This window comes from Elephas maximus, chromosome 8 (assembly GCF_024166365.1).
Source record: "Elephas maximus indicus isolate mEleMax1 chromosome 8, mEleMax1 primary haplotype, whole genome shotgun sequence".
Taxonomy (NCBI): domain Eukaryota; kingdom Metazoa; phylum Chordata; class Mammalia; order Proboscidea; family Elephantidae; genus Elephas; species Elephas maximus.
In genome coordinates, this window is record NC_064826.1 from 42,045,723 (window position 1) to 43,199,155 (window position 1,153,433).

Consider the following 1,153,433-nt stretch of genomic DNA (forward strand, 5'->3'; position numbering starts at 1 on the left):
GTTCACAAGGCACAGTTGTTGGATTCAAACTGCTGACCTTTGGTTAGCAGCCTAACACCTAACCACAGTACCATCAGAGCTCCAGGAAAGAGTATAGGGAGAGGCAAATGGAGAATACCCCTACATATAAGCACAGAGTATTTCTGGAAGTACGTACAAGAAACTAGATTCTGATAGAATAAGAGACTTTTTGTGACTTTATTTTTTAGGACAATTTCAGATTTACAGAAAAAGAGAATTTAGTAGAGTTCCCATATACCCTACGCCCAGTTTCTCCTAATGTTGACATCTTACATTATGAACATCTTACGTGGTACATTTGCCACAATTAAAGAACCAGTATTGATGTGCTGGAGTCCTGGTGGTACAGTGGTTAAGAGCTTGGCTGCTAACGAAAAGGTTGGGAGTTCAAATCCACCAGTCACTCATTGGAATCCCTATGAGGCAGTTCTACTCTGTCCTATAGGGTTACCATGAGTCACAATTGACTTGATGGCAACAAATTTTCGGTTAATCGATGCATTATTATTCATTAAAATCCATAGTTTATTCAGGTTTCCTTAGTTTTTACCTAATATTCTTTTTCTGTTCCACAATCTCATTCACCATACCACATTACATTTAGTCATCATGTCTCCTTAGGCTCCTCTTGGCAGTGACAGTTTCTCAGATTTCCCTTGTTTTTGATGACTTTGATAGTTTTCAAAAGTAATGGTTAAGTATTTTGTAGAATGCCCCCCTATTGGAATCTGTCTGATGTTTTTCTCATGACTAGGCTGATGTTATGATTTTTTGGAGGAAAATCATTTTTTAAAAAGTGCCATTTTTATTGTATCATATCAAGTGTACACACTATCAACATGACTTGCAGGTGTTGATGTTGACAATAATTGTCTGGCTGAAGTAGTGTTTGTCAGGTTTCCCTACTATGATGTTACTCTTTTCTTCTCCTCTTTTCCATACTGTGCTCTTTGGAAGGAAATCACTATTTGCAGCCCACGCTTAAGGTGTGAGGAGCTAAGCTCTGCCTCTTTGAGGGTGGAATGTCTACATAAATTATTTGGGATTCTTCTGTAACAGATTTGTCTTGTCTCCCTTATTTATTAACTTATTTAGATCAGTATGGAATCCTGAGTGTTATTTATACTCTGGGTTATAATCCAGCACTACTTTATTTCTTTTGTTGATCAAATTGTTGCAGGTAGTGTCTATGCCTCTTTAAAACCCCATTAATGTAGGTTTTTTTTTTTTTAATTGGGGAAGCACTTTTTTACTTTCTAGCACTATAAGATCTCCATGCTCATTTTGTGTATTTCCTGCCCACTCCTAAAATCAGCCATTTCTCCAAGGAATTTTGGCTCCTTTCGTTGGAGAATGGTATTAGACACCAAGATCTGGATACTAGGTGTGCTCATTGCTACTGGGAGATTGTTGCTTCTAGGCACTCTCAGCTGACAAAGCAAAGATATACATGTGTGTATGTGTAATAACTCATGTATATACACATATCTGTACTATTTTTATATGTAACCATCTGTATCTATATTAAACTAAACATGAGTTCAAACTGACCAAGAGTCTTATTTTTATCATATAACATCATGTAATTTTTTTTTTTAAGTAGGCCCATGTGTTAGTTTGCCAATAATTAAAACAAAATAATGTTTGAAATGCCTAGTGATAACATAAATTATGTGTAGGTCTTAGTAGTTGTAGATCACTAGATGTCTCCATTTCCTAGTGCTGTTATAACAGGAATAGCACAAGTGAGTAGTTTTAAAGACCAGAAATTAATTTTCTCACGGTTTAGGAAGCTAAAAGTCCAAATTCTGCATGTGATTATAGGGGGAGGTCCTTTCTAGTCTGTTTCAGCCTCTAGTAGATCCTTGGAGACCCTGGGTTTATAGATTCATCTGCCTCTATAATCTTCAGATACAGTCTGTCTTCTCTCCCTGTGTCTGCTTGCTTCTGTGTCTAATCTGCTCTTTTTATAACTCAAGTGATTAGGTTTTGGACACTCCCTACACTGACATGGCCTCATTAACATAACAAAGAAAACCCTGTTCCCAAACAGGATTACATCCACAGGTATAAGGTTTAGGATTCCTATACATATTTTGTTGTTGTTATTTGCTGTGGAGTCGATTCTGACTTATGGTGACCCCATGTGTGCAGAGTAGATCTGCTCCATAGAATTTTCAAGGCTGTGACCTTTTGGAAGCAGATTGCCATAACTGTCTTCCAAGGAAACTCTGGGTGGGTTTGAATCACCAGCTTTAGGCTAGTAATCAAGCCATCAACTTTTTGCACCACCCAGGGATCCAATACATATTTTGGGGAGACACAATTCAATCCATAACATTCCACCTTTTGCTTTCCCCCTTCCAAATTCATATCCTTCCCACGTGCAAAACGTATTCACCCTATCACATCATCTCAAAATTCTTATCTAATTCCAGCATCAATCTAAGTCCGAAATCTCATCTTTTGAATTATCTAAGTAGGACTCTGGGTGTGTTCCACCCTGGGGTAAAATTCCTTTCTATCAGCTGACTTCTGAAACCTGGAATACAAGCTATTTGCTTCCAAAGTACAATGTTGGCATAAACACAAGGTAGACACTTCCATTCCAAACGGGAGGAATTGAAGAAAAAGAAGAGGTCACGGGACCAAGCCAAGTCCAAAACCTAACAAAACAAATTTTATTAGCTCTCAAGACTTGAAAATAATCCTCTGTTTTCTAGGACCATTTAGGCAATGATCCCACTGTCCTGGCTGTGGGCATTAGTCATGCTTTCTGAATTCTGGGTGAAAGTCCCTTGGCCCTGGACATCAGCCCTACCTTCCAGGCTCCAGGAAACAACAACCTTGCTCCTCTGGCTTTGGGTGGCCTCATCTCCAGGTCCCCTGGAGTGGTGAGCCCACCCCCTTGGCTCTGGGCAGTTCTAGTCTCCGGGCCAACTGACATGGCACTCTTGCCCCCTCAACTTCATTCTCTTGGCCCACCTGAAGAGCAACCCTACCCTCTGGGACCAAGATGGTAGCTATGGCTTCACCCTTTGAAACTGAGGCAGCCCTACATATGTCCTTAAAACCAAACAACAAAACCTGTTGCCATGGAGTTGATTCCAAATCATAACAACCCTATAGGACATAGTAGAACTGCCCCATAGGATTTCCAAAGAGCAGCTGGTGAATTTGAACTGCTGATCTTATGGTTAGCAGCTGAGCTCTTTAACCACTACACCACCATGGCTCCACATATGTCCTTAGCTCTCTAGATATATATACACTCATAAACACCTTGAGGAATACATGGGTGGTGCAAACAGTTAAGTACTTGACTACTAACTGAAAGGTTGGCAGTTCAAATCCACCCAGAGGTGCCTTAGAAGACAGGCCTGGTGATCAGTTTCTAAAGGTCACAGCCTGAAAACCCTATGGAGCAGTTCTACTCTGCATACTTGAGTCACCACAAGTTGGAATCAATTTAATGGCAACTAACAACAGCAACATTAGCACCTTGAGAGAAAGGACTTTATTAAGAGTATAGTGGAGTCATACTGTCTCAGTTTCAGTCCTAGTTCTGTTATTTTCTACCTGTGTGACCTTGGGCAAGTTATTTAGCTTCTCTTTGATTTAATTTCCTCATTTTAAAATAAGATCACATGAGAATAGTACCTATTTCATAATGTTGGTGTGAGAGTTAAATGCCATGCCTGGCATATAGTAAGCACTTGATAAACCTTAGCTATTCTAATTGAGTTTTATAGCCATGGGGAGTGGTTTAAGATAGGTTTTGCTATATTTTGAGGATCATTTTTTTAAAAAGGCACATGAGTTTAGGTATACATGCTATTTGACATTGCCAGGAATAGTTAATTTTATCTGTCAAAAATTTCTTCTTAGCACTCTCTTTTGAGTCATGGATTTTGGCTTTTAAGTAAGTTAAAGGTTGTTAATTGGGAGGACAGCCAGGAAAACTTATCCACGCCTTTTGAATCACATGTTGAACAAATTTGGCATCACAAGTGTCAAGCTGCCTTCTGTTTCTAATCGTTTTTCTTTCTAATTTAGTTTCTCCCACCCAAAGAGATTATAACTGATTTTCATTGCAGAGTCCAATGAAGATGTCACAAGATATAATGACAATAATTTTCAACTAGACAGAACCCATATTTGCTGAATGTCAATGTTGGCTTCATTCTAAGTGGTAAGCATTAACAATACTTCCCTGGAATGAAGCGATGTTCCACTGTCCTAAAGAGGCTAGAGAAAGTTTTGGCTGAGACAAACCTTTCTTCTAATTCACACCTCTGAAACTTTGGAAAAAAAAAAAAAGACAAGTGGCAGCATCTTATTTATGAAAACCTCTCCAAGAGCATACTGGTCAGTGGTCTTTGACCCCAAGTCCCATCTCAAAATCTATTTCCCTCAGGGAATTCCACTTTTTCCCCCAAGCTCTCAGTTTTCTTTCATGTCGTCATTTCCCAGTATCTACCTCCTCATACCCTTTACTCTAACCTTAAGAGAAGAAACCCCCTCCTCTTTAGTTCACATATTCTGCTTTTTCACCCCCACTTATCGTTTTCTAAGTTTAGGCATTTTGAAAATTCTATTAAAAAAGGCAAACCTGAAAATGACTTTTTGTTAACAGTACAACCAATATCTTGTAAAATAATGAAACATTTAAAAAAAGAGGAAAATTGCAAGTATAGAAAAGAACAACAATTAGGAACAATGCTGTTCACCCTTCCTTTCTGTCTATCCAAATCCTATGCATCAAGTCTTAGCTCACACAAATTCATTTTCTTCCGGCAGGTCTCACCAACATCTCCCTCAGACTGAATACTCTTTCACTTGAGATCTTATTATACTTTTGTAATACCACAGATTTGACATCATTTTGTAGTTTTGCTAGTTCCTTTTGTGTTTGTGTTATCGCCCAGAAGAATTTAAGATTCTTGAGGGCAGAAGTTTATGTCTATGACCTTCAGTAAATTCCTTAACCTCTCTTCAAGCGTAATGAAGTAATAGTCATTCATTAAATTGTGCGATAATCAAATAAAATGATGTAACTTTCTGGGCCATAGTAAATGCTCAGTAAAGCTAATCCCTTCTTTTTCTCCTGTACTTTTGTGGTATCCTCCATAGTGCCCATTGCGCTCCTGTGGGAGGCAATAAAAAGCACCAATTTAAAGCGCGAGTTCTATGTTTGATTCTCTGCACAGCCAATCTCAAAGAATTCAGAAACTGGATTTAATCCCTATGGGGCAGCTCTACTCTGTCTATGTAGCATCGCTACAAGTCAGAATCAACTTGATGGCAATGACTTCCTGCCTTATTTTCCTTGTCTACAAATTGGGGATAATAATAGTATCTTCTTCATAAGGTTGCTATGATAATTAAATGATACGGAGTAGGTAAAGCAATTCGAATTAGCATATGGCAAGTACTAAACATACGTTAGTTATTGTCATAATGCCCAGTGTATAAAACAAAAAATTAACCCATTGCCATAGAGTTGAGCTCAGTGTATATGCTAGGTGCCTAAAAAGTACTTAAATGAATTGGAAAAAAATTCATAGCACGATCCTTTTAATAAAAATATCAGCCAAGATAATGTTGGTCTCTGTTTTCTATCCAATGGTTGTCTTCTTTTCTATTTAGTTTTGCCAATTTATCTTCCACCTGGACCTTGTAAAACATTTGCTGAACAAGTTCAAACTATATTCAAGTCATAAAAATAAAAAAATTGTTTGAAAGACAAAAGCCAGAAGAAATTCATAAGTGGAGTTATAATCAAATAGGGAAGGTGTTTAAGAAGAGTGAATAAGAAGTTCTTACCAGTACACATCTTATTAAAAATCTTAATTAGAATGTAATATTAATATAATTATATTAGGAACAAATGGAAATACTAGTATGGGCTGAAGACCAATATATCATTGCCATCGAGTCTATTCCTTCTCATAGTGACCCTTTAGGACAGGGTAGAAACCACTACATAGGGTTTACAAGGCTATAATCTTTATAGAAGCAGACTGCCACATCTTCCTCCCACAGAGCAGCTGGTAAGTTCAAACCATTGACCTTTCAGTTAGCAGCTGAGCACTTTAATCACTGTGCCACCAGGGCTCCTGAAGACCAACATGTGGTGGTTGTTGTTAAGTGCCATTAAAGTGACTCATAGCAACCCTATGTACAACAGAATGAAACACTGCGTAGTCCTGAGCCACCCTCACAATCTTTGTTATGTTTGAGCCCATTGTTGCAGCCACTGTGTGACTGCATCTCATTGAGGGTCTTCTTCTTTTTCGCTGACCCTCTACTTTACCAAGCTTGCTGACTTTCTCCAGGGACTGATCCCTCCTGTTAACATGTCCAAAGTATGTGGGACCTAGTCTTGCCATCCCTGCTCCTAAGGAGCACTATGGTTGTACTTTTTCCTAGACAGATTTGTTCATTCTTTTGAAAGCTCATAGTATATTCAATATTCTTCACCAACATTACCTTTCAAAGGCATCAATTCTGCTTCGGTCTTTCTTATTCATCATACAGGTTTCGCATGCATATGAGGCAATTGAAAACACCATGGCTTGGTTCAGGTACACTTTAGTTCTCAAAGTGACGTCTTTGCTTTTCAACAATTTAAAGAGGTCTTTTGCAGCAGATTTGCCCAGTGCAATGTAGTTTGATTTCTTGACTGCTGCTTCCATGAGAGTTGATTGTGGATCCAAGTAAATGAAATCCGTAAGAACTTCAATCCTTTCTCCATTTGTCACGATGTCGCTTATTGGTCCAGTTGTGAGGATTTTTGTTTTCTTTAGTTGAGGCATAATCCTTACTGAAGGCTGTGGTCTTTGATCTTCATACAATAAGTGCTTCAGGTCCTCTTCACTTTCAGCAAGCAAGATTGTAGCATCTGCATATCGCAGGTTATTAATGAGTCTTCCTCCAATCCTGATGACACATTCTTCTTCATATAGTCCAGGTTCTCTGATTATTTGCTCAGCATACAAATTGAATAGGTATGGTGAAAGGATACAACCCTGACACACATCTTTCTTAACTTTAAACCACGCAATGTCTTGCTCTATTCGAACAACTGCCTCTTGATCCATGTAGGGGTTCCTCATGAGCACAATTAAGTGTTCTGGAGTTATTATTCTTAGCAATGTTATTCACAATTTGTTATGATTCACATGGTCGAATGCCTTTGCATAGTCAATAGAATACAGGTAAACATTTTTCTGGTATTCTCGGCTTTCAGCCAGGATCCATCTGATATCAGCAATGATATCCCTGGTTCCACGTCCTCTTCTGAATCCAGCTTGAATTTCTGGCAGTTTCCTGTCGATATACTATTGCAACCGCTTTTGAATGATCTTCTGCAAAATTTTACTTGTGTATGATAATAATGATATTGTTTGATAATTTCCACAAATTTGCAGATCACTTTTCTTCGGAATAGGCATAAATATGGATCTCTTCCAGCTGGTTGGCCAGGTAGCTATCTTCCATATTTCTTGATATAGACAAGTGAGCACCTCCAGTGCTGCATTCATGTGTTGAAATATCTCAATTGATACTCCCTCAACTCCTGGAGCCCTGTTTTTTGCCAATGCCTTCAGTGCAGCTTGGATTTTTTCCTTCAGTATCATTGGTTCCTGCTCATATGGTACCTCCTGAAATGGTCAGGGACTCTCTGTTCTGTTCCTTGTGAGGGCGGTCATTGGTGGTAGCCAGGCACCATCTAGTTCTTCTAGTCTCAGGCTGATGGAGTCTCTGGTTGATGTGGCCCTTTCTGTCTCTTGGGCTAATATTTTCCTCGTGTCTTTGGTGTTCTTCATTCTTCTTTGCTCCAGGTGGGTTGGGACCAACTGATGCATCTTGGATGGCCATTCACAAGCTTTTAAGACCCCAGACGCCACTCACAAAAGTGGAATGCAGAACATTTTCTTAATAAACTTTGTCATGCCAATTGACCTAAATGTCCCCTGAAACCAGGGTCCCCAGACCACCACTCCTGCTACTTTGTCCCTTCACCTAAGATAATTCTTATCTACTATCTAGTTAGTGAATACCCACCTTTCTTGCTCCCCACCCTTGTAACCATCAAAGAATGTTTTCTTCTGTGTTTAAACCTTTTTTTGAGTTCTTATAAATGTGGTTTCATGTAACATTTGTCTTTTTGCAACTAGTATCAATTTTTTTAATATCACTCAGCATAATACCTTCCAGATTCATCCATGTTATGAGATGTTTAGAGGATTCATCAATGTTCTTTAATGTTGCGTAGCATTCCATTGTGTGATTATACCATAATTTGTTTATCCATTCATCTGTTGATGAGTAGCTAGGTTGTTTCCATCTTTTTGCTATTCTGAACAGTGCTGCAGTGAACATGCATATATCTATTTGTGCGATGGCTCTTATTTCTCTAGGATATATTCCAAGAAGAGGGATTGCCGGATTGTATGGTACTTCTATTTCTAGCTTTTTAAGGAAGCACCAAATCGATTTGAAAGTGGTTGTACCACCCAGCTACAACCGATGACTGCCCTGACAGGGAACACAACAGAGAATCCCTGATGGAGCAGGTGACCAGTGGGATGCAGACCTCAAATTCTCATAAAAAGACCAGACTTAATGGTCTGACTGAGACTAGAAGGACCCTGGAGGTCATGGTCCCCAGACCTTCTGTTAGCCCAAGACTGAGCCATTCCCAAAGCCAACTCTTCAGACAGGGATTGGACTGGACTATAAGGTAGAAAATGATACTGGTGAGGAGTGAGCTTCTTGGCTTAAGTAGACAGATGACACTATGAGGGCAGCTCTTGTCTGGAAGGGAGATGAGAAGGCAGATGGGGACAAAAGCTGGCTGAATGAACACAGGTAATACAGTGTGGAGAGAAGGAATGTGCTGTCTCATTAGGGGGGAGAGCAACTAGGAGTACATAGCAAGGTGTATATAAATTTTTGTATGAAAGACTGGCTTGATTGTAAACTTTCACTTAAAGCACACACACACAAAAGTGATTGTACCGTTTTACATTCCCACCAGCAGTATGTAAGTGTTCCAGTCTCTCCACAGCCTTTTCAACATTTATTATTTTGTGCTTTTTGTATTAATGCCATCCTTGTTGGGGTGAGATGGTATCTCACAGTAGTTTTGATTTACATTTCTCTAATTTTTTTTTTTTTTAAATGGCTAATGATCATGAGCATTTCCTCATGTATCTGTTAGCTGCCTGAATGTCTTCTTTGGTGAAGTGTCTGTTCATTTCCTTTGCTGGTTTTTTAACTGGGTTATTTGTCTTTTCATTGTTGAGGTTTTGCAGTATCTTGTAGATTTTAGAGATTAGACACTGATCAGATATGACATAGCCAAACTTTTTTTTCCAGTCTGTAGGTTGTCTTTTTACTCTTTTGGCGAAGTCCTTTGATGAGCATGTTTAATTTTTAGGAGCTCCCAGTTATCTAGTTTCTCTTCTGGTGTTTGTACATTGTTAACAATGTTTCCTATTATGTGTATGCCACCCATTAGGAGTCCTAGTGTTGTCCCTATTTTTTCTTCCATGATCTTTATCATTTTAGATTTTATATTTAGGTCTTTGATCCATTTTGAGTTAGTTTTTGTGTGTGGTGTGAAGTATGGGTCTTGTTTCATTTCTTTAAGGATGGATATCCAGTTATGCCAGCACCATTTGTTAAAGAGACTGTTTTTCCCCCTTTAATGGACTTCAGGCCTTTGTCAAATATCAGCTGCTCACAGGTGGATAAATTTACGTCTGGATTCTCAATTCTGTTCCATTGGTCTATGTATCTGTTGTTGTACCAGTACCAGGCTGTTTTGACTACTGTGGCAGTATAATAGGTTAAAAAAAATCAGGTAGTGTAAGGCCTCCCACTTTGTTGTTCTTCTTCAGTAATGTTTACTTATCCAGGGCCTCTTCCCTTTCCATATGAAGTTGGTGGTTTGTTTCTCCCTCTTACTAAAAAGTGCTGTTGGAATTTGGATCGGGATTGCACTGTATCCGCAGATTGCTTTGGGCAGAATTGACATTTTCACAATGTTGAGTCTTCCTATCCATGAGCAAGATATGTTTTTCCACTTATGTAAGTTTCTTTTGCTTTCCTGCAGTAGTGTCTTGTAGTTTTCTTTGTATAGGTCTTTTACATCTCTGGTTAAATTTATTCCTAAGTATTTTATCTTCTTGGGGGCTATGGTAAATGGTATTGATTTGGTGATTTCCTCTTTGAAGTTCTCTTTGTTGCTGTAGAGGAATCCAGCTGATTTTTGTATGTTTTTCTTGTATCCGATACTTTGCTGAAATCTTCTATTAGTTCCAGTAGTTTTCCTGTGGATTCTTTGGGGTTTTCTGTGTATAAGATCATATCATCTGCAAATACAAATGCTTTTACTTCTTCCTGACCAATTTGGGTGCCCTTTATTTCTTTTTCTAGTCTAATTGCTCCGGCTAGGGTCTCGAGCACAATACTGAGTAAGAGTGGTGATAAAGGGCATCCTTGTCTGGATCCCATTCTCCAGGCGAATGCTTTCAGACTCTCCATTTAGGATGATGTTGGCTGTTGGCCCTTTATTATGTCGAGGAATTTCCCTTCTACTCCTATTTTGCTGAGTGTTTTTATTATGAGTGGGTGTTGGACATTGTCAAATGCCTTTTCTGCATCAATTGATAAGATCATGTAGTTCTTGTCCTTTGTTTATGTGATGGATTACATTGATAGTTTTTCTAATTGAACCATCCCTGCATACCTGGTATGAATCCCACTTTGTCATGGTAAATTAATTTTTTGATATGATGTTGAATTCTATTGGCTAGAATTTTGTTTAGGATTTTTGCATCTATGTTCATGAGGGTTACTGGTCTGTAATTTTTTTTTTTATGGCGTCCTTACCTGGTTTTTGTATGGTGGTCTCATAGAATGAGTTTGGGAGTATTCCATCAATTTCTATGCTCTGAAATACCTTTAGGAGTAGTGGTGGTAACTCTTCTCTGAAAGTTTGGTAGAATTCTCCAGTGAAGCCATCAGGGCCAGGGCTTTTTTGTTGTTGTTGGGAATTTTTTAATTGCCTTTTCAATCCCTTCAGCTGTTATAGGTTTATTTAGTTGTTCTACTTCTGTTTGTGTTAGTTTAGTTAGGTAGTGTGTTTCTAGAAATTTATCCATTTCCTCTAGGTTTTCAAATTTGTTACAGTACAATTTTTCATACTATTCTGTTATGATTCTTTTAATTTCATTTGGGTCTGTTGCGATATTGCCCATCTCACTTCTTATTCAAGTTATTTGCTTCCTCTCCTGTTTTTCTTCTGTCAGGTTGGCCAATGGTTTATGAATTTTGTTGATCTTTTCAAAGAACCAGCTTTTGGTCTTGTTAACTTTTTAAATTGTTTTTCTATTTCATTTAATTCTGCTCTAATTTTTATTATTTTCTTTCTTCTGGTAACTGAGGATTTCTTTTGTGACTTTTTTTCAATTTGTTTGAGTTGTAGGATTAATGTTTTGATTTTGGCCTCTTCTTCTTTTTGGATGTGTGCATTTATTATTATAAACTGACCTCTGAGCACTTCTTTTGCTGTGTCCTAAAGGTTCTGGTAGGATGTGTTTTCATTCTGATTCGATTCTGTGAATTTCTTTACTCCACCTTTAATTTCTTCTATAACCCAGTAGTTTTTGAGCAAGGTGTTGTTCAGTTACCATGTATTTGATTTTTTTTTTCCCCTTGCTTTTTCTGTTATTGATTTCTACTTTTATGACTATGGTCAGAAAAGATGCTTTGTAATATTTTAATGCTTTGGATTTTGTTAAGGCTTGCTCTGTGGTCTAATATGTGGTCTATTCTGGAAAATGTTCCCTGTATGCTTGGCTGCTGTTGGATGGAGTGTTCTGTATATGTCTATGAGAACAAGTTGGTTGATCGTGGTATTTAGATCTTCCGTGTCTTTACTGAGCTTCTTTCTGAATGTCCTCTGTTTCACTGAAAGTGGTGTGTTGAAGCCTCCTACTATTATTGTGGTGCTGTCTATTTCTCTTTTCAATGCTGTTAGAGTTTGTTTTATGTATTTTGGAGCCCTGTTGTTGGGTGCATAAATATTTATTATGGCTATGTCCTTTTGCTATATTGACCACTTAATCATTATACAGTGTCCTTCCGTATCCTTTGTGGTGGATTTTACTTTAAAATCTATCTTGTCAGAGATTAATATTGCCACTCCTGCTCTTTTTTTTAATTGTTTTTTGCTCAATATATTTTTTTTCCATCCTTTGAGTTTTAGTTTGTTTGTGTCTTTAAGTCTAAGGTGGGTCTCCTACAGGCAGCATATACACGGATTGTGTTTTTTATCCATTCTGCCACTTCCTATTTATTGGTGCATGTAGTCCACTTACATTCAGTGTAATTACTGATAGGTATGAGTTTAGTGCTGTCGTTTTGAAGTATTTGTGTGTGAGTGTGTGTTGTTGACAGTTTCTTTGTTCCACTTAATATTCTGTGCTGAGTTGTTTCTCTTTACGTATTTTAGTTTTTTTCATTGTTGTTGATTTTGTATTTGCTGAGTCTTTATGTTTTTCTTGTTTTTTATTTCAATGTGTAGGATTGTTAGTTTCCTTCATGATTACCTTAATATTTACCTCTATTTTTCTAAGCTTAAACCAATCTTTTATTTCTTTATGTTGCCTTGACTTCATCTCCATATGGAAGATTTATGCCTGCATTATTTTTTTGTTTTAATGTTGTCATGTTTTACATATTGACATCTCTGTTTCCCTATTTTCAGTGTTTTAGCTTTGATTTATTTATGACTTTCCTATCTGGGTTCATATCTGGTTGCTCTGTCCTGTGTTCTTATCTTGAGTTATTAGCTGATGTTATTGAGTTTCTAGTTGGAAGACTTCATTTAGTATTTCTTGTAATTTTGATTTGGTTTTTACAAATTCTCCAAACTTCTGTTTATCTGGAAATGGCCTGATTTGGCCATCATATTTGAGAGACGGTTTTGCTGGATATATAATTCTTGGCTGGCAGTTTTTTTCCTTCAAGGCTTTATATATGTCATCCCATGCCTTCTTGCCTGCATAGTTTCTGCTGAGTAGTCGAGCTTAGTCTGATTGACTCTCCTTTGTACATGACTTTTCATTTATGCCTACTCACTCTTAAAATTCTCTCTTTATCTTTGGTTTTGGCAAGTTTGATTATAATATATCTTGGTGACTTTCTTTTGGGATCTACCTCATGTGGGGTTTGATGAGCTTCTTGGATAGATATCTTCTCATCTTTCACAATATCAGGGAAGTTTTCTGGCAACAAATTTTCGACAATTCTCTCTGTATTTTCTGTTATCTCCCCCACTCCCCATTCTGATACTTCAATCACTCATAGCTTATTCCTCTTGATAGCGTCCCACATAATTCTTACAGGTTTCTTCATTTTAAAAAATTTTTTATCTTATTTTTTCTCAAATAAGTTGGTGGCAAGTGCTTTACCTTCAGTGTCACTAATTCTGACTTCCATTGCCTCAATTTTTCTCCTATGGCTTTCTATTGAGTTGTCTAATTCTGAAATTTTATTGTTGATCCTTTAGATTTCTGTTTGCTGTCTCTCTATGGATTCTTGCAGCCTGTTAAATTTTTCATTAGGCTGTTGTATAACCTTCTTAAGTTTCTCTATTGCTTTGTCTGTGTCTTCCTTGGCTTGTTCTGTGTTTTGCCTCATCTCCTTCTTTATCTCTTGAAGAGCTCTGTATATTAATTATTTGAATTCTACCTCCAGTAATTCCAAGAAATTCTCTTCCTCTGGAAGTTTTCTTTATTCTTTGTTTTGGTCTGCCTCTTTATGTGATTAGATATTGACTGTTGTCTCCAAGCAGTCAATAAGTTATTACATTTATTTTGTTTGCTTACTGTGTCCTAGCTTCTTCTTTTGCTTTGTTTTGTATGCCCAAATAGGATGGTCGTGTGAGCTAGTTTGAATATTGGTGTCTTTGAAGCTCTCAAGTCCTGTCACCAGGTGGTTAGAGCTGTTACTAGGTATGTGAGTCGAGGAGCCCATTTACTTTTCTTGTATGAATTCAGCTCATGTGTCCAGGTTGTCAGTCACCAAGTGTGTGGTGCAGGGTCTCACCTACAGTCCTAGATGGGCAGGGGTGATTGGAATAGGCACAGGTATCTGGCTGCAGTAGGGGGTCATGCACTAAGCATGGTAAGGGGGTAGTGGCTGCCCCTGAGTGTTTGGAAGGAAAGTGTTTCCCTGTTCTCTAGAGTGCATAGGCGGTTGGGTTTTGTAGCTGGACTGTGGGCACCCAGTGCTGTTGGCTGTAAGGACTAGGAGGCACTATTTATTCTTAGACCCCTGTCGTGGGTGGCTAGGTGGAGTGGGTGGAGCCACCAGTCCTCAGGCCCCTGGTGCAGGTAAGTAAGGACTCTACTTAATAGGCAGAGTGGTGTTAAATATCATGAACCTGCCACTCCACCCTATAGCTGATACAGTTGAAATTAGGCTTCAGGTATATGCCCTGTTGTACTGTGCTAATGAGGGCCTATGCTGTTGAAATGGGCCCACCCCTATGCTGGGGTAAAAGGCATTCAAAGTCCACGGACCTCTCATGCATGTGCCTAGGCAAAGGAGCTCTGCCTGCCCTGAGTTCTCGGCTTAAGGGAGGTGGCAGGTTTTTTTTTTTCCTGTTTGTTAATTTGTTCCCTCTCCAAAGCTGGGAGAATGGCCCAGGACACATGATAGGTCCTACTTCTGGCCCAGGGGACGCGACAAACACTGAAGCTGGCCCAGACCCGGTGCAGAGTGGGGAGAGGGCAGGTAAATGGGAGAGAGGTGCTTCCCAAAGGGGGTGTTTTTTGATCAATGTGGTAGGTTAGACCCATGTACTTATCTTTTGCTGATTGAACTGCCGCTCCTCACTGTTCCTGGAGGGTTGAGCAGACTCTCTGCCGCTCAGTCTCTCCCAATGTGGAAAACGCATCCCGAGCACCTTTGCTTGCCTCACTGTGCACGCCATCCAATCCAGCCTGCAGGGTGCCGGTTCCCCCCAGGTCAGGTCTGGCAGCTCCTCACTGCTTCTGAACCATCTCTCCTCCCTGCTGCTCAGTCCGATTTCTCATCTTTGCCTTTGATGTTCAGAGCTCCTAGATTATCATATACAATGGATACACTAGTTTTTCCAGGTCTTTGGTGTAAGAGGGACCACAGGAAGCATCTGACTACTCCACCATCTTGGCCCCACCTCTACTATTTGTTTTAAAAGCCTATCTAACCTTTGGTTGAACAGTGAACTTCAAGAGTGGCTTCTACTGTTTTTTATTTGTTTTCTTCTTCACCTTGTATTATCGCTTAGTTTTGTATGATCGACAATACTTACCATTTTTAACTCCAAACTCTCCTCCAGCTTATGCCTAAGTTTGCATTCAATATGTTCATTCATATCAGGTATTTGATCAATTTCATTTTCTTGAAGAAGCCTCTCACAAAGTCATTCCAATAGCTTTGATCTAGACCAGTTGCTTTCTGCTTGGTATGACGCAACTAAAAATCTTGTCATCATCCTCTGGATTCTCTTTGCCTCCCTGTGGGGATCTCCTTTTCCTGGTGCTGCCTTCATCTTTCTTGGTTTACACACTCCTTTAGGTGGAGCACATCCTCTATCCACTAACTTCCTCAGGAAGAGTGTATGGGAGGTAAAGTTTTGGAGAACTTGCAAGCCAGAAAATGTCTTTATTCTTCCCTCACATTTGGTTTGGTCTAGAATTCTAGATAGGACATAATTTTTCCTCAGAATTTTGAAAACATTGCTCCATTTGTCTTGTTTTCCAGAGTTCCTGTTGAGAAATCTGAACCCATTTGGGTTCCTTAACCTTTGTGCAAGAGCTGTGTTTTCTTGCCAGAAATGATAAAGTCTTCTCTTTGAACCAGTTCCTTGATGTGGATCTATTTTTAGCCGTTGTGCTGGGTATCCAGTGGGCCCTCCTTCTATTTCTTTCCTAAGGACTCTTTTTTATTCTTTGGAAAAAAAAATGCTATAGCTTTTAGTTCTTTTTCCATGAGTGCAATGAAATTAGAATTCATTATCTCTCTGAAAACATTGAAAGATTTCTTTTTTTTAATCTACTTTTCTTCTTCCTGCATAGTTTCTGTTTTCATATTTCTTCTCTGTTTGTTTTGGTCTCTATTTTTCCTGTTAGAGCTTTTCTTAGGTCTCAGGTTTGATTGTCTGCTCATATTTAAATGTGGGGACCGCAAGACCTATCGGAAGCTCTTAGTGGGTGAGGCTTATTCATGGTAAGATTTCCTGTAGGTGAACTGGCAGCATTGTTTGTTGGGGAGCCCCTGATGTCAACATTCATGTCAGTATCATTAGTCTTTCCTCTTTGATCTGATAGAAAAGACTCATTTGTTCTTCACCTGGAAGTAAAGGACTGGCTGGTAGCCTTTCGTATTGAGGAATAAGCTCTGGAATCATTTTGCTTTTATCATACACTTGGTTGTTGTTGTGTGCTGTGGAGTCGATTCCAACTCACAGAGATTTTATAGGACAGAGTAGAACTGCCCATGGGGTTTCTAAGGGTGTAAATCTTTACTGTAGCAGATTGCTACATCCTTCGCCCTTGGAGCGAATGGTGGGTTTGAACCCTGACCTTTCGGTTAGCAGCCAGGTGTTTAATCACTGTCTCCAGAGCTCTGTCTATCATTTACTCAAATCACTTTTTTTTATTAAAGCAGACCCTCTGCTTTACCCTCTTCAAAGAGTAAACCTTCTTCTTCTGGGGTGAGGAAGGGTATTCCCCTAGCAATCTTATGGGGATCTAGGATTCTAATTGCTTCTCAAACAGCTTTCAACCCTCTCTGTATTTTAGCGTATCTCCTCCCCCTGAGTCTTGCTTTATTCTGTGGTTTACATTGACTTGATTCTGGGCTTGCCCCACTGAGGAATTAGAATTCAATTTTCATCAGTTTTACTAAGCCATGCCACTTGTTTGTCTGTTTTCCAGGCTCTAAAAAGTTGGTGTCGTTTCCTGTAATGTTCACTTTAACACTGTAAGTTAGAAACTTAAAAAAAAAAAATCCTAGGCTCTAGTTTGAGTGCAGTTTAGGAAGGAGTAAAAGTGTGTGTTTAATCAGTGATCTTTTCACCATTCTGCTTTCTTTAAGTGAAAATTCTACATCTGATATTTTCTAATGTTTGGAGGATTTTGCAGCTGCCTTCATTTGGAAAATCCAAAGGCAGGAGACTCTGGGCATGCTGAGTTTGGAGTACCCGCTCCCTTTCAATACTGAAATGTAAGATTGTGCTTTTGCTTCTCTCACAGTCTAATGAAAAATAATTTTTTCCAAATTGAGAGCAAAGAAAAAGTTATGGGATCCTGATTGCAAAAAACATTTTCAAAAGTACTTGGCATTCAAACAACTTGCCTACAATAGTAGCCAGATTAATGTCCTCCCAAAGATGTCTGCATCATAATTCTTGAACCCTGACAGCATATTCTGTTACTTAGCAAACGGGAGTTAAAGTAGCAGATGGAATTAACGTTGTTAATCAACTGACTTTAAAATACAGATTGTCTGGCTGGATCCAATGTAATCTCAAGAGTCTCTAAATGTGTGGGGGGCAGGGAGGCAGAAAAGTCAGTGTCAGAGTGATCTAAGAAAGATTAGACCGGCCACTCCTCACTTTGAGGATAGAAAGGGACCATGAGTAAAGGAATGTGGGCAGACTCTAGAAGATGGAAAAGACAACAAAACATTCCTCCCTGAAGCTTCCAGGAGGAAGCAGCCCTGCTAACACTTTGGCTTAAATCCATGGGACTGATTTTGGACTTATGACCTCAGGAACTGTTAAGGTAATAAACTTGCAGGGTTTTTTGTTTGTTAGTTGCCATTAAGTTGATTCTGACTCATGGCGAGCCCTTGTGTGCAAAGAAATGCTTCATAGGATTTTCAAGACTGTGACCTTTTAGAAGGAGATCTCCAGGCTTGCCTTCCAAGGTTCTGGGTAGGTTTTGGCAGGTAGTGGATTGATTAACTGTTTGCATCACCCAGGGACTCCTTTGTAACGTTTTAAGCCGCTAAATTTGTGGTAATTTGTTACAGCAGCAGTAGGAAACAAATACACTTACTATAAATAAAATAGTAACTGTGATTGTGATTCAAATTAATTTAAATTTCAAGGTTTTCAGCAAGTTGCTTATGTTAACTGCCCTTTCTTTCCTTACCTAGAAGATTTATTTCAGGCCCTTAGAGAACACAAGCCCCTTTGAATACGGGAATTGTATAGTGTTGTAGGTAGAAAAGAGAAGCCAAGTTGCAATTATGAAGCATTCCTGATAAATTGCTCAAAGAGATCTTAGAAGAAAGAGATCTGAATCATCAAGGTTCCAGTAATTTTTTTTGAATTCTGTTCTTAGTTTGAATAAATTCTCATGCTCATGCCTTTTTTTTTTTTTTGTAATTCTTTGGGAAAGGGGGGAAAAAAAGAATTGCAGTGAAGTTTCAAGCAGGTCATGAAACACCCCAGTCCAGACCCTTTTGCAACATCAGTGGGATTTCAAAGGATATAGTGTCCAGGAATAGGGACTTAAACTAACATTTTTAGGAGGCTGGCCAAAACTGTAGCTGATTATGTCATAATGGTAAGACATTAAAGTCTATGAAAGTGAAGCCATTTGAAAAGAATCTGACACAATAGAATTGAACTGAATTCAATCCCAATAAGCAAACATTGTTGCATACCTAAGCAAATAGGGCACTGTGCTTTGATTGGGGTTGGAGGAGGAGGGGTGGCAGGGGAATGGCTGCCAACAGCTGGGAAAAGTCATCCTAAACTGCCTAATAGTCCCACCACAGAGATAAATAAATAAATATTATAGACTGTTTTTTAGAGCAATTTTTGGTTTACAGAAAATTTGTACAGAAAGTACAGGGAGTTCCCATTTGCCCCTTACCCCTGCACATTGTTTCTCCTATAATATCTAGTAAATTTTCATTACTTAGAATTGGGAGTAATTCTAATTAAAGACTTATGACTTATAAATTCTTATGGTTTATTTATAAATTGAAGACTTTTGACTTATTTTTAAATTATGGGGCAATTTATCATTGGGAACCTTTAAACTTTTTTATTGTGATAAAATACATATAACATAAAATGTCATTTAATCCATTTTTACTTGCACATTTCAGTGGTATTAATTACATTCACAATGTTGTGCAACCATTATCTACTGCCAAAAAATTCCCATCACCCTAAACAGAAACTCTGTACCCATTAAGCAATTATTTCTCATTCCTGTCTCCCCCAGCCTGATAACCTCTAATTACTTTCTGTATCTATGAATTTGTCTCTTCTAAATAATTCATATAAGTAGGATCATATATTTGTCTTTATGTCTCTGGCTTATTTCACTTAGCATAATATTTTCAAAGTTTATCCATGTTGTAGCATGTATGAGAACTCCATTCCTTTTTATGGCTGAATAATATTTCATTGTATGGCTATCCCACATTTTATTTATCTACTCATCTGTTGATGGACATTTTTTCCATCTTTTTGCTATTGTAAATAATGTTGCTATAAACACTGGTGTACAAACATCTGAGCTTCTGTTTTCAGTTCTTTTGGGTATATGCATAGCAGTGGAATTGCTGGGTCATATGGAAATTGTATGTTTAAATTTTTGAGGAACTGCCAAACTGTTTTCTACAGTGGCTACACAATTTTACCTCACTACCAGCAAAGGAAAAGGGTTCCAAATTCTTCACATTCCTGCCAACACTTGTTATTTTCTTCTTCTTCTTTTTTTTTTTTTATAATAGCCTTCCCAGTGTGCATGAAGTAGTATTTCAATTGTGGTTTTCATTTGCATTTTCCTAAGGACTAATAATGTTGCTGGAAACCCTGGTAGCGTAGTGGTTAAGAGCTACGACTGCTAACCAAAAGGTTGGCAGTTCAAATCCACCAGGCGCTCCTTGGAAACCGTATGGGGGGAGTTCTACTCTGTCCTATAGGGTCATTGAGTCTGAATCGACTTGATGGCAACAGTTTTTTTTTAAAATGATGTTGCTCATTTTTTTCATGTGCTTGTTGGTAATTTGTGTGTATATTTTTGGAGAAATGTCTGTTCAATGCATCATAGCAATATGCAAGCCTCCACTGATGGATGGTTGGTGTTGCACATGAGGTGCACTGGCTAGGAATGGAACCCAGATCTCCAGCATGGAAGGCAAGAATTCTATCACTGAACCACCAATGCTCCCATTTGTCGTATCAAAGTATCCATTGCCAAATCCAAGGTCATGAAGGTTTACTCCTGTTTTTTTCCTAATAGTTTTATGATTTTAACTCTTATATTTAGGTATTGATGTGTTTGAGTTAGTTTTTGTATATGGTGTGAGGTAGAGGTCCAACTTCACTCTTCCTGCAAGTGGAAATCCAGTAGTCCCAGTCTCATTTGTTGAAGAAATGGGTGCCAGTTTTTCTATAAAGTTCAGAGTAGCTTACCACCAGAAACTGTTAAAAGTTCTTTATGTGTATTAACTCATTTAATCCTTTCAACAAGTCTATGAGGTGAAATCCTATTATCATTTTATAGATAAAAACTTAAAGACTAGAGTTGTTAAGTAACTTGCTCTAAGTTGTACCGGAGAGGAGATTTGAACTCAGTCTATGTATGCAACCACTGTTCTCTTCTGCATCCACAGCATTTTCTGCCAACAGAGTCTCATGAAATGTGCAACAACAGGGAATAAGTTAATTCTGCTATGTCACAGGACAGTGGGTCTCATCTCCTGTTTTTGCCCTCATATACCTGATGGTTATGACGTGATTTCATCACTAACAATGGCTGCCTGAGTCAGTAATTCTCAATGGTGTAGTGGTGGACGGGCATACGTGTATAGTTTGAAAAAATCTTGACCCCTTAGGTGATAATTTAGATGCTCTACGAAAGGCAGTTCTCTCCTATGAAGAATCCTGTTGTAGAAGAATATTTATTGATGCAAGGGACAGAAAGGTAGCTATAATTTTTTTCTCTGTGATTTCTATGCTTTCTTCATTTACCATGTGTCAATTTTGTTTTAAGAATAATCAACAAAATGTCTCGAGAAGTAAAGCCCCTTGTAGGATTATTCCAGGAAGCCCTGGGTTGAGAAACGGCTGCTCTAGAACTGGTTTGTGCTCCAGGAAGTTGGCAGCCCTTGAAATGGTGAGACACAAATCCTTTACCATGGGGTAGGGCTTTAGGGAGAACAGATTTCTGAAGGAGCAACAGACTCTCTGGAGAAGCCTTTCTGTCAGGAAGGCACCTGTTTTAGGGGACAAAGTCAAAACTTCAAAGTTAGGAAAAGGCTGATCAAGGACAAAACCTTGCAGGAAATTTAAGTTTTTCCTAGTTTTGTCACAATTACACATCAAAATCTTGTGCTATGAGTGTATATATAATGTCATCAAATGCTTTTGTGCTGGTGGTTGCTCTCCTTCTGGTTTAAGTTACACACTAAAGGCAAGGAAGAGACTATTTCTCTTGTAAACCCTTATGGTGTGAATTGCTTAGATACTTGGGGGCATATGGCATGTTGCTGGTGGACTAATAATGGTTAAGTTAAATATAAAAAGTTGAACATGTAGAGAAAGTGGAGGATGAAATTTTAAATCAAGATCCCAACTTAAAAGACAAGGAAGGTGAGACTCGACGAGTAGGGAAGATAAAGAAAAAAGGCTGATGGTTTTAGGCTATATAGGAAAAACCATAGTTATGGCTTTTCTTTTTACTCAGATCTAGACATGAAGACAGAAGATACATTAAAAATACCTGATACCATTCATTTATACAACAATTTATTGAGCAACAATTCAGGACAGGTGTGGTACTTGTGGTATCAGGGACACAGCTTCTCATTTCTTCACTTTGCATGGTCTCAATCTCATGATTGAAGATGGACTTCAGACAAAAATTTCAGAGATATTAACGGAAAGGTCAATGCTTAAAAAGACTGCTACATTTACACATTGTATATAGCAGGCACCCAAATGCATGGGGTATCATGTCAGTAGAGCTGGGCATAAGCCACTTGGTTGTGGTGCTACATAAGATGGCGGAGACAATGAAAAGGCAGTGGAAACTGAAATGGGAATGCAGAACTAGAGCAACCCATACAGGTAGATCAAGAGGCGCAGGTGCATCCAAGCAGCTGTGGATGGGAGGTCCAACAAAAAAGCAGGAGTGTTTCTGCTGGCATGCAGAGAAAAGCAGCCAAGAACTCTAAGAGCAGGTGTTATCTGGAGATCCAGGTAGGCTGGTAACATCTGGACAATATTCTAGAAGGTAGCTGAACTCCAGGCTCTAGATTGGAGTTCAGGGGCAGGACTCCTTCACTGAAAGAGGATCCAAGTTCCCAAAGTGCTGCTATAAATAGCCGAGAGGAACTCATGCCCCAAGAACCAAAACAAAAACACAGTTCCCAGTACTGGGGCCCAAGACAGAAATTGCTGGACAGCAACAAGGATGGCTCGTGCCAAATTCTAGACAGTGTAGCTAGAACTTAAGTAGCTAGAACTTCTTAAGTGCCACTTTCTAGAATCAGGAACCTCAAAGGCAGATTTGCAATGAAGTAGAGAGTCTGAAAAAACTCTACATAACTCTGATGGGAAAGGACAAGAATAACACTCCCACGACACCATTCATCACTGGCAAGGAGAGTATTAGGAAGAACAGCCTGAGATACTGGTATGGTGGTAAAGTGCACAGACTCTGGATCCAAACTCCCTAGTTTAAACTCTGGCAAAGACATGGTGATATCTCCTCCTTAACAATATTGTACCTTGGGAAAATGCCTTAAATGTTTGAGGCCTCAGGTTACAGATTGTCACGGATTGAATTACGTCCCCCCAAAAATGTGTGTATCAAGTTGGTTAGGCCATGATTCCCGGTATTGTGTGGTTGTCCTCCATTTTGTGATTGTAATTTTATGTTGAGAGGCTTAGGGTGGGATTGCAACACCACCCTTACTCAGGTCACTTCCCTGATCCAGTGTAAAGGGTGTCTCCCTGGGGTGTGGCCTGCACCACCTTTTATATCTTGAGATAAAAGGAAAGGGAAACAAGCATAGAGTTGGAGACCTCATGCCACCAAGAAAGAAGCACCAGGAGCAGCGTACGTCCTTTAGACCTGGGGTTCCTGCGCAGAGAAGCTCCTAGTCCAGGGGAAGATTGATGAGAAAGACCTTCCTCCAAAGCTGATAGAGAAAGCCTTCCCCTGGAGCTGACTCCCTGAGTTTGGACTTCTAGCCTACCAGACTGTGAGGAAATAAATTTTTCTTTGTTAAAGCCATCTACTGGTGGTACTTCTGTTATAGCGGCACTGGATAACTAAGACGCAGATCTATAAAATTGAGAGGGTTGTGGCCTAAGGTCTCTTAAATGTAAATTTTAAAGTCCTTTTTGGGAATCTTTCAAATCCTCATGTTCCAGGGCCTTCTTCCCCTTGCTGTATAGTCTGAACAATTTTGAGAATCAGTGTGTTATTTAGTTCATATGATCTTGACCTAAGTTTTATTATTCCCATTTTGGAGACAAGGAAATGGAGGCCCACCAAGTCTGAATTACTTCTTCTGTATCATATGGCTAAACAGGTGGTGAAGCCACGATTAGATTTTAGTTTTGCCAATTCTAAAGCTGTGTATTTTTTACTTTTCTCTATGTTCCTCTGTCATCAGACCTGATTTCCATACAACGGGCCAGGATCCCAACTCTCAATAGCTGTATATTTACCCATGTAGCTCTCATTTCAGTATTTCTAAGTCTATACTCTGAGCTGTCATTTGTTCAGTTCGCTCTTCTTTCGGCACTCCCTTCTCTTGTTATTTATGGTGCTGTCGGCCCATATGGTCTAACTCCCATTTCTTACTCCTGTTAAATGTCTCCTACATCTCTGTTTTCTAGCAGTCACTCCTGACTTTTTCTAAAGTAAATTTCATATGTGCTTGCTCATTTCATCTACTTTACAATGAAAAAAATTAGATACATGTGAAGTTAGTGCTAAAATTATAATAAAAGAGGGTGAAACAAACACCAGAAAAGTAATAACTCTAGTAGTTATCTTCCATTTTCTTTCATATTTAGATTTTTATAAGACAGGACGGCGGTTTTCATGTCTAAACCTTGGAACAACCTAAGTTATATTAATATTACAATCATTATCATCTTCTAAACGAGATGCTAAATGAATATTGAATGGAAAAATAGCATTTAATATTTAGCTTGCAGAATACATAAACATCTCAGAGAAACTGTGTGACCCCAGTGTATGTATATTTGAGGTAATATCTATACAATTAATAATTATCACAGCCATGGGAATCACTGCTCTTTGGCTATGATATATATTAACTTTTAAAGTCAAGATTCCACTCTGTTGTAAAAGTAAGTTCAGTTCAGTACTATGGCAGTTATGCAAACAGACATAAACCGTACTATTAAACCTGAGAAGTTAGAATGCTTACCCAATTATGTGTTAACACAAATGTCAACAAAACACAAACAAGTGCAGAAGCACAGTAACAAAAATATACTTATCAATATAGCTGTCTGGTAAGAGTAAACCACAGTATCATCAGAATGAGGAAAAAAAACCCAACTAAGGTCAAAGGTCATTATTTTCACTGTTTGCTCTTTTGGACTCTTCCTTATAAATACAGTGGCTAATTCTAATAATTTATCCTTATTTAATCTCTGAACAAACTTGGTGACACTGACTTCTACTGTTAAACATCATCATCTGACTAACTAGATTACTATTATTATTGAAAACTCATGAAAGTTTTCAAGCCTATTAATGGTTTCATGCAACTTAAAAATCTAATTTTGGAAATAACTGGCTAATGAATTTTTCCTTTTATTTGGTAAACGGCCACTATATACCAGTGTTGCTATCAGTATGTAAATACGGTATTTAACATGCTTATATTTTTCTTAAGAGCTGGAATACAGACTTTACAATATATCTGAAACATCATCAAATACTGTGACAATGCCATTACCATACAGCCTATGTGTGGTGTTAAAAGAATTATTGGCTGGTCATATACAGTGCATTTTTCTGAACTGAACTGTAAATTTCTTAGAGGCTAACATGATAACCAATGAATCATCTTGACACAGTATATCACAATCTTCTTTCACAAAGTTCACAGGTCTTTCTTGCCTTTTTCTACACGATCCTGCAAGAAAAAAAAAATGGCTTAGGTAGTTATATCAAAGAGTGAGAAACATGCATAAATACAAGGATTTTTCTTTTTGTAAAAATGGTGTGGCGGTGTCATACCTTTAACTTCACAAGAGGGGTGGAGAATCATGATTAACACAGTCCAAAGCTGATGATTCCTATGGGGTGGAGGTCAGACATACCTCCACCCTCCAATCTTTACCAATTCTGACACCAGCCATCCCTCCCACAGCACTCTCTACTTCTCTGCTGGGTTCGATAATTTGTTGCAATGGCCACACAGAACTCATAGGCCATCCATACTCACAGTTATGGGGTTTATTAGGGAAGTTAACAGGTTACAATTCAGGATCAGGAACGACTCAAAATACAGTTCTTCGATCAGGACTGTTTCTTCTCAGCCATACATACCTGCAGGCAGGCCTCTCTCTTCTGGCCCTCAGCCCTGGCCTCTGCCCTGCTCCGGCAAGTGTTACAAAGCTCTTTACTGTGCCATTTATGGTCTTGTGATTCCCACAAAATGACTGGGCAGAACTATGCAAATAAGGTACGTGTGGCCCACCAAGGGTATTGGACAGCCTGCTAGTAATGCAAATAAGGTACATGGGTGGGAACAAGCAAATAAGGTGTGTGGAACCCTAATGAGGGGATTGGTCAGTTTTGTCATCCCACTAGGCATAAAATGAGCTAATTCCAGAAGCGGACAGAGGGGACCTCACTACCACGAAGAAGAAAAGTCCCTGCACTGAGAATCTCCTGGACCCAAAGTGAAAATATGGATTGAGAAAGTCTCAAATTAAACAAACTACAAGATTTGTAGGTTTTGCTTGACAAAAATGCCTAGAAGGGAAAATAATAACACTCTTGAAAAGTTCACTTATTTCTCTGCCTTAACATAACTTTCACAGGTTACACCAGGAAAATAAAATTTCTAAAATTCCCCTATTGCAAACCTAATTAGAATTTTTGGCAAGGGAAGAATGAATGGAAGTAAAACCAAAACCAAATAAATCCAATGTCTTTTTTTTTTGTCTTTCAGATAGTTGCCAGTAGAACTGGCTTCTCAAACTCTTTGCTGACAACATTATAAAGATGGCTATTATACACTATCTAAACCTGGAGGAAGATTGAAAAGAAAGTTAACCTTAAGAAATCATTTAGCCACACTGAGATACGACTTCACACCTGCTAGGATGGAGTATATATTAAAAAGGAAAATAACAAGTGTTGGTGAGGATGTGAAGAAATCAGAACCTTTGACCACTGCTGGTGGGAATGTAAAATTGTGCAGCCACTATGGAAAATAGTTGGTGGTTCTTCAAAAACTTAAATATAGAATTACTATATGGCTCAGTAGTCATATACCCAAAAGAAATGAAAACAGGGACTCAAACAGATATTTGGTTCACTGCAATGCTATTCACAATAGCCAACAGCAGAAACAATTCAGGTGTCCATCAACAGAGAATGGATAAACAATATATACATACAATTCGGCCATTAAAAAAATGAAGTTCTAATATACGCTACAATATGGATGAACCCTCAAAACATTATGCTAAATGAAATATGTCAGACACAAAAGGACAAATATTGTACGATCCCATTTATAAGATACCTAGAATAGAGAAGTGCGGAGAGACAAAAAGCAGATTAGTAGTCACCATGGGCAGCGGAAGGGGACTTTGACTGTTTAACGGGTGCAGAGTTTCTGTTTGGGGTGATGAAAATGTTTTGCAAACAAATGGTGATGACTGCACAACACTGTGAGAGTGATTAATGCCACTGGATTGTATACTTCAAAATCGTTAAAACAGTGAATTTCATTTTGTGCATGCTTTTCCACAATTAAAAAAAAAAAGGTTGTTTGGACTAAGAAAATAAATGTCTTTATCCAGGAAAAAAAAAAAAAAACCTCCTAAAATAAAGTTGTACAGGGTTATTGCTTACATACAGGAAGTTCATCTAGCTCTCGTTCAGGCTGAACATTAATGCTTTCAGAACAATGTGAATAACATTAATTTTAAGAATCAATTAGGAAGACCTGAGTGAAAAGGTACCATTTTCACATGTCATACACATGTATCTTACCATGTTAGATAAAAACCAAAGCTTTAATGGAGCTGTTATTACGGGCAAGTCCTTTACGTGGAGAGTGACTTTCCAAAATGAAATTTAAAAATTGGCAGATGATGATGGGTTTGTGCTGCCAATGACCTCTAGTCAGTTCTGCTCTTTCTTTCCCAGAAGAGAGCCAGGGCAAATAAGGAAAGGCAAAGACTATATATTTTGAAGTGACTGTTTTCTAATATTTATTTAGTGCCTACAATAGAAAGAGGGGCCAGATGGGGAAATCCAAAAGGTTTTAAAAATGCAAGGAGAGATTTGTTTACGGTAAAGAAATCTCTTTCTCCTCTTCTGCCTTTGTTTCCTTAATATTTTAATAATAGTTTATGATTATTTCATTTAAAGTACATCAAGTGTGGAAAATTGAGAAAGCTAACAAGTTTTCCAAACAACCTTAAGATATAATTTAATGACTATGATAGGTGTGACAATAGAAGTTAAATTCATAAAGGAAAATTGGACACAGCTTTTTACCACAGATGGTCTACAGCTATGTTTCGCTTAAGTAAGGTTCAAAAGGTGAACATCAAAATGTAAGAGTCACATCTAAGAAAATAGTTCTCATTTAATGACACCAAAATGTCAGAATCTTATATAGGTTCTCATACTGGACAAGGGAAGGGGGTAGGTAAGTGGATGCAAAAAAAAAAAAAAAAAAATGTGACCAAACAAGACGTAATTAATAACACCTTATGGCTGTATAAAGCCTTTCTTAAGTACCTTCTCCCATAGGATCCTGTTCAATGTTCACAGGAGGCTCCCTGAGGAAGGTATTCAAATACTCAGTTGAGTAATGAAGAAGCCAAGGTGCACAAATGTCAAATGATTCACCCAAGGGTTCCAGAACTCGTAAACTATGAAGCTGAGGTATTTTCCCCCCTTCAAATAGGAAATTGGTTTTATAGGTGATGAGAGAGTAGACACACCAAACACAGTAGTGAGGTACCTCAGGTATTGGCAACAACAGAAAGCCACCACCATTCCTTGGTGAAAGCTGGAACTTTGGTGGTTCTGCCCAGTGGGAACTGGGACCATGGAGGGAAAGAGCTAGAGTCATGAAGGACATGCAGCTGCTGCTGAAGTACCACCCAAAGCAGAGAGAGAAATCCCCTGGCTTTCTCCCTCCACTTGTCATTCAGTGTTTTACTAGTGCCTCCCCAACAGCTGAACCTGTCAAGAAGTCAGAGAACAAGGGAGCCTGGGAAATATAGCTTCCTGAGATACAAAGTAGAACAGAGGTGGGAGGAGAATGAATTCAACCGCACATAGTCCAATAACCAGCGTAAGCCAAAGAACACAGTGGTTAGTGATGGAGATTCTAGAGAAAGATTTCCTGACTTTAAATCCCAGTTGCAATCCTATCACTTTCTAGCTCAGTGACTTTGGGTAAATTATATAACATCTCTGGGCCCTAGTTTCCTCGTTCACAAAATAGGGATATTAAAATATTTTAACTTACTGAGTTGTTATGGAGAGTAAACACAATAACACATATGAAACCAAGAGTTTGTTCCAGAACACACACGCAATAAATGTCACCATTAAATTATTTCAATAGCCTGGGTATAAGCAGAAATTAGATCAAGACCTAAACGTGCTAGTGAGCAAGGCTCAACTCTCAGTGTAGCATCTGGCATATTACTCCTAAAGGCTTTCTACAGCCTTTGCCAAGAATGCATAAGCTGTACGTTGAGGGTGGCTTTTCTAGAGGAAGGAAATGGGTTGAGGGAATCTCATGGTTACATACATCCTTTAGGGATCAGGAAAAACATTAGCTGTTTCCACAAGCTGCTAACCAAAGGGTCGGCAGTTCGAATCCGCCAGGCGCTCCTTGGAAGCTCTACGGGGCAGTTCTACTCTGTCCTATAGGGTCGCTATGAGTCAGAATAGACTCGACGGCACTGGGTTTTTTTTGGGTTACCACAATGGAGATATTCAGCAATGGCTACTTGCCACCGGAAATTGAAGGGATATTCCTACTTCTCCTTTCCCCAATTCAGGGAACTAAACATTTCTGGCACCCTGGCAAAGTTCACTGGCATGGATATTCATCTTGCTTGAGACAAATAGGAGAAAAAAATTGTTTTATTTCTAGGTGAGAGGACTCTGAAGTGACTCCTTCACTTCTGTGGTGGATCTTGAAGGATTCCGCGAAGTCACTAATTCTCATCATGTACTGGTGAGCCTGCCAATTTTAGGATCTCTATTTTAGATAGCGATGGGGAGAGGGCAGTCTTGCTGAAGATCTCAGACCACATGACTGAGCCCTCAGTGCCCTGGGACTAGAACACACAGGGTATCCACCTTTCTCTGAGTTGCCCTGTCTTTTTCTTGCTATTTTTACAGTTGGTTAAATTAACATGCAAGCAACAGGGAATGTCAAATGTGCTTTATATTGCTTCTTGACTGGTTCTAAATAAAGGATTAAGTGACCAGAATGGGAATAGGTCATTCTTACAGCAAAAACTTCTACAGAGGAAGTAACACTGAAGATGATGATAATGAGAACAATAGCTACCATTTCATTAGAGTTTACTATCTTCCAGGCACTGTACTGAACAACCTATATATTTTATTTAATTCTTCCAACAAGTCAGGGAGCTAGGCATTGTTATTCTTCTCATTTTACAGATGATGAAAATGAGGCCCAGAGGGGTGATGTAACCTGCGTGGGATCAAAAAGTTTGTATGAGGCCAGGTATAGTTATTTCAGGTCTGTCTGACTCCAAAGGCTATGCATATAGTGCCCACTTGTCTCACGTCAGGCACAGTGCTAGATCCTGGAGATACAATGACCATTAAGACATAGGGAAATAAAGTCCTGGGACTAGGGCCCCTAATACAGTGAAATAACTGTAGAACTGTAATTGCTAAAAAAAAAAAAAAAAAAAAAACCCCTGATTGAAAGTTATGGGGGCTACCAAATTCTGAGGATCAGCCTAACCCAACAGCAGAAGAGCAGAGGTCTCGGCCTTGGGAGGAGCTGGGAAGGAAGGTCAAGGCTGCCTTTGGAATGGTCTTCTCCCTCCATCCACCAGGAAAGTGGGACCCCCTGCTCCTTCCCACTTCTCCCTATGTATGGTCAAAGTGTGGCTGGGAAATCAATTCAAGTGAGGGGCTGACAGGTAAAGAGCAGAGGGGAGCCAAAGAGCCCAACGTGGATGAAGGCGACTCTTGCTGGACTGGAGGGGAAGAGGCTTGACTCTGTGGCCAATGGAGCTGAGATTTTAAATACTGGCTTTAACAACAAACATTTCTTTCTCATTTCTATCCTTCAAACTACCTTTAAAGGTAAACCATATATCTGAATGCCATAGCTTTTGTTCAAGATGACTAAAACACTAGGACAAGAGTAGTGTGGTGTGAGATTTCCATTTTTAGCTCATTTCAGCATGAATATGGTACACATTCCAAGCAATTTTTTTTTTTTTTTCAGAACCAGTCCCTTTTTCAATATTGCCATTTTGTGGCTCAATTCTTTTGCTTAAAACTTCACTAAAACTGGAATGCTCTAAGTTAGCATATCAACAATTTTTTTTTAATTTTTATTGTACTTTAAGTAAAAGTTTATGAATCAAGTCAGTCTCTCATACAAAAATTTATATACACCATGCTATATACTCCTAATTGCTCTCCCCCCAAAGAGAAAGCATGCTCCTTCCTGCCGTTCTCTTTTCGTGTCCACTAGGCCAGCTTCTGACCCCCTCTGCCCTCTCATCTCCCCTCCAGACAGGAGATGCCAACACAGTCTCATGTGTCTACTTGATCCAAGAAGCTCATTCTTCACCAGTATCATTTTCTATCCCATTGTCCAGTCTAATCCCTGTCTGGAGAGTTGGCTTTGGGAATGGTTCCTGTTTTGGGCTAACAGAAGGTCTGGGGACCGTGAACCCTGGAGTCCTTCTAGTCTCAGTCAGACCATTAAGTCTGGTCTTTTTATGAGAATTTGGGGTCTGCATCCCACCACTCTCCTGCTCCCTCAGGGGTTCTCAGTTGTCTTCCCTGTCAGGGCAGTCATCGGTTGTAGCCAGGTACCATCTAGCTCTTCTTGTCTCTGGCTGATGTAGGCTCTGGTTTATGTGGCCCTTTCTGTCTCTTGGGCTCATAATTACCTTGTGTCTTTGGTGTTCTTCCTTCTCCTTCGTTCTGGGTGGGTTGAGACCAACTGATACATCTTAGATGGTTGCTTGCTAGCATTTAAGACCCTAGAAGCCTCTCTCCAAAGTGGGATGCAGAATGATTTCTTAAGAGATTTTATTATGCTGATTGACTTAGAGTCCCCTGAAACCATGGTTCTCAAACCCCCACCCCTGCTACGCTAGCCTTCAAAGAGTTCAGTTTATTCAGGAAACTTTTTTGCTTTTGGTTTAGTACAGTTGTGCTGACCTGTCCTGTATTGTGTGTTGTCTTTCCGTTCACCTAAAATAGTTCTTATCTACTACCTGATTAGTGAAAACCTCTCTCCCTACTTCTCTCCCTCCCCGCTCTTGTAACCATCAAAGAATATTTTCTTCTCTGTTTAAATTATTTCTCAAATTCTTTTAATAGTGGTCTTATACATTATTTGTCCTTTTGCAACTGACTAATTTCACTCAGCATAATGCCTTCCAGATTCCTCCATGTTATGAAATGATTCATGGTTTCATCATTGCTCTTTATCGATGCGCAGTATTCCATTGTGTGAATATACCATAATTTATTTATCCATTCATCCATTGATGGGAACCGTGGTTGCTTCCATCATTTTGCTATTTTAAACAGTGTTGGAATGAACATGGGTGTGCATGTATATCTGTTCGTGTAAAGGCTCTTACTGCTCTAGGATATATTCTAAGGAGTGGGATTGCAAGGACTGTATGGTAGTTCTATTTCTAGCTTTTTAAGTAAGCGCCAAATTGATTTCCAAAGTGGTTGTACCATTTTACACTCCCACCAGTGGCGTGTGAGTGTTCCAGACCCTCCACATCCTCTCCAACATTTATTATTTTGTGTTTTTTGGATTAATGCTAGCCTTGTTGGAGTGAGATGGAATCTCATTGTAGTTTTGATTTGCATTTCTCTAATGGCTAATGATCGTGAGCATTTCCTCATGTATCTGTTAGCTACCTGAATGTCTTCTTTGGTGAAGTGCCTGTTCATATCTTTTGCCCATTTTTTAATTGGGTTGTTTACCTTTTTGTAGTTGAGTTTTTGTAGTATCATGTAGATTTTAGAGCTCAGGTGCTGATCGGAAATGTCATAGCTAAAAACTTTTTCCCAGTCTATAGGAAATATTTTCACTTTTTTGGTGAATTCTTTGGATGAGCATAGGTGTTTGATTTTTAGGAGTTCCCAGTTATCTAGTTTCTCTTCTGCAACTGTTGGTAATGTTTTGTATCGTGTTTATACCATGTATTAAGGCTCCTAACGTTGTCCCTATATTTTCTTCCATGATATTTATCATTTTAGATTTTATATTTAGGTCTTTGATCCATTTTGAGCTCATTTTTGTGCATGGTATGAGGTATGGGTCTTGTTTCATTTTTTGCAGATGGATATCCAGTTATGCCAGCACCTTTTGTTAAAAAGACTGTCTTTTCCCCATTTAATTGACTTTGGGGCTTTGTCAAATATCAGCTGCTCATATGTGGATGGATTTACGTCTGGATTCGCAATTCTGTTTCATTGGTCTATGTATCTGCTTTTGTACCAGTATGAGGCTGCTTTGACTACTTTGGTGGTATAATAGGTTCTAAAATCAGGTAGAGTGAGGCCTCCCACTTTGTTCTTCTTTTTCCAGTAATGCTTTACTTATCCTGGGCCTCTTTCCCTTCCATGTGATTTGTTTCTCCATCTCATTAAAAAATGCTGGTGGAATCTGGATTGGAATTGCATTGTATCTACAGATCGCTTTTGGTAGAATAGACATTTTTACAATGTTAAGTCTTCCTACCCATGAGCAAAGTATGTTTTTCCACTTATTTAGGTCTCTTTTCGTTTCTTGCAGTAGTGTCTTGTAGTTTTCTTTATATAGGTCTTTTACATCGCTGGTAAGATTTATTCCTAAGTATTTTATCTTCTTGGGGGCTACTGTAAGTGGTATTGATTTGGTGATCTCCTCTTCAATGTTTTTTTGTTGGTGTAGAGGAATCCAACTGATTTTTGTATGTTTATCTTGTATCCTGATACTCTGCTGAACTCTTCTATTAGTTTCAGTAGTTTTCTTGAGGATTCTTTAGGGTTTTCTGTGTATAAGATCATGTCATCTTCAAACAGAGATACTTCTACTTCTTCCTTGCCAATATGGATGCCCTTTATTTCTTTATCTAGCCTAACTGCCCTGGCTAGGACCTCCAGTACAATGTTGAATATGAGTGGTGATAAAGGGCATCCTTATCTGGTTCCCAATCTCAAGCAGAATGCTTTCAGATTCTCTCCATTTAGGATGATGTTGGCTGTTGGCTTTGTATAAATGCCCTTTATTATGTTGAGGAATTTTCCTTCTATTCCTATTTTGCTCAGAGTTTTTATCATGAATGGGTGCTGAACTTTGTCAGACGTCTTTTCTGCATCAATTGATAAAATCATGTGATTCTTGTCTTTTACTTTATTTATATGAAGGATTACATTAATTGTTTTTCTAATGTTGAACCATCCCTGCATACCTGGCATGAATCCCACTTGGTCACGGTGAATTATTTTTTTGATATGTTGTTGAATTTTGTTGAGGGTTTTTGCATCTACATTCATGAGGGATATAGGTCTGTAATTTTTTTTTGTGGTGTCTATACCTGGTTTTGGTATCAGGGATATAGTGGCTTCATAGAATGAGTTTGGGAGTATTCCATTCTTCTCTATGCTCTGAAATACCTTTAGGAGTAGTGGTGTTAAGTCTTCTCTGAAAGCTTGGTAGAACTCTGCAGTGAAGCTGTCTGAACCAGGGCTTTTTTTTCTTGGGAGTTTTTTGATTACCTTTTCAATCTCTTCTTTTGTTATGGGTCTGTTTAGTTGTTCCACCTCTGTTTATGTTACTTTAGGTAGACAGTGTGTTTCTAGAAATTCATCCATTTCTTCTAGGTTTTCAAATTTGTTAGAATACAGTTTTTCAAAGTAATCTGATTCTTTTAATTTCAGTTGGGTCTGTTGTAATATCGTCCATCTCGTTTCTTATTCGGGGTATTTGCTTCCTCTCCTATTTTTCTTTTGTCCGTTTGGCCAATGGTTTATCAATTCTGTTAATTTTTTCAAAGAACCAGCTTTTGGTCTTGTTAATTCTTTCAACTGTTTTTCTGTTTTCTATTTCATTTAATTCCTCTCTAATTTTTATTATTTGCTTTCTTCTGGTGCCTGAGGGTTTCTTTTGTTGCTCTCTTTCTATTTATTCAAGTTGCAGGGATAAATCTTGATTTTGGCCCTTTCTTCTTTCTGGATACGTGCATTTACTGATATAAACTGACCTCTGAGCACTGCTTTTGCTGTGTCCCAAAAGCTCTGATAAGAAGTGTTTTCATTCTCATTGGATTCAATGAATTTCTTTATTCCATCCTTAATGTCTTCTACAACCCAGTCTTTTTTGAGCAGGGTATGTTCGGTTTCCAAGTGTCTGATTTCTTTTCCCTGCTTTTTCTGTTATTCATTTCTACTTTTATGGCCTTATATGGTCAGAGAAGATGCTTTGTAATATTTCAATGTTCTTGATTCTGCTAAGGCTTGCTTTATGACCTAATATGTGGTCTATTCTGGAGAATGTTCCATGTGCACTAGAAAAGAAAGTATACTTGGTTGCTGTTGGGTGGAGTGTTCTGTTTATGTCTATAAGGTCAAGTTGGTTGATTGTGGCATTTAGATCTTCCGTGTCTTTAATGAGTTTCTTTCTAGATGTCCTGTCCTTCACCGAAAGTGGTGTGTTGAAATCTCCTACTATTATTGTGGGGCTGTCTATGTCACTTTTCAGTGCTGTTAGAGTTTGTCTTATGTATCTTGCAGCCCTGTTACTGGGCACATAAATATTTAGTGTGGTTATACCCTGCTGGTATATTGCCCCTTTAATCATTATATAGTGTCCTTCCTTATCCTTTGTTGTGGATTTAACTTTAGAGTCTATTTTGTCAGAAATTGATATTGCCACTCCTGCTCTTTGTTGTTTGCTTGATATATTTTTTTCCATCCTTTGAGTTTTAGTTAGTTTGTTTCTCTAAGTCTAAGGTGTGTCTCTTGTAGGCAACATAGAGAGGAATTGTGTTTTTTAATCCATTCTGCCACTCGCTGTCTCTTTATTGGTGCATTTAGCCCATTTACATTCAGGGTAATTATGGACAGATATGAATTTAGTGCTGTCATCTTGATTTTTTTTTGTGTGTTTTTTTAAAAATAATTTTTATTGAGCTTTAAGTGAACGTTTACAAATCAAGTCAGTCTGTCACACATAAGCTTATATACACCTTACTCCACACTCCCACTTACTCTCCCCCTAATGAGTCCGCCCTTCCAGTCTATCCTTTCATGACAATTTTGCCAGTTTCTAACCCTCTCTACCCTCCTATCTCCCCTCCAGACAGGAGATGCCAACACAGTCTCAAGTGTCCACCTGATACAAGTAGCTCACTCTTCATCAGCATCTCTCTCCAACCCATTGTCCAGTCCCTTCCATGTCTGATGAGTTATCTTTGGGAATGGTTCCTGTCCTGGGCCAACAGAAGGTTTGGGGACCATGACCGCTGGGATTCTTCTAGTCTCAGTCAGACCATTAAGTCTGGTCTTTTTATGAGAATTTGGGGTCTGCATCCCACTGATCTCCTGCTCCCTCAGGGGTTCTCTGTTTTGCTCCCTGTCAGGGCAGTCATCGGTTGTGGCCGGGCACCATCTAGTTCTTCTGGTCTCAGGATGATGTGAGACTCTGGTTCATGTGGCCCTTTCTGTCTCTTGGGCTCATAGTTGTCGTGTGACCTTGGTGTCCTTGTTCTTCATTCTCCTTTGATCCAGGTGGGTTGAGACCCATTGATGCATCTAGATGGCTGCTTGTTAGCATTTAAGACCCCAGACGCCACATTTCAAAGTGGGATGCAGAATGTTTTCATAATAGTATTATTTTGCGAATTGACTTAGAAGTTGCCTTAAGCCATGGTCCCCAAACCCCTGCCCTTGCTCCGCTGACCTTTGAAGCATTCAGTTTATCCAGGAAACTTCTTTGCTTTTGGTCCAGTCCAGTTGAGCTGACCTTCCGTGTATTGTCCTTCCCTTCACCTAAAATAGTTCTTATCTACTAACTAATCAGTAAATAACCCTCTCCCACCCTCCCCCGCTCATAACCACAAAAGTATGTGTTCTTCTCAGTTTATACTATTTCTCAAGATCTTATAATAGTGGTCTTATACAATATTTGTCCTTTTGCCTCTGACTAATTTCACTCAGCATAATGCCTTCCAGGTTCCTCCATGTTATGAAATGTTTCACAGATTTGTCACTGTTCTTTATCGATGAGTAGTATTTTTTGTGTGTTTTTGACAGTTTCTTTTTCCCGTTTAATTTTTTGTGCTGAGTAGTTCATATATTGCCTTTTCCTTTTATTTGTTGTTGTTGATTTTGTTTCTGCTGAGTCTCTATTTTTTTTTCTTGTATTTTATTTTGATGTGTAGGATAGTTAAGTCTGCTTTGTGGTTAACTTAATATTTATTCTTATTTTTCTAAGTTTAAACCTAACTTTTATTTCTTCATATCGCTTTGTCTTCCTCTCCATATGAAAGATCTATGACTACATTTCTTAGTTCCTCTTTATTGTTTTAATGTTGTCTTCTTTTATATAACAACATCGCTGTTTCCTTGTTTTGAGCGTTTTTATCTTGATTTATTTTTGTGATTTCCCTGTCTGGGTTGACATCTGATTGCTCTGTCTAGTGTTCTAGTCTTAGGTTGATACCTGATATTATCGATCTTTTAACCATAGAACTCCTTTTGGTATTTCTTGTAGTTTTGGTTTGGTTTTTACGAATTCCCTAAACTTCTGTTTATCTGCAAATGTCCTAATTTCACCTTCATATTTGAGAGATGGTTTTGCTGGATATATGATTCTTGGTTGGCAATTTTCTTCCTTCCATGCCTTATATAAGTCATCCCATTGCCTTCTTGCCTGCATGGTTTCTACTGAGTAGTCCGAGCTTATTCTTATTGACTCGCTTTTGTAGGTGGCCTTTCGTTTATCCCTAGCTGCTCTTAAAATTCTCTATCTTTAGTTTAGGTAAGTTTGATTATAATATGTCTTGGTGACTGTCTTTTAAAATCTACCTCACGTGGAGTTTGATGGGCATCTTGGATAGATATCTTCTCATCTTTCACAATATTAGGGAAGTTTCTGCCAACGAATCTTCAAAAATTCTCTCTGTATTTTCTGTTATTCCTCCGTGTTCTGGAACTCCAATCACTCGTAGGTTATTTCTCTTGATAGAGTCCCACGTGATTCTTAAGGTTTCTTCATTTTCTAAAATTCTTTTATCTGATTTTTCTTCAAATATATTGGTATCAAGTGCTTTATCTTCAAGTTCACCAATTCTGCCTTCCACTTGCTCAAGTCTGTTCCTGTAACTTTCTATTGAGTTGTCTAATTCTGTAATTTTATCGTTAATCTTCTGAATTTCTGATTGCTGTCTCTCAATGGATTCTTGCAGCTTATTAAATTTTTCTTTATGTTCTTAAAGAACCTTTTTAATTTCTTCAACTTCTTTATCTGTGTGTTCCTTCGCTTGTTCTGCATATTGCCTGATCTCCTTCCTGATGTCCTGAAGGTTTCTGTATATTAATCTTTTGTATTCTGCATCCAGTAATTCCAGGAAGCCACTTTCATCTAGAAGATCCCTTGATTGTTTGTTCCGAGAGTTTGCTGAAGCGATCATGGTCTCTTTCTTTATGTGATTTGATATTGACTGTTGTCTCCAAGCCATCTATAAGTTATTATATTAATTTTGTGGTTGTGCTTACAGTATCCTAGCTTCTTGCTTTGTTTTATTTTGATATGCCCAAATAGGTTGCCTGAGTGAGCTAGTTTATTTTTGCCTTTGAAGCTCTGACGTCTTGTCGCCAGATAGCTAGACCTGTTATCAGGTATATCAGTCTAGGAGTCCATTCACTTTTCTTGTATGGATTCAGCCCAGGTGTCCAGGTAGCTGCTCGTCAAGTGTGTGGTACAGGCTCTGTCCTACAGTCTTAACGGGGCTGGGGTGATTGGTGTAGGTACTGGTATCTGGTTACAGCAGGGGTCACGCTCTGAACAAGGCAGGGGGCTGAGAATCATCCCCCAAGTGTCTCTGAGGAAAGCATGTCCCTCTTCCCTAGAGTGTACAGGTGGGTGTGTTCTGCAGATGGACCATGGGCCCCCAGTGCTTTTGGTTGGAAGGACTGGGAGGTATCAGTTATCCTTGGGCCCTTGTCGCGGGTGGCTGGGTGACCTGAGTGGAGCCACCAGTCCTTAGGCCCCTGATTGGGGTAGGTGAAGGCAAAACGGTGTCAACCATCAAACACCCACCTCTCCACTACACAGCTGAAACAGTTGTAGTCTGCCAACAAGTGCCTATTCTCCTGACATAGGCCCACAGAGGTCCATTCAGGGGGGAAAGGTATTCAAGCTCCATGGACCGTTTATGGCTGGACAGGAGCTGCTTCTGTCTGGAGCTCCCCAGGTTAGCGGAGCTGGCAAATTATCTTTTCCCCCAAGTGCAAATTTACTCCTTCTCCAAGGGTGGGAGAATGGCTCCCGGTGCTTAACAGGGCCTATCTCAGGCCCAGGGAACTCAACAGCTGCTGAAGCTGGCTTGGGAGCGGGGGGCACGGTAAAATATATGTGAGTACTTAGCTTTTGCCAAGAGCGCCGTTCTTCTCTGGTTCCGGAGGTGTGAGTAGGCTGTACAGCTGGCTGCTTTCCCTGAGGAAACTGCAGCCAAACATTACTACCAGCCCACCGCAGCTGCTCCTGGTAATGGTGTCTGGGGGATCCCGGTGGTTCACATCCGGCAACTCCTCTCCAGTTCTGAACCGTCTCTCCCTCCCCCTGCCACTAAGTCCATTTTCTAAGTTTGCCTTTGATGTTCAGCGTTCCTAGCTTGTCGTAAATATAATAGTTTCGCTTGTTTTTTTGGATCTTTGTTGTAAGAGGGATTGCTGTTTGGCTATTGTGCCATCTTGGCCCTGCCTCCTCTCAACAATTTTTAACGCTATGATTATCTTGTATTTCCATGCAAAGCTTATCTAGTTATCTGGCTTCTTTGATCACTTAACAAAGCCAGGATTAAGTACATCATTCTTGATTTGGGAAGGGCAAATATGCCAGATAGTTGACTTAGGTAATTAATACTTCAAGAGATTTAAGCCCAAAAAGTGAAGGTCTGTCACCTACCTGAAGTTCTGCGTGTTCCTTCAGGAGTCGATCGTATTCTTTTGAAAGTCTCTCTGATTGCATCTTCATTGTCATCACGTCATTTTGTGCCTTAGAAAGAGCTAGAAAACATCAAACAATTTGATTTTCAAATTTTTATTTGAAAACAATTTCAGATTTACAGAAAAGCTGCAAGAACTTAATAGAGAACTCCTTTCCTCAAATTCACCAACTATTAACACTGTGCTATATTTGAGTTTGGAGCCCTGGTGGTACAGTAGTTAAGAGCTTGGCTACTAACCAAAAGGCCAGCAGTTCAAATTCACCAGATGTTCCCTGGAAACCCTATGGGGCAGTTCTCCTCTGTCCTACAGGGTCGCTGTAAGTCAGAACCATCTTGATGGCACACAACAACATCTGAGTTATTATCTTCTTTCTCTCATTACACACAGACACACATCCCCACACACTTATGTACTTGAAACTTTTGAGAATAAATTGCAGTTTACTCCTTAACACTTCACTGTGTATTTCCTAAGAACAAAGACACTCTCTAATATAACCAAAATATAGTTACCAATTCAGGAAATTTAATATCAACACAATACTTTATGTAATCTATTATACATATTCCACTGGCAATTATTTCAATTATGTCCTTTTTAGTATTTTTCCCTTCTAGTCCAAGATACAGTACCAGATCACACATTGCATTTAGCTGCCATGTCTCTTTAGTTTTCTTTAATCTGGAATAGTTCCTTAGCTCCCTCAGACCATTATCCTTTAGCAGCCCACCTCTGGTCTTTTGTAACATCGGCATTTTGTAAAAATACAGGCTACTTCAAAAAAAAAAAAAAAAAGACTATCCTTCATTTTGGTTTTGTCTGATGTCTCCTCATGATTAAATTCAGGTTACGTATACCACTTACATATGAATATGACATAAATGACACTAAATCCTTCTCAGGATATCACATCCAGAGGCCCATCTGCCCCTCACCGTTTTTTCATTTTATCATTACTATTTTCCCCTTGAAAGTAAGAAGCAATATGTAGAGAGACACTAAGACCACAAAAAACACCCTGTTCCTCATCAAAATTTAGCCCCCTACATTTAGTATTCATTTACAATTCTTGCATAAACCAATCTGTATTGTGGCAGTTGCAAAATAGTGACTTTCCAACTGCACCATTCCCTCTACATTTATCAGTCAGCTTTCTACTGTAAGGAAGAGTTTTCCTTTCTTTTCCACCCATCCATCCATCATCAGTATGGACTCATGGGTTCTTATTTTTTTCAACAATTTTTAATTTGCTACTGTACTTATTTTGATGCTCAAATTGCCCCAGATTTGGCCAGTGGTAACATCTTTTGACTGTCTCCTTTTGACTATACCCCCATCAGTTTTCTGAGTATTCCTTACTTTTTGGCACAAGATTCGTCTTAAACCCTCCCTGTCTCCACCCTTGGACGCAAGTTTTATAAAAACAGAATTTATCAGAAAGGTCTGCTTTTGAAAAAAACTAACAGGAAGAAAAAATATTTTTATTATTCTTGCTAATGGACAGGTGACTATATTTCTTTAAGAACAAAGAAAATTAATTTTCTTATATAATAAAGTTGAAAAATATGGGGGTATATATAAGTGACACTTAAAGGCTTTACCTCAAGGTAATGACACATAAAAATGGCTACGGATTAGTGTTTGTCTACCAAGAAACTACAATCATAAGCCAGCAGATTCATGTCCTTAGATGCAAAAAAACAAAACAAAAAACATATTGTCATGGATTGAATTGTGTCCCCCCAAAATATCTGTCAGTTTGGCTAGGCCATGATTGTCTACCACTGTATTGTATTGCATGATTGTCTACCATTCTGTCATGTGATGTGATTTCCGTATGTGCTGTAAATCCTATCACTATAATATAATGAGATGGATTAGTGGCAGTTATATTGATGAGATGTACAAGATCAGATAGTGTCTTAATCCAATCTCTTTTGAGCTATAAGAGAGAGAAGCAAGCAGAGAGACATGGGGGGCCTGATAACACCAAGAAAGCATTGCTGGGAGCAGAGGTTCCCCAGACCAAAGGAAGACTGATGACAAGGACCTTCCCCCAGAGCCGACAGAAAGAGAAAGGTTTCCGCTGGAGCCGGTGCCCTGAATTTGGACTTCAAGTCTCCTGGACTGTGAGAGAATAAACTTCTCTTCGTTAAAGCCATCCATTTGTGGTATTTCTGTTATAGCAGCACTAGATGACTAAGACACATACACACATATATATATACACACACACATACATAAATATATACATACATACTTACACACACAAATACCTGCTCCTCATGTATCGACATATTAGGCTGCAAAGACGAGGTCATTATATGAAAATCAGTATTATTCGAAAATGGAGAATGACCATATCAGATCACAAAATGGAGAGTGACTACATCATTACATAACTGCCAAATTGTATCATTACATAACTGCCAAACCACTGAGAATAATGGCTCAGCTAAACTGACACATAACCTTAACCGTCGCAGTCAGTGTTACTCTTGCCTCTCACCTCGGTGTTCATTACTGCCAGACATACGTTGTTAATGTGCAAAATAGTTGGATAGTAGATTTTTTACTATTGTTGTAAATGCAAAATGGCAGAAAACAAGGTAGTCAATAAGTGAGGAGTAGGTGTATTTTTTTTTTTTTTTTTTTTTTTTTTATTTAGGTGTATACATATAAATAACATTTAAGTCAACACCTTGTGGGGAAGAAGCTAATGAGCAAAATATGTAGAGGGGGGTGGAGAAGTTGGAGGTGGAGAAATTAAGAAGTCATACTTGAAAATTTTCTCTTTATATAGTACCTTCATAAATCATTTTTCCATATCTTAGAATTCTGAAATAGTTCTATCCTCAATTCTGCATCTGTAGCCTTTACAAACCAAAACCAAACACAGTGCCCTCAAGTCGATTCCGACTCATAACGACCCTATAGGACAGAGTAGAACTGCCCCATCAAGTTTCCAAGGAGCACCTGGGGTTAGCAGCCGTTGCACTTCACCACTATGCCACCAGGGTTTCCTCTGTAGCCTTTAGAAGTTCTGCATTTTTTTTTTTTTTTTTTTTAGGGTAGGGATTTTAGGGAAGAAAGCAGGCTATAGAAGTTTAAAAGCACCTTTCTGGCACAAGGAAAAGAAATTAGTTTTAATTTATAAACAATCTGGTTGCCTTTCCTCTTGAGAAGCCATTATATGGACATTTTTATATAAATGTATAAGTCATTATCAATTTAAATGCATTCTGAATCAGTATTTTATAGATAGCATCGTCAAATTAAACTTTCTGCAATGACGGAAATATTCTACATCGGCGCTGTGCACAACAGTGGCCACTAGCTACATTTGGCTATCAAGTACTTTAAATGTGGCTAGTGAACTGAGGAGTGAATTTTAAATTTTATTCAATTTTACTTAAATTAAATTTCAATTTAAATAGCCATGTGTGGCTAGTGGCTGCCTGTATTGGAAATTCAGTTCCATAATTTCCTTCATGTTTCTTATATAGATCTATAGTTTTAAATTAGGTACTGAAGACTGAATTTGACAAATTTAACGTAATATCATTTAGTAAAGGTATGGATCAGTTATGGAAGACAGATTTTTGGTGGTTGTTAGATTTCACAAAGGCCACAGTTATAAGAGCCAAACCAAAACCAAACTCATTGTCATTGAGTCGATTCCGACTCATAGTGACCCTGTACACATTAATTTTAAATCTGAGTTCTATAAGGCATTTCCTAGAGGTTACCTGAAAATGTGAAGCATGGTTAGTGTTATCTTCAGAACCTCACTAAAAATGTTTAACAGCCTGGATTCCCAGAATATAAAAGGCAAAAAAATTCCACAACCTAATAATATCTGACTAGTCTATGGATTTTTTTTTTTTTAGTCTATGGATAGTTTTAAGAATGTTGGTCAGGAGCTTGTTTGGATAGAGATTGGTCTTAATGTTAAAACTGGTTTATACTTAAAACTTCTGACATGAATAAGTTACTAAGGAAATTTATTAAATCTTTTTTTCATCAGTCCCTTATTAAAAGTTACCATTTTTCTCAGGAATTGTTATGAGCATGAGTGTGTTTAGGAGGTCAATGAATTCCCTGTAGTATGAGTCTATAAAAGAAGCTGGAAAACCACTTTACAGCCTATCCAGAAGTTTCTTCTAGTCACTACTGCTATGAAGCTATAACAAAACAACTGTAGGAGAATCCTGCTTTTCTGTCATTCATCCAGTTAAGGTATGAACTGTGTTTCTTATTTTGTTTTGTATCTCAGTGGATGTTAAACCTAAGGATGACTATCTTACTGAATTCGCCCCAATTAAGGGAGGCTATTTTTTTATTTTTATTATTGTCTAGGGGCCTCTTGGACTGTTTGCCAGTCATTTTTCTGTCTCTTGTTTTGTAAAAATTATAATATTGTGTTTTGGATGTCTTCTATCTCCTTCTGGAACTGTCTCTGTGACTAAGGGATTATATGGACTTGTTATCTGACAGTTGAATTTGCTTGTTTTATTTTGAACTATATTATTCTGGAAATAGAATATTATTCTGGAAATAGCATATAGAGGGAAAATATTATGGGACAAGGAGGCCCGAGGTGATCCATCTAAATCACTATTTCAATTTTTTCATCTGCAAAAATGGGTTGATATCACTTGCTATCAACTTTATGGAAATGCTGAAATATTTCATGAGAATACTGGTTAGTTTTAACTAGAGACTAAGTTATAGCCTAGTCACTAGGAACTTTTTAAGGTACCTGAACCATTTAGTAATATTACAGACAATAACTGCTATTAATGTCACAGTGACACCGAAGTTGGGCAAAAATGTTTGCGTAAAATGACAAGTAAGCCAAAATTACATTTATGGAGTTATTTGCACAGCAAATGGAACTGGTGAGACTATTGTGCTGTGTAAACGTACTGTACCACTGTGATTTCTACCAGAGATAACAGATACTGCCAGCTAAGCTCTGCCAGGAAATGGAAGAGAAATTTTTTATACGCATTGGCACGTCAGCTAAAGTTGAGCTGTGGTACAACGGCAATAAGAATCGAGCCAGAGGAATACATTTTTTATTTGAGAAATTTCTATATGACTAATTTCCCACCACAGTTTATTTTTATTTATTTTTTGAGTACTCAAGAGTATGATACCCTGGGTCTTAATCCTCACATGTACTATTCCTTTGCAAGTGATCAATTACTGAACTGTTAATCCACAAAATACTTGGAAAGCAGACACAAGTGCCCTTTCAGTAAGTAACAAACTGTGGTTTTAATTATACTATAGCTATTTCTGGACATATTGTCAGGACCATGTAGATAAGGTCAGTTTTATTCATTACTTCAATCATTACCCACTCTTTAGAACTTACCACAGTATCTTGTATACAATATTAATGAATAGTTTGAATTGGCAATATCTTAAACTTCTTGCTATTGAGTGAATAAACCAGTGTTTGGAAGAAAAATTAAGATTTTCTTATGGGATTTTTAGAAAGAACTCTGAAAAACAGCAGCTTAAAAAACACAGAAATCAATGACATATTTTAGCTCAAATTCAACAATCTGTATCTGATTTCATCAGCTTCCCACAACTCCAATCTGTTTCTCTTCTTGAATTTTCTATCACAGTAAATTGCCCCCTCATCCATCCCCAATGAACAAGGCAGAAGCCTGATAGTCATTCTTGACTCCTCTCTTTTAATCCCCACATCCATCTGTTGATAAAATTCTTTAATTCTACTTTCCTTTATATCCTCCCAATACACCCCACCCCCAACTTCATCTCTGTTACCACTGTCCTCATGTCTAGCTTTGATTTTGAAATGGGATCCTTCACCTAGTTTCCCTGCTACTCTCATTCTCCACAGTTCTGTGAAAATGATTGATCCCCTACCTGAAAACTCTCCAACAGTGCCCCCAAAATGTAAACATAATAATGGCATACGAGGTCCTTCATAATGGGTCCTTGGCCTAACTCTCACCACTGCCTCCATCTTATTTTATGCTCCAGTCGCACTGAAGTCCTTACAGTACCTCGAGAGTGCCATACTCTTTCAGTTACATGCTACTCATTTTGTATAATACAGGTAGTTCCTGACTTACAAGGTATTTGAGTTACGATGAATCACACTAATGACCATCTTTTTTCTTTGGACATCTTATCATTAGTAATATATACTACATACAGTGTTGCAGCTCACAATTTGCTGATGTTATCATTCTCAGATATTCACTTGCAGACGTTTATTATGTAATGTTCCCAGCCCCCAAAGACAAATAAATATCAGATTTATACACATATTGATAATAAAAGGCAATGCTAATGAAAACTAAAAAAAAAAAGAAGTATTCGACTTACATCAGAATTGACTGACAATGGAACAGAACCCTGGTGTAAGTTGGGGACCCTGTTGTAAATTGTTGTACATCCTTGTCCTTAATCTCTCTGCCTCACTCACTCCCTTCCATTTCATCTGGCTATTTAATATTCATCCTCTAAAACACCATGAAGTCTTCCTTGATCTCCATCCACTCTTGGCTCCTACTGCATCTTGAGTTCACCTTTATCATAGCACTTATCAGCTGAAGTACAACGACGTCCCCACTAGACTGTGGAATACTCAAGTAACAAAGCTGTGTCTTATCTCTGGGTCCTGAGCATGCAGCACAGTGCCTAGCACATGGTAGGTGCTTAAAATATGCTCCCTGTTGAACACATTCATGCTAAGTGAAATATATCAGACACAAAAGGGCAAATACTATATGATTCCACTTATATAAAATATCTAAATAGGCAAATGCAGAGAGACCAAAGTTTATCAGTGGTTATTAGGGGCAGGTGGGAAGGGGAACGGGGTAGTTACTGCTTAAAGGACATCGAGTCTGTTAAGGGTGATGAAAACATTTGGAAATGGCTAGTGCTGATGGTTGTACAACATAGTGAACATACTTAATGCCGCTGAATCGTACATGTAAAAAAAGTTGAAATGACAAATGTTTTAGTATATACATATTTTTACCACAATAAAAAACATAATGCTAAAAAGCAAAAACAAACAAACATATTCCCTGAGGGAAGGAAAGAATGGACAAATGAAAAGTGAAAGCTTTAAGCGTCTGAAAAATTCACGTTTGGAACCAGTTCATTTCCTGACAATACGATAAAACCAAAAACACCAAACCGAGTGCCGTCAAGTCAGCTGCGACTCATAGCGACCATGAGTAGAACTGCCCCATAGAGTTTCCAAGGAGCGCCTGGCAGATTCAAACTGCTGACCCTTTGGTTAGCAGCCGTAGCATTATGCCACCAGGGTTTCCAATATGATAAAAATCAGGTTAAAAATATGAGCTGTTACTTTAGTCACCTGATAAAAATCTTGGTTGTAACTCAAAACAATCGTATCTTCGATAAAAAAATATTCAGGATAGCTGGAGAGTCACAAAGCAAACAGACCATTGTTGAAATATCTTGATGAAAATAGACTCATGTTAAAAAATCTCAGGCTACTCTAGGTTTAAAACAAAACAAAGCAAAAAACCAACAAGCAGTATCATAGAATCCAGTTTAAAAAAACCCAAAATGCTGACTCTAGGACTAGGCAGGAAATATGTAAGATAAGCCTGTAGTAGTGCTAGAACATCTTGGAGTGCTAGAAAGTAAGGACATGTTCAAAAAACAAAAAATTCACAATAATGGAGATATGTCAAAGGAACACAGGAGACTACTGAAAGCGTTCTCAATAGCCAAAGCTGGAACAGCTTGATCAAAAGATAAAATAGTATTAAATTATTACCCAAAATATAAGATAAATACCCATGAGTCCACACTGATAAACGAATGAATGAATGGGATAGAACAGACAAATCTCCTGTGCAGAATTCCAAATAATTTATGTAGATATGCCACCCTCAAGGAGGTGGAGCTTAATTCCCTACTCCTTAAGCAAGGGCTGCAAATAGTAACTTCCTTCCGAAGACTACAGTATGAACTTAATGCACTGAATGTATGTTAATGGTAGTGGGATAATTTGGAAAAAGAGATCGAAAATGGTTGCACAATTTGAAGAGTGTAATCAATGTCACTGAAGTGTACATGTAGAATGTGATAAAATATTGTATGTGTTGTGTGTATATTACAATTAGTGAAATAAATCTCCCCAGAAGATACTCAATTATAAAGGGAAAAAGGGTATCTTTATAATGGGGAAACCTAACAGATAACACCTTAACCAAGTGATCAGAGTCAACATCACTAGTACTGAGAGAAGTGCTGTACTGGGAAGAACACAGCATCGTATCTGTGGTATTCTTGCTAGAAGTATCTAAACTGAATCTAATTGGAGGAAACATTAGATAAACCTATGTCAAGGGACATTGTACTCTTCAAATCTGTCAATACCCTGATATACAAAGAAAACAGGATTAAAGGAGACGAAAGAGTCGTGGTGGTACAGTGGTTAAGCCCTTGGCTGCTAACTGAAATGCTAGAGGTTCGAACCTATCAGCTGCTTCATGGGAGAAAGATGTTACAGTCTGCTTGTATAAATACTTACTACCTTGGAAACCCTATGAGGCAGTTCTACTCTGTCCTACAGGGTCTCTATGAGTCAGAATTAACTAAACAGCAATGGTTTTTTTAAAGAGACTAAAGTGACATGACAATGTAAAGCAATGCATGAACTAGAATTTTCTTCTGCTAAAGGACATTTTTGGGACATTGACGAAATGTGAATAAGGTCTGTAACATTATATCAATGCTAATTCCCTGATTTTGCTAACTGTATTGTAGTTTGTCCTTTTTTTTTCTTTATTTTTACTGTGGTAAGTACACAAGTATCAAAACATTTGCCATTTCAACAATCTTCACATGTACAGTTCAGTGACAAGGCATGTCCTCTTTTTTTTTAAATTTTCACTGTGCTTTAAGTCAAAGTTTACAAATCAAGTTAGTCTCTCATACAAAACCTTATATACACCTTGCTTCTATGTTCCTAGTTGCTCTCCCCCTAATGAGACAGCACATTCCTTCTCTCCACCCTGTGTTTCCGTGTCCATTCAGCCAGCTTCTGTCCCCCTCAGCCTTCATATCTCCCTTCCAGACAGGACCTGCCCACATAGTCCCATGTGTCTACTTGATCCAAGAAGCTCACTCCTCACCAGTATCATTTTCTGTCTTGTAGTGTAGTCCAATCCCTGTCTGAAGAGTTGGCTTCGAGAATAGTTCCTGTCTTGGGCAAACAGAAGGTCTGGGGACCATGACCTCCAGGATCCCTCTGGTCTCAGTCAGATCATTAAGTCTGGTTTTCTTACTAGAATCTGGGGTCTGCATCCCACTGTTCTCCTGCTCCTTCAGGATTCTCTGTTGTGCTCCCTGTCCTGGCAGTCATTGGTTGTAGGTGGGCACCATCTAGTTTTTCTGGTCTCAGGCTGACGCAGTCTTTGATTTATGTGGCCCATTCTGACTCTTGGGCTCATACTTACCTTGTATCTTTGGTGTTCTTCCTTCTCCTTTGCTCCAGGTGGGTTGAGACCAATTGCTGCATCTTAGATGGCTGCTTGCTAGCGTTTAAGACCCCAGATGCCACTCTCCGAAATGGTATACAGAATGTTTTCTTAATAGTTTTTATTATGCCAATTGGCATGTCCTTGTTTTTATGGAGTATTCACTGAATTCTTTAGGGTAGAGTGGCATTACATCTGCAACTTATTCTCAAATGGTTAAAAAATATGTATGTGTGTATATCTATCTATACCCACTGCCATCGAGTCGATTCTGACTCATAGCGACCCTACAGGACAGAGTAGAACTGCCCGATAGAGTTTCCAAGGAGCGCCTGGCGGATTCGAACTGCCGACCTCTTGGTTAGCAGCTGTAGCACTTAACCACTGTGCCACCGGGGTTTCCATATCTATCTATATGTCTCATATATATTATATGTATATATGGAGAGAGTGGGAGAAAAGGGCAAAGCAAATGTAAAATGTTACCACATGGGGGACGAGTGAAGGGTATAGGGGAATTCTTTGCATTATTCTAGAATCTTTTCTGTGAGACTGAAATTATGTCTGAATACAAAGTTAAAGGAAAAAAAAATTTTGCTGTGAAGTAGAGCAGAGAAATGACACAGTAACTGGAGGGCAATATGGGGTACAGGGAAGTTTTTATTTTTTTGAATAGGTGACATCAGAAGATTTTTGTCGGACCACAGAAACAAAGTCCTTGAGAAGGATAGTGAAACTGGGATCCAGAGCACTCAAATAGGGTTTGAAACTTAATCCATCATAACTCAAGGGCAGGCACAGAGTTTGGGGCCACATGCAGTAAGGTTAATAGTTTTGGTGGTAAGAAGATGAGGAAGTTTTTTCTGATTAATTCTTTGTGCTCAATGAAGCAGAGGGATTTAGAATTTTGAAGTGAGATGAGAAATACTTAAAATAGTTTTGGAGAGGGGAAAAGTGGACATTTTAGAGAAGTGTAATAGGGTCATTGTGATGACAGTTGAATTTAGTGATCATTTATTTATAGCAAGATGCTGGGCAAGCAACACTCAGATGTTTGGGTGGAGGTACCGAGACGGTGGACATTTGACTATTACTATGGCTAGATTTTTGCCAGGGGAACTTTCAGAGATAGAGAGAGTTGAGAGAGATAAGTAGTTTGCAAGAGCATAATTATGATGAATCACGACATATAAATTGGGTAAGAGGGAAGAGAGGGCACCAAAGTCAGGGTTTGGGAATGAGATTTACTGAATATCTATTACATACCAGCCTAGAACTTATGCTAGGTGAATATGCTGGTGACACACAGATGACTTAGCTGTGGCCCTAAACAGTACTTACAATCGAAAGAAAAATAAACAAGGATAACTTCTACAGAGTGCACTATCAGACATGTACCTATGGAGGAGTGTGAGGCACAGAAGGGTGGCACCCAACCTAGCTTGAAGGGAAGAGGTTTCAGGGAGGCTTCCTGGAAGTGCCAATGTTGGAGCTGAAGGATTAGCATAAGCTATCTAGGAAAATGAAGGAGGAAGAGCATCATAGGCAGACAAGACCACAAGGGAAAAGGTGAAAAATAATGAAACAGCCTCCTCTCTGAGAAGAACTAAAAGCAGGGGTATAAAATTTAAATTGGAGAAGGGTCAGAGGCAAGGCTGGGGTGACACCAAGGGTCAGATCACAAAAGACTAGGTTTGCCATCTTGAAGAGCCATAAAGGCGACATGGAGCCAACTGTTGTTGTTGTTAGGTGCTGTCGAGTTGGTTCTGACTCATAGCAACTCCATGGACAACAGAACAAAATACTGCCCAGTCCTGTGCCATCCTCACAATTGTAGTTATATTTGCGTCTGTTGTTGCAGCCACTGTGTCAATACATCCTGCTGAAGGTCTTCCTCTTTTTTCGTTGATCCTCTACCCACCGTGATGTCCTTCTGCAGGGACTGGTTGCTCCTGATAACATGTCCAAAGTACCTGAGATGAAGTCTCGCTATCATTGCTTTTAAGGAGCATTCTGGCTGTACCTCTTCCAAGACAGATTTGCTCATTCTTCTGGCAGTCCATGGTATATTCAATATTCGTGGCCAACACCGTAATTCAAAGGTGTCAATTCTCCTTTGGTCTTCCTTATTTATTGTCCAGCTTTCGCATGTATATGAGACAACTGAAAATACCATGGATTGAGTCAGGCACAGGCCTTAGTCCTCAAAGTGACACCTTTGCTTTTTAACACTTTGAAGAGGTCGTTTGCAGCAAATTTGCCTAACGCAATACATCCTGGAGCCAATAAAGAGTTTTAAATAGTGCAGAGGCAAGATCAGATCTGGAGTTTTGAAAAACCACCTTGGAAGCAATGTGAGGAGGCCAAACTAATGACAGAGAAACCAGACTGGGAAATGTTAAAGCAGACCCTGCACACGGAGGAGTAAGACGTTTCTGGGATGGAAACTAACCTGTCCAAATACAGACCAAAATAAATGAGTAAAACCAAAGATGGTTCTGTTTTTCTTATGTAACGAATGGAGGGAGAAATCAAGGATTTTTTTTGGCGTCTCTCTCAATTTCTTGACCTATATATAAATAGGCGTGAGTGCCTGCTCATACCTTCTGGGGTACTGGGAATAGGAATGAGGTTCCCAGGTAAAGTGCATTTGGATTTAGAAAAGACAGGGACTCAAGGAATGCTGGTATTTATACAGATAAGTGGCACTCTGTCCCAGAGAAATGGTAAATAGGTTTTCTAACTTAATAAATAAAATCAGCTGCACTGTATGCACTGTTGGTAAAAGAAATAATAGCCAAATGAAGACTCTTCCATTAATCTTAGTTAGGTTGCTATAATCTATTTAAGAAAAAAATTATGGCTCTGTTACAAAGCAACAAAAAATTACAAACTATATTAAGTAACACTCAAGCCTTGGGCTTAAAAATCAGGATGTACTTTTCAGGTAAAGCACTGTGTAAGTATAGATCAATCAAAACGGCTTTGAAAAGGTATGCTATGTAAAGCAAATTTGTGTGTGCATAGAAACAAACTGTGGAATCTAGAATTACTAACTATTGGATATGAGAATTTAAAGGAGTCAATTTTGTTTGACTCTAAAAAAAGAACTAGTAGTTTTTTTTTTTATTGCACTTAGGTGAAAGTTTTGGCTCAAGTTAATTTCTTATACAAAAATTTATACACATATTGTTATGTGACCCTAGTTGCTCTCCCTATAATGTGACAGCACCCTCCCTCTTTCCAGCCCATGTTTCCCACGTCCATTCAACCAGCTCTTACCCCTTTCTGCCTTCTCATCCTGCCTCTGGACAGGAGCTGCCCATTTAGTCTCCTGTATCTACCTGAACTAAGAAGCACACTCTTCAAGAGTATTATTTTATATTTTATAGTCCAGTCTAATCTTTGTCTGAAGAGTAGGCTTTGGGAATGGATTTAGTTCTGGGTTAAGAGAGTGTCCAGAGGCCAGAACTAGTAGTTCTATTACACATAAGCATACACAATTTCTTAAATTTTCTGATCAATATATTCAACAAACACAAGTGCAGAACAAATTTTATAACATCAGCAGCACAAATCAATCTTTTCAGTATCACCATATTTATGCTGAAAAAGGTACTCTTCTTTATCTGAAGACCCTAAAGTAGGGATCAGCAAACTATTTCTGAAGAGAGCCAGGCAGTAAATGTTTTCATCTTTGTGGGTCATAAGGCCTTTCCTGCAACTACTCTGCCACCATAGACAACACGTAAACTAATGGGCTGGCTGTGTTATACTAAAAGGTAATTTATATAAACAAGGCGGCAAGCTGGATTTGGACCATGGGCCATAGTTTGCTGCCTCCTGCCCTAAAATACTACCACTCACATGTCAGTTTGTTGTACTGTGGTAGCTTGTGTGATGCTGTGAGGCTGGAAACTATGCCACTGGTATTTCAAATACCAGCAGGGTCACCCATAGTGGACAGGTTCCAGTAGAGCTTCCAGACTAAGACTAAGAAAGAAGGACCTGGCGATCTACTTTAAAAAAAAAAAAAAAAAGGCCAATGAAAACCTTATGAACAGCAGAACACTGTGTGATACAGTGCCAGAAGATAAGCCCCTCAGGTTGGAAAGCACTCAAAATAGAAGTGGGGAAGAGTTGCCTCTTCAAAGTAGAGTTGACCTTACTGACGTGGTTGGAGTAAAGCTTTCAGGATCTTAATTTGTTGATGTAGCATGACTCAAAACAAGAAGAAACAGCTGCAAACATTCATTAATAATTGGAATATGGAATGTACAAAGTATGAATCCAGGAAAATTGGAAGTTATCAAAAATGAAATGGAAAGTATAAACATCAGTATCACTGGTATTGGCCGTTCTGTATCAGACAATCATATGGTCTACTATGTCAGGAATGACAAATTGAACAGGAATGATGTTGCATTCATCGTCAGAAAGAACATTTTCATATCTATCCTAAAGTACAATGCTGTCAGTGATAGTGTAATATCCATATGCCTACAAGGAAGAGCAATGAATATAACTATTATTCAAATTAACATACTACCACTAATGCCAAAGATGGAAAAATTGGAGATTTTTACCAACTTCTGCAGTCTGAAATGGATCAAACATAACAATCAAGATGTATTGATAATTACTGGTGACTGGAATGTGAAAGCTGGAAACAAAGAAGAAGGATTTGTAGTTAGAATTAGAAAATAGGACCTTGGTGATAGAATTTTACAAGACCAACAACTTATTCATTGCAAATACCTTTTATCAACAACATAAACAGTGACTATACACATGAACCTTGCTAGATGGAATACACAGGAATCAAATTGACTACATCTGTGGAAAGAGATGAACAAGAAGCCCAATATCATTAGTCAGAACAAGGCCAGGGGCTGACTATGGAACAGACTATCAATTGCTCTTATGCAAGTTCAAGCCGAAGCTGAAGAAAATTAGAAGTCGTCCACAAGATACAAAGTACGACCTTGAGTATAACCCATTCAAATTTAGAGACCATCTCAAGAACAGATTTGATGCACTGAACACTAAAAACTGAAGACCAGATGAGTTGTGGGATGACATCACACATGAAGAAAGTAAAAGATCATTAAAAAGACAAGAAAGAAAGAAAAGACCAAAATGGCTGTCAGAAGAGACTCTGAAACTTGCTCTTGAATGTACAGCAGCTAAAGCGAATAGAAGAAATGATGAAGTAAAAGAAGTGAACATAAGATTTCAAAAGACAGCTCAAGGAGACAAAGTATAATGAAATGTGCAAAGACCTGGAGTTTGAAAACCAAGCAGGAAAAACACGCTCAGCATTTCTCAAACTAAAAGAACTGAAGAAAAAATTCAAGCCTTGAGTTGCAATACTGAAGGATTCTAAGGGCAAAATACTGAAAGAAACAGGAAGCATCAAAAGAAGATGGAAGGAATACATAGAGTCATTGTACCAAAAGAACTGGTCAATGTTCAGCCATTCCAGGAGGTAACATATGATCAAGAACTGATGGTACTGAAGGAAGAAGTCCAAGCTGCACTGAAGGCACTGATGAAAAACAAGGCTCCAGAAATTTATGGAATACCAATTGAGATGTTTTCAACAAATGGACACAGCTCTGGAGGTGCTTACTTGTCTATGTCAAGAAATTTGGAAGACAGCTACCTGGCCAACCAACTGGAGGTCCACATTTGTCCCCATTTTAAATAAAGGCAATGCAACTGAGTGTGGAAATTATGAAACAGTATCATTAATATCACACACAAGTAAAATTCTGCTGAAGATAATTCAAAAATGGTTGCAGCAATACATTGACAGGGAAAGTTTAGAAACTCAAACCATATTAAGAGGAAATGGAATAAGAAATACCATTGCTGATGTTAGATGGATCTTGGCTGAAAGCAGAGAACACCAGAAAAATGTTTACCTGTGCTTCACTGACCACATAAAGGCATTCAACTGTGTGGGTCATAACAAATTATGGATAACATTGCAAAGAATGGGAATTCCAGAACACTTAATTGTGTTCATGCAGAATCTGTACATTGACCAAGAGGGGGCTGTTCGAACAGAACAAGGGGATACTGCGTGGCTTAAATTCAGGAAAGGTGTGTGTCAGGGTTGTGGCCTTTCACCATACTTATTCAATTTGTATGCTGAGCAAATAATCTGTGAAGCCAGTCTACGTGAAGAAAAATACGGTATCATAATTGGAGGAAGACTCATTAACAACCTGTGTTATACAGATGACCCAACTTTGCTTGCTGAAAGCAAAGAGAACTTGGAGCACTTTACTGATGAAAATCAAAGATGATGGCCTTCAGTATGGATTACAGCTCAACATAAAGCAAACAAAAATCCTCACAACTGGACCAACAAGCAACATCATGATAAGCAGAGAAAAGACTGAAGTTGTCAAAGATTTCACTTAACTTGGATCTACAATCAACACCCATGGAAACAGTAGGCAAGAAATCAAAAGATGCACTGCACTGGGCAAATCTGCTGCAATAAAGACCTCTTTAAAGTGTTAAAAATCAAAGATGTCAATCAGAGGACTAAGATTCACCTGACCCAAGCTATGGTATTTTCAATTTCTACATATGCATGTGAAAGCTGGATAATGAATAAGGAAAAATGAAGAATTGATACCTTTGAATTATGGTGTGCTGAAGAGTACTGAATATACCACAGACTGCCAAAAGAATGAAAAAATGTGTCTTAGAAGAAGTACAGCCAGAATGATCCTTAGAAGTGAGGATGGCCATGTTATCAGGAGGGACCAGTCCCTGGAGGACATCATGCTTGGTAAAGTAGATGGTCAGTGAAAAAGAACAAGACCCTCAAGGAGATGAACTGACACTGTGGCTGCAACCATGGGCTCAAACGTTGACAATGACTGTAAGGATGGTACGTGATCAGGCAGTGTTTAGTTCTGTTGTACACAGGGTAGCTATGAGTTGAAACCAACTGGACGGCACCTAACAACAGTCCTAAAATAACACTTGTAAGCTTTATCAGCTTCTCTTAGATTATAACTTTTACTCAAGTGAACTGTAAACATATCAGCACATCAGAAGAGGGTTGAAATTATGCTGAAAAATTTAAGATATCTCCTAAAAAGTTTTCCTTCTTTTTATCTCTATCAATTTTTCTCATAGAAAGAATAAAGGCTACGCAGATAGGGGATGTTGCCATGAGATTTACCTTCAGGTTGAAAAGTTTTTCCTCCTTTAATTTTCGAGTTCATTTCCCTCACTGACTGCTTCCTATCCATTTCAAAAGTGATTGAGTCATGAAACAATAGAGGGGACAACTTGGATGAGAAGATGGTAAGTTCAATTTAGGATATGTTAATTTGAGACCCAGGTTGGATTTTTCACATGGAAATGCCCACCAAGCAACATCTACAGCAAAAACTCACACTCCAGTTTCTAAAACAAAAACTAATTTCACTGGTGTTCATCTAAACATTAAGCAACTAAAACACCCTGGGCCTGATTAATATAGTCCCAAGACACCCACAATGGTATCGTACCTTGGTTTTACAAATTAATCCCAGATTTAATTAGGAAATGAACAACGCAAACATCTAACGCTGCATGTTTTACCAATTAGCAGGTTTTGAGAAGTTTTTCTCCTTTTTCAATTTAGAAAGTTTGTATAATATTTTACCTTAAAAATCAGGCTACCTTTTTATTATGACATACAAAAAAGCAATCCTAAATGGATTTGGAAAATAAATTTTATCACAGAAAAATTATCCCTAAACTTGAGGAAAATATTTTAAATTAGTTTTGATGAATTTTCAGATGTTGAAAATTAAAGTCTAAATTTTACTTCAGTCATCCCCATTTAACTTGGAAAGTTTTGCTGTTGAAGTTACTAAGAGAAAACAATAACAACACTTAACAATTTATTGAATGTTAACATAGGTCATGCACAGTGCTATGTGCTCCACGAAAACACTGCTCAGAGTAACTAACTTCCCTAAAAGCACACAGAAGCTAGTGAGAGTAGAGTCTCAAAATCAAGTCTGAGTGACTTCAAACTCTGGATTCCTCAATACTAGTTCGACTGTTTTCAGCATCTTTAAATAAATTACACAAGGTAATTCTTAAACAGATTCAAACATTTGAGAGCTATTTTATTTTCTCCTTTCTAATTCTCTATAAAATTTTTTAATTCTCTATAAATTAGTTGAGAAAAGACTCTTTCTGGCTCTACATTTTATTGTTGAAAATCTGCTGCTTTCCTTGTACTTACTTTAGAATTCAGAAGTTCTAAGCATGGTACTCGCGGCCCCCTCCCCCCGTATCTTGCCTTAGCTTCCTTACTGGCTTCCCACTCTACCCTGCCATAAACCATAAACTCAGTCATGATGGCCTTTCACCCTTGGTCTAAGTGTGTTCCTGAGGCTAGGGCGAACACACTCACCATCTATCTCTGTCTTCTGGAATCCCTGTTACCCCTCAAACTCAGCTCATATAATATCTACACCATGAATTTTTCCCTGACTCTGCCAGTAAGATTCAATTACCCTCTCCTCTTTGGTACCATGGCCCTTTGCGTTCTATCTTTATTTTGGCTTTTATTACCCCTTGCCTTATGTTTTTATTACTGGTGAGTTTATCTACCTTTCTTACCAGACATCCTTGAAGATTAGGATGACAAGCTATTTATGGGTATTCTGAGCTGAAGCCTCCATGGTGCTAAAACCCCTTTAACATGTAACCATCTAGGAACATGTGACCATCTGCAGAACCCCAATCCCAGGAACTGATGCTAGAAAAACTGTTGCAGAGAACAAAAACCACGAAGGTTGTAGGGGCATTCTATTAAGCAGAAGAATATGCTACTGATCCACTGCAGAGGGCAAAGAGGTGAAGGTTTTTCAGGAAAATAATTTTATGTGAAGATTTACTGAAATGAAATGTCAAGTCAATTCCAACTCATAGTGACCCTATAGGACAGAACAGAACTGTCCCAAAGGGTTTCCAAAGAGTAACAGGTGGATTCAAACTGCCGACTTTTTGGTCAGCAGCCAAGCCCTTAACCACTGAGCCACTAGGGCTCCAATAACTACAGTCATAATAAAAATTATGATATACCTATATTGGAAGGATGGGGGATGGGAACTGTGTGAGGAATTAGGTGAGATAAGAGAGCTAAGTCCTCGTCTTTCGTATTAGAAAGTCAAGGATAATATGGCACACTGAAAGATTAAGAAATAGCAACCGAAACATTGCATTTAGAAATCTGGAGATGTTTATCAGAAGAAATAGCTAAATGAATTGAATATAGTTGTTTCTTGGGAGTGGGCTTTAGGGGACTGCTGTTTTTTCATTACAAACTTTGTAGTATACTATTTGACTTCTAAAATTATATAATGTAAAACTCTGATTGAAAAAAAACTAGTGACTCTATATGATTACCCTCTCTTATGAACATTATAGTGTCTAACTAGAGTTATAATCATGTAAGCAAAGGCTCTCACAGTTGGAAAGAGCTCCAGATATCTAGAGAACTAGTTTCAATTTTTATTTTCCAATGATGAAACTGAGGCCTATAGAGGCTAAATGGCTTACCTAAGTTCACAACAGTATAAATGGGACTACAACTCACATTTCATTGTTCTAAGTTTACTGATTCTTGAGCCTTTTATGCATAAAACATATACGAACCTTTGTGGTATGGTATGTAGAGTAGTCCCAAACAATTAAAAGAAAACTCTTTGTATTTTTTTCTCTTCAGCCTCCTGTTACTCACTCACTTGAAAAGGACAATGAAAAATAAGCATTTGCTTCCCAACAGCTGCCAGAACTGTTATTACTATAATGCCTAAGTGCCACATCCACCAACAGCTGTAAGCACAAAGGCAATTAGCAGGAAGCACCTGTAATCTCATACAGGATTTCCAGAGAAATCTGTGGTCACGAAACTAGAAAAAGATACAGAGATATGAAGGACTGCTAGAACATTATGGAGCACACTGCTGGTGTAATAGGTTGGACCTGAGATCTCCATTATAAGCATCTAAGGAAAGGATTCTTCAACCCAATTACATCTCTGGCTCTATCAACCTGCCTCCTCCTGGTCTATAACCTTTTTAAGCTCAGCCAATGCTGCTGCTAAATGCTACAGCTAAAAGGGGTCTTACAGACGATCATCCAGTTTATCTGCCTCATTACCTGGATGAGGAAGCTGAAAGCTAAAGGGATGAAACAATTTGTCCAAGGCCAAACAACTGCTAAGTAGTAGGGCAGGGCCAAAGATCTGCTTTCCCCAACACCAAGTCCACCATTCTTTCATAATCAACAGTGTTCAAATCCTGTCTCTCATTTTAGATGAGGAATTGAGGCCTAAAGACTTGCCCAAGGGTACAGAGGTAATTAGTTGCAACCAAGGTCTAGTACCGAAATCTTAATATAACTTTTCTTTACCCACTGAAGGAAAGTGAGTTTATATATGAGATGATGAGAAGTCACATGATCTTGTTCTACAAAATGAAGTTCTAAAACAAAGATAAACCTCTGATTTGAATACTCAGTTGGCCGTGGGTTTTCTGAGAGCATTCCCTCTCTGTTATTTCTGCAAAGAATTCATTCTGGGAGCATTTCAGGTTTCTACTCCCAACATATACCTCTGAACACAAATCTTTTTCCCGGGAAGTCTCAGCCTTAGAAAAATAAACAGGGGCTGGGCCTTTGACCTCATCATTTCCCGGAGACTTTGCAGAGAAATACGTTAATAGGTCACTGTTTTAATTTACAATTGTTTTCTGCAAAGATATTAAACCACCAATTAATTTTTTCACGTGTCCATCTCTGTACATCATCTGCAAATGCTTTCTCTTTGATGAATAAATATTTGGGTACATCGTCAGTGGAGATACTGCTTAATCTTGAAGACCTAATCTGAATACTGTGTATTCCCATTAATATCCTAAAAAGGCATATCAAGTACTGCCATATAAGGGCAGGGGATTACTTTGCAGTGAAAATTATTCATAGAATTATATTTGGTCATTGCTAAACTACCTGAATATAAATTCAGTTTTAAATTACAATTAGCTGCATTTTAACTGTTCAAAATGTCAGATACTTTACTGAGCAGTTTTTTCACACTTCCATAAAAACGTGCTTTCAAATGAACTTTTAAAGCCAATTCATAGCTTCAAATGAAATAGTGAAAGCATAAACAGTGAATGTTTAATGTATTTTAAACATTACTATATCCTGTCTCTAAAGAAGGAATACATACTCATTGTTAAGGGCCAAGAAACCATAACATAAAACATGCAATGCTTTTCATGACTTGAGGACCCCCAGAATTCTGTTTATACAATGGATGTTCTACAAAATTAGATGTTGTAGATATGTGAACCTCTATAGATCACCCAAGTAAATTAATGCTAAATTTCCATAGAGGAGCACCAGATGGGGCAGGGATTAAATGTGTTACTAACATAATTGCAGCAAAGAAGATCAAGAAATACATTACATATATACTCAGAAAACTGAGTGTCTTGAAGCATGTCACAATTTGGAAAAGCAGACAATTTGGGTCAGGGTCAATGTACTTTTTTGATTCCTGGTGTCTTTGTTCCTGTATTCATCAACTGCAGCAGGACTCCTCAAACTTTAATGTACATAACAATATACATAAACAAGGTAGTAATTTTTTGGCTTCTCTTTTCCATTACACAAATTATTTGACATTTAAATAAATTCACGTTTCTCAATGCTTATTCAGAAAGCTAGTTAAAAACACACATACACACACACCCCTCACTAATTCTTCCAATTCCCATACTCAGCTAACACTCAACTATCTGGGTTCAGAAGTAGTATGGATATACAGATAAATAAAATGCATAAATGAACCCAAAGTCTCATTTTAGCTTCATATGTATAGAATAATGAACCTACTTTTAAAAATTACTTTAGCAGACGCTGAAGAATTACCCATACATTAGTACATTTACTGAGAATAGTGAATGGTAAGAGAGTTCAGGAGAAGAATCAAAAGATTATAGTAGAAATTTGATTCTGAGGTCACTATGATACTTAGCACTTATTGCTTTAGAGTCTAAATAAAGACACATTTTTTAGGTTTCCCTAGTATATTTTTTTCACACACATCTGTTACTCTGTTGTACTGTGGTAGCTTGAATGTTGCTGTGATGCCGCAAGCTATGCTATCAGTATTTCAAACACCAGCAAGTCACCTATGATGGACAGGTTTCAGCGGAGCTTCCAGACAAAGACAGGCTAGGAAGAAGGACTTGGCGGTTTATTTTTGAAAAAATTAGCCAGTGAAAATCTTATGGATAGCAGTGGAACACTGTCTGATATAGTGCTGGCAGATGAGCCCCTCAGGTTGGAAGGCACTCAAAATACAACTAAGGAAAAACTGCCTCCTCAAAGCAGAGTCGATTTTAATGACATGGATGGAGTCAAACTTTCAGGATCTTCATCTGCTGATGTAGCATGACTCAAAATGTGAAGAAACAGCTGCAAACATCAATTAATAATAGGCATGTGGAATGTACTAAGTATGAATCTAGGAAAATTGGAAATTGTCACAAGTGAAATGGAACGTATAAACATCGATACACTAGCCATTAGTGAGCTGAAATGGATTAGTACTGGCCATTTTGAATCAGATAATCATACAGTCGACCATGCTGGGAATGACAAATTGAAGAGGAATGGTATCGCACTAATCATTAAAATGAACGCTTCCTGAAGTGCGATGCTGTGAGTGATAGGATAATACCCACACGCCTATAGGGAAGATCAGTTAATATGACTATTATACAAATTTATGCACCAACTACTAATGCCAAAGATGAAGAAACTGAAGGTATTTATCAGCTTCTGCAGTCTGAAATGGAACAAACATGCAATCAAGATGCATTGATAATTACTGGTGATTGGAATGTGGAAGTTGGAAACCAAGAAGGACTGGTAGTTGGAAAATATGACCTTGGTGATAGAAATGACACTGGAGGTTTCATGACAGAATTTTGCAAGACCAACGACTTTTTCATTGTAAATACTATTTTCAATAAGATAAATGGCAACTATACACATGGGCATCCCAGATGGAATACACAGGAATCAAATTGACTATATCCGTGTAAAGAGACAATGGAGAAGCTCAATATCATCAGTTAGAACAAGGACAGGGGCTGACTGTGGAACAGACCATCAATTGCTCATATACAAGTTCAAGTTGAAGTTGAAATTAAAACAAGTCCATGAGAGCCAAAGTATGACCTTGAGTATATCCCACCTGAATTTACAGACCATTTCAAGAACAGATTTGGTGCACTGAATGCTAATGATGAAGACCAAATAAGTTGTGGAAGGACATCAAGGACATCATATATGAAGCAAGCAAGAGGTCAATAAAAAGACAGGAAATAAAGAAAAGACCAAAATGGATGTCAGAAGAGACTCTGAAACTTGCTCTTGAATGTAGAGAGCTGAGCAGAAGATTTCAAAGAATGGCTTGAGAAGACAAAGTAAATTATTATAAAAAAACGTGCAAAGACCTGGAGCCAGAAAACCAAAAGGGAAGAACTTGCTCGGCATTTCTCAAGCTGAGAGAATTGAAGAAAAAATTGAAGCCTCGAAATGCAATGCTGAAGGATTCTACAGGGAAAATATTAGATGATGCAGGAAGCATCAAAAGAAGATGGAAGGATACACAGAGTCACTATACCAAAAAGAATTGGTCGACGTTCAACCATATCAGGAGGTAGGATATGATCAAGAACCCATAGTACCGAAGGAATAAGCTCAAGCTGCACTGAAGGCACTGGCGAAAAATAAGGCTCCAGGAATTGATGGAATACCAATTGAGACGTTGTGACAAATGGATGCAGTGCTGGAGGGGCTCACTTGTCTATGCCAAGAAATTTGGAAGACAGTTACCTGTTCAACTGACGGGAACAGATCCATATTTGGACCCATTCCACAGCAAGGTGAGCTAACAGAATACAGAAATTATCAACAATATCATTAATATTGCAAAAAAAAAACCACAAGCAAGTAAAATTTTGCTGAAAATCAATCAAAAGTGGCTGCAGTAATACATTGACAGACAATTGCCAGAAATTCAAGCCAGATTCAGAAGAGTACATGGAACCAGGGATATCATTGCTGATGTCAGAGTGATACTGGCTGAAAGCAGAGAATACCAGAAAGATGCTTACTTGTGTTTTATTGACTATGCAAAGGCATCCGACTGTATGAATCATAACAAGTTATGGATAACATTGCAAAGAATGGGAATTCCAGAACACTTAATTGTGCTCATGAGGAACCTGTATATAGACCAAGAGGCAGTAGTTTGAAGAGAACAAGGTGATACTGCATGGTTTAAAGTCAAGAAAGGTGTGCATCAGGGTTGTATCCTTTCACCACACTTAATCTGAATGGTGAGCACATAATCCAAGAAGCTGAACTATATGAAAAAGAACGGGGCATCAGGACTGGAGGAAGACTCATTAACAACATGTGATATGCAGATGACACAGCCTTCCTTGCTGAAAGTGAAGAGGACTTGAAGCACTTACTAATGAAGATCAAAGACCACAGCCTTCAGTATGGATTACACCTCAACATAAGGCAAACAAAAATCCTCACAATTGGACCAATAAGCAACATCATGATAAACAGAGAAAAGATTGCAATTGTCAAGTATTTCTTTTTACTTGGATCCACAATCAACACCCATGGAAGCAGCAGTTAAGAAATCAAAAGATGCATTGCATGGGACAAATCTGCTGCAAAAGACCTTTTAAAAGTGTTAAGAAGCAAAGATGTCACCTTAAAGACTAAGGTGCACCCGACCTAAGCCATGGTGTTTTCAATTGCCTCAGATGCATGTGGAAGCTGAACAATGAATAAGGAAGATTGAAGAAGAATTGATGCCTTTGAATGATGGTGTTGGGGAAAAATATTGAATATACCATGGACTTCGTCTCATATACTTTGGACATGTTATCAGGAGGGGTCAGTCCCTGGAGAAGGATATCATGCTTCGTAAAGTAGAGGGTCAGTGAAAAAAAGGAAGACTCTCAATGAGATGGACTGACACAGTGGCTCCAACAATGGGCTCAAGCATAACCATTGTAAGGATGGTGCAGGACCTGGCAGTGTTTTGTTCTGCTATATATAGGGTCAATATGAGTTGGAACCAGCCTAACGGCATCTAACAACAACAACACTGACAATAATATTTTACTATTGAAAAGAACATGAGTATGTATTTACTAAAATCATTTCTCCTCTCCTGAAAAATTTTATTTTTCTAGTTAAACAACTGTGTTGTAACACTAATAAGAAGCAGTTATGTTTACTGGCATATGCCCTCTCCTCTCTATCAAGATGCACCACCGTAAGGAGTTAAACATTTAACATCTGTGGCTTCATTCCACATAACACCCTTGGGCTTTGAGCTAGCAGATGGATAAAACATGCCAGGTCCTGTCCTAATGATTCTAATACAGCATGAAACATTTTTCTAATGTGAGGAATATAGTTTAATTAACCACCTGCTGAACTTAAGTTTGAGGGAAAGGGAAAAAGTTACTGTGAAGAGTTCTTGCTCATGAAAAATAAATATAATTTTAAGGGTCAAAAAGCCAACAGTCAAAACACTTCTTGACAGTCACTTTTGCTTAATTAGCTAATTTATAAATTTGAATTTATAAAGTAGACATTAAGAGTTAACTAGTTCATCCTCTCAATTTCACAGAGAACTATGGCCTAAACAGATTCAATGACTTGTTCAAGATTACCTAGTGTATTTTCACAGACTTTGCAATGTAATTCATATAACTGACCATATGTTAAACAACTAATATTCGGTGTCTACTTTCAAAGTAAAGTTGCTATGAGTTGGATCGACTTGACGGCAATGGGTTTGGTTTTTTTTTTCCAAAGTAAAGAAAGGAGTCGATTAATTAGATAATTCAAGTGAAAAAACTTCTGCCTCAGTTTATGTGGATATGTGGAAGAGTTTTTTTTTTTTAAACAATAAAAATCTATTCTTTTCATTATATAAGTAAAATATTTATTATAGGAAACAATTTAAACTTTTGGGAAAAAAGGTCATCTACTGTACATGCCAAAGATAACTACTATTAATAGTTTGCTGCATTTTTTTCATAATTGAAAGTGGTTTTAGAGTAGAGTTGTACAGCTTAATTTCTGTACCTAAGTTGGGAGTTAGCATAAACCTGATACAAGCTAATATAGTCATTACAAAAGTACTGTTTATCATGAAGGCCTTTAGTGATCACATGTGTCCAGGTAGGGAATAAAATGGTAGCAAAGAAAACGAAAGCATTCTAATTAATCATTCACTCCAATCTCTTCGGGGCTCCATTAACTGACCCCTCATCTTTACATACAAGGATCTTTCATCGCATCCTTGCATGACACATCAACTTCTGCTGTATGCTTTGTCTTCTCACTCATGATAGTAATAACATTTTATTCAGCTTTCTGCCTATCTATATCTTTCTACACCTTTAGAGAACTGTGCTTCTCTACATTCTTATGATGTGGAACCATCCTTCATTCAGGATATGTTTAGCACTTTCCACTCCATGTTTTTTATATAGGGGAGGAAATGAATTGCAGTCATTTTATGCATATATGTTTGATACACCCAATTGGACTATAAGCTCTTCAGGGAAGAGACTGTTTCCTCTTAATGCATCTCTGTAGAGATTATATATGCCTTTCCTCAGGGTAGATATCAGATATGCTAATGTCCTTATTCTCTTCTGCCTTCAGTTACTATCTTTCCCGTAGCTATACTTCCTGGTCACTGCATGACATTTAAACAGTTTATTTTACTCTTATAGGCCTTGGGAAGGGATAACAAGTTCTCAGGAAAGGAAAACATCCCAACTAAAGGGGAATGTGATGGGTGGAACAAACAGGATAAAATACCACTACTACACATTAGTCCCAGTAGTCCTACAGCAAGCAAACTCTCTCCTGGTTTGACAATAACACCAACTATCTGTAGAGATGATATGGAGATTAAGTAATACATGGTAGTAAATCATTTATTTATTTATTTTTAAAGAAACAGCTGACACCTGATTAAAGGGATAGGCCATATATTTGTTTTAAATCATTAATATACTATTAATTATATATTATCTACTACCATATCCATCAAGTAAACTATTCTCTTTATAATATGAGCTTTTCTTCAGTTAATGAAAGAAAGGAAGGAGACTTCAGAGAAGCAGAAACTCCCAAATACATTAAGAGAGGAGAGAGAAAAGATGTTACTTTCTTATTCAAATCATGAAAGCTTATTAGAAGATAAAGAAACAAAACAAATGATGAAAATATGCATTTGCTTTTAAGCATTAACTTTTTTTTTCTTTTTTTTATTGTGATTTAGGTGGAAGTTTACAGAGCCTATTAGTTTCTCATTCAAAAATGTATATAAAAATTCTTTCATAGCATTGGCTGCAATCCCACATTGTGTCAGCACTCCCCCTTTCCATTTAGATCCTGGGTTTCTCTGTTCCATTTGTCCAGTTTTCCTGGCCCTTCCAGCATTCTCGTCTTTGTTTTTGGGCAGGTGTTGCCCATTTGATTTCGTATGCTTTACTGATCTAAGAAACATATTATTCATGTTTGTTATTATTTCATGGGCTTGCCTAATCTTTGGCTGAAAGGTAAATTTTGGGATTGGCTTCAATTCTGAGTTAGAATGGTATTCGGGGTGGGGGCACATAGTCTCAGGGGTTCCTCTAGCCTCTGTCGGACCAGTAAGTCTGGTCTTTTTTGGGAATTTCATCATTTGTTCTACATTTTTCTCCTGTTCTGTCTGGGACCCTCTGTTGTAATCCCAGTCACAGTACCCAGTAGTGGTAGCTGGGCACGATCAAGTTCTTCTGGTCTAGGGGTCGTGTAGGCTGTGGTTCATGTGGTCATTAGGAAAAAAAAAAAAAAGTACTTTGGACTAAATGCTCCCTTGAGCCTTTAGTTCTTTTCCCTCTCTTTTGCTAAGGACTCAGCAGTTTGAATCCACCAGCTCTGCTCCTTGGAAACCCTGTGACCCTGTAGGGTCACTATGAGTCAGAATCGACTCGATGGCAAGGGGCTTACTTCAGATCAGAAGAGACCGATATTTGTATCTTAGCTGGCTGCCCATAAGTGTTTAAGATCCTGGACACTACTCACCAAAGCAGAATGTAGAACACTAACACTGTGTTTAAGAGCTATGTTGTGCCAATTGATGCAGATCTCCCCCAAGTCTGTGGTCCTTTGCCTTTGAACCTGGGAACTTCATCCCGTGAGCTGTTTAGTTATGTCTAAAAAGTTTCCCTGACTTGCCACTTATGCGCTCTACTATCTGTATTAATATATGACCTACAGTCACGTATTTAGACATTTCCACCACCAAATCTGTATCTGTTGGTGGGTATGTTGTTAATCCCTCCCTCACCTCTTGGCGTATCTATCTATGTATCCATTTGTAGATTATTGTTTGTTGAATCTATTGTTGCAGAATTGTCTATGCTCTAGTAGTTACCATAGTTGTCCTTTATTCCTGCAGTCCACTCAGTGTCCTTTCCTCTTACTTTGGTCATGTTGTGCTGACTTCTCCCATATTGTGTACTGCCTTTCCCTTCACCAATGTTAACTCATGTCTACTATCTCTTTAGTGATTTTCCTTCCCTCTCCCTCCCATACTTGGTAACCATCAAATAGCTTTTCACCCCGTGTGTAAATCTTTTGTTATTGCTTTATAAAAGCAGTCCCACGCAATATTGTCTGTCTTTTTTTGATTGACGTATTTCACTCAGCATAATGCTCTCCAGATTTATCCATGTTGTGAGATGTTTAGTGGATTTGCCATTATTCTTTATTGTTGTGTAGTATTCCATGTGTGTATATACCACAGTTTGTTAATTGATTCATCTGTTGATGGGCACTTAGGTTGCTTCCATCTTTCGATTGTGGATAATGCTGCAATGAACGTGGGTGTGCATATGTCTATTTGTGCCATGGCTCATTTCTTTAGTGTATCTACTAGGAGTGGGACTGCTAGATCGTATGGTATTTCTATTTCCAGGTATGGTGAGGAAGCACCATACCATTTTCTATAGTGGTTGTAAAGCATTAACAGTTTAAAAATAAGATGCTGGCTTTGACATAAATGGAGGTTCAAGAAAGTTGAGTTCATGTCCTGAGAGGTTATAAATGTACAACATGCTTAGGCTGGAATTTGAGGGTTATTTTTAGATAGGTAGATGGCTTATAAGGAGTTGGAAACCCTATGGTTTTAAATCTGTATAAAAAGCTTCTATCTTACTCTTGTTATAAGACTCAAGAGATTGGAAGTTAAGGTTTCTAGTATTAAACAACCTGCTGCAAGAGATCCCTTTAAAGTGTTGAAAAGCAAAGATCTCACCTTGAGGACTAAGGTGCACCTGACCCAAGCCATGGTGTTTTCAATCACCTCATATGCATGCGAAAGGTGGACAATGAATAAGGAAGACCGAGGAAGAACTGACACCTTGAACTGTGGTGTTGGCAAAGAATACTGAATGGACTGCCAAAAGAATGAACCAGAATGCTCCTTTGAAGCAAAGATGGTGAGACTGCATCTCACATACTTTGGACATATTGTCAGGAAGGATCAGTCCCTGGAGAAGGACATGATGCTTGATGAAGTAGAGGGTCAGCAAAAAGCAGGAAGACCCTCAACGAGATGGACTGACAAAATGGCTGCAACAATGGGCTCAAACATAGCAACAATTGTGAGGATGGTGCAGGACCGGGCAGTGTTTTGCTCTGTTGTACACAGGGTTGCTATGGGTCAGAATCAACTCGACGACACCTAACAACAACAAGCTAACAGTAAATAAAGTAGTAATTCCCCTGTAATTTTCAGATGGATGTTTGCTTAAGCAGAGAATACCAGAAAGATGTTTACTTGTATTATTGACTATGCAAAGGCATTCGACTGTGTAGATCATAACAAATTCTAGAACACTTAACTGTGCTCATGAAGAACCTGTACATAGGCCAAGAAGCAGTTGTTTGAACAGAAAGAAAGAGGAGATACTGCATGGTTTAAAGTTAGGAAAGGTGCGCATCAGGGTTGTATCCTTTCACCATACTTATTCAATCTGTATGTCAAGCAAATAGTAAGAGAAGCTGGGCTATACGAAGAAGAACATGGCATCAGCGTTGAAGGAAGACTTGCTAATAACCTGCAATACGCAGATGACACAACTTTGCTTGCAGAAAGCAAAGAGGACGTGAAGCATTTACTGATGAAAATCAAAGACTATAGTCTTCAGTATGGATTACACTCAACATAAAGGCAAACAAAAATCCTCACAACTGCACCAATAAGCAACATCATGATAAATGGAGAAAAGATAAATGTTGTCAAGGATTTCATTCTACTCCGATTCATAATCAACGCCCACGGAAACAATGGTCAAGAAGTCAAACAATGTGTTGCATTAGGCAAATCAGCTGCAAAAGACCTCTTTGAAGTGTTAAATAGCACAGACGTCTCTTTGAGGACGAAGGTGCACCTCACCCAAGCCACGGTATTTTTTTTCATATGCATGGGAAAGCTGGACAATGAATAAGCAAGTCTGAAGAAGAACTGATGCCTCTGACTTATGGTGTTGGCGAAGTATACCGAATATGCCATGGACTGCCACGAACAAATCTGTCTTGGAAGAAGTACAGCCAGAATGCTCCTTAGAAGCGAAGACGGTGAGATTTGTTTTATGTACTCTGGAGAGACCAGCCCCTGGAGAAGGACATCATTCTTGGTAAAGTAGAGGGTCAGGGAAAAAGAATAAGACCCTCAGCGAGGTGTAGTAACATAGCAGCTGCAATGATAGGTTCAAGCATAGCACAATTATGAGGATGGTGCAGGACCGGACAGTATTTCTTTCTGTTGTACATAGGGTCGTTATGGGTCGATACCAACGCGACAGTACCCAACAACAACAACAATTTTCCTTCTTGTCTTAAGCTTCAATTTCTCTTGAACATTAACTGTTTTCATCTCTGATTCCCACCATTAGTATAACTTGTTTATTACTGACATCAAAGGATTTCTTTTTTTTTTAAACTCCAATATCTTTAAGGGTAGTTACGTTGGTCTGTAAAAGGAAATGCTAGTTTTTTTTAAGGTAAGCCAAGATGACAGGCAAGTATTTACTCAGGGACAGAGTTGAATTATCACTATTTTAAGTAGATGAATAGAAGGTGTCATGTGATTTTACAATGAATGAATTACTTGGAATGTTCTTTAAAAAACTGCTGATAAAAGAAAGAAAGAATAATGGCAGGGTCAACAAATTTGCCTTAATCGCTTTTTAAGCCACACCTACGCTTATCACTACCTGGATCCATACACTAATTGAATGCTATGTATTTACTCTAGCTCGATATGATAAAAGAAAGAATAATGGCAGGGTCAATGAATTTGCCTTAATCGCTTTTTAAGCCACACCTACGCTTATCACTGCCTGGATCCATACACTAATTGAATGCTATGTATTTACTCTAGCTCAATATGAATCAGAATTGACTCGACGGCACTGGGTGTACTAGGTATAAGAATAAATACTAAGAAGGTATTTATTTATAAGCACCAGTAGCTTTTTTGGAGAGGCCTTTTGCAGTCATTCTCCTTGGATATCAGACAAAGTCTTCCACTACAAACAAGGTCCATTTCTGTTACAAGAGCTTGTGAGCCTTGTAAATTCTTCAAAACTCAGGTTCACACGTTCACGGCACTGCCTTTTCCCAATTACTCTGCACGCTGGGATATCAGAGTTATTGCTAAACAGATCATTAAAAATGACAGGTCCTTACACCTGACTAAGTAGGTTTTGAGTGTAAATTAGGTGCTTTGTGATATAAACACACTCTTTTGGATCACTCTCTTTTGTAGCACAAGTAATTTATTAACCTTGGTCAGAATTTGCACTGGTCACTAAAACTGATGAAAAGTTTGGCACTACTGATAGAGTATTCTTAGTACCTGCTTTCAGAACTCCTCTTTTCAATTTGGGGTTAGCCAGCTTAAATGCATATTTGTCCTTAAGGTTTATTTCCATGAGTATACTTTAAACAAAATGTTTTACATAAAGAAACAGCACGGGTAAGAAAATTCATATGGAAAATATCTTATTTGCCCCTTAAAAAACATCAACCACACTGCTTTTAATCAAGTTTCAAATAGAAGAGATCTGTTTGAAAACTTCTTAAGCACTGTCAGCCTTAATACCCATAAAGTTTTAGAAATCAGTAAGTATTTTCGAGTGGTACTGTGTATAAGACATTGGGTTGCTGAACTCATTCAAATCCTATACTATTCACTGATATAATTTCTTAGCTCTTGTCTTAATGAACTTGAATATAAAAAACAAGAATACGGCCAGGAAGTATCTTCTTTAGAAAGAGAATTTTGATCTTCCCAAGGTCACTAAAGATGTTATCTAAAACAGTAACTCTGGATAAATAAAAAAAAAAAAAAAAAGATTTTTTTAGTACTCATAAAATATTACACATCTTGCAGGAACCAAACAGGGCATCCTCAAACAGGTAAAATCTGCTTTTACCTCAACACTGATTCAATTAGAAAATAGCTTTGCAGTCTACACTTCAAACACAGAAGCTGGTATATCTGGTTATAAGATTATAAACACAACGCCTATAGTATCAAAAAGTTCATGTTCTCCAAACATCTAATCTGTCTATTAAAGAGATGCTCATGTAACATTGAGTTTTGAGTTATACTTCAGATTTAAGTTAAAGCTCAAAATATTTCAGAATTGGAAAATAATTTTTGAAAGCCAAAGGCAGAAGAAATGAAACTGACTAAGGTTAAGAGAGGTGTAGCATGGCACACAATCTACTTCGTCTGTCTTTTATATTTGTAACATGCTGCTTAATACAAAAGAAAATAGATCTTTGGCAGATATGAAGAAAAGAAAGCAATATTTTGAAACAAATTTTCTACCCTAATTAAAGGTATTTTGGACATAGTCTCGTGCATTCTTCACAAGGACTTGCAGCAGCAATATTTTATGTTGGGTAAAATAGAGAACACTAGCTTCTCTCCTGAAATGTCTAAAGTCGAGGGTAGGTAACAAATTTATTTTAACACAAATGACAAAACTTCTTAACTATGTCCAAATCTTTTGGAATTTCAAAAGAGGCAAGAATACCAATTAAGATTCTTGAATTTTGGACTCTATTATGCCAACATCCATTATATGCTACCTTATCTAGAAAGGAACTTATTTTTTCACTTACTGCCTCTAAACTATTTTCCTTTTTCACTTTAAATAAGGAGTAGGAACGTAGGTAAAGAATATTATATCGCATGAAATAGACTCATATGGATTTTGTTTTGTTTTGCAAAATTAACTTCTATCCTGTTTTACATCTCTAGTTCAAATACATTCTGATGAAGTAAAAGCCTTTCAAACAATGTAAACAGATATTCAATAACAGCAGGTTATATTACAGGGAACTTCTAATATACTGATCCCTACTTAGAGAAAAATCTAAACTTACAAATGGCATAATACAGGTTTTTGATTCAGTGCCTGACCATTCTCCAATTTACCTTCCATTAAAGTAGCGGAAGAGATTTGAAATCGGAGATGGCCTACACACTGATCATTACCTTAACTCTGACTGGATAAATGCTTCCCCGGAGTCTGTCCAACATCAAGGAATGTCTGTTGTATGCAAGCTTGTTGCCCAAGGGTCAAGTCACAAACTTACACTCAGCTTCCAGGGATGACTCTAGGCTTGGGGTAGCAACTTTCCTGTGCTATGAGGCTGTGCAATAATACTTTGTTCTTTGATGAAGAATAAAAAAACACTATCAGAACTACTTTTAAAAAATGTAGGAGAAGAAATAATTGCTTCAAGGAAATGGGATTAGGATACACCACCCCTGCCCATACTGTAACATATTTTGGACAGCGGTATCCAAATTCAGAAAGAAGCAACCAAATTCTCAGCTGACATTCCAGAGAGTTGCTTCTTCCATTCCTATTCATCTATTTTAGGGAACACTTTCCTTATACCTAATGAAAAAAAAAAAAATTTTTTTTTTTAATAGATAGGAAATATTGGGGCTTGAGATAAATAACGTATTTTTGTAACCAAAACTGTCCCCCTATGACTGTTTCTCTAAAGGAAGCAATATACGATGATGGAGAATGTGTTTCATTTTACAAAAATGTGTTTACATGCAACTTTTCAGGAGCATAGCTCTTTTGCTAAGGCAAGGAACATCTGTATTTACAACACAGATCTGAAACACCTACGTGTTTTTCTATATAACAGAGCATGTTTGTGTTGGCTGAAACAATGTTTTATCTTTGTATTTGAGTAGGAATTTATAAATAGGTCATTCTTGATATTTCAGCCAGAAGGACATTTAGACATTAGTTTTGTTTTGAGGGAAAACAGTGAAGTGTAACAGCATAAAATATCATTCTTGTCTTTCCACATTTGAAAATGCACACATTACCATCTGAAGTCTTCTTTAATTCAGTCTTCAGTTTTTCCTGGTCTTCTACTAGTTTCTTATTTTCTGCTTCCAACATATGTTGCTCTCCCTTGCCATAGGTTTTCAATAGCTATCACAAAAGAGAATATAGGAAGAAGTAAGCTTAAAATGCAATAGCCAGACATTCTTATGGGAAAAGAGCTAAGTAACCTATTTAAAATTATTGGTTTTTATTTTATTCTCTGTCCTTTTCAGTGTAATTTTCTGCAACGCACTTTTGTGATCAAAAGCTTAGTATTTGGCACAAACACAAAAAAGATTTCACCTTACTATTGTTGAAATCTCTTCAATGAAAATAACAAGTTTCTGGCTGGGCTACAATTAAAATGATAGCTGCTGAAGTATTTAGGTAAATAGCGTGAATCTCTTTTCCTAAATTATGTGATGTAAATCTAAGGAAAAAAAAAATAGTAGTCTTGAGGATGATACTAATCGGAATATCATCTTGTTCCAATTGCTGTGCTGTCCACTCAGACTACAGAAGAATTTCATATCGTCAGGGTGGAGATGGCTAAATGGAAAATGATAGAGCCATCTCTATGCTTGGAAAATTTTATCTAATTTTCATTGAGTAGTCTCCAAATTACTTTTATTCAGTTAATCCTTTACAATATTCTTTATATTTTAAAATATATTCTGGTTTTAGAAATGGTTACTTGAAGTTTGTAGTTTATCTTGCCTAGGCAAGAAAAATTAAAATCTGAATAGTAAAACAAAATAAAAACATTAAAAATCGAAATTTCATAATTTGTATGTCTGGATGGAAACTATCATTGCTAATTAAGCTAGCCTACTATTTTTAAGAAATTTGGTCAAGTATTTTCAGTTACCAAGAAAGGTAAATTAGATCAATGTTTAAAAAATAAAATATGTACACACTGGCACAGGTCAATTGACCAAAGGGGCAGCAACTTGATAACTGAGAGTTTCCATAGTACTGGTAAAAAAGCAACTCAGGACAATTTTAAGCAGACTGATATAAGAATGTCTACTGTAGGGGGATTCCTTTTCTAATGTAAGCTAGTATATTCAACATCTAAAACCTATGAAGTTCTACTAAGAACTAACTAACATGACAGCATTATACTCTGCAAGGTGCTATAATGGATAAAAACAAAACATAAACATGATCTCTGCTCTTAGGTAACTTTAATCTAGTGGAAAGAATAAGACAAGAGCATAAAAACTGTGACACAAGATCCAATCCAGTACTACAGTGCTATAATGGAGGTTAGGCAGCTCAGGAAGAATTTAAGTTCTAATGAATATATAATCCTAAAAAAATTTTTTATGAGATAGGAAGAATGAAGTACATACTAAATTGAAGGAGTCTTACATCTTCCCAAACTGAAAACAAAAAAAGTTTTTTAGAGAGCAGGAACAAGAAAACATTTTTCCCTAAAGCTCTTTAATTTTGTTGCCCACTCTAGCTGTTACTTCATTGAACTCAGTTCAAAGAGTCTCTAATAATTACCCAAATTGGAACCACTGAGACGCAGGAATGTTTACACTGACTGCTTGAATTATTATGCCATTGACTTGGAAAAGTTGGATTTGTGTTGGTTTTGTAAATAGACTTTCATTACTGCACCCTGTAAGCTTGTCTAAATTTATTATGTGTAACTTGATGCTGGAGAAAGACCAAGAATCCTCAAATCTGAAATTCAATAGCTACCAGTTGTAATAATCGAAACGTTCACTGCCCCACCTACCTTATCCTACTTAAAAAAAAAAAAATTGCATAGTACCTGGAGTCTTAAAACCTTGCAAAGTGGCCATTCAAGGCACAATAGTCGGTCTCTATTCATGTTGATCAACAGAGGAAGAACAGCAGTCAGGAGTAGGACGATATGGAATGTGTGGCTAATTGCCTCCATGAACAACAGCTTCCTCTGCCATGAAACAAGAAGAGCTGGACCGTGCCTCGCTACCATTACTGAACATTTGGTTCAAAGATTCCATAGAATAATCTTGATGAAAAGGGGGAAAACGCAGAACAGAATTTCAAATTCTCATGGACTATAGACTTCCTGGAGCCACAGAGGGTGGATGAACTCCTGAAACTATTGCCCTGAGATAATATTTAAACCTTAAACCAAAAATAGCCCCTAAAATCTTTTTAAAACCAAACAACTGTTTAGCTTAACTAGTAAAAAAAAAGTCTGCCTTACCCCAAGAGTATGGTCCCTGACACCCTTTTAGCTCAGTAATGAAGTCACTCCTGAGGTTTACCCTTTGGCCAAAAATAAGACAGGCTCATAAAACAAAACGAGACTAAACAGGCACACCAGCTCAGGGAAAAGGACTAGAAAGCACGAGGGGACAGGAAAGATGGTAACAGAGAACCCAAGGTCGGGAAGGGAGAGTACTGACATGTCAGGGGATTGGTAACCAATGTCATAAGACAATATGTGTACTAACTGTTTAACGAGAAATTACTTTGTTCTGTAACCTGCATCTAAAGTACAATAATAATAATAATACAAAAAAAAAAGATGTTTAAAAAAATGGTCTGCCTTGAGCATTACACTTTTTAAAGAACTACCTATATGGGGGAAACCCTAGTGGCGCAGTGGTTAAGTGCTACGGCTGCTAACCAAAGGGTCAGCAGTTTGAATCCACCAAGTGCTCCTTAGAAACTCTATGGGGCAGTTCTACTCTGTCCTATAGGGTCGCTATGAGTTGGAATCGACTCGATGGCATTGGGTATCTATATGGGATCAAACTGAGAACAGCAACTTAAAAGATTGGTCAGGAGCCTTAGGGGACAATGAGTTTATGTTAATGAGGGAGAAACAACTCAGAAAAGGAGGATGAGAATGGCTGCACAACTCAGAGTATGTAATCAATGTCACTAAATTATACATACAGAAACTGTTCCAAAAAAAAAAAAGAGAATGTTGACAGATTATGATAAATATAACTAGTGTCACTCAACAACTGTGTGGAAATTGTCAGATGGGAACCTAAGGTGTATAAACTTTCACCAAAAACTCAACAAAATATTATTTATAAAAAAAAAAACAGTGAGAGGTAAAGCCATATTATCCTTGTTATTTTAAAGTAGTTAAATTAAAAGTTGATTGGTAATTATAAACATGTATGCACCAAACAACACAGTCCCAAATATATGAAGCAAACACTGACAGAATTGAAGGGAGAAATATAGTTGTACGGTAACAGCAGGTGATTTCAATATCCTACTTTCAATAAAGGATAGAACATCTAGACAGAAGACCAATAAGGAAATAGAGGACTTAAACAACATTATGAACCAATTAAACTTAACAGACATATATAAAACACTCTACCTAACAACAGCTCAATACACATTCTCCTCTGGTGCACATGGAACTATTTCCATGATAGGCCATATGTTAGGCACAAAACAAGTCTCAATAAATTAAAAAAGATAGAAATCACACAAAATACCTTTTCTGACACAATGGAATGAAGTTAGAAATCAGTAACAAAAGGAAAATATAAAATTCCCAAATATGTGGAAATTACACAACGTACCTTTAAACAGTGGGTCAAAGAAGACATCACAAGAGAAAATTCAGCAAAGTTGCAGGTTACAAGATCAACACACAAAAATCCATCGTGTTTCTATACACCAGCAATGACCAATCCAAAAAGGAAATTAAGAAAACCATTCCATTTGCAATAGCATCCAAAAGAATAAAATACCTAGGAATTAATTTAACAAGGAGAGTGAAAGACTCATATGTGGAAACTACAAAACACTGCTGAAAGAAATTAAAGACCCAATCATCGCATTTGTATGCAAGTAACACATGCCTTCTATGTTTGTTTGCCAACTGCTCCTTCACCTTGTGAGGTATTTCTGTAAGTGCATTATGCTAATTTTTTTTACATGTTGCTGTAAAAAATTTATCATAGTGCACTTATGAAAACATGTAAAAAATTAGCATAGCACACTTTTGAAAATACCTCAGGGGGGATGGGAGTGACTGGCAAACAAACATAGATGTGTGCATTATTTGCGTAAAAATATGGTAAATGGAAAGACATCCCATGTTCATGGGTTGGAAGACTTAACAGATGTCAATACTACCCAGAGTGATACACAGATTCAACATAACCCCTATCAAAATTCCAAAGGTCTTCTACTACAGAAATGGAAAAGCCAATTTTCAAATTTATATGGAACTGCAAGTGGCCCAGGAGAGCCCAAACAACCTTGAAAAAGAAGAACAAAGTTGGAAGACTCACACTTCCAAACTTCAAAACATACTATGAAGCTTTAGCATTATAATAACACACACACAGATCAATAGAAATTGGAGTCCAGAAATAAAGCCATACATCTATGGCCAATTAATTTTCAACAAGGTTGTCAACTCCATTCAATGGGGAAAGAAGAATCTCTTCAATAAATGGTGCTGAGACAACTGGATCTACTTGCAAAAAGAATGAAGTCAGATTTGTTCCTCAAACCATATATAAAAGCTAACTCAAAATGGATCAACAACTAAAATAGAAGAGCCAAAACCATAAAACTCTTAGAAGAAAAAATAACGCTAAATCTTCATGACCTTGGATTTTACAATGGATTGTTAGATATGACAGCAAAAACATGAAGAACAAAAGAAAAAAATAAACTGGACTTCATTGAAAGTAAAAACTTTTAACTTTGAACATTATCAAGAAAGTGAAAAAACAACCTACAGAATTCAAGAAAATATTTGCAAATGATATATATAAGGGTCTAGTATCCAGAATGTGTAACAAACTCTTACAGCTTCAACAACAAAAATACCAACAATCTAATTTAAAAATGGGCTAAGGACTTGAATAGGCATTTCTCCAAAGAAGATATACACAAATGGCCAACAAGCACATAAAAAGATGCTCATCATTAGTCATTATTTAGTCATTAGGGAAATGAAAATCAAAACCATAATGAGATATCACTTCACTCTCATTAGGCTTGTTATTAGAAAATAATTGGAAAATAACAAGTGTTGGTAAGAATGTAGAGAACCTGGAACCCTTGACCATGCTCGTAGCAAAGCAAAACGGTACAGCTGCTGTGGTAAACAGTTGGGTGTTTCGGAAAAGTTAATTGCCATATAAGCCAATACCATAACTATGGAATTACTATACCAAACCAAAAACCAAACCCAGTGCCGTCGAGTCGATTCCAACTCATAGCGAGCCTATAAGACAGAGTAGAATTGCCCCATAGAGTTTCCAAGGAGTGCCTGGCGGATTCGAACGGCTGACCCTTTGGTTAGCAGCCGTAGCGCTTAATCACTACGCCATCCCTACTATATAACTCAATAATTCTACTCCTAGGTATGTACCCAAAAGAACTAAAAGCAGGGACTCAAACAGATACTTGTACAGCAATGTTCACTGCAGCATAATTCTCAATTGCTGAAAGATGGAAACAACCCAAGTGTTCATTTCCCATAAAGTTCTGATACATATTATGACATGGATAAATCTTCAAAACATGCTGAGTGAAATAAATCAGACACAAAAGGAGAAATACTGTATGATCCCACTTATATAAAATATCTAGATTGGGCAAATGTATAGAGACCAAAGTTTATTAGTGGTTACCATGGGTGGGTGAGTGGGAGGGAGAAATGCGGAGGTATGGCTTAAGGGGTACTGAGTTTCTGTTAAGAGTGATGAAAAAATCTGGAAACGGATAGTGGTGATGGTTGCAAAACATGGTGACCCGTAATTAATGTCACTGAATTATACATGTAAAAACGATTGAAATGGCAAATGTTTTGTTCCATATATTTTACCACAATCTAAAAAAAAGGAAGGAAGCACTGATATATCATGGTCAAACCTTGAAAAAATTATGCTAAGTGAAATAAGCTAGACATAAAGGTCACATATTATATGATTCCATTTACGCGATACATGCAGAATAAGTTAAATCCATAAAAACTAAAAGCAGATTGGTGGTTGCCAGAAGTGGGAAGGGTTAGTTCGGAGTAAGTGTTTAATGGGTGTTTATAGTTGCTTATTTGTTTACTTTTGTTGCTCATCTTTAATGGGGTTTCCTTTTGAGGTAACGAAATGTTTTGGACTGTACAAAGGTAGTATTATACAATATTATGAATGTGCCAAATGCCATTTAATTGCTGACTTTAAAGTGGTTAATTTTATGTTATATGAATTTAACCTCAATAAAAAAAGTTAATTGGTCTTTCACAATTATTTCATGTCATTAACTGAATACCAGAGCTGAAAGGGGCCTTAAGTACAATCTGGAACCCATTTTATAGTGTAATATAGGAATGAACTCCCACCAGTCTGTCAGTTTGCTGTACTGTGGTGGCTTGCATTTTGCTGTGATGCTGGAAGTTATACCACCAGTATTTCAAATATCAGCAGGGTTACCTGTGGTGGACAGATTTCAGTGGAGCTTCTAGACTAAGACAGACTAGGAAGAAAGGCCTGGTGATCTACTTACTAAAATTAGCCAATGAAAACCTTAGGGATCACAACAGAACATTGTCTGACTTGCTTGCTTTGGACACATCATCATGAAGGATCAATCACTACAGGAAGACATCACGGTTGGTGAAGTAGAAAGTTGAGGGTAAGGGAGACCCCAGTGAGATAAAAAAAATGGACTGACACAATACTCATACTGATGGACTTGAATATGCCAGCCATCATGAGGATGATGCAACACTGGGTAACGTTTTGTTCTGTTGCACATGAGGTCACCGAGTTGGAGTTAACTCGATGGCATCCATCCATCTGTCTATCCACCCACCTACATTATTTATTGGAATGAAGATATGAAACAATGTGCTTAAGAATATGAATGCCAGAGTAAGGCTGCTTGGGTTCAAATCTTAGCTCCGTCACTTATTAGGTGAATGACTTTGTGCAAGTCACTTAACCTCTCTGTGCCTCACAATCTACTTCATGGGGCTGATGTGAGATTTAAAAGTTAATACCTTACTATATAAAAGGAGTCCTGGTGGTACAATAGTTAAGTGCTCAGTTCTTAACTGAAAGGTTGGCAGTTTGAACCCACTCAACAGCTCTGTGGGAGAAAAACCTGGTTATCAGCTTCTGTAAAGGTTACAGCCTGGAACATCCTGTGGGGCAGTTCTACTTTGTCACATGGGGTTGCCATGAGTTGAAAATCGATCCGGCAGTGCCCAATACTACCACCACCACCTTTATCATAAAGCAGTCAGAGCCATACCTGGCACAGAGTGTTAGCTATTATCAACAGCTATGGAGCCTTGAGGCCTACACCATAAGAGGTAACTTGCTTCAGATCATACTGCTAATTACTGGTAGAGTTGGGAGTAGTCTCTTGAAGCTCAGGGTAATGCTTTTGTCACTAGATGATGTGCGTGTGATAGAGAATGAAGAGTCCTTTTAGCAGTTTTACTCTTCTTTGGCTAATATCCAAAACCTACACGGAAGTATCTTTGATATTCGATGAAATAGAAGTCATTTTTGATATTCTCCTATATGGCCCTTGGTTACACTGTGGGCACTGATAGCACCTATGTCCAGCCCAGACTCTCTCCCCACTCTGTACTGGCTCTAGCCCAGCATATCCTGTGCCCCTCTCTGAGGATACTGGACCACTGACTACATCTCTGCTACACACTGAGCTGGGAGGACATGGAACCAAAAGGGAAAAAAACAAGCAAACAAAAAACGAAAATTGTGGGAGGAATCAAGTAATTAGTAGTAACGAAATAACATTCCTTTCAAAGGTAATAAACTATCTCTGAAAAAAATTCCAGAAGAAAAGTTCCAAAAATGTTTTGGACCTTTTCAAATTCTCAAATTTCAAAAGACAAGACTAACTTAAGTGCATTAGTTATGGTATATACTGAAAATACAGTATATATCGTAAAACTTTACAAAAATACTTTCTGTTAAATTCTTAGAGCTGAGTGCTCCCTTCGGCAGCACATATACTAAAACTGGAACAATAGAGAGAAGATGAGTATGGCCTCTGTGCCAAGCATGACATGCCAATTCATGAAGCATTCCATATTTTTCAACTAAAAAACAATAGGCTAGAAAAAAAAATTCTTAGAGCTGAAAAATAAGAGGAAAAGAGCTGAGGAATAACAAGAAAGAAGCAAAGCTCTAGTAAGAGTTACAACCCAACACTCTAGGACGATTGTGTAATTTTAAACTGAGATAGGTGTATGACATGCCTTTCTACAAATACAAGGCTGTGTGCTTTTGAGTTTAACCATCATATATTAGCCAAAGCTTTGAGGGTTTTGCTTTTGTTTTTACCACTGGGAAATGAGATCAAAGGATAGAATATGAAGCAAAAAACATTAAGGTACAACATGAAGCTGATAGTGCTCATGAAACACTCTAAAAAAAGCAAAAAGACTTTTTACTTGTTTTTGAATCAGAAATACTATATATTTTTTAAGACCCATATCTACTACGTAGGGAAATATATATAAGACATTTACGGATCAGTTTGTTTTCAAAACAGAACAAGATAACACCAAAAATAAACTGGTGTTTATTTTCTAAAAGTTTCCTTAAAAGACGCCTACTATAATTGACCCAAAGAAACACTTATGAATTCTGTGTCTGTGATAAAGATGTTTCTTTCCGCCTTTCTTTGTTGTAGTAGAAATAAGGCAGATATGCTAAGTTAAAATGTGATTGTTGAGTAGGTGACCATGATAATGTCCTATCGAGCATAAGTTTTTAAGACTGATGTGGCTAAATCAAGGAGCCCTGGTGGTGTTAACAGTTAAGCACTCAGCTGCTAACTGAAAGGGTGGCAGTTGGAATTCACCCAGCAGCTCCAGGAGAGAAAGACCTGGCAATAGGCTTCTGTAAAGACTAAAAAATCCAACACGGCAGTTGTACTCTGTCACATGGGGTTGCTATAAGTTGAAAATCAACTCAACAGCACCTAACAACAACAGCTAAATCATTTCTGGGATTGATGAAAGCTGGTGCTTACAGTTCTTTTTATAAGAGGCTGAACTTTAGGGCTCAAATACATATTTTAACTCTCTATTGTAGAAGTCTATACTTGTTACACTGACATGGTTGATGTAATATGTAACGACCGCTTGCATTTCTTTAATTTATAATAGGCAAATAATCTTACTGCATTATTTTTGGAATGCTTTCTTTAAAAAAGTTTCTTTCACTTCTGAATGGTTTCATTGACTCCTTTTTCTCAAAAGCGGAATTAGCAAAACTCACAGAGCTTAATATGAATTGAAAATACCCAAGCTATGAGATTGGACTGCTAAATTTTAAACTTGAGGAAAAAAAAAATACCCGAAGTAATTTTATCTCTTTTGTTTTTACATTCATATCATTACCTGATCCATAATGTCCCTGAATGGCAGGAGAAGGACAGACTAGGCTTCTCAAGGACTACCAGAAATACCAAATTAAAGATTTTTAATGTTAATGTGCAATCAGTAACCTATCATAAACTACCCTCTTCTGCTCCCTATACTGGGTTTAAAAGAATAATATAACTGAAAAGGAAATGAGAACATAAGTTTTTGTAAAGACTTGCTTTAGATAAAATTAATGGTAACAAAAGAATTGAAATTCATATTCCGAAAATACTGTCTTCTCCTCAAATCATAGGAAGTACGTCCAAATTGCATTTATCTATTATGAAAGGAAATTGTGAGAACAAACAAAAAAAAGGATAATAAAATACTTTTGAAATGATCATTCCATAGAACAATATTGCTATTTATGGTCATTTTCTGCCTATACTTACAGAGTGAGAAAATGTTCTTTTTGATGCTACAAAATAATATACCCACCCCTTGGGAACACCAAAACATTCATCTCAATTTTAAAAAGAAATTAAAATACCCGTTTTAGTTTTTCATTCTCTTCCATGAATTTTCTGGCAGCCATGTTAGTATTTTCTGTTTGAGTTTTAAGTGCTCCTTTGGTTGACAGTTCTTTTGCTAGTTGAGTAATGAGGGTAACCAGACGTCTCAACACTCTAAGGGAAAAAAAAAAAAATCAGAGTAATATATAACTAGACCAATCATCAGAAACTGTGATTTTAAAAGTCATTTTCAAAGGATTCCCCTTTAGGTATGGGTGTGGGTTTTCAAGAGAACACTTGCTTTAAAAAAAAAAACTTTTTTTTTTTAACTACAAGTCTCTTAGTCAAAACAAGGCTGTGTCTCATTTCTTTGGAATCTTTGATAGAAGACTAGCATTTGAAATATAGGTTCAGTGCTACTTATTGGTTTAATTATCTTCCTTACAGATGTTTGTAGGGCTTGGGCCCAGAGAAGAATTTCAGGAACACTTAAGAGGGTGTGGCAGGGCCAGAAGGATGGTGTTTTTTTTTTTTTTTTTTTAACTGAGCTTGAAATTTGCTATTTAAAGTGTATTGTACAAGGCAGCCAAACCCCAAAGCTGCCATTCACATATGGTTATGGGGGAACTTCCATTTTTAGAAATACTAATTAATATCTTTAATTATTTGTTCAACAAATATTTACTAAGGGAGCTGTTAAGTGTTAAGTACTGTGCTAGGTACTAGCAACACAGTGGAAGACAAAGTCTCTGTCTTCTAGTTTGGAGGTGAGAATTAAAACAATATTTAACTACAACTGTGAATGATACCAAAAAAGAAAATACATACATCCTATAAGGGCATGCAACAGGAGACCTACCTCTTATGGGGGAGTCATGGTCACATCAGGGTTTGCTATGATGGCACTAGGAAACTAAGACAGGTATTATGGATTGAATTGTGTCCCCCCAAAATAGGTGTTGTAAATCCTAACCCCTGTATCTGTGGTTTTAATCCCATTTGGTAATGAGTTGTCTTTGTTATGTTAATGAGACAGGATTAGTGTAGTTTTAAATCAATCTCTTTTGAGTTATAAGAGATTAAACAAGCAAGTGAAAGAAGCAGAGATGGGGGAAGAGAGATGCCAAGCCACGTGAAGATTGCACAGGAACAGAAGCTCAAATGGACAAGGGCCTTCCTCCAGAACAGAGAGAGAGAGAAAGATTTCCCCTAGAGCTGGCACGCTGAATTCTGACTTCTAGCCTTCTAAACTGTGAGAAAATAAATTTCTTTGTGTTAAAGCCACCCATTTGTGGAATACTGTTATAGTAGCACTAGATAACTGAGATAACAGGCTTCCTGAGAAAGGGGTAACACGTAAAGAGGGAAGGGGAAGAAGGTCTGGTAGAAGGATCTTCATGCATGAAGGTCCTGAAGTGAGAAGGCACTAGGTACAGAGCAGGAACTCAGTTAAGTATTTGTTGCAAGGATTAATGAAGAGTGAAGGTCTGTGTCAGTGAAATGTATTGCACGTGTGTGAGAATAGTTTCAGACAAGACTCAAGAGAGGCAGGGACTAGATCACGCAGGTCTTACCCACCTACCAAACTTATAAGCAGTAACTATTGTTATTTGGGTACATCATCCAAGTTATTTTACGAAGACAGTGATATACTAAATACTATTTTTTTTTTTATAGAAAAAAATAACTACAGGTAAAAAAAAAATTAGAGAAACAAAAATTCTGTTTTTAAATTGTGTTTTTTTTTTTTTTTTTTACTTACAGCCAAAAAAATAGCGAAAATCCAGAAATGTAAAGATTTCTTTGAGACCTAAAAAGTTTCATCTGCGTATGTTCATAGGCACTAGGTCTGCTGACTGAGCTCTTCTCAATGGCATGAGCATAGGAATACTTTCGTATTTCTCTCACAGCATCTATTAGAAAAAAAAGAGAAAAACATTACTTTTGGTCTTTAAGAATATAAAATTGTTCTTAAAAATTAGAAGCAGTTTTAGAATAACTGACCTAACTTTTTAATATTGGACTTTACACACTAAAAGCCACTGCTGTCGAGCTGATTCCGACTCAGTGACCCCACAGGGTTTCCAAGGCCATGAATCTCTTTTTTTTCCTTTTTCTTTGTATCTGTCTACGAAACGTCTATGACCTTGCCTTAGTTAAGCTGTGCTGACTGACTTTCCCAGTATTGTGTACTGTCTTATTCTTCACCAAAGTTACTGCTTATCTACTGTCTAGTGTTTATCTCCCCCCACCCACCATAACCATCAAAGATTGTTTCTTTTTGTGTGTAAACCTTTTCATGAGTTTTTATAACAGTGGTCTAATACAATATTTGTCCTTTTGTGATTGACTTATTTCATTCAGGATGATGCCCTCCAGGTTTATTCATGCTGTGAGATGTTTCGCAGATTCATCATCGTTCTTTATCATTGTGTAGTATTCCATTGCATGTATGTACCATAGTTTGTTTACCCATTCATCTGTTGATGGGCACTTTGGTTGTTTCCATCTTTTTGCTATTGTGAATAATGCTGCAGTGTACATGGGTGTGCGTATGTCTACTCGTGTGACAGCTCTTATTTTTCTAGGATATATTCCTAGAAGTGGAATAGCTAGATCGTATGGTATTTCTACTTCTAGCATTTTAAGGAAGTGCCATGTTGTTTTCCAAAATATCTGTATCATTTTGCGTAAGAGTTCCAATCTCCCCACAGCCCTCCGACATTTATTTACTTTTTTATTCAAGCCACAGCCGTAAACCTGTATGGAAGCAGACTGCCACATCTTTCTCCCAAGGAGCTTCTGGTGGTTTCAAACCACTGACCTTTTGGTTAGCAGTCCAATGTTTTAACCACTGCACCACCAGGGGCCTCACTGGTCTTTGGGTAGGGGTTTTTTTTGAATACCCAGGAGAGGACCATGCTCCGTAAATGGATACTAGTAGTAAATGCCAAATTACTACAGCAATTTTAGATTGCACCATTCATCTAGCACTTACCATTGTTGTACAGATCTCATCTCTAGCTACACTGCAAACTATTACTTTTTACTACTTCTACCCCTAAAATGAATTCAACTAACAAGGAACAATGAAGAAACTCAATGGCAAACAACAAGGAACAATGAAGCAACTCAATGGCAACTAACAATGAATAATCCCTAACTATGACTGACTAAAATTCAACGACTGTGGGTCATATCACATTACAATAAAACTCTACAAAACGGTCCTATTTCTCTTATTGCCCTGGCATTTTATTATACACGTTACTTTAAATTCCTGAGTCACTCGTGAGATTTTAGACATGGCTACACTGAGATTTTCACTAGCATAGGCTTGGTAAGATGGGATTCGACCTCTGCTGGCATATACTACTCCCACTGGCATGTGGATGGTACCTGCTACTGGAAATGTTTAGACAGCTGCTCCATTAGTGCTTTCAGTTCAAGTTTAAGTCTCAGGTTCAGGAGAGCATGTGGAAACAATTTTAGTTCACTAACATCCACATTTAGTGCACTTTTAATCACTGCATTCTTGTATGTCCTACGGAATGTACTCACCTTAGATGTCTCAAAGGCTAATGAAGATATGAGCAAGGACTTTTTGTCTCTGTGGATTTGCCTATTCTGGGCATTTCAAAATCAATGGAATCATACAATACATGGCCTTTTGTGTCTGGCTTCTTTATCTTAGTGTAATGTTTCCAAGGTTCACCCATGCTCTAGCATGTACTAGTACTTCATTCTTTTTTTATGACTTAATAACATTCAATTGTAAGGATATAGCCCATTCTGTTTATACATTTATCAACTAATGGAAATTTGGGTTGTTTCCACTTTTTGGCCATTATGAATAATGTTATGAACATTTGTTTACAAGTTTTTGTGTGCACATATGTTTTAATTTCCCTTGGTATATACCTAGGAGTACAACTGCTGGGTTATATGGTAACCTTTTAAGGAATTGCCAAACTGTTTTCCAAAGGAGCTGTACCATTTTACATTCGCACCAGCAGTATAGAAGGGTTTCAATTTCTCTACATTCTTTTTTATTTTTTAATTGTGCTTTAAGTGAATGTTTACAACTCAAGTCAGTTCCTTATACAAAAACTTATATACAAATTGTTATATGACCCTAGTTGCTCTCCCTACAATGTGACAGCACACTCCTTCTCTCCACCCTGTATTTTCTGTGTCCATTCAACCCGTTCCTGTTCCCCTCTGCCTCATCTCACCTCCAGACAGGAGCTGCCCACATAGTCTCATGTGTCTACTTGAGCTAAGCAGCATGCTCCTCACCAGTACCATTTTATGTCTTATAGTCCAGTCTAATCTTTGTCTGAAGAGTTGGCTTCGGGAATGGTTTTTCAATTTCTCTACATTCTTGCCAACAATTGTTATTATCTTGTCTTTTTCATTACAGCTGTTCTAATGGGTGTGAAGCCGTATCTCATTATGGTTTTGATTTGCCTTTCCCTGATGGCTAATGACTTGGTTAGAAGCTGAACTCAACCACTGTGCCACCAGGGCTTCATTATTTTCTTTGGAGAAATGTCTATTCAGATCCTTTGCCCACCTTTTAACTGCGCTGTTTTTATTTGTGTGCAAATGCTTTTTATAGACTTTTTTCAAACTGTGAAATAACTAATAGCCATTTAGTGAATATAATTCAATGACCATTGTGTATTTCTTTAGTCTCTTTTAACTTAGAATTCTAATTTTTTTAAAGACATTGACTAAAGTGACCAGGTCAATTGTTTTATTGTTGTTGTGTACCATTGAGTCGATTCTGACTCACAGTGACTCTACAGGACAGAGTAGAACTGCTCCACAGGGTTTCCTAGGCTGTAATCTTTACGGGGAAACCCTGGTGGCATAATGGTTAAGAGCTACAGCTGCTAACCAAAAGGCTGACAGTTTGAATCCACCAGGCAGTCCTTGAAAACCACATGGGGGCAGTTCTACTCTGCCTTATAGGGTCACTATGAGTCAGAATCGACTTGACGGTAATGGGTTGTTTTTGTTCCTTGTAATCTTTATGGAAGCAGATCATCAGGTGTTTCTCCCACGGGGTAGCTGGGCGGGTTCAAACATCGACCTTTAGGTTAGCAGCCAAGTGCTTAACCATTGAGCCACCAGAGCTCCATAACTGCTTTACAGAGTTCATATATTCTAGACTTGTCTGATTATGGCATAGTTTAATGTATTCCTCTAACTCCTGTATTTCTAGGAAACTAGAAGTTATGCATAAAATTTTAATTGGATCAGGTCATAGGTGTTAGTCTGTCTCATACTTGGTGATGTTAAATCTGATTACTTGGTGAAGATGGTGACCACCAGATTTCTCCACTGTAAAATTTTAAATGCAACTGGTCAATTTCTACAGAAATGCCTGTCAGGATTTTGAGTGGGACTACATTCAATTCATAGATCAATTTCCAGGAATAGACACTGTAATAACAGAGTCTTCTAAATGATGAAAATATCTTCATTTATTTAGGTTCAGTACAGAGATCTTATACATCTTTTATTAAGTTTATTCTAAGGTTTTAAAGCTTCTTGGTGTTCTTATGAAAGGAATTTAAAAATTTTCTTTTTCCAATTGTTTGCTGCTAGTAGTATAAAATTTAATTTTTGTATACTGATTTTGTATTTTATGACCCTGCTATATTAATTTCTTTCTCATAGTGGTTTTTCAAATAGGTAATTTAGGATTTTCTACATAAACCACCATTTCATTTGCAAATAAGCACAGCTTTACTTCTTTCTTTGCAATCTTTATGCCTTTTATTTCTTTTTCTTATTATTATCTTGGTTAGGACAATTATTACTTAATTGAATAAAGACAAAGAACAAATATCCTTACCTTGTTCCTGGTCTCATGGGGGAAGCTTTCAATATTTAATTTAATATGGTGACACCTCTAGGTTTTTTGTAGATGTTATTCATCGGAGAGAAGTTACTTTTGATTCCTAATTTGCTAACAGATTTTTTAAAAAAGACGAATTATGTTCTACATTCTACTTCAGTGAGCAGCATCTGGTGTCTTAAAAGCCTATAAGTGGCCATCTAAGATACTCCGCTGATCTCCCCTTTGGAAGCAAGAGAGAATGAAGAAAACTAAAGACACAAGGGGAAATCAGTCTCCACCAGACTGAGTCCAGTAGAACTAGATGATGCCGGGTACCAACACTGACTGCTCTGACAGGGATCACAATAGAGGGTCCTAGACAGAGCTGGAAAAAAAGGTAGAACAAAATTCTAACTCACAAAAAAAGACCAGACTTACTGGCCTGACAGAGACTGGAGAAACCCTAAGAGTATGGCCCCTGGAGACCCTTTTAGCTCAGTAATGAAGCTACTCCTGAGGTTCACCCTTCATCCAAAGATTACACAGGCCTATAAAACAAAGTGAGACTAAAGGGGCACAGCAGCCCAAGGGCAGGGACTAGAAGGCAGGAGGGGACAGGAAAGCTGGTAATAGGAAAGACAAAGTCGAGAAGGGAGAGTGCTGACATGTCGTGGGGTTGTTAACCAATGTCATAAAACAGTATATTTAATGTTTAATGAGAAACTAGTTTGTTCCATAAACTTTCATCTAAAGTACAATAAAGAAAAAAAATGATGAATTAATACTCTTAAGGTGAAAACTTAGATAACTGGTTTAAACCTTTTTCTCTAAACAGTGTTTTAGTGGCAGTTGAGCAAATTTGGGTATGTTGTATTTTTATTACCATTTGGTTAAAAATATTTTCTATATGGGTGATGGTTGGACATCATTAATGTAATTGATATCACTAAATTATACACCTGAAAAATATTGACTTGGAAACATCATGTTATATATATTTTTACACAATTAAAAAAAAAGCCATTAAATAAAACCTAATGTGCTCATTCAAAATTTTTTTAATATTTCCCTTGTGATTTCTTCTTTGCTCCATAGCTTATTGACAAGTATGTTCTCCAGTTTCAAATACGTAAGGGTTTTCCAGATACCTATTATTGATTTCTGTTTTAAATAGTCGGTATTTCCCAATCCTTTGTAATTTGCTGAGACTTGTTTTACAGCCCAGAATATAGTATAAACTTGATGACGAGAATACAGTGTATAATACATATAAGACATATATTCTATGGTTGTTGACTAAGTGTTCTAAAAATGTCTCTATGCTTACTTTTTTGTACCTAATTGTTCCATCAATTTTTGAGACAGTGGTGTAAAATCTCCAATCATGATTGTGGATCTATATATTTCTCCCTTTATTTTTAAATGTTTTTGCTTAATACATTTTGAAGTTCTGTTACTAGTTGCATGTGTACTTATGATTGTCTTCCTGATGAACTGACCCTTTTATTAGATCCCTCTTTAGCATTTGTAATACTCTTTGTCTTGTAGTCTACTTTGTATGATATTAAGATAAGCCACACTGGTTTTCTTATACTTACTACTATTTATTTAGAATATCTTTTTTCACCCTCTCACTTTCAACCTCTCTACGTCTTCATCTTTAAAGTATGCCTCTTGTATTTAGTATATAGTTGGGTTTTGCTTTTTAATCCAGTCTGAGAAGCTTAATTTTTTAATTGGCGTGTTTAGTCCAATTTAATAATGATATAATTATATATTTAAACAATTATTGCTATGATGGAGCTTAGGTGTAACGTTTTGCTGTTTGTCCCATATGTTTTTTTCCCCTCTGTTACTACTTTTCTGCCATCTTGTGGGTTAATCCAATAATTTTTAGTATTGGTTTTTAATTCTCTATGGTGTTCTTAGCTCTACTTCTTTGTACATTTTTTTTTAGTGGCTGCTCTATTGATTATAATACGTATCTTTAACTTATCACTGTCTAGTTTTATTGTATCACTCAATGTAAAATGGAAGAACCTTGCATTAGTATAATTCCATTTACTCCTTATGCTTTATGCTATTGCTGTCATATACTTCACAAATGTTACATAGAATTGGGGTTCAGAGATGGCTACTTAGTCCTTCTGAAGGATTGAAGCTGTAACACCTGGCGGCTCGTGGTAAGAAAGAGGAATGAAGTAGACACAAGAAAAACTGTGGGTACCAAAAAAGGACACTTCATTTTTATTCTAGTCCCTCCCTGGAATTTGGCTTCCTTCCTTCCCTTGGCTCAAGCCAGATCAAGTTGGTTTCTGATATTTATAACCAAAAGAACCTTGACTACAGCTCCCTTCCCTTAAGTGGATAAGTGACAGCTGTCAGTAGAAATTCTGTTAATATTAGAATAAGAAGATCACAATACTATTCTAGAGCTTGCAGAATCTACACAGATTATTCCCTTGTCTCCCTTATTTTAAAGATGAATAACCCAAATTTGGAAAAATGAAATGCTATTCCGAAGGTCAATTAACTAGCTGGTGGCAGAGCTGGGACCTGTTTTCCTAATTGTTCTTTACTCTTTTATTGTGATTTCTTACATGGCTGGAGAGTCAATCTATAAAATTAGCAATAATTTGCCACGAAAAAAAAATCATTGACATTTTGGAAGGAGGCACAAACATCTGAACATATAATAAGGCAGTAACTTTCCTGTCTTTCACAATACTCACATCCTCTCATGCCAACGTTCCCAGTTTTATAAAGAAGATTCCATTTCAGACATTAGTGATTTGGAACACAGGACGCATTTTCCCACAAAGCAGTGTCATGGTCCCAAGTTGGCTCCTGTAAAACCTATTTAATCCACAACTTAACAATTCTGAGGGACTTCTGAGGAAAAACATATTCTGGAATGTATATCAAAAGCAGAAGTGCCAAGAAGTAGCTGGGTGATCTTAGTCGTTTAATTTCTCTGAATTCAGCTACTTTAAAAAAAATATGGTGATATACTAACATTATATGCGGTAACTCTGAGAACTGGGCTACATAATTTAATACATTACCACATTTAAACCTAAAAACAGCTCAGTGAGGTACGTGTTATTACCTCATCTTGAGATGGAAAAATCGAGATCTAGAGGTCTAAGTGTGTATCTGCCTTTCTATAAAGCTCCTGTACTTAACCACCAATCTAGCAGTCCTCAACCTGCATTCTATGGGTGGGGTTTGAAGCCTTGTGAACACCCTAATCATTCTGTGTGCGTGGGGATATACACTATCTTTTACTAAGGTGAGAGATTCTGTAACTCACATAAGATACGTAAAAAGCATCTATATGAGCCAAAAGAGGTTAGGAAACACTGTACTCTGATGAAATTTGTGCTAGTCCATAGAGAATAGTAGTATCTCTCAACTGTGCATCAATATGTCAATATCTCCTCTATATATTATCAATATATGTTAAGTCAACTGTATTTCAATAGCAACATCAGCTTAATTTGAAAAACCAGTAAATTCATGCAGAAAACCTGGAGTTGTGCTTATTCAAAAGAGGAATCTAGTACTTACCTAAAAACAGAACAATCAAGAGGACTATAATAGTAAGGAAGACCTTGTTCCAAAAAGTTGCAATTTTACCCCAGACGTGAAATGAAAAAATCTTCCGCCATCTGTAAAGCAAATCAATCACAACAGGGTAAGAAACCAAATGAAGCTTTTGTAACATTTGCTAAATATTGAATTAACATTTTGGTAATTTTGTAGTGAGTGAAAAGAATTACAGAAATTTAACTAAATTTCTACATAAGGATGTCTCATGAAACAACAAGTCTTTCAAATTTAGTAATAACTGACATATGATTACTGCTTGGTGGCTTAAATATTCTAAGATAAAAATAATTTCTAAAGAATATATACATGATCAAAACCTTAAAAAGAAATTTTTATATTAAAATATTATATTGTTGATAGAAGCCATCACTTTATATCTTTTCACCAGTCAGAGTAATGACAACTAAGAAATAACAAGCATCTACTGGTCTAACAACTAAGTACCATTTCAGGCCTGGGAGGCCCAATTTTCTGCTCTGTGTATTTTTATATGGTACAATTTTAACATTTATTGCAAATAAAAGAGTTTCTATACTATACTATCAGTGAATTAAAAAAAATTATTGAAGTATTACATATATGCAGTAAAGTACAAAAATCTTAAATCCGTAGCCTGATGAATTTTTATGAACGTCTACACCCATGTAATTACCACTAAGACCAGGATTTGAACATAGATGAAATGAGACAAAGAAACAGTCTAGATGGATGCAACAGTGTAAGTAAAGACAAAAAGGTAAGAAAGCAGGAGTTAAGAGTTATAAATGACAAAGAGTGACAGAGCAAGGCATCACAACTAGAAAGAGTATAAGGGCATTTTAAATGAATAACACATTAACTAGTCCAAAGAAGACATATAAAGGTAATAAAACCAAACCAAACCCAGTGCCGTCAAGTCGATTCCGACTCATAGCGACCCTATAGGACAGAGTAGAACTGCCCCATAGGGTTTCCAAGGAGCACCTGGCGGATTGGAGCTGCCGACCCTTTGGTTAGCAGCCGTAGCACTTAACCACTACGCCACCAGGGTTTCCATAAAGGTAATAAGCACTTAAATGTACTTACAAGCTCTGAATTTTTTTTTCTAAAATTTAACTTAAAGATAAACAAATTAAAGTTGACAAATTATTAACTAATGCTTTGAAATCAACTCTAAGTGATAATTTGAAGTTGGTGTGGAGAGGGAGATTGATAAGAGATGGAGCAGTTCCTTTTCCTTCTATGCTTCCAATTCTGAGCATCTTATAAGGGAAGCTATTAAAATTCTACATTACGAAAGTTTTATCTTTAAAAAGAAAGTGCAACTGTAATACTTCGATCTAGGTGTAAATTCACTTATTTTTTCAAAGATCAATATAAAAGGGAACACAAAAGAGACCCGGTCCCCCTGCTCCTGGGAGAATAACTAACATTTTACAGTAAGACTCAACTCAGTGAAGGGCTAATAACAGCTAATATTTAAGTTCTTACTATTTTATTGTTCTAAGGTCTTTCACATGTTTTAGCACACTTAATCCTAATAGCTACCATTGCTGTTGTTGTTATTAGGTGCCAACCAGTTGATTCTGACTCATAGCGACCCCTATTTACAGTAAAACGAAACACTGCCTGGTCCTACATCATCCTCACAATCCTTGTCATGCTTGAGCCCAGGAGGTAGATACCAGTATTATTTCCATTTTACATATAGGGAAATTGGTGTAGAGAAGCTAAGTTAACTTTCCCAAGGTCACACAGCTGGTAGTCTGCAGAGCTGGGATATAAACCCAGGCTGTCTGACTCCAGAGCCTGTGCCTTTAACCACTGGGTTACACGAGAAAAGAACAGAGATAAGTCAAAGACTTGAGATTCTTTCTTTGCAAATAATGGTGATATGCATATTAAAAAAAAAGATGCGGACACGCATGCAAGAAGGACATATTCTAAATATGCATGTGTGCACATATAAATTTTCTTATTTTGTACACAAGGGTGTATTTATGCATGGCGGATACATACACACACATCTATCAAATAGTTAAATTGACTAGAATAGGTAAAATATTATATTCTGCAGGAAGAAAAAGTATGATCCATAATTTTTTTTAACCCCTTTGATGGAGAAAAGACTAACCAACCAAAGATATTTTTTGTAATATCTTATTTTTAAATCAGATGTTCATGAATTTCTCTTGAATATACAATGTCATTGTTGTAAATGTTAAAAGCAAAGCTGAATGTTCTTGAGGGTACTAAACAAAATCAGTGAGAAGAGAGGCAAGAGTCCTAGACTCTTGTCTTGAATCTGCCACTGACCAGCTGGGTGACCTTATTTAGGGTACTTCCTTTCTCTGAGTCTCAGTAACGTGATCTAGAAAATGAGCGGGTTGGATAAAATAATCTCGAATGACCCTTCTTACTCTGTGATTCAATTTATTTCTCTAGTAGGGAAGAAGAAAAGTGATGATATAGCTGACAGATAAGGACAGAAATGAGAAGAAATCCAGGTGGCTTAAGGAGCAAGTAAAGAGTTGAGAAAGACTACCTTGAGCCAGGGTAAAAATTCCCTAAACCTCTTCCATTTACTACGATTTAAGTGGGTTATCTCAAGAATTTCATTTATAAAATATTTTCTTTTATACTATGAGGATGTACAAATGTCTTGTAACTTCTTTATTACATGTATATTTCACCATTCATCCTATCAAATTTCTGGATCTGAAACTCAACTGCTCATAGTGATTAAGAGTTCCGCTGCTAACAAAAAAGGTCAGCAGCTCCAATCCAGCAGCGGCTCCTTGGAAGCCCTTTGGGGCAGTTCTACCCTGTTTTATAGGGTCGCTGTGAGTTGGAACTGGCTCTTCCGCAACAGGTTTGGTACAGGGGTAAAGTCAGTCAAGGCTTGGATGGAAATATTTAGTACTCAGAAGATCCTTTACCAAGGAACTAACGGCAATTCATGGTTCTGATACATTTCATATTCAGCACTTTTCACATACATTCATTACTTTTGTGTGGAATAAAAAGTAGTAAAACTACCATTAAACATTAATGAAAATATTATTAAGCCCAAACTAAGAATCATTCATTAGCTTAAGTTTCTAAGTTGCCAATTCACTATCCCCAATGAAACATTTTTTACGACTATGCTGTACTTTATATAAACATAATTTATGCCTTTACAATTAGTACACTGCTCCAACGTAGGGCAATAAAACAAGGGTGATCAGACAGGTGTTAAAAGCATAACCATTGCTTTGTTATATCTGTTATCAACAAAACCAAAAGTACTAGGCCTTTTACCTTTCAGACAGAAAGGAAAAAAAAAAAGTGAATCATTTGCATATATAATAAAAAGTTTAACCTAAAGTGATGCTTTAATATCGTCATTATATATTACCTAATTTGCTTGCTAATTGGTTAATTTTTAAGAGCACCTTTTATGTTATGTTGTCAAAACTTTTTAAATCTTAAGAAAACTTGTTCTCCATCACACTAAGCAGTCTAAAGAAACTAATCAAATACTGTAAGGAGCTGAAGGCTTCCTACCTCTGGGGAGGAATAAAAGGCAGACAGAAGATTAAAATGAGTCCTATTTCAGCATAAAGAAAGGTTGCAACCGCCGTCCATTGGAGTGTCATTTTTTTTTTTTTCTCTTCACACCTAAACAAACAGTTCTTTTATTTTGCTGCTTTTCAAAGAAAACTGGGTTAAAGGCACCGGGAGCGCAAGGTTTTTGTTCTGGGGGTTTACCATGCCCACTTTCCCCAAGCTGGAGACGCCCGGCAGTAACCCAAGGCGGGAGGTGACGGGAAGGGTTAAGGGTGGGTCGGGAGGCCGTGTCTCCACCTATCCCACTAGCAGTGCTGAACTTGAGAGGCTCAGGGGACCTAGGACTTCCCCGTCGGCCAGCTTCCCGGCGACCGCAGCCTAACGCCTCCCTCCCCTAACGCCCAGCGTCTTGGGGCCCTTCCGCCCCGCGTACGCGCCACCGGGCCTCGGCAGAGGCGTCGGGGGCAGGGCCGGCTCCCGGTGGTCCTCTCGCAGAGAAGAAGGACTCGACCACGCTAAACAAGGGGAAACGAGGGGACTCCGCACGGCCCAGCGCGCCCGCAGCTCCTCGGCCGCGGGGACCGCCGCCCGAGGCCTCGCCCAGCCTTACCCCTTCCGCGGCCGCCCCGCTGCCCTCGCTGCTCGGCGGCGGCCGACGCGCTGGACGTCAGACGCCGAGGCGCGGGGGCGGGGGAGGCGCAGGGCCGCCCGGGCCGGCCGCTCCGCTCCTTGAGCGGGGCCGGGGTCGCTGGCGGCGGGGGTCCCTGGCGGCGAGGCCCGCTTGCTGGCAGTAATCGGTTTCTAATTGGTGGTGGAGTCTTTTCCACCCGATCCTTGGTGCTCCCCAGCGCAGCTTCTTCAGGAGAGCAGGCGTTACACTTCTAATAAAGTGCCGTTTGCGTGGGTTTAACCGACGTTTTCTGAGTGAGCTTTATGGGGTCAAGGGAGGAGGAATGGCGCAGGCCCCGGAGAATGAGACAAAATGGTGTAAATCCATTCCTTTCTTGTTACTATGTCATTTTTGTAGCCCTACGGTAGAAACTGTCGTGAAAGAGGATATGCGTATATATATAGAAGGGCCGGGTTTGGGTGGTTGTGCAATATTTTGTTATTATGAGAATGTACGAGAATTTGTAGTGTCACAACTCCTGTTTTCTTTTCCATGGGCTGGGAGGAGGCGCATGAACCTTAAGGTGCCGTTTTGGAGACCAGTAAGAAAGGAAAAAGGAGTGGGGTACAGCAAATGATTTGAGTTATTGGTATCTTCCAGGTCTTTGAATTGTGCGAATACACTCAAATTATTGTCTTCAATATTGACAACATATCTAGAATGCAAATAAAAGTACAATCCTCCTGGAGACAATTTTGGGAACATTACATGTTGAAATAAAAAGAACTGGAGAATATAAAAACATTTAAACAGGTACTTTTTTCATTTTATCACAAATATATTTGATTACATATAAGAAAGAAAAAGAGGACTTTGAATATAATCATGCAGAATTAAAAACAAACACGTAATAACTTGTTGCCCTTCCAAAACACTGTGCAGCTTACTCTAATGATGCCGCTGTGCTCACAAGTTTAGTATAATTATCTCCAGCGTTAATTTACAAACATAAAAATGACTAAGCTTTGACCATGGTCATATGAAGTGAAAATGCAAGTTTATTTTTAAAAATGCATCAGTTGAAAAGTGAAAGCCCAATAAATGTGCTTAAGAAAAAATTAAGGACAGCGCTTATGTTAAGATTGATTCAATTAATATCCCATTTAATACGCAATTTTAGATAATTGTCTCATAACTGTTTTCATGTTGGTAATATAGAACAATATTAATTATGGAACTGTATTTCTGCTGGGGATACTTAATTCTTACAATGGCACATTCACTAATAAAATACTATTAGTAACATTTTCAAATCATGGAACTTTAAAGTTAAATTTATTATCAATTGCTGGGAGGCACAAAAATAACATCACTAAAAACGGGGTATTTTTATATTAAAAATAAAACCTTGTTACTATTCTCTAGGAAATATTATCTCAAGTATATAATCATCTTCAGATTAGCTACCAAACTTTCTACTTAAAATGTGGGGACTGCAATTAACTTCAGCATCTCAGATACGGTTGTATTTATCAAGCTCTCACTCTTCTAATGATCAGTAAAGCTTGAAATATAAAAAACCTAATGTCATTTTAAGAGTTCAATGGAATCTTAGTTTTAAATGATAGAAAGCATCATGTCTAACTAAATTCTGTTACACACAATTTAAAACAAACATCTTGAGGTTTCCAATTCAATTAGAAAGTACTAGTTCGATTTTCCAATTTGAATTTTTGATCTAAGCCTTGATTGCAATCCTATACAGAATTTCTGTTCCTTTCCATTTTATATGGATGTTGGCATTTGTTCTACCACTTCTCTGCACTTATTTTCACTAAAAACATACTTCTTGTTAATTTACAGATACCATGTGAGTCATATTTTCTCAGTGTTAAAAGGTTTTATTTAAAATGTTAGAAACATTTCTTCGTGAAAATTTTCTTTTTTTCCAATCCACAGTAGGATCCAGGGCAGTGTTTTGTCAATGTTTGGACCCAGGACGACCAAGATGTTTGAACCAGCTGGTGTCTTCTTTAAACTTGTAAATTCTTGGGTCCACCACTGAACTACCCGAGGTGTAGAGTCTCTGGGTGGTGCAAATGGGGTTTAGGACAGATTTTTAAAAACGTTCCCCAAGGGATTGTTTTTATACTAAATTTCAAGAGCCACTGATTTAAAGTAAAAACCAAGATTGTGTGGTTTCATTTTAAGTATAAAATTTAAAATAATTTAAAAAGGGGTCAAATGCCATAATGGTCTGTAAGGTAATCTAACACTGCTGATGTGCTTGACAAAGCATTAAATACTCTTTTTTCCTGCTTCGAAGTTATCTTTTCCATCATATACATTAAATGCTGATGGAAACACATATAAGGAGTTCCAAGTTCAAGTGCAATGTCAACCCAGTCCCAGATGCATTTCAGTGGGGTTTCCTCGTATCCAGCAAACATGGCCGGGTTTGCTAAGAGTCCTCTTGCAACCATCACACCTACAAATTAAAGCACACCATGTTTGTCCATACATTAAGAACCTCTGGTTTGAGGTCAAACTCTACGAAAGAAATTCAGACTATAAAAAAAAAATACAGCATTATTATAAGGTTTCACAATACCCTTATTACATTAGTCTGTTTAACTCAGTTGGAAACCGTGGTGGTGTAGTGGTTAAATGCTATGGCTGCTAACCAAGAGATCAGTAGTTTGAATCCGCCAGGTGCTCCTTGAAAACTCTGGGGAAGTTCTACTCTATACTATAGGGTCGCTATGAGTTGTAATTGACTTGACAGCAGTGGGTTTGGTTTTTTTTTTTTTTTTTGGTTTAACTCAATTTTGTTGTTGTCAGTAGCTTTCAGTCAATTTTGACTCACGGGGACCCCATGTATGCAGATTAGAACTGCTCCATAGGGTTTTCAATTACAAAACAATTTTTGTACTTTTTTGTAAACCAAGCAAGTTCAAATGTACTTACAAAAATTCTTTTTTTAAAAGGCTTCTACGTTAAACAATTAGTCCTTAGTTTTTTTTAGGGTAAGTTGCGTTTGCTTAAAGTTAAGTTTATCTGTGTTCCTCCATCTATTGATACCTACCCTAGGGCTTGGTGTGCTAACATTTTAAGGGGATAATGAAATTGCACAGTAGGTCTGCGGTTCCTTTGGCTCCTATGATCACTTGAGTTCATTAACTCTCATTTCTATTCTAGGTGCTCTATTTTGCTAATAGGCTATCTGAAAGATTCTTAATTGGTAGCTATCTGAAAGATTCTTAATTGGTGGCAGAAAAGTAACCAAATTAATTTACCCCATTTATAAAATTTATTGTTTCTAAGGAGTCTCTGGGTGGTGCAAATGGTTAACTTGATTGGCTGCTAAATATAAGGCTGGCAGTTTGAGTCCATTCAGGGGCCTGGTGATCTACTTCCAAAAAATCAGCCATTGAAAACCCTATGGAGCACAGTTCTACTCTGACACACATGTGGTCACCATGAGTTGGAATCTACTCAATGTCATCTGTTTTTTTTGGTTACTGTCCCCAAGTAGAAGAGTTAATGCCATTTAATAAGTTTTTAGCTTAAGTCAGTACAACATGAAAATATGACTTAATGTTAATGAAAAATAATGAAAATCACATTAACATTACTCCCCTACCTCCGTGTGTGTGTGTGTGTGTGTTTTGCTAATTAAAAGACAAAAGCCCTAAGTACTTATCTTACCATTTGTCCCAGTAATTTGCCATACATTTTCTGCTTCTTTTAAGGTTTTGATGTCTCCATTAGCAATGACAGGAATAGACATATTTTCTTTAATTATCTTAATGGCATCATAGTGGACTGGTTGATGTCTTTCTTCAACCGTTCTTCCGTGGACTGTAATCCAAGAAACTCCCGTTGCTTCAGCCTTCCTACAAAGATCTACAGTTCTCGTCAGGTCACCATGAATCCTGTAATTTCAAAATTATATCTACCTGTTCACAGCACACAAATCTTAAGGCTGCAGTTAATAAACTAAATAAAATGATATTCCATCTAATACATTATTTAGTTAACTTCGTTATATCATACTATCAATTCATGCCACTATCAGGTTTTGTTCAAGGGTCAGTTCCCACTTAAGACTTCAAATTTAGCTATTTTGCTATTGGCAACAACAGGATGACAAACAAGCTTCCTTGTATCTAGTGCTCTATCATTTTGGGTATAACAAAGTACTGTCACAGATGAATTAAAGATGCTATCCTAATATTTAACGAGCTCTGGTGGTGCGGTGGTTAAGTGCTTGGCTGCTAACTGAAGGTCAGTGGTTGAAACCCATCAGCGGCTCTGCCAGAGGAAGATGTGGCAGTCTGCTTCTATAAATATTTACAGCCCTGGAGACCCTATGGAGTAGTTCTACTCTGTCCTATAGAGTCATTATGGGTCAGAATTGACTCAACAGCAACGGATTTGGTATTTTATATCCCAATATTTGCTGTGCATATCCCAATCTTTAAATGGGAAGGAGTACACGATACTTTATCTTGAAATGTTTTGAACCTGTTACCAAAAACTGATTCCTGATGTATTTTATTTTCATTGTGAAATTTTAGCGCATTTATCTTTACTATATTCTACTTTTGGTACCAGGAATGTTTCTTAATACTAATTACACAGTACATGGAAAAACTGAGGGTTTATTTTAGGAAAAGTTTTCCATAATAAAGGGATATTTTAATATTTGTTAAAAATGTGAAGAAGTTTTTGATTATAAGTAAAAATTTTGGCTGTATTTTTATTTACTAAATATCTTGTTTCAACATTTCCATATACCAGTTACCAATTTATTAAGCTCCTACCACTTGAACAAAAGGAATATTTTCTTATTTCCTAAGTAACTGACAACCTCGTCAATAGATTAAAATATTGTCTTTACCTTATTTTAATAGATATTGAAAATCTGGGGTTTTCCACTTCATTTTTTACTTGTTTCACCATATCTTGAACAAGCTCTGGCTTATTGATTAAGCAAGCCCCATAACCTTCTGCCATTGCCCACCTTTATAAAGAGAAAAACACACACACACAAAACAGAACTGGTAAATAGCTGGAAGAGAAGATAAAAATCTAAATGGAAGAATTGAAATACACTAACTGCATCTATCTCTATCTCTGCCTAGTGATCTGGAATGGAAGCAGAACTTTCAGACTGATAGATCCAACATCTTGAAGTGGATCTATCTGAGATTACGAAAAATATGTTCCCAGATTAAAAAGTACTTAGGGAAGTGGTTTTCACTGGCAAGTGAGAAAATTAAAATTTATCCAACCAAAATAGATTTAAGTATTTGTAATTAATTGCAGTTACTTCAGACTTCCTTAATTCCAAATTTGATGTTTATTATACATAAGAGGTTTTATTAGTTTCAAGAGTAGAAAGACATTTTTGGCTTACAGCTTATTAACTCTCCTAATTAGTGTAAAATTTGTCTAAGCTGATCTGGATTGTACTGTGTTTAAAATCTTGAATTTCTTCTTTAGAAACATTTTAAATTATTTACAGATAACCTAGTACAGTGCCAGTAAGGTACAGGTATTATTATCATATTAAGTACATTTAGTCAACACCCAGTTACTTAAACTCAACTAAATAACTGGCATAGAAAGAAAAGGTTATCATAAAAAAAGAATTTTTATAAGAAAAATTCATTGGGAGAAACTGTGGTGACCTCCCAAATCAAAGAATCATAGTTTTTATAGTAGGGTTGTCTAACATTGGCAGTAAAAATAAATTTTAGGGATTGCTGTAAACATTAGATTCTTACATAAATACTTGTAGATGAGGTTCAAGGCAAATCCACACATAAAAATTCTAGTGGTAAAAAAAAAAAAAATTTTTTTTTTTTTTTAAAATACTTGAAGCGTCTATACGCTGGCTCAGCCATCAGAAAAGAGCTTTGCAGTTATGTTCCTAAATAATGTTTCCTTGCTTCTAATTTGGATTCCTGGTGCTTTAACTCTCTTTTTCCTACTTTTTAAGTTTCGGAAAACTAGAAAGATAGTTTACCATGTTCACATAGATTTTTTTCTAATCTTTTTAAAAGTTCTTCCAACTTCTTTGAGCTTTACCTCTGAGGGCAACCACAGTTAATGTCTATTCCATTCGCATAAGGACAGACTATACGAGCAGCATCAGATAACAGTCTTGCATCATTAGCAGCAAACTGAACAATCAATGGGCAATCACCTGATAAAATGAATAGCTCATCATTAAAAGTCACAGGAAAAAAAAATTTATACACACATACAAAAAGATTAAAAAAAAAAACAACTGTAATATCTGTACAGGATAAAATAACAACAGTAACTATTTCTAGCCTAAGAAGCATCTGTTCAAGTAAGATGGCACTGAAAAATAATTCTAAACATTTTAAATTAAAAGCAGTTTATATTTAGTAAAAAATTAAACAGTGCAAAATGTGATAAAATGAAAAGTAAAAGTTCTCCCACGCTCTTGGCAAACAAATCCTCTTCTCAAAGGTGAGAATTAATTTATTGTATCCTTCCAGAACGATTTTATTTTATGCAGATACTCATATAAACAAATGTGAATGTTCTATATACATTGCTGTGCCTACTGATGTTTTTCCTGATGTACCTGGGAGATGTACGCAGACCTATTTTATTCTTTTTAGTAGCTAGTGTTCTATTGTATGTATATGATGTAGGCAATCATATAGTTTAGTATTATAGTATGCACAGTATTCTACTTCAAGATTATTTTTCTTCTGTGGCCCTTGCAAATAATGCCACATTGGAGGTACTATTACGTACATGCCTTTGTGAGTATATTCGTAGGGTAAATTCCTAAAAGCATTTAACATTTTGATAATTATAAAATTATCTTCCAAAACAGGTTACCAATACAGACACATACCAATATGGATGAAAGTTCTTGTTCCCTTATAACCTATCCCATAACATATATCCAACATTTGTATATTTTTATTTGTGGGCTGTCTTTTCATAATCTTTGTACATTTTTTCACTATTTATAAACTTTTTTTAATAATCAGGCCTGCTCTCTATCATATCTGTTATGAATATTTTTTCCTAGTTTTTTGTTTGTCTTTGCATATATATATGTGTGGTCTTTTATATACAAAAGCTTCAAGTTTTAATATAGCCAAATGTATCAGAGCTTTCCTAGGCTTTAAAGAGCAGCTTTTTCTTATCTTTAGGTAGATGTTACAAGCTTTGGATAGATATATTTTAATGTTTCTTAAAGTGTTTCTTACTTTTCTGTATGAGATTCATTGGGTGTTTGCTAAAAATGCAATTTTGGGGCATCACCCTGGATGCATTGATTCAGGATGCCTATGGCAATCTACTGATTTACAGGATTATGGTAGCAGAGGAGAATCTGCTTTTCCTTTTATGAGGATATTGGGTGCTTTCCCCTTTGTAACTCAGGAGAGTTATAATATTGCAACAACTGTTTATTAGTCTAATATATTTACAACACTGTGTTAGATACTGAGGATACAAACTGATAAGAAATAGCTCCCGCTCTCAAGGAACCCATAACCTAGTGGGAGAGACAGGCATGTATAGAAGAAGTTATAATGCAGTATGGTTAAGTAAACAACGCAGAGCTAGTACTTAAGAGGGAGGATATGAGTACATGATGATAAGGAAATGTTCCTTGGCCACAAACTTTGAACACTGGATTAAGACGCATGAACTGTAGTTTGCCAGAGAGATCAGGATCTGGGAGACAGGCATGAATGTGCAGTGCATTCTAGATAGAGAAGTGAGAGAACAGGGCATGTTCAGGACTTAAGATAATTTAGTATTTTTGAAGAATAAAGTCAGTGGGCTATGGAGAAGAGCTGAGGGAAGATAAGGCTGCAGAAAATGTATTCAGAGGCTAGATCACGAAGGACTTTGAGTATTATCCTCAAATACTAAAATTTTATTCTTTAGGTCAGTGATTCTTAATCTTTAGCAAGCTCAGAATCACCTGGGGAGCTTGTTAAAACACAGACTATTGAATGCACTCCAGAGTTTTTGATTCAGTAGGTCTGGGGTGGAGCCCCCAAATTCCCATTTCTGACATATTTCCAGATGATTGTAATTCTGCTGGTCTGGGGATCACACTTTGAGAACTATTGCTTTAGGAAATGAGAAGTCCAAGAAGAATATTAAGCAGGGAAGAGATATGATCAAATTTTCATTTTAGAAAGGTCACTGTAGACTGTAATCTGTTCTAATAGTTCAGGTCAAAGGATGGGAGCCCTAGCAAAGGCTGGTCTTATTGCTACATTCATAAGGCACTCAGTAAAAACACTGATTGCATGATTTACTTCTACTTTGAAAAGGAAAGCAAGTGAATTTGTACCTGGAGTAAGAACTGTACGCTAAAAGATTTTGAAATAAAACCTCTGAATTGTATTATCTTTGATTAAACAAGATAGTTGAGATTTTTCTTTTCATTTTTAAAAACTTCTGCAAAGTCAGCAAATTGGGTTTCACATACCTTGATTTGTGGTAAATTCACTGTCTCTGGCTTTTAAAGATCTGACAAAATCAGCAGCAACTATCATTGGTGTATAACACAGATCACAATTGTATTTTCTTACTAGTGTTCTAAAAGCCAACCTGTGAGCATATAAAACTTCAATCAGGCATTTAGAAAACATCATACTCATGTGTACTTCCAAATTTAATTAACTATTAAATACTTATTGGGGAAAGTTCCACCTCTAGGAGAATGGGATAGGTATACTTATTCCTCCTACAAGTATAACTAAAACTCTGGATAAACCCATTAAAACCTGCTGCCATCAAGTTGATTCCAACTTATAGTGACTCTATAGGACAAGGTAGGTCATAGGGTTTCCAAGGAGTGGCTGGTGGATTCAAACTGCCAACCTTTTGGTTAGCAGTCACTGCTCTTAACCACTATGCCACCAGGGCTCCTGGATAGTACACATAAAACAAACATAAGAAAACTACACACCCATCAGAATGGCTAAAATAAAAAGCAATGGCAATACTTGGTAAGGATGAGGACAAACTGGATCATTCATACATTATTTGTATATAATGGTACAGCCGCTCTGAATAAGTCTGGTAATTTCTCATAAAACTAAACTTGCTTATAAAACTAAACTTGCAAATACCATGTGACCCAGCAATTATATTCCTGGGCATTTATCCCAGAGGAATGAACAGTTAGATGCACACGAAAACGTGTACAGGAATGTTTATATCCACTTAATATTCACTATACTCTTATACCAAAAAATCAAACCAAACCCGTTGCCTTCGAGTCGATCCCGACTCATAGCAACCCTACAGACAGAGTAAAACTGCCCCATAGGGTTTCCAAGGAGCTCTTGGTGGAAGTGAACTACCAATCATTTGGTTAGCAGCAGCCATAGCTCTTAATCACTATGCCACCAGTGCTCCATATCCTCATAGATGAGTTATAGCCACTACCATTTTTACAGGTGTGAAAAGTGAAGCTTGGAGAGGTTAACTGTCCTACTTACAGTCATGCACATACCAGGAAAGTGGTAGCCCTAGTACTCAAGCCTATATTGTGATTCCAAAGCAGGGCATTTGAAGAGCCCATGTGGTGGGGTGGCGTTATAGTACTTTTTAAAAACTCAAGGCATAAAAAGGAAATCACGTCTTAGCTCATTAACCATTTACAATACTTACTTCGAATATCGAACCATTGGGGCACAGACTTTTACCAGCTGTCCAGAGCAAAACATTTCAACTGGATCTTTTTTTCTTTCTTGGCATACTATGGTTTTTATGCAGTCACTCTTCATGAATACAGATTTATTTTAGATCTGAAAAAGATAATCAGTTTGCACAGAGAAAGTATACTTTCACTAGTTGAATTAACATCATTCTAACAAGTTTGATTGCCAAGAACATATACTTTTCATCAGGCTCGTGGGCTCAGGAATTTTTTTAGCTTCTTTTTTGCAGTATCAAATAGGATACAACATAATTCTGCCTCTATTTATAAGTCTCTATTATAAAGTCTCTGGTTCTATTTCTAAGTATTGATACAGCATAAAAATGCCTCATGAATTTCAATTTCCTTAGGTAGAGTGCACAGCTGGAATAAGACAAACTACTGTAGTTTTACTGATCACTTCTCCATCAGTCTGACTTAATAAAAATTTAAAGTTAGTAGCTGCTTTTTTTTTTAATGAAAATTTGTGATTAGAAGGATGTAAGCCACCTATATAATAAGTATAAGCAACAGGAAAGCAGCTTCCTCTTCATGGGTCAAACCTATTCCTTCTCTCTTGCATTTCATATTTTGGTTATGCCATCACCATCTGCCCATATTTACTCAAGTCAGAAAACTGGGGCCTGCCCTAGACTTCACCATCTCCCACAAACGCTTTATCCACGTAGTACCTTTAGCTAAATATTGAGCACATCTTAATTGCCTCACAGTCTCTGTACTCATAATCCCTCACCTTGATGACTCTAACAGCCTTCCCTGAACTCCACACTGATCTTCCTCTTATTTACCTACAACACCCTGGATATGCCTCTGCTATGGTATCATTTGCATTTGCAATTATTTTTTAAAATAGTGATAACAATAACAACATATGTCTGTCTCCCCTAGAGTTTCTGAGGGTATGGACATGTTTTTATTCATTCAATCATTTATTCATTCAACAAATACTGAGTTCCTGCTACTTGTAAGGAATACAAATGAAAATCCATTTCTTGTACCCTCAAAAATTAGGGAGTTAACACCATTACACAAAACAATTTAGTAGTTGTCATACCTCTTGTTGTTTGCCGTCGAGTTGATTCCAACTCATAGTGACCCTATGACAGTGTGGAACTGCCCCATAAGGTTTCCTAGGCTGTAATCTTTATGTGAGCAGATCACCTGGTCTTTTCTCCCACAGAGCCATTGGTTGGTTCAAACTGCTGACCTTTTGGTTAGCAGCCAAGCACTTTAACCACTGCACCACCAAGTCTTCCTGTAATAGCTCTAATGAATATATATATATGTGTGTGTGTGGGTGTGTGTCTGTAAAAATAAAGATGCATTGTGGCAAGTGAAGGGAGTCATCAATAGAGGAGGAAGGTAAGCTTGAACTGACACTACATGGGAGATGGGGGTGTCCAATTACAGAGAACAACTCATGGACGCATGAGACTTGTTCGTGTTTCAGTGAACTATAAGTAGTTCAGTGTTGTCGGAGTTGTAACTAGACTAGAGAGGGAAGGGAGGAGTACTAGATAGTAACAGATCTTATATATCATGTTAAGATTACATGCTATAGGGCCTCAGTTCTTAACAACCTTTCTTCCTTCATGGGTGATATTTACATATGCATGCAACATGCTAACATGTGCATATGACCTACTTTCATGGGCATATCACATCTCTTTTTACAGGTTTTATGTCTCTCCTTGCACACTAGTTGTAACTTTACCCCTTCCTTTTTGTGACATATTACTGTTAGGGAAATTATCCAATTAGACTTCTGATTTAGAAAAATATGACTGAATGGGTTAGGGCTTGTGGCAAAATTTCAGTAAGCAGGCCAGTAGAAGACCAAGCCATGGGTAATAAGTATTTGACCTGGGATGCTGGGAGTGAGGCTACAGAAAAGGGAACACATTTAGGAGCTATTTAAAAATCAAAATCAACTAGTAAGATAGTTAAACAAGAAAGTCACTTGGTAACAATACATGTTATGCAGTACCTATTTTTATTCAATCTGTATGCTGAGCAAATCATCCGAGAAGATGGACTATATGAAGAACAATGGGGCATCAAGACTGGAGGAAGACTCATTAACAACCTGTGTTACACTGATGACACAACCGTGCTTGCTAGAAGTGAAGAGGACTTGAAGCACTTACTGATGAAGATCAAAGACCACAGCCTTCAGTATGGATTACACCTCAACATAAAGAAAACAAAAATCCTCACAACTGGACGAATATGCAACATAATGATAAGGGGAGAAAAGATTTAAGTTGTCAAGGATTTCATTTTACTTGGGTCCACAATCAATGCCCATGGAAGCAGCAATCAAGAAATCAGAAGATGCATTGCATTGGGTAAATCTGTTGCAAAAGACCTCTTTAAAGGGTTGAAAAGCAAAGATGTCACCTTGAAGACTAAGGTACACCTGACCCAAGCCATGGTGTTTTCAATTCCCTCATATGCATGTGAAAGCTGGACAATGAATAAGGAAGACCAAGGATGCCTTTGAATTGTGGTGTTGGAGAAGAACACTGAATATATCATGGACTGCCAGAAGAACAAATATGTCTTGGAAGCACAACCAGAGTGCTCCTTAGAGGCAAGGATGGTGAGACTACATATGACCCTAATACTCCCTAGCATGTTTTCTCCCTTTCAAAATGGCCAGTTGAGAGCTGCCATAATTAATGCCATGATGAATCTTTTTTTCTCTGCCTGCCTTCTCCTTTCAGCATACCCTTGTTAATGACTTTGTTTTAATCTGATGCTAATGACTTTGTTTTGTTATATCCAGCCACCTGTGACTTACAACCCCCCACATGGAGATATGGAGATGTCCAACATGTATCTCTTTAGTCTGTTAAGAGTCTCTTGTAATTATCTTGTAATGAACAGCTCATCCAGCCATGCCCTGCGTGCTACAAAGTCATTTCTAATCCTTGTAAAAATCACATATAAGCTCTAATGTAAAACTGCCTTTCGGGACTCCATAGAGACAGCCTGCATTGCTGTCGTTTTTTAAATAAACTTTCTCACTTTCTGACTTGCAGTACATTTCATTGGCTCAACTGCTTCAGGGCACAGACCCTAATCAGGCAACATACGTCTCACATACTTTGGACACGTTATCAGGAGGGATCAGTCCCTGGAGAAGAACATCATGCCTGCTAAAGTAGAGGGTCAGCAAAAAAGAGGAAGACCCTCAATGAGATGGATTGACACAGTGGCTGCAACAATGGTCTTAAGTATAACGATTGTGAACACGGTATAGGGCTGGCCAGTGTTTCGCTCTGTTGTACATAGGGTCACCACGAGTTGGAATTGACTAGATGGCACCTAACAGCACCTAACAATCTAGAATGACTCATATGCTTTTGGCTTGAGAGACTAGGTGGATGGCACTGCCGATCGATGAGATAGAGAATGAGAAGAAGGAACAGGTTTTGGCAGGGAGACGTGCATTCACATCTGCGCACAGTGAACTTGATGTGCTCAAGAGATTTCCAGGTGGTGATGCCTTATAAGTGGTTATACAGATATGGGACTTAGAGGTAAGCTGGAGATATAAATTGAGAGTCTTTAGGTAATAGGTTGAAACTAAAAACACCGACAAGGCACTTAGGAATGTCATATCTTGCAAGAAATCCTTAGGAAGATTAACATTTAAGGAATGGAAGAAAAGAGAATGCAAAGGAGACTGAGAGATGAACTCTGCAGCTGGGAGGAATAAACCTGAAAAGAGATTCAAAAGCCAAGAGAGGGGAGTATTACAAGGTAGGGAGATGATATGCATCTTCAACATCACAGAAAAGTTAGGCAAGGTAAAGACTAAAAGTGTCCAATGGCAATTAGGTCATTTGTGACTTTAGCAAGGAAAATTTGTTATTCATTGTTATAGTTTTAGTATGTAGCACAAAGAAAGCCTCTCTCAAGAAATTATTTGCTGAATGAATTAAATCAGTAACTTTTAACTTTAGTTGTACACTGGAATAATCTGGGGAGTGTTTAAGGATCAGGATGCCCAAGCCATAACCCAGACCAATTAAATCAAAATCTCTGGGTGTAAGGTACAGGCATCAGTGGTTTCTAAAGCATCCCAGGTGATTTCAATGTGCAGCCAAGCTTGGAATCACTGGAATAAGTAAATCTATTCACCCATTGCACGAGGTACAATTGTTTGTTTAAATGACTAGCTACTTTACCATTAGCTCTTTTAGGATAAGAGTTGCATCTTATGCTTGTAAACTCATGCCAGCATGAATAGCAGTGGCTCAAAACTCTTCACTGAATGAATGAATATTATGCAATTCTTCTAGTCTTCCAATGTAAATGTCAAGAAAAGAAAAACAATTCATAATTCAAAGATAATACTCTTCATTAACATTTATGAATTATTAAAAACGAACTAATTTTGTGAATTATGGGTAATGAAAAACTAAGGTGAATCTGAGAACATGGCCTTTGGCAACTCGTGTGACCTCCATTCAGATCAATACCATTCACGTCATGACTGTATCAAATTATATTACGGAAAAACGTCTCAGACAACATCAAGAGAAAGAACAGTGTAGTGTAACATGAGACTTCCTTATTTAAGTTATTATGAATGTTAAATGCATTTAGATTTATAAAGTACTTGGTACAGCGTTTAGCACAGAGTAAAGACTACTATAATACCTTCTAGAAATACTATCAGCAGAATCAAGAGAACCATGTAGCGCCACAACTAGAAAAAACTGGTTCCCTGTTTACACACCTACTGTATAGAAAAGTTATAGCTTCTTTATTTTTATGTGGAAATGCTTAAGACCTCTTGCATAGTCGATTCTGACTCACAGAGACCCTATATAACACAGTAGAACTGCCCCATAGAGTTTCCAAGCAGCCTGGTGGATTCAAACTGCCGACCTTTTGGTTAGCGGAAGTAGCTCTTAACCACTACGCCACCAGGGTTTCCATTTGTAGTAGATCTGTTAATTTATCAGTATTTGTAATTGGGAGAAATCTAGGATATTGGTCAATAATACAGATGTATCGCCAAGAAGATACAATAGGAACTAACTTGATCTTACAGCTTCAATACTGTTAGTTGAGATACAGGCAATCCATCGGTCTGCAACTAAGAAAAAATGTGACGTGACTCATAGCACATAGCTGAAACTGAGAGGAAGAGAAAAAGCAGAAGGTTAAGATCTCACGGAGGGAGTGCAGAGATAGTGAATACCAACTAAGTTTTCCCAAATTGTCTTCCATTCATCCTCTCCAACTTTCCTTCCAAACTTTTCCCGCCCGCCTGTACTCCAGGATTGGGTGCCAAACCGTGTGACAGATGAAGCTGGGTAGCAACTACCTCCAGTCTGCTCTGAATGTGGAGTGCGAGCGAAGCTCCCTGAAACATTCGCCCTTCTCTCCTGTCTTCTGCGGTGAAGCCCGTTTGCCTAGGTTTAATACTTGCATTAGAGAAAAGCGCTGCGGCCGCGTTCGGCGTCCACCTTCTCCTTGGCCAGAGGAACGATGCCAACCCTAGCGGCCCCGCTCAGAGCTGGGGCAGAAGGCGGTGGAAAGCTCCAGCCCGGCGCCCTCAGCTTCCCCTGCGCAATTGGGCCCTCGGCACCCGCCCCCTCCTGCACGCGAGTTCCAACCGAGCTCTGTCCAGCCACGGTCGCCGAATCGAGTCGCCAGGCCTGCCACGGGCGGAGCGGGCGGCGCCAGGATTTTGCGTCACCATCTGGGCCGGGTCCACGGTGACGCCATCAACCCAGCACCTGCCAACATGGAAGGTGGCGACGGCGGCGTCGTTGTGGCTGGCCTTGGGGCTCTGGGCTCTGGAGCGGCTGCAGCGACAGTCCGGGAGCTTCTGCAGGACGGTAAGGAGTCAGGGTCCGGCCGGATCGTGGGCCTGGGGGGCTGCCCTGCTCCGCATTTGGGCCACGGTGATGGACTCAACCCGTTGCTTTGCAGAAAGTTTTCCGGTCTCGACATGACTACTCCCCTCCGCCCGGCCCTCTGGCGTCTGGGTTCTAGCCTCGCCGACCTGTTTGCCTAGGGGCTCACTGTCCCCTTCCTTCCGGATGTTTTGGGAACACCTAGTTTCTGCCTGCTCCTCATTTCAACTGCCCCCGCCCCTCCACGTGTCCGGGGCTTCCCTGAAGTCCTGATACCCTGCACCCGGTGGCCTACGTTGGCAGCCACTGGCTGTTGCCGCAGTTCTTGACTGGAGGGTGAAGCGTTCAATTCCACGAACAGTGTAAGACCTAGAACGGATGATAGACACTTCACTAAAGAAGGTCTCGTTTTGAATTGGAAACACCTTTCCGTTAACAAATTCTTAGAATATACAGGTGGCTCCTTTTTTAGTCTTGTTTGTTTTTTTAATGAGGCAATTATCCACAACCAGCCGTTGCAGGGTTCCCAGTTTTAGTTCAGATTGATCTTAACCGTTTGTATCGAATATAGCAGTCCGATTTATTGGTAGTTTTGGACAGAAGTTGCCCGAAATAGGAAAATACGTTAAATATAGTACAGTTGAAAATCACTTTTAAATGTATTAATCCAGTTAACATGCCCCAAGCCTCTCATCCCTAAGAATAAAGTTCAGATTTGTAATGATAAAAATAAATTCCCTTCTCACCTATCGTAATTCTTTTCCCTAACCACTGTCACATTCTATCTTGTATTAGAATCATTCGTATACTTGCCTGACTCTTCTACTGTATTGTAAAATCCCTTTACATATTCCACAATGTTAATAACTGAATCTTGCATACAGTAGGTGCAGAATAAATGTTTTTGAACTGAACATCACAGTCAGAAGCATATGCACACATTTATAGAACCAAGTGGGTTCTAAATAAATGAAATAAAGTTCTAAACTATTGTTTGTTTTCTTTTCATCGCTCTTAACTTCCGCCCTGGTGGTAATGTATGTATTTTTGTCAAAATTTAACAGTAATGTTCTCTGAACTAAATTGTGTGAAGTTCTCTAGGTTGAAGTCTGTTTGATTCATGTTTATATCTCAATTTAGATTCAACTTAACCAAGTTCTTCTGAGCTCCAGATACATGTGCAATTCCTGCCCTAAGTAGCTAACCATCTAGTAGGGCAAATGGTCTTGTAGAGCTATAAAAGTAAGCACTGTAATATAGTGTTGTAAAGGCCACAGCCTTGAAAACTATGGAGCAGTCTACTCGGGGGTTGCTGTGAGCCAGCATCCACTGGATGGCAACTAACAACACAACAAGGGTAGCAGCAGAATTATAGGTGGATGAGGGTTGGCAGCAGTCAGAGTCCCTGGGTGGCTCAAACAGTTAAATGCTTGACTATTAACCAAAGGGTTGGTGGTTCGAATCCACGTAGAGGTGCCTCAGGAAAGGCCTAGTGATCTACTTCTGAAAGATCACAGTCCTTGAAAACCCTGTAGTGTGGTATGCATTTCTACTAGGAAACACATGTGGTTGCCGTGAGTTGGAATCGACCCTATGTAACTGGTTTGGTTTTTTGGTTTAGGGTATGGTTAAGGAGTGGCTTTCTAGGTAGAGTTGGTTTTGAAGTATAAATGGGACGTCCCCAGGTGAAAAGGGTGAAGGAACAATACATGCCAAACATAAGTATATATAACAGTAGAATGCATCCAAGAATTGTAATCAGTTTTTGAAGGGTAAATAATCCCCACTTGTGCCTTATATATTTTGCTATTTCTCTCTCAATATTTAAATCTTCTCTATTCAAAACTGATTCTACTACCTTTCCCTTCAATCTCAACAAATGACTTTCATCTTCCCTAAAAAAAAAAAAAAAAAAGAATCCATCAGATGTGTATTTATGTTTCTTGCCATCAAACTTATAAATGTAGCCTAAATTTACAACCTCCTTCCTCCCCTCCCTCCATAAATTCAAGTACAATTGAAATAGAATCTCTTCTCCTTCCTGAAGCTAGTCCCTCGTCTTCTGCTTGGGGTTCTCTCTTGTCCCCTCAGGGACCCCCGGCCCCCATTCTATGCGTTTGAAATAGTTTTGCCAATGTCTGCAATGACTTCTTGTGATAACTCAAATGGACACTTTTGGTCCTTATCTTTCTTAAACTCGTAAGAGTGTTTGACTCCTCTCTGGAAATATTTCCCTCACTTGGCTTACGGATTCCATGCTTTCCTTTATTCCTAATTCTCTAGATGCTTTTCCAGTTTCCTTTAGGTGCTTGTCTTCTTCAGTTTGCCCCTAATTTGGTGGTTCATATTCCTCCACAGCAACATTCCAGAGAAATTGAACTTTCCCATCAGTGATAATGAATTCATTATGGCAGGGATTTACCAGTGGCAGGGTTGATGGGCAAATACCTGGTTTAAAAATTTGTGAGGCCTCCTTATGGGAATGAGGAAACTGTAAAAGAGAAGATTATATGACTTCTTTTAAGGACTGTCAGCCCTCAAATGCCAAATCCAACGGCTAGTATTGAACCTTTTTTGTATTTTACTTTTGTAAAGTCTTTGATGCTACTGACCACTTTCTTGAAACCATTCCTTCTTTTGCTTTTGCCACTCTCCTATTTCTCTTCATTTCTCTCTGAGTACTCTTAGCCTCTTATTGCCTTCGTTTCCTCTATCTTCTTCCAAGTATGTGGTGTTTTCCTGGCTTCTGAGCCCTCTCCCACCTGCACCTGTTTTTTACATTCTAAAGTTTCTTCGTAAATTGTTTGGTCTCTTTTCACAGTTTCAAAAATAATATCTGTACAGGCAAATATGCATGTATGTGGTTCTTAACTCCCTTCTGAGCTATTTTGTGAGTTGCTGTCCAGTTGATTCTCTCTCCCAGTGACCCCAAGTGTGCAGAGTAGAACTGCACTATACGATTTTCAAGGCTATGAACTTTTGGAAGCAGATAGCCCAGACCTATCTTCCCAGGTGCTTCTGGATGGGTTCCAACTGTCAGCCTTTTGGCTAACTACGTTTTTTAATTAATTGTATATTTTACATTTTTAACTGTCTACTGCACATTTCTAACCTGATAGTGAAGAGCAGTACTAATTATACATAAGAAAACCTACGTACAAATAGTACAAGTCCTACAAACTAAGCAATGAAATAAATTTTTTTTTTTCTTTCTCCACTAGCCTCGACTTTCTCTAATTATATGTAGCTAGTTAGATGTGTGCTTATTCCCCATACAGATTGTGAGTTCTTTGGAGGCAAGGGTCTGTTCATGTTCATCCTGATGGCACAGTGTATAAGCACTCAGCTGCCGATAAAAGGTTGGTGGTTTGAACCCACTCAGCGGCTCTGTGGGAGAAATATCTGGTGATCTGTAACCTTAAAGATTACAGCTTAAAAAACCCTATGTGGCAGTTCTACTCTGTCACATGGGGTCGCTATCAGTTGAAATCGACTTGAGAACACCTAACAACAACAGGAAGTTACCTAGCTTGGTGCAAAGCTGAATTCCCTATGTCAGTCACTTAATCAAGAAACTTGGGCATCGTCTTTCATGTCTTATTCTACCTAATCACCCATTTTCAGCTTATCACTGAGTCCTAAGCATTATGTCATTGAATATTTGTGACATTCTTAGTGCCACTGTCTTAGGTCAGGCTTTCATCATATCTTACTTGGACTGTTAACATGCTACCTTCCTGGTCTCTCTGGCTCTGCTCCAGGGGTGTGTTGGTAAGTAGAAAATAGAAAAAGCCCTGATCTTGTAGTATTTGCTGATTTCTGAGGTGTAAATACTTCCACCGTGGTTGGTTTTAACACCTACATGTGATATTAGCTAGCTCTCACAATCCCTGACACTTTAACAAATGACTCTGGAGAGCCAATATGAGCCAGCTCCAGCACACCACTGCATGTCTAATCTGTTTTCAGTCATCCTCCACACTGCTGCCAGAGTTAATCTTCTAAAACACAAAGCTGACTGTGCTCATTCTCGGCTCTAAAACCTTAAATTGGATATCTTCTGAACTTTTTGAATGTCTTCCAGGATTCTTTCCAAACCCCCTCCCCCGCCTTGTTTTAGAGCCTTCTCTATCATTCTAGTTTTTTTTTTTTTCCTATCATTCTGCCCAACACATACAGTCTATGATCTAGACATACTGAGGTCAGTATTTCTCTTCTCAAAATGTGCCATGGCAATTGCAGCCTCTAACCCTTCCTTCAATTTGAAATGACCTTCTCCACTTGTCTGCCTGGCAGAATTCTTAATTCTGAGAGTAACTTGGAAAACCAGAAGGAAATGTGTTTCTCAGAATTAAGGCCAAAGTAGCCTTCTTTCTACCCACTACATTCTGAGAGCAGTTAAGAATTTGAGTCTTTACGTTTAGCAGGATGGTACTTCTAGCTGATATATACTGAAACCAGACCAAACTCTTTGCTGTCAAATTGATTCTGACTCTTGGTGACTCCGTGTGTTACAGAGTAGAACTACTTTATGGGGTTTTCTTGGCTGTAATCTTTACAGAAGCAGATCGCCAGTTCTTCTTTCATGGCACTGCTGAGTGGGTTCAAACCATGAACATTTAGGTTAGTGGTCCAGCTTAAACCGTTTGTACCACCCAGGGACAGCAAGCCAATGTATAGATTAATTAAATCATTCAACCAATACTGAGCACCTGCCATGTGTCAGATATTTTTCAGGCTCTGGAGCTATGGTAGTAAACACAACAAAGACCTTACCCTCGTGCAACATACACTACAGTGGATATATAGACCCTTGAAATTTTCTTATAAGTATTCTATTTTGTTTATTAGTTTTGTAACCTCTGTAAGGGCAGTCTTATCTCTAGCTAACTTGGTTATAAGGTTGTGGTGTATATCCACATTGAGCTCATTTCTAGGTATCTTGAATTTTTAAATCTTTCCATTTTTCTTTCATCTGCAAATTTGTGGATTTCTGTATAGAAAAATGTCTTTTTAATATCCAGCGTCACATCTCTTTCTTGTCTGTTAAGGATCTGTTTTGAAGACAAGTTCTCTTTCCATTGCCTCATTTTACCCATGAATCTGAAATTTCAGCAATAAGTTTGTATTTGCCTATTTCTATTAAAATTCTGGATTTATTTATTAACAGTGTTTGTACATTGATGTAAAGGTATCTGAGGCCATAGATATTGTATATAGCCTGTTTTCCTCTTTATCTTCTCATTGTTGAAGACCTTGTTTTCTTAAGTTAAAGGTTACCTTTTTAACCATTCCTTATTCAATGTTTTACTTCCTTTGGTTCATTGCAAAAAGTTACCATTTATTCAATGTTTTACTTCCTTTGGTTCATTGCAAAAAGTTACCATTTAGCAGTATAGCATAGCAAGTCAGAGTGTGGGCTTTGCAGTTACACTGCCTAGGTTCAAATCCCAGATTGTGACCTTGGACAAGTTGTGTGACCTGTCTTTGCCCTCCTCTGTGAAATGGAGAAAATGGTAGTTCTCACAGGGTTATTGTGAGGATTGAATGAGTTAATATGTGTAAATTACTTAGATCAGTCCCTAGCACACAGGAGACTCTCAGTGAATATTACCACTCTTTTCTACTACTGGGTTTCTACTACTGCTTCCTCTTTTTCCTACACATCATTACAGGAAGCATTTACATCAGTTCCTAGCATATAGGTAGACCTCAGCTGCTTCATTTGTATGCAGAAGACGGAAGAAGAATTGATGCCTTTGAATTATGGTGTTGGCGAAGAATATTGAATATACCATGGACTGCCAGAAGAACCAACAAATTAGTCTGGAAGAGTACAACCAGAATGCTCCTTAGAAGCAAGGATGACGAGACTTTGTCTCATGTACTTTGGACATGTTATCAGGAGGGACCAGTCCCTGAAGAAGAACATCATGCTTGGTAAAATAAACGGTCAGCAAAAGAGATGAAGACCCTCAGCAGGATGGATAGACACAGTGGCTGCTACATTGGGCTCAAGCATAGCAATGATTGTGAGGATGGCGAAGAAATGGGCTGTGTTTTGTTCTGTTGTTTACGGGGTTGCTATGAGTCAGAACTGACTCAATGACAGCCAACAACAACAATAACAAAATACATTAGCTATGGTTACAATAGTTCTGTCACTTAATTTCTGTGGTTTGGTAGCATGTAATTAAGGACTTTCCCTTATTTTTTTCCCCCAGAGTGTTATAGTGACTTTCTAAATGAAGACTTTGATGTCAAGACTTATACTTCCCAATCTATTCATCAAGCTGTAATTGCTGAACAACTGGCGAAACTTGCCCAAGGAATCAGTCAGTTGGATAAAGAGCTACACCTACAGGTAATTTCAGTCTTCTCGATCATACGGATAAGCCAGCCTAAAATGATAGTTTAGCATTTTTATAATCTTACTGAGCTTTAATCTAAATATGCGTTTACATGAACGAGTGCACAGTTACCAGTGGGGCATATTTTTTAACGTGCATTTTTGAAAAATTTTCTGCAAACTGCTTTTGTTAATTGAAAAACTAATATACTCATATCCTCAAAGCCTCTTATTCATACTTCTCTTTTACTACCTTAACTAATGCTCAGTGAATATAAAAAAAAAAAAAGTGGGTAGAAAATAGGATGTTTTTGATAAAGATAAAAGAAAATAAATTTTGGGAATAGGGTATTGTGGATAAGAAAGATTGAGATGTTCACCTGGCAGTGCATATCTTATGAGCAAAAGTAGCGTTTGCAGAAATTAGAAAGAGTTGATAAATGTTATAGTGGAGAGAACGCAGTATGGCGAGTTAGGAAACAGGCCCTAATTTCAGTTGTGCTGTTAACTAACTTTAATATCATGTGATGTCTATAAGTCTTGTTTTTTTTTTCTTTTTTAATCTATCAAATGGATTGAAGTGAATAAGAGGAAGAAAGGATTGGAGTAGAGAATCTCAGTCTTCTAAAATTCTGTAATTTTTTTTAAAAATAATTTTTATCGTGCTTTAAGTGAAGGTTTACAAATCAAGTCAGTCTCTCACATATAAACTTATTCACACCTTACTACATACTCCCACTTAATTAAAAACTACTCTCCTCCTAATGAGTCAGCCCGCTCCTTCCTTCCAGTCTCTCCTTTCGTGACCGTTTTGTAAAATTCTCTAATTTTTATAGGATGATTTTATGGTATACTTCCTAGGGTTACCTTTTGTCTGAGTAGGCACTTAATAAATCTTTAATTGAATAGAACACATTTCCTAGCTCTACATGGACTCTCTGACCAATGGTAGACACAGACAGAAATAATGACAGGCAAGTAATACCTGTTTTAAAGAGAACAGTACAAGGTATGTATGGGAGCAGGGTAGATTGTGCTTAACTCCGCCTAGGGCTTTTGACACTGGGAAACTGGAAGCAGAGAGATGTCCAGGGATAAGTGGGCACCGACTCTGCATTATCTTTTTGGATTAGGGTGTGGCCTTGATGATGCTCAGCTAAGTTTAAAAACTAAGAGAAGCTGATGTTTGAAAACGTTCTTTAAAGGGAAAGCATATATGTTGTTAGTGTAAGTTCTTTAGGATAATGAGTAAGCCTGAATCATAGTGTGGCAAGAATTAGCCATTTTTTTCAATTTTGATAACAAATCTGCCTGTACCATCCTGCACAACTCATTACGAAAGCAAAGGGCTAATAAAAAGATTATACCTCCTCCTGCTCTCTCATATTCACTAGATTCTGTATTCTTAGCTAAATAAATCATGTACTATAAGTGTGCGCATTTTCCTGCTAATAACCCATCTCAAATACAACTTCATAACCTGCCTTTTTTTTTCTTTGTTTAGTATGTCCCCCCCGATAGACAGGGGAGAGCCCTTCAGTTCTGCATTGTGGTTATGGTGAAAAAAATGCATAATGTTAATTAAAGGAAATGTTGATTATTCATCTTGATTTTCAGGTTGTTGCAAGACATGAAGATTTGCTGGCACAAGCAACTGGGATTGAGTCTTTGGAAGGTATGTTTTCATTAACTCTTACGGATTATTTAGAGCCAGACCAGGGGTTGGCAAACTTTTTCTATTAAGGGTCGGATAGTAAATAATTTAGGCTTTGAGGTCATAGTCTTTGTTGCAGCTACTCAGCTCTATTATTGTAGAGGGAAAGCATCTAGACCATACGTAAATGAACGAGTGTGGCTATATTCCAGTGAAACTTTAATAAAACAAATGGTGGGTCGTACTTTGCTGACCCCTGAGCCAAACTATCTGGGTGCAAATCCTTGCCCTGCTACTTTACTAATTGTGTGACTTGGAGCAAGTTACTTAACCTTTCTGTGCCTCAGTTTTTCTACCTATAAAACAAGGATTTTACTATGTACTAACTCATGTTATGCTGAGGAGTAAGTGAGTTAGTAAAATGCTTAGAACAGTACCTAGCACTTATTTAGTGCTTCTGTAAGTGTTTTGTTAATTAAAACAATGACAGACACCACTGTTGTGGAAATAGGCTTGAGTTCTTCCCTTATTTTCACTTTTTTTGGAGCCTTTCTTTGCAACTCATTTCAATGAAAGAAGAATAACAGTACATTGGATTTTTATTTTTATGAATTCTTATTTTTGTTGGGTTAAATATTTTATGGATTTTCCATTCTCTCTTGAATAAATTAAACTACATCTCATAAATATGGAAAGTTACTATTGTGTTTTATGTTATTACTTGTGTTGTGATTACCGTTATTAATCATCGCACTTCAAAAGAAAACTAAGTGATTTTTCCCTGTGTTGATCAGATTCTCAAGGAGGGAGGATATTGTTTTCTGTGATGCATTAATCTTTAATGCTTCCCCCAGTATTTCATGAACTCAAAGGCATTAACTTACTGATGTCTTAAGTATGCTGAAAATAGTAAGGAACTTTCTATTTTCAGAAATACTCGTTTGACTGTTATTTGAATGCCTGGGAGGGATATCAGACTATGTTCTTGGGAAAATTAAGAGTCTCTAAGTACTGAAAGGCTTAGTATTGGAAATTAATTACGCTGTTTTGTCTCATAATAGTTTATAGGTTTTTGTGAGAAAATAAATAGTATATTACTTTAATGGTAACTTTTTAAAACATTGATAAATTTTAATTTTTTAAAAAATGTTTAAGCATGGCATGGTGATACCTTGATTCCCAATACTTCTCATTATGATTCTTTTGTATGCGCTTTAGTTCTATAATGTTCTTGTTTTCCTCAGAAAACTCCTCAAGGATTGTGGCATTTAAAATATACTATTAGGCTGTCTGTTGAGTGAGGGGTGAGTGTATAGAGTACAAGACTGGCTTCTCTGATTCTTATTATAATCTCAACATCTTCTCCAAATTATTTGAACATAAAAAATCCAAAGTATGAATTAGCTAGTATTCATTTTAGTATGGTATGTATTTCTAAAACTTAATTAGTATGTTATTTTGAGATACTGAACAGTAAATAGGATACGTATTGAAAATATTGGATATTATCCCTAACTTCTACTTCATGTGCTTTTTTTCTATACATTTAAATTTTTGGCCATAGAAGTAGTTTGGAGGTACATTTATTAAGTCTATTTTATTTAAAAAAAAGGATGTTTTCTACTTGTTTACTCATTTATGTTTTTAAAATAGTAATTGAGAACTTGCTAGGTTCTAGGCAAATACAAACAACTGACAGAGTCCTTTTTCTTACGGAGCTTTCATCCTAAGTGGGGAGATAAAGGAAACGTGTGCAAAAAGATAACTTTAGACATTTGTAAGTCCTACAAAGAAAATAAAACAGGTGGTGGGGTATAGAAAGAGGAGTCCGTTTTAAGCAAGGATAGTCAGGGAAAGCCGTTCTGAGAAGATGACATTTGAGCTGAGATCTGAATGATGAGTAGTAGCCATCATGTGAAAATCTGGGGAGAAAAACGTTGTAATCAAGGGAACAATAAATGAGAAGGCAGGACTTAACCTGGCATGTTCAAGTAGCAGAAAGAAGGCCAGTATGGCTGGGGTTTAGGGGATGAGGGAGAGAATTGTAGATGAGAACCTTGGAAGGAATTTTTATTTCATTCTAATGCAATTGTAAGCCATTAGAGGGTTTAATCAGCGGTACTATGTGATGAGTTTAATACTCTAAAAAGTTTACTCTGGTGGTTATGTGGAAAAGCAAGGGTGGAAACAGGAATACCAGTTACAAAACTATTGGGGTAGTTAAAGTAGACGGTGGGTTTAAAGAGGAGAAGTGGATGCGATAAAGTGGGGGCATAGCTGGTGGACTTGTTGATGGAAGAGGAAAGGGTCGAGGGAAAAAAGTCACCATGAATGATTCCTAGGATTTTGGTCTGAAAATTTGGATAAATGATGGTATGAGTAACTGAGATGGGCTAGATTGGAGAGGATTGTGATTTTGATGGGGGCTGGGGGGTTGGCACTAATGTTCTCTTGGGCATCTTAAATTTGACGTAGGAGAGTTCAGGGCTACGGAATTTGTGGGTGTGGTGTATGCATGTGTATATATTCCTTGCTGTTGAGTTGAGTCCAAGTCGTAGTGACCCTACAGGGCAGAGCAGAACTGCCCCATAGAGTTTCCAAGGAGCTGGTGGTGGATTTGAACTACTGACCTCTTGGTTAGCAGTCAAGCTCTTATAGAGATAAGGAATATCCATAAATATAGGCCTAATATTACTTCATCTAATATATGACAACATAACTATTCTTAAATTTATTTAGAATCTTATGTTTTCACAACTGTGCTGCCCATTGAATATGGAAACTGAGTTTTAAAGAATGGAGTTCAAAATAATTAAATCTATAATACTGGAAGGAAACTCTGGTGGCGTAGTGGTTAAGTGCTACAGCTGCTAATCAAAGGGTCGGCAGTTCGAATCCGCCAGATGCTCCTTGGAAACTCTATGGGGCAGTTCTACTCTATAGGGTCGCTATGAGTCGGAATCGACTCAATGGCACTGACTTTGGTTTTTGGTTTATAATACTGGAAAGCCTATTTTTAGGCATAAAATAGTAAAATCCAAAATCTGGCTTCCTGAAAGTATTTTTACAGTTTGTAATAATTTTGGTATTATGTTCTGTTCTTATAAAGGCAAAAATATACTCGCAGTTCATGTTTATTATTTATCTTGCATATAATTAATTAGTTCAGCAAATATTTATTGACTGCTTATCATGGGAAAGCGTTCTGAGCCAGGCTCTGGTCATACAGTACTAAATGAAAAAAATATTTTCCCTTGCCTCCAGGAATTTATAGTCTAGTGGGAGAGTAAAAAAATTTAAACAGATATATGTGTGGATATGTAATTACCTAATGTAATTAGTGCCATGAAGGAAAAGTATAGTATGCTATAGGAAAGAATAACAACAGGACCTTAATTAATTAGAGGGTCTGTTAGTGACTGTTGTTGTAAAGAAGTGGAATGTAAGCTGAGGCTTGCAGGAATCACAGAAGCTTACCCAGTAGGAAGGAGCTCTGATGATGGAGTGGTTAAGCACTAACTGCTAACTGAAAGATTGGCAGTTTGAACCCACCAGCTGCTCCATGGGAGAAAAATGTGGCAGTCTTCTGTCAAGATTTATAGCCTCGGAAGCTCTGTGGGGAAGTTCTACCCTGTCCTGTAGGGGCGCTATGAGTCGGAATTGACTCAATGGCAGTGGGTTTGGTTATCTAGTGGGAAGCTAAGGGTGAGAGTTGAAGAGATTATTCTAGGCAGAGAATACACCATTTGCCTCTGAGCAAATGCCAGGAACTCAGAGAAGGTTTAATGTGGTGGAATGCAGCGAGCCAGAAAAGTAGCAGGACTAGAGAGCTAGGTGGGAGCCAGATTATGCACAGCCTTGTAGACCAAGCTAAGGAGTTTAATTTAATATAGGAGCAAAGGGGAGACCATGGATAGATTGTAAGCAGAGGATGGTATTATATAATTTGTACTTTAAAAGATCATTCAGGCTTCTTTTCTCAATTGTGGTAAAATGCACATAATAAAAAACTTACCGTTTTAACCATTTTAAGGCATACATTCAGTGGCATTAAATACATTTACGATGTTATGCAAATGTCACCACTGTTTCGTTCCAGAACTTTTTCATCACACCAGACCTGTGTGGAAACCTGTACCATACCCATTGAGCAGTCACTCCCCATTCCCTTCAGGCTTCTTTTGTGGAGCATGGATTAGAGGCGGAGACTAGAGGCTTTTGCAGCTGTGCAGATAAGAGATATTTGTTGCTTGGATTAGGATGATGGCAGAAAAAGTTAAAATTGTGTATTTTTCTTTTGATTTAATTTTTTCTCTATTTGAGTCTTTGTCAATTTGTACAGCTAATGTGAACTGTTATGTTTTCCTAGGTGTTCTTCAGATGATGCAGACAAGAATTGGAGCCTTACAGGGAGCTGTTGATAGGTACTGTTGTTCATTTTGTAAATAAATGGGACAGAAAGATTTTCATACATGAATATTTTGAAACTGATTTTATTCTTACCTCCCCCCCTGCTTTTTTTTTCTTTTAGGATGAAAGCAAAAATTGTTGAGCCATACAACAAAATAGTAGCCCGTACTGCACAACTCGCAAGACTTCAGGTAGCTTCTCACTTTTAATTTCTTTCTACTTTATTATTCATTTTGTTTTGATAAGTGAGCAAATTTCAAGAGTCTGAGTTCTAAAGAAATAAGGAAATGGAAATGAAATATGAAAGAAAAGGGGAAAAATACTAAAAAGCCTTCAAATAAGATATTCAGTTAGAAAAGTACAGATCTAAACTTCTATCCAAGTAAATTAGTTTTACTACTCTACTTAATACATTGTAAAATCATTTACACATTTACAATTTTCTATAGAATTCAAAATTTGTCCTTTTAATAGAGAACAGGAAAGAGCTTAGCATTTATTGAATTCTTACAGTCTACGATCAAGTCTAAGGAACCCTAACCTACAACTTGCTGTTCTTATAGCAGTGTCCCTGCATCTTTCAGAAAATCCAGTTTCTGACTAAAACGAAGTGATTTTCTAGCTTTGTGAAAGAAATACACAAAACATTTTTTCATTATATAATCTATGTAGTTATCACGATTATTCAACAACTATTTGCTTGTAGTTAGATATATAGTTTCAAATTTTCGTAATTGTAGGTGATAACTGCTGTAAATAATTTTCTGCATATAGTGTTTTGCCCTCTTTAGATTATTTTCCTAGGAAATCAGGTAACTCTGAACTTCGTTTTATGAAGTGAGTTCGGTAGCTAAACGTCATGAACCCATCTAGGAAAGGAATAGGGATAAAATGTTAGTAGAGGAACTCTTCTACTGTCTTGAAAGCTTAGGCAAGTATTTGTTTTGATGTATATTTTACCTCTAAAGATAACTTGGTTAATTATGTATTTACCGTCAGCAAATTAAATAGTTGTAAATAATTAGAACCGTTATTTCTAATTAGCTGAGGATCTCTAGACCTTCTAATAAGTCACTGGATCATCCTACATGAGAGATAATGTGTTTGTCATGGCAGGGGATACAGAGATGGGTAAGATAGTCCTTTTTCTCAGGAAGTTTACATTGTGGTGAAAGGAAATAGCCATTGCCAGTGAGTTAATTCAGACTCATAGTGATCCTATAGGACAGAATAGATCTGCCTGATATGGTTTCCAAGGAGCAGCTGGTGGATTCGAACTGCTGACCTTTTTGTTTAGCAGCCAAACTCTTAACCACTACACTATCAGGGCTCTGGAGATAGGGTAAGTGTACACAAATGACCAAATAAAATACTGAATGTATAAATTCCAAAATAAATAAAGTTCCAAGGAGTATTCAGAGGAGAGAGAAATTATATGTAGTAGGAAATTGTCTTGGTCATCTAGTGCTGCTATAACAGAAATACCACAAGTGGATGGCTTTAACAAAGGGCAGTTTATTGTCTCACAGTCCAGTAGGCTAGAAGTCTGAATTCAGGGTGCCGGCTCCGGGGGAAGGCTTTTCTCTTTGTCAGCTCTGGAGGAAGGTCCTTGTCATCAGTCTTCCCTTGGTCTGGGAGCATCTCAGCACAGGAACCTCAAGTCCAAAGGACGCGCAGTGTTCCCTGTGCTGCCTTCTTTGTGGTGTGAGATTCCCATGTCTCTCTGCTTGATTCTCTCTTTTATATCTCAACAAAGATTAGCTTAAGATACTATCTAATCGTGTAGACCTCATCGATATAACTGCCACTAATCCGTCTTATTACATCATAGTGATAGGATTTATAACACACAGGGAAATCACATCAGAAGATAAAATGGCAGACAGTCATACAATCATACAAGGGAATCATGACCTAGCCAAGTTGACAGATATTTTTGGGGGGCACAGTTCATGACAGAGATGTTTAAAAATTCTCACAGTAATTTTTTTTGCACATTTTCATTCTTCTGTAACTCAGAATGTTCTTGTCATTCAGTAGATTTCAATTGATGTGTGAACTCTTTAGTGAAGTCTTCTCTTTGTTCCTTCTGGCAAAGCAGAATATTTCTTTTTTATTTTTTGGATGGCTGTTTTAATATCCTGTAGATTACTTCCATTATAAGGAGGCCAAGTGTTGCAGAGTAGAACTGCTCTGTAAGATTTTCAAGGCTGTGACCTTTTGGAAGTAGATTGCTTGGCCTATCTTTTGAGGTTCCTCTGGGTGGGTTTGAACTGCCAACCTTTCAGCTAGTGGGTGAACGCTTACCATTTGTACCACCCAGGGACTGTGGAGCATTTCTATTCTGTAACACATGGGGTCACCATGAGTCGGGGCCGACTTGATGGCAGCTAACAAGAACAACTTTCATTATAGCACTTTCTGCATAGCTTTTCCCTTGTCATATTCTGTGAGACTGAGCTCCTTGAAGGCTATGATATTATATTGCTAATGTTGAATCTCCAGCCTTCTCAGAGTGGTATGTGTCATTTATATTTAGTAAATGTTTAAGAAATGAATAAAGTTATTTTTTCCTTGGTCTGTGACACAGTTGTACTTTTTTCTAAACATGTAGCAAATGTGATTGAACAAAATGTACATGGGATTAAAATATGTTTTTTGTATGTGTTTGTATAGATACCTTTCCTAACAATCTGAGAAATATAGCATGTGGGAAGAGTTTAGATGTCTTGGTCTTTTTCAGTAGTAGAGAAGAGATACTTTCAGGTTATTTCAAGGCTAGATGGTTAAGAATACATGTATGGGGCAGTAAGGACACATAGATACCTGCCCTAAAAATCAGACAGGTATTATGGAACAGTAGAACATTGTTCAACCTACAACCACAACCTAACAATCACTGTCCTATGACTCAGTCCCAGCATCTTTGCATCTCGCTCTAAGTGGCACTTTTTCTTGGTGTTACTATGGATTAATCCTCCATTCTTCTCACTTGCACATTGTATCCACAAAGAGAATAGTGACTATTCAGTTGTCACTACCAGTTTTGGGAATTCTTTTTGCAAGGCTGTCTCATGGCAACTGGTCACAGGCTTTGGAGGACTTCCTTTGAGTTAACGTTATTTCCTTGATCTAATTAGCTGTGGCTAGGGTTACAGGTTCACATGACCTGAAACATGGTGAACCATACATAAGGAACTGCCCGCACCAGTGACCTGAAAGAGGGGACTGTGGGCACTGTAAGTGCGCAGAGCATTGTAAGGGTTCTCTCCAGTTTTTTTTTACTCTTATGTTAAGCTATATAGTACAAGAATTTTCTCCCCATGGTTAAATTGTAAATGCTGCATTTTAGGATTCTTTTTGGGATTACTTCTCATTCGGTACTATCAAATACGGCATTAAGTTTCACTAGAATTCTTTTTCTTTTGAAAGAATGAATCGGCATGTAAGGATGGTATTGTTATTTAAGAAAAATGATTATGCTTACATATTTGCAAACTTGTCCCTAATTAAATAAAATTGTATGAAATATCCTGAAATTTGGACAAAGAATGGAGGTTAACTTGGCTTTAGTAAACTTTAAAATATTTTTATACATGAAGACATAGGAGTGTTTTTATTAGCAGGACTATCCAGCGCCATGAGTCTCATGTACATTTTGATTGATTTCGTAGAGCATTACACACTGTGGCTTTGATTGGAGCTTATTGTTTAATTTTGGTAACCAATTCAAAATTTAATTTCAGTTTACTTCTTTGCTTTGAATCCAGATCTTAAACATGGCAGAACCATGCATTATTTCTCCTTTGTTTAATACATCTTTTGATAGTAAGTATTTAGAACCTGATTTATTTAGCCACTTGTCCCGCTGTCAATGAGTCGATTCCGACTCATTAGGACCTCATAGGATTTCCAAAGCTGTAAATCTCTACGGAAGCAAACTCCCGAAGCCTTCTCCCACAGAGCCGCTGGTGGTTTTGAACTGCCGGCCTTTTAGTTAGCAGTTGATAGCTTTAACCACTGAGCCATCTAGGTAGGTATTAATTACAAAAAGATTTGATGTTTATGCAGAACTTATGAAACATTTTCAAGTATTTTAAAATCACCTATTTTTTATAATAATTGTGTTTAGAAGTTATATATCTTCATTTTATGGATGAATAAACTGAGATTCTGAAAATTCCTTGTTGAAGTTAATTTAGGCAGTGTACGATAGAATTAAGATTGCAAAGCAGGATTTCTTCTTCTAAATTTAGGGTTCCATTACTTTTGATTCTGTGGAGTATATAAAATAGAATACGTAGTTCTTGTTTTTCAATAGTTTGCTAGATGTAAAATAACAAACAAAAATCAGATTCATAAAGCTCAGATGAAGCATCTAATCTAAAGAGCACTGGACGGGGAGTTATGAGGCATGGCTGCTATTTTTAATCACTTAAGCTGCATAACAATGAACAAACTTTAGTTTCTTCCTTTTAAAATAAATTTTGGAATAGATCTGTAAAATCCTTTCTATATCTAAGATGCTGCGATTCTAGAAGCTGTGATAGTTTCTGTAATTGTATGTTTTTATTTTTTGTGGTTTGTGAGCATGAGAAGTCAGAATTGTTCATGTTTAAGATAAGCACTGTTTTTATTTTATTACTACGGTTATTAAATATTAGCCCTCATTTTCTATACTCTTTTGTTGTAAAAGTATTTCACTGTGGGGACTGAGTTGAGTAACTTTGGCTACGTTATTAAAAAGGACAAAAGAAAGGATGGTAAATAAAAGTTCAAAGAAATGAGCTTAGGTGCATGGTATCTTTACTTCCAATATTTAATTTTTTCTTTATTGACTGATTCTTAATCTAGTTTAGGAAGGAAGTTCACCTTAGAAATTAGTTGTTCTTCAAACTTTTTTGAAGTCTAAGGGCTCTTTGGAAGCTTATTTATGTTTTAACCATTGTTATTCTGTTCACTTTATCTAGCTATTTCCATTTTAAAACTTAGGAGAATTTTAATGTTTTTGTTTGATATCTCTATTCTTTGAGCTCCAAATTCATTTAAATGCATGTGGTATAAGAAAGAAAGAAACAATGATGAAGTATGTTTATGCTTTGAATATAAAATCCCTATGATTATATCCTCAGTTAGGAAAAAGTACTTTGATATCATATTTAAATCTTTCGCTTTTTTCTCCAGTTTGCTTTCTTCTCCGATGGGCTTCTCTTTCCCAGAGCAGATGGTCTGGTTTCACCTGTACACATGAACACATGAGTTGGATTTAATTATCACCCTGAGGAGCACCTCTACCTTAGCTCACTTTAGTAATATTGTTTGCTTATAAAGGGCCTCAGAGTTTGTCAGAAAAAAACCCCGTACATAGAATATTTAAATTCTTAAACTTATCTCTCACATAGAACATTTAAATTCTTAAACTTTTAAATTAAGTAAGAAAATTTGAGCTTTTCAACTTTTAAATTTTAAAAACTTTCAATCATGTAAGTTTTTTTAATATAACAGCATTATATAATTCACATACTTATATAAGTTTTTATATTTTTAACATCTTTTTTTACTTTTTATCATTTCTGTTTTTAACTTTTTAAATTAGTTTTAAAAATTTTATTGTGATAAAATATATATAACAAAAGGATTGCAATTTTAATTATTTTTAAGTGTACAATTCAGTGACATTAATTACATTTACCGTGTTATTCTGCCAGCCCTACTATCCATTTCTAAAAGCATTACATTAGTTCAAACAGAAACACAGAACCCCTTCATCAATAAGTCCTATTTCATATTCCTCCTAGCCCCTGGTGACCATTAATAAACTTTGGTCTCTATATATTTGTCTATTCTAGATATTTTGTAAAAGTGGGATCATACAATATTTATCCTTTTGTGTCTGACTCAGCATAATGTTTTCATGGTTCGCCCATGTTGTAGCATGTATCAGAACTTCATTTCTTTTTATGGCTGAATAATATTCCATTGTATGGACATATCTCAAATACTATAAAAACATACAAAGCAATTAGGACAGCATATCTTAAAAACCCATGGTGATGGAAGTGATTTTTATGCCAGTTTGGACCCTAAGCTTTAAGAGACATAGCAGTTTTTGTTTTTGCTCTTGGAAAGCCATTCTCTTTGTAAGGAATTCAACTATCTTGAGGCTACCATGCTGTAAGGAAACCCAGACTAGCCATGTAGAGGTGACAAGTAGTGGAGTACCGAAGTACCAGACATGTGAGTGAAGCTTTCTTATACTGTACAGACCAGCCTAGTTGTTAACTGAATGTAGCAGATTGATGGCCCCAGATGACACTACATAGAGCAGCTAAAACCAAAACCAGACCCATTGCCATCGAGTTGATTCCAACTCATAGTGACCCTGTAGAACAGAGTAGAACTATCTCATAGGGTTTCCAAGGCTGTAAATCTTTATGTAAGCAGACTGCCAAATCTTTTTCCTGCAGAGCACATGGTTAGTTCGAACCATCAACCTTTAGGCTGACAGCTGAGCGTTTAACCACTGCGCCACCAGGGCTTCTTGGAGCAGTCAAACCCTGCCCAAATTCCCTACCTACAGAATTTATTCAATTGAATAATTGATTTGTGAATGATACCGCAATTTATTCAATTGAATAATTGCTTTGTGAATGATACTGCAGTGGTATGCTCAACGCCATGGGAAATAAATTGTTGTTGTTTTACATCACTAAGTTTTGGGTTAGTTTGTTATGCAACGATAGATAATCGGTAGAGCAGCCAGAGTGATTTTCAAATATAGAGACTGCCATCAACATGCAAGAACCCTGGGAATATTATAAAAGTGGCGGTGTGGTGGCAGCATGAGACCGCCTTTTCTAACTTAACAGGGTGGGTTGAAGAGAAATTACCATCAACAGCCCAAGGCTGTTTCCTGTAAGGTGGAGATTGGACATACCTTCTCCCTCCAAACTTTTTACCAATTCTGACACCAGTCTTCCCTCCCACTGCACTCTCTATTTCTCTGCTGGGTTCAGTGATTTGTTACAATGACCACAGAGAGCTCACAGATCATACTCACAGTTACGGGGTTTACTAGGAAATAACATGCTACAAGTCAAGATGAGGAATGACTCAGGATACAGTTCTTTGCTCAGGACAGCTTCTTGGCTGTGCCCACAGGCAGGCCTCTCTCTTGGCCCCTCAGCCTCTCAGCCTGGCCTCTGCCCTGCTCGGGCAAGTGCTACAAAGCTCTTTAGCTCCACCAATAAGTGCCCGGAGGCACACCACTCTGCCAAGAAGCCTCCTGTCTGAAGGCGCTCAGTTGTCTTGCCGTGTGGGTCAGCATACCCACAGTAGCTGCCTTGCCCTGTGGGCCAGGAAGCCCACTGCACCACTTCTTGCTCGTCTTCTGTTTTTGCTGCCACCATTTCTATGCTGTGCTTGCTGCTGCTGCTTCTCATCGTCTCACACCTCTCTGGTGTTACAACTTTTTGTCTCCTTGGTCTAGTAGGTTCTCAGTGCAGGGACCCCAGGTCCAAAGGATGCAGTCTGCTCCTGGCTCTTCTTTCTTGATGGTAGCGAGGTCCCTTCTCTCACATCTGGGATTGGCTCATTTTAAGCCCCCCACCCAGTGCCGTCGAATTTTAAGTCTAGTGGATGACAAAAATGACCAATCCCTTCATTAGGACTCCATGCACCATATTTGCGTGATGCACCCCCCTCAGAGTTTCCATCACCTTATTAGCATTATTAGCAATGTTGTCCAATCCCTTTGGTGGGCCACAAGCACCTTATTTGCATAGTCCCACACAATCATTTTGTGGGAGTCACAAGACCATGCATGGTAGAAAGCCACATTAATTCCTGCATTGCAATTATCCTTAGGAACTAGTAGAGAATGTACTTCAAACAATCAAAATAACTGGAGAATCATCAATGCGAAGACTATATTATAACTAGATTAAGAGGGCTATAAAGGAGAGTATATTATGTAATGGCTACAGGCAGTCCCCAAGTTATGAATATCCAACTTAGGGACAACTCGTACTTGCCCTGTAATGTTACATAAATTTGCCCTCACTTCGAAATGATAGAACCAGCCCCTACTCACAACAAATTCTTCATCACAATCACCTTCACTTGCTGCATGTGCAGCTTTTAAATAATTGAAGAGGCTTCAAGCCTTTTCTTGCACTAACTAAAACCAAACCAAACCCATTGCCATTGAGTCAGTTCATACTCATAGTGACCCTATAGGACAGAGTAGAACTGCCCCATAGGCTTTCCAAGGAGTGGCTTGGCAGATTTGAACTGCTGTCTTTTGGTTAGCAGCCAAACTCTTAACCACTGTTTCACTAGGGCACCTTCTTGCACTGAAGTAAGGCTAAATAAGGACAGTATTCACCTGTTCTGGGACTTACCTATAAATTTGACTTAAAGACACAGGAATGGATATTGTTTTTAAGTTCTTAACCCGGGGACTGTCTGTATATGCTTCAACAATGAAATTGAATTCAACTGTTTAAAAAAAAAAAGGGAGGGGGAGAGCATGTATAAAGTTTTTTTAAACTACTTTCAGCAATCGTATTTTTGGTGATACTGTTGGCGTTATTATTCAGATAATATCTTTTGTGTTTCATGCAATAAAATAATGAATACTTGTGAATTATTCTAATTCTGTTACCTCTTGTGTCCTTGAGAGCCAGGATTCCCAGTGTGGAAGAAATGATATTCATATGTAAGGTATAAGGTTAAACAAATACCCTGTGCTCCTGAATTTTAATTGGAAGTTTCAGTATGAACTCATGATATATTTAAATTTTATCTTAAAATAATATATATATGTATAGATACGCATATTTTTCTACATATGTTTTTTTGATATGCAAAATGTTGATTTGAGGCTGCTTTAATATTTTTATGGAATAAAGCAAATGAATATTTATGTGATATTTTAATTCTGACATTTCCTGTCTATGACTACTGAAAAGTCCCAGAAATGAGCAAACCTACTAGTAGCCCAGAATGTGGTCTTGAAGTGCTGTTTCGTACTATAAGAAACCAGGGCTTCCTTGAGAAATCTTTGATTCCAGGTCTGGGGCATAAATGTATAAAATGATCCTGGAACATTTTTATACCAGATACCAAGGAATCTATCAGTGATTACTTGAATCATGACAAAAGGACCCAGGAGCTGACTCAAAGAGATGTGACCATCCATCCTAGTTTTAGCACTGAAAGTCCTGTGTCCTGGGAAACCTCTCAGTCCCTGGCAACCCAGTACAGTTGATCACCTTCAGAGGTTTCCACTGGCTGAAAAATGAGACAATTTGAGCACTGAGGTACAACGCATTGGCACTCCTTAATATGTTTACATGCATGAGTTCAGAATGATACCAAAAACCAAAACAAAACAAAACAAAATAGCCACAGAAAACCAAAAACACTAATTGGTCATTGTCTTAGTTATCTAGTGCTGCTATAACAAAAATATCACAAGTGGATGGCTTTAACAAACAGAAATTTATTCTTTCACATTTTAGGAGGCTAGAAGTCTGCATTCAGGGTACCAACTCTAGGGGAAGGTATCCTCTCTCTGTTGGCTCCAACGGAAGGTCCTTGTCTCCTTTTAGTACCTGTGGACCCATCGTTCTGTGCAGATCTCCATGTGTCTTGGCATCAATCTTCCCCTGGGTCTAGGAGGGTCTCAGCAAAGGGATCCTGGGTCCAAAGGATGCGCTCCACTCCCAGCTCTTCTTTCTTAGTGGTACCAAAGTCCCTCTCTTTCTTTTGGCTTCTCTCTCCTTTTGTCTCTTGTAAGATAAAATGTGTTGCAGGCCATACCCCTGGGAAACTCCCCTTGCATGGATCACAGCTGTGACCTGAGTAAGGGTGTTGCATCCCACCCTAATCCTACCTCATTAATGTAAAAAACATGACCTAATCCTCATTCACATAACCTATCTGGCCTCATTAACATGTAGACGTCAGGATTTACAACACATCACAAAATGAAGGATAATTACATCAGATCACAAAATGGAAGACAACCACACAATACTAGGAATCATGGCCCAGCCAAGTTGACACATATTTTTGGGGAACACAGTTCAATCCATGACAATCATCTTTGGTGGCTATTAGGAAACCAGTCCTTCATTTTGGAAGTGATAAACAAAGGGAAAGAATCTAATGTTTATGCTTGTTGTCCTGTATGAACAGTACCACTGTGTAAACAAATAATAAAAAAAAAGATGTGGTAAAGTTTCTTTTTACAGGAAATTTTATATGCTAGCAAATTAATAAAGATGAGATGATAGAATTTTAATATCACTACTTTGTATCATTTATGTTTTAATGGATTTTGACATTGAGCGTAAAGTGGTTGCTAAGAACACAAAACACGTCATCAGGAAAGACCTATCGCTAGAAAAGTATATCATGGTAAAGTGGAGGGTCAGCAAAAACAAGGGACATCTTTAATGAGATGAATTGACACAATAGCTGAAACAGTGGACTCAAACACACCACTGATCATGAAGATGGCAGAGGGCCAGGCAACATTTCCTTTTGTTATACATAAAGTTGCCATGAGTCGGAACCAAGTCAACGGCATCTAACAACAACACAAAAAGAGAAAATTATACATATGTTATGAATACACCACCACCTATGAAATAAAACTGGAGATGTCAAACCTAAATCTGATACAGTTGTCTACATCTAACTACTAATGTACAAGAAATACAGAAGATAAACATGTTAAACTACATGATGTGGATGCGATCAGCAAAACCTGGTCTATGGGACACTATAGGACAACTGATCCAATGTATTCAAAAAATTGCAATAAAAAAAAAGAGATGGTAGGGGGAACCTATAAATTTTAAACGAGAAGAATTGAACTATGGCATTTAAGTATGCACATGAGGGCGATAAAACCATAAATAAAAGTAAGGCAGTGATTACCAAAAAAAGGCAGGAGAGCAGTTTTTTTTGGTCCTGGTTGGAGGTAGGCCTAGAAGGGAATGGAGAATGTTGTGATTGGGAGTCAGTACATAGAGGGCTTCTGTGGGAGCAGACACACTTCAGTCTCCTGATCTGGGTGGTGGTTCCAAGGGTGTTCACCTTATAGTTCATTTAGTTGTATATTTATGTATATGGTTTTCTGTGTTTGTATTATATTTAACAATGAAAGTCTAAAAAGATAAAGAACGATAGGAAATTGATTAGAGCAGAGGCAACTATATTGGGAAATGGTGTGTTGATGTCTTACATATTAGTTAAGACTTGTCAACTGAGGATTTTGTTGTTATTCTGAAAAGATTCAACATAATCTGTTAGTAGAGAGTCATTGAGGTTTATTAAAAAGAGGGCTGTAATGCTGAAAACGGTTTTTAAGAGGATAGATCTGGCATGATAGATTTTAGTGAGAAGAGATCAGAGACTGAAAAGCTAGCTGGGAGACCACTGCGATAAGGTGATGGTGATAAAGATTAGATTAGGGTGATGCTTATAAGAATAGAGGTAAAATTACAACTGTTGTGTTATGCAACAGAATAGTCAAAAAGACTTGATGGCAGATTCAGTACGGTTGGTAAAAATAGAAACATTAGCAATAAACTCAAAGATTTGAAGTTTGAGGGCATACCCTCTCTTGGGTAAGTACTGGGGAGTTCTGGAAGGATAATTATAGGTGATTAGGCTAGAGTGAGGTCTTGCGTTTCTTCTCATGATTGCTAGAGATTCTACATTCTAAATGGTTCATCTAAAAATGTCAATTCTCAAAGCAAGAAACTGGTAACAGTGGTAGTTTCTGACAAGCGCATAGCTGGAATATAGAAATGAGAGGGTGACTTTTCAATGTTATTCACTTTTTAACTTTTGAATTTTAAATCATGTCCTTGTATTACCTGTTCAGAAAATAGAATAACGTTTACTTAAAAGATAAAGATGCCCAAGTGTTCTGATTTCTGGGGTGGTAATTCTTACTCAATGTTCTTTAATTATTTCAAGTACTTCAAATTATACCAAAAACCAACCCCGTTGCCGTTGAGTTGATTCCTACCCATAGCACCCCTGTAGGACAGAGTAGAGCTGCCCCATAGGTTTTCCAAGGAGCGGCTGGTGGATTTGAACTGTTGAGCTTTCGGTTAGCAGCCATAGCTCTTAACTACTGCACCACCAGGGCTCCCACTGTGCCAGCGGGGCTCCATATAGGTTATTAGGTCTGTCGCCTCTTCCTCACTCTCCCTAAGGCAACTGCCCTGATCAGCATCTGTAATAAAGTGCCCTGAAATACATAATACATGAATCTTAATTTCTTATCTTAGTCTTTTGGATAGGTAAAAACCCAGTATTAGAAAAGGGAATAGGAGGTGACCTCAAAGTATGTGAGATAGTTAATTTTTTTAGTAATCTCTTTCACGGAAATGCTGGTGGGTGGTGGTTAAGTGCTTCGGCTGCTAACCAAGAGGTCATCAGTTTGAATCCACCAGGTTCTCCTTGGAAACTCTATCGGGAAGTTCTACTCTGTCCTATAGGGTCGCTATGAGTTGGAATCAACTCGATGGCACTAGGTTTGGTTTTGTTGTACAATTTGTTGTTAGTGATAAAAATCATTAGAAAAATTCAAGTAGGACGTGTATTCTTTAAGGACTAGTGAAGTTGGGAGACGTTTTAAGACCCTTCTCCCAGGGTCCTAGAAAACAGAAATCAGGATTGGAAACAACAGGAGGCAGTAGTAGGAAACTAAACAATCTAGCACAGTGGTTGTCAACTTTGGCTGCACATTGGAACCACCTGGGAATATTAAGGAAAAATACTGATGTTTGGTTCCCACCCCGAGAGATTACGATTTACTTAATCAGGACTATGTCTTACATAGGAGCCCTGGTGACGCAGTGGTTAAGCACTTGGTTGCTAACCGAAAGGTCAGCAGTTCAAACCCACCAACCACTCCATGGGAGAAAGATGTGGCAGTCTGCTTCCATAAAGATCATAGCCTTGGAAACCCTATGGGACAGTTCTTCTCTGTCCTATAGGGGTCGCTATGGCAATAGGTTTGGTTTTTTGGTTGTATCTTAGATTTTTTTTACACTACCCATTTGAATTTAATGTGCAGTCAAGGCTGAGGACTGCTGGCTTGGAAGAGAAAACTGGTCTAGGACTGAGAAGAGTTTCTAGGCTTTAAAGGTCCTCAACCCAAATTTTCTTTTTTTTTCCTTTTTTTTTAACCATTAAGGATAAATTGGTGTTTATTGTAGAAGGTAAATACAGTATTTTGTGTGTTTCCTAGGGAATTTGATGCTTATAAAACCTATGATTATTTAGATTTCTGATATGTGGGGAAAAAAGGCATGAATAAATCCTTAGCATTGGGGAAGAGTTGACAGATTCACATATTAACAGCAATAGTAATAAAATTTCATGGATGGACTGTACTTACTTAACATTGTGATATTTGCACAGGTTGCCTGTGATTTGCTTCGGAGGATAATACGCATCTTGTATCTCAGTAAGAGACTCCAAGGACAACTGCAGGGGGGAAGCAGAGAGATAACAAAAGCTGCTCAGAGTCTCAATGAACTTGGTAAGTCCTTTTTTGATTCAAGTGTAGAGTTTTAAGAACTTTAAGTCACTTAATTTGTTGAATTTTGTTATCACCTTTAACAAATATTATTGTACAAATTTATGTCAATAATTGGATATGTATAGTATTGCCAGACTTTTCATTAGTTGATCTTTTGGAAGTGCAGTTTATTTTTTAAATGATAATACAGTAGAATTCACCTATTTTTGCCATACAGTTCTGTGGTTTTTAACACATGTATAAATTCATGTGACCACCATCACCGCCGCCATAGTCATGATACAGAGCACTTTATCCTCCCCCCAAATTCCCTCATGCTCTCCTTTTATAGTCACACCCTCCCCCTTCCCTTAACCTTGGCAACCATGGATCTGTTCTCCATCATTTTTTGTCTTTTTTGAGAATGTCACATAAATGGAATCATATGGTATGTAAGGTGGCATCTTTTACTCAGCATAATACCTTTGAGATTCATCCAAGTTGTTATGTGTACCATTAGTTTGTTACTTGGTATTGCTCAGTATTCCGTAGCGTGGAAGTAACACACTTTGTTTATCCATTCACCAGTTTAAGGACATTTGGGTTATTTCTAGTTTTTGGTGATTATGAATAGAGCTGCTATTTGTATACATGTTTTTGTGTGAACATAAGTTTTCATTTCTCTAGGGGAAATATTAAGGGGAAACATTATATTTTAGGTGACAGATCCCATGTTGATATTGTGATAAGAAGATTTATTTAATCCATTTCTTCATTTGTCCATTCTTTTCTCAAACATTTAGAACAGGCCCTTGGCATTCAAGAGTTTGATGTTCATGGTTTGTCTATTAACAAGCTGCAAGGGCCGTGATGAAGCAATTCAAAATTTTTCAGGAAAAAATTTTGAGTAGCTAGTGAATGTATATAGACTTTCCCAGCACCTGCATTCTCACGAGGTTTTTTTTTTTTTTTTCCCAATGGCTACCTAGTAGTGTTCCTGAAGTGGCTATGTTCTGTGGTGTTTGTACATTTGTGGATTCAGAAGGTCTTTGATTATATCCATTCCAGATATCAGGATTCTCTGTATCAAGCAGTGTACTTTGAAAGTAATTATGCCAAAAGAGTATCAGAAAGATGAGCATTACATATTCTATCTGAATATTGTTGTCTTAGATATTTTAATTACATAGTCATGCAGTAATACTTTTTTCATATTCTTTACTGACCAAAAAAAAAAGGAATATCATTCACAAATCATGCTTTAACAACCTTTCAGTGGTATAATACTCAAATATAGGTGTTGCTCAAGCACATCTGTGGGAATATGTCTAGTTTATAATTTAGTATGCTTGGAATATATTGTGTAAAAAGTTAATTTTTAAGAAGCGAGCAGTGCTTGAGCGTTATTTTCACAGTATGTGCTAAAATTTAGTGTTGTTAGGTGCTGTCAAGTCAGTTCCAACTCCTAGCGCCCCTGTGTACGACAGAATGAAACATTGCCTGGTGCTGCGCCATCTTCAATCATTGCTATCCTTAAGCCCATCGTTGCAGCCACTATGTCAGTCTATTTTGTTGAAGGTCTTCTTCTTATTCCCTGACCCTCTATTTTACCATGCATGATGTCCTTCTCCAGGGACGTGATAACATGTCCAAAGTACTTGAGATGAAGTCTCGTCGCCCTCTCTTCTAAGGAGCATTCTGACTGTACTACTTCCAAGACAGATTTGTTCATTTTTCTGGCGGTCCGTAGTATATTCAATATTCTTTGCCAACACCATAATTCAAAGGCATCAATTCTTCTGTCATCCTTATTCGTTGTCCAGCTTTCACATGTATGTGAGGTGATTGAAAATACCGTGGCTTGGGTCAGATGCACCTTAGTCCTCAAGTGGCATCTTTGTTTTTTTAACACTTTAAAGAAGTCTTTTGCAGCAGATTTGCCTAATGCAATATACGTAGTTTAATTTCTTGACTGTTGCTTCCATGGGCATCGATTGTGGATTCAGGTAAAATGAAATCCTTGAGAACTTCAATATTTTCTCCGGTTATCATTATGTTGTGTCTCGGTCCAGTTGTGAGTATTTTTATGTTCTTTACATTGAGGTGTAGTCCATATTGACAGCTGTAGTCTTTGGTCTTCATCAGTAAGTGCTTCAGGTCCTCTTCACTTTCAGCAAGCAAGGTTGTGTCATCTGCATATTCCAGGTTGTTAATGAGTCTTCCTCCAATCCTGATGCCACATTGTTCTTCGTATAGTCCAGCTTCTTGGATTATTTGCTCAGCATACAGATTGAGGAAAGTCTGGTGGTGCAGTGGTTAAGAGTTTGGCTGCTAACCAAAAGGTTGGCAGTTGGAATCTACCAGGTGCTCCTTGGAAACCCTATGGGGCAATTCTACTCTGCCCTGTAGGGTTGCTATGAGTCGGAAATGACTTGACGGCAATGGGTTTTTTTTTTTTTTTAATTTGTTTAAATTAATTTTGCTTTATGCCCCGTAGGGTTTCCAGGAGTGGCTGGCTGATTCGAACTGCCAGCCTTTTGGTTAGCAGCCAAGCTCTCAACCACTCTGCCACCAGGGCTCCACAGATTGAATAAGTATGGTGGAAGGGTACAATCCTGACACACACCTTTCCTGATTTTAAACCGTGCAGTATCCCTGTGTTCTGTTCAAATGACTGCCTCTTAGTCTATGTACAGGTTCCTCATGAGCATAATTAAGTGTTCTGGAATTCCCATTCTTCGCAGTGTTATCCATAATTTGCTATGATCCATGCAGTCGAATGCTGTTGCATAGTCAATAAAACACAGGTAAACATCTTTCCGATATTCTCTGCTTTCAACCGAGATCCATTTGACACCAGCAGTGATATTTCTCGTTCCATGTCCTCTTCTGAATCCAGCTTGAATTTCTAGTTCCCTGTCAACGTAATGCTGCAGCCACTTTTGAATTATCTTCAGCAAAATTTAACTCGCATGTGATATTAATGATATTATGTGGTAATTTCTGCATTCTGTTGGATCACCTTTCTTTGGAATGGGCACAGATACGGATCTCTTCCAGTTGGTTGGCCAGGTAGCTGTCTTCCAAACCTCTTGGCATTGACTAGTGAGCGCCTCCAGTGCTGCATCTGTTTGTTGAAACATCTCAGTTGGTGTTCTGTCAATTCCTGGAGCCTTATTTTTCACTAAAGTCTTAAGTGCAGCTTAGACTTCAGCTTTCAGTGTCGTTGATTCTTGATTATATGCTATTTTCTGAAATGGCTGAGCATTGAACAGTTCTTTTTGAAACAGTGACTCTGAGTATTCCTTCTGACTTCTTTTGATGCTCCCTTCGTTGTTCAATATTTTGCGCTTAGAATCCTTCAATACTGCAACTTGAGGCATGAATTTTTTCTTCAGTTCTTTCAGCTTAAGAAATGCAGAACGTGTTCTTCCCTTTTGCTTTTCTAACTCCAGGTCCTTACAGATTTTATTATAATACTTTGACTTTCAAGTCGCCCTTCGATATCTTCTGTTCAGCTCTTTTACTTTATCATTTCTTCCATGTCTTTAGCTGCTCTACGTTGAAGAGCAAGTTTCAGAGTCTCTTTTGACATCCTTTTCAGTCTCTTCTTTCTTTCCTGTCTTTTTAAAGATTTTTTATTCTTTATATATGATGTCCTTGATGTCATCCCACAACTTGTATTGTCTTTGGTTATTAGTGTTCAGTGCATCAAATCTGCTCTTGAGGTGGTCTCTGAATTCAGGTGGGATATACTCAAGGTTGTACTTTGGCTGTCATGAGCTTGTCCTAGTTTTTTTTCAGCTTCAGCTTGAACCTGCATATGAGCAATTAACGATCTGTTCGGCATTCAGCCCCTGGCCTTGTTCTGACTTATGATACTGAGTTTTTCCATCATCTCTTCCCACAGATGTAGTCGACTTGATTTGATTCCTCTGTATTCCATCCAGTGAGGTCCATTTGTATAGTCACCATTTATGTTGTTGAGAAAAGGTATTTGTAATGAATAAGTTATTGGTCTTGCAAAATTCTGTCATGCGATCCCCAGTGTTGTACTGTGGTGGCTTGCGTGTTGCTGTGATGCTGGAAGCTGTGCCACAGGTATTTCAAATACTAGCAGGGTCATCCATGGTGGGCAGGTTTCAGGGGAGTTTCCATACTAAGACAGACTAGGAAGAAGGACCTGGTGATCTAAAGAAAAAATTGGCCTGTGAAAACCTTATGAATAGCAGCAGAACATTGTCTGATATAGTGTTGGAAATGAGCTCCTCAGGTTGGAAGGCACTCAAAATACGACTGGGAAAGAGCTGCCTCCTCAAAGTAGTGCTAAACTTAGGAGTATAAAAATTCTAACATCAGCTGCTATTTTTTGCTCTATCACATTTAATTCTATGCTTCAAAAATAATCTGCAGTGTAATGGAGCCATTAAAAAACAAATACAAATCATTACAAGGTTTATTATGTATATTCGTCATTGCCGATACTCTTTCCTAATAAAAATTTGCTAGATTTTGATTATGATTACTGCCTTTTCTAGACTCAACAGATGCTATAATATAAATGGTGATTATGTAGTCTTTTTTAAAAAAGCAGGCACAGGTATTAATCATAATGTTCTAAGTTAGTGCAACGCCGAGCATAAACCCATTATCCTTCTGGTGTCATGTTGGCTTTACCCAGAACTTTGGTAAATATTAAATGTTATGAGGTTGTTAAAAAAGTATAGGTTATGTTGGAATTTTCTCAAAATTGCTGTTTTAATTTAAATTTTTAAAGCTTTGTGGATTATGTGCTATTTTTACAAAGATACCGTATCTTCAATATTCATGATTGATTCAATCTTGGCAAATCCTGACATTGTTAACTAACAAGGAGAAGCTAAGAGGAAGAGAAATAAAGTTTCTACATTTGAAATTAATATTTTTAAAAAAGTAGTAATTTGGCAGTCTATTGCACATGTATACTAAATGGTATTTGTTATTGAAACATTTCTAAAATTATCAATGTCTATGTCAGTATGGTTCTTATTATGACAAAATGATTAGGAGAGGTATGTATACATAGCCACTTTAACTTAAAACCAATCTCTTAAACTTGAAAGACCTGGAGGCTTGAATTGGGGTACCCCAGTGAATTGGGGCAGCCAGATGAAATATTAGGGTATATGTCTTAATCATCGGAAACCCTGGTGGCGTAGTGGTTAAGTGCTACAGCTGCTAAGCAAAAGGTCAGCAGTTCGAATCCGCCAGGTGCTCCTTGGAAAATCTACGGGGCAGTTCTACTCTGTCCTATAGGGTCGCTATGAGTCGGAATCGACTCGACGGCAGTGGGTTTGGGTTTGGTCTTAATTGTCTAGTGCTGCCATGACAGAAATACCACAAGTGGATGGCTTTAACAAAGTTTATTTCCACACAGTAAAGTAGTCTAAAAATCCAAATTCAAGGCATCAGCTCCAGGAGAAGGCTTTCTCTCTCTGTTGGCTCTGGAAGAAGGTCCTTGTCCTCAATCTTCCCGTGGTCGAGGAGCTTCTCAGGTGCAGGGACCCCAGGTCTAAAGGACACACTCTGCTCCTGGTGCTGCATTCTTGGTAGTATGAGGTCCCCAACTCTCCACTTGCTTCCCTTTACTTTTATGTCTTGAGAGATAAAGGTGGTGCAGGCCACACCCCAGGGAAACTCCCTTTACATTGGATCAGGGAGGTGACCCGAGTAAGGGTGGTGTTACAATCCCACCCTAACCCTCTCAACATAAAATTACAATCACAAAATGGGGACAACCACACAACACTGGGATTCATGGCCTAACCAAGTTGATACACACATTTTTGAGGGGATGTAATTCAATCCATTGTAGTATACCACATGAAACACTGGATTTGAGACAAATCGTTTTTTAATCCTGATTAGACATGTTAGGGTAAGTAGATACCATAACACGTCTAATCAGGGTTAGGTTGCATCATTTTGTATTACTAGGCTTGCTTTCATAATCATATGACTTCATTTTCTAGGTGGTTCTTGTCTTATGAGCATTCATTTTTTGCCCCTCAGTTGTATGGTAAGCGTTGAACGATCATGACTAGATTTTTAATATGAGTTCAGGTAATGACATAATACACCTGAGAATGAGAAAAACACCAATTTGGCATTTGGAGAGGGTGTTGCTAACCAGCAAACAATACAATGGTGGTTTCAGAAATTTCTCTCTGGAGACAAGAGCCTTCAAAATGAGCCTTGAGGAAAACCAAAATCTGTCATAAAGACGATAAATTGAAAGAATTGTTGGAAAGCAACCCTAGAACAACAGTTTCAAATCTTCTAACAGACTTGGGAATATCTCCTATGACTGTTTCCTGCCATTTGGATGCCATTGGAAAAATGGAAAAGTTGGACAAATGAATCAACACGAATTGACAGAAAATCAGAAATTTGAACATTTAGAGGTGTGCTCAGCGCTGGTAACCCACAACAAAAATGAGCCTTTTTTGCAATGTATGGTTACTTGTGATGAGAAATGGATATTGTTTGACAATAATAAACAATCTAGGCAATGGTTAGATATAGAGCAGTTTCCAACATCTTACCCAGAATAACCGCTGCATCCAAAAAATGTTATGGTGACTGTATGGTAGTTTGCAAAAGGCATAATCCATTATTCTTTTTTTGCAACAAGGGCAAACAATCAGTGCAAACTTAGACTGTGAGGAAATTGATTGTATGCATAAAAAAATTCAACAGCGATGGACCAGTTCTGCTGCATGACAACGCCCAACTGTGCAATTCTCAAACCACTCTTTGAAAATTAATGGAGTGAAGTTATGAGATTTTGCTGCCCCCATCCTCTCCTCCCCTCTTACTCACCTGACATCTCCCCAACAGATTATCACCTTTTCAAACACTTGGAACTCTTCATACGTAATAAAAGATTCATAAATGAAGGAGACGTAGTTGAAGCATTTGAGCAGTTTACTGTCTCAGAAGATGAAGAATTTTTAAAAAGAGGAATATATAATGTAACATCATGTTGGCACAAGATAATTGAACATAATGGAGCATATTTTGATTAAATAAATTTGTTTTATCTCAATATATAATGTTTTCAGTTTTCCTTCAAGACCCGACATTTCATGTGGTACACGCTAATACATTGTCATGCAGACATTAAATATATTCTGAGGGGTTGGGGAAAGGTGGAGTGACTGCTAAAGGGGTTTCTTTTGGGGCTGATGAAAACGTTCTGGACTTAGATGGGGTGATTGTTGTACAAACTTGTGAATATACTAACAACCACTGAATGGTATACTTTAAAATGGTGAATTTTATGGTATGTGAATTACATATCAATTAAAGAGGTATGTTCTGGATCCTTAGGGACAATTATCTCATACTGATACCTTTTCATTTTTTTGAATTGGGATATAAGCGATGTAAATGGCACATATTGAAAATGTACAATTTGATAAGTTTTGACTTTTGTATTCATCTGTGAAACCCTCACTAAAATCATAACCTCCAACAGTTTCCTCATGTTCCTTTGTAATCTTTCCCAGGCAACTACTAATCTACCTTCTATCACAGTAGATTAGTTTGTATTTTCTAGAATTTTATACAAATAGAATCATACAGTGCGTACTTTCTTGTCTAGCTTCTTTCACTCAGCATAATTCTTTTGAAATTCATCCATGTTGTTGAGCATATCAGTTTATTCCTTTTTATTGCTGAGTAGTATGGATATATGCATGGGTGGATCACAGTTTCTTTTCCATTCATCTATTGATTGACAATTGGGTTGTTTCTAGTTCCTGAGTATTACAAATAGAGCTACTATGAACATTGATGTAGAAGGCTTTGTATGGACATATGCATTCATTTCTCTTGCATACATACCTAGGAATAGAATGGCTGGATCATATGATAGGTGTATGTTTAACTTTTAAAAAACTGCTAAGGTGCTTATTAAAGTAGCTGTAACATTTTAAATCTCTACCTGATGAGTGCTTAACTGTTGTATCACTAGGGCTCCTTTCCTCCAGGGGTATTATTATTATTATATTTATGCTTATTTTATAGAAAAGGGAATTAAGGCTTAGATAAATTCACTCATTCATTCAACCAGTATTTATTGAATGCCTGGTATGTGCCACATGTTGTTGTAGACACTGAAGATACATCACTGAACAAAACAGAAAACTTCCTGCTCTTTATAGAGTGTATATTCTAGTGGAGCCAAAGGTCACACACCTGGTATATCTGTGAAAATCTGATTCCAGAGTCTGAGCTCCTAACCACCAATGCTGTACTACTTTTCTCAAATTGTGGTAACATTTAATTGCTTCACAAAAGGTATTGCTGTTGTTGGAAGATTTCCCAGTGTCCTTTTTTTAAAAAAAGGATAAAAATCACATTTTTATTCTATTCTCTAAGAATACCTTAAATACAAAAGTAGTCTAAATGTGTGTATATTACAATTATGTGAAAATGAGAAAATGAACATTGATTAAAGTACAATAGCCTAGTATTAACAACTAAGATATAAAATATTTGTATGTTAACATATATATATATATATATATATAAGATATGACATGATAACATGGTAAATATATTTTATGTTGTGATCATGGATTGCCTGTTCTTAGTGACTTAGTGTTCTATATCAAAGTTTTATTGGGTCATTATCTTAGCTTCTTAGTGCTGCTGTAACAGAAATACGCCAAGTGGGTGACTTTAAATAACAGAAATTTATTTTCTTACAGTTTAGGAGGCTAGAAGTCCACATTCAGGGAACTAACTATAGGGGAGAAGGCTTTGTCTGTGAGTTCTGGGCTAAGGTCCTTGTCTTAGCTTCTGTAGCTCCAGCCTTCCTCAGTCCTTTGGCGATTATCTCATGGCATCTGTCTTCAGCCTGTTTGTGCTCACTTGTCTCTGGGTCTGTGCTACTCCTTATAATTCAGAGGTGAGTGGGTTTAGGACACACCCTACACTGATACGGGCCATTAACACAACAAAGAAAACCCAATTCCTGAACTGGATTATGTTCACAGTATAGGGGTTAGGATTCTGTTTTAGGCTGGGTTCTCTAGAGAAGCAAAACCAGTAAAGTGTGTAAATATCTACATAAAGAGATTTGTATCAAGGAAATGGTTGTAGAGGCTGGAAATCCAAAATCCATAGGTCACGCTGGAGGCTTCTCCTGATTCAGATAGTTGCAGAGGCTGGTGAACCCAAGATCAGCAGGCAAGACTGCAGGTAAGCTGCTAGCTAAAGTGCCAGGAACCGGAGGTCAGTCAAATAGGAGCCAGCTGCAAGATCCAGAGTGATCAAAAGCCCACAAGCCTTGCCACAGAGCCCACTTATATTCAGTGCAGGCCACATGCCCAAGAAACTACCTTTCTCCTGATTGGCTACTCATAGCAGATCCCATCATGGAGGTGATCACATTATATCAAATCTCATCAGGGAAGTGATCACATCATCATACAACTGCCAAACTACTTTATAACTGCCAAATCACTGAGAATCACGGCCCAGCCAAATTGACACACGACCTTAAGGATCGCAGATTCTAATACAGATTTTGGGAAAACACAGTTCAGTCCATCACACTATTTAAATATTCCTTTTTTTAAAGTATAATCCAATTGTGAATTATAATTAAGCAATTGGGTATAGTAGAAAGTATTTTCTTCATTAATTTTTTATTGCTATCGTTTCTCTTCTGTTTTAGAATTTTGTTGCTAAGCTGCAGTATATTAACACCATGTATCATGAGAAAACATTCTTAAAGAAGACAAAATTTATCACAGAGGCATTTTATGAGATTTATTGTGAAAAGAAGAGGTAACATAAGCTTGTTTCATCCCTTATGTTCTTCTTATAGCTAATATTTTCTCAATCTGATAAAACAATACTTACAGGCAAACATTCTGATATTTATGCACAGGTGAAAGTAAATATGATTTATATAATATTTCCCGTATAATAGGTACCCAATAGTTATTAAACTAATAAATGTTTTTTGAGATGTTTAAAGATATAGATGGTGAAAATTTTAGAACGTTTTAATATTTCAAGCTTATTAAAGTTGTTAATTGATAGGAAAAGTTATAAATATGCCATGAATCTGTTTCCAATATTAAATTAGGTTTGTCTTCATTATAATGAGGTGACTTGATTATTAAATGCATTTAATATATAGGGTTTTTTTGTGACAACTTTGATATAGGGAATTCAATATGCATTTTAAACTTACAATTTAATCACACAGGATGAGGAACATTTTCAATAAGTTCATTTGGTTACCTGGTCTTTAAATTCCTCATGTACTACGTGACTGGGTTTAACTGCCACCAGGTGGAGATGATGATGTGCTTACATCCAAGTGGTCAGAATAATGGGCTCATCCTTAGGTATGGGTTTACATGTCATAGAGAGAAGCATATTTTAATGCATACACCATACCCTCTTTTTTTTTTTTTAACTAGCTTTGAAATTAATGTTACTAAATTTTTTAAACAACTGAAACCCATACAGAATCTATGATCCTATTTTATTGGTTCTGTCTTTCATCATGTAGTGTCAAAAAAAGAAAACAAAAACAAGATAATATCCTGACAGAAACAAGTAGCCCACTTTTCATAATCTTTCGTACCTTGTTTTTCATCCATTTCAAAGTTGCAGTAGCATTTCTAGGTATGTGTTTTATTCCATATGGTTGGTTAGTAGTGCTATGGAAGCTGTGTATTTTACCTTACTGTTTGCCAGCCCCTGCTGGTACATTATCACTGTGTGAGAACTATTTAGTGAAAGGTTTTCAAACTAGTAGTGTATCACGTTTTCCATTTCTTGATTTTTAAGAGGTTATTTTGTTTTCTTGTTTCTCCGTTTGGACTCTTAAGCCAGCTGCTCTTTTCCATTCTAGTTCATATCACTAATAATATTAATTTTTTAAAAATTGAAATTTAAGTGTATACAAACATAAAAAGCAAATACAAAAACCTGCTGCCGTTGAGTTGATTCTCACTCGTAGCAACCCTGTAAGACAGTAGAACTGCCCTACAGGGTTTCCAAAAAGTGGCTGTTGAATTTGAATGGACAATGTTTTAGTTAGCAGCTGAGCTCTTAACCATTGCACCGCCAGGGCTCCATACAAACATAGTACCTCAGAAATATAAGCTTCTTATTTAAATGATTTTTCCTTTAAAATGGTATCAACTGTCTTAATGAATTGCAACTTCATTCTAAGATTGTAAAAGAAGTTTAGGTGGGCTATTCTACTTTTGATTGACATTATACATCATTACTTTATGTGTAAAAAAGCCAAGAACAATATGAAATAGTTTTCATAAGTCTTTGGTTTGGTGAATTGAAATTGGCGATAACCAAAAAACCCCAAACCCGCTCCTGTTGAGTCAGTTCCGACTCATAGCTACCCTATGGGACAGAGTAGAACTGCCCCATAGAGTTTCCAAGGAGTGCCTGGTGGATTTGAACTGCTCACTTCTTGATTCGTAGCCGTAGCACTTAACCACTACACTACTAGGGTTTCCGAAATTGGCTATAGACTGAGTTAAAATGGTTCAATGTAAATTTATGATCATCGGTATACTTATAGAATTCTACATTTTAATGCCATGTAAACAACAGAGAATGCAGGCATGATCTTTTCAGAAACATGTTCAGGAAAATAAGATAAAGTTTTAATTTCTCTTGCTAGGAATTTGAAATCCCTTTTGATAAATCAGAACTGTGTTCTTTACCATATCCAAAAAGAAGATGATGCTTCTGAGACAGCTTTCTTATCACAACTAGGAATGTATTCAGTGGTTAGTGGTAACGATTTATATTCTTTCTATATAAATTATATTTAAAATAATTACATTTTGGAAAAAAATCCTGAAATCATTTTATCAGGCAAACCATTCTCTGAACCATAACGTTTATAGCATATAATACAAATGGCCAAGTTAGTTATGTAGGGATGTATTTTATGACCAGTTATCCTGGAGAGTTCATCAAGAAGGTATGATGCTCAGAATCAAATGATGTGTAAGAGCTTTATGAAGGTTCTTCTATAGCAGTGACCGGTATTGGTAACATCTGTTTTGAATCATCTCCATATCTAAATTATGTGGTACAGGTCTCTGGAAATTGACTTGCTCAGTTATCGTGTTTATCCAGAATTGCTGCTTGAGAAAAATGCGGAATGTGCCAGCAACTATTCCTGAAGACCTCCTTCATATATTCCAGAAAATAACAATTGGATAGGATCTTTATTTTTCAAATAGGATGCCAACTCTTAAATCTTTATTTAGTTTCTAAAACATATGGTTGTATGTTTAGTGTAACGATTGACTTCTCAATTGCTTTCTCCCTTTCTGGCAGAGTCTCACTTTTGTTAAGTGTTAATCTTCCTAGTAATCTTGGACACAGTGAAGCACGCACCTCCCTGCTCCAAGGCTTCAATCATGTTGGTCTTGGTAGTTCGATTCTTCTTCATAATGGTTTAGAAATGGACATGTGACCCCATCTGGGCTAAGTAGGGAGGAGAGCTAGGAGAACTTTGGCAAGGTTTTTTTTTTTTTACTTTTGAAATGAATGGAGATGGAGGCTAGATACTATATTTATAAACTTAGAAGTTGAGATATGGTACTTGTCTATTTGCATCAATCGAACAGCCTCCAGATTTATTTACCAATCCATTTAGTTCTCTCATTTTTTGATTCACATTTTTTTTTTTTTTAATTTCTCTGGATATATCAGTAGTAATCCTATTTGAGTGATTAATATTGAAGTTCTGCCCTAAGAAAACATTAGAGTTAAAACAAAATAAAGTACACACAAACAAAACTCAGTTTTTTGTTTTTTAAATGTGTCCTGCCTCTTCTAGTGGAAGAAGAAAGTGCCAGAGTTCCCAGTTATATGATTTTTTGTTGACAAGAAATAGGTAGCTTTTTTATATACAGATATGAAATGTTAATTGATGGTTTTAAAGTAAGCAGCTGTAATGGGATACTGCTTCTGAAATATCCTGCTTACTCTATTTTTTTTAGATTTTTATTGTGCTTTAAGTGAAAGTTTACAAATCAAGCCAGTCTCTCATATAAAAATTTATATACACCTTGCTATATACTCCTAATTACTCTCCCCTCAATGAGACGGCAAACTCCCTCTCTCCACCCTGTATTCCCATGTCCATTCAGCTAACCTCTGTCCCCCTCTGCCCTCTCATTCCCTTCCAGACAGGAGCTACCCACAAGAAGCTCACTCCTCACCAGTACCATTTCCTATCTTACAGTCCAGTCCAATCCCTTTCCAAAGAGATGGCTTCAGGAATGGTTCCAGGCTTGGGCCAACAGAAGGTCTGGGGACCGTGACTTCTGGGGTCCTTCCAGTCTCAGTCAGACCATTAAGTCTGGTCTTTTTATGAAAATTTGAGGTCTGCATCCCACTGCTTTCCTGCTCCATCAGGGACTTTCTGTTGTGTTCCCTGTCGGGGCAATCATTGGTTGTAGCCGGGCACCATCTAGTTCTTCTGATCTCAGGATGAATGTAGTCCCTGATTCATGTGGCCCTTTTTGTCTCTTGGGCTCATAATTACCTTGTGTCTTTGGTGTTCATTTTCCTTTGTTCCAGGTAGGTTGAGACCAATTGATGCATCTTACATGGTTGCTTGCTAGCGTTTAAGACCCCAGATGCCACTCACCAAAGTGGGATGCAGAATGTTTTCTTAATACATTTTATTATGCAAATTGAACTAGATGTCCCCTGAAACCGTGGTCCCCAAGCCCCCGCCCCTGCTACTCTGGCCTTCGAAGCATTTGGTTTATTCAGGAAACTTCTCTGCTTTTGGTTTAGTCCAGTTGTGCTGACCTCTCCTCTATTGTGTGTTGTCTTTCCCTTCACCTAAAATAGTTCTTGTCTACTGCCTAATTAGTGAATACCCCTCTCCCTCCCTTCCTCCCCACTCTCGTAACCAACAAAGAATATTTTCTTTGTTTAAGCTATTTCTTGAGTTCTTCTAAGAGTGCTCTCACACAATATTTGTCCTTTTGCAGCTGACTAATTTCACTCAGCATAATGCCTTCCAGATTCCTCCATGTTATGAAATGTTTCACAGATTCATCATTATTCTTTATCAATGTGTAGTATTCCATTGTGTGAATATACCATAATTTATTTATCCATTTGTCTGTTGATGGGCACCTTGGTTGCTTCCATCTTTTTGCTGTTGTAAGCAGTGCTGCAATGAACATGGGTGTGCATATATCTGTTCGTTTAAAGGCTCTTATTTCTCTAGGATATATTCCAAGGAATGGAATTACTGGATCCTATTTTTTTTTATGGTAGTTCTATTTCTAGCTTTTTAAGGAAGCACCACATAGATTTCCAAAGTGGTTGTACCATTTTACATTCCCACCAGCAGTGTATAACTGTTGCAGTCTCTCCACAACCTCTCCAACATTTATTATTTTGTGTTTTTTGGATTAATGCCAACCTTGTTGGAGTGAGATGGAATCTCATTGTGGTTTTGATCTGCATTTCTCTAATGGCTAATCATCGTGAGCATTTCCTCATGTATCTGTTAGCTACCTGAATGTCTTTAGTGAAGTGCCTGTTCATATCTTTTGCCCATTTTTTAATTGGGCTATTTGTCTTTTCGTAGTTGAGTTTTTGCAGTATCATGTAAATTTTAGAGATCAGATGCTGATGGGAAATGTCATAGCTAAAAACTTTTTCCCAGTGTGTAGTAGTCTTTTTACTCTTTTGGTGAATTCTTTGGATGAGCATAGGTGTTTGATTTTTAGGAATTCCTAGTTACTCTTCTGGTGTTTGTACATTGTTAATAATGTTTCGTATACTGTTTATGCCACGTGATAGGGTTCCTAACATTGTCCCCATTTTTTATTCCATGATCTTTATCGTTTTAGATTTTATATTTAGGTCTTTGATTCATTTTGAGTTGGTTTTTGTGCATGGTGTGAGGTATGCGTCTTGTTTCACTTTTTTGCAGGTAGGTATCCAGATATGCCAGCTCCATTTGTTAAAGAGACTGTCTTTTCACCATTTAATTGACTTTGGGCCTTTGTCAAATATCAGCTGCTCGTATACAGATGGACTTATGTCTGGATTCTCAATTCTCTTCCACTGGTCTATGCATCTGTTGTTGTACCATTACCAGGCTGTTTTGACTATTATGGTGGTATAATATGTTCTAAAATCAGGTAGTGTGAGGCCTTCCACTTTGTTCTTCTTCTTCAGTAATGCTTTACTCGTCCAGGGCCTCTTTCTGTTCCATATGAAGTTGGTGATTTGTTTCTCCATCTCGTTAGAAAATGTCTTTGGAATTTGGATCGGAATTGCATTGTATCCTTACATCGCTTTTGGTAGAATAGACATTTTTACAATGTTGAGTCTTCCTATCCATGAGCAAGGTATGTTTTTGCATTTATGTAGGTCTCTTTTGATTTCTTGTAGTAGTCATCTTGTAGTTTTCTTTGTATAGGTCTTTTATGTCTCTGGTAAGATTTATTCCTAAGTATTTTATCTTCTTGGGGGCTACTGTAAATGATATTGATTTAGTGATTTCCTCTTTGATGTTCTTTTTGTTGCTGTAGAGGAATCCAGCTGATTTTTGTGTGTTTATCTTGTATGCTGATACTCTGCTGAACTCTTCTATTAGTTTCAGTAGTTTTCTTGAGGATTCTTTAGCGTTTTCTGTGTATAAGGTCATGTCGTCTGCAAATAGAGATACTTTTACTTCTTCCTTACCAATCTGGATGCCCTTTATTTCTTTATCCAGCCTAATTGCTCTGCCTAGGACCTCCAGCACAGTGTTGAATAAGAATGGTGATAAAGGGCATCCTTGTCTGATTCCCGATCTCAAGGGGAATGCTTTCAGACTCTGTCCCTAGGATGATGTTGGCTGTTGGCTTTGTATAAATGCCATTTATGATGTTGATGAATTTTCCTTCTATCCCTATTTCGCTGAGAGTTTTTGTCATGAATGGGTGTTGGACTTTGTCAAGTACCTTTTCTGCATCAATTGATAAGATCATGTGGTTCTTGTCTTTTGTTTTATTTCTGTAGTGGATTACATTGATTGTTTTTCTAATGTTGAACCATCCTTGCATACCTGGTATGAATCCCACTGGGTCATGGTGAATCATTTTTTTTGATGTGTTGTTGAATTCTGTTGGCTAGAATTTTGTTGAGGATTTTTGCATCTAAGTTCATGAGGGATATAGGTCTGTAATTTTCTTTTTTTGTGGTGTTTTTACCTAGTTTTGGTATCAGGGATATGGTGGCTTCATAGAATGAGTTTGGTAGTATTCCATCCTTTTCTATGCTCTGAAATACCTTTAGTAGTAGTGGTGTTAACTCTTCTCTGAAAGTTTAGTAGAACTCTGCAGTGAAGCTGTTCTGGCCAGGGCTTTATTTTGTTGGGAGTTTTTAAATTACTTTGTCAATCTCCTCTTTTGTTATGGTGTATTTAGTTGTTCTACCTCTCTTTGTGTTACTTTAGGTAGGTAGTGTGTTTCTAGGAATTCTTCCTTTTTTCTAGGTTTTCGAATTTGTTAGAGTACAGTTTTTCAAAATCTGATACGGTTCTTTTAATTTCAGTTGGGTCTGTTGTAATATCTCTGTCTTAGTCATCTATTGATGCTATAACAGAAATGCCACAAGTGGATGGCTTTAACAAAGAGAAATTTATTTTCTCCCAGTCTAGTAGGTTACAAGTCCAAATTCAGGGCATCAGCACCAAGGGAAAACTTTCTCCCTCTGTGGGCTCTGGAGAAAGATCCTTGTCCTCAGTTTCCCCCTGGTTGAGGAGCTTCTTAGGCTTCACAGGGACCCTGTGTCCAGAGGATATGCTCTGTGCCTAGCGCTGCTTTCTTGGTGGTATGAGGTCCCCAGCTCTCTGCTTACTTCCCTTTCCTTTTCTCTTTTGAGAGATAAAAGGTGGTATGTGCCACACCCCAGGGAAACTCCCTTTACTTAGGAGCAGGGATGTGCCTTGGGTAAGGGGGGTGTTACAATCCCACCCTAATCCTTTTAACATAAAATTATAATCACTGAATGGAGGACAACCATAGAATACTGGGAATCATGGCCTAACCAAGTTGATACACACATTTTGCCTGTCTCATTTCTTATTTGGATAATTTGCTTCATTTCCCGTTTTCCTTTTGTCAGTTTGGCTAATGGTTTATCAATATTGTTAACTTTTCCATAGAATCAGCTTTTGGTGTTTTTAACTCTTTCAATTGTTTTTCTGTTCTCTATCTCATTTAATTTGCTCTAATTTTTAGTATTTGCTTTCTTCTAGTGCCTGAGGATTTCGTTTGTTGCCCTCTTTCTATTTGCTCAAGTTGTAGGTATAATTCTTTGATTTTGGCCCTTTATTCTTTTTGTATGTGTACACTTGTTGATATAAATTGACCTCTGAGCACTGCTTTAGCTGTGTCCCAAAGGTTCTGATAGGAACGGTTTTCATTCTCATTAGATTGTATGAAGTTATTTATTCCATACTTAATGTCTTCTATAACCGAGTCGTTTTTAAGCAACGTATTGTTCAGTTTCCAAGTGTTTCATTTCTTTTCCCTGCTTTTTCTGTTATTGATTTCCGCTTTTATGGCCTTATGGTCAGAGAAGATGCTTTTTAATATTTTGATATTTTGGATTCTGTTAAGACTTGCTTTATGACCTAATATGTGGTCTATTTTAGAGAGTGTTCCATGTGCACTGGAAAGAAAGCATACTTGGCTGCTATTGGTAGACATGTTCTGTATATGTCTATGAGGTTAAGTTGGTTGATGGTGGCATTTAGATCTTCCGTGTCTTTATTGAGCTTTTTTCTGGATGTTCTGTCCTTCACCAAAAGTGGTGTGTTGAATTCTCTTACTGTAATTGTGGAGCTGTCTATCTCACTTTTCAATGCAGGTAGAGTTTGTTTTATGTATCTTGCAGCCCTGTCATTGGGTGCATAAATATTTAATAGGGTTATATCCTCCTGGTATATTGTCCCTTTTTTCATTATATAGGGTCCTTCTTATTCTTTGTGGTGGATATAACTTTAAAGTCTATTTCATCAGAAATTAATGTTGCTTCTCCTACTCTTTTTTGATTGTCGTTTGCTTGATATATTTTTTTCCATCCTTTGAGTTTTAGTTTGTTTTTATCTCTAAGTCTAAGTTGCATCTCTTGTAGGCAGTGTACAGATGGATCACGTTTTTTCAAATCCATTCTGCCACACTCTGTCTCTTTATTGGTGCAGTTAGTCCATTAACATTCAGCATAATTATGGATAGGTATGAGTTTAGTGCTGTCATTTTGATGTCTGTTTTTGCTTGTTGTTGACAGTTTTTTTTTCCTACTTAATTTTTTTGTGCTGGGTAGTTTATCTTTATATATTGTGTTTTCCTCTTATATGTTGTTGATTTTGTTTTGTTTTGCTGAGTCTTTATTATTTACTTGTATTTTATTTTGATGAGTAGGATTGTTAGTATTTGTGGTTACCTTAATATTTACCTGTTTTTCCCCAGTTTAAACTTAACTTTTATTTCTTTATATCACCTCGACTTCCTCTCCATATAAAAGATCTGTGACTACATTTTTTAGTCCCTGTTTATTGTTTTAATGTTGTCATCGTTTACATAATGACATTGCTGTTTCCTTGTCTTGAGCATTTTTTTATATTGATTTATTTTTGTGATTTCTCTATCTGGGTTGACATCTGATTGCTCTGTCCTGCGTTCTAGTCTTGGGTTGATATCTGATATTATTGATTTTCTAACCAGAGAACTCCTTTTAGTATTTCTTATAGTTTTGGTTTGGTTTTTACAAATTCCCTAAACTTCTTTTTATCTTGAAATGTCCTAATTTTGCCTTTATATTTGAGAGACAGTTTTGCTGCATATATGATTCTTGGCTGGCAGTTTTTTTCCTTCAGTGCTTTGTATAAGTCATCCCATTGCCTTCTTGCCTTCATGCTTTCTGCCAAGTAGTTTGAACTTATTGACTCTCCTTTGTAGGTGAGTTTTCGTTTATCCCTAGCCGCTCTTAAAATTCTCTCTTTATCTTTGGTTTTGGTAAATTTGATTATAATATGTCTTGGTGTCTTCTTTTGAGGTCTCCCTTATGTGGAGTTTGATGAGCATCTTGGATGGATATCTTCTTACCTTTCACAATATTAGGGAAGTTTCCTGCCAACAAATCTTCAACAATTCTATCTGTGTTTTCTTTTAGCCCTCCCTGTTCTGGTACTCCAATCACTCGTAGGTTATTTCTCTTAATAGAGTCCCACATGATTCTTAGGGTTTCTTCATTTTTTTTAATTCTTTTATCTGATATGTCTTCAAATATATTGGTGCCAAGTGCTTTATCTTCAGTCTTACCAATTCTGCCTTTCGCTTGCTCAATTCTGCTCTTCTGACTTTATGTTGAGTTGTCTAATTCTGTAATTTTATTGTTAATTTTCTGAAATTCTGATTGCTGTCTCTATGGATTCTTGCAGCTTTTTAAATTTTTCATTATGTTCTTGAATAACCTTTTTAGTTTCTTCAACTGCTTTATCTGTGTGTTCCTTGGCTTGTTCTGTGTTTTGCCTGATTTCATTCCTGATGTTTTGAAGAGTTCTGTATATTAATATTTTGTAGTTTACATCTGGTAATTCCAAGAAGACACCTTCATCTGGAAGATTTCATGATTATTTGTTCTGAGAGCTTGTTGAAGTGATTATGGCCTGCTTCTTTATGTGATTTGATATTGACTCTTGTCTCTGAGCCATCTATAAGTTATTGTATTAATTTATTTTTTGTTTGCTTATTGGATCCTAGCTTCTTGCTCTGTTTGGTTTTGATATGCCCAAATAGGCTGCTTGAGTGAGCTAGCTTGATTTTCACCTTCGAAGCTCTGATGTCCTGTTATTAGATGGCTAGAAGTGTTACCAGTTACAGGAGCCTAGGAGTCCATTTACTTTTCTTGTATGGATTCAGCTCAGGTGTCCAGGTAGTTGGTCATTAAGTGTGTGATACAGGCTCTGTCCTACAGTCTTAGAGGGGCAGGGGTGATTGGTGTAGGCACAGGTATTTGGTTGTAGCAGGGGGTCATGCTCTGAACAAGGCCTGGGGCTGACAACCGTCCTCCAAGTGCCCGTGAGGAAAACGAGTCCCTGTTCTCTAGAGTGCAGAGGTGGGTGGGTTCTGCAGCCAGACTATGGGCACCCAATGCTTTAGGTTGTAAGGATGGGGAGGTAACACTTATCTTTGGACCCCTGTTGCAGGTGGCTAGGTGACATGGGGGAGCCACCAGTCCTTAGGCCTCTGATGTTGGTAGGGAAAAAAAAAAAAAGAAGGACCCTGTTTAATAGGCAAAGTGGTGTCAAACATCATAAACCCACCTTGCCTCCTCACAGCTGAAACAGTTGCAGTCTGTCAACAAGGGCCTGTTCTTCTGAAATGGGCCCACACAGGTCCATGCAGGGGTGAAAGGTATTCAAAGTCTGCAGACCATTTGGCTGAACGGGAGCCGCTTTTGTCTCGAGCTCCCCAGCTTAGTGGAGCTGGCAGATTATCTTTTCCCCCGGTGTGAATTTATTCCTTCTCCAAGGCCAGCAGAATGGCTCGGCATATAGCGGGACCTGTCCTAGGCCCAGGTAATTGACAGCCACTGAAGCTGGCTTGGGGCTTGGGGGCACAGTAAAACAAACACAAGTACTTAGCTTTTGCTGAGAGTGCTTTTCTTCTCTGGTTCTGTAGGCGTGAGTAGGCTGTGAGGCTTGCTGGCTCTCCCTGAGGAAACCACGTCCAGAATGCTACTGCCAGCCCCACCACACTGCAGGGGATTGTGCCTGAGGGTTCCCAGCGAGTCAGGTCTGGCAGCTCCCTGCCGCTTCTGAACTGTGTCTTCCTTCCATTGCCGCTCAGTCTGTTTTCTAACTTTGCCTCTTATGTTCAGGGCTCTTAGCTTGTCATATATATAATCATTTCACTTGTTTTTTTCAGGTCCTTGAAAAAACAATCCCTTACAATCCCTTGTTGTAATAGGGATTACCTGAAGCGTCTGATTACTCTGCCATCTTCCCTGCATACTTTTTTTTACATGATAGCTAATAATCCTGTTTTTTTTCCCCCTTGTTGGCCTTAAAAAGGAGTTCTGGTTGTGCAGTAATTTAGCATTCAGCTGCTAACCAGAAGGTCGGCAGTTCAAATCTATCAGCCATTCTTTGGAAACCCTATGGGGCAGTGTTTCTCTGTCATATAGGGTCTTTTTTTTTTGGTCTTAAAAAACAAATAAAAGCTTCAGGCCATGTTAAACTTTCTTGCAGGTAAAAAATTTGGGATTTGAAAAAACCTACTTTTTTTGCTAACCAGATTCATATATTTAATTCTTTGCCAATAGATATGTTTTAAAACCCTACTATGTGCCATTCTCTAAGATTATTTTAGAGTTATACAGAGTAATAACGTTCATTCTTGGTCCTTCATATATCGTGTAGCATATTATCCCAGTTAATTAGTTTCTAATAGAAATAAGAATAATATTTAGCTAGGATCTCAGTAGGGTAAGCAGGAAAATTCCCACTATTAAGGCTAGGAGTTCAAAATCATGTTTGTTTCAATCTGTGTTCTAAGGAATCCTAGAGATTTGGATAAAGGGAGCATTGAATATTTCAGTTCTAGTCCTCTAATTTTGCTTCACTGAGAGTAGTTTGCTTTACCTGAGACTTAGTTTACAATTTGGGCTTGTAAAATATTTTCTTTGAAAAGGAAAAGATTTGTTGCTAAAAGAAGTTTAAAAATGGAAGTCATATTATTTTTTGGGAGATGTAATAGATCATTAAGGCAGCTGCAGGACCTAAGCCTTCACTTGGGAAGGGACTTGAGGAAGAATTGCATCTTGGGGAAGATGGAGAGCATGAATGATTAAAATGTGTATCAGCAATCTAAATGGAGTAAGAAGTTTAGTATCATAAAAGGGTGTTTAATTAGAATGTGTTGCATGGTGACTTAAATTCTCCATCTTGATCCAGTTACACTTCTGGAATGGAAGGCTTCCCAGGCTGATGACCTCTTTGAGAGATAAAGTAGAGAAGCAACCTCTGCTTGGTCTTCATAAAAACTAAAGAAGCCAGTTGCTGTAGAGGAAGTTCTGACTCATGGTGACCCATGTGTGTCAGAGAACTGTGTTCCACAGAGTTTTCAATGACTGATGTTTTGGAAGTAGGTTGCCAGGCCCTTCTTCCCAGGTGCCTTTGGATGGACTTGAACCTTCAACCTTTCAGTTAGCAGCCAAGTGCATTAACCATTTGCACCACCCAGGGACTCCCGATAAATACTAAGCTGTGGTAGTTTGAGGGAGGAAGCATAGAGGATAGAGATAAGGGATTTTGTTTATTTTTGTTTTTTGATAGGGTTTTGGGATACTTAAAGAATATCCCTGAAATTCCATAATGTAATACATACAGAAGAGCCATCTAATTGATGTAGAGACTTTCCATCTAAAATCAAGTAATGAAATTGATATTTTAGAATGAGTTAAACTATATTAATGAAAATATAACATGAAAAGGAGTGTTTGGGAAGACTTACTGAGGGTAAATAACTTATGAATGTTAACAGTGGAAAAATTCAGAGACTCTGTTAAAGTAAAATCAAAGAGATTTATTGAAAGTCAGATGCATTCAAATGGGGAAACATGGGCTCCACTGAAATGAAACCAACAAATCCAAGGGGTGGTTGGCATGCAGGGCTAGTTATAGGGCTGTACAAGGAGCTAACAGCAAGAATTCAATGGCTGGATCAAAGGGAAGTTAGGGAAGTTGAGGCAGGACTCAGTAAAGCAGAGATTCTAACAGATTCAAAAGGTATTGGTGGGATAAACTGATTGGTCACAAGGGCAAATTGCAGAAGTATGTGCTTGCTTACCAAGGGGTTACAGGTTGTCACAAGACAATGGCAGGATGCAGCCAGTTCGGTAAATGGACTGCAAGCAAAGCAGTAACGTATTGATTAACTATCTTCGGACATAGGTTTCCTGAGATTACAACATGTAAGAGTTCCTTAGGTACCAACAACAACAAAAAAATTCATTGCCTTGAAGTCGATTCCAACTCTTAAGCAACCCTGTAGGACAGAGTAGATCTGCCCCGTAGGGCTTCCAAGGAGCAACAGGTGGATTGGAACTGCCGACCTTTTGGTTAGCAGCCTGACCTCTTAACCACTACCCCAAAGGGCTCCTCCTAAAGTACAGTTATGTACAGGTTCATAAGATGATAGTTTTGCTGAGCTAGACAACATATCTTATAGTAATGACGCTTGTGGTAAATATCATCTGAAAATGTCCTGCATGGGTCATTTCGATAAGACCCCTCTTGCCAGTATCCCATCTGGAGACAGTCTTTCTATGTCTTTAGTTAACTACAAAGAAAAACATTCCTGTAAATATACTTAGCAACCAGCAAAGAATTCAGGCCGAGAGTCAATGCCTGTATTAAAGAAAACTCAAGATGGATTCCATGTCCTGACTCTGTAGCAGCCATTTTCCTTTGGTCAGGTGCCTCTGTTTTGGTGAAAACTCTCCGTCATGAATAAATCTTCTTGAATGAGCACGTAGAAGGTAGTTATTTTAATGTAATAACTAAAAAACACAGTATTCAAAAACTTTTTTTCATCAACGAAATATTCACTTTACTAACACATTAGAGACTTTCAAAACATCTTAAAATTATACCATAAAATATCATAATCATTCCCGCTATGCAGTTTGTAATTAGGAGACGGGAAAGCACGGGCTTTGAAACCATCTAGACGTTGGTTTAAATCCCATTTCTGTTCCTCTTGTTAACTGTGGGAATTTTGACGAATCAAGCTAACTTCTCTCTTAGGTTTCAAAAGGCTATTGGGTAGATTTAAAGAGGCTAGAGTTTATAAGTCAACTTCCACTTTGCTTGGAGCCCTGGTGGTGCAGTGGTTAAGAGCTCAGTTGCTGACCGAAAGTTTGGCAGTTTGAATCCACTAGTTGCTCCCTGGAATCCCTATGGGGCAGTTCTACTCTGTCCTGTAGAGTTGTTATGAGTTGGAATTGACTCGATGGCAATGGCTTTCCACTTTGCTTAGCATATAGTAAGTCCTCAAGATACTGCTTTTCTCACCGTTCTTTATAAATAGAACTAAAGGACAAATTTATATGATATTTCGAAGGTCACATGGGTATACATCATAATCTGTGGTTGTGTGTTTTAGCAAAAGTGCTATCTATTTTTTAATTGTTTCATATAAAAATACGTTTCTCGCGCATTTTGTTAGAGAACAAAATATTGAAGTGTTACTGTAAAGATTTGCAAGTTAGAGATGGGTACTGGAGGGAAAATTAAAAAACAAAGGGAAAATCAAGCCTCTCAAATTCCTACTGGGGCAAGAAAGAATTTTTCTTTTTTTGAGGAGCTAATCAATCCATAGAAATTCCTTTTTTATTACTACATCACATAATTGAATTGAAAATGCATTTTTTCAATTGCTTTTTTAAGTACAATTTCAGAATAATAATAAAAACAACTACCATTGATTGCTGTGTGGCAAGTACTATGCTAAACATTGTGTAGTTTTATCTCTTAAGCCTCACAACAGCCCTCTGAGTTATATGTCATCATTTTACCATTTTACAGATAGGGAAACAGTCTGGATGAGATTAAGTGACATTCTGAGGCTCACACAGCCAATAAGAAAAGGGCTTGGATTTCTTCTTCTTCTTTTAATTTCTTCAGCTTGATTTATTTTTTATATTGCAAATTAATTGTTCAGTTCATTAACACCTCATACTCTTTATCTGACTGAGTGGCATTTTCCTTGAAGGTCTTTCCTTTATGAGCAATCCTTAGGTTCCATCTTCGAAAAATAACCAGTTGCCATCAAGTCGATTCCAACTCGTGGTGATCTCATGTGTGTCAGAGTAGAACTGTGCTCCATGGGGTTTTCAGTGGCTGATTATTTGCAAGTAGATCGCTAGACTTTTCATCCAAGTTGCCTCTGGGTGGACTGGAACCTCCAACCTTTCAGTTAGCAGCCAACTGCACTAACCATTTTTATCACCCAGGGACTCCTGAAGTGTATAGTTATTCTCAAACCCTTATCTAAAGTTACAATTTGAGCTTCTTTCCTCACTATTCCTCATTAAACATAGATTGTTTTCTTTTAACAATAAGGAAAATTGACTGATCAGAGTTTTCACTCTTAATTCCTGGATGGCCAAAGGGTTAAGTACTAGACTACTGGCCGAAAAGTTGATGGTTAGAACTCACCCAGAAGCTTTTTAGAAACCAGGCCTGGTGTGAATTTGCTTCTGAAAGGGCACAGCCTTGAAAACCCTAAGGGACAGCTCTCCTCTGCACACGTGGGGTCACCATGAGTTGGAATCAACTCAAAGGCGACTAACAACAACAGAAATTATGCTTGGTGGAGGTACTAATGAGAACCAAAGTTCTATGAGACAAAAGCAGAATGTGAATTTGGAACTTTTGTAAATTTTGGGTAGGGGCTATAACCATATTGCTTGTCAGTCGAAGTTGAGTGACCTTTTCAACTTTTTGTTCTGATTTAATGTAATGCTGCCTTCTCCGCTGATGCTACCAGCATTTTTCTTTTGAACTAACATTTCTCCCAGCTAACGTGTAAGATTGGTTTGGGATTTATATGTGTTTATTTTGAGTATTCCAAGAATGTAAAAATACATCTTAGTTAAAAGTTCGTGTTTTGCTTCTGGTTATTTAAATGTATTCTAAAGATATTGAAAGATTTTCAAATGATATTCATTTAAGCAGTCCCTGTAATTATATTTTTTGACCTTTTATTGAAGTATAAGTACACATACTGTAAGTGTTCAGCTTAATGAATTCATACCCTACTAGTTTTTTTTTCTAGATGTGTGTGTGTGCTTTAGGTGAGCAAATTAGTTTCACAAAAATTTATACAGAAATCGTTTAGTGACATTGGTTGCAATCCCCACACTGTATCAACACTCTCCCTCTTTCTTCCCCAGTATCCCATGTCCATTAGTCTGATTTTCCTATCTCTTCCTGCCTTCTGGTCTTTGCTTTTGAGCAGGTGTTGCCCATTTTGTCTTATATATTTGATTGAACTATGAAGTGCGTTCTCCATGTGTGTTACTGTTTGTTTTATAAAAAACCAACCAAACCTATTGCCATCGAGTTGATTCTGACTCATAGCAACCCTATAGGACAGAGTAGAACTGCCCCATAGAGCTTCCAAGGGGCGCCTGGTGGATTTGAACTGCCGACCTTTTGATTAGCAGCTGTAGCTCTTAACCACTACGCCACCAGGGTTTCTGTTTGTTTTACAGGCCTGTCTAATATTTGACTGAAAGGTGGACTTTGGGAGAGGCATCAGTGCTGAGTTAGCAGGTTGTCTAGGGGCCATAGTCTCAGGAGTTTCTCTAGTCTCTGTCAGACCAGTAAGTCTGGTCTTTTTTGTGAATATGAATTTTGTTCTGCATTTTTCTCCCACTCTGTCTGGGACCCTCTATTGTGATCCCTGTCAGAGCCGTAGGTGGTGGTAGGTAGCCGGGCATCATCTATCTCTTCTGGGCTCGGCCTGGTGGAGGCTATGGCTCACGTGGTCCATTAGTCCTTTGGACTAATATTTTCTTTGTGTCTTTGATTTTCTCCATTCTCCTTTGCTCTGGACATGACGGGTCCAATAGATACATCTCAGATGACCGCTTACAAGCTTTTAAGGCCTCAGATGCTTCTCACCAACGTAGGATGTAGAACCATTTTCTTTAAGAACTATATTTATGCCGGTTGACCTAGATGTTTCCCCAAGACCATGGTCCCCAGCGCTCAGCCCCAGTATCCCGGTCCCTCAAGTTGTTTAAATGTGTCCAGGAAACTTCTATGACTTTGCCTTGGTCAAGTTGTGCTGACTTTCCCTATATTATCTTTTGTATTTCCCTTTGCCAGAGTTGACACTTGTCTATTATTTAGTTAGCGATTTCCTTTGCCCAACTCTCCCTTCCCTTGTAACCATCAAAGATTTTTTTTTCTGTGTGTAAACCTTTACATGAGTTTTTATAATAGTGGTTTCATAAAAATTGTCCTTTTGTGTTTAACGTATTTCACTCAGCATAATGCCTTCCAGATTCATCCCTCTTGGGAGATGTTTTGAGGATTGATTATTGTTCTTTATCATTGTGTGGTATTCCATTGTGTGTACGTACCATAATTTGTTTACCTATTTGTCTGTTGATAGGCACTCGTTTCCATCTTTTTGCTATTGTGAATAATGCTGCAATGAATATGGGTATGCATATGTCTATTCATGTGGCACCTCTTATTTCTCTAGGATATATTCCTAGGAGTTGGATTGCATGATTGAATGGTATTTCTATTTCTAGCTTTTTAGGAAGAGCCATATAATTTTCCAAAGTGGCTGTACCATTTTACATTCTCACTAGCAGTGCCTAGGAGTTCCATTCTTCCTGTGACCGCTCCAACATTTGTTATTATCTGTTTTTTTTTAATTCATGCCAGTAATGTCAGGGTGAGATGATATCTCTTTCCTGGCCATATAAAGTTGGTGATTAGCTTTTCCATCTTGGTAAAGAATGCTGTTGGTATTTGGATCGGAATTGCCTTATATCTGTAGATTACTTTGGGTAGAATTGCTGTTTTCACAACGTTGAATCTTCTTATCCATGAGCATGGTATGTTTTTCCATTTATGTAGGTCTCTTTTGGTTTTTTGCAATAATGTTTTGTAGTTTTCTTCGTGTAGGTATTTTACATCCCTGGTTAGATTTATTCCTAAATATTTTATTTTTAGGGGCCATCATAAATGGTATTGTTTTCCTAATTTCTTTTTTGAAGTTCTCTTTGTTGATGTATAGGAGTGAATAGGAATGGTAATGAATGGCATCTTTGTCTTGTTACCATTTTTAGGGGGAATGCTTTCAGCTTCTCTCCATTGAGAATGATGTTGACTGTTGGTTTTGTATAGATGCCATTTATTTTGTTGAGAAATTTCCCTTCTATCCCTATTTTATAGAGAGTTTTTAGTGGATGTTGGGCTTTATCAAATGCCTTTTGTGGACTGACAAGATCATGTGATTCTTTTCTTTTGTTCTATTTATGTGGTGCATTACGTTGATTAATTTTCTGATGGTGAACCATCTTAGCATACCTGGTATGAATCCTACTTGGTCATGGTGTATTTTTTTTTATGATGCTGAATTCTATTGGCTAGAATTTTGTTGAGAATTTTTTCATCTATATCCAGGAGAGATACTGGTCTGTAATTTTCTTTTTATGTGGTGTCTTTGCCAGGTTTTGGTATTAGGGCTATGCTGGTTTCATAAAATAAATTTGGGAGTATTCCTTCCTTTTTCTATGTTCTGAAATAGTTTGGGTAGTACTGGTGTAAGCTCTCCTCTAAAAGTTTGGTAGAATTCTATAGTGAAGCCTTCTGGGCTAGGGCTTTTTTTTGTTGTTATTGGGTATTTTTTTAAATTACCTTTTTAATCTCTTTTCTTGTTATGGGCTTGTTCAGATTTTCTACCTCAGTTTGTGTTAGTTTAGATAGGTAGTGTGTTTCTAGAAACTTGTCCGTGTCCTCTAGGCTCTCAAATTTGTTGGAGTACAATTTTTTGTAATAATCTCTTACAATCCTTTTTATTTCAGTTGAGTGTGTTGTAATGTACCCCATCTCATTTCTTATTTGGATTATTTGGTTCCTCTCCTGTTTTGCTTTGTTAGTTTGTCCAGAGGTTTGTCAATTTTGTTGATCTTTTCAAAGAACCAACTTTTGATCTTGTTGATTCTTTCTATTGTTTTTCTGATCTGTATTTCATTTATTTCTGCTCTGGTCTTTATTATTTCTTTCCTTCTGGTGACTAAGGGCTTCTTTTGCTGTTCTCTTTGTATTTGTTCGAGTTGTAAGGTTAACACTTTGAATTTGGCTATTTCTTCTTTTTTGGTGTGTGTATTTATTGCTGTAAATTGACCTCTGCGCACTGTGTTGCTGTGTCCCAAAAGGTTTAGGTATGACGTGTTTTCATTCTCATTTGATTCCAGGAGTTTTTTAATTCTATCTTTGATTTTTTCTATTACCCAGAGGTTTTTAAGCAAGGTGTTATTCAGTTTCCATGTATTTGATTTTTTTTTTTTCCTTGCTCTTCCTCTTATTCATTTCTACTTTTATGGTGTTGTGATCAGAGAAAATGCTTTGTATTATTTTGATGTTTTGGATTTTATTGATGGATATTTTGTGACCTAAAATGTGGCCTGTTCTGGAGAATGTTCAATGTACGTTGGAAAAGAATATCTGCTTTGCTGCTGTTGGGTGGAATGTTCTATATATACATGCTTATGAGGTCAGGTTTATTGATTTTGGCTTTTAGATATTCTGTATCTTTGGTGAGCTTCTTTGTAGATGTTCTGTCCTTTACCAAGAGTGGTGTGTTCAAGTTTCATACTATTACTGTGGAACTGTCCATTTCTCTTTTCAGTGCTGTAAGAGTTTGTTTTATGTATTTTGGAGCTCTGTCATTGGGTGTGTAGATATTTATTAAGGTTATGTTTGCTTGGTGGATTGTCCCTTTAGTCATTATATAATATCTTTCCTTGTCTTTTATGGTTGATTTTGCCTTAAAGTCTATTTTGTCTGAGATTAGTATTGCCACTCCTATACTTTTTTGATTACAGCTTGCTTGTTATATTTTTCGCATCCTGTAAATTTTAATATATTTATGTCTTTGGTCTAAGGTGTGTCTTTTGTACACAGCATGTTGATGGGTTGTGTGTTTTTTTTTTTTTTCCATCCATTCTACCACTCTGTCTCTTTACCAGTGCATTTAAGCCATTTACATTCAGTGTGATCATTGATTGGTATGATTTTATTGCTGTCATTTTGTTGTACTTTTTTTTTTTGTGGTGCTGACATTTTCTTTGTTCCCTTTACTTTCCTGAGGTGAGTTCCTTTTGTTTGTGGATTTTCTTTTCATTTCCTTCTTTATTATAGATTTTATGCATACTGAGTCTTTATGCTTTTCTTCTTTTTTATTTTGATGAGTAGGTTGTTAGCTTTTTTTGTGGTTACCTTGAAATTTACCCTTGTCTTCCTAAGCTTAAACTAGCCTTTTATTACTTGATATTGCCTTGACTTCCTCTCCTTTTGAAAGTTTTATACGTATACCATTTGTTCCCCCTTTTATTGTTTTCACGTTGTGGTCATTTACAGATTGACGTCTCTGGTTCCCTGTGTTAAATCCTTTAGCTTTGCTTTATTATTGAGAGTTCTTTACCTGGGTTGATATCTGGCTGATTTTGTGCTGTGTCCAAAACTCAGGTTGTTGTCTGATATTGTAGGTTATCTAACCGAAGGACTCCCTTTAATATTTCTGGTGAGTTTGGTTTTTACAAATTCCCTTAAATTCTGTTTATCTGGAAATGTTCTGATTTTGCCATCATATTTGCAGGAAAGTTTTGCGGGATATGTTATCCTTGGTTGGCAGTTTTTTCTTTCAAGGTTTTATATATTTCGTCCCATTGCCTTGCCTGCATGGTTTCTGACGAGTAATCAGGGCTTAGTCTTATTGTTTCCTCTTTGTAAGTGACTTTTCGTTTTTCTCAAGTTGCTCTCAGGATTCTTTTTTTTGTCTTTGGTTTTAGCAAGTGTGCTTGTGATTTGTCTTGGTGAATTTCCTTTGAGGTCTATCCTATATGAGGTTTTCTTGAGCTTCTTGAATGGTCAGCTTTTCACCTTTCATGATATTTGGTAAGTTTTCTGCTAGCAAATCTTCAACAGTCCTGTCTGTATTTTCTATTTTCTCCCTGTTTTGAAACTCCAATCATGTGCAAATTTTGCTTTTAATTGTATTTGACATAATTCTTAGGTTTTCTTCATTTTTCTTTGTTCTTTTCTCTGATTTTTCCTCAAAGTGGCATCCATGGATTTGTTTTCAGTTTCACTGGTTCTGTCTTCCACTGTTTAAAATTTGCTCCTAAAACCTTCTGTTGAGTTATCCATTTGTGAAATTTTGTTGTTTATCTTTTGGATTTCTAGTTGCTGTTTTTGTATGATTTCTAATTGTTTATTTATTTTGACGTTTCGTTCTTTTATTATTTTTCTCAGTTCTTCCATTGCTTTGTCTGTTTTCCTTGATTTTGGCTATGTTTTCATTGGTTTTGTTTGTAGTTTCCATGATTTTGTCTATTTTTTCCTTGGTTTTATCTGTGTTTTCCTTGATCTCTTTCTTAAATTCATGGAAAGCTCTGAATATTTGACTTTTAAATTCCATATTAGGTAGTTTTAATGCCTTTCCTTCTACTGGAAGTTTATCTGATTATTTTGGTCACTTGCTGGAGCCATCTTCTCCTGGTTTTTATGTTTTGCTATTGTCTGCTGTCACCTAGACATTAAGGTATTATTTTCTTTATTTATCGATTGTATGTTTGTTTCAGCATGCTTTTTGGTTTTGCTTTGATGTGTCAGGGCGGGCGGGCCGGACATGCTTTGCTGCTGGCTTGCTTTTCTGGGTGGGCAGGACAGCAGCAGGCATGGCTACCCTACTAGTTTTGATGTCGTTAGGTTCTATCGAATTGATTTTCAACTCATTATGATCCCCTGTGATAGGGTAGAATTGCCCCAAATGTTTTCTAGGCTGTAATCTTTATGGGAGCAGGATACCAGGTATTTCTTCCATGCAGCCATTGGGTGGATTTGAACCACTAACTTTTTGGTTAGCAGCTGAGTGCTTAACCATTGTTCCACCATGGCTCTTTTTGATCCCCAAAAATGTTAGTCTGTCCTAATTGTAAGTATAGGATAGTAGAGGCAAACTTATACAAGGAACTTTCCAACAGCTGGTGTAATATGTTTATGTAGCTGTCCAGGTTTTTTAAATGAAGAAAGATGTGTTTCATATATTTGATGTTTTAACTTTTCGGAAATATATAGTGTTGAATACAAGAAGAAGATATGAGAAAAATGCTGTCTATTAATGTTTTTTAAATAAACCAAAAAGCCGATATATATGATGTTTTCATCTTTTTAATCTCTGCAAAATATGGTATAGGGATGAGTATTTTTTAAAGTATGCCTATAAATAGCAGACACTCGTAAAACTAAAGACAAGAAAAACAACAAGACCTGGATATTGACAAATTAAGTCTCAATATGGATAGTAGCTTTGTGAGAAAATGCCTATTTTAAATATTATATAATATTATATACAGGTGACCAATTAATTTGATTTTCAAAGAGTTGATTTTAACCTGTATATGTTTTCATTTAATAATTTTACACTTACATTGGGGACTATTACCCATTGCTGTTGAGTCGATTCCAACTCATAGTGACCCTATAGGACAGAGCAGAACAGCCCCATAGGGTTTCCAAGGAGTGGCTGATGGATTTGAACTGCTGACCTTTTGGTTCACAGCCAAGCTCTTAACCACTGTGCCACCAGGGCCCCTGGTGACTATTAGTAAGGTCCTAAATACAGCTATATGCTGTGGAAACTGGTGGTGTAGTGGTTAAGTGCCACAGCTGCTAACCATAAAGGTCAGCAGTTCAAATCCAGTAGGTGCTCCTTGGAAACTCTGTGGGACAGTTTTACTCTGTCCTGCAGGATCCTTATGAGTTGGAATCGACTCAATGGCAATGGTTTTTTTTTTTTTTTAATATGCTGTGCCTTTTTTTTTTACTAAATTAACTTCAGTATCGTCATCTCAATTCTGTATAATTTTGGTTAAGAGCCACGACGTGCTACGGCTGCTAACCAAAAAGGTCGACAGTTCAAATCCACCAGCCACTCCTTGGAAACCCTATCTAGCAGTTCTGCTGTGTCCTCTAGGGTCACTGTGAGTCAAAATCGACTCAACAGCAACGGGTTTGGTTTTGCTTTTGCCGTACTAATACCATTGGCTTACTAAAATACTGTTTTTTTAAACCTTTTTAATTTGTAAAATTATGCTAATAATATATGTTCACTGTGACAATTAGACATTCAAGTATATATGTTAATTGCTGAAAACTAGAAAATACAGGTTTCACTCACAGATTTATTATTAACATTTTGAGAAACTAACCCTCCCAATTGTATATTACTGTATCTATTATTCATATTATTTTATACTTAACAGTACATTATGAACATCCTTTCATGTTAAACACAAATCCTTATGATCATTTTAATGACTGTATAATATTCAGTTGAAAACTTCCCGATAATTTATTTAAATAGTTTGCTATTGTTTATTGTCTTGGTGGTTTACATTTTTTCACTAGTAAAGCCAGGGCTTTGATGATCATCCATTAACATACATCTTTGCACAATGGTGCAATTATTTCCTTAGGATAAATTTTATAAGTGGAATTTCTTGGTGAAAGGCCATGTTTAAGGTGTGGCTTAATATTTCAAAACAAAGTATATTTCCAGTAGCAGTGTCAAAGAGCATATGCACACCATTGCCAAATAGCATTTAAAAAATATTTGCCAATCATGTTTGTGAAAATTGCTATATTATTTTAATTTGTTCTAATTTGCATTCTCTTGCTCACAATGGTTGAATGGTTTTTTATTAGTCATTTGTTTTTTCATTAGTGACTTACCTGTTTGCATTCTTTGCCCATTTTCCTATTCCTGTTTTATTAGTGTTATTTATATAATTAAGGTACATTTGCCTTTCTGTTTAGGTTGTGGAGCCCTGGTGGTGCAGTGGCTAAGAGCTTGGCTGCTAACCAACAGGTTGGCAGTTCGAATCCTGCAGTTACTCCTTAGAAACCCTATGGAGCAGTTCTACTCTGTTCTGTAGGATTGCTATGAGTCGTAATTGACTCAGTGGCAACGAACAGGTTGGTTGGTTGTTATATAGGTTGTAAATATGTTTTTTAGTTGTATTTTATTCTTCTTTGAGTCTTTATATATAACTTTAAAAGTTTTAAAAAGTCTTTGTTTGATTTAAAAAATTTTATATTACATTTATTAGTTCCTTACTTAATAATATATTCCTTTGGTTCCTTGCCACAATATTACAAAAACATTCACCTCCATGGTCTCCAAATATTTTTATGGTTTTATTTTTATCCATCTGAAGTTTATTTAGTATTACTTACACATATAGCCACTGTATCTCACAACTTCAGGAAATATCATTAACTGTCACATGGAATACAGGGTGAACTGTCCATCCTGATGTTGTGTGACTGACTTACTAACCCTGGTAATGGGTAAGCATTTAACTTTATTTTTCCAGTTTTTAGTTATTTTCCCAGTACCTTTTTTTCTTTTTAATGACTAATACATCACGTACCACAAATTGGAAATACCCATTATTTCGAAATACTTTCTTATATTTGCTTGAGTATTTGGACTTCCTATTGTATTTCAGTTGTCAATGTACCAACCAAACTGAATAACTCCCTAGTCTGGAGACTGTTTTCTGTATAATTGCTCATAATGTATCTCTTTTTGAAATGCTGTTCTTGTCCACATGCCATCGGCCAGTCTCGTCCCTCATTCAGACTTTATGTCAAATGCCATTTCCTTTCTGTAGCTTTTCCAGATATACATTACATATGCTCCTTTTCCTTTGAGCCCCGTTGCTCTTTGTTTGTACTTCTTATTATAGTTATGTTTTGCTTTATGATATTATGTTGGCACATCTGTCCTATCTCCACCACTTTTGTAAGCCATATAACTCCAAACCATTTATGAAATACATTTGGGGACATAAAGGCCAAATACTCTCATAATGGACCATTTAAAAGTACTTTTATAATTTTTTAATGCTTGTAAAATAACAACCTTGTTTAGATGGTAGCTAGGATTTTATGATTACTATTGTTTGACAATTTAGTCCGGGTATTTTGTGATCCTGTTGCATATGTTATTGATTAAGTTTTTAGAAACATTTATATAGGCTGAGAAGTTAGTTGTGCTATAAAACCAGTAAGCATATTTGTTAACATAAATGGTACTGATAGAAGAATACTGTATTTAAAGTAAAAGTGTCTTATAGCTTATTTCCTGTATTTAACAACAGTGATAAAATATTTGTATGGTGTCTTTTATCATGTAAGTGAGAATACAGTTTTTTCCTGTTAGCTTTTATTGTATCCATTCAAACTGTATCTTTGAATTATGGGTAGAAAGCAGATATTTTAATGAGGATCATAAATTTCTGGCAGTACAGATTTTTCTTAAAATTCGTTGATGAAAATTCAGTTCTTTAGCTTATCATTTCAGAATTTGTTAACAGCCACCTCTGTGCAAGGTTGGGGCGGCCTTCTCCAGATGTTAGCCTTTCCCTTAGCGCAGGTAGCTATTCAAGGTTATGGTTATGCCCTTAATCATTTCTCTGCCAATTATTTTTTCCAGAATTTTGTTGAGAGAATATTTATGGAAGAGTTCTGAAGGCTAATCAATCCAGAATCTATCCTTGGATTAAGTCAGAATAGTAGAGGGTTTTATTCTTGGACACATTATATTACTCATTCCTATATAATTCTTTTTATTAAATTTCCCTTCAGTTTGACGTTATTATTGTGAATTGAGGAAATTGTAAGAACCAACCTATCTTAGTTATCTAGTGCTCCTATGACAGAAATACCACAAGTGGATGGCTTTAACAAACAGTTTATTCTCTCACAGTCCAGTAGGCTAGAAGTCTGAATTCAGGGCACCAGCTAGAGGGAAAGGCTTTCTCTCTCTGTTGTTTCTGGAGGAAGGTCCTTGTCATCAATCTTCTTTTGATCTAGGAGCTTCTCAGTACAGGGACCCCCAGATCCAAAGGACATGCTGTGCTCCTGGTGCTCCTTTCTTGGTTGTGTGAGGTCCCTATGTCTCTCTGCTTGTTTCTCTCTTTTGTGTTTCAAAAGAGATTGGTTTAAGACACAGCCTAATCTTGTAGATTGAGTCCTGCCTCATTAACATAACTGCCTCTAATCCCACCTCATTAACATCATAGAGATAGGATTTATAACATAGGAAAATCACATCAGATGACAAAATGGTAGACATTCACAACAATATTGGGAATCATGGCCTAGCTAAGTTGGCACACATTTTTTTGGGAACACATTTCAATCCATAACACAACCTTATGAGACTTCTGTAATTGTGTAGCCATTTTTGTACATTGAGGGACATAAGAATCAATCATATGAGACTTGGCTTGTCCTTAGTGTTGTTTTTGAAGACCAGGACTTTGAACCAGTTCATTCCGGTTTGAACCCCTGCTGAGAATTTGTATTCCCACTCCAGATATACTGAATTAGAATCTACAGTTTACCAAGGTCCCCAGGTGATTCTTACGTATAATAAATTTTGAGAACCACTGCTCAACTAGTGGTTCCCCGAATTAGTCACTAACCAGCAGCATTAGCATCGCCCAAAAGCCTGTTAGAAATGCAGATTCTCAGCATGGATTCAAACTGGAATGAACTCAGTTCAAAGCCCTGTGGAAAACATTGTTTCTATGTTATATACTTTCTGAGAAGACCCATGAGAGACATTGGACTGAGTGCCAGGAATAGTTTGTACTTCTGCTGAACAGCTGAAGGATGCTATGGATGCTAAAAGTCATGCAACCAACCCCTCTTCCCTTTTTGAATTATCTAATAGAAAGCCTAGGGAAGAATTTATGGTTCATTTCTTGCAAGAATGCAGGGCTTAATGATAAGGATTTTGCATTTTTATTTCACATCAGGGTTTCTTATTTTTTACAATTCTTTTCACCCTCCTTGCCCTAATTTTATTACTTATTTTCTCATTTAGTTTAATTGTATCTAATATTGTATGCTTTTTAAAGTTGTCTTATATTTCCTTAGAATAAGGCAGGGCATAAGTAAGTAAAATTATATGTAACATTTACCAGTTTTGTTTCCCTACTTTCCTTCTAACACTGAAGATAGCTTTCAGTTTTAAACTCTTTTGAGGGTCTTATTAAATTTGTAAATGTTTGCTCTAGGAAAAACACACACATTAATATGTCCATAAAAAATTGCATACAAGTTTAGAGGATCTATGAGACTCCAGAAAGCCCTGTATCAAAATCATTGTTATTTATCTGTAATATATTATTTGACAAGTCTTTTTGTAAGATGGCTGTATCCAACCATCTGAATGGTTATCTTTATATATTTAAGTTGTATTCAGTAGTAGCCCATTTTCAATTCTGAGTTGTCATAGGTTGGTTTTATGGTTCAATTGATGAAAATGTAAAAAAGTAAGAGAGTTACAACAGAAGATAATATCAAAGTAGTTGGAATGAATTTTTCATGAAAGGGTTGATAAGAAATGTTTCTAGGGTAGTGTTTCATCAGTAACATTTGAGGTATTCAGCAAGCATTAGTGTTGTTTAAACTGTTATAAAACAGAATAGGCAATTAAATTAAAGATATGAATATATCAAAGAGTAGTAGAATATTTCATAAATATTTTTGATGGCATAACAAAGGAAAAATGTTTGACTCTATCTAACTTGAGTGACATCTGTTTAAAAGATATACAAAATGCAGTTTTTCGGTATTTTCACTGCAAATTTATTTTAGAAGTAATTCGTGTCCTCCATGCACAGTATTATATTTTAATATAAATTTTGTATTGAAATGAGCAAAAATGTTCTACTACTTAATTTCTGTTCAGGATGAGATAATTTAAGACAAACAGTAGCTGTGGAATTTTATGCAGGTAGTCCCCAACTTATGACAAGGTTCTGTTTTGGGGACTCCGTTGTAAGCTGGTTCTGACATAAGTCGAATACCTAATTTTTTTTTTAGTTTTCAATACTGTTACCTTTTATTATCAGTATCTTTGTAAATCTGATCTTAAATATTTGTCTTTGGGAGTTGGAAATATTATATATCAACTTACAGATATATTTTAATATACACATACATACATAAAAAAAATACACAAATCATAAAAATTTACCCTGACAAGAAGAGGTAGATGACGTTGGCATTTTGTCAGTTGTGGTAATAACTCCACTTGTAGAAGGTTCTGGATCACCTGGATTATCCCAGGAATGGGGATGGCGTTTCTAGGCAGAAGATTAGTGAGTGTTGCGTGTATGGTCTTTTCCTGGTAACATCTCACTGTTCCTGAATCTGTCTATAAACTTTAGCAAAGCGATTGGTGTTTGGTTCCATGTTTCAAGCAACTGAAGCCCCCGATTTAGTTTAACAAACCTCCAGCTAATCCTTTCGCTGCAAAATTTTTTGAAACTTCCCTCCTCCTCTTTTTTCTTTCTTCAGCATTTCTTTCCTCTTCAAAATCCATTAAGTCCTGTTCTGTCAGTTCCCCTTCTGTGTGATCTGTGAGCTGTTCAACATCAGTGATACCAAGTTCTAAATTCAGCGTTCTTGCCACATGGACAATTTTTCCACCAATCTCTCTCATCATATTATACTGATCAAATGCTTGGAGCATGTTCATAAAACTCAGTAATTTTTTTCATATCCCCTGCATGCACTTTCCCATCTCTTCCTCCCAGGAAGATGCGGTGTTCCAGATACACTGATGGTCTTCAGTGCAGTTCGTCATAACTCAAATACGTTGTAAGTTGGGGACTACCTGTAATTAAGAATTTGAGTGAAGTAAAAGTAAATAACACTTTATAGTGTCATGTTCCAAGTTTGGTGCCATTTTATCTTCTGAGTGGGTATGATTTTAAAAGAAAAATTTGTTTAGATAACTTCTTTTAATAAACTAAAACTTTAGTCTTGAGGAAACTATTGTCCTACTGAATTGTAATATGTAGAATCCAACAAAAATTTTATTAGTTAAAATGAAGTAAATTTTAAATATTTTTCTTCAAGAAGGCAGCATGGCCTGAATTGAGTTCAGAGCTGCTTCTGTATCTTTTTATTTGTTAGTTATCAGAATGTCATTTTGGCACACAGTCTGTCTTCCAGTATCAAAAACAGTGGTTCTTAAAGTTTAGCACACCATCCTGGAGTATTTACTGATGTATAGATTTTTCAAGGCTTCATTCCCAGAGATTTCTGATTTAGTAAGACTGAGGTAGGGCCCCACAACTTGGCATTTTAAACAAGCACAATAGGGGATTTTGATATAGGTGGGCTTTGTTTTGAGAAACACTCTTCTAAACAACATACAATAGGGTCAGAAGTTTAAAAGTTGTTCATTTTCAATTCCACTAGTATTTACTGATTAGTACATATATGTTCCTTTTTTTTGAAGCTTTATAAAAGATTATATTACAGATTGTTAGTGTATTGTATGAATTTCAGACATTTTATAAAGTTAAGTAGCTATAGTTTACTAGCATTTTATGGATTATAAGAAGTGATAGGTGTAAAAAAATTTAACAGCAAAAGAAAAAGGCAGTAAAAGTTTTAAGGTTTTAGAAGAAAACTTTTGTAAGTGTGTAAATTTGATTTTTACGTTTCAGCTGTCCTGAGGTGTTAAGAGTGAAATATGTGTTTTTATATCTTTACTTCTTCTCTATCCCATCAATAAAGAATATATTTTTTGACACGGGATTGTGTTTAATATTACTGACTGATATATATATATATATATATACATATATATGAATATATAAATATGTGTGTGTGTATATATATATCTCACTTCTACAGTCTAGGTTTAATATGGCCAGAACTCTCATTTTTTAGCAGTAACATTAAAAGATTTATATTAAATTAAAAAAAATTATTGTGCATCCACTATTTGTATAGTATGTCCACAACTGTCTGCGTATCATCCTCTCTGCTACTTTTTATTTTCATTCTGAAAAATTGATGGATGTGCTCTGACAGTCTGCCCTGCTTAATAACCTCTCAGAAACATACAACATATTGCGTTCGTGGAAGCAGGATGAAGAAAATGATCCCAATCCCAGACTGACTTCAGCTCTCCTCCCTTATCTTACTTATTGCTTGATAGTGTTTGATAGTGGTAGGGAGTTGATGTTGATGGCAGTTACTGGAATGACAACACTTTTTACCACTTGCTGGTGGAAGTACAAAGCTATCGTGCTTGAAAGGCGTGGATGTAGCTTGTAGAGAGGTCTGTTAAAAAATGTGAATAGTAAGGTAGGACTATTTAGTATTATTTCTACGTGTTATTTTACTATGAGCAAGGAGAGAAATAATATTGTATTTCAGTATTATTATTGTTCAGCTTTTTCAATTGCAAAGATGAGTGTTCTTTAAAAGATGATAGCTTTCATATTAGTGATGGGCCCAATTTTCTTGTTTCTACATCTCAATACCATTCTGTTCCTAACATCTATGAATTGTTCTAATACTCCAATATTTAATTTAATTCTACTTATTATGCAATAGATGTTTTTATACCTTGAATCTGTTGAGTCAGTCAACTGGAGTTTCTTTTTTAAAAATTTCTTTTTATTGTTTCGAACGCATTTTAGAGAAAGGTCAAACTTTAAATAAAATAGCTATTAGTTTTTTTCTGTGAACTCTAACCCACAATTCTGTATTCTCTTTATATTTCTTTAAGAGCTCAGCATCTGTGAGTATCTTAGGTCTTTTTCCTGCCATTATCTCCAGGTTTTATTATCTCCTTATTTTCCTCTTTTATAATATGACCTGAGCTTTTTATCTCATGTTTAGCTTTGAGTTCACTGTAGTTGCTGTGTCTCTTCCTTTAGGGGGCTTACATTCAGAAGGAGTACATACAAGTGCCTATCTCTAAACTGTAAAGAAAATCATCTCCAAAAGTTTCCTTTAGTTTTTTAATTCTCATTTTATTTAGTAGAGGGGAAGAAAAGCAATGTATTATGGTTTTTTCCTTGCCTCTTCCTTCTATTCAGAAAAATTACCTTCTGCTTCATTCGCATTTGCTAAGTTGCCTTTTTTCAAGATGATCTTGAAATACAGCTTGAAGTTGTTTGATTATAATAGAAAAAAGGATTAATTATTTGATCTTTTATTAATACTATCTTTTGTAAATATTATATGTTTTAAAAACTTATTTATTTTTTAAATTTATTTTTATGTAGACATTAAAAAAGAATGAAAGATATACAGGCAGTCTCCAGGTTATAAACGTCCAACTTACGTGCAACCTGTAGGTATGAGCCAACCTCCGTAAGGCCTGTTATATTAAAAACTGGAGATACATATGGTGGTTCGTAACAACAAACAGATGCTCCTTTGCGATGTACATCAAAACATTATTATTCTATTACTATGTTAAAGATGATTTAGTGAATCTTTAATGTTTTTATGCATAGAAAGGTACACTATATATTAAGGCAAACATTTGACTAACTGATGTTAGATACGAGCCATACCTAACTGTTCCAACTTACATGGAAAATCGATTTAGGAATGGAACGCTTTTCGTAAATCCGGGGACTGCCTGTATGTAAAAATAATGATTTGGATGGATGTTCCTAATGAATTGATTAGGAGTAAGAAAAAAAAAAAGTGATATTTGTATTTTTTTTACTTTATATACCCTGGCATTTTCCCATTAAATGTTTATAATTCTTTGTAATTACAAAAAACTATTAGGGAAGAAAATATTTGTGTGTAATGGAAAAACTGAATAAACCAATGTGCTAAATATGAAGTAGATAATTTAAAGCAACAATTTGAAATGTTGGTTTTGAATATCGTTTCTGACAGCTAGAATATTCTTGAATAATGTTATTTTTTTGTACTTAAATTTTCTGCTTTGCCAAAAATTATTTTTTGTTTTTGCCCTTATTATCCATGTGGTTTACGCAAAGCATGATTAAATAACTCTTAGATCATTGGGGATAATCTGGTTTCTTATGGTCCTTCTTATAGTTATTATTTTTGATTCTTTAGTCTCTTACACCAGTGTCCTTCTAGTCATTTGGCAAACCCTACCAATTCTGCCTTCATGTTTCCTGTTGCAGTGTAGTCTTTGCCAAGTTATTGCCATCACATTTTGCCATAACTTTCGGTACCTATCAAGATTATGGCAGTAGCCTCCCATCTCCTGTGCCTTACTCAACCAATTCTTTCTACATTTTGCTCTTCTATTAATTTTTCTGAAGCTCATTTCTAATTACACTATTTTCTTGCTCAGATTTTTCAGTCTGGCATTTAAGGCCTTTCTTTTTACCTTATGGCACCAATTTAACTTTTGGGATCAATTTCTCACTTTCATATTACTTTCTTTCTAAAGAGAACAATTTGCTGTTCCCAGAATATACCAGAATAGCTTTCCTCAACAATGCTTTGTTTATGCTGTTCTTGAATCTAATAGAATCACTTTCTTGTTAAATCTCTTAATGACTTTACTCTTTTATTTTACCACATTCTACTTTCTTTTACAGACATTGCCATACTTTTAAAATACCTTTATTCTAGTTTTTAAGCCCTCGAGGCTAATGACACTGTTTTATGTAATTCAAAGTATCTTACATAATGTCTTCTACATTGTAAGAATTCAAATGTTAATTCAGTTACAAAGCTTACTTAATTGTATAATCATAAAATGTAGTAAAACTGAAAGTATATTGACTTTGAAAAGCAGCTTTGAAATTTCTTTGTGAAATAAAACTCTAGTAGTGGGCTGCTTTCTTATAAATTTAGGTTTTCACCTTTAAATCTAATCTTAGTTAAATGAAGAGTCTGATTTTTAATGTTCAGAAAAATGAGATTTTGTTATAATTTTATTCGGGGGATGAAAAAATAGACCACATACTTAAAAGTAGATTTACCAGTGGTAAGAAGTACAGAATTAGTTTGGATGGCATTTGATTAAAAAGCATAATTGTAAATAATTCAGTTTTTATAATAAGTTTGTACATCCATTGGATAGTAATTGATAGAATACTTAATCCCTTTAATTAGCAAACAAAATAAAAAAGCAAACAAAAATTTGCATACTTCGTTGAGACCGTCTTTAAGTGGTTTTAAAAATAATAGTTCTTATTTCTGTTTTTCAATGGACTGACCCAATTAACTATATAGAAATTTATATCTATGTCTATGATCTGTAGCACATGGGTTGAAAAATATTGAGTTTTTGGAAGGATCTCATGTCAAGTAGTTTATTGTTGCCTCTATGGCTTTTATATTTTTAATTTTCATTTTAACAGGAAAAGTGAACAATTACACTTTTTTCTGGTTAAAATTCTTTGAATTGAACTGAAAAATTTACACATTGGCACAAAAACCACCATGAGGAAAATAAAAGTAACTCACCTTTTCATAGAACTAACATTTAGTAAAGAAAAGCTGTCTAAGCTTCTCATTCTCTGTTTTAAACAGGTCAGTAATTGCAAACATATTTGTGACTTGTTTTTAAAAATGGAGTTTTTAACACATAAATATTATTTTGGTTTACATATTATGTACTATTTAACACATTAAAAAGCTATTAAAAGTTTTCTGATAAGTATAAATTTTCTTTGTTGTGAATCAGTGAATGCATTTTTGTATGCCAGAAAGATTAGCCATTGCCCATTGCCCATCGAGTCAGTTCCAACCCATAGTGACCCTATAGAACAGAGGAAAACTGCCCCATGAGGTTGCCAAAGCTGTAATCTTTACAGAAGCAGACTGCTATATATCTTTCTCCTGAGGAACCGCTGGTATGGTTTGAACCACTGACCTTTTGGTTAGCAGCCGAGTGCTTTAACCATTGTGCCATCAGGGCTCCTTGAAAGATTGTTACAGGTGGGTGAAAATACTTGTTAATTGCCAGCTCCAATGTTGAGTGTAGAAATATAATGGTTTAGAGAGCAACATTATAATAATTGCTCTTTATTTTCATTTTGTTAGATTTCTCATCATGGAGGGCATGAAAGCAGTTAGGTAAATATATTACCAATCTGTGTTTTTAAACTGAATTTTTTGGCATGCTTATAGACTTGAAGATTAAAAATATTTAAAGCATAAGTAAAGACTTTTATTAATATTAACAATAAAAAGTCTAATTTTTATTTAAAAAATTATTGAGATTATATAAAACAAAATGTGAAAAATTTTAATTTTATGCTTGGGGATCCAAGTTTAAAATTGTCTTTTTAAAATTTTTAATGAGGATATTAGGAGATACTCTGTGCCAAATATATTTATGCAATAAAAATTTTCTTAATACCTTTATTTATGAAGTGCTAATTTCTCTTCAGAGTTTCAAAAAATAAGCTTTGCTGGCTTACGCTACGTTTTGTCAAATTGAAGCCTTTCTTTAATTCTGTAGAACAGTAGAAAATAAGGCAGAAGAAAACTGGGCCTTTGCAAAGATTTGAGATTATTGTTAACATTATCAGAAAGAAATCACTACTTAATTTGCTATGTAACCTCAGTGGATTCAAGCTATTGCCTCACGCTTACTTCCCAAGGATTTAGGGTATTCGGTAAATGAGATTGGATGAATCTCATTTATTTACGTTAAAGTCATATATTATTGTGTTGTTTGGCATAAAACTTTTATTCATCTAAAACTGAGTTCCTGTTTGATTTAGTGAGTACAGTATTAAAAAGCAGAATACAAAGTAGTCAAGTTAACCTAATTTTAAGGTAGCAAGTATTTGTCTATTTTGAGCAACTTATTGCTAATGTTCTGATATAGTGATATTAGCACTCACTTGATAGGTTATTAGATTGTAACAGTTGAAAAACTTGTTTAATATAAGATTCCCAATCCTGAGAATCTACAGTTAGGATTAGTAATTTTATAGTTTTCCAACATGATTTGAGGATTGGAGAGAAAATGTTTAAAGTTAAATTAAGTGGCGTAGAACAGAAAAAGTGACAAGATTTACTCATTTTCAGAATGGAAATTAATTTTCAGAGTGGAAATAAAATAGAACTACTATATTCTGCAGCACTTTGGATTATGATAGTGTAGGAACATTGTATAAATTGTATTACTGTAAAGTTGCTATTATCTAAAATTAGAAGCTGTTGGCTTTGTTAGGTTTTTCTTCAATGATAGAGTCTTTTTTGTTTGTTTTTTATTTTCACATTCAGATATAGATAGTTATCTTCTGTTTTACAAAAAGGCTGATTTGGATAAAGTTGGGAACTCTGTTCATTTTAATGCACTAATTTTTACTGGTATACTGTATTACCCGAGACCATTTGGCTTAGACTGAAGCAAAGTGAGAAAGGAAGATAGACTTGTTTAGTTTTCTTCCTTCTCTATTGTTGGTTTATTTGGATATTATAGGCATAGTCCCCTTGATCTTAGAAAATCAAGCATTTTTTCATAGTAAACTTGATTTAAAAAATTGCCCTATTTTTGGTGTACATTAACAAGTTTGTTTATTATCTGTTTCTTGAATTTTAGAATTCTGATAAATCCTAAAACTTTCTACATTAAAAAAATATATGTTTCACACATAATTTTTTTTGATGCATCAGATATTATAGCTAGTAGACTATATCAGAAAACAATGTAGTGGTACAGAAAATCCTGGATTGTGTTAATTGCTTTAAAGCCTATAATTTTGGTTTTTATATTCAAATTCGATTTCCATTGTCATCGTATAAATATACCTGTAGTTAGTGACTTAGAAACAATGCACTTTATAAAAAAAAATCAAGGATACCTGTGTCAGTTACATTTTAAAGTTATACCCTATTTTAAGGCTATGTATTTATTCTTTAGAAAATATGACTTACATTAATATCTTCTGATGGACATAATATTGACAAAATATACACACGATGTTACTTCAACAAACTGCCATGCAACAAATACATTAAGTAATGAAGAAATTGAATATATATGACCAAATCTAATTGACATTTACATTGAAAATCTACAAGATAACCAATACTTAAAAATTTTTTTTCTTATATTTGGCAGTAATTTTATTTTTTACAATTTTAATTTAAAACTCATCTGAATGTGATTTTGGTGAAACTTTGAGTTTACTCTAGTCCGTGACAACCTGAGGTACTAAACATTTCTCTCTGATTTCACTATCTTCAAAGGTAAATTTTTTGTTCCTTTTAGGATCTATCCATGAATTATGTATTACAGCATTATTAGGCATGGGATCAGCTTCCACTATAGAAACAACTCGCTTTTTCATTTTACTTTTCAAGACCTTTTGAAATTTTTGTCTAGTGAATGCATATAATAGAGGGTGAAATATAGTTGTTCCATAAGCCATGACTAGAAAACACAATCTTAATTTTACCAAAAGGTCACTTGGGCCTAAACATAAAATGGTGGTATTTAAAACAGAAATTGGTGTCCAGCAGAGAAGAAATGTAGAAATAATCAATAAAGACATTCTGAAGACTCTTTTTTGCCTTTCTCTTCGTTCACGGTGTCGTTTCACAGCTCGCCGCAGGGCAATTATTACAGAAACTGAAGTTCTTACACCAAAGACTACATTTCTCCCACTACTGCTTTGTGACATGTCTGTAGTCTCATGTTGCGTGGTTAGGGAAATTGTCTTTTTCTTTCTTGCCTTCTTCTTCTGCCCTGCTGAAAATCTTGTGCCTATTCGAATATTAAGAGCCTGCAGTATTTTGGTGTACGTGATTAACATTACGATGACAGTGAAAAAGAATATAGGGATCTGTACTAGCAGATGGTAATACATTCCCAGTTCAGTGTAGTATTCATTTGTACTGACACACAAAAGTGTCTTGTTTTCCCATGTATTTCCACTTTGAAGACTGAAGAAATTGACCTCAATAAAGGGGATCAGGAATGAGAAAAATGAAAAAATCCATATGGATATCATTAACATTACAGCTCTGCCCATTGTCAGAATTCGGTTTGCAGGTTTTACAGAGATGTCATATCTGTCCAAAGTGATAGCAAAAACGTTGATTGCTGTTGAGACACTTGCAAAAGATACACAGGCCTCATGGAAACAGCAGATGAGAGCAGTGTTACTCTCCAATGAAAGCAGAAGGATAACTATAGTTAGAGGAATACATCCCACGCAAATTATTACATCAAGTACATGAAGATTCATTGTAATAATGTTACTGACAGAGTTGATTAAGTTGGATTTCATGCAGTAAAGTACCAATACGGTGAGGTTGCTGCCAAGTCCCAATACAATTTCTAACATAAGAAATCCGGTGAGAGACACTTGAAAGCTTAACGGATATGATAGTGGTTGGTACATATTGGTATTGATGTCATCAATGTCATCTCGCACTGTAATGTTAGATTCAGACTGCATGTTGACTTCCAGAATGGGAAAAAAACACATTCTTTTGGAGCGGTTGGTGTTTTTCCTAGAAAGTGAAATAGAATAAACTATTTGATATTTGGCAATTTAAATGACTTGTATAAAATGTGTAAAATCTTTTTTGTTGTGTACCTAATAAAAGCAGCAAGTTTAAGTTTTAAGTTTGTAACTATGAATGGAAAATTAAGAAACATCAAGATTGTATTGTTTTGATGTAAAAGGAAATTGGGTTTTATTTTTGAAGAAATATCTGGGGATTATTCCTATATAATGCAAAATTATGTAGCACAGTAAAAAGGGTTTCCTTATTTGGGTTCTTCAAGCTTATTATTTGAGGTAAAGTATATTTTTGTATAATAAAATTACCCAGTATGCAAAAGTAATTTTAACCCAAGTGTTTTAAAATTTCATTTTAAAATGTTGTGAGTAGGTGGGAAATAAAAGCTATTTTAATATGTTCTAGCATAATTAGTGTAGGTGTAATTATCCCTGTGAGATTTCAACTGAACAGGACAAGTGTTTATTTAAACTGATAGATGCTACAGAGCACCACTTTGTTTTAAACTGTTTTGTCCATGTTCTTTGTTGAAACTCATATTCGGAAGTCAGCAACATGCTTGGAGTATGTTTGGAGTTATTTCCCACAGAAATAGGCAAAGACGAGTGTTTCATATATGGCAGTGAAAATGGTTATTGAATTTTATACTCGACAAACTTAAAAAGTTAGAAGACAAGGGAAAGTATATTAAAGTAAAAAGAAGCCACAAAGCTTGGAAAAAGAGCAGTAATCACTGTTATGAATGATTTTATTTCTGTGACCATACCCTTTTATATTTTGTGGAAGGAGAAAATTGAAATTTAATATCATATTGAGAAATAGCTTCTTTTTGAAGTGGTTTAACAGAATATATCAGTTGATTTTATTTCTTTAAACAGAGTTTTTGAAGTAAAAAATGAAATTGTAGGGAAAAGGAGTATCTGAAGTTCATTTTTTGAGAAAGCTTTTTAAGTTATACATTACTTGTGAAACCTTTGTATAAATTACCCAGTGTATAATTTTGAAGAAAATTAAAAAAAAAAAAAAAAACAAACTCTTTAGCTCATTGATGCAAATCTATATTTTAATATATAGGGGTTTAGCATAATTTGTAAAAATAATGTCTGATTCTTCAGACATTAAAATGTCAGTAATCAGTATGTTCAGCTTAAAATATGAAATCATACAACCAACTATATTTCACATTTCAAGTACAGCATTTTGATTGCAAATTCATACTCAAATATAAATTATAAAAGCTAATTTTCAAATTTCATGTTAACCTTTTACTTGATTACAACCTTTGACAAATTTTAGGATAGAGTTTTCTTTATACATGTGATTTTGGGGATTAATATTTCAGACACACAAATGATAATGTTATTACTCTATATAAAACATTACTAGAGGCATATTTATTCACGTAAGTGATGCTCTTAGCTAAAACCAAAAGCCTATAAAAAAAATGGAAAATTTTAAGTGCCAGATTTTCTGAACTGTCAGATTAAAATCAGGTCTTTGTCATATCAGTTAGATTTACAATTAAATAAAACAGAAATGTCAAGTTAGATGATAATTAAGAAAAATGCATTTCCTCTAGAGAAAAGCTCTTTTCTTTTGTAAATGTTAAACGGTGTGGTGGGGTGCATGCATTTTCTGACCTACCTGTTTGCTGTTGCCTTATGGGCCTTTTGGCTCACTATGACAGTTTTTCACAAATTGATACGGATGCCATTGCCAGATTTTTGATATGAGTTTTCACCTGACAATGGCGAAGTAGCAGATTTTATTTCATGTCTTGTAGCAATTCTTTCATTTTTCTTTCCAATACTTCAGCTGCATGAATTGTGAGATTTAGTTGGCTGATGCGTTTCTAAAGACCAGTACATAATATTTAGGTTTGTTTTGCTTTAAAAAGTCACGACCAAGAGCAGCCTTCCTCAAATGATAGGAATTATGTTTCCCTTTGAAGGCATATATGATAGTGTCTCTTTGTATTCCAGGATATGTGAAAACCAAAAAGGAAACATAAGGTTTCTAGCTTCTAAAATGTATTTAGACATCCTCTCATAAATTACAACTGTAAATAGCAGTCCTCATTATTTTGAAATGATTTTTTGATCACATAACTTGCTTTTTATGATAAATCCAGTCCATGTTCTTTTGATTGAAAACCACCTGCTATTTAATTTGGTTTGCTTTCATTAGAAGAGGATACATAATTGGTCGTAAAACTCAGATGGAAAAAATCCGTTAGTCGTATCAATTGATACAAATATCTGAATAGTGCAGAAAACACTTGCTAAAGCTTCATTTAGCTTGCTGATAAAGTATGTACATTCTCCTTTTGGAAATTCATGTTTCGTGTTTCTTCAAGAATCAGTAGCTTCAATAATTCTGGTTATGTTAAAGTATAAAATGCTCACCATTTTTTTTTTCAGGGTTTTACAGTTATATTGTTTTTCTTTTTGTGGCTGTTTTCTCTAGCATCTTCTTAGGATATCATTGATTTGTTATATTCCAGCTGTAATGTAGATCTCGTCCCTGGTTTTAACTCCTTAATTTCTTAAAGTCATGTATTACAAGAATATCCTGCAGTTCGTGGCTCAGACAGCTAGGAAGATGCTCGGTCAGTTGCATTCTTCATAATGTCAGTTGTAAATGCAGTATTAGCTGCCGTGGGCCCTTGTGAAAAAGAAAAAAAAAAGTTAAGAAATAGGATACCTAATAATTTCCAATTAATTAAAAAAGTTACTTTAATTTTATTTAAAACCATATGGTGTTCGTTATCAAAATAAACAAGCTGTATTATTAGAGCCAGAACCATAGGCATAAAATTACAGATTTCTTTAAAGAAAATACTCCTTTTTCCTAATTAAGAATTATGTATATAATCTTATCAAACAGAGTTAACATTACAAATATAACCATGAGAGAAAAGCTGTATTCTTTGAACTAATTTCTGCTCTCATTTTAGAAGCTAACCTGTATTTTCAGAGATTATAAGCAATTAGCATACACTAAATATACTGTCATTCCTTCTTTGTAATAAATTTAACAGCATTTCCTGCTGTAAGAATATTGTAGCTTGCTTAATTATTACCACATGGTTTGAATTTTAACTGATTAAAACAGATTCCATGATAAGATACTCTAAATTTCCATTGATAAATTGTTCATGTGGTTGAAATGTAAAAGGCAATACAAAAATGTAACTATGGATTGAATAATTTTCAATGAACATGACCAATAATAAACTTATCTGGAAACTGAGTAATAAATCATAACTAAATAGTGAACCTGGTTCTCCTAAGAAATATAAGTATTTTTTTAACACTTGAGAAACTTTAAGAATATTTAGTATGTCTGAAATGATTTAAAAGCTGATGTCTTCATAGTGAATTAACAAAGAATATTCTTCGTATTTAACAATGCATCCTAAAAAATGACATTGAAAGTATATCATGTCTTAAAAGAAATAGATCTAAAGAACACATGTTTAGCAGTAAGTAGAATTAAACAAAGTAACTCATACAATTTAGGCTGAAAATTTTCAAAGTAATTTTACCCCACTATGCTGATTCCAAAGCAGCTCTATACTATATAATAAGGAACACATCTTACCTCTGCTAAAGATTTGATAAATTCTTGATGTAGTTGAAGCATTTCCAGTTTTGATTGATTCATTTTGTTCACTTGTTAGTAGAGGACTGGGGGAAGAGGGTCATAAACATCTCTTCAAAAATGACCTTAATGAAAATAGGTATCTGTACTGTGCCATTGTTTGAGCAGTACTGCTAATGTATAGAACATGTAGTGCTGCTTAGAGGCTGCTGCTGTCTCTCACTCTTCCTATTGTGGAATCAATAAGCATCTGAAAATACATAATGAAAGTAATTTAACATACTGAAGGCTTCATGTCTCCAGAGACAACATTTAGATTCAGTCTTTCTAAAAAGGAACTGCACTGCTTTTCAGAGGAAAGCCTTTCTGGGCAGCTTTTGCAGAATGACAGCCTACCTTGTCGCTTCTCTCCACTGCAGAGAGATGCAGTGCATTCACTAATTTTGATTGGTCAGTTGTATGGGTCTTAAATCGTGCTTCATATGTATAGCAGGGATCCCCCCCGCCCCCCCTACTGTTTTATATAAGGATGCTTTTGAAAAAAAAGGCTAGATTTATAAGTGGTTGTATGTTCTTAAACAGAGTATGTATAAATTAGTCTTTTAAAAATGTGTGTTCTATTCTGGTTTGTTGTTCACTTATGCTAAACATTTAAAAATGCAGGGAGGTGGGGGGCAGGAAAGAATTACATAGTAAAAAGTATATATTCTTTTTAAAGCCTTGATAATTGCTCTTGAGAGTATCTTAGTCCGATGTATGTTTTTGGTTGAGATTTTTTGTGCTACAAATAGAAAGCCACTGTATCTTTACTGTGAACCACATTGAATTTCAACTAGTCTTTCGTAGTTAAGTCATCTCTGTGTATTCCAAATTATTGTGAACATTTCAAGGGGGTAAATGCTGTTATGACTTCATTATTCGTCCATTCAAGTATTCATATGTTCATTCATTCATTCAAAATATTAATTAGATTGATTTAAGGTGATTATACTATAAATTTTTATAAAAATTCCATTGCTGGTAGCATAGTCTCAGTGTATAAAAATATAATCATCTGCCTAACTTTTAGAGTTTACTATTCAGTCTTCATCTTTGGTAATCCTTTTATTTGGTAGGTATATACTGATCATTTGCCATAATATTTTATGTCAGCTGACTATCTCTATTTTTGACCTGGACACTCTTCTTACTGGACTGCTATTCCTTCAATATTATATCTAGCTGTATGCTAATATTCTTGATAAATGTATGAGGCATGCATGCAGATGAGTTACATGTCTTCATAAAGTAGGGTAAAGCTAAATCATTTTAATATAGATATCCTGTCAAAAGAATAAAAATTAATGTATAAGTAACGAACTTGAATTAATTTAAAACTGAAATTCTGTTAACGGATTATTTATAAGGAGCCCTGCTGGTGCAGAGTTTAAAGCATTTGGCTGCTAATCAAAAGGTTGGTGGTTTGAACCCACTAGCCACTCCATGGGAGGATGATGTGACAGTCTGCTTCCATAGAGATTGCAGCCTTGGAAACCCTACGCAGCAGCTCTACTCTGTCCTGTAGGGTCACTATGAGTTGAAATTGACTTTGATGGCAGTGGGTTTAGGTTTGGTTATCTATAAATAATTTTCTATTCTCCATAATGAGAAGAATTTCATTTTAGACTTGGGTATATAAAGTGTTTGGATTCTGTATCTTATTGACAAAATAGAAGACATGTTGCAGGTGGCTGAATTATTAGAATATTAATTATCACTTCCATTGCATTAAGAATATTAATAATCTTCATTTTTTTAAATGTTATATACTAAGTTTAATTTGAAATTGAAATTATAATATTGAAAAGAAGTATGCACTTTTATCATCTGCGTCACAGTGATGGCTGGGTAGTATATGATTTTTGAATTGCATTTGTATGGAAGTTGACAGTAATGTGGTAGACAGTTTTGTTATGAATTTCAAAAATTTTCTGCATAACTTTGGGTGGCAAGGCTTTGGTAAAGCTAAAAATGAAAATGTTGTGCTATTAGTCATGCATTTTGAAAGTTGAGAAAAAGGGCCTTGTTAGAATGCCAGACATGTCAACCCATAGCTGATACACACACACGCACGCACTCACATGCACACACATAATGTTATTTTAAGCATAAAACTAACATCAGAGAAAAGATATACCCACTGTTCACTTATTGAAATGATTAGGTTTCAAAGACCAAGTCATTATTGCAAAAATCCACATTATGTGAAAATGTAGGATGACCATATCAGATCACAAAATGGAGGATGACGACATTGTTACATAACTTTCAAATTACATCATCACACGACTTCTAAATACATCATTATATAACTGCCAAATTACATCATGCCATACCTGCCAAACCACTGAGAATCATGGCCCAACGAAGTTGACACACAACCTTAACCATCACGGCCAGCGTTACTCTCGCCTCACACTTAGTGTTTGTTACTGCCAGGTGTACATCGCTAACGCACAAAATAGTTGAACGGTAGATTTTTACTATTGTTGTAATGGGAAATGTTGGGTAACAAGATAGTTGTTAAGTGAGGAGTAGGTATATTAGCATGAGTTGGTGGTTGGATTTGGAAACTTGTAGTGGGGAGAAGGAAGTTATTAACATAGTAGAATATATATATATATATTTATATATATGAGGGATGGGAGAGAAGGGGAGAGTGGGGTACTGGACAGGTGGGTAGAGAGAGACAGAGCACACAGTGGTTAAGTGGTTTTCTACTAACCAAAAGGTTGGTGGTTCAAACCCACGGGTAGATCTGCAAGAGAAAAGACCTGGCGATGTGCTCTTGTGAAGATTAAACCAAAAATCCATTGCCATTGAATTGATTCTGACTCATAGTGACCCTATAGGACAAAGCGGAACTGCCCCATAGGATTTCCAAGGCTGTAAATCTTTATGGAAGCCAACTGCCACATCTTTCTCCCCTGGTGGGTTTGAACCATCAGCCTTTCTGTTAGCAGCTGGGTGCTTTAACCACTGTGCCACCAGGGCTCATTAAGGATGCTCAAGGAATCACAAATAACAATGTTTCTTCATTGCATAGGATGCTTGCTACTGTTGTTGCTCAGAGAGCTGAATTGATTCTGACTCATGGTGACCCCTTGTGTGCAGAGTAGAACTGTTCCACAGGGTTTTCAAGGTTGTGACCTGTTGGAAGCAGATTGTCAGGCTTGCCTTCTAAGGTGCCTTTGAGTGGATTCAAACTGCCAATTTTTGGGCTAGTAGTCAGTCACTTAACTGTTTGCGCTACCCAGAGTCCACCATACAATGCTTAGTATAATTTTATTTCTTTTTAAAAACCACAAACTGGTTTAGGGATTGCACTCCAGTTGCTGTCTAGTTTGACTCATGGAGAGCCCATGTGTGTCAGGGTAGACTGTGCTGCATAGGGTTTTCAGTGGCTAATTTTGCAGAAGTAGATTACCAGGCCTTTTTTCAGAGATACACCTCTGGATAGACTCAACTGCCAATCTCTGGTTAGCAGCCGAGTGTGTTAACGTTTTGCACCACCCAGGGACTCCTAATGATTGTAAGGTACTCTTATTTCTTAGCAGGACATTCCTAAATTCCCCTTTATTTAACAAATATATAAATATCTAAACCACTGGATTGAGAATCAAATGATGTTCTTTTCATGAAAAAAGTTCATATCAAATTACATATGTCAGAGTTTTACAAAGATTTTGGTTTCCATAGTAAAAGATTTTCACACTTGTGTATTTAATACATTTTATATTCATATAAGATACTAATTTTGAAAAATGCTGTAATTGGTAATTTAAAACCAAATTTTATGTTATAAAAGAATATTATAAATTATTTGTTCAGTTTAGCATTTCCAGTGACAACTAAGCAACAGACACGAATTTAACCCCCAAATGGAGCTCTGTTAAAATTCCTTTTTACAGCTGTGCTTTCCTTTCAAATTATAAATATTTTGATTGCATGTTTGTTTTGATTTCTAAAATTCCTAAAAGGGGGGCCTTTGATTTTTAATTTTATACATTAGCCCCCTTAGGTTTTGACAAATTCGAGTGTGAAAGAGTAATTTATAGATCACATTTACATTGTACTATACGTATCATTTATCTCCAGTTTGTGACTAGTTTTGACTACACGTTTTTAAAAAATTAGTGTAGTAAAATGTATATGACAAAAAATTTGCCTTTTTAACCATTTTAAGTGTTCGATTCCATTATATTAATCACATGTACCATGTTGTGTAATTATCACCATTATCCATTTCTGAATGCTTTTCATTATCCTAAACAGAAACTCAGGACCCCTTAAGCAGTAACTCTCCATTTTTCCTTTCTCCCAGACCCTAGTAACAACTAATAAGCTTTTGTCTCTATTCATGTGTCTGTTCTAGATACTTCATATAAGCGGGATCAAACAATATTTGTCTCAGAATGTTTTCAAGGTTTATCCATATCATAGCATGTGTCAGAACTTCATTTCCCTATATGGCTGAATAATATTTGATTGTACGAATATACCACAATTTGTCCACTCATTTGTTGATGGACACTTGGGTTGTTTCCCTCTTTTGGCTACTGTGAATAATGCTGCAGTGAACATTGATGTACACCTGCTCTACATTTTTTATGATTCTCTAAGTTTGTAATAATGAAATATTGTGAGATACTGTAACTAGCCACAACTGAAAGTGCTTTGAAACTATTAGAAAAGTATACATGAAAAAGTATGACAAGGACGTCATGCTTCTTAAAGTCAGGGGTCAGTGAAAAAGAGGAAGACCCTCAACGAGATGGATTGACACAGCGGCCGCAACAGTGGGCTCAAGCATAACAATTGTGAGGATGGCATAGGACTGGGCACTGTTTCTTTCTGTCATACATAGGGTCACTATGAGTCAGAACCGATTCAATGGCACCTAACAACAACAACATCAACGTGTGCAAAAGCAGTTTTCTGGTTACTTAGTATCACCTTTAAACCATATTGGTTCATGCGTGCTTTTTCTTTGGTTATGTTTTGTTTTAATTTTTATTGTGCTTTAAGTGAATGTTTACAAATCAAGTCAGTCTCTCACACAAAAACTTATATACACCTTGCTACATACTCCAATTGCTCTCCCCCTAATGAGATAGCCTGCTCCCTCCCTCCACTCTCCCTTTTTGTGTCTGTTTCGCCAGCTTCTAACCCCCTCCACCCTCGCTTTCCCCTCCAGGCTATCCTCAAAAAGTTTTTTCTATTTTAAAAAGTGATCTTTTGATGTAATATTGTCAAACAGAGCTCTGGTGGCACAGTGGTTAAGAGCTTGACTGCTAACCAGAAGGTCAGCAACTCGAACCTACCAGCTGCTCCTTGGAAAACCTATAGGGTTCTACCCTGTCTTATAGGGTCGCTATGAGTTGGAATCAACTCAAGGGCAATTTTTTCATAGCATATGGCCTTTCTTTTCACTCTTTTAACAGTGTCCTTTGAAGAATGAAGTTCTTAATTTTCATGAAGTACCATTTATCAATTTTTTCTTTAATGGATCATGCTTTTGGTATTGTATCTAAGAAGTCTTTGCCTAACTCAGGGTTAGAAAGATTTTCTGCTGTTTATTCTAGGAACTTATTTATGGTTTTAGGTTTTACATTTGGTATTATGATTCATTTTAAATTAATTTTTGTAAACAATGTGGGGCATAAATTAAAAATTTTTTTTTTCTTTTTGCCTATGGGTGTCCAGTTGATCCAGTATCATTTGTTGAAAAGATTATTCTCTCCCCATTGAATTACCCTCTTGCCTTTGTCAAAAATCAATTGTCCATATTTGCGTGGGACTATTTCAGGGCTCCTTTTTCCATTCAATTGATCTATGTATCTATCCTTTACCACGCTGTGTTTACTGTAGATTTATAGAGAGTCTTGAAATTAGGTAGTGTGAGTATTCTAACTTTATTCTTTTTCAAGATTATTTTGGTTATTATAGTTCCTTTGTCTTTCTATATGAATTTTGGAATCAGCTTGCTAATAGCTATAAAAAGTTCTGCTGTGGTTTTGATTGGGATTATATTGAATCTACAGACCAGTTAAGGGGAGAACTGACATCTTAACAATATTGAGTCTTCAGATTTATGCACACTGTATCTCTCAAGAAGGTGGACTATATGAAGGACGGGCATCAGCACTGGCGGAAGACTCATTAACAACCTGCAATATGCAGATGGCACAGCCTTGCTTGCTGAAAGTGGAGAGAACTTGAAGTAATTACTGATGAAGATCAAAGACCACAGCCTTCAATGTGGATCACACCACAATATAAAGAAAACAGAAATCCTCACAACTGGACCAATAAGCAACATCATGATAAATGGAAAAAAAATTGAAGTTGTCAAGGGTTTCATTTTACTTGGATCCCCAATCAACACCTATGGAAGCAGCAGTCAAGAAATCATTGCATTGGGCAAGTCCGTTGCAAAAGACCCCTTTAAAGTGTTGAAAAGCAAAAATGTCTCCTTGAAAACTAAGGTACGCCTGACCCAAGCCATGGTGTGCCTGACCCAAGCCTTGGTGTTTTGAATCCCCTCATGTGCATGTGAAAGCTGGACAATGAAAAAGGAAGACTGAAGAAGAATCGATGCCTTTAAATTATGGTGTTGGCGAAGCATATTGCCTATACCAGGGACTGTCAGGAGAACGAACAAATCTGTCTTGGAAGAAGTACAGCCAGAATGCTCACAAGAAGTGAGTATGGTGAGACTCTGTCTCACATACTTTGGACATGTTATCAGGGTGGACTAGTCCCTGGAGAAGGACGTCATGTTTGGCAGAGTAGAGGGTCAGCGAAAATGAGGAAGACCCTCAACGAGATGGATTGACTCTGGCTGCAACAATGGGCTCAAGCATAACAACGATTGTAGGATGATGCAGGACCAGGCTGTGTTTCATTCTGTTTTACATAGGGTCACTATGAGTCGGAACCAGCTTGACACACCTAACAACAACATATCTGTCTTTATTTTTTTTGGATCTTTTTAAATTTATTTTATCAGCGTTTTATAGTTCTTAACCTGCAGATCCTGTACATATTTTGTTAGATTTTTACCTCATTATTTCATATTTTCGAGGGTTGTTGAAATAGCACTGAAGTTTTAAAAAATTTTCTAATTTTTTATTGTTAATATATAGAAAATACAGTTGATTTTTGTTATGTTGACCTCATATCCTGCAAATTCCCTGAACTCATATATTAATTCTAGGAGTTTTTCTGTGTAGACTGTTAATGTCTGCAAATAGAGTTGGTTTATTTCTTCCTGAACAATCTGTGTGACTTTTATCTCTTGTCTTAATATACCTGCTAAGACCTCTGGTATTAGGCTTAAGAGGAGTGTGTTGGGAGAAGCAATCCACATGGGCTCTGAGTGTACCTGAATGTTCTTGCTGGGTATGCTAAGAATGCAAAGACATGAGTGCCCCGTACCTGGGTCTTTGCTCAAGCTTTTGTTTGTAGTAATCAACCTGGAAGGTTGAGGTAATGATTACCCAGACAAAGAGCAGACTTGGTTCTGCTTGCTCAAAAAATGGTAAATTTCCCATGCCCATTATTCCTTGACTCAGTATTCTTTGATGCAGACTATTGTATACACAGTATTCACCTAGGCCCCTCTGCCTGTCACTGACCTGACGCCCATGCTGCTTGCTATGTCATGGGTAACAAAGTCCTTTGCCTCTGACGCAGGCGTTTTATGTCTTCTGCCAGCATCTATGAAACAGCAATAGGCTAGCTTCATAGCTTGCAAGTGAAGTAAAATTTCAGACCCTTCACAGTTTTTGACAGCTTTGGAAACCAGGATGTGCTGTTGACAGAGTAATGGCTCTCCAGAAGAGAAAGGTCAAGGGGGCTGAGTTAGGGAATATAAGATCTGGTACCATATGTAAGAGCTTAAGTGGTGGACTAGGAGGAGTGAGTAAGGGTCCTCTACTGATCTACCTGCCGATGAATTTTTACAGGCTCAACAAAAAAAAAAAAAAAAAAATTTTTTTTTTTTTTAAACAATGGGAAGTAGAATTGAAACAACCTACCCAAATGGTGCTTTGGTTTTTGCTCGCTCTCTAGGGGAGGAAAGAATGTCATTATATCAATGAAGCAGCAAGCCTCAGGACCTTAGGCAAAAGGCTGAATGGCTATACCTGCTGAGTCAAAGGGTCAAAGATGTCAGCAATGAGGATATAGAGCTTTGGGTAGATTAAATGCATTATAAGTTCATTTAAATCTGAGTGGGCAGCCACTTGCAATCGAATGTAAACGCAAAGCCTTGCTTATTGATGCAGAGCTGCTCTTTCTGTGCTCCCTGATTCCTCTCTCCCCCTATATTTTAATCTTAGCTGCTTAGCATGGTAGGAAACCTCAAGGAGGGGAGGAATTCAAATTGTTATAGTTCTTTAGGCACCCTAGTTACCATGCTACCCAGTTCTGTGGGGAGAAAGCATGCTTGCTGGCAAGGGTGGCTGAAGGTATTGAGGACTGCAGGATAGAGCCGCAGCACTTTTCATGGGGGTGAATTAGAGGCTCTGAGGCCCAGGTGCTTGTGGGACCTTGGAGGTACTTGAGAGAGGAAGTGGCACTGACCCTGGGGTGAGGAGCTAAAGCAGAAGAAAAGCCCCCCTGGCACCATAGCTAGCCTCCGTGGGCTAGCCTGCCCTGCTACCCTGTGCTCCCCATGCTTCAGGTCAAGAAACAATGTGGTCTCCTATGGCAGTTGTCCCTTACGGATATGTTAATTCCTTAGTTTGTGTTCCTGTAGGGGGAAGAAAGCACTCACATTCAAGAAAAGCTAAAGTGTGGGTGGAGCCTCTGGGCATATTCAATGTCCTGTTGTTCTGGCTTCCACTGCTAAATGTGTAATTGGTATTGATGTTTTTTACATGTTTATACTGTGAATGCTTATAAAGTCCAGAGAAGATTTTCCCACTCATGGACTGCTGCATGTGGAGAGGCAATCCTCTGTCCCCCTCCCTGCATGGTTCAGCAAAAATAATGTATAATCCCTAAAGGAAAGAAAAGAACAGTTGTGTTAAAGATTTGGTGACTATTGGAGTACTCAGGCCATTTCCCCATACAGCAATGCCTGACCAAGCCACCAAGTATACCCCTTTTGAAAAGGTGGAGAGCTATTGGCGTACTGCCAAGGTCTTGTTAGAACTAGACACCTGACTCATAGATGCCTTGTGACTAATCCAGAAGCAGAGCCCTGATAGCGCAGTAGTTAAAAGGTATGGCTGCTAACCAAAAGGTTGGCAGTTGGAATCTACCAGCTGTCCTTGGAAATCCTATAGGGCAGTTCTGCTCTGTCTTGTAGGATCGCTATGAATTGGTATCAACTCAGTGGTAACAAGTTTTTTAATCCACAAACATGGTATATCTCTCCATTCATTTAGGTCTTGTTTAGTTTCTCTCAGTAGTATTCTGTGGTTTAGAGGTCTTGCACATGTTATTTCAAGTTGAACAACGCTGGAACCATAAAAAGTTTTTGATGTTATTGTAAACAATATTCTTAAATTTTGATTTTACGCATGTATAAAAATACTGGAGCCCTGGTGGTTAAATATTGAACTTATGCCTTGTGATCTTGCAAACTCATTTATTTATCCTAGTAGCTTTTTTTCTTGATTCCTGATGATTTTCCTCTTACAGAATGATCTTTGAAATAAACAGAGCTTTATGTCATCCTTTTCCATCTTTATACACTTATTTATGTGTTGCTTTATTGCCATAGCTAAGATTACAAGTACAATATTGAGTAGAATTGTTGGGAGCAGGCATCATTTCTTTGTTCCAGATCTCAGAGGAAAAAGCATTCAGTCTTTAACTATTAGGTGTGTCTTTTGTACTATTTTTTCCAAACATTTTATTTCTATATGTGATTTTAAAAACTTTATGATACATTGTTGCTATTTTTGTTTTAAACAGTAATCTTTTGAATAAACGTTGAAAATGAAAAATATATTTACTTGTATATTTATCATTTTTGGTACTCCTTATTTCCTTTTTTTTTTTTAGTACATCAGAGATTCCTTCCGGAATTATTTTCCTTCAATCTGAAAAACTTCCTTTGACATTTTTTATAGTGCAGGTCTTCTGGAAACAAATTCTTTATGCCTTTTTTGGTCAATGTTGTGTTGTTTGTACCTTCATTTTTGGCTATTATTTTTACTTGATATAGAAATCTGTATTGACAGTTATTTTTATTCTCTCCTTTTAAAGATATCATTTCCCTGTCTTCTGGCATGCATATGTTCTGATGAGAAGTCTGTGATCATTCACCTTTGTTCCTCAGCTATGTAATATGTCTTTTTTTCCTCTGGTTCTTTTTATAATTTTTATTTCCTGCTTTCAGTAGTTTCATTGTGGTGTGCCTTAGTGTCATTTTCTTTGTGTTTACCCTACTTTCCTGCTTCGGGTTAACTGATATTTTTCAGTCTGCGTTTTTGTTATTGGTGCCGCTGTTGCTATTGTTATGGTTACTTTTGTTTGTTTTTTCAATAAATTTGGGCAAATTCATCCATTGTTTCTTCAAATATTTTCTCTTTCCTGTATCTTTCCTCTTCTTGTGGGACTCTAATAACATGTATTTTTAGACGTCTTGGTGTTATCCCAGATATCACTGAGGCTCTTATTATTATTTTTTTCCTTGCTTTTGTCTTTTCCTATGCTTTAGTTTGGGTAGTTTTTGTTTGCTCTGGTTTTAGGTTCACTGACCTTTTCTTTTTTAGTGTCAGATCTGTTGTTAAGCCCTTTCAGTAAATTTTTCAGTTCAAATATTGTGTTTTTCAGCTCTAGAAATTTCACTTGGCCAGTTTTTAAAGTTTGCACTTCTCTCATAATTGCATTCACCTTTTTCTTTAAATCTGTGGACATAGGATAGATGTTAAAGAACTTTGTCTCCTAGTTCCATCCTCTCTGTCACTTCCCATTCTGTTTCTATTGAGTACTATTTTTCTCCTGGTTATGAGCTTATTATCTTGATATTTCTAATAATTTTTGATTCAATGCTGTTTGAATAATGTGAGTGGATTTTGTTATCTTCTTCTAATGAATATTGAGCTTTGTTCTGTCAGGCAGGCAGGTTACTTGTGGATCAGTCTGAGGCTTGTTTTAAGCTGTATTAGGGCAACGTTGTTGTTGTTAGGTGCTGTCGAGTCAGTTCCGACTCATAGCGACCCTATATACAACAGAATGAAACGCTACTCTGTCCTGCGCCATCATCAGAATTGCTGTCATGCTCGAGCCCATGGTTGCAGCCGCCGTCAGTCCGTCTTGTTGAGGGTCTTCCTTTTTTTCTCTGGCCCTCTACTTTACCAGGTGTAATGTTCTTCTCCAGGGACCGGTCCTTCCTGATAATGTGTCTGAAGTGTGTGAGACGCAGCCTTGCCATCCTTGCCTCTAAGCAGCATTCTGTTTGTACTTCTTCCAAGACAGATTTGTTCATTGTTTTGGCAGTCCATGGTATACTCAATATTTTTTGCCAATGCCACAATTTAAAGGTGGCAGTTTTTCTTTGGTTTTCCTTATTCATTATCCAGTTTTCGTATGCATATGAGACAATTGAAAACACCATGGCTTCAGTCAGGTGCACCTTAGTCTGCAAGGTGACATTTTGCTTTTCAACACTTTAAAGAAGTGTTTTGCAGCAGATTTGCCCAATGCGACGCATCTTTTGATTTCTTGACTGCTGCTTCCATGAGTGTTGATTATGGATCTAAGTAAAATGAAATCCTTGACAACTTCAGTCTTTTCTCCATTGATCATGATGTTGCTTATTGGTCCAGTTGTGAGGATTTTTGTTTTATGTTGAGGTGTACTCAATATTGAAGACTGTAGTCTTTGATCTTCATCTGTAAGTACTTCAAGTCCTCTTCATTTTCAGCAAGCAAGGTTGTGTCATCTGCATATGGCAGGTTGTTAATGAGTCTTCTTCCAATCCTGAAGAACACCCTCGGAATTTCTCAAGCTGAAAAAGCTGAAGAAAAAATTCAAGACTTGAGTCACAATATTGAAGGATTCTACAGAGAAAATATTAAACAATGCAGAAGCATTAAAAGAAGGTGGAAGGAATGCACAGAGTCACTATACCAAAAAGAATTGGTTGACATTCAGCCATTTCAGGAGGTAGCATATGATCAGGAACCGCTGGTACTGAAGGAAGAAGGGCAAGCTGCACTGAAGACACTGGCAAAAAACAATGCTCCTGGAATTGACAGAATACCAATTGAGATGTTTCAACAAATGGATGCAGCACCGGAAGTGCTCAGTTGTCTATACCAAGAAATTTGGAAGACAGTTACCTGGCCAACCGACTGGAAGAGATCCGTGTTTATGCCTATTTCCAAGAAAAGTAATCCAACTGAATACAAAAATTATTGAACAATATCATTAATATCACATATGAGTAAAATTTGGCTGAAGATCATTCAAAAGTGGCTGTACCAGTATATCGACAGGGAACTGCCAGCAATTCAAGCCGGATTCAGAAGAGGACGTGGAACCAGGGATATCATTGCTGATGTTAGATGGATCCTGGTTGAAAGTAGAGCATACCAGAAAGATGTTTACCTGTGTTTTATTGACTATGCAAAGGCATTCAACTGTGTGGATCATAAAAAATTATGGTTAATATTGCAAAGAATGGGAATTCCAGAGCACTTAATTGTGCTCATGAGGAACCTGTACATAGATCAAGAGGCAGTCATTCAAACAGAACAAGGGGATACTGCATGGTTTAAAATCAGGAAAGGTGTGTGTCAGTGTTGTATCCTTTCACCTTTCGGTAGTCCATACTAAAGGCTGTAGTCTTTGATCTTCATCAGTAAGTGCTTCAAGTCCCCTTTACCTGAAGCAAGCAAGGTTGTGTCACTGCATAACCCAGGTTGTTAATGAGTCTTCCTCCAATCCTGATGCCCTGTTCTTCTTCATATAGTCCAGCTTTTTGGATTATTTGCTCAGCATACAGATTGAGTAGTATGGTAAAAGGACTGCCTCTTGATCCATATACAGATTGCTCATGAGCGCAATTAAGTGTCCTAAAATTCTCATTCTCCACAATGATATCCATAATTTGTTATGATCCACATAGTTTAATGCCTTAGCATAGTCAATAAAATACAGATAGACATCTTTCTGGTATTCTCTGCTTTCAGCCAGGATCCATCTGACATCAGGAATGATATTCCTGGTTCCACGTCCTCTTCTACATCCAACTTGAATTTCTGGCAGGTCCCTATCGATATACTGCTGCAGCCCCTTCTGAATGATCTTCAGCAAATTTTTGCTTGTGTGTGATATTAATGATATTGTTTGAGAATTTCTGCATTTGATTGGATCACCTTTCTTGGAAATAGGCATAAACACGGATCTCTTCCAGTCAGTTGGCTAGGTAGCTGTCTTCCAAATTTCTTGGTATAGGTGAGTGAGCACCTTCAGCGCTGCATCTGTTTGTCAAAACATCTCAATTGGTATTTCATCAATTCCCAGAGTCTTGTTTTTCACCAATTCCTTCAGTGCAGCTTGGACGTCTTCCTTCAGTATCATTTGTTCTTGATCATATGCTACCTCCTGAAATGGTTGAACGTCAACCAATTTTTTTTGGTATAGTGACTATATTCCTTCCATCTTCTTTTAAAGCTTCCTGCATTGTTCAATATTTTCCCTGTAGAATCTCTTCAGTATTGCAACTCGAAGTTTGAATTTTTCTTCAGTTCTTTCAGCTTGAGAAATGCTGAGTGTGTTCTTCGCTTTTGGTTCTCTATCTCCTGGTCTTTGCACATGCCATCATAATACTTTACTTTGTCTTCTCAAGCCACCCTTTGAAATCTTCTACTAAACCTCTTTTACTTCATCAGTTTTTCCTTTTGCTTTAGCTACTCGACATTCAAGAGCAAGTTTCAGAGTCTGTTCTGACATCCATTTAGGTCTTTTCTTTCTCTCATCTCTGTTAAATGACCTCTTGCTTTTTCATATGTGAAGTCATTCCACAACTCATCTGGCCTTCTTCGGTCATTAGTGTTCAACCTGTCAAATCTATTCTTGAGATGGTCTCTAAATCCAGATGGGCTATACTGAAGGTCATGCTTTGGCTCTCATGAACTTGTTCTGATTTTCTTCAGTTTTAATATTTACTTGAATATGAGTAATTGATGTAATTAATATCCATGTGCCTACAAGGAGGACCAGTTAATACGACTATAATCCAAATTTATGCGCCAACCACTAAAGCCAAAGATGAAGATTTTTACAAGCTTCTGCAGTCAGAAATTGATCGAACGTGCCATCAGGATGCACTGATAATTATTGGTGATTGGAATGTGAAAGCTGGAAACAAAGAAGAAGGACCAATAGTTGGAAAATAGGGCCTTGGTGTTAGAAATGATGCCGGAGATCACTTGATGGAATTGTTGGATGTAAGACCAACAACTTCTTCATTCCAAATACCTTTTTTTACCAACAGAAACGACAACTGTACACCTGCACCTTACTAGATGGAACTTACAGGAATTAAATCGACTATATCTGTGGAAAGAGATAATGGAAAAACTCAATATCATCAGTCAGAACAAGGCCAGGGGCTGACTGCGGATCAGACCATCATCTACCCAATTTCCTATGTTTGTTGTTGTTGTTAGGTGCCGTCGAGTCGGTTCTGACTCATAGTGACGCTGGGCACAACAGAAAGAAACACTGCCCTGTCCTGAGCCATCCTTACAATTGTTGTTATGCTTGAGCCTATTGTTGCAGCTGCTGTGTCAATCCACCTGGTTGAGGGTCTTCCTCTTTTCCGCTGACCCTGTACTCTGCCAAGCATGATGTCCTTCTCCAGGGACTGATCCCTCCTAACAACATGTCCAAAGTATGTAAGACGCCATCTCGCCACCCTTGCCTCTAAGGAGCATTCTGGCCATACTTCTTCCAAGACAGATTTGTTCATTCTTTTGGGAGTCCATGGTATATTCAATATTCTTCGCCAATACCACAATTCAAAGGCATCAACTCTTCTTCGGTCTTCCTTATTCATTGTCCAGCTCTCACATGCATATGATGTGACTGAAAATACCATGCTTGGGTCAGGCGCACCTTAGTCTTCAAGGTGACATCTTTGCTCTTCAACACTTTGAAGAGGTCCTTTGTAGCAGATTTGCCCAATGCAGTGTGTCTTTTGATTTCTTGACTGTTCCTTCCATGGCTGTTGATTGTGGATCCAAGTAAAATGAAATCCTTGACAACTTCAATCTTTTCTCCGTTTATTGTGATGTTGCTCATTGGTCCAGTTGTGAGGATTTTTGCTTTATGTTGAGGTGCAATCTATACTGAAGGCTGTGGTCTTTGATCTTCATTAGTAAGTGCTTCAAATCCTCTTCACTTTCAGCAAGCAAGGTTGTGTCATCTGCATAACGCAGGTTGTTAATGAGTCTTCCTCCAATCCTGATGACCCGTTCTTCTTCATATAGTCCAGCTTCTCGTATTATCTGCTCAGCATACAGATTAAATAGGTATGGTGAAAGAATACAACCCTGATGCACACCTTTCCTGACTTTAAACCAATCAGTATCCCCTTGCTCTGTCTGAACAACTGCCTCTTGATCTATGTAAAAGTTTCTCATGAGCACAATTAAGTGTTCTGGAATTCCCATTCTTGGCAGTGTTATCCATAGTTTGTTATGATCCACACAGTCGAATGCCTTTGCATAGTCAATAAAACACAGGTAGACATCCTCCTGGTATTGTCTGCTTTCAGCCAGGATCCATCTGACATCAACAATGATATACCTGTTTCTACGTCCTCTTCTGAAACCAGCCTGAATTTCTGGCAGTTCCCTGTTGATATACTGCTGCAGCTGTTTTTGAATGATCTTCAGCCAAATTTTGCTTGCGTGTGATATTAATGATATTGTTCTATAATTTCCGCATTCAGTTGGATCACCTTTCTTGGGAATAGGCATAAATATGGATCTCTTCCAGTCAGTTGGCCAGGAAGCTGTCTTCCATATTTCTTGGCATAGACAAGTGAGCCCCTCCAGCGCTGCATCTGTTTGTTGAAACATCTCAATTGATATTCCATCAATTCCTGGAGCCTTGTTTCTTGCCAATGCCTTCAGAGCAGCTTGGACTTCTTCCTTCAGTACCATCAGTTTCTGATCATGTGCCACCTCTTGACATGGTTGAATATCGACTAATTCTTTTTGGTATACTAACTCTGTGTATCCCTTCCATCTTCTTTTGATGCTTCCTACATCGTTTAATGTTTTCCCCATGGAATCCTTCACTATTGCAACTCGAGGCTTGAATTTTTCCTCAGTTCTTTCAGCTTGAGAAACGCCGAGCATGTTCTTCCCTTTTGGTTTTCCATCTCCAGCTCTTTGCACGTGTCGTTATAATACTTTACTTTGTCTTCTTGAGAGGCCCTTTGAAATCTTCAGTTCTTTCACTTCACCAGTTCTTCCTTTTGCTTTAGCTGCTCAATGCTCAAGAGGAAGTTTCAGAGTCTCCTCTGACATCCATCTTGGTCTTTTCTTTCTCTCCTGTCTTTTCAATGACCTCTTGCTTTCTTCAATGATGATGTCCTTGATGTCATTCCACAACTTGTCTGGTCTTTGGTCACTAGTGTTCAATGCGTCAAATCTATTCTTGAGATGGTCTCTAAATTCAGGTGGGATATACTCAAGGTCCTATTTTGGCTCTCGTGGACTTGCTCTGATTTTCTTCAGTTTCAGCTTGAACTTGCATACCACAGTCGGCCCCTTGCCTCGTTCTGACTGATGATATTGAGCTTTTCCATTGTCTCTTTCCACAGATGTAGTCAATTTGATTTCCATGTGTTCCATCTGGTGAGGTCCATGTGTATAAAAAAAAAAAAAAAAATAGTCGCCGTTTATGTTGGTGAAAGAGGGTATTTGCAGTGAAGAAGTCGTTGGTCTTGCAAAATTCTATCATTCGATCTCCGGCATTGTTTCTGTCACCAAGGCCGTATTTTCTAACTACGGATCCTCCTTCTTTGTTTCCATTTTTCGCATTCCAATCGCCAGTAATTATCAATGCATCTTGAGTGCGTGTTCGATCAATTTCAGACTGCAGCAGCTGATAAAAATCTTCTATTTCTTCATCTTTGGCCCTAGTGGTTGGTGCGTAAATTGGAATTACAGTCGTATTAACTGGTCTTCCTTGTAGGCATATGGATATTATCCTATCACTGACAGCGTTGTACTTCAGGATAGATCTTGAAACATTCTTTTTGATGACGAATGCAATACCATTCCTCTTAGTGTTGTCATTCCCAGTATAGTAGACTATATGATTGCCTGATGCAAAATGGCCAAAACAGTCCGTTTCAGCTCACTAATGCATAGGATATCGATGTTTATGTGTTCCATTTCATTTTTGACGATTTCCAATTTTCCTTGATTCATACTTCGTACATTCCAGGTTTTGATTATTAATGGAAATTTGCAGGTGTTTCTTCTCATTTTGAGTTGTGCCACATCAGCAGATGAAGGTCCCGGAAGCTTTACTCCATCCACATCATTAAGGTGGACTCTGCTTTGAGGAGGCAGCTCTTCCCCAGCCATCTTTTGAGTGCCTTCCAACCTGGGGGGCTCATCTTCCAGTACTATATCAGACAGTGTTCCACTGCTATTCATAAGGTTTTCACTGGCTAATGCTTTTCATAAGTAGACTGACGGATCCTTCTTCCTAGTCTGTCTTAGTCTGGAGCTTAGCTGAAACCTGTCCTCCATGGTGACTCTGCTAGTATCTGAATACAGTGGCATAGCTTCCAGCATCACAGCAACACACAAGCCCCCACAGTACGACAAACTGATAGACATGTGGGGGAATTTCTTATGTTAGAAACCAACGATAGCCTGTTAAAACCTATAATTCAGATTCTTGGGGTTTAAAATTTATTGCCCGAGACTACTGATTTCATATGTGCCTCCATTTTTTTTCTCTTCAATATTTCTTGTTGAATGCTGATGGAAGAAAGATCACACAATTGTACAGACTGGTGTGTTTTTGAACTTATGCCTGCTAATCTGTTGTCAGGAAACGCTGGTGGCATAGTGGTTAAGTGCTATGGCTGGTAACCAAAGGGTCGGCAGTTCGAATCTGCCAGGCGCTCCTTGGAAACTCCATGGGGCGGTTTTACTCTGTCCTGTAGGGTCAGTTTGAGTTGGAATCGACTCACCGGCACTGGGTTTTGGTTTTAATCTGTGGTCATTTCATCTTATCTCACATGGGTTCTTATATAAACCAGATTTTGGAAACTTTTTCTACAAAGGGCCAAATAGTAAATACTTTATGCTTCGTGGGCCATATGCAGTCTGTATCGTATATTCTTCTTTGTTTTCTTTTCCAACACTTTAAGAATGTAAAACCTCTTCTCAGCTTCACAGGCCTTAGTTTGATGACCTTAGCTGTAGACTTCTACCACTTTCTTCCAGAAACCTCTGCCATCTCTTTCATTTTCCCTAGAAGACCTTTCCTTTTACTTCATTGAAAAAATAGAGGCTTGGGCTTTCTCATGTTCTTGTTTCCAGTGTATCCCATCTAAAAGCATATCTAGATTTTCAGTCATTTGTCCACCTTTTCATTTATGTCAAGGAAAGATGTATGTATATCCTTTCATGTAAGTCTGAACCTACTGTGTAGATTCTTCTTTTTGTCCTCTTCCAAGTTCATTTACCCCTTCTTTCCATTATGTGGTCACATGTATCATCTTCCCTGACTCTTCTAATTCTCCTCTATAAATGTGCATATTTATTTTCTGTTCTCACTTTACTCCTGCACGTTTAATTTTATATTTATGCCATCTCAAAATGTTAATTTTAAGGAAAAAGGAAAACTCACCACAGCAGTTTATCTTAAGTACATTCAGTTCAGTTGAAATTGCAAATGAAAAAAAAATTAATATTTTTAAACTGTAATAAAGTATATAGGTAGAAGGTGTATTTATGATACTCATTTTTGAGTCACTTTTGGCCATGTTTTTCTTTATTTCATAAATTAATGCCTTTTTTCTTCCACTGAAAACATATTAAGACTAAGGAATTTGAAGTATACATCTCCAAGAAAAATGTTTTGTGGTGGGGAGGGACATAGTTCTCTAAAAGGGAAAACACTAAGTACAAAAAGTCCTTTTTTTTTTTTTTTTTTTAGGAATCAAACTAGATCTAGGTACATTGTGTTGCAGGCATCATCTCACAAATCTGCCAACGCATGTCCTTTCTAAGCTTCAACACAGCTGCTGCCCCAACCAGTGTCTTTTCTCTCCTTTTTTTGACAGTGGTTTGCTTTGGTTTATGTTAGGGGAAGGAAAAAATGCAAACTAATCCCTACCTTTTGATATTATCATGATTATAAAAAATAATGTGAGTCAAGTAGTAGTCGCTTCTTATGGTCATTATCATACCAAGAAACACAAAGTGCGTTAGTTGTTTTAAATATGTGTCCATTTTATATATTAAAAAAACAAAGAATAAGGTTACTTGTGAAGAATAAAGACACATTAAAAAACTACATGTTCTTACAACAGTTTGTTCTATTCTTTTTTTCCTATAACACAGTCATTACTCCCCCGTTCCCCACACAACAGATTTGTAATGTAAGAATAGAATCGTGGTGCAGCCTGCAAATCCCAGAGGCAAAACACACAGTACTAGACTTCCATCTGTAGATTTTACTTTGCAGATTTCATGTCATTTCTCACACTTAAATTCAAATTTGAAATGATTTTAAGCTTTCAAGGACAGTATTTATGTTAGGTTGTTCTCTTAAATGTTTTCTTCCTACCGTGTTCATGTATTTCATTAGATGCAATTCTTTTTCAATCACATGTGATATAACCTGGCAATTGCTTTGTGTCTTGAATTTTAATTGCTTACGTTTGTTTTACTGGGTTTTTGGGTATTTTTGTTTTATTTGATTAGTTTTGTAATGGTCTTTTACCCTTGAATTTTCCTTTCCCTCCCTTTTTTGACTGACATATAGTAACATCATTAATAAGTATTTTATCTATTTGAGTAGATTTTTAAAATTGGTTTTGAATTGGATGTTTTAAATATGTGAGGATAACTCAAAATTGAAGAAAGGTAATCTGAATGACCTAGAAGGATTCATAATGTAATAATTCAATATTTTTAAATGCATGTTTGACATTGTATTTGGATTTGAGAATATTTAGTGTGGGGGTAAAGAAGCTTATTGGTATCATAACAGCTGTGTCAAATATTTAAATCTATTGAATCACAGATTAAATTTTCAGACAAGCTGGATAAAAGTTTATGCCATGATGTTCTTTCTTTTTGAACATGTGATTTCAGATATCTTAAAAATAAAATAGTTTTCAGTCACTTTTAGAAAGTACAGCAGTTTAAGTGTTGTCACATTGACTTATGTTACCTGGGGAAATTGCTCTGTGAAAACAGTAGGTGATTTAAGATTCGAGGTCTTGACTGTTTTATACCTGTGTTGGAAGATCCTTAATTTATAGTAAGGATTTATAGTAATCTGTTTATTTGCTGAGACAAGAGTATGGAACACATGTGGAGAGTCATTTAGCTAATATGTAGGCCTAGCCCTGCCCGCTTTCCCAGTCTCATCCTGATTAGCTCTCTACATTTCTCAGATTCTCATTATTCATACCATATGCAGTAACTCTCATAAGAGCAGTATTAAGAAACTGGTGAATTCTTGAAGCGCCTATAATTTATCTCATTAAAAAAATATATTAACATGAGAGATTTGACTCTTGTACCTTCAGTTATAATTCTTACTCACTTTTATGTTGGGGAGACGTGGCTATCGTTCGACAGGCAATTTTAAGTAATGTTAAAATCACCATAGGAAAATCTGGAGAATTGTGATAACTTGGTTCCAAAAAAAAAAAAACAAAACCAAACCTGTTGCCATTGAGTTGATTCTGACTCCTGGCAACCCTATAGGACAGAATAGAAGTTCCCCATAGGATTTCCAAGGAACACCTGGTGGATTTGAACTGACGACCTTTTGGTTAGCAGCTGAACTCTTAACCACTATGACACCAGGGTTTCCTGATAACTTGGCTAGTCATTTATAAATATTTATTTAGCATATTCTGTGTGTCAAATAATAAGTAACACCTAGTGGTGCAGTGGTTAAGAGCTGTATGGCTGCTAACCAAAAGGTTGAGAGTTCAAATTCACTAGCTGCTCCTTGGGAACAGTATGGAGTGGTTCTACCTTGTCCAATAGGGTCGCTATGAGTCAGAATTGACTTGGAGGCAGCAGGTTTAGGGGAACAATGACAAATAGTGAAGTTGCAGTTTAGTAAGAGAGACCCCATACCCATACAAAAGGCAATGAAATATATCATGGCAGTATAGAGTAAGTTAAATTAGCTAAGAATTAGTTATAAGGTGATATGAGATCACGTAAGAGGGACACTAGTCTGAAGGCAGATAATTGGGAAAAGCTTTCCGGAGGAAGTAGATAAGCTGAGATATGAATAATATTCAGGTATTAGCCAGATGAAGGGGATGGGTGCAGGTCTAGGTTGGTGAAAGTATACTAGACAAAAGGTATGGCCTTTCCTAGAAGAAGTTATGGGTGGGCAAGACAATGTAAGAACACGGAAGTGTTGATGTAATGGCCATGCAAGCTGTGTTAGAGGACTTGAAGTTTTACAGAAGGGGAACCATGAATCCATTTACAGGTCTTTAAGTAAGAGAATAATGTAATCAGATTTGCATTTTCTAAAGATCACTCTGACAGTAATGTCGAATGGATTGGAAGGATAGGAGCAAAATTCGAGATAGAGAAACCCAGGGAGGTTGTCATAGTGTTTTAGGCAATAGTTGATGATGGTAAGAATTATGGGAGTAGCACTGAGGATGTAACAAAGGATTATTATCCAAGAGATTTTTAAGGAGGCATTAAAGCATTAAAATTTGATGAGGGGGACAGAGTTGACTTGGCAAATTAAGTGAATCATAGGGTATTTAATGAGTTAAGGCTCTTAGGAGGAACAATTTTGTGAGGAATAATTATAGGTATATACTTTGGGACATGTGAAATTTGAGGAGCTTGTTGGACACAGAGGTGTGGATATCTAATAGGAAATATATATGTGGATTTTGGAGTCTAGAAGAAAGAAACAGACTGAAGATACCAGTTTGAGAGTTGTCACATACAGTTGTTACATACAACTGAATATGAAGAAGTATGGAGTTGGATCCCCAAAGGGAAGAGAAATAGGACTGACCCCTAAGCAACTCTAATATGTAAGGAATGGGAATAGGAAGAGAACACCGCAAAGGTAACTGAAAGGCAGTTGCCAGGGAGGTGAGAGGGTATGATATAATGGAAGCTAAGAAAAGACAGTGTTTTAAGGAATAAGTGATCGACATTGTTATATGTTGATGAGACTTGAAATAAGACTTGAAAAGTGGTGTTAGGATTTACCCAAAAACAAAGGTAGTTGATGACCTTGGCAAGACAGTGTGAGAAATGTGATAATCACCAGCACTGAGAGATCAAGGTCAACACTTAGTGTGATCACATTTCCATATCACCCTTTCAATGAAGAAGTAACTTCCATTTTCAACTTCAGCAATAAAGCATTTCATGCTTTTAGGGGGAGAGATGTCAGTAAGAAGAAAATAAATTTGTGGAAAATTCTTTTTGAAGACTATATTTAAAAGAAGAATCCAATTCTTGGTCTGATTCTTGAAATACATAACTGGAAATTTTTAGGCCATAAAGGAGAATTAAAAGATAAAAAATATATATATATATAAATTGGATTTGAAATAACTGGGACTTAATCTGAACAATCACTATTACTAGGAGTTCCATTTTGTAGATTATAATAATAATAGTATGGCTATTGACAGAATTTAATGAGATAATATATGAAAAATGCTTAGCATAATGCCTGATGGGTGTGCAAATGATATAGAGAACACCATATATATACTACGTAAATATATATATATATACGTATTTATTTATAATTCCAGGGCATTTTGTCTCTTGTTATGTATATTGTCTATCTATTTGCATAACAAATTACCACAGAAAGTTAAAAGTTTTAAAACAACAAACATTAAGTCCTGCCTTTTCTGAGGGTGTGGTGGGCAGAATAGTTTACTAAAGATGTCCATCTTCTAATCCTTAAAACCAGTGAATATGTTAATTTACATGGCAAAAGGAACTTTGTAAATGTGATTAAGGTTATGGATCTTTAGATGGGGAGATTATCTTGGATTATCTGGGTAGGCCCAATCTAATCACACAGACTCTTAAAAGTGGAGGACTATTCCTAACTGAAGTCAGAAGAGATGGTCTAGGAGAGAGGAGTTAGAAAGATGAGGCAGAAGAGGAAGTCAGAGAGATACAAAATGCGAGATGAAGCAAAAGAATGTGGGTAGCCTCTAGAAGCTGAGAATTTCCCCCAGCTGACAGCCATCAAAAAAAAACAGGGACTTCACATAGCTTAAAAAGAAAATGTTCTACATCCCACTTTGGTGAGTAGCATCTGGCCTGTGAGTGGCCATCTAAGATATATCTATTTGTCCTAGCCCACATGGAGCAAAGGAGAATGAAGAAAACCAAAGACGCAAGAAAAATAGTAGCCCAGTAGAACCAGAGACTCCACCAGCCTAAGACCAGAAGAACTAGATGGCGCCCGGCTACTACCAACGACTGTCCTGACAAGGATCGCAACAGAGAGCCCCAGACAGAGCAGGAAAAAAATGTAGAACAGAATTCAAATTCACATAAAAAGACCAGACTTAAGGTCTGACAGAGACTGAAGGAACCCCCAAAACTATGGCCCCAGATGCTCTGCTTTTTATTTAGCTCCATCAAAAATGCAAGACCAAATGGGCAGCTCCTGTCCAGAAACAGGATGAGAAGGCAGAAAGGGACAGGAACTAGACAAATGGACACAGGAAACCTGGGACAGAAAGGGGGAGCATGCTGTTACAGTGTGGGGATTGCAACCAATGTCACAAAACAATATACGTGTAAATTTTTGTATGAGAAATTGGCTTGAGCTGTAAACTTTCACCTAAAGCACAAACAAACAAACAAACACACAAACAAAAAACAGGGACTTCAGTCCTATAACCACATGGATCTGAATTCTGTCAGTAACCTGAATGAGTCTGGAAGTGGATTTTCCCTCAGAGTCTTTGGGAAGCATTGCAGGCTAGCCGACACTTTAACTTCCAACTTGTGAAATTGGAGCAGAGAAAACTGGCTGAGCCTAAGACAGGGAGCAAAGGCCCTAAGGTCAGAGGGTGCCTGTTTGAGAAATAGTGAAGAGATTGCTGTGGTTAGAGGAGAAACAAGTAAAAGAGAAATAGACTATACTATTTTTATCAGGGAGGTAATAGGGGGTTGAGTGTGGAACCTACAGGCTTAGTAAGACAAGGAACAGAGGGGAACCCAAATCTGCAAACAAAATAACAAGAACTGGGCCAGGGTGCAGAAACAAAGCCATTCCCCAGAACAATGGGGCAGAGTATCTAAAAATAGCCCACACTTTAAAGTTACCTTTCAGAAGCAGTTGGAGAAGACCAGGCCCAGGGACACCTATGACCGCTGTGTGACCTTCTACCAGGGGCAGTGAGGGGCTACAGCCCCAGGTGGGGAATCAAACCGGGGAGCAGGAGACTATGCAGGCGCGACACCCCATAATAAGTCCTGCTACGAATCCCAGAGGCCTCCGGGACAGGAGCCATCTTGGAAAGCTGCTGCGAGCACCTTAGTTAACATATCCCTGCCTATGCCTATGAATAAACATGAATCTTTTCCTGCCCAAGGACTTTTAAAAACAGGGGCCAGTCTTTTGTTCTGTGAGATGAGGGTAAGTGTTGCTCTAGCCCCTCCTCCTCTCTGCCAGCAAGCGTCTTCAATAAAGCTTTGCTTGTGTGGAAAACTGCGTGCCTTACCTGCTTATTCTTGACCAGTGAGAGGCAAGAACCTTTTTCTGGGAACAAGCCTATTGGACTTCTTACCTGCAGAACTATGAGATAATAAATTGTGCAGTTTAAAGCCATTATGCTTGTGGTAATTTGTTACGGCAGCAATTTAAACTAACACAGAGGGTCAGTAGTCTGGAAGCGGCTGAGCTGGATGGTTCTGCCTCAGTGTCTCTCATGAGGTTGCTGTTAAGCTGTCGACCAGTGCTGCGCTTATCTGGAGGGTTACTTGGGGCTAAAGGATAAAATTTCAAGCTCTCTCAGTGATTGTTGGCAGGCCTCAGTTCCTCACTGTGAGGACCTCACCATAGGGCTGCTCGTGACCTTGCAGCTGAATTCTCCAGAGTGGGTGGTGTCTATAACAGAGACACAGACAAACACAAGTGCACAAGAAGGAAGCCGCGATGTCTTTTATAACCAAATCTCAGATGTGATATACCATCAAGTCTACAATATTCCATGGGTCACACAGACCAAACTTGGTACCATATAGGCTGAGACTACTGAAGGTTTGATTCCCAGCAACGGGGATTATTGGGGTCCATGTTGAAGGCCGGCTCCCACAGTACGTGTGTGCCTCAGATGAAAAATTATGAGTTCCAGATTATTAGGCATATATAGCTGCAGATCTGCAATGTAATTATAAGCAATTTTTTTTAACGTTAATAAAATTATTAGTTCAAAATAGTTAAGTTTGTTTTATGTATCAATACTAAAAATTGACATAAGCTAGTTTAAGCAAATAAGGGACTTTTTAAAGGTTCTAACACCATTTTTGAATGTGCTGTTTTAAGATTAAATGTATTGCCATTGACTCGATCCTGACTCATAGCAACCTTTTAGGACAGAGTAGAACCACACCATAAGGTTTCCAAGGCTGTAATCTTTATGGAAGCAGATTGCCACATCTTCTTCCCATGGAGTGGCTGGTGGGTTTGAACCACTGATCTTTTGGTTAGCAGCCAACCACTTAACCACTGTGCCACCAGAGTTCCTTGTTTTAACATTAAGAACCCTGAAATATTTTTTAGAAATTCAAGGAATGGTGGAGAACTATGGTTTATCTGGGTTTAGAAGACAGTTTTTGAAACAGTCAAATTTGGTCACATCATATGAACATGGCTTCTCCTCATGAAATGATACGGATTGATGGGGAGGGTTTCTAGAAAAGGATGCTGAGTGTTGTCACACCTGCAGGAGGCAGTATTCTCATTGTAGTCTAGGTGAGTGGCATCTGCACATTTGTGCAGTGGACAATCTATGTAGCTGTACACAGTAGCCCTGTGTTTATATATTCTTTTTTTTAATTATGAAATTAGAAAAAATTTGCTTTAGGTAAAAGTTTACAAAGCAAATTAGTTTCTCATTAAACAATTAATACACATACTGTTTTGCGACATTGGTTGTGAACCCCACGATGTGTCAACACTCTCCCCTTCTCAACCTCAGGTTCCCCATTTCCATTCATCCAGCTTTCCTATTCCCTCCTGTCTTCTTGTTCTTGCCTCTGGGCTGGTGTGCCCATTTAATCTCATACACATGGTTGAACTGTGGGTGTTACTGTTGGCTTGTCTAATCTTTGGCTGAAGAGTGAACCTCAGGAGTGACTTCAGTATTGGGTTAAAAGGGTGTCCCGGGGCCATACTTTTGGGGTTTCTCCAGTCTCTGTCAGACCAGTAAGTCTGCTCTTTTTGTGAGTTTGAATTTTGTTCTACATTTTTTTCCAGTTCTGTCTGGGACCCTCTATTGTGATCCCTGTCAGAGCAGTCAGTGGTGGTAGCCAGGCACCATCTAGTTGTGCTAGACTCAGTCTGGTGGAGGCTGTGGTAGTTGTGGTCCATTAGTCCTTTGGACTAATCTTTCCCTTGTGTCTTTAGTTTTCTTTATTCTTCCTTCCTTCCACATGGGGTAGGACCAGTAGATGTATCCTAGATAGTCCCCAGCCCTCAGCTCGGTAACTCAGTCTCTCAGGGAGTTTGGATGTGTCTAAGAAGCTTCTATGTTATTGCTTTGGCCACGGTGTGCTGACTTTCCCATTATTGTGTACTGTCTTACCCTTCATCAAAGTTACTACTTACCTATTGTCTAGTTGGTCTTTTTCCCTCCCTACCCCCCCCTCGTAACCATGAAATATTATTTCTTTCTATATGTTAACTTTTTCATGAATTTTTATAATAGTGGTCGCATACAGTATTTGTCCTTTTGTGATTGACTTATTTTGCTTAGCATAAATACCTCCAGATTCATCCATGTTGTAAGATGTTTCACAGACTCATCGTTCTTTATCACTGCATTGTATTCCATTGTGTGTATGTACCGTAGTTTGTTTATCCATTCATCTGTTGATGGGCACTAAGATTGTTTCCATCTTTTTGTTATTATGAATAATGCTGCAGTGAACATGGGTGTACATTATGTCTGTTCGTGTAATGGCTCTTATTTCTCTAGGATATATTCCTAGGAGTGGGATTGCTGTACTGTATGGTATTTCTATTTCCAGCTTTTTAAGGAAGTGCCATATCATTTTCCAAAATAGTTGTACTGTGTTGCATTTCTACCAGTAGTGCGTAAGAGTTCCAGTCTCCCCTTAGCCTCTCTGACATTTGTTTATGTATTCTTGACAGTTTGGATTTGTTCCTATAGATATAAGTGTGTCTTTTATTCATTGGCGTGTCATAGCATGGTGCCTGGCACATGGTTATTACTCAATAAATATCTGTTAAATGGATGAATGAGTGAATAGTTGATGTGACACTATGACCTTTATTTAAATATTTAAATACTTTTCAACTATGTGATTATTCTTTTTGGCCATTATAAATAAATTGTTGATTTATACCTTATATTGTGATACCTAGAAGCTTCCATTTGCATTTTACTAAAGAGTGAGCTAGTGAAGGTATAATTACTTGCTGGCCAATTTCTGATTTATTAAGGCAATTTTCTAGTAGCTCATCTTTGAACAACTAAGTGCAACAAGGAATTAACAGTAAACCCATTTGGTATAGTTATTAAACATCCATATGGAGAAGAAGTCAAGGCGATATGATTTCACAGCCTATTTTAAACTTACAATGACAAACGTTCTGCTGCTATTCATAAGGTTTTCACTGGCTAATGCTTTTCAGAAGTAGACTGCCGGGTACTTCTTCCTTGAGTATATCCCACCTGAATTTAGAGACCATCTCAAGAATAGATTTGACGCATTGAACACTAGTGACCGAAGACCAGACGAGTTGTGGAATGCCTATACATGAAGAAAGCAAGAGGTCATTGAAAAGACAGGAAAGAAAGAAAAGACCAAGATGAATGTCAGAGGAGACTCTGAAACTTGCTTTTGAACGTCGAGCAGCTAAAGCAAGAGGAAGAATTGATGAAGTAAAAGAACTGAACAGAAGATTTCAAAGGGCGTCTCAAGAAGACAAAGTATTATAATGACATGTGCAAAGAGCTGGAGATGGAAAACCAAAAGGGAAGAACGCGTTCGGTGTTTCTCAAGCTGAAAAAACTGAAGAAAAAATTCAAGCCTCGAGTTGCAATAGTGAAGGGTTTCTATGGGGAAAATAAACGATGCAGGAAACATCAAAAGAAGATGGAAGGGGTACACAGAGTCATTATACCGAAAAGAATTAGTTGATGTCCAGCCATTTCAAGAGGTGGCATACGACCAGGAACTGATGGTACTGAAGGAAGAAGCCCAAGCTGCTCTAAAGGCATTGGTGAAAAACAGTGCTCCAGGAATTGATGGAATATCAATGGAGATGTTTCAACAAACAGATGCAGCACTGGAGGTGCTCACTCGTCTATGCCAAGAAATATGGAAGACAGCTTCCTGGCCAACTGACTGGAAGAGATCCATATTTATGCCTATTCCCAAGAAAGGTGATCCAACTGATTGTGGAAATTATAGAACAATATCATTAATATCACATGCAAGCAAAATTTTCCTGAAGATCATTCAAAAACGGTTGCAGCAGTATATTGACAGGGAACTGCCAGAAATTCAGGCTGGATTCAGAAGAGGATGTAGAACCAGGGATATCATTGCTTGTGTCAGATGGATCCTGGCTGAAAGCAGACAATACCAGGAGGATGTTTACCTGTGTTTTATTGACTATGCAAAGGCATTTGACTGTGTGGATCATAACAAACTATGGATAACACTGTGAAGAATGGGAATTCCAGAACACTTAGTTGTGCTCATGAGGAACCTTTACGTGATCAAGAGGCAGTTGCTCAGACAGAACAAGGGGATACTGATTGGTTTAAAGTCAGGAAAGTTGTGCATCAGGGTTGTGTTCTTTCACCATACCTATTCAATCTATAGGAAACCCTGGTGGCATAGTGGTTAAGTGCTATGGCTGCTAACCAAAGGGCCCACAGTCTGAATCCGCCAGGCGCTCCTTGGAAACTCTATGGGGCTAGTTCTACTCTGTCCTGTAGGGTTGCTATGAGTCAGAATCGACTCGACGACACTGGGTTTGTATTCAATCTGTATGCTGAGCAGATAATCCGAGAAGCTGGACTATATGAAGAAGAACGGGGCATCAGAATTGGAGGAAGACCCGTTAACAACCTGCATTATGCAGATGACACAACCTTGCTTGCTGAAAGTGAAGAGAATTTGAAGCACTTACTAATGCAGATCAAAGACCACAGCCTTCAGTATGGATTGTACCTCAACATGAAGGAGACAAAAATCCTCACAACTGGACCAGTGAGCAAAATCATGATAAATGGAGAAAAGATTGAAGTTGTCAAGGATTTCATTTTACTTGGATCCACAATCAACAGCCATGGAAGCAGCAGTCAAGAAATCAAAAGACGCATTGCATTGGATAAATCTGCTGCAAAGGACCTCTTCAAAGTGTTGAAGAGCAAAGATGTCACCCTGAAGACTAAGGTGCACCTGACCCCAGCCATGGTATTTTCAGTCACATCATATGCATGTGAAAGCTGGACAATGAATAAGGAAGACCGAAGAAGAATTGACACCTTTGAATTGTGGTGTTGGCAAAGAATATTGAATATACTATGGACTGCCAAAAGAACGAACGAATCTGTCTTAGAAGAAGTACAACCAGAATGCTCCTTAGAGGCAAGAGTGGTGAGACTGTGTCTTACATACTTTGGACATATTGTCAGGAGGGATCAGTCCCTGGAGAAGCACATCATGCTTGGCAGAGTATAGGGTCAGCAGAAAGGAGGAAGACCCTCAACGAGGTGGATTGACACAGTGACTGCAACAATGAGCTCAAGCATAACAACGATTATAAAGTTGGCTTGGGACCAGGCAGTGTTTCGTTCTGTTGTGCATAGAGTCTTTATGAGTCGGAACCGACTCGATGGCACCTAACAACAACTATGACAAAAGTAAAGTTCAGAGTTACCAGAAAGAAAATTAATAAATATACTCACCAAAATAAAGGAGTAAAAAACCAAGAATACTCCGTAAACTCAAAATCAACAACAATGAAGGATACAAAAAGAAAATCCATAAACAAAAAGAACTCAGCACAGAAAATTAAGAACAAAGAAACCGTTAACACTACACACACAAAAAAAGCATAAGAAAATAGCAGCAGTAAATTCATACCTATCAATATCGATAAATGGTTTAAATGCACCAGTCAAGAGACAGAGTGGCAGAATGGATAAAAAAACATGCCCCATCAGTATGTTATCTACAAGAGACACACCTTAGACACAAAGACATAAATAGGTTAAAAATCAAAGGATAAAAAACAATATATCAAACAAAGAGCAACCAAAGGAGAGAAGGGGTGGCAGTAACAATCTATGATAAAGTAGACTTTAAGTAAAAATCCATTATAAGAGACAAAGAAGAGCATTATATAATGATTAAGTTGTTAATCCGCTAAGAATACATAATAATAAATATGTATACAACTCATGACAGAGCGCCAAAATACATAAAAGAAACAGAAATGAACTAACAGAATTCAAAAGAGAAACAGACAGTTCTACAATAATAGTAGGAGACATTAACACACCACTTTCAGTGATGGACAGAACTAGAAAGAAGCTCAGCAAATATACAGATCTAAGTAACTCAAACAACTCGACCTCTTAAACGCTACCCAGCAGAAGCACAGTATACTTTCTTCTCCAGTTCACATGGATCATTCTCCAGAATAGACCATATTTTAGGCCACAAAGCAAGCCTCAATAAATTAAGAACATCAAAATAATACAAAGCGTCTTCTCTGACCATAGCCCTATAAAACTAGTAATCGATAACAGAAAGAACAAGGGGGAAAAAATTAAATACATGGAAACCGAATAATATCTTGCTTAAAAACCATTGGGTGGTAGAACAAATTGAAAGTGAAATTAAAAAATTCTTAGAATGAAGTGAGAATGAAAACATGACATACCAAAGCCTTTGGGACATAGCAAAAGCAGTGCTCAGAGGAGAATTTACAGCGATAAATGCACACATCAAAAAAGAAGAAAGGGCCAAAATCAATATCTTAACCTGACAACTTGAACAAATACAAAGGGCAGCAAAGAAGACCACAGTTACCAGAAGAAAGGAAATAATAAAGATCAGAGCAGAAATAAATGACACAGAAAACAGAAAAACAGTAGAATCTACAGGACTAGAAATTGGTTTTTTGAGAGGATCAATAAAATTAACAAACTGTTAACCAAAGTGACAAAGGAAAAAAATGAGAAGGTGCAAATAGTCAAAATAAGAAATAAGATTGGTGACATAACAGAACTGAGATAAAAAGGATCATAAAAGAATATTATGAAAAAAAGTACTCCAACAGATTTGTAAGCCTAGAAGAATTGGACAAATTTCTAGAAACACACTACCTACCTAAACCAACACAAATTTGTTGTTGTTGTTAAGTGCTGTCGAGTTGGTTCCGACTCGTAATGAACCTATGCACAGCAGAACACTGCCTGGTCCTGCACCATCCTCCCAGTCATTGCTGTGTTTGAGCCCATTGTTGCAGCCACTGTGTCAATCCATCTTATTGAGGATCTTCCTCTTTTTCACTGACCCTCCACTTTACCAAGCATGATATCCTTCTCCAGAGACTGGTCCCTCCTGATAACGTGTTCAAGGTATGTGAGATGAAGTCTCATCATCCTTGCTTCTGAGGAGCATTCTGGCTGTACTTCTTTCAAAACAGATTTGTTTGACAGATTTCATTCTTTTACCAGTCCATGGTATGTACATTCAGTATTCTTCACCAACACCACAACTCAAAAGCATCAATTCTTCTTCGGTCTTCCTTGCTCATTGTCCAGCTTTTGCGAGCATATGAGGCAATTAAAAACACCATGGCTTGGGTCAGGCGTACCCAAAGTGACAACTTTGGTTTTTAATACTTTAAAGAGGTCTTTAGCACCAGATTTGCCCAATGCAGTGAGTCTTTTGATTTCTTGACTACTGCTTCCATGGGTGTTGATTGTGGATCCAAGTAAAATGAGATCCTTGACAACCTCAAACTTTTCTCCATTATCATAATGTTGCTTACTGGTCCAGTGGTGAGGATTTTTGTTTTCCTTTTATTAAGGTGTAATCCATTTGAAAGCTGTGGTCTTTGAGCTTCATCAGCAAGTGCTTCAAGTCCTCATCACTTGCAGAAAGCAGGGTTGTGTCATCTGCGTATGCAGGTTGTTAATGAATCTTCCTCCAATCCTGAAGCTGCGTTTTTCTTCATATAGTCCAGCTTCTCAGATATTTGGCCAGCATACAGATTGAATTAGTGTGGTGAAGAGATACAACACTGACACACACCTTTCCTGACTTTACACCACGCAGTATTCCCTTGTTCTGTTTGAATGACTGCCTGTTGATCTATGTACAGGTTCCTCATGAGCCCAATTAAGTGTTCTGGAATTCCCATTCTTTGCAATATTGTCCATAATTTGTTATGATCCACCCAGTCAAATGCCTTTCCACAGTCAATATAACATAGGTAAACATATTTCTGGTATTCTCTGCTTTTAGCCAGGGTCCATCCGACATCAGCAATGATGTATCTCGTTCCATGTCCTCTTCTGAATCCAGCTTGAATTTCCAGCAGTTTCCTGTGGATGAACTGCTGCAACTGCTTTTTAATGATCTTCAGCAAAATTTTACTTAAGTATGATATTAATAATATTGTTCGATAACTTCCACAGTTGGTTGGATCACTTTTCTTTGGAATAGGCATGAATATGGAATAGGCATAAACCAATGCAAATAGAGGTAGAAAAGCTGAACAGACCCGTTATGAAACAGTAACCCATTTAGAAATAGCAGTTACTGTGTACTGGAGGATTGTTTTCAGTTTGTGTAAGCTCAGAAGGAGTGTGTTGTTGTTAGGTGCTGTTGAGTCAGTTCTGCCTCATAGCCACCCTGTGTACGATGTAATCCTGCGCCATCCTCACAATTCTTGTTACGCTTGAGCCCATTGTTGCAGCCACTGTGTCAGTCCATCTTGTTGAGGGTCTTCCTCTTTTTCGCTGACCCTCTACTCCACCAAGCATGATGTCCTTCTCCAGGGACTGGCGCCTGCTGATAACATGTCCAAAGTATGTGAGCGTAGTCTTGCCATCCTTGCATCTAAGGAGCGTTCTGGCTGTACCTCTTCCAAGACAGATTTGTTCATTCTTTTGGCAGTCCGTGGTATGTTCAGTATTCTTCGCCAGCACCACAACTCAAAGACATCAATTCTTCTTCAGTCTTCCTCGTTCATTGTTCCGCTTTTGCAGGCAGGCACATGAGATGATTGAAAACACCATGGCTTGGGTCAGGTTCACCTTAGTCTTCAAGGTCACATCTTTGCCTTTTAACACTTTATAAAGAGGTCTTTTGCAGCAGATTTGCCCAATGCAATGTGTCTTTTGATTTCTTGACTGCTGCTTCCTTGGGTGTTGATTGTAGATGCAAGTAAAATGAAATCCTTGACAACTTCAGTCTTTTCTCTGTTTATCATGATGTTGCTTATTGGTCCAGTTGTAAGGACCAGTGTAAGTGTAGTTCAATACAAGTGTAGAATACCTTAATAACTGTATGCATTTTATGGTATGTATGAGAACTGCTTTAGTCATATTTTAAGGAATTATGCTATTGTTTCTTAGTTAAGTTCTTTGAAATATACTATATGTTGTGTTAAACACAAACTTTAAAAAATAAAGGCCTACCAAGTGTTTTATTTTTCTTTTTAAATCTACAAATATTTATTAACTCTATTTCTACTTATTAGTATCAAAGTTATAAGTAATTTTCAGGATACAGGTGTCAAAATTAAAAAAACAAATACTTTATGTAAGTGGTGCTTTTTAAAAAATTGTATTTTCAGTTGTCCAGGGAGCTATTTTCTTCAATTTTGTTAAGTGTTTTTTATGCACAAATTACTATTCCAGTATTACAATGGAGGCATAACCCTTTCTCTCTGAGAGTTTACAATATAGTATTTGAATATTTAGGATGATGAAGCTAAGACAAGTATAAAAATAACTTTAATATTGTGAGTGTTCTAAAAGTGGTATTAATAATGTGCTATGAAGATTCAAAAGAGACCATCTGGCTTGAAGAATCATAACAAGTTTCATGAAATAGGATGGGGGCAAAAGAACAGACATAATTTTGAAAAGTAGAGTTGGAGTGGAAAAATCAGGGTAGGGAAAGTGGAGGCATATAACTGATCCTGTCTTGAAACTTGGAGCTTCAAAATCATGAGCCATTTGGCCTGTATTATTATACATGGGTAACTTTCTTATTTTTCATTATTATCCCTGATATTGGTGGTAAGATAGACTTGAAGGATTTAAACTTCCTAGTAATAAACCTGAATAATTTATACTGTATATTAAAAATAAATTTTATGATTAATTTACTACTCTAACATGCAACCAGCTGTTTTACTTAGGATAAGGGCATTGTGTTAGTATTAGATAAACTAGAGGATGGTATACCATTTACAGACTTAGAGAACTGAAAGTCACAGTAGAGATCAGTTAATTCCACATCCTCAGTTTGAAGAGTAGAACCAGGACTTAGGGAAAACTGAGTTACCCATAAATCTGAGGGGAAGTGCTAAACCATCCTGAGAGAGAGAGGGATTAAATCACAGCAAAATAAGACTAGGATTTCTAACAAAAAAATATTTTTGGACTATCAACAAAGTCATTCACAATTTCAGTTTATAGTTACAAGATACCCTTTAGGTCTCTCTTCTATGATGGCACTTCATTACATTAGAGATAGCATTTTGACTGAGGTAATTTTTTTGAACAGTTTTATTAAGATACAATTAACATGCCATACAATTCACAGATTTAAAGTGTACAACTGAATGGTCTTTAGTATATTCAGAGTTGTACAATTATCACTTTTATCTAATTTTAGTACATTTTCGTAATTCCAGAAAGATACTCTGTACCCTGTAGCAGTCACTTCCCATTTCTCTCAAACTCCGCAGCCCTAGGCAATTAGTATTCTACTTTCTCTTTAAATTTGCTTATTCTGGACATTTTATTTGAATGGATAATACAATATGTGTTTTTTTTTTGTTGTTGTTGTTGACTGGCTTCTTTCATTTAGTATGGTTTTCAAAGTTTATCCATGTTGTAGCATGTATCAGTACTTCATTCTTTTTTATTGCCAAATAGTGTTTCATCATATAAGTATGCCACATTTTGTCCATTTATCACTTGATGGGCATTTGGGTTGTTTCCGCTTTTTGGCTATTATGAATAATCCTGCTATGAACATTTGTGTACAGAGTTTTTGTGTGGACATATCTTTTCACCTCTCTTTGGTATTGACCTAGGAGTGGAATTGTTGAGTCTTACGGTGACTTCAGGAGCCCTGGTGGCACAGTGGTTAAGCCTTCAGCTTCTAACCAAAAGGCTGACAGTTTGAACTCACCAGCTGCCCTGTGGGAGAAAGATGTGGCAATCTGTTCGTGTAAAGATTATAGCTTGGAAACCCTATGGAACAGTTCTACCCTGTCCTATAGGGTTACTATTAGAATCAACTCGATGGCGACGGGCTTGGTTTTGGTTTTTTTGGTATGGTGACTTTAGGCTTTGTGTGATGCACGTGGTTAATGCACTTGGCTGCTAACCATAAGGTTGGTAGTTCTAGTCCACCTAGAGGCTCCTCTGAAGAAAGGCCTGGAGATGTACTTCTGAAAAATCAGCCATTGAAAACCCTGTGGAACATAGTTCTACACTGACCCACATGGGTTCTCCGTGAGTCAGAATCAGCTCCGTGGCAACTAGGTATGATAACTTCATGTTTAACCATTTGAGGAACTGCCAAACTATTTTCAAATGGCTGCACCATTTTGTATTCCCACCAGCAATCTATGAATAATGCAATTTCTCCACATCCTTGCCACATTTGTTATTATTTAGTTTGTTTTTTTGGTTTGATCTTTTTTATTGTAGCCTTCCTAATGAATGTGAAGTGCTATCTCATTGTGATTTTGATTTACATTTCCCTAATGACTAACGACGTTGAGCAACCTTTCATGTGGTTGCTGGCCATTCGTATATCTTCACTGGAGAAGTGTCTGTTCAAACCCTTTTTCCATTTTCAGTTGACTTTTTCTCTTTTTATTGTTGAGTTTTAGAAGTAAGAAATACATATATTCTGGATATATCCCTTATCAAAGATACGGTTTGCAAATATTTTCTCCCATTTGGTGGGTTGTCTTTTCAGGGGTAATTTTTTTTTTTTTTTAAACTGGAAGATAATACAATTTGAGAAATATAACATACCCTCTTCTCATGGACCTGCAGCAAATGAAACTCCTTGGTACTGCATCTTTAAAAAAGACATTATTATAGATATTCTCAAACATAGAAAGAGAATAGGAAGTATGAATAAAAAAGCTAAGAGGCAAAATGCAAGGCCAATTGTTTTATTATAATATTCTTAAAACTGTCTTTGGATCCTGTTCTTGCTTTCTGGTATTTCTCTCTCCAGCTTTTAAAATTTCACTACCCTTGTTTTCCCTGAGACACCTTTGTTTTAGCATATTATTGGGTCTACCATCTACCGGAATCGACTTGACGGCACTAGATTAGGATAGGTTACCATCTACCCAAATGGTCTGTAACCCTAAATTACCCCTTTTTATCTATTGGTTACAAATTGCATGCTGTAATTTTCTCTTTCCTTATAGACATTTTTATTTAGATGAAATTGTTAAGAGCATGTTTCTAGAAAGTAACATGCAGCTTGAGGCGTAAGTATAAAAGTAGAGCGAGAACGTTGTTAAAATGCCTTTGAACCGATGTTTACCTTGAGTGAATGTATAAAAGTATTTGAGTTTTTTTCATACCTGCAGATTATTCATAGGACTTCCATCCATATCCTGCTTTCTCTTTTCTTCCGAGTCCCAGATGCCTAGTCCTTGAAATTGTGTAAATCACGTTTTGTTAGCCAGCAGAAATCACATTTACTCAGTTCATGGATTATAGTTTGAGATAGAAGGAAAGGACTCATTAAATTAATGCGTGCTGGTAGGCATATCATTTTAAAGAGCATTTTTTTTAAAGCTCACTTGACTTACAAAGTAAATTTCTAATTGATAGAATTTAAAGTATTCCAGTGAAGTGAATAACTTTGGGCAGTGGGAGAGATTTTTGAGTATTAGTCATTAAGATTTAGCACATATGGTCAAAGTAAATGCCAGAAGAGATACACATAATGTGCTGTGAAAATTGAGAAGACAGATAAATTATTTACAGTTTGAAACATTAGAAAAGATGTTTGGTGTAGTTAGCATTTGAACTAAAGATTGAAATATGGGATTGTAGGGGGATGTTGGGAAACTGGGATGGTGCAAGTGTTTGGAGTTGGAGGGAATAGGTAGTATTCTAGTGTGACCAAAATGTAAGCTTTGGGATAGTGGTTTAATAAAATGGATTGAATACACACCATTATTTCCTCTTCTTCCTTAAACTTCACTAAAATGACAGTTGTTGGTTGCCACTGAGTTGATTCTGACTCATGGCAACCCCATGGGTGCCAAGTAGAACCACTCCATAGGGTTTTCAAGGCTTTAAGCTTTTGGAAGCAGATTGGCAGACCTGTCTTAAAAGGCGCTTTTGAGTGGGTTCGAACCGCCAACCTTTTGGATAGTAGCCCAGCGCTTAACCGTTTGAGTTATCCAGACTAAAAATGTGTAAATCCACAAGGATATGAGATAGCAAGAAGAAATAAAGCAGATGAAAGAAATTAACAAAACTTTTAATATAGAAAGCAGATAAATGAGGGGTAATTCATTCATTATGTTATAGAATGTAACTGGAATTAACAAATACTATACCCCCATTATGGGAATCAAGAATTGCAGTTTTTATGAGGAATGTCTGATTTTGTTATAGTTTAACAATTCATGTTAAGACCTTCTAGCTCCTGTTATGTGTATCTGAACAGTGGGACCTTAAACTAAGTGTATAGAAGAACACCTGTTAGATAGTGACTATTAATAATTGTCCAGTGAAAGGAGGGAATGGTATAATGAACCAACATTTTATATTCCTAGGCAGAAACTATCACATAAGCAATAATAAATATATAGTCCTTTATTTAAGATGCCCAAACCTCAGGTTTTGGCTTATTGTTTTAGAATAAGTAACACCAGAGGCAGTGCTACCCTAGTACAATAAATCAGTATCAAGCACAATGCACTAGAATTACATATTCACCCTTTTTTTAAAAAAAATTTTTTTAGAGTGGAGTGTATAAAGGGGAGGGGACTTGGTGAAGTAAGGTAGGAAAGAAATCATCATGCATCGATATAACCGTTTGCCTTTTATATTTAATAATATTTTTATTATAATACCTTACATTTTAATAACATATTCATGTTTTGTAAGAGATTTTACAGATATCTCATTGGAAACTCATACTAATTCAGAAAGGTGATCCCAGTTTAATGAATTAACAAACTGAGGAACAGAAATTTACCTGTTCAGAGTTACATGGCGTATGCACAGTGGAGTTGAGATTAGATCTGATTCCTAACTTATGGCCTAGTTTTTGTGAAAAACATGCTGTTTGACCACAGATAAAGGCATTGTTGTTGTGGTTAGGTGCTGTCAACTTGGTTCCAACTCATAGTGACCCCATGTACAACAGAATGAAACATTGCCCACTCCTGTGCCATCCTCACAATCATTGTTATGTTTGAGCCCATTGTTGTAGCCACTGTGTTAGTCCTTCTCATCGAGGATCTTCCTCTTTTTTGCTGACCCTCTACCAAACATGATGTCCTTGTCTAGGGACTGGCCCTTCCTGATAACATGTCCAAAGGATGTGAGACGAAGTCTCACCATCCTTGCTTTCAGGGAGCACTCTGACTGTATTTCTTCCAAGACAGACTTGTTTGCTTTTCTGGCAGCCCATGGCATATTTAATATTCTTTGCTAACACAATAATTCAAAGGCATCAATTCTTCGGTCTTTCTTGTTAATTTTCTAGCTTTCACATAGATATGACACAGTTGAAACTATCATGGCTTAGATCAGGTATACCATAGTCCTCAAAGTGACATCTTTGCTTTTTAACACTTTAAAGACGTCTTTTGCTGCAGATTTGCCCTATCCAATACATCATTTGATTTCCTGACTGCTGCTCCCATGGACATTGATTGTGGATCCAAGTAAAATGAAACCCTTAACAACTTTAATCTTTTCTCTGTCATTTCTATCTCCAAGGCCATATTTTCCAACTACCAATCCTTCTTCTTTATTTCCAACTTTCACATTCTTGAAGTGTCATTGGGATGTCTAAATTAATTTAGGTTTTAGTGTATATGGACACTAAAAAAAAATAATTCAGGGTGATAATATTTGGATTATAAATAGGTCATAGTATTTGCTTTAATTACTGAATACTAGACTTCAGTAATTATCTTTAACAAGCACAGTGAGTCTTGATAACATTAATTGAACACCCATGATTCAATCTGCTTTAATTTGCTGTACCTCTGGATTTTTCATTATGTGAGCCAATAAATTTTTTACTTCTTGCATCAGTTTTAGTTTTCTTTCTGTCAGTTGCAAGCAAAAATAACTGAAAGTTTGAAAAAATTGACTGTGGGGTAAAGAATTTAGCTTTACGCAAAGTAAGGTGAAGGTAGGTAGGTAGTGCAAATGATGTGCACTTGACTGCTAACCTAAAGGTTGGTGGTTCAGACCCACCAGTGTTACCACAGAGGAAAAGGCCTGGCCATCTGTTTCATTAAGATTATAGCCAAGAAAACTCTATGGAGCAGTTCTACTCTGAGGTTGCCATGGGTTGGAATTGACTTGATGACAGCTAACAACAAAATAAGGTGACCTTTGTTCCTGAGAAATAACCCTTGGAGAATTGGGGTGCCTTGGTCTAGGACTTCCAGGACAAATCTTAGGATTTGTGCTGGCGAGTTGGGGCTGACCAGATCAGAAAATACTCACCTGAGAGACCTATGTCAACTAGCCTCAGCAGGTATGATTTAGCCTATCATGCAGAACTAGCCAATACAAACCCTAAACACAAAGGCTCAGAGAGTTTCTGGTCTGCAAGGGGAAAGTGATGCCCTCCCTTTGAGATACAAAAGCTCTGCATTGGGGACTCTCCCAGACCTAGCCTGTGCATCTCTTCCTCGTGATGATCCTGCTTTGTATCCTTTTGCTATGATAAATCTGTAATCATAAGTATAGTATTCTCTGTGAGTTTTGTGAGTCATCCCACTGAATTATTGAATGCAAAGGAGAAAAGGGAACCAGCAGGTGAAAGTGAGGGTGTCATGTAGACTCCCAAACATCCAGCTGGTATGTGCCTATTGGAAGTCTACAAAGACAGAACAAGGGGGTGCTGCATGGTTTAAAATCAGAAAACGTGTGCATCAGGGTTGTATCCTTTCATCATACCTATGCAATCTGTATGCTGAATAAATAATTCAAGAAGCTGGACTATATGAAGAAGAATGCAACCTCAGAATTGGTGGAAGACTCATCAACAACCTGTGATGTATAGGTGACACAACCTTCCTTATGGAAAGCAAAGAGGACTTGAAGTATTCTGATAAGGATCAAAGGCTACAGCCTTCAGTATGGATTACACTTCAACATAAAAAAAAAAAAATCCTTACAACTGGACCAATAAACAACATCATGATAAACAGAATATTGAAGTTGTCAAGGATTTCAGTTTACTTGGATCCAAAATCAATACCCATGGAAAAGCCGATAAACAGCATATTGCAATGGGCAAATCTGCTGCAAAAGACCCTTTTAAAGTGTTAAAAAGCAGAGATGTCACTTTGAAGATGAAGGTGTGTCTGACCCAGCCATGGTATTTTCAATCACATCATATGCATGTGAAAGGTGGACAATGAACAAGGAAGACCAGAGAAGAATTGATGCATTTGAAATATATAGTGTTGGCGAACTGCCAGAAGAACGAACAAATCTGTCTTGGAAGAAGTATAGCTAGAATGCTCCTATGAAGTGATGGTGGTGAGACTTAGTCTCATATACTTTGGAATGTTATCAGGAGGCACCAGTCCCTGGAGAAGGACATCATGCTTGGTAAGGTAGAGGGTCAGAGAAAAAGAGGAAGACTGTCAACAAGATGGATTCACAGAGTGGCTACAACAGTGAGCTCAAACACAGAAACAATTGTGGGGATGTACAGGCCAGTCAGTGTTTCATTCTGTTGTACATAGGGTTGCTATGAGTCGGCACCTGACAACAACAACATTTGAGGACTAGGTAATTCCATCTTTTTTGTTGTGTCGGTTGCCCTTGAATTCCCAGAATGTTTTCCAGCCTAACATTATATTTCATTAGTTTGAAATTTATTATGTTTAAGCAATGTTTTTGTCTGACCTCCCTGTGTTTAACTTTTCAGCTTCAGTTAACTACAAACAGCTATTTTTATAGCATGGTATGGTCTTTTCTCTTGATATATCCTCCTTGCTGATTCTTTTTTTGTAATTAAGATTTAGTGCTAATGCTGAAGTATATACAGATAAAACAACTTGCTATCTGAAACTTGCTTTAAAATAACCTAGCAAAACAAATGAGGTGGGGGTTTAAGCAAGTAAGATTGGCAAAATGATAAAATTGTTGAAATTCAGTTATGGGCACAATGGTTCATTATACCATTCTACTTTTATGCAATTTTATATTAAAATATTTTTAAAATTTCCTGTTCAGAATAACAATTCTTCAGGCTTTGTTTGGAGACTGACCTGCATTTAAAAATCAGTGTGGCAAATGGTAAGATTCTTCTAATAAGTAATAATACTTTGATGGTAAGATGATCAAGTTTGATGATGCCCAAATAAAAATAAACTCTATTTCATATATTATATTCTTTGTATTTCTGTGAATTTTCCCATATTTTTGGTTTGAAAAATTTCAAACTAGAGAAAGTTGAAGGAATAGTAAAGTGAGCATTCTTTTACCCAGAACCTAGATTTACTAGTTATAAAAATTTTAGCCCTTTTATCTTCTCTTTCTCTGTAGATGAACCTTACTAATTTCCTTTCAGTTCTATCAATTATTGAGAGATGGATATGGACATATCTGACCATAATTGTAGTTTTTCTGTTTCAGTTTTATTAGTCTTTCTTCATGTATAATGAACTCTGTTATTAGATGTGAAAACATTTAGGATTGCTGTATCCTCTTGAGGTATTGATTAGAAAATGATTCTCTTCACCTGTGGCAATATTCTTTGCTCCAAAGTCTGCTTCGTCTGATATTAACGTAGTTACTCCAGCTTTCTTTTGGTTGATGTTGCATGGTATATCTTTTTCAAGATTTTACTTTTAACCCATATAATTGGTTTTTTTCATTCTTTTTTTTTTTAATCCAATTTGATCGTCTTTGGCTTTGAATTAGGGTGGTTAAAACTTTTAGATTTAATGTAATTTACTATATGATTTGTTTTCTATCTACCATCTCTACTCTTTTTTTTTTTGTCCTATCTTATTCTTTGTTCTGGTTTTCTTCTTTTTCTGGCTTCTTTTACATCAGCTGAATGTTTTTTGATAACCTTTTTATCTCCCTTACGTCTCTCTTATTGGTCTGCCTCTTTGTTTTTTGTTTTGTTTTTTAGTGATTGCTTTAGGGTTTTACAGTATGCATCTTTAATGTATCACAGTTTACCTTCAAGTAATATTATACCATTTCATGAATAGTATAAGGACTTTGGAGTGCCTGGATAGTGGAAACAGTTAATAGCTTTGGCCTGCTAACCAAAAAGATGGAGGTTCGAGTCCACTCACAGGTGCCTCAGAAGAAAGGCCTGGAGATCTACTTCTGAAAATCAGCCATTGAAAACCCTATGGAGCACAGTTTTACTCTGACACATGTGGGGTTACTATGAGTCAAATTTGAATTGACAGCAAATATTCTAAGAACCTTAAAACTGTGTACTTCCATTTCCCTCTTCCTGCTGTTTGTGCAGTGGATGTCTTATATTTTATTTTTCCATATGTTGTAAACCCCACAATGCATTATTATTTTTGCTTTAAACTGTCCATTATCTTTTTTCTAATTGTGCTAAAAATACATATAACCAAACATTTGCTGTCATTATCTTTTAAACAGATTTTAAAAAAAGAAAGAAGGCATTTATATTTACCTACACAATTACAATTTCTAGTGTTTTTTTGTTCCTTTGTGTAAATTCAGATTTTTGTCTGGTATCATTTTCTTTTTGCTTGAAGGATTTACTTTAATATTTCTCTTAGTGCTAGTTTCCTGGTGTTGAACTCTTTAAGCATTTATATGCCTGTAGTTGTTGTTAGGTGCCATCGAGTCGGTTCCGACTCATAGCGACCCTGTGCACAACAGAACGAAACACTGCCCAGTCCTGCGCCATCCTTACAATCGTTGTTATGCTTGAGCTCATTGTTGCAGCCACTGTGTCAATCCCCCTCGTTGAGGGTCTTCCTCTTTTCCGCTGACCCTGTACTCTGCCAAGCATGATGTCCTTCTCCAGGGACTGATCCCTCCTGACAACATGCCCAAAGTGTGTAACACGCAGTCTCGCCATCCTTGATGTAAGGAGCATTCTGGTTGTACTTCTTCCAAGACAAATTTGTTCGTTCTTTTGGCAGTCCATGGTATATTCAGTATTCTTCGCCAACACCGCAATTCAAAGGTGTCAACTCTCCTTCGGTCTTCCTTATTCACTGTCCAGCTTTCACATGCATATGATGTGATTGAAAATACCATAGCTTGGGTCAGGTGCACCCTAGTCTTCAGGGTGACACCTTTGCTCTTCAACACTTTGAAGAGATACTTTGTAGCAAATTTGCCCAATGCAGTGCGTCTTTTGATTTCTTGACTGCTACTTCCATGGCTGTTGATTGTGGATCCAAGTAAAATGAAATCCTTGACAACTTCAATCTTTTCTCCATTTATAATGATGTTGCTCATTGGTCCAGTCGTGAGGATTTTTGTTTTCTTTATGTGGAGGTGTAATCCATACTGAAGCCTGTGGCCTTTGATCTTCATTAGTAAGTGCTTCAAGTCCTCTTTACTTTCAGCAAGCAAGGTTGTGTCATCTGCATAACGCAGGTTGTTAATGAGTCTTCCTCCAATCCTGATGCCCTGTTCTTCTTCATATAGTCCAGCTTCTCGTATTATCTGCTCAGCATACAGATTAAATAGGTATGGTGAAAGAATACAACCCTGACGCACACCTTTCCTGACGTTAAACCAATCAGTATCCCCTTGTTCTGTCCAAACAACTGCCTCTTGATCTATGTAAACGTTCCTCATGAGCACAATCAAATGTTCTGGAATTCCCATTCTTGGCAGTGTTATCCATAGTTTGTTATGATCCACACAGTCGAATGCCTTTGCATAGTCAATAAAACACAGGTAAACATCCTCCTGGTATTGTCTGCTTTCAGCCAGGATCCATCTGACATCAGCAGTGATATCCCTGGTTCCACGTCCTCTTTTGAAACCTGCCTGAATTTCTGGCAGTTCCCTGTCGATACACTGCTGCAGCCGTTTTTGAATGATTTTCAGCAAAATTTTGCTTGCGTGTGATATTAATGATATTGTTCTATAATTTCCACATTCGGTTGGATCACCTTTCTTGGGAATAGGCATAAATATGGATCTCTTCCAGTCAGTTGACCAGGAAGCTGTCTTCCATATTTCTTGGCATAGACAAATGAGCACCTCCAACGCTGCATCTGTTTGTTGAAATATCTCAATTGATATTCCATCAATTCCTGGAGCCTTGTTTCTCGCCAGCGCCTTCAGAGCAGCTTGGACTTCTTCCTTCAGTACCATCAGTTTCTGATCATGTGCCACCTCTTGACATGGTTGAATATCGACTAATTCTTTTTGGTATAATGACTCTGTGTATTCCTTCCATCTTCTTTTGATGCTTCTTGCATCGTTTAATATTTTCCCCATGGAATCCTTCACTATTACAACTTGAGGCTTGAATTTTTTCTTCAGTTCTTTCAGCTTGAGAAACACCAAGCATGTTCTTCCCTTTTGGTTTTCCATCTCCAGCTCTTTGCACATGTCATTATAATACTTTACTTTGTCTTCTTGAGAGGCCCTTTGAAATCTTCAGTTCTTTTACTTGACCAATTCTTCCTTTTGCATTAGCTGCTCAATGCTCAAGAGGAAGTTTCAGAGTCTCCTCTGACATCCGTCTTGGTCTTTTCTTTCTTTCCTGTCTTTTCAGTGACCTCTTGCTTTCTTCAATGATGATGTCCTTGATGTCATTCCACAACTTGTCTGGTCTTTGGTCACTAGTGTTCAATGCGTCAAATCTATTCTTGAGATGGTCTCTAAATTCAGGTGGGATATACTCAAGGTCCTATTTTGGCTCTCGTGGACTTGCTCTGATTTTCTTCAGTTTCAGCTTGAACTTGCATATGAGCAATTGATGGTCTGTTCCACAGTCGGCCCCTTGCCTTGTTCTGACTGATGATATTGAGCTTTTCCATCGTCTTTTTCCACAGATGTAGTCAATTTGATTTCCATGCGTTCCATCTGGCGAGGTCCATGTGTACAGTCACCATTTATGTTGGTGAAAGAAGGTATGTGCAATGAAGAAGTCGTTGGTCTTGCAAAATTCTATCATTCGATCTCCGGCATTGTTTCTGTCACCAAGGCCGTATTTTCCAACTACTGGACCCTCTTCTTTGTTTCCAACTTTCGCATTCCAATCGCCAGTAATTATCAATGCATGTTGATTGCATGTTTGATCAATTTCAGACTGCAGCAGCTGATAAAAATCTTCTATTTCTTCATCTTTGGCCTTAGTGATTGGTGTGTAAATTTGAAGAATAGTCTTATTAACTGGTCTTTCTTTTAGGCATATGGATATTATCCTATCACTGACAGCGTTGTACTTCAGGATAGATCTGGATACGTTCTTTCTGACGATGAACGCATCACCGTTCTACTTCGAGTTGTCATTCCCAACATAGTAGACTATATGATTGTCCGATTCAAAATGGCCAATACCAGTCCATTTCAGGTCACTAATGCCTAGGATATCGATATTCATGAGTTCTATTTCATTTTTGTTGATTTCCAGTTTTCCTAGGTTCATACTTCATACATTCCCGGTTCCGATTATTAATGGATGTTTGCAGCTGTTTCTTCTCATTTTGAGTTGTGCCACATCAGCAAATGAAGGTCCTGAAGGCTTTGCTCCATCCACGTCATTAAGATCGACTCTATTTTGTGGAGGCAGCTCTTCCCCAGTCATCTTTTGAGTGCCTTCCAACCTGGGGGGCTCATCTTTCAGTACCATATCAGACAGTGTGCCGCTGGTATTCGTAAGGTTTTCACTGACTAATGCCTTGCCGAAGTGGATTGTCGGGTCCTTCTTCCTAGTCTGTCTTAGTCTGGAAGCTCAGCTGAAACCTGTCCTCCATGGGTGACCCTGCTGGTATCTGAATACAGGTGGCATAGCTTCCAGCATCACAGCAACACACAAGCCCCACAGTACGACAAACTGACAGACACGTAGGGGAGGCTTTTTATTAGGGGCTATTAAAAACAGTTATACACAGGCTGCTAACCTAAAGGTTGTTGGTTCGAACCCATACAGCAGCAGTGCAGGAGAAAGATCTGGCAATTTGCTCCTGTAAAGAGTACAACATAGAAAACCCTATGTGGCAGTTCTGCTCTGTCACATAGGTTTACTGTGAGTTGAAACGACAACAAAAAAATGTTCCAAAATTAGATTGTGGTGATGGTTACACAACACTGAACCACTGAACTCTACAGCAAATGAATGAATTTTGTAATATGTGAAATATAGCAGTAAAGATGTTTAAAAAAAAAAAAGATTATTTTATCGTCATCTGAAAAGCTTAACATAATTATAAACTTGTTGCTATAGAATTGATTCCGACTCATAGCATCCCTATAGGACAGAGTAGATCTGCCCCATAGGCTTTCCAAGGAGCAGCTGGTGGATTCGAACTGCCGACCTTTTGGTTAGCAGCCTGAGCTCTTAACCATTGCACAACCAGAGCTCCAATATAATTATAGTCATCCGTAAGGTAGAGGAAAGATTAGGATATTTTCGCTTTTGAATTTCGTTAGTTCATAAACATTTTTTCAAACGGGAAAAAAATGTGTGTATATAATGTATATAGTGTTTTCAGGTTTTAGTGTGTTATGTAGCCACTTAGAATTTTCTGAAATCATTGGAGGACTAATGAAGGAGTTTTTCAGTTAGAAACATTTCACTCGCTCTGAGCTGTTGTATTTATATTATACCACCAGAATGCTTCGAAGATTGCAGTTATTTTAATCTATTTGAATGTTTAACCAAAAAATAATTGTTCCATCAATATTCTGTATGCTAAGAGGCAGCCAAAGTATTTTAAGTAAAATTTTGAATAGTACGCCTAGTAATATTCTAGTGCTTTGTGTCTTTCTTTATACAATTGGTTTGTCATGCATTACTTCTTGAATATTTTCTTCTAATAAAGAGCAGACAGATAAGAAGTGCTAACGGTGAAATTGACATGGCAACCTCCATTTTATTTAAAAAAATATCTGATGCTGGTGCTTCGAGCCCGAATAGTTTTTTGTTGCACTTGCCTAACTCTTCTTTATAAGCATAATTCATTCATTGTGAAAATTGTATTCAGTAGCTCAAGAGCTCTTAAACTAAGAGATTATGGGGAACTTGCTGGTAATGTGCCAAAGAATGTTGCATATGAGATTAAATGGCTCATCCTGCAGCTGCCCTGCATGTGGAATCTTCTTTCTCAATTAACTCAATTGGTCTATAGCTTCAGACCTAAATTGAGTTTGATTGAAGATGGAAAAAAGAGAATATAAGGATAGAAGAGTACATTTTATTTTAAAATACCGTTAACTCTCAAATTGTGAAATAATTTGTGAGTGCAGTGTTCTCACAGGGAGTAACATGAAGTGAATTTAATGAAGAGCAGTGGAAGATGAGAGAGAAAGAATTATGAAGCCAGCGCCCCAGTCAACTTTGATGTGTAGGAAAAGCCTAGTCTCAACCTCTGGTCTCTAGTCACTGTGAAACAAATGGTAGTTTGGACCCTCCCTTATCCTTCTTAGCTTCCCACTCTCAACCCCTCAACTGGACTCACTGGTCTCTGTGTTTGTCTGATGCTGTTGTGTGGAGTGTTCTATAAATATTATGTATAACATTAGTTCTGTGATTTTAACCATTTTTAAGTGTACAATTTGGTGACATTAATTACATCCACAATGTTATACAATCTTCACCACTGTTTATTTCTAAAAAGGGTTTTATCTCTCCCAAACAGAAACTCAGCACCCTCATTCTCCTCTCCCCCCAGTCCCTGATAACCACTAATAAACTTTTATCTTTGTTTTTGCCTATTTTGGATCTTTCATTTAAGTGGGATAATACAATATTTGCTCTTTTGTGGTCTTATTTCACTTGGCTTAATGTTTTCAAGGTTCAGCCATGCTGTAGCGTGTATCAGAACTTACATCTTTTGGATGCTGTTGTATATTATTGCAAGGCATGGCATGGATGGAAGTTAGGACTCCAACCATAGTCCTTGAAATTGTAGGTCCTATAGGGAGTAGAGGAACCCTGGTGGTGCAGTGGTTAAGAGTTCGGCTGCCAACAAAAAGGTCGGCTGTTCGAATCTACCAGCCACTCCTTGGAAACCCTGTGGGGCAGTTCTGCTCTGTCCTGTAGGGTTGCTATGAGTCGGAATTGATTCGATGGCAACGGGTTTGGGTTTTGGTGGGGAATGGAAGGGATGCACTGTGGGCTTTGTTTGCCTTTTCCCGATTCTTTGACTAGGGAAAGGCTCTCCTTGGGACTTTTTGGTTAGTTGTCATTTCTGGATTGTGGGCTTTTCTAGCATTCATGTGTCTGGTTTCTTTTTAGATTTTATCACTGCTTTTAAGTAATTTGATTATGAGGTGCTTTCATGTTGTCTTTATGTTCTTATGCTTGAGGTTTGTTCAGCATCTCACATAAATGTGTTAATAGTGCTCATAACATTTGGAAAATTTGGGGTCATTATTTCTTTAAAATTTTTTCAGTTTTCCTCCTCCCTCCATTTTCTAGGACACAAATTATACATACATTATGCCATTTGAAGTTATCTCACAGTTTATGATACTCTTTTCTTTTTCAGTAATTTTTCTCTTTGTATTTCATTTTAGATATTGGATTTTTAGAGCTATGTTCGCTAATTTCATTTTCTGCAGTTCTTGAGGATTATGTAAGGGGCCATCTTAGAATTATACTTATAACAGAGGGCCACAGATATAAATATTACGATTTTTTTATGCTCCATTTCCCCTACAGAAAACCAGTTTTTGCCTCATGGGGTGATATCACGTGTGTTGAGAAGGTTTGGATCTAGAGTTAATTTTCCTCCATCAATGAGGCAGACCTTGGTTCTTTCATTAATGTCACATCAATTATGAGGATTTCTACTCTGGTCGTACACCTGTACCTGTTGCCATTGAGTCAATTCCAACTCACAGTGACCCTATAGGACAGAGTAGAGCTGCCCCGTAGTGCTTCCAAGGAGCAGCTTAGTAGATTTGAACTGCCGACCTTTTGGTTAGCAGCTGAGCTCTTAACCACTGCATCACTAGGGCTCTGGGAGGCACTGTTTCTGGTCTTACATGATCACTGAGCACTGTTTCCTCTAATTCTTTTGGGTGGTTTGCTCATATGCCTGTGCTGATGAGTACGCAGTTGAGCATTCAAGGGGAACTTTTTGTAGACCTCTGGAGTTCTTTCTCTGTATAGTATTCACTTTTGTGACCTTTAGCTGCCTGGGCTTCCAAGGACTCCCAGCTGTCTCTTCAATTCAGGAAGACTGCTGGGATTTTCCTGAATTCCCCGTCCTTGTGACATGGCCAAGAATCTTTCTCTAGATAGTGAGCTGGAATAATCATAGGGTTCCCCTTATTTGTTTCCTATTTCACAGAGATTACGGTCCTGAGTTGTTTAATGTCCAGTGTATGTTGTTTCGTATATTTTGGCTGTTTTTTGGTTCTTTCATGAGGCTCAATCTGCTCCTTATTACTTTAGTTTTGCTGAAAACACAAGATGTGTCTGTTGCACAATTCTTTTTTTTATTGTGCTTTAAGTGAAAGTTTACAATTCAAGTCAGTTTCTCATACAAAAAAGTTATACACACACTGTTATGTGACTCTAGTTGTTCTCTGTATAATTTGACAGCACACTCCTCCTCTCCACCCTGTATTTCTCATGTCCATTCAACCAGCTTCTGTCCCTCTCTGCCTTCTAATCTCACCTCTGGAGAGGAGCTGCCCACTTAGTCTCATGTGTCTCCTTGAGCCAAGAATCACACTCCTCACTAGTATCATTTTGTGTCTTATAGTCCCGTCTAATCTTTGTCTGAAGAGTTGGCTTTGGGAATGGTTTCAGTTTTGGGCTAACAGCAAGTCCGGGGCCATGTCCTCTGGGGTCCCTCCAGTCTCAGTCAGACCGTTAAGTCTGGTCTTTTTACTAGAATTTGAGTTCTGCATTCCCACTTTTCTCCTGCTCCGTCAGGTACTCTCTGTTGAATTCCCTGTCAGGTCAGTCATTGATAAAACTTGACACCATCTAGTTCTGCCAGTCTCAGGCTGATGCAGTCTTTGCTTTATGTGGCCCGTTCTGTCTCTTGGGCTCATATTTTCCTTGTGTCTTTGGTATTCTTCATTCCCCTTTGCTCCAGGTGGGTTGGGACCAATTGATGCATCTTGGATGGCCCTTGCTAGCTTTTAAGACCCCAGATGCCACTCACCAAAGTGGGGTGCAGAACATTTTCTTAATACACTTTGTTACACCAGTTGACCTAGATGTCCCCCGAAACCATGGCCCCCAGCCCCCCGCCCCCGCTACTCTGTCCCTTGAAGTGTTTGGTTGTATTCAGGAAACTTCTTAGCTTTTGGTTTAGTCCAGTTGTGCTGACTTCCTGTGTATTGTGTGTTGTCCTTCCCTTCACCTAAATAATTCTTGTCTACTATCTTTTTTTTTTTTTTTTTTCTAGTTAGTGAATACCCCTCTCCCTCCCTCCCACCCTCATAACCGTCAAGGAATGTTTTCTTCTGTGTTTAAACTTTTTCTCGAGTTCTTATAATAGTGGTCTTACACAATATTTGTCCTTTTGCGACTAATATCACTCAGCATAATGCCTTCCAGATTCATCCATGTTATGAGATGTTTCATGGATTTATCGTTGTTCTTTATTGCATAGGATTCTATTGTGTAAATATACCATAAATTGTTTATCCATTCATCCATTTATGGGCACCTAGGTTGTTTCCATCTTTTTGCTATTGTGAACAATGCTGCAGTGAACATGGGTGTGCCTATGTCTATTTGTATGAGTGCTCTTATTTCTCTAGGATATATTCCAAGGAGTGGGATTGCTGGATCGTATAGTAGTTCTGTTTCTAGCTTTTTGAGGAAGCACCAAACCAATTTCCAAAGTGGTTATACCATTTTATATTCCTAAACCAGCAGTGTATAAGTGTTCCAATCTCTCCAACATTTATTATTTTGTGTTTTCTGGATTAATGCTAGAGTTGTTGGGATGAGATGGTATCACATTGTACTTTGATTTGCATTTCTCTAATTGCTAATGATTGTGAGCATTTCCTCATGTATCTGTTAGCTACCTGAATGTCTTCTTTATTGAAATGCCTGTTCATATCCTTTGCCCATTTTTTTAATTGCGTTATTTGTCTTTTTGTTGTTAAGGTATAGGAATATCTTGTAGATTTTAGAGATTAGATGCTGATCAGATTCATCGTAGCCAATCTTTTTTTCCCAATATGTAGGTTGTCTCTTTACTCTTTTAGTAGAGTCTTTGGATGAGCTTAAGTGTTTGGTTTTTAGGAGCTCCCAGTTACCTAGTTTCTCTTTTGGTGTTTATGCATCATTTAGTAATGTTTTATATACTGTTTGTGCCATGTATTAGGGCTCTTAGCATTGCCCCTATTTTTTCTTCCGTGATCTTTATCATTTTAGATTTTATATTTAGGTCTTTGATCCATTTTGAGTTCGTTTTTGTGCATGGTGTGGGGTATGGGTCTTGTTTCACTTTTTTGCAGGTGGGTATCTAGATATGCCAGCTCCATTTGTTAACGAGACTGTCTTTTCTCCAGTTAACAGACTTTGGGCCTTTGTCAAATATCAGCTGCTTATAGCTGGATGAACTTATATCCGGTTTCTCAGTTCTGTTCCATTGGTCTATGTATTTGTTGTTGTACCAGTACCAGGCTGTTTTGACTACCGTGGTAGTATAATAGGTTCTAAAATCAGGTAGTATGAGGCCTCCCACATTCTTTTTCTTCTTCATTAATGCTTTACTTACCCGAGGCCTCTTCCCATTCCATGTGAAGTTGGTGATGTGTTTCTCCATCTCATTAAAAAATGCCATTGGAATTTGGATTGAGATTGTATCGTATCTGTAGATCACTTTTGGTAGAATAGATATTTTCACAATGTTGAGTCTTCCTATCCATGTGCAAGGTATGTTTTTCCACTCAGGTAGGTCTCTTTTGGTTTCTGGCAGTAGCGTATTGTCGTTTTCTTTGTATAAGTTTTTTACGCCTATGGTTAGATTTATTCCCAAGTATTGTATCTTCTTGGGGGCTATTGTAAATGGTGTTGATTTGGTGATTTCCACTTTGCTATTCTCTTTGTTGATGTAGAGGAATCCAACTGATTTTTTTTTTTTAAATAATTTTCATTGTGCTTTAAGTGAAAGTTTACAAATCAAGTCATTCTCTCACATATAAGCTTATATACACCTGACTCCATACTCCCACTTACTCTTCCCCTAATGAGTCAGCCCGCTCCCTCCTTCCAGTCTCTCCTTTCATGATGGTTTTGCCAGTTTCTAACCCTCTCTACCCTCCCATCTCCCCTCCAGACAGGAGATGCCAACACAGTCTCAAGTGTCCACCTGATAAAAGTAGCTCACTCTTCATCAGCATCTCTCTCCAACCCATTGTCCAGTCTCTTCCATGTCTGATGAGTTGTCTTCTGGAATGGTTCCTGTCCTGGGCCAACAGAAGGTTTGGGAACCATGACCACTGGGATTCTTCTCGTCTGAGTCAGACCATTAAGTCTGGTCTTTTTATGAGAATTTGGGGTCTGCATCCCACTGATCTCCTGCTCCCTCAGGGGTTCTCTGTTTTGCTCCCTGTCAGGGCAGTCATCGGTTGTGGGCAGGTACCATCTAGTTCTTCTGGTCTCAGGATCATGTAAGTCTCTGGTTCATGTGGCCCTTTCTGTCTCTTGGGCTCGTAGTTATCATGTGACCTTGGTGTTCTTCATTCTCCTTTAATCCAGGTGGGTTGAGACCAATTGATGCATCTTAGATGGCTGCTTGTTAGCATTTAAGACCCTAGACACCACAGTTCAAAGTAGGATGCAGAATGTTTTCATAATAGAATTATATTGCCAATTGACTTAGAAGTCCGCATAAGCCATAGTCCCCAAACCCCCACCCTTGCTCCGCTGAACTTCGAAGCATTCAGTTGATCCCGGAAGCTTCCTTGCTTTTGGTCCAGTCCAGTTGAGCTGACCTTCCATGTATCGAGTATTGTCCTTCCCTTCACCTAAAGTAGTTCTTATCTACTAACTAATCAGTAAATAACCCTCTCCCACCCTCCCTCCCTCCCCGCCTCGTAACCACGAAAGTATGTGTTCTTCTCAGTTTATACTATTGCTCAAGATCTTATAATAGTGGTCTTATACAATATTTGCCCTTTTGCATCTGACTAATTTCACTCAGCATAATGCCTTCCAGGTTCCTCCATGTTATGAAATGTTTCACCGATTCGTCACTGTTCTTTATTGATGCGTAGTATTCCATTGTGTGAATATACCATAATTTATTTAACCATTCATCCATTGATGGACACCTTGGTTGCTTCCAGCTTTTTGCTATTGTAAACAGTGCTGTAATAAACATGGGTGTGCATATATTTGTTCGTGTAAAGGCTCTTATTTCTCTAGGATATATTCCAAGGAGTGGGATTTCTGGGTTGTATGGTAGTTCCATTTCTAACTTTTTAAGAAAACTCCAGATAGATTTCCAAAGTGGTTGTACCATTTTACATTCCCACCAGCAGTGTATAAGAGTTCCAGTCTCTCCACAGCCTCTCCAAGATTTATTAGTTTGTGTTTTTTGGATTAATGCCAGCCTTGTTAAAAAAAAAAAAACAAAAAACAAAACTTTTTTTCTTGTTGGAGTGAGATGGAATCTCATCGTAGTTTTAATTTGCATTTGTCTAATGGCTAATGATCGAGAGCATTTTCTCATGTATCTGTTAGCTGCCTGAATATCTTCTTTAGTGAAGTGCGTGTTCATATCCTTTGCCCACTTTTTGATTGGGTTGTCTTTTTGTGGTTGAGTTTTAACAGAATAATATAGATTTTAGAGATCAGGCACTGGTCAGAGATGTCATAGCTGAAAATTTTTTCCCAATCTGTAGGTGGTCTTTTTACCCTTTTGGTGAAGTCTTTAGATGAGCATAGGTGTTTGATTTTTAGGAGCTCCCAGTTATCGGGTTTCTCTTCATCATTTTTGGTAATGGTTTGTATTCTGTTTATGCCTTGTATTAGGGCTCCTAGAGTTGTCCCTATTTTTTCTTCCATGATCTTTATCGTTTTTGTCTTTATGTCTAGGTCTTTGATCCACTTGGAGTTAGTTTTTGTGCATGGTGTGAGGTATGGGTCCTGTTTCATTTTTTTGCAAATGGATATCTAGTTACGCCAGCTCCATTTGTTAAAAAGACTCTCTTTTCCCCAATTAACTGACACTGGGCCTTTGTCAAGTATCAGCTGCTTATATGTGGATGGATTTATATCTGGGTTCTCAATTCTGTTCCACTGGTCTATGTGCCTGTTGTTGTACCAGTACCAGGCTGTTTTGAGTACTGTGGCTGTATAATATGTTCTAAAATCAGGTAGAGTGAGGCCTCCCACTTTCTTCTTCTTTTTCAGTAATGCTTTACTTATCTGGGGCTTCTTTCCCTTCCGTATGAAGTTGGTGATTTGTTTCTCCATCACATTAAAAAATGTCATTGGAATTTGGATCAGAAGTGCATGGTATGTATAAATGGCTTTTGGTAGAGTAGACATTTTTACTATGTTAAGTCTTGCTATCCATGAGCAAGGTGTGTTTTTCCACTTATGTAGGTCCCTTTTAGTTTCTTGCACTAGTACTTTGTAGTTTTCTTTGTATAGGTCTTTTACATCTTTGGTAAGATTTATTCCTAAGTATTTTATCTTCTTGGGGGCTACTGTGAATGGTATTGATTTGGTGATTTCCTCTTCAATGTTCTTTTTGTTGATGTAGAGGAATCCAAGTGATTTTTGTATGTTTATCTTGTAACGTGAGTCTCTGCCGAACTCTTTTATTAGTTTCAGTACTTTTCTGGAGGATTCCTTAGGGTTTTCTGTGTGTAAGATCATGTCGTCTGCAAATAGAGATAATTTTATTTCTTCCTTGCCAATCCGGATGCCCTTTATTTCTTTGTCTAGCCTAATTGCTCTGGCTAGGACCTCTAGCGCAAGGTTGAATGAAAGCGGTGATACAGGGCATCCTTGTCTGGTTCCCGTTCTCAGGTGAAATGCTTTCAGGCTCTCTCCATTTAGGGTGATGTTGGCTGTTGGCTTTGTATAGATGCCCTTTATTATGTTGAGGAATTTTCCTTCAGTTCCTATTTTGGTGAGAGTTTTTATCATGCATGGGTATTGGACTTTGTCAAATGCCTTTTCTGCATCAATTGATAAGATCATGTGGTTTTTGTCTTTTGTTTCATTTATATGGTGGATTACATTAATGGTTTTTCTAATATTAAACCAACCTTGCATACCTGGTATAAATCCCACTTGATTGTGGTGGATAATTTTTTTGATATGTTGATGAATTCTATTGACTAGAATTTTGTTGAGGATTTTTGCGTCTATGTTCATGAGGGATATCCGTCTGTAATTTTCTTTTTTTGTGGTGTCTTTACCTGGTTTTGGTATCAGGGATATGGTAGCTTCATAGAATGAGTTCGGTAGTATTTCATCATTTTCTATGCTTTGAAATACCTTTAGTAGTAGTGGTGTTAACTCTTCTCTGAAAGTTTGGTAGAACTCTGCAGTGGAGCCATTTGGGCCAGTGTTTTTTTTTGTTGGGAGTTTTTTGATTACCTTTTCAATGTCTTTTTTTGTTATGGGTCTATTTAGTTGTTCTACTTCTGATTGTGTTAGTTTAGGTTGGTACTGTTTTTCTAAGAATTCATCCATTTCTTCTAGTTTTGGAAATTTGTTGGAGTACAATTTTTCATAACAATCTGCTATGATTCTTTTAATTTCAGGTGGATCTGTTGTGTTATGGCCCGTCTCGTTTCTTATTCGGGTTATTTGTTTCCGTTCCTTTATTTCTTTAGTCAGTCTGGCCAATGGCTTATCAATTTTGTTAATTTTTTCAAAGAACCAGCTTTTGGCTTTGTTAATTCTTTCAGTTGTTTTTCTGTTCTCTAATTCATTTAGTTCAGCTCTAATTTTTATTATTTGTTTTCTTCTGGTGCCTGATGGATTCTCTTGTTGCTCACTTTCTATTTGTTCAAGTTGTAGGGACAGTTCTCTGCTTTTGGCTCTTTCTTCTTTATGTATGTGTGCATTTATCGTTATAAATTGACCTCGGAGCACTGCTTTTGCTGTGTCCCAGAGGTTTTGATAGGAAGTATTTTCATTCTCGTTGCTTTCTATGAATTTCCTTATTCCCTCCTTGATGTCTTCTATAACCCAGTCTTTTTTCAGGAGGGTATTGTTCATTTTCCAAGTATTTGATTTCTTTTCCCTAGTTTTTCTGTTATTGATCTCTAGTTTTATTGCCTTGTGGTCTGAGAAGATGCTTTGTAATATTTCGATGTTTTGGACTCTGCAAAGGTTTGTTTTATGACCTAATATGTGGTCTATTCTAGAGAATGTTCCATGTGCGCTAGAAAAAAAAGTATATTTTGCAGCAGTTGGGTGGAGAGTTCTATATAAGTCAATGAGGTCAAGTTGGTTGATTGTTGTAATTAGATCTTCCGTGTCTCTGTTGAGCTTCTTACTGGATGTCCTGTCCTTCTCCGAAAGTGGTGTGTTGAAGTCTCCTACTATAATTGTGGAGGTATCTATCTCACTTTTCAATTCTGTTAAAATTTGATTTATGTATCTTGCAGCCCTGTCATTGGGTGCGTAAATATTTAATATGGTTATGTCTTCCTGATCAATTGTCCCTTTTATCATTATATAGTGTCCTTCTTTATCCTTTGTGGTGGATTTAACTCTAAAGTCTATTTTGTCAGAAATTAATATTGCTACTCCTCTTCTTTTTTGCTTATTGTTTGCTTGATATACTTTTTTCCATCCTTTGAGTTTTAGTTTGTTTGTGTCTCTAAGTCTAAGGTGTGTCTCTTGCAGGCAGCATATAGATGGATCGTGTTTCTTTATCCAGTCTGTGACTCTCTGTCTCTTTATTGGTGCATTTAGTCCATTTACATTCAGGGTTATTATAGATAAATAAGTTTTTAGTGCTGTCATTTTGATGCCTTTTTATGTGCGTTGTTGACAATTTCATTTTTCCACATACTTTTTTGTGCTGAGGCGTTTTTCTTAGTAAATTGTGAGATCCTCATTTTCATAGTGCTTGACTTTATGTTAGTTGAGTCGTTACGTTTTTCTTGGTTTTTATCTTGAGTTATAGAGTTGTTATACCTTTTTGTGGTTACCTTATTATTTACCCCTATTTTTCTAAGTAAAAACCTAACTTGTATTGTTCTATATCGCCTTGTATCACTCTCCATATGGCAGTTCAATGCCTCTTGTATTTAGTCCCTCTTTTTGATTATTGTGATCTTTTACCTATTGACTTCCATGATTCCCTGTTATGTGTATTTTTATTATTATTTTTTTAATTAATCTTAATTTGTTTGTTTTTGTGATTTCCCTATTTGAGTTGATATCAGGACGTTCTGTTTTGTGACCTTGTGTTGTTCTGATATCTGATATTATTGGTTTTCTGACCAAACAATATCCTTTAGTATTTCTTGTAGCTTTGGTTTGGTTTTTGCAAATTCTCTAAACTTGTGTTTGTCTGTAAATATCTTAGTTTTGCCTTCATATTTCAGAGAGAGTTTTGCTGGATATATGATCCTTGGTTGGCAGTTTTTCTCCTTCAGTGTTCTGTATATGTCGTCCCATTCCCTTCTTGCCTGCATGGTTTCTGCTGAGTAGTCAGAACATATTCTTATTGATTCTCCCTTGAAGGAAACCTTTCTTTTCTCCCTGGCTGCTTTTAAAATTTTCTGTTTATCTTTGGTTTTGGTGAGTTTGATGATAATATGTCTTGGTGTTTTTCTTTTTGTATCAATCTTAAATTGGGTTCGATGAGCATCTTGGATAGCTATCCTTTCGTCTTTCATGATGTCAGGGAAGTTTTCTGTCTGGAGTTCTTCAACTATTTTCTCTGTGTTTTCTGTCCCCCCTCCCTGTTCTGGGACTCCAATCACCCGCAGGTTATCCTTCTTGATAGAGTCCCACATAATTCTTAGGGTTTCTTCATTTTTTTTAATTCTTTTATCTGATTTTTTTCCAGCTATGTTGGTGTTGATTCCCTGGTCCTCCAGATGTCCCAGTCTGCATTCTAATTGCCTGAGTCTGCTCCTCTGACTTCCTAGTGCGTTGTCTAATTCTGTTATTTTATTGTTAATCTTTTGGATTTCTACATGTTGTCTCTCTATGGATTCTTGCAACTTATTAATTTTTCCACTATGTTCTTGAATAATCTTTTTGAGTTCTTCAACAGTTTTATCAGTGTGTTCCATGGCTTTTTCTGCAGTTATCCTAATTTCATTTGTGATATCATTAAGCATTCTGTAAATTAGTTTTTTATATTCTGTATCTGATAATTCCAAGATTGTATCTTCATTTGGGAAAGGTTTTGATTCTTTTGTTTGGGGGGTTGGAGAAGCTGTCACGGTCTGCTTCTTTAAGTGGTTTGATATGGATTGTTGTCTCCGAGCCATCACTGGGAAACTAGTTTTTCCAGAAAATCCGCTAAAAAAAAAATGGAGTCTGATCCCTATCACAGTTCTCCCTCTGGCTCAGGCTATTCAGATGTTAATGAAGCCGCCTGGGGAGGGTGGGGGTGGGAACAGACAGATAGGAGAGTAGCACCTCAGAATATAGCCAGAGTTGCTTGTCTTGCTTGGAATGACTATTATATCTGAGATTCCCGTGGGCGCGTCGCCTATGTGTGCTGGCTGTGTGGAGATTTTCCCCAGGGGGTCTGGCCCGCTGGAGTCACGGTCAGATCCTCCGCTTCCAGCCCCACGCCCAGCGTCAAGGCTCCCCTACTGGGACGGTGCACTCTCGACTCCAAAATCCGTTGCTGCCTCCCGGGGACTTCTCGTCCCTCCAGCCGCGTGGCCGTGCCGCCTCTAAGAACCAGTTGGGCCTCCTCCCGGGGTTCGTTCAGATGGGTGGAGCAGGTCCCCGTGCTTGTGCCGTGACCGAGTGTCCCGGCTGGGACGCTGTTCTCCCCACTCCAATACCAGTCGCTGCCTCCCGGGGACTTCTCCTACCGGCTGCGTCCCACGCCGCCCGCGCGACCCGGCTGGTCCCCTTCCCGGGGTTAGTTCAAGGGGGTGGAGCAACTCTCCGTGTTTATGGTGTACCTGCGTCCAGTCCAAATCCCTGCAGTACGGTTCCCCGGCTCGGATGCTGCTCTTTCTGCTCCAAGACCAGTCACTGCCTCCCGGGGACTTCTCCTACTGGCTGCGTCCCACGCCACCCTTGGAACCGGCTGGTCCCCCTCCCGGGGTTAGTTCAGGAGGGTGGAGCAGGTCTCTGTGCTTGTGCCGTACCTGACTGGTACGCTGGCTCCAGGCTCTGGAAACAATCGCTGCTTCCCCGTATTAGTTCGTTCTCCGTCTCTAAATCTGTGTTTGTTGTTCAGGGTTCGTAGATTGTTATGTATGTGATCGATTCACTTGTTTTTCCGTGTCTTTGTTGTAAGAGGGATCCGAGGTAGCGTCTGCCTAGTCCGCCATCTTGGCTCCGCCTCCTTCTGTTTTTTTTTTTTTTTTTGAGTTATGAAATTGTTAGACCTGTTTGTGGTTACCTTAATATTTACCCCTATATTTCTAAGTAAAAACCTAACTTGTATTGTCCTATATCTCCTTGTTTTCCTCTCTATATGGCAGTTCTATGCCTTCTGTATTTAGTCCCTCTTTTTGATTATTGTGATCTTTTACATGTTGGTTTCAGCGATGCCCTGTTATGAGCATTTTTTTCTTTTTAAAATTAATCTTAATTTGTTTTTGTGATTTCCCTATTTGAGTTGATATCAGGATGTTCTGTTCTGTGACCTTGTGTTGTGCTGGTATCTGATATTATTGATTATCTGACCAAAGAATTTCCTTTAGTATTTCTTGTAGCTTTGGTTTGGTTTTTGCAAATTTTCTAAGCTTGTGTTTATGTGTAAATGTTTTAATTTCTCCTTCATATTTCAGAGAGAGTTTTGCTGGATATATGATCCTTGGCTGGCAGTTTTTCTCCTTCAGTGTTCTGTATATGTCGTCCCATTCCCTTCTTGCCTGCATGCTTTCTGCTGAGTAGTCTGAACTCATTCTTACTGATTCTTCTTTGTAGGAGACCTTTTTTTTATCCCTGGCTGCTTTAAAAATTTTTTCTCTTTATGTTTGGTTTTGTCAAGTTTGATGATAATGTGTCTTAGTGGTTGTCTTTTTGGATCAATCTTATATGGGGTTCGATGAACATCTTGGATAGATATCCTTTCGTCTTTCATGATGTCAGGGAAGTTTTCTGCCAACAGATCTTCAACTGTTGTCTCTGTATTTTCTGTTATCCCTTCCTGTTCTGGAACTCCAATCACATGCAAGTTATTCTTCTTGATAGAGTCCCACATGATTCTTAGGGTTTCTTCATTTTTTAAAATTTTTTTATCTTATTTTTTTCAACCAAATGGGTGTTAATTGCCTTATCCTCCTGCTCCCCCACTCTGCATTCCAATTGCTTGAGTCTGCTCCTCTGACTTCCTATTGAGTTGTCTAATTCTGTAATTTTATTGTTAATCTTTTGGATTTCTGAATGCTGTCTCTCTATGGATTCTTGCAGCTTATTAATTTTTCCACTATGTTCTTGAATAATCTTTTTGATTTCTTCAACTGCTTTATCAGTGTGTTCCTTAGGTTTTTCTGTAGATTGCCTTATTTCATTCATAAGGTCATCCCTGACGTCTTGAAGCATTCTGTAAATTAGTTTTTTTGTATTCTGCATCTGGCAATTCCAGGATTGTATCTTCATTTGGGAAAGATTTTGAGTCTTTAATTTGGGGAGTTGTAGAATCAATCATGGTGTGCTTCTTTATTTGGTTTGATACCAACTGCTGTCTCTGAGCCATGTATAAGATATTGTAATGATTTATTTTATATTTGGTCACTGAGTCTTATCTTGTTTTGTTTTCTTTCAATATACATAGATGGGCTACTAGAATGCGCTGTCTTGATTGTTGTAGCCGTTGAATCACTTATGTCCTATTACCAGCTGGTTTGGGCTGTTACTAGATATATAATCCTAAGAGTCCTTTCACTATTCTTGGGTAGAATCTGATTTTGGGTCACCATGTGTGTGGTGCAGACTGTCACCTATCCACCTAGAGGAGTAGTGGTGATAGTTGTGTGCACCAGATTCTAGTAGCAGCAGTGGGTCACCCTCCAGGGGGGCAGGATGCTGACAGGGTTCCCCCAAGTGCCGGTGAGGTAGGTGTGTCTCTATTCCTAAAGCACTTTGGTGGGTGGCTCTGCAGCTGTACCTTAGGCACCCAATGCATGTACTTCTACAGATTGGTAGGTGTCACAGTCCTCAGACCCCTAACGCAGGAGCCTAGGTGGTCTGGGGGGAGCCTAAGCCCTCAGTTCCCCGTTGTGGGTCAGTGAGGGCTCTGTTGAATATGCAGAGATATCAGACCTGGGAAACTTGTCTTTCCCGTAGCTAAAACAATTACAGTCAGATCCCTATCAGAATTGCCTTTGCATTATAATAGCCACCTTGTTCCTTGTAGGGATGAAAGCCCAAGAGTGTGGATCTCATATGCTTGGCTGGAGCTGGTTTTGTATTTTTAGTCCAATTTCGGGAAGTCAGGGAAGGATTTTTGGTCCCTGGTTGTTTTGCAGCTGCTTCTCTCAGGCCAGGAGAATGGGTTAGGAAAAGACAAAAAACAAAAACAAAAACCCACAGAGCACTTCACTCTCTGGCCCAGGAAATTCCAATGTTAATGAAGCCGCCTGGGAAGGGGAGGGGAGGGGAGGGATCAGATAGACAGGAGAGAGTAGCACCCAGGAATATAGACAAAGTTACTTATCTTGCTTGGTGATGACTGTTTTATCTGAGATTCCTGAGGGGTGTGTATCCTGTGTGTGTTGGCTGGGTTGAGTTTGCCCCCGAGGGTCAGGCCCGCGTCCTGTGCTTGTGCTGTCTCAGAAGCCATGGCCAGTTCCTCTGCTCCCAGTCCAAAGTCCAGCGCCAAGGTTCCCCGGCTGGGACGCCGTACTACAAGCTCCAAAACCAGTCGCTGTCTCCCGGTGACTTCTCCTCCTGTCAGCCGTGTCGCTGTGCTGCCTACATGCACTGGCTGAGCTTCCCCTAAGTTCACTTAATGGGGGCTAGGGCTGCGTCCCCTGTTTGCGCCGTCTCAGGATGCTGTGCTCAGCTCCCCTGCGCCCAGTCCAAAGCCCGGCGCCAAGGTTTTCTGACTGGGACGCTGGCTCCAGGCTACGAAAACAGTTGTTGCTTCCCTGTGGTTGCTCGTTCTCAGTCTCTGTAGCTCAGGTCAACTCTTTAGATCTGTGTTTGATGGTCAGGGCTCGTAGATTGTGATGTATGTGATCGATTCACTTGTTTTTCTGAGACTTTGTTGCAAGAGGGACCCGAGGTAGCTTCTACCTAGTCAGCCATCTTGGCCCCGCCTCCTCCAACTGATTTTTGTATGTTTATCTTGTGTCCTGATACTTTGCTGAACTCTTCTGTTAGTTCAAGTAGTTTTCTTGTAGATTCTTTAAAGTTTTTCTGTGTATAAGATTATAGCATCTGCAAAGAGATACTTTTACTTCTTTCTTACCAATTTGGATGCCCGTTATTTCTTTTTCTAGCCTAATTGCTCTGGCTAGGACCTCCAGCATAGTGTTGGATAAGAGTCTGTTGCACAATTCTTAAGACTTGGCCTCTTTTTAAAAAAAATTATTATTTGTTTGGTATGAGCTAGGAATTTTTTTCTACTTCGATATCAGAAAATAGTCAAATAGGCAGTTCAATCCAGTGAGAGCTGATTGTTATGATAACATTGAAATGTATATTCTATTGTTCTCTTACTTCTCACTAAGTATTGATCAGAAGGTAGGCATTAAATAAGGGAACAAAGGACCTGAGATATCCTCCTATCCTCTTGGTGAAAAGGGGGAGGTTTTGTAAAAAACCCATTTTTATACTATAATGTAATATCAACAGTACCATGGTTAGAAAATCAGGAAAAACTTTGCCCAGAGGAATAGATAGAGGACACTGTCTTTCTTTTGGCCCTGGGCAATTTTTTGTGCTGCCTGAAACAGACACAGTAGATTTAGGAAAGGAAAGCGAATCCCCTTTTTAAATAGTAATGTTGTTTTTTCCCACTTGTAGTGAGAAACGGGGCTGGGGGGGGTGGGGCGGTGGGGGGGGTGAGGGGGAAGTAAGCCTTGTGATGCCAAATCCTGCTGAACCTTTGAAGAACAAGGAAGATCACTGTGCCCTGAGAAGTGCTTCTGACTTGAAGTACAAAGATGTAGCCAAAGAAGTTTATAGCCTGAGGCTATTCTGTGCATAGTTTAAATTGTAATATCAATTAAGGATTGGTTTAAAAAGTAACAATTTTAACTGTATTTCTTTTCTGTAATACTGAACTCTTTATGAAAATCTATTTTTTCTTGAGCCCTCACCCCCAATCAAAAGAACACAGGCTAGTGACTAGTACCCCTCTTTGGAAATTACAGCTTACTTCATGTAGCTCTTTATGTTTTACAAAACATCCTTCTCATACATTATCTCATTTGTTCCATACAACCTTGCGAGATTTGGACCACAGGTTTTTAAATTTTCATTTTTGAAGTTTCAGAAAGGTTAAGTGTCTTTTTTTCAGGTCATAGAAGTTATTAGTAGACTTGAAACTCAGGTGCTCTGATTTCTAATTCAAGATTCTTTGTATTGGGCTCTGCCTGTATAGGGATGTACCTGTTTTCTCTGAAAGTTTAGTAGAATTTACTTTGTAGTTAAAAGTTTTTTTTTTTTAACAGACGTTTCAGTGATCATTTATTGTTTCAATTTGCGTAAATATTAATTTCATCGGTTATTAGAAAGACTTAATTGGTTTTTCAAACATTAGCTTATTATACATTTCCTCTTACATGAACTTTTAAAAGTATCTTTGGGTTATTTAGTGTTGAAAACTATTAATTTACTTATTGGGAACTCTAAATTTTTTATGTTTTGATGGCAAGACTTTTATCTGTCTCATTTATTACAAATTTTTCCTCCATTCTCTTTTTCTTTTTATCTTATTTTTATAGTTTTCATTAGAAAAGATTAAGAATTGTACATACTAATGATTGTGAAATTTCTCTTATAATTCATTCATTTCTTTAAAGCTCAAAAAGTTATTTTCCCCTAACAGTTGGAAACCCTGGTGGCATAGTGGTTAAGAGTTCGGCTGCTAACCAAAAGGTCTGCAGTTTGAATCCACCCGGTGCTCCTTGGAAACCCTATGAGGGCAGTTCTACTCTGTCCTGTAGGGTCGCTATGAATTGGAATCCATTCCACAGCAATAGTTTTTTTTTTTTTTTTTTAAATGGTTGGAATAAGTATTCTATTTTCTTCTTTTCCCTGTGATGGGTTTTAATTATGAGAAGCATTTGTTAGTAACTTTTCCTTTTTGTTTAGTTATATTTGAGTTATTACATATTAGAAGCTTTTATGTTGTAAACCCATGTTACTATGTCCTCTGTACCCTCTATAAGTCATTATTTCTGATTGTGTGTGAATACCACATTACTTTTGAATAATTTTGCTTTATTTCATTATGTTTTCAATTACATTATTCATTATTGAAATTTTCCTGTGATTGTACATAAAAAATCTTCTTTAAAATATTTTTTTCTCAGACATGGTTTGCCATCGTATTTAAGATATATCCTTAAATACAATTAAAAGAATGACCAATATAATAATAATGCACCGTTTATAATAGTTTGGCAGTTCTTCAAAAAGTTGAACATAGAACACAAACATATGACCCAGCAATCCTAATCATAGGTATATACCCCAAAGAATTGAAAGCAGGAATATAAACCAAAACCTGTATACCATTGTTTACTGCAGCGCTATTCAAAATAGCTAAAAGGTAAAACAACCTAATATCCATCAACAGATGAATGGGTAAACGAAATGTGGTATATATATACAATGGAATATCACTCAACCATAAGGAGAAATGAAATCCTGATACATGCTACAATGTGGATCAAGTTTGAAAACATTGTGACTGAAATAAGTCAGTCACAAAAACACAAATATTATACAATCCCATTTATATGGTAGTGTATAGAGACCAAAGCTTATTAGTGTTTACCAGAGGTGTGAGGGAAGGGAAGAGGGGAGTCATTATTTAGGGGGCACTAGTTTCTGTAAATGATGGTGGAATAATTTGGAAAAAGATAGTTAATGATTGTACAACATGGTAAATGTAATCAATGTCATAGAATTATACATATAAAAATTGCTGAATTGGCAAATGTTTTGCTATATATGGAGCCCAGGTGGCACAGTGGTTGAAGCGATTGACTGCTAACCAAAAGGTTGGTGGTTCAAATCCACCAGCAACTCTGCAGGAGAAAGATATGGCAGTCTGCTTCCATAAAGATTTACAGCCTTGGAAGCCCTGTGGGGTCACTATGAGTCAGAATTGACTCCATGGCAGTGGGTTTGGTTTGGTTTTTTGGTTTTGCTATATAGGATCACTGTATGAGTTGGAATTGACTTGACAGCAATGGGTTTGATTGGTTTTGGTATGTATATTCTTACCACAATAAAAAAAAATACAGTTTATGCCCTGAATAAGGAAATGAAAATAAAAATCTGTATGTAGCTGTTTTTGATGGAATTTTGGGTGACCTTTACTTTTTCTCTAACTTCGTGTGTTTTCTAAGGTTTTTTTCAGGAAATAAGGTTTTTTTTCCTTTTAATTAATTTGTTTGTTTAGATAAACCTCGTGTGCGTAAAGTAATTTTTCTAAAAGATTGGGCAACTATTGATATACATGAAGCCCCTTAGCCATTTGTTAAAAATATCAAACAAGGATTCTAGGGCATTATTATTTTCAGTATATAGAGACACAAATCTCATTTTTGATTGGATAAATTATTTCTATCAGTTTTATAACTGTGCAGCATCCATGTTATTTCATGTAGTTTTATAGTTGTTTTGTTTTGTCTTAATTTTGTCATTTAGCTCAGTAGTCTCTAGTAACTTTATACATTTGTATTCTTTATACAATCTCTAATTTGGGTTATTTACTATCTTAAGCACATGTCTTAAGATTAATATATATTTACTATCACATTAAATTAATATAATTCTTAGTATATTTGAACATGGAGAGGAAATTTGGATAATTAATGGAGAGTTCAGGGTTAAATCAGTGATAAAGTACATGGAAATTTAAGTAAATTAAACAAGGGAGTTATTAACTTAAGGGAAAACAAGAATAATCATTTTTAATTTTGCTTAAGAAGAAAGATTGATGCCCCAGAACAACTTAAAACACAATTGTTGTGATAAACCCCAATCTTTCCAATACAATTTATTTTAACTTCAGGGATTTAATTTTTGTTCAAAGGGCAGCTTTCCTGTCTAGATATTCATCAGTCTACCATGTAACCCTCTGTAACCTACAGTTTTATATTTTGACATTTTGCTTTTGTAAAGGCAGGCGTTAGTCTGGAATTGCTTAATTTGGGATGTGTAGAAGTATCAAATACGGAGGTTTTTCGATAATTTACTGACACGGTTTTGTTTTGAGAATGGTCTCAGGAGGAAATATTTAAGTAAGCAAATAAGAATTTAAAAATCAGCAGACTGAGAAAATATTCATAGCAAATATGATAGACAAACAGTGAGTATTATTTTATAACTAATATAGAACGATTTAAGAAAAGCAATAGATAAGAGGTCAGAAATTATGGAGAGATCCTCAAGAAGAAATAAAGTTAGTAAACAGTAGTTGGTGGTGTTGACGAAGAATACTGAATATACCATGGACTGCCAAGAGAATGAACAACTCTGTCTTGGAAGAAGTACAACCAGAATGCTCCTTAGAAGCAAAGATGGTGAGACTACATCTCACGTACTTTGGACATTTTATCAGGAGGGATCAGTCCCTGGAGAAGGATATCATGCTTGGTAAAGTAGAGGGTCAGGGAAAAAGAGGAAGATCCTGAATGAGACGGATTGACACAGTGGCTGCAACAATAGGCTTAGGCATAATGACAGTTGTGGGAATGGCACTGGACAGGACAGTGTTTCATTCTGCTGTACGCAAGGGTCGCTATGAGTCGGAACCAACTCGACCACACCTAACAAGAACAACAACAATAATAAACAATGGGTATTCTACCTCATCATTTAAAAATTCATGTCAGTCCATCAGTAAAAACATATTTTTTCATTAGCATAAAAAATATTCAAAGCAGTGGTAATATCCAGTACTATTTGTGGTTAGGTGACTCCCACAGATTCCTGAAAAAAAGCATGAAATGCTATAGCCCTTTTGAAAAGTAGTTTATTTCACAAAACTTAAAAATGTTACTTTTTAAGTAAAATTAAAAAGGATTATTCTTTTTGTTTTCCCTGAAGTTAATAATTCCCTTGTTTTTTAATTTACTTAATTTCCCACACACTTACCATTTGACTGTGTGGATCATAACAAATTATGGATAACATTTCGAAGAATGGGAATTCCAGAACACTTAAATGTGCTCATGAGGAACGTTTACATAGATCAAGAGGCAGTTGTTCAGACAGGACAAGGGAATACTGATTGGTTTAAAGTCAGGAAAGGTGTGCGTTAGGGTTGTATTCTTTCACCATACCTATTTAATCTGTATGCTGAACAAATAATCCGAGAAGCTGGACTATATGAAGAAGAATGGGGCATCAGGATTGGAAGAAGACTCATTAACAACCTGCGTTATGCAGATGACACAACCTTGCTTGCTGAAAGTAAAGAGGACTTGAAGATCAAAGATCACAGCCTTCAGTATGGATTACACCTCAACATAAAGAAAACAAAAATCCTCGTAACTGTACCAATAAGCAACATCATAATAAATGGAGAAAAGATTGCAGTTGTCAAGGATTTTGTTTTACTTGGATCCACAATCAACAGCCATGGAAGCAGCAGTCAAGAAATCAAAAGACGCATTGCATTGGGTAAATCTGCTGCAAAGGACCTCTTCAAAGTGTTGAAGAGCAAAGATGTCACCCTGAAGACTAAGGTGCGCCTGACCCAAGCCATGGTATTTTCAATCTCATCTTATGCATGTGAAAGCTGGACAATGAATAAGGAAGACCGAAGAAGGATTGACGCCTTTGAATTGTGGTGTTGGCCAAGAATATTGAATATACCATGGACTGTCAAAAGAACGAACAAATCTGTCTTGGAAGAAGTGCGGCCAGAATGCTACTTAGAGGCAAGGATGGTGAAGCTGTGTCTTACATACTTTGGACATATTGTCAGGAGGGATCAGTCCCTGGAGAAGGACATCAGGCTTGGCAGAGTACAGGGTCAGCGGAAAAGAGGAAGACCCTCAACGAGGTGGATTGACACAGTGGCTGCAACAATGAGCTCAAGCATAACAACGATTGTAGGGATGGCGCAGGACCGGGCAGTGTATTGTTCTGTTGTGCGTAGGGTCGCTATGAGTCAGAACCGACTCGGCGGCACCTAACAACAACAAGAGGCATATAAATGCTTAAAGAGTTCAACACCAGGAAACTAGCACTAAGAGAAATATTAAAGCAAATACTTCAAGCAAAAAGAAAATGATACCAGATAAAAATCTGAATTTACACAAAGGAACAAAGAAACACTAGAAATGGTAACTGTGTGGACAAATATAAAAACCTTCTTTCTTTTTTTTAAATCTGTTTAAAAGATAATGACAACATCACTGATTTAACCCTGAACTCTCCACTAATTATTGAAATTTTGTCTCATTATGTTCAGACATACTATTATATTAATTTAATGTAATTTACATTTAATGTTACATTAAATTAATATTAAGATATGTGTCCTTCTCTAGGTTGAGTTACTCTTGAAATCTCTTTTATTGCTATCATCCCAGAATCTCTCTTTACCATTAACTAGGACATTTATTTTGCCTTTCTTTTAAGTTAAATCCATTGTGTACTGTATTCCATGTCTTTCTCTTTCTTGGTTTGCTGTCTTATGGAGAATATCTTCTGGTAGTTTTCAGAGAAAGGGTGTATGTGAGATAATTTTTTTGATACCTTTAACATGTGAAGACGTCTCTTTAACCTTTCTATTTGGTTACTAGTTTAGCTGATTATGGAATTTTAAATTGGAATTTAATCTATAAAAATATGAAGACAGTACTACACTGTTTTGTGGTTTTCAGTATTGCTGATTGTTGATCCTTTGTAGGTGAGTTACGTTTTCACTCCTTGAGTCTGTAGCATTTTTTTTCCTTCCTTTTTTATTGTGTTTTAGGCAGTTTACAGAGCAAATGAGCTTTGCATTAAACAATTAATACATTTATCGTTTTGTGACATTGGTTGCCAATCCCACAACATGTCAATACTCTCCTCTTCTTGACCTTGAATTTTTTCCATTCATCTAGTTTTCCTGTTACCTCTTGCCTTCTCATCCTTGCCCCTGGGCTGGTGTGCCCATATAGTCTTGTGTACATGGTTGAGCTGCATGTATTATTGTTTTATGGACCTGTCTAATCTTTGACTGGAAACCCTAGTGCTGTAGTGGCTAAGAGCTACGTCTGCTAACCAAAAGGTAGGCAGTTCAGATCCACCGGGCGCTCCTTGGAAACTCTGTGGAGCAGTTCTACCCTGTCCTATAGGGTTGCTATGAGTCAGAATTGACTCCGCCGAAATAGGTTTTGGAATTTTTGGCTGAGAGTGAACCTCAGGAATGACTTCAGTACTGAGTTAAAAGGGTGTCTGGGGACCATGCTTTAAGGGTTTCTCCAGTCTTTGTCACACCAGCAAGCCTGGTCTTTTTCTGAATTGGAATTTTGTTCTACATGTTTCTCCTGCTCTGTCCAGGACCCTCTGTTGTGGTCCCCGTTAGAGCAGCTGCTGGTGGTAGCCAGGCACCATCTAGTTGTGCTGGACTCAGCCTGGTAGACGCTGTGGTTCTTGTGATCCATTAGTCCCTTGGACTAATCTTTCCCTTGTGTTTTTAGTTTGAGTCTGTAGGATTTGTTTCTTTGTTCTTGATTCCGAAATGTCACCATGATATGCCTTGTCTTTTTCAACCATGGGCATTTTGTAGACTCCATTATTCTGGAATTTACATCCTGTAGCCTTGGATACTCTTTATTTTACTGCTGATTTTTAAACGTCCATTTTCTCACATTTCTTTTTTTGGAACTCCTATTATTCTGCTCTTAAACCTCTTGGGCTAGTTTTCTAATTTTTACTTACCTATATTTTTCTCTGTTTTTTTATGGTCCATTCTTGGGAGGTTTTCTCCATTTTTTTTAAACTTTCCAGTGACATTTTCATTTCTCTTGGTATACTTTTAATTTCCAAGAGTACATTTTTGTTGCCTGACTGACTGTTCCTTTTCTGCTACAATTTATTCTTGCTTTTTTTTCATGGATATAATATCACCTTGGATTTCTCTAATGATTGTCTTTTTTGACATTTTCTTCTCCCTACTTGTTTTTTGTTCTTTCCAATTTTTTTTTTTCTGTTCACTTTATCTTTCATGTTAGAGGCTTTGTTCAGATGTAGAAAACACTTTGTTGTATGCTCATATTTAATAGTGGAGAAAGACTAAAAGTTGGTTGGAAACTCTGAGCCTGTGGTTGGGACTTAGAGATTATGGACTTCACTATCTGGTCATCCATCAGAGCTCGTTTGTAGAGGAACCCCCGTATCTCTTCTGTTGGGCTGTTCACATTCCCAAGGGAAAGTTCTTCTAATCATACAATTATTCTGGGGATTGAGATAGAGGAGAAAACTGAGAATTCTGTCCCAAAATTTAGCATGCACACTTTAACGTAATTCCCATGTCCTCTCCTCTAGAGACTCTTTTACCCTGCCCAGGGAATAAGCCCCTATTCTTTCATGAGGCTGAAGGAGGACCAATCACCGTGCTATGGTGCATGTCCATATGTAAAAAAACCTCAACAACAATAAAAAGAAAAAAAAAACTGAGAATATTAAGTGCTGACAAGCATGCAGAGCAAATGGTGGAACCTGGCTAAACAGACACTTATCATGGGATCCAGGACTTCCACTCCTAGGTATTTATCCAAGAGAAATAAAACTTATATTCACACAAACACTTCTACATGAATGTTTGTAGCAGCTGTACTTATAATCATCACAAAGTAGAAAACTAAAACCAAACCCAGTGCTGTCGAGTCGATTCCGACTCATAGCGACCCTATAGACAGAGTAGAACTGCCCCATAGAGTTTCCAAGGAGCGCCTGGCGGATTCGAACTGCCGACCCTTTGGTTAGCAGCTGTAGCACTTAACCACTTGCACCACCAGCGTTTCCGTGCCACCCAGGGAACTTACAATTCTGTAAATGGAGTTAATTCCTCTCTAACTTTTTTTTTATTCAATAATACCATGGAGATCCTCTAGTGTAACTAGCTGTAGATCTATCTGCATGATCATATAAACTGGCTGCATGGTAAGGTTTGTTTTCGTAATTATTAGTCATTCTCCAAATGTTGGATATTTGTTTCAAATGTTTTTATATTATAGAATACAACTTTTATAACCGCAGATTTCCGGGCTTTTCAGGATATTTATTTACAGTAAAATAAAGTTGATAATAGATTTTATACAATCTGTTGACATTGCTTTCAACTTATAATAATCATAATTTCTATACTTGTTTACCAACTCTATCTTATCTGAAATATTTAGCTCCACAGTAAAGTTATTTATTAAAGAGAAAATATGTGGGCGACCGTATTTTTTTAAATGTTGATTTTTTGAAAGGAAACTGTATTCAACAATAAATCTATAGTATTTTTTAATAAGTTATACATGTTTTGATACCTTGGTATTTATTTGGTATTGAAATATTTGAATGTGCTTGTATTGTTTTTTGTTTTTTAAATAGATTATCTTTCTCAAGGAATAGATCTTTCTGGAATAGAAGTAATAGAAAATGATCTACTCTTTATTGGAAGAGCTCGACTTGAGGTGGAAAATCAAGCTAAGCGCCTACTGGAGCAGGGTGTGGAGACTCAGGTAATAACATAGCTTTTTTTAATGTGAAAAATATGGCTTACTACAGATGAATATTTATTTGACTTTTAGTTCAAAAAGTAATGTATATCCGCATTTTACTGGTGAAAAACTACATGCTTTACAGTTTGAATTGAGAATAGGGTATAAAAATATAAAGAAAATTATACCAGAAATATATTTAATCCTACTAAAAGTAGACACTAAGATTTCTAATATGTAATGTATGCAATAAGAAATGTATTTTATATAATGTATATATGTAGATAAATAGATAGTTAACACCTATTGAGCATGATTGCTTTGTCCAAGACACTGTTACTCATTTAAGCCTCTGAACAACCCAGTAAATTTGGTACTATTGTTATTTCCTTCTTTCAGATGAGGAAACAGGGAGCTTAAATAATTTGTCCAAGATTACTCAGCTAGTAAATGGTATAGTTATATCCGAATCTTAAGCATACTAATTCCAGAGGCTTATACCCTTAATCACTATGCCATAATTTAAAAATTTTACTCATGATTTCTCCTTAGGTCTCAATATCCTGATGCTTATTTTACTCAATTAGAAGAAACTCAAAGGTATTGATAATATTAGAATCAACAAATTAGCGTTAAACGTTAGTTCTTTTACATTTGTAATGTACTCATATTTTCTTCATTTGGATTAGACCCAAATACAGTTATACTATTCAGCTTTTTTAATATCACCTAAACCAAGAATTTCATTTTGTACATTTCTATTGGACAAAGATAATGTTATTAGTAGTTCTTTAAGTGTTCTAAAAATCAGGAAGGTACTTGTTTGACTTGTGAGTCTTAATACTTGTAATTTAAAAAATATAACAATTGAACATCACTTTTTAAAATAAGCTTTTTAAATTGAAGTGTTACATGCATAATGAAAAGAGAAAAAAATCATGAATGTACATATAGCGTGAAATATCACGATGTGTACACACTTGTGAAATCAAAACCCACATCAGGAGATAGTCCTTTACCAACACTCCTGGAGTATCTTCATTCTCACAGTCACTACCACTCTTCCCCAGAGGTGACTATTGTCCTGACTTCTAGCACTAGAAACTAGTTTTGCCTGTTTCGTCATTTATCTTTTAACTCTAGGTCTCCCTAGGAGGATACAGCTTTCAATCTGTTAAAGAATTAGGTACGTCACTACATCAAATAAGAAAAGATACCTTATTAAGATCTTAAAAAGAGAAGCAAACAGAACTCTATTAATCAATTTTTCTGCTCTGAATTAAGGAAGAAAGAGTAGTTGCCTTCTTAAGAAATGGCCTCTCAGTTCAACTCTCCAGCTTTGCATCCACATATGCAGATTATACCTTCTTGGAAGTTTTATTTATTTCTTTATTTTTATGTATCCAATACTTAATATTTTAAGGTGGCAGTCAAACCAAGGAATCATGGCAGTCAAACCAAGGTGTTCTGGAAAGGAACAATAATGTAGCACTAAAACACCATAGTAGGGATGGGTGACTTTAATATGCCACATTGGAATGGTTACTTTAAAAGGTTAATTTTTTTTGTATTCTTGTAATATTTTGAGTGAGAAAGTGTTTTCTAGAATAGTTCCTAAGTAAGCCGTATTTTACATATTTTATTATTTTTGTGTACATTTTAATGATTGCCACTTTTGATCTTGCTTTAGACTTTTAAAATTCGTATTAAAAATTAAAGAACTGACAAACTTTTAGGAAATTAATATTCCTTAAGTATTGATGGTTTTATTATATATTCAGATTGTATTACATTGATCAAAAGGTTATTAAAGTGGATAACTGTGGTTGTTCACTTGTTTCTGATCAAATTAGAAAAGGTAAGTTAGAAAGATAAAGAAGAAGAAACGTAGAAGTATCGTGCATCTAAATGGGTAGATGTGGGGTGATCTGTGTGGATCTTAGAAAACGGGAGCTAGAGAGCTATAATTTTTTAATATAAATTTGCATGGTTCGGAGGAGGGTAGATCTTCCTCAGTTCCAAAAACCCAGTGCCGTCGAGTCAATTCTGACTCATAGCGACCCTATAGGACAGAGTTTCCAGGGAGCGCCTGGCGGATTCTAACTGCCGACCCTTGGGTTAGCAGCTATATCACTTAACCACTACGCCACCAGGATTTCCTCTTCCTCAGTGGATGGAAATAATGTCTCTTTGTAAGGCTGTAAGGTTAAGGGTCATATTATCCTAGTTTGTTGACATTAGCCATTAAGATTATCTAGTTCTTTTTTCTTGTTTAGATCCAATATGTTTGAAGTTATGTTCTGAATATAATTTGGGTTCCTACATATCTTTCCCTAAAGGGTGAAAATGTACTGATCTGCCAGTATTAACATTCTGGTTCAGTTGAGTCTATACTGTTTTTCTCATTTGTGAATTGCTATTTGTATTTATAACATCATTTATTTCTGGGTTTGGTCATGTATGTCTGCCTCCCTCACACCTGGAGCCTGTGGGATATTTCAGAAAGTCAGGGTTCTAGCTTTGCTGAGATAATGACATCACTGAGATAATACTTTCTAGAAAGCAGGGTGTTCTAGTAAAAAAGACCCTGTGTTGGGAACTAGACAGCTCTGTTAGTCTCTTTTTGGATAACAAACTAGAGGTGACATTCAACTGTGTCATCAGGCAGTTTAGGAATTAAGAATGAAGCTAACCTTTATTGAATGTCTGTTCTTTGCCAGGCTTTGTGTTAGTCACTTTACATTTGTTATCTGACTTGCTGTAACAAATCTGTGAGAAAGATATAATTATCCACTTTTTATAGTTAAGGAAACAAAGGCCTGGAAAGGTTAGGAAATTAGCTGAAGATTGCACAGCTAGGAAGAGGTAGAATCATGGTCTGAAGTGCCTGCTTTCCCCCTTCTTTAATAAGACCAAGCAGTTAATTCTAATTTTGTTTAAAAATTTGCATTTAAAATTATTTGACAATTTGTGAAACAATTTATGTTGAAAAAGGAATTCTTACAACATAAAAATTTCTTTAGGAAGTTTCTGTGTAATGATTCATCTAAACTGTTCCCTCAATATTCCTCAGAATTTTGATGTTTCTCTTTTTACTCTCTGAAATGACTATTTTAGACTTTCTCCACTTTCCATCAACCTTCCCCTCTTGCCATACACTCCATTTTACTCTGAGTAGATGCCCTTAACTTCTACGCCACAGAGAGATACCTCACATCACCTATGTTTTAGACCCCCCTATTTTTTTTACTTTCTTACGAGTCTTGTTGACTTTTCCATCTTTCATTTATATCTTCATCCTCTCCGTTTTTACTGACTCTTCATCAGCATTTAAACATGTACATTTTCGGCCACTCTCTGTTCTCTATTCTTTAGTTACACAAGCTTTCTTTTAGTTTTTCACGTACATCATTTTCCTTTCTCGCTTTGGACGTTTCTTCATGTTCTTTTTATGCCTGAAATACTCTTCATAGACAAAAAACAAAAAGCCAAACCTGAGTCAATTTCGACTCATAGCAACCCCATAGGACAGAGTAGAACTGCACCATAGGGTTTGCAAGGTAATAAATCTTTATGGAAGAAGACTGCCACATCTTTCTCCTGTGAAGTTGCTGGTGGGTTTGAACTGTCCTCCTTTTGGTTAGCCATCGAGCCTTTACCCGCTGAGCCACCAGGGATCCTAAACTACTCTTCATACTTTCCATTAAAACAGAAGCTGTAGCTTATCACCATTTTATTCTTAGGTATATTCTCCCACTTGTCAAGAATCATTGAAATAGTTATTCTTAATATTTATGTTGTTGTTAGGTGCCATTGAGTTGGTTCTGACTCATAGCAACCCTATGTACTACAGAACGAAACACTGTCTGGTCCTGTACCATACTCACGATTGTTGTTACGCTTGAGCCCATTGTTGCAGCCACTGTGTCAATCCATCTTGTTGAGGGTTTTCCTCTTTTTCGCTGACCCTCTCCTTTACCAAACATGATGTCCTTCTCCAGGGACTATAAGTATAGACTAAAAGAAATACTTTAACTTGGAGATACTATTGCATTCATGAAATATTACACACGTAGTTTACAAGTTCATAGCCTAAATAGAGTTGTTTAATATTAATAAACAAGGAACTTTTAAAAAATTACATGTCATAATTTGCATTTCATAATCAATTTGACATTTATATTGGTTTCTCAAAACTGTTGATAATTCTCTTTTGTTGTATAGGTAGTTGATGGCTGTCATTCTCAATATCTTAATTTTAAAACTTAAGATAGTACAAGGTTCTTTAGTGATATGTTTGCCAACTGTAGAATATCAGAAATTCTCCATCTTTATTTTCTTCAGTAATTTTAGATGATTTGACTGTTGGCTGATAAATTGAGATCACTTTTTTTAAATGAAGTTATTATCAATAAACACCATTTCTACTACTTCGTTGCATCCAGGTGTTATGCAGGAGGGAAAAAAAGGAAAGTCACCCAACTGCAACTTTTACGGAGATGATGTCACTTCAGTTTCATGACCATTCCTATTGTCTGAAACAACTATTTATTAAAAGAAAGTTAGTGCAAAAAAAAATGTTATTTTTTTTAGCGTTCTTTTTCCAAACCAATTTTTAAAAATTAATGCAGATAACTGCTCTTTAGCCTAATGTGTTGTATTCACTTATAGGTTTTAAATAGCTTTGTAGTATTACAAAGCCTCTACTACAGCATTACAAAACTTCTGTTTTCAAAGTCATAAACTAAGTGACTACTTAGATACAGAGGAATGCTGACCTCACAAAAGTCCTAATACTGGTACGTGGAAGGATCCATAGTAAGATCCCTACCACTTTCTTTAAAAAAAAAAAAAATTGGAAGAATGTGATGATCTGGAGCCCATCTCTTGGTGAAGCATATCATGTCACCATATTAGAAAAAACATCCTTCCACTTGGTAGGCAGTCTTCGTTACAGGCATGAGCTGGGTGTGTATATGTGAAGTAGCCAACTACCTGCAGCTCTCATCTGACTCCTTTATTGCTGGGTGTGTGTGTGTATCCTACTGACCCTCAAAGTCTTTCACTGATAGAAACCAGAATAAGGAAGAGAAGACTTTATTATCTTTTCAGGATTGCTACAGACTCCGTTACCTTAAGCTCTAACTAGCTTTCAAAAATAGGTGATAGAGATTTTGATCTGGACTAGTTCCTGCATCACCATAGATACCAGGCCCCCACAGTCAAATGATGACATTTTAATTAGGAAGATGGTTTTAACTTGTAAATTATAAGCTTTCCCAGTAAACAAGTGTGGGACTTTCTGGGGGTTCCAGGATAGAGGGAAATGATGTACTTTCTTATCTTTAGAGGTCATCAGGAAGCAGGATCTGTGCGTTCACTTCTTTCAGAGTTCAGTACCTGGCTATCGCCTCCTCTGTGGTAGTTGTTGAAGTGCTAGTAACTAAATATCCACAAACTCACTTTTCTCCAAGGCAGAAAACCTTGGTCAAGCCCAGGATCCCAGGATTCTGGTGCTCGTGGCCTACAAGCCAAGAGGTACCGTGATAGCATATCTAGGTAGATGTTTCTGTAACATGACAATTTAGAATTGGAGTTCAGTAAGCAAATGTCTACGTAGCATACAGGAAATGATTGTTATATTATGAACCTCTTTACTTTCCAAAATAAAAATTTTAAATAAAATTCTATAAAAGATTAAAAAAAATTGATTTGTGTCAAACATAACAAGGGTACCAGTGAAAATGCACTGTGTGCAAAGGGATCTGTGAAGTTAAGCATTTTTTTAAGGTTCAAAAAGAAATTCCTGGCAAAGTTGAACATGTTGGTTGCTTTTGAAGTTAATTACAGTGATTCAGCAAACAGCACTTCTTTTGTGATCTCTTTCTTCACTTAGTGTCCCAGCAAACACCAGTAGTAAACTGTAGCCATCTATGTCAGTTAATTTGTCAAGCTGAGTAGCTGCTCTAAGAGGCCTAGCTTTCCTGTCTTTTTAACTGCTAGATGTTTCCCTGGCTCACCTCATGAAACTTTGAATAAATTTCATCATTTGGATCTATAGAAACTCCTTTTGTATATTTGATCCCAGTATTATATAAGGTTTTGACAATTTTTCAGCTCTCATACAAAGCATTTTTTCTTGGTACATAATAAGCAACTTGAAAGGATAATGATAGTGCTTTTCAAGCAAACAGACCTGTTCGTATTTCCTTTAACTAGCCTCAATTTACTCATTTACCACTGTTCCCCCAAATATTTGTCCATTTGCTCCCGTAATTGTTAATTTCCTTAGATTTAGGAGAGATCTTAGACTAAGTATGGAGCCCTGGTGGCACAGTGGTTAAGAGCTTAGCTGCTAACCAAAAGATAAACAGTTCAAATTTACTAGCTGCTCCTTGGAAATCCTATGGGGCAGTTCTACTCTGTCCTATAGGATTGATCTGAATAAGAATTGACTCAAGGCAGTGGGTTTTTGGTTTGGCCTAGGTACATCATTCAATCAGATAAGCTTTATAACATTGTGTAAATAATAACTCAAAAAGTTACTATTTCACAGTTCCCCTTTAAAGATAATACATTGCTTATGCTGTTATTAATAATAGTAATATTATTAATTTATAATGGCATAAACCAGTGTTTAATAATTTAAAACGATACTTTTAACTGGTTATCTAATTTTTTTTCCCTAAAACATGTTTAGTTTCTCCTTAAATTTGAATAGAAATGAATTTAAACTCCTATCACTATAAATCAAGATTTGGCAATCTATAGCTTATGGCCTGTTTTTTTATGGTGCAGGTGCTAAGAATTGTTTTTACATTTTTAAATGGTTGAAAAAAAGAAGAATATGCAATAGATAGAGACCATATGTGGCAAACAAAGCCTAAAATATTTACTATCCGGCCATTTAAAGAAAAAGTATGCCAATCTAAATAATTGCATTTTCTTCTTGGTGGGTAATTTAATCTTTTCCTTTCTTTCTTCCTCACTCCCTTCATTCTTTCCTTTTTTTGCAGTATTTCAGCTATCGTATGGTATTTCTCTTATGTTTTTCTTTTATGCCAAACTAAGAGTACCACTGACGGGTATTTCTGTATTATACAGTCATCTTATTTTCTTATTCTTTGACATGTTCTCTTGCCCTGAGCAACCCACAGTAACATTGGCATCTTTTATTGTATTTTATTACCATCTTGTAGTATAGATTCACATCTAATTAACTGTCTGTTTTCTGCCTTGGGTCTGTTTTGGCATTATTGCCATCCAAAGTTTTTCAGTTCACTTAATGGCATTTCATTTCATTCTGCCCTGTGAATAATTTCTTCAATAACAGACTAAATTTTAATTGTATTCATATCCTGCTTTTTGGTTAAAGTTTGGTTGTCACTCTTCAATCTGTATGTTTTCTGTTTCTCAAAAATTTACTGCGTTTGTATTTGGATGACTGTTTTTATGATTTTGCTTCATTTAAACAATCTTATGTTAGACTTTTATTAAAGTGGTGAAAACGGAAAAGTTTCAAACTGGAGACACTTACGTCTGACTAAGAATGATGGGGCCAACATGCATTCTCAGGAAACAAAAGGTCAGGATGTAAACCATTTAGGAAGAGTGTGTCAAGATGTACATGATTGTTCTCAGGAAAAATGTGTTCATAACTGACCTAACAGGTCAGGATGTAAACCATTTGGGAAGAATGTGTAAACAGTTTCCTTCCCAAACTGACTACAATCATGAATCCAAAAAAAAAAAACAACCCTCTGCCGTCCAGTCAATTCCGACTCATATATGACCCTATAGGACAGAGTAGAACTGTTCCATATGGTTTCCAAGGAGCAGCTGGTGAATTCGACCTGCCAACCTTTTGGTTAACAGCTGAGCTTTTAGCCACTGTGCCACCAGGGCTCCACAATCATGAATAGCTGACTACAATTCCACAATAAAATGTAACCCAACCTGTTAGCATCTCACACCTAAGTGGTTAACTCACTCCTCCCTCACCAAGTGATTGACTTTTATGTTTCAAAGAACTCCAAGCTGAAGCTGATCTTATTTACAATCAATCATTAACCCCCTACTTTTCCTTTGTTCTCTGTGTTCTCTCCACTTGAACTGTGGAATATTTTGTATTTCTACCTAGTGCTGCCCAGCTATAAAAAAATAGCTGTTATTATTTCTCAATAAAACTTCTTTTCTTTCCCTCTAAACAGAGTACAAGATTTTCTTCGTTGATGGTAATGAATAGTAAAATTTTTATTTTGTGATTCAGAAAAAAATGAAAACTCAGTCAACCACTTTGGGTAACTCTAAATTAATTTGCATTTGCCGTAGATTTATATAATTGGAGTGATACAGCATGTTCTTTCTTGCATCTGGCTTTATTCATTCAGTATAATTATCTTGAGATTCACCTATGTTGTTGTGTGCCTTGGTAGTTTGTTCCTTTTTATTTCTGATTAATATTCCATTTAGTGGATATACAACATTTTATTTATTCATTCACTTATTAATAGGCATTTGTGTTGCCAGTTCAGGGCTATTGTAAAAAAACCTGGTACGAATAATCACATACAAATGTTTTCGTCAGCATATGTTTTCATGTCTCCTTGATAAATACCTAAGACTGAGAATGGTTGGGTCTTTGTGAATAATTGTGTGTTTACTTTTGAAGAAATTGCAGGTTTTCTAAACGGTTCTATCATTTTACATTCTCATATGCAGTGGATTAGAATTCTTTTTCCTCTAGATTCTAGTCAACATTTGACATTTGCAGTCTTTTTAGTTGTAGCCATTTTAATGGGTATGCAGTAGATTCTCATTGTGGTTTTAATTTGCGTTTTCCTAATAACTGTCGACATGACCAATTTTTCAGATGCTTAATAGTGAAGGGTCTTGCCCAACTTTTTTTAAAATAATTTTTGTTGTGCTTTAAGTGAAAGTTTACAAATCAAGTCAGTCTCTCACATATAAACTTATATACACCTTACTACATACTCCTACTTACTCTCCCCCTAATGAGTCAGCCCTTTCCCTCCTTCCAGTCTTTCCTTTCGTGACCATTTTGCCAGTTTCTAACCCCCTCTACCTTCCCATCTCCCCTCTAGATAGGAGACGCCAACATAGTCTCAAGTGTCCACCTGATACAAGGAGCTCACTCCTCATCAACATCTCTCTCCAACCCATTGTCCAGTCCCTTCCATGTCTGATGAGTTGCCTTCTGGAATGGTTCCTGTCCTGGGCCAACAGAAGGTTTGGGGACCATGACCACTGGGATTCTTCTAGTCTGAGTCAGACCATTAAGTCTGGTCTTTTTATGAGAATTTGGGGTCTGCATCCCACTGATCTCCTGCTCCCTCAGGGGTTCTGTGTTGTGCTCCCTGTCAGGGCAGTCATCTGTTGTGGCCGAGTACCATCTAGTTCTTCTGGTCTCAGGATCATGTAAGTCTCTAGTTCATGTGGCCCTTTCTGTCTCTTGGGCTCATAATTACCTTGTGACCTTGCTGTTCTTCATTCGCCTTTGATCCAGGTGGGTTGAGACCGATTGATGCATCTTAGGTGGCCGCTTGTTAGCATTTAAGACCCCAAACACCACACTTCAAAGTGAGATGCAGAATGTTTTCTTAATAGAATTTGTTTTGCCAATTGACTTAGATGTTTCCTAAAGCCATAGCCCCCAAACCCCCTCCCTTGCTCCCCTGATCTTCGAAGCATTCAGTTTATTCAGGAAACTTCTTTGCTTTTGGTCCAGTCCAGTTGAGCTGACCTTCCCTGTATTGAGTGTTGTCCTTCCCTGCACCTAAAGTAGTTCTTATCTACTATCTAATCAGTAAATAACCCTCTCCCACCCTCCCCCCCCATAACCACAAAAGAGTGTGTTCTTCTGAGTTTAAACTATTTCTCAAGATCTTATAATAGTGGTCTCATACAACATTTGTCTTTTTGCAACTGACTAATTTCACTCAGCATAATGCCTTCCAGGTTCCTCCATGTTATGAAATGTTTCACAGATTCATCATTGTTCTTTATCAATGCGTAGTATTCCACTGTGTGAATATACCATAATTTATTTAACCATTCATCTGTTGATGGACACCTTGGTTGCTTCCAGCTTTTTGCTATTGTAAACAGTGCTGCAATAAACATGGGTGTGCATATACCTGTTCGTGTAAAGGCTCTTGTTTCTCTAGGATATATTCCAAGGAGTGGGATTTCTGGGTTGTATGGTAGTTCTGTTTCTAACTTTTTAAGGAAATGGCAGATCGATTTCCAAAGTGGTTGTACCATTTTACATTCCCACCAGCAGTGTATAAGAGTTCCAGTCTCTCCACAGCCTCTCCAGCATTTATTATTTTGTGTTTTTTGGATTAATGCCAGCCTTGTTGGAGTGAGATGGAATCTCATCGTAGTTTTAATTTGCATTTGTCTAATGGCTAATGATCGAGAGCATTTTCTCATGTATCTGTTAGCTGCCTGAATATCTTCTTTAGTGAAGTGCGTGTTCATATCCTTTGCCCACTTTTTGATTGGGTTGTTTGTCTTTTTGTGGTTGAGTTTCAACAGAATCATATAGATTTTAGAGATCAGGCGCTGGTCAGAGATGTCATAGCTGAAAATTTTTTCCCAATCTGTAGGTGGTCTTTTTACTCTTTTGGTGAAGTCTTTAGATGAGCATAGGTGTTTGATTTTTAGGAGCTCCCAGTTATCTGGTTTCTCTTCGTCATTTTTGGTAATGTTTTGTATTCTGTTTATGCCTTGTATTAGGGCTCCTAGGGTTGTCCCTATTTTTCCTTCCATGATCTTTATTGTTTTTGTCTTTGTGTTTAGGTCTTTGATCCACTTGGAGTTAGTTTTTGTGCATGGTGTGAGGTATGGGTCCTCTTTCATTTTTTTGCAAATGGATATCCAGGTATGCCAGCACCATTTGTTAAAAAGACTCTCTTTTCCCTAGTTAATTGACACTGGGCCTTTGTCAAATATCAGCTGCTCATATGTGGATGGATTTATATCTGGGTTCTCAGTTTTGTTCCATTGGTCTATGTGCCTGTTGTTGTACCAGTACCAGGCTGTTTTGACTACTGTGGCTGTATATAGCTTCTGAAATCAGGTAGAGTGAGGCCTCCCACTTTCTTCTTCTTTTTCAGTAATGCTTTTTTTTTTTTTTTTACTTGTCTGGGGCTTCTTTCCCTAGCATATGAAGTTGGTGATTTGTTTCTCCATCACATTAAAAAATGTCATTGGAATTTGGATTGGAAGTGCATTGTATATATAGATGGTTTTTGGTAGAGTAGACATTTTTACTATGTTAAGTCTTGCTATCCATGAGCAAGGTATGTTTTTCCGCTTATGTAGGTCCCTTTTAGTTTCTTGCACTAGTACTTTGTAGTTTTCTTTGTATAGGTCTTTTACATCTTTGGTAAGATTTATTCCTAAGTATTTTATCTTCTTGGGGGCTACTGTGAATGGTATTGATTTGGTTATTTCCTCTTCAATGTTCTTTTTGTTGATGTAGAGGAATCCGAGTGATTTTTGTATGTTTATCTTGTAACCTGAAACTCTGCCAAACTCCATTAGTTTCAGTACTTTTTTTGAGGATTCCTTAGGGTTTTCTGTGTATAAGATCATGTCATCTGCAAATAGAGATAATTTTACTTCTTCCTTGCCAATCCGGATGCCCTTTATTTCTTTGTCTAGCCTAATTGCTCTGGCTAGGACCTCCAACACAATGTTGAATAAGAGCGGTGATAAAGGGCATCCCTGTCTGGTTCCCGTTCTCAAGGGAAATGCTTTCAGGCTCTCTCCAGTTAGAATGATGTTTTTGCCCAACTTTTTAGAGGGTTTATTGTCTTCTCATTATTTATATATTCTGGATATAATTTTTTTACCATATATGTGTATGTATGTAAATATATATATAATATTTTCTCCTATTCTATAGCTTGCCTTTTTTCTTTTAGCGTCATCATTGAGATGTAGTTTAAATACCATGACATTCATCCATTTGAAGTTGCTTTAGTAAATTTATACAGTTGTGCAACCATATCACAGTCCAGTTTTAGAATATGTCAATCACTACAAAAAGCTCCTGCTTCTCTCCCCGAACTCCAGCAATCACTAATCTGCTTTCTTACTCTATAGATCTACCTTTTCTACAAACTTCCTAAAATGGAATCCTATGACAGGTAATTTTGTGTATCTGTCTTCTTTCACTTACCATAATGTTTTATTTAGGTTCATCTGTATTGTTGTGTGTATAAGTAGTCTGTTCCTTTTTATTGCTGAGTAATATTCCATTGTGTGTGTGTATATATCTATATATACATACATACATATATATATATGCAGGTATATGTCGCATAATGTCCATTCAGGCAACATCTGATCACTCGTACGTCTGTGGTCCCATAAGGTTATAATAGAGTTCAGAAATCCTGATCGGAGTATGGGACATAGCAGGGTTACTTTGCTAAATACTGTAGATCTTATCTGTCTCTCACTAGCTCTCCAGGTCCTGCAGCAGCCCTCCCCTGGGACAGCAGGGGGAGGGGTCCTGGCACTTATCTGTGACTGCCTGTTCCACTGCGCTTGCCTCAGGTAGGGACCATGTAGATGACACTGGAGCCATCAAGGAGCTACTACATCAGTGTAGTGCCTTGTGAGGCCACTGCAGCACTTGGCCAGGGCACCCTATGCATCACGCTGGGGCCCAAGACCACAACTGCTCCCATGGTGGTGGCCACTGAGTGGTTCAGGCTGTGATGGTGGTGGGAGGAGGAGCAAGAATGGCTGCTGGGAGAGAAAGAGGAGATGGAGGAGGGGTGAGCAGGGCTGAAAGAGTTTAAAGCTCCTTGGAGAGGGTGGGGAAGGCAGGCACAGAGGAAAGAAGGAAGGAAAGGGAGCCGGTGGCACGCCTGGAGGTGGCCAACTAGATGGCGAGTATATGCCACAGGTGGGGGTGGGGCTGGCATGGCTCTTGAGACCAAGTGGCCACCACTGGCAGTGGCAGAGCCAAAGTTTTCGTGCAGTGCCTTGGTGCAAGGATGGTAGTGTCATCCCAGACCTGCCTGGTGACCATCATGCACGCCTCTCTCCTGTATGTAATATGGTGTTCCCACAACGTCCAAATCATATAAGGTTGTATTTCACAGAACGTATCATTGACATTAAGTGACGCATACCTGTACTCATTTAGTTTTTCCATTGATAAGTTGATAAGCTTTTGGACTGGCTCCAGTTTTTGTCTATTAATAGTAATGCTGCCTTTTCCCTTTTGTGAAAGCAAAAGTTTTAAAATTTTAATTAAGTCTGGTTTATCAACGTTTTCTTTTTGTAGTTTATGTGAAGAATTTTTGCATACCCTAAATTTCCACAGATTGCTTCCTTTGTTTTAGAAGTTTTATAATTTTATCTTTTCAGTTTAATTTTTCTGTGTAGTGAGAGGCTCACTTTTTTCCATAAAGATACTCAGTTGTTTGAGCATGTTTTGTTGAAAAAGATTACCCTTTCCCCATTAAATTGCTTCATTGTAAATTTGTGGTAACTTTGGCACCTTGAGAATATTAAATTCCCTGTCAGTCTCAACATTAATTGATGATTTTTACCTGAATCCTTTTTTTGTTTTTGATAAAGGACTGCCAAGGGTGATTCTCTATTTTTGCTATTTCTCTGTGTGTATTAGCTGTTATTCTTTTGTAAAGAAAAATTGTAGTTCCTTTTGAAAATGACTGATATTTAAAATTTTTACTTTCATTACCAGTTTACAGAGTAATAAGTTGATACAGTAGTCACCACCAGTGGTAGCAAATGAGGCATGATTTTGCTTTCTTTTATTTTTCCTTTCTTTTTTCAAATGTATTCTTATGGTTCATGTACTTTTATATATTCATTGAGTTTTGATATGCTTGATCTTGGATGAGAATACCTGGTGCAGTAAGAAAAAACTAGACTAACAGTGGCTTAACTAAGGATTTGTCTGGGGGTAGGTGGTACTATTATTATTTCAGTTAAAAAAAAATTCAGTTATTCAGCAAGAATTCAGGTCTTTCCATTCCGTTATTCTTAGTGTCCTCTTACTTGTCACACTGTGGTCACAAGATAGCTGCCATACCTCTAGACATTATGTCCATGTTTAAGATATGATGACGGGGTAGTGCCAACTGCTAGTCAAAAGGCAGTGTTGAAAAATCTTTTCCCCAAAGTGCCCTAGCAGACCTCTCCTTATGTTTCATTGGCCAGGCCTGAGTCACACGGCATCCCACCTGTCGGTAGAGCTGTGGAAGCAAGCTAAGAGGAATAGAATTATCAGCACTGGCTTATATTACTTGCGTACTGTAACCTGAGGATGTGCACATCGTCATCCCTGGAGAAAATTAGGTTTTTACTAGCAAGGAAGAAGCAAAGCGTGAATTTTGGGGGAATAGCACAGAATGAGAGAATTGTATACCATTACTTTATTACTTTAGTAAAAAATTCAGCAATATTTATACATTTTCACTTAAAAATTATACTAAAATACGATTTGGGGCTTGCCACATTACTGTGCCATAATTACTTTCATTTTTCTATAAAATGCATTTTATTATTGAACACATTTTATATGTTCTGAAATATTATCTAGCACAATGAGAATGTTATCTAAGTATTAATATCATTTAAAAACTTTTATTTAATACCAAACTATGGATTTGTATAGACTGTGCTCTTCAGATTTATTTTATAAAGACATTTGAAACATAAAATAGCCTTTCTCTCCATATTATTCATCCCTATACTCTTCTTCCCAAGTTTTTTAGCTGTTCTGTGTCTATTACTTCTCTGTCTCCAGGATCTTTCTCTTCCAATCTGTGTTCACTTTACTTTCATTCTTTCCTCTCTATCTCTTTTCTTTCTCCTTTTCCCTTGCCTTTCAATAGCTCCTCTCCCTTAATTCTGCCTCTCTTCAAAATGAGGGTTATGAAAAAGTTGGTTGCTGGTTGATAAGATCATATTGTGCAATTAAATGTTCTTTTTAGTCTCTTAATTACATTTGGGTTATGTGCTTTTGACTGTTGATTGTTAACAGGTTCTGCAATAATCGTATTAGGTTAGCTGAGACATACACAGCAAGCATTAATGGGCTGCGTGTTACTGAGTCAGAGAAGATACTGGTAAGCTATGAATCACAACCAAGGTAGCTAATATAATTCTTGCTTCTAAATTGCATTACTTAATATGAGTCTCTCTTTCTGTAGTGTTTGTAATCTGACATGGAGCTCCTTTAAGTTTTCAGCATTCTAGGCATGTGGTAGATGTGTATCATGTTAAGGCATATGCACACAGATGTTATAAACTGCCTTAAATATTTTGGCCTAATATGTAGCTGTTGTGTATAGGGTATTGTGAATTTTTTAACACTGCTTTTCATAAGTAAGAGACTAGGATTTTCTAATACCTTAATTATTGTGCATGATTAAGGTGCTGTGCTTTTTAAATTTAAATTTACCATAAAATCAGCCAAATTTTATTAAATACATATCCCATCTAGAGAGTGGTTTGAAGAATTATAATGGATTCGTGTTATTCCTAGTAGTTAGGTTCTACAAAGTTTCTATGAACACTGAATTAGCAAATACCGAACCATTGTTCCTAAGGTGAATTACAGATTTAGGCCTGTGAGCCTCCGATCACAACATTTTCATCAGCTGATAATATGTAACCATGTTTCCTGTGTGTTTCTTTTTAAAGACACCCTAATTAATATATAGTGTTGATTCATTAGCGTTGAACTCATGGCCAAGATCGCTATAACTTATTCCTGAATGAAGCTTATCTAACACACATATTTTCTCCATAAGGCACGTCACAGCCTGCTTGTGCTTAGGAACGCTAGACAGCACTTCAGCACTACAGTTGGGGGCCATTTTAAACAACAAAATCATTAACGAAAGCACAGAAATGTGAAAAACAAGGCACTAAATAGACCACAAAAAGGACACTTGTTTACAGTAGGAGAGCTGGAACAAGAAGGCAGAGCATTGCTTTGTTTGACCTCAGTTGGGAATATATGTATTGGGTGCCTCAAATTTTTCACCATTCTGTGAATATTCACAAATAAATGCAAAAATGCCGTGAGTATTGATTTTGGGATTACAAATAAATTTTAGCAAGTAGGCAAATTCACAAATCCGGAATCTGTGAATAATGAGGAAGGACTCTATTTGCTTTGTGGTAAAGATTTGTATCTTTTCTATGCTACAAAAAAAATAAAAGTTTGTTGTCTTTTTCAGCAGTAAGGATTATCTGTGTAGTGAAAGGCAGCTGCTGTTTGAATTTTTGATTGATTCTTTTACTTAAATCTGACTCTGCGTGTTTCAAACTACTGTTTCAAACTGTGACTTTGGGAAAGCTTAATCTCCCTGAACCTCGATTTCCTTATCTGCAAAATGAGTTGGGAACGTGTTGATCATTTATGTCAATCGCCCTTCTCTTTTTCACTCTCTGTTTCTTCCTGTCTTCCTCTCATCTGTTCTTACACCTGCTGTCTTTTTAATGTAATTTCTGGGGTTCCTTAATTTTTGTTTAATTGAGTATTAAATGGTTATTCTAATCAAACTTTGAGGAAATACTGTAGTCCTGAAACTTCCTCACTTATAATTTTTTTTGGAAGTAAAATTTCCTGATCTCTTCTCACCATTTCAGTTAAAATGATTTGGAATCAAGTAAGTCTTTATCATAGGACACAAAGCTTTGTGAACTGAGTCACTTTGGAATGGTGCATTGAGTACTATAGCAGAATAACACCAGCAATATTTACATTCTTTGTTTGTCGTTTTCCTCCCTTCAGCTCATTGCTCTTCTCTTATATATGAAACACTAAAGAAAACTTTTAAAGAGTTGTTTTACTAGGAGAAAAATACGATTATTAGTTTTCATGATTCAATAATTATTTTGATCCTTTTTAGGTTTTTAATACATAAGACTGTCATCCACAGTGGAGTCCTAGACTTGTACTTTTTATGTGCATTTATGTTGTTCTTATATTTTGTCTTCAGTTAAATTCTGTCACTCTTTCCGTTTCTAATTTGAATTATATTAAGCTTTAAAAATTCTTCAAACTTTTGATTTAATGTTGTATTTATGCTAACAAAAGTTATCTCTTATTAGCCTGTGGCTTAGTAGTGCTGGAATTATTGCTTGACATTTCATGGAACAGTCTTTACAGCAGTCTTGCTATATCCCGGTTCCATTAACTCTGTGCCAGCTCTTGCCTTGGTTGCAACGTTCTTGTTTTGGCAAGCATTTTAGGGATCTTAAACAACTATGCTTCTTTTCTTTCCATTTCTGACTATATTCCTGTGGGGTTTTATTTTTCTTCCATGTATGCTACAGAGATGTTGAGAAAGAAAGAAAAAATACATCGTATTTATTTCCAAAGCAGGAGAAATAATTTTAGTTTAAAAAGAAAATGGTTGTGGCCATATTCTGATAAGCTTTTGAAGGACTAGAATTGTGTATTGATCTGTTTACAAAAATATTCTTTCTGCTGTATTTTGTAGACACCCTGGTGGCATAGTGGTTAAGTGCTATGGCAGCTAACCAAAAGATTGACCATTTGAATCTACCAGGCGCTCCTTGGAAGCTCTATGGGGCAGTTCTACTCTGTCCTGTAGGGTTGCTATGAGTTGGAATCAACTCGATGGCAATGGGTTTGGTTTTTTTTTTCACTCTATTATGCAGTCTTTCATCTCATTTTCATACTACAGTTTACAAAGTTGGGAAATTTGGTATCAGGTTAGATGATTTGTTGACAATTACAGTGACATTCTGTACGATAATTATTCTCAGAATATTGACTATCTAATTTAAAGAGAAGACATTATCTAAAAGACATTGCTACTCTTTCAGCAGAAATTTTTCTCCTTCTAGCACAGTTCTACTCTGACACACATAGGTTTGCCATGAGCTGGAATCCACTCAGTGGCAACTCATTTTAACATGGTATGTTTCAGATGTTTTTAGTCTCTTAATATTGCCAGATAATATTTCTCACTGCAATATTGGCACATCTGGAGATCAAAAGTTAAGGTATGACAGGATGACTTGTTGCAGGGAGTATAGAATAGGGGGTTAGAGGCCTGAAACCTAAACCTCCTCTACCGCTAAGCAGCTGTGGTTCTCCCCTCTTGGCACCTTATTTTCCTTTATTGTAAAATGGCCATGTGGTACTGACTGTACCTATCTCGTGATGACAAAATAAGATTAGTGAATGTGAAGGCCCTTTTTAAATCTGAAAGCTATATGCATATATATTATGTTGCTATCTAGGGGAGAATGTATCTCCATGGAGTACACGGGTGGTCCCCAACTTGGGACACATTCAAGTTAAGACAACCACACTTACCGCCATCCTTTTTTTGGGTACATCTTATCATTAATAATGTCAGCTACATACAGTGTTGTAGCATATAATTTGCTGATGTCATCATATCTTTAAGTTTATGTTTAGCGTTTCCAACCCCCAAAGACAAATAAAGATCAGATTTATAAAGATACTGATAATAAAAGGCAATAATAATAAAAACTAAGAAGAAAAACAAAGAAATATTCAACTTATATCAGAACGGACTGATGACAGAATGATCCGGATGGAACCCTGGGTTAGTCAAGGATTACCTGTACTCTACTGTATCCTGATCTTCGCAGATCAGGATGGGTCGTGACAATGAATGTGGACTATCCAAGGGCACAGAGTCTTAAGAATGGGCCTGGTTTTATAAAGAGAGGGGCTGGGTAGGGGGTGTTAAGAAAGGAAGAGTAGAAGTTTTAGAGCGGATCCTAGAACATTGAGAAAATAGCCCCAACAAAGCGGGCACTTCAAGATGAGCAGCAAAGTGAAATATATGCATTATATTTGCCAGAATTTCCTGTGGTCGAGGAAGAGTACCCTATTAAGGACAATTTGATTTTACTGATTTAAACTGTGCTGAAATGGTGATTTGCAAAAGTGTATGGGGAGTCATGTTTGAGTGAGGTAAGACATTGATTAACACTTAGCTGCTGACTTAAAACCATCAAGCTTCCCAGAGAACATAGTGACCTAGGGTACTAGGAAAGAAGGAGTATTTCATGCTATTTTAAATGGACTGTTTTCAGGGAGACTAATCTCGAGAATAATTTGTGTAGATTTATTTTGCCTCTCAGCAGGATTGGACTACCCTGTTTATTTGTAGAGAAAAGTAGCGTAAGTACTGGTTTCCCAACACTGATGTGCAGGTAGCAGTCATGTTGAGGTTTTATCAGTTCTCAGTAAAATTAAAAAATGAGAACAAGGTAGTGACTTTTTCATAAAGCAGTATTCATGCTATTTAAAGAATGATTCTGAAATTTTTTTACCTAATTTTTTTGGTATTTAAATATTTTTTCTTTTCTGATAGTGATAGTAGATAGTGTGTTGTTTATGTCCTTACTTAGCAAAGTAAAAAGATATCATTCATTGGCCATTCCCCTTACTTCCTTTTAAACCTTCTTTTGCCAGTTAAAGATTTCTGAGAACTGCAGTCATTTGGAAAGGGCATGAATTTTAAAATCAGACCTCTCTGAAGCCCAGCTCTGCTCTTTATTCTGTATTGCTTTGGACAGTCTCTTAACTTCTCTGACCAAAAACTCTTTTATCTGTTCTGTTCTTTATTTTCTCATTTCCACTCCCCAGTTCAGGCTGTTTTTTCCATAGTTTTTTGAACCCTCGCAAAAGCCCATCTAATTATTTTTTATTTCCTCAAACAAATAAAATTATGGTATTTAAAGATTATCAGTGATTTCTCTAGTATCAACCAAATAAAATAAGATAAAAATTTCACGGAATGCCATTCAAGGTTGTCAATGACCAGGCCCTCACCTGCCTGTTTAACATTATCTTTTACTACTTTTTTTTTCGTGTACACAGCTCTCCAGGCTATAGAGTATTCACCACTCCATAAGCATACTCTGTGTTTTTTGCCTGTCGTTTATTTGTGTATTCTGTTCTTGTTTCCAAAAAATGATTCTCATCTTCCAAGCCTAGCAAAGTCATCTAGTCCAGTGGTTCCCATATGCTGGTCCTCAGGTGGCTGCCATGCTAACTATATCAGAATCAACTGAGAAGCTTTTAAAAATACAAGTAATCAGGTCCCAGTCTGGTCTAAGGAAGCCCAGTGCTCGGCTGCTAATCAAAAAAGGTTGGTGGTTCGAACCCACCAGCTGCTCTGTGAGAAAAAGATGGAGCAATCTGATTCTATAAAGATTACAGCCTTAGAAACCTTAGGGGCAGTTCTACCCTGTCCTGTGAGGTCCCTGTGAGTTAGAATCAACTAGACAGCAATGAGTTTGGGTTTTGGTTTTGGAATCTAGTCTAACTGAATCAGATTTTTTTTTGAGGTTAGATCTTATTAGCTGTATTATTATTATTAAGATCTTCAGTCAGCTTTGGGAATACCTTTTTTGATCTATCTTCATCCTTTTAAAGTTTATGAAACTAAGACACAGAGAAGTGCCAACTTCCTCAAGGCTACCCAAGTAGTATATACAGTATAACCTGCGAAAACTAGAACCTATGTAAGGCAGAAACCTGTCAGAGAAGGAAGCTCAAATGTTTTCCACTAACAGAGAGCAATAGAAAAGTGGTAAGACTATACCCTGTCAAAAGTGGAAAACTTGGGAGACCTTGAAAACCAAGGCAGCCACGTCGAGTTTCGGCTCACACAGTTTCACTGTATTGGGTAACTTTACTTATCTCAGAGACAGAGTGAAAGATGGATTTCTTAGGAACTGGAACAAAGGCTATTCTTAACATTCTTATAACTCTTGTAATATTAATAAATAATGTGAGAGACAATATTTTCTATTACTCATCTACTGCATACCAGGTACTGTAAATGTGTTATCTTACGTAGTCTTTCAATAGTTTCCTGAAGAATGTGTTAGTTTTTATCTCTTGCAAACGAGAAAACTGAATGATAGAGATTTTACTTACTCATTTACTTATTTAAGTGGTAACTCTTGAATACGTATCTATACAACTCCTATACTAGTTGCTAGGAGCATAGCAATGAACAAAACAAACAGAACCTTTCCTCAGACATCTTAAAATCTGATGAGGAAGCAAACATTAACTATGTAAATACCATAAAGTTTGATGAGTGATAAAGTAATTTGCCCAAAGTCACACAGTTTATGTATAGTGGAGTGAGTTTTCATCCCCAGACTTTTTAATTTTAAAGGCCTATGTTCTTCCCAGTGTACCATGATGCCAACCAATCAAGGTAAAGGTAACTAATGTTTGTTCAGCTCCTCTTCCTATCTGCCAGTGCTAGATGAGTCGTAAGGATTATTCCATTTACCTGTCAGGTTGGTGCTATTATTTTTGCTATTGTACAGTTGAGGAAACTAAGTCCCGGAGAGATTAAGTAATTTTCCTAAGGTTATGGCTACTAAGTGGTAGAGCTTGAATTCTGATCTAGGCCTGACTCCAAAGCTGATGAAATAGGAATAACAAAAACGAATAATAGAATCAACAAAGCCAAAAATTGACTGATAAGACTAATATTGACAAGCACCCAAAAAAAATTGATCAAGAGACGGAAAAAAACAAGAAAAGAAAGCACAAATTACCAGTATAAAGAATAAGAAAGGTGATTTAATTATAGTTCCAACAGAAACTAAGAGGATTTTAAGAGAACATTAGGTACAACTTTATACCAATAGATTTGAAAATTTAGACGAAATTGACAAATTTCTAGAAGCAACTTACTAAAACTGACACTAGGAAACTTCTCTAGCTTCACTGGTAAATTCTTTAAGCATTTAAGGGATAAACAAGTCAATCTTACATAAACTCTTTCCAAGAATTGAGAAAGAAAGAACATTTATCCATTTATCTTATGCAGCTGGTATAACCTTGATACCAAAATGAGGACATTATGAGAAAGGAATATTACTAGCCATCTCCTTGAAAACTGACACAAAAATAACAAAGTATGACCAAATGTAAGCCAGGGATGTGCAAAAAGAATAATTCATCATGACTATTTATAATGGCTTCATTCCAGGAGTGCAATGTAATTTCTCCAATAAAGAGGAAAAATATGATCATCTCAATATGTGCAGAAAAAGCACTTAATAAAATTCAACATCAATTTGTGATACTTGTAGCACACTAAAAATAGAACTTTCTTGAACTGATAAAGATTATCTACAGAAATTTCAGTGGTGAAATATTTCAGGCTTTCCCCCGAGATTAGGAATGACACAAGGATACCACAGTTACCATATTTACTCAGTGACATACTAAAGATCCTAGCCACATTAATAAGGTGAGAGAAAAGCAATAAAATGTAAAAGTAATGGGGAGGAAGAAATACAAATTATTCAGAGATAACATGATTATATATATAGAAGATCCAAAATAATTTACAAATAAACTCTTAGAATTAATAACTGAATTTTGAAATTCGTTAGCTAAAATGTTGATATATAAAAATCAACTGTAATTTTAATGTATTAGCAACAGACAAATAGAAAACAAAGTTTTAAAAAGCTACCATTTATAGTATCACAAAACAACAAATGTGTAGGAATAGTTCATATTGAAGATATGTAAGATCTCATCATAAAAAACTATAAAACGTTATTTAGAGATATTACATAAGACCTGAATCAATGATGAGAGATAACATATTCATGGATTAGGGAGATCAATATTATAAAGACATCAGTTCTTTCTAATTTTATCTCTAGATACAATGCAATTCCAAACTAAACTCCAGAAACTATTTTTTCCAATGAAAACTACCGTGCTGATTCTAAAATTTTTATGGAAGTACCATTAACAGAGAATCTAAATCAAACCAAACCCACTGCCGTCGAGTCGATTACCAACTCACAGCAACCCTATAGGACAGGGTAGAACTGCCGCATAGAGCTTCCAGGGAGCACCTGATAGATTTGAACTGCCAATCTTTTAGTTAGCAGCCGAGCTCTTAACCACTACGGCACCAGGGTTTCCGAACAGAGAATGGCCTGTACCAAATTGAAGAAGAACAGAATTGAAGGACTACACTAAGCATACAATTCCTTCCTTACCCGGCAAAAATGTGTATGTATATACGTTCACTGAAACTCATATACTACTAGAATGTTCATGAAAGCTTTATTTATAATAGCTAAAAAGTAGAATAGCTCAAACGTGTATCAGGAATACGATGGATAAACTAAGGTAAATTTCTACAATGGAATACTTTATGGCAATAACAACGAACTAGCTACTGCTTCAAAAACAACATGGATAAATTTCACAATCAAGATGTTAATAAACAGAAGAACCTGGACAGAAAAAAATACATACTGCAGTGAAACCTGTAAGAGCCAGAACTGGATGAGACTGGCTTTTCTTTCCTGAGTCTCCCAAGGTTTCCACCTCACAGGGTGCCATCCACCACTTCTCTATCGTTCTTTACTAGTGGAAAATATTTGCAATTTTCTTCTCTGACAGGTTCCACCTTACACTGGTTCTAGCTTTCGCACCTTACACTGGTTCTAGCTTTCGCAGGTTTTACTGTATGTGGTCCATTTATGTAAAATTCAAAAACAGGCAAAACTATGATGTTAGGAGCTAAGAAAATGGTAAGAGTTAGAGAGGTGCAGTTGGGGGATCCACACAAGAATTGGAGATGCTAATAATATTCTGTTTCTTGATGAAGGTGGTAGTTACATAGGTATGTTCACTTTGGGATAATTCGTAGAGCTATGCTTATATCATTTACAACCACCTCTGTATGTATGTTACTTTAAGAATTTAATTTTTAAAAAATCATTATTTTGTAGTTTCTTTGCTAAAAAATGATATGTTTGGATTAGACTATGAATGTGAATAACTGTCATTAATAGAAAAAGTAGTCATGTTAGTTGACAAGCTTAAAATTGCTATTAGTATTATAATTATTGTGATTGTTATAAGTATTGCTATAATTTGTGCTTTTAAAAATAAAGAGCTGTATATTTCTGTTTTGAAAAGTTTTGAGAAGTTATTAATTTTTGGACAGGGGTATTATGAAGACTGGCTTATTTTAGCCAGATCTTTTAAGTGAGATATAACTTTAAAAGTTTTTCAGTTAACTTACACATAGATTTTATAATGTGGATTCAACTGATAACACTGCAACTACACCATACATGAAGAAGCTACTCATTTCACATTTTCCGAGGATAGTAAAGGCAATAAATATAATTTTAAAGTGTATATCTAATTTTCATTTTGTGAGATGAAAAGTATTCTTTGAAGTTGCTCAGATAATGCTTTCTTATATAGACACTTCAATAGTGATATGGATGGTTTCTTTACAGCTGCTTGATTTTGATTCTTGATCTACTAAAAAGTTAAAAAGATAGCAATCTGGGAGAAAGGAACAAAAAATTGAAATAACAACAACAAAAGCAAAGTGCCGAACCCATTGTTTTCAGTTAATACTTTTAAGTGAAGTAGCTTATTTTCTCCTATTCTCCATGTTGGGATGCTAGTAATTCCCAATGTGTACTACAATTAAGGTGGACTGTCACAGTGGCTACGACAATGGGCTCAAGCATAAGAATGATTATGAGGATGGTGCAGGACTGGGCAGTGTTTCGCTCTGTTATATGTAGTGTCGCTGTGAGTCGGAACTAACTCATCCACACCTAACAACATCAACAATAACACTAGAATTAAATTCTGCTGTGTTGTTACCAAGAGTCCTGGTGGTGCAAATGATTAAGTGCTTGGCTACCAACCAAAAGGTTGGTGATTCGAACCCATCCAGTGGCTCTGTGGGAGAAAGACCTGGCAATCTGCTCCCATTAAATATAACCTAGGAAACTCTGTGGGGCACTTTTCTGCTCTGTCACATGGGGTTGCTATGAGTTGGATTTGACTGCAGCAGAGCACTTAACTATTTGTGCTACCGAAAAAAAAACAAACCAAACCTGTTGCCATTTAGCCGATTCTGACCCAGAACAACCCTATAGGACAGAGTAGAACTGCCCCATAAGGTTTCCAAGGAGTGGCTTGTGCATTTGAACTGCCAACCTTTTGGTTAGCAGCCAAGCTCTTAACCACTGCGCCACCAAGGCTCTTATAAATTGTACTATCACTGCAATTAAAATAAGTTTTTATAATTAGAATATATTGTAATTTGAAACAATATCCTTTTGATCCTTTTTCTTGTTTAATAAAAATAAATTCCCAGGTGGGTATAGTTATTCATTGACAGTGTTCCTTTTTTTGTTTTTTTTTTAAGCTGATTCTATTTTGCCTCCCTCTGTGTGTATGTATGTGTATCTGCTGCATGTGCTATTGTTTTAAAATAACACCAGTAAATTTGAGAAGTAACCTTTTCCTTTATTTATAAACTTATTAGTCTAGAAAATAAGTTAATGAAATAACCTTTTAATCATGTGTCTCTAATAACTGAATCATAAATGAAAGAGAAGTTTCAGCTATTTGAGCCTGGAAATATAGGTTGGTATAATCTCATCTGTTAACCGAAAGGTCGGCAGTTTGAATCCACCAGCCGCACCTTGGAAACCCTAGGGAGCAGTTCTACTCTGTCCTATAGGGTCGCTATGAGTCAGAGTCGACTTGACTGCAATGGGTTTGGGGTTTTTTTTGGTACTAAATTTAGCTTGATAATTCAGTCATTCACTTAGTGACAAATCCAGTGATCTACCTATATCACTGTTGACTTAGCCTCGTTATAGATGGTGTTTCTATTACCTGTCCTGTGACCTCATTGCTTCGCTCCCTCTGCATTGGTCACTCTGCTCCAGCCACCACCATGGCCATCTTGCGGATTCACTGGCATACCAAGCATGTTTCTACCTCAGTGCTTTTGCTGATACCTCTGCTTAGATTTGCATTTCCCCATATCCTCCTTTGACTCCCTCCCTCACTATATTCAGGTCTCTGATCACATATCACCCCAGAAATGCATTATTTGACTCCTCTTTCTATAACAATCCCCATCATTCTCTATTCTTATCCTCTGCTTCCTTTTATCTTCACTACAGTCATCACTGTCTGATGTTTATTTATTTTTTATACTTACCACCAAATGCAAGCTCCGTAGAGCAGAAACTTAGTTGATTTTTTTCCAGCACCCGTAACTGTGAGAAACACATAGTAAAAAAAAAAAAAAAATATTTGTAGTTAGAATGGATGAATGAGAGAAAGAACACATGAGTGAAACAATGAATAGTAAGTTTCACTCTACATGGTTCAGCCCTTAATCAACTTTGTAGAACTCATTTTTTTTGTTCTTTAACCAAAGGTAGTATTGTTGCTAATTACAGCATGACTCCAGGGGGATTAGTGGTAAATTTTAAATAAGCTCTAATATTATACAATAGACTTCTAAACTTGTTATTATCCTTCAAAGGAAGAAAAGGGAAAAGAGGGAAATACAGAATATACATGGTATTGATTTAACTTTGTCTTTTTTGAAATAAATAATGGCTAGAAATATTAATTCCAAATGCATTTTCCTTGTTTTTTTCCTTAGATAATTTAAAAATGTGGTAGCAACTGCTCAAGCATCACTTAAAATTGTATATTTACGTTGATTTTGTTTATTTTTCTATTTGTGTCTGCTTCCACTCACCACCTTTTTTTTTTTTTTAAGAATCCAACTCAAGTCGGAACAGCTCTTCAGGTTTTCCATAATCTTGGGACTTTGAAGGATACTATTACCAGTGTCGTGGAAGGATATTGTGCTACCGTAGAAGAAAATATTAGCAGTGCATTAGACATCAAAGTTTTGACTCAGCCTTCCCAGTCAGCTGTGAGAGGTATGGATGTGTTTTATATTTAGCTTCTTCATTTATTTATAACTGAGAAGTTCTTTGAATAGTATGTAGCGCTAAAGTTTCAAAGCAATCTAATGACTCATTTTTTAGTAGATAGAAAATGAAGGAAGAAATTATGTTTCGGAATTTATTTATAATTTTTTTCTCTAATCAGCCCGTTGAACTGATCAATTGGTATATTCAGAACTTCGAGTTAAAAATCTATAAAATGTGATGTTATTTAGTTGAGAGGAAACAGATGCAGAAAAAGCAAAACAGCATTGTTTTCTTCTAAAATCCTTATCCTCGTGCCTTACATATACTTCTTATTGAGAGAGAAAAAATTTTTTTTAAGGAAATACAGTTTCTACTTTAGCCTTCTGGGCTTTTTGTTGTAATTCTGGTCATTAGGAGCAGTAACGGCTAAGCGAAGAGATAAAAACATAAAACTATGAGAACATTATAACTACGTTATTGTTATTGTAAGCTGCTGTTGAGCCTGTTCCCAACTTACGGTGGCCCCATACGCAATGGGATCAGATCTTTGTGATCCATAGGGTTTTCATTGGCTGATTTTTCAGAAGTAGATTGCCAGGCCTTTCTTCCTAGTCCACCTTAGGAAGATCTGCCGAAACCCGTTCAGATCAAAGCAACACACAAGGCTCCACTGACAGACAAGTTGGGGCTATGCTTTAGGTACATTGGCCGGGTGTCTTGCATAGAGGGCAAGAATTCTACCAGTGAGCACTACTACCCCCACAGTATAACTGTAAACCCCCCCGAAAACCAAACCTGTTGCTGTCAAGTCAATTCCGATTCATAGTGACACTATAGGACAGGGAAGAACTGCTCCATAGGGTTTCCAAGAAGCAGCTGGTGGATTCAAACTGCTGACCTTTTGGTTAACAGCCAAACTCTTAACCACTGTGCCACGAGGGCTCCAGTATAACTGTAGGAAAGTTTAAAGAAAACTGCTAAAGACTTTAAAGACAGATTCAAGGTGGAGAGGAGTAGCCCTAGAGTAGCTGTCTTCAACCCTTTTCCTGCCGAGATAATATTTGGTGTTGGCATATGTATGATACTTCTCCACAGACAGGAAAGACCACAGGTTATGTACAACTTGCACTTACTTGCTGCAACTCCATCTCCGTAGTTCCCCCCTATAGTCGTCCTTCTCGTTAATATGGATGAATTGTATTTGTTCCTAGCGAAAACCAACTATAGTACTACACTTTTGCACTAGATCCCATCGCTCAAGGGCATTGTTTCAGCAGATCCTTTCTCTGTCACTTTGTCAATTTTTCCTTCTTTACTGTTTCTTTCCTATCATATACAATCCTGCTATTGTATCTTCTGCTTAAAATCAATCAGACAGATATATCTTGATTCCATTTCTTTCTTCAGCTTTACCCTCCCATTTTATTTCTTCAGTCTACAGAGAAATTCCCCGAAATATTCTTTATGCTTACTGTCTCCAATCTTTCTTTTCCCATTTTGCTATCGAGGGCACTCCAAACCTAGTGAATAAATGAGATGACTTGTGTAGAATTAATACTTACCTTACCTATTGCTGTCAAGTCGATTCCGACTCGTAGTGATCCTATAGGACGAGGTATAACTGCCCCACAGGGTTTCCAAGGAGCGTCTGGTGGATTCGAACTGCTGACCTTTTGGTTAGCAGCTGAGGTCTTAACCACTGCGCCACCAGGGCTCTGAGTATAGAATTAATAGCACATTGCTAATATGGAAAAAATATTTGCAGCCATTTATTGTTAAATTATATTTATCTTATATAAACATGACTCTAAAGACCATTGAATATATGTAACTCATAAATAAGCTGCACTAGATAAAAAGGGATTTTAAAAAACGTTAGATCTTAAAGGGGTTTTTAAAGGTTAGCCCCAGCCTCAGAGTAGGACTGTATTAAGACTATTCTAGAACAAAGGCTTTTAAAAGAAATTGCCAAAGTAGATTTCACTCTCAGCCTTTCCCAGCAATTGTTCTCAGAAAGTTTGATCTAATGTTTAAATTTCCAGGAGCAGTTTAATCTCATTCCCTCTTGTGTTGTCAAGAATTGGGGAAAAAATGAAAGCAATTATTCACATGCTGTCAGCCCTAATGTATGCCTCTTTTGTCGAAAGAATAAAGAGTTTTAAAGCCTTCTCATTATCATATGTTGAGAAGTGGATATCGTGATTTAATGTAGAAACCTTAAGCATCAATTCTTTTTTATTTTTTAAAGAATAATTACTTGTTTTTTAAAGAGTTATGTGCAAGGCATGAATGTTAATTTCCTGATCTTAGTGGTTATATTGAGGTTATGTAGGCGAATGTTCTTGTTTGTTAGAAATACACTTTAAAGTATTTAGGAGTGATGAGGCGTCATGTCACTAACTTATTCTCAAATGCTTTAGGGAAAATTTTTTTTTACTATACTTGCAGCTTTTCTGTAAGTTTAAGATTGTTTCAAGATTTGAAAAATATGTAACATTCATACAATTTTCAGGGGAAGATTGTACCTAGGGTATATAAAGAAAGCATATAATTCGATAAGAAAAAAGTCAACAATTCCAAAAATGGATAACAAATTTGAACAGGCAATTCACAGAAGAACACATTGAATAAACATGGGGAAATATGCTCAACATTTGTATAGAGGGTGAACTATTTATTAAGGAAATACAAATTAAACAAGGCACTATGAACTATCAGAGTGGCAAAATCTAAGACAGAACTAAGTTATTAGATGAGAACAAAAACCCACGTGCCCTTATGGTACGTGAATAAATTGGTTCAACCACTTCACTCAGTATTATAAAACTGGCCTCTAAAGTTAAAAATGTGTATACCTATGGTCTTATAATTTCTCTTATAAGAAACTCTGGCATGTATGTATAAGAATTTTTATTGCATTATTGCTTGTAATAGTGAAAAAGTGAGACTAACTTTTCGTCCAATAGAAGAATGGATAAAGTTTATTACTATTAAGTAGATTACTATACAGCATTGGTAATGAAAGACATAAAAGGGGCTCTCGGAGAGCTGGCAAAGTTGGCCTTGGTGGTGTTCACCTTATAATAATTGATAAAGTTACATATTTTACTTATGTTTTCTGTGTCTGAGTTTTACTTTACAATAAAAAATTTTTAAAAGCATATATCTTAAAATTCCACTTATGTTCATCTGTCTCTGTATCCATCCATTTATCCTTCTATCAAGATATAATGCATAAAGAAACATGGACTTATGTTCGTTGTACAGTAAAAACTATGGTTTCTGGATGATGAAATGTGAATCTTCTATTTTGTTTACTTTCCATCATCATCTTCATCTCTATCATCATTATCACCATTATCATCTTTCTTTATCGCTTGACTTTCTTTTTATAATATTTACCTTTTACAGTTAAATATTTCAGGCATATAAAGAAGCACAGAGAACAATATAATGAATATCTACCAAAAAGCTTAAGAAATACATCATCAAAAATAATGAAGTTACCCATATACCTGTCTTTTCCTAGTCCTAGTCCCCTCCCTGTCTCCCTAGAGCTAAAAAGCAAAGATGTCACTTTGAGGACTAAGGTGCACCTGACCCAAGCGAGGGTATTTTCTTTTTTATTGTGCTTTAGGTGAAAGTTCACAGCTTAAGTTAATTTCTCGTACAAAAATTTACACACATATTGTTTTGTGACATTAGTTGCAATCCCCACCATGTGACAGCACACTCTCCCTTTCCACCCTGGGTTCCCTGTGTCGATTCAACCAGTTCCTGTCCCTTCCTGCCTTCTCATCCTGTCAGTTAGTCTCATGTATCTGATTGAACTAAGAAACACACTCCTCACGGGTATTACTTTTTGTTTTATAGTCCTGTGTAATCTTTGTCTGAGGAGTGGGCTTCAGGAAAGTATCTGGGAGCCATAATTTCAGGGGTTCTTCCAGTCTCTGTCAGACCATTAAGCCTGGCCTTTTGACGTGAATTTGTGTTCTGCTCAGAACTTTTCTCCTGCTCCCTCCAGGACTCTGTTGTGTTCCCTGTTACGGCAGTCATTGGTGGTAGCGGGGCACCGCCTAGTTCTTCCGGTCTCAGGCTGGTGAGTCTCTGGTTTATGTGGAGCTTTAAGGGCTAATATTTTCCTTGTGTCTTCGGTGTTCTTCATTTTCTTTTGTTCCAAGAGGGTTGGGACCAACTGATGCATCTTAGATCCAAAACAGGGTATTTTCAATCACCTCATATGCTTTTCATATGCATGCAAAATCTGGACAATGAATAAGGAAGAACAAAGAAGAATTGATGCCTTTGAATTGTGGTGTTGGTGAAGAATATTGAATATACCATGTGTTATGGATTGAATTGTGTCCCCCAAATTATGTATTGTAAATTCTAACCTCTATGCCTGTAGCTATAATCCCATTTAGGAATGGGTTGTCTTTGTTATGTTAATGAACAGGATTAGTGTAGGGTATGTTTTGAGTCCATCTCTTGAGATATAACAGATTAAACAAGCAAACCAGAAACTGAGGTGGGGGAGGATTGATGTGAAGGCACATTAAGATTGCCAGTAGCAGAAGCTCTAAGAGACAAGGACCTTCCTTCAGAGCTGACAGAGAGAAAGCCTTCCCCTCGAGTTGGCACCCAGAATTCAGACTTCAAGCCTCCTAAACTGTGAGAAAATATATTTTTGTTTGTTAAAGCCTTCCAACTGTGGTATTTCTGTTGGTTAGCAGCACTAGATAACTAAGACAGAATTTGGTACCAGAAGAGGGGGTTGCTGTTCTAACCCAAGCCCAACAGATACCTAAAATGTGGAAGCAGTTTTGGAATTGGGTAATGAGTAGAGACTGGAAGAATTTTAAGGTACCTAACAGTAAAAGCCTATATTGTCTTGAAGAGACTGTTGGTAGAATTATGGATGTCAAAGATAATTCTGGTGAGACCTCAGAAGGAAATGAGAGGAGCTATAGAAAAAGTCTGTGTAGTCTTAGAGAATACATATGGTGACAGCAATGGAATGGTACTAGAAATGTGGACGTTAAATGTGCTTCTGTGAGGTTTTAAAAGAATATGATGAACACGTGATTGGACAATGAAGGAAGGGTGATGTTTTTTATGCAGTGGGAAAGAACTTGTCTGGACTATGTTTAAATGTTTGGTGGAAGGTAGAACTTGTAAGTGATGAAACTGGATATCTGGCTGAGGAGATTTCTAAACAAGATCTTAAAGGGGCCCCTTATAGTAAAGTGTGAGGGGAAGGAGATGGACTTAAAAATGAACTGAGCAAAATGAATAGAACTTAAAGATATAGAAAATTCTGTTAAACAAACTAAGGATGTGTGTCTTAGAATGTTTACCAAAGATGTGGCTATACAATCTTTTATTAAAGAGATTAAGCTTGTGACTGATGGACCTAACCAACTACCACAGCAGAAAACCCATTGACTTAGACTGACAGGGACGGAGAAAGAATGAAAGGAAAGAACGCTGTCCGCCTCTTGGAATTCTACAGACAGGAATCAGGCCAAAGTAACTACGTCTGTTATCCTCCAAGAAAAAAGAAGGACCATCCCTGGAGCAGCTTGGAAATCAGCGTAACTGTTGCAAGGAACACAGGAAGCAGGGCCTTCTCGGTTTCAAAGGGTGGGGCCACACTCTCCTCAGTCTCAAAGGGTTGGGCTACAGCCTTATCAACTTGATTCCAGAGTATGGGGCTGCCATTAAGGTATGCCAGGGGTTTGGTGCCCTCATCCAAAACTGAGGGGGTAGGGTTGCAGTGCCCAAGAAGCAGAAGAATGGGGCCTGCCTGGGCCGAAGGGGTGGGGTCACCACGTAGATGGACTAGAATGGGGCCACCTGAAGCTGAGAAAGCAGAGCTGCCATCCCATAGGGCCTGAAAGACAGAACGGAAGCCCTGAGCTGAGGGGCTTTCACCCAGAACCCAGAGAGTATGGCCAACACCCAGATTATGGAGGCTGGGGCTATTGCCCAGATGATCCCAAAGAACAGAGGATTATTTTCAAGCCTTGAGAGCTAATGTAAATTGTTCTGCTGAGTTTTGTACTTGCTTGGTGTCCATTATTCCTTCTTACCCTCCACTTTCTCTCATTTGTAATGGAAATGTCTACTTTGTGCCTGTTCTACCACTGTGCTTTGGAAGAGATAGCTGGTAGTCTAGATTTCACAGATTCGCTGATGAAGAGGAATTTCGGCCCCGGATGTCTCATCCATATTTGATTTAGATGATTCAGAAGATGAGATTTTGAACTTGGGGTTGATTGAAGACTTTTGGGATGATGTGATGAAGTGAATGTGTTTTGCATATGGCAAGGACTTGAATTTTGGGGGGCCAAAGGGTGAAATGTTGTGAATTGAATTGTGTCTCCCCAAAATAGGTGTTAAAAATCCTAGCCCCTATGTCTTGGTTATAATCCCATTTGGGAATAGGTTGTCTTTGTTAATGAGACAGGATTAGTATAGGGTGTATCTTGAGTCAGTCTCTTTTAACATATAAAAGAGATTTAAGAAGTAAGTGAGAAGAGATAAGGGAAGATTGATGCCAAGCCCATGGAGATATTCAAGGCACCAGGAAACATGCTGAAGACACAAAGACCTTCTCCTAGAGCTGACAGAGAGAGAAAGCCATCTCCTAGAGTCAGTGCCCTGAATTCAGACTTCTAGCCACCTAAACTGTGAGAAAATTAATTCCTGTTTGTTAAAGCCATCCATTTATGGTATTTCTGTCACAGCAGCACTAGATAACTAAGACACCACGGATGACTAGAAGAAGGAACATTATCTGTCTTGGAAGAAGTGCAGCAAGAATGCTCCTTAGAAGTGAGGATGGTAAGACTTTGTGTCACATACTTCAGACATGTTATCAGGAGGGACCATTCCCTGGAAAAGGACCTCATGCTTGGTAAAGTAGAGCGTCAGTGAAAAAGAAGACTACCCTCAATGAGATGGATTGACACAGGGTCTGCTACAGAGATTGTGAGAATGGCACAGGACCAGACAGTGTTTTGTTTTGTTGTATATAGGGTCGCTGTGAGTGGGAACCGACTCAGCAACACCCAACAACAACAGTGATCTAAGATGTCAACTATCTGGTAGTGGTTTCTTCTTCATTTTAATTTAGCTACAATGTTTGGCACGCATGCATCATCATCTCAAGTCTGATGTTTTATCTGCTTCTTTGAAGTTGACATTTTCTCTACTTTTTGTTTGTCCTTATTTTCATTGTCTTTCAAAGGAAGAAAGTAGGAAAATGCCTTTTACCATTATTAACTAGAAGTATTCTTTGAGGAACTTTTAGTTTCCTTTATTCCTTTAATGAAACGTAATTTATGACACCATTTATTTTGTTTCTTGAGTTCATTGAAGCTAACTATATCAGCTGCTGACCGAAAGGTCAGCAGTCCAAATCCACCAGCCGCTCCTTGGAAACCCTATGGGGCAGCTCTACTCTGTCCTGTAGGGTCACTGTAAGTTGGAATCAATTCGACGGCAATAGGTTTGGTCTTTGGTATAATGACATCAGTTTTTGTTTTAATTATTCTTCCTTCTTTTCCTTTATATAGCTGTTCTATATTCTACCACTTGATTATTTCTCTCGTTTGTTTCTTTTATTCTATATTCTAGCAGTTGATTATTTCTGTCATTTGTATCTTCAACAAGATACATTTAGCATATAAGGGTAAAAATATTTATGTGCTATTCTACAAGTAAGAAAAATTGAGCCTCTAAAACTAGTTCAACTACTATGATTTTTTTCTGTGCCTCAGTTTCTCTAAAGTAAATACAAACAGATAATTATATCTTTTTATATTTCTGCTTGTATTTACTTTAAAAAATAATGAGTTCATGAGTCCCATAATTCTTTATAATAAAACCATTCCTTGCATATTCCAGGAATGTGATTAATATTTTCTAATTTTCGCAAAGCACTACCTGTCCTTTCCTGCATGTTAGGAATTTCTTCTTTGTATAACATCTGAAACAATTGCATATTGTTACAGCGTTATTTCTCTATTCCCTGTATACTTTCCCTTAATATTCTTTTTTAACAATGCAAATAATTTTAAAAATTAATTAGACCTAAATTTCAAACAGGAATTATTCATATTGTTACAGCCAGCATCTCTCTCCTAGATTTCTGTCTCTTTTGTTCCTTTCCACTATTATCAGACTAAGAAAATAATAGCATCTCTTTAGTAAAGGTATATGCAATTTTTTAACACATTTCATTGTGCTTTAGGTGAATGTTTACATATCAAACTAGTTTTCCATTCATGCAATTCTTTTTAAACATAGAATTACAGAAAAATCAGAGTGAAGCAGCTTACAGAAACAGAGTGCCTTGGTTTTCTTGATTCTTGCCCACTTTAAAAGCAGAGACACAATCTTTGTCCTTTTGGAACTGACTAATTTCACTCAGCATAATGCCTTCCAGGTTCCTCCATGTTATGAATTGTGTGAATATGCCATAATTTATTTATCTATTCATCCGTTGATGTGCAACTTTGTTGCTTCCATCTTTTTTCTATTGTAAACAGTGCTGGAATAAACATGAGTGTGCATATGTCTCTTCATGTAAAGGGTCTTATTTCTCTAGGATATATTCAAGGAGTGGGATTGCTGGATCCTATGGCAGTTCTATTTCTAGGCTTTTAAGGAAGCGCCAAATCTATTTCCAAAGTGGTTGTACCATTTGACATTCCCACCAGCAGTGTAGAAGTGTTCCAATCTCTCCACAGCCTCTCCAACATTTATTATTTTGTTTTTTGGATTAATGCCAGCCTTGTTGGAGTGAGATGAAATTTCATTGTAGTTTTGATCTGCATTTCTCTAATGGCTAATGATCGTGAACATTTCCTCATGTATCTGTTAGCTACCTGAATCTCTTCTCTAGTGAAGTGTTTATTCATATCTTTTGCCCATTTTTTAATACGGTTGTTTATCTTTTTGTAGTTGAGTTTTTGCAGTATCATAGATTTTAGAGATCAGATGCTGATCGGAAATGTCATACCTAAAAACTTTTTCACAGTCTGTACCTAGTGTTTTTACTCTTTTGGTGAAGTCTTTGGATGAGCATAAGTGTTTGATTTTTAGGAGCTCCCAGTTACCTAGTTTCTCTTCTACATTCTTAATAATGTTTTGTGTACTGTTTATGCCATGTATTAGGGCTCCTAACATTGCCCCTATTTTTTCTTCCACGATCTTTGTTATTTCAGATTTTATATTTAGGTCTTTGATCCATTTTGAGCTCTTTTTTTTTTGCATGGAGAGAGGTATGGGTCTTGTTTCATTTTTTTGCAGATGCATATCCAGTTATGCCAGCACCTTTTGTTAAAAAGACTATCTTTTCCCCATTAAACTGTTTCGGGGCCTTTGTCAAATATCAACTGCTCATATGTGAATGGATTTATGTCTGGATTCTCAATTCTGTTCCATTGGTCTATGTATCTGTTGTTGTACCAGTACCAGGCTGTTTTGACTACTGTGGCGGTATAATAGGCTCTAAAAACAGGTAAAGTAAGGCCTCCCACTTTCCTCTTCTTTTTCAGTAATGCCTTATTTATCTGGGGCCTCTTTCCCTTCCATATGAAATTGGTGATATGTTTCTCCATCTCATTAAAGAATATCTTTGGGATTTGGATCGGAATTGCATTAAATATATAGATCGCTTTTGGTAGAATAGACATTTTTATAATGTTAAGTCTTCCTATCCATGAGCAAGTTATGTTTTTCCACTTATGTAAGTCTCTTTTGGTTTCTTGCAGAAGTATACTATAGTTTTCTTTGTATAAGTCTTTTACATGTCTGGTAAGATTTATTCCTAAGTATTTTATCTTCTTGGGGGCTACTGTAAATGGCATTGATTTGGTGATTTCCTCTTTGATGTTCTTTTTGTTGGTGTAGAGGAATCCAGCTGATTTTTGTATGTTTATCTTGTGTCCCGATACTGTGCTGAACTTTTCTATTAGTTTCAGTAGTTTTCTTGAGGATTCCTTAGGGTTTTCTGTGTATAAATAAGATCATGTCATCTGCAAATAGAGATACTTTTACCTCTACCTTGCCAATCTGGATGCCCTTTATTTCTTTATGTAGCCTAATTGTCATGGGTAGGACCTCCAACACAATGTTGAATAAGAGTGGTGATAAAGGGCATCCTTGTCCAGTTCCCGATCTCAATGGGAATATTTTCAGATTCTCTCCATTTAGGGTGATGTTGGCTGTTGGCGTTGTATAAATGCCCTTTATTATGTTGAGGAATTTTCCCTCTATTCCTATTTTGCTGAGAGTTTTTCTCATGAATGGGTGTTGAACTTTGTCAAATGCCTTTTCTGCATCAATTGATAAAATCATGTGATTCTTATCTTTTGTTTTATTTATGTGGTGGATTACATTGATTGTTTTTGTACTGTTGAACCATCCCTGCATACCTGGTATGAATCCCACTTGGTCATGGTGAATTATTTTTTTGATATGTTGTTGAATTCTATTGGCTAGAATTTTGTTGAGGATTTTTGCATCTACGTACATGATTGATATAGGTCTGTAATTTTCTCTTCTTGTGGTGTCTTTACCTGGTTTTGGTATCAGGGATATGGTGGCTTCATAGAATGAGTTTGGCAGTATTCCATCCTTTTCTATGCTCTGAAATACCTTTAGTAGTAGCGGTCTTAACTCTTCTCTGAAAGTTTGGTAAAACTCTGCGGTGAAGCCATCCAGACCAGGGCTTTTTTTTTGTTGGGAGTTTTTTGATTACCTTCTCAAAGTCTTTTTTTGTTATGGGTCTATTTAGTTGTTCTACCCCTGTTTGTGTTACTTTAGGTAGGTAGTTTATTTCTAGGAATTTATCCATTTCTTCTTGGTTTTCAAATTTGTTAGAGTATAATTTTTCATAGTAGTCTCATATGATTCTTTTACTTTCAGTTGGGTCTGTTGTAATATCGCCCATCTCATTTCTTATTCAGGTTATTTGCGTCCCTTCCTGTTTTCCTTTTGTCACTTTGGCCAGTGGTTTATCAATTTTGTTGATTTTTTTAAAAAAACCCAGCTTTTGGTCTTGTTAATTCTTCCAGTTGTTTTTCTGTTTTCTATTTCATTTAGTTCAGCTCTAATTTTTATTATTTGTTTTCTTCTGGTGCCCCTGGGTTTCTTTTGTTGCTCTCTTTCTATTTGTTCAAGTTATAGGGATAATTCTTTGATTTTGGCCCTTTTTTCTTTTTGGATGTGTGCATTTATTGATATAAATTGGCCTCTGAGCACCACTTTTGCTGTGTCCCAAAGGTTCTGATAAGAAGTGTTTTCATTCTCATTGGATTCTCTGAATTTCTTTATTCCATCCTTAATGTCTTCTATAATCCAGTCTTTTTTGGGCAGAGTATTGTTCAGTTTCCAAGTATTTGATTTCTTTTCCCTGCTTTTCCTGTTATTGATTTCCACCTTTGTGACCTTATGGTCAGAGAAGATGCTTTGTAATATTTCAATGTTTTGGATTCTGCTAAGGGCTTGCTTTATGACCTAATATATGGTCTATTCTAGAGAATGTTCCTTGTGCACTAGAAAAGAAAGTATAGTTGGTTGCTGTTGGGTGGAGTGTTCTGTATATGTCTATGAGGTCAAGTTGGTTGATTGTGGCATTTAGACCTTCCGTGTCTTTATTGGGCTTCTTTCTGGATGTCCTGTCCTTCACGGAAAGTGGTGTGTTGAAGTCTCCTACTATTATTGTGGAGCTGTCTATCTCACTTTTCAATGCTGATAGAGTTTATGTATCTTGCAGCCCTGTCATTGGGTGCATAAATATTTAATATGGTTATATCTTCTTGGTGTATTGTCCCTTTAATCATTATATAGTGTCTTTCCTTATCCTTTCTGATGGATTTAACTTTAAAGTCTATTTTTTAAGAAATTAATATTGCCACTCCTGCTCTTTTTTGATTGTTGTTTGCTCGATGTATTTTTTTTTCATCCTTTGAGTTTTAGTTTGTTTGTGTCTCTAAGTCTAAGGTGTTTCTCTTGTAGGCAGCATATAGACTGATCTTGTTTTTTAATCCATTCTGCCACTCTCTGTCTCTTTATTGGTACAGTTAGTCCATTTACATTCAGGGTAATTATAGATAGGTATGAATTGAGTGCTATCATTTTGATTTCTTTTTTTGTGTGTTGTTGACAGTTTCTTTTTCCCACATAGTTTTATGTGCTGAGTAGATTATCTTTATATATTGTCCTTTCCTCATATTTGTTGTTGGAGATTTTGTTTCTGCTGAGTCTGTATTTTTTTCTTATATTTTATTTTGGTGAGTAGGATAGTTTGTCTCCTTTGTGGTTACCTTATTATTTACCCCGTTTTTCTAAATTTAAACTTAACTTTTATTTCTTTGTATCGCTGTATCTTCCTCTCCATATGGAAGGGGTATTGATTACATTTCTTAGTCCCTCTTTATTATTCTAATGTTGTCTTCTTTTATATAATAACATTGCTGTTACACTGTTTTGAGCCTTTTTTTTTTTTTTTAATAGTCTTGCTTTTTTTTTTTTTTTTTTTTGGTTTTCCCTGCCTGGGCTGACTTCTGGTTTTTCTGCCCAGTGTTCCAGTCTTGGGTTGATACCTGATATTATTGATTTTCTAACCAAAGAACTCCCTTTAGTATTTCTTGTAGTTTTGGTTTGGTTTTTATGAATTCCCTAAACTTGTGTTTATCTGGAAATGTCTTAGTTTCTCCTTCATATTTAAGAGACAATTTTGCTGGATATATGATTCTTGGTGGGCAATTTTTTTCCTTCAGTTTTTTAAATATGTCATTCCATTGCCTTCTTGCCTGCGTGGTTTCTTCTGAGTAATCCGAGCTTATTCTTATTTGCTCTCCTTTGTAGGTGACTTTTCATTTATCCCTCACTGCTCTTATAATTCTCTCTTTATCTTTGGTTTTGGCAACTTTGATTATAATATGTCTTGGTGACTTTCTTTTAAGATCTACCTTATGTGCAGTTCTATGAGCATCTTGGATAGATATCTTCTCATCTTTCACAATATCAGGGAAGTTTTCTGCCAATAAATCTTCAACAATTTTCTCTGTATTTTCTGTTATCCCTCCCTGTTCTGGTACTCCAATCACTCGTAGGTTATTTCTCTTGATAGATTCTCACATGATTCTTAAGGCTTCTTCGTTTTTTTTTTTAATTCTTTTATCTGATTTTTCTTCAAATGTATTAGTGCCAAGTGATTTATCTTCGAGTTCAGAAATTCTAGCTTCTACTTGCTCAATTCTGCTTCTCTGACTTTGTATTGAGTTGTCTACTTCTGTAATTTTTTGGTAAATCTTCTGAATTTCTGATTGCTGCCTGTCTCTGGATTTTTCCAGCTTATTAAACTTTTCATTATGTTCCTGAATAATCTTTCTGAGTTCTTCAGTTGCTTTATCTGTGTGTTCCTTGGCTTGTTCTGCATATTGTCTCATTTCCTTCCTGATGTCTTGAAGGATTCTGTATATTAAACTTTTGTATTCTGCATCTGGTAATTCCAGGAATGCACTTTCATCTAGAAGATCCCCGGATTCTTTGTTTTGAGAGCTTGTTGAGGTGATCATGGCCTGTTTCTTTATGTGACTTGATATTGACTGTTATCTCTGAGCCATCTACAAGTTATTGTATTAGTTTATGCTTGCTTACTGTGTCGTAGCTGCTTGCTTTGTTTTGTTTTGGTATACCCCTATGGGTTGCTTCAGTGAGCTAGCTTGATTATTTTTGCCTTTGGAGCTCTGGTGTTCTGTCCCCAGCTGGCTAGAGCTGTTATCAGGTATATCAGTCTAGGAGTCCATTCAGTTTTCTTGTATGAATTCAGCTCAGGTTTCCAGGTAGCTGATCGTCAAGTGTGTGGTACAGCCTCTGTCCTACAGTCTTAGAGGGGCAGGGGTGATTGGTGTATATACCCATATCTGATTGCAGCAGGGGGTCACACTCTGAACAAGGCAGGGGGCTGAGAACCAATCCCCGAGTTTCTCTGAGGAAAGTGCGTCCCTTTTCCCTAGAGTGTGCAGGTGGGTGGGTTCTGCAGAGGGACCATGGGCACCCAGAATTTTTGGTTGTAAGGACTGGAAAGTACCAGTTATCTTTGGTCCCCTGTCATGGGTGGCTGGGTGACCTGAGTGGAGCTACCAGTCCTTAGATCCCTCATGTGGGTATTTGGGGACCTTGTTTAATAGGCAAAGCAATGTCAAACATCAAACACGCACCACCCCACCGCACCACTGAAATGGTTGGAGTTTGCCAACAAGGGCCTGTTCTTCTGAAATAGGCCCACACAGGTCCATGCAGAAGGGAAAGGTGCTCAAAGTCCACGGATGGTTTATGCCTGGATAGGAGCTGCCTCTGTCCTGAGCTCTACCGGTTAGTGGAGCTAGCAAACCATCTTTTCCCCCAAATGCAAATTTTTTCCTTCCCCAAGGCCAGGAGTATGGCTGTAGGTGCTGCACAGTGCCTATCTCAGTCCGAGGGAATTCAGCTGCTGAAGCCGTTTGGGGTGGGGGGGCGGTTAAAATATACGCAAGTACTTAGCTTTTGCTGAGAGCACTGTTCTACTCAGGTTCCGGAGGTGTCGGTGGGCTGTGTGGCTGGCTGCTTCTTCCTGAGGAAACTGCTGTGGAACGCTAGTACCAGCCCACTGCCGCCGCCTCTCCGGGAATGGTGCCTGAGGGCTCCCTGCGATTCAGGTCCAGTAAGTCCTCTCTGCTTCTGAATGGTCTCTTCCTACCCTTGTCCCTCAGTTCATTTTCTAAGCTTGCCTTTGAAGCTCAGGGCTCCCAGTTTGTCACAAATACAGTCGTTTCACTTGTTTTTTCATGTCTCTGTTGTAAAGAGGGCTCGCCAGAAGCGTCTGTCTATTCCGTCATCTTGGCTCCCAGATTTGCCTGTGTATACTTTTTATACTAACATACATTTTGTTATATTTAGAAAATTTTATTTGTCATGTTTGTCACTCATAAACAGGGGGTCCTGGACGATCTACCATGCCAACCCCAGGAAATACTGCAGCTTTTCGTGCTTCCCTTTGGACCAATATGGAGAAACTTATGGATCATATCTGTACTGTTTGTGGACAGGTAAATAGGGAGTGGAAAAAATTTAAATTATGGTTTAAATCTTGATTATTCCAAGTTGTCTGATTTTTTACAGATATCTTAAAATCTTTGAGCACTTCAGATACCTATGTTAGCTTATTATAATATATTGAAAGGCCCCAGCAAAATGCTAGTTCCCTTTCCTTACTTTTCTAGTTCCAAGCTTTTCATTTGTTTTAGTTGAAAATGCCCAATTATATATGTAGCCGTCCCTCCTTTTTTTCAGGTACAACATCTACAGAAAGTATTAGCCAAGAAGAGAGATCCTGTTTCTCACATTTGCTTCATTGAAGAAATAGTTAAGGTATGTTTAAATGAAAATATTTTCACTTATTTTCCTGAGCCAACATCATTCATGTTCCTTCCTTACAGTGGCTGTATGTCAGATAACAATTGGAAAGTGTCGTTCTTGACAAGCGTAAGTTTTCTTTGAGATATATATATATATATGGAGGAGTCCTTTGTGGTTCCGATCCACCCAGAGGTGCCTCAGAAGAAAGTCCTGGTGATCTACTTCCGAAAGGCCACAGCTGTTGAAAACCCAAGAGAAAATACTAAGGTCCAGAATTTCATTTTACTTGGATCCACAGTCAACGCCCATGGAAGCAGCAAACAAGAAGTCAAACCACGTATTGGGTTGGGCAAGTCAACTACAGAAGATCCCTTTAAAGTGTTGAAAAGGTGTCACCTTAAGGACTAAGGTTCACCTGACCCAAGTCATGTTTTCAGTCACCTCATACGCATGCGAAAGCTGGCCCATGAATAAGGAAGACCAGAGAAGTACTGATGCCTGTGAATGACGGTGTTGGCAAAGCATATCGAATGTACCATGGACTGCCGGAAGAATGACCAAATATGCCTTGGAAGCAGTACAGCCAGCATGCTCCTTAGAAGTGAGGATGGCGATACTTCATCTCACATAGTGTGGGCACCAGGAGGGAGCAGTCCCCGGAGAAGGACGTCATGTTTGGTAAAGTAGAGGATTAAGGAACAAGAGGAAGACCTTCAATGATATGGATTGACACAGTGGCTTCAACAGTGGGCCCAAACATAGCAACGATTGGAGGATGGTGCAGGACCAGGCAGTTTTTTGTTCTTTTGTGCATAGGGTCACTATGAGTTGGAACCAGCTCTGCAGCACCTAACAACAATGACAACATTGAAAACCCTGTGGAGTGCAGTTCTGCGCTGAAACACATGGTGTCACTGTGAGTTGGGCACAGTACATTACATAAAAACACATATATCAAGGATTTTTACTCTGAATGTGTCAAGACTGTATTCCTCCCTTTACTAAAGAATCGTGAGTTTATGGTCTAACATTTGGTAATTTTGTAGGTATAAAAAATAGTGAAAATAATTTTCCTTAGTTCTGTGAAGTGTTGTAAAAATTAGTAAATCATTTATAAGCTTTTATTGGGCAAAAAATAAACATTTAGGTTTACTTTAAAAACTCTATTTTCAGATTAATGTTGCCAATTCTGCCTCGTTGTTTGCTAAAATATTTATTCCAGTTGATAGAACTATTCATATTAGTATACAAAGCCTTATCTCAAGAATCTTCAAAAGAAGAAAAAAATCCTCCGTGATGTTAGTTTCTGTAATGCTTTATTAGTACAGAAGGTTTTTGCAATGGGTATTCATCATGTTGCAAACAGTATATCAAAGTGTAAAGAGGGCGTAAATGGGTTGAGTGTAACTAGACCAACAATTCTATCAGGTGTAACAAATTTTAAGAATAGTTTAAATGTAGAGTCTTTTGAACACATTTTTGTGTTCAGATTTTAATCTATGCAGTTTCTTAATTGAGATAACTAATTCTGCTTCTATTTAATTAAATAAATGCTCTGGCTAACTTGAAAAATTAGCCTGTAATTTTCAATTCACACTGTAATTTGAAAAGACACATTCATACCTATCAATTCATATTAAATATTCATAGTATTTCAATGTTGAATATTCTTTTCTCTTCTGTATTGTGTTTTCTGAATAATGGATAATAATCTCATTTTTTAAATAAGAATTTTAAGCTGATTATTAAAAATCATGTTGCCACTGAGACATTAAAAATTCAATTTTGGTATCTTTTAAACACCAGTTAAGCATTCTAGTAGCACTATATAATAATCAACACTGTATATAACACTTTGCTTGACGTGAAGGCAGCAAATTATTGACTGTTCAGGATCCACACAGTGGAAAACAGATTGTAGATTCTCATCTGTGGAATTAAGCCAGTTTAGCTGTATGTGGGAGTGTAGATATGGTACTTCCATTTTCTAAGCCAGCAATTTTTATCATCGAACAGAATCTTGTAATCATATGTGTAGGATGCATTAAGCTAAATTTGGAGTGTGTTCGGCATTTTGAGTAGCTATAGTACTAATTGGAATTCTAACTATGAAAAAAGAATGTCTTTTGCCCTTTTAGACATATCAAATGATTTGATAATAGCATTAAAGACTTCTCAGAAAAATTTTAGGATACCCAAATAGCAAACCTTTTTAATATTATGAGAAAGAAGCTTAACTTGTTATCTATTACATCTTGAGTAGCTAAAAGCCAGTTAAATTTACAATTATATCAGATAATATTCTTATCTCTAAAGGTTAGAAAGTTTCTACTTTTACTAGTATGGTGTTCCAGATATTATGAAGGGCCCTCCAACTATAGTACAAATAAATTTTGGATAAATGTTATAAACCTCATTCTTAATGCACTGTTAGGCCTGCAAAAAGCAAGAGACTCTCTGAGGAGCATACACACAGACAAAATAGTTGAAACTGTAATGGAGATTTCTGAGCTATAAGGGAATACAAAAGCTGGGGTTACCCTGGGGTCAAAGTTACCCATATCAATGATGGGATCAGCACTTTAGACCTGTACTCATGCAAGACTGAAGAATAAACCCAGGAGCATGAGATCCCTGAAGGTGATTAACTTGGTTCTGGGTTGGTAAGAGTACCTCACTCCAATGACAAGTAAATGCAGATCCTCTCCAGAGGAAAACATTTCTATATTTAGTCATCAGATTTCCCCTCATAAGGTTAGCCAAATACGAGTTCCCTTTAAAAAAAATAAAAAACAAACAGAAAAAACCCAATTTTATAAATAAAGCTAGAAGCTATGAGTGAAAATCAGCAGAAAAAAATTAAAACAAAGCAAAACAGATTTTAGACTTCTAAAGAATTTCTAAAGGACCCTGTGAACTTTAAATATTAGAATTATGGAGAATCTAAAATATCTGTGTATGAAATTTAAAAAAAAAAGAAAGAAAAATAATGGAATAAAATAAACGAGAAACATGTGACTATCTAAAATGGACCAGGAATATCTTAAAAAGAACAAGATAGAAATCTTAGAAATTAAAAATAAAATCATGGAAATTAAAAAAGAATCAGCAGATAAGGTTAAACAGAAGATTACATAAAACTGTAAAGAGAATTAGAGGCCTGGCAGATAAACCAAAACCAAACCCATTGCCATTGAGGCAGAATACAGTATAAAGACAAGGGTATGGGAAATATGAAAGAGAGGTTAAAAATTATGAGGATATGATGAGGTTTTAATATAAGGCTAATTGGAAAAGGAAAGCAACAAACTAAAAAGGAAAACCATATTATCACCTGAGTAGATGAAGGAGAAGTATTTGACAGACTGAACATCCATTGCTAGTGAAAAAAGGAAACAAAATTGAAGGGCTAACATTATCTGAGTTCAAGACGTATTTTAAAGCTTCAATATTCAAGACTGGAGTTGCTACAAAGTTAGGCACATAGATCAATGGAGAAAAATAGAGAGTCTAGAAATATACTCACTCATATATGGACAGCTGATTTTCAAAAAAGTTGCAAAGGCCAACTCAGTGGCACCATGATAGTCTTTTTTTCAACAAATGGTGCTAGAATAACTGGATATCCAAATGCAAAAATATCAGTGATCCATACCTCACACTATATTAAAAAAACACTCAAAATGGATACTAGACCTAAATGTAAAACTCTAAAACTTCCAGAAGCAAACGTAAGAGAAAATCCTTGTGACCTTGTAGTAGACAAAGTTGTCTTAGATGGAATACCAGAAGCATGATCCATAAAAAGAAAAATTGGTTATTTGAACTTTCTCAAGATTAACAACTTCTGCTCTGTGAAATACCCTGTTAACAGAATGCAAAAAACAAACCGTAGACTGGGAGAAAAATATTTGCAAATCACATATCTCATAAAGGCCTCCTATCTAGAATGTATAAAGAACTCTCAAAACTCAGTAAGAAAACAAAAAGCCAAATTTGAAAATTGGGCAAAAGATTTGAACAGCGATTTTATAGACAGATACCAAATAAGCACATACCTGAAATTTACAAGACTGACTGTACTAAGTCATGGAGCAACTGGAACTCTCATATCCTGCTGATAAAAGAAGGTAGAAAATTGGAAAACCACTTTGGAAAACAGCTTGGCAGTTTCTTAAAAAGTTAACGCATACACTTTCTATATTGGCTCAGCAATCCACTCCTTAGGTATTCATCTAAGAGGAATGAAAACCTATGTACAACTTATTCTCAAAGGTTCAGAGAGAGAAAAAATGGGAATAAGAAATATGGCTTAATGTTAACAAGTGATGAATCTTAGTGACTGTAGTGAATGCGAGTTTTTTGTGCTATTCTTGCAACTTCTAAGTTTAAAATTATATTAAAGGAAAAGGTTAAAAAAGAGAATACTAGGAAAAACTTTGTGCTAATTTTAAAACAGTGGAAATGTACACATTTCTAAAAAAATGATAACTTCCCAAAACTCTTCAAGTAGAATTAAAAGCCATCATAGTCCTGTAACCTTTAAAGAAGTTGAATCAGTAGTTTAAAGATTTCATACCAAGAAACTAGTTGGCCCAGATGGTTTTGTAAACAACTTCTACCAGAATTTCAGGGAACATATCATGCCATTCTTTTAGAAAACAGAGAAAGGAAAAACTCCCCACTCATTTTGTAAGACTGGTATGATTTTTATACCAAAACCAGATAAGGATTATAAGAAAGGAAAATTAGAGTCCAGTCATGCTCAGGAACATATATGGAAAAACCTCAAAATATTATTATTTATTTTTTTTATTAGCACAGCAAGTCCAGCAGTGTGTAAAAATGATATAACTATCCAACCAGATACAGAAACAGTATTTGACAAAATTCGGCATGATAAAAAGTTCTAGCAAGCTGGGAGTAGAAGGAAACTCCCTTAAGCAGATAAAGGACGTCTAGCAGAAACCTTTAGCCATGTGTAATAGACTATAAAGATAAATTCAACTAAATTATATACTAACTCACTAAAGTTCATAACAAAATAGATATTCTCTTATGGAGAAAAACATGTTTATAAGACATAGTAAGCATCAAACTTAGACTGTAATAAAACTTTTAAAGGCACATAATTTTAAAAAATCTAATAAAGCTGTGTATTGTAGAGCTTGACCTATTTCTCTACAATAAATTTTTAGATGCCCTTAGAGTATTATTTTAGATGCTATTTCCGGATAGATAGCATAAAAATTAATTTTTGCATTGAGGGAATTCCTTAAAATGTCTTTCATCTATAGGAAAAATACATCTTTTATTTAACCTCATTATTTCCTCAAATTAGAAATGAAATGGAAATTAAATTTTCACTAGCTCCTAGAATATTTTTATATTTTTATATACACAACATATATAAGCAAAATAATTAATTTGGGTTAAAATCATAGTAAAATATTTCACAATATGAAAAAAAAAGGAAGATGCTTAAGTTCTTTTATTATAGCATAAGACAGATTAGAACTGCCCCCTCGGATTTCCAAAGGAGCGGCGGGCTGGTGGATTCCAACTGCCAAACTTTTGGTGAGCGTATGAGCTCTTAACCAGTACATCACCAGGGCTACAGATTTCTATCCAGTGCTACCATATTCCATATTCTTGGCACTGTGTTAGGCATAGGAGATAGGCGGTGGCATCTCTAGGGGCGTTGGTGTCAACCTAGTGCCACCTAGTAGGGTAACTCATCAGCATTCTCCCCACCCCATCATCTGCCAGTCAGAAAGCCAGTGGCCAGGCCCAAACTCCACCACTGGGCAGAGAGGACTGTCTCTGCCTGGGCCAGTGGGAGAGGGGAGGAGCTGTGGGGAGCCAAGAGGGGCAGGGCCTAGAGGGGGCTGGGCAGCACAGCTCTGTGCTTGGCCCTGCCTGGGGATGGGGCAGGACCAGGCTGCTCCGCCCACAGGGGGTGTGGTTTGCCGGCGCACGGTGGCGACACCATGAATTACTGCACTGAGTGACACCAACCTTAGTGGTGCCCCTGGAAACAGAGAAATGAACAGAGCAGATGCAGGTACCAAAAGGAAATAGACATTAGGCAAATAATTATGTAAGTGATTAATTTTAATTATAATTGTGATAGCTTACAAGGACTTGCAAAAATAAAAAAACAGTGCCGTCGGGTCCATTCTGACTCATAGCGACCCTATAGGACAGAGTAGAACTGCCCCACAGAGTTTCCAAGGAGCGCCAGGCGGATTCGAACTGCCGACCCTTTGGTTAGCAGCATATCACTTAACCATTACGCCACCAGGACCTGCAAGGTGTATGAAAATATGTAATATGGTGACTTCATGAAGTGATTTTTGTAAAAAGCTGAGACGTGAATGATAGTGGAATTAGCTTGGTGATAGGGAAAAAGTGTGCAAAAAGAAGTATGTAAAAAGGAAGGAAGATTAGATTTTTGAGGAACTAAAGTCCCGTGTGACTAGAGGGAGAAGAGCAGTGCTAAATGTGGCTGGAGAGGACAGGTGGAGTTCATACACCACTTATAGGGTCACTGTAAGTTGGAATCCACTCAACGGCAACAGGCTTGATTTTTTAAAACTTTTTTAAAGCACAATTGACACGATCATACTTGTATTTTTTAATGATGACCTTAACTGCGTTGTGGCTATAGATTGGAAAGGTCAAGTAGTAGAGAAAAAGAAGAGTGTTGTACTCATTCAGAAAGAGATGATTTTTATTTTAGGTTGATGGCAGTGAAAAGGGAGAGGCATGGACTGATTTGAGAAGTATTCAGGAGGTAAAACAGGTCATAGTGACAAATTAGTAGTAGTGGTGAGGTGAGGAGGAAGGTATCAAGGATGACACCAAGAGTTTCTGGTTTGACAAGGCCTCTTACCAGGCAGTAGTGACTTCTGTTTGAGAGAAGCACGTTTAAGAGGAAAGATGAGCTCTGTTTTGGACATGCTGACTTTTAGGTGTTCCTGTGACTGCCAAGTGAAGATGTCAGTTAGGCAGTTTATTCCTGGGCTAGAGACATAAATTTGGGAGACATCAGCTCACAGGTGGCAGTTGAAGCCATGATGATTGATGAGATCGCCTATACAGTGAAAATAAATGTACCTTGATAGACCCTGAAGGTCCTAAACCAGGAAAATCAAACCCATTGCCCTTGAGTCGATTCCAACTCATAGCAAACCAATAGGACACAGTAGAACTGCCCCCATAGAGCTTCCAAGGAGCACTTGGTGGATTCGAACTGCTGACCTTTTGTTTAGCAGCTGTAGCACTTAACCACTACTCCACCAGGGTTTCCAAATCACTGCCATCAAGTCGATTCTGACTCATAGCAACCCTGTGGGACACAGCAACCCTATAGGACAGAGCAGAATGGCCCCATAGCGTTTCCAAGGAGCAGCTGGTGGATTTGAACTGTCAGCCTTTTGATTAGCAGCCAAGCTATTAACCACCGTACCACCAGGGTAGGTGCCTTCAACTTATAAAAAAACTGGTGTGTATATTTTGAGATAGAGAAAAATAGTTATAATTTCTTCTTACGTATTTTTAAAATCTTATCCTTTAAAATATTTTTGTATATTTTATATTGTACGTATTTTATTAGTACAGTAGTACTTATATATCATTAATAAATAAGTAAACGTATATTGGAGTGTGTATTCAAAAACATTTTGCAGCCAGTGAGTTTGGGAAGCACTGTAATAGAGGAGAAGGAGTATCCAGAGAGGAGGATGAAACCAAAGAAAATATGTGAAGAAAGCCAAGGGATCAGTGTTGTAAGGATTGTATGATGCGTACTGCATCTAATTTGACTGATAATTCAAATATTATATTTTCAAAATACCAGTAAACCATACATTCTCAACAGGAGCAATATTAATCCCAAGAGGACAAAAATTGTTTCAGGGGAAGGGGTGGTGAAACAATTTAGATGTTACAGTGCTTGGTGGCCTTCAAAGTTTAACTGCCCTACAAAATCTTAGCCCTTAGTGTTTTAATTCTCTTTTAGGGAGAAATTAAACTTAGGTTTACATTAATATTAACTAATTAACTGGATTAATTAAATTTTTCTCCTTAGCGTAAGGCAAATAGTGTAAAAAAGATTGTGAAACACTGCAGTAAACTCGTAGGAAAGTGATTTTTAAAGCTATAATCTGTGGTGAAACAGTGGTCTCTAGGAAAGAATGTATTTCAGTATTGAATTTTTTATATCAAGAATTTATTCTTTTTAAAATTAACAGATTATATTACTCCTCGACAAAATTTAAAAGAGAAAAGGAAGCATCATATTTAATCCTATCATCCAGAAAGGATACCTCTGTTAACATTTTATATTTCATGTATGGTCTTTTTATTTAACTGTATACATTTTTAACAAGTCATATCTGTTCTGCCTTTAAAATATACACCTACTCCATACTTACTATCTTATTATATGACATTTTGCATCTACAACAATAGTAAAAAATCTACTATCAGACTATCTTGCCCGTTAACAACATACATGTGGCGGCAACAAACACCAAGATGCAAGGCTAGAGTAACACTGGCTTTGATGGTTAAGGTTATGTGTCAACTTGGCTGGACCATGATTCTCAGTGGTTGGCAGTTATGTAATGATGTAATTTGGCAGTTATGTAATGATGTAGTCATCCTCCATTTTGTGATGTGATGTGGTCATCCTCCATTTTCACATAACACCGATTTTCACATAATGACCTGGTATCTGGAACCTAATCATGTCAATAAGTAAAGAGTGGGTATATTTCCAATCAGACTACTTCTCACTCTGTCCCACTACCACTTTAGCCTAAGCCCCCATTTTTCAAAACAAATTTTGTTCTGTTTTATACATTTTAATTTTAACTGAAATTATTTTGGCTTTCTCATTTTGCTCTGTAGTATTTGTCTTGAAGTTCCTATAGTATTTCTTTATCTTTCTTCTTTTGTAATCATATACAGCAAAATATTTTCCCCTGAAGGCTATTTTCCAGTAAAGAGATTTTTTTTCTTTGTGTGTTGTGTTTGCTTTGCCAGGGTCCCTCTTCTTTGAATCCAGAAGATACTTTTAAATTCATGTATATCTGATTTCTTTGACCAAATCTGCAGGCTTCCTTATTCATATTGTGGCCTCTCCATGGATATCTCTGGCATGGACTTTTTGCCAAATCTTTTATGGAGCACACACACTTTCTTTTCTTTGATCTTAATTTAGCTTCCTCCACTTCCCTTCTGTCTTATAAACCTTTTAGCGCTTATCTTTTTTTGAAAGGATCCTCACCACCACCCCCTTCTATCTCAAAGGTAGATGTAGATTGTATCTTCTCTTTTCTCAGACTTACCCCTCTAGTTATGTTCTTGTTTCCACACTTTCCCATCTTGTCGGGTATTCTCTACTTTCTCTAATAGCAACCTCTTTTTAAAGTTCCTTCCTTTCAAGAGGCTACCATCTAAAAACAAAGCCCTTGGTCTTATATCTACCTCTAAGTACTTTTCCCTTCACTCCCAGGTTTCAGTAAGCTACTAATTATTTAGACTTCCTTGTCTCTCTTTTGCCCCAAACCGTTGAAGTCAAGGTTCTACTCCACTGAAACAGTTCTTGCTAAGCACACTGTACTGACCCAACTGCCAAATCCTCAGGCTACTTCTTAGGCCCTATTTTGCTTAACCCCTCTGAGCTAATTGACCATTTCTTCTGCCATAATAGTATGGTTGCTAACCAAATGGTCGGCAGTTCAAGTCTGCCAGGCGCTCCTAGGAAACCCTATAGGGTCGCTATGAGTCAGAAACGACTCGATAGCACTATTTTTTTTTTTTTTTTCTGCCTTAATGATCTCCTCCCTCACAGAAACTAGTGCTCTTCAGAATCCTTCACGGACACCTTTTCCTCCGCTAAGCCCACCTTTTTAAAGATTTTATTTATAAATTTCAAATATATAACAAAATATAGAACACTGAATCCCTATGCACCCATAATCCAGCTCCAACAATTACTCATTTATGGCCAATCTTTTTTTTTTTTTTTGAATAACTATCTCCACCCATTCCTCTCTATTCACTTGAATTATTTCCTCCACCAGCCTTTAATGTTTCATTGGATTCCATCCTCAGCCTTCTTTTCTTCTTATGCCATATGCAGTCTAGGAAAAGCTCATATATTCTAACAGTTTCTACTACCTCCAAATGCTAATAATGCCTAAATTGATTTCTTCAGCCTAGATCGTACTCTTAAGCAGGAGTTTTATATCCAGCAGCTTAGATCATCTGTACTTGGATGGCCTATAGATTCAGAAGCAAAGGTCTAAGTGAGCTAACCTTTTGCCACCCACCTCTTCCTCCTGAAGCTCTATTTTGGTTGAACAATCTCCATCCTCCTAGTCATTCACCCTCTTTATCCACTTGCTTACCATGTCCTATAGAGACTTTATCTTGATTTTTATTTTAATTGATAAATTCCTGAAGATTAGAATTATAAATGAATTTTTGTTAATGGTAGCCTTAGAAGATATATTTTCATTTTTGCCTTCAAAAAGTAGGAAATATGACATCAAAACAGTTTCTGAAAAAAAACCTGTAAAGGTAACTTTGGTAGAATTAAAATCAGGATCTATAGTACTCAAATCACTAGAGAAGAGAAAAGCAAACAAAAATAACTTACAGAACAAAAGCCAAAAACAAAGGAAATAGAAAGCATAAAATGAGATGATAAAAGCAAGAACAACCTATTAGTTAAACATGTTGTAATTTTTTATTAAAAAATAAAAATTGTGTTTTAAAATAGAAGTAAAATGTGTGCTATTTGTAAAAGTCACATCAAAAAGAAACATCATAGAAAGAATAAAAATAAATGGATAAACATTTCTCAAATGAAAGCAATAGTGGCAATATTAATTTCAGACAAGACAAAGTTGGTATACAGAATAAAGAATATCACACAAACTTTATATTACCAAATTTGAAATTCATGATAACATGGATAATTATCAGAGTATATATAATTAGCTCAAGGAATAGAATACTTGAATAAAACAATGAGTTTTAAGTTATCAAAATGTTAAAAATATTGTGTGTGTATGTGTTTTTTTTTAGCTAGTAAAATAGGAAAAATATCTTAGGCTATTGTTATGGATTGAATTGTGTCCCTCAAAAATGTGTATCGACTTGGCTAGGTTGTGTGGTTGTCCACCATTTTCTGATATGTTGTGATTTTCCTATGTGTTGTAAATCCTAATCTCTGTCTGTGGTTAATGAAGCAAGATTAGGTTATGTTAAAGAGGATTAGGGTGGGATGCAACACCTTTACTCAGGCCACAGCCCCGATCAGATATAAGGGAAGTTTCCCTGGGATGTGGCCTATATTACCTTTTATCTGAGGAGAGAAGAAGCAAGCAGAGGGATGGTATCTCATGCCACCAAGGAAGAAGCACCAGGAGCAAAGCATGTCCTTAGGACCTGGAGTCCCTGTGCTGAGAAGCTCCTAGACCAGGGGAAGATTGATGACAAGGACCTTCCCCCAGAACTGACACAGAGAGAAAACCTTCCTTAGAGCTGGTGCCCTGAATTCAGATGTCTAGCCTCCTAAACTGTGAGAGAATAAACTTTTGTTTTTTAAAGTCCACCCACTTGGTGGTATTTCTGTTATAGAAGCACTAGATAACTAAGACAGTTATAATTATCCCAAAATATATATTAAAATAAAACTTTAAAAGGAGTAGCTCATTAATCTTATAAAACATGCATAACCCTGTTTCCAAAGTTTAATAACTATATACTTTTACACTCACATGTACTTACACTGAAAAAAGAAAACTTGGGTCAATCTTGCTTAAAATGGAAATACAAAATTCTCAGGTGTGATAGCATTGATTTCAACAATATATTTAAATAATTATCTGAATTATCTACCTAAACAAGTAGGATTCACGTCAGCAATGTAAGGACTGTTTAATATTACAAACTCTATTAATAGCCTGTGTTTCCATTAAGGAAATCTACATGATCATGTAGCTGAGTGTATAACGGGCAATAAAATAAAGTTTACACCCAGTTAATAGAAAATCAGGCATAAAATGATACTTTTCCAATATGAAAAAAATCTACTTTAGGATATGAGATACATAATACGCATATTGCATAAAATTTTGGAACTCAATCTATTTTCCGATCATTGTATAAGAGGTAAACAATTATTTGATTTGCCATTTTTACAATATACAATGCCCACGAGTAAATTCAGAGCCAAAAGACTTATTAAACAAAAACAACTAATAATGAAAATGGAAGTGGGCATAGATGTAAAGTCAAAAATCAGCATTTTTTCAGTGGTTGTTTTGGTCATTTATACTATCCAGAATTAAAATTCCATTTGTTACAAGTACAAAGTAAAACAGAGTTAATGAGCGTCTTAATTCTTTTTTATGATAGCAGTCATATTTTATATATGCTATTATTTTTATTATTATTAGGTTTTTTTTTTATTATTAGGTGGAACCATATGAAATTGTTATTTTTGTACTTCAAAAATGGTAGACCTTGAAAACATTATGCTAAGTGAAATTAGTCAGATACAATAGGACAAATATTGTATGATCTCACTTATATGAAATATCTAGAGTAGGCAAATGCATAGAGACAAAATATATTCCTGATTATCAGGGGCTAGAGGGAGGGAAGATTGAAGAGTTATTGCTAAAGGTGCATTGAGTTCTGTTTGAGGTGATGAAAATTTTTGGAATGGATAGTGGTGATAGTTGCACAATGTGCTGAATGTACTTAATGCCACTAAATTGTGCATTTTAAAATGATTAAAATGGCAAATGTTTTATATATATATACACCACAATAATTTTTTAAAAAAGTTACAGCATTGGCAATTTGATATTATATGTCATACATGTGTAAATATCTTGAAAGTATTTGGTAAAATTTCTAGGAATGCTGTCCCATTTTAACAGTGTTAAAGTACTGTGTTAGGAGAAATGAACTCTTGATACATGCTATAATGTGGAAGGAGCTTGAAAACATTATGCTGAATAAAGTAAGTCAGTCACAAAAGGACAAATATTATATGACCTCACTTATATAAAAGAGAAACCCTGGCGGTGTAGTGGTTAAGTGCTACAGCTGCTAACCCAAAGGTCAGTGGTTTGAATCCACCAGGCACTCCTTGGAAACGCTATAGGGCAGTTCTACTCTGTCCTATAGGATTGCTATGAGTTGGAATCGACTCAGTGGCAGTAGTTTTGGTTTTTTGGGTTATATAAAAGATAAGAAAAGGCAGATGTATAGAGACTAAAGTTTATTAGTGGTTACCAGGAGTGAAAGAGAGAGGAAACAGGGGGAGGTATTGCTTATGGAGTACTGAATTTTGGTTTACGGTGATGGAAAGATCACTGATTAAGGGTAGGGTTGTGCAGCCATTTACTGTAAGTGGTGTCAATAAGTTGTACACCCGAAAAGCTGAATTGGCAAAAGTTGGGTGATAGACATATTTCCAACAATGATAAGGAAAAAAAAAAAAAAAAGAGTAGCTGCTGAGGCTGGTTATGTACCACCAAATACCTCATAGGATTTCACTCCTTGATTTGGAGCTTTGTAGTCATGTTTTCATGGGACACCTCAGTTAATTGGCCTAATACCATGTTTAGTGCTTCCTTTCTACCTTCTACTTCATTGTGTAGTGACTGGGGTCTTTAAAGCTTGCAAGTGGCCATCCAGGGCATGACAATTGATTTCTATTTACCTGGAGCAACAGAGGAAGAAAGAGTCAGGGACAGGAGGAGGAGATGTAGTGCATGGCTGATTGCCTCCATGAACAAATGCCTCCTTTGCCATGAGACCAGAAGAACTGCATGGTGCCCATCTACCATTACTGAACATTTTGATCAAAGATTTTATAGAAGAACCCTAATCAAAGAGGGGAAAGTGTAGAACAGAATTTCATATTCTCATGGACTCCAGACTTTCTGGAGCCATGGAGATTGGATGAACCCCTGAAGCTATGGCCCTGAGATAATCTTTAAACCTTAAATCGAAAATATCTGAATCCTTCTTAAAATGGAACAGTAGTTCAGCTTACCTAGTGAAAAAATACCTGCCTTGAACATAATGCTGTTTTCAGAGCTACCTATATGGGTTCACATGGACAACAGTAACTCAAAAGATTACATAGGATCCTCAGAGGGCAATGAGTTTATGTTAATGGGGGAAGAACAACTCAATGGTGGATGAAAGAATGGTGAGAATGGTTGTACAACTTGAAGAATGTAATCAGTGTCACCAAATTGTACATGTGGAAAATGGTGAATTGCTGTATGTTTTACTGTGTATATTCTCAACAACATAAATAAAAATTTTTTTAAAAGTACTTTTGTCTTTTCTTAACAATGATACTTGAACTAATATTTTTCTTTTCAGTGATTACATTTTCAAATATATATTCAAAGTTGAAGGAAGTATTGTGCTAAACCAAACAGTAATCCTGTTTTTGTTTTTATTTAAACTGTATCTAGGCTTTAGCAGTTCTCTTATTTCCTGTGGTCGTTTTTGGTCTAAGCATGCTTTGTGCATCGTTTTGTCATGTTCACACAGATTGCCTTCTATATATCAAAGGATGATGATGATAATAGTTGCAGTGAAAGCTAACATTCACTGATGGCTTATCATGTCAGTCACTGGTCCAGAAATTTACTTTTATTAACTTGTTTAATCCTAACAATAATCCTGCGATGTAGGTTTTATTATCTACTTTACAGATGAGGAACTGAGGCACAGAATGGCTAAGCAATTTACCCAAGGTCACACAGCTAGTAAGTGGCAGAGCAGAATAATGACCTGAACATGAGAAATGATTTGAGTCATCTGTACATTTCCACTTAATTAATAATCCCACTGTTTGATAGTTTGATGTCCTAGAAATTTTCATTTATATAAGTTTTAAAGAAATTTTCCATGTTTCATTATATCTATTATAATTTCTTTAAAATAACTGAATAAATTTTTGTCATTCACAGGATGGACAATCTGAAATTTTATACACATTTTGGAATTCAGTTACTCAAGCACTTTCTTCTCAATTTAACATGGCAACAAATTGTAAGTGTATTATTTTGCAAAAGTTCATTTCAAAGTTAACTTTTTATATTTGCTGTCAAGAAGTTTTGCTTTGTTAGTTTGTAAAACATTTTATTTTTATTTTAGAGCTCCAGGCTTAATGCTTCTAGATGTTTAATCTAGAATCTCTTAGCTGTATAATAATTTTATAAACAATAAACCAATTCTTAATATTTTTTTTGTAATTAGTATTTAGAATAAAAGTCTCCAGAATAAGAGGTTTATCCTCCATCATTCAAACATGGAAGAACTCTGTCTAAATTTTTCCTGTGTTAGAGGGTGTAAACCATAGATGTTGAAGAATTTAGTTAATGCTTCTAGAGTTATTTTAATACTTAAGTAAAAGATATTAAAATGCAGCCTTTAAGGTGTTTCTCTTAGTGTTAAAAATGAAGATTTGATGAGTGAACAAATGAAGTATCTGTATCATAAATTAAAAGTTGCTTACCCAAATATGATCTACAAAATATTTTTTCTTTTTTTTTACCATACTCCTTTACATACAAGACTTTTTGTAGACATGTATCTTTATTCTCTTGGGTAGATACATGAGTGAAATTCCCTGACCTGTGTATGTTTATAAAAAACTGCCAAAGTATTTTACAAAGTGGATGTACCATTTGGCTTTCCCATCAGCAGTGTATGAGAATTCCAGTTGCTCCACATCCTCATCAATCCATGACATTGTCAGTCATTTCAATTTTAGCCAGTCTACTGAGTGTGCAGGCATATTTTCTTGTGCTTTTGACTTCCAGTAAGTAGCCTGAAGACTAATGATGTTGTTTTGCCTTCAAGTCGATTCCGTCTTATGGCAGCTTCATGTATTACAGTGTAGAATAGCTCTTTAGGGTTTCTTGACTGTAATCTTCACAGAAGAAGATCATCAGACTTTTCTTCCCACCAAGTGAATTAGAACAGCCAGCCTTTAGGTTAGCAGCCGATCACAAAAGACTTGTACCACACTGGGAAGTACTTCTTAATTGCTGACTCTGGTGAATATTTTTGTTTATATCTTATACACCTATCTGACTTGTGTTTGTACTCAAAGAAAGGGAATACAGTCTTTTTAGGCAGAAGCCTCTTTAACATTTCACATTCAAGAGTAGCCTGCTACTTTTGGTAGCATTATTACTTTAATAACTTCCTTTGGGAAAACTCCAAAAGGAGTTGTTTGTAAAGCACCTTCCATTTTTATAGCACATACAGTCCCTGAAGTGTACTGTAGTACTTCTTAAAATTATAGATAGGCGATATTAAGGAATCACAACCGTCTGCAGGGTTGACGATTATACACAATGTAACAGATTGTTTAAGTAAGTAGTATTTTGGCAGAAAATATCTAAAGGGAAATTTTCCTAGTTAGGAACATGTTCTTTCTGATTGTAAATGTTCATGCTTAGTAGAAAGAAAGAAATTCTGCTTAGAAAGTATCTTCCAGGAGTTTTACAAAAAACGAATTTAACTTTATTCAAAAGGAAAAAAGCCTTACCTGGTCACCGCCAAGATTCAAACTCGCTTCTGTAGGAAACCTACCTCTTTAATTGGTTATTTCCAAAATGATTTCTAAGTCTCTTGCTGTTATTTTTCTATCGTAGCTTCCAGATAATAATATTTGTTCACTAACCTGTTAAGATATGATACATATTTGTTTTTTAAACTTTTCGGTAGAAGCAATCGAAATACACATTCCTCATTTGAACCCTTTGAAATAAAAAACATAATTTCTCTTTGTAATCTGATGATTTTTCTAGAATGTCTCCTCCCACTTACCTTGCTTTATTTTTCTCCAAAGCACTTATCACTGTCTACAGTGAACATTTGTTCCTATTAAGAAAGTTGGAGACTATAAACATTTATAGAGGGAAGGGATGTTGAAAAGTTGAAGGAATTTTTTCTTTTTTTTTTTGGTATCTTTACTTTTCTGTGAGATCGGGACGGTGGTCATCTTCACATCATGAGTGGGTTAAGGGTTAGGTTGTTAGTAGATTGGAAAAAACTGTATAGGCTTTATATTCCTGCTAAAATGAAGTGATATGGGTCAGGTAAAAGGATTAAAGTATAGAATGTATACCCAGTTGGTACGGAATTCTATAGCTTTGTATCGGTGCTATTAAAAGATTTTCAGATTTTGTTTGTGATTTTCTCAACCACATTTAAGTTCTAGACTTGAGCCTTAATGGCAGACAAGTTTATTTCCACGTATACTTATAGAAATAGAAATATATGATATTGTGCTGTTGTTAGGTGCTGTCAAATCAGTTCTGACTCATAGCGACCCTATGTACAACAGAACAAAACACTACCTGATCCTACGCCATCCTCACAATCATTATGTTTGAGCCCATTGTTGCAGCCACTGTGTCAATCCATCTCATTAAGGGTCTTCCTCTTTTTTGTGGACTCTCTTATGTTACCAAGCATAATGTCCTTTTCCAGGGACTGGTCCCTCCTGATAATATGCCCAAAGTATGTGAGAAAAAGTCTTGGAACCCTTGCTTCTAAGGAGCTTTTTGGTTGTGCTTCTTCCAAGACAGATTTGCTCATTCCTCTGGCAATCTGTGCCATATTCTTCATCAATACCATGATTCGAAGACACCATTTCTTCTTTGGTCTTCTGTATTCATTGTGCAGCTTCTACGTGCATAGGAGTCAGTTGAAAACACCATGGCTTGGATCAGGCGCACCTTAGTCCTTGAAGTGACATCTTTGCTTTTCAACACTTTTAAAGAGGTCTTTTGCAGCAGATTTGCCCAATGCAATGCATAATTTGATTTCTTGACTGCTGCTTCCATGAGCATTGATTATGAATCCAAGTAAAATGAAATACTTAACAACTCCTATATGAGAGTAAAAAAGAAAAAATATGAGAGTAGGATAGAATAATTGTCTGGAAATATCTGGCTGTGAACTCTATGAAGTTTCTTAGTTTTTGTATCACATTCTGAGTTCCAAACTTGTATTTAATCTCTGTTAATCCTAAATGGGGTTATTCTGCATTTTAAAAAGTTCTGTTGTATTTCTGTCCTGAGCTTAGCTTTATTAAATTATAATTAGAAAAATTAAATCAAAAGAATTATTAATCCTCAATAAAAATGTATTTATAATTAGTTTTCGTTCAAATAAATGTTTATTTGCTTTTAATATATTTCTTGGAGCAAGTAAGTTTCAGGACTTAGAAGGAAAAGTCATTGCTCACTTAGTGGAAGACTAAAAAGAGTAATGGAAAAACTCATTAACTTGGACCAGAGGGTTTACCCATAGTTTATTCTGGTATTCTTATTTTACTTCTGGTCTGTTTCTATATTTTGACCTTTTCTCCCCCAATAATACATTAAACAATGATATTTTTTATGTAAAACTGATTTTGTTTTGCCTCATTCTTTTGAATTGTCAAGGACTAATATAGCAGAGAACATAGCAGTATTTGAAAAGTAGTTGTGTGGAAGACAATTGTATGACATTCACCATTTGACTTTTATATAACTAGTATTGATCTGAACGAAGCATGGTATGTCTTATCGTAACAGGCAGACTCCAAGATGGCCCCTAATTATCCCAACCTCCTGGCATTCACACCCTGTGTAATCTCTTACCCTTGATCTGTGGTCACCATCTGTCCATCAGTTTGTCGTACTGTGGTGGCTTGCGTGTTACTGTGATACTAGAAACTTGGCCATCAGTATTTGAAATACCAGCAGAGCCACCCTTAATGGACAGGTTTCAGTGGAGCTTCCAGACTAACACAGACAGAAAAAATTGGCCAGTGAAAACATTATGAATAGCAGCAGAACATTGTCTGATACAGTGCTGGAAGATGACCCCCTCAGGTAGGAAGGCACTCAAAATACAACTGGGGAAGAGCTGCCTCTTCAAAGTAGAGTCGACATTAATGACGTGGATGGCATCAAGCTTTTTGGACCCTCATTTGCTGATGTGGTACAACTCAAAATGAGAAGAAACAACTGCAAACATCCACTAAGAATCAGAACATGGAATGCACAAAGTATAATCCTAGGAAAATTATAAGTCATCAGAAATGAAATGGAATACAAAAAGATTGATATCCTGGCCATTCATGAGCTAAATGGACTGGTATCGGACATTTTGAAACAGATGATCATGTGGCCTACTACGCTGGGAATGACAGCTTGAAGAGGAATGGCGTTGCATTCGTCGTCAAAAAGAACATTTCAAGATGTTTCCTGAAGTGCATTGCTATTAGTGATAGGATAATATCCACACGCCTACAGGGAATACCAGTTAACACAAATGTTATTCAAATTTACATACCAGCACTAAGGCCAAAGATGAAGAAATTGAAGATTTTTACCAACTTTTGCAGTCTGAAGTTGATCAAACGTGCAATCAAGATGCATTGATAATTACTGTTGATCGGAACGTGAAAGTTGGAAATGAAGAAGGAACTGTAGTTAAAAAATATGACCTTGGTGATAGAAACAATGCCAGAGATTACATGATAGAATTTTGCAAGACCCATGACTTCTTCATTGCAATTACCTTTTTTTAAAACATAAACGGTGACTATACATGTGGACCTCACCAAATGGAATACGCATTGCCGTAACCCATTGCCGTCGAGTAGATTCCAACTCATAGTGACCCTATAGGCTAGAGTAGGACTCACCCACAGAGTTTCCAAGCAGTGCCTGGTGGATTCAAATTGCCAGCCTTTTGGTTAGCAGCCATAGCTTTTAACCACTACGCTACCAGGGTTTCCCGATGAAATACACAGGAATCAAATTGACTACATCTGTGGAAAGAGACAAAGGAAAAGCTCCATATCATCAGTCAGGACAAGGCCAGGGGCCAAATGTGGAACAGACCATCAGCTGCTCATATGCAAAGTTCAAGTTGAAGTGGAAGAAAATTAGAACAAGCCCACAGTAGCCAAAGTATGGCCTTAGTGATAAAAAAAAAAAAAAAAAAAAAAATTTTTTTTTTTTTTTTTAATGATATCCCACCTGAATTTAGAGACCATCTCAAGAATGGATTTGTGAAATTGAACACTAACGACTGAGGGCCAGATGAGTTGTGGAATGACATCAAGAGGGTCATACATGAAGAAAGCAAGAGGTCATTAAAAAGACAGGAAAGAAAGAAAATATCAAAATGGATGTCAGAAGAGACTCTGAAAGTTGCTGTTGAACATAGAGTAGCTGAAGCAGAAGGAACAAATGATGAAGTCAAAGAGCCAAAGAGAAGATTCCAAAGGGCGGCTTGAGAAGATAAAGTATTATAATGAAATGTACAAAAACCTGGAGATAGAAAACCAAAAGGGAAGAACATGCTCAGCGTTTCTCAAGCTAAAAGAACTGAAGAAAAAAGTCAAGCTTTGAGTTGCAATATTGAAGGATTCTGCAGGAAAAATATTAAATGACACAGGAAGCATCGAAAGAAGATGGAAGGAATACACTGCGTTACTGTACCAAAAAGAACTGGTTGCCGTTCAGCCATTTCATGAGGTAGTGTATGATCAAGAACTGGTGGTACTGAAGGAAGACATCTGAGGTACACTGAAGACACTGGTGAAAAACAAGGCTCCAGGAATTGACAGAATGCCAATTGAGATGTTTCAACAAATGGATGCACTGCTGGAAGTGCTCACTTTCTAAAGTGGTTGTACCATTTTTACATTCCTACACCAGCAGTGTGTAAGTGTTCCAGTCTCTCTATATCCTCTCCAACATTTATTATTTTGTGTTTTTTGAATTAATGCTAGCCTGGTTAAGGTGAGATGGTATCTCATGATATTTTTGATTAGCATTTCTCTAATGGCTAATAATCATAAGCATTTTCTCATGTATCAGTTAGCCACCTGAATCTCTTCTTTGATGAGGTACCTGTTCATATCCTTTGCCCATTTTTAAATTGGGTTATTTGTCTTTTTGTTATTGAGGTTTTGCAATATCTTGTAGATTTTAGAGATTAGACGCTGATCGGATTTTTCATAGCCAAATTTTTTTTCCCAGTCTGTAGGTTTTCTTTTTACTCTTTTGGTAAAGTCTTTGGATGAGCATAAGTGTTTGATTTTCAGGAGTTCACAGTTGTCTAGTTTCTCTTCTGGTGTTTGTGCATTGTTAGTAATGTTTTGTATTCTGTTTATGCCATGTATTGGAAACCCTGGTGGCATAGTGGTTAAGTGCTACAGCTGCTAACCAAAGGGTCAGCGGTTCGAATCCGCCAGGTGCTCCTGGGAAGCTTTATGGGGCAGTTCTACTCTATCCTATAGAGTCGCTATGAGTCGGAATTGACTTGATGGCACTGGGTTTGGTTTTTGGTTTTTATCATTGTCCCTATTTTTTCTTCCATGATATTTATCGTTTTAGATTTTATTTTTAGGCCTTCAATCCATTTTGACTTAGTTTTTATGCATGGTGTGAGGTATCGGTCTTGTTTCATTTTATTGCAGATGGATATCCAGTTATGCCAGCACCGTTTGTTAGAGAGACTGTCTTTTCCCTAATTAATGGACTTTGGCCTTTGACACACAATCTTTTTTTTTTTTTTTTTTGTGCTTTAAGTGAAAGTTTACAAATCAAGTCAGTCTCTCATACAAAAACTTATACACAGCTTGCCATTTACCCCCAGCTGCTCTTTGCCTAATGTGATAGCACACTCCTCCTTTCCACCCTGTATTCCCCGCTGACACACAGTCTTAACCATCACAGCAACCAACTTACAAAGGAGGAACCTAACCTAGCTATTAGGGCTTGCTATTTCAGGCCAACATGATCAAAGAGCATGGCAAGTTCTATTATAATGTATACAGTAGTCCCTACAGGGATAATCTGCTTCACGTCCTTTGCATTTGTTGTTTCTTCTGTCTAGATCACACTCTTTTCTCAGATATCCAAATGGGTCATACTCTCACTTCATTCAGAGAAAACCTGTGGCCACAGTTTGTAAAATAGCACCCTCTAGTCACTGTCTGTGGGGGCAGTGGTGGTTCAGTGGTAGAATTCTCGCTTTCCATGTGGGAGACCCAGGTTTGATTTCCAGCCAGTACACCCTCTCAGTCATCACTCATCTATCAGCAGAGGCTTACATGTTGCTATGATGCCGAACAGGTTTTAGTGGAACTTCCAGACTGAGATGGACTAGAGAGAAAGGTCTGGCAATCTCCTTCTGAAAATCAGCCAGTGAAAACCCTGTGGATTGCAACAGTCCAATTTGCAGCCAATCATGGGGATGGCGCAGGACCAGGCAGTGTTTCATATCATTATGCATGGGGTCACCATGAGTCAGGGGTCAACTTGACAGCAGTTAACAGCATCACTATATTCTCTCTTTGCTTTATTTTTCTTCAAAGCATTTAGCACTACCTGACATTTTGTTATGTACAGATTTGTTTATTATCCTTCTCCGTTGCTAGAGAATAAGCTCCGTGTGAATAGGAACTTTGCCTATTTTATTTACTACAGTATGTTTAGCATTTACAACAGTGCTTGGCATGTAGTAAAAAAAAGTGGTCAGTAAATATTTGTTGAATGTGTGAATATTAAATTCTTCCATGTCGATTGGGCACTGCTCAGTATTTGGGCATGCAAAAGTAGGGGAGAGTTCTGAAAAGTATTTCCCGTTCTTTGCCTGACCCCAGTCAGTGGCCTAGAGGTGAGATGTTTGATTCTTACATAGGAAGATGCAGGAGCAAAAGCATAGATGTAGGCTGAGGCTTAGGCATAGCTAGTCAACACTGAGAAGGAGGGAGTTAGACACAACAGAATAGTGGAGAGCTATGGGTGCTGAAGCTCTGGGACAAAGCAGACATTAGGGATGTTCTCCGGAACATTGAAGCAGGGTTCTAGGACTAGTGAGGCAATTTGGACTAGGCTATTAGAGTCTGGAAAAATGACTTAAGTTAATTCCAGACTTAGACATTTCTTCATTATGTCTTTATTTTGCTTGATTTTGGTAAAATATACGTAATGGAAATTTGCCGTTTTATCTTTTTTTTTACATTTTTATTGTGTTGAAAAATATGCAACAAAATGTAAGTGTACAATTCAGTGACATTAATTACATTCACAATGTTGTGCAACCACTACCACTATCCATTTTCAGAAGTTTTCCATCATCCCAAATAGACACTCGGTACCCATTCAGTAATAACTCCCCATTCCTCCTAACCCCAAGCCCTTGGAAATCACTACTAAATGTTTGTCCCTATTCATTTACCTGTTCTAAGTATTTCACGTAAGTGGGGTGTGATGACTAAGATTGTGTGTCAACTTGGCTGGTCCATGATTCTCAGTGTTTTTGCAGCTGTGTAATGTTATGATCACTTCCCTGTTGAAATTTGATATGTGATCACTCCCATGATGAAACCTGCTGAGTGGTACTGGCGGGGACAGGGCCTGTGGCGGCTCACTGCCCCCTCAGCCTTCCTCTCCCTGCTCTCCACCACTTACTTCCTGCTTGCCTTGCCAGGGTTTTTGGCTTGTTCTGGATCTAGTATCTGCCTCTTGTCTGACTTCTGTTTCTTGGGACTTGAGCTAGCAGCTTATCTGTCAATCTTGGGGTTCATCAATATTCACAGCCTAAGAGCAAGAGTCTGCTCTGCAATCTGCTGATCTTGGGTTCACCAGGCCCTGCAGCTATGTGAACCAGGAGAAACCGTGAAATCTTGCCTGCCGATCTTGGAATTTCCTTGAACTTCACAGCCTGTGAGTGAGAGGCCTGCCCTCCAACCTGCTGATCTTGGGTTCGCCAGCTTCTGCGGCTGCATGAATTGGAAGAAGCCTCTATCCAGATCCACGGGCTTGGGACATTCCAACCTCTAAAATAACGCGAGCTGTTTCCTTGATACAAGTCTCTGTGTATATTTATATGCTTTACTGGTTTTGCTTCTCTAGAGAACCCAGCCTTAGACATGGGGTCATAAAATATTTGTCCGACTGCATCTGGCTTATTTCTCTTAACATAATGTTTTCAAGGTTCAGCCATATAATAGCATGCGTTAGAACTTCATTTCTCTTTCTGGCTGAGTAATATTCCATTGTATGGATATACCAGATTTTGTTTATCCATTTGTCTGTTGATGGACATTTGGGTTGCTTCCACCTTTTGCTATTGGGAATAATGCTGCAGTGAACATTGATGTGCAAGTATCTGTTTGAGTCTCTGCTTTCAAGTCTTTTGATTTATAACTAGAAGTGGAATTGCTGGGTCATATGGTAATTCTGGAAATCCTGGTGGTGTAGTGGTTAAGAGCTATGGCTGCTAACCAAAAGGTCAGCAGTTTGAATCTAGCAGGTGCCCCTTGGAAACTCTATGGGGCAGTTCTGCCCTGTCCTGTAGGGTCGCAATGAGTTGGAACTGACTTGATGGCTGTTGGTTTTGTTTTTTAGTTTATTTGTTCATTTCGTTAGTCAATCCCTGCTGGTGGTCTAGGTATAGGAAATACAGAGATAAACAAGTCATGTAATATCCTTGCTCTTTTAACTACATTCTAAGGAGAAGGATAGTCAACACAAACTAATAAGTAATTTTTTAAGCATTATGAAGAAAATAATACAAGGTACTGGAATAGAGAAGATAAAAGAGAGAAAAGGAGCACAGACTTTATATCCTTTCATCTCTATGTGAATTAGCTCAAGGTTTGGAATGGATCTGAGCCTACAGATTTTTGAAGCTACAGAGGTTCCTATAAGGAATTGAGGAAAACAGAGATTGGGAGATAAAGTCAAGGACAGACGTTCTTTTTTTTTTTTTTTTTTTAATTAATTTTTATTGTGCTTTAAGTGAAAGTTTACAAATCAGGTCAGTCTCTCATACAAAAATTTACATACGCCTTGCTATACACTCCTAATTGCTCTCTCTAACGCGACAGTGCAGTACTTCCCTCCACTCTCTCTCCTCATGTCCATTCAGGTAGCTTCTGGCCCCCTCTGCCCTTTCATCTCCCCTCCAGACAGGAGGTGCCAACATAGTCTCATGTGTCCAGTTGATCCAAGAAGCTTGTTTTTCACCAGTATCATTTTCCATCCCCTATTCCAGTCCAATCCCTGACTGAAGAGTTGGCTTTGGGAATGGCTCCTGCCCTGGGCTGACAGAAGGTCTGTGGTCCATGGCCTCCGGGGTCCCTCCAGTCCCAGCCTGACCATTAAGTCTGGTCTTTTTATGAGAATTTGGGGTCTGCATCCCACTGCTCTCTGGCTCCCTCAGGGTTTCTCTGTTGAGTTCTCTGTCAGGGCGGTCATCAGTTGTGGCTGGGCACCATCTAGCTCTTCTGGTCTCAAGCTGATGTAGTCTTTGGTTTATGTGGTCCTTTCTGTCTCTTAGGCTTATAATTACTTTGTCTCTTTGGTGTTCTGCATTCTTCCTTGTTCCAGGTGGGTTGAGACCAATTGATGCATCTTAGATGGCCGCTTGCTAGTGTTTAAGACCCCAGACGCCACTCTCCAAAGTGGGATACAGAATGTTTGCTTAATAGATTTTATTATGCCAGTTGACTTAGTTGTCACCTGAAACCATGGTCCTCAAACCCCCACCTCTGCTACACTGGCCTTTGAAGTGTTCAGTTTATTAAGGAAACTTCTTTGTTTTTGGTTTAGTCCATTTGTGTTGACCTCTCCTGTATTGTGTATTGTCTTTCCTTTCACTTAAAATGAAACTTATCTACTATCTAATTTGTGAATACCCCTCTCCCTTCCTTCCTCCCTCCCTCCCCCCCTCATAACCATCAAAGAATATTTTCTTCTCTGCTTAAGCTGTTTCTCCAGTTCTTATAATAGTGGTCTTATACAATATTTGTCCTTTTGCAATTGGCTGATTTCACTCAGCATAATGTCTTCCAGATTTCTCCATGTTATGAAATGTTTCACGGATTCAACACTGTTCTTTATTGATGCATAGCATTCCATTGTGTGAATATACCATAGTTTATCCATTCATCTGTTGATGGGCCCCTTGGTTGCTTCCATTTTTTTGCTACTGTAAACAGTGCTACAATGAACATGGGTATGCATATATCTGTTCATGTAAACGCTCTTATTTCTCTAGGATATATTCCAAGGAGTGGAATTGCTGGATCGTATGGTAGTTCTATTTCTAGCTTTTTAAGGAAGCACCAAATCAATTTCCAAAGTGGTTGTACCATTTTACACTTCCACCAGCAGTATATAACTGCTCCAGTCTCTCCACAACCTCTCCAACATTTATTATTTTGCGTTTTTTGGATTAATGCCAGCCTTGTTGGAGGGAGAGGTAATCTCATTGTAGCTTTGATCTGCATTTCTCTAATGGCTAATGATTGTGAACATTTCCTCATGTATCTGTTAGCTACCTGAATGTCTTCTTTGGTGTTCTACTTCTGTTTGCGTTAGTTTAGGTAGGTTGTATGTTTCTAGGAATTGATCCACTTCTTCTAGGTTTTCAAATTTATTAGAATACAATTTTTCATAGTGATCTGATACGATTCTTTTAGTTTAGTTGGGTCTGTTGTGATATGGCCCATCCCATTTCTTATTCGGGTTATTTGTTTCCTTTCCTATAGTTCTTTAGTCAGTCTGGCCAATCCATCCCAGTGCCAATAGCTTAATTGTTTCCTTCTGGTGCCTGAGGGTGTCTTCTTGTTCCCTTTCTATTTGTTCAAGTTGTAGGGACAGTTCTTTAATTTTGGCCCTTTCTTCTTTTTGTATGTATGCATTTATTGGTATAAATTGACCTCCGAGCACTGTTTTCGCTGTGAAGGACAGGCATTCTTAATGAGAGATTTCTTCTTAGAGGTATTTATTGGCAAGAAAAATGTACATATATTCTAGATTATAAAATAATATTTTGTTAGTAATTAAAGTGGTTAGTATGAGCTTCATCCCCATATTAATGCCTGTATTGTAATCACTAGTGATGAGTACAAAAGAACAACACTTTGTGCAGTATCAAGAGACTTAAATTTCTAAAAGGGCTAATATGAATAATAGATTCACAAACAATTGAGAATTAATAACTTGTCATTTTATGTCTTTGAATGATGTTAGATTATTAAGATATTGTGATCTCGTTCAATAGATGTATGAATATTTATTGAATGAATGACTGATTATAATCAAGTTGTATGATTAGTGCAAACACCTTGTAACTACATATTTTAAAAGAGCAAAATAGAATTTATCTTCAAGAATTAAACATACAGTGCTTATTTATAAGCTTTAAATATATTTGACTTAAGTAGTTTATAATTAGTCACATTTACTGAAATAATATAGTCAAAGATTGACTATCTGAAACCCTCAACAATGATTTGTTCTATATAGAGAAGATTTCTAATAAACTGAGAATGCATTTCATTGAAAAACAAAACTTCATTCTGTCATTCAAGAAATGTCCATTTAATTTCTGTTATTCTGGGTACTGTGCTAAGTACCAAATATGGATTGAAGAAAACAGTCATTGTCCCTACGCTCATGGGAAATTACAATCAAGTAGGAGAAACATAACAAATTTACGCAAATATAGTTGAAAATTGTGGTAAATGCAAAGAAACCAAAGAGCCATAAGAGAATAATAAAAGGAATATTTAAATTGGGGAAGTTGAGGAACTGTGGACATGATTCATGATCATGTCATCTGTGAATAAAGACAATGTCATCTCTGCCTTTCTAATCTTAACATGTCTTTTTTTTTTTCTTGCCCATTGCACTGGTTGGAATCTCTGCTTCAGTGTTGAATAGAAGTGGTGACAGCAGACATCTTTGTCTTGTTTCTGATTTTCAGGGAAAAAAAATTAAGTATTTCACTGCCAAGTATAACATTAGCTGTAGGTTTTTCATAGATGCCTTTTATCAGGTTTGGGATGGTCCTTTCAATACCTAGTTAACTGAGAGTTTTTGTCAGAAAATGGATGTTGGATTTTGTCAAATGCCTCATCTGCATCTATTATAATGGTCACATGATTTTTCTTTTTAGTTTGTGAATATGATGAATTACACTGAGTTTTCAAATGTAAAACCAACCTTGAATTCCTGGGTTTAACCTCCTTAGTTATGATGTTTTATCTATCTTTTTTATTTTTTGGTTTAGCTAAATTTTGTTTAGAATTTTTACATCTATATTCATGAGGGATATGATCAATAGTTTTTCCTTTTTTTCCTGTAATATTTTTGGTTTTGGTATCAGGGTTATGCTGGCTTCATAGAATGAGTTGGGAATTATTCCCTCCTCTCCAATTTATTTGAAAAGTTTCTATAGAAATTGTATCATTTTTCCCTTAATTACTTGGTAGAATTCACCAGTGAAGCTGTCTGGGACTGCGGTTTTTCTATGTGGAAAGATCTTTAAAAAAGCAATTGTTTTAATAGATACAGATGGCTATTTAGTGTATCTATTTCTTCTTGAGTGAGCTTTGGTGATGTGTGTCTTTCAAGACATTTGTACATTTCATTGATGATATCAAATTTATTGGCATCAAGTTGTTCACGATGCCTTTATTATCCTTTTAATTTCTGCAGAATACATAGTGAGGTCACCTCTCTGATTCTTAATGTGGCTAATTTGTTCTTTTTTCCTCACCTGTCTGGCTAGTTTTGTCAATTTTATTTTCTCAAAGAACTAGTGTTTGGTTTCATTATTTCTCTATTGTTTTTATGTTTTCTGTTTATATCTGCTCAGATCTTTATTATTTGCTGTCTTCTGTTTACTTTGGGTTTCCTTTGTGCCTCTTTTTCTATGCGCTTAAGGTGGAAACTGAAGTCATTGATTCGAGACCTGTCTTCTTTTCTAATACAGGCATTTATGTAAATTTTCCCCAAGTATTCCTATGACGAATTGCCACAGATTTTGATATAATGTGCTTTCATTTTCATTCAGTTAAAAACTTTTGTAATTTCTCTTTTGGTTTCTTTTTTCACCCATGAGTTATTTAAAGCTGTGTTATTTAGTATCTAAATATTTAGTAATTTTTTTCAGATATCTTTCTGTTATTGACTTCTAATATAAGTCCAGTTTGGTTAGAGAACATGCTTTGTATGACTTGAAGCCTTTTACATTTATTCAGACTTGTTTTATGGCACCAAACATTGTACGTTTTGATAAATGCTCCATGTGCACTTGAAAAGAGTGTGTTATTCTGCTATGTTGGGATGGAATATTGCATAAATGTCGATTAAGTCAGTTGAATGTTAGTGTTGTTCAGGTCTTCTATATGCTGATTGTTTTCCTACCTGCTTGTTCTACCAATTACTGAGAGAGGGGATTGACATCTTAACTATAGTTGTTGATTTTTTTTTTTTTATGTTGATTGAGTTCTAAAATATATGGTCCACACATCAAATGTTGTCAGTAGTCTGGGAGAAAATTTTCTGCTACTGTTGTTATTATTTTAAAAGGCTTTCTTGGAACATGTCTTTGGTTTATCCTGAAGTATGGGCTATTTGCAACATCATCCCTGTATCAGAAGAAACATTTATTTACTATATTTTATTGTCTTATCATTTATTTAATCCTTGTTATTGTTTTACTTGACAGCTTCTATGTTTTTGAAGCAAGCATTTGAAGGAGAATACCCTAAATTATTGCGTCTTTATAATGATTTATGGAAGCGACTTCAACAATACGGTAAAAATATTCAAGGGAATTTTAATGCAAGTGGAACTACAGACCTCTATGTTGACCTACAACACTTGGAAGATGATAAACAAGATATATTCATACCAAAAAAGCCAGATTATGAGTATGTTTGTCTAATTGAACTTACGTTTTTTTGGCATGTTAAGAATTTTTATCTTTTATGTTTACTATGAGTTAGAAATTGGAAATATGTTCATCTACATTGTTGTAATGATTGTTATTTATTTGTATATCTGAAAAGGCTTTACAAGTCTTAACTGAAGAAGTCAAACATCACCCTTAGTTGAGCAACCTGGTTCCTGCCAGCATGTTAAAGTATAACACCACTTAGGGTGACTAGAAGCTAGGAGATGAACATATGTGGTTGTCTTTTAATTGATATTATGATATACCTGTAATCACATCAGATAGCATCATTATTGATGGGCCACTGGCATAAATGTGGTGTAAAATAAACTGGTATTTTCAGGGACTAAAGGAGAGACAAGTATCCTGCTGGAATAGATTCTCAATCCGTGTATTAGGAAAAAACTGAATATAAAGTAAAGAGAAGTGACGACTGCAAAACAAATAAGCAAAACTGAACATAGTGAAACTCACCCCTGAAGATCCTTTAGGTCATGCATAAAGTACGGCATCCAGGTTCAGGAGCCACATTGGAAACCAATATACCATCTTAGTAAGTCCAACCCAGCCAGTTGTTCCTACAAAATTGAAACACAGTATTCCTTGTTTATTTTTATTTGAGCACCAGATCATTTAGTTGACTTACACATCTATCTTTAAACACTAGTATCGTATTTATTGTACAGAGATTGATTCAAGTAGCAGCAGGTTGTTATGGCTTACCTTGTGAGAAAAAATGTTGAATAGATTCAAGTATGTTATTCAAATAATTGTTTTTTCTCTTTTAGTTTTTTTTCTAAATATGTGTAGTTGAGTTTGTGTCCACAGTAATAAGTTTTGACTGGCAAAATATAGGATTTCTCCAGATAAGTGGCATAAGAAATAGCGGGAAAGACATAATGAGACCAGATTATCTCCTTAGTTAGTCTTTCATGCTAAACTAGGGAGAATAGGTAAGGCCTAATGGAAGAAGGAGCCCTGGTTGTACAAACCATTAAGTGCTTGGCTACTAACCAAAAGATTGGTGATTCGAACCCACCCAGCGGCTTTGTGGGAGAAAGACCAGCAATCTGCTTCTGTAAAGATTAAAACCAAGAAAACCTAAGGGGCAGTTCTACTCTGTCACATCTGATCTCTATGAGATGGAGTCAACTTGATGGCACCAAATAATAACAACAGTGGAAAGAGGGGACAAGAGGACTGAAACCATATCTGTCAATCTACAAAGATTTAATGATATGTTAAGTTTTTAAAACAAGGATATGTAAGAATAGTGTGTACAGTATCATTCTAGTTCTAGCTTAGCTTTATTTTAAAGACATATGCCTGCATTGAAAAATGCTTGAAAAGATATATAACAAATGGCAACAGTGGTTTATCTCTGGGAGGTGGAAGTCTTAATTTGTATTTTTCTGCATTTATTTAGAATGATTGTATGCTATTTGTATAATTTAAAAATGCAGTAAATTCAGTGGAAAGGGGAAAGCAGGGTGAAAAAGGCCATTATATTTGACTAAAAGGTCATTGATTAATAGAACATCATTGTCACCATTTGGAAATTAAATTCAGTAAAGGCATTGGTGGGGAAAAGGAGGTAGGCCCCATATACTAAGAAGCCAAAAAATGAGGCAGGTGAGAAAAAACAAAAGCAAGGGATCCAAAATATTCATTTGAGAAGGAAGGCAGAGAAGAATACTTAAACTTGACCATGTTAACTGAGTCAAGGGAAAGCTTTTTGTTTGCTTTTGTGTTTTGAATCACAGGGGGAGAGTTGAGAGTGTTTGTAGGTAAAAAGATGCCAGTGAAAAGAAAAGGAGATAGGAGATGAAAGAAAGAAAAGAGAATAGAAGCAGGGGCACAAATAGCTAGCACTCGTACTGAAATTTAGATAGTGGCAATTGCTATGAAGAAAATGAACCAAGATAATTTAATAGAGCAGCTTATATAGGGTGGGCAGGGAAGGCCTGTACGAGGAGTTGACATTTGACCTGAGATCTGAATAAAGTGAAGGAGTCTACAGTGGGAAATTTTGGGGGGTAAAAGTCTTACAGGCAGAGAGAACAGCAAATGTAGAGGCACTGAAAAAAAAAATGGGGAGGTTCTAGAAACAGAAAGAAGCCAGTACAGCTGGAACACAGTGAATGAAGAAGAGAGAGGTATGAGACTGGTCAGAGAGGAAGGGAAATGTGAGATCATATAGGGCCTTATAGGTGAGGGGTATAGAGTTTATTCTAATGAAGTTGAATACCATTGGTTTTAAACAGAAGAGTGGTAAACATTTAAAAAATTAGCGCTCTGGCTTCTATGTGGACAGCTAAGGGGGTGGCCATGAAGGAGAGGAAAAGGAAATGGAATCTATTATGCTAGTCCAGACAAGAGATGATAATGACTTGAACTACTAGATAAGATGATAAGAATTGGGTTAGATTAATTCAAGATATATTTTGAAGGGCAAGCGAACAGAATGTGCTGATAGGTTAGATGTGGGAGAAAGAGAAGGAAGAGTCAAGGATTATGCCTTGACAAATTGGCAGAAGACTGTTGAGACTGGAAGACTGTTTTTTTTTTTTTTTTAAGAGCGGTGGTGATGAATTAAGGTTTTTCTTTTGAAACTATTAAATTGAAGATGTAAATAAAGTTGTTTAAAAGTCAGTGGGATATGAATCAGGAACTAGAAGTGTATATTTGAGAGCTATCACGTTATGGAGCCCTGGTAGCACAGTGGTTAAGAGCTCAGCAGTTAACCCGAAGGTCGACAGTTCAAATACACCAGCCACTCCTTGGAAACCCTATGGCACAGTCCTAGTCTGCCCTATAGGGTCTCTATGAGTTGGAATCAACTCAACAGCAGCAGGTTTGGTATAGACATTAGATAGTAATTGTCAATGGAAAAGTGTAAGATCCAATAGTTTGATAAGTGAGAATCAGTGGAAATTACTGACAGTAGGAAAGGGTAAAGAGGAAAGTGTTTAGTAGGCTGAGTTTAGTTTGTGAAGAATATTGTGAAAAAAGCTCAGAACTCCAATTCAAGTATTTACGTAATCGTAGAACTTTCACAAATACATACGTATTCCCAGGGCTATGGAGTCGATTCCGACTCATAGCGACCCTACAGGACAGAGTAGAACTGCCCCATAGAGTTTCCAAGGAGTGCCTGGTGGATTCGAACTGCCCACCCTTTGATTAGCAGCCGTAGCACTTAACCACTATGCCACCAGGGTTTCCACAAATACATACATACATATATAATTATACATGATAGTGAACTTTTTGGAAGATGGCAGTTGTGGGTAGAAAGGGAAGAATGTTGAGCTAGTAGCACAGTTCTCTGAAGACTTGCCTCTGTTGTGTATGCTTTGACATTCTATAAAGATAGGATTTGCTAAGTAAAGGCAAAGCCCCTATTACAATTAATTAGATTTTACTATATTTTTCTTTAAGTTTCAAATGACAGACTTGGTACATAATACATGACATTTATAGCTAGGACATATATTTAAATTGAAATATTTTTGTAGCCCTTAATAAGTGTTCCATTATGAAATTTATTTGCAAATATATTTATACATTTTAAAACATAGATACTTTTCTTTTTGTTAGAGTTAGCGTTTTATGTAGGAGGTAATTTTTTTAAAGGGTATTTACAACCTGATACAATAGCATTTAATTTTGTCTTATTTAAGTTTATTTTTTACAAATTTTGTTCCCATAGTCCAGAAAAGGCTTTGAAAGACTCACTGCAACCCTATGAAGCTGCTTATCTATCAAAATCCTTATCGCGACTCTTTGATCCTATCAACTTGGTTTTTCCTCCTGGTGGTCGTAACCCCCCTTCCTCTGATGAGCTTGACGGTATCATTAAAACAATAGCAAGGTATGTACTTTCTTATATAATAACGTGCCATAAAATGCCTGCCACAATTTTTAGTGAAGTACGGTAGCAGTGCTTTTTGATTCATCTCAAATTATTCAAGTGATTAGCCCTGCAATTAAATGAAGTTTTCCAGTGAATGAGTGCCCATGTAATAAGTACTTGAAATTCCAATTAATAAAACCATTTAAATACAGTCTAAAAATAGTTTATTATAATTATTCTGTATCTTGCCAAGGATACATAATAAACCTGACTTTTTAATACCCTAATAAATTCCTAATATTATGTAAACAAAGCATGTATAAAAATAATTTTACAAATTGAGAAACAAACATAGAGGTGAATATTTTTGAACCTAAAACCAGAGAGTGCTTCATGGCGAAAACAGGATTATAACCCTGGTTAGTCTACTCATGTTTGCTATTTTAAGTTTTCTAAGTGAAGGTGACAGCTCCTAAAACTAAAAATTGAAGGTATCCTAGCAGAGGTGCCACCTGAATGTTTTCAGACAATGTAACTGTACTGTTGTTTTTAGATGTTTACACTTAACAGTTATCCAGATTAATTTGCAGTTTTGACTATCTCAATTTCTGTGATAGCTAACAAGTTATTATAATAGTAGGGCTGTATACTTGTAGATGGACATTTTGTGAAGTAAAAATAGTAATTGGACAATATAGGACCAAGGTGTAGAACTGTCTAGATTCTTTAGACTACAAATTTGCAGATGTATTTCTCAGGCATGGAGAGTTCGAATAAAAAGCCACAGGTGTAATATACATAAGTGTATCTGCAACTACAAATGTATCTATAAAGTGTTCAAACTCTAGCAGAGCTGGTGGGTTCAAACTGTCAACCTTTCGGTTAGCAGCCGAGCACTTAACTGCTGCACTACCAGGACTCATCAGGCAGATCAGATGTCGCAGTTAATCCGGTGTTAAATTGAAAATAAGCATGATAAAGAAATACTTTTATTAGGAATCTAATATTTTTTTAATTTCAAATTATATTTAAAATCTACTCTATATAAAATAGCATGAGATGACAAAATTTGTACAGAAACCAAGTATCTCTATGCATCATACGTAATTTATATTTTTAGCCTATGTCCCTCCAATGTCATCATTTTCATTCAAGAGCTGTCATTTCCTTGCAGATGTCTGTGATATGCAGTGCCTCTAATTGCACTTATCAGTATTAGATAGAGTGCTACTTTAAAAATCTGTACACAATTTACTCTCTTAATCACAGCCTGAACCCACACATGGCATGCTTTCATTAATGAGAAACTGGTCATTAACAAAGCCATCTCAAAAGCACTTTTTCCTTATGCTGAATTTAGTACAAAAAAAATGAAACAATGCAACCAATTCTTGGAAGCAATCAGTGAAATCTATAAAAAAATTATCACATTGTTTATTGGGTTTAGGTTTAAATGTTGCTCTGCACTTGTTGATGAATGACATTGCTAATAATTAAAATCCATTTTTGTTTTCTTCAGTGAACTAAATATAGCTGCTGTTGATGTAAACCTTACTTTAGCTGTGTCAAAAAACGTGGCAAAGACTGTCCAGTTATATGGTGTAAAGTCTGAGCAGCTTGTAAGTGATTTCTTTTATCTGTAAACTTTCATGGTATTTGTTTAAAATTACTTATTGTACAATACTTGGCTAACTATAAATATTTTAATGGAGTAAATATTAGTTTACTGGCATTTCCACTCTAGTGAAAGTCTGAAATTATCTGATAGAATTTGAACCTAAAAAAAAAAATCTTTACATGTATTTATAAAAAATGACCCTCTGATCCACTGTTGATAAATTTTCAGAATGCAGGCAGGTTTTATAAAACTTTTTTTTTTTTAATGCACATGCCAATTTATGGGCTAATTATATATTTTTAAAATATAATTGTCTATGATTGATCAGAGTTTCTTCTCTAAGTTCCCCTTTCATGTGACCACTCTCCCCAGATATCATTCATGCACTGTTATCGAGTGTGAAATTGACTTGAGCTGTAAGAAAATGATTGGAGGAAGTAAAGCGCTTGGAGTTGTAATAGAAAAATGTTGCGTTGCTTTGCTTTCTAAATGTTGCAACTATAAAACTCTCATGTATGGAGATTTAACCCTAAAATTATTTTATTTGAAACAACTCTCTGCATGCGTATGTATTATATGCATGCAGATATATATATGCATAAAATATATATATATGCAAAAAATATATATATGTAAGTGAATCATAATCTTAATTCTATTTATCAGTGTTTTAAAGTCAAGCACCCATAATTTAACTGGTATATAGGTATGCTAACAGAAATCCCAGCAAAAGAAAATTAGACTTCAATATATTTTTAACTGTCATTGATTTACTTATTTTAGAGGATGTGCCAAAATCTGAATACCTCTGCTTTCTCTACAGGGTAGTGAAGTGCATTTTCAATTTAGCCTCTCTGCTCTCAGTTGAAGCAGCATAAGAAGTGAAATAGTCTAGTGTTGCCTACATCGAAGTAGTTTCATTTAGTTTTGGGATAATTTTTAGGATACCTTGGTAACAAATTGAACTGAATAAATTTGCATAAAAACAGTCCTCGGTGGTAACAGTTATTTTATGACGTTTCCTACTTGTAATTCCAATGGATGGTGGTATGTATCCATTCACTTATTCTTTCAGTTATGCCAAGTAATTTAGAAGCTTGCTTTTTTTTAATTTGGTCATTGAAAACTGGCCATACACTGTGGAAACTGTTTGTAAGTAGAGGATTATTTTTTCTCTCAAAATTTATTTACAGATACTTTATTATAATGTTTATATGATTTATTATGAATTATAATTTACAGATAATTTATTATAATTGCTTTAAAAATATGGCTTATTGCTATAAATAAAATTCAGTATTATATTCAATACAGTTAATGTAATTACTGAAAATGCCAGGAAAAAGTCCTTATGAAATGATCCTTCCTAATGGCAACACTATTAGAAAGAGCTTCCATATGTATAACAAGTATTTTGTTTTTATTCAGGGGGCAGAAGGTAAGTGGTAATGCTGACATGTGACTTCAATTAAGGTATAATGGCAGAAGGCTTTGACAAAATTAAAATACATCAATAAGCTTTTTTTTTTTCCAAGCTCTTAATAGTAGTTCTTAATAGATAATGACAGTATCAGTAATTTTTATTTTTTTCTAAAGCATTTGTGTATTTCCCATATAATACGTACTGTATGTAGTAATACATGTGTATTATCATTTTAATGATTATTGTTTCAAAAATTATACCTTATCCTTTAATGTTTTTGTTGTTAATTGTCACCAAGTCAGCTCTCACTCATGGTCATCCTATGTGTCATAGAAGGAAACACAGAATAAAACGTTGCGCAGTCCTCCTGTGCCATCTCCATGATCTTTGATGTGTTTGAGCCCCGTGTTGAGCCTGTTGCATCAGTCTATTTTATTGAGGGTTTTCCCTCATTTTTGCTGACACTCTATTTTACCAAACAAGATGTCGTTTTCTAGCAACTGATTACTGGATGGTCTTTCCTGATGATGTGTCCAAAGTAAGCAAGATAAAGTCCTGCCATTTTTGCTTCTAAGGAGCATTCTGGTTGTATTTCTTCTAAGACTAATTTATTTGCTCTTCAGGCAGTCCATGGTATATTCAGTGTTTTTCACCAACACCACGATTCAAATGCACCAGTTCTTTTTCCGTTTTCTTTTTTCATTCAACAAATATTTGATTGAATTGATACTGTTAATAAAATAGTCTGTGGCCCTAACTTGGAGCCCTGGTGGTGCAGTGGTTAAGAGCTCGACTGCTAACCAGAAGTTCGGCAGTTCGAATTCACCAGCCACTCCTTGGAAACCCTATGGGGCAGTTCTCTGCTGCCCTGTAGGGTTGCTATGAGTTGGAATCAACTCCATGGGAACGGGTTTGGCCCTGACTTACTTAGGCCTACATCTATTTATACAATGCTGAAGGTTAGTAGAAAGTTATTTATATAAACAATTATTTAGGTTTTTGTAATTGAATTTTTTCTTTTTTATTCAAAAATAATTTTATTTTTCAACTTTTGTTTCAGCGTATAAAGAAAGCCTAAGCATTAAAGACTACAAAGAACATCAATCACATGCTTTATTTTTTAATGTTATTGATTAGTGATTTAATTAACATTTTAGTATTAGTGTTTATGTCTTCGTTAATAAAGCTGTTTCTGCCACTCTTCTATGTTTTTAAAATTTGGCATGTTTTCTTTGTTCATTGCATATTTCTTTCCTTTTAGAATAGTTTCACTGAAACCATTTAGAAGAAAATAGCTAAATATCAAGTCTTTAGTGAAATCAGCTTTGAAAGTAGAATACCTACTCCATCTGTAAATGGAAACGACTTGAGATCTGGTATAGCAAAAGCTATGCATGGAAAATTTTTAATAGATGAAAAAATTTAAGCCTCAAGTTTGACAAGTGACAGAAATCAGATCATTAGTGGAATGTAATAGTTCGAGCAGTGATATAAAAGAAAGTTGGAGTTTTAAAGACAAGATGCTTTGTAAAAGGGTGACTTGAAATTATAAAACCTGAAATGTGGAATGAGCAGCTTTCTAGAATCCTAAGTTTATTACCCTAAAGGTTAGTTATAGTAGTTTCTTGGTTATCAGACCATTTTTAGTATACTTAACTGCAGATTAATTTCACATCAGGAAAAAGGCTCATACAAAGAATTTTTGAATTGATATGCTCTGTGGGCATCCTTATGTCATCTCCATTCACTGTGTACATTTGGATAGAATCCTCACATGATTTGGAAAACTATGTATTACTTATTTTCAACCTTATTATTTTAATGTTCTTTTGGGTATAGTATGGTATAAAATATATAAGTTATATACATATATATAATACCCACCAAAAACCAAACCCACTGCCGTCGAGTCGATTCCGACTCATAGCGACCCTATAGGACAGAGTAGAACTGCCCCATAGAGTTTCCAAGGAGCGCCTGGCAGATTTGAACTGCCAACCTCTTGGTTAGCAGCCGTAGCTCTTAACCACTATGCCACCAGGGTTTCCATATATAATACATATATACTTGAATAAATATGAAATTGCTTTTATTATTACACATGCATTATTTTTTTCTAAGACTTCTCTGTTATTAATCATCAAAGGTATATGCCATATAAACCCAAACATCTAAAGGGACAAAATCTATCTTCTGAACCTTAAGTGAATCAGAATCCGTTTTTAAGGATAGGATTGGGCCACAAAAATAACTGTTATTAAGCACCAATAGTAAGTCAGGGATCATGGCAAGCCATTTGTGTGTATTAGCTCATTTATTTCACAACAACCTATAAAATAGAAGTATTAATATCAAAAATTGCAATCTGTGAAAATTAAGGCTGAGCAAGGTTAAGCAGCATGCCCAGTATAGGCTGCTAAAAGTAGAATTCCAGCCAGCAAGCGCTGAAACTAGCATCCAAATCCAAGCTTGTCTCTAGACCAAGCTTAAATATGCTCTTCTTTTTGACCTGTATCTTACACTCAAACACAGCATCTTTTTTGTTTAAGAAAAGTGGAAAGGTACTCTAAATATTGTTTTGTGATTTGCTTATTCACTACTACATAATATAGAGATCTACATTTACTATTTTAATAAATGTATAATATATTTCATTTAAGTACCATAGTTTATTTAACCTATACGACCTTAATGGATGGTTAGATGATTTAATAGTTTAATTTAGAACCAACAAGGGTTTAGCATTGAATTCTCACATGTAAGTTCTAAGCATTTGAGTTTACTTCCTCTAATATGTGTTTAATATCGTGTATGTCTTGTGAATAGCAGCTTCCTAGGTGTGCTTTCGTGGAAATGATGCTTGATGATTTTTAGAGTTTTTTTCATTTAAAAATTCTTATCACTTAGTATCTTGACAGCAATTATGAATTTGCAATTAATTTAGTAAGTAGAATTTTGTTCTAAATATATATATATATGAATTGACTCGATGGCACTGTTTTTTTTTTATACTTGAAAGTATATATATCATAATAGTTCATGATTGAATATAACAAATTGATTCTCTAGCAGTGGTGTATTGGTTATAAGTTATGTGTAGTTCTGAAATGTGGCCTTTAAAAGAAAAGATTACTAATCCTTGCTATGGCAAGTTTGAATCAATGCTTCCATTGTCCTCTGTATGTTAAAAGGAAATGAAAATATTAATCCTTAAGGGAACTGTTGTGGTACTTTTGTATTACCTTTATAGGTTCATAGACACTTTTGTGATATAAAAATCATAGACAAATAAGTATTCCTTTTACAAGGTGAATTATTACAGCATTTTCCAACAGTAACTATTATTTGATGCTTTAGGGAATGGCATCTAGAATCTTAGTGTAAATGTCAAATGTTACAAACTGTGAGAAAGTAGATTGGCATTTAATTAGATTGCTGACCATTGGAAACATTAATAATAGGAATGACATTTAAGAGGAGGTTTCAACTTCAGTGCAGGTCAGTAGCTGTGTATGAGGTCAGCAATTTTAGATGACACTAGGGTTTGTTTTTTTTTTAAGCTTTGTAAATATCCACTTTATTCTTCGTATAATTTCATAAGTAATTTGGAGGCTTGACATTCCTATAATTGAGGAAAACCTACATGTGTGATATTTAAATGGTAATACATAGATGCCTATGAACACAATTTTTTTAATATATAAAAGGATTATTTAAGAATTATTTAATAGAGATTTAAATGTCATCTACATGAATATCACTCATGTAATATCACATGTTAATAACCTACGTTATTAACATTCAAATAAATAAAAAACAATATGGAATCATTTGGAAGAATTTTTATATAATGTGCAGACAGTTGAAATGTGTCAGTGGAATCTCATGGACCAAATGCGCTTTAACTGTAATATGAATACACCTGTCCCTTTGGATTACCTATTCTCTTAATTTTGTGGATAGCCTTCTACACCTCCATACCCCAATTCTTGTGTTGGTCGCTTACCCTAGCTTTCTGACTTGCTTGTAAGAGCTTGATTTTCTGGGGGTACATAGTACACTTCTGGGCAGCTAACTTGATTTTCTGGGGGTACATAGTACACTTCTGGGCAGCTAACTTGATTTTCTGGGGGTACACAGTACACTTCTGGGCAGCTAACTCTTATTCAACTTGCTACTATGAGGTTGTGCAGATTTAACAGTATTTTCTGAAACATACCTAAATGATGACAAATGGAAAGCTTTCCCCCTATGATAGGAATCAAGAAAATCCGCTTTCTTCTTCTCTTTTTAGTATTCTTCAGTAACTTAAGGTTGCAATCCTTAATCTAGGAGGTTTGTGAATGGGTTTAAGGGGATCTATGAACTCCAGAGGAGCCCTGGTGGCACAGCAGTTCAGCTCTCAGCTGCTAACTGAACCTGTTGCCATCAAGTCAATTCCAACTCATAGTGACCCCATAGGACAGAGTAGAACTGCCCCATAGGGTTTCCAACACTGTAAATCTTTACAGAAGCAAACTGCTACATCTTTCTTCCATGAGGTGGCTGGTGGGTTCAAACTGCCAACCTTTTGGTTGGCAGCTGAGCACTTTAACCACTGTGCCACCACAGACTCATAGTATTAAGAGTTGGCAAGAATGTAGAGCAAAAGGATCTGTCATACATTGTTTGTGAGGGTGTAAAATACTTTGGAAAGTAGTTCGGGATTATGTATTAAAGTTGAAGGTATGCATCCCTCTGATCCAGCAGTTCCTTCTATGTATAGACCTAAAGGAGACCTTGCATATATACACCCTTAAGACGCATATATAGCAGCATTATTTGTAATAGACCCGAACTATAAACAATCTGTATGCCCATTATCAGTAGAATGGTAGATGAATATTCTTAGATAATCAATGGACTACTCTACAGCACTGAAAAATGAGCAACCTGTAGCTTACATCTCACAAACATAATGTTGAGATTCTAATAATGGAAATATATTACAAATGAAATAATAATAATATAATATATCCTGAATAATTATAGAACGAAGTCACCTTGGAGGAGGAAAGAGGAGATGTGATTGAGTTTGGACCTCAGGGAGAGTTTTTGGAGTGCTAGCAATGTTTAATTTTTTTAATATGGTTGTGGTTACAAGAGTTTTTGATTTGTGGTAGGTAATTCCTTATCTGTACTTTGAAGCTGCATATACTTTTCTATCTTGGTTTTATATTTCAATTAAAATTTATTTTAATTGTATAGGGATGTGGTGCATCGGTGTATCCTAGCTTTATAAGATGACAATCATTCAGTCCAGGACTTGAGGGGAAGTAGAGGCTTCTATAAATCTCTGAATATATCTAGTAATTGTCTAAGATTTAATAAACCGACCCAGAAACTGGACACAGATCAGGAATTCAAATGTGGAAATGCCTTTTTTGCTTCCTCAATTCATCAAACAGGCACCTTTTCTCCAGTTAAAATATCCAGCACCTTCCTAAAATAAACCTACCAAAACTAAACATAATCTGCTACAAGTTTTCGAAGTTTGGAGAAAATAAAGCTGAGGGTGTATGTATGTGAGAGAGATTTCTTTCTTTTCTTGGGTGTAGACTTCTTATTTTCACTTTTGTTAATGCAAAACATATGTAAGCACTATCTTCACTAAGAGCCCAATTTAGTTAGGAAATCACATTCCTCACTATAATAACTCTGATAGTCTTCAAAGACTGACAGTAATGACAAGGAATATTGAGTTCTGGGGGATTCAAGTCTCCTGCCTTTTCTCTCTCTTGCATCCACAGAAAATGTATCTTCAAGAAAATATTAATAGTTTGGGAGCTCGATTACAAATTAGTGAGGGAAATACATTGTGGCATGGTAAGGATTTGTATGAGTTGATTTGGAAAAATCTCTGTGAAAGTAGTACATTCAGTAGTCCTACCTCAGAATATCTTGGAAGAAGATGCAAGGATCCTCTAGTTCTAAGATCCTCTAGTTCTAAGGACTGTGCTTCTTCAAGCTTGCTTTTATACCTGGATTTCTGAATATTGACTGACTAAAAGCTCTTATCCAGAATTCCTTGTGACCCAATCTAATACCCTTTAAACTGCAAAGTTAATCCTACATCATGCTGGGCCTTGCAGGCTATAGTAAAGAGTTTATTTGGCCTTCACTCTGAGTGAGAGGGAAGCCATTTAATAGTTGAACTTAGAAGGGGAAAATCTAATTCAAAAGGAAGGATTGGAATGCAAGATGCAATGGGTAAGGAAAAAAAAAATGATAAAAATTGGTAAATCTGAGCCTTAATTGCATGAAAGAAGAAATGGTAGTGACTAATTTGGGACATACAAACAAGGCTGAACTGAAATACAGGGCCCCATTAATATGTGAGTTGAGCCACATAAACCAGAGACTCCATCAGCCTGAGACCAGAAGAACTAGATGGTGCCTGGCTACCACCAGTGACTGCCCTGATAGGGAACACAACAGAGTCCCTGATGGAGTAGGAGAAAAGTGGGGTGCAAAACTCGAATTCTAGTAAAAAGACCAGGCTTAATGGTCTGACTGAGACTGGAGGAACCCCAGAAGACATGGCCCCCAGATTCTCTGTTAGCCCAAAACTAAAACCATTCCCAAAGCTAACTCTTCAGACAAAGATTAGATTGAACGATAAGACATAAAATGATACTAGTGAGGAGTGTGCTTCTTAGATCAAGTAGACACATGAGACTATGTGGGCAGCTCCTGTCTGGAGGCAAGATGAGAAGGCAGAGGGGGACAGGAGCTGGTTGAATGGACATGGGAAATACAGGGTGGAGAGGAGGGGTGTGCTGTCACATTATAGGGACAGCAACTAGGGTCACATAAAAATGTGTGTGTAAGTTTGTGTATGAGAAACTGGAATTGTAAACTTGCTCTTAAAGCACAATTAAAAAAAAAGATTTAAGTTGAGAAAAGGGTGATGAATCTTAAAATGTTATAAAATGCTTGGAATATTCAGAACTATAAAGCCATAGATTACTTTGACTTAAGTCAAATTAACAATTTAATTTTTACTACCAAAAGAATAGAAATAGAATATATAAATTCTAAATAAATTGATGGAAAAGGGGGTAAAAAAGAAAGTCCAATAAAGGGAGAAAAGAAGAATAAAAAGAAGCCCCCCGCACCCCCCAAAATCATGATATATAGAAAGTGCATAGTGATATACTAAAATAATTCCAAATATATAACTGATGGTAAAAAAAATAAACAGAGTGAACTGGCTGGTGACATTTCTCAATTTGGATAGTCAAATATAAGGACATAAAAATGATGAAAGTAAAGGAATGGAGAAAAAAGTATTTAAAGTAATTGTTAATTAGAAGAAAGCTGATATAACTGTATTAACCTCAGACAAAATATACTTTAAGGCAGAAGGCATTATTAGGGATTAAAAGGGTCACATAACAAGAAAAGGAACAATTTACTGGAAGACATTAGAATTATGGTATACCTAATAACACAGGCTCAAACTAATAAAGCAAAAATGGATAGAATTATATAGAGAAATTGATAAATCCACTATCAAAATGGGAGATCGTCATGGCGAAGGGGATAAATCAGGCTACCTTGGAATGATCCTCCTTGGAACTAACTCCTTGAGACTCCTTCTCAGACAATTATAGTCATTTATGGCAGACACAAACGTAGAATGACAAACTGCTGCCCCAGGCGAATAAGAGTGTATATCTTCACACACACACAAAAGTCTGGTTTGAGTATAAGTATGTTTTAATTCATGTTATTCTTGGAAGCATTGTAGTTGAGTATGCATTTCACATTGTTCTGTTCTCTAAATCTATGAAATTCTAGTACAGACTTTTTTCTCATTTATTCTCTGTATACTTGCAAAGAAATCCATAGAAGAATTATGAACAAATCCACCTAAAGAAGGAGTTATCCTGCAATTTTGACATATCCTTAGCAGTATAGAAATCATAGATAAATAGAGCACTACTGGTATTTCCATAATATCTGGAAAGTAACTTACCCTTCTATAATTCATAACTAATCCATAATATATTTTCTTGTTCTTTTTACACCTTCTTCTGGGTCACCAACTTTATAACTCCCCCAAAGTAATTTGCATTAGATTTTCTTAATAAAAAGCTTAAGGCCATCATCTTGCTATACCCTTGAATTGTTGGGGTTTTCAGCTCTAGCCCTCAGCAGTGATGAATAGGGAGGTCTTGGTCATTTCATCCACGAATTAATAATTATGTAAAAACATTCTTCATGTTAGCTATATAGGCCATCATTGTTTCAGAATTCAGCCTCGTTATTTGTTTCTCATTCACTGAATTCACATGCTGTTCTTAGTGAGCAGATGTACATAGTTAGAATTATTAAAAAATATTTTGTTCATATAGTGATCAAGCATCCTGTAGTTAAATTCGAAAGTAAATAATATGTCTAGTCATTTGCACATAGGAACCATTTTAATTATTATTTAAGGTTTCTTTTAGTCTTTGGATTCCCCGTCTTTCTTTGTGGTGTATGTGGGGACGGGGGAAGAGAGAGAGATTTGAGAGGCTGATTTTCAAAACTCAAATGCAACTCTTTTGATTTCTGACATCTTTCCAAACTGTATTAGAATAGCGTAACATGATTCATTAGTATGCACATTTCTCATATTTTATAATGTTGGATCTCTTATTGCTTCCACCTTGCTAGGCCCTTAATTTCCACTGTTGTGTTTTTGCACTTCATGATTAGGGATGGATTACCGAATAAGCAAGGTAAGCACATGCTTAGGACATAATTTTGTATCCAGCTAAAATGAATGGCAACAGCTAAGTGGAGTGCAAAGATGAAAGCTTGCAGAAGAGAAAATGAAAAGGATTTGTGAATCCCTAAAGACAATTCCAAAATTAACTTCCTTTTTAAAATGTGATGAATCAGAAGAGACTTTTTCCGTTGAACGCTCAAGTTTAATGGGTGCAAATCATTGTACTAGTGCAAAGCATAACTAATAGCAACATGAATATAAAAGATTTTTTCCTAAATACTGCACCCATTCCTTGCTGTAGTAAAAGAATTAATAGTGGTGTAGAAAGTGAAATAATTTTAGAATCTGAAATTGTCACATCCAGAGACCCTAAAAATAACAAAAATATAGATCCTGCTTTGCAGAATAATGTTTCTTTTAATGATGTAAATTATTGGATTGAAAGAGGGCCATGTGATTGTCAATATCATAGTGTACCATTTGAAAATTTGTGTCGAAAATTTCTGAATGGTAAACAAACAAGATTCTCTAGCCAGAATATATTTCTAAGTTGCAAAGCTAATGGAGAAAATTATAAGAGGGCGTGGCTACTGTATTTTCCATATATTATCTTGTTTGCAAACTACTCAGTCCTAAATCATTTAATTCTCAATTTGCTATGGATGGATTTAGCAATTGAAAATTTTGAAAACACAACAAAACAAATACTGATTATCAAGCAGTTCACCGTCACAGAAGCATTAGAAAGAAACAAGTAAATGACTGAAATGCTGCAGAATTGAGTGTCACCATCGTTGACACACTTGAATCGTGCATGAAAAGGAGGGTGAAAGTGTGTGACGTTCTTTCAAATAGATTTTCCTTCTTAAACAATATGAATATACCTGATGAAGAATGCATGAAGACATCCTAGAAATTAGCGCAGGCTCATCCTGATGCCTTAAATACAGACCTTTATGGAGGAGTGTAACAATTTCATTCTTACATAAGAACTAAATTCACAGATTCAAGAAAGATAAATATTACTCACGTAGGCATGTATGATTCCATAATAGAAGATAAAATACAGTGTTCATTTCCAAATGTTGAAATTGCTTTATGCATATTCCTAAGTTTAATGATCATCAACTGCACAGCAGAATGCTCATTTTCGTCCCTAAAAAGTATCAGAAACTCTCAGTGTACAGCAGTGATTCAAGAAAGACTCGATTGATTATCATCATTAGGGAGGTATGTATTGTTCGTAGCTTAATTGTGAAATTATTGAAAAATTTGTAACAGCAAAGGATAGAAAGAAATGTTTTTAATTATAAAATGTTAGAGATGGAAGATCTTTCAATACAAAATAGTAATTTATTGTAATCTTTGTTTTCTGGTCATTGTATTTCCTTTATGACATCTTTCCTTTTGTTCATTTATAATTATAGCATTTATTATGAAGCAAGCATCAAAGTTGAAGTATGAGCCATTTAAAGCAAAACTGGCAAAAGTCAGTTTTTTTGCTACGGGAGATCAAGAGAATTTTACATTGAGTGTTGAAACAACTAAGTTCACTGACTCATTTTCTTATAACATATGTGGAATATTCTTTTTTTAAAAAATGTGGTATATAGTAAAGATCTTAGTACCTCACATCCACTAAAAATGTTATAATCCAGTTCATCTCATTCCACTAAAATGGCACACACCACTTTTGCTTTCAATTGCTAATACTATAGTCAGATTTAAAAAGAAGTTACATCCTGGATAACTAAGACACACACACACACACATACACATACGCACACAAATATATAAGTAACCCACATTTCCTGTTTGAATGCATGTATAAGCAGAGGAGGGGGTACCACAGATTATCAGTGTTTAAGGCCCTCACATAATCTCTACTTAATCCCCTCCTTAATCTGGCCCTATTTATAATCCCTAAAAAAAAAAAAATAAAGTGAGCATCAAAAACGTAATACAGAAAGGTACAGCTAAAAGACCAGTAGATTAAGTAAAAAGAACTCTAAAAAAATTCACTTAATTCAAAAGAATGTAACAAAGGAGGAATGGGGAGACAAGCAAAAGTGATGGGACAAACATCCAGACATGATGGAACAATAGTTATCATCCTATTTAATGTTGAAGTATTGAAAGTGTTTCTCCTTAGGTCAGGAACAAGGCAAGATGTCCCCTCACTACCTCTATTCACCAGTGCTCTGGAGATTTTAGACATTGCAGTTAGGCAAGAAAATAAAAAAGCTATAAATATCTGGAAGCAAAAAGTTAATCCATCTCTCTTTGCAGGTAATTTTTTTTTTTTATGTAAAATATCCCAAGGAATATGCAAAACAATACCAAAACTAATAAGTGAATTTTGCAGGTTACAAGATAAAAGATCGATGTGTTAAAAAATTAATAGTATTTTTATATACTAGTAGGAATCAACTGGAAAATAACATTACAATAGAATCAAAATATAATGTATACTGAGGAATCTCTTTAACAAAAAGCGTGCAAGACCTCTACACTGAAAACTCAAAACATTGCTGAGAAATAAACGAAGACAATAGAAGGAGAGATTTGTCATGTCATGGATTGGAAGACTCAACATTGTTAAGATGGCATTTTTTTTAGGTTGATTCATAGACTTAAGACTATTCCAATCAGAATCCCAGCAGACTTCTTTTTGTCTGATTCTAAAGTTTATATATGAATATGTTGCCACAACGTAGAATAGCCAAAACAATCTTGAAAGCAAAAGAGCAAAGTTGGAAGACATACTACCTGACTTGAACACTGTAATAGCTACCCTACAGCAGTCAAGTAGTCAAGACTACAGTAGTCAAGACAGTGTTATATTAACATAATAATTGGTAAATAGATCATTATAAGGATTAAAAGTGGATCAATGGTACAAAACAAAGAATCCAGAAAAAGACTCATACATTTTTGGTCATTTGATTTTGGGCAAAAGCACCAAAAATCCAATGTAGAAAGGAATCTTCACAACAGTTCGTTCTAGAGTAACTTGATATTCATGTGTGAAAAAGTTAACCTCAACACTTACCCATGCCATACACAAAAATCAATTTGAGACATGGCTGATTCCAGATAATGTAAATTACCTGGATAACATATCAATGCAAATTTATGAAACTGATAACTGAACTAAATTTGTAAGAGTATCTCTATCCCTAGGAAATTCACAATGAAATGTCAAAATATTTAGGAGTAAATGCCATAAGGTATATATGACTGTGAGGTAAAGGACCTAGTTTTACCCTAAGTAAAGTGGCCTTTGTCTCTGGCACTGGAGAAATAACCCTTGAAGCAATTGGGGTGTCTTGTTCTGGGTTTTCCAAGACACACTTAAGAATTTGTGCTGGGAGTGAGGCCTGGACAAACCAGTCCAGACTCACCTAGGAGGCCGATATCAGCTAGCCTCAGGAAGCTAGTGTGGTGGCTTGCGTGTTGCTGTGATGCTGGAAGCTATGGTACCAGTATTTCAAATACCAGCAGGGCCACCCATGGTGGCCAGGTTTCAGGGGAGCCTGGTAGTCTATTTCTGAAAAAATTGGCCAGTGAAAACCTTAAAAATAGCTTCGGAACATTGTATGGTATAGAGCCAGAAGATGAGTCCCTCACGTCAGAAGGCACTCAGAATACAACTGAGGAAGAGCTGCCTCCTCAAAGTTGAATCAACCTTAATCATGTGGATGGAATCAAGCTTCCTGGACCTTCATTTGCTGCTTTGGCACAACTCAAAATGAGAAGACACAGCTGCAAACAGTCATTAATAACTTGAACATGCAATGAATGAAGTGTGAATCTAGGAAAACTAGAAGTCATCAAAAATGAAATTAACTGCATAAAGATCGATATGCTAGGCATTAGTGAGCCAAAGTGGACTGGTATTGGCCATTTTGAATCGGACAGTCATATGGTCTGCTATGCCAGGAAGGACAAATTGAAGAAAAATGGCATTGCATTCATTATCAAAAAGAACATTTCAGAATCTATCCTGAAGAAGAGTGCTGTCAGTTATAGGATAACTGAGGGCAAGAATAAATTGAAGATTTTTAGCAACTTCTGCAGTCTGAAATTGATCAAACATGCAGTCAGGACGCATTGATAATTACTGTTGATTGGAATGTGAAAGTTGAAAATGAAGAAGGAACTGTTGTTGGAAAATATGGCCTTAGTGATAGAAAAAACACCGGAGATTTTGTGATAGAATTTTGCAAGACCAATGACTTCTTCATTGCTAATACTTTTTTTCAACAACATAAACAGCAACTGTACACATGGATACTCGTTGCCATTGAGTTGATTCAACTCATAGTGACCCTATAGGACAGAGTAGAACTGCCCCATACAGTTTTCAAGAAGTGCCTGGTAGATTCTAACTGCCGACCTTTTGGTTAGCAGCCATAACAATTAACCACTGTGCCACTAGAGTTTCCTGGTCACTAAGAGTCGGAATTGACACAGTGGCAATGGGTATAGTACGTTATACACGTGGACCTCACTGAATGGAATACACAGAAATCAGATTGACAACATCTGTGGAAAGAGATGATGGAGAATTTCAATATCAGTCGGAACAAGGCTAGAGACTGACTGCAGAACAGAACGTCAGTTGCTCATAAGCACATTCAAGTTGAAGCTGAAGAAAATTAGAGCAAGTCTTTGAGAGCCACAGTACGGCCTCAAGTATATCCCACCTGAATTTAGAGAGCATGTCAAGAATAGATATGATGCATTAAACCCTAATGACTGAAGACCAAACAAGTTGTGGAAGGACATCAAACATGAAGAAACCAAAAGGCCGTTAAAAAGACAGGAAAGGGAAATAACCAAATCAATACCATTCACAGTAGCCCCCAAGAAGATAAAATACTTAGGAATAAATCTTACCAAGGATGTAAAAGACCTATACAAAGAAAACTATAAAACTCTGCTACAAGAAATTCAAAAGGACATACTTAAGTGGAAAAACATACCTTGCTCATGGATAGGAAGACTTAACATAGTAAAAATGTCTATTCTACCAAAAGCCATTTATACATATAACGCACTTCCAATCCAAATACCAATGTCATACTTTAAGGGGATAGAGAAATCACTAATTTCATATGGAAAGGAAAGAACCCCCGGATAAGCAAAACATTACTGAAAAAGAAGAAGAAAGTGGGAGGCCTCACCCTACCTGATTTCAGAACCTATTATATAGCTACAGTAGTCAAAACAGCCTGGTACTGGTACAACAACAGGCACATAGACCAATGGAACAGAATTGAGAACCCAGATATAAATCCATCCACGTATGAGCAGCTGATATTTGACAAAGGACCAGTGTCAGTCAATTGGGGAAATAATAGTCTTTTTAACAAATGGTGCTGGCATACCTGGATATCCATTTGCAAAAGAATGAAACAGGACCCATACCTCACACCATGCACAAAAACTAACTCCAAGTGGATCAAAGACCTAAACATAAAGTCTAAAACGGTAAAGATTATGGAAGAAAAAATAGGATCTACCCTAGGAGCCCTAATACAGGGCATAAACAGAATACAAAACATTACCAAAAATGATGAAGAGAAACCAGATAACTGGGAGCTCCTAAAAATCAAACACCTATGCTCATCTAAAAAAAAAAAAAAGACTTCACCAAAAGAGTAAAAAGACCACCTACAGACTGGGAAAGAATATTCAGCTATGACATCTCAGACCAGCGCCTGATCTCTAAAATCTACATGATTCTGTCAAAACTCAACCACAAAAAGACAAGCAACCCAATCAAGAAGTGGGCAAAGGATATGAACACACATTTCACTAAGGAAGATATTCAGGCAGCCAACAGATACATGAGAAAATGCTCTCGATCATTAGCCATTAGACAAATGCAAATTAAAACTACGATGAGATTCCATCTCACACCAACAAGGCTGGCATTAATCCAAAAAACACAAAATAATAAGTGTTGGAGAGGCTGCGGAGAGATTGGAACTCTCATACACTGCTGGTGGGATTGTAAAATGGTACAACCACTTTGGAAATCCATCCGGCGTTATCTTAAACAGTTAGAAATAGAACTACCATACAACCCAGAAATCCCACTCCTCGGAATATACCCCAAAGATACAAGAGCCTTCACACAAACAGATATATGCACACCCATGTTTATTGCAGCTCTGTTTACAATAGCAAAAAGCTGGAAGCAACCAAGATGTCCGTCAACGGATGAATGGGTAAATAAATTGTGGTATATTCACACAATGGAATACTACGCATCGATAAAGAACAGTGATGAATCTCTGAAACATTTCATAACATGGAGGAACCTGGAAGGCATTATGCTGAGCGAAATGAGTCAGTTGCAAAAGGACAAATATTGTATAAGACCATTATTATAAGATCTTGAGAAATAGAAAAAACGGAGAAGAACACATACTTATGTGGTTACAAAGGGGGGAGGGAGGGAGGAAGGGAGAGAGCTTTTTATTGATCAATCTGTAGATAAGAACTGCTTTGGGTGAAGGGAAAGACAACACTCAATACAAGGAAGGTCAGCCTAATTGGAGTGGATTAAAAGCAAAGAGGTTTCCGGGATAAAATGAAAGCTTCAAAGGTCAGCGGAGCAGGGGCTGGGGTCTGGGGAACTTGGTTTGAGGGCACTTCTAAATCAATGGGCAAAATAATTCTATTATGAAAACACTCTGCATCCCACTTTGAATTGTGGCACCTGGGGTCCTAAATGCCAACAAGTGGCCATCTAAGATACATCAATTGGTCTCAACCCACCTGGAGCAAAGGCAAAGGAAGAACACCAAGGTCACACGACAACTAAGAACCCAAGAGACAGAAAGGGCCACATGAACCAGAGACCTACATTATCCTGAGACCAGAAGAACTAGTTGGTGCCTGGCCACAATCGATGTCTGCCCTGTCAGGGAGCACAACAGACAACTCCTGAGGGAGCAGGAGACCAATGGGATACAGACCCCAAATTCTCATTAAAAGACCACACCTAATGGTATGATTGCGACTAGAGGAATCCCAGAGACAATGCTTCCCAGAACTTCTGATGGCACAGGATAGGAACCATCCCCGAAGACAAATCATCAGACATGAAAAGGACTGGTCAGTGGCGGGGAGAGAGATGCTGATGAAGAGTGAGCTAATTAAATCAGGTGGACACGGGAGAGTGTGTTGGCAACTCTTGAGGGGGGATGGGAAGATAGAGAGAGAGGGAAGATGGCAAAATTGGCACGAAACGAGAGACTGTAAGGGCTGACTCAATAGGGGGAGAGCAAGTGGGAGAAGGGAGTAAGATGGATGTAAACCTACATGTGACAGACTGATTGGAATGGTAAATGTTCACTTGAAGCTTAATGAAAATTAAAAAAAAAAAAAGGAAAGGAAGAAAAGACCAAAATGGATGTCAGGAGAGACTCTGAAACTTGCTCTTGAACATAGAGTAAAGCAAATGGTAAAAATGACAAAGTAAAAGAACTGAATGGAAGATTTCAAATGCGGCTTGAGAAGACAAAGTAAAGATTAAAATGAAATGTGCAAAAACTTGGGGTTAGAAAACCAAAAAGGAAGAACACACTTGGCATTTCTCAAGCTGAAAGAACTGAAAAGAAAATTTAAAAAATCAAGCCTGAGCTGCAATATTGAAGGATTCTACAGGGAAAATATTGAATGATGCAGGAAGCATCAAAAGGCGATAGAAGGAATTACACAGTCACTGTACCAAAAAGAATTGGTCCACGTTCAGCCGTTTCAGGAGGTAGCATATGGTCAAGAACCGATGGTGTTGAAAGAGAAAGTCCAAGTTGCACTGAAGGCATTCGTGTAAGACAAGTGTCCAGGAATTGACAGAATACCAACTGAGATGTTTCAACAAACGGATGAAAGTGCTGGAGTGCTCAGTCACCTGTGCCAAGAAATTTGGAAGACAGCTATCAGCCAACCAACTGGAAGAGATCCATATTTGTGCCCATTCCAAAGAAAGGTGATCCAACAGAATGTGGAAATTATTGAACGTTAGTATCACACACAAGTAAAATTTTGCTGAAGATCAATGAAAAGCACCTGTAACAGTAAATCAACAGGGAACTGCCAGAAGTTCAAGCTGGATTCAGAAGAGGACATGGAACAAGGGCTATCATTGCTGATGTCAGCTGGATCTTGGCTGAAAGCAGAGAATACCAGAAAGATGTTTACCTCTTATATTAACAATGCAAAGGCATTCGACTGTGTGGATCATAACAAATTATTCACGCCATTTTAAAGAATGGGAATTCTAGAACACTTAATTGCACTCATGAGGAATCTGTACATAGACCAAGAGGCAGTCATTTGAACAGGTAAAGGGAATACTGCGTGTTTTAAAATCAGGAAAGGTGTGAGTCAGGGTTGTATCCTTTCACCATACTTATTTAATCTGTATGCTGAGCAAATAATCATAGAAGCTGGGCTATGCAAAGAAGAATGGGGCATCAGGATTGGAGTAAGGCTCATTAACAACCTTCGATATGCAGATGACACAACAACCTTGCTTGCTCAAAGTGAAGAGAACTTAAAAGTATTTACTGATGAAGATCAAAGACTACAGCCTTAAGTATGTATTACACCTCAACATAAAACAAAAATCCTCTCAACTGGACCAATAAGCAGCATCATGATAAACAGAGAAAATATTGAAGTTGTCAAGGATTTCATTTACTTGGATCCATAATCAACGCCCATGGAAGCTGCAGTCAAGAAATCAAGCAATACATTGCATTGGGCAAGTCTGGGCAGAAGACCTCTTTAAAAGTGTTAAAAAGCAAAGATGTCACTTTGAGGACTAAGGTACAGCTGACCCAAGGAAGCCATGGTATTTTCAGTGGTCTCATATGCTTGCAAAAGCTGGACAATGAATATGGAAGACTGAAGAATAATTGAGATGATGTTGGTGAAGACTATTGAATATACCATGGACTGTCAGAAGAAGGAACAAATCTGTCTTGGAGGAAGTACAGCCAGAATGCTCCTTAGAAGCAAGGATGGCAGGACTTCATTTCACATACTTTGGATATGTTACCAGGAGGGACCAGTCCCTGGAGAAAGACATCTTGCTTGGTAAAGGACAGGGTCAGCAAAAAAGAGAAAGAACCTCAACGAGATGGTTTGACACGGTGGCTGCAACAGTAGGCTCAAGCATAACGATTGTGAAAATGGCACAGGTCCCAGGCAGTGTTTTGTTCTGTTCTACATATGGTGGTTATGAGTCGGAACCAACTCGATGGCACCTAACAACAACATGTAGGACTGGCTCATAAAAACCCTGAACACAGAGGGCTCAGAGTTTCCTGGTTGGCAAGAATATCTGCTCTTGGAAGGGTATCGTGTCCCTTGGGACAGGGAAGCATCGTTTAAGAAACCCTCCCAGACCTCACCCTGTGTTTGTTTGTATCCTTGTTGGTTATAATAAATCTGTAATGGTAAGTTTGGTATCCTCTCCATGAATTCTGTGAGTCGCTCCAGCAAATTATTAAACCCAAAGGTGCAGCGGGAGCCAACAGGTCAGAAAGTAAGGGTGTTGTGTGGGCTCCCAGGCTTGTTGCTGGCATCCTGAAGGAGTAGTAGGAAACTAACCCTGAATTGATGCCTGGTAGATCAGAGGGTTAGAGTATGTATGAACTTCCCATAATTGCGGATGACATCTACCTATTTGGCAGTCTGAACAACAGTGGTTTTTTTATCTTGTGAGCTCTGACCTAGCTCTGGGTGACTACGGTCAGACAGAGAGAGTGTGTGCCACAGGTGTGGCTGGTGGTAAGAATGAAGAAGTGGAAATGTAAGGACTGGATCAGTCTCCACGTTTTGGTGACTGGATTAATGTTGATTCTTACCACTCAATAACTTGGAAAAATATTATGGATATGCATATATATGTCTGTGTCTGTGTGTATATATGTGTTTGAGAGAGAGAGATAGAGAGCAATAACAAAACAAATAAGATGCTCATAATGGGTAAATCTAGATAAAGGACATGGCTCTTCCTTGTACTATTTTTATTTTTGTAAGTTTGAAATTATTTCCCGAACTGATTGTGATGGGAGTAGTGTTGGAGAGACACAGGGTGATCTAATTAGCTAAGGTGTTGGACTGATTTTATTCTGTGCAGTGAGACTAGGATAAGTGGCAGATTATTTAAGTGTCCAATTTTTCTAGTGTTATATTTTTACTTTGATATTTTAATTTTGTTCCTTGTTTGCTATAGTGATATTTCATTTTTAATTTTTATATTAACAGTGTTTTTCTTTTATACCTATGTTTTCTTCATATGACTGTATAGATCTGTTGAGCTTAGCCATATTTTCTTAGCCTTAGTTTTCACAAGACTCTCAGGGTATCATCAGACACTTTAAAAACGGTTTTATTGATATATATATTTACATGCCATACAATTCACCCATTTAAAGTGTAGGTTAAGTAGTTTTTAGTATATTCAAAATCAGTTTTAGAACATTGCATAACCCAAAGAGGAAACCCTACTTCCATTAGCAATCACACACACCCCTGCTCACTAGCAACCGCCAGCTTATTTTCTGTTTCTATTGATTTTTCTGTTCTGGACATTTCTTATAAATGGAATCACATAACATGTGGCCTTTTATGCCTGAACTTTCTTCACTCAGCATCATGTTTTCTGGGCTCATCCATGTTGTTGCCTTTATCAGTACTTCATTCCTTTTTATTGCTGAGTAATATTATATACCACATTATATTTATTCATTTGTCTTTTCATGGACTTTTGAGTTGTTTCCATTTTTTGGCTATTTTGCACTGCTGTTATGATCACTCATGTACAGGCTTTTGTGTGGACATATGTTTTCATTTTTCTTGTAACTAGGAGCAGAACTGCTGGATCGCATACTAAGTTCATGTTTAACCTTTGCAGAATGGCGAGACTGTTTCCCAAAACCGCTACTCCTCTTTATATTTCCACCAGCAATGTAGGAGGGTTCCAATTATTCAACATCCTGACAACATGGGTTACTATCTGTCTTTCTGACCATAGCATCCTAATAGGTGTGAAGTGGGACTTTCTATACCTTTAAACCTCCAAAATGCATTCATTCCTTAGTACGCAAATGATCTCCACCCTCTCCTAGCCACAACCTGTCTCCTCATTAAATTCAGGTTGTTGTTAGGTGCCATCGAGTCGGTTCCAACTCATAGAGACCCTATGTACAACAAAACAAAACACTGCCTGGTCCTGTGCCATCCTCACAATCATTGCTATGTTTGAGCCCATTGTTGCAGCCACTGTGTCAGTCCATATCGTTGAGGGTATTCCACTCTTGTTGACTGTCTGCTTTACCAAGCATGATGTCCTTCTCCGGGGACTGGTCCCTCCTGATAGCATGTCCAAAGTATGTGAGACAAAGTCTCATCATCCTCACTTCTAAGGAGCGTTCTGATTGTACTTCTTCCAAGACAGATTTGTTCCTTTTGGCAGTCCATGGTATATTCAATATTCTTCACCAACACTATAATTAAAAGGCATCAATTATTCATTGGTTTTTCTTGCTCATTGTCCAGCTTTTGCATGCATATGAGACAATTGAGAATACCATGTCTGGGTCAGGTACACCTTAGTCCTCAAAGTGACATCTTTGCTTTCTAACACTTTGAAGAGATCTTTTGCGGCAGATTCACCTGATGCAACATGTCATTTGATTTTTTGACTGCTGCTTCCCTGGGCATTGATTGTGGATGCAAGTAAAGTGAAATACATGACAACTTCAGTACTCTCTCCGTTTATCATGATGTTGCTTATTGGTCCAGTTGTGGGGATTTTTGTTTTCTTTATGTCGAGATGTAATTCATACTGAAGGCTGTAAATTTTATGTAAATTCAGTTACATAAAATAAATTGCAATAATATAAGAAATTTTTTTTCTATTCTTTTGTTCTTTAATTCTTTGTAAAGAGTCTCAAGAGAAATTAAAAAGATAGGATTTTAAAGATTATACAGCTATAGCTCATAAATTTTAGATGTCCATTATAGATAAATACGTATAGTGACCATCTGACCCCCCTGAGCTATGGCAATCACTGATTTCACTGACCATTGCCACTTTAATTTCCAAAGAGGCTTATTCAGGAGACTTTCCCTTTCATAATCATATGACAGAGCTCATCATCTGCTTTTTCCTGGGAGCACAGAGCATTAGTCATTAACCTGCATTTTGTGGGCTCTTTTGAGACTCTAACCATTCTTTTTTAACAGTTTCTACGGAAAAATATGTTTTTTGTAGACCACCAACTTATAAATGACCGTTTTAGAACACAACTTCATTGCAAGTTGATAACCATCTAGATCCATGAGGAAATGCAAGCTAAGTTGAATTATTTAAGCTGAAGTCAAAAAGCTTGTTTGATTAAATAGCCATCCATTGTGTGTTGAACTTTAACAAAGCTCTCTTTCTTTTAATTGTAATTTTTCATACTTTTTCTCCCTTTATTACAAGTAATCAAGAATTGATCAAGTGGAAATCAGATTTGATTTTGAAAAGTTTATGTGTGTGTGTTTATAAAAGGAAAGTAGAAAAAAAATAGTATTTCTTTCCTCTTATTTTATTTGGCTCACTATAACAAAGGGAAAATGCTGTTAGTTTCAACTCTGCTCAAAGGCTAATTTTTTGTTACGTTTGAAACATGCACCCACATTCAGAGAGTTACTTGCATTGTATCTTATTTGTCCTGTGCATATTTAATTTATTTTTAAATCTTGAATATTACAGAGTATTAGATAAAATCTGATCAATTTGAAAATGGTTGATACATGGATTTTTTTTTTACCTCAAATTCCAACTGTAACAGTTTTAGATTAATTAAAACTTGCTATGCCCTCTTCTCTAAAACTGATGCATTGAGACGTAAATTTAAGGTAAGGAGTACAGAGTTTTTAATAGTACTTTTACTGATCATCCATGCACAGTGTAATCTTTGGCAACTTTTTTTTTTTTTTAATTCTATGAAAAATAAGAGTAATTTCACCGGCTTGTCATGATGGCTGTCAAAGATTCATGGAATTTGGGTTTCTTTCTCTTTTTCCCTTCTTTCCTTCCTTTCTCCTCTTTCCCATCCCCCCTTCTTCCCTCCCTTTCTCCCTTCCTTGTTCATTTCTGAGTTTTTTTAATAGAGAGAAGCCTATTGGCAATTGTCAGGAAGTGTTCCCTAGGAATAATAGAACAGACTGAGACTGGGGCCTCAACGGTCCATCATCTCTAAAGTATTAAGAGATATATTTTTCCTGTCCAAGACTAATTTGGCTTCCACATCCAAAGTTTTATGTCTACACAGGTTCCTCGCACTGCCTAAAGTCCAAAATTGTAACCAGACCTAAATATTTCCAATTAGCATTTTTTTTGTCAGAGGGGCACATTCTTCCCCAGTTAAAGAAGTGTGTGTGTGTATGAACCATCATTTTAGTAATTTCTTTTGAAAACTTTGTTGTGATAAAGTATATATAACATAAAATTTGCCAGTTTAATCATTTTTAATTGTATAGTTCAGTGACATTAATTACATTCACAGTGTCGTGTAACCATCACCACTGTCTATTCCCAACACCTTTTCATTACCCTGAACAGAAGCTCAGTACCCTTAAAGAATAACTACTCTTTCTCTTTTCCCCTCATTCCCTGGTAACCATTAATAAATGTTTGTCTATGCTTTTGCCTATTCTAGATATTTCTTACAAGTGGGATCATACAATTCTTGTTGTTTTGTTTCTGACTTATTTCACTTATCATTATGTTCTCACTGTTCATCCATCCATGTTGCATCAGAGCTTCATTTCTCTTTATAGCTAAGTAGTATCCCATTGTATGTCTATACCACGTTGTGTTCATCCATTCCTCTATTGATGGACATTTGGGTTGTTTCTACCATTAAGATATTGTAAAAAATGCTGCAGTGCCCCCATTGAGTGAACTTAGCACCCTTGTTGAAAATTAATTGACAGTAGACACCTGGGCTTATTTCTGGACTCTCAATTAGTAATTTCTTTTTGTGTTGAATTCTTACAGCTCTGCACACAAGGAGATGCAAGTCAGGTGATTGGGCCTCTTACTGAAGGGCAGAGAAGAAATGTGGCGGTAGTGAATTCATTGTATAAGTTACACCAGTCAGTAGCAAAGGTAACCTTTATCTTGCTTTATTTTAATGAAGCTCTTTTGACTTAATTTCAGGTTCTTCTTTCTTCTTACATCAGATTTAGACAGCTTATGAATTAGTATTCATTCCAGTTTTTTTTTTTTTAAGAATGCAGCAATGAAAATATAATTGTAAAATAAGCTTTTTCTTTCATCCTGGCTTTTACTGTTCGTATGACTTTTTGTCTGTACATTTGGTTTAAAACGCAAGAGCTGTAGATTCTCAAGTTTTGGTTGGTATACTCAAATTTATTGAATAAATGAGTCAAGTGTAAACAGTATGTGTTTCATACGTATTGAAAAGCATAGTTGGATATTTTGTGGATGGTAGTTAATTTTAGCAAAGCTAAAGACAAAATAAGATGTCAAAAAATTTCTATCTTTGCACAAAAATTGTGGAACAGAGTGGCTTTAAAAACTAAGTTTTTTGATACCATTGATGACTACTTGCAAGTAGAGTATATGTCGTCTTTTCTTTTTGCAGTTCTCCTGGTACATTTGAAAGAAAAGGCTGAACTAACTTGTTTGCCTTCATATGTTATGTCTAAGATGAACCCTTCATAATTATTAGGAAATTAGCACTTTCAACCCAATCTTTGACTTTTGAGTACAGTGTGTTTAATAATTCTCTATAGAGCATTTGCCAAATATTTAATAAGTAGGAAGTTAAATATTTAAAAGACCTGAAGGAGACTCAAGGTTAGATGATATTTTTGAAACTTGATCTCTAATACCAAGTTAAATATGCTAGGTTGTATTTTAGAATAATTATAGGTAACTATTAATCAGTTATTTAAAATTTTTAACAAGTCCTTTAATCAATTAGGCATTTCTAAAATGTATGTTTCAAATACTAGACAAAATATATTTTAAAGGGTATCAGTAGGTATATCTCAGGAAAATAAAATTATAAAAAACACTAAACGTTATATTTTCCATTTCCTTTATTACTCTAAAGTACCATAAGCAATGAAAGATTGTATTCTGTTTCAGCCTGATTTAAATGTCTTTATTGATACTTCCAGACTTTTTATAATGTTTGCATTGATTTGTAAAAAGGGAAATGTCTGACTGACATTTGTATTTTAAAGACTTGTTGAAAATTAAAGTCAGTCTGGGATCCCATGTGAAAAGTGAATTTTTTAAAAGAAATAAGTAAATATGGCTTTATACTGACCTTTTCCAGTTAAACTTTATAATGAAAACCTACCTAAAGTGAATAAAAGAAAACTCTTAATGTTCTTAATATTTCAGTTATTTGAAGTACATATTTGCTTTGTACACTGAAGTATTTTCCAACCTATCTTTATTAATAAATTCCAATGGGTTTTTAAAACATTTTTTATGAGATACTACTATAATGTAATGATAGTATTTTTATATGCAGTTTATAAAAACAACTTTATCATGTTATGATCAAAATTAGTATTAGAGAAATAAATGACTTAAACAAAATTGTATCTGTATTAAAACCTTATTCTAGGTGGTTTCCAGTCAAAATGCATTCCCACCAGCAGCTGAGCAAACTATAATTTCAGCCCTAAAGGTAAAAGAAAATAATTTAATTTTTGACTCTATAGATCAAAGTGGATTTTTGATTTGTTTGAATGGAAGATGTTACATTTTAAAAATGATTCAGAATCCTCTAGATATACCAAAAGTAACATGTTGATATTTATCATGGAGAGAATACATTTGTGTTATTATTTCTATATGATTTAAAAATAGAGTTTAAAAATAGACTCCATTGGTGCCCACAGATTGTGTTCTACTTATGACAATTGAATACACAGAAGCAAGAGTTCTACAAGTATTCACTGTATCTTAGGGCAGTGCAGCCCAGTATTATTCCATTAAAGCAGTGGTTCTCCACCAGGGGTGGTTTTGTCTCCTAGGGGACATTTGGCAATATCTGGAGACATTTTTGATTGTCATGACTGGGAGAGGGGTGCTACTGGCAGCTGCAAAACATCTTGCAATGCCTCAGACAGTCAGTAATTCTAAGGGTGAGAAACCCTACTTTGCAGTTGATTTGTAAGGTATAAAATCAGGATGTACTCTCATTGTTTTGATACAGTAACATAAATATATACCCCTTTTCTAATATTCAGGAAGTTTTAAAAAAAAATAGGGTTGGTATGAGATTTAGAGCCATATGCAATTGATGGTAGGTATCTCTTTAAAAAAACAAGTAAATCATTCATTCTGTCAACAGTAATAGCTATCCTTTATTTCCTACTGTTTGCCAGGCTTATGCAATATATTGAAATATTATAGCAGCCCTTCAAGTTATGTATTATTGTTCCCACTTAATTAGATTTAGAAATAATTATTTACTCAAGGTCATACAACTGGTAAACAGCTGGACAGATTTAAACCCATACCTCATTAACTCAAACGAGTTGTATCTACTACATCTTGCCACCATATCGATTCATTAATTTACTAAATATATATTAAATACTTCTTACTAGAGACAGTATAGTGTAGTAATTAAGAGCATGGATTCTGGAGCCAAACTACCTGGAAATGAATGTCACCTAAGCTATTTAATTAGCGGAATGATCTCAAAGAAGTTAATAAGCTCTCTCTTGCCTTAGTTTCTGCATCTATAAAATGGTACAGTATATGTACACAAAAGTAATAGATGTCAAATATTAGTTTGGATTTACATCACTGAGAGATAGTTAAAAAAAAAAAAAAGATAGGGGCCCCCAAAACTCCAAGGAGAAACACTTACCTTTAGAGAGTAAGGAGGAGACAAAGAAAGAACCATTAGAGGAAGTGAATTGGGAGAGTACAATGTCATAGATTCTAAAGGAGAAGGAAACTTCTGAAGTCAGGGGCTAACCATAGGTTACATGGATGAAAATTTAACCGGCCGTAAAAACTTAAGGGCACTGCATTCATATCTGTATGCATTTGACTCATTGAGGCTAAGAGACTGAAACAGTTTCTCTTCCCGTAGCATGGTAAAAGTATACTTAGAAGTTTTCTTGTATCCTTTTCTCCAGTGTGCTCATCTCATGATTAAATATTGTTAAAGCTTTCATAATAAAATAATTGTTTTTAGTATGAGTTGTCAAATTTATTCATGATCATAAAAATATCATAAAATTGGGCCAGTGTGACAAACCAAAAGATCTTAACATCCTAGGCTGTAGGCAAGGAGCAAATGTAGTCTTCTTTTCTACATTTCCACATTTTTTCCTCTGTCTTCTAGTAGTAGCTATCAAACATTTTTTATCACTACTCAGAATGAGAAATGCATTTTACTTCCTGACTCTGTTCACAATACATGGGCATTTACAAATATATGCACACATATGTAATTGCTTATATACGTTTTTGTAATTGACAAAAAATTTCACAAACAATACTTACCCTTACTTTGGTGATATTTTCTAGAAAATACTAATGTACTACTTTTTAAAACGTTCTGATCATGACCCACAAATGGTCACAACCCATAGTTGGAAAACTCAATTTGTAGGTTAAAACAAGGTCTTCAGTTTGCCTGATGATAAAAATTATCTGGAAAAGTTAAAAACAGAAATTCCCCAAAGACTATAATTGAGTCTAGGTTAGGCTCTCTTAATCTATATTTTAACATACAACAAAGGTTATTACTCTTACTAGTCACTTTGGTTGGGAGTTAGAGCCAGTGCAAGAAAAATTGCCCCGATATTGGGCTCCAGCCCTGACTCTGAAGCTTGCTCAGCGGGACCGTTGCTGTGTGTGGCTGGGTGCTGTAGCTTGTTGAGGTATTGCTGATTTTGCCCTTCTTAAGAGAAGACTAAGCAATAAGTCGAAGGCCCTCCTGCAGTGGCCCTGCATTAGAGACTTAACTGCTTATGTTAAAATAATTCAATGAAACAGTTTTGACTTTATTTTTTAGTTAAACCTTACAAAAAATACTATGACATGTTAAGTAAACACAAAATAAAACCCTCTGACTTAAAGGAAAAAAGAGAACCTGGAATTTCATAAAACTGTAGAAAGCATTAAATCATTCCGAATTATGGATAGAATATTATAATACAGAAATGACTATACCCCAAAACTGGTATCCTTTTATTATTTGATAAGATACTAAGCATACTTTTTTACTTACTTGAAAAAACAGGTATAGATATATAATAGTCTTCTCTAACTTGCTGAGACTTTATCCAAAATTAAATGTCATTTTAGGCTTGAGACTCATCATCACATATTATGAACATTATCTAATATGTCTGTATGGCATTATTAGTATTAATGAATATACATTTGGAGTCATTTTTTTTTTAACCATGTTGGCTGTGAAAAAACCAAACCTAACCCAGTGCAGTCGAGTCGATTCTGACTCATAGTGACCCTATAGGACAGAGTAAAGATGCCCCATGGAGTTTCCAAGGAGCGCCGGGCAGATTCAAACTGCCAGTCCTTTGGTTAGCAGCCGTAGCACTTAACCACTATACCACCAGGGTTTCCATGTTGGCTATAAATGGCATTAAACACCTTACCCTAGTAATTTTGTACCTTTTTGCTCAGATTGTCTTGTGCAGATAGTGACTGAATTGCTAAATTTATGGTAATGCTATTTTTCTCCCTTATTGTGGGGGTTTGATACTCTGCAGAGGGGTATATTCCATATTGCTGAAGCTCCAGTATATTTCTCGTAAATATTTTTAGGTAAATATTTTTGAAACATATAACACACTTCCTTGCTGTATAAATCACATGTGAAATATAAACTAATCTCTTTTTGATGTCTAAAAGGTGTTATGAACTCTACACTTTCTCCTGCAGAGAAGACTCTGGCATCTCACTTTCCTTTGTAGTTGCTAATCCTCAATCCATACTATAAATGAAGGCATTCACTAAGATGCTGTCTTCTCTTTCTGTTTCATATTTTCCCAAAGCTATACTTTTTTTTTTATATTTTCACACAGCTATGAAGTTTTCTATGTAAGCCATCACACCATATATAAATAGAGACAGTTTTACTTCTTTCTTTCTGATCTTTATGCCTTCTTTTTCCATGTGTTGTTTACCTGGCTAGGACCTCCAGTACAGTGTTGAATATAACTGGCGAGTGGACCTCCTTCACTTGTTCCTAATCTGCTGAGAAGTGTTCAGTATTTTACTATTTTCAGTATGATTTAAACTATAGGTTTTTCATAGATGGCCTTTATCAGGTTGAACAAGTTCCCTTCTCCACCTAGTTTACTGGGGCTTTTGATCATAAATGGTGTTGAATTTCATTTAATATCTTTTTTCTGTATCTATCGAAATAATCATATTATTTTATCCTTTATTCTGTTAATAAAGTACATTAAACAATTTATTTTCAAATATTAAACCAATCTTGGTCATTATTTATTACTCTTTTTATGTATTCCTGGATTTGATTTACCTAGATTTTTGTTAAGGATGTTTACATCTGTGTTGATAAGACGTATTAGTGTGTATCAATATGTAGTGTTTTCTTGTGTTATCTTTGTCAAGCTTTGGTATCAAGCATACAGTTGGGTCTTACCTTTTCATCCGTTCTGAAAAATCTTTTTCTTTTAATTGGAGTGTTTAGTCCATTAACATGTAATGCATTTATTGATATGAGTCATCTCAGGGTTGGTATCTGTTGATTATCTTTTCCCTTGAAAAGTGGTACCATTTCCTAGCTCTTTGCATATTTATTAATTTTCACTTATATCTTGGACATTGTGAATGTTATGTTCTGGAGACTCACAATTTTTTACATTGCTCCAAAGAATGTTGATGTTTTTGCTTTAAAAGCAATTAACTTGATTAGATTCAAACTATAGATTGTCATACCTGCAGTTGGTCATGCCTCAAATCTCAGTTTTGTTATTTAAGCCTTAATTGCAAGCCACTTTTAGTTTGCTCTGCACATACACAGTTAATGAGTCATCTGAAGACTACTGCTGAGTTTAAACACAGATTTAGGCATTCTTCTCTGACTCTCTCCTTTCTGAGGTTCTCTCTCTCTCTAGCAGCCCTGGTTCACCTAGGGCTCATTCTTGTTGTTTCTCTAACCTGAAAGACAGAAGTTTTGTTTGTTTGTTTTTCCCTTGGACTTTTAGCCACCTAGCCTTGCAACTATCATGACTATACCAAAAAAACAAACCCAGTGCCGTCAAGTCGATTCCAACTCATGACTTTAAAAAAAAAAAAAAATGACTATAGCCATCATTAAAGCAAAGCCACAAAAAACGTAATACTCCTCATTCTGTTCTGGTTGCTTGCTCTAGGTTTCTGCAGCCCTTTAAAACTACCTGCTTTTTTTCTTTCTCCAGAGATCTTCTAGTAGATTTTTGTTGTTGTTATTTTCTTTGTTTTATTTTCTATATTTTTTCCAGAGTTACTTGTGGGAGGTTCTCTAGTTAGACACTCACTCCTTCATACTGAAAGTGGAAAATCCACTCTCCCTTCTTGAAATCTTCTTGTCTGTTTAGTTCCACCATACTCTTTAGTCTCTTCCAATTTCTCTGCCCAGTGGCATAGTGTAACTAAAAGCCCGTTGGAGCCAGTGATATCTAGGAAATTCCAGTTCTTCCTCTTGCTTGTTTATGATTTTGGGCAGTCTCCTTCACTTCACTTCAGTTTGCCCATCTATGAATTACTTTAGATGCCTCATCTTTAAGTTGGAGATTGTAGTAAAGCTTTGAGGAAGGATTAGTTGAGTTCTAAATTATATTATTATATGTAAGCACTAGCACATAGTGGGTAATTAATAAATGTTATAACCTCTTAAGCCTTCAGGGGCTCCTCTTCCTCTACCTGATCTTAAAGTGTCATTTGGCCTTTTTGCTCCACACACCGTCCTCTGGCATCCCATTGACTCTTTTGGCTTCATCTCCCATCCTAAAGGCCAGTATTACCAAATTTAGTCAAAATGTCTCTCAGGAAGTACAAATTTAAATATCTCAGTACCTACTTGATACGCCTCTGTACTTCCAATGGACACTTCAGACTCATGTCCAAAACTGAACTAATCACCTTCTCTCCCTCCTCCCTTTACCCCAGATCAACTTATAGTTTCTTCCGATTTACATATTAAGTTAGTAATACCACCAAATCATTAAAGAAAAAAAAAATCTAAGTGTAACCTTAAATGTTTCCACTCCATGTTACCCAAATCTAATTACCAAATCCTACTGTATTTCCAATTTGTCTCCTCATCTCTGTTCTGTTGCCTCTATTTGTTAGAGGCACTCATCGTTTTGCAACTATATCACTACCGTGGCCTCCTAATTCATTCCTCTGTTTTTAGTCTGTTTATCCAGTCAGCTCTCCAACATGATTTTTCTGAAATTCAAATCTTTACCTACATTTTTTCACTGCTTAAAACCCATCATTGGTTTTCCAGCGCCTATGAGATAAATTCCCAGCTCCTTGGCAGCTTACACAAAGCTCATCCCTTGCTGCCTCTCCCACGTAGGCAGGCACTTTATACTCCGTCTGTATTGAATGCTTTGCAGTTTCTCAAATGCATCACCTTTCCCAGCTCCTATGCCTTTAACATATGTGCTCCCAACACCACCATTCTTCACCTGGCTCTTACCTACTTGTCCTTTGAAATTCAGTTCAAGCAACACCTGTCATTTATCATATCCTGTCAACATGAATTGAGGGTTCCTCCCATGATGTTCCCTGTTAGAGGACATATCCTGCTATATTATAACTTACCTACTACCACTAGACTATGAACTCTTTGAAGGTAAACTGTATGTATGCACATACCCTGTTGCTCCAGTATATGGTAATTTTATTTTTACTGGGGAGTAAGGGCTAGAGAGGACATTTAGGAATTTAATAAATATCCCATTTAACCATCTGTCATTGATTTTGATCATTTGTATGAGCAGAAGCTGTATATCTTCGTTGTATGTAAGCATCATTGAAGCGTTTATAATGTACTTAAATTTTTCCATTTTGAGTATTTACTGAGGCCCAGTTAATATTTTCACATTAAAAACTTCAAACTAAGGCCTACAGTCTTACATAAACTAACAATGGCTATACTTCACTATAGAGCAGTGTTTCTCAGCCTCTCCACTATTAACATTTTAGGTGAGGTAATTCTTTGTTGTGGGGGCTGTCATGTGCAAGCCCATGCATTGGTAGGATGTTTAGCAGGATCCCTGACTGCTACCTACTAAATGCTGTATCACATCCCTTCCCTCTGACAATCAAAAATGCCTCCAAACATTGCCAGTGTCCTGTGGGAGACAAAATCACTGGAGAATCACGGCTGTAGAGCTCTAAATAGAAACCAAATTCACAAAATGCCTGTCTGTTCTGCTGTACAAGAATCACCAATATAGGTGTTGTATTCACTCTGGTTAAAAGCATACAACATTTTTCTAATTTTTTGAAGAATACTTTCACTCTGCCTTACTCTTTCGAGAAACCTAAAAAAAGAAAGTGTTCATGTGATCTTTACTTACGAGCACCACTGCTCTTGTCTTCTCACATCTGTCTGCCCTTTCCCGAGGGGCTCGTTTAACCACTAAACCTTTTGGAAAAATGAGAGGGGTGAGGAGTTGAAATCTTTAATGCTGTGTTCTACATATTACATGCCTTAAAAATCATTACTGCCAGCAGTCAGGGAGATGAGAGGACTTCTGTTGTTATAGTTAAACTATGTAAGTCTGAATTTGATGTAAAGTGAAAACTTTTAGTCAAAGTGCTTCTCAGATCTCAGAATCCTTTGCGTTGGTTTTCCTTAATTTTGCCTCCCCTTCCTTTTTCTTCTTTTCAGACAATTCATGCTCTCATGGGAAATGCTATGCAGCCCTTACTGACTTCAGTGGGAGATGCGATAGAGGCCATAATCATCACCATGCATCAGGAAGATTTTTCTGGGTAATAACTTTTAATCAGAAGGTCCACTGACCTTTATTTCCTTTGTTTTTCATTCACACCTCCACCCTGCCTCCTAGGCCACCTGTCTTCTAGGGCCTGTTCCTCCTGTGATGTGGGTGGCCTCCAATCTCTCCCTACTTTATCCATTGTGAGTGCCATTAGCAGATTAAAATTTTCAATGCTTATTTTCATCATTTCTGTCCTCCCCTTGAAACATAACATCATTAAAGTCTACAGGATGCAACTTGGCACTTCTGAATTTCTGGAAGCTGCCCCATCTTCCCTTTCCAGTCTTTTTCCTTGCCCCCACAGATATCCTCTACTTCATCCCCTTTGTTATCTGCTGGCACAAGCATGGCATTCCCTGTTTAAAACACCCTGCCTGTGCTTCTCCGAGCCCTGCTCTGGCTTGGAGGGAAAGCTTCTGCCCCAGTCCTTCCAGGACTGATTTTCCCTTCTCGTAGTTTCCGAGGCGGTCTAACGTGGTGATGTCACACTTAGCCAGAAACACCCTGGTATCACTCTATAGCTGTTCTGTATGGGCATTGCTTATCTGTACCCTGTGCATCTTGAGACTAGGAGTCATAGTTTCTAACCCAGTGTTTGTTGAAACTTTTTTAGAGTAAAATGGTTTTGGTTGAGTTGGAGTGTATTAGAAAAGTGTCTATGGAGAATTTGCAGTATTATTTGGACATGCTTAGAGAGAGTTTTTGAACTGAACCATACACTATTGCTGAACATTCAAATATTAATATATTCTAAGCTGCTATTTTTGAACTATCCTGTTTCTTTTATATCCATGTTGTTTAAAAGAATATCTACTTCATTAAATTTTCAGCCACTGGTTTAGCTGTTTGTAGAAAAATTGATAATGTGATTATTTCACTATCCTTTACTTATTCAAATAACTTATCACTTCATTTGCATAATACTCTTTGAAGTGTCAAATGTTCAGTCTCTGTTTTTAATAATGGTATGAATCGCAGAAGGCTAAAGTGAGTCCTATAAAAAATGCAGTAGTATTTGGAATTCAGTGGGAGATAGAATGTAAAACTGCTGATTACCAATGTTTGAGAGGAAACTGGATTTTGTTCAAAAGTGATTCGAAATAGCCCAGTTAGATCAATCATGAATGCTTCTGAAAGAGGCACAAAAAAGAGGTGATTTTTGAAGGCTTATCTTATAATAAGAGTAGTCATATACTTATTAATTGTGTTGGTGAGCAGCTACTAGTGCCTACAGATAACACATTAGACATTGAAAGTTCGTTTCCAGATAGGTATGTTTTCCCTAATTTGCTTAACTACAAGTGAGCCAGATTAGGTCTTTAATTGGTAGGTTGCCAAGAGTTTAAAGCATTCTTTTAAGGTGCATAGCATTCTGTTTTTTGTTTTTTTTCCCAAATGGCTTTTGATGATTATTTCAGCTCATTTTTTTTTTTTAGTTTACATACAACAGCCATTTGAGATTCTGCTGATAGTTGTTCTCCTTACGTGGCCATCTAGGAGTGTGAAACGCTGCTGCTTTATAGTGTATTTAAAGCATTTCTCTGTCCCATGGAGGTAATTTTTCCACTTTCTAGAATCTTGTTATTGGTATTTATATCATTTTTACGTAAGTATGGCTTACATGAAATATAAAGTGAAATTGGATTAAACTATTCAAAAAGTTAATCACCTTTTGTGGGGTTTACAATTAACTTTACCTAGGGAGTTTTGTCTTTGCCCTTGGTTCCTGAGAAATAACCTCTAAAACCTTGGAATTTCCTCAGTGATTTAAGTGTCTTTGATGAAGGCTTCAGACCACAACTACCTAACAGGTTATGCTAATGAGGTGATGCTTAGGTGGGGGTTGACCAGGCCAGAGAGATCCACCACCTGGTATTGCCCAACCTCAGTGGAAGGTGGCCAAAGTAAGTTCAATCACAGGGGGTGATTCAGTCAATCTTGCCTGCGTAATGAGATCCCAATATAAATCTCCATGGGCTTCCTTGTTGGCGAAAGACATTGGTGCTTGGGAGGGTAGCATGTTCTTTGGGACGTGGGAGCTCCACCTTGGAAACCCTCCTAGACCTTCCCCTATGTGTCTCTTCATTTGTATCATTTTCGTTATAATAAAACTATAATTTTAAGTATAGTTCTTTCATGAGTTCTGTGAGTCATTCTAGTGAATTATCGAGCCCAAGGGAGTAGTGGGAGCCAGCAGGTCAGAAATGAGGGGGCTCTGGGGACCACTGAGCTTATGGCTGGCATCCTGAGTGGATACAGGGAACCCCAAATTTGTAGTCAGCAGGTGAGAAGGGAGAGGGACCTGGGGACGCCCAAGTTTGTGGCTGATGTCTGAGCATTCTAGAGGACTGTGTTCTTTTAACTTGTGAGATCTGACCTAACTGGTGGTTGGGGTTATAGGAACAAGTAGTGCATTTGCAGTTGGTGTCAGAACAGAAGTAGAATTGAATAATTTGACTTCTAATACTTTTCTTCATCTTATAAGAGGGCCATCCCTCCATTAAAAAAAAAAAAAAAAGTTGCCGTCAATTCCAACTCAGGGCTGCCCCATGTGTGTCAGAGCAGAGCTGTGCTCCATAGGGTTTTTAATGACTGATTTTTTGGAAGTAGGTCACCAGGACTTTCTTCTGAGGTGCCTCTGGGTGGACTCAAACTGCCAGCCTTTTGGTTGGCAGCCGAGTGTGTTAACTGCACCACCCAGGGACTCCATACCTAGTCTAGGTAAAAGGAATAAACCTTCTAAGCCAATCTGAGATGTAGTGTGGCTATAGAATCTCCTGCTATCTAAAATGTAATCCTCAACAGTTTCCTGGTATTTGAAATGTATTTAATAGGAACAGTGTGTTTCTTTCCAAATTAGAGAAGCCTTAAAATGTAAATGTCTGATTGGCATAGCACATGGATTGAAACTCATCCATTTAGCATAAAATGACTCATGCTGTGAGTTGGAATCAACTGGACAGCAGTGGAGTTGGTTTTGTCTTTTGGTCATGTCAGATGACAGTTTTGAATAGGGGTGGAGGAGGGGCTTTAAAAGTAGAAGGATGCTAGATCCTGGAAATGAAGGATGACAATCTCTGAGGAGTACAGAGGACACACACACACACAAAGATTAGTGCCATGAAGGTGAACATCTACTTTTCAGTTGTGCAGTGGGTTAGTCCTTCTTCCTACAATTTCTATATGCAGGGGGTCATAAAGACCCTGCAATTTTTGCACAGTTACTGCTGCACTTTACCTTCTGACATAATTGGTAAAACTGAGCTTTAGCAATCACTAAGCAAGTTTTGTATTCTAGTAAATTTACATAAAGCTTATAGTCCTCACTGAGAATTGATAATACATATTTTGAAATTTTGTCTAACAAACACAAAAAGAAAAAACATAGATTTTACCTATGTTGACACGTTTATGAAAATTGTTTTAGTATGTTATTTTGTAGTATTCAAGGACATTGTTTCAACTGACCAGATTACAATCCAGAGTAGTGTCAAGATAACAACTGTGCTTTTGATAAAAGGATAAGATGTGAAAAAGATTGAAACTATTTTTTTTTTTTGTAACCTAGCCTTTTGGATTGACAAAACTCCAATAAAGCTAGGCCATACCATGGTCTGAATCTGGGAAAATCAAACCCTCTTGAAGACTGCAAGCAGCACTCCATCCTGTGAGGGGGGAAAAAGATATTCCACCCTGAACCTGTCAAAGGCCTTGCCATTGTTAGGACATGCTTTCACACACCTCAACAAAATCCCTTCCTGCTGAAATGTAAACCTAATTTCTCTATTTCTGTCTGTGTCAGGATGTGGAGAAGCTCTGGTTAGCATCTGTCTTAGTTATCTAGTGCTGCTATAACAGAAATACTACAAGTGGATGGCTTTAACAAACAAATTTATTTTCTCATGGTTTAGGAGGCTAGAAGCTCAAATTCAGGGTGCCAGCTCTAGAGGAAGGCTTTCTCTCTGTTGACACTAGAGGAAGGTCCTTGTCTCTTCTGAGCTTTTGCTCCTGAGCCGTCTTCATGTGGCTTGGCATCCTCTCTTCTGCCATCTCTGCTCACTCACTTGCTTGTTTAATCTCTTTTATATCTTGGAATAGATTGACTCAAGACACACCCTACACTAATGCAGTCTCATTAACCCATTCCCAAATAGGATTGTAACCATAGGCATTGTTGTTGTTAGGTGCCTTCGAGTCAGTTCTGACTCATAGCAACCTTATGTGCCACAGAATGAAACACTGTCCAGTCCTTCACCATGCTCACAATCATTGTTATGCTTGAGGCCGTTGTCACAGCCACTGTGTCAGTCCATCTCATTGAGGGTCTTCCTCTTTTCTGCTGACCCTCTACTTTACCAAGCATGATGTCCTTCTCCAGGGACTGATCCCTCCTGACCAACATGCACGAAGGATGTAAGATGCAGTCTTGCCGTCCTTGCTTCTAAGGAGCATTCTGGTTTTACTTCTTCCAAGACAGATTTGTTCATTCTTTTGGCAGTTCATAGTATATTCAATACTCTTTGCCAACACCGCAATTCAAAGGCGTCAGTTCTTCTTCAGTCTTCCTTATTCGTCATCCAGCTTTTGCATGCATATGATGTGATTGAAGATACCATGGCTTTGGTCAGGAGCACCTTAGTCTTCAAGGTGACATCTTTGCTTTTCAACACTTTAAAGAGGTCCTTTGCAGCAGATTTGCCCAATGCAATGCATCTTTTTTAGTCCTGTTTCATTAATATAACAGAGACAATCCATTCCCACATAGGATTATAACCACAAGCATAGAGGTTAGATTTTTCAACATATATTTTTCAGGGACACAATTTAATCCATGACAGCGTCCTACTTACAATAGCTATTGCCACACTGAGAATAATTTAATTCAACACATTCTCTTGCTCTAGGCATTTTAGTCATATCTGTTACTCTTCTCTAGACCATAATCAATTTCTCTGTCATTCTCAGTATATGGAAACGCTTGATTTTTAAAAAAAGTTTCAGCACTTTGTAGCCACTGAGCTCATCTAATTAGCTAATTACATTGAGGTGATTTCTAATTTTCTTTCCTTTGTATTTCCTATAAATTCTTTCCTATAAATATTGTACACTTTTAATATAGTCTTTAAAGAACAATTATAAACATTTGTAAATTATAAATAGTATTTCATGGAGCATCAGCTGGCATCATCTGTTGATCCAAATTAAAGCCTTTCCAAACCTCATCATCTGGAGGAAAGAATTGCATACCATATGTATTGTTAGATAACCAATTTCACAGTCAGAATTCTGCTATTGGGCTGATGAGATTAAATAGCACAAGAGCTGAGTTCTTTTCGCCAAGAATTTGTTTGGGGCAGGCAGCATTTTTGCCATTGCAAAGTAAAAAGTGTTAGCCCAGGATCTGGTGTTGATGTATTCACTTACCAGGCAAAACATGTCAGTGGATCAAGAGTCGTAAGGCTGAGAGACCTTGAGAGGCGGTGGGGTACGCAGGGCACTTGGATCATCCGAGACAGATGGTTGCCTACTCCATTCTTAATCTTTAGGCAAATGATTTCTAAAACTTCTCCAGTGATCCTCCCAGCATGTAAAAATACTCTTTAGAATAAAATTGAACATTATTTTATGTTCTTTAACTTTTAGCAAAAATAAACGATGCCTTTTATATCATTAAGGGAAAAAATTGTGCACAATTGAAATAAGAAAAGCAGAAGAGGAAAACCCCCCAGCAGTGCTGTTTAGTGCATTGGTGCTGAAAATTGCTGCTTCTTTGTTTTTTTTTCTCCTTTCGCAGGTCATCATCCAGCTCAGGAACACTCGAGGTGCCTTGTTCTTTGTACATGAAGGAGCTACAAGGTTTCATTGCCAGAGTTATGAGTGACTACTTTAAACACTTTGAATGCTCGGATTTTGTCTTCGACAACACGAAAGCTATTGCCCATAGAGCAATTGAACTTTTTGTCCGCAATGCTAGTCTCATAAGACCTCTTGGGGAAAGCGGGAAGATGCGACTTGCTGCTGATTTTGCACAGGTAAATTGATGCATAGTTACAAAGGAAAAAAGTGTTTCAGCCTCAATATTAATTAAATGAAAGAGTAAATATGTATTCTTCAGTGTTTTAAAGTTAGAACATGAAGAAAAGGAAGCCCATTTTAAACTGTTAAAAAAAAAAAAAAAAGAGTTTAACGATACTTTTATACCAGATACTTTTTCTTTGTATTTAATAAAATAATCCTAACTAATCCTTGATATCTCAGGGTTGAGGTGAAGGAGCTCATTCCACAGTAAAGCAACATTTTCTACTTTTATGTCCTATGGGGCTTTCTCAGTATTTTACTTTCCCACAGGATCAGTATTGATAAGAATAATTGATTGACCTTGATGGAAAATGATATAGGTAATGAAATAACCTTTCAAACAGGGGACAGGGGTCTCCTGGTTGTCATGTAAAGAGAAAGGATGCCATTACAGCTGTGATTCTCTAGTGGCCACTCAGCGTTCCAGGACAGTGTTTTAATTCATTTTGATTCACAGTGGTCCAAGTATATATGGAACCTGATTATTTGGTCTCCCAATAGAGTGCATTTCTTGTCTGTGACCTGCCTTGAAATCATTCCAGGCTATCTTATGTGGTTGATGAGGGATGATATTAAAATATCAGAACCTAATCAACTCTTTTAGCAAGGTTTTTTTTTTTTTTTCCTTTGTCCCTTAGACAGATTCTAAAAAGCCTTTCAATAGTATCAGAGACAAAGAAGAAACACCCCAAACATACATCCTCATTAGAAGATTCAGAAACCCGAGCTGACTCTAATTTACATAGCATGTCAAGGGTGAATTCTTTTTTTCAAGTCTTCCAAAGCTGTTAGCTCTACTAATCTAAATAGTTATTCAAATGGTTATTCATATGGTTTGCCAGATCCTCCCTGCTTATTAGGAACTATAAATGTTAGTGTCAATATTTGTCCCTGAGCGTATCTGGGAGCATGTCTGGTTCATTGTCCCTGCACCAGGAAAGGAAATGGGCTGCTTGCACCAGGATGATGGTTGTCAGACACTCCCTCACACATGACATGATTTGCACAAAAGAAAAAAAACAGGTAACACAAACCAAGGGTTTTTAGAGCCAGGCTCTTTGCATATCAGTTGGTTCAGCAATTAGTCATTTTCGGCCACAGAAAAGAGCCTGCTTTTGGGAAATACGCCTTTAGGAGCCTCAGCATGAAAACAGAAATTAAATATTACCATTAGTGTGGCTCCTTCTTAGGCACCTGCACATTTTGCTTTCCTGATACGGGTAAACTTCAACTTACAGAGAATTATAAATAAATAGTACCTTACTTGTCCCTACTGGAGTTACAGACTGCTTATTGAAATGAAAACACAGTGATATACCAAGGCCTGTTCGTATTTGTTAAAAACATAAAACATAGTAAGCTATACTCAAATGCGACTCTGTTCTCCTTTTCCCCTTTCCTTCTTAATTTTGTTTTTCATCTTCTCTCCGCTGGGCATCCTCCCCCACCAGTTTTATTTGCATTTTGCTCCAGCTGGTTCTTGAGTCACTTTCCTGGAGGCAGCACTTCAAGTCCAATTAGTGGCAGCCGAGCAGGAGATGGCCAAAATGAGTGAGCATGCTGTAGGAAAGAGGGTTTTTGTTTCTGTTTTGGTTTTTTTTTAATGATATGTTTCCTTATGAGTCTTGGAAGATGAAAAGTGTTATCCTTTAACCCTTGCTACTACAGCTAGCACCTGCTCAGAATGTGTCGTGGCCTGTGACAGGGTTGAGCTTCCGCCTTCCTAAAACTGCATTATTCAGATTTTATTGAATATTCTTTCTTTCTTAAGACATGTTGCCCAATAAATCAGATTTTTCCCAGGTCCCTTCCTTTTAGTTAAATGAAACTCATCAATCCGTATTGCCAACTTAGGCTCAAACAATTCTCTTTTCCATATCTTAACTATTGAAAAAGTGTTTATACACACACCATTTACTCAGTGTTTAAAGTATAGGTTTCAGCCTTGCAGTGGCAGTTGGTTGCTGCGATCTGTGTGGTAGAGGGAAGCAGACTCCTTTGTTTACCCCTGTTCAGTGCATCCCAGTTTCACACCATCCCAGCACTCACCTTGAAGATGGTTCCCAGATCGTGGCAGTCACAAGCGTAGGAAACACAGGTGGAAGCATTATCATAGTCATATTTCTGACCACTAACTTTGGCAAATATTGTCCAGCTCTTATGTTGTGATTTCCCCCTGGTTTTTGGTGCATTTGGGTTGGTTTCTTCCCACAACTGCAGTTGCCTGTGTTGTACCTCAGCTTCCAGAATCATGCTTGGTTAGAAGTGTTCTTCTGGGGTCAGTCAAAACACTTAAATAGCATGACCCTGACATTTGTATTTATGGCAGGCATCAACCTTTCAAGGGTCTCATTATTAGAAATTTATGTTAATTTTTATTCAAAATTAAGCAAAACCATTGAAGTCACTGGAATCAAGAAAACAGAAATAGCAGCGGAGCCAAGATGGCGGACTAGGCAGACGCTACCTCGGATCCCTCTTACAACAAAGACACGGAAAAACAAGTGAATCGATCACATACATAACAATCTACGAACCCTGAACAACAAACACAGATTTAGAGACGGAGAACGAACTAATACGGGGAAGCAGCGATTGTTTCCAGAGCCTGGAGCCAGCATACCAGTCAGGTACGGCACAAGCACAGAGACCTGCTCCACCCCCCTGAACTAACCCCGGGAGGGGGACTAGCCGGTTCCACGGGCGGCGTGGGACGCAGCCGTTAGGAGAAGTCCCCGGGAGGCAGTGACTGATCTTGGAGCAGAAAGAGCAGCACCTGAGCCGGGGAACCGTCCCACAGGGATTTGGACTGCACGCAGGCGGCTTCATTAACATCTGAATAGCCTGAGCCAGAGGGAGAACTCTGATAGGGATCTGACTGCAGTTTTTTTTTTAGCGGATTTTCTGGAAAAACTAGTTTCCCAGTGATGGCTCGGAGACAACAATCCATATCAAACCACTTAAAGAAGCAGACCGTGACAGCTTCTCCAACTCCCCAAACAAAAGAATCAAAATCTTTCCCAAATGAAGATACAATTTTGGAATTATCAGATACAGAATATAAAAAACTAATTTACAGAATGCTTAATGATATCACAAATGAAATTAGGATATCTGCAGAAAAAGCCAAGGAACACACTGATAAAACTGTTGAAGAACTCAAAAAGATTATTCAAGAACATACTGGAAAAATTAATAAGTTGCAAGAATCCATAGAGAGACAACATGTAGAAATCCAAAAGATTAACAATAAAATAACAGAATTAGACAACACACTAGGAAGTCAGAGGAGCAGACTCGAGCAATTAGAATGCAGACTGGGACATCTGGAGGACCAGGGAATCAACACCAACATAGCTGAAAGAAAAAAAATCAGATAAAAGAATTAAAAAAAATGAAGAAACCCTAAGAATTATGTGGGACTCTATCAAGAAGGATAACCTGCGGGTGATTGGAGTCCCAGAACAGGGAGGGGGGACAGAAAACACAGAGAAAATAGTTGAAGAACTTCTGACAGAAAACTTCCCTGACATCATGAAAGACGAAAGGATATCTATCCAAGATGCTCATCGAACCCCATTTAAGATTGATCCAAAAAGAAAAACACCAAGACATATTATCATCAAACTCACCAAAACCAAAGATAAACAGAAAATTTTAAAAGCAGCCAGGGAGAAAAGAAAGGTTTCCTTCAAGGGAGAATCAATAAGAATATGTTCTGACTACTCAGCAGAAACCATGCAGGCAAGAAGGGAATGGGACGACATATACAGAACACTGAAGGAGAAGAACTGCCAACCAAGGATCATATATCCAGCAAAACTCTCTCTGAAATATGAAGGCGAAATTAAGATATTTACAGACAAACACAAGTTTAGAGAATTTGCAAAAACCAAACCAAAGCTACAAGAAATACTAAAGGATATTGTTTGGTCAGAGAACCAATAATATCAGATATCAGCACAACACAAGGTCACAAAACAGAACGTCCTGATATCAACTCAAATAGGGAAATCACAAAAACAAACAAATTAAGATTAATTAAAAAAAAAATACACATAACAGGGAATCATGGAAGTCAATAGGTAAAAGATCACAATAATCAAAAAGAGGGACTAAATACAGGAGGCATTGAACTGCCATATGGAGAGTGATACAAGGCGATATAGAACAATACAAGTTAGGTTTTTACTTAGAAAAATAGGGGTATATAATGAGGTAACCACAAAAAGGTATAACAACTCTATAACTCAAGACAAAAACCAAGAAAAACGTAACGACTCAACTAACATAAAGTCAAACACTATGAAAGTGAGGATCTCACAATTTACTAAGAAAAACGCCTCAGCACAAAAAAGTATGTGGAAAAATGAAATTGTCAACAACACACATAAAAAGGCATCAAAATGACAGCACTAAAAACTTATTTATCTATAATTACCCTGAATGTAAATGGACTAAATGCACCAATAAAGAGACAGAGAGTCACAGACTGGATAAAGAAACACGATCCATCTATATGCTGCCTACAAGAGACACACCTTAGACTTAGAGACACAAACAAACTAAAACTCAAAGGATGGAAAAAAGTATATCAAGCAAACAATAAGCAAAAAAGAAGAGGAGTAGCAATATTAATTTCTGACAAAATAGACTTTAGACTTAAATCCACCACAAAGGATAAAGAAGGACACTATATAATGATAAAAGGGACAATTGATCAGGAAGACATAACCATATTAAATATTTACGCACCCAATGACAGGGCTGCAAGATATATAAATCAAATTTTAACAGAACTGAAAAGCGAGATAGATACCTCCACAATTATAGTAGGAGACTTCAACACACCCCTTTCGGAGAAGGACAGGACATCCAGTAAGAAGCTCAACAGAGACACGGAAGATCTAATTACAACAATCAACCAACTTGACCTCATTGACTTATACAGAACTCTCCACCCAACTGCTGCAAAATATACTTTTTTTTCTAGCGCACATGGAACATTCTCTAGAATAGACCACATATTAGGTCATAAAACAAACCTTTGCAGAGTCCAAAACATCGAAATATTACAAAGCATCTTCTCAGACCACAAGGCAATAAAACTAGAGATCAATAACAGAAGAACGAGGGAAAAGAAATCAAATACTTGGAAAATGAACAATACCCTCCTGAAAAAAGACTGGGTTATAGAAGACATCAAGGAGGGAATAAGGAAATTCATAGACAGCAACGAGAATGAAAATACTTCCTATCAAAACCTCTGGGACACAGCAAAAGCAGTGCTCAGAGGTCAATTTATATCAATAAATGCACACATACAAAAAGAAGAAAGAGCCAAAATCAGAGAACTGTCCCTACAACTTGAACAAATAGAAAGTGAGCAACAAAAGAATCCATCAGGCACCAGAAGAAAACAAATAATAAAAATTAGAGCTGAACTAAATGAATTAGAGAACAGAAAAACAATTGAAAGAATTAACAAAGCCAAAAGCTGGTTCTTTGAAAAAATTAACAAAATTGATAAACCATTGGCTAGACTGACTAAAGAAATACAGGAAAGGAAACAAATAACCCGAATAAGAAATGAGAAGGACCACATCACAACAGAACCAAATGAAATTAAAAGAATCATTTCAGATTATTATGAAAAATTGTACTCTAACAAATTTGAAAACCTAGAAGAAATGGATGAATTCCTTGAAAAACACTACCTACCTAAACTAACACATTCAGAAGCAGAACAACTAAATAGACCCATAACAAAAAAAGAGATTGAAACGGTAATCAAAAAACTCCCAACAAAAAAAAGTCCTGGCCCGGACGGCTTCACTGCAGAGTTCTACCAAATTTTCAGAGAAGAGTTAACACCACTACTACTAAAGGTATTCCAAAGCATAGAAAATGACGGAATACTACCCAACTCATTCTATGAAGCCACCATCTCCCTGATACCAAAACCAGGTAAAGACATTACAAAAAAAGAAAATTATAGACCTATATCCCTCATGAACATTGATGCAAAAATCCTCAACAAAATTCTAGCCAATAGAATCCAACAACACATCAAAAAAATAATTCACCCTGATCAAGTGGGATTTATACCAGGTATGCAAGGCTGGTTTAATATCAGAAAAACCATTAATGTAATCCATCACATAAATAAAACAAAAGACAAAAACCACATGATCTTATCAATTGATGCAGAAAAGGCATTTGACAAAGTCCAACACCCATTTATGATAAAAACTCTTACCAAAATAGGAATTGAAGGAAAATTCCTCAACATAATAAAGGGCATCTATGCAAAGCCAACAGCCAATATCACTCTAAATGGAGAGAACCTGAAAGCATTTCCCTTGAGAACGGGAACCAGACAAGGATGCCCTTTATCACCGCTCTTATTCAACATCGTGTTGGAAGTCTTAGCCAGGGCAATCAGGCTAGACAAAGAAATAAAAGGTATCCGGATTGGCAAGGAAGAAGTAAAGTTATCATTATTTGCAGATGACATGATTATATACACAGAAAACCCTAAGGAATCCTCCAGAAAACTACTGAAACTAATAGAAGAGTTTGGCAGAGTCTCAGGTTATAAAATAAACATACAAAAATCACTTGGATTCCTCTACATCAACAAAAAGAACACCGAAGAGGAAATAACCAAATCAATACCATTCACGGTAGCCCCCAAGAAGATAAGATACTTAGGAATAAATCTTACCAAGGATGTAAAAGACCTATACAAAGAAAACTACAAAGCTCTACTACAAGAAATTCAAAAGGACATACTTAAGTGGAAAAACATACCTTGCTCATGGATAGGAAGACTTAACATAGTAAAAATGTCTATTCTACCAAAAGCCATCTATACATTTAACGCACTTCCGATCCAAATTCCAATGTCATATTTTAAGGGGATAGAGAAACAAATCACCAATTTCATATGGAAGGGAAAAAAGCCCCGGATAAGCAAAGCACTACTGAAAAAGAAGAAGAAAGTGGGAGGCCTCACCTTACCTGACTTCAGAACCTATTATACAGCCACAGTAGTCAAAACAGCCTGGTATTGGTACAACAACAGACACATAGACCAATGGAACAGAATTGAGAACCCAGACATAGATCCATCCACGTATGAGCAGCTGATATTTGACAAAGGACCAGTGTCAATTAACTGGGGAAAAGACAGCCTTTTTAACAAATGGTGCTGGCATAACTGGATATCCATTTGCAAAAAAATGAAACAGGACCCATACCTCACACCATGCACAAAAACTAACTCCAAGTGGATCAAAGACCTAAACATAAAGACTAAAACGATAAAGATCATGGAAGAAAAAATTGGGACAACCCTAGGAGCCCTAATACAAGGTATAAACAGAATACAAAACATTACCAAAAATGATGAAGAGAAACCCGATAACTGGGAGCTCCTAAAAATCAAACACCTATGCTCATCTAAAGACTTCACCAAAAGAGTAAAAAGACCACCTACAGATTGGGAAAGAATTTTCAGCTATGACATCTCCGACCAGCGCCTGATCTCTAAAATCTACATGATTCTGTCAAAACTTAACCACAAAAAGACAAACAACCCAATCAAGAAGTGGGCAAAGGATATGAACACACATTTCTCTAAAGAAGATATTCAGGCAGCCAACAGATACATGAGAAAATGCTCTCGATCATTAGCCATTAGAGAAATGCAAATTAAAACTACGATGAGATTCCATCTCACACCAGCAAGGCTGGCATTAATCCAAAAAACACAAAATAATAAATGTTGGAGAGGCTGCGGAGAGATTGGAACTCTCATACACTGCTGGTGGGAATGTAAAATGGTACAACCACTTTGGAAATCTATCTGGCGTTATCTTAAACAGTTAGAAATAGAACTACCATACAACCCAGAAATCCCACTCCTCGGAATATACCCTAGAGATACAAGAGCCTTCATACAAACAGATACATGCACACCCATGTTTATTGCAGCTCTGTTTACAATAGCAAAAAGTTGGAAGCAACCAAGGTGTCCATCAACGGATGAATGGGTAAATAAATTGTGGTATATTCACACAATGGAATACTACGCATCGATAAAGAACAGTGACGAATCTCTGAAACATTTCATAACATGGAGGAACCTGGAAGGCATTATGCTGAGCGAAATGAGTCAGAGGCAAAAGGACAAATACTGTATAAGACCACTATTATAAGATCTTGAGAAATAGTAAACCTGAGAAGAACACATACTTTTGTGGTTACGAGGGGGGGAGGGAGGGAGGGTGGGAGAGGGTTTTTTTATTGATTAATCAGTAGATAAGAACTGCTTTAGGTGAAGGGAAAGACAACACTCAATACATGGAAGGTCAGCTCAATTGGACTGGACCAAAAGCAAAGAAGTTTCCGGGATAAAATGAATGCTTCAAAGCTCAGTGGAGCAAGCGCGGGGGTCTGGGGAACATGGTTTGCGGGGACTTCTAAGTCAATTGGCAAAATAATTCTATTATGAAATCATTCTGCATCCCACTTTGAAATGTGGCGTCTGGGGTCTTAAATGCTAACAAGCAGCCATCTAAGATGCAGGAATTGGTCTCAACCCACCTGGAGCAAAGGAAAATGAAGAACACCAAGCCCACATGACAACTAAGAGCCCAAGAGACAGAAAGGGCCACATGAACCAGAGACCTACATCATCCTGAGACCAGAAGAACTAGTTGGTGCCCGGCCACAATCGATGACTGCCCTGACAGGGAGCTCAGCAGAGGACCCCTGAGGGAGCAGGAGAGCAGTGGGATGCAGACCCCAAATTCTCATAAGAAGACCAAACTTAATGGTCTGACTGAGACTGGAGGAATCCCGGCGGTCATGCTCTCCAGACCTTCTGTTGACACAGGACAGGAACCATCCCTGAAGACAACTCATCAGACATGAAAGGGACTGGTCAGCGGGTGGGAGAGAGACGCTGATGAAGAGTGAGCTAATTATATCAGGTGTACACTTGAGATTGTGTTGGCAACTCTTGTCTGGAGGGGGGATGGGAGGATAGAGAGAGAGGGAAGCCGGCAAAATTGTCAAGAAAGGAGAGACTGAAAGGGCTGACTCAAGACGGGGAGAGTAAGTGGGAGTAGGGAGTGAGATGTATGTAAACTTATATGTGACAGACTGATTGGATTTGTAAACGTTCACTTGAAGCTTAATAAAAGTCATTATAAAAAAAAAAAAAAAAAAAGAAAACAGAAATATTCTATGTGTTTTGAAAAGTGTTCTTGTGATAAAAGTAGAGCTTTTGGCTGCTAACCAAAAGGTCGGCAGTTTGAATCTACCAGCCACGCCTTGAAAATCCTATGGGGTAGTTCTACTCTGTCCAGTAGGTCACCGTGAGTCAGAATTGACTTGATGGCAACAGGTTTGGTTTTTGGTTTTCACTCTGGCATAAATATCAGAAAGAGAAAGAGTTTAAAAAGGGACCAATAGAGTAGATTTGGAGAATACTGATTTTTTTTTTTTTTTTTTTTGGCATAAAGCCCAGTTGCAAAGACAAATGATGACATATTTGAAAGATTTCTCTAAGAATCCTAACTTCTCCCTGCTGGCACCATTGCAGAGGTGAAAGAGACAGTAGTTGTAGGGTGCCATCTGGAGGGTTCGTGATGAGGAAAGTACCCAGCTTATGGCCCTCCCAGAGGAATCCAGGTCAGTGGCATGAGGTGGTTTCCTACAGGTAATTAATTCCCTACTGTGACCACATGGTCTCTGTATCTACACTGATCACACAGCAGTTCTGAAAGCGCTAAGCTTGTCCAAGACCACTGGGGTCCTGCTGACTCAGAATCTCTTTGGGGACTTGTCCACACAGCCCTCTGAAGTACACATGGCCCCCCACCCTTCAGTGTCTTTATCTTTCCTGAGGGAAAAGATGACTATTGAAGTTGGCATTAAATTATTTACTTGGTGGTACTCCTGGCAGTTTCTATTTATAGGTCTTCTGGTGCCCTTAAGTATGTATTTATATCTGTTTCTCTCTGTGCCTGAAAATATAAATTTAGAAAAGAAAACAAAATAATCAAGTGTCTAATTTGTTCTAATTTCCATTTCCTCTTCTTCTCCTGACCAGTGTCAGGGCAGGAGTGCCCTAGGAGTATCCAAGGATGCCCTGTGGTTAACCAAATGTCTGTGGTGGGTAAGGAGCAGCTATGTAATTAGTTCACCGTGCCTGCAGCTGACTGCTCATCCTTCCAAACAGGAGGGCTGGAGAGGCAGTTGCACATGCCATTTCTGTATCTACTGCTAATTTGCAGAGTCACCTCTTCTAAAAGGAATACTTCTGCCCTTTAAAAACATGGCGTTTATTGTGTAATCGAATTCTGGCAGAAGAAAATTATTTTCAATACCCTGGATATCCTTTAAGGATGAAAAATTAATTTTAAACATTTAACATTTTATAAATGTCCTATAGTGTAGCGGTCTCCTGCACCATCACAGATTTCATAGCCGTTTGAGGTCATATTCTCTCATAAAGTAATTTTTTACTTGCCAATGATTTGTTTTGACATTTAGTCCTGCTCACCTGTACCCATTGCCATCAAGTCGATTCCAACTCACAGCAAGCCTATAGGGCAGGGTAGACCTCCCTCATAGGCTTTCCAAGGCTGTAAATCTTTACAGAAGCAGACTGTCACATCTTTTTCCCATGGCTGGTGGGTGTGAACTGCTGACCTTTTGGTGTTAGCATCCAAGAGCTTAACCACTATGCCACCAGGGCTCTTCGGTCCTGCTCCAGGGCTTATTCTCCTCAAGGTTTAATCTTTGAAGACAATGAAGTCAGTGAGGGTAGTTGAAAAAAAAAAGAATTGACAAAAAATTTCATGAAGAATACTTAAAAACTATCACATGTGTATATATGGTTAAGTATATGATTGGAATTACCAAATCAAAGATACACAGTAATCACATTTTTACTTTGTGCTTGACGTAGAGTAAATGACACATTCTGAAGGAAACCAGAAACCCGCATCCAGTGAATAAACTAAACAGGTCCCCAGGAACAGCCCATCACCTACTGTCGTAGGAGCTGAGAACGCTGGCTCGCAGCTGTTCTGTTTTGCGTTGTTGGCAGGAGTCCTGAATTTTCTTCCTTAGATTTTCCTCTATTTTTCACTTATTCTTCTGAATTTTAGAGAGTTTTCCAGCCATTAGAGGTTTTCCTCTAGGACATAAAGAATAAAGCCTGTATCTTCTATATGTTAAGGGAGAAATTAGCCTAGCCACTATTCATCCCCAGGACTCTTCCAGGAAGCTGCCCTCCAGTTCTTCTTTGACACTTAGCTCATACGTTTGATCTAGCACTTACTTTGTTTATGATCATTATATAAGCAAACAATATGTATGTGTGTGTGTATACACATACCTACCTTTCTTAGGATTTTGTTGAATAATAATCATATTGTTTAAATAAATAAATACCCCCTTCTTCACTAAATTTGAGAGAGCTACTTAAAGGCAAGATAGTCTAATTAATCTTCTTATCCCCGTGTTTAGCTCAATGCTTTGCAATTAATAGGAAGTCAAAAAAGGTTTGTTAAATGAGCGTGTGATTGGTCTCCATGGTTTTCCAATGGCAAGGAGATTTTGAGTAGTTTTTCAGAAGCTTGGCCGGCAGGACAGAAACTTCACTTCCTTTTGTATGTTTTTCTTGAAGAAAGGTGCTGTACCACCAGGGAGAAGCCTGCTCTCAGTCATTTTCTAGACTATTCTTTGTCAGTGTCTTATTTACATATAGCAAGATGAAGAAACAGGGCCACATATGCAAAAAGTTTGCATATGCACTTTGTAAATAAAGAACAGGTAACCTAAAACTCCAATTAATGAGGAGTAGGATTTTTTTTTTAGGATTTCTAGTCAAAGGAGGAAAATAAAGAGAAATGAAACCAGTATTTGCGGAATTCTTGAAGCAAACTAATTTACAAATAATTAAAAAGAGGGAAATTTTAAAAAAATACTGATAATTGCTGACATTTAACTGTCCCTTTAATAAATTAATGCAGAAGTTACCTAAGTTTTTACTTTTCAGTACATTTAATTGGCTTTCAAAACTTGCCTCACAGTCCAGATAGTTTACTGCAAGCTACAACTTTCTATGTGTCCCGAATTCACCTTAGGATTCTGATGTAAAAAGCTGTGGAATATTTTTCAATCTTTCAGATGGAGTTGGCTGTGGGTCCATTCTGCAGACGAGTATCTGATTTAGGAAAATCTTATCGAATGCTGAGGTCCTTCAGGTGAGACATAATTCTGTTATCTCTGTTAGTATATTAATATCTTATTAGCAAATAAATCCTTTTCTCCTATTCAGGTCTAACTGTATGAAATTGCCAGTACTGAATCACTATTGACCCCTAGCAGGAGCCCTGGTGGCACAGTGGTTAAAGTGCTCTGCTGCTATTTGAAAGGTCAGCAGTTTGAACCCATCAGTTGCTCCGAAGGAGAAAGATGTGACAGTCTGCTTCCAAAAGATTTATAGCCTTAGGAACCCTATGGAGCAGTTCTGCCCTGTCCTGTAGGGTTGCTGTGAGTCGGAATCAACTTGACAGCATTGGGTTTGGTTTTTGGTTTATTGATCCACAATGGCAGTTTTATAAGGTTCATCTTAAAATTATTATTCAAGTCAGAAACCCATATAGAATTATATGCTATGAGTAATGCACTTGTGTGTGTGTGTGTTTTCTTTTTGAGTTACCATTCACAAGATTGATCTGGTAAGTTTTATTATGCTCTTCCTAAGGGGGATTTTTCTACTCCCCGTTCTTATGGTAATGCACTGAGGCAATATATTGAATAAAATATTGTACAGACTTTTTTCTGTAATTTTCATTCATTCATTTATTATTTCCAACCCAAACCCACTTCCAAAAGGTTGTAGGTTGCATTACAAGATATAGCTATAACAAAACAATTGAAGTAGAGTAATAAAAGAATGAGGTCCTGTGATGAAATATAGGGAATGACTGTAAATGCAGTAGATAACTTACTTAGGCTAAAGATGGCTGATACAGCTGAGCACAAAAATGAGCTTCCTAGAAACCAGTTCTAAAAGAGAAGCCATGAGTTAACTGGCACTCATTTTTAAGAATCTATCAGTTTAGCAGAGGAAAAAAAACCCTTTTTAGCGCTGAACACCTAAATAGGGTTTTATCAGTTCAGAAGTTAAGGAACATTAAATAGCTTAATGACTGTGGTCTTCAATAGCAGATTTTAGAAAAAAAGGAGATGTTGTCCACATGGATGTTCGTTATATAAACCAGAACTTCCCAGATTATTTCCATATCCTGCCACACATAGGAAATATATACATTCAAAGAGGTGACTAACCTGAGGGCTGAGGAGATCAACATCTCAGTGTACTTACAACCAGTTTGTGACCACAGCATACCAGATGGGAAGCCTTGGTATAAACTACCCATAATATCTAAGAGCATAATGGTCTTCGAATGTATTTCTATAAAAATAGACTCCAGGCAAGTAATTTTCTAGAAACTAAATACTGGAGTCTAAAGTAATCAATAAGCAGTACATTCAGTAAATGATTCCTTTGTATCTCTTACGTCAGCCAAGCTTTTCATAGTAGAGAATGCAGGTGTAATGGCATTTGAAATATAAGAATCCGGTATTATTTGTTGAGAGTGGAGCCCTTCGCTTTACATCACTCATTTGTAATTGGCAAAGGTGATTTTTCTTTTTCTTTTGCCGACCCAAGAGCCTAAATTATACTTTTTCCCGAATGAAGGACCACTGTCCATCTGTACAGAGGTGTGTTTCAGAACAACTTAAGGTAGGATCAGTGTTTTCAGGTATTTTCTTTGGATCAGCTCACATTTTTAAAAAAGTATTTAAATATTTTGTGAAGCACTACCCAACATGGAATAATTGAAAGATTATGATGTCCTGAGGTTCCTAAGCCAGTAGTCATTTGTGCCATAAAAATAACTTTAATAAAACTCTTGTAAGTCATTTACATTGAATAAGATGATAACACAGCAGTCCCAGCCAGGTGATAAAAAATGCCGCCGTGGCTACCTGAATCTGTTAACATACTGAATGATATTAACCAACTAGTTATTGGAAAAGGTATGGGAAAAGCTGGGATTTGGGATTTGTCATATTATTTTTTTTATATATATGTTAAGATTAGGCAGTTATTGCTAATAGCCCCAGGTCCCATGCTTAGTTGTTTGTTGCATTTGTGTGTATTAAAATTGTGCTTATCTTTCTGTTTGCTAAGGCAGAATGACCTTTATCCAAGTGCTTTTAAAGTGGTGACACATTATGGAGGTACAAGCTCTGAGGATAGGTTTCAGATAAGACCAATCCTGTTTTAAGTCATTTAAGATGGGGATTTTCTTCCAGCCCTCCCAGTTCTCCCATCAGGAAAATCTGTTGACAGCTTATGTTGTTGTTGTTATTGTTGCCAAGTGCCATTGAGTCAATTCAGACTCGTAGCGACCCTACTGGACAAAGTAGAACTGGCCCGGAGGGTTTCCTAGACTGTCATCTTTATGGAAGCAGATTGCCACGTCTTTCTCTGGTGGTGCGGCTAGTGGGTTCAAGCCTCCAACCTTTCAGTAAGCAGACAAGCACCTAACCATTGCACCAGAAGGGCTCCCTTTTGACACCTTATAGTGCCTATTTGTGGAATTAAAAATTAATGATTGATCAATACACAATTTAAGAAATCTTCATGGGGCAATGGTCAGCCTTAGTTGGGTTTCAAACTTGCAACTATAACTCACAATAAGAGATATATTATGATCTGACATACACTTGCATGCAAACCTGCAAACACATTCAAAGCCATGCACACACGCACACACGTGCACAACCACGTGTTGTTTCATGAAACAGTAATTGCCCTTATTTCATATAATATTCACCGACACCTCTGTTTTATTTGATTATTTTAGCCCACTAAGTTGGTTTGCACCCAGCAGTTTCTCAGCTTTCTTACAGGGCCTTTAGCTCTTAAATTTTTGTTGTTCTAGTGACAGGGAGCAGAGTTTTTTTCTTTCTACAACTCTAAAGGTTTATGCCCTTTTCTCGTGGGATTTTGGTATGCCTGAGCTTCTTCCTGCAGATGGCTCCTTAGCTCTTCAGGCCCCAGGCACATACATAATAATTGTATCTTGCCTATGGGGCATTCTCTAAAACTTGAAATAAGTGAAAAATTCCAACAGATTTATATGTACCAATATATTCTTTCAGCTATGTTGAATCTGGGAATTCCCAGGTGGTACGTATTGTTAATGTGCTCAACTGCTAACCAAAAGATTTAAGGTTCAAGTTCACCCAGAGGCACCTCAGAAGAAAGGCCTGGCGATCTACATCTAAAAATCGCATTGAAAAACCCAGTAGGGCACAATTCTGCTCTGACACGCATGGGGCCACCATGACTTGGAATTGACTCAACGGCAAATAGTTTTTATATTGAATCTGCAGAAATCTATTGAACTGATCCACTTCCTCAGTTGTTTCACGGAACTTGGGCAACTATTTTATAAAGAGCTGAGGACTAACTGGAGTAAGAAATGAAATGAAAACATGGTTTATTCTCGGATTCAAATCCAGCCCTGGTCTACAAAGAACGTTGTAGGTCCCATCTTTTGAAAAGAGGAGAACTGAATACACGCTACGGCCTCGGCCCAAAAAACATTGCTGGGAAAGCCCCAGCCCTAGCCAGCTTCTCCGCAGTTGCCACATGAGGAGAACTGACTTAGGAATGCTCACCTGTGCGAGGGCCCTACCGAGTTGCTTCCTGCCTAGAGAGGAGGAGATTCAGTAGAGAGTAATCTTTATTCTAAGAACCTAATTATAGGCCTTCTATTTTGCTAACCTGCAAAAAAATTATTAGGGATCTGGCTGTTCTCCAAAATTGCAGTGGAGGGGCCCACCCTTATTAATCCTTGCCACTGCATTTTTTTTTTTTTGTACTGGGGGCTGTGACAGGAGTTGGCGTCATCTGGCATAGTGTACCTGGTAGACCTTGGGTCTCACTCATGGGGCTTCTCGCCGAAGGTTCTGAATCACACGAAAACCAGCTGAATGGTGGCCAGTAGGGAAATGGGTACATAAAATATGCCATGTTCATAGGATCAAATATCTACAGCCATTAACAATTATGTTGTTCGCTGACATCTAATAATATGAGGAACACTTCCGGAGACATCTAAATGAAAAAATAGGCTGCTAAACAGCAAATATGGTATGATCCTTACTATTTTTTTTTAAATGATAGTATGTGTTTATGTAAAGAAGAGAGGCCAAGCAGGATAAACATCAAAATGTTGTTTTTGGATAGTAGGATTATTGTCACTAGTGTTTTTCTTTTAGGGATTTTCTAATTTTTCAAATTTTCAACCTTGATTATATATTATTGTTGTAGTCAGAAAAGTGAATAAATGTTATTGCAAAATGTCTCTTGCATTGCATTCCTCATCTAAAAATAAAAAGGGAACTAAAAGTTAATATAAAATATACTAAAACATTATCTAATAAAGGGGGCAGGAAAATATGAGAAAACGGGCAGCCAAGCCACCAAAGCCCAGCAGGTTGCAATGGCCCTGGAGGCCCTCAGTCTGAATTAGAGGCAGTGGCTGTAGGGAGGGCAGCGGGCTCTGTGCTGGGTCCCCTTTGCTAGGTCTTGGAGAGCCTGCAGTTCAGACCCCAGGTGCCGTCCCCACTCCCCACGCCCACCCCACAGCCCTAGCAGCGCTGCCTCCCAAGTCATCCAGCCATCCGCTGCAGGACACTTCCTTCTTGACAGTAATATCAGTGGACTATATAAGCCCCCTAGCTTCTTGCATGCATTTACATTTTACTGTTGACATTCTAGTTTCTCAGGCAGCAGCGATTGGGACAGAATGCTGCCTCAGAAAGCTGCTGACACAAGTGATTTGCCCCTAGGTGATTTGTATTTCTACACAAGACACAAGAGTCTGAACTGCTGAGACCCATCTTTGTCCATCCCTCTGCAGCTCGGCCTTCTCCCCCTAAGAAGTGCTCGTAAGCGTTACTCCCTTTCACTCCACCTGGCCACAGGCCTGAAAGCTCTGGCCCTTGACGTTCTCAATGCAGATCTTTGTGAGGCCAAAACCAGAACAGGGCCCTCATACCCTTTACCAGCTCAGGGAGACAGACCCCCGTCTACAGGCAGATACCGCCACCTTCACTCCTGAGGGAAAAGCTTTGTCCCTGCTGGAAGCTTCATTGCCATGTAGGTTTAATGAAACAGCAATGAAAGCTGTCAAGAGATACGGGCTCTGTTATGATCAGTGTGTTGGCTCAAGGGGTGGTGGAAGAAGGAAACCATCAATAGCTCTAGAATGTAGTGTTCATGTCAATTGTTTGTAATTGTAGGAGTGGTCAGGGTTTTCCTTGTCTCCAGTTTGTATTGATTATCATCTGCTGCTTGAAATCCCAACTCTCTGTGCCTGAGTCTTTGTAGCTTCCGCTTTTAGCATTTTTGGCCCTAGCACTCCCAGATGTGTTCTATCCTTTCTTTCCTCTTGTGAATCCAGGCCCCCCTTAATCCATCTCCTGAAATAACTATTTCACCGAGGTCATTCAGAATTCTGGATTCTTAATTCCAAGGTTCAGATTTCAGCATCACATCCAGAAGGCAACCACCATCTCTGGTTTGTTTTTTTTAGTTGTTGTTTGACACCAGTTTGGCAGTGCTAGGAGCACCTGGGTAAACATGAGGGTTGAGTATTTAATTTATTATTGTTTTTGTGGTTTGTAGAGGCCATTATGTGATCATTTCTCATCTGTTGAACCTGTGCTAAGTGTTGTGCTGATAGTTTCTCATTCAGGCCTCACAATGACACTTATGATGAGGCAGGCGGTACTCAGAGCTGAGAGTGTGAGAACTGCAGAGCTGCCATTCACACCCAGACCTGCCCTTCACACTCAGAGCTGCCTGATTCCAAAGCCTGCACTTGTAACCTCTACACCCCATGTCTGATTCCAGAAGTTTCCAATGTTTTTTTTTTTTTTTTTTGTCCACTCTGATTGGTCCTGGAACAGCATTTGAATACATACCTGTATCATTCTAGGAAAATGTCAGAATTTTTTTTAAGAGAATCTAAAACTTCCCACTTTGGTGGCAACCTCCTGCTGCTGAAATGCTTCATCTCCCTGTCTTCTGCTGCATACAGTTTACCAAGAGATGCCCCAGGAGCAGTCAGCCAGATGTACACACTTTATCCCTAGAGAATGTCTGCCAGAAACCTCTGCCTCCTTTCCTCCTTGACTTTCTGGGGCAGATGAGCTAGACTCTAAGCAAGGAAGCTGGACGCCCTCTAACACCCAGTCATTGGCCTCTTGCTTCATTCTTTCCTGGGACCCACAAAGCCCCACTTGCCACTAAGGGGGCTTCCCTAAAGAGTCTCTGTAGAGGCCCTCACCCTTCTCTCAGAAGACCCTCCTCTACTCCTGTGCAGGGAGGGATCCATCTGTGCCCCTGGCCCGGGACAGAATTGGGCTTCTTCCCTCCCATTCCCCTCAAAATTTCTATGCTGGTTCCAGATCTCAGCGCACATACTCAATGGTCTGGCCACCCTCCCAGTTCCCTCCCAAGAGGTGGTGAGGAATGGGGTTGGCAGCAGGTGGGAGGGAAGGGAGTGGGGCCTGCATGTATCTCTGGCCATCTGGTGTCAGATGTGGGTGCATGAGTAGCTGCACTTTTCTCTTACTTCGCTTTGTGATTGGTCTTAACAGAAGCCTGACAGCTACATAGCTCTGAGTCATTTAAATGTAAATATCCCCCACTAGAATGCCAGTTTTTTCTAGTGTGAGCTAATACTTGACTAATTAACACTGCCTTAGAAAAAAAAAAAATTTTTTTTTTTTTTCTTTCTGGCTGCAAAGTTTAACCTTGAAGGTGCTGCTGTATTTAGAATATAATTCTCTAAGAATGATGTTGTGGCATTTGAGGTATCTACTTTTTATAACACCTCAATTAATTTCTTTGTAAGTCAGATGGTGATTTATTTTTCAACTGCCAGTGTTTCAAATTCCACCGGCAATCAGGGAGGAGGGAGGGCTCAAGCTGTGTTCTTTCTGCCTCTTGAAACAAGCAGTAGAAAGAAAATGTCTGCATTTGATGTTTATAGGTAATTATGTCAGTGATGCAGAATACAGAATCAAATCCAGCTTTGCCTCTCAGGACTCTTTTGGCACTCCTGTTAGTGGCCAGTGGGGGTGACTTGGTCTTGTCAGAAAAATAACTGCTGTGACTCAGAGCCCCAAAAGGACAGGTGATGGACCAAAATACCCCATTTTAAAAGCTGGTTTTTACCCAACGCGGCTTATGCAGGCATCTTGGCCACCACTTCAGTGTGCCAGGCTGCTTGACTGGGGGTGTAGGGGGCACGTCCAGATTTTCCCTGACTCCCTCCTTCCTCTTCTTTCTTCCCTCTCTGCCCTGCTTTTCTTCCTTGTCTCATTTCCAGTTTACAGTCAAGGAGGATAAAGAAAAATACAGTGATTCAAACCATAAAACTCACGCGAATCCTATAGATATGTTTCAAATTTGGCTTTAAACTTCCTGACACCAAAAATAAAAGAAGAACTGAATCAGCTATCTAGTTCCCATCATCAGAAGGAAGGAAATGTATCAATTCCTAAACGAAAGTTAAGCTTTTCTAAACATTGAACTCTAAATTATTTGTATATGGGACTTCATACATGGAACGTTGAGAGATAGGGGCCAGCGTTCTTGATCACCCTCCTTTAGTAGAGGCAGTAAAGGATTCCATATGCCTGCTCTTCAATGACAGTTGAGGACTGAGTCCCTTCAGGTCATGAACTAGGGTTCGAGATGAATTCTATCATGTCAGATGGCTTGGGTAAAGACTAGGCTGTAGGGGAAAAAGGGAAGCCTCACAGGACCAGGCACAGTAAGAGGAGAGCCAGTTATGAGTGCCCCTGTCCCTCCTGTCATCCCTCTGAACAGCATTTCAGGGTCTGGGCATACCAGGCCTGCAGTATGAGCCTGTGACCTGGAGCAGGGGCCCCTCCTCCCCTGCCTCTTTCCCTTCTTATAGCTCAAACTGGCGAGTCACCTGGTCAATGCAACAGTAAGCAGACTGCTTGGCACCAAATGGGCTGGACTTAGAGTTTCAGTTGTTTATGAGAGTTGTTTGGGAATACCAGCTGCTCAACACCAAGGGATCTTAGGAGCAGTGAGATGTTCAGTTTTCTCTACTGGGGAGAAGAGGCCACCTGTCTTATGGGAAGCTGAGCTGGGGTGCAGCCCCATCCCATTCCAACACAGAATCAGCTTCCAGACTCCCTAAGACAGCAACACTCACTGTACCACAGGAACTTGGAGGCCACCCTAGGGGAAAATGTTTCCAAGAGAGACCGTGATGATATGGTCCAAGTATGTAGGAGGCTGAAGGTCTACTTTGACCCCAAGAGAGAATTTGGAGTACTTGAAGAGTCAGTAATTGCATGGCCTTCAGATGCTATAAATATTAATTTTTTGGGATACGGTTTTCTATAGGAGTCGACAGTTTGTACTTTCTCCAGGGGACTACAGGGCTGATATTCTTTGTTTATGACTGTGCACATGTCTGTCTGTTCTAGAACAGGATGAGTCTTTGCTACAGTTGATGTGGTAAAAGGCCGTATGACAGAATTAAGAGCCCAGGCTCTGGAGCCCGATTTCTTGGGTTTGAATCCCTGCTTTGCCACTTCCAGCTTTTACTTAATCTTTGCATACCTTTATTTACCCATCTGTAAAATGGGGATGGTAATAGTGCCTACCTCATAGGGTTGCTTAGATGAATATATGAGTTAACATATGTAAAGCTTTTATAACTGTGCCCGACACATTGCAAGTGTGTGTGTGTTAGCTATTTTGTTGTGGTGGTTGTTAAAATTGGGGGCTTTCACCTAGATGAAGGCAGTATCATCCACATATGCAGAAAGGGGTACCTGCAGACAAAACCAAAATTTTCTTTGGCGACATTTCCATACCTGCTTAAGCCCTAGACTGATTGCCTAAATCTCTGCAGCACAGAACAGAGATGATTTGAGCTTTGAAATTTTTCAGGGTAGGTGTTAACTGTGTTCTCAGTGTGGCCATAGGAAAACCTTATTCATACTCCCATAGAATGTCTGGTTTGGAGCTTTCTGGGATTCTGGTAGTGGACAACAAAAATGCACTGAAATATTTACCCAATAACTAAAGAAAAATAAATTACAGAGTGGAGTTATTTGATAAAATAGTTAAAGTATATAAATCCCTTCCAGAGATAGATTTTAGTTATAGAATACAGGCATACCTCGTTTCATGCACTTTGCAGATAACTGTGTTTTTTTCACAAATTGAAGGTTTGTGGCAACCCTGTGTCAAGCAAGTTTATTGGCTCCATTTTTCCAACAGCATGTGCTTACTTTGTGTCTCTAGGTCACATTTTGGTAATTCTCACAGTATCTCAAACTTTTTCATTATTGTTCTATCCGTCATGGTGATCTTTGATCATTGAGCTTTGATGTTACTATTGTAATTGTGGAGCCCTTTTGGCGTAGTGGTTAAGAGCTTGGCTGCTAACCTAAAGGTCAGCAGTTCAAATCCACCAGCTGCTCCATGGAAACCCTATGGGGCAGTTCCACTCTGTCCTACTCTGTATTGTAATTGTTTGGGCGTGCCACAAACCATGTCCATATCAGATGGCAGAGTTAATCGATAAGTATTGTGTGTGTTCTGACTGCTCCACCGACCAGCCATTCCTCCATCTCTCTCCCTTTCCTCAGGCCTCTTTATCCCCTGAGACAGGACAGTATTGAAATTAGGCCAATTAATAACCCTACAGTGGCCTCTGAGTGTTCAAGTAAAAGGAAGAATTGCTTGTCTCTCACTTTAAATCAAAAGCTAGAAATGATTAAGCTTAGTAAAGAAGGCATGTCAAAAGCCAACATAGGCCAAAAGCTAGGCCTCTTGTGCCAAACAGTTAGCCAGCTTGTGAATGCAAAGGAAACATTCTTGAAGGAAATTAAAAGTGCTTCCCCAGTGAACCCACAAATGATAAGAAAGCAAAACAGCGTTATCGCTGATATGGAGAAAGTTTTAGTGATCTGGATAGAAGATCAAACCAGCCACAACATTCTCTTAAGCCAAAGCCTAATCTAGAGCAAGGCTCTGACTCTCTTCAACTCTCTGAAGGCTGAGAGAGGTGAGGAAGCTGCAGGAGAAAAGTTCGAAGCTAGCAGAGGTTGATTCATGATGTTTAAGGAAAGAAGCCGTCTGTGTAACATAAAAGTACAAGGTGAAACAGCAAGCGCCGATGTAAGTTTCTGTAGCAGTTTCGCGGCAAGTTATCCCGAACATCTAGCTAAGATAATTGGTGAAGGTGGCTACACTAAACAACAGATTTTCAATGCAGACAAAACAGCCTTATATTGGAAGAAGATGCCATCTAGGACTTTTATAGCTAGAGAGGAGAAGTCAATGCTTGATTTCAAAGCTTCAAAGGACAAGTTGACTCTCTTGTTAGGGGCTAATGCAGCTGGTGACTTTAAGTTGAAACCAGTGCTCATTTGCCATTCCAAAAATCCTAGGTCCTTAAGAATTTCACTAAATCTACTCTGTCTTTATAAATGGAACAACAAAGCCTGGATGACAGCACATCTGTTTACAACATGGTTTACTAAATATTTTAAGGCCACTGTTGAGACCTACTGCTCAGAAAAAAAAGATTCCTTTTCAAATATTACTGCTCATTGACAATGCACCTGGTCACCCAAGAACTCTGATGGAGATGCACAAGGAGATTAGTGTTTCCATGCCTGCCAACACAACATCCGTTCTGCAGCTCATGGATCAAGGAGTAATTTCTACTTTCAAGTAAAGCTATAGCTGTTTCCTCTGTGATTCCTGTGATGGATCTGGGCAAAGTAAGTTGAAAACCTTCTAGAAAGGATTCACCATTCTAAACACCATTAAGAACATTAGTAATTTATGGGAGGAGGTCAAAATATCAACATTAACAGGAGTTTGGAAGAAGTTGATTCCAGCCCTCATGGATGACTGAGGGGTTCAAGACTTCAGTGAGGAAGTAACTGCAGATGTGGCAGACATAGCCAGAGAACTAGAATTTGAAGTGGAGCCTGAAGCTGTGACTGAGTTGCTGCAATCTCCCAATAAAACTTTAATGGGTGAGGAGTTGCTTCTTATGGATGAGCGAAGAAAGTGGTTTCATAAGATGGAATCTACTTCTGGGGAACATTGTTGAAATGGCAACAAAGGATTTAGAATATTACATAAACTTAGTTGATGAAGCAGCAGCAGAGTTTGAGAAGAGTGACTCCAATTTTAAAAGAAGTTCTACTGTGGGAAAAATGCTATCAAACAGCATCACATGCTACCGAGAAATCTTTTGTGAAAGGAAGATTCAGTCGATGCAGAAAACTTCGTTACTGTCTTATTTTAAGAAATTGCCACAGCTACCCCAGCCTTCAGCAACCACCACCCTGATCAACACTGAGGCAAGACTATCCACCAGCAAAGAGATTATGACTCCCTGAAGGCTTGCTCAGATGATGGTTAACACTTTTTTAGTAAGAAAGTATTTCTAATTAAGTCACATACATTTTTTTTAGACACAGTGCTATTGCACACTTAATAGACTACAATATAGTGTAAATATAAGTTTTATATGCAGCGGGAAACAAAAAAAATTTGTGCGATTCACTTTACTGTGATGTCCGCTTTATTGCGGTGGCGTGGAACCAAACTCACAGCATCTTTCTAACAGTATCCCAGATCCCCAAGAACCGACTGCCTGGTAAGAGCACTCCTGACTTGTGACACAACCCTAATCGTTAGTGTCAAGGAGAAGCTTGCCTCTCTATTTTGTACAGGCCTTCGTTTGTAGTAATTCAAGGAGCTAAGATGCGGTGAAGAAAGACCAGGGTACAGCACTGTTTTACATGGTTCCTAATCGTTACCTGATATGTCAAGATATGTTATTGCCATCTTAACTCTCGAGATTCAGACTCTTCAGCTTGACCTGTAATCAGCTCTTGTCCATCAGAGCCCAAGGTAAGGGATATCAATAAAGTTTCAAACAGTTTTAAATTATTCTTCCCAGCCTTTGGCACAAGTAGTAGGTGATGGGCAGTTGAGTAAATTTGCCTGCAGGCCCCTCTTGTAAAATACTAGACTGCAAAACCCAAACAGGTAGGGTATTAAGAAAGGAGCTGGGGAAAAAAGAAGAAAGGAGGTGGTGTAGATATTTGAAGGAATGTTCAGCAAAGTAATGATTTTGTATTTTTGGACATTATTGCTCTTTTTTTTTTTTTAATAATTTTTATTGTGCTTTTTAAGTGAAAGTTTACAAATCAAGTCAGTCTCTCACACAAAAACCCATATACACCTTGCTACGCACTCCCAATTACTCTCCCCCTAAAAAAAAAAAAAAAAAAAAACCGCTCTCTCCCTCCACTCTTTTTGTGTCCATTTCACCAACTTCTAATCCCCCCCACCCTCTCGTCTCCCCTCCAGGCAGGAGATCCCAACATAGTCTCAAGTGTCCACCTGATCCAAGAAGCTCACTCCTCACCAGCATCCCTCTCCAACCCATTGTCCAGTCCAACCCATGTCTGAAGAGTTGGCTTCGGGAATGGTTCCTGTCCTGGGGCAACAGAAGGTCTGGGGGCCATGACCACCGGGGTCCTTCTATTCTCAGTCAGACTATTAAATCTAGTCTTATGAGAATTTGGGGTCTGCATCCCACTGGTCTCCTGCTCCCTCAGGGGTTCTCTGTTGTGTTCCCTGTCAGGGCCCTCATTGGGTTGTAGTTGGGCACCATCCAGTTCTTCTGGTCTCAGGATGATGTAGTCTCTGGTTCATGTGGCCCTTTCTGTCTGTTGGGCTCATAATCACCTTGCGTCCTTAGTGTTCTTCATTCTCCTTTGATCCAGGTGGGTTGAGACCAATTGATGCATCTTAGATGGCTGCTTGCTAGCATTTAAGACCCCAGACACCACTCTTCAAAGTGGGATGCAGAATGTTTTCTTAATAGATTTTATTATGCCAGTTGACTTAGATGTTCCCTGAAACCGTGGCCCCCAGACCCCTGCCCCTGCTATGCTGGCCTTGGAAGCATTCAGTTTATTCAGGAAACTTCTTTGCTTTTCGTTTAGTCCAATTGTGCTGACCTCCTCTGTACTGTGTGCTGTCTTTCCCTTCACCTAAAGTAGTTCTTATCTACCGTCTTTGGATGAGCATAAGTGTTTGATTTTTAGGAGCTCCCAGTTATCTAGTTTTTCTTCTACATTCTTTATAATGTTTTCTATACTGTTTATGCCATGTATTAGGGCTCCTAACGTTGTCCCTATTTTTTCTTCCATGATCTTTATCATTTTAGATTTTATATTTAGGTCTTTGATCCATTTTGAGTTAGTTTTTGTGCATGGAGTGAGGTGTGGGTCTTGTTTCATTTTTTTGCGGATGGATATCCAATTATGCCAGCACCTTTTGTTAAAAAGACTGTCTTTTCCCCCATTTAATTGTTTTGGGGCCTTTGTCAAATATCAGCTGCTCATATGTGGATGGATTTATGTCTTGATTCTCAATTCTGTTCCACTGGTCCATGGATCTGTTGTTGTACCAGTATCAGGCTGTTTTGACTACTATGGTGGTATAATAGGTTCTAAAATCAGGTAAAGTAAGGCCTCCCACTTTGTTCTTCTTTTTCAGTAATGCCTTATTTATCCGGGGCCTCTTTCCCTTCCATATGAAATTGGTGATTTGTTTCTCCATCTCATTAAAGAATGTCGTTGGGATTTGGATCGAAATTGCGTTAAACGTATAGATCGCTTTTGGTAGAATAGACATTTTTATAATGTTAAGTCTTCCTATCCATGAGCAAGGTATGTTCTTCCACTTATGTAAGTCTCATTTGGTTTCTTGCAGAAGTGTACTGTAGTTTTCTTTGTATAAGTCTTTTACATCTCTGGTAAGATTGATTCCTAAGTATCTTATCTTCTTGGGGGCTACTGTAAATGGCATTGATTTGGTGATTTCCTCTTCGATGTTCTTTTTGTTGGTGTAGAGGAATCCAACTGATTTTTGTATGTTTACCTTGTATCCCGATACTCTGCTGAGCTCTTCTATTAGTTTCAGTAGTTTTCTGGAGGATTCCTTAGTGTTTTTTGTGTATAAGATCATGTCATCTGCAAATAGAGATGCTTTGACTTCTTGCTTGCCAATCTCGATGCCCTTTATTTCTTTATCTAGCCTAATTGCTCTGGCTAGGACCTCCATCACAGTGTCGAATAAGAGTGATGATAAAGGGCATCCTTGTCTGGTTTCCGATCTCAGTGGGAATGTTTTCAGGTTCTCTCCATTTAGGGTGATATTGGCTGTTGGCTTTGTATAAATTCCCTTTATTATGTTGAGAAATTTTCCTTCTATTCCTATTTTGCTGAGAGTTTTTATCATGAATGAGTGTGGAACTTTGTCAAATGCCTTTTCTGCATCAATTGATAAAATCATGTGATTCTTGTCTTTTGTTTTATTTATGTGGTGGATTACATTAATTGTTTTTCTAATGTTGACCCATCCCTACATACCTGGTATGAATCCCAGTTGGTCATGGTGAATTATTTTTTTGATATGTTGAATTCTATTGGCTAGAATTCTGTTGAGGATTTCCGCATCTCCATTCATGAGGGATATAGGTCTATAATTTTCTTTTCTTGTGGTGTCTTTACCTGGTTTTGGTATCAGGGATATGGTGGCTTCATAGAATGAACTTGGTAATATTCCATCCTTTTCTATGCTCTGAAATACCTTTAGTAGTAGTGGTGTTAACTCTTCTCTGAAAGTTTGGTAGAACTCTGCAGTGAAGCCATCCAGACCAGGGCTTTTTTTTTTGTTGTTGGGAGTTTTTTGATTACCTTTTCAATCTCTTCTTTTGTTATGGGTCTATTTAGTTGTTCTACCTCTGTTTGTGTTAGTTTAGGTAGGTAGTGTGTTTCTAGGGTTTCATCCATTTATTCTAGGTTTTCAAATTTGAGTATAGTTTTTCATAGTAATCTGATATGATTCTTTTAATTTCAGTTGGGTCTGTTGTAATATCGCCCATCTCATTTCTTATTCAGGTTATTTGCCTCCTCTCCTGTTTTTCTTTTGTCAGTTTGGCCAATGCTTTACCAATTCTGTTGAGTTTTTTAAAAAAACCAGCTTTTGGTCTTGTTAATTCTTTCAATTGATTTTCTGTTTTCTATTTCATTTAGTTCAGCTCCAATTTTTATTATTTGTTTTCTTCTGGTGCTCCTGGGTTTCTTTTGTTGCTCTCTTTCTATTTGTTCAAGTTGTAGGGATAATTCTTTGATTTTGGCCCTTTCTTCTTTTTGGATGTGTGCATTTATTGGTATAAATTGGCCTCTGAGCAACGCTTTTACTGCGTCCCGAAGGTTCTGATAGAAGTGTTTTCATTCTCATTGGATTCTCTGAATTTCTTTATTCCATCCCTAATGTCTTTTATAATCCAGTCTTTTTTGAGCAGGTTTTTTTTTTTTTTTTATTGTTCAGTTTCCAAGTGTTTGATTTCTTTTCCCTGCTTTTCCTGTTATTGATTTCCACTTTTATGGCCTTATGTTCAGGGAAGATGCTTTGTAATATTTCAATGTTTTGGATTCTGCTAAGGGCTTGCTTTATGACCTAATATGTGGTCTGTTCTAGAGAACTTTCCATGTGCACTAGAAAAGAAAGTATAGTTGGTTGCTGTTGGGTGGAGTGTTCTGTATATGTCTACGAGGTCAAGTTGGTTGATTGTGCCATTTAGATCTGCTGTGTCTTTATTGAGCTGCTTTCTGGATGTCCTGTCCTTCACTGAAAGTGGTGTGTTGAAGTCTTCTACTATTATTGTGGAGCTGTCTATCTCACTTTTCAGTCCTGATAGAGTTTGTTTTATGTATCTTGCAGCCCTGTCATTGGGTGCATAAATATTTAATATGGTTATATCTTCTTGCTGTATTGTCCCTTTAATCATTACATAGTGTCCTTCCTTAGCCTGTCTGATGGATGTAACTTTAAAGTCTATTTTTTCAGAAATTAATATTGCCACTCCTGCTCTTTTGTGATTGTTGTTTCCTTGATATATTTTTTTCCATCCTTTGAGTTTTAGTTTGTTTGTGTCTGTAAGTCTAAGGTGTATCTCTTGTAGGCAACATATAGACGGATCTTGTTTTTTAATCCATTCTGTCACTCTCTGTCTCTTTATTGGTGCATTTAGTCCATTTACATTCAGGGTAATTATGGATAGGTATGAATTTAGTGCTATCATTTTGATGTCTCTTTTTGTGTGTTGACAGCTTCTTTTTCCCACTTGATTTTATGTGCTGAGTAGATTATATATTGTCCGTTCCTCGTATTTGTTGTTCTTGATTTTGTTTCTGCTGAGTCTGTTATTTTTCCCTTGTGTTTTATTTTCATGAGTAGGATAGTTTGTCTCCTTTGTGGTTACCTTATTATTTACCTTTCTTTTTCTAAATTTATAACTAACTTTTATGTCTTTGTATCACCGTATCCTCCTCTCCATATGGAAGGTGTATGATTACATTTCTTAGTCCCTCTTTATTATTTTAATGTTGTCTTCTTTTATGTAATAACATCGCCGTTACGCTGTGTTGGGCTTTTTTTTTTTTTTTTTTTCCCCTGTCTGAGTTGACTTCTGGTTGCTCTGCCCAGTGTTCTAGTCTTGGGTTGATACCTGATATTATTGATTTTCTAACCAAAGAACTCCCTTTAGTATTTTTTGTAGTTTTAGTTTGGTTTTTACAAATTCCCTCAACTTGTGTTTATCTGGAAATGTCTTAATTTCACCTTCATATTTAAGAGACAGTTTTGATGGGTATATGATTCTTGGCAGGCAGGTTTTTTTCCTTCAATTTTTTAAATATGTCATCCTATTGCCTTCTTGCCTGCATGGTTTCTGCCAAGCAGTCTGAGCTTATTCTTATTGTATCTCCCTTGTAGGTGACTTTTCTTTTATCCCTTGCTGCTGTTATAATTGTCTCTTTATCTTTGGTTTTGGCAGCTTTGATTATAATATGTCTTGGTGACTTTCTTTTAAGATCTACCTTATGTGGGGTTCAATGACCATCTTGAATAGATATCTTCTCATCTTTCACAATATCAGGGAAGTTTTCTGCCAACAAATCCTCAACAATTTTCTCTGTATTTTCTGTTATCCCTCCCTGTTCTAGTACTTCAGTCACTTGTACATTATTTCTCTTGGTAGAGTCCCACATGATTCTTAAGTTTTCTTCATTTTTTTTAATTCTTTTATCTGATTTTTCTTCAAATATGTTAGTGCCAAGTGATTTATCTTCGAGTTCAGAAATTCTAGCTTCTACTTGCTCACTTCTGCTCCTCTGACTTTTTATTGAGTTATCTAATTTTGTTGTTAATCTTCTGAATTTCTGATTGCTGTCTGTCTATGGATTTTTCCAGCTTGTTAAACTTTTCGTTATGTTCCTGAATAATCTGAGTTCTTCAGTTGCTTTATCTGTGTGTTCCTTGGCTTGTTCTGTGTATTGCCTCATTTCCTTCCTGATGTCTTGAAGTGTTCTGTATATTAAACTTTTGTATTCTGCATCTGGTAATGCCAGGAATGCACTTTCATCTAAAAGATCCCTGGATTCTTTGTTTTGAGAGCTTGTTGAGGTGATCATGGCCTGTTTCTTTTTTTTTTTTTTTTTATAACTTTTATTAAGCTTCAAGTGAACGTTTACAAATCCAATCAGTCTGTCACATATAAGTTTACATACATCTCACTCCCTACTCCCACTTGCTCTCCCCCTCTTGAGTCAGCCCTTTCAGTCTCTCCTTTCTTGACAATTTTGCCGGCTTCCCTCTCTCTCTATCCTCCCATCCCTCCTCCAGACAAGAGTTGCCAACACAATCTCAAGTGTCCACCTGATACAATTAGCTCACTCTTCATCAGCATCTCTCTCCCACCCGCTGACCAGTCCCTTTCATGTCTGATGAGTTGTCTTCGGGGATGGTTCCTGTCCTGTGCCAACAGAAGCTCTGGGGAGCATGGCCGCCGGGATTCCTCTAGTCTCAGTCAGACCATTAAGTTTGGTCTTTTTATGAGAATTTGGGGTCTGTATCCCACTGATCTCCTGCTCCCTCAGGGGTCCTCTGTTGTGCTCCCTGTCAGGGCAGTCATCGATTGTGGCCGGGCACCAACTAGTTCTTCTGGTCTCAGGATGATGTAGGTCTCTGGTTCATGTGGCCCTTTCTGTCTCTTGGGCTCTTAGTTGTCGTGTGGCCTTGGTGTTCTTCATTTTCCTTTGCTCCAGGTGGGTTGAGACCAATTGATGCATCTTAGATGGCCGCTTGTTAGCATTTAAGACCCCAGACGCCACATTTCAAAGTGGGATACAGAATGATTTCATAATAGAATTATTTTGCCAATTGACTTAGAAGTCCCCGCAAACCATGTTCCCCAGACCCCCGCGCTTGCTCCACTGACCTTTGAAGCATTCATTTTATCCCGGAAACTTCTTTGCTTTTGGTCCAGTCCAATTGAGCTGACCTTCCATGTATTGAGTGTTGTCTTTCCCTTCACCTAAAGCAGTTCTTATCTACTGATTAATCAATAAAAAACCCTCTCCCACCCTCCCTCCCTCCCCCCCTCGTAACCACAAAAGTATGTGTTCTTCTCAGGTTTACTATTTTTCAAGATTTTATAATAGTGGTCTTATACAATATTTGTCCTTTTGCCTCTGACTTATTTCGCTCAGCATAATGCCTTCCAGGTTCCTCCATGTTATGAAATGTTTCAGAGATTCGTCACTGTTCTTTATCGATGCGTAGTATTCCATTGTGTGAATATACCACAATTTATTTAACCGTTCATCTGTTGATGGACACCATGGTTGCTTCCAACTTTTTGCTATTGTAAACAGAGCTGCAATAAACATGGGTGTGCATATATCTGTTTGTATGAAGGCTCTTGTATCTCTAGGGTATATTCCCAGGAGTGGGATTTCTGGGTTGTATGGTAGTTCTATTTCTAACTGTTTAAGATAACGCCAGATAGATTTCCAAAGTGGTTGTACCATTTTACATTCCCACCAGCAGTGTATAAGAGTTCCAATCTCTCCGCAGCCTCTCCAACATTTATTATTTTGTGTTTTTTGGATTAATGCCAGCCTTGCTGGTGTGAGATGGAATCTCATCGTAGTTTTAATTTGCATTTTTCTAATGGCTAATGATCGAGAGCATTTTCTCATGTATCTGTTGGCTGCCTGAATATCTTCTTTAGTGAAATGTGTGTTCATATCCTTTGCCCACTTCTTGATTGGGTTGCTTGTCTTTTTGTGGTTGAGTTTTGACAGAATCATGTAGATTTTAGAGATCAGGCGCTGGTCTGAGATGTCATAGCTGAAAATTCTTTCCCAATCTGTAGGTGGTCTTTTTACTCTTTTGGAGAAGTCTTTAGATGAGCGTAGGTGTTTTTTTTTTTAGGAGCTCCCAGTTATCGGGTTTCTCTTCATCATTTTTGGTAATGTTTTGTATTCTGTTTATACCTTGTATTAAGGCTCCTAGGGTTGTCCCAATTTTTTATTCCATGATCTTTATCGTTTTAGTCTTTATGTTTAGGTCTTTGGTCCACTTGGAGTTAGTTTTTGTGCATGGTGTGAGGTATGGGTCCTGTTTCATTTTTTTGCAAATGGATATCCAGTTATGCCAGCACCATTTGTTAAAAAGGCTATCTTTTCCCCAATTAAGTGACACTGGTCCTTTGTCAAATATCAGCTGCTCATACGTGGATGGATCTATGTCTGGGTTTTCAATTCTGTTCCATTGGTCTATGTGCCTGTTGTTGTACCAGTACCAGGCTGTTTTGACTACTGTGGCTGTATAATAGGTTCTGAAGTCAGGTAAAGTGAGGCCTCCCACGTTCTTCTTCTTTTTCAGTAGTGCTTTGCTTATCCGGGGCTTCTTTCCCTTCCATATGAAATTGGTGATTTGTTTCTCTATCCCCTTAAAATATGACATTGGAATTTGGATCGGAAGTGCGTTAAATGTATAGATGGCTTTTGGTAGAATGGACATTTTTACTATGTTAAGTCTTCCTATCCATGAGCAGGGTATGTTTTTCCACTTAAGTATGTCCTTTTGATTTTCTTGTAGTAGAGCTTTGTAGTTTTCTTTGTATAGGTCTTTTACATCCTTGGTAAGATTTATTCCTAAGTATCTTATCTTCTTGGGGGCTACTGTGAATGGTATTGATTTGGTGATTTCCTCTTCGGTGTCCTTTTTGTTGATGTAGAGGAATCCAAGTGATTTTTGTATGTTTATTTTATAACCTGAGACGCTGCCAAACTCTTCTATTAGTTTCAGTAGTTTTCTGGAGGATTCCTTAGGGTTTTCTGTGTATATAATCATGTCATCTGCAAATAGTGATAACTTTACTTCTTCCTTGCCAATCCGGATACCTTTTATTTCTTTGTCTAGCCTAATTGCCCTGGCTAGGACTTCCAGCACGATGTTGAATAAGAGCGGTGATAAAGGGCATCCTTGTCTGGTTCCCGTTCTCAAGGGAAATGCTTTCAGGTTCTCTCCATTTAGAGTGATATTGGCTGTTGGCTTTGCATAGATGCCCTTTATTATGTTGAGGAATTTTCCTTCAATTCCTATTTTGGTAAGAGTTTTTATCATAAATGGGTGTTGGACTTTGTCAAATGCCTTTTCTGCATCAATTGATAAGATCATGTGGTTTTTGTCTTTTGTTTTATTTATGTGATGGATTACATTAATGGTTTTTCTGATATTAAACCAGCCTTGCATACCTGGTATAAATCCCACTTGATCAGGGTGAATTATTTTTTTGATGTGTTGTTGGATTCTATTGGCCAGAATTTTGTTGAGGATTTTTGCATCAATGTTCATGAGGGATATAGGTCTATAATTTTCTTTTTTTGTAATGTCTTTACCTGGTTTTAGTATCAGGGAGATGGTGGCTTCATAGAATGAGTTGGGTAGTATTCCGTCATTTTCTATGCTTTGGAATACCTTCAGAAGTAGTGGTGTTAACTCTTCTCTGAAAGTTTGGTAGAACTCTGCAGTGAAGCCATCCGGGCCAGGGCTTTTTTTTGTTGGGAGTTTTTTGATTACCGTTTCAATCTCTTTTTTTTGTTATGGGTCTGTTTAGTTGTTCTGCTTCTGAATGTGTTAGTTTAGGTAGGTAGTGTTTTTCCAGGAATTCATCCATTTCTCCTAGGTTTTCAAATTTGTTAGAGTATAATTTTTCATAATAATCTGAAATGATTCTTTTAATTTCATTTGGTTCTGTTGTGATGTGGTCCTTCTCATTTCTTATTCGGGTTATTTGTTTCCTTTCCTGTATTTCTTTAGTCAGTCTAGCCAATGGTTTATCAATTTTGTTAATTTTTTCAAAGAACCAGCTTTTGGCTTTGTTAATTCTTTCAATTGTTTTTCTGTTCTCTAATTCATTTAGTTCAGCTCTAATTTTTATTATTTGTTTTCTTCTGGAGCCTGATGGATTCTTTTGTTGCTCACTTTCTATTTGTTCAAGTGGTAGGGACAGTTCTCTGATTTTGGCTCTTTCTTCTTTTTGTATGTATGCATTTATCGATATAAATTGGCCTCTGAGCACTGCTTTTGCTGTGTCCCAGAGGTTTTGATAGGAAGTATTTTCATTCTCGTTGCTTTCTATGAATTTCCTTATTCCCTCCTTGATGTCTTCTATAACCCAGTCTTTTTTCAGGAGGGTATTGTTCATTTTCCAAGTATTTGATTTCTTTTCCCTAGTTTTCCTGTTATTGATCTCTAGTTTTATTGCCTTGTGGTCTGATAAGATGCTTTGTAATATTTCAATGTTTTGGACTCTGCAAAGGTTTGTTTTATGACCTAATATGTGGTCTATTCTAGAGAATGTTCCATGTGCGCTAGAAAAAAAAGTATATTTTGCAGCAGTTGGGTAGAGAGTTCTGTATAAGTCAATGAGGTCAAGTTGGTTGATTGTTGTAATTAGATCTTCCGTGTCTCTGTTGAGCTTCTTACTGGATGTCCTGTCCTTCTCCGAAAGTGGTGTGTTGAAGTCTCCTACTGTAATTGTGGAGGTATCTATCTCACTTTTCAATTCTGTTAAAATTTGATTTATGTATCTTGCAGCCCTGTCATTGGGTGCATAAATATTTAATATGGTTATGTCTTCCTGATCAATTGTCCCTTTTATCATTATATAGTGTCCTTCTTTATCCTTTGTGGTAGATTTAAGTCTAAAGTCTATTTTGTCTGAAATTAATATTGCTACTCCTCTTCTTTTTTGCTTATTGTTTGCTTGATATACTTTTTTCCATCCTTTGAGTTTCAGTTTGTTTGTGTCTCTAAGTCTAAGGTGTGTCTCTTGCAGGCAGCATATAGATGGATCGTGTTTCTTTATCCAGTCTGTGACTCTCTGTCTCTTTATTGGTGCATTTAGTCCATTTACATTCAGGGTTATTATAGATAAATAAGTTTTTAGTGCTGTCATTTTGATGCCTTTTTATGTGTGTTGTTGACAATTTCATTTTTCCACATACTTTTTTGTGCTGAGGCGTTTTTCTTAGTAAATTGTGAGATCCTCATTTTCATAGTGTTTGACTTTATGTTAGTTGAGTCGTTACGTTTTTCTTGGTTTTTATCTTGAGTTATAGAGTTGTTATACCTTTTTGTGGTTACCTTATTATTTACCCCTATTTTTCTAAGTAAAAACCTAACTTGTATTGTTCTATATCGCCTTGTATCACTCTCCATATGGCAGTTCAATGCCTCCTGTATTTAGTCCCTCTTTTTGATTATTGTGATCTTTTACCTCTTGACTTCCATGATTCCCTGTTATGTGTATTTTTTTTTTTAATTAATCTTAATTTGTTTGTTTTTGTGATTTCCCTATTTGAGTTGATATCAGGACGTTCTGTTTTGTGACCTTGTGTTGTGCTGATATCTGATATTATTGGTTCTCTGACCAAACAATATCCTTTAGTATTTCTTGTAGCTTTGGTTTGGTTTTTGTAAATTCTCTAAACTTGTGTTTGTCTGTAAATATCTTAATTTCGCCTTCATATTTCAGAGAGAGTTTTGCTGGATATATGATCCTTGGCTGGCAGTTTTTCTCCTTCAGTGTTCTGTATATGTCGTCCCATTCCCTTCTTGCCTGCATGGTTTCTGCTGAGTAGTCTGAACTTATTCTTATTGATTCTCCCTTGAAGGAAACCTTTCTTTTCTCCCTGGCTGCTTTTAAAATTTTCTGTTTATCTTTGGTTTTGGTGAGTTTGATGACAATATGTCTTGGTGTTTTTCTTTTTGGATCAATCTTAAATGGGGTTCAATGAGCATCTTGGATAGATACCCTTTCATTTTTCATGATGTCAGGGAAGTTTTCTGTTAGGAGTTCTTCAACTATTTTCTCTATGTTTTCTGTCTCCCCTCCCTGTTCTGGGACTCCAATCACCCGCAGGTTATCCTTCTTGATAGAGTCCCACATAATCCTTAGGGTTTCTTCATTTTTTTTAATTCTTTTATCTGATTTTTTTTCAGCTATGTTGGTGTTGATTCCCTGGTCCTCCAGATGTTCCAGTCTGCATTCTAATTGCTCGAGTCTGCTCCTCTGACTTCCTATTGCGTTGTCTAATTCTGTAATTTTATTGTTAATCTTTTGGATTTCTACATTTTGTCTCTCTATGGATTCTTGCAACTTATTAATTTTTCCACTATGTTCTTGAGTAATTTTTTTTGAGTTCTTCAACAGTTTTATCGGTGTGTTCCTTGGCTTTTTCTGCAGTTATCCTAATTTCATTTGTGATATCATTAAGCATTCTGTAAATTAGTTTTTTATATTCTGTATCTGATAATTCCAGGATTGTATCTTCATTTGGGAAAGATTTTGATTCTTTTGTTTGGGGGGTTGGAGAAGCTGTCACGGTCTGCTTCTTTAAGTGGTTTGATATGGATTGTTGTCTCCGAGCCATCACTGGGAAACTAGTTTTTCCAGAAAATCCGCTAAAAAAAAAATGCAGTCCGATCCCTATCAGAGTTCTCCCTCTGGCTCAGGCTATTCGGATGTTAATGAAGCCGCCTGCATCCAGTCCAAATCCCGGCGGGACGGTTCTCCGGCTGGGACGCTGCTCTTCCTGCTCCAAGACCAGTCACTGCCTCCCGGGGACTTCTCCTACCGGCTGCGTCCCACGCCACCCGCGGAACTGGCTGGTCCCCCTCCCGGGGTTAGTTCAGGGGGGTGGAGCAGCTCTCTGTGGTTGTGCCGTACCTGACTGGTATGCTGGCTCCAGGCTCTGGAAACAATTGCTGCTTCCCCGTATTAGTTCGTTCTCCGTCTCTAAATCTGTGTTTGTTGTTCAGGGTTCGTAGATTGTTATGTATGTGATCGATTCACTTGTTTTTCCGTGTCTTTGTTGTAAGAGGGATCCGAGGTAACGTCTGCCTAGTCCGCCATCTTGGCTCTGCCGCCCATGGCCTGTTTCTTTATGTGACTTGATATTGACTGTTATCTCTGAGCCATCTACAAGTTATTGTATTAGTTTATGCTTGCTTACTGTGTCGTAGCTGCTTGCTTTGTTTTGTTTTGGTATACCCCTATGGGTTGCTTCAGTGAGCAAGCTTGATTATTTTCGCCTTTGGAGCTCTGGTGTTCTGTCCCCAGCTGGCTAGAGCTGTTATCAGGTATATCAGTCTAGGAGTCCATTCAGTTTTCTTGTATGAATTCAGCTCAGGTTTCCAGGTAGCTGATCATCAAGTGTGTGGTACAGCCTCTGTCCTACAGTCTTAGAGGGGCAGGGGTGACATGCGTATATACCCGTATCTGATTGCAGCAGGGGGTCACACTCTGAACAAGGCAGGGGGCTGAGAACTGACCCCTAAGTGTCTCTGAGGAAAACACGTCTCTGTTCCCCAGAGCGTGCTGGTGGGTGGGCTCTGCAGAGGGACCATGGGCACCCAAAGATTTTGTTGTAAGGACTGGGAGGTACCAGTTATCCCTGGGCCTGTGTCACGTGTGGCTGGCAACCCAAGTGGAGCTCCCAGTCCTTACGTCCCTGTTGTGGGTAGGTGAGGACCTTTTTTAATAGGCAAAGCAATGTCAAACGTCAAACACCCACCTCTCTACCGCACCGCTGAAATGGTTGGAGTTTGCCAACAAGGGCCTATTCCCCTGAAATAGGCCCACACAGGTCCATGCAGAAGAGAAAGGTGCTCAAGGTCCGTGGACGGTTTATGCCTGGACAGGAGCTGCTTCTGTCCTGAGCTCCCCCAGTTAATGGAGCTAGGCAAATTATCTTTTCCCCCCAGTTACAAATTTTTTCCTTCCCCAAGGCCGGGAGGACAGCTCCAGGTGCTCACCAGGGTCTATCTCAGGTCTAGGGATTCAGCCGCTGAAGGTGGGTTGGGGGTTGGGGGGAGCGCGGTAAAATATAGGCAAGTACTTAGCTTTTGCCGAGGGTGCCCTTCTGCTGAGGTTCCAGAGGTATGAGTGGGCTGTGTGGTTGGCTGCTTCTCCCTGAGGAAACTGCGGCTGAATACTAGGACCGGCCCGCCGCCACTGCTGCCACCGCTGCAGCCGCTCCAGGAATGGTGCCTGAGGGCTTCCCGCGATTCAGGTCCAGCAACTCCTCTCCGCTTCTGATCGGTCTGTTCCTTCCCCTGCCCCTCAGTTCATTGTCTAATCTTGCCTTTGATGCTCAGGGCTCCCAGCTTGTCACAAATATACTCGTTTCATTGTTTTATCGGGTCTTTGTTATAAAGAGGGCTCGACGGAAGCGTCTGTCAATTCTGCCATCTTGGCTCTTCCTCCATTATTGCTCTTTTGAAAAGTTGTGTAGAAAATGTTTGAATTTACCCATATAAGATTATAACCCCAAAAGTATCCCATTTAAAATGAAGTTTTAAAAGGTTGACCAAGATAAGAAGCTATTAGTTATCAATACTCAAAGGTTTTGCTGTGTGCTTTATTTGATTTGGAGCCCTGGTGGCGGAGTGATTAAGAGCTATGGCTGCTAACCATGTGGTTGACAGTTTGAATCCACTAGCCGATCCTTGGAAACCATGTGAGACAGTTCTACTCTGTCATGTATGGTCATTATGATTGGAATCGACTTGACAGCAATGGGTTTTTTGGGGGCTTATTTGATTTTAGCTTATTAATGAGATAAGCTCTTAGAGATTTTGCTGAGTCACCTTGAAGTAAAGCCAGTCCCAAAGACCAGTGAACTAGTGGGCAAAGAAGGACAGATTAACCTGCTGGAGTGTAAGCATGCCTGTGGGTGTGCAGATGTTGTATGTGTCTCAGGGCTGAATGAGGAGGGGCATTAAGAGATGAATGGTTTACAGTAGCCAAAAGGTGGGAACTACCTACGTGTCCATCAACAGATGAATGGATAAACAAAATATGATATACAGATACAATGGGATATTACTCAGCCATAAAAAGAAATGAAGTCCTGATATATGCTACAACATGGATAAACCTTAAAAACGTTATGCTGAGTGAAATAAATCCATTGCAAAAGGACTGGTACAGTATGATCCCACTTGTGAAATAGGCAAATGTACGGGGACCAAAGCTTATTAATGGTTACCACATGTTAAAGGGCGAGAGGAAAAGGGAGTCATTGCCTAAGGGGCACTGAGTTAACGGTGGTGGAATAATTTGGAAAAGAACAGTGGTAATGCACAACATGATGAATGTAATCAGTGTCACTGAATTATGTATGTAAAGATTTTCCATTGAGAAATGTTATATATATTATCACCCTAATAAAAATAAAGAAGGAAGGAGGGAGGGAGGAAGGAAGAAATGGGGTGGTTCTTTTTTAGCTAGCCTAGAAGAAATGTCATTATTCTTGGAGGATGATTCTTCCACCAGATAACCTCCTTCGATATTGAACAGCCTAAAAGGACTTCTGCCTTTCCTGCTTCTAGACCACTGCTCTTCCAGACAAATGAATGTGTGGCCTCCAGTCCTGCTTTGGGCGACATTATTCCGTTCAGCGTCATTATTCAGTTTTTGTTCACGAGAGCACCAGCTGAGCTGAAATCCCCCTTCCAGGTAATAAAGTGAAGCCAGCATCCTCTTGCCTTTCCCTGTTAACTTTGTGCAAACTGAGCCCCTCTCCCTGAATGGGTTCTTGGCCTTCTCTGACCTAATTCCATCATGGATTTCTATTTTTGGCAGTACATGGAGATCAGAAGAGGAAAATTCCCACTACCCAGCACCTACTTTCCCATCAGTGTAAAAAAAATTACGTAGTGAATCCCTTTAATTAATAATGGCACACGTGGCTTATGTTCATGAAGTATTTTTAGTGGAGGCCCCAGTTCTTTTGCTCACCCACCATCAGTTGGCAAATCCAGAAGGTCCTTCATGGTGAATCAAGGGCTGTGACACCTCTGCACACTGCCCCCAGGCGGTGCTTGGGTAGTTTCACCTTGCAAATCCTTGAGAGTGCTTTCATTCACGCATATGTACTCTGTCTCCTCCAATTGTGTTCCCACACGGCAGAGGGCAGAGTGGTCCCACGCACGCTTCTCCCAGTGGCTGGATGACCATCCATCTGAAAAGGACAGACTCTTCCTCATCAGGTAAAGTCATCTGTTCGGGGGCTTCCGTCTGTGCTGGAAGCCCAGGAGGGAGGGGGTTGGGGAGATGAAGGGGCTGCGCCTGGGTGGGCGTGTATGTGTGCTGTACCTCCTCCTCAGCACAGGCACAAACGTGCTGGAGCATGTTCTTGGGACCGTTCGTCACAACAGCTTTTTCTTTCCATGCCCTTCCCTACCAAATCTGCACACCATCCTTCATGCTATCAGACACCCAAAGCAGCCCTAAGAGCATGCATTTCCAGTTTGGAAAACCAATTTCAGCTACGAAAAGACCCCTTACCTTAGCTCCATGTCTTCTGCATCATTTTATGTCTGGCAGCTATTGAGCTGGTGGAGCACCCAGTGTGAGTAAACTTTGAAAAATACCCAGATGTGACATGTTAGCAGGAGACCACTTAGATACCTGGCAGCTACTTAGATTCCACATGCCCTCATGTAGTACCTCAAAAATGCACACATGCACACATGTGCATACACACAAATGCAACATACATACACCCCAACCATGTCCAGGGTGGGATGCTTTAAATGTCACATGTAGGTTATTAAACACCTGTTTTCCGTCAGCATTGTCCTCTGAAATTGCTGTCACCGCATTCACCCGGGACCTTAGCGCTGTGTAGCTTTCAGTAGAGTTGGTCACCATTTCCTTCTTGAAACTCATCGACTGACTGATCCAGCAGTTTTTCCTGAGTGCTCACTATTTGCTAGGCCCTGTCCTGTTTTTTTGTCCTAGGAACAGAGGACGCAGAGTAAACAGACATGGCCCCTGCTCTCAGAGCTCCCATAGTCATGTTGCTTTTTAGTTTTCCCCCATGTGGCTTGTTGTATATATGAATATGCATACATGCACATGCATACCTGTGGATGCATCTATCTGTGCACACATATATACCCATATATTCATACCTATACACATATATGCCTATGTATGTATTTGTGTAAACACACATATTTTTTGGTTGTTACTGCAAAATTATATATGTCATATCTCTTACTAAAAAATCCTCTTCTCTTGTGCACTTCTTAGTGACTTCATTTACCTTGGTCAGGCTTTGTGCACTTCACTCACATTGGTTGCTACCTTTCCCATCAGCAAAAATAAGTGTCTACTTGTCTTGGAAGGCCCTCCCCCTCTCCCCCTCACCCATCCTTGGACACCACCAGAGAACGCTGGTCTCTGTGTAAACATAGGCATCTATTTCTGTTCTAACCACTCTGGCCATTTTCTGTTTTTGTCTTGTTTGCTGAATTGTCTTCCTCTGTCCAGTCCCTAAATGTCATCATTCCCCATATCTTGTTCCTAACTCTTTTTCCTTCTCATTCTGCCTGTACTTTGGTGAGTTCATCCAGATCCATGACTCTAATGACCTCTCCTCTACAACAACTCCCAGGTCTATGACTCACACTGATGCCATGGGGCCTGCGGCCAGCACACTGACTGTCATATGTTACCATTCAAATGTCTCACAGAACCCCTAAATCTTCAAAATAAATCTTCTTTCCTCACAGATATGCTCATCCTCTTATACTCCCTGCCTTGGTTGGGATGTCACTGTCACCTGGCTAGCCAAGCTAGAAAACTTTTAAGTCATCATTAACTCTTCTTTCTCCAAATCCATTCGGTTGTACTTCTTAAGTAGCTCTTGAAATCATTCTCAGCTCTCCCAGAGGATCCTGATGCTGCTGGTCTGGGCGTCACAGCCCCAAATAAGTCTTGTTTGAGCCTAAGTGCAGGTGATGAGTTGGGTTCCCCAAAAACAAAGTGGGCTGATGTGGTGAGGTGGTCCACCCTGTTTGCACAAAAGAATTGTTATAGAGCTTTGAAAAATCCTGATGCCCAGGCCACACCCTAGACTATCCCAGAATCTCTGGGGCGGGACCTGGCATCAGGATTTTCCATAGTGCCCCAGGCAGTTCTACTGTGCCAAGGTTGAGACCCACTGCCATAGTGGGGCATGTTCTAGTTGTCAGGTGAAAGACTCAGCTGAGGCGGCTACAATCGTCCTCAGCTTCCAGGGTGGCACTGAGCTCTCCGGTTTGGTACCCTGAGCTGCAGTGAGCCCCTGGCCACCTAGTGCCTGTGTGGATAGAGTATATCAGCCCAGGCTCTTCTTCCTTGCTTTTTATCTGTTACGCTTTTCTCAGCTATGAGCATCTGACCAAAGAATCTGACCAGCGAGCCTCCCATCACAGTTAATGTGACTGGTTACAACTGCCCTCAGAAAAGACTTTGGATATGGACAAGGGAGGCTGTGCCTGGGGATAACTCAGGGATTTTCAATGTCTGGGTGGATTCTTTTCCTGAGTCCCAAAGATTCACTCAGCTGCAACACACTTGGTAATAGAAGAGGTCCTTGGTAATTGGGTTAGTGAGCAGGTTCATTTTTGTGGTCTTAACAAGTTGGAATGAGCTCGTCCACAGCAGTTGTCCTGCTGTGGGCACATCACAAACCTGTTTGCTTTTGCTTCTCTTTAAAAATGTCTCTGGAATGATTTCACCAGCAGTGCTGTTGCTAAGCCTATATTTAGCAACTGAAAATCCTGCTCAGTAATGCTGTCATGCCTTTTAAATAAGGCGTACCCATCACTCCACACATGGTTGATGCCAGAGCCTCCATGCTCTGAGCAGAAAATTGAGCCCTCCTGGGGGGATTTAAAAAAAACTGGGCTCGTGCTGCAGTCCCGGCTGTTGGCAAGGAGGGGGCCTTTGTCCTAGAGAATGTTCTTTCTTCCCTATTATTGCAAAACTAATCTTGTTCTTACATACTGACGTGTCACTGCATGAATTTCTTTCCCCTGTAGATAAGCCCAGGGTGAGTGTTGCTCTTTAAATGTCAGTAAATTTGTTTCAGCTTTGGGGGCAAACTTTTTTTATACTCATTCTGTTTCTCCTAGCATAATAGTTTAGGCTATCATAAAGTAGGGCAAATTGAGGACAGTGTAACTACTGCTGCTGAATAAATGACAAATAATGGACTCTCTTCTGCCTTCCTTTGCTTCCTTTTGACACCAAATGTTTTTCTAGAGCTTGAGTGGATACTCATCAAGTCAGCTTTAAAGTAAGAGTAATGACTGACTCATGGGGCCAGGTGGTGTAAGTGGGGGATAATTGTCCCAGCTGGGCCCCCACCGGGAGGTGCTCCAGACATGCGCATGCCCTCAGGTACGTGTGCAATACCTGTGGGTCTGTAAGTGGTGAATGTGCTTTCAGTAAAGATAAAGAATGGGTTTTTGATGCACAGGTTTCTCAAGCCCTGCAGAAGTGGTAGGACTGGCCCACAAATCCATTTACTCTTGGTATTTTTACGGAGCAGCACCTCTTCTTCTGGTGGCCCTCTCCTGCATTTCTTTTTCTTAGTCCATCTGAGTAGAACACCTTTATGATGTCAGAAATGTCCACAGGTCTTGTTAGCCTAGTATCACCTTATTTGTTCAATTATCAGACAATGCTTGGTGCCCAGACAGTGTTCGGTACTGGTATGAATCCTTGAACCCCTTGTCCTCCTGCTATGGTACAGGGGCTGCAGGCTGGGAACCATTCCTTCAGCTCCTCTGAATTTCTGCAAAACGACTAGATCCCTGTTGATGGAGGGTAATGTTTGGTCTCCCCTTCTGGTACCTCTCATGCCACTAGATACCTACCAGCTCTGAAAACTTTGGGACCAAGAGGGAGGGTGGAGCCAGGGGAAAGCCTGAGGTTTAAATGGCGATGAAGGCATCTGGTATGTCTTTAAGCATTTATTTAATTCAATACTAAGCACACTGAATATTTAGTGCCGGGCACAAATCAATTTTATTTTCTATGAAAACCTCTCCACTTGGCTAGTTTATGTCATATTGAGCTGTGTTGCCACGTTACCACAAGCCTTTCCTTTGCTTATTGGTCCCCCTTCTCCCTCCCAGTAAGGATACCTTAAACAATTTACTTCTTTTGGTTACAAACCAAAGGAGTTGAGACTAACTCTTACATAATGCTTGGCCTGACTTCCAAGAAAGCTGATGTTTTGCTCAAGCAAATGAAATAATTTAATAAAAGTACTTGAAAATCTTGCTCTGATTTTATGTGGGTGGGCTGCTTAAATCTGTTTTTCTCTCACAGTTCTGATGGTGTTTTTGATGAATACCAAAAAAAAAAAAAAAAAACATTTCTGAGCTTCCTTCTACATATTGTATAATTTATATAATGTCTTATAGTTTTGCATGCAACTGAAACTGCTAAGTTGATTTTACCCATTTATTTAAATAAAATGGATTTAATCCATTTTTCAACTCACTTTCTTTCTTAGATGAATACATATACCATTGTCTCAGAGATAGTTGGGGGCCTTGGAGATTTCTCTGCTGTGTATTAATCTTCAGGGACTCCATTCGGGGAGTGGAGGTACAGCATGTTGCCCAGGATAGTAAGCAACTGGAAAAGTGTGACAAAAAGAAGCAGGTTTTCCATAGAGAAGCAGCTACATTAGGGCTCAGCTCTGATATGTTAACTAAGACATCTCACCAGGCATTGTTCTGTAACAGCATTAAATTCTATCTTGCATGTTTGTGCTTCTTTTGAGGATCGCTTTATCACATTTCACCTTTAAATTTCTTCTGCACTTCTGTTTTTACTTGTCATTACAGCTTCTACTTTGCTGTATATCTAATTCATTTTTTTATTCATTCACCATGCACTTGTCAAGCACCAGATCCTGGGGATACATAAATGAACAGAACAGCCCAACCTTCAAAGTTAACTTACACGTGAACAGATGCTTACACTGTGATGTGGTAATGTGGTGTTAGAAATGTAAATATCTTGTTGAAATTATATAGTCTGAGCGCGAGACTCCATGTAGAAGTGTGGTAGGAGAAGAGTCTTTGAGTGCCTTCTGTGTACCTAGCAACAGCCAGGTGCAATCACAGTGCAACCTTTTAATTCTCACAGTTGTATCATGTAGGTAGTATTCCCATTTTGCAGATGAGAAGATAGGCTGAAAATGTAACCAAGGTGACACAGCTAGACAGTGGGGCAAAGCCAAATATCCAGAAATATACCTCTTAATAGGAGCCTGCCCATCTGTCTACACACAGCAGATTGAAAGTAATCATGCCCTGAAGGGAGAATGGAGCCAGCTTCCAGCGATTCCAAAATGCTGAGATCCTGCTAAGCCAAGATTGTTTGATACAGAAGTCATAGGTCTTTCCACAAATTCCCGTTGACTCCAAGACATTTCCATTCTTTTGTGCTTTCTGCAATTAGGAAAAGCTTTAACAAAGAGGGAGCATTTGATAAAGAGCTGCATAGAAAAAACCAAGAAAGGACATTCCAAGGATAAGATACTAGGCAAAGACCTAAGAGAATGTGTCCCAGTAACTAAGATATTTGGGGTTGCTGAAGATGAGTAGACTCTTCCCCAGTCCCTACCTTGTTACAGAGACATCTATATTTCAGAGTACTACTATGCACACAAACACCCCAGCCCCCCACCTGGGAGGACATTGGGGTTGGGCTAGGAGTCACAAATGGGGTGAAACGGCTTTGCACATTACTTGATAACACAAACAACTGAAACTCATAATTCGAGGTTTTTTTAGGCTGCGGCAAACTGTCTAGAGCCTAGCTGCAGCACAGAAAAGTCTGGGAGAAGGACGATGATGAAACAAACCCGTGAGCTTAGACATTATTCTATAGGGAGTATGGTGTGGCAAGTGATATTATACTTCAGGAAGACATCTCTTGATACAGCATGGAAGATGGAGATGGCAAGGGTTCAAACTGAAGCAAAGGGGAAAGGAGGGGCTGGATGTGGCAATACACTGATGAGGTAAATTAATAGGATTTGATGTTGGGGTATAGGAGTCAAAGAGAACTTGAGAGAGACCCTTGGGGAGATAGCACCCTTTGTTGAAATAGGGGACAGGAGGCAGAACAGGGCCCTGAGTTTTTGACAAGTAAGTTAGACAAATCAGAAGTAAGTCAGCTAAAGAGGTCCAGAAGATAGCCAGAAACAGAAATCCATAGGGGGGTCAGGGCTGGAAACTAGAGATTTGAAATTCATTAGTATATGACAGTGGAGGGAGACCGTTGAGTGAATAACAAAATAGACAGGACTCTGGGAATTTTTGTTTTTTCCCTTACATTTTTTTTTATTGTGGTAACAGTGTATGTAACAAAATTTTTGACATTTCAATAATCTTCACATGTACAGTTCAGTAACATTATGTTCATCATGTTTTTCAACCATCACCCTTACCAGTCACAGATTATACCATCAGCCTTAATAGAAGCTCGGTGTCTCCTAAGAATCGTGTCTTCCTGTCCTCCTGCCTCCCACCTGCCCCTTGTAACTGATAAACTTTGGTCTGTATATACTTGTCTACTCTAGATAATTTATATAAGTGGGAACATACAATATTTGTCCTTTCGTGACTGACTTTATTCAGCATGATGTTTTCAAGGTTCATCCATGTTGTAACATGTATAAGGACTTCCTTTCTCTTTTTTTTTTTGCCATCTACTGCATCTTTTTTTTTTTTTTAATTGTGCTTTAGGTGAAAGTTTACAGCTAAAGATAATTTCTCATACAAAAATTTACACATATATTGTTATGTGACACTAGTTGCAATCCCTATAATGTAACAGCACACTCCCCCTTTCCACCCCAGGTTTCCCGTGTCCATTCAACCAGCTCAGATCCCTTTCTGCCTTCTCATCCCATCTCTGGACAGGAGCTGCCGACTTAGTCTTATGTGTCTACTTGAACTAAGAAGCACGCTCTTCACAAGTTTTATTTTATGTTTTACAGTCCAGCCTAATCTTTGTCTCTTCAGATTGGTTTCAGGCATCTTTTTAGTTCTGGGTTAACAGAGAGCCTGGGTACCATATCTTCTGGGGTTCCTCTAGTCTCAGACAGACCATTAAGTCTGGTCTTTTTACGTGAAACTGAGTTCTGCCCCACACTCTTCTGCTCCACTGGGGACTGTATGTTGTGTGCCCTGTCAGGGAGGTCATTGGTGGTAGCTGGGTACCATCTAGTTCTGGTCTCAGGCTGATGGAGTCTCTGGTTTATGTGGCCCTGTTGCCTCTTGGGTTAATATTTTCCTTGTGTCTTTGGTGTTCTTCATTTTCCTTTGCTCCAGGTGGGTTTGGGCCAATTGATACATCTTAGATGGCCAGTCACAAGCTTTTAAGAGCCCAGACGCCACTCACCGAAGTGGGATGCGGAACATTTTCTTAATGAACTTTGTTATGCCAGTTGACCTAGATGTCTGCTGAAACCATGGTCTCCAGACCCCCGCCCCTGCTCCTCTGTCTCTCGAAGTGTTTGTGTCCAGGAAACTTCATAGCTTTTGGTTTAGTCTAGTTGTGCTGACTTCCCCTGTATTATGCGTTGTCCTTCCCTTCACTAATTGTCTATTATCTAGTTAGTGAATTCTCCCTCCCTCCCTTCCTCCCCTCATAACCATCAAAGAATATTTTCTTGTGTGTTTAAACCTTTTCTTGAGTTCTTTGTGGTCCCATACAATATTTGTCCTTTTGTGACTAATTTCACTCAGCCTAATGCCTTCCAGATTCATCCATGTTGTGAGATGTTTTGCACATTCATCATTGTTCTTAATCGTTGTGTAGTATTCCACTGTGTGAATATACCATCATTTGTTTATCCATTCATCTCTTGATGGGCATCTAGGTTGTTTCCATCTTTTTGCTATTGTGAACAGTGCCGCTATGAACATGGGTGTGCACGTATCTATTCATGTGACGGGTCTTATTTCTCTAGGATGTATTCCAAGGAGTGGGATTGCTGGATCGTGTGGTACTTCTATTTCTAACTTTTTAAGGAAGCACCAAATCGATTTAAAAGTAGTTGTGCCATTTTACACTCCCACCAGCAGTAAGTGTTCCAGTCTCTCCACAATGTCTCCAATATTTATTACTTTGTGTTTTCGGGATTAATGAGGATTCTGGGAATTCTATTCCCAATTAAATGTAAAATAACCTGAGCTAGGATTTATGTTTTCAATGTTTGGGAGCCAAAGAATCAGTTAAGAACTAAGTATTCCATGGGGCTTGAGATTGTATTAGTGAGCTGCATAATGGTATTAATTTATATCTTTATAGAAATGCTCACATCTCAAAGTATGAAATTTTGAAGAAAACAGTATTAGGGCAAAAATCTGATTGGTGTACCTGGGATACTGAAAAATTAGTCTTTTAACCATTCTTTTTAGCTCCACTTAAACATGATGTAATACTTAAGCAAAGGACCTAGTTCAGATTGGCAAACTTCTTCTGTAAAGGGCCTAACAGTAAATATTTTAGGCTTTGCAGCCCATATGGTCTCTGCCTCGACTGTTCAAGTAACTCTGCCATTGTAGTGTGAAAGCAGCCATAGAAAATACATAAATACATGTGGCTGTGTTCCAATAAAACTTTATAAAGGAGGGCAGGATTTGGCCCGTAGGCCTAGTTGGCTGACCTCTGATCCGTGAGAACATCATAATCATAAATAGCTGATTGGTACCCCATGCTTTTGACTAAATTCAGACTGCTTCCTCATCACATCATTTATCAAAAATTGAGTCTAAGAGTAGTTTATCCTGGTTGTGGGTTGTTCATATTCCTTCAACAACAAGGATATAATGAACCTCCACTAGTAACACTAACTCTGTGAGCCACGGGGTCTCATCCTCTCCGCACGCCTAAGCCCAGTGCAGGGCTCCTCCTCGTGAGCTCTGTAAACAGCTACAGGCTATAGTGTGACTTTACAGAAGTCGCTTTAATAAGGAAGTAGGAGAAAGGAAAACTGACTGGACCACTTACCATAGTATAATAAAAAAAATAGCAAACCAGTCCCATTACCATCAAGTCGATTCCGACTTAGAGTGACTCTATAGGCAGAGTGGAACTGCCCCATAGGGTTTCCAAGGCTGTAACCTTTACAGATTAAAGTGTTAAAAAGCAAGGATGTCACCTTGAGGACTAAGGTGCGCCTGACCCAAGTCATGCTATATTCAATCACCTGGTATGCACGCAAAAGCTGGACAATAAGGAAGACCAAATAAGAATTGATGCCTTTGAATTATGGTATTGGTGAAGAATATTGAATATACCATGGACTGCCAGAAGAATAAACAAATCTGTCTTGGAAGAAGTACAGCCAGAATGCTCCTTAGATATGAGGATGGTGAGACTTGGTCTCACTTACTTTGGACATGTTATCAAGAGGGCAGCCCAGTCCCTGGAGGACATCTGTTTGGTAGAGGGTCAGCAAAAAAGAGAAAGACCTTCAACAACATGGACTGATACAGTGGATGCAACAATGGGCTCAAACATAACAATGATTCTGAGGATGGTGCAGGACTGGGCAGAGTTTTGTTCTGTTGTACATAGAGTCATCATGAGTCAGAACCGACTTAATGGCACCTAACAACAAATCTTTATGGAAGCAGACTGCCACACTGTTCTCTTGCCAAGCAGCTGGTGGGTTCTAACTGCCAACCTTTGGATTAGCAGCCAAGTGTTTAACCACTGGGCCACTAGGGCTCCTCCTTAGTACAAGACAGACTGAAAAAGTTTTATCGTTTTGCACATTAGCCATACCAACAGTATCAGTAAATGTTTGAAGGCTCTTGGTCACTTGGCTTGTGGAACTAACTGATCATGGCACTTCCAGAAATGGGATTATTTCTGATTTGTATATATTGGCACCCTTTAGGCTGTTTTAGGAGCTCTGGTGGCACAGTGGTTAACAGCTCGGCTATTAACCAAAAGGTCAGCAGTTTGAATCCACCAGCTGCTCCTTGGAAACCCTGTGGGGAAGTTCTACTCTGTCCTATAGGGCTGCTATCAGTTGAAATCGACAGGGCAGCAATGAGTTTGAGTTTCATTGTTTTATTTCATTTATGTATTTTTGACATTGTTTTCGTTTTGGTTTTCAGGGGAGCCCTGGAAGCTTATGTTCAATCAGTAAGAAGTAGAGAAGGCAAAGAATTTGCACCAGTTTATCCCGTAATGGTTCATCTGCTTCAAAAAGCTATGTCTACTCTTCAGTAACAATTTGAAATATTTGTTAATCTCCATTTTGCGCTAAGCCATTCAAGGTTGACAGTTAAACTAAGAAACATATATTCTAAAAGACAGCAACTATCCACTATTTTAAGAATGTAATTGATTTCTCTATTTCCTATTGATCTTTTTGTCTGTCTTCAGTACTCCTACTTTGAGTAGCATAAAATGTCAAAGTAGATTTATCACCCAACCTTCAAACTCCATGGACCTCATTTTTCCAAAAGACATCCAGCTCTATTCTTCCCTAGCTGATTTTTCTACAAGGCTGGATAAAATTTTTTTCTCATCATGTTAACTGTGTCCTCCTGTGGGTACACACACACAAAATCCCCGCTGCTTTTAAAGGGATATGATCAAGTTATGTAATAGATACCCTGATTCCCCCAACCCACCTTTTTGCTAAGTAAGTGTATAGGCTCAGTGGTCCCCAAATTTGGCCACACATTAGAATGACAAGGGGGAGCTATGAACATTCCTGATGCCCATGTTGCAGCCCATACTAATAAAATTAGACTGTCTGAGGAGAGTCAGGCATCCCCCCAAGGGATTCCAGTATGTACCAGAGTTTGGGAACCACTGGTGTCCTTGTTTAAAAATGTCATACTGTGTCTTTAAATAAAGCAAGGCTTTCTTTACACTTACTGCGTCATTTTGTTAAAAGCCACTTTTGGGGCCATGTTATGGATTGTGTCACCCCAAAATACGGGTGGTAAATCCTAACCTATATGGTCACTGTAAGTCAGAATCGACTCCAGGGCAGTGGATAATGCCTCTGGTTATAATTCCATTTGGGAACGGGTTATCTTTCCTATGTTGATAAGACAGGATTAGTATAGGGTATGTCTTCAGTCAGTCTCTTTTAGGATATAAAAGGTTAAACCAGCCAAATGAAAGAATCAGAGATGGGGGAAGAGAGATGCTGAGCCACAGAAGATTGCCCAGGAACAGAAGCTCAGAAAAGACAAGGACCTTCTTCCAGAGCAGACAAAGAAAGGCTTCCCCTAGAGCCGGCACCCTGAGTTCGGACTTCTAGCCTCCTGAACTCGGAGAAAATAAATTTGTTTGTTAAAGCTACCCAATTGTGGTATTTCTGTTATAGCAGCACTAAATAACTAAGACAGGCTGTTTAACCACATTATACATCTGTCAAATTAAAAGTAGAAAATTTTTATTCTACAAAGAATCCTTATAAATAGTAGATAATCTGGGTCTCTATTTTTGTACTCCCCTTGCCCTGTTATTAACATTTTTATTTTTAATTAAAATTTTAAGTCCCCTTAGCTACCTCCTAATTATAAAACCAAGTCTTCTTAGTGTTAGGAACGTACCTTCTATTTCTCACCCCCGAGCCTGGTTATTCTGACAACTCATGCATGATATTCAGTCAAGGTTAATCACCACAAGTCAGAGATAAACTTTTTTTTTCTTCATTTTATTTGAAATAATATACAAGAATATAGTGTGCAAAATTTAGGGGCAACATCATGAAGAAGTGTAATGAACTGAAATCAATTTTACAGCTGTGATTCCTAACCAGAAACACCACTTGGTAAGTAACATGAAAAGCCATGATTGTAGCTCAGAGCAAAAGCAGCTGTATTGCCAATGTATTTGCTCTAATTTTAGACGGAGGAAAAAGTAAAGTGCAAGTGTTGCACTGCAGAAGTGCAAAGTCTGCCCCCACCATAAAGATACGATGACAAAATAAGGTATTTAGGATACGTGGCTGAGGAGATATAGAACACAAAGTTAAAAAATACAATGGTGTCGACTGTTAATAGCACCATTACAGTGACTATATCCCAATGCTATTAACTAACTTATCTTGACCTAGGCTAGGTCTCCATTGGAAATAATGGATAGGTGCTGCCACCTGGTGCACAAACTCAGCATCCTGTGGTAACTGCAGCAGGTGGCTCTGGGACACTGACACCATCCACCTGAAACATATCCTGGCAACCTCTTGGCACTGGCCAGACTAGGAGCTCCCGTGTTTGGCACAGATGCTGGGCCATGTGGTGGCTGCTCAAAAAAAGGCCAACTCCCAGTTTCTGCTTCATTCCATCATGTGTACAATACAGATTAATAAGCAGTAAGGAGCCAATGTATAAACAGCAGTTACATATTTTTAAATTCTTTTGTACAATTTAAAATAAAACATGTATACACTTCTCCTCTCTTTCTACTGTACTTTAGCACCACAGGATATCAATTTTCAAGCCTATATTACCTGATAGACATATATGAAGTTTGGAAGAAAAATAAGGCAATTTGGTTTACAATGTTGATAGTTTTAGCTTACTTAATGCTCTAATGGAGAAAGCAAATCCTCACTCATATTATTAAATCATTTCAAGATTCAATGCTATCAGTATTTCATGGTCACACGAATTCAGGACAAATGGTGAGACCTTAATCTTCTTAAGTCTTTCCATCAAGAGTCAAATGTTTATGCAAATATAGACTTAAGAACATCGCATCCTGGTTTAATGTTGTTGTGAGCCCTGTGGAAATAAAATTAAACTCAGTGAATGTTTACACATCAATACATAGTGATTCTACATATGAAAGCTAAGAGGTGTATAAGACAATGTTTATAAATTTACTATTTTTTAAAAAAGACTGCTTTCTTAAGGGTGGTGATTAATAGAAACCTGCTAATATATTGATGGCTCAGGCATCCAGAAAATTTATGAAAATGATGACAACAAAGAAATGGGCTAAGATGAATAGAAAAAGGGATACAGGCAAAGTCCTACCACATGAAATTCCAAGTTAATAAAGAACTTCAAAAATCCAGTCCAGCCACCCTCATATATATTGGAATCTGACTACTGAATAATTCTTTAAAATAAATTCTTGAAAAATTTTAACAGATGTGACCTATGTGACACTACAAAACAAGCTTAACTACAAAGAATGAATTAAAATTAAAAACATCCTTGGCCAGCTCTCCTACTGCAAAGTACTGACATCTTCCCTATAGTTTTTAGTGATACTTCAAATTGAGCCCGTTCTGTTCTATCATGTGAAATTTTCTTGTAATTAATCTAAAAAAACTTAAAAGTTGCTGGTCTAGTAATGGAGAAGTTTTAAGAACCAAGTCTATCCAAGACAGTATTATTATGGGGCAAACTTATCACCCTTCCTGGGCCTTTACACTTCCTCTCTTTCCTGACATTTTAATCTAGAAATTCGGTGCAAATGGGAAAAGTTCCATGAAGGTTGGTTAATGTACCTCCCCACACCTCCAACCCTCCTTAGTCCCTCACCAATTAAGGACAGAAAGGCTGTTGAGACATACCACCAAAAATCAGGGAAGTTTTCTACTGCGCTCTTAATGGGTTAATAGTGTTCGGCTTTCAACCCAACTAGAAATACTACATTCCAGAATTACTTTTCCACCTCAATATTTAGGCCAAACATTCTTCTCCAGCTTGCCAGAGACTTCTACTTAACATGCTGAAATAGTGACACTTAATGGTCAAAAGAAAGGCAGCCCTCCTTACATAAGAATGTGAAAATATTATTAAAGGTTTTGAAGTATAAAAATGCTGAGAAATAGCATCAACACAACCTTTTAAAGGTTATAACAATTGCCCCGACATGCCAGTTCAGCTATGGGGATAAATCAAGATGATTTTATGCAACTACTTCGTGAAACATACTGAATTGGTTCTTTTCCTTTTCCAACAGTCAGGATTTAAACGTTTTTGTTCTTCAGCCAAAGCCTTTGCTTCTAATGTGTACATCCTTCTCTCTTCATTCTTCATTTTCTTCCACCTGTCACCAAGGATCACACTTATGGCTCTGTAAAATAAATATTTACACAATGCTAAAGACAAAAGTTTTCATAAAACTATCAAAGTGGTATTACTTCTGTAAAGTTTAAAAAAAAAAAGATGAGCATCTTGTCCAACATAAAACCCAAAAACCAGACCCACTGCCGTGAAGTTGATTCCAACTCATAGCGACCCTAAAGGACAGAGCAGAACTGCCCCATAGAGTTTCCAAGGAGCACCTGGTGGGTTCAAACTGCCAACCTTTTGGTTAGCAGCAGCAGCTCACCGTAGCTCTTAACCACTGAGCCACCAGGGCTCCATCTCAAATGGCTAGGATACATTTGAAATTGGATGAATAATAGTTAAAGTATTTCCTTTAATTCTAGCTTATTTTTTTTTTATAAAGCTAGAATTAAAAGAAATACTTTATTATTTCAAAAAAAAAAAGGTCGAAATTTCCACTAGATCTATCCTGACACATCGATTTTAAAAAGATATTTAAGATATAAAGGCAGATAATGTTCAGAATCAGCAACATCAAGTATGCAGCTAGTATTAAAACTATTCTTACTTTCTGTTTATGCCTATAACCCACCAAATAGTTTTGACAAACGTCCTTTTTCATTCATGCAACCCCAGTGAAAAATGTGGTAGCACTAATTATGCACGCCTTGCTGTTTATCTCCTAAGATGACACCATGTAAACCTTTGGCAATATTCATACTTACACTTAGGAAAATTAAACTCAAATGGTAAGTCAAACTGAGAGATACATGATATAAATTTGAAGCTATTTGCTATTTATACATGTTACTCTGCTCCCAAACCTGCTAATGCAGTTTTACCCAGGACACTTAGATGTAAACCACTTTCCTCCTGTGGAAAAGCTTTTAGCCACTTATTTTATGACACAACACAGGAGATCCCAAAACATCTTGCACGAAGTATATACAAGTGATTTTATACTCTGATGCAGAAGTTAAAGAGATCAGCATCTGTTTCAGAAGAACAGTAACCACCACAGAGGTTCTACTACTAAAAAGGAAATTAAATATATAGTAAGTATATTTGTCTTTTTATCCAATTAAGTTTTGCAATTAAGCATTGTATTACATCTTCCTTTAATAAAATAAAAACTACTTTTTTATAGTCTTTGGGTTGAAGGTACCATATAATTTATATTTTTACCAATTAAATAACAGTCACACATACACCCATTTCAGTCTTCCAAGGTAATTATGAAATATTTCTGAAGGAGACAGTTATGCTACCTTCATTTACGGTACCTTGAAAACCTTCATTTAAATTAAAAGATGATGGCTAATGAAATGTGCCCAATACAGACTATCAGCTCCTCTACATTATTTATAAGTTACCTTTCCTTGACAATTATCAAATATACACTTAATCGAAAAATTAGTTTTGCAGCTGAAGTTTACATCAAACTTAAAATGATATCCCTAAGTTATGTATCTCTCTGACCTATCTGTTCCAGTCTCCATTTCCTCACAATTTGCCCCATAATGTAGACTTCTTTACTGAATTAAGACATATCCTTATTACAGAAAGGGAAAAATACAAGTTCAAAATTAAAATTCAATATAAAGATAAGATAGGTGTGCATCTGATATCACTCAATGTTAGATGATTACAACATATCACATGGGAGCAGTGCTAAAAGTGCAAAGACATACTATGATTTATAAGCAATAAGGGGTATAACCTGATAACTAGAGATCCTAAAAAAAAAAAAGAAAAACAATAAACTTAAGGAAGCTAAACTGAGGCTGACACTCTTCTCATAATCAGGGTAGTCTTAACTACCCAGAAAGCTTCCTTGCTGAGACTCTCAACTGTTGGGTGAAGAGGATTGTAAAGGAATCCTATTCTAGCCCTGCTTCTGTATCATATTGAATAATCAGGCACCAGATGTGCACAAAGTCCTACACATACCATCCCTGTGGGACGAGACAAGGAGAAGTGCTGCATGGCTCCAGTAAGTCCATCTCTAAGGCCAGCCATTTTCTCAGTTTAAAAAAAAGAGGAGTAATAGTGTAAATTATTCTTAAAGTGCTTTTATATTCTAAAAGTATACATGTTCTTGAGAAAATCACCTACTAGTCATCAGAGAAGTAGACTTCCGAACTGAATTTTTAAAAAACAATACAGCTTAACCCACTCTTCTTACCGATAAACGAAAAGATTAGAATTAGAACTTTGGGTTTTTTGGTTTAATAGCCCAAAGCTACAAAAGTGACAAAGCCAAGAGTTAGAAAATTTCAGTGGTGTTGAAAAGGCCCACAGAATTCTTGACTCAGTAATTCTACATTTAGGAATTGATTCTAAAGAAATAAACAGGATCTAGGACAAAGATTATTAATGTTACTTGTATGTTTTAATGTAAACTGACAAGAAATATGCATAAACTCCCAAATCAGATGCATTTGGGATAAGAAGCTTCTCTTTTAAAATGTAATACTTAGAATTAAGTTTATCAGACATTCAAACCTGAATTAATAACCGAGTTATTTTATATGGATATCATTTTGGCTTTCCTCATGAGATCAAGGGTAAGGAGAATGATAGTTTTGATTAAGAGGGAAACAGGAAGACTGGAAGAATATAATTCACAGAGAACTTGGTTGGTTTGAGAGGGAGGGAGCAGTAAAGGACTGTAAGGGACAAGTAAGGGTACAAAAAAGAAAGGAAGGATTTGAGTTTTTATTCCTGGCTCTACAGAGGACAACTCTTAAGGTCAGTCAGCACTTCCACAAATCTGGCATCTTAATATAAACTGCCAATGTCTGCACATTCTGTAGCATGACGTAGTTTTAAAATAAGTACATCCTTTAGATCTGAGGAGCCCTGGTGGCACAGTGGGTAGGTGCTTGGCTGCTAACCAGAAGGTCAGCAGTTCAAACCCACCAGCCACTCCTCACGAGAAAAACACGACAGTCTGCTTCCATAAAGATTACAGCTTTGGAAATCCTATGGGGCAGTTCTAGGGTCACTACAAGTCAAAACTGACTTAATGGCAACTGGTTTGGTTTTTTTTTTGAGATCTGACAAAAAAAAGAGCTAGTCTTTTCTATAAAGCTCCCAAAAAACAATGAATGGAGATCTGTGTTGTATAAAATCTCTGCTACCTTTAAATCCTTCAGGATATTCTACAGAATGAACATGAGGTAACCACCACCTTCTCTCCTTAAAGAAAATAAAAATGGATATTCTGCCTAGCCCAATTATTTAAGAAATTATTCTTAAGAGTTCCTTTACATTCTAAAAGATACTGCTTAAGTATTACAGACGCAGCTAAAATGAAGAGACTAGTGTTACATGATGACAAGGTACTTGAAGATTAAGATTTTTCAAAACTGGATTTGGAAGATGAATAAAGTTAGTATTTGGGGAGGGGTTAATTAAAGGCGGCTTATGAAATTTAGTTATTGCCTCAAAAAAGTTCATAGCGCTAAAATTTAAATATATTCCTGATCTAGAAGCAGTTTTCATGTTTTAGTATTAACCCTAAACAGTAAATACCTGAGTCTTCCATTTTTTAATATGTCTTTTATTTTTTTTTACAAAAGAATTATTGTTTTCATGAAATATTCAAGCTAAGTGAAACAGTCTTAGCTAAATTAAACTTTTATTAACATAAGGTGGTAATGTTGTTGTCATCAAGTCGGCCTCCGACTCATGGCAACCCATGTACAACGGGATCAGATCATTGTGATGGGTTTTCATTGGCTGATTTTTCAGAAATAGATAGCCAGACCTTTCTTCCTAGTCTGTCTCAGTCTAGAAGCTCTGCTGAAACTGGTTCAGCTTCATAGCAATGCAAGCCTCCACTGACAGATGAGTGCACTGGAAGTGCAACAGCCTGAGAATTAAACCTGGGTCTCCTACATGGAGGCGCAAAATCTACCAATGAACCATCACTGCCCCCTCAAAGTGGTAATATATACAGTGGCAATAGAATATTTTAAATACTTGCATCATTACACATTAGAAGTCTGGTTCAAGAAGCTACTTACTGATTTTTTTCCCCTCCAAATCTGTAACAACAGGCTTAGAATAAGAACCTCAAAGTTATTCTTATTTTCTACCTTTTCTTTGTTCATACCGATAGAATACGGAGGACAAAGATCCCTCTGGAAAACTTTGCTGTATTTCTAAAACATGATCCAAAGAATATCTTTAGTAATTAAGTTAAATGTTTTTTATAGAGCTTAAATCTATGAAAATGCCAGGATGCTGAAAATTTCTCAAATTTATCCAATACCTTGCTCCAAAAGCTGGACCTGTCAGTTGTTAGAAGTATGCTTTCTAACAGACTAATGACATTATTTCTGAAAAGGTAGATACTTACCATTTATGTGCCCTAACTGCCTATCTAGGTATTATAAAATGGTTGTGCATGGTCCTAAAAATTCCACTTAAGCTTTTCATTTTAAAGTCCATCTGAGAAAATAAAAAGAATTCAATAATAAAAGCTGTTCAAGAATAAGTTCATTTAACTATCCCAGTTACTGAGAACTGCACTGAAATGTTATTCAATTATAATCAGAATTATCACTATTTTTACCTGTTATCTTTCCCTGGATACATCTGAGTATATTCAACTCTGTATTTTTTGGCAAAAAGCATGAAGGCATTCATTGGTCTTTTGCATTTGTTAGGAGAAGTGGCACTCACAGTCCCTGAGCTGTGATTTTTAACAGCTTTAGCATACAAAGAATTGGAAGAGAGCTGTGATGATCCAGGTGAGCCACAGTTTTTACTGAATCCTGATCTGGCAAAGTCTTGACCACCAGGTCCTCCACAAGACAAAGATGCACGACGCTGACGAGCCATACTACTTAACACATACACTGCAGAAGAATCCAGAGGTGTGAAGTCATAGCTATAAAATGAAGAGAAAAAAAAAAAAGGAAGAAAGAAACATGGTTTTAATTCCATTTAGATTACCCAGTTTGTAAAAACCGAGTAAATTTTTTAAAAAGCAAGAGCAAAAAACCTTTAACAGTTGACTGAAATGTCAATATATTCACCCTACACAATGTTACCGAAACTTTATACTTTAACCTCACCATTGATAGTTGCTTGTAAGATGAAACCTTACTTATCTAAGTTATGTATCCAATGACTAAACTTACTAATTTAAAAAAAAAAACCTCTCCTGAAAATAAGGAAGTTAATTTAAAAAAGACTTTGAGCCCCCCATAGGGATCTGTTATAATCCACATACTTCACTGACACCAAGCACCTCCTCCTGATCCTACTCACAACCCATTTATTCTTAAATTAGATTCAATTTTGACAAATTTGACAATGTGATTTCTTGGCCTATAGGAGTTTAACCAAAAGAAAACGAAACCCAGTGCCATGGAGTCGATTCTGACTCATAGCGACCCTATAGACCTAGAAAATTAAGATACAGTGGCAGGTCTGGGGACTGACTACCACAGAAGAAAAAAGGTAAGTAGACGCTGGTACTTAAAACTGTTAAAATCAGCTAAAGGAACACAAAATGCATAAGCAATCTGAGTCATCTGCATAGGGACAAATACTCGTACATGTTATCAGTATCCCTAGAAGGCCATCCATGTACTACAGCATAGATGACTAACTTAAAAGTTCACACTGAAAACACAGATTTATCAGGGAGTGCTGTATTTTGTTTTGTATAAATCTGAATAGTTTTGAGAGGCACAGAAATAAGCCATCTATATTATACCTTATCTCTTTAAAAAGCCTGCTTGGAAGGTATCATTACCCTCCTCTTTGATATGTGGAAACAGTCTAAGAAAGTATTATTACAAAAGGCCACACTGCTATAATTCAAACCCAGATCTATCCGCCTCCCAAACCCCCAGTTTCCTAACCACATGATGGTACTTCTCATTGCCAAATAACTGAAAAGTCATCAACTAAAGTCAAAGTGAACAAAAAATATTAATTAATAATATTAGCTGAAACTTAAAGCTACTGTAGACCATAGCCTACAGGCAACACCGGTCAAAAGAATTCTCCTGTTCCAACTGTACCAACTCTCTCCGCCCACACTTTTATACCTTCTTGGTAAAAAACCTTTATTCAGCTTTTAGTCTGAACCCAGCTTCCACTTCTCTCCCTGAAACAAATTCTGGTAATACAGCAAAACAGGTTGATACTAGCTGTTATGGATCAAATTATGTCTCTGAAAAATGTGTTATTAATCCTAATCTCTATGCCTGTGGTTGTAATTCCATTTGGGAATGGGCTGTCTTTGTGATGTTAATGAGGTAGGATTAGCACAAGGAGTATCTTGAGTCAATCTCTTTTGACATATAAAAGATCAAACAAGTGAGCAGAGGAGAGATGGGGCAAGACAGATGCCTAGACACATGGAAATTTCCAAGGAAGAAGAAGCTGAAGAGACAAAACACCTTTCTCCAGAGCCGACAGAGACGGAAAGCCTTCCCCTATAGCTGGTGCTCTGAATTTGGACTTCTAGATTGGATTATGAATTATTCTAAAGACAGAAGATGGCTAAATAAATGAGTTCCATGCTATTCACTAACACAAATGGCTTCTAATTATCAATCACACAATGTCTTTTTTAAAAAAAGGTAGTACATGAAATAAATGTACTTAAACTATGACTCTAAAATCATCTAATAAATACTTAGCAATCAGTAGTGTGTCTGAAGCAATTCTATCTATAGGGTTTCAACTTCCACAAAATCCCTTTACCCCTCCCACACATAGTTTTTAAAAATAGCAACCATACGCATTATAAATGAAACTGACACAAAATTATTAATCTCTACTAAGGAAATGGAAATCCTGGTGGTTAAGAGCTACGGCTGCTAACTAAAAGGTTGGCAGTTCGAATCCACCAGGCACTCCTTTGAAACCGTGTGGCAGTTCTACTCTGTCCTATAGGGTTGCTATGAGTTGGAATTGACTCGACAGCGATGGGTTTGGTTTTTTTGGGTACTAAAGGAAAATATTTAATCACAACTTGAAATACCAGAAGATTTTAAAATAGGGTAGATAACGGCACTAGGTTAACGCTAAAATATGAAACTCAAAAAAAATTTTTTTTGTGCCTCTAGGGGCACAAATAACAACCATCATCTATTCCCATTATGGATACAACTTAAATCAATCTGAAATAACCACAGAATTTCTGACATGACTGTAGTGTTAAAACAGGACACAGGATTCTAGAAAATAGCTAAATCCTCTACTATACCCCCTCAGATAAGCATCTGTTCTTATTACACTACCTGCATTCTCTGGAACGTGCCTTTTTTCACATCTCTACATTTTGTACATGCCATTCCTGCAGCTTAGAATGCCTTTCCCCACATTCTTTGTCAAATCATTTAAGATTTCACAATGTAGTGCCTTTGAAAGTCGCATCACATATGTTATAATGTCACATATACTGACTCATTTAATCCTCCCTACAATATTATCCCCGTTTTACAGATTGGAAAAAAGAACCATAAAAAGGTTAATGTACCAAAGATTCCACAACTAGTATGTTGCAAAGCCGGGATTTGACTAGGCAGTGCAGCTCCGGAGCTCAAGGTCCTGGCAGGATACGATACACTGCCTCTCAACCAGTATACCACATCATGTATTTACTAATCCATTTCCTTCTCGAGACTGGAAACAAAGTAGGCAAGGCCTACGTTTTAACTGATTTTAAACCCCCAATGCCCAGCACATACATAACTAGGCTCTAAAATATTAGCTCAGTAACTGGACGGGTTAAATCATGAAGCAAAACTGTGCAGAACATAATACTGTGAAATTTTAATTGGGTTCAAAATCTGCCCTTAGACGAGTAATATGAGCGAGCTTGTGTAAGTTAAATAAACCATCTAGCCTGAGTTTACTTATCTGTAAAATGAAGACAATGCATGTTTTGCAGTACTACAGAAAGAAAACATATGTAAAGTACTTAGGACAAGGTGGGCACATAGTAGGTACTTAATTAGGTAGGTACTTAATTAGGGGTATCTATTATTGGAACCGACTCAATGGTAACAGGTTATTATTGTGGAGCCCTGGTGGTGCAGTAGTTAAGCATCTGGCTTGCTAACTAAAAGGTCAGCAGTTCGAATCCACCAGCCGCTCCTTAGAAACCCTATGGGGCAGTTCTACTCTGTCCTATAGGATCGCTATGATTCGGCATCAACTCGACAGCAACAAGTTTTTTTTAATTATTATTGTAGAAGTGGCCTAGATTAGTACATACGAGTAGTGAATTTGGAATCTTTACAAGACGTAAGCTTGACTCCTAGTTATACTTACCGGCTATGTTTTGGGCATGTTCCCTCTCTTTGTTTTAGTTCCCCCTCTGTAAGAGGACAATATAATCTACTAATAGAATAGTGAAGAGTAAGTCAATGTACGTACAGTGCCTGGTACACAGAGTAGTAGGCACTCATTTCAGTTTGTCTGTTAAATTATCATTTCACTTGAATAGAAATGTAAACTTTACAAAGTCAAAAGGGACTGCTTTAAACTTGCCCGATACCCAAAAGGCTGGCCTCAATTCTCAATGCCTCAGAATGAGCTTTCATAAACCATGCTCTCACTTGGAATCTTTTTCTTCAAGAGAGCCTCAACTGGTGTTTAAGAGAGCATTCACTGCTTGCTGCCTTTTGGTCCTTGCCAAACTAGAATCTGCTTAAATGTCTTTCCTTGAACATCATGACCCAAAAGCTTCCCCCAAGTCCCCAAGTGGTACCTTGGAATTTATTCTGGGGTCCTCTCTTGGACTAAGGGTTTCTTCTTCCTGCCTTTCTTTCCCTTCTTGCCCTCCCTATGTCAGGCAAACCCCCCACCAAGACATAATTCCATCCACAATTACATAATGCATGTTACATATAATATTTAAAGACTATAATATAAATTTAACTGTATTTACAATTTTATTAAATATATTTCCAAAGAATGTGAGTCCATAAAAAACAAAATCACACTATATATATTCTGAGACAATTTTTTACCTAACATTTCTGAAATTAATCCATGTTTTAAAATGTACGGTTAAGGTTTAGTCCTCTTCCACTGGCAGAAGAATTCCACTATAACAATTTAAGTATTCACTTTCCAGTTAACGGGTACTGATATTGTTGCTACTACAGTAATACAGCTGCAAACCACTTCTCTGGGGTATAGATATACTCAGGAATGTAATTGCTGATATCCAACTTGACAAGATAAACCAAATTACCCTCCAATTTTTTATCGGTTTATACTCGCACCAAAACGTGTAACTTATAACTGATCCATATCTTAAGAATAGTTGAAGTGGAGGGGGGGGAGGGAGGAAGAGGGGTATTCACTAATTAGATGTAGATAAGAACTATTTTAGGTGAAGAGAAAGACAACACACAGTATAGGAGAGGTCAGCACAACCGGACTAAACCAAAAGCAAAGATGCTTCCTGAATAAACTGAAAGCTTCGAAGGCCAGCGTAGCAGGGGCAGGAGTTTGGGGACCATGGTTTCAGAGGACATCTAAGTCAACTGACATAATAAAATCTATAAAGAAAACATTCTGCATCCCACTTTGGAGAGTGGCATCTGGGGTCTTAAACGCTAGCAAGCAGCCATCTAAGATGCATCCATTGGTCTCAACCCACCTGGAACAGAGGAGGAGGAAGAACACCAAAGACAGAAGGTAATTATGAGCCCAAGAGAAAGGGTCACATAAATCGAAGACTATATCAGCCTGTGACCAGAAGAACTAGATGGTGCCCGGCTACAATCGATGACTGCCCTGACGGGGAACACAACCAAGAACCCCTGAGGGAGCAGGAGAGCAGTGGGCTGCAGACCCCAAATTCTCGTAAGAAGACCAGACTTAATGGTCTGACTGAGACCAGAAGCACCCCAGTGGTCATGGTCCCCAGATGTTCTGTTAGACCAAGACAGGAACCATTCCCAAAGCCAACTCTTCAGACAGGGATTGGACTGGACAACGAGATAGAAAAACGATACTGGTGAAGAATAAGCCTCTTAGATCAAGTAGACACATGAGGCTATGTTGACGTCTCCTGTCTGGAAGGGAGATGAGAGGGCAGCGGGGTCAGAAGCTGGCCGAATGGGTCAGAAGAGAGAGTGGAGGGAAGGAGTGTGCTGTCTCATTAGGGCAAGAGCAATTAGGAGTACACAGCAAAGTGTATATAAATTTTTGTATAAGAGACTGACTTGATTTTTAAACTTTCACTTAAAGCACCATAAAAAAAAAATTACAAAAAAAAAAAAATACTTGGGGAGAATATCAGACCTTAAAATGGTGTCTTATCTCTCTCTAATTTTTCAGTGTGTGTATGATGGACATAAACAAACAGCATTTAGATTCCAATCTTGCAGACATTTACTGAACACAGGCCTTATGCCAGGTCCTATGTTATTTGCTTTTCTAAACAGTAATCTCACTATTTTTACAAGATACATATATATTAACCTTATATTTTATTATACTAAATTGAATGAAATAAAATCTAAAAGCCAGTAGAACTCTTGAGAATTCTCTTAGTGCCCATGCATGCTTATAGATTTGATAATTATCTTAAAGTCTTAAAATCCCAGATACTTGCACACAGACTTTCTCTAGGTATCTTCTTTTAGTCTAGCCCCATTTTTCTCAAACTGTAGTATAAATAAGAATTACTCTGTAAGGTTATACATACAAAACCATGCATACTATACTTTTTGGGTGATTTAAAGACCTTCCAAGAGTAATGCTGACATACAAGATTTTTCACCTCACACCTGTACTTTAGAATCTAGCTCTATTACCTCAAAACATTAAGATGTCAAGTTCAGCTACACAAATTTCTCATGCTCAAAATAACCTACCTAGAAAAGGCATGCAGTGGGAAATTAAGAACTGAAATGATGACTTAAAACACAGAGTAGTGGAAATGAGTCTCAGATCTGGGAGTAATGTGACCAACTGTTCCAGTCTACCCAGGATTTAGTACCTCCCAGAGATGCAGGAGTTTCGGTGCTAAAACCAGCAAAGTCCCAGGCGAACTGGGACAATTGGTCAACCTTTCTGGGAGTCGGGACATGTGGGTTCATTCTGTCACTTACTAGCTTCCTTCTCTAGGTCTTTCCAAATGTCGAGCTTTTGCTATTTTTATTATTAGCTAAACCATGCAACTAATACATCTGGCAAAAACGAGTATTATACAAAGACACAGTTAAAATTAAACGGGAGTCATTTAATTACAAATCATATTACTAAGAGATTTATGAACTAGTTAAAAACAACTGGCCAGAAAGGATTTTTATTTAACTATCAAAACTGATCTATTAAACTTGGTCATATAACATGTGTAATTTTTCCTAATCTAATCCTAAATGTTTTATAAACTCGCTTTTCCTATATGACTGACTATGCAAAACTCCCCACTTATTATTTTACTTTAATAACCTAATTTTTATTTAATTACATATATACTTTAAGTAACTTTTTTCTAATTCTCCAATTTTTAAAGGTTCCACCAAATCCCTCCTAAATATTTGACTTAGCAATAATTAGGGAGACTGAGAGGAAACCTTAACCGGAAAAAAAAAAAAAAAAAATTTAATCCAATATTACCTTTTAAATGTATCAAAAACACCTGAATCATCAAAATTAATGGCATCGGGGTGTCCAGGAGGTAGACATACATCGCCAATATGAATCTCACAACATGGAATGCCATGCTGTACCACAGTCAAGCTCGGATAAAATGATGACCAACCTGAAGTTAAATTAAACAACAGTCACACAGAGCTTGGGGATTAACAGAAAGCACCTCAATTACTACACAACAGACATATCATTTCTATATCATTTCTGTGTCTTTAGAATAAAAAGTTATTATTTCAAATAAGTTCCAAGAGATTTTCTAACAAAAGTCATGAATCTTTGCAATAAAGCAAGTACTAGACAAGTATTTCTTTTAAGCTATGTAAAAATCCTATAAAACGAGTTTGTCAGCATTTTACTAACTAGATCCCTATTAATCGCACTTTCATCAATCTACGAAATAAAAACTAAAAAAAAATTTGCTATCGGGTCAATTCTGACTCATGGCTATACCATATATTACAGAGTAGAACTGTTTCATAGGGTTTTCTGGGCTGTAGTCTTTATGGAACCAGATCACCATGACTTTCTTCCGTGGCATCATTGGGTGGGTTCGAACTGCAAACCTTAAGGTCAGTTTGCACCACTCAGGGACCTTTAATCTACAAGACAGTAAGTGATAAGTGATGATGACTGAATCCACGGAATAAGTCTCTGAATTATTAAACTACATTTTATATGATGTTACCTGTAAGGCTCTGAAAAGTGATTCAAGTTTATAACATATCTGATAACTCTAAACCAAAATGTCATTATCCAGAATATTCCATTCCCCAAACTATATCAAGATAACAGAAAGCTTATTAGAGTATGTTACATGAACATAAAAATTTCTTATACTCACAGGAAGAAGAGTTCCACCTGACTACTGCTAAGATTGTTAAGCATCATTAGGTATTTTTACAAGCATCTCCTATGGCAATCTTATTTAGTTTGAAAGAAATTTTCCCTTAATTTTTTTTTTAAACCATCAAGGCCACAAGACATAATTAAGGACTTAAGAAGTTTTTCTTGAAGTTAAAACAAATTCAGTTGAAACCCTACCTTTATTTTTAACATAGAAAGGGTGGTCCAGCTTACACTCTACGGTAAGTAAACCATCTTCTACTGTACCAGGATCAAAAGTCAACTTCAGGACAGACTCGCCAAATGATACACTTTCTTCATGTGATAACAACTTTAGACCATCAGAACCATAGCCCTGAAAACATATGCATAGAGGGAATGAATTGGAAATGTACAATTCAAGACATAATGAAGTTCCTATTACATGCAAGACTCTGTGGAAAAGATAAAAATGAACAAGACAGGATCCCTGTCTTCAAGGAGCTTTCAACCTAGTAGTGAAAAAAGACACACATAAAAATAATTATAACAATGCAAACTGGAATAAGCCCTTTAATTCAAATATAAATAAGCTAATGGAGTTTAATAAAGGAAGATATTAATTCCAAAAGACAGAGATGTTAGGCAGGATTTTCAGTTTCCATTTGAACTGGTATTTAAAAGAAGAATGAAATTCAGAAAGGTGGAAGAAGACCATTTCTTGCACCAGGAACAATTTTAATTAGCAACTTCCTTGGGGAGTGCTGCATATTTGCTAAAAATACAAAGTGAGTTCAGAGCTGGGGGCAAATAAGGTTGAAAAGGTGGTGCCAGTTAATAGAGATCTTGAAGATGTACAAAGTACTTAAGCTTTCCTTTTAGACAGTACTGGGAAGTCATTTTTATTAATATGACTGTCGATTTTAAAATGATAACAATGATTACAGATCAATGCAGATACCTTAAATATTCAATTATTTGAGGATATAAAAAGAGACCTTGTTACTGAATTAACAAGGAAACAAAACCTTAACTAATGCAGTGGTGGTAAAACCAGATTAAATCTAAATTCAAACTATATTTATTGAGCATTCAGAACATGCTGGGTGCTAAACTCGAAATACAAACATGAAGAAGACACGATCCCTACCCTTAGACTCAGAAAAACAAAGGAGACAAACATGCTGACAGCTAGCTATACTATCCAATCATTATTAAACTAGAGCATGAACAAAGTAATGAATGAGAGAAGAATGACTGTAGAAAATCTTTATGAAAATAGAATTGATCAACTGAATATGAAGGGAGAAAAGGGAATTGTAAAAGATAACTTTATGGTTTTGAATCTGAGCATCAGGAAGGCTAATAATTTCTTTAAAAGAAAAGGGAAAGAGTAAGCCGGGAAGGGAAAGAAAGTAAATCTAGTTTTGGTCATACTGAGCTGAGCCTGAAGAACTGACTGATGTTCACACAGAGATGTTGTAACGTGCAACTGGGAACGTGCAGGTAAGGGCTACAGACATACATTCGTAAACAAATGAATTACAGAATCTTATAATTCTTAGAAAAGGAGCCCGGGTGGTGTAATGGTTAAGTGCTCAACTGCTAACCGAAAGGTTGGCAGTTTGAACCCACCCAGAGGCTGCTTGGGACAAAGACGTGGCAATCTGCTCCCATAAAGATTTCAGCCTAGGAAACCCTATGAGACAGTTCTACTCTATCCCACAGGGTCACTATGAGTCAGAATCGACTCAACAGCACCTAACAACAACATAATTCTCAGAGCTACACTAGTTAAACCTACACGGATTAAAACTAATCCAATCCCATTTAACAGATCAGGAAGTCAACACCCAGACAGGTTAACAATCTGTTCCAGGTCAGTCACACAAATAGTTACTGGAAGAGCTAGAAGTTTCCCGACTCCAAGTTCAGCCTGTCCCCAGCCCACTATGGAGCTGCTGCCGACAATACAGGTAGAGAAGAGTTGGCGAAGAATGAGGAGGGGCAAAACCTTGTGCTACATTTGTGGGCAGACAAGTAACCAGTCAAAAAGACTGAGACATTAGAAGACAAACTGGGGCACTGCCATGATACACAAATCAAAAACAAAAACAAACAAACCCAGTGCCGTCGAGTCCATTCCAACTCATAGCGACCCTATAGGACAAAGCAGAACTGCCGCAGAGAGTTTCCAAGGAGCACCTGGTGGATTCGAACTGTCAAACCTTTGGTTAGCAGCCATAACATTTAACCACTACACCACCAGTGCTTCCACACAAGTCAAGGGAAGATGTTTTCAAGAACTAACCCACTGTGTCAAACGTTGCAGAGATGTCAAACAGAACAAGCAGAAGTCTCTGGTCGTAGAAATTAGAATAAAGCTAGAGGCCTTTGAGACAAATTTCAGTAAAGTGGTAAAAGGCCAAAGCCGGCTTCTATCATGAAGTAGAGAAATGAAGGGGGAAAAAATGAAAGCAGCCAAATGAGGACTATTTTCTCAAGACATTCAGGGGTAGGGAATAGCAGGATCAAAAAGGAATTATAAACAAGCACACTTTGCATGCCTATTTTCTCTGCCTTACCACAGAGATAGGACAAATAAATTTCAAAGTGAAAAGAGTCAATCTGTTAATCCTAATGTTGCCCACTACTGCTTTTGTTTATTGATTTAGAAAATCCAATGTTTTTTGGAGTTATTTAAAAATTAACAATATATTCAACTCTTAATTACCCACAGGGGAATTAACCACCTTGTAGATTATCTAAAATAAGCCTTTGGTTGGTTGATTTACTCATTTATTTTATTTTTAATGCCAGTTTAGTTATCCCCAACATAAAATGGAGACTGCTAAGAAATACACTCTTTTTTGCATATAACCCAACCCGACCCACTGCCACCAAGTCAATTCCAACTCAGCAACGCTAACAGGACAGGGCAGAACCACCCCGTAGTTTCCAAGGAGTGCCTGGTGGATTCAAACTGCCAGCCTTTTGGTTAGCAGCTGTAGCATTTAACCATTATGCCACCAGGGTTTCCTTTTTTGCATGTAAGAAAACATAATTAGAAAGGTAAACCCAAAGTCACTGTTCCTCTCTATCAGGTTAGGCAACAAAGAGTAGTCACAAAACCTCTACTTAAAATGTAACGTGCCATTTAAATATGAAAGCAAATGGTGGCTAGAACTTCAGGTTAACAGTAAACTAGGTTTCATTTTGGAGGATTTTCAAAGAATTTGAAAGATTTTGAAATTTACCTTGTGAGTGCCCATTCGGAGATCTTCCTCATTATCACAGCCTTCGGCTCTAGCAAAATCTTCAACATCCTGCCACTCCTTATTGCTGCCCTTATGAAAGCACAGTCGGGTGCCTGGTTTAAGCAGAATACCAATGTTAAATATGCGACTAGTGCGTTACACAAGGAAAAGCTGAGGAAAATTCAAGACTTTTTTTTTCACCTTTCAAAAAACAGTGCCAAACAGTTGAAGGCCAGGAATTGCACCATCCCAAATCATCATCATCTGAGAGGGAAGACATGCAGAAAATGCCAGATTCTGACTCACTATTTGCCTAGCGAGAAAATATTAAACATTTTTATTTTGATTTTTTTAATGTATCTTGTTAATACCTGTTTTTACCTCAAGCCGACATATTAGTGAATAATTTAGTCATTCTAAACGTAGGGAAAAATACAGTGCCTTCAAAAACTGACGCTTATAGACATTTATAGAACTTTTAAATGCACGTTCCCATTTTTAATGCTTTGCTTTTATTTAAACCAGTAATACAGCTATACATAAAATTAAATCCAGAACAATGAGACCTATTTCCCATCTGTATGTGCTTCTACAGAATTTCTTAAACAGGGAAAGTTGATTTATTTCAACTATTGTACAAACTGTGTCAAAGTTTAACCTCATAAATAAACGTACCCTTTCATGTCTGACTGGTGTTTCATCCTTCCAGTGGTGATGAGGGAAGGCTGATTCACTCTTAGAAGAGGAGGACACTGGTGGAGGGCGTGCATAGGAATGTAAACTTTTGCTAGTCGCTATGATGTGTACAGGAGATGATCTAAAATAAAGCAGCAGTTTTAATCATAAAGCACAGGTTTTTAAAACAGATCTTTCCTTCTGATGAAAAACTTCATATTCACATTCAAATGCCAATGTTACATATAAGACATATAAGGAAAACAATAAAGACAGCAAGGTTTCATTTATAATATGCTGTTCCTTAACACAACTTACCTAAATCCTCCTCATACGTTTTAAATAGCATTTTTTTTTCAGATTTGACAATGTATTTTAAATCACTAAACATTTTTTCATTTATTTATGCCATCCATTCTTTACAAATACACATAAATATACATATTTTCAGTCATGAATGACGATGTTCCTGTGCAGGGCTCCTTATCACTTTCTTTCCTCTACCTTTATGTACTCAATCAGTCTCAATATGAATAAAGTGTATCTAAGCTTATGTGGCGTACCGGTTAAGAGTTCAGCTGCTAACCGAAAGGTCGGCAGTTCAAATCCACCAGGTACTCCCTGGAAACCCTATGGGGCAATTCTACTCTGTCCTATAGGGTTGCTAAGAGTCAGAATGGACTTGATGGCAATGGGTTTGGTTGGTTTTAAGCTTAACATAGAAGCCCTGATGGCTCAATAGTTAAACACTTGGCTGCTAACAAAAAAGTCAGCAGTTCAAACCCACAAGCAGCTCTGCAGGAAAAAAGACCTGGGGATCTGCTCTGTAAAGATTACAGCCTAGGAAACTCTATGAGGCAGTTCTACTCCATCCTACAGGGGTCTCTACGAGTCCGAATCAACTTGCCAGCACACAAGAAACTTAATGTGATCAACACTGAACTCTTTGTCTGCCAACCACCTATCACTGAGCAGATACAATGAATTACTATAAGGTAAAATGCTTAAATTTATTAAAATGCTTAAATTTATTATAACAGGAAGCACCTTATCTACAACTCCTTGTAACTGGACACTATTTCTTGCTTTTTAATAAAAATTTGTTGAAAATAAACTACATGTAAGGTCTATTTATCTCCTCTAAAGAAGCCCCTTAAAAACTTTAGCTCAAGAAACTACTAAGGTCCTTCCCTCATGAAGAGATCAGATATTCACAAGAAGGGTAACAGTAAGCCTATAAAGGATGGATTAGCAATGTGTATTGATTCTGGAGTTTGGAAAAGAAAGAGAGAGGAAGACAGTAAGGTCTGAGTGGAAACCTGTCCAGAGGTCCTAAATTCTGAGATGCCAAACAGAGATTTGGTCCTTAACAGAAAAAAACTTTATGCATGTCTGTCCTATCCTCTTTTAAAAGTGGGAATGAGGGACATCTTTTCCAATTTTTCCCTTATTTCCTTGGAAATTTTATTAGCCTCTCAATTTTTATTTTATCCCCATTAAGGTTTTTCTCATTATACACTTGCAAAAATTATTTTTTAATGAGGATTTATGAGGCTGTACTTTGCTTCCATTTTCATATTACTTCTTAAAAAGTCCCTCAAATTTCCATGTATTTTAGCATACTCTCCAATCAATTTTAGATTTTAAATTACATGCTGAATGTTTCCTCTTTGCCCAACTTCTTCCTTTTATTATACATTTAGATATATAAGTATTAGAGAGTGGAAAAACTGCTAAAAATTCCTTATGCTCATCCCTAATAAAAGAAAAGTTTTTATCAGTTCTTCTGTTTATCCATTTAAAACAGAAGTAACAGTGCAATGTTCTTAGTTGGCCTAAATGTTCTATAAAAATTAACAAGCTAAATGGGTCTAAATCACTAACACCAACAGTCCTTCATCCCTCTATATATGCTGTGATAATATAAATTTTACCTGTCCTCAACCCCTTGGTACCATACAGTTATGACTTCGGACATCCAAAGCTCAAAGACTAACATAGTTTAATACTCTACAAGAAGTTATGTGAACAGCCACTGGCAGTGTGAGAAGGCACATAAGATAGCAGAACATGACTCTTGGTCTTGTTCCCTAGTAAGAAGGGAAGCAAGGAAATGCTGCAGAGAATATATACTCTTTTATTTATGTTTTTATTTATATTTATTTTCTTCTGAAGTGTTTACTTATCATTCCATGAACTATATTATTAATCCTCATGATACTGCTGTGAAAAATGGATAGTATTATCTCTACACTAGAAATTAAAAAAAAAAAATCCAATAATTAAATCAGTTTTTTTTAACCTAAACACTCTACAGTCCTTAAATAAAAAACAGAAATTTTTAGCTTCTTGACTATTAAGATTACAATGAAAACTGGGACTATAAAGGAAATAACACTCTGAAAGGGGAGTTTTCTTTCCTGTGGAAGTTTATTTTTACATGGAATTAAACTGAACGTAACCAAACTGAATTTAATCTAAACCGATCACTACTGAATAGAAGATAAGCAACACAGCTTAATGGACGGTAAGAAAACAGGGTTTCACACCTAAGAAGTTCATTGTATAGCAAGCAAAGAATTATACAAACTTATGAGCACTACCAAAATTTAGTTATTGCTGTATCACCTACTACTGACTATGGTATATCATTTTCTACCCAAATCTGTGCAAATCTGGGCATTTCTCTACTCTATAACCTATCCAATTTATGCTTGTCTTTGTCTTTTCACATTTTAGAGATAACTAATAAAATGTTATCTGCTTAACTCTCTAGGAGTATCAGTTGGAAGCTTCCATAATTTCACAGCACAATAATTTTCTTAAATTCTGGTCTGGGTAAATGAAACACTGGTTTTTACCAACAGGAAGTCTACTTTTGCACGTTCAAGATTTTAGTATTAGTAAATTTTTGTATTCATGAACAGGTAAATAATCTAAGGCCACATACATTATGGAAGAAAATAAGCCTAGACCAAAAGGAGCCAAACTCAAGGTTGATAAAAGTTTAATAACATATAATGTTTATTATAATTATGGTTCATTAGACAAATACAGTTTCACTTCTATTATACAAGTAGGAATGTACAGTAAAAGTATTTCTCAGTCCAATTTACTTTCTGATGACTACAAAACATTTACAAATATTTTTGACTATTAGTTCTCTTATCACCTTTACCTAATACTTTAAATATGAAATCACGGCACTGAGTGATCATTATGATACAAGGAGCTAAACTAAAATCTAATGACTTTTCAGGTTTAACATACAATTTAAGTAAAACCATCCATTAGAGGGTTAACAGCATTATTTATTTTAAAACTGGAAAAAAAATTGTATAGTTTTTTTTTAATGATATAGGTTCTTAATATGAATATAATCAATGCTCTTACCTGTTGTAAAATGAGCACTGCATAAGCGGACTTTGTGGACTGGTAGCAATATTTGCTAATTCTGTTAGCCAATCCACCTCATTTTCACGGTAAGTATTCTCTGATATGTCTGAGGTATTCTGGTTCCAAGATGGTCTCGGATATTCTTGATGTGAAACATCTGAACTTAGCTGGAATATGGCAGATCGGGTAGGATCACTTTGAACAGCCTGAAGTTCAGGAAGGTCATCTGCAAATAAAAACACCAAAAATTATAAAAAAAAAAAAAAAAAATTACTAATACAGGGAACAACAATATAATTACAGTTGGAATAGAAGTCTTCAAATTTAGCTAATTAATTTTGTGAAAGGAAAATCACAAATTCTGAATTATATTCAGTATGTTTTCTGGAATGAAACAAATGTCAACCTTTTACACCGAAGGGTCAACAGAGCTTGATGGAAAAGTAAACGCAATAAACATAAATGTAGTAATGACTTCACTACCTAAAACACGTAATTACCACAACTGTTCACAAATTGGAAAAACAGGGTTTGGTATGTGTTGAGTTTTTTTTTTTCCCCAGTTTTTATAGGTCACCTGGGAGTAAACCACATATCACTCAGACACTTTTATGTTTCATATGTTCATGAGGAAAAAGGCATTGTATGTGTGTGTATTGCTCACAGACTACATTGAACTATTATATAGATTACTGCAATAATGAAAACAATAATTTCCAAAGATGAGATTACAGATCATATAAATTTTTAGGTACAATTTACTCGACTCTTAGTTAAATTTCTTTTTACTAAAAAATTCTGATCTCATTAATATCTATTGGTTATTTCTTCCTTTGTGTTCTCAAAAGGTAGCTCATGATAGACTTTCAGCTTCCCAAGAGAAAAAGCTGAGAAATACTACCAGATACCACTTGTATACACACTAAGGCTATAAATACTTTTAAGACTGAATCCTAAAAAAAAAAGGTAAATTCTTAAAAAAAAAATAAAAATAAAAAAAACAAAAGTGGGGGAAAAATGCACCTTGTAAGCCTTTAAAAAAAATTCCTCTATGAAACACACATCTACATACTATAGGTTTATTGGGTCTCTTCAATATACAAGTCAAGAAAACTCTTCCAGTCCTGGGAGTTCTCCTAAAATGTCCCTATAAAAGTACATATAATTTCTATCCAGGCAAATACCTCACAGTATCCTACTAAAACTGAAATGTCTTAATTAAATACTGATTCAGTATATACAGTTATAAAACTGACTAAAGGTATCCCCTTTCATGGAGGTCAAGCAGTTCTAAAACACCAATTTAAGATAAAAGAAAAAAAAATTTTTTTTTTTTTAGTAAGTCTCTCTTAATTGTCACACTGGTGTAACTATTTCCCTCATTTCCATTACTCTTCCTTTGAAAATCACTCTTATTCACTGTAAAAGGTTCGTTTCTGTCTCTCAAGTTCAAGGAATTAATTACTTTTTAACTGAAATCACTGACAGGAGGGTGAGTATGAAGTTTTAACCCTTCTGGGTTCTAAGTTCCTGATTTCTTCCTGAAACCTAAAACGTGACGATGGAGAATGAACTACCTGATTAAAATGGTTCGTTGCTCAACAGTGACCACTGCTCAATGAAAAGTAGGGTTCAGGAGACCTTTGGCATTCAAACAGGTTACGTCCCAAGACTTCCAAACCAAAACCAAAACCAAAGCCAGTGGCATCAAGTCGATTCTGGCTCCTAGTGACCCTATCAGACAGAGTAGAACTGCCCCATAGGGTTTCCAAGGCTGTAATCTTTATGGAAGCAGACTACCACATCTTTCTCCTGCGGAGCGGCTGGTGGGTTAGAACTGTTGACCTTTCGGTTAGCAGCCGAGTACACCACCAGGGCTCCAGGATCCCCAAATATCCAAACACTACTCTAGAATATAAGCTCCATTTTATCATTTATAAAATGGGGATAATCATATATACTCCTCAGAGTTCATACAAACATTAAATAAAAGTACATATTAAATGGGACAAAGCCAAGCTGAAAAGCTGGGCAATAAGCCAAAGTTACTCATTAGCTAAGTGATTTACTCCTGAACACTAGCCTCAAAGCAGGTTAATTCAAAATCACACCTGAACCAAGCCTACACGTTTCTATATATCACATATCGCTGGAGGAGCTTAAAAGAGTATGTCACACAGATCTGCAGTAGCTTAATAACAGTGATAACCATAAATGTTATCCTCAAATCCTCATATTCCAAGAGTCCACTGTCATCTCCCCATCATACCTGCAAACCAGCCACAAAGAGTGGCCAAGTATAATTTATTAAGCTCACTAGGAGGCCATTTCAAAAGTAATGTCTTTCGAAAAGTCACACAGCACGGTTTTCCTGAAGGTGTTAACAATCCAGTCTTTCCCCACAAAGTAAGGCAGCTTAATCATTTTTAAATGAGAATCTATATAACCAAATGCCCAAACTCATGCTGGTTTTAAGTAACATTTTAAAAGCTGTAACAAGAGAGTCCTGAAAATTCCTAATGTACAAAAACATCACGTACTTTTTACCAGACGAAGGTAGGCAGAGGAGCTGACTAAACACAAAAATTAATCAGAAGCGTACTGAGATTCCTAAATAATTTTTAAATTTGTTTACCAAGCTCCATGTGCTCATCACAGGAGTTATACCCAGGTGAGGATGGCAAATTCTCATTACACTGCAGCAACTCCAATGAGTCATTCATTCCTGAAGCTCTCTTGTCCATTACCAGCAGGAGTTTCTGTACTGCATTAGGCATCTGATTTGTCTTCACTTCCCACACCATGTTATGGTGCTCTGACTTAAAAATAAGAAAAAAATGTCAAGTCATGTGTAAGTATAAAATCAATCAGAAACCACCACGAAAATGTATTCCTTTTTTTTTTTTATGTGAGTATAAAATCAGAGACATCACAAAGTTACATTCTTTAGCTTAATTACAAATTGCTATTTGAACCCCTTTCAAATCCTTTAGACCAGGCAGACTCCCTAATATCTTGATCTACAACTGTGTTGTCAGCACTAAGTTACACCTATATTCCAAAGGAGTAATATTTTAAATTTATAAGTCTCTTCTTCCAAAAAAATAGCATAGTTATACGCTTATTTCTTCTTAAATCTAGTAACTCTGAGACACAACTGTTAAGACCAATGAAATCTTTTTTTTTTTTACTTGAATCTTCAAATTTATTTAATATCTGCAGTGTAAAGGTATTATACTAGTTGCAATGTTGGGCCTCAATGAACAAGTTATCAGAGATCTCAAGGAACCTATATGTTAATGGAAAGACATAGTTCTACAGAGCAGGACTTAACAATGAATGCGCATAAAGGGAGCAAAATCTACTGAAACTCCCACGAGCAAACTTGCAGTTAAAAAGTACTGAATGAGATCAGGAGAATGCAGAATCCATATCATTAGAAGGTATAACAGCCCTGCATGTCAAATGGTCATGAGCACTAAGCAGGAAAGGTAGACTGGGATCAGAATCTTCAATACTAGTTTAGAAAATTGGATTTTTTTTTTTTTTTTTTTTTAGTAGACAAGAGTAAGGACTCTGAAATTAGGCTGCCTAAATTTATATCCTGGATTTGCACTTGCTAGTTATGTGCCCTAGACAATTAAAAGCTTTGTCTTTTTTATAAAATGAAGGTAATAAAAGGGCCTACCTCACAGGTTGTTGTGAAAATTCAATGAGGTAAGAAATGTAAAACAGATGCTTAGGATAATGCCTAACATAGAGCAAAAACCCTCTATGTAGAGTGATTAGTATTATTATTATTAGCAATTAGCAAACACTGGGGAACCACTAAGGATTTTTGAACTGAGGTCTGACGTGATCAGAACTATGAACATTCTCTTTGAATCTATACAAAATCATGCTATTCACATTCCCAATTTCTGCCTACATAAGCTACCTGTCCCCAGCTTCCTTTGAAAGAGTTCTCATAAAAGGTAATTGGTAATAAAGATTCTTTATTTAGCAATCTTATAAAACAAGAGAGAGGAACTAGACATCCTATGAGTTCTGTGAATAGCTAATATTAACAATTCGGAAACTAGATTTTAAATATTTCCAATACAAATCTCTGTATTTTAAGTACTAAAAAAAAAAAGTTGCCATCAAGTTGATTCCAGCTCATAGCGACTCTATAGGACAGAGTAGAACTGCCCGGTACAGTTTCCAAGAAGCGCCAGGCAGATTCACACTAATGACCTTTTGGTTAGTACCCATAGCACTTAACCACTATGCCACCAGGGTTTCCCATAAATTAAGTATACAGAACATAATTTAACCTTTCTTAACAGTTCGAAACGTACTATGCTTGACATACAGATGGGATCTGGAGAAGTCAACCTCAACTGTAATCCAAAAGTTGAAAACAGTCCCATTAACTTTTTACCTCTATTATGAAATTCAGAGGTTGCACTACATACATATAGCCTCAGAACTATGAAACAGTGCTGCTCTTAGGGTCAACAAAAACAGAGCTGCAATGTCTTGCCCTCCCCCTCCCTTCATAGAGCTCTTTGGTTTTTTCTGGTGGCACAGTGGTTAAGAACTTGGCTGCTAACCAAAAGGTCAGCAGTTCAAATCCACCAGCTGCTCCCTGGAAACCCTATGGGACAGGTCCATTATCCTATAGGGTCGCTTTGAGTCAGAATCAGTTCAAAGGCAATGGGTTTGATTTTTTGGTTTCTAGCTAGATTTCCCTATTAGTAGTTTCTGCAATGTCCACCATTCACAATTTACAATACACTCCTTAGGAAACCCCGGTGGTGTAGTGGTTAAGTGCTACGGCTGCAAAACAAAGGGTCCGCAGTTCAAATCCACCAGGTGCTGCTTGGAAACTCTATGGGGCGGTTCTACTCTGTCCTATAGGGTTGCTACGAGTCGGAATCGACTCGACAGCACTAGGTTAGCATGTCCTTGCAACTTCTCTCATTTCTTCAGCACCTTGTCTCAGTTATCTACCATCAGCCCAACACTAACTCTCTTAAGAAAACAAACAAAAAACCATTAATTTCAACACAGAGCTACCTACAAATAACAAAAGGGACCAAATAAATATTCGCTGAACTTGAGTTCTATGTGTTTGGACCTCTCAATGTTCAAAGCTACCAAAAGTTTGGTCTTTAGATAACTGACGTTTTGCTACTATATAGTACAAGAGAGCCTAAAGTCAACAGACTAGAGTTTCACCCTTGCCGGCTGCGTAACCTGGGTGCTGGTGACTTCTCAAGGTACCGCTACTTATCTAACAGGGCTCTAAAAAAAAAAAAAAACTAGTGAGCATTAAATAATACATATGAAGACAAAATTCGAAACTATATGTAAATGTAATTTTCTCTCAAAATATTCTGGGAGAAGCCAGGCCTGTGATATAATAAAGAAATACCACAAGAGTCCTTATTCAAAAATACTCCCCACATACATTATACCAATTAGATACTCATTTTAATTAACAAGCTCCTCTTTCAACTATCTCCTGGTAGAGCTAACCCTATTGTTCATTCATGCTTTTGTATACTGCTTTAGTATTACAGGACTCAACACAGCTTGCCTTGTACTTTAGTTAACTCTGGACATGTCTTATCTTCTCTAAATCACTGATTCTCAAAAGGGAAAAGTAAAATTCTCCATCAGTTGTACTTTGAAATGGCATGTTCGATATTACAATTTTTACTGGGTAGGGATGAAAAGGCTCTGATGTTATGTAAACTTTAGGAAGCAAATAAAATCTTAGAAAGATAGGAGAGGAAGACAAGCCTAGACATAGCTAAGCCTCAGTGAATGAGAAAGAACGAAACCAGGTTTTACTAAATGTCTACCTATTATGTGCAGAGCATTTCTACATACTTCATCTAATTATATTTAAGCCTCAAAACAGCTGTGAACAAAGTACTATTAGGGATGAAGAAAACGGGATTGCTAAATGGAACCATTTTTTTTGAAGAGAAAAGCAGACAAAAGATACACACCAACATAGGCTAGATTATTTTCAAGTGTCTATTCTTCTCTGAGGGGCCCTAGGGGTGCAGCAGTTAAAAGTTCAGATGGCTAACCAAAAGGTCAGCAGTTCAAATCCACCAGCTGCTTCTTGGAAACCCCACGGGGCAGTTCTACTCTGCCCTATAGGGCAATTGAGTTGGAACTGATTCGATGGCAGTGGGTTTTGGTGGATTCTTCCCTGAATCCTTACCTTTCCATTGACATTACTGATTTTCATGGTAGGAACATCTATAAGCTCTCTTCTAATATAGGGTCTCTAAAAGTCGGAATCAATTCGACAGCAACGAGTTTGGTTTTTAATTCTGAAGAACTTCTATACCAAGTCCAGACTACACACTCGAATTGTTTGGGGTAATGAAGAGAAAGTAATTTCCAATCAATCTGTATTTCTTACACAAGGTATTTAAAATAGATCACATAATTACAAGTTAAAATGACTCTCCTTAACAAACTATACTAAATTCAATTTTTTATATAAAAAGCTGTAAGGGGCCTTAATGCAGTTCTTTTAGAATAGTTTCAATAGAAACTTCTTCAAACATAAGATTTCACATAAGTGTTTCTACAACTCTAATTTTCCACTGTGCTAAGGAAAAAAAAAACACATCTACAGTGGGTAGTACTGTTTTGGTAAAATATACCACTGTGGAATATCACTTACCACCTGTAACGACCCTGAATAATTAACCTCCATGCCAGCTTTCCTGTGCCAGTGGGACTAGTAACTACCTACCTTTCAGAACTATCATAGGTATAAAAGATAATAAATCTTACATCCCTAACTAGCTCCAAAGCACTCTTTCATTTCATCACTCACTGCTGCCCAAACCAGGCTCCTTGCCTTTACTGCCCAATCACATTTAGACAAGTTCTTACTAATTTCATGCTGATTTGACAGAAGTGCTAATATTGATGAAGGTAATACAAAAACTCATAATACACCACATAAGATCATCCACAAAACTCTTTAAATAGAGCGCTATCAATTCAAATAGTACTTAAGATGAATTGTATGAAAAAACCTGGAATGTTCTGGTAAAAAAAAAAAAAAACTGGTATAATGTAAAAATTCATATATGAAAAAACTTGACAGGTTTTCCTAAACTTGATGGTAACCCTAAAAATTTATAGGGTCACTATAAGTCAGAATCGACTCTATGGCAATGGATTTTTTTTTTTTTAAATGATAATCCATTAATCAGAAACTCTTTAAAGCTACTACCAACAACTTCTGGAGAACCCTGGTGGCACAATGGTTAAAGTGCTTGGCTGCAAACCAAAAGATCAATGGTTACAATGCTCCAAGAGAGAAAGCTGTGGCACTGGGATTTCTGTCAAGATTTACAGCCTTGGAAATCCTGTGGGGCAGTACTACTCTGTGCTATAGTGCTTCTACGAATCAAAAGAGACTTAACAGTAGTGGGTTTTTACCAGTAACTTTTAAAAAATTCAATCAACTGCATGAGAGAAAAAATTATTTTGTGATGATATGAAGCACTGAAGTGCATGCAGATCAAATTATGAATATGATATAACTGTTAATAAGAATATTACACTGTGTCATTTTTTCTGAGTTGTGTGATACATACAGTATGTCATTTTTTTGTCATTAGTTGTAATTTATTTTGTCATTCTAAGTAAATACTTTGATACTTAAAAGATAATAGACTAAACAGGCATTTGTCATAGTCAAGAAAATAATTTCTTATGATAATCTGTGACAAAAAAAAAAAAAAAGTCCTGGTATCTTCATTTTAAACAAATATAAGAGGCAGTTTGCAACTCTCCCTGAAAAACTTTCAGGGCCTAGCAGTTTATTCATTACGTCCATGCCATATGCCTGGTGCTTATGGCACTTGGATAGCAAGGAGAATCCAAAGAAGTTAAAATATAGTGGAGGAAACAACCGTTAAAGTGACAGCACCATGTGTGAAGTCTATGAAGTATGTACTGTGTAAGTACAAAAGATCGGGGAGACTTGTGGGTGGGAAATCCTAAGAAAAGGTAACCCTTTCCCTAATGTAAGTAGGAGTTGAAGAAGCGAAAAAAGGGGAGGATTTTCCAGTCCGAAAGTAAAGGTAATTGGGCATATGAAACTAAGTAACACGCAAACAAGGAAGTGAAATCAAATTTTCATTCTATAAATAATTCGTCAATTTATAAGAAAGAGCATTATTATTTTGCTGTAAAGTGGTTAAATAACTTCATTAGAAAGTATACAGTAGCTCAAAAACAATGAGTTTAATTATTCTGAATATAATTCAAATTTCCTTAGAACTTCGTCAAACATTGCCCACCCAGCAAAACCTGAGTTTAATAGAGGAAACTGAACAGATGACCGTAACACTCCTGTTTGCAAGCTAAAGCAAAAGACAGTAGCAAAAAATAAATGATCAAGTCAAAACCAAACCTATAAGACAGTACAGATTTAGATCGTTATCAGGAGTTAAACAACTGAATGGTATTTACAAATGTTAAATTTTTTCTAATTCTCAAAAGGTAATTTAAATTTCAAAATCACTGTTAAGAGTCATTCCTTACTGCCATAAATCAAAGGCGCTCGCTCCATCACTTCTCAGTATAGACAATTACCTTTTACCCTTCTCCCGTACTGGCGTCAGTGCAACCCTTAAGCTAAAAAACGTAGTGTTGCTCTGCTGTCAGTGCTCCTTTTAAAAAAAGATTCGTGCTGAAAACTCCCTAAGAATGAACTCTCAACTGGGTGGAGTGCAAAGCCGAGGGTGAAAACCCCTAGACAGCACACAGCGTTTAAAGAAGACACAAACACCGTCCGGACCGCGACTACAGACTTCGCCTGGATTCTTTTTTGTTTTGTTTTAATCGGCCTGGAGCAGCAGCAGAGGTTGGAAGGCGGAGACTGAGATCGCCTGCCAAGCCTCCTCTCCCGGTCACACAGCAGCAGCGCCGCCCGGTCCACGCCAAGTCCATCCCCCACGACTTTCGCCATTCATCGCGCTACCCTTCCCTCCCCCCATCATGTGACCGCAGCCTGGACTCCGGGCTTGTTTTTCCCCCTCGGCTCAGCCCCACCGCGCAGGCGCCTCGGAGCCCATTCATTCGAACTGCGTAACAATGAGCCCCGGGGCCCAGCGTCTTCGCCAGCTTCCCGGCCCGGCCCGAACCCCTCTCGGCCCACAAGGAGGCGGTACCTCACTGGGGTCCCCCACCCCTGGCCGGCCCCCCACTCCACGCCAGCCTCCGATCCCCCCGCCCACACTCGGGGAGTTGAAGTTAAACTTTCCTGGGCTGCGCCGGCCCCTTCCTCCGCCCCAGCCCGTCCCATCTCCGCACCCGGCCCGGCCACCCACCGCGAGACCCTGTCCGAAGTGCAGTCCTCGCCCAGACTCCTCCCAGCCCTCGCCCCCGAGACCCCCTTGCGCCGCCGCGGCGGCGAAGCCCCGAAGAGCTCGCGGGAGACGCCGGTGCAGTGGGCTCGCAGCGGGCAGTTACCGGACAGTTAATTGCCCCCAACCTGAGTGCAGCCCTGCAGTACGAGAGCCAGCGCAGCACCGAGCTTCTCCGGGCGCCCGATCCCCTCGGGCTCCTGCCCCTCCCTTCCCCACCCCCACCCCTTCGCCAACTGAAAGACAACAAACCCGTCGCCGAGTGCCGGCAGCCCAGGCGCGGGCCGTCCTGGCGGCGACAACACCACCAGCAGCTCGCATATCCCCCATCTGACTAATGCTGGCCTCCCCGGCGCGCGTTACTGCTCCCGCCGCCGCTCTTAATCCCCAACCGAAACTTTCCTACTTACCAAACCCGTCGCCATTACCAAGTCTTTCAAGCTTCGTCTTCCCCTCCCCTCAACCCCCCGAGGGTTGAGCCTTCTCCCAGCTCTTTTGCGCTCTCATTGGTCTGCAGAACTGCCTTTCGATCCTTCCCCTTTCCCATTGGGTGATCCTGTGGCCGTCTCGGGGGGCGGGCTTGTATTGACTTTTGTGTTGTGTTTACTGGAGAAGATGGCGTGTCAATCACTAGAATGAGCGCTTTGGATTGGATTACTGGCTGGACTCCGGGGGTTCAAGCCAAATTTTGCTCCCGAAATGGATTATGGGCTCGTAGTCTCAATCCTCTGCATTACCTCTGGGAAACTGCGGGCAGAGGGAACCGGCTGGACTACATATCCCAGAAGGGCGTGCACAGTGCCGTCTTGATAGTAAACAAGAGTCATAGGGACACGTGTATCAGCTCGTTTGTTTTGGTGTCTAGGACAAAAAGGAGGGGGCGGAGGAAGGGAGTGTTATAAAGCTTGGGTCTTTTCTCTTCCTCTGGGCCTCTGGTAGCACCCAGAGCAGCCCAAACCTCCTGCAGCACCCTTTCCGGGCCATAAACAGCCAAGTCGCTCGCTGCTCAAAGTTTGGCAGGCAGCCAAGGTATTGTTTTAGTGCGAGGGGAAGGAGATGACTGCACAAGCGGAAGCAGTGTAGCCTCGCGAAGGACCCGGTCACCCACAAATCGAGGTCCTAGGCTTGATGGAGATAATAAAAGTGGTGCTAGGTTCCTGTGGGAAGAACGAGAACTCCTTTATCGCCTCTGCCTTGCCTCGCCACTCCCAGGACAGTAACTCGAGATATCTTTACCAACTCTGTTCAATTCACCCATAATTTGTTGAACGCCTGCTGCGTGCCAAGCACTGTGAGGCTTGGGGAGGGCAGTGAGAGAAGCTCGAGGTCTGGTGAATTTACAAAGCTCGGTTGTCTTAGCGGGATCTGTGAGTGGGCAATTACTACTGGCTTTGAAATGGAGGCAAGTCACAGATCTGTTTTTCATATTGACCAGCTTGTTAGTTCGTTGGTTGAGGTAATATAGAGAGGTGTAATGTAATTACATTTTCAATGTATAACTTAGAAACTGATTCGTGAGTCATTTTCTGTAAGTTTTTCTGGTGAGTTTTTTGTAAGCCATTTTCCCCCTCCAGACGGCTTCCCATTTATGAAAGAAAGAAAACTGTCTTTCCACTTTGTTTCCACTAGGAGTTACTTCTTAAGCTACTAACGCTGTGACTCACCAGGGGATGATGATGACTTCCCTGCATTATAGTTTGACTCACTTTAAACATGGTTGTCCCTCACGGTCGGGCGCATCCAGTCCATAACTGATGTTTTTCCCACTCACATTACAGAGGCATTATTAAACTTTTTTCCTTTGAACTTCTGGTGTTTGATCATTTAAGCTCTGCTTTTAGATTTTATATCTTTCGATCATTGAATGCTTAAAATTTAGATGAGGAACTTAGTAAGAAATCTGTGAAGTTAAACTTTTGACAAAAGTTAAAAAAAAAAAACTTTTAACAAGTATTTCTTTAAAACCCCCTACATTTAATTTTTAAGTCTATCTGAAAGCCACATAACCAAGAAATTCGAAATAATCCACGTGTTGAAAGAAGTTTTAAAATTTCTTTTGAATCCTTTAAGTGAAATTATAAAGTAGTCCTCCCTACCATGTGATCAGAGATTTCATTTCTATATTCAGAGTTGGTAATCAAACATGTTATTTCTTTCTTAAATAAAACAGTTCAGAGAGAGGAGGGCCAACAAAATGCCTAATTTTTTTCCCAAGGAAAAGGGACAGAATTTGAATTTATCATCTTTCAGAGATTAATAGAGTGATCCAAAAAATAACGTCTGTTTTGCTGTTACTTTGTGTAAATGCTTGTTTTGTTTTTCACAGTGGAGGGGCATTGTGTCCCCAAAAGGAAAATATATAATCCAGTGTTTAATTTCTTGATGAAAAGAACTCACCTAATCATTTAAAATCAAAATCTGAGATATTTATGTCTAACTCCCTCCAGGAAACTAGAAGGATCTACCCTCTCCCAAAAAGAATGATCTCCCACAGTTTGAGTCATCCCTTTCCCCCTCTTCAGTACCCAAACCGTGAGATATGCTTCCATGTGAACCTTATCTCAAAAGTTCAAACTATTTTAAACAATTTAAAGTCTTAATGGAGATTTTTTTTCCCATTCACTCATTCAAAAACAGGTAGTTCCTACTATTTTTTGATCTTTGGGGTAATTGGCGAGGATAGGAAGACAAAAGACATTTCCCCATACTTCATCTTATTTTTATCCAAGTCTTTGAATATAAGTAAAATTAAGGTACTTTAGTCACAACTGATTAAATACCTGTATTAGCATTCTTACACAATTTAAGAGGACAATTAGACCTGTCTTCTCTTTTCCCCGGGAAGCTAAATGACCACATCAGTATCTTAAAGTAAAATCTGTGAAAGCCAAAACCTGTGTACGGTGGAAACCTGTCTGAAAAAGAAAACTCAAAATATTTTCCACTGAAATGAGCAATATTAAAGTGGTAAGACTGCACCTGGTCAAAGTCAGAAAACTTGTGAGACCTGGGAAAACAAGGCAGTCCCACTGAGTTTCAGCTCTCACAGCTTTCACTCTATTTAAAACTGGAAGAGCATCACTGATTCTTGAATGACCAACAAAATCAGCCAACTCATAAGCCAGAACACGGCTCAAAGTACAAAACTAGTAAGATCTCTTTGGAAATTTTTATATATGTAAATTCTACTCTTAGCCTAAAAAGGATATAATTACAGAAACTTTTATGATAAAGCTGACATAAAATCAGTTTCTTTAAATACACCTACAATATACACATAGACTCTATACCAAAATTTGTCAAGAAATTGTCATCTCAAATCAAAATGTATTTTCAACTGTTTGTAAAATTACTTATCATACAGAAACATCAGTTTCTAATTTGTTAGCTAAAGGTAGTAAACACGCACACACAAGGTAAATGCTAGTTAGGGGTGAAGTTAAACAATATATTTCACATTTCCACATCTCACACACTAATGATTACTTTGCTGGGTAAAAAAAAGTCACATGGCATTGCCTGAATGTGGAGACTATCACTGTTGAAATTGTCAAAAGTTAAAGTTGTCTCTGTTCTTATTTCAACTTCTTCCTTTTTGTGAAAATTCTTTTTGTCATATGGAGCACTGATGTTCAACATTATCAAAACGTACTTTATACTACTTTTAATTTTAGAAGCCAGCATTCCTTATAATTCTATTTCCCACTTAGGTATTGATATTTTATTTAGATATTAGAATCCCTTCTTCAGCTATTTAACAAAGCCTAGGCTTATACAGGAAACTCTGGTGGTGTAGTGGTTAAGTGGTATGGCTGCTAACCAAAAACATCAGCAGTTTGAATCTACCAGGCGCCCCTTGGAAACTCTATGGGGCAGTTCTACTCTGTCCTCTAGGGTCGCTATGAGTTGAAATTGACTCAATGGCAGTGGGTTTGGTTTTGGCTTATACAGATGTATTACTTATCTAGGCTTACACATTATTAATTTTCTCTAAGGATGCCAAAGGTCATCTAATCCTAGTTATATTTCTTGAGAAAATTAACCCACTGCCGTTGATTCTGATTTATAGCGACCCCATAGGTTTCCAAGGCTGCAAATCTCTCCAGAAGCAGACTGCCACATCTTTCTCCTGTGGAGTAGCTGGTGGTTTCGAACTGCCACCTTTCAGTTAGCAGTTAAATACTTTAACCAGCTCTGGAAAGGAAAAGGACTCATCACTTTGCGCTTTTTTTGAGAATAATCCAAAATATAGTTGTTTTTTTTTAATTGGGTTATTTTATTTTGCTTTAGGTGAAAGTTTACAGCTCAAGTTAATTTCTCATTCAAAAATTTATATACATATTGTTTTGTGACATTGGTTGCAATCCCCTCAGCACTTTTCTTAATCTTATATATTTCAATAAAATCCAAAGATCCTTGCTCCATATCCCAGAGTTTATAATAAAACCAAAACACCAAACCCATTGCCGTTGAGTCGATTCTGACTCATAGCGACCCTAAATATTCACCCAACATGTATCACAGGTAAAATATATGCACTGAGCCCTAGTTCATATTGCTATGCAGGAAAAATGCAACACCTCTCTGTATATTTATTTAAAACAAATAAGAGAAAACACCTCAGTGTCAAAAGAATATTCTCTGAGACTTCCTTTCCTTACCCATTGACATCATGTCCATTCCAACTCACAGTGACCTTTTCTTAGCTACATATAATGCACCAGAAGACTCCACCTTTAAGACTACAACCATTGCCAAATAGTAAAGACTCTTGGTTAATGATTAAATGATGACACCCATAAGCCAAATGTGAGGTGTTTTAATTAATTTTCCACATAAATTTCCAAGTTAGCTGATTTATTAGGTTATTCTAAATGGCCAATATAATCTGCAATGTGTCACAATTATTTCTCTCACATATGACTAAGAGTTAAAAAAAACTATTGCCACACATATTTCTTGCATTGTGTCCAGGGAGTTAACTTTCACATAAGCCACATCTCTATCATGCTTTTCATTGCACTATGCATTGTAGCTACATTAAAGCAACAAGCAAGGGAAAAAAAAAAAAAGTCTATTAAAAACGAATTCACATATTTTATTATAAAAGTGTGCTTTATTATAAGGAAAATTTAAATATAACCAACAATACTGAAAATAACGTAACTGGCATTTACAGCCTTGGTCAGAGTTCTTTATTAAACAGCCATTTGTGTGTTGTTCTATGAATAGTTAACAATCAGCTTATGCAACAAAATAGGTTTCCTGAAAAGGTGAGTAAAGAATACATAATGATGAACCAGAATTTTGGGTTCTTTGTGTTTTTTCTTGTTTAACGGACATGGCTTTTAAAATAAAATCTGAAGTAAAACAGAAAACAAGTCATCTTCATGTACAGAGCTATCTTTTCCAACAAGGTCTTGTAAAAATGTTCTAAAACGTGGCAGAAGTTATACATTTACATACTTTATATTACTTTTTACATATACATTATCCAATTAATCTAACCATGTTTCCATATACAAGTAGGACTATAAACATTCTCTAACAAGACCAAACTAGCCACAGAATAATTTTACCCATGTACATATATTTTTTTGAAACATGTTTCCCAAAATGAAATTTCTCATCTAAAAGTGAACAACTGGTTAGAATTAAAATCTCTAGACACTGGTGTTATCTGGACCTAGAAGTCATGTAATAGTATATTGCTTTGATTGAATACAATTAAATTCATTTTATATAGCAGAATAATAAGCACATCAATTACATTAAATTTAAGTTGAATTAATTCTGCACTTCAACTATGAATCTACATTAAAGCAAATGGCAAAGCCTCATGGTAATACGTGGTATGGGCAGAAACTCCTTTTAATCTTTGAATATGGCTTTGCTTATCAGTATTTATTTCTACCATCTTAGAGGAAGTTTTCAAAGAAAAAAAAAAAAAAGACAAGGGAAAAGTCTCACTGGCTGCTGACCATTGAGATCCCACATTGGCAGCTATTCTAAGGAAAACCAGAAGCCCATTGGGAGCAAATGTGTGCAAAGGATTGTATTTTGTAGGCCTAGTGAAGAATAAGGAAATAACCTGTGGGCATGTTAATAAGGAATCCAAAATAATTTTCAGTATAATAGAGTTTTATTTGTTTGCTTACTATTTATAAGATTTTAGGCTTTTACTAGACAAAACAAAATGCCAGATTTAACAAGTTTAAATAGCCTTTTTTAAAAACTTAGTTTGTGACTTAGAAGGTCAAACTAAAAATTTTAAAGATAAAGAATTCAGAAAATTATAAAATTAAAAAGGAAGCAAAGATATGTGCTTAATGAGGAAAAAATGCGTTAATGATCTTGCATCTAAAAAAGATTCTTTCCTCTATTGCCATAATGACTACACTGCCTAACATTAAAACCACTGGAAAATGTAGATTACTGACATTATGCCAAAGAAGTCAAACGTACTTTATTGCAAAAATATAAAAGGTTTTAAAATTGCATATGATGTTCTATACCATGTCACCAATAGTCCAAGGCCAACATGTAACTTATCAAGCCAGAAAAATTTTAAAACAAGAATTATTAAAATTGTACTTACTATATATAATGAGTTGTAAAAAGAACGTGATACCATGCTGTGTAGCATGATTCATTACCAAGTTCCCTCCTACATGGGCATAGTTGCTAACATATCAATTCAGAATAAGTCAAAACGAACACATCTTATATTGTCTATGATAACATCCTTTAATTATCTTCTTAAACACTGATTCAGTCAATATATTACAATCATTTGAATAAACATTTCAGTCAAAACATAATTTTATGGAGTAGACAGTCATATTGTCAGTATGTGGAATTTTTTATGATCTAAGTACTTAGAAAGTGATGTTAAAGCCTACTGACTATTAAATCACTGCTCTGTTTACTGATAACATTGTAAATGTAAAAAAAGGAAAAACCTGAAATCACAGAAAATGCTTGGCATCTACACAAACACATTCTCAGTGGACTAACCCCTACTGTGTAATTTTGCCACTACAGATCTTCTTGCTCCATACTTCTGCTTCACACAGTGGGTTCAACAATATCCATGTTTGTTCCAAACAGGGCAACTAATTGTTCTTCATACGTGGTGATGTTCCTTTTCATAATTTCCATGCAAGGTCCCAAAAGCCTTTCAAATGCTTGCACATCCATGGCTAAGAAAAGAAGAGAATAAAAGAAAAATAAATAACATTCTCTACAAATCTGCAGAATTTCCAAGTCATTTAAGATACCCATCCTGCATATATCAACAACGCAATGGCATTTTTAGGTAATTATTGTAAAATACAAGGAAAAAAAATAAAAACATTCCACTTCAAAAGGAAGCAGCCAGGGCCATCTTGAGCCATACTCTCAGGTCCCTCTGCAGTATGATGTACAATGCTAGGCTAGGGAAAGTGCCTGGTCCAGGCTGAGGAAATAATAAATGACTGTCATGGCAAGGCCTTGGAATTTTGAAAAAATAAATTCATTTTGATGCTTCTGCCTTATTATGAACTCCTCAAAGGCAAGGGAAGTGTTTTCTATTTTGTTTTTCCTTCTCAGGGTTTCCAATGTCAAGTTGTGAAAACCAAATGTTACATTTTATAATTCTTCTTCTTTTGTACTATTGTCTAGTCATTTCAAAATGGCAGCCAAAATGTTTTTTTTTCACTTCTATTTTTATTGGTATATGCTATATATGTCACTTTGTTTGCCTGTCTCATGCAGTTCAGAACTTAATTCATAAGATGTACATGGAAAAAATGATCATACTCTTATATATAAAACTGCAAAATAAAATACATCTTTTTTGCTTTTCAAATTCGCAAAGGTAAAAATGACGTTTACAAGATCAGGCTGAATGGCCATTCTTGTAGGATGGTAGAAATGTAACTTGGTACAAATAACATTTTAAAAGTAATCTGGCAATACATATCAAAAGCCATATCAAAAAAAAAAATTCTGAAAACTGTAAGGAAAAGCCTCCTATACACAAAAATAATCAATTAAGCATTATTTATAATAAAAAGTTGGAAGTAAAACCCTCAAGATATTGGGGAATGATTAAATAGCTTGTAATAAGTATAATTATCTACTACCAAAACCAAAAAACCAAACCCACTGTCATCGAGTCAATTCCGACTCATAGTGACCCTATAAGACAGAGCAGAACTGCCCCATAGGGTTTCCAAGGCTGTAATCATTACTTAAGCAGACTGGTACATCTTTCTCCCTTCTGGTTAGCAGCCAAGCGCTTTAACCACTGCGCCACCAGGGCCTCTTATTTACCTAATATAAAAATTTTATGTAATAAAAATGAGAAAATGCCTTGCTATAATGAATAAAAAAAACATTTACAAAATGGTTTCAAAACAGAAAACTCTCACCAAGTGGTGGTGGTATGGGTGATTCTTAGTTTTTCCTACATTTTCTGTATTTCTCAAATTTTCTTTTATGTGACCATAATTGATTCTAGAAAAAAATTAATGGAATTTCACATCACCTTTACTCATCTTTTTTTTTTTTTACTATCTAATATCTCTATTCACTTAAGGAAATTACCTGTCAGTTTCTAATTGTCTTTTCTTCCATCCAAGCATAATACTTGATTAATGTTATACTTATTTCAAAACCTTTTAAAAACTGACTTCTCTAAGAAGTTAATTCTAAGGATTCTTAAGGACATTGAAACTAAGTTTATTCTACTGAAGATGAAGAGCATAGAGGGGCTAATTACTGTGGAATCAATTCTCTTACTTAAAGAAAATGTCATCTATATTGCCACTTTCTCAACTATATTTTTTATTATTTAAGTAAGTTATTTTTCAGGTATAAAAACCTGTCTTCAAGGTGTATATAGATATCTTGCAGCCCAAAATGGCATTTCTGACAAGCTACTACGTGGTATGAGAAATAAATAGCGAAAAAACAAAGAAAAATTTATTATCCTTTGACAAACTCGAGCCTTTGCTTTCCAGTGCTAGGATGAGGAAGTATTCTCAGACATTCCAGCTGGCCCTGCAGATCTCAATGTACTTTATGCAAATGTTTTTTTGGCCTTCTTTTTTGAGGAATATAATGCATGTTATTTATTTTAAAGATTAGATATGAAACTTGGTACTTGGGACTCTTATTTTACCTACTAAGATGTGACTTCATATATATACAAAAGAGCAGAATATATATATATGAAATTTTTCAAAGAAAAATATCCACAAATTGATTTCATAATGCAGTGAATCTTAACCTTGTCACATTTTGTGGGGACCATAAAACTTGCGAACTCAATAAAACAACCGTTACAATGTGCACACATAAATTGTAAACATAACCACTTCAGCCAGGAGAAGTAGGGCCACAGTTGCGATTCCCACCTAAACACTTGACAGTCCCAATGGCGTGCGCAGAAGCTGCTCGAGGTTTATTAGTTACCAGGGCAAGTTCTCCAAAATACTGTCCCCGAGAACACCGGGCAATTTCTACCGCATCATTCTCTTCTACTTCTGATTTACCCTGATAAGGTAGTAAAACATATTAACATTTACTCAGCTTGTGAAAAATGAAAGTTAATCTTAGCCTAAACATAAAAAAGAAAAAAAAAAAAAGGAAAGAAAATCTACTATGTTCCCTGCTAACATTATGTGGATTTTTATCACTTAAGAATGCTTACCTTCCTTTTCATAGTAATTTTCACTTCTCCAGATTCTACAATGAAAAAAGAATCAGCCAACTCTCCCTATGAGAATGAAAACAAAAACAGATGGTGAAAATGCACATTTATTTGACAGCAATCCAATTCAAAAGTGAAACTTCATCAAATAGGCTATCTCAATTCCTAAAATCAGAGAAGTTATTACCAACAATTATATAGTAATGGTTTTGTTCGTAAAATTATTTGAAATCACACGTTCCTTATCACAGCATTTCTTCTAAAATATAACCAACCAGCCAAGAAAATATTGCAAATAACACTGGGGCAAGACTTTCACCCAAGTTTCAGCCTGGGTAACATCCTACATAGTTAGCAATGACCACACTGCTGGGTATTCCAGCAGCATCTCTTCGGCAGGCAGGAATACCGGCTGATCCTCTGGGCTGTGAAGTGCGCTAATCTGTGCCCTCTGTCCTCATAACTTAAGGAGCATTAGCGTGGTGATCCAAAATGACCAGTCCACTCACAAAGAGGAGTAAGCATCCAAACCTATTAGGAAGTAGCAGGTGTAGATTTTGACCTTTTTACTGGTATTATCAGGGACCTGACTCTGAGATTCCAGGCTGCTGACAAACCATCTCACGGCCTCTAAAAGACCTTCTGGGAGAGTCTCACAGGGTTGCCATTTCTAACTACATATGGTTTTTTAAAATTTTATTGCGACTCTACTTTGATTTCCAACGATGCCTTCTGAATTAAAAAGTATAATATAGATAATAACACACCAGTACTCACTCTTGAGCCTCTCAAACTGATGTTTTGAAACTCTTTAGTATAATTCAAGAAACTTAGTATCAGATTACATCACAAAAATAAATGTTGAATCTAGATTTATATAACATAGTTGCAAACACGTATGTGTATAAACACCTAAGACAACGGATATCTAAAAATATATTTAATAAAACCCTAAGCTTATAAACTCTAAATTATATGCTGTAAAACTGGTAAAATCTAAATAAGGCCTGTGGATTGTTGTTAGGTGTTGTCAGGTCAGTTCTGACTCATAGTGGCCCTATGCACAACAGAACAAAACACTGCCCAGTCCTGAGCCATCCTTACAATCGTTGTTATGCTTGAGCTCATTGTTACAATCACTGTGTCAATCCACCTCATTGAGAGTCTTCCCCTTTCCGCTGACCCTATACTCTGCCAAGCATGATGTCCTTCTCCAGGGACTGATCCCTCCTGACAACATGTCCAAAGTATGTAAGGCACAGTCTCACCATCCTTGCTTCTAAGGAGCATTCTGGTTTTACTTCTTCCAAGACAGATTTGTTCTTTTTTTGGCAGTTCATGGTACATTCAGTATTCTTCGCCAACACCACAATTCAAAGGCGTCAACTCTTCTTTGGTCTTATTCATTGTCCAGCTTTCAAATGCATATGATGTGACTGAAAATACCATGGCCTGGGTCAGGTGCACCTTAGTCTTCAAGGTGACATCATTGCTCTTCAACACTTTAAAGAGGTCCTTTGCAGCAGATTTACCCAATGCAACGCGTCTTTTGATTTCTTGCTGCTGCTTCCATGGCTGTTGATTGTGGATCCAAGTAAAATGAAAACCTATACAACTTCAATCTTTTCTCTGTTTATCATGATGTTGCTCATTGGTCCAGTTGTGAGGATTTTTGTTTTCTTTATGTTGAGGTGTAATCCATACTGAAGGCTGTGGTCTTTGATCGTCATTAGTAATTGCTTTAAGTCCTTTTCGCTTTCAGCAAGCAAGGTTGTGTCATCTGCATAACACAGGTTGTTAACAAGTCTTCCTCCAATCCTGATGCCCCGTTCTTCTTCATATAGTCCAGCTTCTCGGATTATTTGCTCAGCATACAGACTAAATAGGTATGGTGAAAGAATACAACCCTGACGCACAACTTTCCTGTCTATAAACCAATCAGTATTCCCTTGTTCTGTCCGAACAACTGCCTCTTGATCTATGTAAAGGTTCCTCATGAGCACAATTAAGTGTTCTGGAATTCCCATTCTTCCCAATGTTATCCATAGTTTGTCATGATCCACACAGTCGAATGCTTTTGCATAGCCAATAAAACACAGGTAAACATCCTTCTGGTATTCTCTGCTTTCAGCCAGGATCCATCTGACATCAGCAATGATATCCCTGGTTCCACGTCCTCTTCTGAATCTGGCCTGAATTTCTGGCAGTTTCCTGTCAATATACTGCTGCAGCCATTTTTGAATGATCTTCAGCAAAATTTTGCTTGCTTGTGATATTAATGATATTGTTCTATTCCAATGCTATTCATAAGGTTTTCGTTGGCTAATGCTTTTCAGAACTAGACTGCTGGGTCCTTCTTCCTAGTCTGTTTTAGTCTGGAAGCTCAGCTGAAACCTGTCCTCCATGGGTGACCCTACTAGTATTTGAATACTGGTGGCATAGCTTCCAGCAACACAGCAACATGCAAGCTGTGGATTATACCAATGGCAACTTCCTGGTTTTGATATTGTACTAAAGTGATGCAAGATATTACTATTGGGAAAAGTAGGTGAAGAGTACACAGTACCTCTCTGTACTACTTTTGAAACTTCCTGTGAATAACAATTTCAAAATAAAAAGCTTAAAAAATCATTTAAAAAGCGCTCTATACTTTGTTCTCCCTGGGTGGTGCAAAAGGTTAAGTGTTCTGCTACTAAGCAACAGGTTGGAGATTTGAACCCACCCAGAAGTGCCTCAGAAGAAAGGCCTGGTCATCTGCTTCTGAAAGGTCACAAACAAAAACCAAGTGCCATCGAGTCGGTTCTGACTCATAGCGACCCTACAGGACAGAGTAGAACTACCCCATAGAGTTTCCAGGGAGCGCCTGGCGGATTCGAACTGCCAGCCCTTTGGTTAGCAGCCGTAGCACTTAACCACTACACCACCAGGGTTTCCTGAAAGGTCACAGACAAGAAAAACCTATAAAGCCCAGTTCTATTCTACTCTGACACACAGGGGTCGCCATGAGTTGGAATCTACTCGACAGCCACAGGTAGGCTGTATTATTTGCCAGTTTATATAGTAGAACCTTAGCTTTGTTCCCTGACTGCTCTTACCTGTATATATGTAAAAAAACAAAAGAGAGATTTGTTTACTTGTCTTCTAAAACAATTATCCTTTCCTCAGCCTCATAGACCTTACAATTATCCTTTCCTCAGCCTCATAGACCTTGAACCTTGTGCTTCACACACATCAAAGGAAAAGTCAGTATTTTAGATAAAGAACATGGTGGAGTATAATACTATGATACGAAAACTACAGAATCTACTAAAAATAATCCAGTTGACTTGTTTGCTCAATGCTTCAAAAAGACAACGGGGAAATAAGGTACTATCACCTACATCCTTCATCTGTGAACGCCAACAATCTTCACCAATGCTACGTCTTGGTAGCCCTGTTCTAACCAACGTATGTAATACTATTGGTTCCAACTGGGATTTTAGAAAAGCATTAGGAGTTAAGTAACATGCTGGCCTACTTAGTTCCCAGAAGCCAATGCAATTTATGGTCCAGTGTGTTTCCTTCTTGGTTCATGTTATCAGGGAGCCACCTTAGAAGGTTTCATCACGGGCTCCTAGTCACCCAAAACTCTCCAATATCTCCAAATGTACCTTCTGGGTCCTCCCTAATCTCATGGGATACTTGCCTGTTTTTTCCTCTTATTAATGACATCTTATTCTTTGTAAACACGTGAAGTTCATGTCACATACAAATATAAAACTATGCAGAAACATATTTGATGGTTTCATGAATATTCATTAGTAGTTAATTACATAAGCAAAAATATTTAAATAGCTTAATGGCTATATATTAAACCGTTCTTAACAGGTCACTTGGTAGAAGTAATATTCATTTAATCCATCACTACATACTAATTTCAGAAATACATATGAGAAAATTATCAACATTTAGAATGTATAAAAACCTTTCTGAATATAACCCCAAACTGAATTACATAAAAGATGTTATACCTGAGCAATGATTTGTTCTCCATCGTTGTATACTTTGGTGCCTATTACATCTACCACTTTCAGGCGTTCTGAAACCTACAGAGAAGAAAGGCAATATTTAATAGACTGATGAGTAATCTTAACTATTTCAGAGGTTTAAAACTGGTAATGTATAGGCCAAATAGGTTCAGCAGTATGTTTGTTATATTAACTAGTAGCATTTAAAAGTAAATTTCTCATAAAATTTTGAATTTCCACTTGTCTTCAAAAAAAGGGAAGGCTTAGCAGCCCTTGCCCATATTTCCCCGTGGTAACAACAGACTATGGGGGAACAGCAGCTGTCCCTTTACATGGAGCATATGTTCTCCAAGTTACCAAAGTCCCTTCCCGGCTTGCTTTTTTTCTCTTTATGTTACTTGCCTAGCTCTGAAGACATTTGGACTTCTAACTCCAAATCTATTTATATTTAAAGAGATATGCTGCTAGAAAAGATCAGCTGCCTACCATGCGTTCTGTAATGTGGCCAAAGTTTCTACCAGGCATACACTGAAAATTCAACCAAGAGATATTCGAAAGGAGAAGCACTAATATTTTGACGTTTGCTGCTTTATAAGACATTGTATATACATATATATGTCCTCTTTGATTGTCTGCAAAATATTTCAAATGTGAGACTAAAGTATCTAGAAAAAATTCAGTTTAACAATGAAGTACGGAAAGTAAAGTTGAATTTACAAGGTAACCAAAATCCACTTTTTTTTTCTCTCTCTCATAAGCCTCCATCTTCAGAGATAAAAATATAAGAGCTGGTCTCATTGAGAAGCCATCCAAGCTAAGAAATGAAAGCGATGAGGAAGTGAGCTGGGGCGGGGGGGGGGGGGCGGGGGGGCAGGGCGTGTAGGACATGCCAAACAGTAAGTACAAAGGCCCTGAAGTAGGCGTGGGCTTGGCGTCCCTGTGTGTCTGGAGTGCCATGGTGAGCAGGGAGCAGTTGGAAATGAGGTCAGAGGGAGAACGGAGTGGGAGCAGAGGAAAGACTGTGTAGAAGAACGACATGATCTGTCTTGAGTTTTAGAAGGATTATTCTGGCAGCTGCAATAAGCCAGAGAAGAGGTGATGATGGCTCATACTGCGGTCACGGTGGAGAAATGGGTGGGAAATGATCAGATGCTGGATGTATTCTGAAGACAGAACAGATAAGAGTGCTAACAGACTAGACGTGGGTGAGGAAAAAAGATGAGACCAAGCTAACTCCAAGGTTTCTGGCCTGAGACACTGGAAGGAGGGAGCTGCCATCCACTAAGATGCAGAAAGCAGGGTAGGAGTAGATTTGGGACATGTTAAGTCTGAGGTGTCTATTAGACATCCGAGGGGAGATGTTAAATAGGAAGTTGGGTAAATGACTCAGAATTCAAGGGAAAGGCCTTGCTTGGTGACGTCAATTTAGGAGGCATGAGCATACAGACAGCATTTAAAGCCATGGAGTCTGACAAGTTCATCAAGTGAGTAAGTGTAGATTGAAATGACAAGAGGACCAAGATTGAGCCCTGGAACACCGATTTTAAGAAGAAAGGAGAAGTGGAATAAAGAGCAAGGACGACTGGGAAGGAGAAGGTGAGGACAGTCTGTATTTAGTAAATAACTCTTCCCTGTAAAGGTGTAAAAAAAAGTATAGAAAAGGGTGGCTATTGCCTTCATTTAGTGATCACTGTAAGTCTGCTTTAAAATAAAGATCATATATAAATTGGCTATATATCCCAGATAAAAGTCTATCTACTTGTAAACAACAAAACAGATGTAGCTACAGGAAGTAAAAGAAATACTGAGTTATAAAAACAACATAATTTGAGCTTTCCAAATGAAATGGATATATTTTTATTCAAAGGAACTTTTCTACAGAACTAAATATTCCTTAAAAAACAAAAGCTTTTAAAGCAAAATAAAATAAAAGCATAAACATATATAAACTTACCTCCAAAGATTTAAGGAATGGCAGTGACTCTATAAAGCTTTCATACATTTTTCTCTTTTTGGCATTATTTTTTACAATTATTCTCCTGAAGGTTACCCTGTCCTAAAGGCAGAATATCAAAATATACAGACAATTAAAAGGTGGATTTTATGGGGAAAAATGTCTGTTTCAACATGTAGTTTCACTTTATTCCCTATAATGAACAACTAGTAATTGAAGATTTTGAAATAAAAGATTAACATATTGTATTTTTAATGCAAACTCATTTCATATTTTTATTTCTTTAAGCATAAAATCCAATATAGAACCATATAAAATACATATATATATATATTTTCTTTTTAAGGATGCATCGGTTTACTTTTAGAAGAGATTCAACCAACGTGTCATTGAGCTATACCCACAAGGAGGCGCTGTTTCACCATTAAAAAAAAATTGTATTTGTATGTGTATATAACCCACCCAAAAAATGGTATACCAAAAAAAAAAAAAAAACCCATTGCCATCGAGTCAATTCTGACTCATAGCGAACCCAGAGGACAGAGAACTGTCCCATAGGGTTTCCGAGGAGTGCCTGGTGGATTGGAACTGCCAACCTCTTGGTTAACAGCTATAGCTCTTAACTGCTACGCCACCAGGGTTACCATGTGTATACATGTAAATATATATATAATATACATACATGTATATATACATATACATATGTATGTATACACATATACAGATACATATATATACATATACGCACATACACACACACATGTATCTTTTACTGTCCACAGTAGCCCTAAACTGGAAACCAAACCCATTATTGTCAAGTAGATTTCGACTCACAGTGACCCTATAGGACAGAATAGAACTGCCCCATAGGATTTCCAAGGAGCATCTGGTGGATTCAAACTGTGACCTCTTGGTGAGCAGACAAGCTCTTAATCACTGTGCCACCAGGGCTCCAACGGTGGCCTTCCAAAACCAACCCACTGCCATCGAGTCAATTCTGACTCATAGCAACCCTACAGGACAGAGTAGAACTGCCCCATAGAGTTTCCCAGAAGCACCTGGCGGATTCGAACTGCCGACCTCTTGGTTAGCAGCTGTAGCACTTAACCACTACACCACCAGGGTGGCGTTACAGGGTTGCAAAATCAATTTGGTGAGACATGGCAAGTGTTTTTATAAAAAATAAAGTAGAACAGAAAATCTGAGAGAATCCCTCATAGTATTGTTCTTTATTTCAGTTATACGCAAAGGCGCACACACAAACATATGTGCTGGTCGTGGTGTTTCTTATTGTGTTTCTTAATGAAGGTTACAGTAAAAAACACATGAAAAACCCCACGAGAAAATGTTTTAAAATCATAAAGCAATTATAGGAGGTTCTTTTGATATCCACACTATGTCAGAGTTTTTTTTTAAAGATGTGAAAGCCCAGAGACAATACAGCTTTTTTTAGTACAGCCTAATTCTGGTGTTTATCATGTTCCTGTTTATGTTTAAACTACATGACTTCAAAGATACAGAACTATGGAAACTCTTTAGGGTAACAGCTCAAAAATTTTTTTCCCATAAATTCTACACTGAAAAATTTCTCACGGAACATTATTTTAATTCTTAAATAAGAACTCCATAATTATGTTTGGCATCCACTGTTAAACAATTATACCATTTTAATAAGATAAATACTAACTGAGGCATGTTATTTAATTAATAAATCACTATGCCAACATATTTAAGGCTAAACTTAAATGAACTAGTGCATTGAGGAAAAATGCTAGTGTGGAAGTAAGTTCCTAGGAAATTAAACATCCTGTCCCCCAATATAGTTGATGACAATTTGGTATTGGCTGTAATTTGGACTTGTACTCTTAATAATTACAAAAAGAAAAAAAAAAATGCAGAATAACAAAAACATTGAAATTATTTCTAAGCCTTGCTCTGCATCAGAATCAACTGCAGTTGATTAAAAAAGAAAAAGAAAAAAAGGCTTCTGAGGTCCTAGATTTTAATGACTGAAAATCTCTGCATGTGGGGCTCGATAATCTATATTTCATAAAAGCTCCCCAACTGATTCTGACATATAATCAAGTTTAGAAACCAGTTGTGACACTATTTAATGAAAAGAAGTTATTGCAAAAACAGAAGACTAGAAATGGTTTAGCAATTAACCATAATGAGCTATATGTCTCTGGAAGAATTTTCTCGTAGTAGCTCACCCCTTCATATCCACTGTAATATATAAAGTCCAGAAAGCCCAATTTCAAATGCTTTCTTCCTAGTCATTTCAATAATCACCTCTCTGAACCATCAGTACGGTCATGGAGATTGGACAATCCCCTAAGGCTAACAGTGACCAAATATTTACAGTTCAACTAGTCTACAAAAGACTTTTGGAATTTATCTTACACCTGTACTTATACATCAGAGCCAATCTATTGACCTTAAGAGAAATTTTTTTTTTCTACTTGACCTTCTCTGAGAAGAGACTAGTTAGGCAAGTTGCTATTTAAAAAACAGGTTTATCAACAGCAGAAAGACAAACAATCCAATCTAAAAATGGGCAAAGCTCTTGACTAGACATTTCTTCAAAGAAGACGTATGAATGGCCAAAAGGCACCTGAAAAGATGCTTATGTCATTAGTCATTATGGAAATGCAAATCAAAACCACAGTGAGGCACCATTTCACACACATTAGGATGGCTATTACCAGAAAAATGGACAAGTGTCGGAGAGGATGCGGAGAAACCGCAACCCTCCTCTTGCTGGTTGGGATGTAAAATGGTGCTGCCACTGTACAAAATGTTTTAGTGGTTCCTCAGCTAAACAGGAAGAATTACTACATGACCCAGCAAATCCACGTCCAGGTAAATACCCAAAACACCTGAAAGCAACGACTGAGATACTTGTATACTGATGTTCACTGCAGAATTATTTAGAATAGCCAAAAGGGGCAAACAACCTAAATGTCCGTCAACAGATGAATGGACAAACAAAATGTGGTACATACATACAAAAGAATATTATTCAGCCATAAAGAAATGAAGTTCTGATATAGGCTACAACATGGATGAACCCTGAAAGCATTGTGCTAAGTGAAATAAGTCAGACTCAAAGGGACAAACACTGTATGATTCCACAGCACCCCACAGCAAACCACAAAAGTTTATCAGTGGTTACCCAGGAGAGGGGGCAGGGAGAATGGGGAGTTATTGTTTAAGGGGTACTAGGTTTCTGTTTGGAGTGATAAATTTTTTTTGGAAATGTACAGTGGTGACGGTTTGATGGTTGCACAGCATGGTGAATGTGATTAACGTCACTGAACTGTACACTGAAGACTGGTTGAAACAGCAATTTTTTTGTGTGATAAATATATCACCACAATTTAAAAAAAGGTTTAAATATTTGTTATTTTAATTTCTAAAAAAGTTTGCTTTAGTGCATGTACCCTAAGGTGATTATCACAAGCTGCTCATTTTAATAAAGCTTAGTAACATGTACACATTAGTAAAAAATCTCTGAAAATGCTCAATCCTTCTTGAGGGCTTAAGTAGTATACACATTGGGAAGTTATGGGCCTTTATACCTAATTAAGGTTTCTACCAGGGCTGAAAACCCTCAGTATTCTGAAGTGGCAACTTGCATCCTTACTGTGTGACAGTCAGACCTTGGCTGGCAACCCCACTGAGATGATTAAATTTTTAAACACTACTTTCCGTAATTAACACAACGCATACTACACTCTAGATTTTTTTTTGACTACTTTGATGACATGTAAACACTTGCTGGGGATCATGTTTGCTCTGGTTTGGGATTTTTATTTTGCTGACTTTGGGTATTCAAATCTTTGGCAGTCCTTAAAACACTTCAGATAAGAAGTCTCCTTTCCACCTGAAACAATTCGTTTTTCTTCTACAACTTAAATGTGACTCATCACATTTCAAATAAGTATACAATAACTGCCTGGTTCTAATAAAAAAAGAAATACAAAGCATTTCTTGTTCCTCTGATGAAGAGATATTTTTATCAGCAGACTCCACTTCAGACCGTGAGTCATGGCTGAGTAGCATGTAACGTCTGTAATGCAACAGTCTTTGGAAACAAGATTGTTAACAAACTTCAGACTTAAACTAGCTTTTCTTCCTTCCATACAAGGGTTTGAGAGAAATAACCTAATAAACGCATGTCAGAACTATAGGGTGAGCTGTTCTAAACAATTTAAAAAACAAAACATTTCCCCTAAATCAGGGCTGCTTAAAGTGTGGTCTGAGCACCAGGCAGCACTGGCACCATCTGGGCACTTATGAGACATGCAGAATCTCAGGCCTCACCCCAGACCCACTGAATCAGAATCAACATTTTAACAAGATTCTCAGGTGATTCATAAGCTCATTACAGTTTGAGAAGCACTACCTGAAACAGTCTTCCGAATCAGCTTTACTAGTCCCTGCTACTTTGCATCCTGATACCATCTATGAAACAAACCAACATTTAGGCCTGGTGGAAATATCACCATTAAGAAACTTATTTTAAAAGTATTCATGCCCAGGTCCCACCCCCAAGGGTTCTGATTAAATTGGTCTCAGGTGAGGCCTAGGTGAGAGTTTGTTTTGGTTTTTTTTTTTTTAAAGCACTCCAGGTAATTCTGATGTGCAGCCAGGCTAAGAAGCACAGGCATGAAGCAGTTTTTCTCTACTAGCTGCATTTAAATGCAAAATTATTACTAATCATTTCTACCACCCAGAGAATCCGTTTATAGTGGTTTCTCAAACTCTAGCATGCACCAGAATCACAGGGAAGACTTCCTCAAATACGGAGTGCTGGGGTCCCATCTTGATTACATAGGTCTGGATGCGGACCCCAGAATCTGCATTTCTAACAAGTTCCCAGGAGACACAGCTGCTACTAGTTAGGTGACCATGCTTTGGGAACCACTGATCGGTCACATTATAATACTCACCTCAGGAACCAATCTGAGAAAATAGCACTGAAGGCTGTTTGTTTGGCTGGCTGTTTTTTTAAGAATGGATAAGAGAGGAACACTTTGGGTCTGAGTGTCCTTCCCAGGGCCGACAGGTCCTAAGCTCCTGACTTGACCAGAGAAGCAGAGGAAAAGGACACGAAGATTTAACTCAGCACCATCTTGGTGCCCAGTAACTCAGCATCCAACAGCTGCTTAACAAATTCTCAGTAAGTGATGATCCTAAATAAATATACCTGTTAGGTTAAAATACTCTATCAACTTAGCTATTGTTAGAACAATTTTTACAAATAATAGCGTTCGAGTCAAATACTTTACTCACCAAACCCCATAGAGCACCAGGAGAGGTAGCAGTGATTGTAGCTGCTCTGGGTGTATTGTACATTAAGGCCAGTTCACCAAAGCTTCCACGATTATCGTAGTTACCAACACATCTTCCAACACCATCACATTTTACATAAATATCAAATGTTCCTCTGTTGAGCATACGTAAATTAAAGGTAAAAGTAATTCATGTAAAATTTCATTACAGTTAACACATTAGCTCAGGGAAGGGTCCTGTGCAATAAAATCTTATTTTCCACTTTCCTTTTTCCCTCTGATGGCAGCAAGTACAAAAGGGCATCATTATGTGTCAGAGGCACCATCTGTTCTAGATGAGCATGAAGAGACCATCAGCTAGACTACGGTAAGTGCTGGTGAACAGGCTTCTGTTAGAAAAATTAGACTAAACAATGAACATTTAAGATAATAAATGATAAGAATATAATTAAGAATACAACCAAATAGACACAGACAACCACTGGAGGAATGTATATCCCACTGACATGGCTATTTCTGGGGGGAAGAACAGTAAGGGATTCCAGGGACCATTAATAAGTTGAAAAGGTTCTGTTTCTAAAATGAACATGTATTACTTTTGTAATCAAAAGAAAGTAACTTCAAAAATTATATATCTATAACAATTTGGGAGCCCTGGTAGTACAGTGGTTAAGAGCTTGGCTGCTAACCAAAAGGCTGACAATTCAAAACCACCAGCTGCTCCTTGGAAACCCTACGAGGCAGTTCTACTCTGTCCTATAGGGTCGCTATGAGTTTGAATTGACTAGACGGCAACAGGTTTCTTTTTTTTTTTTTTTTGGTTTGTAACAATTTGGTCAGCCACTACTCTACAATACTTCCTAGGGTCCTTTATAATCTAAAGCAGAGGTCAGCAAAATATGGCCTACACGCTGGCTGCCTGCTTTTATATATGGTTTTATTGGAACACAGACACACTCATTTGTTTATGCATTACCTATGGCTGTTTTTCTGGAGCCCGGGTGGCATAGTGGTTAAGATCTATGGTTGTAAACCAAAAGGTTGGCAGTTCGAATCCACCAGCCTCTCCTTGGAAACCCTATGATGCAGTTCTACTCTGGCCTATAAGAGTCGCTATGAGTTGGAATTGACCACAATGGGTTTTTTTTTTAATGGCTGTTTTTATGCTATAATAATTAGAGTTGAGTAGCTGTGACAGAGACCATACAGCCTGCAATGTCTAATATATTTACTTTCTGGCCCTTTACAGAAAAAATTTGCCAACCCATGATCTAAAGTAAAATGTGGTAGGAATTCAGACTACTATCTCACCCTGAACTCTCTGTAGTTTTTCTGTGCTTTGAGTTGGGGTTTCTTTTCCTAGGAATATAAAACTCAGTTTGCATGTCACTGTACTGCATATTATCCAGACCCTATATTTATAATAACTATGCACAGCACATGATGACTGTCCGTATTTTACATACTGTAATTTATCAGAATAAGGATGATTTCAAGACCTGCAGAAGCACCTGTGAAGGCAGACAGGAAATTATTTGGCTTTATTCTGTGGCTAAACCCTAACAAAAAAACAAAGACAAAAATAAAAAAAAAATAAAGTTGGCAAAAAAGAAAGTAGCTTTTAAGATTGGAAAAGGATTAAGAATGGTAAAGAACAGCCATAAAACAATAACAAAAACATAAGATAACTGACAAAAGGTATTAAGAATAAAGGAAGAAAATAATTGGTTTCTAACATAATTCATGGATAGAATGGCTATTCCAAGATTACCTTCTAGAATTTGTCCCATGAAAAAATTTTTTTGAACTATAGACAAACTGTCCTATTTGAAGTCTTTTGTACTAAAACTGTTTACTAAATATACTGTTTTGAATGGGATAAAATATATAACAAATGTTCAGGTGAGAATTAAATCAAGTTGCCAGTCCAGCTGAAATTGTTTCAGTATAAAATCTGTTAAAATACTGTGTGCTGCTTTTCCATACAGCTTTCTTTTCTGATAAATGTGAGATCTCAGGCAGTGTGGAGCTGTGGGAAGAGCCTGAGCAGTGGCCAGGAGACCTGTCTGTGTGGTTGGTTCTACACTGACTGGGTGACCTTAGTTGAGTCATGTCACTTATGTGTTTCTCAGTCTCTTCGTCTATCAAATAGGTGATTAGGATCAAATTGAAAAGGGAACGTACCATGTACAAATGTAAGGCAGTTTTTATAGTCAAAATACATACTAAAAGAAGGCTTACAGTGCCTATTACATAGCAATAAAAGAAGCAATAGCAACTATTACATATTAATTTTCCATTAGCTATAATAACTATTTAATATTTTACACAAAATGTTCTTTAAATTTCGGTAGTGAGGTTATGTAAAACTTACCTATCAATTACATAAAAGTTGTCACCATCATCACCTTGATTAATTACATGCTCCCCTTCTTTGACCAATTTTTCAAACATGGCATCTAATACTTGAGACATCTGCTCCTATTGTTAAGAAAAAAAAAAGATATAATCTTTATGTTTATCTAGACCATATTTTCTTACATAATCATAATTGGCTTTATATTCTATGAACAAAATCAAAGAAATGGGAATATCATCACTGCCATTAAGTCTTGTCAGAAAAAATAAATAGTGCAGGCTTCCTTACCACATACAAATGAGATGATTATATATTTACTCTCATATTCAGTATATAAATAAAAGTAATTATAATTAAGTCTATTTCAGAGTATTTGCATCTACCACCACTTTAAACATAAAATTAACCACCAAAGTACCATATGCCTTATGAAATACAATCTTAGCAACTGAAATGACCAAGTTAGTCAAGAACTATTTCAAATTTCTTTTAAAGACACGTATCCCATTTTTAAAAAGTCTCCTACATTAGTCATCACTAGAATTTATGTAGAGATTACCTAAATACTTGCTGAGTTCAGATCCTGACTCCAATACTTTGTTTTGGTTTAGCACCAAAACCAAAGTAGAACAAAAGAGAAAAACAACAAAAGCAAAACCAAAAACTATTACAGAAAATATTCTATTATACTCTGTCAATAAGGTTCCTCCAAGAATCAACCATTTCCCGCCCTAAAGCAGATTTTTAAAAACTGAAGCCAGAAATATTATAACTATTATTCAACGACTACTTAAACTGTATACAATTTTTTTTATTCAGCTAATGTGTCGTTGACAAGGCTTAAGGATAAACTTCAGCTAAGGAGAATAAACTAAGAGGTAAAATAAATCTTTCCTCAGAACATATACAGAAACAATTCAGAGACCTATGAACAGAATAAATGGATATAGGAAAAGAACATGGTGCAATATTAAAAGCCAAGTCAAAAGACCTAACAGTCATTGGGGTTGACGTCTTCCGCCACTTAATAAGCTCTGAACCCTTGGTGAAGCTATGGGTACAACAATCACTGCTGAAGCCAAAATGAGTTATTAAGATAAGTAAATTAAGAAGGTGAAGATAGATTAAAGAAAAAAGACCCAAGGGGAAAACACAGGTTAAAGAAACAAGATATTCTAGATCAAGAGGATGAACAGACCACATGGTTATCTTCTCTTTGAAACCCCATAAAAATTTTATAAGGGATACAAAGGTATGAATCTATAATAATATGAAGTATGGGAAGGGGCAACAACGAATGAGAGATTCCCAAGACAAGGTGAGTTAAATGCAGGGTATGGAAGGAGCACCCAGTGCAGCACAGATGAGCTTGTAGCCTACAGTGTAGAGAGCCCGGTGTGCCTTACTGAACACCCACTGGCTCCAGGCCTGGAAACACCTGGTTCATTTGGGGTGGGAGTGAGTCACAGAACTGAAAACAAGGGGGCTGATTCAAAGTCCTACACGGATCAGTTGGTACCTTCCTTCTGATTTCCTCTACCCTGTACATGGAATGCGGAGCAGCCACGGGTCAACCCCAACTGTCCCCAGACAAAAGATCAGTGTGAGGTTCTTGGGAGAAACTAAAAAAATTAGAACTAGAACAACTATTGGAAACACTGGTGCCTAAGAACAAAGACCTTCACATACTGGCAGTTAGGGGTTCCCCAATCTAACAGCTGGCTCCCTGTCAACTCAACCTAAACAGTACAGCAGTTGACAGTCCTGCCCTACTTACTCAGAGTTCCAAATCAGCTTTTTTACTGCCCCTCTGGTAGCCTACAAAACTATGATAAACACCAAAATAACACCAAGTGAGACATATTTCAGGGAACGGTAAAGAGTTTTTAGAAAGTTCTATTTTATATGCCCAGAAATATTCAAGATGGTATTATATGCATGAAACAAACAAAAAAGGATGTTTAGAAAAAGAACAAATCAGAGAAAAATGAATAGCCTGAAAATTAAAAACATGACTGCCAACATTTTTTAAAAAGTAAATAAAAAGTACCATTTGTTGAAGAGACTGTTCTTTGCCCATGAATGGTCTTGGCACACCTGTCAAAAATCAATTGGTCAAAGATGCATAGGTTTACTTCTGGACTCTCAATTCTGTTCCACTGGTCTATATATCTATCCTTATGGCAGTACCATACTGTGACTGCAGCTTTGTAGTAAGCTTTGAAATCGAGACCTGTGAGTTCTCAATCTTTGTTCTTTTTCAATACTGTTTTGGCTATCTGAAGCTTCTTGTTATATACAGAGAAGCCCTGGTGATGCAGTGGTTAAAGTGCTTGGCTGCTAACCAGAAGGTCAGTAGTTCAAGCCCACCAGGTGTTCCATGGGAGAAAGACATGGCAGTCTGCTTCTATAAAAATTTATAGCTTTGGAAAACTATGGGCAGTTCCATTCTGTCCTACAGGGTTGCTATGAGTCAGAATCAACACAATGGCAGTGAGTTTGGCTTGGTGTTTGGTTTGTTATATATACCTGGTCCCCAGGTGGTGCAAGCAGTTTGTGCCCAACTACTAACTGAAAGGTTGGCAGTTTGAACCCACTCAGCAGCACCATGAAAGAAAGGCTTGGTGATTTGCCTCCAAAAAGATTACAGTCAAGAAAATCCTAAGGAGCACAGTTCTACTCTGTAACACATGGGATCGCCATGTGTTGGAACTGACTTGATGGCAACAGGTTTGGGCTTTTTTTTGGGGGGGGGGCTATATATATAATTTTAACACATTGCATGACAGCAAAATGTTAATGTATTTTCATGGCTTAATTTTATAATATATAAGTGGTTCCAATTCAAATTTTTATAAATAAACTAACACTAATAAAAATAATTAAAAAAAAAGAATGTGGACTTTATAAATACTAGTAAGAAAAGAAAACAGGGTATACACTTTGTAGAGTTTGCTGCCACCAAAATTTTAAAAAGAATACACTTGTATATGCATATCATAACCCTAGAAAAGTAGATATAATAATGCTAACAGAACGTGGCTCCTGAGGAACTGGGCTGCCAGGAGACAGGGCAGAAAGGAGATTTCCTTTTCACCAAATATTCTTTTGTTCTTTTTGAATTCTTGTAAACTGTGTGTAAGTGTGTATATACATACACACACACACACACACACACACACACACACATAGATTTACATTTTTCAATTAATTAAAAAACCAAACTCTCCATTTTAAATACAGGACATAAAGTTGTATCTTCATGTGGACTAGGAGAAATTTTTGCAAGAATGACACCAGTGAGTTTGCATTAAGTCATTCTTCATTCCCTCCCTGGGTCCCTGTGTGAGCCCTGGCACCTGTATGAGGAAAAACAGCCGGGGCTGTAGCCAACGTGGCAGTAAAACAGTGCTCACTTGATGTGGTGTTAATTGGCCCCACGGAGACCATTTTACCCAAATGAGTTTATCAACCCAGGCAACATATGGTCACCTTTCAAAATTCTGAAGGTTGATTAAATGGTTTACTAATATTTTCTTCTGCATACTATTTATATGTCAACTGTTTTAGGGTAGGTGAAGGGGGAATATCAGCTTTACTTAAATGTCAAATGGGAAGAAAAGACAAAAACTGCTAAAGTAAATTTTGGGGTTAGCTGCATTTAAAAACATTAAAACCTAAAGAATTCATATACAGATATGTGAAAAAGTAATTCCTGATAAAATGAAACACAGAACAATTATTTCTCTTAGAACCTCTCTGTGACAGGCGACTGTTCTAGTCAATCAAAATGTAATTTCCCCATAATTACGAACACAGTGAAAAGAACTGAGGAAATATTTAATATGCAGAGGCTTATCATGATGACTGACAACTACTGTAGAAAATCCACATATTATTCTCCTACAGAATGCAAATCTGAGACAGCACTCAATAAAAGAACTGACTCACTTGAAAAATAACTGTTTACTCTGCATTAACAGAAAAGAACCTATCATATAAAAAAATAGCACAGGAAAATTATTTCAGTTTGCCTCGAATTAGAAACATTTCAGAAAGGAAAATGGCCTACTGAGTCCAGCATTAAAATATTCATGAAAAGAATACCTTCAAAGAGATTAATAATTGTAAATGCTGTGCTCAATGTATGAATATACGGCACTCCAAGGAAAAATGTTCTGAGGCCTGGGAGGTGCAAGGTTTTCAAGCTAAACAACGATTTCAGAAAATTGAAATGAGATGCAAAGCCAAGATCATTCTTCTTGCTAATTAGTAATTACTAGCTTCCCTTTCCTCTTTCAGGTTTTCCTATCATAGCAAAAGGTACCTATCGCCTTTACAGTCATTCCAGCCAGACACTGGGAGTCATCCTAGTTAACTTTCCTTTAAACCCTAATGCAATCAGTCACCAAGTACCAAGTACTGTTAATCAAATGTTTAAATATTTCATGAAACTATTCCTGTCTGTCCACCTTTTTTCTCCCTTCCCTAGTCCAGGCCCATTCTCTTCCCTGGATCATGTCATATTTTCCTAACTGAGTCATTTCTCTGTCATTGTTTACTTCCCTCATCTTCTTCTCCACTTGACCTTTTCCACCACCACCAAAGTGGGATTGTCACAATCTAATTGTTACACTTCTCTGCTTGTTGCTGCTGTTGTTCAGTCATAGCAACCCCATGTGACAGAGTGGAATTGCCCCATAAGATTTTGTAGGCTGTAGTCTTTACAGAAACAGATCACTAGGTCTTTCTCTCGATGAACTGCTAGGTGGGTTTGAACCAGCAATTTTTTGGTTAGCGGCCGAGTGCTTAACCATTATACTACCAGGGCTCCTTCTTTTCTACTTAGCCTGAGGATTTGTTCGATGCTTCAGTCTGATACTGGGGAATGACTTTTCAGAAGGCAGTGCTCATATCTTAGCTCCTACCCACTAGATGTCTTCTACTTCAGGCTCTGGTGATTACTTTACTTCCACTGGCGAGCTCCTACTCATTTTCTGAGGCTCAGCTCCGGTGGCCGCTCTAGCTTCCTGAGTCCCCAGGTTGGCCTAAGAGACCCTCATCCTCACACAGAACCCTGACCACATTATAGCACTTTACTGAAATGATTTGTGTATGTGTTTATATCTCTCCTTAAATTATAAGTTCCAGAACAAGAACCATGTCCTTGCGGCTTCTAGAACTTTATAGAGGCCTTGAAACATAGTGGGTAGTCAAGAAACAGAGCTGAAAGGAGCCACCATTGCTATAAGGAGATTATCTGAGTTAAATACGTAATTCAATTAAAAAGCACTCAGAGTTATTGTAAAAAATATACACCATAAAAAATTAGAAGTTTGTATAAAATAGAAATACAACCTAAAACCTTCCATCTGCCATGTTAGGGATAAATTTCTTATTCCAAGTGATAATTTATTGAAAAAAATTAACTTTTCAATAATTTTAATTAAAAAATAAATACATTTACTTACGTATACCTGTATCATTTCTAAAAGAATTTGAGATAAGAAGGGAATACATCAAGCTGTTTTTTCCTCAAATGCCAAAAAAGATCTTTTAGAAACCACTACGTAAATATGTGGTGTTTGGGGTGTAAATATGTTTGCTTCTTCCCTATAAAATAGTCAACAATGAAAAATACCTAAATTTTCTGTCCTTCAATTGGTAATTCATAAACTAGCTTTTTCTTTTTTTCCTATGAACTGGTTTTTAAAATATATATTGAAAACCTTTGGCAGAGCAATGAAAAGAAGTCTAAAGAAAATTCCTGTATATATATATATATATATATAAACAAACACTTTAATTAAGCAAAGGTGCTCTGTGCCAGAGTATACTAACAAAAGTTTTTTAATAGCTTAAATGCAACCAAATTTTCACAATTCTTTATAAGAGTTAAAGTTGAGATGGCAAGGAAAACTAATTTAGAAGCTGGACTAGAATAAGCAGCATCCCAGGAAAGTATAACTAGCAACTATTTCATTCATCACTCATGCCTGTTAATAACTTAGTGTACAGACAACAGATTATCACTGTTTAGTCAGTGTTGAAGCATTAAAATACCGCCTCAATTCAATAGGAAAGTATACAAACAAAATAACATATGGTAGTACCAAACTTCTGGCTCTCGTCCTTGCTACTTGTCTGGTTGTGGACCAGCAGCATTGACATCACCTGGGAGCTTGTGAGAAATGCAGACTCTCAGCCCTATTCCAGACTTAACAAATCAGAACCTGCATTTTAACAAGATTCTTGGATCATATGCAGCATATTAAAGTTCGAGAAGCACTGTTTTTGCTGATCCCTAAAATCCTCCCATGTAACATTCTAGCTGAAAAATCCTTGGTCGGAGCCTACCTGTAAGGGTAAAACTAAGGATTAATTTTACAGTTTCTTCTGTGTGCCTTTGGAGCAAATGAGTTAAATACTAATTTAGTTTAAACCCAATACCAAAATTAGCAACATATACACACTCATACATACGCACACACACAGTTGAATCTACCTAATAAATTATTTGGACTCATAGAGGTGGGAGATCACATAGTTTGGTGATCCCTCTATTTCTATAGAACTACATACTATTCTAGATAAATGAGATTTGGGATTATTTAGAGGCCCAGCAAAATTTCACAAATTCCCTTTAGTCACTTACTTCACTATTTAATACTACAAGAGAATTTTTCCATTCACAGACTAGACTCCTAAATTTCTTTGTTTCATTTGTTATTCTTCCATCGTTAGTGCTCTGGAGAACCTGGGTCAAACTGGGCAAGAGGTCTTGCCTTAGAGAACATCTGATTCACAGGCCAGCCTCAATACCAACCCAGGGCACTGAACCAGGCCTTTTTGATTCTCAGCACTGACCCCATGCCTGGTACAGGGTGGATGCTCAGTAAATGCAGGTTGAATGAACTGAGTGAATAAACTTGGATAGGGAAAGAAAGACATGGCAGAGCCACTCTGAACAGGCTTAAGACACACTATGAAGTATAACTAAGTTCAAAGGGTTGGCATAACTTAATAAGATTTGGGTTCTAGATAATCTAGAATAAATACCATTATCTTACCACAAATAACAAACATGGCCAATTCTATAATTTACTATTAAATACATACACTTAAATAAACATAAAAGGTTAATTCAAATATTCCTATTCTTGTTCAACAATTTTTTGTTGTTGCTGCTGCTGTTGTTTTTTGAGAGCCTAGTATGTGTAGAGGAGTCCTAGGTGGCATAAACAGTTAAAGACTCAACTACTAGCCTAAAGGTCGGCTGTTCGAAACCACCCAGAGGTGTCTTGGAAGACAGGTCCGGCAATCTGCTTCTAAAAGGTCACAGCCTTGAAAACCCTATGGAGCAATTCTACTCTGCACACATGGGGTCGCCATGAGTCAGAATCAGTTCCACAGCAACTAACAACAACAACAGCACGTGTAGAGCCTTGAGTGGCATATGTTACCTAAGACGTGACCTAATTCCTGCCCTGAAGAGAACTGGTCAATGAACGAAGTGGCTAATGGACCTTTGGTATGATCGATTCAGGCAGGCCTGTCAGAGATGGACATACAAACTTGTAATATGTGGTACTGAAACAGACCTCCAAAGTCACAAAATGTAATTTCTGCTCCTGGAGATCATGATATAAACAAATAGTATTAGAAACAAAGGTGATTTTAAAAATATTTCAGGGTATAAACATGACCTAGCGTAGAAGACGTGAAATGATGCAGTACTTCTATCTTTATAAAAATGTCCTTTTATAGGAGACTTCATCTTAAAAAAGAGCCCCGGTGGTGCAGTGGTTAAGAGTTCGGCTACTAACAGAAAGGTTAGCAGTTTTAATCCACCATCAATCTGAAAACTGTAATATGCTGAGTTTGAACCAGAAAAGAAGTTGGGATAAGTTATAAAAGCCAACTCAGTTTTCACATTCAGAATATGGCCGCAGGAGTTCTTTCCCGCTTCTTTGTCAGCAGGAGTTTAGCAATGAACAAGAATAATCTGTGATGAAGGAAGCCGAAGATTTAGGTCAGAGTGCAGGATAAGTTCTGAACAGCATGTTCACTCATGCTGAGAGAGGACATTCAAGAAGTACACCTAAAACCAAAGAATAGAGATTTCTAAATCCTTAAAAGAACAAATTATCCCCCCACCTTTAAAGCCAAGTAAATATTACTTTTAAAATACGTATAATATAGAAGGTAGAAGACATTAAAATATAATTACTATTATTGGATAAGGAGCCCCCGTGGCGCAGTGGTTAAGAGCTCAGCTGCTAATTGAAAGGTCAGGAGTTTGAATTCACCAGCCATTCCTTGGAAACCCTGTGGGACAGTTCTACTCTGTCCTACAGGGTGGCTATGAGTTGGAATTGACTCAACGGCACTGGGCGTTATTGGCTATCGAGAGAGGAAATTCACCATGGGCCCTGAGCATCCCTGCATTCTTGCTGGGTGTACCAAGAATGCTGCATCACCAGGGCTCCTTTGTTAGCTTGTAAGGAGGGTAAAATCCAAGACCTTGCATAGTTCTTGACACTGGCACTGAAAAAAAATCATTTCTATTATTAAGATCTATCTTACCGGATCCAGGTTCTTAAACAGCAGGATGTCTTTGCAAGCCTCTTGCAATCTATTTCTTTGATCATCAGTTTTTGGATGTATAATCTAAAAGGACAGCAAATTAAAAAACAAAACACCATTATTAACCATTATTACTTACTTTACATATTCTCAAAGGAGACAACATCTCCTAAAAAAAATTATCAAAACGTTAGAAGAAAGAATTGTTAATGCTGAGGTTCACTTTAAGCGACTAGTAATTAAAATATAACTATCAGGCCAATAAGTGGGAGAATGTAATACAATTTGTCTCAAGGCAACAGTGTATTTTCATCAATATAGCACTGACTTTTTTTTTTTGTAAGTATTTTACTCCAGGTTATCAAGTTTGTTATACAAAGGTCTACAATTGGCTAGAAAGACTCCAAAGCTCCCAGACAGTGGAATGAGTGCAAAAAGACACAGGTTAAAACAGCCATGCCGGAAATCTAGAGACCACCTTTATTTTCTTCTACTGAGTATATTAACACTCTCTCAGGATGTAGTTCTTTCCTCTGAAACTAGATAAAGTCTCTAGAAGCAAGCAAATTCTTAAATGCTCTCCCACTTCTAAAAACTCTTTTTTTTTTTTTTTTCCCTTTTGGATGGACTTGGCATGATCCTACCTCTGGATGAGACAGCTCTGCTTCTGGATAACCAAGACTTCAGCAATATATCCAAGTGTGATTTTTACTGTATTAGAGGCCACGTTTTTATTAAAATTTATCTCTCTCTCTAATTTTGGGATAAAAATCTTATTTGTTAAACATTTATTTAGCATTCACTGTGTGCCAAGTACTATTTTAAGGGCTACAAAGATTAACTCATTTTACCCTAGTTATAGGCCCATGAGTCAAGTGCCAATTTAGAGTTAAGAAAATGAACCCAGCAAAGTAACTTCTCCAATGACACACAGTTCATAAGCTACAAAATTGGGATCCATCCTAGGCAGGCTGGATACAGAGTTTATACTCTGAACTGGGAGTCAGTGGAGCATGACCTGTGGGCCATAACTGTTTATGTATGGCCCTCGAGCTAAGAATGGTTTTATATTTTCTTAATGACTATAAAAGAAAATCAATATTTTGTGACACGTAAAAATTATACAAAATTCAAATTTCAGTGTCCATAAATAAAGTTTTATTGGAAGATAGTCACATTTATTTATATATTATCTATTGCTGCTTTCAAGCTACAAAAGCAGAGCTGAGTAACTACAGAGACTGTATAGTCCAAAAAGCCTAAAATATTTACTGTCTAACGCTTTACAGAAGTTTGCTGACCCACTCTACTATGCTCTGCTGCCTTTCAATCAAGAAAATTAGAAAACTGATTAAGAAATAAGATTTACTTATTTCATTTAAAGAAAATATGGTGTATCTACTTTGTTAAGCAAGAGAACTCTGTACGAGATATTTTCCTATTTGGCCAATCTATTTTCCACACAGCTGAAAGTTATCCTTTTAAAACTTAAATCAGAGCACCCATTCTTCAGCTTAAACCTGCCATGGATTTCATTACACTTACTGCGAATTCAGTCCCCACTCCTTCCATCTCCATCCTCACCTAGGCCACTCAACCCACATACACCTGTCTTCACTCAGAGCCTCAAACTCCTGAGCTCCTGCCCCTTGGACAGCCTTCAGGCAAGCCTGAACGCGTGTCCATCCTTCTGGTCTCAACTCAAGGTGCCTTCTCCAACCATCTATATGCATATAATGAGGGAGTCTTGATTTTTTTGAGTTTTGTCTTAATTCCTACACCGCTTCACTGTCCTTTTAGTACTTCATATTTTGTAATTAAGGAACCCTGATAGTGCAATGGTTGGGCACTCAGCTGCTAACTGAAAGGTGGGCGATTTGAACCTACCTTCGTACTCCTCAGGAGAAAAGACCTGGCGGTCTGCTCCCATAAAGATTACAGCCTTGGAAACCCTAAGGGGCAGTTCTACTCTGTCCTACAGGATCTCTGTGAGTCAGCATCAACTAGATAGCACACAACAAGGACAACAATTTTCTAATTATTCATTAAGTTACATGCTTGTTGTCTGCCTCTTCCACTAGACTCAAATCTCCATGAGAACAAGGACTTGCCCATTTTGCTCACCACTGTATACCTAACACCTAGTACAGGGCTGGATATGCTGAGGGTACTCCAAAAAATTTTTTGTGCAGTAAAAGAACAAAGAAAGGCTCCATTTTTTAATTTCACAGCTCTTCTTTACCAGTTTCTACATGTTAAAGGTATTCCAACTAAAATTCAATTCTGTTATTTCTCCAAAGTGAGTTTTAAGTACTTAAATTTTCTTTGATTTCCTATCAGCTAATAAATTCGTTTGTACTAGTCTAAGAAATTTAAGGATTTCATGATGTATAGCTTCCACAAAATAATGCCCAAATGAAATGTTACTTTATCAAAATGTCCTCACAGGCATTTTTGAATATCAGTTTCAATCCAATTAATTTTGAAATCTATGATAATCATTCCCAAGAGCTACGGTGCAGTTTGCCTTACAGCTTCTATGACAAAAAACTGTATCGTTTTTAATAACCAATTTATAGGAAAGAATACTCAACCTCTAATTGACAACCTAAAGCACTTTATTATAATCATTAACATATACAGTAGTTACAAAAATATCTAGAAAAGTAACTCAAAATATTAGATAGAAAACTTAGAGGGCAGCGAGTTTATGTTAATGAGAAGGAACAATTAGGATAAGGAAGTTGACAATGCAATCAATGTCACTGAATTGCACACGTAGAAATTGTTGAATTGTTGTATGTTTTGCTGTGTATATTTCGCAACAACAAATAAATTATTAAAAATATATATATCTAGAAACCCTACAGGGCAGTTCTACACTGTCCCATAGGGCTGCTAGAGTTGGAATCAAATTGATGGCAATGGATTTTAGAAGAATGTTGCAGGGGATAACTCCTGGGGTGAATGCTCACCAGCAAAGATTCCTCCTTCTCCAGTAATTGCCCTCATTTATAGGCGTGGTTCCCCAGAAGCCAAGTCTGGACTTCTTGATCCTGCTCCCCCGCCCCCGGCCAAATCATTTACCTATCTCATGGACCAAATGGTATCTAAAATTCCTTTCAAGGCCTAACAGTTTTTGAGTTATTGCATATTGTTTTCAAACTATATTTTCAAATATTCTTTAATTTTGATTTTTTACTATTTAAACTGGTACATCCAACTTATCTAAATCACTAAGCATTGTTATCATACACATTTATACAGAAATATAAAGAATGCATGTAGTTTTTAAATGTCCACTGTTGTTGCTGCTGGATACATAAAGTATGATAAGCAAGGTCTAGTTTTTCAGACCACACGGAGTGGTAACAACATGATACACATTCATAAAAGTACTTTGCTCTTAAGGCAAAATAATTTTCAGTGAGGTATGAAGAGCAGAGGTTGGGATGTGTGGACTTTATCGAAAGAATTTAAATTCTGGTAGCGTGTACAGCCAGAATTCTCCTTAGAAGGGAGGACGGTGAGATTTCATCTCACACACTTTGGACACGTTATCAGAAGGGACCGGTCCCTGGGGAAGGACATCATGGTTGTTAATGTAGAGGGTCAGTGAAAAAGAGGAAGACCCTCAGTGAGTGGGCTGACATAGTGGCTACAACAACGGGCTCGAGCATAGCAATGATTGTGAGGATGGCACAAGGCTGGGCAGTGTTTCATTCTTTTGTACATAGGGCTGCTATGAGTCAGAACCAACTCAACAGCACCTAACAACAGGTGAGAAATGAGCTCCTACTGCCATGGTGCCAGGAGTCCCCACGGGTTTAGGGGTGAAATGGGATCTCCTTTAAGATCTTCTGTGTCATAAGGCTCCTTTCTTTGTACCACTGGATTTTACATACATTTAAGGGACCTTAATTTTTTTTTTTTAATGATGTATTTTTTTAGTGACTTAGGAATGTAGCACCTGCCTTTCCACATTAAAACTCAATCTTATTTAAATACTTTTTCAGAACTACAGAAATGTGTTTTTTGTTTATTTATTTATTTTTTAGGGCCAAAGGAAAAAAGGGGAACTTCTGCAAAGTATGTACTTGTCTTAGTTATCTAGCACTGCTATAAGAGAAATACCACAAATGGGTGGGTTTAATAAACAGAAATTTATTTTCTCAAAGTTAGGAGGCCGAAAGTCTTAACGCAAGGTGCCAGCTTCAGGGGAAGGCTTTCTCTCTGTTGGCTTTGGGGGAAGGTTCTTATTTTTTGGCTCCTTGGTGGTCTTCATGTGGCATGGCGTCTATCCTCTCCCATCTCTGCTTTCTAGCTTATTGGCTTAATCTCTTTTATTATCTCCAAAGAGACCAACTCAAGATACACCCTACATTAATCCTACCTCGTTAGCATAACGAAGACAACCCATTCCCAAATGGGATCATAACCACATGCATAGATAGGTTAGGATTTACAACACATACTTTTGGGGAACAATCCATAACAGTACTCAAAAAAAAAAGGAAAATTGATTACTTTCCATCTCTAGGCACAAAAATCTCTTAGTTTACTTTCTACTGAATAAGAGAACTGAGCTAAAGGACACAGCTTGAAAACGGCTTCAACTGACACTGAGAAAACATTCATCACGGTCTCTAAGAAATCAGTTATTGAGTAAACTCATACCCATAGATTTAAAAAACTGAACTAATAACTACTGTACTAATACTTATATGTAATTTTACTGTGATTTATTTGTTTCAGAGTAAGCTTCTGTTGTTATAAATCAGTAGAAATAGAAGGCCTTTCCCAGTATTTATTTTTCTTTAGTGAAAAACTGTCTTAGAAAAATAACGTCATCACTATGAGAAAAACAACTACAGACATTTTTTATCAAAAGAAAGAAAACCACAACTACAATGAGCTTTTATGTTTATCTTTCCTTTTATCCAAAAAGAAATATCCATAGTCTCAAAAAACAGACTCCTTCCCAGAGGCCTCACAAGATGGCAAAGAGATACTCTTTAGATAAAAGTAACTGTACAAAACTTCAAATAGAAGTAGGCTTTGAGAGGTTAAGACTAGGGAAAGAAATAGTCAAAATATTTCCGTGATGACTCGGTTAACCCATACGCCTGTTTACATCTTTTCTATAATCATTTTCCTTATACAATACAGCAGTATCATTTAAAATTAATTTATTCAGTAAATTACATACCCTGGAGTCTGCATCATCTTCTTCTTCATCAGGATTATAGGCTTCTGCACATACTATAAATACAAAAATGAACATTTAAAAAATTCTTTCATCGAGAAACATATAACAATATATCTTTTTAAAAGTAATGAGCAGGAACAGTAACACAGTATAAAAACAAGTATTAATTTACCTCATCTAGACCCCCAAAATGTGGTTTCATATTGCAATTGATAGGAATCTCTTAAAATATAAAGCTGCATTTTAAGACATTGACATTGGTTTGTGCTTTCTCCCATTCAGGGAAACACAGCTTAAAATATTTTGTCTTGGAAACACTAAAATAAGAGAAATACGAGATATAAAAATGAACCAAATGCCAGAAAGGTAAATCCATAGGAATAGAAAGATTAGTGGTTTCCAGCGGATAAGAGAGGGTGAGTAATAGGGTACAACTGCTAATGGGTACAACGTTTCTTTTGGGGGTCATGAAAATCTGGAATTAGATAGTGGTGATGGTTGCATAACTTTTTGAACAACTAAGGCCCACTCAACTGTACAGTATGAATTTTATGGTATGTAAATTATGTAACAATAAAAAAAGGAAAAAAAAATTGTTTTACTTTATAAGTTATAGAAATGTAGGAGCCCTGGTGGTTAAGCATCTGGCTGGTAACCAAAATGTCAGCAGTTGGAATCCACCAGCTGCCCCATGGAAACCCATGGGGCAGTTCTACTCAATCCTATAGGGTCACTATGACTTGGAATCGACTCGACAGCAATGGGTTTGTTTTTTTTGGTTTTACAGAAACTTGTAAGATCTTACCTAAAGCACAATTTAAAAAAAAAAAATGATTGGCTAAAAGAAAAACAAAAGTGTAAGATCTAAAAATTACCTAAAAGAACAGGAAAAAAGCCTAAGTCTTCAATGGAATGACTTATCATATAACTACGAGTAACTTTCATAAATTATCCATAATCTAATATCCCAGGGGCAAATACTACTAACATTTTGTATATCTCCTCCCAGTCTTTATTATTGCACACACAATTTTAAAAATGGCTTTTTTCATTTCACACTATTAGAATTTCCTGTGGCATTAAAAGTATTTTGCAAACATTTCATTTAAGGATGCAGATTATTTATCATACGCTATAATTATCCATTCCTTTAATGCTGGACACTTAGCTAGCTTCCAGTACTTTTCTATTAAAGCAACACTGGAATAAACATCATCATGGATAAATATTTTTCTACATTTCAGATTATGCCGTAGGAATTATTCCCAAATATTATTTTTGGGGGCTAAAATGTACAATTTAAACCAAGTTTCCTTCTGGAAGGTTGCCCTACAAAGAATGAGTAAGAAGGCTCCTCTAACTGTACAACAGAATTGGTTACTGTTCCAATTAGACTCTTTGTCAATTTAAATAAAAAATGTAAACTATTACTGAATTTGAACAATTTTCAAATGTTTACAAGCTGACTGTATTTTCCCTTTATCCTAGTCTATGGGGAATTTTTAGTTTATGACTTACACCAGTCTTTTAATACCACTTTATCTGTCATATTTCTCACAGCTGTTTTATCCAACTTATTTTTAATTATAACAACAAAGGCTTTACAGATTGTGAATGTTTATTTTTAATGTAATAAAATCAGGGAAGAAAATTCCTCAATGTGACTTAAATCCTAAGTTAAACATCACAAAAGTACCACTGTTTTGAGATTGGAAACTCCTTCCTTATTTGAAAATTTAAAGATTTGTTATATCTCTTTTTTTTTTTTTTAATTTTATTTGCTGCCATTGCTGAGAATATACACAGGAAAACACATGCTAATTCAACATTTTCACATGTATCATTTAATGATGCTGATAATATTCTTCAAGTTGTACAACCATTCTCACCTTCCTTTTCTGAGTTGTTCCCCCCATTAACATAAATTCACCTTTCCCTAAAGTACCTATCTAATCTTTCAAATTGCTGTTGTCAATTTGATTCCATATAAACAGTTCTTAAAAGAGTATAATGTAGACATTTTTTCCTAGTTAAAGTAAACTACTGTTTGATTTTAAGAAGATTTCAGGGGATATTTTCAGTTTAAGGTTAAAAGATTATCTCTGGACAATAGTTTCCGGGATTCGTCCCACCTCCATGGCTTTAAGAAGTCTGGAATCCATGGGAATTTGAAATTCTGTTCTGCATCATCCCCCTTTTGATCGGAATTCTATAGAATCTTTGATCAAAATGTTCAGTTATGGTAGCTGGACACTGTCCAGTTCTTACTGGTCTCATGGAAAATGGAGCAATTATCAACACATCTCATATTTTCCTTCTATTCCTGATGCTCCTTTTGTTGCTCCAAGCAAATAGAGACCAATTGTTGTGCCTTGGATGGCCGCTTGCAAGCATTTAAGACCCCAGGCACTAAGCAAAAAACCAGGAGGTAGAACAGAAGCAGTAAACATGTTATTAGGCCAGTTAGCTGGGGTGTCACATGAAACCATGACCCTAAGCCTCGAAACCAAGATACCAAATCCCATGAGGTGTTTGGTTGTACATAACCAGCCTCAGCAGCTACTTTTTTTTTTTTGGCGTTGTAAATACATCACACAGTTTTTGCCAATTCAACTGTTTTACAGGTATACACCTTTGACAGCAATTACAATAATCAGTTGTGCAACCCTACCTTTAATCAATGCAATATTTCCATCACCGTTAACCCCTACCTCTTCCCCTCCCTCTTGCCCCTCGTAACCACTAATAAACTTTGTTCTCTATACATTTGCCTTTTCTTGTCTTTTTATGTAAGTGAGGGCATATGATATTTGTCCCTTTGTGATTGGCTTATTTCACTCAGCATAGTGTCTTCTAGCTCCATCCATATTGTAGCAAGTATCAAGACTTCATTTCTCCTACTGGCTGAGTAGTATTCCATTGTATGTATGTACCACATTTTGTTTATCCATTCATCCACTGATGGGCATTTAAGCTGTTTTCACCTTTTGGGTTGTGTGAATAGTGCTGCAATGAACATTGGTGTTCAAGTCTCTGTTTGAGTCTCTGCTTTTTTCAGTTTTTTAAAGGCTAGATCTTTTTACTCTTACCCTTTAATCTATATGGATTTTATTCTGGCACAGATGTAGAAATCACAAGATGGCATCAGGAGTATTATCATCATTAGTACTATTACCATTATCATTATGAAACCTAAGCTTTCTATGCCTTCTATATACCTAGACCAGTGGTTCTTAGCCAGGGTCAACTTTGCCCCCCGCCCCAGGTAATATTTGGCAATGTCTGGAGATATTTTGGTTGTCCCATCTGTGGGGATGGTATGGGGGGGTGGGGGAGGATTCTGACACATAATGGGTAGAAAGGACAGGGATGCTACTAAACATTCTACAATGCACAAGTCCCCCTTCCCTCACAACAAAGAATTATTCAGCTCAAAATGTCAATAGTGCTGAGGCTGAGGAACCCTGATCTAATGTATCCTATCTCATTCAATCTCAATATACTTTCAGTATACTTATTTAAATAATTACCTTCCAGTAAAAGTATTAAAAAAGCACAGGTGTATTAGACAACAGAGTTCTGATTCAATATGGTTACACTTAGCTTACTGAAGGTGAAATACTCTCCTGAAAAGGAAAAAGTTTACCTTTTACAAATGTTAGTTTAAGGCATGCATTCTTAACCGAGAAAATTGGTTCCTAAAGTGCAAAAAATCTCACCCCACCCCTGCTTTTTTTTTTTTTTTTTGTATAAAGCACAGAAATACATACACTACATAAAAAGATATGGAGTATATCTACGGTACTAAAATTTCATTGGGGGCAATTAGGGGGAAAAAAGGTCTAAAAAGACTTCTGGGAAGGAGGTGATAATGAAAAAGATTGAGAAACACTGGCATAAGCATATAGCAGTTACAGTTAATAAAAGCACAGAAGAACAAGTTAATTGGTTGTTAGGTCAAGTCAATAGGCTCTTTCCTCCCCCCATTCATTCCTATTTCTCCCCAGGTAATTCAGTATACATCTGCTCTGACCTATTAGTGATGATCTTAAAATTTTTAATTCACCGAGAAAAAGCATTTGGAGAACATGTCCAAAATATTGAAGTTCACATTTTAATCACAAATCACATGCAAGCAAAAGGCCTTACAGGAGGCCTCATTTTTTGAAGTGCTGGGGGACGCTGCAAAGAGTAAAGAGATGACGCAAAGGACTTATTATCTTGTATCATTATAAATAATGGATAACTTGTTTTTCTATACTTTATATCATGTTAAATTATATAAATACGTACAATACATAAAACATCTGTTTTCTAAGTAATCAAAGCAAGACAGAAATAGAATAATCACAATACTTGAATGAATTAGTGCCATAATGAAGATATGTTCAAAGTGCCATAGGAACACAAAAGAGAAAGAAGCCACCATCTGCCCAGAGAATACAGGAAGGCTTCACAGAAAAGGAGATCCTAAGTAGCTGGCATCATGGATTGAACTACGTCCCCCCAAAAATGTGTGTATCAATTTGGCTGGGCCGTGATTCCGAGTATTGTGCGGTTGTCCTCCATTTTGTGATTGTAATTTTATGTTAAAGATGAGAATATAACACCCTTACTAAGGTCACATCCCTGACCCAATGTAAAGGGAGTTTCCCTGGGGTGTGGCCTGTACCACCTTTTATCTTACAAGAGATAAAAGGAAAGGGAAGCAAGCAGAGAGTGGGGGCGGGGGGGCCTCATACTACCAAAAAAGCTGCACCAGGATCAGAGCGTGTCCTTTGGACCTGGGGTCCCTGCACCTGAGAAGCTCCTCAACCAGGGGAAGATTGAGGACAAGGACCTTCCTCCAGAGCTGACAGAGAGAGAAAGCCTTCCCCTAGAGCCAATGCCCTGAATTTAGACTTTTAGCCCCTTACTGTGAGGAAACAAACTTCTCTTTGTTAAAGCCATCCAAATGTGGTATTTCTGTTATATAGCAGCACTAGATGACTAAGATAGGTGGTAAGGAATGTGTGAAGAAGTTTACTGAGGAAGATTATTTTGTTCATTGCTGTATTCCTAGCACCTAGAACAGAGAATGGTACATAGATGTTAACAAAAATGGTTGAAGAAATGGATAGTTACCTTAGTTGGTAAGCAATGTTTCAATTTCTTCCTGATCCTTAGATCTAGGAAAACTGCCTCCATCCAGTTAGGCTGGCTTATACACACTGCAGTAACAAGCATTCCCAAATCTTGGTGGCTTAGTGATACTTAGTGATAGATACTGTATGTCCATCTTAGGACAGTGGATACTATGCTCCATGTGGTCTTCACTGAAGGCTACAGGCTAACAGAGCCTCCACCAGTTGGAATGTCACCAGTCCACAAAGCAGGGGCAACTTGCTCACTGGCTCCTAAAGCCTGTTTGGAAGTGATGTCTATCACTTCTTCAAAGAAGGAATATATAGATCACATTTTACTGGCCAAGTGACATGGCCATTTCTAACTTGAAGGAGACAAGGAAGTGCCATCTTACCATGTTCTCAGGAGACTAAAGAATAAAGCCAGAACATTTGTGAACGGTCCTGATGAGTACCACAGAAGCCATCTGATAGCTCCAAACCCAGGTTTACACAGATCTTTCTCTCAATCCATCTCTCTCCCTCTTTCTCAGAGGCTTACAAGGGAGGGAGGATTGAAATTAACTTCATATTTATTTAAAAAAAAAAAAAGTTAACTTAAAAATCTACAGAGTAAGGCTGCCTCATAAACTCTAGATGAAATCATTGCAATTTGCTTAAAACTGCCTCAAATCTTAGCTAGATACTTATTTAATTCATAGCTTAATATTTTATGGCTTCCTGCATCAAAATATTAAAAGTTATCATAATCCACTCTATTACTGGCTGTATTTCAGCTACAAAAAAGGTGATATAAATGTATCCTTTACTTACCTTGCAGAAATTTTGGCAGGCTTCATTAAATAGTACTTAAGTGAATACTTAATTTCCAAAGCAGTTATATTCATGTCAGCAGAATTTTACTGTAAAATTTTGGCTCAGATATTTAACTATATAATGCTGTCCTGGTGAAATGTTACAAACATGCTTTCCACTTAATCTAGGATGTTTCATCAACTCTCCCTGAGGTTATCACTGGGGCTTTAATTAGTCCCTAATAAAGAACATTCTGGTTCTCTATAAAACTCTATTTTAAACTTGTTCAGATAGGTTCCTAAATTAACCAGACATATTATTACCAATTCTAAAAAATTTATTTAAGAATTTCTTTTTTTTTTTTCCTACTACCTCTACTACAAAACATTCTAGAGTCTCATTGGTCAGGAAGTGATTCCACCCTAAACAAGATTTCTTTGCACCTTTATACTCTCTAGCCCTCTCTTCAAACTTACACACACGGTACTTAATCATACATTCTGAGAAGTGTCTTTTATACCTCACACAAATATAAATATCATAATGAAGTTAATTCAGAGCTTGGAAAAAAAACGAGCAACCGAAGGGATTCCAGTATGGATGAAAGACCATACGCTGAGAACTGTACATGGCTATTTAAATTTAAAATCCAGACTTAATTCCTGATATTTAATAATGACTTTAAGTTACTTACACTGATTTTCATTTTAATCACAAAAGTTCCCAAAACAAATAAGATGATTCATTCCCCAAACCAGATTAGTCAGAATTCATTAATGCAGAAAAGCAGTCAAAGTTCCTAAAGAGATCTAATTTAAACCTCTAGTTTTTTCAAAAATTAGCCCTATACATTTGGATCTTTTCCTAGAAGAGGTCTGGTTATTTATCTCAAAAGGTAACGGTGAAGTAAATATCACAGGAATTTTAAAAAATATGTTTCATTGAGGTATTCCATTGGATTAATTTAGACATCTGCCACTTTCACCTCACTGTAAATGGGTATTTATACAGAGGAAACTCTTCTGGACAAATCAAAAGGCCTGAACTTGGGGTAAAGTTCTTGGGTTAAATGCTAGCATGGCCTCTTTCACACAATAAAAACTGAATAAAATAACTAAAAAGAAAACCCAGAGGAATTAAAAAAAAATTTTTTTTTGTTCTTGCTTAAATTACTGGTAAACACATACTGACCATAATTCTAGGATTAATAAAGAAAAATGTATAAATCCCTGGGAAGACATGTTTAACTTGGACATGACATTTTAAATGGCTTATTCTACCCATCTCAAAGTATTCAATTTTACTTCCCAGACTAGTGGGTTATAGTATTAGCTTTTGAATGTATGATTTGCAGCAGGACAGAAAAGTTCATATTTCAGCCTTAACCCAGAAACCCAGTGCCATTGAGTCGATTCAGCCTTAGGCAAATCATAAACATCAATTTTTCCACCAATTAAACTAGAATATTAATATCTCTCTTCTGGGGCAAGGGTAAAAGAGGGATAACACAAAATATGGTACATCTTAGGTAATTAATGAAAAATATTATTATTAATATTACCCCCTCCATATTAATTCTAGCTATACTATAACCACCTTCCTTACACCTAAGGCCAGAAGAGACAGAATAAGGAAGGCAAGAGTCACACTTCCTAGAAGAGTCTGATATACTGCTCAGAAAAAAAAAAAAATTAGTCCTTACATAAATCCCCTTCCTTTTAACAACAGCTAAATTTTGAACATAAACTTACTGACAGTTTAGTAAAACTTCTTACTGCTACACGGTATCTCACTAACCACCTACCTATCTTTATGTAGCCCCCTCCCTAAAACCAAACTGGAGTCCCTGGGTGGTACAAATGATTAATTCACTTGGCTGCTAACCAAAAGGTTGGAGGTTTAAGTTCACCCTTAGGTACCTTGGCAAAAAGTCCTGTCTATTTACTTCCAAACAATCAGCTATTGAAAACCCTATGGAGCAAAGTTGTAGTCTACTCACATAGGGTCCCTATGAGTTGGAAATGATTCGATTTACCACTGGTACTGGTAAACCCAAAGTAGAGTTGGAAAAAAAAAATGCATAAACACACACACACACACACACACACACACACACCCTCCAAGGAAGAGTGGTGCACTGGTCTCTAATATTAGCCAGAAAGTTCTTTCTTAGATTATACTTCTGCTCATGGTTTCATAATAGCTAATCAGCTAATTCCTCAAAGTGGTCAAGATTGTAATGCTTAGTTATTCCCTGACATTCTTATTTCCAGGCTATATATTAATTCTAAAATCTCCTGCCTTTGAGTCCTAGCTTTCACGTATACAAATGTTACTAACAAATGTAAAAAAATCCACTTGTAATTCAAATATAAGTTTCATGGCTATTCATTTTATAAGTGACCAAGTTAGAATGTACCCAAATAATGTACTTTTAAAAGGAAAATAAGTCTATTCAAAAAGAAGATACAGAGACCAGGAGGCAGGGCCAAGATGGCTGACTAGGTAGACGCTACCTCGGATCCCTCTTGCAACAAAGACTCAGAAAAACAAGTGAATTGATCATATACATGACAATCTACGAACCCTGGCCATCAAACACAGATCTAAAGAGTTGACCTGAGTGACAGAGACTGAGAACGAACAACCACGGGGAAGCAACGACTGCTTTTTGAGCCTGGAGCCAGCGTCCCAGTCAGAAAACCTTGGCGCTGGGCTTTGGACCGGGCGCAGCGGAGCTGAGCACAGCATACTGAGATGGCACAAACAGGGGAGGCAGCCCTAGCCCCCAGAAGTGACCTCGGGGGAAGCCCAGCCAGTGCACGTAGGCAGGGCAGTGACACAACTGACAGGAGGAGAAGTCACCGGGAGGCAGCGACTGATTTTGGAGCCTGGAGAGCGGAGTCCCAGCCGGGGAACCTTGGCGCTGGGCTTTGGACTGGGAGCGGAGGAACTGACCACGGCTTCTGAGACAGCACAAGCACAGGACACAGGCCTGACCCTTGGGGGCAATCTCGACCCAGCCAACACACACAGGCTACACACCCCTTGGGAATCTCAGATAAAACAGTCATCAACAGACAAGATAAGTAACTTTGTCTATATTCCGGGGGTACACTCTCTCCTATCTATCTGATCCCTCCCCTCCTCTTCCCAGGTGGCTTCATTAACATTGGAATTTCTTGAGCCAGAGAGTGAAGTGCTCTGCGGTTTTTCTTTCTTTTTTGGTCTTTTCCTAACCCATTCTCCTGGCCTGAGAGAAGCAGCTACAAAAAACCCAGGGACCAAAAATCCTTCCCTAATTGGACAAAAATACAGAACCAGCTCCAGCCAAGCATATGAGATCCACACTCTTGGGCTTTCATCCCTACAGGGAACAAGGTGGCTATTATACTGCAAAGGCAATTCTGATAGGGATATGACTGTAATTGTTTTAGCGGATTACTGGAAAGACAAGTTTTTCAGGTCTGATATCTCTGCGTATTCAACAGAGCCTTCACTGACCCACGACAGGGAACTGAGGGCTGAAGCTCTCCCCAGACCACATAGCCTCCTGCCTTAGGGGTCTAAGGAGGGTGACACCTACCAATCTATAGAGGTACACGCATTGGGTGCCTAAGGTACAGCTGCAGAGCCCACCCACCAAAGTGCTTTAGGAATAGAGACACACTTACCACACTAGCACTTGGGAAAGCCTGTCAGCATCCTGCCCCCTCCCCCGAGTGTGACCCCCTGCTGCTACTAAAATCTGGTGCACACAACTATCACCACTACTCCTCTAGGTGGATAGGTGACAGTCTGCACCACACACTTGATGACCCAAAATCAGATTCTACTCAAGAATAGTGAACAGACTCTTAGGCTTATATATGTGGTAACAGCCCAAACCAGCTGGTAATACGACATAAGTGATTCAAGGGCTACGACAATCAAGACAGCGCAATCTAGTAGCCCATCTACGTATACTGAAAGAAAACAAAACAAGATAAGACTCAGTGAGCAATTATAGAATAAATAACTACCATATCTTAGAGATGCCTCGGAGACAGCAGTCGATATCAAACCACATAAAGAAGCAGACCATGATTGCTCCTATAACTCCCCAAATTAAGAATCAAAATCTTTCCCAATCCTGGAATTGCCAGATGCAGAATATAAAAAACTAATTTACAGAATGCTTCAAGACATCAGGGATGACCTCAGAAATGAAATAAGGCAATCTACAGAAAAAGCCAAGGAACACACTGATAAAGCAGTTGAAGAAATCAAAAAGATTATTCAAGAACATAGTGGAAAAATTAATAAGCTGCAAGAATCCATAGAGGGACAGCATTCACAAATCCAAAAGATTAACAGTAAAATTACAGAATTAGACAACTCAATAGGAAGTCAGAGGAGCAGACTCGAGCAATTGGAATGCAGAGTGGGGGACCTGGAGGACAAGGGAGCTGACACTAATATAGCTGAAAAAAAAATCAGATAAAAGAATTTAAAAAAATGAAGAAACCCTAAGAATCATGTGTGACTCTATCAAGAAGAATAACTTGCATGTGATTGGAGTCCCAGAACAGGGAGGGATAACACAAAATACAGACGGAATACATGAAGATCTGTTGTCAGAAAACTTCCCTGACATCATGAAAGATGAAAGGATATCTATCCAAGATGCTCATCGAACCCCATATAAGATTGATCCAAAAAGAAAATCACCCAAACATATTATCATCAAACTTTCCAAAACCAAAGATAAAGCAAAAAATTTAAAAGCAGCCAGGGATAAAAGAAAGGTCTCCTACAAAGGAGAATCAATTAGAATAAGTTCAGACTACTCAGCAGAAACCATGCAGTCAAGAAGGCAATGGGATGACATATATAGAGCACTGAAGGAGAAAAACTGCCAGCCAAGGATCATATATCCAGCAAAACTCTCTCTCAAATATGAAGGTGAAATTAAAACATTTACAGATAAACACAAGCTTAGAGAATTTGCAAAAACCAAATCAAAGCTACAAGAAATACTAAAGGAAATTGTTTGGTCAGAAAATCAATAACATCAGATACCAGCACAACACAAGGTCACAGAACAGAACATCCTGATATCAACTCAAATAGGGAAATCACAAAAACAAATTAACATTAATTTTAAAAAGAAAAAAATGCTCAAAACAGGGAATCACTGAAGTCAATATGTAAAAGATCACAATAATCAAAAAGAGGGACTAAATACAGGAGGCATAGAACTGCCATACGCAGAGGGAAACAAGGTGATATAGGACAACACGTTAGGTTTTTACTTAGAAAAATAGGGGTAAATATTAAGGTAAACACAAAGAGGTATAACAATTCCATAACTCAAAATAAAAACCAAGAAAAACATAATGACTCAGCAAACATAAATTCAACTACTACAAAAATGAGGAACACACAATTTACAATGAAAAACATTTCAGCACAAAAAAGTAGAAAAATGAAATTGTCAACAACACACACAAAAAGGCATCAAAATGACATTACTAAACACATACTTATCTATAATTACGCTGAATGTAAATGGACTAAATGCACCAATAAAGAGACAGAGAGTCTCAGACTGGATAAAGAAACATGATCTGTCTATATGCTGCCTGCAAGAGACACACCTTAGACTTAGAGACACAAACAAACTAAAATTCAAAGGATGGAAAAAAACATATCAAGCAAACAACAAGCAAAAAAGAGCAGGAGTAGCAATATTAATTTCTGACACTATAGACTTTAAAGTTAAATCCACCACAAAGGATAAAGAAGGACACTACATAATAATTAAAGGGACAACAAACCAGAAAGATATAACCATATTAAATATTTATGCACCCAATGACAGGGCTGCAAGATACATAAAACAAACTTTAAGACAACTGAAAAGTGAGATAGACACCTCCACAATTATAGTAGGAGACTTCAACACACCACTTTCGGAGAACAGGACTTCCAGTAAGAAGCTCAGTAGAGACACGGAAGACCTAATTGCTACAATCAACTAACTTGACCTCATAGACTTATACAGAACACTCCACCCAACAACTGCAAAGTATACTTTTTTTTCTAGCACACATGGAACATTCTCTAGAATAGACCACATATTAGGTCATAAAACAAACCTTTGCAGAATCCAAAACATCGAAATATTACAAAGCATCTTCTCAGACCACAAGGCCATAAAAGTGGAAATCAATAACAGAAAAATTAGGGAAAAGAAATCAAATACTTGGAAACTGAACAACACCCTGCTGAAAAAAGACTGGGTTATAGAAGACATTAAGGAGGGAATAAAGAAATTCATAGAATGCAATGAGAATGAAAACACTTCCTATCAAAACATCTGGGACACAGCAAAAGCAGTGCTCAAGGTCAATCTATATCGATAAATGCACACATACATAGAGAAGAAAGAGGCAAAGTCAGAGAACTGTCCCTACAACCTGAACAAATAGAAAGTGAGCAACAAAAGAATCCATCAGGCACCAGAAGAAAACAAATAATAAAAATTAGAGCTGAACTAAATGAATTAGAGAACAGAAAAACAACGGAAAGAATTAACAAAGCCAAAAGCTGGTTCTTTGAAAAAATTAACAAAATTGATAAATCATTGGCCAAACTGACTAAAGAAATACAGGAAAGGAAAAAAATAACCTGAATAAGAAACAAGACAGGCCACATCACAACAGACCCAACTGAAAGTAAAAGAATCATATCAGATTATTACAAAAAATTGTACTCGAACAAATTTGCAAACCTAGAAGAAATGGATGAATTCCTAGAAAAACACTACCTACCTAAACTAACACAATCAGAAGTAGAACAACTAAATAGATCCATAACAAAAAAAGAGATTGAAAAGGTAATCAAAAAACTCCCAACAAAAAAAAGCCCTGGTCCGGACGGCTTCACTGCAGAATTCTACCAAATTTTCAGAGAAAAGTTAACACCACTACTACTAAAGGTATTTCAAAGCATAGAAAATGATGGATTACTACCTAACTCATTCTATGAAGCCACCATATCCCTGATACCAAAACCAGGTAAAGATACCACAAAAAAAGAAAATTACAAACCTATATCCCTCAGGAACATAGATGCAAAAATCCTCAACAAAATTCTAGCCAATAGAATTCAACAACATATCAAAAAAAATAATCCACCATGACCAAGCGGGATTTATACCAGGTATGCAAGGCTGGTTTAATATTAGAAAAACTATTAATGTAATCCACCATATAGATAAAACAAAAGACAGAAATCACATGATCTTATCAATTGATGCAGAAAAGGCATTTGACAAAGTCCAACACTCATTCATGATAAAAACTCTCAGCAAAATAGGAACTGAAGGAAAATTCCTCAACATAGTAAAGGGCATCTATGCAAAGCCAACAGCCAATATCACCCTAAATGGAGAGAGCGTGAAAGCACTTCCCTTGAGAACGGGAACCAGACAAGGATGCCCTTTATCACCGCTCTTATTCAACATTGTGCTAAAGGTCCTAGCCAGAGCAATTAGGCTACGCAAAGAAATAAAGGGCATCCGGATTGGCAAGGAGGAAGTAAAATTATCTCTATTTGCAGATGACATGATCTTACACACAGAAAAGCCTACATAAGGAATCCTCAAGAAAACTACTGAAACTAATAGAAGAGTTTGGCAGAGTCTCAGGTTATAAGATAAACATACAAAAGTATCACTTGGATTCCTCTACATCAACAAAAAGAACACCGAAGAGGAAATAACCAAATCAATACCATTCACAGTAGCCCCCAAGAAGATAAAATACTTAGGAATAAATCTTACCAAAGATGTAAAAAACCTATACAAAGAAAACTACAAAGTACTAGCGCAAGAAACTAAAAAGGACCTACTTAAGTGGATAAACATACCTTGCTCATGGATAGCAACACTTAACATAGTAAAAATGTCTATTCTACCAAAAGCCATCTATACATACAATGCACTTCCGATCCAAATTCCTGTGACATTTTTTAATGTGATGGAGAAACAAATCACCAACTTCATATGGAAGGGAAAGAAGCCCCGGACAAGTAAAGCATTACTGAAAAAGAAGAATAAAGTGGGAGGCCTCATTCTACCTGATTTTAGACCCTATTATATAGCCACAGTAGTCAAAACAGCCTGGTACTGGTACAACAACAGGCACACAGACCAATGGAACAGAATTGAGACCCAGATATAAATCCATCCACATACGAGCAGCTGATATTTGACAAAGGCCCAGTGTCAGTTAATTGGGGAAAAGAAAGTCTTTTTAACAACTGGTGCTGGCATAACTGGATATCCATTTGCAAAAAAATAAAACAGGACCCACACCTCACACCATGCACAAAAACTAACTCCAAGTGGATCAAAGACCTAAACATAAAGATTAAAACGATAAAGATCATGGAAGAAAAAATAGGGACAACCTTAGGAGCCCTGATACAAGGCATAAACAGAATACAAAACATTACCAAAAATGACGAAGAGAAACCAGATAACTGGGAGCTCCTAAAAATCAAACACCTATGCTCATCTAAAGACTTCACCAAAAGAATAAAAAGACCACCTACAGACTGGGAAAAAATTTTCAGCTATGACATCTCCGACCCGTGCCTGATCTCTAAAATCTGTATGATTCTGTTAAAACTCAATCACAAAAAGACAAACAACCCAATCAAAAAGTCGGCAAAGGATATGAACATGCACTTCACTAAAGAAGATATTCAGGCAGCTAACAGATACATGAGAAACTGCTCTCGATCATTAGCCATTAGAGAAATGCAAATTAAAACTAAGATGAGATTCCACCTCACTCCAACAAGGCTGGCATTAATCCAAAAAAAACAAAATAATAAATGTTGGAGAAGCTGCGGATAGATTGGAACTCTTGTACACTGCTGGTGGGAATGTAAAATGGCACAACCACTTTGGAAATCTATCTGGCGTTTTCTTAAAAAGTTAGAAATAGAACTACCATACAACCCAGAAATCCCACTCCTCGGAATATACCCTAGAGAAATAAGAGCCTTTACACGAACAGATATATGTACACCCATGTTTATTGCAGCACTGTTTACAATAGCGAAAAGCTGGAAGCAACCAAGGTGTCCATCAACGGATGAATGGTTAAATAAATTATGGTATATTCACACAATGGAATATTGCGCATCGATAAAGAACAGTGGGGAATCTGTGAAACATTCCATAACATGGAGGAACCTGGAAGGCATTATGCTGAGTGAAATTATCCAGATGCAAAAGGAAAATATTATATAAGACCACTATTATAAGATCTTGAGAAATGGTATAAACTGAGAAGAACACATTCTTTTGTGGTTACGAGGAGGGAGGGAGGGATGGGGGAGAGGGTTATTTACTGATTAGTTAGTAGATAAGAACTACTTTGATGAAGGAAAGGACAATACTCAATACAGAGAAGGTCAGCTCAACTGGACTGGACCAAAAGCAAAGAAGTTTCCAGGATAAACTGAATGTTTCGAAGGTCAGCGGAGCAAGGGCAGGGGTTTGGGGACTATGGCTTAAGGGGACTTCTAAGTCAATTGGCAAAATAAATTCTACCATGAAAACATTCTGCATCCCACTTTGAAGTGTGGCGTCTGGGGTCTTAAATGCTAACAAGTGGCCATCTAAGATGCATCAATTCGTCTCAACCCACCTGGATCAAAGGAGAATGAAGAACACCAAGGTCACACGATAACTATGAGCCCAAGAGACAGAAAGGGCCACATGAAGTAGAGACTTACATCATCCTGAGACCAGAAGAACTAGATGGTGCCTGGCCACAACCGATGACTGCCCTGACACGGAGCACAACAGAGAACCCCTGAGGGAGCAGGAGAACAGTAGGATGCAGACCCCAAATTCTCATAAAAAGACCAGACTTAATGGTCTGACTCAGACTAGAAGAATCCCGTTGGTCATGGTCCCCAAACCTTCTGTTGGCCCAGGACAGGAACCATTCCCGAAGACAACTCATCAGACATGGAAGGGACTGGACAATGGGTTGGAGAGAGATGCTGATGAAGAGTGAGCTACTTGTATCAGGTGGACACTTGAGACTCTGTTGGCATCTCCTGTCTGGAGGGGAGATGGGAGAGTAGAGAGGGTTAGAAACTAGCAAAATCGTCACGAAAGGAGAGACTGGAAGGAGGGAGTGGGCTGACTCATTAGGGGGAGAGTAAGTGGGAGTATGGAGTAAGGTGTATATAAGCTTATATGTGACAGACTAACTTGATTTGTAAACTTTCACTAAAAGCACAATAAAAATCATTTTTTTTTTTAAAAAAAAAAAGAAGATAAATTCCAGGTGGGACCTCAAAAAAATTAAATACTTTTATACATCAAAGGACTTTATCAATAAAATGAAAAGACAACCTATAGATTGAAGAAGGTTTCTGGGAACCATATATCTGAAAAAAGCCTAATATACAAAATATGTATAAAATTTCTACAACCTACCAACAAAAAGACAAACAACCCAATCAAAAAATGGGCAAAGGACTTGAACACACAGTTCACTAAAGAAGATACTCAAATGGCCAATAAGCACATGAAAAGATGTTCAATATCATTAGCCATTACCAAACTCATTGCTGTTGCGTTGATTCCAATTTACAGCAACCCTATAGGACAGAGTATAACTGCCCCATAGAGTTTCCAAGAAGTGGTTGGTGGATTAGAACTGCCGATCTTTTGTTTAGCAGCTGCTCTCTTAACCGCTGCACAACTAGAGTTCCCATTAGCCTTCAAGATATGCAAATGAAGCCACAATGAGATATCACCGCATCCCTCTTAGATGGCAATGATAAGAAAGAAAAACAAGTGCTGGTGAGGTTGTGGAAAACTGTAACTTCCATCCACTGCTGGTGGGAATGTAAAACGGTGCCACTGTAGAAAACAGTTCCGCGGTTCTTCAAAAAGTTGAACAAAAAATTACTGTATGACCCAGCAATCCCAATCTTTACACACAGGAGAAGTGAAGGCAGGAATGCTAACAGAAGCCTGTACACAAATGTTCACTGTAGCACTTTTTCCAATAGCTAAAAGGTGGAAACAACTAAAATGTCCATCAACAGATGAATGGATAAACAAAATATGGTACATGCATACAATGGAATATTATGCAGCCGTAAAGAAAAATGATGTTCTTATGCATGTCACAACATGGATGAACCATGAAAACATTATGCTGAGCGTAGTCGGTCAGCTGCAAAAGGGCAAATACTGTATGATTCTCACTTATATGAAATAAGCAAATACATAGGAACCAAAGACTGTTAAAGGTTACCAGGGGTGGGAAGGAGGGGGAAAGGGGTTTTTTTTGTTTAGGGGGCATTGAGTTTATTTTACTGGTGGTAGAACATTTTGGAAAAGGGTAGCAACAGTGGTAGCACTACATGAAAAATGTAATAAATGTCACTGAATTGTAAATGTGGAAGTTGTGTTGGCTAATGTTTTAGTGTGTATATTTTCATCACACACACACACACACACACACACTCTCTCTCTCTCTCTCTCTAGGTGACCAATAGAGTAAGCAAGTTATCAGCCAAAATACCATAAAACACGCAGTCAGTATGGTAGAAATGAAAGTGTATTTCAGTAGCAACAGCTGAACTAAATACAGTGAGAGACAATTTTATTCCTAAAAAAAAATTATGGAATTTTAAAACATACATCAACAATCATGAGATTAACTGGTGAAGATGTCAGAAAATCAGCTCTAGAAACATAATCTCCAATTTCATGTTTGCTATTAGCACTGGGTGGGGCCTGAGAGCTACATTTCTAACAAGCTCCCAGGTAATGCTGATACAACTGGTCCATGAACTTTACTCTGAGGCAGTCTTGTTAGTAACAGCAATCTCGGTGGCAGACAAACAGGAAGGTCAGTGGCTCAGCTAGCCTGATTTGTGGTCCTGAGTGTGGCATGCAATGGACAAAACTAGTCAAAAATTTAACAGAAAATCAGACAGCCAAAGAGGGATTTGATAAGCTCACCAAATAGCCACATATTCCAAGTTGTATGCAAGCCTGTGGCACCTGCAGAAACAAACACAAATTGGCCTGACAAAAAGTAAAAGCCAGACCAGAGTTGAAAACGTTTGAAATTTGAATATGCTTGCAAACTCACGCACAGATCCATCAGCTCAAGGCGTGTGAGTGTATAACTTCTCATCAATCACTGACTAACCACTAAGTCATGCAGACATAGGGGATACCCCTGGGAGGCTAGAGTTAAAAATAAAACAAATTTTGCTTTAAATACAAGCACTGACAGTATTAGCAGCACAGCAGCAAAAGCAGATTCCACAGTAATTATCAGGCAAGCTACTAACCAAACAAAATGCAGCAACAACAACTCTGAGAGAGGGGAATCAAATCAAAATCAGAATCTAAAATTGCTACTATATATATATATTCTGAAAAGTCCAGTTTTCAGCAAGCTTATAAGACATGCAAAAAACAAGAAGATGTGACCAATTAAATATGACCCAGAGATCAATATAAATGATCTCTGAGTGGGCCCAGTTATTCAACTTAGTAGACAAAGACCTCAAAACAAGTATTACAAATATATTCAAAGAACTAAAAGAAACCAAGAATTAAAGTGTGGTTAACAGTGGCTAAACAAATAGAGGCTCAACAAATAGAATCTCAATAAAGAGACAGAACTCACGAAAAAAATGAATAAAAAAAAGAATGACTAAAAATGAATAGAGTCTCAAAGACCTGAGACAAAATCAAGCATACTAATCTACACATAATACAAGTTTGAGGAAAAGAGGAAAGAAAGGAGTAGGAAAAAATTCAGAAGAAATAATGGCCTAAAACTTCTCAGATTATGAAAAATATTAAGCCACTCCAAGAAACTCAATGAACCTCAATGTAGACTAAACATAAAGAAATCCATACCTAGTCAAAGTGTTAAAAAGTCAGAAACAAACAAAAATCTTGAAAACAGAAAAAAAAATTTTTTTTTTTTCAATTTCAGAGGCACAATAAAACAATCAATGGCTGACTTCTTATCAGAGACAACAGAGGCCAGAAGGCAGTGAGATGGCATATTCAGACTGCTGAAAGCAAAACGACTGTTAACCAAAAACTCTATACCCAGCAAAACTGTCCTTTGAAAATGAAGGTGAAATGACCTTCTTGCCAGATAAAGACTGAAAGAATTTGTTCCTAGCATATGTGTATTGCAAGAAATACTACAGAAAGTACTTTAGCCTAAAAGGAAATGATACCAGATGGCAACTCAAATCTGTAGGAAGAAATGAAGAATGCTGGAAAAGGTAAATATGTGGGGAAATATAAATTTTTTGTTTGTTTTTATCTAAAAAACAAGACTGCAAAAACCAATAATTGTAATACTGAATTGTTGGGTTTATAACTATATACCTATAACTCAGCACAATGGGCTGATAGTTTTAACTCTGTGTCCCTCATTTCCTTCTACTGTACACATCCTAGTAGTAAGGCTCTTTAGTCATTAAATGTAGCTATCTCCAGAAGGAGATCATCTCCTCTCAGCTGTTTCCTTGGCAATGATTAAGATGAAAGACGCAGGGTGGATTATATAAACTTATTTTGAAACTTCAGAATTCCATCCTGACCATTCCTGAGCATGATACATCTGCTAATGTCACCCTCTGACCAAAAATTTTTAATGCTTCCCCACCACACTTACATTTTGAGCCTCTCTTCCTATTATATATAACAAAGTCCATATATTTCAAACTTTTTTAGATTATTCATCACTCCCTGAATGCCATACTATCTTGAACAGTTTTCTCAACTGGAATTGTATCTCTTCCACTTCCCTTTTCCACTTATTAAAATCCTATTCTTCCCTCAAACACTGCTCAAATGCCATATTCTCCTGACACTTTCCCCAAATCAAGCACAAAAATTAGGATTAAATGCTCCCTTCTATGTAGGAACACAGAATGCATCTTATTCATGTCTCTCTTTCAGCAGAATCACATCTTATGTGGGAGTTAAGTTCTAAATCCAATATATAAGGCAAAAATCTCCAACGGTCAATATTATTCTTGAAAATTCCATAGGAAGCCATTGCTGGAGACTGTCAAATGGTCCTGCAGTAAGTTCACAACAATGAATCTTCCCTCCAACATTGAAACTGCTTATTCTTTTATTAAGTACTGTAAGAAGTTGGTGGCTTACATTCAGAAGCCATGTTGTGTAGAAAACAGACACCTTTAAACCCTTGAAATGTTCACACAGGCATACAGGAACTGAGCAAGACTGTAGGAACAGTGTATCACAACCTCTCCCCCTCACCCCCAATCCACTGCAAGGCACAAACTCACCTGGTGGAACATCTGTCTGGCTCCTTTTCCCTCTCACTCTTTGTCGGATGTGTACAGTGGAATTAGGGTAGGTTACATTTACTCTGATATGGCTCTGCTGTGCTGTACTTATGACTCTCTGATAGGATAGATATACACTCAGCTCCTTCAGGGGCTTACTCGTTTTTGGCAATCTCACAGTATGTATAAAGTAGTATCTTGCAAATAGCGTATTAAAAATACATGTTTTTCAATTTAACTAAAGCAACAGCACAACTAACCAAATATTAAGCCATCTCTTTTATAGTCATCACAGTATAATCGTTCCAAAACCAAATATTTTTACACAGAAAGGCTATCTCTTTGCAAATTAGGAGTCCCTGGGTGGTATAAATGGTTAATGTGCTAGTCTGCTAACTGAAAGGTTGGAGGTTCAAGTCCACCCAGAGGTGCCTCAGAAAAAAAGCCTGAAAATCTACTTCTAAAAAATCAGCCACTGAACTACCTATGGAGTACACTTCTACTCTGACACACATGGTGTTGTCATGAGTGGGAACCAACAGCAACTGGTTTTACTGGTTTGCAAATTAGAAACATTGCAAGTGTAGAAAAAACATCCAAACTGATTTAAAAATGCAAAATTTTTGCATAATATGAGGGAACCAGGTGGTTGGATCCTCTTAATGTTCTGAAGAAAGTAACATTAAAAACAAAAACGGCTTATAAGAAGATTACAGTGATCTTTAGCCTCCCACTTCATCTCTTTGAAAAGCTTGTGACATAAATGTAAAGTATTATTTCTTCTTTGGGGCTTTGTCGTTCATTAGCTAGATGAGCTGATACGCAAGATAATAGTGCCATTCTTTTGAAGAGGGGTGACATTTGTCTGGTAGTTATTTATTGTTATTCTATGTATAAAGAATTATTCTATCATAAAATGGTAATGTTTCTCAACAGATAAAGACACATCCAAATGGGTCACCTGCAGTCACACAGGGCAGGTGGCGAAACAACTGACTTTAACTTCAGCACGTACAGAGCTCAGGGCTTCTCAGCTGTCTCTGATTTGTAAATGTGCTGAATAAAGTGTAGATGTCCCCTCAGGCTGGAAAAGAAACTCAGTGGGCCAATGGAGAGACTGCCTTCGACAAAGAAAGACAGAGGGCTTCATTGGGGCAGTCAGTTTAAACAAAGATTCAGGTAGCAGACGTGATTCTAATGATCTAAAATGGGTCAGCTAAAATTAGTCCCTGGCCAGGTCAGGTCAGGGTTTCTGAGCCCTGTGCATCGCAGACACTACATGGGCAAATGAGACAAGTTCCAAGCAATCGAGGATGATTAGGCTAATTAGAACTCTGTCCTGGGATTTTATTTGGCTTCGTCAGAAGGAATGTCTACTTAGTCTCTTTCTGGTGGCTGGTGCTGTAAAGTGTGGAACTGGGGTGGTCATATTCCCTACCACACAGGGACAGTAACCTACAGTAAGAGAATCAGGCAAGAGATTGAGGTAGTCCTGTGGTGGTTGTTGTTAGTTGCCGTCAAGTCGAATCCGACTCATAGCAACCTCCTGTAATAGACTATAACTGCCTCCTAGGGTTTTCTGAGCTATACTCTTTACAGAAGCAGATCACTTGGTTTTTCTCCCTTGGAGTCACTGGGTCTGTTCAAACCTTCGGCCTCTTAGTTAGTGGCCAAATGCTTAACCATTTGTGCCACGAGATAGTCCTAACGGCATTCAAAATGCAGGATCTCATTGCTCCTGAAGCCCAGATGCATTCCTGCGACTTGGTGATATTGTGAGAACCCCACCCCTCACCATCATTTCAAGTGATATTTATTACAGAGACATACCAGACGGAGGAAAAAGAAAGACTAAAGCAGGAGAGATCACCTAGCGTCACTACAGCAATCTATGTGTATAGTAATTGGAGTGGTGGCAATAAAAATAGAAAGGGAAATCAACAGTAAAACTGAACATGCATCCAGTGACCGACTAGAAACAAGGGTCAGAATATTAAGTGTATACATTAATAATTCTATTTAATTAACAGATACGGTTCCCTATCAAAAACTCACCACAGCACAATAAAATCTGATGATCACATTACATGGAGTTACTGGAATATCAGCAACAAATGTTTCTGATGAAACAAGTGCGGGTATTGATAAATATAAGCAAATAAAAAGGAGTATCATTTTTTAGTATAAAAATTAAATATATTATTTTTCTCGTACAAACTATGCAGTCGAATTCTAGCACAGCAACGTAATATACCAATGTTGTGCAAAGAAAATTTCAGAAACTAGTCTGCTATGATGCATTTTTTGTACTTAATTCTTTTCAAAATACCTTGTTTTTAAGAATATTAATTATCAGCTAACCTGCAAGCATCAACTTTCCTCAACCTCTGTTTAAATGATAGTTTCAAACAAAAATGTGGATTAGAACAAACATGACATTCTGGTGAGGAAAAAGTCAAACATCATTTACAGGGAATGCAATTTGGTCCTGCTGACTGATTTACATCTTTTACTAAAAATTATTAAGATTGAAAAATGTACAGAAAGGAGAAAATTAATAGTTACTCAGTCCCCTCAATGTCAAGCACTGTGCTAGGAACTTGTTCTCATGTTGTCCTAGTGACAACCTCAGGACGTAGGGCAGTCAACACCCAGTTTATAAATGAAGACACGAAGGCTCAGAGTTCCCACACAGCTAGTAAATGATGGAGCTCTGAGATTCTAACCCAGGTCTTCAGATGCCGAAATACATCCCTCTACACTGTTCAATCTCCCAGGTCTACATAAAAACAGAGCATATCACTGACATTCACATCAACCAACTCAGGCAAATGGAGAAATGGTGAAAAACGTTCATCATTATGATAAAACACCTTTTCAAAACACAACCTTCTGTGCCAAGGAATTAACTATGAAGTTCATGTATTTGTTTTCTGTTTCCACTACAATGTAAGCTTTGTGAGAGCAGGAAGCTTGTATGTCTTGCTCGCCTTGGTATTGCCCCAGATCTACAACAACTAACAATTCCTGGCACATTGTAGACACTCAATAAATAGTTGCTGAATTAAAGTAGTCCCACCTTTGTCAGGAGAATGGAGTATCTAAAAGGGCACAGGCTCTACAGGCAGAATGCCTGAGTTTGAATTTTATGTCTGCCACTTTGCAGCTCTGTAACCTTGGGCAAGGTACTTAACGTCTCTGTGTACAAGTTTCCTTATCTGTAATATTAGAACAATAATAGTACCCACTGTATATAGCTGTTTTAACAAGAAAATGAATTAATACACATAAAGTACTTAGAACAGTTCCTGGATCATGTAAAACCCATTGCCATCCAGTCAATTCTGACCCATAGCGACCCTATAGGACAGAGTAGAACTGCCCATAGAACATAAGCCCTCAATAAATGGTATATATGATGATTATTCAAAGTGTTCTTCGTTGGAATTTTAGGTCTTAATTCTAAGACAAGTTTGTACACAAGGAGGAATCATAGCATGAAACCCAAGTTTTTACATTTTCAATATAAAAACCCTACGAGCACCATTTTTCTAACACCCTTAGTATATGTGAAGCTAAAAAAGGAGGAAATAAGTAGGAAGTCAGTATTTGATGGATGAAAATGCTTTTAGGAAGGAAAACAATGGGAATTGACTTTGCATATGTTGTTTATGTGTTTGTTTCATTCTCCACTAGATTCTCAATCTAAAATAACAGGTCTTATGTCATTGAAACAATACAACATGCTATTTCAGGTGCATATGTCCTTAAAAGGCATAGTTAGAACATACAACATTTTCCCACAATGAAAAAGTCATGAAGTACATATAACCTTAAAAGACATGAAAACACAAAACAGAAATAAAATATTGTCATTTGCCTACACAGCTTTCTGCTCCATAGTTTGGGTGGAACGATGTTGTTGCTAGGTGCCTTTGAGTTGGTTCTGACTCATAGAAACCCTACGTACAGCAGAACGAAACACTGCCTGGTCCTGCACCATCCCCACAACCGTTGCTATGCTTGAGCCCATTGTTGCAGCCACTGTGTCAATCCATCTCATGAGGGTCTTGCTCTTTTTCGCTGACCCTCTACTTTACCAAGCATGATATCCTTCTCCAGGGACCAGTCCCTCCTGCAAACATGTCCAAAGTACATGAGATGAAGTCTTGCCATCCTAGCTTCTGAGAGGCATTCCGGCTATACTTCTTCCAACCCAGATTTGTTTGTACTTTTGGCAGCCAATAGTATATTCAATATTCTTCAATAACACCACAATTCAAAGGTATCAATTCTTCTTTGGTCTTCCTTATTCATTGCCCAGTTTTCATATGCATACAAAACAACTGAAAATACCATGGCTTGGGTCAGGTGCACATTAGTCCTCAGTGAGATCTTTCCTTTTTTAACACTTTAAGGTGGTCTTTTGCAGCAGATTTGCCAAATGCAATATGCCATTTGACTTCTTGACAACTGTTTCCATAGACACGGATTGTGGCTCCAAGTAAAACGAAATCCTTGACAACCTCCATCTTTTCTCCATTTATCATGATGTTGCTTACTGGTCCAGTTGTGAGGATTTTTGTTTTCTTTATGTTGAGGTGTAATCCGTACTGAAGGCTGCAGTCTTAGATCTTCATCAGTAAGTGCTTTCAAGTCCTCTTTGCTTTCCGCAAGCAAGGTTGTGTCATCTGCATAACACAAGTTGTTAATGAGTCTTCTTCCAGTCTTGATGCCGTACTCTTCTTCATATAGTCCAGCTTCTCAGATTATTTGCTCAACATACAGACTAAATAAGTATGGTGAAAGGATACAACCCTGATACACACCTTTCCTGACTTTAAACCATGCAGTATTCCCTTGTTCTGCTCAGGCAACTGCCTCTTGGTCTATGTACAGGTTCCTCATGAGCACAATTAAGTGTTCTGGAATTCCCATTCTTCACAATGTGATCCATAATTTGTTATGATCCACACAGTGGAATACCTTTGCATAGTCAATAAAACACAGGTAAACGTCTTTCTGGTATTCTCTGCTTTCAGCCACGATTCATCTAGTATCGGCAATGATATTTCTCATTCCATGTCCTCTTCAGAATTCAGCTTGAATTCCTGGCAGTTCCCTGTCGATGTACTGTTGCAACCATTTTTGAATTATCTTCAGCAAAATTTTACTTTCACGTGATATCAATGATATTATTCAATAATTTCCACATTCTGTTGGGTCACATTCTTTGGAATGGGCACACAAACATGGATCTCTTCCAGTCAGTTGGCCAGGTAGCTGTCTTCCAAATTTCTTGGCATAGACAAGTGAGCGCTTCCATTTGTTGAAACATCTCAACTGGTATTCTGTCAATTCCTAGAGCCTTGTTTTTCATCAATGCCTTCAGCGCAGTTTGGATTTCTTCCTTCAACACCACTGGTTTTTGACCATATGCTACCTCCTGAAATGGCTGAATGTTGATCAATTCTTTTTGTTATAGTGACTCTGTGTATTCCCTCCATCTTCTTTTCATGCTTCCTGTGTCATTCAATATTTAGCCCATAGAATCCCTCAATATTGCAACTAGAGGTTTGAATTTTTTCTTTCTTCTTTCAGCTTGAGAAATGCTGAGCATGTCCTTCACTTTCGGTTTTCTAACTCCAGATTTTTGTACATATCATTATAATACTTTATTTTGTCTTCTCAATCCACTCTAAAATCTTGAACTCGGCTTTTTTACTTTGTCAATTCTTCCACTCGCTTTAGCTGCTCTACATTCAAGAGCAAATTTCAGAGTCTCTTCTGACGTCCATTTTGGTCTTTTCTTTCTTTCCTGCCTTTTTAATGACCGTTTGCTTTTTTCAAGCATGATGTCATTCCATAACCTGTCTGGTCTTCAGTCATTAGCACTCAATGTGTCAAATCTAATCTTCAGAAAAAAAAATAGTCTCTAAATTCAGGTGGGATATACTCAAGGTCATACTTTGGCTCTAATGGCCCTGTTTTAATTTTCTTCAGCTGGAACAATAGTCGCTACTTATATATACTGCCTAATACACCTGTTACATGATGAACTCATCTTGTCGTGGTCAGTAGGTGTTTCAACCTACAGTTTCTAGCTAGCGTGTTTCCACCTCTGCTCCCTAATTATTTACCTAAAGGGGCAAAGCATATTCAGCAATGTACTCCAAGATATGACTAAACTTCAGAGCTCTGATCCTTTGTTGAAAAATGTTTTAATTTATGACAAAACAATAGTTGGTATGTGTTAGTTATATTTTAAGAACACAATTAATAAATGCTGTGACAAAGCAGAGTTAATTCCAAGAACAAAGGATAGTTTGATATCAAAAAATCTGTTAACACAATTTATGTTAAAAGAGAAACCCAAATGATCATACAGCTGCTATAATGGCATTTGATAAATTCTGTCACCCATTCTTAATTTTTAAATTTTAGTGGTAGTAATAATGCTACAAGCCAACATATATTCATACTATACTTTAGGAAATGTGTTAAGCATTTTACATTCATTATATCATTAACCAATGAACAATACTCCATGAGTTAGATACTGTTACCACCCCATTTTATAGATAATGAACTCTGATGTTCAAAAAGACCAAGTAACCTTCTCAACATCACACAACTAGTAAGTAGCAAAGACCAAATTTGAACCCCACACCCATAGACTACCCAAGAGATTTTAGTCTCACCCCCAATATGTTTAACATCAGGAATACCTTTCAAAAGGATGATTTAACCAAAGGAAATTTTAATTTCATTTAACTTCTAATTGCCTATCTAGTATAATATGTCTATTTTTTAATCAATAAAAATATAATTCTGGATTGTAAACTTACTCTAATTCCAAATAAAAAAAAAAACTAAACAGCTCTCAAATCAAAGAAACACATTTAAAATACATTCAATAGCTCTCCCTGTGTAATTGTCCTGAAAAAAAGAGAAGCAACACTCTAATATCTACAAAATCTGAATAAAGTAAAAATACTAAAAAGGGTACTTGACATGCAACAGTTTGTCAGAAAGCCACAAGAGTGAATACACTAAATTTACATTTCCTGCCAGTAACCTGCTAAACTCAGCCCAGCATCTGGGGAGTCACTGCTCTGAAAATGCTCTCATAGCATAGAACAGTGTACATTTTCTAAAACTCTCTGCTGTGTTTATAGCCTGCTAGTCTGTTATGCAATGACTATATTAAAATATTTATATCTGCTTTCAAAGGGAAGATATAGTTTGGGATTCTGTTTTTGAATATCCAATGAGAAGGCCAGTCCCACCTTCTTTCATAAAGGTAAATAAAGATAACATTCCAAAGTCCTTGAAATGGGTCTAACAATACAATTATTTTAAATTGTTTAGTCTTTCAAATGAAAGGCTCCTCTTTTCTCTCAACAGGATGCCATTAATCTATATTCTAATGTGTTAGCAGTTTTATTATACTGCCTTCTGTAAAACAACAAAATCAAAATTCTCTGGTTCTAGTAACTCAAATCTGAAGATAGCAAAAAAGAGAGGGGAAGGAAAAACAGGTTTGGTAAATGGAAGAGTAGACCTGGACACACTTTTTGTTTTTTAGTTGCAACATTAGTTTTTTAAATATCATAAAGCACAATTAAATGACGGGCTAGTATGAAATACGTTGTTGGGCTCTCAGAGACTCTAGTAACCAGCTCCAATGAAGCAGCTCACTCAATCTAAATCAAAGCAAAAAAAAAAAGGCTATATTTGCACACATGCATTTAAACTAATAGGTTAAATTCAAACGGATGGAATAATCTTATTTTCAAAACAGTCTAAAAACACAGCATATAATTTAGGGGGAGACTAAAGCTGATTTTTTGTCTTCGTCTAAAAAGCTAAAAAGAAGATACATTTGTAAGACAGAAATCCCTTACCTACCCCACAAATATCATACAATGTCAAGTCTATCTAATTTGGGGTAAATTAGTTGTAACAGATACACAGAAGTATGTACTTTGGCCAATTAAAATTAAACGGGATAAGTTACAGAAGGAAACAATAGAGATACTAACATTACAGCATTTTTATTAGATTAAAATTTGCTACACTGATTTGTTTGTGTATTTTTTGCTCACTTGTCTATGCCAAGAAATTTGGAAGACAGCTACCTGGCCAACCAACTGGAAGAAATCCGTATTTATGCCTATTCCAAAGAAAGGTAATCCAACTGAATACAGAAATTATCGAACAATATCATTAATATCACACACAAACAAAATTTGCTGAAGATCATTCAAAAGCAGCTGCAGCAGTATTACCAACAGGAAACTGCCAGAAATTCAGACCGGATTCAGAAGAGGACGTGGAACCAGGGATATCATTGCTAATGTCAGATGGATCCTGGCTGAAAGCAGAGAACACCAGAAGGATGTTTACCTGTGTTTTACTGACTGTGCAAAGGCATTCCAACTGTGTGGATCATAACAAATTATAGATAATACTGAGAAGAATGGGAATTCCAGAACACTTAATTGTGCTCATGAGGAACCTGTACATAGATCAAGAGGCAGTTGTTTGGACAGAACAAGGAGATACTGAGTGGTTTAAAGTCAGGAAAGGTGTGTGTCAGGGTTGTATCCTTCCACCATACCTATTCAATCTGTATGCTGAGCAAGTAATCCAAGAAGCTGGACTATATGAAGAAGAATGGGGCATCAGGATTGGAGGAGGTCTCATTAACTATCTGCGTTATGCAGATGACACAACCTTGCCTGCTGAAAGTGAAGAGGACTTGAGGCACTGACTGATGAAGATCAAAGACCACAGCTTTCAGTATGGATTACACCTCAACATAAAGAAAACAAAAATCCTCACAACTGGACCAATAAACAACATCATGATAAATGGAGAAAAAACTGAAGTTGTCAAGGATTTCATTTTACTTGGATCCACAATCAACAGCCATGGAAGCAGCAGTCAAGAAATAAAAGACACGTTGCATTGGGCAAATATGCTGCAAAGGACCTCTTCAAAGTGTTGAAAAGCAAAGATGTCACCTTGAAGGCTAAGGTGCGCCTGGCCCAAGCCGTGGTGTTTTCAGTGGGATCACATGCATGTGAAAGCCGGACAATGAATAAGGAAGACTGAAGAAGAATTTATGCCTTTGAATTGTGGTATTGGTGAAGAATATTAAGCATACCATGGACTGCCAAAAGAATGAACAAAATCTGTCTTTGAAGAAGTACAACCAGAACGCTCCTTAGAAGTAAGGATGGTGAGACACCGTCTTACATACTTTGGACATGTTGTCAGGAGGGATCAGTCCCTGGAGAAGGACATCATGTTGGAAAGTACAGGGTCAGTGGAAAAGAGGAAGACCCTCAATGAGATAGACTGACATAGTGGCTGCAACAATGGGCTCAAGCATAACAACGATTGTAACGATGGCACAGGACCAAGCGGTGTTTCAGTCTGTGGTACACAGGATCGCTACGAGTCAGAGCCGACTCAACGGCACCTAACAACAACAACCCCTTCAATGACTGGTATATGGCTCACAGCTTTCTTTCCACTCTAATATTAACATCGTCATGGAAGACTTCAATGTTCAAGCTAACGACCTATCTGAGAGCCCATGTTCAAATTTCTTTGGTTTCCTTGACTCCAATAAAAGTTCATCCAACCCCCTCTTTATTAGTCTTACCCCATGACTACATACATGCTGGTCCTTACCCAGCACACTCTACTTCAGAAATCTTAAACCCCATTATTCACATCTCTGGCCAAATCTTTCCATGACTACAAACATGCTAGTCATTACCCGGCACACTCTACTTCAGAAATCTTAAACCCCATTATTCACATCTCTGGCCAAATCTTCCCATCCTTCTAGCACTCCCATTTCCTTATTTCGCATTCTATTTTTTCTTTAACCACATCCAGAAATACCCTTTGTTCTAAGTTCATTAATTATGAAGCTCAGTTTAGCAGAGGGAAAAAGACATGTAAACAAACAGCTACAATATCAATTGAAGTGTGTAGTAACAACAGCATGAGTACTACTCTCTATATAGATGGCATCCAGAAAGAAAGAAATACTTGGGGGCATGGGAGACATGGTTGGGGAGTGAGTTGTATCAAGGCTATACAAGTGAAGCATGTGGAGTCTTCAAAGAATAAATTGGCATATGCCAGGCAAAAGTCACAGCATGAGTATCACAGACCAAGGCTGTCAGGTACCACCATTCTACTACTCCAGGGGGCACCATTACTTTGTAACCTGTTCTTATAAAATGCCAAATAAAATTTTAAAAAAATTAAATAATCAGTTCTTTTAAATAAAGTTGTACTTTTCCTTTGTAAAAGCTTTTTATAAGAATTTTCAAATCTCATGTAGACCATACCAAGGTCATGTCACCTAAACCAAGGCCATACACAATGAGATAAGCATATAGTGAGAGTGTTTAGAAACTATGATAGCAAATTGATATTGCCATGGCAATTTTATATCTTGTAAAAGTACTGGTCTTTGATGGATTTGGGGGAAAAAAACAAAAAACTGGTCCTTCGCACAGAAAAGTTTGTGAAGTACTGACCTATGCTCTCATCATAATTAGAGAACGGTTGTGAAAAGCTCAAATGTCCACTCTATCTTCTCCAATCTGTGTTATAAATCTATCTAATTCCCCCATTTCCTCCCCAGGTCCTGAAGCAGGGTTCCAGTAATCAGGGCACACAGTGAGTTCAGTGGGCTATGTACACTTCCCATGCCATCTTCCAAGTCCCTGCGTACCTATTGGCATGAAGAGTCTGAGGAAAATGTAGGAGCTAAAGAATACTTCCCTTGTGCCCCCCGCCCCCACAAACAAAAAAATGTTGGTTGTGTTGTTTTTACCACTACCTTCCTTTCTCTCTTGCCTGCAGAGTTCAAGAGTACCCTGGGGAAAATGGAATTAAGGTCAAGAAATAAGCTAACTTCTCATTGGTCTTGAGATAGTTTATCAGCATTGCTGGGCCTAACCAAAAAAAAAAAAAGAGAGAGAGAGACTAAAGGCTTCCCATAGACTCCAGTGGGTTCCATTATCCACAAAGCGTCAAGGCATGCAAGAACACTGTGCACTCAGGAAGTCTCAGTAAATCAGAGACTTCATACCGCTAGAGCAAGAAGGAGGAGAGGGAAGCAGCTGGAGATGAGGCACAAGAAGCACATTACTCTGTTCACTTGGATTTATTTGTACAGAACTACAGAGGAGAGCACATTTTAATATCAGTCTGGGTACAGAGATATAACAAGTGCCTGAAGTGGCTCAGGGGCCCTGACAAAGAACCCAGAGCACTCTGGCATCTCAGAGAAACTTTCCAGGTCCACCTGGTACACTCTCTTCTCACCTCCCTTGCCCAGTGCTGGCACCTGTGGTTTCATCCTGTCACCTTGGTTGAACTGCCTGTCTGACTCTTGATTTCAGCCTCAACCAGGGTGTCATCTTTCTAACCATTCTTCTTGTCAAGCTCTGTAGTCCACAAGCTACTCCTGACTCATCTTACATCCAGCTCAGCGTCCTGGAAACCCCTGTCTGTCCCAGAGACACACTGGACAACAAACTGATATCGTGAAACTAAACTAGTGAGATACTGTGTTGTGCTTTTTCATGTATTGGCTACAGTTTATTATTATTATTTATAATAATAGGTTATTACCTATAATTATCTTATAAGGTAAGTATTAACCCATTTTATACCTGGAGAAATTAAGCTTCAAAAAGGTTATTACGGTCACATACGGTTTTTTTTTAATATTGCTGTTCTAAGCCATTGGTTCTTCTTTTTATAATATTTAATTGTATTTTTGGGGAAAGTTTACACAGCAGTTTTGGTAACCATTCAACAATTTCTACACAAATTGTTCAGTGACATTGGTTACATTCTTTACAGTGTGTGAACATTCTCATTTCCATTCTGGCTGTTCCGTTTCCATTAATCTAGTTTCCCTGCTCCCTTATATTCTCATCTTCATTTTAAAGTAATTGTTGCATTTTGGTTTCACAGAGATGATTTTTAAAGGTCACACACTCTTTTACGAAGTGGGTATGTGAGCAGCAGAACTAGGACTCCAACCTAGGTCCATCTGAATCCAGTATATATTACCTCCCCTGGTAAGGCAGAAACTAACATTTTGAAGCAATGATAAATTAAAACATGGCAGAGAGGCCTGGCAGTCTGCTTCTGTAAAGATTACAGCCAAGAAAACCCAATGGAATAGTTCTACTCTGTAAAACATGGGGTTGCCATGAGTCAGAATCGACTTGACAGCAAGGGGTAGTTTTTGGTAGTGCTAAAATACAAATACTCATTCCCTTATTTTTCTCTTGAAAACCATGTTATAAACCTTAAAGACCAGTTCAACTGGCACCCTATCTCTGAGCTACACCCTGGAAGAACTATTTTCTCCTTTTCACTTCGTGGATATTATGCTATTACCACACTATGAGTCATAGCCGCTTCCCCAGTAGCCTGTTAACCTCTGAAGAGTTATGCACCTCTAGCACTATACCTGGCTCATACTAGAGACCCGGTAAACATTTCCTGAATTAATTAGTTAATGAATTAGTTAAAGGAATATTCTCCCAATATGCACTACCTAGTGTCGGTGGTTGCCAAGCTTAGAATATTACCCAAAATGAAGCTCATTTCAAAATAAAATACATGAAAATATATTTATGCCAGCGAATCAGCAAAACACCTCCAGAAAATAATAATTTGGGGGATAAAAAGCTCTTACCAACAAAAAGTTTAAAGTAGAAACAAGAATACCAAGATTACAACACATTTCCAAAACAAAACAAAAGGAAACATATGTTCCCTGAACTAGATTCAAAAATAAGACCCGAACTTCTGCTATTTCACTATTTTCTTGGGACTAGTCATTTTCTGTTTTGGGTGATTTCACTGAGATTTTTAATACCTAATTTTACAAGTGGATGTGTGAAATTTAAAGACTTATTGTAAATGCTAGTTTAGGAGAAATTATAAAATTTATAGCTCTGTTAATTTACTATAAAATGTAATGCTATGTTATGGCTAAAAATTGAAGAGTGGTTAATTACCTACATGAGAGAAAAAATGAGCAAATTCATAATTTGGAGTTCCATTTCCACTTCCATTACAAAAAATTATTACTTATCAGAGCAAGTAATGTTCAGCAGTAGTCCTTGAAAGCAATACTAAATGTTGAATGCAAATATTTCATGGATGTCAATGAGGCACAAGGACCAGACCTTGGCTGTGCTCCTACCATCAAGAATTCAACAACAGGCAATATGGGAAAGCTGTTTCATCTCTAGGGACCACCATCAAAATTCTAAAAAAGCAGATTTCAAAAAATTTGGGGAGTCAAATTTTGTGGAAGCAAGAAAAATTGAGTCATGACAATTAAATGCAATACGAGGTCCTTGAATGATACTGCATTCCCCCTCCCTCACCCAAAAAAGGACATGTTAGGACAACTGGGGAAATCTGGCTCTAAGCTGTACATTAGATAATAACATTGCATCAAAGTTAAATTCCTTGAGTGTTACATTATGGTTATGCAGAAGGATGTCCTTGTTCTTAGGAGATATACACTGAAGTATTTAGGATTCCTAAAAGGTTCTGTAAAAAAAATAAATGTGTGTGTGTGAGAGAGAGAGAGAGAGAAAGGGAAGAGAGCGTGCAAGTGTGGCAAAATACTAACAACTGGGAACTCTAGATAAAGGACACATACAGGTGTTTGCTGAACTATTTTTATACTTTTCTCTAAGGTTGGCATTTTTCAAAACAAGATAGTAGGGTAAAAAAAAAATCAGGCAGAGGTCTGACTTCATGATGCAAGGCATTTTTTAAGGTTGATGGGACTTTGTTTTTTTTCATTCAGAGACAAAGTCATGGAGGGAAACCATTATAATCTTTTAAAAAACCTACCATACAAATCTAAAAAGAGATGGCCATATTAAAGGATTAATATCAAATAGTGTTATGACTCTATAAAGCTTTTTTTCTGATAGGGAAAGCACAGGGCTGAGGGTTTTGTTTTGTTTTAAACCACACTCAATAGAAAAAGGCTGAGCACTAACATTTTTGAGAGCCTAGACACTCTTCTGAGGACTATAAAAACTATCTGTTTTAGTCATGGAAACCCTGGTGGAGTAGTTGTTAAGTGCTACCGGCTGTTAACTAAGAGGTTTGCAGTTTGAATCCACCAGGCGCTCCTTGGAAACTCTACGGGGCAGTTCTACTCTGTCCTATAGGGTCACTATGAGTCGGAATCAACTCGACGGCAGTGGGTTTGGTTTTTGGGTCTTAGTCATCTAGTGCTGCTGTAACAGAAATACTATAAGTAGATGGCTTTAACAAAGAGAAATTTATTCTCTCATGGTCTAGGAGGCTAGAAGTCCAAAATTCAGGGTGCCAGCTCTAGGGGAAGGCTCTCTCTTTCTGTCTGTTCTGGGTGAAGGTCCTTGTCATCAATCTTCCCCTGGTCTAGGAGCCTCTAAGCGCAGGAACCCTGGGGACCAAAGGAAGGGCTCTGCTCCTGGAACTGTTTTCTTGGTGGTATTAGGTCCCGTGTGTTTCTGCTGGCTTCTCTCTTTTATATCTCAAAAGAGAGTGACTCAAAATACAACCTAATCTTGTAGATTGAGTTCTGCCTCATTAACATAACTGCCTCTAATCCTGCCTCTTTATCATCATAGAGACAGGATTTACAACATAAAGGAAAATCATATCAGATGACAAAACGGTGGACAGTCACACAATACTGGGAATCATGGCCTAGCCAAGTTGACACACATTTTTGGGGGACACACTTCAATCCATAACACCATCCAACTTAACCCTCACAACAAGCTCGAATATAGATGTTGAGATCCCAAACTGAAAGAAAGGAAAATAAAAAAGTAAAATTCTCATGAGAAAAATAACTTACATGCAAACTCACACAGTAAGTGGGAGGTTTGAATTCGAGCCTGTGTAACTCCAAACCCTAGGATCTTTCCAATAAACATGCCAGATAAACAATGACGCAAAAGGATCACTGTTTGCTTTGTTTTACTCTTCCAAGATTTGTTGAGTTGCTACTTCTACTACTAAAATTAATTTTTAATAATAATTACAACAATAAATGATACATGATTTCCATTTTTCTACAAAAAAGAGTAATCTTCCAAAACAGAAAGATTCCTAAAAGGTTCAGTAAAAAAATAAAAATGCATGTGTGTGTGTGTGTGTGTGTGTGTGTGTGTGTGTATGTGTATGAAAGAGAGAGAGAGAAGAAGAAGAAAGCATGCTAATGTGGCAACACAGTAACTGGGGCATCTAGGTAAAGGATATACAAGCTTTGTTGAGCTATTTTTAAACTTTTCTGTAAACCTGACCTTTTTCAAAATAAAATGTTGGGGTAAAAAAAAATTCAGGGATATTATTTACTTTTAAGACCATTAACTATGTTTCTATTGAAAGAATTTTTATGTCATGAAGACAAAAGGTCTCAATACTGATTCTCCCTTGTTCTTCCCTCCTCATTTCCACCACTGCTCATAAACGACTGTACACACTACATTAGAATACAATCATGTTTGATAGCTTGGGATAGTTTGGGATAAGTTTGATGCCTTACTGGTGTAAATATAATCTCCCATTACACAAAAGGTATGACAATCTACACATGTTTTCAGCATTTAAAATAAGCATGCCTTCAGATGACAACAAGTTCAGAAGGGTAAAGTAGATACCATCCCAATATAGCATATTTTCCTAAATCCTGTCTTTGTCTTTATAGACCTGGCTCATACATGGTAACAGTAAATTATACCAGTAACTGCCCACAAATTAAAAATAAAATTTAACTTTAAATATCTGTAATATTATATAGCACAAGGTAATCTTACAAAATAAATTACTCATTTGGACTATATAAACTCCAAAGAAGGTCTGTTTGAAATGTTTTTCTTATGTTTTCAACACAAAATTTCCAGTTACATTTAAAAGAAAGAGTTATTTTCTCAAACCAAATGTAGTAACACTTGATTTGTCCTCTATTATCAGAGAAGGTATCCATTCCACGGAGGTGATTTTCCAAATAAATGTTTATCTATTTCAATGCTCAAACTTATCTTACCTAAGATAATTTTAGATAGAAATGCTCTTAATTGTATCCCACAAACAATATGCTGAACCTAATTTAATCACTTGTCAATGTCTAGACTTGTTAATAATGTCTAAGATCTATCACTGTGAATATGTATCAGGAAACTGTGGTATATTTAAGACAGTAATAGTCTCAGGGACATTAGCAAATGTAAAAATTTGCTCCTATTCTAAATGGCTGTGTAACAAGTTCTTATATCTGCATTTTTAGAGTTTTCCTGTCCCTTATTAAAAACTCTCACTCATCACTGTTTTTAGAGTGCCCTTCACTCATCTTCACCGCTTCTACACTGTGGCTGAAAATCAGATAGCCATGCTGTTGTTACATGTTGTTGAGTCGAAGTTCGACTCATAGAGACTCCATGTGACAGTAGAACTGCCCCCTAGGGTTTTCAGTGGGTGGTGGTTTTTAATCTTTATGGGAGCAGATTGCCAGGCTTTCTTCTGTGAAGTTGCTGTCTGGGTTGGAACGACCAAGCTTGCAGTTAGCAGCCAAACACTTAACTATGGCATCGCCAGGGCTCCATTTTATCAAGAACAAGAATAAACAAACTGGGATGAGAGTTTCCACTTAAAAGGTACAATCGTCTCAGCACACAGTGAGAATTTATGTTTAGCCACTAAGAGATCATTTTCAATTATTTCTCAGGTCTTAATTATATATTACATAGCTGTGTTTTTTGGTAAAATGACTGCCAGATAAATTATTACACTACATCAATTATTATCTTCACACCTGGATGTCCAATACTGCTTTCATTTTTTAAATATTACTGTAAGTGAGCAAAATCCGTAATATAGTCAGGCTTACCTGAGGCACGCCTTGTGAATCGGTTTATTACTGGAGCTAAAAGAAAAAGCAGAATAATAGGATTAGATAAAAATCTAATTTTCCCAAAACCCCAAACTGGTAAGTTATCCCATAATTTAAGTAGGAGAAAAATACAAATGATTAAATAACACAAAAGAAAATACCACAAATATATGAAAATAAAATGTTTAAATTTACTAGTAATCAAAGAAATATAAATTAAAATCAGTATTTTACCTATTAAATTAAACAAACAAACAAAAATGGCTTAAACCCACTGCCTTCGGGTCGATTCCGACTCACAGCGACCCTATAAGTCAGAGTAGAACCACCTGTAGGATTTCCAAGGAGCAGCTGGTGGATTTGAACTGCAGACCTTTTGGTTAGCAGCCCAGTTCTTAACCACTGTATCACCAGGCCTCCATGTATTAAATTAGTCCTCTCAAAACACCTTAATAAAAATCCCTCATTATAGAGAGCTGAAACTACTTAACTAGGAACCGTGTAAATCTATGCAATGCCTTTGGAAAACAATTTACAAAAGCAATTACATCAAGTGCCATAAAAGGTTTGTGTCCTTTGTTTAAGCAGTCTGACTTTTGAAGATTTATCTTAAATAAATACAACTAAAGGAAAAACTACATATGTATAAATATGTTCAGCAGCAGCATTTTTTTTTTTTTTAATGAAAAAACCAGAAATAAAGTTCACAAATGTCCAAGAATGCTGAAATCATTGTTAGGTCAGGCACAGCATATTGCTGGTATTCTCAGAGTTATATTTGTGCAGCCCAGAGGTCCATGACATGCAAATCTGTACACTGGTGGCTGCATTTCAGGCTGGTGTATGGAAGTGCATCACTCAGCTGGCAAGCCTACCATCTCCCCACTCAGCTCTGTCTTCTTGGTTTTATTTACATAGTTACGGCAAGAAGTGAGTTAAAAAACACACACACAAAAAGCATCCTCATTTTTTTAGGCATGCAGGTAAGTTTACAGTTCATATTATACACAGGAAAGACATAATGGACTACATACTACAGCGGCAGAGTGTCATGGTCTACTATAACACACATGGATTCAGTACTTTTATTTAAAACAGTAATTATGGAAATTGTTTACACTACAGAAACAGGACAAATAAAAAAGAAAACTTTAATTTTTTATCAGCTGTACGGCTCGACTGCATGAAAAATATGCACAGGAAAAGTATAAGAAGTAAACTTTGACTCCTAACTGTTGGCCAGATACTTCACATTAAGCCCTACAATCATGCTACTAGATATCAGCATTTTCATACTACTGAGGAAGAAATTTTACATTAAGGCTCAGAGAAATTGGATTAATTTACTTTAGATTACATGCCCACCCCACAGCAGAGCTGGAGAATTTGAACCTAGGAGCATCTGGCACCAAAATGCTGCCTCACAGAGAAAAGAAAGTGAAAATACCAATTCCTAAGATTGCACAATAATGGACAAATATTTTTCTCCATTTTGATTTATATTGCTACTATAGATTAACTTGTGAAAGAAATAATTCACGACTGCAACTATTAAAATATTATAGTTTACAGCAAAATTGTATCTTCCAAGTTGATCAAGAGAGAAAACATCTCCACTATTTATATTTCAAAATAATTTGAGTCATTTATTTGCACAATCATATATTACTTATATAAACATCTTCCACCAGTTTTCTTAGACACTTTCAAATCCCTTTTCACAACTCCTTCAGGACCTAGTCTCCTAAAGAAAGCCTACCGTACAAGCTACAAGGACAGTCAATGGAGACAAAGTGCAAAAAACTCAACCACAGGAATGTGACACAGTGCAGGCAGATAAAGCCTGGGGCAAAAACAGAGTAGACGTCCTCTGCCCTCCTGCTCCCTCTACCCTCTCACAGAGCTGTGGCTAAGAGCTTCTGGTTTGAAATGTCTAGTAGTCTTTGTTCTCCTGGGGTCCCTTAGGTTTTTGCGTCTGTGAAGTGTATAAGGCACAGATTTTCAACGCCAGGGGCATCATGGTCTAGAAAGGTTTTCTAAATTTGTGAGGGCAGTTTCGATTGTCACAATAATTCAGAGGACACTCTTGGCATTTGGCAAACAAGCTCCAAGATACTAATAATCCACAATGTACAGAACCGTGCTATACAGTATAGAACTGTCCCACATCCCACACAACTTTCGTCCTGCGCCGCTTTCAAAGATCCCACTAGGCATTCATGCAGGCAAAGAAGCCAGTTTATAACAATCTGAGCTTTGATCCTAAAACTGTTTTACATACAAACATGAATCTTTTATGCAGTTTTTAATATACATGAATTCTCCAAGATCCTATTTTGTGTTGTTTGGAATTTTACTAATAAACTTTCACCATTTTAGAAAATCACATCACTGCGTCAACAGCACTTATAGTATTTGAACTGCCAGTACAATATACCCTGATCAGACTATATTTGCAGCTTTCATATTCTTAGTGATTCTACACGCAAGTGTGAGCATCTGACTACATAACGTCTTCTTGCGTACCTACTGAAGCATATACTTACTGAAAAACATTTTACTTAATCTAACTTATTTTCCTTTATTTCTTTTATATTTTTGTTAGACATTACGCTAATTTTTAAATTGTGGGTAGACATAATTATATGACCATAATTTTCATTCCACTATTGTAAATGAGGCATTGGGTCAGACAGGGTTGAGAAGACTGAGTGCACCAGGCTAATGGTATGCACTGAGTAGTCACGGCAAACACTGGGTTCGGACAATTACCGTGAATCCAATCACTCAGGCTCCATAATCCACTTGCAGGGATGAAATACAAGTGTTTCCTGCGCACACTTTTGGAAAGTTAACACTAACCTTCACAATTTTTCTAGGTTTTCTGTCTACAGCTACCAAAATCGAGAAGAAAGTTGAGATTCAGGAAAATAAAGAAATGTGTATCTGGCCAGGGCCTGCCCAGCGTTTTCTCTTCAGGAGCCTAAGTGAAGGGAAGAGGGAGGAGAAGATAGTGAGGAACAACACTGCGGCATTCATGTACTGACCTGTGAGATGGTGAGGGCTAGGGCACAGACAGGGCACTGACTGAGTGGCAGTCAGGACACTGGCGTCTTCTACCATGACTTCTACTACTACCATTACTGGCCTTGTCACCTCCCATGAAACCTTGGATGAATCATGTAACTAGGATTTAACTCCTCAACTTATCAAGTATGGAAAGTGAGACCTGCCCCTCTTCTTCCAGGGGGGGTTTTGGGAAGAAAAAACAAACTAAAGATCTTTCAAAGTTCTTGTAAACTAAAAATTCCTGTTCAAATGTAAGGGATTGATGGGTATATATTGGGAGCTAATACTGCCATCTTTAAAACCCAAAAAGTAAACAACAATACAAATTCTCAAAAAAATTAACAAAGTTCTGAGAACATGCTATGACATGGATGAACCCTGAAAATGTTACACTAAGTGAAATGAGTCAGACACGAAAGGACAAATACTGCACGATCCCACTTCTATGAAATATCCAGAATAGATGACTGCATAGAGACAAACTTTATCAGTGGTTACCAGGGGTTGTGTGAGAGGGTTTGGGAGTTATAGCTGAAGAGGTATTGATTTTGTTTGAGGTAATAAAAAACTTTCGGAAATAAATAGTGGTAATAGCAAGACATGGTAAATGTAATTAATTTAACTGTCACTGAGTTATATACTTAAAAATGGTTAAAATGGAAGTTTTTTTTAAAGAGATGTCTGTGTGTGTGCATGTTTAAAAAAATACATAGCGAACACACCAATTTGACAAGTTTTACATGTACAAGTCAGTGGCATTGGTTACACTGTACATTTTGCCACTGTTCTCGATACCATTTTCCAAATTATTTCACCATTGTTAATATAAACTCACAGCCATCTAAGCCTCTCATCTAACCTTTGAATTGCTGTTGTCAATTTGATCGCATACAGTTGATTCTATAAAAAAGCACAATATTCAAGGCAAACATTCTTTACTAATTAAACTAAACAATTATTTGGTTTAAAGATGACTTCAGGGCATAGTTTTGGTTTAAGGTTTAAAGATTTTTTCAGGCAATAGCTTCAGGGATCCTCCAGCCTCAAAGGCTCCTGAAAGTCTGGATTCCATGAGCATTTGAAATTCTGTTCCACATTTTTCCCCCTTGTGATCAGGATTCTCCTATAGACTCTTTCATCCAATAGTGTTAAGAAAATGGTAAACTTTTAATATATATATTTTACCACGATAAAACTTAAAAAGCAAAGTTTACATATGAAGATGTTTTAAAAATGACAAGTCAAATTAAACTGTCTCAAACTCCTTGCTTCCATCTTTAGACTTTCTTATTCTATGAATATTCTGTAGCGTATATATATATACACACAGAAAAGTGTTCATATACCCTGAAATGAAATACACACAATAATCTTGGACTCAGCTGAATAATTAGCATCCCTATTTTTTGTTATCCTTCTATTAGTCACCTTTTCTAGTAACAAACACTTTCTGAATCTGTTAACTGTCTAAAAGACATGTTTATACACATATACAAACAGAAGCAATGTTAGAAGCTAGGAGAACATAAAAAGAAAAAAAAATACAAAACTTATTATCTGCCTGAGGAAACAGATATGATTTAAGAATATATTAAACTTCTAATATTTTCAAGAGATATAACTTAAGATCTTAGTAAATTCTCAAGGAAAAATATAGAAATATAAACATAGGCTTGACTTTCTCCCAAATGCCACTGCAGTGGAATACTGAGAATCTTGTGTTCCTATGAATATCTTCACGTTTGTCTCACTAGGGATGCTTTCCGTTCCCAAACTATATTCCACTAGTTTAGTTTTAACCCCCATGCTCCCAGGAGGCACAGAAGTGTAACTGACTCAACTCTTCTTTAATCCTGGAGTATCCTTACAAGAAAAACCCTCCATTACTTGAGGTAAACTGAATGAGTCTCTTTATTCTTTGCAGTAAGAACAGCCTGACACACCTGCCCCTGAGTTTGCCACTTGTCTGTGAGCGTGGTGCCAGCAGAAATTGCTTATCTTCTCACCTCTTTATGCCCAAAGCCTAACACAGTGTCTAGCAGATAAACCAAAACCGAACTCCTTGCTGTTGAGTCAATTCTTACTCGTGGTGACCCCATGTGCTACCGAGTAGAATCGTGCTCCACAGGGTTTTCTTGGCTGTACTCTTTTCAGAAGCAGATCGCCTGGCAGATAAGAGATCTAAATAAATACCTGCAGCATGAATAAAAGAAGCCCTGGTGGTACAGTGGTTAAAGCACTCGGCTGCTAATCGAAAGATCAGCAGTTCAAACCTACCAGCTACTTTGCGGAAGAAAGATGTGGCAGTCTGCTTCCGTAAAAATTACAGCCTCGGAAACCCCATGGGGCAGTTCTACTAGGGTCACCATGAGTCAAAATTGACTCAACAGCAAAAAAATAATATTTTAAGGGTAGTATAAATCAATAAACTCTGTGAAGTAAGCAGAGCAAGTCTCCTAGTTCCCACTTATTTTAATGCTTTATTCAGTGCTAATGCTGGCTGAGGTGGTTAAGAGCTTGGCTGCGAACCAAAAGGTCGGCAGTTCAAATCCACCAGCTGCTCTTTGGGAACCCTCTGGGGCAGCTGTATTGTCCTGTAGGGTCGCTATGAGTCAGAATCGACTCGACAGCAACAGGTTCTTTTGGTGGTGCAGTGTTTAAGCACTCAGCTGCAAAACAAGAAGTCTAGTTATAAAAGAGGTCAGCGATTTGAAACTACCAGCTACTCCGTGGGAGAAAGATGTGACAGTCTGTCTCCAAAAAGATTACAGTCTTCGAAACCCTATGGGGTGGTTCTACGCTGTACTATAAGGTCACTGTAGTTCAGAACCGACTTGACAGCACTGGATTTGGTTGCTGTGTTGGTATCCTTCTATTAGTCACCTTTTCTAGTGATAAATGCTTTGGTTTGGCATCTGTTAACAGTCTAAATAAAATATTCTAGAAATTGTGTGAACTGAAACCATTTAAGCTAATCATTTCTAACAGAGAAAACACTTAGTTCAGAATAAATTAATTTCTCTGACTCCTGTGCTTCAAAAATTCAAAGGAAAATTAGGCTCACCCTTGAACCAAGGAAGAATGAACTTTTAAAGAAGATAATACCAAACAAGCAAGCAAACAGCTACAATATCAACAAAAAAAAAAATCCTGAAATATTTTTCTAATTAAATGTTAGACACAATTTTCAAGCTTCTTTATACATGTTTAATTCCTGGTATTGAAAAGAACCACTTATTTTATGTATTTTTTGTTAAAGCATGGTGAGCCTTAATTACTTTTAAAAACACTCAGAGATACGCCATGCCACTACTGTGCGAGCCCTCGAGGTGTTTCCAGTTACGTGGTACCTAAGAATCTGCTGAGGTTCAGCTACCGGAGGGGCTCAAGGATATCAGGACAGAATCCCATTGAAGGGTGTGCTGCAAAGCTTCACCAACTAGGTCCTAAAGAGACACAAACTATGAACCACACACAATCAATGTACTTAGGATCAGACATAAGGTGAACTGTTTGGGAAGCAGACATTTGTGGCATCGATTTTGTTCTTGTTTTTTGATTATACAGCATGTGCCACAAAGATCAGGTGTCCAATTACCTGGACATGTGCAGCAAGGCTGGAAGTGGGGCAGAGCAAGATAAAGTAAGGACGCTTCAGCTTTTACACAGTGCTGACTTCAAGGACCACTAAAAGTTGTACATTTGCATTCTTTTCATCCATAAAGTGAACCCCTTAAAATATAACCGATATTTTAGAATATCAAATAAAATATAACTATTAAACTAAAAAAAACTAGGGGGGAAAAACTCTTCTACGTACTTTTGCTTATGAATGAACATGATTCTCCACTTTTTAATTCATGAGGACTCTACCAACCCTCTTAGGAAAGAAAGAAAAATCGTTTCAGCTAGCAGACTCTTAAGGTGGCTAAGCTCATAAAATCACACCATTTGAATCAACTTTATTGAGTTGACTCAATAACAATGCTGAGATAAAGGTTCCCAAATATTTTCAGGACTTTAAAGTGTGGGTTTAGAAGAGGAGTAGAAAGAGGTAGGAAAGGTCACTGTCAAAACTACATAAATGCAATCTGTGCTTCTCTGTACCCTAAACTGTCTCTTCTAAACCTACACGATCAAATACATGTAAAGGGCAGATTCACGACGATCAATGTTCTAAGAGTAAACAATCCAGACTAGACTACTAAAAATACTATTTTTGCCAAAAACCACAGAGTTCAAATTGCCATACATCCAAAAAGTTACAACAAAACAGCTTCAAACACCAAACTAAACTCATTGCCATAGAGTTCATTCCAACTCATAGCTACCCTAGAGGTCAGAATGGAATTGCCCCCATAGGGTTTCCAAGTAGTGGCTGGTGGATTCAAACTGCCAACCTTTTGGTTATCAGCCGTAGCCCTTAACCACTGGGCCACCAGGGCTCAAAACAGCTCCAGAAAGGGGAAATTAGAAAAAACATAAGTGCTTTGAAATGAAGACCAACTGAAAAAACAATCAGGGAATGTGATTAAAGCTGGCCTATTCATAAAAGCACAGTTATGGAAAATACCTATAATCAAAACCTGCAACTCCACAGAATGAAGCTATTTGTAATATTCCAGTCTCAGCTCAAATGACCCCTCCTCAGGAAACCTTTTTTCTGAACACCCTGTTTAAAGTAGCACCCTTTAGTCCCTCTCAATCACATCATTTTGTTTCATTTTCCTCAGTCAGTGCTATTTAAAAATATCTAGTCCACTGTATTTATGGCCTGTTTCCTCCCATGCTAGACTGTAAATCTCATGAGGACAGGGTCCTTCCTTCTGGGTCTGCTTCACCATTGCATCCCCAGTAGCCAGAACACTGCCCAATATATTGTAGGCTCAACAAATGCTGCTGAATGAATAATGCTAACGAAAACTTATAGGAGTGCTTATTGACACCCAAAGATAATTATTTGGAGAAATGTAAGTGATGTTTTGTGCAAGTATTAAGTTTGTGAAACTCAATTTAAAATACAATATTGTTGAAAACATAAAACAGACTTAAAACAGCAGCGCTTGACTAACCTTTGGCTTTTTGTACAAGCAGCAAAAAGCAATCACATTTACGTCCCATAATTATGAAAATGCAACCTGGATTTGAGTCTCTAACAACAATACTGAAAAATTTCACAAGGTAATCAGAGTAGAATGCTATGGCACTTCCCAATTAAAAACATGGAAAGGAGAATTTTAACAGAATCCATATTTCCCATTATTATTTTTTACTGCGGTACAATAATTGCAAAGAAATAAAAGGCATCCTGTTAGAAAGGAAGGATTACAGGTAGCATAATTACTTATAAAAACATAAGAAATCTGTAAAAAGACTAATAATAAGTAACTTCGGCAAGGTTGTAAGGTGTAACGTAAAGGTCAATATATAAGAATCAATTGTCCTCTAGTACAGTGCTGAATAGATGTGGTAAGCCTAGACATACTTGCCTTGCTTCCAATCTTAGGAGGAAAGCATTCAGTCTTTTACCATTAAGTGTGATGCAAACTTTCATCATGAAGTATGACGTTTTTCAAAGTTGAACTTTGTTAGATTGAGGAAGTTCCTTCGCTGCTATCCCTACTTTGTTGAAAGTTTTTATCAGAAGTGGGTGTTGAATTTTATCAAATGCACTTTATACATTTACCGGTGTTTTTCTTCTTTATTCCTTTAATTTGGTAAATGACAGCCATCAACCTTCAAATGTTAAAATAGTATTTCTGGGATAAAGCCCACTTGAACACATTTAAAACAGTAGCTTTAAAGTCCTTGATTGCTACTTCCATTACCTCAGTCATCTCAAGGAATGTTTTTATTGACTTTTTTTTTCTGTATTATGGGTTAAGTTTTTCAACTTTTTCACGTATCTAGTAATTTTCATTGTAGGCTGGACAGTATGTATGATCACTGATGTTGTTGTTAGGTACTGTCAAGTCAGTTTCAACTCATAGTGACCCTACGCACAATATAACGAAACACACAGCCCGGTCCAGCACCATCCTCACAGTTATTGCTATGTTTAAGCCTATTGTTCCAGCTGCTGTGTCAATCGATCCTGTTGAGGGTCTTCCTGTTTTTCACTGACCCTGTACTTTGCCAAGCATGCTGTCCTTCTCCAGTAACTGATCCCTCCTGATAACATGTCCAAAGTATGTGAGAAGTAGTCTAACCATCCTTGCTTCTAAGGAGCATTTAGGTTGTACTTCTTCTAAGGCAGATTTATTCATTCTTCTGGCGCCCATGGTATGCTCAATATCCTTTGCCAACACCACAATTCAAAGGTGCCAATTCTTCTTCAGTTTTCCTTATTCATTGTCCAGTTTTCGCATGCATATGAGGCGACTGAAAACACCACACCTTAGTCCTCACGGTGACATCTTTGCTTTTCAACAATGAGATGCATCTTTTCATTTCTTGACTGCTGCTTCCACGGGTGTTGATTGTGGATCAAAGCAAAATGAAACCCTTGACAATCTCAATCTTTTCTCCATTTATTATGATGTGGCTTTTTGGTCCAGCTGTGAGGATATTTGTTTTGTGTTGAGATGTAATCCATACTGAAGGCTGTGGTCTCTGATCTTCATTAGTAAGTGATTCAAGTCCTCTTCACTTTCAACAAGCTTGTGTCATCTGTATAACGCAGGTTGTCAGTGAGTCTTCCTCCAATCCTGATGCCCTGTTCTTCATACAGTCCAGTTTCTTGGATGATTTGCTCAGCATACAGACTGAATACATATGGTGAAAGGATACAATCCTGACGCACACCTTTCCTGACTTTAAACCATGCAGTATCCCTTTGTTATATTCGAACAACTGCCTCTTGATCCATGTATAGATCCCTCATGAGTACAATTAAGTGCTCCGGAATTCCCATTTTCCACAATGTTATCCATAATTTGTTATGATCCACACAGTCGAATGTTTTAGCATAGTCAATAAAACACAGGTAGACATCTTTCTGGTATTCTCTGCTTTCAGCCAGGATCCATTTGACATCAGCAATGATACCTCTGGTTCCACATCCTCTTCTCAACTGGCTTGAATTGCTGGCAGTTCCCTATTGATACACTTTTGTAGCTGATTTTGAATGATCTTCAGCAAATTTTGCTTGCATGTGATATTAATGATATTGTTCAATAATTTCCACATTCAGTTGGATTACCTTTCTTGGGAACAGTCATGAATATGTATCTCTTCCAGTCAGCTGGCCGGGTAGCTGTCTTCCAAATTTCTTGGCACAGGTGAGTAAACACTTCCAACAATGCATCCGTTTGTTGAAATATCTCAGTTGGCATTTCATCAACTCCCAGAGCCTTGCTTTTCATCAATGCCTTCGGTGCAGCTTGGACTTCTTCCTTCAGTACCATCAATTCCTGATCATGTTACCTCCTGAAATGGCTGAACATTGTTGTTTTTTCTTTTGGTATAGTGGCTCTGTGTATTCCTTCCATCTTCTTTTGATGCTTCCTGCATCGTTTAATATTTTCCCCGTAGGATCCTTCAGTATTGCAACTTGAGGCTTGAATTTTTCCTTCAGTTCTTTCAGCTTGAGAAATGCTGAGCGTGTTCATTCCTTTTGGTTTTCTATTTCCAGGTCTTTGCACATGTCATCATAATACTTTACTTTGTCTTCTCAAGCTGCCCTTGGAAATCTTCTGTTCACCTCTTTAACTTCATCATTTTTTCCTTTTGCTTTAGCTACTCGACATTCAAGAACAAGTTTCAGAGTCTGTTCAGACTCCCATTTAGATCATTTCTTTCTTTCCTGTCTTTTTAACGACCTCTTGCTTTCTTCAAGTATGGTATCCTTGATGTCATTCCACAACTCGTCTGGTCTTTGGTCATTCGTGTTCAATGCGTCAAATCTATTCTGAGATGATCTTTAAATTCAAGTGGGATAGGTTTAAGGTTGTACTTTGGCTCTCGTGGATTTGTTCCAGTTTTCTTCAGTTGCAACTTGAACTTGCATATGAGCAATTGAGGCTCTGTTCAGCAGTCAGTCCCTGGCCTTGTTCTGACTGATGATGTTGGGCTTTTCCATCGTCTCTTTCCACAGATGTAGTCTATTTGATTCCTGTGTATTCCATCTGGCATGGTCCATGTATATAGTCATCGTTTATGTTGGTGAAAAATAGGTGCTTGCAATGAAGAAGTGATCTGTCTTGGCAAAATTAAATCACGAGATCTATAGCAGTTTCCATCACTAAGGCCGTATTTTCCAACTACTGATCCTTCTCCTTTGTTTCCAACTTTTGTATTCCAATGACCAGTAATTATCAGTGCATCCTGACTGCACGTTCAATCAATTTCAGACCGTAGAAGTTGGTAAAAATCTTCAATTTCCTTATCTTTGGCCTTAGAGGTTGGTGCTTAAAGTTGAATAACAGTCATATTAACTGGTCATCCTTGTAGGCGTATGGATATTATCCTATCACTGACAGCATTGTACTTCAGAATAGATCTTGAAATGTTCTTTTTGACAATGAACACAACGCCATTCCTCTTCAAGTTGCCATTCCTGGCATAGTAGACCATATGACTGTTCGATTCAGAATGACCAACAGCAGCCCATTTCAGCTCACTAATGCCTAGAATATCAATCTTTAAGTGTTTCATTTTTGACAATTTCCAATTTTCCTAGATTCATGCTTCGTACATTCTAGGCTCCAATTATTAATGGATGTTTGCAGCTGTTTCTTCTCATTTTAAGTCATGCCACATCAGCAAATGAAGGTTCTGATAGCTTGACCCCACCCACATCATTAAGGTTGACTCTACTTTGAGGCAGTTCTTCCCCAGTCGAATTTTCAGTGCCTTCCAACCTGAGGGGCCCACCTTCTGGCACTACATCAGACAATGTTTCGCTGCTATTCATAAGGTTTTCACTGGCTAACTCTTTTCAGAAGTAGATCGCCAGGTCCTTCTTCCTATTGTCTTAGTCTGGAAGCTCAGCTGAAACCCATCTGCCATGCATGAACCTGCTGGTATTTGAATACCAGCAGCAGAGTTTCCAACATCACAGCAACATATGAGCCCCCACAGTATGAAAAACTGACATACAAGTGGGGGAGGATCATTGATAGGAGTCTGGATTATTTCATTTTCCTTTAAAGGGTGCTTAGTTCTGGCAGGCAGTTAACTTACTAGCAGGTTTTTTTTTTTTTTTTTCTGATGCCATAAGTCTGTTTTCACTCTCCATTATGGTAGGTCTTTTTCAGTTCTGAACTTAGGGCGTGGTCTTTACCACAGAGCTATGCTGTCCGACATCGCAGCGACTGGCCACATATGTCTATTTAAAATTAAATTTAAGATAATTAAAATGAACTAAAATAACACATACAGTTCCTTGGTTACTCTAGCTACATTTCAAGTGCTCAGCAGCCATATGTGGCTAGCAGTTACCAAATTGGACACAGAGAGAAAACATCTCCATCATCACAGAAAGTTCTATAGAAAAGCAACGGCAATTTAAAAATGGGTTTTACTTCTGGAAGTTTTAAAATGCACTCCTAAATAACCCTTAGTAAAAGAAGAAATCACAATGGAAATTTTAGCAAAATATTTAGAAATGAATAATGAAAGTGCTATTTGAAAACAGTTAACCCATTACTGAAGCATTCATTTATACAGTCTTAAATGCATTTATTCAAAATTGAAAGATGATGATATATAAAAATAACAGAATAAACATTAGAAGAATGAAATAAAGATAATAGCAAAAATCAATAAACTGGAAAACAAAAGTCTCAATAGAACCAAATTAAAGAAACATCTAATAAAATGATAAGAACTAAGAAAAGAGAGATATAATTTTGTATATATTTGAAATATTGCAATAATGGGAACAGCTTTATGCTAACAAGTTGGAAAACTAAGATAAATGAGTAATGTTTCTAACAAAATTATAAATTCCAAAAATTCACTCAATAAGAAACAGAAAATCTGAATAAATGAAAATGATTTTTGAAATTTAATCCATCATCAAAAGTTTACCTCACAAAATTTTAAAGAGGCCTTGAATGTAGAGAACCAGGAAGTCTTCTATCCGCTGATGAGAGTATAAACTGGTATAACAACTTCATACAGCAAATATGGCAACGTGAGGTAGAGTTAAAGGTGTTGTGCATCCTCTATAAGCCAGACTTTGCACACTTATGTTCATATCCTGGAGCAGCAGTCCTTAAACTTTCTGGTCTCAAAAACTCTTTACACTCTTAGAAAGCATTTGTTTATATAGTTACACCCAAAGATATTTTGAATTAGACATAAAAGTGGATAGCTGAAACCCATCTGCCATAGGTGAACCTGCTGGTATTTGAATACCAGCGGCAGCGTTCCGAATATCACAGCAACATACAACAATAATTTCTAAGATGCATCAATTGGCCTCAACCCACTTGGAGCAAAGGAGAATAAAGAACACCAAAGACAAAGGGTAATTATGAGCCCAGGAGACAGAAAGAGCCACATAAATCAGAGACTACATCAGCCTGAGACAGAAGGACTTGATGGTGCCCGGCTACAACTGATGACTGCCCTGATGGGGAACACAACAGAGAACCCCTGAGGGAGCAGGAGAGCAGTGGGATGCAGACCTCAAATTCTCATAAAAAGACCACACTTAATGGTCTGAGAGTAGAAGGACCCTGGAGGTCATGGTCCCCAGACCTTCTGTTAGCCCAAGACAGGAACCATTCCCAAAGCCAACTCTTCCAACAGGGATTGGATTGGACTATGGGATAGAATATGATACTGGTGAGGAGTGAGCTTTTTAGATCAAGTAGACACATGAGACTATGTGGGCAGGTCTTCTCTGGAAGAGAGGTGAGAGGGTAGAGATTGACTGAACGGACATGAAAATAGAGAGTGGAGAGTAGGAGTGTGCTGTCTCATTAGGGGGAGAGCAACTAAAAGTATATAAAAACCGAAACGAAGCCCAGTGCTGTCGAGTCGATTCCGACTCATAGCAACCCTATAGGACAGAGTAGAGCTGCCCCATAGAGTTTCCAAGGAGCGGCCGCAGATTTGAACTGCCAACCCTTTGGTTAGCAGCTGTAGCACTTAACCACGATGCCACCAGGGTTTCCAGCAGTATATAGCAAGGTGTATTTTTTATATAAATTTTTGTATGAGAGACTGACTTGATTTGTAAACTCTCACTTAAAGCACAGTAAAAATTAAAATAAAACAATAATTTCATATTTTTATGAAAAATACATTTTCCAAAACAAAAAAATTTAGTGAGAAGAATCACTTTGTTCTACATTTTGGCAAATCTGGTATAATACAAAACACTTGGCTTCCCATATCAACCTCTGCATTCAGTCTGTTGTAATGTCATGCATCGCGTAGCCTCTTAAAAACTCCACTGTACACTTGTGAGAGAATGAGAATAAAAAAGGCCAACAACATCTTGGTAGGATTATTATCGTAACAGTTTTCAGCCCATGGACTCTCTGAAAAGATCTTGGGGGCAGGGTCCCCCAAGGGACCCTAAGCCACACTTTGAAAACTTGCCTTAGAAAAACTCCAGCACATTTCCATAAGTAGACACACACACACACACACACACAATGTTCACGAAAGCACTGTAATAACAAAAAATTGGAAACAACTAAAATATTCACTAAAGAATGGATAAATTATATATTTGTACAAGGGTACACTAAACAGCAGTTTAAAATAAATGAACTATCCCTAAATGAATCAATATAAAATTATCTCAAACACTGTTCTCAAAAAAGAGTTGAAGGATGATGGTTTATGTAAATGAAACTTCTATAAATGGCACAGATTTATATAAACTTTCAAAATATGCAAAACAGCCCTATTTCTTACCCACGGATGAATCCTATGTAGTAACAGTACAAAAAAATGCACTGGATATATAAACACCAAATTCATCACAGCAGTGGTTATCTCTCAAGAGTGAAGTTAAGAAGAGAACGGAACAGGACAAGGTACACGATAGGACTCCTGCTGCACATGTGATATTTTATTTTTTTTAAAAAAAAAAAAAACTCAAGTGTAGCAAAATGTTAAAATTTGTCAGAGCTAGGGGATGGCTTATTTCAGTGTTCCTTACTTAGTCTCTGTTCCTTTATGTATGTTGGAAATACTTCACAATAAAAAAAAAATAATAATAATTACCCTCTCTACTTTTTTTACTTAGTTTTGGCAGATAAAAAGGAATACTATCAGCCTAACCAGATTAGTCCCATTTTACAAATGATTTTCTGTTAAAATTTAAACACTAACATCCCTTTTGGGTTCTTTTTATAGAAATTATAAGGAACTTATTTTAAGGAATTACTATGAATCAGAAGCCATAATATTGTTTAGTTGATAAGCTGTTATTAATATATCAATGACAATCAAATAAGAACCCAAAGACCTATTAGTAACTCCTTGTAAAAACAAAGATATCAAAAAGGAATGTCTTTTTTTCTTCTAAAAATACATTAATATATTAGCCATTTGTTGTTGAGAAAGTACAGAACTATGGGTCTTAGAGAAAAAAAACCACACACTAATGTAAAACCTGGAGAGGTATACATTTGTTCCACCATGAGCTAACTTTTATAAATATTGACATAAGTAAATGACAACAAGCTGTCAACTTAATGTAACTAACTTTTTCCAATTAATTTGTATTTCAGGCACATTTTCATGTTTTTACTATAAGCATCTGCCTCATTTAAATGAAGTTACTATTTTCAATCACCCTACCTGCTCCTTCCCTAAGTTTTTAAAAATTACATGCTAACAACTTAAATCAGAACACAAACATGCAGATTTTGTACACAGAAATTTATTCTACCAGTTAAACACTGATTCTCAAGGGAGGGGGATGGTATGAAAACAAAGCAGAGCTTTAGCCCACTGCTTTTTGTTTTTTAAGTTAAGACTATTAATTTCAAGTAGTACTAACATAGTTTGAGATTTAAAACAGCACGGATTTTTTTTTTTAAGTTTGAAACAATTAACTAAATGATTTAAAGACATCACTTTTACATCTTTCATTAGTAACTTTTCAAAAAGTACTTTCTACACTGCCTTGAGAGCAATCTCCCGTTTCTTACATTTCCAATCAAACTTCATTTTTCAAAAACTGTTACCTCATTGGCTTCTAAAGCTGGCTTGCTCTTTTTTTTTTTTTTTTAACAAACGCATTTTTTAACAAACCCACTTGAATTCTTACAACGACCCTCTGAAGTAAGTGATATCATTATGCCCATTTCATAGATGAGGAAACTGAGGCAGGATCATAAAGTAACTTGCCCAAGGTCCCACAAGTTACAAATGGCAGAACCAGGATTCAAGCCCAGAGTCCGTGCCAAAATGAAGTCACCCTTTAAAAAAATTATCCATTGTTTCAGGTTTTTCATGTCACTACTCCTAAGTTTTTCGCAACTAAAAGCTATATTTTTGTTTTTCTTTTTTCTTTTTCTTCCCCATAACAGTAAACTACCAGGTTCAAGAAGTGCGACTGCAGGTAGGGGGCTCTTGCAACATTTTATCAACTTAGTGGTGGTGGGGAGTAGAGAGAGGAAAAGAGCATAGGAAAGAATAACTGAGGCAGAAGATAACACATTGTTTGGGACAAAATTATTTGGAGGCACCTAAACTACAGGCCAAACAGACGTATCTGGTAGGCAGCAGATATGCTGTTTTGAAGCTTAAAGAAAGGGCGGTTTGTGCAGGAGCTAGAGGAAAACTGGAGGGCTCCAAGGAGCAAGTGAGCCTTGGGGGTCAGCAAGACCTATACAATTAAGGGAGGAGAGCAGCCAGTATCACAATGGTAAGAATGATGAAGAAAAGTAAAGTGATGAAAAAGGACAAAGCAGATTCACAGCAACAGATCACTTTTACAGATTTAGTATGGGGTGCACGTACGAAGCAACAGTGGCATACGGCATTGGAGGTTCAGGTTGGATCAGAATGTCTCCTAGATTAGAAAGCGAAATCCTTACAGGCAAGATAAGCCTGCATACATGTGTTCTCTGCATTTTCTGAAGTGATCAAATGCCAGGCCCAAATATAATAAAGCCTCATGATTTTGAATACGCTATTGTTGTTGTAAAGTGCCGTCAAATCGGATCAAATCATAGCGACCCTACGTACAACAGAATACGCTGCCCGGTCCTGCACCATCCTCATAACTGTTGCTATGTTTGAGCCCACTGTTGCAGCCACTGTGTCAGTCTATCTCATTGAGGGTCTTCCTCTTTTTTCCTGACCTTGTACTTTGCCAGGCATGATGTCCTTCTCCAGGGACTGGTCCCTCCTAATGACAAGTCCAAGTACGTGAGATGAAGTCTCACCATTCTCGCGTCTAAGGAGCATTCTGGCTGTACTTCTTCTAAAACAGGTTTATTTGTTCTTCTGGCAGTCCATGGTATATTCATTATTCTTCGGTAACACCATAATGCAAAGGCATCAATTCTTCTTCGGTCTTCCTTATTCATTGTCCAGCTTTCACACACATATGAAGCAATTGAAAATATCATAGCTTGGGTCAGGTGCACCTTAGTACTCAAAATGGTATTTTAAACAGGTGTAAATATTACTGCAAACCATAATTTTTGTTTTACTATGTTAATATTTTGAATATGATGAAGTCTAAATTTGTGAAACTGAAATGAGGATGGGTTAAAGCTTTTGTATTTCGTTAAAAAATGTTTTAAAATGCACTAGTATAAAAGACTGTTTGAATATCTGAAATATGTATATGCCTAAGAGTTCAATCACATTTAGAAATACACATTTTCATACATTTACTACTATTACTTAGTATTCAATTCAGTTTAATGTAAAAAAAAAAAATTCTAAGCACCTATCATGGGCAAAGCATAACACATGCAGAAAAGACTGAGAGGCAAAGGGCATATTCCTACATAGTCTCACCTGTCTATTGAGAACCAAAAACCAAACTCATTGCTATCGAGTTGATTCCAACTCATAGCGACCCTATAGGACAGAGCAGAACTCTTCCATAGGGTTTCCAGACAGGGGCTGGTGGATTTAAACTGCTAACCTTTTGGCTAGCAGTCAAACTCTTAACCACTGAGCCACCAGGGCTCCACTGTTGAGAGGACATCTGTTATCTGCAAAGATTTTTATATATGGCATACTCATGCTACTGTATTAATACTAACAATGTCAATATTTATTGTTAAATAAAAAGAATACCATTTAACAAACATTATCTTTCTATAACTGGAATGAAAGAGCTGACTCATGTTTTAATTCAACATGAACTTTTGAAAAGATGCTTTTTGGAATCTTTAAAACCAACCAAAGCCAAACTCTTGCGGTCGAGTCATTTCCAACTCATAACGACCCTATAGGACAGAGTCAAACTGCACCACAGGATTTCCAAGGAGCAGCTGGTGGGTTCGAACTTGCTGACCTTTTGGTTAGCAGCCAAGCTCTTAACCACAGCGCCACCAGGGCTTCTTTGGGGTCTTGCTGAACTATATTTAAGCAAATTGAAGTTTTTTTCCTTCTTTCTCACCCCCAAAAAATTCCCTCAATATCGCTCCCATGAACTATTTTGTCTTGGAACAGCTCATGTAAATTAAACAACGTCAGTCCCTGGCCGAACAGATACGGGAATAACTGCACACAGTATATCTTCTTGGCTTCACTTTTATGTGGAACATGTGTTTATATTTTGACCTTTTGTCTTTTTTTTTAAAGAAACATTTTTAAACAGCAGTAACTAGAATGTTTTTTTTTTTTAACTCTCCAAACATATTAAGCTACACATGGCAAAGCCTATTGCTGAAACATTTCTAAATGTTATACCAACTGTGTTTATATTTCTGATTTTTTTAAGATTGTTTTGTTTTCATGTAAGCCATGACCTGAAAATTTTAGTTCAAATTCTTTCCACAAAATAATTACATAATGGAACAGTCTGATTCATTTTGAATTTCTGAAACACAAAATTTGCTCCCATAAAATAAAGATCAGCATAAGTGAGGTTTTTATAGTGGGGCTTTGGACTGTCCCAACCACAACTAAATACTATGGCTAAGACTGGAAGGATAATAAGAACAGGACCAAGAACACAATAATAACAAGTCATCCAACTCAAAAAAATCACCACAGTCTTTTCTCTTTTCCAATGGTCACTTCTTAATCAATTGATACAAAAATTGATCACATTGAAAAAGAATTAAAGAACAAAAAATTGGGAATTCTGAAAGCAAAATAAATACAAAAGCACCTTTCTTTAGTCCAGCCTTTTAAACCTTACTACCTTGATGGAAAACAAAGAATTCATAACATGTAAATTAATATAAATAACATATAAAATGTCAGTGATAGTTCCATGCATAAGACCATATTTATAAGAACTCTTCTGGCTCTCTGCTGCCCAATCTGTTAATCAAATATGTTACATACGCCATCTATGAGAGAGTTTCTGGCAAAATAATTGTTTCTTAAAAAGTCCAGAAAAATGAAAATTTAAGAGAGTAACTTTTTTTTTTCTTAAAAAAAAAAAAGGCACATAGCTGGCTCTCAATAAATATCTGTGCAGTGAGTAAATGAGCACAGCATCCTACCTTGCAACTTTCACACATTCCTTCTCCTAATAGGCTGTCCCAGGTCTCAGCCCCTTCCTTCTCATTTTATGTGACTCCCAACACTTCCAATGTATAGTGAGTCACTTCAATTTCCTTCACTGTATCCCTCACCCTAAAATATCCCATCAATTCCGACCACAGACCTTCTCTACTGCAACTATTCCTGATGAACTGCTCTCTTAATGGGTTATAAACAAACTCCTAATTGATGAATTTGAAGGTCTTCTGTTAGTATTTATACAGTCGAAAAAGAAACACGTTTGTTTCTTAACAAAGCTAGGAACAAAATCTTGACAGTTGGAAATTTACTGGAATCCATGGAATGAGATTTGCAACAATAAATAACCATTAAATATTTACTCTTGTTCCACCCACAGTTACATCACTTTATGTGCAAACTCAAATGGAAGCTTATAACTGACTTACGTTAAATAATAGCTAAGCAGTTTGATTTTTTAGATAGTTAGAGAACTGAAAATATCCAATGCTTCAATTTTTGTTCAGCTGCCTTCATTCTACTCTTTTTTCAGACCAAGTGTAAGTAACTCAAGGAACCCTTTAGACTTGCCAATTGATCTTGCTCTTTCTTCCCTCTCTCTCTCCCAGCTTCATTCCGTTTCTCCTTTCACTTCACTCCCTCCATTCTTCCAAAGGCTAAAGTAACGGATTGGGTAAGAGGGGAAAAGAAAGTATTTCAAATCCCTTGTTTTTCCCAATCCACTTAATATTACTGTTAAACAAATAATACTGTTCACTAATTCTAGCTTAAAAATCACAATTACCATCTATAACTCAAAATATTTAAAAAATCTTCTCTAACACTATTATTGCTTTATGCTCATAACTAAAATAATGGCTTCAATATTTTAGCCACTGTTATAAATGCTGTAATCTATTTCAGGAGGAATTCAAACTAACACGTCAATCTCTAATAGCCAAAGACCTTAAATCTCATTAATAACAAAATCCTGGAGCTCTTAGCTGCAAATCAGGAGTTGAAAGGATGTAGGTTTTATTACTGTCCACCTTAACTTCACATTAAATCCTAAGTGGAACTGCCACGTAAGCTCATTTCCTACCTCACTGCTCTATAAAGTGCAAACACGAGATTCATTTCCACAAAATACAATGAAATTGCTTTCTTGCAATAAAAGTTTACACTTCTGTAAGATTTCATATTTCAAGGCTTGCTATGTTCACTGTTCTTAGGGCCTTACAAAATTAACCCGTCTATCCTTATAACGGAAACCCTGGTGGCATAGTGGTTAAGTGCTACAGCTGCTAACCAAAGGGTGAGCAGTTCGAATCCGCCAGGCGCTCCTTGCAAACTCTATGGGGCAGTTCCACTCTGTCTTATAAGGTCGCTATGAGTTGGAATCCACTCGACAGCACTGGGTTTGGGTTTTTTTGGTTTATCCTTATGACGGACACCCTGGTGGCGTAGTGGTTAAGTGCTACAGCTGCTAACCCAAAGGTCGGCAATTCGAATCCACCAGGCACTCCCTGGAAACTCTATGGGCAGCTCTACTCTGTCCTCTAGAGTCACTATGAGTTAGAATCGACTTGACGGCTGTGGGTTTGGTTTTTGGTTTATTCTTGTAATGACCTCATAAGGTCGGTACCATTAATACTATAACATGACAACATGCCTAGTATAGCGCTTTATATATATAAATAAATGTCTGAACTTAAAGCTAATCCAAAAAATGGACCTTCATAAAAATTTTCAAACTAAGTGTGTCTAAGAGGTTGATGATACAGTAAAAGCACATTTTCAATATGTCAGGTGCACAAGATAACTATGACAGCTAAAACAAATGTTTTAGTTGTATGTTGTTGGCCACATGCAGTAGGAAGCAAGAGCTAACAACTGGCTGCTTTTTCTCATAAGCTCTAATGGTCATAGAGAAATTAGGCTCTTAAATGAGGGAATACAGAGGTGAGCCTAATATACTGGCCAAACAAGCTTTTTAAAGCTATCATTACTCTCTATAATTTCCTGCTGTCAGTCAGACGATGAACTCAATAGGTAAAGAGCATTTTTTTTGTTCTCAGCATAAGCATGGTTAAGAACATTTTCACAGCAGATTTTTGAGAAGCCAATCTATTGCCTTTATTACTTTTGCTGCCTCATTTTAGGCAGACCCCATTAACCATTTCAGGCAGATTAACTTTGACTTATTTATGACTTTTATTCTTCAAGTTATGATACAGTATAGTTCTTCTAGCTCTGTGCCTGAGATGGAGACCATTTTCTACAATCTTTAAAAAAAAAAAAAATTCAGACACATGGAAAGGGTTCTCAGCTCTCCTCCAACTGCTTCTTCTTGGTTCTCTTAATCCCCACAAGAGCTCTTCACTTTCCAAAATTTTGTGTGATCTTCAGGATCTCTTCTGAACTCTCCATACTACCTTTAAATTTTAAAAATGAAAAGCAGATAATTTGATATACAGCAGAATTTAAGAGGACTAAGTCATGGTTATTACATGGTAAATTTCAATTTACACCCCTCTGACATTCTTGCTTTATAAGGTAAAAAAACAAAACAATAAAACCCATTGTCAGCAAGTAGATTCTGACTCACAGCGACCCTACAGGACAGAGTAGAACTGCCCCATAGGGTTTCCAAGGAGCAGCTGGTGGATTCAAACTGCCAACCATTTGGTCAACAACAGAACCATAACAACTATGCCACCAGGGTTCCTTATAAGGTAAAAACCCGTTCCCGTTGAGTCGATTGCAAGTCATAGTGACCCTGTAGGTCGGAGTAGAACTGCCTCATAGTTTCCAAGGAGCACCTGGTGGATTCGAACTACTGACCTTTTGGTTAGCAGCCTTAGCACTTACCCACTACGCCACCAGGGTTTCCGAAGGTAAAGGGCTATATTTTTGGCTTGTGCACCCACTCTGAACTCTTGATCTTCTTCCACAACTGTATAAAACTAGTTTTTCCATATTTTATCTGATTATATTTATTTTTCTCCCAGGTTGACTGTGCTGCATCTGGCCATATGTAAATTTTTTTGTTTCTTTGTTTCTGACCACTTGTCAATTTATCAGGATAATTTGGAGTTTCATTTATCTCATTTTATAATTTCAGCAATTTCACTGAAAAAATTAAGTAAAACAAGATTTCATGATGATGCCCACATAGGTTTCACTCTAAATTGGTACTGATCTACTTCTTTGACCTACTGTAAACCCTTCTAATAAATTCTTGGTCTACTGCTAACATAAAGTTAGTGGTTTGAACCTGCCCAAAGATACTGTGGAAGACAGGCCTGGTGATCTGCTTCCATTAAGATGAATAGCCAAGAAAACCATATGGAGCAGTGCTATTCTGTAACACCACTCTGGGTTGCCAAGAGTCAGAATCAACTCAACAGCAACTAACAAAAACAAGAGGCCCCTCCCTTTCAGAAGTGACACGTCAAACTTTATTTGCTTTTTGTAGGATGGGAAAGAGGGAGGCAGAATAGATGCTACCAAGTTTCCATTACAGCTTCTTTCAGGCCTTCAAAGATCCCCTTAGGATCACCTTAAGCCTTGTCATTCTAACACATAAAGGTTGCCTTTTTAACTAGAATCAGTTGATGGCAAACTGTAAAATATAGAATTGATAAAATTAGAAGAGAATAGGAGAGGGATGGGGAAGTTGCCAGCCATCAGGAGGTAAGAAAGAAGACCACCTTTACACCCATCTATTTGGCCTAGTGCCAACATCTATGGCCATTCACTCAATCCTCAAAAATCACTGAACCCTGCACCAGACAACATTTTTCCAATTTATAGTAGGTACCCAGTTTGCTATCTGATATAATCAAATTTTGTGGTCAAGGTCATATGCTAGATTCCCTACAAGTCAAGGGTACCAGTGTTATGGTCGAAAACTTGCCTTTTAACATCACCCTCTCAAAAACACCATCACTTGTCCTAAAGGGATTCAGGAAAGAGGGTATAAACCAACATAAATTCATCGCCATCACTGGACAAATAATCAGTATAACCTGGCCTGGGAGTCAGCCCATGGTGCAATTTCATCTAGAAAGAGCTCCTTCAGCTTCACAGTCAGACATATGTGGGTAAAGAAACCAAACTCTGCTACTTACTAGTTTTCTGTGTGACCTTGGACAAGTTAATTTTTCAGTGCTTTAACGATAAACACATTAAGGGTCTCAAACAGAGTTTGGTATATAAAGGATGCTCAGGGTGATACTAGCCCTGGTCTCTTTCCCAGTAGTTAAAAACACAGGGATTAGAGCCAGGGCCACTTCTGTCCCAATCCTGGTTTTGCCACATACTAGCTGTGAATGAACAATCGGACAAGTTACAGCTTCAGCTTTCTCAAAAACCTAGAAAAATTAAGAAAATACAACGAATGTCAATTTTCTAAATTTCTTTTTAATTGTTAGTAAGATAATTATCATCACTATATGTTCATCTTCCGACCATGTTTCTCAAAGTCTGATCATGGAACTACCTACATCAGAATGACCTGGGATGTCTGTTGAAAAAAGATTCCCCGTCCCATCCCAACCTATTCAAAAAAGCTCTGTGAGAATGGTACCAGTGATTGCCCTTTTCTGAATCAAACTTCCCTGCCATGCATACTAAAATTTAAGAAATATTAATCCAGCAGGTCTTGTTCTATGTCACAGTAAAGTAAGACTTGTCTTCCAGTAATTGTTCTTTACTATGATAGAAGAATATCCAAAATATTAGTATTTTGGCACATTTCTGGATATAGATATCAAAAAGATAGGATCAGATTTCCTAGGCTCAGTCTTATTATTCTTTCCCCAGTGGCACTGTTCTTTTTCCTCTGACCAGGGGTGGACAAACAATGGCTTTGGTCTGCAGCCAGTTTTATACAACCCCAAACCCAGAGGTAAAAAAGTTTTTACAAGTTTTAAAGGGATGTAAAAAGAAATAAACAAGACTCTTCGACCAAGATCATATATGGCTCAAAATACTACCTGGCCCTTTATAAAAAGTTTATCTACCCTTTGGAGCCTATAATTGTTTTTTAAACAGCGAGTGTAAACACAAGTGACTTTTTTTCTTTTTAGTAAGAGAAAATTAATAAAAACAGAAGATATCAGAAAGCACTGTACCTACTAGAGAGATATATTGTTACCAAAGATTCAGTTATACATATATATACACACGTGTGAACTGAATCATGACCAAATTATATGGGGTGCACTCAAAAGTTTTAAAATCTGCCGGGAGTAGGGTTGGGGAATAAATAGTACGATGGGTCGACAAATAAATAAACTCACATTAAGAAATTTTTACACTAAAAGTGTCTTGGAGAAGAAACATAAAATGATCCCTGCTATTTAAAAGTTAACAGCTTGTTTCTTTTTCTGCAAAATGGAAATAAAATCTGTTCTGCACACAATATACATTGTTATAAGGGATAAAACAGAATCATCAATTCAAAGCACTTGAAAAGCATTACACAATGTATTATTAGCTATATTAACAATACAATATATCCAACATATCTAGGTTCTTTACCAAGTCCCTTAATTCCTAGATTCCTCCAACCTGGGGAGCCAGCTCTTTTTTTCTGTGTGTGGTGTGCACTGACACATCAAGAGCATAAAAGAAGTACAGTATAACATGCCTCTGCCCTTTCCATATCATGCATTATTGGCTTCTCTTGCCCATCTATTTAAAATGTATACTCTTTTATCCTCTTGTTTTTAGTAAGAAATGCATTTGATAAATTCTTGTGCAAAAAAAAAAAAAGTTATGACTATGATTACTCTATCCTGGGAAACACTAAAAAAAATATCCTGGGAAACACTAGGAGCCCCAAATTAAAAATGTTCAGTAACAATCTTCCCTTTTATCTTCACAAAGCACTAATTTCCAGGATTTGTGTAACCACTTTAAAATATATATATATATATATATATATTCTTTTTTTAACCACTTTGGACAACTTAAAATTACATTAATTTTAAAACCCATTACAAGATGTAATTCTGTGAAGAAAAGAAACACTTTCATAGTCGCATATACAAGGAAACGAAATGACGCCTTAAAACGTTTTCATTATATGGAACGCGCTGCAGACACACAAACCACAAGCAGTGTAAATAAGTAAAAGCTGGTGCAACGCTGCCTGTATGTTTGCCTTACACCACAAAGAGAACACACTTGCACATTTACACACCATAGTATTTTAGTCTGAGATGCCATAAAGATGGGATTTAGTCGTGCTGTGTAAATACAGGGGTGTGTGTGTGTGTGTGTGTGTGTGTGTTGACGAAACAGGGTTGTAAGCATAAGGGGAGGGACTTGCCAGGAGCAGCTACTTGAAAAAAATTATTATTTCTTTCCCATTCATTCTTTGGAGTCTGGCACAGTCCAATTACTCACTCGCTTTTCGTTCTAAAGACAACCAACAAGCTTTCAGAACTTCCTACAGTGTTTTGCACACACACTTAAAAAAAAAAAAAAAGGCACCAAATCATTCAATATGTGTTTTAAATAAAAAGCAGATCATTACCCCGTTTTCCAAAGGCCCCATGGGTTGCAGGCTAAGTAGGATCCTTTCTTCTGAGTACAGAAATAACACAGCACAGTATTGGTAAATTGGAAAATAATAGATTACTTTGTTTCCAAGAATGTCAAAGCTATTACCATAAATTTCGTTCTGCCCCAGCGAGTTCCAATTTCATGCTCCTTTTGGTGAATTTACCGTCATAACAACAATAAAGCCAATCAAATGTAACAGCCCTCGCCTTTTCTCTTTGGACACTCCATTAAATACAAGCGCAGAAAAGAACGCCAAGGGGGCCAACTTCCTTTATGCACAATGCTATCCGTCAAGAGCAGTATGTTAAACCACAGCGAAAGTTGTCTTCCTATCAGATGCCCACTCCAAACCGGGCCACCTCTGCCTCGGTGCCCAGAACGAGAGAGGGCAGATGGGCGGGGAGAACAGTAACCTTTTAGCTCCCCCAGCTCCCCAGGAGAAGAAGGAGGGAGGGCAAGACGCGGGTAGGAAGGTGGGCGAGTGGGAGACAGAAATGGATGCTGAGGGGGTGGGCGTGATGGGAAGGAAGGAAAGGTAGAGAATGCGGAGAGGGATGGGGAAGGCAAGCTCCAAGATTAAAGCGCAAAGCGGGGTATGGCAATCGGGGGCGAGGGGGTCCAGGAGGCACGGGGATGGGGTCCGGACCTCACCGTTGAACGCCCCTGAATCCGCGGCCTCCTCCTCCTCCCCGTTTTCGGAGTCGGTGTGCACGGACTGCTCGGCGAAGTTGACTCCCTTGCTGGGGGTGCCGCCCCCGGTGGCGGCGCCCACGTCCCCCCAGATCCTGCCCTCATGGCCGAAGCGAGCGGCGCCTTTGCGCTCGTTCTCCTGCTGCAGGCGCGTGAAGTGCTGCAGGGCGAACTCCAGCAGGTCCGCCGGCTGGTGCCTCAGCACCTCCACCGTGAAGCCCTGCAGCAGCTCCGTCAGCCCCGCTGGGATCTCGATGCTCATCCTGCCTCCGGGGCGGCGGGAGTCCCCGGGGTGCCCTGCGCGGGCGGCCGCCGCCCTCGCGCCTTCCCGAGTCCGGCCTCGGCCGCGCTGCCGCCGAGCGAGCGCGGAGGGCGCCGGCAGCGCTGTCAGCGGCGAGCGCGGCGCACTGGGGCCCGGCCGCCCGGCTAGCGCGGCCCGCGGCTCCCGGCGAGCGGCTGCTCCGTGCGGCAGCTGCAGCGGCGGCGGCGGCGGCGGCGGCGGCGGCTGAGCGAGCGCGGCCCGGGTAGGGCTGGGAGCATCTCCACTCCTCCCGCTCCCGCCGCCGCCTCAGCTCCCCCAGCCGGGCCGCCCCGCCCCCGCCCCGCCGCGGCGCGCCCACGTGACCCCGGAAACCATGGCAACGCAGTCGACGGGCGCCGCGCTCCTGCCACTCGGACTGCCGCCGGGCGGAGGACGTTGGCGGGCGCTGGTGGGCCCGGAGGCGCGCTGCCGGCACGTGCACCGGCCTAGAGGCCGCCGGTCGGCGCCGCTGCCGGGGCTCCCGCGAGGGAGGCCTCGCTGTCCCCCCGCCCCCGTCCCCAAACCCAGAGCGGACAGTCCACGCGCCCGAATTCCCACACGGCATCCACCATCGCGAACCGCGCAGAGCTGCTGCCACGCGAGTTGCCCTGAAACCTCAGCCTCCACCTCGGTAGTGGCGCTTTGTTTTCCTCCTAGAATCTAGTTGTGTTGATAAGTGTTGGTAATATCTTTTGTTTACGTTCATAGAGTGGTGTTGGTTCTCTTTCAGACAAAGAAATAATACATCATCCTTGTGACATCATTCTAATTTTTCCTTTCACCTCATTTTATCCAGCTTTTCCCCATCCCTCCCGTTTACTTTGTTTTTTGCTTCACTGATACTATTCCATTGTGTTCTCGAAGCACTTACTACTGTACACCGAGACAACTGCATCATTTATCGTGAGACTTACCAAAGCTAGGGATGCCCTGCAAACAGGATAGTACAGCAACTTGAATAAAATGTCATAATCAGGACAGGTGGTCATTAGGCAAAAAAAAAAAAAAAGCTTTGCCTGATTAGCCTCTTCTGTTTATTAAAAAACTTTCCTTTACAGTTTGAGTGATTTTGAATTATATTAAATAATTGAATTATATCTCCAAAAATAGGAATACTTAAGTACAAAGAGAAATAGTATTAAAATGTGTGCTTTTAAAGTAGAAGTGCTTGATTTTGATATGAGGCTTATTCTGCAAGCGTTTACAATTTTGAATTAGAGAAAATTGTCTTTTGCTATTTAAATACACATACTTCATTTCTACATTGGCCACCATATCACTGTAAAAAAAAATAATTCAAGTGCAACCTCACTCAGTCGTTTTGGTTTATGTTTCCACCCATCCAAAAGGGTAAATACATAACTCAGAAAACTCAAAGACTGAAAAGCAAGGTGCAACAAAGTAGTCCCTTTAAAAAAATGCATCTTGATATTAACCTTCCTTTCTTTATAATCCAAATTGTATTCACTCTCAGTGAATATTTCTATATTTCCATTTCTTATCAATCTGATAATAATAATGTTATGTTGGTTTTTAAATATACTAAAGTGCTTCTAATTGTGTCAAATATTTTTAAAAATAAGCTTTTATAGAATACCATGACCCTCACATGTCATTGTTTGGAAAACAGTATTAAATTCTTTTCCATGTAAGCAGTATTTTATTTACAGATCCAGTTATCTAAGATGAATATGCATCATTAGTTTTCATTTATGATGATGGTTGTATTAAGATTAGCATTGTCTGCATGTGGCAGAAAATGCAAAATACAGCGGCTTAAGCAAAACAGAGGAAATCCTGGTGGCGTAGTGGTTAAGTGCTATGGCTGCTAACCAAGAGGTCGGCAGTTCGAATCCGCCAGGCGTTCCTCAGAAACTCTATGAGGCAGTTCTACTCTGTCCTATAGGGTCGCTATGAGTCGGAATCGACTCGACGGCACTGGGTTAAACAAACCAGAAATTTATTTCTCTGTAATGTAAATGTAGGCAGTCCAGAGGTTGTATGGTGACTCCATGATCTTCAAGGACCCAGGCTCCTTTGTTTTGTAAACCTCATTTGTGTCTTGTACCTCGTGGTCCAAAATGGCCACCTACCTCCGTTCTTCTCATGTATGTTTCAGCCAAGTGGAAAGTGGAAAAAGGAAAGGGAACTCCCCCTCTACCGCGCACAGTTAAGGGACACTTTTGGGAAGTTAAGCACACCAATCCTTCATATCCTGTTAGCCAGAATTTAGTCACGTGGCCGCACCTATGGTGTGGTAGATTGCATTTTCCGAAGATGGCTACATTATCTCCTATATCATCTGCTCTTCTATATCTGCTCTTGTTCCCCCGCATCAAGAGTTGAAGTCTAATTCCCCTCCCCTTGAAGCTAGATGGGCCTCTGACTGCTTTGACCAATAGCACGTGATTGAATTCACGCTAGCATGACAGAAGGAGCAAGCCATATGGTGTACTGTCTGAAGTCCTGACCCACAGAACCCATGAGCATAACAAAAGAGTTGTTTTAAGCCTCCACGTTTTGGAGGTAATTTGTTACACGGCAAAAGTAACTAAAACACATGGCTATACAGGAAGTTTGGGAATGTAATCTTTATTTTGAGCAGTCAGTTGCCCAGCAAACATTTGAGAGTTAAAGAAAACCAATTTGGGGAACAATTATCCATCTCTGCTCAATATTTAACACCTTCCCCCCTTCCCCCCTCCCCCGCCCAGGAATGACAGAAGAAAAAACCACTACTTTTCCAAACAGTTACAAGAACCAGATGTCAAAGTTGTAGGCTACGTTTTGTGTTTCAAACGGCTTTTATTCCTTTTTGTAGATTTAGTGTATGATAACTAGTAAATGGCTGTCTGCCATCAACTACAGTGTCAGGGTGGTGTGACTGTTATTTCTTTAGGACTATGTAAGTGACTTAATCATGAAATTCATAATTGGATTATATGGCCTATATAGGAGCCCTGGTTAAGAGTTCACTGACAACCAAAAAGTTGGCATTTCGAATCCACCATCCACTCCTTGGAAACCTGTATGGTCTCTCCAGGAGCCCTGGTGGTACAGTGGTTAAGCACTCAGCTGCTAACTGAAAGGTCAGGTATTCGAACCCACCAGCCTTTCCTTGGAAGAAAAGACCTGGCAACCTGCTTCTGTGAAGATATCAGACTAGGAAATCCTGTGGGACAGTTCTTCTCAGTCCTATAGGGTCTCTATAAATCGGAATCAGCTTGATGGCCCATAACAGTAACAACAATGGTCTCTCCCAGCCTAGGAGAGCCTGTAATATTTAAAAGGCGTATTGAATTTAAAATATCTTTGTAAACAGCTGTCTGATAACAATTTTTATTCGCATAAATTCTTAGATCCACAACTATGACCTGAAGAAGTAAATGTTGATCCTGATATTCTGATTATGTTAATACTGTTCTCAGAACATTCACTTCTCAAATCATATTTTGACTTTTATTCACTCACACGTAACCTTTCTGTATAAGATTTCCTTTGCTTTCGTTTTCAGCATATTTCCTTTTGAACCTTGGAGTGCAATGACAGTGGTTTATGGGACTATTCATCTTGAATTCTTTAAAAGAACATCACTGGTATTGATTCTTTGGTTGTTGATTTACAAAGCAATTTGTGCTAGTTTCTCAGAGAAGCAGACTGGAAGCAATTGCAAAAGAACTGCAAGAGCTAAGAATGAAATAAGAGTACTACAAAATTTGTTTCCACTCATGGGAAATTAAACAGATATTAGAGACATCAGCTTGTTTATATGAAGCTGCCAAAACAAGACCACAGCGTGGGCAACCCAATGGTTTGGGCAAGCTTTACAATGGACAGTAATAACTCTAACTAGTCAATTATGCAGCATTTCATATCAACAGTTAAGATGTATCTTAAGTACAAAAATATATATATATATGCACTTGAGCAGGGGTAGGCAATTGAAAGGATACACAGGGCTGTGCTTGCACAGAGACCACTGTGGCAGTCAATCTCAGTTTCATATACCTTTAGGAATTCAGCACTGACTAGCACTTTGGTGTCTCTAATTCAAATTCTCAAGAGAGAGAAGCCAGTTGGTCTTCACCATCCAATGGATTGGCTGACTTTGAATGAGGGGTCCTCTCCTGAGAGGTCAGTGTGGTCAGTGGGATGCCAGATTAGAAGTGGCCAGGTAGTATAAAAATTTGACAGTCTGCCTCTTCAACAAGAAGAAGAGTCCCAAACATAGGGACTGTAGATGGTACAGGCACCCTACAGATTTACTAACAGGTAGTCACCTCATCGCCTGATAATCTTATAAATGTTTGGTCGAAGACTAAGTAAAAATTGCCATGTGTATAATCCCCTACCCTGAGTGTGAGTAGGATATGCGACTTCCTTCTAGCCAATAGAATATGGCAAAGATGAAGGGCTTTGCAGAGAAATTAAGTTACCAAAGCAGTTGATTTTGAATTAATCAAAAGGGAGATATCCAGTATGGGGCTGCCTTAATCAGATGAAAGCCCGTTAAAGTGGGCTTGGGACCTCCCTGAAGTGAGACATGCTCCTTGCTCACTTGATAAAGTAAGCAGCTATGTTGAAGAAGCCCATGTGAAACACTTTCTTCACTTAACTTCCAGACACCACCTTTTCTTGGTTCTTTTCCTACCCCCTGGCCATATCTTCTTAGTCTCCTTTACTGGATATGTCTCATTCTCCTGATCTTTAAATAATTAAGCACTCTAGATTCCCTCTCTACACTCATTCCCTGGGTAATCTTATCAATTCCAATGGTTTTAAATACCATTTATATGCTGATGATTCCCAAATTTATACCTCCAGCTCTATCCTCTCTCTGTATTCCATATTTCTATATCCAACTGTCTCTAGGTGTCTAAGAGGCATCTCAAGCTTACCATGTCCAACTGTGGTGCAATCGATTACTCTTATGTAGCCTTTCTTGCCATGACCTTGTAACTCCCACCAAATGATTGGGTGGGACTCTGCAAATAAGGTGCTTGTGGCCCACCACCAGGATTGGATAGCTTATTAATAATGCAAGTAAGGTACATGGCATCCTTCTGAGGTGGGACTGTGCGAATAAGGTGTATGGAACCCTAACGAGGGGATTGGTCAGTTTTGCCATCCTGCTAGGCTTAACGGGAGATCCAGGAGACAGACGGCGTGAGCTGTAACACAGAAAACATCGAGAGATGGCTTTGTGAGACAGCAGGAACCAGAAGACCAGTGAGTGACAGCTGCAGTGGGACCTGCTGACCCATGGAGCTAAGAGGTGTAATGCTTGCCCAAGAAAGTCCCCAGCCGGGCCCAGCAGCAGAAGATGAGAGGAAGCTGTCCTGATAGAGGAATTGCGTCCTGAGTTTTTGTTCCTCTTACTTCAAGATGATCCTGATTCTGAGTTGTACCCTGTTACTTCCCTAATAAATCACTTAACTGTAATATAGTTCATGAGTTCTGTGAGACATTGCAGCGAATTAACCAACCCAAAGATAGGAGGGGGAGGGTATTGAGGGGCAGGGGAGTAGTTGATGTTAGAGATGTTGGACTGTTACAGCAGTTTGGAAGAGTTGGACATTTGGAACATCTGAACCTCTACCTCCTAGGAATCAGCTTTGTGCTAATCTTTATAAAAGAAATTATTCATTTACCAACATTGAACTCTTTATTACTAATATTGCTCTATGCCGAACATTTAGAACAATGCCTAGAACATAGTGGGCACTCAGTTACTATTTATTGAGTAAAAAAGAAGGGAAGATGAGAAAGAAAGAAAAAAGGTGGAGGAGAGGAGGATGTTTGCAGAAGGGAGGCTAAGGGAATTCTCAGGATAATGGTAAAGGAAGGCCCAGGATAGCAGCTGTTCAACAGGTCTAGAGGTCATCCAGGTCCAACTGGAGCAGGAAATCAAAGATAGAATAAAGTCCCAAAGGAAGAAGAATGGAACTGGTAAATCATCTGACATGTTTGATTGTGTTGAGAAAAACTGCACCTCTGACAGAGAATTTGGGAAATCAATAAATAATAAGTTTGGAGAATACTAGACAATTTGAGAAAATAGTGCAATTAACTCCAGAAAAAACAGAAGGTTGAACAAGAAAGGAAACAAATCATAGAATGCTATGTGGCTCAGCCATAGCAGTATTATGTAGTCATACCACCACCCATCTGTTGGTCATGCTGGGGTGGCTTGAGTGTTGCTGTGATGCTGGATGCTATGTTGCTAATATGCCACCAGTATTTCAAGTATCAACATGTTCAACCATGGTGGACAGGTTTCAGCAGAGCTTCAAGACTAAGACAGACTGGGGAGAAAGACTTGGCGATCTACTTCCAGAAATTAGCCAATGGAAACCTTATGAATTACAATACAGAAACCCTGGTGGCATAGCAGTTAAGTGCTATGGCTGCCAACCAGAAGGTCAGCAGTTTGAATCTACCAGGTGTTCTTTGGAAACTCTATGGGGTCAGGGTCATTTAGAATCGGTACTTAACGGCAATGGGTTTGTTTTTTTTTCGGTTTATTGTCCTATATAGTGCTGGAAGATGAGCCCCCCAGATTGGAAGGCACTCAAGATACATAGTGGCCATAATAATGGACTTGAGCATACCAAGCATCACGAATATGGCACAGGACCGGACATTTCATTCTGTTGTACATGGCGTTGCAGTGAGTCATAGCCAGCTCCACAGCAACTAACAACATGTAGGCATACCAGTGGAATACTGTATATCGATACAACCAAGAAGTATGATATGATTATATTGCAGGAAGATGAGAACAGGAAGAGTGTGTGTATGTACATTTTATCAGTGTATGCATTGTGGGAACATGAAATAAGAGCACCAAGTCCTGATTTTACATAACAGAAAGTCAATACAAATGTTTAAATTGGAGAATCAAAAAATAGTAACATATATATTATTTAGAAGTATTTCATTAATTAGGAACAGAAATAGTTTAGTTAGAAGTGGCTGTATCTGGGAAGTGGGAATGATATACATATACTACTTTGGTTTAAAGAAAAAGAGAGCATGAGTTTCTGTGGCAGGTGCTAGTTACAGAGATCCCCACGTTTAGGAAGGAAATCCCAAACCTGCATCTTCAATTCAATGAGTTTTAGAAATCAGAGGATCTTAAAGATAGATAGCCACTTTTTACGGGGAAGGACCTTCACGATACTCTCTAAAAAACCCATTTATTATCCAACTTAGCTGGATGTTTATGAAACTTTCCTTTGTTTTGTAATATCTTGTTTTATTTTATTTGTTTTCTTTTTTGCTCTCGTTTTCTGTCTCCAATTTAGATACTCCATTGTCACTTGTGAAATTCAAGAACCCAGATTCCCAGGTGTAGAATTCTCTTCCTGGTCAGCATGCATATGGAATAGAATGTTCCGTTTTTGTTTTCAGTTCTTTTAGAGCTAATATATGCTTTATTTGGAGAACAGTTTACCATTTACCCTTCTTCAGGGTCATAATATCCTTTGTTTGTTGAACTGTGTAGTCTAGGAAATTCTGTTTAGTCTTTTCCTTGCCAGCACAAACAAGATACACATGTATCAAAGTAGAGGGGAATAGTTGCAGTGTTTAAGCTACATTTTATTTTATTAGAGGTAAACCTTCTGCGTTTTCCAACTGTCTTTTACTCCATGAATTCCGGAACTTGCAATAGCATACTTAAGCCGAGAGATAGTACTGTCTTTAGTGGAGTCAGGGTCATTTAGACCTTTTTGTCTGCCACACATTGCGTAGTAGTGTTATTATTCATCCATGGGAAGTCCTGGTGTCATTCCTCTGCAGATAGCTCCCAAGATTTTTAATTCAGTCTTCTCCCCTTACTGCCAAACCCACAATTCCATTTACTTGCTGGACAATTCAGTATATCTCTATGGTCAACAGCTAAAATTCAACAACCAAACTTCTAAGAAAGAAAAATTAAGCCCCCTGCCTCGCCCCACAAATTGCTCTTCCACTTCTGTTTTCTATCTTTCTAAATGGTGTAATACTTTCTAGTTTCTGGTTTGGACTCTCAGAGCCGCTGTTGATTATTATTTCTCCCTCACATCCCAAAGTGAATTTGTTGTAAAGCCCTGTGGATTCTACGTTTGGTTTTTTTTTTTTTTTTTTTTTTTTGGTGTCTTCCTGAGATTTGTCCTCCCTCTGCCATTCCTAGTGCCGCTGTCCTAGTGTGAGTCATCATTGCTTCTTGCTAGGACTGTTGCCAGCTAAGACCCATCTCTGGTCTTTCCCATTTCTAGTTACGCATTGTTGCCTAGGAAATCTTTTCTAGTTAAATTTCTGATGTTATCACTTTCTGCTAAAAACCCTCCAATGACTTTCTATTGCCTGCCACTTAAAGGTCAGCGGTTCGAATTCGCCAGGCGGTCCTTGGAAACTCCACGGGGCAGTTCTACTCTGTCCTATAGGGTCGCTATGAGTCGGAATCGACTCGGCAGCAGCGGGTGGGCCACTTAAAGAACTAAGAGCTGCCTGGAGAATAAAGATAAAACTCTTTATCATGAAATTCAAAGACTTTCATAATCTGATTTCAGCCTTATTGTCCAGCTTTACCTCAAGCTCATCTTCATACTTTTTACACCACAGCCAAACTGGAACACGTGCTATTATCTAAACATGTGTTTCAATACCTTGCCTCCATACCTTCACTTACTATGTTTGCCCCGCTTGAAAATCCTCATTAGTCTTCCCCAGTTGAAAATTCTACTTCCTGGTCAAATGCCACCTCATCAAGGAAGACTTCTTTGATCCTCTGGCCAGAAGTAATACACATTTGTGCATCCATTTGTTTGCATTAGAACTTCTTATTTTGTTTATTTGTAGATTTTATTTTGTCTCCTTCTGGAAAATAATCTGCCAGAAGAAAGGGACCATAGCTTGACTTGCACAGGATACAGCAGGGACCTACCAGAGCCTAACACCTACCAGGCATTCCATGATTATTCGTTAATATGAGTCATGAAGTTATTAATGGGAATTATAATATTTCATACTCAAATAGACATAAGATAGTGATCAGTGATTTTCAAACTCTGTTAATTGGAACACTATTTAGTTCAATATTTCAGGCTTTGACAAAATTTTTTTAAGAAAGCATTTTGTTGCTATGTATTTTAAACCATTGGATCTAATTTGACTCTTTGGTTTTGTAAATGAAGAAAACAAGGCAAAATAGAGATAAAGAATGGCATTCCCAACATTTTCCCAGCTTTTTAGTAGCAGAATCATGATCAGCAGTATTAATTGGAAAGATATATTTGTAGAGCAGCTTAGCAACCTCATCCTATTCTAAAATATTACTCTGCTACTGGGAAAATTAAGATAACATCTGAAAGAAATCATAATAACTCAATGAGGACATGTAAGGTTAAATTTTGTTAAATCATTTCTTCCAGGCACTGTTTGATACTTCAACACTGAAAGATTTAGTTATCACAGGAAAAGTGTTACTCACCACGGATTCTAATAGAATAAGGCTGTTGTCTTAAAACACTGGGCATAAGCTAAAAATCACATAAACTCTACAAAAGATAAACAACTACTGAGTGAAGATTTGACCATGTACCTTCACTAGAATTTCTCAGTGGCACAGCGGTTAAGAGCTCGGCTGCTAACCAAAAAGTTGGCAGTTTGAATCCACCAGCCGCTCCTCGGGAACCCTATGGGGCAGTTCTCCATCCTAGAGTTACTGTAAGTTGGAATCATCTTGACAGTAATACGTTGTGGTTTGTTTGTTTTTTTTTTTTTAAGTAGATATCAAAGTGAGTTCATGCAATAATTAGGATATCAAATGTATTTACTGCTTGTGTATGCTTTCATGTATGATGAAGTTAGTGTCGTAATGGCTTCTCTAACTATTGCTAGTTTTTTTTTAAATTTTTTTCACTGAAATTTCTTTTAAGCCATGCTTTAAATTCATAAGGTCTCCAGAAAATTAAGAAGGATTGAAAGAACCAGGAGAGCTACCAAAAGTATTGTTTTTACTGCAATGTTACTTTACAGTAGTAGCTCACTTGTAATAGCAGCACAGCCTGACAGGGCTTATCTATGTATTTAAATAGAACCTGCCACTTAAAGAACTGAGAGCTGCTGTGAAGCATGCCTTTTTTGGCATGAAATAATCCAGGGAGGATGGGAGACTGTTGGAGAGAGAGTCGTAACCTGAGTTCCTCATCAATAGGAATAGTATGTTCAGAATGCTACTTTGTGGGTCAATTTATGTATTTAGATTAGATATCCTATTTTTGGAGCACATCCCAGTGAGTCAAAAAATATTAATGCTGAGAGTTGGATCCAGCAAAATGAATAAGTTGTGAAAGATAATTGAAATGCATCCAATTTTCAGGATTAAAAAATATGGAAAATTACCTTTTTGACACAGAGTAAGGGACATTTCCTTTAATAGCTGCAGTCGCTCTCAGCAAGAATTCATCCTTGAAGTCAACATTATTTCTAGCGCCTACTCTGTGCAAGGCAGTGTGCTAAAACTTATGGTTATACAGAGAATCAATTAGGAGAGGTGGATGTTCCTGTCCTTATAATTTTGTTGGAGAGAGGCATTAAACAAATAATTAGAAAACAGATCACGTAATTATGAAGAAATATAGCATGGTTTCAGAGAGTATAAACTGGAAGACCTAATTCAGAGGTGGGTAGAAATGTGTCCTCTTTGTCAGTGCCTGGTATTGAGCATAGACACGCCATCTTTTGCTATTAAATAGAGCCAGAGAATGTAAATGGCAGGGCTGCCACAGCGAGAGCAGCCAATACTGTTATGCAGATCCTTGGCTCAGAGCCAAAGCCCCAGACAGCAGCTGTTGAAACGTGGCCATTGTCCATAGGACTGTCTCCCTTAAAACACGCCCCTCACAGCATGCCAGGTCCCAGTCTGGTCCTCCCCAGCTGGCTTATTGCGTAATTGCAGAAGCCTCTGATTCTAGTGGGAACCGGGACAAACAGGTTAGCACTCATGAAAAAAAGTACATGACAATTTTCTTTTTTTTTTAAATGCTTTATGCCAATACTTTATTCATAAAACTTCATAAATATTTTCAGTTGAAAACAATTTTTCTGGGGGATATAAAAAGAGAGGAGATTTGCGACATTCACATTTGTTATATTTATCAAAAGTCAATCTTTATATATTGATGAAGTTCTATTTATAGTTCACTTTCATTAATTGTTAATATAACATAAACCTACATTTAACTGGCCCCAACCCATTCTTTATACATTTTTTTTGTTGTTATGCATTTGTATTTCTGCTTTTCATTAAAGGATTTTCTTCCTAAGGCCCTGATGCACTATTTTGCATCAAATAATTTTTTAAAATTGTACTTTAAGTGAAAGTTTACAGTTCAAGTTAGTTTCTCACACATTTTTATGTGGCCCTAGTTGCTCTCTCTGTAATATGACAGCACACTCCTCCTTTCCACCCTGGATTTCCTGTGTCCATTCAACCAACTCCGGTCCCTTTTTGCCTTCTCATTTTACCCCTTGACAGGAGTTGCGCATTTAGTCTCATATCTATTTGAGCTAAGGTACACTCTCTTCACGAGTATCATTTTATGTCCTATAGTCCAGTCTAATCTTTGTCTGAAGAATTGGCTTTAGGAATGGTTTCAGTTCTGGGCTAACGGTCTGGGGGCCATGACCTCTGGGGTCCTCCTGTCTCAGTCAGACCATTAAGTCTGGTCTTTCTACTAGAATTTGAGTTTTGCTCCCACTTTTCCCCATCTCCGTCAGGAGCTCTCTGTTATGTGCATATTTTGCATCAAATAATTCTTTAAAAATCTGGTTTATTGCTGCTTTCTGTATTTAGTGTTCTCTTTCACACGTGTATCCTTATTGCTTCTATGCTTTCTACTTCCTACTTTTTGTTCAAATAAGAGTTCCCTTGTCTTTTTTTTTTTTTGTCAGAAGTTTAATAGCCCTCTGTTCTCCATTTATAACACCTGGAAAACTTTGCTATTTAGCTTTCCATAAAAAAATATTTCAGTCTATCCATCTTTCTACAAACTTGGGCCTTAAACAAATGTCACTATTTTCATTAACCATCAGTTTTCTGTATTGTGCTATCACAGTCTCTCTGTTCCTTGCCTTGATTAGAGATCTCAGTCTCTTTTACTCATACCTTCTAAGTTGTATTTGAGTTCATTGACACCCCTGGTGTCCACCCCTCATTTTCTCCATTCATCCTGGAATTAACTTAACCTCTTTTAGTTCCCCTCCTAGTTATCCAATCCTTTTCAGTTTTAGAGAGGTTGAGCAAATCCCTTTAAAATATTACATTTATCATGTCATGCCCCAGCCCTAGTGAACATTCCTTCTCTTTTTTGGAAGTTACTGTGATGTTCCCATACACTATAAGCTACAATGAAACCAGGCAAAGGGAACAGAGAGTTATGGAAAAGCCTGAATACTGAAGTCCTGTGTTCAAATCCTACACTCTCTTTAACTAGCTGTGGGTCTCTTTGCCTCTCTGGATCTCAGCTTCTTTTATAAAATTAAGGAGTTGGATTCCAGATAATCTCTGAAATTCCTTTTAGATCTAGAGTTCTATGATTCTATGTCTCAATGTAAATACCTCACATCCTATGTGATGTAAATATACACATTATGAATTTTAAACTCTAGAGGAAGTCAATTCTATCCCCTATTCACTTTATTTAACATCCCTTCCCATTTTTGTTCTGCTTTCTCTCACCTTTAAAAAAAAGATACTCTCAAGATTCTAGGGAAAAAAATTTTTTCTTCATTCTTTCTGTCTTTTTTTCTTATTCCCTGCCTCAATCATTCAGTAGTTGTTTATGCGGGATCTAGACGTACGTATTTGTCACCAAAACGAAAGCATAATCCACCTGTTCCTGTCATCCTTAAAATAATATTATTTTTGTAGGCTACAACTTACAGACGCTCTTTCCCTTATTCATACACTGTACTGGTCTTAAATCTGTAACACAATTTTTAAAAATGATATTTTAAATAATAATATGTGTCCAAATAGAATATTTGGAAACTAAGATATATAAGGAAAAAATTAGAATTTCTCATATTCACAATATCCAGAGACAATAACTGTTATTTAAAAAACAAACAAAAACTTTTAGAGCATATTTTCCATATTTCCTCCTGATGCTTTGATACACAAAACAGACTGGCTCTACCATTTCTAATTCTGCCTTCTTTTTATTTATACAGCTTCACTTCTCCCTAAACAATAGATTCTAATCTCTAATAATCCTCTACTTTTGCTGATTATGCACAGAAATTTTTGCTTATTAATGTTTCATTAGCATTTTCCCATGTAGTATATTTTCAGAGTTTCTATTGTTATGCATATTACAGAAGGTTGCATGAATATTCTTGCCTTATTTCTCTTGTGAGCTTTATCCATAATGTATCAGAATTCTAATCACATCTTTGCCCAGCATTTTTATATATTTCACACAGTTAGAAGGCAACCCATATGCTGGCACTATTTTTAAAAGATACATACCTCATTGTTTTGGTGACTGTCACCTAAGACAAAGGCACTGGTTCAAGCTCTTTTTAGTCATTCTGTTGTTGGTTTTAAGACACTGGAAAGTCTAGTCTGTCATCTTCCTATTTTAGCATAATTTTAGGCCGGAGGTATTATGGTGTCCCTTGCTACCACTAGTCTTTGTAATGAAATTATGAAAAAATTTAATCTGAATTAAAAAGATGTCAAAAGCACTAGTGTCATGGATTTTATTATTTCCCTTTTCTCCAGAAGCAAACAGAATAGATCTGCCAAAGACTTATTTTAACAGTAGGAGAATTATTTGCAAATGTAGTGGTAAGCCAATCTGTTCCAGGAACTCTCTTTTTCCTCATGAACTTTGTTATGCTTTCTAACTTGCAGACGTTTGCCTCTGTAACTTAAATTCCAGTCTACCATTAGGAAAATAAACAGTACAATCCCAGAGCATTAGGAGTCCTATTTCATCTGCTATTACTTGCATAATCATAAGAGGCCCTGTTTTCCAGAGCTGACTGGATGGATGTTGTTAATCACTCTCTAGGAGTCTTGGTTTCACTCACAGTTATCGCTGACATCCTTTTTCTCGGGGGTGGGGGTTAGGGGTAGGGCGGAGTGAGGGGGTCAGGAAACCCAACAACATGAGGTAACTCTTCTGCAGTTTCCATCTCTTCTTTTTACTAATGCCCATTTTGGAAACCCTGGTGGTGTAGTGGTTAAGTGCTATGACTGCTTCGAATCCATCAGGTGCTCTTTGGAAACTCTATGGGGCAGTTCTACTCTGTCCTATACAGTTGCTATGAGTCTGAATCGACTCGATGGCACTGGGTTTGTTTTTTTGTTTTTGTATCGTTATCTATGTATGTATCTATCTTATCTTTCTATTTGTCTATCCAAGGACCATTTTCTCCTTTATCTGACTTACATATTTTAATACGTCTCTGAGTAAAATTTTTACTCAAGCCAGTGACCTCCTGAACCTTTCGTAAAGTTACCTGCTCATTTCTTCTTTAGCTTCAGTGATTTCTTCTTCTGCTTGATTGATTTCAGTATCTTCGCTGCTTCCTTGGCACCACACACTGATTCCTTTCCCATTTGTCTTCCCTCTTCTTGCCATCTCTACATCATGATCCAACATCTCTCTCCGATATCACTTGCTGTAAGAGAGGCATTTTACTCAACAGCTCTTCTGCTCTCAAGGAGTCCCAGGGGTTAACCACTCGACTGCTAACTGAAAGGTTAGGGGTTCGAACCCACAGGCGACTCCACGGGAGAAAGATGTCGCAGTCTGCTTCCATAAAAATTACAATCTAGGGAACCCTGTGGGGCAGCCTACTCTGTCCTACAGAGTCTATGAGTTGAAATTGACTCTACTCGACGGCAAGCGCAAAGTGCAGCTAGTCTCTTAGCACACCATCCTTGCTTGTTTTGGAGTGAATTATCTTTCATAATACACTCTTCAAAAATAGTTCTTCCTTCTTTAGATTTTATGATATCCATACATTTAGTTTTTTCTACTTTAATATTTGTCCATTGTTCAGTCTGAGAACCTGAAAGCTGAAAGGAAAATGAATCAAAGATTATAAAAAGTAATTCACATCTGGGATGAATGACTTATCCATCAAATATCAGAATCAGCAATTGGGACATTTTAGCAGAAATTGTAGAGGGTCCTCTCAGACTGTATTAAATATAACATACGGCCACAAAACGGGATATTTATAGGGAGGCATTTATATTTAGCAAGAAGGACTTCTGTGTATTTCATAAGGCCCCAACCATGGTGTTGTTTGACAAGATGAGCAACTGATCTTTATTGAGATTAAATCTTTTGTTGAGATGGGTAATGACTGTAAATTGGCTATTTTATGGAGGCTTATTGGTCTCTGATAGCCACTCCCTGCCCAAATATTAGCATTTTTTTATTTTCAGAGCCTCCTTTAGCCTCTAGGCTCCCAGATCTTCCTGCAAAAACTGTCACAAGAATTCTAAATGGAAGGATCAACTCTTACAGCTTAGAGACAGTTTTAGAAAAAAAAAAAGGATGATAGGGAACTCAGTATTTTTAAAAAATATGTATTTATGTATATGTATACCCACACCCATTGCCATCAGGTTGATTATGACTTATAGCGACCCTATAGGACAGAATAGAACTGCCCCACAGGGTTTCCAAAGAGTGGCTGGTGGATTTGAACAGCCGACCTTTTGGTTAGCAGTCAAGCTCTTAAGTACTATGCCACCAGGGCTCCATGTATACGTATATATTTTTGAGTGAAATTAACAATGGTGGAGGTAATTTCCTGATTTCAGAGACCAGTGCCGTAAAGAATAATCTTATTCTCCCACAAAATTTCTCTTGTTACATAAATAGAATATTGAGTTTGAATAGATCAGAGTGGCACTTTCCAACTTTTTAAACAATAAAGCATTTTCTGTTGTATACTTGCAGAAACCATGACATTTTGTGCTACAATTATGTTGATTTGGCACCTCCCCAACTCATTAGCCTAATGTGTTATTTAGTTATTTTCTGAACATTTTTCAGTCTGTAGTTTGCAGCCAATTTTACAAGCAACATTTTTTTCTGATTACTTTTTTCCCTCCTTTGTGTTTTTCTGCTTTTCTTTCCCTTTCCACCCTTCTATCCTCCTTTCTTCTTCTTTCCTGCTGTGTTAATTACTACTGCAGCAAACTACCCTCAATTTTAGTAGTTTAAAACAACAAATATTTATTATCTTACAATGTCTGTGCATTAGGAATGAGGGAATAGCTTAGAGTTCCAGCTCTGGGTTACAGTCAAACTGTTGTTCAGGACTGAAGTCATCTGAAGGCTGGACTGAGGCTAGAGGACCTGCCTCCCAGATGGCACCCTCAAGGGGCTGTTGGTAATAGGCCTTAGTTCCCCTCTACAGGGTTGCCTGAGTGTTGCAGAGCAAGTGTCCAAGAAAAAGAGAGCAAAGAGGAAGCCACAGTTCTTTTTATGACCTAGCCTTGGAAGTGACATACCATCTCTTCCACCGTATTCTGTTCATTAAAAGTAAGTCATCAAGTTCAGTCCACACTCAAAGGGAGAAATTATGGGCATATTTTGAAATCACCACACCTATCTCCTTTCTCCTCCCTTTTTGGTAATTCTGGTCTGATGAAAGAATATTGTAAGGCAACACCTACACTGACTTATTTTTTAGGAACCAAAAGAAAGCTCCCAGGGGAAACAGAGTGGCAGAACATTGGGAACCAGAAAGCCAAATTTACTCTCATTTCTATAGCTAAGGAACTTTGTGATCTTGAGGGAGCCACTTAACCTTACTTGCCCCAACTTTACTTGTTGTCAAGATCTGGACAGTCTTAAAGGTTCTTTGTAAATTCAGAATTCTATTTTACTTATTTATTTTGCAGAAAAGTAATACATAATATTTGTTTTTTCACAACCATAAAGGTTAAATTCCTAGCTCTTTGGGTCTAGTTGGCCATATGTCTGTTTTCCACCCTTTATTTATCTTTACCTCACACTGGTCATATATTAGTTTAGAAGCAACATGCCACCTCTAAAATCCCAAAGAGATACCAAACAAACAAACAAACAAAAAACTCCAGTGCTCAGTTCTAGGAAAGAGATAGCAGGCCAAAAAGTGGATAACTGAGGCAAAATTAATAAAGAGACTATTTACAATGATGTGGACAGGGCTTAGGGAAACCATCAAGAGACAGTGCAGTATCTTGGAACTGGCAGTATCAGGTGACTGTCTGTTACCACCCTGACACCAAAACTCAGAAACAGAGCTGTGTGGAGACCCTCCCCCTACCACACACACACACAAAGAACTGTGATCTTTGGTCTAGAGATGTAGCCAATTTAATCCCCACAAAGAGAGGTAGAAGATTGAATATCCCAACCTTATTTGCCTCCTTCCCTTTGATCTCTGGCATCCCATTCATTGGCCAAACCCAGCCTTAAGCCAGAAGGCAAGGCATTAATTAATGTAACCCATACGGTCAGCCTCCAGGGGCACAATGGAAGGCAGAGTTGGCTAGAGAGTAGACCTTATAAATGGAAAATAGACAGCATATCATAGTGAGGTTAAAGTTACACTTTGAATAAGAAAATAGGAAGAATTAAAACATGATAGGTAAAATCAGACCTCCATAGATAGGGCCCAACAGGTTGTGAGTACCCAAATACAATCTGGATGATCTGTGTGTCATCTTAGGGGAGCAAGACTGAGTTGTGATTATAGCTAAGAAAAGATACGTAGTTAATTTTATTGTATTCCATCTGGAGAATGAAAGTGTAAATAGAAGTAGGAAGGTCTATAAAAGGGATATTCAGAAATACAGAACACGACAGCTCCTCTAGCAGTGCCTAGAAGGATGGTGCCGTGATCTATGAGCACAGATTGTCTTCTGTGAGGCATATAATGGCCTCGAGTACAGATGAATGCACTGGATTATCACTGCTTGGTGGCACTGGTCATTAGGATCTTCCAGCTCATCTCACTTTGCTTTGATCCATTCTCTATGAGCAATATTTCAATTGCAATCTGGTTCCCACTTAGATTTGTTTATCATGAGAGAATTGTGTTGTTCAGAGAATACAAATATCCTAATCTTCCTTTGTTTTTCTTACTGTGGTTGTGTCTTTGTGAGCTTAGCTAAGGTGTGTCCATCCCCAAGAAATGGATGTGAGCATGAGAGCAATCAGGTTTCTTACCCTACAGAGTTCAAGGGTAAGCCCCTGGATTTGGGAAACACCCTACATGGAAATGAAGGCAGCCCTGGGAAGACCTGCAGTGTGCTTCCTACCCCCTGCACGTCCCCCATCTTGCACCTACCATCCATAACCCTTTGAAAAACCCATTGCCATCAAGCGATTCCGACTCATAGTGACCCTATAGGACAGGGTAGAACTGCCCCATAGGGTTTCCAAGGCTGTAATCTTTATGGAAGCAGACTACCATATCTTTCTGGGTTTGAACCACCAACCTTTTGGTTAGCAGCTGAATGTTTAACCACTGCGCCACCAGGGCTCCTCTGCCCCTGAATTCACACTGAGCATCCTGGGAATCGGTTTTTACCAAAAACACATGCTTGTGCCCTCTTAGCCTTTGTCATTCAGTTTCACCATAATACTTTTATCTAGGCCTGCTTTGATCTTTTTTTTTCTTCCTTTCTTCCTTCCTCCCTCCTTTCTCTCTCCATCTCTCTCTTTTCTAATAAGTGCATGTTAAGAATTTCTGGTTTTCACGTTTCACTTTTGTGCTCCCATTTGTCTTTCCATTTCTGTTCCTTTTCCTTTACTATCACTGCCTTAAGTTGTCTTTCGTAGACTTCTACTCCTCCCTTTCTTCTTTTCCCTCTTCCGTAATCTGTATCAAGTAAGGTATAATTTTTCCCTTTTGGTGCAGCGGTTGAGAGCTCAGCTGCCAACCAAAAGGTCTGTAGTTTGAATCCCCCAGCCCCTCTTTGGAAATCCATGGGGCACTTCTACTCTGTCCTGTGGGGTCGCTATGAGTTGGAATCAACTTGTGAGCAATGGCTTTGGGTTTTTTTTTTGGCTAGTCCGAGAGCCTGCAAGTTCCTGGTGATGGCTGCTGCCATTTGCCTATTTGCCTCACTGTACTTTTCTGACTCTGAGAAATTAGATTTGATATGCTGTTTTAAAAAGTTTTACAATGTAAAATTTCAAAGACACTTAAAGTAGGGAAAATGATAGAATGAACCTCTGTCACCCAGCCTTAACAATTATTAATGTTTGCTAGTTTTGTTTCTAGATGTAACCTGTTAAGATTATGTATTAGTAAACTCCTGTTCTCTACATCTCAACCTGGAAGTATGAAGCAGCTCATATTCAAATGCTCACTGGAGTCATCATATGTCCAAAAAGAGTTGGCTGCTCACTGCTGTGCTCACATTGTACCCTCTGAACAACCTCTATGCAGCTCTCATCCCACTTTTGTGATACAATTTGTTTTGTTCCCTTTTTTCTGTTCTAGACTGTGAGCTTTTCAAGGGTAGGAATTTTACCTTCTTCATCTTTGTATCTCAGCATCTTGCATAATGCCTGACACTTAACGGTCCTTAATAAAAAGTTCTCCAATGAATGAATGATAAAATATACTTATCTCTATCTCAAGTAAAAAAAAGAAAGGAAAGAAAGAAAAATGACGTAGGTGGTTTTATTCTGGTCACTTTCTTGAAAGAGTTCACTCTCCTTTATCTGTAGTTTCCAACTTTTCTCTGTGAAGCAATGCAGTCTTTTACCCATTTGACAGTTAATGTGTTTTAATATCATATATACAGTAATTTATATTGTATCTAGAAACCATTTTGTTTCTTAATAATATAATCACCAACATGTATGGTGCACTTATATATGCTGGGTACTGTACAGAGTGCTTTGTATATATTGTCTCTTAATCCTAAACCACAAAACCTAGTGAACTTGAAACTATTATTATCCCCATTTTCCAGATTAGGAAACCACGTCCAGGAATAGGAAGTAACTTGTCAAGGTCACATCACCAGTGAGTGGAGGAGTCTGTATTTAAACCTAGACCTATTTGATGCCAGAACTGGAGCAACTAACCACATACTATACTACCATGGAAGTGGTCTTTATCTTTGGTTGGCTTAGTGCTGTTTGTATCCAGCCAGCAGCTCTAAATCTTTCTCTCTAGATTCTTTGTCCAAAATAAATAAGAAATCGTTTTACTCCTAAAGCTTTAAGCCTTGCTCTTTCTGTTGCTCTTTCACTCTTGACAACTGAATCATGGCAAAAATGTCTCTTGAAATCTTCCCCAGTGACTTTATAATCTGTGTTCCCACACAAAATCCTCATGCAGGCATTTGTTGACTGCTTTTCATCTTATACAGATAACAAATAATCCTTTGGATGGCTTCACAATCTGTCCTCCATCTCTTCAGGGGCTGAACAAGTCTTTTTTTTCTCCTTCTTTTTGGGGAAGCACAAGCCCATATCACTATCACTAGCAAGATGCATCTTCCGTCATTTTCTCTTTCCTTTTGTGTTCCTGATGTCTACTTCTTTTTTCTTGTATCATCACTTTGGTTGCCCTGGTCCTTAAACCTCCCTGCCTTGGGCTACCTTACCACTTCATACCCTAATCGCTAGAATGGACATACATTTTTGTCTGCTCAGTTTCACTCTGGGGCATCATCCTTCACCCCCACTGTTCTCAATCCATGTGGTTTAGTTGGAACTATCTTACCCCTTCTCCAAGGGTGCTTACATGAACCAGGCTTGGCCAATGATAATTCCACATTGCTCCAATCATAATGATTGAATCAGGATGGGCACAAGAGTGACAATGAGCCAGTCAAATCCTTTAAGGAACTCATGCTATCAAGTGAGAGTCACTCTTCCCTGAGACTGCAGGTACTAAGGATGATGTAAGCCTAAAGCCGCTGTGGCAATCTTGGCCACATATGGATAGAGCCTGCTTGACAATGGAGCCTTTATAGAGAATGCAGTATCAAGGGATGGAGAGATACATATTCTTGACCCAATATAGTTTAAAGCCCAGATCAAGCCACGTCTAAAATCACCTCAACCTCTGGACATGATAACTATTAACAGGAAAATGCTTTGCAGAATAGATCTCCATACTGTTATTAGGAGAAAGAAAATACTAACCCCTCACTAAAAATAAATACTGTGATTGAGTGTTGGAGGAGGAGACAGATAGTAGAGCAGGGCGTTTCAAACCATGCCCTGAACTGACCTGAGGGGTCCCATGGACGTTTCTTAGGGTATACCATGGAAACCAGAAGGCAGGGCTGGTGGTAGCTCTGTATTTTTGTTTTATATAATGGGTTTCAAAATAAGGTTTCTGAAGAAAGGTCTCCTGTTTAAGAAGCAAAAACAAAAATCCTTTCAAAATCATTAACACAGCGTTTATGTCAGTTCTCATAGAAACCCAACTTCTTCTGCTCTCTAAATCCTGCTTTTCACTCTTGTTGTTGCTGTCGAGTTGATTCCAACTCGTGGCAACCTTTATCCTCCCAAATATGCAATCATTTAATTGCATTTCATACTTTTTTTCTCTTCGGTAGTCACTCAGGGGTGATAAATCAGGAATTTCCTCTGCATACTCTTTCCTTTCTCATGAGTGTCAGCCAAATCAGATGTCCAACAAAATTCAAATTTAGCAACTATTTATTGAGTGCAGTGTAGTGTTACACGCTGTATTTTGTAACATTCATGAATTCTCTCAACTCCCTGACAGATAGGTCGCTATTTATATTTGTTTAATGAATGAAGTGAATTGATCACCTAAAAGGTCACAAGGCAATTTGTTGGCACAGCTAGAAATACAACATTTACCACACTCAGGTATAATATAAAGATCCCGAAGTACTACTTTTTGAAACTTGAGCACATTTTTCAACCTCCCTGAGCCTCAGTTTTTGTAATGACATACGTGGATTAATATTAAATATTGTGTTAAACACATTAATTACCACACAATTGGCTCAGAAACTGTTAGCTTCTTCCACTCCACCAGGAAATAGGTGGGTTCTTTTTTCCATGATCATTTGCACAAAAAGGGTCTCTATTACATGATACCAAAAACCGAAAAACCAAACCCATTGCCATCAAGTAGATTCCGACTCACAGCGATCCTGCAGGATAGAGTAGAACTGCCCCATGGGGTTTCCAAGGCACAGCTGGTGAATTCGAACTGCCAACTTTTGGTTAGCAGCCAAGTTCTTAACCACTGTGCCACCAGGTCTGCTGTTACATGTTAATTGCCTTTAAATACTGGTTTACATTTCAGTACTCCTATACGTAGACCAGGAGCCCTGGTGGTGCAGTGGTTAAAGGTCAGGTGGTTCTAATGCACCAGTCACTCTGGGGAGATAGATGTGGCAATCTGCTTCCATAAAGATTTATAGCCTTGGAAACCCTATGGGGCAGTTTTCCTCTGTCCTATGGAGTTCCTGTGAGTTGAAATTGACTCGATGGCAGTGGGTTTAGTTTGGTTTTTATATGTAGACCATCTATGCTATGTTGTAATATTTAGTCTTTTCATTATTGGTAAGACTCTGGTTGGCCAGGAGAGAGCAAAATCCTGTTACTGCAGATTCTCAACAGTAAGATTTATAGTAGAAAAGAGTCAACACCAAATTATTTTATAATTTTGTCCTAAAAGGATGAATAGGGGAGGACATGCAGACTTTCAACAAATTGCAACTTCTCTCCAGCCAACTGAATCTAAAAAAAAAAAACTGAATCTAGCCATCCTTAATTGAACAAACAATTATATATTTTAGCCCTAAGATCTGTCAAGCACTGTTCTGGGGACTGAAGACATAGTGTTAGCAAGATAAACCAAATCTGTGGAGAGGGTGGAGGTAGATGTAGGTGTTTCCTCCATTTCACCCTCCTGCCCTTTGTGGCCCTTGTACACAGTGCAGTTGTTTAGGTCCAGTTAAACCTGTTGCAGCTGAGTCGATTCCACCTCATAGTGATCCTATGGGACAGAGTAGAACAGCCCATAGGGTTTATTTATTTACTTATTTATTGTACTTTAGATGAAGCTTTACGGAACAAACTAGCTTCTCATTAAACAATTAGTACACATATATTGTTTTGTGACATTGGTTACCAACCCCAATACCTCTCAATACTCTCCCTTCTTGACTTTGAGTTCCCTATTACCAGCTTTCCTGTCCCCTTCTGCCTTCTAGTCCTTGCCTATGGGCTGGTGTGCCCCTTTAGTCTCGTTTTGTTTATGGGCCTGTCTAACCTTTGTCTGAAGGGCGAACCTCAGGAGTAACTTCATTAGTGAGCTAAAAGGGTGTCTGGTGGCCATTCTCTTGGGGCTTCTCCAGTCTCTGTCAGGCCAGTAAGTCTGGTCTTTTTTTCTGAGTTAGAATTTTGTTCTGTATTTTTTTCCAGCTCTGTCTGGGACCCTCTATTTTTGGGTCAGAGCAGTCAGTGGTCGTAGCCGGGCACCATCTAGTTGTGCTGGACTCAGTCTGGTGGAGGCTCTAGTACTTGCGGCCCATTAGTCGTTTGGACTGATTTTCCCTTGTGTCTTTGGTTTTCTTCATTGTTGCTTGCTCCAGATGGGGTGAGACCAGTGGAGTATCTTAGATGGCCGCTCACAAGTTTTTAAGACTCCAGATGCTACTTACCAAAGTAAAATGTAGACCATTTTCCTTATAAACTATGTTATGCCAATTGAGCTACATGTTCCTCGAGACCATGGTCCCCACAGCCCTCAGTGCAGTAGTTTGGTCCCTCAGGAAGTTTGGATGTGTCTACGGAGCTTCCTTGACCTTACCGAGGCTGTAATCTTTATGAAAGCGGATTACCATATCTTTTTCCCACAGAGCAGCTGGTAGGTTTGAACCACTGACCTTTTTGGTTAGCAGCTAAGGGCTTAACCAAGGTGCCACCACGGCTCCTTTAGTTTCAGTCAGGGGGCGGCAAAATCTGTTTTTGTACAGCTAAGAATGATTTTTACATTTTTAAAGAGATCCTATGTAGCCTGCTAAGCCTCAAGTATTTACCATCTGTACTTCCACCAAAAAAGTTCACCGACCCCTGGCTTAGAGTGACCTGTAATTCTTTTAAGACCAGAGTAAGCAGTTTAATGGTGTGACTATTAGAGTCTTTTTTATTAATAACTTTTCCTTATGTAAAGCATTAGTAAGTATCATTTACTATGATGGTTAAGTAGTATCAAAGGGTAAAAAGCAATGGGTGGTGGTAGGATAGTCTTTTTATATCTATCCTGTAAGAAAATAATTCTTTTTTGTGAGTCATTTTACTATAACATTGTTTTCCTAGACTATGACTGTCACATAAAATGTGGACCCCTCTACTTAGCTTATCTGGGATTTTTCTATATTTTTCACTGTACCAAAGATGGAGGATTAGATTACCTGTAGAAGCTATGACAGTTGTGTCATTTTGTGCCATCGAGTTGATTCCAACTCATAGCAACGCTATGTAACAGGGTAGAGCTGCCCCATAGGGTTTCCTAGGCTGTAATCTTTAAGGGAGCAAATCACCAGGTCTTTTCTCCCAGAGAGCTGCTGGTGGGTTTGAACCACTGACCTTCCAGTTAGTAGCTGAGCACGTAACCATTACACTACCAGGGCTCCTTATATGGCAGTGGGGAGGGAAGAAGAAAAGTTATGTTGCCTTTACTTCTGCCCTGTGGCAATCCCTACTTAAAAATCTCTTAGTCTTCCCACCTAAATATGCTCTGTATATCTTCCTTGTGTGCTACGATTCTTAAAAACAAAAACAAAAACCTCTCCTTTTACTGGTCTAAATGTTTCTTAGCACTTTGTCTCGTGTTTATGCACACTCACATTTCATTCCTTCCTGTTTGTTCAAGCTCCTCCTACTTGGGCAAAGCACAGGGTCCCTGGCTTGTGCACACTTACTCATTGGGTTTGTTGTCATTCACCTTGCAGTGCACTTCTGAGCCATGGAGTTTTACTCTCTTCTCCTCCCTGTGAACTGCTTTAAGGATACCAGGCTATCAGTGCCCATCCTGACTATGTGAGAGGCTGTCCTGGTATCACGCTAGTGTAGGAGATTGGTGCCAAACCAAGTTTGCAGTGCACAGAATTTAAAGAGGCTTCCAGCCTTAGCCACACAGGTCCTGGATCAGGTGTCAAGAGACTAATTCCAGCTCTTCTCCCTCTGATTTGTTGTTGGATCTGGGCCAACTACTTAGCTTTTGAATGCCCAAATTCTCACATCTATAACAATAAGATAATGCTGACTTTTTATTTCAGCTTCAGGGAATAAAATTAAAACTGTATGTGAACATTGATGTTCCCATGGTAACAGTTGTGTAAGGTATCTGGCATGCCACCAGAGGCAGTAAATTATTTATGATAAGTACTTGTAAAAATTCCTAACTGTCACTGTAATGAAAGATTCTAACAGGAAATCCTGGGGATATACTTTCACATTAATTTGCATTCATTATTTCAGGGAGAATTCATCACTCTGTTCCAAACTACTTAATTCTAACTTTGCAGAATAAAATTAATTAGCACACTCTCAAATAGCTAGCTATGTTCAAAAGCAACCCAGAGTGCTCCTACTAGCCTGTGTAAGGGGAAGGAAGAGACTGGCTTCCTGGGCTATTTATCAACAACCAGGAGGAAGCAATAGGTGTGGTCTTCCCGGGTAGAGATGGCTGAAACTTGGGACCATATGAGAAAAACAGGCATGCTGCACCAAAAAATAATTTTTTTTTAAATATTATTTTGTTATCTTGGAAAGTTTTAAATATAGAGAAAAATACAAAAAAAAAAAAAATGACCCATATTATCATCATTCAGAGATAATTCCGTCTTGATTTATAGTCTTAATTTTTTCCTATACATATATTTTTTCCAAATATTATTTAGTAACAAGCTTTTTGATTTGTGAATGTTTTTCAAAGTCATTAAATATTCTTCCAGAACATAATTGGCTAAATATACCATCATAAAGATGTAAAATTTATCCAGTTCACAGTTGTTAAACATTTAGGTTGTGTCCTGAATTGTCTTATAATTAAGATTGATTTGGGTATCAACGTGAGACCTCAGGTTAGTTTAGTTGGCAAATTTTAGACCTACAAATATTTTAATCCATCCGTAATATTTTCATTGCTAACAACAATCCCTTTTAACCTTCCCAAAGCTTCTGCTATCAGCCAGTTGAAGCAAGTATACCTGAATTCCTCTTCAAAGACAAATTCCCATAAATATCTTGGAAGGACAAGGCCCTTGCCTGATTTTTTTTCCTATATTCTTTGGTCCTTACATATATAGATCTTTTGCCTAAAATATTATTTTTTTTCTTGAACTTATTGCACATACCTTTTTCTTTCTAAACGGTTTCCTCTTTTAACTATGAAAAATTATAAATTCATTCCTGTTGTATTTTTTGATAATGTTATTTGATTTTCTGTTGTAATAAGTTTTCTTTAACCCAGAGGATCTCAAACTTTTTAGTATCAAGATCCCTTTAAAAATTTATTGAGGGGGCGGAGCCAAGATGGCAGACTAGGCAGACGCTACCTCGGATCCCTCTTACAACAAAGACTCGGAAAAACAAGTGAATCGATCACATACATAACAATCTATGAACCCTGAACAACAAACACAGATTTAGAGACGGAGAACAAACTAATACGGGGAAGCAGCGATTGTTTCCAGAGCCTGGAGCCAGCGTACCAGTCAGGTACGGCACAAGCACAGAGAGCTGCTCCACCCCCCTGAACTAACCCCGGGAGGGGGACCAGCCGGTTCCACGGGCGGCGTGGGACGCAGCCGGTAGGAGAAGTCCCCGGGAGGCAGTGACTGGTCTTGGAGCAGAAAGAGCAGCGTCCGAGCCGGGGAACCGTCCTGCAGGGATTTGGACTGGATGCAGGTACGGCATAAACACGGAGAGTTGCTCCACCCCCCTGAACTAACCCCGGGAAGGGGCCCAGCCGGGTCGCGCGGGCGGCGTGGGACGCAGCCGGCAGGAGAAGTCCCCGGGAGGCAGCAACTGGTATTGGTGCGGGGAGAACAGCGTCCCAGCCGGGACACTTGGTCACGGCACAAGCACGGGGAGCTGCTCCACCCATCTGAACTAACCCCGGGAGGAGGCCCAACTGGTTCTCGGGGGCAGCACGACCACGTGGCTGGAGGGACGAGAAGTCCCCGGGAGGCAGCAACTGATTTTGGAGTCGAGAGTGCACCGTCCCAGTAGGGGAGCCTTGACGCTGGGCGTGGGGCTGGAAGCGGAGGATCTGACCGTGACTCCAGCGGGCCAGACCCCCCGGGGGCAATCTCCACACAGCCAGCACACATAGGCGACGCACCTGCGGGAATCTCAGATATAATAGTCATTACAAGCAAGACAAGCAACTCTGGCTATATTCTGAGGTGCTACTCTCCTATCTCTCTGTTCCCTCCCCCACCCTCCCCAGGCGGCTTCATTAACATCCGAATAGCCTGAGCCAGAGGGAGAACTCTGATAGGGATCTGACTGCATTTTTTTTTTAGCGGATTTTCTGGAAAAACTAGTTTCCCAGTGATGGCTCGGAGACAACAATCCATATCAAACCACTTAAAGAAGCAGACCATGACAGCTTCTCCAACCCCCCAAACAAAAGAATCAAAATCTTTCCCAAATGAAGATACAATCGTGGAATTGTCAGATACAGAATATAAAAAACTAATTTACAGAATGCTTAATGATATCACAAATGAAATTAGGATAACTGCAGAAAAAGCCATGGAACACACTGATAAAACTGTTGAAGAACTCAAAAAGATTATTCAAGAACATAGTGGAAAAATTAATAAGTTGCAAGAATCCATAGAGAGACAGCATGTAGAAATCCAAAAGATTAACAATAAAATAACAGAATTAGACAACGCAATAGGAAGTCAGAGGAGCAGACTCGAGCAATTAGAATGCAGACTGGGACATCTGGAGGACCAGGGAATCAACACCAACATAGCTGAAAAAAAATCAGATAAAAGAATTAAAAAAAATGAAGAAACCCTAAGAATTATGTGGGACTCTATCAAGAAGGATAACCTGCGGGTGATTGGAGTCCCAGAACAGGGAGGGGGGACAGAAAACACAGAGAAAATAGTTGAAGAACTCCTGACACAAAACTTCCCTGACATCATGAAAGACGAAAGGATATCTATCCAAGATGCTCATCGAACCCCATTTAAGATTGATCCAAAAAGAAAAACACCAAGACATATTATCATCAAACTCACCAAAACCAAAGATAAACAGAAAATTTTAAAAGCAGCCAGGGAGAAAAGAAAGGTTTCCTTCAAGGGAGAATCAATAAGAATATGTTCTGACTACTCAGCAGAAACCATGCAGGCAAGAAGGGAATGGGACGACATATACAGAACACTGAAGGAGAAAAACTGCCAGCCAAGGATCACATATCCAGCAAAACTCTCTCTGAAATATGAAGGCGAAATTAAGATATTTACAGACAAACACAAGTTTAGAGAATTTGCAAAAACCAAATCAAAGCTACAAGAAATACTAAAGGATATTGTTTGGTCAGAAAACCAATAATATCAGATATCAGCACAACACAAGGTCACAGAACAGAACGTCCTGATATCAACTCAAATAGGGAAATCACAAAAACAAACAAATTAAGATTAATTAAAAAAAAAATACACATAACAGGGAATCATGGAAGTCAATAGGTAAAAGATCACAATAATCAAAAAGAGGGACTAAATACAGGAGGCATTGAACTGCCATATGGAGAGTGATACAAGGCGATATAGAACAATACAAGTTAGGTTTTTACTTAGAAAAATAGGGGTAAATAATAAGGTAACCACAAAAAGGTATAACAACTCTATAACTCAAGATAAAAACCAAGAAAAACATAACGACTCAACTAACATAAAGTCAAGCACTATGAAAATGAGGATCTCACAATTTACTAAGAAAAACGCCTCAGCACAAAAAAGTATGTGGAAAAATGAAATTGTCAACAACACACATAAAAAGGCATCAAAATGACAACACTAAAAACTTATTTATCTATAATAACCCTGAATGTAAATGGACTAAATGCACCAATAAAGAGACAGAGAGACACAGACTGGATAAAGAAACACGATCCATCTATATGCTGCCTACAAGAGACACACCTTAGACTTAGAGACACAAACAAACTAAAACTCAAAGGATGGAAAAAAGTATATCAAGCAAACAATAAGCAAAAAAGAAGAGGAGTAGCAATATTAATTTCTGACAAAATAGACTTTAGACTTAAATCCACCACAAAGGATAAAGAAGGACACTATATAATGATAAAAGGGACAATTGATCAGGAAGACATAACCATATTAAATATTTATGCACCCAATGACAGGGCTGCAAGATACATAAATCAAATTTTAACAGAATTGAAAAGTGAGATAGATACCTCCACAATTATAGTAGGAGACTTCAATACACCACTTTCGGAGAAGGACAGGACATCCAGTAAGAAGCTCAACAGAGACACGGAAGATCTAATTACAACAATCAACCAACTTGACCTCATTGACTTATACAGAACTCTCCACCCAACTGCTGCAATGTATACTTCTTTTTCTAGCGCACATGGAACATTCTCTAGAATAGACCACATATTAGGTCATAAAACAAACCTTTGCAGAGTCCAAAACATCGAAATATTACAAAGCATCTTCTCAGACCACAAGGCAATAAAACTAGAGATCAATAACAGAAAAACTAGGGAAAAGAAATCAAATACTTGGAAAATGAACAATACCCTCCTGAAAAAAGACTGGGTTATAGAAGACATCAAGGAGGGAATAAGGAAATTCATAGAAAGCAACAAGAATGAAAATACTTCCTATCAAAACCTCTGGGACACAGCAAAAGCAGTGCTCAGAGGCCAATTTATATCAATAAATGCACACATACAAAAAGAAGAAAGAGCCAAAATCAGAGAACTGTCCCTACAACTTGAACAAATAGAAAGTGAGCAACAAAAGAATCCATCAGGCACCAGAAGAAAACAAATAATAAAAATTAGAGCTGAACTAAATGAATTAGAGAACAGAAAAACAATTGAAAGAATTAACAAAGCCAAAAGCTGGTTCTTTGAAAAAATTAACAAAATTGATAAACCATTGGCTATTCTGACTAAAGAAATACAGGAAAGGAAACAAATAACCCGAATAAGAAATAAGAAGCACCACATCACAACAGAACCAAATGAAATTAAAAGAATCATTTCAGATTATTATGAAAAATTGTACTCTAACAAATTTGAAAACCTAGGAGAAATGGATGAATTCCTGGAAAAACACTACCTACCTAAACTAACACATTCAGAAGTAGAACAACTAAATAGACCCATAACAAAAAAAGAGATTGAAACGGTAATCAAAAAACTCCCAACAAAAAAAAGCCCTGGCCCGGACGGCTTCACTGCAGAGTTCTACCAAACTTTCAGAGAAGAGTTAACACCACTACTACTAAAGGTATTCCAAAGCATAGAAAATGACGGAATACTACCCAACTCATTCTATGAAGCCACCATCTCCCTGATACCAAAACCAGGTAAAGACATTACAAAAAAAGAAAATTATAGACCTATATCCCTCATGAACATTGATGCAAAAATCCTCAACAAAATTCTAGCCAATAGAATCCAACAACACATCAAAAAAATAATTCACCCTGATCAAGTGGGATTTATACCAGGTATGCAAGGCTGGTTTAATATCAGAAAAACCATTAATGTAATCCATCACATAAATAAAACAAAAGACAAAAACCACATGATCTTATCAATTGATGCAGAAAAGGCATTTGACAAAGTCCAACACCCATTCATGATAAAAACTCTTACCAAAATAGGAATTGAAGGAAAATTCCTCAACATAATAAAGGGCATCTATGCAAAGCCAACAGCCAATATCACTCTAAATGGAGAGAACCTGAAAGCATTTCCCTTGAAAACAGGAACCAGACAAGGATGCCCTTTATCACCGCTCTTATTCAACATTGTGCTAGAAGTCCTAGCCAGGGCAATTAGGCTAGACAAAGAAATAAAAGGTATCCGGATTGGCAAGGAAGAAGTAAAGTTATCACTATTTGCAGATGACATGATTATATACACAGAAAACCCTAAGGAATCCTCCAGAAAACTACTGAAACTAATAGAAGAGTTTGGAAGAGTCTCAGGTTATAAAATAAACATACAAAAATCACTTGGATTCCTCTACATCAACAAAAAGAACACCGAAGAGGAAATAACCAAATCAATACCATTCACAGTAGCCCCCAAGAAGATAAGATACTTAGGAATAAATCTTACCAAGGATGTAAAAGACCTATACAAAGAAAACTACAAAGCTCTACTACAAGAAATTCAAAAGGACATACTTAAGTGGAAAAACATACCCTGCTCATGGATAGGAAGACTTAACATAGTAAAAATGTCCATTCTACCAAAAGCCATCTATACATTTAACGCACTTCCGATCCAAATTCCAATGTCATTTTAAGGGGATAGAGTAACAAATCACCAATTTCATATGGAAGGGAAAGAAGCCCCGGATAAGCAAAGCACTACTGAAAAAGAAGAAGAAAGTGGGAGGCCTCACCTTACCTGACTTCAGAACCTACTATACAGCCACAGTAGTCAAAACAGCCTGGTATTGGTACAACAACAGACACATAGACCAATGGAACAGAATTGAGAACCCAGACATAGATCCATCCACGTATGAGCAGCTGATATTTGACAAAGGACCAGTGTCACTTAATTGGGGAAAAGATAACCTTTTTAACAAATGGTGCTGGCATAACTGGATATCCATTTGCAAAAAAATGAAACAGGACCCATACCTCACACCATGCACAACAACTAACTCCAAGTGGATCAAAGACCTAAACATAAAGACTAAAACGATAAAGATCATGGAAGAAAAAATTGGGACAACCCTAGGAGCCCTAATACAAGGTATAAACAGAATACAAAACATTACCAAAAATGATGAAGAGAAACCCGATAACTGGGAGCTCCTAAAAATCAAACACCTATGCTCATCTAAAGACTTCTCCAAAAGAGTAAAAAGACCACCTACAGACTGGGAAAGAATTTTCAGCTATGACATCTCAGACCAGCGCCTGATCTCTAAAATCTACATGATTCTGTCAAAACTCAACCACAAAAAGACAAGCAACCCAATCAAGAAGTGGGCAAAGGATATGAACACACATTTCACTAAAGAAGATATTCAGGCAGCCAACAGATACATGAGAAAATGCTCTCGATCATTAGCCATTAGAGAAATGCAAATTAAAACTACGATGAGATTCCATCTCACACCAGCAAGGCTGGCATTAATCCAAAAAACACAAAATAATAAATGTTGGAGAGGCTGCGGAGAGATTGGAACTCTCATACACTGCTGGTGGGAATGTAAAATGGTACAACCACTTTGGAAATCTATCTGGCGTTATCTTAAACAGTTAGAAATAGAACTACCACACAACCCAGAAATCCCACTCCTGGGAATATACCCTAGAGATACAAGAGCCTTCATACAAACAGATACATGCACACCCATGTTTATTGCAGCTCTGTTTACAATAGCAAAAAGTTGGAAGCAACCAAGGTGTCCATCAACGGATGAATGGGTAAATAAATTGTGGTATATTCACACAATGGAATACTACGCATCGATAAAGAACAGTGACGAATCTCTGAAACATTTCATAACATGGAGGAACCTGGAAGGCATTATGCTGAGCGAAATGAGTCAGAGGCAAAAGGACAAATATTGTATAAGACCACTATTATAAGATCTTGAGAAATAGTAAACCTGAGAAGAACACATACTTTTGTGGTTACGAGGGGGGGAGGGAGGGAGGGTGGGAGAGGGTTTTTATAGATTAATCAGTAGATAAGAACTGCTTTAGGTGAAGGGAAAGACAACACTCAATACATGGAAGGTCAGCTCAATTGGACTGGACCAAAAGCAAAGAAGTTTCCGGGATAAAGTGAATACTTCAAAGGTCAGCGGAGCAAGTGCGGGGGTCTGGGGAACATGGTTTGCGGGGACTTCTAAGTCAATTGGCAAAATAATTCTATTATGAAATCATTCTGCATCCCACTTTGAAATGTGGCGTCTGGGGTCTTAAATGCTAACAAGCGGCCATCTAAGATGCATCAATTCGTCTCAACCCACCTGGAGCAAAGGAAAAGGAAGAACACCAAGGCCACACGACAACTAAGAGCCCAAGAGACAGAAAGGGCCACATGAACCAGAGACCTACATCATCCTGAGACCAGAAGAACTAGTTGGTGCCCGGCCACAATCGATGACTGCCCTGACAGGGAGCACAGCAGAGGACCCCTGAGGGAGCAGGAGATCAGTGGGATACAGACCCCAAATTCTCATAAAAAGACCAAACTTAATGGTCTGACTGAGACTGGAGGAATCCCGGCGGCCATGCTCCCCAGACCTTCAGTTGACACAGGACAGGAACCATCCCCGAAGACAACTCATCAGAAATGAAAGGGACTGGTCAGCGGGTGGGAGAGAGACGCTGATGAAGAGTGAGCTAATGATATCAGGTGGACACTTGAGATTGTGTTGGCAACTCTTGTCTGGAGGGGGGATGGGAGGATAGAGAGAGAGGGAAGCCGGCAAAATTGTCAAGAAAGGAGAGACTGAAAGGGCTGACTCAAGAGGGGGAGAGCAAGTGGGAGTAGGGAGTGAGATGTATGTAAACTTATATGTGACAGACTGATTGGATTTGTAAACGTTCACTTGAAGCTTAATAAAAGTTATTAAAAAAAAAAAATTTATTGAGGACCCCAAAGAGCTTTTGTTTGTGTGCTTTATATCTATTGCTGTTAACCATATTAGATATTAAACCTGAAAAAATTTAGATTACTTAGTATTTTACTTAAAACTAACAGTAATAAACCTATCACATATAAACATATATAGCATGTTTTATGAAAAACAACTCTTTTCCAAAGCAGAAACAAGTTTAGTGAGAAGAGTGGCATCGTTTTACACTTTTGCCATTCTCTTTCATGTCTGGCTTGACAGAAGACAGCAAGGTTCTCATATCTGCTCCTGCATTGACATTCATGCCATGTATTATTTTGGATGAAGTGTATGAAGAAAATCCCACTGCACACAGATATGTAGTTGGAGAATGGATGGGCTGGCAGGATCCCTGGAAGGTTTTAGAGACCTACGGGGATCCTCTGACCATACTTGAGAACCGCTTCATTTTCATTTCATGCTTCAATTTCCTTTTTGTAAAAATATAGTGGTAATAATAGTATTTCATAATGTTCTGAAATTATAACATGAAAAGTGCTGCAGGGATAGGCAGAAATTGGCACCTCTACATAAAAAAGGAAAACACTTTCAATGTGGCACTTGGAGACAGGTTGCTGTCCCAAGTAGCATGATTGCTAAAACAAAAAAAACAATTATTCTTTCTAATATTTAGGTTTCACACTACCATTGCAACCCAAATCCAGGAATTTTCTAGATAAAATAAAAGTTTCTCCAAGTGTTTTTGGTAAAAACCAATATCCAGGAGAATACGTGTAAATTCAGGGGCAGAGAAGCCTTGGAGCCACAGTGGTTAAGTACTCAGCTGTCAACTGAAAGGTCAGCGATTTGAACCCACCAGCCACTCTGTGGAAGAAAGATGAGGCAGTCTGCTTCGGTAAAGATTGTAAATGTCTTGGAAAGCCTATGGGGCAGTTCTACTCTGTAGGGTCTGTAGGGTCCTATAGGGTTGCCAGGAGTCGGAATTGATTCAACAGCAGTGGGTTTGGTTTTTTTGTTTGTTTGTTTAGTTGGTTCAGTGATAGAATTCTCATCTTCCATGCAGGAGACCCAGATTCGATTCCCAGCCAGTACACCTCAAGTGCAGCCACCACCAACCTGTCAGTGGAGGCTTGCATGTTGCTATGATGCTGAACAGGTTTCAGCAGAATTTCCAGACTAAGATAGACTAGGAACACAGGCCTATATATCCACTTCTGAAAACCAGCCAGTGAAAACCCTGTGGATCACAATGTTCCTATCCATAACTGATCATGCGGGTGGTGCAGGACCAGGCAGCATTTCTTTCTCTTGTGCATGGGGTCACCATGAGTTAGGGGCTGACAAGTGGCAGCTAGCAACAAGTGTGAATTCTGGCTCAGTCTCAAGATGGAGATATAGTTCTCTGAAACTCCCTGACTAGTTTTCTTGTCACTCTCTGATCTATAAAATGGACTTATAACCTGCTACTTGGAAAATGTCAAATATGTCTCATTTTAACTTAATTTAGGTCAGGAGTGGAACTAATCCCTATTGGACATTTTAAAGTTAGGATATAAAGTTTTCCATGATAGATCTCATAGTGGATTCTGTGTGCTGCAATAGATCCAATAAGAGATCCAGTGGTTATTATATAGCATATTCTGCAGTGAGTTTGATCATGTGCACTCTGTTGGCAGCCTTGTGGAGCTGGAATGTTTGTATCCCTCACAGGACCTATTTCACAACAGTGCACATTCTGCTTGACCTGACACAGTGATTCAGCCTGCAGAGGAGGGATTTGGGACCAGGATGACATAGTTGATCACCACAGAATCCTATGTCTTGAATCCCACCCAGAAGTCCAGTAGATTGTTTATCCCCGTAGGAGCCTCACACTAGAGACTCTTGTGTCTGGCAGTGGCTCTGCCTTCAACTTTTGACAGGTCGTATTCATGAGGGCCGGGGTGGGGTAGGACACAGCTGTTTTTCTCTGAACTGCCTCAAATTCTGGATTGTATCTCAACATGGCATCTTCTGGTGTTAGTAATTGTAGCCTGGGTTCAGAGAGACTGAGTTGTGTCTGCATTTGGAAAATGGAGACAATGGTTCCTAGTGCTGGGTGAGGACAATCTGAAAATGGATATGAAAGTGCTTTGAAAACTCTTAAGCCCCATTTAAATGTAAGAATTGTTATCATTGTTTTCAAGTGCCTCACCTCCTTTACTGTAAGGAATTGGAACAAACACACCCAAGCCAGGCCTCAAGTGATTTTTTTCATTTGCTTCTCTCAGACTTGGGGAAAGAACATGCTGGATCCGTCCTAGAGCTTCTCATCATGTTAATTCTCCTCACAGAATTCATAGAGTTAAGTTGGCATTAGCCATAAAGCCTGCTGAGTTGTTGATCCCCTAAAACAAAAACCCTTTGCCATCAAGTCGATTCTGACTCATAGGGCCCCTACAGGACAGAATGGAACTGCCTCAAAGGGTTTGCAAGGCTGTAATCTTTATGGAAGCAGGCTGCCACATCTGGCTCCCCCAGAGTGGCTGGTGGATTCAAATTGTCAACCTTTCGGTTAGCGCTTAACCACTGCGCCACCAGGGCTCCTTGTTGATCCCCTACCCCTCTCTTATATCATAAATGAAAAGTACATCCTGGTACTGAACATTTTTATCTCCCTATATAATCGAGTGACTTCCTCTGCCGTGCAAAATTGATTGCAGCATTTATTTTCAATGATTTTATTTTTCAAGACTTTGACACCTGAAAGTAGCTAATTTTGAAACTCTTTATGAAACTATATCAAATGCTTCAGTGTGCCCATACAACATTTTAAAAATCCTCTATTAATTATTTTTTCAGTCAAAATTAATCAGGGCCTTGGCACTGAAATTTTTGAACTCAGAAGTTGGTTCTTCAGTGAAACCTTGACTTCTTTGTGTTTCATTAGACTTCAATTGCTCCACTTAAGAAAGATTACCTAAATTTGAAAAAGTCAACTGATTCTAATTGTGGCAATTGAATGCTTGCTGAATTTTATTAGGAAGATTGAAGTACTCTTTTCCATTCATTTAGTAGCATTTACCCATACTTTCACCACCATGGCACACCAAAAAAATCTGGGGTCCTCAAGAAATAAGGCAATCATGTTTCCATAGATGAGGCTTTGATTCTTTGTCTCCTCAGCTTTACTGGCTTGCTGTGTGCAAATATTTTAGGCTATGAGCACCTGACAGTGTTCCACTGATATTCATAAGGTTTTCACTGTTTTAATTCTTTTCAGAAGTAGGCTGCTGGGTCCTTCTTCCCAGTCTGTCTTAGTCTGGAAGCTCAGCTGAAACCTGTCATCCATGGGTGACCCTGCTGGTATCTGAATACCAGTGGCATAGCTTCCAGCATCACAGCAACACGCAAGCCCCCACAGTACGACAAACTGACAGACAGTGAAAACTTTATGAATAGTAACAGAACATTTTCTGATATAGTGCTGGACGATGAGCCCCCCCAGGTTGGAAGGCACTGAAAAGATGACTGGGAAAGAGCTGCCTCCTCAAAGTAGAGTAGACCTTAATGACGTGAATGGTGTAAAACTTTCAGGACCTTCATTTGCTGATGTGGCACGACTCAAAATGAGAAGAAACAGCTGCAAACATCCATTAATAATCGGAACCTGGAATGTATGAAGTATGAATCTAGGAAAATTGGAAATCGTCAAAAGTGAAATGGAACGCATAAACATCGATATCCCAGGCATTAGTGAGCTAAAATGGACTGGTATTGGCCATTTTGAATCGGACAATCATATAGTCTTATGCTGGGAATGACAACTTGACGAGGAGTGGTGTTGCATTCATCATCAAAAAGAACATTTCAAGATCTATCCTGAAGTACAACGCTGTCAGTGATAGGATAATATCCATACGCCTACAAGGAAGACCAGTGAATATGACAATTACTCAAATTTACACACTGGCCACTAAGGCCAAAGATGAAGAAACTGAAGATTTTTATCAGCTGCTTCAGTCTGAAATTGATCGAATATGGAATCAGGATGCATTAATAATTACTGGTGATTGGAATGAGAAAGTTGGAAACGAAGAAGAAGGATCGGTAGTTGGAAAATATAGCCTTGGTGATAGAAACAATGCCACAGATCAAATGATAGAATTTTGCAAGACCAACGACTTCTTTACTGCAAATTCCTTCTTTCACAAACATAAATGGCAACTATACACATGGACCTCGCCAGATGGAACACACAGAAATCAAATTGACTACATCTGTGGAAAGAGAAGATAGAAAAGCTCAATATCATCAGTCAGAACGAGACCAGGGGCTGACTGTGGAACAGACCATCAATTGCTCATATGAAAGTTCAAGCTGAAACTGAAGAAAATCAGAGCAAGTCCACGAGAGCCAAAATACGACCTTGAGTATATCCCACCTGAATTTAGAGACCATCTCAAGAGTAGATTTGATACATTGAACACTAGTGACCGAAGACCAGACGAGTTGTGAAATGACGTCTAGGACATCATACATGAAGAAAGGGAGAGGCCATTGAAGAGACAGGAAAGAAAAGACCAAGATGCATGTCAGAACAGACCCTGAAACTTGCTTTTGAATGTCGAGCAGCTAAAACAAAAGGAAGAAATGATGAAGTAAAAGAACTAAATAGAAGATTTCAAAGGGTGGCTCGAGAAGGCAAAGTATTATAATGATGTGTGCAAACAGCTGGAGATAGAAAACCAAAAGGGAAGAACACGCTCGGCGTTTCTCAAGCTGAAAGAACTGAAGAAAAAATTCAAGTCTCAAGTTGCAATAGTGAAGGATTCCACAGGGAAAATATTAAACGATCCAGGAAGCATCAAAAGAAGATGGAAGGAATACACAGTCATTATACCAGAAAGAATTAGTCAACGTTCAACCATTTCACGAGATAGCATATGATCAGGAACCGATGGTACTGAAGGAAGAGGTCCAAGCTGCACTGAAGGCATTGGCAAAAAACGGGGCTCCAGGAATTGATGGAATATCAAGTGAGATGTTTCAACAAATGGGTGCAGTGCCGCAGGTGCGCACTCATCTATGCCAAGAAATATGAAAGACAGCTTCCTGGCCAACTGACTGGAAAAGATCCATATTTATGCCTATCCCCAAGAAAGGTGATCCAACTGAATGTGAAAATTATAGAACAATATCATTAATATCACACGCAAGCAAAATTTTGCTGAAGGTCATTCAAAAACGGCTGCAGCAGTATATCGACAGGGAACTGCCAGAAATTCAGGCCAGTTTCAGAAGAGGACATGGAACCAGGGATATCATTGCTGATGTCAGATGGATCCTGGCTGAAAGCAGAGAATACCAGAAGGATGTTTATCTGTGTTTTATAGACTATGCAAAGGCATTCGACTGTGTGGATCATAACAGACTATGGATAACACTGCAAAGAATGGGAATTCCAGAACACTTACTTGTGCTCATGAGGAACCTTTCCATAGACCAAGAGGCAGTTGTTCGGACAGAACAAGGGGATACTGATTGGTTTAAAGTCAGGAAAGGTGTGCGTCAGGGTTGTGTTCTTTCACCATACCTATTTAATCTGTATGCTGAACAAGTAACACGAGAAGCTGGACTCAGGATTGGAGGAAGACTCATTAACAACCTGTGTTATGCAGATGACACAACCTTGCTTGCTGAAAGTGAAGAGGACTTGAAGCACTTACTAATGAAGATCAAAGACCACAGCCCTCAGTATGGATTGCACCTCAACATAAAGAAAACAAAAATCCTCACAATTGGACCAATGAGCAACATCATGATAAACGGAGAAAAGATTGAGGTTGTCAAGGATTTCATTTTACTTGGACCCACAATCCACACCCGTGGAAGCAGCAGTCAAGAAATTTGCCCAACATATTGCATTGGGCAAATCTACTGCAAAGGACCTCTTTAAAGTATTGAAAAGTAAAGATGTCACCTTGAAGACTAAGGTGCACCTGACCCAAGCCATGGTATTTTTCAAACGTATCATATGCATGTGAAAGCTGGGCAATGAAAAAGGAAGACCAAAGAAGAGTTGACGCCTTTGAATTGTGGCGTTGGCGAAGAATATTGAATATACCACGGACTGCCAAAAGAACGAACAAATCTGTCTTGGAAGAAGTAAAACCAGAATGAAGGATGAAGAAAACGTAGAAGCAAGGATGGCGAGACTGAGTTTTACATACTTTGGACATGTTGTCAGGAGGGATCGGTCCCTAGAGAGGGACATCATGCTTGGCAAAGTACAGGGTCAGCGGAAAAGAGGAAGACCCTCAACGAGGTGGATTGACATAGTGGCTGCAACAATGAGCTCAAGCATAACGACAATTGTGAGGATGGCGCAGGACTGGGCAGTGTTTCCTTCCATTTTGCATAGGGTCGCTGTGAGTTGGAACCAACTCAGTGGCACCTAACAACAGCACCAACAACATGTGCACCTAATTTGCTTTGTTGCAATAATGAAGCTATGCTTTCCCTGCGTCTGTTTGAAGTGCTGCAGGTTAAATAAGAAAATGCCTATAAAGCACTTAGAGTTTCTTGAGATACAGGCATTCCCCAGGTTACAAACATCCTACTTATGTACAATCCGTAGTTAAGAGCCAACTCCCGTAGAGCGTATTATATTAAAAATTTGAGGCACATACAATGGTTCGTAATAACAAATCGGTGCTACTTTATGATGTGCGTTAAAACATTATTGTTATTACCGTATTATTATATTAAAGATGTTTTAGTGTATCTGGAAGTGTTTCTTTAATGTTTTTTAAGCATAGAAAGCTATACCATATGCTATCTACTAAGACAATCATTTGACTAACTGATCTTAGATATGAAGCATACCTAACCATACCTAACTGTTGCAATTTACATACAGATTTGATTTAGGAACAGAACTTGTTTATAATCCAGGGACTGCCTGTAGTTAGGTCATAAACTAAAGTGACTGTATTACTACAGAGCCAAAGTAGAATAAGCTGGCTGACTAGGAAGGAGGGCACAACAGAACTCAATGGAAGAACTTGAAAGAATGCTCACTGAGGAACCTGCTCTGGAGTTGCATATGCTTCTTGAGCTGCCGTGTTCCCTGTGACAGTATGAGGGTATAAGGCTACATATTACTCATACCGTTTTTTGGTGCCTAATGGAAAATGGGGGCCAGTCTAGGCTCATGGATGAGCACTAGACAAAAGGCTCCCATTATCCTGTGAACCATGTCATCTTAGTTTATGTTAAGTGGGGCAAAATGACAAAAGTATTTTAGGCCAAATAATATAACCTGCAATATTTCTCATAAACTGGATTGTTATTATTTTACTCCCTACAATGTATTAATAGACAGTTTTTTTTTTAAAGTGGGTATCACCTACATTTTTTTTACTTTTCTAATATATCTTCATTGTAAAATTCCAAATACTATGGAATTATTGCAATGCTTTTTTCCCTGTTACTAGAAGCATCCTTGAATTAGTTTTGCATTACAGTAAATCAACAGTCTATCATGTTTCCATAGATGTCTCTGAAAGGAAGAGGGTAACCACATCCAAGTTTAGAATTAGGGAATGAGGAGCTGAGATAGGGAGGGCTATCAAAGCTGCCACCATTGTAACTACTGTTGCAGTTGCCCTGAGAAAGGGAGAAGGAAGGAAGCCAGCCTGAGGTCCTGGACCTTGAAGCCCTTAATCTACCAGCAGGAGAGGAAAATACCAGCTCTGAAGAAAGTATCAGCAAACAGTTTCTTAAAAACAGTTGAATAGTGTTATGGAAGATGAAGTGGCTTCTGTTCTTCAGTGCTTCTAGCAAAAAAAAAAAAAAAAACCCTTGTCCTCCTAAGAATTTAAAGTATCTAATAAGGATATCTTTCCAAAGCCTCTAGGATGTGAGTCATTATATAAGAATCTTAAGGAAAAGAAAACTTATTTATGGGGGACTTGTAGAAAATAACATTTCATCTCTAAGTCTAGTGAACACACCAGTTCCTTTAAAGAACTAGTTGTAGGATTCTTTTGTTGTTAATGTCAGTTGCCATCAGGTTGGCTACAACTCATGGTGACCCCATGTTTAACAGAATGAAATGTTGCCTGGTCCCATACCGTCTTCATTATCGCTGATATGGTTGAGTGTATTGTTGCAGTCATCGTGTCAATCCATCTCATTGAGGATTTCTCTCGCATTCACTGGCTCTCCACTTTATAAATATGATGTCCTTCTCCAGCAGTTGGTCCCTCCTGATGACGTGTACAAAATAAGTGAGTTGAAGTCTCGGACAATATTCTGTAATCATAGGGTTTTCAGTGGCTAATTTTTAGACATACATTACCAGGCCTTTCTTCCTAGTCTGTCTTAGTCTGGAAACTCCACCAAAACCTGTCCATGGTGGATGACCTTGCTGGTATTTGAAATACCAGTGGCATAGCTTCCAGCATCACAGCACCATGCAAGCCACCAGCGTATGACAAACGGACAGATGGGTGGTGGTAGCATTCTTTACTGTCCTGTTAATGGTGAGGATGTTCCTAAAACAGAGTGACGTATCTATTCTATATGGTCCAAGAGAAGCCAGCTAGAGATTTTTCCCTTATGTCCTCTGGGTTGGTTTTTTGGGTCCTCTACTTTTTTTTTTCTACTTACCCTGTAGCCCTTATTTTTTTTTAATTAATCTCAAGGAAGGATTTGATCAACTCCTTTATCCAAAGAAGCAGAAAGAGGAACTAATCAATCCATGTTCAATGTGGATTTCCCCCACTCAGGAGTAGTCTCATTAGAGGACTAAGGAATGAAACTCTACTCGTGGAATTTCAGGCATCATCTAGCCTAAACCCATTGCCATTGAGTCAATTCCGATCCATAACGGCCCTAGAGGACACAGTAGAGCTGCCCCAAAGGGTTTCTAAGTAGCATCTGGTGGATTTGAACTGCTGACTTTATGGTTAGCAGCCGTATCATGTAACCACTGCACCACCAGTGCTCCTCCTTTATCCAGGTGGGGAGGTTTTTGGGGTAGCAAAGAAAATGTTGTCTATCCTAGCTAGTCATCAGTCTGCTTCTGAGAGGTTCCCAAGCATATGGTAGACATCTCCTTTACAACCCCGCCCCAGAAATCATGGTTGGGACATCTGTGTTGTTTGTTAGGGTAAATAATTGAGTGCAGGAGGCATTTCCTAATGCCTTGCCTTGCACTGCCTCAAAGGCTGAGTCTGCTCTGACTTTACAGCAGTTATACACTTCCAAAGCTGAAGGCCATCCTTGGTAGTGTGGGGACATCATACCTTGGAGAAGGGCCAGTTGCTGAGAAGGGTCTCTATCTTTTCTAAGTATGATTTTTTATTAAAAAAAAAAAAAAGCAAAAAGAATTTTTTTGTTAAATAGTTGCAACAGATTATAGTAAGAAATACCAAGACAACATTAAGTATGAAATGGCCATCCTTCCCTGTATTCAGGGATGCAATAATCTCTTAAGAGTAATGTCCCCTCCTCATATAACATGGACATGTTTGTCTTACTTGGCATTCTTGTTAAGCTTGTAGACTTACATTAGAGAGAGTCCCCCAAAATCACGGGGCAGTATGCACAAGACTTAATTCCCCCGACAAACCTGCCAGTCAGATTAGACTAATTTCTGACAATATCAGCCTACTCTGTAAATGACACTTCAGAATCTCAGGTTGAAAAATTAAAAGTCGTTATTACTTTTGAGGGAATATGATTTGCAATAAGTGCCATTAGAGACGTATGAACAAACTGTTTTTGGAACAGACAGAAGGAAGTAATTCAAACTAGGGAAGGAAGTTATATTAACAGTAACTATAATAATAGTAACAGTTATTTATTCAGCAATTAAGTTGGGCCACTGGTAAATGTACACCAGTGCTTAATGTTGAGATATAACATGTTCTGTCTCAAAGGGGAGAATTGTAGGTAATGATGGTTCTGTGCCAAGGTTACCATTGATTGGACCTTCAGGAAGGCATTTACTAACCTTCTCAGCTTCTTTACCTGTATAATGAGGATGATGATACCTATGCATCACATATTTTATGAGAAAACTTCAAATGAGAATAAATGTATGGAAGTACTAAGGTGTTTCCAGATATAGAGCAGTAGGCAGAAGTAAGGTATTGCCATGTGTACTGGCATTGCCATTATGTCTTGGTGCTGGTTATGGGTGTTAAAATACATTTCATAAGCATTTTTGGAGGTAAATTTAGGCTTTTTGAAATACTGGCACATTTTTAGTAATTTCAGTTGAAAAAGATTCAAATAAGATTTATTAGGCTATGATATATTTAGTCATATTCAGCACCCTCTTGTGAATGCCAGGCTAGAAGAAAGGATACAAAGATGAAGTTGACCTGACCTCTGCTCTCAAGACCCTTCCAGCCTACAAGAGGAAACAGATGTTTAACTGAAATGTTAGTGCCGTAAAGACTTAATAAAATATTGGATTGGCAAAGAGGAACTAGAAATTCTGAGTGTTAAGGAACAATTTTAAAAAAAAGCAAACCAAACCCACTGCCGTCAAGTCGCCTCCAACTCATAAAGACCCTATAAGACAGGGTGGAACTGCCCCACAGCATTTCCAAGGAACTGCTGATCTTTTGGACAGAGAAAGGAAATTATACTGATAGTAACAACAAAAATGATAATAATAGCTACAGTTTTTTAAGAGTCTACTGTATTCAAGACACACTAAAAAGTTCTCATTTACTTGCTTCCAAAACTCCATGATGTAATTACAATCCTTATTTTATAGATGAAGAGACTGAGGCTTGTTGTTGTTGTTGTTGGGTGCCGTCGAGTCAATTCTGACTCATAGCGACCCTGTGTACAACAGAATGAAACACTGCCCGGTCCTGTGCCATCCTCGCAGTTGTTGCCATGTTTGAGCCCATCATTGCAGCCACTGTGTCAATCCATCTTATCGAAGGTTTTCTTATTTTTCCCTGACCCTCAATCTTACCAAGCATGATGTCCTTCTCCAGGACTGGTCCCTGCTGATAACACATCCAAAGTACGTGAGACACAGTCTCACCATCCTCACTTCTAAGGAGCACTCTGGCTGTAGTTCTTTCAAACCAGACTTGTTCATTCTTCTGACAGTCCATGGTATATTCAACATTCTTCGCCGACACCATAGTTAAAAGGCATCAGTTCTTGTTCAGTCTTAGTTATTCATTGTTCAGCTTTCGCACTTAATATGAGTATTATTCAAATTTACGCACCAACCACTAATGGCAGAGTTAAGGAAATTGAAGATTTTTACCAACTTTTACAGTCTGAAATTGAACAAACATGCAGTCAAGATACATTGATAATTACAGGTGATTTGAATGCAAAAGTTGGAAACGAAGAAGGATCTGTAGTTGAAAAATACGGCCTTGGTGATTGAAACGACACCATAGATCGCGTGATAGAATTTTGCAAGGCCAGCAACCTCTTCATTGCAAATACCTTTTTTCAACAACATAAATGGCAATTATACAAGTTGACCTCACTGGAATGAAAACACAGGAATCAAATCGACTACATCTGGGGAAAGAAACAACGGAAAACCTCAATATCATCAGTCAGAACAAGGCCAGGGGCTGACTTCAGAACAGACCATCAATTGCTCATATGCAAGTTCAAGTTGAAGCTGAAGAAAATTGAAACAAGTCCACGAGAACCAAAATATGACCTTGATTATATCCCACCTGAGTTTGGAGACACCTCAAGAATAGATTTGATGTATTGAACGCTGATGACCAAAGACCAGATAAGTTGTGGAATGACATCAAGGACACCATACATGAAGAAAGCAAAAAATTGTTAAAAAGACAAGAAAGAAAGAAAATGAATGTCAGAAGAGACTCTGGAACTTGCTCTTTTTTTGGAAATAGAGAATTTTTTTTTTTTTTTATTGTACATTAGATGAAGGTTTACAGAATAAACTAGTTTCTCATTAGACAGTTAGTACATGTATTGTTTTATGACATTGGTCAACAACCCCACGATGTGTCAATACTCTCCTTTCTCAACCTTGGGTTCTGTATTACCAGCTTTCCTGTCTCCTCCTGCCCCTTTAGTCTCATTTTGTTTTATGGCCTGTCTAATCTTTGGCTGAAGGGTAAACCTCGGGAGTGACTTCATTACTGAGCTAAAAGGGTGTCCCGGAGCCATACTCTCAGGTTTCTCATTCTTTGTCAGACCAGTAAGTCTGGTCTTTTTGTGTGTGTATGTGAGTTATTGTGATCATCTATTGTGATCCCTGTCAGGGCAGTCAGTGGTGGTAGCCAGGTACCATCTAGTTGTGCTGGACTCAGACTGGTGGAGGCTGTAGTACTTGTGGCCCATCAGTCCTTTGGACTAATCTTTCCCTTGTGCTTTGTTTTTCTGCATTCTCCCTTGCTCCAGATAGGGTGAGACTGGTGGGATATCTTAGATGGCTACTTACAAGCTTTTAAGACCCCAGATACTGCTCACCGAAGTAAAATGTAGAACATTTTCTTTATAAACTATGTCATGCCAATTGAGCTAGATGTTCCCTGAAACCATGGTCCTCACAGCCCTCAGCCCAGTAATTCAGTTCCTTGGGGGAGTTTGGATGTGTCTGTGGAGCTTCTGTGACCTTGCATTGGACAAGTCGTTCTGGCTTCCCCAGTATTGTGTACTGTCTTACCCTTCACCAAAGTTACCTCTTATCTATTGCCTAGTTAGTGTTTTTCCATTCCCACCTCTCCACTTCCTTATAACCATCAAAGATTATTTCTTTTTGTTTGTAAACATTTTCATGAGTTTTTATATAGTGGTCTCATACAATATTTGTCCTTTTGTGATTGACTTATTTGCCTCAGCATAATGCCCCCCAGATTCATCCATATTGTGAGATGCTTTGCAGATTCATCATTGTTCTTATTGTTGCATAGGACTCCATTAAGTGTATGTACCATAGTTTTTTTTTGTGTATCCATTCATCTGTTGATGGGCGCCTAAGTTATTTTCATCCTTTTGCTATTGTGAACAATGTTGCAATGTACATGGGTGTGCATATGACTATTTGTGTGACAACTCTCATTTCTCTAGGATATATTCCTAGGAGTAGAATTGCTGGATTGCAAGGTATTGCCATTGCTAGCTTTCTAAGGAAGCACCATATCATTTTCCAAAATGATTTTATCATTTTGCATTCCCACCAGCAGTGCATAAGAGTTTCAATCTCCCCGCAGCAGCCTTGTCAACGTTTGTTATTTTCTGTTTTTTTCATTCATGCCAGTAATGCCTGGGTGAGATGTTATCTCATTGTAGTTTTGATTTGCATTTTTCTAATAACTAGTGATCAGGAGCATTTCCTCATGTGTCTGTTAGCTACTTGGATGTCTTTTTTGGTGAGGTGTCTGTTTACTTCCTTTGCTCATTTTTTAATTGGATTATTTGTCTTTTTGCTGTAGAGGTATTGGATTTTCCTATAGATTTTAGAGATTAGACCTTTGTCAGATTTGTCATAGCCAAAAAAATTTTCCCAGTCTGTACTTTTTTTTTTTTTTTTTAATTCTTTGGTGAAGCCTTTTGATGAGCATAAGTGTTTAATTTTTAGAAAATCCCAGTTATCTAGCTTACCTTCTAGAGTTTGTGTGTTGTTAGTTATGGTTTGTATCCTTTTAATGCCATGTATTAGGGCCTCTAACGTTGATCTTATTTTTTTCTTCTATGATCTTTATAGTTTTTGGTTTTATATAGAACTTGCTCTTGAATGTAGAGTAGTTAAAGCGAATGGACTGAGGCTGAGATAGATAAAACGACTGCACAAGGTGACAAGGCTGGGAGAGTTGGAACCAAGATATTGAATTCAGGTCTCTCTGACATCAAAGTCCATATTCTTTCTACCCTGCTATTCTTTCTACCCTGCCACCATGTATCTCGGTAACAATACCATTCTAAATATTATCATGATATCCAAACAATCTTAACTCTTTTAGAGAAACAATTTCTCTGATATCAGTCATGACAGTGTGACAGTGCTTTGTGTCAGGTCCATGTAGAGAACTACTGTCCAGTCTGTCCAGGCTTGTACAGACTGGTTATTTGACCTTGTAACAGGAGTCAGCAGGGCTCTTCTCCTTTTAAAAGGACTGGGGAGTGGGATATAGCCCCACTCAGCCATTCCCAAGGGCAACCAGCTAACCAACACTGACACATACAGATGGTTTTTATTTCATTATCCTTATTGGAGCCATTTCCTTTGAATGTCTCTTAGGACACCCTTTTCTGAGAACAAATAAGCACATTGAAATCTTTTCTGTATTTAAAATGACTATTTTCTAAAGGAGCCCTGGTGGTGCAGTGGTTAAAGCGCTCAACTGGTAACTGAAAAGTTGGCAGTTCGAACCTGCCAGCTGCTCCAAGGGAGAAGGATGTGGCATTCTGCTTTCATAAAGATTTACAGCCTTGGAAACCCTATGGGGAAGTTCTACTCTGTCCTATAGAGTTGCTGTGAGTTGGAATCAACTTCATGGCAGTGGGTTTGGTTGGTTTTGGTATATTTTCTAAAAGACATATTGTAAGAGATTTTTTCTAATTACCAGGTTCATTATATGAAAATTCTCGCAAAGATATAAAAATTTTGTAACCATTTAGCCATGTTTTTAAATCAATTGCTTTTACTGAAAAGAGTAAACATAACGTGAAAGTGGTTTGGAACTGTGCTGGATGTATAGTATGCACAATGAACTTAAAACCTTAAAAAAAAAAATTTGACATAGTAATTTTCATCGTTATGTGAAAAAACTTAATGAACAATATATTCTGATCATATTATCCTTATTTTAGAATCTGATAGCAATAAAAGATTCAGATCAATGTGACGAACTTATAGAAGCATTGCTACATATTAAATAAGTTGTATCTAAGCTGTGATTCTTTTGTGATCAGCACAATGCCTAACATCTGTGGTATCTGGCTGGCCCTTTGTTGGTTTTTTGAAACCCCAAAATACAGAATAAGAAGCAACCTTTGTTTTCTCCACTGTGGTCAGTACCCTGAATTCTTATTCTAAACAGTAGTCACCAGGGTAGTTCCAAGATGGCTGCTGTAGTTACTAAGAATGATAAATGATTCTACTCTGTTACCATTTTTATTAAAATTTTACTTTAGCCCATGTAATGGAATTTAAATTGTGCCAACTGTTTTTTATTAGTCAGTCTCATGGGACATTAATTGTTATTCTGAAAAAGATCTATTTTTATATAATTCTATGGGAAACACACATAGTTTGTACATTTGCCAGAAATTTATTTTCCAACGAGCATTACTCAATTCTAAATAAGTACAATTTGCATTTTTTTGCTAAGATGTAGTAGGGGTGAGTTCAGTGAGGAAAACCACCTTAAATTTATATAATGTAGCTTCAACTTTTTTGTAATTTTAGTATTCTGCTAACTAAAACTAAAACTGAGTTTGGGTTTTTCTTACTGTTTTTCGAAGTGATACATTTTAAACAAAACATCTTTTAAAAGTCTTTAAGAACCTATTTATTAAACAGTATGGCCTATTTGTTGATTTATATTAAAACTTTAAAATTGTATAAGTGCTGAATATGTGTTTTCATGCATAGAGCTAATCACTAGATAACATTATATTAACAGCAATAACCAGAAAATGAATACCACATGTCTTTCTACTCAACAGAAAAACATCTTCTTACCTAATTTTTGGAGCTTAATATGTATATGAATCTTGAGTGTTTTCCCAGAGGTAAGAAGACCTCTTCTTCTACTACACTGGATGTCAGGGCAGGGGTCTTAAGATTATGTCTGTTTAACCTAAAGAGAGCAGAGTATTTTCAGTTGCAACAAAGCTTAACTCCCAGGACTGGGAAGAAGAAAGAGAAGCAATCTTATTATAAGACAGGATTTTCAAGTGCCTCAGGCCCTAAGGAATTCATAGATGTTATATTTGATTCAGTTGAACAACAGAATCTTTGAGCCAAACTGTTCAAGCAAAATCTATAGAAAATGATGAGTCCTCTACTAAAACTTAAATAAAATAACAAAGTTACAAGGCTTCTACAAAGACTGTTGTCAGAGCACCCCCCCCCCAAAAAAGAGTAAATTTATTCTCTTGTCAAAAAATAAATCAGACTTTTTTGTATGGTTGGTTCGGCTATTGATTGTAGAGAACAAAGAGTGGAAGACTATGACTTAAACTAGTCATGAAAATAAGTACTTGCCCAAATGTCTAAGGCATAAAATAAAATTTCATGTTCATTTTGCTTTCTAAAAAGGTACAGATTTTCTTTATAATGTATTTGTTTGTATAGAGACAATGATAAAGAGTAAAATTTAACTTGTAATCCCATTGACTAGATAACTCTGCTGACAGTTAAAAGTAGCATAAACTCATGTTTTTTAAAAAATTCAAATAGTACCAAAGTGTAAATGAAAAACAGATGTGTTCCTCCTTTCCCCCTTCCCCAGCCACCAGCCCATTTCCCCAAAGGAACAATTGTTAACAGTTGTTCATTTATCCTTCCAGAAAATGGAATGTATTTACATATACCAACATGCATACATATGTATATTGCTAAGATTTTTCTTTGACAAAAGGGATTATGTTATTCCATTGTACCTTGAATTTTCACTTAATATATATATTTTTTTATATATATTTACAGATTTTCCTCTATCACCACACATGGAGCTATCTAATTGTTTTTAACAGCTATATCATACTTCATTGTATACATGCACCATAAGTATTTAACCACTCTCCTATTAACATTTAAATTCTAAGTTTTGTGAGTTTATCTATAAAAACTTAGCAGTTGAATTACTGGTGAAAGATGTCTACATTTTTTTATAGATATTGTCAAATTTGTTGTACTGGTTTTCTGTCCCACGAACAATGTTTGATAATTACTATTTCTATTGACTATTACTATTGCGATTGTATTTTATTGCCTATGCAAATGCATTCTACTGTATGGATCAGAACAAATTATGGATAACATTGCGAATAATGGGAATTCCAAAACACTTACTTGAGCTCATGAGAAACCTGTACACAGATCAAAAGGTAGTCCTTCGAACAGAACAAGGGGCTACTGTGTGGTTTAAAGTCAGGAAATATGTGCGTCAGAGTTGTATCCTTTTACCACACTTATTCAGTCCGTATGCAGAGCAAATAATCTGAGAAGCTGGAGTATATGAAGAAAATTGGAGCATCAAGATTGGAGGAAGACTCATTAACAACCTACATTATGCAGATGACACAACCTTGTTTGCTAAAAGTGAAGAAGACTTGAAGCACTTACTGCTGAAGATCAAAGACTACAGCTTTCAGGGTTGATTACTCCTAAATATAGAGAAAACAAAAATCCTCGCAACTAGACCAATAAGCAACATCATGATAAATGGAGAAATGGTTGAAGTTGTCTAGGATTTCATTTTGCTGGGATCCACAATCAACACCTATGGAAGCAGCAGTCAAGAAATCAAAAGACACATTCCATTGGGGAAATCTGCTGCAAAACACAAAGATGTCACCTTGAAGACTAAGGTGTGCCTGACCCAAGCCATGGTGTTTTCAGTCACCACATATGCATGGGAAAGCTGGACGATGAATAAGAAAGACCGAAGAATTGATGCCTTCAAATTATGGTTTCGGCAGAGAATACTGAATATACCATGGACTGCCAAAAGAATGAAAAAATCTGTCTTGGAAGAAGTACATCCAGAATGCTCCTTAGAAGCAGGGATTGTGAGACTACATCTCACATACTTTAGACATGTTATCAGGAGGGACCAGTCCCTGGAGAAAGACATCATACTTGGTAAAGTAGAAGGTCAACAAAAAAGAGGAAGACCTTCAACGAGATGGATTGACACAGTGGCTGCAACAGTGGGTCCAAGCATAACAATGATTATGAGAATGGCACAGGACTGGGCAGTGTTTCTTTCTGTTGTACATAGGATCGCTATGACTTGATGGCACCTAACAACAACAACATTTCTATAGTTAAGGTATTATCAAAGCTTTAAATTTTTACTAAAGAAAAATACAGTTTATAGCATTCCACCTTTATCCTTTTTTAAATTGGATGGACATTTTAACTAAAGAAAACCCAGAGGGTACTTGATTTTAGAGTATTTTGTGTTCATCTAGTGATATGTGCACCCGTGAAAAAAATAAATAATATTTTGAGGTAAAAAAGATTGAATTGGCAAAGGTGGCTAATACCAGAATAAAGCTTTGTAGGCCAGTGAGTTTTAGAAAACTTCTTTTAGAGTAGATTAAACTGATAAGAAGGAGCCCTGGTAGCGCAAATGGTTAAGTGCTCAGCTGCTAACGGGAAGGTTGATGGTTTGAACCCACCCAGTGGCTCTGAGGAAGAAAGACCTCTCGATCTACTTCTGTAAAGATTATAGCTAAGACAATCCTATGGGGGCAGTTCAGCTCTGTCACATGGGGTTGCTATGAGCCAAAATCGACTCAACAGCACCTAGCAAAACCAAACTGATAACTCTCATGCTTAAAAGATATTTGCAAAAATATGCATATTATAGAGAAAGAAGAACTTAAATATAATTTCAGGAGTGTAAGGGAAAAGCTTCCACCAGAAATTCAGTCAAGTACCTTCAGGGGCCAATTAATCTCATACCACAGTCAGAGCTTTTATGGGTTCAGTAGAGACAACAGAGTAATGAATATTTAGTGGGCTTCTTTTTATTTTTCTTTCAAGGGGCAGGTACTTCTCAGAATGGCAGAGCATGTTAATTATGTTGCCCACATCTGGAATCTAAGATGGAATCCGCTGATATTCAAGATAGAGTCCTCTCGGCAGCCCTTCCTATCACTTCTTATGGGATATAGCACAAGCGCACTTGATCTTCTGCACTACATCACCATCCTCAGAGGGCTAAGGAAGGTCAAATAGCAGTCACACACTGCTCCTCTGCACATATGGAGCCTGCAAAGGAGGTTGTTGTTAGCTGCTGGTGCCATCGAGTCGGTTCCGACTCATGGCGACCCTATGCACAACAGAACAAAACACTGCCCGGTCCTGCGCCATCCTTACAATCGTTGTTATGCTTGAGCTCATTGTTGCAGCCACTGTATCAATCCACCTCGTTGAGGGTCTTCCTCTTTTCCGCTGACCCTGTACTCTGCCAAGCATGATGTCCTTCTCCAGTGACCGATCCCTCCTGACAACATGCTAAAGTATGTAAAACACAGTCTCGCCATCCTTGCCTCTAAGGAGCATTCTGGCCACACTTCTTCCAAGACAGATTTGTTCGTTCTTTTGGCAGTCCACAGTATATTCAATATTTTCACCAACACCACAATTCAAAGGCGTCAACTCTTCTTCGGTCTTCCTTATTCATTGTCCAGCTTTCACATGTATATGATGCAATTGAAAATACCACAGCTTGGGTCAGGTGCACCTTACTCTTCAGGGTGATATCTTTGCTCTTCAACACTTTGAAGAGGTCCTTTGCAGCAGATTTGCCCAATGCAATGCGTCTTTTGATTTCTTGACTGCTGCTTCCATGGCTGTTGATTGTGGATCCAAGTAAAATGAAATCCTTGACAACTTCAATCTTTTCTCCATTTATCATGATGTTGCTCATTGGTCCAGTTGTGAGGATTTTTGTTTTCTTTATGTTGAGGTGCAATCCATACTGAAGGCTGTGGTTTTTGATCTTCATTAGTAAGTGCTTCAAGTCCTCTTCACTTTCAGCAAGCAAGGTTGTGTCATCTGCATAACACAGGTTGTTAATGAGTCTTCCTCCAATCCTGAGTCCAGCTTCTCGTGTTATTTGTTCAGCATACAGATTAAATAGGTATGGTGAAAGAACACAACCCTGACCCACACCTTCCCTGACTTTAAACCAATCTGTATGCACTTGTTCTGTGCGAACAACTGCCTCTCGATCTATGTAAAGGTTCCTCATGAGCACAAGTAAGTGTTCTGGAATTTCCATTCTTCACGGTGTTTATCCATAGTTGGTTATGATCCACATAGTCGAATGCCCTTCCATAGTCAATAAAACACAGGTAAACATCCTTCTGGTATTCTCTGCTTTCAGCCAGGATCCATCTGACATCAGCAATGATATCCCTGGTTCCATGTCCTCTTCTGAAACTGGCCTGAATTTCTGGCAGTTCACTGTCGATATACTGCTGCAGCTGTTTTTGAATGATCTTCAGCAAAATTTTGCTTGCGTGTGTTACTAATGATATTGTTCTATAATTTCCACATTCAGTTGGATCACCTTTCTTGGAAATAGGCATAAATATGGATCTCTTCCAGTCAGTTGGCCAGGAAGCTGTCTTCCATATTTCTTGGCATAGACGAGTGAGCACCTCCAGCATTGCATCTGTTTGTTGAAACATCTCAATTGATAGTCCATCAATTCCTGGAGCCTTGTTTTTCGCCAATGCCTTCAGAGCAGCTTGGACTTCTTCCTTCAGTACCATCGGTTGCTGATCATATGCCACCTGTTGAAACGGCTGAATATCAACTAATTCTTTTTGGCATAATGACTCTGTGTATTCCTTCCATCTTCTTTTGATGCTTCCTGGATCGTTTAATATTTTCCCTGTGGAATCCTTCACTATTGCAACTCGAGGCTTGAATTTTTTCTTCAGTTTCTTCCAGCTTGAGAAACACTGAGCATGTTCTTCCCTTTTGGTTTTCCATCTCCAGCTCTTTGCACATACCATTTATAATACTTTACTTTGTCTTCTCGAGAGGCCCTTTGAAATCTTCTGTTCAGTTCTTTTACTTCATCAATTCTTCCTTTTGCTTTAGCTGCTCGACGCTCCAGAGCAAGTTTCAGAGTCTCCTCTGACATCCATCCTGGTCTTTTCTTTCTTTCCTGTCTTTTCAGTGGCCTCTTGCTTTCTTCATGGATGATGTCCTTGATGTCATTCCACAACTTGTCTGGTCTTCGGTCACTAGTGCTCAATGGGTCAAATTTATTCTTGAGATGGTCTCTAAATTCAGGTGGGATATACTCAAGGTCCTATTTTGGCTCTCATGGACTTGCTCTGATTTTCTTCAGTTTCAGCTTGAACTTTCATATGAGCAATTGATGGTCTGTTCCGCAGCCGGCCCCTGGCCTTGTTCTGACTGATGATATTAAGCTTTTCCATCGTCTCTTTCCACAGATGTAGTCAATTTGATTTCTGTGTGTTCCATCTGGCGAGGTCCATACGTATAGTCGCCGTTTATGTTGGTGGAAGAAGGTATTTGCAATGAAGAAGTCGTTGGTTTTGGAAAGTTCTATCATTCGATCTCCAGCATTGTTTCTATCACCAAGGCCATATTTTCCAACTACTGGTCCTTCTCCTTTGTTTCCAACTTTTGCATTCCAATCACCAGTAATTATCAATACATCTTGATTGCATGTTTGATCAATTTCAGACTGTAGCAGCTGATAAAAATCTTCTATTTCTTCATCTTTGGCCCTAGTGGTTGGTGCGTAAATATGAATAATAGTCGTGTTAACTGGTCTTCCTTGTAGGCGTATGGATATTATCCTATCACTGACAGTGTTGTACTTCAGGGTAGATCTTGATACATACTTTTTGATGATGAATGCAACACCACTCCTCTAGAGTTGTCATTCCCAGCATAGTAGACTATATGATCGTCCGATTCAAAATGGCCAATACCAGTCCATTTCAGCTCACTAATGCCTAGGATATTGATGTTTATGAGTTCCATTTCATTTTTGACAGTTTCCAATTTTCCTAGATTCATACCTTATACATTCCAGATTCCGATTGTTAATGGATGTTTGCAGCTGTTTCTTCTCATTTTGAGTTGTACAAAGGAGGAGGAGACTGGAAAGACACTAAGAAGGAGATAGTAATTCACAGGTTGCCCTAATCCTACCTCATACTGACAGGGTGGGTTCCTGTTTACCCAGTTTCTACATAGTAATCTTTTTAAAGCTCTTTTGCTCCACCAGTACAGTTAACCCTATCTATCTCACAATAGGGTGTGGCTCCTGTTTACCCAACTTCTAGATGATAATCTTTTAAAAGCTCTTTTGTTCAGCCACCAGCACAGTTAACCCTATCCGTCTCACCGGCAGAGAGAAAAAGCCTTTCTCTAGAGCTGGCACCCTGATTTCGGACTTCTAGCCTCCTAAACTGTGAGAAAATAAATTTCTATTTGTTAAAGCCACTTATTTATGGTATTTCTGTTATAGTAGCACTGTATAACTAAGACACAAACTTAAATCCATTTCTCAACTGTAGTAATCCATTGCGGTCAAGTCGATTCTGACTCGTGATCCAATAGGACTGAGTAGAATTGCCCCATACGGCTTCCAAGGAGCTGCTTTTGTGGATTCAAACTGCCAACCTTTTGGTATTGGCCCTAACTCCAAATCACTGGGCCACCAGGGCTCCATTTCTCAGCTATTCAGTGGAAGTTGGACAGCTACTTGCTGGCAAACATTTTATTTGAGCACATAGTAGGGTTTCTCAACCTTGGCTGCACATAAGATTCATTTGAGGACCTTTAAAAAATTCTGATGTCCTAGGGTCATCCCAGACCAGTAAATCAGTATCTCTGGAGTAGCACTGAGGCATCATTATTTTTAAAGCACCTCAGATGATTCCAATATGCACCCAAGGCTGTGAACCACTGGCACAAAGATTCTCAACTTCAGTGTCCATAATCCTTGGGGGACTTCTCCAAATGTGGTTTAGTGGGTTTGGAATTTGCCCAGGAATCTGCATTTCTCCCGTGCATCCCAGGGGATGCTGATGTAGATGGTCTCTGATCCATACTTTGAAAAACACTACTGAAGTGACTGAAATTACTGATTTTTCATCCCCATCACTGACATTCTCTTCTGTGTCTCAATAAGAGCCTTATTAATAAGACTCTTAACCCCATGCTAATCATTTCTATTGCTTTCCCCTGGAGCATGCTCAAGATGTTTACATATCGCTTGCGGTAAGTGTGTCCAAAATGGCAACATAATCCCGTGAAGTCCTGACCCAAGCTGAACAGAGTGGCGAGATTACATCATGGTTTCTCCGTGTCATGCTTTTCTGGAGTGATACTTTGAACACACACACCTCAACACTATAACTTCAAAGTGTATCATTAGGGCTGTTTTGCTGACTCATCATTAACTTGCTGCCCTGTGATGAACCTGAGAATATTTTAAATTTAGCTTACTTAGAATTAGCTTGATAAAGTTTGTGTTTTTCCTTTAGAAGTTTTGTCCTTACTGGATTTTACCAAGGTTATTTTTGACTATTGCCCACCTAATCACCTTAAGGTCCTTGGGAGTGATGAGTGCAAGTCTTTTCCATGATTTAAGTTGTCAAGGGAAATATCAAAAACATTCTGATCCTAGAACAGATCCTGTACCTTGTTGTTGTGAGGTGCTGTTGAGTTGGTTCCAACTCATAGCCGCCCTATGTACAAGAGAAGGAAACACTGCCCAGTCCTGTGCCATCTTTACAATCATTGTTATGCTTGAGCCTATTGTGGTAGCCACTGTGTCAATCCTTCTCATCAAGGGTCTTCCTCTTTCTTTTTGACCCTCTACTTTACCAAGCATGATGTCCTTCTTCAGGGTTTGGTCCCTCCTGATAACATGTCCAAAGTAGGTGAGACATAGTCTTGCCATCCCTGCTTCTAAGGGACATTCTGATTATACTTCTTCTAAGACAGATTTGTTGATTCTTTTGGCAGCCCATGGTATATTGAGCACTTTTCACCACAATTCAAAGGCATCAATTCTTTGGTCTTTCTTATTCACTGTCCAGCTTTCACATGTATATGAGGTGATTGAAAATACCGTGGCTTGGGTCAGGCACACCTTAGTCTTCAAGGTGGCATCTTTCCTTTTTAACACTTTAAAGAGGTCTTTTACAGCAGATTTGCCCAATGCAATGCATTGTTTGATTTCTTGACTGCTGCTTCCACAGGCGTTGACTGTGGATCCAAGTAAAATGAAATCCTTGACAACTTCAGACTTTTCTCCATTTATCATTATGTTGCTTATTGGTCGAGTTGTGAGAATTTTTGTTTTCCTTATGTTGAGGTGCAATCCATACTGAAGTCTATGGTCTTTGATCTTCATCAGTCAGTGCTTCAAGTCCTTTTCACTTTCGGCAATCAAGGTTGTGTCATCTGTATGATGCAGGTTGTTAGTGAGCCTCCCTCCAATCCTGATGCCCCATTCTTCTTTATATAGTCCAGCTTCTTGGATTATTTGCTCAGCATACAGACTAAATAAGTATGGTGAAAGGATACAACTTTGACACACACATTTCCTGACTGTAAACCATGTAGTATCCCCACGTTCTGTTTGAACGACTGCCTTTTGTTCTACGTACAGATTCCTCATGAGCACAATTAAAGTGTTCTGGAATTCCCAGTCTTCGCAGTGTTAACCACAATTAGTTATGATCCATGCAGTCAAATGCCTTTGTATAGTGAATAAAACACAGGTAAACATCTTTCTGGTATTCTCTGCTTTCAACCAAGATCCATCTGACAGCAGCAATGATATTCCTCATTCCACATCCTCTTTTGAATCCACCTTAAATTTCTGGCAGTTCTCTGTTGATATGCTGCTGCAGCCGCTTTTGAATGATCTTCAGCGTAATTTTACTTGTGTGTGGCATTAATGATATTGTTTGATAATTTCCGCATTCTGTTGGATCACCTTTCTTTGGAATAGGCATAAATATGGATCTCTTCCAGTCAGTTGGCCAGGTAGCTGTCTTCCAAATTTCTTGGCATAGACAAGTGAACACTTCCAGTGCTGTGTCTGTTTGTTGAAATATCTCAGTTGGTACTCCATCAACTCCTGGATCCCATACATTGGTACTTTATATTTCTCCCAGGCTCACCTAGAAGTCTGTGTGTCTATTCAAATAAGCATAGCCTACTATGGATCAGAGTCAACACTGTGGAGTAAGAAGAGAATGTGCCCTGGGGTAAGATAAACCTGATTCAGATGCCTGGTTTACCTTCTTATGAGCTGTGTGACCTTAGGCAAGAACTTAATTTTATAGAGCCTCATTTTTTTTTTCCTTCTAGAAATTTGGGCCTGCAATACCTCCTTAAAAGGGTTATTGTTGTGTTGATTAAATGAAATACAAAAGTATTTAATATATTGGCTGACACATAGTAGGGTACTCAATAAATAATTTTTTCCTTTCATGTCATAGGTGATAGATAACATGAGCAGTTGAGAATGTAAATGTGGATAGTTTTCTAACTGAATCTGCTCAGAGAAATTATAAGAAGGCAAAACAATTCAAGCTAGTATTGTGCTAATCCTCAGAAGTTCACTCAACCAAGGGTGACTGGGTTAACTCAGCATCAGGTGATACTGGGGGCACCCTGTGTGCTGGGTGGGAGCCAGACTAGGAGAGCTAAGGCCAAGGCCAAGAATGAAGCACAGGGTTAAGCCAAGGAGACCAACCAGAGCCAAGGGGAGGCAGAGGCCAGTGCTTGAAGGCAGCAGAAGGCAGAGGGTCAGTCTCAAAGACCCAAGAGATAGCATCAGTGCAAATGGAGGAGCCTGGTGAAGAGGGACTTCCAAGCAGCAAGGCCCAGGCCGAGGTAATCCTGAGACACATTGCAGTCTTCTAGAGTTGCTCTTGCATTTTTATATTAACCTGGCTAAACTTTTCTGTCCTTATCACATTCTGTCCTACTGCTAGGCACTTTTGTGATGAGTATAAATATATTCTTCTATAATTAGACACTATGTTAGGAAGAGTAGGCTAAATAATATAGCTTCTAACTCTGAAGTCTCAGTGGCTTAACACCATAAAAGTTGATTTTTGCTCACATCTCAGTACACTTTAAGTCTTCTAGGGGAAAGTAGGGAGGGGACTCAGTCATTCAGGGATTCAGGCTCCTTCCATCTGGTGGCTCCGCTATCCCCTAGCAGGGGTTCTTAATTTCTTTTCTTTTTTGTTGTGAATTCTTTTGAAAATTTGATAAAGTCTTATGGACACTTTTTTTAGAATAAGGTTTTAATTTTGTAAAATGAAATATACAGTATCACACAGGAAACCAATTCAATAAAAATACTGTTATCAAAATAATAAAAATACAAAATTTTTATATTTATATAAAATCAGTCCCCAGGTTATGAATGTCTGACTTACGTACAACCTGTAGTTATGAACCAACCCCTGTAAAGCCTATTATATTAAAAATTTGAGGTACATACAATGGTTCATAATAACAAACGGACACTACTTTGTGACACACATCAAAACATTATTATTATTACTGTATTATTATGTTAAAATGTTTTAGTGTATCTAGAAATGTTTAATGTTTTTATGCATAGAAAGGTATGCTATATACTGTACACAAAGACATTTAACTAATTGGTGTTAGATATGAACCATACCTAACTGTTCCAATTTATGCACACGTTTGACTTAAAGACAAATTTAGGAACAGAACTCATTCATTATCCGGGGACCCCCTCTACAATATTTTTTAAATCTGGTGAAAATATATACAGCATAGAATACAGCAATTCAGTAACTTCTACCTGTTGTAAATAAATTCAGTCACATTAATTACATTCTTCAAAATGTACAACCATTCTCACTCTCTTTTTCCAAATTATAATGTATATTGTTTTTAACATGGGGCAGCATCATGTTCCAGGACTTTGAAAGAGTCAGTGGAGCGCTTACTGCTGAACCTGAAACAGGGTCAGCACCACATGTGAGCACTTACCACGTTCTTTATGTTGATCGTTCTATAGCTGTTTGACAAACTACCTTCAAAACTTGCTAGCTTAAAACAGCCATTTTGTTTTAGTCATGATTTTGTGGGTCAGGAATTTGGGAAGGGCTCAGCTATGCAGTTTGTCTAGGAACCATGTGGGTTTCACTAGGACAGCTGGGGCAATAAGATCTGCTTCCAAGATGGCTTCTCCACTCACATGTTTGGCACCTTGGTATCCCTTGGCCCTTCCTTCCACATGACTTGGACTTCTCACAGCATGCTAGTCTCAGGATAATCATACTTTTTAGATGGTAGCTGGCTTCCAAGTACAAGTGTCGCAAGAGACAAGAAGTAGAAGCTGCCTATCTCGTAAGGCTTGGGTCAGGAAACAGCAGTGTCACTTCTGCAGTAGTCTAATGGTCAAAGCAGTCATAGCACCCATCCAGATGCAAGGGAAAGGGACACAGACCTCACCTCTTAATGGGAGGAATGCCAAAGGATTTGTGGCCATCTTTGACATATATGTGTGTGTGTGTGTGTATGTATGTGTATATATATAGCATTTTATATATTATATATATGTAATATAACATCATTTAGTCTATATAATAACATGATGAAGTAGGTGTCACTGTCTCCATTTCACTGATGAGGAGACAGAGCCTTAAAGAAGTTAAGGATTTTGTCCAAAGCCACAAACCTAGTGAGTGATAGACCTAGAGTTTGAAACTAGGCTGGTCTGATTCCAACGAAAGGGCTCCTAATCTCTCTACCTTCTTTATTCCACTTGAATGTACTACTGGAAGCAATGTCAAATCCGTTTGAAAAAACAAAACAGTAGGGAGTTGCAGAAGAGTCTGCTGGTTGTCTACCCACCATGCAGTCACTCCTTCCTCCAAAATTTATTTGGGGCGGCAATGCATACAACTGATGCATAATCCCTAATCTACCTTGTAGTTAGGTTTGGACATGTGACCATGTTTTGTCCACTGGATGTAAGAATAAGTATTGCATGTGAATTCCAGGCAGTGTCTTTAAAGGGAGAGTTTAGTGCTGGCTGAGAGGTGTCTTCTCCAGACCAGTCCTGCATGTGATTTTGGATGGTTTTACTGGCTGGGTAACCATGATCCTGGTGGTTCCATCTTCTGCTATTCTTTCAATAGTCTTTTTCTCCTAAATGAAACCAAGTATGTTTCTGTTGCTGGCAACTAAGAACCCTGACTGATACATATTGGTATATTAGTATCCTCTCACAGTACCCAACCCAGTGCCTAGTACCCAGTGGGAACACGGTTACTGTTTGTTGCAGACAGACAGGCAGACAGGAATCAAAAAGGAAAGAACCAAGGAATGAAGTAAGGAAAAAAGGACAAAGCGTGTAGTTTGAAGGCTAATCCTTTTATCATAATATATACTTTTGAGAAATCTGGGGTCCCCAAAAAAGAAGAATAGAAGGTACTTGGAGAAAGTTTACAGCAAAGTCTCAAGACAAGGAAGAGACTTACTTTAAGAAAGTCAAAAGAACAGGTGTGTGTGACCTTGAAAGAAGTTGCAGGGACAGAGAATAAGTATATGTATTATTATTTTTTTTATATATAAATTCAGCTGCATGTAACAAATTGAGAGTAACCGGGGCTTAAATAAGGTAGAAATTTATTTCTCTCTCATAGTGAAGAAGTAGAGGTTTTAGGGATGGTATAGATTTTGCTCTGTGTGGTTATTTAGGGATCTAGGTTTCTTCTGTCTTATTGTTCTACAATACTTAGGATGTTACCCTTGTCTGCATGATCCAGTATGGCATGTTATCACATCCACATCCACATTCCAAGTAGTGGGAGAGAAAAGGGAGGAATGTTGGGCATGCCCCATCCCTTTAAGACACATTCTAGAAGTTGTACATATAACTTGCCATCACATGCAATTGACTAGCTCTTAGTGATATCAGTCATGGTAAAGGATGCTGCACATCCATGTAAATATCTAAAAATCAAGGGTTCTGTCACTGTAGAAGGAGGGAAGAAAAGATACTGAGGACAACCAGCTATCTCAGCTTCAATGAAGGTTGAAACTTGAATGAATGGGATTAGATGAGAATATAATAGAATTTTCTATGAGAATTCTTTTAACACAGTTACTTTAGAATGTGGGAAATGCTTCCAGCTATCTTTAAATGGGAAAGTTCTTCATTTGTAATGAATGAGTTCAGAAAAGGAGCAGCTCATGCTTGTTCTTAGCTTTAACATATATTCAGAGATGACAAAGGGTAAAAGATAAGACTGAGTGGAAGTTTAAAGGTCTTTCATGGGGCAGATTGCACAGCCAGAGTTGTATGCTTGGTATAATGTAGCGTGCCTGTCCAAATGTTCCTTTGGGTTTTTGTAGAAAATGCAGTGGCTCAAGAGGAGGTCAGAGAGGCCTCGGGGCTAGAGGAGATAGAGAAAATATCAACGGAAATTTACAGATGGCAAATACAAGGGCAAATTGGGTGCAAGTTCAAAGCTGTGGAAATAGCATGGAGAGATGGAGGGCACGTGTGTGTCTGAATTATCTTGCAACATGCCACTAGGGGCAAAGAGTAATGGGGCTCTAAGCCACTGGTGGCAAAGGCAGAGTCCAGAGACTAAAATTTGGGTCAGAACTCTCCACAGCCATCATTGCCTAGCTGACAGGCTCCTGGGCTAACTCTTCTGACCAGCACTTTCTGAAGCAAGCAGTCTTCAAGCAGGTGGTTACCTAGAAGAGCAGTAACTCTTGGCCCATCTCTACAACTGTAAATGTCTCAAAAGCTTTTTATAGGCATTTTCTCTTTTCATACTATCATGTTTATTATAGAGATATACATGTCACCTAAGCAACCTGTGTATGTCATAGGGTACTTTGGTTTAGTATTTGTGCTTTTGTTCCCTTCTATTCTTGGTCTATTGCAATTAATTTAAGGTGAGGTGAGGACCAAGGAGTATATTTTTCAGAAAAGAAAGCTGAAGACCTGTTTATTACTTTTCCTAGTACAGTAATATTTTCTAAACTCTTCTCTATTCTACTGCAGAACAACAACAAATCAATAGCCTCATCTGAGATTCCCCCCATCAACACAAAGAACTGGCCTACTCAAATTTCACCCTTTCCTTTCTTTCCTAGTACTTACCTTCAGACTTTTTAAAGCAGTTTTTCCCTCCTCTTTTTTTTATTGTGCTTTAAGTAAAAGTTTACAATTCAAGTCAGTTTCTCATACACAAACTTACACACACATAGTTACTTGACCCTAGTTGCTCTCCCCATAATGTGACAGCACACTCCTCCTCTCCACCCTGTATTTTTCATGTCTGTTCAACTAACTCCTGTCCCCCTCTGCCTTCTCATCTCGCCTCCAGCCTGGAGCTGCCCATATAGTCTCATGTGTCTACTTGAGCTAAGAAGCACACTCCTCACCAGTATAATTTTATGTTTTATAGTCCAGCCTAATCTTTGTCTGAAGAGTTGGCTTTGGGAATGGTTTCAGTTTTAGGCTAACAGAGAGTCTGGAGGCCATGTCCTCTGGGGTCCCTCCCCTCTCAGTCAGACCATTAAGTCTGGTCTTTTTACTAGAATTTGAGTTCTGCATCCCACTTTTCTCGCTCCATCAGGGATTCTCTGTTGTGTTCCCTGTCAGGACAGTCATTGGTGGTAGGTAGCTGGGCACCATCTAGTTCTTCTAGTCCCAGGTCGATGGAGTCTCTGGTTTATGTGGCCCCTTTCTGTCTCTTGGACTCTTACTTTCCTTATATCTTTGGTGTTTTTCATTCTGCTTTGCTCCAGGTGGGTTGAGACCAATTGATGCATCTTAGATGACTGCTTGCTAGGTTAAAGCAGTTTTTAGCCTTGTAAATTCTGAGTGTTTAGAAGTGCTATGACCCACGTGCTGTGATGGCCTTACACCGTCTGTGTGGGATTTAACTGGTCTTCCTACAGACTTTTTTTTTCTCCCCCCCCCCCATTAGAGTTTATTTTTATTTCTAACACATCTACTTCTCTCAGACTGTGTCAGTGATTAAAAGTGCAGGCTCTATAACACGACCCCCTGGACTGAATCCTTGTTCAACTGCTTATTTTCTATGAGTCCTTGGGCATAGATGGTGATAATATGTTTCCTCTTCTGCATAATGGTGTTAACAATAGTATCTTGGGTTGTTGTGAAGTTTACATGATTTAATACATGTAAATGGTTTAGAAGAGTGTCTGTCACATAGTAAGCACTCAGTGAATGTTAGCTATTATTATAATAAAAGTGACTATTATTATTTCCAGAAGCTTTTTGCAGGAGCCTTCTGGAGTGAGCATCTGTTGGTGCTCCTAGAAAGCCTGTCCTCTCTTGTCTGGTAATAATACATCTCACTGCCTCTCATTCTAAGTGGTTCTGCTAATCCTGACCCCACCCAGATTCCAGGCCCTGGGAGTGGGCATTTGATCCAGGCCTGGCCAATCGTACAGTACTTCATCTCTCTTGCAATGGTGACTGGTTAAAAGTGTGGGCCTGGAATCCATGGCGGGCGAATCAGAGTTCTTCTTTGGCAGTGACAGGCATAAAATAGTTCGTCTTTCTGCTAGGGCTGCTCAGCTGGGATAAAGAATACTTTGAGATACAGGCAGCCATCTTCCCTGTCTGCAGAGTGGAAGCTCGTCTGAGATGGGAAGCAATAAGACCAACACACAAAGAAAAGAACTGAGAGATACTGGGGTGGGATGGGAAGGAGAAGGAGAGAGAGAAGCCTTAGGGACTTTGAGTTTTAGGGGCTATCAATACTCTACTGGCTCTTAACCTGAACTTCCCAGCTATGGAAACCAGGAGTCTGTTTTTTGCTTAACATATTTTGAGTTGAGTTTTTAACATTCTAACAGAAAGAATCGTAGCTAATATGCCCTTTATACGGAATTTGTCATTCTTCGATCCCTTCCTTCCTGTTGACTCCTTTCTTTCCAGACACTTGAGTGACAGGGTCCTTCATTTGAATCACGATTTCTCTGTGGGAGCTAGCTGCTTTCTCTTCCTGGTTCAGGTAGTTTTCTCCTCTAGCTGGTTTTTCTAGTTTTCTTTGCCTTGTTCACCCACTGTGACATAAAGTTCTATTTCCTCTTTTCTTCCTAAGCCTCCACTCACTACCTACCTGTCCCCCCGTTTTTTTTTAAAGCACTTTAGACAACTTCCCTGTTTTCCTTTGGGCAGATATGCCAAGCTCAGTTTTTCCTCTTTTGCTTCTGTTCTGCAGCTTTGTAGCTGGTACCCCTGTGTCCTTCATCTCTTCAGATCTTAATCTCAGGAAGTTTACATAAATGTGTTTCTTCTTGACAAAGATGTCACATACCAACCCCTCACTCCCTGTCAACCTTTTTTTTTTAAATATAGAAAACACTGATCTATTATGTTTCATACCCGAAACACTTCCTGACTTCACATTTAACTCTGCTAGTTTATTGATCCTCCATGCCTGGCTGTTCACTATATTAAATGAAATTCTTATCAGTCCTTAAATGAAAACCACCCCAAGTATTTAATTCCATTCCGTTCTATTTCTCACTTATTCCCCAATTCAAGCCAGCTTCTTTTCAAAGGCTTTTACATTTTCATAGCTATTTAAAGGCAAATCATGCAGCGCTTCCTTAGAGGAGAGTCCAAATTAATAAATGTACAAAGAATGAAAGAAATAGAAAATCACCATTAGGAAAGCCCCACAGTAATAATTGTTGCAAGTACCATTGCTGGATGCTCAAGTTAGTGGACAAAGTATAATGAGAAACAGAATATTTGCATAGTCTCAAACCATCTGCTCAGAAGGTATTTATTAATTACAAAGGGGAAATTTGTAACTTTACACTGGCGAAACCTAGATATGCCACCATAACCAAGCAATCAAGATTAATACCAACGTCATGCACCCCAATATGACACGCTGAGAAGGGTACTATATCACTTCTGTGAAATTCTTGCCAAAAATGCATAACTTCAAACTAATCATGAGAAACCATCAGACAAACCTAAGTTGAGGGTCATTCTGCAAAATAACTGACCAGTACTATTTAAAAGTGTCCAGATCATGAGGGATAAGGAAAGACTGAACAATGGTTACAGATTGGAGGAAACTAAGACGACAGGATCCCTGGGTAGTACAAATGGTTAATATGCTCAGCTACTAACCAAAAGGTTGGAGGTTGGAATCCACCCAGAGGTGCCTCGGAAGAAAGGCCTGGGTGATCTACTTCTGAAAAATGAGCCATGAAAACCTTATGGAGCACAGTTCTACTCTGACATGTAGAATTGTCATGAGTTGGAATCAACTCGATAGTATCTGGTTACTGGTTAAAGAGACAGGACAACTAAATGTATATGATCATGGATTGGATCCTGGACAAGGAAAGGACAGTAGAGGACAATTGATGAAATCATTATGTGTTACACCTCAACATAAAGAAAACAAAAATCCTTACAACTGGACCAATAAGCAACATTATGATAATGGAGAAAATACGGGAGTTGTCAAGGATTTTATTTTACTTGGATCCACAATGAACATCCATGGAAGCAGCAAAGAAATCAGATGACATGTTGCATTAGGCAAATCTGCAAAAGACCTTTTTAAAGTGTTAAAAAGCAAACATGTCACTTTGAGGACTAAGGCGTGTCTGACCCAAGCCATGGTGTTTTCAATTGCCTATATGCTTTCAAAAGCTGGACAGTGAATAAGGAAGACCAAAGAAGAATAGATGCCTTTGAATTATGGTGTTGGTGAAGAATACTGAATATACCATGAACTTTGAGAAGAGTGAACAAATCTGTCTTGGAGAAAGTACAGCCAGAGTACTCCTTAGAGGCAAGGATGGCAAGACTTCGTCTCACATCCTTTGGACTTATCATCAGGAGGGACCAGTCCCTGGAGAAGGACATAATACTTGGTAAATTAAAGGGTCAGTGAAAGAGAGGAAGACCCCCAACGAGATGGATTGACACAGTGGGGAAACAATGGGCTCAAACACAGCAACGATTGTGAGGATGGCACAGGACTGGGCAGTTTTTGTTCTATTATACATAGGATAGCTATGAATTAGAACTAACTCAACGGCACCTAACAACAACAACAACAACAAGTAAGATCTATAAATTAGGTAATAATTTATCAATGTAGGGAGCCCTGGTAGAGCAGCGGTTAAGCACTCAGCTGCTAACTGAAAGGTCAGTGGTTCAAAGCCACCAACCACTCAATGGGAGAAAGATATGGCAGTCTGCTTCAGTAAAGATTACAGCCTTGGAAACCCTGTGGGGCAGTTCTACTCTGTCCTGTATGATTGCTGTGAGTCAGAATTAACTCGTGGGCAACGAGTTTGATTTGTTTTGTTTGTTTTTATCAGTGTTAATTTTCTAATTTAGATTTTTGTTCTGATTTATTGTCTGGATTGCACCTAAAAAAAAAAAAATCCACTGCCATAGAGTCGATTCTGACTCATAGCAACACTGTAGGACAGAGTAGAACTGCCCCACAGATTTTCCAAGGAGCACCTGGTGGATTTGAACTACCAACCTTTTGGTTAGCAGCCGTAGCACTTAACCACTACACCACCATGGTTTCTAGGATTGCACCTAGGCATCAGGATTTTTAAAAGCTCCTGAGATGTTTCTATCGTGCAGCAAAATTTGAGAACCACTAATCTTTTTTTTTTTTTTTTTAAATCTATATAGGGGAAGCCCTGGTGGCATAGTGGTTAAGTGCTACGGCTGCTAACCAAGAGGTCGGCAGTTCAGATCTGCCAGGCACTACTTGGAAACTCTATGTGGCAGTTCTACTCTGTCCTATAGGGTTGCTATGAGTCAGAATTGACTCAACGGCAGTGGGTTTTTTAAAATTTTTTTTTTAAATCTGTATAGTAGAGGAGAGAAATGTCAAATAGTAATTATTGCCTGGGTTTTAGCTGCAGCTTGTCACGCTAACCCTTTTGTATCAAGTCCTTGCAAAGATTGCAACTAGCCCCCTCCTCGATGGTGAGCCTGTGATGTATTGAATTTAGTAGAAGGTATAAGCAGATCAGAGGGGAGCCAGCATGGACTGTATTGGGCTCCTCTTGTGCCCCACGGCCAAATCTCCCAGCCCCACCTCCTACTCCAGCCACAGCTTCAGGGACCTAGTTTCCCTCAGGCTTGATGGACTTTGTGTGTGGTTGCACTGGAGCCTGTGGTCTGACCCTCTCACTTCCTGTCCTGGGGCTTCGCTGGTGCTGAGTTGATGGACACCTGTGGGAGTCCACTCTGCCCTCACCCACACACAGCCCAAAAGTGTGGGGGAGTTAACGATTGTGAGGATGGGAGCCTGTGAATAAACAGTCTCCCTGGTACCCTGGTTGTAGATAATTCAGAGGTGCTTTTCATCAGGCTCCTCAGAAGGTCCTTCCCAGATGAGCGTCAGTTGCCCTTAGCAATGGCCAGCTCAGTTACTCATCCCTGTGATGGTTTTCCTCCCCCTGTCCTGCCCCATGGCACATTCCCAAAGAAACCACTTGCTCAGAAGTTCGAAAAGCTCTGCTTTTTGAGAGGCTAAGACACCTTCAATGAAAGCAATAAAGTCAGAAAATATTGAGACCATTCCAGAAAATCCAGGATTTTGGTATAAGATTTTCTGATTTTGGTTTAAGATTCTCCTCTCTTCTTTGTGCTCTCTGTCCCTCTTCCCTCCTCTTGTTTTTCATGGAAGACAAATAGCTGGTAATATCAGCTTTCTCTCCTTTTTGACCGGTCTGCCCTAATTCTTCACCTTCCCTCTGCTGTCTCACTCCTGCAGTGGTTCCATTTGCAGCTGACAGCACATCCTCACCAGCCCCTTGGCTGAGGCCAAAAGAAAAGACTTTTCTGCTCTGCTTAAACAAACTCCCACTGGTCAGCTGCTGCTACTGCTGCTCTTCTGGCTTCCCTTTTCCTCTGCCAGCTTCTGCATATTGTGCTCATAGTTAGCTTCCATGACCCTTCATCTTCTGACCAGCCTACCTGAGTTCCCGTTCTACACCTCCACACTCTGCAACTTTCCTTCTCCTCTGCATTATCGCCGTCATGGCTTCTTGTCAGCACACACTACTTGGGCATTCGTGGTCCTTGAATAGAGCAATGCTATGAGGCAGATAAGGAGCCCTCGGCTGCTAACTGAAAGGTTGGAGGTTTGAACCCACTCAGTGACTCTGCGGGAGAAAAACCTGGAGATCTGCCCCAGTAAAGATTATAGCCAAGAAAACTCTATGAGCAGTTCGACTCTCTCACGTGGGGTCACTATGAGTCAGATTCGACTTGACAGCACCCAGCAGCGACAATGAAGCAGGTAGGGAAAGAATCAATGAAGACATAGTTCCCAAGGGTTGTTTGACATGTCCAAGACTACAATAATTCATGTATTTACTTGGTAGACATTTACTGAGTGCCAACATGTGCCAGGCATTGTTCTAGGCCCTGGGTATATAGCAGTGAATAAAATAGACAACAAATTCCTGCCCACTTACAGCTTACATTCTAAGGAATGGCAAATTAGTAGTAGAGCTAGGACTTGAATGCTAAATCTCTCCAGTACAGTTCCTTGTTCACGGTATACTTCTTCCTTTATGATATCTGCTTCCTTGATAGCAGATAAAGCACTCATTTTAATCTTCATGGGCAAACATTCTTATTAGTTTTCTGGCTCAAGATTAAAACATATCTTTGATCCACTAACCCTGATCGCCTTGGTCTTCTTCTCTGATCTTCAGAACGCTTACCCTACGTTTCCTCTCTCTGTTGGGACCTTGCAACCTGAAGGGCAGGAAATACCACTTAGAATGGGAAGGAGGCTCAATTCTCAACCATGTTTTACTCTGGTTGTGGCTCTTTTCTGTTGATATCCCTTTTCTTTGTGGTTAGAAAGGACTTTGCCACATTTCTCAGATCTGTAACTTGGTATTTATTATAGCAAAGAAACTCTGCTTGGTGCAAAAGTCTGCTTTAAAACCATCATTATTATTAGTAGAAGTACAATTAGTTAATGAGACCACTAATATCTGCGTAGGAGCAGTTCAGTTTTATAGATGAGCAAGTTGATTCAGAAAGAAGCTGAGCAAGATACAATCTTTGTTATTTCCCCTCATTCCCTGCACAGGCCATGGAAAATGACTGAGTGAGTACTCTTTTAGTTCAGCATGTACTCTCTTTGGGAATTTGCCATTGTTGTTTTTTAAGATAAAGGAATTTTTACTGTAGGCCCCAGGTAGAGTCCTATCCAAATTTTCTGTTTTCAAACAGTAGTTTGAGAAAAGGCATCTCCGTCTCTTGGTGAATTTGAAAGATGAAGAACAGTTTACTCACCAACTTATCTGTCTTTACAAGGTCTCCTCAAAATGTTTCCTTGGGCCCAGCAAGCCTCCCCTTCCCTCTCACTGTGGCTCACATTCTGACTACCCAAGGTGATTTCAAGGGTGTAAGATCTCCTCCATTTGGTAGATATAGTTCTTGGAAATTTACCTTTAGAGAGCAATTGCTTTGGATTAAATATTAACTTAACATTTTCTAAAATGTAAATACTTTCCAGAAGAAAGTAAAATATGACTTTCTTTACACATTTGTGCATTTTGTCATGTCAGTTTCCTCTACTTAAAAGAACTGGGCAGATTGAGCCCTAGATATCTGTCTTGTAGGGAGAGAGGCAGAGAGTTTTGAAAGACACAGAGACAGGCACTGGATGGACATATGAGAGTTCCAAGGACTAGCAAGGGGCTGGCTGGCCCTTTCCAGTTACTGAGAAAGTCATTCAGGGTGATGCTAGAGGGGAGGGAGAGGCCTCTCAGGCTGTCTTTTCTGACCTAGGCACTTTGATTAGCCTTCTTCCTCTGTGGGCATGTCCTATCCTAAAAGTGCTGTTTCAGAGAATCAACCCCCTTTGACCTCTACTGGAGTTCCTGGGAGGTACAAATAGTGAACTTGCTTGGGTGCTCACTGGAAGGTTGTAAGTTTGAGTTCACTCAGAGGCTTCTTGGAAGAAAGGCCTGACAATCTACTTCCCAAAAATCAGCCATTGAAAACCTTATGGAGCACAGTTCTACTCTGACACACATGGCATTGCCGTGAGTCAGAGTTACGTCTCGATGGCAGCTGGTACTGGTACTACCTCAGGTGAAGCAGTGTTTCTCAACTTTGTCCCCACTCTGGACTAGGCCAGACTACAGATACTGGTCTGAATTTGAGGATAGGCAAGAATGTCAATTTTGCTTAGGTATAATTTTGATTTTACTTTTGTTTTTTCTTAATGCAGTAGGAGAGGGGGTGGAACAGCACAAAGGGTGTTGAAAAAAATCAAACCATTGCCATTGATTCCGACTCATAGTAACCCTACAGCACAGTGTAGAACTGCCCCATAGGCTTTCTAAGAAACAGCTGGTAGATTTGGACTGCCGACCTCTTGGTTAGCAGCCATAGTTCTTAACCACAAAGGGTATAAACAAGATAAATTTTCTGGAGGGCAGAAAGGCTCTCTGTTGACTCTCTTTATCTTACAGAGGACTTTCCAGAGTTCAGTGGTCTTTCTGGCCTGCAAACATGCCTTTTATGCCCCCAGTCAGAAAAACCTACACTAGTACGTTGCTGTGTGCCTTCTAGTTGATTCCGACTCATAGGACAGAGAACTGCCCCATAGAGTTTCCTAGGCTGTAATCTTTACAGGAGCAAATTGCCAGGTCTTTTCTCCTGTGGAGCAGGTGGTGGATTGGAACCACTGACCTTTCGGTTAGCATCCAAGTGCTTAAGCACTGCACCACCAGGGCTTCTTTACACTAGTATACCAGACACTAATTTTACTACCCAGGAAGCTGTCTCTCTCAGGCCTTGTGTCTCGACTTACAGCCTTGAAATTCTTTCTGTGTCATCCTCGGGACAAACCTCTCTTTATCTGTGCTTATACTTCTGGACTGAGTCTATCGTTTAAGTCCACTAGGGACCGTAGCCCATTACAAACTCCCGGCCTTCAAGGGATGGGGTGCACTCCCGTCCAAAACAGCAGCTCATTCTAGCGGTGACTTAACTGGACAGAGAAGTGAAGAGCATCTGTTGACCTTCCTGAGACAGAAGGGAGCTTCAGTACATTCCGCAAGAAAGAGAGGGCTCCAGGCAGCGTTTCTTTTAAAATATATCTTTTAGTGTTAATAGAAAATGACAAAGCAAACTTGAAACACAGGTTGCGTTATAGAGATTAATCTAGTTTTCAGCTGCCACGGGGTGTACCAACAGTGGTAGTAAGGATATCTGTCATTTATTCTGTTTAATGTATTTTAATTGTAAATGCTTGCATTTGAAATGCTTTAAGAATATAGATTGCCATTAAAATTGTAATTTCTGTAGCTTTTTTTTTTCTTGCTGATGAACTTTTTAAATTGCCTTCAGCAGTCTAAGAAATTCCTCCTGTACTCGGAGAGTAAGGACGCAATGACAGTTTTTCTTCTTTCTGACTCCCCTGTCTTTTTGGAACAGGCCGTGATTGTGGGTGGATTATGCTGATACCATTGCTTTGGTGCTGCAGTATTTTGCAGCTTTAAAGTAAAAATTTTCTGTGATCATTGAACATACATCTTTGCTAAACATCCAGTGGTACTTCTCTCCAAATAAATGGGTTCTTTAGATTCTGTTCTTTCAGTTCAGTGGCTCTCAGATTTTTGCATATATTAACACCACCTGGGAAAATTTCTAAAACGCATGTATCTGGATGTTACCCAGAGAGCATCTGATTCAGTAGTCTGGACTGGGGCCTGAGGACCTCACCTGAGAGTAGATCATTGCTTTAGAGCAGGGCTTCTCAACCTTAGCACTATAAACATTTGGGGCAGATGATTATTTGTTGTGGGGGGCTGGTATATCATTGTAGCATATTTAGCGACTCCTGGCCTCTACCCCCTAGATAGATGCCTCACCCCAACCAGATGTTGTGATAACCAAAAATGTCTCAAAAAAAACCCAAACCAAGCCTATTGCCGTCGAGTCGATTCTGACTCGTAGAGACCCTATAGGACAGAGTAGAATTTCTAAGGAGCAGTCGAACTGCCGACCTTTTGGTAAGGAGCTGATCTCAACCACTGTGCCACCAGGGCTCCAAAACTATCTCCAGGCGTGACCAAAAAATGTCCCCAGAGGAGTGGGGGACCATTTGAGAACCACTGCCTTACCATCTTGGTTTTTCTCAATTCAAACGTCTCAGTCACCTGTTCACGCTTATAAGTGACGGACTTTTCACGTCTTTGGTTAGGGGACTCTAGCTCCTAATTGAATTTTCTAAGGGTTCTGTATGATAAAATGAATCTTTTGTCATATAGGGCTCAAACTAGGGGCCCATGATGACTTCCAGCTCCCAGACCATTTTTTTATTTGACCAGAATAGTTTTTTTTTGTTTTGTTTTTTAAATTAAAATTAGTTGCTAACATTTATAATTTGGAATATACTCATTTCTGGATTTGCTTGAAAATTCCAGAGAACTGACCACATCAGGCCTACATTCCTTTGAGGTAAGAATCAGCTTAACTAGAAGAGCAGCTGCACCTACGGACCAGGATGTGCTCTTCGGTTTGCCGGAGCGCCTATGGGCAGACCTCATTCATCCGCAGCACCTGACTGGCTCCTACAGGCATTGGTTTTGCAATTCTTGGTTTAAAGCTCCACAGCAACTAGCTGAAAACAGAGCATTCCATATGGTATAATTCTGCTAGGGCTGGCAACTTGGATGCTACCTTTTGAATGTTTTCAAAGATTAATTAGATTGGAAGGTGATGGGCCAAATATTTTGATCTAGTGTGATCAATAGATCTTATTTTGCAATATACTTGTGGAGAATTTTATGTGTTTTCCATTTCTGGAGATGAATAAAACTCACATCATAGGCATTTTGTCTCCTTAGCTTATTTATCATACCTTACAAATACTTTTTGTTGTTTAGTAATGAAACTTCGTGTGTCCGTTGAGAATTCTCCCTTTCCCAAGTGCTGGCTCTTGATCTGGCTGATGAAGCATTTCCAGGAACAGAGAAACAAAGGAGAAAGGGCTATGTGATACACTTTTGGCCACACTTTCTCCTGCCTCACCCAGACCTACGTTGTTATGGGAATAACCATTTTCCCTTGCTGAGATTGGGAATACATTTTTCATGGATTGACAAAAAATATGAGTATCAATTTGGCTAGGCCATGATTTCTGGTATTGTGTGATTGCCTACCGTTTTGTCATCTCATATGATTTTCTTATGTGTTGTAAATCCTACCTGTGTGATGTTAATGAGGTGGGATAGGTGGCAGTTGTGTTAGTGAGGCAGGACTCAATCTTTACAAGATTGGATTGTGTCTTCAGGCAATCTTTTGGGATATAAAAAGAGAGAAGCAAGCAGAGAGACAGGGACCTCATACCACCAAGAAAACAGTGCTGGGAGCAGAGTAAGTCCTTTGGTCCTTTGGAGCTGGGGTTCCTGTGCAGAGAAGCTCCTAGTCCAGGGGAAGATTGATGAGAAGGACCTTCCTCCAGAGCCAACAGAGACAGAAAGCCTTCCTCTGGAGCCGATGCTCGGAATTTGGACTTCTAGCATACTTTACTGTGAGGAAATAAATTTGTCTCTGTTAAAGCCATCCACTTGTGGTATTTCTGTTATCGCAGCACTAGATAACTAAGACACATTTACTCAGGACATTAACAACAGAAAACTCTTGAAAACCAGTTATGTGTGAGGAACTACTAGGAGTCAAGGAAACACGAGATGATGAGGAAGGCAGTGTGGTGGTGTGGAACCTGATATGAATGGATTCTAATGAATTTAGATGAACTGTGTAATTCCTCCAAGCCTTAATTTCTTTATCTGTTAAATGGGGGTAATAGTTCTGACTTTAAGAAATTGCAAGGATTAAGTGAGATACTGTGTGAGTGCCTTGTATCATGTTTGACACATAGTAGGCCCTCGATATAGGGGTATTGGTAATTCAGTGGTAGAATTCTCACCTTAGGCTTGCATGTTGCTGTTTTCTGAACTGTCTTCAGTGGAGCTTCCAGACTAAGATGGACTGGGAAGAAAGGCCTGGCAATCTACTTTTGAAAAATCAGCTAATGAAAACCCTATGGATCAAAACAATCTGATCCTGTTGTGCATGGGGTTACGTTAATCAGGGACCTATTCAATGGCAGCTAACAACAATAGGCCCTCAGTATATGGTACTTATTATATTAATATGGGTTTCTGCTCTCAAGGAGTCTAGACTCCAGAAAGTCTAGACATGTAATCAAACAATGGCAGTAGAACCTGGTGTCAGTACACCAGTTGCTGTCAAGTCAGTTCTAACTCATGGCAACTCCATGTGTGCAGAGCAAAACTGTACTTCAAGGGGTTTTCAAGGCTGTGACCTTTTGGAAGCAAATCATCAGGTCTTTCTTCTGAACCACCAACCATTTGGTTAGTAGTTGTGTGTTTAACCATTTATGCCACCAGGGGTTCTTGGTATGAGTATAGGTAGGGTATAAATAAAAGTGCCCAACACTGCTGGTGGGGGAGGTTGAAGAAGGCTTTCCAGATGATGTGATTCCTGAAATGCATCTTAAAGTTATTTAATCAAAGAAGTACATATATGATATAACAAATCAGAGAGCATGGAGACATTTACAGTGAAACCACATTAGTCTCCCGCCCCTCTCTACCCTCAGGTCCACTTTCCATACGCAGCATTTTAAAAATATTTGTGTTTCAGTTCTTCTCATATTTGCCACCTTAATGCCAGGCGCTTCCCTCCGCCTTTTCCAGTGTCAGGTGTCTACATTGTTGTTGTTTGCAGTGCTTCTATTGTTACCTTTGTGACTGGAGAAAATTTACATACACTTTTGCTTTTTTGTGCCATCAACTTTCAGCATTATCTGTTGACTCCTAGCTTAATGAGAAGGTGTTGGTTTCCACATTCTTTTTTTCAGCTTTCCCCCCTTTCATGCCTCAAATTCTGTCAACTACCTTTTGCATTATCAAGGTTATCAATTTATATTCTGCCCTGCTACTACAGTTAAGTCTTCCTCGCAAGCCAAAAAAGCATCTTTTGTATCATAAAAAAAACCCAAAAAACAAAATCACTACCATCAAGTCAATTCCGACTCATAGAGACCCTATAGGACAGAGTAGAACTGCCCCATAGGGTTTCCAAGCCTATTAATCTTTATGGGAGCAGACTGCCACATCCTTCTTCAGTGGAGTGGCTGGTGGGCTTGAGCCACCAACCTTTCAGTTAGCAGCTGAACTCTTTTAACCACTGTGTCACCAGGGCTGTGTTTATACTATTAGATCTCTGCAAATGGTAGTCCAAGTTAAGTGCTAAAAATACTTTCACTTCTCAACTGGCCCAAATGTTATGAACTCAGTAGAAGTTCTTTTCTTCAAAGTCAAATGGATTCTCTTTTCCTATACTTTAGAAGTTTCTTTAAAAAATTATGCATTTGAGTTTGCTACATATTTGGATATAATTTTCTTATACAGCCTTATTTTTAAGTTTCTAAATGTGTTTCTGTGTGTCTTTTTTACTTAAAGCACTGGCTTCAACAAGTCCTTTCCATTATAACATTTATCCCATCATACCATGTTTCCATCAAGATTCCCTTTTTTAACCAAGACCTCCCTCCCAAGCACCTCCTGCATTTCCAGAGATCTCCATCCTCTGCTCCTGTAGGAGTTACTGTATTTTTATGCAAATAATGTGCATCTTTCGTATAATGGTGCTAATGAAAATAGCTCGCAGTGGGGAGGGCAAGGCTGGCATGTTATTTGTAGAAGGCATGTTATTTGTGTAAAAATATGGTACTTGTGAAGACAATAGCTATCCTATGGTTCTGGGAATATAGGACTTCCTTTCATTACTCCTTTATGTAGCTACTATTTCATGAGTTCCTTGTTTTCCTCTTCCTTGGTTCCCTCCCTCATTTTGCTAAAATAGATCAGGAAACTGCCTAAAAGTGGTACAAAACTAAGATATGAATGTCTCAAAATATCTTAGTTTTGCCAACATCTTTGATAGTTTGGCTGGGTATAGAATTCTAGTGGTGGTAGATCCATTACTGCTGCTCCTCATAGGGCGATTTTCAACTGATTATGCCTAGCTCTGTCTTGATCAAAGAGAAATGCTTTCCACTTATGCCACCAACATTCCATAAAATGCCTTAGGTATCCACCATCAGACAGTGGATGGGCCTCTTCAGACAAAAAGAGTACTGATGAGTGTCCCTTCAAGCTGGACACTCAATGGCTGATGACATCCATTGACCAAAAAGGTGGAGGTCCTCACTAGAGACTGCAACCAGTGTGGACAGCTCAGTGCCGTCGGTTTCCATGCAACCAGTATCTGTTATGAAAGGCTCCCTTTATCCCACCTCATCCTTCTTAAATTTAGAGTGTTTTTCCACTCATCGCTTTCTAAAGTGGTTCCTCTCTCTTTTTCTTCTCTTCCCCAATCCAAATTTGATCTTGTCTTTGGATTGGAAAAACTAGCTCTGCCAGCATGCAGACCTATCTTTTCTGTCTGGTTCTCTTGCTAAAGTCATCTTCCTTTTCATTTATAATCTTTGTTGCTGTTTCCACAGTGGTGACTCATGCTTATCTGAGTAAAACTGAGAGGAAGAATCAAAGACCCTAAGGCTTCCAGTGAGTAAGTAAAGAGGGAAAGAAACGCACACATAAAACCATACAGATTAATACCTCAAGATGTGATCCTACCAAAATATGTTGAAAATTGTTTTTCCCAAACTTTTGAAAGTATAGGTCCATTGTGTTCTGGTACCCACTTTAAAATTATAAACCATATACTAGACTGGCTTGCTCTTTTGTGGTTGACTTCGTTTACTTTCTGGAAGATTTTAAGATGTTCTCTTTATCCTTGATGTTTTGAATTTTCATAGTAATTTGTCTAGGAATACATCTTTAGAATTTCTTGAACTGGGCATTTGGTAGATCTTTTCAGTCTGAAGATTTGTGGCCTTTCTTGGCTTTAGAAAGTTTTCATTATTGCTTTCTTCATTATCTCTGTCCTCTCCTGAAATTTCATTTGTTGAATGCCATAGGGTCACTATGAGTTGGAATTGACTTGACGGCAGTGGGTTTTTTATGGGAGGCTTGCTGAATTGGTCTTATTTGTTTCTCAGTTTTTATCTCATTTTCTCTCATTTCTTTATCTTTTTGTTCCAAGGCTTAAGAAATTTCCTTGACTTTTCTATCCTTCTCTTATATTTTTTTACACCCATAATTCATAATTTCTAATTGTATTTTCTGTTTTCTGATTGCTCCTTTTTAATACTACCATATCCTTTTTTTTATGGATAGCTAATCTCTCTGACAGCAACTGATTTTGGAGTTAATCTCTGACTATTTTAATTATAACTGCTTTGTTTCTCAAATTATTTTAGTTTTTCTGATTGCTGATTTTGGCCTCTCTTGCTGCTGGTTTTCCTCCTATGCCTGGCAATCCTAAATTATTTACTCATATATGAGAAAGGAGTGAGTATTTAGTGTGGATTTCTTCTGCTATAAGAAGTATTCTTAAGTTTGAGACTCTGCATGGGGTGGACAGGCAGGGCTGTGGGCTGATAGGTTTTGCTCTCATAGTACCAGGGCAAGGGTTTGCTGTCAAGCTATGGATTCTCCCAAAGAAATTGAATGAAAAGACTTTACTTAGGGACACTATCATCTATACTAAAAACCTTACCTTTTGCTAATTAATTCTTATGGAGTTGGGTAGCTCCCATGGTTCATATTTAAAAATACAATATATGCCATTGGAATTTGTCCAGTGTTGATGCTTTGTTTTCAATTTATGCCTACTATTTTTTTTTTTTTTTTAGAGATCATAGAGCCATAAACTTTTTTTTTCTTTTAATGGGACTGAGGATAGTCTCTAAATTTTGAATAGTTTTTTGTTTACTTGCAGTTGGAAATATTTCAGAACTAGAGTGTGCAGATGTAGGAGTAGATGTAATGCCATAATTTGTTTCATTAGCAAAGGATTAGCCTGGATATTGAGGTTCTATGACTGTTTAAATTCGAACAGTTGAACTCAAATTCTGGAGTTCTTAATCCTTTTCACCTTTATTTGAATATTGTTTCATGATGTATGCCAATAGCCTACCCTTTTCATATCCCAAATGAAAAAAAAGTATGCTTTTATCAATTAGTAAATGTAGATTTGGGTAGCTCCAATGGTTTGTTTAAAAAGAAGCAACACTCTGGTATTGACAAACGATGTACTATTTCACAGTCTTTGCAGTTTTTTCTTACTTTCTCCTTCTCTTCTACCATATAAGTTATTAATGATTCAGAAAATACCTATTCAATTCATGCCTCTTTAACATCCATCATAGGGATCCTGAAGCCTATCCAGCTATAACCTTGCTTCTAGATTGCAAAGTATAAGACTTCAGGATCTTTGTGTCTTGTGGCCTAAAATTGGTAAGCCATCCTTTTGCCTACCTGAGTTACCTCTCTTTAACTTTGGGTGGCTCATGAGGCACATCACATCTTTTCCTCCTCTGAGTTATTCAGGAATCTGATAACAGCTCTGACTAGATCCATGGGGGTCCCTGGATTGCCTCCTTCCTGGTCAGCCTTGGCTAGCACAGCTCTCAACACAAACAGTGAATAATGTTTAGCAAACTCAGACTTTCTCAGCAGAAATCTCGAGACTCTTTTGTTTCTTCATCCAGGTTGGACTCTCAATTTTCTGGAGATGGCAGAAATCCAGACTGGAATTATGCATGCTCTTAGATTGCTGCAGGGTCCCACAATATATCCCACAGAGAGAACTACAGCAACTCCAGAAGTCTGCTGTCTCTCCAGGGTAAATGTTGAACACTATGGTCACATGTTCAATGCAGAGAAACCCTAATGAAGGACCTGCAGCCAAGAACCAGCAGGCTCTGATTGACAATGTGAAACTTATAGGTTAAAAGTAGGAAAAGGGTCAAAGGGCAAGGGAGGGTGGAGCCTGACCTCTCAAATAGATTCCCTGCCTCTTCCCTCCTCCTCCCCTTATGAATTCAGTGGCCCTGTTTCTCTTTACATTCTGTTTTGTTGCCCTGGCTGATTCCTTCATGTCTTGGCAGTAACGTCTTTTTTTTTTTTTTTTTAAATAGAATTGCTTTTCATGCTAGGCTGAAGCTTTCAGAACTTGAATCCCTAACTTCTTCCCTCCAGTAAACTAAACAGGGCAGATGACCCCTAGGGGTTGTGTAAAATGTTTGTCACCCTTCTCCTTCTGCTTTTCTAAAACGTACCTAAAAATGAGTAAATTACCTTCAAGATAGGTGCATTCATGCAAAGACATCCAATATAATAAATCCAAAAATTTTAATAGAAAAATTGAAATAAAAAATGATCTAACTAGCATCTTTGCTGTGCTCCCACAAGCTGGCTCCCAGGGGACCTATGTCCCCATCTGTACTCCCTTGCTCAGTGTCTGCTTTACCCTACCTCCCCCTCTCATTTGCCTCCAGCCCTCTCAGTTTACAACATTCAACAAAAGGGTAACTGGCGGCTGAAGAATGGTAGCCAGGGGGAGGAGCCAAACAAATATGATAATGACAGCAGCATCTCTGCAGGAACCAGTGATGCCTCCGCAATGGCATTTAAAGGTAGCTCAGCCAAGCTCACAGCCTGACCCAAATCCAAACAAAGGAAGAGATGGATTGTGAATTTATTGTTGTCTTCTCAATACAAGCTGGAGTCACTTACACAACAGAAGAACGTCATATGCCTATGTTGTCTGCCTGTTGGGAACCTCAGAGAGGTGGAGCTCAAGAAATTGAAATAAGGTGGCTTGAACAGAGGAAAACTATGAAGTCATCACAAAATGGTAGAGAACAGAATTCAGAACATGAAACATGCAAAGCCATTCAGAAGACAGTGGCTCCCCAGTCTGCAAGACAGTCACCTGACTGACGATAAGCATAGCTAAAGAAATCATGTGAAAATCAGAAGCATGGTAATCAGCTTGGGAGCATAGAAAATTGAGTCACCAAGAACAGTTGGTAGGGACCTCCAAAGCATTGTCCAGGGGAGTTGGAATTGGCCAGACCAACCTTGTCATGTAGATGGAAGCCATCAAGCTATCTCAGCCTGATGCATTGTAAACACTGGATTTATCTGAAGAACTGTCTTTGTTCTGATTTCCTGCTCTCCAGGTAATCTCTGGCTATAACCTGACTTCCTCTATTGCTCTGCCTATGGAAATAGACTGGTTCCAAGGGCTTTTAGTATTCCTTTCCAAATGATCATTTTTCTGATTATAAATGAACAAAATGGCACTTTGACCACTATATTATTTGGCTTCCTCTGTGGGTCAGCCAGCTAGGGGAGAAAGTGCTGATTATATAATATATGAGTGTTTGTGTTCTGTGAGAAGTATTTTTCATTGTAAATCAATATTTTAGCACTCAGTTTTGGAGACTTGGATGTGGGTCTTCCCCCAAGGAGATTAATATACCTGTGGAGCACTGGGGTTTCTGAGCTTGGAAAGTTCTTTTGGTAATAAGGACATAGCACACTGAGCCTTATTTCCTATGTGATAAACACATATGTTTCTGGCTGCTGTTATTTTACCATTTGTAGGCAACCGTGGAAACCCTGGTGGTGTAGTGGTTAAGAGCTACGACTGCTAACCAAAAGGCCAGCAGTTCAAATTCACCAGGCGCTCTTTGGAAACTCTATGGGGCAGTTCTACTTTGTCCTATAGGGTCACTATGAGTCGAAACCGACTCGATGGCAATGGGTTAGGCAACTATAAAATGGTCAGTTCATAACAATGTAAACTGCAGTACTTGTGCGTGGCGTGCTCAACATTAACATCTAGGCTTTGAGAACAAAAGTGTGGCATTGTTTCCCTCATGTTTATCCTTTTTAAAATCCTCCTAAAACCTGTTGCCGTAGATTCGATTCCAACTCATAGTGACCCTACTACAAGCTGTAAAATAAACAGTGTTTTACATTTTTAACTTAATTAAAATCCCGATGCAGGAGCATTTATTACTAGGCCAACTAATTAAGAAGAGAAAGGAGGAAGACAAATGTGTCATTTCAACCCAAAATTCAACCCCTCCCATTCTCCTACAAGCGAGAGGTGATAGGAGATTTGTGCCAAGAAATGAGAAGAATTTCCATCCTGTCTGGATTATGCAGAGATGCTTTTGTCAGACACCTAAGAGGAGAAAACAGAGTGGCAGGAAAGCATAAATTCCTATATACTTCTTTTTTGGATGCACATTTATAAAACCCTCAAAACATGCTCCAAGAAGGCAGGCTTTTCAATCTGCAGCAAGAAGAAGCAGGGACTTTAAAAGGGACAGGCACGATGTCTAGGAGGGGATCCTATCTAGTGATAACGGCTGCTGTTTCCATAGCAATGGTAAGCACAAGTCAGATTCATCTGCACACCCAGTGTTTCTGCTCCTTTTGTTCAGAGCTAATGGCCACTAAGCAGCTAACAGCACTATCAGCAAGGCAGAGGCATTTAAGGGAACTGGATGCCACTGTCCTGTGTACAGATCTTTGTTCTGTAATGGCTCTGCAGCTCCCTAGACGCCTTGTTGTTAACATAATAAAAAGAGGGAACTTGAAAAAATACTGGCCTAAAAATGCTTGTGATCTCACCTGGGCCATTTTTTTTTCCTGAAAGTTAAAGTCTTTAATTCTCAAATTCGGTGACTTCCAAACCTTAGCATGCCCCAGAATCCCCTAAAGACCTTTTACAAAGTGCAGATTCCCAGGCCTCACCCCAGAGATTCTTATTTAATAGGTCTGAGATAGGACCCAGGAATCTGAATATTTAACAGGCATCCCGGCTGATTGTTTTGAGAAGCGCTGTTTTAGGTACTTGAGGATACTGTCCCCGTCAGTGAAGATCATGATTTTAAAGAGAACAGCAGAAACTCAAGGAATTTTTTCACCAAGGAGTCTACTTTGGGGCTGTATGGCTTTAGTCTGGTGTCAAAGTGGTTTAGGATCGGCCTGGGCTTTAAATCGTGTGATTTTGGGGTTTGGTTTATTATAACTCCGCTGCAGGGCTCCCATAGTGCGGTATCTGACATCTGTTGTTCTCATCTAGAGAGAAGACAGGGAACTATTCCCCTGCAGGACCAGGCTGGCTTCAGAGCACAGAAAGAAAGAGAGAGCCGTTACTTCCAACAGCAAGGTGAAGAGATCACATTCTTAACCAGGCTCTGCCTGGCTTATAAGGGTCACTGTGGGCTTCAGCTTTAGGAAGGCTTTTGGGAGGAAGAAGAATGTGTCCCTGTTCTTGCTGGTGCTAAAAAAGCTGGGAGGTCCCCACGCGTTAGAGAAGTCCCCTTGTAGCAACTCCCTCCTTCACCCTTCAGTTTTCCCAGCCTACTCAGCTTTAGATGTTTCAAGATAAAATCTCTCCCCTCTGCCTTTTTTTGGTTTCTGAATTGTCCTTGATGCTGCTTCTAGCCATATTCTGCTTGTTAAATAGATATAGAATCCCACAAACACCTGCTTCCAGGGATGGCCTTGGAAAAGGGTGTTATAGCTAGGAAACCTTCCCACAGAGTTGGCATTTAAGGTAGACAGGAGTCACAGTACATAGGTTTAAATCCAGAACATCCTAAGTAAAACTTTGCAGGAGGATGCTACCCTCACCCCAGCCCCAAGGTCCTTGGTTTCAGAAATACTTCACTGTGCATGCGCCAAAGCACTGCAGGTGGCATCTAGGCTTTTATTCAAATGCAGCTTCTCTTTGAAGAAGAACAAAGTAGATCTGAATAAAAGTCCTATTTTTGGACAGAAGTCAGTGATGCACCCATAGATATTTGCGATGTGAAAACTCTTTCCTAAAAACTCATTCTGAAATACGTAGCTTTTTTACAATCTGTGGCTCAGGGAGAGCCCAAATCACAGTACCAGATGACCGCTGTGGCTTTTCACATTTCCACAAGACAGGAATGAAAGAACTGGTTTCTGTTACAGTGAAAGTTAAAATAACACATAGGCAATTGTTGACATTGACCTTTTTTAATTTTTTTTTCTTTTTTTAAAATTTTTCAGAACTGTGTGAACTCAAACCTCCCTTGTACTAACAACTGCAGGGCCAGCTTTGTAAACAGGTCACAGTTTAGGTCTGAGCATAGGGGTGCTGGGTTATTATCCCTGTGAAACAAATTACATGAAGTTGCTCTGCTCTGAAAGTTAATAGTGAAGGGAATTAGTAAACTGGTGATTAAGCCTGAGGCTTTGGAATTGGGCTGCTTGAATACTATCCCAGACTCCACCACATCCTTGACAACTTCCTCCTCTATGAAAGGAGAATAATGAGAACTATACCAAGTGGTTATGAAGAGAATTAGACAAGGTAATACATGTTAAACCTTTAGTAGAGAGCTGGCACTTAGCAAGAGCCCAATATAAGTTAGCTCTTCAAAATGAGAAGAAAGGCCTGTTGCATTCTGATACCACTTTGTGGATACATCTGAATTTATGTGGAAGATGAAGGAGACTATTCTCTCACCATTTGCACTGAAAGAGTTGGCTCCCTGGTTGTCATCTTGTGTTCCTGGGATGGATACCCTGGAACTGGCTACCATGAATCCATCAAGCAAGTGGGAAGTTTGCTTCAGAGAGCATGCCAGTAGGTTTGGATTTGGCACCAGCTGTCCTTGGTTCCCACTGACTGGGACTCCCTTCCCTCCACACCCAAGTTCCATGATCAGATCCTCTTCACCCTGGACCTTGTGCCTTTAATATCCAGAACTCTCATTTCTTCTCAATTTCTGCTCACTGCCTAATGTAGAATGAGAGGACTCTATGGTTTGACAAAAATAATTTCTTCTTGTGCAATTCAGTAAATCAGAAGGGTTTAGAACAAACAAGAAAAAATCAAGCTCTGCTTTATGCCTCGTATCGCCTTCCTTCCTAAAACATTCACAGAGTGCCTATCTCATGTGTAAAATGCTAACTGTATGGCAATGAAGAAGCTAGACATAGTCCCTGCTCTTGGGGAGCTTATATTCTAGAGGGAGAAAGATCATGAACAGGTAAATGAACAAAAATAAATAAATAATTCACCTTGTGGGAAATGATTCAAGGCAAAGAAAGGAAGGGGTGAAAGAAGAGAGCAGTACAACAGAGAGCTGGGGTGCTACTTTAGATAGGGTGGTCAGGGAAACAGCTGCTGTGAACGTTACATTTAGGCGAAGAAAAGACTGCCTCCTTTTAAGAGGGTGCAGATGAAGTGATGTTCTTAGTGAAAAGCCAGGCTTGGATTGAAGTATAAGGACTCTGAAAAAGGCTGAGATTGGGTTCTTGTGCTCAGGTCAGAGCAGGCATCCCGGAGGGCTCAGGGAAGTATGCATATGTAGTGGGTACCCCCTGGTAGATTAGGGACACAAAGAACAAAATGCAAATTCATTAATTCATTCTTTCACTCAGTGAGCATTTACGGAGCATTATTGTTGTTAGGTGCCATTGAGTTGGTTCCAACTCTTAACCCTGTGTACAACAGAACGAAACACTGCCTGGTCCTGTGTCATTCTCACAGTTGTTGCTATGCTTGAGCCCATTGTTGCAGCCACTGTGTCAATCCATCTCATGAGGGTCTTCCTCTTTTTTGCTGACCCTCTGCTTTACCAAGCATGATGTCCTTCTCCAGGGATTGGTCCCTCCTGATAACATGTCCAAAGTATGTGAGACAAAGTCTCACCATTCTTGCTTCTAAGGAGCATTCTGGCTGTACATTTTCCAAGACAGATTTGTTCATTCTTCTGGCAGTCCATGGTGTAGTTAGTATTCTTCACTAACACCAATTCTTCTTTGGTTTTCCTTATTCATTGTCCAGCATGTGCACATGCAAATGAGGCAATTGAACGCACCATGGCTTGGGTCAGGTGCACCTTAGTCTTCAAGGTGACATCTTTGGTTTTCAACACTTTAAAGAGGTCTTTTGCAGCAGATTTGCCCAATGCAATATGTCACTTGATTCCTTAACTGCTGCTTCCATGGACATCGATTGTGGAGTGTTACAATATGTAAATTACTGTTCTTTTCCACTTGGTAAAGCTTTGTCCCCCTACCTTGTCTCCTCTAGCTGGGGGAAATAGAAAATAAATAACAAAAGTAATACCCAAGTAAGTTATATTCTATTTTAGAAGATGTTATGTGCTATAGGAAAAAAGTAAGACAAGGTAGAGCAGGATAAGGGGGAGTCAGAAGTGCCAGGGGCAGCAGGCATGTGTGTGTGTGTGTGTGTGTATGTGTAACTTACAATAGGGCAGTCAGCATAGGCCTCATTTAAAAGGTGAGATTAAGGCAACAACTTGAAGGAGGTGAGGGGCTTAGCTACACAGAAGACTGAAGATGAGTGGTCCAAGCAGTAGAGCCAGTACAAGGTAGGACTCTGGGTAATGATGAGTGTCTAGGGGACCTGAGCCTCTGATGGCGATTGAGGTAAGCAGAGATGAGGCATGATGGGACTAGTCCTGATGTCTCCACTGTGAGGGTGGGGCCGCAGCTCCCTGAGGCACATTGTGCTGGTGTCACAGGTGACTGCCACCTCAGAGGCCCTGTCTGCTGTCACCACCATATGGGCTGAGGCTCAGGAGGCCATGGATGGGGCACTGTGCCAGATACTGGGATCCTACAAAGACCCATCTGCTTCTCTTCCCATGCCTCCAGGTTCCTCAAAGTCCTTCACTGTGGCACCACCCTGGCATCCTCTACCACCCAAAGGGCTTCATGGACCCACATTGCTGTACCCTTGCCCCTCTCTAGTTTCTTGTCCCAATCCAATCTCCAGCTCCTTAGTGCTGAGATCTGAGTGAGATGTTAGGAGGGAAGCAGCTGTCCTGAACAAACAAGCATTGCTGGTGAGTTATGGGACTGCCTAACCTTGACATTGGTAAAGGTGGCATTAGTTGATAGAAAAGCGGGGAGTTCAGAGTCAAATTTTAGTTAGATTTCAGCTTTGCCACTTACATATTAGTTGGGGAACTTTGGGAAAAGTTATACTCAGGTCCCCTGAGAGCTTCAGGGAACCCTGAGCAACTTTCAGATTTGAAACCTTCCACCCTTGGATTTAGTTAGCCCCAAGAGTCAGTGATTTCCATAAGACCAACATTTGTGATGAGGTTAGCAATTAATACTTTTTACCCCCTACTTGATGCTTGTATTCAATTGCTTTTGCTCTCATTGCCCCCTAGGTCCTGGGTGTGTATTCTCCTTGGGTCTCTGTTTGTCAAGCTGTAAGATATCTACAATAATCTTTATCTCATAGGTTGTTGTGAGGATATAAGAAGCAACTTATAAAAGTACTTGCCCTCACTCCCCTTGTATTTTCCATGCTACATAAATAATTCCCTATGACTTAATTCAATACCTTGCTCCCCAGCACTCAGGAAGTATGTTTTTGGTCTCCTTCCTCTGTGACATGGCCTGGGAATATGGCTCTGGGATGGTAGGTGTTATGTTTTGGCCGCGTCTCAGCACAGACAGTCACTCGTTTTATTGCCTCAATTTTGGGGTCTGGCTAGTCTCCACAGTTCCTTGCCTCCCCACCAGTGATGACTCTTTAGAAAAGAGGGCATCTTTAGAACAGTCTTGTGCTCCACAGCTCTAATCTGACCTGAAAGGGGAGGCACTTCTTGAGAAATGAGACTCTAGGCTGGGCGGTGGGGTCTGACAGAAAAATTCAGCTTTTACAAAACCAGAATGAAAAGTCCACTCTTAGAATATTTACAGAGACTCCAGAAGGTCCCAGAAATTCAAATTAAAAGGAAATGGTTTGGAGAGCAAGTAGAGATAAGTTGTTGTCGTTGTTAGGTGCCATCAAGTTAGTTCCAACTCATAGCGAGCCCATGTAAAACAGAACAAAACCCTGCCCAGTCTTGTGCCATCCACACAATCATTGTTATGCTTAAGCCCATTGTGGCAGCCACTGTGTCAATCCATCTCATTGAGGGTTTTCCTCTTTTTTGCTGACCCTCTACTTTACCAAGCATGATGTCCTTCTCCAGGGACTGGTCCTCCTGATAATATGTCCAAAGTATGTAGAGGTGTGATTTAGCACAGTGGTTGGATTTGGAGTACCCCTACATTTTGAGCCACCCCAGGTGACCTTGTCATCCCAGGTCTATGTCTCACTCATTTTGAGCACTTGGAACAGTAATTCTAAGTCATCCATGTGCATCAGAATCACCTGGTGTCTTAGGCTGGGTCCTCTAGAAGAGCAAAACCAGTGAAGCATATATATATATAAATATATAGAGAGAGATTTATTTCAAGGAAATGGCTTCTAGTTGTGGAGACTGGCAAGTACCAAATCCGTAGATCAGGCATCAGGCTGGAGGCTTCTGCTGACTTGTGCTTGCAGGGGCTAGCGAATCTCAAAATCTGCAGGTCAGATGGCAGGCTGTTGGCTCACCTTCCAAGAACTGGACGTCAGAGGATGATGAGTCAGATGCAGGATGGACAGAGGGCAAGCTTTGCCAGAACATTCATATAAATTGGATGCAGGCCACATCCCAAAGGAAACACCCCTTTCAACTGATTGGCTGCTCACATCAGATCACAAAATGAAGGGTGATTACATAATATCTGCCAGACCATTGAGAATTATGGCCTAGTCAATTTGACACATAACCTTAACCATCACACTTGGGGAACCTTTAAATATCCAGATTCCTAGGCCCCTCTTCCAGAGATTCTGATTCAATTGGTCTAGAGTGAGGTCCAAGCAATCAATATTTCTAATAAGTTCTCTAGGTGATTCTGACGTGCACAAGGTTGAAGTGCACTGCGTTGGAATTACATCTCACTGCCAAGGATACTTTCTGTAGGCTGCCTTACCACAGCCAGCAAGATGAAGTCTTCCATACATTTTGGGGAAAGGCCAGCTTTAGGAGTAGAGGGGACCCCTGACCCAGGGGGCCATCATCAGAGGCATTCATAGTGGCTTTACTCTTTTCCACTATGACTGCCATCATTACTGCTCATTTGGTTTTGTGGCCATGGTTAACCACTCCCGAGACAGGCAGGATCTGCTCCCCAGAGCAATCCTCTGTTCTAGTCCTGGATGGGGTGGAGATTGGAAGGCATGGGGGTAGAGAAACAGCAGAAACTGAAGAGAGGCAGTGTGGTGACAGACAGCAGTCAGAAGAACTGGGCTTAGGCTCCAGGACTACCTTTAACGCCTCAGTTATTTGACCATGAGCAAGTTATTTGACATTTGGGAGTTCCATATTTCTAATCTGAACAACCTACCTAATACGGTTGTTGTGAGACTCCAATAAAATAATGTATTTATGAAAGGGCATTGTAAATTGTGAAGTACAATGAAAACATTCCTTATATTAAGTGGCCTCCAAGTCCCCTTTTTTTCTGAGTGCTTTAACATCTCATCAGTGATGCTGGAGGTTTAAGAACATGGAGTGAGGAGCAGACCCATGGATGAGTAAACCCTTGTAAACAAGGTGCTGCCTAACCAGAGCTCAGAGTCAAAATTTTTTCCTACAAAGGGAAAAAGGAAAGAAAACAAAGTGAACTCTGCATGGTGAATTCATCACAGTCCTGGGCTCCTATTTGGGGTTGCAAGATGGCAGAGCAAAGAGGCTGGAGAAAGCTGAAGCCAGTAGGGGAATGGGCCAGTGCACTGGGGCCCATGGGAGGCCAGGGGCTCCGGGGACAGCCTTCCCAAGGTCAGCCTGGTGGCATTGTAGATGACAAGGGGCTACAGCCAGAATGGCTGGAGCAGGAATGCAAGACAGGACCGCAGCATCCTCTGAGACCTGAGGTAACAACATGGCTGCCTTAGTGCCCCAAGACAGCTCCCAGAGGGTTCCCCCAAGTTCCCTAAGGTCCTAAGATACTCGTCTAAACCATCACAGAAAAGTCCCCACTTCTCTACTTTTCCTCCCAACCCTCATCCTTGCCAAGCCTGCTGGCAGGAGAAAAGGTGGGGCATCTTGTCATACTGGAAGGTAGAGGCGGGTGGAATGTATATCAGACCTTGTAGCAGGCCTATTTAAGGCTGTTTATAGGGAAGTGGTGAGAGGAGGAATTCAAGCAGGAGGAAGTGGGTGGGGAAGTGCCGGAGTCCAGAGGATTTGTGTCCTGCTGTTGCTGGGCAGGGCTCTGAGAAAGAGAGGAATTAGGGAAAGGCAGAGCCCTTGGTATCATTGCCACCGTCACTGCAGCCACAGCTGTGCCCTGTCTCAGGCTCGCCAGGAAGACAATAGGTGTGCTGCTTGGAGCAAGCAGAGGTGAGGTCCCAAGACCACCTCTGATCTCACCCCTGGGCGGTGCTGCAGGAGGAGTGGACACCGGCCTTGCAGGAACAGCTATATCAAATGACATTTACTGTTTGATTCTTTTCCTTTTATGAAAGAGTTCTCTTGTAACACTTCTGCTTTTCACAGCAACACTGGAAGGCAAGCAGAGCAAGTATCATCAACCCATTTTTTAGGGGAGAAAACTGGGGCTCACAAAGGTTAAATCAATCATTGAGAGTCTGGACTTGCAAGTGGTGGAGCTGGAAGTTGAACACGTGTGTGTTTTTAATTGAAACTTTGTATGTGCTCAATTTTCATTTTTAGTTCCCTTTCTGGTGCTTTGAGTCTGGCATCCCAATGCTGCGATGTTTCAAGGCCCCCAGTCCAGCATCACTTCACCCAGCGCCTCTGGGCAAGTGCATAATCTGAGCACGTTTGTGTCTTGGCTCCTCTGCAGAGAGACTGGGGCTTTGGCTGATGTGTGAACCTGAGCTCCTGCTTTTACTCCACGCATTGTGTATATTTAATCATGTTTGACGGAATTTACTTTAGTCCAGGTTCAGGCTGTTAGCCTTCTTCCTCTCATTGTTCCTTTCACTTTTACCTATACTTAGTGCAAGTGATTTGTCTTCCCTTGAACGTCTAATTCACAGCCCCCTTCTCCCCACCAACCCCAACAGCCACAGAAGCTGCCACCTTTGAAAAACTCTATCTCTTTCATCTTGTAAGGGGCATTTGCACTGGATGGCTGTTGCCTTTGGAAAAGAAACCAGCATTCTCTTAGCTTTTGGGCTCTTTCTTCTTTAAGCAGCACATTTGCTTACTCTTCCTTTCCCTGTCTCAGCTTTTCCAAGTTTCGCTCTGGATTGCCTTGAGACTTCTCCAGCACGGGCTGCCTGAAATTTTCCTGCTGCTTCTAAACATTTCCCTGTGTGATTATTCTGACCAGGAATTATAATAACCATTAATTCTGGTAAAAAAACAACCAACATTGGGCTAACATTCAGAAGGTGCAGCTCTCTTCTCTGCTGATCATGTAATGTCTGCATTTTCTGGAATTTCCAGAATTGCAGAGTGTGTTCTCACACGTTATCTCCGATTGTCACAACAAGGATGTGAGGCAGGCAAAACGGGAATTCCCGATTTTACAGAGAAGTAAATGGAGAGTCAGAGTTGCGGTCATCAAGGGTCATTTAACTTCAAGTTGTGGCCATGAATGATGATTCTGAATTTTGCATAAGCAAATCCATTGTTTCAGGGAGAAAATAAAAGTTCTAAAACAGAGCCCACATTGATATTAAGTTGTGCCTAACAGAGACCTGCCTAAATTCTAAGAAGCCTTACGCCTTAGTGAATTCACTTTGGTCCAAGAATTGGTTAGTTCTGAGATGTGAGGGCTTACAAGCTCAACATTGTCTGTGTTCCAGAGATGATCAGATATTGTTTACTGACATGCCCTAGCCAAACTCCAGAGTTATGTGCTTTTTAAAGTAAATCAATCATATTACAATCAAATTTTGTTGGCCTGAGAACTAGCAACTTTATCTCCAGTAGCATCCATTGAGTGTTGATTTATATTTACTCACAGAGAACTAACTTCCATTTCTTATGGGATACCTCATGGTTGCTCCCATGCACCACTTACGAGGACCAGTTAATCCTGACCTTTCCTATCTTTGCTCCAGTTAGCGTACTATTTGTAAGAGTCTTCCTTATACTCATGGACTCTTCATTTCTTGCATCAGAGAAGACAGAAGCTACATTTCACTTTCTGAATTATGATAATACAGGGTTTTTGCTCATTATTTCATGAAAAGTCAGACTCAAAAAAATTATTTCCACTTCAGTTTAATTACACTACTTTAGAAGCCTTAATCCTGGAGACAGAAGGAGCCTGACCGAGTAGTAGCTTAGTTATCTCAATAAACATTTTCCCAAACCCTGCCTGAAATTCTCACTTCACTTTTTTGTGTACTGCATATAAATCCACCCATTTCAGATTCTACTTTGAAAAATGGGAAAACAGTTGTATCACTTATTCATTAATACAGAAAACATTTGTTGAACACTTTCTAAGTGCCAGACAGTGTCCTATGTATGTTCTAGGTATGCTGAGGCAAGAAAAGTGTTTGTCCTCAGGAAGATTTTAGGCTAGTGTAGAAGCCAGACAAGTAATCAAACTGGTACAACAATGTGAAAATGCTATGACAGAGCATTGTACAAGGTAGCACAGGAATGTTGTTGTTGTTAGGTGCCCTTGAGTCTCTTCCAACTCGTAGGAACCCTATGTGCAACAGAATGAAATACTGCCCAATCTGGTGCCATCCTCACAATCATTGTTATGCTGGAGCCCGTTGTTGCTACCACTGTGTCAATCCACCTTGTTGAGGGTCTTCCTCTTTTTCACTGACCCTCTACGCTGACCCAAAAATGATGTCCTTCTCCAGGGACTCATCCTGCCTAATAATATGTCCAAAGCATGTGAAATGAAGTTATGAGCCCAAGAGACAGAAGGGGCCACATGAACTAGAGACTTACATCATCCTGAGACCAGAAAAGCTAGATGGTGCCCGGCTACAACCGATGACTGCCCTGACAGAGAGCACAACAGAGAACCCCTGAGGGAGCAGAAGAACAATGGGATGCAGACCCCAAATTCTCATAAAAAGTCCAGACTTAATGGTCTGACTGAGACTAGAAGAATCCCAGCAGTCATGGTCCCCAAACCTTCTGTTGGCCCAGGACTGGAACCATTCCCGAAGACAACTCATCAGACATGGAATGGTCTGGACAATGGTTTGGGGAGAGATGCTGATGAGGAGTGAGCTCCTTGTATCAGGTGGACACTTGAGACTATGTTGGCATCTCCTGTCTGGAGGGGAGATAGGAGGGTAGAGAGGGTTAGAAACTGGCAAAACAGTCATGAAAGGAGAGACTGGAAGGAGGGAGAAGGCTGATTCATCGGGGGAGAGTAAATGGGAGTATGTAGTAAGGTGTATATAAGTTTATATGTGAGAGACTGACTTAATTTGTAAACTTTCACTTAAAGCACAATAAAAATTATATTAAAAAAAAAATTAACCCAAAGAGAAAGAATCAGGACTTCTCTTGATTTTTAACAGGTTCCATGTATTTTATAACATGTTAAATAAACCTTTTCAGCAGCTTTACTAAAAAAAAACAAAAAACCATGGCTTGAGTCAGGCATGTTTTAGTCCTCAGGGTGACATCTTTGCTTTTTAACAGAAGCTCCCCTGAAACCTATCTGTATGCTGGTATTTGAAATACTGGTGGCATAGTTCCAGCATCACAGCAACACGCAAGCCACCATAGGACGACAAACTGACAGATGTGTGGGGAGCATAGGGATGCTTGGGGATATAGGTAGACATTCTAATCCTTTGGCAGTAGCTGCATCTCCCCACCACTCAGCTTTCAGCCAGATGACCTCTCCTGCCTGGCTCCAGCTCTCCCTGGGCTCTGACATCACCACTTCTTTCCTTTGTCTCTTTGGCTCTGTGTTGGTAATGACTTCCTACCATCCTTAATGTATGGGTGCTCCACCTCCCTTTCTGGATTCACTTAACCCTTCCCAAACTTCTGAACGTGGTTCTTTCATTCACGTCTCTTCATTTGAACCATTTGGGGTGAGTTCTCTTTCTGCCAAGACCGCTACCAGTGATACAGGCACCAGAACATGAAGGAGTTTAGCACAAGCAGGGAACTGAATTTAGTTACGTAGGAATGAGGTATAGGGTATGAGGTACAGGGAGGACTGAGGAATGGCCAGGGATGGGGCCGATAGAAGCAAATTCATGAATGCTGAAGATTTATGGTTTTTATTCGGAAAGTTCTGATTAGCCACCGAAATATTTTAAGCTAGGGAGAGACGTGATTGGGGTTGTATTTTAGAAAGAAAGCTCATTGGCTGTTGTGTATAGACTGGATTGCCAAGGCAGCATCATGGGAGGCTCAAGGAAGAGAGATTTAGTTAGAAGGTACGCAGGGATACAAGATGACTGATTGGAGCTGAATCAACTGAGGGTAAGAACTTAGAAAGTTTCCTGTATCTCCAAGCCTTTGGTTCCTATCCTTTCAAAGGACTAGTTTTTCTTCAATTTTGAGAAACTACCCAGTGTCTTTCTGGTATATATTCCATATAACAAATTAGCCAGAACAAGTTTCTGCTATTTTCAAACACAGAATCTTAACTGATACCAGAATCAAGTAAGAAATGATTAAAGTCTATATGGAAGGGATGAATTCCATAGACTTTGAGAAGGAGAATTACAACTGACTGAACTTGGTAGTTTAAAGACGTCATGTGGCTATGACAGAGGAAGAGGTCAAGGGTAACTCTTGGTCTTTACAGTTGAGAGACTGTGTAAATGATGCATCAATCACTTAGGTGAATAATATGGGGGGGGATCACATTTCCTCCCTGTGGGGGAGAGATGATTAATTCAGTTTTGACAAGTTGAGTTTGAAATACTTATGGAAATGTCCAATAGACAATTGGTTATGTGGCTTCTGAATTTAGGAAATCTAATTTGGAGATACAGATTTGGGAAGCATCAGCTTATGAGTAGCATTTAAAGCTGTGGGAGGTAGATGAGGTGACTCAGGATGAGTATGTGATGTGAAAATAGACAAAATAGAAGAAACTAGAAGGTCTATGAGAAGAAAAAGTAGTCCATTCACTTGAGGAATTGGAGATGGTGGAAGTAGGTCAATAGGTAAGGGGCTGAGGCTTTACCGAGGAGTGGAAATGATTGAGCGTTGAGCCTGGAGTGGAAAAACAATGAGGGGAACACAGAATGGGTTTGACAGGCTGGGGAAAGCAGGTGGGATCCAGAATTGGAGGTACCAGTCTGCTTGAATGGTGGCTACATTGTGGTCATTTGCAAGAACAGAATGTGGACAGAGGGTGGGTATTGGAGTCTAAGACTTCACAGGTAGAACAGTTCTAGGAAGTAATTAAACTCAAGGTGTGGCCACAGGAGGTCAGTCAAGGAACTGTGAGACGAAGGGGGCTTGTGGATGGTCTTTTACATGGAGATTAAAGTCCTTCAGAATGAGGTGATGACCCAAGTGGCTGCATTTGTGGTGAATGTGCAGTAAGGTCAGATGTGAGCATGACAATAAGGAGCAGAAGGGAGGATTAATGATTTGAAAGTAGAAATGGGAGAATTCTACAACCTTCCCCACAACACACAAGCAGAGCCTGAACTTACAGAACAGCTGCTATCCTAGAAGACTGCAGGAAAGCAGTAGTGTCAGGGAGAGCCAGGCTTCCCTCTAAGCAAGAAGAGGAAAGAGAAAACAGAAAACATCTTTGAATAGGTTGAGAATAATAAAAGAGCTGTTATACCATAAAATGGGGAATCCAAATGACAGTAAGTCTTAGGAAGGAGGAGAATAGTGGGGAACTGGATTTGGGGAGCAGAATAGGGACAGGGATAGATGAAATGATCCGGAAAAAAAAAAAAAACAAACCCAAACCCGTTGTTGTCAAGTTGATTCTGACTCATAGTAATCATATAGGACAGAGTAGAACTGCCCCACAGGGCTTCCAATGAGCTCCTGGTGGATTCGAACTGCTGACCTTTTGGTTAGCAGCTGTAGCTCTCAACCACTACAGCACTAGGGTTTCCGAGATGTTTAGAGGGGTTTGCAATGTTGATAAAGTACAAGGATGACAGTGGTGCCTGAGGCTTGGTCATCACTCATACAAGGTGGCCTTTGGCCTTCCATGGGGCAAAGGTGAAGTCATCTGGGCTTCAGTACTTTTGATTCCTTACAGGGAGTAAGTTACCTCTGTAACCTGAAGGGGCAACTCTCCTTCTAATAGAAATAGCCACCAGATGGGATGGAGTTAGATGCTAATCTGAAATTTCAGTACCATAAGCATTTTAGCATTAAGCATTTATAGCTGAGGTCAGATACAAATGTCCTTCTCTGAAATGGTTTTCTAAAGAGTTTTGTCAATTATACTTAAAAAAAAGTTGTGTGTTTTTATTTTACAGAATATGTAACATTTAAAAAATTGTTTAGAAAAAAACAATATTTTTTTTTCTAAAAAGACACATATAGTGGTTTTATAACAAGGAGGACGAATTCCTTCTATGTGAATATAGGGCCTTGGCCCAAGGTGGAAAACCAGCAGAGAAATTTCTTCCTTGCTAAACGATTAAACCAAAAACCAAATCAGTTGTTGTCGAGTCTCTTTCGACTCGTGGTGACCCCATGTGTTGTACAGTAGAATGGTGCTCCACAGGGTTTCAAGGCTGTGACCTTTCAGAAGCAGATGGGCAGGTCTTTCTTCTGAGGCACCTCTGGGTAGGTTCAAACTGCCAACCTTTCAATTCATAGTTGCATGCCTAATCTTTTGCACTACCCAGGAATTCCTTAGTAAAGGATTAGGCAGGATTTAAAATAGTTATCAGAATTGTCAAGGAACATTTCTGTGCAGTATACAAAAAATTCATTAGCCTCGCTCAATGGTTTTGACATCATCTTCTCTTTTGTCATCTAGACCTACCCAAATATCAGTGGTGAAAAGAAGGGAAAAAACCCAATTCTCTCCCAATGGATAAGAGATTACTCTCCAGAGAAGTAAAGCTGAGGGTTCTTGAGCTAATGACTAAGCCCCCAAGGCCACATCTAGTTTGCTAATTCTGACCCCTGGGGTTCTGTTTCTGCAAATACGTGTACTTGAGCAATAGGCAGGACACAGAGGACTATAACCTTTGCCTGGCTTCACCCTTAAAAAGAACCTTCATTGAACTGGAGAAAGGATGTGGAGCTATTTATTACCAAACTGAAGAGAAAAAGAGTATTAATAGACACCTAAATGCAAAAGAAAGCTCATTTAAAAATAAAAACAAAACATGGGACTTTGGAATTTACTGACTGTTATAATTATTTACCTAGAAAAGGATACGTTATTTACAAAATCATAAAAATGTCATTCATTGGCAATATTTATAAAAGCAAAAATCAACTGATAAATAACAGCACTTTCTTCATCAAATATTTATTAAGTGTGGAATGTGTGCCAGGTGCATGCAAATTGTTAAATGGCTGGTACAACATGGGGAAGAATGATGGTGCTGTTAGCTCTGGAAAAGTTTATACTGGTAATAGATGAAATTAAGGAAGATAAAAATGCTAATTTTTTTTAAAGGCAAAGTAATTTGGGAATGAAAAACAGATTTAGTATATGAGACTACAGCTCTGCAGAATTCAGTGGTTTTCTTATTTCTCTAAACACCTAATAGTGGGGAGTATGCCCACAAGAAGCTAAATCTTAAGCTTTGTGAAAGAATGGGAGTTGAATTGTTGCTAATGCTATGTCCCCCAAATAAGATGAAAGCTCTTATACTTATTGAAATTATCGAAATACTTCAATAATCATTGTAAAATACGGATAATGTGAAAGAGTGTCTTTGCCCAAGAACATCTTCTAAGAATCCTCAAAGAATACTTTCCCCATTATTTTCAAATATTCAGGCACTGAATGATGGAATAATCCTAGTTATAGAACTGTACCTAAGCAGTGGTATTTGATGAGTAGGGTCTCACCTGTGTGAATAGGTTTGTTGTTGTTAGGTGCCATCAAGTCTGTTCTGACTCATAGTGACCCTACGTACAACAGAATGAAACACTCCCTGGTCCTGTGCCATCCTCAAAATTGTTGTTATGCTTGAGCCCATTGTTGCAGCCACTGTGTCAACCCATCTCGTTGAGGGTCTTCCTCTTTTTTGCTGACCCTGTACTTTACCAAGCATGATGTCCTTCTCCAGGGACTGGTCCCTCCTGACAACATGTCCAAAGTATGTGAGACGTAGCCTTGTCATCCTTGCTTCTTAGGAGCATTCTGGTTTTACTTCTGCCAAGACAGATTTGTTCATTCTTTTAGCAGTCCATGGTATATGTAATATTCTTCCCCAACACAATTCAAAGGCGTCAATTCTTCTTCAGTCTTCCTTATTCATTATCCAGCTTTTGCATGCATATGAGGTGATTGAAACACCATGGCTTGGGTCAGGTGCACCTTAGTCTTCAAGGTGACATCTTCACTTTTTAACACTTTAAAGAGGTCTTTTGCAGCAGATTTGCCCAATGCAAAGTGTCTTTTTGATTTCTTGACTCAGCTTCCATGGGCATTGATGGTGGATCCAAGCAAAATGAAATCTTTGAAACTTCAGTCTTTCCTCTGCTTATCATGATGTTGCTTATTGGTCCAGCTGTGAGGATTTTTGTTTTCTTTATGTTGAGGCGTGATCCATACTGAAAGCTTCAAGTCCTCTTCACTTTCAGCAAGCAAGGTTGCGTCATCTTCATAATGCAGGTTGTTAATGAATCTTCCTCCAATCCTGAGGCCCCGTTCTTCATATAGTCCAGCTTCTCATATCATTTGCTCAATGTGCAGATTGAACATGTATGGTGAAAGGATACAACCCTGACACACACATTTCGTGACTTTAAACCATTTCATTATCCCCTTCTTCTGTTTGAACGACTGCCTCTTGTACAGTTTACTCATCAGCACAATTAAAGTGTTCTGGAATTCTCATTCTTCACAATGTTATCCATAATTTGTTATGATCCACACAGTTGAATACCTTTACATAGTCAATAAAACACAGGTAAACATCTTTCTGGTATTCTCTGCTTTCAGCCAAGATCCATCTGACGTCAGCAATGATATTCCTGGTTCCACGTCCTCTTCTGAATCTGGCTTGAATTTCTGGCCATTGCCTGTTAATATGCTGCTGCGGCAGCACTTGTTATGTGCCAGACGTAGGTGCTAGGGATACATGGCCCTCCCCCTAATGAAACTAATATTCTAATGGGAGAATCAAATAAGTGACTACAAAATTTGATAAACATTATGAAGGAAACATGGGGTGGCTATGAGAGAGTCATGGGGAAGAAATGTAATCTCTCTGATATAAACATTTAAGCTGGGCTCTGGCTCTAAAGGTAAAAGTAAATGTGTGTTGAGAATGTGCTTATTCGGCCCGAGAAACCAAGAAAGGCCACTGAGGCTAGAGCTTTATAAGTTAGAGAGAAAAAAAGGAAGATGAAGCTGGAAAGAGACAGAGTTGGTCTCCTCCTACCCATGATTTCACTCTCTCTCCCTGCCTTTTATGAAACAAAGCAAAGGGCAGTTAGTCATTCATTTGTTTATTCATTCAAGTTAATACTTACTGGCATTGATGTATGGTAGGGAACAAAACAGACAGAATTCCTGCTCACGTGGCTCTTACATTCAAGTAAACTCCAGAACATTGATTATTGTCTTCTATAGTATATAAAAAAAAAAAAAAAAATTTTTTTTTTTTTTTTTTATAGTATATGCCATGAAGGCTGGGTAAGTGGATGAAGAGAGACAGAGGTGGGGTGGGAGCTGGGGAAAATATATATAGGGTGGTCAGGGAAAGCTTTATGATGAGGTGACTACTTCTTTTCAAAATAAATAATAATAAAACAGATAAACCACTGGCCAATAGGTGTTAGTTGATGGGCCTAAAATATTGCCTCTTCCTGGAGTATTTTATTCAGTACTTGCCAAAGTGCATTAGGGTGGTCTGTTCACTCTCTAGATGTGGTTAGAATGCAGACTAGAGTTAAATATGTGTGGGAATTACAGGAGGACTCCTGGAGAAGGTAGACTTTGAACCAAGTCCTAGGGGCTGAATAAGGTTTTGACAGGAAAAAATAACATACCAGGCTGAGGAAACTACTGGGGGAGGGGGTGGGGGGAGCCCAGAGGTGTTAAAGTACAAGGTGTGTTGAAGGACTGGTAATTATTGCAGTAGGGTAGACCAGACTATTCCTGTAGGAAGAGGGAATGTTACATAATTCACCATCCAGCCAAAAGACACACAGCAGTTGAGGTATTTCAAAAAGAGGGAATCTAATGCAGAGAGTTGGTTACACAGCTAAGAAGTCTAACAGAGGATGGTGAGGCAGTTTAGAATTTATCAACAGCAGGAAACTGCTATCTCCCTAGGGCTGGAGGGAGAAAGGAAGGAGGTGGTGTTACCAGAGCCTGGGATCTGGGACCATCTTGTGGGAGCAGAAACCACCATAGACCTTCCTGGTGGGAGCTAGGTCCATGAAAGAAGAGCATGTCCTGTGGGAGCCAGAAAGAAGGAGGGGATGCAGTCAGTGTTAGCGATGCCACCCGAAGCCGAGAGAGAAGGAAAACTACCTTGGCTTGTCCTCACTCCTGCCTTCCAGTTTTTCTCCAGGGCCTCCCACTGGCCAACACACCTAGGAGCTAGAGGGAAAAGGAGGCTTCGGAAAAGTATTTTCCTGTGATACATAACAAAGGGAGAAGGGCAGGGAGTGGATCTGAGAACAAACAGGTAAATTACCACCAAGAGGTTAAAAGGAGCTAAAGAAGGAAGGCAGGCAGTTCAGATTATAGATATGGATTAGGCTGGAAAAGAGGTAGATTAGAGACAAATCATGGGTGCCTTTGGTATTTTTGGCTGCAGCAGATTTTTTTTAATGAATTTTATGTCTTTTTAAATTATAAAAGTAATATATAGTCATTATAAAATATATTCTAACAGCACAGAAATATGCAATAGAAGAGTTAAATGTAAAGATTCTTAATGTCTTTTCAGACTGCCTCCCTGCCCCATTGTTATCAGTTTGGGGTGTACTATGCATATAAAAAAATACTGTCCAAGATATATAAACAAATACACACACGCACACATTTATCTGTACAATACGACTCATTTATTACGTGTATATATATGTAAAATATGACCCCATTTGTATATCCTAATATATGTATATTATGCATATAAAAATATATGAGGTCATATTATGCATATTTATATCCATATTAAAATACGTAGAGTCATAATGTACATTTTCTTCTGTAATTTTCTTTTTTGCACTAAAAATACATCTTGGACATTTTTCCATGTCAGTACATGTAAACATATACACTATTGTTATTAATGACTGCATGGTATTCTAGTATATGGAATTTATTTAACCAGTGCTCAATTAATGAACATTTAGCCTGTGTTCAGCATTTTGTTCTTGTGAGCAATGTCTCACTGAACATATTTACACATACATCTTGCATTCTTGCCAAAGTATTTAGAAATAGAATTGCTGAGTAAAAGGGAAGGTACATTCTTTTTTGAATATATATTATGAAATTGCTTTTCAAAACCAATGCACCAGTCTATGCTTCCAGTGACAGTGAATTGAGCTATTTCTCCCATGTCCTCAACAGTACCAAATGCTATAAATTTTAAGCCTTAGCTAATCTGATAGGTACAAAATGGTATTTAATTGTGGTTTAAATTTTGCATTTATTTAATTACAATGAAATTGAACATTTTTTCATATATTAGTCATTTTTACATCTTTTGCCCATTTTTCTATTTGAGAGTCAGCTCTCTCCTTACTGATTTTAAAGAGCTGTTTGTATTTTATGGAAATTATCTTTGACTTTCATTTCTGTTGCAAGTATTCTCCCTTTTTGCTATTTGCCTTTTGACTTCATTTTTTTTTTTTTTTGGCCAACATTTGCTTGTAATTTTTAGGTACTTACTGTTAGCAGCTTTTAATGCCTTTAATTCTTTTTTCATCTTAGAAAATCATACCCTAATATTATAAAAATAATCATCCTGTCTTTCTTCTCTTACTTTCATTTTTTAGATTTAAATCATGACCTACCTAGAATTTATTTTGGTCTAAGAGGTGAGTTAGGTATTCTAGTTTCTTAAATAGCCCATGAGTTGTCCCAAAAATTTATTAATAATCTAATAACATATCTTTTATGCATTAACCTGAAATGCCACCGTCATCATATGCTACATTTTTATATGTACTCGGGTCAATTTAAGGAACAAGTTAGGTCTGCCAGTTTCTGCATAATGGCTTTATATTTTATTTTACTGATGGCTATATAGTATAATCTAAAATTTTTATATTTTCTTAAAATAACTCTATTTTCTTTTTATATCTGGAAGGGCAAGCCACCCAAAACCAAACCCATTGCCGTTGAGTAGATCCTAACTCATAGGGCTAGGTTCCTCATTAATTTCATTTGTCAGATTATTACCCATGGATTCTCATGGAAGGTTTTTGAACAGGAGAAAACTACTCAAAATAATGATGATGATGATGATATGACGATAGCATTCACTGTGTGTTTATTAAGTGTCAGATACTGTTCTAAGTGCTTTTATATTATTAATTACTTTAATTTCCAGAAATACCACAAGTGAATGGCTTTAAGAAAGAGAAATTTATTCTCTCACAGTCTAGGAGGCTACAAACCTGAACTCAGGGTGCCAGCTCCAGGGGAAGGGCTTCTCTCTCTGTCAGCTCTGTGGGGATATCCTTGTCATCAATCTTCCCCTTGTGTAGGAGCTCCTCAGCACAGGGACTCTGGGTTCAAAGAATGAGCTATTCTTCTGGCTGTTATTTCTTGGTGGTATTTTTTTTTTTTTTTATTAGGTCTCCCTGTCTCTCTGCTCACTTCTGTCTTTAATATCTCAATAGAGCTTGACTTAAGACACAACCTAATCATCAGTATGCATCACAGATCATAATCTCTTGGAACAACGCATAGCTGCTGAGCTTGGACTGTGGCTGGGCACTGTGGTTGATATATGTGGTTGAAACCCATTGCCGTCGAGTTGATTCTGACTCATAGCAACCCTGTGGGACAAAGTAGAACCGCTCCATGGGGTTTCCAAGGCTGTAACTCTTTACAGACACAGACTGCCGTATCTTTCTCCCGTGGAGTGGCTGGTAGGGTCGGACTGACGACTTTTCGACTAGCAGCCGAGTGCTTAACCAGGGCTCCTGATACATGTAGTCCATCCTTGAATTACACTATGTAGGAAGTGCCCTCACTGCTTTCTTTAATGCCTGCCCTTGGAAAAAAACCCTTTGTTTACTTTGGGGCCTTGAATATGAACAAATAAACTTTAACAAAACTTCTTGGGGAAGAATCAACCTGGCATAAGAGCCATAAGTGAATTCATACGAGGTGAGGACTTTTGGCCATATCAGTGCAACTAAAAAAATATTGCTGGACTGTCAACCATGCCAGCGAGCTTTATCTGGTTGGACTATCAAAGACTAAATTTTAGCTTTAATAAAGAATGGATATAATATTATGGTAATTAGTTGAAGCATTAGAGGAGTATGAGAAAACATAATGGATATGACATACTCTGAAAATAGATGACATTCATATGCGGAGGATTAAAAGAGGCTTTACAATCATCTAAAAGAAAATAATTCTCGGTAACTCTGCCAGAGGGAAACCTCATTGTTTGCTCTAAGAGAAGCACTCCATTAATTCTGTGGTGTAGAAAGGGAGTTGGAGTTTTGCATTTGTCAGTGAATGCCTCAAATATTTATGCATAACATTGGGAGATTTTAAGGTATTAGTATTACATGTGTTTTTGTGAGAACTATCTGAAGAAGAATCCAACTGTTCAGGGAATCTAAACACACCTGGATATTTTAAGATCATAAAGAATTAGCTAGCTTTCCTGGCTTACTTATTTTAGCTTCCTCTGCTTTTTTGGCATTTCATTGTTCAAAGGCTATAAAGCTCCCACTGAAAAGAGATTTAAATGCTAGAACATTAGATGGCTTGAAAGTTGTTTTTACCAGAAAGCAAATTGGAGGATATGATATGTAAAAGTGAGGGAAAAACCTCATATTTGGATGATTGTTTAATATTTGCATTTTATTCAAATTCTTAGGCACTACTGGGAAGCGAACACGGAAGGAGAGCATGCTGATGGATGACATTTGTCATGCTCTGTTCCGTATCAAAGATACTTGTGCCCTTTATCCCCTCATTAGACTCTGAGATCCATGTGAACAGGAACTGCATTTGAGCCATCTTTTTAACCCCCAGAGCACTGCATATAAAAAAAAAAAATAGTAGTCAATAATTATTGTCCCAAAACGGAATTTCAGTTGAAAGCAAGAATTTTACTGTCTTAAGAAACTAGGATCCCATCAGCATAGAAATTTGAAAAAAGCTCACGTTAATTACAACATAATATAGGGAAAAGCTATCTTGGTGTGACAACCTCTTAATGCATTAAAATAATATGTAAGTATTCCTTTATTCATTATTGAATTCTAGATGAGGCATATCTCAGCCAGAACTCTCTAGAAGAACATTTGAGATTAATATGAATTACAACCTAGAGGCAGGCTACCATCTAAATATGATGAGCAGAAGAGAGAAAAGCTGATAGAACCAGTGACATAACTAGGGTTGGTGTCACCCAGTGCAGTAACTCATGGTATCACCTCACCCCCGTGGACCTCCTCCTGTACCAGACCATACAGAATCCTTGGTAATGTTTTTTTGTACTAGTGTTACTTGTAAATTGTAATTCCTGTGTAAATATCATTATAAATTGCTTAAATGTAATATTTCTTAGATTATATGAATACTAACAACAAAATTGTTTTGTAAAATCTTTCTACATTGAAGTACAACATTATTGGTAACTGAGCGGAAGCCTTTTTTGATTTTTCTCGTTCTTGTCCTTTACTACTTCATTCTCAAAAAACTTACTGATATAGGTTCACAAAATACTAATTACCACAATATTGTAGCTAAAACACCAGAAAATTTGGCAAAACCAGCACCTACAAAAATACTGACAGCAATGAAAACAGCAGCGTGCGCTTGTAGCGCAGTGAGTAGATGAAACCAGAAACCATAGGATTTGAAGTGTCATTGTAATTGGACACTCCAGCTCTGGCTGGAGTGCATTAGAAGGTTCAAAAAGTAAATTAGCATAGAATTTTAGCCTTGCAGGTATATTGATATGTGTAAGTTGGGCTTACTGTCTTAGTCATGTAGTGCTTCTATAACAGAAATACCACAAGTGGATGACTTTAAGAAAGAGAAATTTATTCTCTCACAGTCTAGGAGGCTCCAACCACTGCTGTCGAGTCAATTCCCACTCATAGCGACCCTATAGGACAGAGTAGAACTGCCCCGTAGAGTTTCCATGGAGCGCCTGGTGGATTCGAACTGGCGACCTTTTGGTTAGCAGTCGTAGCACTTAACCACTACATCACCAGGGTTTCCATCTAGAAGGCTAGATGTCTGAATTATGGGTGCCAGCTCCAGAGGAAGGCTGTCTCTCTCACTCTCTTTTGGCTCTGGGGGAAGGTCCTTGTCATCAATCTTCCCCTGGTGGAGGAGCTTTTCAGCACAGGGACCCTGGATCCGAAGGACGCACTATTCTGGCTTTTGTTTCTTGGTAGTATGAGGTCCCCCATCTCTCTACTCACTTCTCTCTTTTATATCTCAAAAGAGATTAATTTAAGACACAGCCAAATCTTGTAGGTTGAGTCCTGCTTCATTAACATAACTGCCGTTAATCGCACCCCATTAACATCAGAGAGATAGGATTTGCAACAATAGGAAAATCATATCAGATAACCAAATGGTGGACAATCACACAATACTGGAAATCATGTCCTAGCCAAGAAGACACACGTTTTTGGGGAGCACAATTCAATCTATAACACTTATGAAAAAAAAATTTGTTGTAACTAACTACAGGATATTATTATTAAAGAAAAAATACATTTCTGCTGAAACACTGCATGAAAATTTTATAGACCATCATTTTGGTGTGACCTCCTCTGACAATGTTACCTGGTACGGTCCACACCCTTTGCACCCTCCTAGTGATACCACTGCATAGAACCCCAATACTAGCTTTTTTTCCTCTACTCTTCTGTTCTTTTTTCTATCTTCTTGGAGTGCTCTCCTTCCCTAGAGAAAGTTCTCTTTGCAGACCTTGCCTCATGCCCTCCGGTCACTGATTTCAGATTTTCAAGAGGCTGTGGTTTTTAAAAACTTGCTGATACTAAAGTGTCTAAGGCATCAGGCAAAGAGAAGTTGATAGCCTCAAATTATGGCACTTGAAAGTACCTATGGAAAGAAGAGAAGTAAAATGAAATAAACCGTAATCAATATTATATCACTTTTTAAAATGATGCTATTACATAATACTTTTTCTCTTGTATATTAGGTCATTTATCACAAAGCATTCCATGAAATTGATAGCATTGGGTGATACCTCATTTTAGAAATAACAACAGGGAGAAATAAAATCAGGGAGAAATTATCTCATTTATACAATATCACTTTTGTCCTAGATTAAAATGTGAGACTTTTACTTAGTATTTGCAATAGAGAACCAAGCCAGAGATGAGACAATTAAAGCAAAGAAATAATATACTAGTACCTGAGTTTTAGTTCCAGAATAGGAAGAGAAATAGGAAGCATAGTAACAACTATATTAATTATTCTCTTCAAGGGAGATTGATCTTAACCTAAATCTAACATGAGGTTGGCCTTAGGGATGACACTGTTGATTCAGGGAGTTGTCAGAAATGAAATGGTTTACTGAAGTCCCTGGTGGAGTCACCCTTTCTTAAGGGCATAAAAACATATTCTCATCCAGTGTTATTTTGCAGAGGTTGTACCTAAAGGCAGGATGGATAAACAAATTTCTCAGTAACTCTCTTGATCTTAAAGTTCAGTCACAGGAGCATTGATGTTTCCTGGTATTCTCTCTGATTTACCTTTTCTAAAAAATGTAATAGCTTCATTGAGATTTAGTTCACATGTTCACCTATTTAAAGTATGCAGTTTTAATATATTCACAGAGTTGTACAATCACCACCACAATGAATTTTAGAACATTTTCATCACCCTAAAAAGAAACCTTGAGTATATCCCACCTGAATTTAGAGACCATCTCAAGAATAGATTTGATGCGTTGAACACTAGTGACTGAAGACCAGACGAGTTGTGGAATGACATCATCCATGAAGAAAGCAAGAGGCCACTGAAAAGACAGGAAAGAAAGAAAAGACCAAGATGGATGTCAGAGGAGACTCTGAAACTTGCTCTGGAGCGTCGAGCAGCTAAAGCAAAAGGAAGAATTGATGAAGTAAAAGAACTGAACAGAAGATTTCAAAGGGCCTCTCGAGAAGACAAAGTAAAGTATTACAAATGGTATGTGCAAAGAACTGGAGATGGAAAACCAAAAGGGAAGAACACGCTCGGTGTTTCTCAAGCTGAAAGAACTGAAGAAAAAATTCAAGTCTCAAGTTGCAATAGTGAAGGATTCCACAGGGAAAATATTAAACGATCCAGGAAGCATCAAAAGAAGATGGAAGGAATACACAGAGTCATTATACCAAAAAGAATTAGTCGATATTCAGCCGTTTCAACAGGTGGCATATGATCAGCAACCGATGGTACTGAAGGAAGAAGTCCAAGCTGCTCTGAAGGCATTGGCGAAAAACAAGGCGCCAGGAATTGATGGACTATCAATTGAGATGTTTCAACAAACAGATGCAATGCTGGAGGTGCTCACTCGTCTATGCCAAGAAATATGGAAGACAGCTTCCTGGCCAACTGACTGGAAGAGATCCATATTTATGCCTATTTCCAAGAAAGGTGATCCAACTGAATGTGGAAATTATAGAACAATATCATTAGTAACACACGCAAGCAAAATTTTGCTGAAGATCATTCAAAAACAGCTGCAGCAGTATATCGACAGTGAACTGCCAGAAATTCAGGCCAGTTTCAGAAGAGGACATGGAACCAGGGATATCATTGCTGATGTCAGATGGATCCTGGCTGAAAGCAGAGAATACCAGAAGGATGTTTACCTGTGTTTTATTGACTATGGAAGGGCATTCGACTATGTGGATCATAACCAACTATGGATAAACACCGTGAAGAATGGGAATTCCAGAACACTTACTTGTGCTCATGAGGAACCTTTACATAGATCAAGAGGCAGTTGTTCGCACAGAACAAGTGCATACAGATTGGTTTAAAGTCAGGGAAGGTGTGGGTCAGGGTTGTATTCTTTCACCATACCTATTTAATCTGTATGGTGAACAAATAATCCGAGAAGCTGGAGTATATGAAGAAGAACGGGGCATCAGGATTGGAGAAAGACTCATTAACAACCAGCGTTATGCAGATGACACAACCTGGCTTGCTGAAAGTGAAGAGGACTTGAAGCACTTACTAATGAAGATCAAAGACCACAGCCTTCAGTATGGATTACATAAAGAAAACAAAAATCCTCACAACTGGACCAATGAGCAACATCATGATAAACGGAGAAAAGATTGAAGTTGTCAAGGATTTCATTTTACTTGGATCCGCAATCAACAGCCATGGAAGCAGCAGTCAAGAAATCAAAAGACGCATTGCATTGGGCAAATCTGCTGCAAAGGACCTCTTCAAAGTGTTGAAGAGCAAAGATGTCGCCCTGAAGACTAAGGTGTGCCTGACCCAAGCCATGGTATTTTCAATTGCATCATATGCATGTGAAAGCTGGACAATGAATAAGGAAGACCGAAGAAGAGTTGACGCCTTTGAATTGTGGTGTTGGCGAAGAATACTGAATATACCATGGACTGCCAAAAGAACGAACAAATCTGTCTTGGAAGAAGTGCAGCCAGAATGCTCCTTAGAGGCAAGGATGGCGAAACTGTGTTTTACGTACTTTGGACATGTTGTCAGGAGGGATCAGTCCCTGGAGAAGGACATCATGCTTGGCAGAGTACAGGGTCAGCGGAAAAGAGGAAGACCCTCAACGAGGTGGATTGATACAGTGGCTGCAACAATGAGCTCAAGCATAACAACGATCGTAAGGATGGTGCAGGTCCGGGCAGTGTTTCATTCTGTTGTGCATAGGGTCACTATGAGTCAGAACCGACTCGACGGCACCTAACAACAACAACAACAACAAAAAGAAACCCCATACCCATTAACAGTCACTCCCCGTTTTCCTCCAACGCCCCAGCCCCCCAGCCCTGGTCAACCACTAATCTATTTTCTGTCTTTATAAAAGTTTGCCTATTCTGGACATTTAATGTAAATGAAAGCATCCACATCATAGCATATATCAATACTTCATTCATTTTTTATTGTTAATAATATTCCACTGTGTATATGCCTCATTTTATTTATCCATTCATTGGTTGATGGACATTTGGGTTGTTTTCACGTTTTCTATTTTGAATAATGCTGTTATTAACATTCATGTACAAGTTTTTGTGTGAACGTGCATTTTCATTTCTCTTTGGGCTTAGTTGCTAACCAAAAAGATTGACAGTTCGAATTCACCAGCTGCTCCTTGCAAATTCAATGGGGCGGTTTTACTCTGCCCTATAGGGTCACTATATGTTGGAATCGACCTGATGGTGATGGGTTTGGTTTTCTGGTAAGACGTGCCACAGTGATTTCCAGAGCAATTGTTCCATTTTATGTTCTCACCAGCAGTTTGTGATCCTTCCAGTTTCTCAAGATCCTTGTCAAAACTTGTTATTATTTGTCTTTTGATCCTAGTGGGTATGAAAAGGTTTTTTTTCTTTTTTGTGGTTTTGATTTACATTTACCTGATGAATAATGATTTCAAGTATCTTTTCATGTGCTTATTGACCATTCGTATATCTTCTTTGGACAGATGTATATTCAAATCCTTTGCTCATTTTTAATTTAGTTGTTTTTCTTTTCATTATTGAGTTATAAGAATTCTTATATATATTCTAGATACAAGTACCTTATTAGATATATGATTTGCAAAATTTTCTCCCATTATGTGAGCTTTTCACTTTCTTGATGGTGTCCTTTGAAGCACAAATGTTTTTAATTTTGATGATGTTCAATTTATTTATTTTTTCTTTTGTTGCTCATGATTATGGTGTCATACTTAAGAAACCATTGTCTAATCCCGGGTCATGAAGTCTTGTACCTATGTTTCCTTTTAAGAGTTTTATAGTTTTAGCTTTTACATTTAGTCTTTGAGCTATTTTCAATTACTTTTTGTATATGATGTGAGGCAGGGGTCCAACTTCATCCTTTTGCATGTGCTATACAGTTGTCCTAGAACCATTTGCTGAAACAATTGTTCTTTCTCTGTGGAATTGCCTTGGCACTTGAACTTGGCAATATCACTGGAACATAAACATGAGAATTTATTTCTGGACTCTCAATTGATTCCCACTGTTCTGTATGTCTGTCCTTATGCCAGAACCACATCATCTTTATTGTAGTGGTTTTGTAGTAAATTTGAAATTGGGAAGTGCGAGTGTTCTTGGCCATTATGAGTCCCTTGCATTTTCGTATGAATTTTAGGATCAGTTTGTTAATTTCTGCAAAGAAGCCAGCTGGGATTTTGGTGGGAATTGCATTTAATCTGTAGATCAATTTGGAGACTGTTACCATTTAACAACATTAAGTCTTCTGGTTCATGAACATGGGATGTCTTTCCATTTATTTAAGTCTTCTTTAATTTATTTCAGGAATGTTTTATAGTTTCCAGAATATAAGTTCTGCACTTCTTTTGTTAAATTTATTCCTGGGGTATTTTTATTCTTACTGATGGTACTGTAAGTATAATTGCTTTCTTTATTTCATTTTTGCATGGTTCACTGCAAGTATATAGGAAACAATTGATTTTTGTATATCTGATTTACTTTTGCTGTAAGGCAACGCTTGAGCTGATAACAGAAATAGACAGCTGTAAGAACTACTGCTTGTTCTTAATAAATTGTGCCAACAAAATAGCAAATTATAGCTAAGCCAGTGACTTTGCTTTGTCCTGAGGACTGAAGTATCTCATTATAAAACAGGTGCATAATACAAAGGTGCCTAAACATATCATATTCTGCCTATAGAGGACTTTCACAGAATAGGTGAATAGTGTCATCTATTTCTGTATGTACTTGATTTTCTCTAGCAACAGCTAATAACTAGCTAACTACTGGCATCCTAATTCTTTTCCTTCTCTTCTGCTTCTTCTTAGCTCAGATGCCAACTTCTCAGGTCTTTCCTGACTCATCTGTCTATAGTCATCCTCCTGCATGTGCTTGTTAACTCATTACCTTAAAAAAAAATTATCTTGTTTATTTGTTTATTGTCTATCTCTACCACTGGAGTATACATGCATGAGAACAGGGGCCTTTTTTTGTATTTATTCACTGCAGAATCCTCAGTGACTGACACATAGTGGTGCACAAGTGAATAAATTAATTTTCTAAATACAGAAACATAAAATAACTAAAAGTGCAAAGCAATAACAAATGACACTGACATCACACTTGTGTATGCTTTTGGTGTAGATACTTATACATGTTTCCCAAAAGATGTTTTCAATTGCATCTGGAGAAGCAAGCTTTTTTTTTTTTTTAAATGAAACAATCAGGTTATCACAATCTAAACTCATTTATTACTTGAATAATTCATTGTTACGTAAGGTAATCTGTCAGCATTTAAGAGAGTTATAACCTGAAGCCTCTTTAAAAAAATTTTTTTTAATTCTGCAGTACTAGAGAGAGATCATTGACATGTTCAGTTTTAAATTACATAGTGGAATATTGAATATGGTCATACATTTGTTCATATCACTGATCAACGTTTAATTAAATTCTGAATTTAATTTAACCTTAAATTTTTTTTTTTCCCCGTGGCCAGCACTATCATTTGGTATTCCTTGGTGGCTGTTTTTCATGGAAAAAAAACCCAAAAACAAAACAGTTTTTCAAATCACTTCATGAAGAGTGATGCATACCCCAAAGAATTACTGTATATGAATCTGCCGGGCTAGGAGGATTCATCTATTGGTTAAATGTCTTAGCCCCTCACATCAGCCTCAAACCCTGGGTTCAGATTTGTGTTCCTACAAAAATCAATCAGTTAGTACTTATCATGGACCTTCAGAGTTGCTCTTCAAGAGCTGAATTCCTGAATATTAGGTCTGCAAATTGCCTACTGTATACTGTATGTCTCAGGAAAGTTGATAAGAGAATTTTTAAAAATCTGCGTCTATTTTAGATACTAATAATTCCAGTGTACTAATAATATTAATCATTTGATTGTTGAGTCCAATTAATTTGAAAGTCTAAAATCTTTTATCCTATTCTGCACTTTCTATACCCAGCCAGTCAGTTGACATACTTAGTAAAGACAAAATATTCCAAGAATTTCAAAATATGCTCTATATATTTCACTACAATAAATATAAAATTTTAAGAGTTCAGGGAATTTTGAAGAAAAGGAAAGGCAGCTTTGAGTTATAGATCAACAGCATTTTTCACTGTGATGTGCAGAAACATGGAAACCCTAGTGGCATAGTGGTTAAGTGCTATGGCTGCTAACCAAAAGGTCAGCAGTTCGAATCCACCAGGTGCTTCTTGGAAACTCTGTGGGGGCAGTTCTACTGTGTTCTGTAGGGTCGCTGTAAGTTGGAATCGACTCGAAAGCACTGGGTTTGGTTTTTTTTTTGGTTTATGCAGGAACATAGGATTAGACTTAGAGGGCAGGGCCACTAACAAAATGATGACCCTTTATTAAACTTTGCAGGAGAGCTGATGGTAGTTCTTGCTCACACAAATCCTTTGTTAATTTGGATTGCTGGCTCCATTCTGCTACAAGAAAAGCAGAGACCAGGAAGGATAAGAATCATTCATTAGTAATAAACATTTGAAGAACTTGACCTCTTATGTTTTAGAAAAATTCAGAAAGCCAAGTTGGTTTGAGAAAGTTTTTCCTAAATAATATTTCATCCAGATTAATTAGGGAACCATGTTTAGTTAGGGAAAAACAGATTAATTAGGGAGAAACAAGACTCCAGGAAGTGACAGAATACCAACTGAGATGTTTTAACAAATAGATGCAGCCCTGGAGGTGCTTACTTGTCAGTGCCAAGAAATTTGGAAGACAGCTACTTGGCCAGCTGATGGGAAGATAACCGTATTTGTGCCCATTCCAAAGAAAGGTGATCCAATTGAATATGAAATTTATCAAAAAATATCATTAATATCACATGCAAGTAAAATTTTGCTGAAGATAATTCAAAAACAGTTGCAACAGTACATTGACAGGGAATTGCCAGAAATTCAAGTTACATTCAGAAGAGGACATGGGACCGGGGATATCATTGCTGATGTCAAATGGATCTTGGCTGAAAGCAGAGGATACCAGAAAGATATTTATGTTTTATTGACTATGAGAAGGCATTACACTGTGTGGATCATAACAAATTATGGCTAACATTGCGAAGAATGGGAATTGCAGAACAGTTACTCATGCTCATGGTTCAAACAAATGGGGATACTGCATTGTTTAAAATCAGGAAGTGTGTGCATCAGGGTTATATCCTTTCACCATACTTATTCAATCTGTATGCTGAGCAAATAATTCCAGAAGCTGGACTATATGAAGAAGAACGTGGCATTAGGATTGGAGGAAGACTCATTAACAACCTGCAATATGCAGATGACATAATCTTGCTGGCTGAAACTGAAGAGGACTTGAAGCATTTACTGATGAAGGTCAAAGACTACAACCTTCAGTATGGATTACACCTCAACATAAAGAAAACAAAAATCCTAACAGCTGCATCTATTTAAAAAAAATAGTGTACTAATAATATTAATCATTTGTTGAGTCCAATTAATTTGACATTCTAAAGTCTTTCATCATGATATATAGAGGAACGATTGACGTTGTCAAGAATTTCATTTTACTTGGATCCACAATCAATACCATGCGAGCAGCAGTCTAGAAATCAAATGACATACTGTATTAAGCGAATCTGCTGCAAAAACCTCTTTAAAAGTGTTAAAAAGCAAAGATGTCACTTTGAGGTATAAGGTGCACCTGACCAAAGCCATGGTATTTTCAGTCGCCTCATATACATGTGAAAGCTGGATGGTGAATAAAGAAGACCAAAGAAGAACTGACCTTTGAATTATGGTGTTGATGAAGAATATTGACTATACCATGGGCTGCCAGAAGAAGGAACAAGTCTGTCTTGGTAGAAATACAGCCAGAATGCTCCTTAGAAGCAAGGAGGGGGAGACCATGTCTCAAATACTTTGGACATGTTATCAGGAAAGATCAGTCCCTGGAGAAGGACATCAGGCTTGGTAAAGTAGAGGATCAGTGAAAAAGAGGAAGATGCTCAATTAAAGGGATTGACACAGTGGTTACAACAGTGGGCTCAAACATAACAATTGTTGAGAATGGTGCAGGACTGGGCAGTGTTTCGTTTTGTTTTACATAGGGCTGCTATGAGTTGAAACCAACTTTATTGAACCTAACAACAACAACAACAGTTAGGGAACATGATTAAATTTTCCCTGTACGTGAGCCAGGAAAAGATATAGGCAGGAGACTGAGTTATCCTGATCTCTGAAGGAATTTGTGTGTTATTAATTGTGTATTCCAAAGATTGCACATGTTGCCTAATAAATAAACATGTTTAAATTATGTTGAAAGAGAAGGGACATTATCCTGAAAGTAGATGGAATACTTTAGCCTTGGCCTTATAGCATCTTAAGTGTTAAGGACAGCTTCAACTGGAAATGAGGACGCTGCTTTGGAATCTCTAATGAAGGAGTCTGGAGTAAGTGATTTTCTGGCTAATATTTCTTTCCCTTGCTTATCCAAGGCTAGGCAATGTTATAGTTGTTTCCTACTTGGCTACTGCCTGTCCTTATCTATTAAATAGTCATACATGATAAATGGAAGTCTCTTTCATTTCTTAGAACGATACCCCTTTTTCTTCTGTAATTTGGTTTCTCTCTGCTCTGTTGATGTTATACATGGTGCGGGGACCTTGATATGAAGATTTTGAGCTGGTGCCTTAAAATGTCAAGAGCTCCCAAAGAAAAAATAACATGGACCGTCTGAGATAAGCATCCTCAAATTAGAGGCAGAGGTTGCAGAGGCAGGCTGATTTCTTTCTGATAACAACCTTGGTTGTTATAGAGATGGGTGGAGGAGGAAATAGAACAAAAATTGTGAAATGTTGCCATGGAGGAAGGGGTTGCTTATATAAGCCTGGTGGTTCATAATGTATCCCTTTAAGCCAAGTAGGAAACATCCTCAACCTAGCTCCTGTAGCATTTTGGAAATCAAGGTATTAGTAACCTCCTAATCTCCTAAAATTCTGTAAATCTGACAGATCAAGAACCGCACAAGTACTCTGTCAAATCACAGTTATTGAAAAGGATCCGGGAACTGAGACCAATGTGCACACCCCTTTTAGAGGTCATTTTTTTTTTCTAATCTGACCATGACTGCACTGAGAATTAAGATTCAAATAATTTAAAGTAATCAGCGAGCTATCTCCTTTTGTTCCTTGTGGCATCTCCATCATCCATTTTGATACATACTGTAGAATTTCCTCTGCTTCCCTTTCATCAGCTAGGACTTGCAAATGCTCCAAAAGATCCAAAAAGTACCTGAACATATTTTTCTCATACAACCAGATGGTAGAAGGAGACTTGATACCAAATAATTTTAGGCAAAGTAAGGACAATCACTGCTTCAGGAGCTGCAACTGAGCTGCTGTGGCCTTGACTCCATCAGTGGATATTCTCGGGCAGGGAAGAATCTCCAGGCTGCAGCACATGCTTCTCAAGGTGCATGTGCAGGCCTTTTTAGAAAATGTTTCCAGGGAAACCTTAGAACTTCTGTTCTTTTTCTTACATGTGTTAAGCACTCAACGTGCCTGCTAGTGCCTGGGGTTCTCATTTGAAGTCAGGAGCTGCTGGAGAAAAGTGTTGCAAGGAACACACCCACATAGCCAGAAATCAGTTTTTTATGCTTCCCTCACTAAATGTCAGCTACATACTTAACTGGGGAGACCTAAATGACCTGGGTTCATCTGTGGGGTAAAAAGATTGGGAGGATTAACTCCAGAGCTTCACTAACTGTAGATAGTATATGAATTTTGATAGCTTGTTGGTTGAATTGCTTTTCTTTCCTGTTATTGTGATAGCTGCTAATGAATGATAGTGATGTTTGGTTTGAGCTGTTGTGTCTTAACAGTTAGACACTATATACATTAGGCTATGCAGAAATATGAATACAATGGAATATCTTTATGTATTTTTTTTGATGTGCAAAGGGTATGAACTGGGCAATCAAATTATAGAAAACATGGCTAAAATATCTTCATTCATGGCCAAGGGCTTTCAGAAGCTTGGTCTGTTACCCTGCCCATATTTCCAGTATAGTAGAGGCAGATCTGACAGCCATGTTTCTACCAGTTGACCCTGCCTCCTTGACCGTAACTGACTGATTCCTGAGGTGCACACCTGGCAAAGCTGGGCCAATCTCATTCTCTGTCAATGCAGTGTGTAATTGGGACACAAAGACGCTGGAGGTTTAACTGAAACCAGAGGAGAGCTGAGAGGTAGTCGTGCTCACCTACCTGCTTACCAAAGGGAGGAAAGCTGGGATATAGGGAGAGATTTAAGCACATACAAGAGAAAGGTAAGTGAGGAGAGAGAGTGAGTGAGAGAGAAGTCCTCATGGCTTTTTAGTTCTTGCTTCTTCACATGGGAGGCCTAGATGTACTTCCTGATCCAAGGCTTTCTAGATTCTTAAAATAAATCCCACTTTCTTAAATTAGAGTGATTTTCTGTTACCTCCAACCAAAAGAACCCTCATAAGACACCCAGCTTTGCTAGAAGCAGTTTTACCTCATTTCTTTCCAAATGGTCCAGGCTTTCAGATTGTTGGCACTTGCTGTTCCTGACCTGGGCCAGTGCTGTGGTAGAGGTTTCCTCTCGTGGTAGTGCCAGGACGTTGTCCTCCTACACAGGCCTTTTGAGAAGTGACGTTTCTTCACAGTGGTCATGTTGCGGGTTTGGAGAGCATCAATGTGGCTATTTATAGAACTGACACTGAGTGAGGCTGACCAGACAGGGAAATGGAAAACATTTCCTCAAGGAGACTCCCAGATTTAAGGGGACTTTGAATTGAGAATTATGAAATGGTAGTTATGGAAGGAACCTTACACAGAGGCCAGCTTCACTTCTTCTTTGTTTAGATGAGAATCATGAAGCCCAGCAAAACTGACTTGACTTGCCCTGAAGTATAACCAAGGACTTCCAACCTCCAGGATAATGTTCTTTCCCCAACCCCATGCTACCTTTATCACTTTCTTGATGAAAAGAATGTTTAATTTCCCAGGTTATTCCCTTCTGTATAATGTCTGGAATATACAGAATAAAGTACTTATACCACATACATGACTAGGGAGTTTATGGTCCTTGTGGTGAAATTGAGGACTTTAATCTTAAAGCAAATCGAAGAAAAATATGAGTCCACAGGTAATGGGAATGAATGATTTCTTTTTTTCAGTAGACTTTTATATGTTTTTTTTTCTAACTCCCATCTAAGTTACCACAGACTGTGCTTGTTGTGATATCAAGTAAACCATGATAACATACCAAGGTCACCTGAACTTATTTAACATGGATAGAAGCATGATATATAAGATAAAATCTAAGTTTTGACTTTGTACCACATGTTCTCCTAAATCATATTCATTGCACAGATAATTCCCAAATCTGCTTCTTAAAACTTCTCTCTTGACCTCTAAATACTCTCTGTCCACACAAAGAGCACATTGCTTTGTCCATGTCACGCCCACAATGCCTGTCCTGGTTCATACACTTTTCTCTCTTGTCTCAACTATTGTAGAGGTTTTCTTGCCTCTGGGGAATCCTTATCTTCTTTATTCCACTTTCTCCCAAAGACTACTTCTAAAATTACTTTTCTATTTTGTAGTGGACATTTTGTTGTTGTTGTTATTGTTGCTTTTCTTGCACTCATTTCTCCTTTCAGAAACAACAATTGGATTTTCCCTTGGGGAATCCAGGTGTGGCTTTAGCTGGGTGCTCTGGCTCTGGGTCTCTCACATAGCTTAGGTCATCTCAAGCCTCAGCTGGAAGGAATACGCTCCCTAACTTACTCATGTCGCTGTTGGAAGAATTTATTTCCTCATGAGCTGAGGGCTGGAGACTTATCTGGGGCCCTTGCCACATAGATCTCTCCACAGAGCATTTGACAACATAGCAGGTGGCTTCATCGAACTAAGCAAGTAAGAGAAAGAAAGCTTGATAACGCCAGCAAAGTCACAGGCTTTTACAACCTAATTTTGGAAGTGATGTCACATCATTTCTGCCATATTTTTTCTGTTAGAAGCAAGTTGCTAGGCCAGGTTCACACTCAAGGGGAGTAGATTACACAAGGACGTGAATGCTAGGAGGCAGGGATCATTGGGGGACCATCTTAGAAGTCTGCCTAACCTGGAGATAGATATTATAATCCCCATTTTACAGGTGGGAAAATTGAGGCTCCATTTGAAAAAAATTGAGGTGATTGATGGCTCTAATGTCTGTATGATGAAAATTCATGTTTCTGAGTGGAATTTCTCAAGCATAGGTTGGTATGTTTCAGCTTTGTGGTTTGGCTTTCTCACCTACAGAGTCTGCCTCTGTGTCTTCATAGAGCCTTGCTATGCAAAGTGTGGTCCAGAAGAGAGCAGCATCAGCCTCACCTGGGAGTTTATAGACATGCAGAATCTCAGGCCATACCGTAGACCTAAGGAGCCCTGGTAGTACAATGGTTAAGTGCTCTGATGCTAACCAAAAGGTTGGCTGTTCGAACCTACCCAGTGGTCTTCGGGAGTAAAGACCTGGCGATCTGCTCCGGTAAAGATTACAGCCTGAGAAACCCTATGGGGCAATTCTACTCTGTCACGTTGGGTCGCTATGAGTTGGAATTGACTTGAGAGCAACTAACAACAACAGCCCCTAGACCTACAAAATCAGAATCTGCATCCCCAAATGATTCATGTGTACAATAAAGTTTGAGAAGTGCTGTGCTAGAAGGTCTCCTTTCCAGGGTTCTCTGGTGACTTCAGGTGCTCCTGTGCTCTTCTGTCCACGGGTTCTGCTAGACGTCTGGCCTTCAGCAGTAGTGGAGAATATTATATACTACCCCTGCACTATTTCAAAACCAAAGGAAATAAAGCCTCTGAAATGAAGGCTGCTTCTGTGTGTAAATGAAGGCTACTATTTTGTATAAACAGCATCAAAAGAGAGTAATAATGGGTCTCTCTCAGTAAGCTAAGAGCAAGCAGGAACTATTGGCATGGAAAAATCAGAGAGTAGACAATGAAAAGGAAAGTTGGCATTTGGTTTTAGAGTGAATTGCAGCAAATATGTACGGAAAGTGAGTATGTTGTGTGAAAGAAGGTAGGCACAAAAGACCACATACTGTATGATTCCATCTATATGAATTTCTTCAAAAGGCAAAACTGTAGCGACAGAAAGCATCTCAGTGGTTCTTAGGGTTGAGGAGAAAAACTCAAAAAAAAACAAACCCTTTGCTGTCAAGTTGATTCTGACTCATAGCAACCCTATCGGACAGAGTAGAACTGCCCCATAGGGTTTCCAAGGAGCACCTGGTGGATTTGAACTGCCAACCTTTTGGTTAGCAGCCATAGCTAACCAAAAGGTGGGAGGAATTGACTGCAAAGAGGCCTGAGAGAACTTTTTGGAGTGATGGAAAGGTTCTGTATTTTGACTGTGGTGGCAGATACAGGGGTATATACATTTGTCAAAACTTATCAAATTGTACATTTAAAGTTGGTGAATTTTATTAAGTGTAATGCTAAAAAAAAAAGCAAAAAGGAGTTAGTAGCAGTGTCAATTGATTCTAGTTCCTCAAATTTTCTTTAGGCCAAGAACCTAGGGACTTTGCATTGATTAGAATAACTATTCAGAAGAGGTTACCATTTGGAAGATGGCCTTGGTATCTGATGTTGACATATGATGAAATTATTTCTCCTTTGAAATCCTACCAGGAAGATACCATACTTAGAAAAGAGTAAAGGTAGCTATCATTTGAAGTATTTCTAAAAGTCACATTCTAAGGATGATGCCATTGAACTTCTTCTTTGATTTCTTGGGATTCTATAGCCTTCCTTGAAAAGGAGAATAGAAACAATAAAAAAAGAAACAATAGCTATCATTTATTGAGCAATAACTCAGGCCAGGCGTTCCACATACTTCATGTTCATTATTTCATTTAATCTGCATTGCAATGCTGTAAATTAGGTTCTACTGTCTTCCTCAGTTAACAGAAGGAAGAGCTGAGGCTTAGAGAGGTTAGACAACTTGTTCAAACAGCCAACCTACTTGAATTTGGGATGAGCCTCCGCCTCATTTAAATTTCTATAGATTAAAGGAATTGAACTCATCTCCTGTTGAAAGCCTGCAGAGCGTGTTCTACCACTTTGAGCAGTTAGAGCCTAAGCAAGGGGTTGCTTCAAAAATGAGGAATTATCTTCTCTGGTTTCCAGAGCTATGATTGGGGAGAGCAGAACCAGGGAGAGGCTAGGGATTTGGCAGTGGTCTATGGCCCCAGGACTTCCCCAGAGGATGCCCTCAGAAGTTACAGGGCTGGTTATTTTGTAGTACAGTGCCTAGTACTGATGCAAAGGAAAGGTGTGGCTGGGGGTGCAGGGGATGAGCATGGCATTAGCAGCCACACATTTCTGGTAATGGAGGGTGCTGTCCAACCATAACCCTTGCACATGGTTGGAAATGATAGAGGTAATTGTGGGTGTATCTCTGCCAGAGAGGAGGAAAAAATTCTCAAATGATTGTCCATCTGCTTTGAGATACAGAGAAGTGCTGCTGAAGTGCTACAAATGGACTCCCTGTTCCTTGTTATGTCCTTGTCCCCCATTACATCCTCCAAGTTGGATCACCAAGTGCATTGTGAACTCAGACTCTGACCCCAGTCTGCAAAAGGAAAAATATTACCAAAGTATAAGGCAGATTTATTCACTCATACTAATGAACTAACGCTTAGAAAAGAATCTGACATTCATGAGAAGTGAAAATGAGGCTGTTTACACCTCCAAAGGGGACCTCAAATGTGATTGAGAGAGCTGAACATGGCCACACAGGCTGAATGAGGTTTGCAGAACCGAGAAGAGCTGGGCCAGGCAAGACATCCCTACTGATTGAATAGACTCCATCCGTAACAGCGCTTCTGCTCATTTTAGGGGTGTAAATCAAGGCCAGCATTCACAGTATAAAAGATCACAGTTAGGTAGGGAGGGACATAGCAGGAAGTTTTAACATGGACATTTTATGCCATGAAATTCACAACGGCTTTGATGCTGTTCCTTGATAATTATTAACTTCACATGATGTTTTTTCTTTGAGAAAAGTTTCTTACCTTTTAATGGGATTAATATATATTAAAGGATATGATTATCGTGCAAACTGCATATTTTTCCAAAATGAAAATAATTTTCCTATTGTTTAGAAATACAGATAATATAAAGTCAGAGTTCCCAAAACCCAGGGGAAAAACAAATACAAGGGGAAAATCACTATAAACAAATTGGTGTGTGTATATCCTCCCAGACTTTTAATATGTAAACAAACCTACACTTTAACTTGAATATGATTTGACTGCAATACTGTCCTGTAGCCACCTTCTTTCACTCCTCAGTTTTGTAGAGCTACAGGTATATCAATACATTTTGATCTACCATATCTTTTCAAGGGCTGCATTGTAGCCCATTGTATGGATGTTCTATGATTTAATTAAAAATTCTCTACTGAGAGACTTTTAGGTTATTTCCAACTTTTGGTTACTCCAAACAATGCCATGGTAATTATTTTTGACATAAATCCTTGCCCACCTGTCCAATCATTTCTGAAGGATAAATTCCTGGACATGGACTTGCTGGGTCAGAAAATAGGTATTGTCGATTTTGATAAATTTTGTCAAAGTACCATGCATGAATTTGCCAACTTGCATTGTTTTCAACAGTGTGATAAAGTGCCCTTTCCCTCACATTATTACCAACTCTGGGCATCCCCAGTCTTTGCTAATCTGATGGTAGAAAGGAACTTAATCAATTTTAATTTGCATTTGTCTAATCAGTAGTGATTCAGGGTCTACTGTCATATGCTTGGAGCCCTAGTGTTGTAGTGGTTAAGAGCTTGACTGCTAAAGAAAAGGTCAGCAATTCGAATCCACCAGCTGTTCCTTTGAAACCCTATAGGGCAGTTCTGCTGTGTCACTATAAGTCAAAATCGACTCAACAGCAACAGGTTTTGTTTTGTTTTATGCTTGCTGGCTACATGCACTTCTTTTTGTGTGTATGAATTCAGTATTTTCTAATGGGGTATTTATCTTTTGCATATTGAATTATGAGAACTTTTTCTGTAGTAAGAATTTTAGCACTTTGTCTCATTTTTTCATGCAATTAAATATGTTTTGTGGCAGGGAAAAAATATCAAACAGAGTTACTTACAAAAGATCCCCCAGAACTTTTGTAATCGACACCCTTTACGAAGTGTTGACTACTACCAGCATATTATAAACCCTGTGAGGACTAGGACTGGGCCAGTCTTGTCCCATATTCTAAGCCCTAGTATTTAGCACAGTGTCTGGTAGTTAGTAGATACTTGGTAAAGATTTCTTGAAAGAAAGAATGTGACTTTCAGGAATGACTGGCCTGTCAGAGATTAAATGATATGAACAGAGAATACATGATGTCAGATTTTTTTCTTTTATTTAATTTTACATTAACAATTTGTAATTAAAATACTTGCAAGTGGAGAGAACTGGACTGACTACCCAGAAGAAGGTCTGTCCTAGTATTCTGAGAAGGTACTTTAGACCAGGGTGTGGGCCCACAGCACTTTAGGCAACCCCAGGCACCTGCCCTGAAAATGAATCTTTGAGAATATGAAGGTCCCCAGGCTAGAACCGAATTTATTGACTAGAATCATTAGTTCAGACTAAACAGAAAAGAGGACAGCAGAACTCCAAAAAATCCAAAAGAAATTTTTTTGTTTTCTTCATACTTTACAGTGTAATTGGCAGTTCATTTCACAGTCATGGAAAGCAGAGCCAAGCATATCAAATAAAGACCAGAATTTGCTTCATGCACTTGATTTCTAAATTTTTTTTTTTACTTATTTCACAAGATTATTTAATGCCGGACGGCATCCCAAATTATGCTGCAAAATTCCTATATTGAGACTTTTTTTTGATAATTCATCTCTTGAAAAATATATATTTACTAAAGTTAATTTATTAAAAGTCAAGAGTTTCCTCTAAGAGTTTATGTATTTTATCTATAATGTCTCCTCCTCCCCCACTTCCACCAAAGTATCACTAAAGCCAGTCAGATGCAGACACAGGAGTAGCTCTAAAACACCTGCTTTGTTTTTTTAGTGGCCATTGTTTCAATCCAAAAGCAATGAGGCCAGTATTTCAAGTCCATCTATAGCCATAGAGGTGAGGTATTTCAGTCAGAATAGAAACATCATTTTGATCTGAGCACTTGATCTGCACCCATCCAGGCATGGTCTACATGTGCAAAACTGAGCACCAAAGTTATTATTTAGATACACAGGGGGCCGACTTCACAGGTGTGAGACCTGTGCAGTCCCACAGAACCCTGTGCTCAGAAGGTTTGGTTTAATGTTCTGTCACCATCTTGAGCGTCTTAATAATTTTTGAACAAGGGTCCCTGTGTTTTCATTTTACACCAGGTGCTACAAATTATGTACCTGATCCTGAATATACATACATAAAACTTGCTTTGACCTGGATCATCTGACTTGTGATCTCTGTTTTTTGGCATTGAAGATAGAACTGTGGGTAGTTTCCTAAAGTCTCTCCCCGTCATCCTCAGGATTACCCTAGTTCATAACATTTTCAAAGGCATAAAAGTCACTGGTCATGTGATTCACTGAGAATGAAGGAAGAAGGCACATAAAGGTGATTTATATTTATCTGCGAATCTATAGATGGGAAGTTATGTCTTCAGTGAAACATGGCAGACTTAAGCCCAATGCAATACATACAATCAGCATAATGAAAGAGCTTGTTCATTTGAAGAGCAAATATGTATGCACACATGTCAATAAGCTAAATATAAATACGTTCCTTTTGTAATTCTTCTATCATTAAAATGATAGTTTCAGAAATTTGAAGAAAAAGCAGAATCTGTATAAGGTCTGAGCTTGGCTATTCTTCATAAGACATTAAATATCTTAGATATTAAATGATGAAAACATCCTCTTCTGAACTAGAAAGTGTTATTCTTCCTGCTTTCTTCAAAAGAATGAATGGCAGGGAATAGTTGGTCTAAAAATGGCATAAGACATCTACTGTCCATTTATACAGAGAGGAATAGACATTTCATCTTCTGTACAAGATGACGTAGCATGATTTTAAAAGGATGAGTTGTCAAAAGAGAGGTACTCTTACTAGACATGTTATGAGCCACAGGAAAGGCTCAATGGGCAAGGAAGCAGTGTGACCTACGCCCAAGTAGGGCTTTCCTGTCCTGGCTGCATATGAGAATTACCTGGGGGAATTAGAAAAAAGACTGCTGTCTGGGCCCCACCCTAAACCAATGAAATTATAATCTGGGGTGGGTCTCAGGCAAGGGTATTTTTTAAAAGTGTCCCAGTGACTGTAATTTGCAGTCAAGGTTGAGAAACACTGGGCTTCTGCATACACTAAAATCAAGGTTTGGGCTACACTGAAGTCAAACAGGCATCTGTTTAGAAAATTTAAAAATTAAACACATATTTATATCTGAACACTTAAACTTAGATACTCTTCATATGGAGTTATTTCTATGAAAAGTATTAATTATATGTAATTTTTAAATGTTTTATAAATAATTTAATGATCTTTCTCTAAGGTTAAACACTAACCATAAATAGCAAAATATTTAAGAGATTAAAATAGTCTTTAAAGAAGACATTTCAATTATTTTTAGGAAACCTGAAGAATGTGTTGAATTTTAAGTCCTTTAAACCTAGAGGTGGATAGGACAAGTAGTGTTCTTCCTAACTTGGAGCACTTTTTAGATATTAAATATCTTCTTCCATTAAAAGTGGAAGAAAACAAAATTTAAAAAAAGAAAAAGAAAACACCTCTCAGACCAGAATTTAAAATTAAGGCATTTAGAAACTGATATGTATCTTCTAGAATGTCTCCTTTAATAATATCCTTTTTAAAAATTCTACTAAATGTCTTTACAAAGAAGTACCTAAAAATCCAGTAATGTTAAAGGAGAAATCCTTCCCCAAGGAGTTTTTGAGTTCTAGAGTAAAGGTGCCCTTGAAGATTTCACAACTCTTGTGGGAGGCTGGGAGTTAAGGAAGAAGGGAGGCAGGGAGAAGGGGAGGATGGAAAACATAAAGGCAAAAAATGAGTCCTTTTAGTTATTTCCTTCTTCCTATGCTGGAGAAAAAAATGCTGGAGAAGGCTACACTAATTGTATTTGATAATTCACTCTTGTGGGCAGAGGTGAGACAAATGGTCTCATCTTTGTTTTTCACATTCATAACCCTGGAACCAGACCAGCAGAGAAGGGTAAGGGCACAAAGGTTCAGATTTTCCACTTCGGGTTTGTTTGTCTCAGTTGTACACTGTGAAAGAACCTGGTTGCAAAGACAGTAAAAAGACTAACTCACCTTCCTTGCTTTTAACATCTGTAGACACTGAGGGGATGTTTGGAAGAATCATTTAAGAAGTGATACAAAGGTTACAGTGACTGCATTTTTTTCTGTAAAGAGCTTGCATAACACAAGGATGACCAAAATAGACAGTAAGTGAAAATAGATGTCACCAATTATTCTAACATTTCCAGAAGCACCCAGTAATAAGATAGGCACAATAAGGAAGTCATTAGTCTATTTAACTTAGAGTATTCTCCAGTATCACTGAGACAAAGAGAAAAAACAAACCTGCAAATGAGCTTAGCACTGAGTATTACCTAACCAAACAATCAGCAATGATAGTTTTTTTCTCCAGTGAGAGTTCAGCTAGGAAAAGGGTTGTACTTCTCAAATGCCTGTTTTCACAATGTTCTGTTACATTTTAAATCCAAGTTCGATGACTGACATGCTAATTTAAAGCTTCAGGATACTAACTTGTTTTTAATTCTGGCCCAGAGTATTAGGCTGAATGTTTCTCTCCTTGTTTGATACCAAGAACAAGATGTAGGAACCAGTTAAACTGCACAGTCCATCCTTTGTCTCTGCAAACTTCAATCTGATCAAGAAAATACTTTTTAGCATCCTCCTCATTTTTCCCCACTGTTAGGGCATCTCGAATATATTCAATATCTTCTTTGCTTGTTAACTGGGGCATTCCAGTCATCAGCATCATGGAGAAGAGGATAATCAGTAGGTTTGTGTGATGACGAAGGGCTAGATAAGCCCTGGCACAGACATCCTAGATAGAGGAGAAGAAAATGCTGTTAGTGTATAGTAATTAAGTGGGCTGAAGATCACTGGGCTGTGTTGGAATTTACGTATGTCGTCCATGGAAAGAAACCATCACAGTTGAGGTAGGTGCCCTGCCTCAGGTGAAAAAAACTTGGTGAGAACATGTACTGTTTTTATAATCTCTTAAACACATTAGTATAGTTGCATATATCCAGGCAGGGCATGCTCAAAGGAAGATAATTGATACAGGTAAGTCTTATTTATAACTCTACCTTTTTAATTCAATTTCTTTCCTAGGAAATTAAGAATGGAAATTTCTGTAGTCTCTAAAGAGGAATGAGTCAGTTTTTGAACACTATGCTGTAATCAAAAAGCTTTATGTAAGAATAAATAATGTTTACCAAGAGCTAATGACATCCAAAGAAGGGATGGAAACATAGTAGTTGAGATTTCATTTGTTTGCATTTTTATTTTATACTTTGTTCTATTATAAGAAAATATGAGTTAGCTTTCCACTATCTGATTCTCAAAATTATTGAATGAACTTTGGAATTTTAATACAGATTATGAATATTGAGTGAAAGAGAGGGCTTTAAAAAAAATACTATGGCTTATGCCTTCCCAAAGTCTTGGAGTAAGGCCATTATACGGGTAGGTCAATGTACTTCTTAAGCATTTGGTTAAATGCCTGACTCCACTAGTCCATGATCTTCTTGAGGCTGATTCATCTCCAGTGTGTAACACAATGCCTACCATGTAGTAAGTGACGGCTATTTAAATGGAATTCATGTTCAGCGTTTATGGTTGAGTTAAAAACAGTCTCAATACCGTGTCTCCTTTTCTACAAAGCATGATTTGGCTTTGGCATCTTAATTAATAAACAAAGCGATGAGTATATAACTACAGAATAACCAGGTCCCATGGCCCCTTCCAGTGTTGAAAGACAGCTGGGAGAATATCAAGATTTGACCAGCATTTCTGGTTCCTGTCTGTAGGCTTGTGTAAGATGGGTGATTGTGACCTGCACCAAGGTAGGGTGTTCTTAAGTCAAAGTCAGAGGTGGTTTACCCATGGTGTCTAAGGCAGCTCAGAGACAGGTGGATCTGGGCTATCCCAGATCAGCCACTTAGGAGCTTCTGTGATCTCAGGCAAATTATCTAACTTCCTGTTCCTCATCTGTGTAAAGGGATGCTAATGACAGTCAGGGAGTCTCTAGGTGGTACAAACAGTTAATGCACTCAGTTGCTAACCGAAAGGCTGAAGTTTGAGTCTACCCGGTAGAGCCTGAGAAGAAAAGCCTGGTGATCTACTTCCGAAAAATCATTTATTGAAAACTGTATGGAACACAATTCTAGTCTGACACACATGGGGTCACCGTGAGTCAAAATCGGCTTAACTGCAACTGGAGAGGAGAGAGGAATGATAGTGATGGTGTCTACTTCATACAGTTGCTGAGAGGACTATATGTAAGAGCACACAGAATGCTTATCCCAAGACCTAATACACAGCAAGTGCTTTATTAATGTTAGCTCTTGTTATTATCATCACTATTACTCTGGAACACTAAATGCACGTCAGAGGGTGACGAAAGAACTCAGCTGAGAGCTACAGGATAAGGTACCTGGAAAAACGGGCATGAGGACTGGACCTGGGCCACTGCCAGGGAACTGAGACCTTGACCAGAGAACGTGGGGCTCAGGACTGCCTTCATCTAGAGACTGCAGCAGGGTCCTGCTTGGGCCTGGGCTGGGCCATCCTGTGTTAAAGCACCATGCACCACTGGCCACCAAAGTTGACTGTACTTCGGGAGAAGCACCAGCAATTGGTTTTAAGTTTTCATGTTCTTTCTTCTAGCCTTGGTCACGATTTCTTTTCCAAGCACAAAAACCACTGGACTATTTTGTCATCTTTTAAGTGAGACAGTATATATAAATGCTTGGCACAAGGCTGGCACATAGGGAGGGCTCCTTCAGTGTTAGTCCTCTCCCTTCCCTACCCTGAAGGGTAGACTGGCTCCGAATCTACTCTCTGCTTACGATGAAGTGGGAGACTCGAACATCTGCTCGGGCTTTTCCTGCCGTGGCCCAGGCATCACTGCTGCTGGGCCCAGTGCATTAGTGCTCTTGCATTCTTAATGACCTCCACTTAGGCCCGGAAATCATTTTTTTTGCTCATCGTAGGACCCACCTAGGTCTCTCTTATTTCTTGGTAATTACACAGGCTAAGTGTAGCCTTCACCCCAGGCAGCAGCCTCATTAATTGGCCAACTTGCACAGTTTTCACAAGGGCGTAGACAGGGATGCCTTTTGATTTTGAATTAAGGTACATTTTGGTTTTTAATTATGTTCTATCCTTCTGTACACTGTGGGCTCCAGGCAAACCCCTTGCTGTGTGAGCTCACGGTGTGGTTGAACTCTTTTTAATAGAAAGATTTCAAAGCAGAAAATTAATGTGAAGCTTTTTTTTTTTAAGTTACTTTAACTCCAATCTATAGGTGCTCAGTAAATACTTACTAGGCTGTGAAATACTGATTCCCCCATCCCTGCAGCAAACAAGGAAAGGAACTGCCCTGCTTCTCTGAAGGCCATCTCACCCATATAAGGAATTTCTGCTGGCTCTAATTTATTTAGTTATCTCTGATTTTCACAGACAAGGGTTACTTCTGTGAGAAAGAAATTTCCTCCCCAAATTTAATTGCATGCCACACACTAGTCAGACACGATGTCCAAATTCTGACTGGCTGTGTAGACTTAGAGGCTGGGTGCAGGTTGAATTATCCTTGGTTTAAAAGGTATTGTGGAGCAGTGGATGATAACACAGAGTCATGCCTAGATGTTTGGATTCAAATCTTGGCTTTATTACTAACAAGCTCTATATCACTGGAGATGTTACTTAACCTGTCTGTACCTCAGTCTCCTCATCTGTAGAATGAAAATACCCATTTCATATGGTTGTGGTGAGAATTAAATGAGATATTTGTAAAGCACAGTGCTGTGTATATTGTTGACTATTATTAAAAGTACAAGAGGTTGCATTATTGAACACAGACACTTCTAAATGTTGAGGTCGCCGTCCCATCCACACCACTGGTCAAAATGTCCCCTTAGGTAGTAGAGACCTGGGATTGAGGCAGTTAGGGTGGGAGATATGCCTTGCCCCAACCAGTGCCAGGGAGAGGGCTCTCTTCATGCTGGTCCATATAGGTGGGTGAGCCAATGGAAGCATATGGCACATTGGCTACATGTGCAGCTGGTTCTCTTCTCTTTAGGGGCACAGCTGAGTAGCTCTCTGCCCACCAAGGCCATACAAGTTTCATTTCTGCCCTTTGCCACAGGGTTTGTGAAAGGGCCCTGACCATGCCACCTCAGCCCAAGGCCTGTGAGGGACAATGAGGATATGGCTACAGGAACTCAGGGGAAAATACAGAACACAGAATTTACTGGCTATAACAACAGAATTTTCTCTACTGCCAGAGCTGCTGGTATACTGGCCTCAAACATCCTCATTCTCTTCCTCTTAACTGCCTACTGAAGGCTTTATACTCTCGAGTAGAGTAGAAGGGGTAGAGGAAGAATATGATTTGGGGGACTTGGTTTAGTCTACTTGTTAATCAGTATGAGTGTGGGGAACTTTATATTATTGCTAATGTTATTAGGTGGAACACTATCTATTAAAACCAAAAAAATCAAACTTGCTGCCATTGAGTCAATTCCAACTCATAATGACCCTAAAGGACAGAGCAGAACTGCCCCATACGGTTTCCAAGGAGTGTTTGGTGGATTTGAACTGCTGAACTTCTGGTTAACAGCCATAGCTCTTAACTACTACGCCACCAGGGTTTCCCAGTATTAAAAAAAATAATAATAAATAGATTGAGCCTACATAGTACATCTGCTCTTGATCGTTAATTCAAATGCTTAATTATAACATCTAGTACCAAAAGAAAGGCTTGTTTTTACAAAGCTACCACCCCCATAAGTCTTGGGAACAAAAGAATTCATTACCATTTCAGGGTCAAAATTTTTACTTGTTTTGTTAACTGGCCCAACTATCAATTCACCAAACTGAAAACAAATTACTTTGTATACACAATCTACTAATTTCTATACACTGATAAGCTGCGGCTGCTTTAGATTATCCAAGGTCATATGGAATAGGCTTACTTTTTCTTAAAAACAAACTCTCCCATTCTTATCTAGCAACGAAGAGGGGGTGAACTATTATTGCACATATCCACAAAAATGAAGACATAATCTCAGTACCATAAAACCCAAACTCCAGGAAAAGATTCTAGGGCTAAGGGGAGAGAGAGAGGAGAAAAAATCACAAATGCTCATCAACGAAAAGAAAGGTTCCTGCCCAATTACTTTTCCTAAATGGTAATGCTGCCTCTACTTGCTAGAGAGACAGTAAAGAAAAATAATATTTCAGTCCAAGGAAGAGGCTTTCATTATTTTTTTTATAAACAATCAATTTACTGGCTAGCCAATATCTTTAAAAGTTGTTTTGGCATAACAGAGAAGATCACTGATGAGGGGACCTAATGATCCAGAAGGCACTTTGTGGTAAATCTGGAAGAAGAGTGTGTCTGATACTTGGCCATGCATTTGCTGAATTTGAATTAGGATTCTTACCTTTAAGGGCTTTTTAAAAATGATTCTCAGAGTAGCCCCATCTACCATAGAAAGGAAGAGCTGTACTGCTGTTCTTCTCAAATACTTAGCTAGAAGCTCATTAGAAACCTAAAGGCCATAATTAAGCTGTTCTACACTTTTTTTTTTTACACACTTTTTTTACACTTTAGTCAAATATTCTCAATATCCTGCATACAGGGGTGTATGCGTGTGTGTGTGTGTATTTACCTTCCAGCTTTGTTCCAAAAAGGATTTAAGGTGGAGTATTTGGGTATACAAAAGTCAAAGTAACTTTAATTAGAAGTGGATAGAAAACAAAGGAAAGGATCCACAATGGGTCTGAGAAAGAGACTAATTTAAAATGTACATCACAGATCCTGTATACTTGTTATGGGCACTCTTCGAATATATTTCTAGCCAAAATGAAAATCTAATCAGTTACTCTATCCTGTGTTCAGAAAATTAAAACAAACGAATAAACTATTTGCTTAGGAGAAGTACAACTTCTCTAGAAACTAAGACTGGAGAGAAGTTTTATAGGAGGGTCATTTATAGAGTATACTTCGTAACATGGGGAACAATGTCCTTGGTAATATTCTTATAGTAGACAAAGCAACTCTCTAGAAGAAACTAAACATTGAGAGAATGGTGCCCATTGAATCTCAGTGTTTAAAAATCACAGTGATCTAACATCTTGTCACCGAGTGACCCTGTATCCTGGTAGACTAATGCATAATCCAATCCAAGTCCTCCTCTCCAGTCTCAGATTCCCATTTCTTCCAGAAGAGTGATTACATTTGGCAAGCTTATCCAAGTCCTGACAATTCTATAACCCACACAAGTCCGCATCTGGGGGAGATATCACACCAACATATTCAGACTCCTACCAATGGCTGATGCTGGCCCCTTCTCAGAGGGCGTCTCCCAATGGTTAACATGGGGAGAGAGTGAAGTATGAGAGTCTCTGGATTAGAGACAGGGGAGACTGAGCCTGAGCTAGTGGGCTAGGGTGCAGATCCCAAGATGGAATCCTTTCTCAGCTCAGTGTGATTAATGTGACAGATAAACTCATCATTTCCCATAGTAAAACCTGTTAAAGCCAGAACCTGTGTAAGGCAGAAACCTGTCAGAGAAGAAAAACTCAAATATTTTCCACTAAAACAAGCGACAGAAAAATGGTAAGGCTGTACCCTGTCAGAGGTGGAAAACTTGCGAGACCCAGAAGAACAAGGCAGTCTCGTTGAGTTCTGGCTCTCACAGGTTTCACTTGGGCAGTAATTTGTGATTGATCAATTGAGTTCCAAATGACTGCTTTGCTTTGCTCTCTATTGCCCTAATCTAGCCCATGTACTGCTTCAATGTGGAACCAAATTTCCTTTTTTGACTCAGGTTTCCTATATGCTCCCATATATACATATGTTCCATCCACTGGACAGCTGTACTTGTTCCTAAACACTGACCACATGAACCTTTAGACCTCTGTCCCTTGCTCATGCTCTTCTTTCTGCCTCCATGTTCCTTCCCCTCCCTGCATCTGCCTAGCAAAATGAAATAGAACTCGGCCCATAGGGCTCAGATAAAAACGCTTCCTTCTCTGAAAAACACTTTTCTATCCCCCTGGGCAAGACTAACTGCTCCCTCTGCAAACTCTTGTTGAAATTCTTAGCATAAAGTATTCCTTAGCACAAAGCTGTGTGTGTTATCTCTCCTGCTATGCACCGGGGCTGTACCTCTGATTTGCATCACCTGTGCCTAGCACAGTGCCTGGCACACTGTAGATAATCTATAACTATGATGAATGGATGCTAATGTTCAGAAGCCATGCTCAATCTTTTTTTTTATTGTACTTTAGACGAAGGTTTACAGAACAAACTAGCTTCTCATTATATAACAATTAGTACACATATTGTTTTGTGACATTAGTTGCTAACCCCACGACATGTCAACACTCTCTCCTTCCCCACCTTGGGTTCCTTATCACCAGCTTTCCTGTCCCCTCCTGCCTTCTAGTCCTTGCCCCTGGGCTAGCATGCCCATTTAATCTCATTTTGTTTTATGGGCCTGTATAATCTTTGGCTGGAGGGTGAACCTCAGGTGTGACTTCATTACTGAGCTAAAGGGGTGTCTGGGGGCCATACTCTTGGGGTTTTTCCAGTTTCTGTTAGACCAGTTAAGTCTGGTCTTTTTCATTTTTTGTGTGAGTTAGAATTCTGTTCTACATTTTTCTCCAGCTCTGTCTGGGACCCTCTATTGTGATATCTGTCAGTCAGTGGTGGTCGTCAGGCACCATCTAGTTGTACTGGTCTGGTAGAGGCCGTGGTAGTTGTGGTTCATTTGTCCTTTGGACAAATCTTTCCCTTGTGTCTTTAGTTTTCTTCCTTATTCCTTCTTCCCAAATGGGTGAGACTAGTGGAGTATCTTAGATGGCCACTCACAGGCTTTTAAGACCCCAGATGCTACTCACCAAAGTAGAATGTAGAACATTTTCTTTATAAGCCAAGTTATGCCAGTTGAGCTAGATGTTCTCCAAGGCCATGGTCCCCACAGCCCTGAACCCAGTAATTCAGTCCCTCAGGGAGTTTGGATGTATCTATGGCGCTTCCATGACCTTGCCTTGGACAAGTTGTGCTAGAAGCCAAGCTCAATCTTGAGCAAGGTTCATTGCTTCAAACTGGAGATGAATTAGGGAACTTAAGTATTTGAAAGGGATTACACTGCAAAGACATTTTGTCTTGCCTAGTGCAGTACTTGGGCCTTCTTTGTGCCTGGCACAGTGCCTGAAATGTAGTAGGAAATTAATATGTGTGTGTTGAATTAGTGTCCTATTTTGAATATGGTAGGACAGGGCCTGGTGACTACACAGGATAGAGTACGAGGTTGAGAAAGTCCAACCTGGCAGGGTACAGGTCTATACAGTTACAGATGGGCGTGAGTGCTACCACACAGAGGAAAGGAGACAGAGAAGACCGATGGGGAATTGTGGTGAGGTGGCTGGCGGTCCTCAGGAGTGACAAGTTAGTTCCCTGGGGTGGCTGTGGCTGGGTCTTCAGCCACACAAATGGCAGGAGGAAGCAGAGGCCCTGGTGGAGGAACTGAGGCAGAAGCAGTTCAAACAATCTGGGATCCAAGGTTAGAGAGAGACCACAGCAAAGATGGCCTTTTGCTGAATAAAGGTTCTTAACTTCCTGAGTCAGGTCTCCACACAGAGACTGGGCATGGGATGAGCCTGTAGGTTGGGGACCTGAGTACACCTTGGCATGGGGACAGAGGGACTTCCAGCATTGGAAACCAGCAAGGCCTGATAGAACTGGCAAGAAAACTTGCACGGTCATCCTAAATTAAGAAAATACAATGAATGGGCTCTAGACATCTCTCCTATAAAACGCTTCTTAAGAGTGACATCTAGGGGCAAGTCCCTTTTAAGTACACTCGTCAAACTTCCTTGCATAGATGTGTTTGTGAAGGTGTTTTCTGGCCCCCCTATCTCGTAAGCTTGATTTGACAAATTTGCTTAGTTCCTACTGTGTGCAAAGAATATCTTCAAAATGCTTGTTCATATGAGACCAAGCTGTTCAATTTCCTTGAGAACTATCCTGTATTGAACCTATACACAACTGGTAAGAGTGCATGTCCTACTTCTCTTGGCATTGGTTACTAATCTGATTAGGAAAATCATGTAATATTTGTGTCTGTAAGGAAATCTCTCTAAAAATGTGAAGAGGGACCATATGACATTCAAATATTTCTATCATTTTTTAAAAAATTAGGTTTCATAATTGAGTTTCCACCCACTCTCACTTATAGACATGGTTAGGTTCCAAAGACCAGATTGTTATGTGAAAATCAGCATTATGCAAAAATGGAGGATGACCACATCACCTCACAAAATGGAGGATGATTACATTGTTAATTACTGCCAAACTACTGAGAATCATGGTCCAGCCAAGTTGACACCTAACCTTCATCATTACAGTCACCTGACCTTGCGCCTCAGCATTCATTACTGCCAGATGTACACTGTTAGTGCATAGAATAGTCCAATAGAAGGTTTTTTACTATTGTTGTAAATGCAGAATGTCAGATAATGAGATAGTGGATAAGTGAGGAGAAGGTATACTTCCTTTTCTGATGTAAGGATATTCAGCCTACATCTTGAAGTTTTATTAACTTCTGTGTAATGGTAGTTGACCAATGTGCACCTGAATTGCTGTTTTATAAATTCATAATACACAGCATATCATAGGGAAGGAAGAAGCCTTAAAAATGATCTAGTCTGATGCAACTCCCACCCTCTGCAGGAACTGCCCTCCAGCATTTACTCCTTCACTCAGCAAATACCCACTGAGACCTTACTATGTCTCAGGCCTGTGTGAGGACAGGTGTGGCCTTGTGCACAGAGCTTACAGTCTGAAAAGCGTGAGACAAACAGCCAACTAGTACAAATAGTTCTATGCTGTGATAGATGCTACAAAGGAAACAAGTGTAGGCAAAGGGTAACAGGAGGGGGCCTAATACAGAAGAGTGCTCTGGGGATGATATTTAAGCCTAAAGTGCAGTAAGGGGCACTCCTGGAGAAGGCCTGAGCAGAGGAAGAGCTGGAACGATGGAAAAGGTGGAGGAACGCCACTGTGATGGAAAAAAGCAGCAAGTGAAGAAACAGGGGCAGGAGGGGATGGGGCCCACCGCACAGGGCCTTGCAGACCAAGTTTAGACTTTCAGGTTGTATTCAAAGTGATATAGGAAGCCACTGAATGGGCTTTAAGGTAAGGATTCACATTATATCTTTTTCTTAAAATTCAGTTTTTAACCAAAGTCTTATTTATTTACAACCTTCTAAAAGACCAAATACTTAACAGAAAACCACTAAAATGTTGACAGGGTTATCGTGGAAGGTAGGATAACGGGTTTTTGGTATCTTCCCGATATTTTAGATAGTTTCCTGGCTTTTGTTTTTAACATTAGCTAAAACTACATTCTTATATGAAAATAAAAGAGGAAGTTGGATTTCATTGGCCAATGATATATTTCTGTGTTATATATGCTCTACAACTAATCACTGAAATGTAAAACAAAGTGGCTTAAAGTAAATAACCAGTGGGTAAAACGTGTGTTCTTTCTCATCTATTCAGTACGGAGAGATTTTTCTAAGGAGAACTAATTTATTAAAATCATTATCATCCAAATATATCAGCTTAGCGCCCTGTGTATAGGATGCTGTTCCACAAGGCTAATGGATACGCTTGAGTTCAAACGGTGGGCCTTGGTTTTGCATCCAGGGCTTCATATTGGTTCCTTCTGGTTCGTAAGTTCCCAGGAAGTTATACATACGAATCACCTGGAGATCTTGTTAAAATGTAGATTCTGATTCAGTGTATCTGGGGTAGAAATGCAAATTATCACCTATGTTCGAACCTGAAGGAACCAGCTTGAAGCCGTTTGTGTCTTTTTGTCTAATTACAGTTTGTTTGTTCCTGAACTCTCTCCTACTCTAGAAATAATAAATATGGCTCTATGCTAAATTAGCTACCTTGGAAAGAAAAGAGGGGTGGGATCCAGTACAGCCTTCCTCTTTCAGTTCCTGACTACTAGCTAGGCATGTTTTTAATTCTTTGTGGAGAAGGCTCATCTCACCCTTAACAAAAGTAGGTCAACTTTTCTCCACCTTTCCTAACAGGCTCTTAAAATATGCTGCATGTATTAATTAACCTAATCATTTCAGAATTAGTGTTTCACTGGAAATGAAGACGTCTTTTATTCTAAATGTAAATATATACGACAGTCCCTAGCTTATCTAAAAATGGCAGCTTTATTATACAAGATTCTGAGACACTACTTAGAGAAGTTTGAGAGAAGATGTGGTCCCTGATCCTGAAGAACTTCAGCTTAAAAAAGAAACATAAAACTTAAGGGACAGAGAATCTTTCTAGAAGGCTTCCAAAAACCCGTTGCTGTCGAGGGGAGACTCATAGTGACCCTACAGGACAGAGTAGAACTGCCCCATAGGGTTTCCAAGGATTTATGGAAGCAGACTGCCACATCTCTCTCTTCCTTGGAGTGGCTAGTGGGTTCAAACTGCTGACCTTTTGGTTGGCAGCCAAGCACTTTAATCTCTGCACCAGCACAGTGCCTTCCTGGAAGGCTTAGCAGTATGCAATAAAGTTATGTCAAGGTCTGGAGCTTGCTACTTGCCTTTGTCAAGATGGAAACTATAAATTTTGCATATAGATAATTTAATGCTGTGGTGTTCAGCTTGGTTCCTGCTGAGTGAGAAGGGTGAGGGAATGGGGAAACAAAGAACGTAGAAGGCGGGACAGGGGATGGAGGCAAGACAGGCAGAGTTTTGGATCCCATTTGCTCTCTTTAGCCAGCAACAATGATACTTCTTCATGTTTCACATATTTGCATTTCTGCCTGAGACTTCATTGCTAAAAAGGTTTCTGGACTTTTAAAAATTTTTAGTTTGAAGATCCATTGTGATATCTTTAAACTGCTGTTTATTGAGTGTCTGCTGTGGTCTAGAGAGTCGGCTAAGCATTTTACCAATATCATTCAAATAATCCCTAGAAAACCACATGAGGGAGGTATTATTCCCACTTTATAGATGAGAAAACTGAGGTTCTAAAAGGTTAAGTGATTTGTGCCAAACACGCAGCTATTAAGTGGTATGGCCAGGATTCAAACTCCTTGTCTGCTCCAAAGCCCATCCTTTCAACTATAGGTTATGCTGTATCTATGTTTAAGGCTCACTGTGCATATATTCACAGGCACTTAAAATGTATGAAACACTGCAAAACATAGATGTCTACAAGTACAGCAACACTGATGAAGGTGTGTTTTTAGTGGTGCACACTGTCTGGATATTGCTTTAGTGAGAGGTTTTAATGGCATAAGAAATAAGCTTTGGTAACAAAGGATGGGAAAATGCCCCCAGACCAGGAGAATAGACTGTGCAAAGCCTCCTTGCAAAGATTTGTTGCTTTGAGTGGAAGCTGTCTGTAGGGGGAGGCAGCCTCTCCTAGGACTCCTCATGCCAAAAATCTTTTCATTAAAGAATATTTTGGAACTTAAAAAAAAAAAAAAGGAAGTTAAAGGAAAAGTACTGCTGGGATTTTAAGAAGTGACACGGGGACTATAGGGGCCTATGGGAATCAAAAGGAAAGAGAGGCAATCATTCTAGGTAAAACCAGTGGTAAAAAGGAAGAGAACATATAAACAGAAACAGAAGAGCCTGGTAATTCCTTGCTTTTGTCTGATTCTTTAAATCATAGTATTACTGCTGTTTGTCCTAAGCCAGCCAGATGAACCTCACCCCCTGGGAGAAGAGAATTGAGTCCTTTTCCCCCTTTGAATGATGAAATTCTTACAGGGTTTTCTTTTTATGGAACCATTTTTCTCTTCCAGAAAGATGTCAAAACATGTGATTTTTAACTTTAAAGAAAAACAGGACTGAAATGTGTCAAGACCTGGAAATAGTCTGAAATCCTAAGACTATCTGGCCACAGAGATCTCAGTTTCTGTGACAACACCAGTGGAACTATGGGAAGGCAAATCTTGTAATCACCAAACCGAGAGTCAAACAGGAGAGCAAACAAAAGCAGACATGTCTCAAAACAATATGCCCTGGCTCTTGCTCCACTGGACTTCAAGGTCCATATTATCTCTCAGCGCCTCTGGGGGCTTAAGAGTCTGAGGACAAAATTTGTTCCTAAAATATTGAATGTAAATCAAACCATGTTTAAAAAGAACCCAAGACAAACGTACATAGGAAGCAATCACTTTTTGCCTGTATTTATGTTTGTTTAGGTGCATTTGTGGTAGTAATTCCAACTTTTCTGAACTGTGTGTTCATTAACCGTTACTAAATTTGCACGTGTGAAAAATTTTCTCCTTGAGTATCTAAAATATTTGATAGTCAAAACTGGATGTAGACCTAGAAGGAATGAAAAAGAAAGTAAAATCTAAACATTCCCCCAGGGAGGTAGGTAGATTCAGGCAGGAGCTTGTTTACAGGTAAGCAGGACTAGCCCAGTGCTTTGTAGAACCTGTGGTCAAGCTGACAAGATTAAAATGAGAGAAGGGACCATCCTTTACAAAAATGAGAAAAGCATATGGCAGTGCAGCAAAAATTCCCCGTGGTAGTAATTTGATAGCTACACACCTGTAGCAAAAATCAAGAGAAGCTCAAGACTGTATGAAAGTCCTAAAAAAAATTAGGTAAAATTTGAATCTCCTAGCCAACATCCTGGAGCCCCAGCAGCACAGTGGTTAAAGAGCTTGACTGCTAACCAAAAGGTGGGCAGTTCAAATCCACCAGCTGCTCCTTGGAAATCTGTGGGGCAGTTCTACTCAGTCCTATAGGGTCACTAGGAGTCGGAATCAACTTGGTGGCAACTAGCTTGGCTTTTTTTTTTTTTTTTGGTAGCCAATGTCCTGAATGCATAAACATTCAGTGGCTAAACCTGTTCCCCAGGAGCTCTCCCTTAAAGCCCCCTCTTCAGTACCAGTGTCACCCTGGTGGGCTTATTTGCTAGTCCCACTGACTGGGAATCCCTGGGTGGCGCAGACAGTTAAGCACTTCACTACTATCCGAAACGCTGGCAGTTAAAACCCACTCAGAGGCACTTCAGAGAAAAGCAATCTCCTGCTGAAAGGCCATATAGCCTTGACAGCTCCATGGAGTGCAGTTCCACTCTGCAGTACGTAGGGCCGCCATCCGTTGGAGCCCACTCCACAGCAGCTGACAGCAGCAGCGGTCCCACTGATCGTGAATTAGTTTTAGTCGATGTTTGGTTCTGGCATGAGGATTACTGAGGGGAGTCGTTTGGCACTTGGTGAAGGCGTGTAGGAGACGGGAGGAGGTAGGGTCTGCCATGCCCGCAGAGCGCCGGGCGAGACCAGCCTCGAGTGGAGCGAGAAGGGAGGGCTACGTGCCCTGCGGCTCTCCTGCCTCCTGGTTGGTGTTCACTGTAGATGATGAAAGGCGAGGCAACTTACCTGAAATTTCTGGAAATGTGGGCTTGTCTTCCTTCCAGAAGTTCCCATCACAAACAGGAAGTCTGGGGTTAGCACAAACGGCACTCTCTCTTTACTAATGCCCAGAAAACTTTTGTAGTTCCCAAGAATGTGCCCAAAGTCAATATGAAACAGATTTCCTTAAGAGAAGAAAATATTTTACATCATTACACTGGCATAAGTGCTTATAACAACACTCTAGTATGTTTACTTCTTGAAATAGTTTCTAAGTTGCCTGAAAATGAGCTATCTTGGGTGAAAGAGTTATTTTTTACACTGTTCATCAGCTTCTGATACTTTTCGTCTTAGCAGGTGTGTGAAAGTAGTACCCACAAAGCACTCTGAACCAAATATGTTTTTGATAGTCTTTGGGTGTTCTTTAAATGACAGCCAAATGCCATTAACAAATTCTCAGAATTGTTTAGAAATAGAAATCAAACTGTCTAATATGTCATTATGCCTAAGACCCTCTCGTGCCTGGTCCCTTTTGGTTCTCACAGAGAGTAAATGATCTGCCTCATGCTAATGCTTTTCCCAGATTCTACTCTTGAACTGACCCAAATTTTATACAGAAAAGTGTATGGTTCGGTGGCCAATATGACAGCGAACCAGTGAGGGCTGGGTCAGGTTTAAGAATACCTGCAAGTTCTTTTTGTTGCTTCTCTGCAACATCTGATGTTGATCACTCCCACCTCCCCTAGCTTCTGAAATACCACCCTTTCCCAGTTTTTTTTTCGCTCTCTCTCTGACTGTTCGTTCTTAAGTCTCACTTGCTGCCTCTCTTCCCTTACCCACTCCACTCCTTGGTCTTCGAGGTGGGTGATCTCTCTAGGGTGATCATTTCATCTGTGTCCCTTTCTAGTAATGACTTCTAATGTACGCTCCAGCCTTGAACTCCATTTAAAAATTACTGTGCCACAAATAAACCCACCTGTCTCTGTGATCATAATATTGTCGTTGTGCCTGTCTCCTATTCCAAGGACAAAGGTTGCCACACAGTAGCCAGCACAGGAATAAACAAATCTTTCCACTGCTGCCTGAAACTAATTAAAATACATCTGAACATTAGTTGTGTTTTATCTACAAAGAGCAGCATGAATCTATTACAAATTACTCCCCAAAAGACAGTGTTCTGGAAACCATTTTCAGAGAGCAAGTAAGAGCAGTGCTCGATTTCATTAGTGTTATATCTGTTAATTAAGTGCCAGCTTTCTCATTGCTCTGCTTACATTTTAGGTGAAGAGCCAATGCATCACGATAACATGAGGAGAAAACTTGAGTCAAAGGGCAACAGTAATTTAATCAAAGGTTCACTTCCTCTCCATGCATCACTTGCCAACACCTCTCCCGAGCCCACAGTAACTTCTTCATTGGTGAAGGTATGTTTTGCTTGTGACCACTTACAGTATGCATGGGTTCACAAATCCACGTGTACAACTGATTAATAAACGCTACTAATTATATTTCCTCCCCCAAAAGGCTGTTAACCACACAAATGAGAAGTGTTAAGCTTGTGTAAGCGGAACTTTAAATGACAGTCAAACAGCATAACCACACAGCTTGTGAAGGATTCAGCATACGCACTTCAGAAGGATGGTGGAGCTGATATTTGCAGCATCTATAATTTATCATTTAGATGACAGTGCAGTGGTAAATTATAAATTATAGGGTATGTGGTATTTTTCCAGGTAGGAAAGAATTTATACATTTTGTTGTTGTTTTTGTGTGCCGTTGAGTCAATTCCGACTCAAAGAAACCCTACAGGACAGAGTAGAACTGCCCCATCAGTTTCCTAGGCTGAAATCTTTATGAAAGCAGATTGCCAGGTCTTTTCTCCCACAGAGCTGCTGTTGGGTTCGAACTATTGGCCTTTTGGTTAGCAGTCAAGTACTTAGCCATTGCGCCACTAGGGCTCCTAATTTATACAAAAAGGGTAACTAAAATTTCCTGCTGAATAACAAAAATAGATAGCCATAAAAGGTGCTAACAGATTATTTTATAGAGTCAAATTTTATGCAAACCATGCCTGATAATCAAAGGAGAGGCAAATGCTCAACTGAACTGACCACCTCTGTTTCATGCAGATATGCTATGTCACTGTAGGGAAAGAACTAACAACCCTCACAAGCTCAGGAGTAAGGCCTTCACCATCATGTCAGGATGCATGATGCTGGCAGATCCTTTGAAAATGGGAAACCACTATTGCTATATAAATGACAACTTGTAAGGAGGCTTTAGAGTAGGAAAGCGTATAAGCTCACCTTTTCTTCAAGAGGGCACTTTTCTTTGAGCCAGTGATTCAGGACTTCATCTTTAAATGCACCTGTGTTGCCCACAGTGCTTTGCTGAATTTTGGCAATTGTCGTGGCATCCTTCACAATCTCGATCATTCCTACATGAGAATGCACAGAGTTTGATGTTGGTTGAGGCCTACTGCCTGACCCAGAGGAGGAATGGCTACTGTATTTTTACACAAATAATGCACATCTTCTAAGTTTGTTTGCCAACTGGGCCCCCCCAAGGTATTTTCGTAAGTGTGTTATGTTAATCTTTTTTTACAGCAACATGTGGAAGATTGGCATGATGGCATTTATGAAAATACCTCGCAGGGGGAGGGTGCAGTTGGCAAATGGAGAAGGTGCACGTTATTTGCGTAAAAGTATGGTGTGTCTTTGTTGAGTGAAGGACAGAGGGATTTCTGACCACAGGCCTGTTTTCCAGGTCCATGCGTCTGATGTTCTTAGTAGGAAGAGAAAGAAGAGGAGGGGTATATGAAAGTTGTGTGGAACATGCTTTCAATATCCCTGAATTGAAAAGAGAAATGGTTGGCTTTGAATGATAATAAATAAACGCATTTACATGCTGAGCATATCCTTCCTCACTTGGCAATCTGTGCCTTTTCCTTTTATGCATTACAGGGTCAAATGTAAATGGTTCTATACAGCTCTCAAATCAGAAACTTGAATAAAAATATGTTTAATTGAAACTAAAAGGTTAAATGTCTATAAAAGCACCTAAGAGTAGAGTGTGCAATAGCTCTGATAATGTGAATTCTAGGACATTAAAATAAGTGACAGATGTTTCCATCTATTTTTAAATGTTATTTCATGAGGGAGAAGTTTAAGGTGCATTGAAACTTGAATTAAAGTTTAGAGGTGCAGAAGTAAAGAGGAGGGAACAAGTTTTTACTAAATCTTTTCCATGTATAGTCACAAAGATTTGAATCATGTATTCATGTAATTTCAACATATCCATATTAAATTGAGAGACATATCCACCAGCCTTGGAACATTTTCTTCCTTTTTATAGGATTGTGATTATACACTGAAGTAATTATGATCTTTCTAAATTAGCTGAGTGGTGTATTCATCTCCTGAGGTAACCAGATACCTATTTTGTCACCAGTTGAAATGCAACCATAAGGCAGGAGGCACAGGTCCAAAGATTCAGTCTCCCAAATGGACTCCATGATTCGTAGAATCTGGGCATCACAACAAAAAATGTTTCTATTATAAATATATATTTAACTACTATACTTTTCTTTTCCCTATCTAACACAAGACATGTAAGTAAACATAAATTATATAAGTAATGGCTACTTTTATTTATCATCCTAATATTCAAGTTTCCCTTCTTTAGGAGCCTGTTAATTTTGGTCCCAATTTTAAACCTTGGGGAAGAGCATAAATGGATGTCTTTTGGGGTAAGGCTTTAGCCCTGTTTCATCATCTGTGTACTCAAATGTTCCATTCTAAAACCCATACTAAATTTTACCCACTTAAGCTACAACCAAAGCAACGATAACAACACCAATAATGATAGTTAACATTTACTAATGTATTAACCCCATAATGTGGATATGATTATCATCCACATTCTGTAGGTGAAAAAACGAAGACTTAGAGCTTAAATAACCTGCTCTTAGCTGCCAAGCTGTGTGCTTCGACAAAAGACAAAGTGCATAAAGGGCAAGTACAAACTTTCCCTCAAAATGAGAGAAACCACATAGTATTTTATATTTTTGAGGTGCTCATCTTCAAATAATTCAAAAAGTTCTACAGATTTATTTGAAATTTAATAAACTTTCAAAAGGTTTGAAGGATATTTTAAATATTTGCGGATAATACATCCACCATTCTTCTAGGGGGTGGGTGGAGAGGGCAAACAAGGGTATTATTGTTTCCATATCAGAAAGAAGTAAAAACAGAAAAATTGACAATATGGCCCATTTTTAGATAGCCTAAATTTAAATCTATAAGGCTTTTGTCTAGGGTTTATTTTACATAAATCCTATGTTTATTTAAAATATGTTAAATATATTCAGCAGAAGTATGTTACCTTCACAACGTTGAACAACTAGAAAATGGAGAATATTACTTTACAGATTTGCAAAGCTAAAGTTTACCCAGAAATGTTAGAAAATATGAAAATAATTAGCACTGATAGCTTCACCATTCACCTTCTGTGCTAATAATCCGTAACTCTCATTATTAACTGTGTGATTTCTCTAATCCACCTACCTGCTCATCTTTCTCTCCTTCCCATCAAATCATTCACATGAGTTTGTGTATGTGTTAAGTATATCTAAGGAGAGATGTATCTATGGCTGTGTAAAAAAAAAAAATGGCTGTGTAGATGTCTATAAATATGAATAAAGTGGGTGCTAAGGGGTAAATATGTCTATATTCTGTTACCAAACTTGAAATGGTATGTGTAAAAAGGAGGCTAGGTGAGGTAAGTATATCTGGCTATTTGGGCATGTTGGATCTGCATCTTCTCAGGAATGGACAGCGTTATGATGTTCACCAGGCTGCATATCTAATGGCCCACAGCCATACTCCACAAGTGAAAACTCTCTGTTATGTTACCCTTGATCCTTGTTCATCATACAAAAAAGGAGACTGGGGCTAGAGTCAGTAGAAGGTATGTTTAGATCTAATATGGAATGCTTTTTTCAGATAATTAGAGGGGAAAAGTCCTTACAAACAGTATACCTGTAAAATTAGCATGTCTTGACGCAGATCATCACCATGTTTAAAGATGATTCCAATTGTTTCCTTTGATAGAGCTGTAGGGTCAGCACATTTAAACTCCAGCCACAGGGGCTTTTTCTTGGAGGCCATCACTTTACATTTTTCAATCTGTAAGAAAATGGTCACGTGTTTTCTACACACAATGAATACACTTCGTGGAGACACAAATCTTCATGTAAACCATCACTATATACAACCAGGACAAAGTTCTAGTTGGGAAACTACTTTCAATGATTTGGAACTTACACACACTGCTGGTGGGAATGTAAAATGGTATAGCCACTCATAAACTTGCCATCTGACCCAGGTGCTGCATTAAGTATTTACTCAAAAGATAAATGAAAACAAACTATGGTATATTCATACAAGGGGTACTTGCTGTTGTTAGATGTCATTGAGTCGGCTGTCATTTATAGTGGCCTCATATATAACAGAATGAAACATTGCCTGGTCCTGCACCATCCTGGCCATTGTTGTAGCTACTGTATCAGTCCATTTCATTGAGGGTCTCCCTCTTTTCTGCTGACCCTCTACCTTACCAAGCATGATGTATTTCTCCAGTGATTGATCCCTCCTGATGCCACATCCAAAGTAAGCAAGACAAAGTCTTGCCATCCCTACTTTTAATAAGCATTCTAGCTGTACCTTCCCCAAGACAGATTTGTTCATTCTTCTGGCAGTCCACAGTATATTCAACATTCTTCTCCAACACCACAGTTAAAAATGCATCAATTCTTCTTTGGTCTTTCTTTCTCACTGTCCAGTTTTTGCATGCATATAAGGCAACTGAAAATACTATGGCCTGGGTCAGGCACACTTTAGTCATCAAAGTGACATCTTTGCTTTTTAATACTTTAAAGAGGTCTTTTGCAGCATATATGCCTGATGCAATATGTCGTTTGATTTCCTGACTACTGCTTCCATGGGAGTTGATTATTGATCCAAAGAAGAATGAAATCTTTGACAACTTCAATTTCTTCACCATTTATCATGATGTTTATTGGTCCAGTTGTAGGGATTTTCACTTTCTTTATGTTCACATGTAATCCATACTGAAGGCTGTAGTCTTTTCATCAGTAAGTACGTCAGGTCAGATGAGTCTTCACTTTTGGCAATCAAGGTTGTGTTATCTGCATATCTCAGGTTGTTAATGAGTCTTTCTCCAATCCTGATGCCACATTCTTCTTCATATAGCCCAGCTTCTTGGATTATTTGTTTAGCATACAGATTGAATAAGTAAGGTAAAAGAATACAACTCTGCCAACACACCTTTTCTAATTTTAAACCATGGCTTATCCCATTGTTCTCTTCAAATGACTGCCTCTTAATCTATGTAGAAGTTCTGGATGAGCACAATAAAGTGTTCTGGAATTCCCATTCTTTGTAATGTTGTCCATAATTTGTTATGATCCACATAGCTGAATGGCTTTCCGTAATCAACAAAACACAGGTAAACACAGGTACTAAAAAAAACTACTCAGCCATAAAAAGGGACAGACTACTGATACATACAACATGGACTAATCTGAAAGCATATGCTAAATGTAAGAAGCCTGATGCAAAAACTATATATTGTATGATTCCACTTAAAGAAATTCTAGGAAAGGCAAAATTATATGATAGAATTATATATATTATATGATAAAATTATATGATAAATCTGTTGCTTGGAACTGGGGGTGGGACTGGGAGAAAAAGATGGACTGCAAAGGGACACAGTGGAACTTTTTCGGTGTTGGAAATGTTGTACATCTTGACTGTGGTGGTGATTTCAGGATTGCATACTGAGCAGTACACTTAAAATGGAAAATTTTTATGGTATACAAATGGTAACCTCAGTAAGGTGTATTTAAAACAAAATGGAAGGGATGTTTCCTTTGTATTGAGGCTTTTAGTAGCCAATGATTAAAGGTCTTGACAGGAGTCCATCTTGGACTCTTCAGTGTCCCCATCTCTACGTAAATGTTAGCTTTTAAACTACTGGGGCACCAAAGCATGCACAGACATTTCCACAACATCAAAACCATGTAGAGACATCAAGCTGATACCTACCACCAGTGCTCCTGCTTTCAGTCCAGGGTCATAGGGAACTCTAAAGCTTTTAGGGAGATTAGAATTCTGCAGGTCTTCAAGCTTTTGCTTAAGTTGTGAAATAACTGTAATTGTCAAAAGCATAAAAAGTTATATGAGTTCGAATCATTGATATTATCTATAACATTTCCTGAGTACTAATTTATTCATAGCATTCTATACATTTGGTCTGGTGTGGAACAGGAGAAAAGAAGGTAGGTTGCTGCCTTTGAGGAACTAACTGACCATTTGAGGTGCAAGATAAGTTGGCTTACTGTGCGCAATGTAACTATGTACAAATACTGCAATAGGAGCTACAACTATGTGAAAATATAATGAATAGCACGCAGATACCCATGCAGTCAGGTAGAGAAGGAGGCTTTGAGGGTAGTGCTAAAGAATTAATGCTGTAGTTTCCATTACAACATGTGAAACTTTGAACTGCCACCTGATATGGGAAACAGATATTCGAAGACAGTATTAAATGGAATTGGGCTACGTTTCTGTTTTTTTTCAAAAGAGGAAGTTAAGTTGCATGAAGATATAACAGTCTCAAAATTCTAAAGGTGAAATACTTTAAAAAATTACCCTATGGATAACAGACTGGAGGCCAGTATAAAATTTCCCTTTCTTTTTTACTTACAATAAAAATAAGATTATAATGGTCATTATTATTTTTAGGAGAGAGCATTATTGGTGTACTGGAAAATAAACAAAGGCAAATGTGGAAATTTAAAATATTCAGAAGTTTAAAATATTGGCTGAGTATTTTAGTAAGTGTCCATTATGAGCCATAGGGCTAGGTCTAAAAAAAAAAAAAAAAAATTTTTTTTTTTTTTTAATGAGACATCCCCTGGCTTCAAGGCTCATACAGTTTAACAGATGAGAAAGATGTACTAATGACTACATAGTATATATAGTGTAAACTACATAGCTTAACATAGTAATATATAAATGTCATATCATCCAAAAACTATGAGAACGCACATGAGTGATTAATTTTCCTAGGTCAGGGACAGGAAGAGGATATTGGAAATGGCTTCAGAGAGATGATATGTATATCACACACACACCCATGCACAAAGAAATGCAAAAAATTTAAAATAACTTCTCAATAATTCATGACTTTTAAAGACTAAAAATTTGAAAATGATATGTATATATTCAAAGATGGGGGAAAAATATACAGATTTGGAAATACCTAGTTTTTTTGTTTTGGGTGGGGGTACAATTGTTCTTAAAAAAAAAATCCACCTTAAATTTTTGTATTTTTAAATTTTTCAAAGAGCTTTATCTGTTATTACAATTTCATCATTAAAATACATATATATATAAATTATTAACTTGTAAAGGAGAACTTTAAATGTGCTCACTGCATGCGGACAGAAGATGTAAAAAAGTGCTCTTGGCTGCCTTTAGGAAAATGTGACTTATCTTTCAGAGGTAAGAGACTCATAAGGACAACAGCATTTGGAGTTGAAGGTATCTTTAAAGAGAACCAAGGAAATATAGGAACTGTACCTTGGGAACTGACGTCATACTTTTCAACAGAGACTGACTTAATATCAATGGTGACTCTTTGTAACATCTCGATTACTTGGACTTGTTGTGTAAAGTCATGCAGCATGGCGGTGCCACAGCCCCTCAGATAAGCTTCCAGGATCACAGCAAATCTCTGTTGATAGTGCCTGGACTGGGCTATCTCACTTCTCAAGAACCAAAATAAGAAATGACCAATTCTTTTGTTCTGAAAGTGGGAACAAGAAGGTTGAAATTATTATGACTATTGCTCTAGGTCTATCAGTCTATTCTTGCTAACTTTTAAAATCTCATACTATTATCAAAATGCAAGTACTTACTCTTAAACCACGCTTCAGCAGAAATCTGGCAAGGGCACTGTCATGGTATGGTTCAAATTTCACAGCCTAAGGGATGAACATGTTGACATTTATAAGACTGCATTATATGTTGATAAATCAGGAGAAGGGAAATGGAGAAAACTGGTGCTCTACCTTAGTGGGTCTTTATGGCTAGAGTGACAAGAATCTTACCAGTTACTTAAATGCAATCCTTTCTTTTTGAGGATACTTAGGATGAGAGTGAACAACTTGCTTAAGGTCATAGAGCAGCTGGTGACAGAGCGGGATTAGAAGCCCACTTGACTCACAGTCATGTACATGATTTTGATAACTTCGAAGGTGAAGAGGTGAGGGCTTTTGTTCAAATTAAGAGCTTATTTTATTTACTGGAAGTGAAGAGCAGAAAGATGAAGATGGCTATAACAAATTTATAAATGTGATGGTAAGAGAAAAGAAAATGGACAATGGAAATACAGTACAAGTAAGGAGAAAAATACTTGTTAGATGTGAAGATCCTAAAAATCCTACAGCTTCCCTTCTTCTCAAGATGTGTGTTTGTCAGCTCACTGGCAAGTCACTGAGCTGGCTTACAGGTTTTCACCACAAGTAAATAGCAGGCCTAGATTTTATCTACACAGACAGGTCATTACCCCTTGCTGTGCTGTGTTGTACACAGAGCTTTGTGTCTGAAAATCCCTGATTTTATATGCTTGCTCAGGTATGACTTGGGATTTATTTTTAGTATTTAGTAGTTCCATATCCCTTGGTTAATGTAGGGAATGTTGACTTAGTTAACAGCTTTATTACTTAAGAAAAATAGTCAATAAAATGTAAAAAAAAATTAAATCATGGAAGGTACATAGGTATTTGTTATATTATTCTCTGCATTTTTCTACAAGTTTGAAATAGTTCATAATTTTAAAAGCAGCAAGACTAACAAATATTTAGATTATAATGCAATTCTAAAGTAATTTTTTTTTATAGATGTTACAAATAGAATAAAAGAGAGACTTAAATATCTTAGAGAACTTTATACATAGAAAATGGTCTATCCCTTTTCTCCATGGAACAGAAGAAATTTTCATTACACTTTACAATTTAGGGTCTATGGGCATTTTTTTTAATTGTGATTAAATATACACAACAAAACATATGCCAATTCAACAATTTCTATGTGTATAATTCAGTGACATTGATTACATTTTGAAGTTGTGGGTCTGTAGGCTTCTTGGCATGATTTCCAATGCTTTCTCTGGTTTTCCAGTTTGGAAATGATCAATACTGACTTGATAAGGGGCTCTGATGGTGCAATAGTTAAGCACTTGGCTGATAAACCAAAAGGTGGGCAGTTTGAAAATACCTGGCAATCTGCTCCCTTAAAGATGAATAAAAAAAAAAAATTACAGCCTAGGAAACCCTATGGGGCAGTTCTACTCTGGGTTGCTATGAGTTGGAATTGACTCAACAGCACACAACAACATGTTTCAATTATATTTATGCTTACAAAGATGCTTTTCATGGGTGTAATCAAATAAGTGCATTGTAGCTGATTCTAAGGTCTTTGTTCTGAGAATGTGGCCATTTAGCTACCAGTATGACTTACTTCAGAAATGTTTTAAGTTTCTAACCCTAACGTGAGTTTTTTTTGACCTTCTTGGTGTTTCACTTCTGTAAAGTCAGTCTCAACTAGAAGGCCATTTTAATCAGGAATGAGTCATTTAACCATCTCTGAAAATGTTTCAAATAGTCTGATGAATGACTACTCTTTTTCAAATTTATAACCACAAATTCAAATGTTATTATTATTTCTTGACCTCTTTCTTTAAACCATATCAAGAACAGCACTATTCATTTTCTAATTCTGCAACATTTACTTGTGAAAATGACGACAAAAAATAATTCATGGTAGCCTTGGAGCTTAGCACAGATCTCAGGAAAATTTGTTTTATGTCCTTTTTGTTATGGAGAGCTAGAAAATTGACGATACTCTGATTATTGTAAAATTCATTAGTGTTATGCCAGTATGTGAACTAGTGGGTACAGAAAAATAATGGCTATATTTAATAGATGAAATGGAATGTTTCAAGTATCTGGCTAATGGGAATATGAAAATTCAGAGTTAAAATTAAGAATATCCAAAATGCTTGTCAGAAAGCTCCAGAGACTGCCTATAAATATACTGATTAGACAGTTTAGTGTCTAACACTCTTAGGCTGCCTAATTCATAAGATCTCAGGTCAAGCATCTACTCAGAACTGTCCCCGGCTCCTTCAGTCTAAATTAGTTGTCCCCTGAACCCCTGATTATTTTCTCGTAATACTCTGTGGTTTTCCCGCAAAGTGTCTGTCACAATTTGTTATTAAATATTTGTTTGTGTGTGTACTCATTTAATATCAGTCTTCTCCACAGCACCACAAGCTACATGAGGGTAGTGGCTGGCTGTTTTGATCACCACTGTATGTACAGCAACCGGAACAGGGGAAGCACTCAAAACATACTGCTGAATTAGTGAATGAACACGTCTGTGCTCAAAATAGCATTTCCATTCCAATTCCTTTACTTCCTCTTCCATGCTAAGCAGCGCAATTTGAGAACTGCTATAGTGGGCAAGAGAATTGTTCCCCTTTTTTAAACTTCTAGTTAACCCTGAGGCAAATCACTTAGCTGTTCTAGACCCCAGGGAACAGTATGAAACAGGAGTAGAAATACAGTACTGTACAGGTTTAAAGACAGGGTCTTTCAGTGTTCCATCCAAATATGAGATGTGAGTCTGTGAATTGTGATAAATACAGAGAGTAAAACCTTTTCTCTCTAGCCCATATTATCCTGATGCTGGATCAAGGCAGGATATTAGGAGGCAGTGAAAAGAGCAGGCCCTGGAGTCAGACCTCCTGGGTTTAAATTCTGGTCTGCTTCTTTCAAAGTATGTGACCTTAGCCTCTTTGTGCCTCAATTTTCTCATAATAAAATGCAAATGTTAAATTGACCACCATCATAGTTGTTAGGAGAGTTAAATAATATACAAAAAGCAAGTAAATCTTTTGGAAGCTTGGTACAATGAAGCTCTCAATAAGTCATATCTATTATTAATACATATAAATAGATACAAGGACCCCTGGTGGTGCAGTGGTTAAAGTGCTCAGCCGCTAACCGAAAGGTCAGTAGTTTGGCTCCACCAGCCGCTCTGCAGGAGAAAGATGTGGCAGTCTGCTTCTGTAAAGATTACAGCTTTGGAAACCCTAAAGGGCAGTTCTGCTCTGTCCTAAAGTGTCACTATGAGTCAGAATCGACTCGACAGCAGTGGGTTTGGTTTTTTTTTGTTTGGGTGGCACAATGGTTAAGCACTCAGCTGCAAACCAAAAGGTTGGTGGTTTGAACCCACCCAGCGGCTCTGAGGGAGAAAAGACCTGGAGATCTGCTCCTGTAAAGATCACAGCCTAGAAAACCCTATGGGGCAGTTTTACTCTGTCACATGGTTTTGCTGAGTCAAATCAACTTGACAGCACCTAACGTTATTAATATAATAAATGAGAACAAAATGTTCCCACAGGGCCAATTCTCCTAAAATGCCTTCAAAGGGTTTGTCAGCAAAACTTCAACAGCAGTAAAAAAAAAAAAAAGTAAACGGAACAGTTCACTACTTGAAGTGGCTCTATCAGATATACTTTGATCATGAAGCTCTGGGCAAAGGGCGTTTGATAACACATGAATGGCGTGCCTGTGCACACGCAAAAGACATTCCCTGAGAAGAGAGGGCTCCATTAACCCCAACATCCCCTACCTGGACCAGTTGCAAAAGGTAATGCAGAACATCATCATCCTCCAAGCTCTCCAGTTTCTGAACTGCAATGGCTCTTACATTTTCATCTGAAAAGTTGCAGTCCAGGAGTTGCATCGTTAACCCAACATCCAAAGCACTTTGATCCCAGATCTCCCTTCTGGCTAACAACTGGTATGTTTTGGCCACAATTTCTTGTTGCCCCCATTTCACTGAGCTAAACAGCTTAGGATATGCTTTTGGATACTTAAGGCTTTCATATCTAAAATGCCAGAGCAATTCTTTGTCCTCTGCTGTGAGAGGGTTAAGTGGATCGGTGGCTATGATTGCCTCTAGTTGCTTACGAAGCTGGTTGGGCATTTCAGCTCGAACCCGGTCCCCTTCAGGGTCAGGTGTGGGCCGATGCTTAGGCAAAGCTATTGGATGGCAGTAATTGTCCAGAAGGATGGAGATGGACATTGAGCTCTCCTTGTCTGGGTTGGTCGCAGACGTGAGCTTGTCAGCACTGAAACTCCCTTGATCCTCTCCCTTGCCGGATATCTGCCACATGTGCAGCACGTACTCCCCGTGGCGCAGGAGGAATCGGTGGTCTATCAGCAGCAGGTTCACATAGTAGAGAAGCTGAGCTTTGCCTTTTGGCTCGGAACCGGGAGTCTCTGCGGAAGCCTTACCAGACAGGGCTGGGGCTTTGCCGCAATAAATCTGGAGGTTCAGTAAAGCCCCTCTGGGTAAGTCTTTGATTTTGATACCAAATTCAAGCCACACATTCCAGAGCACCTCCTCTGTGAAGGGTTTGGGGCTGGTTCTCCTATGGGAAAGGACTTGCTGCCCATGCTGAATGTTTGCCTCCACAAAAACTGTGAGGTCAGCGTTCCGGGGCAGGACAGGGATATCAATGCCTCGGATCTTCACCCGGAACTTCCGGTCACAGTCCCATAGGGACACGGTGAACACGCTCTCGTGGTCCTTCCCGTGGATGGTCAGCTGCTCGTGGTAGCCAGTGACTCCGGTACAGTCATCCACGAGTGGCCACTCCTCCTTCCTCACCTCGTCCAGAGCTGGGTCCGGGGGAGTGTCCAGCACCAGGTGAATCTCCTCTCCGTTCTTGAGGCAATGCCTCACCCACTGGAAGTTTTTTATGGGCGTTTCACCCACCAGATATTCATCCCGGCCACAGACGCGTAGCACAAAATCCTGCTCACTTTGGCTTTCGGGGATATCCATCAGAGACTTCTTCTTGGCCATCTTGGTGAAGAAGCTCTGGAGGATGGTGCCTGGGGTGTCATCGGCTGAGACCTTGATGGTCTGGCTGGTGGTGCTGCGGTGAATGACAATGTAGATGCAGTTGTTGGCGATCTTCTTCGACAAGTACTCCGGAAGAGGCTTGGATGTCACCCAGGGGTGCATGGCATAGAGCTTGGGGTCGCGGCCGGCCACCTCGGCCATGCGCGGGGTGACCAAGCGGCGGCGCGTGAACTCGAGCTCGTCGTCGTGCACGTTGCTGACGTCAGTGACGTCGTAGCCAATCAGCGCCGTGAGCTGCTGCTGGAAGGCCACAGTCTCCACGGAAAGTGCTTTCCGCTGCACCACGTGGATCTGGCCTGGGCTCCTGTGCAGCATCTTCCAGTAGCGGAGGCAGTCCAGGGTCTGTACTACTTGGTGCCTGTCGTAGATCTCGTACCACTGCCCCTTCTTCTGGTAGAGCAGAAGGAAGTGGTCCGGGCCGAACCGGTGGTAGAAGTCTGCTGCCACGCTCGTCTCCAGCGCGCGCAGCCACACTTGCGCCTTCACCTGCTCCACGTTGCCGTGGCCAGCCACGTGCAGTAGCACCGTTTCCCGGGTCTTGCTGTTGCGCTGGCTCGTGGGTAGCACAAACTCGATGGGGATGAGTTCCATGGAGGACAGGCTGGCAGCGGCGCTGCGCGGCTTCATCCTCCGGCGCCTGCGGAAGTTGTCCGCTCTCAGAACCACGGGTGGTTCAGCGTTCTCCAGATCCATGCCCTATGTGACCTGGAGGCAAGGAGAGACCGAGGACTTTGTCACAAAAAAGGCACTTTGCTATGAAATGGCAGAAATAAAAGATGTTGAAGATTTCCGTGTGCACAAGATACCGAGAGACCAGACATTAAAAAACAAGCAGGTACTTCAAACCGTATCCATTTCAGCCCTTAATAGCATGGGATTTGGAGTTGGGGACCCATGAATCCTGGCCCTGCCACTTAGTATCTGGGTGATTTGGGCAAGTTAATCTCTGAACCTGTTTCTCATCTGTCTGTGGGCTTAGCAATAACTCGGAGGGTGGAGGTGAGAATTAACTACTTCTTGAACACGAATGATGGATATGTGGGGGTTATTGCTCATTCTCTACTTTTGTATATGTTTGAAATTTTTAGTAACGAAAAATATGTGTAAAGCACTCATCTAACACAGTGCTTGACATAATGGTTCAACATAGTAATTGTGGTTTGTAAGCATACAGAAACACGTAGATAAGCAAAACAATCCAAGGGAGTCCTCGTTTATACGGCGCAACGTCAGATGCTGAAAGACCCTACTTTGAAAACAGGCCTTTGACTTCCTCTTTGTTCAGTCTCACACTTCTCCTTGGGACCCAGACACCTTACCAACCTTGCTTCAAGTTCTTTATTTTCAAACTGTCTGGATACTGGATCTGCTCCATAATCAACTTCCTCTTTTTCTTTTTTCACTTTTTAATTAGGAAAGCTTGTCATTTCATTCATAAAACTCAAAAAATATCAGAATCGGTGAAGTTGAAATCAAGACCATTTACAGACACAGAAAATTTTGAATCATTGAATGTCTAAGAATTCTGGCTGGCACTGCTATGTTAGGACAATATCTTAGAGAAGTTACTCAAGGCTGTAGTCTTCTAATATGAACAAACAGGTATTTTAAGTTTATGCCAGTTCATTTGATCTGACTCTGCTTTAGAGAGTGGAGGAGCCCCAAGATGGAAGGTAGAACTTCTGACTCCAGCGCCTTGCTTTATAGACCCCGATTATTTAACTCCTTTTTTACTCTAATATTTTCATCTCTCTGACAAGAATTCACATATTCTCTTTAATTTATCTACTCCTCCCACAAATATTTAGTAAGTATCTACCATACACAAACCATTAAAGTATATAAATGTGACCTGCTACAGTAAGGAACCTTCCAAATATTTGGAAATGCTAAAATATTTAAATTGAAGTATGAATCAAGTATTTTGATTTTAACATTTAGTATCACTCCATTGTAAGGCATTATATTCTAAATAAGAATCAACTATTGAAACAAAATTTTATTAAATTTCAGAAACTAACATTTTCTCTGTTAAATGACCTAATGTTAATTAGCTAGACTCACAATCATTTCCTGAAGAAATTAGAGCATTTGATATATACCAAAAAGAAGAGCTTGATCAAAAGATTAGGAAGATAAGCTTCATTAGAACCAAGTTTATGTTCAAATCTTGGCTTAAACTTACTTTATAAAAGTTAATTAAATTTTTTAAACTTATTTTAATGTCAGTATTTTTTCTCTTAAAGTATTATGAAGGTATACTTACTAAGTAAATGAAACCAGCTGTCCTATAGAACTGTCACTTACAACTTAAAACATTTACTGTTTGACATTTTGCTGTATTACAGAATGACTAACAAAGAAGAGAACAGTGAGATATATTAATTTTGACACTGATTTATAATAAATTATGTCCAAATTTAGACACCATAAAACTGCACAGTAATAACTTCTGCCTCAGTGATAGCAAACAATCTTACAAGATACTAGATACAGAATAAAACAGGCTGATTACTCACTGCTTGTCTTCATGGTTGAGGCTATGAAGCTTTCTCCTTGTAAGACGTTAGAAATCCTGTAAGTACAATAATCTCTAAACATACACTTGTAAGAATATGAAGCCTGGTGACACAGGCTTGCTCGTCCCCCCCCCCCCCCCCAACAAAAACAAAAACAAAGGTCTGATGCACCTGCAAAAGAATCTCCGGAACTGTGTTGACATCCACACATACAGGTTGGACTAGACAATGAAACAGAGACATGCAGTGGTAATACCATCTCAAGAACCAACAAGGGTTCCAGATAAAAATATTCTAGCTGAGGAGGAAGTGTCACTACTTCAAGTCAGACTCAACAAAGGGCAAAAAACAGAAGAAAGTAATACCTGATAAAGCAGTGGAGGCGATGATGCTGAAGAATCATTTGTTTAATTTTTGAAAACAAAACAAATTCAAACCTACCCCGTGTGCCTGTAAACTCTTCCGCTTTTCTGGGTCTCCTTTCGTATCCAGATGCAGAGGAAGTGTTGCAGTTACCAGGAAGGAAGTTTTAACCAAGTTGATTATACATGTGATTGCTCATTTTAAAAGTGTCAGAAATGCATTTCCTGTTATAGCAGAGAGAACATGAGACTGAGCAATATCATATTTTTTCAACTCTTTGAACTATTTTTGAAAAAATTGTGAGACACTGAGACATTAAAATGACACAGATCCAAACAGAAATACACATTTATGGAACACAAGCAAATGAAAAAAAAAAAAAAAAAAGTTTTTTTTTTTTTTTCTAGTTGGTTTTAAGTAGGAGATAGGCCTAACAGCCACACTATCAGAGAGACAGCCTGTTAGGAAGATTTTAAAAAGCCAAATTAAACCCATCAGTCCTGCAAAGCCCATTCTCTTGATTTCCCCTCCTGGGAATTCAAATGAACCGTTCTTTCATATACAGTAACTAAGGGATGGGAAAGAGAAACCTAGTGGTTTAGGGAACTGAGCCATCAAGCTGAACATTTTCAAAGACAACGTCTGGGAGCTCACTTCCTTAGCTTGGTGAGAGATTTCTCTATTTTTTTTTTTTTTTCCAGAGAGTTCAGGGCCTAAAATATCACTGGCTCAAACTGAAAACACTACAACTTGTGTGTGTGCATGTGTATCTTTGAGTACTGGGAATCAAGGCTTATTGTGAGCAGTAATTGATTAACTATAGTTAAAATAGAAAGAGATTGCTTGATATCATGGGAAAATTGGGGAGTTGAACCCTATCACACCATTAGGCAGATAGTCACTGAAGATGGCTCCTGATTCCCATGGGAATAGGGACCCCTAGAAAAGACATCCTAATTTTCCAGGTGACCCCAGTTCCTTCTAGAACCCCCTAGCATCTTCAGATGCTAAACCAGTGCCTGCCTACTTCTCAGGGTTCCCTATAGCAGAGTTCATCCTCCAGCCTGGGCTCTCCTGGACTGCAGCAGAGCTCTAGAGATAACAGGTAGAATAGAATTGCCTCTCAGCTCTCTTGATAAATAGAGTAGCTTTGAGAGTTCCTCTGAATTACCCTGACATCAAGTTAAATAACTGTTTGATCTGTCTTCCTTCACATAGGTCCCTTGGGTCTTAACTTTTTACAGAATCTGCTGCCATCAAGTCAGTTTCGACTCATAGTGACCCTATAGGCCAGAGTAGAACTGCCCTGTAGGGTTTCCAATGAGCAGCTGGTGGATTCGAACTGCCAACCTATGGTTAGCAGCCGAGCTCCTAACCACTGTGCCACCAGGGTAGTGCTGTAATACTTCACATCAGTGGGCAGACCATTTAATTGAAAGGCTGCATCCCAAAGACTTAAGTATATTCCTGTATAGGTGTGGGCCATAAATCCATTAGGAGGCTAGCAGCATTAGAAACCTTAAGGCTGACCCTTTCGTTCCTGAGAAAGAGACCAAGAAGCCACACTGTAGTAGGAGCCTGCCAGAGTGTGTGCCTCCCTGCTGCAGGAGTCTAGACCATGTGTGGGAGGGCTGAGGGAGATGGGGAGGTTGTAGGATTGGAGGTAGGACGGGGATGCAGAGCACAGAGGGACCATGAGCTTGACCAGCACAGTTCTCCAGACCATTCAGTGCATTCCCATCAGGGGGGCCAAGTCCCCACCGGGCAACAACAACAACACACAGGCTATTCCAGAAGTACTAGACCCCCTTGACTCTGAATGGACTACTCAGCTAAGTCCTGTTTTTTCAGCAAAGGGATAAGCTTGGATAATTATGCAAAGATCGCCTATTCTATGACTAAACTTGCAAATACTTCGACTTTATTGGTGGTTTGAGATTAAAAGTACTCTGTTCTTCCCTGAGTCCTATTGTAGCCACAAAAACTTGTGTAGTAAATGTTCCAAGGGTGATGTAATGACAAATGTGTACCCTCTCTGTGTGAATACTTCATGCAGAGACCTTCTTTACTAGTTAAGTCCTTGTTATGGATTGAATGGTGTTCCCCCAAAATGTGTGTCACCTTGGCTAGGCTATGATTCCCAGTATTGTATGATTGCCCACCATTTTGTCCTCCGATGTGACTTTCCTATGTGTTGTAAATTCTACCTCTTTGATGTTAATGAGAGCCCTGGTGGTGCAGTGGTTAAGAGCTATGGCTGCTAACTAAAAGGTCAGCAGTTTGAATCCATCAGTCACTCCTTGGAAACCATATGGGGCAGTTCTACTCTGTCCTGTAGAGTCACTATGAGTTGGAATCAACTGGGGCAGCAACAGATTTGGTTTTTGGTTTTGGTCTGATGTTAATGAGGCAGGATTAGAGGCAGTTATGTTAATGAGGCATGACTCAATCTACAAGATTAGGTTGTATTTTGAGTCAGTCTATTTTGAGATATAAAAGACTGAAGCAAGCAGAGAGACGGGGGAACTTCCAATGGCCAAAAATGAAGAAACAGGAGGGGAGTGCGTTCTTTGGACCCAGGGTCTCTGCATTGAGAAGCTCCTAGACCAGGGGAAGGTTGATGACAGGAACCTTCCCACAGAGCACATAGCCAGAGAAAGCCTTCACCTGGAGCTGACACCCTGAATTCAGACTTTTAGCCTCCTAGACTGTGAGAGAATAAATTTCTGTTTGTTAAAGCCGCCCACTTGTGGTATTTCTTTTATAGCAGCACTACAGTCCTCTTTTATCCCCAGAATTTTTAGGCTAGAAGACCCCCAAGACCTCACCATTACCTTGGTTTATTACTGTTGGTCTTTTCTTCTTTTCCTTCTGTGATTTGTCTTGCATATGGCTCAGTGTTTTATATATAGCAGACTATGATACATTTTGGATGAAAAAAAAAATCAAATGGTCTGACCTTCTGCTATAGCACACCCAAGCAACAGCGGAGCAACAAGATAGAAGACATTAGAGAATAAGAACACAGTAGGAGGTATCCATATCGATAAAGCAGCCAAGGATTAATTATTTGCTGTGAGGAAGGTTCCTGTCTGTGGCCTTCAGAGAGATTATTTGTGTTATAATTGGAGAGACGAGACATGCTGATGTAAAAATAACACGTGCAATATGAAAGCATGTACAGGCTGAGTAGTTTAAGTGTATTATTTATCTTCCATTAAGTAATACAGCAGTTTACAGGGGACGAGGTCACTTCGGGTGGGATTTTTTTTTAATATGCATGGAGAGGCACGGGATTAAGGCAGGAGGAATCATAGCGGCAGGTACCCAAGTCAAAAGTCCTTTGGGAGACCGAAATGGAGAGTTCGTGAAGGAGGGCGGGGGAGACATGGTGAAAAAGTGTAAAAGTGTAAGAGATTGTGGAGGGACTTGAATCCTGGAAGAAGCAGCATGGATTTCATTCTCTAGGCCTGTGCTTCCCAACCTTATTTTCACGACTTGACACATGTAAATAGTAACAACATTTGCAATCAAACTGGGATAAACTCTGAAGGTGCCTCAAAGCCGGAGTCAATGCCTCTAGCCCCAAGGGCCCCTGACCCCTTCGGGGCACACTGGTTTGGAAGATCTGCTGATGGTTATTGTCCCTGGCTGGGGTGGCTGTCTGACAAAGACGTTTGGATTTTTCCCAGCTTGAAAAAGCACTAGAATCTATCTTTTCACATTGTTTAGCTTAGCCTCAGATGGCTTGTACAATGTGAACAGAAATGTGCAAGGGTTTTCAGTCTAATATAACGGTTTACTTCATCTTCATATGTTGCTTTCTTGTCTGGACACAAATGCAAACCTTTATGAAGTTGTATACAATATTTTTGTGTGTGTATGGTAAAAATGTATATAACCAAACGTTTGGTAGTTGAACACTTTTTACATGTACAATTCGGTGACATTGAGTACGTTCTTCACGTTATGCAGCCATTACCACTATCCATTTCCAAATTATTCCACCACCATTAACAGAAACTCAGAGCCTAAGCAATGACTCCTCCTTTACCCTTCCTTCCCATCCCTGGTAACCACTCTTAAGCTTTGGTCTCTATGCATTTGTTTCATATAAATGGATCATAACTGTATTTCTCCTTCTGTGACTGACTTTTTTTACTCAGCAGAATGTTTTCAAGGATCATCCATGTTATGGCATGAATCAGGACTTCATTTCTCTTTATGACTGAATAATATTCCATTGTATGTATGTACCACATTTTATCTATTCATCTGTTATTGAATATTTAGGTTTTTTCCACCTTTTGGCTATTGTAAATTGTGTTGTAATGAACATCGGTATACAGGTTTCTGTTTGCATTCCTGGTTTCAGTTTTTTTGGGTATGAACCTAGGATTGAGATTGCTTGGCCATATGGTAGTTCTATGTTTAACTTTTTGAGAAACCACCAAACTTTTCCACAGTGGCTGAACCATTTTGCATTCCCACTAGCAATGAACAAGGGTCCTGATTTTTCCACATCCTTGCCAAAATTTATTTCCCATTTTTTAAATCATAACAATTCTAGAAGAAGTGAAGTGTATCTTACTGTGGTTTTGATTTGCATCTCCCTAATGAATAACAGGAGCCCTGGCGGCACAGTGGTTAAGTGCTAGGCTACTAACTGAAACATTGGTGGTTTGAACCCACCAGCCACCCGGAAGGAGAAAGATGCAAGAGTCTGCTTCTGTATAGATTTACAGCCTTGGAAACCCTGTGGGACAGTTCTACTCTGTCTTATAGGGTTGCTGTGAATCAGAATTGACTCGATGGCAATGGATTTGGGTTTTTAATGACTAATACCACAACTCATCTGTCAGTTTGGTGTACCGTGGTGGCTTGCATGTTGCCGTGATGCTGGAAGCTGTGCCACCAGTATTTCAAATACCAGCAGGGTTACCCATGGTGGACAGATTTCAGCAGAGCTTCCAGACTAAGACAGACTAGGAAGAAGGACTTGGCAGTCTACTTCTAAAAAAATTGGCCAGTGAAAACCTTGTGAATAGCAGTGGAACATTGTCTGATATAGTGCAGGAAGATGAGCCCCTCGGGTTGAAAGATACTCAAAGTACTACTGGGGAAGACCTGTCTCCTCCAAGTAGAGTCAACCTTAACGACATGGATGGAATCAAGCTTTCGGCACCTTCAGCTGCTGATGTGGCATGACTCAAAATGAAAAGAAACAGCTGCAAACATACGTTAATAACCAGAAAGTGGAGTGTACAAAATATGAATCTAGGAAAATTGGAATTTGTCAAAAATGAAATTGAATACATAAAAGATCAGTATCCTAGGAATTAGTGAACTGAAATGGACGGGTTTTGGCCATTTTGAATAGGAAAATCATATGGTCTGCTATGCCGGGAATGACAAATTGAAGAGGAATGGCATCACATTATTTTGAAAAGAACATTTCAAAATCTACCCTGAAGTACAACACTGTTAGTGATAGGATAATATCCATACACCCAGAAGAAAGACCAGTTAATACGACCATTGATCAAATTTACGCACCAGCCACTAATGCCAAAGAGAAGACATTGAAGATTTTTACCAACTTCTGCAGTCTGAAATTGATCTAATATGCAGTCAAGATGCATTGATAATTACTGATTGGAATATGAAAGCTGGAAACAAAGAAGGATCAGTAGTTGTAAAATATGGCCTTGGTGATAGAAACGTTGCTGGAGATTGCATGATAGAATTTTGCAAGACCAACAACTTCTTCATTGCAATACCTTTTTTCAACAACGTAAATAGTGACTAAACACGTGGACCTTGCCAGCAGTGGCTCAATCAGAACAAGGGGATACCGTGTGGTTTAAAAATCAGTAAATGTGTACGTCAGGGTTCTGTCCTTTCACCATACTTATTCAATCTGTATGCTGCACAAAGCCGAGAAACTGGACTATATGAAGAAGACCGAGGCATCTGGATTGGAAGAAGACTTATTAACAACTTGTACTGATGAAGGTCAAAGACTACAGCCTTCAGTATGAATTGCACCTCAACAGAAAGAAAACAAAAAAATCCTCACCCCTGAACCAGTAAGCAACATCATGATAAACAGAGAAAATATTGAAGTTGTAAAGGATTTCATTTTAATTGGATCTATAATCAATGCCCATGGAAGCAGCAGTCAAGAAATCAAATGGCATATTGCATTGGGCAAATCTGCTGTGAAAGACCTTGTCATGAATTGTGTGCTCCAAAAATATGTGTATCAATTTGGCTAGGCCATGATTCCCAGTATTGTATAATTGTCCACCATTTTGTCATCTGATGTGATTTTCCTATGTGTTGTAAATCCTGTCACTTTGATGTTAATACGATGGATTAGTGGCAGTTATATTGATGAGATCTACAAGATGAGATTGTGTCTTACGCCAGTCTCTTTTGAGCTATAAAAGAGAGAAGCAAACAGAGAGACATGGGGTCCTCATACCACCAAGAAAGCAGTGCTGGGAGCAGAATGCGTCCTTTGGTCCTTTGGATCTGGGGTTCCTATGTGGAGAAGCTTCTAGTCCAGGGAAAGATTGATGAGAAGGACTCTTCTTTGAGAGCCAACAGAGAGAGAAGGCTTTCCTCTGGAGGTGACACCCTGGATTTGGACTTGTAGCCTACTAGACTGTGAGAAAATAAATTTCTCTTTGTTAAAGCCATCCATTGTCAGCTCTGGAGGAAGGTCCTAGTCGTCCATCTTACCTTGGTCTGGGAGCATCTCAGCACAGAGGCCTCTGCTTCTGGCACTGCTCCTGGCACTGCTTTTTTGGTGGTATGAGGTCCCCAACTCTCTGCTTGCTTCCCTTCCCTTTTTGTCTCTTGACAGATAAACGGTGTGCAGGCCACACCCCAGGGAAACTCCTTTTACATTGGATCAGGGAGGTAACCTGGTAAGGGTGTTAAAATCCCACTCTAATCCTCTTTAACATAAAATTACAATCACAAAATGGAGGACAGCCACAGAACACTGGGAATTGTGGCCTAACCAAGTTGATACATACATTTTTAGGGGATACAATTCAATGCATGACAACATGGAAAGGTGGACAATGAATAAGGAAGACTGAAGAAGAACTGACACCTTTGAATTGTGTTGGAGAAGAATATTGAATATACCATGGACTGCCAGAAGAACAAATCTGTCTTGGGGTAAGTATAGCCAGAATGCTCCTTAGAAGCGAGGATGGCGAAACTTTGTCTCACATACTTTGGACATGTTATCAGGAGGGATCAGTCTCTAAAGAAGGATATCATGCTTGGTAAAGTTTAGCAAAAAAGAGGAAGACCCTTGGCGAGATGGATTGGCACCATGGCTGCAACAGTGGGCTCAAGCATAGCAAGGGTTGTCAGAATGGAGCAGCACCAGGTAGTGTTTTGTTCCGTAGTACGTAGGGTCTGCTATGAGTGGAGCTGACTTGGAGGCACCTAAGAACGACAACAATAATTAATAACGCTGACCATCTTTTCACATGCTTGTTGGCCATTTGTGTGTCCTCTCTGGTGAAATGTCTTTTCAAGTCCTTTGCCCAGTTTTTGATTGAGTTATTTGTCTTTTTCTCATTAAGTTGTAGGAGTTCTTTATATATTCCAGATATCAGACCCTTATAAGCTATATGGTTCCCAAAATTTTTCTCCCAGTCTATCAGTTGTGTGTTTACTTTGTTGATAAATTCCTTTGATGAACAAAAGTTGTTTTAATTTTATGAGGTCCATTTATCTATTTTGTTTTTTGCTGCTCACGCTTTTGGTATTGTGTCTAAGAAGCCATTGGTGAAAACTAGTCCCTGAAGCAATACCGCTATGTTTTCTTCTGAGAGTTTTATATTTTTAGTTCTCACATTTAGGTCCTTAATCCATTCTTTTGCATGTGGAAATCCAGTCTTCCCAGCACCACTTATTAAAGAGACTCTTCTTTCCCCACTGAATGGACCTAGCACCCTAGTCAAAAATCAGTTGGCCAAAGATACATGGTATGTTCAATATTTCTGGGTCTGAATTCATTAGGAGTAAGGAGAAACATCCTGATATTGTAGAAACACTAGTAATATGAGACCTGAGCTTATTCCTGCTCATTTTCTAGACCTAATATATGCCAATTCATCTCTCTGGGCTTCCTAATCTATGAAAAGGATAACAACCACCCTACTTATCTCAAAGGAAGCTGTTATAAATGTTCAGTTTTCAACGGAACATACATTTATCTAACAGGTACTTTGCAAGACATTGTAACAATAGATGTTCCTGAGGACATGCAACACAGTCAACATACATCAGCATAACAGCATACAGAGAAAAAAGAGGCCATGCCATATTGTGTGTATCTTTTTAAAAGAGAAGAAAACTTTCCCAGAACCCGCCTCAGTTCCCTCTTGCTAGAATTGTGTCAAGTGCCATCTATACCAAAACCAGTCAGTGGGAAGGGGGTTAGAATTATCCTTGAGTGAGTATTTTAAGCTAATCAGAATTTAACCCCGAGTTCTGGGCTGACCAGAGAAGGATGGACACCGAAACAAAATGCCAGGGCTCTGACAGTAAGAACAAAGGGTTACTAAGAAGAGCTTGCCACAGCCTTAAAGTAGACTATTACTATGCCGTGTGGGTAGTGGGGAGCCACTCCAGGTTCTGATAAACGAACTTACAGGAAATCAACCACAGTCAACACAACACCAAGAATCTGCACCCAGATCCAGGTGCTTATGGGACATTCTACTTTGTTCTCTATTCCTGTTATCAGAAATTAGCCACTGATGGTACTTTTCTCAGTTTCCTTGTTTCAGCTAAACTTTGCCAATATTAGCTTAGGAGGCAGTTCACAAACTTTTAGAAAAGAATTTTCCCTAAGTTGATATTAAAAACCTAAATTTCTTAGCATGATCCGTGAGACCCTTCATGATCTATCCCTTGCCTCGCTCTCAGCCTCATTTACCAAATCACCTTCACAAGCAATAAAACTGATTTCTGCTGTCAGGCTTGCTGTGCTCTTCTACACCTGTGCCTCTGCATGCTGCCCACTCAGCTCCATCCTCCCCTTACTTTTTTCCTGTCCCTCCCCCATTTCCCCTTACACTCAGCCATTTGACTAACTCCTTTTTCTTCAATATGGCTCATATCTTTTGTGCCAATATTCCATTAGCAGGGGAGGCTGGGAGATACAGCTGATCTGTGTGCCCAGCAGGAAAAAAAAAAAAAAAAACAGGGAAGTCCATAGGATTGTGTTTGCCACAGCATGTTAGAGTTAATAGGGCTTTAATAAGCGTGATAAAATTTAAGTACCTTCTCACATCATATTTAAAAGGTTATGAATTATTTTTATCATGACAGAATATGACCCTCCAGCCTTAGGCAGTCACTGATGTTGTGATTATATCTTGTCTCTATACTGAATGGTAGTGATAAGTAAAAGCTTTTACAAAACCAGGAACTAGCAGTCCTCCCCTGTTACCTCCTCCAAACTTCTCTACAACAATACAGTTCCTCCTCCATTTCCCAGGAAATCATGTTCTGATCAGGCAGTGCAATAACCCAAGAATACACATAAAAGAATGGAGAGAAATTACTTTTGTTGACCTTACCATTGTCAAAGCCAATCCAAAATTTCTTTTTAATTCACACTCTTTTTGAAGTGTTTTGTAAGTTTATTCTTCCACCCTGTCTTAGACTGAGTTCTCTAAAGAAGCAAAACCAATAAAGCATATAAATACAGGGATTTATATCAAGGAAGTGACTCATGCAGTTGTAGAGGCTGGAACGTCTCCAGTCCATGGGTCTGGATAGAGGCTTCTCCTGATTCATGTAGCTGCAGGGGCTGGTGAACCCAAGATCGGCAGGTAAGACCGCAGGCAAGCTGCTAACTCAAAGTCCCAAGAACCAGACATCAGATGAACAGGAGCCAGCTGCAGGATTCAGTGCAAGCAAAAGCCACAAGCCTTGCCAGAATGTCCACTTACACACCCCCAAGGAAATTCCCTTCCAACTAATTGGCTACTCACAGCAGATCCCATCATGAAGGTGATCACATTATATCAAATCTCATTATGTAAAGTGATCACAACATCATTCGACTGCCAAACCACTGAGAATCATGGCCCAGCCAAACTGACACAACACTTCAACCATCACACACCCCATCACTATTAATCTTTATTGTTGTAATAAAATTTATTTCCTGTTCACATAGAGTCCTACTGGAAGCAGATGGGGGATTGGTGGTAGGTTTGAGCTGTGTGGATGTTTGGAGACTCAGGCTGACAGAGGTTCTGCCATCTTCAACTTGGTGCTTTTAAGGTTGCCTCAGGCATCAACATCCAGCCAGAAAATGAGGGAGGATAGAGAGGGGAGGATGGTGCAGGAGGTTTTTTATGGGCTGGGCCTGAAAGTGACAAAGGTCACTTCCATCAACGTTTCATTGGCCAGAACTCAGTCACGTGGCCAAATATATGGCAACAATGGGAGACTGAGAAATACAGGCCCTGGTGCAAACCAGCAACTCTACCCTGGTGGGGAGTCATCAGTCTTTTGTAAGCAGTATCTCTGCCTTAGCAGGGCTACCAACTTCTCTTTTCTTTAAACTTCCGTGCAGTACCCTTCCTCTGCCAAAATTAGATGTACCAGGGATGTTGGTTTTAAGAAAAAAAAAAAAAAAAGGAAGATTTGCTTTAATATGATGGTTCTAAAAGAATTACATGTTTGATTGTATTGGTAATACAAGCTTGTTGGATTGATAATAGGAGTCCCAGACACTGGGATAGTATGGATTGCCATACAGTAGGTGTGATAGTCAACAGGGCTGGTCACAAATACTTCAGTTCCCCTCTCAGGCAGGTGGTAAGGCTACGTTCACTCACAGACTTTGAAGTTAGGAATGATCACATAATTCACTTCGACCAATGAATTGTGAGCATACGTGTGTTCCGGTTCACTATCTTTCCTTCCCTCTGCTCTTGGGAACCATGGAGTCACATGTTGAGATGGAACTTGTCAGCAGGGGCCCCTAAGTGACTGGGATTCCCATAGCTCACTGATTGACCCATATGGGACATCTTACATGGTTGGGAAATACAGCTTCAGTGCGTTAAGCTGCTGAGATCTTAGGGTTGTTTGTAACCGTAGTACAAGCTAGTATAGTCTGACACATCAGGTAATGGTTTTCCTTGAAAAAGTAGGTCAACATAATATTTTGGACCAGGTTATATAAGGTTAGCTTTCACTTTATGAGATTTGAAATACAAAACTTTTTGGGGAAGAAGACTTTGTTGAAACCAACTTTAAGTATTATGAAACTAAACCTATTTATGAACTACAAACTTCAAGACTAATGCTATAGAGGGGCGGGGCCGAGATGACAGAATAGTCAGATGCTTCCTGTGGTCCTTACAACAAAGACCTGAAGAAACAAGTGAATTGATTGTATATGACAATCTAGAAGCCCTGAACATCAAAGACAAAATTGAGGAATTGGACTGAGTGGCAGGGAGAGGGAGAGATAGTTCAGAAGCTGCCAGGATTTGCTAGACCTGACCTGGCTGGCACACTACAGGTTGGATCAGCAGGTATGCATGGGCTGAGGCAAGCAGTAGGGTTTGGGACACGTTTTCCAGACCGAGAGAAACCAAGTGGTGGAGAGTCTGTGCAAGCCTGCCAAACCAGGGGAAAGCAGCACTGAATCTGTGAAAGTAAAATGTAAATGTCTAATCTACTGTGAGGGATCAAAAAAATCTTTTCCCTCTCTGGGAAGTACCTCTCTCCCGCTTACCTGCCCCTTCCTCACTATGTTCCAGTCCCAGTCTAACTTCAGCAATTGCCCTGCCACTTGGGCTGGAAGTGGGACCCATTGCACATACTGAGCCATTCTCCTGGCTTTGGAGAGGGAACAAAGTAACAAATAGGAAAAAATAACCTGCCAGGTTCCCTAAACTGGGAACTCAGGAGGCACAGCCCTTTGCTAGGCACAGCCATAAGGGGTCCATGGGCTTTGAATGTCTTTCACCCCTGCCTAGACGTATGTGGGTCCATTTCAACAGCATAGACCCTTATTAGCACAGTACAACCGGGTATACATCTGAAGCCTGTTTTCAACTGCAACAGCTAAGGGGGACTGGCAGATTTGTGATGTTTGACACTGCCCTGCCCATTAAGCAGGGTCCTCACCTACCCACATCAGGGGCCTGAGGGCTGGTGGCTCCACCCGCTCCACCTAGCCATCTGTGACAGGAGTCCAAGAATAAGTGGTGCCTTCCAGTCCTTACAGCCAACGTCATTGGGTGCCCAAAGTCCAGATGCAAAACCCACCCACCTATGGACTCTAGGGAACAAGACACGTGTTCCACCCAGGCACCTGGGGGCAGATGTCAGCTCCCTACCTTGCTCAGAACATAACCCCTACTGCAGCCAGATACCTGTGCCTACTCCAGTCATGCCTACATAGCCCTGCCCATCTAGGACTGCAGGTGAGAGCCTGCACCACATACTCAGTGTCTGATGGCCTAGATGCCTGATCTGAATATACACAAAAAAAGTAAAGACTCCTGGGCTCACATACCTAGTAACAGCTCTAACCACCTGGTGACAGGACATGAGAGCTGCAAAGATGCCAATAATCAAAGTAGCTAATGTGACCAGCCTATTTGGCATATGAAAATGAGACAAAACAAGAAGCTAGGACACAGTAAGTGAACATAAATAAATATAATAACTTATTGAAAGCTTGGAGACAACAGTCAATATCAAATCACATAAAGAGGCAGATCATGATGGCTTCAGCAAGTGCCCAAAACAAAGAACCAACAAGCCTCCTGGAGGAAGAGAAGATCTTGGGGTTACTGGAGATAGAGTTCAAAAGATTAATATACAGAGCTCTTCAAAAGATCATGAAGGGGATCAGACAAAACACAGACCAAGCCAAGGAACACACAAACAAAGCAACAGAGGAGCTTAAGAAGGTTATATAAGATCATAGTGACATTTAACAGACTGCAAGAATCCATAGAGAGACAACAAACAGAATCCAAAAGGTAATAAAATTTCAGAATTAGACAACGCAATACAAAGTCATAGAAGTAGAATTGAGGCAATGAAAGTCATAATTAGATTGAAGATAAAGCACTTGATACCAATTTATTTGAGGAAAAATCAGATAAAATAATTTAAAAACTTGAAGAAACCCTAAGAAATATGGGGGACTCTATCAAGAGGAATAACCTATGAGTGATTGGAGTACCAGAAAAAGGGGGGAATAACAGAAAATACAAAGAGAATTGTTGATTTGTTGTCAGAAAACTTTCCCGATACCATAAAAGACAAGAAGATATCTATCCAAGATGCTTATCAAACCCCACACAGGTTAGATCCCAAAAGACAGTCACCAAGATACATTAAAATCAAACTTGACAGAACCAAAGATAGAGAATTTTAGAGTGGCTAGGGATAAATGAAAAGTCAATTACAAAGGAGAATCAATAGGACTAAGCTCTGCCTACTCAGCAGAAACCATGCAGTCAAGAAGGCAATGGGATCGCATATATCAAGCGTTGAGGGAAAAAAATTGGCAGCCAAGAATTATATATCTGGGAAGATCGTCTCTCAAATATGATGACAAAATTAGGGCATTTCCAGATAAACAGAAGTTAAGGGAATTTGTAAAAACCAAAGCAAAATTACGGGAAACACTAAAAGGAGTCCTCCAGTTAGAAAATCAATAACATCAGATAACAACTCAAGACTAGAATACGGGACAGAACAACCAGATATCAGTGCAGATAGGGAAGTCATAAAAATAAAGCTAAAACACTGAAAATAGGGAAACAGAGACGTCATTATGTAAAAGATGACAACGTTAAAACAAAAAACCCCAAACCGAACCCATTGCTGTTGATTCTGACTCAGAGCAACCCTATAGGACAGAGTAGAACTGCCCCATAGAGTTTCCAGGGAGCTTCTGGTGGATTCAAACTGCCGACCTTTTTGGTTAGTGGTCATAGCACTTAACCATTATGCCACCAGGGTTTCCAAAACAAAAAAGAGGGAATAAATAATGTAGTCATAGAACTTTCATATGGGTAGGAAGTCAAGGCGATATGAAGAATTGAAAGATTGGTTTAAACTTAGAAAAATAGAGGTAAATATTAAGGTACCCACAAAGGAAACTAACAACCCTACGCATCAAAATAAAAAACAAGAAAAACATAAAGACTCAGCAAATAAAAAACCCACAACAATGGAAAAGATGAAAGTACATAAAGAAAAATGACTCAGCTCAGAAAATTAAGTGAAGCAAAGAAACTGTCAACATTGAAAAAAAAAAAACAAAAAAAACCCAGAATGACAGCACTAAACTCATACTGTCAATAATTATGCTGAATGTAAATGGGCTAAATGCACCAATAAAGAGACAGGGAGTGGCAGAATGGATTAAAAAAACAAGATCTGTCTATACCCTGCCTACAAGAGACACACCTTAGACTCTAAGACACAAACTAAAACTCAAAGGATGGAAAAAAATATATCAAGCAAACAACAAAAGAGTGCAGGAGTGACAATATTAATCTCTGACAAAATAGACTTTAAAGCAAAATTCACCACAAAGGATAAGAAAGGACACTGTATAATGATTAAAGGATTAATACACCAGAAGGACATAAATAAAGTAAATATTTACACATCCAATGACGGGTCTCCAAAATACATAAGCTCTAACAGCACTGAAAAGAGAGATAAACAACTCCACAATAATAGCAGGAGACTTCAACACACCACTTCCAATGAAGGAATATCCAGAAAGAAGCTCAATAAAGATGTGGAAGATCTAAATGCCCCAGTCAACCAGCTTGATCTCATAGATATATATAGAACACTCCACCCAACAGAAGTCAAGTATACTTTCTATACTTTCTATTCCAAAGCACATGGAACATTCTCTTGAATAGTCCACATATTAGACCACAAAGCAAGCCTTAACAGAATTCAAAGCATTGAAATATTACAAAGCATCTTTTCTGACCATAAAGCCATCAAAATAGAAATCAATAACAGAAAAAGCAAGGAAAAAAAAAAATTAGATGCATGGAAACTGAACAACACCTTGCTCAAAAACTACTGAGTTATACAAAAAATCAGGACGGAATAAAATTCATAGAGTCAAATGAGAATGAAAACACATCCTACCAGAATCTTTGGGACACAGCAAAAGCAGTGCTCAGAGGTCAATTTATAGTAATAAATGCACACATCCAAAAAGAAGAGACAAAATTAAAACATTAACCCTGCAACTTGAACAAATAGAAAGAGAGCAGCAAAAGAAGCCCTGAGACACCAGAAGAAAGGAAATAATAAAACTTAGAGCAGAAATAAACACAATAGAGAATAGAAAAACAATTGAAAGAGTTAATAAGACCAAAAGCTGGCTCTTTGAAAAGATCAACAAAATCAACAAACCATTGGCCAAACTGACAAAAGAAAAACAGAAAGGGAAGCAAATAACCCAAATAAGAAATGAGATGGGCAATGTCACAACAGACCTAATTAAAATTAAAAGAATCAAGACAGAATACTATGAAAAATTGTACTTCAACAAATTTGAAAACCTAGAGAAAGTGGACAAATTTCTAGAAACACTACCTACCTGACCTAACACAGAGGTAGAACACCTAAGTAAACCTATAACAAAAGAAGAAATTGAAAAGGTAATTTAAAAACTCCCAACAACAACAACAACAAAAAGCCCTGGCCCTGACAGCTTCACTGGGGAATTCTACCAAACTTTCAGAGAAGAGTTAACCACCAGTACTACTAAAGGTATTTCAGAGCATAGAACAGGATAGAATACTCCCAAAATCATTTTGTGAAGCTAGCATAAGCCTAGTACCAAAACCAGGTAAAGACACCACAAAAAAGGACAGTTACAGACAAATATCCCTCATGAACATAGATACAAAAATCCTCAATAAAATTCTAGCCAATAGCATTCAACAACCTATCAAAAAAAGTAATTCACCATGACCAAATGGGATTCATACCAGGTATGCAGGGATGGTTCAACATTAGATAAACAATCAATGTAATCCATCACATAAATAAAACAAAAGAACCACACAATCTTATCAATTGATGCAGAAAAGGCATTTGACAAAGTCCAACACCCATTCATGATAAGAAAAACCTCAGCAAAATACAAATGGACGAGAAATTTCTCAACATAATAAATGGCATTTATACAAAGCCAACAGCCAACATCATCCTAATTGGAGAGAATCTGAAAGCATTCCCCTTGAGAACAGGAACCAGACAAGGATGCCCTTTATCACCACTCTTATTCAACATGGTATTGGAGGTCCTTGCCAGAGCAATAAGGCAAGAAAAAGAAATAAAGGGCATCCAAACTGGTAAGGAAGAAGTAAAAGTATCCCTATTTGCAGATGATATGATCTTATACACAGAAAACCCCAAAGAATCCACGAGAACTGTACTGGAACTAATAGAAGAGTTCAGCAGAGTATCAGGATATAAGATAAACATAAAAAATCAGTTGGATTCTTCTACACCAACAAAGAGAACATCAAAGAGGAAACCAGCAGATCAATAGCATTTAAAATAGCCCGGAAGAAGACAAAATACTTAGGAATAAATTAACCAGAGATATAAAACACCTATACAAAGAAAACTACAAGACACTACTGCAAGAAACCAAGAGACCTACATAAGTGGAAAAACGTACCTTGTTCATGGATAGGAAGACTCAACATTGTGAAAATGTCAATTCTACCCAAAGCAATCTACAAATACAATGCAATCCAAATTCCAATGATTTTTTTTTTTAACAAAACGGAGAAACAAATCACCAACTTCATATGGAAAGGGAAGAGGCCCCAGATAAGTAGAGCATTACTGAAGACGAAGAACAAAGTAAAAGGCTTCATACTACCTGATTTTAGAACCTATTATATCACCATGGTACTTAAAACTGCCTGGTACTGGTACAACAACAGATACAGAGACCAATGGAACAGAATTGAGGACCCAGATGTAAATTCATCCACCTATGAGCAGCCGATGTTCGACAAAGGCCCAAAGTCTGTTTAACAAATGGTGCTGGCATAACTGGATATCCATCTGCAAAAAAATGAAACAAGACCATACCTCACACTGTGTACAAAAACTTACTCAAAATGGATCAAAGACCTAAATGTGAAACTTAAAATGATAAAGATCACGGAAGAAAAAATAGCAGCAGCACTAGGAACCCTAATACATGGCATAAACAGAATACAAAACTTAACTAACAGTGCACAAACACCAGAAGAGAAACTAGATGCCTGGGAGCTCCTAAAAATCAAACACTTATGCTCATCAAAAGACTTCACCAAAAAAGTTAAAAAACAACCTACAGATTGGGAAAAAATGTTTGGCTACTACATATCCAATCAGCATCTAATCTCTAAAATGTACAAGATACTGCAAAACCTCAACAACAAAAAGATAAATAACCCAATTAAAAAAAGGAAAAAGTATATGAACAGGCACTTCACCAAAGAAGACCTTTGGGCAGCTAACAGATACATGAGTAAATGCTCACGATCATTAGCCATTAGAGAAATGCAAATCAAAACTACAATGAGATACAATCTCATCCTAACAAGGCTAGCATTAATCCAAAAAAAAAAAAAAAAAAACACAAAATAATAAATGTTGGAGAGGTTGTGGAGACTGTAAAACTTGTACCTTGTTGATGGGAATGTGAAATGGCACAACCGCTTTGGAAATGGATTTGGCGCTCCCTTAAAAAGCTAGAAATAGATGTACCATAAATACCCACTGCGGTCGAGTTGATTCCAACTCATATCAACCCCATTGGACAGAGTAGAACTGCCGCATAGAGTTTCCAAGGAGCACCTGGTGGACTCAAACTGCCGACCTTTTGGTAGCAGTCATTGAACTTAACCACTATACCACCAAGGTTTCCAGAAGTACCACAGGATCCAGGAATTCCACTCCTTGGAATATATCCTAGAGAAATAAGAGCTGTCACATGAATAGATATATGCACACCCATGTTCACTGTAGCACTGTTCACAATAGCAAAAGGATGGACAACCTAGGTGCCCATCAGCAGACGAATGGATAAACAAATTATGGTATATTCACACAATGGAATGCTACACAATGATAAAGAGCAATGATGAATCCTGGAAACATTTCACAACATGGATGAATCTGGAAGGCATTATGCTGAGTGAAATTAGTCGCAAAAGGATAAATATTGTATGAGACCACTATTGTAAGAACTCAAGAAAAGGCTTAAACACAGAAGAAAGCATTCTTTGATGGTATGAAGGTGGGGAGGGAAGGAGAGGGGAATTCACTAAAAAGATTAAAAAAAAAAAATTTTTTTTTTTTTTTTTTTAGACAAAAATTATCTTAGGTGAAGGGAAGGATAACACACTATACAGGGGAAGTCAGCACAACTGTACTAAACCAAAAGATGCTTTGTAGAATTTAGATGTTTTGGATTCTGTTAAGGCTTGCTTAATGGCCCGATACGTGACCTATTCTGGAGAATGTTCCATGTGCATTGGAAAAGAAAGTATACTTGGCTGCTGTTGTGTGGAGTGTTCTGTATATGTTTGTGAGATCAGGTTGGTTGGTTGTGGCATTTAGATTATCTGTGTCTTTGTTGAGCTTCTTTCTGGATGTTCTGTCCTTCACCAAAGTGGTGTGTTGAAGTCTCCTATTATAGTGAAGCTGTCTATCTCACTTTTCGATGCTGTTAGAGTTTGTTTTGTGTATCTTGAAGCGCTGTCATTGGGTGGATAAATATTTAATATAGTTATATCCTCCTGGTATATTGCCCCTTTAATCATTATATAGTGTTCTTCCTAATCCTTTATGGTGGATTTAACTTTAAAGTCTATTTGTCTATCTCTTTTTTCAATGCTGTTAGAGTTTGTTTTATGTATTTTGGAGACCTGTTGTTAGATATGTAAATATTTATTATGGTATATTTACTCTTTCATTATATAGTGCCCTTTATCTTTAAAGTCTATTTTGTCACAGATTAATATTACCACTCCTGCTCTTTTTTGATTATTGCTTGCTTGATATATTTTTTCCATCCTATGAGTTTTTAGGTTGTTTGTGTCTTTTAAGTCTAAGATGTCTTTTATAGGCAGCATATAGATAGATCATGTTTTTTTTTTTAATCCATTCTGCCACTCTCTGTCTCTTTATTGGTGCATTTAGTCCATTTACATTCAGCGTAATTATTGATAGGGTATGGGTTTAGTGCTGTCATTTTGATGTCTTTTCTTGTGTTGTTGACAGTTTCTTTGTTCCACTTAATTTTCTGTGCTGAGTCGTTTTTATACATTTTCTTTTCCTCTTTTTCATTGTTTTTGTATTTTATGTTTTTCTTGGTTTTTATTTTTATGTGTAGGATTGTTAGTTTCCTTTGTGGTTAACTTAATATTTACCCCTATTTTTCTGAGTTTAAACCAATCTTTTATTTCTTTATATTGCCTTGACTTCTCTCCATATGAAAGATCTATGACTACATTTTTAGTCCCTCTTTTTTGTTTTAATGCTGTCATCTTTTACATAATGACATCTCTGTTTCCCTCTTTTGAGTGTTTTAGCCTTGATTTATTTTTGTGATTTCCCTTTCTGGGTTGACATCCAGTTGCCCTGTCCTGTGTTCTAGTTTTGGGTTTTTTATCTGATGTTATCGACTTTCTAACTAGAGGACTCCCTTTAGTATTTCTTGTAATTTTGGTTTGGTTTTTGCAAATTCTCTTAACTTCTGTTTGTCTGGAAATGTCCGAATTTTGTCATCATATTTGAGAGACTGTTTTGCTGGATATATAATTCTCAACTGGCAATTTTTTTTCTTTCAAGGCTTTGTATATGTCATCCCATTGCCTTCTTGTCTGCATGGTTTCTGCTGGGTAGTCTGAACTTAGTCTTATTGAATGTCCTTTGTAGGTGACATTTCATTTATCCCTAGCCACTCTTAAAATCCTTTCTTTATCTTTGGTTTTGGCAAGTTTGCTTATAATACGTCTCGGTGACTTTCTTTTGGAATCTGCCTTGTGTGGTGTTCAATGAGCATCTTGGATAGGTATGTTCTTGTCTTTTACAATATCAGGGAAGTTTTCTGCCAACAAAGCCTCAATAATTCTCTCTGTATTTTTCTGTTATGCCCTCCTGTTCTGGTACTCCAATCACGCATAGGCTATTGCTCTTGATACAGTCCCACATAATTCTTAGGGATTCTTCATTTTCTAAAATTATTTTATCTGATTTTTCCTCAAATATGTTGGTGCCAAGTGCTTTATCTTCAATCTCACTAATCCTGACTTCCACTGCCTCAATTCTACTCTTATGACTTTCTATTGAATTGTCTAATTCTGAAATTTTATTGTTAATCTTCTGGATTTTTGTTTGCTGTCTCTCTGTGGATTCTTGCAGCCTATTAAATTTGTCATTATGCTCTTGTCTAATCTGTTCAAGTTTCTCTGATGCTTTATGTGTGCATTAATTGGCTTGTTCTGCGTTTTATGTGATCTCCTTCTTGATCTGTTGAAGAGCTCTGTATATTAAACTTTTGTATTCTATCTCCGGTATTTCCTCGGAGGTCTCTTCATCCAGAAGATTTCTTGATTCTGTGTTTGGGAGCTTGCTGAAGCCATCGTGGTCTGCCTCTTTATGTGATTTGATATTGACTGTTTCCTCTGAGCTATTGATTAGTTATCATATTTATTTTATGTTTGTTTACTGTGTTCTAGCTCCTTGTTTTGTTTTGCCTAAATACATTGCTCGAGTGAGTTAGTTTGACTGTTGGTGCCTTTGAAGCCCTAACGTCCTGTCGCCAGGTGGTTAGAGCTGTTACTATGTATGTGAGTCCAGTAGTCCCTTCACTTTTCTTGTATGGATTCACCTCAGGTGTCCAGATAGTCAGTCACCAAGTGTGTGGTGCAGGCTCTCACCTACAGTCCTAGTCAAGCAGGAGTGATTGGTGTAGGCACAGGTATCTGGGTGCAGTAGGGGGTCATGCACTGAGCAAGGCAGGGGCCAACAACTGCCCCTGAGTGTCTGTGAGGGAAGCATGTCCCTGTTCCCTAGAGTATGTACATGGGTGGGCTTTGCAGCTGGACTATGGACACCCAATGCTGTTGGCTATAAGCCTGGGAGCCACCACTTATCCTGGGACCCCTGTTGCAGGTGGTTAGGTGTCATGGGTGGAGCCACCAGTCCTCAGGCCCTTGATGGTAGGTGATGACTCTGCTTAATAGGCAGAGCGATGTCAAATGTTATGAACCTGCCTCTCCACCATATAGCTGAAACAGCTGAAGTTAGACTTCAGGTATATACCCTGTTGCACTGTGCTAGTGAGGGCCTATGCTGTTGAAATGGGCCCACACAGGTCTATGCAGGGGTGAAAGTCATTCAAAGTCCATGGAATCCTTATGCCTGTGCCTAGGCAAAGGAGCTGTTTCTGCCCTGAGTTCCTGGCTTAGGGGAACCAGCAGATTATTTTTTCCCTGTTTGTTAATTTGTTCCCTCTCCAAGGCTGGGAGAATGGCTCAGGACACGTGACAGGTCCTACTTCCAGCCCAGGGAAAGCAACTATCACTGAAGCCAGCTTGGAACCGGTGCAGAGTGGGGAGGGATCAGGAAAATGGGAGAGAGTTTTTTCCAAAATGGGTGTTTTTTGATCTGCATGGTAGATTAGACACACATACTTTTCTTTTGCTGATTGAGTGCCGCCTTTCACTGACTCTGGAGGCGTGAGTGGACTCTCTGCTACTCAGTCTCTCCCAATGTTGAAAATTCATCTCGAATGCTACTGCTCCCCTCACTGCTCTCGAGCCAATGGATCCGGCCTGCAGTGTGCTGGTTCTCAGCAGTTCAGGTCTGGCAACTCCTCGCTGCTTCTGAACCATCTCTCCCTCCCCCCGCCTCTCAGTCCGACTCCTCAACTTTGCCTTTGATGTTTAGACTGTCGTATATAATTGATTCATTTGGTTTTTTTTGGGTCTTTGTTGTAAGAGGGACCAAAGGAAGCATCTGACTAGTCCACTAATCTTGGCCCCGCCTCCTAGATTTAATTTTTAGTAAAAGTAAATTATTCTTAATCCTCTTTGTCTTTCTTCATGAAACTATCCCTCCATTCCCTTCCTTCTTACTGCTGTTGAAATTACTGGAATTAGTATGAGAGGATCTTTTTTCCTTCTTCTGGTGTTGAAATTACTGGAATTAGTATGAGAGGATCTTTTTTCCTCTGTGTGTCCTCACTTCTACTTTGAAAATTCTATTATTACCATCTTCAAATTGCAGTATCAGTGTATGTGCCACAAAATGCCAAGATTTACCAGGGATACCTTATATACTTGAGGAATCTGCCCCAGTATGCCTCATGATGAATATAGGTAATAACAAAAGTAAATTGTATACATACACCTAATGTGAGACAATAGGTTATGAGTCTTTTCTATTTTACAGTACAGTAGGAAAGGGAGTTCAAAGCTTGGTAGGAAACAGGATGGGCTATGTTAGTGGCTTCCAAATGCCAGTTTTTGGCCTGGCTGCATCAGAATCCTCTGGGAGACTTGTTAAAAATACAAGCTCCTAGACTTCACTCCAATATTCCTGAACCAAAACATCCAGAGAAGGGACCTGGGAAAATGTATTTTAACAAGCTCTCCAGGTGCTTCTGGTAGACAGCTAGGTCTGTTTCAGGAGAGGCCATAGAGAACCCTCTAGAAGACAACACAGAGCAGACCACCCTCCCCCTCTTTCCCCTGCCATAAGGATCTGTGTCACTTGCTCTCTCAGGATACAAGAGGCAGTGATACTCTGTAAGAGAAGAGAAACAGCCCAGATTGGAATTTGAAGTTTGATTTGACTCAGTGTTTATCTAAATGAAACTATTTACAAATTGGAAAGACTGAGGTACTTTTTAATAACACACTTTATTTTTTAGAGCAGTTTTAGGCTTACCGAAAAGTTGTGCAGAAAGTGTGGCGAGTTCTCGTGTACCCCCCACACACTATTTCCGCTGTTAACATTTCATATTAGTGTGGTATACTTGCTACAGTTGATGAACCAATATTGATATATTATTATTAATTAAAGTTCATAGTTTACATTAGGGTTCACTCTTTTTGTTGCATAGCTCTTTGGGTTTTGATAAATGCATAAGGTCATTTGCCCACCATTGCAGTATCACATAGAGTAGTTTTAGTGCCCTAAAAATGCCCTGTGTTTCACCTATTCATCCTCCCCCATCCCAAACCCCTGGAAAGTACTGATCTTTGTCCTGTCTCCATCATTTTGCCCTTTCTAGTATCTTGGCTATCTAGTGCTGCTATAACAGAAATATGACAAGTTGACAGCTTTAACAAAGAGAATTTTATTCTCTCATAGCTTAATAGGCTAGCAGTCCAAATTCAGGGTGCCAGCTCCAACGGATGACTTTCTCTCTTCGCTGGCTCTGGAGGAAGGTCCTTGTCATCAATGTTCCTCTGGTCTTGGAGCTTCTCTATGCAGGAACCCTGGGTCCAAAGGACGCTCTCTGCTCCCAGCGCTGCTTTCTTGGTGCTATGAGGTCGCCCTGTCTCTCTGCTCGCCTCTGTCTTTTATATCTCAAGAGATTGGCTTAAGATACCATTTAATCTTATAGTTTGTGTCCTGCCTCATTAACATAACTGCTGCCAATTCCACCTCATTAACATCATAGAGATAGGATTTACAACATAGGAAAATTAAATAAGATGACAAAATGGTGGACAGTCACACAATACTGGGAATCATGGCCCAGCAAAGGTTACAGATATTTTGGGGGGACACAATGCAATCCATGACATCCAGAATGTCATATAGTTGGAATTACATAGCATGTAGCTTTTTCATACAGGCTTCTTTCATTTAGCAATATACATTTAAGTTTTTTTTTTCCATCTCTTTGCATAGCTTGATAGCTCATTTCTTTTTATTGCTGAAAAATGTTCCATTTAATGGATGTACCCTAGTTTATCCATTCATCTACTGAAAGACTCTTGTTTGCTTCCAAATTTTGGCAATTATGAATCAAGGTGCTGTAAACATTTGTGTGCAAGTTTTTGGTGGACTAAAGTTTTCAATTAATATGAAGGAGCATGATTACTGGGTTGTGTGGTGTGATGGTTAAGATTGTGTGTCAACTTGGCTGGGCCATGATTCTCAGTGTTTATATGTGGTCCCCCCACATGTCTGTCAGTTTATCATACTGTGGGAGCTTGCGTGTTGCTGTGATGCTGGAAGCTATGCCACTGGTATTCAGATACCAGCAAGGTCACCCATGGAGGACAGGTTTCACCTGAGCTTCCAGACTAAGACAGACTAGGAAGAAGAACCCGGCGGTCTACTTCTGAAAAGCATTAGCCAGTTAAAGTGTTGAAAAGCAAAGATGTTACCTTGAAGACTAAGGTGCGCCTGACCCAAGCCGTGGTATTTTCAGTCGCATCATAGGCATGTGAAAGCTGGACAATGAATAAGGAAAACCGAAGAATTGACGCCATGAATTGTGGTGTTGGTGAAGAATATCGAATATACCATGGACTGCCAAAAGAACGAATAAATCTCTTTTGGAAGAAGTGCAACCAGAATGCTCCTTAGAAGCACGGATGGCGAGACTACATCTTACATACTTTGGACATGTTGTCAGGAGGGATCAGTCCCTGGAGAAGGACATCATGCTTGGCAAAGTACAGGGTCAGCTGAAAAGAGGAAGACCCTCAATGAGGTGGATTAACACAGTGGCTACAACAATGAGCTCAAGCATAACAACGATTGTAAGGATGGCCCAGGACCGGGCAGTGTTTCGTTCTGTTGTGCATAGTGTCACTATGAGTACGAACCGACTCTATGGCACCTGACAACAACACAACTTATGTGATCACTCCCATGATGGGATCTGCAGTGGGTAGCCATTCAGTTGAGAGGGAATTCCCTTGGGGGTGTGGCCTACATCCAAATATGAGCAGATGTTCTGGCTTTTTGCTGGCTCTGGATACTGCCGCTGCCTCTTGTTTGTCTGGTTCTTGGGACTTGAGCTATCAGCTTACTTGCCAATCTTGGGATTCTTTGATCTTCACAGCCTCTGAGCAGAGCTCTGCTCTCTGACCTGCCAATCTTAGGTTCTCCAGCCCCTGCAGCTACGTGAATCAGGAGAACCCTTGTGGTCTTGCCTGCCAACCTTGGGATTTGTTGATATTCACAGCCTGTGAGCAAGAGCCCTGCTTTCTGACCTGCCAGTCTTGGGTTGGCCGGCCCCTGTGGCTACATGGATCAGAAGAAGCTTCTATCCTAATCCACAGACTTGGTACATTCCAGCCTCTACAATCGTGTGAGCCATTTCTTTGATATAAATCTCTGTATATATTTGCATGCTTTACTGGTTTTTCTTCTCTAGAGAGCTCAGCCTAAGACATACGGTAAACCTATCTTTAGCTTTGTAAGAAGCTGCCAAACTGTCTTCCAAAGTGCTTGTACCTTTTTGCTTTCCCACCAGCAATGAATGAGAGTTCTGTTGCTCCACATCCTCAGCAGCATTTGGTGTCTTAGTGTTTGGGATTTTAACTATTCTAATAGGTGTGTAGTGGAAAACTGAAAATTTAATATTTACCCTGTCTGTGGAAATAGAGGAGCCCTGGTGGAACAGTGGTTCAGAGCTCAGGCTGCTAATCGAAAGGCTGGCAGTTCAAATCGACCAGCTGCTCCTTGGAAACCCATATGGGGCAGTTCTACTCTGTCCTGAAGGGTCACTATGAGTCGTAATTGACTCAACGACAATGGGTTTTTTGGGGTGGGATTAGAAGGAAACTTGGTGATGCAGTGGTTAAAGCAATTGACTGCTAACCAAAAGGTCGGCTATTCAAAACCACCGGTGGCTCCGTGGGAGAAAGATGTGGCAGTCTGCTTCTGCAGAGATTTATAGCCTTGGAGACCCTACGGGGTCACTATGAGCTGGAATCAACTCGATGGCAGGGTTTGTTGTTTTTTGGTGGGAATAGAGGCTGAAGAACAAAATGAGGTCAGTTACAAACCAGAGACACATTTTTCTTTGCAACAGAATCATGATCTGTACGATACATTCCCCTATAAAAACCCAGTGCTGTCGAGTGGATTCCGACTCATAGCGACCCTATAGGCCAGAGTAGAATTGCCCATCTAAGTGGACTCCATGGCCACTAACAACGACAGCCCTTTAATTAACTTTGTTGTTGTTAGTTGCTGTGGAATTGATTACAACTCATCATGACCCCATGTGTGCAGAGTAGAACTGCTCCATAGGGTTTTCGAGACTGTGACCTTTCAGAAGCAGATCACCAGACCTGTCTTCCAGGGTGCCTGTGGTGGATTCGAACCACCAGCCTTTTGGCTAGTGGTCAAGGCTTAATTGTTTGTGCCTTCTAGGGACTCCTTAATTAATTAACCTAGCATTTCCAAAATTCATTTGACCTCAGGAGGGCTTTTCAAGTAAAATTTGTTAATATCCTTTGGGAACTGCTATTCCTTGGAATAAGTTTTGGGAAATGTTGCCCCAGATTATTTTACTTCTTCATTTGTGCGTGTATGTGAGTGTGTATGTGTTTATACAATTTTACAAACAAAGCATTGTCATGCACAACTGTGGCTTCCTCAAACGACCCTAAGCATTGACATAGATGACTGCCATGGGGAGGGAGTGATACCTTGTTGATTTGAAGATTACAACTCCAGAAACTGAGATGTAGGCATGAATAAAATTTGGGGTGGAACAACCAACGTCTTAGTTTGGATTCTTCCTAAAGTAGGTACTGAGATAAGAATTTGGGTGCAAGTTGCTTATTTGGAAGGCGATCCCAGGAAGCAAGGTGAGAGAATGAGGTGGGAGGCAGAGAAGGGGGAAGATGGCAATTAACAGCAAAGCTAATTAAAGGGTTGTTGTTGTTAGTTGCCGTTGAGCCCATTCAGACTCACCATACGGGGGGTGTATTGTACATACCATGATTCTGTTGCAAAGGAAAGTGTGGCTCTTGTCTGTAACTGACCTCAGTTCCCAGCAAAATAAAGCCATTAAAGGGTATGTTGATGACCACTGTGGGCATGGGAGCTCAGTCCCGCTGAGAATCCTGATGAAAGACTTTGGCGCTAATCAGACATAATTGGACTATGAAATAAGCAGACCTAACATAGCTTAATGGTTTCCCTTACGATGATCTGATAAGGTTTGCATTCTACCGTTGAGCCAAGAGCGATCATGTATCAGTTTTGCTTTGTTTACTCCTCCAATTAAAAGCAAGAGTCAGAAGATGACTGTGATAATTATGTCAATGCAGACTGAATAGAGATTCCTGTTGGTAGCTACTTGATGTCATTTATGCCAGTGCAGGCTTCACTTTGTTAGGACATGATTTCTGGACAGGCTTCAGTAGATCCAAGGTTCCGATTGATGACTCAAAAGTGAAAATGATGGAGATATAAATATCAACTTAAATTAATAGAAACAAATACGCAGTTTTAACTGTTTATTTTCTGATTACCAGGGTAGTACCAAACTCGATCTATGATTTCTTGACCGTGGCTTATACCTTTATTATACAAATATGATCAAAAGTAACATTTTCAGACTATTGAATGGGGGTCAATGAGGCAAAAATTCACTCCTGGAAATGTCATGAGATGTGCGCGGTACATACATGGGCACGCTATGCCAGAACTTGTTTTATATAATTCTGTCATTTTTGTGCATTATTTGTGTGTGTTATTTATGTGAGCACACTATTTGTGAAAAAATACAGTAAATGTACAAGAAACTAAAGGTAATGTGTTAAGATCATCATGACATCAAATAATTATAGAAGCTTCTGAAATAAGAAGAGCTTAGTGCCTAGTGCCTTGTAGGAAGTCTGGGAAGATAAAATGGGAAAGGCTTTCCTGGTGGGGAAAAGGGCACAGGGGTAGGAATGATTGGGATGTGTGTGAAACAGTAACTCCTAAGGTGATGGGCTTGATGGTAGGAAGCTGAGTTTACAGACTGGTGCTTGCAAGTAGGATGTGGGCCCATGGACGTGATTTGTTTGGCCTATGCAGTGTTTCACAAAAATTTGAGTTGGCACCAATGTTAAAAAATCTCTAGATTTTCAAAGGAAGATTCAGATTTCCAGCTTCTTTTGAAAAATTTAAAGATCTGGCAACTCTGGACCTGCAAGTCCTTTAGACGAACCTTTAGATTGCCATAATCCCCACCCTGCCCGTGGGCATTTGAGTTTGTATCCTGGATGTTACAAGGGAACGGGTGAAATCTGAGCTTGGTAAGGGAGATAAGATGATTTGATGGAGGGCATTGAAATCCAAGTTCAGGAGAGAATCCTAGAGTGTTACAACTGTAAGAAAGGAACCTAGAGATCTTCTAGGTCAGTGATTTATAATCTATGGAGGCTGCCTGGGCAGGGAGAAAGGGGCAGGATCTGGGAGTGGGTAGGCTTTGTTTCCTTTGATCACTTTCATCAGAGCAGGTCTACTTTAATCTGTTTTATGTTTTGGGCTCCTCAAAAAGTTTGGAAACCATTCCTCAAGACCAGCGTGTCTATTTTACAATTGAAGAAACTAAAGCCTGGATTCCCAGTTTGGTGTTTATTGACAGGTAATAGAAAGCCTATGAGACTCTTAAATTGGGCAGTCATAACTGAAGTAGGAAGAGATTAGAAGCATTATGACCAGTGCATAAGCCGTTTCACTATTCAAGTTGATCGTGGAGCCCCTGGGTGGTACAAATGGTTAATGCACTCAGCTGTTGACTGACTTGGTGGTTCAGGTCCACCCAGAAGTGCCTCAGAAGAAAGGCCTAGAGATCTATTTCTGAGAAATCAGCTACTGAGAACACTGTGGAGCACAATTCTACTCTGACACACAAAGGGTCATCATGAGTTGAAATAGACTCAACGACAACTGGTGAGACATGATAGTGGCTCTGATAACAAACAAGAATAGTGAACACAAATAAACATTTGTGCCCATTCCAAAGAAAGGTGATCCAACAGAAGGCAGAAATTATTGGACAATATCATTAATATCACACACAAGTAAACTTTTGCTGAAGATCATTTAAAAGCGGTTGTAGCAGTACATCGACAGGGAACTGCCAGAAAATCAGGATTGATTCAGAAGAGGATGTGGAAATGAGGCAAATCACTGCTGATGTCACATGAACCTTGGATGAAAGCAGAGAATACCAGAAAGAAGTTTACTTGTGTTTTATTGACTATGCAGAGGCATTCGACTATGTGGACCGTAATAAATTACAGGTAACGTTACCAAGAATGGGAATTCCAGAACACTTAATTGTCTCATGAGGAACCTGTACATAGACCAAGAGGTAGTCATTCCAACAGAACAAGGGGATACTGCGTGGTTTAAAGTCAAGAAATGTGTGTGTCTGGGTTGTATCCTTTCACCATACTTAATCTGTATGCTGAGCAAATAATCTGGGAAGCTGGACGATAGGAAGAAGAATGGTGCATCGAGATAGAAAGAACACTCATTAACAACATGCATTGTGCAGATGACACAACCTTGCTTGCTGAAAGTGAAGAGGACTTGAGGCACCTACTGATGAAGATCAAAGACTATAGTCTTCAGTATGGATTACATCTCAACATAAAGAAAAACAAAATCCTCACAACTGGACCAATAATCAACATCATGATAAATGGAGAAAATATTGAAGTTGTGAAGGATTTCATTTTACTTCGATGCACAATCAATGCCCATGGAAGCAGCAGTCAAGAAATCAAACGACTCATTGCATTGGACAAATCTGCTGCAAAAGACCTCTTTAAAGGGTTGAAAAGCAAAAATGTCACTTTAATGGCTAAGGTGCACCTGACCCAAGCCTTATATGCAAGCGAAAGCTGGACAGTAAGAAAAACTGAAGAATTATGCCTTTATATTACAGTGTTATCGAAGAATATTGAATATACCATGGGCTGCCAGAAGAACAATCAGGTATGTCTTGGAAGTAGAGCCAGAATGCTCCTTAGAAGCAAGGGTGGTGACACTTTGTCTCATGTACTTTGGACAGGTTATCAGGAGGGACTAGTCCCCGGAGAAGGACATCATGCTTTATAAGGTAGAGGATCAGCAAAAATGAGGAAGACTGTCAAGAAGATGGATTGACACATGGCTGCAACAATGGGCTCGAGCATAACAATGATTGCGAGAATGGCACAGTACTGGGCAGTGTTTTGTTCTGTTGTCCATAGGGTCACTGAGTCAGAACTGACTTGATGGCACCTAACAACAATAACATAGTGCCCCAAGGTTAGGTATTAGTCTTACTTGAACTAGTCTAGCACAGTTCTCAATCTGAATTAAACTTTGCCCAATCTCATCCTGAGATATTCTCTCTCAGAATGCTTTGTTTATATATTTGTCAGGATATTCTCTAATTCCAGTATAAAAGGCATCTCTAACTTACCACTGACCTAAACAGGCCACAACCTTACTAATATATTGTATATAATATTTTGTATATCACTCTATGCTAATGTTCTGTATAACAAAAATATTCAAATAAGGTATTAACTATAAGACTAGCTAGGAAGTTGGGAGAACAGAGAGGTAGAGAAGCCAAAGATGAATATAGTAGGAGAAAGACTGAAGAATGAATTTTAAAAGACAACTACATTTAGGAGAAAAGAAGAAGGAAAATCCAGCCATTCAAAGAAATAAAATGGAATATATAGAGAAATAGAAGAACCAGGAGAACCTGGTATCAGAGAAACCTGAGGAGAGAAGAGCTTTTCAAGAAAGGGCAAACAAAGGTGGATGGTGATCAACCAGCTCAGATGCAGCAGATGAAATGTTGAATGAATCATCAAATTGGTCAGGAGGTATTTGGTCCTGATGTGAAGAGAACTATTTCAGGAGGGTTAGATGTCATATAGAGATGAGAGTAGATGTGAAAGAAAGGGAGAGGGAATAGAAGACACAAACTGAGGTTCAGAGAAAATTTTTACCACCTTTAGCCAAGCGCTTGCTGCTGGCTCCCTTGAAATGCCTTGTTTACTTTAATGACTGAAGCAAATTTATTAGTGTCTGTACTTCATACTCACAACATTGACTCCATATTGTTTTTGTTAATTACCCAAGGCAAGAGTTCATTAGCCAGTGAGAGCACACCTGATGATCAGCCCAGGTGATTGTAGTTGTGGTGTTATTAAAGTGCCTTGGATGAATAGCCCCTTTACCATGGATTTATCTATTCATAGAGAACGAGGCGTCAGCTATAGGACTAGAATTTTGGTCTCTGAGTCTGATGCATGAAGTTTATTATCTGACGGCTGGCAGAAAATTTAAAAAGGGAAACTTAAGTTTTAAAAATTACAGCAAATTCTCTAAATTGTACACAATTCTTAACAGTAAGAGTCACCATAGGAACATTCTAGAAACTATCCCTGAAGTCTCCTCACTAGTCCTTCTGTCTGATCTAGGTGCTAGGGTGATGGCAATGACAGAAAAAAGATAAACTTAAGCTCTTGGAACTAGTAGGGGAAGATAGGCAATGAACAAATAAATATGTAATATGGCAAGTATTATTAAATATAAGAAGACAAATAAAGCAGATTGAGGGGACAGAGAGTGATAGATGGGGGTTACCACTTTACGTAAATTGATCAGAGAAGATACCACTGATGTAGTGACAAATGAAGAGAAATCTGATAGAAATGAGGGAATGATCCCCATGAATACTAGGGAATAACCCTGCTTCTTCTGTATTCTTATTACTCTTGCTTCAGTCCAGTCTTTCCCACTGCTCCTCCAAGAGTTTCTTTAGTAGCTTTCAGGCTCCGTACTTCAAACTTCATAATTCTTGGTCTCATATGACCTCTCACTTCCTTCTTGCCCTAGAGTATCCACCACATGAACTGTTTATAGTCCTGCAAACGTACCACCCTCTTTTGTTTCCTGAGACATGTTTTACACGTGTTCTTCTTTTTGCCTGGAATGCCCCTTTCCCACCACCTCTGCTGGCTGAACCCTTAGTTTTCCTTTCCATATCCTTGTAAACTATCTGTTATGGATTGACATGTGTTCTCCAAAAATCTGAATCAACTTGGCTAGGCCATGATTCACAGTATTGTTTGGTTGTCCGCCATTTTGTGATCTGATGTGATTTTCCTATGTGTTGTAAATCCTACCTCTATGATTTTTTTTTGTTGTTGTTAATGAGGCAGAATTAGAGGCAGTTATGTTAGTGAGGCAGGACTCAATCCACAGGATTAGGTTGTATCTTAAGTCAATCTCTTTTGAGATATATAAAAGAGAAGCAAGCAGAGGAGGGGGGACCTCATACCACCAAGAAAGGAGAACCAGAAGCAAGCCCATCCTTTGAACCGGAGTCCCTGTGCTGAGAAGCTCCTAGACCAGCGGAAGATTGATGACAAGGCTTTCCCCCCAGAAATGACAGGGAAGGCCTTCCACTAGAGCTGGCACCCTGAATTGGGACGTCTAGCTTCCTAGACTGTGAGAAAATAAACATCTGTTTGTTAAAGCCATCCACTTGTAGTGTTTCTGTTATAGCAGCACTAGATGACTAAGACACTGCCTTAAGTCTTTTCTCATATTAGGCAAATATGAATAACTCATTGAATAAAATTCAGTTTAAATTTTACCTTTTTTTGGTGAGATCTCCCTTGAAATTCCCACAAAAACTTAATTTTTTCTCCTCAATACTGTCAAAACATTTTGTACTAGAGTCTGTTGCAGAAGTTGGTCAACTTTTTCTGTAAAGGGCAAGAAAGTAAATATTTTAGTCTTTGTAAGCTGTAAGGCCTCTGTCACAACTTCTCAACTCTGCTGTTGTAGCATGAAAGCAGTCATAGACAATATGTAAACAAATGAGTATGGTTAATAAAACTTTATTATAAAAACAGCTGGTGAGCCACAATTTGCTAACCCTGAGTGGGTTGATCTATTATAATTTTATGTTGTACTGTAATTATTAGTATACTTTTCTACCTCCACAACTGAATTAATTATGAGTTCCTTGAGGATAGGGACTCAGTGACAAACATTATTCAAGTTTGTATCCTAGATTGTGGCAGATTGTTTTTGCCAAAGATGTTTTTGCCAAACATCTTCCATTCTACATGCTCTTCTGCAGTGTGACTCACCGCTGTTCTTCTGAGGGTGAGGTCTAGTTCCTCTATCCTTGAATCTGGGATGGCATGTGACTTGCTTATAACAAATAGAACACTGCAGAAGTGAGGATGTGTGATTTCTGAGCCCAAGTCTGAAAAGGCCATGAACTTCCATTTGGTTCTCTGGGAACATTTGCTCTCAGGATGCCCCCATTGGGAATCCTGCCACCATTCTGTCAGAAGCCCAATACATATGGAGAGACCACATATAGATGCTCAGATCAACAGTGCCAGCTGAGCCCAGATTTGAGTCAGCCCAGCCCAGGTGCCAGACAGGTGAGTCATATATTGTCAGCACCTGGTAATTAGAGGTTTCCCAGTGATGCCCTAATATAGTGGAGCATGGAGGAGTCCGTGTCCTCTCTGAGCCCTAGCCATATTGAGCCTTATGAACAAAAATAAATGATTGTCTCTGTTTTACTTCATTAAGTTTTTTTTTTTTTTTATTAATTGTAAAACATATACAGGCAGTCCCTGGGTTACAAACCTCCGACTTACGTACAACCTGTATGTAGCTAGAACCAACCCTCATAAAGCCTATTATATTAAAAATTTGAGGTACACACAGTGGTTCGTAGTAACAAATGAATGCTACTTTGTGACATGCATCAAAACATTATTATTATTATTACTGTATTTTTATGTTAAAGATGTTTTAGTATTTCTGAAAGTACTTTTTACGAATAGAAAGGTACACTCTGTACTATATACTAAAAAAAACATTTGACTAACTGATGTTTGATATGAACCGTACTTAACTGTTCAGACTTATGTACAAATCCGAGTTAAGGACAGACTCAGAAATGGAACTCATTCGTAATCCGGTGACTGCCTGCACATGATAAAATTTGCCATTTTAACTATTTGCAAGTGTATGATCCAGTGCCCTTAATCACACTCATAATATTGTACAGCCATTGCCACTATTTGTTTCTAAAAGTTTTTATCACCACAAACAGAAACTCTGTACTCCACAAAGTTTTAGGATGGTTTGTTACACAGAAAAACATAGTCTTGGAACATGGTCCATGCTGTGAGATTTTCGTTTTATTTTTAACATCAAAGAAAGAATTAGACAAAAAATAAGAACTTGAATGTCATATTGTTCGTATGTGACTTTTACTTCAAAATATTTCAGTATGTCATACTTATGGGTAGAAGTTAATGTCAATCTAAATCCTAGGAACCTTAAACAAACATTTTTGAGGTACTTTAACCAAGAATCCATGTTCTAGGCAGGGCTGGTTAAATTAACGCTTAAAGTCCCTTACCTAGGAATAGGAATCTCTGGTGATACAAAGGGTTAAGTGCTTGACTACTAGCTGAAAGGTTGGTAGTTCAAGCCCACCTGAAGCCTCTTTGGGAGACAGGCCTGGTGATTTGCTTCTAAAAGGTCACAGCCTTAAAAACCCTGTGGAGCAATTCTACTCTGCACACATGGGGTCACCATGAGTCAGAATTGACTCCATGGCAACGAACAATAACTAGGAGTCCACATTCCTAAGGGGTCGTGGCTAGCGTTTTAAATTTTGGTGTCTCGATCAGCACCATAAAAAACCAAATCAAACCAGATGCCATCAAGCAGTTTCTGATTTATAGTGACCCTATAAGACAGTATAGAACTGTCCCATTTTCCAAGGAGCGGCTGGTGGATTTAAACTGCTGACCTTTTGGTTAGCAGTCATAGCACTTAACTACTGTGCCACCAGGGCTCCATCTGCACCATAAAAAACCCACTGCCGTCTCAGCGACCCCATAGGAAAGTAGAACTGCCCCGTAGAGTTTTCACGGAGCACCAGGGTTTCCATCTGCACCACTGAGCTTATTAATTAGCATACAGGATGCTAGGAATAAAATTTTCTAATCAGAAATAATATTTCCTGAGTCAATAGTTTAAAAATATGAGGTTAGTTAGAAAGACTTAATGGGCCCCACCTATCTCGAATAAATGAATATAAGATCGGCAGTCTCAGAAGCAAAATAACCTTTAGAGTGGGACTTACGGTCTAGAACTCCCTTGATCCTGTGTTCCTCATTTAATGGAGGACCGGATTGCTGATTCTGTTCTCAGAACATGATTATGTTTGCATTAGAGAGACTCCTTTTTGCAAGGCACTTGTTGGAATTCCTAAGAGCAGAGAGCAGTGTCTCCTCTTAAAGTAATTAGATTTTGTTTCTAATTCCTGGTAAATTCTATTTAAAAAAAAAAAAAACCCAAACCCACTCAGTTGAGTCAATTCCAAATCATAGTGACTTCATAGGGTTTCCAAGGCTACAAATCTCTACGGAAGCGGACTGCCACATCTTTCTCATGTGGAGCCACTGGTGGTTTTGAACAGCCAAACTTCCGGTTAGCAGTCGGTTGCTTTAGCCACTGTGCCACCAGGGTACCTTGTAAGTTGTATACATGACAATATTTGTTCTGAGACTTTTTTGTAACATGCACCTGGTAGTGAGTTTGTAGAGGTAACAACCACTACTTACTTCTAATCTGACTACTGATGGACCAAATTAGATTAGGGTGGTTTGCAACATTGAAATATTGGTATCGCTGTCCTATAAAAACATGATCAAAATATCTTTCAGTTTACACTGGGTTTCTGTTTCAGAACAAAAGGGATTCTTTTTGCCAAGCCACGTGTCTATATGGGGGTAATTGCTGCTACTGATGTGAGAGACAACAGACAGCAAAAGTTTATTAATCTGCATCAAGATACTTTGCTTCTGTGACTTTCCCCGTAAGTGACACACAGCACAACTATACCAGGGTTTAGAATTAGGGATTGAGTAAGACAGTTTAGTTAATGAACAATGACAACGAGACACTTTGTTAGATTCATGAATAGCAAAAAAAATGCATGAGTTCTGACGTCACTTAGCATGGAACAATCATTTATGCACCTTCGAATGCCGTTTTGTTTTGCTCTTCATGTTACTGAAAGACACATTTTTGATTTGCAGACTACAGTGGATGTGGAATGGCTTTAAACTTTCCAGATGTACTATTTATTTGAGAAAAATGTAAGTAAAGAATGTTGCAGACCATGTTAATGGCCTACAACCACTCTAAAGCAGATATATGCTTCTACTGTAATGTACTCAATTACCAGTCAGTCAGCCCATCTTTAAGAGGCCTCCGTGGCTGCTGAGAACAAAGGGCTGCACGGTTTGTCACTCTTGACACAGCTGGCTGCTCTCTCTTCTGATTTGCAGCTGCGTCCTCGAAACCTGCTAAGATGTCCCACAGGCATCTTAAAACCAACAGTCCAAAGCTGAACACATCGTTCCACCCGCTCAAACCCCCACTTCTTCCTGTGTTCCTGTTCCAGTAAATGGCACCACCAGATGCTCAAGCCAGAAACCTGGGGTTCTCTTTGACCCTTTCTGCTTCTCACAAACTGCATCCAGCCAACCTTTGGTTTTGTCGATTTTAACTCAAAAATAACTCTCCGAACACATCCACTTCATTCGGCTGCACAACCACAGCCCCAGTCCAGGCTGCGCCATCTTATACCTGGATTGCTATTTACCTAATCCCCTTGCATCTGCTTGAAGTAGGATACTGAAATAAAAACATATACTTATTTTATTCCCGTATTTTCACCTTTCCCATTCAAGTAGGTGCAGAAAAAAAAATCTACCATAAATAAGAAAAGGGGACTCTAAACAATTTGATAGCTTAAATGGTGGGGTCGAGTTATTTCAAGGTTAGTGAAATGCCTGGAGTGAGTCTTGCTGGCCAGGACTTCCGTGGTCTGACTGCACCATCCTTGTGGCAGTGGCTCACTAAAGCTCAAATATCAATGGGGACTATTCTGAATCCTGTGCCTAACAGGGACTTCCAGAACAGTAGTGACGATTGCAGAAATTTCCAGGTTTGTTAACAGAAATCTACTCTCTGCCTCCTTGCTTTCTGATCTGGGGTTATCTGCCATTTTCCCATCAGCCTTGCTCTCCCTTCCATGTCAATCACCCACCTGTCATAGGAATTTATCAAGATTAACTTAACTCTGAGAATGGGGCTGGTTGGAGAACTGCTGTTCATTGTAGTCATTTTTATGACTGAATTATCATATTACGGGGTGTGCTATCATGGATTTTTGTTCTGTGCTTATTGCTTCAGAGGAGGGATGTGAAAGAGAACAGAAATTGTTGATTTTGTTTCCAAAACTTTATCACTAAACTGTGAAATGGATTATGGAAAAGATAAAATGTCTAGGTCAGGAATAACAGCAGAGAAGACTACCCCAGACTAAAAATACAACCTCACTCTACCCCTCACTTCTCCCCATCCTCAGTACTTGGAGGGAGGAAAGAAAAGTGAGAGAAGTGGGAGAGCGGAGTAGAAAGGCCTAGTGGAAATACCCGAGGTGGGGCAGCAGGTCCCCGGTATGGAACGTCTGCAGGGTGTGTCCTGGCAGAGGGAACAGATACCCTCTCAGAAGATTCCTAGGCCTCAAATGGTCTTGGGGAAGGAGCTGATAAAATCAATCCCATCAATTATCAGTGACAGAAAACCTCACATGTTTTACCTCTCTCAGGAATATTTTTAGGTTTTTATTTTAATGTTTAGCAAATCAGCCTCTAGTTGTAGGTCTGGAGGTAGGGTGGTGGAGGGACGGGGAGGTCAAAAGGGCCTTTCCAACTCTCCAAAGCCCACTCAACTAATTTATAAGCTTAACCTTCTGTGCTGTCAACATGAGTAGGTAAGGTTTGCTGCAGCCCAGCCACACTGGGTCTTTTCCTAAGCCCCAGCCTTTCCTTCCCTCCTCCCTTCTAACTTATATCCCCTGGTAGCCCAGTGGTTAAAGCTCTTGGCTGCTAACCAAAAGGTCAGCAGTTTGAACCCACCAGCCACTCTGCTGGAGAAAGATGTGGCAGTCTGCTTCTGTAAAGATTCATAGCCTTAGAGACCTCATGGGGTGGTTCTGCTTTGTCCTATAGGGTTGCTGTGAGTCAGAATCAACTCGATGGCAACAGGTTTTTTTTTCCTTTTTTAAATGTTTTTGGTTTAGAAGCCCTAGGTAGCACAAATGGTTAAGCTCTGAGCTACTAACCAAAAGGTTGTAGGCTTGAGTGTACCCAGAGGCACCTTGGAAGAAAGGCCTGGTGATCTACTTCCAAAAAATTAGCCATTGAAAGCCCTGTGCAGCACAGTTCTACTCTGACACAAGGGTCACCATGAGTTAGAATCAACTTGATGGCAACTGGTAGCTAGGGAGGCATGAGCTCCCCATTTGAAAAGTACCAGAAAAGTAAGTCACTGCTACTGGTGGGAAGGTGTATACTTCTGCTGTGTGTTAGAAAAAAAAAGTTATAAACTGTTACAATTATGTTTGCAAGAACTGAAGATAATCGGAGGTTATTAGATTTTTAAAAATATCTCTAATGGCATCAGGGCTTAATATTTTCAGTCCCATTTCAGAATCGGTGTGGCTCCTTTAATAGAGCTAAGGTGAATTTGGCTGTGATGTGAACTGAACATTTTCAGTCAGTGTGTGTCAAATCATGGGAATAGTGAATAAAAACAAATCTGTGGTTTGTGACCTGACTAGCTGATTTCCTGGCCCCCACCCAACTCTTACGTCTATGCATCTTGTTTATCTAATTATAAATTGTGAAAATCATAAGGGTAACTTAGTGGGTAAAATTTCCCACCCATTGAAATAATTAATTACTAACCGATTCTTGGTTATCGAATTGTCAATCACTTCTTCAGACATTTGTAACTGCTGCATTTACGAGAAAATGAGATATGTATGTGATATTTTAAACATTTTCTTACAAAACCACTTCTTTTTGTTGTTGAGTCCCAAATACCATGAAACTGCTAATCTGTCTCATTTAAATTCTCATTTTAACTAGTTCCCATTACTGCATTACAAGTGAGGACAGGGTGTCACACCAGGGTTAGCCTGATGAAAAGGAAGGCACTGAGCCTCTGTGAAATTGACCATGCAGCGCGTCTCCGTGTCAAATGTCTTCGTACAGCCGTCAGACAGGGTACCCTTCTTTCCAGAAAGAATGTGATCCCATTAAGATCGGGGAAAAAAAGCAAGCTGAGTAAAGATCTTCAAATAATTTTGAACTATTCGAATTAGCCATGGAAGTGTGGAGCCATGTATATGAAGCAAAGTCATGATTAAAAGCCAACATTCTACCTCTAACATTACAAGTTTGATTGTTCCCTAGATGTACTCCCCAGTCTAAACAGAATTTTTGTAACAAGAATTGCACTTGAATGTGCTGGAACAGCTAGTGATAGGTAGCGTCGTGAAGTGAACCCTTTTCTAAAGTAAGTACTTAATTGCATAGCCAGGGCTGTGTAATATCCTTGATATAATTATTGCTGGGCTTGCTGGGCATAGGTTTCTTTTTGCAGTGAATCTAAGAACCCATAGATTATCAGATACATCATTATTTTTTGCTCTACCAAGAAAGAAAATACTCTTGACAAATAAACTCTGACAACACTTTATTACTTAGAATTTCTATTTTATATGTTTTGAAAGAGATTTGTATTTTCTATCAGTCTTGTATAATAGTTCTCAATTTTTCAAAAAATCTCAACAATTTTACAGTCTTAAAAATTATCTAGACCCCCAAAAGCTTTGGTTTATGTGCCCTTTAGCCATCAATATTTATAGTATTAGAAGTTAAAAGTGAGTTTTAAAAATACTTATTACATTAAAATAATAATAATAAACTTGTTACACATTAAAATAAATAATATTTTATGAAAATATTTGTGTTTTAAAAAATATTAGTGTAGAAAGTGGCATCGTTTTACATTTTTCTAAATCTCTTTAATGTCTGGCTTAATAGAATTTAGCTAGATTCTCATATCTTGCACTTTTTTTGTTTGTTTTCTTATTTTTTTTTATATCTTCCACTTTGAATGGATCTTTTACTGATGCATGATTTTGTTACATCATATAATATTCGTTTGGAAAACACTGGCACATTAAATTACGCAGATCTTCCAAATACTGACATGCTTCATTATTCTATTTTAAAAAAAAAAACCCACATTTGTTAATATTGCCATCAACCTATTCAGAAGAATCTTGAAGTTTTGGGACACTATCAAGTTTACAGTGGTGGACACAAATTTTTAGGAATTCTATTTTTTCTTGGAAACTTAATATTAATTTCATAAATGCTTTTCCTCAAGATAACCATAGTAGTTTGGTATGCAGCAGAAGTGCTTTCTGCTTCATTAAGGATATTGTTATAGAAACCCATGTTTTTTTTAAATTGCAAATATGTGGTAGTGAAGAGTATAGTGATTACTAGTACAGTTTGGGGACACTGTTCTGATTTGTGCTAAGGCACCAACAGTTTTATCCATCATTGCTTTTACATCATCTATGTAAAGCTAACTTAGTGAAAAAAGACAAATAGCATTTTAGTATTATGAAAATAAATTTGGTGTTGTGGGTCCCAGTAAGAGCTTTTGGAACTCCCAAGAATCTGCAGATCACACTTTGAGAGCTGCTGTTCTATTGCATAAATAAAAGAAAAAGAAAAGTGAAAAATTTTGTTCAAAATATTATTAAAAGCTCTTTACAGTCAGAGTCTGACTCCTCTGAAACACTTTTTGACTTGAGGACAGGAAGTCCACACAATATCATCCTTTGTGTCATACTAATTGCTACTGCTTATATTGTGATTGGTGGCACAGTGGTTAAGAGCTCAGCCTGCTAACCAAAATGTCAGCAGTTCAAATCCACCAGCCACTCCTTGGAAGCCCTTGGGGCAGTTCTACTCTGTCCTATAGGGTGGCTATAAGTCGGAATTGACTTGAAGTAAATTGTTTGTTTGTTTTAAGCAATATCTAGAGCCATACAGCTATATAAAAAATTGATATGTTTCATGAAAGTGACATCTGAACCTTCATATATATACAATTTAACAGTGATATGAATTGCTTTACATTGCTAGATGTATATTCCTTAGATGCTATATGCAACTACTGCAAATACCATGGCCATTTGTGAGTCTCTAGAACCAGTTCCTTTGGAATTGGAACACTAAGTGGAGCTTGACACTATTGGAAAGTGATACTTGATTAATACAGGCATCTACTGCATTTATGCTGAGAGGAAAGATTTAGGAGATTAATTAAGTTGTATTTTCTCTTACCTAAGTGCTTCTGTGTCTCAAATTTTCTCACAAGTCAAATTAATATCCCCAAAGTCAGCAAAGACACATCCCACAAACCTACGGTTGGAACCAACTTCTGTTTTAAGGTCATAGGGCACTTAAAGAAGTGTTTCTCTGGGGCCTGAATGGTGTTAGTTATGAAAATGAATGTTTAGGGTTGTAATAGGGTTGTAATAGGGTTGTAATGGTTAAGGTTGTGTGTCAACTTGACTGGACCATGATTCTCAGTGGTTTGGTAGTTATGTAATGTTGTAGTTTGGCAGTTAAGTAAGGATGTAGTTTGGCAGTTATGTAATGATATAGTTTAACAGTTATGTAATGATGTCATCCTCCATGTTGTGGTCTGATGTGATCAACCAATCAGTTGTAAGGGGTGTTTCCTTGGGGACGTGGCCTGCATTCAGTATATATACGGATGTTCTGGCAAAGCTTGCTTGCTTGCTGTGGAAGCTGCATCCAGCTCATCATCATCTGACTTCTAGTTCTTGGGACTTGAGCCAGCTGCCTGCCATATTGCCCATCGATCTTAGGATTTGCTGGCCTCTGCAGCCTGTGAGGCAGCAGCCTGCCATCTTACCTGCTGATCTTGAGTTTGTCAGCCTCCACAGCCCATGACCTAGTGGCCTACCGTCCAACCTGCTGATCTTGAGTTGGTCAGCACCTGCAGCTACGTGAGTCAGGAGAAGCCTCCAGCTTGACTCCCGACCCATGGATTTGGAACTTGCTAGCCTCTAGAACGGCATGAGCCATTTCCTTGAGATAAATCTCTCTCTTTCTCTCTCTATCTGTATGTATGTATATATAAACCAAAAAAATGAAACTCATTGCCATCAAGTGGATTCTGACTCATAGCAACCCTATAGGACAGAGTAGAACTGCCCCATAGAGTTTCCAAGGAGTGGCTGGAGGATTTGAACTTCCAGTCTTTTGTTAGCAGCTGAACTCTTAACCATTGCACTATGAGGGCTCATATATATATATACACTTCAGTAGTTTTGCTTCTCTAGAGAGAACCCAGCGTAAGACATTTGGTACTGGGAGTGGTTCTGAAGAAAAGAAATAGTAAGGCTGAGTTTCCTAAATTGGTTCTCAAGTCCGTCAAGTCTTAAAGGCACAGTGATAAAGACGGTGCTGCTAATCCATGGTGTGATGGCAATACTAATATGTAGAATATCACCACCATTAGAGATCAAATATTGATGAAAAGCAAGGCTCTGGGTGATTGCATTTTTGATACTTTTTGACAATTTTGTCAGAATGAGAAGTATAAGGAAGCTCGTTGGTTGGTTCTACTTTTGCTAGACAAAGTGATGAAAGAAAGAGATAAGATCAGGGCTTCAGAGTCACAGCTCAAGCGCTGCATAAAAAATTTCAAAGTTGCCTCTTGAGCCCTAAAAGAAAGCCTTATTTTTTGCAGTAACTGAGGTGAGATTGACAAAAACCAAATGCAGACTCTTATCATAAGAGTGACTGAATTACAACATCGACTGAATTCCCAACTTCAAATAGTGTCTGAAGTTAAAGTAAGGGCGTTGACTTGGAAGAAAGGGATCCTGAAACTTGAGATGGGGACATATGGGCAGATAATCAGGAAGCTGGGGATACTGAGCCTCTAAATTCTGTTGAATCATTCCCGTCAACACAACCAGCCCTCTTACTCCCGTTTGAAGAGATTATTCCATTTTTGTCTGCTAAGACACCCTCCCCAGTAAAACCATTAATCCCTCTACCCCCATCTGATGAGATTAATATAGCTGTATCTGAAGAGCCTTTGTCTGAGATACTGCCTACGGTGGCGTCTGAATCATCACCTGCAACAGCATCTGAGTCATTGCCTGGGGCAGTGTCTGAGTCATTGCCTGGGGCATCGCCTGGGGCAGATGCCCTACAAGATGTTGCTGAATGTCCCCAAGACTCACCCCCATGGACCCATTTTTGCTTCTAGACTTTTAACTAGACTTAAGTCCCCATGAGCCCCAAAAGGTGAAGTACAAAATGTGACCCAGGAGGAGGTACGGTACACTCCAAAAAAACTGCTTGACTTTTCTAATATATACAAACAGACACCTGGGGAATATGTGTGGGAATGGCTATTAAGGGTGTGGGATAATGGTGTAAGGGTCATAAGGTTGGATCATTCTGAATGTATTGACATGGCCTAATAAGCACAGATCCTTCAGTCAGTGTTTCAGCTTGAGAGGTTAGAAAAGGATCTAATAGTTTATTTGGTTGGTTGACTGAAGCATGGATTACACCGTGGCCTACACTAAATCAAGTCAAAGTACCACCTGCCTTTGTATACTGTAGAAGAAGGTATCCAAAGGCTTAGAGAAACTGGCATATTAGAGTGATCTATCAAGTGACGCCCACAGACCCACACATGGAACGCCCGGAAGACATACCTTTTACCACAACAGTGAGAAACAAATTTGCGAAGGGAGCCCCAGAATCCTTGAAGACTGCTGTGATTGCTATTTTATGTAAGTCATATTTGACAGTGGGAACTGCCGTAGCTGAATTAAGACACCTAACTACAATGGGGCTCATTGGACCCCATAGTCATAGGGGCCAAGTGATGGCACTCAATCAACAAAGACAAGGTAGGTATACCATAACAGACAGAAGAGTCAAAGCAGTAATCAGAATAGTCTGACTCATATGGACTTTCAAGCTGGCTACTTAGTCATGGTGCTCCTAGGAGTGAAATAGATAGGAAATCTACTAAACATTTACATGATCTGTGCAAGCAGAAGAATTCTAGATGAAGTGAACAGCAGTCTACCACGTATTGCTATAATAGTCACGACCCCTCAATCAATTCCCAGACTTGAGCCAGTTTACAGACCCACAACCCCTTGAATGAAAGGGAGGCCAGGTCCCTTTGAGAAAGGACACCACCACACTACCAAAAATTTATACTGTTAATCTTTCTCCCAGCCTCCCCAAAGCAATCTATGGCCTTTTATGAGAGTGACAGTTCATTAAGAAAAGGAAATAATCAGATTTCGGGGGGATTACTGGATACTAGCTCTGAACTGACACTAATTCCAGGAGACCCAAAATAGCACTGTGGCATACCAGTCAGAATGGAGGCATATGGGGGTCAGCTTATTAATAGTCTTAGGTCAGGTTCATCTCATAGAGAGTCCAGTGGGTCCCTGAACCCACCCTATAGTAATTTCCCCAGTTCCAAGATACATAATTGAAATAGACATACCCAGAAACCTGGAGAGCCCCCACATTGGATCGCTGACAAATGGAGTAAGGGTATTAAGGTAGGAAAAGCCAAATGGAAGCCATTAGAACTGCCGCTACCTAGGAAAACAGTAAACTAAAAGAATTATCACATTCCTGGAGGGATTGCAGAGCTTACTGCCACCGTCAAGGACTTGAAGGATCCAGAGGTGATTATTCCCACCACATCCACATTTAACTCGCCTATTTGACCTGTACAGAAACCAAATGAATCTTGGAGAATGATAGTGAATTATCATAAACTTAATCAAATGATGACTTCAGTTGCAGCTGGTGTTCCAGATGTGGTTTCATTGCTTGAGCAAATTAATATATCTCCTGGTACCTGGTATGGAACTATTGCTCTGGCCAATACCTTTTTCTCTATTTCAGTTTCTAAGGACCACAAGGAGCAGTTTGCCTTCAGGTGGGAAGGCCAGCAATACACCTTCACTGTCCTACCTCAGAGGTATACCAGCTCTCCAGCCCTTTATCATAATTTAGTCCAAGAGAACTTGATTGGTTTACCCTTCCAAAAGATGTGAAATTGGTCCCTTACATTGATGGTGTTATGCTGATTGGACCTAATAAGGAAGAAGCATCAGTGACTGGACTTATTGATAAAACATTTACGTGCTATAGGGTGAGAAATTAATCCCACAAAAATTCAGGCACCTTCCAGCTCAGCAAAATTTCTAGGAGTCCAGTGGTGTGGGGCATATTAAGATACTCCTTCTAAAGTGAAGGATAAGTTGTTACATTGTGGCCCCTCCAACAAATGAAAAGGAAACACAAGACTTGATGGGTTTCTTTGGATTTTGAAAGCAACGTATCCCTTATTTGGGTGTGCTACTCTGGCCTGTTTATCAAGTGACTTGAAAAGCTTCTAGTTTTGAGTGGGCTCTAGAACAAGAGAAGGCTCTACAACAGGTTCAGGCTGCTGTACAAGCTGCTCTGTCACTTGAGCATATGATTCAGCTGATCCAGTGGTGCTTGAAGCATCAGTGGCAGGTAGAGATGCTGTTTGGAGTCTTTGCCAGGCCCCTACTGGTGAATCATAGTGCAGACCCTTAGGATTTTGGAGCTAAGCCCTACCAACCTCTGCAGATAACTACTCTGCTTTTGAGAAACAGCTTTTGACTTGTTACTGAACCTTAGTAGAGACTGAGTGCTTAACCGTGGACCACCACAACACCATGAAGCCTGAGCTGCCCATCATGAACTGGGTGTTGTCTGACCCACAGAGTCATAGAGTCAGACGTGCACAAGAGCACTCCATCATTAAATGAAAGTAGTGTATACAAGATCAGGCTCGAGCAGGCACAAGTAAGTTGCATGAGGAAGTAACCCAAATGCCCATGGTGTCCACTCTTGTTATATTACTGTGTCTCTCCCATTCTGCATATATGGCCTCACAGAGTATTCCTTATAATCAGTTGACTGAGGAAGAGAAAAATTGTGCCTGGTTACAGATGATTCTGCGTGATATGCAGGCACCATTCAAAAGTGGACAGTGGCAGCACTGTAAGCCCTTCCTGGGACCACCTTGAAGGAAAGTGGTGAAGGAAAATCCTCCCAATGGGCAGAATTTCAAGCAGTACACCTGGTTGTTTACTTTGCTTGGAAGGAGAAATGACCGGATGTGTGATTATATACTGATTCATGAGCTGTGGCCGGTGGTTTGGCTGGATGGTCAGGGACATGGAAGGAACATGATTGGAAAATTGGAAACAAGGAGGTCTGGAGAAGAGGTACGTGGATAGACTTCTCTGAATGGGCCAAAAAAGTGAGTATATTTGTGTCTCATGTGAATGCTCACCAAACAGTGACCTCGGCAGAGGAGGATTTTAACAATCGGTTGGATAGGATGAAGCATTCTGTGGAAACCAATTAGCTTCTTTCCCCACCCACTCCTATCATTGCCCAGCAGGCTCATGAACAAAGTGGCCATGGTGGCAGGGATGGAGATTATGCATTGGCTCAACAATATGAACTTCTGCTCATCAAGGCTGACTTGACAACAGCCACTGCTGAAAGCCCAATCTGCTAGCAACAGAGACCAACACTGAGACCCCAACATTGCTCCTCGTGTGTCTGGTTCAACATGCAAAGAAGGAAGCTACCTTATTGGCTGACTACCAAGGGGAAGTTGGATTGATGTTGCATAATGGAAGTAAAAAAGCATATGTCTGGAACACAGGAGATCCCTTAGAGCATCTCTTAATATTGCCATGCAGCAACCCGATTCCGACATGACTACTAATGGCCAGACACCTCAGAAATGAAGGTTTGGGTCACCCCACCAGGCAAAGAACCATGACCAGCTGAGGCCCTTGCTGAGGGTAAAGGGAATATGGGATGGGTGGTGGAAGAAGGTAGTTCTAAATACCAGTTATGGACATGTGACCAGTTGCAGAAAAGAGGACTGTAATTGTTATGAGTATTTCTTCCCTGTGTGCATCAAATATTTTTGTTATTAATTGAATTGTGTCCCCCCAAAATATGTGTCAACTTAGCTAGGCCACGATTCTTGGTATTGTATGATTGTCTCTCCATTTTGTAACTTTATGTAATTTTCCTGTGCATTGTAAATCCTAATCTGTGCTTATGGTTAATGAGGCAATATTAGGTAAGTTAAAGAGTATTAGAGTGGGATGCAACCCCTTACTCAGGTCACATCCCTGATCTATGTATGAGGAGTTTCCCTGGGGTATGACCTAAATCACCTTTTATCTTACAAGAGATAAAAGGAGAGAGAAGGAAGCAGAGAGTTAGGGGCTCATACCACCAAGAAATAAGCACCAGGAGCAGAGTGTGTCCTTGGGACCAAGGGTCCCTGCACTGAGAAGCTCCTAGACCCAAGGGAAAATTGATGACAAGTACCTTCCTCTGGAGTCGACAGAGAGAAAGTCTTCTCCTAGAGGTGGCACCCTGAATTTGGATTCTAGCCTCCTAAACCGTGAGAGAATAAATCTCTGTTTGTTAAAGCCATCCACTTGTGGTGTTTCTCTTATAGCAGCACTAGATAACTAAGACAACCTCCATGATGTGATCTGATGTGATCGGCCAGTCAGTTGTAAGGGGAGTTTCCTCGGGGGTGTGGCCTGCATCTAATATACATATATATATATATATATATATATATATATATATATATATATATATATATATAGATGTTCTGGCAAAGCTCACTGACTTTTTCTTGCTCTGGATCCTGTATCCAATTTGTCATCATCTAACCTCTGGTTCTTGGGACTTGAGCCAGTGGCCTGCCATATTGTCTGCCTATCTTGGGATTCATTGGCCTCTGCAGCCTGTGAGCCAACAGCCTGCTGTCTGACCTTCCGATCTTGAGTTTGCCAGCACCTACAGCTACATGAGTCAGGAGAAGCCCTCAGACTGATGCCTGATCCATGGACTTGGGACTTGCCAGCCTCTACAATCACGTGAGACATTTCCTTGAGATAAATCTCTCTTTCTCTGTGCATACATACACATGCTTCACTGGTTTTGCTTCCCTGGAGAACTCAGCCTAAGAAATGGGTAATATAATGTGTCAGTTCTGAACATCAGATTCCAAAGCACAGAGGTGTCAGTGTGTTCTTGGATACTCTTTTTTGTTTGTTTTTTCTAGTTTTTGTAATGTGATTTCCTCTATAGTGTGGCACCCTTTTTTATGGAAGGATGATTGGAAGGAGTTAATTGTCTAAAATATTTTTTCAAGTTGAGGAAATATTGGTATTGGTATGGTGGGAGATAACCAACCCAGAGGATAAGAGGCATGCTGAAGAACAGAAAATCTGACTCTGGGGCGGGGCCAGGCCAGTGGGTTAGAACCCAGTGATTGGTGGGTCCGACTTTGGGCTCATGAGTTTTATCGAGTGTTTGGATTTATATGATGTTAGGGAAACATGTGGACATTGAAATTATGTATAGACATTGACAAAGCATACGTACACATACATGCCCACAGCAAAAAAAAGACCTTTAAAACTTGGTTTGATAAAAGTAATCACAGCAATTTATGAAACTGCTTACCATTTACGCTTAATAACTATGCAGCAAAATGTTAAATAAGCACATCTCTGAAGGTGCTGAATTAGCTTTTATGTAAAGTTTTTTTTTTTTTTATTATACTTTAGGTGAAGGCTTACAGAACAAACTAGCTTCTCATCAAACAGTACACACATTGTTCTATCACATTTGTTAACAACCCCACGAAATGTCAACACTCTCCCTTCTCAACCCTGGGTTCCGTGTTTCCTGTTCCCTCCTGCCTTCCAGTCCCTGCCCCTTTAGTCTTGTTTTGTTCCATGGGCCTGTTCAATCTTTGGCTGAAGGGTGAACCTCAGGAGTGACCTCATCCCTGAGCTGAAGGGGTGTCCTGCGGCCATACTCTCAGGGTTTCCCCAGTCCCTGTCAGGCCAGCAAGTCTGGTCTTTCTTTTTAAGTTAGAATTTTGTTCCACATTTTTCTCCAACTTTGTCTGGGACCCTCTGTTGTGATCCCTGTCAGAGCAGTCAGTGGCGGTAGCCGGGCACCATCTGGTTTTACTGGACTCAGTCTGGTGGGGGCCATGGTAGATGTGGTCCATTAGTCCTTTGGACTAATCTTTCTCTTGGATGTTTAGTTTTCTTCATTATTCCTTGTTCCTGAAGGGGTGAGACCAGTGGAGCATCCTAGATGGCCGCTCACAGACTTTTAAGACCCCAGATGCTACTTGCCAAAGTAGAATGTAGAACATATTCTTTATAAACTGTGTTATGCTAACTGAGCTAGATGTTCCCCAAGATCATGGTCCCCAAAGCCCTCAGCCCAGCAATTCCGTCCCTGAGGGAGTTTGATATGTCTGTGGAGCTACCATGCCCTTGCCTTGTACAGGTTGTGCTGGTTTCCCCATTATTGTGTATTATCTTACCCTTCACCAAAGTTTGCACATATCTGTTGTCTATTAAGTGTTTTTTTCCATCCCCACCTCTCCCCTCCCTCGTAACCGTTAAAGATTGTTTCTTTTTGTATGTAAACCTTTTCATGAGTTTTTACAGTAGTGGTCTCATACAATGTTTGTCCTTTTGTGATTGAGTTATTTCACTCTACATAATGCCCTCCAGATTCATCCCTGTTATGAGATGCTTCACAGATTCCTCATTGTTCTTTATTGTTGCGTAATACTCCATTGTGTGTATGTACGTTTTTTACCACAGTTTGATTATCCATTCATCTGTTGATGTGCATCTAGGTTGTTTCCATCTTTTTGCTATCGTGAACAATGCTGCAATGAACGTGGGTGTACATGTGTCTATTCATGTGATGGCTCTTATTTCTCTAGGATATATTCCTAGGAGTGGGATTGCTGGGTCATATGCTGTTTCTATTTCTAACTTTCTAAGGAAGAGCCATATCGTTTTCCAAAATGGTTGTATCATTTTGCATTCTTGCTGGCAGTGCATAAGAGTTCCGACCTCCCCACAGCCTCTCCAATGTTTGTTATTTCCTGTTTTATTGATTCGTGCCGGTAATGCCAGGGTGAGATGGTATCTCATTGTGGTTTTGATTTACATTTCTCTAATGACTAGAGATCATGAGCATTTCCTCATGTGTCTGTTGGCTGCTTGAATGCCTTCTTTGGTGAAGTGTCTGTTCATTTCCTTTGTCCATTTTTTAATTGGATTGTTTGTCTTTTTTTTCTGTAGAGGTATTGGATTTTCCTGTAGATTTTAGAGATTAGACCTTGCTTTTGATTTATAATAGTCAAATTTTTTTTTCCCAGTCTGTAGGTTCTCTTTTTACTCTTTTGGTGAAGTCTTTTGATGAGCATAAGTGTTTAATGCTTTTCTGTAACGTTTTGATAACACTAAACTCTCTTCACTTATACACAATTGTCATAATTTATTGCACATGTCACATTGTCTACTTATGCCTTAAAATAAATTAGAGGAAGCAATCTCTGTGACTCTGTTAAGTTCCCACAGTTTATTCGTCTGTGTAGATATTTTGCCACATGGGTTTTGACAGGGTGGTTGAGAATGGATGCTCAGCTGCAGACCATACATGTGATGTCCTAGCAGTACAATCGGAGCACCCACAAATGTAGAGGAAGAGCTATGGTGAGGCCATGGAAGGACTAGGGCTTTAATAGAAGAGTAAGAGTTACCCATATTGTTTCAGGTGTTGGCAAAAAAAATGACCATGGTGAACATGGCGTCCACACTGAGTCCACATCTGCAAAACCAGTAAGTGAACACAGTCTCTTGAGACTTAGAATTTCTGATCAGCTAACTAGTACCAAAGTCTGAGAGAGCAATCCTGTGAATATGCAGTATTACTATTATTATAGACAGGCCTCTCTAGGTCTCAAAGAAAAATACGTATAAAATAAAATGAAAGAATATAGATTTTCATGGAGAATAACTCTTTTTTGTGAAAACAAATATTTAATTCGCATGAGGAAGAAATCATGACAAATTGATCAAATTTTAAAAAGTTGAAAATGTCATAAGTATCACAAAATTAAAAAAAAAATTTGTATTAACTGACACGTCTATGCTTTCCCGATTTTTTGTCATTGTTTTTTGTTGAGAACATACACAGCAAAATATACACCAATTCAACAATTTCTGCGTGTACAATTTAGTGGCATTGATTTTATTCTTCGAGTTGTGCAATCTTTATCATCCTCCTTTTCTGAGTTGTTCCTTCCTCATTAACATAAACTCACTACTCCCTGAGGTTCCTGTCTAATCTTTCAAATTGCTATCGTCAATTCGATCCCATATAAATAGTTCTTAGAAGAGCATAATCCTCAAGGCAGGCGCTTTTTACTAGTTAAACAAAACTATTGTTAGATTTTAAAAAGACATCGGGGGATATTTTTGGTTTAAGGTTTAAAGACTATCCCAGGGCAATGGTTTCAGGGGTTCACCTACCCTCCACAGCTCCAGAAAGTCTAGGGTCCATGAGAATTTGAAATTCTGTTCTGCATTTTTCCCCTTTTGTTCATCCATTCATCCGTTGATAGGTATTTAGATTGTTTCCACCTTTTGGCTATCGTGAATAGTGCTGCAGTGAATGTTGGCGTACAAGTCTGTGATTCTCTGTTTTCAAGTCTTTTGGATATATACCTAGGAGTGTAATTGCTGGGTCATAGGGTAGTTTTATTTTTAGTTTTCTTGAGAAACTACCACTCTGTTTTCCACAATGACTGTACCATTTTGCATTCCCTCCAGCAATGGGTAAGGGTTCCAATTTCCCTACATCCTCATCAACATTTGTTATTTTCTCTCTCTCTCTTTTTTTTTAATCTTAGCCATTCTTGTGAGGAGAATAACTCTTGATTAATATACTTGTGGTGCTGAGAGGGATGCAGAAAAGGATTTTACCAAAGTAACATGGAGATGTCTGAAACTGTAGAAAACCTCACAGATGAGAACAGAAAGTTAAAAATGGAAGAATTCATGTTTTCCTATACTAATTCCAGTTACTGCTTATAAAAACTGTCATCTTTTATTTCTTTGAATGTTAGTTATGATCCTAAAAGTATTACTGGAAAAACACCTGCTGCCTGCCTAGCTACAGGATTCATATGGTGGGAAAATGGAAAAATAAGTGGTTGTCCTTTTTATTAGAGTTGATTTCAGAAAGTTATTTTAACCTGCACTAAAAATACTGCCATTATCTATTTCTGCATATGCTATTTATGGTTAGGATTTGACTTTTGACACAGTGTCCTTTCTTACCAGTTAAGTAGAGAGAAATGAATCGTGGAAGACAGTACAAGTGAAGTAAAAGGCCTTTGAAGAAGCAAATCTGGTATTTAAATGAAGCACAATTTAATCAAAATTGGTCATGCAAATATGCTATCTTTTTGCTAATGATACACTGAAGAATGCAAAGTAAACTTACCTACATTTTGACTGAGAAATGAGGATATTAGCAGGGAATTATGAGAAGCAGACAGCATTAAAAGCAGATGCATTTTTAATTTTTCTTTGTTATTATGGTTCTGTTGTTTTTAAAAGAGCAGTGCTTTTCATATCATAACTTTTAATTTACAGGTGTTTAATTTTGGATGGTGTCTTAGTTATCTAGTGCTGCTATAACAAATAGCACAAGTGGATGGCTAGAAGTGCGAATTCAGGGCACCAGCTCCTGCGAAAGGCTTTCACTGTCTGTTGGTTCTGGGTGAAGGTCCTTGTCATCGATATTCCCCTGGTCTAGGAGCTTCTCAGTGCAGAGACCTCGGGTCCAAAGGATGTGCTCTGCTCCTGGCACTTCTTTCTTGGCGGCCTAAGGTACCCAACTCTCTTCCCCCTTCTCTCTCCTTTTATATCTTGTAAGATAAAAAGTGATGCAGGCCACACCCTAGGGAAAGTTCCCTTACATCAGATCAAGGGTGACCTGAGTAAGGGTGTTACATCCCACACTAATCCTCTTTAATATAACCTAATCTTGCCTCATTAACCACAGGCAGAGATTAGGATTTACAAAACAGGAAAATTACATCAGATTACAAAATGGAGTACAACTATACAATACGGGGAATCATGGCCTAGCCAAGTTGATTTTGGGGGGACGCAGCTCAGTCCATGACAGATGGTTAATGGGGATTGACTCAGTCATTTCTCTCTTCAAGCAGTTTATAATTATTGTTCATGAAATTACTTTTGAAGCTGAGCCCTTTCTAAAATACTCTCCAGGTAATTAATTTTACCATCGATTTAAGTGGTAAATATCAATCCATTACTGTCTTAAATACAATAAAGAGTAATGTGATTGTGTTTTTGTTATTGTTAAATTTTCAAGGAACGATTTGAATATGTGTAAAATTTTATATTAATGAACCAATTGCTATCAAGTCCATTCTGACTCATGGCAACCCAATGTGTGTCAGAGTAGAACTGTGTTCCGTATGGTTTTCAATGGCTGATTTTTGCCTGACCTTTCTTTCAGGGTGCTCTGGGTAGAGTTGAACCCCCAGCTTTTTGGTTAGCAGTTGAGCGTGTTAACAGCGCGCCATCCTAGGACTCTAAAATCTTATCTACTAGTGCATTAATCCAATCTCTATGCCTTAGCTTGGGCTCCCCAGCAACAACCACTGAGCTGAGGCTTTGTGTGCAGGTCAGCAGGGTTCTCATACTTCATACCAGTCAGCCAATGACTAAGGCTGCCCAGGGAGATGTAACTGCCTAGGTATCCTGGTCCTCTGCTTGAGGTGGCAAAGCAGTTCTAGTAGCTCCAGGGTAATGCTCCAAAGATCAGTTGCAGGTGTGAGGCTATTGGAAGCAAAAGCACAGAAAGGGATGCACAGAAGCAATGTTGTTGGGTACTGTCAAGTCAATTCCGACTCATAGCAACCTCATGTGACAGAGCAGAGCTGCCCCATAGAGTTTTCTTGGCTGTAATCTTTATGGAAGCAGATTGCCAGATCTTCCATGGAATTGTGGGTGTGTTCAAACCACCAATCTTTTGGTTAGCAGCCAAGCACTTAACTCTACCAGGGTAAAAAGGATCTCATAGGATCAGGGTAGAGCACAGATAGCGTTCACTGCCTTCAATAGCAACAAAGAAAAAAAAAAGGAAAAAAATATGTAGGTATGCAAATGTTACAGATTGAATTGTGTCCCCCCAAAATATGTGTTGTAAATCCTAACCCCTATACCTGTGGTTATAATCCCATTTGACAATGCTTTTTCTTTGTTCCATTAATGAAAAAGTATTAGTGTAGGGTGTGTCTTAAATCAGTCACTTTTGAGATACAGAAGAGATTAAACAAGCAAGCCAGAGATGGGGGAAGAGAGATGCCACACCACACGAAGACTGGCCAGGAACAGAAGCTCAAGAGCTAAGGACCTTTTACCAGAGCTGACAGAGAGAGACAGCCTTCCCCTAGAGCCAGCACCCTGAATTTGGACTTCCAGGTTCCTGTGAGAAAGTTAATTTGTTGGTTAAAACCATCACTTGTGGTATTTCTCTTACAGCAGCACTAAAAAAAAAAAAAAAAAACTAGTGCCACTAGATACACATATATATACGTGTGTATACGTGCACACACACACACACACACGCACATATATATATACCTCAAGCACTTACTATTTGCTAAACACTGTTCAAAGCCCTGGGGATTCATGAATATAAAGTACAACAAGGAATTAAAGAATGATTGGAGCTGCTATTTTAGATAGGGTAGTCAGGGTAAATTAAATAAACAAATTATATCAAAATATGTCTTTGAGTTTACATATGGCTATACTTTGGGAAGTACTGGCATTGTGTATTGTTTCTCCCTAACCCTGGGAACTTCTTTCACAAGGAGCTCATTGAAGGGAAGTGAGCCTTCTATTTGAATAAAACCATCACAATAGGTATTCTTGACATAGGAACAACAAACAAAAATAAAAGGCTTGTGTTCTTAATTTTTTTCCTCTGCTTCTCTTTCTATATATTCTGAGGTCAAATACTGGGGGAAGCAAAGGAAAGAAAAGATTGGGTTTGTATGTTAAGAATTCTGATAATGCACATTGGTAAGCATCTCAAATCTGATTAAAAACTTTAAAAAAAATTCAGAGGGAAGATGGGTAGGAAAGAAGGGGAAAAACACAGTCATCTGGCTTAGAACATAAAAGTAACTTTGATATTTTTAACTGAGCATCTAACTAACACAGTGGAGTTTTGGAAGAAAGATTATGTGAGGAGGTTTAATACTGCTGAGGTAACAATTGAGGTCTTGTGTTGGAGGTGACTGTACTCCTGTCACTGATTCCCGCTAACAGAATCACAAGAGACCTCATGTATTAACATCCAGGACTGTCTGTGTTTGTGGGATTTCTTACTACGGAACGTCATTTTAGAAATTCTTTCTTCTGATGATTTCTTTGGAAGCGCTTCTGGTAACCTCATTTAACTACTGTCTCACCACTGCCTACTTTCTGTTTGATATTTTGGGCCAGAGCAGTGGGCAAGAAAGAGGTGATGGTGGAAGAAGCCAAACAGATTTTGTTTGCAGGAATAGAAGGTGACTTCCTTTCTTACTTATTCCACATGATAAATGTTTCAGGACTTTTCTAGCAGGAAAGAGAAACCAAAATATAAATTATAATGGTTGCTGTGTGGATTTTTTCAGAGGTAGTATTTCCCAGGTTTGTTTCATTACAAAACAGAGATATTGTGCTAAGAAATTAAGTGGTCTGTGGATTTTGAAACTTCATCGATGAGTGTTTAATATCATTTACCAAAATGCTAATAATCATTATGATTTTAAAATTAAGCAGTATCTACTCAATTAAATTTTATTTAATACTCAATTCATAAGGTTTCGCCGGCCAATTTTTTCAGAAGTAGTCTGCCTGGTCCTTCTTCCTTGTCTGTGTTAATTTGGAAGTTCTGCTGAAGCCTGTCTACCATGGGTGAACCTGCTGGTATTTGAAATACTAGTAGTATAGCTTCCAGCATCACAGCAACATGTAAGCCACCACAGTACGACAAACTGACAGATGATTGTGAGGATGCTGTAGTACTGGGCAGTGTTTCTTTCTGTTGTGCGTAGGGTCACTATGGGAGTCAGAGTCAACCTGACGGCACTTAACAACAACATCTACTCAATTTGAATGATTTAGTCTAACAATATTGAGAGGAATTGTGGGCAGTACTCATTAGGAACTTATTTTAAAAGTAAAAAAAAAAAACTCAGTTAATGAGCAATAAGATACATAACAGCAGAGATATTTGCCTCCTCTGATCAGCCTAACAATAAAAAAATCACTTGGGGATGATAGAATCAGAATAAATGGAGAGCCATTTATCACTGAACAAATATTTATTGATCCCTTACTAATCTAGTTGCTGGAGATAAAAACTACTGCCCTCCTAAAGCTTACATTCTAGAGGTAGGATATAGACACACAATTATGACAGTGGTTGGGAAGAAAATAAATTGAGCGATAGAGTGAGGCAGAGATTGGCAAACTTTGTCTGTAAAGAGCCAGATAGAAAGTATTTTAGGCTTATGGACCATAAGGTCTCTGTCACATCATTCAACTCTGCAGCTGTAGCATGAAAGCAGCCACAGACAATGTAAATGAAGGGGTGTGGCTGTGTTCCAATAAAGCTTTATTTACAAAACAGGTGGTGGGCTGGATTTGACCTGAGGGTTGTAGTCAGGTCAGATTACCCAATAAGCAAGTTATGCACCAGGTTACTTATATTTACTTACTAATCTGTAGTACACAATTTCACATGGGCTTCACACATCAAAAAACAGGTGAAATTACTACAGATTAGTAAGTAAGCACAAGTAAGCCCATGCATACCTTGCCTATTAGGTAATCTGTCCCTGATTTTAGTTTGCAATTCCTAGGTTAGAGTCACTTGGAGTAGAAGATGTGGTTATGATTTTAGATTGGAATGGTCTGGGAAGATTGCTCTGAGGAGGTGACATTTGAGATGAGGGTAGAATGACGAGGAGCCAGCCATGTGAAGCTTGGGGCAAGAGCCTTCCAAGCAAAGGGAACAGCTAGATCAAAGGCTCTGTGGCAGGAACAAGCTTGGTGTGTTCGGTGTTCCAGGGGTGGGAAGAAGGTACATTTAAATCAATCTTAACCTGCAAAATTACCTTTAAATTATTGTATCATATGTGTGGTCAGTACGCAGAGGCCACAGTGAGGTGCTGCCCAGTGAAGAGCCATATATAAGACAGCAGGACAGCTGGACATAAAATGATGGGCATCATTTTAAAAGAGTTGCTAAAACATCACTGGAATACCTTTGGAACATAAAAAAACTCAGGTCTCTGTCCAACTCCTTTAAGTAGTGACGCTTGGCGACAGATGCTATGGTGATCTGTTTGATGACAGTAGTGTTCCTGAAGTCCTTTTGTTCTTCCTTGGCAATTGATTTCCTAGCTAGCTTCTGCTGGTGGGATCTGTGGATCCAAGGATCCAACCACAGTTGGAGCTCTTTTTGTTGTGGGATTGAGGAATGAGCTAGAGAGTAGAAGCTGAGCGTGTTAGTGGTTTTTGCTCTGGTGCTGACCCTTTTTCCCTCTCCATGCTAGTAGTGGCAGCCAGAGTTCAGTTAGGAGCACAGCACATGTTAGGAGCTCACCACAGCAAATCCTCTATTTTCGTTAGCAGCAGTACTCGCTGAGCGAGGCTGGGGAGGAGGAATTCAGGGGCTGGTTTTTTAGATGTGTGGAAATGGTACATTGCTGGAATTTTTTTTTTTTTTTTTTTTTCCCATTTGCCCCACCTCATGGCCCACTTTGTTTCTAGATTCTGCAGTTTTTCAGCTAGAAGCTTTCCTGGAGCTCTGTTAGAAAAGGCAACTTACTTGAGGAAATTATGGCTCTGGTTGGCTTTTCCTTCAACCTGATCGGAAATTTTTCATATTTTTCAAAAGACCTCAAGTTTCTGAGTATGATGATGCCTATGGCAGAGGCTTCTGGTTGCCTACTCCCAAATGCATTCTCCCCTTCCCTTTTGTAAGAGAACCCCAAATTCTAGCTGGGCACATGACTGTCAAGCTAAAAAAAGAACCTTATATCTTCAAGCTTTCTTGTGGATAGACAGGGCTCTGTGACTAAGTGCTAGCCAATAAAACATAAGCAGAAATTGTATGGGGGAGTTCCAGGTAATATCCTTAAAAGAGAGAACATGAAGTCCTTTCTCGTTTCCTTCGTCTTTCTGCCTAGGACATGAATGTAATAGCTAGAACTCCAGCAACCACACTGGACCATAAGGAAGAAGACCACAGGCTATGAATTTTGGAGATGAAAACTGGAAGGAGCCTGGGTCCTCGATAACTGATAACTGAGGTTATGTCATCTGTAACTTACTATATTAAGTACTAATGCCTAGTTACCAATTTACTCCTTGTCAATTGCTTCTCAATTTTATTCACCAAGCTTATTGGTATTTATGTAAAATCCTGACCATTTTTCTCTATATATGCTTGAAAAATATTTGTTGAATTAATTTTTTCATGTTACACATAAAGGCCATTGACTTTAAAGTTTTATTATCATTGTGAAAGTTTTCTAGGCAGCTGATGAGCCAGGAGTCTGGCAAAGCTGGGTTTCAGAATTACTTCATTATATTGTCAAAGGACTAGGAGTAGCATGGCCTGTAAGTCCATTCAAGATCTGGCTCAGTGTGCCATTAAAGCTTGTCTCCTCTGTGCCTGTCCCCCACACATGTGCTACTCCGTGTGTACTCACCACAGTACTGCAGCCTTAGATGCTGCACCTTCTCTGTACCACCATGCTTTTGCCCTCTCCCTGAACCTTTCCATGGCTCCCATCTCTCTATCTCCTCGTCCTTTAAGTGTAAGGATGGAGAGAAGAGTGCGTGGGAAATAATATCCCCTAATACTTAAAAGGAAACCCTGGTGGCTTAGTGGTTAAGAGTTATTTATGGCTGCTAACCAAAAGGTCAGGAGTTTGAATCCACCAGGAGCTCCTTAGAAATCCTATTGGGCAGTTCTACTCTGTTCTGTAGGGTCACTATGAGTTGGAATCGACTGGATGGCAGTGGATTTGGTTTTCATTTTTTTTAATACTTAAAAGTTACCACTGTGGAAACTAGACAACTAAACCTCTGCCTCCCTTTACACAGATGGGAGCTGAGCAGAAGAAGAGCAAATCCTCAACAGATGCTCATCTCAAAGCTTTTCTTTTTCCACCAAGGAGATTCCCCCCAAAATACACTCTCTTCTGTGTGATAATGTGACTTCCTGACTCCATGGAGGGAGAATTACAATAATCTTATTGTCTTCCTCATTATGGATTTAGACTGTCCAAGAGAATTAATGCTTCTCCCTGAAGGATATGTGGATGTATTTATTTGGTCTAATGGAGCCACTTTTGAATCAATAGGTGTTAAATAAATAGGGCTAGGAGTAGCATGGCCTACAAGCCCGTTCATGATCTGGCTCAATGTGCCATTAAAGCTTGTCTCCTTTGTGCCTCTTCCCAGACATGTATTACTCCATGTGTACTCACCACAGTACTGCAGCCTAAGATGTCACATCTTCTCTGTACTGCTACCCTGGTGATGGCCTAGTTTTACCCTAATGGGGGCCCTCAAAAGGAGACTGACTTGGAGGGCTGTGCTCATCCTGGACCTCCCTTCCCAGTCCCTGATAGTGCAGAACCGTGTAGGGGGTATCCCATAGACATCACTGATTTTCTTACTGAAGCCCCTGCTGATTGGCCCAGATGAAGGGACATTCTCTAATAGGGAGAGAGGGGTTGGGTTTTGGGTGAGGAGGATCCTCTGAAAGAGGGGCACAATTTTCCACAAAGTGTCAGAGCAGAGATTTTTCCCTCAGAAATCCAGAAGCAAGAGTCTCTGTGGGAGAGATGTGGATGTGAGGACATTAGTCAGGTTATAAATTCACTCTGAGCCCAAGTGGGAACCCCATTGTAAAGAGTAACATCTGGGGTGCTTGTTGCCTTTTGGATTCTGAGGAAGGCCAGATTTAGCACTCAACTTTTCCTTACCTGTGCTTTCTTCAAGATTATCTTGACCCCTCAGTAAAGAAAGGCATATCCCACCCAGGCCGGTGAAGGTGGATTGGAGGAACTAGACAGCAGGGACAAGGCAGCAGAATTGAAGGCTGGTCTGTGCTTGTGTCTGCAGAGAAGGAACAGCATCTTGCATGGGTCCCACTGCCTAGGATTTGGTTGAGGAACAGTAGAACCGTGAGTGGGCTGTTGGCAGAGATGGGGCACCAAGGTGGTAGCCCCAAGACAAAAGCCTTCACGCCCTTTGGTCAAAACATTGTGGGAGGTGGAGTGGGGAGTGAAGAAGGTAGGATGGGAAAAATCCAAGTGTAAGGATAGTTGATTGATAACATCATTTGAATTTTAATTTGTGATTAAAGCCTTAAAACTGTTTTTTATTGTCGTGGTTGTGTGCCATCAAATCGATTCCAACTCACAGCGACCGTATATGAGAGAGTAGAACTGTCCTATACGGTTTCCTAGGCTGTAATCTTTACGGGAGCAGAATGCCAGGGCTTTTCTCCCACGGAGCTGCTGGTGAGTTTGAACTGCTGACCTTTCAGTTAGCAGCTGAACACTCTAACCATTGCACCACCAGGGCTCCTTCAAAGCCTTAAGCTAGAAAAGTGTATTTCTGGTGACATCTGGACACTAACCAAAACATTAGGCCAGAAAGGATGTGTTTGGGGGTGGGAAACTTGGTTGCACTCTTGGAATCATATCCCCTGGACCATTACTCACTTCATCTACCATGAGGCCAGCCCTGAGGGTGGCAGTTACAGAATTTACAACCCGAAACCCAGGAAGGCAAAGATGACTGCACTGTTGGCTCACATGGTGAATAGCCAGGAACCGTCTAAGTTGTGAATAATTTATTTCTGTCTGTCCTCCCCAAGGAAGGCCTTTTCCTTGGAATAGGATAACTCTGAAGAGCAGATGAATAAATTTAGCAGGCTAAGATGCAATCAGAGATGATTAAAATCATCCACGATGCTGATTACAAGACAGATCAACAATGAGAAAGTATTCTCTCTAAAATACACGGATGCTTCCACCTTGATAGCTATGGTATCTCTTTCTTTTTGGTAATAAATTTGATATACAGTCCACACCCTGTAAAGCCCTATTTTAAAAACTGCAGTCATTGTGTCAATCATACTCCCCTGTATACCTCTCTCACTTCATGCTACCTGCTTGGCACAACCATAGCCCTGGATAATCCAACTCTGCCCAGCACCTGTGCAGCTGAATGTGGCAGGAGAATAACACACCACAGCCTCGGTGTTAATTGAGTTAATGAACATAGACCTCAGGTGGGCCTTTAAATGCTACACTTCCCTCCTGCATTCACTCTTTCACTCCCCTGGGTGACTATTTTTTTCTTTCTCTTCCTGCTCCCTCCTCCTCCTTCTCCTTTTCAAACTGAGGTATAGTTTACATTCAGTGAAATGGACATAAGTGTGTAGTTTCATAACTTTTGACAAATGTATACACCCATGTAATGAACACGTATGTCAAGATACAGGATATTACCATGACCCCACAAGTTCCTTCAAGTCCATATCCAGTCGGTCCCTCTACCGTCTCCACCTCAGGCAACCACTGTTCTAGGTGACTATCTCACACCTTTTCCTTTCTTAAATCTCCAACACTTCTTTCCCGTCCTCACTATCAGCTGGTGATCTTGTTTCCTGCTTCACTGAGAAAATGAAAATAACTAGAAGAGAACCTCATATGCTTCTCCTGCCACTTCTACCAGCATTTGCACCTGCATACATCCTGTCTGTACCTGTCTAAAGCTAAGCCCTCCCACACTCTCTTATGTAGTCAAGGCTAGCACTCCAACAATGCTTTCTTCTTTCTTCTGTGTAACTTTTCACATACTACAGGAACCATCTCCATCAGCGTTTATTTCTGTGCTATTATACCTCCAATCTTAAAAGAAAAAAATAAAAATAAAAGCTTCTCTTAGTCCCACCTCCCCAACTAGCCCCATTTCTTTTCTCCTCTTTATAGCAAAACTCAAAGTGCCTTCTATACTCCCTGACTTTAATTCCTCTTCCCTGTTCTATCTTAAATTGTGAACTGTTCCGTTCTATTTGGATCAATAATCAATGTTCACAGAAATAGCAGTCAAGAAATCAATATATTGCATTGGGCAAATCTGTGGCAAAAAATCTCTTTAAAATTTTAAAAAGCAAAGATGTCATTTTGATGACTAAGATACATCTGACCAAAGATGTGATCTTCAGTATCTTATATGCATGTAGAAATTAGATAATGAAAAAGGAAGACAGAAGAATTGATGTGCTTTAAATGTGACATTGGTGATGAATATTGAATATACCGTGGACTACCAATAGAGTGAACAAATCAGTCTTAGAAGAAAAACAACCAGAATGTTCCTTAGAAGTAAGGATGGTGGGACTTAAACTTGCCTACTTTGGACATGTCATCAGGAAAGAACAATCGCTAGAAAAGGACATCATGTTTGTTCAGTAGAAAGCTATGAAAACAAGGGAAACACTAAATGAGATGGATTGACATAATAGCCACAACAATGGACTCAGACATACCAACGGTCATGAATATGGTTCAGGACTGAGCGATGTTTTTTTCTGTTTCTGTTATACCCCGTATGTGAAGTCGCAATGAGTCAGAACTGACTCGATGGCAGCTAAGAACAACAGCAACAATATTCATTCTATTCAGAGTTTCACTCCTGCTACCCCAAGGAAACTGCTCTTCTCAAGGCCACCAAATGACCTCCACATTGCTAAATCCAATGGTAAAATTCTCAGTCTTTAGCAGGATTTGATGCAGTTGATCCTTCCTTCCTCCCCTGATACAATTTCACCAGTTTCTTCACTTGGCCAGCATAACATTCTGTTGAGTTTCCTCACCGCTCAACTCTTTTCAGTCTCAGTTTCCCCTGTAGCTTTTGCATCTGAGTTGACGTTAACTCCCTCCTTCTAGTCGCTTAGAGCAAAATTCTTTGAACTACTCTTGACACCCCACAACCAATCTCTATTTTATTCACACCTCACAGCCAATCTCTATGGCAGATAGTACTGCTCTTCACTAGATCATCCAGTTTCCTTCTTGCTGTGCCTCTCGCTGAAGGAGGCTTAAATATCCCCACTCTGTTATATTTAGGAGTGGCCATATGACTTGCTCTAGCCAAATAAATAAATGTGGGAAAAATCCATGGGCAACGTTTCTGTCGTATGTTTTAAGAGCCAGCATGTAGTTTGCCTACCTCCTTTCACCCTCTGACTGACAATGTTCCAGATAGCTGCTCTGCCAGCTTGGACCCAAGCAGAATCAACAAGGAGCAGAGTCACAGCTGACCTACACTGGACATGTAGTGTCGTAAGCTTCTGAGATGTTTGGAGTCTTTTGTTACTGCAGAATAACTACCTATTCTGACTGATACACCCCTCCAGAATCTGATCTCTTGTACTACTACTCTGGGTCAAGCCACCATCATCTCTTGCCTGAGTTATTACAAGTAGCCTCTTAACTGGTCTCCCTGATCCTTTCTTTCCCTCCTATGATATATTCTGAACACAGTAGCCAGAGTGATCCTGCCTCACTTCTCTGCTCAAAACTTTGTAATGGTTCCCCATTTCACTCAGAGTGAAAGCCAAGCCTTACAAAGCCCACAAGGCCCAGCATGATTGGTTCCACCCTGTGATGATTGTGCGTCAACTTGGCTGGGCCATGATTCTCACTGATTTGGCAATCGTATGTTGTGCTCACCCACATGATGGAATCTGCTGTGAGTAGCCAGTCAGTTGAAAAGGAATTTCCTTGGGCATGTGGCCTGCATCGAATATAAGTGGACATTCTGGCAAGGCTTGTGGCTTTTGCTCACACTGAACCCTGTAGCTGGCTCCCGTTCATCTGACCTCTGGTGCTTGGGACTTGAGCTAGCAGCTTGCCTGTGGTCTTGCCTGCTGATCTTGAGATTCGTTGATCTTCACAGCCTGTGAACAAGAGCCCTGCTCTCTGACTTGCTGATCTTGTGTTCTCCAGCCCTGTGGCTGCGTGATTCAGAAAAAGCCTCTTTCTTGACCCACAGACTTAGGACATTTCAGTCTTTACAACCATGTGAGCCATTTCCTTGATACCAAAAAAAAAAAAAAAAAAAAAAAAAACCCACTGCCGTTGAGTCGATTACGACTCATAGCGACCCTACAGGGCAGAGAGCTCTTTTTTAATAATTTTTATTGTGCTTTAAGTGAAAGTTTACAAATAAAGTCGGTCTTTCCTACAAAAATTTATATACACCTTGCTATATACTCCTAGTTGCTCTCCCCCTAATGAGACAGCACACTCCTTCTTTCCACTCTCTACTTTCATGTTCATTTGGCTAGCTTGTGACCCCCTCTGCTCTCTCATCTCCCATCCAGAAAGGAGCTGACCACATAGTCTACTTGATCCAAGAAGCTCATTCCTCACCAGTGTCATTTTCTATCCTACAGTCCAGCCCATTCCCTGTCTGAAGAGTTGGCTTTCGGAATGTTTCCTGTCTTGGGCTAACAGAAGGTCTGGGGACCATAACCTCCCTCCAGGGTACTTCTACTCTCATTCAGACCATTAAGTCTGGTCTTTTTATGTGAATTTGAGGTCTGCATCCCACTGCTCTCCTGCTACCTCAGGGGTTCTCTGTTATGTTTCCTGTCAGAGCAGCCATTGGTTGTAGACGGGCACCATCTAGTTCTTCTGGTCTCAGGCTGATGTAGTCTCTGATTTACGTGGCACTTTCTGTCTCTTGGGCTTGTAATTACCTTGTGTCTTTGGTGTTCTTCATTCTCCTTTGCTCTAGGTGGGTTGAGACCAACTGATGCATCTTAGATGGCCATGTGCTAGTGTTTAAGACCACAGACGCCACTCTCCAAAGTGGGATGCAGAATGTTTTCTTAATAGATTTTATTATGCCAATTGACCTAGATGTCCCCTGAAACCATGGTCCTCAAACCTCCACCCCTGCTATGCTGGCCTTTGAAGCGTTCAGTCTATTCAGGAAACTTCTTTGCTTTTGGTTTAGTCCAGTTATGTAGACCTCTCCTGTATTGTGTGTTGTCTTTCCCTTCACCTAAAATAGTTCTTGTCTACTATCTAATTAGTGAAAATCCCTCTCCCTCCCTCCCTCCCCACTCTCGTAACCATCAAAGAATATTCTCTGTTTAAACTTTCTCCCGAGTTCTTATAATAGTGGTCTCATACAATATTTGTCCTTTTGCAACTGACTAATTTCACTCAGCGTAATGCCTTCCAGCTTCCTCCATGTTATGAAATATTTCACAGATTCATCATTGTTCTTTATCGATGTGTACTATTTAATTGTGTGAATATACCATAATTTATTTATCCATTCTGCTGTTGATGGACACCTTGGTTGCTTCCATCTTTTTGCTATTGTAAACAGTGCTGCAGTGAACATGGGTGTGCATATATCCATTTGTATAAAGGCTTTTATTTCTCTAGGATATATTCCAAGGAGTAGGATTGCTGAATTGTATGGGAGTTCTATTTCTAGCTTTTTAAGGAAATGTCAGATCGATTTCCAAAGTGGTTGTACCATTTTACATTCCCATCAGAAGTGTATAAGTATTCCAGTCTCTCCACAACCTCTCCAACATTTATTATTTCATGTTTTTTGGATTAATGCCAGCCTTGTTGGAATGAGATGGAATCTCATTGCAGTTTTGATTTGCATTTCTCTAAAGGCTGTTGATCATGAGCATTTCTTCTTGTATCTGTTAGCAGTCTGAATGTCTTCTTTAATGAAGTGTCTGTTCGTATCCTTTACCCATTTTTAAACTGGGTTATTTGTCTTTTTGTAGTTGAGTTTTTGCAGTACCACATAGATTTTAGAGATCAGACGCTGACTGGAAATGTCATAGCTAAAAACATTTTCCCAGTCTGTAAGTAATCTTTTTACTCTTTTGATGAAGTCTTCGAATGAGGGTAGGTGTTTGATTTGTAGGAGCTCTCAGTTATCTAGTTTCTCTTCTAGTGTTTGTGCATTGTTAGTAGTGTTTTGTATACCGTTTATGCCACGTATTAGGGCTTCTAGCATTGTCCCTATTTTTTCTTCCATCATCTTTATCATTTTAGATTTTTTATTTAGGTCTTTGATCCATTTTGAGTTAGTTTTTGTGCATGGTGTGATGTATGGGTCTTGTTTCATTTTTTTTGCACCTGGATATCCAGTTATGCCAGCACCATTTGTTAAAGAGACTGTCTTTTCCCCATTTAACTGACTTTGGGCCTTTGTCAAATATCAGCTGCTCATATGTGGATGGACTTATGTCTGGATTCTCAATCCTGTTCCATTGGTCTATGTATCTGTTGTTGTACCAGTACCGGGCTGTTTTGACTACTGTGGTGGTATAATATGTTCTAAAATCAGGTAGAGTGAGGCCTCCCACTTCGTTCTTTTTCAGTAATCCTTTACTTACCTGGGGCCTTCTCCCTTTCCATATGAAGTTGGTGGTTTGTTTCTCCATCTCATTAAAAAATGTCATTGGAATTTGGATCAGAATTGCATTGTATGTACAGATTGCTTTTGGTAGAATAGACATTTTTACAATGTTAAGTCTTCCTTTTCATGAGCAAGGTATGTTTTTCCACTTATGTAGGCCTCTTTTGGTTTCTTGCAATAGTGTCTTGTAGTTTTCTTTGTATAGGTCTTTTATGTCTCTGGTAAGATTTATTCCTAAGTATTTTATCTTCTTGGGGGTACTGTAAATGGTATTGATTTGGTGATTTTCTCTTCAATGTTCTTTTTGTTGGTGTAGAGGAACCCAACTGATTTTTGTATTTTTATCTCATATCCTGATACTCTGCTGAAATCTTCTATTAGTTCCAGTAATTTTCTTGAGGATTCTTTAGGGTTTTCTGTGTATAAGACCATGTCACCCGTAAATAGAGAAACTTTTACTTCTTCCTTACCAATCTGGATGCCTTTTATTTCTTTATCAAGCCTATTTGCTCTGGCTAGGACCTCCAGCACAATGTCAAATAAGAGTGGTGATAAAGGGCATCCTTGTCTGGTTCCCGGTCTCAAGGGGAATGCTTTCAGACTCTTGGAGAGAATTCTTTTAACACGATGGTGCAGTATATCTCAAAGTGTTGTTCAAATATCAGATGCATCAGGAACATCAGGGCTGATTATGAAAATGCAGATTCCGAGGCCTCTCTATTCCTGCTGAATCAGAATGTCTGGAGCCTCAGACTAAGAACTCTGCATTTTAACCAAGCACTTCAGATGATTCTATGCACAGTTTAAACTGTGAGAACCCCTGCTACTGTGTGGTAGGTACCAACTGAATTTCACCAAGTAAAAATAGGAATCATGTTTGACTGGAGTGGTGATGGGGAGGGACAGTTTCCCGGGAGGAGGAGAATTTGAATTAAGGTTTTATTAAGTGAAAAAGAGGAGGGGGCAGCCAGGAACCATGAAGGGCACAGTGACTACAGCACAGAGAATAGATGACAGCCTCAGTTTTGTGAATCTGGGCCCTGAGGTTTCTGACGGGCATCCTGGCGGGGCAACCAAGCAATCTGATTTCCCTTCCACACAGGCATTTCTGCTCTCTCAGACCTCCCTTCCATGTACAACCAGGATGGCACTGGAGAGGAATTTAACCACAGAAAGCCTGTTTTTCTTTGTGCCCATATGTGGCTGAGTGAGCTAAACTTGCTGGTTTCCTGCATGCTGTTAAGTCTGCTGTTCTCTGAATTCAAGTAGAAGTACGAGAATTTATTGCCACTCGGGCTAGAATTTTGCTGTTCTCACCACTTGTGATACCACATGCTGCTTATACTTCCAGGGGGACAGCAGCACTCAGCGCTACCCTCCCTAGGGGAGAGCAGGGCAGGGCAGTAATGCCAGCACTTGGCATAGTAGGCCCAAGTACCCTCTCCGGCAGTCCTGGAGTAAGTAGGTGGTTTGCAGCAGATCAGATATTGCTAAATGGCAGAAGTGCCCAGACCAACTGTGGGGTCTGTGAGTGTGTTGGTACCTCCTTTATAAGACCATCTGGACGTTGTCAATCAGTTGAACGAGAGGTACTAAATGGCTGAGCATACCGTTGAGCATACTCTGTCAGCCTCCACCACTTTTCAATCAGTTGAACGAGAGGTACTAAATGGCTGAGCATACGGTTGAGCATACTCTGTCAGCCTCCACCACTTTCTCAATTTCTAGCTGATGCTATTTGAGGTCTCTGTGGGATGAGAGCTTGCTGTTCATTTATTTACCTGTGAATCCTGGGCTCACCACTCCTCCCCACCCCACCCCTACATCATTATCAAAGACTGTTGACCCTCCTCTGGCCCTCCACAGTAGTGGTGTAACACAAAGACTGTGACGATATTAGAATAAGATATAGACATGGATGTGGAGATGTGTTGCTCAGATCCCCCTCCAGGAAGGACTTGTTGGCTCAGTTTTGGGAGTGCTGTGAGCCATCAGCCTTTTAAGGGCCTGTCTCACCTGCAGAAAGTTGCCTCACCCAAGGCCTTGTCCTTCCCTGCTGTCTACAGCCACTGACTGATGAAGACAGCTGTAGAAAACGCCCAGCCATTTGGCCCAGTGCCAGACAACTGATGGCCCTTCCACCTTCCAATTCTGCTTCCTTTCCCTTCCTTCCGTAGATGCTAATCCCAAACCAAAAAATAAAAAATAAACTTGTTGCCGTCTAGTCAATTCTGACTCATAGTTACCCTAAAGGACAGAGTAGAACTGCCCCATAGGGTTTCCAAGGAGCGCCTAGTGAATTCAGACTGCGACCTTTTGGTTAGTATCCATAGCATTTAACCACTATGCCACCAGGGTTTCCACTAATCCCAAGGCACTCCCTAGTACAAACCCTATACCCTTCATTCTGTTTCATAGCTTGCCTCCCAGAGATCTCAGCTTGCAACACGTGAACTTGAATTTCAGGTCAACTATTAATGTGTTCTGTGACCTTGGGGAAGAAATAACTTATTTTCTGTAAGACTTAATTCCCTTATCTGAAAAGTGGGAATAATAGCAACTTCTTCATAGGATTGTTGTTAGAGTACTTAGTTTAATACCTGGGGCAGAGTAATCACTCATAAATATTAGATATTATAATCTCAGGCAAGTTATATAACTTCTGTGAGCCTTAGATTCTTTATCTAAATATGAGAATAATGCCACTTACGACTCAGGATTTTGATAAGGATTGTATGATGTAACATATGGGTGTATACTAGCTACTCAATAAATTCTTTTTTTTCCTATTTTCCTTTTTAAAATATCAGTGGTACCTTTAGACAGTGAATTTTTACAATAATTCATATTTCTTTTCTTTCTCTTTACTACTTGCCCTTTATCAGTGTATAGGGCGTTTGTGTTTGGAGGAGTAAAACTGAACACAGAGGAGAGGGGTGAGGCCAGGGTGGAGCCTTGGTTTTGTGGCTCTCTTTTCTTTCATCACAGCCCAGGGGCCAGCTACTCCAGGAAGCTCAGCCTGCCTAATTTAGCACATTTCACAAACCACTTACACTGTCTTTGATTCCTCATTCTCCCTTCTTGATTCACTTTTAAAAATACTTCTAATGATATGTTTTTGTGGTTTACAGGATTTTCTATTTTCATACTGTAAGAAGCAGAGATGGGACCTGTTTTTTAAAGAGGATGTACCTGGCAGTTCGTTGCTAATTTCCCTGGAAGTATTCATTGGTTTCCATATTTGTTACCAGCGTATGATCTTAGAAAACAATGCTGAGGCCTGCTGGAGCACTGTGAGGTGGTGCAGGAATCCCTCCTGAGTTGACAAGAAATAGGAAAGCCAGATGGAATCTCGGAGGCCCTCTGGTCCAACTCTGTTATCTCACCCATGAGGAAACTTCACGTAGGTCAGCTCTCTCTATAAATATTGGCATTTAAAGACTCATGAAGAATTTTTGTAGCCCCATCTTTATTACTTCTCTATTTTATAGTTTCATATTCTCTAAAATTTGTTTCTTATCATTCTAGGAAAATTATCTTACACTGACACCTACTGGGCAGGTGGAAAAATAATTTATACCTGAAACACTAGTTTTTTTTTTTTTTTTCAATGACTAAAAAAAAAAAAAAAAAGAAGTAGAGAGGGAACCCTGGTGGCATAGTGGTTAAGTGCTACGGCTGCTAACCAAAAGGTCAGCAGTTCGAATCCACCAGGAGTTCCTTGGAAACTCTATGTGGCAGTTCTATTCTGTCCTATAGGGTTGCTATCAGTCGGAATTGACTCGACGGCACTGGCTTTGGTTTGGTTTAGAAGTAGAGAAATTATGTCTCCTTGCATTAATTCTTTAATAAGCATCTTTAGTAAAATCATCCTAGTTTTAAGCTTTCCTTTCTGTCTTCTCCTACTAAACTTAAAGATCCATTTCTTGAGTGTAATGATTCTATCCAATTAAAATGCTAAAAGCCCACTCTTGTTGTTGTTAGGTGCCATCGAGTAGGTTCCGACTCATAGTGACCCTACCAGCCACTCCACGGGAGAAAGATACGGCAGTCTGTGTCTGTAAAGAGTTACAGCCTTGGAAACCCCATGGAGCAGTTCTACATTGTCCCACAGGGTTGCTATGAGTCAGAATCAACTCGATGGCAATGGGTTTCAACCACATATATCAACCACAGTGCCCAGCCACAGCCCCAGGCTCAGCAGCTATGCGTTGTTCCAAGAGATTATGATCTGTGATGCATACTGATGATTAGGTTGTATCTTAAGTCAAGCTCTATTGAGATATTAAAGAGAGAACTGAGCAGAGAGACAGGGGACCTAATAAAAAAAAATACCACCAAGAAATAACAGCCAGAAGAATAGCTCATTCTTTGAACCCAGAGTCCCTGTGCTGAGGAGCTCCTACACAAGGGGAAGATTGATGACAAGGACATCCCCACAGAGCTGACAGAGAGAGAAGCCCTTCCCCTGGAGCTGGCACCCTGAGTTCAGGCTTTGTACTGCCTGGTCCTGTGCCATCCTCGCAATCGTTGCTATGTTTGAGCCCATGGTTGGAGTCACTGTGTACCATTAAATAATGTCATTCAATAGATATATTTAATGATCAATAACAATCACACGTATTAAATGTGACCTTAATTCTGCAAGCTCCACACCTCAGAACCCCTCAGCCATGTTAGGTTGGCCCTGTGGAAAGTCTGGACCACTTAATCCTAGATTCCTCCAGCTGGTGGGACTCAGCAGAGGCTACCTAGTGTGGATCTTAGCCTCTCCATAAAGGAAGTAAGAATCAACGAAGATAAGTGATGTAAATTCTCTTCTTGAAGGTTCCTCCAGGGATCACAACTCCAGTAAAAATTCATTGTAGTGTTTCATCATCCTAATGAGATTTTGTTACATAACATGTCACTCCTACCTTTATTTAGAAACAGTTCCTTTTGTTCTGTTCTCCTAAGGCTTGGAAATCAATATCCTAACCATGAAAACTTTCCAGAATATGCCAGTAGGTTCTATTTTTAATCACCCCTTTATCAATTTCCTCTCACTGTACTTCGTTTACTTAATAATTTAGTCATCAGAAGTACTTTCTAGTTGGTTCCATGCTTTTCCCTGGAGGAGTGCAGGTGTTAATTTAGAGAAGACAGAGATTAGGGGCTAAACCTGATAGCATTCATTAACACATGAATGGGAACTAATTGATTTTGTTAGTTATCTGGGGCTTGGAGGAGTGGATTTTGAGGAATCCGGACAAAGTGTACTTGGAAGGTATTGAGACTCTTGGGTCCTGGGTTGGAGAGAACAGGCAGGCTCAGTGACGGGAAAGGTCATGAATTTTGGATGTGACAGACTTAGGTTTGAAAACTTACTCTAAACCAGTTGCTGTTGAGTCAATTCTGACTCATGGCAACCACTTGTGTATCAGAATAGAGCTGTGCTTCACAAGGTTTCAATGGCCGATTTTTCAGAGGGTGATTGCCGTGCCTTTCTTCTGTGCTGCCTCTGGGTGGACTCCGACCTCCAACCTTTTGGTTAAGAGCCAAGAGTGTTAATCGTTTGCACCACCCAGGGACTAGAAAACTGACAACTACTAATTGTGGATCTTGGGCAGTCATTTAACTTCTCTCTGCCTCATTTTCTTCATTTTATGTGGGGATAACAATACCACCTGGCATAGTTCTTGTGGAAACTTAACAACATGCTTCTTGGCTCATAGTTGCCAAGTTCTTTCTATCACCTACTTCAAAAACCTCACTAGTTTGCCTATGTCTGGCCTAGCCTCGACGTTGGATATCCCAAGGCCACTGTTAACAGTTCTTTCCCATGGTATATGCCATCTCCGAAAACTCTTAGGTCTCAAGCTGGTCCTCTTCAAGTGTTTTGCTTGCCACAAATAATCTCTGCTTTTCTTTCAGACTTCTCAGACACCTTTCGGTCCTCACATTGTTTGCATTCAGGCTTTTAAAAATAGTCCTAGAAATTTATTTATTTATCAAATATTTATGGAGCTCTTACGAAGCCCAGCACTGAAGATGGAACAGTGAACAAAACAAAGATTTTGTCCTCATAGAGCTTTATTTCAGGCGAGAAGGACAGAAAAACAAGTAAATGAAACATGGTTTTGTCAGATGATCACAAATGCTAAGTTAAAAAAAGGGCACAAAAGGGAATAGGAAGTGTGTGTGTATGTGTGTGTGTGTTTGTATGTGGGGAGGGGATTGCCTCTCTGCTCACGGAACTGTATGGTGGACAACAGCTGACTTGGAAGTCTCGGGCTTCTTGTGGTGACATAAGCAGGGTTAAAGAGCAGGCTAGGATTGATCCTGGTGGTCTCAAAGAAGATAGTGGTGGAGAGTGTGAGAGCTGGAGATCAGGCACGGTGGGCTCTTGCCAGGAGCAGTCACAGCCCCCTCTTCATTCCTGCCAAAGGTGATGTGGAGGGGAGCATGGAGCGGGTTCCCTGGTCTTACCTGGAACAGGGAGAGTTGATGGGCTTCCCTCCTGATTCTCTCCTTCAGTTCCTGATGACAAGACAGGCAGTAAGAGCTTTGTGCATGTTGACTTCTTCAGACTCAGGCTATGACAAGCATTAAAAAAAAGAAGAAGAAAAAGAATGTAAAGACCATATGTTACAGTGACCTTCAAGTGACCCATCCTGTTTCTTTGGAACACAAGAGAGTTGGGGAGGATCTGATATAGCCAGTCAGAAGATGAGCCTTCTTCCTTGAGTTCTAAGATGTGATACCAAGAAATATTGGTAAGAAAAGGTTTAGCAAATATGGCAGATCAGAAGAGGCATTGGCTGGGAGTAGGAAGACTGTCTTGTTTTTGCTGTCTGACTCTTGGCACATTGCACTACCTCTCTGAGATTGTTTCTTCTTCCTCTCTAAAACCAAGAGACTGGCCTCTATCATCCATTTCTGCTACAAAAGTCCATGATTTCAGGAAGTTGGCATTTGATTTCTGTGGTTGGAGTTTTGAACAGAAAATAGAGCATTTTAGGGCATAGATAGAGTTTTATTTATTTTTTCTGTTGACTTGGAAGAAAAAGGTGTAGGAAAGGAAGAGTTGGTTTAGAGGAGTTAGATGAGATTTCTTGGACAAGAGCCAAACATCCAGAATGGTCAGAGAAAATCTTTCAAAGACTGGGAAGAATTCGTTTGGCAGGAGAATGCTGGCCTGATTAAGAGGACTTTCCATTCAATTTTCTCAGGGAGGGAGAAAAAAAAAAAAAAAACCTTTGTAAAATCAACTTAATGCCCCCTTGTGAAGATTCCTGGCCTATCTAAGCGAAATTAATTGACCCGCCTCTGCTTCCATAGAATGGTAAGGAGGGAGCTAGATCCAAGGACTGGGAGATGAGCAAATGTCTCCTCACCAGAGCAGCACTGCATATAAGTGTGTGATGAATGAATGAAAGAAAGTGAGACAAATCAGCAGGTAAGGAGACATGGTAAGATTCAGGAAACCTGACCTTAACTTTCCCTTGATCCCAAACAAAATTCAAGAATGGATTACTAAGTGTGGTTTATAAGCACTTAAATACGGAGTCATTACCAGGCCCCAACATGGCTTCACCAAGAACTGTGCTTGCCAGTAATTCTAATGATAGGGTCTCTAGACTTGTAGGTGGGGGAATGCAGTGCACATAATTTATCTCAATTTCAGCAAAGCATTTAACAAAGTTCCCCCTCAGCTTTTAGCTTTTTTGATTAAGATGATGAAATGAAGACTTGATGATCATACTGTTAATTTACAGCAGGTAAAAATAACTTTATTCTAATAGTGATTATGATATTTTTTTTCCTACCTGGAATGAGATAGCTAGTGAAGTACAACAGGATTAAGGTCTTGGGTTTGATTGTTCAACTTCTTTTTTAACTTGAAATAATTACAGATTCATAGGAAATTGCAAAAAAATATTTAGGGAGATTTTCCCTACCAGTTTCCCCCAGTGGTAACATCCTGTGTAACTATACTATAATATCAAAACCAGGAAATTGGCATTGTACAATCCACATAGCTTATTCAGACACGAGTCAGAATTGACTCAATGGTAACTAACAACAAAACAACAGCAATATGTACTCTTATAGATGTGTGTGTGTAGGGCTATGCAATTTTTTTATATGTGTAGATTTCTGTAACTATCACCACAATCAAGATACAAAACTATTCCCTCACCACAAGGCTCTGCCATCCTGTCCGTTTATAGCTATATCCAGCCCCCTGCTCATCCCTAATCCTTGACAACCACTAACCTGTTCTCCATCTCTATAATTTTATCATTTCGAGAATGGGGCATGTAACTGAAATCATACAGCATGTAACTTTTTGATAGTGACTTTTTTCCCTCAGCATAACTCCCTTGAGATCCATCCAAGTTGTTGCATGTATCAATAGTTCATTCCTTTTTATTGCTGAGGGGTAGTCCATAGTATGGATGTACCACAGTGTATTTAATCATTTACCCATTGAAGGATATTTGGGTTCTTGCCAGTCTGGGGCTATTATGACTAAAGCTGTTTATAAAGACTGATATGTAGGTTTTTATGCAATCATAAGTTTTTATTACTCTGGGATAAATGGCCAAGAGTATAATTGCTGGGGCGTATGGTAATTGCAAGTTTTTTTTTTTTTTTTATGGTAATTGCAAGTTTAGTTTTGGAACAAATTACCAAACTATTTTCCAGGGTGGCCACACCATTTTATGTTCCCATTAGTAATGCATGAGTGATCCAGGTTCTCTGCATCCTCACCAGCATTTGGAGTCATCACTATTTTTAATTTTAGCCATTCTGATAGGTATGTAGTAATATCATTGTAGTTTTAGTTAGCATTTTCTTAATGGCTAATCGTGTTGAACCTCTTTTCATGGGCTTATTTGCCATCAGTAGATCATCTGTGGTAAAATGTTTGTTCATGTCTTTGCCTATTTTCTGATCGAACTGGATTGCTTTTTTTTTTTTTTTTTCTGTTGTGCTTTGAGAGTTTTTTATGTATCTGGATACAAGTCCTTTGTCACATACCTGATTTGCAGATATTTTTCCTAGTCTATAATTTGCCTTTTTATCCTCTTAACATGGTCTTTCTCAGAGCAGAAATTTTTAATTTTGATGAGATCCAATTTATCAGTTTTTCCTTTTATGGATCATGCTTTTGATATCAAGTCTAAAAAGGCTCAAACTAATTCTCTGTCATGAAGATTTTCTCCTATTTTTTTTTCCTAAAAGTTTTATCATTTTATGATTTACATTTAGGTCCATAATCCATTTTCAGTTAATTTGTTCAACTTTTAAATCAATAAGTTGTTGAAGATGTGGTAGGCATGTGGGTAACACAAGCAGCTGGAACCTGTGGATAAAACTAGTAAGATAAAACTTATAAGCATGCAATATCAGAGGTGGATTAGTGTGGTGAATGAGAATGTGGGCTCTGGATCCAGACTGCTTGCTTTACCTGGGAGACCTTGGAGAAGTCCTGTAACCTCTCTGTGCCTCAGTTTCTGCATCTGCAAAATGGGACTGAATGAGGGTACTTGCCTTATGAGGTTGTTCTGAGTGCCCAGTAAGAATAATAAAACACAGAGTACTTGGAATAGTTCTCAAAGAAGTGCCACCTATCATTATTATTAAAACCTGATATAGGTTAAAGAATTAGTACCATGGGAGACGTGACTAAGTAGGGGTTCATGTGAAAAAGATCCTTGTACAAACAAAGAAGTATGCAAGGTTAACTTAAGTTAAACTTTTAAATGTCTGCTCAATTTTTGGCCTGTTATATATGCTCATAAATATGTGTCTTTGCCCAGAAATGGCAAGATTTACATCAGATCAAATAAAAATCCATTTAAATTCATTCAGCAAAAACCAGAATCCATTGTTTTGGGCTGTGTAGACACTTGAATGCATTTTTCATGTTCTTGTTGAAATCTTAAAAATAAGGTACTGTTTGTTTTAGATTATCACCTACTAGAAAATGGTCACTATTTCTGTGTAAGAATAATAATCCAGCAAGATTTTTTAGGGTCTAAACAGGGTATTGACAGAGTTTATGTTGTAGCTTGATGTGGGGCCATGTAAATTCTCAACCTCTCACAACTAGCCCTTGGTACCCCTGAGTGTGGGGAAGGCAGGGAGCTTTTAGCTGTTGCTGCAGAGGACAGTGTTTAATATGAGGGAAATGTAGGTATAGGAGGGTTGTGTGGGTAGAAAAGGGAATACATGGAAAAAAACCTGGAAGTGGCAGGAAAAAGCTACTGTAGATACTGTTGTTGTTAGGTGCCATGGAGTCGGTTCTAATTCATAGCGACCCAGTGTACAACAGAACGAAATACTGCCCAGTCCTGCATCATCCTCACAATTCTTGCTATGCTTGAGCCCATTGTTGCAGCCACTGTGTCAGTCTATCTCACTGAAGGCCTTCCTTTCTTTTGCTGACCCTCTACTTTACCAAGCATGGTGATCTTTTCCAGGAACTAATCCCTCCTGATAGCATATCCAAAGTACGTGAAATGAAGTCTTGCCATCCTTGTCTCTGGAGCATTCTGGCTGTACTTTTTCTAAGACAGATTTGTTTGTTCTTCTTGCAGTCCGTGGTATAGTCAGTATTCTTCACCAGCACCATAATTCAAAGGGATCACTTCTTCTTTGGTCTTCCTTATTCATTGTCCAGCTTTCACATGCTTTTGAGGTGATTGAAAATACTGTGGCTTGGGTCAGGCTCACCTTAGTCCTCAAGGTGACTGCAGATACTAGATATTAGAAAAGAGAGGCACAGGGGAAACAGATAGTGCCTCAGTCTAGAAAGAGCTGAAACTCTCTTGAACTGGGCTCTGTCTGGTTATTTTTCTGCCAGGCACCAGCTGAAGAACACTGAGAAATTACCTCAGCCTCTCTGTGCCTGGCTTTCTTTTTCTTCCACATAAATAAAACGGTGTCTATCCCACAAACTCCACTGACTGTTAAGAAGAATAAATTTATATGAAAGTTTTTTAAGCAAAACATAATTATATGACATTATTATTACTCCATTGTGGACCAAATATACACATATTTCTGTTCATTCTTTTTATGGAACATACTCTTAAGAACTAGCACAATTTATCTGTCCCCACTCTCCCTTGCCTTATAAATTGCTTAGATTTTTCTGTCCTCTCGCCACCTAATGGAGCTATGTCTCAGCAGTGTAGTTTGGCTGGCTTTAGCAGAGAGGCTCTTTTTTCTTGCTAACTGATGTATAATGCTTCTAGTCTAAAATGTTTTCGTTTACTCTCCTCTCCTAAATCTGTAATTTAGGAAACTGACCTTGCTTATTCACTGTATGGCTTGCTACTTTTCAGATGTCTTTATGCCTGAAGAAACATGGGCCTCAGACCTATGACAACTGTCCATAGTACTATTGAATTGAGCTCTAGCCAAGGAAACAAAAGTTTAATTTGACTTAAAGAATAAAAAGATGAATATAATTTCAGACTTCATCATGAAATACAAATGTAGATTCACTTTTCTCAAAGATCCACTGAAAATTGTTTGTGTATAAATGTGTGGAATAGGTTGAAGAGGGGACTATTTTTTTTTAACTGCCATTAATTTGTCTATTTTTTGCAAAAAACAGTGGAGTATCACATAGGGTTTGCTATGATGGCAGTCATTATCATCAGTTTCTAACTCTGTGGTTAATCAAAGAGATTTTCAGATGCATTCACAGACTTAGACCAAAAATTTAGAGTTAAAGAATTACTCTTGACATTTTGGGGGAAATTCAGCACCCACAAAGAACCTAAATTAAGTACAAAAACATGAGGAGAGACTTTCTAACAACAACAAAAAAAACCAAACTCATTGCCGTCAATTCTGACTCTTAGCAACCCTATCGGACAGGGTAGAACTGCCCCCTAGGGTTTCCAGGGAGTGCCTGGTGGATTCAAACTGCCAACCTTTTGGTTAGCAGCTATAGCTCTTAATCACTACGCTGCCAGGGTTTCTGAATTTCTAACAGTGGGCCAAATAAAGACCGTGGAATAATTTCAAGTTTTCTTAATTTGAATGCTCATTTGCTATTCATATTTGATTTCCCCACTGTAACCTCATTAAGATTTAAGAAACAGAGTGATACGTGTATCAGAAGAGATTTTTTTTTTTCCTTCATAATTTGAGAAAATACTGCGAAGACTGTCTTGGTAAAACTACCTCTCAAAAATGTGCCACAATAACCCTGCAAATTCACCATTAAAAATCATTCCTTTGGGGCTGTGCCAATTATCTGGGCAGAAGATACAGTAAGCTGCTGTCAGTCAAGATATATTTGCAAGGCCACATAGGATATAGTTGAAAGAGCACAAAGGGCACAGACTCTGGAGTCAGAGCTGGGATTCAATTTGCCTGTGCCACTTACTAGAAACTGAGCAAATTACTTATCTTCTTTGAGTCCCAATTTCTTCATCTGAAAAGTGGGGCTACTATTGGCTATCTCATGAGAAAAACAATTTAAATGAGCTGATATATATGAAGAACCTAATACAATATCTGGTTTAAAGTAGGCCCTAAGACCATGGTTTCGGGAGACATCCAGTTTAATTGGCATAACGTAGTTTATAAAGACAATGCTCGCCATTCTACTTTGGTGAGTAGTGTCTGGTGTCTTAAAAGCTTGTGAGTGGCCAGGTAACATACATCTACTGGTCCCACCCCATCTGGAGCAAGGGAAAAAGTAGAAAAACAAAGGCACAAGGGAAAGATTAGTCCAAAGGACCAATGGACCACAGCTATCACAGCCTCCACCAGCCTGAGTGGAGCACAACTAGGTGGTACCTGGCTAACACCACTGACTGCTCTGACAGATCACAGTAGAGTGTCCTGGACAGAGCTGGAAAAAAATGGAGAAAATTCCAACTTAAGAAAAAAGACCAGATTTACTGGTTTGACAGATACTGGAGAAACCTCAAGAGTATGGTCCCTGAATACTATTTTAATTCAGTACTGAAGTCACTCCTGAGGTTCACCCTACAGCCAAAGATTAGGCAGGTGCATAAAACAAAATGATTCTAAATGGGCACACCACCTCAGGGGCATGGACAAGAAGGTAGAAAGGGATGGAAAAGCTAGCAGAGGGGAAACCAAGGTCAAGAGGGGGAGAGTGTTGATATGTCCTGGGGTTGGCAGCCAATGTCACAAAACAATATACATATTAATTGTTTAATGAGAAACTAATTTGCTCTGTAAACCTTCACCTAAAGAACAATAAATAAGTAAAGTAAAAAAAAAGAAAGCAGGCCCTAAGTACATTGCAATGATAACTGTTTGTGATAGTAGAAATATTTAATTCAAACCGGGATTTGCATAGCTTTGGAGGGGATATGAAGATGTACCATGAGATACACAGACTAAGTTTTAATAGAGTCAAGTTCCAGATTTCACACATGCATGCGCCTGTGCGCGCACACGCGCACACACACACACACACACACACACACAGTCTTTCCTAATAGTCATTTGCATAAAAATACACCTACATCATGCTGCATTCCTTTTCACAACCTCCTTTCTTCTGTCTTACAAAAGAGAGATCTATTCTTCACCCAACCCAAATTATACTGTGGTAGATTGCCTTGAGTGTAAAAGCCTCTGGATGTAAAAACAGAGGCAACTCAAACTATGACTATGTATCTGAGAGCCTCCTTTAATAAAGATTGTACCATAAAAAAGGTATAGAGCCTCATGTCTTTCCCAGTCTTGTGCTTTTTTCTGTTAAGAACAAAAACCCAAAAACCAAACCTGTTCCCGTCAAGTCAATTCCGACTCTTAGCGACCCTATAGGACAGAGTAGAACTGCCCCCACAGAGTTTCCAAGGAGTGCCTGGTGGATTTGAACTGCCAGCCTTTTGGTTAGCTGCTGTAGCTCTTAACTACTACGCCACCAGGGTTTCCCAAATAGATATATTGGCCCATGTTTGGATGTTCTGATTTCAAGTAAATTATGGAAATAGGTAGGGGGAATGTAGCTTTTCTTTCTTTTTCTTTTTTTTCTATTCTCACTATTGGCAAAGAAGGCATTGCTTCTGAGGGAAGAGATCCTTGAGAATAAAACAAAGAGAATATCTCTTGAAAGTATTCAAGATGGTGGCACATTATTCGTCCAGGTGACAAACTCACAGAAGGTCTCTGTGCCTTAGCTATCTATCTCAGAATATTCAAGATTTGTAAGAAGCATGCTGGGAAATGCCAGTAGGCTATGAACCATACTTTCTCAGTTTGCCATCTGAGATGGCAATTTCACTGTGAGAATGAGCCCAGTGAATACTGTCAATTTATCTGAATTTTAGTCTATGTCGCAGTAATATACTTTACATGATCTCAGTAAGGTGGAAAGACTCATAATCTCTTCCAACATATCAATGTTGCACCTTCTACTAAAATAAACGTATGTTAGAGATAAGTTAGTGTTTCATATTTTCATGACTATTTATTCAGATTCATAGGAAAAACACTTTCATTGATTTTTGCTAAAAGATTATTGGATAACGTAAATTCATATTGTTTTATTATAAGGGCATAAGTTTTCTGCTCACTGTCACTCATCAGCCACTTCTCATTTGTTAATTCCTACCATGTATTTATTAAGGTTAAAGAGCCCTGGTGGCACAGTTGTTAAGCACTTGGCTGCTGACCGAAAAGTCAGCGGTTCAAACCCACCAGCTGGTCTGTGAGAGAAAGATGTGGAGTCTGCTTCCTTAAAGATTTACAGTATTGGAAACCCTGTGGAGCAGTTCTGCTGTGCCCCATAGGGTCGCTAGGAGTTGGAATTGACTTGATGGCAATGGGTATTAAGTTTAAGTGATTTAGCAGGAATATGTTGTGGATTATGCTCTAAATAACGTGCTTGTTGTTGTTGTGTGCTCTCAAGTCAATTCCGACTCCTAGTGACCCTATAGGATATAGTAGAACTACCCCATAGGGTTTCTTTTACCCCATAGGGTTTCTTTCCTAGGCTCTAATCTTTACAGAAGCAGATCGCCAAGTCTTTTGTCCCTCAGAGCTGCTGGTGGGTTCTGTCAACCTTTTGGTTAGCAGCCAAGTACTTAACCACGGTGCCACCAAAACAAACAGAAAAAACATTGCCGTAGAGTCAATTCCAACTCATAGCAACCCTATCTGACAGAGTAGAACTGCCACATACCTGGTTGATTTGAACTGCCAGCCTTTTGGCAGCAGAGCTCTTAACCACTGTGCCACCAGGGCTTCTTAAATAATGTGCGTAACAACCCTTAATGTGTTTTCTGTAAGCCTGTACTTACTAGTAACTTAAGTTCTTTCTCTTGCCATAAATTCCTGTACAGAATTTAAACTGTATAGCAGATGACAGCAGATTAGGCTCAAATGCAAGTCAAAATTTTCCCAAAATGCAAATCTAGTATGCTTTAGAGAACTGGCTTGATTTAATTAGGATCAATTTCTCCCTTTCAGATGTTGATATGCTGATTCCAATTCTGTCAAATGCATAATTGCATAAACTTAATAATCTTCAATCAACTTTGGAAAGAAATTACTAATCTATACATAAACGTTCTCAAGTGTCTATCTCTGTCCTTCTGTCATGTCTGTATTAAACATTTTGAGATGTTCTTGAAAAATGAAATTTGGCATTATTAGGCCTTTGTTCACTATCAATGAGAAAGGTCCTAAAATGTACAATTTATAATTTTATGGGTTTTTTCCCCCTTAAACTTAGTCTATTTTCATTTCTGGTCTTAGGTCCTAGAAACTGAAAAAGGGAAGAACTCTAATGATAGCATAACAATACTGTTTTGTAAATTAGGTAGTTTCCAATTTTTCGCTTCCAATAGAATTAAAGGAGAACTTACCCAAGTTTTCAAGGCAGACAATTGAAATTATCTTTTGGTAATAGATAACTATGTACTTTTTGACTTAGAATACCTAAGTAGGCATTCAAATAACAGAATGACATTTCCATAAGAGAATAATTCTCATTTTTTATTTAATTGAACAAATTTTCTTAGGGTTTATATCTATAAAAATGAAAAATAGAAATAGAATTGACACTGAATCCAGTCTCATTCTAACAGTAATACCCACAGATATGTGAATGAATTTTAAAAAGATCCATTGATTCATTTAGATTAACTTCCAATAAAATTTTACTTGCTATGTTTTATAATTATTTATAAAAATATGTTATATATTTACGTTGCTTTGGTCAGTTGGATACCAAAAATAATTATAAAGATAACTGAATCTGGAAAACTTTTTAAAAACACTTAGAACCTGTGGCCATATGAAATTCCAGTGTCTGAATTTCAATGTATAGGCAATCATTTTTGTCATTATAGAGTGGTTAATAGAGTGATCAGATAAAAACTTTCAAATGTGAAAAAATATTACATTAGTGAAATTCTGTGGGGGAGTGGAATGGAAATATGAGATTAAAAAAAAAGAAATGATATGAAATTACCAGTTGTCAAAAAAAGAGCTTGTTTATGAATTTTTAAGTGAATGAGAGTATCAAATTGCTATGGCATTTAGAGCCCATTGGATACAAAGTATGATATAAGTTTAAAAATGAATATTTATAATATACTGCAAAGTACATGTTTTACAGCTATTCATATTTATGATAAAAAATTGTCTATTTGAAAATGTGCAAAGAGATAAATAACTTCAAAATTCTTTTAGGGAGTATTAAAAAAATTTAAAAAGAGCTGATTTCATTTATCAAATCTTTATGGTTTTAACAGATGGTCATGACGTGTGGAAAAAGTAGACCCAAAAGTTTAAAACACAGAGAAGGGTAGACATATGTGTGCTGCTGGTGTGAATCCTTGCCATAGACTAGTAAAACCTGTAAACCAAACCCATTGCTATTGAGTGTATTCGGACTCGTAGTGACCCTATAGGACAGAGTAGTAGAGCTACCCCATAGAGTTTCCAAGGAGTGCCTGGTGGATTTGAACTGCCAGCCTTTTGGTTAACAGCCATAGCACTTAACTACTATGCCACCAGGGTTTTCGATAGGCCAGAGCTGGAAAAACAATAATTAAAAAAAAATAACAGGACAGCACACACTTCCCAACATTTTGAATTTTCAGCCAGCACAATTGAGACATGGCCTCATTCATTATTTATGAACTTTTGCAGACAGATTTATGTTGAAGTTTCTTCTCTCTTCTGATGGGCTTAAGGATGGTGTCACGGATTGAATTAAAACCCACTGCCATTGAGTCCATTCCGATTCATTGAATTATGTTCCTCAAAAAATGGTGAATCAATTTGGCTGGGCCCTTATTCCCAGTATTGTGGGATTTTCCTATATGTTGTAAATTTTGCCTCTATGATGTTAATGAGGGCAGTTGTGTTAGTGAGGCAGGACTCAAGCTACAATATTAGATTGTGTCTTGAGGCAATCTCTTTTGAGATATAAAAGAGAGAGTGGAGCAGAGAGACAGGGAGACCGTATACCACTAAGAAAGCAGTGCCTGGAGCAGAATGCATCCTTTAGACCTGGGGTCCCTGTGCCTGAGAAGCTCCTAATCCAGGGAAGATTGACTAGAAGACCTTCCTCCAGAGCTGACAGAGAGAGAAAGCCTTCCCCTGGAGCTGATGCCCTGAATTCGGACTTCTGGCCTACTAGACTGTGAGAAAATAAATTCCTCCGTTAAAGCCATCCACTTGTGGTATTTCTATTATAGCAGCACTAGATAACTAAGATGGATGGGTTGGATGTTCAGTTTACCATTATATTGGGGAACCAAAAAAAAAAAAACAAACCTGTTACTGTCAAGTCAATTCTGACACATAGCAACCCTATAGGAAAGAGTACAACTGCCCCATAGAGTTTCCAAGGAGCAGCTGGTGGATTCAAACCACTGACCTTTTGGTTAGCAGCTGAGCTCTTAAGCACTGAACCATCAGGGAACCAAGAATCCATTATTATATCCATGATAACTAAGTGTTTGGCACTATGCTATGTGCCAGAGATACAAAGATGAGCAAGAAAAAGATGGCCCCTCGAGGAGTTTACAGTATAGAAGAAAAATGGAAGTTAATATAATCTTAGACTAGAAGACAATGAAAATGTGTTTTGAGAATTTTTCATTTACATCCCATGTGTCTCAATATAAAGGATTTGAAGTAGATGTCATTTTAGCTATTTTTAAAGAAAGTGGTTATGGATTTATGGTATTTATAACAATTCCTCATATGTGTATAGTGTTTTATAGTTTATAAGGTGATTTTATATAAATTAGCTCATTTGGTCTTAATAACAGCAAGTCCTATACTACTACTCTCATTTTAGAGATGAGAGCACTAAGGCCTAGAAGGGTTAGGTTTTAACCATATCATCTGGCAGAACAGAATGGTCTTTAGTCTCCTAGTCTGGCACTAAGCCTATACTACCATGTTGTGGCCTGAGTCACTAAGTGTCTTCTCCTGCATGTTGGGAGAGACAGTCTTCTTTGGGACTCTTCCACTCCTATATATCTTATTGGGTGCACCAAGACTGCAAGGCCCTGACCGGTCTTAGCTGGGCCATTTCTCAGGGTTCTTTATGCAATTGGTCACCTTGAGAAATGAGGTACTATTGTCCCTCGCAAGCAAATATTACTTACTACTTTCTTTAGAAACCTGGATTCCTCTAGCTCAGTAATGATACAGACCCATTACATATAAATCACCCATCTGGGCCCATCATGTTGTCCGTGTGGGTCTTGAGGGCAGTAAAACCAGGGCAAGTATGCTGATGCCCATGCTTCTTGCTGTGCCATGAGTAATAAAGTCCTTTGTCTCTGACCCAGGAGTCTTGTGCCTTCACTTGGCACCCATGAAATAATAACAAGCTAACTTATTAACTTGTTGTTAGCTGCCCCTAACTCACGGTGCCTCCATGCATAACAGAGCCATCCCTATGACTGATTATGGGTCAGACCATTGTGATCCACAGGGTTTTCTATCAAAACACCTACCACTTACAATAGAAAGCCATGCCAATGAAGACCATGGTCCCTGCTATAGATTTACCCAGGTCTCTTTGGTACCTCATAACCATGGATGTGATTTTGTTCAGCCTGGATGATCCTATCCTGAGAGTGGTGCACACAGAAAGTGCTCACTGACTCCTAGAGGATGGATGAAAGGGAAAAGACAGCAGGAATTGAAAAGCACATCGTTTGATAAAAAAAATGTTTGCCTGATTATATTGAGAAACCATGCATGTTTCCAGGATCTCCATCAGGAGATCACCATGTTCCCAGGAAGCTGTCTAACTAATGGACATAAAGAAACTGCTGCATACTCAACTACAGTGCAGCCTGCCAGGAATAAAGTAATGTTGTTCTTGGAACTGGAGAGTACCGATATTATCAGTGTTTACCTAACACTGTGCCGAAGAGTCTTCACTTGGCTTTTGGAGGACCAACAGGGTTTCCGAGATGGTAATGTCTCTGGAATGGAGAGCAGTTCACTCTGTTGTTTGGGGTGTAGAGTTGATGAACTCTATGTGAAAGGTAGGCCCCTTCAGTGCACCCTCTAGATGTTTAATAGCAGTTCTCAAATTCTAGCGTGCGTAAGAGTCATTTAGGGAGATTGTTAAAAATGTAAATTCCCCAAAACTCTGTTCAAGTAATCTGATTCATGGGTTTGGGTTGGGGTCTAAGAATTTACATTTTAATTCTGGACCACATTTTGAGATTAGACTCATAGTTGAAGTAGGTGGGATGAAATTTTAATCATCAATTAAATCATCAATGTCAGTGCCCCTTAGATATAGGCCAGAGGAGCTGTTGCACCTGGGCCTGTGGTATAGAGGGCCCTGCTCTGGCCTGGCTCTGGCCATGTCCTTCCCCATGGAGTCTATGGGCTCAAAGGAACATGCCATCCTGGAGCCTGTTACCCACCTTCTAGACCATGATCTGGGTACCTGGGGCTATGGAATATTCTGCCTAAATGGCTATGAGCTGGCTTCTGGGTTCTGCATGAACTTTTTGTCTTGTCTGACTTCCAGAGGGTATACCCTGATAGAGATGTGACGCCCTTAGGCCTGAGCAGTAGCCAAGAGGCTGCTGATTGTCGGAGGCATGGGCAGAGCTTGGCTGTGTAAGCTACTGTGACCACTGGTGGGCAGAGGAAGCCCCTCATGGGGAGCTGGATGTGGAAAAGAAGGAGAATGGACTGTGGGCCAGGAGCTGGCCCTTCTGTGCCACTGCATTACTAAGCCTGACGCTGCAGGTCGTGGTGCGGGTGTATTTATCAAGTAGCAGGATAGAACACATTTCACTTAGCAGGGTATTAGATTTGATTTATAACTTCTAAATAATTAGACATATGGTTTGGGGCCTTCATTTATATTCTTCCCTCGGGCCCCACAAGTATTAGGGACAGGCCTGACCAATGTTTCTAAATCAGTAACATGTTAGAATTTATTTTCCCGGATCAAGGAAAACTTCCCTTCACGCCAAGCTGCAGGGGAGGAAGAATGGACAAGAAGGTAAAGGAAGTATAACTGCCAGGCTTGACCACACAGGCCAGGTCCAGTGAAGGGGGGGCGGACCTCGGAGCATCCTTTTCAAGCCCAGTTTGCTGCCCTCTTATCTAAAGGGTGGGAAATGGGGTGGGCATAATACTATTTTGCAGTACAGGCAGATTTAAGCTATTTTGGGGACCAAAAGCCCAGCTTGTCTTATCTCTTCCTCGCCAGGATTCCACCCTCCCCAGTCGTGTTGCCCTAACTTTTTTAGGGTGAGAGGTAGTCTGGAAATGTGAACGATTTTTGAACAATTTTCAAATACTTAAAAAAAAATAAAAATAGAAACAAAAAAACTTGCATGTAAAAAAAAAAGGAGTTGTTGGATTAATGATTTTAATAAAGAGTTGGCGTAATTCTTTTATAAGCGGATTATCAAAAGAAACTTGGACTTTTTAAAAGTATATTTTACATACATTGAGAGGTGTGAAAAGCATTACATGGTATTTGCTTTATTTGATACCATATTGTACATACTTTAATGGAAATATTTCTTAAAAACAACTGTCTTAGTCTTCTAGTGATGCTATAACAGAAATACCACAAGTGAATGGCTTTAACAAAGAGAAATTTATTTCTTCACAGTAAAGTAGGCTAAAAATCCAAATTCAGGGTGTCAGCTCCAGGGGAAGGCTTTCTCTCTCTGTTGGCCTTCTCATCAATCCTCCCCTAGACTAGGAGCTTCTCCACGCAGGGACCCAGGGTCCAAAGGACGCATTCTGCTCTTGACACTGCTTTCTTGGTGGTATGAGGTCCCCCACTCTCTACTTGCTTCCCTTTCCTTTTATCTCTTGTAAGATAAAAGGTGGTGCAGGCCATATCCCAGGGAAACGTTTATGTTGGATCAGGGATGTGACCTTAGTAAGGGTGTTACTACAATCCCACCCTAATTCTCTTTAACGTGAAATTACTGTCACAGAATGGAGGACAGCCACACAATACTGGGAATCATGGCCCAGCCAGATTGATACACACATTTTTGGGGGGACATTAAGTCAATCCATGACAACACTTAATTTTTTTTTTTTTAATTCTCTGCTCACATTAGGACTGCTATGTACAGTTGTCTAGGTTGTTTACTGTACAAGAATACCTAGCCAAAGAAATGGGCGGGGACTGAGATCGAGTCCGTCTTCCCCTTTTCATGTTGAGTGCCCTGACATGGGCCTGCATCTATCTGGAGGAAGGGTGCCCTTTTCTAATCACACAGAGTCATAGTCCACTCATCAGACCACACATCCCTGGGCCTAAAGAGTCTTTTGGGCAGAAAGGCACCCTGTGGGTTGTCTTGTTAGCCAAGCATTTAAACATAGCACAATGTGCTTTCCTGAGGGGACTTCTCTGCCGGAAAGTCATGCCTGAGAAAAGGGCAGAGCCTGGCTCTCCTGTCAGATATGACTCCTATTATAAATCAAGAAATTAACATTTTGACTTATAAAAGTATTTCCCTTTTTATGGTTAGTTGGAGTCAGGCCCCAGAGTCTGATTGCCCTTGGGTGAATGGACAAAATTGGATTTCTAGATGGGCAAAGCTTGTGGTGACCCTTTAGGGTCTCATATGTCCCAGCCAGAAGAGTGAACCAGTTGTGTTTGAAGTCCTCTGAAACTGCATGAAAAAATTGCAGTGGGCTAGGGGTTTACCTTGTGGACAGGAAAACTGACTGGTAATAACACATCACTCCCCACATGTATTTTCTATCCTTTTACTCTGCTTTGTTTTTGCTCATATTACTTATCACTACTTGATCTTATATTATACACCAGTTTGTGTATTATAAGCTTAATGAATTTCTGCTACTGTCTAGAAGTAGCTCATAAATATTTGTTGAATGAATAAATGACACCTAAGGATAAACCCTCAGCTTTTGTACAGTTGCTGTTAAGTATCATAAATGCATTGTTAGGAATAAAGACTTAGCTTTCATAGTTCACCATAAGCGGACCTGAAATCAACTCTGGGCTGTTGTGAGAAGAGGCCTGGCTGCTGGTATGACCCTCAAAGTAACCACAGAGTCGACAGTGCTAGGATGATGCTGATGAAGAGGAAGGGTGGCAGAATTCTAGGGAGACGTTCCACCTGGAACTTGACTTCTTTCTTTCTTCGGGATTGGCCAGAGAAACTTGGTTTCTTTCCTCTCACCTTTACTGCAGCAAAGAGAAAGAAAGCTTTCTCTTTGTGGCAGCCACAACAGCAGCATTTCAGCCATGAGCCATGCTTCAGTGCTGCATAAACCTGTATAATAACCAGGCACTGTAACAAAATTAGCTAGAGCTAGAAAATGGAGTTGGTGAGGGTTCTCTAAGATAAAGTGTTTTAGGAATTACAGCTGGAGACTGAACGTTTATTGCTGCTTGTATATCAACTTGGAGAAAGGAAGTAATTAGTCCAATGTGGATCAGCATTGGTCATGGATATCTCCTATCCTCCCCAATCCCAAACCCCCTGTACTAGGCCTTCTGAGACTCAGTCCATTATTAGCAAAACCCTACATCCTCCACCTCACCTCTAAATGTTCCTGCCACTGTCTTGTTCAGATGAAAACCCAGCTCTCCCCTAGAACACTGCTTCACTGTTCTGCAGCTCTGTCAAGTTGTGGCTGCTGTTTTCTCCCCCACGGTTTTGTGCGCTGTGGCCTGGATGTGGGATGTGTTTCCTTTTTGTTCCTTGTGCCACTTCTGAATCATTTTCTCTTCCTCCTTCTTAAAAGTGCCCTGGGTTGATTCTTAGGTCATCAGAGTACGTCACCCATTCCTTTCATTTTGCCAACACCTATTGTCCCCAGGCCATTCTCCCGAGTTCCTCAGCGTTCCTGCCTCACTGTCACTCTCTCCAATCCTATTCCTGTCCTCATTCTTGGTAATTCCAATATACAGATAGTTTGTCCCTCCATTTCCCTCGTCTCTCTGCCTCTCCTTTCACAATCTCTGTTGCTGGTGACTGTCACCTTTTCCCTTTCATCACTCCTATGGTCATACCTACGGTCATACCTGTCTGTCATTACTCATTGCTGCATGGCCGACATAATCGCAGCGCACACACCCCACTCTCTGACCCTCACCTCCTCTCTCTCTAGCTCATTCCCTGTAGCAGTCCATCTCCTACAATCATTCGATACCACCAAGATGTATAATCTTACTTTGTGTGCTTCCCTGATGCCTTTCCTTCCCTCCTTACCCAGCTTCAACACCACAGTCTTTCATTTAGATCATTCGCTTGCCTACAGCCTCAACCCTTATACAACTCTCACTTTGTTGAACTTTCTTGGTAAAACTACAACCCTGGTCAAATCAAGCTCTCCACTGACTCAGTGCTTAAAGCTGTGCTGCTGAATGTGGCTGGAGAAAAATACTCAACTATGCTCATTGTTGTCATTTTAAATTCATGAACATAAGCCCCAGGTGGGCCCTTAGTGCTCCTTGGCAAACAAACTCTCTCCTAAGTCATCAATTGCCCCCTTTCTGTTGGACATTACTGTCACCACACAAACATCCTCTTATTTCTCTCATATTAATTTTACCGAGAAAACTTTTGTTGACCCACATCCACTACTGGCTCTCCCCCTTAGCTCTTTTGTCTGTGATGCTCTTCACAGCACGATTCCTCCAGAGGTGTGTATTCTTACTGTCTCTGAGTCCTTTCTTCCTGTTCTCTGAAACCCATTCCAATCAACTTTTTGCCCCAGAACTCCTCAGAAACCTCTCATGTCAAGGCTACCAAAGACCTTAAAGTTCTGATGCCTTGTGGTCAATTTTAGCTTCATTTTATATGACCTATTACTAACATTTACAGAGATGATCATTTTCTTATCCCAGAAACAACTGCCTTCACTTGGCTTCCAGGATGCTCCACTATTTTCTGTTATCTCACAGATCCATTTTCCTCAGTCTCCTTTGTTAATACTTCCTCTTCTCCCAGCCTCTGGAGTGCCCCAGGGTTGGAATTTTGGACCTAGAAGTCTGAAGTCAGGGTACTGGCTCTAGGGGAAAGCTCTCTCCTCTCCAGCAGAAAATTCTTGTCTCAGCTTCTATAACCCTGGAATTCCTTGTTTACATGGCCATCTCCACATGGCTTCTATCTTTACCCCATTTGTGCTTGCTTCTCTCTGTGTCTAATCCACTCTTTTTATATCCCCATCCAAGGTACAATAGTTGGTCTCTATTCACCTGGAGCAACAGAGGAAGAAAGAGAGTCTGGAATAGGAGGAAGATATGGACTGTGTAGCTTATTGCTTCCATGAACAACTTCCTCCTTTGCCATGAGACCAGAAGAACTGGATAGTGCCTGGCTACCTACCATTACTGAAAATTTTGATCAAAAATTCCATAGAAGGAACCTGATCAAAAGGGGAAAAATGTAGAACAGAATTTCAGATTTTCATGGGCTCTAGACTTTCTGGAGCCATGGAGGGTGATGAACCCTAAAACTATTGCTGTGCGATAATCTTTAAACCTTAAACCAAAAATATCCCCTGAAGTCATCATAAAACTGAACAGTAGTTTAGCTTAACTAGTAAAAAAGGCCTTCCTTGAGCATTATGCTCTTTTAAGAACTACCTATATGGGATCAAATTGACAACAGCAACTTGTAAGATTAAATAGGAACCTTTTTTTAGAGGGCAGTGAGTTTATGTTAATGCAGAGGAACAACTCAGAAAAGGAGGGCAAGAATGCTTGCACAACTTGAAGAATGTAATCAGTGTCACTAAATTGTACATGTAGAAACTGTAGATTTCACGTCCATTTTGCTGTGTATATTCCCAACAACAACAAAATAAATAAAATTTAGAAGAAAAAAGTCATTAGGTTTAAAATACACCCTATACTGATATGGCCTCATTAACATAACAAGAAAAACCCTATTCCCAAATGGGATTACATCCACAGCTATAGGGGTTAGGATTCTAACACATATTTTGGGGGAACACAATTCAGTCCATAACACTACTCAGACTTCAAGTTTATGTCTCCAGCCTGAATCTCTCCCTTAAACTATAGACTGAAATCTGTTTGCCTCCTCAACATCTCCGCTTGGATATCTAACATATCCCAAGTAAACATATGCAACACTGAACTCCTGATCTTACCTCCCCCCTCGCCTGCTCCTCTGTCCTTTCCCTTCTCAGGCCAGATACCCTGGAGTCATCCTCTCTTTCTCTCACACCCCCACAGTCAAACTTTCAGAGACTTCTTTTGACTCAACTTCAGAGTATACCTGGAGTTTGATCCCTTCTTACCACTTCCACTGTGACCACCTTTCCATACCACTGTCACTGTGGTCATGACAACTGTCTTACACCTAGTCTCTTTGCCCCCTGCAGTCTGTTTCTAATGCAGCAGCTGGAGTGACCCTGAGACCTTCAGTCAGATCAATCCCTCCTCTCCTCGAACCCCTCCCCACCTGTGTTTCTCTGTTTCATTCAGAGCCACAGTCCCTACAAAGCCCTGCAGGATCTGGGAACCATCCAGACCTCCCTGATCTCACCTCCAACTCCGCTGTCCTCCTTTACCCTTCACAGCACTGGTCACCTTCCTGTTCCTTGAACACATCAGGACAATCCTGCTCCCCAGATGCCCCCCCTGCCCGAACAGCTCTTTCCTCAAGCAACCTCATCTCCTTCAAATCTTTGCTCAAATACCAACTTTTCAATGAGACCTTCACGGCCACTCTGTTTAAAGTTCCAAACCCTGCCTGGCCTCCGCGGTCCCTCTGCCCCCACTGTGTTTTTCTATAGCACATTTCACATTCTAAGATACTCTTTGATGTGCTTATTTATTATGTTCATTGATTACTCTTTGTGTTGCCTTGGAACTTGCAAGTTCTAAGATTTTTATCTCTAGGTGTGTGTGTGTGTGTGTGTGTGTGTGTGTGTGTGTATATGTGTGTGTGTATTTCCTTCCTTGACCCTAGAGCAATGTCTGACACCTACTTGGTCCTCAGTAAATATTTGGCAAATAAGTGAATGGAAGGTTACCCAGAACTAGGCAACTATAGAAAGTAAACTTGCAAAAAGAACACAACTTTCTTGGCTAGGCATGTTATGAAGAAAGATAGCTAATTAACACTGGAGTCACCCTGAAACGCTGTCTGGTCATATTCGATACCTATGGAATGAATGTTAATGTGCAATTTAATTGTTAAGTGAACTGAGCATAGTTTATCCCTAAGCACAACTTAGTGATTAATTCACCCTTTTTGTCACTTTTATAAAGTACTGAATAATAGAAGCAACCCTCTTCCCCACAAAGGTCCTGTTAAAGAGAGGAACCAAGAGTGTGGCAGACCTAAGTACTTCGTCCTACAGCACTGAGCCGAAACTGGGCCTGTGCAAGTCAGGGTGTCAGTTTATACCTTTGTGTTGAAAATGTGCTTTTAAATAAATGCCTTTAAAAGTGCACATTCCCTTTCCCTCCATGGGAGCGGAGTGCAGCCGTAAACTGAAATTACTATGGCAACAGGTTCTACCTAAGACATTTTGGTTTCCCTAATTGCGTGGCAAATGATCACTTTCTCACAGAATAATAAGTCACAATTTAGGCCAAAAGAGAAATAAAAACTGCTTATTTCATTTATTTGTTATAAAAGCACTTTTTGGGAAGAGTGAGCTGTTATTTTTATATCTTTAAATCACAACTCAAGTATATATGGATTATTTTGAGTTTCCATAAAAGTCCATGTTGGTACCAGGTGACATCTAGAACATGGGCACAAAAATTAGACAGTAAAGAGGAACGAGGCCCTTAAATTGTGCCATCATATTGTGCTGGCTGACTTTCTAATAAAAAAAAAAAAATTTTTTTTTTTTTTCCTGATAGCTTAACCTAATTTGTGAAGGTTGTTTTTGTTTTCAGTCTAGGGAGGGTAAGTTTGTTTGTTACCTAGTGTTAGTGGAATTCGCCTTTCATCTTGGTTATCCTTGGTAAGTACAAAGATGAAAAATCAATCTCATTTTAAATTATTGGATGTGTTAGGTGATGAGGTTTGCCCAAAACTCAGGAAAACAACAATAGGAAGATGAAATCAAGAACAATACAAAGTTGGCAGGAAAAATATGGAGCGGGAAAGAAGCTAATCCTCTTACAGAATGTTTGCTTCATAGTGATTTGATGTTTAGCATCCAATGAACACTTTTTAGCCAGTTACTTTACCCAGTTGGACCATACGAATGGATTGATATCAACCATTCTGAATCCCTCCAGGTTCTCATTGCTCCCCCTAATTTTGGATTATTACTAGCCCTGGGGCAACCCTGTCTAGGTTCCCAAGCAGCAGAAGGAGGAAGAAGTGGTCTGGTGGTGATTGTTGTTGTTAGGTGCCGTAGAGTTGGTTCTGACACATAGTGACCCCATGTACAGCAGAATGAAACACTGCCCGGTCTTGCACCATCCTCATGATCGTTCTTATGCTCGAGCCCATTGTTGCAGCCACTGTGACAACCCATCTCGTTGAGGATCTTCCTCTTTTTCGCTGATGCTCTACTTTACCAAGCGTGATGGTGGTGATACACACACACACACACACACCTGTTGCCATCGAGTAGATTCCGACTCATAGCGACCTAATAGGACAGAGTAGATCTGCTCCCATGGAGTTTCCAAGGAGTGCCTGGTGGATTTGAACTGCCGAACTTTTGGTTAGCAGCTGTACCTCTTAACCACTGCATCACCATGATGGTGGTGATGGGAAGGGTACATTGAGGTGGTGGGGACAAGTAAGTGGGACAAAAGGGTGAGAGAAAAGAGGAAAGAAAAAAAAGCAACCAACTGAGGCCACATGACTGACTGTAAAATTAATAAGCTGATTGTTTTCTGTAGCCATTTGTTGGGAGGAATTTTTAAAAACACGCCTATCCTTTGAGGATGCTTGATTGTACAGTTTCTGGCCTGTGATAGGTGAGGAAAAGTCTATCTTAATACTTTTTATGGGCACACTTTGAATTCAGATCTTTAAAATTTTTCAAATGGCTAAAAAAGGAGTGCTCTCGTGATGGCTGTGATTCATTTCCTCGCCCTGTGATTCATTCACTCCTCTAAGTCACAAATGTTGAACACGTGACTAATGTAGAATGACTTTTGAGTCTGGATTCAAGCTGATTCAGGCCTGTGTGTGTTTACATTTGGCACAGTTTTTTGAATCAAAGCATTGAGGTGTTTTGACACCATAAAGCAGCAGAGTGGTGAAAAGTCAAAGGATGAAAAAAAGCCAGTGCGAGTAAGGGTTTGAGACCTAAAAGGATTTCTTGCAGAACATCAAAAAGCAAGGTTAGGTAGCTACTGCTAGTGCGAATGCCGAAGAAAACAAAACTACTTTCATTCTTAAATCCAGAAAGATCCAGCCTCTTGCTCTCATATGACTATTCTTGTGACTGGAATAATTACTGTGGATAAAGAATGGCAGCAAAATATACATCCTTAGGTTTTCTCCCAGGGTCCAAAATCCCTCTGAAAAGGCCTTGTCTGCGACACCTGTTAAAATCCATCCAAAAACAAAAAAATTTTTTTACTGTGTATTTATAAAATTTTATATAAAACAGAAATTAATTAAATAAGTTATGTAGTAATTAGTCACTTAAATTATTTCAAGGTGATAAACATTTCTGACTACTTAATTTCTACCTTATGTTCATGATAACAGAATGTGAAAAAAAAATTAACTTCACTAGGTTATGACATTCTGGAAGGTTTCTTTAGAAGGATGCCCTGCTTTCTTTGAGCCTCCTAATTTGATAATAAAACTTGAACATTCTTATTCGTGGAGAATTGAATGTAATGAGTGAGATGAATGCGCTTTAATAAGTGAGATGAATGCATATTTGTTGTTTTTCTGTTTAAGAGATTAAAAGTTTAAGGTTATCAGGATATACTGAATTATACCAAAAAACAAAACATCAGCTGCTACTGGATCCACTACAGCTCATGGTGACCCCATGTATTAGAGTAGAACTGTACTCCATGGTATTTTCAATGGCTGATTTTTCTGAAGTAGATATTCAGGCCTCTCTTTGGAGGCACCTCTGAGTAGACTCAAACCTCCAACCTTTCAGTTAGAAGCCAAGCGCATTAACAATTTGCACCATCCAGGGATATGCACTCAATTATAGAGTTGCCAAATACTACTTAGACCACGGCTCTTTGGTTTTATTTTCATCTAGGTTTTTTTTTTTTTTTTCAGCTATGCACATTATTTTATATTATTACCTGGAGTTAACCTCACTAGAACCCTACCCATCTGCTTAGGTAGTGAGTGTGAAGGGGCTTAAGGAAATAGAGATGTTTAAGAAACTACCAGCTGATAGCCAGTATACATATTCAACATATATTCATGTTTCTCAGTGATTGACTATACCCATACCTGTTGCTGTCAAGTTGACTCTGGCTCATAGCGACCCTATAAGTATCAAAATATGAAATATGCAATTAGGTATTAAGTCCCTCATGAGTCTCTCATATGATAGCATATTTTATATTGCTCAATTCATGGGTGAAAAAATATTGCTAAACCAAAAGTGCAGGTGAAAAATCACTAAGTTACATTTCTGTTTGTTTTTTTTAAGCTCAAATTGTGCCAACAAAAAATAATTGCTTGGTTAAGTCTATTAGATTAAGAAAATTGCTAAAATTAGCCTAAATATGCATGTGAGTTCCTGCCATTGTGACTTGGCTATAAAACATTAAAAATCAATAGAATTATAAATGGAAACTATGCCATGAGCTTGTAGAAGAGTACATGACCACAGCAGGTAAACTGAATTTCCTGATAGGCGGTGACTTAGAGATGTTACAAGGTGGAAGAAACCTTAGAGATCAGTGCATCTTAAGCCCTTTAAATTTTTAGAAATCAGGAAATTGAGGTGCAGAGTGGTTACTTTACTTGCCAAAGGTCACATGACTCCTTACTGGCAGAGTCAGGCTAGACTTTGACCCTTGATTTCTAGTACAGGACACCTTAATTGCACCATGCCATGCCAGCACCACAATTCTGGGACTGCTTTAGCAAGAGTTATATTTAAACATGACCCTTGTTTACTAGCTGCTAATAAATTTGCACAGAGCCATGTGGAAGGAGATCAGAATCATATGATTAAATGTTTACAAAAATGGTGTCGAATGATGGAAAGCCTTAATAAATATTGATTCCCAGCTGCCTATAAATTTTTTTCTTCAGTTTTTTTTTTTTACAGATTTCATAAACTGTATACTAAGAGAAAGAATTAAAGAGAAAATTAAAATTAATTTTTGTTTCCTTTCTTTAAAAAAAAAAAAAACTTAGTAGCATCCATTTACGTAATTGGTGGTAAGAAAACAGAAAGATTCCCAAGATACCTGCAGGAACTGGCCTCCTATCCTACCCTGACACGCATTAGCTATGAGATTGCTTCCATTTTCCAGCCAACAGAACAGGGATATTGATGACTGCTCTACCTCTAAGAAACGCTCTGAGGATTAATGAAAAAATATGTGAAGTGCTCTGAGGGTTTCCTGCACCTCCAGGAGAATTAAACCAGTTGCTGTGGCGTCTACTCCACATGTGTGTCATAGTAGAACTGTGTTTCGTAGGGTTTTGATGGGTGATTTTTCAGAAGTAGATCCCCAGGCCTTTCTTCCAAGGTGTCTCTGGATGGATTTGAACCTCCAACCTTTCCATTAGCAGCTAAGTGCATCAAGTGTTTGTACCACTCAGGGACTCTAGCAGAACTGTTGTTTTTGTTAGGTGCCATCGAATCAGTTTCTACTCACAGAGACCCATGTGACGGAGTAGAACTGTTGAGATTTCTAGGCTGTAATCTTTATGGGAGCAGATTGCCAGGCCTTTCTCCCATGAAACGGCTGCATGGGTTCAAACCACCACCCTTTGGGTTAGCAGCCAAGTGCTTAACTGTTCATTGTGCCACCAGGGCTCCTAGTAGAATTAGAATAGGAGAATTAGCCATCAAACTACACCTTGTTTAACTTAGAGTGCTCATGACTTCAAATTTTCTTGTAGCTGTGACAGTCAATGATTCCCAGAAATTTCTTTCCACACCAATTATTATTGAATCTTGGAGACCTGGTGGTACAGTGGTTAAGAGCTTGGCTGCTAACCAAAAGGTTAGCAGTTCAAATCTACCAGCCACTCCTTAGAAACCCTATGGGGCAGCTGTACGCTGTCCTATAAGGTCGCTTTGAGTCGGCATTGACTCAAAGGCAATTTTTTTTGTTTTTGTTTTTATTTTTTAATTGAATCTTAGATTTAGAAGACTCTGACTCTAAGATTTAGAGTCACATCGTAATTCCACCCCCCCCCCCGCCCCACCCAGTTCACTGACCCTGTCTTAAACATCCCTGTCAAGTGCTGACAAGGAACTCTTTCCTTCCTGTGTGAAGCAGTTTGTCCTGTGGCTGAGTAACCCCAAACCTAGAAAAATGTTTACCTTATTGAACAAAAATATCTCACTGTAACTTTCAACTACCTTTTCATTTTAAGTTACATAGAATTCATCTATATTCAATATATAAATTCTTTTCTTTTTCTGGTAAATTTTTTTTTAATTAATTTTTATTGTGCTTTAAGTGAAAGTTTACAAATCAGGTCAGTCTCTCATACAAAAATTTACATACACCTTGCTATACACTCCGAATTTCTCTCCCCCTAATGAGACAACACGGTCCTTCCCTCTACTCTCTCTCCTTGTGTCAATTTGGGCAGCTTCTGGCACCCTGTGCCCTCTCATCTCCCCTCCAGACAGGAGATGCCAACATAGCCTTATATGTCTACTTGATTCAAGAACCTCATTCTTCATCAGTATCATTTCCCAACCCATATTCCAGTCCAATCCCTGAAGAGTTGGCTTTGGGAATGGTTCCTGTCTTGAGCTAACAGAATGTCTGGGGACCGTGGCCTCCGGGGTCCTTCTAATCCCAGTCTGACCATTAAGTCTGGTCTTTTTATGAGAATTTGGGGTCTGCAACCCACTGCTCTCCTGCTCCTCAGGGGTTCTGTATTGTGTTCCCTGTCAGGGCAGTTATTTGTTGTGGCCCTGCACCGTCTATTTCTTCTGGTCTCAGGCTGATGTAGTCTCTGGTTTATATGGTCCTTTCTGTCTCTTAGGCTCATAATTACCTTGTGTCTTTGATGTTCTTCATTCCTCCTTGCTCCAGGTGGGTTGAGACCAATTGATGCATCATTATATAAATTCTTAAAATATTTAAAAATGATTTGAAAGTTACTTAACCCCTCTAAGTCGTGGCCTTTTCATCTGGGAAGTATGTCTTAATTATTCTAATTATAATTTGGTTATTATGAGACAAAAATATAATGCATGTTAAGATATAGTGCAAAGTTAGTGTTCAGTAAATGCTAATTATTGCTATTGTTATTCTCTTTATTTTTTCAGCCTAAGCATTGGACCTCACATTTATCCAAAATAACATATTTTGTTTGGGGCCTAATTTCTACATGAAGAGGTATTTTTCACTTGTCTCCTGGTGTATTAGTTCTCTCTTCTCAAGTTTTTTTCATTCAAAATATTCATAAACCTGTATTCCGTGGTCTTATTATGTTTAACAAAAATGCAAAGGGGAATGTAAACATGGGCGAATTGGAAGTTCTTAGAGTTGCCTTTTGGTGTTGAAGCCAAAACTTTGACCAACACGCATGTGAAGTTGGTTGTTGGACTATGAAGCAAACCATCCTGCCATCTTCCTACAGCCCACATTTCTCCATTTTAGTATCCGAAAGGTGCACATCACGAATCTCAGCAAATTCTGTGCTAAAAACCAAGATGAACTGGCGTCATTCTCTCATCTGACATAGAAGCAACCAAATCTAAGAAAAGAGATTTTTCTAAGAGACTAGCTTGGCTTGATTTGTTCTTAGTGAATTCACACTCATTGCCAGTTATTAGTATTCTTTCATCACAAGTCATCTATTCTAGAATTTTGCTTGTAATTGGCATGAAGCTCACCAATTTATATGTGAATCTCACCCTTTCCAGCTACCAGGCACTTCTTCCATTCTACTCTATCCTCTGCAAAAGTTCTCCAATCTCATCTGCAACCTCTTTCAATATTTTTGGATAGAATTTTTCTTACCTGAAGTTTTATACTAATTTAGAATACGTGAGGACTTCATTGCTACCCTTTTTAAACTACCCCTTTTTTTTTAGTGGTTTTTTCCTATTATAGGTTTTAATTTTCTCTTAATGTTTGTTCCACAACTGATAACCATTCTTTATGAGAAAAAATATGGAAATAAGCAGAAAATTGAATAGTGTTTATGCTATCATTTGTTCAGGTTATGTTGTCTGAGATGTGGCAGGACTATCTCTTTGCTGATCTTTTTCTGGTTGTAGAGATTAAGAAGGAAAAAAACAGCCTTCTTGTTGTCTTTAGTGTTTATCTCAGGCCCCAACTCATTTTGAGCCTTTGTGTCATATTACTCTAAACAGTTCTTTCCATAGACTCAATATCAAAACCATACAATGAATAGCACACACACAAAAAGACTATAATCTTTTCTCACTTATGAAATAAAAAATTGTAAGTAACCTTTTAAAAAAATCCAGCAGATATTAGAAGACTAATAAATGACTACTTAATAGGGTTTATCATAGGATACATGAAAGATTCAGCATCAGTTTATCTATAAATATAAAATAGATTAAAGGAAAAAGAATGGTTATCTGAATAGATGCCAAAAAATTTTTGAAAATTCAACTTCATTTATAGTAATGATTATAACAGCAACAAAAATAACCATTTAGTAAGCCAGCAATTTAAAGTAGATTCTTCAGCCTGGTAAATATTGTCTACCAGAAATCTTAATTGTGAAACACTTGATCATTTTCTTTAGAGCCACAAGCTTACTATCTCTGCTTTTAATAAACATTATACTGAGGTTCTTAGTGTCATAATCCCCACATGTCTGTCAGTTTGTCATTCTCTGGTGGCTTGCTTGTTGCTGTGATGCTGGAATCTATGCCACTGATACTTCAAATACCAACAGGGTCACCCATAGTGGACAGGTTTCAGTGGAGTTTCTAAACTAAGACAGACTAGGAATAAAAGAATCAGCCAGTGAAAACCTTATGAAAAGCAATGAAACATTGTCTGATATAGTGTCATGGGATGAGCTCTTCAGGTTGGAAGACACTCAAAATAGGCTTGGGAAAGAGCTGCCTTCTCAATGTAAAGTTGACCTTAATGATGCAGATGGAGTCAAGCCTTCAGGACCTTCATTTGCTGATGTGGCATGACTCAAAATGAGAAGAAACAGCTGCAAACCTCCATTAATAATCAGAACATGGAATGGATGAAGTGTGAATCTAGCAAAATTGGAAGTCATCAAAAATGAAATGGACCATGTAAAGATCGATATGCTAGGCATTAGTGAGCTGAAATGGACTGGTACTGATCATTTTGAACCAGGTAATCATATGGTCTAATATGCCAGGGATGCCAAATTGAATAGGAATAGCATCGCATTCATCGTCAAAAAGAACATATCAAGAGCTAACCTGAAGTACAGCACCGTCAGCAATAGGATAATATCCATACACCTCCAAGGATGATCAATTAGTATGACCATTGAAATTTACACACCAACCACTAATGCCAAAGATGAAGAAACTGAAAATTTTTACTAACTTCTGCAGTCTGAAATTGATCAAACATGCAATCAAGGTGCATTGATAATTACTGGCAACTGGAATACCAAAGTCGAAAATGAAGAAGTATGATTCATGGAAAATATGATCTTGGTGACAGCAACAACATGTGGACCTCACCAGATGAAATACACAGGAATCAAATCTACTACATCTGTGGAAGAAATGATGGGAAAGCTCAGTATCATCAGTCAGGACAAGGCCAGGGGCTGACTGTGGAACACACCATCAATTGCTCATATACAAGTTCAAGTTGAAGCTGAAGAAAATTAGACCAAATCCTCAAGAGCCAAAATACGACCTTGAGTATATCTCACCTGAATTTAAGACCATCTTAAGAACAGATGTGATGCATTGAACACTAATGACCAAAGATCCACACAAGTTGTGAGATGACATCAAGGATATCATACATGAAGAAAGCAAAAGGACATTGAAAAGACAGGAAAGAAAGAAAAGACCAAATGGATGTCAGAAAAGACTCTGAAACTTGCTCTTGAATGTAGCAGAGTAGCTGAAGCGAAACAAGAAGAGATGAAGTAGAAGAGCCGAACAGAAAATTTCAAAAGGCAGCTTGGGAAGACAAAGTAAGGTATTATAATGAAATGTGCAAAGACCTGGAGTTAGAAAACCAAAAGCGAAGAATGCACTCAGCATTTCTCAAGCTGAAAGAACTGAAGAAAAAATTTAAGCCTCAAGTTGCAAAATCTAAGTATTGTATGGACAAAATATTGAACAGCGCAGGAAGCATCAAAGGAAGATGGAAGGAATACATAGAGTCAATCTACCAAAAAGAACTGATCAATGTCCAACCATTTCAGGAGGTTGTATATGATCAAGAACTGATGGTACTGAAGGAAGAAGTCCAAGCTGCACTGAAAAAAAAGAAGTATCTTTTTTTTTTTTTTTGAAGGGAATGGCAAAAAACAAGGCTCCAGGAACTGATGGAACACCAATCGGTATGTTTCAACAAATGGATGCAGCGCTGGAGGTGCTCACTCATCTATGTCAAGAAATTTGGAAGACAGCTAGCTACCTGGCCAGCCAACTGGAAGAGATCCATATTTTTGCCCATTCCAAAGTAAAGTGGTCCAACAGAATGTGGAAATTATCAAACAATATCAATATCACACACAAGTAAAATTTTGCTGAAGAGCATTCAAAAACGGTTGAAGCAATACATCCATGGGGACATGCCAGAAGTTCAAGCTGGATTCAGAGAGGACGTGGAATGAGGGATATCACTGCTGATGACAGATGGATCTTGGCTGAAAGCAAAGAATACCAGAAAGATGTTTACCTGTGTTTTATTGACTATGCAAAGGCATTCAACTGTGTGGACCATGACAAGTTATGGATAACACTACAAAGAATAGAATTCCAGAACACTTAATTGTGCTTATTAGGAACCTGTACATAGACCAAGAGGCAGTTGTTCAAACAGAACGAGGGAATACTGCATGCTTTAAAGTCAGGGAAGGTGTGCATTAGGGTTGTATCCTTTCACCATACTTATTCAGTCTGTCAAACCAAAACCAAACCCAGTGCCGTTGAGTCGATACCGACTCATACCGACCCTATAGGACAGAGTAGAGCTGCCCCATAGAGTTTCCAAGGAGTGCCTGATGGATTCGAACTACTGACCCGTTGGTTAGCAGTCGTAGCACTTGACCACTGCACCACCAGGGTTATTCAGTCTATATGCTGAGCAAATAATCAGAGAAGCTGGACTGTATAAAGAATGTCAGAATTGGAAGAAAAGTCATTAACAACCTGCGATATGCAGATAACACAACCTTGCTTGCTGAAAGTGAAGAGGACTTGAAGTACTTACTGAAGAAGATCAGAGACTACAGCCCTTAGTATGGATTGCACCTCAACATAGAGAAAATAAAAATCCTCACGACTGAACCAATAAACAGTATCATGATAAACGGAGAAAAGATTGAAGTTGTCAAGGATTTTGTTTTACTTGGATCCACAGTCAACACCCATGGGAGTAGCGGTCAGGAAATAAAACGATGTGTTACATTGGGCAAATCTACTGCAAAAAACCACTCTAAAGTGTTGAAAAGCAAAGATGTCATTTTGAGGACTAAGGTGCACCTGACCCAAGCCATAGTATTTTCAATTGCCTCATATGTATGTGAAAGCTGGACAATGAATAAGGAAGACACCTTTGATGCCTTTGAATTATGGTGCTGGATAAGAATGTTGACTATACCATGGGCTGCCAGAAGAAAGAACAAATCTGCTTTGGAAGAAGTACAGCCAGAATGCTCTTAGAAGCAAGGATGGCAAAAACTTCATCGCATGTACCTTGGACATGTTATCAGGAGGGACCAGTGCCTGAAGAAGGACATCACGCTTAGTAAATAGAAGGTCAGCAAAAAAGAGAAAGACCTGATAGGAGATGGATTTCACAATGGCTGCAACAATGGGCTCAATCATAACAACGATTGTGAGGATGACACAGAACTGGACAGTGTTTCATTCTGTTGTACATAGGTTTCTATGAGTTGAAACCAACTTGACAGCTTAACAGTGTCATAAAGCACAAAAAAGGAGAGGAATAAATATTGGAAAGGAAGAATCAAATGGTCACTATTTGCAGACGATATTCTCCTACCTAGAAAATCCAAGACAATCAATGATAATAGTTTTTAACTAATATGAGAGTTTTAAGTAAGATAACAAGATTCAAGATCAAGTTATAAAACTCAGTGATTTTCCTACACATTAATAAAAACACATTAGCAATAAGTAATTAGAAAATGCAATGGGAAAAAAGTTATTCGCAATGGCACTAATCCCCATATAAGACCTAGAAATACATTTAACAAGAAATATGCAAGACTTTTATGAGGAGAATGATAAAACTTTTCTGGAGGATATGAAAACACTTCGAATAAATGGAAAGACATAACCGTGTTCCCAAATGAGAAGTCCCCATGTTGTATAGTTGTCCAGTATCTTATGGAGTGGTTAAAGCGCTTAGCTGCTAATGGAAGGATTAGTGGTACTAACCCCACTAGTTCTCTGGGAGAAGGACCTGGCAATCTGCTTCTATAAAGATCGTTGTTGCTGTTAGGTGCCATTGAGTCAGTCCTGACTGAAAGCAACCCAACGTACAACAGAATGACCTGGTCCTGCTCCATTCTCATAATCGTTACTATGTTTAATCCCATCATTGTAGCCACTCTGTCATTCTATCTAGTAGAAGGTCTTCCTCTTTTCTGCTGACCTTCTATCCTACCAAGCATGATGTCCTTCTCCAGGGACTTGTCCCTCATGATAATATGTCCAAAGTACATGAGACAAAGTTTCACCATCCTCACTTCCAAGGAGCACTCTGGCTGTACTTCTTCCAAGAAAGACTTGTTCGTTCTTCTGGAAGTCCATGATACATTCAGTATTCTTCGCCAACACCATAATTCAAAGGCATCAATTCTTCTTTGGTCTTCCTTATTTACTGTCTAGCTTTTGCAAGCATTATGAGGCAATTGAAAATACCATGGTTTGTATCAGGCGTACTTCATCCTCAAAGTGACATCTTTACTTTTCAACACTTTAAACTGGTCTTTTGTAGCAGATTTTCCCCAAGCAATACGTCATTTGATCTCTTGACTGATGCTTCCATGGGCATTGACTGTGGATCCAAATAAAATACCTCCAATATTTTCTTTGTTTATTATGATGTTGCTTATTGGTCCAGTTGTGAGGTTTTTTGTTTTCTGTATGTTGAGGTGTAATCTATATCGAAGGCTGTATAGTCTTTCATCTTCATCAGTAAGTACTTCAAGTCCTCTTCACTTTTAGCAAGCTAGATTGTATCATCTGCATATTGCAGGTTGTTAATGAGTCTTCCTTCAGTTCGGATGCTGCGTTCTTCTTCATATAGTCTATCTTCTTGGATTATTTGCTCAGCATACAGATTAAATAGGTATGGTGAAAGGATACAACCCCAACACACACGTTCCTGATTTTAAACCACGCAGTATCCCCTTGTTCTGTTTGAACGACTGTCTCTCGGTCTATGTACATGTTTTGCATAAGCACAATTAAGCGTTCTGGAATTCCCACTCTTCATGGTGCTATCCATAATTTGTTATGATCTGTTTTATAGGATTATTATGAGTAGGCTTGGTTTTGATCGTAGACATGAGCCTCGATTTTGTTGTTGCTTAATTCAACAATTAGAACTTTTGCACCACCTCCTTCCCAAACCCTGCTTCTGGGCTTTCGCACCTTGAGGGCCTACTGCAGAAACAGATTAAGTAAAGGTACTTAGGGAAGTAAAGGTGTGAATTTTAGGAGCAGCCAGATGAAATGTGTAAAAGCTAACTCAACACCTACCTGTATTCAATCCCACTAAATCTCCTCTGAATAAATATCTCAGTTGCCCCTTCTTTTGTTACATAAACTCCATGGTGTATGGCTATGTTCTGGTCTTGCTTATCCTTTGGTATTGCCTTTTGTTTAGAAGGAAAAGGAAAATGGACTAAGTTGGAAAAGGGCTGCAAAACTTCAAAACCATGAGCGATAGGTGCAATTCCCCACTCCCTGAATGTCTGTTTCTTGCCAGACCCCAACCCCTGCAGTAGAAATCTCTGGATTTCCATGGACTTTGCACTGCACATGACATTTTCTCTATGGAGGAACATAAGCATCGTCTCTTTTTTTTTCTGACCAAATGAGGTGCTGCTTGCCTACCTATTCATTCACCTGTGTCCCCTCCCCCTGAGTACAGCACAGGTGCATTTGTTCCTTGTAGTCACTGTCCTTATTGCTCAAGTACTTTCTTGTGTGTAGCAGAGGAGGTAGGAAATAAAAAGAAGCCCTGGTCACAAAGCAGGAGTGAAGGAGGGGTAGCTAAGATGGCGATTATGTCCATATAAAGGATCCTAGGGAAAGTGACTTAGGGTTAACTCCTGAAAAGTTGTTGCTCTAGTCTAGAATGAACATCACCCTTAAAAGAAAACTTTACATTTCACAACTCCTAGATTACATTAAAAATATTTTATTGGGTCAACAACTGCTAGTGTTAATTTTTACAACTTTGTGGTCTTTTTTTTTTTTTTAAAAAGAATTTTTTTTGTGCTTTAAGTGAAAGTTTACAAATCAAGTCAGTCTTTCACACAAAAATCCATATACACCTTGCTACACACTCCCAATTACTCTTCCCCTAAGGAGACAGCCCGCTCTCTCCCTCCACTCTCTCTTTTTGTGTCCATTTCGCCAGCTTCTAACACCCTCCACCCTCTCATCTCCCCTCCAGACAGGAGATGCCAACATAGTCTCAAGTGTCCACCTGATCCAAGAAGCTCACTCCTCACCAGCATCCCTCTCCAACCCATTGTCCAGTCCAATCCATGTCTGAAGAGTTGGCTTCGGGAATGGTTCCTGACCTGGGGCAACAGAAGCTCTGGGGGCCATGACCACCGGGGTCCTTCCAGTCTCAGTCAGACCATTAAGTCTGGTCTTATAAGAATTTGGGATCTGCATCCCACTGCTCTCCTGCTCCCTCAGGGGTTCTCTGTTGTGTTCCCTGTCAGGGCAGTCATCGGTTGTAGCCAGGCACCATCTAGTTCTTCTAGTCTCAGGATGATGTAGTCTCTGGTTCATGTAGCCCTTTCTGTCTCTTGGGCTCATAATCACCTTGTGTCCTTGGTGTTCTTCATTCTCCTTTGATCCAGGTGGGTTGAGACCAATTGATGCATCTTAGATGGCTGCTTGCTAGCGTTTAAGACCCCAGATGCCACTCTTCAAAGTGGGATGCAGAATGTTTTCTTAATAGATTTTATTATGCCAATTGACTTAAATGTCCCCTGAAACCATGGTCCCCAGACCCCTGCCCCTACTACGCTGGCCTTTGAAGCATTCAGTTTATTCAGGAAACTTCTTTGCTTTTGGTTTAGTCCAATTGTGCTGACCTTCCCTGTATCGGGTGCTGTCATTCCCTTCACCTAAAGTAGTTCTTATCTACTATCTAGTGAATACCCCTCTCCCACCCTCCCTCCCTTCCCCTTCTCATAACCACAAAAGAATCGTTTCTTCTCAGTTTAAACTATTTCTCAAGTTCTTATAATAGTGGTCTTATACAATATTTGTCCTTTTGCAACTGAATAATTTCACTCAGCATAATGCCTTCCGGGTTCCTCCATGTTATGAAATGTTTCACAGATTCGTCACTGTTCTTTACTGATGCGTAGTATTCCATTGTGTGAATATACCATAATTTATTTATCCATTCATCTGTTGATGGGCACCTTGGTTGCTTCCATGTTTTTGCTATTGTAAACAGTGCTGTAACAAACATGGGTGTGCATATATCTATTCATGTAAAGGCTCTTATTTCTCTAGGAAATATTCCAAGGAGTGGGATTGCTGGATCGTATGGTAGTTCTATATCTAGCTTTTTAAGGAAGCACCAAATCAATTTCCAAAGTGGTTGTACCACTTGACATTCCCACCAGCAGTGTAGAAGTGTTCCAATCTCTCCACAGCTTCTCCAACATTTATTATTTTGTGTTTTTTGGATTAATGCCAGCCTTGTTGGAGTGAGATGAAATCTCATTGTAGTTTTGATCTGCATTTCTCTAATGGCTAATGATCGTGAACATTTCCTCATATATCTGTTAGCTACCTGAATGTCTTCTGTAGTGAAGTGTCCATTCATATCTTTGGCCCATTTTTTAATTGGGTTATTTGTCTTTTTGCAGTTGAGTTTTTGCAGTATCATGTAGATTTTAGAGATCAGGCGCTGATCAGAAATGTCATAGCTAAAAACTTTTTCCCAGTCTGTAAGTAATCTTTTTACTCTTTTGGTGACGTCTTTGGATGAACGTGTTTGATTTTTAGGAGCTCCCAGTTATCTATCTAGTTTTTCTTCTACGTTCTTTATAATGTTTTCTATACTGTTTATGCCATGCATTAGGGCTCCTAACGTTGTCCGTATTTTTTTCTTCCATGATTTTTATCATTTTAGATTTTATATTTAGGTCTTTGATCCATTTTGAGTTAGTTTTTGTGCATGGAGTGAGGGTATGGGTCTTGTTTCATTTTTTTGGAGATGGATATCCAGTTATGCCAGCACTATTTGCTAAAGAGGCTGTCTTTTCCCCCTTTTAACTGGCTTTGGGCCTTTGTCAAATATCAGCTGCTCATATATGGATTTATGCCTGGATTCTCAATTCTGTTCCATTGGTCTATGTATCTGTTCTTGTACCAGTGCCAGGCTGTTTTCACAACTGTGGCAGTATAATAGGTTCTGGAATCAGGTAGAGTGAGGCCTCCCACTTTGTTCTTGTTTTTCAGTAATGCTTTACTTATCCGAGGCCTCTTTCCCTTCGTGTGAAATTGGTGATTTGTTTCTCTATCTCATTAAAGAATGTCCTTGGGATTGGATCGGAATTGCATTAAATGTATAGATCGCTTTTGGTAGAACAGACATTTTTATAATGATAAGTCTTCCTATCCATGAGCAAGGTATGTTCTTCCACTTAGGTAAGTCTCTTTTGGTTTCTTGCAGAAGTGTACTGTAGTTTTCTTTGTATAAGTCTTTTACATCTCTGGTAAGGTTTATTCCTAAGTATTTTATCTCCTTGGGGGCTACTGTAAATGGCATTGAGTTGGTGATTTCCTCTTCGATGTACTTTTTGTTGGTGTAGAGGAATCCAACTGATTTTTGTATGTTTATCTTGTATCCCGATACTCTGCTGAACTCTTCTATTAGTTTCAGTAGTTTTCTTGAGGATTCTTTAGGGTTTTCTGTGTATAAGATCATGTCATCTGCAAATAAATATACTTTTACTTCTTCCTTGCCAATCTGGATGCCCTTTATTTCTTTATCTAGCCTAATTGCTCTGGCTAGGACTTCCAGCACAATGTTGAATAAGAGTGGTGATAAAGGGCATCCTTGTCTGGTTCCCGATCTCAGTGGGAATGTTTTCAGGCTCTCTCCATTTAGGGTGATGTTGGCTGTTGGCTTTGTATAAAAATAAATAAATAAATAAATGCCTTTTATTCTGTTGAGAAATTTTCCTTCTATTCCTATTTTGCTGAGAGTTTTTATTATAAATGAGTGTTGAACTTTGTCAAATGCCTTTTCTGCCTCAATTGATAAAATCATGTGATTCTAGTCTTTTGTTTTATTTATGTGGTGGATTACATTAATTGTTTTTCTAATGTTGAACCATCCCTGCATACCTGGTATGAATCCCACTTGGTCATGGTGAATTATTTTTTTGATATGTTGTTGAAGTCTGTTGGCTAGAATTCTGTTGAGGATTTTTGCATCTACATTCATGAGGGATATAAGTCTATAATTTTCTTTTCTTGGGGTGTCTTTACCTGGTTTTGGTATAAGGGATATGATGGCTTCATAGAATGAGTTTGGTAGTATTCCATCCTTTTCTATGCTCTGAAATACCTTTAGTAGTAGTGGTGTTAACTCTTCTCTGAAAGTTTGGTAGAACTCTGCAGTGAAGCCGTCTGGACCAGGGCTTTTTTTTGTTGGGAGTTTTTTGATTACCTTTTCAGTCTCTTCTTTTGTTATGGGTCTATTTAGTTGTTCTGCCTCTGTTTGTGTTAGTTTAGGTAGGTAGTGTGTTTCTAAGAATTCATCCATTTCTTCTTGGTTTTCAAATTTGAGTATAGTTTTTCATAGTAATCTGATATGATTCTTTTAATTTCAGTTGGGTCTGTTGTAATATCGCCCATCTCATGTCTTATTTGGGTTATTCGCTTCCTCTCCTGTTTTTCTTTTGTCAGTTTGGCCAATGTTTTATCAATTTTGTTGAGTTTTTAAAAAAAACAGCTTTTGGTCTTGTTAATTCTTTCAATTGTTTTTCTGCTTTCTATTTCATTTAGTTCAGCTCTGATTTTTATTATTTGTTTTCTTCTGGTGCCTGTGGGTTTCTTTGTTGCTCTCTTTCTATTTGTTCTAGTTGTAGTGATAGTTCTTTGCTTTTGGCCCTTTCTTATTTTTGGATGTATGCATTTATTGATATAAATTGGCCTCTGAGCACCACTTTTGCTGTGTCCCAAAGGTTCTGATAGGAAGTGTTTTCATTCTCTTTGGATTCTATGAATTTCTTTATTCCACCCTTAATGTCTTCTATAACCCAGTCTTTTTTGAGCAGGGTATTGTTCAGTTTCCAAGAGTTTGATTTCTTTTCCCTGCTTTTCCTGTTATTGATTTCCACTTTTATGGCCTTATGGTCAGAGAAGATGCTTTGTAATATTTCAATGTTTTGGATTCTGCTAAGGCTTGCTTTATGACCTAATATGTGGTCTATTCTAGAGAATGTTCCATGTGCACTAGAAAAGAAAGTATATTTCATTGCCATTGGGTGGAGTGTTCTGTATATGTCTACAAGGTTAAGTTGGTTGATTGTGGCATTTAGATCTTCCGTGTCTTTATTGAGCTCCTTTCTGGATGTCCTGTCCTTCACCAAAAGTGGTGTGTTGAAGTCTCCTACTACTATTGCGGAGCTGTCTATCTCACTTTTCAATGCTGATAGAATTTGTTTTGTGTATCTTGCAGCCCTGTCATTGGGTGCATAAATATTTAATATGGTTATATCTTCTTGGTGTATTGTCCCTTTAATCATTATATAGCATCCTTATCGTTTCTGATGGATTTAACTATAAAGTCTATTTTTTCAGAAATTAATATTGCCACTCCTGCTCTTTTTTGATTGTTGTTTGCTTGATATATTTTTTTTCATCCTTTGAGTTTTAGTTTGTTTGTGTCTCTAAGTCTAAGGTGTGTCTCTTGTAGGCAGCATATAGATGGATCTTGTTTTTTAATCCATTCTGCCACTCTCTGTCTCTTTATTGGTGCATTTAGTCCATTTGCATTCATGGTAATTATGGATAGGTATGAATTTAGTGCTATCATTTTGATGTCTCTTTTTTTGTGTTGACAGCTTCTTTTTCCCACTTGATTTTATGTGCTCAGTAGATTTTCTTTGTATATTGTCCTTTCCTCATATTTGTTGTTGTCGATTTTGTTTCTGCTGATTCTGTATTTTTCTCTTGTATTTTATTTTGATGAGTAGGATAGTTTGTCTCCTTTGTGGTTACCTTATTATTTACCCCTATTTTTCTAAATTTATAACTAACTTTTCTTTCTTTGTATCGCTGTATCTTCCTCTCCGTATGGAAGGTGTATGATTACATTTCTTATTCCCTCTTAATTATGTTAATGTTATCTTCTTTTATATAATAACACTGCGTTACCCTGTGTTGGGCTTTTTTTTTTTTTTTAATCTTGCTTTGTTTTTTTTTTTGGATTTCCCTGTCTGGGTTTACTTCCGGTTGCTCTGCCCAGTGTTCTAGTCTTGGGCTGATACCTGATATTGTTGATTTTCTAACCAAAGAACTCCCTTTAGTATTTCTTGTAGTTTTGGTTTGGTTTTTATGAATTCCCTCAACTTGTATTTATCTGGAAATGTCTTAAGTTCACCTTCATATTTAAGAGACAGTTTTGATAGATATATGATTCTTGGCATGCAATTTTTTTCCTTCAATTTTTTAAATATGTCATCCCATTGCCTTCTTGCCTACATGGTTTCTGCTGAGTAGTCTGAGCTTATTCTTATTGGATCTCCCTTGTAGGTGACTTTTCTTTTATCCCTCGCTGCTCTTATAATTTTCTCTTTATCTTTGGTTTTGGCAAGTTTGATTATAATATGTCTTGGTGAGTTTCTTTTAAGATCCACCTTACGTGGAGTTCGATGAACATCTTAGATAGATATCTTCTCATCTTTCACAATATCAGGGAAGTTTTCTGCCAACAAATCCTCAACAATTTTCTCTGTATTTTCTGTTATCCCTCCTTGTTCTGGTACTCCAATCACTCATAGGTTATTTCTCTTGATAGAGTCCCACATGATTCTTAAGTTTTCTTCATTTTTTTTTTTAATTCTTTTATCTGATTTTTCTTCAAATATATTAGTGCCAAGTGATTTATCTTCGAGTTCAGAAATTCTAGCTTCTACTTGCTCAATTCTGCTCCTCTGACTTTCTATTGAGTTATCTAATTCTGTAATTTTATTGTTAGTTTTCTGAATTTCTGATTGCTGTCTTTTTTTTTTTTCCAGCTTATTAAACTTTTCATTATGTTCCTGAATAATCTTTCTGATTTCTTCAGTTGCTTTATCTGTGTGTTCCTTGGCTTGTTCTGTGTATTGCCTCATTTCCTTCCTGATGTTTTGAAAGGTTCTGTGTATTAAACTTTTGTATTCTGCATCTGGTAATTCCAGGAATGCACTTTCATGTAAAAGATCCCTGGATTCTTTGTTTTGAGAGCCTGTTAAGGTGATCATGGCCTGTTTCTTTATGTGACTTGTTATTGACTGTTGTCTCCAAGCCGTCTATAAGTTATTGTATTAGTTTATGCTTGCTTACTGTGTCGTAGCTGCTTGCTTTGTTTTGGTATACCCCTATGGGTTGCTTGAGTGAGCTAGCTTGATTATTTTCTCCTTTGGAGCTCTGGTGTCCAGTCCCCAGCTGGTTAGAGCTGTTATTAGGTATATCAGTCTAGGAATCCATTCAGTTTTCTTGCATGAATTCAGCTCAGGTTTCCAGGTAGCTGATATCAAGTGTGTGGTACAGGCTCTGTCCTACAGTCTTAGAGGGGCAGGGGTGATTGGTGTATACACCCGCATCTGATTGCAGCAGGGGGTGACACTCTGAACAAGGCAGGGGGCTAAGAACTGACCCCTAAGTGTCTCTGAGGAAAACGCGTCTCTGTTCCCTAGAGCGTGCTGGTGGATGGGCTCTGCAGAGGGACCGTGGGCACACAACGTTTTTGTTGTACGGACTGGGAGGTACCAGTTTATCCCTGGACCCCTGTCGCGGGTGGCTGGGCGACCCAAGTGGAGCCATCAGTCCTTAGGTCCCTGTTGTGGGTAGGTGAGGACCTTGTTTAATAGGCAAAACAATGTCAAACGTCAAACACCCACCTCTCCACTGCACTGCTGAAATGGTTGGAGTTTGCCAACAAGGGCCTATTCTCCCAAAATAGGCCCACAAAGATCCATGAAGAAGGGAAAGGTGCTCAAGGTCCATGGACGGTTTATGCCTGGACAGGAGCTGCTTCTGTCCTGAGCTCCCCCAGTTAATGGAGCTAGCAAAGTATCTTTTCCCCCCAGTTGCAAATTTTTTTCCTTCCCCAAGGCTGGGAGGACGGCTCCAGGCACTTACCAGTGTCTATCTCAGGCTTAGGGATTCAGCCGCTGAAGCTGGCTTGGGGTGGGGGGGGGAGCGCGGTAAAATATACGCAAGTACTTAGTTAGCTTTTGCCGAGAGCACCCTTCTCAGATTCCGGAGGTGTGAGTGGGCTGTGTGGCTGGCTGCTTCTTCCTGAGGAAACTGAGGCCAAACGGTAGCACCAGCCCGCCTCCGCTGCCACCGCCACCACCACCACCACTCCGGGAATGGTGCCTGAGGGCTCCCCGCAATTCAGGTCCGGCAACTCCTCTCCACTTGTGATTGGTCTCTTCCTCCCCCTGCCCCTCAGTTCGTTGTCTAAGCTTGCCTTTGATGCTCAGGGCTCCCAACTTGTCACTAATATACTCGTTTCACTTGTTTTTTTGTGTCTTCGCTGTAAAGAGGGCTCGACGGAAGCATCTGTCTATTCCACCATCTTGGCTCCATCTCCCTGTGGTCTTTTTTTAGAGGGAAACATATATGAGCAAAGCTGGTGGGTTAGTAAACATGTATATGCATTTATATAAATAGAAACCTTTTTATCTGCATATTTTATCTACAGTTTTTTTATGAATCTGTTTACATACAAATGTGATTTTTTTCCTAGTTTTTAAGTTAGATTTGAATAAATTTGTCATCATTGCATGATGGGGAGAACCAAAATGTTTTTCCAGTTTAAAAATAGAATTCTAGAGAACAGCTGTATTTCCTTGATGGAACTGGTAGACCATTTGTGAAATGTTATGGTGAAATCAACAAAGTCCTGAACCAGTGGTTCTTACCTTATTTCTCTCCTGAGCATGTGTAAAGATACTGGACATCCAGACTAGTGGGCCCCATGACAGGTGACTCTCAGGGGGTGCATATGCACTGGCACAGTGGTCCTGCTCAAGGAAGCTTAGCAGAATAAGATGAGGGGACTGAAAAGAAAGAAGAATATTGTTGGTAGTTGCTGTCAAGTCATGGTGACTTTATGTATAACAGAACAAAACTTTGCCCTGTCCTGTGCTATTTCCATGATCTTTGATATGTTTGAACATATGTTTGATATGTTTGCTGACCCTCTTCTTTGATATGTTAGATATGTTTGCTGATCCTCTACTTTACCAAACATGATGTCCTTTTCTAGCGATTGGTCTTTCCTGATGATATGTCCAAAGTAAGCAAGTCGAAGTCTTGCCATTCTTGCTTCTAAGGTGCATTCTTGTATTTTCTCTAAGGCTGATTTGTTTGTTCTTTTGGCAGTCAGTATTCTTCACCAACATGAAAATTTGAATGCATCAGTTCTTTCTCTGTCTTCCTTTTTTATTATCCAGCTTTCATATGCATGTGAAAAGGCCACGGCTTGAGCCGGGGACACCTTAGTCTTCAAAGTGACGACTTGGCTTTTTAAAACTTTAAAGAAGCCTTTGCAGCAGATTTGCCTGATGCAATACACTGTTTGCTTTCTTGACTGCATCTTTCATGGACATTGATTGTCTACCTTAAATAAATATTGACATACATATATGGAATGATATTCATGATAATAATTTATAAATAAGTATGCATGTATTTTACTTGATATATATTTATTGAAGATCTGCAGTGTTGCAGGTGATAGGGATACATCAGTGGACAGAACAGCAAAGAAGCTTCCAAGGAGCTTACATTCTAGTTGGGTGAAGATGGGAGGGAAGAGAAAAGAAGCAATTTGTCAGATGGTGATAAGATCAGGATGTATACATCAGAGTATGCACACATCAGGATAAGGGGGACCATTCCTTCAAGCAGGATGGTCAGGGAAAGCATTTCTGATAGAATGAGTTTGAGCAGAGATTTGAAGGGACCAAATCATACAGTTATTTGGGGGAAGAGCATTTAAGGAAGCCAGAGTGGCTGAAGAAAAGTGGGAGAGGGCCTGTGGTAGAAGATGAGGTCAGAGAATTATCTGGTTTCCAAATCATGTCCAACCCTGTAGTCTGTTGCTGGGACTTTGGCTTTTTCTCTGAGTGAGTTGGAAAATCACTGAAGGGTTTTGAGTGAAAAGTGCCCTCATCTGACTTACATTTGAAAAGAACTTGATCCACTGTGTTGAGAATAGTGAGGGTAGTGAAAAAAAAGATCTGCTAGTTCACTAGCTATGGAAGACGGTATACTGGCTTAAATCAGGCTGGCACCAATGGAGATGGTGAGAAGTGGTCAGATGCTGTATATGTTTCTAAGGCAAAGCCAACAGGCAGGGCCAGCCATGACTAAGCTGAGGTAAGTGAGGAGCCTAGGGCACAAAATTTAAGAAAACACTGACTTTCAGGCTCTGCCAAGAGGATTTGCTAATGCTTCAGATACGAGGAATTAATTGAAGAGAGGAACAGGAAGGGCACCAAGATTTTGGCCTGTCCAGAAAGGATGCACTTGCAGTTTACCAAGCTGGAGAAGACTGCGGGATGACCAGGCTTTCCTAAGAAGTTCAGATGGGTGGTTTTTGGGCACGTCAAGTTTGAGATGCATACTAGGTATCTGGGGTGGCTATGAATTGGAACCAACTCAGCAGCACCTAAAAATGGCAACATTAGGTATCCAAGTGACATTTGGTAGACACCTGAAAACGAGAGTCTGAAATTTGTGGGAGGGGTCCAGGCTGGAGATGTAAATTTGGAAATTGTTATTATAGAGATGGTATTTGAAGCTACCAAACCAAAACAAACAAACAAACAAACCCAGTGCTGTCCAGTCAATTCCAGATAGGGAGAAATCACCTGGGGAAAGAGAAGTGTTCAAAGGCAACCCAAAGCTCACAGAGGAGTCTGTGAGCAGCAGTGTCCAGAGGGGTAGGGAGGAAAGTAGCAGTATAGGGTCCTGGAAGCCAAGTTAAGAAAGTGTATTGAGGAGGATAAACTCTATCAAATACTGCAGATAGACCTAGTAAGATGAGAACTCAGACTGGATTATTGGGTTTACCAATGTTTTGATCCTTGGAGATACAGACAAGAGCTATTTCAGTGGGTGGTAGTGATGAAAACCCCACTGGAGTGGGTTCAAAAGAGAATGGGAAGAGAAGAATAAGGAACAGTAAATTAGAGAGCTCTTTTGAGGAATTTTTCTATAAAGGAAAATAGAAATGAGATGATATCTGGAAGGGAGTAGGGAGTTGAGACTTTTTTTTTAAGTCTAATTTTAAAAATAGGAGCTATAACAGCATTTACTAATGGGAACGATTTAGGGGAGAGGAAAAAAATGATGCATAAGAGGGAGAGAAAAAACTTTCTGGAGATATATCCTTGAGTTGGTGAAAGGGGACGAGATTAGTGCATCAGCTGGCTTATAGGAGCACAGACAGTTCATCCAGAGTAACTGGAGGGAAGGTAGAATGCATCAGCCCAGAGGTAGGTAGCTTGGTAGATGTGGGGATGGGAGGAAGTGGAAGTTCTTCTTGATTACCTGTATTTTTTTTTAGTGACTAGAAAGTAGGGTCATCACCTGAGTGAGCTTGGAGAGAGGGGAGGTTCGAAGAGAGTGACTCTCACCAAACCCATTGCCATCAAGTGGATTCTGATTCATAGCAACCTTATACGACAGAGTAGAACTGCCCCATCAGGTTTCCAAGCCTATAATCTGTACAGAGGCAGACTGCCACATCTTTCTCCTGCAGAGCAGCTGGTGGTTCAAACCGCTGACCTTTTGGTTAGCATCTGAGTGCTTAACCACTGCACTACCAGGGCTCCTGTAAGAAGAGTGAAGAAGGTATGAAATAACCATCTAGGAAAGTGAAAAGGAATAAACCAAGGATATGTGGCAGGATTGTCAGATATTAGTAAGAGTCTCCTGAAAGTTGGTAGTCATGGGACTGACATTGGCGCTGCATGTTCAGAGTTATTGGGCTCCTTGCTCCAAATTTGTTACTTTATTTTACCAATAGGGAAGTCTAAAGACTATAGCTGTAGATCTTATGTTTCTTGAAAGTCTAATTTTTAAAAAGGTAACAATAACTGCTGCTGTATTTGGTAAATCATGGCCCAGAAAAATCATTAGTCAGCACTAGTGGTATCTCTACACAAGTTTGGGTTTTGGATAGGAATAAACCTTGGGATTCCTATTATACTGCTCTATCACTAAAACAACCTTCTGGAAACTTATGTAAATTCACAGCAGCTCTTATATCCTCAACAACAACAATGAAATAAATAAAATTTTTTTAAAAAGTAGTAGCTCTAACCTTCCATTGAGACTGAGACTTGCCCAGAGTACCTCTGCCAGTGTATTCACCATCAAGTCTTCCAAAATGTCCAGCATGGTGTGGGCACACAATGAAGAATCATCACATTATTACTGAATTATGAGATTCATCACTATTTTTAGATTCTTGGGTATCAGGTAAGAATAATTGCAACCTGCGAGTCTCAGGCACTTAACTTTTTTTCTCTCTATTACTAAACTCAGTCTTACCTCAAGTCCCCATTTCTGCTAAGGGAAAAAAAGTGTGAGCTAGTCATTTCCAGTCACATTCAGTCTCTTCAGAGATTCCTTAGTTAATTCAGGGACCCATCTCTCCCCTTTTCCTCAGAGTCCTGCCCATATTGGGGGACAGAGTGAAAGGAGGAGCTTAAGGCATCATGGGAATGGGGCATCAAGTCCTTGACTGCTCTCTGCCCACTGTAGCCTCCAATGAGATGGAACTTGTTCTGTCTGGTCTTTGTCAGCAGCATTTGTTGTGCTGCAGAAGCCAGGTGTCCAGCTGTGGACACCTGCCTGTCATCCTCTTGTCAGGACCACAGAGTCCCTCCTCATCCATCATCCCTCTTCCCTCTTCCTGCCACTCCTGCTACCCTCCTGGGAAACTTCATGAAGCTGTTCCTATCTCTGTGGGTTTAAGGGAGATTCAGAGGACTAGTGTGTGCCCTGTTTGCTGACACACCTCACTGACATCTCTGTCTTCTGGCTGTGCTGCACCTTGTTGAAGCAAAGGACTTCTCTGGGAGTCTGTTGTTTTCTTGGAGTTTGCCAGGAAATGCCTTAAACCTATCTTGGGTTTCTCTTGGGCCCCCTCTTATGGCTGTACTGAGTTGGGGTATAGCCCAGGGTCCCATCTTGAAGATCCTGTCATAATCTCCTCCTTCTCTATTGCTAAACTAACTCTAGCTCCTTTTAGGTGAGAACACTGGCTATTCTCTCATCAAGTATTCTTCTAAGCTCTTTTGTTGAGGACATAAATCTTAAGTATCAAGTCCTTATCTTTTTGGCAAAAGAACAGACTCTTGCTATTGAATTCCTTGGCTTTCCAGTTTACTATCTCTGCCATAAGTTTCAAGTTAATCTCACACATCAAGAGCCAAGAATCTGCAGTGATCTGCCTTTCCCTCAGTCACTAATCCTCAGTCCCATGGTCTAATGGTGGAAGGGCCATGAAGTAAAAAGGAATTACACCCCAAAAGTAATTATTATCCTTTTATATCTGTCCCTGTATAAAGGAAGTCTGTAATTTCAGGGGTTCTGATGACACACATGGGGTTGCCATGAGTCAGAATTGACTCAACAGCAAGCAACTGGTTTTTTGGGAAAGGTGTGAGAGTACATGAATCAGAGTAGTTCTGAAGGCCAAGGCAGGGCAAATGCAAAGGTCAGAACACTGGCTCCCAACCCTGCACATGTGATCAGAATTCCCTGTGGTCCTTTTAACAGGACACACTCCTGAGACCACAGAGCTGCTAACTCAGAAGGCATCCATATTTTGTAAGAACTCCAAATGGTGATTCTGATATACACTCATCACTGGAAACCGTGGGTTAGGGAGTAGCTGTGGCCTGAAAACCACCAATAAAGAAGTGGCCTAGAGGAGGTACTAAAAGTATCTAGAATCAGGTCAGTAATCTACAGTTGGGGTTCCCACATCACTACTGCTTTTAGCAGAACACGCAGCTAACCCCAAGCAGAAGAAATAAGCCAGAGTGCCAGCAAAGTCACAAGAACTGAGAAGGTGTAGAGAATTTGGCAGGTGTGAGAATTGTTCAAAAGAATAGAGATAAGAAAAAAGGAACCTTTGATTCCGTATTGACCCTCTGCTCCCCAACAAGGAAAATTCTAAATTTTTTTTCTGCTTAATCCAGAAACAGTACCAGAAAATAACCACCTTTAATCAACTTGCTGCCTTGACAGTCATTAACATAAGGCTACTGAAGTGCCATAATGGACCTCACCTGATGCTCTGTGGGAACTGAATGGGGGAGAGAGCAGTTGGGTCAAGGAAATGGGAGATGCAAAGCTAAGGCTTGTAGGATTTGGGTAGGTTGACAGGTAGAAGGAGCCATTTCAAACTAAGGAATTCTGGAACCAAAAGACCATTGCCTGGTTGACAGAACCAAGAACTGCACTTCTTATCTTCTACCTATAACCCAGACTCAAACAGTCATTTTGAGTAAATGTCTTGATATCTCCTGGATGTTAATGATATTGCAAATATATTTAATTAAAAAAGAAACCTCCCTAAGAAAATATCAGTAGATTGAATACGTATAACATTCTGATTAAAACAATAAATAAACACAAATTTACCTTGAATTGCCCTACTCTGTGTAAGGTAACACTTTTCTTTTTTTTTAAGAACAGTTAAATCAGTGAATGAGGGCTCCCACACAAACTCAGGCCATGTCATATGTTTAACAGCTTTATTAAATACGATTAAAAAAAAAAAGTTGCCATTTAGTTGATTCTGACTCATGGCAATGTCATGTGTTTCAGAATAGAACTGTGTTCCATAGGGTTTTCAGTGGCTGTGACCTTTCAGATCACCAGGCCTATCATCTGAGGCACCTCCACGTGGATTTGAACTGCCAGCCTTTCTGTTAGTAGCGGAGTGCTTTACCATTTGTGCCACTCAGGGATTCACCTATTTAAAGTGTACAATTCAGTGACTTAGTATGTTTACAGAGTTGTACATCTATCATACAGTCAATTTTAGAAAGTTTTCATTACCCTAAAAAGAAACCCCAACTTAGCCATCACCCCCCAACCTTCCATCCCCCTCAGCCTTGGACAACCCCTAGTCTACTTTCCATCTCCATAAATTTGCTTATTCTGGACATTTCATATATGGAATCATACAATATGTGGTCCTTTGTGACTAGTTGTTTTCACTTAGTATAATGTTTTCAAAGTACATCCATCCTTGTTGTTACATGTGTAGGTACTTCATGTCTTTTTATGGCCAAATAATATTCCATGGTGTGGATATACCATATTTTATTTATCCATTCATCAGTTAATGGACATTTGGGTTATGTCCACTTTTTGGCTTATATGAATAATGCTGCTATGAACATTTATGTACACATTCTTATGTGGACATATGCTTTCTTTTGGGTATATACTGGGACATCAAGAGCTGGATATGCCTAGGAGTGGAATTTCCCGGTCATATAGTAACTCCATGGTTCTTATGTGGATTTTGAATACGAGAGGAGAACTGGTTTTCTGGAGAATGAAGAACAATCTACTGATAAAGTATGGTAAAGAAAATACTGCAACCATGAGTCTTACAAGGTTGACAATGGCTAAAATTGAGTAAGAAGGCAGGAATTATTAGTCTACAAACTCTGCTTTTAAAATTCACATCCAGTAGTACTGGTTTTTCAAGTTCGCATTCCTAGGTCATGATATAACATACAGGGACTAGACTAAAGATGGTGTAATGTGAGACTTGCAGGGAGAGAAAGGGAGTAGTTAATGTGGGATATCCCATAATAATGTTAAAAAAACCAAAACCAAACCAAACCGGTTGCCATGAAGCTGATTCCGAACTCATAGCAACCTGATAGGACAGAGTAGAACTGCTCTGTAGGGTTTCCAAGAAGTGGCTGGTGGATTTGAACTGCCAACCTTTTGGTTAGCAACCAAACACCTAACCACTGTACCACTAGGGCCCCATAATAGCATTAAGGGAAATGAATGAAAAGGAATTGGTCAGTGGAATTTCTTTGATTCCCTTTATAGCTGTTGTTGTATGCCATCGAGTTGATTCTGACTCACAGCAACCATATAGGACAGAATATAACTGCTTCACAGAAGGGGATAGCAAATTCTTCAGTTCTGAAGGTTTTCCAACAAGCAGAAGGCAAGGGTAAAAATGAGAAAAAAGGGATATAGCTTGACTGATAAACTCAAATGCCTATAGGGGTCAGGGAAGTAGTGTAGATCAGGGAATCAGGCTGGCTGGTTGTAAGATAAGAGGAAGTGGTGAGGAACATGGTAGCCTCAAGAGCATATGCTTATCTAAAGCTATTGAAATTCAGAGTTTCTTAAGATGCTGTAATGACCAATGAAAACATGTCTGTAGGTGAACTCAGGCCTTGAGCAATTAAATTGTTTTTTATCTGCCCTTGAGTGTACTCTGACTCATGGACCTTATGTACAATGGGATGAAATGTTACCTAGCATGTTTGAGTCCACTGTGGTGACCCATGCCAGTTCATCTCACTGAGATTCTCCCTCACCCTCACTGGCCCTGTTCTTCACCAGACATGATGTCGTCCTCTAGCAATTGATCCCTCCTGATGACATGTCCAAAGTAAATGAGCCAGACAGTGTTCTGTTGTGGTCCATAAGGTTTTCACTGGCTAATTTTTGGAAGTAAATTGGCAGGTCTTTTTTAAGCTTTTGGCTGCTAACCAAGAGGTCGGCAGTTGGAATCCACCAGCTGCTCCTTGGAAACCCTGTGGGGCAGTTCTACTCTGTCCTTTACGGTTGCTATGAGACAGAATCAACTCTACAGCAGTAGATTTGGTTTTTGGGTTCTTCCTACTCTATCTTAGTCTGGACGCTCTGCTGCAACATGTCCACCATAGGTGACCCTGCTGGTATTTGAAATATCGTTGGCATAGCTTCCAGCATCATAGTAACACACAAGCCACCACAGTATGGCAAGCTTGATGGGCAGTGGGGGCAACTAGTTGCAATCCCTACAGTAAAGAATAAGGAAGGGGAGAGAGAAGAGAGCAAGGAAGTAAAGACAAGGGAAAGACAAAGGATTAAGAGAACAAATGAAATCATGCTTCTTGTTGTTAGGTGCCATCAAATCAGTTCCAACTAACAGTGACCCTGTGTACAACAGTACGAAACACTGCCCAGTCCTGCGCTATCCTCAGAATCCTTGTTATGCCTGAGCCCGTTGTTGCAGCCACTGTGTCAATCCATCTTGCTGAGGGTCTTCTGTTTTGTCACTGACCCTCTACTTTACCAAGCATGATGACCTTCTCCAGGGGCTGATCCCGATAACATGTCCAAAATATGTGAAACGAAGTCTCATCATCGTTGCTTCTAAGGAGCGCTCTGGCTGTACTTCCTTCAAGATGGATTTGTTCGTTGTTCTTGCAGTCCATGGTATGTTCAGTATTCTTTGCCAACACCAGAGTTCAAAGGCATCAATTCTTCAGTCTTTCTTATTCATTGTCCAGCTTTCACATGCATATGAGATGATTGAAAACACCTTGGCTTGGGTCAAGCACACGTTAGTCTTGAAGTGACATCTTTGCTTTTTAACACTTTAAAGAGGTCTTATGCAGCAGATTTGCCCAATCCAATGTGTCATTTGATTTCTTGACTGTTGCTTCCATGGGTGTTGATTGTGGATCCAAGTAAAATGAAGTCCTTGACAACTTCAGTATTTACTCCATTTATCATGATGTTGGTTATTGGTGATCCAGTTGTGAGGATTTTTACTTTATGTTCAGGTGTAATCCATACCGAAGGCCGTGTGGTATTCGATCTTCATCAGTAAATGCTTCAAGTCCTCTTCACTTTTGGCAAGTAAGGCTGTGTCATCTGCATATCGCAGGTTCTTAATGAGTCTTCCTCCAATCCTGATGCCCTGTTCTTCTTCATACAGTCCAGCCTCTCGGATTATTTGTTCAGCATACAGATTGAATAATATGGTGAAAGGATACAGCCCTGACACACACCTTTCCTGACTTTAAACCACACAGTATCCCCTTGTTCTGTTCGATTGACTGCTTCTTGATCTATAGGTTCCTCATGACCACAATTAAGTGTTCTGGAATTCCCATTCTTCGCCATGCTATTCATAACTTGTTATGATCCACACAGTCAAATGCCTTTGCATAGTCAACAAAAAACAGGAAAACATCTTTCTGGTATTCTCCACTTTCAGCCAAGATCCACCTGACATCGGTTATTATATCCCTCATGCTACGTCCTCTTCTGAATCCAGCTTGAATTTCTGGCAGTTCCCTGTTGATGTACAACTGCAGCTGCTTTTGAATGATCTTGAGCAAAATTTTACTTGTGTGTGATATTAATGATATTGTTTAATAATTTCCACATTCGGTTGGATCACCTTTCTTTGGAATAGGCATAAATATGGATTTCTTCCAGTCAGTTGGCCAGGTAGCTGTCTTCCAAATTTCTTGGCATAGATGAGTGAGCATTTCCAGCACTGCATCCATTTGTTGAAACATGAGGTCATGCTAGTTGCTAAAATTTTTACAGGGCCCATGAAATATGGACAGAAAAGGACTGGAATTGAATCCTAACAAATTCCAGTGACACCTCATTATATTACACTGCTATTTTCACCTCATGGTGGGGCTCCCAGTAAATCCTATTGTCTGTAAACACAGGTTAATGATGACTATTCTAGACCACAGCAAACTTCAACAAAATGGGGCTGCCACTGTCACCATGAAGCAGAAGTCCTGGGATCTGAAGTATTCTTTATGTACTTAACATGGATGTCTTCAGAAGGATCTTAATGATTTCACACTAAGCTTTGTGTTTTGAACTTTATAGGAAACCCTTAGTCTGTTATCACCACTAAGCTTTTAACTCTACCTAATGTCTTTTTTTTTTTAATGTCTTAGTACAGAAACAATTTTATACCTGAGATCTAATTAAATGACTAAACTCAGCACATGACATTATTTTCACATAATTTTTTGTTACCAACCTAAAACAAGCACCGTGGGTTATCTGTCACATTTTATACGCTCATCACCTTACTCCGACAAGCTCCCACATCATCCTCCTTTCCTTCCCAATGATTCTGCTGGACCCCTGGACCTTGCACTACCCAATCCAGTGCCATCTGGAACTTGCACTACATGTGGACAAGTGCCCCTTCACTATTAATATATTCATTAATTTGTCTTAACTTAAATTGACTTTCCATAGAAAATGCTGCTTCCCTGAAATCCTCTTTCTAGGGGGATGGGAGGAAAGGTGGGGGGCAGGGGCAGGAGTGCTGCTTGTTATCTACCTTGAGACCTGGAAATAGATCTCTGGCTTCTAAAACATTTAAAAAAAATAACAGTTGCCATTAAGCCCATTCTGACTCATGGCAACCCAATGTGTGTCAGAGTAGAACTGTGCTCCATATGGTTTTCAGTGACTGATTTTTTGAAAGTAGATTACCGGGCCTTTCTTGTGAGGTGCCTCTGGGTGGACTCAAACCTCCAAACTTTGGTGAGCCGCCAAGAGCGTTAACTGTTTATAACACCTAGGGACTCATCTAAAACATTACTTCTTGTTAAAATGTAGATTCTGACACAGCAGGTTTGTGGTCAGGCCTGAGATTCTGCATTTCTATCAAGTTCCCAGGTGATGGTGATGTTGCTGACCCATAGGGGTCACTGTCCCTAGCAGGCCCTTGTGAACATGTGATTCATTTCTGGCCAATGGGACGTGAGCAGTATCAATATGTGCACTTCTGAGTCATGTCTTTAAAAAAGAAGAGGTGTTTTCTGTATCTTAATTTCTCAGTGCTGCTACAACAGAAATACCAAACACAGGTGGCTTTAATGAACAGAAATTTATTTTCTCACAGATTAGGAGAAGCAAAGTTGGAATTCAGGGCGCCAGCTCTAAAGGAAGGCTTTTTCTCTCTATAGGCTTTGGAGGAAGGACAGGTATAGGGGTTTAGAATTCACAACATGTATTTTGGAGGGACATAATTCTATCCATAACCCCTCTCCTGTGCCTTCCTCTTCACTATGACATGAATGTAAACATAGTGGTGAGCTTATCTTGGACCACATGGACAAAGGCAGCAGTCTAGGAATGTCAGAGCAAAGGGTTCATAGAAGGGGCCTAAACTTTTCAGAACCAAACAGCCATACCTACTGAGACATTCATGTTAGGGAGAAAATGTTAACTTTTTTAAGCTACTGGTATTTCGGGCCTGTCAAATGTAGCCAAGCTTATATCAGAAGAAATATAGAAGCACACTGATAGTTTCACTTATTATATTAGTTAAGTTTTAGCTTCAGAGAACAGAATTTACCCTGGCTAATTTAGGAAGATTATTACAGGGAATTAGGAAACCCTGGTGGCATAGGGGTTAAGTGCCAGAGCTGCTAACCAAAAAAAGGGTCGGCAGTTTGAATCCACCAGGTGCTCCTTGGAAACTCTATTGGACAGTTGTACTCTGTCCCATAGGGTCTCTATGAGTTGGAATCGACTTGATGGCAGCGGGTTCGGTTTTGGTTTTTGTTACAGGGAATTAAATGGTTTGTAGAATTGTTGAGAGTATGCTGAAGAAACAGAAACAGACACTAGGTGGAGCTTTCAGAAATGACTCAGATCACACTGCAGAGTGGTGCCACCAAGGCAGCTGCTGTGTCTTCCACAATCAGAAAGCCACTGCTGAACAATGCTGTCAAGATAAAGATGCAACCACAAACAGGAAGCCACCATTGCTGCTGCCAGCTCCAGACCACACAGCCTCTGCTGCAATCTGCACCAGTAAATGGAGGCTCTGTGCCTCCCTTATGACACCTACAAAACTAGTGACTGGCTGTGGACCTCTGCTAATTCAACTGCAGATGAATTAAATGCTTCCAACTGTGTCTGCCAGCAGATGCAGCAGAAGCTCTGCCTCTGCCTTTCTTCTGCCTTCCAAAATTTGTATCCATGCATCTCATTGGCCAATTCTAAATCTCATTCAGAACCCTATCTGCTAGGGTTTCTGGGAAATGTAGTTTTACCTTTTTGATATTTAGTTCAGGAAGGCACACCAGAAGCACAATAGAATGAATATTTAATACGATTCTACCATATTGAGAGTATCCTTTCACACACACAAAAAAGGTTCCTGTCAAAACTTACAGGATACACCAAAGCTGTGCTCAAGGGGAAACTCATACCAATAGCTAGCATCATATTTAATGGTGAAAGACTGTATGGTTCTCTCTAAGATGAGGAACAAGACAAGGATGCCCACTCTCTCCACTTTTGTGCATCATCTTACTGTCAGTTCTAGCCAGAGCAATTAAGCAAGACATAAAGTAATGAAGGAAAAAATGAAATAAAAGGCATCCAGGTTGGAAATGAAGAGGTAAAAGTGTCTCTAATTACAGATTACATGATCTTGTATATAGAAGAGCCTAAGGAGTACACGAGAAAACTATCAGAACTAGTAAACGAGTTCAGCAAGATTGTAGAATATAAGATTAATATACAAAAATCAAGTGTATTTCTACACATTTGCAATAAACTATCCAAAAATGAAATGAAGAAAACAGCTCCATTTACAGTAGCATAAAAAATATTCATAAATTTAACAAAAGAAGTGTAACATTTATAGTCTGAAAACTATAAAGCATTGTTGAAAGAAATTAAAGAACCCAAAAACCCGATGCCTTCGAGTCAATTCCGATCATAGCAACTCTGAAGGACAGGTTAGAACTGCCTAATAGGGTTTCCAAGGAGCAGCTCATGGATTCGAACTGCTGACCTTTTGGTTAGCAGCTGAGCCTTCAAAGACCTGAATACATGGAAAGACACCTATGTTTATGAGTTGGAAGACTTAATATTGTTAAAGTGGCAGTAGTACCCAAATTGATCTAGAGATTCAGTGTAATCCCTATCAAAATCCTAGCTGTCTTCTTTGTAAAAATTGACTAGCTGATCCTAAAATCTGTATGGATATTCCAAGGACCTAGAATAGCCTAAGCAATTTTGAAAAGGAACAAAGTTGGAGTACTCATACTTCCCGATTTCAGAATTTATCACAAAGCTACAGTAATCAGAACAGTGTGCCACTGACATAAGGATAGACATATAAATCAATGAAATATATTTGAAAACCCAGAAATAAATCCTCACATCATTTTCAACAAGGGTGCCAAGACCATTCAATGGAGGAAAGAATAATTCTTTCAAGAAATAACCCCATTGCCATCGAGTTGATTCCAACTCATAGTGACCCTGTAGGATAGGGTAGAACTGCCCTATAGGGTTTCCAAGGCTGTAATGTTTATAAAAAAAAAAAAAAAAAAAATTTTTTTTTTTTTTTCTATGTTTATAGAAGCAGACTACCACATCTTTCTCCCTCGGAGTAGCTGGTGTTTTGAACCACCGACCTTTTGGTTAGCAGCCAAGCACTTAACCATTGTGCCTCCAGGACTCCTTCCTTTCAACAAATGGTGCTGGGTAAAACACTATACAAAAATTAACTCAAAGGGGATCAGAGACCTAAATGTAAGAGCTAAAACTATAAACTCTTTGAAGAAAACAGGAGTAAGTCTTTGTGACATTGGATTTGGCAATGTTTTCTTAGATATGACACAAAAGGCCAAGCAACAAAAGAAAAATAAGTATATTAGACTTCATTTAAAATTGAAAACTTTTTTCTTCAAAGGACACCATCAAGAAAGCAAAAAAAGACAGCTCCCACAGAATGGGAGAAAATGTTTGAAAATTTATTAAAATAATTTCCCATAGGGTTTCCAAGGAGCATCTGGTAGATGCAAACTGCCGACCATTTTAATTAGAAGCCATAGCTGTTATGCCACCGGGGTTTCCTCAATAGGTTAAAGGTGAAAAAACCCACAAAATTATCAAAATAGCTGCTGAAAAGGAATTCAACAGAATTGAACACTCATACCTCATTAAAAACAAAATTTGGTAAACTAGGACTCAAAACATACTTCTTTCAAGTAATAATGATTTTCCGTCTCAAACTAAAAGTTAACACTATGCTATTCTCAGCCTGTGATTCCCACTATTATTTAATATTGTCCTTAGAGAACCAGCCATTATAAGACAAGAAAAAGAAATAAAATGTGTGGGTTTTGGGGTTGGGTTAATTTTCAAAAGAAAGATAAAATTACTTTTTATAGATGATAGATTTGAATTATTTACCTAAAATTAAAAGAATTCACTTAGAACCATTTAGACCTAAGAAAAAAGGTCAGTGGTTTCCTTGTATATCATTAATATCAGAAAATGTAATAGGAAAAATAATTCAGTCCTTAATAGCAAAAAAAAAATAATAATAAAATGCATAGGAACAAACTTAGCAAGAAACCCATAAGACCAAAAATTAAGAAAACTTTAAGAAGGTAATAAAAGAACACCTTGATGCAGGGAGAAATACTCTGTGTTCTTGAATCAGAAAGCAGAGTGATAAGATGCCACTTCTCCCTGAAATTAATCTATCAGTTTTAGTAGACAACACAGACCCATGGGCCTCATGTCAATTTGGGCATCAGCTGGGTTTTTTGTTGGCTGTTACCATTGCTGTGTTTAACTTTTATAATAAATGCTTTTAGATGAAGCATGAACTACCTGTTCCTGCTATTTTCTTTTGTTTCAAACCCATTTAGGTTGCTTGTGTGACCACTGATTTGATGCACTTCCTACTCAAATCCAAGTGTAGTCTTTTCTACATAACAACATAAGTTTTAACTTTTTCTGAAAGAATAAACAATAGAGACTGGTCAGGGACAATTTCAATTTCAATTTGTAGGGCCCAGTGCAAAAAGTACGATAAAATGCTGCTAACGCCACTAAAGAATAAAGGTTTTTCCTTTCTTCTTCAGTCTCTCTCTCAACTTGTTATGGTGCTTTTGGGCGGAAGAGGGGAGCTTTAGGTGAAAGTTTAAAGCTCAAGTTAATTTCTCATACAAAAATTTATACACATATTGTTATTTGACCTTAGTTGCTATTCCTATAATGTGACAGCACACTCCCCCTTTCCACCCCAGGCTTCCCATGTTCATTCAACCAGCTCCTATCCCTTTCTGCCTTCTCATTTTGCCTACGGACTGGTGCTGCCCATTTTTAGTCTCATGTATCTACTTAAACTAAGAAGCACACTCTTCACGAGTATCATTTTATGTATTTATACTGCAGTCTAGTTGTTGTCTGAAGAGTTGGCTTCAGGAATGGTTTTAGTTCTGGATTAACGGAGAATCCAGAGGCCATGTCTTTTGGGGTTCCTCTAGTCTCAGACCATTAAGTCCAGTCTTTTTATTTGAAATTGAGTTCTGCAGCACACTTTTCTCCTGCTCCACCACGCTTTTCTCCTGTTGTGTTCCCTGTCAGGGCGGTCATTGGCGGTAGCTGGGCACCATCTAGTTCTGGTCTCAGGCTGATGGAGTCTCTGGTTTATGTGGCCCTTTTTGTCTCTTGGGCTAATATTTTTCCTATGTCTTTGGTGTTCATTCTCCTTTGCTCCAGTTGGGTTGGGACCAATTGATGCGTCTTAGATGGCCACTCACAAGCTTTTAAGACCCCAGATGCAGCTCACCGAAGTGGGATGCAGAACATTTTCTTAATAAACTTTGTTATGCCAATTGACCTACATGTCCCCTGAAACCATGGTCCCCAGACTCCCACCCCTGCTCTTCTATCCCTTGAAGTCTTTGGTTGTATTCAGGAAACTTCTTAGCCTTTGCTTTAGTTCGGTTGTGCTGACTTCCCCTGTATTGTGTGTTGTCCTTCCCTTCAGCTAAGATAATTCTTGTCTATCTCCCCCTCCTTCCCTCCACACCCTCTTAACCATCAAAGAATGTTTTCTCCTATGTTTAAACCTTTTCTTGAGTTCTTATAATAGTGGTCTCATACAATATTTGTCCTTTTGCAACTGACTAATTTCACTCAGCATAATGCTTTCCAGATTCATCCATGTTGTGAGATGTTTTGAGGATTCATCATTGCTCATTATCATTGCATGGTATTCCTTTGTATGACTATACCATAATTTATCCATTTGTCTGTCGATGGGCACCTAGGTTGTTTCCATCTTTTTTCTGTTGTCAACAGTGCTGCAATGAACATGAGTGTGCATGTATCTATTCGTGTGATGGCTCTTATTTCTCTAGGATATATTCCAAGGAGTGGCATTGCTGGATCATATGATACTTCTATTTCTAGCTTTTTAAGGAAGTGGCAAATCAATTTCCAAAGTGGTCGTACCATTTTACATTCCCACCAGCAGTGTATAAGTGTTCCAGTCTCTCCACAACCTCTCCAACATTTATTTTTTCTGTTTTTTGTATTAATGCTAGCCTTGTTGGGGTGAGACGGTATCTCATTGTAGTTTTGATTTGCATTTCTCTAATGGCTAATCATCATGAGCATTTTCTCATGTATCTGTTAGCTACCTGAATGTCTTTTTTGGTGAAGTGATTTTTTTATCCTTTGCCCTTTTTTTAAATGGGTTATTTGTCTTTTTGTTGTTGAGATTTTGCAGTATCTTCTAGATTTTAGAGATTAGACCCTAATCGGATATGTCATAGCCAAAAATTTTTCCCAGTCTTTAGGTTGTCTTTTTACTCTTTTTTGTGAAGTCTTTGGATGAGCATAAGTATTTGAATTTTAGTAACTCCCAGTTATCTAGTTTCTCTTCTGGTGTTCGCACATTGTTAGTAATGTTTCCTTTTCTGTTTATGCCATTTATTAGGGCACCTAGAAAGAAAGTCCCTATTTTTTGTTCCATGATCTGTATCATTTTAGATTTTATATTTAGGTCTTTCATCCATTTCGAGTTAGCTTTTGTGCATGGTGTGAGGTATGGGTCTTGTTTCATTTTTTTGCAGATGGATATCCAATTATGCCATCACCATTTGTTAAAGAGACTGTCTTTTCCCCATTTAACAGACTTTGGGCCTTTGTCAAATATCAGCTGCTCATAGGTGGATGAATTTACATCTAGGTTCTCAATTCTGTTCCATTGGTTCATGTATCTGTTGTTGTACCAGTACCAGGCTGTTTTGACTATCTTGGTGGTATAATAGATTCTAAAATCAGGTAGTGTGAGGCCTCCCACTTTGTTCTTCTTCTTCAGTAATGCTTTACTTATCCAGGGCCTCTTCCTTTTGCATATGAAATTGGTGATTTGGTTCTCCATCTTGTTAAAAAATGTCATTGGGACTTCCAGCCAACATGGCACCATAGACAGAAGCACCATGCCATCCTTCCACAGCAAAGACCCAAAAAACTAAGTAAAACAGAGACAAATGTCATTCCTGGATCCTGAAGTGCCAAATGAAGAGACAGAGAACTCAGCCAAGCCCCAAACGGAATAAGAAACTGACGGAGGACAGAGAGTGAGGAGAGATACATGAGGGGGGCCCCATCAGCTAACCAGCATGGATCCACCATCTTGGACTCCAGTTAGGGATTGGCAGACAGGGAGAACAGGGAAGCAGCTTCTCAGAATTCCCAGCAGGAGACAGAGCACCCGCTAACCAGCGATACCTGCTTTCCCACACCCCATTCTCTCCCCACTTCTCTACCTCCGAGTTTCTTAGCTAGCTGCAGTGGCTCAGCCAGTCGGGAAGTGCAGTGTACGTGCCACTTGGATTTGCCTTGCCCACATCAGAGATCGGGGGGACAGGGAGTTCAGGAAAGCGGCTTCACCAAGTTTCCAGCAGGAGACAGAACACCTGGTAATGAGCGAACTCTTTCCTACCCCTTCCCCTTCTTTCTCCCCCACTTTGGCCTCCTCTGCTTCCCGCCAGCTGCAGTGTCTTGGCCAGGAGGCAACTGCTTTGGCCTCAGGCTGCTAGGATTCACCCTACCCACACGGGCCAGGCCCCTGCGCTGGTATTGGTTCTTTCTGTCTCTTTTGGTTTCTTCTGTGCCTCCTACCACCTCCTCCTCCTTTCTCTGGAACACCTGGCTCCATGCGCCATCTTTGCTTCTTTTTGAAAGGCTGTGAAGCCACACTTGACTGAGGAACCACTCCCCTGGCCCCCAACACCACACTGGTGGGATCCCTGGGATTTTTTTTCCATTGCTTTGTTTTGTTTCACTTTGTTCTGTTCTGTTTGTTTGTTTTCTTTTTCTTTTCACAGGTTGGGAGCCCCTACTAGCCAGACTGCACTACACAGCTTAGGAGCCGTTCCCTCAGTCTGCGCAGCTGTGTAGGTGGAATCCCTGGGGGCATTTCTTTTTTTCTTTTCTTTCTCTTTTTCCCTTTCTGTCTGTCTTCTTTTCTCAGTTCTCATCTCTCTACACTTATCTTCTTTTCCTGTCTCCTGAATACCTGGTGCTGTGTGACATCTATACCCCCTATAGGCAGGCTATACTGTGCAGCCTGGGAGCCACTTCCTCGATCATAGAAGCCCCACCAGTGGGACTCCGGGACTTTTCTTTTTCAAATTTTTATCTAGTTATTTTTTCCTTTCTTTCTCCTTTTTTCTTTTTACTTTTCTTCATTTCTCAGTTTCTCATCTCTCCACTCCAATGGTCAGTTCCCTTAGCACTCTTTTCTCTCTCTCTCTTTTTTTCTTTGTTTATTTTTGGCTCCTGTTTTTCTCTTCTCTCTCCCCTCTTTCCCACACCCCTGTTAGCTCCACACATCACAACTCCCCCCTCTTTCCTGCCTACTTGCACCGTGCACTGAACAGGCATGGCCTACTGGAACCTGCTCAGCACTGATTCCTGGCCTGCCCTGTCGGCCCTAGTACGTGCCACAAACAACCCATCCCAACCCCTTCCCTTCAGCTGGACCTGTCCTGCTGCACCATAGCTGAATGACTGGCCCTGCCCATTGGACAAGGAGGTGAAAAGTATCGTGACTACAGACAAGCAAACAACAAAGAACACACAGACCACCTGCTCAGACATAACCAAATAAAACAAAAAGGCAGGACCAAACAAACAAATCTACAATCGAGGAATGAAGAAAATAACTACTGAATGTCCCAAAGACAGGAGACAATATAAAACCATATTAAAGAAAAGGACAGATTGACTCCATTAGGTGTCCAAAATAAAACACCAGATGACTCCAGTAGAAGAAAAGGCACTAGAACTACCCGACAGGAAATTAAAATCTCTAATATTCAGAGCAATCCAAGAGTTGAAGCAAAAAACAGACAAAAATGAGGAAAACATAGGCAAATTTTTGGAAAAGGCAGACAAATTCATGGAAAATACAGACCAAAAAATGGAAGAATTCAGGAAAGTAATACAGGAACAAAATGCCAAAATAAATTCACAACTAGAAATCATACAAAAACAATTAGAAATCCGAAAGATAAATAACAAGATTTCAGAAATGGACAGTGTCATAGAAGAGCTGAGGAACAGGTTTGAAATGATGGAAGACAGAATCAATGAAATTGAAGACAAACACTTGGATACAACTCTGTTTGAGAAAAAATCAGAAAAAAGAATGAAGAAACATGAAGAAACCCTGAGAATTATGTGGAATACAATCAAAAGCAAAAATTTGCAAGTGACTGAAGTCCCAGAAGAGGGAGAGAAAACAGAAAACACATAGAGAATCATTGAAGAATTGCTGACAGACAACTTCCCTAATATCATGAATGATGAAAAGCTGACCATTCAGGAAGCTCAACGAACCCCATATAGGATAGACCACAAAAGAAAAACAACAAGGCATATCATAATCACAGTCACTAAAACCAAAGACAAAGAAAAAATCCTGCAAGCAGCTGGAGAAAAACAAAAAGTCACATACAATGGAGAAACAATAGGACTAAACTCTGATTATTTGGCAGAAACTATGCAGACAAGTAGGCAATGGTATGACATTTATAAAACCTTGAAAGAAAAAAATTGCCAACAAAGAATAATATATCCTGCAAAACTTTCATTCAAATATGATGGTGAAATTAGGACATTTCCAGCTAAACAGAAATTAAGGGAATATGTAAAAACCAAACCAAATTTATAAGAATTATTAAAAGGAGTCCTTTGGTCTGAGAACAAACAACATCAGACCACAGCCTGAATCTAGGATGCAAGATTGTACCAGCCAGCTACCAACATAGGAAATGAACTCTGAAGGACTATCCAAAACCAAAAGAATTGCAACAGGGAACCAGAGAGGTAAATCTGTAAATGACAACAACGTCAGAACAATAAAAGAGAGAATAAACAGTATAGGTGTAGAACTATCTAATGAAGAGGAAGGCAAGGTGATACCAAGTAATAATAGACTGGTTCAAACCTAAGAAGATAAGGGTAAATTTCAAGGTAACCCCACAAAGAAAGTTAAAAAACCTACTCATCAAAATAAAGGAGAAAAACCTAAAGTCTGAATAAAAACAAAATCTACAAAAACAAAAGAAATGAAAAAGAAATCCACGAACAAAAGGAGCTCAGCATAGGACATTACGGTGAGTGAAATAAGTCAATCACAAAGGACAAATATTAAGACTGCTACTGTAAAAACTCATGAAAAGGTTTACATATAAAAAGAAACAATATTTGATGGTTACAAGGCTGGGGGTGGGGATGGAAAAACACTTAATAGACAAAAGATAAGTAGTAACTTTGGTGAAGGGTTAGGCAGTACACAATACTGGGGAAGCTAGCACAACCTGTGCAAGGCAAGGCCATGGTAACTCCATAGACACATCCAACTCCCTGAGGGACTGAATTGCTGGGCTGAGGGCTGTGGGGACCATGGTCTTGGGGAACATCTAGCTCAATTGGCATAACAGAGTTTATAAAGAAAATGTCTACATTCTACTTTGGTGAGTAGCGTCTGGGGTCTTAAAACCCTGTGAGTGCCCATCTAGGATATTCCACTGGTTTCACCCCTTCAGGAGCAAGGAAGAATGAAGAAAACTGAAGACACAAGGGAAAGAGTAGTCCAAAGGACTAATGGGCCACATCTACCATGGCCTCCACCAGACTGAGTCCAGTACAAGGAGATGGTGTCTGACTACCACCATGGAGTGCTGTGGCAGGGATCACAACAGAGGGTTTCAGACAGAGCTGGAGAAAAATGTAGATCAAAATTCTAACTCAAAAAGAAAGACCAGACTTGCTGACCTGATAGAGACTGGAGAAACCCTGAGAGTACGGCCCCTGGACACCCTTTCAGCTCAGTAACAAGGCCACTCAAAGATTGAACAGGCCCACGGAACAAAACAAGACTAAAGGGACACGCCAGCCCTGGGGCAGGGACTGGAAGGCAGGAGGGAACAGGAAAGCTGGTAATAGGGAATCCAGGGTTGAGAAGGGAGTGTTGACATGTCGTGGGGTTGTTAACCAATGTCATACAACAACGTGTATACTAATTGATGAGAAACTAATTTGTTCTGTAAATCTTCATCTAAAGTTCAATTAAAAAAAAAAAGTCGTTGCAATTTGGATCGGGATTGCATTGTATCTGTAGATCCCTTTGGGTAGAACTGACATTTTCACAATGTTTAGTCTTCCTATCCATGAGCAAGGTATGTTTTTCCACTTATGTAGATCTCTTTTGGTTTTTTGCAGTAGTGTCTTGTAGTTTTCTTTGTATAGGTCTTTTACGCCTCTGGTTAGATTTTTTTCCTAAGTATTTTATCATCTTGGGGGCTATTGTCTATGGTACTGATTTAGTGATTTCCTCTTCGAAGTTCTCTTTGTTGGTGTAGAGGAATCCAACTGATTTTTGTATGTTTATCTTCTATTGTGAGAATTTGTTGAAATCCTCTATTAGTTCCAGTAATTTTCTTGTGGATTTTTCGGGGTTTTCTGTGTATAAGATCATATCATCTGCAAATAGGGATACTTTCACTTCTTCCTTACCAATCTGGATGCCCTTTATTTCTTTTTCTGGCCTGATTGCTCTGGCCAGGACATCCAGCCAAACCCAATGCCGTCGAGTCGATTCCAACTCATTCTGACCTTATAGGACAGAGTAGAACTGCCCCATGGGGTTTCCAAGGAGCACTTGGTGGATTTGAACTGCTGACCTTTTGGTTAGCAGCCATAGCTCTTAACCACTGTGCAACCAGGGTTTCCAGGACCTCCAGCACAATGCTGAATAAGAGTGGTGATAAAAGGCATCCTTGTCTGGTTCCCGTTCTCAAGGGGAATGCTTTCAGACTCTGTCCATTTAGGATAATCTTGGCCGTTGGCTTATATAAATGCCCTTTATTATGTTGAGGAATTTCCCTTCTATTCCTATTTTGCTGAGAATTTTTATCATGAATGGGTGTTGGACTTTGTCAAATGCCTTTTCTGCATCAATTGATAAGATCATGTGGTTCTTATCTTTTGTTTTATTTATGTGATGGATTATATTGATTGTTTTTCTAATGTTGAACCATCGCTGCATAACTGGTATGAATCCCACTTGGTCATGGAAAACTGTTTTTTTGATATGTTGTTGAATTCTATTGGCTAGAATTTTGTTGAGTTTTGTGTCTGTGTTCATGAGGGATACTTGGTCTGTAATTTTTTGTGTGTGTGGTGTCTTTAATTGGTTTTGGTATCAGGGTTATGCTGGCTTCATAGAATGAGTTTGGGAGTATTCCATCCTTTTCTATGCTCTGAAATAACCTTTAGCAGTAGTGGTGTTAACTTTTCTCTGAAAGTTTGGTAGAATTCTCCAGTGTAGCTGTCAGGTCCAGGGCTTTTTTCTGTTGGGAGTTTTTTAGTTACTTCTTCAAACCCTTCTTTTGTTATGGGTTTATTTAGTTGTTCTATGTCTATAGGGTCGCTGTGAGTCGGAATCGACTTGATGGCACTGGGTTTGCTTTTTGGTTTTTATGCCTGTTTTAGTTTAAGTAGGGAGTGTGTTTCTAGAAATTTATCTGTTTCCTCTACGTTTTCAAATTTGTTGGAGTACAATTTTTCATAGTATTCTGTTATGATTCTTTTAATTTCAGTTGGGTCTGTTGTGATATCACCCATCTCATTTCTTATTTGGGTTATTTGCTTCATCTCAAGTTTTTCTTTTGTCAGCTTGGCCAAAGGTTTATGGATTTTGTTGACCTTTTCAAAGAACCAGCTTTTGGTCTTGTTAATTCTTCAATTGTTTTTCTATTTCATCTATTTCTGCTCTATTTTTTGTTATTTCCTTTCTTCTGGTTCCTGTGGACTTCTTTTGCTGCTCTCTTTTTATTTGTTCAAGTTGTAGGGTTACTGTTTTGATTTTGGTCCTTTCTTCATCTTTGGATGTTTGTGTTTATTGCTATAAACTGACCTCTGAGCACAGCTTTTGCTTTGTTCCCAAGGTTCTGGTAGGATGTGTTTTCATTCTTATTTGATTCTGTGAATTTCTTTATTCCATCCTTGATTCATTCTATAACCCAGTGGTTTTTGAGCAAGGTGTTGGTCAGCTTCCATGTATTTGACTTTTTTTTTCCTTGCTTTTTCTATTATTGATTTCTACGTTTATGGCCTTATGGTCAGAGAAGACGCTTTGTAATATTTCGATGTTTTGGATTCTGCTAAGGCTTGCTTTATGACCTAATATGTGGTCTATTCTGAGAATGTTCCATGTGCGTTGAAAAAGAAAGTATACTTGGTTGCTGATGGGTGGAGTGTTCTCTATATGTCTGTAAGATCAAATTGGTTGATTGGGGCATTTAGATCTTCCGTGTCTTTATTTAGCTTCTTTCTGGATGTTCTGTCCTTTATTGTAAGTGGTGTGCTGAAGTCTCCTACTATTATTGGGGAGGTGTCTAGTTCTCTTTTCAATGCTATTAGAGTTTGTTTTATGTATTTTGGAACCCTGTCATTGGGTGCATAAATATTTGTTATGCTTATGTCCTCCTGGTGTATTGACCCTTTAATCATTATTTAGTGTCCTTTCTTATTTTTTTTTCTTATCCTTTGTGATGGATTTTACTTTAAAGTCTATTTCGTCAAATTAATATTGTCACTCCTGCTCTTTTTTGATTGTTGTTTGCTTGATATATTTTTTTCCATCCTTTGAGTTTTAGTTTGTGTCTTTGAGTCAAAGGTATATCTCTTGTAGGCAACACGTAAATGGACTGTGTTTTTTTATCCATTCTGCTACTCTGTCTCTTTATTGGTGCATTTAGTCCATTTACATTCAGTGTAATTATTGATAGATATAAGTTTAGTGCTGTCGTTTTGATTTTGTGTGTGTGTGTGTATGTGGTGTCGACAGTTTTTTTGTTCCACTTAATTTTCTGTGCTGAGTCTTTGTTCTTTATGTATTTTCTTTTCATCTTTGTCATTGTTGTTGATTTTGTGTTTGCTGAGTCTTTATGTTTTTCATTTTTATGTGTAGGATTGTTAGTTTCCTTTGTGGTTACCTTAGTATTTACCTCTGTTTTTTTTAAGTTTAAACCAATCTTTTGTTTCTTAATATCCCCTTGACTTCCTCTCCATATGAAAGTTCTATGACTACATTATTTTTCCCTGTTTTTTGTTTTAATGTTGTCATCTTTTACATATTGACATCTCTGTTTCCCTCTTTTCAGTGTTTTAGCTTTGATTTATTTTTGTGACTTCCTATCTGGGTTGATATTTGATTGTTCTGTCTTGTGTTCTAGTCTTGGGTTGTTATTTGATGTTATTGATTTTCTAACTGGAGGACTCCCTTTAGTGTTTCTTGTAATTTTGGTTTGGTTTTTCCAAAATCCCTAAACTTCTGTTTATCTGGAAATGCCCTAATTTCGGCATCATATTTGAGAGAGAGTTTTGCTGGATATATATATAATTCTTGGCTGGCAATTTTTTTCTCCTTCAAGGTTTATATATTTCATCCCATTGCCTTCTTGCCTGCATAGTTTCTGCTGGGTAGTCAGAGCTTAGTCTTATTGATTCTCCTTTGTAGTTGACTTTTTGTTTGTCCCTAGTCACTCTTAAAATTTTCTCTTTATCTTTGGTTTTGGCAAGTTTGATTATAGTATGTTTTGGTGACTTCCTTTTGGGTACTACCTCGTGTGGGGTTTGATGAGCTTCTTGGATAAATATCTTCTCATCTTTCACGATAAGTTTTCTGGCAACAAATCTTCAACAATTCTCTCTGTATTTTCTGTTATCCCCTCCCCCCCCCATTCTCGTACTTCAGTCACTCGTAGGTTATTCCTCTTGATACAGTCTCACATAATTCTTAGGGATTCTTCATTTTTTTAAATTCATTTATCTGCATTTTCCTCAAATAAATTGGTGTCAAGTGCTTTATCTTCAGTCTCACTAATTCTGACTTCCATTTCCTCAATTCTGCTCCTATGACTTTCTACTGAGTTGTCTAATTCTGAAATTTTATTTTGAATCTTTCGGATTTCTGTTTGTTGTCTCTCTATGGATTCTTGAAGCCTGTTAAATTTGTCATGCTCTTGTGTAACCTTAAGTTCCTCTGTTGCTTTGTATGTGTGTTCCTTGGCTTGGTCTGTGTTTTGTCTGATCTCCTTCCTGATCTCTTAAAGAGCTCTGTATAGTAATCTTTTGTATTCTACCTCCAGTAACTCTAAGACCTTCTCTTCCATCAGGAGGTTTGTTGGTTTTTTTGTTTTGGTCACTTGCTGAAGCCACCATAGCCTGCCTCTTTATGTAATTTGATATTGACTGTTGTCTTTAAGCCATCAATAAGTTATTATATATATATTTTTTTATGTTTGCTTATTGTGTCCTACTTCTTGTTTTGTTTTGATATGCCCAAATAGGTTGGTTGTGTGAGCTACTTTGATTTTTGGCATCTTTGAAGCTCTCACGTCCTGTTACCAGGTAGTTAGAGCTGTTACTAGGTACGTTAGCCAAGGAGTCCAATTACTTTTCTTGTGTGGATTTACCTCAGGTGCCCAGGTTGTCGGTCATCAAGTATGTGGTGCAGGCTTTCACCTACTGTCCTAGATGCGCAGGGTTACATAGGGGTGATTGGAGTAGGCACAGGTATCTGGCTGCAGGAGGGGGTTATGTGCTAAGCAAGGTAGGGGGCTGATGGCTGTCCCTGAGTGCCTGAGTGGAAGGCGTGTCTGTGTTCCCTACAGCATGTAAGTGGGTGGGTTTTGCAGCCAGATTTTGAGCACCCAATGCTAATGGCTGTAAGGACTGGGAGACACCACTTATTCTCGGACACCTGTCATGAGTGGCTAGGTGGAGTGGGTGGAGCCACCAGTCCTAAGGCCCCTAATGCAGTTAGGTGAGAACCCTGCTTAATAGATAGGGCAGTGTCAAATGTCATGAATCTGCCACCCCCCTTAGCTGTTTCAGTTTAAAATAGGCTTCAGGCTTATATCCTGTTGTACTGTGCTAATGAGGATCTACGCTGTTGCAGTGGGCCCACACAGGTCTGGGCTGGGGCGAAGGGCATTCAAGTTCCATGGGCCCCTTATGCCTGTGTCTAGGCAAAGGGGTTGTGCCTGCCCTGAGTTCCCTGCTTAGGGCAGCTGGGAGGGGAGAACTGCTTGAGGCCTGAGATGGCTCCCACTTCCGGCCCAGGGGGCATGGCAGTCACTGAAGCCGGATCGGGACCAAAGCAGAGTGGGGGGGTGGGTGGGTAAATGAGAGAGAGAGGTACTTCCCAGAAGTAGGAAGGGTTTTTTTGATCCTGCACGGTGAGTTAGATGCTTGCACTTAACTTTCGCAGATTCAATGCCGCGTCTCCCTGGTTCCAGAGGCTTGAGCAGACTCTCCACTGCTTGGTTTCTCCCAGTGTGGAAAATGTGTCCCGAATGCTACTGCTTGCCTTAGCCTGTGCACGCCAGCTGATCTAGGCTGCCGGATACCAGCCAGGTCAGGTCTGGAAAATCCTTGCTGCTTCTGAACTGTCTCTCCCATCCCTGCCACTCAGTCCAACTCCTCAACTTTGTCTTTGATGTTCAGGGCTCCTAGATTGTCATATATAATCAATTCACTTGGTTTTTTCAGGGACCACCAGAAGCGAGTGACTACTTCGCCATCTTGGCCCCACCTCCGTTATGGTGCTTTTAATTTGCTATTTAATGTTGTTCTAAGTAAAGAAGAATTTAAATTTTTCCATTCTTCTTAATATTGTGCAATGCCACTTTTAAGTGCAAATACAAGTGCATTTAACTTGAGTGCAGAATCACTGAAATTACACAGTTTGTATCTTGTAGGTCATATATGCAAATGTTTTTTGTTTGCTACATAAAGCTAGCTCAACTGTTTTTATATGACTTCATGATATACGTACATTCTACCAACACATTCTGCCTTCAGCTTACTGATGAGTAAGGAAGGACTGAAAGGAAAAGCACTGTGGCTTGACCTATCTTTCCATTTCCTTCTTTGTCATCATTTTCAACATGTCTTTAACTAATAGAGGGTATGAGTAAGAAAGGATATGATAGCATCCCTTGGTTATTTGGGTTTCTCAGAATGTCATTGCCATCTTTCTGCATTCAAAGCAATTTATGGGTCAAATGGAAAGCATGTTCTCTCAGGGCTATCAGTGCCCTGCTTACTCAGCCATAGACATAGCATGCTTAGTTTGTATTTGCTTTGGGTCCTGCCAAACTCCCAGGCATCATGGATCCACCAGAATTTTGTGCTCATGGTACATCCTGAATGTTATATACAAATGGAGCAGCAAGTAACTATGAATACACATATTGTGCCTGTCTCCTCTGCTCACAAACATGCTCCATTGTCCTATTTCACTTTACTCAAGACATACAAGTTCAAAGATAAAATTATTAAGAATTTAAAGACAGTGACAGCAGAGCATTAAACCAAGCATGGAGCCCTTCTGAGTGCAGGGTCCCGTGTGACTTCATCGGCCATATATCCATGAAGCTGGTCCTGAGACTAACTAAACATTTTTGAAAAGGAACAGCAATGCTGGAGAGAAGTTGCCCTACAAAATATTAAATAATACCATAGAGGAACAATAATGAAAATAGTGTTATGCTGGTATACAAATAAACTAGTAAATAACAGAATGGAATAGAAAAATGCCAGAAAATATTCAAGTCAATGTAAGAATTTAGTATGTGACAAAATACTACTTTAGATCAATGGGGACAGGAAGAGTCTGTCAGCAAATGATGGTGTTGAAAAGTTTTCCTGCCTTAGACCATGCACCAAAATTAATTCCACATGGATTAAGAACATAAATGTGAATAATAAAAATATAGAAAAATATTTATATAATCTGTGTGATGGTTTTCCAAGCTGACTGACACATTAAAAATATATAAAGGAAAAATTTGGAGAGATTTGATTATTAAAAATGAAAACATTTCTGTTCAATAGAGAATTTCCATAAATGAAATAAAAAAAATGACAAACTGGGAAAAAATATATTTGGAACATATATGACAGAGAAAGGTTAATACATTTAATATGTTTTAAAAGTCCTTACAAATAAACAATTAAAAAATTAAAACCTCAAGGAAAACAGAGGGAATTCAGACACATACAGAGAATTAACACATGCAAATAAAGAAACACAAATATCCAGTAAACCAATACAAATATATTCAACCTTCTAGATATCAAAGAAGTGTAAATTAAAACAATTAGGAGATACTAATTTTTACTTATGAGAAATTATTTTTTTAATGATAATGCCCAGTTTTTGTAAGGATTCAGGGAAATGGAACTTTCACGCTGCACTAGTAGGAGTAGATATTAGTACAGCATAACTGGAGGGCAATGCAACAATATGTATCAAAAGCCTTTAAAACATTGATGTCCTTTGAATAAACAGGAATTTGTTCTTAGTAAATAATTATGGATTGTTTATCTACAAACATATTTGTAATAGCAATTATTTGGGAACAACCAAATGTCTAATAATATGTGGGCAGGAAAGGGTTAAGTAGGTAGGGTTGTTCTGAGCCCTTGGAATATTCTATCTGATAAGAGTGTTTTTGTATGCTGGAGGCCTTGGGCCAAGATATACCTGTTTGACCAGATAAGTTTATCTTAACAATGTGATTTGTGGGGAATGCCTGTTTTTGCTTTTGGTGAGGGTAGGGGTAGTGGAGGAGGAAGGACTGGATTCTGAGTAGCTGAGGTTAGTCACATAGGTGCTGGATACCTACATGAGTGACCACTAATAAAACCCCAAACACCAAGGCTCAGGCGAGCTTCCATGGTTGGCAACACTTTGTGTGTGCTATCACACATTGTTTCTGGGAGAATTAGGCACATCCCCGGGCAACTGCACTGAAAGAGACACTTGGAAGCTTGTGTCTGGTTTTTCCCAAACTTTGTCCCATGTGCCTTTTCCCTTTGCTTATTTTAATCTGTATTTCATGGTAATAAACTGTAACCTTGAATAGAGTGAGTCCTTCTAGTGAATCAACAAGCCTGAAAGTGGTCTTGGAGAACCCCAACACAATAACGGAATAGTTCAATAAATATGGATACTACAAACCCCTGTAAATTGATGATGCTTAAAGAATATTTAATGGCATAGAAAAAGTTTATGATCTATTATTAAGTGATTAAAAGTAGGCTATATAATAAAACTTCAATATGATTTTTTTGTTGTTAAAGTATAATTTCTGTAGAAGGTGGGATTATAGATTATTTTTATGTACTTCACTATGCTTTTCTATGTTTTACATTTTGTAATAAACATGCAATTTAAAAATATTATTTTGGAATGCTATTTTAAAAAAACAAAACTTTATTCACTGATCCTTATGCCATTTGACTATACTACTCTTCAATCTCTCTTGTCACTCTCAAACCCCTTCCACCCACCCATACACACTCATTAAACATTTTGGTACTGTCTTCTTCCTTGCTCAAAGTCTTGCCAATATTCTGGTGATTTTAATGTCTGTGTGGATGATTCAGTCAACTGTAATATGATAATTTTCTATCATTGACTTCCTCAACACCAGTGACCTCTATCTGTGCTCTCTCTTCAGCTATCCCCACCCAGGTCTTGTCCTGGACACTCCCATTGTCAGAACTACTCCACTCTGACATCTTAAATTCTACTATTCCTCTTTTTTTCCTCAATCTCATACTTCAATTTCTCTCATTCCTTTACAGCCTTCCAAGTCATCACGACTTACTGTAGTGAGGACCCCCTTCTCATTTTCTGACAATCAACAAGCCTCCTCTTATCTCCACCTTCTTTTATAGTCATTCTAGGAGTCTAATTCCTATTCCTTCCTTCCCTTTCCCTTTTTCTGTAGAGATTCTTTCACTGTACCAGCAGTGCAAAACTCCAAACCTGGGCCATACCAACTGATTGTCCAGTCCTACTGAGCACAGCTGTGTAAAATCATGCAAATGAGCAGATGGGTAGCACTGGGAGTCTATGAATTACAGTGTTATCTGGGCCGTCTTGTTGACCAGCAACCCTTCCATCTGTTTGTGTCAGCTTCCTCTCCCAGTCTGCTCAAAGCCTATCCCAATAGCCATCATATTCACCAGTAGAGCCCCACAAACTCCTTAAATTCCTGAATCTCTTCCTCCATCACCTCCCATTCACTCTGAGCTAATGCTGTCACCCTCTAAGCCACAGGGAAAATAGAAACCATCAAGTTAGAATTTTCATAACTTCCTGCCCCACTTTTACCTGCAAACTTATCTTCATCCTTACCACCCACTTTTCTTCCTCCTGCCTTTCAGACTCTGTGGAAGAGGTTTTGCTCCTCTTGCCTAAAGAGTCATGACTCAATCTGTGTTCTACATAGTGTTGTGATTCTACTGACCTCTTACCAATTACTCCATAGTCATCCTTTATTTCTTCTCAGCATGTAAGCAAACTAATGCCTTTCCTATCTTAAGATCTTTTTCTATGACCCTATATCCCCTCTGTCCTTCTTTTTACAGTCATGCTTTTTAAAGGGATAGGCTACATTGCCAGCCTTTACTTCCCACTCAGTCCTCAGTCCATTGTTATCTACCAACACTATTTCCTTGAAACTGCTTTTGCCATATCCTGGTTGGTAAATCCAACACGACTTCTCAATATCATTTGATAGCGCTGACGACTCCTTCCTTCTTGAAATTCTTTACTGTTGGTTTTCATTGGTAAAATATTAGTCTGTTCTGATTTTCTTCCTTGCCACTTCTCAATTTCCTTCAAAACTCTTCTCCCTGTAATTGTCTTTAAAATATTAGAAAACTTTATGGGACTTCTCACTGCTTGGGTGATTTCATGTATCCCACTTACACTAATTGCTCCCAAATCCTGTCTCCAGCCCAGCTCTCCCTTATGAGTCTTGGGTCAGTTTATTTACAATAGACTGGTATAGGACATTTGCACTTGGGTGTCCCCAGGCACATCATATCCTGATGCATCTTCTTTGGCACTGGAAATTTCAGCCATATTGAATAACCTGGGGTACCCTTCTGGGAACCTGCTATCTTCTCAAGTCTCTCTACCTTTTACCAACTCTGTCTATCCTGGTCCTTTTGCCTGAAAGTTTATTCTTATTTCTTCCGGTGGATAATTCCCATTCATCCTGCAACACATAGTTTAGGAGACACCCTCTCTGTGAAATCTTTCTTTACTCTCCCATGCCCATCCTAGGAAAGGATGCTGGGAATCCTGTGCATCCCTTGATCATAATGCTTACTAAACTATACTGTTCTTCAGTTTACTTAGATGATGAAATATTTGAGGGAAGGAACTGAGATTTTCACTTTTATATTTGTATTGCCTAGCAAGTAACAGGTACTAGGACTTAGTTAATGTTTGCTGAGCAAATGAATCAGCCTCAATGATAAATCCCCCATGTTAAGCTCTAAGTCCTAGAGGTTTTGTATTTAATTTTCCTATAATTCCATACACAAAATTAAAGTCCATGGGGGCCTCACAGGTCATTTAAATGTATGCATCAGGCTGGGTTAAGGAGTGTTGAGCCTGTGGTGAACTACAGTGTTCCTCTAAAGGCATTCAAATTATAAATAAAGTTTTCACAGGAAGGCCTCAGTGGTATATCCAAGTTTGTGGAGTGCTGCTTCCATGAACCAAAGCATAATGTGCAGCTGCATACAAAGGGTCACAGGCCCAGGGCCAGTAAGAGCCTTGGTCTCCAGGAGAGCCCAGTATGTGGCCAGCAGTTGCCACTCTTATGGCATATAATGTGGGCCCAAGGAAGGCAGTTTCTTACACCAGAAGTTCATGGGCAATTTATGGCCATCATAGGTTTTCCAGAGACTCCAGAAGGCATGAGAGGAGGTGAATCTGTGGGAGAGCATTAATGGGAGTACCTCTTGTATAGCAATTTGAACACATTCTAGAGCCTTTTTTTTTTAGGGAACCCCATTTAAGGTAGGCTGATTTCCAAGGAACAGCATAAATGGGCTTAAACAAACTTTGTAAATGAGAAATATGTTGCCTCCAGAACCCAAAAAGGGCCTAAAAGTTGTTGGGCTTGTTTTAGTGTTATAGGTACCGAGAGGGTCAATAGCTGTTTTTTGACAGTGTCAGGGATGGAATGGCCTCAGTTTACCAAATAATTTTCAGGAATTTAATCAAGATGGCAAGGCCTTTACTATGTATGGGACAATGGTCCATCCCCTTTTTGTGAGTTCGTTTGTGAATATTTGTATGTCCTGAATGAATGTGTCAAATAAATCTCATCAGAGGAGGATGCCATCAATGTGATGTCATACCTGTGTTCCTGGAGAAAGCTGGATCAGGTTTGGATCTTGTCTGCAAAGATTGTGTTCAATGGCAGGGCTGTTAAAGTCTCCCATGGATATCCAGGTAAAGGTGTGTTGTGTCCCTTCAAAAATGAAGACAAACTGGGGCTGAGAAACTGTTGAAATGGACACTGAACAGAACATATCAACCAAATCTACAACTATTGTTTTTGGATGGAATCAGTAATTTCAAAATATTTGGTATGGGGACCTTTGTGGGTAGGACTGCTGCATGCAGAGTTGCATTAATCCATGCGAGGTGCCATACCTTCTTTCCAGGGTTAAGAATGGGCCAAATTGGGCTGTTAAATGGAGAAACAATGGGGATAATTGTTCTTCTCCAAATTGGCCTTGTATAATGAGTTTTAATCCTTTAAGGCTCCATTTTAATTTATACTGGGCTGTATTAACTATTTTAATGGGGGTGGGGAGAGGAGGCTTCCGGGGGAAGGTCTCACTTTATCAAGCTGACTATAAATGCCAAGGTCATAATTTAATTTTAATTTATTACTTCCTAGGTCAGAGCATTCATGTACACTATGGGATATTTTAGGGCAATGGGTGCTATGACCATGGGGAAGTTAAGATGGTTAAGATAAAGCATACATATTTGTGCTCTGTTTTATATTTGGCAACTCCCTATGAGTATAGAGTGTACCTTAATTAAACTTAGTTTGATTCTCAGGTATAACTGTAATTTGAGCTCCAATATTGACTAAGGCCATTGACTTGATGGCATTTTTTTTTTTTTTAATAAGCTATCTGATTTTAGGAGTGTGGATCTCATCATGCCACATGATATTCAATCTGAGACAGAAAGATAGGTCTAGGCTGAGACACATGATCCAGGAGTGCTGTAAGGAAGACCCTAATTCTGCACTGCTGTCCCTCAACTCCAATTATTGAAACTTCCATCTTAGGCCAGTTAGATCTGTAACAGAAGCTCAGTAGGACTCAGCAAATGCAGCACAAAGCAGCACAGCTCCAAGTGCAAGCTAACCAGCAAACAGAAGCTCATAGTGCTTGCTCATCAGTTACTTAGCAGGCCAAAACAAGAGAAGGAAGACCTCCTAGAGGTGGTGGTTATCACCTAGACATCCTGCTCACAGAGCCAATAATAGTTTTGGTCACCATGCAGAGGTGACATGAACTCCCCACCCAAAATTTGTCTTGAATATTGAAATTCTGATGCCACACCAAGAGGAATGAAAATGTTTATTACTAATATAACGAGGCTTTCTGGGGAAGAGCAGAGAAGACTCTCAAGCAAGTCCAAAAATGAGCGAGCAGGGAGGGGTGACTTGCTTCAGTCTTTTGGTGGTTAGGAGGTGGGCCTGCAGAGAGGGGTCCCTTACCCTGGTAGAGACTTACATGGTTTGAACTTCCCACAAGCACAAAAGGAGGGAGCACCCAGGTTTTCTCATCAGTTTGTCCAGATGCAGGGCAGAAGGGAAGGAAGTAGTGGTGGGGCTTGAGAGCTGTTGGTGATCAAACATTGAAGTGGAGTCAGACTTTTTACTACAGAATACTAGACAGCATTGATGAGTCTGGACCTCAAGCAGATTAAAAGCATAGAGATGTCCATAGGACATCCATTTAACACCTTAGAGAGAGTCAATAATCAGGGACTCTAGAGGTTAAGATTTTATTGCTCATGTGAAATTTTGGAGCTTTTGTAATTTTTCCGTATTTGTCATTTATATCATCTCCTGTTTCCTGTGAGTAGCCAGGAAAATTCATATAACAAAAAGGGCCAGGAATCTTGTCCTCAGGGGTAGAATGTGTGTGTGTGTGTGTGTGTGTGTGTGTGTGTGTTTGATGAAGCTGAGTGGTACTGAATATCTATTTCCATCTTTTTTGATGTCTTCTTGTACTGCAGAAGGTAGAAAGCTGAAAACCATATTTCCCTGACTTTTCTAGAAGTGAAATAGAAGTCATCTTCCTTCTATATTTTGGCTGTTTTTCTGTTGGCAAGCATGATCTTTGGGGTTTTCTACTGTGGTGTTCCAGTGTCTAGCCACTAGCTCCATGGGTGTTGAGAGACAGTTACGGTGTGGCAGTGATGGCTTCTTGATCCCAACTTTTTGTCCCTGAATCACAGCTATCTTCGTTACCTCATGCTGCTGTAACACAAATATCACAAGGAGATGGCTTTAAAGGACAAGGATTTATTGTCTCACAGTTTCTGAGGCTAAAGTCCAAAATCAGAGCATCAGCTCTGGGGAACGGATCTTCTTTGTTGGTGGCCCCAGGCATTCCTTGGCTTGCAAGTGATGGTTACGTGGCATCTGTCTCCCCGTGTGTGTGTGTGTTCGCGTGTGTGCGTGCATGTATGTGTGTGTGTGTGCATGCATGTGTCTATTCTATTCTTTTTATAACACTCAGAAGATATTAGGTTTAGAACCCATCCTTCTCTAGTATGTCCTAATAGCATAAAAAGACAACCTCTTTTTCCAAACAAGATCATATTCACAGGTACAGGGGTTCAGACTTCAACATATCTTTTTAGGGGACACAATTCAACCCATAATAACAGCTGTGCGTCATGAACTCAACAGTTCCAGTAGTGATTTCCTGATTCCTCATCTTCCTGATGGCTACAGAGATAGTAGCTCACTTGGAGGATCAGTTCTTCATTGTTCTGAGGGTTATTCCTGGAGGCTCACCTTGGAGCCTGCTCCTCCAGCCATTCCAGTTAATTTGTAAATACGCAATTCCTTTTTGCTTAAAATAACTAAAATGGTTTGTATTTCCTGCCTGAACTCATTGATATCACACATGTGTATTTGTGTGTGTGTGTATGTGCATGTTAGTAGAAGGAGACTGTTTTGAGAGGCTGTGCTCAACTCCAAACTTTATTTTGAGATGGGGAGCACACCCCAGGTATCCCACAGGTGAGAGGATGGTGATCTCCATGGAAGGAAATCAGGCTAATCCCAGGGATCTGGAGGTCAGCTGGGACCTGAGAAGTTGCTTTGAATCAGGGTGAGGTGACGGGGAAAATCCCTTTAGGGACTCCCAGACACCTCCCTCTGACTCTACTGACCTTAAAGCTGCAAAGGAAGAGAGTCTTAAGTGAATTTCTTGACTCAGTAAATAAAGGTGTTTAATACTTTATTGTTTTCTGTATTCATTGTTTTGCTTCTAAATTTCTGGAAGCTTATTCTTCTAACAGTTTTCCTTTTTCTCTTCCTTAGACCAGAGGTAACTTGAGCATAGTCTTCATTCAAGCACATAAACCCATCCCTGATTTAGTAGAATAAAAATGAGATTCGCCTAGGGCAACTGTATTGACAATGTCTAAGATTTTAAAGGTTGCATTCATGCCTTAATGCCGTCTCATACAGCGCTAGCACAGGAAGCAATTACTTGATTCAATTCAACAAGTATTTTTGAGGGTGTATTAAGCCTCGTGATGTCTGGGCCTCTACCACCACCTCTCCCTCCACTCCACGTCAGCCACCTATTCACATGACACACCTTAGATCTTGTCATCACCTGGAAAGGCATAACCTTGGCAGTCTTTGCCTCTGAAATACCCATTATCTGATTATAAACTCTCAGAAGGTGATTTTGCCATCTATTTTAGTGAGAAAGTTGGAGTTTTCAGTTGAAATTTTTCTCAACCTCCTGACACCAACCAGTGAACTTATTTATACTCATACTCTCTCTCTCACTTCTTTTCCTCAGTTTCATTAGAAGCACTTGTTCACCTTTATTTTTAACAGCTGTATTGAGCTATATAATTCACGTACCATACAATTCACCCATTTAATGTGTACAGTTAATGGTTTTTAGTATATTCATAGAGCTGCTCAACCATCACCACAATCAATTTTATAACACCACAATTTTAGCACCACAAAAAGAAACCCTGCAGTGGCATCCCCCCGGTACTCCCATTCCATGCCTTTTGCCCTAGAAGCAACTAACCTGCTTTCTCTCCATAGATAATACCTATTCTGGATATTTAATATGGAATCATATAGTATGTGGCCTTTTGTGACTGGGCTTTTTTTACTTAGCATAATGTTTTCATGGTTCATCCATGTTGTAGCATATATCAGTACTTCATTCCCTTTTATGGCTGCTGAATAATGTTCCATTGTATGCATATACCACATCTTATTTATACATTCATTAGTTCGTTGACATTTGAGTCATTTCTACATTTTGGAATTATGAATTATGCTACCATGAGCATTCATGTACAAGTTTTTGTATGGACATGTTTTTATTTCTGTTGGGTATATACCCAGGAGTACAATTGCTGAGTCATATGGTGACTCTGTTTAACATTTTGAGGAGCTATCAGACTATTTCCCAAAGTGCTTGCACTATTTTACATTCCCATCAGCAGTGTATAAGGGTTCAGATTTCTTCACACCCTTACCAACACTTACTATTATCTGTCTTTTTGATTACAGGCAGTCCTTGGATTACAAAAGAATTCCAGTCCTGTCTTTATGTGGAATTTGTACGTAAGTAAATGTCAGTTAGTCAAATGTTTATCTTAGTATATAGTATATAGTGTACCTTTCTATGTGTAAGAATGTTAAAGAAACACTTCCAGATACACTAAAACATCTTTAACATAATAATACAGTAATAAATAATAATGTTTTAATGCACATCTCAAAGTAGTGCTCATTCGTTATTATGAACCATTGTATGAATTTTTAATTCTACAGGAGTTGGCTTGTAACTACAGGTTGTACACAAATTGAATGTTTGTAACCTGAGGACTGCCTGTATAGCCATTGTAGAGGGTATGAATGGTATTGCATTGCTGTTTTGATTTGCATTTCCTGATGTCTATGAGTATAACTTTTCACGTGCTCATTGGCCATTTATTGATCTTCTCTGCAGATCCTTTGCCCTTTTGAAAATTGGCATATTTTTCTTTTTATTATTGAGTTATAAGAATTCTTTATATATTCCAGATACAAGTCCTTTGTCAGATATATTATTGGTAAATATTTTCTCCTATTCTGTGAGTTGCTTTTTTACTTTCTTGATTGTGTCCTTTGAAGCAAAAACTTTTTTAAAAATTTTATGATACCAAATTTATTTTCTTTCTTTTTCTTTTTTTACTTGTTCTTTTGATGTGATACTCAAGAAATCATTGCTGAGCCTATGTTGCTGCTGGGTCCCCAGTGAGGGATAAGTGAAAATATCCCAAACTAGTCTGAACTCTAACAAGCCAGTCCACTGAGTGAGGAAATGAAGACTTAAGGATGTTAAATAACTTGTCCATGGGCTCCATTAAAGACTTTAGGGGAGGCGGGGCCAAGATGGCTGACTAGATAGACGCTACCTTGGATCCCTCTTGCAAGAAAGACTTGGAAAAACAAGTGAATTGATCACATACATGACAATCTACAAACCCTGACCATCAAACACAGATCTAAAGAGTTGACCTGAGTGACAGAGACTGAGAACGAACAACCACAGGGAAGCATCGACTGTTTTTGGAGCCTGGAGCCAGCATCCCAGTCAGGAAACCTTGGCACCACGCTTTGGACTGGGTGCAGGGGAGCTGAGCATGGCATCCTGAGATGGCGCAAACACGGGACGCAGCCCTAGCCCCCAGAAGTGACCCCAGGGGAAGCCCAGCCAGTGCACGCAGGCAGCACAGCGACGCGGCTGACAGGAGGAGAAGTCACTGGGAGGAAGCAACTGGTTTTGGAGCCTGGAGTGTGGCGTCCCAGCTGGGGAACCTTGGCGCTGGGCTTTGGACTGGGAGCGGAGGAGCTGACCACAGCTTCTGAGACAGCACAAGCACAGGACGCGGGCCTGACCCTCAGGGGCAATCTCAACCCAGACAACGCACACAGGCTACACACCCCTCGGGAATCTCAGATAAAACAGTCATCAACAAACAAGATAAGTAAATTTGTTTATATTCGGGGGTGCTACTCTCTCCTATTTATCTGAACCCTCCCCTCCCCTTCCCAAGCGGCTTCATTAACATTGGAATTTCCTGAGCCAGAGAGTGAAGTGTGCTGTGGTTTTTCTTTTTTTGGTTTTTTCCTAACCCATTCTCCTGGCCTGAGAGAAGCAGCTACAAAAACCTAGGGACCAAAAATCCTTCCCTAATTGGACTAAAACTACAGAACCAGCTCCAGCCAAACATATGTGATCCACAGTCTTGGGGCTTTCATCCCTACAGGGAACAAGGTGGCTATTATACTGCAAAGGCAATTCTGATAGGGATATGACTGTAATTGTTTTAGCGGATTACTGGAAAGACAAGTTTTTCAAGTCTGATATCTCTGCGTATTCAACAGAGCCCTCACTGACCCACAACAGGGAACTGAGGGCTGAAGCTCCCCCCAGAACACCTAGCCTCCTGCCTTAGGGGTCTAAGGAGGGTGACATCTACCAATCTGTAGAGGTACTTGCATTGGGTGCCTAAGGTACAGCTGCAGAGCCTACCCACCAAAGTGCTTTAGGAATAGAGACACACCTACCTCACTGGCACTTGGGAGAGGCCTGTCAGCATCCTGCCCCCCCAGAGAGTGACCCCCTGCTGCTACTAGAATCTGGTACACACAACTATCACCACTACTTCTCTAGGTGGATAGGTGACAGTCTGTACCACACACCTGATGACCCAAAATCAGATTCTACTCAAGAATAGTGAATGGACTCTTAGGCTTATATATCTGGTAACAGCCCAAACCAGCTGGTAATAGGTAATAAGTGATTCAAGGACTACAACAATCAAGACAGCACAATCTAGTAGCCCATCTACGTATATTGAAAGAAAACAAAACAAGATAAGACTCTGTGAGCAAATATAGAATAAATCACTACAATATCTTAGAGATGGCTCAGAGACAGCAGTCGATATCAAACCACATAAAGAAGCAGACCATGATTGCTTCTACAACTCCCCAAACTAAAGAATCAAAATCTTTCCCAAATGAAGATACAATCCTGGAATTGCCAGATGCAGAATATAAAAAACTAATTTACAGAATGCTTCAAGACATCAGGGATGACCTCAGAAATGAAATAAGGCAATCTACAGAAAAAGCCAAGGAACACACTGATAAAGCAGTTGAAGAAATCAAAAAGATTATTCAAGAACATAGTGGAAAAATTAATAAGCTGCAAGAATCCATAGAGAGACAGCATTCAGAAATCCAACGTTTAACAGTAAAATTACAGAATTAGACAACTCAATAGGAAGTCAGAGGAGCAGACTCGAGCAATTGGAATGCAGGGTGGGGGATCTGGAGGACAAGGGAATTGACACCAATATAGCTGGAAAAAAATCAGATAAAAGAATTTTAAAAAATGAAGAAACCCTAAGAATAATGTGGGACTCTATCAAGAAGAATAACTTGCGTGTGATTGGAGTCCCAGAACAGGGAGGGATAACAGAAAATACAGAGAGAATAGTTGAAGATCTGTTGGCAGAAAACTTCCCTGACATCATGAAAGACGAAAGGATATCTATCCAAGATGCTCATTGAACCCCATATAAGATCGATCGAAAAAGAAAATCACCAAGACATAGTATCATCAAACTTGCCAAAACCAAAGATAAAGGAGAAAATTTTAAAAGCAGCCAGAGATAAAAGAAAGTTCTCCTACAAAGGAGAACCAATAAGAATAAGTTCAGACTACTCAGCAGAAACCATGCAGTCAAGAAGGCAATGGGATGACATATATAGAGCACTGAAGGAGAAAAACTGCCAGCCAAGGATCATATATCCAGCAAAACTCTCTCTCAAATATGAAGGTGAAATTAAAACATTTACAGATAAACACAAGCTTAGAGAATTTGCAAAAACCAAACCAAAGCTACAAGAAATACTAAAGGAAATTGTTTGGTCAGAAAACCAATAACATCAGATACCAGCACAACACAAGGTCACAGAACAGAACATCCTGATATCACTCAAATAGGGAAATCACGAAAACAAATTAAGATTAATTTTAAAAAGAAAAAAACGCTCAAAACAGGGAATCATTGAAGTCAATATGTAAAAGAAAAAAAAAGATCACAATAATCAAAAAGAGGGACTAAATACAGGAGGCATAGAACTGCCATATGGAGAGGGATACAAGGCGATACAGGACCATACAAGTTAGGTTTTTACTTAGAAAAATAGGGGTAAATATTAAGGTAGCCACAAAGAGGTATAACAACTCCGTAACTCAAAATAAAAACCAAGAAAAACATAATGACTCAGCAAACATAAATTCAACTACTATGAAAATGAGGAACACACAATTTACAAAGAAAAACAGCACAAAAAAGTAAGTGGAACAATGAAATTGTCAAGAACACACACAAAAAGGCATCAAAATGACAGCACTAAACACATACTTATCTATAATTATGCTGAATATAAATGGACTAAATGCACCAATAAAGAGACAGAGAGTCTCAGACTGGATAAAGAAACACGATCCGTCTGTATGCTGCCTACAAGAGACACACCTTAGACTTAGAGACACAAACAAACTAAAACTCAAAGGATGGAAAAAAATGTATCAAGCAAACAACAAGCAAAGAAGAGCACGAGTAGCAATACTAATTTCTGACAAAATAGACTTTAAAGTTAAATCCACCACAAAGGATAAAGAAGGACACTACATAATGATCAAAGGGACAATAGACCAGGAAGATATAACCATATTAAATATTTATGCACCCAATGACAGGGCTGCAAGATACATAAAACAAACTTTAACAGAACTGAAAAGTGAGATAGACACCTCCACAATTATAGTAGGAGACTTTAACACACCACTTTCGGAGAAGGACAGGACATCCAGTAAGAAGTTCAATAGAGACACGGAAGACCTACTTACAACAATCAACCAACTTGACCTCATAGACTTATACAGAACACTCCACCCAACAGCTGCAAAGTATACTTTTTTTTCTAGCACACATGGAACATTCTCTAGAATAGACCACATATTAGGTCATAAAATAAACCTTTGCAGAATCCAAAACATCGAAATATTACAAAGCATCTTCTCAGACCACAAGGCCATAAAAGTGGAAATCAATAACAGAAAAACTAGGGAAAAGAAATCAAATACTTGGAAACTGAACAATACCCTGCTGAAAAAAGACTGGGTTATAGAAGACATTAAGGAGGGAATAAAGAAATTCATAGAATGCAACGAGAATGAAAATACTTCCTATCAAAACGTCTGGGACACAGCAAAAGCAGTGCTCAGAGGTCAATTTATATTGATAAATGCATACATACATAAAGAAGAAAGAGCCAAAATCAGAGAACTGTCCCTACCACTTGAACAAATAGAAAGTGAGCAACAAGAGAATCCATCAGGCACCAGAAGAAAACAAATAATAAAAATTAGAGCTGAACTAAATGAATTAGAGCACAGAAAAATAATTGAAAGAATTAACAAAGCCAAAAGCTGGTTCTTTGAAAAAATTAACAAAATTGATAAACCATTGGCCAGACTGACTAAAGAAATACAGGAAAGGAAACAAATAACCTGAATAAGAAACGAGATGGGCCACATCACAACAGACCCAACTGAAATTAAAAGAATCATATCAGATTATTACAAAAAATTGTACTCTAACAAATTTGCAAACCTAGAAGAAATGGATGAATTCCTAGAAAAACACTACCTACCTAAACTAACACAATCAGAAGTAGAACAACTAAATAGACCCATAACAAAAAAAAGAGATTGAAAAGGTAATCAAAAAACTCCCAACAAAAAAAAGCCCTGGCCCGGATGGCTTCACTGCAGATTTCTACCAAGCTTTCAGAGAAGAGTTAACACCACTGCTACTAAAGGTATTTCAAAGCATAGAAAATGACAAAATACTACCTAACTTATTCTATGAAGCCACCATATCCCTGATACCAAAACCAGGTAAAGACACCACAAAAAAAGAAAATTACAGACCTATATCCCTCATGAACATAGATGCAAAAATCCTCAACAAAATTCTAGCCAGTAGAATTCAACAACATATCAAAAAAAAAAAAAAAAAAAAATCCACCACTACCAAGTGGGATTTATACCTGGTATGCAAGGCTGGTTTAATATTAGAAAAAACCATTAATGTAATCCACCATATAAATAAAACAAAAGACAAAAACCACATGATCTTTTCAGTGGATGCAGAAAAGGCATTTGACAAAGTCCAACACCCATTTATGATAAAAAAAAAAACTCTCAGCAAAATAGGAATTGAAGGAAAATTCCTCAACATAATAAAGGGCATCTATACAAAGCCAACAGCCAACATCACTCTAAATGGAGAGAGCCTGAAAGCATTTCCCTTGAGAACAGGAACCAGACAAGGATGCCCTTTATCACCGCTTTGATTCAACATTGTGCTAGAGGTCCTAGCCAGAGCAATTAGGCTAGACAAAGAAATAAAGGGCATCCAGATTGGTAAGGAGGAAGTAAAATTATCTCTATTTGCAGATGACATGATCTTATACACAGAAAACCCTAAGGAATCCTCCAGAAAACTACTGAAACTAATAGAAGAGTCTGGCAGAGTCTCAGGTTATAAGATAAACATACAAAAATCACTTGGATTCCTCTACATCAACAAAAAGAACATCGAAGAGGAAATCACCAAATCAATACCATTCACAGTAGCCCCCAAGAAGATAAAATACTTAGGAATAAATGTTACCAAAGATGTAAAAGACCTATACAAAGAAAACTACAAAGCTCTACTACAAGAAACTAAAAAGGACATACATAAGTGGAAAAACATACCTTGCTCATGGATAGGAAGACTTAACATAGTAAAAATGTCTATTCTACCAAAAGCCATCTATACATACAATGCATTTCTGATCCAAATTCCAATGACATTTTTTAATGTGATAGAGAAACAAACCACCAACTTCATATGGAAGGGAAAGAAGGCCCGGATAAGTAAAGCATTACTGAAAAAGAAGAAGAAAGTGGGAGGCCTCACTCTACCTGATTTTAGAATATATTATACAGCCACAGTAGTCAAAACAGCCTGGTACTGGTACAACAGGCACATAGACCAATGGAACAGAATTGAGAACCCAGATATAAATCTATCCACATATGAACAGCTGATATTTGACAAAGGCCGAGTGTCAGTTAATTGGGGAAAAGATAGTCTTTTTAACAAATGGTGCTGGCATAACTGGATATCCATTTGCAAAAAAATGAAACAGGACCCATACCTCACACTATGCACAAAAACTAACTCCAAGTGGATCAAAGACCTAAACATAAAGACTAAAATGATAAAGATCATGGAAGAAAAAATAGGGACAACCCTAGGAGCCCTAATACAAGGCATAAACAGAATACAAAACATTACCAAAAATGATGAAGAGAAACCCGATAACTGGGAGCTCCTAAAAATCAAACACCTATGCTCATCTAAAGACTTCACCAAAAGAGTAAAAAGACCACCTACAGATTGGGAAAGAATTTTCAGCTATGACATCTCCAACCAGTGCCTGATCTCTAAAATCTATGTGATTCTGTTAAAACTCAACCACAAAAAGACAAACAACCCAATCAAAAAGTGGGCAAAGGATATGAACACGCACTTCACTAAAGAAGATATTCAGGCAACTAACAGATACATGAGAAAATGCTCTCGATCATTAGCCATTAGAGAAATGCAAATTAAAACTACAATGAGATTCCACCTCAGTCCAACAAGGCTGGCCTTAATCCAAAAAACACAAAATAATAAATGTTGGAGAGGCTGCGGAGAGATTGGAATTCTTATACACTGCTGGTGGAATGTAAAATGGTACAACCACTTTGGAAATCTATCTGGTGTTTTCTTAAAAAGTTAGAAGAAGAACTACCATACAACCCAGAAATCCCACTCCTCGGAATATACCCTAGAGAAGTAAGAGCCTTTACACGAACAGATATATGCACACTCTGTTTACAATAGCAGCTCTGTTTACAATAGCAAAAAGCTGGAAGCAACCAAGGTGTCCATCAACGGATGAATGGTTAAATAAATTATGGTATATTCACACAATGGAATACTACACATCGATAAAGAACAGTGAGGAATCTGTGAAACATTTCATAACATGGAGGAACCTGGAAGGCATTATGCTGAGTGAAATTAGTCAGAGGCAAAAGGACAAATATTGTATAAGACCACTATTATAAGATCTTGAGAAATAGTATAAACTGAGAAGAACACATACTTTTGTGGTTATGAGGGGGGGAGGGAGGGAGAGTGGGAGAGGGTTATTTACTGATTAGTTAGTAGGTAAGAACTGCTTTAGGTGAAGGGAAGGACAATACTCAATACACAGAAGGTCAGCTCAACTGGACTGGACCAAAAGCAAAGAAGTTTCCAGGATAAACTGAATGCTTCAAAGGTCAGCGGAGCAAAGGTGGGGGTTTGGGGACTATGGCTTAAGGGGTCATCTAAATCAATTGGCAAAATAATTCTATTATGAAAACATTCTGCATCCCCCTTTGAAATGTGGCATCTGGGGTCTTAAATGCTAACAAGCGGCCATCTAAGATGCATCAATTGGTCTGAACCCATCTGGATCAAAGGAGAATGAAGAACACCAAGGTCACACGATAACTATGAGCCCAAGAGACAGAAAGGGCCACATGAACCAGAGACTTACATCAATCTGAGACCAGAAGAACTAGATGGTGCCCGGCCACAACCAATGACTGCCCTGACAGGGAGCACAACAGAGAACCCCTGAGGGAGCAGAACAGTGGGATGCAGACCCCAAATTCTCATAAACACACCAGACTTAATGGTCTGACTGAGACTAGAGGAATCCCGGTGGTTATGGCCCCCAAACCTTCTGTTGGCCCAGGACAGGAACCGTTCCCGAAGACAACTCATCAGACGTGGAAGGGACTGGACAATGGCTTGGAGAGAGATGCGGACAAAGAGTGAGCTACTTGTATCAGGTGGACACTTGAGACTGTGTTGGCATCTCCTGTCGGTAGGGGAGATAGGAAGGTAGAGAGAGTTAGAAACTGGCAAAATCATCATGAAAGGAGAGACTGGAAGGAGGGAGCGGGCTGACTCATTAGGGGGAGAGTAAGTGGGAGTATGGAGTAAGGTGTATATAAGCTTATATGTGACAGACTGACTTGATTTGTAAATTTTCACTTAAAGCACAATAAAAATTATTAAAAAGAAAAGAAAAGAAATCATTGCCTAGTCCAAAGTCATGAAGATTTATGCCTTTATTCTAAGAACTTTGTAGTTTTAGTTCTTACATTTAGGTCCTTGATCCATTTTGAGGCAATTTTTGCATATGGTGCCAGGTAAGGGTCCAACTTCATATCAATTTCAATATCCATTTGTACCAGCATCATTTATTGAAAAGACTATTCTTTCTCTGTTAATTTGTCTTTACACTCTATCAAAATCAACTGATTGTAAATGTGAGGGTTTATTTCTGGATTCTCAGTTCTGTTCCATTATTTATCTATGCTATGTTCATACCACACTGTCTTGATTACTGTAGTTTTGTAGTAAGTTTTAAAATCAGGAAGTGTGATTCCTCTGACTTTGTTCTTTTTCAAGATGGTTTTGGCTATTCTGGGTTCCTTGCATTTTCTTGTGAATTTTAGGATCAGCTTTGTCAATTTCTACAGAGACGTCAGCTGGGAATTTGGTAGGGATTCCATTGAATCTGTCTGTAGATCAACTTGGGGATGATTGCCATTTTAACAGTATTAATTCTTCCAATCCATGAGCATTTATTTATGTCTTTACATTTAGGTCATGTCTAATTTTTTTCAACAATGTTTTATAGTTTTCAGAGTATAGGTTTTGTACTTCTTTTGTTAAATTTATCTGTAAGTATTCTACTCTTTTTGATGCGATTATAAATAAAAATAGCATTGTTTATTTTATTTTTAGTTTATGCACTGCTATTGTACAGAAGTACAATTGGTACTGATCTTGTATGAGTATAGCCTTGCTATACTCATTTATTCTAATAAGTTTTTAGTGGGTTCCTTAGGATTTTCTATGAATTAGCTTATGTCATCTACAAATAGAGATAGTTAGCCTGTCTGCCTTTAAAAACAAAAAAGAGTTTAAATCTACTGTGTATTGGAATCAGCTCAATGGCAACAGGTTTGTTGTTGTTTTTAGTTGTGTTTCAAGTATTGTGCTATGTCTTTTTTATATATTAACTCTAATCCTAGTGTGGCAGGGAAAAACGAAAGCTTTTCCACCCCCTCCAATTTTCTTCATATTTTTTTTTTTTTGGAGTTTAATTAGAACCTGTGCGTTAGAGCTGACTACATTCCATGTGAATGGCAAAGAGATCAACCACTGAAAACTGATGAGGTTTCTTTTGTGGTGTAATTTGGCTCAAACAGGACAGGAAATGCAGTCTATTGTTCCAGAAAGGGCAAGGGCAACACCATACTGATCAGAGAAAGATAGTTTTCTCTGTATGAGATTAGACAGCCTTTGGCTCATCTTGGTAAGAAGTTTCTATTTTAGGAAATGGATAAGGTATTCAGCCACAGTCCTCCCTAGTAGAAGCCCTGAGCTGAGTTTAGAGCACTTAGAGCACAGTTTAAACTCAAGCCTTCCTGTTCTGCCCCTTCAGAGGCCATTGGTGACTGACAAAAGAAAGCCTCAATAAGCATCTGGCTGAAGTCCTGAGACTCTGCTTGTGATAGTAAGAATGGTATGGGACTAGGGATAGCACAGCCTCCTAGGGGATAAAATGGATTTTTCTGAGGGAGGTGAATTGAGTCACCATACAGAGAGTCTGGAAGTGGAGACTGGGTGGTAGGGGATGGGACATGGGTATGAGGCAGAGAGGTTTGGATACAGGTGAGCGTCTAGGTGAGATGAACTCCTTATGAAAACCTTGGTTTGGAAGGCCTCTTCTCTGGGGAGGTGCAAGGGCATAGCTCTGCTCACCATTAAGTTAATCTTTATTTGTCTTACACTGTTGTTGCAGATGGGGTTGTACGGGAGCATATATCATTTATTAGTGATCAATAATCTGTGAAAGAAAGGCAGAGGAAAGAGGATTGGGGAGAGGGAAGAGGTGAACTATAATGCAGGCCCAAGAAAGCCCCGGCCAGGCTGCATGGAATTTCTGGAACAAATATTGCCATCAAATGGGAGGGATTTTATACTCCTATTTCAATTTTTTATTTCAGTTAGTCACCAGATTCAGGCTGCTTGGGAATGGTGTGACATCAGGGGAGGAAGTTCTCAGATATTGAAGCTGTACTCTGAAGATTGTCAGCTGGAGACAATCAGCAGATTGAACTCCTTCCTCAAAGGGAATCTAACTATCTCCATATCTCTCTATCTTCCATAACTGCATCCTTCTTGAAGAACTGTATCTACCTAATTGCTTACTGATCTGGAGTGATTGCTATAGTGAAGGCTGTTGGGTCAGGCTGGCCACTATTCCATTGTTCTCTCCATTCCTTTCTTGATGCCTCCTTATGTTTCCCTGCTAGATCAAGTCACTGCTCGTTTATTGCCTTATACCTTGGTTCTTGCTCTTCCGCTACTTGTCTCATAGTTGGTAAGGACAGGGGCCCTTCTCATGTCTTGTTCTCCCGTGTGGTAAGCAGACTGGGCAGAGTGTGTCCTCCAGTTCTTCTGCCTAGCTGAGAGCCCAAGTTCAGTTCAGGAGAAAAGACATTTTGGCCTCAAGTCCAAACTGTTTTTTACATTTCAGCTTTATCATTAATAAAGCCAATACTTCGATCTCCCTCTGTTTTAGGATTCTGTTCTCAATTTGAAAGAACCTGGAAGGGTCGAGTTGGTGAAAGACTGGGCTTTCCAAACCCAAACACCCAAAAGCTGCTCAGGGAGAACCCGGCCTAAATTTTTGAACACTGCTGTAGTGGTAAAGACCTGGCCACAAAAGGTTTACCCTTATGACAAGCCTACAACATGTTTATAAATCCTTTTAACCAGATAAGGAAACTCAGGCTCTGAGAGGTTATTTCATGTTTAAGATGAGGACAAACTCCTTGTAAGCACTGTCTCTACTTCTCATTCATTTTTTAGCTCATTTCAAACAGGCATTCTCCTCAACCACTTTGTTGAAATTGCTCTTGCCAAGGTCACCAAATGATTTTGATTTTGCTAAATTCATCAGATACTCTTTAGATCTTATCTAGCTGTTTGAACTTTTTACTTAGCAGCTTCTGACACTGTTATCACTTCTCTGACCATTTCTTCTTTGTCTCCTTGCTGACTTTTCATACTTTCAAAGTTCATTTTCTCAGTGTCCTACTTTTGTTCTCCATGGTAGGTGTAATGCGGCTTGGCTCACTCTATGTGCATTTCAGTTAAGCTTCCTCCTAGAAAGCTAATACAAATAAATAAAAACAAAGCAGTTTTCAGATGCCCTGGATCTCTGGATGTAATTTAGGTTTTACCAGTCAGACAGATACATTAATGTGAGACTTAAATGTGGAACTGAATTAGGAGGACAGAGTGAGGGCATGGAGCAAAAGCAATACGGTTTTGGGGTAGCTGCAAAAAAAAAAAATTTTTTTTGTAGCAGTAGTTTCTAATTTGGCAGACAGCTTCCTGACTTTACAGTTCCCTGATTATTTTAGAGGCAGCACCTTCTTCAGCTGCCCAGTTCTGTAGTTTGGCTTTGGCAACTGTTTCTGGAAGCTTAGGATACAGTCTATTCCATCAGTCTTACTAAAAATTCTGTAAGGCACTTAATGTTCTGTAATAAATGCCTTTCTTCTTAAACTAGCCAGAGTGGATCCTGTCCTTTGTGACTGTATACCAAACAATACAGTAGTTTTTTCTCTCATTTAACAGGTTCTCCATGGGTAATATTATCTAGTACCGTATACTGATGTCTCCTAATTTTATATCTGCAGACCAGGCAAATCCGTTTATTTCCAGATTTATATATCCAGCTGCCTGCTGGTATCTCCATCTGGATGTCAAATGCAACCTCAAATTCAGTGTATACAAAACTGAACTAATTTTCCCCCCTAAGGAGCCCTGGTGAAACAGTAGTTAAAGCATTTGGCTGCTAACCGAAAGGTCGGCAGTCCAAACCCACCAGCAGCTCTGTGGGTGAAAGATGTGGTAATCTGCTTCTGTAAAGATTAAAAAAAAAAAGCCTTGAAAACCATATGGGGCAGTTCTACGCTGTCCTGTAGGGTTGCTATGAGTCAGAATCAACTTGAAAACAACAGGCTTGGCTCTTGGTTTTTTAAAACTTTCTTTGTTCCCTGTCTTTGTTACCTAGCGCTGCTGTAACAGACATGCCACAAGTGGATGACTTTAAAGAACAGAAACAAGATAAGTCAAAAAGTATTGCTACTAGGGGTCCAGTTCATACATACATGGGTTTATTCTTAACAAAAAGTGTTTAAACATGTCTCTGCAATCAGTGGATGGCTGCAGACAAGTTCTCTCAGCAATACACTCATTTTTTTTTTTTTTTTGTGCCTTCAAAAAAAGGATATTTTTTGTGCCATGGAAGAAAACGACTTTGAAGTCAGGGCTAATATCAAATTTTTAACAAAACTCAAGTGGACATCTTTCCAAATCATTGAAGCTTTGCAACAAGTTTATACGAATGCTGGCCCACATAAAATAGCAGTTGTTAGATGGATCAAGCGTTTTAAGGAAGGTTGGGAAGACCTCAATACGAGCCAAGAAAGGGAAGAATACTCAGAAGGTTATGGTGCCTGTTTTTTTGAGGATTCCAAAGGGGTAATCTTGATAGATTTTCTCAAAGGACACAGGATGATCATGGGGGCTTATTAGGAAGAAATTTTAAGAAAATTGAAAACTGCATTGGTAAGAAAAAGGCCAGGAAAGTTGCACCGAGGAATTTTTTCCATCACAACAGTGCACCTGCTCATTCTTCAAGGGTAGCAAGGGCTGTCCTACGAGAATTTTGTTGGGAAACCTTACCCCATCCATTCTATAGCCCTGATCTTGCCCTTTAGACTTCTTTTTGTTCCCAAAACTCAAAAAACACTTAAAAAGGTACATGATTTGAGCCCCTCGAGGATGCCAAATTTTTGATGTGGTGTAAATTGAAGAGCGCAGAATTCTTCAGGGAAGGGTTAGAGAGATGGAACACCACCTTCAGAAGTGTATAGACCTAGATGGGGGATATGTTGAGAAACAATAGCTTCACATTTTGATATTTCTTTTTAACAAAGGTTTCTGTGATTTTGTAGCAATACTTTTTGTCTTACCCTTGTATTTTCTCACAGTTCTGGCGGCTAAAAGTCCAAATCGGGTCCTCAGCTCTGTCGATTCCTTCTGTCAATCTGTCTGCTATTTCTGGTATCTGCTGGTGATCCTTGGCATTCCCTTGCTTGTAGACAGGTCCTCACATGTTGCCTGTCTTCCCCCTTGTGTACATGTCTCTGTGTCTAATCTGTTCTTTTGATAACTCAGAAGTGATTAGATTTAGAATCCACTCTACTTGGACATTTTAGCATAACAAAGAAAGCCCTATTTCCAAACAGGAGCATATTTACAGGTATAAAAAATCCAAACCCACTGCCGTGGAGTCAATTCCAACTAATAGCGACCCTATAGGACAGAGTAGAACTGCACCACAGAGTTTCCAAGGAGCACCTGGAGGATTCGAACTGCCGACCCCTTGGTTAGCAGCTGTAGCACTTAACCACTATGCCCCCAGCGTTTCCTTTTACAGGTATAAACCAGAGGTCAGAATTTCGATACATATTTTATGAGGACATGGTTCAATTCATAGCACTCCCAGGTATTTGACCTAGAAATCTTAAAGTCATTCTCTACTCCCTTGTTGGCCTCACCCTCAGCTTTCTATCAGCACCAACACCAATTGATTCTAATTTCTAAATGTCTTGTATCCAATCCCTTCTTTCTATGCTCACTGTTAGTGCCTTAGTTCTTATCTAGATTACTAAAATAGGCTTCTTTTCTCCTTCTCCTTTTCCTCCCCCTTCTCTTCTTGTTGGAAACCCTGGTGGCATAGTGGTTAAGTGCTATGGCTGCTAACCAAAGGATTGGCAGTTCAAATCCGCCGGGCACTCTTTGGAAACACTATGGGGCAGTTCTACTCTGTCCTATAGGGTCGCTATGAGTCAGAATGACTCGACGGCACTGGGTTAGGTTTTTCTTCTCTTCTTGTAGGTTTCCATATCTGTATTGAAGGATTTTTGTTGTTGTTGTTTTTGGTTTGTTTTTACACTTTAACGTGTTTCAAATTGGAATAGTCTTATCATTCATGGTGCCATTCATTTACTGTCAGTCAGGAAGAATTCTAACATAGGTATCATATCTCTATGTGAAAACTTGGTTGTTATCGGAGTGACATGACTAGACAACTGTAATTCCTTAGTGTTTTACTCAACAAATCATTTATTTAAAGGCCATTTGAGGAAGGGATATGAGTCTTGATTCTTGTATAATAAATTTTCGTTGACACTTTTTTGATGAAATCAAGATTTGACAACATCGAAAGTTACAGAATAGGTGTCAGCAGCTTGGAAGAAAATCCCAAAGACATTATTGGAGAACGCTTTGAACAGATGCTGCATATCACTAATAATCTACAGAGCATGGAGATAAATTCTGTCTGGAAATACATGGAGGGAGATTAAGAACTCTGAGGCCAAAAGCAACTCAGAAGAGGTGAACTCTGAATGTGAGGAAGTTTTGAAATACTATGGTTGATTTGGAAACTCTGGTGGCCTAGTGGTTAAGGGTTGGCAGTTCGAATCTGCCAGGCACTCCTTGGAAACTCTATGGGGCAGTTCTACTCTGTCCTATAGGGTTGCTATGAGTCGAAATCGACTCTAGGGCACTGGGTTTTTATGGTTGATTTATTTAATTTGTATTTTATATATGTACAATAGTGAGATCAGGTAAAAATGTCTAAATAAGCCCAAAAGAGGTCTTTCGATAACTACAAAATGAATATCTTATGATTATAAGAAAGTGTTTTATCATACTTTTTCAGCATTTTTCTTTTCTTAATGGTTCATAAAATAATAGTGCGTGTTAGTATACTAGATTCATTGAAATATGGTAATTCTTCAAGGCATTTTATGAAAATCAAGAAGATTGGTTCACAAAAGGAATTGACACAGCTGAGAACCTGATTTGGACTTTTAGCCGCCAGAACTGTGAGAAAATACAAGGGTAAGACAAAAAGTATTGCTACAAAATCACAGAAACCTTTGTTAAACAGAAATATCAAAATGTGAAGCTGTTGTTTCTCAGCATAGCCTCCATCTAGGTCTATACACTTCTGAAGGCGGTGTTCCATCTCTGTGCATACACCTCCATTTTTGTTTCTTGGAGGCAACCACTTTCAAATGGTTTAGCTGTTTCTTCTGGTCTTTGCCTCTTTTTCTCTAAATAGCATCTTATCTTGATTTCTTCTGATTTTTTTCAGTTTAGACCTATTTATTGAATTCTCATTATGGGAAATAAATATTTCATGCTCACCCCTAACACAAACGTACACATCCTCCCCACTTCCCTTTTCCTTGTCCTTCCAATATGTTCACATTATAATTTTTAGTTAGGTCATTATTCGCTATTTTCTATATTATGGCTGTTAACAGTATTCCTACCTGAGCCATGTAGTGTACTATTAATTCACTTCCTTTTGACGGCACTGTATGGTTTCTTGTATAGTTTTTTTTTTCCCCCCCAGCAGTTAATAATAGCCTCCACCCATTCATTTAGTTTTTGGTTTCTCTCATTAGTTCAACATCAAAATATCTGGCAAATCTGTATATCTTTCCTCAGTTCATTCAAACACAGAGATAGTCTATTAATTTCATCTTTATGGAGATGTTTCTCCTAGTGTGATTTATTCTGTTCCTATCTGGACTAGGTGTTCTCTGGGCCAGTGTCAACTGCCATTCTGAGATTTCCATTTACCATCACCCTGTAGTTTCTCATCTCATGTCTCCTCTGTAAGATCTCCTGTCTCCTGGGTCTCATGTCTTTCTCTTTCCCAGATTACTCTTTTGTTTTGGTGGACCACATGTTTCAGTAGCAACCTCAGAAAGGGTGCTTGGGAAGTAAATTTTTTGAGACCTTGCATGTTTTAATGGAGCCTTGGTGGCGCAGTGGTTAAGTACCTGGCTGCTAACTGAAAGGTTGGTGGTTGGAACCCAATAGCTACTGTAGAGGAGAAAGATGTGGTAGTCCACTTCTGTAAAGATTACAGCCTTGGAAACCCTATGGCGTAGTTCTGTTGTGTCCTATAGGGTTGCTGTGAGCCCCAATCAACTTGATGGCAATTTTTTTTTTTTTTGGTGGGGGGGCGGTGCATGTCTTAAAATGTCTCTACTCTCCTGTACCTGACTGATGTTTTGTCTGCGTATTGAAGTCTTGCTTAAAGTTTTTCTTCTAACTTTTGAGAACAAAGTTCATTCATTGTCTTCTCCTTACCAATTTTACAGTGGAAGAGTCTGATGCCATAGTGATTCTAGATCACTTGAATATGATCATTTCCCTCCTCTGGGCACTTTAGGAGCTTCACTTTGTTCCCCAAACCCAAAAAATCAAACCTATTGCCGTTGAGTGGACTTTGATTCATAGCAACCCTGTAAGACAGAGTGCAACATCCCCAAAGGATTTCCAAGGAAGAGCTGGTGGATTCCAACTGCTGACATTTTTGGTTACCAGCCATCGCACTTAACCACTATGCCACCAGGGCTTCTCTTTGTTCTCAGGATTCAGAAATTTTGTGATGTCGTGCTGGGTCCCTGGTGTACTCTCATGATCTGGAAACTTATTTTTAAATTCTGGCACATGCTCTTGAATTATTTGATAGTTTTCTCCCCTTTGTTTTTCCTGTTCTCTTTTTCTGGAACTCCTATAATTTGAATGTTGGATTGCTGAGAGTCATTCTTTTCATTTTGTTTTAGAATATTTTCTCAATTTTGTCTTCTAACTCTTCCACTGAATTTTAAGTTGCTTTTTTTTAATATTTTAAGATTTATTTTATTTTCTGAATGTCCCTCTTCATAGCTTTCTATTCCTGTTTGTGGATGCATCAACTTTTCTTATTTTTTTCTGATCATATGATTTTTTGGAAAAATTTCCCTTTAATTTTTCTATTTACTCCCAAATTGCTTTTTGTTGTTGTTTGTTTTGTCATCTTTCACATTGGAGGCATTCCTCAAATTTTCAAGAATCTTTAGCTATCTGCCCATATTTACAGCAGGCACTAAAAATGGATTGGAGGCTGGGGGTGGGTGGCAGGGCTTCTTGATGGAGGGCTTTTCTGTGGAGTCATCACGCACTATCTCACTATCTACATGCCTCTTCTCTTGGTCTGATCACTTTCCCCAGAGAGGAATCATCCAACCAAATACAGTTTATGACATCTTCCTTATAAAGTCTTTCCTGACCACATTGTACCCATTCTGCACAAGTGGCACTCCACATATCCTTTACCAACTTCTATCACTACACCTGTAAAACCATTAATGAACTTTTCGTGTACCAGTGTTTATACTTCACTAGCTTAGAAAGCAGCTGCCGTTCTTATTTATTCTTATGTTCTCATCCCCTTGCTAATGCCTGGTATAAAAAAGGTGTTCAGTAAATATTTCTTGAAAAAATATGTATCCGGCACTGTATTAGGCTGGAGAGTAGGTAAGATGAGATGGGAGTGGTAATTAAAAAGTGGACAAAAAAAGACCTTTTCTCTAAGAAAGGTTAAATCTGTCTATACCCAAAGGATTCTTAAGACCTAAATTTTTATCTCAAAGTTAGTTTTTATTTTGCTTGTATGTGGTAATGGAAAAAAAAAAAAAAAAAGTTCTCAAGCATTCAGAAAGGCAAGATATCTCCAAACTGGTGAACATTTTGTGAGAGAATTTTCCTAATGACAGTTTTGTCATCTTCATCTCCAGTAGACAGTGCATCTCAGCTACTTGAGTCGTAACATTTAAAAAATGATAAATCAGGTGGTGGTACATACCCTTGCACAACAAAGGCAGAGGGCTTTAATATTTTTAAATGGTGCAAAACTACTTATCACCAATAGCTACAGTCATGCTTGGTAATTTCCTCTCTACCCTTGCTCTGCCCAGATCTCATCAATAGACTGCTATGAACATCATATCTCTCTATGAAGCCGAGCATATTACAGCATAAGAAAAATAAATGCTTTCTTAACAATAAAACTTTTTTAAAAAATTGAATTCTTTAAAACATTTGCTTATCTTCTTTCATCTTCTACCCAGTCCTGCCCTCTTCCCCTACACATGACTATTAACTAAGTCAGAGCAAATCCTCCTATTGCTTCCTGCTCAGCTGAATCAACACTTCCGGAGGCTGTGACTAATAAAAGCCACAGGCCATGGCTGTACTTGACTTTAGAAAATCTTGGTTAGCTTTAAGTACATAATTAGAAATACCCATACTTACAGAATGAGTAAACTGGTTTGAGTTGTATCTACACACTAACACCTCCCGCCCCCCCCCCCCCCCGCAAAATACAAAAAAAGTCAGACTTGATCAATGATCATTAACTTATATGGCTATTCTTTTATTGCATTGACTGATCACTTAGATGTTCTGAGATCATGGTGGTGCAAACTGAAGCATTTGGTTTATAGGATCCTTAATGGATCCTTAATCCTTTGCTTTTCTATTTGTGACTCAAAATAATGGGAAATATAGGGAATGAAAGATGTGATCTCTGAAAGGTAATTTAACAGATACCATTTCTCTCAACACTATTCTGACAACTAATTACTATGGAGATCAGTTAATCTCCATGAAAAAAACAAATAAGAATCTCTTCCAATAGAGTTATGGTGCATCTGCTGAGTAAACTTTTAATTTCTCCCAGAAAAAGCTTCCACCAAATGAAAGCAAACAGTGTATTACTTTTGGTGCTCTGCTTTGATTGACAGCTGTGCATATAAAGTTCACTTCTCTTAGCTTAGTGCTCACTCTTGTCCAATCAGTAAGGGCAGGGGCACTGGTACACTGATCACTCAAAGGGTACCATGGACTTAGTAGAGATGACAGGTAGATTTAGTGAACTTATCAATCTTCTCCAAGTACAGCCAAGTGTCTTGAAGATGTAATCTTAAACTTCCTATTTTCACGTCCCCATATTCCCTTCAGATCTAAGCTCCTTGTACCCTTGCTTCTGCATCCAACACTCAATTGAACCTGTATCAAAGAAAAAAAAAACATTACTGATGCCCTAATGGCCATATATTAAGAGCGCTTGTTGCTAAGCAAAAGGTCTGCAGTTCGAATCCACCAACTGCTCCTTGGAAACCCTATAGGGCAGCTTTACAGTGTCCTACAGGGTCGCTATGAGTTGGAATCAGCTCGATGGCAACAGATTTAGGTTTTTGGTTAATGGCCATATATAGCAGACTATTTTCTGTCCTTATGTTTCTTGAACATCTTTGCTTTTCAATGCTTAAAAAAGGTCTTTTGCAGCAGATATGCTCAATGCAGTATGTTTGATTTCTTGACTGCTGCTTGCACGGGCATTGATTGTGGATCCAAATAATATGAAATTCTTGACAGCTTCAATATTTTTTCCATTTATCATGATGTTGCTTATTGGTCCATTTGTGAGAATTTTTATTTTCTTTATGTTGAGCTGTAATCCTTACTGAAGGCTGTGGTCTTTGATCTTCATCAGTAAGTGCTTCAAGTCCTCTTCACTTTCAGCAGGCAAGGTTGTGTCATCTGCATGGTGCATGGTGCATGGAGTCTTCCTCCAGTTCTGATTCTCCATTCTTCATGTAGTCCAGCTTCTGAGATTATTTGCTCAGCATATGGATTGAATAAGTTTGGTGAAAGGTACAACCCTGATGCTCACCTTTCCTGACTTTAAACCATGTAGTATCCCTTTGTTCTGTTCGAATGATTGCCTCTTTGTCTATGTTCATGAGCACAATTTAGTATTCTGGAATTCCCATTCCTTGCAACATTATCCATAATTTGTTATGATCCACAGTTGAATGCCTTTGCATAGCTGATAAAAAACAGATAAACATCTTTCTGATATTCTCTGCTTTCAGCCAAGATCCATCTGACATTAGCAATGATATCCCTTGTTCCACCTCCTCTTCTGAATCTGGCTTGAATTTCTGGCAGTTCCCTGTTGATGTACTGCTACAACCATTTTTGAATGATCTTCAGCAAAATTTTACTTGCATGTGATATTAATGATAAAAAAATAAATAAAATTTCCGTATTCTGTTGGAAGACTTTTCTTTGGAGTGGGCACAAATATGGATCTCTTCCAGTTGGTTGGCAGGAAGCTGTATTCCAAAGTTCTGCCATAGACGAGTGACTACCTCCAGCGCTGCATCTGTTTGTTGAAATATCTCAGTTGGTATTTATTTAATTCCTAGAGCCTTGTTTTCTCCAGTGCCTTCAGTGCAGCTTGGACCTCTTCCTTTAGTACCATCAGTTGTTGATCATATGCTACCTCCTGAAGTGGTTGAACATCAATCAATTCCTTTTGGTATAGTGCCTGTGTATTTCTTCCATTTTCTTTTGATGCTTCCTGTGTCGTTCAATACTTTGTCCACAGAATCCTTCAGTATTGCAACTCAGACTTCGAATTTTTTCCTCAGTTCTTTTAGCTTGAAAAATGCCTAGCGTATTCTTCCCTTTTGGTTTTCTAATTCCAGGTCTTTGCCTATTTCATTGTCCTCATTAGCCGACCTTTGAAATCTTCTGTTCAGCTCTTTTACATCATCATTTCTTCCATTCACTTTAGCTACTCTACATTCTAGAGCAAGTTAGAGTCTCTTCTGACAGCCAGTTCAGTCTTTTTTTTTTTTTGTCTTTTTAATGAATTTTTGCTTTCTTCATGTATGGTATTCTTGATGTCATCGCACAACTTGTCTGGTCTTCAGTCATTAGCGTTCAGTGTGTTAAATCTATTCTTGAGCTGGTCTTTGAGTAAGCTCACCCTTTTCCATGGCTTTAAACATCCAATATGTTGATGACCATGTATACAATTTACAGAGGTCAACATCTTATATTTTTCCTTTTGCCTTTGACTGCTGGTCTTCAACTAGCATTGGTGCAGTGGTCTGAGAGACAGACAAAGATTTTTCTCATAGCAGCCCTCTTCATTGTTGCAGAATTTGCCTCAGGGGACCCTTTTTCCTACTCTCAAAGGCCTTGGTATTTGATGTTCATCTAGCCTCTCAAATCCCAGAGCTCCTTTCCCCTCTAGAAATCTAGCCCTGTTGCTCTTAAAGATTAAACCTTTGAAAACAAAACATTCTTAACTATTTTCTGAGGCAAGGAAAATCAGGCCCCCCCCCCCCCCCGCCCCAGGACACAACAGTTTGGTTTCTGGGGTGGTGTGAGAGGCTGGAGATGAAAACTGTTTCTAACTGGATGTTTTACCACCACTTCAAATACAATATGTTCAAAATGAAGTTTGCTACCTTCTCCAATCTCATGCTATTCTCCATCTGCTTCTTTTTCTTTTCTTCCCGACTGGTAAACATTATCACCAATTGCCCAGGTCAGAAACCTGGGTGCTATCTTGTGCTCCTCCCTCTGTCTCACTTCTTTGTTAGGCCAATCCTGTTGATTCTACCATATAAATGTCTCTTAAAACTATCTTCTGTACATAGTTGTTAATGCCATTGCCTCTATCCAGACCCTATTCACATCCTTTCACAGCTGTTGCCTCCAGTAATTGTCCCTCCAATCTGTCTTCCACACTGTTGTCAGAAGGATCATCTAACTATAGATCTGATTATATTTCTCTCTTACTTAAAAATCTTTTGATATTTCTAAGTTCAACCTTATTAGCATGGTGTACAAAGCCTTTCGTATTCTTCCTTGTCTTCTCTCTTGTCTCATCTCTTGCCATCCTTTGCACCTACAATGTACATTATGATCTCTAACCTCTGTGTCTTCTTGTCTATGTTGATCCCTCTGTGATGTCTTTTCATCTCTTAATCCTTCACTCACCAACACTTACTCATTAGGGAAATGCAAATTAAATACACAATGAGATACCATGACATAATCACAATGGCTAAAATTAAAAAGACTGACAACGGTAAGTGTTGGTTACAATGTGCAATAGCTAAAACTCTCATGCATTGCTAGTATGAGGATAAATTGGCTCAACCACTTTGCAAAACTGTTACCTGTGAAAGCTAGGCATATTCAAAACCATTCAAGAATTAATTTCTCTTAGGAATTGTTGGCTGCAATTCCATATTCCCATAGCAAATTAATTAGAACAAGCCCACAAGATTGGGTGTATCCTTGGGTATATCCCATCTGAATTTAGAGACCATCTCAAGAGTAGATTGAACACTAATGATCGAAGACCAGATGAGTTGTGGAATGACATCTAGGACATCATACATGAAGAGGGCAAGAGGCCATTAAAAAGACAGAAAAGGAAAAAAAAGCCAAAATGGATGTCAGAAGAGACTCTGAAACTTGCTCTTGAACATCGAATAACTAAAGCAAATGGAAGAAATGATGAAGTAAAAGACCTGGAGTTAGAAAACCAAAAGGAAAGAATATGCTTGGCATTTCTCAAGCTGACAGAACTGAAGAAAAAACTCAAGCCTCAAGTTGCAATATTGAAGAATTCTATGGGGAAATTATTGAATAATGCAGGAAGCATCAAAAGAAGATGGAAGGAATACACAGAGTCACCATATCAAAAAGAACCAGTCGATATTCAACCATTTCAGAAGGAGGAATATGATGAAGAACTAATGGTTCCAAAGGAAGAGGTCCAAGCTGTACTGAAGGCATTGGCGAAAAACAAGGTCCTAGGAATTGACGGAATACCAACTGAGATGTTTCAACAAATGGATACAACGCTGGAAGTGCTCACTCATATATGCCAAGAAATTTGGAAGATAGCTACCTGGCCAACTGACTGGAAGAGATCCATATTTATCTCTATTCCAAAGAAAGGTGATCCAACCGAATGCAGAAATTATAGAACAACATCATTAATATCACATGCAAGTAAAATTTTGCTTAAGATCATTCAAAAGCAGCTGCAGCAGTACATCAACAGGGAACTGCCAGAAATTCAAGCCAGATCCAGAAGAGGATGTGGAACCAGGGATATCATTGCTGTACCAGAAAGATGTTTACCTGTGTTTTATTACAAAGGCATTTGACTGTATGTATCATAACAAATTATGGATAATATTTTGAAGAATAGGAATTCCAGAACACTTAATTGTGCTCATGAGGTACCCGTACATAGACCAAGAGGCAGTTGTTTGAACAGAACAAGAGGATACTGTGTGGCTTAAAGTCAGGAAGGTGTGCGTCAGGGTTGTATCCTTTCACCACACTTATTCAATCTGTATGCTGAGCAAATAACCCCAGAAGCTGGACTATATGAAGAAGAACAGGGCGTCGGGATTGCAGGAAGACTCATTACAACCTGCATTATGCATATGACTCAATCTTGCTTGCTGAAATGAAGAGGATTTGAATCATTGGTGAAGATCAAAGTCTACAGCCTTCGGTATGGATTACCTCTCAACATGAAGAAAACAAAAATCCTCACAACTGGACCAATAAGCAACATCATGATAAACGGAAAAAAGATTGAAGTTGTCAAGGATTTCATTTTATTTGGATCCATAATCAACACCCATGGAAGCAGCAGTCAAGAAATCAAACGACACATTGCATTGAGCAAATCTGCTGCAAAAAGACCTTTTGGAAGTGTTGAAAAGCAAAAAGGTCATCTTGAAGACTAAGGTGTGCCTGACCCGAGTCATGGTATTTCAGTCACTTCATATGCATGCAAAAGCTGGGCCATGAATAAGGAAGACCAAAGAAGAATTGACACCTTTGAATTGTGGTACTGGCGAAGAATATTGAATATACCATGGACTGCCAAAAGAACGAACAAATCTGTCTTGGAGGAAATACAGCTAGAATGCTCCTTAGAAGCAAGAATGGCAAGAATATGTCTCACATACTTTGGGCATGTTATCAGGAGAGATCAGTCCCTGGAGAAGGACATCGTGGTTGATAAAGTTAGAGGCTCAGTGAAAAAGAGGAAGACCCTCAACAAGATGGATTGATACAGTGGCTGCAACAATGGGCTCAAGCATAACGACGATTGTAGGGATGGCTCAGGACCAGACAGTGTTTTGTTCTGTTGTACGTGGGGTCACTCTGAGTTGGAACCAACCCAATGGCACTAACAACAACAACATAGCATTTTACCATGGCACTTATCACACTTTATTGCACTTCTTTGTTTTAACCAATAGACTATGAGATTTTTCAAAAAGAACCTGTTTTCATATCTGTGTTCTGAGAGACTAGTACAGGACTGGTACACAATTAGTTCTTAATAAATACTTGCTGAGTGAATTCAGATGTGCTTAGAAGTAATATAAGTAAGTCTTTTGTGGCAGTTCTAAGTAAAATTCATTAGTGTATGAACTTGTATGATTTCTCCTGATAGGAAGTGAAAACTACGTAGCTTGGTATACTTCCCCTTTTGTGTCAATTTTCAGAACTCAATTACTCTAAAAATCAGACTTATAAATATTAGTAAAAAAAATTTTTTTTTTTACCAACCTACATTTCTATAAAAGAAGAAAATTAGATTAAACTAGCACATCATACCCCACATTGCTGTGGAGTCAGTTCCAACTCATAGCAACCCTATAGGACAGAATAGAACTGCTCCATTGCATTTCCAAGGCTGTAAATCTTTACAGTTAGGGAAGCAGAGCACCATATCTTTTTCCTGCAGAGTGGCTGGTGGGTTGGAACAGCTGACCTTTCATTTAGCAGCCAAGCACTTTAACCACTGTGCCACCAGGGTTCCTTGTACATCATAACACTCACCTAATAAAAACTGCCAGATATAGGAAAGCAACATCAAGAACTACCTAGAAAAAGATCAGTGAAAGCTGATAGAAGCATCAAAGACTTAAAAATTATTTTATATTCATACCTGATTGTTTGATCTGGCTTAAAATAGAAACTGAATTACAAAATGAGACCTTGGCAATCAAACACAGAAAAGATCATCTAAGGAAACAAAGGGAATAGACTCTACTAGTTACTTGAAATGAGTTATCTGATAGAATGGAATGCTGGATTTAGCTCCAAATTTTCTGGAAACCAAGGCAAAGAAAGGAAACAATTAAGTTATACAGCGTTTGAAAGAACACATGAATTCAACATTCAAAATCAGCCAGCTCCTAAATGACAGCCAAAATTTGAACTTATGTGCACATAGAGCTGGTGCTCCATCCAGCACTCCAGGCTGCCTACTCCTCCCCATATTGGGAGCTGCCATGTGCATCTACTGACCATCATGCATCTAATCTGGGGAGCAAGCCACCTCCCAGATAGCCAGGTTGGTTACACAAATGTCAGTTTCTATAAGTGACAAGGAGTTCATGTTGAAAAAACATACAGAATCTCATGGTAAAGATACTGGGTTTACTAAAACTACTTCTCTAACTTTTTGGTAAACACATGGAATCCTAAAATGTCTTGGTCCTTGATGCTGTATAACTTTTCCAAGGGCAAATGAAGGATATGGGTAAGAGACCTTAGTTCATGAGTGCACTGATGAAGAACATTACTCTTTGTAGTCAGTGCTTTTGTAATCTAAAAAGAGGAAAGGAAAGAGAAAGGATGGTTTGGCAAGAGACACATTTTCTCATCCTGTTTCCCCTTATGGTAAACTGTATACTACTCGGGTCACTGATGCTCTCCCCAAATCTTTCCTTTGCTTCTGGAAAGTTTCAGTTAATAAGATGGGCCAGATGTGAAGTCAGGATAATCCTTCCTTTTGCCCTGCTTCCTCCTTCTTGCATAGGAGACATTGAACCTGATGGCAGCTGGAGGGTTTTTGTGTGTCACCTAAATATAAGTATAGTGAGAAAAAGATGCCAGTAAAGTGGTTTCAAGTTCTTTTCTTCTTCTTTTTTAATATAATTTGTTTTTGTTGTTGTTGAGAATATACATAGCAGAACATACGCAGATTCAACAATTTCTACATGTACAATTCAGTGACATTGATTACATTTTTTGAGTTCTGCAGCCATTCTTACCTTCCTTTTCTGATTCCTTACTTCCCCGAATTAATATAAACTCACTTCCCCCCAAGTTTCCTCTCTAACCCTTCAAGTTGCTGTTGTCAATTTGATCCCATATAGATATACATCTTAAAAGAGCACAATGCTCTTTAAAGGAAGACATTCTTTACTAGTTAAGGTAAACTATTGCTTTGTTTTAAGAAGACTTTAGGGGATATTTTTGGTTTAAGGTTTAAAGATTATTTCAGGGCAATAGTTTCAGGGGGTTCATCAGGGCTCCATCACTCCAGAATGTCTGGATTCCATGATAATCTGAAATTCTGTTCTGCATTAAGTTCTCTTCTGTCTTAGTCAAGGTTTGCTAGAGAAACAAAACCAGTGAGAGTCAGACATGAAAGCTCTCAAAAAATTGATCTCACATGAATTTTTTTTTTAGAAGAAACTGGAGGAGGTATTTTACTAAAATGAGGGAGTAAACACAAAAAGATGATGACATAGGATCGAAAAATCAAAGATCTAATACAGGAGAGGGAGGAAGGGAATCCCTAGGATGGTGGTAAAGAGAGAATCCAGGATGAAGTGGAGGAGCAGGCCAAGAGAAATACTAATTCAGATTGACATAAGAGGTTGAGGATAGCAAGAGGAAAGTCTCTAAAAAGTGATGAAACTGATATTTTACCAGATGTGTTTCATTGTTTTAAAAGAGTATAGTTTTATTGGAATGTCTGGATATGAATTTTATATATATATATATATATATATATATATAGTAAAATATAGAAAAGAAGATTTAAATAAGCCCGGGGGAAAAAAATTCAGCTGGAAAGGAAATATAATCACATTGCCCCACATGTTCAACTGGAAATGATAATTATAATAATGTAAACAGTGAACATGGATGTAACCACAATTATGATACTATTTGATATAGTTTGTTTTACTCTGGTGGCTTGCATGTAGCTGTGATGCTGAAAGCTATGCCACCGGTATTTCAAATACCAGTAGGGTCGCCCATGGTGGACAGGTTTCAGATGAGCTTCCAGACTAAGATAGACAAGGAAGAAGAACCTGACGATCAATTTCTGAAGGAATTAGCCAGTGAAAATCTTAGGAATAACAGTAGAACATAGTGCCGGATGATGAGCCCCTCAGGTTGGAAGGCACTCAAAAGATGACTGGGAAACAGCTGTCTCCTCAAAGTAGAGTCAGCCTTAATGATGTGGATGGAGTAAAAGTCTTGAGACCTTCACTTGCTGATGTGGCACAACTCAAAATGAGAAGAAACAGCTGCAAACATCCATTAACAATCAGAACACGGAATGTAAGAAGTATGAATCTAGGAAAATTGGAAGTTATCAAGAATGAAATGGAATGCATGAACATTGATATCCTAGGCATTAGTAAGCTGAAATGGACTGATATTGAATCAGGCAATCATATGGTCTACTGTGCTGGGAATGATGAATCAAAGAGGAACGGCATCACATTCATCTTCAAAAAGAACATTTGAAGACCTGTCCTGAAGTTTAACACTGTCAGTGATAGGATAACATCCATACGCCCACAAGGAAGACCAGTTAATATGACCACTCTTCATATTTATACACCAACCGCTCAGGCCAAAGATGAGAAAACTGAAGATTTTTACCAGCTTCTGCAATCTGAAATTGATCAAGCATGCAATCAAAATGCATTGATAATTACTGGTGATTGGAATGCAAAAGCTGGAAACAAAAAAGGATTGGTAGTTGGAAAATATGGTCTTGGTAATAGAAGTGACACTGGAGACCACATGACAGAATTTTGCAAAACTGACGACTTATTCATTGCAAATACCTTTTTTCAACAACATTAATGGTGAATATACACATGGACATCTCCAGATGGAATACACACCAACCAAATCAACTGCAACTGTGGAAAGATATAATGGAAAAGCTCAATATTATCAGTCAGAAGAAGGCCAGGGGCCAACTGTACAGACCATCAACTGCACATATACAAGTTCAAGTTGAAACTGAAGAAAATTAGAATGAGTTCACGAGAGCCAAAGTATGACCTTGAGTATATCACACCTGAATTTAGAGACCATCTTGAGAATATATTTGCTGCGTTGAACACTAATGACTAAAGACCAGATGGGTTACGCAAGGACATCATACATGATGAAAGCAAGAGGTCATTAAAAAGACAGGAAAGAAATAACAAAATGGATGTCAGAAGACTCTGAAACTTGCCCTTGAACATAGAGTAGCTAAAGCGAAAATAAGAAATGATGAAGTATGAGAGCTGAACAGATGATTTCAAAGGGTGGCTTGAGAAGGCAAAGTAAAGTATTATGACATGTGCAAAGACCTGGAGTTAGAAAACCAAAAGGAAAGAACACGCTAGGCATTTCTCAAGCTGAAAGAAATTAAGAAAAACTTCAAGCCTTGAGTTGCAATATTGAAGGAAAAATACAGGAATACAGGAAAAATACTGAATGACACAGGAAGCATCAAAAGAAGATGGAAGGGGAGGTGGAGCCAAGATGGTGGAATAGATGCTTCCTTGAGCCCTCTTTACAACAAAGACCCGGAAAAACAAGTGAAACGAGTATATTTGTGACAAGCTGGGAGCCCTGAGCATCAAAGGCAAGCTTAGACAACGAACTGAGGGGCAGGGGAAGGAAGAGACCGTTCATAAGCGGAGAGGAGTTACCGGACCTGAATCGCAGGGAGCCCTCAGGCGCCATTCCCAGAGCAGCAGTGGCAGCAGTGGCGGGCTGGCCCTAGCGTTCAGCCACAGTTTCCTCAGGGAGAAGCAGCCAGCCACACAGTCCACTCACACCTCCAGAACCTGTGGAGAAGGGCGCTCTCGGCAAAAGCTAAGTACTTGCCTATATTTTACCGCGCCCCTCCCCCCCCCCCCCACCGCCAAGCCAGCTTCAGCGGCTGAATCCCTAGGCTTGAGATAGACCCTGGTGAGCACCTGGAGCTGTCCTCCCGGCCTTGGGGAAGGAAAAAATTTGCAACTGGGGGGAAAAGATAATTTGCTAGCTCCATTAACTGGGGGAGCTCAGGACAGAAGCGGCTCCCGTCCAGGCATAAACCGTCCATGGACCTTGAGCACCTTTCCCTTCTTCATGGATCTTTGTGGGCCTATTTCGGGAGAATAGGCCCTTGTTGGCAAACTCCAACCATTTGCAGTGAAGAGGTGGGTGTTTGACGTTTGACATTGTTTTGCCTATTAAACAAGGTCCTCACCTACCCACAACAGGGACCTAAGGACTGGTGGCTCCACTTGGGTCGCCAAGCCACCCGCGACAGGGGTCCAGGGATAACTGGTACCTCCCAGTCCTTACAACAAAAACATTGGGTGCCCACGGTCCCTCTGCAGAGCCCACCCACCAGCACGCTCTAGAGAACAGAGATGCGTTTTCCTCAGAGACACTTGGGGGTCGGTTCTCAGCCCCCTGCCTTGTTTGGAGCATCACCCCCTGCTGCAATCAGATACGGGTATATACGCCAATCACCCCTGCCCCTCTAAGACTGTAGGACAGAGCCGGTACCACACACTTGATATCAGCTACCTAGAAACCTGAGCTGAATTCATGCAAGAAAACTGAATGGACTCCTGGACTGATATAGCTGGTGACAGCTCTAGCCAGCTGCAGACAGGACGCCAGAGCTCCAAAGGTGAAAATAATCAAGCTAGCTCACTCAAGTAACCCATAGGGGCATAACAAAACAAAACAAAGCAAGCAGCTACGACACAGTAAGCAAGCATAAACTAATACAATAACTTATAGATGGCTCAGAGACAACAGTCAATATCAAGTCACATAAAGAAACAGGCCATGATCACCTCAACAGGCTCTCGAAACAAAGAATCCAGGGATCTTTTACATGAAAGTGCATTCCTGGAATTACCAGATACAGAATACAAAAGTTTAATATATAGATCCCTTCAAGACATCAGGAAGGAAATGAGGCAATATGCAGAACAAGCCAAGGAACACACAGATTAAGCAACTGAAGAAATCAGAAAGATTATTCAGGAACATAATGAAAAGTTCAATAAGCTGGAAAAAAAAAAGACAGCAATCAGAAATTCAGAAGATTAACAATAAAATTACAGAATTAGATAACTCAACAGAAAGTCAGAGGAGCAGAATTGAGCAAGTAGAAGCTAGAATTTCTGAACTCGAAGATAAATCACTTGGCACTAATATATTTGAAGAAAAATCAGATAAAAGAATTTTAAAAAATGAAGAAACCTTAAGAATCATGTGGGACTCTATCAAGAGAAATAACCTACAAGTGATTGGGGTACCAGAACAGGGAGGGACAACAGAAAATACAGAGAAAATTGTTGAAGATTTGTTGGCAGAAAACTTCCCTGATATTGTGAAAGATGAGAAGTTATCTATCCAAGATGCTCATTGAACTCCACATAAGGTGGATCTTAAAAGAAAGTCACCAAGACATATTATAATCAAGCTTGCCAAAACCAAAGATGAGGAGACAAGTATAAGAGCAGCGAGGGATAAAAGAAAAGTTACCTACAAGGGAGAAAGAGCCAATAAGAATAAGCTCGCACTACTCAGCAGAAACCATGCAGGCAAGAAAGCAATGGGATGACATATTTAAAAAATTGAAGGAAAAAATTGCCTGCCAAGAATCATATATCCATCAAAACTGTCTCTTAAATATGAAGGTGAAATTAAGACATTTCCAGATAAACACAGTTGAGGGAATTTGTAAAAACCAAACCAAAACTACAAGAAATACTAAAGGGAGTTCTTTGGTTCGAAAATCAATAATATCAGGTATCAGCCCAAGACTAGAACACTGGGCAGAGCAACCAGAAGTCAACCCAGACAGGGAAATCCAAAAAAAAAAAAAAAAAAACAAAGCAAGATTTAAAAAAAAAAACCCAACACAGGGTAACGGCGATGTTATTATTTAAAAGAAGATAACATTAAAATAATAAACAGGGACTAAGAAATGTAATCGTATACCTTCCATATGGAGAGGAAGATACGGTGATACAAAGAAATAAAAGTTAGTTATAAATTTAGTAAAATAGGGGTAAATAATAAGTTAACCACACAGGAGACAAACTATCCTACTCATCAAAATAAAATACAAGGGAAAAATACAGACTCAGCAGAAACAAAATCAACAACAAATATGAGGAAAGGACAATATATAAAGAAAATCTACTCAACACATAAAATCAAGTGGGAAAAAGATGCAGTTAACACACACACACACACAAAGAAGATGGAAGGAATACGCATAGTTACTGCACCAAAAAGAATGGGTAGACGTTCACACATTTCAGGAGGTAGCATATGTTAAAGAACCAATGGTACCGAAAGAAGTCCGAGCTGCACTGAAGACATTGGTGAAAAACAAGGCTCCAGGAATTGAAGGAATACCAACTGAGATGTTTCAACAAACAGATTCAGCACTGGAGGTGCTCACTCATCCATGCCAAGAAATTTGGAAGACAGCTACCTGGCCAACCAACTGGAAAAGATCCATATTTGTACCCATTCCAAAGAAAGATGTTCCAACTGAATGTGAAAATTATCAAACAATATCATTAATACCACATGCGAGTAAAATTTTGCTGAACATCATTCAAAAGCAGCTGTAGCAGTACATCAATAGAGAATTACTAGACATTCAAGCTGGATTCAGAAGAGGACATGGAACAAGGGATATCACTGCTGATGTCTGATGAATCTTGGCTGAAAGCAGAACATACCAGAAAGAGGCTGACCTGTGTTATATTGACTATGCTAAGGCATTTGACTGTGTGGATCATAACAAATTATGGATACCATTGCAAAGAATGAGAATTCCAGAATATTTAATTGTGCTCATGAGAAACCTGTACATAGACCAAGAGGCAATTGTTTGAACATAACAAGGGGACACTGTGTGGTTTAAAGTCAAGAATGTGTTGTATCTTTTCACCATACTTATTCAGTATGTGTGCTGAGCATATAAGCCCAGAAGCTGGACTATATGAAGAAGAACAGGGCATCATGATTGGAGGAAGACTCAAAAACAACCTGCAATATACAGATAACACAACCATGCTTGCTGAAATTGAAGAGGACTTGAAACACTGATGAAAATCAAAGACTACAGTCTTCAGTATGGATTACACCTCACAAGAAAGAAAACAAAAATCCTCACAACTGGACTAATAAGCAACATCCTGATAAACAGAAAAGATTGAATTGTCAGGTGTTTCATTTTACTTGGATCCACAATCAACGCCCATGGAAGGAGCAGTCAAGAAATTAAAGGATGTATTGCATTGGGAAAATCTGCTGCAAAAGACCTCTTTAAAGTGTTAAAAAGCAAAAATGTCACTTTAAGGACTAAGGTGCGCTTGACCGAAGTCAAGGTGTTTTCAGTCACTTCATATACATGTGAAAGCTGAACAATGAATAAGGAAGACTGAAGAAGAGTTGATACCTTTGAGTTATGTCGCTGGCAAAGAATATTGAATATGCCATGGACTGCCAGAGAATGAACAAATTTGTCTTGGAAGAAATACAGCCAGCACGCTCCTTAGAAGCGAGGACGGCAAGACTTCATCTCACTTTTGGACATGTTATCAGGAGGGATCAGTTCCTGGAGAAGGACATCCTGCTTGGTACAGGGTCAATGAAAAAGAGGAAGACCCTCAACGAGATAAACTGACACAGTGGCTGTAATAATGGGCTCAAGCACAACAACGATTGTGAGGATGATGCAGCACCAGGCAGTGTTTTCGTTCTGTTGTACGTAGGGTTACAACTTGATGGCACCTAACAAAAACAACACATGATACTAACATGATTGAAAAATTGAGAAGAGGAAAGGAATGTAAGTATTTGTGTGGCGGTAGTGTTACAGAGGCAGAAACTCATCTTTCAAGGAAAAAGTCAGTAGGTAATATTTAAGGTACATAACAGTCAAGAAGCGGAATAATCATGCCTTTTAGAAATATGAACCTAATTACTGGAAAAACAACTCTAAAGTGGAGAGTGATCTCTCTAGAGAGGATATATTTTCTGCTTTCCCTGGGGAGTAGAAATTGGGAAAGGAAGAGGTAAAATTTGGAAACTTTGCTTGTTTTTACAAAAAAAATTATAGAATTATTAGAGTTTTTAAATTATATACAAGTATGATTGATAAAAATTAATTTAAAAATAGGCGCAAAAATCAGAAAATTTGAAAACTGTAGGGTCTCAGTGTTGGAGGAGATGATAGTAGATCACTTATTCAGTGGTTTTCAACCTTTTTGAACTTCTACTCACCATTAGAATATACATCATGTAACAGCCTAACACACGCACACACTTCTCTCTCCCCTCACACACAACTGTAATATATATTTCTTGAAACAATACTTGTGGTTACTATTTGTAATACACTGATAAATTTTTCGCTTTTTTTCTGCTCTATTCTATATTTTTAAAAACGTGTCAGTTGTGATATATGAGTGAATTTAATGACCTGCAATTTGAAAAACACTTACCTATTTGGTATTTTGGACCCAGCACTTTGCAGAAAACTTCCGGATTTCTACTTGGTACTGATCCTTTGGCAATTGCTCCAATAGGCCCGGGAGGTGGTGTGGGGTTAGGCAGGAACCCATGGGACCATCTCACATTGGACCGTCTCACATTGGACCAAACAATCTCCTATAAGTCCTCGGGGGCCAAGCCTGGAAGCTGTTGTATGTTTCAGTGAATGAAACAACTTCCTGGGTCCCACAGTAATATTAACATTTTCATCAGCTATCTTTCACATAGAAGGTGCTCAATAATATTTGCCTATTTGATGTGGCTTATTCATAAGGACTCACTAGAATCTCATGATAAGCATGCATTTATTCTCCTTCCCTCCTCCCCCTTCTTCTCTGGCTGTTTAAGTAGAGCTGGATCATTTATATCTGTGTTCCTTTTGACTTAGTAAAGATTGCTTCATTGGTTCTTGAAGGGTTCAGTGCTTAGAATGGCACAGAGTTCCATCACCAGGGTTGCTTGTTTTAAGGTTATCCATACATCATTGCTTTTTTTTTATACATCATTGCTCACTCAAGTGCATTCAACTTGACTCACAGAAGATGCCTCTGACGGACCGGCCATGCAGGGCTTTTTGTTAAGCACACCCAGAGGATGTACATTTCAGAAATCTTAATGGCCCAGATCCTCACAAAAGAATGAAAAGCATTTAAAAACAGGAAACATAGAAGCAGAGAAGAATTTGGTTTAATGAAAATATAGTCTCCTGGAAATTCTAGTGTGCTCTATTTCCTTTAAATCTCATACTTCAGATATCACAGATGAAGGCTGAACCCCCAGTGCTGTAAAGATCAGACCTTATCGCTGATTGGGGAGTTGGTATAGCTACAAAGACATCTAAGGTTTATTGGGACCCTGTCTGATGTGCAGTGAACCTAGGATATAATCTTAGCTGTCTTACTTTTTTGTAATCCGTGAATTTCCTTGGAAGTTTTTGTACAGGAAATACTAACCACGAGTTTTTAGTTTTTGTTTGTTTTTGTTGTTTTTTAAGCTAAAGATCCATTCATAAACATGTATTCTAGTGACTTTCTTCTCTTGTTAAAGATGTAGAAATGTATTTTCAGTGCTTCCATATAAAGCATATATCAAAGAAAAAAAATTATTTTCCTATGAACAGTTTCCTTAAATCTCTACAAAAGCTTTATACACTTCTGAATTCCTCTGGAACAAAACTATAAAAACTACTGTTCTTGAGGAAAGTACACAGGAAGTTTACTAAAAACAGAAGTGTATACCTTGTGCCTAGTTTACATAGAAAACTGAGCTGTAACCAAAGAGTGATTCCTAAAGAATGTATCAGGATCTGCGAGGTGGGAGGAAAGGGTTGCCAGTGAATTGCTGCTACTGAAAAGGTGAGAAGCATAATTTAGTCTCTGATGAAATGTTTCTCAAAGTGCCTTCAATGGGCCAGCTTTATCAGAATCACTTGAGCCATTTGTTAAAATTGTAGGTTATCTGGCTCCATCCCAGATTTACTGAAGCAGAATATCTGAGAATAGGGTCCAGGAATGTATTTTTATAAGCTACTAAGAGATTCTGATACATACTAAAGTTAAAGAACCACTGCTCTGATAACTGGAGAAAGACAGAGAGAGAGAAAAAAAAGAAAGAAATCTGGGCACTATAAATGAAACCCAAATAAATATTCTGGGGTTATTCCAGAAGCCTTAAAAAAATTAAGTGGATAACATGGTGCTATAGACAGAAGCACCATGCCGTCCCTCTGTAGCAAAGACCCGAAAAACTAAGTAAAACAGATACAAATGTCAATCCTGGAACCCTAGGAGTCATATGAAGGGATAAAGAACTTAATCAAGCACTGAATGGAATAAGAGACTGACAGAGAACAGAGAACAGGGAGAGATATGGAGTGGAGGTCCCCTAATGGCTAACGTGGCACAGTTTGCCATCTTGGACCTCAGCCACCAAGAAAAATGGACAGGGAGTACAGGAAGGCAACTACATGGAGCTCCTAACAGGAGGCAGAGCACACGGTAACCAGGGATACACACTTTCCCACTCCCTACCCTTCTAACCTCTACACAGCCTCTACTGCTTTCCAAGGGGCCACAATCACTTAGCTGGAGAGACACCAGCTCACTGCCCTCTGTGTCTGCCCCACCCCACCAGCCTGCTTCTTCAGTGCCATTTTTTTTTTGTAATTTTTTTTTGGCTTTTTGTTCTTTTCTCCTCTCTCCCTTCCTTCCTTAAGTGACCTCTTTGATTTTCAACACTTTAAAGAGGTCTTTTGCAGCAGGTTTGTCCAATGCAATGCATCATTTGATTTCTTGACTGCTGCTTCCATGGGCATTGATTGTGCATCCAAGTAAAATGAAATCCTTGACAACTTCAATGTTTTCTCTGTTTATCATGATGTTGCTTATTGGTCCAGTTGTGAGGATTTTTGTTTTCTTCAGGTTGAAATCCGTACTGAAGACTGTAGTCTTTGATCTTCATCAGTAAGTGCTTCAAGTTCTCTTCAGTTTCAGCAAGCAAGGCTGTGTCATCCGCATACTGCAGGTTGTTAATGAGTCTTCCTCCAATCCTGTTGCCCCATTCTTCTTCATATAGTCCAGCTTCTGGGGTCATTTGCTCAGCATACAGAATGAATAATTATGGTGAAAGGATACAACCCTGACACACACCTTTCCTGACTTTAAACCATACAGTATCCCTTTGTTCTGTTCAAACAACTGCCTCTTGATCTATGTACAGGTTCGTCATGGGTACAGTTAAGTGTTCTGGAATCTCCACTCTTCCCAGTGGTGTCCATAATTTGTTATGATCCACATAGTCAAATGCCTTAGCATAGTCAATAAAACACAGGTAAATATCTCTGATATGCTCTGCTTTCAGCCATGATCCATCTGACATCAGCAATGATATTTCTTGTTCCACATTCTCTTCTGAATCTGGCTTGAATTTCTGGCAGTTCCCTGTTGATATATTGCTGCAACTGCTTTTGAATGATCTTAAGCAAAATTTTACTTGTTTTTGATATTAATGATGTTTTTCAATAATTTCCACATTCCATTGGATCACCTTTCTTTGGAATAGGCATAAATGTGGATCTCTTCCAGTCAGTTGGCCAGGTAGCTGTCTTCCAAATTTCTTGGCATAGATGAGTGAGCGCTTCCAGTGCTGCATCCATTTGTTGAAACATCTCAATTGTTATTCTTCGAGCCTTGTTTTTTGCCAATGCCTTCAGTGCAGCTTGGATGTCTTCCTTCAGTACCATAGGTTCTTGATCATATGCTATCTCCTGAAATGGTTGAATGTCAACCAATTTTTTTGGTACAGTAACTGTGTATTCCTTCTTTCGATGCTTCCTGCATCATTTAATATTTTCCCTGTAGAATCCTTTAATGTTGCAACTCGAGGCTTGAATTTTTTCTTCAGTTCTTTCAACTTGAGAAATGTCAAGTATGTTCTTCCCTTTTGGTTTTCTATCTCCAGACCTTTGTACATTTTATTATAATACTTTACTTTGTCTTCCTTAAAAAGCCAGAAATAGAAATACCATACCATCTAGCTATCCCACTCCTAGGAATATATCCTAGAGATAGAAGAGCTGTCACATGAATAGACATGTGCACACCCATGTTCATTGCAGCATTATTCACAATAGCAAAAAGATGAAAAAAACCTAAGTGCCCATCAACAGATGAATGAGTAAACAAACTATTGTACATACATGCAACAGAATACTACATAACAATAAAGAACAATGATGAATCTCTGAAACATCTCACAACATGGATGAATCTGGAGGGCATTATACTGAGTGAAATGTTAATCACAAAAGAACAAACACTGTATGAGAGCACTATTATAAAAACTCCTGAAAAGGTTTATACACAGAAAGAAACAATCTTTGATGGTTAAGTGGAATGGGAGGGGTGGGGTGGGAAAAACACTAAATAGACAATAACCCAAACCCAGTGCCATCGAGTTGATTCCGACTCATAGCGACCCTATAGGACAGAGTAGAACTGTCCCATAGAGTTTCCAACGAGCGCCTGGCAGATTCGAACTGCCAACCCTTTGGTTAGCAGCCGTAGCACTTAACCAGTACACCACCAGGGTTTCCAAATAGACAATAGATAAGTATTAGCTTTGGTGAATTGTAAGACAGTACACGATATTGGAGAAGTTAATAAACCTTGACCAAGGCAAGGTCGTGGAAGCTTTATAGACACATCCAAGCTCCCTGAGGGACCAAATTACAGTGCTGAGGGCTGGGGTTCATGGTCTCAGGGAGTGTCTAGCTCAACTGGCATAAGATAGTTTATAAAGAAAATGTTCTACATCCTATTTTGGTGAGTAGCATCTGGGATTTTAAAAGCTTGTGACCAGTCATCTAAGATACTCCACTGGTCTCACCCCATCTGGAGCAGGGGAGAATGAAGAAAACCAAAGACACAAGGGAAAAATTAGTCCAAAGGACTAATGGAGCACAAGTACCACAGCCTCTACCAGACTGAATACAGCACAGCTAGATGGTGCCCATCTACCACCACCAACTGTTCTGAGAGGGATCGCAATGGAGGGTACAGGACAGAGCTAGAGAAAGATGTAGAACAAAATTCTAACTCACAAAAAAAACAGAGTTACTGATCTGACAGATACTGGAGGTATCCCAAGAGTATGGCTCCCGGACAGCCTTTTAACTCAGTACTGAAGTTAACTCCCGAGGTTCACCCTTCAGCCAAAGATTAGACAGACCCATAAAACAAAATGAGACTAAAGGGGCACACTACCCCAGGGGCAAGGATGAGAAGGCAGGAGGGGACAGGAAAGGTGGTAATGGGGAAATCAAGGTCGAGAAAGGGAGAGTGCTAATATGTTGTGGGCTTGGCAACCAATGTCACAAAACAGTATGTATATTAATTGTTTAATGAGAAACTAGTTTGCTCTGTAAACCTTCATCTAAAGCACAATAAAAACAAACAAAAAGGTAAATTAAAGTTGTAATTAAAAAAATAAAATGGATCTTTGCTCTAGGTTTTCTACAAAGAGGCTGGCCTAGGAGATTTACACAGTGCATCATCTTGAAACCCTTCCTGGATTCCTCTATGATTAATCCTTCACCTCAAAGGTCCATTCAAATAAGCTGCTAAAATTCTGTCCTGCTTTTCTCATCCTCATAATCTCACTTCCATACCATTTTCTGTTTCCTTCTTTGTCCATCCTTCCTCACTGTATTTTCACCACCCTTCACAAACGGTAAGGATGTGATCCTTTTGACTCTGAACACACCCCTGAGAAGGGTAATTCTTTTTTTAATTTTTTTTTAATCCATTATAGGTAACATCACATGTGTTATATTATGTGATTGCTACAGTCAATTCAATACTGTTATAAGCAATATTGTTAGAAACAGCAATATAAAGGATAGCAGATCAAATTCTTTGCAGATTGTAAATTACCGTAAACTACTGGTCACTGCAGAAATACCATCTTTCCCTAAAAGTTAAGAACTAGTGGTTTTAGAATAAAATCTGACCCCAAATATTCCACCTTGTGATTCATAGACCAGCAGTATTGGCATCACCTGGGAGCTTATTCAAAATGCAGAATCCTGAGAACCACCCCAGACCTACTCAGTCAGACTCCACACTTTAGTAAGAGTTCCCACGTGATTTGCAGCAGTCATTCTAAAGTTCTAGAAGCACCGTTAAACACTTATTTTGAAATGGTGAGAAGTTCTATTGCTTTAGAACAACAGATCTTGTTCCTAAAGTAGAAGCACAGGCTTTACACTTGTGGAGTTTACCTCCAGCCACCTGAGAGTTTAGAGCTACAAAAGACAATATAATCTCATGCTTGCAAACTGGTGTCCCAGAGATTTTTGTGGGCTGTAGATCAATCACCAAGTGATTAATTTGTGAAACTGCTAACTCTTTAAACTCATCTCCAACCATACACACACACAAAAAAAGACCAAAGCCAGTGCCGTCGAGTCAATTCTGAATCATAGCGACCCTATAGGACAGGGTAGAACTGCCCCATAGAGTTTCCAGGAAACCCTTGACAGATTTGAACTGCCAACCCTTTGGTTAGTAGCCGTAGCACTTAACCACTACACCACCAGGGTTTCCAACCATCCACACAGTTCCTAGCAATTCCCACTGATGGGTCAGAAACAAACAAAAAACCAAAAACCCATTGCCACTGAGTGAATTCCAACTCATAGCAACCATATAAAACAAAGTAGAACTGCCCCATAAGGTTTCCAAGGAGCAGCTGGTGAATTCAAACTGCTAACCTTTTCAGTTAGCTGCTGAGCTTTTTTTTTTTTTTTTTCCCCATTTGTCTAAATGCTTTCAAAGGCGTTAATATATATATCATTGTGCTTTAGATGAAGGCTTACAGAGCAAATCAGTTTCTCATTAAAGAATACACATATTGTTTTGTGACGTCGGTTGCCATCCCCACAACATGCCAGCACTCTCCCCTTCTCGACCTTGGGTTCCCCATTACCAGCTTTCCTGTCCCCTCCTGCCTTCTCGTCCTTCCACCTGGGCTGGTGTGCCCATTTAGTCCTGTTTTGTTTTATGGGCCTGTCTAATCTTTGGCTGAAGAGTGAACCTCAGGAGAGACTTCAGTACTGAGTTAAAAGAGAGTCCAGGAGCCATGCTTTTGGGGTTTCTCCAGTGTCTGTCAAACCAGTAGTCTGGTCTTTCTTTTTTTTTTTTTTTGTGAGTTAGAATTTTGTTCTACATTTTTCACCAGCTCTCTCTGGGACCCTCTATTGTAATCCCTGTTAGAGAAGTCAGTGGTGGTAGCCAGGTACCATCTAGTTGTGCTGAACTCAGTCTGGTGGAGGCTGTGGTACTTGTGGTCCATTAGGACTAACCTTATGCCTTTGGTTTTCTTCATTTTCCCTTGCTCTAGACAGTGTGAGATCAGTGAAGTATCTTAGATGGCCGCTCACAAGCTTTTGAAGCCCCAGACAGTACTCACCAAAGTAGAATGTGGAACATCTTCTTTATAAACTATGTTTTGCCAGTTGAGCTAGATGACCCTTGAGACCATGGTCCCCATTCCTCAGCCCAGTAATTTGATCCCTCAGGGAGGCTGGATGTGTCTATGAAGCCTCAATGATCTTGTCTTGGAGCAGCTAAGCTCTTAACCACTATGCCACCAGGGCTCCAACTGATGAATCGGTAGGAACCAAATTCCCAAATCCTCAAATTTCCTATAGGTAAGGGAATTTGGATATAGCAAATTTAAAATTCTTTACAATGCCAATACAAAATGGAAATAAGTCAGCTGAAACTTCCCAGAAATTTCTAAAAGCTATTAGAAGCATGAGAAGTGTAATTCTTGCCCTATTCTGACTGCTTTTCTTCTGAGCAGCAGTCTCCTGTCACCCTGAAACTCCAGCAATACCAGGAAGGTGATAATGCTGCAGGTAAGATGATCCTAGAAGTTTAAAGGCCCTGGCTTGACCTTATAGTCTGCCTCTCAATTATATAAAATTTTATTTGTTTTTACATAGAACCCTATTTCCTGCTCTGCTCAAAGTTCTGTCCGAACATTGAATAGCTTTTGTTGAGCAAAAATTTGTGCGTTCACGTAGATATATATGGCATCTCAATAGGTAGGAGAAGTAAAAAATACCCTGAATCTAAATTAGACCATATCTCAATCCTTGTCACCTTGGAAAAGACAGCAACCATATCCATATGCCATGAGATATGTGTGCTAAATCTACTTGTTCAGGATCTTATGGTGTCCTTTGGAAGCCTGAAACACTGAAAAGATTATAATGCTCTTCCTCCTACATGCTACTCTCTAAAATCTAAAATAAAAACAATACTAAAGATTACTAAATAAGAGTAAGGAATTCTAACAGAATTCTGATATTTTCCCAGGAATACTACTTTGATGCTTTTAAAAAATATATTAAATGTCAAATTCTCTTACAGTATACATCTTCATTGATTTTTGTGGCCTGCTCTGCATTGCCATATGCAAGTGTTTAGACCATCCATTGTTATTATTGTTAGGTATTGAGTTGGTTCCAATTCATAGTGACCCTATGTACAACAGAATGAAACACTGCCCAGTCCTGTGCCATCCTCATAATCGTTGCTATGCTTGAGCCCATCGTTACAGCCACTGTGTCATTCCATCTTTTTGAGGGTCTTCCTCTCTTTCTCTGATGCTCTACTTTACCAAACATGATGTCCCTCTTCTGGAACTCATTCCTCCTGATAACAGGTCCAAAGTCTTGCCATCCTTGCTTCCAAGGAGCATTCGGGCTGCACTTCCTCCAAGACAGATTTGTTCATTCTTTGGCATTCCATGGTATGTTCAATATTCTTCACCAACGCCGTAATTCAGATGCATCAGTTCTTCTTCAGTCTTGCTTATTCATTATCCAGCTTTCACATGCATTTGAGGCAATTAAAAATGCCAAGGCTTGGGTCAGGTGCACCTTAGTCCTCAAAGTGACATCTTGGCTTCTTAACACTTTGAAGAAGTCTTTTGCAGCAGATTTGCCCAATGCAATATGTCATTTGATCTCTTGACTGCTGCTTCCATGGGCATTGATTGTGAATCCAAGTAAAGTGAAATCCTTGGTTTGTCCATTATGTTCTGTATATGCCTCACTTATACACTACATATGTCCCTAAAAAATTGTGAATGGATTGGAATGTATTAAAAATTCTGTAAGGTAATGTAACATTGTGCTGGATTATTTTATTAAATAAAAAATGTTTTTATAATACGGTGTTTCCCAACTTTTAGTTTTTCAAGTTTGACTTTTACTATACCAAATGCTTTCAAAGTGGATCTTGTATTTTGAGGTTGATAGAATCATCAATGGATATAGTCATGGAATGGCACTATAATGGAAATCAGAGAATGATAAGAATGTCCTCTACAAGATGAGATGAATTGGCTAATCAGAGACAACTTCTTGTGGGATAGGGCTTGAAGGCAAGAGACTAAAAGAAGGATAAGCATTTTTATCTTTTTTGGTAGGAAGAGTTCACCTTTGACTAACAAGCAGATACTCAGTGCTTGTGGAAGCATAGACCTGAGCTCACAGACTACTTTGTTAGCTCTTAAACACTACCAAACCTGGGATCTAAGCTATCTGCCTCCTTTCTCCTTTCCCTTAAATCATTGCAAATTTTATTCCTTGGGAATTCTCTGCCAGTTGTGTGCTCAGGTCAGGATGATGGCTGAAGGAAGCCATTGTTGTAGGAGCCCTTGCTTTAATTGGAAGGTATTCTGTGTTTACCTTTTGGTGCCTTTCACACCAGACACAGTTGTGAGGGACCCCTACCCACAGACCCTGGGCCACTACATGTACTGCACAGATTAGGTTTTCCAGTGGGTTGAGAACTACAGGTCCATGTATATATTTTTTTACTTTCTATGTCTTCTTATCTTTTAAAAATATTTTATTTCCCATCTCATTTCTTCAAAGAATTTTAGAGCTTGGCATATCTTAATAGATAATTTGGTTTGTTCATGTCAGTCAGGGCTAAAGCTAGAAAAAAATTAGAGCAGAAAAAGTGAAGTTCTTTTTTTTTTTAATTGTGCTTTAAGAGAGAGTTTACAAATCAAGTCAGTCTCTCATACAAAAATTTATATACACCTTGCTATATACTCCTAGTTCCTCTCCCTCTAATGAGACAGCACACTCCTTCTCTCCACCCTATATTCCCCCTGTCCATTCAGCCAACTTCTATCTCCCTCTTCCTTCTCATCTCCCCTCCACATAGGAGCTGCCCACATAGTCCATGTGTCTACTTCAGCCAAGAAGCTCACTCTTTACCAGTATCGTTTTCTATCTTATAGTCCAATCCCTGTCTTTGGGAATGGTTCCAGTCTTGGGCTAACAGGAGGTCTGGGGACCATGACCTCCGGGGTCCTTCTAGTCTCAGTCAGACCATTAAATCTGGTCTTTTTACAAGAATTTCAGGTCTGCATCCCACTGCTCTCCTGCTCTCTCAGGGGTTCTCTGTTGTGTTCCCTGTCGGGGCAGTCATCACTTGTAGCCAGGCACCATCTAGTTCTTCTGGTCTCAGGCTGATAGAGTCTCTGGTTTATGTGGCCCTTTCTGTCTCTTGGGCTCATAATTACCTTGTGTCTTTGGTGTTCTTCATCCTCCTCTGCTGCATGTGGGTTGAGACCAATTGGTGCATCTTACATGGCTGCTTCCTAGCGTTTAAGACCCCAGACATCACTCTCCAAAGTGGGATGCAGAATGTTTTCTTAATAGATTTTATTATGCTAGTTGACCTAGATGTCCCCTGAAACCATGGTCCCCAAACCCCCGCCCCTGCTACACTGGCCTTTGAAGCATTCAGTTTATTCAGGAAACTTCTTTGCTTTTGGTTTAGTCCAGTTGTGCTGACCTCTCCTGTATTGTGTGTTGTATTTCCCTTCACATAAAATAGCTCTTATCTACTAATTAATGAAAACCCCTCTCCGTCCCTCCTTCCCCACTCTCAATATCCATCAAAGAATATTTTCTTCTCTGTTTAAACTATTTCTTTAGTTCTTATAATTGTGGTCTCGTACAATTTTTGTCCTTTTGCAACTGAATAATTTCACTCAGCATACTCAGCATGCCTTCCAAATTCCTCCATGTTATAAAATGTTTCACAGATTCCTCATTGTTCTTTATTGATGCATAGTATTCCATTGTGTGAATATACCATAATTTATTTATCCATTCTTCCGTTCATGGGCTGCTTTGTTACTTCCATTTTTTGCTGTTGTAAACAGTGCTGCAGTGAAGATGGGTGTGCATGTTTCTGTTCATGTAAAGGCTCTTATTTCTCTAGGATATATTCCAAGGAGTGGGATTGCTGGATCGTATGGTAGTTCTATTTCTAGCTTTTTAAGGAAGTGCCAAATCGATTTCCAAAGTGGTTGTGCCATTTTACATTCTCACCAGCAGCGTATAAGTGTTCCAGTCTCTCCACAACCTCTCCAACATTTATTATTTTGTGTTTTTTGGATTAATGCCAGCCTCGTTGGGGTGAGATGGTATCTCATTGCAGTTTTGATATGCATTTCTCTAATGGCTAATGATCGTGAGCATTTCCTCATGTATCTGTTAGGTGCTTGAATGTCTTCTTTGGTGTAGTGCCTGTTCATATCCTTTGCCCATTTTGTAATTGGGTTATTTGTCTTTTTTGTTGTTGTGATTTTTCAGTATCATGTAGATTTTAGAGATCAGATGCTGATTGAAAATGTCATAGCTAAAACTTTTTCCCAGTCTGTAGGTAATCTCTTGATGAAGTCTTTGGATGAGCATAGGTGTTTGATTTTTAGGAGCTCCCAGTTATCTAGCTCCTCTTCTGGTGTTTGTACATTGTTAGTAATGTTTTGTATACTGTTTATGCCATGTATTAGGGCTCCTAGTGTTGTCTCTATTTTTTCTTCCATGATCTTTATTGTTTTAGATTTTATATTTAGGTCTTTGATCCATTTTGAGTTAGTTTTTGTGCATGGTGTGAGGTATGGTTCTTGCTTCATTTTTTTTTTTTTTTTTTTTTTGCAGGTGGATATGCAGTTAATGCCAGCACCATTTGTTAAAGAGACTGTCTTCCCCATTTAACTGACTTTGGGCCTTTCTCAAATATCAGCTACTCATATGTGGATGGATTTATGTCTGGATTCTCAATTCTGTTCCATTGGTCTATGTATCTCTTTTTGTAGCAGTATCAGGCTGTTTTGACTACCTTGGTGGTATAATAGATTCTAAAATCAGGTACTGTGAGGCCTCCCACTTTGTTCTTCTTTTTTAGAAATGCTTTACTTATCTGGGGCCTCTGTCCTTTCCATATGAAGTTGGTGATTTGTTTCTCCATCTCATTAAAAAATATTGTTGGAATTTGGATCAGAATTGCATTGTATCTATAGATCACTTTTGGTAGAATAGACATTTTTACAATGTTAAGTCTTCCTATCCATGACCAAGGTTTGTTTTTCCACTTACGTAGGTGTCTTGTGGTTTTCTTTGTATAGGTCTTTTACATCTATGGTTAGATTTATTCCTAAGTATTTTATCTTCATAGGGACTACTGTAAATGGTATTGATTTGGTGATTTCCTCTTCAACATTTTCTTTGTTGGTATAGAGGAATCCAACTGATTTTTGTATGTTTATCTTGTATTCCAATCCTTTGCTGAACTCTCTTATTAGCTTCAGTAGTTTTCCTGAGGATTCTTTCAGGTTTTCTCTGTATAAGATCATGTCATCTGCAAATAGAAATGCTTTTACTTATCAATTTGGATGGCCTTTATTTCTTTTTCTAGCCTAATTGTTCTGGCTAGGACCTCCAGCACAACGTTGAATAAGAGTGGTGATAAAGGGCATCCTTGCCTGGTTCTCATTCTCAGGGGGAATGTTTTCGGACTCTCTCCATTTAGGATGATGTTGGCTGTTGGTTTTGTATAAATGCCCTTTATTATATTGAGGAATTTTCCTTCTATTCCTATTTTGCTGAGAGTTTTTATCATGAATGGGTGTTGAACTTTTCAAATGCCTTTTCTGCATCAATTGATAAGATCTTATGGCTCTTGTCTTTTGTTTTATTTATATGATGGATTACATTGATTGTTTTTCTAATGTTGAACCATCCCTGTATACCTGATATGAATCCCACTTGGTCATGGTGAAATTTAAAAAATTTTTTTAATATGTGGTTGAATTCTATTGGCAAGAATTTTGTTGAGGATTTTTACATCTAAGTTTATGAGGGAGATAGGTCTGTAATTTTCTTTCTTTTATTGTGACTTTGCCTGGTTTTGGTATCAGGGATGTGCTGGCTTCATAGAATAAGTTTGGGAGTATTCCATCCTTTTCTGTGCTCTGAAATACCTTTAGCAGTAGTGGTGTTAACTCTTCTCTAAAAGTTTGGTAGAACTCTCCAGTGAAGCTGTCCAGGCCAGAGTTTTTTGTTGTTGTTGTTGGGAGTTTTTAATTACTTTTTCAATCTCTTCTTTTGTTATGGGTTTATTTAGTTGTTCTACCTCTGTTAGTTTAGGTAGGTAATGTGTTTCCAGAAATTCATCCATTTCTTCTAGGTTTTCAAATTTGTTAGGGTACAATTTTTCATAGTAATCTGATATGATTCTTTTAATTTCAATTGGGTCTGTTGTGATATCGTCCATCTCATTTCTTATTCATGTTATTTGCTTCCTCTCCTGTTTTTCTTTTGTCAGTTTGGCCAATGGTTTATCAATTTTGTTAATTTTTTCAAAGAACCACCTTTTGGTCTTGTTACCTCTTTTGATTTTTTTTTTTTTTTCTGTCTCTATTTCATTTAATTCTGCTCTAAGTTTTATTATTTGCTTTCTTCTGGTGCCTGAGAGTTTCTTTTGTTGCTCTCTTTCTATTTGTTTAAGTTGTAGGGATAATTCTTTCATTTTGGCCCTTTCTTCTTTTTGTATATGTGCAATTATTGATATAAATTGACCTCTGAGCACTGCTTTAGGTGTGTCCCAAAGGCTCTGATAGAAAGTGTTTTCATTCTCATTGGATTCTATGAATTTCTTTTAAAATCCTTAATTTCTTTTATAACCGAGTCGTTTTTGAGTAGGGTGTTGTTCAGTTTCCAAGTGTTTGATTTCTTTTGAAAGGTGAAGTTTTAAAGATAGCCAAAGAAGATTGTATAATTGTCAAAATAATTTTTGAGTGCTTTTACTGTTCATAAGAAGCAGCGTCATATATGAAAAGAGTACTGGTCTTTGAATCAGAAAATCTCAGTTCAGGATCCAACTTTATCAGTTTAACCAGTTATATGACCTTGAACACATTAGTCAACCTTACTAAGCTTCAGTGTTCTCATTCATAAAACGAAAATAGTACCAATTTTCTTGTTTGTATCACCTGACTCTTTGAGAATCAAATCAGATAAAGTACTTTGTAAGGTAAAAAGTGCTGTGTGCAAGAAATATTAACACATTATTGCTATGTACAACGATAAAAAGGTGAGGAAGACACAACATTGCCATGAAGGAGTTTATAGTCTAGATAGTTGACACCCTTCCTTCTGTACCAACACAACTGAGAGATATGACACATTCCCTTAGTAGCAATGGCTGCCATGGGGGTGAGGGTAAGGTTGGTGTGAGGCTGAGGGCAGGGAATTGTGCTATAAAGAAGATAAAGCAAAATGCTACAGCTTTCACAGAAGGAAAAGAGCACATAGAAGATCAAGTGGCTTTGGTGATGAGCCTCAAAGCCAAAAAAACCAAACCCAGTGCCGTCTAGTCGATTCTGACTCATAGCGACCCTATAGGACAGAGTAGACCTGCCCCACAGAGTTTCCAAGGAGCACCTGGTGGATTTGAACTGCCGACCCTTTGGTTAGCAGCCGTAGCACTTAACCGCTATGCCACCAGGGTTTCCATAAGCCTCAAAGGATGTATAAAATTTGGAAAAGGAAAATACATAGGGGGAAAGAACAGCCCTAGTCTGCTCATCTGTAAAATGGACCATATAGAATAGTAACTGTTTCGTGAGACTCCTGTAAAGATCAAAGGAACATGGCAAAGGGGAATTAAGGTTGCAGTTAGAATTAAGGTTGCTAGTAAACTGATTTTAAAATAGGGACATTATCTTGAAGTACCTAGGTAACCTCAGTGCCATCAGAAGGGGCTGTGAAAGTGGAAGAGGGAAGCAAAAGTGGAAGAATGGTCAGAGAGATGCAACGTTGCTGGCTTTGAAGATGGAGAAAACGTTTCATGAACCAAGGAATATGGGTGACCTCTAGAAGCTGGGAAAAGCAAGGAAATAGCTTCACCCTCACAGCTTGCTGATATCTTGACTTTAGTCCAGTGAAACCCATATTGGACATCTAACTTACAAAACTACAAGATAATAAATCTGTTGTTTTACACTACCAAGTTTGTGGTAATTTGTTATAGCAGCTATAGAAAACTAATGTACTACTAGTCTATAGGCATCAGGAGGCAGGTACCTGGTACATTTTTTGATCACTGTTTTTGTACAGCACCTAGGCTTGGTGTATAGTAGACTCTCAATAAATTATTTGAATGATTGAATGAATTAAAATACCCAAGAACATATTGTGGTGGAGTTTGGAAGGGATTTTAGTTGTGTTCTAGGCATAAATTTTGAGGACCAGTAAAGGGCATAATTTGAAGATTTCTTAATAACAGACTACAGGTTTTGTTTTTAATTTGGTAGGAAGTGGAGATCCACTGAAGATTTTTGAGCAAATATGGACCAGGACCAGAGCTGTGTTTTAGGAGATTAATCTTATAATATCTTCCTGGATAAGAATGTGTGAGCTGGGTGGTAGTAGCATACAGCAAGCTCTAGAGCCTAATGAACCAACCATACCTACAAAGTGCTTACAAATTGATGTGAATTAACAAGGGCAAGTCTCCAGTGGAGTAACATAGGTCTTTATTTTTGAGTCTGTTCCAATGGGTAGTACCACTGCTGACTTGGTTTAAGGTGGAAGGATGCCTGTCTAATTTACTGAAAGGATTAATCAAAATCAGAATCCATATTCAAAAGTATTTTGCCTTCCTGGTGGTCCAAGATTCTTTGATTGTTTCTGTCTAGAGAACTTCCTTTAGCTATTCTTTTAGAGTAGGTCTGCTGGCAACAAATTAGTTTTCTTTCATGTGAGAATGTCTTGATTTCCTCTTCATTATTGAAGGATATTTTCACTGGATGCAGGACTTACACATATTGAATCACTTCCTTCTGTTCTCCATGGTTTCAGATGAGAAATCTGCTCTCAAAGTGATTTTCCTTTATAGGTAAGGCGTATTATTTACCTAGTTGCTATGTATGAGTCGGAATTGACTTGACGGCACTGGGTTTTTTTTCTGGGTACCATAACAAAGTACTACAAGTCAGGGATGGCATTAAAAAGCAGAAGAGTATTGTCTCACAGTTCTGGAGGCCAGTAGTCCAAATTCAAGCTGTCAGCAGGACCCTGTTACCTCCAAAGGCTCTAGAGGAATATCTTTTCTTGTCTCCCTCAGCTTCTGGTAGCCTCAGGCATTCCTTGGTGTGTAGATGCATCTTCATGTGGTTGTCTTTCCTCTCTCTTTCTGTGTCTCTTCTCCTCTTCCCATAAGGATACCAAGCAGATTGGGTTAGGACCCACTTTACTCCAGTATAATCTCATGTTAATTGATAACATCTTCAAAGACCCTGTTTCAAAATGAAGTCACATTCGTGGGTACCAGTGATTAGGTCTTCAACATATCTTTTGAGAGGACATACTCCAATCCATAACAGGTGTTGTTTCTATATCACTGCTTTCAAAAATTTTTCTTCGTCTTTAGTTTTTAGAAGTTTGACTATCTTGCGTCTTGGTGTAGATTTCTTTGTATTTACCCTGGTTGGGTTTTGCTCAAGTTCTTTTGCCAGCTTTAGGAAGTTTTCACCCATTATTTCTTCAAGTATTTTTTTCAGCCCCACTCTCCTTCTCCTGGAAATTCTGTTGGCATAGTGGTTAAGAGCTACAGCTGCTAACCAAAAGGGCGGGAGTTCAAATCCACCAGGTGCTCCTTAGAAACTCTGTGGGGCAATTCTGCTCAACTCCTATAGGTTGCTATGAGTTGGAATCAACTCGATGGCAGTGGGTTTGATTTGGGTTTTTGGCTCCTTCTCCTCTCCTTCTGTGACCCTGATGACTCTCCTTCCAGAGCTTCACAGGTCCCTGAGGCTCTGTTCTTTTTTTTTTTTTTTTTAATTCCAGTCTAGTTTCTCTCTGTGTTGTTCAGATTGAGTAATATTTATTGTTCTTTCTTCAAATTCATTGATCCTTCCCTGTCTCCTCCATTCTGCTGTTGAGCCAATCCACTAAGCTTTTGTTTCATTTATTGTATTTTTCAGTTCTAAAATTTCCATTTGGTTCTTTTTCTTATCTCCTATTTTTTTGCTGAGACTTTATTTGATGAGGCTTTCAATTTTTTCATTTGTTTCAAGTATGTTTATAATTGCTTGTTGAAGTTTTTTATGGTGCCCACTTTAAAATCTTTGTCAGATAATTCTAAATTCTCTGTCATCTTAGTGTTGCCATCTGTTGACAGTCTTTTATCATTTAGTTTAAGATCTTTATGGTTCTTGGTATGGCATTATGTTATGAGACTTTGAATCTTATTTAAGCCTTCTGTTTTAACTGGCCTTCTCTGACACTGTTCCTACAGGGGAAGGGGGATGCTGCCTTGTTACTGCCAGGCTGAAGTCCAGGTTTCCCACTCTGCCTCTATTTACACCCAAGCTGGGGAGGGGGGCACCTTATTTCTACTGGGTGGGGGTGGGAGTTCTGACACCTTACTTGGACGCCACTTATATCTCCCTGGCTGGGAGGGGTAGGAATGTCTTATTACTGCTTCCCATGTGATCTACACTGACACCATGAGTGGGGGGTTGTCTCTTTACCACTTAGCAGGGATGAAGGTCCTGATTCCCTACTCAGCCTTCTCTGATATCACCCTAGCACGCACTGAGGTGCCTCTTTACGGCCTGGTGAGGGCGGCAGCCACAGTTTGTTTTTGCGGTGTTTTGCTGCAGTAGTGCAATTATTTTCTAAAAGCTTTCTGTTAGGTTGCCCCTTTCCTGATCTTATGGCTATGAAGAGCAGGCTTTTGGGGGGCTTTTTTTTTTTCTTTTGTATGTATTGGTATTTTGAGTTCCTATTTTCTCTTTTTCTCCAGTGCCCAGTGTGGAATGTACGAAGCAAAAAAGAAAACCCAAGGAAAATCACTTTGTCAATTTTTGGGTCCTGAGGTCCCTAGCTGGTCTGACTTCTTTGCTCCACCTTTCAGTGTCTTATTTTTGTTTTGTTTTGTTGTGTGTGTGTGTGTGTGTATAATTTCCATGGTTTTTTAGATGTAATTAGTGGGAGAAATAGGAAAAAGAACACTTATTCCATTTTCTTGAAAGCAGAAGTCCTATCTTCTCAGTTTATATGGTCTTAATGTACTTCACATTAAGCAGTTTTAGAGCATATCAGAGCTTTGAGATAATTTTTCTAGAACATTCTAAATTACTTTAGAATGGTTTTGATTTTTTTCTTGATGAATCATGCACTATTCAATATCATTTGAACTAAAAATTAGTGCTATCTCGTTGAATTAAATACAAAATTTAGAATGGTAGAAACAACTCTGGTCTAGCAGCTCTAGTTCAAGGCCTCTAGCTCTAGGACCTTGGTTCTAGTTCAGAGTATTCCAACCACCCAGTTGTGTGACCATAGGCAGCTCTCTTGGCATTTCAGTATTCTCATCTAAATTAAGAGTGTTGGACTTATTAGATCATCTTTAAGTTTCCTTCTACCTCACATTTTAATTTTCTTCCCATGAATTCTATTACTTTTTTACCACTAGACTCTTGCTGGAATACAAGACTTGAAATATGTTGGTTAAACCTAGTAAAATACTCATAATTAGACAAGGACAGCTTTCAATTATTTAATGTTTACTGTGTTCTGGGCACTATAGTAAACATTTTACCAATATTATCTATTTCTCAAAACAATCCATTGAAGTAGAGGTCACACATAAATAAGAAAACCAAGGCTCAGAAAAGTGAAGAAACCTGTCCAAAGATATTTTGATCTATTTGACTTTGGAGCTGATGTTCTCAATCACTTGTATATACTTTTCTTTTTTGGCACCTTTTCTTGAAGCCAGTTATTTTGATAGAAATGGGATCTTATAGCAAAGGTTCTAGGTAGTTAAGAGATACATTTTATTTTCAGTTTCTCCAATCACTTTTCTGCTTGGATTTATTTTCACCTAACATAGAAAACATACATACATAGCTAGTTTTTTGTTTATTCTTATTATCCAACATACCTATTTATCATATATAGGAACCATCATTATCCTTGAGAGATAAAGGAAAAAAGAGAGGATTTTAAACTATCATTCTTCAAGAACAAAAATGTAATGTGATAACTTTCTATAAACTTTATGACGGTTCGGGAACTAGAATATTTTAGCTTTATGTGTAAATTTTACTCACTTATGGAGAACTGATAAGAATCTATTTGTAAAACTATTTGAGGTAAGCAAAAGGTGGATGTTAAGAAGAAATGGAAAAAAATAAGTAAAGAAATAGAGGAAACAGAAAAATAGCAAAAAAAAAAAAAAAAGGCCAAATTTAAAAGTATACAATAATTTAAGCCCTTTAACAGGATACTATTCCTAAAAATATTTCATAAAAACAAATTTGTTTGGCTTTAAATAAATTAAATGAGCATGAATTATAAAATGAGTTCTTGAATACTCTGCAATTTGTTGAGATCTTACATTTTTGAGATTCAAAATTGTGTTGACAAAATATTTATCCTCTTAATTGAAATTGACTCTCTGAAGTTTAGGTGGATGCTTGAATATTTATGTGGCAAAAACCCCTGATGTACTTATATTATGAGTAACATGGTAAGTGGTGAAGGATAACAATATAAGAAACTACGTAAATCCTTATTTTACCCTTTTCTATCTTTCCACTGGTTTACTTTGTGAGATTTACTATGTCAGCTGTAGGGACATTCCAATGGAAGTTATTCAAATTACTCATGACCACGTATTCCCAGAATTACCAAGAGAACTAATGGTGATGTAAACAATTGTTGCAATATCATTTCCTTGTAAGGACTTAGGAAGCTGGTAATTGGTTCTATGATCTTGTTTTGAGTTCAGGGTGTGATTTAACGGGAAAATTATTTTCTCTTCCCAGTTACCATGATTTTGGTAGATATAGTCTCCTGGTCAGTTTTGTTTTTTGTCATACCCATTGTGCCATTGTGTAGAGAGGATGTCTGGTATGTGTAGAGCAGCACCTTTCAAAATATTTCTTGTTTTTATTGAAACCCTGCTTCAAACAAAATATTCTAAGTCCAATATATAAGGATAAAACAGCTTGATTCTGGGTGAGGTGTGGGGTGGAAGTGGGAATAGGTGTACAGTGCTGTTGGTTACCCCACTCATGCATAAACCATTTTCTGTTGAATCCCTTAGACTCTTGACAGCACAATTTGAAAAACCACCACTAAGAGATAAAGGTTGCTAGATTAGGAATCCAAAGACCTGAACTACAGTCCAGTCCTGCTATTAGCGAGCTCTATTACTGAACTTCTCTGGGTCCCAATTTCTACATATATGAAATAAGAAGATGGAACTAGGTCTCTTTCAGCTAAAAAGTTAAGGGAACCAATAGCAACTATATGTAAATCACAATATTTATGTGTTGTAGGATTTTTCTATCTGAAAAATAAAATGCTCAGTGAAGGGTAAAATTTGCTTGCTACTTCAGAGTTCTAAGTATTGGGAGAATTTTTTTTTAACCTTAAATATATGAGTTCTGAGAAAAATGCAATATATATGCAAAATATAAAATTGTCTTGTACTAAGCAATTTTCAATATTTTTTTCTCAGCCCATTTCAAATAACCAATGCTTGAATCAGTGATATTTCACTGATTCACTCAACAAACAGGTGCTAAGCTAGGAATTAAGGGTAGAAAAGATGGCTAAAGAATGGACACTACTCTAAGTATCTATACTTCCTCTTCCTCTCCCTCCACCCCCATCCCTTATTACAATAAGTAACATGTTAACAATACGTTCTATTCAGTGAAACCTTGTTGATTGTATGTGATGCTACACGACGGGAATGATAGTGCAAAGGGACATTTAAAAACTAAATGAAAAGGGAAGTGACCCTTAGAACTGAATATTTAAAAACAAGTATATTGTCTTGAAGCAGAACCGCTTTGATGTAATTGATCTCTGGTCAACTTGAGCAAAGATTATCAGATTATTTAGTTTTATAAAGTATAAAAATCTTTGCTTTCTTGATAAGGGGATTATCTTAAATATAAGGATGATTCCGTTGTCTAGAGGGAGACAGCCTCACTGAAGCCGCCCAGACCACCTGAATGATTCTGTATTACCAGTGATTTCTTGACTGGATTGAGGCTAAGAAAGGGAAAAGTTGAATGAAGATGCCTAAAGAGGCCTTTGGGGATTTAGAAGGGAATTGTGAAAGACCCATTCCCTCTAGACTTAAACACCAATTCCTTTACTGTGATAAAAGCAACAGCCTTTGGGCACATCTCTTTGTTATTCACATGGTAGATCTCTCCCAGCTCAACCTACAAATGCACGCCATTCACTCTGAAAGACCATGACTTTCCCCAAGGTGGAACTGACGCCCACCCCTTACTCTACACAGGGCACCACTTCCCATAGACCCACTCAACTGTTGACTCCTGCTCAAGGCCCATCATCACCACCCATCCCAGCACCATCTTCCAGGAACTGGCCTCTCCCCACTTGTCCCCGCCCCTCTCTTGAGAGCACCCAATGGGTGGAGTCGGGGCCGCGGTGGGAGGGGCCTGAGGCGGGCCCATTTAAAGAAAGGCAGAGGGCGAAAGAAGGCAAAAGAGAAGAAAGAGAAACCAGGGGGGCGAGGCGCCGTCCAATGACAAAGCCCAGGGGTGGGCGCCGGCCGCCATCTTGTACCGGGCGGCAGGATATTCACCCGCGTCCTCCGCCCTCAGAGGGGGAGGGGCGGCAGCGGAGGCGAGAAAAGTAGGGAGAGACGCGCCGCCGCCGCGGAGCCGGACGCGGGCGGGGGCGGCGGCGGTGGGACCCGGCGAGCGCAGACTGCCCCGAGTGGCCTCCGATGCGGCGCGGCGTGAAGAGGCGGCGGCGCCGGCCCCCGGCGGCTCCGGCCACGGCCGGCCGGGGCGGCAGCTTTAGGGCGGGAGGAGGGGCCGGACTGGAGGCGCGGGAGGAGAAGGTGGTGTACTCGCGGTCGCAACTGTCGCTGGCCGACAGCACCAAGGCGCTGGGCGACGCCTTCAAGCTGTTCATGCCCCGCAGCACGGAGTTCATGAGCTCGGACGCGGAGCTCTGGAGTTTCCTCTGCAGCCTCAAGCACCAGTTCTCCCCGCACATCCTGCGCAGCAAGGACGTCTACGGCTACTCCTCCTGCCGAGCCCTGGTCCCCGACCCCCCGCCGCCCCCCACCGCCCGCGGCCAGAAGCGCAGGCTGGCCCCGGGCGCGGCGGCCAGGAGGAGGCGCCGCGGAGCCCCGGCGGCCACCGCCCGCAGGAGGAAGCCCCCGCCGTCGCCGGACCCCGAGGAGAGCTGCCCGGCCAAGCCCGTGGCCCCGGGGCCCTGCTTCGGGGGCCGTACCCTGGAGGAGATCTGGAGGGCAGCCACCCCGACGCTGACCACCTTCCCCACCATCCGCGTCGGCAGCGACGTGTGGGGCGAGCGCAGCCTGGCGGCGGCGCGGCGCCGAGCACGGCAGGTCCTGCGAGTGAACCTGGAACCCGTGGTGAGGCTCCGCCGCTTCCCCGTGCCCCGGGCGTGAGACGCGACCCTAAGGGCGCCTCCTGCTGGCCGCGCCCGACCCGCCGAGGGAAGGCCTCCCGACATGCACCGCCCCCTCCGACGGCGCCGCGGCGGCCCACCTTGGGACGGAGCTTCCGCCAGGAAGAATGAACAAGTGTCAGTCGAGTGTTTACAGATCCGGCCAGGACCCTGTCCCCTAGTGCACTTTACGGGCGAAGAAGTCACCGGATGGTTTTCCTTGCCCCGCGCCCCCGGGATGCAGCGCCGCCGTCTGGGAACTCCGGGCAGGTGTGTCCTCTACTGCCTCCCCCCACTGGGTCTGCGGAGGGAGGAGACAGCTGGACCCGCAGGGGAGGTCCCTTTTCTTCCTAATCCTAGACTGAGACGTCTCCAGGACTATAGGGGCAGATCCGTTTTCTCCCTTTTGGACTCTACCTCACTGGTCTGGAAGTCCTCTGAAGAAGTCATTATTTTTCCAAAGGAATTTGGTTTCGTGCTTGTGTAATAAAGCCAGATTTTATTTGCTTTTTATCCGGCCCCCCCTTTTCTTTATGACTGCCACCCCTCTTTGTGGACGAAATTTCGAACATATTTTGTGGTGTTGCACTAGTTTGTGCTCAGGGTATTCTGAATCCCACTCGTTCCCTAAATTTTACTGGATTCCAAAGCTTTGACCAAGGATATTTTTTAAGAGGTTCAGGCTTATGACTGTTAATAGTGCAAGGATTTCTGTGGCTTTGAATTGCATGTGCTCAGTGATTACAAACAAAGAGATGCAAAGTACAACTGTTTAAACATTTTTAAGGTATTTCTAAAGAGTTTATATTGAAATTTAATGTTTATATTTACTGAGCTTCTAAAGAAAATGGTAGAATACTCAGTGTTTAGGAAGAATTGACTTGTTAAATTCTTTTTAATTGAATAAAACCACATAGCTTGTAATAAAATAATGAATTGTAAAGAACTGGTGTTGGTTACAGGGATGAATCAAATCAAATTGGAGATAATTTGGCCTCCATGTAATGGTCCAAATACAAATCCAGCAATATTATTTCAAGGATGATTTATTTCAGAATGGGAATTACATATGGAAAATGTGTGTGTGTAAACATTGTGTTTAAAATGATAAGCAGAATACCCATTAGAATTCTCGGAACTAATAATGATCTAGAGGGGTGGAGACATTTCTTGGTATCAAATAACTGGTTGAACTTTCTTTGGGCAAAATAGATCCCTTTCTTTTCTTCCTTGTTTCTGATGTTGGAAAACAAGAAATGTCCAGACTAATATTCGTCACTTTTGTAAACATTATGACAATTGGTTAACTTTTTTGTTCCAGGAATTTCCCTTTTTATCTTCCTTCCATTCACAATTATGTTTGCAGTTATAGGTCTTTGTTTGACAGCTGAAGACCACAGGAATCAAGCAGGCAAGCCACACAGAGTACTGACCCTTCTTTTACACTTTTGTAATAGTGCTTATACCATATGGCCCAGTGTGGAATTCTTGATTATCCAAGTGCCTTTGGTCATTGGCGGTAGCAAGACTTAATGGTTTTTAGCCAGTGGTGCCACAGCCAGCTTTTACTGCAATACCTAAAGGGTCAAGTAGTGTTTTTGTACCACTGTTTTTTCAAATTTAAGTATTCTGCCGTGGAATGATCCATACCAGGTTGGAACTTGGCATATGAAATCCTCAGTACTGAGGTTTATCTCTGTTTGGCAGCTTCTTAGGAAAATAATGAGAGTTGCAATTTTAACTCTTGCGTTCCCGGAATTCAAATGACATAGCTTTCCAAATGCATCTTTCAAGCTTACTAGTCCATAGTAGGGGTTTGTGACTTTAATTTCAGTGTTCTTGTTTTGTAAAAGAAATACCTACAGGACTTTATGCCAGTTTCCCAGTAAGCGTCATAGTCATTCACTACTCAATGCATTGTTACAGACACTGTCACATGAATAAATAAAAGCCAATAATTAGAAGATGAAGAGTGTTATATTTGTGTGATAGAAGTTTAGATATATTCTTTTGGTTATTAGCTTCCATTGCCAATTGTATTTCAGATACGTAGGGTTTTCTTCCCAAAAATATGTTGTTAACTTTTATAGCTAACTAGCACCTGGGAAAAACATGTATTTGTACCACTTCACTATTGTATATAGTTTTATATAATTAAAAAATAAATCCTATGGCCATATTAGAATGTAATCTCAACATGCAGCTTATCTAGTTTCCCAGAGGATTTCAAAATTAGACTTAACTGGGAGGATAACTTTGCTCAACACATGACTGAAACAACCATTGACACCATGCATTTATTTTCACTGAGATTCTTGACATTTTTTTCTTCATGCCTTGTTACTTTAGTGCACTTGAACTCATATAAAATGCTTATTTAGATTATTTGGGCTGTCTGATTACAGTTTGGATCTGATTGCTCATCCTGACTTCAATATGTTATTTATCTGGTCTGTTAAAAAATCATGCCATTTCAAGTTTGTGAAATAAGATGTTAAAAAAAAAAAAAACACTTTATTTTTGCCAACTTTTCTTTAGCAAAGCCTATGTTACAACTTCTGAAATGTGAAGAAACATCTAATATACTTGATAAGTATATTAATAATAAAGCGAAACTATTTTATGGATACTTTGGGCAGAATGTGAAAAGAAACGTGGCACAGTGGCCTTTGATAGTGAGGCATCCATTTCCTGTCCTCCAAAATGAGTCTGTAGCTTAGCCTGTGTATAGTTTGTAAAGACCCATGACCTTTATTCGTTTTCTTACTTTCTTTTCTATCTCATATGGCACAAGTTGGGGGAAAGCTAGGAGGAAATGTATCACCTTGCTATGCGTTTATTTAATTTTCAACTCTTGAGTGCCTAAATGTGGTGAGTGGCACCTCAGACAACCTTTTGAGATTCCTGATTTCATTTTTTGTCCTCCTTCCTGTCAACCAGCAACTTAATTTTCGTATTAAAACCAGTAATGTCATGATTGTTGAGGGCAAGCTTCATTGTTGATAGTGCAAAGTGTTACTGTTGTGGTGTGTATTTATTTTGTCCAAGTTGGAGTACCCTCTTGGACAGTGGGGCTTAAGCTGGTGGCTAACACCTATTGATTTGCTATGTGCAAATGATAGTGCTATTTTTCTGAAAACTCTTAAGTAAAGAAGCTTTTGAAATATTTGAATACAAAAAAATCTGAGCAATTTTGAACTCAAAGTTTTTTTGTTGTTTCAAGGGTTGCCACAGCACTCTTTAATTGGTGGTTTTTAATGAATATATAGACATAATATTTACTTTGTGTGTTTAAAATATTTTTTGATAGATTGTTATGTCTTAAGTGCATTAGAAGGCAAGTGTTTGTAATGGAACCGAAGTGTTTCCCTGGACGGTTTGATGTGCATATGGTTAAGATTTATAATCTGGTTGTACTTTGCTTTTTAACTTATTAACTGTAAATAAATTTTAGAGAATACACAACGTCTAGTCTTTCTAACGATGCCGAAGTTTTTTAAGTGGAAAATTTTGTGTTTGCGTGTGAATTGAAAAGCATCTTAATTTACATTTGGTAAATTTTGACTTTTTGTGAACTTCAAACTCCTGAAAGTCTTGAGATTTGTGTTTTGTGATATCTTGGGAGTCTATATTCTATCAACTCTTTAACTAATGATCTAGTGAATCTCTGGGGGCATTGCTTCATGGTTAAGCCATTACCCAGTTTGCCAGCAATAAACACTTCCTTAAAAATGCATCAAAATTGCAGGGTTCTGAATCTTTATCCATAAGTCCCCATGTGGCTCTAAAAGGCCTAAAGGTCACATTCTTATAAAAGGGTAAGAACAGTCCATATGAGTAGCAGCAGTAAAGGATATTCCATAGAATAACAATAGGGCCAGGACTTTCATTACTGTCTAGAAGGTAGAAGTGTGAGCAAATTCTACTGCCAGGGGAGGTTTCAGAGTAATGTGGCCTGAACTTGCCCTCGTACCTGAGTTCCTATCAGTAATTGAAGTCATGCTTGGAATGGAACTCTAGATAAATTTCTTAAATTCTTTGTGCATTAGCTTCGTAAACTATCAAATGTGGGTTAGTAAAAGAAATTATTGGGCTGTTACGAGGATTAAAAGGGATATTAATGCTGGACACACACAAAAAAAAAACCAAACCCGTTGCCATCGAGTTGATTCCGACTCATAGCAACCCTATAGGACAGCGTAGAACTGCCCCATAGGGTTTCCAAGGAGTGGCTGGTGGATTTGAACTGCCATCCTTTTGGTTAGCAGCCTGAGCTCTTAACCATTGTGTCACCAGGAAGTACTTAATGCTATTAACTGGAGGCATGAGTGCTAAGAATACGTCTGTATGCTGAGAGTGGTCACTTGGGAATTTAGCTCCCCAGCCTTTCGGTATCCTGAGAATAGAGTGTGGTCTGGGAATGCTAAAAGACGGATTAAGAGAAGATAATTCGTGGGTGAATTTCATTGAAAACATAAAAACATCTGTATACTTTTTAGGCTGCAGGAGGTTGGATTAAGTTGATTTATTAGACAGTTTTCACTGTTAAAAGTTTTCTTAATATTTTTGAGCCTTCTTTTATCATCATGATGTCTCTGAAAGATATTTAAAATATGCTGTTAACTGTGTTTTCAACTATTCCAGAATTTATAAAAGTAATAGATTAAAATGATTGACCCAAGAATTTGCAAAATTTTTGCACTAAATTTTCACTTTCAGTAAATTCAGTAAGTTGCTTAAGAACCATGTTAATTTATGTACATGGAACCAACTTAGAATTAGCTTTATAAGGTTCGTACTTCCTGTGTTAAAGGAAACAATAAGTACAAGAGATGGCTATGTTTTAAATGGCAGAAAATTATTATTAAAGTAAAAATACCCACATATTTGAAGCACTGTCATACTCAGGTTTAGACTTGGGTATAAAGCTTGTAATTTAGCTCTATTTGTTTGTTAGCACAAAGAATAACAGAACACATTCTAACTTGGTGAGCAAGCCAAAGTTGCATTATCTGAGGTTGACATGAGAATATTCTGGAAAAGGTTTAAATGGACATTATCCAGGAGCAAAAAGCTCAGAATTGAGCTTGATGGCAGATTTCACAAAAGCAGTGATTTCTCATTGTCAGCACTCTCTTATGTCTTAGTAAGTGCCATTCTAAACCAGGATTTATAAAACTATAAAAATATCTGAAGCCCAGCCAGAAGGTAAAGATCATAACAACAGCAAACACTATGGCTAACGCAGCAAATTTTGAATAAATGTTCTACTGAAGTCAAAACTGCACTTATTTTGATTCTGAAGGTATTGACGTTCTTGTTATTAAGTGCTGCCAAGTCAGTTTGACTCATAGCACCGTATATACAATAACGAAACACTGCCAGGTCCTGGACCGTCCTCACAATCGTTGCTATGTTTGAGCCCATTGTTGGCAGCCACTGGTTGAGGGTCTTCCTCCTTTTTGCTGACCCTGTACTTTACCAAGCATGATGTCCTTCTCCAGGGATTGGTCTCTCCTGAAAAAATATCCAAAGTACATGAGACAAGTCTCGCCACCATTGCTTCTAAGGAGCATGCTGGCCGTACTTCTTCCAAGACAGATTTGTTCATTCTTCTGGCAGTCCATGGTATATTTATCATGGAAAGTGATAAGTCCATGGAAAGTATTTATAGAAACATTAAATTGAGATTCTCCCAAATCGTGAAATTCACTGTGTAAAATGTGTGTTCATATATATATGTATATATGTGTATATATATATATTTTGCTCTCTTTTAGGATATTTTTAAAAATAATATTGTGTTATCAGTGAAAGTTTACACAGAAAATTAGGTTCCCATTTAGCAATTTCTATACAAATTGTTCTGTGACATTGGTTACATTTTTCACAATGTGTCAGTGTTCTCATTATTTCCATTCTGATTGTTCCGTTTTCAGTAATCTAGTTTCCTTGCCCCTTTACCTTTCTTGGTTTCTAACTGGTTTGTTCCAGTTAGAACCCCTGCTGAGAATTTGCATTTCCACCTCAGATATCTGATCAGAATCTACACTTTAAAAAGATCCCCAGGTGATTCGTATGTATAATAAATTTTGAGACTCACTACTGTACTAGTGGGTCTCAGAATTGGTATCTAATTAGCAGTATTAGCCTGGGAACTCGTTGGAGCCTTGGTTTTGCAGTGGTTAAGAGCTGGGCCGCTAATCAGGAGGCCGGCAGTTCATATCCACCAGCTGCTCCTTGGAAACCCTATGTGGTAGCTCTGTTCTGTCTTATAGGGTTGCTTTGAGTTAGAATGGACTGAATGGCAATGGGTTCGTTTTTTTTGGGGGGTGGGGGTGGGGGTGGAGGGCTTGTTAAAAATGCAAATTCTCAGCAGGGGTTCAAACTGGAAAGAATCAGTTCAAAGCCCAATTACCATCTCATCTTTGCTTTAGAATAATTACTGATCTTCTAGAATTTTTTAAAGTACACTTTCTTTAACTTTAAATGTTTGTTAGAAAGAAAGGGTGTGACTTAGGGTTCTCAATTTCTCAGATTAAAAAATTATTGAAGTATTATATCATATAAAAATACATTATTTTAAGTATTACAAATTTACAGCTTGGTAATTTCCATAAATTAAAACATTCATGGAAACCAGCACTCAGATTAAAACAAACAAACAAAAAAAAACTTTACCAGTCACCCAGAGGTCTCCGCTTGTGCCCCTTACAGTCACTACCTGCCTGCCCCTAACATAACCATCATCCTGGCTTCTTACAGCATAGATTATTTTTCACATTTTTGGATTTTATATAAATGGAATTATGTGTCATGTGCCTAGCTTCCTTTGCTCAAAATTATGTTTGTTACATTCATCTATATTGTGGCATGTAGTTGTAGATCATTTGTTCTCATTGCATATAGAATTCCATTCTGTGGATGCTCCACAATATATTTCTTCAACTCCTGATGGGTAGATTCCAATTTGGAGCAATTATGAAGCTTCTGTGAACATTCTAGCTTTTGGTGAACTTATGTGTGTATTTTGCGGGGGTATTTTTATACCCTAAGAAGGAGTCCTGGTGACACAATGATTAAGTACAAGGCTGCTAACCAAAAGGTCAGTGGTTCGAATCCACCAGACCTGGCAATCTGCTCCTGTAAGGATTTACAGCCTAGGAAACCCTGTGGAGCCGTTCTGCTTGGCCCGATAGAGTCTCTACGAGTCAGAAATGACTCAATGGCACAAAACAGTAACAATATATACCTAGAAGTGAATTTGCTGAGTCACAGGGTATGCAAATGATCAGCTTTGGTAGATTCTGTCCAGCAGTTTTCCAAAGTAGTTATACCAATTTACATGAACTCTAATAGTAGTATAACAGAATTCTAGATACTTCATATTCTTGCCCATATACATATATATGTGTGTGCATGCGTATACACAGAAAGATACACACATGTATATATGTACATATATGTATACATGTGTATATATGTGTATGTGTATATATGTATCTATATTTTTTTTAATTAAAAACATTTTAATCCACATAATGCATACACATGGCTTTTAAAAAAGCAAACCACAAAATTTAAAGAGCTCAGAAGGGCTTAAAAAGAAGAAAAAAACTTCTGCCCCATCCACAATCACCCGGTCACTAGAGGCAACCCATGTAACTGATTCAGTTTTTTATTCTTTTGTTATCTCCATAATTCTAAGCAATATACTGATGGTATTGCTGTTTGTTGATTTATCAGTTTTAGGCACCATCTACTGACTTCCTATAAGAAGACTGGATGTAGTTTACTTACACCTTCTCTCTTCTCTCCTCCTGATGTACTTATATTACTGAATTCTTCTCAGGGCCCAGCCAGCAAACAGGAGTCAATATAGGTATTTTAAACAGTTACCTCGGTGATGGAAAAGCCAAGAAAGCAAGCAATGCATGGTGAAGCAACCAGAAATTAGTAATGTCAGTAAACTGCTTCTATCCCCAGGCCTGGAGAAACACACTCACAACCAGGGCGGTCTAGTGGGAGCTGGGATCTCAAGAGAAGGTGCTGTCCAGAGAGGATTTCTAGAAAGTGGAGTAAGAGAAAGAAAAGTATCTGTGTTTATACCTTCCTCTCTCTCTCTCTCTCCACTGCTTCCCCTGGTGAAACTAGCCTAGATGCCAGTTGGCAAGAAACCTGGGGAATGTAGTTTACAGAGAAGTACAGGGACTGGATTTTAGGGCAAAGAGGCAATGATGGATATGGCTACATTTGTTACTTTAAATTAGACTTTAAGTCTCTCTTGTATTTATCAACCAGGGCTGCCTATGTTGGAAGATGAATCAGCATCCTTATCCTTTCCAGCATCTTTTCTGTCCCCTCTGCCTTTACTCAGCTGTTGAGTTTTACTTTGTCATTGTTATTAACATTTTTATTATGCCCTGCAATCAGATCTTCTTTAGTTTGCTTATAGGTTGAAACTAAACAGTGAAAATAAATAGCCTGCTTTATTATGGCTATGTAAGTAATAACCTAAGTAATAATCAATCCCGGCCCCAGTAATCTGTTAGAATTACTGGTAATCTCTCCCTTTTTAGTGACACGTACACACACACACATATCTTTCAGTATTATGTGTAACAGGAACAATCTGTAAAGAAGTTAAATAATTTTTTACAGAAACCTGTGGAATAAACTTTTGGTGAATTCGTAGCATTTTGTGATCAAATGAATTGGCTGAAGACTTTTGCACTTCATGTGATCTTAACTGCCACCCAATACACTTAATAATCAGTACTTCAGAGTCGGTGCAGTGCAGTGATTAAGAGGTAGCCCCTGGAGCCAGGCTGCGTGGGTTCAGAATTCTACCTCCCACTTACTAGCTGCAGATCTTTGGGCAAGTTACTTAATTTCTCTGTTCCTCCATTTATCAGCTGTAGAAGCAGGCACAAGATAACACCTACATTATAGGGCCCTTGTGAGAATTGAATGAGGTAACACACTTAGAATGGTACCTGGAACTTGGTTGGCTGCAAGTCAGTAAACATCTGCTTCAATTAATAGTGATGTAAAAAGACTTTATAAAGTCTTGGGTTGCTTACTTCAGATTTTCATATTGGCATGCACTGAAAGCAAAGAACAACAGTACGTAAAATGTCCTATTTAAAGTCAACCTAACATTTGGGAGAAAGACAACAAATTCGCTGAAAATTGTATGTGGAAAAGGATGCTGTAGGCATTGTGAAGAGTACAAAGAGGCATAAGAATTGCCCCTAGAACAAACTGAATAGCAAAATGATCAGAAACACATAGGATAATACAAGAAACAAACTAACATTTAATTAATTGCTACCATAGACCAGGCACTACTCCAGGCAGCAATCCTATAAGATAGGTATTATTGTTCCCATTTAGCAGATAAATAAACTAAATCTTACAGACATTAAGAAATTTGCCAAATATCACACATCTACGTGGCAGAGTTAAGATTTGAATCCATATCTTTCTTATCTCACTCGCTCCACTAATCTTTAAAAACATTTCTGTAGCAAATGAAATAAATGAATCCCTCCCCACCCCCAACCCCCGGCCCCGGAACCTACTATAGGACTGTGAAATCCCAAATTAGGGGAAAAAAATCAATTTAAGAACCCTGTTATGATCACCTTTGTATTTTTCACGGTGTGCAGCACAGGCTCAATCAGTGTTTGTGGAATGAGTAAGTTTATGAACGAATGACCAAAAGCATGAGCCCCTTTGCTGCTCTGATAAGATTGTTTGGTTTTTCTGCCTTTTCCACAGTCAAGATACATTTCCCTGAGGATCTGAGGGCAATTTGGCTTACTGTCTAAAGCCACTGCATGTGTCCCGTCTTCTAACTGCCACAGGAAGGTTATTTAATATAGTATTTGTCTCAAATTACTTCTTAGCCAGTAAAAAGCAGACTTCACAAATCTGCACATGGGGAGTCATATGCAGCTTTGAGCACCACCCCAGTTAGATGGCTACCCTAGAGTCTTTCCCTATTAGAATCCTCTAGCCCGCATTAGAATGTCTGCAGACACTTCCAATTTCTAAGCATGTCAACTCTGTGGACTGCTACAAGACAAAGCAGACTAGGTTCTAATGCCCATTTACTTCCTAAACACCTTCATAAAGTTTTAATCCCAGGTTTTACCTAGATAAACTACAAGGCTGACAAAAACCTGAATAATGAACATGGGACTAAAGAAATTGTGAAATAAGGACAGTGTCTTAGTTATCTAGTGCTGCTATAATAGAAATACCACAAGTGAATGGCTTTAACAAAAGGAAATTTATTTTCTCGCAGTCTAGTATGTTACAAGTCCAAATTCAGAGCATTGGCTCCAGGGGAAAGCTTTCTTTCTCCGTCGGCTCTGGAGGAAGGTCCTTGTCCTCAATCTTCCCCTGGTGGAGGAGCTTCTCAGGCGCAGGGACCCCATGTCCAAACGACATGCTCTGCTTCTGGTGCTGCTTTCTTGGTGGTAGGAGGTCCCCAACTCTCTGCTTTCTTCCTTTTGCTTTTAATCTCTTGGTAGATAAAAGGTGGTACAGGCCACACCCCAGAGAAACTCCCTTTACCTTGGATCAGGTGACCTGAGTGAAGGTGGTGTTACAATCCCACCCTAATTTTCTCAACATAAAATTAGAATCACAAAATGGAGGACAACCATACAATACTTGGAATCATGGCCTAACCAAGTTGATACACACATTTTTGGGGGGACATAATTCAATCCATGACAGACAGTGTACGTGGGAGTAAGTGGAAGGGGGGATGTGAGCGATAGGGGGTGGGAGAGGGCTCAGAGAGAGAATTTTTGAATGCCAAGTTCACATTCTAGCAGAGGTGGAAAGTTGGCCTTAGCATTTCTTTGTGTCAGCACTTCTTATCAGCACATGGGACCCACTTAATACACACTTCACAACCGTATGATGGATCAACTACAATTAGGGCAGAAAACAACACCAGTAGAATCCTACAGTTCTCTTGCCCTATAATGTCCTCTAGCCAGTTATAAAAAATTCATTGCCATCTAGTTGATTCCAACTCCTAGTGACCCTATAGGACAGAGTAGAACTGCCCCATAGGGTTTCCAAGGAGTGGCTGGTGGATTCAAACTGCCAACCTTTTGGTTAGCAGCAGAACACTTAAGCACTGCACCACCAGCCAGCAGTTTGAATCCATCAGTCACTCCTTGAAAACCCTATGGGGGTTTCTAATCTGTTTTAGAGGGTCACTATGAGTCAGAATCGACTGGACAGTAATGGGTTGTTTGTTTTTTTTTTCCTTTGGTTATTTGGCTGGTTATACCAAAAGCATGTATATTCCTCAGAACACCATAGAACAGGTAGATTTACATCGGCCAGACATTGCTTTCTTTCTTCTTCAGGAATCTTTTATCTACTCATGGCTTTATTCTGCCACTCAATGAAAATTTATTGAGGCCCCCTATACGCCAAGCTCTATTCTAGAAGTAAAAGCAAAATTTTGCTGAAGATTATTCAAAAGCAGCTGCAGCAGTATATCAACAGGGAACTGCCAGAAATTCAGGCCAGATTCAGAAAAGCATGTGGAACCAGGGATATCATTGCTGATGTCAGATGGATCTTGGCTGAAAGCAGAGAATACCAGAAGGATGTTTACCTGTGTTTTATTGACTATGCAAAGGCATTCAACTGTGTAGATCATAACAAATTATGGATAACATTGCAAAGAAAGAGAATTCCAGAGCACATAAGCATGCTCGTGAGGAACCTGTACATAGATCAAGAGGCAGTTGTTTGGACAGAACAAGGGATACTGAGTGGTTTAAAGTCAGGAAAGGTGTATGTCAGGGTTGTATCCTTTCACCGTACCTATTGAATCTGTATGCTGAGCAAATAATCTGAGAAGCTGGACTATATGAAGAAGAACAGGGCATCAGGATTGGAGGAAGACTCATTAACAACCTGCATTATGCAGGTGACACAACCTTGCTTGCTGAAAGTGAAGAGGACTTGAAGCACTTACTAAGATCAAAGACCACAGCCTTCAATATGGATTACACCTCAACATAAAGAAAACAAAAATCCTCACAACTGGAGCAATAACCCACATAATGATAAATGGAGAAAAAATTGAAGTTGTCAAGGATTTCATTTTACTTGGATCCACAATCAACTCATGGAAGCAGCAGCTGAGAAATCAAAAGACGCATTGCATTGAGTAAATCTGCTGCAAAGGAACTCTTTAAAGTGTTGAAGAGCAAAGATGTCACCTTGAAGACTAAGGTGCACCTGACCCAAGCCATGGTGTTTTCAATCGCATCATATGCATGTGAAAGCTGGACAATGAATAAGGAAGACCGAAGAAGAATTGATGCCTTTGAATTGTGGTGTTGGCGAAAAATATTGAATACAGCATGGAATGCCAAAAGAACAAACAAATCTGTCTTGGAAGAAATACAACCAGAATGCTCCTTGGAAGCAAGGGGGCCAAGACTACATCTTACATACTTTGGATGTGTTTTAAGGAGGGATCAGTCCCTGGAGGAAGACATTATGCTTGGTATAGTACAGGGTCAGTGGAAAAGAGGAAGACACTCAATGAGATGGATTGACACAGTGGCTGCAACAATGGGCTCAAGCATAGCAACAATTTTAAGTATGGTGCAGGATCAGGCAGTGTTTTGTTCTGTGATACATAGGGTTGCTATGAGTCAAAACCAACTCGACGGCACCTGACAACATTCTAGAAGTAGAACCCCATGGCGTGTAGAGTCTAGTGGCAACTTCATACCTATCTTCTATACTTGGAGCTGCTACACCAGACTGTGTGAGGTGGGTCACTCTGTAACCTCCACTGCTTTCTCGTTGTCATTCGGGTGGAGGGGGGAGGAGGTGGTGGCTGCCTACTTTTTTTCTCAAATTATGTACGGCTGGAATCCAATGCCCTAGGGATGTGGATGGTGATAGTGAAAGGATTCTTGGATATGTCTAGGTGAACTGTATATATATTTTTTTCAAAATCTAGTTTACTCTTAAACTGGATATTTAAAACTAACAGGAAAGGGCTCATCAAAATTGCATGTTCTGAGAGTTTGACAACATTCAATGGCATTTTGCCGATGCGTTTGCTCAAGGGACAAAGCAGTTGGGAAGCTCTCTAAACCTATGGGAGAAGCAGATCGGGCACAGGGCTTCCCCATGTAGAAGGTGACTGTTGGGACATGAGGAGCAGGCTGAGGGCTTCACTGAGGGTCTGCAGGACCAGTGTCACAAGGATGGAAGGAGGAGCAGCTGCCAGGGTGGGTGCCATGGCCCCTGAAGTGTCTCCACCAGTTATTGACTCCTCTGATGCTTGAAGGCTCTTTATGGTGATTAATGTATACCTATCCTGTACCTTGGGAGGTGTGGCCAGAGGAACCTACAGAAACCACAAAGGCCAGCCCTTCATTTCACAGTTACAGCCCAAAGAGCCAGCGGGCTTTGCCAGGGATGGCTCAGCTAGTGAGTAGTATAGATGGAACGAGAATCCATATCTTCTGATTTCTGTCCAGTGGTTTTTCTGCTGATCCATTTTCCTGGGAGGGCTTAACCGTTCTTGGATTTTTACTGCTTAGAGTGTTTTGATGTGGGAATCAACCACAAGGGAGGCTGCCCAGGTAGTTGGAGTTGGGGGAAGGGAGCAGTGATAGCAGAGTGGGGTAGAAGGCTTGGAAAGAGAGAGGCCATTCATTGAGAGGCCAGGAGAATGGTTCTGAGGGGCACACTGTGCCTCCGTCAGTTTTGCTTCAGGCTGGTCTTATTAAGGATGTCTGGGCAGCCTGGTCCTGAGTTCATCTCAAGGCGTTCCAGCTCTGGGAGAAAGAGCATGGCTTTGTCCAAGACCTAACAGTTGGCACATGGAGGTTAATGCATCAGTGCTAGCCTGGGGCCCACTTCAGATAGGTTCCCTGGCAGTGTGCCCAAGAAAATAATCAAGAGACAGAGGGAGAAGATTACAGTGAACACATGTGATATTTATTCTGATTGGCTATTGAAAATATGTCATTTTCTTTTTAAAAAAATAAAAATAAATCTTGAAGAATAACATTAAAAAATTAGTCCTGGAAATTGATTGATATACTAATGTATATTGTTTTAAAAAATCCTTCTAGATGCGTTTCCCTGATTGTATTGGTTGGCTTTGGTCACCTCTGAATCCTGGAAGATGTAATGGACTATTAAGGATACCTTGGAGTAGAGCTTTCATTGGTGTGATTTTTAGTTCATTTCACAGATCCAGCATTCTGGATGGGGAAACCTGAAATGTACAGTCAGATGTGTTACTCCAGCCAAAGGGGAGCACAGAGCAAGGCAGAATGGGGTGAGTGTGGAGAGTGCAAGGTTTGAAACCTGAGTTCCCCCAATGCAATTGCTGACCCATCGTAAGAATGCAGGCAAGTCTGCCTGATTCTCAGGACTAAATGCATCAAGTCTCCTTCTTGTTCCTGTTTCAGGATGCAGGTAAATAAAGTTCCACATGAATTCCACACAATTGGGATTCATGGCAGCATGAATAGTGCAGAAAAGAGGAAGGCTTCTGTTGGAGTTATTCCGACAATTTTTATCTTTCAAGTCAGTGGCGGAAAATGATGATCAGAACTCCAGGATCATATGAACAAGGCTCAGAAATTTTATTCATTCACCATGAGCGCATTTTAAACTGAATTCAACTTTGTCAAGATTTATTGTTCTGGTTTGGCCACTTTTTATTAAAATATTAGTTAAGCAATGTGTTTATTTTAGATAGAGAAGAGCCAATAGCTGAAGAGATACATTGATAGAAAATTAATGAATAAGGTTTTTCTGTTTCTGTTGTAAAAGGGGAATCATCTATTAGCATAAAATGTTCCTTGAATCTAGGGATCAACACGTGAAAAAATGTTCTGAGCCCAGGAGCCTTTTGTCAAATACGGTATTTGTAATATCGAAACATTTTCACGAAAATTCCACTGTATTATCTCTTACTAGGGAAAAAAAAAATTTTTTTTTTTGGTTGAAATAAATGGTCTTAAAAATAGAAGTATAAATAGGATTCTAATGAATTACTTTTCTCATTGTTCTTCATTATGCAAACTATTATAAATGGAAAAACTGATCTCCCTTCATGAAGAAAAATATTGTTCAACAAAACCTTGATTTTAGAAAGTCTCTGAACATTTTGCAGAAGATCCATTTTCCTATAGATTTGTTCATTTTTCCACTAACCTTGAATCCTTTTTCTGATGCTGTAGTTTGGGATCTTCAATTTCAATCAGAGTTATGGTACTGCCTCCCCCAAATGCTTTGAATAAGTCTTCTTGTATGATTGCTTCAAGTTAAAAAATATATATATATATTTTTTTAATTTCTACTATAGATACTATGAGGTAGTTCTACTCCGTCACATAGGGTTGCTATGAGTTAGAATGCACCCAAGTGTCTGTCATTTTGTCATACTGTGGGGGCTTGTGTGTTGCTATGATGCTGGAAGCTATGCCACCGGTATTCAGATACCAGCAGGGTCACCCATGGAGGACAGGTTTCAGCTGAGCTTCCAGACTAAGACAGACTAGGAAGAAGGACCCGGCAGTCTACTTCTGGAAAGCATTAGCCAGTGAAAACCTTATGAATAGCAGTGGAACATTGCCTGATATAGTGCTGGAAGATGAGCCCCCCAGGTTGGAAGGCACTCAAAAGATGACTAGGGAAGAGCTGCCTCCTCAAAGTAGCGTTGACCTTAAACGGTGACTATACACATGGACCTCACCAGATGGAACACACAGAAATCAAATTGACTACATCTGTGGAAAGAGACGATGGAAAAGCTCAATATCATCAGTTAGAACAAGGCTAGGGGCCGACTGTGGAACAGACAATCAATTGCTCATATGCAAGTTCAAGCTGAAACTGAAGAAAATCAGAGCAAGTCCACGAAAGCCAAAATATGACCTGGAGTATATCCCACCTGAGTTTAGAGACCATCTAAAGAATAGATTTGACACATTGAACACTAGTGACCGCAGACCAGACAAGTTGTGGAATGACATCAAGGTCATCATCATCCATGAAGAAAGCAAGAGGTCACTGAAAAGACAGGAAAGAAAGAAAAGACCAAGATGGATGTCAAAGGAGACTCTGAAACTTGCTCTTGAGCGTCGAGCAGCTAAAGCAAAAGGAAGAATTGATGAAGTAAAAGAACTGAACAGAAGATTTCAAAGGGCCTCTCGAGAAGACAAAGTATTATAATGACATGTGGAAAGAGCTGGAGATGGAAAACTAAAAGGGAAGAACACGCTCGGTGTTTCTCAAGCTAAAAGAACTGAAGAAAAAATTCAAGCCTCGAGTTGCAATAGTGAAGGATTCTCTGGGGAAGATATTAAACGATGCAGGAAGTATCAAAAGAAGATGGAAGGAATACACAGAGTCATTATACCAAAAAGAATTAGTCGATATTCAACCATTTCAAGAGGTGGCATATGATCAGGAACCGATGGTACTGAAGGAGGAAGTCCAAGCTGCTCTGAAGGCATTGGCGAAAAACAAGGCTCCAGGAATTGATGGAATATCAATTGAGATGCTTCAACAAACAGATGGAACGCTGGAGGTACTCACTCGTCTATGCCGAGAAATATGGAAGAGAGCTTCCTGGCCAACTGACTGGAAGAGATCCATATTTATGCCTATTCCCAAGAAAGGTGATCCAACCGAATGTGGAAATTATAGAACCATATCATTAATATCACATGCAAGCAAAATTTTGCTGAAGATCATTCAAAAGCGGCTGCAGCAGTATATCGACAGGGAACTGCCAGAAATTCAGGCCAGTTTCAGAAGAGGCCGTGGAACCAGGGATATCATTGCTGATGTCAGATGGGTCCTGGCTGAAAGCAGAGAATACGGGAAGGATGTTTACCTGTGTTTTATTGACTGTGCAAAGGCATTCGACTGTGTGGATCATAACAAACTATGGATAACACTGAGAAGAACAGGAATTCCAGAACACTTAATTGTGCTCATGAGGAACTTTTACATAGATCAAGAGGCAATTTTTCGGACAGAACAAGGGGATACTGATTGGTTTAAAGTCAGGAAAGGTGTGTATCAGGGTTGTATTCTTTCACCATACCTATTTAATCTGTATGCTGAACAAATAATCCAAGAAGCTGGACTATATGAAGAAGAATGGGGCATCAGGATTGGAGGAAGACTCATTAACAACCTGCGTTATGCAGATGACACAACCTCGCTTACTGAAAGTGAAGAGGACGTGAAGCAAACACTAATGAAGATCAAAGACCACAGCCTTCAGTACGGATTACACCTCAACATAAAGGAAACAAAAATCCTCACAACCAGACCAATGAACACCATCATGATAAACAGAGAAAAGATTGAAGTTGTCAAGGATTTCATTTTACTTGGATCCACAATCAACAGTCAGGAAGCAGCAGTCAAGAAATCAAAAGACACATTGCATTGGGCAAATCTGCTGCAAAAGACCTCTTCAAAGTGTTGAAGAGCAAAGATCTGAAGACTAAGGTGTGCCTGACCCAAGCCATGGTATTTTCAATTGCATCATATGCATGTGAAAGCTGGGCGATGAATAAGGAAGACCGAAGAAGAGTTGACACCTTTGAATTGTGGTGTCAATTGTGTCAAATTGTGGCGAAGAATATTGAATATACCATGGACTGCCAAAAGAACGAACAAATCTGTCTTGGAAGAAGTGCGGCCAGAATGCTCCTTAGAGGCAAGGATGGCGAGACTGTGTCTTACATACTTTGGACATGTTGTCAGGAGGGATCAGTCCCTGGAGAAGGACATCATGCTTGGCAGAGTACAGGGTCAGCAGAAAAGAGGAAGACCCTCAACAAGATGGATTGGCACAGCGGCTGCAACAATGAGCTCAAGCATAACAATGATTGTAAGGATGGCGCAGGACCAGGCAGTGTTTCATTCTGTTGTGCATAGGGTCGCTATGAGTCAGAACCGACTCGATGGCACCTAACAACAACAACATGAGTTGGAATTGACTAGACAGCACACAACAACAAAACTATAGACTAGCCTTTTCATGGTAGGTGTATAAGTTGTTTCCACCTTTTCTGGAAAGCAAACTGGCAATAAATATCCAGAACCTTAAACTACTGCTCATACCCTTTGGCTCAGTAATTTCACATTTAGAATTCCATTCTAATGCAATAAGATGAAGGAATAAATTGGTGAACAAAGATGTTCCTGTGAGAATATATATACATATATATGTAAGAAATAGGGTAATAGTTAAATAAGTTACAGTATACCCACAAAGTGAAATTGATGTAGCCATTAAAGTTCTGTTTTCATGGCATACTTAGCGCACTGATGTTAAATGAAAAAGAAAAGCAGTGTATAAAATAGCATACACGATATGTGCCCAGTTTTTTTTTTTAAATCAAGTTTATTAAGGTATAATTTATATTCAGTAAGATACTCCCTGTTCAGGTATACACTTTTATAAGTGTTGTCAAACATATACAGTCATGTAACTACCACGACAATCAAGATGTAGACTCTTTGCATCACTCCAAAAATTTTGTCATGCCTCTTCATAGTCAATACCCTCACTCAACTCCCAGCCCCTGGAAAACTATAGCTTTTAATTTCCCAGAATGTCATATAAATGGATTCACACAGTGTCTAGCCTTTTGTATCTAGCTTCAAAAAAAATTTTTTTTCTTTTATTTAGCATAAGGCTTTTGAGATTCATTCATGTTGTTGCATGTATACTTTTTTTACTCAGGACAATTATATTGTATGTTGTTAGGTGCTGTTGAGTTGGTTCTGACTCATAACGACCCTATGTACAACAGAACAAAACACTGCCTGATCCTGCACCATCCTCGCAATCTTTGCTATGCTTGAGCCCGTTGTTGCAGTCAGTGTCAATCCATCTCCCAAAGGGTCTTCCTCTTTTTCGCTGACCCTCTACTTTACCAAGCATGGTGTCCTTCTCCAGGAACTGGTCCCTCCTGATAACATGTGCAAAGTACATGAGACGAAGTCTCGTCATCCTTGCTTCTAGGGAGCATTCTGGTTGTACTTCCAATACAGATTTGTTTGTTCTTTTAGCAGTCCATGGTATATTCAATATTCTTTGCCAACACCGTAATTCAAAGGCATCAATTCTTCCTTAGTCTTCCTTATTCATTGTCCAGCTTCCATATGCATATGAGGTGACTGAAAACACCATGGCTTGGGTCAAGCAAAGTGACATCCCTAAGTGACATCTCTGCTTTAAACACTTTAAAGAGATCTTTTGCAGCAGATTTGCCCAGTGCAACGTGTCGTTTGATTCCTTGGCTGCTGCTTCCATGGGTATTGATTGTAGATCCAAGTAAAATGAAATCCTTGACAACTTCAATCTTTTCTCCATTTATCATGATGTTGCTTATTGGTCTAGATGTGAGGATTTTTTTTTTTTTTTTTTTTATGTTGAGATGTAATCCATACTGAAGGCTGTAGTCTTTGGTCTTCATCAGCAAGTGCTTGTGCTTCAAGTCCTCTTCACTTTGAGCAAACAAGGTTGTGCCATCTGCATATCCCAGGTTGTTAATGAGTCTTCCTCCATTCCGGATGCCATGTTCTTCATCATATAGTCCCGTTTCTCAGATTATTTGGTGATCTTACAGATTGAATAAGTATGCTGAAAAGATACAACCTTGACACACACCCTTCCTGACTTTAAACCACACAGTATCCCCTTGTTCTGTTGGAATGACTGCCTGTTGATCTACTACAGGTTCTTCATGAGCACAATTAAGTGTCTGGAATTCCCATTCCTCGCAGTGTTATCTATAATTTGTTAAAAAATACAAATTACATTGTATAGGTGTATCATAATTTGTTCATTCACTAGTTAATGGGTATTTAGGTTGTTTCCAGTTTTTGACGATTGTGAACCTCTGTCTACAGAATATGGTTTTATTTCTCTTGGGTAAAAAAAATATATATATATATATTTTTTTTTTTTTTAAACACCTCAGAAGGGTGTCCCTGCATCTATGCTAAGTGTGTGTTTAAGAAACTACCAAACTCTTTTTCTAAGTAGCTCTACCATTTTGTATTCCCACCAGGAGCATATGGAAATTCCAGTTGCTCTGCATCCACCCATATACAGTCGTCCGTCCATATCCACCGGTTCTGCATTGTGGATTCAAAAACCGCAGATGAGAAATATTTGAAAAAACAAAACAAAAATTCCAGAAAATTCCAAAATCAAAGATGCAATTAGGAGAGTTGCCTGCGCTCCGAATGCCAACTCCGCTCTGTAGATCAGGCCCTGCCCTTCAGCCCCCGAGTCCCTTTTTGAGCACCGCGCCCAGCCGGGCGCCTACAAAAGCCCCACCACTTCCTCGAGGGGGAAGAGGGCGGCCCAGAAAAACAAACCCTTTTTCTTCACCCAACCTGCCCCGCAGGCCCGTGGGAACCAGAACCTGCCAGAGCAGGCGCACATGCGCGGTGGGCACCTCGCAGTCCCTTTCCCTAGCTTTAGCGTTATGTGGAAATACTATGCCATTGTATATGAGGGCCTTGAGCATCCAAGCTTTTCGGTATCCACCAGGGTCCTGGAACCAGTCCCCTGCGGATAACGAGGGACGACTGTATCTTCTTTGGTAAAATGTCTATTCAAATCTTCTTAAATTTGAGTTGTTTTCATATTACTGACTTTTGAGAGTTCTTGATATATGTTGCATTCAAGTCCTTTGTTGTATATGTAATTGGCAAGTATTTTCTTCTAGTTTGTAGCTTGTGTTTTCATTTTCATAATAAACTCGTCGCCGTCGAGTCCATTCCGATTCATAGTGACCCTATAGGACAGAGTAGAACTGCCGCATAGGGCTTCCAGGAAGTGGATGGTGGATGCAAACTGCCGACCTTTCCGTTAGCAGCCGGAGTCTTAATCATTATGCCACAATTAAAATAATAAAAAAAAAAAGCCACAATAGTGTTGTTAAAAGAAAAAAGTTTTAATCAATTTATCCGCTTTTTATTTCTTGTCTCATACTTTTTAAAAAATAAACTTTTTGCTTTAGGATAGTTTTAACTTTATAGAAAAATTGCAAATATAGTATTGAAAGTTCTCATACACCCTACACCAGCTTCCTCTATTATTATCATTAGTATGATGCATTTATCAGAACCAATGACTCTGGGTTATGCTTTTTGGGACCTATCTAAGAAATCTTTGCCTATCCCAGAGTCACAATGATTTTCTAGTATGTGTTTATATACAAGTTTTATAGTTTTAGCTGTTAAGTTTGGGTTGATGATACATTTTGAGATAATTTTTGGTGTGTGCTCTGAGGTAATGTGGAGGTTCTTTTTTTTCTATGTGGGGTATTCAGTTGTTTCAGCCATTAGTTGAATTGGCTTTTTTATTTTAAAAATATGTATATGTTTAGAAAAATACTGAGGGATAGCCTTGATTGATAGTTTTTAATTTTTTACCTTATGTATTTTCCACATGTTTCTATGATCAGCATGAGTACACAGATGTTCTTAGTGACCCAAAACAATATGGCTAAGAGAAAACTGAAAGTAAGCTCAGCGATAGTGAAAATAGCTGCAGTAGAAACAGAGACTGAAAGAAGCTGAGGGAGGAATCAGCAGGTGCATGCTGCTGAGAGGGTGGCAGAATAACTTCAACACCCATTTGTCAATTTCTGAACTATATTTCAGTGTCTAGGATTCCCGGTTCTGTTGTAGTTAGTCTTTTTCTATATAGTTTGATTCAACAATTGAGAATCCTGTATTTTTTATTTCCACATCCACCCTTTTAATAAACCCCCATTACTTAAGGCAATTTAAATGGGTCTCTGTTTCTTGCAACCTAAAGGAAACTTTCCAACAGACCTACACACAGAGCCAGCAGACAGCTGTGTCTATGTGGTGTGGAATGAATGAGTTAAAAAAAAGAGTGCTGTCCTCAAAACTTCTCCTTCAGGGTTTGACCTGAATGTCTGAAATTAGAGCTATGTTATTTATTATAGTGTGGTTCTGATAGTTGTAAATATATTGCTAAGGTCAGGGGAAACATATAAATCCATTTATTTATTTTTCAGATTATTTCACCTCAGAGATCAGAATTCTGAAAACAAGTAACTTTTGAATTGGGATGGAGAGAGAGGTAGAAAACTCCAGAAGCGGAACATTTTTGAACATAGCCTAAGACCTGTGCCTGTGAAACCTGTATGTGGAAGGCAGGTCATCCAAAATGCCACAAGAGTCACCAAAGCTAAGAAGTCAGAATGGCTAGGTTTCAAGCAGGGCTTCGAACTGGTTTGAGCTGGTTCAGCCATGGCCAATGAAGGAAAACCAGAACAGACCTGAAGTTTTACAATTTGGGCGAACAGGAACAAATGGGAAAAATTGTGGATTGAAGCCCTGGAATGAGAGATTTGGAAGAGACATAGCGAGGCCTTTCAGGAGCCTGATGTGTAAGACGGATTTATTGGCAGGGCTGTGGAGAGCGACACACATTCAACGCAGCGTGGTCGGCTGCCATCTCTGAACAGGGCACTGCTGCTTCTGAATCTGCTCAGAAACCCAGGCACAAGAGATTTGGTTGCTATGCAATGTGTATGTTGCCCTTGTTTTCTAAGGAGGAGAAGAGGTTTCTAACAGGGCTTTGACCTATAATTTTTCCCATTCCAGTTATCATTCCAGTTCACCCAAATTTTAAAAATTCAGGTCTGTTCCAGTTTTCCTTCCTTGGCCATGACTGAACCGGAAAGCACCTGTTTGAAGCCCTGATTTCAAGGCTCTATCCGCCACTTTATTAGCTGTGTGAACTTGGGTGAATTACAAAGCTTTCTTAAGCCTCCATTCCTCCTTCTGCCAACAGGGGTGAGAGTGTGAGGATTCAGGCAGGTAATGTGCCTGGCACAGAGCAAGTACTTAATTACTGTTAGCTCCTCCCATTGCTGCAAATATTCCCTAGCACTCATGGAGGACCCAGAGACCTGGAGCCTGTGCCTGAATTTTCAGGCTAATTGTTCACTTTGCAATAAGGCCATCCCATTTCACTGAGCCCTTAAGCCACCCCATCTGTTCAGCTGTGTATGTCACCCTGTGTGGTTTCCCTCCTCCTTTTTAAGGCTCTTAATTAGTTTAGGGTGATAGAATGATCGGCACCACCCGAGCATCAGTTATTAGCAGTAAGTGCTGCTCCTCTGACTAGCTGTGGAATACTAATTATTGCCAAAGAAAGGTAATTTTTTGTAGCTCTGATTATGTGCTAAGTTATACAAGAACATATTTTACAATTTTTTGTTGTTGTTTTGAAATCACTCACCTAAGGGTGATCTGATCAATGCAGGAACGCTTGCAATAACATTGAGATAAAATTATTTTTCTTTCAATTTTTAACCCGAGTGTGTGGAGGGGGGGCAGTTATCCCATTGGGAAGTTCTCTTTATTTTCTGGCTCATGTTTGCTAACTAGCCAATTAATTGTTCAATCAATTGTTGCTCTTTTCCAGGAATTATAGGTTAATTCTTTCACTTTCTCTCCAGGGTCAGTGTAACAACAATGACTAGCCAAAGGAGCAATTGAGTTGTAACAGCTAGAAATTCAATTCAACTAGGATTTGTTAAGCACCTGCTAAAGCCAGTAGGCATAGTGGCTACAGCAGGAGAAATGAATCCCAAATAAGTGGAACTGGGCTGGGTATAAGAAAAAAAAAAAATTTATTGCCAGTATTTTAATCAAACTTTCTTTATTTTTACTAAACTGTGGTGTGTGTAACATAATACAAACACATATGCTTTTGGATGTGCATTTTAATGTTCACATTTGGGTCTTAGTGTTGAGGATGCCATAGGGAGTGACGCACATGTTCCATCTAAAGGGAATAGGGCTATTTAGATCAGCCTGATTTTTTTCCTTTTCTAACAATTTATACAACAGGAATATTTCATAATTCATTTAAAAAAAACAGATTTGAAGATTGTAACTGTAAGGAAATCTATTTAGGAGCCAACTGCAGTGGTCCAGGAGAGGTCAAAGTGACTGAGATTGTTGGTGTTGGGGGTGTTTATAGATGGAGAGATGAGGATAGATTTGAGATTTAAAAAAAATTTTTTTATTTCTCAACTAACGTACTATAAAAATTTTTTTGGTGTACAGCGCTATGAAGTTTAACACATGAATAGCTTCATGGGAGTCCCTGAGTTGTGCAAAATGGTTAACCTGCTTGGCTGCTAACTAAAAGATGGAGGTTTGAGTCTACCAAAAAGTTTGGAAGTTCAAATCACCCAGAGATACCTTGGGAGAAAGGCCTGGAAATCTGCTTCCAAAAAGCAGCTATTGAAAACCCTATGAAGCACAATGCTGTCCTGACACACATGGAGTCACCATGAGTCTGAATTGACTTGACATCAGCTGTTTTTTGTTTTTGTTTTTTACAGTGTGAATGACACCTCCACTGATTATTCGGGTGGCTGATCGTCTAGCCTTGGGGTTCCAGCAACATCATGCTTTCAGGCTGGTTTCCGTGGCTGACTCTTCATCAACTCACCTTATGGAAACTGGGAACTCCTTGCACTTAGCTAGTTTTAGCTGTCTAGATAGCCATAGCTTTGAAACTGACATCTGCACAAGTGACTAAAAACTTAAGATTTGAGGCATCATCCATTATTTATACAACACTGGGTTTAACCAGGCAGAAAAACAGCAGCATATATTAAAGACAGAAATACCATTTCCAGGTATTGTTTTGTGAGTAATGGAAAGGAAATAAACCTGGGCAGCACATGACAATGCAAGGTATGATTCAGTGTCTGAGATTTTTATATTCTGAATATCTGATTGTACTTTCTTGCTTCCAGTTAAAGATGAAATCACAGGCTGTTGACCTGTCAACAGTTAGTGTCAGAGCAGAACCAGAAATGCTTCAACAGAATAGAATTGTTCTCAGTGTGCTGCTACGTTGTCACCTTCATCAGTTAATACAGACTCTAAAATGCTGTGCTATGAGTCAGGGGTAAGAAAGAAGATACAAGCATCCTATTTATGAGTTGTTTTTATTCAGAATCAGACTGATAAATATTTTATATGGGGAAGGCAGAGGAGCTGATTGTATCTTGGGAATGAGTATAAATTAATTCAGGCAGTTGTGAAGGGGGCCTCTTGGAAGGGGTGGACTTTGAAGGTTGAAGGCTTGGGAGAAGTGAGTATATAATATCACAGGTAGGTAAAAGATTATTTAAGAGGGATCACTGTTTAGAGCATCCAAAGAAATGGTTTGAGGGTTGAAGGGAGGGAATGATTTATTTGTGGAGCTATTGATCTCATTCTAAGTGATATATAAAGGTGAAGAACCAATGGATGTGTTTTTATTTTATTTTATAAGTAAGTCCATGAAAGGATTACATGGAAGGTGGTCTTTTTGGGTGTTTCTCACCTTCCTGGCTTCTTCAAAATAGGCTGTAGAAAAGAACAGCATTTCATTAACTCTGCCATGCTACTTCTGGATGTACCTCTTGCCCTATTGGGGTCAGTGTTAGCCTGCGACTCTACCAAGCTGCAGAAAACAGTGACTTCAGATGTGGAAGTTCAATCTTTTAGATAGAGTACTTTTCAAAAACTTTGTAAATTTGTCTAGCTAAGCCTTTTACTGCTCCACACTTTTTTTTGCCCCCATTAATTGTAACACATCTTGGCAGATTTCACCTCAGGTTGTACCGAATTACTCTTTTCTCAAATTCTTTTAAAATATTCTCACCTGCAGTTGTTCTATGTAGGCTATCTAGAGAGGCAATTCTCCGGTCACTTCAAACTCAGCATTGACTCCTTGAATAAATAACAGCAGCTAAGCATTATCGTATGTGACTCAGCAAGAGCCATGGGAAACACGTGAAAAATCACAGATATGAGATAGCATGTTCAGAAGATGATCACTGATAATGCTGGAGGGTAGCATTTGGGGGATGCAGAAGAGGCTGGGAATTAGAAGAAAGGGTAGCACGTGGAATTAATTTATTATTTCTGTTTTAAATATACCTTCCATTTTCTGAGGTGAATTGGCCTCTCAGTTTTCCACAAGTCATTCCATCTTCATGTCTTCATTCAGAATCAGACGAATAACTTAGGTTTCAAAGAGTGTCTCCCACCTGTGTTTCTAAAGTCACAGGCAGTCCCTTGCATAGGGAATGACTCTTCTCAACTTGTTCCTTCCTTGAGTTTGACGATGAAAGGATTCCTGACCACTTCTACCCTCCTGTCGACTCTGGCCACAGCCCCTGCTCAGGAGCCATCATGAAACATCCACTGGGATGGTGGAGCTGTTTAGAGTGGTATGGCTAGTTCTCATGTCACTTGACCCCACAGGCTTTGCCATTTGATTAATTTAGAATATTGCTTGCAGATGGCATTTTCCACTTAGTAACTAAGAAGGATTACTGTCACCACTGTTCCAGATTGATGACTTAGAACCTCTTTAGGAAAAAAGGCTCAGAGATGAGATTTATTTCCATTCTCAAGCACTTTCCAAACAGAAATCAAATACTTACTCCTGGAAAAGAGCATGAAATAAGACACTTCTTACCCAAGAGGGAATCATCTAAAATCCATAGAGACGAGACACAAATACCCAGCAAAGAAACAAAGACTCCTGGGAGAAGGAGGGTAACAAGGAGATGTGGAAGTTGCAGAGAAACAGCTGACAACGATGCCAGCCCTGTTCTGTGTACCACAAGGGAGCAGAGGCCAGTGTAAAGGTGATTCTCTTCTAATGATATCTTCAGTTCCTGCTCCTATTCCTTAACGTGCTTACCGCCTTTGTGTTAGGCAACGCCAAAGACTAAGAAAAAAATAAGACTGGCTGAATCTCGTTGAAGAGACCCTTAGCCTAAATGGTGACACTTACATGAAGTCTACTTTAGATACCTCCATAACTGGTTGGGCAACTTGGGGTTGGCTTTGGCAAGAATTAAATCTATGGGATTTAATTTATAAATTGAGAAGGGAACTAGGTGATGAAGACTAATGCAGGATGCAGGATTTCACAAAAAGGAGTGAGAGTGGAAAGGAAGATGGAACATATAGAATAAAAACATGCAGTACTTCCTACATTCACTAGACTGAAGCAGCAGCAAATAAAGTGTATCTTGCTTCCTTAAACTAAGGTCTAGAGGTGAGATGCCCCTTATCTTCCCAGAAGTTAAGCAGCTACAATGGCCTCGACGTATATTTAACTTTCCAGAAAAGTGGTTAAAAGAATTTGTGACAAATTGTTAAAGAACTTCTTTCCATTTTACCTGCCTGAGTTTCCCCAGAGGAAGGAGACACAATCTCACACTAGTGGTACTGCCCTGGCTTCCTCTGGGAAATAGTCCCTCAATCTAGAAAGGACAGACAATCTAAACAGCCCCCCCCCAAAAAAAAAGGGTGAGGGAATTCATCCATCCATACATCCAACCAACCATTTTGAGTTTTTTTAGTTTATGATGTACCAGGCACTGTAAGGAATGTAAAGATGAATGACATATAATTGGGATCCTATGAGTCTGTAGTTTTTCCCATTAGATGAGAAATCCACTATTCTTTCTCTAGTGAGGCTAAACATTTGACTACCAGAGAAAGAAGTATCTGAAGTCAAAAAATTTAGGTTCAGATTCCCAGGCCCATTGCTAGCTGTGTGATTGGAAAACCAAAAACCAAACCTGTTGCTGATGAGTCGATTGTGACTCACGGCAACACATGCATTACAGAGTAGAACTGCTCTGTAGGGTTTTCTTGGCTGTAATCTTTACAGAAGCAAATCACCAGATCTTTCTTTTGTTGTTCAAACCACCAACCTTTAAGTAGACAAGTGCATACCATTTGCACCACCCAATGGGCAAATCATGTGTGCTGTCAAAGACCTGGAGTTAAAAAACCAATAGGGAAGAACACGCTCAGGATTTCTCAAGCTGGAAAACTGAAGAGAAAATTCAAGCCTTGAGTTGCAGTGTTGAAGGATTCTATGGGCCCCTGCTGGCATAGTGGTTAAGAGCTTGACTGCTAACCAAGAGGTTGGCAGTTCAAATCCACAAACTGCTCCTTGGAAACCCTATGAGGGCAGTTCTTCTCTGTCCTATAGGGTCACTATGAGTCAAGACTGACTCTATAGCACCTAACAACAACAACACCATGGGGAAAATATTAACCAACGGAGGAAGCATCAAAAGAAAATGGAAGGAATACACAGTCACTGTACCAAAAAGAATTGGCCGACGTTCAGGAGGTAGTATATGATCAAGAACTGATGGTACTAAAATAAGAAGTCCAAGCTCTACTGAAGACATTGGCGAAAAACAAGGCTCCAGGAATTGAAGGAATACCAACTGAGATGTTTCAACAAACTGATGCAGCACTGGAAGTGCTCACTTGTCTATGTCAAGAAATTTGGAAGACAGCTACCTGGCCAGCGGACTAGAAGAGACCCATATTTGTGCTCATTCCAAAGAAAGGTGACCCAACAGAATGTGGAAATTATTGAACAATATCATTAATATCACACACAAGTAAGATTATGCTGAGAATCATTCAAAAGCAGTTACAGCAATACCTCAACCGGGAACTGCCAGAAATTCAAGCTGGATTCACAAGAGGATGTAGAATGAGGGGTATCGTTGCTGATGTCAGATAGACCTTGGCTGAAAGCAGAGAATATCGGAAAGATATGTACCTGTGTTTTATTGACTGCAAAGGCATTCAACTGTGTTAATAACAAATTATAAACAACACTGAGAAGAATGGGAATTCATGAACACTTAATTGTGCTCATGAGGAACCTGTACATAGACCAAGAGGCAGCCGTTCAAACAGAATAAGGGGATATTGCTATGGTTTAAAATCAGGAAAGGGTGTGTCAGGGTCGTATCCTTTCATGTACTTATTCAATCTGTATGCTGAACAAATAATCAGAGAAACTGGACTATATGAAGAAGAACAGGGCATCAGGATTGAAGGAAGACTCATTAACAACCTGCATTATGCAGATGACACAACCTTCCTTGCTGAAAGTGAAGAGAACTTAAAGCACTTACTGGTGAAGATCAAAGACCACAGCCTTCAGTATGGATTATACCTCAACATAAAGAAAACAAAAATCCTCACAACTGGACCAATAAGCAACATCATGATAAATGGAAAAAAAAAAATCGAAGTTGTCAAGGATTTCATTTTATTTGGATCCACAATCGACATCCATGGAAGCAGCAGTTAAGAAATCAAAAGACACATTGCATTGGGCAAATCTGCTGCAAAAGACCTCTTTAAAGTGTTAAAAAGCAAAGATGTCACTTTAAAGACTACGATGTGCCTGACCCAAGCCATGGTATTTGCAGTCACCTCATATGCTTGCAAAAGCTGGACAATGAATAAAGAAGTCTGAAGAAGAATCAATGCCTTTGAATTATGGTGTTGGCAAAGAACATTGAAATAACCATGGACTGCCAGAAGAACGAACAAAGCTGTCTTGGAAGAAGTACAGCCGGAATGCTCCTTGGAAGCAAAGATGGCAAGACTTCTTCGCACACACTTTGGACATGTTATCAGGAGGGACCAGTCCCTGGAGAAGGACATCATGCTTGATAAAGTACACGATCAGCAAAAAAGAGGAAGACCCTTAACAAGATGGATTGACACAGTGGCTGCAACCATGGGCCCAAGCTTAGCAACAATTATGAGGACAGAGCAGGATCAGGCAGTGTTTCATTCTGTTGTACATAGGGTCACTATGAGTCAGAACCAACTTGATGGCACCTAACAACAGCTAAGATGTAGGCAAATGAATGAAACTCTCTGAAACATATTGTCCTCATTTGTAAGTTAGAAATAATTCCACCTGTGGGGAGTTATTATTTTGGATAAATAAAACTTTTAAAAACTCCTGGATGTAGTAGTTCTTGTTCTCTTAACTATTATATGAAAAATTTTCCCTCTAACAGGAATGAGGCATTCCTCTTTAAAATTGTCTGTGGTGTTTAAAACTTTGATATAAGGCCCATAAAGTAAGGAATTTAGTTGTATACCTCAGTTAGGATTACCTGGCAGGACTCCTAGTTTTTTCACAATATTGTCCTTCTAGGATTCTCAGAATGTGCATGTTTGAAGAGGTTTCCAAACCTCTCATGTAGTCATCTGCTTCATGCCAGGTCCACTTGGATTTCTCTTTTTAACAATGCTGCATCTCCTTGAATATTTGTGATTTTAGTACACATTAATGCATTGAGGATTTCCAAAGGAGCCATTATTTTCTTATACATGGTCAAATATTTGCTAACCTAGCCTGCAGACTCACTGGCACATACCAGGAACACATACAGTTCCCAAGTAGGTCAGAGGCTATTGTTTATCATTTGAGTCAGACATGTACTATTCATGCATATATCTTAATTTGATTTTAGTTTTATTTTTACTGAAGTCTTTTCACCCAAAACTCTGGTATCAGCTATTTCTAAAGGATATTCTTTATTATTCAAAATGTGTTTGCGTTCTTATTTGAAATGAGATGAGCATTGGTAAATATAATTTAAACCAACATGGAAGATATCAATAGGTTGGAAATTCCACAACATTTTATGAATTTCACAGAGGTTACATTGGCAAATTGTAGATTTTTTAGAGATCTTTCTCCATCTGCCTCTCCTGGTACCCTTTGCTAGTTCTGTGATCTTGGGCAGATTAACTCTCAGAACTTTACTTTTCTCATTTGTAAAATGGGGACAATAATACCTATGTTCAGGGTAGTTGTAAAATTACAGTAATGCCTGTAAAAGATGTAGCAGAGAGCCTGACACATCACACTCCATAAACACTATACTATTATTATTTCATTTCTAAATTTATCTCCCACAATTTCAATTTGTCATTGTATCTCAAAGGTGGACCTTTTGTAGGTCAAAATGTCATTCTGATAGTACTTAAACTATCTAAAAAGTGCATTTTTTTCTTCTAGCTTTGGGAGAAGTGACCCTTCCCCATTTTATATATGAACGGGGGTTCCTTACAACTGAGCAAATGCATTACTGAAATTTATTACTAGAGTTTACTGAGGACTTGAATCCATATTCTAGTCTAGCACACAGGGAGATAGTTGGAATTCCCTCAGTTTCATGCATTGTAGTTAGATTTATTGCACATCTTAGGTGCCAGATACTGCTAAGCTCAGGTACACAGTGATAAATCAAACATATATGGTCCGTATTTTCATGGCGTTTAAAGCCTTAAAAAAAATAATAAATGCAAAAGTGGCATGTAGAATTACAAATGTGATAAATGCCATGAAATAAAGGCCATGTACTATGAGAGAGAATGACGCGGGGACAAAATTTATATTGGAGGCTGGTCAAAGCAGGACTCTGTGAAGACCTGACATTTAAACTTTGACATAAGGTATTGTAGGAGTTAGTCAGGCAAAAAATGGGTACGAAGTGCATTCTAAGAAGGCTGGAAAGAGCTGACCCAGTGTGAGGAATCCGGAGAAGACCTTGGGTGCCAGTCGCTGAATGAAGGGGAGTATATTAGTTTCCTAAGGCTCCTGTAACAAACTACCACAAACATGATTGCTTATAACAACAGAAATGTGTTCTCTCACAGTTTTGAAGTCCAAAACCAAGGTGTCAACAGGGCCATACTCTCTCTGAAGTCTCCAAAGAAGGATCCTTCCTTGTCTCCTCTAGCTTCCGGTGGTTGCCAGCAATCCTTGGTGTTCTTTGGCTTATAGGCTCCAATCTCTGCCTTCATCATCCCTTTGTGTCTCTTCTCTTCTTATAAAGACACCAATCATATTGGATAAGGGCCCGCTCATCCTAATCCAGCATAACTTCATTTTAACTTGATTACATTTGCAAAGACCCTATTTCCAAATAAGGTCACATTCACAGGAACTGGGGGTTAGGACTTCAGCATATCTTTTTGGGGGATACAATTCAACCCACAACAGAGGACAAAAGAACATAAGGAAAGATGATATTAGAGGACAGGATGGGACCTTACTGGACCTTTGGTCATGTTTTAGGCACGTTATGTTATCCTGGGTACAATGGGGATCATTGGTTTTTAAGCAGGGGACTGATCTGATCAGATTAAGGATATTAGATCACATTCTAGCTGCTGTGTAAAGAATGAATTGGGATGGAGTGGGAAAAATAAGAGGGCATGGAGGTTACGAATGGAAGCATGGAGACCAGTTGGTGGTGGTTGGAGAAAAATAGAGGCAGAGCTGAGAGTATTTGCTAAAGAATGGATTATAGGAGGGATGGGAAGGATGGAAACTGATTCCCATGTTTCCTGCTTGAGCAACTGGAGATAATGCTCTGTTATCAGAACATCATAAGAATGGTCTTAAAGTTGTCTGTGGATTTTAATTGCTGCTATTTTTTGGTATTTATATATTTAGAGAATTTTGCTTAGGATTTTCTTTTTGATTGTTTTGTTTTAATTCTATTGCTTAGTTGTTACCATCTCGGTTGTTCGGTAGTTCTCCAATTCTTTGCTGTCTTCAAGGTCTTTTTATACTAGAACATGGAACTGATGGGCTATGTACATCATTTTTTGCTCTGCCTTTACCACAGTCACAAACCTTTACTAACCACTAGTTTAGAAGACTCTCTCACTCCAGCTGGATTGGTTTCTCATTGCTCTCTGAACACCTGCCCTTTTCTTTTTCTGCATCTTTACTCTTTTCTAAAATGCCTTCTCCCTTCTTGCCTGACTAGTATAAGACTGACCATCCTTTAAGATTCACCTCATGCCTACTTCTTCAGGAAGCCTGTACTGATCACTCTGCCCACTGGGCTTCATCTGACTCATATGATACTTGGCCTTGCAATCTTAGTTTTCTTTGTATGTAGACTTCCTCTACCCCAAAAGATGTCAATCCACCTTAAGTATGGAGTCTTTGTGCCTGATGTAACTTTACAAGAAGTCTGACGTGGTCAAAGTTCAAATAATGTTTCTTGATCAAGTGATTGAATTCATATCAAGCCAGGTAGGAGGGGAAGCTGGAAGAGGAGTTATTCTAGGCCAGGTGGGACCTTAAAACAGTCCTCACACTACAAATTTGAAGCATACAACTACCAGATAGACAAAAATAATACTAAATTTCTAACATATTTTACAAATATGATAAAGTAATTGTGTTCACGACCTCTCTTCTCTCCTACCTTTCAATGCACATTGAAAACTGAATGGGAAGAGAAACCAGTTTTTGGAGCTTTGTGATATTTCTGTGCTATCTGTTGCTGTACTTTCTAGAGCTGCGTTGTTCATTTTGTTTTTCATTCTCTGAAATACATTCATCAAGACAGCTTCTGGGCACGGTTCCAAAAGCAGTTTCAAGAAACAGCATCAACTAAATTTTTGGTTGCAACACAAATTATTAAGTGGATCTCATTTAATTCCAGCAACCCTTGCCTTTTTGAAGTCTCAGTATTTATGGAATTGGGACACCAAGCTAATGTTTGTCTAAATTTGTGGTCATCTAATCCCCCAATCAAAATGTGCTAAATCATGGCACATATAAACATGTCCACAGTAACCTTGCTTTGAAAATCTGGGGAATTTTCCAAATACTCTGGGGGCCACTTGTGGTATCATAAACCATTATACATAATCCTTTAGTTTAGTAGCTTGAAGTAAAAAAAAAAAAAAAAAAAAAAGGATAAAAATCAATGTGGACACAACCGAATTTTTATACTGCATTTTATTTTTCTCTTTCTAGAAAGCAATTCATTTAAAATTCCCTGAATTAGATTCCTCTCCTCCTTTTATCTGGGGCTTTCAACATCTAACCTGTTTTGTTGTTGTGTGCCGTTGAGTCGATTTTAACTCATAGAGACTCTATATGACAGAGTAGAACTGCCCTATAGGGTTTCTTAGGCTATAATACTTATGGGAGCAGATCTCCAGGTTTTTTTCTCCTGTGGAGCTAGCTACTGGTGTGTTTGAACCACTGACCATTCAGTTAGCAGCTGGGCTTCTGAATGTAGCCTGGTGGTTCTTAATCCTGGCTCAGATTAGAATTACCTGCAGAACTAGGCACCAGGCACAAAAGGGGATTTTAATATGCATCCAGGGTTAAGGCTAAAGCAACTAATCTGAATATTAACAACACACTTAACAGATATGCGTCTATCTAAATACATTGAAATAAAAATTTCCTAGCAGCCTCAATTTTAACAGCTCCAGCCTGGGAACAACACAAATGTCTAATAGTAGAATGGATAACTAAATTGTGGAGTACTCATACAAGCAAATATGCTACAGCAACGAAATTAAATGAGTTACAGCTACACACAGCAACATGGATGAGCCTCACAAACATAACATTGACTGAAAGAGGCCTGGCACAAAAAAATGCATACTGTTTCATTCTATTTTTATAAAGTTCAAACGCAGGCAGATCTAATCTTTGGTGTTAGAAGTTAGGATGGCAGATAACTTTGGGGAGAGACATTGGTGGTTCAGTGTTAGAAGTCTTGCCTTCCATGCAGGAGACCCTGGGTTCGATTCCCCGCCAACGAACCACATGCACAGCCACCACCCATCTGTCAGTGGAGGCTTCTGTGTTATGATGCTGAGCAGGATTCAGAGATGCTCCCAGGCTAAGATGGACCAGAACAAAGGCCTGATGATCTGCTTCCAAAAAATCAGCCAACAAAAACCCTATGAGTCACAACAGTCTGATCCCCAACCAATCATGGAAATGGCACAGGACTGGGCAGCATTTTCTTTCTGCTGTGCCCAGGTTGCCATGAGTCTGAACTAACTCAAAGTCAGCTAACAACAACAACCACACAGTTTCTATTTTACCTTTTGGTCTCCCCCACTGGAAGGTAAGTGCAGAGAGGGTAACAACTTTTGTCTGTTTTGTTTGTTGCTGCATCCTCAGGGTCTGAACTGTGCCTGTCTCAATGAGTCTGCATCACTGTCAACATAATTATCACCCATAACCCATCTCCATCAGGAATCCTTTACTGAATATCCGGACTGTATGTGTCTAGATTGTATGGGAGTTTATAGTCTAGTCAGAAAGAGTGAATAAGTACTTTCCTAACAGACTCCATTATTGAAGGAGATGAAGGGATGGTAATATCGTCAGAGACAGATCAAACCATGAGCCCGAATAGACCATCTCTGTTTATATCACTGAACGTAACAGCTAGACTATGAGAAACTGGACGAACCACTGAAAGTGCATAATTAATCAGATTAAGATGATCCAAAGTGGATTTGTGAAGGAAAAGGAAGTTCAAGATTGAGAAACCTCTCTGCAATTCTCGCAGAATGTGAAGGGTAATTTTTTAAAGCGACAGGTTTATCCTTCTTATGTAGGAGAGCAAGGCAGCCTGACCTACTCTAGCCGCAGCAACTCTGCCAAACCCTGGTTCTGGGTCAACCCAATGACACATGTTCTTTGTTTCTCCTCCTGCTCCAAGGCTAATACATGGTGTTGAAGAGAACAATTGCACATATATGATACCCAGCCTCAGGCAGACCTTCAGCTCTGCTTAGTAATCTTGGAATGTAGCAGTTCTCAAACTTATGGTCTTAGGACCCCTTTTTACTAAATTATTTCTGACCTCAAAGAGCCTTTGTTTATGTGCATCATATTGATTGATATTTATTATAATAGACATTAAAATGGAAAATTTTAAAAATATTGATTAATTTATTTAAAAATTAATAAAACCATTATATCTTAATACAAAAATGTATTTTTGTTTTAAAAACGTATTTTCATAAACAAAAAAGTTAGCAAGAAGAGCATTGTTTTACATTTTTGCAACCTCTCTAATGACTGGCTTAGTAGAAGACAGCTGGATTCTCATCTCTGCTTCTGCGTTCAATCTGTTGAGATAGAGCACGCCATGTAGCCTGTGGAAAACTCTCCTATTCACTTGTGAGAGAATGAGAGTGAAAAAGTAAATAATGTCTTACTATAATTTTGAAAATAGTTCTGACCATGTGGATGCCCCTGAAAGGGTCCTTGGACCACACTTTGAGAGCTGCGGCTTTGATGCGTTCCTATTTGGCCATGCTTACTTCGTAACACTTTTCCGCAATATCCTTCTTATATCTACATCTTATCCTCCCTCCCCTGGCCTCCCCCACCTTACCTGCACATTAGCAGGTGACATAGCCTTTTAGTCTTAAAATGGGCACATGAGTCCCTGAAGCCCAGGCTTTTTAAGGAATGAACCAAGTCAAGTAAAAGAACATCAAATATTTTAGGGGCAGTCATCAAGTGACAGGTCACATGGGATATAAAAATAAATAAACACAGTCTCCTTTTTGCCCCCATTACATCCCCATTCTCAGAGACCTCACACAGTAGTGAGGGAGGCACACAAATCATTGTGGCACTATGTGGAATGTATGAAAAAGGTGTGAGAACAGGATGGATTTTCATGTTTGTTTCCCCCAATGGAATGTAAGTGCCAAGAGAGTAAGAATTTTTGTCTGTGTCTGCATTGTGCGTGTATCATTCTAAATGCTCAAAAAATGTCTGTTGGGTGATAATTTTTGAGATACATGTTTGTCATTGCATACATCAATAGTTTGTCCCCTTGTGTTGCTGCGTAGTATTCCACCACAGTTTGATTATCTATTCACCCACCGAAGGATTTACGGTTTGGGGGCTATTAGAGATAAAGCTGCTATAAACATTTGTGTACAGGTTTTGGTGTGAACCTAAATTTGGTGTGAACCAAGTTGCCGAGTACAGAATTATTGTAAGGATGCGGAGGGAGAATACCTGGAGAAGAGGCATTAATTTGCATTTTCCTAATGACTAATTTGAAGTACTTACTGATGAAGATCAAAGACTACAGCCTTCAGTATGCATTACACCTCACCATAAAGAAAACAAAAATCCTTACAACTGAACTAATAAGCAAAAAATTAAAAATTTTAAGAAGTTGTCAAAGATTTCATTTTACTTGGATGCACAATCAATGCCCATGAAAGCTGCAGTCAGGAAATCGAACAACATATTGCATTTGGCAAATCTGCTACAAAAGACCTCTTTAAGGTATTGCAAAGCAAAAATGTCACTTTGAGGACTAAGGTGCCCCTGACCCAAGCCATGGTATTTTCAGTTGACTCCTATGCATGTGAAAGCTGGACAGTGAATAAGGAAGACCGAAGAAGAATTGATGCCTTTGAATTATGATGTTGGCAAAGAATATTGAACATACCATTGTTATGGATTGAATTGTGTCCTCCAAAAATGTGTGTATCAATTTGGCTAGGCCATGACTCCCAGCATTGTGTGATTGTCCATCTTTTTGTCATCTGATGTGATTTTTCCTCTGTGTAGTAAATCCTACCTCTATGATGTTAATGAGGTGGGATAGGTGGCAGTTATGTTAATAAGGCAGGAGTCAATCTACAAGATTGGATTGTGTCTTGAGCCAATTTCTTTTGAGATATAAAAGAGAGAATCAAGCAGAGAGACAGGGAGACCTTATACCACCGAGGAAGCAGCGCTGGGAGCGGAGCGCGTCATTTGTTACTGGGGTTCCTGCACAGAGAAGCTCCTGGTCCAGGGAAAGATTGATGACAAGGACATTCCTCCAGAGCCAAAAGACAAAGCCTTCCCCTGGAGCTGACACCCTGCATTTGAACTGCTAGCCTGCTAGACTGTGAGAGAATAAACTTCTGTTTGTTAAAGCCATCCACTTGTGATATTTCTATTATGGCAGCACTAGATGACAAAGCAACCACGGACTGCCAGAAGAACAAATAAATCTGTCTTGGAAGAAGTACAGCCAGAATGCTCCTTAGAAGCGAGGATGGCAAGACTATGTCTCACTTACTTTGAACATGTTATCAAGAGGGACCAATCTCTAGGAAAGACCATCATGCTTGGTAAAGTAAAGGGTCATCAAAAAAGAGGAAGACCCTCAATGAGATGGATTGACACAGTGGCTGCAACATGGGCTCAAGCATAACAACAATCAAGAGGATAGTGCAGGACTGGGCAGTGTTTTGTTCTGTTGTACATAGGGTTGTTATGAGTTGGAACCGATTTGACGTCACCTAACAGCAAAACGATGTTGAGTGTATTTTCATACGATTATTTGCCATCCACACATCTTTGGTGAAGTGTCTGTTCAAACTTTTTTCACATTTTTTTTATAATAGGATTGCCTGTTTTTTTATTATTGAGTTTTGAGAGTTCTCCTTTATCATGCATGTGACTTGAAAATATTTTCTTCCAGTCTGTGGCTTGTCTTTTCATCCTATTACCAGAATCTTTTGAACAGCGATAGTTCTTCATTTTAATGAAGTCCAATTGATCTTTTTTCTCTCTTATTCATTGTGCTTTTGGTGTCACATCTGAGAAATTTTTGACTAACTTGAGATCACAAAGATTTTCTCTAATGCTTTCTTCAAGAAGTTTTATAGTTTAAGTTTATGCTTATACTATTTTTTTACTTCTTATTTTCAAATAAATTTTAGATTCACATAAAAGTTGCAAAAATAGTACAGAGAGTTCCTGTGTACTCTTCACCCAGCTGCCATATGATAATATCTTATATACCATAGTACAATTATCAAAACTAGCTATTGACACGGATATAGTACTATCAACCAAACCACAAATTTTATTTGCATTTCATCAGTTTTTATATGCACTCATTTTGGGGGGGGTATGTTTCTATGAAATTTTACCCCATGTATGGATTCATCTAAAACACTACCACTATCAAGATGCAAAACTATTCTATCACTCCAAAGAAAGTGCTTCCTATTACCCTCTGCCAACCCTAACCCCTGGCAACTACTGATCTGTTCTCCATCACTATAATTTTGTCATTTAGAGAATGCTATAAAATTTGAACTATATAATATGTTCAATAGGTTAATATGTAACCTTTTGAAACTGGCTTTTTCCATTTAGCATAATGTCATTGAGATACATGTTTGTTGTTGCATGCATCAATGGTTTGTTCTTTTGTGTTACTGAGGAATTTTCTATCCCAGTTTGATTATCCATTCACTCACTGAAGAGTTAACAGTTTGGGGGCTGTCTTAGTTATCTAGTGCTGCCATAACAGAAATACCACAAGAAGATGGCTTTAACAAACAGAAATTTATTCTTTCACAGTCTACCATGAGGCTGGAAGTCCAAATTCAGGGTGCTAACTCCAGGGGAGGGTTTCTCTGTCTGTTGGCTTTGGGGGAAGGTCCTTGTCGTTAGTCTTCCCCTGGTCTAGGAGCTTCTCAGTGTGGGGACCTCGATTCCAAGGGATGTGCTCTGTTCCTGGCTCTCCTTGCTTGGTAGTAATGAGGTCTCTTTTCTCTGTGTTTGATTCTCTCTTTTATGTCTCAAAAGAGTTTGACTCAAAATACAACCTAATCTTGTAGATTGAGTCCTGCCTTGTTAGCATAACTGCCTCTAATCCTACCTCATTAACATCATAGAGGTTAGGCTTTACAACATATAGGAAATTATGGCCTAGCCAAGTTATACAAGTTTTGGGGGGACACAGTTCAACCTGTAAAAGGGGCTATTACAAAGCTGCTATAAACATTTGTGTTCAGGTTTTTGTATGAATCTAAATTTTCACATCTCTAGGTTAAATGCCCAGTAATGGGATTTCTGGGTCATATGCTAAGTGTATATTTAACTATATGCAAAATATTACACAGTACTAATTTTCATTCCCTCCAGCCCTTGGTATTTTCAGTATTTTTTATTTTAGCCGTTCTGATAGGCCTGTAGTGGCATCTCACTGTAGTTTTTGAAATAATAGTTTTAATAGTTTTACTGAGATATAATTCATATACATAAAATTCACCCTTGTAAAGTGTACAATTCAATGGTTTTTAGTATATTGATGGAGTTGTGCAGACATCACTATATCTAATTTTAGAACATTTTCATTGCCCCCAAAAGAAATCCCATTCCTCCCTCCCCTCATCCCTAGGCAATCAGTAATCTACTTTATTTCTGTATGAATTTTTCTATCCTGGACATTTCATATAAATAGAATCATGTAATATGTGGTCTTTTGTGACTGGCTTCTTTTACTTAGCTAATGATTTCAAGGTTCATCTATGTTGTAGCACGTTTCAGTAGTTTGTTCCTTTTTATTGATAATAATATTCCATTTTACGGATATATTGTATTTTATCAATTCATACAGTGATGAACATGTATGTTGTTCCTACTTTTTTACTATTATGAATAATACTGCTATGAAGATCCATGTACAAGTCATTGTGTGGATATGTGTTTTCATTGCTCTTGGGTATATATACCTAGTAGTAGAATTTCTCGGTCATATGGTAACTCTTGGAAACCCTGGTGCCATAGTGGTTAAGTGCTACAGCTGCTAACTAAGAGGCCGGCAGTTCAAATCCACCAGGCGCCCCTTGGAAACTCTATGGGGCAGTTCTACTCTGTCCTATAGGGTCGCTATGAGTTGGAATCGACTCGACGGCAGTGGGTTTGGTTTTTTTGGTTTTATGGTAACTCTCTACCACTCATCTGTCAGTTGTCTTTCTGTGGTGGCTTGTGTGTTGCAGTGATGCTGGAAACTATGCCACTGGTATTTAAAATACCGGCAGGGTCACCCATGGTGAACAGGTTTCAGTTGAACTTCCAGACTAAGGCAAACTAGGAAGAAGGACCTAGCAATCTACTTCAGAAAAAAATTGGCCACTGAAAACCTTATGAAAAATGGAACATTGTCTCATATAGTGCCAGAAGATGAGCCCCTCAGGTTGGAAGGTACTCAAAATATGACTGGGGAAGAGCTGACCCCTCAAAGTAGAGTCAACTTTAATGGTGTGGATGAAGTCAAGCTTTTGGGACCTTCATTTGCTGATGTGGCACAACTCTAAATAAGAAGAAACAGTTGCAAATATCAATTAGTAATTGGAAGGTGGAATGTACAAAGAATGAATCTAGGAAAATTGGAAGTCATCAAAAATAACATGGAACGGATAAAGATCCATATCCTATGCATTAGTGAGCTGAAGTGGACTGGCATTGGCCATTTTGAATCAGACAGTCATGTGATCTACTATGTTGAGAATGACAAACTGGAGAGAAATGACATTACGTTCATCATCAAAAAGGACATTTCAAGGTCTATCCTGAAGTACAATGCTGTCAGTGATAGGATAATATCCATACACCTACAAGGAAGATAGTCGATATGACTATTATCAATTTTACATGCCAACCACTAATGCCAAAGATGAAGAAATTGAAGATTTTTACTAACTTCTGCAGTCTGAAATTGATCAAACGTGTAACCAAGATGCATTGATAATTACTGGTGATTGGAATATGAAAATTAGAAACAAAGAAGAAGGATCAGTAGTTGGAAAATATGGCCTTGGAGATAGAAATGATGCCAGAGACCGCATGATAGAATTTTGCAAGACGAACAACTTATTCATTGCAAATACCTTTTCTCAACAACATAAATAGTGACTGTGCATATGGACCTAGCCAGATGGAACGCAGAGGAATCAAATCGACCATATCTCTGGAAAGAGACAATGGAGAAGTCAGTGGCATCAATCAGAACAAGGCCAGGGTCCAAATGCAGAATAAATCATAAATTGCTGATATGCAAGTTCAAGTTGACGCTGAAGAAAATTAAAATGAGATCACTAGAGCAAAAATATGACCTTGAGTATATCCCACCTGAATTTAGAGACCATCTCAAGATAGATCTGACACACTGTACACTAATAACCAGACCAGACGAGTTACGGAATGACACCAAGGACATCATGCAAGAATAAAGGAAAAGATCATTAAAAAGACAGGAAAGCAAAAAAAAAAAAGACCAAAATGGATGTCAGAAGAGATTATGAAACTTACTCTTGAACATAGAGCAGCTAAAGCCAATGGAACGAAATGATGAAGTAAAAGAGCTGAACAGAAGATTTCAAAGAGAGGCTCAAGAAGACAGAGTAAAGTATTATAATGAAATATGCAAAGACCTGGAATTAGAAAACCAAAAGGGAAGCATGCACTCGGCATATCTCAAGCTGAAAGAACTGAGGAAAAAATTCAAGCCTCGAGTTGCAATACTGAAGAATTCTATGGGCAAAATAATGAACAAGGACAGAAGCATCAAAAGAAGATGGAAGTAATACACAGTCACTGTACCAAAAATATTTCATCGACTTTAAACCGTTTCAGGAAACAGAATATGATCAAGGACCAATGGTAACAAAGGAAGAAGTCCGAGTGGCACTGAAAGCATTCGTGAAAAACAAGGGTCCAGGAATTCATGGAATATCAATTGAGATGTTTCAACAAACAGATGCAATGTTGGAAGCGCACCTGGCCAACCGACTGAAAGAGATCTGTATTTATGCCTGTTCCCAAGAAAGGTTATCCAATCAAATGTACAAATAATCAAACAATATTATTAATATCATATACAAGTAAAATTTTGCTGAAGATAATTCAAAAGAGGCTGCAGCAGTACATCGACAGGGAACTGCTGGAAATTCAAGCCAGATTCAAAATAGGATGTGGAACGAGGAATATCCTTGCTGATGTCAGATGGATCTTGGCTGAAGCAGAGAACACCAGAAATATGTTCACCTGTATTTTGTTGACTATGCAAAGGTATTCAACTCTGTGGATCATAACAAATTATGGATAACATTGAGAAGAATGTGAATTCCAGAACACTTAATTGTGTTCATCAGGAACCTGTACATAGACCAAGAAGACAGTCATTCTGACAAGGGGAAACCCCATGGCTTAAAGTCAGGGTTGTATCCTTTCACATACTTATTCAATCTGTATGCTGAGCAAATAATCCAAGAAACTGGACTATATGAAGAAGAATGTGGCATCAAGATTGAAGGAAGTCTCATTAACAACCTGCAATATGAGGATGACAAAACCTTGCTTGCTGAAAGCTAAGAGGATTTAAAGCACTGATGGAGTTCAAAGACCACAGCCTTCAGTATGGATTACAGCTCAACATAAAGAAAATAAAAATCCTCGCAAATGGACCAATAAGCAACATCATGATAAATGGAGAAAATATTGAAGCTGTCAAGATTTCATTTTACTTGGATCCACAATCAATGCCCATGGAAGCAGCAGTCAAGAAATCAAAACGACGTATTCATTGGAAAAATCTGCTGCAAAAGACCTTTTTTAAGTGTTGAAAAGCAAAGATAAAGAATTGATGCCTTTGAATTATGGTGTTGGTGAAGAATATTGAATATATCATGGTCTTCCAGAAGAACGAACAGGTCTGTCTTGGAAGAAGTACAGCCAGAATGCTCCTTAGAAGCGAGGATAGTGAGACTTTATATCACGTACTTTGGACATGTTACCAGTTCCTGAACAAGGACATCATGCTTGGTAAAGTAGAGGGTCAGGGAGAAAGAGGAAGACCTTCAATGAGATGGATTGACACAGTGGCTGCAACAATGGGCTCAAGCATAGCAACAACTGTGAGGATGGAGCAGGACCAGGCAGTGTTTTGTTCTGTTGTTTACATGGGGTTGCTATGAGTCAAAACCGACTGGACGGCACCTAACAACTAACAATATGGTAAGGCTATGTCAAACATTTTGAGGAACTGACAAACTGCTTTCCAAAGTGGCTGTACTGTATTACATTCCTATCAACAATGCTAGGGTTCCAGTTTCTCCACATCCTTGCCAACACTTGTTATTCTCTGTCTTTTTGATTATAGCCATCTTAGCAGATGTAAAGTGATATTTCCTTTTGTATTTTGATTTGCATCTCCCTAACATGTAAAGTGGAAACCCTGGTGCCTTAGTGGTTAAGTGCTACGGCTGCTAACCAAAGGGTCAGCAGTTTAAATCCACCAGGCACTCCTTGGAAACTCTATGGGGCAGTTCTACTCTGTCCTGTAGGGTCGCTATGAGTCGGAATCGACCCAACGGCACTGGGTTTTTTTTTTTTTTTTTGGTTTTAATGTGTAAAGTGGAGCCCTGCTGGTACAGTGGTTAAGTGTTCAGCAGTTAACCAAAAGGTCCGCAGTTTGAATCCACCAGCCACTCCTTGGAAACCCTATGGAGCAGTTTTACTCTGTCCTATAAGGTTGTTATGAGTCAGAATCTGCTCAGTGGCAACGGGTTTTGGGTTAATGGCTAATGCTGTTCATCAACTTTTCATGTGCTTATTTGCTTTCTGTATATTTTCTTTGGTTAAAAAAAAAAAAACCCTGAAGATTTCCCCCACATTCTCTGGCTCATAGGAGCCCCCTTTTCTAGTCCTCTGGTCAAAAGAGAGGTTTCCCTCCATTTTTGTTGCACATACCCATTGCTAAGTTTCACACTGTGGTCACCCTCAGTTCAAATATGAGAAATAAGTTAAAATGCAAACTTTTCCTTTAAGAGTCATTCTTCAAACTTTGTTTCCCTTTCCCCATTTGCCTAATATTGGTGATTTTTTAAGCTTCTCAAGTAGTTGCTTTTTGTATTTTTTGCCAGTTTCTAGTTGTAATCAATGGGAGAGATAGGCTAAAGTTTGCTTACTCCATTTTGACTAGCACCAGAAGTCTGAGGTGGGTTTCTGAAGTCGGCTGAAGTCAAAGGCAGTCTAGGATTCATTAGGCTTGGGTGTCAAATGGATCATCAGTGAAGATGTGGAAATTATCTAGATTACAGGAATCAGAGAGGAGAATGAACGAGAGTCATGTGCCATTTTAATGAATAAAGGTGAGTGGCTTGAATTTAAGGAGATGGTAAGGATGAGGATGGGCAGAGAGAGGCACAAAGACTGCCAGTTGGTGTAAGAGACTCACAAGAAGAGTTGTTCAAAGTGATTTGAAATCTGGAACCATAGTCTAGATGTGGCAATAAAATCTTAAGTGGAGACCAACCTCACCTTTTAAAGAATGGAGGTTGGTAGATTATGTGAGAGTGAGTAAGGTTTCCTTTGAGTGGGATTTGAGAGAAGTTGTGTTATATAGGGAATGATGTTTCAGTTAATGTGAGAACGTATTGGGTAAGGGGTGGGAAGAAGAGCTCAGTGAAGGCATCAATATGTCACACACTACCTTACCACTTTTGACCTTAACTCACTGAAATTTTAATATACAGACTAGAAGGCAGTATAACATTGTGAGCATGTGTATTGACATAGAAGTAGAGCTGGTGCCAATCCCAGCTTGGGTTGTGTGTGATCTTGGACAACTTACCTAGCATCTTTGAGTCTTAGTTGCCTTACCTGTAAAATAGAGATAATAACAAAGGATTATAAGGATTAAATGACAATATATGCAAAGTGCTTAGTGCAATACCTGATAACACAGAACAAGTGCTTGATAAATATTCTCATTTTAACAGCCCCCATTGTGCTCAAGTCAATTCCGACTCATAGCAACCCTATAGGACAGAGTAGAACTGCCCCATAGGGTTTCCAAGGAGCAGCTGGTGGATTCAAACTGCCGATCTTTTGGTTAGCAGCTTGAGCTCTTAACCGCTGCACCACAAAGGCTCCCATTTGAATAGCCAAGACAGGCTAAAAAATCCATGCAAGGTCATGTACCTAGCAAGTGTATCTCAGGTCTTCTGACCCCAAATCTTTGATTAGGAAGAATCCCAAGGCTGGAGTGGCTTGATGAGTAGAAGTAAGCGATCCAGAAGTGGTGGAGTTGTGGGGTGACCAGAGAAGCCTCAAAAGGCATCCTACCTAAATCAATATCTGTCCTCCTTCCAGGTCTTGAGAGCCCACAGATGCAGGTTCATCCCTTTATATTTAAGACATCCTCCCAGTAGAAATGTAAATCTCTTTAGAAGAGATAATACACAGAACCTTACCTGTAATATTGTGCCAGGCACTGTATAAAACCTTACATGCATTATCCCATTTACCCCTCACAGCGACCCCTCAAGTAGGATTTATTTCACTTTCTGGTTAGGAAACTGAGGCCTAGAGAAGTAAAGTGATTTCTTCAAGGCCACACAGCTAGTTAATGGCAATGTTAGGACAACAACCCTAGTCCAGTGTGTTTTCTCCTGTACCACAACTAGCCCTCTCCGAAGGTGAATAATGCTTAGATCATTATTTGGACAAAGAATTAAAAAGATAGACTTAAAGTTTTTAGTTCTTACCTAGGCATTGGTTCTCTGGGTGACTTTGAGTTGGTCACTTACCCAATAGCTTTGGTGTTTCTCTGTCTGGGAAACAGAGATGACAAATTCTTAAGCTTTACCTTTGTTGGTATGCTCTCAGGCCAGTAAAAATGTGTAAAGCTCATTGACAGATTAAAGTTTCTAAGCTGAAGAAGATAGCTGTGTCTTCCTGCAGCCACATATTAGGGCTGTTAAAAGTGAGAATTGGGATTTCAAATGGCTTTAATAGTCTCTGTCAACTCCTTTATCCAGGATCTGACTGCTTGTTCTTATTCCATTCCTAATTCTTTCCATTTTTTTCTTTTTTAACCATATTTCCCATCTGTCAGCTCATTCCCTCCAATTTCTTCCCATGTCTAGCAATTGTCATTTCCCATATGTCCACATAAAATCTACCATCTAAGAAGGAAAAAAATCAGAAAACAGAGCTGGAGAAGTAAGACTCAACATTAAAATGTAATTTGGAGTTAACACTTCCACTTCCAGCCAAGATGGAGTAATAGGCACTGGACTTACAGTTCCATTTGAAACAACTAAAGTAGTAATCAAAGTATATGAAAGAAATGTTTTCAAGACATCAAATATCAGGCAAGAAAGGACAGTGGTCTCTGAGAGATGGGAAATAAATAAGGCAAGCTCTAAATTGCCCTATTTACTAATGGGATAAAGTTTCCGGGCTGTGGTGTGGAGAGGGGGAAGCCAGGCAGAATCCAGCAGTCTCTCTGAATTGTGGAGATGGAGTCAGTAGTTCAAAGAGACAGATTTCACAAGGTAGAGTACCAGAGAGGAGAAAGCTACACAGAGAAAGAACTCCAGAGATCTGCAGAGTATATGCCTTGAGAATACAATTGAGTACTGACCAGCTCGTGTGTGAAGGAAACTACTTGAGGCAGGGGAATATCAAAAGCACATAACAGCTAAACATGTATGCCCTGAACAATAAAGTTTCAAAATATAATAAACAAAAACCGGAGACAGAATAGACCAAGCCACCATTGTAATCAGAGTTTTCGATACCCTTCTTTCAATAATTGATAAAACAAGTAGAAAGTCAATATATAAATGATTCAAATACCACTGTGACCTAACTGACATTTATACTCTACCTAACAACGGCAGATTACACATTCAAGTTCACATGGAACATTGTCCACTATAGATATTATTCAGGGACATAAAACAAGTCTTAATATATTTAAAATCATTCAATTCATACAAAGCTCTCTGACCATGATGAAACTGAGTTAGGAATTAATAATAGAATGATCTCTGGGAACATCTCAAATATTTAGAAACTAAATTTCAAACACTGAAGAAATCCATGGGTCAAAGAAGAAACCAAGGGGAAATGAAAAAGTGTTTTGAACTGAATGAAAATGAAATCACAACATATCAGAATTTGTGAGATGTCACTAAAACAATGCTGAATGGAATATTTATTGCACTAAATGCCTACATTAGAAAAGAACAATCTCATATCAATGACTTCAGTTTCAACCTTAAAAACGAGATAAAGAAGAGCAAATGAAGCCTAAATTAAGCAGCCAAAATGAAATATAAAGATCAAAAATGAAATGAATGAAAGAGAAAAAAAAAAAATCAATGAACCTAAAAACTAGTTCTTTAAGAAGACTAGTAAAATTCACAAACTTTTATCCAGACTGATCAAGAAAGTGAGAAGTCACAAATTACTAATATCAGAAATGGAAGAGGTAACATCACTACAGATATTACAAGGATAGTAATGTAGATAGTAATTTAATATAAATAGATATTAAATTTAAAATAGATATTAAAAGGATAGTAAAGAAAGATTATGCATAACTTTATCCCGGTAAATTCAGCAACTTTGATGAAACTGATACCAACTTTAAAGACACAAACTAGCAAAACTTACTAAAAAAGAAATAATGTGAATAGCCCTGTACCCCTTTTAAATATGGAATTTGTACTTAAAAGCTATTCCAAAAAGAAAACTCCAGAACCATTCTGCCTTCTCTGATGAATTCTACCAAACATTTAAGGAAGAAATAATGCCAATTTTAAACAAACCCTTCCCCAAAATTGAAGTGTGGGGAATACTTCCCAACTTATTCTATAAGGCCAGCATTGCTCTGATTTCAAAATTAAACAAAACATTATAAGAAAACTACAGACAATATCCCTCCTGAAAATAGACTTAAAAATTCTTAACAAAAGTCTTGCAAATTGAATCTAATGATCTTTAAAAGAATGATACATCATGACCAAGTGTGGTTTATCCTATGATATGTCAATGGATGTAATGCACCATCTTAGTAGACTAAAAAAGGAACATCGTATCATTATCTCAATATATGCAGGAAGAGTATTTGACAAAAAATCCAATATCCCTTCCTGAAAAAACTCATAGCAAACTAGGAATAGAATGGAGCTTTCTGTACCTGGTAAGGGACATCTATGAAAAACTTATAGCTAATGTCGTACTTAATGGTGAGAGATTGAGTGCTTTCCCCCTAAAATCAGAAACAAGATAAGAATGCCTGCTCTCACAACTTCTATTTAACATTGTACTGAAAGTTTTAGCCATTGTTATAAAGCAATAAAACTTACAGATTGGAAATAAAGAAGTAATATTATCTTTATTTTTAAGTAACATGACCATTTATGTAGAAAATCCTGTGGAATTTACCAAAAAAAAAAAAAGCTATTAGAAGTCATTAGTGAGTTTCATAAGGATACAGGATCCAAGATTAATATGCAACCATCAATTGCATTTCTATATACAGATAACAAATAAATTGAAATTTCAAAACAACATCATTTAGAATCACATCAAAAATATGACATACTTAGGGGTTAATCTGAGAAAAGATGTACAAGACATGTACACTGAAAACTGCAAAACATTCCTGAGAGAAATAAAAGAAAACCTAAATGAATGGAGAGTTATAACATGGTCATTGATTAAAATATTTAATATGGTTAAAATGTTATTTCTCCTCAGATGAATTTATAGATTAAATGCAATCCTTATAAAATTTCAGTGGCCTTTTTGTCAAATTTGAAAAGCTGATTCTAAAATGTATACGGAAAAGTGTAGGACCTCGAATAGCTAAAATAACTTCGGAAAAGAAGAATAAATTTGGAGGGCTAACCCTACCTGACTTTAAGACCTATTCTAAAGCTAGAGTCATCAAGACTGTGATACTAGTGTCAAGATATAGAAGGTAGGTCAAGATACAACGACAATACCATGGAGAAAAGTATAGTCTTTTCGAGGATGGTGCTGGAACAATTGGGTATCCCAAAGCAAAATGAGCTTCAGTTGATAGCTTATACCAGTTAAAAAAAATTAACTCAAAATGAAACATTGAGCTACCTGTAAAATTTAAAACTACAGAACTTCTTGCTAAAAACACAGAAAATCTTCAAGACCTGGGATTATGCAAAGATGTCTTAGACAAAGAAATGATCTATTAAAAGAAAAAAGATGAATAATTGGCCTTCATTAAACTAATATTTGCTGTTCAAAAGACTGTTGACAGCATGAGATAACAAGTCATAGACTGTTATTAGGTGCTGTTAAGTTGGTTCTGACTCATAGCAACCCTGTGTACAACAGAACAAAACACTCCCCGGACCCAGGCCATCCTCACAGTCGTTGCTATGTTTGAGCTTATTGTTGTAGCCACTGTGCCAGTCCATCTGGTTGAGGGTCCTCCTGTTTCTCGTTGACCCTGTACTGTACCAAGCAGGATGTCCTTCTTCAGGGACTGGTCTCTCCTGATAACATGTCCAAAATGTGTGAGACGAAGTCTCTCCATGCTTGCTTCTAAGGAGCATTCTGGCTGTACTTCTTCCAAGACAGATTTGTTAGTTCTTCTGGCAGTCTGTGGTATATTCAATATTCTTCTCCAACACCACAATTCAAAGGCATCAATTCTTTTTCCGTCTTCCTTATTCATTGTCCAGCTTTCACGTGCATGTGAGGCAATTGAAAACACCCATGGCGTGGGTCAGGTGCACCTTAGTCTTTACAGTGACATCTTTGCTTTTTAACACTTTAAAGAGGTCTTTTGCACACACATTGAGTAAGTGTGGTGAAAGGATACAACCCTGATGCACACCTTTCCTGATTTTAAATCACACAGTATCCCCTTGTTCTGTTTGAATGTCTTCTTCTTAGTCTATGAACAAGTTTTGCATGAGCACAATTAAGTGTTCTTGAATTCCCATTCTTCATAATGTTATCCATAATTTCTTATGATCCACACAGTCAAATGTATTTGCACAGTCAATAAAGCACAGGTAAACATCTTTCTGGTATTCTCTTCTTTCAGCCAAGATCTGTCTGACATCAGCAATGATATCTCTTGTTCCACGTCCTCTTCTGAATCCAGCTTGAATTTCTGGCAATTCCCTGTCTATGTACTGCTGTAATTCAAGACTCAAGTTGCAATATTGAAGGATTCTCTGGGCAAAATATTGAATGACTCAGGAAGCATCAAAAGAAGATGGAAGGAATACACAGAGCCACTGTACCAAAAAGATTTGATCAATGTTCAACCATTTCAGGAGGTAGCATATGATCAAGAACCAATGGTACTGAAGAAGTCCTAGCTGCATTGAAGGAATGGTTAAAAACAAGGCTCAAGGAATTGATGGAATACCAGTTGAGATGTTTCAACAAACGGATGCAATGCTGGAAGCACTTACTTATCTTATGTCAAGAAATTTGGAAGACAGCTACCTGGTCATCTCACTGGAAGATGCGTATTTGTACCCATTCCAAAGAAAGGTGATCCAACAGACTGTGAAAATTATTGAACAATATCATTAATATCACATACAAGTAAAATTTTGCTGAAGATCATTCAAAAGTGGTTGCAGTCATAGACTGGAATACTTTTATGAGTGCTCGTAGAAGCTTTATTTGTAATAACCCAAATGTAGAAACAACCCATATATCCATCAACATATTAAAGAATAAACAAAAAAAGGAATGAATTACTTATTGATATACACAGCATGGGTAAAACTCAAAATAATTATGCTGAATTAAAGAAGCTGTACCAAAAGAAGAAGAAGAACATATGCTGTATGGTTTATATAATAATCTACAAAATGCAAAAAAGATCTAAAGTGACAGAAAACAGATCAGGGATGGGGGTGGGAGAGGTGTCAGATAGAGGGCTACAAAGAGACACAAGGAAATTTTTAGACACAATAGATATGTTCTTTATCTTGATGTGGTAATGTTTTCATGGATGTTTATACGTCAAAACTTTTCAAATTGTACACTTCAAATATCTGCAATTTATTGTACATAAATTATACCTCGATAAACCCAATCCCATTATCATTGAGTAGGTTCCAACTCATAGCGACCCTATAGGACAGAATAGAACTTCCCCATTGGGTTCCCAAGGAGCAGCTGGTGGATTCGAACTGCCAACCTTTTGGTTAGCAGCTCCACACTTAACCACTGTGCCACCAGGGCTCCATAAAGTTGCTTTAAATAAATAACCAGTAGTAGACATCCTCCCTCTTGACTTCCAGGGCTGCTATGATGTTTGGTCAGTTTTCAAGCCTGGTCCTCCAGCGTCCACTAATTCTCTGAATCCCCAGCGTCCTTCTAGTAAATTGCACATTTTCTTAGAAATAAATGTATTTGGGGGAAGGGAGACCATTCTGACAGTTACAGTGTGTAGTAATTAGAGAGATGGATCATGGCTCTTGGAATTTTGTTTGGCAAATGGGATGGGGGGCATAGTATGTGTTTGCTTCAGGCAACTAAGAGTTGGTGGTAGATCCCTGATACTGAGACCCAGTGTTCCCTTCTCTATTCATTAATTACCTGTTTACTAGTTGTTCTCTGCCTCTGCCTACTATCATAAGCAGGAACTTGGCTTGTTTTGATCACTTCTACATCCCCAGTAAACTGTAAATACTACATAGTAAGTGCTCATTAGGAGACCTGATGTGCAGTGGTTAAGAGCTCAGGCTTCTAATCAAAAGGTAGGCAATTTGAATACACCACCCACTCCTTGGAAACTCAGTGGGGCAGTTCTGCTCTGTCCTATAGGGTCACTATGAGTCAGAATCAACTCGGTGGCAATGGGTTAAGTGCTCATTAAATATTTATTAAATGAATGAGTTTTATTTTTCTGGTATAGACCATACCAAACAAACAAACATTGCCCTTGAGTCGATTCTGACTCATAGCGACCCTGTAGGCCAGAGAGTAGAACTGCCTCATAGCGTTTCCAAGGAGCAGCTGGTGGATTCGAACTGCTGACCTCTCAGTTTGCAGCCCAGCTCTTAGCCGCTGTGCCACCAGGGCTCTGGTATATACCACGTATCCAGATAATTGACAATCCTGATGGTAAAAATTCTAAAACCATCACAGATTCATTGGATTCAATGTTTTCTTGTTCTTAAAGCAATTTTTAGGTTTTGTTACAACAGCTGCAAGCCAGCCTCAAAGCGTCACTTCCTATATCATACAGTGTCCCTATTCCGCACCCCCCATTCACATTCTTGTGCAGTTGAATGAGGAAGGCTCTATAGTATAATCCCTTTTACCTGTTGTCATTAAGTCATTTCCAACTCTTAGCAACCTTATAGGACAGAGTAGGACTGCCTCATAAGGTTTCCAAAGCTGTAATCTTTACCAAAGGAGATTGCTGCATCTTTCTCCCTTGGTGCAGCTGGTGGGCTCGAACTGCAGACCTTTCAGTTAGCAGCCAAGCGCTTAACCATTTTGCCACCGGGGCTCCTTATAATCCTGTTTTGGGCGGCCAGATTCTTAATTTTCTCTCACTCAGACCAAACTTAAGTCTATCCATGTGAAACTATGCCAGTGATGTGGCAGCAGAGATAAAGAGGATAATTTCTGGTTGAACTGTGGGCTGATTCTGTAAACTGCCCTGGGCATGACTGCAGTAAAATGGAAATGTCCCACTCATAAATATGTCTACTTCTTATTCAAATAACAAAAATCGAGCATTTAAACAAGTAACTCATTTAACTGGAGAGCAGCTTTGTAAAAGAGGTTGAGCAGTGGAAACTAGATGAGTTCCTCACTAGGGCCTTTCCTACTGCAGAGCACAATTCCCCATCTGCTGCATGTGTAACAGAAAGACGAAACCTGGGCTGTTGTTGGAAGAGCAGGGTTCTCTGAGTAACAACATTCTCTAAATTGTTTCCAAAGCATTGACATGGCAATCAAAGTCAGTCACTGAGCACTTATTGTAAGTAGCGCGTATGCTGACAATTTCTATATGCTTCAGCACCTACTTATAACATTTAGTCATGCTTGCACTTTGTACATGAACACCCCCTTGATAGTCATCTTTTTTTTTTTCCCCCACTGACAGATGGATCCCATATATTCCCATGGATTTGCATCTTCAGCCTTTTTAATTGGGGAGAGGATGTGTGCAAAAGGGCATCCTTTCGTATCCACTGTTTGATTTTATTGGATAGTTATGAACCTACCCTCTGTAAAAGAATTCAGACATCTCAGCCTATGTCCGTATTGAATTGAAAGCCCTTTGTCTATATCCATTTCATCTGAACAAAGGTGTTACTACACACCAGGCATTGTGAGATACATAACTGAAGAAAAATTGCTTTCCAAAGGTCACTTGTAATGGATACAGAAGATTGACCCTCAAAATCAGTCCACCTTGCTAATGATGCCTTATTTTTTGGAAGATCATGAAATCCTTTAGTAGATCAAGATCAGTGTGATTTTAAATAAAATAGAACCATAAAAGAAATATCAAAGCACATTGTGCAGTAAAACCTGCAAAGGTGGAAGCCTATCAGAGAAGGAAAACTTAAATATTTTCCACTAGAATGAGCAATAAAAAGTTGGTAAGACTGCAACTGTCAAAGGCGGAAAGCTTTCAAGACCCAGAAAAACAAGGCAGTCCTGTCAGTTTCCTGTTCTCACAGGTTTCACCATACTTTGTAAGGGTAAATAATGTTTCATGAAAATTTGTTTCATTTATTTGGAAGTATATATATGTGGAGCCATGGTGGTGTAGTGGTTAAGAGCTACTGCTGCTAACCAAAAGGTCGGCAGTTCGAATCCACCAGCTGCTCCTGGGAAACCCTTTGAGGCAGTTCTAGTCTGTCCTATAGGGTCGCTATGAGTTGTAATCGACTAAACAGCAATTTTTTTTTTTAGTGTGTACTTACACTGGGTTGTGTACTTAAACCAACCAAGACCAAACCCATTTCCACTGAGTAGTTTCCAACTCATAGCAACCCTATAGGACAGAGTAGAATGGCCCCATAGGGTTTGCAAAGAGTAGCCGGTGGGCAAACTGCCGAATTTTTTGGTTAGTACCTGAGCTCTTAACAGCTATGCCAGGTTCAGAGGATTAGGACCTATCAATACAGTGAGATACCACTCCTGTTCCTACATTATCTTATATGGCACAGTTGACCTTAAGATAGGGAGATTTGTTGAAGTGGACCTGATCTAATCATAGGAGCCACTTTAAAAGCAGAGAGTGTTCTCTGGCTGGAGGCTGTAAGGGAAGTCAGAGACATTCCAAGTGTGAGGAGGATTTGATGTGAGGAATCTTACTAGCTGTGAGAGGGTCTGTGAGAAGCCCCATGGAAGGCCTATGGAAAGAAATGTGAGCTCAGCTCATACAGCACAGCTGAGCCCACCTGGCCTTCTGATCTACAAAACTGAGATGATCTGTGGGGGTTATTCTAAGCCACTAAGTTTGTGGTACTTTGTCACACAGCAGTAGAAAACTAATGCACATAGTTATGGAGGTGCTTTTTTCTGTGGCAGCATTAGCAGTGATTGTAGGGACCAGTCATTGTTATCAAGAGGCAAGGTATCAGGCACCTGTTTTTGCTGGTGCAGACGTGGCAGGTGTAGTAGTTCTGGAGCCGGAAGTTCCAGTTCTTGTTTCTCACTTTCCCATCATGGCAGAAGTCAGGGTTACCCTAGCAGGAAAGTTCTGCAGTGTTGTTCTGGGACTTCAGGAGGGTCCAGCCTACAGCCCACTTATCTAGCATTTCTAATGATGTTACCAGTTGCCATTGAATCAATTCCAACTCATGGTGACCCCATGTGTGTCAGAGTAGTACTGTGTTCTGTAGTGTTTTCAATGGCCATGATCTTTTGGAAGTAGCTCACTTAATCTTTCTTCTGAAAGAAAGAAAAAGAGACTCAACAGCAACGGGAATGTATTACACAAATGCAAGACATTTTTTATTGCGTTCTATGGCAAGATAATAGAAATGTGTCGAATTTGTATATTCTAGTAGTGCAACGGTTATAAAACAAAGGAAGAGAAGGATGGGCTAAAGATGAAAAGAAAGATTATAGTTACAATTTTCTTGTTGGTCTTTCTACTCTTACAAGTCCCTATATTATTAGGTGCTGTTGAGTTGGTTCTGACTCACAGTGACCTTATGTACAATAGAATGAAACGCTGCCCGGACCTGCGCCATCCTCACAATCATTACTATTTTTGAGCCCACTGTTGCAGCCACTCTGTCAATTCATTTCACTGAGGGTCTTCCTCTTTTTTCCTGACCCTCTGCAGAAAATATTATCATAGCCTCTTTCAGTTACAGCATGTCGGACTACCTCTCTTTCTGTCTCTGAGCCAAAGCCCTGATGTGACCTACTTTGTGAAGCCAGGTAGTACCACAGAGAGACAAAAGCGCCAGCACATTCTGCAGGAAGTGGAGGAGCCTACTGAGCTGATTGGTTGGTGTCATAATGCGTGGGTTTGGGAAATGTCTGCGCTCAGAAAGGGCAGCTTTCTGGAACATTCCAATACTCGAGTGATTTTTTTTTACCACACTGGCAGTATTAACAATTCCAGAGCGATAGAGTGTTTGATAACTTAATGCTGGGAGCAAGAAGTATAAATTTAACACAGGTTCTGACTTTTATTGTTGGCTTATTGCTCATGTGTACTTGTCCTTCCTCTCCCTTAAATTTTTTAAATATGATCTATTTTTATTTAAAAAATTTTTAATAATACACATATACTTAAAGAAATATGTAAGAATAGTCACTGAATCTTGGAGTTTGGGAAGTGTAAAAGTAAATTCTACCTTGTTTATATTTATATCATTTAAAATTATTGCAGCGAATATATATATATATCTTATAATTAAAACCAATAAGGATTGTTATTTTGAAAAAATGTAATTTTTAGATTATTACTTACCTTACTTCCCACAGTAGTCTTTTCTCATTACCGTAAATAACTGAGAGTTGACCATGCCTCATAAATATGTTTACTTCCATTGGAACACTATTTGTAGATACAGTTTAGAAATATCATCATCTCATTACCACAATTTCTTTAACTTTTACCAAGTGCCAGCCACAGAACTAATTAAGTACATTACGTCATTTAATCCTCAAACCATTCATTCCTTTGGGCTAGATATCATCCCTATTTTACAGACAAGAGACCAGAATTTTAGAAAGATTAAGTCATTTGCCAAAGTTCCACAACTAATTGATTGGCATAATAGGGAATCGAACTTCAATCTCTAACTCCAAACATGGCTTTCCCTAATGTCCTACTAAATAAGTTCCATTTGAAAATCAATAAACACAGAAACTAGAGAGACTTTTTGGAATTTGAGGCCATAACCAAATCAGTAACCACTTGCAGTCAAGTTATCTCTGACTCATGGCAACCCCATGTGTGTCAGAGTAGAACTACACTCCGATAGAGTTTTCAGTGGCTAATATTTTTGGAAGGAGATTGCCAGGTCTTTCTTCCAGGCCCCTCCCTTAAATTTTAAGTTACGTACTTATCCTCTGTTCACACATGCCTACCACAGCACTTTATGGGTACTTCATTACCATCTGCTGTTGATAGGGTTGTTTTAGCAGGTGTCAGGCAGCTTCCCTGGTGACCAGGTACAGAAAGGGCATAAAGAAGAAGACAAAAATATACCTAGCTTTTTCTACTGTGTAAACCACAAGTTGCCTGAACTGAAATCTTGGGAACATAGGATTTCCTCAGTGAATGACTGGATTCAGGAAACTATTATTCCTTTTCTTCCTCCCAACAATTTAAAATACCTTTATTTCAGTTTATCTTCTTTTCAATCCCTAACTTAAATAATTTATAGCATTACCTTTGGGATATTTGCACTTGGTAGGATTTAAGTTCATGAAAGATGCTCTAGAAATCATATAACCAAACTAAGTTTCCTTCAAGTCAATTCCAACTCATGGCGGCCCCATGTCTGTTAGAGCAGAACTGTACTCCATAGGGTTTTCAATGGCTGTGATCTTTCAGAAGTCTCCAGGCCTTTCTTCTGAGGTGCCCCTGGGTGGACTCAAATTTCCAACCTTTCAGTTAGTAACTGAGCATGTTAGCTGTTTACACCACCCAGGGACTCCAGAAAACGCATAGCTATTCTGTTTTGAGGTACACCAAGAAGACTTCATTATTTACTTACTGATTTGTAGGATGGGCTGGATTAAGCCATTATATTCCCAGGAGAATCTTCTAAGATATGGTAGTCCATTATCATCCGTGGTAAACCCATTTTATATTCAGCAGAGTTGATCATATTAGTCAATTTGAGGAAATGAAAATCAAGACATGTAAATTTTGATGAAAAAAAGGTATCCTAAAACTCTGGGTCTGGTGTGATGCCCACAGAAACACAAAATGAGATTACAAAACTGAGGGCTCAAATTAAGAGTCCTCTAGGAAAGCAAAATCAAAATATCAGAATAAAGAACAAAGATAAAGGCTGGCTAATCTCTAGGGGTTGGAGAGGTTGCTCCAGTAGGGAGAGAATTCCTGCAGAGTTAGGGGAGAGGCCAGTCAGTAGTCTCTAGGGGTTCCATTACCAACATTAGACCATTGCCTTCCTATTCCCATGCAAAAACTCCTCTTGAAATTCCTGCTTCCACCCCTTTTCAATCCATCTGCTCACCTCCTGGGCACCACCCATTTTTCATGGACCTTTTCCTTTAACCCCACTCCTGCTTCTGTTGTGGGCAACTTCAGAACCCTGAGTACAATTGGCACAACAATGTAGCTTCAAAATTCCCTAACTTTTCTGCCCTACACAACCTTAACCTCCAGATCCTTGTAGCAACCTCTGGCTATGTGGTTACCCAGAAGAATAGGTCTACCTCTGAAATATTAAACTTAACATCTTAGTCTCTCAAAAGAACCTCTCCTGACCAGGTATTGCTCTTTCTTACCCTTAAAACTTCTGTTCTTCAGTCTGATGAACACCTGTGATCCCTCACTTCCTTGCTTTCTTTTCTCTCAGTCCATTGACCCTCCTTTGAAGACCACACAGTGTGTCACTCTGTGTCAGGGCCTCTTTGTCCTCTGCTGAATCTGCCTGACTGACCTTGAACCTTGGATGTGTCCCACCATCAACCTCCTCCTCTCTCACATTCATCAGGGTCACTGCCACTATAACTTTTCCCCAAAACACTAAGCATGTAAATGTGCATTATATATGTACATACACAAGGCACAACACAAATCCATCCATCCATCCATCCATCCATCCATCCATCCATCCATCCATCCATCCATCCATCATCTACCCACCTATCCATCCATCTAAATCCAAATATATATCTATATTCTTAAGCATAGTTATTAACATCCTATCACAGAGAGAGCTCTCCGTTTTAGCTCATAGTTTAAACTATTTTTAAAACTGCTTTTTTAAACTACTACATAATATTCCTAATAAAACTGCACTATATTTATTTTCTCAGTTTCTATTGGTAAACCTCTAATTTGTTTCTAGTCTATTGCTATTTCCAGCAATGGTGCAATGAAAATCCTTGTGCTTATGTGTATTGGTCAGGGTCCCAACAGGAAGCAAATGGTCCATCCAAAGCTTTACTGAGAGCATTTAATGAAGGGACTATTTTCACAGGTGTTGGCAGGATTAAGAGAACCAGCAGTAAATGATGAAGCATTCAGGAACTAGCAACAGTGAGAAGTCTCCCCCAACCCTAGGTATGGAGGGACAAGGTAAGGACTACTGTTGCTAGAAGCCAGTGAGACCATGGTGTGGGAGAGAGGTCATCCAACGGAAAAAAATGGCCATAGGCTGAGGGATGTAGTTGCTGCCAAAACTGCAACCATCAGAGAAGGGGGAGAATAATACATATCTTGACCTCTCTCTTTCCTCTTGCTGTCTGTTTCCTTCTGGTACTTCCCATTCAGGAGCTGAAAACACCTGGAAGCCAGAGAACAATGAAATCCAAGTGATGCAGGTTGCAGAGGTCAGTTCCCAGGGCACAGGGAAGGGCAGCGTAGAAAATAATTCCATAAAGGTCATTGAGGGATAACCAGTAGAATATGTTTTTGCACAAATGTGCCATTAATCTACTGGGAAAATTACCTAAAAGTGGAATTGCTATGGCAATATCCATTCTCCATCTCCTCCATGTTAAGAAAATGGTTGGGCAGAGCCAAGATGGCAGAATAGACAGCTGCTTCCCTCGAGCCCTCTTTACACCAAAGACCCGAAAAAACAAGTGAAACGAGTATATTTGTGACAAGCTGGGAGCTGAGCATCAAAGGCAAGCTTAGACAATGAACTGAAGGGCAGGGAAAGGAAGAGACTGTTCAGAAGCGGAGAGGAGTTGCCAGACCTGAATCGCGGGGAGCCCTCAGGCACCATTCCTGAAGTGGCTGTGGTGGCAGCAGTGGCGGCGGTGGGCTGGTCCTAGTGTTCAGCCGCAGTTTCCTCAGGGAGAAGCAGCCAGCCACACAGCACACTCACACCTCCGGAACCTGAGGAGAAGGGCGCTTTCGGCAAAAGCTAAGTACTTGCCTATATTTTACTGCCTCCCCCCACAACCCAGCTTCAGCAGCTGAATCCCTAGGCCTGAGATAGACTCTGGTGAGCACCTGGAGCTGTCCTCCCGGCCTTGGGGAAGGAAAAAATTTGCAACTGGGGGGAAAAGATAATTTGCTAGCTCCATTAACGGGGGAGCTCAGGACAGAAGCGGCTCCTGTCCAGACATAAACCATCCATGGACCTTGAGCACCTTTCCCTTCTGCAGGGACCTATGTGGGCCTATTTCAGGAGAACAGGCCCTTGTTGGCAAACTGCAACCATTTCAGCGGTGTGGTGAAGAGGTGGGTGTTTGACGTTTGACATTGTTTTCCCTATTAAACAAGGTCCTCACCTACCCACAACAGGGACCTAAGGACTGGTGGCTCCACTTGGGTCACCCAGCCACCCGCGACAGGGGCCCAAGGATAACTGGTACCTCCCAGTCCTTACAAGAAAACCTTTGGGTGCCCACGGTCCCTCTGCAGAGCCCACCCACCAGCATGCTCTAGGGAACAGAGACGCGTTTTCCTCAGAGACACTTGGGGGTTAGTTCTCAGCCCCCTGCCTTGTTCAGAGTGTGACCCCCTGCTGCAATCAGATACGGGTATATATGCCAATCACCACTGCCCCTCTAAGACTGTAGGACAGAGCCGGTACCACACACTTGATATCAGCTACCTAGAAACCTGAGCTGAATTCATGCAAGAAAACTGAATGGACTCCTAGACTGATATACCTGATAACAGCTCTAGCCAGCTGTGGACAGGACACCAGAGCTCCAAAGGCGAAAATAAACAAGCTAGCTCACTCAAACAACCCATAGGGGTATACCAACACAACACAAAGCAAGCAGCTACGACACAGTAAGCAAGCATAAACTAATACAATAACTTATAAATGGCTCGGAGACAACAGTCAATATCAAGTCACATAAAGAAACAGGCCATGATCACCTTAACAGGCTCTCAAAACAAAGAATCCAGGGATCTTTTAGATGAAAGTGCATTCCCGGAATTACCAGATGCAGAATACAAAAGTTTTATATACAGAACCCTTCAAGACATCAGGAAGGAAATGAGGCAATACACAGAAAAAGCACACACACATAAAGCAACCGAAGAACTCATAAAGGTTATTCAGGAACATAATGAAAAGTTTAATAAACTGGAAAAATCCATAGACAGGCAGCAATCAGAAATTCATAAGATTAACAATAAAATTACAGAATTAGATAACTCAACAGAAAGTCAGAGGAGCAGAATTGAACAAGTAGAAGCTAGAATTTCTGAACTCAAAGATAAATCACTTGGCACTAATATATTTGAAGAAAAATCAGATGAAAGAATTTTAAAAAATGAAGAAACCTTAAGAATCATGTGGGACTCTATCAAGAGAAATAACCTATGAGTGATTGGAGTACCAGAACAGGGAGGGATAACAGAAAATACAGAGAAAATTGAAGATTTGTTGGCAGAAAACTTCCCTGATATCGTGAAAGATGAGAAGATATCTATCCAAGATGCTCATCAAACTCCACATAAGGTGGATCTTAAAAGAAAGTCACCAAGACATATTATAATCAAGCTTGCCAAAACCAAAAATAAGGAGAAAAGTATAAGAGCAGCGAGGGATAAAAGAAAAGTCACCTACGAGGGAGAAAGAACCAATAAGAATAAGCTCGGACTACTCAGCAGAAACCATGCAGGCAAGAAGTCAATGGGATGACATATTTAAAAAACTGAAGGAAAAAAATTGCATGCCAAGAATCATATATCCATCAAAACTGTCTCTTAAATATGAAGGTGAAATTAAGATATTTCCAGATAAACACAAGTTGAAGGAATTCGTAAAAACCAAACCAAAACTACAAGAAATACAAAAGGGAGTTCTTTGGCTAGAAAATCAATAATATCAGGTATCGACCCAAGACTAGAACCCTGGGCAGAGCAACCAGAAGTCAACCCAGACAGGTAAATCCCAAAAAAAACAAATCAAGATTAAAAAAAAAAAGAGCCCAACACAGGGTAACGGCAATGTTATTATATAAAAGAAGACAACATTAAAATAATAAAGAGGGACTAAGAAATGTAATCATACACCTTCCATATGGGGAGGAAGATACAGCAATACAAAGAAATAAAAGTTAGTTATAAATTTAGAAAAATAAGGGTAAATAATAAGGTGACCACAAAGGAGACAAACTATTCTACTCATCAAAATAAAATACAAGCAGCAGAAACAAAATCAACAACAACAAATATGAGGAAAGGACAATATATAAAGATAATCTACTCAGCACATAAAATCAAGCGGGAAAAAGAAGCTGTTGACATACAAAAAAAGACATCAAAATGATAGCACTAAATTCATACCTATACATAATTACCCTGAATGTAAATGGACTAAATGCACCAATAAAGACACAGAGAGTGGCAGAATGGATTAAAAAACAAGATCCATCTATATGCTGCCTACAAGAGACACACCTTAGACTTAGAGACACAAACAAACTAAAACTCAAAGGATGGAAAAAAATATATCAAGCAAACAACAATCAAAAAAGTGGTAATATTAATTTCTGACAAAATAGACTTTAAAGTTAAATCCATCAGAAAGGATAAGGAAGAACACTATACAATGATTAAAGGGACAATACACCAAGAAGATATAATCATATTAAATATTTATGCACCCAATGACAGGGCTGCAAGATACATAAAAGAAACTCTATCAGCATTGAAAAGTGAGATAGACAGCTCCACAATAATAGTAGGAGACTTCAACACACCACTTTCGGTAAAGGACAGGACATCCAGAAAGAAGCTCAATAAAGACACGGAAGATGTAAATGCCACAATCAACCAAGTTAACCTCGTAGACATATACAGAACGCTCCACCAGACAGCAGCCAAGTATACTTTCTTTTCTAGTGCACATGGAACATTCTCTAGAATAGACCACATATTAGGTCATAAAGCAAGCCTTAGCAGAATCCAAAACACTGAAATACTACAAAGCACCTTCTCTGACCATAAGGCCATAAAAGTGGAAATCAATAACAGGAAAAGCAGGGAAAAGAAATCAAACACTTGGAAACCGAACAATACCCTGCTCAAAAAAGACTGGATTATAGAAGACATTAAGGATGGAATAAAGAAATGCATAGAATCCAAGGAGAATGAAAACACTTCCTATCAGAACCATTCGGACACAGCAAAAGCAGTGCTCAGAGGCCAATTTATATCAATAAATGCACACATCCAAAAAGAAGAAAGGGCCAAAAGCAAAGAACTATCCCTACAACTTGAAGAAATAGAAAGAGAGCAACAAAAGAAACCCACAGGCACCAGAAGAAAACAAATAATAAAAATTAGAGCTGAACTAAATGAAATAGAAAACAGAAAAACAATTGAAAGAATTAACAAGACCAAAAGCAGGTTTTTTTAAAAACTCAACAAAATTGATAAACCATTGGCCAAGCTGACGAGAGAAAAACAGGAGAGGAAGCAAATAACCCGAATAAGAAATGAAATGGGCGATATTACAACAGACCCAACTGAAATTAAAAGAATCATATCAGATTACTATGAAAAATTATACTCAAACAAATTTGAAAACCTAGAAGAAATGGATGAGTTTCTAGAAACACAGTACCTACCTAAACTAACACAAACAGAGGTAGAACAACTAAATAGACCCATAACAAAAGAAGAGATTGAAAAGGTAATCAAAAAACTCCCAACAAAAAAAAAGCCCAGGTCGGGATGGCTTCATTGCAGAGTTCTACCAAACTTTCAGAGAAGAGTTAACACCACTACTACTAAAGGTATTTCAGAGCATAGAAAAGGATGGAATACTACCAAATTCATTCTATGAAGCCACCATATCCCTGATACCAGAACCAGGTAAAGACACCCCAAGAAAAGAAAATTATACACCTATATCCCTCATAAATGGAGATGCAGAAATCCTCAACAAAATTCTAGCCAATAGAATTCAACAACATATCAAAAAAATAATTCACCATGACCAAGTGGGATTCATACCAGGTATGCAGGGATGGTTCATCATTAGAAAAACAATTAATGTAATCCACCACATAAATAAAACAAAAGATAAGAATCACATGATTTTATCAATGATGCAGAAAAGGCATTTGACAAAGTTCAACACCCATTCATGATAAAAACTCTCAGCAAAATAGGAATAGAAGGAAAATTCCTCAACAGAATAAAGGGCCTTTATACAAAGCCAACAGCCAACATCACCCTAAATGGAGAGAGCCTGAAAACATTCCCCCTGAGATCGGGAACCAGACAAGGATGCCCTTTATCACCACTCTTATTCAACATTGTGCTGGAAGTCCTAGCCAGAGCAATTAGGCTAGATAAAGAAATAAAGGCATCCAGATTGGCAAGGAAGAAGTCAAAGTATCTCTATTTGCTGATGACATGATCTTATACACAGAAAACACTAAGGAATCCTCCAGAAAACTACTGAAACTGGTAGAAGAGTTCAGCAGAGTATCGGGATACAAGATAAACATACAAAAATCAGTTGGATTCCTCTACACCAACAAAAAGTACATCGAAGAGGAAATCACCAAATCAATGCCATTTACAGTAGCCCCCAAGGAGATAAAATACATGGGAATCAATCTTACCAGAGATGTAAAAGACTTATACAAAGAAAACTACAGTACACTTCCGCAAGAAACCAAAAGAGACTTACATAAGTGCAAGAACATACCTTGCTCATGGATAGGAAGACTTAACATTATAAAAATGTCTATTCTACCAAAAGCGATCTATACATTTAATGTAATTCTGATCCAAATCCCGACATTCTTTAAGGAGATGGAGAAACAAATCACCAATTTCATGTGGAAGGGAAAGAGGCCCCGGATAAATAAGGCATTACTGAAAAAGAAGAACAAAGTAGGAAGCCTTACTTTACCTGATTTTAGAACCTATTATACCACCACAGTAGTCAAAACAGCCTGGTACTGGTACAATAACAGATACATGGACCAATGGGACAGAATTGAGAATCCAGTCATAAATCCATCCACATATGAACAGCTGATATTTGACAAAGGCCCCAAAACAGTTAAATGGGGGAAAAGACAGCCTTTTTAACAAATGGTACTGTCATAACTGGATATCCAACTGCAAAAAAGTGAAACAAGACCCATACCTCACTCCATGCACAAAAACTAACTCAAAATGGATCGAAGACCTAAATATAAAATCTAAAATGATAGTGATCATGGAAGAAAAAATAGGGACAACGTTAGGAGCCCTAATACATGGCATAAACACTATAGAAAACAGTATAAAGAACGTAGAAGAAAAACTAGATAACTGGGAGCTCCTAAAAATCAAACACTTATGCTCATCCAAAGACATCACCAAAAGAGTAAAAAGACTATCTACAGACTGGGAAAAAGTTTTTAGCTATGACATTTCTGATCAGCATCTGATCTCTAAAATCTACATGATACTGCAAAAACTCAACTGCAAAAAGACAAATAACCCAATTAAAAAATGGGCCAAAGATATGAATAGACACTTTACTAAAGAAGACATTCAGGTAGCTAACAGATACATGAGGAAATGTTTACGATCATTAGCCATTAGAGAAATGTAGATCAAAACTACAATGAGATTTCATCTCACACCAATGAGGCTGGCATTAATCCAAAAAACACAAAATAATAAATGTTGGAGAGGCTGCGGAGAGATTGGAACTCTTATACACTGCTGGTGGGAATGTAAAATGGTACAACCACTTTGGAAATCGATTTGGCGCTTCCTTAAAAAGCTAGAAATAGAACTACCATATGATCCAGCAATCCCACTCCTTGGAATATATCCTAGAGAAATAAGAGCCTTTACACAAACAGATATATGCACACCCATGTTTATTGCAGCAGTGTTTACAATAGCAAAAACATGGAAGCAACCAAGGTGCCCATCAATGGATGAATGGATAAATAAATTATGGTATATTCACACAATGGAATACTATGCATCGATAAAGAACAGTGAGGAACCTGTGAAACATTTCATAACATGGAGGAACCTGGAAGGCATTATGCTGAGTGAAATTAGTCAGTTGCAAAAGTACAAATACTGTATAAGACCACTATTATAAGAACTTGAGAAATAGTTTAAACTGAGAAGAAAACAGTCTTTTGTGTTTATGAGTTGGGGGAGGGAGGGGAGGTGGAGGGGTATTCACTAATTAGATAGTAGATAAGAACTACTTTAGGTAAAGGGAAAGACAGCACACAGTACAGGGGAGATTAGCACAATTGGACTAAACCAAAAGCAAAGAAGTTTCCTAAATAAACTGAATACTTCGAAGGCCAGCATAGCAGGGGCAGGGGTCTGGGGACCATGGTTTCAGGGGACATCTAAGTCAATTGGCATAATAAAATCTATTAAGAAAACATTCAGCATCCCACTTTGAAGAGTGGCGTCTGGGGTCTTAAACGCTAGCAAGCAGCCATCTAAGATGCATCAATTGGTCTCAACCCACCTGGATCAAAGGGGAATGCAGAACACCAAGGACACAAGGTGATTATGAGCCCAAGAGACAGAAAGGGCCACGTAAACCAGCGACTACATCATCCTGAGACCAAAGAACTAGATGGTGCCCGGCTACAACCTATGACTGCCCTGACAGGGAACACAACAGAGAACCCCTGAGGGTGCATAAGAGCAGTGGGATGCAGGCCCCAAATTCTCATAAGACTAGACATAATGGTCTGATTGAGAGTGGAAGGCCCCTGGTGGTCGTGTCCCCCAGACGTTATGTTGCCTCAGGTCAGGAATCATTCCCGAAGCCAACTCTTCAGACATGGATTGGACTGGACAATGGGTTGGAGAGGGATGCTGGTGAGGAGGAGCTTCTTGGATCAGGTGGACACTTGAGACTATGTTGGCATCTCCTGCCTGGAGGGGAGATGAGAGGCTGGAGGGGGTTAGAAACTGGCGAAAAAGACACGAAAAGAGAGAGTGGAGGGAGAGAGCAGGCTCTCTCATTGGGGGAGAGTAATTGGGAGTGTGTAGCAGGTGTATATGGGTTTTTGTGTGAGAGACTGACTTGATTTGTAAACTTTCACTTAAAGCACAATAAAAAGTATTTAAAAAAAACAAAAGAAAATGGTTGGTATGAATGTGGCTGTTCAGAATTAGGACTACATTTCCCAGCCTCCCTTGCAGCCGAAGGGATATTGTAAGAGGAAGTATTATGTGGCAGCTTCAGAGAAATTTCTTTGAGAGACAGCTGGTGCCTACGTATTGCCCCTTATTTTTTATTCTTTCCTGGAATTCAGATGCTACCTTGGTCCATGAAATCTAGGTCACAACTTTGGATGGTAGACGGGTGAGCTGGAAAGAACCAGATTCCTGAGGATTTATAGAGCAGAGATGCCCAATCAGTCTTGAACTACATACTACCAGATTTCCCTTACCTGAGACAGAATTAAAATTTTATCTTGTTTAAGCTACAATTTGTTTCTGTTACTTTTGCCCAAACCTAATCCTAACTAATGTAACAGGTATATACATTTTGAATTTTTATAGATATTCTCAAATTTGGTATTTTAAATTTAACTTTTCAGACTCTCTAGGTTTGCGTCCCAGCTATTCCATTACTAGAAATGTTATCTTAAACAAGTTCCTTAATCTTTTTGTGCCTCGGTTTTCTCATAGAGATAATAATACAAACTACCACATTTCGTTGTTATAAGGAGCAAATGAATTGAAATATACAAAACAGATCAATGTCTGTCACATAGCAGGTGCTCAATAAATGTATGCTACTATTATTATTATTTTATCATTATTATGATTTTAAATTGTCCTCCAAAGAAGATGTCCCAACTATTCAATATTTGAAAGTGTCTCTTTCCTCTCTCTTCAGCAACACTGTGTATTTGGAAAGTTTGTTTGTCCAGTAGATGAATAGTAGTTTCATTTTTATTTGAAATTGCTTTTTAAAATTGTGAAGTTGAGTATATTTTCATTTATTTTAAGCTATTTTTATTATTTTCTGGTGACTTTCCTGTTGATGTCCTCTGTTCATTCTTTTGGGTTTTTTGTTGTTGTTGTTTTGACGTATAAAATGTTTTAAAAGTATAAAGAAAAATAAGCCTTTTGTCTGCTATGGGTACTGCAAATGTTTTCCCGATTTTTCATTTGCCTTTTGACTTCATGTTTTTCATCCATGAATTTTCATTTTTAATGTAGTAAATACGATCCTCCTCCATAATAACATCTGAGGTTAGTACTCACTTCTTAGATCTCTCTCTGGATTATAAAAATAATTCCTCCATGTTTTCTCTTAGGACTTTATAGATTGATTTATTTCAAAAAAATCTTTTCTCCATCTGGAATTTAATTTGGTATAAGCAGTGAGGTAAGGATTGAAGTAATTCTGCAGACGACTGAGTTGGCGGGTTGACAAAAATGAGCCCTCTGACACAGAAATCCTGCAGAAGTTACAGTTAGTTTACTGTGATCTGCACAACAGAGACATTTTAAACAAAATAGGAGCCATCAGGCTGGGGATGTTTGGTGAGTTTGGCACATCAGCTTTCCCCTTTGTGGGAAACACATGGGCCATTTGTGATGGCATTTTATGTTTCCAAGGGAAGGCTATGGCAAGTTCAGCATAATTGCTTTACCAGGTTACAAAACTGCCTTTCACACATCAAATCACCTGGCTTTACCTTGTAGGTGATGGACACAATTTCTTCTTTTGCCACCAGGACCATCTTGCTACCTGTGTACAGGTTAGATAATAATGTTACGGCACTTCTATACCTGGCAACTGGACTAGTGATGACCCACCCATCTCTGGAGATTACAGTCAGGTACTGTTCATGGGTCAAGGTCAAGGAGGGATTGAATCCAGCAGACTGGGCCAAGACTTAGTCTCTGGTGGCACAAATGGTTAACATACTCGGCTGCTAACTAAAAGGTTGGCGGTTCAAGTCCACCCAGAGTTAACCTCAAAAGAAAGGCTTGAAGACTACTCCCGAAAAATCAGTCTTTGAAAACTTTATGGAGCACAGTTCTACTCTGACACACATGGGGTCATCATGAGTTGGAATCAACTTGATAGCAACTGGTGCTGGTGGACCAAGACATACCGCTGGGCTCCATCTTCCCCACACCCCCAGTTATTTTGACAAGCAGTTTATCATAATTGTTGAGGCACAGGCTGTAGAGTAGAACTGTCGATTTGAACTTCATTCTGCCACTTTAGAGCTGTGGGGCCTAGAGCCACATTTACTATATCTTTTTGTACTATGGTTTCTCATCTGTAAAATGGCGATTATCATACAGCGTGGGAATTAAATAAATTAATACATGTGAAGTGTTTAAATACAGCTTGGCAACAAGTCCTCAAAAAATATTAAAAAGGCCTTTCCCACACCAGACTATAAAGATAAGCTCCCTATGTTTTCACCTAGGACTTTATAAAGATTAATTTATGTAAAAAATATATAACATAACAAATGTTATAACATATAATAAATTTACAACATTCTAATAAAAATTAAAACATTTATAAGAAAGAAATATTATAACTTTATAAAGGGTATCATTATTACTATTATTTGGATACTCCATTTGATTTGAAATGTCATCTTTGTCATACACTGAATTTGCAGATGCATTTGGGCCCAGTTCTGGATTTTCTATCATAACTCATTCAGCTGGCTTAATCACATTTGCTTTATAATATGCTTTATTATCTGCTAGAGCTTGCCTAATTCATTATGCTCCCTTTCAGAAATTTTTTTCTGGCTAAGCTTGAATTTTGATATTTACATAAAAATTTTAGAACCAGCTGCTCTAACTTAAAAATATCAATTAATATTTTATTGGGGTGCAACAAATTTACATATTAATTTAGAGAGCATTGATATTCTTACATTACTCACTTTTGCTCTTCCAATATGTTTGAAACAAAGCATGCCAGGAGTCATCAGAATATTTTTCCATCTATTTTCAAGCTCTTTTTCTTTTCAAATGTCTCTCAGATGAATTTTAAAGCCTTCAGAAAGTCTTCTTTATGTGGTTCCTGCATGTTTCTTGATAATTCTATTCCTAGTTTTTCCTTCCTTTCCCCCTTCCTCCCTCCCTGCCTTCCCTCTTTCTCTCTCTTCCTCCCTCTTCTCCTCTTGGTATGGTATGTGACACCAATTGTTTTAGTACATTTTCCAGTTCTTGTTTATATATGGGAGAACAATTGATTTTATCCCTATGAGCCTGGATCCTGTAACTGCATCAGAAAAAGTAATGAAAATCTTCTAATTTTATCTCCCTCATATTGTAATTATAAGCACCATATATTAGAAGGAGATAAACTGAGTTAAGAGAATGTCTGTTTTAGAAGAGAGGCCCCAGGGGAGATACAGGAAAACCTGTGAAAGCCTGAACCTAGTGTAAGGAAGGAAAACTCAAATATTCCACTAATGAAGAGCAATAGAATTTTGAACAGTATCCGAAACACAGAAAATGTTCCTTAAACATAATGCTATTATTATTGTTAGTAGTATTACTAAAACAGCATAAAATGAAAAAACCAAACCCATTGCCATCTAATCAATTCCAACTCCTAGCGAGCCTATAGGACAGAGGAGAGCTGTCCCACAGTGTTTCCAGGGACAGACTGGTGGATTCAAACTGCTGACCTTTTGGTCAGCAGTCAAGCTCTTAACCACTGAGCCACCAGGGCTCCAAAACACTATAGAGAACACATAAAAAGACATCATACTAAATTCTAAATACAAATGAAAACAACTCATTAACACAATAAAGGAATTACCCACCATGACCAAGTTGAGTTTAACCTAGGTACACAAGGATGTTTCATTCATCACTTTAATATAAGCAATAAGAAATATGTGTGTGTGTGTCCTCTCATAGATAATTGCAACACCACTTCTGAATTAAAAAAAAAAAAAAAACTTAGAAATCTAAGAACAGTAAATACCTTCCAAACACAAGGTGGAATATCTATATTAAATAAGAAATATCATATTCAATGGTAATATCATAAAAAAAAATCATACTCAATGGTAAATTCATTGGAGCAAAATGGCCTCAAGCTTCTGAACATGAGAATTGCCAGGGAATTTTTTAAAGCTACTGATGCCTGAGACTCATCCCAGATCGACTAAATCAGAATCGTGTGAAGTTGGAGCCCTGGGTACCAAAGTAGAGAATAACTGCCCTAGAAGAAATTGAATTAAAATCAAGGACTGTACCAGGGTGTATATCATGATCACTTTTACATAACATTATTTTGGAAGTTCTGGCTCATGCACTAAAACAAGAAACAAATAAGAGATAAAAAATTATTGACCAAGAGGAGATAAAAATCATCCTTTGTAACCAGGGACAGATTATCCAGTAGGCAAGGTAAGCATGGCACTTACCCTGCTTACCAGATCATCTGTAGTGAACAAGTTAACATTTTTCATCACATCAAGGATTTTGCTTCTAGGTCTGGCTGACATCTGTTTCTCTCTCAACCCTACATTACCTCTTACAGAATCCAAGCCTCTTTTCAGATTTACAACGCCTGACAGGAAGAATGACCCAGTGAGCAAGGTAAGCATGGACTTACTTGTGCTTACCTACTAATCTAGTGAACAATTTCACAATGAAACTCGTGAAATTGTTCACTACAGGTGATCTGGTAAGCAAGGTAAGCACCATGCTTATTGGATAATCTGCCCCTGTTTACACCAATGTAATTATGTATTTGGAAGACCTCAGGAGAATAAACTGAAATACTTGAAGAATTTGTAAGAGAATTTATTTACGTACAAAGGTAGCTTTGCTGTGTATCGACAAAAATAGAATTAGAAGATGAAAGGACAAAGAGGATTTAATTTAGACTCTTAACTAAAAGGAAACAGAATAAACAAAAAAAAAAAATCAGGAAACCAGATAAAAGATATAATGAAAGTTAGTTTTGAGAGTATAGCCTAGATCTGTGATTTTTAAACTATGCTTTTTTGAAGTTCTGGAGCAATGGTGACCTGCTCTTCAATGAATGAGACAAATAGTGCTGAGTAGGAGGGCCACAGACCCCAACGCTTTTTTAAAATGAAGCAGCTTCATTTATCTGCTTTCAGTGTTAAACTTCTGCCTGAGATTTTACTTGAAGTTTTTTGCCACTAACAAGTAAATACTTGAAAATCTCTAACCTAGATGAAACGTTCCTTAAGAACATTTGGGTTCCTTTGCTCTCATTGTGCTCTTGTCATTCATTTGTTCATTCAGCCACTGGTTCAGTGTTCGCTGAGTTCATTGAGTGCCACAATAAGCAAAAGTTACCAACATTTGTTGAGTACCCACTAGGTGCCAGCTACCGTGCTAGGTGCTTTATGTACTTTATCTCATTTAACCTTTACAAACACTGTGTGAGGAAGGTATTACCCCTGTGTTAGAGATAAAAAAAAATTCAAAGAAAGGAACTTGCCAAAGATCTCACAAAAGCTATAATTTGAAATTATTTCTGCCTAACTTCAGAGTTCCTTTTCTTTTTTCCATCACACTACAACTTTTCTTACCATGTAGGAAATAATGATGGCATTTGAAATAATGGCAATGGTTTGCTGATGTTTGGAGGCCATTGAAATATTGACGGGCATGTTGATGTTAGTGGATGTGGAAAAGAAAATGAAGTTGTTGTTGGTGATGATGATGGGTATGGAATATGTATGATTCTGGTAAAAGAGATGGAATTGATCTGGATGGTCTTTATGTTGATTCATCCCTTTGTTAACTAAGGTGAATTTCAGGGGCTAGAATTTGGCCTGGACACCCTGGGTCAACTGCCTTCTGTCAAGAAGAGAAATAGGCCCGCCTGTTGGGTCTGGAGAATAGAGAACGTATTTGAGGGAACTGCGGGAGCCATGTTAAAGGAGAGGAGGAGATGTGGAGTGAAGGGACTCAGGCTAAAACTGAGTCACCAACAAGGACTGCTTGCGCAGAGTGGTGGCCTGTCTGGAAACATTTCTCCACATCTGGCAGTTCTCAGAATTATAACCAAAACGTTGGCTGTTGGAACCCATCAGCTGCTCCATGGGAGAAAAGACCTGGTGATCTGCTCCCATAAAGATTACAGCGTAGGAAACCTCACGGGGCATTCTATGCTATCCTGTATGGTTGCTATGAGTCAGAATTGACTGATGGCACACAGCAACAACGCATCTATTGCACAAGTGCCAATAGTCCCTGACTCTTTTTTCTGTGCTTAGGTGGAAGGAATGGAAGCAGACGATAAGGCCGTTAGGATCGCTTATTGTATTTATCTGAAACCTTGAAATTTGCTAGGACATGACAAGAACCACAAAAAACGGTTCTTATCACTGGAATGGTGTCTTTTCTTATAAAGAGATACTGGCACACGCCTGTGTCATACAACTTGTGCCAGGGCCTGACCAGTTTTAGGTTAACTAAAGTTCTAGGTTCATAAACCCATTGCTGTCGAGTCTATTTCGACTCATAGTGACCCTATAGGACAGAGTAGAACTGCCCCACAGGGTTTCTAAGGCTGTAATCTTTACGGGAACTGACTGCCACATCTTTTTCCTGTGGAGTGTGCTGATGAATTCTAACTGCTAACCTTCCAGTTAGCAGCCAAGCACTTAACCACTACAGCACCAGGACTCCTTTCTAGGTTCATAAAACTGAGCAAATAAACCCCAGTTTGTAGTAACTCGACCAGCACCGAGGACCCCCCAAACATCCTAAGACCCTGCTTAAAGCAATAAGTCCTCCCCATCTTTATTACAATATGATACAGGCAAATTTACAAAATACATTTTCTGATGAATAGCAATATGATATAGAAAACACGATGTCATGGACTCCATGAAATAAAGGTTCTTATTTTTAATGAGATCTATCATCATTTCAAACCTACATGAAGTTTTAAAAAATACCATGGGTAACTCTCAATAGGAAGTAACAATGCAGAGTTTGAGGAATCAGAGGTAACCAGATTTGGTTGTATCCCATGCAAGATGTCCTAATTTCCAAAATCATTCATGTACTGAAAGCAACAGAACAAATGCTGTATTTAAAAGCAGTAGTTCTTTCAATCCAAGTAAAATGCAACACCCCCCCCTCCCCGCAAAGTTTGGAATGGAAGTAGAAGATTATTAACATCATAATTTATGTAAATGGACAGCTCTATTCATGGGAAGGTAATTGGTATCTCTCAATCGTATGATAATTATTACATAAATAGATTATAAATAATCATGTGAAAGGATTTTCATTTTCTATCTGAAGCCCTGGTTGTTTGAAGGGTCTATCTACTATATTACATAAAAGCTGAAAGGAATTGACTCGTGTATGTTCCAGTGCTTTAAAAATAAAAATTCTGTTTGCTTAAAAGTTCTTTTTGTTAAGTTTGGTGGGGATGCCAGTTGCCGTCAGGTCAACACTGACTCATGGTGACCCTGTGTGTGTCAGAGTAGAACAGTACTCCATAGATTTTTCAGTGACTGATTTTTAGGAAGTCAATCATCAAGTCTTTCTTCTGTGGCATCTCTAGGTGGACTCCATAGGGTTAACTGCGCTACCCAGGGACGCCTGTGGGAGGGTATATCCCCTTGAAAGGCATTGCCTTTGCCTCTGTCCTATGCTTTAGGGGCCTTGCCAACCAGACACTCCTTTTGTGTTTATTTATTGGCTTTTTGCTTCCCTGTCCCAGCCTTTCAGTCCTCAACCCAGAACCCAGGGGAAGACAGGAAAGTGTCTTTGTCATCTCCCTTTGCCAGTGGATGGAATATTTTCTAGTTCCCTCTTTCTGCTGAAGTTGTACATCTTCCAGGGTTCTAGCTTTATGTGGCATGCATGTGTTTTGTTTTCTATTAATTCCTGCTCTTTCTTTTTTACTTCTTTCATTATACTTTCTTGAGATTTTATTTGCTGTTCTTTATCTATTTTCTTGACATGGATGCTTAGATTTTTCAGCCTCGCTTCCTTTCTATTAGAGGCATCTAAGTTTTAACTTTCTAGGAGGAGAGGCTCAAAGCTTAGTCTTCTTTTTCCAAGTGGCTTTCAAAATCCAAACCCCTTGGTGAGGATGATGGGCAAATTTCCCAGGTCAGCCGGAGCATTAGAGTTTGCTTACCATCTCTTTGTTGTTGTTGCTGTTTTCACTCTTATGAATTTCCTCTTTCTCACCAGTTCAGATTTGCATTTAAATGTCTGTTTGTTATATTTTATGTGTCATTTCTAAGTGTTTTGTAGTAGGAGGCTTTTCAGGTTATCTATTCTGCCATATTGCTAAAAAAAAAAAGAAGGAAGAAAAAAAACTCTGTTGCTGTCGATTCGATTCTGACTCATAGCGACCCTATAGGACAGGGTAGAACTGCCAACATAGGGTTTTCAAGGAGCACCTGGTAGACTCGAACTGAGCTTTCGGTTACCAGCTGTGCTTTTAACCACTATGCCACCAGGGTTTCCATCATATTACTAGAACTAGAAATCTAGAAAAAATAATAATACCTACAAATTGTGAGAATAAAATGAAATAGTGCCTGTAAAACCCTTATCTCCGTGGCTGCCAGATAAGAAGTTCTTGATAAATATTAGCTGCTGCTGCTATACTCCTCTTCCTCCTCCTTATTATTATTGTTGTTGCTATTACTATTATTTTATTTGCTTACCTAGATCTTAATGGGTTTCTAGTGGTAGAGGTAAAGAAATGTCATGCTTTAGGCAGCAAATCTTGCCAGGAGAAACAGTAACAGAAAGAGGAGGGAACATGTAAATTCAAATTTTAACAATGATTGTGATAAGTAGTTGAGGATATACATTGTGTGCTTTCTGCATAGACCCAGAAAAATGACACAATCAGGACAAAATTCTTACACAGAGAAAGAAATCCTGGATTTCAAGTTCAGGGCTACCATATACAGCTGCTGAGGCTGAGCACGGAACAACTCCAGGGGCTCCACTCAATAGACCAAGATGTCACGGTGGCTGTGACCAGGCTTAGGACACAGTCCTCCAAGGTATGCATTTTGGTAAAATTTAAAAGGCATCAATGATGTGGAAACAAGCTGGGCATTTTTTTGAAGCAGTCATTAGGAGTGTCCTTGCTGCCTCACAGGTGCACACCCTGTGTTAAAAATAAATGAATAGAGGCGGGGCCAAGATGGCGGACTAGGTGGACGCTACCGTGGATCCCTCTTGCAACAAAGACTCGGAAAAACAAGTGAATCGATCACATACATAACAATCTACGAACCCTGAACAACAAACACAGATTTAGAGACGGAGAACGAACAAATACGGGGAGGCAGCGATTGTTTTCAGAGCCTGGAGCCAGCGTACCAGTCAGCGGATTTTCTGGAAAAACTAGTTTCCCAGTGATGGCTCCGAGACAGCAGTCCATATCAAACCACATAAAGAAGCAGACCATGACAGCTTCTCCAACCCCCCAAACAAAAGAATCAAAATCTTTCCCAAATGAAGATACAATCCTGGAATTATCAGATACAGAATATAAAAAACTAATTTACAGAATGCTTCAAGACATCACAAACGAAATAAGGCAAACTGCAGAAAAAGCCAAGGAACACACTGATAAAACTGTTGAAGAACTCAAAAAGATTATTCAAGAACATAGTGGAAAAATTGATAAGTTGCAAGAATCCATAGAGAGACAACATGTAGAAATCCAAAAGATTAACAATAAAATTACAGAATTTGACAACGCAATAGGAAGTCAGAGGAGCAGACTCGGGCAATTAGAATGCAGACTGGGACATCTGGAGGACCAGGGAATCAACACCAACATAGCTGAAAAAAAATCAGATAAAAGAATTAAAAAAAACGAAGAAACCCTAAGAATCATGTGGGACTCTATCAAGAAGGATAACGTGTGGGTGATTGGAGTCCCAAAACAGGGAGGGGGGACAGAAAACACAGAGAAAATAGTTGAAGAACTCCTGACACAAAACTTCCCTGACATCATGAAAGACGAAAAAGATATCTATCCAAGATGCTCATCGAACCCCATTTAAGATTGATCCAAAAAGAAAAACACCAAGACATATTATCATCAAACTTGCCAAAACCAAAGATAAAGAGAAAATTTTAAAAGCAGCCAGGGAGAAAAGAAAGGTTTCCTTCAAGGGAGAATCAATAAGAATAAGTTCAGACTACTCAGCAGAAACCATGCAGGCAAGAAGGGAATGGGACGACATATACAGAGTACTGAAGGAGAAAAACTGCCAGCCAAGGATCATATATCCAGCAAAACTCTCTCTGAAATATGAAGGCGAAATTAAGATATTTACAGATAAACACAAGTTTAGAGAATTTGCAAAAACCAAACCAAAGCTACAAGAAATACTAAAGGATATTGTTTGGTCAGAAAACCAATAATATCAGATACCAGCACAATACAAGGTCACAAAACAGAATGTCGTGATATCAACTCAAATAGGGAAATCACAAAAACAAACAAATTAAGATTAATTTAAAAAACAATAATAATAATACACATAACAGGGAATCATGGAAGTCAATAGGTAAAAGATCACAATAATCAAAAAGAGGGACTAAATACTGGAGGCATTGAACTGCCAGATGGAGAGTGATACAAGGCGATATAGAATGATACAAGTTAGGTTTTTACTTAGAAAAATAGGGGTAAATAAAAGGTAACCACAAAAAGGTATAACAACTCCATAACTCAAGATAAAAGCCAAGAAAAACGTAACGACTCAACTAACATAAAGTCAAACACTATGAAAATGAGGATCTCACAATTTACTAAGAAAAGCGTCTCAGCACAAAAAAGTATGTGGAAAAATGAAATTGCCAACAACACGCATGAAAAGGCATCAAAATGACAGCACTAAAAACTTATTTATCTATAATTACGCTGAATGTAAATGGACTAAATGCACCAATAAAGAGACAGAGAGTCACAGACTGGATAAAGAAACACAATCCATCTATATGCTGCCTACAAGAGACACACCTTAGACTTAGAGACACAAACAAACTAAAACTCAAAGGATGGAAAAAAATATATCAAGCAAACAATAAGCAAAAAAGAAGAGACGTAGCAATATTAATTTCTGACAAAATAGACTTTAGACTTAAATCCACCACAAAGGATAAAGAAGGACACTATATAATGATAAAAGGGATAATTGATCAGGAAGACATAACCATAATAAATATTTACGCACCCAATGACAGGGCTGCAAGATACATAAATCAAATTTTAACAGAATTGAAAAGTGAGATAGACACCTCCACAATTATAGTAGGAGACTTCAACACACTACTTTCGGAGAAGGACAGGACATCCAGTAAGAAGCTCAATAGAGACACAGAAGACCTACTTACAACAATCAACCAACTTGACCTCATTGACTTATACAGAACTCTCCACCCAACTGCTGCAATGTATACTTCTTTTTCTAGCGCACATGGAACATTCTCTAGAATAGACCACATATTAGGTCATAAAACAAACCTTTGCAGAGTCCAAAACATTGAAATATTACAAAGCATCTTCTCAGACCACAAGGCAATAAAACTAGAAATCAATAACAGAAAAACTAGGGAAAAGAAATCAAATACTTGGAAAATGAACAATCCCCTCCTGAAAAAAGACTGGGTTATAGAAGACATCAAGGAGGGAATAAGGAAATTCATAGAATGCAACGAGAATGAAAATACTTCCTATCAAAACCTCTGGGACACAGCAAAAGCAGTGCTCAGAGGCCAATTTATATCGATAAATGCACACATACAAAAAGAAGAAAGAGCCAAAATCAGAGAACTGTCCCTACAACTTGAACAAATAGAAAGTGAGCAACAAAAGAACCCATCAGGCACCAGAAGAAAACAAATAATAAAAATTAGAGCTGAACTAAATGAATTAGAGAACAGAAAAACAATTGAAAGAATTAACAAAGCCAAAAGCTGGTTCTTCGAAAAAATTAACAAAATTGATAAACCATTGGCTAGACTGACTAAAGAAATACAGGAAAGGAAACAAATAACCCGAATAAGAAACGAGAAGGACCACATCACAACAGAACCAAATGAAATTAAAAGAATCATTTCAGATTACTACGAAAAATTGTACTCTAACAAATTTGAAAACCTAGAAGAAATGGATGAATTCTTGGAAAAACACTACCTACCTAAACTAACACATTCAGAAGTAGAACAACTAAATAGACCCATAACAAAAAAAGAGATTGAAACGGTAATCGAAAAACTTCCAACAAAAAGAAGTCCTGGCCCGGACGGCTTCACTGCAGAGTTCTACCAAACCTTCAGAGAACACTTAACACCACTACTACTGAAGGTATTTCAAAGCATAGAAAAAGACGGAATACTACCCAACTCATTCTATGAAGCTACCATCTCCCTGATACCAAAACCAGGTAAAGACATTACAAAAAAAGAAAATTATAGACCTATATCCCTCATGAACATAGATGCAAAAATCCTCAACAAAATTCTAGCCAATAGAATCCAACAACACATCAAAAAAATAATTCACCCTGATCAAGTGGGATTTATACCAGGTATGCAAGGCTGGTTTAATATCAGAAAAACCATTAATGTAATCCATCACATAAATAAAACAAAAGATAAAAACCACATGATCTTATCAATTGATGCAGAAAAGGCATTTGACAAAGTCCAACACCCATTTATGATAAAAACTCTTACCAAAATAGGAATTGAAGGAAAATTCCTCAACATAATAAAGGGCATCTATGCAAAGCCAACAGCCAATATCACTCTAAATGGAGAGAACCTGAAAGCATTTCCCTTGAGAACGGGAACCAGACAAGGATGCCCTTTATCACCGCTCTTATTCAACATCGTACTTGAAGTCCTAGCCAGGGCAATTAGGCTAGACAAAGAAATAAAGGGTATCCGGATTGGCAAGGAGGAAGTAAAGTTATCACTATTTGCAGATGACATGATCTTATACACAGAAAACCCTAAGGAATCCTCCAGAAAACTACTGAAACTAATATAAGAGTTTGGCAGAGTCTCAGGTTATAAAATAAACATACAAAAATCACTTGGATTCCTCTACATCAACAAAAAGAACACCGAAGAGGAAATAACCAAATCAATACCATTCACAGTAGCCCCCAAGAAGATAAAATACTTAGGAATAAATCTTACCAAGGATGTAAAAGACCTATACAAAGAAAACTACAAAGCTCTACTACAAGAAATTCAAAAGGACATACTTAAGTGGAAAAACATACCTTGCTCATGGATAGGAAGACTTAACATAGTAAAAATGTCTATTCTACCAAAAGCCATCTACACATATAACGCACTTCCAATCCAAATTCCAATGTCATATTTTAAGGGGATAGAGAAACAAATCACCAATTTCATATGGAAGGGAAAGAAGCCCTGGATAAGCAAAGCATTACTGAAAAAGAAGAAGAAAGTGGGAGGCCTCACTCTACCTGATTTCAGAACCTATTATACAGCCACAGTAGTCAAAACAGCCTGGTACTGGTACAACAACAGGCACATAGACCAATGGAACAGAATTGAGAACCCAGATATAAATCCATCCACGTATGAGCAGCTGATATTTGACAAAGGCCCAGTGTCAGTTAATTGGGGAAAAGATAGTCTTTTTAACAAATGGTGCTGGCATAACTGGATATCCATTTGCAAAAGAATGAAACAGGACCCATACCTCACACCATGCACAAAAACTAACTCCAAGTAGATCAAAGACCTAAACGATAAAGATCATGGAAGAAAAAATAGGGACAACCCTAGGAGCCCTAATACAAGGCATAAACAGAATACAAAACATTACCAAAAATGATGAAGAGAAACCCGATAACTGGGAGCTCCTAAAAATCAAACATCTATGCTCATCTAAAGATTTCACCAAAAGAGTAAAAAGACCACCTACAGACTGGGAAAGAATTTTCAGCTATGACATCTCAGACCAGCGCCTGATCTCTAAAATCTACATGATTCTGTCAAAACTCAACCACAAAAAGACAAACAACCCAATCAAGAAGTGGGCAAAGGATATGAACACACATTTCACTAAAGAAGATATTCAGGCAGCCAACAGATACATGAGAAAATGCTCTCGATCATTAGCCATTAGAAAAATGCAAATTAAAACTACGATGAGATTCCATCTCACACCAGCAAGGGTGGCATTAATCCAAAAAACACAAAATAATAAATGTTGGAGAGGCTGCGGAGAGATTGGAACTCTTATACACTGCTGGTGGGAATGTAAAATGGTACAACCACTTTGGAAATCTATGTGGCGTTATCTTAAACAGTTAGAAGTAGAACTACCATACAACCCAGAAATCCCACTCCTCGGAATATACCCTAGAGATACAAGAGCCTTCACACAAACAGATATATGCACACCCATGTTTATTGCAGCTCTGTTTACAATAGCAAAAAGCTGGAAGCAACCAAGGTGTCCATCAACGAATGAATGGGTAAATAAATTGTGGTATAATCACACAATGGAATACTACGCATCGATAAAGAACAGTGACGAATCTCTGAAACATTTCATAACATGGAGGAACCTGGAAGGCATTATGCTGAGCTAAATGAGTCAGAGGCAAAAGGACAAATATTGTATAAGACCACTATTGTAAGATCTTGAGAAATAGTAAAAACTGAGAAGAACACATACTTTTGTCGTTACAAAGAGGGGAGGGAGGGAGGGAGGGAGAGAGTTTTTTATTGATTAATCAGTAGATAAGAACTGCTTTGGGTGTAGGGAAAGACAACACTCAATACATGGAAGGTCAGCTCAATTGGACTGGAACAAAAGCAAAGAAGTTTCCGGGATAAAATGAATGCTTCAAAGGTCAGCGGAGCAGGGGTGGGGGTCTGGGGAAAATGGTTTGAGGGGACTTCTATGTCAATTGGCAAAATGATTCTATTATGAAAACATTCTGCATCCCACTTTGAAATGTGGTGTCTGGGGTCTTAAAGGCTAACAAGCGGCCATCTAAGATGCATCAATTGGTCTCAACCCACCTGGATCAAAGGAAAATGAAGAACACCAAGGTCACACGACAACTAGGAGCCCAAGAGACAGAAAGGGCCACATGAACCAGAGACCTACATCATCCTGAGACCAGAAGAACTAGTTGGTGCCCGGCCACAATCGATGACTGCCCTGACAGGGAACACAACTGAGAACTCCTCAGGGAACAGGAGATCAGTGGGATGCAGACCCCCAAATTCTCATAAAAAGACCATACCTAATGGTCTGACTGAGACTAGAGGAATCCCGGCGGTCATGGTCCCCAGACCTTCTGTTGGCACAGGACAGGAACCATCCCTGAAGACAACTCATCAGACACGAAAGGGACTGGTCAGCGGGTGGGAGAGAGATGCTGATGAAGAGTGAGCTAATTATATCAGGTGGACACTTGAGAGTGTGTTGGCAACTCTTGTCTGGAGGGGGGATGGGAGGATAGAGAGAGAGGGAAGCTGGCAAAATTGTCAAGAAAGGAGAGACTGAAAGGGCTGACTCAATAGGGGAAGAGCAGGTGGGAGTACGGAGTAAGATGTATGTAAACTTATATGTGACAGACTGATTGGATTTGTAAACGTTCACTTGAAGCTTAATAAAAGTTAATAAAAATAAAATAAAAATAAAATAAAAATAAAATAAATGAATAGCTGAGAAGGAACGCTTGGTACAGCTTTCATTTGTCTGTCTCTTACTGACGTTGCTCTGTCTCCAAGCCCTGGGATACCCCTGACGAATCAGATGGGTAAAATCGTGTTGTATTCAGTCATTCAAAACTATTTGAAGCAGAAGAACTGAGTACTGGATCCCTAATTTGTGTGTCATTTGGTTCCTCTTCTAGCTCTCCCTTTTGTATGTTCTTTTCCATCCTATTTTTTTTTACTCTTCTGCCCCTTGCCTGTTTTCTAATGTCCTCTCTTTTCTGACCACTTTTGTCTTCTGCCCCCAACAGAAAACACAGCCACTCTCCCCACCCAGACAAGCTATACAGAAAACAGTTCTCCTGAGAAACAGTTTCTTCCGGTTCTGGTTGGGTTTTTAGATCGAGGTCATAGCCTCCATGAACTGCTCCCTCCTTAGCTATGAAATCAGAAGAACTGGATGGTGCCTGGCTACCAATACTGAATGTGCTGATCAAGGAATCATAGATGAATCCTGATCAAAAGGGGGAAAATGTAGAATAGAATTTAAAATTCTTTTAGAATCCAGACTTACTGGACCTATTGAGACTGGAGGAACCCCCAAATCTATTGCTCTGAGAAAAATGTTCAAATCCTAAATTTTCCCCTGAAGTCATCTTTAAACTAAAACTGTTAAGCTAAATTAGTAAATAATGTTCATCTTGCACCTTTTTAAAGAATTATATATTTGAGATCAAATTGTCAACAGTAACTTTAAAGTATAGATGAGCGAAGCTTACAGAGTAGTGAGTCTGAGTCAATGGTGAAAAAACAATATGGGTAGAGATAGCAAGAATGGTGACACAACGTGGCGAATGTACCCAATATTATTGAATTGTACATGTAGAAATTGATGAATAGGTGTATGTTCTGCTGTGTATATTTTCACCAAAAATAAAATAAAATATCAAGGACATAGTCCTTGGAAGGACTGCTGGGAGCTAGGCAGACTCTACCTTTAGGAAGTGAACCCACCCACTGCCGTCAAGTCAATTCCAACTCCTAGCGACCCTTTAGAACAGAGTAGAACTGCCCCATTGTGTTTCCAAGGCTGTATTCTTTACAGAAGCAGACTGCCACATCTTTCTCCCACAGGATGGCTGGTGGGTTTGAACTGCCAGCCTTTTGGTTAGCAGCCAAACATGTAACCAGTGCACAACCAGGGCTCCTTCCATTGCTGGGGAGAATGCAAAACGGTACAACTGTTGTGAAAAATAGTGTGGCAGTTCCTCAAAAAAACTAAAAATAGAACTACTCTGTAACCCAGCAATTCCACTCTTAGGTTTATACACAAAAGTCTTGGAAGCAGAGACTCAGAGACTTGTACACCAATGTTCATTGCAGCACTATTCACAATAACCAAAAGGTTATTGCCCACCTACAGATGAATGGATAAACAAAATGTGGTACATACATACAATGGAATACTAATCAGCCAGGAGAAGAAATGAAGTCTTGATACACGCTTCAGTATGGTTGGAACTTAAAGATATTATGCTGAGTGAAATAAGTCAATCACAAAAGGACAAGTATTGTATGACCTCACTTACATAAAAAGACAAGAAAAGCAGACATATAGAGACCAAAGTTTATTAGTGGGTACCAGATGTGGGGGAAGGAGGGCTCACGGTGATGGAAAAATCACATTGATTAAGGGTAGGGTTGCGCAGCCGATTTTTATAATTGTCAGTAAATTATACATCTGTAAAGAAATTGAACTGGCAAAAGTTGTATGATAGATGTATGTACAACAACAGCTAGAAGAGAGTAGCTGCTGAGGCTGCTCATGTGCAGTTCAAAACCTCATGGAGTTTGATCCCTTGGTTTGGAAGTTTAGGGTCATGGTTTCAGGGGACATCCCACTTGATTGACCTAATAATGTGCTTAGTGCTTCTGTTCTACCTCCTAGTTTGTTGTATAGTGCCTGGAGTCTTAAAAGCTGGCAAGTGGCCATCCAAGTCATGATAATTGGTCTCCATTCACCTGGAGCAACAGAAAAAGGAGTGTCAGAAATAGGAGGAGGATAAGGAATATGTGGCTAATTGCCTCCATTAATAACTGCCTCCTTTGCCAGGAGACCAGAAGTACTGGATCTTTGATGAAAGGTTCTATAGAAGAGTTCTGATCAAAAGAGGGAAAAACAGAACAGAATCTCATATTTTCATGGACTCCAAATGGATGAAGCCCTGAAAACTATTGTTCTGAGATAAGCTTTAAAACTTTAACCAAAAATATCCCCTGAAGTCTTCTTAAAAGCAAACAATAGTTTAGCTTAACTAGTAAAAAATGTCTGCCTAGAGCGTTATGCTCTTTTAAGATCTCTGTACATGGGAAAAAGCGACAACAGCAATTCGAAAGATTAGATAGGAAACTTAGGGGGCAGTGGGTTTATGTTAAATGACAGAGGAACAACTCTGAAAAGGAGGATGAGAGTGGTTGCACAACTCGAAGAATGTAACCGATGTCACTGAATTGTACATGTAGAAACATTTGAATTGGTGTGTGTTTTGCTGTATATATTCTCAACAACAACAACATAAAAATTTTTTAAATGAAAAAGTATTGACAAAAGTGTCCTTCAGCATTTTCAGGATCTAATGATGCTGTTCATCAGCAAAGCAATCAGATTGTAAATTAGCTGTATTATGCGATACAAAGAGTAATTAAAATTAACCTCTGTAGAAAAGGCTCTATGACATAGTAGAGAGCAAAGCCCTGGAGAGATTAGAGTAGGCTTCAAGCCCATATTCAGACTGAGAAAGCTGAGGACACAAAGTCTCTGAACTGAGGAAGACTGTGGCTCTAAGCAAGTGGTGCCTTCAGGGAAGTCTAAATAGCTGGGTTTGGCTGGAGAATTGGCCTTTGGGGAGTGGGAGAAGGTTGTTAGGGAGATCATAAAGTGCCTGGAAATGTTACAGAGCTTGGGTTTTATTGTCTACAGAGCAGTATTTAAATATTTTAAATGCTGAGGTGACACAATCAGATTTGTGCTTAGAAGACCCTCCTTATAATTGTGTGTAGGATGGATCAGGGAGGCCATGCCTGGAAGCAGGGGGACTAAAAAAAAAAAAAAAAAATCCAGGCAAGAGATGATGAGTACCTGACCTAAGTGGCAGAAGGGACAGAAGGTGGGAATGTTTGGGAACTATTTAGGAGGCAGAATTGACAGGCCTTGGTGACTGATTGGAAGTGAGGAGCATCCTACAGATGATGAATATGTGTGGAATCCACAATAGATTTTCATCCTTACCGATTTTTTCCAAAGAATGTCACTCAAACTCCTAGAAGAAGGAAGGAAGAATTCTCTGAATGAAAGAGCCCCGGGCATCAAAGAACTATGTCCTCTTTTTAAGAAAGTCAGGAACCAGGGAGGAATCTTCCAACCTAGTGATTGGTCACTGAGGGACATCTACCCACTCATAACAAGCCGGACATTCTGTGGTATGTACTGAACAGACAAACTGGCCGGCATCCATTCTGATTGATGACTGCCATGTCTTGTGAGTTGTCGAGTATTATAATCATCACCCATGTTTTTTCACCAAAGGGGCAGACCAACCAACTTATTTGATTAGCGTAAGAGGTGCTAAAAAGGATAAGTTCTGAATCCTTAGTTACTCAATGGAAAGCATATTTTTTAATATCCCTAAGTCCCTTGGAGGAAAAGGAAGATTAAGGCAAAAACCAGTTGTTATTGAGTTGATTGGTACTCATGGAAACCCCATCTGGCAACCCCAAGTGTGGGGAGTAGACTGCACCTCATAGGGTTTTCATGGCTCTGAACTTTCGGAAACGGATTACCAGGGCTTTCTTCTAAGGCATTTCTGGGTGTGTTCAAACTGCCAACCTTCCAGCTAGTGGTCAAGCACTTAACCGTTGCACAACCCAAGGACTCCAAAGGAAGACTAGATACCAGAATCTAAGGAGAGGGATTGCTGGATGGTATTAAATGCCCAGTGAAGAAAAGGGAGGTTCAGGAATAGCTTGAACAGGGTTTTAATGCTTATTTGATTACTAGAAGAGAAGGCAGGTCTAGCTCTGCTAGAAACAGCCTGGGTCTCACACTGTGCACCCAGCTGCTCTGCACCCTCTGTGCAGGTTAGTCATTCTGGGTCTGTGCAAACTGATACCATCCTGGGAACATTGCAGTAGTGTCTGCAGTATTCAGCCTCCCCACAGGAAGTGGCAGGAAGGGTATGGGCAGGAGAGACCCATTGCTTATCAATTTAGTGGAAAGCAAGAGACAAAGTCATTTTGCCTATACCCAAAGGAAAGTCCTGGGAACTTTGGGGTGATTGAAGTAGAGACAAACACCCCCCCCCAAAAAAAGCCTCTTTAAAGAAACTTAATCTGTTTATGAAATTATATATTAAAAAAAAATAACTACTGTTGGCTATTTTCACTGTTGGAAAGTGAGTTAGAAGTAAGTCATTAGATATGTCTTTCGGCCAGCTAAGAAAGTAAATTTCTGAAAAGTAGACCAAAAAAGAAGTTAAGCCCATTTAAAACCTGTTCCTGGAAAACTTTATTCTCCATATGGTCTCTATAGTTTAATAAGAATTTTCAGAGAGCCTGAAAATATGAAGAAAGCTGCTAATCAACTCTCCCAAGCAGCCTATTGAAAAGGCTTCCAAGACTGGGAAGACAGATGCATTAATCAATAGCTTTCAAAATAGCAAGGCTTCCAGCAATAATCAGGAAAGGCATCTGTCAGCAATGGTGAACTTCTTCATCGGAACCAAAAACAACATAAACTTCCAGATCAGATCATCCCAAAGATCTACATGTTGGAAATGCCTTATGGCCCATGTCCCCCACAACTTAGATGTGTAGAAGATGACAGAATTTAACTGTAAGCTTTGCTATGAATTCTCAAATTTCACTCTTGCTATCTCTGTGTTTATGTCTTGCTCTCTCCCTCTCTGTTTCTTGGTCTCTGTATTTCTGAAGGTAAGTTTGTCTCTCTGTGGGTGCATGTGTCACACACACACACACACACACACACAGAGTCAGGGACTCCTCAGATGAGGCCAGTTGTGGACTTGGTCACAGACTGGCCTTCACGGGCGGGTAGGGGCAGGGAAGGAGACTGAATGCTCCTGCCGTTGTGTTTGGTGACACCTAGAAGTAGGGGCAGAGTGAAGACCTAGGACTGCCTCAGGCTCCAGGATAGCTCAACATTACCTTCATCTTCATGCATCTTAAAAGTTTATCTAGGGCCACGTGGTCTCCATGAGCACAGTCTTCCAACAAAAAAAAAGGATGAGTAGTTAAAATGGGCTGGAGTGTGGTCTTAATCAGTCATCCCCAACTGGGACCTTGTATCCTCCAAGTCAGAACTTTAGCAAGTGACTAATGGTCTAGAAAGGAAGGTTTATTTTCTCTGATGCAAATGTAGGGCACCCTCATGGCCCAAGAGGACCCCCTTTCCCCTCAGTCTTTATCATCTCACGAGGTACCTATATGCTGCCAAGATGGAAAGAGGTAGTTAATGTGGACATTTGGAAAGTATTTTTTCTTTGATGGAATGGGGGTTGTTGAGTGTAGATGAAAAACCATATTTCAAGGACATTTTAGGCTAAAATCAGGGTTGGTTTACTGATCTGGGAACACAGCCATCAGATGTAACATTTCTGTGAGAAATTGCTTTCTGCAGAATTGGAAACCCAACTCATTTGAAAGTTAGAGATGTCTTTACGGACACATAGTAGAAATTGATAATGATGATATTAAGCATTCAGTGGCAGCAGCTGCTAGCTGTCTTCCAAATTCCATAGGAATAGAATTTTTAGTTGAGCACATGGCCTCTCAAAGTAAAGGTTACCTTACTGAGCTTTCCTTGCAGCTAGGTGTGGCTATTGACTAATTTTGGGCTAATAAGATGATGGCACTAGAATTGCTTGATGACGTGGTTATGGTTATGTGTCTGGGGGATTTGGATGTAGGTATGGGAGCCCTTTGCCTTTTTTCCTTCTTCCCTTCTTCCATCCTGCTGCTTGAAATGCATGTGCTGCCATCTTGATTTATAGGTCAAGCCACACACAGCAGTACAATTGTATAGAAAAAGCCTTTTTTTCCCTGTCACCATAAAGCATCATACCAGCTCTGATCTTCTTTCCTGGATGTTTATGTAAGAATAATAAACTGCAATCTTGTTTAAGTTACTGTCATGGGGGGGAGGGGCTTGCTGTCACTCACAGCCAAACCTAATTCTAACTAATAAACATTTATTACCATAAATCCTAATAGTGACAGACATGAGTCTGCCATTTGGTATTAACTCAGCATCTAGATTGAATTGCTTTTGTAAATTAGCCTTGCAAGCATGTATGAGCATCACACTCTCTCTTTGGTATAAAGAAGCTCAGGTTAGTAAGGTCTTTGATTAGCATCCAACTCTAGAAACACTTGGGGTCACCATGAGTTGGAATCAACTCAACAGCAATTAGTTTGGTTTTTTCCTTTTACAGCATCTATATTTCTGTTATCAATTATTTGCAATTGCTAGTAAGTCTGGTAAGAATTGATCGTTTTTGCAATGGAATAGATTCTTTTGAACTCATCCCAAAGGTCTGTGTTAAGAAAAACATGAGAACTTGGGAATTTTCTTTCCTTTTGATCTTTCTAAAATATGAAAGTAGTTAAGGGTCCAGTCTGACTGAAGGAAGAATATGATGGTAGAGTGAAAAACAGCTATTTCGGGGGCTGGCTGGTCTGGAATGGCCTCACTCACATATCTGGTAGTTGGCTGGCCATCAGCTGAATCACTGGGTGACCAGGCCATGTGCCTTTTATTATCCAGCAGGCTGGCCTGGACTTGTTCACATAGTGGTACAAAGTTTCTTGAGGTCTAAGCTCAGAACCACCATGCTATCACTAGTATCACATTCTTTTGCCCAAAACAAGTCACAAAGCTAGTCCAGATTCAAATAAAAAACCAAAACCTGTTGCCATTGAGTCAATTCCAACTCACAGTAACCCTATAGCACAGAGTAGAACTGCCCCAAAGGGTTTCTAGGCTGTAATCCTTATGAAAGCAGGCTGCCATATCTTTCTTCCACTGAGTGGCTGGTGGGTTCCAACTGCCAACTTTTCAGTTAGCAGCCGAGCACTTCACCACTGCGCTACCAAGGCTCCTTAGAGTCCAGATTGAAAGGGTGGGGAAACAGATTCCACATCTTGATGGGAGGGTCCTCAGAGTCACACTGCAATGGGTGTAGATTTAAGAAGGGGTGAAGAACTGCAAGCTTATTTTTAACCAATCTACCACACTATGGTTCTTCTGTAAAACTCTTCTATAGTGCTGATCAAACAGGACCGGACATTCACAAGAAGGCAGATCAGTTCCTCCAGGGATTAATGAAGAGAGTAGCATTGTAGTTGTGATTTCTTAATTGAGAATCAGGTGGTTTCAGCTTTAGTTCTCTGCTTCTCAGACAAATCACCATAATCATTTCATAATTCGGTTTTTAATTCAATCTCCTTTTCTCCCCAATCCCACTAGCCAGGTAATGACAAGCAAGGGGAGCTGTGTCACAGTGGAAATGCTAATTAAGGTAGCCTTTTTTTTTACCTCTGAACCCTACTATTCATCTCTTTATTCAACTAAGAAGCATCACCCCTATGATTTGTTCTAAGAGTTTTATGTTTTTAGTTCTTATATTGGATTTTGAATGCCCCTTTATGTTTCAAGTGAACTCTGCATGTTGTTGTTGTTATTGCTAGCTGCCATCAAGTCAGCCCCCAACTCATGATGACCGCATGCACAACAGAATGAATGCTATCAGGTCCTGTGCCATCCCCTTGATTGGTTGCAGATCTCGCATTTGTGATCCGTAGGATTTTTGTTGGCTGATTTTCAGAATTAAATGACCAGACTTTTCTTTCTAGTCTGTCTTAGTCTGGAAACTCTGCTAAAGCCTGTTCAACCATTCATCTGTTGATGGGCACTTAGGTTGTTTCAATCTTTTTGCTCATGTGAATAACGCTGCAATGAACATAGGTATGCAAGTTTATTCTTGTCATTGCTCTTATATCTCTTGAATGTATACCCAGGAGTGGGATTGCTGGATCATAAAGTATTTCTATTTTAGCTTTTTGAGGAAGTGCCATACTGTTTTCCATAGTGGTTTATCATTTTACAATCCCATCAGCAGTATATAAGAGTTCCAATCTCCCAACATCCTTGCCAGCATTTGTTGTTTTCTGTGTTTTTGATCATGGACAATTTTTCAGGGATGAGATGGTATCTCATTGTAGTTTTTATTTGCATCTTTCTAATGATTGAGAGCATCTTTTTATGTACTTATTGGCTGCCTGAATGTCCTCTTCAGTGAAGTATCTGTTCATGTCTGTCTTAGTCATCTAGTGCTGCTATAACAGAAATACAAGAGGATGGTTTTAACAAAGAGAAATTTATTCTCTCACAGTCTAGTAGGCTGCAAGTTCAAATTCAGGGCATCAGCTCCAGGGGAAGGCTTTCTCTCTCTGTTGGCTCTGGAGGAAGGTCCTTGTCCTCAATCTTCCCCTGGTCAAAGAGGTTCTTAAGCGCAGGAACCCCTGGTCTAAAGGATGCGCTCTGATCCCGGCACTGTTTTCTTCGTGGTATGAGGTCCCTCTGTCTCTCTGCTCGCTTTTGTCTTTTATATCTCAGAAGAGATTGGTTTAAGACACTAGCTAATCTTGTAGATATCAACATAACTGCCACTAATCCATCTCATTAACATCATAGTGGTAAGATTTACAACACATAGGAAAATCACATCAGATGATGAAATGGTGGACAATCATACAATACTGGGAATCATGCCCTAGCCAAATTGATACACATTTTGGGGGGACACAATTCAATTCATAACAATGTCCTTTGTTCATTTTTTGATTGGATTGTTTGCCTTTTTGTTGTTGAGTTGTTGAAGTTTTCTATATATTTTAGAGACTAGATCCTTATCAGATATGTCATTGCCAAAGACTGAAACCTGTTTAGCATCAGAGCAACACACAAGCCTCCAATGACAGGTGGGTAGTGGCTGCAGGGTGGTGACTGCACATGAGATGCATTGGCTGGAACTTTGAACTTAGGTCCCCTGAATTGGAGAATTCTACCAATGCCCTCACAAGGTCTAGGTAAGAGTTACTTAAAAGAAAAGGTGGGGGTGGGGAGAGGGAAGGAACTCAACATCTTACCATGTGAGAAGTGTTTTAAAAAAACTGAGAATGTTAGAAAGGAAAACTGAAAGGGAGTCACCTGTCTGAGGGAAGGGATTTATTCTGTTGGTTCCAAGGACTAGCAACAATAAGAGACAGCTACCCTCAGGTATACTCAGGTATACACTCACTTGGCTTAGTCCCAAAGAGATATGGGCAAAACAACACTTCATTAATCAGGAAACTTCCATTTGCAAGGGACAGAACCCCAGCATAAACTAGCTAATCGGAAAAAATCAGGGGGAATTTAATAACACACAATGAAGGAGCCAGACCTGATTCATCCCATACCTCTGCACCTCACTGCGCTGGGCTCATTACTGGGTAGGCTCTGAGAAGCCATGTTGCAAGGAAACAAGGGCTGGTTGTGCCCCAACAGTTCAGCTACCCATTTGGATGAAAGCGTGTCTCAAACTTCAGGAATTGATTTTCATCGAACCAAACTTGCCTGGAAGAATGGTGCTGACTGGCTCAGCCTGAGTTACATGGCACCCCTCAACCCGGAGTGGGAGTAGGGAATGAGAGCCCCCACCAAACCTCATAATCTGAGGGGGAATGGCTCCCCAAAAGAAAATCAGTCTACGTAACTGGAGAAAGGGGAATAGGTAGGTGATAGACAGGTGGAAAGGGCAGATGTCTACTAAGACACTGTCTATGTCATCAAGACAGTGCAGAATAAATGAAGCTCTTGTTCCTGTTTCATGTGAGGGCAATGCAGAAGTCTTCATCAACACTTCTTAAAGTTCCCTGGTATTCTATCCAAGCCACCTCTCACATACCACAGCTGCTCTCAACCCCATCCTGCCCTACTTAAAAACTAACCCCTTCCTTTCCACCTGATTCTCCTACACAAAACCTGAGAACCGGTCTGGCAGGTAGGATGGGGGAGGGGACACAGACAAAGTCTCTCGCTTTTGCAAGTGTGGGGAAGGGAGAAGCTGGGAATAATTGCAGCTTTTAATTGTTCTATCCCATCACATCAGAAAAAATCTGAGCTCTCCCAAGTTGGAGGGTCGGTCTGTCTTGGAAGATAATGAGTTCCCAGTCCTGAAGGACAGACTGTGCTCATGGGAGATCAAGGTTCAGAGGTTTTCAAACTTCCTCCATGCCCTGCTGCCACATTAGAACTTTATACAAGTCTGCCTCATGTACCTCACTTGATGGAGAAATTCCTCTTCTCCGCTGCTATCAAGGGTGTTGCTAATAATTTAAAGATATATGTATCTGCACTATGGTCTGGCATGTTGGAAACTCAAGCTTCACGTGCCAGGTTCGGTAAGAACTGTCCTGTAGCAAATATATGAATAACCATGCGAGAGGAAAAAAAATAATAATAAAAGCAAAAATTAGCAAAACTAATCACAAACAAGTGAAAAACCCTGACCAGCCTCATTAGGTGGTTGGAATTTAAAAAAATTCGGAAGCAGCCACTGGAAAAAAAAAAAAAAGCCACTGGAAGAAGCCTTAAATTCTTCTTGGCCACTATCCATTTCTGGGATAAATAATGAATTCAATATCATCGGTATTAGCTGCCTCTGAATCAACCCCCAAATCATAGTGTACCCACGCATAATGGGCCAAAACATTGTCCAGTCCTGTGCCATTCACATGATCAGTTGCGATTTTCAGAAGTAGGTCACCAGGCCTTTATTCCTCATCTGTCTTAGTCTGGAAGTGCCATTGAAACCTGTTCAGCATGATAGCAACGTGCAGGTGTGTTAGCCAGGAATTGGACCTGGGTCTCCAGCACAGAAGGCAAGAATTCTACTATTGAACCACCAATGCCCAAGGATCAATATAATTCCAAAAACAGAGTTATAATTTTTGGTAGACATGCCCAACATTTAACCAGGCATTTATTTCTTGGCCTGTTTGCCTTGGAGGCTATACCAGGAAGCTCTATTTTATTTCTGAGTTCAAAGATCTATAGAAATTTTGCTGAGGTTTTATTGTTTGTTTGCTTGTTTAATGGTGGATATGTGAGAACACCTGCTTTAAAATATGTTCAGGACCAAAATTGTTATGACTATGATCAAGTAAAACTCTGGAGCCTCAGGATCTGTTTGGTAATGGAGAAGACCAAAATTGTTTTGGCCCCGCCTGCCCTCCCCCATCAGAAATTCTTGGCTCTGACCCTGGCACTTGCCTCATGCCACCTCCAGATGAAGATAGAGTGAATGGCCTTCCCTTCAGACCTGTTTCTCATGAGGATCTCCAGCTGTCATTGTTGTTATTGGGTGCCATCGCGCTGATTTCCACTCATAGTGATCCAGCGTAACAGAGTAGAACTGCCCCATAGTGTTTCCTAGGTAATCTTTATGGGAGCAGATCACCAGGTGTTTTCTCCTGTGGAGCCACTGGGTGAGTTCAAACTGCTAGTCTTTTGGTTAGCAGATGAGTGCTTAACCATTGCACCACCAGGGCTTTTCCAGCTGTCATTAGGAGGGTGCCGTCTCTCCCCACAGCTCGACTGAATGCCAAAACATAGTTTTGTATTTCACCACCTTCATAGGATAGCCCTCTTCCAAAGATACATCAGAGAGTACCACTGCAAACTTACTGAGGCTCAATAATTACCAAGGACTCTGGTGTGAGAAATACTATTTTAAGGAGAATTACCTGAAGGAGACGCACCCTTGTCGTTGTTGTTCTTGTTAGGTGCCATCAAGTCAGTTCCAACTTACAGTGATCCCATGCATAACAGAACAAAATACTGCCCAGTCCTACGCCATCCTCACAATTGTTGCTATGCTTGAGCCCACTGTGTCAATCCATCTCATTGAAGGTCTTCCTTTTTTTTGCTGATCCTCTACTTTGCCAAGCATGATGTCCTTCTCCAGGGAATGATGCCTTCCGACAACATGTCCAAAGTATGTAAGATGTACTCTCGCCATCCTTGCTTCCAAGGATGCACCTTGGATAGTCTAAAATTTATGTTTTGGTTAACAGATCCTGCGAGAACAACTCACCTGGACCACCAAGTTCTGGCTTCCCACTGAATTACTTTAACTGAGTTGTCTTTGGCATTCTGCCATCACATAATCTGAGGGGCAGGTAAGAAACAGTCCTAAGAAACGTGATGCTGCATTTACTGTAAGTGGGGATTGGGAATGCATTCAGGTCTGTGTTAAGTTTCCTCTCACATGAACTGGAATTCTAGTACAGGTGGTCCCCAACTCACAATGGATTTCTGTTCCAAGGACTCTGCTGTAAATTGAATACTTCTTTTTTTTCCATTATTATTGCCTTTTATAATCATTATATATCTGATTTTTATTTGTCTTTAGGGGTTGGAAACCTTACGTATAAACTTACAGATATATTTTAACATTGTATGTAGTACATACTACTAACGATAAAATGTACAAAAGGAAAAAAAGAGGGTCATAAGTGCAGTTTGTGGTAACTTGAATACATAAGTCAGGGACTACCTGTATACACTTTTATTTGCAGACACCCACCACTCCCATGTCCCAGGACTTCAAGAGGGAGTGTAAAAGGTTTTGGCCCAACATTCACATTTTGACCTTTCTTGGGGTGATGTGGAAACCCTGGTGGGCTAGTGGTTAAGAGCTATAGCTGCTAACCAAAAGGTTATCAGTTTGGATCCACCAGGTGCTCCTTGGAAACTCTATGGGGCAGTTCTACTCTGTCTTGTAGGGTCACTATGAGTTGGAATTGACTCAATGGCAATGGGTTTAGTTTTTTTTTTTTTTTTTTTTTTTTTAGGGTGATGCAGCAGCTGGAGAAGACTGGGAAGCCTGCCTTGGTCACTAGGGCTGTGGCTACTGGGTAGTCATTTGGGATTGGGAGAGGACCCCACCAGCTGTAATTATTTAAGTAGGAGACAATCATGACTGCAAATTTACTGAAACGTGGGAGTTTCAGTAGGACCAAGGACTGCTGTATGGAGACTTAAGGGCTTTAACTGACCCTTGGCACTTAGGGACAGTTGCTGCACCCTGAGGTTATGGGGATAACATAATTTGAATATGCTCTCTAATCACCAATTCAAACCACTGTTTTTTAAGCATTTAAGTTCCTGCCAGCACTAAAATTGCTGCTTAACACAGGCAATTATTGCATCACTTCACACATTTCATACAGTACATTCAGCTCTAGCAGTTATTGCATCAGCTCAGAGCAAGGTGCTCTTCCAGTCAATTAAACTCATTGAATATGAAATGCCTGCCAATCACACTTTAAATCACCACCTCACAACCTGTTTCACAATGACCTGGCCTAATGAAATGACTTCCCAAAACATAATCAGCCCTCAACCCCCCGCTAAACTGGCCTTTAGAGAGATTTTCTGGAGTGTCCCTGAAACAGCCCTATTACCTTTCTCCCTAAGGGAGAAAACCTTCTCAGGTCTCTGTTCTAGGAATAGTAGTCCTGCTCCTTAGAGCTGGTTTGTTTTAGGATAGCGTGAATGATGAAACTAATTGTGCTTACTGCTTCTCTCCTGTCCCCCTCCTTGTTTTGTTTGTTGTTTAGTACCTGCTTAAAAACCCAGTGCTTAGTAAAGAAAAAATCAAAATATACAGCTAAGGAATTTGAAAAATAATTAAGTTACCTATGTTTTCACCACCCAGAAGTTACCATGGCTAAAATGTTGGTTCCGATTCTAGTCTTTTGGGTTTCCTGTTTCAATTGGGTGCTAGAAAGAGCTGGACACGTAATCCCAATATAGATGAGAATTTAACATATAACAATGGAGAAAAGATGCAATATGTAATAGAAAGTACAGACCCAACTCACTCTCCATCTGGAGGAAAGTAAGCATGGACCCCCACCTTAGACTATATGGAAAAACCTATTCCTGATCGATTAAATATTTAGATGTAAAAAATTCAACAATAAAAATATTGTTTAAAAATCTCCTAAAATATGTTTTAAAGTATAGCATTATGTTTCTCAGAACTGTTAAACCTGCTCAATCTTCTAAGGAGCCCTGGGGGAGCAAACGGTTAAGGGCTTGGTTACTAACCAAAAAGTTGACGACGTTTGAACCCACCCAGTGACTCCCGGAGAAGGACCTAGCAGTCTACTCCCATAAAGATGACAGCCAAGAAAACTCTCGGGGGTGTTTATACTCTGTCACATGTGGTCGCTATGAGTTAAAAATTGACTTGACGATACCAAACAACGATAACACATGTACCATCTAGGGGTGGAAGAAACCTTTTTAAACCAAAGCTAGAAGCTAATAAAAGAAGCAATAAGGGAAAATATGTTATATTTGATTTTGAAAATTATAAAGTCAGTAGATAATAAATAACAAAAGTAATTTATAATGCAAATGACAGAAAGTATATATCTACAATACAAACCCTGAAATTTGATGAGCAAAAAGACAAGATGGTGAGAAAATGTGTGTAAAGGAAACTAACATACAATTCACTGAAAAACATACAAATTGCCAGCAAACATATGACAAGATGCTCAAATTCAATAGCTATGAGAGAAAATCAAAGTACAGTAGGACACCATTTTACACTTAGACTGGCAAAAAAAAAAAAAAAAGCTCTAATCCTGAGTTTTGGGGGAGAAATGTATTCTGAAACTTTAAAAAAAAATTTTATTGTGTTTTAGGTGAGAGTTTACCCAGAAAATTAGGTTCCCATTTAACAATTTTTACACAAATTTTTCCTTGAGGTTAGTTACAATTTTCACAATTTGTCAGCATTCTCATTGTTTCCATTTTGTTTGTTCTGTTTCCATTGACCCAGCTTCCCTTCCTCTCCTTGCTTCTCATCTTTGCTTTTGGGTAAATGCTGATCATTTGGTCTCACACAGTTGATTGTTTAAGGGAGCACATTACTCACAGGTGTTATAAGCTAATCTGTTATTTGGCTGAAAGGTGACCTCCAGAAATAGCTTCAGCCCCAAGTTCAAAGGGTGTTTTAGGGCGATAGTCTTAGGGGTTCCTCTAGTCTCTATGGATCCAGTAGGTCTGGCCTTTTTTAGGAATTTGAATTTTGTTCCGCATTTTTCTTCCATTCTATCCAGGACCTGGTATTGTATCCCTTGTCAGAGCAGTTGGTAGTGGTAGCCAAGCACCGTCTAGTTCTGGTCTCAGATTAGAAGAGGATGTTAGTCTTCTGGGCAAGCTTCTTCTTTAAGTCTTTGACTTCCTTCATTCTCTTTTGCTCCAGATGAGTAGAAACCAGTAGTTGTAACTTAGATCGCTGCTCACAAGCTTTTAAGACTCCAGACACTACTCACCAAACTATGATGTAGAATGTTATCTTTATGAACTATGTTATGCCAATTGACTAAGTTGCCCCACAAGACTATGGTTCTGAGCCTTTTGACCTAATAAACCAATCCCACATGTTGTTTGGGTATGTCTAGGAAGTCTTTGTATCTGTGCCCCCATGTGCCTTACTATACATATGGATATATATGCAGCACATTCAGACATGTATATACATATGCCTACACATACACCTATACATGCACGTGCATTTATTTGCATATGCCTTCCTATACACGTGTTGTTGTTAGCTGCCATCGATTCGGTTCTGACTCATAGCAACCGTATGTACAACAGAACAAAACACTGTCCAACCCTGCATCATCCTTAAAATCTATGTGTGAGCCCACTGTTGCAGCCACTGTGTCAGTCCATCTCGTTAATGGTCTTCCTCTTTTTCTCTAACCCTCTACTTTACCAAGTATGATGTCCTTCTCCAGGGACTAGTACCCCCTGATAACATGTCCAGAATATGTAAGATAAAATCTTGCCATTCTCACTTCTAAGGAGCATTTTGGCTGTATTTCTTCTAAGACAATATTCAGTATTCTTCTCCAACACCATAATTCAAAGGCATCAATTCTTTCTTGGTCTTCCTTATTCGTTGTCCAGTGTTCACATGCATATGAGGCAATTGAAAACACCATGGCTTGGCTCAGGCTCACCTTAGGCCTCAAGTTGACGTCTTTGCTTTTTAACACTTTAAAGAGGGTTTTTTTCAGCAAATTTGCCCATTGCAATGCGTCTTTTGATTGTTTGACTGCCACTTCCACAGGTGTTGATTGTGGATCCAAGTACAGTGAAATCCTTGACAACTTCAGTCTTTTCTCCATTTATCATGATGTTGCTTATTGGTCCAGTTGTGAGGATTTTTTTTTTTTTTAATTTTTATTGTGCTTTAAGTGAAAGTTTACAAATCAAGTCAGTCTCTCATACAAAATGTATGTGCACCTTATTATATACTCCTAGTTGCTCTCCCACTGATGAGACAGCACACTCCTTCTCTCTACCCTCTATTTTCATGTCCGTTCAGCCAGCTTCTGACCCCCTCTGTCCTCTCATCCCCCCTCCAGACAGGAGCTGCCCACATAGTCTCATGTGTCTACTTGATCCAAGAAGCTCACTCCTCACCAGTATCATTTTCTATCCTATAGTCCAGCCCATTTTACCTGTCTGAAGAGCTGGCTTTGGGAATGGGTCCTGTCTGGGGCTAACAGAAGGTCTGGGGACCATGTCCTCCCTCCAGGGTCCTTCTAGTCTCAGTTAGACCATTAAGTCTGGTCTTTTTATGTGAATTTGAGGTTCTAATCCCACTGCTCTCCTGCTCCCTCTCTTCTTTGCTCCAGGTGGGTTGAGACCTATTGATGCATCTTAGATGGTCGCTTGCTAGCGTTTAAGACCCCAGATGCCACTCTCCAAAGTGGGATGCAGAATGTTTTCTTAACAGATTTTATTATGCCCATTGACCTAGATGTCCCCTGAAACCATGGTCCCCAAACCCCCACCCCTGCTACACTGGCCTTCAAAGCATTCAGTTTATTCAGGAAACTGCTTTGAGTTTAGTCCCGTTGTGCTGACCTGTCCTGTATTGTGTGTTGTCTTTCCCTTCACCTAAAACAGTTCTTGTCTACTATCTAATTAGTGAATACCCCTATTCCTCCTTCCCTCCCACCCTCATAACCATCAAAGAATATTTTCTTCTCTGTTTAAACTATTTCTCTAGTTCTTATAATAGTGGTCTCATACAGTATTTGTCCTATTGCAACTAATTTCACCCAGCATAATGCCTTCCAGATTCCTCCATGTTATGAAATGTTTCACGGATTCATCATTGCTCTTTATAGATGTGTAGTATTCCACTGTGTGAATATACCATAATTTATCCATTCACCTGTTGATGGGCACCTTGTTTGCTTCCATCTTTTTGCTATTGTAGACAGTGCTGCAGTGAACATCGGTGTGCATATATCTGTTCATGTAAAGGCTCCTATTTCTCTAGGACATATTCCAAGGAGTGGGATTGCTGGATCATATGGTAGTTCTATTTCTAGCTTTTTAAGGAAGCACCAAATCGATTTCCAAAGTGGTTGTACCATTTTGCATTCCCACCAGCAGTGTATAAGTGTTCCAGTCTCTCCTAGTTGTTAGGATTTTTGTTTTGTTTATGTTGAGGTGTGATCCATACTGAAGGCTGTGGTCTTTGATCTTCATCAGTAAGAGCTTAACGTCCTTTTCAGTTTCAGCAAGCAAGGTTGTGTCATCTGCATAATGCAGGCTGTTAATCAGTCTTCCTCTAATCCTGATACCCCATTCTTTTTCGTATAGTCCAGCTTCTTGGATTATTTGCTCTGCATACAAATTGCATAAGTATGGTGAAAGGATACAACCCTGACGCACACCTTTCCTGATTTTAAACCACGAGGTACCCTCTTGTTCTGATGATTGCCTCTTGGTCTATGTGCAGGTTCTACATGAACAGAATTAACTGTTCTGGAATTTCCATTTTTCACAATCTTGTCCATAATTTGTTACGATCTACACAGTCAAATGCCTTTGCATCGTGAATAAAATACAGGTAAACATCTTTCTGGTATTCTCTGCTTTCAGCCAGGTTCCATCAGACATCAGCAATGATACCCCTGGTTCTATAAAATGTCCTCTTCTAAATCTAGCTTGAATTTCTGGCAGTTCCCTGTCACTATACTGCTGCAACTGCTTTTGAATGATCTTCAGCAAAAATTTACTTGCATGTGGTATTAATGATAGTGTTCAATAATTTCCACATTCGGTTGGACAACCTTTCTTGGGAATAGGCATTAATACGGATCTCTTCTAGGTGGATGGCCAGGTAACTGCTTTTCAAATTTCTTGGCATAGATGAGTGAGCATTTCCAGTGCTGCATCTGTTTGTTGAAGCATCTCAGTTGGTATGCTGTCAATCCCTGGAGCCTTGTTTTTCACCAGTGCCTTCAGTACAGGTTGGACTTCTTCCTTCAGTATCATCAGTTCTTGATCATATCCTACCTCCTGAAATGGCTGAACATCGACCAATTCTTTTAATACAGTGACCGTGTGTATCTTTTCCATCCTTTTTTGGTACTTCCTGAGTCATTCAGTGTTTTGCCCTCAGAATCCTTCACTATTATAACCCGTTTACCTGAAAAAAAAAAAAAAAAAGTTTACCTCAGGCCTCATTAAATATTAATTTCTATGAGAAGTATCCCTCTGAGAAACCCCACTTTTTACTTAAGCTAATTTGAGTGGATGTCTGATTATTTGAACCAAACTTAAGGAAAGAACCATAGTAAGTTCATGGCGGCTAAAGGAAAAAAGTGTTGGATAGTGAGTTCTGAACTAAGGGACTTAGTTGTCCAGTCAAATGATTGAGTCCTCCTTATTTTCACTTAGCTGGTACAACACCACTGGCTGCAGTGTGAAGGGTTCCACATTATGCAACAGCAAATTTAAGATAATTAAGAGAGCAAAGTAGTAAATAAGAACTTAGAAATAATGTTATTCCCTGAGATTGAAGTTAGGAAGAACCAACACATAAGAGATGAAATCAGTGATTAGTAGATGTAACCCCCTCGAGGAAATTCAAAGTTGGTGACTGAAAAGATGTAGTGAGTAAGGTGGTTAAGGCCAACTGCATGTGCAGGAGTATCTCAGTAGAAGGCTGGTGTTCCCGTGGAGTCCTGAGAAAAGGATCAAAATGTAGAATATGTTGATGTGGCTTCAACACTGAGCAGGAAGAGAAACCCTGAATCGTCAGCGCACTACTTGTTTCTTAGAATGTGCCTATCGTGGAAAGGGAGGCTGACAAAACTTGAGGGCACCCATCATTAATACCACCAAGACAGCACCCCCAGCTCAGACTAGATGCTTATCCAACAATCTCCTGTTTGTAAATCTTCTCTTCAAATAGATTTCTCCACAGAGAGATAGTGATTTGATCAGCTGTCACAGGCATCCTGCCCACTGGGCAATTGTATTTTTTCTGAAAGGGAATAAATATTTGACCACTTTATAACTCAGCCTCTGGTGAATCAGTCTCCCATGTCCACTCATATGTAGGTAAACTGACAACACAGTTTTCGGCCAGCTGTCTCCTTAGATAACAGCTCCCTTGTTTTATCTGACTGTATCATATAGCAGATGAGTAGTTGAGGTTGTAAGCAGTCTTGGTTAACTTAATGCAAAATTCAAGTGGTTGTGGTGATGTGTGTGTAGGGCTGTGTGTGTATGTAGGGATGTATATGTATGTAAGGATGTGTGTGTGTGTAGGGAGGAGTGTGTGTATGTAGGGGTGTGCTCATTTAGGCCCATGTATTCAATGGTGGGTTGACTAACTATGGGAAAAAGATTAGGGGAAGGAGACCAATTTCTGCTTGTGATCTGGCCATTATCTCAGTACTGTTTTCACACAGACAATGCTAGGGCTTAGACAATGATAGCTATAACTTTTAGCCTAGAATTTTTGGGTTCTTAGGCAAAGTAAAACTATGGCCAGGGGCCGCCAAACAGAACTCCTCATTTAATTGTTACTTTTTTTTTTTTAGCTAAAATGGAACTGACCAAATAGGCCAGCCAAATAATATATATATATATTTTCCTTTTTCTTCTCAGACTCACACTCTTTATTGGTTGACTAGAATCACGTCTACATGTTGATTTATATGAAGTTCTCCTAAATAGATAAAACCCCAGTCTCTTGAGCCACGCCCACGTCTGGGAAATCAGAAGCCTCAGTTATAATGTAATTAAGTTTAATTATTAATTGGTTCATTCATCTACCAAAACCAATGATAACTTATAACCTGCTGTGCAGGGTGTTATGTGCTTGGCACACACATCCAACTCCTCTCTGCCCCACAGTTCTTGATCCCATTCAACAGCATCCAAAATCAACCTACTCTTGGACCCCACCAACACTGGTTCTCTGGTTCTAGGTCTCCTATCCAAGTGAATTATGGTTATGCCAAATGCCAACCCAAAGGGAGATCCTACTTTTTCAATACCAGCTACGGTCCTGCTCTTTCAATACTATCTATCTATGTAACTACCTACCTACTATCTATCTATCTATACCAAAATCTTGCTTTGGGAACTGCATTGGAGAAATGACTGAGCTTGACTCTCCTCTTTTTAGAAATTGCTAAGAGTCCAGAATGAGTCATGTATTTTCTAACTCTTGGCTCTCTATTCCCTTATCTCAGGTGAGTTCCCTGCTTCCTTCTTGGGATTACAGGGCAGCAACTACCACCTTCTTTGTCCAAATATGGTAGATCTCATTATGAGCCTCAAAGAACCCAGAGGAAAGTACTTTTAAAATGTGAAATGGTCTGGGCAAGTGTTCCAATTAGAGCCAACCTCTAACTGTAATTAAATAGATGGTAAAAAGAAGGGGGACAAGTTAGACCTAATGTATGGAAAGCCTTAGGCTTAGTGTCTGCCTCCTCCAGGCTGTTTTGTGGTCCTTGGGAGGTGCCGCACTCACTGTTGGAAATTATGGAAAGAGAGTGATGAAATTTACTTGCAATAGGTTCCAAGCTCACTAACATACAAGCATCTGTAATTCTGGTCTGAAGCCAGAGCTTCAATGTAATCTGAAAAGATGAAAAAAAAAAAGAATGTATTGTAATGCTCTCTTATAATTGATTTTCAGGTTAAATTATTATTTCTAATTCTTTGAGATCTGTCTAGAGAGACTATAAGGTTGCAGATTTCATTCACATCTCCCTTTTTCTTTAATTTAATTATGGTTAACCCTTTGAAAGAGTGTTTAAAATGGATACAACAAATATGATTGTATGCAGTAATGCCAGCTTGCATTTTATTACAGAAAAAGGAGACGATAGTGCTCTAAAAAAGAATCAGAACCAACATGAGACATGTGTTTTCCTTTTTCCAAGTGCTGGTGCCCTTCTGGGGGGAAAGAATGGAGCTGCTTCACCAGTGGGGAACTACGCTGAGATCTCTGCACTGATGTAGGTCAGATATAACCCAGGCATAGAGAAGCTGCCATTATGTGGAGAAATGTCTCAGGATACTTGGTAAGTAGGGCAGGGCCCAGAGGGTTGAAAGGAGCTGGTTAGGACATTCCCATCCTGCACACAACCTGCTTTTGGTAAAAGTGCTCTCTTGTGGAGGAGGTGGGCAGGCCCCTTTTTTCTGGAAGCTCCCTTGTAATCTCAGCTGGAATGACTCAGGCTAAACTGATGCATGGGACTGTGGTTTGATGTACAGGCAGTCCCCGAATTAAGAACAATTTTCATTCCCAAATCTGTCTTTAAATTGAATGTGAGAGTAAGTAGGAGCAGTTAGGCATGGTTCATATCTAAAGTCAGTTAATTTTCTGTGTTAGTATGTAGTATATAGTGTACCTTTCTATGCATAAAAAACATTAAAGAAACAGGTCCAGATACACTAAAACATCTTTAACATAGTAATACATTAATAATAATAATGTTTTGATGTGTGTTGCAAAGTAGTGCCCATTTGTTGTTACAAGCCATTGTGTGTACCTTGAATTTTACAGGTGTTTGTTCGTAACTACAGGTTGCACTAAGTCTGTCGGTTCATAACCCTGGGACTGCCTATATAAAGCCCAGTTCTCCTCTGACCTGCTCTTAGCTCAACCCCACCAACACCAACTCCCAACAAAAAAATCCCCAAAACAAACTCACACACAGAGATAAAACTACATTGGCACGTTATTTCTGATTTCAGATATCCCATCCAATCATCAAGTTCTGTGTCTGGTGCTCTCAGTTTTTTTATTTAGATAATATATTGCCCAATCTTCCTGATAAGATAAGGAGGAAAGGAAGAAAATAAATATGGTCACTATGCTTTTCTCTTTCCATTCTCCAGAGACTTGGTCCATTAATTAATTAATTTAACAACATTTTCATAGTCATTATTATATGCCAGATGCTATTTTAAGTGATATGCAAATACAATACATATTCTTACTCAAGTCTTTCTGTGAACATATGTTTTTATTTCTATGGGCAAATACCTAGAAGTAGAATTGATGGGACATTGAGTAGGTGTATGCTTAGTTTTATAAGGAACTCTCAGAACTTTTAAAAAAATGGCTGTACTGTCTTACACTTCTACCAACAATGGATGAAAGTTCCAGCTGCTTTACGCCCTTACCAATGTTTGGTGTTGTCAATATCTTTAATTTTAGTCATTTTGGTGGTTGCATAGTGGAATCTTGTTGTAGTTTTAGTTTGCATTTTACTGGTGACTAATGATGTGGAAAAGAGCAAAGATGTCACCTTGAGGGCTAAGGTCATGGTATTTTCAGTCACCTCATATGCATGTGAAAGCTGGACAATGAATAAGGAAGACCAAAGAAGAATTGGTGCCTTCAATTATGGTGTTGGAGAAGAATTTGAATATACCATGAACTGCCAGAAGAATGAACAAGTTTGTCTTGGAAGAAGTACAGCCAGAATGCTCCTTAGAAGCAAAAGTGGCAAGACTTCATCTCACATATTTTGGACATGTTATCAGAAGGCATCAATCCCTGGAGAAGGACATCATGCTTGGCAATTAGTCAGTGAAAGAGAGGAAGACCCTTAATGAGACGGATTGACACAGTGGCTGCAATGATGGGCTCAAACATAGCAACAATTGTGAGGATGGCACAGGACCTGGCAGTGCTTCTTCCTGTTGTACATAGGGTCACTATGAGTTGGAACCAACTGAACGGCACTTAACAACAACAGTCTTTATGGGAACAGATTGCCAGGTCTTCCTCCCAAGGAGCCGCTGTATATGTTCGAACTGCCAACCTTTTGGTTAGCAGCCGAGCACTTAACTACTGCACAACCAGGGCTCCTCTAGTGCATCATAGCTGGAGATAAGTGATGTGGATGTGTTATCTAGAGCTGCTTTGATCACTCATTTAACGTTGTCTCTGCCAGGTTTCACCATTGTATGGTTGCCATTTTTTCCTTTGTTATTAACAAATATCTTGTGCAAAGATATATTGAAACCTTGAAAATATTCTGTTTCTCATCATGCTTTTATCCAGTAATTTTAGCAACCATGAATGGTTCTTGCCTATATCAAAAATCACTGGGGTGTTTGCGTAATGGTGATTTTCTATTTCCAACATTCTAGAAGAAAGATTTTATACTTTCCACATCTTCTCTTGTTCAGCACCAGACATGATGATTTGAGGTCTGGCTGATTGCCTTCTTTAATTGATTTGTTTCACTTCAGCAGCTGTACTTATCATGCAAGTCCTGCCTAGAAGAATGAGTTTGTGCTTGTGTGATATTGATTTTATCTCGCTTCAACTGTCAAAGGAATTCAGATAATAACTGTTGAATTTTGAGTAAGGAATTGTCACATTTTTAACTGCCTGCCCAGCAGTCCAGTACCCAGTTGTGCATCAGTGTGAACTGGAGTGGTCTCAGGGGTCCTGAGTTCAGGTAGGAGCTTGGACACAATGAAAGATGCTTCAGGGTCCAGGAGGGGATATCAGCAGGTCAGGGAGGGAGCAGTAACTGAAAGGGGGAGACTTGATTTTCCTCTGGGTTTTACAATGTGTATTCTGGAACCAAAATGGAGTGCAGGCAATGGTAAATGGTCACCTGCTCCCGACTCCCTGAGACCTGGTTGGAGGTGCTCCCTTAGACTGGGGATGATTTGAGAGACCCAGCCAGTCCCTGGCCTAGGAAATGACTCCCAAGTTTGTATGTGCTCACTGCTCTACATTTTGGTGACACTATAAATTTCTAAAGGAGGCATAGCTAGGACATCTTGCTAAAACAGGTCTGTTACTCAGTTGGGCAGCAGGGAACAGCCTGCCCTAAGCACAGACAACTCAGGGGAGCACCTGTGAGGTATGATTAAGGTGGTGCTTTTCAACTTGAATATGTCCAGGAATCTCTTGGGAATTGGATTAAAATGAAGATTTTGATTCAGCGTTTCTCACAAGCTCCCAGTTTTGGGGTCTGTACTTTGAGTAGCCAATACAAGGGACACAGAAAGGTTTGAATGTTCACAAGTAGGTTGTTCATAAAGTATTTATAGTACCACCATTTGAGTTGTGTCTTTGCTCTCAACAACCCCTGAATCCACAAGAACACAAAGAGTTCTTTAACTGTATGGCAGGAAGGAACCATGGGGATCAGGCTCAGTGCACATTGTGATTTCCTTGTAGAATGTTGTAAAATGGAATGGGGTAACCAGCAGGACAGAGGTCACCTACAGTTGAGTTTTTTCAATTTACCTTGTACTTATCAAGAGCTTGCTTTGTTCAAGGAATCATGATAAGTCCTAGGGCCTACTGGGGAATCTTTCTACTTGTCAGTTTTTTTTCCTGGTGTTCACATGTGGCATACTCCCATGGGCATATGCAAGGGTTATAAACAATTTCCTGTACAGTGGCCATAAATGCACTCTTTTCTCTCATGTTCAAGAAAGAATGTCAGAATGCAAGTGAGGAGATACATAATCTTGAGTTCCCTCTTTAAATTATCTGTGATTGTTGGTACTTTGACCCATTAGTAACAAATTACTCACAGAATATCTCAGAACTGGTTGTGACACATCAGTGTGTTACCTCAAAAATGTTGAGAACTACTGGTCTAGACTGTTCTTTGTGTGTCTGACAAAGACACCTTTGCTTGATATAGAGTGTAGATATACAAGCCTGGGCCTCATGACATAATCATGGCTGCCTTGATTATGTCAAACGGTACCGCTGACTAAATGGCAGATCCTCCAAAAGCGGCAGGTGAAAAATCTATGAATGAGACTGACCTCAGTGGGAAAAAAAGGAGCCCCAAATATATCTGGGCCTCCCAAATGTATCTGTAAATTTGGCTGGGCCATGATTCCCAGTATTGTGTGATTGTCCACCATTTTGTCATCTGATGTGATTTTCCTACATGTTGTAAGTCCTGTCTGTATGATGTTAATGAGATGGAATTAGCGTCAGTTGTGTTAATGAGGCAGGAGTCAATTTACAAGATCAGATTCTGTCTTAAGCCAATCTGTTTTGAGACATAAAAGAGAGAAAAGAGCAGAGAGAAGGGGACCTCATACCACCAAGAAAGAAGCACCAGGAGAAGAGTGTGTCCTTTGGATGTGGGGTGCTTCACTGAGAAGCTCTTAGTCCAGGGGAAGATTGATGACAAAGACCTTCCTCCAGAGCCGACAGAAAGAGAAAGACTTTCCCTGGACCTGACACCCTGAATTTGGACTTATAGCTTACTAAACTGTGAGAGAATAAGTGTCTGTTTGTTAAAGTCATTCACTTGTAGTATTTCTGTTATAGTGGCTCTAGATAACTAAGATAACGGCATCCTCCTCCTTCCAGATAGGAAAGAATCTGAGTACCTGGAGGGCAGCCTTCTTCAAGATAGAGCCACCCCCTCACCCTTTGAAGCCAGGGGCAGCATAAGTGCTCAATACATGCTGAATGATTGACTGGTTGACAAAATAAATAACACGAAGAAGGTTATGGCTGATTTTGCAGTCTATCAATAATTGTTCAGCATTCAGCCATAATCTCAAGGGACTCACGGGTCTTTAAAAATGGCATTATGTGGACTTCATTGTGATTATGCAGAATGGTAAAAACTTGCTGTGCATGTTAACTGTCTGTTGGAAGGGAGTCTTCAAAAAGACTTCAGGAAAATGCACAGAGTTCTACTCCTTAGATGACAAAACTGTACAAGGCAGCAGTGCTTGTGATGTCACAGGGCAGTGTGGGACAACGGGCACGCAAGGGTGAATTCTCTGAGTTCAGGTGGCACAAATTGAAGGAGTCAGCTGTGAAGAATGAGAAGAATTCTTTATTAAATGGTTCTGTGCATGGGGCACTGTGCAAGGTAGCTCATAAAGCATGTGAAATACCTGTCCCTTTGGCATTTCCACACTAAGACCTTACCCAGCAGAACAGATTGTAAGAAGAAATAAGTTTTTTATTTCTTCATAATGTCTTATCTAATTGCCCTTTTCTCTCCTACTCTTCCTTTTTTCTACACAAGGTTCTAAAAAATTCTCTTCCTTTTTACCTCTCTTTCTTGGAACATGAATGGCCTTTTTTAAGTCTCTCTGCTCTCATTGCAGAAGCTAGCAGAAATGCTTTTTCTGAGTCACCATGGCCACATTACCATAAGCTGTTCTTTAGATCTATTTGTTCTGCCACTTAATTCCAGATCTAATGGAAGTATGTAGACTTTGAACTACTCAACCACTCCACTTTTGGTTATGTTCTTTCTTTTCTACCAACTTTCTAGTTTGCCTCTTTCATTCTGGTTAATTGTATTACCTTGTTTTCCTCTACATGTATGAATCCTCCTTTATTTGGTTTGTTCGTGAATGGGCTTGAAAGAGTTTATCATCCTCTCTCTGCCACTTTTAACATTGTTCCCTTCCACCTGAACCTGCCTCAAGGGAAATGGCAGACCTCTAACCAACTAGTGGGGACTAAACCCTGGAGGTGATGTTATGATGTCCTGGGTCAGCAGTGAACTAGCCAGGAGGGACAGGTCTTTGACAAAATCTTCTGAATGGGGGGCAGGGGGAACCATTGTGGCTCTAGTATTAAAAATGGATCTGTCTTACTCTAGCCATGACAACTAATGGCTTTGAAATATAAGTCACTGTGCTTGAGCAGTCATGGTGATGAGAGGAACTGCCACTTTATTTGCCATTCTGATGACTCCTCGGGTAGTTAGCCAATAATAATATGTTCTGCTCTGCCATATTGAATGAACTCGTGGCAGTTGATTAACAAGGAAATGCCATATTGGACAATCTCATTATAGGTATTTTGTGACACATATATAGGTCTTCTATGACAGATGGAGAAACCCTGATGGCATAGTGGATAAAAGCTATGGCTGCTAACCAAAAAGGTTGGTAGTTCGAATCCATCAGGTGTCCTTGGAAACTCTATGAGGCAGCTCTACTCTGTCCTATAGGGTTGCTATGAGTCAGAATCAACTCAACAGCAATGGGTTTGGTTTTTGGTTTTATGATAAATGGAGTGGTGAGAACTTTGGACTATGGGACCTTGCAAAGACCAATGTTTGTGTTTAAAAACAAAAGAGTGATGCTCAGGCTTAGACTGAGAACCATCCAGGATGATTTCTGGTTTGCCTTATAAATTCTGTCATACGTAGGGTCACTATGCTTCAGAACCGACTCAATGGCTCCTAACAGCAAAAACAACTTATAAATCCTCAGCTAATCTGATGGGGATAAAACAGATAAAATCTTATTGTGTCAACACTTCAGTAATTCAGCAGACATGACTCTTGTTAAAGCTTGCAGAGTAACTGGCTGAGTGGACCAAAGCCTGTCTACCTCTTGTTTGCCCCAACAATCTACCTCAGGGCATACTCGGTTTTTTTCATTGATCATTTGCCTGCAAATGCCCTAGCCACAAGTGTCTTAAACCTGCCAAGTGAGTATGCAGACCCACTGCATATTCAAGCTATATGTGTTAAACATCTTTAATAAACAATTCTGCCATTTATTTATTTAACAACTATTTTCTAAGTGTGCCTGATGCTATGCTAGGTATTAGGGATGCAAAGGTGACAGGTAAAAGTGGTCCCCGCCTTGATGAAACATACATCTTAATGGCAAATACAAAAAAGTCAAAGGAGATTATATTATAGAAATTTTAACTCATGATTAGTACTTTCTATATTTAATTTAATTTTTTAATATTTAAATCATTGATCCATCTGAAATTTATTTTGGCACAGGAGTAATATAGAAATCCAAATGTTTCCCCCCAAAACACTAGCCAGTTGTCATAATACCATTTATTGAATACATAATGTGTTCTTCACAGATTTGAAATGAAACTTTTATCATGTAGTAAATTCTTATATACCCAGGAAACTATTTCTGGACTCCATTCTGATATATTTCTCTATCTTCCTATTTTCTGATCAGTGCTTGGTTTTTAATTTTTGTAACTTCTCCACTGAAGAACAGTTCTCGCAATCTGCTTCCTTAAGATTTACAGTCTCAGAAACCCTATAGGGCAGTTGTACTCTGCCCTCTAGGTTGACTATGAGTCAGAATCAACTTTATATTGTGTTTTAATAGTTGGCGGCAAGTCTTCTTTATTTCTTTCTCCTTTTTCCAACTCCTCTTCCTTTCCATAGATGTATTTTTCCAGATGACCTTTAATTTTTTCATGTCCCCTCCAAAGTCCTTTTTTTTTTTTTAATTGGGGCTGCACAGGTTCCTTTAAGTCCTGTTGATAAGGTATCTACTGCAGATGTTATTTCAGTAACAGAATTCTAGAAATTCAATACAGATATTAAACTAAGATCCCTGGTTATTCCTCATGGAGAAGAAAAATTGGTGTGTTATGTTGAGTAGCAAAGCCTATAAAGGGTATCCCTTTAGAGTATTTTAACATACAAAAATCAATTCCAGATGCAGCTTCTAGTCAATGCCTTCATCCAAACAGTTCCTCTATGTGCTTTATGTAACATGGCTAAGGAAAATTATCAACTGCTTCGTGAAATTTAGAAGAAAAACTTTCCTCATAACATGTACCCTTTATGGGAAGATAATTCATGTTCATGGATTAAGAACAATGTGATTTCTTCTAACATTTTTCTTGCTGATCATCCTTTTCACAAACATTCAGTAACTATAGATGTGCTATGAAATCTTATGGTTTTCTCAGATCAACCCTGGGCAGTGAATCAATAAAATATAATATCAAAATTTTCAGTGGGAACAGTACAACATATTCTGTGTATGTACTAGCAGATGGTTCAGGGCATTATATCAGGTCTTTCCCAAGCTCGGAGTCAAACACATAATCATAATATACCAGGGTGGCATCTATGGTAACATTACTAAGGACATAGGCTTATCTGTTGGAAGAGTCCCAAAGGAGGTTTAAGATCCTTAAAGGCAGGGTAGAAATCACAGAACTTCTTAATTCACACAATAATAAGGATTCCTTTATCAATGTAAAATGGGGAGAATAGTGTATTAAATATCTACATCTTGGATTTAAGTTCAGGATACACTATTTCATATGATCATAACCTTGGTAATTTACCTCTCAGAGTATCAGTGTTCTCATCTACCAAAGGGAAATCATAGCTCTCCTGCCTACATCCTAGGGTTCTTTATGATGTACCATTAGAGACTGAAAAGTCAACATCTTCTTGATGCTCTGAAGTTACTTTCATACTGTGGTTCTAATACTAGTCAAGTAAGATGATAAAAAAAAAAAAATTACTGATTACTGCCTGTTATGGAAGAAAAATATCAAGAAATTGAACAGCCTGAAGAAAAAAATTAAGATTATTTATTTAAATTCATTTCAGTACAGTAAGATTAATAGCTTAAAGCACCCTTTTAAAAGTGATTTCAGCTTGGATTGTACTTTACCTTGATTGGGACGAATACTCTTGTTCCTGATTATTTGCTGCCCCTCCCTATGAGCAGTTTATACTTCCCTACCCCATTGGCAAAGAAACCTGGTGGTGCAGTGGTTAAAGTGCTCAGCTGCTAACCAAAAGTTTGTTGGTTCAAACCCACCAGCTGCTCCATGGGAGAAAGATATGGCAGTCTGCTTCCGTAAAGATTTATAGCCTTGGAAACCCCATAGGGTTGTTCTGCTGTGTCTTACAGGGTTGCTATCAGTTGGAATAACTCGACAGCAGTGGGTTTTTTGGTTTACTCCACTGGCATTAAGCCACTCCATTCCTCACTGTGATTTACTTTGGCCAACGTAAGTAAAAGTGACACATGGTACTTTTGACCAAGTAAAACAGCCATTGTGAGGTTCTGCCACTTCCCATTTCTTTATTCCCTCTGCCATCTGGGCTTTATGTCCCAGTATGTGAAAGGTCAGCTGCTCCAACTTGATCCCAGATTGAAGATGTGGAGCAGTCACCACCAAACTGCAGCTAACATGTAATGTGATTAAAAATTAACGGTTATTTATTGTAAGCTATTGCAATTTGAGGATGCTTGTTACTAGAGCATAATCTAGGCTAAGCTGAGGAATACAGTACCTTACCTTAAAATGGTAGGAATAAAAATTCTAATGTCACATCTCTATTACTTCACTTAGATATCCAATCTCAAAATCCAGTATAGGACTCCTGTATTATTTCTATGAATTCATTCTTTGTGGATCCATAATTAGGACACATTTGAAATATCATGCTGTATCTGTAATTCTGAGAAGCTGCTTATTGGAAAATCCTAAAGGCAGCACAAATTTATGTGGGAAAGTATTTAACTTTGATACTTGATAATTTTTGAGCATTTTCAATGGTTATATCAACAACAAACTGTTAGTAAGACTTTGCAAAGACAGATTAGACAAAGGCCTCTCCCAAATCCATGCAATATTTTGTACTCATTTCTCCCTTGGCCAAAATACATGTCTCAGAGAACCAAACATGCAAGTGGAAATGGAACCTTTCATTATTGCTCCTAGTGGTCCACTCACGACATATATACTTCCTATTCCCATGACTCTGGCCTCTTGCTGCTTCAGAGGCCTAAGTGCCCAAGGAAGGAATGTTTCTACCAGGTGATGTTGTTGTTGTTGTTAGGTGCCGTTGAGTCAGTTCCAACTCATAGCGACCCCATGTACAACAGAATGAAACACTGCCCGGTCCTGAGCCATCCTTACAATCATTGTTATGCTTGAGCCCATTGTTGCAGCCACTGTGTCAATCCACCTCATTGAGGGTCTTCCTCTTTTCCGCTGACCCTGTACTTTGCCAAGCATGATGTCCTTCTCCAGAGACTGATCCCTCCTGACAACATGTCCAAAGTATGTACGATGCAGTCTCGCCATTCTTGCTTCTAAGGAGCATTCTGGTTGTACTTCTTCCAAGACAGATTTATTCGTTCTTCTGGCAGTCCATGGTATATTCAATATTCTTCGCCAACACCACAATTCAAAGGCATCAATTCTTCTTCAGTCTTCCTTATTCATTGTCCAGCTTTCACATGCATATGATGCGATTGAAAACACCATGGCTTGGGTCAGGTGCACCTTAGTCTTCAAGGCTACATCTTTGCTCTTCAACACTTTAAAGAGCTCCTTTGCAGCAGATTTACCCAATGCAATGTGTCTTTTATTTCTTGACTGCTCCTTCCATGGCTGTTGATTGTGGATCCAAGTAAAATGAAATCCTTGACAACTTCAATCTTTTCTCCGTTTGTCATGATGTTGCTCATTGGTCCAGTTGTGAGGATTTTTGTTTTCTTTATGCTGAGGTGTAATCCATACTAAAGGCTGTGGTCTTTGATCTTCATTAGCAATTGCTTCAAGTCCTCTTCACTTTCAGCAAGCAAGGTTGTGTGATCTGCACAACACAGGTTGTTAATGAATCTTCCTCCAATCCTGATGCCCCGTCCTTCTTCATATAGTCCAGCTTCTCAGATTATTTTCTCAGCATACAGATTGAATAGGTATGATGAAAGAATACAACCCTGGCACAAAACTTTCCTGACTTTAAACCAAGCAGTATCCCCTTGTTCTGTCCGAACAACTGCCTCTTGATCTATGTAAAGATTCCTCATGAGCACAATTAAGTGTTCTGGAATTCCCATTTTTCACAATGTTATCCATAATTTGTTACGATCCACACAGTCGAATGCCTTTGCATAGTGAATAAAACACAGGTAAACATCCTTCTGGTATTCTCTGCTTTCAGCCAGGTTCATCTGACATCAGCAGTGATATCCCTGGTGCCACGGCCTCTTCTGAAACTGGCCTGAATTTCTGGCAGTTCCCTGTCGATATACTGCTGCAGCCGCTTTTGAATGATCTTCAGCAAAATTTTGTTTGCATGTGATATTAATGATATTGTTCTATAATTCCCACATTCGGTTGGATTACCTTTCTTGGGAATAGGCATAAATATGGATCTCTTCCAGTCAGTTGGCCAGGAAGCTGTCTTCCCTATTTCTTGGCATAGACGGTGAGCACCTCCAGCACTGCATCCATTTGTTGAAACATCTCAATTTGTTGAAACATCTCAATTGATATTCCATCAATTCCTGGAGCCTTGTTTTTTGCCAATGCCTTCAGAGCAGCTTGGACTTCTTCCTTCAGTACCATCAGTTCCTGATCATATGCCACCTCTTGAAATGGTTGAACATCGACTAATTCTTTTTGGTATAATGACTCTATGTATTCCTTCCATCTTCTCTTGATGCTTCCTGAGTCATTTAATATTTTCCCCTTAGAATCCTTCACTATTGCAACTCAAGGCTTGAATTTATTCTTCAGTTCTTTCAGCTTGAGAAACACTAAGCGTGTTCTTCCCTTTTGGTTTTCCATTTCCAGCTCTTTGCACATGTCATTATAATACTTTGTCTTCTTGAGCTGCCCTTTGAAATCTTCTGTTTAGTTCTTTTACTTCATCAATTCTTCCTTTTGCTTTAGCTGCTCGACGTTCGAGAGCAAGTTCCAGAGTCTCTTCTGACATCCATCTTGGTCTTTTCTTTCTTTCCTGTCTTTTCTTTCTTTCCTGTCTTTTCAATGACCTCTTGCTTTCTTCACGTATGATGTCCTTGATGTCCTTCCACACCTCGTCTGGTCTTCGGTCACTAGTGTTCAATGCATCAAATCTGTTCTTCAGATGGTCTCTAAATTCAGGTGGGATATACTCAAGGTCATATTTTGGCTCTCGTGGTCTTGCTCTGATTTTCTTGTTTCAGCTTGAACTTGCATATGAGCAATTGATGGTCTGTTCCACAGTCGGCCCCTGACCTTGTTCTGACTGATGATATTGAGCTTTTCCATCGTCTCTTTCCACAAATGTAGTCAATTTGATTTCTGTGTGTTCCATCTGGCGAGGTCCATGTGTATGGTGCCATGTGTATAGTCGCCGTTTATGTTGGTGAAAGAAGGTATTTGCAATGAAGAAGTTGTTGGTCTTGCAAAATTCTATCATTTGATCTCTGGCATTGTTTCTATCACCAAGGCCATATTTTCAAACTACTGATCCTTCTTCTTTGCTTCCGACTTTCCCATTCCAATCGCCAGTAATTATTAATGCATCTTGATTGCTTGTTCAATCAATTTCAGACTGCAGCAGCTGATAAAAATCTTCTATTCATCTTTGGCCCTGGTGGTTGGTGCTTAAATTTGAAAAGTAGTCATATTAACTGGTCTTCCTTGTAGGCATATGGATATTATCCTATCACTGACAGCATTGTACTTCAGGATAGATCTTGAAATGTTCTTTTTGACGATGAATGCAACACCATTCCTCTTCAAGTTGTCATTCCCAGCATAGTAGACTATATGACTGTCTGATTCAAAATGGCCAATACCAGTCCATTTTAGTTCACTAATGACTAGGATATCAATGTTTATGTGTTCCATTTCATTTTCGACTATTTATAATTTTCCTGGATTCATACTTTGTACATTCCAGGTTCTGATTATTAATGGATGTTTGTAGCTGTTTCTTCTCATTTTGAATCATGCCACATCAGCAAATGAAGGTCCCGGGAGCTTTACTCCATCCACGTCATTAAGGTCGACTCTACTTTGAGGAGGCAGCTCTTCCCCAGTCATATTTTGAGTGCCTTCCAACCTGGGGGGCTCATCTTCCAGCACTGTATCAGACAATGTTCCGCTGCTATTCATAAGGTTTTCACTGGCTAATACTTTTCAGAAGTAGACTGTCAGGTCCTTCTTCCTAGTCTGTCTAGTCTGGAAGCTCAGCTGAAACCTGTCCTCCATGGGTGACCCTGCTGGTATCTGAATACCGGTGTCATAGCTTCTAGCATCACAGCAACACACAAGCCCCCACAGTACGACAAACTGACAGACACGTGGGGGCACCAGGTGATACTACAGTGATTCCACTGAATTAGAGCTGAGGCAGCCTCCTAATGCCTTGGATAAACAGGCACAAATACAAGGGAATTGGCTGGGATGATAGCTGTTGATTTAAAAAAAAAATGTAACCAATACACTCAAATCAAAACCCATTGCCGTTGAGTCAATTCCAACTCATAGCAACCCCATAGGACACAGTAGAACTGCCTCATAGGATTTCCAAGGCTGTAAATCTTTACGGAGGCATATTGCCACATCTTCCTCCCGCAGGGCAGCTGTTGGGGTCGAACCGCCGAACTTTTTGTTTAGCAGCTGAGTGCTTTAACCACTGCGCAACCAGGGCTTCTAACCAATACACAGTGGGGGCAAAAAGAATTTGGAAGACTCCCTGTGGTACCCTTTAGCACCTGATATCCTATAGTAGAAGTCACTGGAAGATTATAGCAATCTCATATAGGCAGGGCAATCAGTGACTCAATTCCTTAGTTTTTTTTTTTTTTTTCTTAAACAAAAAACATTGCCTTTGAGTCCATTCTGACTCATAGCAACCCTGTAGGACAGAGTAGAACTGCCCCATAGGGTTTCAAAGAAACAGCTGGTGGATTCAAACTGCAGATCTTTTGGTTAGCAGCCAAGCTCTCAACTACTGTGCCACCAGGGCTCCAAGATGGCTTAAAACAAAACCCATTGCTGTCAAATTGATTCATAGTGACCCTATAGGACAGAGTAGAACTGCCCTATAGAGTTTCCAAGGAGGGCCTGGTGGATTTGAACTGCTGACCTTTTGGTTAGCAGCTGTAGCATTTAACTACTATGCCACTAGGGTTTCCAAGAGGCTTAAGTTATCCTAAATGAATCCCAACCACATGAGGTGCTTGAGGACAAAGAAAACTTAGAATGGATAATGGAGGATGGGAGTAGGAATATCAACCATGACCTTGCGAACAGATACAGATATGAGGACTGTATTGTCTGCCCATATTTTCTTTCTTACTGTATCATTTAATTTTGTATGTATTTTTTTTTTTTTTTTTGCCTCTCTTCCATTTCTTTATATAGAATAGGTCAGTTAAATTTACAGTTTAGTTTACTGGATACAGAATACATATGTGCGATCATGACAGAGTTAGAGGAGGGATGTATATCATCTGGAGATACTGCAGTGGAAGATAGATGTACTAGTGATAAAACTTTCACTTCTCTGCTTTTGAGTGTCCTTTTGTTTGTACAAGCGAGAGTTGTAGTGACAAGCTCATTTTGTTGTTAGCGGTGGTAGTGTAGTTATAGTTTGGAAGTTTGTTTAAGTAAGAAAAACTGTACTAGATAAATGGTGGACTGCAGTGGACATGTGTCATGTTTTTTCTATTTAGCTTATTTGACCATGATTCCCATTCTGATAATTTCCCACATTATGAGTTCAGCTTCTCCAAGAAAAAATCTGCCTCCCTTTACCTAGGACCTAGACTCAACAGCCAAAACAATGGACTCAGACATAGTGTCTTACTTAGGCTGGCTTCTCCAAAGAAGCAACACCAGCAAAACGTATATATCTATAATATGTCTATATATCTATAAAGAGAGATTTATATCAAGGAAATGGCTCACAGGGCTCCTAGAGGCTGAATACCCCAAGTCCATGAGGCAGGAAAGGGAATTCTCCCAATCCACGAAGCCCAGAGGCTGGCGAACTCAAGGTTGGCAGGCTGGAGAGCAGTGTCACTGCAGGAGGTGAAGATCAACGAATTTCAAGACTAGCAGGCAAGACTGCCAGCAAGCCACCAGCCCAAATCCCGAGAACCGAAAGCCAGACAAACTGGTAGCAAGCTGCAGGATCTGAACAAGCAGAAGCCCCGGGAAGTCAAGCTGCAAGAGCTAAGGTGGAGAGGGGAAGAGAGGTGAAGGCTGAGGGGGCAGTGAGCTGGCACAGGCCCTGCCCCCACCGGTACCACTCAGCAGATTCCATCATGGGGGTCATCACATATCAGATTTCAACAGGGAAGTGATGACAACATTATACAACTACCAAAATGCTGAGAATCATGGCCCAGCCAAGTTGACACATAATCTTAACCATCACACATAGCAACAATCGTGAAGATGGCACAGGACTGGGCAACAGTTTGTTCTGTTATGCATAAGGTTGCTATGAGTTGGAGCTGAGCATGTCCTTTGGACCTGGATCCCTGTGCCTGAGAAGCTCCTCAACCAGGGTAAGATTGAGGACATGGACCTTCCTCCAGAGCTAACAGAGAGAGAAAGCCTTCCTCTGGAGCCAATGCCCTAAATTTGGACTTGTAACCTACTAGACTGTGAGAAAATAAATTTCTCTTTGTTAAAGCCATCCACTTGTGGTATTTCTGTTGTGGCAGCACAAGATAACCAAGACTGTCACCATCAAGAATCCATGTTTCGAAGATCGTGGCTACGGTCGTGTTCTGCTTGAGGGGCAGCAGCATTTGAGCCTGTAGCATCCAGTACCCAGGGTTGCTGACGCACGCTGCGTTATTTGTGCTTGCCATGGTGAGCAGGGGATTTTTGAGGGAGCTGTCCTTTGGTATGTCCTGGGTGTTGTTTCTAGCTGTGGAGCCTCCAAATCTGACTCTCTAGCCCTACTAGAGAGTCTATAAGCTCTCATGTCTATTGATAAATTCACTGTCTGCTAATGTAACTAGAGTGGGTCCTGCTGTTTACAACAAATAATAAGCCTTTCCAAAGTTTTACAGAAGCACCCTGTCCCCTACCTCTCAAGCAAGAAGACATTCTTTGGTATATAGACCTCATTAGGGAAGCTGTTTGTTTATTTGACGAAATGAAGAGTGTTGCATCTTGATAAATTGTTACCTGCCTTTTCTACCTTTCTGGCCACCTGTCTTTTTCTCTGCTCATTAATTACTTACTTAATTCTTTCACTCCACAAATATTTATTGAGATTCTATGTGTTAAACACTGTGATAAGCATCGGAACTACCTAATAACATTGTCTAATACAGCCTATGTCTCTGTCCCCATAGAGTTTACAGTCAAACAGGGGAGATAGACAATTAATAAGTAAACCAAAAAATAATTAAGATGATTAAAAATGTGGTAAGTGGCTTAAAGAAAATAAGTTGAATGATGAAATAGAGTAAAACTGCAGGTGGAGCAGACATCAACTTTGGAAGGGTGGTCACAAAAAGAGCTAGTAAACATCTAAACATTTAAAGTTAAACTTTAATTTTACATTAACATTTGCATCTATTTTTCCCCTTTCCACCAAATGAGGCACTATAAAGAGAATGCTGATACAAAGAAATTTGAGTCAAATTTTCTTTAAACTTACTATATTGTATAATCTCTCAAAAAGCACTGTCTTTAGTACCAGTGGGTGGCACAAAAGGTTAACGCACTGCTCATCTGCTAACCGAAATGTTGGAGGTTCAAGTTCTCCCAGAGGTGACTCTGAAGAAAGGCCTGGTGATCCACCTCCAAAAAATCAGCCATTAAAAACCTTATGGAGCACAATTCTACTCCGACACACTTGGGGTCACCATGAGTCAGAACCAACTTGGTGGCAATCATTAGTACCAATAGGTATAGTTCAATAGGTTTGTAGAACTAGTTTTTTACAGAGTTCTGTGTCTCATTAAGTGACTCAGTTTTGTTCAGCTTTCAAGTGAATTAATACTTAGTGGCTAGATCCAGATGAAATAACTGTGTTTTTTATTGTTGTTCCCCAGACAGATGTAGATCCCCACATACATAGGATAGGGTCTATCCTAGAGGTGTGATTACTGAATACCTACCATGTACCAGGCACTGTACTAAGTGCTGGGAAAATAAAGACAAGTCCTGACTTTATGTAGTTACCATATTCAGAGTTCCCATCAACATCTATTATGTGGTTTTTGCTCTCTTATAGAATGGATGACTATCTTAAAAGCCTTGGCAAAAACCCTAAAGAGGAAAATTTCCCAAGAAACTTTTCTTTAATTACTGCTACAACACAGGAAGAATTGATTTCTATCCTGTACTCAAATTTTAAAAACCTAGATATACACTCACATTATTCATGCCTGTGGTGGTTCAGTGGTTAAGAGCTACAGCTGCTAACCAAAAGTTTGACAGTTTGGATCCACCAGCCACTCCTTGGAGACCCAGTGGGCACTTCTACTGTGTCCTATAGGATCACCATGAGTCAGAATTAACTCGATGGCAACAGATATGGTTTGTTTTAGTTTTTGGTTTTTCCTTCAGTTTTGACATCAATAAGTTTTGTCAGCTGTACCTTTTAGTATATGTGGAACCATGCCACTTTAATGACTTTTCTTGCTACCCACCTGATTCAAATCACTATCATCTCTCACCCAGATTGCTATAATTGTGTTGGTCTTCCTGCTTCAGCAGTGTCCTGATAAATGTTTAACAGCTGGCTCTTTGGGAAGCGGGATTGGGCGGGGTGGGTGGGGTGGGTTGGGGAGGAATACCCTATTTGTAGCCTTTGCCAATCTCTCTGGTGTAAATACTCCCACTATGGTCAGTTTCAAGCTACCAACATGATGTCACTGAACTCAGAGTTGGGAAGAAATTTACAGTAGCACCTCATTACATAGTACTTCTACCAAACAGATAAAAAGATGATAAATAACCTCAAGAACATAGATAATGGTAAAATGTAGTGAGAATAATTAGGAAATTATGAGTTTTGATTATTTATGACCTTTATTTTTAATATAATTTATTTAATTGTGAGTTTAACTTTTAATAATTGTTGTGTTTAACCATCTCACAAAATTCCTGGAAATTTAATAGTCTGCTCTTGTGGGCACTTACAACTGACTTCAGCACACATCTGCTACTTAGTTCCCTACAGTCAGTAATTTCCTTCACTGAAGCCAGAGTCTTCTTTGAAAAGTATAAATCTGATAACGTTGCCCCCCACACACGTTTAGACTAATATCCAAACTCCTCACCATGACTTTCAAGGTCCTCCAATGTCTAGCTCTACCTGTCTCTCAAATTTCACCTTCTACACATTCCTCCCCTCATTCAGTCCTCTCCAGCCATGTTGTTGGCCTTCCTGCTGTGTCCTCAGATGTACCAAGAACATTTCTTCCTCAGGAATTTTGCACTTGTCATTCCCTGCCTTGAATGCTTTTCCTTCAGAGATTCATATGGCCTGCTCACTCCCATCAAACAGGTCTCTTCCCTGACTACTCTGTAAAAGAGAGTCAACCTTCTCCTTCCTTGGCACACTCTATTCCATCTCCTTCTTTGTTTTCTTCACTAGCCTATCACTACCTGGAATTTATTCTTTATTTGTGTACTTGTTATTGTCTTTCTAGAATGTAAGTTTCATGAGGACAGGGACTTGTCTGGTTCAATATTGTATCCCTGGGGCCTAGAACAGCACCTGTCCCTGGAGAGCACCAGGGCCTCCACATGACACAACTCCAGAGGGCACCATGCCCATGGTATTCTCTATTGGTAATCCAGTTGCTGTAGAGTCGATTCTGACTACTGGTGACCTCATATATGTCAGAGTAGAACTGTGCTCCATAGGGTTTCAATGGCTGATTTTTCAGAAATACATCACCAAACCTTTTTTCCAAGGAACCTCTGGGTGGACAGGAACTTGCACTACCCAGGAACTCCCTCTCTATAGGTAGTGTCCCTATATAAAGCACCATCCATTTGTTGTAGAGAACTGCCCCATCGGGTTTTCTTGGAGAATATTGAGGAAACATGGGAGAGCAGACAAGTCAGTGCTCTCTAAAATGGGGTATGTATACCTCAGGGGCTACATAAGATGATGCATTGCAGTGCTGAGAGAAATGTTAGAACATCTCTTTATAATTTTTTCATCTTTTTAATTTCTATTTTTGTGTGTGATCAAAACACCTTTATTGATAAGAATGTGTGATCAGAAGATTTTGGAGACCACTGCTCTGCTCTAGACGACAATCCTACTGGCTCTTTAGGACTGTTACTTACTCTCTCTCTTTATAAAGACAATTGGGTGGGGGGAGCCCTGGTGGCATAGTTGTTGAGTGCTTGGCCGCTAACCAAAAGATCAGCAGTTCTAATCCACCAATCACTCCACGGAAGAGAGATGTAGCAGTCTGCTTCCATAAGGATTACAGCCTTGGAAATCCTACAGGAGTTCTATTCTGTCACTATGAGTTGGAATCGACTTGATAGCAACTGGTATATATGCATATATATGTATATATATACATGTGTGTGTATATATATGTAGAGAGAGAGTCATTAATAGTACAAATATGTGTATGTGTATATATACACATAAAGTAATTATATATAATTATGAAAAATAATCTTATTGCAGCTGCCTAAGCACTCATCAAATCCCTCATGTCCTAAAAATGTGGAGTTTTTAGTAGACATGTTCTATAATAAAAGTATGACCAGGGCTGAGCAGTGAGCGATTACTGTATCACAGCACCTATGTGATCTTCCCTGAGATACTGTTCCTTGTGAAAAATTCATCCTACCTTAAAATGAGACTCTGCAAATGTCAAAATCTTTGTAATGCTTCCAAGTGAAATGATATGCTGTATCATTGAATTTGTTAAAATGTGCTTACTTTAAATCGTACTTAAAGTAATTTTGATATTGTGTGTTTTAAAATTTAACTCATCACAAATCACTCAACATTTATTAAGCACTTTCTGTTTTTCTTTTGTACTGGGTTGTCATTTGTCTGCTTGGCATCATCACTATCTCTTGCCAGAAGAGCTTTGGGTTAGATATTGCAAGTGAGAGGAGTTTGTAAGACGATTGGGAAGAGAAATAGTAGGAAAAGCCATTGTTCACTAGTAATACGTGTGAAAAGAAGTGTGGAGAGTTTGCAGACAAGTGGCATGCAAAAGCTTCTGGGTGAGCTACCACAAGGGTACTGTAGGTAGCTGAGGTTGACAGCGGTGGCTTCCCTTATTATTCCCAAGATTCCTGAATTTCCTAAGATTCCTGCACCTCTGGATTTCCTGAAGCCAGTAGGAGTTTCTGCCCAATCTTCTCTCTTCCACCCCTTGTAAGTGTTAACATAGGCTTCTAATTCCCTGTATTTCCTTCCTACTTGAGTTATCCAGAGTGGTTTTGATTTTCCTAACCAAATCCTAACTAATACACTATTACCAAAAAACAGAAACCAAGCCTATTGCCATCAAGTCGATTCCGACTTGTAGCAACCCTGTAGGACAGAGTAGAATGGCCCCATAAGGTTTCCAAGACTGTAAATCTTTACTGAAGTAGACTGCCATATCTTCCTCCCATGGAGCAGCTAGTGGATTCAAACCATTGACTTTTCTATTAGCAACCAAGCACTTTAACCACTGTGCCACCAGGGCTCCTTAATAGATTATTTGGAATTGAAAATGCAACCAAAAAATAAAAAGAAATCTGAAAAAGTGGAGAGATTTCATGTTTCATGAATGGAACAACTTAACATTTGAGGGAGCAGGAGGAAGCAAGGAACATGATAAAAAGTTTCTAAAATATGAAAGAAAAAATAAAGGTCCATAATTAACAAAGATAATTCTACAAAAAAACTAAAGCAGAGGTATGGTGGACTGAATAATGGCCCTCAAACATGCCCAGGCCCTAATCCCTGAAAACTGATTGTCACCTTACATGACTATCTTAGTCATCTAGTGCTTCTAAAACAGACATACCACAAGTGGATGACTTTAACAAACAGACATTTATCCTCTCACAGTCCAGTAGGCTAGAAGTCCAAATTCAGGACACCAGCTCCAGGGAAAGGCTTTCTTCTGTCTGTCGACTCTGGAGGAAGGTCCTTGTCATCAATCTTTCCATGGTCTAGGAGGTTCTCTGTGCAGGAACCTCAGGTCCAAAGGATGCACTCTGCTCCTGGTGCTGCTTTCTTGGTGGTATGAAGTGCCGATGTCCCTCTGCTCGCTTCTCTCTTTTATATCTCAAAAGAGATTGGCTTAAGACACTATTTAATCTTATACAAAAAAAATATATAGATCTCATCAATATAATTGCCGCTAATCTATTTTATTAACATCATAATGATAGGATTTACAACACATAGGAAAATCTCATCAAATGACAAAATGGTGAACAATCACATAATACTGGGAATCATGGCCTAACCAAGTTGACACATATTTTGGGGAACACAGTTCAATCCATGACCTGGGTCTCTGCAGATATGATTAAACTAAGAGTCTTGGAAAAGGAGAGATTATCCTGTTGGCTCTAAATATAATCACAAGTATCTTTATAAGGAAAGCAGAGGGAGCTTTGACTACAGAGACGGAAGGCAATATAACAACCGAAGCAATATGCTACACTGCTGGCTTTGAAGATGAAGAAAGGTACCATGAGCCAAGGAATGTATCTTAGGCTGGGTGCTCTAGAGAAGCAAAACCAGTGAAGCCTATATGTAGAGAGAGAGAGAGATTTATCTCAAGGAAATGGCTCACGTGGTTGTAGAGGCCGGCAAGTCCCAAGTTTGTGAGTAGATGTCAGGCTGGAGGCTTCTGCTGACTCATGTAGCTGCAGGGGCTGACGAACACAAGATTGGCAGATTCGCTGGCAGGCTGCTGGCTCACAGCTGTGGAGGCTGATGAATCCAAGATCGGCAGGTAAGCTAGCTCAATCCCAAAAACTGAATTTAGGATCCAGAGCGAGAGCCTTGCTGGAAATCCATTTATATACTGGAAGGTAGCTGAGGTTGACAGCGGTGGCCCAAGGAAACTCCCTTTCAACTAATTGGCTGCTCACAGATCTCATCACAGTGTTGATTACATCACTACATAACTGCCAAACCTGTATGAATCATGGCCTAGTCAAGTTGACACACAACCTTAACTGTCACAGAATGCGAGGAACGTAGCTCTACAAGCTGGAAAAGGCAAGGAAACAGATTCTCTCCTAGAGCTTTCAAAGGGAGAGCGGCTCTGCTAACATGTTGATTTCTGTCCAGTGAAACCAATTTGTGACCTCCAGACTGGTGAGAGAGTAAACATATGTTGTTTTAAGCCAACAATTTTGAGAGAATTTGTTATAGCGGCCATAGGAAACTAATACAGGAGGATTCGTGCTACCAGGTATTAACACATTTTATAAAGTCATATTAAAAAATAATGTGGTACCTACGAAGACCTGGAGATAGAAAACCTGAAGGGAAGAACACACTCAGCATTTCTCAAGCTGAAAGAGCTAGAAAAAATTCAAACCTCAAGCTGCAATATTGAAGGATTCGATGGCACCTAACAACAGCAACATCAAGTTGGTTCTGACACATAGCGACCCTATGCACAACAGAAGGAAACACTGCCTGTTCCTGTGCCATCCTTGTTATGCTTGAGCCCATTGTGGCAGTCACTTGTCGATCCATCTCATTGAGGGTTTTCCTCCTTTTTTGCTGACCGTCTGCTTTTACCAAGTTTGATGTCCTTCTCCAGGGACTTGTCCCTCCTGATAACATGTCCAAAGTATGTGAGACAAAGTCTCGCCATCCTCTTGCCTAAGGAGTATTCTGGCTGTACTTCTTCCAATACAGATTTGTTCATTCTTTTGGCACTCCATGGTATATTCAATATTCTTTGCCAACACCATAACTGAAATGCATCAATCCATCTTTGATCTTCCTTATTCATTGTCCAGCTTTTGAATGCCTAGGAGGTAGTTGAAAATACCATGGCTTGGGTCAGGTGCACCTTGATCCTGAAAGTGACATCTTTGCTTTTTAACAATTAAAAGCTGTCTTTTGCAGCAGATTTGTCCGGTGCGATGGGTCGTCTGATTTCCTGACTGGTGCTCCTTGCATGGGTGTTGATTGTGGGTCTAAGTAAAATTATGTCCTTGACAAATTTAGTATTTTTTCCATGTATCATGATGATGTTTATTGGTCCAGTTGTGAGGATTTTTGTTTTCTTTATGTTCAGGTGTAATCCATACTGAAGGCTGTAGTCTTCGATCTTTATCAGTAAGTGCTTCAATTCTTCACTTTCATCAAGCAAGGTTCTGTCATCTGCATAATGCAGGTTGTTAAGGAGTCTTCCTCCAGTCCTGATGCTATGTCCTTATTCATAAAGTCCAGCTTTTCAGATTATTTGCTCAGCATACAGATTGAATAAGTATGGTAAAAGGATACAACCCTGACGCACACCTTTCTTGATTTTAAAACACACAGTATCCCCTTGTTCTGTTTCAACGACTGCCTCTTGGTCTATGTACAGGTTTCTCATGAGCTCGATTTAGTGTTCTGGAATTCCCATTCATCACAATGTTATCCATAGTTTGTTACGATCCACATGGTAGGATGCGTTTGCATAGTCAATAAAACACAGGTAAACATCTTTCTGGTATTCTCTGCTTTCAGCCAGGATCCACCTGACACCAACAGTGATATCGCTCATTCCGCATCCTCTTATGAATCCGTCTTAAATTTCTGGCAGTTTCCTGGTGATATACTGCTGCAACTGCTTTTTAAATGGTCTTCAGCAAAATTTTACTTGCATATGATATTAATGATAGTGTTTGATAATTTCCACATTCTGTTGGATCACCTTTCTTTGCAATGGGCATAAATGTGGATGTCTTCTAGTTGGTCAGCCAGGTGGCTGTCTTCCAAATTTCTTGGCATAGACGAGTGAAGCTTCCAACGTTGTATCCTTTTGTTGAAACATCTCAGCTGGTATTCCATCAATTCCTGGAGACTTGTTTTTTGCCAGTGCCTTCAGTGCAGCTTGGAGTTCTTCCTTCAGTACCATTGATTCTTTTTTTTTTTTTTTTAATTAATTTTTATTAAGCTTCAAGTGAACATTTACCATTCCAATCAGTCTGTCACATGTAGGTTTACGTACATCTTACTCCCTTCTCCCACTTGCTCTCCCCCTATTGAGTCAGCCCTTACAGTCTCTCGTTTCGTGCCAATTTTACCATCTTCCCTCTCTCTCTATCTTCCCATCCCCCCTCCAGTCAAGAGTTGCCAACACACTCTCCAGTGTCCACCTGATTTAATTAGCTCTCTCTTCATCGGCATCTCTCTCCCCCCCACTGACCAGTTCTTTTCATGCCTGATGATTTGTCTTCGGGGATGGTTCCCGTCCTGTGTCATCAGATGTTCTGGGGAGCATTGTCTCTGGGATTCCTCTAGTCTCAATTTTAGGTATGGTCTTTTCCTGAGAATTTGGGGTCTGTATCCCATTGGTCTCCTGCTCCCTCAGGAGTTGTCTGTTGTGTTCCCTGACAGGGCAGACATGGATTGTGGCCGGGCACCAACTAGTTCTTCTGGTCTCAGGATAATGTAGGTCTCTGGTTCATGTGGCCCTTTCTGTCTTTTGGGTTCTTAGTTGTCGTGTGACCTTGGTGTTCTTCCTTTGCCTTTGCTCCAGGTGGGTTGAGACCAATTGATGTATCTTAGATGGCCGCTTGTTGGCATTTAGGACCCCAGGCACCACAATTCAAAGTGGAATGCAGAATGTTTTCATAAGAGAATTATTTTGCCCATTGACTTAGAAGTCCCCTCAAACCAAGTTCCCCAGACCCCAGCCCCTGCTCTGCTGACCTTTGAAGCTTTCATTTTATCCCGGAAACCTCTTTGCTTTTAGTCCAGTCCAATTAGGCTGACCTTCTTTGTATTGAGTGTTGTCTTTCCCTTCACCCAAAGCAGTTCTTATCTACAGATTGATCAATAAAAAGCCCTCTCCCTCCCTCCCTCCCCCCTTTGTAACCACAAAAGTATGTATTCTTCTCCGTTTTTTCTATTTCTCAAGATCTTATAATAGTGGTCTTATACAATATTTGTCCTTTTGCAACTGACTCATTTCGCTCAGCATAATGCCTTCCAGATTCCTCCATGTTATGAAATGTTTCAGAGATTCGTCACTGTTCTTTATCGATGCGTAGTATTCCATTGTGTGAATATACCACAATTTATTTACCCATTCGTCCGTTGGCGGACATCTTGGTTGCTTCCAGCTTTTTGCTATTGTAAACAGAGCTGCAATAAACATGGGTGTGCATATATCTGTTTGTGTGAAGGTTCTTGTATCTCTAGGGTATATTCCGAGGAGTGGAATTTCTGGGTTGTATGGTAGTTCTATTTCTAACTGTTTAAGATAACGCCATATGGATTTCCAAAGTGGTTGTACCATTTTACAATCCCACCAGCAGTGTATGAGAGTTCCAATCTCTCCGCAGCCTCTCCAACATTTATTATTTTGTGTTTTTTGGATTAATGCCACCCTTGCTGGTGTGAGATGGAATCTCATCGTAGTTTTAATTTGCATTTCTCTAATGGCTAATGATCGGGAGCATTTTCTCATGTATCTGTTGGCTGCCTGAATATCTTCTTTAGTGAAATGTGTGTTCATCTCCTTTGCCCACTTCTTGATTGGGTTGTTTGTCTTTTTGTGGTTGAGTTTTGACAGAATCATGTAGATTTTAGAGATCAGGCGCTGGTCTGAGATGTCATAGCTGAATATTCTTTCCCAGTCTGTAGGTGGTCTTTTTACTCTTTTGGTGAAGTCTTTAGATGAGCATAGGTGTTTGATTTTTAGGAGCTCCCAGTTATCGGGTTTCTCTTCATCATTTTTGGTAATGTTTTGTATTCTGTTTATGCCCTGTATTAGGGCTCCTAGGGTTGATCCTATTTTTTCTTCCATGATCTTTATCGTTTTAGTCTTTATGTTTAGGTCTTTGATCCACTTGGAGTTAGTTTTTGTACATGGTGTGAGGTATGGGTCCTGTTTCATTCTTTTGCAAATGGATATCCAGTTATGCCAGCACCATTTGTTGAAAAGGCTATCATTTCCCCAATTGACTGACACTGGTCCTTTGTCAAATATCAGCTGCTCATACGTGGATGGATTTATATCTGGGTTCTCAATTCTGTTCCATTGGTCTATGTGCCTGTTGTTGTACCAGTACCAGGCTGTTTTGACTACTGTAGCTGTATAATAGGTTCTGAAATCAGGTAGAGTGAGGCCTCCCACTTTCTTCTTCTTTTTCAGTAATGCTTTGCTTATCCGGGGCTTCTTTCCCTTCCATATGAAATTAGTGATTTGTTTCTCTATCCCCTTAAAGTATGACATTGGTATTTGGATTGGAAGTGTGTTATATGTATAGATGGCTTTTGGTAGAATAGACATTTTTACTATGTTAAGTCTTCCTATCCATGAGCAAGGTATGTTCTTCCACTTAAGTATGTCCTTTTGAATTTCTTGTAGCAGAGTTTTATAGTTTTCTTTGTATAGGTCTTTTACATCCTTGGTAAGATTTATTCCTAAGTATTTTATCTTCTTGGGGGCTACTGTGAATGGTATTGATTTGGTTATTTCCTCTTCGGTGTTCTTTTTGTTGATGTAGAGGAATCCAAGTGATTTTTGTATGTTTATTTTATATCCTGAGACACTTCCAAACTCTTCTATTAGTTTCAGTAGTTTTCTGGAGGATTCCTTAGGGTTTTCCATGTATACGATCATGTCATCTGCAAATAGTGATAGCTTTACTTCCTCCTTACCAATCCGGATACTCTTTATTTCTTTGTCTAGCCTAATTGCCCTGGCTAGGACTTCAAGTACGATGCTGAATAAGAGCGGTGATAAAGGGCATCCTTGTCTGGTTCCTGTTCTCAAGGGAAATGCTTTCAGGTTCTCTCCATTTAGGGTGATATTGGCTGTTGGCTTTGCATAGATGCCCTTTATTATGTTGAGGAATTTTCCTTCTATTCCTATTTTGGTAAGAGTTTTTATCATAAATGGGTGTTGAACTTTGTCAAATGCCTTTTCTGCATCTATTGATAAGACCATGTGGTTCTTATCTTTTGTTTTATTTATGTGATGGATTACATTAATGGTTTTTCTGATATTAAACCAGCCTTGCATACCTGGTATAAATCCTACTTGATCAGGGTGAATTATTTTTTTGATGTGTTGTTGGATTCTATTGGCTAGAATTTTGTTGAGGATTTTTGCATCAATGTTCATGAGGGATATAGGTCTAAAATTTTCTTTTTTTGTAATGTCTTTACCTGGTTTTGGTATCAGGGAGATGGTAGCTTCATAGAATGAGTTGGGTAGTATTCCGTCTTTTTCTATGCTTTGAAATACCTTCAATAGTAATGGTGTTAAGTCTTCTCTGAAGGTTTGGTAGAACTCTGCAGTGTAGCCATCTCGGCCAGGACTTTTTTTTGTTGTAAGTTTTTTGATTACCGTTTCAATCTCTTTTTTTGTTATGGGTCTATTTAGTTGTTCTACTTCTGAATGTGTTAGTTTAGGTAGGTAGTATTGTTCCAAGAATTTATCCATTTCTTCTAGGTTTTCAAATTTGTTAGAGTACAGTTTTTCGTAGTAATCTGAAATGATTCTTTTAATTTCATTTGGTTCTGTTGTGATGTGGTCCTTCTCGTTTCTTATTCGGGTTATTTGTTTCCTTTGCTGTTTTTCTTTAGTCAGTCTAGCCAATGGTTTATCAATTTTGTTAATTTTTTCAAAGAACCAGCTTTTGGCTTTGTTAATTCTTTCAATTGTTTTTCTGTTCTCTAATTCATTTAGTTCAGCTCTAATTTTTATTATTTGTTTTCTTCTGGTGTCTGGTGGGTTCTTTTGTTGCTGACTTTCTATTTGTTCAAGTTGTTGGGACAGTTCTCTGATTTTGGTTCTTTCTTCTTTTTGTATGTGTGCATTTATCAATATAAATTGGCCTCTGAGCACTGCTTTTGCTGTGTCCCAGAGGTTTTGATAGGTAGTATTTTCATTCTCGTTGCTTTCTAAGAATTTCCTTATTCCCTCCTTGATGTCTTCTATAACCCAGTCTTTTTTCAGGAGGGGATTGTTCATTTTCCAAGTATTTGATTTCTTTTCCCTAGTTTTTCTGTTACTGATTTCTAGTTTTATTGCCTTGTGGTCTGAGAAGACGCTTTGTAATATTTCGATGTTTTAGATTCTGCAAAGATTTGTTTTATGACCTAATATGTGGTCTATTCTAGAGAATGTTCCATGTGCACTAGAAAAAAAAGTATACTTTGCAGCAGTTGGGTGGAGAGTTCTGTATAAGTCAATGAGGTCAATTTGGTTGATTGTTGTAAGTAGGTCTTCTGTGTCTCTATTGAGCTTCTTACTGGATGTCCTGTCCTTCTCTGAAAGTGGTGTGTTGAAATCTCCTACTATAAATGTGGAGGTGTCTATCTCACTTTTCAATTCTGTTAAAATTTGATTTATGTATCTTGCAGCCCTGTCATTGGGTGCGTAAATATTTATTATGGTTATGTCTTCCTGATCAATTGTCCCTTTTATCATTATATAGTGTCCGTCTTTATCTTTTGTGGCGGATTTAAGTTTAAAGTCTACTTTGTCAGAAATTAATATTGCTACTCCTCTTCTTTTTTGCTTATTGCTTGCTTGATATATTTTTTTCCATCCTTTGAGTTTTAGTTTGTTTGTGTCTCTAAGTCTAAGGTGTGTCTCTTGTAGGCAGCATATAGATGGATCGTGTTTCTTTATCCAGTCCATGACTCTCTGTCTCTTTATTGGTGCATTTAGTCCATTTACATTCAGCGTAATTATAGATAAATAAGTTTTTAGTGCTGTCATTTTGATGCCTTTTCATGTGTGTTGTTGGGCATTTCATTTTTCCACATGCTTTTTTGTGCAGTGACGTTTTTCTTAGTAGCTTGTGAGATCCTCATTTTCATAATGTTTAACTTTGTGTTTGTTGAGTCGTTACGTTTTTCTTGGCTTTTTTCTTGAGTTATGGAATTGATATTCCTTTTTGTGGTTACCTTATTATTTACCCCTATTTTTCTAAGTAAAAACCTAACTTGTATCCTTCTATATCGCCTTGTATCCCTCTCCACATGGCAGTTCAATGCCTCCTGTATTTAGTCCCTCTTTTTGATTATTGTGATCTTTTACCTATTGACTTCCATGATTCCCTGGTATGTGTATTATTATTTTTTTTTAATTAATCTTAATTTGTTTGTTTTTGTGATTTCCCTGTTTGAGTTGATATCAGGACATTCTGTTTTGTGACCTTGTATTGTGCTGGTGTCTGATATTATTGGTTTTCTGACCAAACAATATTCTTTAGTATTTCTTGTAGCTTTGTTTTGGTTTTTGCAAATTCTCTAAACTTGTGTTTATCTGTAAATATCTTAATTTCGCCTTCATATTTCAGAGAGAGTTTTGCTGGATATATGATCCTTGGCTGGCAGTTTTTCTCCTTCAGTGCTCTGTATATGTCATCCTATTCCCTTCTTGCCTGCATGGTTTCTGCTGAGTAGTCTGAACTTATTCTTATTGATTCTCCCTTGAAGGATACCTTTCTTTTCTCCCTGGCTGCTTTTGAAATTTTCTGTTTGTCTTTGGTTTTGGCAAGTTTGATGATAATATGTCTTGGTGTTTTTCTTTTTGGATCAATCTTAAATGGGGTTCGATGAGCATCTTGGATAGATATCCTTTCGTCTTTCATGATGTCAGGGAAGTTTTGTGTCAGGAGTTCTTCAACTATCTTCTCTGTGTTTTCTGTCCCCCCTCCCTGTTCTGGGACTCCAATCACTCGCAAGTTATCCTTCTTGATAGAGTCCCACATGATTCTTAGGGTTTCTTCATTTTTTAAAATTCTTTTATCTGATTTTTTTTCAGCTATGTTGGTGTTGATTCCCTGGTCCTCCAGTAGTCCCAGTCTACATTCTAATTGCTCGAGTCTGCTCCTCTGACTTTCTATTGTGTTGTCAAATTCTGTAATTTTATTGTTAATCTTTTGGATTTCTACATGCTGTCTCTCTATGGATTCTTGCAACTTATTAATTTTTCCACTATGTTCTTGAATAATCTTTTTGAGTTCTTCAACAGTTTTATCAGTGTGTTCCTTGGCTTTTTCTGCATTTATCCTAATTTTATTTGTGATATCTTTAAGCATTCTGTAAATTAGTTTTTTATATTCTGTATCTGATAATTCCAGGATTGTATCTTCATTTGGGAAGGATTTTGATTCTTTTGTTTGGGGGGTTGGAGAAGCTGTCATGGTCTGTTTCTTTATGTGGTTTGATATGGACTGCTGTCTCTGAGCCGTCACTGGGAAACTAGATTTTCCAGGTAATCAGCTAAAAAAAAAATGCCGTCAGATCCCTATCTGAATTCTCCCTCTGGGTCCGGGTATTCGGATGTTAATGGAGCCGCCTGGGGAGGGTGGGGGAGGGATCAGAGAGCTGGGAGTGTAGCACCACAGAATATAGAGCTGAACACCGCGTTCACACCCCACCCCCGTCCGCCAAAATCCGGGCGGGACGGCTTCCCGGCTAGGACACTGCTTTCCCTGCTCGGAGACCAGTCACTTTCTCCCGGGGACTTCTCCCTCCGGTGCGTGACACAGCTCGCGTGCACTGGGTGGGCGTCTCCTGCACGAACGGGTGGGCCCGCCCCCAGGGTCTATTCAGGAGAATATAATTGGACCCCGTGCTCGCGCCCAGCCCGCGCACGCACCCAAATCCCAGCAGGATGGCTCGCCGGCTGGGACACTGCTTTCCCCTGTCCGAGACCAGTCACTTCCGGGGGTTTCTCCCTCCGGTGCGCTGCGCCACACGCGCGATCTGGGTGGGCGTCACCCGCACGACCAGGTGGGCCCGCCCCCTGGGTCAATTCAGGGGAATATAATTGGACCCCGTGCTCACGCCGGGCCCGCACCTGCACCCAAATCCCAGCGGAATGGCTTCCCATCTGGGACGCTGTTTTCCCCGCTCTGAGACCAGTCACTTCCGGGGATTTCTCCCTCCGGTTCGCCGCGCCGCACGCGCGGACTGGGTGGGCGTCCTCCCGCACGAACGTGTGGGCCCTGCCCCGGGGTCGCTTTAGGGAAATATAGCTGACCTCCCCCCTGCTCGCGCCCCGCCTGCTTCCTGCCAAACTCCCGGCGGGATGGGTCCCCAGCTGGGACGCTGTTCTCCCCGCTCCAACATCAGTCACTACCTCCCGGGTGCTTCTCCCTGCGGCTGCGCCACTACACCGCCCGGGCCAACCAGCTAGACTTCCTCCCGGGATGGGTTTGGGGGGCAAGGGCTGGGCCCCCCGTCTGTGCCGTCTGCCCCCCTGGGCTCTGCCCCAGAGCGGGCTCCGAAGGTCACCTGCCTGGTACGCTGGCTCCTAGCTCTGAAAACGGTCGCTGTCTGCCCGTATTTGTTCGTTTTCCGTCTCTAAGTCTGTGCTTGTTGTTCAGAGTTCGTAGATTGTTATGTATGTGATCGATTCCCTTGTTTTTCTGAGTCTTTGTTGCAAGAGGGATCCGCAGCAGCGTCCACCTAGTCCGCCATCTTGGCCCCGCCTCCCATTGATTCTTGATCATATGCTACCTCCTGAAATTGTTGAATGTTGACCGATTCCTTTTGGTACAGTGACTCTGTGTATTCCTTCCATCTTCTTTTGATGCTTCCTGCATCATCCAATATTTTACCCATGGAATCCTTCAACATTGCAACTGGAGCTTAAATTTTTCCTCAGCTCTTTCAGCTTGAGAAATGTCAAGCTTGTTTGTCCCTTTTGGCTTTCCAACACCAGGACTTTGCACATGTCATTATAATACTTCACTTTGCTTTCTGGCGCTGGCCTTTGAAATCTTCCGTTCAGCTCTTTTACTTCATCATTTCTTCAATTTGCTTTAGCTACTCTACATTCAAGAGCAAGTTTCAGAGTCTCTTCTGACATCCATTTTGGTCTTTTATTTCTTTCCTGTCTTTTTAATGACCTTTTGTTTTTTTCATTTATGATGTTGTTGATGTCATTCCACAACTCATCTGATCTTCAGTAATTAGTGTTCAATGAGTCAAATCTGTTCTTGAGGCAGTCTCTGAATTCAAGTGGGATATACTCAAGGCTGTACTTTGGCTCTTGTGGACTTGTTCTAATTTTCTTCAGTTTCAATTTGAACATACATGTGAGCAAGTGATGGTCTGTTCCACAGTTAGCCCCTGACCGTGTTCTGACTGATGATATTGAGCTTCTCAACTGTCTCCTTCCACAGAGGTAGTCGATTTGATACCTGTGTTTTCCATCTGGCCAGATCCACATGTACAGTCGCCGTTTATGGTGTTGAAAAAAGGTATTTGCAATGAATAAGTCATTGGTCTTGGAAAATTCTATCATTAGATCTCCAGCACCATTTCTATTACCAAGACCATATTTTCCAACTACCGATCCTTGTTTTTTGTTTCTACTTTCACATTTCAATCACCAGTAATTATCAATGTATCTTGATTGCTTGTTTGATCAATTTCAGACTGCAGACAGTGGTGAAAATCTTTAATATCTTCATCTTTGTCATTGTTGGTTGATGTGTAAATTTGCATAATAGTTGTATCCAATTTCCTAGATTCATGCTCTGTACATTCCACATTGCAATTATTAATGGATGTTTGCAGCTGTTTCTTCTCATTTTGAGTCATGCCACATCAGCAATGAAAGTCCTGAAAGCTTTTGTCCATTCATATCATTAAGGCTGACTCTATATCGAGGAGGCAGCTCTTCCCCAGTTGTATTTTGAGTGCCTTCCACTCTGAGTGAGTGAGTGCCTTCCATATCTTCCAGCAATGTTCCATTGCTATTCATAAGGTTTTCACTGGCCAGTTTTTTTTTTTTTTTTTTTTTTAGCAGTAGATTGCCAGATTCTTCTTCCTTGTCTGTCTTAGTCTGTAAGCTCAGCTGAAACCTGTCCACCATGGGTGACCCTGCTGGTATTTGAAATACCAATGGCATAGCTTCCAGCATTACAGGAACACAAAAGGCACCACAGTAAGACAAACTGATAGATGAGCAGTGGTCCAGTAGATTGTTTGGATTGCAGGTTTTACTTTTCCACGTTTAAGTCCAATGGATTAAAGACTTAAATGTGAAAACCTATAGTCGAAACAACAAACACATTGGGGTGGACAAAAAACGGAAAGAGAGGAGAGAGAAAGCAATACCCCTCACTCACTCCAAGGGCCCTGCCTTAGGGTGATATTACCATATAGAGAATAAGAATAAAGAGGATATCCAGGAGAGGCACACCTATGTACATGACCTTTGACTTTGACTTCATCAGTGCTATGGGGACCATGGTTTCAGGGGACATCTAGGTCAATTGGCATAATAATCTATTAAGAAAACATTCTGCATCCCACTTTGGTGAGTAGCATCTGGCATCTTAAATGCTTGCAAGTGGCCATCTAAGATGCATCAATTGGTCTCAACCCACCCGGAGCAAAGGAGAATGAAGAACACCAAAGACATAAGAGACAGAAAGGGCCATGCGTAAATCAGAGACTATATCAGCCTGAGACCAGAAGAACAAGATGGTGACCAGCTATAACCAATGACTGCCCTGACAGAGAACGCAACAGAGAATCCCTGATGGAGTAGGAGAGAAGTGGGATGCAGACGTCAAATTCTGGTAAGAAGACCAGACTTACTGGTCTGACTGAGACTAGAAGGACCCCGGAGGTCATGGTCCCCAGGCCTTCTGTTAGCCCAAGACTGGAACCATTCCCAAAGCCAATTTTTCAGACAGGGATTGGACTGGACTATAAGATAGAAAATGATACTGGTGAGGAGTGAGTTTCTTGGCTGACGTAGACACACAAGACTAAGTGGGCAGCTTCTGTCTGGAGGGGAAATGAGAAGGCAAAGGGGGACAGAAGGTGGCTGAATGGACAGGGGGAATACAGGGTAGAGAGAAGGAGTGTGCTGTCTCATTGGGGGAGAGCAACTAGGAGTATATAGCAAGATGTATATAAATATTTGTATGAGAGACTGACTTGACTTGTAAACTTTCACTTAAAGCACAATAAAAATAGAAAAAAAGGTGGACAGTCACACAATACTAGGAATCACAGCATAACCAAGTTGACGCATATTTTTGGGGTATACAATTCAATCCATGACACACCCCTATAAAGAAATGATACATAAATATTTAAAGAGGATCAGTCCATGAGAGTCCTAATCATGGCCAGGTACCTGCCTGTCCTAGTCTGCCTTGGGTACTTTTTTATGGTGCTTGAACTTTTTACAGAGAGCAAGTATAATTTTCATATTCAAACAAAGTTAATTTCCAATAGGAGACAACAAAATTATCTCTCGGTCTTGGACTCTCAGCTGGAAAGTACAGAAGGAGCAAAAAAAGTTGTAAGCATGCAGAGGAAGCGTGGTTGGCCAGATGCCTTTGCTGAGGGAACTCCTGAGCAGATTAAATTTCCTTGAACTATGGGAAGGCCCTCTGGTTCCCTGTTCAGCTCCCCGATGGTGCAGGAGTTGGGTTCATATGACAGTGTGCTGTGTCGTGCTTGGCACAGTGCCACCCCTCATGTCAGCCTGCCTGGATCATGAAGCTCGTGTCTGGTTAATTTGTTTAGCATTACCCACTAAAGTCCTCACTGCTGGGCCTCTGAGTCCTCGCTCATATAAGTAATTAGAGTTGTGGTTTATATCACAACACAGGTCTCCTGAGGACCCCCGAGTCCCTTTTGTTCTATATGCCATGTCAGCCCCCTGGGCAATACCCTTAGTTGAAATAAGCCAACAAAGGCAAGGACACAGGATATGGCTGCCCAGGTGATTATGAGCTAGAAGAATTTCCAGATCTTGGTCTGTCACTGTGCCAGCTGAACCAAGCTCTGTGGTCTGTCCTGCGTAGACCTCTACGTACCCTCATTGGGTAGTAAAAGGAGCACATGATTTTTATGCTTTGGTAAAGGATGGTGCCAGTCTTAGGGGAGGCAGGCACTCGACATTAATGCCTGAGCCCTGGTGGCTGGTGCTCTCTGAGGATTTTCTTGCTTGCCTTCCTGAAGCATCTGGGCATTTAATACTTCATTATTCTAAGAGTAGCAGCATGATTTAATGAGATATTGATTTATGTTTTGTCCTAACTGATGTTGAATATGAAGAATGTGAGATAACTTTCTCACCCTCCATCATACCCCTAGGCCAAAGAGCAATCCAGGACTCAGAATCCTGAAGAACAGAGGCTTTCTTTGTCCTCAGGGCAAAATTAAAAAAATTTTGGAAGGTGGGTCCAAGATGGCGGAGTAGTCAGATGCTTCCAGTGAAACCTCTTACAACAAAGACCCAAAAAAAAGAGTGAAACGATTATATTTTTGACAGGCTAGAAGCCCTGAACATCAAAGGCAAAGTTAGAAAATGGACTGAGCAGTAGGGGGAGGGAGAGACGGTTCAGAATCAGAGAAGAGCTGCTGGACCTGAATCGCCGGGAAACCTCAGACTGCAGAGGGCTGGTGGTTGCATTTGGCCACAGTTTCCTTAGGAAGAAACAGCCAGCTGCACAGCCTACTCACACCTCTGAAGGCAGAGAAGAATGGCGCTCTCAGCAAAGCTAAGTACTTGCTTATATTTTACCACACCCTCAGCCCGAAGCCAGCTTCAGTGGCTGTCGATTTCCCTGGGTCTGAGAAAGGTCCTGATGCACGGCCTGAGCCATTCTCCCAGCCTTGGAGAAGGAATAAATTCACAACTGGGGAAAAGATAATCTTCCAGCTCCACTAACCTGGGGAGCTCAGGACAGAAGCAGCTGCTGTCCAGGCATAAATGGTCTGTGGACTTTGAATAACTTTCACCCCTGCATAGACCTGTGTGGGCCCATTTCAGGATAGGCCCTTGTTGGCAGACTGCAACTGTTTCACCTGTGCTGTGGAGAGGTGGGTGTTTGATATTTGACACCATTTTGCTTATTAATCAGGGTGCTCACCTACCCACATCAGGGGCCTAAGGACTGGTGGCTCCACTCAGATCACCCATCCACCCATGAAAGGGGTCCAAGGATAACTGGTACCTCCCAGTCCTTACATCCAAAACAAATGGGTGCCCAAGGTCCATCTGCAGATCCCACCTACCCATGAGCTCTAGGGAACAGGGACACACTTTCCTCACAGACACCCGGGGGGTGGTTGTCAGCCCTCTAACTTGTTCAGCCCATGACCCCATGCTGCAACCAAATACCGGTACCTACACCAATCACCCCTTCCCCTCTAAGACTGTAGGACAGAGCCTGAACCACATACTTGATGACCAGCTACCTGGACACCTGAGCTGAATCCATACAAGAAAAGTGAATGGACTCCTAGGCTCATATACCTGGTAACAGCTCTAGCCATCTGGTGACAGGACATTAGCACTTCAAATGTGAAAATAATCAAGCTAGCTCACTCAAGCAACCTGTTTGGATATATCAAAACAAAACAAAGTGAGAAGCTAGGATATAGTAAGCAAACATAAAATAAACTAATACAATAACTTATAGACGGCATGGAAACAACAGTCAATATCAAATCACATAAAGAAGCAGACCATGATTGCTTCGACAAGCTCTCAAAAAAAAAAAAAAGAATCAAGGGGTCTTCTGGATGAAGGTGCCTTCCTGGAATTACTGGAAGCAGAATGCAAAAGATTAATATACAGAACCCTTCAAGACATCAGGAATGAGATCAGGCAATACAGAGAACAAGCCAAGGAACCCACAGATAAAGTAGTTGAAGAAGTTAAAAAGATTATTCAAGAACATAATTAAAAATTTAATAAGCTGCAAGAATCCATAGAGAGACAGCAATCAGAAATTCAGAAGATTAACAATAAAATTAGAGAATTAGACAACTCAATAGAAAGTCAGAGGAGCAGAATTGAGCAAGTGGAAGGCAGAATTAGTGAGATTGAAGATAAAGCACTTGGCGCCAATATATTTGAAGAAAAATCAGGTAAAAGAATTAAAAAAAATGAAAAAAACCTAAGAATCATGTGGGACTGTATCAAGAGAAATAACCTACAAGTGATTGGAATACCAGAACAGGGAGGGATAACAGAAAATACAGAGAGAATTGTTGAATATTTGTTGGCAGAAAACTTCCCTGATATTGTGAAAGATGAGAAGGTACCTATCCAAGATGCTCATCGGACTCCACATAAGGTAGATCTTAAAAGAAAGTCACCAAGACATATTAAAATCAAACTTGCCAAAACCAAAGATAGAAAATTTTAAGAGCAGGTAGGGATAAACAAAAAATCACCTACAAAGGAGAGTCAATAAGAATAAGCTCGGACTACTCAGCAGAAACCACGCAGGCAAGAAGGCAGTGGGATGACTTATATAAAGCATTGAAGGAAAAAAAATTGCTAGTCAAAAATCATATATCCAGCAAAACTGTCTCTCAAATATGAAGGCAAAATTAGGACATTTCCAGATAAACACAAGTTTAGGGAATTCGTAAAAACCAAACCAAAACTACAAGAAATACTAAAGGGCGTTTTCTGGTTAGAAAATCAACAATAGCAGATATCAACCCAAGACTAGAACACAGGACAGAGCAATCAGATGTCAACCCAGATAGGGAAATCACAAAAATAAATCAAGATAAAAAGATGCTCAAAACAGGGAAACAGCAATGTCATTATGTAAAAGAAGACAATATTAAAGCAATACAGAAGGACTAAGAAATGTAGTCATAGATCTTTCATATGGAGAGGAAGTCAAGGCAATATAAAGAAATAAAAGTTAGGTTTAAACTTAGAAAAATAGGGGTAAATATTAAGGTAACCACAAAGGAGACCAACAATCCTACTCATTAAAATAAAATACAGGACAAAAATAGAGACTCAGCAGAAACAAAATCAACTGCAATGAATAAGAGGAAAAGATAATGTATAAACTACTCAGCACAAAAAATTAAGTGGGAAAAAGAAACAGTGAACAACACACAAAAAAAGACATCAAAATGACATCACTAAACTCATACTTACCCATAAGTATGCTGAATGTAAATGGACTAAATGCACCAATAATGAGACAGAGAGTGGCAGAATGGATAAAAAAAACATGATCCGTCTATATGCTGCCTACAAGAGACACACCTTAGACTTAGAGATACAAACAAACTAAAACTTAAAAGATGGAAAAAAATATATCAAGCAAACAGCAATCAAAAAAGAGTAGGAATGGCAATATTAATATCTGGCAAAATAGACTTTTAAGTAAAATCCACCACAAAGGATAAGGAAGAACACTATATAATGATTAAAGGGACAATATACCAGGAAAATATAATCCTATGAAATATTTATGCACCCAATGACAGGTCCGCAAGATACATAAACTCTAACAGCATTGAAAAGTGAGATAGACAGTGCCACAATTATAGTAGGAGACTTCAACACGCCACGTTTGGTGAAGAACAGAACATCCAGAAAGACGCTCAATAAAGACACGGAAGATCTAAATGCCACAATCAACCAACTTGACCTCATAGTCATATATAGAACACTGCACCCAACAGCAGCCAAGAATACTTTCTTTTCCAACACACATGGAACATTGTCTAGAATAGACCACGTAGTAGGTCATAAAGCAAGCCTTAGCAGAATCCAAAACATCGAAATATTACAAAGCATCTTCTCTGACCATAAGACCATAAAAGTAGAAATCAATAACAGAAAAAGCAGGGAAAAGAAATCAAACACTTGCAAACCGAACCAAGTTCAAAAATGACTGGGTTATAGAAGACACTGAGGATGGAATAAAGAAATTCATAGAATCCAGTGAGAATGAAAACACTTCCTATCAGAACCTTTGGGACACAGCAAAAGCAGTGCTCAGAGGTCAATTTATATCAATAAGTGCACACATCCAAAAAGAAGAAAGGGCCAAAATCAAAGAATTATCCCTATAACTTGAACAAATAGAAAGTGAGCAAAAAAAGAAACCCTCGGTCACCAGAAAGCAAATGATAAAAATTAGAGCAGAATTAAATGAAATAGAGAAAAAAAAAATAATTGAAAGAGTTAACAAGACCAAAAGCTGGCTCTTTGAAAAAATTTATATACCATTGGCCAAACTGACAAAAGAAAAACAGGAAAGGAAGCAAATAGCCTGATTAAGAAATGAGATAGGCGATGTTACAACAGACCCAACTGAAATTAAAAGACTCATATCAGATTACTACAAAAAATTGTACTCTAACAAATTTGAAAACCTAAAAGAAATGGATGAATTTCTAGAAACACACTACCTACCTAAACTAACACAAACAGAGGTAGAGCAACTAAATAAACCCATAGTAAAAGAAGAGATTGAAAAAGTAATTTGAAAACTCATAACAAAAAAAGCCTTGGCCTGGACAGCTTCACTGCAGAGTTCTACCAAACTTTCAGAGAAGAGTTAACACCACTACCACAAAAGGTACTTCAGAGCATAGAAAAGGTTGGAATACTCCCAAACTCATTCTATGGAGTCAGCATATTCCTGATACCAAAACCAGGTAAAAACACCACAAAAAAGAAAATTACAGACCTATACCCCTCATGAACTTAGACGCGAAAATCCTCAACAAAATTCTAGCCAATAGAATTCAACAACATATCAAAAAAAAAAAAAAAATTCACCATGACCATGTGGGATTTATGCAGGGATGGTCCAACATTAGAAAAACAATCAAAGAAATTCATCATATAAATGAGAAGCACATGAGCTTATCAGTTGATGCAGAAAAGGCATTTGACAAAGTCCAACACCCATTCATGATAAAAACTCTCAGCAAATAGGATAGAAGGAAAATTCCTCAACATAATAAAGGGCATTTACACAAAACCAGCAGCCAACATCATCCTAAATGGAGAAAGTCTGAAAGCATTCCATTTGACAATGGGAACCAGACAAGGATGCCCTTTATCACCACTCTTATTCAACATTGTGCTGGAGGTCCTAGCCAGAGTAATTAGGCTAGATAAAGAAATAAAGGGCATCCTGATTGGTAAGGAAGAAGTAAAAGTATCTCTGTTTGCAGATGACATGATCTTGTACACTAAAAACCCTAAGGAATCCTCAAAAAAACTACTGAAAGTAATAGAAGAGTTCAGAAGAACATCAGGATACAAGATAAACATACAAAAATCAGTTGGATTCCCCTACACCAACAAAGAGAATGTCGAAGAGAAAATCACCACATCAATACCGTTTATAATAGCTCCCAAGAAGGTAAAATACTTAGGAATAAATCTTACCAGAGACGTAAAAGACCTATATGAAGAAAACTACAAGACAGTACTGCAAGAAGCCAAAAAACCCTACATAAGTGGAAAAACACACCTTGCTCATGGATAGGAAGACTAAATGTTGTAAAAATATCTATTCTACCAAAAGCCAACTATAGATACAATGCAATTCTGATCTCCAAATTCCAACGATATTTTTTAATGAGATGGAGAAACAAATCACCAATTTCATATGGAAGGGAAAGAGGCCCCGGATAAGTAAAGCATTACTGAAAAACAAGAACAAAGTGGGAGGCCTCACTCCACCTGATTCCACAACCTATTATACTACCACAGTTGTGAATACAGCCTGGCACTGGTACAAGAACAGTTACATAGACCAATGGAACAGAATTGAGAATCCAGGCATAAATCCATCCATATATGAGCAGCTGATATTTGACAAAGGCCCAAAGCCAGTTAAAAGGGGAAAAGACAGCCTCTTTAACAAGTGGTGCTGGCATAACTGGATATCCATCTGCAAAAAAAATGAAACAAGACCCTTACCTCACACCATGCACAAAAACAAACTCGAAATGGATCAAAGACCTAAATATAAAATCTAAAATGATAAAGATCATGGAAGGAAAAATAGGGACAATGCTAGGAGCCCTAATATATGACATAAACAGTATAAAAAACATTATTAACAATGCAGAAGAGAAACTAGATAACTGGGAGCTCCTAAAAATCAAACACCTATCTGATCCAAACACTTCACCAAAAGAGTAAAAAGATTACCTACATACTGGGAAGAAGTTTTTAGCTATGACATTTCTGATCAGCGCCTGATCTCTAAAATCTACGTGATACTGCAAAAACGCAACAACAAAAAGACAAATAACCCAGTTAAAAAATGGGCAAAGGGTATGAACAGACACTTCACTAAAGAAAACATTTACGTAGCTAACAGATACATGAGGAAGTGCTCATGATCATTAGCCATTAGAGGAACACAAATCAAAACTACAATGAGATTTCATCTCACTCCAACAAGGCTGGCATTAATCCAAAATACACAAAAAAATAAATTTTGGAGAGATTGTGGAGAGACTGGAACACTTATACACTGCTATGGGAATGTAAAATGCTACAACCACTTTGGAAATGGATTTGGCACTTCCTTAAAAAGCTAGAAATAGAACTACCATACAATCCAATAATCCCACTCCTTGGAATATATCCTAGAGAAATAAGAGCCTTTACACGAACAGATATATGCACACATATGTTCATTGCAGCATTGTTTACAATAGCAAAAAGATGGAAGCAACCAATGTGCCCATCAACGGATGAATGGATAAATTATAGTATATTCACACGATGGAATACTATGCATCGATAAACAATAATGGCGAATCTGTGAAACATTTCATAACATGGAGGAATCTGGAAGGCATTATGCTGACTGAAATTAGTCAGTTGCAAAAGGACAAATATTGTGTGAGAGTACTATTATAAGGACTTGAAAAATAGTTGAAACAGAGAAGAAAATATTCTTTTTGGTTAAGATAGTGGGGAGGGAGAAAGGAGAGGGGTTTTCACTAATTAGATTGTAGATAAGAACTATTTTAGGTGATGGGAAAGACAACACACAATACAGGACAGGTCAGCACAACTGGACTAAACCAAAAGCAAAGAAGTTCCCTGAACTGAACACTTTGAAGGCCAGTGTAGCAGGGGCAGGGGTTTGGGGACCATGGTTCCGGGGACATCTAAGTCAATTGGCATAATAAAATCTATTAACAAAAATTCTGCATTCTACTTTGGAGAGTGGCGTCTGGGGTCTTAAACGCTAGCAAGCAGCCATCTAAGGTGCATCAAGGTCTCAACCCACCTGGAGCAAAGGAGAATGAAGAACACCAAAGACACAAGGTAATTATAAGCCCAAGAGACAGAAAAGTCCGCATAAACCAGAGACTGCATCATCCTGAGACCAGAAGAACTAGACGGTGCCCAGCTATAACCAATGACTGCCTTGACAGGGAACACAAGAGAGAACCACTGAGGGAGCAGGAGAGCAGTGGGATGCAGACCCTAAATTCACGTAAAAAGACCAGACTTAATGGTCTGACCGAAACTAGAAGGACCCCAGTGATCATGGTCCCCAGACCTTCTGTTAGCCCAAGACAGGAACCATTCTCAAAGCCAACTCTTCAGACAGGGACTGGACTGGACTATGGGATAGAAAATGATACTGGTGAAGAGTGAGCTTCTTAGATCAAGTGGACACATGAGACTATGTGGGCAGCTCCTGTCTGGAGAAGAGATGAGAGGCCAGAGGGTGTCAGAAGCTGCTGAATGGACACAAAAATAGAGAGTGGAGGGAAGGAGTGTGCTGTCTCATTTGAGGGAGAGCAACTAGGAGTATATGGCAAGGTGTACATAAGTTTTTGTATGAGAGACTGACTTGGTTTGTAAACTTTCACTTAAAGCACAATAAAAATTAAAAAAATAAATTAAGAGAGTTTTGTTTTCAAAGAATTGGTTCTAGGAAGAAAGGATTGTCTCATTCTGAGAAGTTCTTGGACAAGAAGAATCAAGAGGTGAAAGCAAATAAACCTGGGATATTTCCACAGCTTGACAGAAGACCAGGATGGGATAGTTGTGTGTGTTTGTGAGGTGGTCCTTGAACAGCAGTGATGCATCCCATTCCTCTTGGCCCTGCCCTCAGTCTAGTTCCTTAGCACATGGATAGAAGCAAGTCTCTAGAATTGTGGTCTCCAAAGTTGGGTGCAATAAGCAATATTTGTGGGTATGGAAAAAAATTGGAACTACTCTATTTATTCTTATCCTATTATTTACAATGTCTACTTTTGTAATACAGAAACTAACAAGAACAGTTTTTTGTAAACCTCTTATAATGTTCATAATTTAAAGCTAGAGTAGCACATACAAATAATTTGCAAATAAGTAAATACGTATATTTGTAGGTAATTTCTCAATAATATTTCATTGACAAGGATTCTAAGTTAAAAGTATTTAGTGATCAGTAGTAGCCTTGAACCTTCAAGCAAAGACATTTTTCCTACAATTCATAATAGTTCAGTTGTGACTCAATCAGCAGCCAGCACTTAGGTAGACCTGCACACTCACGGTGTCATTACCTTTGCTTCTAGTTTTAGGTCTCCATTCTAATCATGACCCCAATCCGTTGATTCTTATCCATATGGCCTTGCCTGGGTTTCTAGCCTGGGTTCAGAAAGAAAACAAATAAGTAGCTGGTGATTCTGAAGAGTAAAGGATGCCGTATAAGGAAGGTTCAGAGGTGCGGAATGCCGGGTGACTGTTGCTCTGTTACCTATTCAGGTACCCCACAACCATCTCCACCATGAAGGAAAAGGACCCACGTCAGATCATCTCAAAGCCTTCCCTAATTTTTTTTTTTTTCCTCTTCCTATTCTATACTCTGGAGCCCTGGTGGCACAGTGGTTAAGAGTTCCGGTGCTAACCAAAAGGTCCGCAGTTGGAAGCCACCAGCCGCTCCTTGGAAACTTTGTGGGGCAGTTCTGCTCTGCCCTCTAGGGTCGCTGTGGGTTGGAATTGACTCCATGGCAACGGGTTTTTTTTTTTTTTTTTTTTAATTCTGTACTCTCAGGTACTTCATATTGTTCACTTAGTCACATGGGCCCACTTGACAGACACCCAAATGCTGACAGTAGGGAAGAAGGAATTTTTTTTTTTCCTTTTGGTTTCTCTTTCTGCTTGTAAAGCTAGAAGGTGTCTGCTACCTGCATTCTGTGACAAGGTGTGAAACAGTGTCTGTCTCTGCCAGAGTTAATGTTCAAAATGTGAGTCTTTTTAGCAAGGAGCCTGGAAAGATGCTAAGGAGAAGTGGGTGGGAGTTCATTTTCCTGACTCCTGGAAACCAGGCTTATTTATCAGTCTTTTTAAGCCAGTAGAAAACTAAGTATTGAACCCCTGGTTGCAAAGAAAGGGTGGAATTAGTTTGACTATTTATGTAAATTTATATTTGGGAGTTAGTTCTGACCAAATCCCCTTTGCTCATTTGCTTCATATATCATGCTGAAACTTTTTGGCTTATTGTTCCATGTGGTTTTGGAGTTAAGCCTATGGAAAGCCATAAATATTTTGTTTTTGTTCTTATTTATAAAAGCAAAAAATGTGATCTTTTTATAGAACATAGTAACATCATTTTCCTACTTAGAAACAGGTTTTATTATAAAAATCTGTGCAGAAATTGTTTAGGACTCAGAATACATTCTCCCATAGTTTCTAGTCTAAAACGCTGAAGTATTTGTTCTCAAACTTTAATGTGTGGAAAAATCTCGCAGTGGTGCTTGTTAAAAACATAGAAGCCTTAGCACTACTCAGATGTGTGCAGATTCATTAGCTCTGCAGAGGGTTCATGAATCTGCATGTTCACATAAACCCCCAGGTAAGTCAGATACAAGTGATGGATGAAAAAAAGTTGAGAAACATGCTTTAAAGGTTATTTTACCTACAATGGACTGAAATTCCAAACATCTTGGATGAAAAATAGTAAAAGAAAAAAGATCTGCATTGAGAGAGAATAATATTTAAGGCAGGTTTATAAAACTTATCTAGAATGTTGGTGCATAAGGAAAAGCAGATTTAATGAAGAATAGGATAAAGAAGTACTGATTTATTTATCCACTCAACAAATGCCGTTTGAGCCCTCACTGTGAGACAGGCACTGATCTAGATAGGTGGACACAATGGCTGGACACCATTCCTCTCAGAGAACTTATAGTCAAGGAGGAGAGGCAGATGATAAATAATCACAGTGAATGAACCAGTAATCACAAATGATGCCTATGGACAAATTGTCTACTTCTCCTTTTTCTGGAGTCATGCCAAGTTCTTGGTAGCATAGGTGTTATAAAAACATCAGGGAGATACTTATATTTTATCTCCAAAGAAAATCATCATCAAAGGACAGGGGATAGGGAACCTTGGGTAAATAGCCACCAAGAACAGTGGAACATAATGGGCCACAACTTCCACCAGACTGAGTCCAGCACAGTTAGATGGTGCCTGGCTATCCCCATTGACTTCTCTGACAAGGATCACAAGAGGGGATCCTGGACAGAGCTGGAGAAAAATGTAGAACAAAATTCAGATTCACACAAAAAAGACCAGAGTTACTAGTCTGACAGACTGGAGAAATCCCGAGAGTGTGGCCCCCAGACACCCTTTTAACTCAGTACTAAAGTCACTCCTGAGGTTCAACCTTCAGCCAAAGATTAGACAGGCCCATAAATCAAACAATAATGCATGTAGTTCAACCATGTATATGAGACTAAATGGGCACACCAGGCCGGGGCAAGGAAGATAAGGCAGGAGGAGACAGGAAATGTGGACCAATGGAAATAAGGAACCCAAGGTCGAGAAGGGAAGAGTGTTGACACATTGCAGGGTTGGCAACCAATGTCACAAAACAATACGTGTAGTAATTGTTTAGTGAGAAACTAATTTGCTCTGTAAACCTTCACCTAAAACAAAATAAAAATACACACAAATAAAAAAATAGTAGAATATACATTCTGGCAAGCTAGCCAACATTCGTATTAAGTAAGCTAAATTTATTAACTCCTGGTATTTATTTCGGGAAGATTTTTTTCTCTAGTTTTTAATGAAGAATCAGATTCGAGTGTATACTTAACATCACCTGTCCTGTGGTGACCCTCAACTAAATGTATCGTTTCAGTTTTTGCCCCTAGCTCCCTTCTCAAGCTGTTCCAGGGTTCCAGGGGAATTTATAAATGTTGATGTTGCTGATTAAAAGTATTTTGACCAAAAAAAAAAAAAAAAACCCCATTGATAAAAAGTGTGATGGGTACTGGACAAATAATTCTCCTGAATTGTCAAAGTATATCAGCAAAACTTGCTGTAATAATACATTTTAAGCTGCAAAGCTGGCAGGCCAACCCTCACAACATTAGATGGATTTCCTTTCTTCCCATGGATCTTTGACATTAAATTGTCATGGTTACAGAATACCAGCATTGCCAAATGTATTTGTCATGGCTGGAATCAAACATAAACCACATGCAAGAAAGCAATCCATGGAAGCAGTTTAACTCCACATCCAGAGCTGGCATTCAGATACATTAAATCAGTCTACTTTCAGAATATATGTTCTTGAAAGTTAGCTACAGTAAATTAACTATTAGTATCTGTTTTTGTTTTTGCAAAATTAAGAGCAAGAAAATACAGAATTAAGCAAGAAAGGCTTTGTGGTTTAAATTCTTAAAAGGAAATGAGGACAGCTCTCAAACCGTTATGAAGATGCAATTAAATAGAGATGTTGATAAACGTGTTCTTTACCACTTGGTGTTTGCCCTGGGAGCTAAAGGTGATCTCTATGGATTCAAGCCTTATTTTCCAATTTAGACCCACTCTCCAGAAGCAGGAGTCAGCTGGCTGCTATATTTTTCCTTGTTGTTCTACATCCCTCATTCCAGATGCTACTAGGAATTATCCCTGCCTACACACACACTTAACACGCTGGATAATAAAAAAGGAAGACCAAAGAAGAACTGACGCCTTTGAATTGTGGTGTTGGAGAAGAATATTGAATAAACCATGGACTGCTACAAGAACAAATAAATCTGTCTTGGAAGAAGTACAACCAGAATGCTCCTTAGAAGCAAGGATGGAGAGACAACATCTCACATACTTTGGAGGGATCAGTCTCTGGAGAAGGACATCATGCTTGGTGAAGTACAGGGTTAGTGAAAAAGAGGAAGACCCTCAACAAGATGGATTGACACAGTGGCTGCAACGATGAACTTAAGCATAACAACGGTTGTAAGGATGGCACGGGACCGGGCACTGTTTCGTTCTGTTGTACATAGGGTCACCATGAGTCAGAACTGCCTCGATGGCACCTAACAACAACAACACTTAACAATTGCTTCATCAGAGAATAATGATCATAGACTGAGATCCTGTAGTCCAACTCTTTCATTTTACCCACCCCCTCCACCACACACACACCAAAATGGTGCTTTTAAAGATTCAGAGGTTATCCCTGCCCACACAGGAGCTAGAAGCATCAATACAAATAACAACTAACACTTGTTGCAACTGGGTCATATTCTAAATATTTTAAAAATACATTAGGTAATTTAATTGTCTCAACAATTTTATGGAGTAGGTAATAATATCTTACTCATTTTACAGCTAAGGAGAGGTTGAGTTACTTGATCCAGGTAACAGCCAGGAAGTAGCAGAGCAAAGACCCAAATCCAGGCAGTCTGTGGTGCAGAAAGACATGGGTGTTTGGAGAAGATAACTTAATGTTGCAATTCCTTCATCAGCACTTACCAGCTATGAGACACTAGGCAGTTTACTAAATCTTTCTAAGCCTCAGTCTCATCTGTAACAGAGGGTAATAATGACTTCTTGGTAAGGTTGTTGTAAAGATTAAATGATGTCCATCAACAGATGAATGGATAAACAAAGTATGGTATATCCATACAATTATTCAGCCATAAAGGAATGAAGTACTGATACATGCTATAGCTTGGATGTACCTTGAAAACTTTATGCTGAGTTAAAGAAGCAGTCACAAAAAGGCCACATATTATATGATTCCATTCATATTGCAGTCTAGAATAGGGAAATCCATGGAGGCAGAAAGTAGATTAGAGATTGCTTTGAGCTGGGGGTGAGACTGGAGGGATAGAGTGATGATAGCTAAAGAATACGGGGCCTCTTTTTGATGAAAATATTCTAAATTTGGCTTTGTGATGGTTGCACTTAATCTGTGAATATATTAAAAACCCTTGAATTGTACAATTTAAATCAGTGAATTCTATGGTATATGAATTATATCTTAAGCTGTTTAAAAAAATTAAATGAGGTTATATATATCTTAGCACAGTGCCTAACACTAAGTAAAGGCTACCAAACAATAGTAGTAGTAGCAGTGGTAGTTGTGGTAGTTGTGGTGGTAGTGGTGGTGGTGGTAGTGGTGGTAATGGTGGTAGTGGTGGCGGTGGTGGTGGTAGTGGTGGTAAAAGTGGTGGTAGTGGTGGTGGTGGTAGTAGTGGTAATAGCAGTATATCCCAGCCCTCTAGAGTCTGTCTGCTAAACTGTTTATCTTATTGCCAGATTTCTTCTGAACATTTTTATAAATGGAATTCTTATAAAGCCTTATCCATATTGTTCAGTATTAGAGTCACGTTAGGACAAAAAGCAGTCTCTCCAACAAAAGTAGCTTTTTAAAAGTTTTCTATTGTTTTTCTTAGTTTCTGGACACCATTAAGTGTTCACATAGTTTCCATGCTTCTTAAACTCCCCTCATATCTCTCTTATTCTCTGCCTATACCTGACAGCAGATCCTCTTGGTGGGTCTCTGCTCACTGCCCCACTCCATTTCCTTAAACATATATTTTATTATATTTATTGTCTACATTTTAAGTCCATCTCTCTTTTTAGAAAGAAGTGTTAATAAAAATGTACATAAGTAATCATCTAATTTCAGAGTCTATCGTTTCCTTGGAAATCATATAATCCAGTCATTGTTGAGGGAAGAGGTGAGTTGAGGGATATGAATAAGAATCTATGGTTTTAAGTTCTACTCCAAACAATAGGTGCCCTTCCGGCATGACAGAATGATTTATCCTATACGCCAAGTGTTTACTTTCTCTGAACAGTCAATAATTCTACCACTCACATCAAGACCAACAATTGTCTAGAGTTAGGAATGTTGGACAAGTTATTGTCCTATAGACAACAACAACAGTAAGAGTGTCATCTTATTTGGATGTGGGATTCTATATTTTAAATTACTTCCAGGTAAGGTAAGGTGGATTAAAAGCAGCAGCTTTTTTTTTTTTTTTTAATCGATTGTTGTAAAATTTAGGTGACTCACTATTCCTATAGATTTGTAATCTCATTATGATTGTAACATCCAAAGTTATTCCCAAATCAGTAAGTTTCTGTTATGGGAGCTCTCTCCTATGGTTACAGTAGAAGCTGGTTTAAGAGTTTGGAATTAGAAATAGAAGGTATTTACATGTATGTATGTATTTTTTTTTTTTTTAATGTGTGGGGGTTGATTACTGAAAAACACCTGGAAAATGTCTTTAGATTTTAAATTTTGAGAGGATGGGGATAATTTGTTATGTGCAATTGCCGTAATATTCCTTTCAACTCTCTAATTGATGATTATGATGATTGATTGCTTTATACTTCTTCCTATATTCAAAAGACTTGGTTAGTTGCTTTATGCTTCTTATATCTAAAAGAAAATGGAGTCCCTGAGCGGTGCAAATGGTTAAGCACTCAACTGCTAGCAGAAAGGCTGGTGGTTTGAACCTACCCTGAGGCACCTCAGAAGACAGGCCTGATTACCTGCTTACAAAAAGTCACAACCTTGAAAACTCTATGGAACAGTACTACTCTGCACACATGGGGTCGCCATGAGTCAGAAATGACTCAACAGCGACTAACAACAACAAAAACGATATATCAAAAAGAGTTCGTTAGTAGAGCCAACGTTTTCTCCCAATTTTCATGGAGAACACTGCAATAATATGGAATCAAAAATAGATCATGGCTGTATCTTCCCAGATGCTAAAACTCAAGTTCAATAATTTATTCATCTATTAATTCGTTCATCCATTAAACAAGTATTTGTTTAATGGATGAACGAATTAATAGATGAATATCATCCACCAAGAATTAGCCAGACTCCATAGGACTGACTTTCACCAACCCAAGTAATAGATAATTCTTACTTACTTTTAAAGAAGGACATTTTTCTCTAATAATCAGAATACTTGAGCACACCTGTCCTAAGACAACCCAAATTTTAGTCAGAAGTTTACTTGGGCAGTTTAGAATCAGAGCAGTGATGGTTGTCTTGTTGTTTGCTTATTTTATCAAACTATAGAATAGTCTGAAATAACATACCTCTGCTGTAGCAGCATTTATTACAGTCAATCAATATCCATTCTACAAAATTTACTGAGTGAGTGTTGTGAGCCCAACACTGTACTGGGTACTGAAAAGAAGAGCTGTCATTTATTGAGCACTTATTGTGTACAAGTTTTGTTTTTTATTTTCACACTTTATCTTTTCAGTTCTCCAAACTATTACACCTTCATTTTACAGACCCAGTACTTTATGTGTGGAGAAGTATGTAATTCATCCCAGGTTTTACAACTTTAGTCACCTGTCTCCTCCACCAGGTAGTGAAGTCAGATAGCCTTCTTTAGTGCCTCTCCTTATCCGTTGAGATAACTGTGAGATGTCAGTGAATTGCCCATTAGTTGACAACAGCTAACATCAAGTGCTTTTATGCTCTCCATTTCCTCACAATTAAAGACTGGGAACTAAAGGTAAACAGAGCTGGATTTAGTATAAAATAAGGCTGATATTACAGGTTGACTACCAGTAGGCCATAGTCCTTATGTTCCATTTCATAGTGGCAATGGACTTACAATAAACCAGTCAGCCATTCTTTCTGTCTTCCTCCTTCACCCTGCCTCTCTTTATCTCTTCTTTATTTCTCCAAAAGCATTTATTTGTAAGATGGTTGGGGTAGGTTAGACTTGGAGGCATTGCCTAGGGGCAGAAAGTGTTTTTCTGTGTTAGGCTTTATGTGAATGAGAACACCATAATCTTGTTAGCAAGCTGCTCTTTTCAAAAGAGCTAGGTGGCTGAACATGAACTTGTTCTGTAGACATGATGCTGGGAGAGTGCTGGGAAGTGGGTCAGGTAGCTGGAGGTCTGGGGAGGGGAACATCACAGGTTGTGTTAATGTGAGAGTAGGCTTTCCTAGTGAGTGGTAAGAGCTGAGCCATGGACAAAACATACAGGCTGTACTGGTCTGGGCAAATAAAAGCAAAAGAATGATGGGGAGGACTTAAGAGGATGAGAATGTAGAAAATAAAATTTAAGGTGGAAAAAAATGTAAACAAAAAAATCAGATCAAAGCAATCACATACTATTAATAGAGAGAATGTCATGTAATTAATAAGTGATGAAATCTTATCTATTCATTGTCTTGTTAATGTAGGCACAAAATATTGGTAAGAAAACAAATAGTTGCAAAGCAGTATAGAATATATGGTTCCAAAATAGAAGAAAAAAAGTATATATAGAAGAATGGTAATAAAATGTTATCAATAGCTTTCAGTGGGTGATGACATGATTATAGGTGACTTTTAATTTCTCCTTCATGCTTATTTGTATCTTCTATACACTTACATTGATTGTATTTCTAGCAGTGGAACCTGCAATACAAGAATTTTGTCAGTGATTCTAAACTAAAACTAGGAAGCAGTTTATAGCTGTTAAAATTTGGCCACGGAAGTCATGGGTTATTTTGGTCTCATGACAGACGTTTATAGAACAGGGTGTCCCAGACCTGCGGACTTAGTTCTTAGCACACTGCAGTCTGCTGTGGGCATGAAGAAAATCAGAGCTGAAAAGGAATTTAATTGTCCAGCTCTGTCAGAGCCAAAGACGAGGCAGAGTGGGCAAGGCCCCAGTATGGTTGTCAACAACTTCTCGGCATTTTCTCAGGTTCCCACAATGTCTGTAGCCTAGAATTTCTTGCAACATCCTTGTTTTCTAGCTATGCCATACTTCTTCCCCACCATGACGTACTGAGCACAATCAACAATGAGTTAATAGTAAGCAAAAGGCAGAACGTGTCTTAATAATAATAAAAAGATTCAAGACCTCCAAAGGCAAAGCAATCTGAGGCCATTTTAGCTTGACAGGTGTTTACTGAGTGCCTGCTCTGTGCCAGCCTTCTCTGCCTCTCAACAGAGGGCATTGCTAGAGTGCAGAGATATTTGTCTTCATAGTTATAAGCCTGTATGATCAAGAAAAGTCAGAATGGTAATAACATTAGCCAGTTTGTTGAAAACCTCCCATTTGTCAGGATAGTTATCACGGCTTTGTGTATGTATATATATATATATATATATATATTTTTTTTTTTTTTTTTCTCAGTTAAAGTACACATTTTCTGTTTAAGAAGGAACCGTACCCAAACCCCCTGCCATCGAGTCGATTCCGACTCATAGCAACCCTATGTAGGACAGAGTAGAAATTGCCCACAGGGTTTCCAAGGCTATACATCTTAAGCAGACTGCTGCATCTTTGTGCTGCTAAGCAGACACGAACCATGTGATGTTTTAAAATAATTACACTTCTTTTTTTTTTTTTTTTTTTTTACCTTTATCACTTCAGTGGACCATTTTAGCCACTTACAATAACAATAAAAATGAGGAACCTGTTCTCATTTTTTCTTTCTCCATATTAAACCATTAAGCTAGAGTTGGAAAGGTAAAATTAAATGGGATGATATATCACTATTTTTGCTGAGTGGAAAGATCCCTTCCCTGCCATTTTTTCTTGGTGTTGAAGCATCCAAGGATAATGATTTTATCCACCCATTCCTTTTTTTCTCTCCCTACTCCTGGTGCCCTTATGGATATAACCAGGGTCCAGGGGCAGTGAGTGGTTGAACGGGTGGCTGAGGGTATCTTTCAGGGCCTTCGCTATACTTCAGATCAGCTCAGTTCATCCTGTTCTGCCCGTGAAGTTCTAATCTCAACCTTTCATCTCCCACCTCCCTCATCCCTTCACCGCTTTAACCTTGCCCTACCCCCAGTCTTTTCACTGCACCCCATTCTCCTGTTCCATCAACCAAAGAAGGACATTTTGATTAGGCTTCTTTGCTATGGTCATCAACATGTAAAAACACTGATTTTTAATTACTGTTCATACCAACAGTCATCATTGACCCTTGCCCATTCCTGTTTCATTACTGAGCTTCACTTCAGTTCTTACCACTTTGAACACTGCCTTCCTCAGTCCTCTGCAAAGGCTCAGTAAGTTCTGTCAGTGTTACCCTTGGGGTGTGTCTTAGTTATATAATGCTGCTATAGCAGAAATACCACATGTGGATGGCTTTAACAAAGAGAAATTTACTGTCTCATAGTTTAGGAGGCTAGAAGTCCAAATTCAGGGCACCAGCTCCAGGGGAAGGCTCTCTCTCTCTCTCTCTCTCTGTTGGCTCTGCGGGAAGGTCCTTGTCATCAATCTTCCCCTTGTCTAGGAGCTTCTCAGCACAGAAACCCCAGGTCCAAAGGATGTGCTCCACTCCTTGCTCTTCATTCTTGGTGGCAGGAAGTCTCTCTTCTTTCCACTGGATTCTCTCTTTTATATCTCAAAAGGGTGACTCAAGATACAACCTAATCTTTCAGATTGAGCCATGCCTAGTTAACATAACTGACTCTAATCCTGCCTCATTAACATCACAGAGGTTAGGATTTACAATACATAGGATAATCACATCAGATCACAAAATGGGTGGACAACCACACAATACTGAGAATCATAGCCTAGCCAAGCTGACACACATTTCTGGAGGACAAAATTCAATCTATAACAGGGCGTATGTTGAGTCTGCTTCCTCCTTTGTCACTGTAGAATTCAAACCATTGCTGTCTCTTCCTTTGTCCTTTGTTTCTTTGCCTCCAAACTACCCTCCTTCTATCCTTCATTCTTATGCCAGAACTTTCCTTTTGTTCTTAATGTTGTAAAAACATGAAGAACACAACACTTGCCAATTCAACATTTTTCACATGTACAATTCAATAAAACCAGTTACATCAATCAGGTTATGCAACCATCACCAATATCACTGCCAAATTTTCCATCCTCATAAACAAAATCTCTATCAATTGTTCATGCCACCCATGCCCCCATTCTTAAAGAGTTCAAATCTCTATGCATGACCTCAAGGTATATTCCTAGTCTCTTCACCAACGCCACCCTCTCCTCATGCCCTGCCCCCCGTGCACTATAGGTTCAGCCCGAATAGATTGCTTCTGCTCTAGAAGGAATATCCTCCATTGTGCTCTGCCTTTGCTTATGTTGTTCTCTTTGTCTAGAATAATCCATTTCCTTCTTTGCCTGGAAAAAAACTTTTTTTATCTTTCAAGCCTCAGCTCAGTTGTTATTTCTGCATTGAAATCTTAACCTAGCCACCAAATTTATAATTAACCCAGTCCTCATCTGAGAACACATTGTTCACATCTCTGTTGTAGCTTTTGTCACTACTGGATTATAATTTGGTTGCCTTCATCTGTAAAATGCGGATAATGATAGTACTTACCTCAGAGGGTTGCTGTGAGAATTAGATGAGTTAATACAGTGAAACCTGTGAGAGCCAAAACTCAACTGGACTGCCTTGTTTTTCTGGGTCTCACAAGGTTTTCACCTTTGACAGATTGTAGTCTTACCACTTTTCTGTCACTCATTTTAGTGGAAAATATTTGAGTTTTCCCTCTCTGACAGGTTTCTGCCTTACACACGTTCCAGCTTTCACAGCTTTTACTGTATATAAAGAGCTGTTAGAGCAGTGAGCAGTATATAGTTATCCCACATATTAATGATTGTTGTTATCATTGTCCTCGGCCTCATTTAGTCTGATAGCCATGAGAATAAGGGCAAGTCTTACTCATCTGTGCATCCCTGTACCCAGCACAGCAGCTGCTTAGAGAATTAAACTGCAACATTTAGTTCCCTCACTAGCCCACCTCATGCATGCAGATGTTTGAGGAAATAGAAACAGGCTGAATTTCAGGAGACTCGTTTGTACTACAGATAAATATTTTGGCAGGTGGTTGAATGGGAGAGATGTCAAGAGATTTGGAGAAACCTAAAGATATGACCACACCAAAACAAGCTAGCTCAGACCCTTGTAGTCTCTTGCCAGATAAGACATCTCCAAAGAGGTCCTAGGATTTTGGAGAATCTTGCTTAGAAGGCCCCCAGTCTCAGGGGCTTGCACTGCTTCGGCGTCCAAGAGGAGGGGGCAGAGAGTTTCCAGCCAAGTTGAGTCTCTGCTGCCTGGCCTGGTGGGCAGCTTGCATTCTTTTCACCGATGGGAGAAGCCAGGGAGAAGCAGAGATAGATAAACCCCAGTCTGGTGAACTTATACCCTGCTTTGTCAGGCTGCTTTGTAGGAACTTCCCCTAGGGATGGTGAAATATAAATACAATATAACTTCCTCATTATAGGCCCTTATTCATTTTTCATTCAAATACCAAATAGATGAAGCCTCCTTATGTGTCCAAAGTCCTTCTCCATTTATATCCAGCCATGCTGTTCCCCATGCCCCATGTCCCCATGCTCCTGTCTTCATACCCCAGATGACCCTGAAGTGCCTTTCCTACCTAACTGCATGTGTCCCCAGCTTACAGTCTTTCAAGATCATCTAAAATGCTACCTCCCTTTACTATATAGGCCAAATATCAGGATGCCAACCATACCCACAGTCCCTTCTATGGGAATCCCCACCGAGATCCCCACTGTTGAGTGCAGTCACCTAAAGAGTGGTCACTTAATTGTAACTCCCTGGTCTGGTAACTCGTGATGCCCCCTCCCTCCGGCACTGATAACTGGGTTAGGGGTGGGGCACAGGGTGGCTGAAAATGAAGTGTGAGGGTGAGAGCTTTGCCTAACAGGGATGCGACTAGATTGGGAAAATCGTATTCTCTTTTTAGGCAGCTTCAATGTAAGCTGGAGAAATAGCTGTACAGTTGATAGAGGGCAGGCAAAAAAGGCCATGTGGCAATAGGTCCTTGAGAAGTTGGCAAACAAAAGCCATAATCTATGTAAACTAAGCAAAGTCCAAAAGATATATGCAATAAAGGATGAGATAATTAGTTTATAATGTCAGGCATGGCAGGTAGATATAGGCAGATCCAGGACCATGAGGGCAATTCTGTTGTCACCTGTGCTCATAATTATAGATCCTGAACCCCCTATGTTCCACACCTACGTTTTTATTCCCATAGGTCCCAGTCAGGACTGGCTACATAATTTGCAGGGTCCAGTGAAAAATGAAAATGCAGCATGCTTTGTTCAAAAATTATGACAAATTTCAAGATGGCGGCCTTACTTGAAATACACCAAATGGTTTCTATTCCTTGCAACATTATTACTTTGACTAAAATATTCTTCTTTAAGCCTTGATCACCTTCATTTGTAAATAATCTGGCCTTGAAGTGGGGACAACCTGCAGTTCCTTTTTAACTACTTTGGTATTTTATTTGTAACCTTGAGACATTTAGGGCTTTCTGTCTTGCTGTGGTAGTTACTGAGTCTCATGTTTTATCTCCCCTCCTAGAGGGTGAGTTGCTTTAAATGCAGTATCGATGTTTGATTGATCTGTGTAGCCTCACAGCTTACTTATATCAACTACTTTGTTATATGTACAGTGAAACCTGTGAGAGCTAGAACTCGATCCAACTGCTTTGTTTTTCCAGGTCTCACAAGTTTTCTGCCTTTGACAGCGTGCAGTCTTACCACTTTTCTACCTCTCATTTTAGTGAAAAATACTTAAGTTTTTCTTCTCTGACAGGCTTACGCCTTACACAGGTTAAGCTTTGGAGATTTTACTGTACTGACTAACCAGCATAAGGGATCATCTTCTCTCCTTCTGTCCAAGCAGATTACCAATCATAATTCGCTACCTGACCAAGGATAAGATTGAACTACTCAGTTCTTAAAATAATCTCTTGCACAGAATATGCCCCTGGTATTCTTAGAATTATCATAGTGGGGTATCTCCTGCCTGGTAAAGGAGAAATAACATTCTATTTATCATAGAATCACCACTCATAGATAACTTGTCTTAGTTATCTAGTGCTGCTATAACAGAAATACCACAAGTGGATGGCTTTAACAAACAGAAGTTTATTTTCTCACACTAAAGTAGGCTAAAGGTCCAAATTCAGGGTGTCACCACCAGGGGAAGCTTTTCTCTCTCTGTTGGCCTTCTCATCAATCTTTCCCCAGACTAGGAGCTTCTCTGTGCAGGGACCCCACTTCCAAAGGATGCGCTCTGCTCTTGGCATTGCTTTCTTGGTGGTATGAGGTCCCCCTGTCTCTTTCCTGGCTTCTTTCTTTTATATCTCAAGAGATTGCCTCAAGACACAACCTAATCTTGTAGATTGAGTCCTGCCTTACTCACACAACTGCCACCCATCCTCCCTCATTAACATCATAGGGGCAGGCTTTACAACACATAGGAAAATCACACAATACCGGGAATCATGGCCCAACCAAATTGATAACACACATTTTTGGGGGGACATAATTCAATCCATGACAATATTAGTTTCCATAATTAGGAAAAGAGGCTTTTTGATGTCTTGAGTTGGTAAAGTAGGCCTACAGATTTACCACATTTATTAAACATTTAACTTTGTGTCAAGAACTATGCTAAATACTTTGCCTGCATTGCCTCCCTTACCTTGATTCTCACCACAAACCCAGTGAAGGAGGTGCCATTATGCCCACTGGGCAATAGAAAGAACCAAGGCTTAGATAATATTGACCAGGGTCATAAAAATAGCAGTTGGCACACCCATGTTTGTTAACAAAGTCTATGTTCCTAGCTTCTGCTTTTTACTGCCTCATCAATGTGAAATGTTACCAAACCTACAAGAGTGGTCCTAGACAAAATTGTGTCTACTGCTCCCTCACCCCTTATTTGAGACATTTTCTCCAGCTCTTCGGGGATTGTTACCTCTCCTACAGGTATCCATTACTGGCATAATTCCCTATCTCTCCTGTTATTTGAAAAGAAAAATTATCTGCCAAACTCACCAGGAATTCCTAGTACTTGAATTTTAAAACAAGAGTCCAGGATATTTATTTCATCTGAAGCATGATGCTTCTAAATCTTTCTTGTAGTAGTAACCCTAAGGCAGAAGAAGATGGTTGAGCAGCCACTCCAAATGAAAATTTTCTTCATGTCTTGCATTTTATTTGTAAAATCCATGAAAATTTTGTATTCTTCATATTATGTTTATGTTGTTTTAAAAATAAAATACTATTATAAATTACTTTCATTAAATTTGATTGGAATATAAATAATCTTATTAAATTTTCTAACTTCACATCCTCACCTACACCAAATCTTTCAGTAAAAACGAAGTTCTTGAACATGTGACTTGAATTATTACAGCCACTGGCTCAGCTCTGTATCTTCCCACCTAAGAACTCTGAAAAGTAATAAATGAATAAATTGTTAAGGGCAGAATTTGGGCATCAGGAGGAAGTTTGAATGTGTATGTGGAGGTGGGGGGAGGGTGGTTTCCTGAAGGCCTCAATTCACACTGTGCTGACTCATCATGTGCGATGCCCCAGGTGTCAGTTTACAGAACAGCATGTAGAGAATCAAAAACAAGATGGCTGCTAGGCCTACTGTGCTGAACTGTTCAGCACACCCTGACATATGGGTTAGGGTGCCATGCTTAAAAGGACTCAAAGCCATGACAGAGCAATAATAGCCACTGGAACTTTTGAAGTAACTCAATTAAGCCAAATATTTGGTGGGCTTTTTTTTTATTTGTTTTGTTGTAACATATGTAAGTTTATATAAAACAAGCAGCAGCCTTTTCAGGGATAATATCGTCTAAATTTTACATAGGAGAAAATTGTGACTCAAAGTGATTAGGTAATTTGCCCAAGGTCACACATGAATAGGTGACCGATTCATTTGGCAACATTGTTGATTGCCTACTCAGTTGCCATTCCCTCCTTCATTATTAATTGGACCTGATTTTCTTCATCCTTTTCTAAGAGGTGATGGCTTTCAAAAGAGGCTGAGTTTCTCTCCAGCCTCACTGGGGATGACGGAAGGATGAATCTTGATCTGAGAAAGGCAATTACGGTCGTTGCCTTATCCTTGTCAAATGATTGGTTTTAGGTATGGGCAACAGAGAGATGTAAGGAAAAGTCTGCTTTCTGGAAGCTTTCTTTGCTTTTAAAAAGGGTCACAAGAGAGGAATATTGCCTTTTATACTTCTGGACATTGTCATCTACATATGGCCCTTAGACCTGTAGTAGTCATTGTAAAGGATACAGATGGTGTTTACTTCCCTGAGAGAGGCTTTGCCCTTCCCTCTGATAAACAGATAGAGTGATTGCTGATCCTGTTAAACCAACACTAAACAGCGTTGAGGCTTCTTGCAGTTTTTGTAATGTTCTACCCCTGATTCTCTCTTGTTCCTAAAGCATAGTCTTCTAGGTCTTTTGACTGAAAAGCTGGTATGTTTACTGGGGTACCTTCACCTGGTAGACTCGACAACTAATCCTCATCTCCTCAGCACAGTGGGACTGCAGAAAACCCCACTCTGCTGTTCAGAGGTTTTCTTCTTAGCTGTTTCACCTACTGCTTCATATAGCTTCAGAATTTGGCAAAAGTCTTGGAGAGAAAATAGTCTGTGCATTAGGCTCAATTCTCCATTCTTCCCTTCCTACCTGGATATCAGCCTCTCAAGTCTTTAGTTTTGAGTCTCCAGCCCTTCAGACCAGCAAAGTTTGCTGTGTTTTCTCTTTCCCTCGGCAGTGACTCTGTGCTCAGGCAAAGTCCAGGTACTCAGCCTCTTGTGCTGAGCCCAGATTTGGCAAATATCCCCAAGGACAAAAGAGGGTGTCTGTAGAGTCAGCACAGCTCTCCACAGTTCTTCTTACTCTAGAATCTTGTCCCCTGGAGTCCCCATTGCTTCAGCAGTTTTTTGATGCCTTTGGAGGATTTTTTTAATTTCACCCAGTTTGTTTAGTTTTTTCAGTGGGAGCATTGGTCAGTTCCAAGCTACACCAGTGGAAGTGACTCTGTTGAATTTAAAATAAAGCAGATGATATAAAATGACAAATCAATCTTTTCTTATATTTTTAATTATAATAATCTTCAGTTATACAGAAAAGTTGAAAGAGCGGTAAGTCAATATCATATACCCACCACCTACATTGAAAAATCATTACCATTTTGCTATATTTATTAGTCTATAATCTCTCGGTCTGTCTATTTTTCTAACTACTATTGGCTGAACCATTTCAAAGTAATTTCCAGATATCATGTCATCATAAAAAATTTAGTGTGTATCTTCTAAAAATAAGAAAATTTTCTTATATGCCATGATATCATCATTGCACCTAAAAAATTAACAAGAATTCCCTTATATCATCCAATACCTAGTCTATAATCAAATTTTCTCTATTGTCCCCAAAATATTATCTGTAGCAGTTTCTTCCAACTAAGATAAAATGGTGCATTTGGTTATTATGTTTCTTCTAACATAGGAGTGAATGGAAAGAAGCTCCCACTGGCAATATTTAGGACAAACTAGAACTTATACTTTTTTTCATGGCGTTGATAGTTCAAAGGTGCTAGACCAGTAGATTCAGATTAAATATTTCTGCAAGGATGCTACGTAAGTGATGCTGTGTACTACATATTGTATCATGTCAGGAGGCACATGTTGTCTCATTGCTTCACTATTCATGATGCTAAATTTGATCACCAGGGTAAGGTGGGGACATTCAGATCTTTCCATTACAGAAATGTTTTCCCTTTGCCATTGCCAAGTTGTCTGGCATTGTACAAATGTTCTGTTCCCCGCCAACTTTTCACCTATTGGTTTTAGTATTTATTGGTGATCCTTGCTTGAATAAGTTATTCTACTGAAGATTACACTATGGTAATTTTCTAATTTTATTATTCCTCCTACATCCATTACCTGGCATTCTTTTGTTTAAAAAACTAAAAATAAAAAAATAACAAACGTCCCCTTATCAACTGAGGATGAAGTACAAAACCAAACCCGTTGCTGTGGAGTTGATACCAACTCATAGTGACCCTATAGGACAGAGTAGAATTGCCCCACAGGGCTTCCAAGGCTGTAATCTTTAAGGAAGCAAACTCCTGTATCTTTCTCCCACAGAGCAGCTGGTGGGTTCAAACCACAGCACTTTCGGTTAACAGCTGAGCACTTAATCACTGTGCCACCAGGGCTCCCGAGATGACGTATAGTTCCTCCCAGATATGGAGGATAAATTTTAATTATCCATTAATTGCCACGTTTCTGAATAAGATAATATGTGATCTGTAATGGTGGCAATGTTTTTTTTTTTTTTCTTTCTTTCTTTTTTGTGTATAATCATGGACTTGTAGGGTGTTATTTACTGAATGTGTTTAATGAATTACAGCCATTATTCCTTTTGATGTTCAAATTATCCCAGATGTAGCCAATAAGAGCTCCTTTCAGTTGGCTTCTATGTCATATTTGAGCACTCTGTGCTTTTTGGCACAATAAGCTGATACATTCTCACCTGCTTACTCCAGCCATTTCTCCAAGAAATCCTGGTTGCCTTTAGTTGGGAATAGTATATGGAGTCCAAGATAATTGGACTAGCAATTCTCATTACTACAAGGATGACATTGCTTCTTGACCCTTTCAGTGGACAGATATATGTATATAGCCATGAGTTTATATTGATATTTCCAATTAAAATTGAACATTTCAAGTTTTCTTAGCTTCTTTGATATTATATTTGTATTCCTTTTTGCTCACACTGGAAACCTTGGTCCCTAATAATACATCTGCCCTAACAAATACTTTTTTTTTTTTTACCAAATACATAAAATAATCTCAAAATCATAGTACTGATACCATGAAATCGTAGAATATATCCCACTAAGAATATACCATCAAAAGTCAATTGAAATAATTCTTTTCTCTGGGTGAATACGTTACCAATTTGATATACTCTTAGGTTCATTTGTTTCAGATTGTTTTCAATTTCATTTTTGAATATAAGTAATGCATTTATATGGCTAAAAATTCAAAACTATATGAAAGGAATCTTCAGAGAAAGCTACATAGGTAGCTGCTTTTTTAGTTTCTGATTTACTTGTCTAGTGTTTCTTATGAAAAATAATATGCAAATCTATCTCTCCATCCCTTCCTTTCAAACACAAAAAGAGGATTACTATATACACTGTTCTGCATTTTGCTGTTTTCATTCAGAACAGTCCAAATCAGTGCACAGACATCATTCTCACAATTTTTTTACAGCTTCATAGAACTGCACTGTATGGAAGAAATCAGACTTTATTCAGCCAGTTCCATATTGGTAAACATTTGAGTTCTTTAAAATCTTTTGATTTTCTAAGATTTGCCACAGTGAATAACATTGTGCAGAGGTTGTTTTGTCTTTCTGGAGGTATATCCTCCTGGTAGAGTCTAAAAATGTGATTGCTGAATTGAAGGGTAAATTCATGTATAACTTTGTTAAAAAAAAAAAATTGCTAAATTCCTCTCCATTTGAAATTTCCCACTTTTTTTTTTAATAATTTTTATTGTGCTTTAAGTGAAAGTTTACAAGTCAAGTCAGTCTCTCACAAAAAAACCCATATACACCTTGCTACACACTCCCAATTACTCTCCCCCTAATGAGACAGCCCGCTGTCTCCTTCCACTCTCTCTTTTCCTGTCCATTTTGCCAGCTTCTAACCCCCTCCACCCTCTCATCTCCCCTCCAGGCAGGAGATGATGCCAACATAGTCTCAAGTGTCCACCTGATCCAAGAAACTCACTTCTTACCAGCATCCCTCTCCAACCCATTGTCCAGTCCAATCCATGTCTGAAAAGTTGGCTTTGGAAATGGTTCCTGTCCTGGGCCAACAGAAGTTCTGGGGGCCATGACCACCAGGGTCCTTCTAGTCTCAGTCAGACCATTAAGTCTGGTCTTATGAGAATTTTGGGCCTGCATCCCACTGCTCTTATGCTCCCTCAGGGGTTCTCTGTTGTGTTCCCTGTCAGGGCAGTCATCGGTTGTAGCTGGGCACCGTCTAGTTCTTCTGGTCTCAGGATGATGTAGACTCTGGTTCATGTGGCCCTTTCTGTCTCTTGGGTTCGTAATCGCCTTGTTTTCTTGGTGTTCTTCATTCTCCTTTGATCCAGGTGGGTTGAGACCAATTGGTGCATCTTAGATGGCTGCTTGCTAGCGTTTAAGACCCCAGACGCCACTCTTCAAAGTGGGATGGAGAATGTTTTCTTAATAGATTTTATTATGCCAATTGACTTAGATGTCCCCTGAAAGCATGGTCCCCAAACACCCGCCCCTGCTACACTGGCCTCCGAAGTATTCAGCTTATTCAGGAAACTTCTTTGCTTTTGGTTTAGTCCAGTTGTGCTGACTTCCCCTGTATTGTGTGCTCTGTTTCCCTTCACCTAAAGTAGTTCCTATCTACTATCTAATTAGTTGAATGCCGCTTTCCCACCCTCCCTCCCTGCCCGCTCTCGTAACCACAAAAGAATGTTTTCTTCTCAGTTTAATCTATTTCTCAAGTTCTTATAATAGTGGTGTTATACAATATTTGTCCTTTTGCAACTGACTAATTTCACTCAGCATAATGCCTTCCAGGTTCCTCCATGTTATGAAATGTTTCACAGATTAGTCACTGTTCTTTATCGATGCCTAGTATTCCACTGTGTGAATATACCATAATTTATTTATCCATTCATCCGTTGATGGGCACCCTGGTTGCTTCCATCTTTTTGCTATTGTAAACAGTACTGCAGTAAACATGGCTCTTATTTCTCTAGGATATATTCCGAGGAGTGGGATTGCTGGGTCGTATGGGTAGTTCTATTTCTAGCTTTTTAAGGAAGCACCAAATTGATTTCCAAAGTGGTTGTACCATTTGACATTCCCACCAGCAGTGTAGAAGTGTTCCAATCTCTCCACAGTCTCTCCAACATTTATTATTTTGTGTTTTTTGGATTAATGCCAGCCTTGGAGTGAGATGAAATCTCATTTTAGTTTTGATCTGCATTTCTCTAATGGCTAATGATCGTGAACATTTCCTCATGTATCTGTTAGCTACCTGAATGTCTTCTTCAGTGAAGTGTCTATTCATATCTTTCACCTATTTTTTAATTGGGTTATTTGTCTTTTTGCAGTTGAGTTTTTGCAGTATCATGTGGATTTTAGAAATCAGACGCTGATCAGAAATGTCATAGCTAAAAACTTTTTCCCAGTCTGTAGGTATTCTTTTTACTCTTTTGGCGAATTCTTTGGATGAGCATAGGTGTTTGGTTTTTAGGAGCTCCCAGTTATCCAGTTTTTCTTCTGCATTCTTAATAATGTTTTGTATACTGTTTATGCCATGTATTAGGACTCCTAACATTATCTCTATTTTTTCTTCCATGATCGTTATCATTTTAGATTTTATATTTAGGTCTTTGATCCATTTTGAGTTAGTTTTTGTGCATGGAGTGAGGTATGGGTCTTGTTTCATTTTTTTTGCAGATGGATATCCAGTTATGCCAGCACCTTTTGTTAAAAAGACTGTCTTTTCCCCATTTAACTGTTTTGGGGCCTTTGTCAAATATCAACTGCTCACATGTGGATGGATTTATGTCTGGATTCTCAATTCTGTTCCATCGGTCCATGTATCTGTTGTCGTACCAGTACCAGGCTGTTTGGACTACTGCAGCGGTATAATAGGTTCTAAAATCAGGTAAAGTAAGGCCTCCCACTTTGTTCTTCTTTTTCAGTAATGCCTTATTTATCCGGGGCCTCTTTCTCTTCCATATGAAGTTGGTGATTTGTTTCTCCATCTCATTAAAGAATGTCCTTGGGATTTGGATCAGACTTGCATTAAATGTATAGATCGCTTTTGGTAGAATAGATATTTTTATAATGTGAAGTCTTCCTATCCACGAGCAAAGTATGTTTTTCTACTTATGTAAGTCTCTTTTGGTTCCTTGCAAAAGTGTACTGGAGTTTTCTTTGTATAAGTCTTTTACATCTCTGGTAAGATTTATTCCTAAGTATTTTATCTCCTTGGGGGCTACTGTAAATGGCATTGATTTGGTGATTTCCTCTTTGATGTTCTTTTTGTTGGTGTAGAGGAATCTAACTGACTTTTGTATGTTTATCTTGTATCCCAATATTCTGCTGAACTCTTCCATTAGTTTCAGTAGTTTTCTGGAGGATTCCTTAGTGTTTTCTGTGTATAAGATCATGTCATCAGCAAATAGAGATACTTTGACTTCTTCCTTGCCAATCCGGATGCCCTTTATTTCTTTATCTAGCCTAATTGCTCTGGCTAGGACCTCCAACACAATATTGAATAAGAGCGGTAATAAAGGGCATCCTTGTCTGGTTCCCGATCTCAAGGGGAATCCTTTCAGGCTCTCTCCATTTAGGGTGACGTTGGCTGTTGGCTTTGTATAAAGGCCCTTTATTCTGTTGAGGAATTTTCCTTCTATTCCTATTTTGCTGAGAGTTTTTATCATGAATGGGTGTTGGACTTTGTCAAATGCCTTTTCTGCATCGTTGATAAAATCATGTGATTCTTATCTTTTGTTTTATTTATGTGGTGGATTACATTAATTGTTTTTCTAATGTTGAACCATCCCTGCATACCTGGTATGAATCCCACTTCGTCATGGTGAATTATTTTTTTGATATGTTGTTGAATTCTATTGGCTAGAATTTTGTTGAGGATTTCTGCATCTCCATTCTTGAGGGATATAGGTGTATAATTTTCTTTTCTTGGGGTGTCTTTACCTGGTTTTGGTATCAGGGATATGGTGGCTTCATAGAATGAATTTGGTAGTATTCCATCCTTTTCTATGCTCTGAAATACCTTTAGTAGTAGTGGTGTTAACTCTTCTCTGAAAGTTTGGTAGAACTCTGCAGTGAAGCCATCCCGACCTGGGCTTTTTTTTTGTTGGGAGTTTTTTGATTACCTTTTCAATCTCTTCTTTTGTTATGGGTCTATTTAGTTGTTCTACCTCTGTTTGTGTTAGTTTAGGTAGGTACTGTGTTTCTTGGAACTCATCCATTTCTTCTAGGTTTTCAAATTTGAGTATAATTTTTCATAGTAATCTGATATGATTCTTTTAATTTCAGTTGGGTCTGTTGTAATATCGCCCATTTCATTTCTTATTCGGGTTATTTGCTTCCTCTCCTGTTTTTCTTTTGTCAGTTTGGCCAATGGTTTATCAATTTTGTTGAGTTTTTCAAAAAACCAGCTTTTGGTCTTGTTAATTCTTTCAATTGTTTTTCTGTTTTCTATTTCATTTAGTTCAGCTCTAATTTCTGGTATTTGTTTTCTTCTGGTGCCTGTGGGCTTCTTTTGTTGCTCTCTTTCTATTTGATCGAGTTGTAGGGATAATTCTTTGATTTTGGCCCTTTCTTCTTTTTGGATGTGTGCATTTATTGATATAAATTGGCCTCTGAGCACTGCTTTTGCTGTGTCCGAATGGTTCTGATAGGAAGTGTTTTCATTCTCATTGGATTCTCTGAATTTCTTTATTCCATCCTTAATGTCTTCTATAATCCAGCCTTTTTTGGGCAGGGTATTGTTCAGTTTCCAAGTGTTTGATTTCTTTTCCCTGCTTTTCCTGTTATTGATTTCCACTTTTATGGCCTCATGGTCAGAGAAGATGCTTTGTAATATTTCAATGTTTTGGACTCTGCTAAGGCTTGCTTTATGACCTAATATGTGGTGTATTCTAGAGAACGTTCCATGTGCGCTAGAAAAGAAAGTATACTTGGTTGCTGTTGGGTGGAGTGTTCTGTATATATCTATGAGGTCAAGTTGGTTGACTGTCGCATTTAGATCTTCTGTGTGTTTATTGAGCTTCTTTCTGGATGTCCTGTCCTTCACCAAAAGTGGTGTGTTGAAGTCTCCTACTATTATTGTGGAGCTATCTCACTTTTCAGTGCTGATAGAGTTTGTTTTATGTATCTTGCAGCCCTGTCATTGGGTGCATAAATATTTAGTATGGTTATAAAATTTCCCACTCTTTATGTGTGCCTGTATTGCCTCTGCAGTGGAGTATCTTCTCAAGCTTCTGGATTTTTTTGGCAATTTGAGAAATGTAGTATCAGTAATTTGTATTTTTCATCTGAATGAAGTTGAGGATCTTTTTATGCATTTAACTGCTACTTGCATTCATTTTTCTCTGAACTGTTAGTTCATATCTTTTGCCCAACTTTGGATATATTTCTGATCTTTTTCTTCTATATTTTAAGAGCTCCTTACGTGTTGGGCGATTAGCCGTTTTTCTCTAAGCTGCAAATATATAATTCCAGTTGGATGTTTTTCTTTCTAACTGGATTTATGATGTTCTTTTCTATGCAAGAGATATTTATTTTCACATATTTGAGCGTAATAATCTTGTCTTTCATTGTTTCTGAGTTTTCCCCACTCCCAGGAAATAGATGAATTCACCTATGTTTTCGTCAAGTGCTTGTATTGTTTCCGTTTTTACATGTAGACATCTGATCCATTTGGAGTTTATCCTGGTGTATAGTGTAAAGTATGGCTTCAATTTTACCTTTTTCCAAGTGGCTAACAAATTGTCCCACTATTAGTTGTGAAAAGGTTTATTTTCTCAAGTGATTTGACATCTCAACTTTTTCAAATGTTATATTTCTATATGTACTTTCTAATGCACTGTGTATCAGATTTAACATTCAATGTTATACTTATTTGATAAAAAGTATTGGAAATTTTTCTTCTTTACCTCTGCTCTGGAAGAGTTCAAATTGCATTGGGTGTCTGGTCTCTAGAGGTTTGGTAGGATTCCCTGTGAAACCACATGGGCCTGGTACTTTTTGAGGGGATAGTAGTTCCTTGATAGTTTTTCTATTTCTTCTCTACACATTTATCTTTGAACTTTACCACATTCTGTATTGATAAATTCTGTTTTCCTAGGAAGTTATCTATTTCATCTAGTTTTCCATTTTACTTTCAAAGAAGTATACAAAATAATCTTTTATGGCTTTTAAGATTTCCTTTCCTTCAACAGTTATTTATCTTTATACTTTCTTATTTTATAAAATTGTGCTTTCTCCTTTTCTTTTGAGTAGATTAGGTAGTATTTTGATATTTGCAGAAAAACAGCTTTCTTTTAAAAAAAATCGATTCATTTTATGTATTCTGATTTATTAATTTCTCAGGTCAGTCTTTTTCAAAACCAGCAAACAAACAAATTAACTTGTAAATAAGCAGCCACAGGGAGTCTAGATTTACTGGAATAGGGAAGAGGTCTACAGTCCAATAGATAGCTCCCCCACTCTTCTAAACATTATGATTTTCTTCAGATATATGTTCAACTCAGAAAACCTGCTGGTACATGCAGCTGAACCATGGACAATCCCATTTTTCAGGTCTTCTCCAGTTTTTGCTAACTGTTCAGTGATGACAGAGATAATTAGTCTCTATTTGTTCATCTGCTGGATTCACAGGCAAATAGTCAGCAACTCCAGGGGCCATTGCTTCAAGCAGCAGTGCCTTCAGTGATGGGGAAAAAGTCACACACAAAGACTAGAAATCACTTTCCACACTAATGGGGGAACATTGTCCTTTCTATCCCCAAATTTGAGGGAACTCACTGGGGATTCAGACACAAAATAATCTCATATGTCCCACATATGAGGGACATATGTGGGACAGATGGACAGTGTGCTCACATGGGTCTTTCCACCCTTCCCTTCCTCTCCTTCCCTCTATCCCTCCTCTTTTTGTTCACCTCCAAGACACCAGGTTATTTAAAACCCTAACCCAGTGAAGCCCTGTTTTTAGATTTCTTGCTGCTAAAGTTTAGTAACCTTTTAAAGTTTTTATTATGGAAAATTTAACCATACACAGAAGTCAGAGCAAGAGAGAATGAATTCCACATGCTGATGGACCGATCATCAACACTCCGCCAATCTTGTTTTATCTGTTTCCCAGCTTACATCACGTTATAGCATGTGTCAATTCTTCAGAAAGCAGCCCTTAAAAAAAAGAAAAGAAAAAACAAACAAAAAAAAACCCTGCCATTTTCATATTTAACAATTCCTTAACATCACATGTTGCCAGTATGAAGTCATAGTGGGTACTTGTCGGTACTTGTCTTGGGTCCATACAAACTTTTGAGTATTAAAAAATGCAGACTGATTCAGAGTCTGGTCTGAAATGCCCCAAAGTATAAATAATTAAGTCATTTTTAAATCCTGCAACTTTCGGGAACATGAAGACATGAAAACCAAGCAAACAAATTCTTGCCTTGTTTTCATAAATAAACAAGGATATTTTTATTGGGTACTATTAATAATTTGTGAATGGCTGCCCTGAAAGTAGGAGAGGTGCCAGCAAACAATTTATCCTAAGTTCTCAAATAATAACACTTACTGTTTGTTTTTCTGGTTTCATAAGCAATGTAATTTCATTGCTGAAAATTTGAAAATAAGAAACTTAGCAAGGTTTTTTTTTTTAATCCGTTAATTCTGCCATTCTGAGATAAACAATTGAAATGTCTTGTCATGTTTTCTTGAAGTACTTCCATGCATGTATTTTCTTTTAAAATGAAATAATTCTTTATATACTGTTTTATGTCCTATTTTATCACTTAACATAATTAATCATAATCCCATGTCTTTAAATACTCTCCAAAAATAATTTTTAATGGCTATTAAGAGTCCACAGTACAGATATGTTTAATTTAATTATCTAGTCCTCTAAGGTTGAATATTGAGAGTATTTTCATTTATTATACCTTGTAATCCTTATCCTTGCATATAAATCTGAGCTTTCATTTTCTTTATTTCTAGGAGTTGTTTTACTGAATTTAGGATCATGAACGATTTAAGGTTTATTGATACAGATTTCCAAATTGTTTTCAAGGAAGGATATGACGATTAACATATGATTCAGAAATGTGGTTTTGAACATGATCTATATGATGCAGATGTGTGGTGTGAGACTGGCTTACAGCTTACAGGAACAATAGCCCTGGATACCTTAGGTTGGCTCCCATATGGCCCTCAAACCACAAGAACTTCATGAGTCATTGTCTCTCTAGAAAGGTCTCAGGATTAACACTCTGAGAAAATGTTGTGAACTGGAAAAGAAACTGGATTGGGATATAAAAGAGAATGGGATTCATCCTGCTGCAGTTCTTCTCGAAACATCTGAACCAAGTGTATCATCCAGTATCGGCTAGGTTAGTGTCGTAGGCAGAATTCTAAGATGTTCCCAAGGATCCTGTCCCCCTGGAGTACATGCTGGATTTCACTCCTGTGGTAAGGCTATGTTATATGGTATGGCTGACTTTAAGAAAGGGAGATTAAATCTTTAAATCTGGGTCTAGAGGTCAGAGACAGGAGAAGTCAAAAAAGATTTGAAGCATAAGAGAATTGCTGTCTTTGGGTATGGAGGAGGCCACATGGCCAAGAATATGAGTAGCCTGAAGAAGCCAGCAAGGAAATGGGACCGCAGTCCCACAACCACAAAGAAATAAATTCTGCCAACAACCTGAGGGAGCTTAGAAGTGGATCTTTTTCTAATTCAGCCTCCAGATGGGAATGCAGCCAGCTGACAATGCGATTTCAGCCTTGTGAGACCCTGAGCAGAGAACCCAGCTAAAACATGCCATATGGTAACTGTGAGATAATAAATGTGTGTTGTTTTAAGTGTTTTGTCTGTGGTAATTTGTATGCAGTAAGAGAAAACTAATACAGTTATGCTACAGAAACAAACAACCTTAAAATTGCCGTGGCTTAACAAACAAATGTTTGTTTCTCACTTGTGCTCTATGAGGTGTTAGCTTTGGCCCTGGCTGCCTGGCCCCAATCTTAGTTCTCTAGCCCTAGCATGATTCTATGGGCCATGTATAGGGAGATTCTGCTCACTGTAGTCACTCAGGGACCCAGATGGATGGAAGGTCCATCTCAACAGGTACTCCCACAATCATCAGGGCAGAAAGAAGGAAATGTGGCAAGTTGCACACTGATGCTTTTGATTTCTGTCTAGGTGTGACAAATATCACTTCTGCTCATGTTTTACTGCTCCGACCAAGTCATGTGGACATACCTAATTTTAGAGCAAATGGGAAAATGCAGTTGCGCAAGGAAGAAAACTGCAAATTTTGTGAACAGCTAATCAATACCACACTGTGCTAGAGTGGCCACTAGGCTCCAGCCAAGCCATCCGGGTGAGCAGTGTTTCATTGGTTACACCCATTGATGACTATAATTCTGGGTCCCATGCTACACCACATGGTGTACAGTGACTTTATCATTCAAAGTGGTCCAAGGTGACAGTATGCAAATGTTCACTGCAACATAGTTTAAAGTGACAAAAAATCAGAAACAATCTACATGTCTACGAACAAGAATAATAAGAATGAATAAATAAGTGGTGGTATATTCTTATAATATATAGCAGTAAAATACATGTATGAATATCCATAAAACTGAAAAATATAGTGTTGAGTGAAAGAAAAGAAGCAAGGTGCAGAAAAGTGTGCATAGTATGACACTGTTTATGAAGTTTTAAAACACACAAAATACTACTATTATTTATGGATTTACACATACATAGTGAAGTTTAAAATATTCATGGAAATGATAAGCAGCAAATTCAGGATACTGGTTGCCTCTTGGGAGGATATAGTGAAAAGGGATTAAGAAGGGATACGGAGAAAGCTTTAATTATGTCTATAATATTTTCTTTCTTAAGTTGAGTGGTAGGTCTGTGTGGTGGGTACATGAGCTTCAATATATTATTCTTGGTACCTGTTTGGTATGTCTAAAATATTTTTATTTGCAAAATTAAAGCAATGAAAAAAAAATTATGATTAATAGATTGACCTTGAATCATTACAGACCAGGAAGCAATGAGGGTAATAAAAAGTGCACTGAACTACGAATACGGACACCCAAGTTCTGGTCCCAGCTTTGCCACTGATCAGCCAAGTGTGTCTAGATAAATCACAAACGCTTTTAATTCTCAGTGCTGCATTCTCCTCTTCTGAAATGAGGGTTGGAACTAGGAGATCTCTAAGTTCCCTTCCAACCTCAAAAACCAATTCAATTTTCTTTCAAACTCAAGTTTCTCCAAGTAGATGCTGTATTTCTCAAGGGCAGCAAACACATTTTATATTTTCAGTGTCAATAGATTCTCAATAAAGTTTAAGGCCTCATATAATAGTATAATAAATTATAATCAACAATAAAACCTTTTCTTAGCAGAGACTCTGGGTGGCACAAACAGTTAAGCACGCTCGACTACTAGCTGAAAGGTTGGCAGTTGAACCCAAACAGAAATGCCTTGAAGCAGTTCTTCTCTGCACACAAGGGGTCACCAGTGAGTTGGAATCAACTTAATGGCAGCCTACAACAACAAAGCCAAATAGCTGATCAGAATATGGTTCCAGAGTGACCATGCTCAGGTTAGTGTTCCATGTTTGAAGTAGCATCCAGAAGAGAAACAGATGCTCCATTACATACCACACCTTTAAATCTAGCCAGCTGATTGTGTGCACTTTTATTTACAAAAGGCTGAGAAAGTGTGTGTAGTCTCACGCTAACCAATCCCTGCAGCAGAAAAGAACTCCAAAAGAATACCCCTTTGATGATGGGTCAGTGGTAATAACTCCCTAAGGATGGACAGTTCAGTGCGTCAATCTGACTTTCACTCCTTGTAGAGGAATGGAAACAGATGTGATTTGTTGTGGCAAATATACATCGTCTGTCTCACTTAACTTTTCAAATATCTCTGCTGCTTTCTCTCCCCCAAACATTGCTTGAGAGTCACTTTGAGCCTCCCTTTGTTCTCAAGTCTCTCTGTTCATTTTCTGTTCATGTGTGCTTTAGTTGCCTTGTGGAGAAATAGCAGGGAGATTTTACTAGGAAATGGGGGTGACAGAACAGCTTGTCTAAAGATGAGAAAACCAAGACTACGTTCTTGTCTAGTGCCCTGGTAAGGGCTGGATCGGCCTTTAAGCTTAGGATGTAATTATACTTGGAAAAGAGACCATGCTAGGAAAAAATTCACAATTCTCACACAAACAACTTGTGTTGAGCAATACATGGAGATTACAACTAAATACACAGGGAGGTATCCAATAGAAAGGAGTAAATGCCAGAAAATGTATTACCTAATTTGTCCTGTTGTACATGGAGCACTAAGGGGAAAGAGCTACAGATAATTCAAATAACTAATTATTGACCTTTAAGAGTACACCTAAGTGCGCTTAGGTAAAACAGACTTGGAAGTTATTTTGCCTAGTGAAGCAAAATGTTGCTAAGGCTACTATATAGACAGTAGGGGCAGAGTTTATCACCTTATCTTCTCAGCTTAATGGCAGCTGGAGAGTTAAAGGAGCTTTTCTATCCCTGGCTGGCCTAGTTTCTCTCGTCATTTTGGGGAAATGACTTCTCTTTTTTAAGAAAGGCCAGTAAATTTCTCATGGGACAGAAATAAATCAACAAGATATACATCTTTTACAGTAGATTCAATTTGAGTTTGGTTCATGAGAAACATAGAAGTCAACTCTGTGGGAACAAACAATAGTTTGGAATCTGGAGTTGAAAGTCAATTAACTTGTACTCTCTATCCCATAGTTATACAATGAAAACATATTCAAAAGATGAAAACTGGACATGTTCAGCAACTATTTCATTACTGGGAGCCTGATTCTTTGTTTTGGTAGACAGAGAACAGGCTATTGTAAATCAGTGGAGGAAAACTACTAATCGAACATAAATATAAATGTAGAACTAAGCTTACCTATAGGTAAGGGACAGATACACAAATAAGACAGTGTGACAAATCAGAGAGAAAGTGGTAAAATAATGAAGTGAGTTGTTGGAAGGGTGGAGAGTTTGGGAGAGAGTGATACTGGCCTGAAAACTGTGGGCAAAATGAATCTTGGGCAGAAAAGTGAAGACTGAGGTGTGGTTGGAAAGCGTGCATGGAGGAATGACTTGACATAGCAGTTTTGACATACCAGGACGTACTGCCCAGATCCCCCTTCAGTGAAGACTTGCTGCCCCAGCTCCTGAGAGTGCTGTGGGCCCAACAGCCTTCAGCTGCCAACTCCTTTAGGGATTGCCCCATCTGCAGAGAGCCTTCTCCTCCAAGGTTATGCTCTTCCCCAGGGTGACCCATGTCCAAGGACTGATCAATGCAGGCAGCTTAGTTAGCAAATGAGCTGCCGTGTGACATAGGGCCTTCAAAGTCAAAACAGCAACTTCTAAATTTCATTCCAGTGGTGTTTGAGGTCCTTAGCACAATGGTGAGGGGGTAGAGCAGTGGGTCCGGATTGTTTGGAGGTAAGGGGAGTATGTGTCAGAAGGGCACATCTGGAGACCCAGCAGTGGGCTAGCAGGTTTCTCAGTGACTCACCACTTATACTGGGGAAGGAGTTTGGCGTGGCCTGTCCTCAGAGAGGTGGTTTAGTGTAACAAGGCTAGGGGATTCATTTGCTGCTCAATCTAGCTCCAAATATGAGGAATAAATCAATGTTTTGAGACAAGGATGCTAAATATCTGTATGTATTTGTTCAGTGAATATCTGTAGTTCATTATTATTATTAATTGACCACCCAGTAGCATTGAGAGAAACAAAGAGTCAGACGCCACCTGTGTGCATCCTGAGCAATTGCAATTTCTTTGGAACCAGAGGCAGAGAAAACAGGCAGGTTTTAAATTGTGCTCAAGATTATGTGGAGACAAATTTGCCTGATTTGTAACTACTTCTGTGACTAACATCTCGGAAGAATGATGCTTGGGACCTGTTTGCTCTCCAGGGTTTTGCAAGCTTTGAAAGGAATGCATTCAGATTCTAACTTGCCTGGATCGCTGAAGAATCTAAATTGTTTCTGCCCAAGGAAACTAAATACTACTATCACTGCCTGGGCACCTGCTGATAAACTGTCCTGCCATTCACGGCTCTGGATCCTACAAGACTTTTCTATTAGCAGAACCTGTTTTTTTTTTGTCAGCTTCACTCCCTTTCATGTGTAGCTGATAAAAAAAAAAAAAAGGTAGTGATAAATAATGAAATTGGTACTTGGAGGCTGGCCACAACCAGCTCAAACTACAGTTCCACTTGCTGTACCTTCATGTCCACCTGTTCCTTCTGTGAGCTGGTGCTGGGATGAGATCAAAAGTGACTTGAGGAACACAGGATGAAGTAAGAATTAAACACTGGGGCTTTTTGTTGCTTCCTAACTGCTGCAGGCAGAGGAATCCTTTTGTGATAGTTAAGATTGTATGTCAACTTGGCTGGGCCATGATTCTCAGTGTTTATATGTGATCATTTGCATGATTGAATCTGCTGTTAGTAGCCAATCAGTTGAAAGGGATTTTCTTTGGGGGTGTGGCCTGTATCCAAATATAAGTAGACTTTCTGGCTTTTTTGGTCACTCTGGATCCTGTGCTGCCTCCTGTTTGTCTGACCTCAGGCTCTTGGAGCTTGAGCTATCAGCTTATCTGCGGTTCTTGGGATTCGGATCCTGGGGCTGCCTCCTGTTCATCTGACCTCCGGCTCTTGGGACTTGAGCTATCAGCTTATCTGCAGGTCTTGGAATTTGTCAATCTTCACAGCCTGAGAGCAGAAGCCCCACTCTCCAACCTGCCAATCTTGGGTTCACCAGCCCCTGCAGCTACATGAATTGAGAGAAGCCTCTATCCTGATACATGGTCTTGGGACATTTCAGCCTCTACAATTATATGAGCAGTTTCCTTGATATAAATCTTTCTCTATATTTATACACTTTACTGGTTTTGCTTTTCTAGAGAACCCAGCCTAAGACATATGTGATCACCTCCATGATGGGATCTGCTGTGAGTAGCCAGTCAGTTGAAAGGGTGTTTCCTTGGGCTTGTGGCCCGCATTGAATATAAGCAGATACTCTGGCAAGGCTTGTGGGCTTTTGTTCATTCTGGATCCTGCAGCTGGCTCCTGTTCATCTGATCTCTAGTCCTTGGGACTTGAGCTAGCAGCATACCTGCAGTCTTGCCTGCCAATCTTTGGGATTCATCAGTCTTCACAGCCTGTGAACAAGAGCTGTGACTTGCTCTGACTTGCCAATCTTGGGTTTGCTGGCTCCCGTGGCTACATGCATCAGGAGAAGCTTCTATTCTGACCCAGGGACTTGGGACGTTCCAACCTCTACAACTGCATGAGCCATTTCCTTGACATGAATCTTTCTATGTATATATATTTATATACTTTACTGGTTTTGGTTCTCTAGAGAACCTAGCCTAAGACACCTTTTTTTGTTCTGTTCTGTTTTTTTTCAATTTAGTTTTTCCTAGTTCTATCGGTGGTTAAAGGAGCCCTGATAGTGTAGTGGTTAAAGCATTCAGCTGCTAACCAGAAGGTCAGCGGCTCAAACCCACCAGCCACTCCTTGGGGAAAGATGTGGCAGTCTGATTCTGGAAAGATTACAACTTTGAAAATCCTATGGGGCAGTTCTGCTCTGTCCTATAGGGTGACTATGAGTCTATGAGTCAGAACCAACTCAATGGCAATGAGTCTGGGTTTTATTGGTGATTCAGTGATAGAGTGATAGTGGTAGAATTCAAGAAATCTGGGTTCAATTCCTGGTCGACGCACCAAATGTACAGCCGCCACCTGTCTGTCAGTGGAGACTTGCGTGCTGCTACGATGCTGGCCAGGTTTCAGCAGAGCTTTAGACTAAGACTAGGAAGAAAGGCTTGACAATTTACTTCTGAAAATTAGCCAATGGAAACCCTACGGATCACAACTCTCAGATATGCAAGGGGATGGTGCAGGACCTGACGGCACTTTGTTCTGTTGCGCGTGGAGCCACCATGAGTTGGGGGCCGACTTGACAGCAGCTAACAACTTTTCTTTGAAAAGTATAAGGTCGCATAAAACCAAAAATCACTGCTGATGAGTCAATTCTGACTCATAATGATCCTACAGGATGCAATAGAACTGTCCCGTGGGGTTTCCAAAGCTGTAATCTTTATGGAAGCCAACTGCTCATCTTTCTCCCAAGGAACAGGTGCTGGGTTTGAACCTCTGACCTTACAGTTAGCAGCCAAGTGCTTTAATCACTGTGCCACCACTGAATTATTTGTTTATACCACACAGAGATATAGTATGGCAATGTTGATGTTAGTTGTCATCAAGTCAGTTCCAACTGATGGTGACCCCATGTATACAGAGTAGAACTGCTCCACAGGGCTTGCAAGGATGTGACCTTTTGGAAGCAGATTGCCAGGCCTGTCTTCTGAGGACCTCTAGGTGGGTGCAAACCACCAACCTTTCGACTAATAACAGCACAAAGGAGGGGGAGGAAATGAAGCTCTATTTGAGCAAACTTTTGCAAGTATTAAGTCAGCATTAACCTGATGTACATGGTGGTATTGTGCATATTGTAATCCCTAGAGCAACCGCTAAGAAAATAGCTCAAAAATATAGTTAAAAAATCAACCAAGGAATTAAAATGGTAAACTAAAAAATATTTGTTTAACACAAAGAAGGCAGTAAGGGAGGAAGAGATGAACAAAACAGACATACACACAGAAAACAGAAAAATGGCAGGCATAAATCATATCAATAATTACGTTAAGTGTGAATGAACTAAACAGTCCAATCTAAAGGCAGAGATTGTCAACCTGGATAAAAGATTCCAATCCAATAATATGTTAACTACAGGAGACACGCTTTAGATTCAAAGACACAAATAGATTAAAAGCAAAAGTGGAAAAAGATGTACCATGCAAAGAGCAACCATAAAAAGTTGGGGTGACTATATTAATATCAAAAAAAATGGATTTTAAGGCAAAAAAAAAATTACCGGGAACAAAAAGGGCTAGTTCAATATGTCATGCATCAATACATCAGGAATCTACAACATTTATAAATATATGCACAGCTAGCAACAGCATAAAAAATACATGAAGGTAAAAATGTAAAAAAAGAAAAAAAAAAACCCTTTGAAATAACTCATGAGTCTATGAAGAAATATAAGGAAAATGAGGGAAAAAATTATAACTGGATGGTAATGTGTGTATCTTATTTCAAAACTCATGAGATATAGCTAGAACGCTATTTGGAGAGAAATGTGTGGAATTAAATGCTTATATATTTAAAAACAAGAACTGAAAATAAGTGAGGTATACATCTATTTATGATACTAGTATAACTTTAAAAAAAAAATCTTTTATTGTGTTTAGGTGAAAGTTTACAGAGCAAATTAGTTTCCCGTTTGATAATTTGTACATAAAGTGTTCCGTGACATTGGCTGCATTCCCCACGGTGAGTCAACACCCTCCCCATTTCTGCCCTGGGTCCCCCATTTCCTTTTGTCAGGATTTTCTACCTCTTCCTGCCTTCTCATATTTCTTTTGGGCAAATGTTCTCCTTTTGATCCTATATAATAGATTGTTCTAAGGAACACGTTCCTCTCTGGTGTTATTGTTCATTTTATTGGCCTGTCTATTATTTGCCGGAAATGTGGTCTCCGGAAATAGCTTCAGTTCCAGGTCAGGACGGTGTCACAGGACCATAGTCTCAGGGGTTCCTCCAGTCTCTGTCAGATGAGTAAGCCTGGTCTTTTTTATGAATTTGATTTTTTTGTTCTACATTTTTTTCTCCCACTCTGTCCGGGACCCTCCATTGTGATCCCAGTCAGAGCAGTTGGTGGTGGTAGCCAGGCACCATCTAGTTCTTCTGGACTTGCACTAGTATAACCGTGATACAAACAGTAGTTTAGCTTAATTAGTAAAAATGTCTGCCTTGATTATTGTGCTTTTTTTAAGAACTATCTATATGGGATCAAACTGACAACAGCAACTTGAAAGATGAGATTGGAAACCTAGGTGGCAGTGAGTTTATGTTAGCGGGGGAGGAACAATTTGGAAAAGGAGGGTGAGAATGGTTGCACAACTTTAAGAATATAATCAATGTCACTGAATTTTATGTGTAGAAATTGCTGAATTGGTGTATGTTCTGCTGTGTATATTTTCAACAACAACAACAAAATTATTTTAAAAACTTTGAAAATTATACTTTAACACAAGACACAGCTGCAAAATGAGAGACGGGCAAGGGAGTTGCGGCTGTATGCAAGGGAGTAAATATGATTGACCATAGAATTTAAGCTGGTAAAGGAGATAAATGAGGATGTGAGGGGACACAAAGACCAGAAAAAGGAAAGAAACAACATCTGTTTTGTTGTGATAGAAGATTCTTAGAGTACAGGTACTAAAGAAAGTAAGCTAGAAAGATAGCGATGATTGGAAATTGATAATATAGAATGTTACCATTACTGGGAAAAATAAGATCTATGGTATGACCTTTGGAGGATATGAGGTCAAGAAACTGAGCAGTCAATGTATTGGGAGGACCAACGATATTGACACCATCAAGAACTATAAAATCAAACCAAACCTACTGCCATGAAGCTGATTCCAAGAACTATAACAGGAGAATATTAGGGAGGGTGACAATGAGTCAGGAGACAGAATCTTCAAGGAATGATGGAGTAAACCAGAGGGTTGGGATATGTGACTGTAATAAGGAAGTGTAATGGGTAGTATCATATAATGACATAACATTGAAGGTAGATGATTTTAGACAAGAAGGAGGGATAATGGTGTGGAAGCAGCAAGGAGGGCACCAAAACCACCCAGACCCACTGACTCAAGTGATGTGGAAAAGGAAGCAGCCACTATTTGAGAGGGCTAGAGGGGAAGATTATTCTCAGGGGAGAGTCAACTTTCAGTGAGAGAAAAGAGGTAAAGAAAATATTCAGAAGAGATGACCACATAGGAAGTTTTCTGTTGATACACAGTGAGTTCCAAAAGTCGTAGTGAAGTTTTTCAGCAGATGTAGAATAGTGGAAGATGGGGTCAGAAAAGGGGATGTATAGGCTCATACGGGTAGCAGAGTCTGGGAGATGAGGATAAATGAGAAGACCTGGGCCTTTTGAGGAAACAAGCAATGAAAATAGCCGTGATGGTAATGGTGAGGTGAGGCTTGGGACGTCTTGCTAAGAATACACAAAGCTTTAGGGGCCTCACTTGAGCCCCTACTGGAGACCGAAAGCCAAGCAGAGGATTAGTTATACATCAAGCAAGGTTATTAGTTATACATCAAGCCTTTTTTGTGTGGAAACATGATTTTGGAGCACAGAGATACTGTTATGAAATAGTTAGAAATGATGTAGAGAGGAAATACAGTGACAGATCATAGAAGTTTTGAATGGCAGCCCAGAGCATTTTAGGCTTCATATGTTAACAAGGATCCACTAGAGGTTACTGAGTAGGGTAGTGGAAAGCTGAAACTTGAGTTTTAGGAATACTGGTCTAGCAGTGGAGGGAGTTGAAGCTGGAGGGTGAGCAAGACCAAGTGGCTACAATGATCCAAGGATGAAATGATGAAAACAGGGTCAAGGGGGAGGTCATGGGTAGAAAGAGAAAGGAATAGGTCTAAAGATATTTTGAGAGAGGAAATCTGTCAGACATTGAGGCAGATAGATACTAGAGATTAAAAAGAAAGGACCATCAATGATGACTCAGGTTCTAAATTTGGGCGATTAGCAGAACAGTAAGGAGCCCAGGTGGTACAATGGTTATGCACTTGACTGCTAACTGAAAGGTCAGCAGTTTGAACCCACCAGCTGCTCCATGGGATAAAAGACCTGATGATCTGCTCCCATAAAGATTACAGACTAGGAAACCCTGTGGGGCAGTTCTACTCTGTCCTATATATAGGGTCACTATAAGTCGGAATCGACTCAATGCCACACAACAACAGGAGAATGGTGTTAACCTTCATAGGTGACATTTAGATGTTAAGAGGATCCATTTGCCAACAGTTGGAGATATGGGACCAGCTTTCATCAGGAATGGCTGCCAGGCAGTACTTCGTAGGTTTTAAAAGGGGTGGCAAGAGCATTTAATTTAACCTAAAACATCCAGAACTACACTGAAAGCATAGTCTTTTGGCTTCTAGTGTTTTTCCTTTCTCTTCCATGGAGTTGGGTGAAATGTCAACCTCCTGTTCTTTTCTTGTGTTTTTGTTTGACTTTGAGAAAAAGGAAATGATTCAGGAACATTTGGTGCCTGCAGGACCTAAATCATTTGCCGGGGCTGGGGAGGAATCACAAATTAGAATCAAATGGGGACAAATGGCCACTCAGCACTAAGAGGCAATCCTGATCGCATGACTGCTTCGAGGGGCCTTTTCTGTCCACGGCCTCAGCTTGGCAGGCTGCCTGGGAGTCAGGTGGGGCTTAGGGAGCCATGTTTCTTTTTCAGTCCCACAGCAGTCCAGTCAATTTGGGGGAAAAAAAGAGGAGGGGTTTACGAGAGAAACTGCACTAAGAGGAACTGAAGAAAAAGAATTAGAGAAAAAATAAAGGAGTATGTGAGTTGGGCATAATTAAATAGAAAAAGAATTAAATTATAATACTATAAGTCCTTAAAAAGGTAGTTTGGTTCTCCATAGCACAGGATTCCTCTATGGTTTCTAGTTCCAACTTTGACTCACCCATGCATGCCTCTATTTTTTTGGTGGCCTTGGAAGAAAACAAGCTCCTTCTTCATTTAGACCCAGAAAGGCCAATCATTTTTAAATTGCATGCCAACTCTGGTAGGGTATTCCTGGAACAGCTATATCAAGATAGATTTTAAGTTCCAATGACATTTTTTTATGCGATGGAGAAACAAATCAACAAGTTCATATGGAAGGGAAAGAGGCCCTGGATAAGTAAAGCATTACTGAAAAACAAGAACAAAGTGGGAGGCCTCACTCTACCTGATTTTAGAACCTATTATGCTGCCACAGCAGTCAAAACAGTCTGGTACTGGTACAACAACAGATACCTAGACCAATGGAACAGAATTGAGAATCCAGACATAAATCCATCCACATACGAGCAGCTGATATTTGACAAAGGCCTAAAGTCAGTTAAATGGGGAAAAGACAACCTCTTTTAACAAATGGTGCTGGCACAACTGGATATCCATGTGCAAAAAAAAGAAACAAGACCCGTACCGCACACCATGCACAAAACGAACTCAAAATGGATCAAAGACCTAAATATAAAATCTAAAACGATAAAGATCATAGAAGAAAAAAATAGGGACAATGCTAGGAGCCCTACCCAGAAACCAGTGCCATCGAGTCGATTCTGACTCACATGGCATAAACAGTATACAAAACATTACTAACAATGCAGAAAAGAAACTAGACAACTGGGAGCTCCTAAAAATCAAACACCTATGATCATCCAAAGACTTCACCAAGAGAGTAAAAAGATTACCTACAGACTGGGAAAAAGTCTTTAGCTATGACATTTCTGATTAGCGCCTGATCTCTAAAATCTACATGATACCGCAAAAACGCAACAACAAAAAGACAAATAACCCAAATAAAAAATGGGCAAAGGATATGAACAGACACTTCACTAAAGAAGACATTCAGGTAGCTAACAGATACATAAGGAAAGGCTCAAGATCACTAGCCATTAGAGAAATGCAAATCAAAACTACAATGAGATTTCATGTCACTCAAGCAAAAAAAAAAAAAAAATTTTTTTTTTTTTTTTTTGTTAAAGGCTGGCATTAATCCAAAAAACACAAAATAATAAATGTTGGAGAGGTTGTAGAGACTAGAACACTTATACACTGCTGGTGGGAATATAAAATGGTACAACCACTTTGGAAATCGATTTGGCACTTCCTTAAAAAGCTAGAAATAGAACTACCATGCAATCAAGCAATCCCACTCCTTGAAATATATCCTAGAGAAATAAGAGCCTTTACATGAACAGATACATGCACACCTATGTTCACTGCACCATTGTTTACAATAGCAAAAAGATGGAAGCAACCAAGGAGCCCATCAACGGATGAATGGATAAATAAATTATGGTATATTCACACAGTGGAATACTACGCATCAATAAAGAACAATGATGAATCCTGAAACATTTCATAACATGGAGGAATCTGGAAGGCATTATGCTGAGTGAAATTAGTCAGTTGCAAGCGGACAAATATTGTATGAGACCACAATTATAAGAACTTGAGAAATAGTTGAAACAGAGAAGAAAATATTCTTTGATGGGGAGGGAGGGAGGGAGAGGGGTTTTCACTAATGAGATAGTAGATAAGAACTATTTTAGGTGAAGGGAAAGACAACACACAATACAGGACAGGTCAGCACAACTGGACTAAACCAAAAGCAAAGAAGTTCCCTGAATAAACTGAAATCTTCCAAGGCCAGTGTAGCAGGGGCGGGTGTTTGGGGACCATGGTTTCAGGGGACATCTAAGTCAATTGGTATAATAAAATCTATTAAGAAAACATTCTCCATCCCACTTTGGAGAGTGGCGTCTGGGGTCTTACACACTAGCGAGCAGCCATCTAAGATGCATCAATTGGTCTCAACCCACCTGGAGCAAAGGAGAATGAAGAACACCAAAGACACAGGGTAATTATGAGGCCAAGAGGCAGAAAGGGCCACATAAACTAGAGACTCCATCAGACTGAGACCAGAAGAACTAGATGGTGGCCTGCTATAACCGATGACTGCCCTGACAGGGAACACAACAGACAACCCCCGAGGGAGAAGGAGTGCAGTGGGATGCAGACCCCAAATTCTTGTAAAAAGACCAGACTTAATGGTCCAACTGAGACTAGAAGGACCCCAGAGTTCATGGTCCCCAGACCTTCTGTTAGCCCAAGACAGGAACCATTCCTAAAGCCAACTCTTCAGACAGGGATTGGACTGGACTATGGGATAGAAATTGATACTGGTGAAGAGGAGCTCCTTGGATCAAGTAGACACATAAGACTATGTGGGCAGCTCCTGTCTGGAGAAGAGATGAGAGGGCAGAGGGGGGCAGAAGCTGGCCGAATGGACATGAAAATAGACAGTGGAGAGAAGGAGTATGCTGTCTCATTAGAGGGAGAGCAACTAGGAGTATATGACAAGGTGTATATAAGTTTTTGTATGAGAGACTGACTTGGTTTGTAAACTTTCACTTAAAGCACAATAAAAATTAAAAAAAAAAAAAAAAGGAAGTCTGTAAGATAGATTTTAAGGCCAAATCTGGGTGCAACCAGCAACAATGTGAGATTAACGAGTGATGTCTGTTGTGCATATAGGTAGATATATCAGCACCTCGATTGCCACATTTTTGCCAATGTTGCTTTAGACAATTCTCTAAGCAGAGCAGCCTGTCCTTTCTAATTCTTCCTAATGCCTTCATAACTCATATCTCATTTACCCCATCCCGTTTTTTGTTTTGGAAGCCTTTCTGGTGACTCCAGGTGATAAGTTCATAAAGGAGAATGTGTATTCTTCAAGTACCTTCCCACAGACTTCTTAGTCACCAAACATCTGAATACCCTGACAAGTGCTAAACTTTTACTCTTGTCATGGATTAAATTGTATCCTCCCCCAAAATAGCTGAGGAATCCTAACGCCTATACCTGTGAATATAATCCTGTTTGAAAACAAGGATTTCTTTGCTATGTTACTTAGGTCACACCCAAATAGGATGAGTTCTACATATAATCACCCTAAATTGTGAAAAGAGCAGATTAGGCACATAAACATACATACAGGGGAAGACTAACACCATGTGAGAATTGCCAAGCAACCAAGGAACACTCAGAGCTACCAAGAAGGAAGCAATCAACATGGCCAAGACTGCAATTTGGACTTACAGCCCCTAGAACTATGAGAAAATAAATTTCTATTCTTTAAATCATCCACTTGTGGTATTTGTTTTACAGCAGCACTAGGAAGCTAAGATACCCTCCCACCAGCTGGGTGGCACAATCTTGATCTGGCTGTTTGAGCTCTAATCATCTGACCTCAGTCTTGAGGCAGCAGTGGGCAGGGGGTGGGGAGGCAGCCAAGCAACTGGAACCCAGCCATAGGACTGGCCCCACTGGGAGGGGCTGGCAGTGCAAATCCATTGTCCCAGGGGATTGTGTGACCTCAGTCTCATTTCATGCTGGAATTGACGTCAGAAGTGTTTAATCTGGTGAGTCAACGGTGAGATCTCCTAGGCTCTGGGCAGGGCCCTCAGCTTGAAGCTGGTGACGAAAGGTCACAATCAAGCTGCAGGCAGAGGCAGCTGTTGAAGTCCCAGAAAAGTTGGCTGATATGCTGAATGTAGTCCTAGTTCCAGCAGGTACAGGAATGAAACCCAGAAACTGAGAGTCTGGGTGACACTGGGAGAAGGGAAAATGTGCTCATTAGTTGGATTATATGCTGAGGGTGGCAAAATTAATTCCAGCCCCACCAACTGGTGAGAACTGTGCTCCTAAAATAGCCCTGGCCTGATCAGAATTAGAGCCTGCAGGTTAAAGTACCATTTTCTCAGGGGGCTGGGAAAGGCAGGGCTACAATTGTGAATTTTCACCTATCCCTGAAAGGTCACACAGCCTATCTACCTGCTAGGGGATAAAAACACCATAAGTGTGTTTTCTACATTAGTGATCCTCAACCTTGGCTATACATTGGAATCACCTGAAGAGCTTTAAAAAGTATGGCACCTGGGTCCCACTTGGAGAGATTCTGATTTAACAGCTCTGGGATGTGGCCTCAGCCTTAGGAATTTTCAAAGCTCCCCAGGTAATTCTAATATGCAGCTGAGGTTGAGAATGTCTGCTCTACACCAATGCCAGGTTATCACCCAATTTTACACTTCATTACACACTCCTGTGTGAGCATAGTCTGTGAACCTCCCTCACCAGCACACCTCTCCTCCCCACCAATGGTCCCCAACCTCCCACTAGGTCAGAAACTCTAAGGTAAGTCATTAGGTCATGTACTTGTCCTTCTCAAGGTAAACTGTTTGACCTGTAGCTCTTTTCTGGGTGTGCACTGTTCTTACCCTCTGATACCCTTCACTTCTGGTTACTCATGACAACCTCACCTACTTTTGTGCCAGCCCCAGGACCCTACTCCAACATCTACTTTGGTTGGCACTCCAGCCATGCTGCTGCCCCAGCCTCTGTGTACGTGTTGTGGGTGGGGTGGGGGGCGGGGAGTGGCAAGACTGATCACTTTTATTTCTGCGTCATTTGCATAATACTCACCATCTGTATGATTCCATACATATTAGTCAGTTGGTTCTCTTTTCCTCTCCATCAGTGGGTTGCAAAATGAGTCAATATCCAAATGAGTTTTCAGAACTGACGTGAGTTAACTCAAACAGCAGCCGGGTAGACCCAATTACCTTTCAGTTTCTTTCCAGCTCTCATACTCTTTGGTATCTCCTAGAATGAGTAAAAATTAAAATAAACCTAGACTAACTGAAGGGGAAATGAATATTCTAAATTAGTAAAAGCTCGGAAACATATGATGTCTAAAAGACATTGTGTTTTTCCAGGTATAAAACTGTAATTGTGAACACTATGCTTATACCTAGAAAACAAAGGGATTAATTGAAAATTTTTTTAGAATTAATGATAGCTACATGGACAAAATAAAGATAAACATAAAAATAGAAGATAATGAAAACCATCAGTTCCTAAATGGCTTAAACATACTTCTTAAATCTTATTTATGCTTTTGATTTGCTTTGTACACTACTGCTTCACAATAGAGCAAAAATAAACTTTAGCCACATCTACATTAATGATTTTTAGACTTCTAAATACCAGAAAGATGTTTACCTGTGTTTTATTGACTATGCAAAAGCATTCGACTGTGTGGATCATAACAAATTATGGATAACATTGCGAAGAATGAGAATTCCAGAACACTTAATTGTGCTCATGAGGAATCTGCATGTAGACCAAAAGGCAGTCGTTCAAACAAAACAAGGGAATACTGCACAGTTTCAAGTCAGAAAAGGTGTACGTCAGGGTCATATCCTTTCACCATACTTATTCAATCTGTATACTAAGCAAATAATCTGAGATACTAGTTATATAAAAAAGAACTGGCATCGGGATTGAAGGAAGACTCATTAACAGCCTTCATTATGTAGATGACACAACCTTACTTTCTGAAAGTGAAGAGGACTTGAAGCACTTACTGATGAAGATCAAAGACCTCAGCCTTTGGTATGGATTATACCTCAACATAAAGAAAATAAGAATCCTCACAACTGGACCAATAAGTAACATCATGATAAATGGTGAAAAGACTGAGGTTGTCAAGGATTTCATTTTACTTGGATCCACAATCAACACCCATGGAAGAGGCAGTCAAGAAATCAAATGACACATTCCATTGGGCAAATCTGATGCAAAAAGCATCTTTAAAGTGTTAAAAACCAAAGATGTCACCGTAAAGACTAAGGTGCACCTGACCCAAGCCATGGTGTTTTCAGTCACCTCATATGCATGCGAAAGCTGGACAATGAATAAGGAAGACTGAAGAAGAACAGATGCCTTTTAATTATGGTGTTGGTGAAGATTAATGAATATAACATGGACTTCCAAAAGAACAAACAAATCTGTCTTGAAAGAAGTACAGCCAGAATGCTGCTTAGAAGCAAGGAAGGCAAGACTACGTCCCACAAACTTTGGACATGTTTTCAGGAGGGATCGTCCCTGAAGAAGGACATCATGCTTTGTAGAGGGCTAGAGAAAAAGAGGAAGACCCTCAAGGGGATGAATTGACACAGTGGCTGCCACAATGGGCTCAAGCATAACAATTACGAGGATGGTGCAGGACCAAGCAGTGTTTCATTCTGTTGTACATAGGGTCGGCATCAGTCAGAACTAACTCGACGGCACTAACAACAACAACAAATGTCATACTGAGAAGAATGTAACTATCAAAAGACATCTCTCCTCAGGCAGCATTTCTAAGGATATGAGTAGACTGAACTAAGGGCAAGGCTGCAATTCAGTCAGTCTTTACTAGTATAACTCTCCAGTGTCCTCTTCCTACTCCTTCTCTGGGACTTCTTTCCCCACTATCCAGCAACTAAATGGTTAAGCACCTGACACAGCAGAGGCCAGCGGAACCCTGTCCCGGAGACTACTGCCTCGCTGCAGGGCACTCCTGCCTGAGGACACATACTTGGGGGTGGGGGAGTGCTTACTTGTGTTGAATCTAAGAAGTGACGTGATTGGGGATTGCCCATCTCCCACAAAAGCAGGCCTCTCAGTTTCTCAAGAAATCAATCAATTAGTGCACACTGGTCCCATCACTGAAGGAGCTGGTGGCACACTGGTTAAGCACTCAGAGAAGTCAGAGGTTTGTGCCCACCAGCCACTCCGCAGAAGAAAGATGTACAAGTCTGCTTGTAAAGATTAAACCAAAAAAACAAACCCATTGCTGTGAAGTCAATTCTGACTCTGAGCAACCCTATGGGACAGAATAGAACTGCCCCATGGGGTCTCCCAGGCTGTAATCTTTATAGGGTAGGAGCTGATCTCCAGGTCCCTTCTCCCATGAAGTGTGGCTGGCACTAGGGCCCCCATAAAGATTACAGCCTTGGAAACCATATGGGGCAGTTCTACCTTGTCCTATAAGGTCGCTATGAGTCAGAATCAGCTTGACGGCATCAGGCCCATCACTCAGCCACAAAAATGGTATTCAGTTAATCTGCTTGTGCTCATTTTTTATTTTAGCTTCATGGGAATTTGCTCCGTATTCAGGCTTCATCTAGATGTTTTAAAATTTGCCTTATTATTTTTAAACATTCTTTTATAAGTGAAAATTTTATAGGGCTATGTAGCTTTTAGAGCAAGGCCTCTTCTCATTAAAAATAAGGACTATATCACAGTCTTTGTTTTATGAAGCCAAAGGCATACAAATGTAAGAAGCATCTATGATTCAAGCCCTTCCTCATACTTCATGAAGTCTTGGGAAATCACAAAATGGCCTTTGAAAACAGGTAAGAGAGACACTATGTGGTTAGTGGAAGGCACTCCTGTGTTGATTTATTATCCTCGATAGTCAGTAGTGTGTTGATGTTTGTATAAGCCAAAAGAATACTCCTACTTCCTCATTCCTCCCTCTCCAATCTATGAAAATGAAGTTTCTCATTTGACCACGAGGTGGCAGATTAGTTCCAGGAGAAAAAAACTAGTACCGAAGCAATAGAGAAAGGTCTTCAGCTGAAGTCAAAGAAATACCCCGTCCGTTTGATTCACCTCTCTGATCAGAACCTACACTTGCTAAAATACCCAATGGTTTTAAAGCATTTCTTAAGTGTCTTTCTCTTCATTTGATCAAAACAAAACAAAAAACCTCTGACCACTTCCTAATGATCTTTCTGAGTGCACAACTTGCTTGAATCCTACCTGGCAAAGGCCTCTCGTGAAAGTCCCAGATGTGACTTCCAGTAGCAGTGAAATTTCCAATCTTCTACCCTTGTTGATCAAAACAGTTGTTTATCACTTCCTTTGCAGTGCCCACAAGCACTATCGATGTTGAGTCACTGCCTACCTAACCTGGCACTGATGTCCTCTGTAACTTCCTGGGCTACACTACAACTGCTCTTAACTGACCTCCATGCCTCCAGTTCTCCCCTTCCAATCTACTGCCACCTCAGAACCGACCATGTCACTCTTCTGCTCAAAAACATACCTCATTGGCTATGGGATCAAATGTAAACTCCACGGCCCTTTCCAACTTGACCTTCAACTGATCCTTTCAGCCTCATCTTCTATAACTTCTCTTTCTTTCTCTCTCTCACACACACATGCACACACACTTATTAATGCAACAGCACAGTTTTTTTTTTTTTTTTGCTGTTTGCCAAGGATGTCATTTTTTTCATGTTTCTAAATTTGCATACAGACGTCGGCCCAACGTGGTGCCATAGACAGAAGCACCACACTGTCCTTCTACAGCAAAGACCTGAAAAATGAAGTAAAACAGAGGCAAATGTCACTCTTGGAACCTGAAGTGTCAAATGAAGAGATAAAGAACTCAGCCAAGCACCGAATGGAATAAGAAACTGACAGAAGACAGAATGAGGAGAGATACATGCAGAGGGCTTCACCAGCTAATGCAGCATGGATCCGCCATCTTGGACTCGTGTTGGGGATCGGCAGAGAGGGAGCACGGGAAAGCAGCTTTGTGGAACTCCCAGCAGGAGACTGAGCACCCAGTAACCAGTAATACATGCTTTCCCACCCCCCATTCTCTCCCTGCTGCTCTACCTCTGAGCTTCCCGGCTGGCTGCAGTAGCTCGGCGGGCTGCGAAGCGCAGCGTCCGAACTGCTTGGATTCGCCCCACCCACATCGGAGATCAGCTGACAGGGAATATGGAAAAGCAGCTTCACCAAGTCCCCAGCAAGAAACATAGCACCCACTGGGCCTGCCCTGCTGCACCATAGCTGATAGACTGCCCCTGTCCATTGGACAAGGAGGTGAAAAGTATCATGACTACAGATGAGCAAACAACAAAGAATGCACAACCCACCTGCTCAGATATAACCAAATAAAACAAAAAAGCAGGACAAAACAAACAAATCTACAATCAAGAAACGAAGGAAATGACTACTGAATGTCACGAAGACAGCAGACAATTTCAAAACATATTAAAAAAAACAGGACAGGATGATTCCAGTGGGTATTCAAAATAAAATACCAGATGACTTTCCAGTAGAAGAAAAGGCACTAGAACTACCTGTCAGGGAATTCAAATCTCTGATATTCAGAGCAATCCAAGAGTTGAAGCAAAAAGCACACAAAAATGAGGAAAAAATAGGCAAATTTATGGAAAAGGTAGGCAAATTCATGGAAAATACAGACAAAAAAATGGAACAATTCAGGAAAGCAATACAGGAACAAAATGCCCAAATAAATTCACAACTAGAAATCATGCAAAATAACAATTAGAAATCCAAAAGATAAACAACAAGATTTCAGAAATGAACAGTGTCATAGAAGGGCTGAAGAGCAGGTTTGAAAGAATGGAAGGCAGAATCAGCGAAATTGAAGACAAACACCTGGATACAACTCTGTTTGAGGAAAAATCAGAGAAAAGAATGAAGAAGCTCTGAGAATTATGTGGGATACAATCAAAAGGAAAAATTTTCAAGGGATTGGAGTTCCAGAACAGGAAAAGAAAACAGAAAACACAAAGAGGATCATTGAATTGCTGACAGAAAACTTCCCTAATGTCACGAATGATGAAAAGCTGTCCACTCAAGAAGCTCAATGAACCCCATATAGGATAGACCACAAAAGAAAAACACCAAGGCATATCACTTGCTAAAACCAAAGACAAAGAAAAAATCCTTCGAGCAACTCAAGAAAAACATAAGGTCACATACAGAGAAGAAACAATTAGACTAAGCTCTGATTATTCAGCAGAAACCATGCAGGCAAGAAGGCAATGGGGTGATATATATAAAACCTTGAAAGAAAAAAATTGCCACTGAAGAATAATATATCCTGCAAAACTTACATTCAAATATGATGGTGAAATTAGGACATTTCCAGATAAACAGAAATTAAAGGAATATGTAAAGACCAAACCAAATTTACAAGAATTATTAAAGGGAGTCCTTTGGTCTGAAAACAAACGTCACACCACAGCCTGAATCTAGGATCCAAGATTGTATCAGCCAGATACCAACCTAGGAAACAAACTCTCAAGGACTATCCAGAACCAAAAGAATTACAGAAGAGAACCAGAGAGGTTAATCTGTAAATGGTAACAACATCAGAACAGTAAAAGAAGGAATAAACGGTGTAAGTATAGAACTTTCTAATATAAAAAAAAAGTATCATACCCAGTTGTTTACAGTTTATCCAGGAAATGTCAATCAACCCGGTGACAGACCCTCTGAGGTAGAAAATTAGGGCAAAGGTAACTCCTCAGGGCTTAGGGAGAAAATCTCCCAAGGCTGTTTTTCTGAAGAACCAAGGCAAAAGGCCACATTAAGGAACTCATTTCACCACACATGACTACCTATTTGACTTCTTTCTGTATACATTGCTGTCTCCTCAGCTTGAGCATGGATTTTTAATGCTATTGTTCATTGCTCTGCCCCTGATGCCTAGAAGAGGGCCTGGCACATCATAGATGTCAATGATTTTTTTTAAATATATAAATTAAAAAAAAAAAATCTGAAGCAAATATAAAAAAATACTACCATAAATTTGCACATACTGTATCCTCAGTCTAGAATGCTTTTCCCTGTCTGTGTCTGGCAAACCCCCAATCCCATGTGATTCCTTCTGTGATGCTCTCAGTTGGGCTAATGGTGTTCCTGCCTGTCTGACCTTAGCACTTTGTAGTGAACCCCCTTGCAGTGAACCTATCCACTGATATACAAATGATAGGTTTTTACATTTCCACTATATGTAATCTCCTTGATTGCAGCAGTAAGGAGATGGAGTGAGTGGTGGGTAGCAGTTACTGTCAAGTTGACTCAACTCATGATGACCCCATGTGTGTCAGAGTAGAACTGTGCTTCATAGGATTTTCAATGGTTGATTTTTTGGAAGTTGATCACCAGACCTTTCTTCTGAGGTGCCTCTAGATAGACTTGAACCTCCAACCTTTGGGCTAGCAGCCAAGCACATTAACTGTTTGCACCACCCAGGGACTCCAAATGGTGGATAGGATGTTATTTTCCAAATAAGTTTCCAGAAAATATCAAGAGAGGGGCTGCAGTGTCTCAGACCAGTCACCTACCAGTCTATAAGGGAACAAAGGCTTTGGGTGGGGAAAATCATTGGTTGGGCATGTACTATTGATTCCCTCCCTCCCTGGAAGGGAGGGTGAGCAAAATGGCTCTGGAAAGCCAGAAAGGGCAGCAGGAGAGCCATAGAAACCACCTCTTGTACTCTACTCAACAAAGAAATACAGAGACAGAATCTGTTCAAGAAAGATGATGTCACTCTCCACATTTTCTCAACCCTCCTACTTTTTTCTGTCCTTCTGCCCTGCTGTGTCTTCTCCAAGAGGCAGTGGACACATTCCTGCACCTTTCATTTTAACAAAGTAGGACTGTTTTTCCTGAGAGTTTTTAGCACCTTAAAGGCTATCATTCATTGTCACTTGAGCTAATTGAAAAAATATTCCACATAAAATTGGAATTTTAAAACATGGACAAATATGCTGAGTTAGGGTGACTTGTCATTAAAAGACCAAGCACAATCTACTCCGGGACACTTTTTGGCCCCTAGTACTTACTTGCTGTCTATGGATAAATGAAATTACACTACCAATGACCTTGAATATTTTCAGAAACTTCTGTGATAATTCTCTTCATTTTCGTACTCAGTAATCCTGTTGCAAGTGTGATCATCATTGGGAATATGATTGGTTCCATGACCACCATCACAATTTTATTAGAAAAAAACTAAAAATTAAACAAATTAAAATTAAACCCATTTATGGGGCTGATTATCACACTGTGAATTATCCAAGTCCTTGGTTTTAATAGAACAAATCTTGAGGGTGGAGTAAAAAAAAAGAAAAGAAAATATGTGACCTCATAATGAGAAGCATGTTTTTAAAATGTTCTATACATTATTTGGTGTCATATCATCATAAAGTGGTTTTATTTTTTATTATGGTTGGGTATACATATTTTTAATCATTTCCTGGCTTGCTAGTACCACCACCATGATGAGGTAGAAAAAATTAAAGGAGATGGAATCAAAATGCCTGCTTGGTAGCTCACCTTGATGAGAAAGAAGACTGCAATTACTGTCTCCTGTGAGATGTTGGGATTGTCAGTGGCTTTCCTTCATCCTTGCAGAAGTATTTTGTGGAAAGCAAAAACAGAAGGCAAACTTCTAAAACCACATAAAGGACAAAGACTTTGTGTTAAGTTGTATAAGATTAGCCAAAGAGGAAAAAAAGGCATGGTTTGTAAAACTAGGCCACCCTACTCTGTCCTTAGTCCGGCTTCACCCCTCTAAATCCCACCACCTCTAAAGGCTAATTTTTATCCTATAGAAAATATAACTTATGTATTCGTTCATTCATTGTTGGGTAGTTGCACGTTCTCAAGACTATAATATTATGAGTAGGCCTGTGTACGTCACGTTATTGATACAAGACTCACTGTCAGAATACAGAGCTTGCCCTACCCTTTATCCAGGCATCATGCCTGCAGTTGGGATAGAACAAGGACCTGCATCTAGTCACTTGGGGACTGAGCCTTCTAGCCCACAGGAAGGCATTCCGTGGGCACAGAGTTCCAGGGAACTTGAGAGTCAGCCAGCAGAGCAATGAGTCTGCAGCTGCCCAGCCGTGACACACAGGCAACAAGGTGGTCCCTCCCATCTTAGACCTTTGGCAAAATTCTGCCGATTCACCCTCACACAGAGGAATTCTTACCCCAGTCCTCAGAACAACCCCAATGTGGAGACACAGAGAGGGAGCTCTGTCCAAAGTGAAGGCAGTGATCCCAGCCATCGGCTGGCTGAATCTGCCACCTGAGTGGAGGCTTTGTTTGCTCTTCCTACTACTCCTTGTAACAGTGAGAAAATCTTAGAGCCAGTTTAGCTTCTAAACAGAGATAAGGGAATTGAGAGGTGCATCCACTAGTCTTGTTACATTTTGCTGTTTTAGTTCATTCCCTTGAGAAACCTGTTTTGTCAAAAAAGTTTTTACTTAAAACAGAAAGGGATTTCTGTGGATTGAATATAAATATAATTTGGGGCTTTTTAGTAGGTTCCAGGGTAAAAAGAACAGCTAAATATTCATAGGAAAGCATGGATATCACCCCTCCCTAGGAGAAAGAATCATCCCCAGGATAGTAATCCTCTGGATATTTCCAGATCAGAAGTGTATCCTGGGAGAACCCTAACCTGGAAAGGCAGGCACTTACAATATGCAACATGACATTGTGTAGTCTGCTTCTTGATTTTATTTTTCTCCAATAAGAGAGCCTAGGGAAATCCTGGTTACATGGTGGTTAAGAGCTATGGCTGCTAACCAAAAGGTTGGCAATTTGAATCCACCAGGTGCTCCTTGGAAATCCTATGGGGGCAGTTCTACTCTGTCCTTTAGGGTCACTATGAGTCAGAATCTACTTGATGGCAACGGGTTTGGTTTTTGTTTTTTAAGACAGCCTAGACAGAGATATGAGGAGGGAAACAGGAGATGAAAGCATAGTTCAGAATCAACTTAATTGATGGAGAACCTTACCTCATAACTTCTGTTTGTACTTCAGGGCTCCTCTTCCATATCATCTTCTAATTGTGGGTTAGTTGAACCTCCTTAGCTCTCCTATCATGTACTTCCCCTTTCCTGGACTATGAGTAAATAAAGATAGGGTTCCTCTTGCTCAGTTATACCTTCTGGTGGCTAGCATAGTTGTAGCTCAGTACACATTTAAGGAATAAGTAAATGAATAGGTGCATTACTAGCATTTATTATGGTCTATTGTAATTGCTCATTTTCTCATCTGTCTCCCCTGTTAAACTGGATATCCTGTGAGGGCAGCAACTGTGTCTGTCTTGTCTACCAGCACTATGTATCCCAACTGCCCAGTGTTTATGAGTGCTTAGCAATAAATTTTTGCAAGACATATGCAAGTCTTACATGCTAATAACTACAGAACTGATGAGAAAAAAAGAACTAAGTAAATGGAGAGATATTGCATTTATGGATTGGAAGAATCAATATGGTTATGGTGGTTGTTTTTCCCAAATTGATTTATAGTGAATCTATAGATCTGGATAGTTCTATAGGAACGATCCTACTCAAAATCCCAGCAGGCTATTTTGTAGATATTAACAAACTGATTCCAAAATTTATGTGGAAATTCAAAAGTTCTAGAATAAGCAGAACAATTTTAAAAAAGCAAATGCTGGAAGAATCATATTCTCCACTATTATCTACAGTAATGAAGACAGTCTGGTATTAAGATAAAGATAGACCTATAGTTCAATGGATCAAAACAGAACATTCAGAATTATTAATGCTAGTTGCCATCGAGTCAGCTACAACTCATGGCAAACTTATGTATAACAGAACAAAAAGTTGCCAGTCCTGCACTATCCTCACCATCATTGGTTTGCTTGAGCCCATTTTTGTAGCTATTGTGTCAATTACCTCAATGAAGATATTCCTCATATTCACTGACCCTCTACTGACCATGTTGTCCTTTTCTACTGAATGGTCTTTCCTAATAACGTGTCCAGAGTAAGCGAGCTGAAGTCTTGCCACCCTTGCTTCTAAGGAGCGTTCAGTTTGTATTTCTTCTAAGACTGATTTAGTCACTCTTCTGGCAGTGCAGTGTATATTCGGTATTCTTCACTAACACCATAATTCAGATGCATCAACTCTTCTTCTGTCTTCCTTTTTCATTATCCGTCTTTTGCATACATATGAGGCAGTTGAAAAGACAATGGGTTGGGTCAGGTGCACCTTAGTCATCAAAGTGACATCTAGAATAAGACTTTCTCATATGTAATCAATTGGTTTTCTTTTTAATTCCAACTTTGTCACTTTTTTTTTTATTGTGGTAAATTTATATATATTTAACAAAATATTTTCCATTTTAACATTTTTTTACACAGACTTTTCAGTGACATTAATTACATTCATCATGTTTTGCAGTTGATTTTTGACAAATGTGACAAGGTAATTCAATGGAGAAAAAATAATCTTTTCAACAAATGGTGCTGGAGGAATTGGACATCCGTATGTTTAAAAAAAAAAAAAAGATACTCTGCTCATACTTTACCAGATAGGGAAAACTTAAATTGGATCATAGACCTAAATGTGAAACCTAAACCTATAAAACTTGTGAAGAAAAAAATAGTAGAATTTCTTTGTGATCTTGTGTTAGGCAAGAATTTCTTGAAGAGGACACAAAAAGCACAAACCATAAGATTAATATATTGCTAAATATAGCTTCATCAAAATTAAAATCTTCTATTTGAAAGCTACTGTTAAAAAATGAAAAGACAAGTTATAAAGTGGCAAAAAAATTGCAGAACATGTATCTGATAAAGGTCTTGTGTCCAGAATACATAAAGAATTCTCAGAAAGAAAACAATCTAATAAAAAGTTGGGTAAGAGGTTTGAACAGACACTTCACCAAAGAGGACGTATATAGAACAAATAAGCACTTGAAGATGCCCAACATCATCAGTTATCAGGGAACTACAAATTAAAACCACAACGAGACACAACTATACATCTATTAGAATGAGGGGAAAAAAAAAAACCCTGACAATACTGAGTGTTTGTGAGAATCCAGAACAACTGGGATTCTCATACATTGCTGTTGGGAAAGCAAAATGGCACAGCCACTTTGGAAAACAGATTGGCAATTTCTTATAAAGTTAGGCATACACTTACCATATGGCCCAGCAAACCTACTCTTAGGTAATTATTCAAAAGAAAGTAAAGCTTACGTACACACACACAAAAATATGGCCCATGAATGTTTATACCAGATTTATCATAATTATCAAAAACTGGAAACAACCCAAATCAGCCTTAACTGGCAAATGGATAAACTGTGGAATAATTAAATTTCTACAATAAAGGAATGAACTACTGATACATGCAGCAACATGGTGAATTTCCAATGTATTATGGTTAAGTGAATGAAGTCAGACTCAAAAGGCTATTTATGTTGAGACATTCTGGAAAAGGCAAACACACACACACACCCACAATAAAAAACCAATCAGTGGTTACCAGGGACTGGTGGGGGACGAAGCTGAGTACAAAGAGTCAAGAGGGAATATGGGGAATATGGGGAAAAAACCCAGAATATGGGGAGATGATGGAATTGTTTGATTGTGTATTTGTTAAAAAAAAAAAAAAAAGAACTGTACACCAAGAAGAAAAAATTTTACTGTATGTAAATTATTTTTTCAGTAAGTTTAAAAAAAATTTAAGAAAGATCTTTCTAATGCTCATAAGTCCTCAAGAACTTATGAGCTCTGCACTTAAACCCTTAATTAACTTTCAAAATTCCTTTGAATTGGTTGGAGGTGCACACTGGCCAAGGATTAGCTTGTTGCTAATCAATAACTCATTTGGTTTTGATCGGCAAAGAGTATTCTCGCTTCATTATTTCTCTCTTATCCTTTCCTTTTCATTTTCTCTTTTTCATTCTTTCTTTCTTTACTAGTAAAAGTACATTTTCATATGTTGCTGGCAATAGAGTCTAGAAATGGCATTGACAAAGGTGCTCTTTGTGAACTAGATTTTATGGAGTTGCAGGCCGTACTGGCACTGGACACTCTAGAGTGAACTTCAGTTACTCAAGAATCTGTTCTTGGAGCCTCCACAATTCATCTGGAGGCTTCCAGAGCTTTCCCAGTATGCTGGCAAAGGCTGTCCTGTTTTTTCTGGCAAGCCTTTCCTGGACATTCATAGTTTTCTTTATATAAAATATGAAACTTGAAGGCATCCCTGGGCATTAAGAATATGCCTGTGCAGTCTCTTTAACAAATGTTGGCATAACTGGATATCCATCTGCAAAAAAATGAAACAAGACCCATACCTCACACCATGTACAAAAACTTATTCAAAATGGATCGAAATATAAAATCTGAAATGATAAAGATCATGGAAGAAAAAATAGGAACAATGCTAGGAGCCCTAATACATGGCATAAACAGAATACAAACCATAACTAAAAATGCACAAACACCAGAAAAGAAACTAGATAACTGCGAGCTCCTAAAAATTAAACACTTATGCTCATCAAAAGACTTCACCAAAAGAGTAAAAAGACAACCCACTGACTGGGAAAAAAATTTTGGCTACAATATATCCAATAAGTGTCTAATCGATAAAATCTACAAGATATTGCAACACCTCAACAACAAAAAGACAAATAACCCAGTTAAAAAATGGGCAAAGGATATGAACAGACACTTCCCCAAAGAAGACATTCAGGCAGCTAACAGATACATGAGGAAAGGCTCACGATCATTAGCCATTAGAGAAATGCAAATCAAAACTACAGTAAGATACCATCTCACCCCAAAAAGGCTGGCATTATTCCAAAAAACAATAAATTTTGGAGAGGTTGTGGAGAAGCTGGAACACTTATGCATTGCTGGTGGGAATGTAAATGGTACAACCAAAAGCTACAAATAGACATTATACAATCCAGCAATCCCACTCCTTGGAATATATCGTAGAGAAATAAGAGCTGTCACACAAATAGATATATGCACACCCATTTTCATTGCAGCACTGTCCACAATGGCAAAAGATGGAAACAACCTTTTTGGATAAACAAATTACTGTATATTCACACAATGGAATACTATGCAAGGATAAAGAACAGTGATGAATCCTCAAAACACCTCACAACATGGATGAGTCTGGAAAGCATTATGCTGAGTGAAATTAGTCAGTAGCAAAAGGACAAATATTTTATGAGACCACTACTAAAAGAACTCAAGAATAGGTTTAAATGCACAAGAAAACATTCTTTGATGGTTACAAGGGTGGAGAGGGAGAGAGAGGGGAATTCACTAGCTAGATAGTAGATAAGAATCATCTTAGGAGAAGGGAAGGACAACACACAATACAGGGGAAGTCAGCACAACTGGAGTAAATCAAAAGCTAAGAAGTTTCCTGAACACAACCAAACACTTTGAGGGACAGAGTAGCTGGGGTGGAGGTCTAGGGACCATAGTTTCAGGGGACATCTAGGTCAACTGGTGTAACAAAGTTTATTAAGAAAATGTTCTGCATCCCACTTTGGTGAGTGGCATCTGGGGCCTTAAAAGCTTTCAAGTGGGCATCTAAGATGCATCAATTGGTCCCAAACCACTTGGAGCAAAAGAGAATGAAGAAAACCAAAGACACAAGGAAATGACTAGCCCAAGAGACAAAAAGGGCCACAGAAACCAGAGACTCCATCAGCCTGAGACCTGAAGAACTAGACAGTGCCCAGCTACCACCAATGACCACCCTGACAGGGAACACAGCAGAGTCCCTGACAAAGCAGGAGAAAAGTGTGGAACAGAATTCAAATTCATGTAAAAAGACCAGACTTAATGGTCTAAGACTGGAGGAACCCCTGCAGCCACGGCCCCCAGATGCTCTGTTAAACCAGAACTAAAACTATTCCCAAAGCCCACTCTTCAGACAAAGATGAGACTGGGCAATAAGACATAAAATGATACTCTTGAATAGTGTGCTTCTTAGTTCAAACGGATCCAGGAGACTAAACGGGTGGCTTCTGTTGGGAGGCAAGATGAGAAGGCAGGAAGGGACAGGAGCTGATTGGATGGATACAGGAAACCAGGGGTGGAAAGGGGGAGTGTGCTGTCATAGGGATTGCAACTGGTGTCACATAATAGCATGTGTATAAATTTTGTATGAGAAATTAACTTCAGCTGTAAACTCTCACCTAAAGCACAAAAAAAAAAGAAAAAAAATGCTTGTGCAACCGCGATCTTGGGTAATAAAAAAGTCTAAAATTAGAAAAACCTTACATTAAAGAGGATCAAGGCGGGAGTTAGGCATTTGATATTCTCAAAGGGGACTGGGTATTCCTCTTGCTGAAATTTCTCTGTTGACTTTTAAAAAAATGGACATTTTCAAATATTTACAGAAGTAGGAGAGCCTAACTAACCCCCTTGTAACCATCGCCAGCTTAAAAAATTACCAACTCACTATCAATCTTGTTTCAACTATACCCCCACCCACCCCTTACCTTAGGATACTTGAAGCAAATCCCAGCCATCATATAATTCCTTTTGTAATATTTCAGTACCTCTAAAATTTAAGGGTTCTGTTTTTAAATATGGCTATAATTCTATTATTACACCTAAAAAATTTAACAGTAAATTCATCAATATCATTAAATATTTGGCACTCAAATTTCCAGATGTCTTGTAAATGTCATAAATCATTTTTAGTTGTAATGTTTTGTTTGCATATATGTGTTTAAAAACAGTTTGAATCAGAATCTAAGCAAGGTGAATAATCTTTTTTTAAAAAAAAATACTTAAATACATTATATCTCCGGTGAGATTAAACAATTTACATTTATTGTAATTACTATACTACTAGGACTAATCAATGCCATTTTATTGCATATTTTCTGGTTACCATACTGTTCCTGTGTGATAAAACTTCTGAGGCCTTTTGTTCTTGAGACTACATTTATTCAACCTTCACGTTAAATAAGTCTACAGCTGGATGTAAAAACTTTAGGTTCTCTTATTATCTCAAAAATGGTTCATTGTCTTCTTGCATACCCTGCTGCTCTTGAGTATTTGAACCTCAGTCTAATTCATATTATTCTTTTATATGTGATTTGTTTTTATCCCTCTGGAAACTCATGGCATGTTTTTTATATCTGACGTTTTTAAATTTCACCAAAAATATGTTTAAGTGTGGATTTTTTCTTGCTATTCTGTATGATATCTACCTTGCTTTAATTGTGGAAAATTCTCAAATATTATTTATTCAAATATTCCATCCTATTTCTTTCTTTTTTTTTTTTTTTTCCACTTTCTGGTACCCCTATCATTTCACAATTCTAGTTCTTTATTTTTTCCTTTATATTTTCTATTTCCTTACCCTTTCCTGATACCTTCTGGGAGAGGTACTCAACTTGATCTTCCAGTTCACTAATTCATTCTTCTGTTTATTATTCTATTGAACATATTGAGTTCTTTCTTTCAATTATTAAATCTTCAAATCTATTTCCACTGATATTTCTTTACAGCTGATTATTCCCCTTTCTATTACCAGCACCTTCCCATGCCTCTTTGAAAAAGTTTACTATTTTTTCTTAAAAAGTTTTTTCTGTTTGCTTCATAATTCTGCTTCATCTGGCATATATGAGTCATTTTGAGGCAGAACTGACAGGGCTTAAGGGCTAATTGGATGAATTTTTTTGAATCATGAATTTTCAGAACCTTAGAGACAGCCCGTATCTGTTTTGGTTATGCACGAAGTCTCAGGCATCATACTGCCCAGGCTTCAATCTGGGGTCCAAAATTAACTGTTTGTGTGCCCTTACGAGGAGCCCTGGTGGTGCAGTGGTTAAGCACTTGGCTACTAACCAAAAAGTCAGAGGTTTGAACCCACCAGACATTCCATGGAAGAAAGATGTGGCAATCTGTTTCCATAAAGATTTACAGCCTTGGAAACCGTATGCAGCAGTTCTCGTCTGTCCTGCAGGGTCAGTATGATTCGGAACCAGCAACAGGTTTGGTTTGGTTTGGGTTTTTGGTGCCATTAGGCAAGTCAATTGCTCTAAGCCTGTTTCCTCTTTTTGAAAATGAGGATAATAATAGTCCCTGGGTGACACAAACAGTTTACACTCCACTACTAACCTAATGGTTGGTGGTTTGAACCCACCCAGCGAGTTCATGGAAGAAAGGCCTGGCAATCTGCTTCTGTAAAAATTACAGCCAAGAAAACCCTATGAAATGTAGTTCTGCTCTGTAATACATGGAGTTGCCATGAGTTGAAATTGACTTGACAATAGGTTTGTTTTTTTGGTTTTTAATGTGAGAAAAACCCTATTACATTATCTGGGACTTAATGAGCATTCATGATATATCAGTGGTAATTATTAACTAGTAATATTTTTATTATTACATCCATTGATATAGAAAACTCGCCCAGGAATAAATGTAAGTGGTGTGGTAATTAATCACTGTAGCATCCTCAGTTGCAGCAACCTCTTCTATTGTCATGAGTTGCCTTTCTAATTAGGAACATCCAATGTTGCAAAAAGTAATTTCACATTAATGCCTACCCAAAAAAAAAAAGTTTCATTAGAAGTTACTAGCATGAAATAGACATTGTTTCAGAGGAAAGGTTTGCATTGCATAAGAAAATTAAGTATTTCAAATACTGGAAAAGGCTCCACATCAACAAAGAAATATTTTATTATTCATTACTTTTATTTATTGATTGAAACAGACTCATTAAAGCCTGCCATTGGACAGTATTTTTAAGACTAATTTGAGTTATCTATATATTTTGAAATAATAAAATCTCACTTACAAGTATATACTATGAAAAAACCCCACTTTCAGCCAAGATGTAATAAAAGGGCCAGCTTTGTGGGTGTGTCCACAGTGAAGTTGCACAGGTCCTTGTGCTTAGAAGGGCCCTGGGGCTGGTTTAATACTCTATTGTTGCTATCTTGAAATTCATATTGATTTTGAACAAAGGTCTCTGCATTTTTATTTTACACGGGTCCTACAAACTATGTACCTGGTCATGAAAGCCATATTTATCCTCCCAGCTAAAACAATTTAAAAACTGCCAAAGTATGTGACTTTGTATAACAAACAATGAAGACCAGTGATCCCAGAGAGAAGGGAAACAAAGATGGGGAGCCCTATGGTCATGCCAGTTTACTGTCTGGGGAGTATGTCCAGGTATCAGAAAAGGGAGGGGAGACTAGGGACGCCTGGACGGCTCCCTAAGTTGAGACGACAGAGCTGGGAGCCTAGGGGAGACCAAGCTGGCTAGAGATCATAGGACAGAGTACCAAAGAGGACAGTGCTGTGCAGAGAGAGCTCCGGAGGTCTGCAGAGAATTCCCTTCGAGCCTGCACTTGAGACTAATCGGTGCATAGTTTAAGAAATTACCTAAGATAAGGGAAAGAACTACCTGGAAAGCTTAAAGTGAACGATACCTGATACTTCCTAAGGCCAGGAATATCTCCTATTTCCACCAGCCAGAGTGGAAAAGTCTTAATTCAGGGTATATCAGATAAGTTTTATCTCAGTTTGTGGCAGAAAATTAGACCTTAATTAGATAAATCCTACATTGGATGAGAAACAAGAGTCAACTTTATACTGCCTATAAAAAATAAACATTGACTATTGTCATAGTCATTTATTGCTGCTATAACAGAAATACCACAAGTGGATGGTTTTAAAAAAGAGAAATTTATTTTCTCACAATACAATAGGCTAAAAGTCTAAATTCAGGGTGTCAGCTCCAGGGGAAGGCTTTCTCTCTCTGTCATTCTTCTCATCAATCTTCCCCCGGACTAGGAGCTTCTTAGCGCATGGACAATGAGTCTAAAGGATGCGCTCTGGTCTTGGCACTACTTTCTTGGTGGTATGGGGTCCCCAACTCTCTGCTTCCTTTCCTTTCCTTTTATCTCTTGACAGATAAAAGGTGGTGCAGGCCACACCCCAGGGAAGCTCCCTTTACCTTGGATCAGGGAGGTGACCTGAGTAAGGGTGGTGTTACAATACCACCCTAATCCTTTCAACATAAAATTGCAATCACAAAATGGAAGACAACCACACAATACTGGGAATCATGGCTTAACCAAGTTGATACACACATATTTAGGGGGACGTAATTCAGTCCATGACAACTATAAAGAAACAGATAAATCAAAAGGATGGAAAAGAGATCATTTTAACACTAATCAAAAGAAATCTGGAGAGGTGGGGCCAAGATGGCGGAGTAGTCAGACGATTCCAGTGATCCCACTTACAACAACAACCAGAAAAAAACAAGTGAAACAATTATATTTATGACAAGCTAGGAGCCCTGAACATCAAAGGCAAAGATAGAAAACATACTGAGCTGAAGAAGGAGGGAGAGACACTTCAGAAGCAGAGAGGAGTTGTGGGACCTGAATCGCCAGGAGCCCTCAGGCACCATTCCCTAGAGCGACTGAGGCAGGGCTGCTGATAGTGTTCCGGAGGTGGTTTCCTCAGGGAGAGACAGTGAGCTGCGCAGCCTACTCACACCTCCGGAACCAGAGAAGAATGGCGCTTTCAGCAAAAGCTAAGTACTTGTGTTTATTTTACCACACCCCCAGCCCCCAAGCCAGCTTCATTGGCTGTCAATTTCTCTGGGCCTGAGATAGGTCCTGCTACGTGCCCTGAGCCATTCTACTGCCGTTGGAGAAGGAATAAATTCACAATTGGGGAAAAGATAATCTGCCAGCTCCACTAAGCTGGGGAGCTCAGGACAGAAGGGGATCATGGCCAGGTATAAATGTTCTGTGGAATTGGAATACCTTTCACCCCTGCATGGACATGTGTGGGCCCATTTCAAGAGAATAGGCCCTTGTTGGCAGACTGCAACTGTTTCAGCTATTTGGTGGAAAGGTGGGTGGTTGATGTTTGACACTGCTTTGCCTATTAAACAGGGTCCTCACCTACCCACATCAGGGGCCTAAGGACTGGTGGTACCACCCACATCACCTAGCCACCCATGACAGGAGCCAAAGGATAAGTGGTACCTCTCAGTCTTTACAACCAAAATCACTGGGTGCCCATGCTCTGGCTGCAGAACCCACCCACCTGTGTGCTATAGGCAACAAGGGGACACGCTTTCCTCACAGACACTCGGGGAAGTTTTCAGCACCCTGCCTTGTTCAGAGCATGACCCCCTGCTGCAAACAAATACTGGTACCTACACCAATCACCCTTGTCCCTCTAAGATTGTAGGACAGAGCCTGAACCACACACTTGAGGACCAACTACCTGGACACCTAAGAATCCATACAAGGAAAGTGAATGGGCTCAGACTCATATACCTGGTAACAGCTCTAATCGTCTGGTGACAGGACGTTAGAGCTTCAAAGGTGAAAATAATCAACTAGCTCACTCAACCAGCCTATTTGAGTATATCAAAACAAAACAAAGCAAGAAGCTAAGATACAGTAAGCAAACATAAAATAAACTAATACAATAACTTCTAGATCACTCAGAGACAACAGTCAACATCAAATCACATAAAGAAGCAGACCATGATTGCTTCAACAAGCTCTCAAAACAAACAAACAAAAAGAATCAAGGAATCTTCTGGATGAAGGTGCATTCCTGGAATTACCAGAATGCAGAATACAAAAGATTAATATACAGAACTCTGCAAGACATCAGGAAGGAGATCAGGCAAAACACAGGAAAAGCCAAGGAACACACAGATAAAGCAGTTGAAGAAATTAAAAAGATTATTCAAGAACGTAATGAAAAATTTAATAAGCTGCAAGAATCCATAGAGAGACAGCAATCAGAAATTCAGAACATTAACAAATAAAATTAGAGAATTAGACAACTCAATACAGAGGAGCAGAACTAAGGAACAGGAAGGGAAAATTAGTGAGATTGAAGATAAAACACTTGACACCAATATATTTGAAGAAAAATCAGATAAAAGAATTAAAAAAGTGAAGAAACCCTAATCATGTGGGACTCTCTCAAGAGAAATAACCTACGAGTGTTTGGAGTACCAGAACAGAGAGGGATAAGAAAAAATACAGAGAGAACTGTTGAATATTTGTTGACAGAAAACTTCCCTGATATTGTGAAAGTTAAGAAGATATCTACCCAAGATGCTCATCGAACTCCACAGAAGGTAGATCTCAAAAGAAAGCCACCAAGACGTGTTATAATCAAACATGAAAAAACCAAAGATAAAAAATTTCAAGAGTGGTTAGGGATAAACGAAAAGTCACCTACAACGGAGAGTCAATAAGAATAAGCTCGGACTACTCGGCAGAAACCACACAGGCAAGAAAGCAACGGGATGACTTATACAAACCATTGAAGGAAAAAAATTGCTAGCCAAGAATCATATACCCAGCAAAACCGTCTCTCAAATATGAAAGCGAAATTAGGACATTTCCAGATAAACAGAAGTTTAGGGAATTCATTAAAACCAAACCAAAACTACAAGAAATACTAAAGGGAGTTCTCTGCTTAGAAAATCAATAATATCAGATATCAACCCAAGACTAGAACACAGGACAGAGCAACCAGATCTCGACCCAGGTAGGGAAATCACAAAAATAAACCAAGACAAAAAAATGCTCAAAACAGAATAATAGCGATGTCATTATGTAATAGAAGACTACATTAAAACAATAAAGAGGGACTAAGAAATGTAGTCATAGATCTTTCATATGGAGAGGAAGTCAAGGCAACATAAAGAAATAAAAGTTAGGTTTAAACTTAGAAAAATAGGGGTAAATATTGAGGTAACCACAAAAAAAAAAATAAGGAGACTAATAATCCTACTTATCAAAATAAAATACAAGAAAAAAATAGAGACTCAGGAGAAACAAAATCAACAACAACAAATAAGAGGAAAAAACAATATATAAAGATAAACTACTTAAAAAAAACACACACACTACCTACCTAAACTAACACAAACAGAGGTAGAAAAACTAAATAAACCCATAACAAAAGAAGAGATTGAAAAGGAAATTTAAAAACTCCCAACAAGAAAAAAGCCCTAGGTGGGACGGCTTCACTGCAGAGTTCTACCAAACTTTCAGAGAAGATTTAACATCAGTACTACTAAAGGTATTTCAGAGCACAGAAAAGGATGGAATACTACTAAACTCATTCTATGAAGCCAGCATATCCCTGATACCAAAACCAGGTAAAGACACCACAAAAAAAGAAAATTACAGACCTATATCCCTCATGAACTTAGATGCAAAAATCCTCAACAAAATTCTAGCCAATAGAATTCAACAACATATCAAAAAAATAATTCACCATGACCAAGTGGGATTCATACCAGGTATGCAGGGATGGTTCAACATTAGAAAAACAATCAGTGTAATCCATTATATAAATAAAACAAAAGACAAGAACCACATGATCTTATCAATTGATGCAGAAAAGGCATTTAACAAAGTCCAACACCCATTCATGATAAAAACTCTCAGCAAAATAGGAATAGAAGGAAAATTCCTCAACATAATAAAGGGTCTTTATACAAAGCCAACAGCCAAAATCATCCTAAATTGAGAGAGCCTGAAAGCATTCCACTTGAGAACAGGAACCAGACAAGTGTGCCCTTTATCACCATTCTTATTCAATATTGTGCTGGAGGTCCCAGCTGGAGAAATTAGGTTAGATAAAGAAATAAGGGGCATCCAGATTGGTAAGAAAGAAGTATCTCTGTTTGCAGATGATGTGATCTTCTACACAGAAAACTCTAAAGAACCTTCAAAAAAAGCTATGGAAACTAATAGAAGAGTTCAGAAGAGCATCAGGATACAAGATAAACATACAAAAGTTAGTTGGATTCCTCTATACCAACAAAAAGAACATCAAAGAGGAAGTCACCGAATCAATACCATTTACTGTAGCGTCCAAGAAGATTAAATATGTAGGAATAAATCTTACCAGAAATGTAAAAGACTTATACAAAGAAAACTACAAGACACTACTGCAAGAAACCAAAAGAGACCTACACAAGTGGAAAAACATACCTTGGTCATGGATAGGAAAACTCAACATGGTAAAAATGTCTATTGTACCAAAAGTGATCTATAGATACAAAGCAATTCCGATCCGAATTCCAATGGCATTTTTTAATGAGATAGAGAAACAAATCACCAACTTCATACGGAAGGGAAAGAGGCCCCAGATAAGTAAAACATTTCTGAAAAGGAAGAACAAAGTGGGAGGTCTCACTTTACCTGATTTTAGAACCTATTATACTGCCACAGTAGTCAAAACAGCCTGGTACTGGTACAACAATAGATACCTAGACCAGTGCCACAGAATTGAGAATCCAGACATAAATCCATCCACATACGAGCAGCTGATATTTGACAAAGGCCCAAAGTCAGTTAAATGGGGGAAAAGACAGTCTCTTTAACAAGTGGTGCTGGCATAACTGGATATCCATCTGCAAAAAAAAATGAAACAAGACCCATACCACACAACATGCACAAAAATGAACTCAAAATGGATCAAAGACCTAAATATAAAATCTAAAATGATAAAGATCATGGAAGAAAAATAGGGACAATGCTAGGGCCCCTAATACTTGTCATAAACAGTATACAAAACATTACTAACAATCCACAAACACCAGAAGAGAAACTAGATAACTGGAAGCTCCTAAAAATCAAACACCTATTCTCATCCAAAGACTTCACCAAAAGAGTAAAAAGATTACCTACAGACTGGGAAGAAGTTTTTAGCTATGACATTTCTGATCAGCATCTGATCTCTAAAATCCACATGATACTGCAAAAACTCAACAACAAAAAGACAACCCAATTAAAAAATGGGCAAAGGATATGAACAGACACTTCATTAAAGATGACATTCAGGTAGCTACCAGATACATGAGGAAAGGCTCATGATCATTATCCATTAGAGAAATGCAAATCAAAACTACAATGAGATTTCATCTCACTCCAACAAGCCTGGCATTAATCCAAAAAACACAAAATAATAAATGTTGGAGAGGTTGTGGAGAGACTGGAACACTTATACACTGCTGGTAGGAATGTCAAATGGTACAACCACTTTGGAAATCAATTTGGCATTTCCTCAAAAAGCTAGAAATAGAACTACCATACGATCTAGCAATCCCACTCCTTGGAATATATCCTAGAGAAATAAGAGCCTTTACGCAAACAGATATATGCACACCCATGTTCATTGCAGCACTGTTTACAATAGCAAAAGATGGAAGCAACCAAGGTGCCTATCAATGAATGAGTGGATAAATAAACTATGGTATATTCACACAAGGGAATACTAAGCGTGGATAAAGAACAATGATGAATCCGTGAAACATTTCATAACATGGAGGAACCTGGAAGGCCTTATGCTGGGTGAAATTAGTCAGTTGCAAAAGGGCAAATATTGTATGAGACCACTATTATAAGAACTCGAGAGATAAATAGGGAAGAAAATATTCTTTGATGGTTACAAGAGTGGGGAGGGAGGGAGGGAGAGGGGAATTTGCTAATGAGATAGTAGATAAGAACTATTTTAGGTGGAGGTAAAGACAACACACAATACTGGAGAGGTCAGCACAACTGGACTAAACCAAAAGCAAAGAAGTTTTCTGAATAAACCAAATGCTTCAAAGGGCAGCGTAGTTGGGGCGGGTGTTTGGGGACCTTGGTTTCAGGGGACATCTAGGTCAATTGGCATAATAAAATCTATTAAGAAAACATTCTCCATCCCACTTTGGAGGGTGGTGTCTGGTGTCTTGAATGCTAGCAAGTGTCCATCTAAGATGCATCAATTGGTCTCAACCCACCTGGAGCAAAGGAGAATGAAGAACACCAAAGACACAAGGTAATGATGAGCCCAAGAGCCAGAAAGGGCCACATAAATCAGAGACTCCATCAGCCTGAGACCAGAAGAGCTAGATGGTGCCCAGCTACAACTGATGACTGCCCTTATAGGGAACACAACAGAGAATCCCTGAGGCAGCAGGAGAGCAGTGGGATGCAGACCTCAAATTCTCGTAAAAAGACCAGACTTAATGGTCTGACTGAGACTAGAAGAACCCTAGAGGTTATGGTCCCCAGACCTTCTGTTAGCCCTAGACAGGTACCATTCCTAAAGCCAACTCTTCAGAGAGGGATTGGACTGGACTATGGGATAGGAAATGATACTGGTGAAGAGTGAGCTTCTTAGATCAAGTGGACACATGAGACTATGTGGGCAGTTCCTGTCTGGAGAGGAGATGAGAAGGCAGAGGGGGACAGTAGCTGGCTGAATAGACAAAGGAATACAGGGTGGAGAGAAGGAGTTTGCTGTCTTATTAGCGGGAGAGCAACTAGGAGTGTATAGTAAGGTGTATATAAATTTTTGTGTGAGAGACTGACTTGATTTGTAAACTTTCACTTAAAGCACAATAAAAATTAAAAAAAAAAAATCCGAATCGGCTATATTAATATCAGAAAAAGTAGATTTCAGAGCAAATAAAATATCTAGGGATAAAAATGGTCATTTCATAATGATAAAGGGTCACTTCATCAAGAAGATATAACAATTCTGGTGATAGAGCTTCGAAGTGCATTAAGCGTAAACTGACAGAACTTCAAGAAGAATAGACGAAAGTACAATAGTTGATTTAAAGACCACTTTCAATAATTGATGGAACAGGTAGACAGAAATTCAGTAATGCTATCAGCAAAGTTGAACTAAATGACCATTATAGAGCCCTTCTCCCCACAGGACAGAAAAGCAAGTAGACAGAAATTCAGCAGTAGTATAGAAAAATTCAACAATACTGTAAGCCAGTTTGGTTTAATTGTCCACTAGAGAAACCGCCACCAAAAAAACAGCAGAATATGCTTTCTTTTTAAGTGCACGTTTACCAAGATAGTCCATGTTCTGAGCCATAAAACCAGTCTTGATAAATAAATATAAAAGGATTCAGGTTGTACAAAGCGTTTTCCAGCCATAATAGAATTAAATTCAAAATTAGTCAGGAAGATCTCTGGCATATCTCCAAATATGGGAGCAAATAACATAATAAAATAAAAAAAACTATGGGAACAAATAACATACTTCTAGATAACTCATGAGTTAAAGAAGGAATTAAAAAGGAAGTCTGAGAGTATTTTAAACTGAATGAGAATGAAAACACAGCATATCAACATTTATGGGATGAAGCTACAGCTACATTGAGTAAGATTTAGAGCACTAAATGCCTACAGTAGAAAAAAAGAAAGATCTGAAATCAATGACCTTAGTTTCAGCCTTGAGTAAATAGAAAAAAGAAGAGTAGATGAAGCCCAAAGGAAGCCAACAAGAAAGAAATAATAAAGATTAGAGCTTAAATGAATGAAATAGAAAAAAAGATAGGAAAAGGTCAATGAAATCAAAAGCTGGTTTTTAAAGAAAATCAATAAAATTGATAAATGTTTAGCCAGATTTATCAGAAATGAAGAAAGAAGATATAAATTACCAATGTCAGGAATGAGAGAGACAACATCACTGCAGATTATACAGATATTAAAAAGATAATAAGGGAATATTATGAATACCTTTATTCCAATAAATTTGACAATTTAGATGAAATGTCCAAATTCCTTGAAAACACAAACTACCAAAACCCACTGAAGAAGTAATGTTGTTGTTAGGTTTCATCGAGCTGATTCTGACTCATAGTGACTCTACGTACAACAGAATGAAACAGTGACTGGTTCTGCACCATCCCCACAATGGTTATGCTTGAGCCCGTTGTTGCAGCCACTGTGTCAGCACATCTCGTTGAGGGTCTTCCTCATTTTCGCTGATCCTTTCCCTTATAAAGCATGATCTCCTTCTCCAGGGACTGGTCTCTCCTGATAACATGTCCAAATGCTTCTAAGTAGCATTCTGGCTGTTTCTTCAAGACAGATTTGTTTGTTCTTCTGGCAGTCCATGGTATATTCTATGCCAACACTATAATTCAAAGGCATCAATTCTTCTTTCATCTTTCTTAGTCATTGTCTAATTTTCCCATGCATATGAGGCAATTGAAAATACCATGGCTTGGGTCAGGTGCACTTTGGTCCTCAGCAAAAGGTAATGGGTAACCTAAATATCCTTCTATGGATTTAAAAAATTGAATTTGTAATTAAAAACCTCTCCACAAGGAAAACTCCACACCCGGATAGCATCATTGGCGGATTATACTAAGAATTTAAAGAAATAACACCAATTCTACCAAAACTGTTCCAGAAAATTGAAGAGAAATACTTACCAACTCATTCTGTAAAGGCTGAATTCCCTGATACTGAAACCAGACGAAGACAAAATTTTTAAAAAAGAGAGCAAGAAACAAAAACTACAGAAACATTTCCATCAGGAATATTGGTGTAAAAATTCTTAACATAATTTTAGGGAATTGAATCCAGCAACAAATAAAAAGTATAATACATCATGGCCAAGTGTGTTTAATCCCAGGAATGCAAGAACAGTTTAATAATTTAAAATCAATCAAAGAACTGAGTATCATTTCACCATATTACAAATTGATAAAGAAAAAACATGATCATCTCAGTATGGGCAGAAAAAGCATTTGCAAAATTCAACATCCCATCCTGATAAAAACACTCAGCAAATTAGGAACAGAATATTAATCTGATAAAGGGCATGTATATAAACCCTACAGGTAGGATTATACTTAATGAAAGACTGACTGATTCCCTAAGATAAGGAACAAAGAAAAAATATTCACTTTTACCACTCCTAGCCAACATGGTACTGAGGGTTCTAGCCAGTATAACAAGGTAAGAAAAATAAATAAAGACACTCAGATTAGAAGGCAAGAAATTAAAATATCTTAATTCACAGGTGATAATGACAGTATGTGTAAAAAGTTCCTATGGGAGCTACAAAAACTATTAATATCAATAAGTGAGTTTAACAATTTTGTAGGACACAAGATCAATATACAAAAATCAAACGTACTTCTTTCTATATACTACCTACAAACATCTAACAGGAACTTGAATTTTAAAAACAATTCATTTAAAATAACCCAAAATATGAAATACATAGAGATAAATCTGACGAAGCATGTGCAAAATCTGTACACTGACAACTGTAAAACATTGCTGAGAGAAATTGAAGGAGATCTAAATAAATGAAGATTTAGTGCAATGGTTAAGTGCTCAGCTGCTAACCAAAAGGTCAGTGGTTTGATCCCACCAGCTGTGCCAGATGAGAAAAGATGCGGATATCTGCTCCCATAAAGATTACAGCCCTAGGAAACCCTATGGGATAGTTTTCCTCTGTCTTACAGGATCACTATGAGTTAGGACCCACTCAATAGCACCCAATAACAACATGTGTTTATTGATCAGAAGAATCAATATTAATAAGACATCAATTATCCCCCAAAATGATCTATAGACTCAATGCAATCCTGATCAAAATACCTGAAGACAGTTTTGCAGAATTTGATAAGCCTATTTTGATACTCACATGGAAATTCAAAAGACCTAGAATAGCCAAAACAACATTGGTGAAAAACAAGAAAAAATGTGAATGTAGAGCAACAGGTCATTTTTATATGGCCTTTCTCACCATGGTCTTATAAACCCGTTGCTGTAGTGCCAATTCCAATTCATAGCAACCCTATAGGACAGAGTAGAACTTCCCCTTAGGGTTTCCAAGGAGCACCCGGTAGATTCAAATTGCTGAACTTTTGGTTAGCAGCCACAGCTCTTAACCACTCTGTCACCAGGGTTTCCCGTGGTCTTATAAATCCCACCAAATGACCAGGTGGGACTATGCAGATGAGGTGCTTGTGGCCCACTAAAGGGATTGGATAGCTTGCTAATTATAAAATTAGGTGCAGGGCACCTTTGTGGGGTAGAACCATGAAAATAAGGTGTATGGAACCCCAATGAGGGGATTGGCCAGTTTTCCCATCCTGTTAGGCTTAAAATGAGCCATCTCAGAGATGGATGGGGGGACCTCACTACCACCAAGAAAGAAGGGCCAGGAGTGGAGCATGTCTTTTGAACCTGAGGTCCCTGCACTGAGAATTTCCTAGACCCAGGAGTAAGAGAGCTGTAACACCAAAGACTCTGAAAGGCAGCAAGAAGTAGCGGCAGGAGAACCAGAAGACCACCAGGAGACAATGTGGTGGGCTTCCTGGCCCTCGGAGTGAGAAAGCTGAGCACCTTCGGGCAGGAGGCTTGCTGGCAGAGTTGAGTGGCTCTGGACACTTGGCAGAGCTAGGCTTGCCAGCCCACAGGGTAATAGAGCTGAGCACCTTCAGGCCAAGGCTTCATGACGGAGTGGGATGCTCCTAGGTACTTGTTGGTGAAGCTAAAGAGCTTTTTAATACTTTCCCAAGCAGAGATAAAGCCAGGCCAAGGTAAAGAGGCCGAGAGCCAAAGAGAGGCCTGCCTGTGGGCATGGCTGAGAAGAGGCTGTCCTGATCCAAGAACTGTATCCTGAGTCCTTCCTGATTCTGAATTGTAACCTGTTACTTCCCTAATAAACCCCAAAACTGTCAATATGGTCTGTGAGTTCTGTGTGGACATTGTAACGAATTATCAAATCCAGCTTTTTTTTTTTAGCCGAGGAGTAGAGAGTACCATGGGAAGGACAGCTGGTGTTATAATTGGTGAGGAGTTCGGAGAGAAGAGGTATGACTGACCTCTGACTCATAGAAATCAGCTTTGGGCTGTTGATTCTGATAATGATTCTTTCTCTCCCCCTCATGAAGTTAGAGATCAGATGCCTCCGCCACACCATTATTACAGTGGAAGACTTCACTACCAGATTTTAATATTTATTACAAAACTCTAGTAATTAAGGTACTGTGATAATGAAATCAATCCATGTAAAGAACAGGAACCTAGAAATAGACCCTGTGATGTTTAAAGTTGTGTGTCAACTTGGCTGGGCCATGATTCTCAGTGGTTTGGCAGTTACGATGTAATTTAGCAACTATGTAATGATATAATCACCTTCATAATAAGATCTGAAATAATGTAATCACCTCCATGATGAGATCTGCTATGAGCAGCCAATCAGTTGAAAGGCAGTTTCCTTAGAGGTGTGGCCTGCATCCAATATATGTGAACTTTCTGGCAAAGCTCACTGGCTTTTGCTTACTCTGGATCCTCATCTGACCTCCAGTCCATGGGACTTGAGCTAGCAGCTTACCTGACGATCTTGGGATTCACTGGCCTCCACAGCCTGTGAACCAGAAGCCTGCTGTCTGACCTGCTGATCTTGGGTTCACCAGCCCCTGCAGCTATGTCAGTCAGGAGAAGCATCAAGCCTGAGGCGTGACCAATGGATATGCGACTCTCCAGGCTCTACAACCATGTAAGCCATTTCGTATACATAAATTTCTCAATGTACATATATATGTATTTCACTGGTTTTGCTTCTTTAGAGAACCCAGCCTAAGACAGACCCATACAGGTATGATCAATTGATTTTTGACAAAGTTCCAAAGGCAATTCAAGGGAGAAAGGATAGTCTTTTTAGCAAATGGTGCTGGAACAATTGAATATCAATATGCAAAATAATAAACCTCAACCAGCACCTCAAACCACATAAAAAATTAGCTTAAAATGGATCATAGACCTAAGAGTAAAACCTAAAACTATAAAACAGAAAAAAAAAAAATCATCATGATACTGATTTAGGCAAAGGTTTCTTAGATATGACACTAAAAGCATAATCCAAAAGAGAAGAAATTAATAAATTGGACTTAATTGAAATTGAAAACTTCTGTTCAAAAAACATTCTTAACATAATGAAAAGGGAACTGCAGACTGAGAATAAATACTTGCAAATATGTCTGGTAAAGAAAGGACTTGTACACAGAAATATCCTCAAAACTCAATAATACGAAAAAAAATAGTCCTGTTAAAAAATGGGAATAAGATTTGAACCAACATGTCACCTGAGAAGATATACAGATGGCAAATAAGCACATGCTCCACTTCATTAACCATGAGGAAAATGTAAAACCGCAATGAGATACTGCTACACACTTCTTAAAATGTCTAAATTTTAAAAATGACTAGCCATATCAAGTGACAGTGAGAATGTGGAAGAACTAGAATGCTTGTACACTGTTGGTGAGAATGTAAAATGATACAACCACTTTGTAAACAATTAGGCAGTTTCGTAAAAAGTTAAACATTCATTTACCCAGCCATTCCATTCTTCATATTTATCCAAGAGAAATAAAAACATATGGGCATACAAAAACCTATTCACAAGTGTTCATATTGTTGTTATTAGGTGCCATAGAGTTGGTTCTGACTCATAGCAACTCCATATCAATATGCAAAAGAAACACTGCCCAATCCTGCACCATCCTCGCAATAGTTGTTATGCTTGAGCCCATTGTTGCAGCCACTGAGTCAATCCATCTCATTAAGGTCTTCCTCTTTTTTCGCTGACCCTCTACTTTACCAAGCATGATGTCCTTTTCCAGGGACTGATCCCCCCGATAACATGTCCAAAGTATGTGAGACATAGTCTCCCCATCCTTGCTTCTAAAGAATATTCTGGTTGTACTTCTTCCAAGGCAGATTTATTCATTCTTTAAGCAGTCCATGGTATATTCAATATTCTTCACCAACACCACAATTCAAAGCCATCTATTCTTCTATCTTCTTTATTCATCCTTCAGTTTTTGCATTCATGTAAGGCAATTGAAAACACCATGGCTTGGGTCAGGTGTACCTTAGTATTCAAGGTGACATCTTTGCTTTTTAACACTTTAAAGAGGACTTTTGCAGCAGATTTGCCCAATGCAATGCATCCTTGGATTTCTTGACTGCTGCTTCCATGGGTGTTGATTGTGGATCCAAATAAAATGAAATCCTTGACAACTTCAATCTTTTCTCCGTTTATCATGATGCTGCTTATTGGTCCAGTTGTGAAGATTTTTGTTTTCTTTATGCTGAGGTGTGATCCATACTGAAGGCTGTGGTCTTTGATCTTCATCAGTAAGTGCTTCAACTCTTCACTTTCAGAAAGCAAGGTTGTGTTACCTGCATAACACAGGTTGTTAATGAATCTTGCTCCAATCCTGATGACCCGTTGTTCTTCATATAGTCCAGGTTCTCAAATTATTTGTTCAGCATACAGATTGAATAGGTATGGTGAAAGGATACAACCCTAACACACACCTTTCCTGACTTTAAGCCATGTAGTATCCCCTTGTTCTGTTTGAATGACTGCCTCTTGATTTATGTACAGGTTCCTCATGAGCACAATTAAGTGTTCTGAAATTCCCATTCTTCCAAATGTTATCCATAATTTGTTATAATCCACACAGTCAAATGCCTTTGCATAGTCAATATAACACAGGTAAACATCCTTCTGGTATTCTTTGCTTTCAGCCAGGATCCATCTGACATTTCCTGGTTCCACATCCTCTTCTAAATCCAGCTTGAATTTCTGGCAGTTCCCTGTGGACATACTGCTGCAGCTGCTTTTGAACGATCTTCAACAAAATTTACTTTCATGTGATATTAATGATACTGTTAATGGTATTGTTAATGATATTGAATTTCTGCATTCAGTTGGATCACCTTTCTTGGGGATAGGCATAAATATGGATCTCTTCCAGTCAGTTGGCAAGGTAGCTGTCTTCCAAATTTCTTGGCATAGATGACTGAGCATTTCCAGCACTGCATCTGTTTGCTGAAACAGCTCAACTGATATTCTGTCAGTTTCTGGAGCCTTGTTTTTGGCCAATGCCTTCAGTGCAGCTTGGACTTTCTTCTTCAGTACCATTGGTTCCTGCTCATATGGTAGCTCCTGAAATGGTTGAATGTCGACCACTTCTTTTTGGTATAGTGACTCTGTGTATTCCTTCCATCTTCTTTTGATGCTTCCTGCATTCTTTAATAGAATCCTTCAATACTGCAACTCCAGGTTTGAATTTTTTCATCAGTTCTTTCAGCTTGAGAAATGCTGAGCGTGTTCATCCTTTTTGGTTTTCTATCTCCATCTCTTTGCACATGTCATTATAATACTTTACTTTGTCTTCTTCTGCCACCTTTTGAAATCTTCCATTCAGCTCTTTTACTTCATCATTTCTTCCTTTTGCTTTTGCTACTCGACGTTCAAGAGCAAGTTTCAGAGTCTCTTCTGACATCCATTTTGGTCTTTTTTTTCTTTTGTTTTTTTAATGACCTCTTGCTTTCTTCATGTATGATGTTCTTGATGTCATTCCACAACTCATCTGGTCTTCAGTGGACTTGTTCAAATTTTCTTCAGTTTCAACTTGAGCTTGCATATGAGCAATTATTGGTCTGTTCTGCAGTCAGCTCCCAGCCTTCTTCTGACCAAGGATTCTGAGTTTTCCATCGTCTCTTTCCACAGATGTAGTTGATGTGATTCCTGTATATTCCATCTAGCAAGATCCATGTGTATAGTCATCTTTATGTTGGTGAAAAAAGGTATTTGCAATGAAGAAGTTGTTGGTCTTGCAAAATTCTACCATGTTTTCTCAGGCATTGTTTCTATTACCAAGGCCATGTTTTCCAACTACTGAGCCTTCTTTGTTTCCACCTTCACATTCCAACCACCAGTAATTATCAATGCATCCTGATTGCATGTTTGATCAATTTCAGACAGCAGAAATTGGTAAAAATCTTCAGTTTCTTCATTTTTGGCCTTAGTGGTTGGAGCGTGAATTTTAATAATAATCGTATTAACTGGTCTTCCTTATAAGCTTATGGATATTATCCTACTTCAGGATAGATCTTCAGATGTTCTTTTTGACCATGAATGTAATGCCATACCTCTTCAATTTGTCATTCCCGGCATAGTAGGTCATATGATTGTCCAATTCAAAATGGCCAATACCAGTCCATTTCAGCTCACTAATGCCTAGAATATCAATGTTTATGTGTTCCATTTCATTTTTGACGAGTTCCAATTTTCCTAGATTCATACCTCATGCATTTCACATTCTGATTAGTAATGGATGTTTGCAGCTGTTTCTTCTCATTTTGAGTCATACCACATCAGCAAATGAAGGCCACAAAAGCTTGACTCCGTCCACATCATTAAGGTCAACTCTACTTTGAGGAGGCAGCTCTTCCCCATTCGTATTTTGAGTGCTTTCCAACCCGGGGGGACTCATCTTCTGGCACTATATCAGAAAATGTCCCACTGCTATTCATAAGGTTTTCACAAGCTAATTCTTTTCAGAAGTAGACCGCTGGGTTCTTCTTCCTAGTCTGTCTTAGTCTGAAAGCTCAGCTGAAACCTGTCCACCGTGGGTGACCCTGATGGTATTCAAATACTGTGGCATAGCTTCCAGC

At 38.6% G+C, this 1,153,433-nt stretch overlaps 9 protein-coding genes, 2 long non-coding RNA genes and 1 other non-coding gene across 28 annotated transcripts; 5 read left to right on the forward strand and 7 right to left on the reverse strand.

Annotated features, from left to right (window-relative positions):
- Window positions 1-25,010: 25,010 nt before the first annotated feature.
- On the reverse strand, window positions 25,011-97,766 carry BCAP29 (B cell receptor associated protein 29). Of its 2 annotated transcripts, XM_049893490.1 has the most exons (8): window positions 97,341-97,766; window positions 96,728-96,841; window positions 93,158-93,258; window positions 85,499-85,649; window positions 83,775-83,910; window positions 73,881-73,989; window positions 39,739-39,839; window positions 25,011-25,245 (listed from the first exon to the last, which is right to left on the reverse strand). In XM_049893490.1, the coding sequence occupies exons 2-8, from the start codon at window positions 96,817-96,819 to the stop codon at window positions 25,213-25,215; spliced, it is 723 nt and encodes a 240-aa protein (XP_049749447.1). In that variant the 5' UTR covers window positions 96,820-96,841; window positions 97,341-97,766; the 3' UTR covers window positions 25,011-25,212. The 2 variants fall into 2 exon arrangements, with proteins under 2 accessions (XP_049749447.1, XP_049749448.1); XM_049893491.1 differs by lacking the exon at window positions 97,341-97,766 and having other exon boundaries at window positions 96,728-97,115.
- LOC126082314 (U6 spliceosomal RNA) lies at window positions 81,842-81,949 on the forward strand. Its single transcript, XR_007518551.1, has one exon. It is a non-coding gene; the product is annotated as a U6 spliceosomal RNA (small nuclear RNA).
- Window positions 97,767-98,822: 1,056 nt separating the features above from the next.
- On the reverse strand, window positions 98,823-112,787 carry DUS4L (dihydrouridine synthase 4 like). 8 transcript variants are annotated; one of them, XM_049893483.1, is made up of 8 exons: window positions 112,430-112,787; window positions 108,140-112,239; window positions 107,037-107,173; window positions 105,847-105,968; window positions 103,437-103,554; window positions 102,244-102,366; window positions 101,049-101,275; window positions 98,823-99,828 (listed from the first exon to the last, which is right to left on the reverse strand). In XM_049893483.1, the coding sequence occupies exons 3-8, from the start codon at window positions 107,150-107,152 to the stop codon at window positions 99,581-99,583; spliced, it is 954 nt and encodes a 317-aa protein (XP_049749440.1). In that variant the 5' UTR covers window positions 107,153-107,173; window positions 108,140-112,239; window positions 112,430-112,787; the 3' UTR covers window positions 98,823-99,580. The 8 variants fall into 8 exon arrangements, with proteins under 8 accessions (XP_049749440.1, XP_049749443.1, XP_049749444.1 ...); XM_049893486.1 differs by lacking the exon at window positions 108,140-112,239 and having other exon boundaries at window positions 112,535-112,787; XM_049893487.1 differs by lacking the exon at window positions 108,140-112,239.
- Window positions 112,788-112,808: 21 nt separating this feature from the next.
- Window positions 112,809-430,585, forward strand: COG5 (component of oligomeric golgi complex 5). Its single transcript, XM_049893477.1, has 22 exons — window positions 112,809-112,946; window positions 119,189-119,328; window positions 120,931-120,988; window positions 125,337-125,391; window positions 125,499-125,568; window positions 138,830-138,950; window positions 262,737-262,867; window positions 289,507-289,672; window positions 304,661-304,773; window positions 305,018-305,095; window positions 320,110-320,191; window positions 334,694-334,898; window positions 338,634-338,795; window positions 340,297-340,396; window positions 364,660-364,770; window positions 366,269-366,331; window positions 373,553-373,656; window positions 379,459-379,696; window positions 391,953-392,029; window positions 418,771-418,897; window positions 419,351-419,430; window positions 429,376-430,585. The coding sequence occupies exons 1-22, from the start codon at window positions 112,853-112,855 to the stop codon at window positions 429,488-429,490; spliced, it is 2,490 nt and encodes an 829-aa protein (XP_049749434.1). The 5' UTR covers window positions 112,809-112,852; the 3' UTR covers window positions 429,491-430,585.
- On the reverse strand, window positions 184,806-187,841 carry GPR22 (G protein-coupled receptor 22). Its single transcript, XM_049893489.1, has 2 exons — window positions 187,789-187,841; window positions 184,806-186,132 (listed from the first exon to the last, which is right to left on the reverse strand). The coding sequence occupies exon 2, from the start codon at window positions 186,105-186,107 to the stop codon at window positions 184,806-184,808; it is 1,302 nt and encodes a 433-aa protein (XP_049749446.1). The 5' UTR covers window positions 186,108-186,132; window positions 187,789-187,841.
- A 336-nt stretch (window positions 430,586-430,921) lies between the features above and the next one.
- HBP1 (HMG-box transcription factor 1) lies at window positions 430,922-462,944 on the reverse strand. The gene is made up of 11 exons (XM_049893478.1): window positions 462,901-462,944; window positions 455,728-455,911; window positions 453,090-453,318; window positions 449,697-449,838; window positions 449,223-449,334; window positions 449,022-449,134; window positions 445,984-446,140; window positions 444,907-445,051; window positions 437,873-438,190; window positions 433,174-433,315; window positions 430,922-432,009 (listed from the first exon to the last, which is right to left on the reverse strand). Exons 1-11 carry the CDS (start codon window positions 462,913-462,915, stop codon window positions 431,992-431,994), a joined length of 1,575 nt encoding a protein of 524 aa, XP_049749435.1. The 5' UTR covers window positions 462,916-462,944; the 3' UTR covers window positions 430,922-431,991.
- A 4,661-nt stretch (window positions 462,945-467,605) lies between these two features.
- On the reverse strand, window positions 467,606-564,164 carry PRKAR2B (protein kinase cAMP-dependent type II regulatory subunit beta). The gene is made up of 11 exons (XM_049893479.1): window positions 563,779-564,164; window positions 536,869-536,904; window positions 499,603-499,655; window positions 494,394-494,477; window positions 485,823-485,929; window positions 483,450-483,603; window positions 478,152-478,253; window positions 476,201-476,275; window positions 472,191-472,256; window positions 471,895-472,033; window positions 467,606-469,692 (listed from the first exon to the last, which is right to left on the reverse strand). Exons 1-11 carry the CDS (start codon window positions 564,077-564,079, stop codon window positions 469,559-469,561), a joined length of 1,251 nt encoding a protein of 416 aa, XP_049749436.1. The 5' UTR covers window positions 564,080-564,164; the 3' UTR covers window positions 467,606-469,558.
- LOC126081518 (uncharacterized) lies at window positions 477,132-529,484 on the forward strand. The gene is made up of 4 exons (XR_007518414.1): window positions 477,132-477,793; window positions 483,736-483,815; window positions 518,567-518,867; window positions 528,028-529,484. It is a non-coding gene; the product is annotated as an uncharacterized LOC126081518 (long non-coding RNA).
- Window positions 564,165-564,431: 267 nt separating the features above from the next.
- On the forward strand, window positions 564,432-706,499 carry LOC126081517 (rab11 family-interacting protein 3-like). Its single transcript, XM_049893493.1, has 2 exons — window positions 564,432-564,749; window positions 706,076-706,499. Exons 1-2 carry the CDS (start codon window positions 564,453-564,455, stop codon window positions 706,103-706,105), a joined length of 327 nt encoding a protein of 108 aa, XP_049749450.1. The 5' UTR covers window positions 564,432-564,452; the 3' UTR covers window positions 706,106-706,499.
- PIK3CG (phosphatidylinositol-4,5-bisphosphate 3-kinase catalytic subunit gamma) lies at window positions 687,492-721,920 on the reverse strand. Of its 8 annotated transcripts, none has more exons than XM_049893470.1 (12): window positions 721,845-721,888; window positions 721,404-721,459; window positions 717,583-719,589; window positions 713,802-713,867; window positions 713,464-713,689; window positions 711,925-712,028; window positions 709,834-709,980; window positions 708,230-708,320; window positions 707,101-707,231; window positions 705,771-705,882; window positions 704,822-704,979; window positions 687,492-691,200 (listed from the first exon to the last, which is right to left on the reverse strand). In XM_049893470.1, the coding sequence occupies exons 3-12, from the start codon at window positions 719,575-719,577 to the stop codon at window positions 690,922-690,924; spliced, it is 3,309 nt and encodes a 1,102-aa protein (XP_049749427.1). In that variant the 5' UTR covers window positions 719,578-719,589; window positions 721,404-721,459; window positions 721,845-721,888; the 3' UTR covers window positions 687,492-690,921. The 8 variants fall into 8 exon arrangements, with proteins under 8 accessions (XP_049749427.1, XP_049749428.1, XP_049749430.1 ...); XM_049893471.1 differs by lacking the exon at window positions 721,845-721,888 and adding an exon at window positions 721,769-721,809; XM_049893473.1 differs by lacking the exon at window positions 721,845-721,888 and adding an exon at window positions 721,575-721,737 and having other exon boundaries at window positions 721,404-721,439.
- A 114,731-nt stretch (window positions 721,921-836,651) lies between these two features.
- On the reverse strand, window positions 836,652-930,593 carry LOC126081519 (uncharacterized). Of its 2 annotated transcripts, none has more exons than XR_007518415.1 (4): window positions 930,413-930,593; window positions 870,703-870,809; window positions 869,302-869,414; window positions 836,652-836,729 (listed from the first exon to the last, which is right to left on the reverse strand). It is a non-coding gene; the product is annotated as an uncharacterized LOC126081519 (long non-coding RNA). The 2 variants fall into 2 exon arrangements; XR_007518416.1 differs by lacking the exon at window positions 836,652-836,729 and adding an exon at window positions 866,363-867,787.
- On the forward strand, window positions 929,380-930,404 carry CCDC71L (coiled-coil domain containing 71 like). The gene has a single exon (XM_049893492.1). The coding sequence runs from the start codon at window positions 929,617-929,619 to the stop codon at window positions 930,310-930,312; it is 696 nt and encodes a 231-aa protein (XP_049749449.1). The 5' UTR covers window positions 929,380-929,616; the 3' UTR covers window positions 930,313-930,404.
- Window positions 930,594-1,153,433: the final 222,840 nt, after the last annotated feature.

Coding starts and splice junctions, on each gene's coding strand:
- BCAP29 (XM_049893490.1), bottom strand. CDS start 96,819: ATGACACTCCAATGGACGGCGGTTGCAACCTTTCTTTATGCTGAAATA. Junction 83,911..85,498: donor TTTTCGCTATTTTTTTGGCT/GTAAGTAAAAAA, acceptor TTTTTCCCTTAG/AGTGTTGAGACGTCTGGTTA. Junction 39,840..73,880: donor ATTAAAGAAGACTTCAGATG/GTAATGTGTGCA, acceptor GATGTTTTCTAG/CTCTTTCTAAGGCACAAAAT.
- DUS4L (XM_049893486.1), bottom strand. CDS start 107,152: ATGAAGAGTGACTGCATAAAAACCATAGTATGCCAAGAAAGAAAAAAA. Junction 105,969..107,036: donor CCAATGGTTCGATATTCGAA/GTAAGTATTGTA, acceptor ATATGCTCACAG/GTTGGCTTTTAGAACACTAG. Junction 103,555..105,846: donor TGAATTTACCACAAATCAAG/GTATGTGAAACC, acceptor TCATTTTATCAG/GTGATTGCCCATTGATTGTT.
- COG5 (XM_049893477.1), top strand. CDS start 112,853: ATGGAAGGTGGCGACGGCGGCGTCGTTGTGGCTGGCCTTGGGGCTCTG. Junction 120,989..125,336: donor TGGGATTGAGTCTTTGGAAG/GTATGTTTTCAT, acceptor ATGTTTTCCTAG/GTGTTCTTCAGATGATGCAG. Junction 392,030..418,770: donor CGAATGCTGAGGTCCTTCAG/GTGAGACATAAT, acceptor TCCTGCTTCTAG/ACCACTGCTCTTCCAGACAA.
- GPR22 (XM_049893489.1), bottom strand. CDS start 186,107: ATGTGTTTTTTTCCCATTCTGGAAGTCAACATGCAGTCTGAATCTAAC.
- HBP1 (XM_049893478.1), bottom strand. Junction 449,135..449,222: donor TTGGCACTGTTTTTTGAAAG/GTGAAAAAAAAA, acceptor TGCTTAAACCAG/GCACCCGACTGTGCTTTCAT. Junction 445,052..445,983: donor TTTCTATGTTAAAAATAAAG/GTAGGGTTTCAA, acceptor ATTTAACTTCAG/GTTGGTCATCATTTTATCCG.
- PRKAR2B (XM_049893479.1), bottom strand. CDS start 564,079: ATGAGCATCGAGATCCCAGCGGGGCTGACGGAGCTGCTGCAGGGCTTC. Junction 536,905..563,778: donor GGATTCAGGGGCGTTCAACG/GTGAGGTCCGGA, acceptor TTTTTCTTTTAG/CTCCAGTAATAAACCGATTC. Junction 476,276..478,151: donor CATTCCTTAAATCTTTGGAG/GTAAGTTTATAT, acceptor TCTTCTCTGTAG/GTTTCAGAACGCCTGAAAGT.
- LOC126081517 (XM_049893493.1), top strand. CDS start 564,453: ATGGCAACGCAGTCGACGGGCGCCGCGCTCCTGCCACTCGGACTGCCG. Junction 564,750..706,075: donor AAACCTCAGCCTCCACCTCG/GTAGTGGCGCTT, acceptor CTTACATTTTAG/GTGAAGAGCCAATGCATCAC.
- PIK3CG (XM_049893475.1), bottom strand. CDS start 719,577: ATGGATCTGGAGAACGCTGAACCACCCGTGGTTCTGAGAGCGGACAAC. Junction 713,868..717,582: donor ACCTTTTGCAACTGGTCCAG/GTAGGGGATGTT, acceptor TTCATCCCTTAG/GCTGTGAAATTTGAACCATA. Junction 708,321..709,833: donor AAGACATGCTAATTTTACAG/GTATACTGTTTG, acceptor TGTGATGCCCAG/ATTCTACGAATCATGGAGTC.
- CCDC71L (XM_049893492.1), top strand. CDS start 929,617: ATGCGGCGCGGCGTGAAGAGGCGGCGGCGCCGGCCCCCGGCGGCTCCG.